The 1,153,433-nt window shown below is 33.8% G+C and overlaps 6 protein-coding genes across 8 annotated transcripts; 4 read left to right on the forward strand and 2 right to left on the reverse strand.

Moving 5' to 3' along the window:
* The first annotated feature begins 250,704 nt into the window (after positions 1-250,704).
* LOC118196559 (TGF-beta receptor type-1-like) lies at positions 250,705-883,065 on the forward strand. 3 transcript variants are annotated; one of them, XM_085814074.1, is made up of 10 exons: positions 250,705-250,971; positions 524,611-524,697; positions 702,425-702,542; positions 817,412-817,554; positions 840,745-840,969; positions 851,233-851,463; positions 860,599-860,766; positions 861,578-861,859; positions 865,456-865,586; positions 873,474-883,065. In XM_085814074.1, exons 2-10 carry the CDS (start codon positions 524,694-524,696, stop codon positions 873,597-873,599), a joined length of 1,428 nt encoding a protein of 475 aa, XP_085670200.1. In that variant the 5' UTR covers positions 250,705-250,971; positions 524,611-524,693; the 3' UTR covers positions 873,600-883,065. The 3 variants fall into 3 exon arrangements, with proteins under 3 accessions (XP_085670200.1, XP_085670199.1, XP_085670198.1); XM_085814073.1 differs by lacking the exon at positions 524,611-524,697; XM_085814072.1 differs by lacking the exons at positions 250,705-250,971; positions 524,611-524,697 and adding an exon at positions 661,270-661,425.
* Positions 883,066-887,249: 4,184 nt separating this feature from the next.
* LOC118196576 (uncharacterized) lies at positions 887,250-909,737 on the reverse strand. Its single transcript, XM_035368047.2, has 4 exons — positions 909,439-909,737; positions 903,472-903,617; positions 892,629-892,759; positions 887,250-888,719 (listed from the first exon to the last, which is right to left on the reverse strand). The coding sequence occupies exons 1-4, from the start codon at positions 909,627-909,629 to the stop codon at positions 888,552-888,554; spliced, it is 636 nt and encodes a 211-aa protein (XP_035223938.1). The 5' UTR covers positions 909,630-909,737; the 3' UTR covers positions 887,250-888,551.
* Positions 909,738-909,829: 92 nt separating this feature from the next.
* Positions 909,830-962,455, forward strand: LOC118196566 (2',5'-phosphodiesterase 12-like). The gene is made up of 7 exons (XM_035368037.2): positions 909,830-910,994; positions 923,781-923,920; positions 926,462-926,624; positions 941,726-941,858; positions 946,255-946,410; positions 956,303-956,423; positions 962,181-962,455. The coding sequence occupies exons 1-7, from the start codon at positions 910,168-910,170 to the stop codon at positions 962,438-962,440; spliced, it is 1,800 nt and encodes a 599-aa protein (XP_035223928.1). The 5' UTR covers positions 909,830-910,167; the 3' UTR covers positions 962,441-962,455.
* Positions 962,456-988,359: 25,904 nt separating this feature from the next.
* LOC118196585 (2',5'-phosphodiesterase 12-like) lies at positions 988,360-1,011,603 on the forward strand. The gene is made up of 7 exons (XM_035368057.2): positions 988,360-989,249; positions 991,211-991,350; positions 996,989-997,151; positions 1,001,149-1,001,281; positions 1,007,769-1,007,924; positions 1,008,035-1,008,155; positions 1,011,327-1,011,603. Exons 1-7 carry the CDS (start codon positions 988,504-988,506, stop codon positions 1,011,584-1,011,586), a joined length of 1,719 nt encoding a protein of 572 aa, XP_035223948.1. The 5' UTR covers positions 988,360-988,503; the 3' UTR covers positions 1,011,587-1,011,603.
* nclb (PWP1 homolog no child left behind) lies at positions 1,011,593-1,066,968 on the reverse strand. Its single transcript, XM_035368068.2, has 15 exons — positions 1,066,812-1,066,968; positions 1,066,673-1,066,731; positions 1,051,171-1,051,313; positions 1,042,573-1,042,658; positions 1,041,024-1,041,132; positions 1,033,236-1,033,343; positions 1,031,889-1,032,004; positions 1,030,439-1,030,497; positions 1,029,940-1,030,036; positions 1,023,819-1,023,880; positions 1,020,448-1,020,559; positions 1,020,193-1,020,283; positions 1,016,673-1,016,791; positions 1,013,230-1,013,341; positions 1,011,593-1,011,744 (listed from the first exon to the last, which is right to left on the reverse strand). Exons 1-15 carry the CDS (start codon positions 1,066,872-1,066,874, stop codon positions 1,011,596-1,011,598), a joined length of 1,485 nt encoding a protein of 494 aa, XP_035223959.1. The 5' UTR covers positions 1,066,875-1,066,968; the 3' UTR covers positions 1,011,593-1,011,595.
* Positions 1,066,969-1,067,205: 237 nt separating this feature from the next.
* LOC118196603 (2',5'-phosphodiesterase 12-like) lies at positions 1,067,206-1,085,979 on the forward strand. The gene is made up of 7 exons (XM_035368074.2): positions 1,067,206-1,068,285; positions 1,071,710-1,071,834; positions 1,071,925-1,072,087; positions 1,077,447-1,077,579; positions 1,082,879-1,083,016; positions 1,083,374-1,083,488; positions 1,085,630-1,085,979. The coding sequence occupies exons 1-7, from the start codon at positions 1,067,447-1,067,449 to the stop codon at positions 1,085,887-1,085,889; spliced, it is 1,773 nt and encodes a 590-aa protein (XP_035223965.1). The 5' UTR covers positions 1,067,206-1,067,446; the 3' UTR covers positions 1,085,890-1,085,979.
* Positions 1,085,980-1,153,433: the final 67,454 nt, after the last annotated feature.

Genomic DNA, 1,153,433 nt, shown 5'->3' on the forward strand with positions numbered 1-1,153,433 from the left:
AATCTGTATTGCGCACTTATTCATGAAATCTGAACCTAACATCTAGGCACTAAACTGTCATATGATCTGAAATGGCACAACTCGTTAATTGCATCTCCCTCTCTTTTCTTTTGCTTCGTATCGCTGCTTTTCATTGCCGGTAGACACGTAGAGTTTGCTTTTCTAAATTTCGTCTACTCTTTAAGAAATGTAGGCTGTATAAAATTGTGAGATGCATAGCGCACCCACAGTGATAATGTGTATTATCCAAGAAATAACATTTATATGCTGAATTTACCGTTATTTGTGTTCTTCGAGTATCATCTTGCTAACTACGCTGTCTCTAACTATGCAGTCCCCATCAACGCTAATCCGTTGACACTTTCACCAAGTCATCTTATTACAGTAATAACGCAGTCTTATCACAATAATGGAACCGTTTTATTACATACATACATTTCTGAATTCGGTTCCGATAACAGAAGAGTGCCATATTTAGTTTCTGAGGCTTGAATCATTGAAAATGCATTTCATACCTGAAAATGCATACATTGAAAATGCATCTGAGGCTTGAATCATTGACCGAAGCATTTCATACCCGATTTCAACTCAGATATTTCCGGATTTGGCTGGAATAATTAACGGCTGTTGGTTGGTTTAATTATAGAAAACACGAAAGGTCTGCCAAGGGAAATGGAACAAAAGGGGATTATTCACGTTACGCGAACAGGAAACCACGTAAAGGTACAATACAGGAAAAATATATTAACGAAGTATCCGTTGAAAGAATGTATAGATTCTCAAAAACACAACGGACAGTAATAGAATGTGGAACGGGGATTACACACACATGGTACGGGGATATAGACGTCTGAGGAAGAAATCTGTAAACCATTTATTGAGGCAAAGAAATCGGCTTATTTTCTTCTAGGTGTAGTTAGAGAGTCCAATTAGGACACCCCAATTCGCCAGAAGGTTCCAAATTGGGATAAATTAGTTTTCTGGGGTCATATCTCCACAGATGCTGTTTCTCAAAATGCTATTTAAAAACTATATCAAAATGTTCTTTCCTAAATACGTCTTTGGTTCTTCTTTGTATAGCGACCCCCAACCATATTTTGCGATTTGAGATTTGCGCCAAGATCTCAGCTATAATTTCGCCCAGCTCGGGAAGCGCGTATGTAAAAATAAACAACACAGTATGTAATAATAACAATAATACTGGCATGTCGTTTCCTAAGAATATTTTTAAGAATCTTTAACCGTATACTTATTATTATTATTTTACCGCATGTAACTGCTGCAATCAACTGCAATACTTTCGCACATACTTTTAAACTGTTTATTATACCATTTTTATATACGTCAGCTCTTCTCCTAAAGAATACACAGACCTAATAGCAATGACAAACGATATTCTTGAACCGCTGAGCCAATTTTCAACACGGTGTCCCTTCTTTTTGCAACTTTAAATATTGCTCCTTCAAGTGGTTTCGTCGTTTACATTAATTACGTTTCACCTAGTGGCCATTTTCCATTCTCGCTTATCAAGTAAAAGACTTCTTTCGTAAAAAAAATAAAAAGCATCCACCTCATTACTTGGTAAATTAAAAACGCTGAGTTTTTCTCAATTTTAGACCTAATTTATTGTTTATTTTATAATATGTTGAAAGAGCCAATACATAGTTAAATTATGGTTAGTACAGCTTACACCTAAAAAGACATTTCAGATAAGTACGAGAAAAGTCGTTATCAGTCAGAGCCGTTTTTTAGAATGTCTATCTACTTAAAAGTTAACTAATACTAGATTGATTAGAACAATTAAAACATATAAAATGTATTTCTCTGAAATCGTTAAAAAAGGGCTTTCAGGTAACATAAATTATACTTAATTATCATCATAAATCTATAAATATATAAAGAAGGAAATCTGTGTGTTTGTTTGTTCGCTAGTAACTCCGTCACTACTATAGCTACCGTCACCAAACGTTTTACAATTATTTTCTGGTTCCTGGAAAAGGTCAACGTCCCTTTTTTTCAAGAAAAAAATCTGATGTGCACACCACATGACTCCCTTGCACGGAATATTAAATTATACGCATTTTTCTTGCATTTCATTTAAACTTGTTGAATTGAATTAAATCTACTTCGCCGATAGCGCATAAACCACAATAGAATAAATGCACTCTTTAACATTCACTATATTTTTTTACCATAGAGAGACTCTGGCGCTAGGTTCGCTTAACAGCGTTACATTTCGTTCATATTATAACTCAGAATGCATATAAATTTACATCATTTGATGAATTATCTAATCGCTGCCACATGTTCTATCCAAGTACTAAAATAAATCTAAAACGACGTATAAAAGAGATACATTCCACCGACCTCATAGATCACGTGACTTATGTATACCATTTGTAAACAAACAATGCAGATGACCTAAGAAATCACGTGACTTATCTACAGCTAATTCAAACACGCAAGATCATTCTTCCTCTTCTTCTCTTGAGAAATGTATCTCATTAATTCAGTTCTAACTTCTCGAAAAAACAAAAATACGTAAAAACTCAATATATACATATATTAAAAATTATGAACACTTATTTCCTCGAATAAATTCCAGAATGGATTAATCATGATTAAATTCGCAATAATAATAAAAAGGAGGCGTTATTTTTGTTACTGCGAAGCTTGATTTCTCTAGATTGGCAACAAATCTACTATTCTGCTGTTTCAAATGTAAATAAACAATGGGCGCCGTGGAAAAAATTATTAGGTTTAGCGGCACTTAAACAACTTTTAAATTGTTGATAATTCTAAAAATATTGCACGCAGATTTACTAACGGCTTAAAAACCTTAACCGGAAAATAAGAACAACATAATTCAATCACTTTTAAAGCAAAAAATGTACAATTTACAAACATATACGAGTTAAGAAACTGAGATCACTGAGCCGGGTAACAGAGTGGATATAAATATATTTATATACGTTTGGTGCGGCCGATTGCAACCAAAATACGAGGTGCACATCTACGTGTTATAGCAGTCCTATATACAAAATTTCAACGTTCTGAGGCCAATCGTTTTTGAGTTGTGCGAAATCATACGTACATTCAGTCTGTACGTACGTGCGTCTAAAGACGCCATGAAAATTTCTCTTCAGAATATTTTACCTAGCGGAATTGGGTCTTTAGCAGTGAACCTTTGTTCATCTGCTGTGATGTTCATAAAGTAAGGATCAGAGATAAAATCCAAATTTTACGTAGCGGAATTGGGTCTTTAGCATTGAGCATTTGCGCATCTTCTGTGATGTTCATAAACTAAGGATCATAGATAAAGTGTAAATTTTACGTAGCGGAATTGGATCTTTAACAGTGAACATTGGCTAATGATACCCACTGAGTCGTTCTGTCGGCAGATAGTTGCTTTCTGTGTATGCGCGAGATGAATCTCGACTATTGAGCGGATATTATTCACGACCCTAGGTTCCTAAATTGCATCCTGCCATGAGGATACTTCGTCTGCTAGATTTTCATGTGTTTCCCAAGCTGAACGATTGTATCATTTATCTTGGGAACGACGCCCCTTTTAAATAAACCTTAACTGGACAGGAAATGATAGGAATGATTTCCGTTGCAGGAAAAAGCAGACACGACAAATTAGATAATCATTACGTAATTGTGTGGTGGTCTGATGAAAATTGACAGCAGGATATCTCTGAAGAATTATAAAAACAAAATGAAGGTGTTCAGAAATGGTTAAATTTTTTAAACATGTTATACTGAAAATTATCATTTCGCGTTACTGTGTGGAATAACATCATATCACGAAGAAGACATTAGGTACATTTTTCGCATTTTAGTTCTGTAATTGTTCAATTTTCTCATTTTACATCTCAGAAATTTACGTAAATTTAAGGTGTGTGTGTGTGTGATTATGGCAAAGCCTCGAGGGCTATCTGCCTAAAGGGAGGGATGCCTTTCGTGGAAGACTTTCTAAGGGAAACTGGCTCGTATACACGTTACACATGGGGAAAACCACGAAAACACCCATGCTGTCAGCCCGTTCGCGGGATTCGAACCTCGGACCGAACTACAAGTGTTCAGCGATTTTACCGCGCGGCCGCTGGTGGGCGCCGTAAATTTAAGGAAAAACGAGTTACGCAAGATGTTACAAAGTTTGGAATTGGTTAAAGCGTGGTTTCTCTAGTGCCTTCTAATAGTTCGTAGAGGCTGCACTAAATTTTGAACAGTTAATTTTAAGTTTAAACATGCTTTGCTGTCTATTCTCGTTTCCTATCTGCTATTCCCTACCAGAATGAGTTTTAGTATGAGTTAGAAGGAGTATTTAATGAAGGTGTAGCTTACTTCAAGAAGAATGGCACTTAAAATCATCAAATGCTTATACCAAATTATGGGGAAATACTCTTCACTCGACCTGAACAAGAAGGAATTTATCGAAACTGCGCGAGACTATATCGGAAATTCTAGATATACTCTTTTTAATATTTTATGATATTGCTGTCGAATTGAATTTTATGGTTTAGGTACGAAGAACATGATATTTAATAAATAAAGGTAACACACAAGACGTTAAAAAACGCCCCTTTGGGCTTAATATAAAATATGAAAGCTTTCATATTGTTTTTTAGAGAATTGTCTCATAAAAGCGATATTATCCAACCTACTTGGTTGGATAATATTGTTAATGATAATTTTATGATAAGTTTCTTTTTATATTCCTGATTTGCTCCTAGGTGTAAACGGTTTTCAATTCTTTGTAATAACGCCATTCTTTGGATGACGACTCTTCGGCTGTAGGAAAATCCCGCCTAACTTGAATTAGATATCTATGACAATCAGTTATCACGTTTGAATGTTATCAATCAGTTATCACGTTATCACTTCAATATATATTTTTCTGGTACTCGAATTCAGGTTGAGGCGTTGTTAGAGAAGCGGAAGTTTATTAGGCAGGGAGATTTCCTACAAAAGCAAATATTTCCAAATTATTTAATATTTAAAACTAAAAAAAAAAAAAATTTTTTAATTATTTCTGTGTCTGTTAGCTAATTATGCAATTTTTAGGAATTCCACGTGTGATATTTCTTGTAAATTAATTGCACATCAGTTTCATTTTTATGATTTTTATTAATTTTATTAATAATTGTTTTACAAAGTAAAAACCCGAAAGGTTCCAGATTTTAAATTATGTTCAAAGGAGCATTTTTATCGTTTTGTGTGTTACTCTTATTTATTAAATATCATGTTCTATGTACTTAAACTATAAAATTCAGTTCAACAATAATATCGCAAATTAATTTTAAAATGAGCATATCTTTAGAATTTTCAATACACAGTTTCGCGCGCTGGAGATAAAAATGTTTCTTTTTTTCATACTGAGTTGCCATTGCTCGCTTTGAAACCGTTGAGTTTCTTAATCAAAAACTCATAAATGCTTTTCAAAATATGAACTAGATAATAAAACTAATTCCAAATTTGAGCTTCCAGATGCCCATATTCGGGTGGAGACATGCGTTATTCAAAATTTGATGGCTCTAGGTACCGTCGTTTTATCACAGTGCGAAAAACATACATATGAACAAACATGCAGATTCTTCATTACTTAATATCTTTAAATATAATACAGGGCTTTAATATTTGGTGGCAACAATTTAAAAAGTGATACAGTCTTTTAAAATTTTCCACGTCAAATGCCAAAACGAAATTGATAGTCCTTCAGGGAAAATTGCCTCTTTGGACTAATAAAATTATTTTTGATAAAATTATTTTAATTAAAAATTATTAAAACTTCTTAATAAATATTATTAAAATTTATTGATAAATTATTAGTTAATGATTATTATTAATTAATAATAATATTAATAAATTATTCAATTAATTTAACCACGACAAGAGTAAAAAAACTGAAGAAATCCGTAATACCATTGCCCAGATTGGAATCCGGACGTCCGAAATGCGCATCAAGTGTGCTTTCAGTTACACAATGAAGGCACTCGGAAAGCAGGAAGAAAATACCTTATGTGCTCCCCCTTTTAAAGGACAAGTGGGGATGAGGATATTCAATCGCCAAATCTTCGTGGTGACGAATGATTGTTCACCCCTTTTTTTAGTTCAGGTGCCACTGTAGAATCATAAGAATTTTTTTTTAATTCAGGAAACTTACAAAATCTGCATTGCTCTCGCCGGGATTCGAACTCCGAACTTCAAGAATACGCGTTGGATGAACTTCCAGTTATATTACGAAGGCGTGAGGAAAGGATGGAGAAATACCTTTTTACGCGTTTTATGTAAACCTGCTCTTTTAAAACAGAAATTTTCAGAAGCCAAAAGGAAAATTAGAAAATGAAGCTACATTAAGTGCATATTCCTTTGACTTATTTAAAAATGAGCTCTGTGTTAATACTTTGTTCCAGATTTAAGGTACTTAAACATTTATAACTTCATTCATTTTTAAAAAGAAACATTCTTAGTATTATGCTATTAAGACAAGCAATTTTGAACCGCCATGCATATACAACCTGCGAATGTAACATTAACAACTTAAATAGCCTACTTTTTTTTTTCTGTGTGTGTTTGTGTGTGTGTGAATGAAATCATTCGCTAACTATGTGTTAGTTCGTCTTAAGACTTAAAAGTATGAATGTTCTTAAATCGGATTATTTTAGATCTTCAGACTCGCTGTAAAATAATTAAGAATTGCTAGTTTTCAGTATAAAAGTTAATAATACGTTTGGTGGCATTATATATTTTACTAAAGCATTAAATAATAAGGTAATTAATTTAGTGTATGTCTACTTGTAAATCACATAAGGACTGATTAAGAACTGCCCATTATTTCTTTCCTTTAATCATCGAAACCGACTTATGTTATTTGTGATCACATATTTCAAATGAAATTATCATCACACAGTGTCTCAAATTTTTCAATGTTTTCCTTTTAAATTTCCCTTTAGTTTTAATCTCAATATTCTGTCCTTAGTTGAACTCGCATTTTGCAGTTGTTATTATGGTTTGCTGCTGTCTGTTTCTTTGTTTTCCTATACTTTCTTTTGTAAATTTACAAATATATACTTCTATGGGCTTTGTTTAAGTTAAATAATCAAAAATTACTTCATAAATGTTAACGTTTTGTACCACAGATGTCACAGATTCTACTGTCATTTAAGCTTTCAATTAAACGCAAAATATTTAATCTTTTTTAGTTTAAATGAGGAGATTTATCTTTTTCAAAAAAACAGTTTGAGCTTTATTTGAGAAAGCTTTCTGATGATATATATTTAAAAATATATACCACCAAAAGACTTCTTAAAAAAGGGGGGAAGAAAGCTAGGTACTTCTTTGTTATAGCGACCCCCGAGACCAAATCGCCAATCAATGACGACAGCTTGTCAAAATCTGGAAGGATGTTCTTATACGTTGCCACCGGCTGCGTGTAAATCGCTACGTAATTTCATATTAGCACCGTGTTGCATTTTTCCTCTCGCTGCGTATTTTTAAATTATCTATTTCTGATGAGGTTTCAGAATTCGCATTGTTTATTTAAAAACATACAGCGTGTTTCATAATAAAAAAAAATTAAAAAATATAAAATTCTTAAAGACTTCAGATTTTATATTACTTCCAAAAGGGCTTCTTTTCATTTACAGTCACACATACACGTTTCGAGAGCATTTGGCCTAAAATATTTAAATGAACATATCTTTAGAATTTCGATATAAAGTCTCGCGCGCTGGAGATTAAAATGTTCTTTTTTAGTACAGTTTTGCCACTGTTCGCTTTGAAATCGTTGAGTTTTTTTAATCAAAAATTCATTAAAGTTTTACAAATTATGAAATAGATAATAAAAAAACGAAATTCAAAAGTCGGGCTTCCGAATGCCCACATTCGGGTGGAGGAGTCCGTTAATCAAAACTTAATGTCTCTAGATACCGTTTCTTCTTCACAGTGTGAGAAACATTCTTAAATTCATGCAGATTCTTCATTGTTTAAAATCTTTAAATATAATATTGGGAGATAATATTTGGTGGCCAATAATTTGAAAAGTGATTCAACGCAAAATGCAGTTTCAATATTAGTAGCCCATCTGGCTAACGCCATTTGGGCCAAAAAAAGTGGAAGGGTGGGCCGATTTTTGTCTAGATATCTGAGTCGAAATAAAGGAACGTGTTAGTGATATACTTCTCAGAAATTTAATAGCAAAAATTCCAAGTGTAGTTTAAAAACTGTTTGCTTCAATTTGTTTGAAAAAACGAGTCATGATATAGCGATTATAAATATAAAAATTAATACTTGTCGTAAATACCGAAATATCCATCCCGAATCTCAGCTTCGTCTTCAAAGGGTCACTGTTTTCCAGCTTCATCTAAAGCGAAATTCTTAGGTGAGATGCTTAGCCATCAACTTATTGTTAAATTATTTTTCTTCTTTTTTTATACGTTACGTACGTACAAATTTACATAGTAAATTTTGTAGAATTTTACATAAATATTTACATTTAAAAAAGGAATAAAAATTTAAACTTATAATCTAACCTTCTTATTAAAGAGCCAGTTAATAAACGAAAGATATTTCTTTTCATCTAAAAGAAAGTTAATTTATCATTCTCAGCTCATTGAAATCTGTGTAACTAAACTTGAAAATTTCCGATTAACAGAGCAAAGCACATCTTTGGAGCAGCTGATTAGGTTTTATTGCAATAGTGAGTTTTTAGCATATACCTTAACCGTGTTGATGTTGCGCGGAACAGCATTAACCACAATGATAATAACAAAAGGCAGAACGACATTACCCTCGTAGACTGTAGTAAAACGACATTAATCCAAACGACTTTAATCAACGTGACGTCAATTGGAACAAAGTTAACTGAAACAACATTGCCGAGATGAGATTTACTCAAAACAACGTTAACTGAAAAGATGCTAGTTAAGGTAACGTTTACAAAAAGCGTTAACGGAAACGGTGTTCACCGGAACGACTTAACTGTGAAGACATCAACCCTGATAGAACTGTCTGAAACGACGTTAACTGTAGCAGCGTTAACAGGTGAGAACATTGGATGGAAAACGTGCACTCGGTTAACGGCTTTTCAGTTAACGTGATTTTGATTAAAGCTTTTACCTAAGATTTTCGTTCGGTTAACGTTTACATAAGATTTTTTATATGAATATGAATACTTAAAATAGGAACATTTTTCTCTGATCTCTTTATTAAAAAAGTAAACTTGTATTTTAATTTTAGTTAAAATTCGAAAGAATTTTTTGTTTTTAATTTAAAGAAAAAGTAAATTTTTTATTCACTGTTCATTCACCATCGGAAATCACGGGCGTGGAGGTTTCCGTGATTTTTCTACGGACATAGAATTTTCGGAGAAACAAATTTCTTTGAATTTTCTTGCAATCTGAAAACGTACAATTATCCGAGGAACAAAACAGAGCACAAATGTGGAGCAGCTGAATCAGATTTTATGAGGTATTATCACAGTCAGGTTCTATCATAGATAACAACCTAGCTGAAGTTATCCAGTGCGACATTAACCAAAATCATGATAACTGAACCGTCCTTAATTGGAAAGATGTTAACCTGACAGGCATTTAGATAGCAATGGAAAAGGCATTCGCCAGAAGGAAATTAGTAGAATGACTTAACTAGAACGACGTTAAGCGGTACAACGATGACCCAAAATGACGCTATCCTAGGACATCGATAATCAGGACGATTTTGTCGAGACAGTGATGTCGGTAACCAAGATACTTTTAACAGAAATGATTAACTAAAAATGTTCACCAGGTTAACATCGACGCTGTTACAACGTTTTAGTTAATGCCGTTCTCATTAAAATCCATTCAGTTGAGTTCCTGAGAAATGTTAGTCTCTGCGAAAAATCCGCTTTATTCAACTGTTTCAACTAAGAGCCTTGATTTTACTCTGCTTGAAATATGAAGGGTTGTATTAGAGACATGTCTAATTCGTGCTCAGATGGTATAAATTATGAAATGTGGAAGCATCTGTTTTAGAAGTCATTGACTGTCCGTTTCGCTCTTTACAATCGAGTGAGGAAGGACATGCATGCAAGAAAGCTGTTGTCGTTCCTGTAGATAAAGCAGAGAAGAGCCCAGAAAATACGTGAAATTATCGGCCAGTTTCCAAGCTTCTGTGTTTGCAATTTTTCTTAACAGATTGGCATCCATAAGGGTAAAATAACCATCGATATTATTTTACTTGTGCAAATCTTTATCCGTACTCCTTCATCCATAAACCTAAAAAAATCTCGGTATTTTTTAACATATGTGCATTGAAAAATCTTACAAAAACGTAATGAGACATTTTACGTGATCTTGACACCAGTTGTGTGCGCAGCTTACCAGTTCTCATACAGAAGTTTTTCAATACAGGATTTTTCAGGTGAAGATTGGCTATGTTCTGTTGTATGTCTACAAACTAAAAGAAGGTAACACGAAGCTGCGTTTTCAGTGCTACATTTTTATTTTAAAAATATTTTGTTTTCAAAAAATTGTACCTTTACAGGATCATTATATATTGATGACCTGGAAATAAACTGTCAAGAAGCAGATATAGGGTATATACTGGAACAGTTGCAAATGGCTCTAAACAGTATCCGAAAACCGTCAGAAAAACGCTGATTTATGTTTTTATTTGCATGCATTTTATTATTATTTATTTGCATGCATTTATTTGCATTATTTGCATACTTTGCATGCATTTTACGGAACCGAAATATCCATCCCGAATCTCAGCTTCGTCTTCAAAGGGTCACTGTTTTCCAGCTTCATCTGAAGCGAAGTTCTTAGGTGAGATGCTTAGCCATCAACTTATTGTTAAATTAATTTTCTTCTTTTTTTATACGTTACGTACGTACGGGGTTTGTGCGGATTTAGAGTGAATAAGGACGACAGCCCTAAATGGAATATCGAAACACACTTTATTAGCAAATATTATTCAAAATAGCTCTAAAATCACGTTTTACAGTCGTCGAAGATCTATATACTATAAACACCCTGGAACAATCAGCGACACAGCCTTCAGGCTACCAGGCTATCACGGTGAAGCCAGCTTCACGCTGGAACAATCAGCGACACAGCCTTCAGGCTACCAGGCTATCACGATGAAGCCAGCTTCACGGCAAAGCACCCGAGTACACCTTCCGACTCTTCTCGGTCGTTCTCGGAATTCAACGTACTCTCGAGACTCTCCACGCTACAACTCTCGATGATAAACAAGAGTACAGCTCTCGGACTCAGTACACTTTAAGACAAAACCCGACGATACACTAAGACTCTCTCGATGCCCTCAATGACCAACTCTGCTCTAGACTTCGAGACAGTCGCTCAATGACTGACTATCAACTGGCTAGACGAGGCACTAACTAATTGTCTCTCTCTTCGCGTATCAGCAGGGTTTATATAGCTTTTGGCTTGTGTTCGAGAACATTCTGGGATAAACCGGTAAGAATTCGTTCCAGAAGTTTCTCCATCCGTCCATGGCATATTGCCAATTTTGTCGTCAAATGGGCGATTTCTCGCCAACTTTGGCAAACCTGCCTTCCCTTGCCATTTTATGGCAGCCCTAAACCTGCTTTGCGGGGAAGCTATCTCACCGCGCCTGGACTTTTCGTAATATTATCTTCCTCACGTTTTCCTGTACTTGAGGAATAAGTGTTTCAAAGTGCGAAGTCTTTTAAAAGGGCCCGCGTATACCTGGGGAGTGAAACATGCGATCGACAGATTTGAGAACTGTAGTGCTTTGCCGTGAAACTTTCTTTACCGTTATAGTGTTGCTGATTATTTCAGCCTATTTATAGTAGTTTTTCGACGACTGTAAACGTATCTTTCGAACTGCCTGTGCTTACTGGCGAATAAATAGTTTTCTGATCCTTCATCAAGTGTTATCATCAAATTAGTCCAAATCCACGAACCCGTAGAACGTAACAATACTTTAGGTTCTTGATCATAGCATAATACATCAAACGCCAGTCTCAAACTGGTGGCCAGTGGGCTGCATGTGGACCCCGAAACAATTATATGCAGCCCTCAAATAATTACAATCATATCTGCAAATGCGAATATCACAAAAATGTAAAGATTCTGATTATTTGAAATTACAGTTTATAATACATATTCATTACCGTTAAAAAAACTAACGTCACAAGCATACCAGAAATTTTATAAACGGGGCTAATTGATTGACTTGTTCGCTATAGCAATGCACAACGTCACAAACATACCAGAAAATTTATAAACGGGGCTAATTAATTGACTTTAATTTTGTTCGCTATAGCAAAACATACAAGCACCATCTGCTTATAGGTAAAGGGTAAACCCTCTGAGAAGAATGCCAACTCAGAGGAAAATTCGAGAGTACCTGGCCGACCGGAGGTTTGTAACTTAGACCGAGGTAACTGTTGTCTCTTTAAGTACCGTAGACACCTTGCATGGTGATGCTGCGTATAATTCGCTGATATATGTTGCATACAATACACGATTCCAGACATCGTGAAATAATCTGTGGTTCTGCCTTCAACTGACATCGTATGTCACGAAGAAATAAGTTTGACGTGGACAGTTAATTCAGCACTGCATTCCTGTAGGCCTATGCAAAGGTGTTGAGATACGGGCAGTGTACGCTGCTTTCAACAGTTATTATAGATGAAATACGATGCAATTTACAAAATATTAAACACTGAGTGCCAACATGGACATTTGGAAGGGGACATCGCATTCTGGCGTTATTAAAGCTGCAAAGGTGGTATGGCCTATGCAACATATTTTAGAGAGGAATGCCTTCGTGTAGGATTTTCTAAGGGAAACTGGCTCATATACATTTTACACATTGTAAACCACAAAAATGCTGATGCAGTTAGCCGGTTCGCCTGGAATCGAACCGAGGTTGGAACTACCAGTTTTCAGCGATTGTACCCTATGGTCGCTGTTGGACCTTGTTTAAAATTTTTGTATTTGTTCTGCGATGCGCTGGCACATCGTCTGAGAATATTGTCTGCGAGACTATCTGCGCAGTTGCAAAGCGTTACCATGTTTACTAGTTTTTTCTTTACCGTTGTTGTTGTTGAAAATAAAATAAATGAAAATGGTTGTTCTAAAGATTTGAAGTTGTGTTTTTATTCTTTATTCGGACCACATTTTTTACATAGCATTAATTTATAATGTTATATAAATCTTAATCAAAGGTTCGAAAGTGCAGATTTGATTAACTTTTTCCGTACTTGTCAAAAAATGCGCTTAGAATTCCGAATATTTCCACTAAGAATAATTGGTTTGTTTGGGAATACATTTATATATGACCTGGTTTTTTTCACAGTTGAAAATTAATAAGAAATGAGCCCGATCAACCTATGAGCTTCTACAATCTAATAAATCATTTCTAATAATTTTTTTCTTTTATGAGCGGAATTCAATATAAAATTTGTCATTCTTTGCATACAAACACATGGATTTTAATTTATGTGTCAAAGAAAAATTTAATAAATTTCAGAAAAACACTAGGTTGTCGTTATATACTGTCAAGTTTCGTCTCATTTGGAATGTCTTTATAAATACTTTATTTTTAATTTAATATAAAGTACGCTAGTTAAGGATTAGCTAAATAAATTACAATCATTTGAAACAAATATCAGTGGGAACTATTAATATTTAGCTGTCAATGTGTTTGAATTATAAAGTGTTTTGCAGGTACTAAACTATAATTTTCAGATTGAACACAAATAGAAATTTTTCACTTTGCGTTTTTATTATTTTATTCTATAAGGTATTTTCTCCCTCATTTCTGCATGCCTTCGTGATGTAATTGGAAGCATACTCGACGTGTACTCGAGAGGTTCAGGGTTCGATTCTCCAAGAGAGCACTTCACATTCTTTATGTCTCCTACTTCAAAAAAACCTAATGACTGTACAAATGACGCCCGAACTAAAATGTGATGGACGATAATTCGCCACCACCAAAATTTGGCGATTCAGTCCTCTCATCTCCAGTTGGGCTTTAAAAGGGGATATATATTTCCTCCCTCCTTTCCGCATCCCTTCGTGATGTAACTGGAAGTATACTCGACGTGTATTCGGAAAAGACCTCCGCCAGATCACTACACATTCTTTACATCTTCAAAAATCCTAATGACTTTACAAGTGGTGTCTGAACTAAAATGTGGTGGACGATAATTTGTCACCACCAAGATTTTGCGATTCAATACCATCATCCTCATTCGACCTTTAAAAGGGGGAGTATGTAAGGTATTTTCTCCCTTTCCGCATGGTTTCTTTATGTAATTGGAAGCATACTGGATGCGTATTAGACAGGTCCAGGGTTCAAGTCCCGACAAAGGCATTCCACATTTTCACGTCTCCTGCTTCAAAAGAACCCCATGACTGTATAGTTTTTTATGTTTGTTTTGTCAAAGACATTATTTTGATATATTTAAAATTGTGATAAAATTTAAAAATTTTCAATCAATAAGCTATTGTTATGTAATTTTATGATTTGCAATTTACGAACTGTTTTGGTGTTAAGTTTAAAATATTATGAGATAAAATTATTTTAATTATTTAATGAAATGTACCTTAAGTAGGCACGGATTGCCTACTTAAGGTACATTTCATTTTTACTTTAGTTATTATTTCCAGCATTGGCAGAGATTGCATGTTGTTTAGTATGATTCAGAAAAGCGAAGAAAAAAGCGAAAGGCGCAGAAAAAGTGTGAAGGTTTTGATTAATTTCATGACCTGATTTATTTTGTTAACTCTACTTCTCGTTGTTGCGCAAAAAAAAATAAATCAATAAAATAATTTATCCATCTTCGTTTAACTCGTATAAACTCCCAAAAGGTATATACAATTTTAAAGTCGAATTTATTCTCTTATTTTCTTCCCATGCAATTCTTACCGTACCGATATTCACGCTTTCGTTTATTCGAATCATTAGAAAACTAGGGGCATTCTAAATTAAAATAATTCAATAAAAATGAAATAATATGTTACATATTTCCTAACATGTCATCGAAAGATTAGTGCAACGATATATTGTAACAGATTAGCCATATTTATCAGTCACTTTTTGAAATGTGCAAAAATCCCCAAAACTAAGTTTCATTAAAAAAAAAAAAAAAAAAAAAAGGAAGCTTTCAGATTTTCTATTAATCCCAAAGGGGCACTTTTTAACGTTTTGTGAGTTACCTTTATTTGTTAAATATCATGTTCATCGCACTTAAAACACATAACATTTCATTCAACAGCTAGAGAGGCTTCATCCCTTATTCCAAATAAACTAAAGTAGTTCCTAAAATGACTTGTCGAATTCTCGCACAGGCATGGAGCTAAGGGTGAAAAATAACCCTCTTTTAATTCAAAACAGTTAACAGAAAAGCACGGTCTTCGTGCGTTACAAAGGCACCGTCCAGCATGCGGTGAAACTAAGACATAGAAAATAATTTAAGTCAAACAAATAAATAGTGCAAGATATCACTTAAGTTACGCCTACCGGGTGGACTCACAAAATCTTAATGGTCGTGATAATAATTCCGATATGGCCAAGAGGTTTACTAGCTTAATAGCTAAACAACAACAAAACGTAAGCTGGCTAGCGAAAACACGCTCTGAATAAACTCTGAGAATCACCCGTTTAACTTTAAATTTACATCTTGGCGAGAGAATGTGAGGGGAAGTTGAGAAGTTCAGAATAGGAATCAAACTGAAAATAAATTTGTTATGCAAAATAAGGAAAACCCTACACAGCAATATCATAAAATATTTTAAAAACAGCAAATATTTAAAATTTCAAATAGACAGTCTCGTGAGCTGGAGATATAAAATATTTAAAAACAGCATATCTTTAGAATTTCCGATAGAGAGTCTCGCGGGATGGAGATAAAAGGTACTTTTGCGTGCAATGTTGCAACTGCTGGCTTTGAAATCGTCGAGATTATGAATCAAAAATTCGTTAAATTTTTACAGAATTTGAAATAGATAATAAAACAAATTCGAAATTACAAATTTGGGCTTCCAGGTGCCCATGTTCTGGTGGAGGATTACGTTATTCAAAATTCGATGGCTTTAGCTACTGTCGTTTCTGCCTTAAATCACATAGCACGCACATACAAAATGTTCTATAACAAAGGATGTTAGAGATACACCATGTCGCGACTAACAATACAACAAATGTTTGAGTTTCCTTCAGACAGCTGCATCAGAAACAATGACAAGCAAATCCAAGCAAAAGAATCTGTAATCTAACTTGCGTCAGATGAAGCTTCTCTTTGACTGACAGAAGTTTGAATCTAGCTTAAAATCAGATTGTTTTCCTTCGCTGTCAAAAACAAAAGATTGCTGCCGATCTATTGTATGAAGACTTTGAATTACAGTTTTCACACTGTGCTAAAATCTTTCAGTTTTCTGAATGAAATCCATGAAGGCATTTTAATCAATAAACGTAAAACTCAAAAAAGTGTTGAAGAGGTGTGAAATCGTAGCCATTAAATATGAAAATGAGAAATTTTAATGGAAAAAAGGTGTAGTAAACTAATATGTAACTTAATATTTAATACCTACCGTGGCTTAACGGATAAGATAATTGAAGATTACCAGTTTAATCCATATACGAGGCAAAATAAACTTCCATTAATATTCCCAGAATTTTACTCAATAAAAAGTTTCGTGAACAAACTATTGATATAAAATTAACAAGATGGTTTTGAAAAAAGGTGTAATTGCATGAACATGTTTGCATTTATATTGAAGGAAATAGCTCCTAATTTCGAACACCCTGTTTACGAAATGTGCCATATAAATAAGGTACGGGATTTTAAATACGTGCATGTTTGAAAATGTAGACCTTCCTCAAAACTTTGCCTTCTAAAATGAAACTTTCGAATGAACAAATTCCGAACAAGAAAGTGTAATTAATAAACAGAATACCAAAAAGTCAGCAAGGAAGTCGTATTTGAATGAACGCACAGCTTTTGTAGAATTCGAGTGAAGATTAAAACAAAATTCTGCTTGTTTCGAGGAACATGAACTTATTCTCCGAAACCTTTTCCAATAGTACTTCAGTTGTATTTCTAAAGAATCTGATAATTTGGAAAATAGATGGAAAATATTGATCTCACGGAAGACAAGTTTCAAAAGTATTCGACGAGAAAAGGGACGATTTGAAATATTGCACAACGCTGCTAACCATGTCTACATTAATTTCCTTTTATGAAATTTCGTTATCTTGTTTTAAAACAAATTAATTCTGCAAAGAAATATTTTATGTATGTAAAAGAAGACAAAAGTATTGCTGACTATTCACCTACAAAACCAAAAAAAATTATATATGAGATTATTAGCCTAAAGGGTGTTAAGTCCTTGCAATAATATAGTCCTATTAATGTTGTTTTGGCATTTTGCGTCGGTTCGCTATAAATGTCGGTTCACTTTTCAAGTTGTAGCCACCATATATTAGAGCCCTGCATTATTTTTAAAGAAATTAAATAACAAGGAACCTGCATGAGTGTATGTATGTTTCTCGCACTGTGAAAAAACAAGGGTACCTAAAGACATAAAATTTTCAATAAGCTGTCCTTCACTAGAATATGGGCATCTGGAAGCTCGAAATTGGAATTTGTTTTATTATCTATTTCATATTTTGTAAAAGATTAACAAATTTTTGAATAACAAACTGAACGATTTCAACACAAGCAAAGGCAACACTTCACGGAAGGTAACACACAATATGGTTATAAAAACACCCCTTTGGGGGTAATATAAAATCTGAAAGCTTTCAGATTTTTTTTTATATTAAATATACGCTGTATCCAACAGTAAAGTGTTTATATGTCAGAACTAAATCTCGAAGTACCAGAATATTCTATGTACTTGGCAGCGAATTACCAGTGTTTCATGGCATAAACCATTCAATCAGGAGTTCTGGAAATTGCTATAGAAAATTTCCTTAATGCTTTCAAGGTAAAATAAATAAACGGAGCTTTCATGGCATAAGGAAATATTCCGGTGTTAATTAACACGAGTTATAGGATTTAATCGTGGATATATATAGTTATAGGATTTAATCGTTTACAGGAAGACTCTCAAGAAGGATTCTCCAGACGGAGTTCTAAAGAGATATTTCTATGGAAGCATTTCTTTTTGTTGTAAATTATCCAAATGCAAGCGCTAAAGCAAATTAATTTAAAATTCATTTGTGCAATGTGTATTGAAACTTTGGTTACATCCGAAAACATCGCGGACGAAAACGTCGCGGAGTAAACAACGCAAGACGAAAATGTCGTGGTACAAAACATCGTAGAAGCATCACATACACACACATGCGTTTTCAGATTTCAAAAGATAAAACTGCATATTCGCAAAAAGATTTGGAAGAAATATTATCCACATTTTAAGAATAAACGGAAATAAAACAAGATACATTTTTCACCAAAGTAATATCAGATTAAAAAAATCATGAAAGAAAGTAATTTGTTCATTAACTAATCAATTTTTATAACCTCATGCAGTTATTTATTTATCTTCCTTTTTCTAAACAATTTTAGGCTGTATTTTTCATGAAAAAAATATGAGTAAAACTTTATAAAAAATATTAATTTATTAATGACCTTTATAAATTAACTATGTAAATTTAAAATTCTATTAAGTAAGTTGCATTAATTTCCTAATCATTTTCCATTTTTAAATGCTTAAGTTTCTTTCTTACTTTTTCCGTAAAAATTGGTTAGTTCATTCAAAAATATGAAATATAAAAATAAAAATATAACTCCTTCATTCTTGCGCTTCCAAATCATTATGCGAAAATGCATTTAGAGCTTTTAAACGTATTGTGTGCGATGTTATCGTCATGCGATGATTCGTAGGTACTTTATGTTTTTCCACGATATTTCCGATGACGATGTTTTTAAACTGCGAAGTTTTTGAATCGCTTTATTTTCGGCCACGATATTTGGTATCACAATGTTTTAGAAATGCTTTTTTTTTTTTTTTTTTTTTTCTCCCACGATGTTTTCGCCGCGACATTTGCGTCTGCGATGTTTTCGGCGGACAAAAATGCGTAGTTATCCAATATGGAAGATTATGAAGAGGAAAGTTTTGGTTTGAGGAAAAAAAACATCTTTCAGTTCTCAGAGTTTAGGTTCCCAATTAGCGTTACGGTTACAATAAGCTTCGTGGCATAGATTAATCTAGAAATAAGTCTGTCTAGAAATGTTATTATTATTTTTAGAACGAAGACGGGAGTTAAAGGACTATTATTAATTTATTATTTGAAAGGTAGGTATTTTATATTTTACATGTATACATACCATGTTCACAAAAGGCCTTCAAATTGCATTGATTGGACAATTAATAAATAAATTAATTTCAGGTTGATTTTTTTCTAGCTTAAACGTTGTGGGATCATATTGTTTTATGATTTATTAACGTCTTTAATTTATAATTTTGTTATATTTGATATGCGGAAAATAATTTTGCTCAAGTAATTTTTAAGCTTTCAGAGTTTTAAAACATGATATTAAAATTCTCGTAAAATTTTATTGATATAGAATAATAATCTGGTTATCGTGCAAAAATTCATCAAATTTGAAATATTTTTTTTCTTTTTTTTTTTTTTTTTTTTTTTTTTTTTTTTTTTTAATGCAAATAGTGTTACGAGTTAGCTGAATGCCAGTACTGAAGTCTGCCTGAATTGTTATTGATACCCCAGGGAAATTGTGTGTAGCTGGAAAGATAACAGTGAAATATATCCAGTAATTGCACTTTTCCAGTGAATTAAAAGCCTAAAGTCAGACAAGCCTCTGTAACCAGCAGAGTTTTGTTCGCCGACGATTAGGGGTATTCCGTAAATGTGCACCCACTTCGCCGACTATTAGGGGTATTTCGTAAATGTGCACACTCTTCGTAAAAGGATACGCTACATTCTTTGGGTATTCAACTCCGCATTACTTGAATCGGCAAATAATCCAAAAAGAATAAATAACAACCTTTCTGCGTATAGAATTTTAACAGCGTGAAAGCAGACTTCAGTTATAAGGTGTTTTCTTCCGCGTTTCTGCATTCCTTCGTGTTGTAAGGTTAGCACACTTGGCGCGTATTCGAGATGTCCAGGTTCGAGTCCCGGCTTCAGAATAACTTAATGTCTCTACACAATCATTCACTTCTGAATCGACAACCTTTAGAGCAGCGTGCTTCCACCCGGGTATTTTCATAGATTGATAAAATGGTTTTTCACGAGTGTCTGAGATACGCTACTAGCCGAAGTACCCGATGCCAGTTAAGTTAGATTGACAGTAATGCATCTAACAACAGAGAGAACGATACCGCTTTAATCCTTCTCTAATAACGGTGCAAACAATATGTTTCATAGTCATACATTTTATACATTCATAGTCATACATGATGCGATATGGGACCCACATAAAAATTTGGATATAAAAATGAACTAATTTTTCTCATTATATCAGCAACAATGGCAAGCAGGTTTTAATGATTTTCGTCTTTCTAATCAAATGAGCATGAAAGCTCAAGTTCCATCCAATATTTCACCTATATTCGAGACTGTTGCCAATCGGAAAAATCAGCGCGAAAATTAGCGTTTTCGGAGTTTTTAATTAATACCTCTGCTGATTAAAGTCGTACGAAGATGGGAACTGTCAAAATGGTTTCCCACGAATTTTTGGATTCGGGAATAATGTATTTAATGTTTGGCAATGCTATTTTTATTTCATCGTAAAACTTAGAAATTTTTTATTAACAAGGATTTGACAACAACTTTCGAAATAAAGTAGATTTTCATCTCCAGCTTGCGATACTGTTGTTGCCACTCGGAAAAATGAGGGCGAAAATTATCGTTTTTCTGATTTTTTTAATTAATATCTCTGATTTCAGTTTTTTTTTTTTTTTTTTTTTTTTTTTTTTAAGGGGACGTCGACCTTTTCCAGGATTCAGAAAAGAATTGTAGAAAGCTTGATGACGATAGCTATAGTAGTGACTGAGTTATTAGCGAACAAACAGTCTTTACCGGCAAAGTTTGAAATCCGGCATTCTACAGATTGCCTAGGCATTGTATATAATGCCTAAAACTAGAAGGCAATGTATGAAACGATTCATATTTCACACATTTCCTAGGCATTCTGTAGAATGCCAAATAACAAACCGGCAAAGTAGGAAATACATTTCCGATCATTTTGAAGAACCAAAACTATTTACCAGAAGTTAATAAATAATGGAAAAAGGTCAAAATGGCTACTAACGAGGTACCACAGGACTAATGGCTGGTTTATTGCTAGGATGTGATGTTTGTGGAAAATAAAGGTACCGTGTTAAAGAAAGCGTCGGTACTATACAGTATTATGTCACGGACGCTGAGTTATTTTCCGTATTTCATGAAAACACATTTGAGTACTGGACATGGACGTGACACAATGTTGAAGGAATGGTCAACAAATTACAAAAACATTACACGTAATGATATTGAGCTGTACGACCGCCTTTGTGATCCCTGCTAGAAAAACAAAAAGGCCGTTGATGTGAAACTTATGATTGCATTCGAATATAATTTCCGTTGTCAGGTAGATCTTACCAATTCCCAGTCTCAGCCAAATAGCAAACTTATTATGTTGTATCAAGATCACCTCACTATTTTTTTTTATCCTATTCCGAATAACAAGTTTTTAATGGAGGCACTCTTTCATTAATTTTTCAAAATAACATTTGTATTTCTGAGGAATGAACGTCTTTAAATAATAAACTTATCATAGCCTTTTTTTCATGCTTTGTCTAAAGAGTATTTATCATTCTATAGAATGCCTAGGTATTATATACAATGCCTAGGGAAAGTATGTAATAATTCTCATATTTCATACTTTGCCTAAAATCGTTCGGCACTGTATACAATGCCTAGGCATTCTATAGAATGCCGGCGTTTGCCGATAACATATGTTTAGGTAACTTATTGTACTAGATAATTTTATGTGTTTGCTCACTTTTTAAGTACACCATTAAACATGAAGCTTTCTTTTTCCGTCGTGTGACCCCCACTGCTGTAAAACGCCAATTTAATCCCCTAGAGGTAGTGAGTTTGACATGCCAGTTTTACAGTATCACTCAGTATTTACTAGCAATTTTATTTATGCATGAAAATGTGTCCTTCATATTAACGCACAATTTGTCCATCAAACTAACAAAGTGAAAAGATTTCTTAAATCATCTATGCTTCTTAAAAACATTTTGGAACAAATGTTACGGACGTTTTTGTCATTAGTATATCAAATAAATGTTTCTAACGCCATACTATACTTTATTGCAGAATTTCTAACTTTACTTTTTAGATGTACTATCGTCAACGTAAAAATTAAACATAACAGCAATGATAAAATCCTGTAGAAAAACGCAGATTACAATACTCAATATATTTTATCGATGTGTTTGCTCTCCCCCCAGGCGGTAAAGTCCTTTGTAACAATATCTTGATTAATTTTTCTTTTTTTTTTTATTATTTAACACCGAATTAAAAATGTACAAAAACGCTCAAAATCGGAATACTTTTTGTAACTTCATTTCTTATTTTGGTTAAGGGTGTAGAGTCATTAGGTTATTTTGAAGCAGGAGACATTAAAAATCTGAAGTGTCCTCGCCGGGACTCAAACCCTGAACCTCTTGAAAACGCGTTGCGTAGTTTTCCAGTTATACAAAAGCATGTGGAAAAGAAAAAGAAAATGCTGTATAAGGGTTGATGTTTGGTTTTTTTATATGGGGGATGGCTGTTGTTGTCTTGTCTATGTAATTCATGGAAAAATGGTTACCAGAGCCTCAAAGAAGTTGGACTTCTACTTCCACAATAAATCTGAGGAAAAGCACCTCTGTGGGGAGTCCTATGGTCTCTCACCCCTCTCCCCTACCAAAAACCACTCGAAAGGACTTTTGGCTGACCATATATTTAGAGTGCCCCCATGCCACAAACATACTATACAAACAACCATGCCTTCTTCGGGATTCGAACCCCACCTCTCGTTACCGCAGTAGGTAAGCTCTAACCACTATACTATTTGAGCCGCATATAAGGATTATAAGCGTTTTATTTAAGTTAAGAAACGAAGTATTCTGGCTACTCTGTATTTTAATAAATTTCGCTAAGTACAGATCGTAATCTTAACCATTTCTGTTTTCTTTATGTATCATAATTTCATATTAAACATCATTAAATATTTCTAATTGAAATAAATGATTAGATATTTTTTTTTAATCTATTCGCAAGCTTTCAGCTGTTATGTTGGAACTTGATTACAAGTCACATATGTCTATTAACGCTTTGAAAGAAAATCTCATAGATTCGTAGATTAGATTTAAATCTATTCGCGAACTTTCAGCTGTTATTTTGTAAGACAAGTTGTTGCCAATCGGCAATAAATATCTTTATTTTATATTCAGTATATTTTATACACAAATGCCTTGTTCAGTATTGCGTAATATAACCATTTCATAATCATTTTATTTGAACTTCTTACTAATACTTTGTAAGTATTGTTATTTCATAACATACTGCTATGAATAAAGAGGGTTTCTAAGCCTTTTAAAGATCGATAGCAAAATTTCTAACTTTTGTCCCTAATCTTTGGTCTATCATCCGTCAGCAACAAATTAATTTTATAATCAGTTCTACTCAAACCGTACCCGTAATCGGTGAGGTATTATTAAAAGATAAAAATAAACAATCTATGAAACTTTTAAAAATGTTCTTACTTTGAATCTTAGAGGGCAAGCACTTTTATTAAATGTTAAAAAAAGCATTGTATAAATATTTTGTGTTCAATAATATAATTTTTCGACAAATTGGTATAACCTGTATTGTTAATATTTGTATTTTTTTTTTTTCAGGTAAGTGGTATCTAGAATACAGATGCTTTCAGAAGGTCAAAAGCAGTGAGTACAAAATTTTGCTATAAATGTGGCACACATTTTACCAGTGTCTGTTTCTTTGTAATGTTTTTATCGCTGTATCGTAGTTAGGTTAAAGGCGCCTACATTTGATAAGCGTTTATGACAGCTAAAACGAATAACAAAAATTTATTTCAAATGTACTATGCATTTTAACTAGCATCATTACTTAGTAAATTCCTCTGTATTGCAAAGCTTTACACTGGTAGCCTTTTGAAAGGAAGAACATGCTAATTGTTATGTTTACAAAATATTATAGAAGAGTTATAGAATGTCTTAAAGTACTTTGTTTAGAAGTTATCTGAAGATATAGTTCAAGCTATTCAACTGTATTTTAACTTCAAACCTCTGAAGACCAAAACGCCAGAGATAACCTTTCATTCAAACGACCACAACCGCCCTAAACAGCCGAAATTGCCATGTTATTTTCTCTCCCCCTAAAGTATGCAGTAGAAGGTGCAGTTTCTCCAAATGCATTGTATCAGTTTATTGCAGACAACTTGTCCTAAAAGGCTAATGGAAGCTTCTTTGTTGGAAGGAGAGAGGACGTCATTGGAAATTGTCACTCTTCTTTGTGCGTTAATGCACGGAGAGGGGAGGAAACTAACAGGACGAGTGATGAACAGGACTGCCTTTTCGGTATTTTTTAGCATGCAGGTTAGTGAAGGCTTCGGTTTTTTCAAGGCTTAATTCTAAATATTCTTAAGACACAATAATAAAATTATTTATAGAAAATCTCATAGAATATATCAAATAGAGACTTTGAAGCTATGGTACAAAAATATAATTGTTTTCAAATTTTTCTACTAATACTGAAATTGTAAAAACTGCGAAATGTTGCATTTAATGTGACATCTTTGCCATATATTTCATTATTAATATCAATATTTTATTAAGCAGTTCGAGGATTTTTAGCTGTACTTTAGCTTTAGACTACCAAGTTATAAATATTTAATTCACGAACGACCGGCAATAATGTGAACTTCAAACGGCTGAGATTACGATTCTTTAATGGAATATTTCTAATGTGTTTTGGAATAATTTTAGATTACTCTTACACATTTCATTTCATTTATTGTGTAGTGTAATCGAAAAAGCGTGTATTTCATTGAATGCTGATTTTTCACATGTATACCGTGCACAAAAAATAAATCAGACAGTTCTGTACAATCCCGCGCGAAGCCTAATCGGCGCCGTCGTGCAAATATCTAGCGAGAGCCTTTATGCAGTGACGATATTAAAGGTTTACTGCTTATGGTTAACACTTAAAATGAAGTATTGTTAAAATAATAATATGAAAAACTAAAAAAATACATTTTATCTTTCAGTTTGCCTAAATGTGCAATAATTTTGTGCTTTGTTAACTCCCACACTCAAACATATTTATTGAAGAATTATACATATACTTATGTTATAAAAACGTAGCACTGCAAACGAAGCAAAATAATACACTAAACCCACTGGATACCAAATATATTGCTTAACACTGTTTATTATCTTAAAATTTAAAACAAATTGATTTATGCATCTAATAAAAATTCTGATTAAATAAATAATAATTGTTGTTATAAATAACTAAATTGTTGTTAGCAGCGTCGTTTACGACAATCTTGAAACTGTGATTACAACAAGGAACAAAAAACGCTCTGGGAGTATATTCAAATCTCTTTTCTGCACACCGTTAATTTGCTGACAAAGATTTAGCTTAGGCAGCGGTTCTCAACCTTTTGACTAACGTGTACCATCTAAACAAAAACTGGAAAACTTTAGTACCACCACTACATTTTATAATGATTATTTTTCAAATTCCCAATAGAAATATATAAAAAAATATATATATTTTTCCCTTTGCACAACTTATTAGCTATTTGTATTAAATATGCACACATAAAAACTGTCAGATTAAAAATTGGTTACCATTTTAATTATGAAAATTTAAGTTATAATACTTAAATTCTAAAATTTAGTGCGAAATTTGGGTCTGTTTAAGAGAGATCAATTTCTTTATGTGTGGCCCAATTTTAGGATCCACTTTACATTTTGTTTCGCCCACTTAAGATCCACATGAGGGTCCACTTTACTTTTCAAATAAAACATGGAAGAAAATCCTTGTTCACACAAATAGACGACAATAAAAATTTAATTTTGAGATGCCTTTAAATTCTTTTTTTCAATCCAGCCAAAAGTTAACAGATGTGTTTTCTTTGTAATCTTCAGTTCGAGTTCGATCGTAGAAAACTTCTATCAATAGTTCTTTTTCTTCAAGAGATTTTTTTAACTTAATAGTTAAAATTACCTTATTTCTTTGCGTACCAAATATTTATCTCTTGCGTACCACTAGTTGAGAATCGTTGGATTAGAGTTTCAACCGGCGATGCTACATTTTCTCCAAAAGTTTGCAAAAATTGCAGCTCATGCACAAGATCTATACTATTTATAACACTTTGATTTTTATGAGTTAATGCTTTTTCCAGTTTTTGACATAAGCCGATCTGATCTTGTAATTATATGTGAACGAAAATATGTGATGCCGATGTAGTATCTGGCGACTGTTTGGCGATCAACAGAGCGTGCTTGGCGCATGTAGCTCTTCTCCAAGAAGGTTTAATGTATTTTAAGAGAGTTGCATGTTAGCCTTAGAAGAGGAAGGTTGTAGATTTCGCTATGCTGTAGGAGCGACGTACTGCTCTTTGTTCACTATTATGCTTCGAACCATATTTTTAGTAAATGTTCATTTCGTCTTGTTAAATGGTGCCTTATTGAACCACGAATCCATTACAGCTGATGCGTATGTAAGGGTAGAGGCCGGCGCCGCAGACGAGTCCAACAAATTGCTTAATCCTTGTTTTGTGTCTACTGTTGAAATTGTAGTAATTCGTGCAACATTTACCTTTTTTGTGACTTTTGTGTGCTTGCTTGTTGTTATTATTCTACATAAAAAAAAAGATAAATGCAGTTACAGATTATGTTTAACATAGGCTGCTTTTCAGAAAAACGAAGATTTGAGCATAATTACTGGTATTTTTTTTTTTTTTTTTTACATGAACCATTTGTTTATTGAACCAAATTTATTATCATTCGAGAAGAAAGGATTGGCATATTTACGGAGTACCACTGAATTTAAAGTATACCTATTCAAGATTTGAAATGAGGTAAAAATATATAAGAATTTTCTGAAATTAAAAATTGCTGAAGGAAAATGATTCGTTATTTCATTACATCTTAAATATACACTTTACATTTGATTTATTTATTTTAACAACCAAAAGAGTAACCCCTACCTCCTTGAATTATTTTTTATTGATTTAATAGTTCATACAATTTCACAGCAAAGTTTTAAGATGTACTCAGTTTTTTTTTTCAGAAGTAAGGTAAAATATTTCAAACAGCGACTTTCCGAGTGTTTTTTAAGAAGAAGTATTTTACGTAATAGTTCTTATAATAGTAATTTTCTACTTTTATTTTTACTTCCATTTTTTCTGTCTTCACATTTCCCCAAATGTCGGAATGAAAACAGAAAAAACTATCTGTGTTTCAGAATTTAATGAAGAAAACGAAAGCGAGAGGAAGACTTAATAAACCAGGGCTTTACAATTACTCCGTTTTTCCAAAACCCAGAGAATACCCAGGCTGAAGCTACTAGAACTAGTTGCCCATCAACGTCTCCTACCACTGAAATTACCAAAGAAATCTAATAATCAGAGAGTTAGAAAGTGTTTTCACTCGAGAATTACCTTTAACTTCAATGCAGCCGGTCGAAAAAACAGAAAAAATACTAGTGAAATATACAATTTCTGCAGTTAGATACTCATTTGCCTGTTCCTGGTGATTCCGGATTATGCCCAGGTCCATTATTGCCATCCCAAGTTCAAGCCTTAATAGAAAATGGTCCTGGATATTATCAAAACCTGGTTTCCAGTTTCAGTATCCCAAAAGACAAAAATGGACGTAAATTTTTTTAGATGTACTTTTGTCGAATTTTACCAAACAACGAAAGAATTAAAAGGGATTGTTGTCCATAAACGTGTCAGCTAGCACTAAAATTACCAAAAGAACCTAATAATCAGAAATTTAAAAAGTGTTTTCACCCGAGAATTATCTTTAACTTCAAAACTTTAACTGTTAAATTCTGCCGAAAAAAATTATGTTTATTGTTTTTATTGCAAAATTTTTAGCAATTTCAGCAACGTAAAATTGAGTAGTTCTGAATTTAATGAGTGAAACCCCTTAAATGAGCACTTAAAGTTTCATGGAAAAAATAAAATACATTTCTATACCTTTGGTCCGATTTCTCAGAACGACTTGGAAAGAATAAATTTGAAAATTTATTAAAAAAGAAACTAAGCATTGGCGCGATATTATTGAAAGAAATATCTATGCCATTCAGTTTTTAGCCAAACGAAACTTAGCTTTCCGTGGTTTCAGTAATAAATTATTCGAAAGAAATAATAATTTTTTAAAATGTATAGAAATGATCGCAAAATTCGATCCTATCATGTCTCTAATATTAATAAAATTCAAGATCAAAAATATAATCATTACCTTGGAGATAAAATTCAAAATGAAACGATTAGCTTATTAGGAAATAATATAAAACAAATTATTTTAAATAAGGTCAAACAGGCAAAGTATTTTTCTATATTACTTGATGATAGAGCAGATATCGGTTTGTATGAGATACCTTAATTTAGAAAATACAGACATGAATATTGAAGAAAGGATTTTAGTATTTTATGCTACAACAGATACGGCCGGTTGAGTACTAACAACATTCTTATTAAAGATTTTAGAGGAAAATGGTTTAGATATTAGTAATTGACGCGACCAAGGATACGACAATGGTTCAAACATGAGAGGTAAACAGTAGTTATGGTTGCTCAAATCGTTGCTTTTCGGAATTAAAAAGTTAACCTATGTGTAACATAATGTGTCACTGCACTTACCTTTTTTATGTAGAACTAGCCGCTACGCAGACAGTCTGCGTCTGGCTTTTAAATGTCCCAGAAAAGGGCCTAAAGGGAACACCAAACATTAAATTTAAAAACTACTCAGAATTTTACTCTGCAGAACATTTTTATCAAAAAAAAAAAAAAATTCAGTAAAAATGTCTTATATATAAAAAAACATTACAGTAAAATAAGGAATATCCCTTAACACAAATATTAATTATCGTAATAAATAAATTAACCAAAATTATTCAGGGACGGCTGCAGTTGCCTTCCAAGGATGTCCAAACGTGCTGTATTGGCGAGAGTCTAGTGACTTGGCAGGCCTCGGGAGTACGTTATATCCTTGAAGATATTCTTGGCAGAGTCATGCAGTATGTGGACGAACGTTGTATTGCTTATAAATGACATCTGATGATAGGGAGGCATCTGAGGATAAATGGCATCTGAGGATAGCATAGCAGTACAACCGGCGTTAAAATATCGTCCACGTAACTGCGAGCCGTCCTAGTGCCTTTAAAGACAACTAGTTGTGATCGTGTGTCCCAGCAAATCGCTTCCCACACTGTCACGCCTTCTTTAATCGCCATATGCCGCTCGACAACAAATGCTGGATCAGACCGCTGGCCTGGCCGCCTCCAAGCGAGTATGATGTGGGGTCAGTTGCAGGAGCCTTAATGGACGTCGATAGCATATACCAGCTTCGGCCAGTCGTCTCCGAAAGGTTTTCAATGATACCACCAAATGCCTGGAAGGTGGCAAATGGCGTTGAATCGATACTAGCGACGTTGTTGGTACGGAAGTGGTCGCTCTTACTACGCGATGGGGACATCCTGACCCTCCGAGACTGTAGCCTATCCATTCCGTGATCCATTGTCGCCAACACCGAGCAACTAACATACTGACTAACATACAACTCGCTTCAACAACTAACATAACAAACTAACAACATACTAACATACAACTCGCTCCGATACAACTAACATAACATACAACTAACATAACAAACTAACATACAACTCGCTCCGACTGAGGCGGCGGCCAATACGCCTGTTCGAACAACCTGCTTCTTTGAGGTTTAATATACGCCCCTTCTCAAAGTCCGACAACTGTTCGTACTACTGCCGATTACATCTCAGAGGCATATCTAGTCACAATGCTGTCCATCTGGGTCGACAGATTTGTTTGACTAGCATTGTGGCACAAGCAAACATGCTTTCAGACTGTCCCAGTTGCGCATCGCATATGCGCATAGGACGCTTATCCTTGACTCATTGGCATCGAAATTTAAATTATTTGCATATCTCTTACTATACTACATACATTCTTGCCGAGTTTCGTGATTGTGGCGCGATTTCTTCTGGGTGCATGTAATTTGTGTGTATGTGTGACAGATTGTATTTGCATCATAATTGCTTATGCATATTCAAGCATGAAAACTTCAATATTTTAAGCTAGGTTTTGTGAATAATTTATTACTAATATTATAATAACTAAACTAAATAATCTGCAATATCTACATTGTTTAGATTTATGCTTTAAATTTAAATTATTCTGTAATTTGAATGAAAATGTATCTACCTGAAGAAATTACTTGCAACACAAGTTTAATATTTTACCATTCTTTATCATATTTAGTGCATTCTTAACATGAATTTAGATTTAATGCATTTATGTGTTCATGGTTTTATTAGACGATCAATTATTTTATATAGTTACCTCTAATTAGCTCAGTATTTATACAGTGTTCTCTTTGCCTTTAAGGCAAGTAAGAAAACAAATCTTGTCAATTGATCCCATTGGCGCCTTTATTACTCAGATGTAGTACTTATTTCTAAGATTTGCATCCGAATAGCTTTTCTTTATAGTTTAAATATGAAGTTGAAGAATATTTTGCAACAATTTAACAGGGAAAATACCAGTGTTTTCAGAATTCATTAAACGCTCTCTATTGGCAAGAAAAAAAGTCTTATTTTTAATGTGTATGAATAAATGATGCATCATTAAATTCATTTCTTGCGGAAAGATATTTTTGAGATAATGAGAACCTGATTTGTATCCCTAATGGCATTGAAGTTCTGAAAAACTGCTTTTGACGAGAAATATTTCTAAATAGTTTAACCATTATTTTTATTTAATTAAGAAACAAATATGCGTAATTTTAAAGAAATCATTACGTAGGTAAAAGTTCTCTTAATTATACGAATCAGAAGCATATTTGATGACACTGACATTGATGGAAACAAAAAGAGTTGCTTAGCAATTAGTAAATAATAAATGAAAAAAAGAAATATTAGAAGCTTGTTAATATTCGTCTACTCATGACAATCTGAAAGTACAGCAGTAGCCGAGTAATTAATAACGTTGTGTACTGACAGTTTACACAGAATTCGAACTCAGTGAACAGGCTAGTTGCATAGTTTTTGTTATTTTTATACAAGTAACGTGAATACAATGTAGAATATGTTAGAAAATCTTTCACAAAAGCATCCTTCATTAGCACGTAGATGTGGGAAGTCCTTGTTTAAATTAAATTTTAAAAAATTAAATCAATTGTGCAATCTGAATATTTTACTCATTTATATGTATACATATATGACTGTCTCTGTACTGAAGTGCTAGAAAAACTGATACATATTTCAAATCTTCAGAAGTTTACTCATGGATATACAAAAACAGTATTTCTGTGAATATGCATATATGATATAGAATTTGATCTTCTTAGGTAAGTTAAACTAGGCCCAGAAACACTAAAAGACAAGTGACGAATAATCGCTATGTCTTGTCAGAGACAGAGAATGGCTGTAAAGTACCATTTTATTAACTCGAATAAAGTTTAACAGATGACACTAATTCGTGCTTACAGAAAACAACTATTTTTAGCTTAAATTAAAGATAAGTGATAAGTGACGGAGGACGTGGTCACTTAAACTAAAATTGATGAAATTAAGTTTAGCCAACGGCTTCACAATTTGAATAAGACGGAAGCTGGCTCTGATTTAAGGTCGGCGCAACAAGCATTATTATCTACTGTCAATTCTCATAACAATTATCTAAATAGAAAATTATTTTAATCTACGTAGAAATACATGTTATTTTTCATCAGCTGAAAGCAGAGCACGCTTCTGAAATATTTTGTAAGACGAGATGGAGTAAAACAAAAAAGTAATTAGATTTAAATTACGGGGAAAATCTTTTTTGCCTTCTCAGTCTTCCAGAACTGTTTATTAAATCCACATAAAATGGATCTCTAAAATTAAAAATAATATTAAGAGCAAGAAAAACATGATAAATGCGAGTTACAAACAGTGAAGATGGCAACGTATGGTTTTTAAATATGTGTTGAGTTAATATACAGAGTGTCTCAAAAGGTTGTTGCCAAACTTAACTTTGCTGATCTCTTATTATATACTATGACAAACAAGATTTGCATAAGAATTTGTGTCTAAAAATGCGAACGGCGACCGCTAGAGCCTTATGGGAGAGTGGGAAGTGTGATCATTTCAGCCGATGACATTGTAGGAGAAGGATGAATCAGTTTACTAACACAATTCTTTATGGACATTTTGTGGAAAGAGTTTTGTCGGATCTCATGGTTGACGTTCTAGCAACAACATGCCGAAACATCTGGTTTCAGCATGATAGAGCGCCTACACATTTTAGCAGCACTGTGCGGGAATTCCTTGATAGGACATACCCTGATCGCTGGATTGGGAGAGGCGAACCAGTCACATGGTCACCACGATCTCCCGACCTGAGTCCCTTGGATTTCTCCCTTTTGGAATACATGCAATCCATGGTGTACGAGACGACCGTAACAGTGGACATGGAATGATCTAGTCATCAGGATCACGGATTCGACGACACGTGTTCGTGATACACCTACCCATTTTGAACGGATCGGTGACTCCATGCGTCGACGTTGTAAAGCATGCATTGTGGTGAATGGAAGGAATGTTGAATATATTCTGTGATTTAAGTATGTTCTTTAATAAAAGTCCCAGTACACTACTTTCGACATCCCTTCTTTCTTCCCCTCTACGTTTGCGAACATTGCCTTCTAGCCGTCGCCGTTTGCATTTTTAGACACAAGTTCCTGCGTAAATTTTCTTTGTGATGGTATGACAGACGATCATGTTAAGTTGGGCAATGACATTTTGAGGCACCCTGTATGTCATTTAATTAGCTTCTGGAACTTCTGGAAATAATATTTTAATAACTTCCATTGCTTAATTCTGATTAACAAAGCCTGGCAGCAAATGACTTACAGGATCATGAATTCGGTCTAGAAGAAGGCAAGCAGCTTACATGATCATGAATTCGGTCTAGAAGAAGGCAAGTAACTTACAGGATCATGAATTCGGCTTGAGAGAAATTATGACCAGTTCGTTGCGCGCACTGACACTTATGACGTTTTTGTTATCTATGATAAATTTTTTCTGCCTAAAACTGTGGTCTAGAAAACTAACAAAGAAAGCTTGGAGAAGTTACTAAAAGATCATAAAATTGAGCGGAGCAAGAAAGAACTGCAGCAAATTCAGAAACAGCAACAAAAGGCAATTGTCAAGGCATTCGGAGGAAGAAAGGAAGAAAGAAAAATGACCTTTAAATCTCTAATCCGCGAAATGTATGCATAATGGTATAACATGCAAAGTTTTCTCGTATAATATCACCTTGATAAATTAATAACAAGCTGCAGCTTGGGGTCTTTTAATAGCAATTCCATGTTTCACTTTAGAAGCATTTTAAAATGTAGGCAACAACTTATAAACATTGCTCAAATTTTGAGTGGAACAAAGGTCCATAGACTCTCAAGCAGAGTCGAGTGGTAATAAAACACGCATAAAGGATACTAGCAGGTACATCCTAAAGTCTGTCCCCTGATTTTCATGAAAAGGTACTTTGTATCCAAGCAATAATATTTTCACGTTCATTTTCCACTTTCGCCGTCCACTCTTCTTCGTAATAGGTACAGTAAAGTTAAATTAATATTTCGTGCACTTTTCCTGCTTCATGTTATAACTGTCTTGTCTTTCTATTGTATCTTATTTAAAGCCTGCTGTTCATTTTGAGTAATGGACTTGTGCAGAAAGTACTACTAAAAAACTAAAATAAATAATCATCTGTGTCCCTAATTAAATGAATCCATTTTACATTAATTACTACAGGGAAAATTGCTTCAGTTTACGAACATTTCGGTTGACGAATGGCCTTTAGAAACAAATTAGTGAACCAAGATTCCAGTGTATAGTCTATATACACAGCACATATTTATAGGAGTTCTTGTAAACATATTGTTACCAATTTTGTATTTAGATAGCTAATTTTAGTAGAATTAAAATTCAAATTGTTTTATTTCCCCGTGAAATGCCGCGCGAGACGGATTTCAAGAGAAAGCTATGCCGTAAAAGTAAAAATACAAGAGCACGTGCATTAAGCATTGGATAAATCGATATCTTGGTAATTTGTATTTAAATTGAATAAATATAATTGACTACTATGTTAGCTGTAACCGTAATTCCACACTCTTTTGCTTTCCAGAAATCTGAAGAAGCAGAATTTCCTAGAAAGATCTCGCGCGAGCGATTTTAAGTTATAAAAAAACTATTTATTAACTCGAGAAAACATCTCAGCTCAGTTGTAGTTAGCTGTCATTGTTATTGCTGTGATTTCAGCGTGAGAGCTCTTTAAATGCGTTATGAATTGACGTTCTATTTAAAGTATTTGCGTTGTACTGATTATTACTGCCTGATTTTGTGTGCATTTGCGCGAATACCTCTGAGGAAAATTTCAGCGTTCTGTTATATTTCTTGTGATAAGAATCAATTTTATTAACATATTATCGGACTTGTGCATGCAATCTATTACGAATCCGTATAGTTATAACAGTATAGTTAACATCCCAATTTCTGCGTAAAACTTTCTGATAATAAAACGTAAACAGATTTTGCTTGATCAACAGAAGACATAAGCAGAATAATAGAAAAGTAACGCGAAATTTCCATATTTCTGTTCCTTCAGAACATATTTGAAATTTAGATTTGTAATTAGAATATATGAAACTGTTCCTATTCTAGGATTTAGGAGTCTGAAACGTAAACTTAGTATAAAACTTCATTTCTAGGAACCAGATTTATTTTGACCACATTCGAATAGCATGAATATAATTCGTAAAATGAATAAATATTCAAGTAAAAAATTGTATTTTACAAAAGGGAAACACTAATCTTGCGGAATTTTGACAGTACATTGCCATAAAAATGCACCATTGTTAAAAGTTCTATTCTTTAAGTTATGAACGACTTATCTGCATCATTTCTTTTGAATACACTTCAGTTTTTTCCTTAAAAAACCATTTGTTTTGCGAGTAAGTATACTTCTTTCTGAATACCGTATCTTATCAAGCCTGTGCAGTCAATTTTATAAGTAACCTGCTTTGCTAAAAAATGCAAAAATAATTCCTTTAGAGAAAACTTCTGCAAATTTTTTAATCATAAATATTTATCTGTACAAAAGATACTGAGTTTATTTATATTAAATTCAAATCGATGTTAACAATTGTTTCCTGGCTTAATTTTTCTTAATTGACTTTCGAGATATCGATTGAATAAAAAAGAGCTTAAGTTATATTACTGTTTAAGTACCGATAACTTTGGTTTGTTTACGTAAGTATGGTTTAATTTCTCTTGCAAAAAAAAAAAAAAAAAATTAAATTCAAAATGTAAACTTGTTGATAAAAGCTGACACACTTATTTCAAAGAATTATTTTCCTTTTATTTAATTTAATTTTTCGCATGAACTATTCATGCCTATAATAGAACCTTAGTATGTCTGACTTAACCCTTTGAAGACTTAGGTGCAATCCTCACATCAACAAGGCTCCTGGTCGTAGCCGCATCCTGAAAATAGAAACGTAGCGCTCGCATATCTTTTATTATAGAATAACATGAGATGTTCGTAACTCAGAATAAAATTTCTCAGGAGGTGCGTAGATAAGTTTTCGTATGAACTATCGTAACTCCGGATAAGCATTGTCGTTGGTATAATGGCATGAAAAACCACTGTTCAGAAATTATAAGCCATGGATGATAAAACGCGTGCGCGCTGCTAAGCGGCGAAAGTCCAAATGGCAGCAGATAAGCATAATCTGAGAACGTCCGGCCGAAGGAGTGAAGCTAGCTGGTCTAAACTTTGATTAGCCAATGAAGAGCCTAGAAAGCAATTGCAAATCCTAGCAAGTCAGGCGTTGGTGAATGGGAGTAGAATATTTAATTTTAGTGTAAGTAATGATAGAAATACCTTAGCCTGTGACCCATAGATGGCGACACATTTGCTTAACTTCTAAATAATGATATTAAAAATAACTTGTTCTGTGGGCCATAGATGGCGACACATTTGCTTAACTCATTTAACGAATATTACTTGTTAAGATATTAATTACTGCAAATAAAAGAGATTAGGGAGTGAAATAATAGTAGTACTTAACTTTTAACCCTTTGAAGGCCATAACGCCCAAAATGACCTTTCATTCAAACGACCACATCAAGTTTTTCCAAATACATTGTATCAGTTTATTGCAGACAGCTTTTCCTAAAAGGCTAATGAAGCTTCTATGTTAGGAAGTAGAAAGGATGTCATTTGAAGGAAGAGAAGCTACAGGTTAAGAAACGACGGGATGGGTAATGAACGGGGACAGGTGTTTCGGTATTTTAAGCACACAGGTTAGCGAAGGTAGCGTTTTCTAAGGGTTAAATCATCGGTGTTAAAATCATCTGTGCAGATAAAAATAACATACAGGTAATTCTCAGTTATCTGTTCCTTAAATATAATACGTTTTATTGGTAATGGCAACCTGGGCGTCTCATGAACATAATGTATAAAATGGTAAATTCCGCTTTTGCTATTCATGTCTGAAAATACGTTCAGAGTTTGCTGGATAAGTACAAAATGCGGAGAAGTCAAGACTACATTTTCGATCGGTTCATATGAATGTATATATATATATACATATTACAAGCGTTTTCAGCGTAGACATTTTTAGAGTTTTTTAGTATAGTTAGCAAAACTTTTGGACAGTTACAAGGAATTTTCTCCTACCTCTCTGGATGTCCTGTTGCAACTGGAAGCATGTTCGACTAGCCGACGGAAGGTCCACAGCTGGAATCTCACAATAGGCATAAGCGATTTCTCAGATTTCCTATCTCCAAAACTTATTAATCGCTATACGGTGGCACACAATTAAAATGTGGTGAAGCATAATTCAATAACATATGGATTTCGCAACTGAACCCCCAATCTCAATATTTGCTCTCTGAAGTGGGGAGGGGGGAGAATAAAGGAATTTTCTACTTGTCGCTGCAGGTTGTTGTAATATAATTGGGTGTACATCAGTCTAATAATCGGGAGGCCCTGAATTCGTTCCCACTTGGATTTCATAACTGAGGTCTTCGCGTTTCCCGAGTCACTCTTTAAAGCGGCGATAAATTTGAAAAAAATTTCTGCTTCTTACTGCGTGCCTGCCTTAATGTGTTTCGTTTTGGCATATTGTGGTGTTTCAAATCGTTTTGGCATATTGTGGTGTTTCAATATAATTCACTTTTCAAACTGTCGCCACCAAATATTGTCGCCCAATACTATATTTAAAGAAATTAAAGAATGAAGAATCTGCATAAACGTATGTATGTTTCTAGCATTGTGATAAAACAACGTTACTTAGAGCCATCAAATCTTGAGTAACGGGTGTCTTCACCCGAATATGTGCATCTGGAAACCCAAATTTGGAATTTGGACTTTGTTTTACTATTTTTTTTTTTTTTTCATATTTTGTAAAGAATTTCTGAATTTTTGATTAAGAAACTGAACGATTTCAAAGCGAGCAATCGGGAAACTGTAATAAAAAAAAAGGTCCCCACTCCTCGAAATTGTGTTTTGGAGATCCTAAAGATATGCTCTTTTTAAATTATTTTGTGATATTGCTCTTGGATTGAATTTTATGGTTTAAGCGCGAAGAACATGATATTTAATAAATCGATGTAACGCGGAAAACGCTAATAAAAGCTCCTTTGGGACTGATATAAAATCTGAAATTGCAGAGACACTAGGTTTATTTTGAAGCAAGATACGTGAAAAATGAGCTATGCACTCGCCGAGACTAGAACCTCGGACCTCTCGAATACGCGCCGAGCATGCTGATCACTACACCACGAAAGCATGCTAAGAAGTCGGGAGAAATACCTTATATACTTCCCTTGCGAAGGACGACTGGGGATTAGGCGACCTAGTCCCAAACCCTGGTGGTAGAGAATCATCATCCTCCACAATTTTAGTTTTTTTTTTTTTTTTTTTTTTTTGCGGGAGACGTGAAAAATGAGCTATGCCCTCACCGCAACTCGAACATCGATCCTCTCGAATGCGCGCCGAGCGTGCTGACAACTACACCACGAAGGCATGCTAAGAAGGCGGGAGAAATACCTTATATGCTTTGTTCTAACTGATTTCTTAACATAGTACATAAAAGTTCATGAATTAATGCGTGTTATTCTTTAGACTTTGTAGGGTTTATATTTATTTTAAGTTTAAACTATCTTTCCTGTCAAGCCTTACTTTTCCCTGGAACTGCCAATGCCAGAGTATGTAAATTTTAGTAGAACGCGCAAGGATTCAAATTATCAGCGGAAGTATTCTGATTTAAATAGAAAGGAAACGAGTTCGAGGTGTGATATTCTTACTTCACGAGCGCGGAGGTAGTTGGCCAGAAATTGAAGAACCCCGCGTTTCGGCCTGTGTGCTTGCCTGGAAGTAGCGTTAATCGTTCAAGTGATGTTCAAGTTTGCTGAATTAGCAGCGGTATTGTATAACGCGGTGAGTTAGTTACTTTTAGAGAGCCTCGTAGTTAGAGTCTTGTCTTTAGTTTCTTTTCAGGTTATTATTTTTATTTGACCGCCGAGTTGGCGCAGTTTGTGAGCGTCAAGAGCACGCACTTGTAATTTATTACGTTGAATAAAAAGGGACTTAAACCCTTAACAAGACTCTGTCTTTTATCCAGTTTGCACACTCACCTCTTGGTTGCGTGCAAGTTGGAGGCGCGCAACGCTACAACTTAACTGACAGCGAAACAGGCAAGGGTCCTTTCTAATATTTTCTCCTTTCCTTAACAAGGATTTAGTAATTTATAAGTAACATTTAGACACAATTTTTATTTGATGATTGGAAGTAAATGAATTTAATGTGATTTATTCAAATAATTAAATTTAATGAGCTGGAATAAGGTTTGGATTTGCAGTCCTGGATTCTACTGAGTACGTGAAAAACAAGGGTGGGAAAAGAAAAAAGAAAAAGTACATTTTTACGGGTGTTAAAAAGAAGTAAATATCAGCATGGGTAAATTTAACAATGAAGTGAGAGAGATATTCACCTGTATGCACAATTCAGCACGGCGCTGCATGTTCGTGCATGTTACTGCCAGGATACTGGATATCATTGCGTGAATTTCATTTGTTCTGGCGTAACTCGTCAATGGTGCATGGTTTCCACTTGTACATCGCGCCAAAAAAAAAAAAAAAAAAAAAAAAAAAGGCCGTTTCTATATCTCAGGTTCTACTGGGCCGATTGAGGAAATTCAACTTGCGTTTTCATGTCTCGAATGCGCGACGTAGGATGTGGTTTAGATTTATATATAGCATTCTTCTAATATAGGTATTTTGACACAAAATCAGACTTTTTCTGAAATGACATGCCAATTTTTTTTGCATAATTCGATTCTACGACTCGAGTTATACCAAAAGTTTTGTAAAACTCGCACGAGTAGCTTTTAAAACATTAGCTCTCAAAATTTTAGCTCCTCAATGTTAATTGAATTTGGTATATATTTGTTAATATCCCTTTTTTTATTAAACTCATTTCATTCTTCCTTTCACAATCCGAAAATTATGTTCATTCTAAATAAAATTCTCCCATTTTTTAAGATTTATTTTCAAAATGTGTATTTTCAAATAATTTTCATAAATTTTTTTAAAGACATTTTGAGTCATAACCTATAAAATTTTTACTATCATCTTAAAGCAGAGGTATTTCTTAGCGCACTTGCAAAAAATTAGAGTTTGTTAATTAAAAAATTTTGTAAGATATACGTGAATTTACATGCTGACGCTTTTTCAAATTTGGCACTATTTTGAGCGATAATAACGCCAAATATGATTTACTCACTTTGTTTAAATTATTTGAATGTATGAAAGATGACATTTTTTCTGCTCGTCTGCAATGCGAAACAGGAATGGAAAATTAGGTTGCTATAAATTAAGAAGTTCGCCAAGAAAATTATTCTTGGCGCAAATTTAAAAAATTGCACCAAGATAAATTTTTTAATTTCTCCGTATATTTCGCATTAAATTTTACAAAATTTGAATATTTAGACGCAATTTGACTCGTAGAACGGAAATATGGAAAACAATTGGCATATCATTTCAGAAAAAGTCCGATTTTGTTTCAAAATTGCGTTCGATAGCGGTCAAAATGGATATTTTCGTTGAAATATGCTGCCTGAAACTTTTCGCGATTACAATACTTCCTTTTTACTTCGTACAAGGAAGTAAAAATATTGCACTATGATGTTTCGCTGTGATACTGTACAGAACACGCCCGCTTTCTGTGAATAAAGGGGTTCCTCGACGACTGGGTACTGATTGCCAGTACTCCCTAAACATATTCTTTGTGAGTTTACGTATCTTGACAAGTGGAATCACGTTTCCTCACTCTACCACGTGTATTGCAATAATCCTTTATTAACCGTTGCATGGAGCGAAACGTTTTCCATAGCTAGCAGGCACTTTATCAGTTTGGTTTGGTTTGGTTAATTACGGCAAAGCCTCGAAGACTATCTGCCTAAGGTTAGGAATGCCTTCGTGGAGGATCGTCTATGGGAAACTGGCTCGTATAAAACACGTTATACATGGGGGAAAACCCCCAAAACGCCCATGCAGCCAGCCCATTTGCGAGATTCGAACCTCGGATTACCGCTCGACCGCTGGTGATCCCTGCACTGCATCGGAAGTACATTAAAAATTAGCATATTCGAGGGCAACGTATCAGCCATATTCTAATTTTAAGCTACTTTCCTCCTAATAGAATCCTTTGTTCTGAGAATACGAAATGATGATAATTTACTTTTAATAAATTACGTTCAAGGTAAAATATTTATGTTACATAATATGTTTTATTCATTTAATAAATCTTAAAGCTTAGACAATTTTCGCGGATTTCTAAGAAACTCAGTTCTAAGAATGAAACAAAATTTTTTGTTTCATTCTTAGAACTGTTCTTAGAACTTAGAATTCTTAGAAAAAATATTTGTTGTTAAAATTATAAAATGGAAATTCATGGAAAATATTCATAGAAAACTTATAAAGACAAAAAGTAAATTGAAATTTATGAAAGCTCTTCATTAACTTCAGGTGAATTTTTTAATACTTCAAAAAGATACTTTGTTTAAACACTGTTTACAAAATACATTAATCTAATTGGCAAATATAACGAAAATATGACTTTCTAAAAGGAATATCGTATTATATATTTAGATGAAGCATTAAATTTATATTAAGTATTGATAAAATAATATTCTCAGAATTAAAATAATTAGCCGGATTTTCTTGTTATTTGTGTTTGAAATATAACGACAACCTATGCAAAGTTTTGTATAATGGAATTCATTGAAGATAAATATTTTGTTTTAAACATACTGATGCTTAATTACGAAAATTAATTTAAATCCAAGCATTTCAGGAAATAATTAAGTAATAGGATTTTGCCAAGCATAGCAGCATTGAAATTACTAATTAATTAAACACCCTCCTGTAATTTTTATCAATAAAACTGAAGCTATTAAAATAATTTATGGAATATTGTCTAAATTGAAGAGATATGTTCGATACATTCATGAGTCGAACATCCAAATGAAATTTCTACTTGTTTTCAACAGATCTAAATTATAACTTTAGTTTTATTACTTCCAAGTCCAAACTATGCAACCATTAAATATTTTCATTGCCCATTTTAAACATTTTCAATGTACGTTTTTAATGAAGAGTTTCTAAATTATTTTTGGTCATAAAATACTGCATATTCCGGCGCATAACATGCACTTTCAATACAAAAAATAAGATCAAAATTTACGAGTGCGGAGTTATACTCCGGGTATAAATATGATAGATTTAAAAATAAGGAATGGGCATAAAATTAAATTTCTATATGTAACTTAAAGGCTGTTTATTTAAAAGAAATGACATACCTAATGAACTTAAAATTTTCGTTATCGGAAAACATAAAATGTGTGGCATCTTAGTCTTCCGTTATAACTTTATATCTTCAGGAACATCAACGAATTCGGATTCATCTTCACCATCATTATTACTCTGATCCATAAATAAATCATCATCATCATCCATTCCATCTTTCACCAACATCAAACACCCTTGCTGCAGCAGGATTTCTATTTCCTTCTTTCTTTCGCAAAAGGAATGGCTTGGCATTTGAAACCAGCCCTGTCTTTGTTTCTTTTCGGGGGAGCTATATTTACTACTAAATGGAACACTAGATCAATTATATTTCAACTAAAACAAATGCGATTTACGAAAAACTTCGAAATTCGCTTCAAAACCACTGCTTCAAATGACCACAGAATGAGAAAACATCTAACTCCTAATTCCACAAATTCATTCAGGTTGGAAGTGCATTCTTACTCCAAATTATATCCCCCTTTTCTTAAAACCCTACAATAGCATTCTTTTGGACAGCTGCATTGAATACAATACACCTTCTTTGCAGGAAAATTTACGCTCTCAAGCATTCAACACATGCACATATTGTTCTCCTTATCGCCTGTCAATTCGGTATATACCCTTGTTTGAAAGGCTAGGACAAATTTTCGAATAAGTGACCTCAAAAGATAAGAGCATTGCACATGTATCTTTTAGGTTTCTTTGTAAAGAAATGAGTGCGCGTTATACGGCGAATATACCTAAAAATAAACGAATCTAACTTAAAGTTATCGATACGCGTTATACGCCGAAAAATACAGTACGTATAATGTATTTCACACTTTTATTTGGCTTACAGTCAGATAGCTAATGAATGATAAATGATGCTGTTATGACCGCTCATGCAGCCAAGCGATAGTTAGTGAGTACATAAGCTGTTTAAATGGTGCAATAGATTGCCTGAATATTTTCCAATTTCTGGAAAATTCTCAATTTTAGTTCTTAATTCTTGCCACGAGCTTGACTTTCAACCGTTAAATCACGGTTAATGAGATTCTGTTTTGATAAATAGCATCTATTGCGACAGCATTACTAACACATAACTCAGGTGCACGTATTATACAAAGGAACTTTGATCTTACAGTTGTAAGAAAAACGGTTTCGCAACGCAATGAATACCACTTTTATTAAAAATAAGAATAAAAGACATTTCTTATGACTGCAAATATTTATTAATTTAATCCAAGTATCATGCTTTAGTTTTGCATAATTTATTTTGATTTCTTCCCAAATTTCATTTAAACGAAGAAGCTCCGTACTTGCTCTAATTTCAGTATCTCCCACAAAAGTGCTTATTAATACTACAAAGCTTTTTTTTTTACTTATTTAACATTATAAAACCGTAAACAAAAAATTAATTAAGACTAGCTACCTAACCGGGATAGTTCTTAGAGACACAGACTGCCGTACCGAAGGTTCCGGGTTTGAATTCCAGAGAAGGCATGTGTTTATGTTGTTAAGAAATGTACAGGCGCGGTGAGATGGCTTGCGCCTGATGTAGTTTTAGGGTTGCCATAAAATGACAAGGGAATGCAGGGTTGCCACATTTGGCGAGAAATCGCCCATTTGGCGACATTTGGCCACAAAATAGGCGATATACCATGGACGGATGGAGAACCTTCTGGAACGAATTCTTACCGGTTTAGCCCAGAATGTTCGAACACAAGCAAAATATATATAAACCCTGCCCCTGGTCCGCAGTTAGTATGTGTGTGCCTCGTCTAGCGAGCTGATAATCAGTCATTGAGCGAGTGTCTCGAAGTCTAGCGCCGAGGTGGTCGTCGAGTGCATTGAGAGAGTTTTTTTAATGCATCGGGAATTAGTGCATCGTCGAGTTTTGTCTTAGACTGTGCTGAGTCGAGAGCTATACTCTTGTGTATCGTCGAGTGCATTGCGGGGAGAGTCTCGAGAGTATGTGGAGTTCCGAGAACAACGAAGCAGAGTCGGGAGCTGTACTCGGGTGCTTTGCGGTGAAGCTGTCCCCACCGTTATTGCCTGACAGGGTGAAGGCTGTGTTGCTGATCGTGTCAGCGTGTTTATAACAATTCGACGACTGTAAAAGTGATTTTGGAGCTATCTGATTAATATTGGTAAATAATGTGTGTTTCGATACTTCATCAAGTGCCGTCGTTATTCACTCCAAATCTACGAACCCCGTACGAACGTGAAAGAGGAAAATAACGTAGCAATATAAATGTATACTGTCTATGCGGCATAGAAGCACTCTAGAAAGTCCTCTGGAGCGAGTATGGTACAGGAAAGAGGAATGTGAGACCCTCGAACCTCGTCTTTCCGGTGCGGGATGCTGTCCATCAAAATGGGGGGCGGAACTGGGCAATGTTGTACCTGTATGATGCCCAGGGCTCTTGCTTACGACAGGCGCATCTTGGCTTCTTGCCACGATGAATTTCGTGTGCCACTTACTGTGATTTCAGAGATCTAATCTGATATTATTGTCAATCAGGTGAGATTAGTCACAACAATCAAAACTAATATATGGTATTATTTAATGCATTCTGCAGAACAAATAATAAATTTTCTTCCGTTACGGTATGAATCTCAAACATAATACTAATATTTTAAATGATGAAGACATTTTAACAATTTTACAAAGTTTGATATACTCTTGGAGACATTATGCGAATCATATTGTTGCGTTTTTCTCTTTCTGACACCAGTTGTCGCGTTAGTTTCTTTCTTCACATTCGTGCGAGGTTTGTAGATTTGGAGTGAATAACGACGACACTTGATGAAGTATCGAAACACACTTTTATTTACCAGTATTAATCAGATAGCTCCAAAATCACTTTTACAGTCGTCGAAATGTTACAAATAAGCTGACACATTGAACGACACAGCCTTCACACTATCAGGCAAGAACGGTGGAGGCAGCTTCACCGCAAAGCACTCGAGTACAGCTCCCAACTCTGTTTGATGGTTCTCGGAACTCCACGTACTCTCGAGACTCTCCACGCGCTGCACTCGACGATGTACAAGAGTATAACTCTCGACTCAGCACAGTCTAAGACAAAACTCGACGATGCACCAATTCGCAATGCACTAAAAGACTCTCTCGATGCGCTCGACGACCAACTCGGCACTAGACTTCGAGTCACTCGCTCAATGACTGGCTATCAGCTCGCTAGACTAGACACACAGACTAACTGACTGCGTACCAGCAGGGTTTATATAGCTTTCGGCTTGTATTCGAGAACATTCTGGGCTAAACTGGTAAGAATTCGTTCCAGAAGTTTCTCCATTCGTCCATGGTGTATCGCCAATTTTGTCGCCAAATGGGCGATTTCTCGCAACCCTGCATTAACTTGTCCTTTTATGGCAACCCTAAAACTGCTTTTGCGGGGAAGCCATCTTACCGCGCCTGTACATTTCGTGACAATCTTTAAGTCTGTAACGTCACAACTCAACGAGCGCAATCTAGCGGCCGCTAGGAGAAACGCCGGCCAAAAAAGACTATAGCCAGTCGATGTACTTTGTTTACTTTGTAACTTATATGTGTAATTATAACGCCCTTATTTGTAATGTTTTATCTTAATTGTGTTTTGTAATTAAAGCTAGTTAAAAAGGCCAGGTGAGTCTTTTGTTTATGGTAGTTTTGGCTATAAGTCTAAAATAACAACTGAAACTTGAGAAGGGTGTAAAAGAACCTTTTATTTAAAGCTAAGGAAAAAAGAAGGCACATCTCATGTTCCCAGCTCAGCCAGTTAAGGAGAGATAATTTAAACTAACAGTCAAATGTACAATTTAAACTCACGCGTGTGTCGTATTTGCGCAATGCTTATGGGGTCCCACAGAATTTTAGTAAATATTATGGGATCCTGGGGGTCGCGAAAAAATCTTAGTGATAAAAAAAGAGTCGCGACTGAAAAAAGTTTAAGAAACCCTGGTCTAAATCATAATAACTGGTCTAAATAAACAGTAAATGTCTAAATCATAATAACTGGTTAATTAAAATAATAAAAACAGTACAATTTGTTATCCACAGAAGGTAAGTACCAGAATCATATTAATGGGGATTTAAGTAGAAAACAAAATGCGCTGTCATTTTGCGCATTTGTTTTAAAAATTTGGCATTGTAAATTTGGCAAATTTGGCAGATGGCGTAAAAGGTACATAACTGAGGGATCCGTTTCGCTAGAGGAAACGATGCAGGCATATTAATATGTCAAACATGTTATTATGAGACTACGTAAAATGTCTTTTTTATTTCTATCTTTGCCACATAGTATGCTTGTACGAGAAAGCAAACCAGTAGAAAACTACCGTAACTTTTGCAAATGGGAAATTCTGAACATAGTACGACACAGACTCTGTTCTATTGTGGATATTTGTTGTTTGTCGCATGGTTCCCATATTGAATGTTTCTGCAACATATCATATAAATAAATGTCATACCTTTACTTACAACCGTATGGATACGATCATGATATCTAACCTAAGCTTGAAACTTTCCCTATTATTTGCAATGATGTATCTTTCATGTAAAGCAACGTTTGAACTACAGATTATTTAAAATTTTAGTTGTTGTTGTTAATGCTCACTTGTCTGACTTATAGTCAGCCCAAGCCCACGAAACTCCTTGTAGCAAGGAGCCCAAGTTTAAGCCTGTCGTTAGTAATAGCCTTGAGCACCTAACAAGTGACAGTGCCATTTAGCTCAGTTCGGCCACCAATTTTGATAGAGAGCCCACCGGGGGAACGAATAGAGGGTCTACCCCCTCGCTTTTCCTACCACCAACCTCTCGAAAGAACTTTCAGCTCGCCCTAATTTTAGAGTGCCCACATGCCGCACGAACACTATACATTTACAAACATCCATTCCTTCTCCCGGATTTGAACCCGGGACCTTCGGCACAGAAGTCAGCGACGCTAACCACGGCTGGGCGGCAGAATTTTAGTTATCTGATTAATAACAAGGATCCAAAGAAAAAAACATTAGATAAAAATATGAAATAAAGATAAATAAAGGTTTTCTCCAGATGAGTATGCGATGAGAATCGCTACTCAGACTGAATCTGCTCTCATCTGTAAAGAGTATTCGTCCCCATTCATTGTCTCTCCAATTCCGGTGTTCCCGGCACCACAGAGAACGCCTTCTCCGATGGGCAGCCGTTAGAGGTACACACCGTACAGGGCGTCGTGGAAACAGACCACCACCGTGCAGTCTTCTGGCCACGGTAAAACGCGATATCGGTCGTCCAGTCGCCTGTGTCGTGTGTCCAGCGATTTCTCCCGCTGTCTGCCGCCTGTTTCTTCTGGCCTGTAAGGCAATATACCGGTCATCTGCGGTTGTGGTTCCTCGTGGACTACGACTACTAAACCCCCGGATAGCTGTTCTTGTAGTTTGAAATTGTCTCCAAAGTCGTGAAACGATGCTGTGAGCAATTCCGAACTCTGCAGCCACACTTGTCACACTGCGGCCTTCCTCCAACTTCCCAATGATTCGACCTCGGGTAAAAGCATCCAGATGTCGTCTAACAGATTGATTATTCGCCATTTCTCGCTGAGGCAGCAACTCGGTGTGATTTTAACTGCTATACGGCGTGCAATCTCTTTGCCAGAAATACTGATCTTACACCGACAACATGCTTTATACTACTCAGACACTCCCCCATTACGTCTACCTGCATATCGGCGCATGTGCTACCGTACATCACCTTACTTAATCTCCTGATTGGTCTTTCTGTCCGCTCTGCCTCTTCGTTCAGCTGATATGCTAATTTTTCGACTTCGTCCTTAATTTTAGCACACCAGTGTATTTTCTAACACCTATAATAAAGCTTGGTATGCATTTGCTTTTAAAATTTATCTTAAATAATTAATTTTCTCAGCGGTTAATATGAGAGAAGTTATAGAAAACTAACTTTATCTAGTATACAACATCTAACTAACTTTATCTAAACTAACGTTATTTAAACTAACTTTATCTACTATAAAACATCTTCACAAAAGCAAAAGGCGATATTTATTTTAAACATTTAAGGACATTTGATGCATACATTATCCAGAATTCGCGCATAAATCTAACAAGAACTAGTTAACAATAATTATAAATGTATACGCAGATATTATTCAGAAATAATATTTCATAAATTACAATAGCTGTTAAGCATATTTGTCAAATATAAAATATATTCCGCATTCGTCTAAATACCAAAGGTTTTTTTGAATGTCTGTAGAAGTACTGACATTAGGAAGTCATTAGGAATTTTTGTTGGTGAAGTGAAAAATATCAGTGCCTTCGCCGGGATACGAATTCTGGACTTCTTGAATAAGGGCCGAGCATGATACCTTTACACCACGAAGGCTTGCAGAAAGGAGGGAGAAACTGCCTTATATACTCGCCCTATTTAAAAGCCGACAGGGGATTAGGAGACCCACAGTCACCAAATTCTGGTGGTAAAGAATCATCATCCACCACCTTCTAGTTCGAGCGCCACTATAGAGACATTAAGATTTTGAAGCAGAAGACATGAAAAATGAGCAATGCCCTCGCCGGGACTCGAACCTGGACGTCTCGAATACGAGCCAAGTGTGCTGCCGTTACGCCACGGAGGTATGGAGAAAGGAGTTAGAAAATACTGTATTGGAAACAGTTTAGAAATCAATATAAATTCTATTATACCAGCAATTTTTATGGCATGGCAAATACAGTGCTGTTTGTTTTTAAGCCAGTTTAATTTAATGATGATAGTTATACTAATTATGAATATTCAGATATGTTTCATAACTTAGAAGTACCTGTCACAAAATATCAAATTTTTATAAAGATTTTTGTCGTCATTCTAGATGATTAATAAATTTTTTATTATACACGTTAAACTTATAAGGTATTTCTCCCTCCTTTCTAACGTGCCTTCGTGGTGTAGTGGTTCTGCACACTGGGCCGGTATTCCAGAGGTCCGTGGTTCGATTCCCTGAGAAGGCGTTTGCTCATTTTTCATCTCTACGACTTTTCAAATCAACCTAATGTCTCTGCAGTGGCGCCCGAACTAAAAGGGTGCTGGATGAGGATTCTCCACACCCAGGATTTGGCGATTGGGTCCCTTAAAATCCCCAGTCGCACTTTAAAAGGGGAAGTATATAAGGTATTTCTCCTACCTTCCTAGCATGCCTTCCTGGTGTAGTGGTCAGCACACTGAGCCGGTATTTCAGAGGTCCGTGGTTCGATTCTTGGCGAAGGCGGTTGTTAACTTTTCATCTTGCCTGCTTCAAAAAAATCGTTATGTCTCTACAAACTGATGTTTTTTCTTTTTCCAAATAATTCTCAAATCGGATACCGAATAAATGAAGTTAACTATTTTAGGAGCAAAAGGGAAAGAGCAGAAAACAACGAAGTAATTTCGTGTTGTTTCATGCCCTCCCCCCATCTTTTCACAATACTGTATTTGCAAATACGTTTGCTATTACAATGGCGGGCAACAACAAACAAACAAAACATGCAAAGAACGTACAGTATACTAGAGAGTCGAAACATTGACCCAGGCTATCGAGTAGTGGATAGATTTTTAACGTCGTAGTTATTCTTTACCGACGGGGAAGAGCCCCCGCTGTCAACCCCTGACGAACATGAACTTCATTAAGTTTAAGCTCGAGAGACAGTGGCGACCAGGTCTCAAATGGTCACCAAAAAATGGACAACAACAGACAGCATCAGTCCTCCTGAACCCCCAAGGACTGGCTTTGAAAATCGAATACTATATAGCTATCACACAGCTCGAGACAGATTTGACAGTACTCATGAGGTCCCTGTTAACGCTGAATGGACCATCCAATATTTGCTGGTTATAGTTCCATGAAGACAATCTATGTGCACCACTTTTGTCGTGGCTGTCTAAGACAGGTCTTTGTGCATCGCCGTAAACCCTTCCCTGACGCTATAATGATAACACAAGAAAGGAAGCACACAAATAGGGGGAGAAAACATGCTTATTATGCTTAGTACAGCAGAAACTAAGAAATAAGAACAAAAACAAACAACGATCGTCATCAAAGAAGGTGTTCGAAATTACAACACCGGACCATGACGCAGGCCTCATAAGATCTGATATTCTGGAAAATACCAGGCGTGTCCCAGACTCCCCAAGCAGCTGCCATGATGAGCGCAACAAGTTCCTCAGCTGTATTAACGGGGGTGTCGTAAATCAGTGTCTTGACGTGCTAACAGAAAAAGTGCTCAAGCAAGTGAGGTCTGGCAATCTTGCTGGCCGGTGCACCGTACCATCCCTGCAGATCCAATGTTGAGGATACGTTGCATACAGGTGGAGACGCACATCAAGGCTATAATGTGAAGGGAGACTATCATTCTGAAACCATGCGTTTTTCCCGAAAAGACGCGCTCTGGTGGACATTTTGGAACTAATTTTTTTTTCGAAATTCTGTGAATGCATCTCATGTATACCCCATATACAAAACTTCGCTGAATTCTGTTCACCCGTTTGCGCTGTAGGATACTGTTTACAGGTGAAGTTTAATTATAACCACCCGGTTTGGTACATGTAGCATCATATTTTTCCTGCATATTTCGGAATAGCTGATCTTCGGTATTCTTTATGATTTTTTCCGTACTTTTCTTTTTCGAGAGAGAGGATTTGCCTTGCATTTCTCTAGATTTCTCGAGAAATTATCCCCCCCACACATATGTAATTATATATATATAATTTGTTACATAATTATTATACTATTACGTTACTTCTTACAGCACACTGCTGCCATTTTTATTCATGTTCAAAACATCCTTTTAATTTCTGTCGCCGTTTGAATCTCACTTGTCTGGCAGTAAACATCAGAACAAGCCCACGAAATACATCCTGGCAAGGAGTGTAGGAATATGCCTGTCGTTGTCAAGAGCCTTGAACATCATACAGGTGATGCTAAATCTTTGATCAGTTCCGCCCCCTAATTTTGATGGAGAGCACTCCAGAGGGACGGGTCTGAAGGTCTCCTACCCCTCTTCCCTACCACTAACCTCTCGAGAGGATTTTTGCCTCGCGGTATATTTAGAGTGCCTCCATCTCGCACAGACACTATACATTTACAAGCATCCATGCCTTCTGCGGAATTCGAACTCGGGCCCTTCAGTACGGCAGTCAACGTCGCTAACTACTATCACGACTGGCGGCTTATGAATTTCTTACTTAAATAAGAAAGATGATAAAGAAGCTTGACTACTTTAATATTATATGCATCAAGGACATGGAATTTGATAATTAAAAAATTCAAATTTATTCGGGTTTATTTTCGTTTAAACTTTGCGGACTAAATAAAAGCTACATTGTTCGTAATGCTAAATTAGTACATATAAAAGCATAAAATCAAATCTTGTCTATTTGTTTGCTAAAATAACTCATTAAAAATGTAATGGATTTAGAATTCAGATAGATGTTTTTGGAAAAAACTATTAAAAAAAAACAAAAAAGAAATGGATTAATTTTGCATGAAAACAGATTTAATTGTAGGAACACATTTCCCACTTCGCTTTTCTTTCCTCACTCGTTACGAAAATTGTAGATTCTTTAATGAGAGTTGAATATTTATTATTATGATTAGATTACAATGCGCTTGAAATTTCAGATTTAACTGACCTTGAAGATACGAATTTTCTTTAGCATTGAACGGATTTTGCTTAATATTATCCACATATTATCAAAATCTGAGTTAATTTAGCTAACTCCAAAACATTTAATTAAACTTTCAGTCTCTATGTTGTATATAAATAATTTAAAGGCGCATGTTTTCCCTTGTGCGGCCTATTAAATTATGTGCATTTTTTACTGTATTTCATGTAAGCTTATTTCCTCGACTTTCATTAGAGATATATTCTTCCTTCATTTAATTCAATTTCTCAGTTCGTGGCAAGGCAAAAATAAAAAATAAAAAAAAAAAAAAAAAAAAAAAAAGAAAATATCTTCATTAAAAATTGAAGAATATAGAAAAACATCAAATACACTTAAAACAATTTAAAAAAAAAAAAAACAATTTTTACAATCAAAATTATATTGCCTACGTAAAAAAACAGCGAGTTGCCAGCGGGCAAGAAGGCAGTTTTTTCGGTGCACTAAACTGAAAGTACACTTCTGGTCTCAATCGGCAAAAGCACACTGAAGGCGTAGAAACTGACTCAATTTGCTGTGGACGCTGTGCTGTGTCAATATATGATATAATTTAATAACTTGAATGATAATTCCAGAATGGGTTAAGCATGATTTAATTCGCAATAATAAAAGAAAACGTTACTTTGTTGTTGTGTAGCTTAGCTTCTCTAGATTGGCAACAAATCCACTATTCTGCTAAGTTTCAAATTTAAACAAATATGGGTGCTATGGCAAACAAAAATTAGGCTTAGCTGCACTTAAAAAACTTTTAAATTGTTTATAATTCCACAATTATTGTATGCAGGTTAACAAGGCATAAAAACCTTGTAAGGATTAATTTTATTAACAGTTAAATTTTGAGTTAAACTTTTTTCCTGTCAAATCCTTAACTTCAACTTACTACTTCCGGCCAGAACGTAGTTTTGGAATCACTCTGAATACTTAATAAGGAGGAGCGGTATTTAAACTGCGAAGTCTACTTGCTGAGCTAGAGAGAATCAGAGTTTCTGAGTTGCGCGTGTCTGCCTTTTGGCTACTCTCTCTCTCAAAGCTGTTATTACGGTCGGTCGTACTCAGGCCCTTCATAAGCTTCGTAGTCAAATAGAGCTAAGCGGCCAACTCGATTAGAATCTTGATAGCTTCGGCTATATTTCTTTAGTTAATCTTAGTTTTAGTTTATTTCTTAGTCTCTTAGGTTCAAGCCCAAGTGTCGGCTTTTATTGTACACTCCAAGACGGAGTTTTGGTAAATCTTATTGGAATAATAAAGGGTTAGTTACTCGTCCATCTTGTTGTTTCTTGTTACACGAATTTAAGCGATTATTCGCTAACTAGTTCTTAAGCTTCGTTACTTTATACAGTAACTTAGAAGTACACTAGTGAGAATTTTACAACCTTAACCTGAAGATACGAACAACATAAGCAAAATATGCAAAATTTACAAACATATAAAAATAAAGAAACTGAGCTCACTGAGCCAAGTAGCAGACTGGATATATATGTACGTATATTTATATAGTTTTGGTCCGGCCAATTGCAACCAAAATGGGAAGTGCACATCTACATGTTATGCAGTCCTATATACAAAATTTCAATGTTCTGATTCTACTCTTCTGAGTTATGCGAGATACATACATACGTATGTACATGTGCATGTATCTCGCATAACTCACAGACGCCACGTAAAAATCTCTTCTAAATCTATTATAAATCAGTTTTATAATTCGTTTGGGAAAAAAAAAAGTCTTTTATCCTGTCCTTACGTGCAGATGTTACGCAAAAATATCGTTAAATTGCATTCGTTAGCGGTCAAAATGGATATTTTCGTTGAAATATCGCGAAATTTTTCGCGATTACAATACTTCCTTTTTACTTCCTCCAAAGAAATAAAAATGCTTGTTAGTTAAAAGCAAATGACAATGAAAATTTCTATTGATCTAAAAACGGCGAGAAACAGAACAGTAGAAAAATAAATTATTGTAATGACTCATGCATAATGATAGGAAATATTCGCAGCATATAAATAAAATTAGATTGTATTAATCATGATAAGAAGCACTAAGGCAACAATGAAATTATAAGCCATTACATGAATATAAGATATTAGATAAATTTTGCTAAAGCACTATTATATACATATTAGCTGGGCAAATCAACAATGATAGGCATTGGAATATTTATGAATTTTCTTTAGGAATGATTGTAATATTCTTTAATGAGAAATTAGCAGTTCATATTATCAAGCAGATTACGTTTTCCTTATAAGTAAAATGCGAAAGGAATGCAATAATTTGCCAGAAATATAGAACTAGAAATGCAGCTTCTTGGAACTCAATCACAAATCTTGTTAATTAAACAAAAAATAATGGAAGATGCCTGGAATTTGTAGAGCACATACTACGGAGGATATCTAATGAAGGAATTGGTAGTCATCTTCGACTAGATAACAAGTCAGCTTTTTTTTTCCTTTGTTTTAAAAGCCATTAAAGGAAAATTTCTTCAAGAGCTTTATTGTTTTTATTTGGGATAAAGTTGCGTTAGCTTTAAGCAGATGCAGCTGACATACTCCGATGTGTAGGATATTTTATAAACCGTACCTGGGATCAAACTCTCAGGGCCTGTAACTGGTAAATTTGCCAAAAATATTATGTTAACATACTTACTACAAATTACCGAGTATCCTTTAATTTGTAATTTTATTTTCCATCACGTAGTACACATTTCAGCTTGAATTTTCTTTCTGTTGTGACTGCCGTTAGTTAGTGCTAAAGCGCATAACAAGATTTTGTATACTTTTGTGGCAACTCTGTAGTTGCACTCTGTTCTGAAGAATTGTAGCAAGAATTGACTGAGTCGGTAATAATGATTTGAACTCTCGTTTGAGAGTAATTTAGAATAGATAAAATTTTTAAAATTAATTCTGTATATAGTTTTAGTCCGTGTGGTGATGTGTTTTCACATGGAAGTGACTTTATTGAACCGTATCTTGTGTGGTAAGAATTACTAACCTGCATTGAAGCGGATTATTACTTTCAAATGTAAGTGTATTTAATTGTATATTATTTTGTGTATTATTTGTTTTTAAACATATATTATTGTTGTATATTATTTTTGTGTATTATTTGTTTCTAAATGTACATTATTTTTCTATATTATTTGTGGGGGGTTATATAATCACACTGCAGAAAAATCTTCCCAGTTTGATCATAAAAGTGTTAAGATAAATAATAATTTAGTAAGTGCTATGAACCTGGAATTTAAAAAAATAAAGCTTCGTTCTACATTTTTATACCGTCTTGTGTCCTGATCCTTTTTTTTTTTTTTTTAATATTTCCCTTGTTATCATTCTAGTATCAATTGTACTCAATTTCACTTAATGCTCGAAAGCAGCCTACTCAGAATAGTTATGACAGAAACACAGAAAAGGAGAAATGCACCGATCACTAGTTTCTGTGCCATTCCGATGCTAATCAACTTTGCCGAAAGTGAAGAATAAAAACCTGTTTATAATAGATGAAACGATAGCGCAGAGGTAGAGTGCAGGCCCGGCGTTTTTTAATAGCGGGCTTTGTCCTAACTATAATGGTATCGCGAAAAGAATTTAAGCAGCTTTCAAACGATAGAAGCATTGCCATTCAGCAGCTCAAATTTAAGTAAGGAAGTAGATGCCAGATGCAAATAAAAGAACAGAAAATTAAAAAGGAAACGTGGACCTGTACTTTAAAAGATTTGACCATTTACATTGTTTAATAATTCAAAATAGCTGTTTATTTAAGTTATTGTTTACATTTTTACGTCCGTTTAAAAATCTAAAACTTCAAAAACTACATTATTATCGAGGGTAAAACCAAATGATATTCATGTAGTAAACAGAAACAAATGCAACGTAAACGCAACATTTCCATCGTTATGAAAAATATAGAAATAACTAATAAAAAGAAAGCAGCGCAGTTTAAACGAAAAAAAAATTGAAGGTCACGTTGTATTTGTTTAGATGCTTTATCATTTAAATACCTGAATAAGAACATAAGGACAACATAAATGTGGGAAAGGAGTCAAGTTCAGGAGAAACGACGTTCGGTGTAATCGCTGTCACCAACAAAAGAATTGAAGTCTAAACAAATGACAAATTCCATAGCAGTTCCTTTAATCATAGCTGTAGGAATATACAATGTTCTTCAATTCATTTAAAAAACAATTCATTGCTTTCTTTGATATCGGATTTCTAACCTGGCAAGTTAATTTCTAATTGGAGAAGTCAAATTTTTTTAACGTAATTTAGTGACAATTAAAATTTGTCAAGTTAGAAATCCGATATCAAAGAAAATAAATTTCTTTTTAAATGAATTGAAGAACTTGTATATTTCTACAGCTATGATTAAAGGAATTTCTATGGAAGTTGCTATCCGTTACAGAGGCTGTTCGCACATTTTTTAGACGATTTTGGTAAGCGGTAATAATAAATCGTTTGCTGCAAAAGACGTAATTGCAATTGCACTATGTTTTTAAAAGTCAAAATTATCGTCTGTGGCTTGAAAGTTTTTTTTTTATTCAAAATGGCGAATTTAACAAAGCAGTGGTTCGAAGGCTACATTTACGCTCTTTCCGAAGAGAAATATGCATACTCCGTTATCCAAAAACGATGTGAGAGTCATGCTTTTGTGATATCTAAAGCTTCGATAGGTAATATCATCAACAAGAAAGGAGAAAAAAAAACATCAAATTGGAGCCTCAAGCGGACAAAAATTCCAAACAAGTATCCACGGAAAAAACTGACATCTTCGACTATTGCAAAGATCCATTGTTTAATGTTAAAAGAAAATCCCCCTAGTCAAAGGACAGTTGCAAAATCATTAAAATGCTCGGTGTCCACTGTAAACAAAATGATAAACGTTGACTTAAATCTTAAGAAAGCGAAAAAACACAATGTGCATCGTCTTCTTCCAAAGCATATCGCTCAATGCAGGACACGCTGCAGAATTCTATATGAGAAACACTTATCCAAAGAAAAATGGAAAACAATTGTCACAATAGATGAAGCATGGGTGTATTTAAATGATTGTAACAAAAAAAGAGCCATTTATTATCATAAAAGGGGAGAAACAATTTTAAGTACATGGTTCAAAGAATCGAAAGGAAGTTTTTCTAAGGGATTCATGATTGTTGCTGGTTTCTCTTATAATGGCAAGTTAAAAATAAAGAGAGTGCAAAAAATGTCAAGATTAACTCCAAATACTATCAGGAACATATTTTATCGCCAATTTTTCTGAATGAAGTACCATCGCTTTACCCACAGTGCCATCAATCTGTGAGACTTCATCAGGACAAAGCTAGCAGTCAGACATCAAAATCCACTGTGAATTTCCTAAAAGAATTGGAACAAAAAACTGGTATCAAGGCCATACCCTTCACTGATAGCCCTACTAAATCTCCCGATGTGTCACCTATGGATTTTTCTGCTTTCGGACTTTTAAAAACTGCATTATCCAAACCTTGTCCCAAAACCCTAACAGGACTCTGGAAAGCTAATCGGAAAGAATGGGATAGAAAACCTCTTCTTCCACTTTAAAAGTCATTATTATCCTGGAAATTGCGGTGTTGAAAAATAGTTCAGAATAAGGGATGTCAAATAGAACATTTAGAACACAAGAATTTTATGTAATTTAGTTTTGTGAATACAGTATACATTGTCTAAAAATGTGTGAACAGCCTCTGTATTATTAAAATTGGTAAGTCCTTTTAAATACATAATATAATAACATTAGTGTGTCTTTATCCGTGCTTTTTAATGTGCTGCATTTGTCGTTTAAGTTCTCTCCTCAAAAATAGCATACATCGCGTATTTTTCCCCTTCCTATTTTCGAGCAGTAAAAATAACAAGAAAATAAGATGGATACTGAAGTAAATATGACATTTCTAGTTTAATGAATTTGTTGTTTGATTTTAGATTAGGATTCTAAACTAATAAAACTCCATGAGAATATTGTAAATACATTCCTAATATTTCGAAGCTTATATATTACTTGTTTGTTAAAAATTTCTTTACCAATAACAACAGAATTATAAATTCAAGAGCATTATACATTTTTAAATCATAAAATAATATCACTGAATGGTGTTTAAGGTTAAAAAATCAACCACGAATTATTTTAATTTATTTATTAACCGACCCTCTCATGAAAAACTGAAAATGACAAAAAATTCCATACTTTGAAAGCAAATATCTCTTGCAATTTTTGTCTTACAGAAATCAAAATTTTTGTATTTTATTTTTCATAATGGGTTTAATATTTTCGTAAAAGTACACGGTCTGTGATAACGTATGAAAAGTTATATTTTGCATTTTATGAATTTTGTTTTCAGTTTCAATATACGAAAACGTGAATGTACGTCATTTGGAACATATTTGTATTTAGAAGTACGTATTTTCGGTCAATGGTTGTGAAAATAAATTCCGGGTTAGAATTTTTGTAAGCACAGTCGATACTTTAACGAAATGCGAGCTAATTCCAAAGTCGTTGAAAGATTTATTCTAAACTTTGTCTTTTTCCTTCGACGCAAATTGAGTAAACGTCTCTTACGAAACGGTGATATTTAAAATTGGAACTATTACCCAGATATATACTGGGAGAAGGAAAACCCATTTAACTGCTCATAACAATAAAAACCTGGTATTGTGAACTGTGCAGTTATCAAGCAATAAAAGTATCTTTCTAGTCTTTAGCTTCCCTTTAAAGATAAAACTGAACAAGGCCATTTTCGAAAAGTGTTTTGTGACATTTTTATTTTCTTGTTTTGTCTAGATGAGACTGACAGATTAATTTTAGAAGTTTGTCAAACGCTGTGTTGCCTTAAATTCCAAATTAATACTCAGAGGTTCTTGAATCTCTTGCAACTTTCGAATTATTCAAATAAAAAAAGGAGAAAAAATTAATATTTAAAGTTTTCCAAAAACGAATGCTTGAACTTTTTGTTTAACTACAAACAAATTTCAGAAAGCACTTTTTAAAAGCAAAAGTATATTTATGAAGAAACTTATAATGTTCTAGATAAATTTGCAGTTCTAGGCAGTTAGAATACTTATGAACTGTGTAGGGAATTATCATTGAGATCACGTGGGAAAGACAAGTCCAAAGAAGGGTTAAATTACCCTTTCATTCAACTCAAGTATGATTCATAGATGGCCCCTTCTCGAGCTTACATGAAGCCTTCACTTGGGCGTCAGATAAAAAATAAGAAACTAGTCTAATGATAAGTACACTATAACCAGACGAAGCTCAGCAGAACTAACTACCAAAGTTGGCTCTGACTGAATATTACCGGCAAATACTAGCAAGCAAGTAATAATATGGCTGAAACGTTGTAAGATTAGGCTTACAGCAACGACGTGGCCAGAAGGCTAAGAACTTCTAAGCTGTTCTACTGAAGTGACCGAGACTTCCACTTAAATACTGATTCTACCACATTTACATAGACCATTATACTAAAAACTCATTCTAGCAGGGAAATCATGTAGTAATTCTAGGTAAGAAATAATAATGTGAAAGACAGTTTATTTAAAAATAAAAACAATTATTAGAAAATTAAAATAAACCCCTTCAAAATGAAATCTCATTAATGTATTAAACGTGATATTAAAATAATTGGACCTTGAAGTTCATTTTTGCAACATAATTTAACGAAAAAATATTTGATTATTAATTATCGTTCAATTTTAAATCCAAACTTCTACAGTCTTAAATCAGTTGGTAAAATGATGGAAAACTCGTGTGATGCGAGCGAGCTAGCATTTATACACAATTATATGAGTTACTGGAAAGTTTCAAGACCACTTAGTAGTACGTCATCTAGAGGGACGCTTGGCGAGCAAACTCCGAGAATTTTTGAGAAAATGCAGTGTACTAAGTACTTGAAAATTCCGGAAGGTTTAGTTAACCAGCATAGTGAAACAAAATATGGTATCAAAGGTGCATGCAACAGTATTGCTGGTTCACGTACTGATGTCCCATTTCAACCTTTCCCACTTAACGATTTCTGGAGATGGCAACAAAAATCATGCCATTTTAGGTTTTTTTTCTTTTCCAAAGTAGGCGGTTTAGAGTGCCAGTATCAAAATTTGTACCATTTGAGTTCTCTATCTATTCTCCTTGCGTATTCGCTATGATATATGGTGGGGAGACATTTAAAATGGAAATAACGTTCAAAGAAAAAAGCTGGACGAAAAAATTCTAAATCTGTGCTGTACTACGTTTACGTTTTCATAAAAAAATCATGTATATTGTACTACGTAGCAACCGCAGTAATCTGATGTTGTATCTCAACAGTGTCTGAACATGGAGTTTCAAAGAGCCATTATGAAATCAATTTGTACATATTTTACCATCATGTTCCATCGTGTTTTGGTCTTAACTTGAACCTTGAATAAAAAGACTGAAATTGGTATCTCGCCTTATCTTCCCCATAGTAAAAGGTTGAAACTGAAATTAAAAAAAAAAAAAAAACTTCATAAAGCAAATTGAATGATTGAAATATAACCTCATGAAAGAAGTTGCGTTTCGATCTATATTTACTCAAAAATTTCAAAAGACACCATATCCTAAAATTGCTTTGCATTTGTACCAGAGTAACGTAACTGGCTTCGTTAAATCTAATCTTCTTCTGCGCCACTGCATGCTTATTTTTGAGAAAACTGTATCGCTGTTTGCTTTAGAAAGCGAAATTTAAAAAACGAAACTCATATATTTTAAATATCCCAGAGTAATTTATGTGTAAAACAAGAAAACCCAAAAAACATAATGTCGGCGAAAACACGTAGTTCAGCTGGAATAGGATGACTTATCCTCTCGTGGATATCATATAGTTTGTCAAAATTATCGCAAATATTACATTTCTAATATATGAGTCAATATTCTCCTCCATGACGAAACGTACGCTTTAAAAAAAAACCGGCTATTGAAATAACGCATCTACTTAATCATACTTCTGATAACAACTTCACTTACGATTTTCATGTTACCTTGAATTCCTTCCATATCTCAAAATTTCCTATTTTAAACTATAAGGTGTAGAATTCTCAAAATAATTTTAGTCACGAGTGTTCTGTAGAACTCGGCGTGGCTATATCTTAGCATAACAACAGCTCTGAATTGTTGTAACCACATAAAAAGTTATCATATTTTATTGCCTTGGATATCGCCACCAGTAACATTAATGGTACATCTAGGCATTTTCTAAGCGTTAGGGCCACAGGGTCATTGTGATAGTTCACTAATGAGAACGGGCATCTAGTACCAGCTGCTACAAAAGCGATATACAGTTAAACGCCCCAACCATTGGAGGCCATCCAAGGAGACATAACCTGTAGGTCAACCCATGGGGACAATTTTGTTCCATACAGTCTGTGTTAATAACACCCAGGTTTTCTTAACCCAGGCTGAACCAGTCATTTTAACCAGTCAGTGGTGGATGGCAGCGCATCGAGAACGTAGTCGACCATTCCTCAGTGTTGACCAAGGGAAGCCAAACCCCAAGGACAACGTCTGATATTTAACCTCACAACCCAGGGGCAGACAAGAGAATACGATATGGTCCCTGCCGAGGCAGAATTTACCATCAAACAAACAATGCTTTTAGTCACTGTGAAGACTGATTACTTACCCCAGTCTGATACCACTCCCAGAGTCCTAGACAGGACTCTGGGAGTTTCTCCCCTTCCAGTCGACCAGAATTTCATATATATATTTATCTGTCACGTGATCTCTGTTCAAATTTCGGTTTTAGTGTTGAGTCTGATTTAAAAGATTGAAATGGGTGTTTCTGTTACCTACTCTATCGAAAGAGACTGAAATAGATGAAATGGAACGGTTTTCAAAAAGGTCTTCCGTGAGGAATTCTGAAGTGGGAGGTAAGCATTTAGATAGCATTGAAACGGTAATATTCGCGTCTCAACGCCTTTTCTCTAAAATTATGAGTGCTTCTTTGCCATCAACAAAATTAATTAATTCAAAATTTTGAATTAAAATGTTTAAAAGGTTTCGGTTGAGGATCTGAAAGATCTGAATAACGAAAAATCTCAAAGATTCAAGTTCTCTTGAATCTTTTTCATGTTTCGCCAGGCTTCATTGAAGATTCATAAACCTTATCGGAAGTCAATTTGAAATTTTTAAAGGCACAATTTGCTAGTGTTCTTATAAGAAGATGTTAATGCTTATTGTTGCAATTTTATATGTACAGGAAAAAAAAAGGCTTATTTGTTCATTACAGTGTTTTCTTCTTTCATTTCATCACTTTCGACAATGTATATTGAAAAATCATATATTAAGTTAGTGTCCTGTTCCTTTGCTTTTATATGTATCCGCTGTAAAAAATGTCCAGAAACAGTCTCCCAATTTATTCTAGCACGATCTTTTATTTTTAGCACTAACCTTTACCAGGATCAAAATTTGAATAGCATAACTATATTTCTAACTCTCGAGATTTTTATTGATATTGGCACACTATTAAGTAAAGTTTTTTCGTGACGCAGTATATTAAATATTTCAAACACTTGATTCAATAAAATAATAATACAAAGTGACTTGAAAATTCCTTAAGCGTTTTATTTTTGTTTTCCAGAATTGTCAATAACGAATTCGAAGAAAATTCCTATAAAATTTAGTTACACTGTTTTATGTTATCTATATTTTCTTGCTTTCCTCACGTTCACGTATAATTTTAACCTTTTGAATTCAAGATAAACCTCCGCATTTTGGAGAAATCGTTGCATAAAATCAATAACTTCATTTCTTGCAATCTTCAGCACAAATTCCAGGTGAATTATAATAAGAAGAAAGTTTAAAAGTTATCAAAAGTTAAATTAAATTGGTGCTGTGAAAAATGGATAAATTTATCTTTTGCATGTAATGAGTTAGCTTGTTAGGAAACGATATGGAGGCTGAACTGATTATGAATCCCATTTGCGCCAAGGAAAAATCTGAGTTTACTGCAACAATTCTCAAACGTATTTTCCTACATCCAAAATTTTAGCTAATAAAATTTTTTTGGTTGCATAAAAGTAGAGAGACAAAAGGTAGAAAGGAAATATTATTATCCGAAACCGTGCAGTATATCCAACCAGTTAGTTCTAAAAGAACAATAGCGAAAACGTTTTTAAAATCTTTTATCTCTGACTTAGCAAACAGCTGAGACTAAAAAATTATTAGTCCAAAGGAGCTTTGTAGGCCCACCAGCGGCCGAGCGGTAAAAGCCGCTGAACATTGGTAGTTTGGTCCGGGCGAACGGGGCCGGTCGAATCCCGGCGAACGGGCTGGCTGCATGGGCGTTTTCGTGGTTTTCCCCATGTGTAACGTGGATACGAGCCAATTTCCCTTAAAAAGACTTTCACGAAGCATCCCTTTCTTCAGCAGATAGCCCTCGAGGCTTTGCCATAATCACACACACACACTCTAACTTTCTCTCCACGTAATAAGCAACAAAAAAAAAAAAAAAAAAAGAAGAAGAAGGGGGATTTGTGTCCTTGAAGGACTATTGTTTTCGTTTTGCGATTTTGCGTTGGTTCACTATAAATGTCCGTTTCACTTTTCAAACTGTTGCCACCAAATATTAGAGTCCTGCATTATATTTCAAGAAATTAAATAATGAAACATCTGCATAAATGTATGCATGTTTCTCGCATTGTGATAAAACAACGGTACATAGAGCCATCCAATTTTGAATGATGTAATCCCTCTACGAATATGGGCATGTGGAAGCCAAAATTTGGAATTTGTTTTATTATCGATTTCATATTTTGTAAAACTTTAACGAATTTTTGTTTAACATACTGAAGGATTTCAAAGCGAGCCATGGCAACGTTGTACAGAAAAAATACTTTTATCTCCAGCGCCCGAGACTCTGTATCGGAAATTATAAAGGGGATATGCTCAGTTTAAAACTATTTTGTGATATTGCTCTTGAACTAAATTTTATGGTTTAAGTGCGAAGAACGTGATATTTAATATATAAAGGTAACAGACAAAATGTCAAAAAAATGCCCCTTTGGACGTAATTTAAAATCTGAACCCTTTCAGATTTTCTTTTTTTAAAACATTTTTAATTAAATATCATAAGACATAGAACAATAAATTACATTTGTTAAAACTGTAAATTCAGTATAACCTTCTTCATTATAAAAAGTTCAAATGTATATCATAATTTTAACAATGTTCGCGTCTTTTTAAATATTTTATTAATATGACTGAACTTGAAACTTAAAATGCATTTATCTAGAGGCAAGTACTTTTTCTAAATGTGAAAAACATATTACTTAACTGTTCCGTCGCAAAAACTTTCTGTCCCATCCCCTTCTTCACGCCTTAATAAGAATTCTTGTTTGAAAAAGTTGGAAGCTCTAGTGTTTAAATAAAAGAAAAAAACTTCTGGAGTTTTGAGATAAAACCTGAAAGACCATTTGACAGGAACAGAATTTGCCTGACTGTAACAAATGGAACAGTTAGTAGACTGAGAAATGAAAGAAGGAATTTGAAGGGCTTTTCCCAAGTGCTATTCTTAAGTACAAATTAAAAAGTTTTATGGTTTCACCATCATTTTTTGTTTAGTTGAACAGTCTTTCTTCTAGTTATTTCCAGATTTTAGACGCAGAATGTCTGAATGATTTTGTTTAATTCACTTAGCATTTTATTAATATATTATTGTAAATGGTTTGTTTTACTGGGACAATAAAGAGTAATTCTGTTTCCAGTATGCAATGAATATCATGCACAGTCAAAATAGGTAGTTCTGGCCACATAGTGAGGCATAATAAAACGAAATCACCAGGTAGTCCCACATTTCAGTTGAAAATGTGGACAGAATCCCGCAAAATGTTGCACGTAGTCCACAGAAACCGTTAACTGGTATGATTTGGTTTGTAAAGAAAATTTTATGATTTGTCATGATGTTGAATCACTAGGTTATTTTGATGCTCGAGATGTGAAAAATGAGCAATGCCCTCGGCGGCAGGACTCGAACCTGGACCTCTCAAATACGCGCCTAATGTGCTACCGTTACCCCACAAACGCAAGATGGAAGGAAGAAGAAAATATCTTATATGTCACCACTTTTAAAAGACGACTGGGAATAAAGAATGCAATCGACAAATCTCGTGGTAACGAATCATCGTCCACCACCTTTTAGTTCGGACGCCACTTGTAGAGTCATTAGGTTTTTTGATGATGGAGACGTAAAATATGTGCAATGCCCTTGCCGGGACTCGAACCTGGACCTCTCGAATACGCGTCGAGTGTACTAGCGTTATACCACGAAGGCATACAAAAAGGAGGAAGAAAATACATTGTAATATAATATAAAATGAATCTTAAGATTCTCATAAGAAGATTAAGATTTTTCATAGAATACGCATTTGAAATCAGGTGATTCTTCTTTAAATACCCTGTATTTTAGGAAATGTTACTTTAGCTAGAACAAATCCTGAGGTATCTGAGCTTTTCTTAATGTTTTCTTATCACATTGCAATATTTCTTCTTTGTAAATATCACCTCCGGTTGACCTCTGCGTTCTAACTAGATTATCTTACTGCTGTATTAAAAAATTTCGCCTTTATTCTAGTGGCTCATTTTCTAGTTGGGCAATCCTACAAATCGGTTTTGTAAACAATGATGTTGAAAGATTGTTTCTTCGTGCGTGTGATTGAGCCGAAGGAAGGAATTGTTAAGTGCTTTTAATACTGATGTATCGAAATCTTTATCCGATTTTATCTTAATCGAAGCAGCAGGTACAACAATCAGTTTGAGTTGACATTCTGAATAAATCATCGAGAACGTGCCTGGTTAGCAGACAAATACAACATCGGGAAATGTTGCGCTTATTGACTAAGAAATATGAGTTATGACGACGCAAAATTAATGATCGAAAAGTATTACTGCTGCTTTGTCAATGAGGTACTGAGATACGTCAGTCTTCGACAATTTATCAGAAAATATGTCAAATAGGTCGATGAATCAGGTAATTGGTTCCTAGTGATGATTCGGGGAACTACTTTGCCAAGTGGAAGCAGGTTATATGAACCGTGGCAAACGAAACTACTTAGTGATACTAATAATTAACAGGACAGGTCAAATTTTGGAAACAATTATATTTCTTATTACATTTTGAGTGTATTTTATTACATTTTATTGCATTTTGAATGTAATATTTGAATCAATTATGACTCTACAAACATGACAAATCATGTCATGTTGTAGAGTCATAATTGTTTTCTTTACAAACCAAATTATACGGGCTCAGTTAAAGGCTTCTGTGGACTGAGTGCTAAATTCCGTTGGATGTGCTCCACATTTTCAACTGACATGTGGGGTCGGCCTGGTGTTTTCTGTTATACAGACAACCCGTGTCTTGGAATTGTTTATACGATCGCCTAATGTTGTAAGCTTTAGACTGTTGATCACTAGGGTATTATCTACAAAATCACGTGGAACATTTAACGGACTCACACATTTCGAATGTAATAAAAGTATAATTTTTCTAAAAAAAAAACTTTAATAAATATATATTTTTTTTAAGTTGTTTTAATAAATGTATAAATTTTTTTAAAAAAATTATATTTTATTACACATTTATACCTATATTTCTCTACAGTGATATCTGTAGTTATTTCTCTGTTAAGTAGAAAAGCAGTGAATGTCAAACAGTAATTTAAGAAAATGCGTGCTTATTTCTTGAACGGTGCTTTTATTAGAATGGATTGCGTGCGTTGCGCGGTTAGATAAACAACTACGGTTCCTTACGGTTAACTTCCTTACGGTTTTCGCCCGCTAGCGGCCGAGCGGTGAAGTTGCTGAATACTGTTAGTTCGGTCCGAGGTTTGGAACCCGCAAACGGGCTGGCTGCATGGACGTTTTTGCGGATTTCCCCATGTGTGATATGCATACGAGCCAGTTTCCCCTAGAAACTCTTCCACGAAGGCATCCCTTTCTTCAGCAGATAGCCCTTGAGGCTTTGCCAAAATCACACAAACTTTAACTTGAGATTGAAAATTAGAACTAATCTAATGCTAATTAAAATAAAACCAGCCGAAGCTGCAAAGAAGTAACTAACAAAGTTGGTCGATGTTTAATATCACCGACGGCCAAATAGTAGTAAGATTACTATTACGGCCAAATTATACAATACGGCTAAATAGCAGTAAGATTAAACTAGCAGCAGCAACATGGCCGGAAGGCAGACACACGCTTCTAAGCTGTGCTAAGCTCTTCTAGTGAAGCGATTTAGAGCTTAATGCTTGTTTCTTCTTCATTTACATAAAACGTAATCCTGAAAACTCATTCTGGGAGGGAGACGTAGCTGGAAAGTGAGAACGTAAAGGAAAGGTTTTTCCAAAATAAAAAAAAAAAAGATTAGATTAGCAGCAACAGCATCCAAAATAAAAATAAGAAATTTGATTAAAATAAATTATTATAAAAATTATTATTAAATTAAAAATAAAATGTTATTAAATTAAAATACTTCGTAAATAAAAAATAAAATATTAAAATATTTTATAAATTCAATACTTTATAAATATAATAAAGTGTTATTATATTTATAAAGTATTATTAAATTAAAATAAATTATTAAAAATTAAAATAAATTCCCACAATGTTTTAAACCAAATGGCCGGTGAATATAAAAATCGGAAGGATGCTTTCGGCACTGATGCTGCTTTCGTCTTCAAGAATAGAACGTTATGTACTATATGTTGGTCAATTTTGGGTATAACTCCTGCCAGTTTTCAAATCAATCATCCAACTTCATTCCTTTTGCCACCTGTAGTTTATATTACAAACTACTTATTGGTAATTTTTCAGTATTCATTCAAGTCAATTTACAATTCAATCATACAACTTCATTCTGTTGCTACCTGTAGTTTATGTTGCAAACCATTTATTGGTAACGTTTCAGCATAATTCTAACCAATTTACAAATCATTCATACAACTTCATTCCGATGCCACCTGTAGTTTATATTGCAAAGTATTTATTGATAATTCTTGAACATAATTCTAGCCAATTTTCAAATCAGTCATTAATTGTATTGCACATTAAATGTTCCTAATCTGAATCACTTACGTATTGCGATTATAAATTTGGTAGTTATACAACACACAATAGAATTTTTTTTATTTTAATAATAAGCACTAAAGAATGATTTTTAAAAACTCTTTAATTACATTATCTGCATAGCTCGCATATATGATTTTATTAATTATTTTTATTAGTTATCCTTGAATCAAGTCTGTTTTTATCTTTTTTTTTTTTTTTCCAAAAAAAAAAAAAAAAAACAAAAAAAAAGAAGTTTTCTGATATTCGTTGCATTTGTTGTTGCATCCAAAAAAAATTCTTCATTTAATTTTATAAGTTAAAACAATGGTTGTCATTTATACTCTTAAAGGGCTTTCATAAAAATTTAATTACACTTTTTTTAATGCATTGAAGTATGATTATTCACATTTAGACAAATAAAAATTGTTACATTTTTTAAAAATTTTATCAAAAAATTTTATTTTGCATTTTTAATAGAAATTCCAATCTTTATTTGCTCTACTATGTCTACCTTTTCCACTTTTACTCTTCCTTTTGTGTCTGGGCATATGTATGAAATGCACAGAAAAATCTGTATTTTCGAAATTTTATTTTAAAAATACTTTAAACCAGTGAGGATACGCCATTATTTATGCACTTCATTCTTTCTTTGTATTACAAATAATTATATCGATTTGTAACAAATATATTTAAACTGTAAAACATTCTAATGAGAGTTTTCCCCCCTCCCACTTCGTATTATGCGTCAGTCTTAGAATTCCCTAGAAATTTCAAGGTTCATGTTGCCTTTTAAATTTAGTTTCATGATACTCCATCGAATAGATACTGTTATAAAAATATGAAAGTGTTATTTTTAAATAAGTCTTTATATGCGTAATTTTGAATGATTTTCTAATTTCAGCCTGAATGGCTTTTAATATGAATGAAATAATAACTGCTGTTCTTATTATAACTCATATTAAAAGCTTGTGGACTCATTAGGTTATTATTTGAAATAGGCGATGTGAAGGATGCCCTCTCCGGGACTCAAACCCGAAACTTCCGAATACGCGCCTATTGTGCTACCGTCACGCTACGAAGGCATGCTAAAAAGGAGGGATAAAATACCTCATATAATCAGGCTGTTCGGTAATATCTCTTGAATGCCGTTGTGTGTTGTCCGTTCAGGCGGCAATCCCAAGCTGACTATTTAAAGTGCCATGCATAAGTACCCATATACATAAGTACCTCATATAATCCCCCTTTTAGAGGGCTGGGGAATAGGGGACCCATCGCCAAATCCTGGCAGTGACGAATTATTGTCCACCACCTTTTTTAGTTCAAACGCCTCTTGTGGCGTCATTTGGTTATTTTGCACCAGGAGATGTGAAAAATGTGCAATGCCCTCTCCGGGACTCGAACCTGGACCTCTCGAATACGTGCCGAGTGGGCTGCCGTTACACCACAAACGCATGCTGGAAGGAGGGAGATAATACCTCATATACACACATATTTAAAGGGCGACTGAGGATTAGGATCATGAAATGCTGGCGGTGACGAATTATGGTCCACCTCCTTTTTTAGTTCGGGTGCATCTTGTATAGTCATTTGGTTATTTTGCACCAGGAAATGCGAAAATTTTCAACGCCTTGGCCAGGACTTGAACCTGGACCTCTCGAATACGCGCCGAGTGTGCTACCGTTTTGAACCTGGACCCCTAGAATACGCCCCGAGTGTGCTACCGTTTCACCACGAACGCATCCTGGAAGGAGGGACAAAATACCTCATATACTTCCACTTTTAAAGGGTGACTGGGTATTAGGGAACCCATCGCCAATTACATCACGAAGGCATTCTGCAAGGAAGGAGAAAATACCTCCTAAGCTCTAATTGCATCTTTTTAATATCCGTGTATGGCGCATTATTTTTCAACATCGCTTTGTAACTAATTAAATTATAACTAAAATATAATATTACACACTGCACATAATCTCACTATATTTGCTCTATAATTGTACGCATAATAGGTAATAGGATGATATATAGCAGGTAACAGCAGGGATTACTTTGTATAGGTATGCTGCATTCAGATCTAACTATCATTCAGAGCTCAAAAATGATGCAAAATGTCCAATCAGCTGGTATCCATATGGAATGAATTCACCGTTTCCATAAGAAAGTTACATTTCCGTTGAGTCGCAAAACAAATAATCGTAATTTTAAAATATTTGTTTGTAGTTATTAATATTAATGTTTCAAGGATACTGAAACCACTCTGAGGGTCTTTGATGGTGAACATAAAAACTGCAAATTCATCCTAATTCCTTTTAAGAGAATCAGAGATGAAAACTATTTTGGAAATCCAAACAAAACAAAAAAAATCTTAAACGAGACTGCAGTATACTTGTGTTCTTTCATAATATGCCTTGTCAGCAGTAAATACAAACGTTTCTTATGCAATCATTTGGCTTTAAAATAAAAGTACTTTTCATGCTGTGGCATTTCAGGCTGCAAGCATAAGGACTTTCTGATTGAAATCTGAATTCCTTCTCACGAATCTTTCATGTGAACATTATGATAGAGTTTTATGATAGAAACGTTTAGGATTCAAAGGTCTGTATCTCAAATCATTTCGTACTTCTAGTTTCTCACAATGTTATTTCTCATGCAACGTGGGAATGATTTGATGTTCAAGGTCTAATCCCACACTCTTCGTAACGGCTTGACCTTTTAATGAATTTCAAGCTGTAATTCCGAATCGAAACTGAAAGCTTAACTCAGTGACCTCACAAAGGACTGAAAGTAATATACACATCTCAGGATATCTTGAACCGAGATATGTAAGCAGTTTTAGGATGGAGATCAGTCTGATCTTGAAAGAATATGGTTTTTTACTAGTTTTCATATTTTCTCTAGATTGAAGAATTAGAGCAAACACTATGTGGTAGAATGTATTTCTGAATAATAATAAGAGATAAAAAATAAAACTAAAAAAAATCTGAAAGCGTTCAGATTTTATATTACGCCCAAAAGGGCATTATTTTCATTTACACACACATGCAATTCTCGAAAACATTTAGACTAGCGCCTCCTTGGGCCAAAAATATTTAAAAACAGCGTATCATCAGAACTTCGGTTAGATAGTCTAGCACGCTGGAGATAAAAATATTTTATACCGAACAGTGTTGCCACTGCTCGCTTTGAAATCGTTGAGATTTTTTAACCAAAATTTTGTTAAAATTTTACAAAATACGATATAAATAATAAAAAATATTCAAAATTCGGACTTTCAAGTTCCCATGTTCAGGTGGAAGTCTATGTTATTCAAAATTCGATGTCTTCGGATACCATTTTTTTTCACACTGTGAGAAACATACATACATTCATGCAGATTTTTCATTACTTAATTTGTTTAAATATAATACGGGGCGAAAATATTTGGTGGCAATAGTTTGGAAGGTGATTCAACGTTTTTAGCAATTCGACGCAAGAGGCCGTTTCAAGACTAATAGCATTTCTACACTAACGCCACTTGATTCTAAGGTTACAGAAATTTATATACAACCATAAGATTGTTTACATCTCTAGCCAGTGGGAAACAATCTAAGTTGATTAAAGCGTTACACACAATAATTTTCCGGCTTTGAAATTTTAACTAAAATTAGTTATCTCAAACTAAATGCCAAATAATACGGGATTACAGTCTGATACAGAAAGTTATTACTTAAAAAGCGCTGTTCAATGGTCAACAATGAACTTTCAGTGCAGCTAATTAAATAATTCATACTCGTTTTAAGTTTTATAGGCAATTTTTATTTACACAAATGATGAAGATGCACAATGTTTTACAATAATTAAATATTCCTTCTTAAATTAAATTTTGGTATTTCAGCAACATTTTGGCACTGCATACTTATCAAACGCACGAGAACTTCATAGTACATATCACAAAGAACAACAAAAATATATTTTTTATAAATAGAATTTGAATCAGTCAAATCTCTTAATTCTTTGCGAATCGCGTTGGGCAGACGATAATTTATTTTACAGAATATGAGCTAGGAGTTACCATAGCTATTTTAATTAATATACACTAGCGTTTTTATAGGTTATAGTTATCTTAATTTACAGTAAGACTGTCAGAAAAAAATAGAAATATTTAAAACAATTAACATAAAAATAACTAGTTAAGTTTGAAAAAAATAAAAAATAAAAATTCTTACGTTTTATGAAATATGACATATAAAAAGGAAAAGAACATGTGAAAGCGTTCAGATTTTATATTACGCCCAAAGTTTATATTATTATTATATTTATTATGTTTTTTTCAACGTTTTGTGTGTTACCTTTATTTATTAAATAGCATGTTCTTAGTACTTAAGCCATAAAATTCAATTCAACAGCAATATCACAAAATATTTAAAAAAGCATATCTTTAGAATTTCCGATACACAACCTCGCGCGCTGGAGATAAAGCAAGATTCTTTTTTCGTAGAGTGTTGCCATTGTTCGCTTTGAAATATCGTTAAAATTTATTAATCAAACATTCGAGAAAGTTTCACAAAACATGAAACAGATAATGAAACAAATTCCATATTCCATATTTCAGTGCCCATATTCGAGTGGAGAACTAAGTTATTCAAAATTTGATGGCTCTAGGTACCGTTGCTTTTTCACAATACATACATTCATGCAGATTCTTCATCATTTAATTTCTTTAAATATAACGCAGGACTCTGATATTGGGTGGGGACAATTTGAAAAGTGAAAAGCAGTTTGATATCGGACGACGCAAAATGGCAAAGCGAAATAAATAGCCCTTCTGGGCAAATTTCCCGTTTGGGATAAAAAGCATACAACATTTCTATTAATGTGCTACATCAATCCACTTAAAAAAATAGACAAAATACTATTTTTGTCTATTCTTACTTCAAAATACTCTTATCTTCTCAGCATTTATTTCTTTAATTTGAAAGAGTTTGCACGGCATTCATTCATAAAATTTTCAAAAATATTAGAATAAACAACTTGGGTAAGTTTCGTTCTGGGAGATATTACGTTTTACCATGATATTGTTACGTTATTTTCTTCCTTCGCGTCCGTACGGGGTTCGTAGATTTGGGGTGAATAACGACGACACTTGATGAAGTATCGAAACACATTTTACTTACCACTATTAATCAGATAGCTTCAAAATCACTTTTACAGTCGTCGAACTGTTATAAACACGCTGACATGTTCAGCGACACAGCCTTCACACTGTCGGGCAAGAACGGTGAAGACAGCTTCACTGCAAAGCACTCGGATACAGCTCCCAACTCTGCTTGGTCGTTCTCGAAACTACACGTACTCTCGAGACTCTCCACGCGATGCACTCGACGATACACAAGAGTATAGCTCTCGACTCAGCACAGTCTAAGACAAAACTCAACGATGCACTAATTCGCGATGCACTAAAAGACTCTCTCGATGCACTCGACCACCAACTCGGCGCTAGATTTCGAGACACTCGATCAATGACTGACTATGAGCTCGCTAGACGAGGCAGACATACTCGCCCTCTCGACGAGGCACATACTGACTGCGGAGTTAGTATGTGTCAGTCAGTAGCAGGGTTTATATAGCTTTCGGCTTGTGTTCGAGAACATTCTGTGCTAAACCGGTAAGAATTCGTTCAAGAAGATTCTCCATCCGCATATCGCCAATTTTGTCGCAACATTTCGCCAAATGGGCGATTTATCACTAAATGTGGTAAGCCTGCCTTTCTCTGTGATCTTATGGCAACCCCAAAACTGCTTTGCGGGGAAGCTATCTCACCGCGCCTGTACATTTCGTAACAATATGCTTAGGCAGCTAAAACACCAGTTTTGTGTGGCTGACAGAGTAATAGGTACTGTGATTTAATATATTGTGCAAAATGTTATATAGATAAGTAATACGACATTGTATAAAAATGACATTATTCGAAAATTCCTATCCATTTTATCTTCTGTGTTAACAACTTAATTCTGTACACCAGCGGTTCTCAACCTTTTGACTAACGCGTATCACGTAAACAAAAATTGAAGACCCTTTAGACCTAAATTGAAGACCACTACATTTTACAATGATTATTTTTCAATTTTTTGATTGCAATATTTAAAAAAAAATCTGAAAGCTTTCAGATTTTATACTACGCCCAAAGGAGCGTTTTGTTAACGTTTTGTGTGTTACCTTTATTTGTTAAATATCATGTTCTCACTTAAACCATAAAATTTAATTCAACAGTAATGTCACAAAATATTTAAAAGAGCATATCTTTAAGAATTTCCAACACACAGTCTTGAGAGCTGAATATATATATTTTTTATACAATGTTGCCAATACTTGCTTTGAAATCGTTGAGTTTGTTAATTAAAAATTCGATAACGTGTTATAAAATATGAAATCGGCAATAAAATATAATTGCAAATTAGGGAATCCAGGTGCCCATATTCCTTTTGAAGAGTGCAGTATTCAAAATTGGATGGCTCTAGGTACCCTTGTTTTATCGCAATGCGAGAAAAATACATACATTTATGCAGGCTTTTCATTATTTAATTACTTTAAATACAACACAGGGCGATAATATTTGGTGGCAACAATTTGAAATGCGAAACGGAGATATACGTTTTCTACGCAAACTGCCAAGACGAAGTTAAGACGTTGTGGGCTAACGCCCTTTGAGCTAGAAAGAAAGAAAATCTGATTTGAACAAAGTTCGTTATCTCACTATTTTCACCCAATTGCAATGCGAAATACTCACTCTGTTTTATACTTTGATTATGTGTCTCTTCTGTGGAATTTGCCATTTCATCAATTCGTCGACATACTGTATCATTTGATAACGGAATATCATTAAGTCGCTTTTTCGTTGAATAATGTTAAAACGATATTTTTATCTGCTGGTAATATAAGGTTTTCTTCAAAAGTGTGGGCTTACCCAGTCTTATCAATTAATTAGGCTTACCGGGTAACTAGCTTCCAGAGCTTTTTAACTTGAAGTAACTAAACCTTTTATTACTTGTCTCTTTTTGAACTCCAATAATTTCCTCTTAAAATGTTCAGATTTATCCTTTAAATTGGCATGCTTAGATTTAAGATGTCTTTCAAGAAACGATGGTTTCATACGTTGATTGTGTAACAATTCACCTCAAACAACACACTGAGGCTGAGGGTCCATTTCATCTCCGCTCCTGACTGACTGACTGATTAGGTATGGCCGGAATACCGCACGAAGTGCGGTTTTTCCGGCTCAATCAATTTATTGCCACATGTCCGCATCAAGTTAGACTGTGAGTACATTAAACCCGTAGGTAATGAGGAGGTAGGTAAAAGTAATCTCCACTCCAAGTAAATCCAAATCATAAATAACATTCATTATATTTTCTAGATTTTTTTTTCCTTTTCAATAGTCTTAAAGCTAGTAGATTGTCCTGGATCCATCGCCTGTGAATCGTCACTTTTCCGCTTAGTCACTCTTAGCCATTTTTCCATTTTGAAAATCTAGGTTAGTTTTATTATTTTTCACAAATATTTAAATGCACAATATATTACCATTTCTTCAAAAACTGACAACGATATTCTCAAATCGCATAAAAAAGTAGAAAATACAAAGCAGAAGAACAAAATGCAAAGCAACAAGAAGACAAAATACCTGCTGTTAGAGACAGCAAACCGACGCAAAAAATTATTCTCATTGAAAATTGTGCAATATGGACCCAAAAATGGCGACAGAAAGTGCTGAGATGCTAATAAATCTCTAAACTCTAAGAGAATTAATGAGATACTATTATTTTTTATAGGAACTTATTCTTATTTCCTTTTAAATACAGCATCCTTTCTATTAATCTTTTTAAAAACATCATTTATGGCAAATTTTGTTATGTCTAAGGCTAAACGAATATTTAAGTGAAACGTACAACATAGAAGAACCACGAAAACTGCCATGCAGACAGATCGTTCGCCTCTTGCTAAAGGCTATAGGCGGCTATTGACCTTGAACAAAGCTGAGATCGCATAAATTTACGAGTGTTAGAGAGAAAACTCAATCAGGATGTCGGGGTTTTAATTTTTGAATTTAATAGTTAAAAATACTTTACTTCTTTGAGCACCACCTATTTTTCTCTTGCGTACCACCGGTTGAGAGCCCCTGCTTTACACCATAATATTTCTGTACTATTTTTCTTGACCTAGTTTAATTTCAGTTGTAAATTTTTGTCTGACATCTCGGAACGTTTTAGAAACTTATAATGTTCCATTTTTCAATTTTCAAGATAATGAATAGTATTGTATTTAGCTTTCATTTAATTCAAGAATGTGTTAAATATAACCTTGAAATAACAAAATAAATTAATGATAAATTTATCGAACTAACTCAGGTGAACGTTTGAAAAGGATGGACATAGGACCTCTTAAATATTTTAATTTATTGCACTTGGATACTAAATCTGTTCTTTTTCATAAATATGACTTGGGTAGATAAACGTGTTGCAAATTTTTAAAACATTTTTCCATGTAAACCACGAACTTTCATCTTTTTGTATTACGAAAGGAAATTTTCGTTTTTTATCTGGACAATCTTTTATCTTTCTTCTGATTTAAATCGCGTTAATTCTAATTTGAATTAAATTTGCTAAAGTAAATTTTAATATCATAAGATAACTGATTTTAGAACAGAGATTTAAAGCGTAATTTCTAGAATTTAGGCAATATAAACATTAACATAATGCTACGTGCGTATGAGTTCGTAATAGATTGAAGGCACAAGTCCGATAATAGGTTAATAAAATGTGATTTTTATCGAAAGAAATATTTCAGAACTCTGGAATTTTCCACAGAAATACTCGGACAAGTATTCACAGTATCACACAGTATAATCAGTAGTTACTAAGAACGTTAAACGCAAGGCAATGCAAAGAGCATCTAAATAGAAAGCTAACGCGGATTTATCTCAGTTCACGCGTAACTACAATTAACAACAATACCTAAGCAACTGTACTCAGATGCTCTCTCTCTTTACTTTAATAATTTTCAGCCGGTCGCCGAGATATTTCTAGTACTTTCTGCTTCTCGAAATTACTGGAAAGCAATATGAGTGTGTGATTACGGTTACAGCTAACAAATACATTTATTCAATTTCAATACATATTACTTTGATACAGAGACCGGACCAAAATGTCTCCAAATTTGGCGATTTCACGCCGAATTTAACGACAAAATAAGTCGCCAAAAACGTTGCAGCTTGGCTATATTTCGCCAAATTACCGAGATACCCATTTACTCAATGTTAAGTGCAACAATGCTCCTGTACTCTTACTTTTCCGGCATAACTTCTCTTTAGATTTTTCATGTTTCAAAAGAAATACAACAAATATACTTATAACAGAATTACCTATCTAAGAACAAAATTCGTAACAATAAGAAAAAAATTTAATTTTTACCTTAAATTAGTTAGAGAAAGAAATCCCAGGAAATTTCAAAGGTGGCAGTAGGCGTGATTTATTTTTGGTTTTGAAGAGCTTTGAATTTTTGATACTGATTTTAACGACAGATGAATATTCAGTTTTTGCTTTTTGCTCATTTAAACGGAAAATATTGAAACATTTTATATGAATAAATTATACAGAAGAATAAATAGTTTTAAATTCATTACAATTGCCTAGTTACTATTTTTGTAAATTTTTAATGCATTATTTAATCCTTTACAGATTGCTGTAGCTAATGAGATCCTCAGGGAATGCAGCTAACACAACTCGTCATATTTTGCTAGGCACAATAAACGTGTAAAATAACCCAAAAGTGGTTTTTTAACTATTCATCGAACTAACTCCATTACATATAAAAATGAATTATGATTTAGTGTAAAATGACGTGGAATAATAACTTTTCTTATTCAATTGTTGATTTAAAATAATCTATAAATATCTCTATTTTAATATAAACTTAAAAACCGAATATTATTAGTCCAAATGGGCTTTGTCCCTGAGGTACTATTGTTTTCATTTTGCAAGTTTACGTCGAATCTCTTTGAACATCCGCTTCACTTTTCAAACTGTTGCCAGAAATACTATCTCCCTGTATTATATTTGAAGAAATTAAATCATGAATAACCTGCATACATGTATGTATGTTTCTGGCATTATGATAAAACAATGGTACCTAGAGCCATCCAATTTTGAATGACGTAATCCTACGCCCAAATTTGAAATTTGAAATTTGTTTTATTATCGATTCCATATTTTGTAAAACTTTAACGAATTCTTGATTAACAAACTCAAGGATTTCAAAGCGAGCAATGGCAATGTTCTACAGAAAAAACATTTTCATCTCCAGCGCGCGAAACGGAAATTCTAAAGATATGCTCAATTTAAAACTATTTTGCGATATTGCTCTTGAACTGAATTTTATGGTTTAAGTATGAAGAACATGATATTTAATAAATAAAGGTAACGCACAGAGTGTTAAAAAACGCTCCTTTGGACGTAATTTAGAATCTGTAAACTTGCAGATTTTTTTAAAATTAATTTTGTTTTAATTTTTATTTTTAAAAGCAGGGGACTTTTAACGGGAACACGGCGACTTGAACCCTGGTCCGCTCGAACACGCATCGAGCGTACTACTAGTCGAAGGCATGCTGGAAGAGGGAGAAGATACCTTAGGCAATGCATAATTTAAATGTATAAATGTTGATATGTATTTGCATGAAAGAATAATAAAACTAAAAGCTAAAATTAAATGCAACTGAATTAAAATAAACTACATAATGTCCACAGTTAATGTAATCTATTAATTTGGGTTAAACATTCATAAAATTGATCATATTAAAAATCATATTTTAATTAAGCTTTTATACTATAAAAGAGCTTACGTAAACATTCACTCAGGCTTACTTTATTTCTTGCGTATAAAAGTAGCATAATAAAACTAGAATGCGGTCGTTTCAGGGTAAAATGCGGGATTCGTTTTTTTAGTCCAAAGGGTGTTAGCCCAGAGGGCTATTAATTTCGCTTTGGCATTTCCCGTCGAATCAATATAAAAGGCGTATCACTTTTCAAATTGTTGCCACCAAATATTACTGCCCTGTCTTACATTAGAAGAAATTAAATAATGAAGAATCTGCATGAATGTATTTATGTTTCTTGCGTTGTGATAAAACAACGGTACCTAGAGCCGTCCAATTTTGAGTGCCGTAATACTCGACTCGAATATGGGCATCTGAAAGCCCAGATTTAAAATTCGAAATTTGTTTTATTATCTATTTCATATTTTGTGAACAAATTTTTTATTAACAAACTCAACGATTTCAAAGCGAGCAATGACAACACTGTACGGAAAAAAAATTATTTCCAGCGCGACAGACTGTGTATCAGAAATTCTAAGGATATGCTCTTTTTAAATTATTTTATGATATTGCTGTTTAACTGAATGTTATGGTGTAAGTGCGAAGAACATGATATTTAATAAATAAAGGTAACACACAAAACGTTAAAAAAAACCCATTAGGCGTGATAAAATATCTGAAAACTTTCAGATTTTTTTTCCTTTCATTCTTTTTTCTTTCTTTTTTTTTTTTTTTTAATTATTATATTCTGTTGCTGATTTAATTGAGTCAATGTCATACTACCGTTATGCAGCGTACATAAAATTCGGATGTTTCGAATTTGTATTCTTTTATGCAGGATTCTACCAAAGCAGGACAGCTTAGTTAGCTTTTTCTATTTTATCTGGTACATTAATGTCTTTTTGCCAAAAATTTTTGAAGCAATTTTTAATTGAATGAAGTGGTGACATTTGAAAAAAAAATGTAATCCTACTATTTTTTAAACAACATAGATAGTGCTATAACATAAAATGTTTCAACTCCCCATGTTGATCTGTATTACTTAACCTGACTCATTTTAGTATTTTCTAGCTACGTATTGTTGCTTTTATGAGAAGGCAATAATTATTTTCAAACCGAGATATCCCATTTTAACTTTCTGGAGATATCAGCTTTCCATGAAAATATAACGTCTCGTAGACTTAGGTCGCATGAAATAACGAAACCTAAGAGACTGTGTGAGGAATTATCCTCAAGTCTTAATTATGACAAAAGTCAGAAGAGAAGTAAAACTTAAAGATAATTCCTTTATTCAATCAATATCTGTTTACTGTTACCTCCACTTGTGCGTACATAAATATCAAAACTTCATTTCGTATAAATATAAGTACGAAAATACTTATATTTATACGAAAACTAAGCTAATTATTCTGTGAACACTAGGCTCACAGAATAATTTAACGCGTAGGAAGTCTCTGACTCGGTAACTTCGGCATAAACAAGCTTAATGGTTAGAACCGGTCAACGTCACAGAAATCTAATTGCTGGTTAATCGAGATATAAACGTGGCCTTCAAACAGGCACGACACGCTCTAGAATCTCTTTCCAAAACTCTTCTTTAAATACTACTACTTTCTACCTCATTCGAATACACTCGCGCAAGCGTATTAACGTTCTGACAAGAAAGCGTGTGTGAAAACGAGGATCGAATGAAATTTGTTTTAAAATAAAAATTAACTGTTAGATAAATTAAATTATTTTTATCTACACATATTAAGCTCCAAAAACACTTTGGATGGACGTTTCAGTTCGGGTATAATCGGCCTGACGGCAGAAACTTGTTATTGGGGCTGAAGAGATATGGAGCTCTTTCTCTGTATTAGATACCATAAGAAAAAGTTAACATTTGTAACTGCTTAATATAGAGTGTGCGAAACTATTTTAATAAGCGAAGTCTGCTTGGGGTTTGTTTATGTGCATCTTATACAGATGCTAAAATATTTCACAAAAATTCACACAAACACAATTTTGTATAATTTAACAAAATAACAAAATTTACAAAAATTCGCACAATTTTACAAAATCACCAAAATTTACAAAAATTCACACATTTTTGCAAAATTACCAAATTTACAAAAATTTACTCAATTTTACAAAATTTACAATTAGTTAAAAAAATTCCTCTTCTAGTTAAAGGTAATATCATAAATTTATTATTTTTTATCTACACATATTGGAAATGTGAATGTAATAAAGTTGATGAAAAGTACGTATTATTACTAAGCTTTTGCGCCTTGAGCTTCAAAATGTACTTAGAAAAATAATCCGAATTTCTACAATACGGTGATAAGCCTTCCTGTAAATACGGTGATAAGCCTTCCTCCCACTTCTTCAAAGAGTTTAAATAAAACAAATATAACAGCATCCAGTTTTGTAATTTAAGAACGCATTCTAACCTTACAGAAATATATTTCTATGTTTTTCAGCAAAATAATCACTGCAAAGATAACATAACATGACATGTTCTCTTTCACTGGAATCTAGTCTAGTCACGAGGGGGGAATTAAAATGCTTTTTTTGTTTCATTTGAATATAAGAAACCAAAATTACACAGAGGTCAAAGCAGTAAAAACATTTGTTGCTTCCTCGAAATTTGATGGGTACTGGGTCCGCTTGAAACGTCCATTCTCTATTTTTAAAAGTATACTTCGCAAAAAATTTCGCTTAAATCCAAGTACCAAACCTTTCATTGTCGTTTTATTAGCATATTTTGCCAGTTAACGTATGAAGACTTTATTTCGTACTTATATTTATTGCTAGGCAAATTTATTTTATGATAAGCTATAAAACGCCTGACAAGAGGTCCAGCATAAAGAACCGAGACATAACTTACCACCAAAACTCTTTTTGTAAAAGGAAACTTTTGTGCGGTTTATCTAAAAAGGGATATTTAAATATCCAGGATGTCTGTTCTCATTTATTTAATTCTTTCATACTGGAAATACAAAGTAGTCCCTCTTTCATGTTTTTAATAATCTGTTATTTATAAAAAATTGTTTTTGGGGTACAAAAGAAGGTATGTCTGAACCTCCGTCTTTTTTTTTTAATTACTATTTATATGACGAAATTCCGAAATTATTTTTCGTAATTTCTTAGAAACATTTCCTCCATGTGCAACGTAAAGTATGAGCGAGGTTTTTTTTTTAGAATAGCCTCTACCTTAACACATCAGGTAAACCAACGGTCGTGCGGTAAAATCGCTGAACACTGGTAGATTCGAATCCTGTCGAATATATAACTGACTTTGTCCGTGCATAACTGGAATATATGCCTGGCTGCATGGGCGTTTTCGAGGTTTTCTCTGTTTGTAATGTACAGGGTGGTTACAATTAAAGTGACCCTATTCAGACCCCTCTAGAACCTGTTCTACGTATTGAATTTTGATGAAATTTGGTATAAATTTTATATGCGCCATGAGGAAACGATTTCTGCAATAAAGCATCTCATAACCATCTTCTTCAAACCATTCTTCGACATGGGCCCTTTTCGCAATTCCTCTAAAGGACGATATTCAGGCAATGCATCTAAGCTATTGCTGCCTTTCTGATAAAACAGTTTTACCAGTAAAGCTCGATCTTTCTTCTGCAAGGGCATAATTAACGATGACAAAGACACACAGAATTATTTTCTGGCTCTGACTGCAAGTCTCTTTATAGGTTTGACTAATTTGCACAAGGAATTTTTTTAAATTGCTGTCTGGTGGTCAAAATTCGAATTATGTTTTTATTGCAGAAATATTTTCCCCGTAGTCCATATAGCGTATATACCAAATTTTATCAAAATTCGATAAGTAGAATGGGTACTACAGGGGTCTGGATTGGGTCACTTTAACTACCGTATATATATTATTATTTTTACGTGTTCCGTCATAAGTCACTACACGGAAGGGAATATATTTTATTAATATATTTAAAATATATATATATATTATTCTGTCTATATGTTCAGAAGTAATTTGTTATCATATGCATATGGAATGTAATAATATATGTTTCATGTGCTCACAAATAGTTTTATAAGTTCAAATGTAGGTGAATATTTTGTTTTAAATATACCTTTAGTTTACGTTTTTCAGCTGACTAATAACCTTTCAGTTTTTTTTATTATACCTCCGTGGAAGACTTTCTAAGGAAACTGGTTCTTATCGACTAGTTACACATGAAGAAAACCACGAAAACATCCATGCAGCCAGCCCGTTTGTGGGATTCAAACTTCGGATGAAACTACCAGTGTTCAGCGACTTGAACACTGGTAGTTCGCTGGGTCACTGCTTCTGTGTAAAGGAAGAGATACCTTAATTCTAAGGTCTTGGTAAAATGAGTTCGTATTAACATTGTACACGGAGGTTCGATTATTTGGGGTACTGTAATGTGTTCACTAGCCAGTTTTCCTTAAAAAATCCTCCACGAAGGTATCTTTCCCCTTAAAATGGTTAGCTCTCGAGTGTTTAACAAAACCAAACTTCAAAAGATTAACCTCTTGTACTTTTCCGTATTCTGTTTAACAAACTAGCTTTCAAACTTCAGTTAAGAGTAAAATATACTTTTCACCTGGCCACAAACGAATATATTCTTATGCCTATAGATAATAATCATACTTGACTTATAGAAATCAAATATGAATTTGAGGCATTAAATTTATCTATAGCAAAAACAATAAATAGCAAAACTCTAGACTATAATATTCATATGTCTATCCTTATGATTTACATTTTCGCAAAACTTCCTCTTCAGTACCCAAATTCGATATAAATAAATTAAATATTGCATACCTTGATCTTTTTTTAAAATACATTTAACTGATTTAAAAGCATGTTACCTCTTAAGAACATCGAAGGTCTTCTGTTAAGGTATATGGAAGATATAATCTTTTCATTAATCTATAATAGCGAGATATCTATTTTATTAATATATTTAAAATATATATATATATATTACTCTGTCTATATGTTCAGAAGTAATTTGTTATCATATGCATATGGAATGTAATAATGTATGTTTCATGTGCTCAGAAATAGGTTTATAAGTTCAAATGTAGGTGAATATTTTGTTTTAAATGTACCTTTAGTTTACGTTTTTCAGCTGACTAATAACCTTTCAGTTTTTTTTTTTATTATATCTGTGCGTAATAGCACGTAAGTCAAAATTTAGGATTCTGTGTTAAAATTTCGATGAAAATTACGTATTTATTATATCTAAACTTAGCTGAAATGTGATGCTTTTAGTTTACCTTTGTAGAGTCATTAGGTTAATCGGAAGCAGAAAAGATGAAAAAATATGCAACCGCCTTCGCCGGGAATCGAACCACGGACCTCTGGAACACCGGCCCAGCGTGCTACCGTTACACCACGAAGGCATGCTAGGGAAGTGGGAGAAATACCTTATATACTCCCCTTTTTAAAGGGCGACTAGAGTTTTAGGGGAACTAGTCGCCAAATCCTGGGTGCGGAGAATCATCATCCACAACCCTTTTAGTTCGGGCGACACTTGTAGAGTAATTAGGACCTTTTTTTAGAGGCAGAAAAGATGAAAAATAGCAACCGCCTTCGCCGGGAATCGAACCACAGACCTCTGGAATCGAACCACAGACCTCTTCCCTAGCGTGCCTTCGTGGTGCCCACCGTTACACCACGAAGGCACGCTAGGGAAGTGGGAGAAATAACTTATACCTTCTTCAGCGGAATTGAAAACCAAGTAATAATATAAGAATCATTCTGAAATATTATGTGTTACATTTTTAAATCAAAATTTAGGATATAAGTTTGAAACTGCGAAAATCAAAATCAAGTCTTAAAAACCTATTAAATTTCTCAAAAATAAAAAATAGCTTATGTTTCTTCCTTGCCTGTAATACAAACATGAATTAACATAATTAATTGAATAATAAAAAGAAAAATGAATAATAATAAGAAGAAGGAAATGAAATGAATTAGAAAAATAAAAAGTTAGAATGTCTTGTGTTAAACGTAAGGAATTATCGAAGACTTTTACAACAATTAATCAGTTTATTATTATTCCAAAGGGGCTTTGTCCCCGAAGGACTATTGCTTTCTTTTTACGATTTTGCGTTGAATCACTATAAATGTCCGTTCCATTTTCCAAACTGTTGCCAACAAATGTTAGACTCCTGCATTATATTTGAAGAAATTAAATAATGAAAAATCGGCATAAATGTATGTATATTTCTCGCATTGTAATAAAACAAGGGCACATAGAGCCATCGAATTTTGAATGACGTAATCCTCCTACGAATATGGGTATGTGGAAGACAAAATTGGAAATTTGTAATTTGTTTTATTATCAATTTCATGTTTTGTAAACCTTTAACGAATTTTTGATTAACAAACTGAAGGATTTCAAAGCGAGCAATGGCAACACTAAAAAAAAAAAAACTTTTTTATTTCTAGCGCTATCTACTGTGTATCGGAAATTCTAAAGATATGCCCATTTTAAAATTATTTTGCGACATTGCTATTGAATTGAATTTTATGGTTTAAGTGCAAAGAACATGATATTTAATAAATAAAGGTAACACACAAAACGTTAAAAAACGCCCCTTTGGACGTAATTTAAAATCTGAAACATTTCAGATATTTTTTTTAATAAATATTTTTCTTTTTTCCCAATGGCAGATTGTGAACAGTTACAGTGTAACACAGTCCATTAATCCCTACAAGGCCAGATGTGGTTGTCCCTTTATTATGGAGGCACCTAATAGGTGGGCCCTTATCGCTTCCTATGAAGGGGATGGACAGTTACAACCATACCTTCTCCGGGTTTCGAACCCAGCCTCTTTGGTATCGTAGACAGGCTTTCCTAATACTATCTGCGCGGCATTTATATAGATATTATTGTTTAAAGTATTCATATAAGCGCACTTTAAGCTGGTATTTCTTGCATGTGTATTAAATACACTATGCAAGGGACCTCAACTGCCAGTTGCATCCTGCCGAATGCACGATTTGAAAGCAGCTGACAGGAATTTTTCTTTTTAAAAAAATGAAAATTTTCATTAAAATCTTTTTAACGAAGTAAAAAACTGTTATGTAAATTTTAAATTTTTCTCTAAAATTTATCAAAAAATATGTAGAGTAATTAGTTTTTTTTTTTTTTTTTTTTTTTTTTTTAAGCAGAAGAGGTAAAAAATGTGCAGTGTCTTTGCCGGGACTCGAACCCTAGAACTCTCGAGTTTTCTTCCAGTTACACCACAAATGTATGCGGTAAGAAGGCTGAAAATACCTTATAAGTACATAAGCAATACAAATTATTATCACGGTAAAGGAAAGATTCAATTTTAAATCTGATATCTATAGGTTGGTACCTGCAAAAAAGTTATGTTGGCTACGTATTTAATTCGCTCAAAAGTATCATTTAAAAGTTATGTACAGTTCCAATTACAGGTTTTGATGTAAAGCAGATCTTATAAAAAGCACAAATAAACAGGATATATAAGAGTTTCGTCAGTTTGCTTCTATCTATATAGCAATATCAGTTGTTTTTATCACCAGCTTAAGTTTGACTCGTGTATTAACTGACTGCATGCGCGTTTTCGTGGTTTTCTCCATGTGAAATACGCATAAGAGCCAGTTTTACTTAGAACATCCTCCACGAGAGTAAATCAGCTACTCTTTGTATGCTTTCTTCATAAACAAATATTCCATTCTGGTCCGAAATTTCAAATTATGTACGTTTTTCTAAAATTCACGCTACTCATTTATATTATACATCTACTCAATTTTGCTTTCCAGTGTAAATTTCAACTTAGTTATTGTTTTTTTAGTTTTGTTAAAAACCTCTGTTTTCCACTCTAAGAATGCATTGTAAGCTGTTTTAAATTGTAAATTTGTTCAAGTTATTCTCAACACTATTAAGGTTGCGCGTTCTTTAGACTGACCTGAAATTCAGTTCCAAGTTTCATATTAGTCTTTAGCTGCAGGTCATTAACTATACAGTACGGAAAATAACCTGAGAGAATTTATAATTGAACAGATATATAAACAATTATACTTTGAGTTGCTGATGATTTACATTACAGTTTTAGATTTCTTCTAAGTCCATTACACGTTTTTAATATTTTTATCAAAATCTTCTTCAGAATTTTTTTTTCAATAAATTAAATTTACAATAATTGTAATCTTCATTTCTCAGGAGAATCATCATTTTAGGAGATAATCGTGACTAAAAATATTAATTAAATTTATAGACTTAGCAGCAATTTCTCTAGATCGTTATCTTTTTAACACTTTTTTTTTTTTTTTTTTGCTTATTTATTTTTGAGTTTGAAATTAAATTATAATCATTGACACATTTTTTATTTTAAATTTTGTACAAAGACTACAATACATCCAAGATTTTAAATAAACTTGAAATTAATGAATAATTAAATTTAATGCAGGCGAAAAAACTGTCTATAGCTGGTTACAGCCGAAAACATCGCGGCAAAAACATCGCGGACGAAAACGTCGCAGAGAAAACAACGCAAGGCGAAAACGTCGTGCTACAAAACATCGTAGGAGAAAACATCGCAAAGAGAAAACATCGCAGTTCTAAAACATCGTGGTACAAAACATCGTCGTCGAAAATGAAGCGGTTCAAAATCTTCGCAGTTTAAAAATATCGTTGTCGAAAATATCGTGGTAATAAATAAAGTATCTACAAATCATCGCGTGACGATAACATCGGAGATCTGCTTTTTTCAGATTTTAATAACTGCAAATAGATATTCCCATAATAATTTTTGAGCGCAAGATAGAAAGAAGGATAATTTTTACTTTCACATTTTTTTTATTAACAAATAAATTTTTGGTGAAAACGTAGGAAGGAAACTTAAGCATAGAAAATTAAATGCAACTTATAGATTATACTTTTTATGACAAATTACCAGTAAAAACTTTATAAAAATGATTTATTAATGGTCTTTGTTAGTTAACTATGTCGGTTTAAAACTCTATTAAGTGCATTCTATTAAGTTGCATTAATTTTCTATGCTTAAGTTTCCTTCTTATTTTCTCAGCAAAAATTTATTAGTTAATATAAAATATGAAAAACAAATTATCCTTCTTTCTATCTTGTGCTCACAAATTATTATGGGAATATCTATTTGCAGTTATTAAAGTCTGAAAAAAGCATGTCTGCGATGTTATCGTCACGCGATGATTTGTAGATACTTTATTTTTTACCATGATATTTTCGACGACGATGTTTTTTAACTGCGAAGTTTTTGAACCGCTTTATTTTCGACGACGATGTTTTGTACCACGATGTTTTAGAACTGCGGTGTTTTCTCTTTGCGATGTTTTCTCCCACGATGTTTTGTAGCACGACGTTTCCGCTTTGCGTTGTTTTCTCTGCGACGTTTTTGTCCGCGATGCTTTTGCCGCGATGTTATCGGCGGACACCCTATAGCTTTTGGCTTAGCGTGATAGGATGCAGAAAGAAAGTTCCAAGTTAAAAGGCTTTCAAAAGTCCCTATTACACATATTTTCATTTTATTGTAAAATAATATATGTACCGTACGTTTCGGCGTATAACGAACACTATAATTTCAGATTACATATTTTAATTTTTAGATATATTCTCCTTATAACGCGTACCGTTTTCTTTAAGAAGAAACTTGAAACATAGAATTTCGAACAATGGTATCCTGAACTGACAAGCGATATAAGAAACAATAAGTGTGTGTTGAAGGGGGAATGTTTGATGAAGTATATAATTCTGCAAAGAGGATGGGTTGTATTCAGTGCAGGTGTGCACAAGAATATTATTCTAAGGTTTTGAGAAAGTGTTAAAGTGATATAAGTAAGGGTAAGAATGCAATTCCGACTCGAAAGAATTCGCGGAATTAGGTCTCAGATATTTTCCTTGAATGAATGAAAGTACAATAATTAATATGCTTTATCTAAAGGAAATTACCCGATAATGAGAATTTTTAAGTTCATGTGGTATGTTATTTCTTTTATGTACACAGCATTCAGGTATATATGCAGAAATCTAATTTCTGTATGCCTTTTGTTTCCTAATTTTTAAATGTTTCATTTTTATATCCGGTGTATAATGTGCACCGTACATTTCGGTCTTATATTTTCTATTGCGCGTTATACGCTGGAATATAAATTCGCGCGCGTGTGTGTATACACATTAAGCATGTTTAGTAATAATAAAAGAAAGAGTGTCTGTGTGTGTTTTTCGTTCGTGCTACGCGTACTAATAGACCCTGTTCTACGAAATTTGGTACATAGGTGCATCTCGATAAGAGATTTTTTTAAATTTTATATTTTTTGATGAAATCGCATCATTTTGAATAGTTTCATTCCTTTAGAAATGTGGTTTTGGCAACAGTTTTTCATTCAGTGTTTTATATACTGGACTGCTGACTGTTGAAAATATGAGATAAAACATTTATTGCTTATTTCACTGTTTTTGAGATAACGAAAAGTTTTTTGCAACGAGAAGTTGGTTAATTTATTTATTAGGATAATTAATATATGTTATTATTTTTATTTCATGCTGCCCATTTTCTTTTGATTTTTGGACACGCATATCGAAGTCTTCTTATTCTGACGCGCGTTTCGCGACGCACCAACAGAAAGAATTTCCTTTCTCTCTCTCTCTCTCTTTATTAGCTAATGGCAAAGAGGTGTGTATATTTTGAATTATGTCATCTAAAAAGCACAGTTTTGATTGGTTATTGCTTTCTGATGATAGTTTCATTCTTTTAGAAATGTGGCTTTGGCTACAGTTGTTTGCATTCATTGTTCATTGTTTTGGATACCGGACTGCTGACTATTTTCTCTTGCAAATATGAGATTTACTGCTCATTTCATTGTACTTTTTAATATTATGTTTTAATAATATTTAATTTTAAATATATGAAAAGTTTTGCATGATTGCTTTAGGAAACAAAGTTCTTAACTTCCTTTATATCATTTGAATGCTTAAAATTTTGCAACGGGAAGATGGTTAATTTATTTATTAGGATAATTAATTAGTTATATTCAAAAGCAATTGCTATCTAAAAAATTGGCTCTAATTTCTACTTTGGATAAACGTAGAATTACTCTAATTCTCAATTTCTTCCTCATTCAACTTAAAGTCTGCATCAAATTCATCCGTAGTTTCCAGTTGGAATAAGAATAATTGTGAGTCTCGGAACACCTCGGCGGTTTGATATCCCGACAGATGTAATCTCTTACTCTTATTGGTTAGTGACACCTCAAATTAAAAACTACCAAACCCCCACCACGTGCTTTAGAAAAAAATATATATATACGGTTTTGTGTGGAAACACGAGATTGAAGTCCAATTTCATTTGGAGTCCTGAAAGACTTCTTGAAACGGGAGAAGCCACAAAAGATTGAATTTTAGCAGTTACAAGGAATGCGACACCGATGGAAACCAATTCACGGCAAGCAATTGCTTCACAGGAATAAAAGTGTTTAGGGGCTTCCAGAAAAACTATCCCCCCCACACACACACAATCAACTATTTACGTAACTTTGCTCAAAACATATAGATATCAAGGACTGCAGTAAGTGTAGAAACTTTTCCTGTATACAATAAAAAGAAAATAAGCTTTATTCATATTTATAATTATTTGTAATATATTATCACAGTTTTTTTTTACTTGATTCAAAGGATGTTATAGATAGAAATTTTCTTTGAAAATTAAAAACGCTTCGACTGCAATTTAAAATCTACTATATATGAATTACAGGTGTAGATTTGCGATTGATATGTTTGTATGCATGAATGTATTTCAGAAAGATGAATAACACAAGTGAAAGACATATAAAATATTCTTGGATGATAAACGACCCTACCGCACTTCCGACAGCAGTCCGGGAACGGGTCTTTCTCATCTCTCTTCCCTTACCACCATACGAATAGAGAGGGGTTTCGACTGGCTGTATGATTTCAGTGTCCCCCCCCCATGTCGTGCAGGCACTATACAGTTATAACCACTCATACCTTCTCTGGGATTTGAATCGGCAGATAACGACTATTCCGTCTGGGCAGTGTGATTCGTAGATAAAATTAAGAACTCTCACATACATAACACTTTATTCAATGATGGTTTCATATTTTATAAGGTATTTCTCCCGCCTTCTTAGAGTGCTTTCGTGGTGTAGTGGTCTGCATACTGGTCACGGATTCCAGAGGTCCGCGGTTCGATTCCCGGCGAAGGCGTGGCTCATTTTTCATCTCTCCTGTTTCCAAAAAAATAACTAATGTCTCTACAATTTGAAAAGCAAAATTTAAAATTAGCCAATGGGAGCAAATATGAATTGAAACGAAATTATTATGAACTAAGCTTTCATATTGAAAATGCATTTCATTCTCTCTCTCCTTTAACTGCTGCCAATTTTCTAACTCGTACTGTGTTTATTCAAATACATTTCAAAAGTCTGAAACGAACCAAAGCAGTTCTCCAACGAAAACGCGATTTTCTGTGATAATTTGCGTATATTAGCTTAAAAATGTACGTTAACAAAATTAAAGAAATAGTAGAATGGTCATTATTACAAGTGTATAAGTCCTTTCTTCTAAAATACTGTATTCTTTGTATTCTGCATTATACTAATACGTATATATATATATAATTAAAAAGCTAGGTAGTATGTACTGTGTAAAAAGACCTATTTGGTATTAAAACTTTTTTGCGCAATATGCTGCAATATATATATATACGTATTAGTATAACGTATATATATACGTATTAGTATAACGCAGAATACAAAGAAAACAACGTAAGGCGAAAACATCGTAGGAGAAAATAAAGCAAAGAGAAAAAATCATGGTACAAAATATCGTGGTCGAATATAAAGTGGTTCAAAAACTTCGCAGTTTAAAAACATCATCGTCGAAAATATCGTGGTAAAAAATGAAGTACCTACAAATCATCCATGACGATGGCATCGCACACATACGTTTTTCAAATCCCATACTGACATATTATGTAACTGACTTTCATCAGAACTAACAAATCGACATCCAAAAAATTGATTACACTCTATACATAAAAATGTTAACGACACGTTAAGAACAAACGGAAACAAAAATATTGTAATTTTCACTACAACAATATCATATTAATAAATGTGAAAGAAAATAATTTGATAATTAATTAAGCAATTTTTATAGAGATAACATTAAGCAGTTATTTAGCTTTATTTTTCCGAGCATTAATTTATTATTGACTTTGTTAATTAACCATGTAAATTAAAATTTCTATCAGGTTCTATAAGTTGCGTTAATTTCTACTTATTTTCAAATTTTAAATACTTGAGTTTTTCTTATTTTTTCAGCAAAAATTTATTAGTTCATTCAAAAATATGAAATACGGAAGTAAAATAATCCCTCTTTCTTTCTAGCGCTATAAGATATTTCTACCGCCTTCTCGGTGTGGAAGTCTGCACGCTCAGCGCGTAATTGTCCGTGGTTCGATTGTTGGGCGAAGGCGTTTCAAATTTTTTATCTCACCGGCCACCAAAAAAAAATCCTAATGTCTCTATAGCGCTCCCCAACCCTTCTACGAACATGCAATTTCAACGTTTAAGACCTGAAAACGCATGTGTGCGATGTTATCGTCATGCGATGATTTGTAGGTACTTTATTTTTTACCACGATATTTTTGACGTCGATGTTTTCAAACTGCGAAGTTTTTGAATCGCTTGATTTTCGGCCACGATATTTTGTATCACGATGTTTTAGAACTGCGATGTTTTCTTTTTGCTTTATTTTCTCCCACGATGTTTTTGCCTTGCGTTGTTTCCGCCGCGATGTTTTCGTCGGACACCAGTACGTAGTTATCCAATATGGGAGATCAAGAAGAGGAACGTTTTGGTTTGAAATAAAAAAGTTTCAGTTCTCAGAGTTTAGGTTCCCAATTACTACGTCATCAGCGTTACGCAAACTTCTTGACATATATTAATCTAGAAATGACGCAGTCTATAAATGTTATTATTATTTTTAGAACGAAGACGGAAGTTAAAGGAGTGTTATTAATATATTATTTGAAAGGTAGGTATTTTATATTTTACATATATACATAACATGTTCACAAAATGCCTTCAAATTGCTTTGAGTGAACAATTAATAAATAAATTAATTTCAGGTTTATTTTTTCTCTCGCTTAAACGGATCATATTACTTTGTGATTTATTAACGTCTTTATTTTATATTTTTTTTATATTTGATATGCGAAAAAAATTTTGCTCAAGTAATTTTGAAGCTTTCAAAGTTCTAAAACATGATATTAACATTTTCGTAAAATTTCATTGATATAGAATAATAATCTGGTTATCGTGCAAAAATTCCTCAAATTTGAAATATTTTTCATTTTTTTAATGCAATTAGTGTCACACGTTGGATGAATGCCATTACTGAAGCCTTCCAGCGTTTCATAGAACACGAATTCTATAAGACTTCGTGAATAGGGATTGAAAAAAATTGTATTGACCAATACTTTTCATGATAATCTGCGTAGAAATGCTCATCACTTAACATCCTAACATCAGAAACCTTTTTCTAAATTTATATATATTTTTTTTAATGTTAAATTCACATGCAAAGATTTCCTTCCTCATTTTGTGTCCGCTCCTTTACAGGGTGTACCGTAAATGTTGCAACAAATTTCTAGGGAAGGAAGGGCACATCACTAGGATTAAGAATTCCACATGAACCTACACCCGAAAATGTCAGGGGTAAGTGGTATCAGAGGTAGAAGATGGGAAAAGAAGTAAGAGTAATTAATTTGAAACATTTATTGGACATGAATACAAATGGTGTACGACAGCTTGGATGTTACAACTGATGCTCGAAGTTTGCACCATCAGACGCCAAACATGCCTTACACCAACAGACCATTGATTCCCGGAAATGCTTAAACACATCGGGAGTTTCTTTGATTGTAGCAGCTGCGCAAGCGAGTCTTGCCACGAGACCCATTTCAGACACAACAGGATCGTGATGGTCACTTTTGATGGCTTCCAACAAAAAAGAAATCAAGGCTCAATGAATCCGGTGAGCGTGGAGACTAGGGAACTGGTCCACCACACCCAATTCCATCGATGCGAGAATGAGCTGAAATACGACTCTAATTAGGCCTAGTTATTAATTTCTGTAATGTTTGGTGAGAAAGTTTCGGAGAAATTTCAAAATTTATCTTGGAACACTTTTTTTTTTTTCAGTTTGCGCAAAGAATAATTCACTTGGCGAAATTCTTTCCTTTTATTTCATTGATTCACAAGCGGAAAAAAGGTCCATCATTCATTCTTTCAAATAATTTTAACAAAATGCATAAACCGCATTTACGTTATTGTCGCTTATAATAAACTAGAAAGCCCGGCGGTCATACGAAATGACCGCTTTTCTAGACATTATAAATTGTCATTAAAATGATTTGTGCAAATGTGTCTGCTAGTTCAAATTGGATTACCCAGGGCAGGCGGCGAGGACGTCCCTTTGCTTACTGCCCCGCGGGCTTTTCCCCTTCTACATGCTCAATTGCTTAAATGTAGAATACAATGAAGGAAACCGCTGGCTCAATAAATAAAGGTGATTTAAATAATAAAATTTTAATTCGCATGTCAAAGATCTCTTTGTACACTACATTTCTTATGTAGATCTTTCTATCATTTTTAAGCTCGCCGTGCAGAGGACCATCCATTATTTTTAATTTTACATCCGTTCCTTCACGAACTCTTGAACAGGAAACATAAAGTTGACCGTGTCCAAATGCAGGCTCAGGTAAAAAATGCCAACACGCTTAAGCGTTTGGCCCTGAGACTTATGGATGGTTGTAGCAAAAGCAAGTTTTACAGGAGATTGTCCACGTCTCAATTGAAACGGCAACCCTGTGACGTGGCAACTTCACTTTATTGACTAGTACAGTTACGCTAGCAACGAATAAACTATCGGTGACAAACAGACACTTAAGCCGCATATAATAAAGATATTTATTTATTTCATTTTATTTGTTTTTTCATCGTTGCCGGTTTTTGCCGGTTGCATATTTCCGAATTCTATTATATATAGGCCCACCAGCGGCCGAGCGGTAAAGACGCTGAACACTGGTAGTTCGGTCCGAGGTTCGAATCCCGCGAACGGGCTGGCTGCATGGGCGTTTTCGTGGTTTTCCCCATGTGTAACGTGTATACGAGCCAGTTTCCCTTAGAAAGTCCTCCACGAAAGGCATCCCTCCCCTTAGGCAGATAGCCCTAGTGTGCTTTGCCATAATTAAATACACCACCAACACATCTATTATATATAGATGTTAAATTTATTTATTAAATGTTAAAGGCACGTGTTCTTGTATTTTTAATTTTTCCGGCTTAGCTTTCTCATAATATTCGCCACGCGCTGCACTGCACGGGGAATAAAACAATTTGCAATTATGCAAGCAACCTATAAACTATCGGCGACAAACACTTAAGCCTCTTATATAGATAGAAGATACGCCAAATTTTAAAACGTGCCAAAATGTAAATTCACGTATATCTTAGGAAATTTTGAATAAAAAACTCTAATTTTTTGCAGATATACTTAGAAATACATATACTGTAAAATGATGGTGAAAATTTTATAGATTATAATTCAAATGTTTTTTCGAAAAATTTATTAAAAGTATTTTAAAATACAAATTAAAAAATAAATCATAAAAAAATGGGTGAATTTAATTTGGAATGAACCTAAGTTTCAAAATGTGAAAGGAAGAATCAGATAAGCTTAATAAAAAGAGATATAAATAAATATATACCAGATTAAATTAACATGGAGGAGCTAAAATTTTGAGTGCTACTTTTTTAGAAAGTATTTGTGCGATTTTTACAAAACTTGGCACTTTGGTGTCATCTGAGTCATAAAATCGGAATAAGGGAAAAAATTGATATGTTATATCAGAAAAAGTCTGATTTAGTATCAATAAACCTATGTTAGAACAATGCTGTATATAAATCTAATATATACCCTAAGTCACGCGTTCGAGACATAGAACACGCAAGTTGAATTTCGACAATCAAACGGGAGATATAGAACTGTCTCATTTTTTTGTGCAAGATGTACATATCTAAAAGTATACTTTGCTCCAAAATTTTGTCACGAATGATTCAAAATAAGCTTTCTCTCAGAAATAAAAACTGCCGAGTTTTTTGTAGAACATAGAAAAGGAAATACGTTTTAACTTCTAAAGAAACGGTTGCAGTTCATGTAATATAATACATGCAAGCATGCCACGGAATAGCATACATATTTCATCATGGTGTCACCTTCCATGTCCTTTGCGGATTTAGACTTTGTCATGCCTTCTGCTACAAGCCTTTTTGTTTACTTTTTCCCTTTCAGTTTATTGCCTTGTTTTCGGTTCTTTGTATTTAGAAATGCAAGATTTTATGTACGTAGATACCTCGTATTTTATAGTGTGATAAAATTATGTACACTAGCTTCCCGAAGCAAAATGCTTTGCTTAGAATAAATTTTAATACATAAAATAAAAGTAATATAACAGCACATTATATAACTGTAATATCAACTTTAATTTTAAACATGGTAAAGGATAAATTGCTTTAAAGAAAATATATTCTTCCACTTAATAGAACATATATACCGAAAACATGATTAAGAATAAATTGCTTTAAAGAAAATATATTCTTCCACTTAATGGAAAATAAATACCGAAAACACAGTTGTAGACATATATTTCTCTTATTTATTTTAAAAATTACTTTATCGAATGAAAGTTGCTGGTTGCAGAAGTTTTTAAAATAATTTGAAATGCCTCACTTTGTACCATAAAAATGTTAACAGCAAATTTAATTACGAAGTTCTAAAATTAATATATTTCGTTTCGAAGAGTCAATTTCTTTTTGAACTCCTTGTTATATAATGTCAATACATAATATTAATTATCCTTATTACGCCGCCCAAACAGTATAGTGATTAGCGTTGTCTGCCGTCTCGAAGGGCTCGGGTTCAAATCCCGAATAAGGCATGGGGGCACTCTAAAATATACGGCGAACCGAAAGTCCTCTCGAGAGGCTGAGGTTCGGGAAGAGTCGTGGGAGATCCTTGGAATCGCACTGTCACCCGTAAGGTGCTCAAGGGCTGTTGCCAACCACAGGCGTAATCCTGCGCTCCTTCCCACAAAGAATTTCGTGGGCTGACTATGTCAGACAAGCGAGCATTAGTCGAAACTAGCAACAACAATGATAAATAATTATTTTTATTAACTTGATTTTTTTTTTTTTTTTTTTTTTTGTTTAGTTTTGTTTATTTTCAAATAGAAAATTGTTTCAGATGGTTCAGAAATTGTTGTTGAGAAAAGTTTGCAATTTTCTTTGACATTTCCTGTAAAAGACTAAATATTTGTAGTAGTAGTAAAGTATATTTGAATAGTGCATTCAGGATTAAAACAATGGATCATCCGATTCGTACTTTCTACTTACACCACGAAGATACGCATGAGGGAATGCGTTAATAGCTAATAACTTCAATTGATCTGCATCAAAAATGGAATTCGGCCAAAATTAAGAATAATTAGGCTTCCTGAAACACTTTAATATCTGTTTATGTATTTTAGTTCATTACAATATCTGAGAAATAAATCAAAGTATATCCAAGGCACTTTGACCAGAGTTTCGAAAAGTTTTCAGAAACAGGGATGTTTCTAGCGGGCTGCCATGCGCACTGGCTGAAATCAATCAAAATTTTTCTCCTAACATATCTTTCACCTTTTATCTTTTACTTTTCAGCCCAAAGAAGCAATTCGCCCATAAGGGCTATTAATTCCGTTTTGGCATTTTTGCGTTGGTTAATTATAAACGGCGTTTCACTTTTGAAATTGTTGCCACCACATATCAAAGTCCTGCATTGTATTTAAAGAATCTGAATAATGAAGACTGTGCAGGTATGCATGTATGTTTCTACCACTGTAAAAAAACAACGTTACCTAGAGACATCAAATTTTGAATAACGTAATCTTGCACACGAATACGGGAGTAGGTATAAAACGTTGGTTTGGGGCCATGTGGCGCTGGTCCTGTGTGGCGCACAGAAAGGGGGGGGATCTGCCAAGCAGCTCGCCGGGGCTGCTAGGTCATCAACAACGTAGTTTAACCTCGGACGCGTTGCATCCTGTTTGTGACGTCATCACGCATTTTCATCTCGGATTATCTTGCTGTTGCTACGTCAGCCGCATGTTTCATCCTGTTTATGTTGTAATCCGCTTTCAGGTACACGTTTATCTATTAACGCAGAACTCCCCGCTGCTCTGATGTCATACTAAATCCGCAACCTAATTGCAACGTGCAGATATATGCTAGAAGTTTCTAGAGCATTCTATTAATTCAGCAAGGACCGCTTGGGGGCAGTAGTCGTACCCACAGCGCTTTCTGGTTTGGTTCTCGTGGATCCTGACTAAGTTATTAACCATTATTTTTAATTGATTATACCATATGATTTAATATAGTAGTATTTAATGAAAAACGTTCATGTATTTGCACGAGTTTTAAAAATAACCCCACGGCTGGGACTTGAACCCTACATCTATGGCATGGGAAACGTGGACGATAATACAAAGCCATGCTTTTGTCTTATGAATCCTGATATTTGACCGTGTCTATCCTCTTCGTGCAACTGATCTTGTGCAGCGGAAAACCAGCATGAGGCTGATGGATTGCGCATAGGCAATTCTATTCCAACTTGCTCAGACCTTTGTACATCCTCCACAATCAATGAATTCATAAATTTAAATTTATGTTGTTTCTATTTTAGGTGAAGATATTTTAAATTTCTCATTTCTTTATCTTACAAACATAATTTACGTAATTTTCTTTTCTTCTCGCCGTTAAATTAAATTCACTAATTTTCACACCATATTTTTTATATACAATCATAAGATTTTCTTTTCCTTCCACATTTTTAAGTTTTGCATTCTTTTCCCCTACGTTTAACTTGCAAAAGTAGTAGATTTACATGGCCCCAAACCAACCTTTTATACCTACTTATGGGCATCTGGAAGCCCAAATTTAGGATTTGCTGTATTATCTATTTCATATTTTCAATTCTCATATTATCCTATTTCATACATTTATTATTTAATTTATACCTATTTCATATATTTCAAAACTTTAACGAATTTTTTATTAAGAGACTCAACGATTTCAAAGCGAGCAATAGCAACACTGTACGAAAAAAAAATCTCTAGCTCGCGAGTTTATCTATAGGAAACTCCAAACATATGCTGTTTTTAAATTATTTTGTGATATTGCTGTTGAATTGAATTTTATGGTTTAAGTGCGAAGATCACGTGATATAGGTTAAGGGTGATGTATTTAATAAATAAAGGTGACACGCAAAACGTAAAAAAAATGCCCCCTTGGGCGTGATATAAAATTTGAAATTTTTTAACTGAAAGGGGCGTTAGACCTAAAGGCTATTAGTCTCAAAACGGCATTTTGTGTTGTTTCACTTTCTGCGTTGGTTCACTTTTCAAACCGTTGTCACCAAATTTTAGCTCCTCAGTGTTAATTGAATTTGATATATATATATATATTAATCTATGTTTTTTATTAAACTTGCTTGATTCCTTCTTCCAGGATTCGAAATTTAGGTTGAATCCAAATGTAATTCGCACATTGTTTATGATGTATTTTTAAATATGTTTTATAAAATTTTTTATTATAACCTAACCGCTTTTTATCACGCATTAATATTTGGATTAATGTTTATGGCATATTATAGCTCTTTACATCGAAAAAATGACTCAAGCTGCAATTAGCCTCGAATATTATGCATTTATTAACACCTGTGGATTAAGAGAATTTAAGTGTGTATATATATGTATATTTAATTGAGCTGAGAAGGACTGAAAGTGTTACAATGAATCTAGTGTTTTCTTATTTCAGTGCTTGCATTCTTTTGGTTTTGAATGTGTAAGATTCAGAATATATATTGTATTTGATCTAATTATATCCATTGTTAACATTAAAAGTTATATGTGAATAAATCGAATATATTCGTTGTGAATAAGGTAAATTCATTCTGTTTGATGAGTATTTCTTGTGTAAACAGTACATTTAAGAGTGAGTAGTTATTAAATGGGAAATTTAACACACTAAATGAATACGAATGCAAATTAGCAAGGTTTACTTTGAATAACATTCTGCATTGGCTATTATTATGGAACATCTTTTTCATATAGACTTCAATAAGAAGTGCTGACTTCTATTTACATGTATAATTGGTGTAAATATTTTTTTACATGCATACTTTTATTTAAAGATAGCATTTGAAATCAGATGTTTATCACATATTTCTTTCTTCATTTTGTTTACAACTTATTAAGTAATATTTCACATGGATACTTTTGCGGAGTATCCAACATGAGTTTGTATTTATTTAAAATTTTTTCACCCAGTTAGTGAAATCTTCACAGTTGCTTATATTTGATCTACCATCGCAATGAAAATATTCAGAAAAAATCGACGATGTTTTTGTACAGAAAATTGCGTGACAAAATATTTTCGACCATCCCGCTTGAATCTTAAAGCACGCGAAAGGTCATGTCAGAAATATTACTGGATTCCCATTGGTCCATCCTAGAAGCCACTCCCTCGATGGCTACACAGATGTGTACATGTGAAATATTCGAACGGGAGATATAGATACTACCTCCCCCTTTTTTTCGCAGTGTACCATTATGGGTAAACTCCAAGTCTTTTAGAAAACTTCAGTTGCATATTTCCTCAACCATTCTTCGTAAACTCTTATAAAGTTTATATTTTTTTCCTTTTTTTGGGGGGGAGCGGGTAGTTAATATGGGAAGGCATTACCAGTTGATCCATGGTATTTACTTTGTTGGTGTGCCACCCAACTGGTTTAGTGACCCTAACTGCTGTAGCGATTGACCAGGGTTCGAATCGCGAAGAAGGCATGGTTGTAACTATCTGTCCCTTCATCGGAGGCAACGGTGGCCCCTTGTTAGGTGCTTCCATAATGAAAGAACCACCACTTCCGGTCCATGTAATGGCGCAAGGCGAATGGCTATTAAATAAAGCGCTCGGCAACTAAAAAAAAAATGCTGTTGTTCCACATACATAACTTTACCTGTAATTATTTATTCAAAATGGCTTTTTAATAGAAAAATCGAATGAAATATAAAAATATAAAATTCCTACTACGATTTGTTTTATTTTTCCATATCTTTTCCTCTTGGCTAGCTTTCCCTTTTTCTTTACTATGTGCGGTAAATAAGAAACCATCTACTGCGTACATATACATTATTAATCTAAGCGGTGTTCTTTGTCGGCAAAGACAGAGCGAGACATTTGTCATTACATGAATCAACCAGCGTGTAAAGCAATATAATGATATTGTTTTGATGTCTTTGATGTTTCATTTGTATCGCTTTTAAATTATTACCTCTTGTGACAAACGATAAGACGCATAATCGTTAACATATGCTAATTGTTTGTTCAAAATCATATCATCATGGTTTAGCAGGTGATTGAAAAAAAAAAAAAAAACATTTCTGAAGACTAGTACTAATGAGGTAAAACGTTTGATATATATCTAGATTTCCTTTTCTGACAAGTAAACCTTCTCTCTCTTGATACCGGTTTTCCGGAAACCCATATATTTTCTGAAAGCTTATATCAGTGAAGTCTTAGAGGAGCAAGCGTTTAGGAGCTATAGAACCGTCAAAGTATGGTTGAAGTGTGTATAGATGGATATATTTCCGTAATGGTGTCTTTGTTTCTTGTATGTTCATGCATTTTCTTCTTCCGAAGTACCTGATGGTAAAGTCCTGCAAGAAGAACTGGCACCTGAAGAATTTACTGGAAAGATCCAGCCTCTAGATAATCATTTTCTCAGACACTACAAATCTTTTGTTCGTTACATAACGGGCACAATCATTATCGAGACACAGGAGCATATTTGGCATCGCGATAGTTTTCTGGCCCTGCAGTCCTTTTTCACTGTATCAGTTCAGAGCTTTTCGTTTTAAGAACTTGATAAGTATGCTTTTTATAAGGGCAGCTATTTGGTAGACGAACCTTGGAATTTGGATTGCGCCGATGGATGACTGCTTCGATTCATTGACAAAATAATGAGTGTGCAAAGTGTGACGCTATCGCTTTCGTAAAATGTGTCCATTGTGAACTGTCTTTCTGCCTGTCTCACTGTTTATTTGATGAATTGCGCATTGATTGTCTGTAATAGATTTTAATTGAAGTCAATAACAAATCACTTTTTCGACATCCCAACGTACAATGTTTCTTTCCAACGAGTTGTTTCTTCCTTTATATTGAGATCTCCACCTTCTTACCATATTATTAGCTCATATAAACACGTGAACCGAACATTTTAGCGAATTTTGGTGTCATGTTTCCAACACTTTTCTGATGCTTTGTGGGCCCTATAGCTCTTAAACTCTTGTCCCTCTGCCCCTAAGATTTCACTGTTTTCCTATTTGTGACAAGCTTTCAGAAAATATATGGTTTTCCGGAAAACCGGTAACAAAGGAGAAAAGGTTTTCTTGTGAGAGTAAGAGAATTCAATAAAAATAGGTAAGAAAATTCTTTTGAGAAAGTCGTTTTGTTTCATTTAAAAAAAGCAAATATTTGGGGTATATTTTTGTAGAACTTTTTTTGATGTACAGAAGCAGATTAATGCATATTCTAAGATCATAATTTTAAATCCATCAGTACCAGTTGAAAAGTAATTAAAAAAATTCAGAAACAAAATATTTCAAGCAGAACTTGTGGAAATAAAATTAACGAGCAGACTGAAAAGTGAAATAAAGAAAACTAGCTCTCGCGAAGTCATTCAAAGGTATAGCTAGACAAAGTAAAATGAGAAAAAAAAATGTACCCACAACTGCTCTGTACGTGCTCACCACCGGCCGAGTGGTAAACGCCGCTAAACACTAGTATTTAGGTACAGAGTTTGATGTGTAACGTTGATACCAGCCAGTTTTCCTTGAAAGGTTCTCCAGGAACATCGCTCCTGTGTAGTGCCTAATGGCGGAGCACGTAATAAAATAAAAAAGGGCTGTACACACGGTCTTTGTTATTACGTTTCGAGGCAACGGTGTTTCGACTTTACGATTCAGCGAAATGCGTTTGATATTATCCACCTCTTTCATTTTAAAACCAAAAATATTCATATCATTATTAGGCAAATAATATATACGTGAAGCTAATACAATTAAAAAGGACGAGCAACGCTTTGCGAAGAAATGCCCAACGAACGGTACACAGAAATAATATTGCTGTCAAAACTAAAAATCATCGTCAGTTAGAGTACCTATTAGTGTCTATACCGTTGTCCCTTTCATCTGCTATCTATAGCTCCATCAAAAGAGAAAATAAATTGATGACTATTTCTGTAGCATCTCACCCATTAGCGATTCCTGTAAATACATTGCGTTAGATAATTTTAGGTTCAGAGCGCTCAAACTCTAGACTAAAAAATTGATTTTCTTTTTTTTTAATAGCCCAAAGGTGCGTTCACACAAACGGTTTCGAAACGGTATTTTGAGTCGAATCACTAAAGAAAAGAGTTGTATTACTTTTAAAATTGTTGCCACCAAAATTATCGCCCTATATTATATTTACATAAATTAAATAATGAAGAATCTGCGTGAATGTATGTATGTTCCTCTCATTGTGAAGAAACAACGCTACCTAGAGTCACAGAATTTTAATTAAAATAATCCTCCACCCTAAAATGGGCACCTCGAAGCCCAAATTTGGAATTTGTTTTATTGTTTATTTCGTATTTTCTAAACCTTTAACGACTTTTTATTGAAGAAGTAATATATATATATATATATATGTGTGTGTGTGTGTGTGTGTGTGTGTGTGTGTGTGTGTGTCAATTAATTATATGTCAATTTCTTCAAGTATAATGCAGGAGTCTAACATTTGGTGGTAACAGTTTGAAAAGTGAACCGGCATTTATAGGAGTCCGACGCAAAATGCCAAAACGAAAGTAATAGTCCTTCGGGGACTCAAATCCCTTTGGACTAATAACAATGGGATCGGGATAAAGAACAATACGGCATCTTTCAATATCTCTTAATGATATAAAGTGGAAATATGTATCAGTGAATATAATTTAATCCGCTGCTAATTAAAAAGATACTGATGAAAAGCAGTTAAAGAACACTTTAAACAAGTTAACAGATATAAAACATAATACAAAGGCACAAACGTAATGCAAATAATATCATAAATCAGCAAAATTTGGATAATAAATTTTTCTGAAGAACAGTGGCTTATGTTTGATCGTCATTGAAAACAGTAGAATTAAAATTGAATTCTACGTCAATCTAAAATTACTTTTTTACCTAATTTTCAAATGTTAGTCTTCATTTACAGTACCCGGTTTTGTACAGTCATTAGTTTCTTATTATTTACTTAAAAGGGGCAATTCACCCAGAAGGACAATTAATTTCGTTTTGGCATTTTGCTTTGGTTACTATATACGCAGTTTCACTTTTCAAATTGTTGCCACCAAATATTAGAGCCCTGTATTATATTTAAAGAAATTAAATAATGAAGAATCTGCATGAATGTATGTATGCTTCTTCCACTGTGAAAAAACAAAGGTATACCCAGAGATATCAAATTTTTAATAACGTAGTACTCTACTCGAATATAGACAACTGGAACCCTAAATTTGGAATTTGTTTTATTATCTAATTCATATTTTATAAAACTTTACGCTTTTATGCCTTTCATCTACTATCTATAAACCCATCAAAAGAGAGAATGAATTGATGACTATTTTTGTAGCATCGCACCAACTGGCGATTCACCAAATATTATCGCCGTGTAATATATTTAGAGAAATTAAATAATGAAGAATCTGCCTTCTCGTATTGTGAAGAAAGAATGCTACCTAGAGTCACCAGAGTTTGAATAACATTGTCATCCACCCGAAAATGGGCAACTGGAAGCCAAATTTGGTATTTGGTTTTTTGTTTATTTCAGATTTTGTTGTTGTTGTCTTGCCCATATTACGTGGAACAACGGTTGCCAGAGCCTACTCCGAAAGGATAAACTTCTAGTCCCCTCAATTTTGAGCGAAAGCACCCCGGAGGGGATCCTGGAGTCTCCCACAACTCTCCCCTTCCACGAATTCACACGAGAGGACTTTCGGCTCGCCGCATATTTAGCGTGCCGCCATGTCGCACCGACCCTATACATTTACAAACATCCATGTCTGCTCCGGGATTCGAACCCGGTCCCTTCGGCCCCGTATTAGGCACCCCTAACCACTATACCGTCTGACTATACTGACCTTAATGCCTTGACAGGAAAAGATTTTATTAATATGCATCTAAAAGATTTCAAGGGTATGCCGTACGGTAAAGATTATATGAATACTGGCATGATTGATATATACACTGATGGCTCCGGATATGAAGGTGGAACTGATTGCGCTTTTGTTACTTTTTATTACGGAGTCAAAATCTATAATAGAAAAATACGATTAGAAGGAAATAAATCAGTGTATCAAGCTGAAGCGGTTGCAATTAGAGAGGCACTGCGGTGGAGTTATAAAAACTTAAAACACTACTTTACAAAACATATTTATTCTGATGCTCTCTCGGCCCTACAAGGCTTGGCAAATCCGGAAACAAGCAATAGACTTCTTTTGGATATAAAAAACATTTATAACAAAATAAGAGAGACAAATGGTATATATTTTCATTGGGTCAAGGCACATATCGGTGTTATCGGAAATGAAAGAGCGGACATGCTAGCTAAAGAGGCTGCCCTGGGAGAGGGTGATATTTATGAGGCTATTAATGATTCCAGAAGATTTACCTTGAGAAAAATGAAAGCAAGTATAATTGAAAAATGGGCTCGGGAATGGAATGGTTCAAATAAAAATAAGGGCTACTTGAGGATTTTGACCATAAAAAGAAAAATGGATCTATTTAATAATATAGATACTATTCAAGTTATCACGGATCATGGTAGATTCCCGGCCTATTTAAAACGTTTTAATCTCCAGGGCAATGATCAATGCTTGGCTTGTGGGAAGTACGAAAATGCAGCTCATTTTATGGAAGAATGTAAACGCACCGAGAGTGTGAGGACGAGATTTGGAAAAATAAATGAACAGAATGTAATTGAAAAAAGAAAATTCTTGAATAGCTATGCAACAGAAATTATGAGGATTGTGAATGAAAACAAGTCTATCATAGGAATAGGACTTTAAATATTTTAATTTTCTTGTTTGTTTGTTTGTTTGTCTGCGTCGGATGTGCTGCGTTAACCATGAGGCCGATTATTGTCGGCCTGGAGGGTTGCAGCATACTCGTAAACTAAACTAAACTAAACTAAACCGTCTGGGCGACAATTCATATTTAGTAAAACTTTAATGACATTTTATTGAAAAAGTAAAAAAAAAATATTCTTTCAGATTTTATAATACGAAGGGATGTTCTTTTTCCCGTTTTGTGTGTTACCTTTATTTATTTAAAATCATGTTTTTATAAAATTCAACTGAACAGCAATGTCACAAAATATTTAAAAACAGCATATCTTTAGAATTTCCGATAGACAGATTCGCGCGCTGGCGATAAAAATGTTTTTTCTGTACAGTGTTGCTATTGCTCGTTTAGAAATCGCTGAGTTGTTTAATCGAAAATTCATTAAAGTTCTACAAATCAAAATAACGAATCAAATTTCTATCAAAATCTTGAAAATTTTTTATTAACAAACTCAACAATTTCAAAGCGAGCAATGGCGAAACTGTACGAAAAAAAAAAAATTCTTATCTCCAGCGCGCGAGACTGCGTATCGGAAATCCTAAAGATATGCTCTTTTCAAATTCTTCTGTGATATTGCTGTTGAATTGAATTTTATGTTTTAAGGGCGAAGAACATGATATTTAATAAATAAAGGTAACAAACAAAACGTTAAAAACGCCTCCTTTGGGCAGAATGTAATATCTGAAATCTTTCAGATTTTTTTATTGATATTTTCACATGTTAACGGAGTTACTGAATGGATAGCATTTTGCAATTTTACCTTTACTAAATGGATAAATTACTTAAATTTTGCATTTACTAAATGGATACCATTTCACACTTTAACGATTTTTCTTAACGGATCTGTACTAAATGAAAAATTCTTAATGTCATATGAGCCAAATTGGAAATATGTTTAGATGGTGAGGAATGGTAATTATTCATATATTAATTATGAAAAAAAGGTAAAGGTAATTTGTCAGGAATCCGCAGAGTTTATAAAAATTACTTTCTAGTGCGTGAATTATTTTATTCGTTTCAAAAGCAAAAATATATCCGCAAAAGTGAAAAACCTATTCAGAAAGCTAACAAAATTCCTTCACTCATGCAAGGGAAAAGCGCAAAAAATAGCAGGGAAAAAAAAGTATCTCTTTTTTTTCCACGTTTTTTATACTGAGCTTTATGTGTAAAGCAGAAAAGGGATAAAAATATGGAAGTATTTTTTTCTTGATTATTTCTAATAATCACAGTCATCTAAAAAATTGTGTAGGAAGAGCATAACAGCACAACTTTTTTCATCTCTAAGAAAGAACAAAATGCTATTTTTTGTTTATTACAAATTACTGAGGGGCAAATTGTGAACATTTCCTTTGCTAATTCGCGTTAATGAAGATAATTTCCTTTGGGACCAAACCCATTACTTGCTTTTTTTTCCACGTAATCACAGCAAATATTTCATTTGTCTTAAAACAACATGTTGCGATTTCTCACTTTTCCTGGTGTATTTACTCATTTATCGTATTGTTATCCTAACATGAGTTTTAATTACTTTTATTTCTCGATGTTTTGTCAAACACGAAGTAATCTAATATTTTTTACAAACATTGGATTTAGATTTTCTTAAACATTATAAGGCCTCGTTTAAGTTCTTTAACTAGTTATTTTATGAACAAATCGCTTTCCCAGCTCCCTCATTTTTATTTCCCTTCCAGAATGTGTATTTCTAAATGAGGTAGAAAATAGAGAGGAGTTCAAAGGAAGATTTTAGAGTAGATTCTCAACCTGCCGCCCCCCCTAAGCTGCCGCCCCCCTAAGCAGCGAAAAAGTTTTAAACGCCCCCCTTTTTGAAAACTCTGGAATTTAAGTATGGGAAAGGGGGTTCCTGATTTATAAAAGACAAAAATCCTAAGTAATTTTTTCAGTAGATTTGCACACCAACTGTTTTTATTTAACTCATAAACATATAAACATATTATACACATAAACATATTTTCCTAAAAGGTAATTAAATTCCTTTTGTTAAAACTGAAATGACCAATACCAGAAAAAAAATTGCTTAGCGATGTTTTATGTTTAAAAATTCGGTTGATCTTTGGATTATGGTAACTTGGCGATTTTTTGGGGAAAATTTGGCGACAAACTCTGCTACAGCAACTCTTTATTTTTTTTTTTTTTTCGCCGCCATTTTGTCTTCACAAAGTAAAGATATGTTTCTTTTCTTTTTATTTACTCAACATTTTTTCCAACAATCTACTAGCCGAATTACACTTATGCTAGAAATTTTATGTAACAAAACTGCTTAATCATGACAAATATTAACTGCAAAATTGGGAAAAAGTGCACAATCGCAAACTCCTTGCGCGTTTTTCAGAATAGCACATACACATAAACCATTTACACGTCGACTTATTTTTACTTAAAAAAACATCCCAGAATTGCACAAAAATGGCATTGCACACACTCTTAACTTTATCCATCTACACTGCTATTTTCTCATAAATTACAAAAATTTGCACGAAAATGCAGGAAAATTTTTTGAATCTTTAAACTCGGTAAAAAGCACATATATGAAATTACCTGATCGCGAAAAAGTATATACCCTTTCCAAGTATGAACGTTTCCACGTATAAAATAAATAAAATATCCAAAAACGTTTACCTCTAAATTATCTATTATATTATAAACGTCACCAACGAATTTCTACCGCAAACATTAAAAATGGTTACAAATACTTAGTGTCAAATATTTAAATTATTTCCATTCATGTTTACTTCAACTGAAACGTATACCAAATTGCTACAAACATAAAATTCACAAAATAACTATCATTTAATTAAAATATAACTAAACCATGTACACGTCGACTTATTTTTACTTAAAAAACATCCCAGAATTGCACAAAAATGGCATTGCGCACACTCTTCACTATATCCATGTACACTGCTTTTTTCTCATAAATTAGAAAAATTTCACGAAAATGCATGAAAATACTCAACGTATACTACTCATACGTATTCCAAAATACTACAAACATATAACTCACAAAATCACGATCATTAAATTAAAATATAATTAAATTAAAAAACACTACTTAAAATATAAATAAGCACACACATTAAATTAATAAAAATTAGATTACAATCCTAATTACTTTAAACTAAATCATTGCTAATAACAATTTTCCAATAATACCATATTAATTTATTTACTCCTTACATTTAGAACAATGCATAAAAATAATATCCTCAAATGATTAAAAATACTAACTTACCTAATCTTCTTCAGAATCTTCATTACGTGGCACGCACACTTCCCTACAGAAAGAGTTCCAATCGGCTGCAGTAATACTGCTAATGTCTAAATCCGAAATCCAGTAGTCAACTGGCAGTCTATTTATCCAGTAATAAGCAATTAATAAAATTTCACCCATACTCAAACTACTTTCAGCAAACCACGTACCCTTCCTTACACTCCGTTTCACAAAATGTCCATTTTCACCAGATTTCTTGCACCTCCATTCAAACTTATCTGTAATATCCTTCCTCTCACACAATCTCGACTTATTATTATTATCAGATAAACGTATTAAAAATTTAGAATTCACTTTACATAGCGCCATGCAATCCGAAAATTAATCAACACTATTTCACACAACACACAATGAAGCTTAATACAAAATAATATAGTACTACACATATTTTTCCAAATTTATCCCCTTTTCCGATTAAAGAACTACAATTCGTCCATTAATGTCACATGACATATCTCATGATCTCTCATTTCCCTCACACAAAATAATGCGTAATCGGAACTGAGTACTTCTCACATTATTACCAAAGTCCTAGGTAGTAACCTTCATCGCCTCCAAAATGTCGCCAAACTACCTGTTACCATAATTCCAAAGATCAGCCAAAAATTCTTTATTTTTAATTAAATAATTAAAAAGGAACAGCAAAAAAAAAAAAAAAAAAAAACACTAGGACAGTAATATCAATGAAACAATCAAGTATGTCTGCGCATTAATGGTTCAGCGAGTTTCTGAACGTTCGATTCAATAATTTTAGAGAGATGAAGTTGCAAGACCCCTCTTCCGACGATTTCGAGTTGACTCCTCCTCTCGCCCATGGTATGAGCTTTTCCCGATTTAAAAACTAATATGTATATATTATAAAAGGCTACCAAAGCATCGTCGCATTTTTTTCATGAGGTTCCTTGTAACCCTGAGTTAGACAGTGCCTTCAGAAACATGGCTCTGATGTCCGGAAAAAACGACAAATCTTTATTTTCTTTGTCAGAATGAATTTTTTGCAGATTCGTCTGACCATTCTTAGAACTGCATGAGGAAAGCCGTCGCGTTAAGTTCCTTTTATTGCTGGTACAAATGGTGTAAATCGGATAATTGATTTAATAATTTTGGGGTGGGGAGTTTTTAAATTAAGTTCGAATGCCAAAACATGCTGATCGCCCCTACCTCCCAAAACATGCTCGCCGCCACCTACCACCCAAAACGAGTTCATCGCTCCTCAGCATCCTTCCACTACCCCCGTTGAGAACCAATGTTTTAGAGGGTAGAATCAGAACGTTTTCTGCCTGCTGAAGGCCACGCTGCTCAGTGATTTCCTTGCGAGTAGTGTTCTGCGGCGTTGTGTTATTCTCTCAATTAGGCTTGCTTCGCCTACCTTAGCTCAGAGCCAGCTTGTAAATTCTGAAGCAATTAGGCTAAGGTTAATTTCATCAGTTTTAGTTCATCCATTATCTTTAATTTAAGCCAAAACGTTTGGCTTCTGTAATCACGAGGAGGTGTCGTCTGTTAAATTTTCTTAGAAGGCATTTATCCAATCATCTTAGAAGGCATTTATCCAATACTAACGAAATACGATAATTTCTATGTACATTCGTCTTTTAAAAGAAATGACGTAGGCATTTGAGCAAGGTAAAGCAGTGCGGTGTTAGTAGAGCAGAAGTTAAGGAAAGGAAGAATGACGTAGTATTTGTGAGCAGTATTTATACCGAAGTAGATGCAATTGTAGATACAAGCTATGATTGGTTAATTTTAGTTTTAGTTACATTTTTCAAGCAGTGCTTTATAACTTGGAAGGATCTCGAATTTGGGGATCGGACACATGTATTTATTGTAGGGGGAGAGCACCAAATCTAGAATAGCTAATTTTGAGGTGGGCAATTATATTTTTCTATATCTTACGCATATATGTATATATATGTATATATGCGTAATATACGCTTATATAAATATACCACTCTGTTACTCGGCTCGGTGATCTCAGCAACTTTATTCATATATATTGGTAAATTGTGCATTTTTTGGTTTAAAAATGATTGAATTATGTTATACTTACCTTTCGGTTATGCAATTTAAAAGTTGTTTAAGTGAGTCTAAGCCTAATTTTTTTTATCATAGCAGCCATGTTTGTTTGCATTTGAAACTTAGTAGAATATTGGATTTGTAAACTCTCTAGAGAAACTAAACTTCGCAAAAACAGAATAACTTCTTCTTTTATTAAATCATGTTTAATCACTTCTAGAATTATCATTTAAGTTATAAAATTACCTCATACATTAACTCAGCATAGCGTCCACAAAAAATTAATGTCAGTTTCTATACTTCCAGTGTCTTTTTGCCGAGCGACACCAAATTAAACTTTCAGTTTTGTGCACCGAAAGATCTGCCTTCTTGCCTGCTGGTCGAATTCCTTGTTTTTGCTTAGAAACTAATTTTAATTGTAAAAACTGTTCTTTAAATTGTTTTAACTATATTTATATTTTATATTTTTCCATATTTTTCAAATTTTAGTAAATATATTTTGATGTTTCATGTATTTTTTCCTTGTCGTGGAGTGAGAAATGAATTAATTGAATGAGAAATATATCTCTATTGAAATTCGAGGAAATAAGGTTAAAAAAATACAGGAAAAATTGCGTATAATTTAATATTCCGTATGAGGAAGTCATGTAGTGTACACATCAGATTTTGTATTCTTATATATTGGTAAATTGAACATTTTGTGTTTGAAAAATGATTGAATTCTGTTGCTCTTATATTCCGGTTAAAGTTTTTATGCCTTTAGTTAATCTACGTAGTATAGTTGTAGAATTATCAACAATTTAAACTTTCACTTTTATTTTAGTCAAACAAAAGGGTCATTTACACCTTTTCCTCTGTTTGTGATATTTACAAGACATGGCAATAATTCTCTTTTAGTCTGGGAGTTCTGGTACATTTGATGTTACCTAAGAATACGAGGCTTTATAACATCGTTCCCCTAGCTTTCAGTTAAACCTGTTCCAAGTTGAGAATATATTGAACTGACTTTCTGTCAAATGTCATGTAATATATCTTTTACTTCAACTACTTCTACAGTGGAAACAGTTTATAACACACTGTTCTTTTTCTGCTAAAATAATTTCGTTATTTTGTTATTATTTATTGCACATAAGTGGTTTAAGAAATGTTTGATTTCCACATATGGAAAAAACGAGAAATTATAAATAGTTAAACCAAAAATTAAAAATTACATAATTATTACATGGCATTTTAGAAATTATACTTAGGAATGAATGAGCACTGCAAATGAATTAGTTTGTAAAAGAATAGGATACATGTCGATGTTCTCAAATTGAAGCTTGCTGAATTATGTATAATATTCCCTCTTAAAATAGTTTTATTTTTCCTCTAACGAGGTAACAGAAAACGAAGTAAATAATAATAAAGTCCGGCTATAACTGAATTCGTCAAGGGAGCATAATAATAATTTGAAAGCTTTCATATTTTAAATTATGTCCAAAAGGTCTTTTGTTAACGATCTATATGTTACCTTTACTTACTAAATTTCATGTTCGTCGAATTTAAATCATAAAATTTAATTCAACAGAAATATCTCAAAATAATTTTAAAATGAGCATATCTTTAGAATTTCTAATACACAGTCTCGCGCGCTGGAGATAAAAAATGTTTTCTTTTCTTTCGTTCAGTGTTGCTACTGTTCGCTTTGAAATCGTTGAGTTTTTTAATCAAAAATTCGTTAAAGTTTTAAAAAATATGAAATAGATAATAAAACGAATTCCAATTTGGGTTTTCAGATGCCCATTTTTGAGTCGACGACTATGTTATACAATAAATATATATTATAATAACACGATATTTAATAAATAAAGGTAACGCAGAAAACTTTAAAAAAAGCCCCTTTGGGAGTAATGTAAAATCTGAAAAATCATTCAGTTTTTAGTCCAGAGGGGCAATTTTCCCTGAAGGACTATTAATTTCGTTTTGGCAATTTGCATTGAAAACTTTAAAAGGCTTAATTGACTTTTCAAATCGTTGCCACCATATATTATCGCTCTGTCTTATATTTCAAGAAATTAAAAAATTAAGAATCTGCATAAATGCATGTATGTATCTCGCACTGTGATAAAACTGCGGTATCTAGAGCCATCAAAATTTGAATAACGTTATCTTCCACTGAATATGGGCATGTGGATGCCTTAATTTGAATTTTAAATTTGTTTTATTATCGATTTCATATTTTGTAACACTTCAGCGAATTTTTGAATAACAAACTAAACGATTTCAAAGCGAGCAATGACAGCACTGTACGAAAAGAAAAAAAAAATATCTCCGGCGCGCGAGTCTCTGTATCGGAAATTCTAAAGATATACTCATTTTAAAATTTTTTGTGATATTGCTGCTGAATTGAATTTTATTTAGTCTAAGTGCGAAGAACGTGAAATTTAACAAATAAAGGCAACACACGAAATGTTGAAAAACGCCCCTTTGGACTTAATTTAAAGTGTGAAACCTTTCAGGTTTTTTATTATTTTTTGTTTTATTACATTTGATTTTGTTTTTTATATAAGAATGATTTTATATAACAATAATCGAGCTGTCCTAGAGCTATGGTTTCCATATTGCTTATTCTGTGCACGTTCTTTATATTTTGTTAAACATATCATAGTAACAACTGGTTAATATTTATGGACAAAGAAATTGTTTCCTGTCTAACTCAGTGTAAAGGAAATCCTTGCACCCTATTACTGTCCTCTTTTTACTACGCTCATAAATTTCAGACATATTTAAGTGACTCAAACTACATATACTTCTATTCACAGCAGCCATATTTCTATTTTTAAAATAATGATAGGTGCAGTCGCCATTGTTTCAAAAGTTATACATATTCCCTTTAAAGTGTCCACTGCTTTTAAAAACATTTCAGAAATGTTAAATGCGTTCTCTAGAGTTTATTTAACTCTGAATTCGTTAAAAGTTTATATTTTAGGAATGCATTATGGACTGATGAAATGTCTTGAAACACTTCTGTGAAATCTCATCAAACCTCTTACTAATTGTAGATGTAGGCAAATTCATAATGAGAATAAATATGGTAAAAAAATTGTAATTGCTGTAGATAAACATCATTATTTCTTTTACTGAGAAGCAGTTTGTTAGTTCAGTGCTAATTATTGCTCGCGACTGTGCAGGCAAGCCAATTATTAATCATTATTCGAGATATTTGGAGGCTATTCCTTTAACCAATATCACTTCTGCAACAATCATAAGATGTATGAATCTGTATTTTTCAAAATTCGGTATTCCAAAGATAATATTATCTGACAACGGGTCAAATTTTTGTTCGGCTGAATTTGAGAATTTTTTAACAGATTTAAATATTGAACACATAAAAAGTTCCATTTATTACCCACAATCTAATGGTATCATAGAACGAGTTCACAGAACTATGAAAGAAAGCATAGCTTCATTATCGAATCAGGTCTTTGAATGCTCTGATAGATTGGTATTTTTTAAACTGTATTACAATAATTCAAAACACGTAGTAACTGGTTTCACTCCTGCTCAGTTATTTTTTGGGCGAGATCTCAATACCTTTAGACTTAATTAATGAACCACATGCAGTAGACAATCCTTCACAATACTTGTTGCGTCAAAAGGAACACATTAAAGCCACTAGAGAATTAGTGAAACAAAATGAAGAAAAGTATTTTCAAACTCAAGATAAAGTTGTAAAGGGCAGAAAAAGTCCCAAATTTAACATTGGAGACGAAGTATTTTTAAAGGCTTTACAACGACCTCATGCTTTACAGCAAAAATACACTGGTTCTTTCAAAATCGTAAAAATTTTTCGAAATGAAAACTATTTAATTCAAAATATCACTGACAACAAAATTCAAAAAATTCGTTGTAGTAAATTGTTTAAAAGACTTCCTCTGAGGTCAAATTTAACTAATTAATAGCATTGTTTTCATCGAGTTTGTTTTTTCTTACTCACTAAGTAAAAGAAATAATAAGCATTAAAGAAAGAAAGAAAAAATTCCCACATGTTTAGTGTTTGATTATGAATGTAGTGGATTTAGTTCCAATTAAATTTTTTGTGGACTCTCTTGGTTAGTATGGGTGTAGGTTGGCCACCTTCATTTAAACGTTTGGTCAGTTGCAGGCTGGTCCGGATTGACTAAGGTCATGGAATTTCAAAAAAATAAATAAATAAATAAATGAAATAAAATAAGAGAGAGTAAGAAAAAAATTTTTGAACGCTTAGTGGTTATTATAAGTATCCAGCTAGTAATGAAAATGTGCTATTTTAACAATTTGAGAATTTGGAATTACTAAGTTGTAAAAGAAAATTGTAGAGTAATCATTCTTACACATTTATAAAATTATTAGAAAAAATTGATGCCATTTAAAAGAGTTGATAAAATGATATAATTTGAAAAATTGTTAAGAGATATATAGCAATCAAGAACTGTTAACAACAGTGAAAGATTGTATGAAACATGAGATGTATTCAGTTACAAATGTGTCTACAGATTGTAGCGAAATCTATGCTACTGTATGTGAATCATGTATTGTATTGTATGTATTAGTTCTTAGTTTTAATTTTTAACTTGACTCACATGTGTAGCAGCTTATCCCCAATTTTTTTTATATTCATGCCGGACAATGAGATTTTGACAATTTAATATTTGATCATAATCTGGATTATGCCAAACAGATACATTTGATCAAGTCAACATGTGTTAATTTCAAATGGACAACAGATCCCAAAATTCTGATTTACGTGATTGTAAATACATCAAGTCTCATCTGCAAATTGGTGCTGTGCTTTATCAAAATATTGTGATATGATTTTGTGAACTGTGCTACGTTTCTTCTTCTTTGGCCGGAGGGAATGTGCAGGCAAGCCTCCACATTTATTCAACATCAAGTCTGTTCACTGCGACCGCTCAATGACAGAGCGAGATTGGCCACTACAACCGGTTTTCCTTCTTCTGCTGCTACACTCCGAAGGGGTAGGACGTGCTTCTGTCCGTTCTCACCATGGATGACGCGTGTCTGCAATTTGTTCTTTTTCGTGCCTTTCTGACGACCATCTCCATATAGTTTGAAGAGAATGCATTTTCAATAAAAATTGGCACTGAAGATTCAACTAAATTTATCAAATGCTGACTTCTGCAGTAAATTAATGATGTTCTACGACTTGAGATATCTCCGAAAGGAATTCATGTGCACGTGTGGCATCTTGGTGCGAGAATTTGCCTTGTGTTTCTACAAAATATATTGAAGTAACCAGTTAACGCAATTTCCTTCGTTATAAAAATTGAATTTTGTTATCATGTACCTTTGTGTAACGAAGATGAACTGAGATTTACTTAGATTGGAATATTACGCATTTCCTGCACGAAAGGTTAGGACTCATACTTACTGCTGCAGTAGTTCGCGGTCTATTATCTTCTGTCTGGCTATGTTTTATTGAATTATACTAGTATTACTTTAAAATTGCACGATGTCAAGATATAATAAATTTCTGATAATTCACATTATTTGAAGTGTCATCCTTTGGGGGTAAGTTACTTTAATTCCATATTTTTTTTTTTTTTTTTTCAGATCACCCATTTCATCCTGCACGTTATCAAGTATTTCAGGGTTATTGCGCACACCACCCATTCATTATTACAGCAACTTTGATATTTGTTTAGAAAAATATAATTTTAAATAAAAAAAGGATTTAGTGCTATTTGGATTGGTTCAGTGTTATCAAGATTAAAAAGCTCAGCTCTGGGAAAAGTAATCCAGTGACTTGATCTTTTAAGTAATATTTACCATTTTTTGTCAAACGTATCCACTAATAAATCCAATGCGGTTTCAACAGATTTTATTACTATAATTTAAGTATTATGTTCATTTCAAAAATTTAAGAATCCAAAATACAAAGACATAATTAACAATGAACTCGAGTTCGAATTTTGATTAGCTTGAGGGAATCATTAGGACGACTTTAAAAGACATTTTTTATAAATAATTTGCTCTAAATAATTATTTTAAAAAATTCAAAGTTTTATATTACGCCCAAAATGATTTTTTTTCATTTACATACACATACACGTTTCGACAGCCATTTCGAGAGCATTTTGGCTAGCTACTCTTTGGACTAAAAATATTTAAAAACAGCATGTCTTTAGAATTTCCGATAGAGAGTTGTGAATATGGGCATCTAGAAGCCCAAATTTCGATTTTTTATTACTTATTTCATATTTTGAATAACTTTAACGAATTTTTGATTAACACGCTCAACGATTTCAAAAAAAAAAGCAATGGCAAAACTGTACCAAAAAAAAAAAAAAAAAAAAAAAAAAAAAAAAAAAAAAACATTCTTATATCCAGCTCGCGAGATAGTGTATCGGAAATTCTAAACATATGTTCTTTCTATATAATTTTGCGATAGTGCTGTTGAATAGAGTTTTATGGTTTAAGTGCAAAGAACATGATATTTAATAAATAAAGGTAACAAACAAAACGTTATAAAAAATGCCCCTTTGGGCGTAACATAGAATCTGAACACTTTCAGACTTTTTTAAAAGAATATTTTCTGGTATATGTGTTAAGATGTAAAATTTGCCTTTTTTAAATTGCTTATTTTATTCCAAACAGAAGCCGTTAAGGTATTTAAAAAAACTTTAATAAAATTGATAATATTGACAAAATGTATAAAATGAAATATCTTATGCCTGTTGAATTTTAGTAAGCCGAAGTGTATTTTCTATCATATTCTGTGAATTAAGACAAATGCATTTGGAACTGCAATAATAAAGTTTCATTACAGGATTATTACCTTAAAGTCAACAGACTCTTTCATTTGCCGTGGCAAATGAAAAAGAAAAGCGGCACCTTCGAAACCATATAGAGTGAAATATCGTTTCACAGCAAACTATCTTATAGAGCAACCGAAGCCTCATCTTTTGACATTCGCAGCAAAACAGGGCATTAGTCCTCTCGAAATCGCACGCAAGAGGTAGATTTTATGACGTTGTGTGAAACGGTAGTAATCTTTGAACCATCGTAAGTAAAAGTTGATTTTACCATCTCAGGGACTGATGAAAATTGACGTGAAATCGATATCTGTCGTTCACGTCTGGCGTAACAATTGTCTCCGATTGTATACTCTTGATAAAAATGTCTCGTCGATTCACTTCATTTCGTGGGACAATGTAACATTCGTAATGCCCGACACGCATTTACGCTTCACGGACCACTGCTTCAAGAACTCTCGCTGGAAGGTGAAAAAGCAGTCTGCTTTCAATACCACCCAAGTCTTCCATTTACTGCTACTGTTACTATGTAAATGATGTTTTTAAAGGAGACGTTAGGTGACTATTATTTGTCAGCTAATAATTTTTATTGAGGTTTACGAAATATATTTTCGAAAAGATTTATTACTTTTTTTTTTTTTTTTTTAATTTCGTTATTCCTGGGATGTTTTTTTTTTTTTTTTTTTTTTTTTTTTTTTTTTTTCCATTTTGTTAAGTACGAGTGAGCGCATTCTCTATTTTTACTGCCTTTTACGAAGTAAAGGAAGTATTATAATCCCGAAAAATTCTGGGTATCATATTTAAACGAAAATATCCATTTTGACCACTATCAAATGAAATTTAACAAAGTTTTCCTGTGACATCTGTACATAAGGACAGAATGAAGGACTCTTTTTCCCAAAACGAATTATAAAATTGATTTAAATGGATCAGAAGAAATTAATTCGTGGCGTCTGTACGCATGTATGTATGTATCTGGCATAACAAATAGCCTCAGATCGTTGAAACAAATAGCCTCAGATCGTTGAAAGTGTGTACATAGGGACTGTTATAACATGTAGTTGTGCACCTCCCTTTTTTGGTTGCAATCGGCCGCATCTAAAAGTATATATATATATATATATATACCCAGTCTGTTACTAGGTTTGGAGAGCTGAGGTTTTATTCTTATATGTTGTTAAATTGTGCATTATTTGCTTTCAAAATGATTATATTATGTTGCTCTGATCTTCCGGCATATCTTTTTATGACTTTAGTTAATCTGCATGCAATAAGTCTAGAATTATCAACAATTTAAAAGTTGTTTAAGTGCGGCTAAGCCTAATTTTTTTTTTTACCATAGCAGCCATATTTGTTTACATTTGAAACTTAGCAGTGCACTGTAACTTTGCGCACACTAAATTCCGCCTTTATGCATGCTGACCAAACTGTTTATTTTCATGTAGAAACTCTAAATTGTAATAATAGTTTTTTAACTGTTTTAACTTTATTGGGTGGTGTATGGTTTTTGTATGTTTTAATTTTTAATGAAGATATTTTGCGATTTTATGTATTTTTGCCTTGCCGTAGTGAGAATAGAATTTATTAAATGAGAAATCTCTGTCTCTAATGAAATTCGAGGAAATACATTTAAATGAAATGCAGTAAAATGTGCATTTAATTTAATATTATGTACAAGGAAGTCATGTTGTGTCCACATCAGATTTTTCAGTTTTTATTTTTATTTTTTTATCAAATTCTTCTAAATATTAATGAATTTTATGGCGCAGAGAAAATATTTCACAATTCTATGCACCTAAGAATTTTCCATCTTCTCTGTTTTCTCTCTATTTTTAATAAACAGTTTTTTACTGTATAATCTAATGAATGTTGAAACTTCCATCCTGAACTTAAAACAGCGTTGGGAAAGCGAATGAACGAGACCCAAAGTTGCACAATCAGTTTAGTGAAACACTCACAGAGAGTGCACAAAACGGATAAAACCGAAAACTTGGCGTTCGAGTGTTAATTCGAGCTCAGACTTTAATGGCAAACACTCAAGTCTTTGGTTGCAATCAAATGCACATCTCTGATTAGTAAGGTCTCAACCTCACAAATGATTGCAACACGTTAATTATCTAAATTATTAGGGGGAAACTGCACCTTGATATCAAGTATCAAGGTAGCAGATTTTTCCCCTTCGCCATCTTCTATCCTGCTCTCCTGGACTTTCTGTACTACGCTCATTCTGCACTCATGTCCATAAATTAAGGATAATTGGGAATCACGCGTAAATCGAACTCTAAAATAAATATGTCACCTGTAAAATCACTACACACATCTTCAAGAATTACATGCAAATTTCAGGAAGTAACCAGATGACACCGATGGTACGTCACAATGACGAGAGTGTAAGAGAGTGATATATAAGGAATCCAGGCAAAGAAGTAAAAATGTTCGCAGGCGCTTTATAAGCATTTCAGTGCAATAACCGAATAGTTATGACACGAATGACGCATTTGGATGATTTTTTACGTGGTAGAATTATCGGCCGTCTGGAATGTGGGCGTACCCAATTGGAAGTATCAGACGAACTTGGAATTGCCCACAGTGTCATCTCCAGGCTTTGGCAACGATTCCAAGATGGTGGCAATGTGAGTAGACGTTACAGCACAGATCGCGCCAGAGTTACAACGCCGAATGAGGACCGGTATTTGGCAGTTACTGCCAAAAGAAACAGGCGGAGAACAGCCTCAGACCTGTCTCGTCAGCTCTCTTCAGCCACTGGTACGACAATTTCAAGGCAGACCGTGTACAGACGCTTAGGGCAGATTGGTCTATATGCTCGTAGACCTGTCAGATGCGTTCCACTTACTGCAACTCACTGTTGCCTGCGGTTAGCCTGGAGTTGAGAGCATGCATTGTGGACACCGCAACAGTGGGCTTTTGTGATGTTTTCCGACGAGTTCAGGTTTAGCTTGCAGTCTGATTCTCGCCGGACTTTCATATGGAGAGCTCCAGGTACCCATTACCACCAAGAAAACATCATTGAACGACACCGTTACGGTGGTGCAGGAGTGCTCGTTTGGGGTGGAATTATTCTGGGTTCCAGAACTGACCTACAAGTTCAAATTGGAACCATGACAAGCCAAATTTATCGGGACGTCATTCTGGAACAACATGTACGTTTGTTTCGGGGCGTCATGTGCGCACAATTTGTGTTTATGGATGACAACGCCCGTCCTCACCGTGCAAACATCGTAAGCGAATGCCTTCAATCGGAGGATATTACCCGTATGGACTGGCCAGAATTCTCACCGGACTTGAATCCAGTAGAGCACGTGTGGGACATGCTTGGCCGACGGGTTGCAGCCCGTCAACCTCCTCCTACACGTCTACCGGAACTTCGGAGAGCATTGCGTTTTGAGTGGTGTAATATCCCCCAAGATCTGATCGATAATTTGATACTCAGCATGCCTAGGCGTTGTACGGACTGTATTGCATCGTCTGGGAGACATATAATGTATTAACAATCATACGAACCATGTAATATTGGTTTTTAGTTAATAGGTTTTTTTTTTGTAATTTGCTCCAGGGAGAAAAAATCGCTAATTTTTTTAATAATATTAAACATATAGCATCTTTTTTTGCTCTTTACCTTTTGTTTAATAAATAAGCTTTACAAATAAGTCAAATTTGTTTTGCTTCTAACTCTTCCTTTGCCTGATTTGGCATTATCCTTAATTTATGGACATAAGTGTACTTGAAGCTCCTTTCTGTAGGACACGAATTTCTGACAGCCCGAACATAGCGTGAGCATTTCATACTAATCTCAGCATACAGCGGAAATTGGAGTAAGTTGATAATATTCAGCCCTTGATTAGATAATTAACTTGTTGCAATCGTTTGCGAGGTTGAGACTTTGACAACCAAAGACGTGCATTTGAGTGTTTGCCATTAAAGTCTGAGCTCGTCTTAACACTAGAACGCCAAATTTTCGCTTTTATCCGTTTTGTGCACTCTGTGTAAGTGTTTCACTAAACTGTTTATGCAGCTTTTGGTCTCGTTCATTCGCTCTCCCAACACTGTTGTAAGTTCAGGATGGAATTCTAATATTCCTTTTTTCTGCCTTTCAGAGTGGAATGCGACCCTATGATTTTAGTAATTATTGCTCATCTGGATGAGTACTATCACCCCTCTTAATTTGTAAAAACAATTAAGAATCACCCTGTATACTATCAGGAGAGATTATTTTCTTTTTCCATTCGTCTTGAACAACTTCACGAAGTCCAAAGAGGTTTGTTGGTCGACTTTGGTCAATTCCATTTTTAAAAGTACAAAAGTGCAAAAATGCATGGGTGACACATCAAGAGATTTAGTAGGGATATGAGTGAAGAGTGGTAAACAAATATAGTGAATTTGAAAGAGTGCATTTATTCTATTGTTGTTTATGCGCTATCGACAACGTAGATTTGATTCAATCCAATAGGTTTAAATGAAATGCAAGAAAAAAATGCGTATAATTTAATATTCCGTACAAGGAAGTCATGTGATGTACACATCAGATTTTTTCCTTGGATATGTATTTGGAATAATTTTTCCACATGAAGCCAAACTTTGGCGTTTTGTTTCCCTTCTTTTGACAATAGTACCTGCCGTGGATTTAGATATCGAAACACCATGGCTTTCAGATTTTAGTAACTGGATATGAATAAGTTTCTTTAGAAAGAACACAAACATAACCTTCTATCCACTAGTACTTCAAAAGCAACATTTTGCATGAAAATAAACTAACAAGTAGCAGACGATAATTTATACTTTAAGAAATATAGTTGATTTAATTATATATAATATATTAATCTTAAAATATCGATGTTTTTAAAAATACATCCACCCTAAATCACGAAAAACAAAACCTTTATTAGGCTCGCGAAAATTCTTGGGGCATTTAAATGTCTTCTTTCGATTTATTAAAAGAAGTAATATAATACTTTCCGTTCATAAGATATAAAAAGTGTTCTTATTCAGTTTAAGTAAATTTATAGGTGGCGAATATTGGTTCCGTTGTTCATCGTTCAGTATTAAAACTTTTGACTATGCGTATTACTCGACACAGATTAGTCTTTATATAAGTAAAAATGTATTATCTAAGAAAGGAAATTTTATTTATGTGTTTAAACCTTTTACAATATAACCGAAAAGCTACGAAAGAATGGTAAAATTAATTTTCAGTTGTATAATGCTTAAAATATCTTATAAATCTTTGTAATTAATAGAATCAAATTTTTTCTCTGCATGCGGTTATATGCTTGTTTACTCAGCTAATATGTTGGGAATAAGAAGAAATTATTTTTCTCTGTTCAATAGCTCCTTTTAATATTGTCCTTCATATCATTGTATTGATTATCCTTAGATAATAAAGTAATTTTACTGAAAATGTTTAAGTTTCAAAACGTCTTTTCTACTTATTCTATAAAAAAACTTCCTGTAAGCAGTTTGTTAATAAATAAAATTTTAATAATATAATATTTTAGCGTAAGAAATATTTCAATGAATAAATAAAATATAAGTTATTTTCCAGTCATGAATAAAGCATTTCAATATCCTTTTCATTTCATAAATGGATACACAGAAGACATTTAAAGTTAGAGCATGAATTTAATAACATGATTTCAATATCTTTATAAGGTAAAATTTATATCTAAAAAAATGCAAAATTGTCCATTATTTATTTCAGAAATTAATGTAATAAGTTTATTTCCAAATATCGAATTGCATTGTGATAACATGACAAAATATTATTTTTTTTTTCAATTTCTATCTCAATTATTTTTATTCACCATGTGAACAATATGCTTGTCTAGTCAATAATTCTTTAATATTACACAGTGTTAGATATGTAATATAAATGTGAATGTTTTAACCAAAATGCAACCAGTCACAAAGTAGAATGTACATAATGGAATATTTTATGGCATGTGAAAAGGAAAATATTCATCACTAAATCAAGAATTTTTTAAATGTTCCTCTTAGAACAGATAAGTCAACATTTGGAAATTTAAATCTTCTTTGTTGCCAAAATGAGAATTAAATTGCAGACATATATATAAAGAAATCTCTGAATCTCATGATAGTTTTGAAATCTACGTCAAATTGTGGAATTCAGGAAATATTCCTCATATAATAAAAAGATTGTGGAACATATACCATTATGCGCGAATCTAACAAATTTCTCAAAAATTCAGATTATACTATTTCAGATATTAAATTTAAATAAGCTCGAAAATTGCATTGAAATTCAACAGAAAAGTATTACCTTTACTTAATATAGGTGCAATATCGATATCGGGATCATTTAGAATAACAGACGTTATTTCTGCCAAAAACTTAGAAAAAGCAAGTAACTGTTTAGAAATGAAAATCTTTATTTTGCCCACTTACACAATCAGTGATCAATTTTTAGCGTCTGCCATGCTTAGGAAGCATACACTGATGAGCTCTAAAAAAACTATAGAAGAATTAGCTTCAAGTCTTATGACACAAACAAAAGTCAGAAAAGTGGTGTATAAAACCCGTTTATTTGGACACTAAGAAGTAAGAATGACTCAACTTGGGTTGATACAAGCCAATAATTATGGCTTAACATAAACAAGAAGTGTTGACCTAGAATTAAATGTAGTTAGATTAGCCTAATGGCTTACAGGATAAATTAACGTGCAGGAAGGCTCTGGTTTGTAGAAAACCAGCAAGACAAGTCTACTTGGCTATAAGCACTCAACGCCACAGAATCAAATTGATATTAAGTCACGGTAGCAACGTGGCCTCAAGTAGGCAGAACACTGTAAAATCAACTCCAACTCCAACTCCCTCTGTATACAGCGATTAACTTGCAAAGAATGCAGCTTGTTTTCCAGCTATCTCACTTAGATGCTTCAATGAGCGACGCAGGTAGGGAAATGCTGAAAGTAGGTCTCGGGAGGCAGGATATCAGGTAGTAGGGGCGTGGCCAGTTTCCACGTGATAAGCTTGAGACATCTGAGTGGTGAAAGTTATCTGGGTATCGGTAGGCTGAAAAATAGCACTTTACAGAAAATAATTCGCGTATAGACAAACCAACAGCATTAAAAAAACTGGGTTGAAATCCTAATGATGACTAAAATATATTCAAGTCCAAATATGTAGGAATATGTACAGATAAATATTTTACAGATACATTTTTTATTCTAGGGGCGTTGCATAGTGTGTCACATGGGTAGTCACCCTCCCGGGTGCTGATCTCTCAGTCTGAAGCATGATTTATAAGATTACGTAACTATTTATAGAAATACACTGCTCGACATTGAAAATGAAACACCAAGAAGGAGTGATCAGAAATTTATGCAAATTTTAGAGTAGACGAACGTCACTGAGTTATGCGAATGATGTGAAATGTGCAGCTCTCCGACGAACATGAAGTAGGATATAAGGGAAGGAACGTGCAGAATAGGCAATATTCGTGTCGTTCTTTCAGCCAGACGAAATATCGAAGAAAGTTGGTTTTGTCCCGGAGGATACGTGTAATAGGAGAGTATGCCAGGCCGTCGTCAACAAAGACACTTCCTGGAGATAGACGATTTTACGAGGTGATCGGACTGAGAAGGGCGGGTTGGTCCTTACGTCAAATCGCAGCTGATACCACATGGATGCGAGCACGGTGCATCGGTTATGGCGAACAGGATTGGAACAAAGAAATGTGGGAAGAAGGAGGGGTGCAGGTGCAGCCAGAGTGATGTCAGCACGCGTGGATCGACGCATTCACCGACACGCTGTGGCGGTCCCGCAAGTTACTGGTACCGCGATTCTGAAGCATGTGCAAGATAGCCTGGATGTTCCTGTGTCGACCAGAACCATTTCCCGTCGATTGGTTGAACGTGTTGCCTGCACCCACGGCGTCCGTTAAGAAGACTCCCATTGACCCCACAGCAATGACGCCAACGTTTAGAATGGTGCCGGACTGGAGCGATGTTGATGACAGAATGGCGAAACGTCGTGTTCTCAGATGAGTCACGCTTCTGTTTATCTAGTGACAGTCGCCGCATACGTGTGTGGCGTCGACGTGGAGACATATCTAATCCGGCAGTAACCGTGGAACGCCCCATAGCGTGACAACGTGGCATAATGGTTTGGGGCGCTATTGCCTGCGATTCCAGGTCACGTCTAGTTCGTATTTAGGGCACTATGACGGCCCAACGATATTTGGATAATGTACTGCGGCCGGTGGCAATCCCCTACCTTCAGAGGCTGCCTAATGTAATTTTTCAGCAGGATAACTCCCGACCACACAGTGCTCGCATCTGCTGCCAACATGCTCTGCAAGGTATACAGATGCTTCCCTGGCTACCGTACTGTCCTGACCTGTCACCAATCGAACATGTGTGGAATGTGATTGGACGCCGTTTGCAGGCTCTGCCCCTGCCTCGTTCAGAAGACGAACTGTGGCAAATGTCTGAAAGAGATTGGAGAGCCATCCCTCAGGACACCATCCGCACTCTTATTGACTCTATGCCTAGACGTGTTTCTTTGTGCATCGCTGTCCGCGACTCCAGAATATCAGTAACATGTTAATCCAGATATGTATTTATTATAGTTTATGTTGTAGTTCACATGGACAGCTTTGTTATAATCGGTCTGTACGTAATATTGTAACCTGTACTTTGTATGGTAACTGTATTGTATCATTTAGCTCGTAGTTCTCACATGTCATGCATGTCGTACAAATCGTCCAACATATATCCGTACCTCTGGTATAACATCATTATTGCGAATGCCATCTGGTCGCATAACAGTCTGTATATGTTATATTGTTTATATCTGCCCCCCACCGAGATGCAATTACTCTTGCTATGTACATCGTTTCATGCCACAATAGTAACACTATATAAATATGTACACGTTGTATTAATTTTTCAACTGTAACATTGGAATCTCATCTCATATAGTAGTTGCACCATATAGTAATTTGCAAGTTATTTGTTAGCAGTTGACTGTACCGCATGTCTTATACGTATGACTGTACATTCCATTACTGCGCTTTATTCTATGTATTACATCTGAATTTCTATATTGAACTAGTGCACTATTTTTATCTTATATGTCATATAATATGTGCACGCATTTTTAGTATGCGTGTGTATATGTACCTCTGGTATAGCATCACTTGTGAAGGTAGTGTGGACGCACAACAATCTGAAAATATTACATAGGTTATATAGTTTATATCCTTTCCTTCTCGATGTAATTACTCCTTCTATATACATCGTATCATGCTTTATTTGTAATGCTAGTTACATATGTTAATGCTGTTCTCTGAATAATGGTGGGCGTGGTGCTGTACTGATTAACCATATGATAAAGGGACAGTGTCCATGTCCCCCGTCACACAACTTATCCTACTGAGCCGACGCCGTTCTCGCTCTGTATTCTGACTATCATTTTGAAATAAAGATTACTTGTTGCTGCTTGCTGTCTCTGTGTTTTTTCCAAATTTCATCACTTTCTGGCCACTCCTTCTTGGTGTTGCATTTTCAATGTCGAACAGTGTATTTTGAAGATAAGCATAGTTCAAAGTCACTTAGGTTGGGAAATCTTGGTTACCACTAAGGGGAAATGCAGCGTAAGGTCTTAAGTGTCGGTCCTCTTGCAAGATTTCATAGTCGAATAAATTGATTGATTGTAAAATCAACTTGCGAAACTTAAATAGCAGTTCTTTCCCCATTAATCTGAATAAACGCCCCCAACTCATTTACTTTCTGGCATGAAAAGCGTGGTAGAAAAAGAGGGCGACAGAAAAGTACTTAACTCAAAATTAACTGTTAATCAAAACTAAATAGATAAGTCCTCACAAAATTCCTAAAATTGTAGGGGATGTCGAAAGCAGTGCCGCTAAGGGAATTTCTTCATTGCATGTTCTGTTGGGAACTTTAAGAGTCTATTATTTTGGTTATAAATGCTTTACTCAAATCGAAGATCCAGTCGAAAGTGGCACACATAAATTTCCTAGTGCACCTATCAGGATTGTACATCTTTATTCGGATTAAAGTACATTTCTACTTTTCAATGTTTTAGCTTTTTTTCCCCAAAATCTTTGTGTGTTCTGGAGAAACGAGTCGTCAAATATCTCGGTTTTGCCTGTTACACTTGCAAACAGAAAGATTCCCCTAAATCCTTGTGTATTCTGGAGAAACAGCCGTCAAATTTCTCGCTTTTGTTTGTTACACTTACAAACAGAAAGATTCATAAAGAAACCTAACGTAAAAATTACATCACCGTCTGAACTATAAAATATCAGATTTTATGGTGTAATATTACGATAAGATTTGCTTCTAATTCCATGTGATGAGATTTCAGAAATTTTATCCTGATAGCAAAACGCTGCGTCCATTAGGTTGTTGAAAAGCTCGTGTTTAAGACAGCGCATAACTATTATAAATATAGGGAGCAAATGCCGAATGTGTAATTATCGAACATTTCGTGACTTTTTCATCATTAACTGTCATTTTAGCATAGCTGAACTTATTGATATGAAGGTCGAAAACATTTCCATGTTTCATTTCAAATTCAATATGACCATTGTCCGTAAAAAGAACTCGATTAAATTGATATCTAAATGAAGAATAACTTTTGTAGAACTAAATGAATTCGTAATTGCGCACATGCTGAGTAGATAATCATCTTATTACAGCTGGTAATCCTCCTGAAGACCTGTCAGTGTGAGGTGAATGTCTGAAATATGAATGTAAGACGGAAATCTGTTTATATCTCCATGATCTGAAAATTTTAGTATTTACCATCGACACAGAACGCCATCTTACAACTTCATTTTGATGTACCTGCATTACCCGACAGGCCTTGTACAAAGTAGAAATTGCCTGTTCCTTTTAAAGAATTCTTATCTTTATTTTCGACTTTTGTCGTGCTTTAACAAGAGTTCAGTTTCAAACAGTGCTTCTTCTCATCCACACGCAACGATCATGCAAAATAAGTTCAATTATTACGTTCAATATTTATATATTTATTATATTGTTGCGTTATTACGGGTTCGTGGATTTGGAGTAATTGATGATAACCACTTAATGAAGAATTAAAACACAATTTATTTGCTAGTATTACACAGAACATTTCCAGAGGCACGTTTACAGTCGTCGAAAAACTACGATAAAGACGCTCGCTGATAGAAACAGCAACACAGCCTTTAGGCTATAAGGGTGAAGACAGGTTCACGGTAAAACACCAAGTTCAGCTAACGACTCAGTCAACCGCTCTTAAGCTAATCTCTGAACTCCAGACACTACTACTACATTACTGAATTCAAGATGCTGCTACTCCGCGTGCAGGTAGGGTATATATAGCTATAACCTTATAAGGTATCTTCTCAGCATGCCTTTGTGGTGTAGTGGCCTGCCGATGGGCGTGTATTCCAGAAGTCCGTGGTTTGATTCTCAGCGAGGGCGTTGCTCATTTTTCACCACTCTTGCTTTAAAAACAACGTAATGACTCTAAAACGTATCTTCGAGAATATTCTCGGGAAAACCGCTAAGAATGCGTTCTAGAATGTTCTCCTTCCGTGCATGGCATATCGCCAACTTTGTCGCCAAACGAGCGATTTCGCGCCAAATATGGAAACCTTCCTTTCCCTGAGAATTCTGGTAACCCTAACTCCGCTTTGCAGGAAAACTATCTTACCGCAGCTGGGCATTTTGCAACAATATTTGTGTCCTCAAAAAGTGCTTACTCTCTACTTTTCAATGTGCTTTCAAAAGTGCTTTTTCTCTACTTTTTTACGTGGTCATTTACGGGAGACGGTAGTTGTAAAAAGTTTCCCTGCTTTTTTTAAAACAGGAAAATAAAAATGGTTACAATAAGTTTCATAAATACTTAGCCTAATTCCGTTTTAAAATATAGCCATTGAAACCCTTATTTAGAATAAAGATGTCTTCTTAAATCTATTAAATATTTTTAAAATGTCCTTCGAATGAGAGCATATGGGTAGTTTGCATTAAGTGCACTTGCAAATTATCTCCTGAAAGCGCAATGATCTTACTTCTTTGAGAGTAACTGATACATGTTCTGTTGTGGCAAGCTCATATGTGTACGTTGCTCTGGGAAGACCACGACAGCGATAATTGTAACCCCAACACATAATGTGCTAATTTCAAAGGGAAACATATAGCTTTCTCTAGATGTTGATTAAACTGGAAGTCTGAGAAAGAGGTGCAGTTAATAAAATTCAATAAAACAGGGTGTTTTTGTAGAGGCGAGAAAGTTATAGCAGAATACAGGCCATGCAAAAGCTTATCATACACAAATGCAGTAAAATACACACACACAGCAAAACAATATGCACTCAAAATAAGCATCCAATACAGAATATCCCAGCAAAAGGCACACAGAAACCAGTAGCTCTTATCCAAAATCTAATATATTGTTCCTTTTGATTAAAAAAAGTCATTATATTGTAATACAGTTTTTCATTAAGAACTGTTAAAGGCTTCAAGTAAAGTACCACTTGCAGCTGTCAGTTTTATCCAAAAATAATCAACTCCTCTTACGAGTGTAAGGCAAATAAGGGAAATAAAATTTTTTATATGTTTCTCCTAAGAGTTATCATGGATGAAACAATTGTCATACACATACACACAGAAACATCATCACTTTAACAGCACTGTAAAATAGTAAAAACGTGTTATGGAGATCCTAAGTCCAGCCTATTCACTGGAAACCCATTATCGAATTTTTGAGCCGAAAACATTTCCTATGTTTATAAGAAGGCGAGAGGTAAACATACTAAATGCCCTATGTTCCCTTTAGTGAAGCCGCGTGTTTCTTAGGCTCTAAGTACCACTGGTTTAAACAGACATTTATAAGCTTCAAGTAACGTATCCCTTCTGGTTGTCCAATTTTACCCACAATCTAATAACTTCCTTATATGAATACAGAAAGTTTAAATAAGGAAAATGGAAATTTTTAGAGGTTTCATATAAGAGTTATCGCGGACGAAAAAAAATCGTTTCACATAGACGCATATCATTTAAAAAAAAAGTAAAAACGTGTTGTGGGGACCCTAATTCATGCTTATTCTCTGAAAACTAACTATCAAAATTTTGGACAGAAAACATTATCTCCCTTATTTATATATACAGGGTCTACCGTAAATGTTGCGACAAACTTCTACGCGAGGCACATCATAAGGATTAAGAATAACACAGGAACCTATACCCGGAAATGTCAGGGGTAAGTGGTATCAGATGTAAAAGATGGGAAAAGAAGCTACAGTGATTAATTTGAAACATTTATTGATTCCAACATGATGGGACCCCTGCTCATTTTGGATTGGATGTTCAAAAGCCGTTTTAAGAGATCATTCCCGCATCCAGTGTCTGGTGGACCAGTTCCTTGCTCGCCACGCTCACCGGATTTATTGAGCCTTGGTGGCAAGCCTCGCCTGCGCAGCTGCTACAATCAAAGAAACTCCCGGTGTGTTTGAACATTTCCAGCAATCAATGGTCCGTCGGTGCCAGACATGTTTGGCGTCTGATGGTGCAAACTTCGAGCATCTGTTCTAACATTCAAGCTGTCTAAACCATTTGTAATCATATCCAATAAATGTTTCATTAATCACCCTTGTTTCTTTTCCCATCTTCTACCTCTGCTACCACTTACCCCTGACATTTCCGAGCATGGGTTCCTATACAATTTCTAATCCTTATGATTTGCCCTACCTCCCCTAGAAGTTTGTCGTAACATTTGCGGTACACCCTGTATGTATAGGTTAGCGGCAGATAAAAAAAATATTATTCATTTCCGGAGTTTCAATTGGTAAAAGGACAACGACTTGAAACCTAGAGAGATCTGCTTTAAAAGAGAGATCTGCTCAGTATCCAACTCGGAGTCTCGGGGTGCATACCGAGCAGGTCGGGTCTGGGTCGAATATCAAGAGGTTGCAACTGAGCTTACACGTCATTACTCTTTTCGAAACGATAGTATGCCTTTTTATATTCATCACTAGAAGCGCCCAAAATTTAATCAATCTAAAATTGATAACCTCTTTCCTATTAGTAAAACCTCTCCATGTAACTCCAGAGTAGGGATTCTCAACCTTTTTTGTCTCATGCTCTCATGTTCACTATTGCTAGACCATCTTTCTGCCCTTTCCTTTCGAACTCGAAAAATATACGTGCATTTATTTAACTTTAGACAAGGAAAAATGTATAAATAATGATAAATACCAAAATGTTAACAAAATTAGATTTTATACTCACAAATTAAAACTAAATGCTTAACAGGGTCCCTGCTACGTGTGAACCCCTGCTCTATTTCAGGTAAACGTTAAAATGCATACATAGGTATAGAAAAGAGATTTCAGCACGCATCTTTCTAACATTAAAACGCTAATGCACTGTTGTCGAGTAATTATGCAACAAATAAATTTGAGAGCAAAATCGCTGAAGCAAATAATGCAATATATGAAAATTCGCATGAATATTGACCTTTTAATGATTTATTCCACGTTACAGACATTTTATGACTTGCACTTTTGAAACGCGTATGGAACGTCATTTGTCAGAAGACAAGGGCAATGAGCAGACGCTTTTTGCCGAAATATTAAATGAGAAGAATGTAAATATTGCTTTCTCTGGTGTAAATGTTGCTTTCTTCCTTGGTATAAATGTTGCTTTCCTCCTTGGTCCTTTCCTTCTTGTGTTTTCCTCCTTGTTTCCTCCTTAGTTGCTTTCCTTCCTTGGTGTAAAATGTTGCTTTCCTCTGGTGTAAATGAAAGATTAGCATTTCTTCTCCTCACTATTGATTCAATTACCAGATACTCCGCCCAGCAGCGAAAACCACTCATGCCACAGCTTCCGCTGTTATTAAGAGTCTTGAAAGGGACGACAAACAGTTGCCTTTATCCGTTTGTCGTTGTTGTCTCATATATGGCCGATCAACTTAAGATATAGAGATAGGTCTGGCCATCCTATTCGTTACATATCTTGCTTGTGAAAGCACTAGTAACATACTCGAGTACTATCCATTAAAATAAAGAAATTGCTTATTACGACAGTATTTGGTGTTACATAAAGCTCGAAAGATCAAAGAAAACGAATCCTGAGTCTAAGATGTGATAGATCCCGCAAGAAACAGCATGCAAGCTAATCTGATGCCATAAACTGATTCCTGTGCAAATGCAAATAGTGGTCGCGTTCAGTAATCTCAGAGCAGCTTTATCGTGCTATTTTTTCCTCTGCAAATGAAAACACAATGTTCTCAGTACACTGTAGAAAGTACCGGAATTCATCTGTAACTGTGCACTAAATGTGATTGTTCTCTGGTCCACGCGGCATGTTCACTTCTCCATACCCTTGCGTAAAAAGAATGATAAAGAACAGACTTTATTTATATGTAGTCTTTTCTTCACAAAAAAAAGATAATCTTTAACTTGTGGCTTTAACATGATCAGCAACAAGCTGAGGCACCGTGGTACGTGAGTTACTGGTTCGTTTTCTAAATGAAGGATTTAGAAAGCATTTACAGATGTATGACCGGTAGAAGACTTTGAAAGCAATATTGACATTGTTCAATCGCTGACAAATTTATTTCATAGTTTGCGAATAACAGTACGACTGATACGAACTGTCGTTTCGCTTCAACCTGTGATAGGCCCAATTCCATCCAGCCAATTCTATACAGTCTTAGAGATGGTAAACGATCTCAGCGGTACATCGTTTAGAGAACTTAACTGAGCACTTTCCAACAAGCATAAATGTTTCTCCAAAATCACTCCATTTGCATTCATTAAAATAGGTTCGTCATTCATCCCATAAATATCCGTCACACATTCATTAAAAATACCGTTTGGATTCTTAAATATATGTATTTTGCATTTATTAAATATATTCCTTTACTGTATTTAGTGAACTAAGGAAGAACACTACAACTTTGGGAAAAAAATATATTTAGACTCTTTGAAGATAAACCTGACCTGAAAGAGTAGCTCTATACAACCCGTAACAATGCAAATTTAAGCTTAGCCTTAATTTAAAACAGCAACATATATTTAGAAATGAAATCTACTGTATTTCCATAATAGTTTTACGTAATATACTCTGGTTAAAATGCACAAACATTAATAGTTCACCTCTAATTCCATTCCCGGATGTGAAACAGAAAATTTGTTGTGCTTTCGTAATTTCGTAGACCTTCTTCTAACGTAATAAAAACACAAAACTATGGACCACAAATCTGGATGCACCTGTCGTTGACCATTAATTTTCAGCACTAGCCATTACAGCTATCCAATTCTATACTAAATATGAATGAAAGTACTACAGTTGTGAATTAGCCGTTTCCCTACCACCAATGTCTAAAGACCATCCTTAGATCTACAATTTTTGTATGTCTTTGATCTGTAATGTTACTCGTAAACAGGTCCTCCTTATCTGGGATTTAAACACGAGCGCAGATATATATGCCATGAATGGATGAGTATAGCTTTTGCCTCAAGCGAGTAAGATAATTAAATTTAAAAAGAAACTTTTTATGATAATGATCAAGAATAGGCAAAAAATAAACATCAAAACAGGTCTGTTTTGATGTTTATTTTGTTAGGTCAAGTCCACACAACTATTCTCTACCGAGGTACGAAATATATTATTTTGGAAACATACTTATGCAAATTGTGCCTAAATTTATAGAAACGTTTGTAATCTGCAAATAATTATACAAGCAATTTAAACAATTTTTTATGAAAAATCTATAGTATTTAGAATTTAGTAAATATTCCAGAAACTTCTAATCCATTGAAAATATTTTCCCATGTATAAATAAATTTTTAAACAATGCCAGAAAAATAGCAGTTAAAATTAATAACGAAATAACAAGAATAACTGGATATCAATATTTTTATTGAACAGCATTTAGAAGCACCGCTTAGAAAAATACTTATGGAAATTAAATTAAGTGCATGCTTTCCGATGTGTAGTGTCAGAAAACTGAAATATGTAGATCTGAGAACAGATATCCTCAGAATATTTGACAGCGGAAATCCTCCAGAAATACAGTATAAATATCCTCAGGATGCGAAACTAGTGAAGTCCTCAGGATGTCTGAGAATCAACATCTTCAAGACATCCTCACATATCCCGGGACTTCGCGATTTAAACAAGACATCCTCAGGATGTTAAATTACGATGTCCTCAGGACATATGAGAATCAACATACTCAGGATACCCTAAATATGTCCCTTGATATTGCGACTTAAATAGGACACCCTGAGGATATTCTATACTATGGAGTATTTTATTATAGTACAAACAATAAAGTCAGATATATTAATTGCGTGAATTAGGTGATTTGTATTTTGCATAACTTAGAGATGTTATGTAATATTATAAATGTATGAATTATTTCTTTTACATTTCTTAGTTATTTAATCAATGTAGTATTTTAATTTGAGATGTAAATCAGAAATGTTATTGAGCATCAAATGGAATAAAAATCAAACTTTACTGTGGAGCAATTATCCAGCGCACGCACTTCTCCAAAGAAATTTACAACTTATTGGTTCTTAGCCAAGACAAAACACGGCAAATTGACAAAAAAAGTAAAAAAAAAGCAACAGCGAATTTTACTGAAGAAGAAAATAAAGTGGTGGAGATTGTAAATGAGTAAGAATAGAATGTAGCTGAAAATATAAATGGTTTAAGGAAACCTTTGTTGCAAAAACATTAAGATAGGTTGTCAAGAAGTCTAGTAAATTTGAAAAAATAAAAAAATTAAACGGCAAGGCAACTTATAAATATCGATTTGGTATGGGATACATTTAGGAAGCTATAAAAATGCACATAATATATCAGATTAAAGGCCAGTTTCTTAAGAGTAAAATTCACGTCTGCCAGTACAAATTTTAACACTGCAAAAAGAATACTCTAGTTCAGTATTTCTCAAACGGTGGTCTACAAGTTGTCGCCGAAGCTTGTGATGCTCCTAAACTTTCATAAAACATAAAAAAGGAAAAGGTAAATAAAGTCCTGTAATCAATGGCTTTGCTGCATGGGTTTTTCTTAGCTTTCCCGATTTGTAACGTCAAAACAAATCAGTTTCTAATAGAAATTCCTGCACGAACGCATCTCTCTGTTTAAGCAAATAGCTCTGGTATAATTTACCTTATTTGAATTAAACAGAAATGCAGTACACGGATTTTTCATTATTTACAGAAAATGAGAGAAAATACTCTTGAAAAATACGAAAATTTAGGTTTTCCGATTAATATATCAACAGAACGAGAAAAAAAGTAAAAAATTATAATAAATCAGATTGCCAAGAAATAATTGATAGCAGATCTAATTTCAGAATAAAATATTTTTCAGAAATAATGGAAGTGACAGATTGAAGTTTTAATCTTATTTATTATTCTTATTTTATGAAATATTTGGTGGCAACAATATGAAAACTGATTCAACGCTTTCAGTGGTTTCAAACGAAAACGCCGTTTGAAGACTTACAGCCCTTTTTGGTTAATGTCCCCTTCTGCTAAAACAAAGAGAGAGAAAGAGAGAGAGAGAGAGATAAAAGAAAATATGCATAACTGAGGTAACGTTCTGTGTTAGATACAAAGACAAAAAGCAGAATACAGTAGTACATCGGTAAACATCCGCTTTGAAAGACGTCCAACTTGATATACGTCTTGCTTGTGCGCGAAACGTTTTATTTTCTACTATATGGCATTTGTATGGAGTATGATTCGAATTCAGTGAGTCAGTGCGCTCTTTTATCTCTTTCGGAAACAATACTACAACTGTCCGTGATCGTCAGTAACGCCTGTTGCTATTATTTCGTAAACAACAAGAGCTATAACAACTTTCAAGGGATTTTTTTTCGCTTAAAATTTTTGTTAATTCATTTAATTCGATTAACTTTTTTTGCAAGTCATAGTAGATAATTTTATAAAAGTTTATAACCAAGACAAGATGTTACACTGCACGAAAATTCTTTTGAATTTATGAGCAGCAAAAACATTTCTCCCCCATAATTCAATCGGAGTCACGAAATTTGTAACTAAATTAGTATTTATTACTTCCTTCAATCACAATTTATAAGAACTTCAAACTTTCATAATTAAACTTATTAGCTAACATTTTAACTTTATTTTTTATTTCTTTTAGCTTCGTGTTTTTGTTCCCTTAAATATTAAGAACTTAAGCAGTCTCCAGTTATAGTTTATTATGTTGAAATCTTTTCTTTAAAGATTTATGTTAAAGCTGTTCGCTAGAAAAGTTTGTCTCAAACTGCAACTTCTTCTCAACTTATGCGTACTTAATTATAAAACTGAAATTTGCGGTCTCGTCTCGAAATTCTTGAAGAGATTGCACGTGAAGCTGTTGCTTAAAATGAAACGTTATCTTTATAGGCTCTCAATTTTATGATTAGCTAATTCAAGATCTTATAAAACAACAAGAGTACGTCACGCATGCATGAAGTACTGTTGTTGTTGTTGCTAATCCTCACTTATCTGCTTAAGCCCACGAAATTCCTCATGACAAGGAGCGTTCGTGTACGCCTGCCGTTGGCAACAGCTTTCAGCACCATACAGTTGACAGAGCGATTTAGCTCATTTCCGCCCCCCCCCAATTTTCATAGAGAGCATCCCAGGAGGACGGGTCTGAAGGTCTCCAACCCATCTTCCCCTATCACCAGCCCCCATGTGCACGGACACTTTACATTTACAAACATACATGCTTTCTCCAGGATTCGAACACAAGCCTTTCGGCACGGCAGTCAGCGACACTAAACATTATACCGGTTGCGTAATGGCAAACCGCACATTCAATTTACCAATGTTAAACGAATTTCGCATACTGCGCATGTCCAGAACAGAATTTTGTGCAATTACAACTTTAGCACGATTTTAAAAGAAGATAAGTACGGTGTATGGTTGATAATCTATTATCAGGAGGTAAACAGTTCAGGGTATTAAAACATGTCGCGTTGTAAGTTGCTTCATTACTTGAAGTGGAAACGTCGATTGTAAACGACGCAGATTTTTATCTAAGAATGGTTACAAAATAGGAAACATTACAAGATCTATTAGTTGAATGTTTATTGATTATACTTCTGAGGAATAAAAGCAATTGAGTATTTAACAGTACATTCCACTCGTGCATACTTTAACAAATCAAGGAGTAAATCCAGTTTAACCTTTTGAAGACGGGATGGTCATTATAGTGGCCATAGAGTCCTCTCTTTGAAAAGACGGGGTTGTCCACTTTAGTGGCCATGTCTTTTCCCCCCATTTTCCAGGCTGAAAAGTGGGGTGAAACGTCAAATTTGACGTCCCTGGGGTTTTAACCACTTATCTCTTTTAAAGGTCTTCCTTTTGCGACATAGATGCACCCCTCTGAGAATCCATTCAACTACACATAAGAATCTTTGTTGCAAATAGGAGGTGATTTCTTAAAGGGGGGAAAGCATTCGGTTCAAGATTCCCCGTCCTTTGGTAGCTTTTAGTGCCTGGTGCATAGTGGATATCTCCAAACTCTTCATCTTGGTCAAAAATGATACCAACGTGATCTACACGAGCAATATATGGCCTTAACTTATTTATATGGAGTTCTCTAATACTTCCGTTTTCCATTTCGATTTTGGCAGAGTGTGGCCTGGTAAGTTTGATCACGGTAGCTGGTCCTTGCCACGTGTTGAGCAATTTATGAGATGATGAACAAAAATATCCAATAACATGGCAGAAACTGGGATTTGCATCTTCCCTATCTCCTGTTTGCCTACAGAGAAGTGCCACATAGCACCACGGGTTCGTCTCCCTTCCAGATGGTATATGGAAGAATACCACCAGGACCATTATCTTTTCTGAAAGAAATATGGACAGGTGAACGTAGCATTCCAATTACAGCTTCCCGTTCAATTGAAAATTATCTACAAGACCTTTTAGAAAAATTAAGAAAAGCTCATGACATTACATCAGCAAATTCCAAAATATCTCAAGAAGAGTACACTTCAAGATACAATTTACGTTCTCAAGAAAAGACTTTCAATGTTGGGGACAAAGTCCTCGTGTTAATGCCATCATCATCTCATTAATTGCTCAACACGTGGCAAGGACCAGCTACCGTGATCAAACTTACCAGGCCACACTCTGCCAAAATCGAAATGGAAAACGGAAGTATTAGAGAACTCCATATAAATAAGTTAAGGCCATATATTGCTCGTGTAGATCACGTTGGTATCATTTTTGACCAAGATGAAGAGTTTGGAGATATCCACTATGCACCAGCAGATCTTATGAATAAATCTGCTGATGATATCTGGACCCATTTACAAAATTTGAAAGGCGACTTAAAATATTACCAATGGGAAGGACTATTTAAAGTACTAAAATCTTATGTAGATGTTTTCAGTAGCAAACCTGGTCAAGCCAATGTTGATGGTCATGACATCAAGGTTACAGAAGGATGTAATCCGAAAAGATTGAGGCCCTACCGTATTCCTGTTTCACTTCAAGAGGAAGTCGATCGTCAAGTTAAAGAACTGTTAGAATGGGATCTTATAGAACCCAGTGACAGTAACTGGGCACATCCTATAGTATATGTTGCAAAAAAGAATGGCGGCGTTAGACTGTGCATAGACTTCAGGCTTTTAAATAGCTTCACAATTCCGGACGCCTATCCGATGAAGATTGCTAAAGATTTACTATTCGAAATAGGAAAGCCAAATTCATAACAGTTCTCGATTTAACCAAGGGATATTGGCAAATTCCTATGAAAGAAGGAGCTAAACCCTACACAGCATTTATCACTCATTCCGGCCATTACCAATGGAAAGTTCTCCCTTTCGGTTTGAAAAATGCTGGAAGTACCTTCCAAAAATCGATGGATAAGGTGCTTGCAAACCATAAGAACTACTGCCGTTCATATATTGATGATGTGGCAATATTTTCTGAAACTTGGGATGGCCACCTCTATCACATCGACCAAGTGTTTCAGACACTGAGAAACGCAGGTCTAACCGCAAATCTAGAAAAGTGTGATTTCGGAAAGAGTCACGTGAAGTTTCTAGGACATGTAATAGGTTCTGGCACTCACTCTCCAGATCCTGAGAAGGTAGAAGTCATCAGAAATCTGTCTAAGCCTACCACTAAAAAAGAAGTCAGGAGTCTTTTAGGGCTAGCAAGCTACTATAGGGATTATATCCCAAATTTTTCTGAGATTGTTTTACCTCTAACAAACCTTACAAAGAAGAGTGTTCCAAATAATATTCCATGGGACTCTGAAAAAGAAGCAGCTTTCAACAAACTTAAAGAAGAGTTGATTAAAATGCCATCTCTGCATACTCCGGACATCAGCAAGCCCTTTCAACTCTATACGGATGCATCTGCTTTCGCAATTGGAGCGTGTTTAGCTCAAAACGACGAACATGGCAAAGAAATGCCCATAGCATTTTTCAGCAAGAAATTAACGCCCTGTCAACAATGATGGTCAACCATCGAACGAGAAGCATTTTGTGTCATCGAAGCCTTGAAAAAATTTGACACATGGATTTTCGGTGCCAAAGTGCAGATTGTGTCTGATCACAATCCCCTCACATACTTGACCCAAAGCGCCCCTCATGGTGCTAAACTGTCTCGTTGGGCCTTAGCGTTACAACGGTATAACATGACTGTGACATACCGCAAAGGAAGTTCACATGGGAATGCTGATGCTTTGTCAAGGTTAGCTGTTAATTCTTTCTCTCTCAATGAACTCTGAGCAACATTGTCTCTACGGTGACGAATGTGCTTCTTGTGGGGGGACTTGTAAAGATCGTGACTTGTTGTAAAGATCGTGACTTGTAAAGATCATGACTTGTGAAGATCGTGACTTAAAGAGAACGTGAAGTATAAATAATAGGACAAGAACTTGCATTTTACGGTGTGGCAACAAGAAGAGGATTCGAAAGATTTTTATATATTTTGTTTTTAGAGAGTTGAGGATTTTTTTGAATATTTTAATAGTTGTAAGAGTTTTAAATGCAGTAGTTAAGAGTTTAAAATTTTGATAGTTTAGAGCTGCAGTATTTATTTATTTTTTTTTTTTGGTTCTGTTTTAAAATTTAAATAAAAGTATTTTGTTTATTCTAAAAAATTAGCTATTCTTTTTAGAATAAACAAAATACTTTTATTTAAATTTTAAAACAGAACCAAAAAAAATAAATACTGCAGCTCTAAACTATCAAAATTTTAAACTCTTAACTACTGCAGTTAAAACTCTTACAACTATTAAAATATTCAAAAAAAATCCTCAACTCTCTAAAAACAAAATATATAAAAATCTTTCGAATCCTCTTCTTGTTACCACACCGTAAAATGCAAGTTCTTGTCCTATTATTTATATTTTACGTTCTCTTTAAGTCACGATCTTCACAAGTCATGATCTTTACAAGTCACGATCTTTACAACAAGTCACGATCTTTACAGGAGGTGATTTCTTAAAGGGGGGAAAGCATTCGGTTCAAGATTCCCCGTCCTTTGGTAGCTTTTAGTGCCTCAAAAGGTTAAATTACTGAAAGTCAAAGAAAATAATTATAAATAACTGATATTAAATATAATATTTATGAACAAAATAAATCAACATGAAACGAAACAGAAGCAAATGCATTAAGCGAAAACAATTTCCATAGTATTGCAATCGTAAACAGTAGGTAAGACCTACGTGACGAACAGGCTTGTGTACGGTTGGGCTTATGCCCTTTCTCGCCAGTATTTCCTCCTACGCCAACGGTACAACACTGAGCATGCGCAGTAAGCGAAATTCGTTAACATTGATCCGCTCAATGTACTGTTTGCCATTACTCATACCGGTTGGGGGTATCCATGAAATTTGCTTGTTTCATGCAAGGCAAAGACCATACTTCTTTCGGTTGTCGTTAGCTTCCGGGTTCTTGAATGAAGTTCATGAGTTTCCGGCTTTGAAATATAGTGTATTAATAGCGGAATAAATAATGGAATTTAATGAAAAAGTAGCTGTTTTATTTACAAACACATATTATACTCTTATAATCAAAGTTTAGATTTCAGTTTGAAGTTCCCATCTGCACTAAGCATCTGTCCTTCCAGTCATTTGGTTCTTTTGCAAGTTGCCAGATTTTTCGTCTGGTTACGCTTTGCCAGGTTTGAACTTTTTTGAAGTCGCAATGGCATTTAGTGTTTAAAATGCAACTTCAAATGATTATACACAAGCAGTTACATTAACTACATGTCCATGAATAAACACCGCTCACAAATGTTTATCAAATATTATTTTCCAGTTTTAGGTAGTATTTAATCTGCTTGTTAGGTGTTTCTTTCGGGCAATTTACGTAAATCATTGTTTCACTTTACAGCTGTTCGGCTTGTGATCCTTTTTTCAAGAAAGTTCACTAAAAGATACATACGGCAGGTCTACTTAAAATGTAAAATTGTATTGCATAGTGATGTCCGAAATAACATCCATCGGAAAATGCACACACCTACTTCAGCGTTCCTAACTTTTCTTGAAACACTGGAAAAAGTCTCCTGTTATAACTTGGTTCTGATGCTAATTTGGATAACTGGAGTTGTCTGAAAGTGTTGATCTTATAGAAACACATTCATAAAAGTCTTCTGGCATTCCTCATTCCTGGAAGCACTGGAATAATTCAGATTTTTGCATTGTATAGAGTGCCTAGGATATGTACTACATATTGTTTTATACTTCTGTATTTAATTTCCGACATTTTATATTATGCCTAGGGAATGTATATTGTCGTCATGTGTTACATTATTAGCTCAAAATACCTAGCCCATGTGTGAAATATTAATTGTTTCATACCCCTGCATCCAATTTTTGATATTCGATGTTATGCCTAGACAATTTATATTGTCGTAAATGTATTACATTATTAGCTCAAAATATCTAGAATATGTGTGAAATATTTATTTTTTTCATACCCGTATATCCAATTTTCGACATTTTCTTTTATGACTAGCCAGTTTATATTGTCGTAATGTATTACGTTATTAGCTGAAGCCATGATTGCTTTTTTTAGATTATAAGGTATTTTCTCTCTCCTTTCTGCATGCCTTCGTGATGTTATTGGAAGCGTGGTTAGCGAATGTTTTGGTTTTCTAAGGATTAGCAATGTTTCGCGAAACCCTGATTGGGAAACGTTTGCCTTATTAGAAGACCTATTAAGGGAAACGGTCTCAAATTCACGTTATGCATGAATAAAACTACGAAAATGCCTATATAGCCAGCTAATTCGGGAGCCTCGCATTTTCAGAAATGATGAAATTTTTAATAAACTGAAATGCAATTTTGCAAACATATTTCTTTCGATACGTATAGAAAGACAAGTAAGTGTTATCCCTTAGAAACATATTTTTATTAACTTTACTGCTTAGTCTTTCGATACGGATTTCTCAATTTATTGGAATACTTTACATAATTAATTAAAACTATTTTGGGGGTTACATTAATGTTGTATATATACTTTTCTTTTTCCGTGAAATATAAGTTCGAATCTTCCAAATTATCTCCCATATTATAGTTCAGTTTGAGAATTTTTAAAACTGTTTTCAATGTCTTCAAAGCTTTAACTATTCATTAATGCTGACTGCAATTTCTGTACTTAAAGTAAATATATCGAATATGAAATTGAATTAAAAAGTCGGAGTGCAGCCGTAAGCCATACATGTTACTCTTGTTGCTTCATTTCATTTTAAATAGTAGCTACAAGTCCTAACAATATCTGTGAAATAATTTTTATGATTTCTGCTATGAAATTTAATTAATTAAATGACCGTAAATTAAAGCTTTACCACTGTCTTACTTTTTTTTTTTTTTTTTTTTTTTGAAATAGCATGTCGAAGACAGAAATGTTAAGTTAACAGAGTAAACTAATGCCTTTTAATACTTAAGAAGGGAGTTATTTATAAATCCACTCATTTTAATTTTAAGTTAATTTGTCTGGATGCTTTTTAAATCAAAGCTGCAAAGAATAACATTTTTAATCTTTCCAATTGGAGTTTATTTCAGTATTCAATTTTTAAACACGATTAAATCTATATAAATTGTATTGTATGCTGAGTAATTTCGTTTTAAATATGTTCAAACGGAGAAAACGCAAAAGGTCTGTTTTGAAGAAAATGATGCTATTAACTAATATGCTAAATTTGGCTAACAGTCGCCAAATGTAAGCCGGTTGAAGGCATCGGACTTAAGAAAAGTTAACATTTGAATAAGACGGGCGAAATTGCAAAGTCTTGGCTAAAACAAAGCGTTTATTTATTTAGCACCTGCTTCGTTTCTCCTTCTGTGAGGGGGGAGGGGGAAATTTCGGCTCAAGGTACACTATTTTCCCTTCCACTTAAACTTCCATCGATTGAAAAGACACCAGACTGCATAGGAATTTTTGTAGTTTCCCCAATGTGTAACGTAAATGCGACTCGGTTGCCTTTAAAAAATCCTCCATCAGTGCCAACTCTACAGGCGGTAGTCCTAGTGAGCTTTTCCAAAATTTTATGTATCAAAATCCTCATTTAATTATCTGGTGGGCAGGAGTTTAATTTCTTTTTTTTCAAGTGTGGAAAAAAACTCAATTTTTTCTTTACAAGAAAGCAACTTTAATCATTCAGATATCTTCCATTCCGTTTAATGACCTTTCGCCATCTTTCTTGTAACTTCATGACTACGCTCTCATAGAATGATTGGTATTTATCAGCAAAAAGCTTGACAAAATGCAATTAGAGGTCATCGTTAGTACTGAAATTTTACCATATAAAACGTTTTGTTAAACTTCGAAATAAATGATAATTCTATGGGTGCAAGGTCGGGCTATATAGGATGTAACATCACTTCCCAAGTAAGCTCAAATAATTTCGTTATGTGTTGCTATTGTGTGAGTCTCGCACTGTCGTTGTATAACACAATTCCTTTGAGATTTGCCTATTCTGGCCTTTTTTCTTTGACTACTCAAAATACGTAACACATTTGCAATACCACCAAGTTGACGGCATGATCTTTTTTCTGACGCAATTTAGCTTTCGAAACGATTTGTACTGATTCATCATAATTGAACTATAAATGTTTTCGATTAATGCTATTGTAGACGATGCATTTTTCATCACCAGTGATAATTCTTTCCAAAAAAGTGTCAGTTGCTTTACGTTTGAAATGCGTATAAAAAATAACAGATTCATTCTATTAAGCGAATTTCTTTCAGTTTATGCGAAACCAAATATCGAGCTTCTTAAAGAGTGCAAGACATCTTATGTAATTTTCAGTTCTTGCGTCTGCAGCATTCAACCTTTTTCCAATATCTCGCTAATTTTGGCTTTAATATGACGATTCTATTGAATTATGGCTTTAATTTTGTCATCATCAACTTCAGAAGGTCAGCCAGAACATAGTATGTCATTTTCAAGTGTATATGATCTCCAGAACGAAATTTTTTAAAACAATGCTGACACATGCGTTCTCTTAAGCAATCAACACCATAAATTTCTCTTACTTTTTGTAAACATAAGTCGCTTTCTTGCCTTTATCAGAAGATCAAAAAGTAAAATATGTCGAAAACGTTTATTTCTGCATCCCATGTTAAAACTGGCCTCAAACAATCTAATTTTTTTAAACAAAAGTACATGGGACTTGTTTCTTTAGCAACCGAAAAATGCAGTTGCAAATACCCCCCAAAAAAAGAAAAAATATATAAGATTGATAGAAGAATAACAAAATGAACATACTATCTATTTGTGCAAACCTAAATTACTTTCTAGCCAACCCAATAGTTTTACTTGCAATTATTTAATATTGTCGCGAACTATGGTTTCGTAGATCTTGCTTTAAATAATTACTCCAGATCAGAAAGAAAAAAACTGATAATTTATTATAACAAGTAAAACCATGCAGCAAAATAAATATCTGTTAACAACTCTCTGGAAACCGTATTTATGTGATGTTCCACTTAGATTTATGTGATGCTCTAGATGCTTCGGGAAAAATTGGTCCTAAGGCTATAAAAAGAAGTTTTTCCAAAATTTCAAAAGAAATCGCCAACTTGGCAGCAAAAATTGTAGCCAAAGCCGTCAGTAACGTTCTTGTCTACATATTGCATCCTGTTGATCTAATTTAACAATGTGCATATTGTTGGATTCAGAACGGAATGATTCACAGTCACATATATGTAGATTCCGTCTTACATGTAGGCCTTTACCACTCGGCCCACCAGCGGCTGAGCGGTAAGCCGCTGAACACTGGTAGTTCGGTCTGAAGGTTCGAATCCAGCGAACGGGCTAGCTACATGGGCGTTTTCGTGGGTTTCCCCATTTGTAACGTGTATACGAGCCAGTTTCTCTTAGAAAGCCCTCCCAGGAAGGCTTCTCTGCCCTTAGGCAGATAGCCCTCGAGTCTTTGCCATAATCGCATAAACAAAACGAAAACCATGTTATCTGCAAAAAATAATTTCATAGAATTTAGCATAACTTTAGTTGCTGTTGTTGCTGTGACTTATCTCACTTGTCTTATAGTAACATCAGAACAAGCCCACGAAATTAATCTTGGCCAGGAGTGCAAGATGGCACTGGTCGTTGCCAAGAACTTTGAACATTATACAGATGACAGTACGACTTTGCTACGTTCCGCCCCAAATTTTGAAGGAGAACATTCCGGGCGGGACGGGTCCGAAGGTCTTCCATCCCTCTTTCCCTACTACCAACCTCTCGAGAGGACTTTTTGCTCTCCGTATATTTAGAGTATCCCTATCCCGGTAGGGTGGCATCTTAACTCTTTGCGATGTCTAGGGGAAAAACACATCATACACCAAAGTGGTTGTTAATTAATACATTTAATGAAGATAATAAAGGAAATGTTTAGGTACGTAGATGGAAATAGATGAAAATTATTTTCAGATGAAATTACGTCTTTTAACACCGTTATCGTCATACACGGCGTTCATTTGTCGGTAATGAAATATGAAACCTCACATTATAGAGACATTAGGTTATTTTTTTAAAGCGGGAAAGATGAAAAATGAGCAACGCCTTCGCCGGGAATCGAACCACGGGCCTCTGGAATACGCTCCCAGCGTGCAGACCACCCCACCACGAAGGCATGCGAAGAAGGCCGGAGTACCTTATGACGTATAAGAATTAAACACTTATATGCATTTGGCAACAATTTTAATTAAAATTTAAAAAATACTTACCCGAAAATGCAAAAATTCAACAAATAAATAAATAAAACAATACAGAATATTACAACAATAGACAAAAACAATGGTGCAATTGAAAAGATTTAAGCATTTACAGCAATATGTATATTTTTTGGTGTGAATTAATATATTTACGTTAGTTCATTTATTTCGCAAAAATATTTCAACAAATTGGAAGAATTCCATTTTCTATTTTTTGAGACATCATCGCTGTAATTATACATATTTGTTAATAATGATATTTAGTTAAGTTTTGTTTGAAGTTTTATGACCATTTTATTCCTTATTAGGAAGAACTGAATAATAACTGAAAATTAACGCCATTATTTTTATTCTAAATACTTAATTGCTTATCAGTTTATATTAATCTTCATTTTTTCCTGCTAACCTAAATCTCTGTGACTTTTTATATTGAACCATCGTGTTATTATCCGTACTTATCTCGTCACAATTTCACGACACGTGTCTTATATAACTATGTCTTCCATAAGCTATATTTCCTATCACTTGAATATGATGAGAAAATCTCTTGAATTCCATTTGCTTTGGCAGATTCTCCAGATGTTCTTCAGAAATAACCGCAAAGACTTAACTGCTTCGTCTTTCATTAACAGCAGATTGTGGCACAAATCCACAGAATCCAATCCCCTAATTTCGACTAAGTCTTTAGGCGTTAAACTTACTATTAGCAGGAATCGCCAATCTCTTTCGACTCTGAGCGCTTAATGCCGTCAATCGTAAAGCTCCTCGCAGTCGATTTGAAACATTAGTGAGAAAATAGACGGTTTAGTGTCAACTGTACAAAACCAATCGAAATGTACAGGAAGGTGGTAGTATTTTTAGAAAGATATTTTTAAAAAGAGAAAGTTATATTTCCTTCTGAAGGGTATTTGTAAAGAAAAATTCAGGTTGTCCGAAGAACCTTTTGTTGTCATTCGTACTGTCACTGCAAGAGAAAAAATATTTAAAGTCTCAAAATTTGGGATTATAGTCTAGCATCTCAAAAAAGAATTTACTATTAGGCATATTTTTTAAGAATGAAAAGTATTAAAAAGATATTTAAAAAAATCCAAAAGCTTTTAGATTTCACATTATGCTTAAATGGGTGTTTTTTAATTTACATATACAGACACGTTTCGAGAGCATTTTTGCTAACGCCCCTTTAGGCTAAAGAAATTTTAAAAACAGCATATCTTCAGAATCTCGCGTGGTAGAGATAAAAATATTTTTTCCGTACAGTGTGTTGCCACAGCTCGCTATGAAACCTTTGAATCCTTGTAACTCTTAATCAAATATTAGTTAAGTTTTAGAAAATATGAAATAGACAATAAAACAAATTCCGAATTCTGGGTTCCAGGTGCTCATATTCGGGTGGAGGATTACGTTATTCAAAATTTGTTGGATCTAAGAACTATTATTTTTCCACAATGCGAGAAACATACATACATTCATGCGGATTCTTCATTATTTGATTTCTTTAAATATAATACTGGACGATAATATTTGGTGGCAACAATTTGAAATGTTATACTGCCGTTTATAGTGATTCGACGCAAAATGTCGTTTCGAGACTAATAGCCCTTCGACGTTACGCCCCTTTGGGCTAAAAATACATGAAAACCATATAACTATTTCACTTTTCGTTACTAAAATTCATAAAAGTAAGTAAATTAAAGCTCAACTCTAAATATTTTTCAATGATAAACAGCTTCGGCCATTATATATACTCTTTTTTAGCATGGAACTGTATAAGAAGAAAAATTTTAAATACTAAAATTAAAATTATGTTCTCGTGTGAAACATAAAAAAGTAAAGAGGCTCATAAACATCGTAGTATTCATTTTAACTCCTCCTCCTTGCCCCCCGAAATTTTAAATTTGAATATAAATCTTGATCATCTACAAAGAGCTATTGAAAACTTATTGAGAGATTCACAATTAAGATCTACTGCATTAGAAACTATTGGGGTTCGTTATTCTCAAAATGTCTATACTGACGGCTCTGTTGGAGAGAGCGCACGGTGCTGGAGCAAGTATCCATAGCGAAATTTTTAGTTTCTACTTACCAGGGACCGTCTTACTTATTGCCTTTGAAGGGAAAATCGTATCCATTGTTGTGGCTGTTAAACAACTGTCGATTCGTGCCCACTCTTTTGTAAAGGAAGTCATAATGTCAGATTTCAAAAGTGCGCTTCAAGCTTTTCTGAATAATCAAAATAGTTCCCAAAGAATCTTAGACCGTGGGCCTTTGCTGTAGAATTATGGTCAACGGAAAGCCAGCCCACTGTGGAATTATGGGCAATGGAAAAGCTGACACATTGGCTGAGAAACAAATTTTGATAAAGCATTGCATTAATCGACAGCTTTCTTTTCATACGACTAAATCATTTGTTAAACGACACTTAAGAAAATTCTTAAACAGGATATATGATTCAAAGTGCTATGGATAAGAGATGGAGGTTTCTGGAGGAAGAGAGGAACATTCCCAGTTTTCCGAGAAAGGCCGCGGTGGCTCTATGTAGGCGTCTGACTGACTATTTGCGAGACCACCTCCAAAGAACTGGAGTGTTGGATTGTCCAAACTGTGTTTAGTGTGACTGTCAGACTTCCTTAATAACTAGAAATACATAAGATATTAACACGAATCCCATATTTTTCTAATATTCACTTTTCAACTCTTCATCTCTTTAATCCCTTACATCTTTAACACTAATAATCTTTAATGTTATTAATCTACTTCATTTTTATATATATTATATTATTTATGTTTATCATCATACTTTCAGATTCTTCTGCATTATACGATTTTTAACGCATTGCAGTTCTACTAACTTTACTATCAGATAGTAGTTTTACTCCTACTTACTATTAGTACTATTATTGTTGAAATTTTTATTACTATTACATTTACTATTTCATATATTGATAATAACAATCCTGTTAATCATTGTATCATTTACATTTAATTATCCTTATTATAGTTTTGCATTATGAGTATTAGTGTTCTATTTAACTCTGTACTTTAGTTATCAAGATTTATAGCTGTAATAGTTCAACATTTATAAAAAGTGGTTCAATATTAATCATCTTTCCCACGTTTTTCACTTTTCATCTTACTATCTATTCACCTACTTTATTTATAATACTCCTTTTCTTTTTATTTTCTCATTTTTAATTATAATACTCCTTTGCTCATAACTATACGATTATTCCTTAACTATAAGATTATTTAATATAAGATTATAAGATTGTTAATATTTTTATTATTTCATTTATTATTTACTTTTAGTATATCTTTAATATTAATATCTAGTCTACATTTTACATTTTTCTAAATTTATTTAATGTTTATTCTATATTTAGTGTTTTTCTCATTCTTTTTTAATTTGACTTAATTATTTCTAAATTATATATGTCTAAATGCCTTAAAATTTATAATATCATTTTATATTATATAATTTGGTTATTCTTCAAAATTAATATATAAAAATCAGTAAACATAAATTTTCATCTTAAGTAACAATTCTCTAAATATTTATGTTATGAGCTTTATTGTAAACACTGCCATCTATGTAAACACCACAAGACCTGAATATTCTGTCTCTGTATGTCATATGTATTTTTGTACAACCATTGTAACTTTGTAAAATTTTATTTCAAATAAATGCCACTGATAGCGGATGATAGATAGTTTCCATCAATAGAGCACAAAAGCTGAAAGTAGTAATGATGGTGCAGTTGTCTGTTGATGGTCTCCTGTCTCCTGTGACTCCAATCAGCCTATGGGTTTTGAATCTCGGTATGAGAACATTGTTAAAAAGTAATGGCGAGCCCGTCAACTAATGGCTTAAGCGCTAATATTTGGCATTTGTAAAATAAATAAATAACAATTTAGCACTTATAAGGGAGCTGTCTCTATTTTTTAACTACTCCTCTCCTTAAATGTTATGCAACAGTTCTCGAGAGGGTTATCATTAATAGCTTAACTCCTTCCTCAGAAGCAAACATATACAGTAAGAAATATATTTATTTAACTTGCATTCCTTTACTTCACCCCTTGTGAGTTTTAAAACATTGCAAATTAGAGTTACCAGTCACCTGGACCTGGCAGTGGACACGCCTTCGCCTTTTAAAGGCATTGTAGTTACAATCTCCAAATATATAGTGGTAATAAATAAAAGTTACCCGATTTAGACATACGTAGATTCCGTTCTGGTAGACTTATTTCGTTGAAACTCGGTATATGCGTTATGTGAAATACGGAGAAAAGAAATCTGCATTAAAAACTAATAGTTCAAATTTCGACCGACAGACTGTGTTTTTCATGCAATGTAGAGAGGACGTCATGCAAGCTTTTAACGTTCTAAAAGGACGGTTATCAATGCCGTAAAATCATGCCTTACTATGCCTTTAGAGAAGAGAGATAACGTTTTACAGATCAAATTGTTTTATGAAAACGGTAATAATTTCTTTGCACTGCGAGAATATCGATGCTTGAAGCTTACGAAAAGGTCCTATGTCGAGGCAAGATTTGAAAACGATGGTTCCTAAATTTGAAGAGACTGAGGAGTTGTGTGTGCTGCGTAGAGGAAGATGGAAACGGATTTCAGGAAACTGTGGGTGAAGTTGCTTTTTCCGTGGTGGAAAGAGCGTCCGGTTCCCAGTATTCTTTAATGATCACGGATCGAAACACGGCAAACTGGCTGGCTGCATGGGCGTGTTCGTGTTTTTCATCATGTGTAACGTGTATAACGTGCCAGTGTCCATTAGAAAGCCCTCCACGAAGGCTGAAGAGACATCATATTATTTCGAAGCAGCAAAAATTAGCAATGCGGTCGCCGGGATGCATATAAATATTCTGTACCGCACCGCGCGCATAGGGAAAATCCGAGCTTGTGATTGGACGTACTTTCCGATGACATTCTTTTCTGTTGGCGTACGAAACTTTAGGAGAGATTCTTAGGGTTTTGGTTTCGTTGAATTACGTGCGTGAGTGACACGGTAATGTTAAAATTATCGTTTGTTTCCTTTTAACAATAATGCCAGACGAAAAGATTTACTTGCAGCATTCTGCCGATGGCTGATTGTTTTATGGAATAATAAAATTACAAAATCCTTTAAAGATGCTATTAATACCAGAAGCAAACATAAGCGCTTAGATTATATAAATAGCATGTTCTAGAATTTAGTACAAAAACCAAAACATATTGGATTACCCGATGATTTCTACCTGTAAAGGCACTGTACGCTCGTATACGCTATATTATTATTGCAATTTCGTTGCGTTCGTTTCCTTTCACATTGCAGAAAATATTTCTTTTGCAACTGCATATGTTTTTTCCATATTAGTGTCCATGACTTTCCCATTTCTAAAATTCTGTTGCCTTAAATGAAGGAAAAAAGTGCATTTAGTATTGTCGCTGAATTTAATACATGTGTGTAAGGAAAGGAGCTGCCTTTTCTGATAAACACTATTTTTACACAATTGTGTCTGTGAAATGTATTGTACAAAAATGGGCAATATTCATAAAGTAATCTTATTCAATTTAAACATTTGTGTCTTTATTTCTCTAATGCAAATCTATAGTTGTCTAACTTCAAAAATAAATTTTACTCTTCTTGACTAGCTAGAAATATAGGGAATTTACTGTGTATTATGTTAACTCATATTTATTAAAAATATCTAGCACACTAGAAGAAATAATACTTTTCTCCCTAGGTGTAAAATTCACTACGATTTTTAAATTTAATTCGCCACACTACAATGCCGTAACAAGTGTAATCTTATGGCACCAAAAATACAGAGCACGGCATTAACAGTAATAATCTTTTCAATACTGCTATCAAAATGTAAACAAATGGTATGGAGCTGTACTCTCGAGTCTAAGCGAAGGCCTCCTAAGCGTAGAGGAAATGATCTCATCGGAAGACATACCCAATCGCGACGATGTATTCTCCCCTATTCGTGTATTGCGGTACAGAATGCTCATGTGCCGCCGGGACTCGAACTACGAACCTCTCGATACACGTCGAGTGTGCTGACCACTACACCACCAAGGCATATTAAGAAGGTGGGAGAAATACCTTATAAGGCACCCCTTTCCTTCCGTAAGCGGGAACAAATTATCGAAATTGGCACTATATCTATGATTACCTTTATAAATTTACTTTATTCTCATTTGAAAGAAAGATTATCTGAAAATGAAGTACAGGAATGGCTAGCGTTTGATTTGACAACATTAAGTAATAGTGATTTCAATTATGGCACAGAACTTGTCAAAAAATCATACACATACATAATATGTATAAACATAAAACATCATACATAATATGTATAAACATAAAACATCATACATAATATGTATAAACATAAAACATCATACATAATATGTATAAACAACTGATAAAACAACTGCGCTACAACAATATAATGACTAAATTTCCCGTGTGTGAAAAAAATTAAATATTAATCGATAACAAATTTTTCAGGTATGATAATATGTTCATTAGAAAATAAACAATTTTCCAATATTTCAAAATTAATGGTTATTGGATGAACATTTTTTGTGCCTAGTGCTAAATTAGAACCAGTTTTCAGTTCAATTAATTCGCTAAAGAACAAATAAAATCTGAAAGTTTTCAGATTTTATAATACGCCCAAAGGGGCATATTTTTAATGTTTTGTGTATTACCTTTATTAAATATCATGTTCTTCGCACTTAAACCATAGCATTCAATTCAACGGCAGTATCACAAATTAATTTAAAAAGAGCATATCTTTAGAATTTCTGATACACAGTCTCGCCTGCTGGAGATTTTTTTGGATAAATCTGAATATTATTACTATTAGAGCCCAGTTTTAGTCAATATTACTATGTCTACATGTATATTAATATATTATTAAATTTTAATAGTTTTTTATTAAATATATTATTATTTTTTAAAATATTAAATGCTATTAAAATAGAATTAATTTAAATATAAAAGTGAGAATAATAAATAGAACCTTAAGAGTTTTGTAATAAAAATAGTTGCACAGATTAATATAAATTTGCGTTATAGTTGTAAAAAATTAGAGGAAATACTAATCAAGAGTATCACAGTTCCTACCCATCATCTTACTCATAAATTTCATTGCAATATTTCCTTTCAACTTGACAATCTTAGAACACATTTCTCGACAGTTTTGCAAAGTTTAATATACAACATATTTCATGCTCAAATTTATGTAACTTCGAAACGATGTTTTTTAATTATTGTTTTTATAACCTCCTTTTCCTTCAATTTTGTTACTAGTTCTTTCTGATTATGTAATATTAGAAATAAATCAAACTTTTTTTTCAAATGCACAAAAACTGATGTTCTTTGTCTTCTTCTGTCTCTATTTCTTTTTTTTTTTCGCCATTTTTTGCCGCAAATAATTTATGATGTTTTCTAACAGATTGCATGCATATGAGATGACTCAGCGGGTTCAAGAGACACAACCGGAAATTTAAAAAAATATATACGGTCTTACGCAACTTTCACCATATGTTCTTCCAAATCCGCATAATTTTCCAATTGAAAAAGAGTCCTAGCTTTGCAAGCATCATTCTGTTACCTAATACAATATTTGTTAATCAAATTGGAAATTACTGAGTACGGTGGTTAAGGGTCACTCTCAGTCTGGGCGCTCAAAATTAAGAATACTTGAGTACAATGACGTAACATTCCCAATATTTTTTTTTACCTGGAACTTATGAAAAGAACGAACTTTTATTAGGTCATTCTCTATTAGTATTAAGTACTAAACCAAGTATTAAAATATGATGGGATATGCCCTTTTCGCATTACAATATAAACACAAATTTTACTTATAAGTATACCAGTTGTGTTTTTCTACTCTGATACATACTGTACTTCCACCGAAGACAATGTACCAGTCAAATATGTTGTTGAAGCCCTTTTCCTTAAGTATAATATTACAGTAACAATCTACCTAACTTTAAATTGAGCATATATTTAGAATTCCGTTACGCAATCTCGCGCGCTGGAGCTAAAATTGTTTTTCTGTACAACGTTGCCATTGCTCGCTTTGAAATCCTTGAGTTTGTTACTCAAAAGTTCGTTAAAGATTTACAAAATATGAAAAAGTTAATAAATAAATTCCAAATTTTAAATTCGGGCTTCCAGATGGCCATATTCGCAGTAGAATTACGTCATTCAAAATTGGATGGCTCTAGGTACCGTTGTTTTATCACAGTGCAAGAAAAATACATGCATTCATACAGAGCTTCATTATTTAATTTCTTCAAATATAATACAGGGCGATAATATTTAATGGCAACAGTTTGAAACGTGAAACGGACATTCAGAGTAATTCGACGCAAAATCACAAAACGAAAACAATAGACCCTCAGGGATAAGACTCCTTTAGACTAAAAAATCTGATGTATACACAACATGACTTCCTTGTACGGAAAATTAAATTATACGCATTTTTTCTTGCATTTCATTTAAACTTATTGCATTGAATTAAATCTACTTCGTCGACAGCGCATAAACCACAATAGAATAAATGCATTCTTTAAAATTCACTCTAGTATGTGTTTACTATAGCGACACTCTGGAGCTTGATTCACTTAACAGTATTAATAATTACATAACATTTAACTTATATAATAATTATATAACGGAAACTAAGTTAACTGTTATATAATCAAATAATTATATAACGGAAACTAAGTTAACTGTTATATAATACAACAATTATATAACAGTTAACTTATATATTTCGTTCATATTATAACTCATAATGCACAAAATTTATATCATTTAAAGAATAGAATTATCTAATCGTTGCCACATGTTCTATTCAAATACTATAATAAAGCTAGAATGATGCATAAAAGAAATTAAGCAAACAAAACAAAAAAGAAACAGTTTCTCACAGACGATTGAGTATTTCTCATTTAATTAATTCAGTTCTCACTTCTCGAGAAGGCAAAAATACATAAAAACTCAAAATATCTATATTAAAAATTACGAAGTAAATCTTAAACACTTATTTCCTCGAAAAAATTCCAGAAAGAATTAAGCATGATTTAATTGGCAATAATAAATGAAGGCGTTATCTTTGTAGCTGCGAAGCTAAGTTTCTCTAGTTTGGCAACAAATCCACTAGTCTCCTGTTTCAAATGTAAACATCAATGGCCGCCATTAAAAAAAAGGCCTTGCGGCACTTAAACAAATTTAAAATTGTTGATAATTCTAAACATATTGCATACAGATTTACTAAAGGCATAAAAACCTTAACCGGAAGATAAAAACAACATAATACAATCATTTTTAAAGCAAAAGTGTACAATTTACAAACATATAAGAGCAAAGAAACTGAGATCACTGAGCCGGGTAACAAAGCGGATATATATATAAATATATTTATATACGTTTGGTGCGGCCGATTGCAACCAAAATACGAGGTGCACATCTACATGTTATAGCAGTCCTATATACAAAATTTCAACGTCCTGAAGCTACTCGTTTTTGAGTTTTGTGAGATACGTACGTACGCACGTACGTACATACTACGTTCATACAGACGGCTCGAAAAATTCTCTTCAGCATTAATTTTAAAGCAGTTTTATAACTTTTTATAATTTTTTTTGAAGGAAAAGAGTATTTTATTCTGTCCTTACGTACAGATATCACGCAAAAACATCGTTAAATTGCATTCGAATGCGATCAAAATGGATATTTTCGTTGAAATATGCTTCCTGAAACTTTTCGCGATTACAATACTTCCTTTTTACTTCGTACAAGGAAGTAAAAAACAAAAACTGAAAGCTTTCAGATGTTATATTACGCCTAGAAAAGAGGCATTTTTTGTGTTACCTTTATTTATGAAATATCATGTTCTTCGCACTTAAACTTTAAAATTCAATTCAACAGCAATATCACAAAATGTTTAAAACAGGATGTCTTTAGAATTTCCTATCTACAGTCTCGCTCGCTGGAGATAATTTTTTTTCCCGCACAGTGTTGCCATTGCTCGCTTTGAAATCGTTGATTTTCTTAATCAAGAACACATAAATGCTTTAGAAAATATGAAATAGATAATAAAACAAATTCTAGATTCCAAATATGGAATCTGACGTAAGTTATTCAAAATTGGTTGGCTCTAGTTACCGCTGTTTTACCTCAATGCGAGAAACATATATAGATTTATGCAGATTCTTCATTATTTATTTTCTTTAAATATAACACAGGGCTATAGTATTTGGTAGCAACAATTTAAAAACAGTTTCGCCGTTTTTAGTGAATCAGCGCAAAATGCCAAAACGAAATTAATGCCCCCTCTGGACAAACTGTCCTTTTGCGCTAATAATAATAAAGTGTTAATTTCGATATGCATCATATGATTATTGTATTTACTTGATAATACAATTAGTAAATTTAAGGCTCTAGCAGTCATGATTAAAAAAAATGTTTAAATTTTACTATCAATGTCGTATAATTTTCAAATCGATAGAAAATCAAGGTGAACGAACTAAAAAAGAAAAAAGTCCTTCGTTGATGTAGTCGAATGCAAGAAAGTCGCAAGGATTATTGTGAACGAAAAGATAAGGTCAAAATGTATCTTATGAAAATCGGTAATAACCGAGGTTTGTTCTGGAGGAAATTACAAATGAAGAAATTGTAGTCTAGACAGAAAATGAAGTTGTTGAACTAGATCTAATGATAGGTAATGACAATAACGAAAACGTCAAAGAAAACGAAATGCTTCAAGCCGAAGATGACTCAAAGAAAATGAATCTCGAATTACAAACCCAGTGTTTCTACTCCTAACAGAAAAGACTCTGTGGCCAGAAGAGAGGATATCCTAATTGTTCCCTTAAATGAAACTCCAAATTACCTACATAATTTTAAACAATTAAGTAGTAATGTATGGTACGCCTAAAGCATTTAACCTAGTTTATGAGTTTTGAAACGCTAAAAATATATTGTTAATATTCTCAAGCAGTTTTACTAGTTTAAAATCACAATCTAATACTCATGTATAAGCAAATTCGTTAAACCCAAATATTTTTCATTTTAAATTTATGTAAATAATGTTAAGGGTTGGTTGCGTGCCAATACCGAAGCCTGGAACCATTTCTAATTATGTAAGATTCTGCCAATAAAATATCCATCATGAAATATATATAAATATATACCTTTAACGGCAATCTACATAGCAGTGCTGGTAAGTTAATGAAAATCAGAAACATTTTCCTAAACTCATATGTTATTTTTAGTTATGTACAAATGCAAACCTTTCGCCCTTCAATTTATGAAGTTTGGTAATCTTATAAGGTATTTCTCCCGCTTTCTTAGCATGCCTTCGTGGTGTAATGGTCAGCACACTCGGCGCGTATTTGAGAGGTTCAAGTTCTGGCGAGGACAATGCTCATTTTTCATGTCTTCTGCTTATCCTAATATAAAAATAATAATTATATAAAATTAATAATAAATTGTATAAAAATTATTAATAATAATAATTATATAAAAATCCTAATGACTCCACGATCTTCTTGGGTATCATAAACTGTAACAAAACTTTATACCGACTGACAGCGAACTATCGCTAAGCATAAAATAAAAACTGAGCATATAGTAGTGCGTAAAAGACCGTTTATTTAAAACTAAGGAAGAACTGAAGGTAAAGCTGGTGCTTACAAGCTCAGCCAGCACTTCTGGCAAGATGAGTAACATTTAAGTTCAAATGTAAAATTAAATAAGCTAGTAGCCAAACACTACGCAGATCAGTTTAACACGAAATTGGCTCAGTATGAGTCAGTTTTTTTTTTTTCCAAAAAAAAGAACATTTTTTCAAATGCTTTTGACAAATTCAAATTTTTTCTGAAATTTAAATTCATTCAAATTCATTTCAATTCATTCATTTCAAATTCTTTCTGTATCAGTCTAGAGACAGGGGACTATACAGGAAGTTACATTTAGTAGTTTTTGCAAAACTTATTCTTAACTTCAAAAATAGCATGAATATTTCCCTTACTAAAACATTTTTATAATTCGAAGTATATATTTACGAACAACAGTTGTGAAAACAAAAGCCTTATATTAATTTTTATGAACACAATGTATGCACACTCCATAAATACTCTCTTAGTATATTCCAACTAGCACAAGAACTTTCAGAGAACGTTCAGTACAAGTGCTTCACAAACGTTCTGCTTGAACGTTCAAAATGCCGTCTATATGTTACAGTTCTAAATCTGAGCAGCATGTTCTTTATAACACATGCTCCAAATGTTTTAACAAAGACCATAGTACAACACTGCAGTGTTATATACTAAAATGTACATAAAAACACAGGTGTAACAAGCACGTCATGTAGAATGCGCTTGATAGCATGCAGTGAGCGATTCGAAAATTATCAGTGGGTGCTCTGAAAAGAACATCCTAAGAAACACGGTGTAATTAGCTTTAGCGCGTCATGTATAATGAAATTTATAGCACATTATTTTTTATTGACGTGCTTCGCTCTTAGGCACTATACGGAAGCGGGGTGTCTTCGTGGAGGACTTTCTAAGGGAAACTGGCTCGTATACACGTTACACACGAGGAAAACCACGAAAACACCCATGTAGCCAGCGCGTTCGCGGGAGTCGAACCTCGGACCGAACTACCAGTATCCAGCGGCGACTTTACCGCTCGGCCGCTGGGGGCTCTATAGCACATGCTGAGAACGTTTTGTAAAACATCAGTATTGTGTGTATAAATGTACGTTATTTGAACATATTTGTAACACATACATCTTTAGCACATCATGCAGAACGTACTTTATAGCATGTCAGGGAACGTTTCGAAAAATACCAGTGTTGTACTTTAAAATGTATGTCCGAAGAGCACGGTTATTATAACGCACAGCTTTAGCACGTCCTGTAGAACGTACTTTAGCACATGGTGAGAAGGTTCCAAAAAGTGTAAGTTTTGTACGTTGAAATATGCGTCCTGAGACCACGTTTATAATACGCACCGCTGTAGCACGTCGTTTAGAACGTATTTTCTAGCACATGTTGAGAACGTTTCGAAACATACCAGTGTTGTACGTTGAAATATACGTCCTAAGAACACGGTTATAATACGCACCACTTTAGCACGTCGTTTAGAACATTTTTCACAGCACATGTTGAGAACGCTTCGAAATGTACCATGATTGTACGTTGAAATGTACGTTTTAAGAACACGGTTCTAACACGCACAAATTTAGCACGTTATATCGAACGCATTTTATAACACATTTTGGGAAAGTTTCAAAAAACAGTATTGCGTACTAAATACGTGGTTGTTACACGCACCAATTTAGCACGTTATGTAGAACGTTCTAAATACACCTAACACCGTTATAGAGAGGTATGACACGGTCTTTGAACGTTTTCGGAACGTCCCGCTGCTGCTTGGGTTATAATCAGATTAAAATATTATTATCTTCAAAAAAGTCTTTTTTGCAGCGGAATATAGAAGAACCGAAACGGAGAGACAAAATTAATGATTGTTTCTAATTACTTGGCGCTTTTATGCATTTTAATCAACTAATCAGCAGTGCAATAGACATATTTTCGTATTTCGCAGTGGCAAAAAGAGATTTTTTAAAAAAAAATATGTGCAGTTTAAACAGCTGCTTCATTCCTACTTTTTATATTTATTTATATTCCTCAAATTATTTCGCATAAAATAAAGATACGACACTGTATTTTAATTAAAAAATGATGCTGTAGATTCCCTGTTATACGAGTTTGTTATAAGTGATACATAACAAACTTAATTAATACAGCCTTGCATTATATTTAAAGAAATTAAATAATGAAGAATCTGCATGAATATAATATATGTATGTTTCTCTCACTGTGAAAAAACAACGGTACTTAGAGACATCGAACTTTGAATAACGTAGTCCTCCACGCCAATATGGCCATCTGGAAGCCCGAATTTGGAATCTGTTTTATTATCTATTTCAGATTTTGTAAAACTTTATTGTAATTAACAAATTCAACGATTTCAAAGTGAGCAATGGCAACATTGTGCACAAAAAAACCACTTTTATCTCCAGCGCGCGAGATTGTGTATCGGAAATTTTAAGATGGAAAAAAATGGTGGCCCTATTTGCAAATAATCAGTTGTTACCACCGAGATAATCTTCCCAATACCTGTAGTACCTTTTTCGTGAACTGAAGATCAGGATAAAATCGTCACTTTACTTATCTAAATTATTTAAGCCTTGTTTATCACACTATGTTTGTTTGAATAAAAAGAAAGGCTCAGTAAACAAAGGGCTAATTGTAATTTTGCAGAGTGTGATTTTTATTATTATTATTATTAGCAGTAGCCAAAGGGGCAATTTGCCCAGAAGGACTATTAATTTCGTTTCGGCATTTTCCGTTGGTTCACTATAAATGTCGGTTCACTTTTCAAAATGTTGCCGCCAAATATTATACCCTGTATTATATTTAAAGAAATTAAATAATGAAGAGTCTGCATAAATGTATGTATGTTTCTCGCCATTGTGATAAAACAACGGTACATAGAGCCATCAAATTTTGAATGACGTAATCCTCCTACGAATATGAGCATGTTAGAAGCCCAAATTTGAAATTTGGATTTTGTTTTATTATCGATTTCATATTTTGTAAAACTTTAACGAATTTTTGAGCAACAAACTCAACGATTTAAAAGCGAGCAATGACAGCGCTCTACGGGGGAAAAATCTTTATCTCCAGCGCGCGAGATAAAGATTTTTCCCCCGTAGACTGTGTATCGGAAATTCTAAAGATATGCTCATTTTAAAATTATTTTGCGACATTGCTATTGAACTTAATTTTATGGTTTAAGTGAAAAAAAAAACATGATATTTAATAAATAAATGTATCACACAAAACGCCTTTTGGACGTAATTTAAAATCTGAAACCTTTCAGTTTTTTATTGCTATTGTTATTATCATTATTTTTACTTTAGACATTATACTATTTTATGACATGTGAACAAAAGTGTTAGAAGTGTTCTCTTTACTATTATCAATATCATTACCGCTTATACGCTATTTATCGAGGATCCGATCTGTGTAAAAATTCAATCTACAAAGTTTATCGTGAAGGTATCCCATTCGTAAATCGAGGATTTTCCGTTATGAAAAAAAAAAAAAATAATAATAATAATAATAATAATATGTCTTTTTTCATAACTATTTCATTATATATAACATCGGGACAATCAGGAACACAAAAATCCAATATTCAGAAAAGTTTTACTTTACACTTACCTTCTCTGAGTATTTTCTTCGGGTATTCCTCTCTTCCCTATAATCGGCTGGCTGAGCATTTGTCATGGTTCAGCAACTCACTTTTCGTGCTTCACAGTATCGACACCAGACATAGATGGATTTTCCGGTTGTCTGTATATTGTTTATCAGCGAAATACAAACTTTGTAGCTCGAGCAATCTGAATTCCATTACCATTGTTACATATTTCAAAGAGACATGGTAATTCTAAACACGAAGAACGGAACACGGAATTTATCTTCTGTTTATATTATGTTTTGTGCTAGCTTAATCGAATTTTTAGCAATAAACTTGGAGACTTAAAAGCAATGTGTAGCCACTTGAGAACAAGTAATGTATTTGTGCTTCATATTTAATCAACAAACTCAGCAATTTAAAAGAAATGTGTTGTCACTGGCCGAAATGAAATGTTTTTATCTTCCACACTCCAGTGTGTTGCCATTCGGTAATGCATTAGATACTTCATTTTTTTCTTCGGTTTAATCTGTCTGTCATTGCTTAACGCAATAGGCGATTTTAAAGTAATAAACGCAGTTCTTCATTTTCATTATTGCTAATTACTAGTTAGCCTCAGAAATTCCATTAGGTGCACTCATTAAAATCATGATATTATATTTCTTTAATGATAAATACTTTAAGCAGCTGGCAGAGCGAACGGCTTGTCTTTTAAAACAAGAATGATCAAAACTAGTAATTAAATAATCTTCTATATTTTTACTTCCTTGGGCGAAATTAAGGAATTATTGCAATCCCGAAAGATTTCGGGTATCATATTTCAAGGGAAACATCCATTTTGACGCACCCGAATCTGTATGGACGATCTTATTTGCCCGACATTGGCAAAGCTTAAATTACGCCGTAGCCCATTGGAGTCCGGCTCTGGTAGTTCTCAGTTTTCGAGATAAATCATAATTTCAGCCGGAGAACACCGGAGAGGTAAATAAAAGGGCTCAGGCACTTCTTTTATGTAAGTGAACCTTGATTTTAGCAGATAAATTTTGCTTAAAACATGCCTTAAATGTGCCTTAACTCTTTGAAGGGCGCTGGTTACCTACAAGTAACCACCTTTTCTATTGAACGTCTTACTCGCTCGTGTGAGTGGTTTTCGAGACTGACCGTTTCTGAAGTTCTCACTAGATTGCAATCAAGAAACATAAACCAGTAGTTGATGCAGCAATTCGTCTTCAAGAAAATAAGCATCAACCATCGAAGACAACATCACGATGACGTGCACGCTGCAGCACCAAGAAAAAGCCTGTAAGAACAGTGTGGGAATGCAGCACATGCAAAGTTGCACTCTGCTTGAAAATGAAAAACTGTTTCCACGAGTACCATAGAGACTGATTTGTAGGGATGTGTTCCGTGGGCCGTGGTCACTGACCCTAACCACCAGAAGTGGTCATTTTTATTCACGTGTCTTGGACAAAATATGTGTTATTGTCGCAAATAATTTCGTTGTAACACCTGATATATAGTAAATAAAACAAAAGTTTTTCTGAAAAAGTTAACTGCTTTTCCATGCCCCTAAAAGAGTTAAACACGCCGCACAGAAACATGCCTTAAAATGGATTCTAACTTCTGAATGCAGGCCTGTCTTTCCATCGCACTCAAGCCTTGCACGGAGGTTGAGACTTTTAAGGAAAGAAAAGCTCCCTCTTCAAACATATGTCAAACGCTTATTCTCCACGATGTGCAATGAATTGAGAGCAAATTCTGTGTTCCTCAAAGTACTAAAAGTGATATCCTGGTCTTGCACGTTCCGCGCTAGTGACTTCCTATAGCAGAGCTCCTGTAAACTTTCTGAATGATGTAACCAAACGGAGGAGGGGGCCACTGCTGTCACTTGTACAGAGAAATCTTATGTTTATTCTCACCTTATAGGATTCCAACCTTGAATTTACAGCTATGTGGGTGGAACCTTGAGAACTGGTTAGCGAATAATCGCTTTAGCTCAGCAAACAGAAACGTAAACTCAAGAAGGGTTAATTTCCTTTTATTGCTCAAAATAAGGACTAACAGATGGCCTTTTTCTCGAGAAGTAGTGAAAAGCTTCCACATGGGCTTGACCTCAAGAAGTACTAAGAAAATCGAACTTAACTAATGCTTAAAGATATAGCCGAAGCTATCAAAAATTCTAAAGGTTTTCGCCCCTAAATGCTAACTAAATGGCAAAGCTTTCAAGGGCCTGAAATACGGCCGAGCGTAGTAATAGCTTGGAGAGAGGGTAGCCAAAAGTCAAACGCGCGCTAGTCAGAATCTCTGGTTCTCTAATGAAGTCAGTGGAACTTCGACTTAAGTACCGTTCTTCCTTCATTTGCATTAACCGCGATTCTAAAAACACAGGAAATTTGTAAGCCGAAATTAGAAGGGACAGGAAAGTAGCTTAACTAAAGATAACTGTTAAAATCTTAGGATAATGTTAAAAACTTAGGAGAATGGAGAATGTCATTACCCTGTCCGGCGGACGATAGAAATGTCTCATTTCGAGCAGTGGCAACGCATTTTTTTAAGTCGCTGAGTTTAATTCATTAAATCCACGTAAATTCATTAAATAAAAAAAACTGAAGTTGCAAATTAGGGCTTCGAGATGTACATACTCGCGTAGAAGAATATGTGTATTCAAAATTTAGATTTGTTCACAAATTTTACCCCAAAGGGCTATTAATTTCGTTTTGGCATTTTGTGGGATTTCACTTTTCAAAGTGTTGCCACCAAATATTATCGCCCTGTATTATATTTAAAATGAAGTAATGAAGAATCCGCATAAACGCATTCAAATAAAACGACGGTATCTAGAGCCATCAAATTTTGAATCACGTACGTCTTCACTCGAATATGGGCATCTGGAAGACCAAATTTGGAATTTGTTGTATTATCTATTTCATATTTTGCAAAGCATTTATGAGTTTTTGATTAACAAACTCAACGATTTCAAAGCGAGCAAAGGCAACACTGTACTGGGGGGGGGGAATTATCTCCAGCGCATGAGACTGTACATCCGAAATTCTAAAGATATGCTCTTTTTAAATTATTTTGCAATACTGCTGTTGAGTTGAATTTTATGTGGTTTAAGTGAGAAGAATATGATAGTTAATGAATGAAGGTAACGCACAAAACGTTAAAAAAAAAAAAAAAAAAGCCTCTTTGGACGTAATATAAATTCTGAAAAACCAACAAATTCAGATTTTTTTTTTTTTTTTTTTTAATTTTATTTTTCACTCTTTTTTTCCCACAATCCGAAGAACGTACGCATAGATTCTTTATTATTAAATAATTTAGTAATGGCCATATTTCAGGTTTATGGAAGAATTATCGTATACATATTGGGTGGTTCTTAGACAACTTTTAAAAATCATTCTCTTTCAATAAGTGCTTTAAAATATTGTTGCAAAGTAAAATCCTAAACATCTCATACTCCGAACCACTTAAACTAGATCAAATTAAGATAGGAAGAAGGCCTTTCAAACAGTTTTAATACCGACGGAGTTCACTCTTAATCAAGTATAAGAGCATTGCTTTGGGAGCTTCGAAAAATTCTGATTACTCAGATGTAATCCGAAGCTAGTCTCGCTAATGGACGCGAAGTCTTTAAAGCGGTGATTACGGATATTTTGCCTCCTTCGGTTTGCAAAGGCATTCGCTTCAGTAAGGTCATTTTAATCTAAAACTTCAAATTTGCAGTCATACGGAAGGCCTACTTTTTTTTCCTTTCCTAAAAGCTTTGATATGCTTTTGCAGAAAGTTTAAAAGAGTTCGGTATAGTATTAACTTTATCGATGGTGAATATGTGACACTTTAGAATATATTAGGCCATATATTTCTCATACGTTTTGCATTAGTAATTTCTATCAGTGTTAGTGATTTGTAAGTTATTGCATTGGATTTGTAATTTACTGCATTGCGAAATAAACGAACGATCTGGGTTTCCAAGTGGAATTCAAATGAGGTAAGTAATTTGCAAGATATGCAAAGTTTGTTTGTTTATGCGACTACGGTAAAGCCTCGACGGCTATCTGCAGAAGAGAAGGGATGCCTTCGTGGAGGACTTTCTAAGGGAAACTGGCTCGTATACACGTTACACATGGGGAAAACTACGGAAACGCACATGTAGACAGCCCGTTCCCGGGATTCGAACCTCGGACCGCACAACCAGTGTCAAGCGACTTTATCGCCCTTCAGCTGGTGGACGAAAGATATACAAAATGTAAGAAACCTATTGAATGGTCCTGCCCCTTTCATTTTACCCATTCCTAGAAGAAAAGTAATTAATTTATATTAATACCAGTTTAAAAAAGTAATTTAATTTTTGTAATCTACAAAATAAGCTCCCGAATTTTGGTAAACCTTTAACTAGCTACTCATTTCATTCATCATGATTGCTTGCCATTCTGGAAAACACCTTTCAGCATCTAAACTTTGTTGTTACATCTAAACATTGTTAGGACTATTCATTGTGGTAAACTTCCCCCTCCCCAATGGCGGGTTCTTAGCCGACTTCGGCTTGGCCACCACTAAGATCAGAAGTGGTGGTCCTATATTATGGAGGCACCTAATAGATGGGCCACCTTTGCCTCCCATGAAGGGACGGATAGTTACAACCATACCTTCTCCGGGATTCGAATCAGGGCGTTTTGGTATCGCAGTCGGCTTCTCTAACCACTATACCATCTGGGCGGCATTGCGGTAAACTGGAAAAATCAAATATGACCTCGTCGAGATTCGAACCACAGAACTTTCAACTACACGCTGGATGGGCTAATCATTTACATAATGTGAGCCTACATGGGAAAAAGCAACAAATCCTCACATTCTGTTCCAATTAAAGTTTAGCTGGGAACAGTCGCGAGATGCAGCCCTTCTAGACGTCTTATCCATTTACCATACAAGAACTTGCACACGGAAAAGCGAGAATCTTTTCCAAACTATTTTTATTTCCATTTAGAGTCATTAAGTTATTTTGATGCTGGAGACGTGGAAAATGAGCAATGCCCTCGCCGGGACTCGAATCTGGATCTCTGGAATACGCGCCGAGTGTGCTACCCTTACACCACGAAAGCATACAGAAATGAGGAAGAAAATATGAAATAAATTTCTTCGAAAAGTACGAGATCAATATTTCATACGAAAAGAAAAATATTCCTTATACCCTTGCTCAGGCATGCAGTCAATGGTAAACCTCACGTGACTAATCCTGCTTGTATTAGGTAGTGCGTTTATCCAAGCCTTTGAGCAGAACCACTTTGCTCTTGTCCTTATCAATTTCGATCGAGAACATGTTAATTTATTTAAGCCCCTTTTTACTTCCTTGTACGAAGTTAAAAAGAAGTATTGTAATCGCGAAAAATTTCGGGTACCATATTTCAATGAAAACATTCATTTTGACCGCTATCGAATGCAATTTAACGATGTTTTTGCGTAACATCTGTACGTAAGGAAATTATAAAACTGCTTTAAAATGAACTATAAAGAGAGTTTTTTTGGTTGCTATAGGCCCCACCAAAAGTATATAAATATATGTATATATATATATCCACTCTGTTACTCGGCTCAGTGATCTCAGTTTTTTCATTCTTATATGTTTGTAAATGGTGCATTTTTTGTTTTAAAATGACTGACTTGTATTGTTCCTATCTTTCGGTTAAGGTTTTTATGCCTTTAGTGAATCTGCATGCAATATTTGTAGAATTATCAACAATTTAAAAGTTGCTTTAGTGCGGCTAAGCATAATTATTTTTACCATAGAGGCCATATTTGTTTACATTTGAAACTTAGCAGACTAGTGGATTTGTTGCCAGTCTAAAAGAACTAAGCTTCGCAACAAGAAAGTTAATGCTTTCTTTTAATATTGCGAATTAAAAAGCATGCTTTATCCATTCTGGAATTTTTTCGAGGAAATAAGTGTTTAAGATTTACTTCGTAATTTTTAATATAGATATTTTGAGATTTATGTATTTTTGCCTTGTCGCTAAGTGAGAACTGAATTAATTGAGAGAAATACTAAATCGTCTGTAAAAAAGTGTTTTTTTTTTTTCAGTCTAAAGGGGCTTTGTCCCTGAGGGCCTATTGCTTTCGTTTTGCGATTTTGCGTCGATTCATTCTGAAAGTCCGTTTCAATTTTCAATCTATTGCCGCCAAATATTATCGCCCTGTATTATATTTGAAGAAAGTAAATAATGAAGAATCATCATAAATGTATGTATGTTTCTCGCATTCTGATAAAACAATGTAACCTAGAGCCATCCAATTTGAATGACGGAATCCTACTTCGAATATGGGCATCTGGAAGCCCTAATCTGTAATATGAAATTTATTACTATCGATTTCATATTTTTTATCTCCAGCGCGTGTATATCGGAAATTCTAAAGATATGCTCAATTTAAAATTATTTTGCGATATTGCTGTTGAACTGAATTTTATAATTTAAGTGCGAAAAACGTGATATTTAATAAATAAAAGTAACAGACAAAATGTTAAAAAAACACTCCTTTAGATGTAATTTAAAATCTGAAACCTTTCAGATTTTCATTATGTTAATTTTTTCGCCGGCACAGTATTGCCATTACTCGCTTTCAAATCGTTGAGGTTCTTAATCAAAACATTCGTTAAAGTGTTACAAAATATGAAATAGATAATAAAACAAATTCCGAATTTGGGCTTCCAGATGCCCGTATTTAGTTTGAGGATTACTTTATTCAAAATTGGATGCGCACGAGACTTTCTGAGGGAAATACTAGAGTTGTGTTCTTAAATTATTTTCTCAAATTGCTGTTGAATTGAATTTTATGATTTAAGTGCAAAGAACATGATATTTAATGAATAAAGGTAGCAAACAAAGTGTTAAAAAAACGTCCCTTTGGACGTAACTTAAAATCTGAATCTCTTCATATTTTTGTTTGTTTGTTTAATTTCTTTTATGCGTCTTTTTATATTTATTAAAGCATACGAATACGACTGGGGGGGCAATGATTAAATAATTCTTTAGATGATATAATTTTTGCTTTTGAGTTATAAAATGAATGAAATGTAACGCTGTTAAATGAACCTAGCGCCAGAGTGTCGCTATGGTAAACAAATATATTTATAACAATATGAATAATGATATGAATTTTGGAGAATACTAATATGTATTTTAGAGAGTGGATTTATTATATTATGGTTTATGCGCTTTCGACGAAGTCGATTTAATTCAACCCAGTATGTTTAAATGAAATGCTGGGGAAAATGCGTTTAATTTAATATTCCGTACAAGGAAGTCATGTGGTGTACACATCAGAGTTTGTTTCTACTAGGTTTCTACTAGGAACCTCTGGAGAAGACTTTTGTTCTCACAGAATTTAAATGCCCATTTTTACGTAATGTATGTGCACAAATGTCCATACCAAATCAAATGTTTCAATCCAGTCAATGACCAGCTTGCAATAAACAGAGCAGAAGTATCGTCGCAGGAAATGATGAGTCATATTAATTTCCTTTATGTTTTTTCTTCCTTGTACAAAGTAAAGGAAATACTGTAATCGCAAAAAATTTCGGGTAGCACATTTCAACGAAAATATCCATTTTGACCGCTATCGAATGCAATTTAACGATGTTTTTGCGTGACATCTGTACACATGGACAAAATAAATGATTCGTTTTCCCAAAACGGGTTGCAATATGGATTCAGAAGAGATTTTTTTCGTGACGTCTGTACGCATGTATATATCTCCGATAATTAAAAAAAGAGTAGCCTCAGAAGGTTGGAATTTTGTATATAGGACTGCTATAATATGTAGTTGTGCACCTCCCTATTTGGTTGCAAACGGCCACGCCAAAATTATATAAATATATATATAAACCATTCGGCTACTCGGCTCGGGGAGCTCAAGATTTTTTATTCTTATGTGTTGGTAAATTGTGCACTTTTGCTTTAAAAATGATCGAATTATATCATTCTAATGATCCAGTTAAAGTTTTTATGCCTTTAATTAATCTGCATACAATAGTTCTAGAATTATAAAAATTTTTAAGCTTTTTAAGTACGTCTAATCCTAAATTAGTAGCCATATTTTTTTACATTGGAAATTTAGCAGAACCGTGAATTAAGTCAGTTTTTGCAGCTTCCGTCTCTTTTTGCCGAGTGGGACCAAAAGGAAACTTCCAGTTTTGTGCTCTGAAAAATATGCCTTCTTGCCCGCCAGCGGAATTGTTTGTTTGTGGGTAGAAAATCCAATTTTAATTGCAAACATTACTTTTTACCTGTTTTTAACTGTATTTGGTGTTTTTATTTATTTTTTTTCTATATTTTTCAATTTTTAATGAGGATATTTTGAGGTTTTTATGCATCTTTGCCTTGCCACGAAGTGAGAACTCAGTTAACTGAGTGAGAAATATATCTCAAGGAAATAAGTTAAAATGAAATGTAGCAAAAAATGCGTATAATTTAATAGGCCGCCGACGAAAATCATGTGGTGTCCGTATCAGATTTTTTTGAACAAGCTATCTTATTTATTATTCAAACAGAAACAAAAAGAAATATCAACTTCACACGTCCGTAAGTATGCAAAGGGGCACTTGATGGTGGCAATCAACCTTCAGGGAACCACATTTTTCTATTACCAACTGCTTTATGTATTCTTTGAACATTTCTCAACTCCTTCAACAATCATTCAATAAAGCAAATTCTTTCGTAAGTCCTTATTACGGGATACTTAAACTCATAAAGATATACAGCATAATACTATACTATAATAAATTAAATACGATAGTACGACTTATTTGTTTCTCATTTGATATCATTTATGGAAAAGAGATGGTTATTGATTGATTAGCGGCTATTGATTAGCGGCAAGATGACTTCAAATTTATTGTTCTTTTGTGGTGTTTGTGACTGAGCTGAGCTTGGTACATCGCTTTTTTATCAGTAGAATATACATATAATAAATCCTGCGGCGTTTTAACCATCTATTAAATTCAATATTTACAAATTAAAATTACGTGGGTTCAAAACTGTTACCTTTTTTAACCATAGCTTTTGTTCACGTGTATAAATTGTTCTTCATTTTCAGTAAATGATTTTCAGCTTATATATAATTACTAGCGGTCAAATCCGTCACATAATTATTATCTTGTCCTTCGATGTTTCCGAATTTAACCATATGGCTTTAGCAAAGAAGCATGGACATTTTTCCGACTCAAGAAATAATTTCAAATCAATTCTGCAATGATTTGTTGTTGCTGTTGTGATTTATCCGGACAGTAACATCATCCTGCATTTAGCATCTGAACTGTTATCCGGACATTCTGCATCTGTTAGCATCAGAACTGTTATCCGGACTGCATTTTCCATAGCAGATCCATAATATATATTCTGCATCTCAAAACTGGCGAGAGACTTGAGTACCATTCTACCTTGAGCCTCGAGCACCTTGAGCTATGATTTAATGCTAGCGTATTGCTCCGTTAACACCATTCTTCATTCTTGTGTAATTCTAGGCCATCGAAAATTAATAATAGATCATTCGAGATCAATACCAGTTATTTTAGGGTTGACTTGACTGTTGCAAATTATTAATCTCCCTTTAGTACTTGAACTGGACGACCAAACGTTTAATAACTTATATGATTATCAATTTTTTGTTTTCCTCGATGCTTAAGAAACTAGTGATCATTTTAAATATACTAAATTGTGATGCAAAATTTGAATGTCGTTTTATTTATATTCCCATAGTTGAAACTAGTTCGCCAAGACAAAAATTTATGTTGTAGCCGAATTGGTACTTTCTAGGTTTTAGAAATATATTACATGTGCTTCTCTATTTGCCTTTTGTGCGTGAAGTGCATTACGAAGAAAATGCACATTTCTGGGGAAAACGACTGAGTTTCCTTCAAATCGCTTATTGTAACTCTTGGCCAACTATATGAATTAAGGGATAGCGTGTTTTGGACATTCGTAAACATAGTAATGATGATTTTCCCAGCTGCAAAAGCTATTACAAATTATGTGTTCATCACTATATCAATATCTGGAAACTCCAGAGCTCAATCTTAGCAGGCCCACCAGCGACCGAGTGGTAAAGTCACTGAACACAGCAGATGCCTTGGCTAAGGAGACAGCACAAAGTATCAACGCAACCCATATTGCAATCCCGCTTCCTAAATCCCATCTCTAAAAAAAAAAAAAAAAAAAAAAAAAAAACAGCAACAGTACTAAAGATGTGGCAAAAGAGGACTGGGCAACGACACAGAAAAGCCGAAGGACCTACGAATTTGTTCATAAAGTAAGCACAGATCGGCTTATTTCAGCCCCTTTTCTTACGAGATTCATTACGGGACATTGGCCATTTCCCTTCTTGCTTTGCGGAAAGAGGTATAAGCAGAACAGATATCTGCATATGTGGCGACACAGGACTTCCAGACCATTACTTCACCAAGTGCCCCCTGACTAAGGTCTGGCACATTAAGCTGCCTACAACGGAGGTAGCCGCTTTCAAACGTTTCCTGATTAAGCACCCCTCATTGCTTAAAAAATTGCATAGTATCATGACGAAACTAGAGGCGCTGGGGCAGGACATTTGTCGTCCAGAATAATAGTAGTATATTTGCCTTTGAATCTGCTGACATTCTTGTGCACTAGTCATACCCACAAAGTCTTCTAGCCACGGCCTGTATACATGAAAGCTCTTTCTTACTATAAAGCATAGAACTACTTCCATTTGCACAAGTCACCGTGCAATATTAGTGTAGCTACTCAGTACAATGTGAAATGAATAGGTATGGCAGTGTAATAGTAAAGGATATTTGCAGGGTTCGGACGACACCCGAATAGTCTCAGAAAGCCGCGCGGGTGTCCGGCCCTGCTGTCACCTGTCACCTGTAGTTAGGTCCACGATTCGGCTGGCTTCGTGTGTGTTTTCATAGCTTTCCCTACGTGTAACGAATATACGAGGCAGTTATTCTTAGAAAGCTCTCCACAAAGGCATCTCTCTCCTTAAGCAGGTAGCCCTCGATTTCTTTGCCATATTCAAATAAATCAGACCAAGCTGTTACGCTTATTAGTCTCTTTCGACATGGCATCTAATACCTGCCGTTACGAAAACTAAAAATCTACACCAAGAACTACCAGCCTGGATTTTCTTCTTTATTTTACTCTATCCGACTCTCACCGAGAAAAAGCTTTTACACAACCCTAGCGACAATGGGTAATTTTCCCTATTAGTGAGGGCTGGCTGTAAAAAAATATTTAGGCAGGGATTTATTCCAGAAAGTTAATGAATGTATAGAAAAGACCAAAAGTTTAACTGAGTTATCATGTCTGTTTAGTGCCATTACCAGTACAGCAGATATCACAAAATTCTTACACAATGTATGTACTTTTGCGAGCAAGCCACTTTCTCTTCCTTTGTTTGTCTCCCGACCTTTCAATTGTTTAATTACGCGTTAAACCGCTACCTTCTGAAGCGCACTGAGTTGAAACGGACGGGAAACTGTAAGAAAACCGTAAACTAGTTAGTTAAAGTGAAATTTTATTCGTTAGGCTATGTTTCGAAAGTACCGTATTTGACGCCATATAAGACTCACCCTTATTTAAACGGCCACACACAAGGAAAAACAGCTTCAATAGCGTGATTTCTTTTAGTTCTCACGTTTCGTAAAAGTCAAATAAACAATTATTGAATACAATTACCTTCACGTATAAGACGCAGGTAACTTTTTTGAGAAAAAATTTAGGAAAAAACGTGCGTCTTATATGCCGTCAAATACGGTAATTGTGGCTGTCTATGATAATGATGTTCTCGCTGTACTACATCATCTGTTTCTTTAGACATGTTTAAGTGGGGTTATATTTGCGGTGGCATTGTTTTCTTGATACTTCATTCTTCTTTAAATTGATGGACACGATAAAAGACTCTACGAATTGGTGATCTTTATCCATCATTTTGGCCGGTAACTCGCATACTTTCCCGCAATGAACTTTTTCTTGAATAATTATCGACTAAATTATTTGACATGGCCAGATATCTGTCACTTCCTGTCTTCTAAAGCCATTTACTCTTTCCTTTCGGGTGCTCGCATGCCAATTAATAATCATGTCTCCTGCGCCGCTTCGATGCCTATCACTAATGTTTGCTGTTGTGGTCGAAATTTTCTTCATCATTATTTCACTTACTGCGTATTTATTCCGCGCTTAAACTGATTTATGGATTATTTTTGAAGATGAAATGACTGTAATAATCCACAGAGGAACTAAATGAGAAGTTTATTCAAATTACATCATCACTAAGCGAGGACGATTTCATAACCATTTCAATCAACTATCAAAATCTTACTAACTATTAAACTCTGACTATAAAAATTCACATAGTATGAATTACTGCAGTCAAGCCAACAACCTTTCGCGGCTTTATCGAGGGGCATTTTCAGTTAAACTGGCAAAGCGTTCGAGAGGCGTCCGTCTTACTTGACAGCATAAACATCACCATTAAAATTTAAAGCAAAATTATCAGTTGCGTTTTACTTTCTTGTACGAAATAAAGGACGTATTTTAATAGCGAAAAATTTCGTTTATCATATTTCAACAAAAATATCCATTTTGACCGCACTCAAATGCATTTGAACGATGTTTTTGCGTTAAATCTGTACGTATGAACAGAATTAAGACCTCTTTTTTTCCCAAAACGGATTGTAAAATGGATTTAAAATCTAGAAATTTTATATATGGGACTGTTATAACATGTAGCTGCGCGCCTCCCTTTTTGGTTGCAATCGGCCGCACCAAAAGTCCAAAAGTATATATATATAACATTCAGACTATTTGACTTAGTAGTAACGAACGCCATATGTTGTTCTAAGCTACATTATTTGCGTGTCATGGTTTTCCAAAAATTATGTTTAGATCTGCCTCGCATAGATATATATATATATATATATACAGGGGTTGGACAAAAATATGGAAACACCTTTAAAAAAACATGTTTCTTTGCTTAATATGGTGTAGGAAACCCGTTGGCATCCAAAACAGCTTGCAGTCTTCTCGGAATGGATAAATACAGTTCCTGTATGTTTGCCAAGGGAATATTATACCATTCTTCCTGCAAAACGGTGGCAAGTTCAGATAACGATGTTGGCGGTGGATAACGAGAACGCACTTTCCGTTCCAATGTAGACCACAAAGGTTCGATAATATTCAGGTCTGGTGACTGTGGTGACCAGGGGAGATGGGACAACTCATCCTCGTGCTCAGAAAACCAGTCCTGGACAATGTGAGCTGTGTGAACAGGGGCTTTGTCGTCTTGGAAGACACCATCACCATCGGAGAACAAAGTTTGTACCATGGGATGAACTTGATCGTCCAAAATGTTCACATAAGTCTTGGCAGTCATGTGCCCTGACACAGCTATCAAGGGGCTAGCAGAGAACCACGATATGGCTGCCCAAACCATAACAGAACCCTCGCCATGTTTCACTCTTGGCAACAAGCAGTCTGTATTATAGGCTTGAGATGGCGTTCTCCAGATGTAAACTCGGCCAGAAGTGCGAAACAATGTGAAAGAAGACTCGTCAGACCATATTACTCGCTTCCACTGCTCTATAATCCAGGCTTTATTACTTAAACACCACCTTTTCCTGTTACGGGCGTTAGCATCACTGATGAGTGGCTTCTCAATTGCAGCACGGCCAGCAATTCCCTGTTTATGAAGCTCCCTTCTAATTGTTTTGGTACTCACAGGGTTCGGTAACACAACATTCATTTCAGCAGTAACTTTTGCAGCTGTGGTCTTCTTATTTTTCGTCACAATTGCCCTGTCACGATCACTCAGGACATACTTTCGTCCGCGCTGTGATTTAGCAGATGATGTTTTTCGCTTTTCAAATAAGCGGAATAAATCTTTGATACGGTATCTCTTGAAACGCTAAACACCTCGGCTACCTTGCTTACGGAAGCACCTACCATACGTGCTCCAACAATTTGCCCACGTTCGAAGTCTGTTAACTCTGACATAATGCAATGACAACCCCACATAACAGTACTCCGACAACAACCGAACTGTTTAGCACATTTACGAAGTTGTATAGGTGGCGTCAGTAGTCAAAAACGCCAGCGCCACCTACATATTTCATTAAAATCAATCTTTCTTCTCAAACATGCATTTCACAAGGTGTTTCCATATTTTTGTCCATCCACTGTATATATATATATGTCATAATAAGAGCAAAGGAAAAACGGAGCAGTGTCGATGCGTGATTAGACCCATACTGAAGAAGAATTTGATTGCGTAGTATGCTAGTAATGCTAACTTAACGGTTACTTAACTTACGGTTACGTTTAACTTAACGGTAATCTTAACGGTTACGTAAGATCGCATGATTAATTTGAATGACGCAATGCAGATAAGTTATTACGATTTTAGAATAGTGAGGAAGAATTTATGTTTATAGTTATATTATAATTCTGATTCATACATTTTTATCTTACATATATATATATATGTCGTAATTTCGAAGCACAGTCGCGATGCCTGAGTGGCAGGGCTAGAGGAAAATGTTGATACCAAACTAAGTTTTGGCCAATAAACATCTTTGTTTGCAGATTTGCAGGCACACTAGAATAATTACTTGTAGATAGTATACCTTTAAATCATAGCAATTACGCTTAATGCACAAGTAAAAAGATGCGACGTCATTTCAGGCAGAGCGGCTATATTTGAGCTATATTTGCAGGGCAGAAGTCAGGGGAAAAAAGGAAGAGTAGTGCTCGTGACTCAGTACTTATATTTCGTAGGTGCAGAAAGTATTCTAAGCTATGAATGGTCAATATTAGTTTTAGTTACCTTCTTCAAGCAGTGTTATGTAATTTGGAAGGATCTGTAATTTGGGAGAAGAGATGAATTTAAGGGAGAGAGCTGCAAATTTTGAATGTTAATTTTGAGGTCGCCAATTATTTTGTAAAGCAGCCTTCGTATTTTGTTATATCTTACATATTATACAGGGTGTATCAGTACAGCGTTCACAAACTTTAAGGAGAGATAGAGTACACCTAGACTATGGGAATTCACATAGGAATGCATTTTCGGAAACGCTTTCCTGGCGCGGAGTGACGACACAAAAAGAAAAAAAAATGAAGGACACAAACCAGCAAGACAAAATATGTTTTATTATGTTTAGTACAGCAGAAACCTTCAAATAAGAACAAAAACAAACAACGGTCATCATTAAAGAAGGTGTGCGAAATTATGACCCCGGACCGTGATGCAAGCCTTACATCTCTGCATGGAAGATCTGCATCACGAATGGAAGATGCGTGACGCGCGGTTCCTGCATCACGGTCCGGGTCGTAATTTAGAACACATTCTCTGATGATGATCGCTGTCTCTTTATATTGTTTTTTCTTTGTTTTTGTTGTACTCCGAATAATAAATATGTTTTCCCACCCCGTTCGTGTCCTTTCTTTCTTGGCATGTGTCGTCAGTACCCCGCCAGGAAAGCGTTTCCGACCATGCATACCCATGTGATTTCCTATCATCTAGGTGTACTCTGTCTCCCCTGAAAGTTTGTCAATGGACGAAAACATTACAAATTTTTTTAATAAAATACATTTTGTAAAGTCAACTCCCAATAAAATAAAAATTTAACATGAAATTTTTAGAATTTTAGGTTCACAGTAGTTTCCAGGTGTTATAAAAGCTATATATTAAATATGGAATTAAATTATGAAACAGAATGTTTTAAACTGTGCGTGCAAGTTGGAAACATGACGAAAAATGTTGTCACGGGGCGGATTGAATTGTGGAAGTGTTTGTGGCGGCGCAGGCTTTCTGATTACTATTTCGGGGGGGGGGCGGCTGTATTGTGTGGTCGGCTGTGGGGAGTTGGTGGTGATTGCTTTTGGAATGGATGGGTCGTCCCAATTCTTGCGACGGTCACCTATTCGAACATCTTATGGGTTTTGAGGTGTATGAGTTCCCTTAAGTGTATTATTTGTACTAACATATATGTATAGCCAAGTAAGGTAATACACGAATATGTGTAACCATTAATTGTCATCGTTCACACTGATACACAATTTTCATTCTCAGTGTATCATTTCTGTCAATGTATAGGTGTGTATGTATCATTTTTATTGATGTGTGTATAGTCCAGTAGAATAATGTATGATTATGTGTTTTCATTTATCTCCATCATTCGTATGTGTTTATGCATATCATTTCTAGTAGTTTATGTATAGTCATATAGGATGACACACGATTACGTGTATTCATTAATTGTCATCTTCTGCATTAATGCACCAGTTGCGTCAGTGTTTCATTTCTTTTAATGTATAAGTGTTTATTGTTTGCCTATCTCATTAACCACTTAGACCAGTATACATATGTATCCAATGTACCTATACCACTAATGTACCTGTGCATGAAACTTTTTATTAATTGTATACTGAAGCATATATGAACACACGCCCTTGTTTGACCACGTCAATACCACATATTCTCCATTAATATATTCCCGATGCAGCCCTCTCAGGAAGTCGCCAGGGTTGTGTTGTTCTAAATAGGTGCGGGTACCGGACGACACCCGATTTGTCATATTAAGCCGTCCGGGTGTCCGGGCCCTGCATTCACCTGTCACCTGTCCTGATACACGCTGTATATACTCTCACTGTTACTCGTCTCGGTCAGCTTACATTTTTTACTCTTATATAACTGTGCGTTTTTTGCTTCAAAATTGATTGAATTATGTTGTTCTTGTATTCCGGTTAAGGATTTTATGCCTTTAATTAATCTACATGCACTAGTTGTAGAATAATCAACAATTTAAAAGTGTAAGGGGTGCAGCTAACCCAAACGAAGCAGCCATTCGTTTTCATTTGAAGCTGTTAGTAGAATAGTGGATTAAGTCAGTTTTTGCATTTTCAGTGTCTTCTTGCCGAAAGTAAACTTTCAGTTTCATGCACTGAAAAATGTACCTGCTCGCTGTCTGGCCGGATTGCTTGTTTTTTGCATAGAAACTCTAATTTTATTTGAAAAAAAAAAATTTAGCTCTATTTAGATAAAAAAATTTTTATTTTAGCTATATTTAGCTATATTTAGTTTATGTTTTTCTATATTTTACAATTTTTAAGGAAGTTTTGAGTTTTTACGTACATTTGCCTTGCTGCGAAGTAATAACTGAATTAATTGAATGAGAACTATATCTCTAATTAAATGAGAGAGAAATAAGTTTAAATGAAATGCAGAAAAAAAAAAATAATAATCCGTTCAAGGAAGTCATGGGGTGTCAATATCAGACTTTTTTAAAGATATTTCGAGTAGCTTGAATAAAAACATTCTAAATTTTGTATATTCCAGCGAAAACTATAAAATAAAATTCTAATGTTTTCTTCTTCCAATGCTAATAATGATAGCAATTTAGAGGCTTCAAATGAATGGTTAATAAATACACAAAATATACGTTCGTTAAATAATACTAGTTGAATACTAAAAGAACTTCTTATAAGGGATTTTATCCTTAATCGTCACGTGTCTCTCATAACGTAGTGCAACTGGAAGCACGCCCAACCAGCAGTCTTGAGGTACGGAGTTAAACCTGAGAGAATACAGCTTGCGTTTTCATGTTTCTAGCTTAGAAATTCTAGATTTCTCCACCAACCTAAAATGTAATAGGCGATAATTCATCACTACCTGGACTTGGCAGTTGGATTCCTCATTAATCGTCATTTAAGTGGGGAAGAAGGAAATGAATTTTCTCCTTCTCAACGCTGAACGGTTCTGGCGTAATTGGAAGTAGATCCAGATAACCATTGGCGAGATCCGCAATTCCAATCTCGACGAGAGTACTGCTGATTTTTTTCTGTTTTTACTCCGAAATAAACTTTATGAGTCTGTAGTCTTAACTACAAATATTACTTATGCGAAAACTTTCGGGTATCATATTTCAACGAAAGTATCCGTTCTGACCGTTATCGAAAACAATTTAACGTTGCTTTTGCATGACATCTGTACATAAGGACAGAATATTAAACTCTTTTCCTCCAAAAAATTATAAAACTGCTTTAAAATGAATTCTAAAGAGAATTTTTCGTGGCGTCTGTGTGTACGTACGTACGTATGTATGTATCTCGCATAACTCAAAATCCAGTAGCCTGAGAAAATTAAAATTTTGTATATACGACTATTATAACATGCAGTTGTGCACCTGCCCGTTTGGTTGCAATCGGCCGCACCTAAAGTATATAAATATAAATATATATATGCCCAATCTGTTACTCGGCAGTTTATATTCTTATATGCCGATAAACTGCGCATTTTTAGCTTCAAAAATGACTGAATTATATTGTTCTTATCTTCCGCTGAAGGTTTTATGCGTTTAGTTAATCTGCATGCAATAGTTTTAGAATTTTCAATAATTTAAAAGTTATTTAAGTGTGGCTAAACCTTTTTTTTCTTATATCTGCCATATTTGTTTACATTTGAAACTTAGCAGAATAGTGAATTAAGTCAGCTTCTTCTCCTTCAGTGTCTTTTTGCCGAGAGGGACCAAAAGTAAACATTCAGTTTTGTGCACCGAAAAATCTGCCTTCGTGCTCGCTGGCCGAATTACTTGTTTTTGCGTAGAAACTGTAATTTTAATTGTAAAAATTGTTTTTTTAATTGCTTTAACAGTATTTGGTGTTTTATATTTTCCTATAGTTTTCAATTTTTGATACAAATATTTTGACGTTTTATGTATTTTTGCCTTGTCGCGAAGTCAGACCTGAATTAATGGAATGAGATATTTATCTGTAATAAAATTTGAGGAAACAAGTTTAAATGAAAGGCAGCAAAAAGTGCGTATAATTTAATATTCCGTGCAAGGAAGTCACGTGGTGTACGCATCAGATTTTTTTCCCCCTGTAATACCTTTAAAATTTCTAGGAATTGTATTTTCTTAGCATAAGTAACTCATTATTTTAATCGTAAATCGTTTTTAGAAAATGCTGAGTCAAAGGAAACAGAAAGCTTCATTTGTAAGGCATTATTGGAAGAAATTTAATTGGAAGAAATTTTATCCAGTCCACTTGCGCAACCATCCTTCTATCTGACATGCGCAGAACGAAAACGTACATCAAAGTAAAAATTAGATTAATAATAGAAAATGTAATAGGTCACATGGCCTGGGAAGAAGAGAAAAAAAGAACAATACAGACGCTCGACATCTTACAAAGAAGTTACAATCTCAAGCCCCTGCGTACAATTAATTTCTTTTTCAAAAATATTACTAGGTTCGCTACGTATATCTCCTAACGATGTTCATGCCCAACATCGGCTGAGCGGTAAAGTCGCTGAACACTGTTAGTTCGGTCTGACGTTCGAATCCCTCGAATAGTCTGGCTGCATGGACGTTTTCGTAGTTTTCCCCATCTGTAACGCGCATATATATAAGCCAGTTTCCCTTAGAAAGTCCACCACGGAGGCATTTCTTTTTTTAGGCAGTTAGCCCTCGAGTGCATTGTCATGATCAAATAACCCAAACCAATATTAACGATGTTCATGAGATAATTGCTGTAAAAATTATCAAATAAGAAACAAAAATGCTTAAAAAGTACATTATTAATTAAATTTTAAATACAGTGCATTACAATAAAAAAACTGTGAAGGAAAAAATTAATTATTTTAAGATAAATTACGTACGCTGATAAAAAAAGGTACAGTTCTATATCTCCCGTTTCTACTGGGCCGACTGACGAAATTCAAATTGCGTTTTTCATGTTTCAAAAGCGCGACCTAGGATATGTATTAGATTTATATATGGCATTGCTCTAACATAGGCACTTTGACACAAAATGGGACTTTTTTCTGATATAGCATACCAATTTTTTTCCATATTTCGATTCTACAATCCAAATTATGGCTAAATATTAAATTTTGTAAAATTTGGTACGAAATTTACGGAGAAATTCAAAAATTTATCTTAACGCATTTTTCCCAGTTTGAGCCAAGAAGTTCATCTGGCGAACTTCTTAATATATGGCAACCTATTTTCCTTTCCCTTCCATTTTGCAAGAATGGGAAAAAAACATCATCATCCACCCCCTTTTTTTTTAGCTCGAAAGCCACTTCAACGGTGTCGCATTTCCTGCTTTAAAAACATCCTAATGTCTCTACAGTGGCGCCCAGACTAAAGGAAATATGGTGGATAATGATTCTCCACATTTGGGGAAGGTTCAGGTAGCGCGACTGGAGTTTAAGGGACTCAATCGCCAAATTCTGATGGTGGAGAATCATTATCCACCACATTTGTTTATTTCGGGCGCCACTGTAGAGACATTAGGATTTTTTAAAGCAGGAAATGCGACACCGCTAAAGTGGGTCCGAAGTAAAAAAAAATGGTGACGGATGATGATCCTCCACCACCAAGATTTGGCAATTGGGCCCTCTGAACCACAGTCGCCCTTTAAAGGGAGAGTATGTAAGGTATTTCTATCGCCTTCTTAATATGCCTTCATGGTGTAATGACAGCACACTCGGCGCGTATTCGAGAGGTCCAAGGTTCGAATCCCGGGGAAGGCACTGCACATTTTTCACATCTTCTGATTCAAAATTACCTAATGTCTTTACAGTTTAAACATTCAAATTAGTTTCTTATTATTTGGGTTTCACACAATTTATTATAGCTCTTAACAATTGCAAATATCAAAACAATCTTATCGAGGTAGAAATTATTTAGCAATAAGAAGAAGCATAAAATCAGAAAACTTTCAGACTTTATATTAGTACAAAGGTACTTTTTTAACGTTTTGTCTGTTGGCTTTATTATGTTCTTTTCACATAAACCATATAAAATTTAATTCAACAGCAATACCAAAAAATATTTAAAAACAGCATATCTTTAGAATTTCCGATAACTAGTATCGCACGCTGGAGATAAAAATGCTTTTCCCTATAGTGTTACCATTGCTTGCTTTGAGATCTTTTAGCTCCTTAACCAAAAATTCAATATAATTTAGAAAATATGAAATAGATAATAAAACAAATTCAAAATTCAAAATTCGAGATTCCAGGTGCCAATATTCAGATGAAGGACTGCGTTATTCAAAATTGGATGGCTCTAGGTACCTTCGTTTTTAAACAATGCAAAACCCATACATAGATTCCTGCACATTATTCATTATTTAATTTCTTTAAATATAATACAGAACGATAATATTTGGTGGCAATAATTTAAAACATGATTCGCCCTTTATACTGAAACGCCACAAAATGCCGTTTTGAAACTTCTGGGCTACTGCCTCTTTGGGCTAATAACATGTCTGCAGAAGTATACGTGTACGTTTTATTTTATTTCATTTTCACACTCCAAAGTTCTTTATTGAACCCAAAAAGGGACGTTAGGCCAGAAGGGCTATTAGTCTCGAAACAACATTTTGCATCGATTCACTATAAATGTCCGTTTCACTTTTCACATTGTTGCTACCAAATATTATCACCCTGTATAATATTTGAAGAAATTAAATAATGGAGAATCTGCTGAATGTATGTATGTTTCTCGCACTGAGGGGAAAAAAAAAAAAAAAAAACGCTACCTAGAGCCATTAAAATTTTGAATTCTTAAGTCTGCTACCCGAATCTGGAACCTTGAATTAGAAATTGTTTTTATTTCCTACTTCACATTTTGTAATATTTTAACGAATTTCAAAGTGAGCATTGGCAACACTAATGCTCGCTTTGAAACGGAATAAAACATTTTTAACTCCAGCGCGTAGATTGTCTATCGAAATTTCTAAAGATATGCTGTTGAAAATTTCGTGATCGAATTGTATATGGCATAAGCGCCAAAATCAGGTTATTTAATAAGTAAAGTAAACATATAAAACTTTAATAAAAAGACGAAAGAAGTTTGTAAAGCCATCTTAGTAGGAAAACTGAACATTGAACATGATGAACGGAGAATAGACTGAAAGAAACAGAAAAACATATGATAACACTTAAAGTTGCACCGGGGATTCTAAACATATACTTCTGGGCTGCTTTTAAAATTTTTCTAGTTTTTTTGTTGACTTATATATGTCCTAATTGCGAAGAAAATGATGCTTAATAAAATAAAGCTGAAATGACAAAAAAAAAAAAAAAAAAAAAGGAAATTTTGCAGGAGTGAGAGTAACAGCAGACTGGTAGACTGCGAGCTCCGCGAGAGCGTTAAACACCTTAACAAACCCCTTTGGATGACCGTTAATATCTGAAATCTTTCATATTTTTAATTAATATGGATTCAGATCTAAACAATTGCATTTCATTATTATCTGAATGGTAAACAATAAATCATAGTATATTAAAATCAGCATCTGACTATGTTCTCTTCCGTTACGCTTTCGAATAATGGGAATTTGAAATCCCGAAAATAAAAGCCCTTGAAAGAAGGTGCGAAAGAGGTTTTTATCTTTCATTTTCATTCTATCAACTTTCTGCGTATGACTGTTCAGATAATGACTCGAAATCTCCCAGCCGTCCTAAAATCATTTAAGCTGTGCGGAAATATCGAAATAAAATCTTTCCATCTTTGATTAGTTTATAGCATCTTTCGATTACGATGAAACGATATTCAATTCGAAACGGATTTGAAACCTACATTCTGGAATTAAACGCTCAGTTTTGCAATCACACACCTAGATTAGGCCTTCAAAAGCGAAAAACATTTCAAATTTCCCATTATCTTTTAATCCTGAGAATGTGTAAGTCCAAAACACTAGAAAATAAATTAAACTTTAGAATTACTATATCCTGTGTTTTCAAAGATATAAGACTTCTCCTGTGATAAGTCGATAAGAATGGAAATGGCCGCAAGCATTGAGCCATTTCGTTTTCCTACCGATGTAAAGCACGTATCTTGATCACATTAGAGAGAAACTAAAAAGTTAAATTTATCTGTATTTGAAAGTGCATTTAAATAATCTCACAGGAAAAGTCTTATATAATCTATCTGAGTTTCCTTTTTATAATTTAATTCTTCACCAGCACTGTAGAATTCCGATTATCCGACGTAATACATGCCGATCGCATCACTTCTGATAGAGGAACATTCGAACAAAGCGAAAACACGGAACCACTTCTGGTTAAAAACTAAAAGTATTAAAAACAATCTGAAGCTTTCATATTTTATATTATGCCAAAAAAGGGCGTTTTTTTAATACTTTTTGTGTTACCTTTATTTATTAAATATTATGTTCATCGCACATAAACCATAAAATTCAATTCAACGGCAACATCACAGAATATTTGAAAGAGCATGACTTTAGAATTTCCGATACACATTCTCGGAGGCTGGAGATAAAAATATTTTTTCCGTATAGTGTTGCCATTGTTCGCTTTTAAATCGTTGAGTTTCTTAATCAAAAATTTGTTAAAATGTTACAAAATAGAAAATCGATAATAAAGCAAATTCCAAAATTAGGCTTCCAGATGCCCATATTCGTGTGGAGACGTATGTTATTCAAAATTGGATGGCGCTATGTACCGTTGTTTTATCACAATGCGAGAAACATGTATACATTTATGCAGATTCTTCGTTATTTAATTTCTTTAAATGTAAACGGGGCGATAATATTTGATGGCATCAGTTTGAAAAGTGATACGGATATTTACAGTGATTCGACGCAAAATGCCAAAATGAAATTAGTAGCCCTTCTGAGCTAACACTCCTTTGGGCTAAAAATGTGTTTATTTTATCTGGCATAATATATAAAAAAATAAATATCCAAAACCTCTTTTCATGCATAAGTGGCGTTTTACACAGATCACTATTATTTTAAAATCGAGACAGTTATTTTCAGATTGCACAATAGAAAGGTCAAATATAATGTTATTTATAACGGCCGGACTCTTGCAACTTAAAGGATTAGTGTATTCCAGCGGTTGTTTAGCGAAACAGGCAAATACAATGTGCAAATGTGTAAAATCCGTGGGTATTGTGAAAATATAAAAGGGTGCTTTGGGACAAAGATAATATAATCAAGAATAAGAAAAGAAAGGACCAAAGTATTGTTACGTTTTTTATTCTTCTGACACCAGTTGTTACGTTATTTTCTTTTCCTTCACGTTCGTACGGGGTTTGTATGGATTTGGAGTGAATAACGACGACACTAAATAAAGTATCGAAACAAACTTTATTTAGCCAATATTAATCAGAACAGCTCCAACTTTTTACAGTCGTCGAAGATCTACTATAAACACGCTGGAACAATCAGCGACACAGCCTTCACACTGTCCGGCAATAACGGTGGAGACAGCTTCACTGCCAAGCTACCGAGTCTGTTTCTGGAGTACAGCTCCCGACTCTGCTTGGTCGTTCTCGGAACTTCACGTACTCTCGAGACTCTCCACGCTACAACTCGCAATGCACACGACGACACACGAGCGCAGTTCCCGACTCTTCGGGTCAGTCGTTCCCGGAGCTCAACACGCTCTCGATATACGACGATACACTAACCGCGATGTACTACGAGACTCTTGCGGTGCACTCGACGACCCAGTCGGCACTCGCTGCCCGGCTGTCAACTCGATCCACTCCGCAGGGACTGACTCGCTAGACGAGACACACACTCGATGAGAGACACACACACACTGACTGACTGCGGACCAGCAGGGTTTATATAGCTTTCGGCTTGTGTTCGAGAACATTCTGGGCTAAACCGGTAAGAATTCGTTCCAGAAGGTTCTCCATCCGTCCATGGCATATCGCAGATTTTGTCGCCAAATGTCCCCAAATGGGCGATTTCTCGCCAAATTTGGAAACCCTATAATTGTTTTGCGGGGAAGCCATCTTACCGCGCCTGTACATTTCGTAACAGTATGTTATTTTTCTGAATGCTTGTTAAAAGATGAATTTTTATGATAACGGCACATGAAATAAAAACTAAATTTCTAAAATGAGGTTAAATTAATTGATTATGTTAAGTTTTCAAGAATTATTTGCCTACGATGAGACACGCCTTTGTGGAAAGCATGAATTTCAAAAGAAATTTTATCATAATAATAAATTTAAGTTGAATATAAAAAATATATCTGGAAATAATAAATGTAAAATACGATTAAGTTAATTGATTATTTCACGTTACTGAAACCTACAGTATTAATTTAAGCAGTTCATAATCATCACACAAGTGAGAAAAAAATAAAGTCTATTTCCTCATGCGCTTTTTCAAGATCCCAGTAAATAAATTCTTGCATATTTGGGCACAAAGCTCACCCCATACGTTTTTTTAAGTCCCCAGTAAACAAATGCTCTCATAATAGGGCACAAAGTTAACAAATTCCACACATTCCGCAGCACTTCACTTACGCATCGCTGAAATCTGAATTGTGAATCCATCGCCAAACCAAACACACATAAATGTTCTTTGGCCAAACCACGAAGGTTACCATGCTAAAAATTATGCCTATTATTATAAAACCGTGTTGTATAAGACCCAGAGGTAGTATAAAAAAGGGGGTTACGTTCTGAAAACTAATTAAAAACAAATATTTTTTATTATACATAAACAACTTAATTTTTATTAAAAATATATATGTATGTATAACACAAAAACAAAAAATATTACATATTTTAATTTAACGCACTTTAGTTTATAAATTTCTTCTTTGTCACTGCTCAGTATAATCAACAGACAACGTTTTTTTCGGTGGAATGAGATCGATTTCACTTTCAGAATTTCTTTCGTCATTTAAAGTTCTGGAATTTTCTTCCCTCTTTAAAAAATCTGTAATTTTAATTGCTTACTAGTTTTTACCATGTCAATGTAAATTTCTCGATATAGAGCTAGACAGTCTTGCAGCTCTCTTTTGAATTTTCGGCTTGTTTCAGCGGAAGGATCTGTACTCAAGAAATATGATTCGAGATTTGTAGCTAAGCTTAGGCGTTGTTTTAATTTTTTTAATGTTGAATTATTAACTGCACTATCTTCATCAGTGCTAGTGTCCTCAGAATCGAGTTGATTTACGGCTTCGGATGCCATTTCCATCAAATCTGCTTCGTAAATTTCTTCTTCCGCTAATAAATCTTGAACGTCCTCAATAGCCATGTTCACAAAACCTTCGCCTCTTATGGATTTAACAAGTTCTAATATGCCACCAATTTCATTTCCTGACGATTTCTATTTCAACCGAAGAGGGCTATATTGTCTTCTAACATGCATTGAACGCTGATTCTTGCGGTTCTTTCAGCGACAAAGATAAGATGTCGATTCAGTTCTTGATTGGAAAGGTCTTCCAAGCTTCCATTACATTAATAGATTTTGAATCGGTTACTTCAAAATCTGCAGTAATGCTCTTCTTATGTAATATGGTTTTAAAGGTATAAATAACATCTTGATCTAATGGTTGGAGTAACGAAGTAATGTTAGAAGATAGGAACAGTATTTTGATATTGGGATGTTTCAAATGTTGTGGGTGGCATGGAGCATTATCTATTAGTAATAAGCGCCTTGAAGCTCAAGTTTTTCTGACTTAAATAACGTTCAGCGTCTGGCAAAAAACAATTTAAAAACCAATCTTTAAATATATTTCCAGCTCTCCAAACTCTTGGATTTTCTTTCCACGGTAAGGTGTTTTTATTTACGCCTTTACGTGCACAAGGATTTAAAGATCTATAAACTAACAATGGTTTTGTCAATAAAAGTCCAAAGTCATACTGCACAAAAATAGCATTAGACACCTTAAATCAGGATGCAGTTTTTCTCTTTTTTTTCGATATAAAGGTACAAACTCAAGCGTTTCAAAGCGAGCAACGGCAAAGAAAAAACATTTTTATCTCCAGCGGCGCAAGACTGTGTATCGGAAATTCTAAAGATATGCTCATTTTAGAATTATTTTGCGATATTGCTCTTGCGCTGAGTTTTATGGTTTATGTGCGAAGACCATGATATTTAATAAATAAAGGTAACACATACAATGTTAAAAAAACACCCCTTTGGACTAGTTTAAAATCTAAAACTTTTCAGATTTTTTATTACATACATATTTTTAAGTGATATTTTATAAAGTATTCGTATTAGTTTATGAAGTGTTATAGTACATTTGGCATCTTAATCGTCCTTCTAGACGAAATTATAAAGTATTCATATTTTGCTTTCTTATCAGTTCTAAATGAGATCAAGATTTTTATTCAAGTGAAGAGAGTTTTAATAAATTTTATTGCAGATGTACTTTTACTTTAATGCAGTATTGCTGTATGACACTTTCTTTTTAAATTTAGAAAAGGTTCGTGTTTTGCTGTTATATGTGGATACGAAATACAGGTAACTTCATGGTTTATGCGAAGGTTTTTCGTAAATATAACAAGATTTGCTTAATATGAAACTCTTTTGAAGTTCATTTTATATGAAGGACATTCCCATGCTGGCTTCTTCTCATTTGAGGACATAGAATGCAGCCTGAACGCAAACAGATAAAAGTAAATATTCTTTGAAGAACTTTTTGCCTGGCTGCCACAAGGTTTGATTTGGTTTAGTTGATCATGGCAAAGCACTCGGAGGGAGGCCTTCGTGGAAGACTTTCTAAAAGATGCTGACTCGTATACACCTGGCTGCCACAAAAGCCAGGTTAATGATTTTGACTAAGGAAGCCTTACATTGTAAAAAAAAATTTGTAATTTCAGAAATACTCAGTGCATGTTAAATTATACATTTGATGAAATCTATGTACATAATCTTTCTCTTTTGTCTTTAACTTGTTTCTAAAGCAGTTTGAAAACCGTAAGGTATAACCCCAACCATATATTGTACGTTTTAGCCAATTGTCTTCCGATACCCTACTAGCAGTATCTTCAGTAATATATAAACAAATTGCTAAATTTAACACTTTTATTTGGCAGATATTTTTAATCTAAGGATAATCATTCAAGATTTGTGAAATTTACAATATGAAATCGTAAAAGTTTGGTGTGGGTTATTTAATTACAGCAAAGCATGCGAGGGTTCTCTGCCTAAGGGAAGGCTGCCTTTGTGGAGGACTTTCCGAAGAAAACTGGCTCGTTTGCACGTTACGCATGGGGCAAACTACGAAAAACATCCATTCAGCCAGTCTGATCGCCAGGATTCGAACCAGTGTTATCGAACTACCAGTGTTCAGCGACTTTACAGCTCGGCCGCTCGTAGGCCTGAAATCGTAAAGCGGCATGCTTGATTTGTAAACTTTGAAATGAACACGAAAGACTACAGTTACTTCGAAAGCAGAAATGAATAGCGCTGACCCTTTGACTACGAATTAAAAAAAACATTACCCCGTTTTCTATCCTAGTGTATAATATATGTCATAAATAAGATAAATTTAACATTTGGGATTTTTTTTTTTTTTTTTTTTTTTTTTTTTTTTTGACAAACGGTTTTCAAGCCAAAGGTTGGGACACATATGTCCCAGCCGTAGTTAATGGTGATGTCCCACACGTAATGATCGACTTACTATAAGCTTACTTATTATTTTGTAAAACTTTATTATATGAAATAGCTTTACATCGTATTGTACAGGGTAAAGCATTCTTTGCATAACATAACATTATATGTTGGGCAACTCATACTTGTCTTTTCTCTATGTTCATTTGTGTACAATGAGCCCAGCAACATCTTGATTTTCCAACTACTGGAAGATGATTCCTAACATTCAGGATTTTCTACGTACTTTTTGCCCCAGTAGTAATCTTTAAACTTTTAGTGGGAGATATATAACCCCCTTAGTAGTCAAAGGGTTAAACTGATTAGTGCGTATTGCCAAATGCAAAAATACATTACATTATGTTAAGATGAGCACAACGTTTAGATTTAATATTTCTATAAGATACCTTTTTCTATAAAAATAAATGTTTTTTTTTCTATTGAAAATACATTTCTAGATTTTCATATATATACGTTATTTGAAATATTTCACGTTGATATCAGAAGTAAGATACTTTGGGAGTTGCAAATAAATGTATTTAATAGTCTGGATTGGGTTTAGAGAAGTTTAGAGAAGAATGTTATAAATATTTATATCAAGGTTTTCTATTCATGTTCTCAAAAATATCGGTCACTTTGTAAACGCATTAGATTATTTCGAAGCAGGAGATATGAAAAATGAGCAACGCTTTCGCCGAGACTCGAACCACGGACCTCTCGAATACGCTCCGAGCGTGCTGACCACTACACTACGAAGGCATGCTAAGAAGGCATGAGAAATACCTTATATAATCCCCCTTTTTAAAGGGCGACTGGGAGTTAGGGAACCCAATCGCCAAATCCTGGTGGTGGAGAATCATCATCCACCACCCTTTTAGTTCGGACGCCACTGTAGAGACATTAGGTAATTTCGAACGATTAAAGATAGACAAACTAAAGCCATGTTTCCTAGTGCAAGATTCTGATATTCCTTTCCAAAACTCCCATTCCAAGAAAACGGAACTTGGGGAAACACCTGCACTCAAAAACACTGAAGAAAATTCAGAAACTCATCATCAAACCAAGACTACTAGAACCAGTAGACATGTGAAGTTCCCCAGTCACTTTAAAGACTATCTTCCATAATCGCTGTCACTAGGAAGGGGGTGTGTAGTGTCGCTTCAGTTCCGTCAAGTTTCTAATTTAGTTAAAGCCGAATGACAACACTTTCTAGTCCTCGCGAAGAACGAAGTAAACAATGTTCGGTTTTTTATCACGCGATTCAGCGTGCATGTAAAATGTAAATAAATTTATGAATAAGTATCTATAACTTCGTAAGGAATAAAACATTGGTTCTGTTGGAGTCATATAAGTATTATTTCCCTACATTTGTATACGAGGCACTTCACTTGAAAAGTGAGCAACACCTTTGCTGGGACTCGAATTAAGAACCTCGCGAATACGCGCCGAGCATGCTGACCACTACACTACGAAGGCATGCTTAGAAGGCAAGAGAAATACCTTATAACATTTAGAGTTAGTCGTTTACGGCAGGGGTAACCATAGAAAGACTTATTGTACTTATATTATTTAAAGTAAAAACTACTTTTACTAAATTTTAATTTTAAGATGATTCGAATGTGTAAAATAAACAGGTATTCTCTAAGAAAATTCCAAAATAATTCGAAAAAATTTTCTGATAATGGCAGAAACTTTAACGCTTCTAAAATCTCAGAAAAATCTTCTAAAATTCAATAATTCTTCACGAAAAATTATTACAGCGATAAAATTACAATCGTAATAATTACAGACACAAAACAAATAATTTTGATGACTTAACATTTAAACATTGATTTCTGTTATGAAAGATCAAATTCGTGTTGATTTTAAATCACATATATTTTGTTGTAAATTTGGCATGTAAGATACAGATATCAAATTTGCTTTTTTTTTTAATCTAAAATCCAGATTTTCAAGTACATCTTATTTCGATCTTGTGAATTGAGTCACTTATATGTCTAACCTGAGTCATTTATATGTCATTCACATACTCAGCAGACCATAAATATAAATTCAAAGACAAAGAATTTTTTCTTTCTAATAGACATCGGCACCTTTTAACTGATCGTGGAGATACAGCAATCTCTAAACTATATGCGTGGCAATTTTTGTATAATAAAATATACTTGTACATGTGACTTTCTCTCTATCTTGATCAAATTATTCACTCTTTTCTCAAGTTATTTTCCTAAGTAACAGCCACTAGTCTGCGTCGATCACAAGTTTTCTTTTCGCGTGAAAACACGACTGTTGCCAAGTGTTACTCCGAAAGAGAGGAATTTGATCCAACAGCAATCGTTAAGAGCGCGATCAAGCGTAGCTATCGAAACTAGGTCTTTGTATCTTTAAGTATATTTTGTACTCAAGAAGTTTCTCTTGAAATAACAGTCTGTATTAAAAAGTTTAAATCGTAAACTTTCATCTGACCATGTTTTGATACATTAACTGAAAATCAACATAAGAAGTAATAACTGATTTTGATTTATAAAACAAACCGTTTTAGTTACAAAAATATCATAATTCTCTCACCTTGCGAATAAAATTTGTAAACTAAATTTAATACTTGATAATTACTTTAAAAAATAAAAAAATAAAAAAATTGTTGATTATTTTAATCAATTATCGTCATAAGACGATGTTTTTTTTTTTTTCTTTTCAAAAATCATTTTATAAATTTCACGACTATTTATGTCACAAACTTAATATTTAAAGACTATCGTCGGACTATCGATATTTATCGTCAGTCGGAAAGCATTATCAATATATCAAAACCAAACAATTAAAAATACAATTTAAATGAAAAAGATGTCTCAAATATAATTTACAATTAAAACAACAATACAAATTTAAAATACACAAACGATATGCTAAACATTGCACATAAAATACATTGCATTACAGCTCGGCATCACACACTACCTCGTTTTCCGTTGCATACAACGATTTGTATTCACTCGAAAAACATCAAAGAATTGCACAAACTCGGTGTCCATGTACACAACGACTTATTTTCACTTAAAAAAATCAGAGAATTGCACAAATTCGGCATCGCACACCATTTCGGCATTGCACATTACATTCGATTTGCCCATGTACACATCGACCTATTTTCACTTAAAAGAATCAAAGAATTGCACAAAGTCGGCATTGTACACTATATTGGCTTTGCCCATGTATACATCGATTTATTTTCACTTAAAAAATTCAGAGAATATCACAAACGCGGCATCGCGCACAACCTCGGAATTGCGCACTACATTGGCTTTGCCCATATACACATCAATCTATTTTCACTTTAAAAAAACATCAGAGAATTGCATCAACTCGGCATCGCGCACTACCTTGGCGTTGCCCATGTACATTTTTCACAGCAAGAGTTATCCTTCAATAATCCACAATCCATCGAAAATCCTCTAAACAGTACATACTCTCTTGTTAATTCATACATAAAAATATCTGTTTGCATTGTCTGGCTTTCCTAAACTTTTACGGTTGTTTGAAATCTCCTACTTTAAATTTTCCTTTAAAATATCCTGATACTTAATTACAACATCACTAACAGCAGGTTTAGGGCAAGCCATAACTGAACGCAAAAATATCACCTCCAAAATAACCAAAAAATTATATCCAAAACAATATTCTCCACGGTATCTGAGCGTTAAACAATCGCCGATAACAGTATTACGAATTGTGTATTTAAATAGTAGTTTTAGTACAATTCTAATTAAAAATGTTGTATTTCCCCGTGCAATGCAGCGCGAGACAAATTTTGAGAGAAATCTATGCCGGAAAAGTAAGAATACAAGGCACGTACATTTAACTTTGAGTAACTGGATATCTCGGAAACTTGTATTGAAATTGAATAAATGTAATTACTATGCTAGCTGTAACCGTAATTCTATCCTCTTGTTTACATTGCGTTTGGCGAATAGTATGGGTTACTACATCATATCATTTATCGCCGTTCTTGGAGATATTTTTTAGTTAAAATTCTGGGTGGGCTATACTAAAGCTGTGTCCTCTCTTCTTTAACGGATGTCATCCCTGCTTTAACAGTACCTTTCGTCTCTTTTTTAAATAAATGCAGCAAAGACTGCCATGAATTGCCTTAATTGGTCTTCCATCGCTCTCGTGACTGGCATTCAAATCCTACTTCTGACACCAAAACGTGTTGTGTGCGTACGGATTCGTTATGAATTGAATGCACAAGTCGGATGAAAAATGGATAAAATTTATTATTATCACAACAAATAAAACAAGATGCTTAAATTTCCTCAGATATTCGTACAATATCTCAATATCTCACAGTAGTTATCTTTTAAACTACTAAAAACGTTCAACAGAACTTAATTCAAGACAGAGAACCGTAAAGAAATCTAATCCGCGAATTCGCTACAGTAAACACAACGGTTTTCTAAACAAATAAAACCAACTACGAATTGAGAGGTTTACCTCCTTTTATAACCTTTTTAAATCACGGACGAGATTGTTCTAGCAATTTCTCGAAATCAAAAAGAGATATTTACTTATTAAATGTTAAATTCACGTGCTCTTGTATTTTTAATTTTCCGTCTTAGCTTTCTCCGTCACGTGCTGCACTGTACGGGGAATAAAACAATTTAATTTATAATTCTACTAATATTAGCTACTTAAATCCCAAATCCATAACAATATTAGAAATACAGTTGCTCGAAATAGGCTTTTCGAAATCTTCTCATTATAATTAAACTATTTCAATTTCTCTCTCTGTGAAGTTAAAAAATGAATTGCTTTTATATAAGATTAATGAATAATAATATTGGACATCCGCATTTCCCTTCGGAATAAATATTTTTATAACCACCTTCAATTTTGTGTTAAATCTGTACTCACATTTTGAGCTTTTGTTATTATTTAAATATTCCTCAGGCGACACATCGCGTAAATTTCTGCGAGAACGCAATTTGAATATAAATTTTTTATACAGTCGATAATTTAGGACTTAATTGTCCTCCATCTCTGGAATCTTTTTTAGCAACTTTAAATAGTTAGAACAGCTATATTTCAAGCACGCTTCATTACTTGCGTGTATCATGAAAGGTGACCTGATAGGACTCTTGGTTAAAATATCAGCAGATAATGAAACACGCAGAATAACGTGTGGACCGGTCCTCGCTTTATTATGTATTCCTCGGCTATAGCAGACGAGATCACGTTGAGAGAATAGCATGTGACAAAATCTTAAACTATTAAAGGTATCTGAAAGTGTGTTAAAAATGTCTGAAATAAAATTTACGTCAACCAAAGGTCTTCTAAAGGAAATAAAATTCAGCTTCCGGGACTCGATATGAAAACCTATAACACAAAATGAAACATTACAATTTAAATTCCATTATTATTATTTTTTTTTGTTATTACCATTATTTTGGGCATGTTTGTTTTGTATGTGTGTATGTGTGTGTTATTCATTTTGTTACCTTCTAGTCAGTAGAAGAAACAGTATTAATTATGACTTAAAACGTTCCTTTGCATGTCCTCATTTGGAAGCATTCTCATCTAATTTACTTCTAATGTATTTCACTAAACTATATTTCCATTGTGCATTCGTACATCTAATCTATACAATGCCATTGAGAAATAACCAAGCAATTATTTGGAATTTTCAACATCTCAAATGAGCTTTATACTGTTTTCACAATTCGCCCGTGTCCTGTCAAAAAAGAAGACACATGTTCCAACTGATGAGGCAGGAGTTCTTTCAGTTACCTTCCATACCATAAAAGAACGCTGTTCACTGGCGTGCTTAATCGTTTAAAAATAATGATAGGTGATATTTACGTTCATCCTTTTATAACTAGCTGAAGTACCAGATGCGCCAAGCGCTTCTGGAGTTTTTAATTAATATTTCGGTTGATTAAAGACGTACGAAACTGGGAATAGCCGAAATGGCTTCCCACGAATTTTTGGAATCGGGAATAATGTATTTAATGTTTGGCAATGCTATTTTTTTCATCGTAAAACTTTAGAAATTTTTTATTAACAAACTCTAGGATTTGAAAGTGAGCAGTGGCAACAACCTCCAGCTAGCGAGACTGTTACCACTCGGTAAAACGATGGCGAAAATTATCGCTTTCCCCAGTTTTTAATTAATATCTCTGATTTTAGGTATTTTTAGTCCAAAGAGGCTTTGTGTCTGAAGGACTATTGTTTTCGTTTTGCGATTTTGCATCGATTCACAACAAACGGCGAATCACTTTTCAAACTGTTGCCACAATGTGTTATCGTCCTGTGTTATATTTAAAGAAATTAAATAATGAAAAATCTGCATAAATGTACGTATGTTTCTCGCATTGTGATAAAACAACGGTATATAGAGCCATCGAATTTTGAATGACGTAATCCTCCTAGGAATATGGGCAGGGGGAAAACCAAATTTGAAATTTGTTTTATTATCGATTTCCTATTTTGTAAAAGTTTAACGAATTTTTGATTAACAAACTCAAGGATTTCAAAGTGAGGCATGGCTACGTTGCACAGAAAAAACATTTTTGTCTCCAGAGCGTCAGTCTCTGTATCGGAAATTCTAAAGGATATGTTCATTTAAAAACTATTTTGGGATATTACTGTTGAACTGATTTTTATGGTTTAAGTGCGACAAACGTGATATTTAATAAATAAATGTAACACACAAAAACAAAATGTTAAAAAAACGCCCCTTCAGACGTAATTTAAAATATGAAACATTTCTTTTTTTTTTTTAAGTGAACATCGACCTTTTTCAGGACCCAGAAAGGAAATATAGAAAGTTTGGTGACGGAAGCTATAGCAGTAACTAAGTTATTAGAGGACAAACAAACAGACTTTCCACTTTATATATGTAGATAGATAACAGTTGATGAAATGCATATCTAAATATCTCAATTAAAAATTCCTGTTTATATTGTTTGTGATCAAATAACATATGACATAACATAACAATGATTATAATAAAAATAACATAATAAAATAATAAATAATAAAAATAACATAACAATGACTAGCGGCAAGCCCACCAGATGAGGGAGCTACGGCCAAAGCAAAATTTATAAGTTCTATGTACACTGCTCAAAAAAAAAAAATGGGACAGTCCTATATCTCCCGATCTACTGGGCCGATTGACAAAATTCAAATTGCGTTCTTCATGTCTCGAAAGCGCGACTTAGGATATATATTAGATTTATAAATAGCACTATTCTAACATAGGTATTTTGACACAAAATCGGACTTTTTCTGAAATAACATACCAATTTTTTTACATATTTCGATTCGACGACTCAAATTACGCCTAAATATGAAATTTTGTAAAATTTGGAGCGAAATTTACGGAGAAATTCACAAATTTATGTTGGCACTTTTTTGTCAGTTTGCGCCAAGAATACTTTACTTGGCGAATTTCTTAATATATGGCAACCTAGTTTCCTTAGGAAAAAAAGTCACCATCGTTCCTTTTTTCCAAATAATATTCTTTATATTATATTTTTAATTATAACTTATTATTTTAAGTAATTTTTTCTTTTCGAATTTCATTTTAATTGTTTAAGTTGCACGTTTTTTTTTTCGAATAACTGTTTTAAAAATTTCTATTTACCTATTCGAACTGCGTAAATAAAGGTGCAGCATTTATTTTTTTCTTTTCAAATAGTTTTCTTTATATATATTTTTCGCCATAGCTATTATTTTAGGTCATTTTTAAATTTTTATACTTTTATTTTAATTGTTTGTGTTGCATTGTCTCTTCAGATAATTGTTTTAAAATTTTCTATTTATTTCTTCGAACTGAGCATTTTAAATATATTTATTAATATCAATTTTCCAGAATTTGATTTTATTTATTTGAGCTGCGTTTTTTTCGGAAGAATACTTAGTAACCCAGACTACGATGCGTTTGAAAACTGCATAATATATTAAAAGAGAAAATACAGTAAAGCACAGTTTTACACGCCTTTCAATGTTCCGTTCAGAAAAAATATATATAAATAAGAGAGATGTATAACCGATATTTTAACTTAGGATGACTTGCATGCACTGCTTTAAACAGTTTTATCATTGTGCCCATTGCTTTACACAATTTTATCCTACATTTGGTTTCTTAAAATGTTATTTATATTTTAGTCAAATATTTTATTTTTGAAATCGCAAGAATCAAATATCATAAGATTGAAAAGTTTTAAATTTAAAAAAATACGAATACTAAATTTTACGAAAAAATTTATTTTTCTTCTCTGTTTCTTTAAGCATTCTGAAAGTATATTGAAAAGTATCCAACTTTTCGAAACATTTTGGTATTTCTGACAATCATTTTAAATAAAGTTATCGCCTTCCATTTCATAAAGGCCCACAAACGGCCGAGCGGTAAAGTTGCTGAACACTGGTAGTTCACTCCGGGGTTCGAACCCCGGTAAACGGGCTGGTTGCATGGGCGTTTTCGTGGATTTTCTCATGTGTACCGCGTATGACAGCTGGTTTCCCTTAGAAAGTTCTTCACGAAGTATTTCGTCAGAGCCTTTATCAGTCTTTAGAGGCTAAACATTTTGAAGCTATGAGATGAAAGGAAAGACTGGTTTCATCAAAAGGTTTTGGTTTATTTTATTATGACAAAGCACACTACGGCTATCTGCCTAAGGGGAGGGATGCCTTCCTGGAGGACTTTCTAAGGGAAACTGGCTCGCATACACGTTACACATGGGGAAAACCACGAAAACGCCCATGCAGCCAGCCCGTTCGCGGGATTCGAACCTCGGACCGAACTACCAGTGTTCAGCGACTTTACCGCTCGGCCTCTAGTTCATCAGGAAGGGAAAAAAACATCTTTAAGTGACATCCACATACATCACTGGATAAACTCCTGAATCTTCAAATAATTCGACTGAGGAAATCATGGGATTCACCATTTATGATACGATATGATGTTCTATAACGTAATTTACACAATCATATAGTTTAAAACCAGTCGCTCTTCACTTTAATCTGCAATGATATCGTTTTGTCTTTTCTGTTAACACAAGCTCAATTGATGGTATTTGCTGGTGTACTCGTCCAAGTGTTTTCTCTTTGAACACCTAAATTCTTTGAAGTATCCTGAAAGTATATTCGAAAGCGTCCAACTTTTCAACAACAACAATCTTGGTACGTCTGACAGCCAAATTTCCCTGCAAATTTTTGCTTACTTTTCTCCCTAATTTTCTTCTTTCCTTCTACAGTTATTTTCAGTGCTCACACAAGAAAATTAAGATTTTTCGACTGCTAGACTTCCATACATTTTGCATTCTTGTCAATTTTTTAAAATATCAATTATATGAATTGCGTTTCAGCTAAAGACAGCTTTTCATTTTCTAGTCATTTTAGCTATAAATAAAGTTTAAAGCGAAGTCCAAAGGATAAATAATTTAATTAAAAGATTTTTGCTAAATGACAAAGAAATAAAACAGTCCAGCAGGGTTTATTCTGTACCACAGAGTAACCCGATTCTTATATCGGCTGAAACAATCTAAATCATATTAAAGATCATGTTTTTTTATACAATCTATAACGCGAGAGAAAAAATTAGCTTCTTAAAACATGCTTTCTAAGAGAATTAATATAAAAATTTATATTTATATATATATTTTTTAAAGTTGGGACTTGAACCAAACTGTCAGACTTTTAAAGCTTATTTTACATGGTGGTTATTATTAAAGTTCCACTTTGAAATGGTCATAAAAGGAAAACTACCAGACCAAATGTTATCAAACTTGGGAATCGTGTAAAGGAGGTTATGAGAATTTATTTTCGGCGGAAAAAAAAAAAAAAAAAAAAAAAAGAGTTCAAAAACTCACCATCAGGGGGAAAATGGCGCTGTATACAATATTGTTAAATGAAATGTTATATTAAAAAGTTTCGACACCAAGGTTAAATAGTTTTACTTCTAGGTACCATGTTATATCTGAAATTCCTATTTTGTTAAATGTTAAATATGAAACTACTTGCCGTTAAAGGTAGTAATCGTATAGTGAAACGTGTACAGCATTTTTGCGTTGTGAAAAAGAATGCATTCCGGGACCGCGCCGTGAGAGGATCGAAAACATAAAACATATACAAGATATAAAGGAAAAGTTCATATTAAATATATAAAGAAAACATACTGTAAGAGGTTCCAGATTAAATATCAGTTTATTCAATTACAACACAATAAGAAAAATCTTAACCTCATCTGAGAGTCTGTTCATTTAAATTCATAAAAAAACTTAAGGTTTGTCTGGTGATTTAAAAGAAAGGAAAGGGAAACAATTTATGGCCTGAGAGTTAAATTTTAGATTCGACGTTGTTTTTACTGCTAAGGACGTTTTTGAAAAAACTTGCCTAAAGTTCCAACACACCAAAAAAAAATAATACTTATCTTGAGTGGACATCTTGAAGTGGAGGAGAGCTCATATCTTAGCTCTATCCTTACGTCACTTGGCAAATCCGCAAGACAGAGACTCGAACGGCACGACAATAAATTACATCAGCTATACCGTCAAATCTTACGCCTGCTACTGGTTTCCATAGAAGAAAATTATTCCCACTGGAAGCAAGAGAACAGCTTACACCGCACGGCTGTCTGCCTAGACGCTCAGCTCCACCAAGGAAAACGGAGACAATTAAGCTAGGCATTTTAGAGAACGGCTAACGCAGGCTTCCAGTTGACTAAGGTGACATAATTCCTTCTGTTTTCAAGTCGGAGTTCAGAGGACATCGTCCTGACTTTTGCCGATACAGATAGAGACCCAAGTCTCTGTTAATTTTTTTGTTATTCGCTCAACAGTTTTTTATTTCTTCGCATTTTTGAGAAAACCCGCGGCCGGGGAGCATAATTGCCGCTTCCCGCCGGAAGCACTGCTCGATGCCGACTAAATCTTTTCCTTTCTCCTTCGCAACACCCACAAGTTTTTTCTCAGTCTCCGTCAACAAGTCCGTCAAGCCCGAAAGTCAGCGAATCCAAGCAGTGAGTGCCTAAGCGAGTCCAGAGTAAGTGTGTAAGAGAGTCTCGCCTCTTAACCAAAACGCGGCCGGGGAGCATATTTGCCGCTCCCCGCCGGAAAACACCTCTCGGAGTCACTTACATTTTGTCCAGCAAGCCCAAAAATCAGCGAGTCAGTCCGAGAGTCAGCCCAAAGTGAGTGTGTATCCAACTCGAATTTCCTTCGTCTCCTTCACAAAACGGGCTCCCACTATGGCTTCACTTATCGCCCCCTTAATTATGGCAAAATCTTCGTTTTCAACTCCAGAATGCGGAAATAAGGGTGATCGCGCATGCGCGCCCTTCTTCACTTAGCCAACAACCGGACCCTCAATCGCCAAAACCTGAATGACTTACATTGAAAGACAACCTTTGACCTTTCCGTCACGTACTTTCCTCTCTTAAGGTCAACTAACAATGAAAATTCTTTCTCGAACATTCTAAAGCGCGCGAAATCATGACTTGGCGAAAATTGCCTCCCTTTCCCTGCTTCTTTCACAATGAATAAAAGTTTGTACAAGATTTACAAATAGAGGAAAATAAATAATACTCTTTTAAACTAAATAATATTCCCAGAAGCATCTGTCTTTCCCCAAAATTAAAGCCTTAAAATAAATAATTCATAATCAAATAAAAATTAAGATTTCCATAAATCATAAAATCATTCACCTAATTTTTATAACGCTATCAGATAATTTCTCTACATAACAGAAATAAGACACGAAAACATCTGTTTAAAATGTGTTTAATATTTTCCGAAACGTGTTACAAAGCATGTTCAATGTACCGTCCAGCATTTACCGAAAGCAAGTTAAATCATGTTACTGCATTCTCAACAGCAGCTCTTAGCATATCAAGTTTGATTTTGGTTCGGTTTATTAGATTACGGCAAAGCACTCGAGGGCTATCTGCCTTAAGGGAGGGATGCCTTCGTGGAGGACTTTTTAAAGGAAACTGGCTCGTATATACGTTACACATAGCATATCAGCAGGAATGTTATCAGTGTATCACATTTTTCATTTCTGCCAAATTGTTTAGATTATCACCATAAACAGTGCTTTTGAGATAACCTCATAGACAAAAGTCACAGAGGTTGAGGTCTGGTGGGAAGAGGGGAAGTGTTGGCCTATAAGACGTTCATTTGTGAAATGTTGCCTAAGTAACTATGCGACACTCTTGAGGTGGTGCCCAGCCCTGCATAAAAATCGTAGTATCTAAAATGCCACGTTACTGCAGTTCATGTATCACGAAACATTTTAATATTGGCTCTAAGGAACTGCAATCGCAGTGGTCCAGCTGTCGATTGCTCTTCAGAAAAAAATGGTTCAGTTATAAAACTACTGTCATTCAACAGTAAACGGTGTGAAATGACTGTTATGCAATCGAATGCAGTAGGAGAATGCAATGGAACTAGATAGATAACATGAGAGATTTCTTTGGCCCAAATCGATTAAAAGCGTTTTGAATCAGTATCTTCATGTTTTAGTGCCGAATTCAGGCTTAAAAAATTACAAATTAGCGATCTGTAAGAAAACGATTTCCAGATTGTACGCACTTGTGAGAGTGATTTGCGATCTCACATTTTCTAATCGCTAATTCGTGGTTTTCACGGACGAAATTCTCACTTACAGGGATGGCGCACTCGACATTTATCGAATTTAACGTCTTTAAATAATAATTTGCCTACTTCAAAGTTTCTTAAGGGTATACAACATATTAAACCCGTTTAACAAAAGGTTAAGTTAGATTCCGACCCATATTTCGTTTAACAATATTGCATACAGCGCCATTTCCCTCCCTGGTGGTGAGGTTTCGAACTTCCTTTTCTTCGCGGAAAATAAATTCCCATGACCTCCTTTACACGATTTCCAAGTTTGATAACACTTGATCCAGTAGTTTTCCTTTTATGACCGTTTCAATGTGGAACTTTAATTATAACCACTCTGTATATTATTAAATTTTAATTTGAAGCTATGCGTTATATGTATACCATGCGTAAAATTTTCGCTTTTATGGAAAAATAAAAAATCGAAGCAAATATACTTAGTATAATGGACCAAAACTGAAAACATTTCCCCTCCCTCCGAAAGTAAAATATTGAAATTTCGAACTTGAATTTACTGGGTTATCGAAATATTTAATTTGACTTATCTTCTAAGTCCTAGTTCCGACAACAATTCCGTCAAAAATTCCGAATTACTTAAGCTAAAGTTAAAGATTTAGTATATATTCACTGTATCTTAATAAAGTAATCAGAGTGTAATAAAAATAGATTATAGAATTAACGCTGATGTAACTTTTTGTCTGACTGCACAACATGTAATGGAAGAGAAGGTTTGTAGAGATCTGTTTTTGACATGCCTCTAAAAGTAGATGTCATATTAATTTTGTCTCTTCAATGTCAAAAAACTTTCCTTTGAGAGGCAACTTTAGTTTTTGAGAAAGAAAAAAAATCACAAGAAGACAAATTTGAAGAACATGCAGGACGATTGAATATACATACTTATTTTCCGAACACAAGCGGTTCTCCGACTGGTTATTGAATAATGAAACGATGCATTGTCATGCAATACAAAACATTTGGAATACGTTTTCTGGCTGAATAATGTAAGATTAAAAGTCATCTGCTTAATTCACATCCATTTACAAGTCAACTACTCGGGCAATTGCAGAATCGTTTTTTTCCTGAGCTTGTAAGACAAACCTAATATCACTGGATTTAAACACTTCTTTAATCTTACGAGAACGTTCTTTCTTTAGCTCATATTCCAAGAATATTAAGTGAATACAATTATTGCCAAAGAAATTGAATATTCATTTGCACTACGGCTTGGTAGTTTACTAACGAGTTAACAAAACTTAAATTCTGCTTTTTGTGTCAAAGAATACAACAATATTTTAAATATTTACAAATAAAATATTAAATTGGAGATTTAATTGGAGCCTCATCAGTTGCCTAGCATTTGAAAAAGAAAATATTGTTAAATACTAATTGTTTGCTGCTCAGTCTAACCCAGGCTGCATGGTTGGTTTTCGTAGTTTTTAGGTTCTCTTTACAAAGATTCTCTATGAAAGCATCTTAATCAAATAGCTCCCATGTTCTTTCTATGTTCAAATAACCAACTAACCTAGTTTAAGCGCGATTTCCAAGTGAAGTTACTAGTAAAATCCGAATACTCATTAAAAATCCTGTAGCTAGCCAATCGGGAGTAACATGAAAGATACGGAACCAATAATTGAAATGTTGTTACGGTACGCTGTTTCTTAACTTAGATGGTCATTCCTTAATTAAATAGCCCACCAACAGCCGAGCGGTAAAGACGCTGAACACTGGTAGTTCGGTTCGAGTTTCGAATCCCGCGAACGGGCTGGCCGCATGGGCGGTTTCGTGGTTTTCCCCATGTGTAACGTGTATACGAGCCAGTTTCCCTTAGAAAGTCCTCCACGAAGGCATCCCTCCCTTTAGGCAGATAGCCCTCGTGTGCTTTGCCATAATTAAATAATCCAATTCAATTCTTAATTAAATATAATTGATTTGTAAATTCTACTAGAACTGACGGTAAGAATTGAAGTGGAAATAAGTAATATGGTGTGCAATCTTGATTAATAAAAAATTAAAAATATTTGCATAGAAAAATGTTTGCATTCAGACAGAAAGTTTTTTGAAATATTTGCAATTACTTTATAAGAAGGATTTATTAATAACAGCAATAATTACTTATTATATTACTGATGATTAGGATTCAGTTCTTGACAATTACATTCTAAATTAGAATTTTAAGGATATAATGAAAATACGCTACGCAAAAAAATACATTTTAGGAAAAAAGTGAGTTGATTTTTTATGCTTTAAAACTTCTTAATTCATTTAGTAAACATCATATCATCGTTGTTTATTGAATGCAGAATGTTGGTGTCGTTTATATAATTATTCTTACTTGTCCACAGAATCTGCTGACTTATCCAGCCATTAAGTAGCTGCAGATCATTTCTACATAACCATTGAACTTCCATTAATTCAGTCTCTAGAGGGTTGTATATTTATATCATAATTTGACTTTTATAAAAAATGATTATTCTAAATATTATGTTTCTATAAAAATATATTGTGCTTTAAAAATATGGATAATAGTATCAGCCGCTCTTTCAGCCACTTCAAAAGCAACAGTTTGTTTAGAAATAAATTATGCAGTTAATGTCATAAAATTCAAATAAATATCAAACGAAAATTCTCAGTTTTAGACAATTCGATTTAAACGAAGTAAAGTAGCAGACGATAAAACGCCGAAGGTAAAAATTTACTCTTACAAAAACTTACTCTTAAATTTTTTTAAAAAAGAAAAGATACGAGAGAAATTTTAAAAAAAATAGTTAAAAATTTGAATAATATCATCTATAATTTAAAAACATAGCCTTTCATATAGTATTAATAAATATTTATTACGCATCATTGAGGGAAAAAATGTCATATAATTAATTCTCCGTAAAATTTTACTTGAAGTTTAAGGTTAAAAATAGCTGTGGCAATTCAGTGTAACAAAAATCCATAGACCACATTTGGCGTAATTATCGCTCAAAAAAAAGGTGCCAAATTTCAAAACGCGAAATTATGTAAATTCGTGTATATCTTAGAAAATTTTGAGTAAAAAAGTCTAATTTTTTGCAGATATGCTTAAAAATACACCTACTTTAAGATGATGGTAAAAATTTTATAGGTTATAATTCAAAATTTTTTTCGAAAAATCTGTAGAAATTATTTAAAAATAAAAATTTAAAAAATAAAACGCAAAAAATGGGTAAATTTTATTTGGAATTAAACAAAATTTCGAAATGTGAGAGAAAAAATCAAAAAAGTTTAATAAAAAAAGAGATATTAATAAATATTTGCCAAATTCAATTAACATTGAGGAGCTAAAATTTTGAGAGCTAATATTTTAAAAACTAATCGTACGATTTTTATAAAACTTGGTATTCTGGCATAATTTGAGTCGTAGAATCGAAATATGTAAAAACATTGGTATGTTATTTCAGAAAAAGTCCGATTTTGTGTCAAAATACCTATGTTAGAATAGTACTATATATAAATCTAATATATATCCTAAGTCGCGCTTTCGAGACAAGAAAAACGTAGTTTGAATTTTGTCAATCGCCCCAGTAGAACGGGAGATATAGCACTGTCCCATTTTTTTTTTTTTTTTTTTTTTTTTTTTTGAGCAGTGTACATCTGAAATGAAAATGTTCAAAAGCATTTCAGTATGAATGAAATCAGTTCATTCTTTCCAACGAACAAACAATTTATAAATAACTTTTTGTTGCCAAACTAGAAAACAAAAACTTTTGACACTTCAGGTATACGCATTACTTCATGAATTAAATTTAATGTAATGTAACAACTTTTTCTCATCAATAAAAGAATTAATGTGTCAATAACATATCTAGTCAATTATCCTAACTTTGCAACAAAAATATTGTCAACAGTAGCTATATTTATATAATGTGTTGTCATTAACGAAACATTTCGACATAAAATGACATCACGTGAAATCGCGTGTTTTCATAAGTCATAATATGACCTGACATAATATTATGTTTAATGTTTGGTAATGCTATTTTTATTTCAAATTTTGTAAGACTTGCAAATTTTTAATTAACAAACTCTAACAATCTGAAAGCGGGTAGTGGCAACATCTCTCGCAATAAAACATATTCATCTCCAGCGCGCAAAACTGTTGCCACTCGGAAAAATGAGGGCGAAAATTAGCGTTTTCAGAGTTTTTAATTAACATCTCGGCTGATTAAAGTCGCACGAAGATGAGAATGGTCAAAATGGCTTCCCACGAGTTTTTGGAATTCGAGAGTACCTCTGTCGAAACTCAGCTCTTCGCATTTCCGGATAAATGATGCCACAAACAAACAGACGCGCACTGGTTTTAATAGTATTGTTACGAAATGTCCAGGCGCGATAAGATAGCTTCCCCGCAAAGCAGTTTTAGGGTTGCCATAAAATGGCAAGATAAAGAAGGATTGCCATATTTGACGGGAAATCGCCCGTTTGGCAACATTTCGCGACAAAATTGGAGATATACCATGGACGGTTGGAGAACCTTCTGGAACGAATTCTTACCGGATTAGTCCAGAATGTTCTCGAACACAAGCCGAAAGCTATATAAACCCTGCTGGTCCGCAGTCAGTTAGAGTGTGCTTCACCAAGAGGGTGAATGAGTGCGCCTCGAGTTAATTAGTATCGAGTTGGTGTCTCGTCTAGCGAGTCGATCGAGTTGACAGCCGGGCAGCGAGTGCCGAGTGGGTCGTCGAGTGAACCAAAGGAGTTTGTTAGTGTATCGCGCTTAGTGCATCGTCGAGAGAGCGTGTTGAGTTCCGGGAACGACTGAACCGAAGAGTCGGGAACTGTGCTCTGTGTGTCGTCGAGTGCATCGCGAGTTATAGCGTGGAGAGTCTCGAGTATACGTGGAGTTCCGAGAACGACAAAGCAGAGTCGGAAGCTGTACTCCGGAAAGCAGAGTTGGGTGCTTTGCAGGAAGCTGTCTCCACCGTAATTGCCTGACAGTGTGAAAGCTATGTCGCTGATGGTTCCAGAGTGTTTATAGTAGATCTTCGACGACTGTAAAAAGTTGGAGCTGTCCTGATTAATATTGGCTAAATAAAGTTTGTTTCGATACTTTATTAAGTGTCGTCGTTATTCACTCCAAATCTACGAACCCCGTGCGAACGAGAAGGAAGAAAATAACGTAACAACTGGTGTCAGAATAGAAAAACGCAACAGTATAGATACCTTAAATGCACTGCAAGATCCAACAAGCATTTGCAGTTACGGTTTCTAAAAAATATCAAATGCATTTATTTGTCCGAAGATATTTCTCAATGATTATGCGAAATGATGTTGCTCATTTAATTGTCGGTGCTCAATTCCCAACAAAGGAAAATTATAGATTTTTTAAGGTAACAAACGCATACATTATAAGTCTGAAAATTGATAGTTAGAGTTATCCGTGTTTTTTAATTATTCATGACCTGCTTCCTCGGCATTAGTACGGATAATTCAGCACACACTGCATTTCTTTTCTTAGCCCAAAGGACGTTAACCCAGAAGGCTATTAATTTCGTTTTGGTATTTTGTGTCTAAAACTTTAAAAGTGTGAATTTATTTTCAAATTGTTGCCACCAAATATTTTCGCCCTGTATTATATTTAAACAAATTAAATAATAAAGAATCTGCTTAAATGTATGTATATTTTTCGCACTGGGACAAAAACAACGGTACGTAGAGCCTTGAAATTTTGAATACCGCACATGAAGCCAGAAGTACCCCATATGGGCGTACTTCTGGCTTAAATAGGTAACAATGAACTTAAAATTAAATGTAGTAAGTTTAGCCTAACGACTCGCCGAATAATTTAACGTTCAAGAAGTCTCTGAGTCTTAAAATTTCGGCGTAAACAAGTCTAATGGCTAGAAACGATCAATGCCATAGAAATCTAACCCCTGGTAATTCAAGATAGCAATGTGGTCTTCAAGCAGGCATAATACGCTCAAAAAAAAAAAAAAAAATCACCTCCCAAAATTTTTCCTTAAATATTGCTTCTTTCCACCTCAATTGAATACACGTGTGCTAGCTTATTAACATTCTGGCAAGGAAGCGTGGGTTGAAAATGAGGATCAAAGGAAAGTTGGTTTAAATAAAAATTAACTATCAGATAAATTAAATGATTCCACGCAAAATGTTTTAACTTTATATAAATGTTTTAACTCGAAACACTTTTTTTTCTACTGGTACCACTTCATTGAAATGTTAAACCGCAATCTAAAAATTTTCGATCTCAATTAAGAGGACGAAAGTATACGATTTTCTGTTGGTCTTTATTTCAGCAAAGTTCGATTTACACAGTTCGAAATTTTTATAGTTCTTACTTATCTGGCGTTTAAATGATATTATTGCGTGCATGCGAGTTGTAATAGATCGAATGCATTTAGATCCAGTGATAAGTTTATAGAGACATTAGGATTTTTTGGAAGCAAGAGAGATCGAAAAATGAGCAAACGCTTTCGCCGGGAATCGAACCACGGACCTCAGGAATACCGGCCTAGCATGCAGACCACTACACCACAAAGGCACGTTAGAAAGGCGGGAGAAATACCTTATAAGTTAATAAAATTTATTTTTATCAAATGAAACATTTCAATATTCTGGAATATTCCACAGAAAGAGATATTCAGAGTATCACAGAGTACAATCAGTATTACACTTCAAACTACTAAGAGCGTTAAACAAAACTCAATGAAAAGCTCATCTAAAAAGAAAGCTAACCTGGAGATATCTCATTAATATCATCTCATTAATATCGCAGAAATATTTCTAGTACCTTCTGCTTCTCGAAATTACTGGAAAGCAGTACGAGTGTCGACTTAGTGTTACAGCTAATGTAGTAATCAATTACATTTATTCAATTACAATATCTATTATGGTGAGACAGGTATTCTGCCACAACGTCGCCAAGTTTAGCGACTTTTGTCTATTTCTCGCTTAATTTGGCGAGAAACGTAAGTCACCAAAACCGTTGCCAGCTTGGCGATATCTCGCCAAATTACTGCCAATTTACTCAATGAACTTGCCCCTGTATTCTTACTTTTCCGGCATAGCTTGTCTCTTTAATTTCATTTTTCTCATTACATTACACAGAACAATGCAACGATAGATTATTGAAATAAATTAATTATTTCCCAAAATTTGAAAAAACTAATAATTTATATATATTTTGTCGTACCAATGTTTTTATATAATGGATAATATACGTATTTAAATATAAGTATATCTTGTGTGATTATTGCCATTTTTTATGCTTAACGAATATGAATAAACAAATATGCAGATCTCCGTTAGGTAGATAATATTGCCAAACATCTACAGAAAATGGAGAAAGTTTTTGAAAAGTATACTATATCCTTGAATAATTTCCTGCAATTTAAAAAAACTAAATCGCAAATGAAACGTTGAAGACTGTTTCACTTTTACAAATTTTCTAAATAAATTTCTATATGCTTTCTTCTTATACTTTCTTCGACGTAAAGTAAATATTAGTAAGTACGGAAATAATAGTTTCTAAACAGTCTTCTCGTGGTTTTGTTCATTCATTGCCAAAAGCATTTATAAGCAACCCATCGTTTGTTTCGCTTTTAATGAGGATGTAAATATGAGTATGTTCTAAACTATGTCATGAGTTAAGTATGTATTGAAAGTTATAATTTCATGGTCTATTTGTGTGATTATGAACCACATCCAGACGTTCTGAAATTTAGAAAAAATTGTACAGTAAGTTTTGATTTTACTCTCATCGCTACTAAAGCGAAACGGCCTGGAAACTGAAGATTTACAGTGTTCAAATTACTTCCTTCTTGGGATAATGATTGTTTTCTTAGATTTCCACTCATAGCCGAATAAATGATCTTGAGAGAAAAATATTAAATAAAATTGCATGCGTTTTCATGTAAAGAACTAAAGACAGGTGAATTTTCATGCTATTTTGGGGTGTTTCTGTCTATTTAAAGACGAAAAATAACTACATTCTGTTTCTCTAAACAGGCATTTCAAGGTCTTCCCTGCCTTCCTCATTTATGATAAATGACGCAAGTCGTCATCCCCGCACAACATTTATCTTTTGCACCTCACTAGAGACTGGAACTCAAGTCGTTCTTTATTTGTGCGCTTTACACGAAACGAAACATGTTGAACGGAAATGAACTGGAAAAAAGAGTTAGGAAATCTTCCGCAGCTGTCGTGACCAAGGTTACTGTACTACTGACTGGGTTTACTCTTGTAACACCCCCTGGGGTTACACACTGACTGAGTATTTATTTTACTATGGCAACAGCATTCTGGAGAAAAAATAACACGAACCTGGCGATTCCAGAACCCCGAGGGAAGAGGGTACAATACGGTCGGACCGAGAGTCGCTTGGCAGTAAGTCCCCAAACTGATCTGTAGCCAAAGAATATGTATTCTCCGGCAACAGGAGTGGCTTCGTCCCAACGCAGAGGGAAGCAGCTGCGGATGCGCGAAATCTTTGTCGCTAAAGCTCGAAGCCGGAGTCGAAGTTCAAAGGTCACGTTTACCAAGAGTTTATAAAACGAATATCGTTTTAAATTTATTTAAAATTTAAAGGAAAAGAAAATATTTTTTGCGCAAATAAATTAATTAATGGGTTAGTTATTTTGAGCCCCAAAAAAGTACGAAAATCCGAGTTTAAATTATCGCGAAAAGTCAAAGAAGAAACGTTTGGTCAAAGAACGTTTCTTCTTAACACGTGTTACTCAATTTCCTGTTACACATCCCTGAGAAGGAAATTTTCGCAGCCAAGTTCTGTCTCCAAATCCCTTGGTGAATTTTCCCTCCCCTTTCTAGTGGTGTAATAGCAAACTGGTTTACATTACGTCTATGGAACCTTTCCTTCTTTACATAGACATTCTTTGCTGTAGCGGTTAAGGTTTGTCGTTCGATCCCAATTATTTAGGTGTCAGTAACGGTGCAGTGGCTAGCCTGCTGTTCACCGAATTCTATGCAATTCCTTCAGTGCGGGTCCATTCGCACAGTACTGGTGAGGGCATTAATCGACGACTAGTTAGATCGCCAGGCTTAAAACGACTGCCACGCCCCTCGATGAGACCGAGAACCGGGAGTAGTGACACCGCTTGGCCAATCGGATTGTTTGGGTTGAGGGATAATTTAAAATCTCTTGTCAGTTAATGTGGAACTGGCAGCAGTAACTGGAGAATCTTACTGGATCATGTCCCATTTGGTGGCCTCCCATCTAACAGGTTTTCAGTAGTGGAGCAAGACGTGTAGTGCCCTAGTTCAGTGTAGTGAAACACGAAATAAAAATATTAAAGCTTTTTATTGTACGACGTCGCTGACTCATATGTTCAAAAGCAGCTTCTTTCCTATTCTTTTTATGTCTTTGTTTCTCCCACTTCTGTAAGTCAGTGACGTCAGGGGTGCGAAAACTTAGTTTTTATTTATTGCTATGTTTCAGCAATAAATAAAGGTAGTAGGGCAAGTGACGGGAGAGAAGCAATAAATAAAGGTAGTAGGGCGGTGGAGGCAAGTCACGGGCGAGAAAATGATTTAGAATTGTTTAACAAGTTATAACGAAGGGCCAGGTTTTTATTCCCATCAAAAGAATTTACTGATAGGTTTTCTGTTCTGTTTTTCGTGTTTGTTACAAAATAATATTGTTGTTTCAAATGGCGGGATACTTGCAGCTTAATGCATTCCTCGGGAATGGCCGATACTCAACCACCCATTTAGCCATCTCATCACCGCGAGCGTTGTTCAAAATGCAGTACAGGAAGTGATTGATTGGACTCTTGTGAGAAGGGGAAAGTTCCGTCCCATTTCGATAACGAACACTCTGAGGGACGGATCTGAGGGTCTCCCGCTCGCTTTCCTTTCCACCAAATCAGTCGAGAAGTTTTTCCAGTATGTTAAGTGTCCCCACGTCGCACAGATAATATATACATACAAACATCTTAGCCTTTTCCAAGGTTCAAACCAAGGAAATGATACGGCAAACAGAAAATGACATTGGAACCAACTTCTCTTAGAACGTTCCGCATGATATCTAATTTTCGCCACAGAAAGATGGATATTGAAATTAAATAATCCAATGCGATTAATAATTTCTAGTGCCAGTTTAACATGGATAAAAAAAGAAAGAAAGAGTTCTTGAATTGGGTTTCAATAAACCATTCTGACAACTTAGATTATTCAATTACCATACGCAGTTTTAATTTAATAATAACACACATGAGGTGAAGATAAACAATTGTGAGTTCAAATCTTGAAGTACTCGATTTTTTCAGATCAATCGCTGAATTTTATTTTATTTATCAAAGTATTGCTCAAAGAGAAAACAAAAAACTTAGTCTGGTCCAGAAATTTCAAGAAATTTAAATTTTCATTTTTTCTTCATGTCCATCCATATAATAGCCAAGATACCTGATTGCCCATCAAAAAGTTGCATTGGTCGTATTATCTCTGGTAATCATTTGACAACAATTCTCTTGTCAAAGGAGTGAGTTGGTTCACTCATGCAGTTAGAGCTGCACTGCATAGGTGAAGCATCAATTCATGCACAATTTCTCCTGCCAAAGATAAGGATTATACTTCGCACTTATGGCTCTCACAATGCTTAAAGCAGAACGTCCACTGGATGTGCGCACCTGAAAGTGTCAACCCACCCGAAAGGGGGTTTCTAATGTTCCATGTTTCTTTAAGCTGGCGATCGGAACTGATTATAATGCATATTGCTATACTACTTCTCTGGTTCGTTGTATGCATTCTCCCTGCAAGAAAAAAAATCTCACATTGGAATAATTAGCGACGTTTAGAATCGCAGCTCTGAACTCTCTTTCTGCCGAACATTCATTGGCTGTCAATTGATATTTCTCGATGACGTACAACAAAGAGATTCCATTCTTGTATTACCATTTATTCATCACTGTTTTGGAAACAAATTGCGTTTCAAAAATACGCTTTGCAGGGGCATTAGTGATGCATTTATGGCAGTGATCAGATACTAAGGATCTCAGTTTCAGTGCTTGTGTTTAAGTTATCGGTAAGTATAGGCCATCATTTCCTAAATGATATTCTACATATCTGCTATTGACGCGTTTCGCTGTTTATTTTAGTTTTCCAGAAAAGGTCACTAACTTCCAAAATCAACTTTTAGAGACTCTTCAGTTGCTTTCACGAATTACCGTGTAACGATCTTAAGTTTTACTAACGTTTATTTTATTTTAAATCTTTACTATCACTTCTTATTTTCTACTTCCGGCCAGAATTATAAGCGTTAAAGTATTTATGCAAAGTTTGTCTGGCGAACGCCAAGTACTTAAGTTGTGGCTTTTTGCCAAGCGAGAGAGAGAAAGCAGTTAGTCGAAGCAGGCCGCTTACCTTAGAAGTTTTACTCAGTTGCTGGTTGCCTTCCAGGCCAGAGGTTTAATCCTCTTGATAATTTTTAAAGCGTATTGTAGAGTTCACAGTTCTCTGTACTACATACGGCTTCCTGTTAATATAAGGCCAATCTTCCACGTTTATTATTTTAAAGTTAAATTAGAGTTTAGTTTTATTTTTATATTTTTACGTTTAGACCACAAGTAGTGGGTCTTTGTATTCCGAAGTACGGAAGTTATTGTAAATAGAGAAAAATAAAGGGTTTTGTATACCCTTCTTGTGTATCCTGTCTACTTCCCACAGTATTGAACATAGCTTTAGTAAGCTCTCTGTTCCGAGTCAGGTCCTTGCATGTTCCCGAAGAAAGTAAGACGGAACATTGCACCTGATAACCGAATAGTCATTTTTCTTAGGATAGAACGTACATAAAACTTAAGCAAAAACGTTTTTACCAATATTGCAAAATTTTACATATTCGTCATGGTTAGCAAGCGTACTTATCAAAAAATAAAATAAAAACAAAAATTCCTGTCCCAAATAAATGTGGAGTATAAGAATAATACATACTTATATATGAGGGAGAAAGTTACTTACATGTAATTATAGATCTAACTTTACGATCAGCCTATAAAAATAAAAAGTGCATTTCTGTTTCATTCAATTGAAATACAAACACTAGAACCGTTTATGTGTTTAATAAAATAAGAGTTTTTTTTTAATGGCAGATTGTGAACAGTTATAGTGTAACCCAGTCCATTAATCTATACAAGGCCACATGGGGCACCTAATAGGTGGGCCACCATAGCCTCCTATGAAGGGACGGACAGTTACAACCATGCCTTCTCTGGGATTCGAACCCAGGCCCTTCGGTATAACAGTCAGACTTCCCTAACCACTATACCGCCTGGGCGGCATAAGACAAGAGTTATTTCATAATTTAATTTTGTCGGAAAAAATATGTCTTGCATTTTATTTATAGAAGCAGAAATAGCTTGTTCCTGTTTTGTAACTGTACAATCTTAAAGAAAGTAGTATTAGCGTAAAAAACGTACCCTCACTTGTATTAACTATATATTTGACTTAGGAGAATATTCGGCCCCCTAGCGGCGGAAAAGTGAAATCACTGAACAGTGGTAGTTCGACCCGGCATATATCTCGGCGAATGAGCTGCCTGATTTGGAGTTATTATGGATTAGGGGTCATTATGGAATTATTCTGTGTTATTTCCAGGTATGCAAAATGAGTTCCCAGTAATAATGTTTTTCAATTTTCAGAGATTTGATTGATTCATAAGAATGTAGGCATGTTTGAAACTTAATACGCATGAAGAAATGGGGTTAATATGTGGGTGCTTACCTAATTGTCTGTAAAATTGTTAATCAGATTTTCGATTCTATTGCATTAAGAATTCGGGTTGCGTTTTTTTACTAACTATCCCCTCTTAGGATATTATTATTTAAAATGAAAATAAAATATATTGCTAAAAGGTTTCTTTTTCCTGCTTAGGATTATTTCATATGCAGGAAAAAAAATGTACCACTTTACGTCTGTTCATCATCTGCTAAGCAATTTAATTTTACTTTTACATTATTCTGTAATGTATAATGTAGCATATCTTTAATAAAAGAAGAACAAAAGAAAGACAGCAAAAATAATGGAAAAAATATATTTTACGTCTCTGGCTCGTGAAGAAAATGCAATTAAGTTAATGCCTGAAAAGGCAAGCTTTGTGTTAATTTTTAAAAGTCTCCTCTGCTGAGTTTAAAGGTTCAGAATCGGAAAAGAAAGTATTCATTATTTTGTTTAATGGAAGAAAACCTAAGGGGGCTACTATATTACCTTTTCTTTTATTTTATACTTTAATTTATCGAATATATTTTCTGGTGGGAGAGGTCAGTAATTTGTGTACTAAATTAACTTTCAAATTATTTCGGAAGTATTAAAAACTATTTTATGAAATAGCAACATTGTTTTGGTTGTATTCAGCAACAACAAAATTTTGTTATCAGAAAGAAAACACGAGTACTTTGTAATATTTCAGACGAATAAATTTTTAAGAAACAATAAGTATAATTTAATGTTGCATGAGCCCATTAAAGTAAATTAAGTCATTAGCTTTTTATGTAGATATTAAAGTTTATATTTGAAACTGTAACTTTAATTATACATATTCAATAAAAATACAATTTTACTATGCAGTAAGTGAAGACTCTTGCAAAACGTAAGTAACTTGTTGCTATATCTAGTTTATAAGGTATTTCCCCCGCCTTCTTATAGCATACCTTTGTAGTGTAGTGGTCAGCACTCCGGGCGCGTATTCCAGAGGTCCGTGGTCTGATTCCCGGCAAAGGCGATGTTCATTTTTCAATTCTCTTGCTTCCAAAAAATACCTAATGTCTCTACAGTGGCGCCCGGACTAAAAAAGGGTGGTGGATGATGATTCTCTTCACCCAGGATTTGGCGACTGGGTGCCCTAAAACCCCAGTCGTCCTTTAAAAGGGGGAGTACATAAGGTATTTTTCCTGCCTTCTTAGCATGCCTTCGTGGTGTAGTGGTCAGCACGCTGGGCGCGTATTCCATAGATCCGTCGTTCGATTCCCGGCGAAAGCGTTGCTCATTTTTCACTTCTCCTGCTTCCAAAAAATACGTAATGTCTCTACAAGTTAATCAAGCATACTATATTATACTAAGTATGAAGGATGTAAAAGATCTGTTTATTCAGAACTCAAGTAATTGAACAGAAGGCACTTCTCTTGTGCTTACAACACCAGCCACCATTTGTGGCGTAACTCAAAAAGTAAGGAATTTCAAACTAAAGCTAAGTCTTAAATTAGCCCAAAGGCTGCACTAAAATAATTAACCCACAAGTTGGCTCAAACTTGCACCGGAGTGACAACCACTATTGGGAGGAATAAAAGAACGTTGAATCAGACTTCCAACGGAGAATTACAAATAGTAAATTAAGTCATAAGTTTTCTATGTAGATGATAAAGATTGTATGTGAAACTGTACCGTTAATTATACATATTCAATACAAATAAAATTTTCTATATGCGTTATACCAACATAAATGCATTTATTATTATTATTAATTATTATTATTTATTAATTACATATTTATGTACTATAAATATAAATGCACGTTTCAAATTTGTAACGTGGCCTTTAGCAGGCGGAACATGCTCTGACTAAGCAATCTAAAATCTCCCTTTAAATGCTGTTTCTTCTTACCTCCTTACATTGTGCATGAAAAAAAGTCACATCGTTTCTACTTTCAAAGAATTTTAACACAGTGCGTAAACCACATTTGGCGTTATTATTGCTTATAACAAATATGCCAAATTTCAAAACGCGTCAATATGTAAATTCACGTATATCTTCGGAAATTTTGAATAAAAAGCTCTAATTTTTTGCAGATGTGCTTAGAAAGGCATCTACTATAAAATGATGGTAAAACTTTTATAAGTTATGATACAAAATATTTTTCGAAAAATTTATAAAAATTATTTAAAAATACAAATTTTAAAAATAAATCATAAAAAATGGCTGAATTTTATTTGGAATAAACCTAAATTTCGAACTGTGAAAGAAGGAATCAAGTAAGTGTAATAAAAAAACAGACATTAATAAATACATACCAAGTTGAATTAATATTGAGAAGCTAAAATTTTGAGAGCCAATTTTTTGAAAACTACTTGTGCGATTTTTACAAAACTTGGCAGTTTGGCATAATTTGAATCATAGAATTAAAATATGGAAAAAATTGGCATGTCATTTCAGAAAAATTCCGATTTCATATTAATAATTATACATATTAATATGTTTAATTATGCATATGTAACCAGTTATTTTACACTACATATAATATAAATACACGTTTATACAATATAAATATAATATTATACAATACATGTTTCAAATTTGTAACGTGACCTTAAGCAGGCGGAACATCCTCTGACTAAGAAATCTAAAATCTTCTTTTAAATGCTGTTTCTTTCTACCTTCTTTAAATATGCGTGAATTAAAATCTGTATCCTGGCAGTACTTTGGAAGGGGAGAAATGACAGTATAAATACTGAACATAAAAATAAACTGTTAATTAAAATAAATAAATATACCTTACAATATTAATATTTTTTCTGTAATAGTAGAAAGACAAGCGAAAATAAATTATGATTAATAGACCTTAATAAATATAATGACCGAGTGGATAGAATTGCTCAACAGTGATAATTCAAACCCTGTTTTCACATTGAGTTCCCTGTATGGGTGTTTTCGTGTTTTTTCCCATATCCAAAGTCATTTTTAACACAAAGAGAATTCTTTTAGGATCAAGATGGAACTAAGATATCAGCAAGTGGTAAAAGAGATGGTCGTCGAGGGAAACACATTGACTCTCGTGGTGATTGAAAGCTCTCGAAGATTATTTCCAAATTTACTTTTTAACTAATTTCTACCATGGCAAAATACAAACTTGAAGCAAACTCGACAGACGATGTAACAGGTAGTGAGGAAGGTAAAACAGGTAATGAGGAAGAACGAGGTCGAAACATCCTCATCCGTGTTGTCCATCGTTCAAGAGAAAAGGAAAAACTAGTTCGACAACAACTTAAGAACTCGCTGCCCGACCTCGATAGCGATTAAATAATCGAAATTCAAATGTGAATGCTTCCATTCATAGTTAATATGTATTTGTAGTGTTGATTTCGTATTAATTCGTAATTGTTTCCTTAATTCTTAGTAATATTCGTAGTCTTAATTTTTTTAATGTCCCGATTTCATAATTTAAGGATTTCAATAATACTTTTAGAAAGCATAATTTAAAAGCTATAGATATAAATTTGTACCCACATAGAATGAAATCATGAGAATAGTCATTTGAGAAAGAAAATTACAGTGTAAAACAGGATTTGAAAGATCAAACAGGATTGTCGGATTATCCGCACCCCAATTCGCGAACGCGTTGGCTGTTTTAGAGAGAAACGAGCTTCTTTCTAAGACAAAAGTCGTTTTCAAAATGGCGGTGGGTTAAGAATTCCGTAAATGAGCAATAAAATTAAAAAGCAAGAACCATCGGTAATGAAACACTTAATTTTTTCGAGAAATCATCTGGAAATTTTTGCGCTGTTGTTCTTCCCATGTTCTCAGCGATCTGTTTTAGCTTACAAAAAAGGTAAAGAAAATATAAAAAAGTTGCACGAATTAGACATCTCACACAGTCTCAGTATTGCACCAACCAAAATAAGCGTGTATTATGCGCGTATCTGGACTGCCGCATAAATACTTTTTGGCAACATCGTAGGTTGCCACATAACTATTTTGATCATGTACTTCATTGTCTTATGCGTACATTTTCGCGAGTTATTGTTGAATATTCGGAAATTGCCGATAAAAATCATTGCTGTACAGTAATTATTTTTAGTCGTAACAAGTACATCTTTTCACCTTCAACTCTTTTGGAACTGTAGTAAATATGAATACACGGAGATGAAATGAATTAATCCAAGTCCTGTTAAGAAATCAGTTTGTCCATTTTGAATAACTAGAATGTATCTCGTGCGTTGCCGTGGATAGTCTTAAAGATGTTCTCGATATGGCAGACTCCATTTACTAGAATAAATTCCAACGAAGCCATTTCAAATAAAAATTTTAAAAATAACCTATAATTATCTTCCGCAGTTAAATTCCAAAATAAATTTGGATTAAATTTATATACCTATGTTATTTTAATGATGAGTAATCTTCTTTTGAGATACAGTGGAACCTTGGATCACGAACAAATCTATTCACAAACGAAAGATGCCTTGAATGAATAACTGGCAAACACTGCTACTCCAAAACTCAATTAATTCAAAGGAAGAAATGTCTTCAGAAGAAGATGGAAGGGAAGATTTATTTAAGCCGTGAAATTTGTGCAAATTGGGGTAAGATGCAAAGGTCTACAGAACACAACCACCTTGATAAAGCAGTAGCATATTATTTGCAATGACAATGCCATGTCTTACTTTAGGAATAGTTTAAAAGGTAGACAGACATAAATCACATTAAAAAGAAATTTCATGGGAAAAAAGGCCCAGGGATTTTGAAGCTGAGGTTGGCGGGGTTAAGAGAAAAAGAAAAGAAAAGAGAAGGAAGAACAGAAAGATACCAGCTATTCTCTGATATTATCTCTGAAATAGGATTTCCCCTTAAAACTTCAGAATTGCATTTTTTGCTTCTTCCTCGTTTACTATTTAGAGATACGGTTAAATGTGAGTACATTAGTTTTGCATTACGAACACACTCACAAAGTACTTTTTTCCAAGCCCTCACTTATCATCCCGAACGGATTAATTCATTTTACATTAAATCCTACAGGGAAAATTATTTCGGTTTACGAATATTTTGGGTGACGAACTGTCATTAGGAACGAATTGCGTTCGTTAACCAAATCTTCACTTTATACGTTCGCTGCAGTTTTTGACTAAAATAGCATAGTCCATAATTTATATATATATATGTATATAGTATTTATTAATAGGCAAAAAAATTTTTCATGAAAATTAAAAAGTTTACGTTTGTTTAAAAGTTTACGTTTTTAAGAATTTAAGTTTCTTGCATAGTAACTTTTAACATTTTCCTTTAAAGCCTTTTAATGGTTATTTATGGATATGGATATGGAGAAATGTGGTGGACACCCATGGAAGTAATATATATTGGCAATCAAAAATCAGAGTTGGTTTTTACTTCCTTGCGCGAAGTAAAGTATTGTAATCACGAAAAATTCCAAGTACCATATTTCAACGAAAATATCAATTTTGACCGCTATCGAATGCAATTTAAAGATGCTTTTGCGAAACATCTGTACGCATGGACATAATAAAGGACTCTTTTTCCGAAAAAAATATAAAACTGATTCAAAATGGATTCAGAAAAAAAAAAAATTTGTGGCATCTGTACGTATGCATGTATCTCGCATAACTCAAAACCTAGTATCCTCGGAACGTTGAAATTTTGTATATAACACTGCTGCTATCGCCCTCACCAAAAGTATATAAATATATGTGTATATATGTATATATATATATATCATATCCACATTATTACTCGGCTCAGTGAGCTCCATTTCTTTATTCTTATATCTTCGTAAATTGTGCATTTTTTGCTTTAAAATGCTTGAATTATGTTATTCCTATCTTCCGGTTAAGGTTTTTATGCCTTTAGTTAACTTGCATGTAATATCTGTAGAACTATCAATAATTCAATAGTTGTTTAAGTTCGACTAAGCCTAATATTTTACTATACTATAGCAGCCATATTTGTTTACATTTGAAACTTAGCTGAGTGAATTAATTCAGTTTGTGCACCTTCAGTGACTTTTTGCCGAGTGAGACCCAAATTTGCTTTGTGCACCGAAAAATCTGCCTTCTTGTCTGCTGGCCGAATTGCTTGTTTTTGCGTAAAAACTGTAACTTTACTTGCAAAAATTGTTTTTTTTAATTGTTTTAACTTTATTTCGTGTTTTATGTTTTTCTACATATTTCAATTTTTAATATAGATATTTTGATTTTTTATGTATTTTTGCCTTGTCGCGAAATGAGAATTGAATTAATTGAATGAGAAATATATCTCTAATGAAATTCGAGGAAATAAGTTTAAATGAAAGGCAGGAAAATGTGTATAATTTAATATTCCGCATAAGGAAGTCTATGGTGATTGCTTTACATTAAAATGCTTTCAAATCAAAAATATAAATGTTTTAAATTTAGAAATAAATCTAACAATAATAATAATACAAAGCCGAGAGGTTTTTTAGAATTTAACGATCTCCCAGAAAGGTTTCTTTAAGGTTTTTTTCTCTCTCGTTAAACTCTCACTCTATCAGTCTGTTCTTACACTCATTCCTACGAACACTCTATCAGTCTGCTATCACTCACTCCTACGAACCATTTTCCCCCTTTATAGTTTTCTTAAAGCATCATTTTCTTCGCACTTACGCCATATACAATTCAACAGCAAAATTACAAAAATTTTAAAAGCAGAATAGCAATATACGTTTAGAATTAATGACGTAGCGTTAAAGTTTTGGGGGGCATACATATTTCTTCCCCCCAATCTTTTCTCAGGTCATCATATCAATGTTCAGTTTACTTGAAGATAGCTTTACAAAACTGTTTTTCTCTTTTTATTATTAGCGTTTCGTGTGTTTATTTTATTTTTTAAATATCAGATTATTGGCGCTTATGCCGTATAAAATTTGATTCAGCAGCAAAATCAAAAACTATATAAAAACAGCATAAGTTTAGAATTTCCGATAGATAGTCTCGTCCGCTGGAGATAAAAAGGCTTTAATCAATACAGTGTTACCAGTGCTTGGTTTGAAATTGTTGAGTTTTTTAATCAAAAATAAGTTAAAGTTTTCAAAAATAGGAAATAATTAATAAAGAAATTCTAAATTCGGCTTCATGTTCGGGTGGAGAACTACGATATTAAAAGATTGATGACTATGAGTACCGTTGGTTTTTCACATTACGAAAAACATGGATACATTCATTCAGTTCTTCATTATTTAATTTCTTCAAATATAATACAGGGCGATTATATTTGGTAGCAACAGTTTGAAAAGCGATACGCCATTTACTGTGATTTAACGCAAAATGCCGTTTCGAGACTAATTTCCCTTTTAGGCTACAAATTATTACCAGAGATATTTTTGGTGGTCTATCTCAAAACGAACTGCGCATTGATTTGAAATTGGGTTCAAAATTGTTCCCAATCAGCATTGGTCACTTGCGCGCGGGTTCAATGTAAATTGCCAATTTTCGTCTTCAGTAAAAGTAATTTTCAAAAGCCTGGCTTGGTATCAAAATTTCGAAAAAACTCAACCCCCTTTAACAAAACCTGTTCAAAATGAATGGCCTGCTCAAAACTCGTAATTAAATAAATATAAAAAATCTAACGTGTACACCACATGACTTTCTTTTGCACATAATATTAAATTATACGCATTTTTTACCTGCCTTTCATTTAAACTTATTTCCTCGAATTCCATTAGAGATAGATTTCTCATTCAATTAATTCAGTTCTCACTACGTGACAAGGCAAAAATACTTAAAAACTCAAAATATCTATATTAAAAATGGAAAGATATTGAAAAACATAAAACAGCATTCGACCAGCGTGCAAGAAGGCAGATTTTTCAGGGCACGAAACTGTATTTTTACTTTTGGTCTCTCTCGGCCAAAATACACTGAGGGCGTAGAAACTGAATTTGTGGTGGACACTATGCATAGTCAATATATGGTATAATTTAATAACTTAAATAATAATTCCAGAATGGATTAAGCATAATTTAATTCGAAATAATAAAAGAAGACGTTACTTTTTAAGTACTTTTTAAGTTTGTTTCGAAGTTTAGTTTCTCTAGATTGGCATCAAATCCACTACTCTGCTGTTTCAAATGTAAACAAAAATGGCTGTTGTAGTAAAAAAAAATAGGCTCAGCCGTTCTTAAACTACTTTTAAATTGTTGATAATTCTACAACTTTAACATGCAGGTTAACTAAAGGTATAAAACCCTTAACCGGAACATAAGAGCAACATAATACAATCATTTTAAAGCAAAAAATGCACAATTTACAAACATATAAGAATAAAGAAAATTAATTAAATCTACTTTGTCGATAGCGCATAAACCACAACAGAATAAATCCACTTTTTAAAATTCAATATATTTGTTTACCATAGCGAAACTCTGGCGCTAGGTTCACTTAACAGCGTTACATTTCATTCATTTTATAACTCAAAAACAAAAATTATACCATCTGAAGAATTATCTAATTGCCACCAGTTGTATTTATTTGCTTTAATAAATATAAAACGACGCATAAAAGAAATTAAGCAAACAAACAAAAATATGAAGGGATTCAGATTTTAAATTACGTCCAAAGGGACGGTTTTTAACACTTTGTTCGTTACCTTTATTTATTAAATATCATGTTCTTTGCACTTAAACAATAAAATTCAATTCAACAGCAATTTGAGAAAATGATTTAAGAACATGTCTCTAGAATTTCCGACAGAAAGTCTCGTGCACATCCAATTTTGAATAACGTAATCCTCAAACTAAATACGGGCATCTGGAAGCTCAAATTTGGAATTTGTTTTATCTACTTCATATTTTGTAAAACTTTAACGAATTTTCTGAATAAGAAACTCAACGATTTGAAAACGAGCAATGGCAATACTGTACCGAAAGGAAAAAAAATAACGTAACGAAAAGTTGAACGGTTTCAGATTTTAAATTACATCCAAAGGGGCGTATTTTTAACATTTTGTCACTTACCTTTATTTATTAAATATCACGTTTTTCTCACTTAAACTTATAAAACTCAGTTCGACAGCAATATCACAAAATAATTTTAAATTGAGCATATCTTTAGAATTTTTTATATACACGCGCTGGAGATTTAAAAAAAAAAATAAATAAATAAAAGAAAAAAAAATAAAAATCTGTACAATGTTGTCATTGTTCGCTTTGGAATCCTTGAGTTTGTTAATCAAAAATTCATTAAAGTGTTACAAAATGTGAAATCGTTAATAATAAATTTCATATTACAGATTAGGACTTCCAGATGCTCTTATTCGAAGTAGGATTGCGTCATTCAAATTGGATGGCTCTAGATAACGTTGTTTCATCACAATGCGGGAAACATATATACATTTATGAAGATTCTTCATTATTTACTTTCTTCAAATATAATACAGGACGAAAATATTTAGCGGCAACAGATTGAAAATTGAAACGGACATTCAGAATGATTCGACGAAAAATCGCAAAACGAAAACAATAGGTCCTGAGGAACAAAGCCCCTTTGGAGTCAAAAAAAAAAAAAAAAAGAAACAGTTTTTTACAGACGATTTAGTATTTCTCTCAATTAATTCAGTTCTCACTTAGCGATAAGTCAAAAATACATAAATCTCAAAATATCTATACTAAAAATTACGAAGTAAATCTTAAACACTTATTTCTTCGAATAAATTCCAGAATGGATTAAGCATGCTTTTTAATTCGCAATATTAAAAGAAAGCATTAACTTTCTTGTTGCGAAGCTTAGTTCTTTTAGACTGGCAACAAATACACTATTCTGCTAAGTTTGAAATGTAAACAAATATGGCCGCCATGGTAAAAATAATTATGCTTAGCTGCACTAAAACAACTTTTAAATTTTTGATAATGCTACAAATATTGGATGCAGATTCACTAAAGGCATAAAAACCTTAACCGAAAGATAAGAACAGTATATGTAAGTCATTTTTAAAACAAAAAAATGCACCATTTACAAGCATATAAGAATAAAAGCACTGAGGTTACTGAACCCAGTAACAGAGTGGACATATATATATAGTTTTTGTGCGGCTGATTGCAACCAAAATAAGAGGTTCAGTCTACATGTTATAGCAGTCCTATACACATAATTTCAACTTTCTGAGGGTACTCGTTTTTGAGTTATGCGAGATACATATATACGTACGTACGTATAGATGCCACGAAAAGAGATCTCTTTGGAATCCAGATTAAATCAGTTTTATAATTCGTTTCGCTTTATTCTGTCCTTACGTACAGATGTTACGAAAAAACATCGTTAAATTGCATTCGATAGCGGTCAAAATGGGTATTTTCGTTGAAATATGATACCCGAAATTTTTCGCCATGACAATACTTCCTTTTCACTTCGCACAAAGAAGTAAAAAGAAGGCAATAAATGAGAGATCTGTTATTAATACCGACGTAAAACATTCGTCTCAAACTCAAATTGCATGCGGGCTGAATACACGCCCAGAAACTTTTTTTAACAAAAAAATTTCTTTGTAACAGAATTAAACTTTAAACTTTAGTTACTTAGTTTAGTATATTTATTAAAACATACATAAACAGTAATAATAATGACGCAAAGGGGAAAATTCCAATATTTTAGCATTTTCTGTGTAAAAACTAACTTGGTGTCTGCAAGAAATTTGTATTTCATATATATCGATATTAAATTTTTATATGTATCGATATTTTCATATCTATCGATATTAAATATTACATTTTCAAAGTGGTATTTATGTTAATAATTCCACTATGTCGAATAAGCGACCAAAAAACTTAATAATAAACAAATTACTAAAACTTTCCAAATGGGAACGAAACATGAAAATAAATAATGTCAACCTATTATGTTTCTTTCATTTTTTAAATTTTCCTTTGAAGCATACAGCAAAAATACATTCATTAAATTCATTGAATTGATTGAATTTATTAAAAAAAACTCAATAAAAAAATCTGAAAGCTTTCATATTTTATATTACGCCCAAATGGACGTTTTTTCTTGTATACATACATATACTTTTCGAGAGCATTTGGGCTAATGTCCCCTTGGCTAAAAATATTTAAAAACAGCATATCTTAAATTTTATCATGATAATGACATAGCAATGGCAGTTAATTTACCGGAAATATTGCAGCTGGTTCTTTGTTTAGGCACTGTACGAAGAGAAAGGGATTTCCCGTGGTGGGGATCTGGCTCGTATTCACGTTACACATGGGAAAAACTCCGAAAATGCCCATGCAGCCAGCCCATTCGCCGAAAAGAGAACCAGGACCGAACTACCAGTGTTTAGCGGCTTTTACCGCTCGACGACTCAAGCAGTTAGCTAAGAAACCATGCAGTTCATTTTATTATAAAAAAAACACCATTTGCCGAAGCGTAAATTATTGTAGGAAATTTTCTTAAAATCATCTACCAGCTCCTAAACGTTGATAAAGTTTCATTTAAAAGTTAACGAATCGAGCAGCTGCTATTAGTAAAGAACTAAACGTTGAAAATCAAAACATGATCTGAAGTTTACAGTTCTTTTTTTAAACATAATTTCAAATAATCACCTAAAAAGTATTTCTGCTCTCTATCTGACAAGGAAATAGAAATGTGACTATGTGTCGCATCACGTTTTATTACTCATGCGTTCATGGATTGCATAAACTGAACAACAAAATGAAAAAAAAAAAAAAAAAAAAATGCATGCAATAAAAGTCATGGAGCATAAAGTGTTTCTGTTTTATGTGATTTAGTTGCGTGTAGTCTTTTTGTATCATTTTGTTCACAAGTATTTCCCTGAATTTTAAACTCAAGAATCTTTCTATCTGTTAATGATGACATACACGCCAGGGGGCTTTCACACTGCATTTCCTGTCAATTCACGATCACAATAATTAAACATATCATCTATGTAAAACTAAGTAAGATGCATTATAGATCATTCAATTAAAATAGTGTTACGAATTTTGTATTAAGATAGTTAATTTTAGTAGAATTATAATTAAAATTGTCGTATTTCCTGCCAATTTCCGCTCGAGACAAATTTTAAGACAAAGCTATGCCAGAAAAGAAAGAATACAGGGGCGTCTGCATTTAACATGGATAACATTAAATGGATATCTATAGAAATTTCTATTGATACTGAATAAATGTAATTAACCGCTATGTTAGCTGTAACCGTAATCCCACCCTCGGATTGATTTCTAGTAATTTCGTGAAGGGAGTTCAGCGTGAAATCGGGTTAGCTTTTTCTTTAGATGTGCTTTTCTTTGCGTTGTATTTAACGTTCTTAGTAGTTTAAAGGGCAACTACTGGTTATACGGTGTGATACTGTGAACGCTTCTACGAATATTTCCAGAGTTCTTAAATATTTGTTTTGATAAAAAATAAATTTTATTAACTTATTATTTTTGTGCATTCAATATATTATGAACCAGTACGCATGCAACAATATTAAGCATTTAAGAGGAAATATTTCCTAGAATAATTTCTTTAAATATTTCATCTAATTAAGAAGGTAATATGATATAGAAATTCAGTTTTATTTGAAAAGAACAATTTTACTTTCTAGAAAGAAATATAATTCCAGAAAAAAGAAATCTGATCTTGCCTTAAAACATAGTTAGTTATCGTTGAAATAATAGACCTTTTTATTAAAAATGAAAACATATTCGATAACTATTACTTTACCTGGAACTTATATATATATATATGTACTTTCTGAAACACCTACACCTTTAAGAAAAGAATATATATATATATATATATATATATATATATATTGAAATAGTCTTAAAAGAAATCTTATTTCATGTTGAATTACTGGAAATCTAATGTAAAGCGTGTTTCATTGTATTTCATGGAAGAAATTAAAAATTGAATTTAGTACTTGAAGTGCAGTAAAACTCCAGCTTCAATAACGTTTATACCAAACACAAATAATAAGTTTGAAGTACATAGACATTCCAAAAAATATTGTATTCTAGACAAATATGTATTTATTTCGCCTAACTCAGTAACATGGAAACGTACACTATAAAAAAAAAAAAAAAAAAAAAAAACTGAAAAGTACCATATTTTAAATTACGTTTAAAGGGGCATTTTATTAGCATTTTGTCTGTTACCTCTATTTATTAAATATCACGTTCTCCGCACATAAACCATCAAACTCAGTTCAAGAGCAATATCTCAAAATAATTTTAAATTGAGCATGTCCTTAGAATTTCCGATACAGAGTCTCGCGCGCTGGAGATAAAAATGTTTTTTTCTGTACCACGTTGGCATTGCTCGCTTTGAAATCCTTGAGTCTGTTAATCAAAAATTCGTTAAAGTTTTACAAAATATGAAATCGATAATAAAACAAATTCCAAATTTCAAATTTGGACTTCCACATGTCCATATTCGCAGTGGGATTTTGTCACTCAAAATTCGATGGCTCTATGTACCGTTGCTTTATCACAATGCGAGAAATATACATACATTTATGCATATTTTTATTATTTTATTATTTATGCATATTTTCTTCAAATGTATAACATTTGTTGGCAACAATTTGAAAAGTGAAACGACGGGCATTTATAGTGAACGAACACAAAATGAAAACAATAATTCTTCAGGAACAAAGCCCCTTTGGGAAAAAAAAAAAAAAAAAAAAGAACTTTCTGTATCTCCCGTTCTATTGGGCCGATTGACAAAACTCCATTTGCGTTTTTCATGTGTCGAAAACCCTACTTAAGATATATATTGGCGGATTTTTTTTTCAGTTTGCGCCAAGAATAATTCACTTGGCGGTCTTCTTAATTTGTAGCAACCTACTTACTTTCCTTATTTTTCATTGGTGCTCGCGAGGAAAATAGTCCGTCGTTCATTCTTTCAAATAATTTTAACAAAGTGCGTAAACCACATTTTCGTTATTATCGCTTATATTAAATACACCAAATTTTAAAACTTTCCAAAATGTAAATTCAAGTATATCTTACTAAATTTTAAATAAAAAACTCTATTTTTTTGCAGATATGCTTAGAAATACATCTTCTTTAGGATGACAATAGAAATTTTATAGGTTATAATAAAAAAAATTTCGAAAAGTTTACAAAAATTATTTAAAAGTAGAATTTTTTAAAATAAATAATAAAATATGTGCGGATTATATTTGGATTAAGCCTAAATTTCGAATTCTGGAAGAAGGAATCAAGTTTAATAAATAAAAAGATATTAATAAATATATGCCATATTCAATTACCATGGAGGAGCAAATACTTTGAATTAAAAATTTGGCAGTATGGCATAGGCTTAAAAGTCGTAGAATCGAATTATGGAAAAAGACTGGCACGTCATTTCAGAAAAAGCCCGATTTAGGGCCAAAATACCTATATTAAAACAATGCTATATATAAATTTAATACATATCTTAAGTCGTGCTTTCGAGACATGAAAATCTCAAGTTGAATTTCGTCAACCGGCCCAGTAGAACGGGAGATATAGAACTGTCCCATTTTTTTAGCACAGTGTACAACTATCGCATGCAACTATAAATCTTTTGGCAAACATACGTATTACAGACACTGTCACGAAAGACAAATATATATTGCATGCCAGATTATAGCTATTGGTTTATCCGCTAATCACTGAGTAGACGTCCGTCCATCAGACGGGGAACTGGTTAGTGACGCTGACTGCTGTTCCAGAATTTCCAGGTACTAATCTTGGAGTAGGCGCGGTATGGAAGCACTCGAAATAAATGGCGAACCGAAAGTCCTCTCGAGAGGTTGTGGTAGGGGAAGGGGGACTAGAGAGCCTCGGACACGTCCATCCGGGTGTTGTCATTCAAACTAGGGCGAAACTGAGCAAAGGCAGAATACACCTATATGGTGATCAAGACTCTTGCCAACAGTAGACGCAATCTTGTACTCCTTGCTATGATAAAATTCGTCGGCTTGTTCTGATTAGTTGAGACAAATGAGATTTGTCACAACAACACACACAACAGAGTAAATATTATGTCATGTACAACGTCTCCACGGACTTTTGCCACTAGATGGTGTTGATGCCTATATATCCGGCAACACTCACCCGATTGTCTCAAACGAACATAGGCTTAAAAGGTGACATTAAGCGTCCATTGTTTATGAAGATAGTTTTCTAATTCGTTACTCGTGTAAAAAGTTATATTGATTTGAAAATGAATGAAATATCTGAAGAAATGCGCTGTGTGGCACGTTTTTACTATAAAAAAGTTAAAACGCAGCAAAAACATGTGGCCAAGTGTACGGTGAGAATGCTGTGAGTGAAGAAGGATCCAGGCGTGGCTTGCTCTCGATTCCGTTCCGGAAATTTCGATTTCAAAGATGCACCTCCCTCTGATCGGCCAGTCAGAGTCGAAAAAGTCGATGAAATTTTGCGACTGGAGGAGTAAGACCGGCCCGCAAGCTGTCAGGAAAAAGCGGAGGCATTAAACATCAACCATATGACAGTTTGGAATCATTTGAAAAGAGCAGGCTATAAAAAGAAGCTGGATGTGTGGATGCCACATGAACTAATGCAAAGAAATTTGATTGACAGAATTACCATCAGTGAAATGCTGCTGAAACGCAATGGAATCGAATCACTTTTAAAGCGAATCATTATACGCGATGATAAGTGGGTGAAATAAGGGAATATCAAACGCAAGCGATCATGGTCAAAGACTGGTGCAGGGACACACACATCTTTGATGACTCGGAACAAACTGAACTTGGTAGGGAAGTTTTGATGCATCCGCCGTATAGCCCGGACCTTACACCTGGCTATCATTTGTTTTGGCCTCTGCAAAACTCTCTTGATGATAAAAAGTGGCCGACCGAAGCTCCGCTGAAAATCATTAGCCAAGTTTTTCGACGATGAAGCTACCTGGAAAATGGCAAATGTAATAGATAATAATGGTCAATATGTACTTGATTAAAACTTATTTTCAGTAAAGAAAATTTTTGTTCAAAAATGTACTAAAAATCAGCGGAGACTTTTTATATGGCACTATATCACATGTGCTTCTGTTCTAAAATGAAAAGTAAATTCTTAATGAAAAGCATGGTAATTGCGTCTATTCCCTCTTCGCTCAAGAAATTAAATTTATGGTATGCTGAGTATTTACAATCAGTTACTTCATGATAATTTGTGGTCAAAGTCCCATTTTTATTTTTAAATTTTGGAATATTTAAAGTTGTAAGATTCTCACTAGTGTGATTCTCGGTTACTGTAGAAAGTGACGAATCTTAAGAACTAGTTAGCAAATAATCGCTTAAGTTCGTGTGACAAAAAACAACAAGATGGAAGGGTAACTAACCCTTTATTATTCCAATAAGATTTAACAAAACTCCTTCTTGGAGTGTACATTCAAAGGCGACACTTGGGCTTGAACTTAAGAGACTAAAAATTAAACTAAAACTAAGATTAACTAAAGAAATGTAGCCGAAGCTATCAAGATTCTAATCGAGTAGGCCCCTTTATTTGACTACGAGGCTTATCAAGGGCTTGAGTACGGCCGAGCGTAATAACAGCTTTGAGAGGGAGAGTAGACAAAAGGGAGACGCGCGTAAATCAGAAACTCTGATTCTCTCTCACTCTGTAAGTAACTTCGCGGTTTAAATACCGCTCCTCATTAAGTATTCAGAAAGATTCCGAAATTACGTTCTGGCCGAAAGTAGTAAGTTGAAATTAAGAATTTGACAGAAAAGGAACTTTAACTTAAAATTTAACTGTTAATAAAACTGGCATAATCCTTACAAAGTAATTGTATTTATAATTTGTATCTTTTTTACTGCGGTATATAAAAAAGCTGTTGCAAAGCAAAGTATAACTGGCTTGCTTTCCAGGTTTTCAGCTCTTTGGCAAAATGACTGTTTGGGTTTGATGCAAAATGTTCAAAGCATGTTGTTTCCAGATCATCAATGGCTGGTCGGGTTTGATGCAAAATGTCCAAAGTATGCTGTTTCCAGATCATCAATGACTGGTCGGGTTTGACGCAAAATGCTCAAAGTACGCTGTTTCCAGATCATCAATGACTGGTCGGGTTTGATGCAAAATGTCCAAAGTATGCTGTTTCCAGATCATTAATGACTGGTCAGGTTTCAGGCAAAATGTCCAAAGTATGCTGTTTCCAGATTATCAGTGACTGGTCAGGTTTACACAAAATGTTCAAAATACGCTGTTTACAGATCACAACAGAAGCAACGTACACTCAACGATTAACTGATATCATAGGCTGCAGCAAGTGAAGTTCAAAAACGGAATGATGCGGACAATATGACGAACAAGGCAAGATTTCAACTTCTATGAAATGTTGAAATTGTTGGACAATATTTCCAGACATATGAGGACAGATGTAGCTTTGCTATAGAAGATTTGTTCATCTATCGATCAAACAGGGATGTTTTTCACGTAAAGAAATATACATTCGTTCCAACAATTGAATATAATTATGAAATCTGCCAGTCACCTGTTACCATGTTAAAATGGATTACTTTAAAATCTCTCGTAACGGGCAACCTATTAACGATAACATCAAAATAACGGTACTTTTTAGTTTATCAAAATACGTTTAAATACTAAATTTAGGTTCATGAGATAAAAAATATGTAATGTGCTAACACTTTCTGATGGCTAAAAAGTGGAAATAATTTGCGTTATGTTTCTGTCACCCAACGTTACAAGCCTTATTCAACCGACGAACCACGGAATTATTCGGAATATAAAAATGAACTATCGAGCGATTCTCATCATTCGATATATGAACTTTAATGGTAGTATCTGTGATTGTTTGGGAACAATCCACGGCGAGAAACGCCAGATGTTTACTTTATCTCTTGCTTGGAAAGATGCAACATGGTTGTTTGCGTAAATTGGTCTATGAACATATTAGTTAAAGACGAACAGAATTACGAAGATTCTATCGGTTTTAAAACACGTTCGGCGCCCATGGCCGGTCATGAGGAAGTTACGTAAGAATACGGAGAAGGCTATTATTTGCCAAGAGGAAGTGCAGATTTAGGTGCATGCAGATGCCGATGTTGTTTTTATCAAACTCTGTCAAGATGACGCGAAATAAACTGACATGTAGTAGTAGTTGTTGTTGTTGACCTGTCTATGATAAAGCCTATTGAAATAGTATCACGGGCGAGGATGACAGCCCTGGCAATCTGCAAAATATTATCATTGTAGAGGTCCGGTCTCTTAAACAAGACCCCTTTTTTTAATAGTTCAGCAAATATAGCCGGACAATCAAAATTGTGTGCAATTCCCAATTCGGTGTTTGGGGCAGTTATCACAGTTTCTGCAGTTTTTTCTACCCTCTGTCTCTAATTTTCAATCATCTGTCAAGGCCAGATCTAGGCCTGATTGCGGTATTAGTTATAGGCCGATCTGGAGCTGGTGCTTTATTGGAATTGAATGTTCCTTCAATCTGCATTTGGCCAAGGGGTTTGCATCCGAACAGGGTAACATTTTCGCTATTATTATTGTTGAAATTTCGAGCCTCTTTTGCTAGTTTATTTGCATTCTCGCTGCCTGTGACGTTGGCATGCTCTGGAAATCACTGAAGAATGCAAAACTTATCTAACTTTTGAATCTCATCTAGGCGAAAGTAGTAAGATGAAAAGAGAAATGGGAAAGATGACGAGAAGGGAGGGGATGAGAATGTTGATGATACGCACACCAAGAAAGTTACTCTGAAGGAAGCTATAGAAATATTGCAGACTTTCATAAGACTTACTGAGAAATGTGCATCTATGTCCGTACATGATGTTGAAGCTTCATCGTATACACAGGAAATTTTTCAAACTACAGCAACAATCCAGTAAGCAAGCAAACAATTCTGTAAGTCATGTGCCATCACGCTAAAATATTTGTAACTTTTGTATAATAATATATATAATATTTTTAAATGTTGTTTGATTTTGCTTTTATGAATAATAAAAGTCATGTTTATAATTTATTTTCTCCCTCTTTTCTGCATGCCTTCGTGATGTAACGGTAGCACACTCGGCGCGTATTCGGGAAATCCAGATTCGAGTCTCGGCGAGGGCATTGCACATTTTCATGTCTCCTGCTTCAAAATAACATAAATACATTACCGTGGCGCCCGAACTAAAAGATGGTGTATGATGATTCTTTACCACCAGTATTTGGCAATCGGGTCCCCTAATCCCCAGTCGCCCTTTAAAAGAGGTATTTTCTCCCTCTTTTCTGAATGTCTTCGTGGTGTAACGGTAGCACACTCGGCGCGTATTCGAGAAATTCAGGTTCGAGTCTCGGCGAAGGCATTGCACATGTTTCATGTCTCCTCCTTCAAAATAATCTAATGACTTAACAGTGTTTTAATTTTAAATATTCCGTATGACTTTCAATATTATTTATTTAATTGCGGTAGATAGATCAAAACACACACCACCGACTGACTTCACATGCTGCAATTTCTACGTCAGAAAACACGAAGAAATAAGTTCTGGAAATATCTTTTCAAATATCCGGAAAAATATCTTATCCGGAATCGACGAGGTACCGTAGTTGCCAAATAAAAGAGATTCTACTATACTTGCTGAAATTTTACCCAGACTCTGGTAATAAGCATTTGCTTGCATCGTCCCTGCATTGCATCAAGTTCTGGTTTCCACTAGCATTGTTTCTGATAGTTTGCATTTCGTACGTAAAATCAACTTCTACCACGTCAACGCACGTCTGAAAAGCAGCAGTTCCACAGGTTTGTTAAGAAGAATTGTGCAAATTTCCATCCATCAGTTTGCCTTTTTATAAAGTGCAATCATTCGGAATGTGTCTAGAATTTCCTTATAGATTTTTAAAGCTTACCTAATGTACCGCATATGATATTCCTATATGGTCCAAAGCAGGGCCGGATTGGGACTTGATAAGGCCCTAAGCTACACTCATATCCATAAATTAAGGATAATGCAAAATCAGGCAAAGGAAGAGTTAGAAGCAAAACAAATTTGACTTATTTGTAAAGCTTATTTATTAAACAAAAGGTAAAGAGCAAAAAGATGCTATATGTTTGATATTATTAAAAAAATTAGCAATTTTGTCTCCCTGGAGCAAATTACAAAAAAAAAGAAAAAAAACTACTTACAAAAAACCAATATTAAATGGTTGGTATTATTGTTAATACATTGTATGTCTCCCAAACGATGCAATACAGTCCGTACAATGCCTAGGCATGCTGAATATCAAATTATCGATCTCATCTTGGGGGATATTACACCACTCAAAAAGCAATGCTCTCCGAAGTTCCGGTAGACATGTAGGAGGAGGTTGACGGGCTGCAACTCGTCGGCCAAACATGTCCTACACGTGCTCTACTGGATTCAAGTCCGGTGAGAATGCTGGCCAGTCCATACGGGTGATATCCTCCGATTGAAGGCATTCGCTTACGATGTTTGCACGGTGAGGACGTTGGTTGTCATCCATAAACACAAATTGTGCGCCCATGGCATCCCGAAACAAACGTACATGTTGTTCCAGAATATCGTCCCGATAGATTTGGCTTGTCATGGTTCCAATTTGAACATGCAGGTCAGTTCTGGAACCCAGAATAATTCCACCCCAAACGAGCACTCCTGCACCACAGTAACGGTGTCGTTCAATGATGTTTTCTTGGTGGTAACGGGTACCTGGAGCTATCCATCAGAATCAGACTGCAAGCTAAACCTGGACTCGTCGGAAAACATCACACAAACCAACTGTTGAGGTGTCCACAATGCATGCACACTACTCCAGGCTAACCGCAGGGGACAGTGAGTTGCAGTAAGTGGAACGCATCTGACAGGTCTACGAGCACATAGACCAATCTGCCCTAAGCGTCTGTACACGGTCTGCCTTGAAATTGTCGTACCAGTGGCTGAAGGGAGCTGACGAGACAGGTATGGTAAGGTACTTTTAGGTGTGTCCAGACCGGACACACTGTGCCGCAAAGGGTTAAAGCAAAAAACACTAAACATAATATAATTTATCAAACTGATTAAAAGAAGTGTATTTTGCATTTTATCTAATGAAAAAAAAATCATTTTATGCTTTATAAGTTTATATTTTTTTAATGCGAGGTGATAAACGAAAAATTTAAATTCCTCCCTTGCCCTAGTATGCACGGATTTGGCTTACAAGAAAAAAGGCAACCCAGTTATCCGGATTTTGGATTATCCGAATGCACTGTGGTACAAATGAATTCGGATGATTGGATTTCTTCTGTATGATTGTTATGTTGTTTATTGGTAACTTGAAGCTGCTTAAAGTGTGTTCCAGATTTATTCCTTGTGCCTGTGTCCTTAAAAACTCAGAAATCATCATGTAAAAGCAAACCATAGGAAAACATTTCTTAGAAATGTAATATTTTTAATCTGTTTTCTTTCTCTGAAACTGTACGTATGAAGATATATCGATTTACACACCCCACGCATGGCTTAATCATTAGTAATCTTATATTTGCTTTATTATAAGCTCTTATTTAGCTCAAGCTCAGTGATTGTTGCTATGGTCAAAAGTCGACATTTCAAACAATTATCTGATATGCTAGCAAGTTTGAATTTCGCATGCATACTGCTTGTAGATTTAAATACAATGTGGTAAAGCGATTTTTCAGTTTTCCGTTTAGATTGTTTTTGATTTGAAATAGTTTTTCGCACATAATATAAATAGTTTCGTTCAACAAATAAAATAAAGATCTCAGCAATTTGCTGCTTGGACCATCGGATAGAGCGGAGAAAATATTTTAAACGAAATTAGTATGACATTTTTTAAAGTAATTTCTAAATTTGGGGGAAAATTTCGAAAATCGCTGGTTGTTTTAGCCTTTTTACTTCCTTGTACGAAGTAAAAAGGAAGTATTGTAATCGCGAAAATTTCAGGCAGGATATTTCAACGAAAATATCCATTTTGACCGCTTTCGAATGCAATTTAACGATGTTTTTGCGTGATATCTGTACCTAAGAACAGAATAAAAGACTCGTTTCCTCCAAAAAAATTATAAAACTGCTTTAAAATGAATTCTGAAGAGAATTTTTCGTGGCGTTTGAACGAACGTACGTATCTCGCAGAACTCAAAAACGAGAAGCCTCAGAACGTTGAAATTTTGTATATAGGACTGCTATAACATGTAGATGTGCACCTCGTATTTTGGTTGCAATCGGCCGCACCAAACGTATATAAATATATATATACACTCTTTTACCCGGCTCAGTGATCTCAGTTTCTTTAATCTTATATGTTTGTAAATTGTACATTTTTTGCTTTAAAAATGATTGAATTATGTTGTTTTTATCTTCCGGTTAAGGTTTTTATTCCTTTAGTAAATCTGTATGCATATTTTTAGAATTATCAACAATTTTAAAGTTCTTTAAGTGCCGCTAAGCCTTTTTTTTTTATGGCGGCCATTGATTGTTTACATTTGAAACAGCAGACTAGTGGATTTGTTGCCAATATAGAGAAACTTAGCTTCGCAACAACAAAGATAACGCCTTCATTTATTATTGCCAATTAAATCATGCTTAATCCTTTCTGGAATTTTTTCGAGGAAGTAAGTGTTTAAGATTTGCTTCGTAACTTTTAATATAGATATTTTGAGTTTGTATGTAATTTTGCCTTGTCGCGAAGTGAGACTGTGTTAATTGAAAGAGAAATACTCAGTCGTCTGTGAAAAACTGTTTCTTTTTTGTTTTGTTTGCTTAATTTCTTTTATACATCGTTTTAGCGTTATTATAATATTTGAATAGAACATGTGGCAACGATTAGATAATTCTATTCTTTAAATGATATGAATTTTGTGCATTATGAGTTGTAATATAAACGAAATATAATACTGTTAAGAGAATCTAGCGACAGAGTGTCGCTATGGTAAACAAATACTAGAGTGAATTTTAAAGAATGCATTTATTCTATTGTGGTTTATGCGCTGTCCGCGAAGTAGATTTAATTCAATCCAATAAGTTTAAATGAAATGCAAGAAAAAATGCATATAATTTAATATTCCGTACAAAGAAGTCATGTGGTGTACACATCAGATTTTTTATATCTGTGATTTTACAATTGTAACATCTGAAATTGTATCGATTACATAATTTTGAAATTTTCAGAGATTGCAAACGTTTTCTCCGTACACTTTTAACACGAAATGATAAAAATATATTAATTAGGTGATTTTCTACATTTAAAAAAATATAATACAATTTGAAACAGAATGGGATCTATCGGTTCTTCATTTTCAAGGTTTTGATCTCATTACGCCACTAGTTGATTTGCTTTTATATACATTTCTTTAAATTTTACTTTATTTATTAGCCTAAAGAACGTTAGCCCAGAACAGCTATTAATAATGTTTTGGCATTTTGCGGCGTTTTTTTTTTTTTTTTTTTTTTTTTTTTTTTTTTTTTCAAATTATTGCCACCAAATACTATCGCCCTGTATTATATTTAAAGAAACTAAATAATGTAGAATCTGCATAAATGTATGTATGTTTCTCTCACTGTGAAAACGCAATGGTACCTAGAGCTATCAAATTTTGAATAACTCCACCCGAATATGGGCATCTAGAATGGAGTTTGTTTTATTACCTATTTCATATTTTGTAAAGCATTTATGAGTTTTTGATTACGAAACTCAACGATTTCAAAGCGAGCAAGTAATAATTCAAAGTAATAAAAATGGCAAGGCTGTACGGAAAAATATTAAACGTTTTTATCTCCATCGCGAGAGACTGTGTATCGGAAATTCTAAAGTTTATTTGAATGATTTTGTGATATTGCTGTTGAATTTAATTTTATGGTGGAAATGCGAAGAACATGGTATTTAATAAATAAAGGTAACACACAAAACGTTAAAAAAAGCCTCTTTTAGCGTAATATGAAATCCGAAAATTTCAGAATTTTTTTATTTAATTATCTCATGCCTTTTCAATAAATAATTTGCAAAGAAAAAGCTTACTGTAGACGCTTTCTGCCATTTTGTAAATGTTATCCGCAATTTTTCCTTATAGATAGGTTTTTGCATAGGTTTTCTTATAGACAGGTCGAGTGCTTTGCCATAATCAAATAAACCAAACCAAGCTTTCATAATATGCCCTACCAATACCCTGATAATCATTCCTCACCAATCTTTTTTCATTGTCTTTTGCAAAGTATACAGAATTCTATAAATACGACGTAAGCGTAAATGCAGTTCCGAGCCTGTGCAATGATTTTGTGTTATTTTCAGAAAACCCTGTTGCCATCAATACAAAAATTTCAGGCCAATAAAATGCATCGTTTTATGTTTTCCTGGTCTTAATGATTAGCAACGTGCAAATTGCGCAAAATACACAATTTTCTATTCATACTCTTTAATACCTTACATGGTTTTTAAAATTTGAACCAAACGGGGAAGTTAGAATTGAAAAAAATGACACATCTCTCACCTAGGAAGGCTTTGCGAACTGTTTCTAAAGGGGAAAGATTTCAGGAAGTTTCGTTATCAGTGAGATTTGTATGGTTTTCTTTGTTAAAACAATGTTATGAAGTTAAAATAGTAGAAGTATATATATTTTTAAATTCTCCGAATGTAATGTTAAGTGTGTATGTGAAAGTCCAAAAGAGCCAAAATTTCTGCAGTAGTGTTTCTTGTTGCGAGTATTTCAACGATGGATGCAAAAGCGTTTTAATTCTGGTACAAATTAGATGTTTAACTGCCTGATACAATACCTCAGTCTTTTTTAGGGAACTGAGAGCGTTAAATGACAAACACAGAAGTGTTCTAAATAATCTTTGCAGCTGATTGTTTCTTTTTTAGACGCAGAAGAACTGCGTCATATGGAATCGATCAGCTAAACAAATATTTTAGAAAAATATAGAATATTTTAGAAAAAGTTAATTTAAATCTATATTTGCATTTTTATGTATTTTATTAAAAATCTGTGTGCTACTCAACAGATTATCTTTAAACTTTGATATATTATATTGTATACAATCATCAACAATATTAATAAAACAATAAGGTAGAGATTTTTTTCAGTATTCTAAATGAATTATATTGGCTTCCAAACAGCTGTCATTTCCCACGTTTAAAAAAGAAGTTAACTGTACTCTGCTCTGTACAAAATCTAATTTTTTGTAGTTTTTGCTGAGAGTGAGTGCGTCACACTGTCGTTTTGCTTTCTTATTATATTATTATTATTATATTATTATTATTATATTGATATTATTGCATTATTATATTATTATATTGATAATATTGTATTATTATATTATTATATTGATACAGGGTGATCAGCGAATAAGCCAAGATTTAAAAATAAAATAATGTAATATTTAAATAAGCTTTATATAGAATACATTTAGAGGAAATTTGCACAATTCAAGTTTCACTGATTCAATTAATTTTGAAATCAGGGCTTATTCACTATCACCCTCTATTATTGTATTATTATATTATTATTATTATATTAATATTATTATATTACTATTATATTATTATTATTATTATTATTGTATTATTATATTATTATTAATATATTAATATTATTGTATTATTATATTATTATTATTATTATATTGATATTATTGTATTATTATATTATTATGATTATTATATTGATATTATTGTATTATTATTATTATTATTATTATTATATTGATTAAAAACGCCAGATATTTTATTTAGAAATCAAATTACGAAATTTACTTCATTTTCCAGTTACTCGATGTAGTGCAACTCTTTGGAAATTAAATTTAAATTTGGAATTTACTTTATTAGACGCTCACCAGTGGCCGAGTGTTTAAAACCATTTGTAGTTCGGCCTGGGTTTGAATTCCAGCAGTGCATTTTTTTACTACATCCTCCACCATTAGGCACTACACGGAAAGAGAGAGATGCTCCATGGACGACCTTTTAGGGAAACCTGGCTCGTATTCACGTTACACACTGGGAAACCCACGAAAACACTCATACAATCACACTGTTAGGCGGGATTCGAACCTTAGACCGAACTAACAGTGTTCAGCTGCTTTTACCGCTCGACCGCTGGTGGCCCAACGAGAGGATTGATTGGACGTCTTCGGGATTTTCCTTACACAAAAAATCGATAAGCAGACGTACAATGTCTAATTCAGAGTCAAGACATATTTTTTCATGAATTTCAATGAATGCACGCTTGACTTTTTATTATCCACTGTGTTTATCATCATTTAGAATTTCATAATTCATAATTCGTCATTAATAATTGTATATTAATTATTAGTCCAAACGGACTTTGTCCCTGAAGCACTATTGTTTTCGTTTTGTGTGTTTGCGTCGAATCACTCTGAATGTCCCTTTCACTTTTCAGACCTTTGCCATCGAAAATTATCTCTCTGTATTATACTTGAAGAAATTAAATAATGAGGAATCTGCATAAATGTCTGTATGTTGCTCGCACTATGATAAAACAACGGTACCTACAGCCATCGAATTTTGAATGACGTAATCCTACTGCGAATACGGGCATGTGGATGCCCACATTTGGAAGTTGTTTTATTATCGATTTTATATTTAGTAAAAATTTTACGAATTTTTGATTAACAAGCTCAAGGATTTCAAAGCGAGCAATGGCAACTTTGCACAGAAAAAACATTTTTATCTCCAGCGTGTGAGACTGTGTATCGAAAATTCTAAAGATATGCTCTATTTAAAACTATTTTACGATATTGCTCTTGAACTGAATTTTATTGTTTAAGTACGAAGAACATGATATTTAATAAATAAAGGTAACACACAAAATGTTAAAAAACGCCCCTTTGGGCGTAATTTATAATCTGAAACCTTTCAGATTTTTTTAAGTATAATTAATATTTTTACAGATTTGATAGACATGAAAATAAGCCCTAAAAAATTATACGTGAAATTGCAATATCTTTTGTATAACCTAAAAAAAAATATTGTTACGAAGAAGAAAAAGTAACAAGAATGTATTGTTACGAATTTTGTATATATGCGAATAATTTTAGTGAAATTATATATGATAATGTACTGTTTTATTCCGTATAATCTAACAGGAAATACTTGAAAGAAAAGATTCTCTGCCAGAAAAATAAGATTACAGTGGCATGTCTATTTAGTATTAAAATAAATGACTATCTCGCTAAATTGGCGAGATATCGCCAATTGGCGATGGTTTTGGCAACTAATTTTTGTCGTGAGATTTCGCGAGAAATGGCCAAGAGGTGCCGAAATTGGCTACCATTTTGCGACATTTGGGTCCAGTCCCTGTGTAACTGTAATTGGTATTGTGATTGAATGGATGTAATTGATCCTTATAGGCAACTGTAACCGTATCCAGCTTCATATGCCTTCCAGTTACTTCAAGAAGTGAAACATTTATACGGAAATTTCTCGACGGCCGGGGGGGAAACTATATCAGATCAGAGAAAACATCAGTTTCTCAGCTGTTTAGTTTAGCGTGAGTTCGGAGTATTAAGAGATCTCCGTATGAGCTTCGCTTTTTTAGATGCGCTTTGCATCGCATTGTGTTTAACGTTCTTAGTAGTTTAAAGTGTAACTCCGGATTGTGCTTTATGATACCTAGAAGAGCTGTACGAGTACTTTTGTAAAAATTTCCAGAACTGTATAGTGTTTGTTCCTTTTCGTAAGATAAATTTTATCAAGTTAAGGTCGGTTCCCTGTGCTTCAATTTATTACGAACCCGTACGTTTGCAGCAATATTTTATCTGCTGCAAAAAATTTCTGATCTTCTCTCGCTGTTTCAATAACAAAGCAAAATTATTTTATATGCAGATTTTATTCATTCATCATATTATCTCATTCTCATAATTATTCCAAAATATTTTTATAACATTCTAAGTCAACAACAACAAACAGACAAACAAATAAAAAATAAGTATAAAAACTTTAAAAAATCTGAAGGGTTTTAGATTTCAAATTACGATCAAAAGAGAGTTTTTTTTTACGTTTTGCGTGTTGTTTTTCGCATTTAAACCATAAGATTTAGTTCAACAGCAATATCGCAAAGTATTTTTTTAAATTAGCATACCTTTAGAATTTCTGATACATAGTTCCGCGCGCTAGAGATAAAAAGTTTGCCCCTCTTCCGCCGTAGAGCGTTACCATTACTCGCTTTAAAATAGTTTATTTTGTTAATCAAAATTTCGTTAAAGTTTTCCAAAATATGAAATTGATAATAAAAAAAATTTCAAATCCCAAATTTGGGCTTCCAGATGCCCATATTCGGGTGGAAACGTACATTATTTAAAATTGGATGGCTCTAGATACGGTTGTTTTATCACAATGCGAGAAATATACATTTATGCATATTCTTCATTATTTATTTTCTTTAAATATAATACAGGGCGATAATATTTGGTGGCAAAAATTTGAAAAGTGAATCGGGCATTTATAGTGAACCAACGCAAATTGCCAAAACGAAACTAATAGTCCTTCAGGATAAATTGGCCCTTTGGACTAATAAGTATTATACTAAGTATTAATAACTTTGTCGATTCAAATGTTTATAAATCATTAAAATTAATTAATTTACGCAACGTCATGGGGAGAAATAATCTTCCCAAAGTATAAAATTTTAACTTGATATCATTTTATATCACTGATACTGATGCATGCAGTGGTTTTATATCATAACTGTTAAAATTCTTTTTAACAGTAGAAATTAATGAATTAACTACTTATTCCTCTGACAAAGTTAAATTGCGCTCAAGTAGTAAGAAAAATCTTAAATACACTTTCGAAGTTAATAAGTGCGAAACCATTTAAAATATATATATTTAAATTACTGTATTTGTAATTTTCAAAACACTATGTTGTATCAAGACAACCAAATCAAAATACAGAAATTTAACACTAACAAACAAATATTCTTAATTTATATTTAGATAGCCATTTATTAATTAATAAAGTATAAGCTTTGGTTTATGTGATTACGGCAAAGCCTCGAGAGCTATCGGTCTAAGGTGAGGGATGTCTTAGTGGAGAAATTTCTAAAGGAAAGTTGCTCGTATACACGTTACACATGGGCAAAAACACGAAAGCGCTTATGCAGCCAAGCCCGTTCGCAGGATTCGAAACTCGGAGAAAGCTACCAGTGTTCAGCGACTTTACCACTCGCCCGCTGGTGGGCTAATAAAATATAAGAATCATCTAAAGATATGAATAATAAATAAAAGATAAGACTTAATTAATAAAAGATTAAAAGATAAAAAATCAGATTGTAATAGCTCCAAAGCCTCTCTTTTAATTTTGTTTTTCCTCTTTTCTGTCCTCAAAATAGAATGGCGAAATGCCCAGTTGAGGTGAAATAGCTTCCCAGCAAAGCGAGGTTGCCAGAAATTGGCAGGAAAAGGCAGAGTTGCCAGATTTGCAGCGAAATCGCTCGGTTAGTGATATTTCACAAACATATTGGCGATATCCCATAGACGAAGCGAGAATATTCTAGAATGCATTCTTCTCGGGAACATTCTCGAAGGTAGGTTGAAGCTATATATATATATACTCTGCCAGTACGCGGAAAAACTAGAGTAGTAGTACTGTATTGAGTTCAGAGAGCGATCGACCAAGTCAAGAGCTGTACTTTACTGCTTTGCCGTGAAGTTGTCTTCATCGTTATAGCCTGAGAGATGTGTTGCTGATTGTTTCAGGCTGTTTATCATAGTTTTTCGAAGACCGTAAACGTGTCTTTGGAAATGTCCTGTGTAATACTAGTGAATAAATTGCGTTTTAATTCTTTATCAAGTATTAATTTAGAAATCAAACAACAAAAATCAGAGTTATATTTGCAAATTTTCACAGGATTAGTTTCGATGGTTTTACCGAACCATCATCCTCAGCTACGGAATTGCAAAAGTGCTTCATCAAGTGTTAGCAGCAATTGCTCCAAATCCATGAACCCGTACAACGCAACAATAGTTAAATGCTTACAGAAAATCAGCCTGAAGTGCGTCATTCCAAAATTAACCTCTGCTATATGATTCCTCCAAAATTTTAGTGATTCACTTATTTACATAACAGCAAAAATGAATGCGAAAATCATTTATTTGTTGATATTTGTAAAAGTAGTTTTAGTAAGCAATAATAATAAAGGTGTTTACTATGCTACTTTAATCGAGAACTAAGGAACTTCCTCATTTTAAAATCGATCCTATTAATATAATCTTCGTTCATACAATGTCAGTTTTTCTTGTGGCAGTTTGAATCCTCCTATCTTTCAGAAACGAGCCAATTTTTTTCTCAGAAGGTCTTCCACAAAGGCATACCTCCCCTTAGGCAAATATCCCTTGCCTGATTTGCCATAATCAAACACACTAAACTAAACCAAACTTGTCTTGCCGACGGTATTACTTCATTGTGCTAAATATGTGACTAATTATTCTGAAGAAAAACGGGAAAATTGCATGATTGACTCTTTATTAGGACAGTTCATCGTAATTGTTATCAATACTAAGATAATCGATGTATAAGTAGAGAGCTAAAAAACAGGCTTAAAAAGGGTTTATGGTGGCATGTTCATTATGGCCAAACACTCGAGGGCTTATCTGCCTCCAGAAAGAAGAGGATGCCTTTGTGTAAGACTTTCTAAGGAAAACTGGCTCGTATATACGTTATACATAGAGAAAACCACAAAAACCTCCAAGGAGACAGCCCGTCGCGGAGCAGGTTCAAGCCTCGGATCGAACTACCAGTGTTTAGCGACTTTACCGCTCGGCCGCTGGTTTAAAAATGTTTGCTTCTTTTTTTTAAAAAAAAGGGGGGGGGAACAAATTTAATATGTGAGAATATTTAAGAGAGAATTAAAAAGTTAATATAGATAACACAGATTTTAAACGAATAGCAGAAAGTTCATTAGCATAGCCAAGAGATCTGTACTGGCACATGAAATGAAACCGACTCAAATGGCATAGAAAAGCAAATCATACTTGAGAAATTAAACAATAAACCCGCATGTAAATAAATTCGGAAATTTTAATACATTTTATTATTAACTAACTTAAAACGGTACAAAATTGAAACCTTACAGATCAAGTTCTAATAAAACAGGCTACCAGTAGCCTAGCGGTAAAGTCTCTGAACACTGGTAGCTCGGTCCCACTTTCTAGTTCCTCGATGCATGGGCGTTTTCATGGTTTTTCCCATGTGTAACGTGTATACGAGCCAGTTTTCCTTAGAAAGTCCTCCACGAAGGCATCCATCTCTTTAGACAGATAGCCATTGAGGCTTTGCCGTAATCACATAAAGCAAAACAAATTTAATAAATCAAAATTACAGTTGATGATAAACTTATTTGTATAATGATGGTCTTTAAACAACCTACTAAAATTTTAGAAGGCCGAATAAAGTGTCTACCAAAGTAATACAACTGTGAATATATATATATATATATATATATATATATATATATATAAAATCCACCTTACTATATTTATAATTATTGCCTGAAATAGAAAAGAAGTCATTCTCGAAACCATTCCGATTGTCTTATTTTTTGTTTATTAAATAATCTCTGCATGCAACATTAATATATCGCTTTTTGATTGAAAGTAATTGTTTTAAGTAATAAATTTACCTGATTAAATATATACAGTTAGTCAATAAAGTCTGCGTACATCAAGAAAAGTAATATCAAATCCAAATTTTAAGGTGCGAAAAGGGTAGTTTCTTAAAGTTTAATTTTTTAAATATTTAATTTCAATAAGGGGCTTTGAAAGTATTTAACTGTAATATTTTCATATCTAATAATTTATGCACACTAATTTTTAAAAGATAAGTGGCCAGAAATCAAAGCCAATAAAGTTTGCGTACGACGCGAAGGAGGCGGGGGATTTCTTATCTAACTTTTAAACTTTAAATTTGAGAATGTAAAGAAGGTTACACTTTTAAGGTCATTGACTTCCGAAGCAAATTTCACGTTGATTGGAAGTTGTTATTTCTATTTTCTTTGACGAAAATGACCCCAATAAAGAAATTCCTTTAGTTACGAGACAACTAATTATCAAATTGAGAGATGAAGGAAGATGAAGCTCTTCGTTATATTGGTAAAAACCATTGGAAAACCATCTTCTAGTGTGCAAAGAGTTTTTCAAAACTATCTTGACACTGGTAGTCTTGCTGTAAAGCCAAGATGTGGGAGACCGAAGAAGCTAACGCAGAGAGAGAAAGAAAAATTCTTTTACGAATTAAACAAAATCCTAAACTTTCTGCTGCAAGCATTTCAAAAGACATTTTTTTAACTAGCAACAAGGAAATTTCTCCTGAAACTGTACGAAAAGTGCTGCGAAAGTCCGATTATCATGGACGCAAATTTAGGTCTAAGCCATATATTTCCGAGACGAATAGAAAGAAAAGAATTGCTTTTGCCAAAACATATTTAAACTCTTCGCAGGACTTCTGGAACAATGTAATTTGGTCAGATGAAAGTAAATTTACAATATTTAAAGTTAATGGGCACCCTATTGTATAGAGAAAACCAGAAACAGAACTGAATCTGAGAAATTTAAATCCAACTGTCAAACATGGAGTTGGCGGTGTGATGGTATGGGGGTGTATGTCCTCGAAAGGAGTTGGAAATTTTCACATTATTGATAAAGTCATGGATAAGTATGTTTATCTGGATATTCTGAAGAAAGATCTACGAGACAGTGCCCAAAATTTAAACCTTTCTAATACCTTTATTTTCCAACAAGACAACGACCCGAAACATACAGCTAAAATTGTGAAGGAATATCTCCTCTATCACACTCCAAGACAGTTGCGTACTCCTTCCACAGTCACCAGACCTCAATCCAATCGAACATTTGCGGGCAAAATTGGAGAAACGAATTCGAAAACACAATATTACGTCGCGAGATAAGCTAATCAGTTAATTGCAGGATTAAATGGGCGAAATTTACATCGGATGACACTGAAAAACTAGTTCAGTCAATGCCCAGACATCTGCAAGCTGTTTTGAAGAATAAAGGATATCCTACAAAGTATTGAAGTAATGTAAAAAAAGTTTTTTTTTTTTTTTTTTTTGATAGTGTACGCAGACTTATTGGAGGGAATTTCTGAGTTTTTTCCACAAAATATATTTTTGAAAAAATGTGAAAAGTATTACACTGATATTATTTACTTTTTATTTAAGCTTACAATTTTAGCTAATAGAAGAAAAAAAAATGCAATGATTAAAATACATTTTTCTATGCTTTAAGTGTTTTTTTAATTTAAAATTTAGTCTGTACGCAGACTTTTGTGACTAACTGTATATATTTTTAATCCAATGTTGGCACTTGCTTATTCCGCATAGGCCACTCCTAAGACTAGAAATGGTGACCATTTTATTATGGAGGTGCCTAATAGGTTGCCTCCTATGAAGAGACGGACAGTTACAGCCCTGTCTCCTCCGGGATACGAACCTGAGTCCTTCGTTACCGCAATGTGCCACTATACTAGCTTAAGGAACATAATTATGCATGCTGTATGTTATTCAATGCACAATTTAAAGATTACAATTCAGAGGATATTTGTGCGAATACAGTTTAGAGTAAAATTTATATGTATATTAAAAGTAGTTCCAAAGTGCATAACTAAGAATTAAAATAATTAATGGCTTGTTGGGGGAAAGAAAAAAAATTATAATTTCAATGTATATAATTATTGCGCTAGAAACATATTTGATAAATTAAGTAATGCTTCAAATCTTCATAAAATTATGAGACTTATAAAAATATCAATAAAATATTCTTAAACTAAATTACAGATTTAAATTTATTTAGCAATGGATTTAATTTTTTTAATTCGCTCAGTTTGTTAAATAGTAACAAACTGATCAAATGTGAGACATAAATATTTTTTGCTTTCCCGAAAGGCAAAGTGAGAAATCTTAGCATGAATTAATCACCTTATATTTCGAGCAATTACATTATTTGCCGAGTCAAGGGGAGTAAAAAATTTTTGGGAAGATGCCAGTAAAGACTAACATCTAAAATGACATGTAAACATATACAATTTGCATGGAAATAAAACAAATGTATCGCAGTCCTCCACACAGTATTTTAAATTCAAATAATCAACAGCTTTCTGTTTCCATGGCATTCACCATTCGAAACGTTCGATTATACTTGATTCTATATGCTTCCTTTTCATGGCGACTTTGTTATTCGCCTTCGGAAAATAGTTTGCCTTAGTGCCTTGTATGAGAAAATTACTAGTTATGCTAATTAACTACTCAGAGCGCCTGTAGATGGCAGCACACATTACAGTCAGTTAACCACGCAGCGCGGGCCGAGCGAACGAAAGAGTTGTTTAGCTTTCTAAAGCAACAGTGTTGTGCTGAAAGTCGTACGGCGGTGCCGCAGATTCGATTAGCTCTTCAATGATGCGCCGCATAGACGGACGAAGTCCAACTTCCAACTAAATAATAATAAAAAGAGAAGCTTCACCCAATCACGATTCTCTTGTTGGGTATGCCAGCGATGTTCGCGGCTTTCCAGATCAGAATGGACTCTCGGAAACCTGTCCCGTAGTTGGATTAAAATAGGAAACTTGAAGATTCATTTTTAAAACGATGTCCTCTGTCCACAAAGGTAAGATTAGTTGTTTGATATGCTTTGAGTTATACATATGATCTGGCGCTATTTGCATATCAATTATTACATTCTTGTTTTTTTCATTCTAAGTTTGCAAAAAATATTTTTTTGCTTGACGTAGTTCTTTCGCCGGAGCAGAAAGTTCATTTGGCGAAATTCTAAAAATTAAATTTTAAAATTTGAAATTACTTTTATTTTTACTGTAGAGTAACTGTTTCTATCAGTGCGTATCTGTCGTAGCAACGCATGAATAAATAAGGTACTTGAGATGTCCTTGAAAATGAAGAACTCGGATAATGCCGCTGTTTTGAACACTGTATCTTGCTTTCGTAAGGATGTATTTTAAATTCATGACCTTTTGGGCATCGAGTGGCGATCCTGATTTCAAGCAGGAACGGCGCTCTGCGCTTCAAGATATTTTGGTAGATGTAAAATAAAACCATGAGCGTTACGTATTTTCATTTATCGTTTTGTAAAAACTTGGTCAGTAATTTGCAGAGATGATAATGCTTGGAACTGAAACCGGCATCAGTCAGTCACGTGTCTTAACTCCTTCATTCGGCGTGGCAGACGATTTATGTCGCAGGCGATTCAGAGTAACAGCTGATCTGTTATTTTATTTAAAATATCCACAATATATTTAAAACTTATGTTCTTAGTTTGAACCGTCCGTTTGTTTCTGTGTCAAGGTTTCGACAGTTATCGCAGCCTTAAACCTTTACTCGTTTAAGCTTTTCCTTCAGATATGATTAGAATGCGAAACCTTGAGTTTTGTGGACATGTACGCGCAACGTTCTGTGTATCCAGGTGATCGCAGTAGATTCAGACGATAGTAACAAATCAGTAGCAACATCACCGTGAAATTTATAATCGTGTAGGGAAAATAGAATAACATTCTGGACAGTGTATTTACCTTCGTTGTCGTATTAAAATTATGGTCAGCTTTATTACACGTCTGTTGCACATAGCGTGGTAAATATAATCAAAATTTTATTCCTTTTTTATATTATTTTGTTCCTTTTTTTACCGTAGTACTAAACTATCCTAATAGTTATTTTTTTTTTTAACTTGACTGTTAGTTAGTATTTTAAATGTAACTTAAATGAAATGAAAACTTTCAGATTTTATATTACGCCCAAAGGAGATTTTTTTAACGTTTAGTGTGTTATCTTTATTTATTAAATACCATGTTTTTCGCACTCAAACCATAAAATTAAATTAAATTCAACAGCAGCATCGTAAAATAATTTAAAAAGAGCATATGTTTAGAATTTCCGATACACAGTCTCGGGCTCTGGAGAAAATCTCCCCCCTGCAGTGTTGCCTTTGCTGGCTTTGAAATCGTTGAGTTTGTTAATAAAAAATTCGTTGATAAAAAGTTTTACAAAATAAGAAAAGTAAGTAAAAAAAGTCTTACAAAATATGAAATAGATAATAAAACAAATTCGAAATTTGTCCTTTAAGATGCCCATATTCTGGTGGAGTGCTATTGTTCAAAATTTGATGTTCTGGGTACCGTTGTTTTATCAAAGTGCGAGAAATATATATATATATAATGCAGATTCTTCATTATTAAATTTTTATTAAATATAATATAGAGCGATAATATTTGTTGGCAACAATTTGAAAACTGATACATCCTTTTAAAAATTTTCAACGTAAAATGCCAAAGCGAAACTAATATAACTTCTGGGCTCACGCCCTTTTTTGTTTGCTTGTTTGATTAATTCAGTATGGCAACGCATTTGAAGACTCGATGACGAAAGGAAAGACTGGGCTTTTCTGCAAGGCTTTATAAAGGAAATTATTATTAATTTATTAATGTATGATATTGAAAAACGGAAACTCCAAGCAGTCTCGTCGAAGATAAACCTTGTGTCAGTATTCGGACTTTTTAACCGCCACTTGGCTACTTCGTAATTTCTTTCTATGAATAGCTTAAATTTAAAAAGCAACAAAAAAGGTTCTGCTTTTAAACAGCTGGTTCTTATTTTGTCACACTGGAGCTGCAGTGTTAAATTACTGCTTGGCATGGACTGTCGAACATATGAGGCATGCGAAATGTGTTTTATTGTTACGTGATATTCAGAAAAATTGAAACGACAAAACTAAGTTGATTTTAATGTTAGAAGCGGATTTTTATTATAGACAATTATGTACAGAGTTTCGTAATACGTAGCGCTCATTTGTTGTAAATTGCATTTTATTTACATGTATAACAAGTCATGCCAGTTAAATATTTTATTTTAAAATATAATAAACATAAATACATTATTCTTGAGATATATTTTTAGCCCAGAAGGGCTATTAATTTCGTTTTGGCATTTTGCGTGGAATCACTATAAACGACATATCACTTTTCAAATTGTTGCCAGCAAATGTTGGAGCCCTGCATTATATTTAAAGAAATTAAATAATGAAGAATCTGCATGAATGTATGCATGTTTCTCTCATTATGATAAAACAACGGTGCCTAAAGCCATCATAATTTGAATTACGTAATCTTCCGTAAAATATGGGCACCTATAAGCCCTAATTAGGAAAATTTGAATAACGTAATCTTCCGTAAAATATGGGCATCTATAAGCCCTAATTTGAATTTTTTTTTATTATCTATTTCATATTTTGTAAAACTTTAACGAATTTTTGATTAACAAACTCGACGATTTCAAAGCGCAATGGCAACAGTGTACGAAAAAAAAAAAAAAAAAAAAAAACATTTTTATCTCCAGCGCGCCGCGAAACTGTGTATCCGAAATTCTAAAGGTATGCTTTTAAAATTATTTTGCGATATTGCTGTTGAATTGAATTTTATGGTTTTAAGTGCGAAGAATATGATATTTAGTAAATAAAGGTAACATACAAAACGTTGAAAAAAAGCCCCTTCGGGCATAATATAAAATTTGAAAGCTTTCAGATTTTGTTTTTCTATACTTTGTTTTTAATTTAAAATGGCTCGGTTTTATTACCGTTTTAAGGATAAATGAAGGATTTTTTTGCAACTTCAAATGGTACTGTCGGAAGTCATATTAACCATGCTGCGTGTTACATTAAATATAAATGCAATTTATAACAAATGAGCGCTATGTATTACGAAACTCCGTAATTGTCTATAATAAAATAAGCTTCTAACATTAAAATCAACTATTGTTGTGACGTTTTAATTTTTCTGAATATATCCTTCTTGGAATGGCAACACTTTCTATATCGCGTGGATGAGAAATGGTCGGTTAACGCAACGTAAAAACATTGAATCTTTGCTTGTGAGCGTTTCTCACACTAGTATTAAAATGTCATCGTATATCTTGTTTATTCACTGCTTTACATATCGTTAAGCAGAAAATAATATATCAGTCATAAAAATCACCATTATACTGCGTATGATACGTATATTTCGGAACGTTTGACACTAAATAATGAATAAGAATATCATATTAGAGCAGTGTTATCTCGTTTGTGAATTCATTATCAGAGAAGTATTAGTTACTCTTGTAAATAATGGTATATAACAAAATTTTTTATTTTTTTAAAAATATTTCCAGTATTTTTATATAAGCCTTATCATGCATTTATGTATTATAATAATGTAATTGTATTACTGAGATTCATATATGTGCAAAACAGTGTAATTATAGCATATTCTCCAGATATAAACCATATTTTATTAGAACTTTTTTTTAAATTTTTTTAACCTATAATATATTTCTCCCGCCTTCCTAGCGTGCCTTCGTGGTGTAGTGATTCTTGACGCTTTTCCGGTATTCCAGAGGTCCGTGGTTCGATTCCCGGCGAAGACGATTGCTCATTTTTCATCTTGCCTGCTTAAAAAAAAAAAAAAAAAAAAACTAATGCCTCCATAGTGGAGCCCAAACTAAAAGGGTGTTGGATGAAGATTCTCCACACTTAGCATTTGTCGATTGGGTCCCCTAAAAATGCCATTCGCTCTTTAAAAGGGGGAAGTATATAAGTTATTTCTCCCACCTTCCTAGCGTGCCTTCGTGGGGTAGTGGTCTGCACGCTGGGCCGGTCTTCCAGAGGTCTGTGGTTCGATTCCCGGCGAAGGCGGTTGCTAATTTTTTATCTCTCCGGCTTTTCCAAAATCCTGATGTCTCTACAAACCTTTAGTTTCATTTAAGGTCACGCAAATATATTTAAAAATTGGTAACAAGTTTAACTGAGGATAAACAATGTCACAATTTGGCGTGTCTGAGGACACTTAGAATTGCTATTGGAGAGGAATTGCTATTAGCTCATCTTTATTCCAAACCATCAAATAAATGATAGAGGATGTCTGCTTAATAAGTGTAAAAGAATTTTTCATATAAATGTGACTAATTATAAAATTGCTCCCAATGTTTTAAGATAGGCAGAGAAATTATATTTCGTCTCATCTGTTACGCTTGAGAGCGGAATTGAACATGCGATTGGCATTTTCCCTGTTTTCTAACACGTGTAACGCAAATACGACTTTAGTTTTCCTTTCGAAGTCCTCCAGGAAAGCATCCCTCCTTAGGCAGGTAATATTAGTGTTGTGGTGTAATTAACTAGCCGAGCAGATTTTGCGACAAATTTTCAAATTTGACCCTTTCTCCTGAGGGCCTCCTAATATCCAAAGTTGTTTTCGGTTCAGATTAAAAGTTTTAGAAGATTGTCAGAAGTTTTTAAGAAAAAGTATATTTTTTTTAAATATTTCACTGTATTAGTTGATTGGGAGCTTTCCTTAAAAATTAAGATGTTAATAGTGATTTTCTGTATCCTGTGTTGGCAATCATCCTTGTACGGTTAACGCCAGAGCTAGGACCTACTTCGGCGGTGTTCTATTCTGTATTCGGTGATAAATTACTTCTTTTCGAATACTGATTCCGGTTCATGTGTGATATAAATGTAATTTAGTTTACCTTATGTGTTCCAGGAGGCAAAAACACCTAAGAAGACATCGGTAATTAATAACATATCCCTGTATGGCGTCTTTCCTCTATATCGTCTATGCGATATACATTCATGAATATTTTGCATTGGATGGAGAAGATAAGAAAGCTGTTACCTATTCCTTACATCAGTGACTATTTTCCACTCGCGAAATAAGGGGGTGAGGGAGGTAATAAATGATAATTACTAATTACACGTAAAAGAATATTTTGCACCGAGGAAGATTTTAGAGAAGAAAAAAGGTTATAATAGTTAAAAATTACATACCCTAAATAACTATTTTTTCACTAGACCAAGAGAAAAAAGTATATAACTACTTACTCCCTGTATTAATGAATATTTTGCGCTGGGAAAAAGGGTTATAAAACGTAGCAATTATCCATCCCCGTAGATAAATATTTTGCACAGTGATAAGAAAATAGGGGGCGGACGTGAAAGGTAGCAATTACATATAGAGCCATCAATTAATATTTTGCGCTGAGAGGAAAAAGGAAAAAAAAAAGGGAGGTGATATTTTTGGAGTAGGATTAGAAATAAGGCCCAGAAAGGGCAGTAATTACCCATCAGTAATAGTTTTCGCTGGAATTGAAAAAGGGTTATAAAATGTAGCAGTTCCCCATCCTCATCGATGAATATTTTGCGCTGTAACAAGAAAGAAAAGGGTTATAAAGGTAGCAGTTACTGATCCCCATTAGTAAACATTTTGCACAGTGTTACCGAAAAAAGGGGGTTCTGAAAGATACTATTAACATATGTCTATGAATGAATATTTTGCTCTAAAACAAAAAAGGGTTATAAAAATATAGCAATTCCCCATCACAATCAATGAATATTTTGCACTGAAACGAGAGAAAAAGGGTTATAAATGGTAACGGTTGCCCATCCCTGTCAGTAAACATTTTGCACTAAAAAGAAACTACTAAAAAGAAAAGGGGGGTCTCAAAAGTTACCATCTCAAAGTCTGTCAATGAATATTTTGTACTAGAAGATAAAAGAATATAAGGAATAAAAATTACCTATTCCTCTTATATTAGTTTATATTTGAGGGACAAAACCAGATATCGAAGATAACAATATACTTCCACCACTTTGGCAGTTTATCATTTGCACTTTGGCAGCTGAGGAGGATGGTTCGGTAAAAACAATCGAAACCAGTCCCGTGAAAAGTTTGCAAAAATAACGCTGATTTTTGTTGTTTGAATTCTAAATTAATGTTTCCAACGTTTTGAGGTTTGGTGTGTATTTAATTTAATTATGGCAAAGCACACGAGGGCTATCTGCCTAAGGGGAGGGATGCCTTTCGTGGAGGACTTTCTAAGGGAAACTGGCTCGTATACACGTTACACATGGGGAAAACCACGAAAACGCCCCGTTTTGAAGTTTGAGTTTTATATACATTCTGTAATTGTTTTTGGTTTGGTTTATATGACTACAGGAAAGCTTCGAGGGCTATCTGCCTAAGGGCAGGATGCCTTCGTGATGGACTTTCTAAGGGAAACTGGGTCGTATACACGTTACACATGAAGAAAACTATGAAAACGCCCATGCAGCCGAATCTTGGACCGCACTACAAGTGTTCAACTTTACCGCTTGGCGACTGTTTTGGATTAAAGAATATTCCATCTCCGCTCATATTATCATATCATGACGTCACGAAATTCTATTTTTTAACTGTGTCCCTGATGTATGATTATTAGTTACTAATTACTATATAATTTTTTCGCGGGGGATAAGGGTTAATTATCTGAGCATAGTTAGGTCGCACTACATTTTGTTCCTGACTGCGCAACAATCTCCTCATACGAGAGTTTTGTTGCATACAACGCTAATTTCACCTAAAAATTATCCACTGAGTACCTAGGACAAGAACCAATCTCTTTACGATGGTCACACTCGAATTTCGATAAGGCGAAATTGAAAGCAGTAGGAAAAATTTGTAGTAATCATGAATTAGGGTTAACAAGATTTTTTTTGCAAACTGCGCCTTAAAAACGCCTAGCATTTTACATAGATATGCATATTAATATATATATAACAAGACGTTAAGTTGTTGCGTTATCTTAAAGATGAAAAACTCTTTCGAAACGCAAAAAATTTTGTAACATAATTAATATCATAAATTCGAAGTGACAACAAAGTTAATAATGATTTCTTTGTATTTTGTTATATTTCTTTAATTTCGTTATTATATGAAATAGTACTTAACAAAAGAAGTGTCTTCCGATTTTTGTAATAAAATTTATAATAAAAAAGTGTGTTGCGTTGTCCGGAAACTTCATGCCGATTTTGAAGGAAAATTGAAACGCAGGCGATTAAATTTTAGTATATAATAATTAAATCATATAGGTGCCATTCTGTTTGTTCTACAACCTTTCTGCATATTTAAGGCAACTTGAAAATTCTGCCCTTCCAGAATCTCTGAGGATTTTCAGCGAAAAACTTTTCTACGTGTTTTTTTATCTCGACCAAAAACTTGAAGTTTTTTCAATTAAGGGAATATCGTAATGCGTAAAGAGCAAAAAAAAAAAAAAAAAAAAAAAAAAGGTCTGGTGAATGGAATTCACCATATGTTGGAAGAGGTAGAACATCCCAGCCGAGTTCCAACAACTTTTGTGGAGTTGTCAGAGATACATGCGGCCACGCATTATCCTGATGAAATACTACATCCTTCCAGGTGGCTATTTCTGGACGTTTTTGTTTAATTGCTTTTTTTTAATTCCTCTAACTGGGAACAATACTTTTCGTCTTGTCGTTGGGTTTAAAAGCTTATAGTACAGGACCCCTTTCCAGACTCACCAGACAGCATGACCTTCTTTGGTTGAAGACCGACTTTTGGGTGGCTAAAGGTGGTTCATTCGTTTTCAATCGAATCGTTTGAAAGATCGTTTTCGCTCAGCATTATTATAAATGATCCATTCTTCATTCCCTGTCACTACTTTCTTCAAAAATGGTAGCCCCGCATTATGGACAATCAACCGATACGGTTGTCTATGTTGTGGTTTCCTATCCTGCTTCAAAAATGGTGTCACCTCTTTGTGTTTGTAGAGCGATCGCAAATAGAAGCGCGATCTAACAGACGTTTGTCCGTTATATCGTGGGGAAGCCATACATCAACAAGGTTAATGTAGCCAAGCTTCACAAAATGCTTGTGGATGGTGGATTTTGGCGTGAGTTAGTCTTCCTCTGTGGTGGAGGACCAACCCTGGTGTTCTTGATCTTTGAAATTGAAGTTACCAGCTTTAAACCATTTCCATAGCAAACAGCATTTCCTCAGAGTTCTGACAGTTTACAGCACCTTCGCCATAAACAGAGCTTATCTTGTTTGCCGCTTGTGTGGTATTTTTGCTTTTTACGATAAAAGAAAAGTGTTATGCTTAAAATGCACTTTTTTTCCCTTTCATATTCAAAGGCGTATAAAACTGGCAAAAATTTGCGTATCATAACCAAATGTTTTCCAAATATGCCTGAAGTACCGTCTTTTACGTACGATGTCATTTGTTTTCAATCTTTCTGATGTGTTCAGACTTGTAGACATGTCCCTACGCTGCCTGTCAAAATTCGGCATGAACATTCCGGACAACGCAGTAGAATGCCAAACAGTCGAGTTTTGCATTATTTCAAACAAAAATGTTGCTTGCCTTTCTGTAACAAATTTCAGTTTTTCTGTAATAACATTTCGCAAGTAATCGCAAGGAAAAGAAAAAGAGCACATTTACTTGATGTTCCAGGAGATGATGATCCAGAAAACCGGCGTAGTGTGAATTTCTTCGCGTTTAAAGGATTCCACAGAAGAGTTTTAATGCTTAAGGTCCATGGTTTTGGAAGTAACGCCAAACGTAATCTTACCCTCCCCCCCCAAAAAAAAAAGAAATCAAGAAAATTATTCCATCATCATTTGAAAAAACTTCAACTTGTAGAATATTTAAGAAAAATTCTACAATATCTAGAAAAGTTAATATAAATTTTAATGGCTTTCGTCGGAGACATTCTGTTACACTTCTTAAAGGTTACAAATTGGGAAATTTTGAGTAACTGGAATGCTTATGTATCTCTGTATAATATCATCTGTTCTGTCTGAGATATTCTGCAGTGATTCGTATCCACCAGACGATTGATTAAGACTAATGAATGTTGTAAGTTCCGTTCCAGACAAACAGCTTGGCTGCATGGTTTGTTTTCCTCACATGTTACGTGAATATCAGCAAGTTTCCCTTAGTCCTCGACGAAGGCATCTCCCTTGAGTTATTCAATTAACCTAACCACCGTAGTGATCGAGGGACAGACATTTACAGAATTGTTTATATGTCGTTCTATGTTTGATTCCTGGCGAACGGACGCTGGGTGAGGGTTTCCGTGGTTTCCCTTAGAAAAACCAGCATCGAAGACAAGTCTTGTTAAGGCCTAATCTTTGATGCTTATTAATATAACTAATTAGTGAAATTTATTAAATGTGATAGCCCAAGTACTATTTTCCGTAATTAGTTAATCAGCTAGCCGAACTCCAGTCAGCACGCGTTGGTGATCGCCTAGGGAATTTTATGAAGTTGAGCTGATATTGTGCTATATTTCTGCACACTCAGTTCTTTAAAAAGATAGAGGGAGCATTGCATAACGTAATCTTTTTGTTCTAGAGGAAATTATGTGTTTCGACATTTTTAAAAGTTTAGTGTATATTTATATAACAGTGTATTTGTAATATAAATGTACACTAGAACTTCAGTTATCCGAATCAATTGGGACAGGACCCCATTCGGTTAACCGCATTGAAAGCAGGAGACATAAAAAATTAGCAGTGCCCTCGCCCGGACTCAAACCACGAACCTCTCCATACGCACCGAGTGTGCTGGCCATTACACCACGAAGGCATGCTAAGAAGGTGGGAGAAATACTTTACAGTACTTACAAGTGCTGAACATCTCGGTCAAAGTAAGCTGTTTAACTGTCTTCATCCATTTTCGGGCGCCCACCAGCGGCCGAGCGCACCAGCATCGAAGAAGTCCGATCAAGTCGCTGAACACTGGTAGTTCGATCCGAGGTTCGAAACCCGCGAACGGGCTGGCTGCATGGGTGTTTTCGTGGTTTTCCCCATGTGTAACGTGTATACGAGCCAGTTTCCCTTAGAAAGTCCTCCACGAAGGCATCCCTCCCCTTAGGCAGATAGCCCTAGTGTGCTTTGCCATAATTAAATACACCCAACACACCATTTTCGGGCAGCTAAGTCGTGCATCCACTTGACAGTGAGAAGTTGTATGTGGTCACACTCGTGTCTGCTTCAACTTCGACATTAAGGTCATCTTCTCTTACACTTTGAGTAGAATCATCATCATTTAGAATTTGAAACCCAGCGTCTGACGAATCACACACCATTCATTCTGCTCTATCTGCAGTACTAACTACTGAACATGTAGGAATTTTCAAAAGAATTGTTTTTAGTTCCTCAAGTGACACGTCATCCTCATTTTCTCCTGTCTCTTCCGTTTTCTTTTCTTGAGCTCCTTTTTCTCCTTTTCCTTCTCTTCTGCAATTGATTCTGAAAACTTCTGAAAGCTATTTGGATAATCAGCGATTCGGATAGCTGTAGTTCGGATAATTGAAGTTGTACTGTATTTCTATTATTGTTCTGACTCATCGTACTTGCCTGACATTATCAGAACGAATTCACGAATTTTATCGCGAGAAGTGACGAGAAGTTGAGGATTGTGCCTGCGATTGTTATAGACCTAGTATAGTTAGAGTACCACACTGTATTAAGTTTAGTCCAAATTTTCAAGCAGAATCCCCGATTGGTCGGGATCAAGATCCCCATCCTCTTTTCCCTACCACTAAACCACTTACAAACAAAAGCCTTAGTAATATTTATATTTTAAAGCTTTAAATTTCTGTAAAATTAATCTGATGTAATTGCAATAGAAAACTCCAAAAAAGAGATTAGAAACGTTAGCATCCCTGGAAGAGTGGTTTGAATGTATTTTAAAAAAAAGTAAGAAAGAAAAGAAACATCTGAAGGGTTTCAGATTAAAATTGCGTCCAAAAAGGCGTTTTTTTAACCTTTTGTGTGCTAACTTTATTTATTAAATATCACGTTCTTCGTATTTAAAATATCGAATTCAGGTCAAGAGCAATATCGCAAAATAATTTTAAATTGAGCCTATCTTTAGAATTTCCAATACACAGACTAACGCACTGGAGATAAAAATGTTTTTTCTGTACAACGTTGCCATTGCTGGCTTTGAAATCCTTGAGTTTGGTAATATAAAATTCGTTAAGGTTTTACAAAATATGAAATCGATCATAAAACAAATTCCAAATTTGGTCTTCCTGATGCCCATATTCGCAGTAGGATTACGTCATTCAAAATTGGATGGCTCTAGGTACCGTTGTTTTATCATAGTGCGAGAAACATACATATATTCATGCGGATGCTTCATTATTTAATGTGTTCAAATATAATATACGGCGATAATATTTGATAAGAATATTTTGAAAAGTGAAACGGACATTCAGAGTGATTCGACGCAAAATCGCGAAACGGAAACAATATTCCCTCAATGGCAAAGCCCCTTTGGACAAGGAATCTGAAAGGTTTCAGATTTTAAATTACGTCCAAAGGGGCTTTTTTTTTAACGTTTTGTGTGTTACCTTTATTTATTAAATATCATGGTCTACGTACTCAAACCATAAAATTCAGTTCAACAGTAATATCGCAAAATAATTTTAAAATGAGCATATCTTTAGAATTTCCGATACACAGTCTCGCGCGCAGGAAATAAAAATTTTTCCCCCTCGTACAGTGTTGCCATTGCTCGCTTTGAAATCGTCAAAATTCATTGAAGTGTTACAAAATATGAAATCGATAATAAAACAAATTTCGAATTCAAATTAGGGCTTCCATTTGCCCATATTCTATGGAAGATTACGTTATTCAAATTTTGATAGCCATAGGTACCGTTGTTTTATCACAATGCGAGAAACATACATACATTCATGAAGATTCTTCATAATTTAATTTCTTTAATATTACAGGGCGATACTATTTGTTGGCAACTATTTGAAAAGTGACTCGCCGTTTATAGTTTTCCACGCAAAATCTCAAAACGAAATTAATAGTCCTTCAGGGAAAATTGTCCCTTGGACTACAAAAAAATAGCTGAACTTAATATGAGGAAAACCATCTTAACTCAATTTTAAGCGAATAGTAAAATGAAAGTCACGAGAGTTCTCAAAAGTGTCTCACGTTAAGATGTCTGGTTGGTGTAGAGTGGAGATTTAAAAACCCGTATAAAAAGAGGCCTGTTTCAGTCTCAGATATGCTGAAGAAACATCTGACGTCTTCTGTTTCGTTATTATGTGCAAAGTATTTATGAATTCACATCATGTATCCACTCTTGTCAGTTACGATAACGCTTTGCCATTCGTGTTCTCTGTATATGCATATTTTTAGTTTGCCTGGTGTAAAATATGGAAAATCATTGGTGCGGATAATAGCGTTTGTATCAAGATTTTAAAAGTAATATCCAACGACGGATGTAAAAACCCAAGTGTACCGCCTTGGCAATAAGGTTTATTGCTAAATATCTGCTTCAGAAAATCTGCATTACAAAAAGTAGAAAATTATGCATGAATTTATGTAGCTTTCTTTATTTGGCCAGCTAATAAAATGAAAACTTTGATATCTGAATAAAATATTTGTTAACGTAAAGAAAACTCAAGTATGTAAATGTAATAAGCTTTCTGTGTAAAAAATCATCGGATGTGGCCACCACATGACTTCCTAGTATGGCCTATTAAATTATGCACATTTTTGCTGCGCTTTCTTTAAACTCATTTCCGTGTTCATTAGAGATTTAATTCTCATTTTGTCAATGCATTTCTATTTTCGCAGCAGGGCAAAGATACATAAAAACACAAATTCGTTAAAAATTGTAAAATACAGAAAAACCTAAATCACCATACACAGTTAAAAACAAATTTTACAATTAAAATTACAGTTTGTGCGTTACAACAAGTAATTAAGCCAACGTATATGAAGCTGTAATTTTAGGTACACAAAATTGAAAGTTAACTTTTGTTCCAAGTGGGCAAAAAAGACACTAAAGTTGGTGCGCTAACTGACATAATTCACTATTTTACTGAGAGTTTCAAATGTAAACAAAATGCGGTATCGTTAGGCCTAACGACACGTAAACTTTTAAATTATTGATAATTCTACAACTATTGCATGCAGATTAACCAAAAATTATAAAAACCTTATCCGGAACATAACAATATAATTCAATCAGTTTTAGAGCAAAAAGTGCACAATTTACCAACACGTAAGACTAAAAAAGAAAAGCTCACCGAGTTTGCAGTGAGGATGGATATATATATATATATTGTAGAGTTCCTCACTTTGTAAATGCTGAGGTACTGTTGAACGTGAAGAATCTTAAGAACTGCTAAGAGAATAATCGCTTGAGGAAACAACAAGATAGATGGGTAAACTAGCCCTTTATTATTCCAACTAAAGTTTAACAAACTCCGTCTTGGAATGTACATTAAATGTACAATAAAGCCGACACTTGGGCTTTGAACTTAAGAGACTAAGAATAGTACTAAACTAATCTAAACTAAAAAGATATAGCCGAAGCTATCAAGATTCTAACCGAGTTGGCCCCCTTAACGTCAGTAGACTGTTAAGCTATCAAAGGCCTAAAGTACGGCCGAGCGTAATAAATAGCTTACAAGAGAGTAGCCTAAAACAGCGGACGCGTCCAGCCGAAACCTGGTATCTCTCTCACTAAGACTGAAGAACTTTTCGGTTAAACACCGCTCTTCCTCATTATGTATTCAAACGTGATTCTCAAACTACGTTCTGGCCGGAAGTAGTAAGTTGAAGTTAAGAATGGACAGGAAAGGAACTTTAACTGAAAATTTAACTGTTAATAAAATTAGCATTATCCTTACAATATATACGATTTAGTTCCGACATTTCCTTTTTAATGTATATACAGACACACATTTGGTGCAGCCGAATGAAGCAAAAAAGGGAGGTGCAAAACTAGATGTTATAGCAATCTATATATAAAGTTTCAGTGTTCTACAGCTACTCGTCTTTGAGTTACATACATACGTACCTACAGACGTTACGAAAAAATCTCTTCTTAGTCCATTTTAAAACCATTTTCTATTCGTTTTGGAAAAAAGAGCGCTTTATTCTGTCCTTACATACGGATGTCACGTAAAATATATCGTCTAAATGGATTCGAGAGCGGTCAAAATAGATCTTCGTTGAAATATGATATTGGAAATTTTTCGTCATTACACTACTTCCTTTACTTCGTACAAGAAAGTAGAATGCAGATAATATTCATTGCAAAATGGATTGTCCTGATGTGTCTTCTTCGATCCAGTTAATGTTACTTTAATTCATCACGGCATGCATTTCATCTTTAATTCATCACGGTATGCAGCGTATGTTAATTATTAGGGTAAGCAACTCTTTTATGTTGTTTTATGCTCTTGTTCACACGTACTTTTCGGCTTGTGTACTCTGCTATAGTAGTGCTATAGTTTTTGTAGTTTCCAAAACTGGGGTGCAGTAAATTCATTATTGAACAAACATCGATACTGATATTAAACCATCAAATTTATATGGGCTGTACTGGAAAATGCGGGCTCACCACCAGAATCCCGTACGTAATTACGCAGGTTATGCAGTTCCAGTGCACTAACTGTACCTCTTCATCTATATTTTGATGTAAAACACCAGAGGGGACGAATCCGAGGGTCTACCATCCTTCTTTTCTTTATATCACGAAACCTCTTGAAAGAACTTCCAGCTGGCTGATATTTTAATGCTTCCATGCCGCGCTGGTATTACACACTTAAAACCATCTAAAGCTGGTACCTATCTGATTATTCGCACCCCTCATTTTCAACAGTCGGTAGAATTTCCGTGCTTTTGGTGTGTTTTGAATATACACGTGATAAATCACACACGCGCGTTGCATCCTGCACGTGTTTGAGTACACGTGAATTTAGATTTTATATTTAGCCGTCATTTCGCTGAACAGCATCTGTCGGTTGTAAATATCAGCCATGCGAAATTTTGTTCTTTTTCAGATTTCTTATGTTCTGTAAAATATTTGATTTTATTATTATTTACGAGCGGAATAGTTAACCAATTAACCGTTAAGATAGCCAATTATTTTTCGCTAATTCACAAATTTGCCAATACTCGTTGGTGACTTTTCGTGGGGGATGCAGGTGGTCAAAAAGTAACCCGAAGAAGTGTTTCAACCCGGGCCAACCATACTACAACTACCATTACTGACCTATATACCGATCAAGCCGGCGCTAATAATAATAAAATTCGAAATAACATCAGTAGATGTGTTACGCCAATTCATGTTTCTCCTTTAATAATAGTAATAAAGTACGCCCTTTTTGTTAAACAATTATCAGGTCTGCGAGCTGTCCGTGACTGCGCCATCGGGAAAAAAAAAAAAAAACATTTCCGGGAATCTTCGCTTTCGAGATATCTGATTACTTGAATTTTTCGGAAACCAATTCTTTGACGAAAACCTACACGTGACAGAACTACGAACGAGATATTTTTGTCAGCGTCGAAAAATGCCCCGCAAACGTAGCTGAGACATGCTTTCCAGCGGAATTGTTTCGGCTACGAATCTTCCCGTTTCCCGGAACAGTTTCTTCTAGGATCTCGAGTCGCTAAAAGTGATACTTCCGTTACTTTCTAACCAAGGAATAGGTACTATATTACTAACTATAGATACTGTCCAAAGAAGGAAAACGCAGAGCTCATTAGGACTTTGTCGTAACGCTAATACTTAGTGTGTAATGATGTTCGGTAGAAACACGAATAAGAAATTTAAAACACGCTTTTACTAGTTGATTGATTTTATTATTGTTCGAATAGTGAAGATCTTTTTAATTTTCTTTCTACATTATTCTCTAATTCTTCGGCATTGTAAAGGGAGGAAGAAAATAAAGTATATTTATGGTATAAAATACGAAAGCAAACTACTAACTTTGTTTTAGCATCAGTCCCTTTTATTCCTCAGTTTAATTTGGCGACGTCCCCTTACTAGTCCTAAAAATAGTAACTTTTTATAATATACGAATTCATAGTGCATCATTTCAAAATTATTCCACATAAATGCGTTCTTACGCAATGCGAAAGTCTCCTATCCAATCACAAATCAAGATACCTTTTGAGTCTCCAACGCTTCTTTCTCTCCCGTTTTGCCTTGCTGTGCTAACACATGCCGAGGTCTCTCTGCTTCATCCATTGTCTAAATATGTAAATTTTAAAGAATGTTATGAAGTTAGAATGTCCAAAGGGGCTTTGTCCGTGAAGGACTGTTGTTTTCGTTTTGCGATTTTGCTTTGAATCACTATAAATGTCCGTTGCACTTTTCAAACTGTTGCCACCAAATGTTCGAGTCCTGCAGTATGTTTGAAAAAATTAAATAATGAAAAATCTGCATAAATGTATATATATTTCTCGCACTGTGATAAAACAACGGTACATAGAGTCATCGAATTTTGAATGACGTAATCCTACTGCAAATATGGGCATGTGGAAGACCAAATTTGAAATTTGGAATTTGTTTTATTATCGGTTCAGACAAAAAAAAAAAAAAAAAAAAAAAATCGATATTACCATTCCTCTACAAAATTTATACTTTTTGGCTAATATATTTGTTTACATTATGCAGCTGATAAGATTTTATCATGAGCGAGTGATTTCACGCATTCATTTTCATGCGAAACCTGAAAAAGAGGCGTTTATTTTTTACTAAATTTGTCCTGATGAAAGCAGTATATCTTTCAGAAAGGATCTTCTTTCACCGTGCGTGTTTTCATCTTCAGTTGCGTTTTAATTCTGGTGGTCAGAAAGTAGAGAAGTGAATATTCGGGATTGGGAAAGCAGAGAAGTTGCCGATTGTGTTCACTTTACTCAAGCATCAATGACTATGTATCACTGATTCTTGAGCAACGTGGTTTGAACTGTACAACTGCGATTGTTCAGTGTATTATTAGTCCAAAAAGTATGTTAATTCCGAATGAGACATTAATCTTTAAACGACGTTTTGCGTTGAACCACGCCATTAAATGGCGTAAAACGTTTCAAGTTGTTACCACCAAATATTATCACCCTGTAATATATTTAAAGAAACTAAATAATGAAAATATGCATGAATGTGTCTTGTTTCTAGCATTGTGAAAAAAAAACGGTGCCTATAAGGTTATCAAATTTTGAACGCGAAAATGGGCACCTGTAAATCCGAGTTTATTTTATTATCAGTTTCACATTTTGTAAAACTTTTAACGAATTTTTGATTAACAAACACAGCAATTTCAAAACGAGCAGTGGCAACACTGCACGGGAAAAAAGCATCGTTATCTCCAGGGCGCGAGACTCTGTATCGAAAATTCTAAAGATATGCTGTTATTAAATATTTTGTGATTTTATTGTTGAATCGAATTTTACATGACGCAAGCTCCAAGAAGCTGATATTTAATAAATAAACTAAACACAAAAAAAGTTTAAAATTAAAAGTCAAAAAAAGTTTCCAAAGCCATGTTAGGTAGAAACCTGAGCACTGATATGATGAACTGCCAATATTTAAGGCTGAATCGGGAATTTTAAACGTATACTGCTATGCTGCTGTTAAAATTTTTGCAATTTTTCTGTTGAATTATATACGGCGAAGTTAAAAGAAAATTATGCATAGTAATAAATCTAAAAAGACAAAAAAAAAAAAAAAAAAAAAAAAAAAGTAGGCTAGTAGGAATGAGTGTAGCAGGAGACTGGTAGTCTGCTAGCTCAGCGAGCCTTGAAAAACATTTAATAAACCTTTTTGGGGTAGGCGACTGTTAAAATCTGAAACATTCTAGATTAAAATATATATATATTAGGGAGACCTTCTTGATAAGCAAACAGTGTTAAGTAATTTAGTGATGTGTCAGCTGGTTATGGAATTTGAAAAAGACTTTAAAGAATAAGCCATAGAAAAGTCATCAAGCCATAGAAAAAGACTCAGAAAGCAAGGGATAAGGAACAAACTGTGATACAGCAACAGGATTTTGACCATTCTTGTTTCGTCGAGAAGTCTACAACTTACTTAGAACTAAAGCCGTATCAAAAACACAAATTGAAGAAAGTATCTTCAGAGGCTGATTGTTTTTTTTAATAACGTGAATAAAATAGTAAATTGATTTCAATACAGCGAGTAATGAACAGTAACGAATCTTTTAAATGCATGGGACAAACTGACGGTGGCAGTCAAATGGTGGCGTTTAACCGCTAAAGTTTTTCGGGAAACAAAGTCCAAGCTATATGTTGCCAAAAATGTCTTAATGAATTGCGTGAAAAATAGACCTTATGCTGTCTCAAATCGAGGAAAATTACGTAATGGAATCGTGGCTAAATATCTCTTAAAATATTTTTCTGCCTCTCAATTAAGATTCCTCTGCCATTTGCTAATAGCTCGTGCTTACACTGCAGAGTCATTAGATTTTTACTTCCTTGTACGAAGTAAAAAGGAAGTAATGTAATCGCGAAAAGTTTCAGGCAGCATATTTCAACGAAAATATCCATTTTTACCGCTATCGAATGCAATTTAACGATGTTTTTGCGTGATACCTGTACGTAAGGAAAGAATAAAAAAACTCTTTTTCTCCAAAAAAATTATAAAACTGCTTTAAATTGAATTCTGAAGAGAATTTTTCGTGGCGTCTGTACGAACGTACGTACGTTATAATTTGAGCATAACTCAAAAACGAATAGCCTCAGGACGTTGAAATTTTGTATATAGGACTGCTATAACATGTAGATGTGCACCTCGTATTTTGGTTGCAATCAGCCGCACCAAACGTATATAAATATATTTATATATATATATATATCCACTCTGTTACCCGGCTCAGTGATCTCAGTTTCATTACTCTTATATGTTTGTAAATTGCGCATTTTTTGCTTTAAAAAAGATTGAATTATGTTGTTCTTATCTTCCAGCTAAGGTTTTTATGCCTTTAGGAAATCTGCAAGCAATATTGTAGAATTATCAACAATTTAAAAGCTGTTTAAGTGCGGTTAAGCCTAATTTTTAATTAACGGGGCGGATATGTTTGTTTACATTTGAAACAGCATAATAGTAGATTTGTTGCCAATCTAGAGAGAGAGATTAGGCTTCTCAATAACAAAGATAACGTCTTCATTTTTGAGTCGGGATACGTGAAAAATGTGCAATGTCCTCGCCGGGACTCCAAACCTCTCGAATACGCGTTGAGTATGCTTCGAACTGCACCACAAAGGCGTGGGGAAAGGAGGGAGAAAATATCTTATACTCCTCCTTTTCGGCAAAATTGAGTTGCTAAAGTATCAGCACAACTATGCAACAATACTTAAATGTAAGCTTCGTAAACAGTTTTATAGTTCTAACTTAAATGTGATAGTAAACACTGATGTAAACAAGATCATGTCTTCAAAAATGATTTGTAACGTGGGATCATCACGCTTGTATCTACTGCAGTATATCATGTCTTAAAACAGGATGCTCATACACACTTACAATAGATAACACCATGAAACATGCACCTGCACATCTATATACCGCTACGTATGTCATGTAATGTAATGCATTTTACTTGAGCTAATTAAACACTGAAAGGTAGGAGTGCCGTTGATGGCGGTGGTAGAACTAGTAGTAGCGTTGGCTAGAGTCACACGACTCGAGGACGCCGGAATGTTGTTGGCTTTCTAGTTAGTGTGTGCTGCTATTTCCTACTTACTTGGGCAAATATTAGGCGGCCCTTTCACTTCTACATAACATAATACATATACGCCTTCTTTCAAAGAGGACTGGAGATCAGGGTACCCAATCGCCAGTGATGATGAATTATCATCCACCACCTTTTAGTTTTGCGCGTCACTCTTAGGGTCATTAGTTGATGTTGGAGACGTAAAAAATGTGCAATGCCCTCGCCGGAACTCGAACTCGGGACCTCTCGAATACGCGTCGAGTAGGCTTCCAATTACATCACCTAGGCATGCGAAGAGGAGGGAGAAAATATCTTATAACATCAACTAACATTTCTGTGAGCAAGAACTGTCGAGGCTTGTAGGCAGTTCCAAGTATTCTTTCTAATTTTGACATCTTATAATGGAATCTTGCCTCACAGAGACCTAATTTTTTTATTATTATTATTGATAATCCTGAAGCACCGTAAACCTTACAGAATGTAAGTAACTTATTTTTACTAGAAGCTTTGATAGTAGGTTTTTTGAAAGTTACGAAAAAATTGTAACATATGCTGATTTTGGGGTAAGAAATTGACTTCATCATTTGGAAAAAGCCGTAAAAAAACAGTTACTATTCCTTGCACTCTCGAGGGGGAATAAGTGCTCTGAAGGATCTTTAGAGAAGCAAGCCTTAGGTTATTGTCCTTGATTACCTCTCTCATTCTCGATGCTGTAGAAAAGCTGCTATTCAGTGCTCCGAACTGTAACAGGTAATGATTGTCTGTGTATTCATCTTTTTTGATTTAGATTCTGGAGAACTTTCTCTATTGCTTTTTTACTTTTTTTGGGGTGTGGGTGTGTGTGTGTGTGTTCGGGGGGGGAGAATTATTTCTTTGAGCCGTTAGATTGTAGCAGGGCACTTAATGGAACGGAAAACCTGTCCCTAATACAAAACATATGGAAAGATACTTTTTTTCATTTGTTGACAACCTGTAATATGAAATATCATCTATAAACAGTTAAGTATGCAAACAAATAATGAAAATTTTTATATTAAATAAATATACTACCTTCAAATAGCGGTTAGAGCATCCGACTGCGATACCAAAGGGCCCGGATTTGAATCTCGGATTATGAATGGCTGTATTTGTAATTAATTCCCTTCATAGGAGGGAAAGGTGGCCCACTTATTGAGTGCCTCCCATAATAAAGTGACCACCGCTTCTGCCCTTAGTAGTCGACGGTTTAGGCCCGCCGTTGGGAGGGCATTCATATAAATTAAATTGTAGAGGAACTGTTATAATTATGCATTGGATATTGTTTGTTTTAATAGTATTATTAATATCATAGCTGTGTGTGTTGAAACAAACCCATGTTCGGTTCCTCGAAAATGCGCTGAAATTTTGTCAAATCAACGCCAATTTATATTTGAATTTTGGCAAAACTTTCAAACTCTAATTGGCGTTTATTGTCCACTGTTAAAATGGTGTTACTAGAATATTAACAGCAAAATTCAGTCAAGCGGAATTTTCTTCAGTCAAATGAAGCTTGTTATGAATAAACTAATCAACAAAACTGCAGTTATTGAAGAGGTATATTATTAAGTAAAAGTTACTTATTAGATACAAGATGGTGATTTTTGGCGACATTTTTCAAAAAGATCAATCTGTCGATGTTTTTTCTAAGTCGACAACATTATCAACATATTAAAAAAAAGCAAATTTTAGATATTTAAAATACGAATAGGAGTTATTAAACAAGGGCTATATGATGCATTAAAAGTGAGGCACTAAGTGTTCAAAGTAATTTTAATAGTCAGATTTTTAATTCCGTTTATGTCCGCTAGACAACGTGTAACTTGAACAGACTGCTGAGTGTATGACTCCATTTTTGAACTATCATTGTCAGAAATCAGTACATTGACTTAATTTAAAAAAAAGAAAAAAAGTCAGGCGTTAGATTGTGTGACATTTAATACAGGACGGATTCCCCCCCCCAGGGAAGGAGGGGTTTTACATGACTACATGTTTTTGAAATGCTTTCCTCAAACCCATGGATTACTTTAGTCATCTCATCACCAAAATGGCTTCCCAAGTTCACCAGATAGACCAATATTGCACCTACGAAAAGAGGGGTGGGAGAAAATCACATGCGTACAGTCAAGACTTATTACTTTGGAGTCAACCGTTTCACTTTTCAAACTGTTGCCACCAAATATTATCGCCATGTATTATATTTGAAAAAATTAAATAATGAAGAATCTGCATTAAATGATGATGAAACAACGGTACCTAGAGCCATCCAATTTTTAATAACACAATCTCCCTGCGAATGTGGGCGTCTGGAAGCCCACATTTGAAATTCGGAATTTGTTTTATTATCGATTTCATATTTTGTGAAACTTTAACGAATTTCTGATTACCAAACTCAAGGATTTCAAAGCGAGCAACGGCAATGTTGTGCAGAAAAAACATTTTTATCTTCAGCGCATGAGACTGTCTATCGAAAATTCTAAAGATATGCACAATTTAAAATTATTTTCCGATATTGCTGTTGAACTGAATTTTATGGTTTAAGTGCGAAGAACAGGATATTTAATAAATAAAGGTCACAGACAAAATGTTAAAAACAAAAACAAAAAAAAAAAAAAAAAAAAAAAAAAACGCCCCTTTGGACGTAATTTTAAATCTGAAAGCATTTAGATTTTTTTTTTTTCTTTTTTACTGTTGCTTTTTGGGCTATTAGAATTATTGTTACTACTACCTTTCTTTGTAATCCTTTTAATATTAAGAAATATTAATAATTGTTATTATTTTAAGATCATTTGGATTATTATCCTGTTTCTTCAGCCCATTTTAGCACAGTTCAGGGGTATTAAAAATACGCTGTTGTCACGAATTTCTTTCAGTTAGCCTAACCAGAAAATGTTTCAAGAAGTGTAGAAAGTATTGTATTTTAGTTATTTTATATAATATATTATTGTATGGCAAAAAACTGTAAGAAGTAAGGATTATTGAGAAGACGTAAATCGGAGAACGAAACGCACATCGGCGGTGAAAAGTCGTCCAAATGAAGACGCCAGCGAACTCTGCTTTTAGCCAATAGAATTATTGAAGACGAGGGGGGGGGGAAGTCATGTCACACTCACAGAAGGCTGTAAAGCGTTTCATCTGCCGTTTCGTATTCTTGGTCAGAAGAGTGTCACATTCAGTAAACTTTCTTCTTCCTCTTCATTCCATACTGAGATGAAATTTATCTTTCCGCACTGTATTTCAGTGAAGTGAAAATTCGGTTCTTGTCAATAAAAATCCATCTTTGATAATGTTAATAAATTTTATTTAGTCTTTTGAAAGCACAAACATATAACTCCTCCATCTTAATAAAAACTACAAGTACAAATTTTATATCCGATTTGAAAACATCTTTTTCTTCTGATGTTGCCATTCCGGAAAAACACAACTCTTTTCGTTTTATTCATAATTCACGATATTTTTCTTCTGATGTTGCCATTCCAGAAAAGCACAACTCTTTTTTTTTATTCATAATTTACGATCTTTACACACTCGGTTTATTTTGTTTTGAAATTTTGTTTGTTAAGCAATTGAACAATACAGGATGATAAAATAAAACAGGTATTATACGCATAAATAAGTTTGATGTAAATTAAGATTTATAAAATTGTTTTGAAATAACAATATGTAAAGAGAACTGAATGACTTGGAAACGTCATCTACCACGTAATAAAATAAACTTAATATTTTTTAATAATTATCCCCCCGGGTTGCTTGTTTATGTTTGATGGGGGAGTATGTGTAAGGGAATATGTGTAATACGTAAAGTGTCTTATAATTTAATTATTCTCTAAATATTATTGATCATTCATATAAATTAGAAGGAAAAAAGTTCATCCAATAAAATTTATTTGTTGCAAATTTATATTTAATGGATTATAGAGAAAATGGCGTTAACAGTAAAATATTGAAGTAAAGTAATTTTTCTGTTAAAAAAGTAAATATGCCTTTTTATATTATAAGGTATTTCTCCCACCTTTGACGTTCCTTCTTGATGTGGTGATCTGCACGCTAGGCGCGTATTCCAGAGGACCGCGGTTCGATTCGGGGCGAAGGCGTTGCTAATTTTTCATTTCTCCTGCTTACAAAAATACATAATGTCTCTACAATATAAAAACTGTTAAAGTGTTAAGTGTGCCATTTTGATTTGTACTTCTTTTAAATGATTGCTCATTTCTATATACTGAAATGCCAACTTTTCTTGCATTAATTTTTCAAAATATTATTTCTGAATTATTATGCATGTGATTAAAGTAAGACACAACTCCGCTACAATAAATATGCCTTCTGGATATCAGATGCGAATAATAGTTCTTTCATTGCATTTATTGTACTAAAAGTTTTTTTAGGAAAGGGGAAAAATTAAATAAAACAAATCTGAAAGGCTTCAGATTTTAAATTTCGTCCAAAGGGGCGTTTTTTTAACATTTTTTCTGTTACCTTTATTTATTAAATATCACGTTCTTCGCACTTAAACCATAAAATTCAGTTCAACAGCAATATCGCAAAATAATTTTAAAATGAGCATATCTTTAGAATTTCCGATACACAGTCTCGCGCGCTGGAGATAAAAATGTATTTTCTGTACAACGTTGCTATTGTTCGCTTTGAAATCCTTGAGTTTCTTAATAAAAAATTCGTTGAAGTTTTACAAAATATGAAATTGATAATAAAACAAATTCCAAATTTCAAATTTGGGCTTCCAGATGCCCATGTTCGGATAGAAGAGTACGTTATTCAAAATTGGATGGCTCTACGTACCTTTGTTTTATCACAATGTGAGAAACATACATACAGTAATGCAAATTTTTCATTGTTTAATTTCTTTAAATATAATACAGGGCTCTAATATTAGGTGGCAACAGTTTGAATAGTGAATTAGCATATAAAGTTTTCAACGTAAAATGCCAAAACGAGATTAATAGCCGTTCTGGGCTAACGCCCTTTAAGCTACAAAAAAAAAAAAAAAAAAAAAAAAAAAAAAGAAAAGAGAGAGAGAATCTAGAAAAAAGAAGAGTTTATTGGGAGTTTGGCACTTGAAATTTGATTAATTCAATAATGCACTTGAAAGTTTTCTGGTTTGCATAAATTTAACGCCTTTTTGAACAATAAATTCGTCTCAGTAAATGCTTTATCATTTTGTTTACTGTGTATTATTATTTATTTATTCAACCGAAATCTGGGAATGGTCTTTTTAATTTTTTTATCGAAGCAATACTTGAATACTTAAAAGTTAAAGCTATTCAAAAAAAGCGTTTTTTTTTTTTTTTCTTTTGAGAAGAACGGAATTTGTTATCTGGGATAATAAATTGAAAACGTGTTATTTCTTATTTAATGCCAACTTCGTTCCACTTTGTCTTCTACATTGCTGCGGTTGAAGCTAAGTGAAAACTTAACAATTTTTTAATACAGATGTTTTGTGTGTTAATAAATTGAGTTATCTCCTAATAAGTTAGATCTGTGACCAGCAAAAACTGGTTTTATATTTTGATTACTTTCATGTTTTAACTGTGTCAAAATACTCAGGTCTTCCGCCACATAAAAAAAAGCAGTTTTATTTATGTAAATTACATTTTAAAACAGTAATATAAATGGCCGGAATCTCTTAAATCTTATTATTAAACTTATTTTGCAATCAACTTTATACTTTTTATAAAAATCCACCGAATGTGCTATGAAACTTTTATTACATTTGGAATATCAATTCTGGGCGTTATAATTATCTTATTTTTGCAAATACCGGTTCTACGTTTTTTTAAATGCGTGATTAATTGATTGATTTTTAATTCCATTGCGAAAATTCTGTGCGGCGATTTTTTGAATTTGAATATATGAGATATAAAAGAGTGTTTTTATCGTGCGTATATTTCAAATTAAATATTTTTATTTAACTTCACGTGATATTGCATTCCTTTATGTGTAAAAAATATATATATTTGCGTATGTACTCTTTAGTGGAAATTTGCCGAATTGTTTTTTATTACAATGTATTTCTCTTTTTTGTGGCAACATCTTTCATGAATGATCCTGTACTGTTATTTTTTCTCTTGTACAGTTTTTAGAGTTTAAAATATATGTTGTTTAAGATTTGCCCATTTTTTTATACCCGTAAAAATGTTAACTTACATGAAATAAATTTAATTCTTGTAACCGTAACCCTTTTTTTTTCTGTTTTTAACCGTAACCCTTTTTTTTCTGTTGCTCTAGGGATGGTGGTAGTAGTAGTATATATTTATTCTATAAATTTATGATCCACGTGATTCCCATCTCTCCTCTGTCTGTCTGTCTGTCTGCCTCTCCCTCTCTCTCTCTCTCTCTCTCTCTATATATATATATATATGTAAGATAAAAATATATGAATCAGAATTATAACTATAAACATAAATTCTTCCTCTCTATTCTAAAATCGTAATAACTTTTCTGTATTGCGTCATTTCTAGATCACTCTATGATCGGCGCAGCTCTGATGACGTAATCATTGGGAACTGAAACTGTCCTTGTAAACCAAAACTTTTCTCTTCGCGTGCCTCCATCTTGCATAACTACGCACTTCAGCTTTTGCTCTCTGCTCTGCTAAGATGTAATTTCGCTGGCTTGCTTTCTATCTCAACAACATCAAAAATGTAAATCTTCTGTGAAAAGACACGACTAGAGTGTCAAGTGATTGTGGCCACAAATATCAATTGGAAATAAAAATGGAATTAAAACTGCCTCGACTGCCAAGTTCTTTAAATACTACGCAATCAAAATTCTTCTTCAATATGGATCTAATCACGCATCTACAGTGTTCCGTCTTTTCCTTGTGCTTTTATTATGACATATATATATATATAAGTACAAATATCATTAAGCGTTAAAGTTTTATTTCATTTTATTTATTTATTTATTTTGAAAGGAAACAGATGAAAGCAATTAAGTAGATATTTTTTTTCCCGCTCCAATGGCGGCCACTTTCCTATAGCGGCGCTGGCCACTTCTAAGCCCAGAAGCGATGGCCATTTTATTGTGGAGGCACTTAAAAGGCGGCCACCTTTACCTGCTATGAAGGGGCAGACAACTTTACATCCATGCCCTTTGCAGGATTCGAACCCGGGCCTTTCGATATCGCAGTCAAGCTCCCTTAAATCACTATACTAGGGGTTCTTAACCTTATCCCTGTCTTGGCACATCTAACAAACAGGAAATTGCTGGCGGGCGCAGTTCAATAAACATTACAACGATTCTTAATATTTCTTTACTTTTTTGCAACCATAAGCGTCATAAAAATATCCTACACTAGAAAGGTTAAAAAAATAAATAGTTACATTTAAATGCGATTTTTGGCATTGCATATTATCCACTCATTTTAAATCAGGGGTATAAAATGATACTTCCAATCTTATAGCATCTTCGAGATTACTATCTTTTAAGTCGAGATCTGATTGTTTGTTTAATTGTGTTCATTGTTGAAAACAACGACTCACATAATTATGTGGAACCGAAACAGGATTTTAATTTGTAAGCTCATTTTTTCCAAAAGGGAATATTTTTTTTATCTTTGGCTAGATTCCAAATATTCTGTTTTTGTTTAAGTCCGCACGATTTTAATTACAATATCAGTCTGAATATTTAAAACCCCATTTTCAATTGAAGATGCTTCTTCCTGAATAATTTTCACCATGAAATTGCAACTGCAGAAATATTAATATGAGGATTGAACAGGTTTACAAAAGTGAAGCCACTGGCTTATGCAGTCTATTTTCGAATTATTCCAAAAGCTACTGAAGGTGACCAATAAATAAATTTCGGTGAAACGAATTTTCACTCATGACTTTTTTCATTCGTGGCATATGATCGATAGACCTTTTTGATAAATTTTCTTTCCAGAATTGTAATTTTGATTGAAAACTATTAAATAGCAGAAAACATTTCCACTATCTCTTTCTCCCCCTGAAATTAAAATATTCGGTATAGTGCCCAGACAATATAGTGACTATACCTTCTGGGCGGCAATTACGTAGATATAATTAAATTAAATTTCTAACTTTAATTTGAAATAGCGTTTTTCCTTTGCATTAAGTTACTGACCCATTTTAAAAACAGTAATATAGGTTAAAATAAATATTTGTGTACTGCATTATGTAAATTATAATCCTTTTATGTTACACTCAAGACAGAAGGCGTCACAAAGACACAAACTCAAGACAAAAAACTTTAGAATCAACAAATAGTAAAGCGAAACAGCAATTTCTGTCTTGTAATGAGTTCATATTGTAATCTTAATTTCCTTTAAGGATTTTCTCGGTGAGTAATGCTGTTCGCATCTGTCTTTTTATACGTTCTGTTCTTGTTTCACATGTAAGATAAAAAGTGTGTAATTAAAAATACTAACTTGCATTTTTTCCTCAATTCTCTATTTTAATTTGGGTATTTCCCCTTTTTATTTATGCCTTACATATCACTGATGACGCAGATAATTTTGAAACTGAAATTCAAGCAGTCAACAGCGAAACATTTAATAGCGAATGAGAAACCTACAATTTGTAACTTCTCTTTTTGAAATAGGCTTTCGCCTTGGGATACATCTCATTTCGCTTTCCGCTTTGCTTGTGCCAACTTGCCGGTGCCTGCTCCCTCTCATAAAATGTAAAATATTCTAACGCGATAACTGTAACTATTTATTTCTGTTGGTTTATTAAAATGTTTAGCTAACAAATATAAAAATGTAATATTAAATTCGATCACATCTGCAGGATTTTCTTGTTAATCCTTCGCCATTTTACAAATTATCACATAAATTTTTATATAAGCTAATATTTTAATTTATAATAGCTCTTATCAGTTTAACTGTTTTCCGTTTCTTTTCTTTAAAACACTAACTTACATATATAGCAAAGCTGCCAGCTATATTGGTTATATATATTTTACCAGGAGATTCCCAGTTTTTTTTTTTTGTCCAATCTCCAGGAAGGTCACCAAATCCCTCTTTTATTTAATTTTAGCGTTTCACTTTCTTTTACATCTAACTGCCAAGGAAAATGTTTCGAATTAATGAAACATAAACTGTTCAATTCCGACTTTACCCTAGCGATTTTTAGTGTAATCACATTAAATTTTATTTGATCTGAATTTTCTTAAACTGCTGTAGACATTTGTAGATTTTTCTGTGAACGTTCGACTAATGTTTATCACTTAATATATGTATTTAATTTTCCTTTACATCAATAATTAGTAACTTACCAAGTTTATCTGAACAGTAACATGCACATCAATTAATAATTTTATTTTCATCATATTTAAATACCTTAAATTCCATTCATACTTTGCCGAGCGGTAAAGTCGCTGAACACGGGCAGTTCAGTCCGGAGTTCGAATCCTGACGATCTGGCTGGCTGCATGGGCGTATGCGTGGTTTTCTCCATGTGTAAGGAGCCAGTTGCCCATAGTTCCACGAAGTCGTATAGTCTTCCACGAAGGCGTCTCTGCTTTAGGCAGATAGCCCTCGAGTACTTAGCCGTAATTATGTAAACCAAACCATCATAGTTAAAAGTACTTTAATAAATAAAGTATTTTTCCCCTGTATTTTAAAATTTAGAACATCTATTTAAATACAATATAGTGTGCATCTGAATATGAACTATATATTGTAGAGTGAATTTAAATTAATTAGGAGTTCTTTTAAAATGGTATCGCTGCGCAGCCCCCTCCCCCAATTGAAAGTCCTGGTGTTCGAGAACCTTCCAATTTTCGATATTTCAAGGTTGGCAGCTTTGTTATAGTAAATATTTCTAAGGTTACTTAATCTATAAATTAATTCTTTACATATTCTACTTGTGATGGGAAGACTTACATAACGGCATTCTTCTGTAGATGGTTTTCATATAAAAATTTATTATAAGTGGCTATTATAACTTTTATAACTAGCTATTATCGTTTTATAATTACCAGTTATGAAAAAATAATACGCCTCTTTTTCGAGAAGTGAAGTAGCGTCGTTAATGTAAGGCTTTCCGCCCAACGTAAAGAGTCTCAATCAGACCATATATATCCATCTTAATAAATTTACTTGGCGTGCTTTTAAAGAAATTGATCAACAGGGTTTACATTTTTTTTTACTCTTGTAAGACACCGTCCGTTTGAAACTCTTTAATAATATGTTTCGAAACAAAATTTTATTCATGAGTTAATGCTTATTAATTATTTGGTATTCTGTAACTGCTAACAATTTGGTGTGATATTCGTGTAAAAGATATGCCATTTCTGCTTAATTTTTGTACTACTATTTATGTGATTGACTAGAGGATGTTTATGTTCATGTGATTCTTATGTTTATTCTTATCTCTTATTGTCTAGAACTGGATTTATTCCTTAAAAAACACTGCTGAAAATCACGTACACTCGTGTGCAAATTCAGACAACTTGCAGTTTGTCTATTTTTGCGAAATGTATTGAACAAAAGGTACTGATTATACCGTCGTAGAGTTGTGCAAATACTCATGATCGAATACGTTAAGCGTACACGTGCGTGTCTGTGGAGCTGTGATTGCTGATCGGATATAAGCGTACAAGGGGTTTTCGGCGATTTGTGTGCTCATATACCGTCATAACATTTGCCATGTTTCTTACAAGAGTTGGATAAATTTTATAATATGCCAGGTAAAATGAGTAGCGAAAAATATTTATTGTTGTTGCTTATGCTCACTTGTCTTACATAGTCAGCTCAAGCCCACGAAATTCCTCGTGGCAAGGAGAACAGATTACGCCTGCCGTTGGCATCAGCGTTGAGCACCATTCAGGTGACAGTGCTATTTAGCTCAGTTCTGCCCCCAATTATGATGGAGAGCACCCCGGGGGGGACGCATTCGAGAGTCTTCCATGCCTCTCCCCTTCCACCAAACCACACCAGAGGACTTTCGGATCGCCCCATATTTAGAGTGCCGCCATGCCGCACAGACACTGTACATTTACAAATACCCATACATTCTCCGCATTCGAACCTGGGCCCTTCGGCACGGCAGTCAGCGATGCTAACCTTTACACCGGGTGGGCGGCGAAAGATATACGGATGAAAGAATGAGATAGAGAATTGTCGGTAGATTAGAGACAGGCCAATGACGAGCACAGGCGACTCTAGAGCTCGATGTAACGCCCACAGTCGTCTGCAGTTGTAAAATGGCAGCAATTTGGAAACAGCTTAAGGACACGGGATCCATATCGAGATGACCTAGACAAGATCGACTAAAATCCACTACGGCGAATGAGGATCGTGGTTTGGCACTTTATGCGCGGCGACACAGAACTTCTACAGCTTCAGACCTGTCACGTAAGCTGTATTCTGCCAGTGGAAACCAGGTTCTACTGTGCGCAGTTGCCCGAAGGCTTTATGAGATAGCGCTGTATGTTAGAAAACCCTTTGTTTGCGTGCCGCTCACTTCAACACGCAAGATAGTGCATTTAGCATGGTACAGACAAAATGCACCTTGGAAAAGACCGCAAGGGAACGCAATGCTTATTACAGATGAGTCAATATTCAGTCTAGACACTGATTCTCGGCGTACCTGTATCTGGAGATGGCCTGGAACACGATACCATTAGTCCTGTCTACAGTGAACAGGATCATTACGGTGATGGAGGTGTAATCGTTTGGGCAAGGAGTACGTTGCACGTCCGCATATCTTTGCATGTGTTTCACAAAGGCTCCCTGACTGCTGTGAGGTAGGTATAAAGAGGAGATTATAGAGCCTTGTGTTCTACTTTTAAGGGCCGCAGTTGGTCCTGCGTTCCTGTTATTGGGCCACAACTGTCGTCCACATATGGCTCAGCTGGTAGACGATTACCTGTACAGCGAGTATATTCGCCGTCTTGTACTGGCCAGCCATATCTCCTGAACTTATTCCTGTAGAGAATGCCTAGGACGTGTTGGAAGAGCAATACAATGGGTGACCGGTTAACGAACATAATATGTTACAAGACTATGTTCGCTATCCGAATTGTTCGTTAAACGATCATCGATTTACGATAGATTTTTTTTGTTTGTTTTTGTTTTTGTGTGTGTGTGTGAAATCAATTAATTTGCTCTAGAGACCCTAAAAATTGAATTAAAGAAATGAATGTATAATTTCTTAGTAAGTTTATTAAAAAATACGTGCATATTAATCCGTACTTTTCATTTTTTGTTTATGGGACGTTTAAGAACATGTCCAATGTCGATTGCTTTTCTGTCTTTTTCAGGATTTTCCGGAAGTGATTAATAGCATTGTCGTTGTAAAGATCCCCAACCCCACTGACATCAGCTTGGTTTAGGTGCCATTTTAATAAAACCATTACTCTGACATCCTCCCACTTCTTCAAAAGATCTTTAATGGCAGATTGTTAGCATGGGTCCTCTTTCGTCTTCCTCTTCTTCAGAAAGGAGACACTTTCGCTGTGTTTGTTGTTGTTCTTCATTCAAGATTTGTTGGGAGTTCTTCTGTCGCCAGTTCATCTTCATGTTCCATTAAGAGCTCTTCTATGTCATCCTCGTTCACCTCCAATTCCAGATTTCTAGCAGTTGTCAAAATTTCATCCATAAGTTCAGGGGTGTCTTCCTGATCACCTCTGTCTCCTTGAGCGAAGGATGGATACAGCTTTCGCAATTTTTTTTCCAGAATAAAACTTTGAAGTTTAATAGGCAAGCAACATAATTCAAGAGAGATGAAAAACGATTTTTGTTCCGTTAAGTTTGGCAACCCTGCACATTATGCTCCGAGAGCTGAGAAGTGTCCGTTAGAATTTGTTTTTGTTCATTATCCGAATATGTGTTCGTTGTCCGAACACAAAAAGCTTTCGTGAAAGTGTTCGTTGTCCGATTTGTTCGTTAACCACCCATTGTATCATCTCGGCATCCCCCTCTGAGAACCAACCATTCCGGATTTGAAAACTAAAAATACTAACTATTAAAGTCTTGCAGTATGCTACGCAATTAATGAAATAATTGTTAATTAAATGGTTAGTGCAGCACAAGAAGTAAAAGAAAAAGTTGTTTCTGAACTATCAAATGAATAGAGACATTATGAATAAACAAAACAGCATGTTTCAAATGATTTTGTATTTATTTAAATTTTGATGTAGATGGTTGGCTACCAGTTCCGATTTAATTATTAGCTCTGCTGTTATCTTGTATAAATTTGGGCTTAACCAGTTGTATATATATATTAAACTAAACAAAATAAATCCAAGTCACATTCACATTTGAATAATAAAGTTATCCTGGAAATGTAAAATACTATCGTCAAAAATTAATGAGACCTGTTCTAAAATTTCCAAGCAAGCCAACGTGTGGAAAAATAAATTTCATGCCAAAATCATCGCAACAGAGAAGTTTAAAATGTATATATTGGTAAATGGATTTTGCATCTCCTTCAGAGGGCTGGGGCAGGGAGGGAAGGGAAAGAAAAAAGCTTGTTTCTGAACCGACAATTGCATAAACACATAAGTAAACAAAAAACGTGATTCAAATCAAATGAAATCAATTTGTGCGTCCACAGTCCAACGTCTTCAGGCTGGAAAGGAAAAGGTACCTTGTTCCCCAGATCCAAACAAGCCTAACGGAATATGAAATAATAGTGAATCCCAAACTTGAATAGTGAACCTTAAACTTGGAGAATCAGCACAAAGAACCATTTTAATTTAATTAAATTTTATGCAAAATGCAGTGTATAAGAAAGAGTACAGAATAATTCAATAAATAAATAAACGCTGTGATCTGTAACAAATCAAGCTCATTCATCGTAAATAAAGTACTTTATTGAATAGAAATCAGTGTTTTATATTGATGATGATATTTTTTGTTCAAAACCGTAATTAATAAAGATCTTCATGTTAATTAAAATCAACACAAATAATGTTTCTAAATTAAGTAACTTCTAACTAAGTGATTAATAATGAACTGCATTCGATATACTGTCCAAAAAAATTAAACAAAAGTCGCTAACTCTGGCATGTGCAATCTGTGAAATGATAGTTTTTTGTAATTACAATAAAGTAATAAATTTAAATTAAAACTTCAAAGCAATAATGCAATAAAACAGATAAAAAGTATTAAATCTACTGTATTAAGAAACATAATTTTTTTCTTAACAAATTTGTAGAATTTTGGCATGCCAAGCAAATTCACTGAAGGACTCAAATAAATATTGTTAGAAGTTGTAGTAATTTTTATTCAGGCGAAAAGGTATTATGAAGACGAAATACGGTATTGTTACAGACCTTAGATTTCATTCAAGCGGGCTACCTTGATAATTGGAAACTAAATTCGGCCTTTTTGTTTAATAAAAGAAGGGAAAGAAGTTTATTTAAGAACCCTTTCGAAGCTTGTTCCTGAATGTAATTACAGGATTTGAGCATCCGCGTGTCTTGAACTCGCACTGTAGTCCTTCACCAAGACCAGGCACAGAGGTTCAACCTGCACCTTCGTACCTTGGAGAGAGAGACGCATCGCCTGGACAGAAGTTCAGACGGCACTGATCGTTAATTTGCTATCTACCAGTCGCTCGGGCTGCCCGTCGCAGCGGAACATTACCCATCGAACCCGGGGACGCTACCGGGCCACTAGAACCACGCCGCGCTAGGACGTGCCAGACCATCGGGCCGACCAATAAGTGACCTTTCAGGGGCCTTCAGAACCACCAAGTTCATAAATTTTATTCCCCCGTGGCCGAGACTGCCTAGGTACAGATCCTAACCAGCAGCATCGCCGAATTCTTTACGTCGACCCCCGGGGGGTACTAAATGTAAGACTTTTTAAAAGAAAGTTCATCATTTCATCTGTGATAGTATTTCCTGTCATACCACCTAATGGTTGGTTTGGCTTACCTGATTACGGCAATAAGCCCTCCAGGGCTATCTGCCTAAGGGGAGTGATGCCTTCATGGAGGATTTTCTAAGGGAATTGGTAACTATACACGTTACCTGAGATCGAACTACCAGTATTTAGCGACGTAAGAGCTCAGCCGTTGGTCGGCTCGAATACCAATCAAGTTACAATCATCTAATAAGGTGTAACCTTACTTGAAAATATGCTGTATAAAAGTGTAATTTAGATTACCAAGTATAATTTATCTAACTACGTTTTAATAAATGTATGTGGAATTTTATTGTTTTTAAGCATTACAAGTAATAATTTTATTTTCTTTTATAAATTCTTGGCTGTTTCTACAGATTTTTTCTATTCTGGTAGTTTGATTAATTAGTGTTAGCTATGGTTTTCTTGAAATGTTTGCCATATAAATAGTTTTATTTTATTGAAATTTAATACTGTTCTTTCGACAAGGATTTTAATTTTGGTTATGCTATACATTTGTACGTATAGATAACATATATCATTATTATTAGTTTATTATATATCATTACTATTAGTTTATATATCATTATTATTAGTTTATATAATATAATGCATTTAAGATATAGATATTTGGTTTTCCTATTTCACTTACCATTAGTGGATAATTACGCCGTCTATATATCTTTAGGTAAATTTGTTCACGATTTTGGAAGTTGTTGTCGAGTTTAAATAATTGGATTCTCAGTTTGAATATATTTTCTTCTATTAACCAGAGATTTCTTGAAACAATCTTGATGATTTGATGTTATTTGTGATAGAATTTTGGTAGCATGAAAATTACGGTGAATAATATTATGCTGACTGCTGGTTTTTATTTATTTATTAGTTCAAAGGGCCAATTTGCCCAGAAGGAATTTCGTTTTGGCATTTTGCATTGATTCACTACAAGCATTGTTTCACTTTTCAAATTGTTGCCACCAAATATTTTCGTCCTGTGTAATATTTGAAGAAATTTGAAGAATCTGCATAAATATATGAATATTTCTCGCATTGTGGTAAAACAATGGTACCTAAAGCCATCAAATTCTGAATAACGTAATCCTCCACTGAATATGGATATCTGGAAGTCCTAATTTGGAATTTGTTTTATTATCGATTTCATATTTTGAATAACTTTAACGAATTACTGATCAACAAACTCAAGGATTTAAAAGCGAGTAACGGCAACGTTGTACAGAAAAAACATTTTTATCTCCAGATCGCGAGACTGAGTATCGGAAATTCTAAAGATATGCTCAATTTAAAATTATTTTGCGATATTGCTCGTGAACTGAATTTTATGGTTTAAGTGCGAAGAACATGATATTTAATAAATAAAGGTAACACACAAAACGTTAAAAACGCCCCTTTGGACGTAATTTAATATCTGAAACCTTTCAGATTTTCTTTTTTATTTATTTATTTATTTTTAATTTATGTTATAGGGATGTTTTATATATTATATATATGGATGCTAAGCATGGCCATGACTTCACGAAAATGCTCTCGGCTTAAAAATAAATCTAGACTAGTGTCTATGTCTTAATAAGCAAATTATATCATTATACTTTTTGTTAGTTTGTTCGTGACATTCCCGCTGCATCACAATTATCCAATCAAGCAACTGCGTATTTCTTTTGGGCTGTGTAAGTTGTTGAGAAATAACAAAGTAAAACCGAGGTATTTTAGTTTTTAATTTGTTTAAATTAATTGCAATAGAGTGTTCTCTATAACAGATAATGAGCTAGCTGATCCAATTGATTTGCATTTCTGGAGTATTACTTTTTTCCCATCTGTGCGATTGTCCTTAGCTGTATAATAATGCAACTTAGTTTCTTTTCTCATTGAAAGATTGGTTAGTTCTGTAATTAATTATTGACGAGCACTCGAGGGTATCCTCACATCTGAAAGGATGTTTAATACCGAGGCAAAATTGCAGACTCACGGTCGCCTGCTGCCAATTAGGAGTTGATTTGTCTTCATCGTTTCATGTCCAGTATTTTGAATAATATATTCACATGGATAAAATGCGAGTGATTTGAAAGCCCATCATTTTGATTGTGCAAACTGCTTATTGAAAGTGCACATTATGAGTGACTTGTATTTCTGATATGGTGTGAAAGTTGCATGTTAGTGTCTATGTTATCGCTAAAGTGCGAAAGTCGTTCATGTGGCTCATTTCCTAGCTTAGCTATTCCTGTGTACATTAACTGATTTGTTCCGTTAAAGCGCGGAACCAACAGTTTTCCGCATTTTACGTAGGTAAATGTGCACGTTAACGGCCTCCGTATCGTTAAGGTTTAAAAGTTTGTTTCTCTCATTTCCTTTCCCTCTCCCTCCACTTTGCACATTACTTACTAGGCACTCACAAATCTTCACATTGCCTACTAGGCGCTTGTAAAACTTAAAATAATATGTTTGCTGGGGCAACAGCAACGTTTCTTTTTCCTTCTCCTTCCACTTTGCATATTCCCTACTAGGCCCTCGTAAAACTGAAAATAAGATGTTTGCTGGTACAATACCAACGTTTCTGTACGCTTAAATCAACATAATGTTATTTACTTATTTTCGATATCTAAAAAATCAAGTTAATGCTGTAGAGCCATTAGGTTAATTGTAAGCTGGAGAAATGAAAAATGAGCAACGCCCTCGCCAGGAATCGAACCACGGACTTCTGGTATACGCACCCAGCGTGCAGACCACTACACAACGAAGGCGTGCTAAGAAGGCGAAGGAAATATACTATCCCTTTTAAAAAGCGACTGGAGTTTTTAGGGGACCCAATAGCCAAATCCTGGGTGTAAAGAATCATCATGCACCACCGCTCTAGTTCGGGTGTCACTGTAGAGGCATTGAGTATTTTTGAAGCAGGAAAGATGAAAAATGAGCAACACCTTCGCCGGGAATCGAACCTCGGACCTCTGGAATACGCGCCCAACGTGCAGACCACCACACCACGAAGGCATGCCAAGAAGGGGGGAGAAATACCTTATAATGCAATCTAACAATCAACAAATTAGTTGATGGTTTTTGCTACAAGCACACCTATTTGTAGTACATTTAGATTTGCAGTCACACTTTCTGAAACCCTGCCCAGTGCTGAGCGATCGTTTATTGCTGTTTGACATAAAGATATCTCTCCAGGAGGGTCATCTGCTTTTGTAAAAAGTCTGTCTTTGCAAATATTGAATTCAGATCTTGCATATAACTGTTTTAAAAAACAAACGTTTGTGTTTTAATGATACGGAAGGCGTTAACCCATGAATTGCCATGATTCTCATTTGGGGATTTGCCTTAGTAGCGAAAATTTGGTAACATTAATTAGGTTGGCAACAATGATTACTTTTTTACGTTGTTGTTTAGACCTTTCTCAAGCTTTTGCTTGAGTTGTTGGGTGAGTGAGCTGGAGAGTATTATTTGTGAGAAGAAGTAAAATTCTTGTGAGTTTACGGATTTCAACATTTTCAAAATGCCGGGATATTATAATATACACTGCGGGAGGAAAAACAGTTCTATATCCTTTGGTCTACCGGGCCAATTAACGAAATTCAAAATGCGTTTTACATGTCTCGAAAGCGCGACTTAGGATATATATTAGATTTATATATAGCACTAACATAAGTATTTTGTCACAAAATCGAACTTTTTCTGAAATAACATGCCAATATTTTTACATATTTCGATTCTACGATTCACATTATGCCTAAATGTTAAATTTTGTAAAATTTGGTGCGAAATTTACGGAGGAATTCAAAAATTGAGTTTGGCGAATTTTTGTTTTCAGTTCGCGTCAACAATAATTCACTTGGCGAACTTCTTAATATATGACAACCTATTTTCCTTTCTCTGCCATTGTGTATTGACTTGGGAAAAAAGTCACATCGTTCCTATTTTCAAATAATTTTAACAAAGTGCGTAAACCACATTAGATGTTATTATCGCTTTCAATAAGTCTGCCAAATTTCAAAATGCTCCATTAGATAAATTCACGTATATCTTCGGAAATGTTGAATAAAAAGCTCTAATGTTTCGCAGGTATACTTGGAAATACATATACTTTAAGAAAATTGTAAAAGTTTTATAGGTTGTAATTCAAATTTTTTTTGCAAAAATTTATAAAAATTACTTAAAAATACAAATTTTAAAAATAAATCGTAGAAATTGGGTGGATTTTCTTTTGGAATGAACGTAAATTTTAATCTGGGAAAGAAGGAATCAAGTAAGTGTTATAAAGAAAGAGATGTTAATAAATACATACTTTATTGAAATAACATTGAGGAGCTAAAATTTTGAGAGCTAATTTTTTAAAAACTACTCGTGCGATTTTTACAAATATTGGCAGTTTGGCATAATTTGGGTCTTAGAATCGAAATATGGAAAAAAATTGGCATGTCAGTTCAGAAAAAGTCCGATTTTGTATGAAAATACCTACATTAGAATAATGCTATATATGAATATAAAACATATCTTAAGTCGAGCTTTCGAGACATGGAAAATCCAATTTGAATGTCGTCAATCGACCCACTAGAACGGGAGATATAGAACTGTCCCCCCTTTTATCCCACAGTGTATATTATTTTCAACTCATGTGTACTGCCGTGTTCTCTAATTGGTTTTGGAATATATTTGCTAACTATTCCTTGTCAATGTGAATTTTATTATCCGGTGAGGGCTACTTGAATGTCGATCCCCATTTAGGTTCATGGCACATTCCATCTATATTACACGTATATTCCAATTTCCAGTTATAAGATCTATTTCTCCTTTCCCACATTAACTAATCTAGATCCTACAAATGCACTGGCGAATTCTCGCACAGGTGTGAAGTAATTACCAGCACAGAAGAAGTGTGAAAATAACCCTTTATTATTTCCAACTATGGGACAGAAAGGCGCTTACTTCGTGCTTTACAATAACAACAACTTCGTGCTTTACAATAACAACAACTTCGTGCTTTACAATAACAACAACTTCGTGCTTTACAATAACGACAACTTGCGGTGGAACTTAACCGTCCTTACATAAATCTATTCAAGTCTAAATAGACTAGTGCTGGATAAGCACGTTAACTTACGGCTAGCTTAGATTGACTCAACAAACCTAACAAGCGTGACGTAATTCGAAATGGCCAAGGGGCGTATTAGCGTAACAGCAAGATCAGAAACGAAACGTGCGCTGGCTAGCAAAAACACGCTCTGAATAACGTCCAATATTCATCCGTTTAAATACTCGCTTCTAAACTTTAAATTGACATCTTGGCGAGGAAACACGAGGGGAAGTTGAGGAGTTCAGGAAAGATAACAAAATTTGAATAATTGGTTAAATAACTAAGGGAAACCCTACACAGTATCTATGTCCATCTAGACATCCAGAAATAAATTCAAATTGAGGGAAAACAAATTTGACAGCTAATGGGTTATTTGCCCATTACGTAGGTGAAATGCGGAAAACTCTTTAGGGAAGCAAATCCGTTAATCTGCAGGTTAGCTAGGTAATGTGCACAATAACGACTTTCGAGTGTTAGCGGTAACATATATATGAGTGATTGTTATGTTGAATTTGTATGTTAGCGTATATATATTCAGGGTATTCACTGCTAATTTTATCACAGTACCATTTTTAAGCATACTGTTTCTCTCAGTAATACCTTTGGGGAAAAGCAACTGTTTACATTTGCGTAACATATAACATACAACGTTATCATGGTATCGCTTTCAAAATCCTAGCTGAGAAGTGCTTACCAATCAATTTACGTAATATTCTAGTCGTTTCGTAAACAGAAGTCCGCTATCTGGAACAGAACTGCACTTAAAATGTGAATTTATTTTTAATAAGAAAGTTTCTTGAAGGCCACTTGAACCATAATCTGTTGCAGTGGTCTGCAGATATTAGCCCACGGGCCGCATGCGGTGAACGAATGCCTTTTCCGTAAACTTTTGGAAAATGTGGAAATACACCTGATTAATTTACACTTGTTACTCTTCTGTTATCGGGACCGAATTCAGAAATGCATGTATGTACGCATGTATCTATGGATGGATGTGTTCATGTATGCATGTGCATATGTACGTACTTACGCATGTTTGTGTATACACACACATACATGAAAACATCCATCCATAAGTGCATACATGTATTTCTTCTGAATCCGGTCGATATAGATATAGATATCACAGTTAATCACAATGTAAATTACTATATCACAGGTCGCTAAAACAGTATCGTGATTAGGGAAGCCTACTACGATACCGAAGAGCCCAGGTTCGAATCTCGGAGAAAGCGTGCATGTCTGTAAATGTATAGTATCTGTGCGGCATGAGGGCATTCTAAATATCCGAAAGTCCTCAAGACAGTAAGAGGGGTGGGAGACCCTCGGATCTCCCGGGGTGCTGTCCGTGAAAATTTGAAAATTGGGGGGGGGGGCGAACTAAACGAAGTCGTACTGTCACGTGTATGGTGGGTAAGGCACTTGCCAGCGACAGGCGCAGTCTAGCTCTCCATACCATGATGAATTCCTTGGGCTTGTTTTTGATGATACTGTCAGACAAGTGAGATAAGTCACAATACAACACTGTATCACAGTGTGATATAATTTACATTGTGATTAACTTTAATATAAATGTTATTCAAAGATTTTGAAGGTACAGTATCGATTAATTTTTATTAGTAATTGTCAAAGTATTAATAATATCCTTAGTAACAAATTTTCGCAGTAAGAAAAATCGCTTTTTTGGAAGTACATTTAAATGTGAACAGTTTTTCTCCGTAAATGAATATTATTAAGTCTACGAAAACACTGCCTGTCAATATAAGCATTTTTTTATGAAAATTATTTTCTAGTAAACTTTCCTCCAAGATTACAAACTTCATGAAAATCTAAAGGCCATGCGATATTGTAGTTGGAATACTTCGTAAGAAACAAAGACGTTTATAGTTATTTAAATAAAAAGACGTATTTTTTCTATATGCGTCGTAGAAAAATGTTATGAGTAAAAAGAGAATAGGTTGTCTTTATTTATTCTCAAGTATTATCCCTCTTAGGACGTTTTCATGTATTCATTTTTAGTTTTAATTTAAAAGTAAGTTATTTAGTGATTACTCCGTTATATTACAATTTTTTTGAATAAATATCGAACGGAAAATTTTAATTTTTAGCTGTCAAATATCCTTGAATTACCAACTGTGATCAAAAGTTTCTTGCTAATCCCAACTTCCAGATTTTAATTTAATGTATAAGAAATATAAAAACGTAGCAAAAAATTTTATTTTGTCAATTTGTTTTCTCTTTATCATTTTTTTTTTTTTTTTTTTTTTTTAGCCGAAAGGGACAGTTTGCCCAGAAGGGTTATTAACTTCGTTTTGACATTTTGTGTTGGTTCGCTATAAGCATCGTTTCAGTTTTCAAATTCTTGCCACCAAATATTAGAGCCCTGCATTATACTTAAAGAAATTAAATAACGAATGATCAGCTTGAATGTATGTATGTTTTTCGCACTGTGAAAAAACAACGGTAACTAGAGACATCAAATTCTGAATAACGTAGTCCTGCACGCGAATATGGGCATCCGGAAGCTCAAAACTGCAATTTGTTTTATTACCTATTTCTATATTTTGTAAAACTTGAAACGGTTTCAAACCGATTTTTTAAAATTATTTTGTGATATTGCTGCTGAATTGAATTTTATGGTTTAAGTGCGAAGAACAAGATATTTAATAAATAAAGGTAACACAAAACGTTAAAAAAACTCTTTAAGCGTAATATAAATGTGAAAAGCTTTCAGATTTTTTAAACTTCTTTTTTATTTTTTTTATTTTTATTTATTAGTTCATTATTAGTTTAATTATTAGTTTATTTATTAGGCTTTGTACCTGAGGGACTATTGTTTTTGTTTTGCGATTTTGCGTCGAATCACTCAACTTCCGTTTCGTTTTTCAGACTGTTGAAACCGAATATTGTCGCCCCTGTATTTGAAAAAATTAAATAATGAAGAATCTGCATAAATTTATGTATGTTTCTCGCATTGTGGTGAAGCAACGGTACCTAAATTTTGAATGACGTAATCCTACTGCGGATATGGGCATCCGGATGCCCGAATTTGGAATTTGTTTTATTATCGATTTCATATCTTGTAAAATTTTAACGAATTTTTGATTAACAAACTCAAGGATTTCAAAACGAGCGATGGCAGCGTTGTAAAGAAAAAACATTTTTATCTCAAGCGCGCGAGACTATGTATCTGAAATTCTAAAGATATGCTCAATTTAAAACTATTTTACGATATAACTCTTGAACTGAATTTTATGGTTAATTTTATGGAACATGATATTTAATAAATAAAGGAAACACACAAAATGTTAACAAAAACGCCCTTTCGAACGTAATTTATAATCTGTAATCTTTCAGAATTTTTTTTTCTTTTTTTGGCTATCCCTCAGTTGCTTTCAGATCATACAACGTTTCTACGAAATATTTTCTGTGAATGGAATTTACAGTATTAGGCAAAGTATATAATGATGTCGGTTTTTGGGGGGGGGGTGGGGAGTGTATTTCGATTGTATTTGTATAAAGATAGGAATACCTTAAAAGTAATAGGTATTAAAGGGAGAAGAAAACTTAAAGTAAGATCTTTTTCATTAAGACTTATTTAGCTACTGTGCGTTTTTTTTTTTTTTTTTTCCCTGAAAGCTGTTAAGTTGTGAGGGAGTTTGAAAAAAGGTTTAATGAGATTTTCACAGAAAAGCGTTTCATTTTTTATGAAGGACTCGAAAATAAGTTTAAAAAAGTCTTGGAATACACTTGATTTCTTTTCAGCAACACATTTTCGTGGAAATAAAAGGCATTAATTTCGCCTCTTACCTGGGATTAAAAAGTACAAAATTATCACATTATTTATGAAACAAAATATTACACTAAAGAAAGCAGGCGAACCATTTTTAACCATCGAGAAATTTTTCTGTTTCATTAATTAGCATTTAAAGCCGGAATAAGAGTGCTTCTTAATTAATTTTAGTTTAAAATAATCAAGTACCTTTTATTTTGGCTACCTTCTCAGTATTAGAGATCCTATCATTTCAAGTGACTTAGGACAGCTGACCACTGCTATTTCGACTTAGTCTCGCGCGATGGAGACGCTGTGAAATCTTTTGAGTTTTTAATCAGAAATTAAAGTTTTATAAAAAAATGAAGTAAATAATAAAACAGATTCAAAATTCGGGCTATTAAGTGCCCATGTTCGGGTGAAGGAATACGTTGTTCAGAATTAGATGGCTGAGGGTACCATCGTTTTTTCACAATGCTGGGAACTTACATACATACGCGCGTACATGCAGATTCTTCGTTATTTAATTTTTTAAGTAATGTAGAGCTATATAATATTGGATGGAAACAGTTTGAAGTGATACGCTTTATAGTGAACCGAAACAAAAACCCATTTTAAGACTCCTAGACCCTTTGAGGCTTTTTTAAAAAAAGTAAAACTTTTGCAGCTGAACAAAATAGAAGCAAAGGTCAGGAGGAGTTAAAATTAGTTTGCCTTCCAAAACTTTTCTATAAATACAGGAAAGTATATAAAAGGGAAATTTCTGTAGGTTAAAAGGACGAGTACAGAATGTTGCTTTTAAAAGCATTCCTTAGACACTGCAGTATGACGGAGTGATTATCGGGTCAGTCAGTCATTAATAAAGTCAGATACGGCTCATCAGTTTAATACATTCTGGAAGTGGATGAAAACCTATGTAAATAATCCTGTGTTTGTTTTAAAACTATTATATTGTAACCCTTCTTGCGATCAGATACTTATTGTTTGAACCATTATTTAAAACAGTGGTCCAGTTGTTGTTAAAGTCAGATACGCCTCATCAATTTAATACATTTTGAGAGTCGGTAAAAACCTATGTATATAATCTTTTGTTTACTTTTAAAACTCTGATATATTGTAACCCTTCTTGCCATAGGATACTTATTGCGTGAGCCATTATTTAAAACAGTGGCCCAGTCGTCTTAAAGTTTGATACGGCTCATCAATTTAAAATATTTTGGGAATCGGTAAAAACCTATGTAAATAATCTTTTGTTTACTTTTAAAACTCTTATTATATTGTAACCGTATAAGCTATAAGGTATTTCTCCCATTTTCCTAGCGTGACTTCGTGGTGTAGTGATTCTGTACGCTGGGCCGGTATTCCAGAGGTCGGTGGTTCGATTCCCGGAGAAGGCGTTGCTAATTTTTCATCTTGCCTGCTTCCAAAAAATACCTAATATCTCTATAGTGGCCCTCGAATTAAAAGGTGTTGGATGAGATTTCTGCACACCCAGGATTTGGCGATTGGGTCCCCTAAAAACCCCAGTCGCCCTTTAAAAAGGGGAGTATATAAGGTATTTCTCCCACTTTCCTAGCGTGCCTTCATGGTGTAGTGGTTTTGCACGCTGGGCCGGTATGCCAGAGGTCCGTGGTTCGATTCCCGGCGAAGGCGTTGCTAATTTTTCATCTTGAATGCTTCCAAAAAATACCTAATGTCTCTACAACCCTTCTTGCCGTAAGCTACTTATTGTGTGAACCATTATTTAAAACGGAGGTCCAGTCGTTGATAAAGTCAAATACAAATTTTCGGCTCATCAGTTTTAATACATTTTGGGAGTGGGTGAAAACTTATGTAAATAATCCTGTGTTTACTGTTAAATTATAGCTCTTCTTGCTATAAGATACTTTTTGTGTGAGCCGCTATTTAAAAAGTGAATTTTTCCCCCGTATATAATGGATGTTTTAGTTAAATTACAAGCGTACTTGCGCATGAATAAAACTTGCTGATTCTTTCCAGTCTTGTAGTTTTATTTGCTCCTGATGAAGAGGGACGTGTACCTGTTTTCCCTCGAAATCAATTGTGTTCCTCACTAAATTTACGCTAGACACATGGTTGTTGCTTTGCTGATTTTATATTTCACTTTGACTTGTTCCTCTTCTGTTTTTGACTTGTTTCTCTTCTGTTTTGATGTCTCATGATCATTGAACTCCCATCTTCATTGGAAACCAAACTCGGAATAAACCACCGGTATTCACTGTTTTTTTTTTTTGTGTTCTGTCGCTGGTATATTATATATTTTGTAAATAGCTTGTGTTCAGATATTTAATTTAAATTATTAGTCCGTAAGGATGTACTATGTGAAATTTAGAATATAATAACTGGCTAAATGTTAACAGTTAAAGATGTCTGCAATCTTCCAGTTTTCAGTAATGAAAGATACAAGATGAGTACTATTGCTTTTATTAGGTTGTTGTTTATCCTACTATCAGATAAGATCTGTAAGATGGTTCCCCCTTAGTTCATCCAAAGCCAAAATCGGTGTTTACAAGTCGGTGTTTCTTAGTTCATCTCTCATCAACTGATAACTTCTTTGGTGACTACTCACCAAGCTTCAATAAATTAAGATGTTTGTTCTCACAATTTGATATCCACTTTTAAGGTCTGTACCGAAAAGTATTATCATAAATCGACAAATCTCTTATCATGGGGAAATCATTAACGAGAAAATCTAAATCTGTCAGCACGTAGAGACGATGAGGAATTCAGCAGATAAAGATGAAGAGGACTGTCCAACGTTTCAGATATTTCGTGATTGAACATATTCATTGCTTAAAGTCCTGAATAAATACTTTAAGTTTGATTGATATGTAAATGAGTGTTTACCTCGTTTTTTCAGTAGATTTTAATCTTTTGCGCTGTATGGGCTTCAGTTGGTATTATCAAATATTTTGTACTGTATGTGCATTATTCTTGATGTGCAATTAAAGAACGTGTATGCATTTTGCCAATTTTTTCCCGTTACGGCAATATTAACGTAGGAGGTGGTTTTTATTTAGCTCTTTACTGGCGAAATTTAAAACATTTTTATATAAACGTAATGTGTGTGGCAGAATCCTTGATTTTAGCCTAATTAGGAAACACTGAAAAGTAACAAAATATAAATTACTTATAGGAATGCATTTCGTAATTAAGTAATAGTTGGTTCAAGTCGCTATACTTACATTATTGGTGTCTCTTTTAGAAACGTCGAAAATTTGTGTGTTAAAAAGCTGTTGACATTTCTTAGCTTTATAAACTCGTCACGATAGTTGAACATTGTCTACTGTAGTAACATTAGGATGTTGTTGACTTTTGCTCACATGCCTGAACCTAAAGTCAACCCAGGCCCACGAAATTCCTTGTGGCAAGGAGCGCAAGATACTCCTGCCGTTGAAAACAGCCTTGAGCGCCTTACAGGTGACAGTGCGATTTAGCTCAATTTCGCCCGCAATTTTGATGGATTCCCCCCCAATAAATATGCATAGAATAGCAATGTAACCAATCATTTTTAAGCACTAAACCTTGGTTCATATTAAATATCTTAAAACTTGCCAAAACATAACATTTAATAAAAAAAGCCTGATAGGAATGAGGACATTCCATAGTTCATTAAGTTCAAATACCTGATGTGACAATTAGTCGTGGAGTTTTCATGTGATAAAGAGCAATGAACCCATACAGTAACGTGCACAACGACCCAATTCATGGTATTTGAAACCGCATAATATTCTAAAACACTCATGAAAATCAATAAAATGCCTGCCAGTTGTTCCAAGTTTGACTAGAAAACCACAAGGAATAGAAATAATATAACTGTTCTTATAATCAGGATGATGTATAGTGGTTCGACCAAAGACAGTTTTTTGTTATATGATGAAATGGACATTTGTAAATCTTGGACTGTCGATTCCTCCAAAATAATGATGTCGGGATATGATTTTGGCACACGAATCGTGACGTCAGAGAAAGCTTCACTCATTTAATCAAAAATTACCAATCAATGCCATTACACTATAACATGATGTAAATGCTTTCTTATTTCGGAATTTTAATGGGGGGACGGGTCACAGCGTCTCTCACCCGTCTTCCCGTATCACCAACCTCTCGAGAGGACTTTCGTCTGGTGACATATTTAGAGTGCCCCTGTGCTGCATGGGCAGTATACATTTACGAACACTCCGTGCCTTCTTCGGGATTCGCCCCTTCGGCACGCTAGTCAGCGACCCTAACCACTCTACCGGTTTGGTGGCGGAAAATTAGGTAGTTAGGTTTGATAGTTTATTATATCTGTCTTCTGAGGGTAAGCCTTTTGTTGGAAATTGACTTGTGTTCACGTTACTCGTGAGAAAATTTGTGGAAATACCCTGCATCCAGCAAGTACATAAATCGGCCGGAATCGAGCCTGGCAAGGAAACTAGAAGTCACTAAGTTAAGAAGGAAGGCACAGCAGGTGTCGCCAAGCGCCAACTTGTGCGCCTTCCTCCAAATGTAGCGCTACTTCACGAATGTCAGGTGAAATAAGTCTTCGCGCTTTTCCTCGACTTGCAGGCCCCACGCGTCTGTTAACCTTAACGTCTCCAGATCATCTATCGTACATTGTTGTCAATTTAGATTCAACGAATCCTTTGCATTTTCATTATGTTCCATTTCCTTAACGTTTCATTGAACTGTCTCCTCCCAACTCGAGTAAATCATTTTTCATCCATCAGCCGTCGTTAAAAGATATAAATGAAGTTTGCCGAGATGAGAATTTAATTATGATGATCATAGACGGTTTAATGCATTTGATGGCGAAAGGAAAAGGTGGATAATAACCTGCTTATTCTTGAAATGAATCTACCTTATTATAATTACATTCTTTTATAATTTTCCTAATATTTATCAGTGATGTTTGCGGAAGTTAATAGTTTTTACACATATGAGATAGTTCAGGTAAACATTCACTCAGTTTGAATAATGGATTGAGTCAAACAAGTAACTTTTGCAATATTTTTGCAAATAGCTTCTCAAACAAATCTATGTTGCGTGTTTTAACAAAGTTTCCACTTGCTACCTTTCTATTTAGGTTAGTGACAGTTATGATTCGAAAATTCTAGAAAATAACTGCTTACTCGATATTTTCATTTATTTAACTTATTCAGCAAAAATTATAAAGTCAGCTGTATGAGAGATAAAAATTATCTCCAGAAAAAGTATGGAAGATATTATGGCCTTTAACGAAATCTGTCGTTTGGAGTAAAAACTTCTGAGAAATTCGATATTTTAATACATGGAAAAATGTGTACTTTTGTGTAGTAAAAACTGAAGTTCTGGCTTCAACAGAAATCTTTAATTTGGCAATCAGTTAAAATGCTTCCTGAAATATTCAGTGTAAGTGCTTTTAGTTTCCAATTCAGAAAGGAATATTCGCTACTGTGTGCATGCATTCTATAAAAAATTGTTCAAAGCCCTAAAGAATATAGTCATTAAGCAGAGTATATTAGAAGTTAGTCACCTTATTTAATGTTGGTATCATATAACGCATACGCTTGTGTAATGTCCGCGCTCATGTAATGTCTGCACCCCAACTTTACAGATGAAAGTTATGTTAAAAAACGTGACTCGCACCAATGTCCGCACCCCAAAAACTAAAGAATTTCTTACTTTAAAATATACTTTTTTTTAACATCGGCTTTTTCCCTATAGTCAATAACAGTAGTCAATAAACATCTTTAAAGAAAGGATATGTATTTGTTTTGTCTTTGATTGGCGCCAGGATAGAAAGCAGAGACATTCCTTGCATTCTGGTGCAGCTGTTATTGAGTTATAACATCGACGCCAGAAATCCACTCGGAAGCGATAATAAATGAAGGCAGTTCAAACAGGTTCTCATCACACTGGCTTCCAGAAAATACTGTTTTATAATGAAATTACTTTTCCCTTCCTTCCTTCTTGGAGCATTCGCATCTTTCAAGCTTTTTCTTTTCATTCATTGTATCATTTGGAATTCGTGGTAGATAGCATGTAGCGTGCTTGAAATGGGGAAAGTACAGCAGCTATACAGCGGCTTTGAAACTGAAAGTTCTAGATTTGCGCAGGAAAATGGAAAAAGTGCAGCAGCAAGAGTATATATGGTGGACGAAAAGTGTGTGCGCAATTGGAGCAAACAGCGTGATCAACTGGCGGCAACGAACAAAAAAAAAAGACGTGCGTTTCGCGGTTCGAAATGTCAGTTTCCGAACTTAGGAAAAAAGAAGCTGCGTGTGTTCGGGATATACGTGCTCAAGGGTACGCAGTAACACGAGAAATGTGCCAAATAAGAACGATTGCTGCGGCACGACAAGAAGATGTTCCTACATTGCAATTGAAGGCTGGTTGCGGCGAATGATGAACCTTAAATGGATTTTCATACAGTGCGTCAGAACATATTTTTTAAAAATTAATGTGTGCAAGATATTAAAAGAACCAACTTTTATTTAATTTGTATTAAAGTAAATATTAAAATTGCAAGTGTTGGTTAATTTGTGCCTCTGTATTGTGCTCCTGTGGGAACTAATACGCGCCGAGTGGTGATAACGTAAACGGAGTAATTTTTTGTATGTGGATGAAAGAAAGTGAGTTTGTAAATTTTAGGTACCTATTAGAGAACTTTAAATTTCATTCTTTTATTACTTATGTCATTTTTTACAGCTTAGAACTTAACTTGGCTGTTTGAAATGAAATTTAGGCCCAAAATTACCAGAAAAAGCACGACATTTGAACGACCCGTGTAATGTCCGCACCTGCATTTTAGTAATGTAATTTTAGTAAAAAAAGATCGGATATTACGTGCGCGTATACGGTATATTTATTTTATTAAAACTCTATTTTGATATGCACTCCACTCTTTCTTATTTTTTTAACAGCATTCCGCAAGCGCTCCAGAATAACACTGTCGAAAGATTCCTTATGCAAACTAATATGCAAATTGCAAAATCCTCCGTAGAATATAATTGAGCTTGTTTCAAATACATTCAAGTAGTGCTGTACCATTCCTTCCTCAGTCTCTTTTTCATGTGTGTAATTCTGTCTTGGTCCATCCTTAAAGAGGAAAAAAAAAAAGAATCAGATTTCAAGTGTGGATCATTCTTGTCCGTCACATCTGCCAGTCCACTGACCTGGCAAATGATCATACAGCCAGTCTCGCAGACATCATTTTCAAAATATGCAACATCAAAGCCAATTTACAAATGACATCCATGATTAGTTGCGAGAACCTGGTTGATGGATTGGCAGGTATAACGCATACGAATGGCCTGTTTGCAGTTTGGTTCTGGCTTTCTGCGACTGTGGTTGGGGGCCAAGGAAAGACAGATGGAAAGGAAGTTTAAAAAAGTGCAATTTGAAAGATTGGAAGTATCAGTCTTTAGTTTCTAGGTCGTTTACTGAAGTCCTCGAGCATTTTGTCGGTGGTAGCTGATTTTCAAGTTCGTTTAAGGACTTATATGTGTCCAGAAATTGGTGCTTTAAAAATATTAGAAATATACCCAGCAAAGCCTTGAGGAATAATCTTTGTATAACCAAATGTATTTTCAATAAAATGTGTAATAGATGAAGACTTTAAAAAAATAATAATTTTAGAACAGGGACTGATTGATTGATTGATTGCATACCCCTGTACTTTCCAGAAGTACTGATTTTATTTAATTTCATCATTTAAAATTAAAATGCTTACAGTTTTTTACTTGTTAGATTTGTTTACAGAAAACAAACTACACTTCCTTGTTTTCTTTCTTTATTTAAAGAAAACAAACTAGTAGAGACATTAGGATTTTTTTGGAAGCATAAAAGAGGAAAAATGAGCAACGCCTTCGCCGGGAATCGAACCACGGACCTCTCTCTGGATTATGCGCCCAGAGTGTAGACCACAACACCACGAAGGCACGCTAAGAAGGCGGGAGAAATACCTTATTAACTAAACTTTGAAAACTATTATTAGTTAAACTTAATTCAAGCTGATATGAATTTATTATCAGGTGAAATTTGTAGCAAAACTTTTACCTAACGTAATGACGTTTTACGGCTGAGTTATGAAATATTAAGTAATATATTCCATAATAAACTATATATTTACCATTTATGATATTTTATCATTAATTTTATACCATAATTTTAACCGTTTTCCTGCTGCGAGGAAGGGGGAAGTTCCTCCATTTTGATGAATGAATAACACAATTAAATTACTTTTAACTCATTTTAGAATTGTTGCACTTTTTAGCATTATTTCACGTAACAAGGGTTTTTTGATGTTATCTTGCGTCCATTAATAATTTTGTTGACTCTCGTTTGAATAAAGTTTTACCTTTGCTCCGTTTCGTTGCAGTTTTGCCCCATTATTTTAGTTCCATTAATGATTTTGAGTCCCTCTGAGGAAAAAATAAGCCCTTCCTTTTTCCTTTTTTATAGCAGCTTTTAAGCTTTGAAATGGAAATAACGATTAACATATAGTGTAATGTTTTTATAAGCAAATAAAAAATAATAAAAATAATGTTGACTGTATATATATATATATATATATACACATCCTAGAATACAGAGTTCATTCTTGTAAATTGGAAGTGGCACTAAAATGTTTTACCAACAATTCCTCAAATTTATTCTTATTTTCTTAATAAATTTTATCGAAATATTAAACTCATTCTTCATAAACCTAATGGTTTAAATATATATATATATCCGTTTAATAGTAATTGTTTCTTTAGACAAACTTGTGGAAAATATTATTTTAAATATATATTTAATTTTATGAAGTCTGTGTAGATAGATGCGAATTCGTCAGATTATCCATGTAAGCTTGCTCATTAGAAACTGCTTGACAAAACCTCCATAATTATAAATTTGGTGTAAAAAGCATTTTACATTGTTTGTTTATTCAGTGTGAATTTTAATACATGTAATATTATATTTATTTAAATTTTAAATAAAAGCGTTAAAGAACCTGCGAACAGCATAAATATCTGGTTGTAACGAAAGTTTTCAGCCAAAAAACGTTCTTAATAAAGTTAGGGGGGGGGAAACATGAAAGCAGTACCTTCAGTGCGGGTAGTAATCAGCACCCAAATCTGTGATTTTGTGCCCACATTTTAGCTGTTTTTAGTAAAGTAGTAAAGTATATAATAAACAAATAGCTAGAGGTAATGAAATTGTTCCTCAATGAATAAGTGCAAGTTTAATAGGGCTATTGTCAGCTACTAACTGGACTAGTGGAATTCATCCTTATTATCTGCGTGCATTCTGTAACTAGGGAAATGCGAAGCCGTGTAATTGCTGGGGGAGTTTAGTTAATAACAGTTTAAATTCAGTGTAGTTTTCTCTCGAGCTCTAATCATTTACAGTGTAATGATGTCTTTCATATTGTGGCATTCGTACAAGTTCGTATTGAATGCACAGAAAACCGATCATAACTTGATGAAATTTATTTCATTCAAAGAAAGACATCACGTTTCTGGAACATTCCACAAAAATATTCGTACTGGTCGTCAAAGTATCACAGAGTACATTCAGTTGATACACTTCAAACTGCAAACGACGTTAAACACAACTCACTATTTGAAGAGCGAAGCTAACACGGAGATATCTCAATGCTTCGAACCACGCTGTACTAACAACTGAGAAACTGATGCTGTGTCCGGCATTGCAAAGTTTCCCCCAACCGCCGAGAAATTTCTAGTACTTTCTGCTTCTCCAAATTACTTGTAGACATGGTCGGATACGATTACAGCTAATATAGGAATCAATTGCAATTATTCCATTACAATCTCTATTAAAGGGACCGGACCAAGCTGTTGCCAAATGGTCAAATAGTTTAGCGTCATAGTGGTTTTTCGCTAAATTGGTCAGCCAATTGGGTTAACCAAATTTCGCCAAAATTAGATAGCCATTTATTTAATGTTAAATAGACTTGCCCCTGTAGTCTTAATTTTCAGGCAGATAATCGTTTCTGTCATTTTTAACATGCTACGTTGTCCATAAAAATACTATAATTCCACATATAATTTCATTAAGATTATTTACATATATACAAAATCCGTGACAATATTAATTATAGTAATAATTAATATAAAATTTTTAATGACTGATTACGAGTTGTGAGCTTCTAAATGATGATAAACATAATACATAATTAAATGCCAATTGTGCATTCATTCACAATCACGGAGTAATATGGTTTGACACTGAAATAGATATTGTACGTCTATAATAGTTATTGCACGTCTTATCGATTTTTCGAGTAAAAAAAGGCACGAAGACGTCCATTCAATCCACTCATCGACCCACTAGCGGCAAGTCGGCAAAAGCCATTGAACACTGGTAGTTCGGTCCGAGGTTCTAGTTCAGCCGAACGGGCTGGCTGCATGGTCGTTTCATGGTTTTTCCCATGTGTTACGTGGCTTCGAGCCAATTTCCCTTAAGGGGACTCCTACACCTTAAACCCCTCATGATCTTCAAATATGTGACTGTCGCAAGAATTGAGAATTTTTTATTTATTTTAATAAAACTTTAATTAATTCCAACTTTTTACAGCTAACTACATAATATAGCTACTTTGGAAACTAGTAACCAGAAGGTTTATGTTGCTACAAATATTTTTGTAATTTAATCCTCTTTGTGACAAAATATTTCGCCATGTTTCCACCTTGCGCGCATGATATTTTAAAAATGGCTAACGGTACATACTTGAAATTGGATGGAATTCTTTATATGGGCACTATTTTCTAACTGAACCAACAATCTGATGAATATTTTATTACTGAAAAATTTTATGGACGAAAACATTACAAATTTTTTTAATAAAATACATTTTATAAACTCAACTCAAAATAAAGTAAAAATTTAACATGAATGTTTTAGAATTTTAGGTTCACAGTAGTTTCCAAATGTTATAAAAGCTATATATTAAATATGGAATTAAATTATGAAACAGAATGTTTTAAACTGTGCGCGCAAGTTGGAAATATTATGAAAAATGTTGTCACAAAGCGGATTAAATTATAAAAATATTTGTGGCAACACAAACTTTCTGATTACTATTTCAGAAAGCAGCTATAATATGTAGTCTGTAAAAAGTTGGTAGTAATTGCTTTTAAAATAAATAAGTTCTCCCAATTCTTACAACAGTCACATATTCGAACATCTTATGGGTTTTAAGGTGTATGAGACCTCTTTAAAGAGTCCTTCACGGAGCATCCCTTTCTTTTCGTGTAGTGCCTTCAGCCGAAGGACGTAATAAAAAAAAGTTCAGCCGTCGGAATTCAAACCGAGGTCGAACTACCAGTGGTTTTGAACACTCACCCACTGTTGAGCCTGTAGTAAAGAATTGCGCTACATTGAGTAACTGGAAAATGAAGTAAATTTCGTAATTTTCATTTCACAGATAATTTCTAAATTAAAGACCTGTCATACATATCGTATGTAAATCAAGATTTCATGCTTATGCGTTAATGTAATAACAGACAAAACGACAGAGTTACACACTCACTCTCAGCAAAAGCTATAAAAAATTAGATTTTCTACGAAGCAGTATACAGTTCTTGACTTCTTTTTAAACTGGGAAAATTACAGCTGTTTGAAAGCGAATATAATTGATTTATAATATATTTAAAAAAACTCTCCTTCATTGTTGATCATTGTATGCAATATAATATATCAAAGTCTAAAGATAATCTGTTGAGTAGTAAGTTTGCTAATAAAATATATACTGTTGAGAAAAATGCAATTATGGATTTAAATTAACTTTTGCTAAAATATTATCTAAGCTGATCTGCAGTTAGTTGAGAACTGGTATTTCGTCTTTTTCTTCTTTCTTTCTTTTTTTCTTTTTTTTTCTTTTTTTCTTTTTTTTTTAAGATGACTTAACAGTTTTAGAGTTAAGGACATTTCTTCCTGTCTGTCTTTTTTTTTTTTTTTCCCGAAATCTCTCAGCTCCGTAAAATCTTCTATCCCATCTTCCAGCTTTAAATTTCAGTTGATAGTATCTTTTACTAAAGGTCTTTACGTATAACAGTGAAACCATCGAATATTTAATTAGTTTTTGGCTATGAAGGATAAGGATGGGGAGAAAAAACATTTTTAAAGATACTTCAAGCTATAATTACAATTAAATCCATAACAAAAAAAAAAGCATATAAAATGAAGTCATATAAATTGAAGATGGAATTTGTAAATATATTTTTATTTATTATTTCATAGTAATTCTACATTCCCGTGGGATATTTCATGTCGTTGTCGGTATTAATATACAGATTTTTAATGATATCACGCATATTTATTCTGTAGTTTTCATCAGATCTGCTGCTTCTATTGATTGTCGAGTACATTAGATCAGGAACTCTGAACTAGTGTAACTTAGAGCTTTATTATTTCGCTAAAAATATGGAAAAGTAGGCTAATTTTAACTGAATTTAAACTCACTAATTTTGAAATGTATGAGTTGTATGTTTGTGTTAAGCCATGTTCGGTAATTTACTAGTTAGCGAAACTCGCTGCCATGGCATTGGGTTGGGTTCGAATCCTGGAGAAGGGAAGGAGCATGGATTTTTGAAATTTTTTTAGACTCCTTTTTGCGGGTGTAATAATGGCTTACCCTTTGCGGGTCACCCTTGGCTACGTTCTCGGTGGTAAGATCGGTGGATCTGAAAGATGTGTCGAACTACTGCTGTTCAACGACAGTCTTAGCAACTCGGGCCACTGGTGAAACGCTTCTTAATTTGGACATGGTAATATGGCATTAAAATGAACTGACCTATGCTTAACGTTCAAATGCTTGGATAATGAAAAGTATAATTTTGCCACCGCAAGAAACAAAACCTTTTCATACCAGATGGTGCATATACACCCATTAGCCAAAGAATTTATTTTAATTCCTGAACTCGCATTTACAGGTATGTAACTGGTCTGAAAAGCATACATAATTGTGAATTTTATAACATCGTTTGCAATAATCCTACGACGATACACACAGATTTAGGGGGAAAAACAACAAAAAAACTTACACCTAAGGAAGTGTGTTTTGTTGAAAATGTAACGCATATATTTACGAATTTTGTACATATGCGGATAATTTTAGTGAAATTACACTGGTGTGCAAAAATTAAGGACGAGACGGTTTTTTCAATATAACTTTGTACAAAAGCTTTCCAAATGAACACATTTAATACCGTAAGATCCCCAATACGTAAGGATATGAGTAATGTAAGCAACACTTACTAAAAGAGGAATCAGAGGGATAAAAAGAAGCTTTATTGAAAAAGTAGCATGGAGCGCAATGCGACTGAAGGCCGAAACATCCCTGTGATGGATGTCCAGCAAGAAACATCCGGTCTTTAATAGGGGAAATGATCTCCCCTGACTGCTAGGCAGGTTTCACAGCGTTTGCCCATGCTGAGAATGAGGGTGTCAATGAGTTGTTGAGGCATTGCTGCCCATTCATCTTGCAGCGCCAATCGAAGCTCCGGAATCGTTACTGGTGGTAAGGTACGAGCTGCCAAGTGTCTGCATAGAAAATCCCATACATGCTCGATGGGATTGAGATCCGGAGATCGTGCCAGCCAATCCATACGTTCAATATCCTCAATCTCTAAGAGCTGTTCGGCAGCTACTGTGCGATGACATGGTGCATTGTCGTCCATGAAAAGGAACTGCGGACCCATAGCGCCTCTAAAAAGACGCACATATGGAAGAAGAATCTCGTTACAATAACGGGTCCCGTTAACTGAACCTGCGTTGAAGATGTGAAGGTCTGTACGACTACCAAGCATGATGTCTCTCCAAACGAGAACTCCGCCACCTCCATACCTGTCCCTTTCAATGATGTTCGAGGGATGATTGCGGCTTCCCCGCTCTCTCCAGATGAGTATGCGATGAGAATCGCTACTCAGACTGAATCTGCTCTCATCTGTAAAGAGTACTTGTCCCCATTCATTGTCTCTTCAATTCCGGTGTTCCCGGCACCACAGAGAACGCCTTCTCCGATGGGCAGGCATTAGAGGTACACACTGTACAGGGCGTCGTGCAAACAGACCACCACCGTGCAGTCTTCTGGCGACGGTAAAACGCGATATCGGTCGTCCAGTCGCCTGAGTCGTGTGTCTAGCGATTTCTCCCACTGTCTGCCGCCTGTTTTTTCTGGCCTGTAAGGCAATATACCGGTCATCTGCGGGTGTGGTTCCTTGTGGACGACCACTACTAAACCCCCGGATAACTGTTCCCGTAGTTTGAAATTGTCTCCAAAGTCGTGAAACGATGCTGTGAGCAATTCCGAATTCTGCAGCCACACTTGTCACACTGCGGCCTTCCTCCAACTTCCCAATGATTCGACCTCGGGTAAAAGCATCCAGATGTCGTCTAACAGATTGATTATTAGTCATTTCTCGCTAAGGCAGCAACTCGGTGTGATTTTAACTGCTATACGGCGTGCAATCTCTTTGCCAGAAATACTGATCTTACACCGACAACATGCTTTATACTACTCAGACACTCCCCCATTACGTCTACCTGCATATCTGCGCACGTGCTACCGTACATCCCCTTACTTAATTTCCTGATTAGTCTTTCTGTAGTCTGCCTCTTCGTTCAGCTGATATGCTAATTTTTCGACTTCGTCCTTAATTTTTGCACACCAGTGTATATATGAAACTGTTGTATTTTTCTGTATAGTACAACATGAAAATCTGCCGAAAAAATAAAGGGGCAAGTCTCGTCTCGCTAATTTTGCGCGATGTCGCCAAGTTGCCAACGGTTTGTCGCCAAATTTGGCTGGAAACCGCGAAACCTGGCGGTCATTTGGCAACATTTTGGTCTGCTCCCCTGTATTACCGTAATAGGTAGTGTAATTGAATACTTTAACTATTACGATAGGTATTCAATTTGACGCGATATTGCAAACCTGGAAACAGTGTTAACGAGTAATTTTGTCGTCAAATTTTGCTAAAAATCGCCAAACGTGCCGATCATACGGCGAACGTTTGGTCCGATCACTATATTAGCGTAATAGGTAGTGTAATTGAATATCTGTACTTGATGTTTAGATGCTAGGTAGCCGTATTCTCCCATCGCCTTCGAGTAATTTCGAGAAGCAGAAAGTACTAGAAATATCTCGCCCGACCGGCTGGAAAGAGAATCTGCACTCAGCTGCTGTTGAGTGGTTAACTTCAAGGCGACTTCGGAGTATTGAGAAATCCGTGAAAGCTTCGTCTTTTCGATGCGCTTTCTCTTGCGTTGTGTTTAATGTTCTTAGTAGTTGGAAGTATTAACTACAGACTGTGTGATACTGTGAATACCTGTACGAGTATTTCTGTGGAAAGTTCCAGAACCCTGAAGTGTTACTTTTGGCGATTTTATCAGGTTATCATCGGACCTGTGTGCATTCCATCTGTTTCGAACCCGTACTTCACGCAACAGTATGGACCAGAACGATTAAAATTGCTGAAAATTTCGTCTGGAATTTAGGCTAACGGGATAGATATATCGGCGTTTACGCGTGAATGCGAATAAGTATCCCTTAGCAAGTCATTCAAGAGGGTAATCTACCTCTTTTTGTTCAGTTTGTCGTCGTGTGTGCTTTGCCTTAACGAATTAATTAATTAAAGCGAAATCGGAATTGGGAAATTTTAATGAAATTCTGCAGAAATCCGCATTACAAGAGAAATTTTTTCACGAGACAATCCATTTGTTGTAATGATGAAATTCATTTTGGGATGTCTATCATGTGCTGTTCTCAGAAATAGTACATGAAACTGATAAACAGATTATTAGTTCATAGAAATTCATAAATAGATTTTATATGGCGCATTTAATGTTATGAAGTGATAGATTTAAATGATACCAAAATACACGTATGTGTTCTGATTTTACTTTTCCCGGTGCTTCTAAAGAGCTTGTGTTTGAACATATTGAAACGTTTGAATCTGCATAGTCTTAATCGGCTTACGCATGCAAATGCGATGTTCCGGCATGATAAAAGAGTTTTATCATATTGCGAAAATAGTGTACTTGAGTAAGTGCGAGGAAGATATCAACTCCTTTAGTGTAAGCATGTACCGACTGATATTAATGTATATTTATCTGTGGTAAGGAAATATTTCTCACTCGCTATAATGTCAGATTTAAAGAGGTCTTGGATACGTAATTTATATGGGGTACGAAAGGTTTTCTTAAGGAATGTTTGTCTTAGGAGGAAGAGCATCGGTGAGGACTTTCTAAAGTATCAAATAATGCTTCCGAATGTAATATTTCAAAACACTTATTTAACATTGATTTTCTGTAAAAAAATTGATTCATTTGAATCTGTGTATTTCCACAAAAAGTTAAAAAAAAATAATAATATTTTTTAAAATAATTCGGAATGGTTTCAAATTTTAAATTACGTCCAAAAGGGCGTTTTTTTAACGTTTTGTGTGTCGCCTTTATTTATTAAATTCCGTGTTCTTCGCACTTAAACCATAAATTTCAGTTCAGTAGCAATGTCGCAAAATAATTTTAAAATGAGCATATATTTAGAATTTCCTCTACACAGTCCCGCGCGTTGGAGATAAAAAGGTCCCCCCCGGTAGATTTTGCCACCGCTCGCTTTCAAATCGTTGAGTTAGTTACTCAAAAATTCGTAAAGTTTTACAAAATATGAAATCATCGATCATAAAACAAATTCGAAATTTCAAATTTGGTCTTCCACGTGCCCATATTCGCAGTAGGATGACGTCATTCAAAATTCGGTGGCTCTAAGTACCGTTGTTTTATCACAATGCGAGAAATATACATACATTTATGCAGATATTTCATTATTTAATTTCTTCAAATATAATGCAGGATTCTTAACATTGGTGGCAACAGTTTGAAAAGTAAAACGGACATTTATAGTGATTCAAGACAAAATCTCAAAGCGAAAACAATAGTCCTCCAGGGCAAAGCCCCTTTGGACTAATAATAAAATTTAAAAATATGAATAACAATTTTAAATCTTTCAGATATTATATTACTCCCAAAGGGGCGTACTTTTAACGTTTTAAGGGGTTACCTTTATTTATTAAATATCATGCTCTTCGCACTTAAATCATAAAATTCAATTCAACAGCAATATCGCAGAATTATTAAAAAATAGCATATCTTTAGAATTTCCGACACACAGTCTCGCGCGTTGGAGATAAAAATCCCCCCCCCTGTACTGTGTTGCCACTGCTGGTTTTGAAATCGCTGAGTTTGTTAATCAATAATATGAAATAAATAATAACAAAATATGAAAGAGATAATAAAACAAATTCTAAATTTGGTCTTCCAGATGCCCATATTCGAATGGAGGGCAATGTTATTCAAAATTCGATGCCTCTACGTAACGTTGTTTTTTCACCAGTGGGAGAAACATACACACATTCATGCAGATTCTTCATTATTTAATTTTATCTTTATTCTTCATTATTTAATTATAATGCGGGGCTCCAGTATATGGTGCCAACAATTTGAAAAGTGGAACGCCGTTTATAGTGAACTCTACGAAACTAATAGCCCTGCTGGGCAAATTACCCCTTTGGGCTAAAAAGAAAATTTTCGCACCACAAAGGCATGCAGAAAGGAAGGAGAAAATACCTTATAACTTTCTTCTTAAATAAAAGGTACGCTACCAACAAAAGCTGTATTTAATATATTAATTTCTTATAGTTGCAACTAAGTAAGAAAGTTCAACTATTGTATTTGAAAACTAGGTCATGCTTATTTGAAGTATTTTAATGAAATGGAAAGATGCAATTTTAACATTATTTAATTTTAATAATTTAATAAATGCTTTTTAAATAAACGATTTCTCGCCTGTATAAAACAATAGCAGGTAGATGTATTTATGTGTCATGAGTTGATTCGATGATATACATAAGCCAGTTTACATAAATGTAGTGGTGAGTTAAATAAATAAGATAAAATAAAAAAGTATAAAAAATCAAATCTGTAACATGATCCTTTAAGATTTGCTTCAGAATTCCTGTACGGAGGTTTTGTGGTTTCTTTCTTTTCTTTTTTCGTTCTTTCTTTCTCTTGGTACTTTTTATTTTGATCGATATGAATGTATTCTTCATGAATGAAAATGTTTCGTCAGATAGTTCTTTATGACTGTTGTAGTTTTATCATTAGAATCATTTCTTGCTCTGAGTCGTAAAATTAAATTATGTGCAGAGGGTGTTCATACATTTTTGTAACGATTTTGCAAAGATTCATATATGAACAAACCTTAGAATTTTATTTTCTAATATGTTCAATCTGATGGCCCTTTTGTTGACCTATCAAATTACATCTTGATTTCCAAGATAAAAAAAAAACTTTTCTTAAAACATTAAGGTTGATTTTATTCCACTCCTCCTTCGCAATCTTCCAGAGTCCATCCAGTGTTTTGGATGCCGTTAATAGAGATCTTCTTTTAAAAATCCAAATGCACAGCATTCCATAGAAGACACATCAGGGGACTTGGGCGGGATGCATGTAAGGGGAATAGCTTCAATTCTGGTTTCATTTTTCATTTTTACAAAACATTAGAGCAGTAGATTTACAGGTATGGCTTGGAAATTTATCCTGATGGAACTTCACACAGTGAAGATTGTTTGGATAAAATAATGGAATTTCTTCTTTAAAAACAGATGTTAAAATATAACTCTGATAGAAATCCGAATTAATTTCGACATTTTTTTCTATTTTCCTTATTTAAATTTTTCCGTTATAAGAGAATCCAGTAATAACCGTAAAACCTTTAGAAAACGTTTCCTTGTTTTCTCCGAACCAACATATTAAGTCTTTTTCTCCTCTTTTTCGGTAGCAAATCGATCTTTTTCTATTGCAGTCAGATAGATATATTCAAGCCTCATCAATTGTAACTACAGTACAAAGTCTTTAATCCGGGCTCGTCGGGACTTCGGGTTCCGGATTAAGGGTTTTTCCGGATTATATATCATTAATTTAAATCTGGTTAGATGGCATGCAGAAATTATAAAATTAAAAATATGAAACCGTAATTTGTGAAATAAAGAGCAATTATGATCTAAAGGGTAATCAAAATTTACAAAAAAAGCTTAATATTTATTTGATTACTTTATTAAACATTTCTTTCAATGTAAGTTGTTTAAGTTGCTTATTTTTATGTGCTAATACTTTCTCTTTAATTCTATAAACAGACATAATTTCTTGTTCAGTTACAAAGTTCCGCTGTTCAAGTCCTGTTAATTGCTGTGCCGAGAATACCGACTAACTTGTCAATCGAAATTTTTTCGTTTTCACTAACCTCTCTGTCACTTTCTTTATGCCTTTATTCATTTTTTGCAGCAATTCCACTTTTTGTTTGATGGACATCGAAACATGCTTTCGCTTTGTAGATCCTTTGGCAGCTCCAGAATCGGAAACTCGTTTTGACATAATCGAAAGTTCAAGCTTACTTTTTATAAAATTGTTCTAACAGTCTGCAAAAAATAATAAGCCGGATCCAATTAGAAGATTAAGGAACAACGCAATCTGCAACACTAACTGAAATAGGTAATGAAATAATTTTAGCCTAGCTTATACCGTCCATTATACATTAAAGGCGCATGCGTAAACGTATTATGCGCATGCGTAAAGGTATTATGCACATGCGCAGAAAATTTGTAGCTTTGAGGTCCGGATTATGGACGTCCGGATTAAAGACTTTGTACTGTATATATTTCCATTTGTCACCTGCCAAATGATTTTCATACATCAATCTGCACATAGTCTGACGCTAAGAAACATGTTTCGGCGTTAGGCGATGAACATCATGTTTTTTTTGTTTTGATCAAATTTAAATGAGATTTTTATAATTTTGTTCACGGTTCCTACAGAGATATTTAAAGATTTTGCGATAGCTCTTTAGGGGCCTGGATTTCCCTTTAAAACATGAGATGCGACTTTAGATTTAATAAGAGCTGTACCTACCTTTGTTGGGTATGCATTTTTTGCCTTTTTCCGAGTCAATGTAAACTTTGACATTTCATTCCTTCATATTAATTATGTACTTATTTTACGTGTAGAAATACTAAAGCCATACTTTTCACACCTTTTTTTAATAATTGAATAAGATTATTTCTCTTCGGACAGCGTAAAAGTATAGCCTTCGTTTATTTTACTGCGACATTTTAAAGAAAATAATATTTTATTTAAACCTTTTTCCATTTGAATGCCTGTCACGTTTGTATTTAAAAATTGATATTTAAATTCATGGAGAAAATCAAAATCGTTACAAAAATGTGTGAACACCATCTGCATTTCTACTAGTTGGATTAATTGAAAGCTATTTACAAATATTTAAATGTTAAAAGAAATTAACTTATTCTCCGTAAAGACATTATATTGAAAATGCATGTATATATAACTTCATTGTGTGGTCTTTGTTATCCTTTCTCATTTAAAAATAACAGTAATTGGGTCTCATGTAAAGATATTTCTGTATTGTTTTATATGTATGTAAAGAAAAAAATATGGTCTAGTGGGTTTGAATTTATTTTCTTCAAAGAACAAACAGGTTTAAGAATCGCTTGTGGTCCTTATGGAAGGTCGAAACTATTATCAGCTTTAGGTTACTTGAAATGCAAGGACGTAAAAAAAAAAAAGAATCATCCTTAAAACTATTTTTCGAGGTGATGTATACTTTTATGAATATTTTACGAAAAGAAGGGAGTGGAAATTTCAGTGTGTGGTGTGTATATTCCATTTTGGACTAACGTCTGTGGGGAGGCGTCCTGAAGAAACAATCCTACTAAAGATATCTTATTCAGTATAATGCTTATTAATGGTGCCTCCTTAAAAGTTGGTGTGGAGAAAATATGAAGCATCTTTTCAGTAAAGAATATGTAAAAAGTTATAACCCGTTATTGTTTTTTCCGGGGGGTGTAATGTTTTAGACGTTAGACATATGCAATGCCCTCCTCTGGATTCGCAATGCAGACCTCTCGCATACGCTTCGAGTGTGCTTCTAGTTACACCATGAAGGAACCCAATCGCAAAATCCTGGTTCTGACGAATTATTGTCCTCTCTATTCAGTTCGGGCGCCACTGTAGAGTCACTAGGATTTTTTTATGTTGGAGTAACCTGTGGCAGATATTTAATTCTCTAGGACGTATGAAAAACATCATTTTAATATTTTCCATTGTTTGGTTTTCAATACAGTGTTTGGCAGTACGTAATTTAGAGGACCATGAATTCGGCATAGAGGAATAGCTGCATATTCCCTTTTTTCTCCTTTATGATATTGTGTTTCTACGGTAAACCATAGTTTAAGCAGCTAACAGTGAAACTATGAACAAATTACTAGAGAACCTTAAAAATCAGTGCAGGAAGAAAGAATTACATCTTCGAAAACAGCAACAAAATAACGACTGTGGAAGGAATTTTCTTCAGAAGACGAGAACAAGAGAAAAATAATCCTGTTTTTCTGAAATTCGTGCAAAATTGGGTAAAGTGCAAAATTTCTACATAAGATTTCACCATGCTAAGGCAGTTAACATAAGAATTTTCAGTAACGATGCCAGTCTTGCTTTAGAAACTTTCAAAATATCGCGATAACAAACAACATTAGAGAAATTTTGAGTGAAACTGTGCCAGGTGAGTGGTAAGCGGAGTGGAGTGGCGCATACAGGCAAAGAAAAGATGAAAGAAGATGACTGTTAAAGACTGAGGTTTACCACCCAAACGGTTTAGTGGTTAGCGAAGCTGTCTCCCGTACCGAAGGGCGCGGGTTCAAATCCCGGAGTAGGCATGGATGTTTGTAAATGTATAGTGTCTGTGAGGGGGCACTTTAAATATACGGCGAGCCGAAAGGTTGATGGTAGGTCTCGAGAGGTTGTTGGTAGGAGAAGAAGGGTGAGAGACCTTTCCCCTTGGAAAGCTCCCTCTCAAAATAGGGGGCGGAACTGAGCTAAAATCGTACTGTCACCTGTATGGTGCTCAAGGCTCTTGGCAACCACAGGCGCAGTCTTAGACACTTTGCCATGATAAATGTCGTGGGCTTGTTCTGATGTTAGTGTCTGACCAAGTGAGATAAGTCATAACACACGCACACTGATTTGTTCTTCAATAGAAGGGATTTTCGATCCACACAATATCAACTTCCTCATCATTTTCCACTTACGCTGCCCATCAAGAAAATTAACTTTTCATATTTTATCTGTAAAGTACAAATTTTGTTTAAATTCTTTAGTCTTATATAAAATGATTTCTATTAGTTTTGGATGATGAATTTGTGAACAAAATCCTGTTCTAAAGTAAGCAAGCAGTCATCTGTTCCGGAGCGAATTAATTAGTTCTAAAATAATATCTGTGGAGAAAATTTTCTTGGTTTACGAACATTTTGTGGACGAATGGCCTTCAGGGAAAAAAATTCGTAAACCGAGGTTTCATCGTATTCAATTCGTAATTCGTGGGTTTTTAAAAGTTGCGTAAGTTTTCCCTGAATGTACAATATATTTGAAACGAACTTTGAAAGTGTTTAAAGTATCATTTTATTATTTTAAATAACTTTGCTTCTGTTGATGTATTTTCAAACTATTCGGGAACTGAAACAAATGTGTAAATATAACTTCTGTAATTATATGAGTAAACAAAAATTAAGAATTAAAATAATTTTTCGATATTTCGTTTTAATAAACATCCAAAGTTTACGAGATTTTTGGAAGTATATCGTTTGGCGTTTGTAAAATAATTTTACGTTTTCTTTTAACTGTCTGTTTCTTGACATGCATGCTGGTTTCTGTTTTTCATTTAAAGTGTTAAATTAAAAATTGTTCCAGTGTTGAGGCTTATTTATACATTTTATAGATTCATTATTTTCCACTTATGTTTACAGATATATCATTAAATTTGCTTTCATAAATGAGAATAAAATACTGAGAGTTGGTTTGGTTTATGTGATTACAGCAAGGTCTCAAGGGCTACCTGTTTAAGGGGAGGGATGTCTTCGTGGAAGACTTTTTGAGAGAAACTAGCTTATGTTATGTGCATGTTACACATGGGGAAAACCACGGAAACGACCATGCACCTAGCCCGTTCGCGGGATTCCAACCTCGAACCGGACTACCAGTGTTCAGCGACTTCACTGTTGGGCCGCTGGTGGGATTCGGGATTCGAACCTCGGATCGAACTACCGGTGTTCAGCGATTTTACCGCTGGACCTATGATGGGATTGAAGTGCTGGTGGGTGGGCCGCTAGTGAGAACTGATAGTTAATTTTTTAATGGAAATGCCACAGCTCGAATAAAAACTGTATAGTTTATTATTCCGTAGAGAATTAACTACACAGTGTATCACTACCTACACAGTGTATCACGGTTTATTATTCCGTAGAGAAATTAACTACACAATGTATCAATAACACACAGTGTATCACTAACTACACAGTGTATCACTAACACACAGTGTATCGCTAACTACACAGTGTATCACGGTTTATTATTCCGTAGAGAATTAACTATGATACCATTTTATTCATTATAATTCTAAAACTGTATACAACTCACAATTAAATTTATGTGTAGAAATGTGGATATAAATTTACATATAGTTAACGTATAAATACGTATAAATTTTGCTAGTTAAATCTGCTTAATATGCCGTAGTAACTTGGTCCTAATGCCTCTTCACATAGAAGAAGAATATGCATTATTGAAAATGTTCACTAAAATAAATAAATAAGTAAGGACAGTAATGAAATTATTTGATAATCGTAAATAGATGTTTTCTTTTAACGTAGACGAATTTGCCATATTTTCCTGAATAGTATTTTGCCTTTTGTTTTATAAGTTTTAAATATGCATAATATCAAATATTTATAACAGATTGCGTACTGTGTAAACTTATTTTATCATATCATTAAACCCTTTTCTTTTTCCAAATTTTAGTGACCTTCTCTTTTTTAAAATAATGTGTTGCACGAAATGTCAAAAATTACCTCATCCATCATCTTTAACATATAGAAAATTTTTTTTTTATTTTTAAATGCGTTTGAATATTTTACTGGAAGCTTCTTCCTAAGAAAGTAGATAAGGCATCAGCTCTTAAGGTTTTTTTTAGGTTCAGACACTTTTTCCCGTTTGTTTCTTTGTGTGCGTGTGTCTGTAAATACTTAGCTTCATGTTAAATGTCTACTAAAATTGCTTCTGCGAATTTTAACGGATCAGTTCCTAATAGCTCTTTACTTTAATTTGGAGGTTCCGGATATTTTTTCCGGTCATACATACCTTAATTGGTATCCAACCAGTTATTCGTAATGTGCGTGTGAGGGCACTTTTAAATGTAGTTGTAAACTATGTAATGGGATATTTGTTGCCTCCGAGTGCAGACCGGCCAGTAGACGATTTGATAAAAAACGAAATGGCGAAATCGGAAGACCGTGAAATTTGCTCGAACGTCAAAAATCCGAGGTTCAATGTCAAATTCCAGCTGATGCTGTGGCGGAATTTTAAACAGTGTTTTTACACATTAACACTTGAATGGCTATCTGGAATTTCGTACAGAATTAGGATACACTGTATTACTGAATTACTTTAAAGGTTAATTGTTTGAATCATGTATTATATTTTCGTGTAGAAAGTTATCTTGTTGAAGATGTTGCAATATTGAGTTTCAAGGTATTTTTTATTTTAACAAAATTTATTTTTAAGTGTGAAACGTATATGACGGTAATTCTTGTAGAACATTTTTATTTAATAAATTTTATTGTAATTATTTTTGATTTGAATGCAACTTATATCAGATTTGAAAGTAGATCGTTACGACGAGGAATCTAAAACAGTTAATTATTTTTAAAAAAATAAGCAGAAAATATTGTTGTTGGTAGTTAGGTTAGAAAAATAAATTATAATAAAACAACTACTATAAAAGTATTGCAGTAGTTTCAGTTGGCTTTTATAATTATTTTTTTTTCTTTTCCTTTTAATGAAACACAAGTCCTCAGTGACTTTCAGATACGATAATTATGTTAGGCAATTTTTTTCTTGAATTAGTGAAAATCTCAGATATTTTTTTTTTTTTTTTTTACATTTTAAATATTTTTTATGAAGTTTCAATTTTCGGTAACGTATTAGAAATATTTCTAACGAAATTTCCCATCTTTCGATCTATGTGTTATCTTTTAAAAATCTAAATGTGAGGAAGTATTGTAATGAGATCGATGTTTTCAAACCTAAATATCTCTACAATAATCCCAACAGCACTTATAAATAGAACTGAATTTAATAATATAAGCGTAATAACATAAAAATTGTTTTGTTTCTTTATCCAACTAAAATATTTTGGTAATTTATGTCTACCTTTATTCTAACAATATGTTTTCATTTTTGCCGTAACTCTTTGATGTATCAGTTTATTTTCTGTTGGAAATTAAATTAAAAATAGTACTAACGTAATAATTTATCAATATCCATTTATTTTGTAAGGTTTCATTTTTTATAAACCCATTATTATTTTAATCTTTACTGTCACTTCTACTTTCGTCGGTTTCTATCAGGATGCGAAAGAGACCCCTTGGCAGTGACTGCAGTGAGGTTTTGGCAGTGAGGAAATGTTCTAAAAATATTGGTCAGTTTCAGAAGTTTGTCATCTTGGGTTTGGTTTTATTAGAATATTGCAAAGCACTCGAGGGCTATCTGCCTTAAGGAAGAGATGCCTTTGTGGAGGACTTTGTAAGGGAAACTGGCTCGTATACATGTTACACATTGGGAAAACCACGAAAACGCCCCGAACCTCGGACCGAACTCCCAGTGTTCAGCGACGTTACCGCTCGGCCGCTGGTGGACTTGTGATCGATTTTCAATTACAGATTCATGCGGCTATATATATTTACGTTTTTGTATCCTTTATGTTATATCTGTTTTAATTATTCCTTCCTGCCTTCACGATACCTAGACTGAAATACGTACGAAATATTTTTGAAACTTTGGATTAAATATGTAGGGAAATTTTTTAACCGCGTGAAAGTAAGTAAGTATTCGGTGTTTTTAATAGAGAAATTATAAATTTCATTTTCAGTATAACGCTGGTCGTCTTAAAGCATGGACGTAATTTTGCTTCCACATTCTACGGTGTAATACATTTTCGAATTACTTATTTAGATAGATGTCTTTGATTTGTCTGTCTAGGATTAATATCGATACATTTTAAAACAATATTGTTACGTTATCTTCTGACATCAGTTGTTACGTTCGTACGGGGTTCGTGTGGATTTGGAGTGAATAACGACGACACTTGATGAAGTATCGAAACACACTTTATTTACCAATATTAATCAGGACAGCTCCAAAACACTTTTACAGTCGTCGAAGATCTACAGTAAACACGCTGACACGATCAGCGACACAGCCTTCAGACTGTCCAGCAATAACGGTGGACACAGCTTCATTGGAAAGCACCAGAGTATAGCTCCCGACTCTGCTCGGTCGTTCTCGGAATTCCACGAACTCTTGAGACTCTCCACGCTACAACTCGCAATCCACTCGACGACACGCAGAGCACAGCTGTCGACTCTTCAGCTCAGTCGTTTCCGAAGCTTAACACACTCTGTCTACGATGCACTAACCGCGATACAGTAAGAGACTCTTCGATGCACTCGACGACCCACTCGGCATTTGCTACCCGCTGTCAACTCGATCGACTCCGCATGGACTAACTCGCACTCTAGACGAGGCACACTCTCACACTGACTGCGGACCAGCAGCGTTTATATAGCTTTCGGCTTCTGTTCGAGAACATTCTGGGCTAAACCGGTAAGAATTCGTTTTAGAAGGTTCTCCATCCGTCCATGGGATGTCGCCAATTGTGTCGCCAAATGGGCAATTTCTCGTCAAATGTGGCAACCCTAAAACTTCTTTGCGGGGAAGCTATCTCACCGCGCCTGTATATTTCGTAACAATATTCATAGCAATGCATGTTTAGTATATTCAGTACAGACATAAAGGTAAAATTGACGTAAAGGTAGAAGGTGAAATGTAAAATGTAAGACATAAAGGTAAATGTTTACATAAAGGTAAAAAAAAAAACTATGCGATAATGATACGATATCGGTTTAAACTTCGAGTAAACTATCGAAATGCAGTGTACAAAAAAGTGTAAAATGATTAATTTCTAGATTTTATTCAAAATTTAAATCTGTCATCGATGCAAATTATCTTTCATGGTCATGTTTATGTATGGGTTTTCAGTCTGCCTCTTCCCCTTGAAAAGTTGAGCTACAGTTGTAAGCGAAATTTCTTACCGACTTTAGGCACCCATTAGTCTTTCTTCCCAGTGATAGAGTAGGTAAGACTCCTGAACACTGCTCCTTTTATCTGGCTGCAGCAAATTTTCATAGTTTTCCCTGCGTATATGACGTGTATCCAAGGCAATGTTTCTTAGTTAAGTCGTCCACGAAGGCACCCTTCCTTATGCAGATACCTGTCTTTTGCTTTTGCCTCACCTGGATAGCCACTAAGTAGATAATCCCAGTATTATTTCGGCTTAAGCAATTTACCATTTTGTGGCATTTTAACCTTTCTCACATGCTGGAGTATGAGTAACATTGCCGTTAGACAGCCGCATCCTTGACTCGCCGAATCTTCCATATGGTAGCCAAGGTAATCAAGGATCTTCCATTTGATAGCTGCTTGTATTAACCAAGACATCAGGCACGTGGATTCGATTTAGTTTACAGTACAGCACTTGAGGCAGTCTGCCCAGTGGGAGGAATGCCTTCGGAATGGGCTGTGACAAAAAAAAAAACTGCCTCGAACTTACCTTAGTTATATATGGGAAAAACCACAATGTTCCCTTGCAGCCAGAGGCCCGACCAGTAAACGAGTACTTAACCCTGTAGCAGCTGAATTTCTTCCACAAAATCGCTTAAAAATTTGCTTATTTATTTATTTCGCATTTGAAATCAACATACCGACCGATCCGTGACATTTACGCAAATAATTGAAATTTAGTTTACAATTAAATCCCTGTGATGAGCAAGATGTGATTTAATGTTTAAAGTACTGCATAGGATGCATTATTGGCGGTTAAACATTGAAACAGCGTGATGTGGTTTTAATAGATGTAATAAATGCAAGACCGCCCAGACAGTATAGTGGTTAGGGAAGTCTACTGCGTTACTGAAGGGCCCGGGTCGAAATCCCAAGGAAAGCATGGATGTTTGAAATGTATAGTTATTTGCGGCATGGGAACACTTTAAATATACGGCGAGCCGAAAGTTCTCTCGTGTGGTTTGTGGTAGGGGTGGCAGACACCCGGATCACTCCGTGGAGCGATCTTTCTCAACATTGAGGTGGAAAGTAGAAGTTCCCCCCCTGGTACTATCGCAACCATTCTTCAATGAAATTACATAGACAAGAAAACAACAACAAAAAATGCATGTTCGAGGTATCTGGATGAGCAGATTTTACTTTGTTTATGTTGCCGTTGGAAATCGTGAGGAACACCTGTGTTCGAACCCATTCGAACTCCTTCGCCAGAAGTTGAATCCGAATCGAATTACCACTGTTCAACGACTTTACCGCTGTTGGCCTAGCTCGTACATGGCAACGTGACAATTTCCTTACAACTGCATTGCTATTATTATTACTATCATTGTTATTAATTACGTGTTCCTCCCTAAGGCACTACACGGATGGAAGAAATGTCTTCGTAGAGGACTTTCTGAGGAAAACTACCTCGTATTAATACGTTACACATGGGAGAAAACCACAGAAACGCCCATGCAAACATGCATTCGCGAGATTCGAACCTCGGACCGAACTATCAGTGTTCAAGGACCGCTCGGCCGCTGGTGCAGTTTTACAACCTTAATATATAGATGAAAAGTTAAAACATGATAAAGTTGGCTTTAAATAAAATTAAAAATAGAGGAAATAATAATAAAAAAAGACTATCTGAAAGGTTTCAGGTTTTAAAGTACGTCCAAAAGGGTGTTTTATTTACATTTTGTGTGTTACCTTTATTTATTAAATATCATGTTCTTCGCACTTAAACCATAAAATTCAGTTCAAGAGCAATGTCGCAAAATAATTTTAAATTGAGCATATCTTTAGAATTTCTGATACACAGTCTCACGCGCTGGAGATATTTTTTTTTTTTTTTTTTTTTTTTTTTTTCCCCTGTACGCCGTTGCTCGCTTTGAAAGCCTTGAGTTTGTTAATCAAAAATTCGTTAAATTTTTACAAATTATGAAATCGATAAGAAAACAGATTCCAAATATCAAATTTGGGCTTCCAGATGGCCATATTCGTAGTAGGATTACGTCGTTCAAAATTCGATGGCTCTAGGTACCGTTGTTTTATCACAATGCGAGGAACATGCATACATTTATGCAGATTCTTCATTGTTTAATTTCTTTAAATATAATACAGGGCAATAATATTGGGTGGCAACAGTTTGAAAAGTGAAACGGACGTTCAGAATGATTCGACGCAAAATCGCCAAACGAAAACAATAGTCCCTGATGGAGAGAGACCCCTTTGGACTAAAAAAAAAAAAAAATAGTAATTTAAAAGCTGATGATATCACTTTTGCGCAGTTTTCTGTATTTTAGAATTAACTGATTTAGTTGAGATTATGGTCTTACTGACAATTTCGTTCTTGTGTTTCTAATTCCTTCTTCGTAAGGGGATGATTCGGCTAAAAACTGTCTGAGCTTCAGTAAACATTAGGGTGCTGCTCTAGAATCAAATTTCTATTTATACCTATTTTGGAAAAAAGTTTTCTAGCCTTTTATTTTGATATTAGTGTTCTTTGTGGTGTAAAATATGACGTCAGGTCAGTTTTCTTCGTGGTGTGAAACGAAGATGAATGCCATCGGTCTAAGCTGTATTACCAGAGGAACGAATTCTATCTACGCATCATTAGTTTGGCGTGAAATCAACTGCAACATATTTTAAAACGAACTGTTTCCGAAATCATCACATAAACATGTAATAACATAATACATGTAAAGATTGAGTAAATTACGCTCGGAATATTCTGTGATGTCTTCTGTAATGATTCCGAGAATACATCTGGAAACGCTTTCAATTTACAGTAAGTATACTAATGCTGTCTATAATCATTTATTTAAATATATCGTGGCCAACATACGAGAGGCAGATTTAATAGCGTTGGCATTACGGACGGCACAATGTGGTTAGGAGATATTTAGGAATATGCACCAATCTAGAATTTCTGGTTATTTTAAGGTCCTAATGGTTTTTACTTCAAATTGTGGCTGTAAGCAATTCTGCAGATAGGCCAATGCCAGTTGTGAAATTCAAAATGACCGTTTTAATATATTTTTACTTCTTTGGGGTAAGTAAAGGAAGTATTGTCATCGCGAAAAATTTCGAGGTATCAGATTTCAAAGAAAATATCCATCCATTTTGACCGCTCCCGAATCCATTTGAACGAATTGTTTGCGGGACATCTTTGCCCCCGAACGGCGTGCCCTATTTTATCTTTTTTCGACATTGCCCATCCCTAATGCCTCAAGTGGAGGCCATTTTGTTGTGGAGGCACCTAATAGGCTTCCACCGTTACCTCCTATGAAGGGGACTGATAGTTACAACCATGCCTTCTCCGGGATTCGAACCCTGGCCCTTCGGTATCGTAGTGGGCTTCCCTAATCTGTATACCATCTGAGGGGACATTTTAGATAACGTAGTCCTCCACCTGAATATGGGCATCTTGAAGCCGGAATTTTGAATTTTTTTTATTACCGGTTTCATATTTTCATAAAGCCCACCAGCGGCCGAGCGGTAAAGTCTCTGAACGCTGGTAGTTCGGTCCGAGGTTCGAATCCCGCGAACGGGCTGGCTGCATGGGCGTTTTCGTGGTTTTCCCCATGTGTAACGTGTATACGAGCCAGTTTCCCTTAGAAAGTCCTCAACGAAGGCATCCCTCCCATTAGGCAGATAGCCCTAGTGTGCTTTGCCATAATTAAATACACCACACCACCACATATTTTCATAAAACGTCAACGAATTTTTGATTAACAAACTCAACGATTTCCAAACGAGCAATGACAAACTGTATGAAAAAAAAGAAACACTTTTATCTCTAGCACGCGGGACTGTGTACCGGAAATTCTCAAGATATACTCTTAAATTATTTTAAGATATTGCTGTTGAATTGAATTTTAAGTTCTAAGAACATGATATTTAATTAATATCATGTTCTTAGTAACTCACAACGCGTTAAAAAAGGCCCCTTTGGGCGTAATAATAAAATTTGAAATCTTTCATTTTTTCCCGTTAATTTTAGTTCATTCAGTATTAATTTATTATTAATTACTTGTTTTTAATTTTTTTATATATTTTACGTACTTCCAAAAGTCTTCCATAATTTACCAAGATACACGTGTAATATATTTTTATAATAATATATACAAAATAAATTTAAATGATGAAGATCGAATCAGATTAACGGCTTTATTTATCGCCTTGCCTTTTTTTTTTATTAACGTCAGCATTTTATTAAAATATATTTGAAATATTTTTTATAATTTCCTCCACACTGTATATTTTCTATGAAAAGAAAAAAATGAATGGTGACTGTGTGAGTGTAATTAAACTTATAACTTATTTATGAAAACATCACTTCTTGTTTTTTGTGTTTTTACAATTAACGTAATTTCTAACTTCTCCGGCTGCAGGAAGGAAGAAAAAATTTTATTCATTTGTTTATTTCCGCTAAGAAATAATTATAGAAAAGCGTAATTTTTGTATCATATTTTAAACATGTTTCTGCGCAGTTATTTTCTGCTCTTTATAATATAATGCTTTGTTTTTTTCGTCGGAATAATTTCTTAGCGAGTTGGAAAACAAGTAATAAAATTATGTAATATTTTACGCTGTTTGTTTTCAATTACTGCAAATGTTTTTATCTGAAAAACTTAGTTTATTGCTTTCGCTTTTCACAGTGTTATGGGGAGTAATGTACAGTATTAGATTTGAAAAAATTGTTCTAGTTTATGCGTGCGTCATTTAAAGAAAGTTCTGAAGCTTTGGTTATTAATTCTTCCCCGACTGAGTTCTAAACTAACTTGCGCCCTTCCTTTGCATCTTCTGCATTTTTATAAAACTTCAAGGATACGTGCTATTTTCAGTTGTTAAATGTTGCAGAATAAGGTCTTGTTAATAGTATAAATTGCTGTAAATAATTAATTAATAGTATACTGTCATTAAATGATGCCAAAATCGCAAATTCGATTACGAATGATAAAATAACGCATTGTTTTTTCGAAATGTCTGTGGTTTTCCTTTTTCGTTTCCTTACAAACTTATTGTTTCGGTCGCTGTATGTAATTACCGTTTGCTCTTAACCCCCCCCCCAAAAAAAAATCCGAAGGGTTTCAGATTTTAAATTACGTCCAAAGAGGAGTTTTTTTTAACATTTTGTCTGTTACCTTTATTAAATATAACGTTCTTTGCACTTAAACTATAAAATTCAGTTCAAGAGCAATATCGCAAAATAATTTTAAATTGATCATACCTTTAGAATTTCCGATATACAGTCTCTTAAAAATGTTTCTTCTGTACAACGTTGCCGTTGCTCGCTTTGAAATCCTTGAGTTCCTTAATCAAAAATTCTTTAATGTCTAACAAAATATGAATTAGATAATAAACCAAATTCGGGCTTTCAGATGCCCATATTCACAGGAGGATTACGTCATTCAACATTTGATGGCTCTATATACCGTTATTTATAATCACAATGTGAGAAATATACATATTGTTACGAAATGTCTAGGAGCGGTAAGATAGCTTCCCCGTAAAGCAGTTTTAGGGTTACCATAAAACAGCAAGGAGGACGGGGTTGCCACATTTGGCAAGAAATCGCCCATTTAGCAACAAAATTGGCGCTATACCATGGACAGATGGAGAACCTTCTGGAACGACTGAACCAAAGAGTCAGGAGCTGTGCTCTGTTTTTGTCGAGTGCATCGCGAGTTGAAGCGTGGAGAGTCTCGAGAGTGCGTGGAGTTCCGAGAACGACCGAGCAGAGTCGGGAGCTGTACTCCGGAAAGCAGAGTCGGGTGCTTTGCAGGAAGCTGTCTCCACCGTTATTGCCTGGCAGTGTGAAGGCTGTGTCGCTGATTGTTCCAGCGTGTTTATAGTAGATCTTCGACGACTGTAAAAATTGTTATTGGAGGCTGACCTGATTAATACCGGCAAATAAAGTGCGTTTCGATACTTCATCAAGTAGTGTCGTCGGTTTTCACTCCAAATCTACGAACCCCGTACGAACGTGAAGGAAGAAGATAACGTAACAACTGGTGTCAGAAGCAGAAGTAATAAAAAAACGCAACAATATGTTTAACATATGCTAAAAAATTGATTTCCAGAGGGAGAAAATGTAAGATGGGCCGCACAACGGTTTAATTTATCAAAGTAGTGCCCACTTGAAAAAAAATTGAGAAACGCTGCAGCGAATATAAAAAACTATCATTAGTTGATTACTTGTGGAAATTTATACGTAAACTAAAATTCAGTTTTTTTTTTTTTTTTTTTTTTTTTTTTTTTTTTAAAAAAGCCAGGAAAGCCTGCAAACCTGCATCTCGAACCTGCATTTTGGGTCGAATCACCTGTCCGAATCACTTTTCAAATTGTTGCCATCAAATATTAGCGCCGTGTATTATGTTTAAATAAACTAAATAATAAAGAATCTACATTAATATATGTTTGTTTCTCACATTGGGAAAAAACAGCAGTACCTAGAGTCATCCAGTTTTGAATAACATAGCCCTCCACCCGAATATGGACACCTGGATGTCCGAATTTGGAATTTATTTTATTGTCTATTTCATAATTCGGTAAAACTTTAACGAATTTTTGATTAAAAAACTCAGCAATTTCTAAGCAAGCAGTGGCAGCACGGTAGAGAATGAAACAACTTTATCTTCACCCCACGAGACTCTCTGATAGAAATTCTAAAGATATTCTGTTTTTAAAAATCTTTAGCTCAATGTGGCGTTAGCCCAAATGCTCTTGAAACGTGTATGTGACTGTAAATGAAAAAACGCCCGTTTAGGCGTAATACAAAATCTGAAAACTTTTACATTTTTGTTTTTATTTATTTATTTATTTTTATTGGTCTTTCGAGAACTAATTATTTTTGAGTAATTCAGAAAAATAATGTAAGATGTTTTAAAAGCGTATTGTGCCATTTATTCTTATTATATTATTCATTCATATAAACGTTCATGAGAAAAACATGAACATAACATATTTACACTGGCCGTAATGATTTACGGACTCAAACTGTAAGAGTACCATCCATCTCTGAAGGTATTTTTATTTTGTAAAATCATTGCATTCTGCAAGACACATTAGTAATTTTGTATAATTCGACTATGGTTTGATTAAACTAAAGTGCATTTTCTTTTAACTTTAGGTTTAAGGGATAGGTGAAGAACTGTTTTTAATTGTTAAGCCTTTCATCTAAATTGGATATTGTTTTAGGTGAAACCTTCCTAGGATTGAATACCGCCTTATATTCAATTTGCATTTTTGATGGTGTCCTTCTACACTCTTGAACTTATTAAAGTAATTTTGAACGATAATGCTAAAACAATTCACAGGAAGCTTTTAAAATATATATAAAGTTAATACTGAAAAGAAAAAAAAAATGAAAATCTGAAAACTTCCAGAATTTATATTACGCCCAAAAGAGTGTTTTATAAAATTGTATGCATTACCTTTATTGATTAAATATCATCATGTTCTTCGCACTTAAAACACATCAAATTAAATTCAGCAGCAAATATCACAAAATATTTAAAAACAGCATATCTTTAGAATTTCCGAGGCACAGTCTCACACGCTGAAGATAAAAAAATTTTTTTTCGTTCAGTGTTGCCATATCTTGCTTTGAAATCGTTGAGTTTGTTAATAAGAAATTTGTTAAAGTTTTACAAAATGTGAAATAGACAATAAAACAAATCTAAAATTCAAGATTCGAGCTTCCAAGTGCCCACGGTTGGAGGACTGTGTTATTCTAAATTGGATGGCTCTAGGGACCTTTGTTTTTTCACAGTGCGAGAAACATTAATGCATTCATGCAGATTCTTCAATATTTAGTTTCTTTAAATATAATAAATGGCGATAATATTTGGTGGCAACAGTTTGAAAAGTGAACCAACGCACAAAGGGAAAGATGGAAAATGACATTTTGAGACTAATAGCCCTTTGGGTGTAACACCCCTTTAGGCTAAAAAGAATATTCTTGAAAGAATATTCATTTAAAAAAGAAATATGAATATTAACATTTGTTAGCAAAGTAATTAATAAGTGATAACATTCCGATTGTGTTGTTGTACGGCATGAATGTGTTAATTTTATTTTAGACTATGAAACACCGCATTGATTTAGTTCTGCCTGGTGACGGGAAAACGTTATTCGGCTGTGCCGCGGCTGGTTGCTTTACGTGCCGCGTGGTTTGGAATGAACCACCGTACTGTTTTCCCTTTTAATTGATTACGTTGGACTCAAGCGAAACCTCTCTCGCAGTTTATGCCGTTATCTGGCATTTCTCACGCCGGTAAATTTGTTCTTAAATTTACGGTTCTGTTAACTTAGACGCTAGCTTTCGGGATTATTAAAAGTGGTTCTTACCTCACAGGTTCAAAGAAATGCTTTTAAATGCATAAAATAATACAGATTGGTGCACGGAAGGTAATAAAACTATTAAACTGATGAAAAGTATGTATGTAAATAATATATAAGTAAAAGAAAGATGAAAAAGAAATCTTAAGCCAAATGACGGGCTAAAAGCTAAGGAAAATGAAGATACGAGAAGGGGAGTAAACAAAAGTTCCAAAGCCTAAACCTGAAAGACTAAAGAAATTATTTAAGTAGTAATGAATACACACATTTATCCCAAATAAATTAAAAAGAAATTAACAAAAATATAAATAAATTAAGTTGCCAATATATTACGGCTGAATACTCGAAAATGTTGTCTTAAGATTGGTTTAATCAAGCATGACTAGACACGGTTCAAGGGGATGGTTGTTTTCGTGGGGGAACGTTCTAAAAGAATCTGGCACATAGTCACGGTACGCATTGGTTTAATGCGGTATGACTGAACACTCGAGAGCTAATGGTTTTAAGGCGGTGGTTGCTTTCATGAAGGTACTTTCTAAGAGAAACTGGTACATAGTAACGTTGCGCAAGAAAAAATAACGAAAACACGCATGCAGCCAGGATTCGAATACGAGTCGAATTACTGTTCGGGGGTTCGCCGTCTTAAGAAGAATACTGTTTTTAGTGAGCAGCCTAAGAGAAGACTGGTTCCTATTCACCTTACCTATTGGTAAAATCACAAAACGTCCTGCAGCCAGTTTAGTCGGGCGCCAGATGTCGCCAGAATTTCAGTCATCATAACAGAAAAGTAACTCAACAGATAAGTAAATACAAGCGTATAAAGATTTTAAAATAATCCTTTTTCTTATAGTATGAAAATATTTACTGAACAATGAAAAATTGTCTGCTGTTTTCTTTACAGATGATAATTTTGGCACGTTGGCGTACATGTCTTCACTTCCCCCCCCCGGCTTTTAGATGCCATATCCGTATCAGCATACTCCTTTTTGCTTTTAAGGTTGCGAAAAAGATTATACTTTAAACTAGTTTTGGCCAAGTGAATGAGGCAGCTTAACAGCGTAGTTCGACCTGGCTTAGGTTGGTTGATAGTTAACTGGTTGAATATGGCGAAGCACACGAGGGCTATCTGCGCATGGAAACGGATGATGTCTTCGTGGAGGACTTTCTAAGGGAAAATTGCTTTTATCTGATGGCCTAGCTTTCAAAACCCTGTGAATGGATTAGCTGCGTAGGCGTTTTCTAGGTTTTCTTTATGTACAACGGGAATGCAACCACTTTCACTCAGAATGTTCTTTGTGGTATTTTCTTCTCTTAGCAACATTTTTTTAGGTAGATAACCCATGTGTTCTTTAACATAATCAGTTAACAAAACATATTCTTTAGTTTTGATCGTGAAACATTTCTCAGCTGTGCTATTTTCAATATTTGTTTCAACTAAATTCAGATTCTTTAAAAATTAAATGCTGAGTTAGTTTCTTATGTCTTTCGGTTTCAATTTTAAGGTAATTCATGCCACTGTAAGTATATTACTTGAATATGGCAGAGAATACGATGGATCTTTACATTAGGGAAGGGATGCCTTCCTGGAGGACTTCTTAAGGAAAACTGGCCTACATTACACATGGGGAAAACCAAATAAGCGGCCAACCGGTTCGGCTAGGGCTGAAACCCCTGTTGGACTACCAGTTATTCAGCGGCATTTAAATACTTGACCACTGGTAGTCTGAAGCATAAATCAGAATATTAACAGATGATTCCTAGGAAGTTCAATTTTCTCAGGATTTGGACATCCGAATAGTTAGTTCGACTGGTTTATAATAAGATATTATATTCGCTCCTCGCAAGATACTTACTACACGTGAAAGTCAAATAATATTGAGAATCGTTAACGTATTATTCATCTTTTTAAAAGCATTTAAAAACAATGTGTGTTTGTTTGCAAAAGCCAGTTTATGAAAATATTTTGCATATTAAATTTTCAAACCATTTAAGTGAAGTTTCCTCCTCCAATAGGTATTGATCGCAGTGCTCGATGATCGAAAATTATTTGACGATCGATCGAGGAGAAGTAATAATGGAAAAGCATGTAGACTTTATATACCATTGCATGATCACAAAAAGTTGATTGTCACCGTACAACAGTTATTTTACATTATCTGTTCAAAGTTATGCAATGTGTGTTCCTTTAATCAAGTATAGTTTTAAAAGCTGTGAATTAAAAGCTCAGAAATAATACCCGTGCTTGCGAAACGATCTGCCATTGCAAGAGTAGAGCGACAATTTTACATTCGTATAATTTTTTAAGATTAAACATACGTGATTATAACAGCGTAGTGATTATAAATGATCTTAGTGTGTGATTATAAATTATTATAAATGATTTAACAAAGCAAAGAAAGCGAACATTAAAGAACAAATCGACTTATCAACGAGTTAGTTTGCAAATGTATGTGCTTTAGTCAGTATTTATAGATATTTGTTTTAGCGAATCACATCACAGGTGTTCGACTTGGATTATAAGCTGTAGTTTCATTATACTGTATAAACATAAATTATTAGCCCAAAGGGCGTTAGCCCAGAAGGACTGTTAATTTCGTTTTGGCATTTTGCGTTGGTTCACTGTAAATGTCGGTTCACTTTTCAAATTGTTGCCTCCAAATATTAGATACCTGTGTAATATTTAAAGAAATTGAATAATGAAGAATCTGCGTGAATGTGTGTATGTTTCTCTCAATGTGATAAAACAACGGTACCTAGAGCCATCACATTTTGAATAACGTAATCTTCCACGGAATATGTGCATATGGAACCCGAATTTGGAATTTGAAATTTGTTTTATTATCGATTTCATATTTTTGTAACAGCGAACGGGCTGGCTGCATGGGCGTTTTCGTGGTTTTCCCCATGTGTAACGTGTATACGAGCCAGTTTCCCATAGAAAGTCCTCCACGAAGGCATCCCTCCCCTTAGGCAGATAGCCCTCGTGTGCCATAATTAAATTAAATACACCATATTTTGTAACACTTTAACGAACTTTTGATTAACAAACTCAAGGATTCCAAAACGATCAATGGCCACGTTGTACAGAAAAAACATTTTTATCTCCAGCCCGCGAGACTCTGTATCGGATATGCTCATTTTAAAATTATTTTGCGACACTGCTGTTGAACTGAATCTTATGATCTAAGTGCAAAGAACATGATATTTAATAAATAAAGGAACTTCACAAAACGTTAAATAAACGCCCCTTTGGGCGTAATGTAAAATCTGAAAGCTTTCAGATTTTTTTACTATATATATTAGGCCAAGTTTACATTTCTTCGATGATTTAGGCGATCATTTAATACGTAATGGCTGGTAAAGGTCATCGATTGCTTTCGACATTCTTAAAAGTTTTGTTGTATGCAGTAAAATGGGCGAATGCTTTGGGTTCAAATAAGAAACGTATTAAGATAGTGTAGGTGTGTGAAGAAGAACGTGTACATTATTTAACTTGTATCTAAAAATCCTGCGTATCGTATCATCTGTTACCGTGTGTTAAGAAAAGCAGCATTCAAGAAGAAACACAGCATATTAAAAGTAAATAGTGTCCTGGCAACTTTGAAGTTTATTCCTATTTCGGATCAAATGTACTAACTTCAACCCAGAAATAACTATTGCGTTCGATGCGTTAATATTTGCACAGTGTTCATGTTCTTAAATTCGATAAACGGGTTCGGTAAAACAAATACAGTAGAGTCCCGTAAAACTCGACATAATGTGGACTGACAGACTGTCGAGTTTTACGGAATAAGGGATGGGTCTTTCAGAACTCTAAATATTTAACTGTAAATTACTCTAGACATTTGTAGCAGAATATTGAACACGGAAAAGTACAGCATACAATTAAATTAATGTTGATTTTTTATGTCAAGTTTTAGTATAATAAAAGTCATAAAAGGAACATTGTAAGGTAATTGAGTAAAAAACATACATATAAAAGTCAACGAAAATTATTAGTAGTTCTTGGTAGAAAAATATCGTGTGATGGTAGGTTGTCTCTCACACTCACTCCATCGTCGTGCAGCTACATCCAATAGGCGAAACGGAGGAACAAAATGTTCATACCAGATGCACCTTGCTCCTCCATATAACGGAGCATTCCTTCAGCGGCTTCCTGCCTTTCACTATGGGACATCATTTTAGCTTTGCTTAGAAGCAAAAAGCATTGCCAAGTATTGCAACATATCTTAAAATTTGTTTGGCAGTTCCAAGAATTAATGGCACAATGCGAAAACGGCAAAAATCGCAGAAAAAGAACACTCAAATCTTTGAACAGAACAGGAAAGACACACGCATAAATAATAATTATATGTACTCTATGTAATATTTGCTCTGTTTTGCCTAGAGATATCTTAAAAAGTTCCTAAAAGGCTGTCGAATTATACGGAATGTCGAGATATCGGGAGTCGAGTTTGCGGATTTGTATAGTGTACTAAATTGGAAAATAAAAGTTCCGAATATATCTTTTTAAAAGTTTTTGTAGGTTGATTGAAGAAATTAACTTTTATGGGATAAAAATTTCTGATGGAGTATTTTCGAGACGACTTAATGAAAGAGGAACTGTAAATTGAATCGTAGCACAGCCCCCCTTTTCAATTAAGGAGTATATTCACTTAAGTGTACAGTTTTGTTACCAAAGCATTTTTGAGTTGTGGAATTATTTGGCTATGAGAAAATATGCAGCCCTGTCTTCCCAAGAGGGGAGGGATATGTACGTGAAGAATATTTTAAGAGAATTCATGCTAGTAATATTGGTATCATACTTGACGAAAACCACGAAACCGATCATACTGTCTGCTCATCAAAATTTGAAACTGAGTCGGAGCATTATTTTACGATTGTGAGAGCTGTGGCTACGTGGACATACATCCTAGCATCACAACAATATTACAACCGAGAACCAACAGTGGTCGAATGAACGGCTAAACAGTGTAAAATATGATAGTAACTTGGATAGATGTTATTTTTCTTGAAAAGAGAAGTGGCTTGCATAGATGTTTCATTGTTTTCTATATGTATAACTAGATTATTTCGTCTCGCAAAGGCTTCAGTCACTTCTGTTCGGGAGATATTTATTCTACATACAAATTCAATCAAATTCTACATAAAAATCAATTTTGCTGCTTTAAATATGTTGGCCATTGAGTATCTCTAATGATAAGAGGTACCGGACTGCAAAAAATGGGGATAATTCAGAAAAATACGTGTGGTAACGATTTAATCAAAAAACTACTAGAGCTACTTTTTGTGGTAGAGCTAAAACAGATTATTTACGAAATCGATTCCTACATATTTTGCTTTAAATATGTTGTCCATTGAGTATCTAAAGATAAGAGGTACCATGCCATAAAATATGAGTATATTTCAGAAAAAATACGTGTGGTAACAATTCAAACAAAAAACTACTAGAGCTACTTTTTGTGGTAAGTGCTAAAAGAGATCATTTACGAAATCGACTCCGACATTTTTGGTTTAAATATGTTGGTCGTTGAGTATCTAATGATAAGAGGTACCCTACTACTAAAAATTGAGATATTTCAGGAAACAATACGTGTGATATTTGTTCTAAAATTTGTAGGACAGGAAACTGGGGGATCAAGAGTTAATTTCATATCCGTGCTATTCTGGAAGAGCAAAAGGTAATAAAAAATAGCCTTGATATCATGGATAAATTGACAGAAAAATATGCGAAATCAGAGCTGACAATTACTTTCATTACTATAAAACTTTTAAACAACGTGATATCAAAAAAGCATAAGATAACAACACAGATGGTGGCTGGATCTCTGCTTTTCTTCTTCATTGCTTCTTGAAGCAGGTTAAAAGTTAGGGAATTGTATTTTTAACTTGTGAATAGTTCTTGTGTGTGTTCCGCTGTACGGTGATCAAATTCAAATGTGTCTCTCTGTACGATCCGTCTTTTCTGTTTCAAGTTTTAATGATAGTGAATGGAGTGCATTGGCTATCATTAGGACTAGTATGATTCTAATGATACTTGGGTCATTAGAACTGGTTTAATAGTCTAATGATATTGCTTTAGCAGTAATGATGCGTACCCTATTGATATTTTAATACATATCGACTGTAATTTCTTTTATCAAAGCATTGAGTGTTTGGAAGTATCATTTTGCAATATGGTGTCATGCTAAACCTGTAAATAATTTTTAAAAGACGCAGTTATTGAGATTTTTTAACATGGACTAATTAAAAATTTTAATTTATAAAACTGGAAACTTGAATTCCAAAAAATTAAATAGTAATTTTTCAGTTGCATAAAACTACATCATGAACTTAATCATGATGGTAATTTGGCATTTCATTCCCAAACTCTCACTTTTCGATTAGAGAATCAATTTTGTCAAGTAGTTTGGAAACAGCAATGGAACTATTCTGTAATCCTAAATTGTATATTTATTCTTTTAAGTTTTAAATGTTCTGTTGTTAACCCTTATTCTTCAATATCTTTCTCCGCCGTGATTTCCAAGACAATAAAGCCATTTTTAGTATCGGAAGAAGTATTTTATCCCATTCCTCTTGAATAGCTTCCCTAAGTCCAAGGAAGGTTGTTGGTCGACATTTGGTCAGTCCCCTTTTTTCGCCCCCCAAGGAAATTAACAGTGGATTTTGACGTATGGCTGCCTGCTTTGTCTTAATTGATGGATAACTGTGTGTGCGAACAGGAGGTATTTCATATTTGAAAATTAGGTATAAAATACGGTTCCTGATAATATATGGAGTTTAACATATTCCTCTACTCTCTTTATTTTTAATTTGCCGTTATATGAAAAATCAGCAACAATCACAAATCCTTTTGAAAAACTTTCAGGATTATTTGAACCATGTTTAAAGACTTTTTTTCTCCCCTTTGATAATAATATATCGATCTCTTTTTATTGCAGCCATTTAAATACACCCAAGATTTCATCTATTGTAACAACCTTTTTCTATTTTGTCCAGATATATGTTGGACATAAAGAATTCTGCAGCGCGTTCTGCGTTAGGCGATTTGTCGTGGAGAAAGACGGTGCACATTATGTGTTTTTCGCCTTTTTAAAGTTCAAATCAGCATTAACCACTTTGTTTAAAGTTGACACTTAGGATTTTAGTGATTTTGTAACAGTCCTTTGACTTGGCGGATTTTCATTTAATATTAAAAATCTTACCTTTGGCCCCCAACATTCTAAACATTAATTTTTTTCCCCTTGGATAAGTATTTGGATCAGTTTATCCACATGGAAGTCAGACTGTGCCGTTTTGTTTCCTTTCTTGTTGCTAATATTACCTGTCATAGCTTTAGATATCGAAACATCATAGCTTTCAGAGCGTTCTATCCATCTGCTTCTTTAAAAGCGTTATTTTGCATGAAAACAAAAGTGTCAAGTAGCAGACGATTAAATATAGAGTTGCAGTTACTGAAAAAATATAAAATATCAAAAATATAGTTAAATATAGTTGCAAAAATGCAGTTGCAGTTACAAAAAGAATTTCCAAGCAGACGATTTTTTTTTTCATCGCGAAGCAAAATCGTTAGAAAATGATTAAAAGGCCTTTGTATTAATTACTCTTCGTAGAATATTGATATGGCATTTATGGCATTATTACACGTTGTAATTATAGCGGTATTAAGCTTTATAAATAGCTTCTAAACTGTTTTCGTTAAAGTATACAATAATCATGCGTATTATTCTATCTGAACGATTATATCACCATTATGTTACACGAAAATAGTCGTTAATTATTTTCTAATATTTTTCAAGTACTTTCCTAATACATTAAATTAACTCGAGTATCTTTACTGCATTTCCCCCTGATCATTAATATTTATTTACGAGCTTCTATAGCATGTATTCTGCGTCAAGGCGTATAAATTTGTAAAGCATTGGAAATTTCTATGAATTTGCTGTTCTGAGAGGGTTCGTTTCATTCTCAGTGTTGAGTCAGCTGAACGATATTTGCTGATGGATCGTTGACCTCAGTCAGCAAGCTTTTAAGTTTCTTTACACACACATACTGTTATTTTATTAGTATAAAAATGCGACTTACATACTTTTATCTATTTTTAGTCCATAGGGCTAAAATCTATTTTTAGCCCAGAAGGGCTGTTAATTTCATTTTGGCATTTTGCGTTGAAAGCTTTAAATTTCCGTTTCACTTTTGTTGCCACCAAAAGTTATTGCCCTGTGTTATATTTAAAGAAATTAAATAATGAAGAATCTGCATAAATGTATGTCTGTTTCTCGCATTGTGATAAAACAACGATACCAAAACAACGGTACCTACAGCCATCGAATTTTGATTAACGTAATCCTGCACCAAACATGGGCATCTGGAAGCCCTAATTTGGAAAGTGTTTTATTATCGATTTTATATTTTGTAACACTTTAAAGGATTTTTGATTGATAAACTCAACGAGTTCAAAGCGAGCAATGGCAACACTGTACTGGGAAAAAAAAACCATTTTTATCTCCAGGACGCAAAACTGTATATCGGAAATTCTTAAGATATGCTCATTTCAAAATTATTTTTCGATAGCGAAGAACATTATATTTAATAAACAAAGCTAACACACAAAGCGCTAAAAATCGTTCCTCTGGGAGAAATGTAAAATCTGAAAGCTTTCATTTTCTCTTTTTTTTTTTTAATTCTTTATTATCATTGTACGTCTGTTGGGATGATATTGCCTGCTGTAGAGGTCTGAAATGTGCTTTCTCGATAACAGTAGACATTTAATTCACATTCCCATTAATTATAAATTTGGGTAAAAAAGGGAGTTATTATCATATAAGTACCAGAGCTAAGTTCTGCTTACAGAATGTTCTAAATTAAGACCGATGTTTAAGGTAAATTTAAAGTGTTCGCCATATGGTTGGAGGTTTTGTAAAAAGCAGTTATATTTCTGCTTTCTGATTTTTTTTAAATAAATTCCTTTTTATACTGTGGTTCACAAAAGGGTTCGTACACTTTAAGAATTTGTAGAAAACACGCCGCAGCCCGATAATGAATTCGAATATAAAGCGCAATATTTTTTTACTATCATTTCCTCGCGATTTGGAATAAAACTAAGCTTTTTTTAATACCGAGGGTTTTTTTTTCAAAAATTTAAAAATGTTAGGAGACATAGATAAAACATTTTCGTGAAATTTCATAAGCAAAATTATCGTCTGCCACGTTTTTTATTTTTGCATTTTGATGACGTATAAAAATTCATTCTTCGCTTACTATTAAGAATACTTTAATTAATATTTAAAAATGGGTTGTAGTGGTCAGAGATTTGTAATTAGAAAATTTGTGAGAACTCATCGTTTCAGTGGATCTCTACTGAATTTACTACAAAACGTTTATACCTCAATTTCACCTGAAACTGTTCGACGAGTACTTAGATCAGCTGATCTGCATCGACGTTCTGCTCGAAGAATTTTTTGTAAGTGCAAAAAATAGAAAGCTTATAATTTCCTTCGCAAAATCAATGGCAAGTGAGACGGAAGCATACTGAAACCATATCTTACTTGCAGTTGAAAGCAAATTTAACATTTCTATTTCCGATGCGTATAAAATTGTATGGCGAATAAAAAACGAGGAACTTAACCCCCCCCCCCAAAACCTGATTGGAACAGTAAAACATGGTGGTGTTTTTCTGTGGGGGTTCATGTCAGAATTGGGTAATTTAGTATTTACTGATAGAATAATGAACCATGCTCTTTATTTAAGTATTTTAAAAGATAATTTTAAATTATCCCTCCAAAATTTGGATATCGGAAACAACTTTTTTTTTTATGAAAATAATGATCCTAAGCACACGACCCCCCCTTTGGTGCGTCTATAATTATGCACAAGTTCTGAAAACACCACCTCAGTCACTAGATTAAAACCCAACAGAATACATTTGGAGAGAATTAGAGGTTAGAGTGCGAAGACACAACATAAAAACTAAAGCCGAACTAAAAACAGGAATGATGGAAGAATGGAGGAACACTGATGTAGGTATTTATAAAAAACTTTAAAAAAAAAAAAAAAAAAAAAAAAAAAAAATCAGGTGAACTCTTTGCTCCGACGTTTCAAAGCTGTCATTAATGCTGCAATATAGGCTACAAAATACTTACAAAAATATTACAATATTTACTAATATGTGCAGCTTTCTATGTGATTTCCCATCGTATATGTTCTATCTCTCCTAAAAGTTTTGTCAACGCTGTACTGATACACCCTGTGTAACTGCGAAGTAATTCCAAACTAAAACATAAACAACAACATACGCACATATGTCACAATATCTAAGATTCAGCGTCACAAGAGCAGTAGAAGCTCATTGGTTCATTATTGAAACCCCTTCCTCAGTGGCGATACTTATGTGCATTTGTTAATTATACTCTCGGCGAGAGCATTGCACGTCATTTTTCAAGTCTCCTGCTTCAGTACACCTAATGACTGTACAAGCTTAATTGCAGAATCTGCGCAATATAAACTGCATTATAACATCACCCGTGTCCATACCAGCTACATAGGAAAAAAGAAACGATAACAAGTAAATATTAGAGACATTTTCCAGTATACAAACGGTTCAGGACTTTTCTGATGCCATTATCCTTCTGGAACATTTGAAGATGCATAGTTTGCAAATTTATTGTCATATATATGGTTGCAGATGCGTAAAGATAATGTTTAGAGACATAGTTATCAATATGCTGGGGATATTCTGTAGTTTTTGTGTATTTAAAAAAAAAAAAAAAAAAAAAAAAAAAACTGAATTTGAGTTTGCTGTCAGATGCAGCTCAGAATTTCATTGGCACTGTTAGTCGCAAGGTTTTACATCGCAATAGTTAAAAGCTTCTAAATTTATTATTAATTTCTATTTTCAAAGTAGTTAAGACAATTCATTTTGCGAATGAAATGAGAATACTTATGTGTTTTGTATCCATATTCGCAACCTCCGAACAGTTTATATCCCGCCGAGAACACGAAGATGAAACCGTTTTTCAAAGAGCAACTGACTTCCAGTCCTCCGTGATTTTATTATTAAATTTTCACCGAAGAAACTGTAAAATTTCATCCAGTGACAACCCTTGCAAACTGTGCTTTCTTTTTCAGACTTACGTCACTCTTCAGACAAAAACCCTGTGACAGTTGTTACGTATGATATTAGTATTTTCCATAAATATAATACTATTTGTTTCATAGATGGTAGTAAGTTAAATGGAAGAGTTGGTCTTGCATTTGTTATTTATGATGATGGGAGGGAGAATGTAACTTTTCAATATAGGATACCAGATGTATGTTCTGTTTTCCAAACCGAGCTTCGGAGCTTAAATCGTTCCGTTAAATGGTTACAGAATTCTTGTCGTAAGAATGTGACGTTTAAATACCTTTATTTGCAAACATTGTCTTCGCTTCCTTTTACATGATATACTATCGACTGAAAAACTAGTGGTGGAAATTCACTCTGTAGTACACGCGACTGGACATACTACAGTCTGTCTATCATAAGAAAAGCTATCACCAGTCGGTCTGCAGCTGTGAGCCTTGACCCATTTTCCGTAGAGGTGTCTTGAAGACGAAAGGTAACTCTTTTTCCCTCAGCCAGCAGATGCCCAAAACAAAATAACAATTGGTTTGTCCATATTTGAAATATACTAGCCCTGTTGCTATAGCGATTGCCACCCGCCAGACACTGTGGCGGGGTCTGTTATTCTCGTAGACAGACAAGATATTCATTTTACATACATTCGCGGCCACAGTAGTATTCTCGGTAATGAGAGGGCTGACCAGTTGGCTAAGCAAGCGACTTGTCGTGATATTTATTGAATGCTGTTTGCTCCAAGTCTTACTGGAAGTCGGTGGCTTGGAAGGAATCTGTGGTTGATAGGAATGCTAAATATCTTGCTTCTTCGAAGGTCCAGTGTACAAAGAGATTTTTCCCAAGTGTTCTTCAACGACTTAAGTATAAGCATTTTCAACAGGATTATAAACTTACTCAGATTTGGGCCGGTCATGGGAATTTTGGAACTTACTTATTTCGTTTCAGTATTGTTACTAGTGGGTTCTGTGCTTGCGATGCTGTGGAAGATGTGGAACATATTTTACTGCATTGTAGTTATGATTGGATTTTTATCTACGTAAAATAATACATTATGTGTTATTGTATTATTTTGCGTAGTGTCTGTGTATTACGTTATGTATTGATATTTTGTACTGTTGGTGTATTATTTTTCTTTGTATCAGTATTATTTTTTAATTATTATTTCGTTTTTATTATTATTTTATTATGTTAGTTTATTTTCTTTTATACGAGTATTAACGTAGTTCACTTATTCATGATTCATGGTATATTTTAGTATTTTGCTCGCTCCAGGCCTAGATTTTATGTTTTTATTGTTGCGTTCATTGTACTGTGAGCTATTTACTTGCATCTGTAAGCCTCGTTGAACACGAGTTTTGTATCTGTTTTCTTAATTACAAAAAGTACCTTTCTAAGTATACTTATTACTGACGGCGTTAAAATTATTGCTTTACAGATAGTTGTTCGTCCATCGTAAGTTCTTCACGCATAGAAATTTTATTTCTCAATGCGATATTCCTAAGCAAGTGTTCGGAAAAATTGTTATTCGTATCACGTACATTATTCTAACACTACGCGTGAGAGCAACCCGCCTATTGGTCACCCATTGAGACAAAGTGCTCATTTCGACCAACCATAGTCTTCTAAATCCCAGTGACAGAAAATGATTCATGAGTTTTGCCTTCCGACAACAAATCCTTTAATGTCGTCTGTAGCTTATCAGTATAGAGGAGGGTGTACCCTTTGAGCATGAAGTTACTTTCCCTCAGCCTGTAGCTGTTTTTTGTTTCTTTCCTTAACAGTTAAACAAAAGTGTATTTGTTTCTGTTTAAGATTAAGATTAGGTGGTGGTAAAAATGAAACAAGGAAAGATATTTCCGTTTTTAAACATCCTGAGACAAACTTTAAAATTTGTGGTGGTCTAGGTGTTTTTGTTATTTAGCTTATCGTTTTGTCATGGACAATGTTTGTAGTATCGCTTTATATCTTTTTGGTGTCACTCTGTCTTCGGTTTGCAAATTTAGGTTATCTGTTCATTCAAAAAACAAAAGTTTAGTACGCACGAAAAAAAATATTTTTTTCCTGTAAAGACATGTGAAACCAACTGTATCGTCTGATTAATTCACGACATTTCAGAGTAAAATTCTACTATACCTTTACTAAACAGTAGTGTTGCTATTTTGGTGTTTGGCTGAGGTCACTGTTTCGTATAACATCGCTAAATTAGCAACAGCTCTTGAAATGGTACCAAAATAAAGTATTAAGTATTTTTGTTTCTTAATAGAAAAGAATTTGTACTGCTTGGTAGTTGGATTCGTGATAGTTTTATTAGCTCCTGTAATTTTTAGATTTAATAGGTTTCTATTTTTTTATGATGTACAAGATGAATGTTATAAATTAAAAATGGTAATCTGCCACGGACAGATGCCCAAGACCAGTTAGTTAACTGAATATAACACAGCCAGCGAGAAGTTATCAGCTGTACAGGATGCCTAGGGGAGCTGACATGTACCACCTAACAAATGAGGAAAACCACAGAAACCCCACGCAACTCTCGTTTACGAGGAATCCAGAACACCTAGAGCTTCCAGCGCCCCTCTCCTATTTGCCAAGAATGGAAAACATTTCATTCTAAAATTTCCGAACATCAATTTGTCTCCCACTGCATGCTGCGCCCAGGGACGAATGTTCCTCTTTGCTTCCCCCCTAGACATCCCTACAGGAACCGAACCCAGAACGAGATTAATAGAAATCGGCCATCTTAGCCATAGATTGCAATGTATGTCATGTAATTTAATCCCTTTTACTTGCGCTAATTTAACGCTGAAAGGGTAGGAGTACCGTTGATGCCGCCGCCGGTGGCAGTACTTGTAGTGCTCACTTGAGTCACATTTTCCATCACAACTCGAGGAATGATGCCAGAATGTTAAGTTTTCTAGTTAGTCTGTGGGTCTAATACCTGCTTACTTAAGGTAAATATTAGGTGGCCCCCCTCACTTCTACATAACGTAACTACTTAGGCATAGAAGGCTAGATGAAAGACTTTCGAGAGTTATTTTTTCAGACGTTAATTGCCCTCTTCCAGGGTGTGGAGATGTGAGGATGGTATTCGGAAAAGTTAATGTTTGTTTTAAATTCTTTACCGTTCAGGGTTTTTTAGAATATATTTTCTTTTCTGTTATCTAATGGTAGTAATTATCATTTGTTTTTTAATTGATCATATCATCTTTATTTATATATCATATGATCTTAGTGATCTTATTTGATCATATCATCTTTATCAAATTTATCTGCATCAAATTTAGCTATTGCAATCCACAAATTAGGGTTAGGGCTTCTTTGCATTCTCTCCAATCAGCATCTTAGTTTTTCAAAACTAGTGGTCTTCTGAGCCGTTAAAAATTAAAAAACACTATTTTCGCAGTGTATAATGTTGTTCATTCATTAGATACAATTTGAACACCCCGATAATGCCTTTTGTAACGACAAAGAATAAGAATTTTGAATTCATTTTATAAGCTCCATTATTTTAACATTCCATGACCTTCATTTTGAAATTTCTAGCCCATAATGAAGCAATATAAAATTAAAAAATTTTAGCTTTCTAACATGTATAAACGAAACTTTGTAATTAATGCAAAAAAATTTCTGAAAGTTTTCAGATTTTATATTACACTCAAAGGGACGTTTTTTTAGCTTTTGTTTGTTACCTTTATTTATTAAACATCATGTTCTTCCCACTTAAAACCATAAAATTCAATTCAACAGCAATATTGCAAAATAATTTAAAACGAACATATCTTTAGGATTTCCCCATGTACAGTTTGCATGCTGGCGATTAAAAAAAATGCCCCCCCCTCCGTGCAGTGTTGTTATTGCTCGCTTTGAAATCGCTGAGTTTTTTAATCAGAAATTCTTTAATTGTTTGACAAAATATGAAATACATAATAAAACAAATTCTAAATATGGGCTTCCAGATGCCCATATTCTAGTGGAGGACCATGGTATTCAGAATTTGATGTGTTTTAGGGACCGTTGCTTTTTCACAGTGCGAGAAACATACATACATCGATGCAGTTTCTTCATTATTTTAATTTCTGTAAATATAATGCAAGGCTCTAATATTTGGTGGCAACAATTTGAAAAGTGAAACGCTGTTTATAGTGAACCAATTCAAAATGCCAAAACGAAATTAATAGCCCTTCTGGGGAAATTACCCCTTTGAGCTAAAAAGATTTGAAGATTGGTCTGCCCTTATGAATTTGTTGAAAACTGTTTGATATAGAAACTAATTAAGGAAAAAATCGAGAGGTTTTTTCTCTGAAAACGAAACATTAGACGTCTGTTGCATTTTCCTGATAACAAGTTACAGCGCAGCTGTAGAACCCTGAAATAGAATTTTGTTTTATAGCTGAAAAGTGATTCAGTTGAAGAGAGATAACCGTGGTTGTCGTCATTCTACAAGAGAGGCAGCTTTTCACTTTTATTTTCCACCCTTTTTCGGGAAGAATCTCGCAAGAATGTTTCACATTAGTATTGCCCTCTGATTTTGAATATTGTTTTATAATCTCTATTTCTTTTTTAATTATTTATTTTTGCTGTTTCTGCTAAGAGTATAAAATTACGACATGACATACATCTGTCTGAATCCTTTTGCTGATTTACGGAATTGCGCTGAATTTTTTCTTCGATTGCCTATGACTTTGGTCACTTTTTATTTTGTCACTTGTTTTCTTCGATTGCCTATGACTTTTGTCATTTGTTTTCTTCGATTGCCCATGACTTTTGTCACTTGTTTTCTTGGATTGCCTATCACTTTTGTCACTTGTCTTCTTCGATTGCCTACGACTTTTGTCAACGATTTTCTTCGATTGCTTATAACGTTTGCCACTTGTTTCCTTCGATTGCTTATAACTTTTGTAACATATTTTCTTCATTTGCCTATGACTTTTCTCTATTGTTCTTTTGTCACTTGTCTTCTTCCATTGCCTGTGACTTTTGTCACTTGTTTTTTTCGAGCGCCCAAGATTTTTGCCACTTGTTTGTCTTGACTTATGTCACTTGTTGAATTACTTGTTAGCTTGTTTCAGAATCGTGGCGATTTATGTTAGATAATATTTATAAAAAGAAAGTTAGAAATGAGAAATGAATACAGATTCATACTGAATATTCCCTATCTTCGTGATCTTCCCTTCCCTAATATTCCCTACCCCCTATCTTCCAGAAGAAAAAATGTAAAGCAAGGGTAAATTGTTTCTTCTTGAACTAACACCTGAAGAGTAAGTTATAGCTGAAGCATTCTTTTAAAATTTATTTAACAATAAGTAGTAATCTTATAACGGTAACAATGCAAAGAAAATATTGGAAAAAGGGCAGAAAAACGTTTTACCGTTTCGTTTACAACAATAACTCGCTGCAGAAATATGTGGACGAAGAAATATGCAGAACCAATAAAAGAATACCAAGAAGTAATAAACTGGTCAGTTTTTAGAGAATAAATGAAGTAAGCGCATAAATAAAATTTTATTTCGTCGTTGAATATAGCAATTCTCTCATTTCTATATTTAGCAATATATTGCTAAAATTTACAAGCTTTATTACTTAATCAGTGCTATGACTGGTGTAATTCACTGTATTGCGTCATTTATTAATCTTATATTGTTCTTAAACTTTAGTAATCTATTTAACTGATGATAAATATATTAAGAGAAATGGGTTTTTGTGAGTTAAATATTTCACTGTTGTCCTGTATGACTGAAAGGAAGAGTTTTGTTTTCCCTTCTTGTAATTCCCATTTAAGTCATTTTCTGTATAGTGAATCACGAACTTTATTCGTTCCTAAAGATAGCTCAGTACCCGAAATATTCGCAAACCGAAGCAGGTTTCCCTGTAGGATTTAATGTAAAATGAATTAAATCCTTCCCTTATTCCAAATGATTTCTTAGTAAATAATACTTATACATAATATTGAACACAATACTAAACATATTGTTACGTGCGTACAATTTTATCAAGATTGAATGCTCACAAAACCGACGATAGCTTGAAAAAATTTAATTTCACCGAAAGAAGCATTTCACAGTTATAGTACTTTGCACAAAAGCAGTCGTACATATTTTCACAGCATCACAAAGTGCAATCAGTAGTTACACTTTAAACTGCTAAGAACGTTAAACACAACGCAATGCAACGCTCATCTAAAGAGCGAAGCTAACCCGGAGATATCTCAGTACTCCGAACTCAAGCTGAACTAATAACTTCAACTGGGAGCAGATGCTGTCTCCGGTCTTGTATAGTTTTCACCTGGCCGCCGAGATATTTCTGTTTCTTGAAATTACTGGAAGGCATATGAGTGCCGAATTACGGTTACAGCTACATAAAGCAATAATTACAGTTACAATATCAATTACAGTTATACAGGTAAAGAGAGAAGTGTTGCCAAATGGTTGCCACGTTTGACAAATTTTGGCGACGAAGATTATTCACCAGAACCGTAGCCAGCTTGTAGATATCTCGCCCATTTGAGAAGAAGCCATTTACTCAATGTTAAAGAGACTTGTTTGTGTCGTCTTACTTTTCCGGCAACCTTCGATCTCTGAAATTTCGTGTTACATAATACAGAAATAATGCAACAGTTTCACATATAGTTGCACTAAAATCATCTATCGATGTACAGAATTCGTAACATTCAAATGATTTCTTAGAAAAGAGTACTTTGTACGTAAATTCGTATAATGCAAACGTAAGGTAATTCATTAAATGTACTGTATTAACATATGCATAATATATTTAACACAATGTTAAAAACGTGTATAAAATGTAATAAACTTGAATTACGTTTTACGGTATATCTTCGAAGGAAAGTTGACGTCATAAGTAAAAAAGGTAAAGAAGTCGGTCAAAAGTGCCAAATGTTATCGTTTGAAAGGGGAATCGTATTTCTTAAAAATATGAGATATATGCTATAGTTCTGGTTTTTCATTCTTTTTTCTCTTTTCTTTCTCTTAACATGCCTAGCCTCTACTTCAAAATCGCCGACTTTTTTTTTTTTTTTTTTCTTCTTTTAAGATTGTTTTCCAGTGCGATTTATCTCTGTCTACATTTTAAAGTGTTCGTAATATTACGCTATTGCTTCATGAATGTGATAGAGTTCTATGAACTTTTGCACTTTACCTCATTTTGTACAATTTTCCCTGCTCGTATAACTAGGAATATATATGTCCCTTCTTTCGATCTTATTCTTTCCTCCCCCGCATTTAGGAGCATCATTTGTTGCCAGCTACGTGTTCGTATCTCAAGATACGTGTTCGTCATCTAAGACTTTTTCGTTTGTGGCGTGGTCCATGGCGTTCGTGATCCAAGGTGCCTTTGTGCTCTTTGAAGGATAGTGGCTGAGTGGTTAATACCGCTGAATGCTGGCTTTGCGACTGGTTATCGTGGTTTCCCCTTGCCAGCCAGATTCCCTTAGAAAATCTTTCACAAAAGCATCTGTCATTTAAGTCAGATAGACCCTTGTATCCTTTGCCATATTAAAATACATTATTTGTAATTAAAAGAATGAACAAGTATTTGAATATGAGATCGCAGCCTCGGCTCTAAGATCAAAGCGTACGCGAGATTGTTGATTTTTGGGTACGATCATTCCGGGCGAAAGTGTGGCCTACGCAGGTTCATTCTTTTAATTACATTTTCACTTAATGAACTGAGAAGACATCTATCGCTGGCCAATGGGGTGAAGCCTCCATTTCAGTCCGAAATGTGAGGCTTTTTAAATATGCCCCAAAAATGCATACCGACTCCACCCTCTGGTCGAAACTGAATTTAGACGACGCTCCGCAGTTGCTTTCAATGCCTGGAGTCAATATAAATGTATTTCCTTCTTGAAATGTAAAGACGGCTTCTTAAACTTTTTTCCAGTCTCGACCCCTTTAAATCACTGAGATTTTTTTTCGCGACCCCAGGACCCCATAATATTTACGAAATTTTGTGGGACCCCATAAGCATTGCGCAAATCCGACACACGCGTGAGTGAAACTGTCAATTTTTTCACTTGTACTACAATATACTATTGCAGTTTTAGGTCATTAACTTTAATTTCTAATTTTAAGACATAGAACAATGAGAAAATTTTAAGTAAGTAACAAACGAAACGACAGCGTCACGTGCAAAGCAAGAAAAATGAACGTTTATGTTAACGTTTTCGTTTTTTTTCTTTGTTTGTATTGTCTTATCTTTATCTCTTTTCAGATGCATTGTGTAAAAATGTTTGATAATTGTAAAATTACTATAATACAATAAGTTAAAAAATATCAAAACAGCTAAAATTTTTGGCTACCCTCTGCTGCAGGTTCTGCGACCGCCATGGGGGTCGCGACCCACAGTTTAAGAAACTGCTTTCAAAAATAAGTTCTTTACAAATATCATTACGGACTGTGATTCATGTGTCTGCCTTGTAATTTCTGCATTTTTTTGTAATTTAATAGAATCTGTAATTTAAAAGAAATAGTATTTATTCGGCGTGTTATTGTGTCTTAATTAGTATTTTAATGTTGCAAATATTTAATAGAACTATTTTATCCTACAAAGTCTGAAAGTTTTCAGATTTTATATTACGCCCAAAGAGGTGTTTTTTTAATGTTTTGTATGTTACTCTTATTTATTATATATCATGTTCTTCGCACTTCAACCGTAAAATTCAGTTCAACAGCAGTATCACAAAATATTTAAAAACAGCATATCGTTACAATTTCTGCTAGAGAATCTCGCATGCTGGAGATCAAAATATATATTTTTTCCCGTACAGTATTGCCATTGCTCGCTTTGAAATCGTAGATTTTGTTTTAAAACTTCGTTAAAATGTTACAAAATATGAAATCGATAACAAAACAAGTTTCCAATTCGATCTTTCAGGTGCCCATATTCGGTGGAGAATTACGTTATTCAAAATTAGATGGCTCTCTAAGTACCGTTGTTTCACCACAATGCCAGAAACCTACGTATATTTATGCAAATTCTTAATTATTTAATTTCTTTAAATATAATACAGGGATCTAATAGTTAATGGCCACAATTTGAAAAGTGAAAGGGAATTTATAGTTAAACGGCACAAAAAGCCAGAACTAAATTAATCTGGAAACATCTGGGTTAACGCACTTTAGGCTTAAAAATATAGCATTAATTTAAAATTACCGTACTTATATTTCACTCCATTGTTTCCGTAATATTTAGTGGCAGTTTTCCTTCAACAATCTTTCCTGTTTGTCAACCACTATTGTGATAATGCATACCTGTTTATTAATGGGCACAAATGTCCGGCGTCGATTTTATGCAGGTCAAAATAATCACCATTCCCGAAAGTTGCAGAATATCTGAATGAAATATTGCAGACATGAAAGCTCGTTTATGCATTTGTATCAAAGGGAAAATGTTGAGGAACAAACAGTTAAAACAAAAGAAATCCTGAAAGAAATCATTATATTTTTCCTTTATAGCTTCCTTTGTTTTAGAGGTTTATATCTGCTATTTTGAGCAATTCAATCATTCATTAGTTACTTACTGAATTTCCTGAGTTAAATTATAACAGTACTTTTTCTTTGACCTTCAGTTATTGGCAGTAATCCTCAGATTATTAGTCCAAAGGGGCTTTGTACCTGAGAGACTATTATTTCCGTTTTGCGATTTTGCGTCGATTCGCTCTGAAAGTCCGTTTCACTTTTCTGACTGTTGCCACCAAATATTACCGCCCTGTATTATATTTTATTTAATTAAATAATGAAGAATCTCTGCATGAATGTATGTATGGTTCTCGCATTGTGATAAAACAACGGTACCAAGAGCCATCCAAATTTGAATGACGTAATCCTACTGCGAATATGGGCATATGGAAGATTCCAAATTTGAAATTTGGAATTTGTTTTATTATCGATTTCTTATTTCGTAAACTTTTAACGAATTTCTGATTAACAAACTCAAGGATTTCAAAGCGAGCAATGGCTAAGTTATACAGGAAAAAAAGAAAAAAAAAAAAAAAAAATTTATCACCAGCGCGTGAGACTACGTATCGGAAATTCTAAAGATATGCTCAATTTAAAATTATTTTGCGATATTCCTGTTGAACTGAATTTTATGGTTTAAGTGCGAAGAACTTGAGATTTAATAAATAAAGGTAACACAAAAAATGTTAAAAAACGGCCCTTTGAACGTATTTTAAAATCTGAAACCTTTCACGTTTTCTTTTTATATTGTAAAAGCGATAATGACTATTGTTACAGTTTTCTATTTAATGTGTCAAAATGTTAAAACGCTGGTTTGACAAGGACTTCTTCAACTGCAGCAGACCTACCCTGATTATTTCTTTATTGTGTTTTAAGCCTATTTGGAATAATATAGCATTTAATTGAACAACTTTTTACAACTAAAAATGTCTATTTAAACTAAAAGTGCGTACATTTATTTCTTGTAGCCATTAATATTGCGCGTGAAATGATCGCAAAGACTTTTATATCAACTAAGGTACAGCATTTGAAACACAATTACCATTTTAAGGTCATTAATTCAACATTCCTTAAATGAAGATACCTGTTAATTAATGGCCGAGCTTATGAAGCTTCGTAATACTGATAGTTTGATGCTAGTTCATGTTCTGCATGTGAAACAAATGACAGTATATTGTTTTAGTGATTTTCTTCATGTTTAACGTAAATCCGTGGAGAAAATTTGTAGCCCCAAGAAAGTCTGCTACGAAAGCGTTCTTTTCCATAACCTGATAACTTTATTCCTATTTGTCATTGTATTTTACCAAGTTATCCAATTAATCAATTCCGATTTGCGTAACCTAAAGAGCTTTATTAGATAAGAGGGTACATTAAAAGTTAATAATTGAATCAGCTGATATGTCTGAGCTTTGTGTTTCGATGTAGCAAAGGCATGCAAATTATTTTGGCCATTATTCTTCTGAGGGTTTCATCATCCATTGTTAACAATTTCCATTTCTACGTATAAAATAAGCACACCACTAAAGTGGCTGAGCGCTGGTAGTTCGGTCCGAGGTTCGAATCCCGCGAACGTGCCGGCTGCATGGGCGCTTTATGTTGCTTTCCCCATGTATAAAGTGTTTAAATACGAACTAGTTGGCCATAGAAAGTGCTCCATGAAAGCATCCCTTCCTTTCGTGTGGTGTCTAAGGGCGGAACACGTAAGTAATAAGTAATAATAATACATAAAAAGTAGTATTTAAATATTTCTGGAAACCAACGAGAAGTGAAATGTTTTATTTTTTTCCCCGTATTACGTGCTCCGCCTTTAGGCATTGCACAGAAAGGGAGGGATGCCCCGTGGAGGTCTTTTTCAGGGAAACTGACTCATATACACGTTACACATGGGAAAAAACACGAAAACGTCCATGCAGCCAGCCCGTTTGCCGGGGCTCGAACACCGGATCGAACTACCAGTGTTTAGCGGCTTTATCCGCTCGGTCGCTGGTGGGCCTAAGTGAAATAATTGAGAGAATAAAAAATAAATAAAAGTTTTGCCAAAGGAAAAAAAATCTGAAACCGTTCACATTTTATATAACGCTCAAAGGGACGTTTTTAACGTTTTCTGTATTACCTTTATTTATTAAATATCGTGTTCTTCGCACTTAAACCACATAAAATTCAATTCAACAGCAATATAGCAGAATATTAAAAAGAGCATATATTTAGAATTTCTGATACTCAGTCTCGCGCACTGCAGATAATTATTTTTTCGTACACTGTTACCATTGCTCGCTTTGCGAATCAAATATTCGTTAAAGTTTTATAAAATATGAAATCGATAATTAGTTTATGGTTTCCAGATGCTCATATTCACAGGAGAATTACCTTATTCAAAATTGGATGGCTCTAGGTACCGTTGTTTTATCACAATGCGAGAAACATATATATACATTCATGCAGATTCTTCAATATTTAATTTCTTTGAGTATAATACAAGGCGATAATATTTGGTGGCAATAATTTAAAAAGTGATACGCAGTTTACAGTGAACCGAAGCGAAATGCCAAAACGGAATAGCTTTTCTAGGTAAATTGCCGCTTTGGGCTAAAAAGGCGGCCTTTAAAAAGGAAAAGATTTGAAATTTAAACCTTTCTGAACCTTTTTGTTTTGTAGAAGTTGCGATAATGTATATTACTATGCGTGCTTTTTGGAATTTTGATATATGCAATATGTTTGTCTTAATTTTAAAGTATTACTTCGATATCTATGAAGGACAGAAAAATCTTGTGGGATATACCTGTTATTTTCCCATTATAATCTTTCATTTATTTGCAAAGCTAACGGTGATTGTGACCATTGAACGAGACTTTATTCGCGAAATGTAGAGTAGAGTTAAAAATTGGTTGGTTGTTGCTTTCATAAAAGTGAATTTGCCAACTGCACGCTTCTCACGCAAGCGCTTTGCAGTTTATCAAGTAGCTTATTTTGCAAATTGTTCTTATCTTTGGTAAATGAGGTTATTTGCTGATACCAGCAATCGGAATGATGCGTCTTTTGGTCTTTGTTACAGTTTATATTTGCGGGAAGAGATAATTCACTTTGAATAAATAATTTTTTTAACCTGTGCATATGCGATCATAAATTTCAAACACTAACAATTGAAAAAGAAAAATAAATTATTCTAGGGCACAGAATAAATCATATTTTCATTTTAAAAATAATTTAAGAAGTCCTACTGTGTATGTTAAACACAAAAAGCTAGTCGTTAAAATATTCATAAATAAATACATTTTTCTTGAAGATATTTTGCTTTGGTGCTTCGTGTCTGGAAACTCGCTACTAGAAATACAGAGGGCGTTTACACAATTTTGGAACGATTTTGCTTTTCTCCATGAATTTAAATATTAATTTTAAAATACAAACTTGACTTTCTTCAAATTGGAATAAGGGTTATTTATCGTCTGCAGCGTTAAAAATATTCTTTTCTTTAAAATGTCGCTGAAAAATTAACAGCGGATCGAAGGGTATATTTTTGCACACTCCGGAGAGAAATACTCTTATTAAATTATTAAAAAAAGATGTAAAAAGCATGGTTTTAGTATTTCTACACGTAAAATAAGTGCCATAATTAATATGAAACAAAATAAACTTTAAAGTTTTGATCTCACTGGGAAAAAGGCAAAAAAATACATACCCAACAAAGGTACTTATAAACTCTTATTACAGTCGCTTCTCATGTATTAAGGGAAATCCAGGCCTCTAAAGAACTATTGCATAATCTTTATATATCTCTGCAGAAACTGTGAACAAAGTTACAAAATCTGATTTAAAGCTAATCAAAACGAAAAAAACATGATATTCATCGCCTAACGCTGAAACGTACTTTTCAGCTTAAGACTATGGCAGATTGCTGTATGAAAATCATTTGGCAGGTTACAATTCATGAGACTTGAATGACTGCAATAGAAAAAGATTGATTTACAGCCGAAAAGAGGAGAAAAAGAATTAATATGTTGATTGAGAGAAAACAAGGACAGTTTTTCTAAAGATTTTATGGTTATTGCTGGATTTTATTACAACGGAAAACGTAAAATAAGGAAAGTAGAAAAAAATGTCAAAACAAATTGAGATTACTATCAGGAATATGTTTTAACACCTATTTTTTAAGAAGTGGATAAAGTGTTTGGATAAAGTGATGGAATATCCAAACAATCTTCACTGCGTTAAGTTCCATCAGGATAACTCTCCTAGCCATACCTCTAAATCTACTGCTCTAATGTTTTGCAAAATGAGAAATGAAACCGGAATTGAGGCTATTCCCCTTACATGCATCCATGTCCCCTGATGTGTCTTCTATGGAATGCTGTGCATTTGGATTTTTAAAAGAAGCTCTTTATTCTAAACTAAGAAGAAATTTAATCTCTTTAAATCCGAGCAATCTTCAGTGTGTTAAGTTCCATCAGGATAACGTCCCAAGCCAAACCTCTAAATCTAGTGCTCTGTGTCTCGCAGAAAAATGTAGAGACATTAGGCATTTTTGGAAGCAGGAAAGATGAAAACTGAGCAACGCCCTCGCCGAGAATCGAACCACGGACCTCTGGAATACGTGCCCAGCCTACTGACCACTACACTACGAAGGCATGTTAAGAAGGCGGGAGAAATACTGTATATACTTCCGCTTTTAAAGGGCAACTGGGGTTTTCAGGGGACCCAGTCACCAAATCCTTGGTGTGGAAAATCATTATCCACCACCCTTTTAGTTCGGGCGTCACTTTAGAGACATTAGGTATTTTTTGAAAGAAGGAAAGATGAAAAATGAGCAACACTGTCGCCGGAATTCGAGCCACGGACCTCTGGAATACGCACCCAGCGTGCTAATCACTACACTACGAAGGTATGCTAAGAATTCGAGAGAAATACCTTCTAAAATGAGAAATGAAACCGAAATTGAAGCTATTCCCTTTAAATGCATCCCAACCAAGTCCTCTCATGTGTCTCCAATGGATTACTGTGGATCTAATCTGAATCCATTTTAAATCCATTACAATTTAAAAACATGCTCTTTATAAGTGACATCCCAAAACATTGGATGGAGTCTGGAAGATTGTGAAGGAAGAGTCGATTAAAATGAACCTTGATATTTTAAGAAAAGGACGTTTACGTTGGATATCAAGATGCAATATGATAGGTCAACAAAATGGCTATCAGACTGAACATACCAGAAAATAAAATTCTATGGTTTGTTTATATATAAATCTTTGCAAAATCGTTACAAAAATGTGTGAACAAACACCTTCTGTAATTTTTTAATTAATATATTTTTCTGTAACTAATGAAATTTCCATTAATATTAACTGTTACTCTGTTGTTCGTAATTATGTTTGCTTTTTATTTGTAACCTGTACCGCTGAGTTTGTTAAAGTTAGTACGTGGAATCTTCATTTTATATATTTGCTGCAGATCAAAGCTGCTGAGTGGTGAAACTAATCCGTATAATGGTTTTCCTGAAACTTGTATCTGCTGTAATTTATGACCTAGCTTGTGGATTTGATATCAGCTTGTTTGTGCAGTTTAGCAAAACAACTGGTGTTTTTTATTAAGTTATTTAGAAATTGTGTTTTGTATTAGACAGGTAATTATGACTCAGTTTGAAAAGCAAGCAAATTACTATACTTTTCAGCTGTAACCATTATTCAAATTTTGTGCTATGTTCCTCGGGTTTATGACTCACATGACGAGGATGATGTATTTCAGTCTGCGTTGACCTTGATGAAGAATGTACTATTATTCATTTGTATCATAACATATATGTATGTATGCATTATTTGTTGTGTCTGATGGTAACAACAGTTCCAAGTCCACGAATTATTTGGAGGCCAGAAACGGAACGTTGTGTCTGTCGTTAACATGAGCCTTTGTGTAGCTGAAAACATTCCAATTTTTAAAGAGAATTCCATGGGGAAGACGCCTTTCTTAATTTCTTGAATAAACTAACTGTATGGCTGGAAATTTTATTTCTCGTGTCACACGGGTATGAATTGACACGAGGTGACGACATGGTCACGAAGGCGAATCAAATGACGAATTGTAACAATAACACAATGGGTCATTTGGTGAATTCACATGATCTTATTTCAACAATGTCGTATCCCTGTGGCTATATATATATATATATATATATGTATGTATAAATATGCAGATATCAAATTATAACTATAATTATATATTCCCCCTCTCTATTCTAAAAACAGTAAATACCTTTTCTGGATTACGTCATTTCTAGATCAGTCTGTAGAGACATTAGGTTATTTCGAAGCAGGAAACATGAAATATAAGCAATGCCCTCATCGGGACTCAAACCTCGGACCTCTCGAATACGCGCCGCATGTGCTGGCCATTACACCACGAAGGCATGCTAAGAATGCGGAAGAAATGCCTTATAAGTCCATTACACCTAAGTCACATGACTTGCCTAATGCTCATGACGTAGCTAATTTAAACCCGAACTCAAAATTTTGGGAACTAAAACCTATCTCTTAATAGGCTACCATATTAGAAAACTGAGCGCCTTTTACTTCAACTTTCTTGTTGTTAATACCCTGACGGGGTGTTTCCCTTCCTATCACAATAGTATCTAAAATGTAACTACTTTGGAACAGGCACGACTGTTTGAAAACCAAAGCCTTCGCTAACATGTATGTTTAAAATAACAAACTGCCCGAAATGCTTCTCGAGAGTCACAGAAATTTCCGTAACTCCCCATCCATTAACACGCAAACAAGAGTGAAGATTTCAAATAACTGCCTCTCCGAATAGAGACGTAGTTAGAAAGATGACACTCGAAGACAGACGTAGCCGTAAATTCCAGGCATAATTTTATTTCTTGTGTAAGGATTATGCTAATTTTATTAACAAGTAAATTTTGAGTTAAACTTCCTTTCCTATCGCTTCTTAATTTCACTTCCGTCGACGACGTAGTTTTAGAATCACGTCTGCATGTACATTGAGGAAGAGCGGTATTTAACCGCGGAGTTCTACCGTCTTAATCGGAGAGGTACTATATGTTCTCGCTAGCACGCGTCCGCCTTTTTAGGCTACTCTTTCTTAAACTATTATTACGCTCGGCCGTAATTTAGGCCCTTGATAGCTTTGCAGTCAATTAGCGTTAAGGGGTCAACTTCGTTAGAATCTTGATAGCTTCGGCTATATCTCTTTAGTTAACATTAGTTTAGTTTAATTCTTATTCTCTTAAGTTTTAAGCCCAAGTGTCGGCTTTATTGTACAACTCCAAGACGGAGTTCTGTTAAATCTTATTTGAATAGTAAAGCGTCTCTTAGACTTTTTCAAGTTTATTTACTGCCTCACGAACTCAAGCGATTATTCGCTTACTAGTTCTTAAAATTCTTCATATTCAACTGTCACTTAGAATTACATAGTGCAGAATCCTACACTTGGTAACTAAATCTTAAGACACACATTCTTTTCCGTTGTACATCATAATTGTGGGTGCGCTGTACAGCCCACAATTTTATACTGATTGTATTGTTACGAAATATAAAGGCGCGGTGAGATGGCTTCCCCGCAAAGCAGTTTAAGGGTTGCCATATTTGGCGAGAAATCGCCCATTTTGCGACAAAATCGGCGATATAACATGCACAGTTGGAGAACCTTCTGGAACGAATTCTTACCGGTTTAGCTCAGAATGTTCCCGAACACAAGCCGAAAGCTATATAAACCCTTCTGGTACGCAGTCAGTTAGTGTGCGTCTCTCATCGAGTGAGTGTGTCTCATCTAGCGAGTCAATCTCTGCGGAGGCGATCGAGTTGACAGCCGGGCAGCGAGTGCCGAGTGGGTCGTCGAGTGCACCGAAAGAGTCTCGTTGAGTATCGCGGTTAGTGCATCGTCGAGAGAGCGTGTTGAGCTCCAGAAACGACTGAAAAGAGAGGCAAGAGCTGTGCTCTGTGTGTCGTAGAAGTGCATCGCGAGTTGTAGCGTGGAGAGTCTCGAGAGTACGTGGAGTTCCGAGAACGACCAAGCAGAGTCGGGAGCTATACTCCGGAAAGCAGAGTCGGGTGCTTTGCATGAAGCTGTCTCCACCGTGATAGCCTGATAACCTGAAGGCTGTGTCGCTGATCGTGTCAGCGTGTTTATAGTAATTCATCGACGACTGTAAAACGTGTTTTGGAGCTGTCTAATTGCTATTGTGTTTCATAAAGTGTGTTTCGATACTTCATCAAGTGTCGTCGTTATTCACTCCAAATCCACACAAACCCCGTATGAACGTGAAAGAAGAAAATAACGCAACTGGTGTCAGAAGAAGAAAAGGAAAAACGTAACAGTATTTTTAAAATCATAGGCAGTAGGTAGCAAGAGGCTAAGCTATACATAAGCGTGCTAAGTAGCGTCTTGAGTTCAAGGGAGCTGAAACTTAAGTGCTCAGTTATTCAATATGGCAGTTTACCAAGATAAGGTGTGGGTTTATGTTCTCGAAATTTTGAGTTAACTACGTCTTCATTCGTTAAAGTGTGTATACATATTTCTGGCAGACCCTGTAAATTAAAATCTGAGGACTATGCTTTTTGATTAGGATTTTTCTAATATCTCACAGGAAATGATTTTATATTCTGGTTTGGAAGGAATCAAGTTAACTATGACCCTGTGTCTGGAGATTGTTTGCAATATCTTCGATCATAATCTGTCGGATTAGTTGTATGGCTTGCTACTTCTGTCCATTCATATTGTGCTAAATCTGCTAGAACAAAGTCCAATTTTTTTTCATTATTCATTTGTTTGATTATTTTTGAGATACAACAATAAAGGTGCAGCATGTATCTCAGTTATAGACTCTCATTTGATTCCATCGTATTGCAGGTAAGCATAAATCACAAAGAAGGAAGTAATGCAGCATCTGGAGTTTATCACTGTATTTTATTCTTGAGCTTTTACATTTCATGTAGCTTTTGCATTCATTCCATTGTCTTTATGTCATTTGTTCACAGTTTATTAATCCCGTTGTGTCAAAATGATACGTAAAATATCACGTTTTTTCGATAGTATCTTAAGTTAGAGAAAATTGCCAAACGTTTCCAAGTATTCCATGCCATATATATTTGTAATATATGTAATACTAATTTTGTATAAAAAACACAATATATAAGCTCACCATCGGCCAAGCTATAAAGTCGCTGAACCCTGGTAGTTCAATCCAGGGCTCGAATCCCGGCGAACGGGATTTCACCCTAAGGCACTACACGGAAGGGAGGGATGCCTTCGTTGATAACTTTCTAGAGGAAACTGGCTCGTATTAACACATTACACATGTGGAAAACCACCAAAACGGTCATGGAGCCACCGCGTTCATGAAATTCGAACCTCGGTCCGAACTACCAGTGTTCAGGGACTTTACTGCTTTCCTTGATTTAACCTCGATGAATTCTGGATAAGCAAATTGCTCGATTGTTCTTGAAAATGGATAAACACTCGCGATGCAAGGTAACAGATCCTGATGAAAGAAGATATTTTTTTAAATGGAACGTGGTTTGAGGGCTGTAGAATAACATTTGTAACTGCACTTTAAAAAAGTAACTTTTACAAGTTGAATTATGTTGATTTTTCTCTAGAATTTCATTTCCGATGTGTATTATTATTAATATGTGTAATATCTGCAATGCTTTGAATACAACAGAAAATTCAGTACTCTTCTATTATCGGGACTGGATTCAGGAATGCATGCATGGATGTTTATGTTCATGTATTCGTGTGTATAAGTACGTAGTTTTATAAGTATACGCATACACACACACTTGCATACAGGCATATATTTTTGAATAAATTCTTAATAACAGAAGAGCACGTAAAATGTTTCTCATGAATAAATAGATCTAAACGTTTGATATTGAGTGGGCATAATTTATTACTCTAAATTTCACCCCCGCCCCTTAAATGCTTTGTGTGTGTGCGTGTGTGTGTGAAAATTATTTTAATTTTCTAGAGGACATTGTAGAATCATTAGATTTTTGATGCAGGAGACATGAAAACGGATCAGTGCCCTCTCCGGGACTCGAACCTTGACCTCTCGAATACGCGCCAACTCTGCTACCATTACACCACTAAGGCATGCTGGAAGGAGGGAGAAAATACCTTAACTTTATTGTAAGAATGGAGGAATACACATAAACATACATAATGCGTATTAATCTACTGTTTATATTATTGGAAATACAAGTTAGTCTACTATATGCTAACAGTTCGGGATGTCGATATGTGCACTGCGCCAAAAAAAGAGGGAGGTCCGTTCTCTATCTCCCGTTCCACTGGGCCGATTGACAAAATTCAAATTCTGTTTTTCATGTCTCGAAAGCGCGACTTTGGATCCATATTAGGTTTATATATAATATTGTTCTAACATAGGTATTTTGACACAAAATGGGACTTTTTTTGAAATGACATGCCAATTGTTTTTCATATATCGATTCTACGACTCAAATTACGCCCAACTGCCAAGTTTTTTAAAATCGCACGAGTAGTTTTTAAAAAATTAGCTCTCAAAATTTTACCTCCTCGATGTTAATTGAGTTTGGTATATACTTATTAATCTCTCATTTTTTTAATTTAACTTATTTAATTCTTCCTTTCACATTTCAAAATTTAGGTTCATTCCAAATAACATTCGCCTATTTTTATGATTTATTTCTAAAATTTGTGTTTTTAGATAACTTTTATAAATTTTACAAAAAATTTTGAATTATAATCTATAAAGTTTTCCCCGTCATCTTAAAGTAGATATATTTCTAAGCATACCTGCAAAAATTACTGTTTTTTTATTTAAAAATTTTCGGAGATATACGTGAATTTATACATTGGCGCGTTTTGAAATTTGGCATATTTGCTGAAAGAGATAATTCATCAAATGTGGTTTAGGCACATTTGATGGTTTTGAATTATTCTTGGCGCAAACTGAAAACAATGCGCCAAGCTAAATTTTTGAATTTCTCCTTAAATTTCCCACCAAATTTTACAAAATTTAATATTTAGGCAAAATTTGAGTCGTAGAATCGAAATATGGAAAAAAAAAAAAGTCGTATGTTATTTCAGAAAGAGTCCCATTTTGTGTCAAAATACCTATGTTAGAACAATGCTATATATAAATCCAATATAATCCTAAGTCGTGGTTTCGAGATATGGAAAACGCAATTTCATTTTCGTCAGTCGGCCCACTGTCTTTTTTTTTTTTTTTTTTTTTTTTTTTTGTGCGCAGTGTACCTGTTAGCGGTCAGTTTTAATTCATTGTACACTTGAACTTTTGAACATTTCCACTAATCACAGCAAGCAACCAAGAACAGCTAATATATTCGTAATCAGAGTATAATTTTAAGTACTTAATCTAGAATAGGAAGGAGTATTATCTATGTTGAAATATACGGCGTGAAATGAAGATGAATGTTATCTATTACTAAGCATCGTGTTACATCCTCATAAATCTTCTAAAGTTATTTATGCTTAAAATCACTCAGTTCGGATGCTGTGGGCGTAAAAAATAACAGCAAAGTATTTGGGCTTCTATTTCAAAACCACCCTTACACTGTTGATGCATGCCTTCCTCAACTTGAAGCTATCACCGCCCGTTATTTAAATGGACTTAAACACCGTATTGTGTTATTGAGTTACAAATCCTATTTTCCTTCGAGAGATGAACTATTAAAATTCTTGTGTAGGAAAGCAATTAGCCTGATGATTGTGCATATATTAACAGTAAATATTTGCAACGTAATTAATGTCCTAGGTCGTTTGGTAGGCGGAGATTGAAGCATTAACTTGGGGTTAAACATTTTCAATTCTGATGGTAATATTTAGAAAGGAATATCTATGGAGTGTTAGCTAAGCTCTGCTTGCAGTATCTATGTGACCGCAATGACTGGCATGTAATCGTAAATTCTTGTATACAGAAAAGGATACTTTTTAAAAATTTTTGTTAAATATACAGTATAATACTAAACTGAAAGTACCATGAAAATATTGGTTCATTTCGAATCTTTTTATTGTATTTATGCCAAAATTTTGCATTTTTACTTCTTTGTACGAAGTAAAGGACGAAGTGTTGTAATCACGAAAATTTCAGAGTACCAGATTTCAACGAAAATATCCATTTTGACCGGTATCAAATGCAATTCGACGATGTTTTTGCTTGACATCTCGTACGTAAGGACAGAATGAAGGACTCCTTTTCCAAAAACGAATTATAAAACTTATTTAAAATGGATTCAAAACAGATTTTTTTCGAGGCGTCTGTACGTACATACGTATGCATCTTGCATAACTCAAAAACGAGTATCCTCAGAACGTTGAAATTTTGCATATAAGACTCCTATAACATGTAGATATGCACCTCGTATTTTGGTTGCAATCGACCGCACCAAAAGTATATAAATACATTTTTATATATATCCACTCTTTTGTATACAGTACTGCCGTAACATTTAGTTGTGCACCTCCCTTTTTGGTTGCAATAGGCCGCACCAAAAGTATATAAATATATATGTATATCTCAAAGATTGAATTAAATACATTAATAAATTGAAATAAATTTCCTAATACTTTCGCAGTAGCTGGAGAGTAATAAAATAATTATTTATTTACTAATGGCTATACCCATTCTGTTACTCGGCTCAGTGAGCTCAGTTTTTTTATTTTTATATGTTGGTAAATTGTGCATTTTTTGCTTTCAAAATGATTTATTTATGTTGTTCTTATCTTCCGGTTAAGGCTTTTATGCCTTTAATTAATCTGCATACGGTAGTTGTAGAATCATCAATAATTTAAAAGTTGTCTGAGTGCGGTTAAGCCAATTTTTTTTTTTTTTTTTTTTACTATAACAGCCATATCTTTCTGCATTTGAAACTTAACTAAATAATGAATTCAGTTTCTGCACCTTCGGTGTCTTTTTGCCGAGTGGGACCAAAAGAAAACTTTTGATTTTTTGCACCGAAACATTTGCCTGACTGAATTGCTTGTGTCTGCATAGAAACTGGAATTTTAAATTTTAAAAATTGTATTTTTAATTGTTTTAACTGTATTTGGCGTTTTCATGTTTATCTATATCTTTCAATATTTAATGAAAACATTTTGAGTTTTTACTTATTTTTGTATTGAATTTTATGGTTTAAGTGCGTAGAACGTGATATTTAATCAATAAAGGTAACACAAAATGTTAAAAAAACGCCCTCTTGGACGTAATGTAAAATCTGAAAGTTTTCAGAATTTTTTAATTATTATTTCATTACTTATTATTTTTTCTTTACAAAAATTATTTCTCTGCTTGGAAGTATTTTTCCCTCGAAACGAAAACTGCTACATTTGCGCTTTTATACTTTCTGCATGTCACAATGTCAGTAATGTATTATTTCATCCACGTTAACATTAAAATAATTTCATTTAATAATACAGTTAGATACCTGGAGAATATATTTCGTAGCTTTTTCATATTCTCGGTTAACGCAAAAACAAAAACGCACGTAAAAAAGGGGGGAGAGAATTTATTGTTCCGCGGAATCGCTGACTGTCTGCGAGGAAGTCATTGATTATTCTGATCCGAGTTTTTATTGTGATGATAGTGTGAAAAATAAAGCCAAATTTGATTAGCTTCATTCTTCCGTTTTATTGCGCTTGTTAGGCTTTAAAAATCAAAAAAGTAACCTCGCCGTCCTGACAGCCTGAAGCACAATGTAACAGTTTCCGCGTTTAATCACCTGTCTATGTAAACATTTCAGATTCCCCCGCTTAAGTATCTCAACTGCTTATTTGAATTTTGAATGAGCATTTTAGTTTTTGAGTGTGATTTATAATGATTATTATTATTATTTAATCTGAACTTTTCCTTGTGATATGTATGTCACTCCAGTACTTTACTTCTGTGCCGGTAAGTTTTAAGCGTGATATGGAGTCATGAGTCATATTCTTACTCATTTTTCTTACTCCTGTCCAAAGTTATTGTTCTCTAAAAGCTGTAACAATTTCGCAAGTACTGCAGTTTATTGCAACATACAATGATTGATTTCGAAGCTAACTCGAACTTTCTGGATTCGTTATGACATCTGATTTGTTCTTGTGAGTCAAACTGAGGCGCAGTTTTATTCTTAATTTAAAAATGCTGTAACCCATTAAACTAATGCTGTGTGAAATCCCTCCCTTCCAAACTGAGTTTTGCATGATGTATTGTTGTTGTTGACTTATGCTTACTTGTCTAACGCAGGGGTCTCCAAACTACGGCCCAAGGGCCAAATCTGGCCCGCGAGCACTAGTAATCCGGCCCGCCAGGGGTTTCTTTAAAATATTTTTTTTTTAATTTAAAGTAACAAATAACATACACATTAAATATTTTATAATAACAGCCAATCTAGAAATGCGTTGCCTATCATGCGCGTTGTATATAAAACATAATATAGACATTATACAATCATTTCTAAATTTACTATGAGGGAAATACGCTCTATATAAAAAATCTGATGTGGACACACATGAATTCCTCATATGTCCTTTAAATTATACGTATTTTTGGCCGCACTTCATTTAAACTTATTTCCTCGAATTTCATTATAGATATAGTTCTCATTCAATCAATTCAGTTCTCACTTCGTGACGAGGCAAAAATACATAAAAACGCAAAACATCTTCAAACAAAACAGGAGTTGAAAATGTAAACAAATAGCGACTTTAGTAGGCTTAGTAGCACTTAAACAACTTTTAAAATATTGATAATTCTACAACTATTGCATGCAGATTAAATAAAGTCATAAAAACCTTAACCCCCTGAGTCACTTCGAAAGCAAAAATCGCACAATCTACAAGGATATAAGAATAAAAAACTAAACTCCCCGTCTCCGGTAACAGACTGGGTAGATATACATAGAGTTCTGATGCAGCCGATTGCAAACAAAAAGGGAGGTGCACAACTACATGTTATACATGTCCCATATACAAAATTTCAACGTTTTGAGGCCACTCGTTTTCGAGTTATGCGAGATACCTGCATACGTACGTACAGACATCACGAAAAAAATCTCTTCTGAATCCATTTTGAGAAAAAGATTCATTTATTCTGTCCGTACGAACAGATGTCACGCCAAAAAAAAAAGTTCAAATGGATTCGAGAGAGAGAGAGAGGTCAAAATGGATGTTTTCGTTGAAATATGATATCCGAAATTTTTCGCGATTACAATACTTCCCTTACTTCGTACAAGGAAGTAGAAAACTCTCATTGTACTCTTTACAAGAATAAAGGTTTCGTGTGTTATCTTTTCTAGTTTTTATAGTAGCATTCTAAGTTGCTTCATAGAAATTTTCAGTAGTGATTTTATTTAAATCTTAATTTTCTATATATGTTGTAATTTATTTTAATTTTCGAGATTTTTTTAAACTTGCTTATGGAGCGAATGTTTGCAGCTGATCAAAATGTAAACAAAATGCGCTGATAAATCAATTGAAAAGCAAAGTACATACTAAACCGAAGAAATCTAATATTCTTGGACAAAATTATATTTTTGCAAATGTTCAAAAACAGCTTTAAGAAATTTATGTTAGGTGAAACTGCATGAAAGTCTAAAAAAAAAGGATCTCTTTGTAAGGTCATAGTGTATAGATCCAATCACAAAAATCTTACTGCCTCGTTTAAAAACTTGTATGCTGTTCATCATAGTTGCATCGCCATGGATGATGAACTAACTGGATCTTGGCCCTCGAAGCTTCGTTAAAGCCCCAATATGCCCCGCGGGCTGAAAAGTTTGGAGACCCCTGGTCTAACGTATAGTCAGCCCAAGCCCATGAAATTCCTCCTGGCAAGGAGTAAAAGATTACGCCTGTCGTTGGCAACAGCGCTGAGCACCTTACAGGTGAGAGTGCGATTTAACTCAGTTCCGCCCACAGTTTTGATGAAGAGCACCCTGGGGGGGAGGGGAAGATCCGTGGGTCAGTAGCCACTCGAGAGGATTTTCAGCTCGCCGCATATGTAGATTGCCTCCATGCCGCACTGACACTATACATGTACAAACATCCTTGCCTTCTCCGGGATTTGAAATCGGGCCATGACGTTAACCACTATACCGTTTGGACGGCTTTCGTGATGTTAAATGTTTTATTATGTTAATATCGATTGATAACGATGATTTTTTAGCAATTACACAGCGGTATCAATTTTAGGATAACGTGAGTTCTGATCATTTCTCCCAAGCTGTTTGTACTACCACAAAACACGGCTCTCGAGCGGCTAGCGTTGGTGAACATTAGTAGTTCGGTCCGGGGTTCGAATCCCGGCGAACTGGGTGGCTGAATGAGAGTGTTCGTGTTTCAATAGCATCGTTTTGCTAGCTATAAAAATGGGCACAAAAATTAATTTCCAGGTATTTAATTTTTCCTTCTCACAGGTCTGCAAAAGGTATTGCAAATTTTGTGGCCATCACAATATCCATATCTGGAAACTCAAAAGTTACACCTCAACAGGCCCACCAGCAGTCGAGTGGTAAAGTCGCTGAACAGTTGTAGTTAGGTCCGCGATTCGGGCTAGCTGCCTGTGTGCTTTCATAGTTTTCTGTATGTGTACCGTATATACGATAGCTAGTTTTCCTTAGAAACATCTCCACGAAGGCATCCTTTCCTTTAATGAAATAGCCCTTAGGCGATGATAACTCAGTGCTTTGTTATGACTAACTGAGTGCTGTTTCATGATTTGGACACTGTATGGCTTTCTTGTACAACCTGTTAAATTATACACATTTTATTATTGCTTTTCATATAAACGTATTTCGCCGAATTTCATTGGAAATATATTTGTCATTCAATTAATTCAGTTCTCACTTCGTTAAAAGGCAAAAATACAAAAAAATTCAAAATATCTTCATTAAAAATTTTAAAATATAAAAAAACATAAAAACGCCAAACGCAGTTAAAACAGTTAAAAAACAATTATAATTCACTGAATGTTTTGTCATGATTTAATAAACCAAACCAAATCCATGTTTAACGTGATAACGAGACAGCTTCTGTTAAAATATTTTCCACAAAGGCACCTTTTCCCTTAGGTAGCTGGCCTAATGTGCTTTGCCATATTCAAAATAATGAAATTTGTAAATGTGACAAAGCTGGTTTAGTGTGATGTTTTACTTGCAATTGCATAATAATAGTTTTTTAGCATTTCTTACGTTAATTGGATATGGCAAAAGGCAAGAAGGCTAGCTGCCTAAGAAGATAGATGCATTCGTGGAGAACTTTCTAAGAAAAACTAGACCATATTCACGTTGTTACCCATGGAAAAAGCCGCACCAGAAATTCATGCATTTGGCCTGTTTGGCTAAGTTCGAATCCGGGGCGGACTATCAGTATTCCGTAGTCGTAACCACTCAGCCGCTAGTCGGGCTGGTAGCAGTTGTAAAATATATTAATGTTAGGACAGGTACAAGGAGAAGTGAGCGAAACACCTGAATTTCACAATTGGTATTGGTATAGTACCGCTCCACTAGCTGTGAGAGTCCTCCGCACCTCTTCCCGTACCAGTAGTCCCGTAGTCTCTCTAGAGAGCATTAGGCTCACTGCATTTTCAGTGTCCGTCTGACGCACACTCACTATACACTTAATAAAAACTTATGCTCTTTTTTAGGAAGCGAATTCTGGCAAAAAGCATTGCAAGCCATTGCACGGCCTAGGCAGCTAACACTGAGACAATACATTGAATGGCTAAAGTCGTGGATGTGTGTGATTTTTTATAATCAAAACATGATTTATTGTGCTAAGAGACGATTATTTTCCCAGTGAAAGACCGAAGGAGTTATAGGGAGCTGATTAACATTATAAATACCCATTCAGTATTAACAGTCTACTAGTATAAGATTTAAGAAAATACATATACAGATGCATGTTTGAAAATCTTAAGAAAAATATAGCTATAAATAAAAATGCTCAAAAAATTAATTTAATAATCTTGTAAATTTCAGTTATTGATGCTTCTGCAAAAGCGATGACAGTCTCGTTTCTTACGTGCATTCAGAGAAAGCTGTCCTTAATGTTTATATTGTTGCGAAATGCCCAGCTTCGCTGAAATATCTTCCCCGCAAAGCGGGTTTAGGGTTGCTAGAAGGTGGCAGGTAAAGGCATGGTTGCCATATTTGACGCCAAATCGCACATTTGGCCATAAAATAGGCGATATGCCGCTAACAGAGCGAGAAGATTCTAGAACGCATTCTTCGCCTTTTCTACAGGAATATTCTCGAATGTAGGCTAGAGCTATATATACCCTGCCTCTCCTGGGCGAGAGTAGTAGTAAAGTCTTGAGCCATTATCTTGAGTTCAGAGATTAACTTGAAAGCGATCGACTGAGTCGGGAGATGTACTTTAGTGCTTTGCCGTGAAGCTGTCTTCACCGTTATATCCCGAATGCCGTGTAGCTGATTGTTTCAACGTGCTTATCGTTTCAGCGTGCTTATCGTAGTGTTTCGACGATTGTAAACTTGCCTTTAGAACTCTCCTGTGTAAACCTGGCGAACAAACTGTGTTTTGATTCTTCTTCAAGCGTTGTTATCAGTCAGTCTAACCCGTAGCTCGCAATAATATACAAGAAACAAATTTTATTGGGTAACAGTACTTTAAAGCAGGTAAGATTCGAGTTAAAAATAGAATAAGAGAAATAAGAAAGCTAAGAAGTGTAACTCCCATAAATTTGGAATTTATTCTACTGAATGCCATTAATAAGAGAAAATACCTAAGCAGGAGATGGATAAAAAATAGTTTTGTGTTTGATGTAAAACAGCTGACGTCAGACGTGTATGTACGTCGGCGCAACTGAGTAAACACACGTTGCTACATAGTAACTTCGTTGAAGCGGTGTCCTTACTAGTTACTACTGTTCCGCGTTTCTTGTCTGCTCGTAAAATCGTATTTTGGTGTAGGATATAATTCAGTACAATCTCGTCTATCCGAAAAAGACGGGTTTTGCGTTTTCAGATAACGCATAATGTGGTTTACTTTTTAAAAATAAAGAAATGAGACATTATTGGATACAAATTTTGTCATTGTCTTTCTTTTGTCTCATTCAATTAGAATATTTAAAATATAAGACCAAAAAAATATCTGATAGTTTCCATATTTTATATTACGCCCAAAGGGGCTTTTTCTAACCTTTTGTGTGCTACCTTTGTTTATTAAATATCGTGTTCTTCGCACTTAAACTATAGCAAAATAATTTTAAAAGACCAAATCTTTAGAATTTCTGAAGTGAAACACCGTTTATAGTTAGTTGAACGCCACAAAATGGGGGGGGGGGAAGAAGGGAAAAATAAAACCTCAAAGATTTCTTTATTAAACGTATTTTTTATTTAAATTACTTGAAAGTAGTCGTATGTCTTAGGTTATAACAGTACTCAAGAAGCGCTACATACTATTTCAATCTTCTTTGAAGGTGGTCGGTCGCCTTAGAGAACATGTTTTCATCGATGTAAAATTTCATGTCCGTAGAAATTTGGAGCCCACCACCGGCCGAGCGGTAAAGAGGCTGAACACTGGTAGTTCGGTCCGAGGTTCGAATCCCGCGAATATTCTCGCCGCATGGGCGTTTTCGTGTTTTTCCTCATGTGTAACGTGTATACGAGCCAGTTTCCTCTAGAAAGTCCTCCATGAAGGCATTTCTCCCTTTAGGCAAAAGGCCCTCGTGTGCTTTGCCATAATTGAATAATCCAATCCAATCCTTAGAAATTTGGTATACTTTCAGAAAATGGTAGATAAGAAAAATTGCTGTTGTGTTTCTCATATCATCGTAAATTAATGCTATATCGCAACATATATAGCTATTCCATCGGATTATTTGCATTAGAGCAGGGGTTCTCAACTGGTGGTACGCAAGAGAAAAATAGGTGGTACGCAAAGAAGCAAAGTATTTTTAACTATTGAATTCAAAAATTAAAACTCGAATATCCTGATTGAGGTTTTTCTCTTACACTCGTAAATTTATGCGATCTGAGCTTTGTTCAAGAGTGGTGGTGGTAGTAGTACTTTGTAGTGGTGGTACTAAAGGTTTTCAATTTTTGTTTAGATGGTGCACGTTAGTCAAAAGGTTGAGAACCGTTGCTCCCCACTTATGGCAGTAATTTCTATTTTGCTGACATTCGCGAACTGAAGACAGAAAATACCTCGAAGATGTTTCCTTTTCGTTTGCTTCCCCAGTAGCGAACTTAATATAGAATGGAATGTGTTTATTAATTGAAAAATACATTTTTATTACTTTTCCAAATATCGTTGTTGCCAAGTCCCGAAACATTGGACTAAGCAGCTTGGCAATGTCCAAATAAGATTACTTTATTACCATCATGCAGTTAAAATGCATGTAAAAATGAGACCACTTGGTCATCCTGATCTCCGGATCTCTAACTATCTGGAAGAGCAGCATACAAAGCAGCCCTTGGTCCTACTTAACCCCAGAGTGATAATGGAATAATTAGTATTTAATGTCATTTTATTTATAATTTTACCTTCCTTGATTTGTATTTTTAATAGTATTATTATTGTATGTATTCATACAATAATACAATAATAATAGTATTATTATTGTATTATTGTATGTATTTAAATTGTATAAACTTTACCACTACGACCACTTCCATTGTGCACTTAGTAATTTTTGTTCCCAGCTCGATCAGCTTTCTGAACAATCTCCTCCAGATAATTAATTAACATTTAGAATGTATTTAAAAAAATCATTAATGAAAATGTGTTGTCTTATTTCTTAACGTATTATTAAGTATATTATTTCGAAATTTTTAATTGTTCGATTCGGGGTAGGGTACTGGGCTCAGGCACCCGGGTGTCTAAAACGCCGTTCCACGTCACGGTGGCAATCGCATTTAGAATGTAAACTCTTATAATATCCTTCCATAAATATTGTTACAAATTTTTTACATAGATAGATACGTATTTTTCTATATATGTAACTTGAAAATCTAGAGTTACGATACTTGCCGGAAAAGTAAGAATACAGGGACAAATCTATTTAACATTGAGTAAATGGCCATGACGAGACATCTCTAAACTGGCAACGGTTTTGCGACTAATTTCTATCGCTTAATTTGGCGAGAAATCGCCGGAAGTTGCCAAACTTGGCGACATTTTGATTATGTAACTGTATTTAGCCCTCATAAGCATTCCAATATTTTCGAGAAGCAGAAGGTACTAGAAATATCATCTCGGCTGGGCGAAAACTATATAAGAACAGAGAGAGCATCTGCTCTGAGTTGTTTGTCGTTAGTTCAGCGAGAGTTCGGAGTACTGATATATCTCCGGGCTAGCTTCTCTCTTTAGATGCGCTTTGCATTGCGTTGTGTTCAACGTCCTTAGTAGTAGTTGAAGTGTAACTTGTATTCTGTGATACTGTGAAGACTTAATAGACTGTTTTTGCGGAAAGTTCCAGAACTGTGAACTTTATCTTTTTATAAAATAATTTTACCAAGTTAGCATCGGTTCTGTGTGCATTCAATCTTCAAGAACCCGTTCGCACATAACAATATTGATACTTTATAAAGGTGATTTTGATGTACATTTTGTATTTATAGTAGCAGTTAAAGAAAAATTATAGCAATAATCTATGTTATCCATTAAATGAGTGCATGCCCTCGAGGGCACATAATAAATGTCAGTCTTTTTAAATCGCTGTACATTTTGTATTTATAATAGTAGCAGTTAAAGAAAAATTACAGCAATAATCTTTGTTATCCATTAAATGAGTGTATGCCTCCAGGGGCTACAATAAAAGTCAATCTTTTTCAATCACAACGATTTTAAAATTCACTGCAGATTTCCATACGGAATTCGGAATATATTATCAGATAATGTGGGTATGTTCTTATCAGTAGTAAAGTCTTGAATCGCCGCCCAAATATAACTAACATCCTGTTCTTAAAAATGACGCAGTAACTAGCTGAAATAAATAAAAACATCAACTGACGTTATTTATTGACGGATGAGCATTAAATCAGATTTCTTTTTGATTTCTGCTGTTTATTTTCCTTGTAGCGGCTTTTACTCTGTAACGAAAGGCCAATTTTTTTACGAGTATTGCTTAATTTTTATTATTTTTACCTCTGCCCTCTCGTATGCTCATCATTGCCACATCTGTTTTATCTCGCTTCCATGGACGGATTAAAATTTGCATCGTTCCATACGGTCACTGACAGATTAGGATGGTAATTGCTAATCATCTTCAATCATTGGAAGATATAGTAGTAACTCTAGCATTTGAAGAAATCTGAACGTTGTTGAAGATGTCGTAGGAAAAGATAAAATATGGGTGACATTAATTTTGACCGGGTTGACTGGGTATATAGGCATGTGGTTTCCAAAATGTCTGTAAAATGTAAATAAAACTGTTCATCCTCCTCAATAAAAAGTATATACATATGTGTACAACTTGTTTAGATGTTAACAAAAAGCTAGGAAGCAAAAAAATTTTAAAAATAAATAAATAAATAAATAAAAATAAAAATTTGAAAGCAGTCACATTTTAGTTCACGCTCCAAAGGGTCGTTTTTTTTAACGTTTTGTGTGTTACCTTTACTTATTAAATATCATGTTGTTCGCACTTAAATCATAAAATTCAGTTCGACAGCAATATAGCAAAATAATTTAAGAATGAGAATTTCCATACACAGTCTCGATGCGGAGATAATTTTATAGTCCAAAAAGTGCTTTGTCTATGAGGGACTATTGTTTTCGTTTTGCGATTTTGTGTCGAATTACTCTTGAATGTCCGTTTCACTTTTCAAACTGTTGCCACCCAATATTATCGCCCTGTATTATATTTGAAGAAACTAAATAATGAAGCATCTGCATAAATTGCATAAATGTATGTATTGAATGACGTAATCCTACTGCAAATATGGGCTCAAATTTGAAAGCCCAAATTTGAAATTTGTTTTATTTTGGATTTCATATTTTGTAAAACTTTAACGAATTTTTGATTCACAAACTCAAGGACTTCAAACCGAGCAATGGCCAACTTCGTACAGAAAAAACCTTTTTACCTCCAGCGCGTGAAAATGTGTATCAGAAATCTAAATATATGCTCAATTTAAAATTATTTTGCGATATTGCTCTTGAACTGAATTTTATGGTTTAATTGCGAAGAACATGATATTTAATAAATAAAGGTAACACACAAAATGTTAATAATTTTTTTCAGTGCAATGCTGCCATTGCTCACTTTTAAATCGTTGAGTTTGTTAATCAAAAATTTATTAAAATTTTACAAAATATGAAACAGATAATAAAACATATAGAGCAGGACCCACAAGCGACAGAGCGGTAAAGTCGCTGAACACTGGTAGTTCGGTCTGAGGTTCGAATCCCGCAAACGGCTAGCTGCATGGGTGTTTTCGTGGTTTTCCCCATCTGTAACGTGTATACGAGCCAGTTTCCCTTAGAAAGACCTCCACGAAGGCATCCCTTCCCTTAGGCAGATAGCTCTCGAGGCTTTGCCGTAATTAAAATAACCTAACGTAACCAAATTAGCGCTTCCAGATACCCATATTCGGATGGAGGATTACTTAAATTAAAAATAGTTATGATTCTAGTTACCGCTGATTTTTGATACTGCGAAAAACATACATACATTTATGCATTTTTTTCATTATTTATTTTTTCTAAACACAATACAGGGCTGTATTGGTGGCAACACTTTAAAAGTGAGTCGCCGTTGTGCGAAGAACATACATTCATGCAGATGCTTCATTATTTATTTTCTTTAAGTATAATACAGGGCTATAATATTTGGTGGCAACAGTTTAAAATGTGATTCGCCGCTTATTAGTGAAATGCTTCAAAATGCCTTTTTGAAATTAATAGCCCAGAAAAATGGAAATAAAAATAGGGAATAGGTAAGACGATCTGATTTCTTTACATATTTCGAAAAAATTCTTCCTGTTTCATTCTTTCTTTGCTTTGTTACATGGGTCGTTATTTAGTTAATTATGGATACTCTTGTTCTTAGAAGGTAGAGATGATATATTTTAATATTAATTTTTAATTCCTTTTGACATTCTATTACTCATGTAATTGATATATCCATGCCAGTCAAACCAACTATTAATTGCATGAATATTAAGTATAATCGTATTCGATTGTGATGAAAACAAATATAAAATAAAAATTTTTTGCTGTAACGAAACAAATTAAAATATTTGTATTTGAAATAATGGTAACACATTCAGGGTGAAATATCTAAACGCAAAACGAACATAAAATATCAAACATTCAAACAATTCTCTAGTTAGTAAGCACACTGCTTGTAGATGGACTAGTTTCCATTTATGTGATGATAAGATGAGCATGTTCAACTCGCGTATGTATACGTAAAAACATTGCGTGCGCAAACCTAAATTTGCTATTTTAAGCGTCACTCTGTCGTGGATAGAAGTGAGCGTGTCCGCCTCAGGTACTATGCTTAAACATGCAGCACGCGCGGAAAATGAGAACTACTGAGCGTGTGCGGCCTGTGTTAAGTATATTAATACTTACCTAGAATACGGAAGGATTCCTGTCGATGTTTTCGTTCCATCTATTGTTCAGGGTTTATTTTATTTTTATCCCGAAGCGGCTCCCCAGAAGGGCTATTAATTTCATTTTGGCATTTTGCGTTGATTCACTATAAACGGCGAATCATTTTTTTAAATTGTTGCCACCAAATATTATCCCCCTGTATTATATTTAAAGAAGTTAAATAATGAAGAATTTGCATAAATATATGCATGTTTCTCGCATTGATCACAATGCGGCCGTTGTTTTATCAAAAACAACGGTACCTACAGCCATCCAATTTTGAATAACGTAAGTGACCAACCGAATATGAGCATCTGGAAGCCCAAATTTGGAGTTTGTTTTGTTACCAGTTCCATATTTTATAAAGCATTTATGAGTTTTTGTAACTGTTTTGTTTCAGTCCGTGTACAATTATACACATATAGATCGCTTAGAGGTTCATGTCATTGTCCATGAGAGTGACTTAATAAAACTTCCTATCTCAAAAACTTTCTTGCTGTTACATGATTGAGCATAAAATCAAGAAAGCAACAATTTAATTTTGTATTTAACGTAGATGTAGGTTAGTAACTCCAGCGATTTTGAGTGTATTTAGGAACAGGTCCCTCATCATCAGGAGCAAGGAATCTGTATCTTGCAATTTCCTTTTCTCTTGGTGAAGGAGGACCCTCTACCTATTTGAAATCTATTGAGGTATTGACAAATCTACGCCAAACAGATGGTCGTCGCTTTGCTAATTTTATGTTTCACTTCGGCATGTCTCTCTTTTGTTTTGACAATTGGAATTTTTTCTATTGTTTTTTATTATACTTATCTGAGAGAAAGCTACTGCGCGCAACGACCAAAGAAACACATTAACGGTATTGAAAAAAATATAGCTACTTTTGAGGATTTATTATTTTGTTTACTTTTATTTTATGGGATAAAATGATTCGTTTCATAATAAAACAGGATCAGAGAACGCGACTTAGACCATTTTGCTGTGCTTTAAAATGCACTGAATATGTAATAAAAAATTTGTTTTCTTATATAATTCCTAAAGCCCTTCTGCAGTTTCAAGAATATACTTATAAACCTACTGCTATAAAATGCTTCACTCAATCCGAAAAATGGCTACTTCCTGTTGTTTCTGTAACAATTATTATGATTTTATGAATATTCTTTTCCACGCAAGATTCAAAATACCTTTAAATCAAAGAGTGCTGTAATTCTGTAATTTATCGTAAAAACCAAGTAATAAATAACCAATGCTATCATAGGCTTATGCCTGAGTAAATCAGGGTAAATATTTACTTGGCTTTAGTATGCTTTTAAACGTATGAAAAAATAACTGAAGATTTATGGAGCTTTTATTTTGTATGTTACAGAAGCGTTTTCTTAGCATGCGGTTTATACAGCGAATCCACGGACGTCCCAACCTAGCCTTTATTTTCGCAACCGTTGGTCGATTGGTTTGATTTGGTTTGGTTTATGTGATTATGGGAAAGCTTTGAGGTCTATCTGCATAAGGGAAGGGATGCCTTCGCGGAGGACTTTCTAAGGGAAACTTGGTCGTGTACACGTACACATGGGGAAAAACCACGGAAACACACATTCAGCTAGCACCTTCGCGGGATTCGAGCCTCGGACCAAACTACCTGTGTTCAACGACTTTACCGCTGGGCCGCTGGTGGAACCAGCCGTTGGTATAACGGAAAAAATCATCTTTTGGCATTTTAAAATATTAAAAGCTCCCCCAACCGGTATAGTGGTTAGCATCGTTGACTGCCGTGCCGGACGGCATGGATATTTGTAAATGTATAATGTCCGTGCGACAAGGGGCACTCTAAATATGCGGCGAGCCGAAAATCCTCGCGAAAGGTTAGTGGTAGGGGAAGAGAGGTGGGAAACCCTCAGAGACCTGTTCCTCTCGGGGTGCTCTTCATCAAAATTGGGGGCGGAAGAGCTAAATCGCATAGTCACCTGTATGGTACTCAAGGCTGTTGGCAACGACAAGTGCAGACTTACACTCCTTGCCGCTAGTAATTTCCTGGGCTTTGGCTGAAGATACAACAGACAAGTGAGCATTAGCAACAACAAAATTTTAACAAATCAGTTTTGTAAAAATTACTAAATCTCGTTTTTACACAATCCTGCTGTCACTATATTTATATTTAGTAAAAAATATAACGATGATATAAACGATCAAGTATCGTTTAGAAAAAAATTTCTTTGCTTGATGATTATTTCTACGCAGATTATTATGAAAAGTATTGATCAGTATAAATTATCCTGAACGGGTAATTTGCCCAAAAGAGCTGTTCATTTCGTTTTAGCATTTTGCGTCGTGTACTATAAAACGGCGTTTTAATTCTCAAATTATTGCCACCAAATATTAGAGCTCTGTATTATATTTAAAGATATTAAATGATGGACAGTCTGCATGAATGTGTGTACGTTTTTTGCATTTCGAAAAAAAAAAAAACAACGGTACCTAGAGACATCAAATTTTAAATAACGTAGTCCTCCACTCGAATGTCGGCATCTGGAAACCGAAATTTGGAATTAGAAATTTGTTTTATTATCTATTTCATATTTTGTAAAACTTTAAGAAATTTTTGATTAACTAACCCTACGATTTCAAATCGAGCAATGGCAACACTATACTATACAGGAGGGATTTATCTCCAGCGCGCGAGACTGTGTATCGGAAATTCGAAAACTATACTCTTTTTTAATGTTTTGTGATACTGCTGTCGAATAGATTTTTATGGTTTAAGTGCGAAGAAGATGATATTTAATAAATAAAGGTAACACACAAAACGTTAAAAAAACTCAACTTTAAGCGTAATATTTCAAATTTTTTTCCCCGGAAAGAGACATATTATTCCAATAATCTTACAAAATTCATTAAAAATTCGTGTTTTTTGTTCTAGAAAACTCGGGCAGTCTTCAATATTTGTACGTAATTCAGTCGTAATGTACATTAATTAAAAATTTTAAAATATTTGTACTTCAAAATATTTTTTACGATTACAGGATTATGATTCTAAAGTAATCAAATTCCTATGAAGAATTTTTTATAATTTCAAACAACAATTTGAAACTTACAATCAACTTGAGTTAAAATTCTTTCGGGATACCAAATGTAAGAAAATTCTAAATAAAAAAGCTAGTGAATCGCAAAAGAAAATTATTGAATGGTGCTTGACTGGGGGAAAAAATCGAACTCATATCTATAAATTATTTATTAACTGATCCCTTAAAATAATCATAAATAAATAAATGCGCGTAAAATAATCTAATGTCTGGAAGCGTGAACCTTACTAGCACGATTTAAACTGTTTGTTTTATTCGTGTGTGGTCTTAAGCCTTTTTATTTTCTCTGGCTTATTGTTTAGTAGGAACATGATTGCTATGCTTAAGTAGAAAGAAAGGAAAGAACTTCAGGAAAAAAATAGTAGTTTTACGTGGCTGTTTTAAACATCCACTCATGAGAGGAAGCTTCCCAAGTTGTTATAGAATTGTTTAAAAATGTAATAATATATTTGTTTACAAGTTCGTTTTCAGTCTTTTAGAAATGTTTTTCTGTTACTGGATAGAGAGATATCCCAACCGTAGTCAGGATTATTTTCTTGAACTATCATTTGAAATGATGTTAAAGGTATTCTATGTTACATACTTGTAAAGTCGGAGAAACTGCTTTCTAAGTTGCTATTTATGTATGGGTTAACGTCTTACTGAGTAAAGGTATGGTATGGTAAATTTAACTACGGCAGAGCACTCGAGAGCCATCTTCTTAAGGAGGAGGGACCCACCAGCGGCCGATCGGTGAAGTCGCAGAACACTGGTAGGTCGGTCCGAGGTTTGAATCCCGCGAAGGGGCTCCCTGCATAAGCGTTATCGTGGTTTTTCCCATGTGTATTGGGTATGCGAGTCAGTTTTCCTTAGGAACTCCTCCACGGTGTCATTTCTTCCCTTCGGCAGATAGCCATCGAGGCTTTGCCGTAATTAAACAAACCAAAACAAACAGCCTAAGGGGCGCGGATACTTTGGTGGAAGACTTTCTAAGGGAAAATTGGCTCGTATACACGTTACACACGGGGTAAACCACGAAAACGCCCACGCAGCCAGCCCGTTCACGCCGGATCAAAGTACCATTGTTCAGCGCCTTTTACCGCTCGCCCGCTGGTGGGCCTCTTACTAAGTAAAGGAAAAGGATCGTGAGATTAGAGATCGTGAAATCCAGTGAACCGCTAACCATGGATTTCTGCAGATGGAAGTACACAAGCCAATCTCAAAGCACAAGCCAATCTCAAAGCAGTAGTCCGACGAAATCACTAGGCTAGTTGGTGTGATTATGTGATTTCGGCAAAGCCTCAGGGGCTATCTTCCTAAGGGTAGAGATGCCTTCGTGGAGGAATTTAAAAGAAATTGGCTCGCATACTCTTTACTAATGGGGAAAACCACGACAACACCTATTGAGCTCGCGGGATTGAAACTTCGGACCGAAGTATTAATGTTCAGCGACTTAACCGCTCGGCTTGTGGTTGGCCTACCTTGGTGAATATTCCCGAAAATTCACCATTTGTACTTAGCCAATATAAAGTTGATTTTCAGCTGACATTTCCCAAATTATTAAACCTTTCATGAAATGTAGTTGGAATGTTCTTTAATCTTGAAATCTTTTCCAGAAAGTATTTTGATAAGATAGCAGTCAATGCTGTGTACTGGAAATGCACTGGTGTGCAAAAATTAAGGACGAGACGGTTGTTTTCAATATAACTTTGTACAAAAGCTTTCCAAATCAACACATTTAATACCGTAAGATCCCCAATACGTAAGGACATGAGTAATGTAAGCAACACTTACTAAAAGAGAAATCAGAGGGATAAAAAGAAGCTTTATTGAAAAAGTAGCATGGAGCGCAATGCGACTGAAGGCCGAAACATCCCTGTGATGGGTGTCCAGCAAGAAACATCCGGTCTTTAATAGGGGATATGATCTCCCCTGACTGCTAGGCAGGTTTTACAGCGTCTGCCCATGCTGAGAATGAGGGTGTCAATGAGTTGTTGAGGCATTGCTGCCCATTCGTCTTGCAGCGCCAATCGAAGCTCCGGAATCGTTACTGGTGGTAAGGTACGAGAGTGCTGGCCAATCCATACGTTCAATATCCTCACTCTCTAAGAGCTGTTCGGCAGCTACTGTGCGATGACATGGTGCATTGTCGTCCATGAAAAGGAACTGCGGACCCATAGCGCCTCTAAAAAGACGTACATATGGAAGAAGAATCTCGTTACAATAACGGGTCCCGTTGACTGAACCTGCGTCGAAGATGTGAAGGTCTGTACGACTACCAAGCAGGATGCCTCCCCAAACGAGAACACCGCTACCTCCATACCTGTCCCTTTCAATGATGTTCGAGGGATGATTGCGGCTTCCCCGCTCTCTCCAGATGAGAATCGCTACTCAGACTGAATCTCCTCTTATCTGTAAAGGATACTCGTCCCCATTCATTGTCACTCCAATTCCGGTGTTCCCGGCACCACAGAAAATGCCTTCTCCGATATGCAGGCGTTAGAGGTACACACCGTACAGGGCGTCGTGCAAACAGACTACCACCGTGCAGTCTTCTGGCCACGGTAAAACGCGATATCGGTCGTTCAGTCGTCTGTGTCGTGTGTCTAGCGATTTCTCCCGCTGTCTGCCGCCTGTTTCTTCTGGCCTGTAAGGCAATATACCGGTCATCTGCGGGTGTTGTTCCTCGTGGACGACCACTACTAAACCCCCAGATAGCTGTTCCTGTAGTTTTAAATTGTCTCCAAAGTCGTAAAACGATGCTGTGAGCAATTCCGAACTCTGCAGCCATACTTGTCACACTGCGGCCTTCCCAATGATTCGACCTCGGGTAAAAGCATCCAGATGTCGTCTAACAGATTGATTATTCGCTATTTCTCGCTGAGGCAGCAACTCGGTGTGATTTTAACTGCTATACGGTGTGCAATCTCTTTGCCAGAAATACTGATCTTACACCGATAACATGCTTTATACTACTCAGACACTCCCCCATTAAGTCTACCTGCATATCTGCGCATGTGCTACCGTACATCACCTTACTTAATCTCCTGATTGGTCTTTCTGTCCGCGCTGCCTCTTCGTTCAGCTGATATGCTAATTTTTCGACTTCGTCCTTAATTTTTGCACACCAGTGTACTTGGAATACCGGAAATACTGGATCTTGAGATGAGATACTAAGTTTATTTTTTTGTTTCTAGCCCAGAAGGGCTTTTAATTTCGAAACGGCATTTTTCGTCGACTCACTTTTCAAACAGTTGCTACCAAATAATATCGCCATGTATTATATTTAAAGAAACTAAATAATGAAGCACCTACATGAATGTTTCTCGCATTATGTAAAAACAACTGTACCTAGAGCCATCCAATTTTAAATAACGTTATCTTCCAACCGAACACGAGCACTTGGAAGCCCGAATTTTAAATTTCGAATTTCGTTTACTATCTATTTCAAATTTTGTAAAACTTTTAACGAATTATTGATTAACAAACTCAACGATTTCAAAACAAGCAACGGCTGCATTGTACAAGGAGCAGGGGGAAATTATCTCCGGCGCTCAAGACTTTTTATCTGAAATTTTAAAGATATGCTGTTTAAGTATTTTGTGATATTGCTATTGAATTGAATTTTAGGTGGTTTAAATGCGAAGAACATGATATTTAATAAATAAAGGTAAAACAGAAAGCGTTAAAGCAACGACCGTTTGGGCGTATTATAAAAATTGAAAGCCTTAAGTTTGTTTTCTATTCCACTCTCTTTAGGCCATTTTACGACATTATTATCATTTTAACATAGATGAACTCAACTCAGATTATCTATCGATCTAATATAATAGGACAAATATGAAGAGAACAGTGAGAAAATTACCCAGACTCACCTCACTATAGTTATGTATGAAGCTTTGTTATTTAATGTTTCTATTGACGCTTAGGCATTTGAATTATTTAATATGCAGTCCACTTATAGATACTGCTCGTATTTAATGTGCTCAATTTAATCGCTCTTATGTGCCATACAAACAGTAGACGTTTTTATCATTACAGTAGAACTCCAATTATCCGAATCAATTGGGACCGGACACCATTCGGATAATTGGATTTTTTCCCGAAGAATGAGTCTTTGTACACTTTAATTAATTAATTACTGTATGTACTGTATGTTGAAAATGAGAAAGAAAACTGTTTTTAAAGAAAAAGAGGTTTTTAATTAATTAAAATGAAAAGGCAACACTTTTACGTATATGTTATATAACGTACTGTTTAGTATTTGCAAGTGCTGAACGTCATTGTTTGCTGAACATCGGTCTAAGTAAGCTGTTTGACTGTATTCATCCGTTTTCGTGCAGCCAAGTCGCGCATCCGCTTGACAATGAGAAGTTGTATGTGGTCACACTCGGGCTGACGCTCCATCCACCTTCACCGCAGTTTCAACGACGGTCAACGCTTAACTAGCTGATGGTCCTGTGTCTGCTTCAACTTCGACATTCTTCTTACACGGTACTTCCTTCTCTCACATTTTCAATAAGTTCATCACCATTTACAATTTGAAACCCAGGGTCTGGCAAATCACACACCATCCACTTTCCTGTATCCTAATCTTTAACTGAACGTCGATGATAATGAAACGTCGATGTGAAGCTGTAATCAAAATTAAAGGGTACCCTACTAAGTACTGATAATTCACTGCAGTCATCACTATCTAATGTATATCGATAACTAATATCGTTTAACTTTTTTCTATTGCAAATAATTGAATTTTGTGTTTTGTATTGAATTCAATAATAAATACTCTTTAAAATGATATATATAAATTTGCATTTTGTGAAACGTAACGTTTTCTATAAGCATACAAAGTTCGAAAACATACAAAATTTCCAAAAGTGTCCACAATTTTGGCCACACTGTACATTCAACAAACTAATATCTAACTCTGAATTACATCTAAGCTTTTTACCATTCTTTGTATTTAAAACAAATTACGGATGAAATAAATATAATGAGGAAATAATGGAGCTGGACTGCAGCCAGAAAACATTTTTAGATGTGATGTTGTAGCTTTTCGGTCATTAATTTAATCTATTTATATTTAGAAAGAGGAAATCTTTATTTTTTCATGCATATTTTCTATGAAAGTTGATGTTTATTTTTTCCTCCATGTATTCCAAGCAAATCTGCTTTTAATAAAACACAGCTGACAAATAATTTTATACTTACACCCTTTTCCCATTTTTATTTTATACTTAGTGGGTGTTTTTTTGTTTGATACTGTATGACACAGGTAGAGGTATTGCAGATAACGGTTTGATTTTGAGAGTTGTTTTATTTTACATTCGAGAATTTTTCACAAAAAGTATTTTTTCCAACTAATTTTAAGCAATACTTTTTATGACTTTTTGTTATTTCCGTAACATGCAATGTTGTTTGCTGTTAAGAAGAATTATCATATGCTGAATTTCAACAAAGTGTAATTCATCTTATGTGTCGTACTGTATATTTCAGTCATTAATATTTTCAGAATTTCTCACTTTGTTCATGCATACATTTAACCGACATTATAATGTTGCAGGCATTAGAAATCTATTTTCCGTTCCTTTATATGTTGTATTCGTATTTTGCATTGTATTTTTAATGTAAATTAACCTAATAACTCTACAGTGGCGCCCAAACTAAAAGTTGGTAAATGATGATGCTTCACCACTAGGATTTAGCGATTCCGTCCCCTAAACCCTAAACCTCAATCACCCTTTTGAAGGGAGGATATAAGTATTTCTCCCGCTTTCTTAGCATGCCTTCGTGGTGTAGTGGTCAGCACCCTCGACGCGTATTCGAGAGGTCCGTGGCTCGAGTCCTGGCGAGGGCATTGCTCATTTGTCACATCTCCTGGTTCCAAATAACCTGATGTCTCTACGTGTTTTTCAAATACTAACAAAAAAATTTAAACTACCAAAGTCAGTTATGTAACCTATTTTTCAATTTATCACTAAAGTCAATTACCATAATTTTTTACCTGGATAGTGGACACCCTGTACGGCCTATTAAATTATGCACATTTTTTGCTGCATTTCGCTTAAACTTACCCTGTACGGCCTATTAAATTATGCACATTTTTTGCTGCATTTCGCTTAAACTTATTTCTCCGAATTTCATTAGAGATACATTTCTCATTCACTCAACTTAGATCTCGCTTTGCGGCAAGGAAAAAATACATAAAAACTGAAAACATGTTTATTAAACTTGTAAAAAAAAAAACAGAAAAATCTAAAACACCAAACGGAGCTAAAAACCGTTAAAAACAATTTTTATAATTAAAATTAGGGTTGAAATTAATTAAAATTAGGCAGAAGGACAGATTTTTCGATGCATAAAACTTTAAGCCCCACTCGACAAAAAGTCACTGAAGCTGATGCAGAAACTGACTTATTTCACGATGCTTCCAAGCTTCAAATGTAAACAAATGGCGGCGTCGTTAGGCTTAGTAGAACTCAAACAACAATTTAAACCTTAACTGGAACATAAGAACAATATCATTCAATCATTTTTAAAGCAAAAAATGGACAATTTACCAAGATATAAGAATAAAAAGCATTAACTCACCGAGTCGGAAACAGAGTGGGTATATATATATATATATGAATATATATATATACTTACTCTATCAAAAAAAATACATACACACACACACACACACAAAATATAATAGTATTTAGAAACACACACACACACACACACACACACATATATATATATATATAACACGCATATATATGTATGTGTGTGTGCGTTTCTTTATATATATACAGGGTGATTATAATTAAAGTTTAAGTTTCAAAACGCTATAAAAAAAGAACCACTGATGAAAATGATGTGAAATTTGAAAGGAATGTTATTGAAGAAGGCGGAACGAGTATGGCAGAAGAAAAAATTTAGTTTCAAAAGTTAGCAACAGATGGCGCTGTAAGCGGCAGAATCACGACGAGAAACGAGAAATGTTTCGTAAAACAACGGCTAAGGTGGAAGTTACACATTAAAACGCATTGACAAATTAGAATTGTTGAATAATTTTATTTGCATGACTGTACATATCACATCGGAAGGGACAAATCGGTTGGTTTCAAGAGTTTTGCGGCGGCATACCGCTTAAGAACCATTCATCAAAGAAGTTCGGAACTGTCGCAAAACATGTTCAATATGATGTCCACCGTTGTGTGCAACAAGTTGAAAGCGACAAACAGCATGTTCCACAACGGATCGCAGTGTCTCCGGTGTGATGTTCAGAATGTTTTGCGAAATGCGTGCCTTTAATTCCGCTAAATTTGCAATTGGAGCATGGAACACAACATCCTTCAGATATTCCCACAACCAGAAATCACACGGAGTAAGATCAGGCGATCGGGACGGCCAGGCTGTAGGGAAATGACGGCTGATAATTCGAGCATTTCCGAAATGGCGCCTCAGCAGCTGCTTCACGGGATATGCAATGTGCGGAGGAGCGCCATCTTGCATAAAAATGATTTCATTCACACATCCACGCTGTTGCAGAGCTGGAATCACGTGGTTGCGCAAAAGAGACGCATACCTCTGACCAGTGACGATTGCGGTAACAGGACCGGAAGCACCCGTCTGCTCGAAAAAATATGGTTGTAGGATGACTAATGCCGTAAAGCCACACCATACCGTGACCTTTTCAGGATGAAGTGGTACGGGGTGCGTTGCCAGTGGATTTTCTGTTGCCCATATTCGACAATTCTGGGTATTCACGTATCCTGTCATATGGAAATGGGCTTATGGTCATATGGTCATATGGAAAGTGGATAATGAATAGCCGTGGAAAATTTTCAACGTCTCCCTAGCTGTCAGGTCAGAAATAAGCAACTCCTGCACATGGCCAATTTTGTACGGATAGCATTGCAGGATGTTTCGTACCTGTCGTTTCGAATTTTTGCATCATTTTCTTTAGACCTACGACACTCATTGGACCAACGCCTTCTTTTATACCCTTCAGTGTCCTGAATTTTTGCAGAGCTACTCTTGCACAATCATCATTCTTGTAATACAGCTTTACCAGCAGAGCGCGGTCCTGCAGTGAAACACCCATGGCGAATGCCTGAGTCGCGAAATGAGGAACAGCCTGGTACCTGGCGGCTTTATAACACTGAAATTTAACTAACATTTTAATTTACGTCTTCTTCCGCTTGCAGCGCCATCTGTTGGTAACTTTTGAAACTAAATTTTTTCTTCTGCCATACGCTTTCCGCCTTCTTCAATAACATTCCTTTCAAATTTGACGTCATTTTCATGAGTGGTTCTTTTTTTATAGCGTTTTGAAACTTAAACTTTAATTATAATCACCCTGTATATAAACATAGTAATATGCCATAAACAAAAGCAAAAATTTAACCTGTCTTGCACTATAGCTGCAGGATTGAAGTAAATTAAAGCCATTAAAATGAAATTGAAATAAAAACAAGGGAATTCCCTAACACTATTAATAGTTGCAACCGTGGATAAATGGTCAAACATTGTAGCTAAATAAAATCAAAATTAATATAGGAGTTTATCAGTAGAATAAACCCGAAAAAAATGCAAATTGGTAATAAAAATAAAATTTAATCTCCTTTGTCTGAAACCGTAACTCAGAACTCATGAAAGAAAATGAATTAAAAGTTTCATAAATGTTGACTAATGTGTCTCGGACACATGTTTCGTTCTTCTGAATCATTTGAGATCAAAAACTTAAAAAAGATTCAATTAAAGTTTCAATAAAATTTTAAAACCGGAAGTTCGAATCTCAAATATATGCAGAATTTTTCCTACACGTATTCGAAATTTTGATACGACTAATCGCAATAAAAAAGGGAGATATACATCCGCACGTTGTAACAGCCCCATATACAAAATTTGAGCCTTCTGAGGCGACTCGTTTCCGAGTTATGCGAGATACATACATACGTACGTACGTATGTACGTACAGACGTCACAAAAGAATCTGTTTCGAATCCATTTTACAATCCGTTTTGGGGAGAAAAGTCTTTCATTCTGTCCGTTCGTACAGATGTCATGAAAAAACATTGTTCAAATGGAATCGAGAGCGGCTGAAATGGATATTTTCGTTGCAATACGATACCCGAAATTTTTTCCCGATTACATTACATCCTTTCCTTTGTACAAGGAAGCAATTCTGCTTCCTTGTACGAAAAATGCAGGCTTTATTAGTTAAGTTTTCTTTTGTTTAGGGTTTCTAATGTTGATTTTCATACAATTCTTCCTCTCAAGAATGATATAGGCCGTGTAATTTGCCTCTCTTAATTTTCAAGAGTTGAAATAATTTGGGAAAAATGCGCAAATAAAACCGTGTTCTGCTGTTCAATGTTTTCAATACCTTTCTTTAAATCGGTAGCCTTTTAGGACCCTTTCTAAAAGGAGTGCTTTTCGCTGACCTTTCGTTTTCACGGATGGTTACTCCGCCTTTACAATGTTCCACCCATATAAAATAAGCATTCGTGCTAGCGAATAAAATAAGGACACTTACCTACTGACGTGTGATCCATCTTCAGAGTGTCGCTTGTGATAAGTTTCGCTTTGCGTAAGTTTCATTTGCGGTACCGCACAAACCCGAATTCCTAATTGTAATTCTTCATGAGATAGTTCGCTGACAAATTGGCGCGATTTTCTTGTCAGAAATTTGTCATTAATATTTATATCTTTACGCGTTACGCCCCGCCGTGTGGGAGAAATAGTATGATTTGTCCTTTCCATGCTATTTTGCGCTTCATTTCATGAAGGATTTAAACAACATTTTAATATGTATATGTAATCAAAGGTTGGCATAAATTTTCTGAATAAATTCAACTATATTACACTCTTTGTTTTAAATTGTACGAAAGGTGAATTCTTGATAAGTAGCGCAGTCGTAATAAAAATTATGTGTGTATGCATGTATGCAAGTTATTCAACGGAACGGCTAATAATTATACCTCTTTTTCTGAAGAACTTTGTTGGAATAATAAAGAGGTGTATAATTTTTTTGATAGAAGTCTAAGCAAAATGTTATGCATTGATTATTATACATTTCTTAATTATTTTTTCAGCTCGCGACATGCAAATTATTGACTCCTACGAATATTAAAGAAGGATCGGGCTTCAGAAACTCAATTCTTAGCGCTGTTTTGGTCATTCGAATCTGAATTTAAAGCACTATACACTTGCATGTCCTAGATTCTTGTCTCTCAAACTATTAGCCATCTTCAAGACGCTAGAGAAACACGCCGACGTGGAAAATAAAACAGGCAAATCGACAACTTTGTAAAATCCCAATCGAATTCGAGAGCAAAGCCCCTTCATCAGAAGCAAAAAATTCTGCAAAAGCGAAAAATCGAATGTCGATCATAGTTATTAGCCATCTTGTTTTGCGTTACTTTTGATTGACAGAATTAGAACTGTTAAGTGAAAAGCACGTGCTTAAATGTTATTTGTTTATAGATTTTCCAGAACCCAAAGAGAACAAACATACAAGATTTTTTTAATCTAATGTAAAAGAGATGAGCATTTTGGCGCTCATGCCGAATCGAAAAGGAAGTTTGGTTTAAATTATTATGGCAAAGCACAATAGGGCTATCTGCCTGAGGGATGCCTTCGTGGAAGATTTTCTAAGGGGAACTGGCTGGCATACACGTGAAGAAGACCGTAAAAACACCCATGCAGTCAGCCCGTTCGCCTGGACTCGAAGCCAGATCGGAACTACAAGTGTTTAGTGATTTTACCGATCGGCCGCTAGTGGCCTAGCTGTTGCATGAGGAAAATCAAGGATATTATAATCCCTGGTCTAGGGGATATTTCGAACCTTTTCTCTCGCTTTTATGACCAAATTTGAGTCTCGAATCTTTCTAAATTCCATATTTACTAGTCCTTTAGCAGTATGAAAGTTTATAAAATTGCTGGATTTTTTCAGGACATTCGTTAATGTCTTTAATAGGTTCCCCCCCTCTGGGGGATTGACTCAGGATAATTCTTGGAAATTACTGGCTAGGATCTCTACTAAGGTCGGTTCGGGCTTGGAAAGGACCGTACTGGTACTTCTGTGTCCGTTCTTTCAGCTGCTCTGGAACTAGATCGGAGATCACTCTCTAAGTCTTCGGTGGATTGACCCCATTCAGTTCTGCACTGACAGAGTGGACAGAGCACTAATTCGAATTTATGTTTGTGGATGCAGTGGTGACCGGAGGCAAAGATGCATTAGCCTCTTTAAGTGCCACCCAAAATAAAATGTGATCATCAATATTTGGTCATAGCTAAGATTTGGTGACTGGGTCTACCCTTCCAGTCGCTGTTTAAGTAAGGCAGAACGTACAGTAATTGGTCATAACTAGGATTTGGCGAGAGTACACTCTTCCAGTTGCTCTTTAAGTAAGAAAAAATGTACAATAATTGGTCATAACTTGGATTTGGCGACTGGGGCCGTCCTTCCAGCCGTTCTTTAAGTAAGGAAAAATGTACAATAATTGGTTATAACTTGGATTTGGCAAGTGAGTCCAGTTGCTCTTTAAGTAAGGAAAAATATAAGTAATTTTATTATTTCTTACCGTGTGACTTCATGGTGCTAATTGGAAGCACGTTAATCTTAGCAGTCGGGAACTTCGGAATTCAGTTTCCCGTGAGGTTGTAGAGTTTCACTTTCTTTGGTAGGAAAACTAGTGAGCTCTAGAAAGACTACAGCGAAATAATCCTCTTGTCTTAAACTGTAGACAGACAAAGTCAGAAGAAGAGTGTAAATACTAGCTCATTCATTTGAAACACAAATAAAAATGACCCAACTTGAGTTTACACAAGCCAAACACTTCTGGAGTAACTTAAATACGTAATGTTGAACTAATTCATATATAACAGATTAGCCTGACATCTCATAGGATAATTTAAAAAGGAAAGGCTCTGGTTTGTAGTAAACCGGCAAGACAAGCTGAATGGCTGGAAGCACTCAATCTCATGAATCACACAGAATCAACATCGCCACAGAATCAAATCTCTGAAAATTACCGTACACCGAAGCCTGGAATAAGCAGAACAGACTCTAAAGTTAACTTGCATAACCCTAACTTAAATAGCACTTCTTTCTCTCTCAATCTGAATAAACGCTCGCTATATCATTTACATTCTGTTATGAAAAGTGTGAGGGAAAAGAAAATGATAGTAAAACATTAAAAATTAACTATTAGCTAAAAATAAATAGTTAAAACCTCACAAGATCATTGCTGATTTTTCATATCACCTACTCTGAACCTTAATACCTTTCAGAATTACTCTACACTGCGCAAGGGGGGGGAAGTTCTGTATCTCCTGTCCTACTGGGCCGATTGACGAAATTCAACCAGCGTTTTTCATGTCTCGAAAGCGCAAATCGCACGAGTAATTTTTAAAAAATTAGTTCTCAAAATTTTAGCTTCTCGATTTTCATTGAGTTTGATATATATTTATAAATCTCTCTCTCTTTTTTTTTTATTAAACTTATTTGATTCTTCCTTTCACATTTCGAAATTCAGGTTCATTCCAAATAAAATTCACCCAGTTTTTATGATTTATTTTTAAAATTTGTATTTTTAAATAATTTTTACAAATTTTTCAAAAAAATTTAATTATAATCTATAAAATTTTTACCGTCATCTTAAATTTTGCAGGTATGCTTAGACGTTTGCAAAAAATTACAGTTTTTTTATTCAAAATTTCTGAAGATATACGTGAGTTTATATATTAGCGTGTTTTGAAATTTGGCATATGTTGAAAGCGATAAAACATCAAGTGTGGTTTAAACACTTTGCTAAAATTATTTGAAAGTAGGAACGAAGTTACTTTTTCTTCGCTCAAATGCACAATGTGAAAAGGTAGGAACGAGGTACCTTTTTTTCTGCTTCGGTGTAATGGAAGAGAAAGGAAAATTGGTTGCCATATGTTAAGAAGTTCGCTAAGTGAATTATTCCTGGCGCAAACAGAAAAAACATTGCGCCAAGATAAATTTTTGAATTTCTTCGTAAATTTCGCACCAAATTTTACAAAATTTATTGTCTAGGCATAATTTGAGTTGTAGAATCGAAATATGGGAAAACATTGGTATGTTATTTCAGAAAAAATCCGATTTTTGTGTCAAAATACCTATGTTAGAAAAATGCTATATATAAATCTAATATATATCCTAAGTTGTGCTTTCGAGACATGAAAAACGCAGTTTAAATTTTGTCAATCGGTCCAGTAGATCGGGAGATATAGAACTGTCCCTCTTCTTCCCCCCCCCCCAGTGTACATCGCTCTATCCAGTAACACATTTACAAATTCATTCCTGGCGCAAACAGAAAAAATTGCGCCAAGATAAATTTTTGAATTTCTTCGTGCATTTCGCACCAAATTTTACAAAATTTATTGTCTAGGCATAATTTGAGTTGTAGAATCGAAATATGTGAAAAACATTGATATGTTATTTGAGAAAAAGTCCGATTTTTGTGTCAAAATACCTATGTTAGAACAGTGCTATATATAAATCTAATATATATCCTAAGTCGTGCTTTCGATACATGAAAATCGCCATTTGAATTTTGTCAATCGGCCCAGTAGATCGGGAGATATAGAACTGTCTCTCTTCTCCCCCCCCCCCAGTGTACATCGCTCTATGCAGTAACACATTTACAAATTTAGAGATTACCCTTCATCACTTCAGTAGCGAGGCAGAGTTAAAAAAATAATCAATAACCGTACTTTGCATTGGTGTAAATTAAATCGCACGGTTACTAATTTCTTTAGCTAACGCATCTTTATTGTATATGTTTCTAGCCCCAACTTCGCTTTAGCTATTTTTTCCTTTTTCTGGAGTGGACGTCTATACATACGTAACCTGACAGGATTACGTATTAAGTACGTAAGTCAGAATTAAAAGTAATTTATTAGCATCTTATTAAACAAGTTAACAGTGTATCACTTGCCTTGATATTAATTATACATTCAGTGACAGAGAACTACGGATTTAAGTTTTCAAGTTTCTCCCGGGCTGTTGTAAAATTAAAAACTTTCGGTTACAATGGCATTAAAACGATGTTATTTTAATATTAAAGCGTTTTCGACCCCCCGCTCCCGCCTGGAAAGAAGTAAAGGAACTGCTTGAAAAAAGCAACTTTCGAAAATTCTTCCTTTATGCCTGTGACTTACAGCTAACTTGTAAAACTTTCAACGTCTTAAATATTTAATTTAAGGCGTTACACATTTAAGATGCTTCTATGGGCAATATCAAGACAACGTTTGGCTTTGAAATTGATAGTATTTGAGACTGTTCGTTCGTAAAATCATTACATATTTATAAAGTGAAATGTTGTTTACTCGAAGTATCGTGAGATAACACGTTTTCAAGGAATAACTTTTCTTGGCTTTCGGAGATGTGTCTATATTTCTGTTTCTTTACAAATTATTAACTGATTTAGACAACGGCACAGTACATTTATTTGTCCTGCCACTTGTATAAATAAGCTATGAAAACTACATACGGAAGAAGCGCTTGATTGATGTTTCTTTTCACGGAGTAAATGTGTCTGCGCTAGTAATACAGAATTAAATAACATGTGTAAAAACAAGCCTATTGTGCCACATTTTGAAATTTAAGTTAGATGATAAATTTTGAATTTAATTAGTTTAATCTCTTCTGCGAGCTGCATTTTATACGTGCTATGATAGTTAGTTAAATCCTTCCTGTTTGTTGCCCACCAGAGAGCGAGTGGTAAAATCACGGTACGCTGGTAGCTCTGACTTGGGTTTGATTCCAGGCGAACAGGCTGGCTTCTTGGGCATTTTCGTCATTTTCTGCATGTGTAACGTGTATATCAGCCAGCTTACCGTAGAAGGTCCTCCACGAAGGCATCTCTTCTCTTAGGCAGATCGCCCTAGTGTGCTTTATCTTAATAAGTAAACCAACCAGTCAAACCTTCCTGTTTAGGTATGAATGGTGAATAAAATATGTAGATGTTATACTTTACTTTATTCTTATTGACGTTTTTTCGATGCTTGTATTTTTTGCTCAGTCTTCTCATGAGATTGCAAGAGTCTTCGAAACATTTTAATTATTTTGAATGGGCCGAAATGTAAAAGTTCCTATTTCATAATAATTGAGCTTTCTGTTTTTAAAGATTCTGATTCCAATTACAGGAAATGGTGGTTATTAGGAATTAGTATATTCAGACTTAAATATGGATTTGAAATGTTGAACCAGTACTTAGGAACAAACAAAACAGAAGAGAAACATGCTTAGCAATGGAGCAAGCTTGTGTTTGCCGTAGATTTAGTGAATAACGCAATGGATTTTGAGGAGTGCAAGCAGGTGCACGTTACTCTTCATCAGAAGCAAACAAATCTGCATGACTCGAAAGCAGCGGAAGGAAGAGTACATTCTAGGGATTTATATTTATTTTAAATAACCAATTTTATTTAATTTGCTATGCTTTCCTATAAGCCTTCATTCCCCTAATTGCCAGTGCTAAACTATTTAAATTTAGTAGCGCGCGTGAAGTAATGCAAATTCTATGTTGAAGAAAGAGTTTAAAAACCGAGTTTCAGTAGGAAAGGGGGAGAGTTAGGGTACTGTCGTCACCTTTGCTGTTTACGCGTTTGCTCCCAGAGTTATAGCTGAGCCCTGTGCGTAAGTATATTACTTTACATTTCTTCAAATCTTTAGTTTCGCTGTCTGAATTTCAGTTACCGCCCAAGAAGAGGCGTAGTTTGTTAGCGTCGAGTTGACGCATTGTAAATTTTAAAGATTTAATAAATAGTACTTTTAATGTGTGCAGTTAACTTCCTGTGCAGTTACTACACTTGCAGTTTTCACACAAAAGTGAATCTAGTGGACTCTATAACATAATTAATTACATATATAAAGGATTTTTTTTTAATCCATGCAGCCAGCCAGACTTTGAACCCCAATCTTATTGTCGATATTTATTGTTCTTGCCTGTTCTTGTGGGCCTGCATTTTTGTCGAATTTTTACGAATTCAAAGCCTTGTTTTTTCACAGTATGCGATATGTGACTGACATTATTTGTTCTGTACAAAGCAGGAAAGAAAAGGATTCGCTTCAGAATGAAAAAATAAGAGGGAGCCAAAATTAAAATACTATTACGAAAATGTCCACCCGCGATAAGATAACTTCCTCGCAAAGCGGGTTTAGGGTTGTCAAAAAATGGCAAGGAAAGGCAGGGTTGCCAGTTTGGGCACGAAATCGCTCATTTGGTGACATTTGGCGAAAAATTGGCGATATGCCATAGATGGAGCGAGAACATTCTGGAAGAAATTCTTATCGGTTTTTCCCAGAAAGTTCTAGAAGGCAGGCCAAAATCTATATAAATCCTGCCTATTCTTGAGTTTATCGGGGAGATAATCTTATTGCCTGAAGGCTGTATTGCTGATTGTTTCAGCGTGTTTATCGTAGTTTTTCGATGGCTGTAAATGTGTCTTTGGAACTCTCTTGTGTATAAACTGTGTTTTGAATGTGTTTGAATGTGTCGAATGTTGTCGTCAATCGCTGCGAATCCACGAACCCGTAGACGCAACAATACATTAAATATTAAAGAAAATTTTATGGGAGAAATTTAGTCTCTTGACGTGTTAAAATCTGTAGAAATGTCTTGATTTGAAGATAATGGTTACAGTATTTCTCCTTTATGCTCTTTCTTGATATTTAGCAATTCTCTGACGTTTCTAGTTTCGGCATGAATAGATCTCATTGCAATATGTCAAATGTTTTTGAATTGTTCTGCGTGTTATGCTGAAGTTATCGAGTGTCCATACTTCTAAAACGCGTCATTTTTTGTATTGTATGATAGAACAGATTTAGGTTTTCTGTAGATTTATAATTCCATGTACAGTTAGTTCCGTAGTGTTGAAATTTATTTTACATTTGATATTACATATTCATTATTTCTAAGCTTTTAAGATATCGACGTTCCAGACTTAAAATTCAAGAAGCCATATCTTTTAAACTGCTGATTAATTCCTTTAACAAGCACACGTTTCCTTCAAACGTTGCAATCAGCACCGTCATTTACATTTAAATGCTGAGTTCAGCGTAGTTTATGGGAATTCCAGGTAGGGTATATATTAAAGTGACCACATTTTCATTGAGACAAAGCGGGACAAATGGAATGAAATGAGAATTGTAATTTAGGTATGAAAGCAGACCAATAATTCAAAAAAGAGTATATTTTATTGTATACATTCATATACTTGTATATAAATATACAAAAATATATTTATTATTAACTATTAGTAACTATAAAAATATTTGTAAAAAACTATAATTTGAATATTATGCTTTTTAATTAATTAAAAATTTCATTTAAAAAATTAGGATTTTCTTTCACAGTTATATTTTCTATCCGAGTGAATACTTTGCAATAGATTCGAATCATTTATTAAAATGTTGTGAAATTTCTCATATATGAATTGATCAAATTATAGTTTACCCTTAATACAGATTTTAAAGTTTTAACGTTCAACTGCGTTTTTTTCAATTGACCATATTTTATTGATATTAGGAAAACACGTCCTGTTGCTGCATTTGTTCCTGAGTGCGTATTCTACACTTTACACTTTTCAAAACATTTTCATAAGGAATATTACTCTGTTTAAAATAGAGGACTAACTCCGCCCATTTTTTGTCTGTTTCCACATTTGCAGACAACCAACATTTAGTTTTTTTCTTCAGTAACATATCTTTTTACCAATGACACCCAATCAAAAAGATCATTTTCGAAAATATTATTTTTCGAAAAATGGTTACTAATATATTAGAGTTTTCCACATATTCCCGTACAATCTCCTTTTTTAATGTCACCCAATTATTTTATATTTGATTTCTGTGCTTTCACATAAATCCTTCAAACTTTCGACACGTACAATATATATATAAAAATACAAATAACTTTTTGCAATAATATTTTCAAGATCCACTGAAAGTAAGTCAGATGCTGTTTGAATAGTACTGTGTAGAATATGCGCTGCACAACCTACTCCAATAATTTTTTGGTTCAAATGTTCGTGAAGTTTCGTAAAAACTTTATTCATGCCTCTTTCTAGTTTTTCCACCAAAATTTTCGTTCGTGTTATATCCTCACAATAGACAATAATTTTATTGTTCAATGTTTTTTTAAATAATACTTTTTGAATCAAAAATTATTTATGAAGTTTTACCCGGCAATAAAATAAAATTTAATATTCTAATTTTATCTCCTGTTTCTGGATCAAAAAGTCTAACAATTGTGGAAAATAATTTTAAATATTTGTGGTTGGAAGCATCATAATATATAGATATAAATGTGCATTTAATCTAATTCTTTCTGCAGATGTGAAAACGAACATAGTGACAAAAGCATTACAAATTATTGCTTCCGTTTTTGTCCTTGCACATGAAAATTTTTTGTCGTACAATGTTTTGATAATTTGCGATGTACAATCAATTGATCTGAAACTTTGATTGTGGTTTATGGTGTGGAAAGCAAATAGCCCTTCAGCTAATGCTAGCTGCTCCTCCGTTAACAATAAATATTCTTTGACGAAATTTAACGACAATAATCGAACACCACCGAGTAAATCTAACTCGTTATGTCGCCTAATTTAGTTTACTCTGAACGCATTTTATGTGTGTGTGTGTCTTTTTATTTATGTATTTTTTATTTCTTTATATTTACTATAATAATTAATAAATAATAGGTAATATATTTTTACAGTACATTTAAAATAAAAAATGCAGATGTTTTCTAAAAAGCGGGACATTTTAAAAAATCGGCGGGACGCGGGACAGTCCTCTAAAAAGCGGGACTGTCCCGCCAGAATCACTTTAGTATTTAGCCAGGTCACTTTAGTATAAATACACTTTTCAACCATCCTTTATACAATATTAGCGTTGTCTTAGTTATTTAGACTGTTTTTGTATTGTTATTATTGTAATAAAGCATTATATTTTGATGTTTTGAAAAAGATATTGAAAAATTTCGGTTTACTTTTTTAGAAATGCCGGGTGAACACTAACAATAGTGATTCACTGCACACTGCATGTAGTATGAATAAGAGACGCTTTATTTTGTTAGTATTCGTGATATTCAGAAAATTCGCCGTTCACACCAATGAGAATTCATTGATGTTATGAAAGTTCTCTTCCCGTTCTAGTAATTAATTCACTCTTTAAGAAAAACAATATATCACAAAGTAACAAACCAAAGTTCGGCTATGCATATATATGTAATATACTAAGTGCGCAGTCATGAATCCGGTACTTTTAACTTACGGCTGTAGACATGGCTGGGTGGATAAGCAGAAATAAGACATTGACAAAGCTAATTTCTGCGAATCACCATCTTTATTTTTAGGCGCATCAAAAATTCTTTCTTTGGAAGACAAATTAATTTTCGATCATAGTTGAATACAAATATTTTTTATGCACACAAATAAAAAGCAACGACGTCATTTCAGGCAGGGAAGCATAAGTGGCGCGGAGATTTTGCGTGGCAGAAGTCAGGAAGGAAAGGAAGCGTTGTGCACGGGATTCAGTATTTATACTTCATAGGTGCAGAGTGTATTTTAAGCTATGATTGGTTAAATACTGGTTTTAGTTACCTTTTTCAAGCAGTGTTACGTAATTTGGAATGATCTCGAATTTGGGAGAACGAATTTAGTGGGGAATGCACCAAATTTAGAATGTTAATTTTGAGGTCGCCAATTATTTTTTAAAGCAGCCATCGTATTTTGTTATATCTTACATATATACTTAAAACTCGCAAATATATGTTTCAACTGAATCGTTAATAGTCTATATATTTGATTTAGTAATATATATTTTATGCATATTTATTGTGTATCTGTATATCACACATATTTTTGTTTTTGAAATCCTCGCTTGTAGCATTCCACGGAACTACTCTTAGAGATCCATAGAGTGTCCATAGAAATAAATATTTGTAATTCGTGTTGTAATCAGAAGAACTTTCATAGATAGTTGCTTACATTTGTTTTTAAAAGTCAAGCCAGATCTACGAGTTTTGCCTACATATATAGTATGCATCAACTATCCTCTATTAGTTGCTTGGAAAATTTCTAAACTTGTCTATATAAGTTACAAGTGTCACACTGCCTGACATTACGCACAGAAAACTGCAGTGAGTTAGTTCACTAGATGATATCACCTATAATTTGTAGATAATGTCTTTAATCAAATAATGTTGCTGTTGTTGCCAATCTTACTTGTTTGACGATGGTCAGCACAAGCCCACGATATTCATCATGGGCAAATGCGCGTGTAAGTCAAATGCGCGTATCGTTGCCATGAGCCTTAAGCATCATATAGGTAACAGCCCGAGTTAACCTCAGTTCCCCCTCCTCCCCCCCCCCAATTTTGAGGGAGAGCGCCCTGGGGACAACGGGTCCGCGGTTCTTCCGCCTCTCTTCCCCTACCACCAAGCTTTTGAGAGAACTTCTGGCTCGTCGTATATTTAAAGTGTCTCCATGCCGTACAAGCACTGTACATTTGGCACAACATCCATATTTCAACGAGTGATTGGTAATCTGCCGTCTTGCTGTAAATAGATATCTCTATATCTCTCCTTCCTTCTAGACTGATTTTCATCCTTATGTTGCTCTTGTATCGGAGATAAGATTTTTATAAAGTATAATATGTAGGCCACTGTCTCTTCTCTAAAAGTTATTTGTGTTGTTTTCGCAGTTTGATATATTTATTCTGTATGATTCCGCAATCTTTTATAATTGCAGTTTGTATTAGGGAAACTGTTTTCCGAATGCTACGTGAAGTTATGCATTCGGTACATCGTATATTGGTTTAATCTGAGCTTCTATATTCTGTACTGAAATAAGACTTGTGCGCCCTAATGCGACACTTACGTTTCTAATTTATTAATTATATGATCACATAATGATTACGCTTGGTCCACAGTTTATGCATTTTTATTATTTTTTATGCCGTAACTTTCCTGCTCACTTTATAATAATACATTACTTGACAAATTAAGAATTTAGTGCTATCTGCAATAAAGTTTTTCTTACTTTAGCTCATAATCATTTACACTTTATTACCTACCTTAATGAGTAATCGGATTCGGCTAGCTTTTAAACCAAATATATAAAAACAATATTCATTTTTTTAATGATATGAAGACGATACAGCGTAAATGTATATTATTAAAATATGTGCGCATCTGTCTGTCTGTCTGCATCCTCCGAGACAACGGGGAGTTGAGATTTGAGAGAGGTAACCTCAGATTTTAAAATTTCGTGGGAAGCCATTTCGACCATTCTTACGACTTTAATTAACCGAGATATTAATTAAAAACTCCGAAAACGCTAATTTACGCCTTCATTTTTCCGAATGGCAGCAGTCTCGCATGCTTTATTTCGAAATCTGCTTATTTCGAAATCTGCTTATTCGAAAATCTGCTTTATTTCGAAAAGTGTTGCCACTGCTCGCTTTCAAATCTTAGAGTTTGTTAATTAAAAAATTTAAAATAAAATAGAAAAGTTTTTAAAAAAAATAATATAGAAAAAGTTTAATAAGAAAGTTTTACAAAATATGAAATAAAAATAGAATTGCCAAACATTAAATACATTACTAGTATATATGGTCATATTCTGACATTGAAGAAAGCATGCGATTGCATGTGGGTGGCGTCATTGTGTACGTCGAAATTTTTCGCTAATTTCAGCATTTTAAAATAAATATCTGCTGTTGGCAACTCTTTTGCTTCAGGTTACGATAATTGTCGCGATATGCTATTGCTACGTTAATTCTTTTATTTTATATTGAGAAAAAGTTTTTTTTTTTTTTTTTAAAGTAAGTTTACTGATTATTAGTTGTTTTTAAAAATTGAACTGATTTCATTCACGTTGAAATGTTTTTATACATTTGTACATAGAACTTAAAATTTTGCTTTGGCCACAGCCCTCTCATCTGGCGGCTTGTCCCCTAATATTATTATCTTAAAAATGGTCGATTTATTTTGAAAACTTAAAATATTTTCCTTTTTATTAAGAATGTTACATTATATTATGTTTAATTTTTAATATTATGCTTGCTGTGCTTTACAAAGTTCTAGTCACCTAATACGCAATCAGGTACCTCTATTACCATCCCGCCCACCAGCGGCCGAGCGGTAAAATCGCTGAACACTGGTAGTTCAGTCCGAGGTTCGAATCCCGCGAACGGGCTGGCTGCATGGGTGTTTTCGTGGTTTTCCCCATGTGTAACGTGTATACGAGCCAGTTTCCCTTAGAAAGTTCTCCACGAAGGCATCCCTTCCCTTAGGCAGATAGCTTTCGAGGCTTTCCGTAATCTCGAGGCTTTGCCGTAATTAAATAACCTAACCTAACCTATTACCATCCCAACCACTCAAAATATTTGGCACTTTTTCTATTTAGTTGTCTTATCGTACAACCAAAATTGTATACCTATGTTTGAAAATAAAACATTATGGGGCTCATAACTACTGACTCTAGTTTGGCTACATCTTCATCAAAGAATCTGCAATGATCCGCAGTGCCGTAGAGTTCTTATCCTGTCTCCGTTTAGATCCTAAACAAGGGATTCCCAACCTTATTTAATTAAAGCTCGGCTAAATGCATACTCCCGTTTCTTGCTTACCTAACACCGTTCTTGTCGTTTTTCCGCTTTCATCTATTGTTTAAAGGTGTGATAAGCGTATCTGAAATTCCGGGCCGCGTATAGCACATATAGTGTTGTGTAAACCAAGAAGGGATATCTTAAAATATGTCCAAGCTATTATTCGGTAAAGAAGTAAAGTGGTGTTATGACTATCAAGCTGATTGTGCTTTCTTCCAAAGTTCCAGTCATCTAATACGCAGTGTTTAATTCTACCAGGCTTACCAATATTCAGGCGATGACTAAAATGTTAATGGATATCTTCTCTCATCCAGAACTAAACCAGCACATATACAAAATTTCCCTTCTCCATTTATGATTGTGTTACAAAAGAAGTTACTGGCTGATCACCGCTTGTATTCACTGTCATTATTTTACAAAATAGTATTCCCTGCGTACGGGTTCGTAATTGATTGAATGCACAAGTCCGATAATATGTCCATAAAAATTTATTTTTATCAAAAGGAATATTTCAGAACTCTTGGAGTTTCCACAGAAATATTCGCACAAGTGTTCACAGTCCATAGTATCACACAGTATAATCAGTAGTTACTCGTCAGACTACAAAGAACGTTCAACACAACCAATGCAAAGGGCATCTCAAGAAAAAGCTAACTCGAGTATCTCAGTTCATGCGGAAGTAAACATCGCAGCAACAATAACTAAGCAACTGAGAGCAGATGCTTTGTCTTCAACTGGCCGCGAGATACTTCTAATGCTTTCTGCTTCTTGAAATTACTGCAAAGCAATACGAGGGTGGAATTACGGTTGCAGCTAACATAGTGGTCAATTACACTTATTCAGTTACCATACTTAATTCGGTGATAGAGTGACCGGACCAAAATGTCGCCAAATCTGGCAGCTTTTGCCAATTTCCTGCCAAATTTGTTGACAAAAGAAGTCGCGAAAACCGTTGTCCACTTGACAATATCTCTCCAGATTACTGAGTTACCCATTTGCTCATTGTTAAATGCACTTGCCCCTGTATTTTTACTTTTCCAGAATAACTTTCTCTTAAAATTTGTCCCGCCCTACATTGCATCAAAAGAATACACCAATTTTGCTTCTATTAAAATTACTTATCTAAATACAAAATTCGTGACAATATTCTTAATATTGACAGCTGTTACGTTTTTTGTCTTCAGTGTGTAGTGATTAAGGACTGAATATATTTCATTCTTTTAACATCAAGCTAGTTGGTTGTATCAAACTGTTTTGCGTTTTTCGAGAATAAACAGTATGCCAGACCTTTTTCTTACTCCGCTAGTCAACACTTTAAAGTACTTGACGCGCGATCTTTCTACTCGTAACTTTCTATTCATTTTTATCGTTTAAAATATCAATTTAAAAAGATAAGAAATGTACCCACAAGACGCAGACGTTAGTCTAATGCAGGATATCTCTGAAGGGTTTGTGGAGCAAGGGTTGTTTGCAAATTATTTTTGCTCGTTGCTCTTTTCCTTCTGGTTTGAGAGCGAATATATTTTTAATGCATACAGAGTTCGAAGTGATAGCAGCCTCACTCGCTTGCATTAATCCTTGTGCATATATTCATTCTTATCGTGAATTTGAATTTTGAATAAAAAATATCCCTGGTGTTCAATTTGTTTATTATATCGAAAAATTTTAAATATATATTTCTACAAAATTAAATTGATATGAATGGCTCACTTCGTTTCCTAAATTAAATACCTAAATGCTGCATACTCTCTTGCCGGTCCAAGTACATAAAGTCGTTCATTTCTCTTCCGTACTGTAGCAGAATATTGCATCAGTATAACGAAGTACATCGTAATAAAAACAGCTTAATAATCTTTCACACCAGGATTAGTAGCTTAATACCAGTACAGTAAGTAATACAGACATTTCTTAATGCAGTGTATAGAAGTAATAGTTTACGTATATACACAGCGTTAAATTTGTTTTAGAATATTTTTTTCAAAAATCTTATAAATTAATGTAATTAGATGTGAGTATTTTGGTGGGCATAATGTACTATTTAATTTTTTCATTTCACCGATAGATCGTGCTAATATGATATCACACAGTAATAATGGAATGAAAAAAATTAAGTTTCTACAGCATTTATTCTTTTGCATCTGGAAGGGTATTACATTGCTGTTAATAACAGTCCATCCTAAGTTATTAAATGATTTAAAAATACACTGTTTGCGATATTAATGGTACAGCGCCATCTATTAATAAATATTTGAAATAAGCCATTAAACAGATTATATCATTAAACAGTTGAATAACAGTCTTCTGGCATAAAGAATATGTGCATTTTATAATCCATAAGAAAATTTTAAGAAGCTAATATTGCTTTCAAAACTCCAAAGTTGCACTGTATGAAATTATATTTCCCATTTTCTGGCTTTCATGTATGTACCAGCCCTTTACTAAAAATAGCGATTTCAATATACATTCTTATAAGTATAAAACATGTAACGTATATCCTTTCCCATTAAGGTTTGTACGCAGTTTTGAATCATCCCAGTATAATATATAACAGAAGTTTCTGAATTTACTTCTAAACGTTGGAATTGATCCAGCGCTACGCGCTTTTCTATTTCTGCTGTGTGGTTTCAGCACTGATTTTCAAACTTGTTTGCAATTCAGAATGATTTATCGAAGATCTGTTTTGCCACTGAGATTTAGAGCGTCAGCGTGTAACTCTTCGAGCTCTTAAAATGCTTGAATACCAGCTCGCTTGAATACCAGCAAAATGCTTTTTAGTCTGTGTGTATGCGCAAGTATTTGAAATATCTATATTAAGTAATCAAGAACGTATTTACATTGCAGGAATTTGTGTTTCTCATATCCTTTCTTTTTTCAACCATAAACGACAAGCCTAAGCAGGATTACAACGCTTCTGCTGTGATTTGACAAGAAATGATCACGATTGCTCAAGTAGACATGCTTTATTTTTATAAAATCCTATCCTACGTGATTTAAATGTAGAGTCGTTAGGTTATTTCGAAGCAGGAGACATGAGCAATGCCCTCACCGGTACTCGAACCTGTACCTCTCAAATACGCACCGGGTGTGCTACTGTTACGTCACGAAGGCATACTGGGAGGAGGGAGAAAATACCTTATAAACTCTACCTTTTAAAGACAACTGTAGATGAGCCCAGTCACCAAATTCTGTTGGTGAGGAATTATTGTCTACCATTTTTTAGTTCGGGCGCCACTGCAGAGTCATTAGGATTTTTGATGAAGCAGGAGATATACAAAATGAGCAATGCCTTCTCTGGGACTCGAAACCTGGACCTATTGAATACGCGCCGATTGTGTTGTGTTACTGTTACACCACGAAAGCATGCACACTTCCTAAAATGCCTACCCACGATTCCTGATGACTTTTGAGGAGGCGCTTCTCTTAAGAGGGTTAACGTTCAGTATCGATATTTCTATTTTAATCGATCGTATTCAAAGTAGGGTAGTAAGGGAGGTAGTCTTCGTGACAGATTTCATTGTATATATATCTATATCTATGTATGTATATCTGCATTGTAACTTGAAGAGGCTTTACTGCGTAGTTAGAAAGATGACAGTAAAAGACAAACATATAATAGAAACAAATGTTGATCCATAATGAATAGAAGGATGGCAGCCGAGGCACATTAAATTTTTATTTTATTTTTAGTAAACATATTGCGGCCACAAACAACTTGGCGTACTATTTGTGCCTATTTCAAGACGTTTACATTTTTGATAACTTTGCAGCAAGAAGGAAGCAGCAGAGAGACAGCAGTCCAGCTAGGCCGAAGAGTAGCGAGCAAGTGTTTCGTTCAGGGTGAAATCTTAATTCAGACTGAGTTAGTTTTGGGTCTCACTGCATTTTGATTGGATAATTAGTACTGCTGTAAAATTATTATTGTCTGTTGCACTTTTAGTTCCATTTACATCATCAAAGTTATGTAAGAGTCATATGGCGGGAATTAATCTCGAAATGACGCAGTGCAGAAATAAATTACTATTTTTAGAATACAGAGGAGAAATTAATTTTCGTTGGTAATTTAAATTATATTTTATCTTTTACATATTTTTTATTTTTCTTACATAAATATACAAGGTTATAATTAATATTAATTAGTAACTTTCGTTAACTTCTTTCTTACAATTTTATGATTTTTCGATTTCTTTCCTAGTTGGATTGTATGTTTATATTTCTATTGTGACCTCTTCCTTTAATAAATGTTTTTTTATGTTACTCATATAAAAGAATTATATGCCTATTTCAACAACGGTTAGAAATAAAATTTAAACCCTCTTTTGGGCTAACTGCATAAACGTTTCATATCTTTTAACGTGATTGCGGGTCAGTTTATCTTGAAACTTCCTCCACTAAAACTTCATTTCTGTTAGGCAGATAGTCTCTGCGTGCTTTGCTTCATTCGACAGAGCAAATATAAATCCATGTATTTGCTTATTCGTAACCATTTGCTTATTCTTAATCAACGTAAATATTTGCTGATGCCTGTGGGATGCTTAATAATCGGGTGGGGGGCATCAGCTGTAGCAGTGCTATCAGATTTAAACGTCTCACTTTGATATTACTTATTATATTATAGGGATAATTTTTAATGGTTTTTCTTTTTCGTATTCAATATTTTTTCATATGCGAAAAGAAAAAACGTTTGAAGTGAAATTAAGAGATTTTCGAAGTCAGTTTTTTCCCTTCTAAATTATCGAGAGGTACGATTTATTAAATCATTATTCCGGCTTAATAAATTTATGAAATAATTCGTTACTGGAATGTGAATGTTTGTCCTTGATTTTCGCGAAATACGGTATTTCCAATTTATAGAATTTATTTATTTGTTCATTCGTTTTCGACCCATGTTGAACTAACGTAAAATATATGAAATTCATTATAAAAGGCGTACCCTTAAGGTAAATTATAAACAGTACAAAATGATCCAAATATCGCATAAAGGTTTCCTTCGTCGTATCATAACTGCGTAATTAAGTGTAAGGGATTGATAAAACATTGAAAATGTTTGAAGGCGTCTAATGTTTAAAACGATTTGAGAGAGAGCTTACTAAAATTTATTTACAGCGACACATAATCTGATGCTTCTCTCCTTTAAATGAGAATTAATATATCTAGTTTACATATTTTCAAAATTTAACTTTTCATAATATAACATAGAGCTTACCAAAATTTATACTTCCTAGTAAATAAATCAAGCGACTGTGCGATACTCAGAATTCAGTTAATTAAATAAAACGATTTCTTAAAAAAATACTGATAAATAATATACATGCGTGAAGAACCTTATAATAGTCGTTTTGAACATATATTTTCATTATAATTGTATTTTGGTACACTTATTTTTCATATAAGCATATTATTTTATGAGAGAAGTATCGAGGAGACATCTTGTTGCAGTATAATGATTCTAGGGGAAAGAAGAATAAAGTAACCTTGTGTAATTTCTAGGTTGAAGACTTTAATTCGGGAAACCGGTTTGAGAAGTGGAAAATGGAAACTTAATAGTTAAAGGAAACATAGAATCTTCGATAGATTTCCTGCGCGAAAGTGGTTAAGCAAGTTTGAAATTCATTCTGATGTGAATTCTGACCCTAGAAGTTCTTCAGAAGTCATTTCGCGGTGAAGTTCACGTTTTTTGTTTGCATATTAAATAACAATGCATTGAATTATGATCTAAAACCGAAGTGTACCTTTTTTCCCTCTGTATGACTCATAGTGTGTTAATTCTCTGATGTAGATAATATTTCTCGATAAATGTAATGGAGGTGATGTTTCTGCAGAAAGTGATATGCTTCAAAACGATTAATTATTTTAATTAGGGAAAAATGTAAATTATTTTCGAACCATGGCTGTGGTTTCTTCTGCAAGAAAGCAATAATGGTTCATGTGCATCTTCAGTTTTTAGGTTCGTTTTTAAACTCTCGCATGAAATTCATACATATGTATGACCGGAATTCTTTGAAAATAATCTTTTGAAAGCACAGCTATCTGTGAGAGATATTAAGAAGTGAATTTTCCTTTCCGTAACCCATCATTTCATCGAATGTCAGGACGGTATATCACAGGTGTACGCCTTGCATTAAAAAAAAAATTCTGAAGTCTTTCTAATTTTATCTTACGTCCAAAGAGACGTTTTTTAAACGTTTTGCGTGTTATTTTTATTTATTAAATATCATGGTCTCTGAACTTAAACCATAAAATTCAATTCAACAGCAATATCACAAAATTTAAAAAGAGGATATCGTTTGAATTACCGATACACAGTCTTGCGCTATGGAGATGAAAACAAAAAATTTTTTCGTACATTGTTTAGTACAGTGTTGCCATTGCTCGCTTTGAAATGTTTGAGTTTCTTAATCAAAAACTCATAAATGCTTTACAAAATGTGAAATAGATAATAAAGCAAATTCCAAATTTGGGCTTCCAGATGTCAATATTTGGGTGGAGACGTACGTTATTCAGAATTTGATGGCTTTACCTGGCGTTGTTTTATCACAATGCATCACTACAGGATTAGGCTTTATTCTAGAACTGTAGTTTTATGTCATACATTAATTGTCTGCCGGTATTACAGACTATTGTGTTGATGGATCATTATCGCTTATTAAGGGAGAACAACTACCTTATGAGCTTGCCTCATGAGAAATTATAAAATTCGAAATGGTAAGGCATGTGGAAAGTAAAGAATAAAAAAAAGTACTAAACTCACCGAGGTAAGAAAAAAGTAATCTGAAAAAGCGAAGGGAATCTGAGAAAGTCTTTCCTAATTGAATTTTAGTGACACAATTGTTACTTCTTTCTCTTATATGTCTGGAGTATCAGAAATTGTTGAACCTTCCATTTAGTGCTTTTTCAAATATCACAGATTACCAAGTATCACAGATTATTTAAACTCACTTGGTTACTAAATAAAGCCCGCAATTGTTAAAGGTGTGGCTGTCGCTTTTGGTATGGCATAATACGACCATTGTAGGAGGGAGGTGTGTTGGAAGACATCCTTAAAGTTTTCAATATTTAGAATCATTCATAAACCTGAATGGAATAAAATTTACCTCCTGCGGTTAGCATTTGGTATGTCCTGCATGTACACTTGTTGACTTGTTGATCCAATTCTTTTGCAGATATAAGAAGTAGGCGGGAAACGATTACAGCTCACGTAAGAGCTATTGTTGGACCACTTGTGACAACAGTTACTATTAACGCCAACTAATAACTAAGATGTAAAAGTTATGAAGAATAGCGCTGGTAATGCAATTAATTCCTGTTGATTTACGCGTAACTGAAAGTAAGCCTAAGTAATTATAATAAAATATGAAATTTATCAGTGGTCTCAAGCTCAGAGAGCATCATTCTCAAAACAGCTGACGGACCAGAGCACTTTTTAACAAAATTTTAATACATCGTTTTGCAAAACAAAAGGGGGGAACTGAAAGTTTTCAGATTTTACATTAGGCTCAAAGGGAATTTTTTAACCTTTTGTATGTTACTTTTATTTATTAAATGTTCTTTGCACTTAAACCATAAAATTCAATTCAACAGCAATATCACAAAATATTTAAAAGAGCATGTCTTTAGAATTTCCGATACACAGTCTCGCGCACTGGAGATAATTTTTGTTTCTGGTGCAGTGATTTTATTGCCTGCTTTGAAATCGATGAGTTTGTTAATCAAAACCTCATAAATGTTTTACAAAACACGAAATACGTAATAAAACAAATTCCAAATTGGGCTTTCAGCTGCCCATATTCGAGACGAAACATACGTTATTCAAAATGTGATGGCACTAGGTACTGTCGTTTTATCACAATGCAAGCAACATATATGCATTCATGCAGATTCTCCATTATTTAATTTCTTTAAATGTAATGCAGGGCTGTAATATTTGCTGGCAACAGTTTGAAAAGGGAAACGGACATTAGAAGTTTTCAACGCCAAATGCTAAAACGAAATTAATAACCCTTCTGGACTAACACCGTTGGGGATAATAATGCATTTTGAAGTTTTCTAAATTTTAAAGTATATATATCAGATTCAATTAACATAGAGGGGCTCAAATTTTGAGAGGTAATTTTTTAAAAAGTACTCCTGCGATTTTTACAAAACCTTGCATTTAGGCCTAATTCGAGTTGTAGAATCGGAATATGGGAAAAAAAATTGGTATGTCATTTCAGAAAATGTCTGGTTTTGTGCTAAAATACCTATGTTAGAACAATGCTGTACATAAATTCAATATATATCCTAAGTCGCGCTCTCGAGACATGGAAAACGGCAAGTTAAATTTCGATAATCGGGTTCAGTAGAACGGGAGATATAGAACTGTAACCCCCCTTTTTTTGGTGCAAGTTCTGCATCGCATTGTGTAGTTCTGATCTGTGGCATTTGTTACTTTCTAGGAAGACATCTCAATTATTGATGGAGATCGTTTTCCTAACTGTAATAACATCACTGAAGACAGTAATTAATTTCCAGCGTATGTAAGAGAGGAAGGCAAAAAGCCGGGATTTAAAAAAAAAATTTAAATTGTAAAATTCAAAATTATTAATATGCGCTGCTTTTGAAATACGACTGCTATTCTTTAATTCTGAAGCTAGCATGAATACTGGCTATAAAAAAAGCCTAGGTATTAAAGGAGAGAGGAACTATTTATGTCTCCGAAAATTACCCTGGTGCATTAACCTGAAATTCATAGAAAGGAAGAATGTCTGGAACAGACAGGTAGCTACTTAAAACGCTGTTGTTCAACTTTTCGGTGAAAACCGCGTTTCCTTAAAAAGTCTTGACCATTCTTATTCTTCCCCCGAAAAAAAAAATTAATAAAAGTGTTTCTCGGAATTTTATCTTTTTTTATGAAATGGTTTAAAAATGTCGTATATCCTGCACTTTCATCGCATCGTTATTGTTTATGTTATGGGTATGAAGGTCATTTCATAAATATTACTTTCATCCTGTACCTTTTTCATGCCTATTAAGCACAAAGCATTCTTCTGTAGCTTCACTTAAAACTCAGGGAAGGAAATTCTTGACAGTAATATTACTTCACTTTGTTTGTAATATTTCCTATGTGGTATATGTAATGATTCTGATAACATTTACTGGATTCTTCGGATAATAATAATAGTACTTTAAAAAGTAATTCTCTGCTAGGGTTGCTTACATATATGTAATGATACTATTTCATAGCGATGTAGCTGCACGTCGAGTAAGGCCAATTCATGAAAACGTAAATACATGACGGAGTGCCGATGCATAAGATATATTAATCAGAAAGGCTGATTTTAAAGATTTCTTATCATTGAGAAGTAATAATCTCAGTGAATTATGACATAATGGACGCAGTTTATTATAATAACTAGCGGGCTAAGGCCAAAGCTCTATGTCTATATAATATTTATAAGCTCTATGTCCTGGAAAACTGAAAATAAAATGAACTATTAATTTAATGCACTGTATACAAAGTGGCTAGTGGTTACCAAAGCAAAATTTGTAAATTCTGTGTACACCTGAAAAGAAAGTACATAAAAACATTTCAGTATGAATGAAATTAGTTCATTCTTTCCAAGCAACAACCAATTCGTAATTTTTTTTGTTTGTTTGTTTATTTGTTGTTGTTGCTAAACCAGGGAACAAAAGCTTTTGACACTTTAGCTTAATATGTATACGTCATGATTTAAATTTAATGTAATATAGCAACTTTTTCTCAATAAAATAATGAACGCGGCAATAATATAATATGTCAGTTATCCTAACCCGAAATTAAAAAGTTGCCAACAGTAGCTATTTATTTAAAATGCTGACATTAACGAAACATTTTCGACATACAGTGACGTCATACGCGATCACGTGCTTTCGTATTTTTCGAGGGGAAAGAGAAGAAGAAAGAAACATTTTATGTGCATCCTTTTAAATTTTGATAACCTGTGAGGGTGGAGGAACATTTTGTAATGCAAAATTCATAATCGCTTAAAGCCTTCTAGTGGCCGAGCGGTTAAATCGTTGAGCACTGGTAGTTCCGCCCTGGGCTCGATTCCATGCGAACGGGCTGGCTGAATGGGCTCTTTCGTGGGAAGGCATTCCTTCCCTTCCCTTATACACTAGTATGCTTTTCCTGAATAAACTAAACCAAGCTAAATCATAATAGCTTAATGTTTGTTTTTTTATGAGCACGAATAGCTCCTAGGACACTATTAAGATTACACGTAAACTCAAATTTGATTTTTCTATTATTGAGCACTCATAGTGACTGTTCTGTGCACTAGAGGGTGCAGAATGTATGCATATATGGATAGATGGATGAGATGGATTATAAGGTGTTTCTCCCGCCTTCTTAGCACGCCTTCATAGTGTAGTGATCAGCACGCTGGGCGCGTATTCCAGATGTCCGTGGTTCGATTCCCGGCAAGGGCGTTATTCATTTTCTTTTCTCCTGCTTTCAAATAACCTAATGTCTGTACAGGATGTGTTCATGTATGCATGTATATGTGTCTCTGTGTGTACACACATCTATACGCATATACATACATACATACACATGTGTTTACATACATACACTTCTGAATCTGGTCCTGATAACAGAAGAGTATCCTATTCTTCAGAAGCAAAACTGTTTTTGTTTCTGAAGAAGGGAGACCTATGGCTGATTCTCTCGAAATCGATAGATTTCCAGTTTTTATTCAGAAATATACGCGAAAATAAGGTTGCTTTTATGCCAAATTTAAAATTGTACATGAGGAAGTTTTTTTTCCATTTGATAGCTACAGCGTTTGCACTAGGCATTGTGCCGCATCGTGCAGTTTCTTCTAGTTCTAAATTCTACTGCTTAGTGAATTCTAATAATTTTACAGCTCTATACTTTTCTGATTTTTTTTTTAAAAACCTTGTGTCTCTAAATTCTGTCCCCCCACCCCATACAGCTGCACCATTTCTGGCGCCAACGAAAGATATCAATCGTTGTCCGCAAAGCTGCGTAAGTTATTAAATTTGTTTGTAATTATAATTTTTTTAGAGATTTAGTTAAATTTTTCTTATATTAAAAGTAGTAAGTAATCTGGGATATGGAATTTAAAACTTTCTTTTACAACATAAATTGAGGAAAACTAAAATTTTTACAGCATTTAAAAACAAAGGTATGTATTTGTCTATCATGTTATTCATTATGTTGCTCGCAAAAAAATCTAAATCCTAATCCTTGTCTCGATATCAATTATTTTAGTCTCAACTTTTATCCGTGCGTTGAAAACTGTTCATGTGTATCGCAAAATTTTCAACATGACTTTTAGGGCGATGAATTTAATTGCTTGCTTCAGTGCTGAATATAAAAAAATATTCTACTTTTAATTAATGAAAAAAATTTAAATTTGGGGTTGTCTGGTGGTCTCTAATTTATGAATCTTTGTATTTTTTAATTGAAGCGGGTAAGTACGAATTCTTTTTATTCGAAATTTATTTAATCGGATTATGTTGGTCGTAGTGTTCTTGATTTCTGGTTTAGGTTTATTTTTTTACGATAAGTTCGTTGTCCTGATTTTAATGTTTTAATAGTATTAAATAAATGTATTTTTGCCTAATGTAAGTAATATGGAGTAATGGTCCTTTTCCGTCCTCCATTTGCAATTTCAGACATAAAATGTATTTTCATATCAAAATGATAAGTTCAAACAAATTATTTCTGCAGGTTTCTGATAAGTTTTTGATAATATTTTAATCTATTTACTAGGGAAAAATTTTAGATTGTTATATTTCTTCTTTCTTTTTATATGAAAGATAAATCAAATACATATATGTAAGATGTAATAAAATACTATAGCTACGCTAAGAAATAATTGACAACCTTAAAATTGAGTATTCTAGATTTTATATTCTCCACCTAAGTTTATCTGTTCTCCAAATTCGAGATCTTTCCATGTTACATAACGCTGCTTGAAAAAGGGAACTAAAATCTAAAATTAACCAACCGCAGCTTAGCTGTATTTATGCACTTACGTAGTATAAATACTGCTTCGCGAGCAATTACGTGATTCCTTTTCCTAACTTATGCCATTCAGACACCTCCGCGCTGCTATGCTTTCCCGCATAACATGCTTACGTCGTACTGATTGGATAAATACCTTGTCTACCAAAATGATAATGATTTGCTATGCATGAAAATAAAGCTCATATCTCAAGCTCAGTTTTGTTAGCTGCGTCATCATGCCTTCACCCTCAGTCATGACGAATACCGGAAGTTAAAATATGACACACACACACATATATTGTGTAAAACATAGAGAAGGTAACGATGGCCGCATATTAGGTGCCTCCGCAATAAAATGGGCGGCACTTATGGGCTTAGTTGTGGTCAATGCCTATATAGGTAAGTGCCCGCCATTGAAAAATATAAGAGATATATCTATATATATAGATATATATGTCATGATTCCGGGAACATCGAAGAGGAGTTAGCTTGCAGTCGTCATAGCTGAGCGTGAAGGCTTACAGATGAAGACAACAAAACATGAACTCGAAAAATTTCCAGTTTTTATTTTCACACATAGAAAATCATCTCCATAGATGCTTATCCAATCATAATGAAATCCGGTACATTTCGATGATTCAATCATAATAGAATATGATAAATTGCTATTTACATTGATTCTTAAAATGAAGACGTAGGTACTTTGGACGGGGAAGCGAAGCGAGGAGGCAGGGGTTTTTATACCAGCGTAGGTGCGATTCTAGAGATAAGCTAGTTGATTGGTTAGTTATTAGTTTTGGTTACCCTTTTCAAGCAGCGTTACGTGACGTCGAAAGATCTCGAATTTGGGAGAACAGATGAGTTTAGGGGGGGAAATCACCAAATCTGAAATGTTAATTTTGAGGTCGCCAATTATTTTTTAAAGCAGCTATCGCAAAAAATATTTAATCAACTTTATAATTAAATAATGGGCCTCTTAATTCCTCATTTTAATCTGGGTATTTCCTCTTTATTCCAAAAAAAATTAATAACACTGCATCATTTCTAGATAAATCTATGCCAAAGCTTGCGTAACGCTTAATGACGTAGTTGATTTTCAAACTAATGTCTGACAACTGAAACTTTTCTAACCTAAACCAAAACGTTCCTCTTGGTGAATTTCCATATGGAAATAATGCGCACTTCTCTTGTATCTTTCTTGCTGCTTGGACGCCATTTCGCTGTGCTGTCTTTCAGTATCGCAATAGTGTTCAAAAATATAAATGTGCCAGAAATAGGCACGATAAGAGTGCCAGGTGAAATGTGGCCATATTGTGAATATAAATAAAAATGAAATTTAATCTGCCTCGATTGCCCATTTTCCTATTCATCGTGGATAAGCATTCTGCTGAGTCAGAATTCTTCTCCTTCCATATGGATCTACGATCTGTCCACTCTATGTGATGCGCAATCAATATTTCTACGTTTCTGCAACTCGGTGTTCCCACTTCAGTACCTCTTTAATTTTTTTTTCATTACAATTATACGTTATAAATGTGTATAAACTCGCAAAGTAGATTTTTTGGCTGAGGGGCACAGAGTGGAAGAATATCTAAATTTACAATTTCAACAAGTGATACTTTTTCATTTCTAAGATGAAAACAATAGCATTTAGATTATGGTGTGTTGATGATTACTTAAGATATATAAGTAATTAATTTTCTAGTATGTGCAAACATTTTTATACGTGAATAAATCGCTTTTAGTACCATTCTGACTGAAATAATTTTCGTATTTTATAGTGCAGCGCCATATGAGGGAACTTTGAATTGCTCCTTCCCTTAAAAGATGCGCTTCTCTTCGTTGCAAACCGCATTTAGAGTTATTTAAATTTCCGATTTTGTAAATATTTATAATCTATAAGGACATTTGGACTATCCTGTAGGTAAATAGGGGTTCGAGGAGGAGAATATATATTTGAAAGATAATTATTTCCTGTAATTAAGATTTTATAATTGTTTGGTTGGTTGAGGAGAAGCAGTATTTATCGTTTAGTTTAGAGCTTTTGAAATTCAATAATCAAAATTAATAAATAGGTAGAAATTGATCGACCTCTGGCCAGTTAAAATTTTAAAAATTCTTGTATTTAGTGAAATGTTTTCAGTAAAAAAAGATGATGGTGGTAAGATACTGAATAATTATTTTTATTTTTCATTGCAGGTAAGCCAAATTTTGTTGCTTGTAACAACTGATTACATCATCCTGTGCGTATGAAGATTCTTTGGACGTAAGTGTCAAGTTTATCCTGATAGTTTGATATTATCTGGATTATAATTTTATGGTAAACATTTTCATCCCACGGGATTTTTTTTAAATTTCCAATGGCTAGGCTAAAAGATACAAAGAACTAAAATCGTACAAGCAGAGGTTACAAACAATAGAACTAAGAACAAAAAGACCAAAATCATTGCCTAAGGTTCACTTTGGCCTCCCAGTACCTTGACTCCTCTGTAAGACCACGAAGATCCCCACATCGAAGCAGGTGGTGGTCTCTTCCCATTTCTTCTCCAGAATTACAAAAGTGGGCAAATAGGATGACTTGAAATGCCTATGCGATGCAAGTGGGCGGGAAAGCAATCATGTCCTGTAGACAGACGGAAAGCCGCAACTGCATTGCGTCTTGGACTCTCGGGAATAAGATAAGGACTTAGCATTCTTCCAACGTTTTAAGACTGTACGAGTCCGAAGATCTCGTAAGATATTAGACGTAAATAAACATTATTAAAAACAGTTTAATCCTCCAATAAAAGAAATGGCTGTATTTGGATGTAGTAGTAAGCTGGCACCTCTTTTTGCAAGGAAATCCGCTTGTTCATTGCCCCATAGGCCACAATGACCAGCGTTCACTGGAGAACGATTTGTTTCGCCTTTAAAATAAGAGTTCTCAGGAAATCTTGACATTGCCAAATTTGAGGTGTTAATGGGTGTTCAACAATGCTAATTGAATGAATGGCTGCAGCCCAATCCCACGCGAAACGAACCCTACATTTTTTTTTTTTTTTTTTTTTTTTTTTTTGTCTGCTGATGATTCTTATCGATTGCATTTGAAGCCGTTCCCTGATTTTCACTCAAGTGTAGTTGGCCAGATTTCTTTTTAACGTTAATTATTCAAAAATACAGAGAATTATTGTGACTTTCGCTTGTTGATTTGAAACGAAATGTTTTTCACGTTTCCATGCAATAATACCCAATATCACTTGGATTATTAAAAGAAATGGTGGAAAAGTCTATACACTGTAAAGAACGTTCCTTTTACTAAGTGTAACTTGTACTCGTACAAATCCTCAGTAAGGCTGTGACTTATCGCTATGTCTAAGATGGAACAAAAGCGTAAGAGAGGTGTTAAAGGTCCTTTTATATAAAATCCAGTAAGATGAAAAGAAGACACCCTGGTGGGGCTATTTAATTAAAAATGAATATTGATTTTCAAACACTCTTGCTCAGCCGCTCAGGCAGGGAACTGGCTAGTGACTGCCATACCGAATAGCACGGGCTCGAATTCCGGAGAAAACACTGATGTAATTAGCCCGTCGCTGCATAGAATGCAAAAGTGGCCCACATTTTAGGTGCGTCCATAATAAGGACACAACCGCTTTCTGCCTTAGAAGTGGCCAACGTCTATAAACGGCTAGAGTCTGCCATTTGGGGGGGGGATTCTGTCGCAGTTAGAAGTATTTTTTTAATTATTAATAATAGTAATTGTTGTAATAGTAGAAATCGTATGGTCCACTGGGTACAGTTTACTTTACGTACATGCTTCCTGCTAATTATCTGACATGTAAATTTTTGTCACCATCATATTATAGTACAAGTCTAGGATAATAAATGAATACTTTATGATCATCCGCAATCCCACGAAAATTCACAAACTTATTGGCGACTTGATGAATAAGCGAAAAACAAATTTTTGGCTATTTTTGTTGTTGTTGTTGCTAATGCTCACTTGTCTGACCTATAGTCTACCCAAGCCCATGAAAAACCTCATGGAGAGGAGCGAAAGTTTACACCTGTCGTTGGCAACAGTCTTGAGCGCCTTACAGGTGACAGTGTGATTAACCCAGTTCCGCCCCCAATTTTGATGAAGAGCGCCCCGGGGGTACGGATCTGATGATCTCCCACATCTCTTCCCCTACCATCAACCTCTCGAAAGGACTTTCGAATCGCCGCATATTTAGAGTGCCCCCGTGCCGCATGGACACATTTGCAAACACCCATGCCTTCTCTTGAAATCGAACCCGGGGCCTTCGACACGGCAGTCAGCGACGCTAACCACTATACTGATTGGGTGGCTTGGCTGATTTTACTGTTTGTCATTTGTTTGTTCATAAATAATAATAAAAAGAAGTGTTTTATAAGAAATAAGAAAATTCTTGCTGGGGGAAAATGTCAAGTTTTATATTTTTAGAACCCTTGAATATTGTTAAGCGAAATGACCTTTACATAGTACATAGCTTTACATTTATTTTAATCCTCGTGTACTTTGACATCAATGTGCTACGCACATGCTCACGTTATTTATTGTCTCGTGTATACTCAAAAATACGCTAATATTCGTAGTGTGCATTTGCTGCTAGTTTGTCGGGAAAACATACGGCTCATATTCATAGGAAGTTCAGAATAATAAATACATTTGCCAGTAGTTAGTTTAAAATACACGTTGTTATATATTCAAAAAGAAATGTAAGAAAACTCGTTAGAGTTGTAATAAATACAACAATAGCGGAACTGTATGTTAAGCACAATAGTGGAGGACGCGAAATGTAACTACTGGGGCTATGTATAAATGTCAAAATTAAATAAAATAAGATGCGCTATGGAAATAGTAAACATAATGTACAATAAAGGTTATAAAGAATGTGCAGGTTGAAAATAATTTATTAAATACAATCAGTATTACTTACTAGATCTTAGAGTGAAACAGAGCGTAAATATCGATAAACAGAATATTCTTCGAAAATATAGAATTAAATTAGTAGTATAAGGATAATTGGACACTACTAAAATTTTCTAATTTAAAAATTTAGTTTTGAATCTTTTAATTTTGACTAAAATCTTCCTATTTTGAATTCCTAAGCTGTAAAAAAAAATAACGTTTTTCATCTTCGTACGAATATAATCATTTTGAGCAGAGGAAATATAAGCTTGAAAAGCTTATTATTATGTTATTAATTTATGGATATGCTTCGTTTTATGTATATGGCTGCCATTCTAAAATATTTATACGATGCTTTATATTTTTTACTGGGTCATCCATGTCCTTATCTTTATATCTGTATCTCAATATGAAAATATTGGTATAGTTTAGGTATAAAGGATGAAGCTACAAATAAATAATTCTGGATTTAAAAATCATTACTGTAGTTCCAGCATAAATAAATGCCGTTCTATTTTACTAGTTTCGTAAGTGATACTTTCCGTTTAGTTCTGTTTTAGTTGACTAATAGTTTTCCCATGTAAGTTTTATAAATAAGATACATGCGATTGACGTTGAATATTTTTTTTTATCGATTAACAATTATTAAAAATACTGTTGCGTTCAACGGGCTCGTGGATTTGAATCGATTGATGACAACACTTGATGAAGAATCGAAACAGAATTTATTCACACAGGACAGTTCCAAATACGCGTTACGGTCGTCGAAAAACGACGAGAAAGACGCTGAAACAATCAGCAACACAGCCCTCAGGCTACAGCGGTGAAGACAGCTTCACGGCAAAGCACTAAAATACAGCTTCCAACTCGGTTCGGTCGCTGTCAAGCTAATTTCTGAACTCAAAATACTATTGCTGAACTCAACATACTACTGAATATACAATCGATAATGTCTTACTCCGCGTACAGGCAAGGTATATATAGCTCTTGACATGCCTTTCAGAACATTCTCGAGGAAACCGGTAAGAATTCGTTCTAGAATGTTCTCCCTCCGTCTATAGTATATCGTCGATTTTTAGCCAAATGGGCGATTTCGGACCAAATCTGGCAACCTTTCCTTTCCTTTGCACTTTCTGTAACCCAAAAGGGAAGCTATCTTACCGCAGCTGAGCATTTTTGTAACGATACATTAGACTGAAGAAATATTACAAGACGTAACAGTGCAGAGAATCAGTAACATGTAGGAAACTTTTCCAGCATCACAATTCGTAACATTTTCAAACTAAAGCACAATGAAAGACTTTTGTTTCTTCAATGAAAATACTGGAACGAAATACTTGAACAAAAACTTATTATTCAAATCTGAAATTTAATTTTTAAATTTGAATAACAGTAAGAATTTACAAATAGCAAGCTATTTAAATTAAAAACTAAATTTTAATGAAGAGAGTACATGAAGTATTTCATTCCGCTTAGAATTCATTAAAGCTCTTCTAATCTAGTTTTAATTGCCTGAAGATAACCGGTAATTTCAATAATGGTATGTTTCATATAGTAAGTGAAACGTTTATATGAAACTTACCATTCATGTGGTTCGTATTCTGTAAGAAAGTAACCAATTAGTGGTTGAGTTTATAAGACACTAGTAGTTCGCCCCTGGTTCGGTTTCCAGTAAAAGGGCTGGATGTAAGGAGCCTTTCTTGATATATATATATATATATATATATATATATATATATTTTTGTGTGTAACGTTATAGTGAATTTCCCTATAAATGTGCTTCACGAAAGCATCTCCTTAGGTAGCCTTTTTACAGCTGTTGCTTTTTTTACCATAATTGATTGAACAGCAACTTCGACTGTTATAACAAAAGATGGAGCTTGGTTTACATTTAATTACTCATTAGCTTCCATAAATTAAATAATGGTAATAATAATAAAGACAATTTGAAGGCTTTCAGATTTTATATTACGCCCAAAAGGGCATTTATTTAACGCTCTGTGTTTTACCTTTATTTATTAAATATCTAGTTCTTCGCACTTAAACAACATAAAATTCAAGAGCAATATCACAAAATAATATTTAAAAACAGCATATTTTTAGAATTTCCGATAGAAAATCTCGCGTGCTGGAGATAAAAGTGTTTTTTTTTTCCCTGTGCACTTTTGCCAATCTGGCTGTGATATCCTTACGTCTGTTAATCAAAAATTAATTAAAGTTTTACAAAATTGGAAATAGATAATAAAGCAAATTCGAAATTCAAAATTCGGGCTTCCAAGTACGTATGTTCAGTTGGAGGACTACGTTATTCAAAATTTGATTGCTTTAGGTACCGTTGTTTTTTCACAATGCGAGAACATTCATACATTCATGCAGATATTTCATTATTTAGTTTCTTTTGGCGATAGTATCTGGTGGGAAAAGTTTGGAAAGTGAATCAACGCAGAAAGTGAGATGGCGCAAAATACCGTTTTGAGACTAAAGGCTTTCGAAATTTCCTTTGGGTCTAAGGCCCCTTTGGACTAAAAAGGTGAAGAGGCTACATTAAGTATTTCAATGAAATTTAGTAAAGACCTAAGCCATGCTGTCATTTCTTGAAAATCATTTAAATAAAAAATACCTGTCTTGATAAAAATTAGCTCTCAAATCTTTAAGTCGAAGATGAGGTGTCAGAATGTAAAGAGGAAAATACCATAGCAATCCGAGTATAAGATGACGTATTTATTATCCTCCATATGCAGTAATCATACATGTCTCATGCGCAACTTAGCAGTAAAAATTATACAGAAACTGCAGTGCTTCATATGTTAAATTTTTTATGTTAAAGTATAGAGTATTTCTTTCATCTTAGTTCATGATGTGGTGTTTGGGTCATTTAGTTATCTTCCCTTGAAAGTATCTTTTAAGGTGCCAAGCTGTTAAATGTGAGGCTTTCGAACATGCAATCCCCCACTCCCTTTGAAAATATTCAAATAAGGAGGTCTTTACCTTCAAACGAGTAGGTTACTTGAATACGAAGCTTGGTCGCCTCTTATAAAAATGAAAATATGCTAGTGATGTTCAGTGGAGTTCTTGTAACGACTAGTTCAGCTCGATAGAAAGTAAAAAAGAATTGTTGTTTTGAAGCAGGCCCAAGCTACCTCCTGGTGTGTCGGCTGCCAGTTTCAGAGCAGTAACGTGTTTTTCTTGAGCATTTCGCCCACGTTCTGTCGGATTTAGGTGAGCTAGACCTGTCCAGTGTGTGAGTTCACAGATCTCCGTTTCAGGATACTGTTTCACACGGAAAACAGTTGTAGACGAACATCATAATCTCGTTACTTTTGTTGTATCTTAGAAAGAGCTTAAGTAAGGTTACAGAATGCCTAATGCCATCTTTATACTTATGATAAGCGTGGAGAGTCATTAGGTTATTTTGAAGAAGTAGATGTGAAAAATGAGCAATGCCAAGATTTCAACCTGGATCTCTCGAATACTCGCCGAGTGTTCTACCGTTACACCACGAAGGCTGGTATTCTAGAGGTCCAGGTACGAGTCCCGGCGAGGGCATTGCTCATTTTTTACTTCACCAACATCAAAAATCCTAATGACTCTACAAGCGAGCATTTTTTTATCATTATATTAAGTCGTGGGTTAACCTAAAAACGTATGTTCCGCGGTACCTTCACTATAAAGGTCTCTACGGAAGTATTGCTGAGTGCCACCTGAGATAACCACTAACCTGAATTTGTTGTAAAAGTCTTACAGTGTCAATAGTCATCTTGGAAGAAAGGATTATTTCTTCCGTTTACAAATACTATTACATGGGCATACAAGGCCCGTGCATAAGCATAGCTATGTTAATTACAGACATTGTCTTGTACAAGTTACATGTGATAGTTAGATGTAATCGTGACAGTTATGTGCAGATTTAAACATCTGAATTTATATTTGCAATTCTTTTACTGAGAAAATCAAAGTAAACTTGTAATTCAGTCCCACATTGTCTGGATTTTCCATGTCATTTTTAACTGCTTTGCAACATTATCTTTCACACGTACATACTAAATAGATAGTAATAAGTTTACATTGCAATAATTTTGGCTCTCTCAGTCCAGTTACTTCTTGATTTTCAGTTGCTGTAGTACTGAGGTATTGCTGAGATATATACTTTAATTGAGTTCAACCATACAGACAAATACCTGGTATCGCTTTGCGGGTAGAATGTTTGAAGAATGTGGACTTCCTGTGGTAACATTGTTTCCCTTAGTTTGAATAACCAGTTATTTTAATTTTGGCATCTTTTCTGAACTTCTTATTTCCCCTCGCATTTCCCCGTCGGGATGCGAATTTAATTAAGTTAGGTGAAGAGAATATTTAAACCGGCAAAATGATGAGGTTAGACAGAGGGTGATTTTGCTAGTGTAATGCACGTTTGCTATTTTCTCTTGGCTGTTAATTTTAGTTGCGACGACGCATTTTACCCCTATAATTAATGTCTATCGCCGTTGTAGGTTTTTGAGTCAGCCTGTTAGCTTTAAGTAAATTGTGTAGTCTGGCACTGCTCTTTACCCTTTTTCGAATTTATTATTAAATTTACACCGTTAAGTTCTCACCTCAAGTAGTCTGTGTTTTGTAAGCGTGAAGTATGTGCATTTTTGTTAAAGAGTTTGAGAATAAAAAGGGATATTTACACCCTTTTTCTGTGTTGTTACTCTTCAATCCTGTATGCGAAGTCGCCAGGCTTACTGCTAAGATCAGAGAGCTTGTATAATAGCAAAGCAGACACGATTTTACAACATGCTTCTGTGCTTGGTTTAAATTTACATTTTTCATTTAAAGTGAGGTGAGATGAAATGCTTTCAAATTATGAGTTGTGTCCTGTAGATCTTCTTTAGCTTGCAGAGACATTAGGTAATTTTGAAGCAAGACTACTACATGAAAAATGAGCAATGCCTTCGCCGGGACTCGAACCTGGACTTCTCGAATACGCGCCGAGTGTGCTAACCATTGCACCACGAAGGCATGCTGGAAAGAGGGAGAAGATACCTTATATACTCACTCCCCTTTCAAAGAGCAACTGGGGATTAGGGGACCCAAATCGCCAAACCCTGGTTGTGAAGACTCATCATCTACCACCTTTTAATATGTGTGCCACTGTACAGGCATTAGGTTATTTTGAAGCAAGAGTGCATGAAAAATTAGCAATGCCCTCGCCGGGACTCGAACCTGGACCTCTCGAATACGAACCGAATGTCTTAACCGTTACTCTACGAAGACATGCTGGAAAGGAGAAAATACCTTATAAAGCTTACTAACTCATAACGAAAAGTAACACAGAACACTAGCTGGAGTAGAATAAGCTGCAAGAGATAAAGCCGTATTATGAGTAGATTTATCTCGGTGTACAGATATGCAGCTTCCTCATTCATAAAGTTGACTGCCAATATTAATCTTGTGGAGTAGTCATAATTAGAGGCTTGTTTTATTGTAACGTTGTGGAATCCACATTTAGTAATTCATTTAATAACCTAAAGATTATGCCAGAACTGACTTTCAGCCCTTTGATCACTGGTCTTAGTTCTATGACCCCCGTTTCTTTCTTCACCATGTTTTGTCGGAAATGAATCGTGATGTCAAGCTTATGAAGAGATAATTGCTTTTTTTTCATTTATTTGTTTTTATCTGTCTGGAACTCAAAAGTACTCGTTTAGTTTATACTAGTTTTCTTTCTGTATCCGACTATGTAAAATGATGAAAATGGAATAAAAATTTTGTGCAATGTGCTGAACTGACCGGTGACAATCAGCTTTCATAATAATGACACTAATTTCTGTCAGATTTCCTTAATTTTTCCTGCATAATTTACAGGAGCCAGTAAAATCTTCTTCAGGAGCACATAAGATGTTTACGACTGCAGTGAGTATATGTAAATGAATATATACAGAAATTAGGTTATTGTTTGAAGCAAGAAACATGAAAAATGTGCAATGCCCTTCCCGGGACTCGCACCTAGGCCTCTCGAATACGCGCCGAGTGTGTAACCGTTACACCACGAAGGCATGAAGAAAGAAAGGATAAAATACATTATATACGTCCTCTTTAAAAGGGCGACAGAGGATTAGGGGACCCAATGACCAAATCATGGTGGTGAAGAATTATCATCTACCATCTTGCTAGTTCATTTAGAGATATTAGGTTATTTTTGAAGTAAGAGACATGAGAAATGTGCAATGCTTTCGCCGGGACTCGAACCCGGACCTCTCGAATACGCGCACAGTGTGTTACCGTTACACCAGGAAGGCGTGCAGAAAGAAGAGAAAAAAATACCTTATAAATCATTGTGGTTTTGAGGGGATCGACCCTTTATAATCATATGGTCCAGTGGGACTAGGAGGATTGGGTCTTCCCTGTATTATGACCTTATAAATCATGATATGAAATAAAGGTTTTTTTTATCCCAGATGGCGTTAGCCAAGAAGGGATATTTTTTAACGGAATTTTACATTGAATCGCTAGAAAAGTCTTGAATCACCTTTCAAATTATTGACACCAAATACTATCGCCCTGTATTATATATTTAAAGACAATTAAGTAATAAAGAATCTGCATGTATGTTTCTCGCATTGTGGAAAAAACAATGGTACCTAGAGCCATCAAATTCTGAATAACGTAATCCTCTCCCGAACATGGGCACCTAGAAGCCCGCATTTGGAATTTGTTCTATTAATATATTCCACATTCTGTAAAACTTTAATGAATTTTTGATTAACAAACTCAGCGATTTCAAAGCGAGCAGTGGCAACACTGTATAGAAAAAACAAAAGAACATTTTTATCTCCAGCTTGCGAGACTTGTTTGAAGTCTGGCAAGTCGGAAGATATGTTGTTTTTAAATATTTAGTGATTTTGCTATTGAATTGAATTTTACATGGTTTAAGTGCAAAGAACAGATACTTAATAAAGGGAAAACACAAAATGTTACAAAAACACGCCTTTGGACGTAATATAAAATCTGAAAGCTTTTAGTTATATTTTTGCGTAGTATTGTAACTACCGCATTATGCTGATTGATTGTTGGATATTTTTGGTTAATAGAATTCATTGAAGGGAAAAACCCCACCTAATAATAAAACCATATTACTCAAGGAAAAAAATCTGATCTTATCGCAAATTGAAAGGTTACAATACTAAGGAAATATTCGACGTTTCCTTCTTACCTTAAGAGGTTTCAGTATTTGCTCCATTTGTCGCTCAACAGAGTCCTAAATTGAAATCGATCATGTTAGATTAAATGAATTATGGAGTTCCAACTGCGATGGCTGCCGCAGTCTTTTAACGTTGCTGCTAGAGTTTCGGAATCTTTTCATCAGGGATAACATGCTTGGATAATTCTGTATAAATTTATCCGTCGTGAGTATGATAAGTATCTTAAAAAATCGTTTGACATGTAGCGCAAGATTGGAACTATCCAGCAAAACATAACTGGAATGATTGAATTGTCTGCTCTTAGGGTTCGCTCCAGCCCTGGGAAACTTCTCATTTACATTTTTACTCTGCATCGAGACCAAAACTTACATTGTCTTGCCTCACTTAAGCATTTATTTCCGTGTACTCGAGTTTATAGAATAATAAGTTATTTACGATGCGGTTATTATTAACCGAAAAGGGACGTTATTCCCGAGTGGGATATAAGTTTCAAACCGGCATCCTGTGTTGAATCACTGCGAATGGCGTATCACTTTTCAAATTATCTCTAAAGGAATTAAATAATGAAGAAAATGTATGAATGTATGCCTGTTTCTTGCATTGTCAAAATGCAATGGTACTTAGACCCATGAAAACTTGAATTGCGAATTTTCAGCTTCGATTTACCCATTTAATTCGCCTTTTTTTATCTCTTTTATATTTTGTAAAACTTTATAACGAATTTTGATTAACAAACTCATTGATTTCAAAGAAAACAGTAGCAGCACTTTACGATGGGGGGAATCATCTCCAGCGCGTGAGACTGTCGGAAATTCTAAAAATTTTCTGTTTTTAAATATTTTGCAGTTGAATCGAAATTAATGTGTCGTAAGCGCCCAGAACGTGATAGTTAATTTTAAAAATAAATGTAAATAAATAAATAAATAAATAAAATTACGCCCAAGGGGGCGTTTTTTTAACGTTTTGTATGTTACCTTTATCTATTAAATATTAAATTAAAAATTCAGTTCAAGAGCAATATCGCAAAATAATTTTAAAATGAGCCTATCTTTAGAATTTCCGATACACAGTCTCGCGCGTTGGAGATTAATTTTTTTTTCGTACTGTGCTGCCATTGCTGGCTTTCAAGTCTTTGAGCCTGTTAATTAAAAATTTGTTACAATTTTACAAAATATGAAATAGATAATGAAACAAATTCCAAATTTGAGGTTCCAGCTAGATGCCTTTTTCGGGTGGCACGTACTTTATTCAAAATTCGATGGCTGTAGGTACCGCTGTTTTATCACAGTGCGAGAAACATACATACGTTTATGCAGATACTTCATTATTTAATTTCTTTAAATAATCCAGGGCGATAATATTTGGTGGCAGCAATTTGAAACGTGAATCGACATTTATAGTGAATCTACGCAAAATGTCAAAACGAAATTAAGTCCTTCTGACTTTACTGCTCGGCCGCTGGTGGGCTACGATGAACTGGGAAAAGACGAGGAAAAAAATAAATAAAAAAGGAAAATGTATGGCAGCATTAACGCAACATAGGGAATTCTGAACATATATACTGCTTTTAAAAGTTTTGTAATTATCCCGTTGAATTGTATTCGGTGTAAATGCGAAGAAAATGGTGCTTAATAATAAAGGTAAAAAGACAAAAAGGATATGCGTTAGTAGGATTGAGTGTAACAGCAGACTGGTAGATTGCGAGCTCAGAGTGAGCGTAAAAACCCTTAACAAAAACTTTTGGGCGACACGATCTGACTGTTTAAAACTCCTTTGTAAAGCCAGGTAGATGCTGTCTCCAAGATTAGTAAAACCACTACGGAAATATTTGAAAATTAATCTTTATGGAATTCCGTCTGGCTTTATTCTAAATATACTTTTATTCTTGCAAAGTACATTCCCCGTATTATCGACTTCATTTTACAAAATAGGTGCAATAAAATTCGAGTGTTTTATTTGTCCTAGAACGAGACAGATTTATTTCTCGTTGCGGAAGAGGGTGTCATGGATGAAGGAAAGCATGAACAGTTCTTTTGCATATTTTCTAAAACGGGCACAGAAGGTGGTCTTGTATCGAAGTCTGGATACTACCACTAGCTCATGACATATTAGCGGGTATGAGAGCAATTAGCCCACGGTGAAGGAAGCAGCGTCTCGTGTCTGACCTCAGAAGGTGTTTTCCATGCGTTATCACTTCATTAATGGCTGCTTTGGCTACGTTTCTTGTCCTCTGAATTTCTTAAACTAATTCTTCGTATAAAATTGAGAACTTTGAATTTAAATTTTTGATTGTGTTGCTTGACTATATGTTTGCTTCGTGTCTGACCTCAGAACGTGTTTTCCATGCGTTATCACTTCATTAATGGCTGCTTTGGCTACGTTTCTTGTCCTCTGAATTTCTTAAACTAATTCTTCGTATAAAATTGAGAACTTTGAATTTAAATTTTTGATTGTGTTGCTTGACTATATGTTTGCTTCGTGTCTGACCTCAGAACGTGTTTTCCATGCGTTATCACTTCATTAATGGCTGCTTTGGCTACGTTTCTTGTCCTCTGAATTTCTTAAACTAATTCTTCGTATAAAATTGAGAACTTTGAATTTAAATTTTTGAGTGTGTTGCTTGACTATATGTTTGCTTCGTGTCTGACCTCAGAACGTGTTTTTCATGCGTTATCACTTCATTAATGGCTGCTTTGGCTACGTTTCTTGTCCTCTGAATTTCTTAAACTAATTCTTGGTATAAAATTGAGAACTTTGAATTTAAATTTTTGAGTGTGTTGCTTGACTATATGTTTGCTTCAAGCAGAATGATTAATTATTTAAAAAATTAAAATTATTTAAATTTTTCTTGTGTCGCCAGTTGTGTAAATGTTAACCTTTCTTGTACATTTGATTAATTTTTGTTTTAATACATTTGTAATAGTAGTTTGTTTTGAGGAAGCAGAGAAGTTGTTTTTGTCGTGTCTGTAGATAAATACTGTTCAAATAGTGCCATGAGCGAAGATGACAGGCTGGGCAATCTGCAAAATGTTATCATCACAGACTTTCGGTCTCTTAAACAAGTCACCAATCTTTAACAATTCAACAAGGATCACTGGACAATAAAAAATATATGCAGTTGGCCAGTTCTGTGTTATCGCAGTTCCTGTAGGTTTTCCTCCTACCCCCCCCTCCCGTGTCAATTTTCAGTCCTCTGTGATGTCCAGTTCTATGTCTGACTGTGGTTTTAGTTATAAGTCGCTTAAGCCGTGAATGAAAAGGTGACTTAAAGGAAAACTTCATCAAGATTATTGCAGATATCCAACAGGCTACGACAAATGAGCTTGCAAGCATCGCAGTGAAAGATTTTCCCCTTCCTTCAAGACTGTAGAAACGTTGGCAGTTGTGTATAAAATATCCAAGGGGACTACTGTGCCAGCCTAGAATCATTACTTAGTAAATGAAATTTTCCATTTTTTATGACCTTTGTCCTGGAACATTTCTGACCAAGGATGTATATATGTACTCAACGGCAGTTTTGTTCGACTGTTAGGCTAGTATAATTTTGATATAGCTAGCGTCGCATTTAATGAAATTATTTTGACTTACATTTTTCGCGTACATTTTATTTTTTTAATTTGTAAATTTTTGCTAGATTTCACAATACGTATAATTTAAAAATTTATTAGTAGCTTTCAGATCAAAAAGTAATGTATTAAAATGGAAATAATTTAATGGTAGCTTTAAATATCTAGACGGGAACTAATAAAAATGCATTGCGTACTGAATTCTGGGCTTCTTATAAAAATGGTTGTCAAAGAATCATCATTTCTGGAAATTAATGTTACTTCGTTTTAAATTTGTTCACTTTAATCAGTTTAATTTGTTCATTTTTAATCACCATGTAAGTATAACATCCATGTTGTTTTAGAAATATTTTAAATGTTTCTGATGCAGTGTGCGTCGTTTACTTTTGGTACATTTTTTATTGTTATTTTTAAAGTATCAGTAATTTAATTTATTATTTTTTGTGTAATATATATTAAAATAATGTCACTGTCACATGGAGGACACGGCCAGTAAGCCCAATTAATCCTATCCATGTCATTGACATTTGCGGCTGGAATTAAAACGCGAAACCCGTCGCGTAATCTCTGGGCCAGACATATTATCACACTTTATAAAATGAAGAGTTGACAGTTCTTAACTAGTTTCGAGGAAATTGATGTAAGAAAAAAAATTAATTATTGAATCGGATTGTAACATTCATTGGAATTTTTTCTAACGTATTTTAAAAGCATTTGTTATTAACTATTGCTGTTACTAACAAAAGTCTGTGAATTTTTACTGTTACATAAGATTATGTGCATTTCATCGTAGTGTCAGTAAATAGGAATAAAAGAATATATCCAGTACTGGTGACCTGTAATTTGATTTAATTGCAGGTTCTGTTCTTTCAATCAACAGCCTGTTTTACATTTAGTAAAAGTTAAAATCCAGAAATCCCTTTTATAGGATTTGACCCACATAAAGAAACATTACTTTCCTTCCTCTCGGCCTCGCTAAAGCAGAGCTCCTTAAAATATAGTACATGTACCATATTTTAAGGTATTATGAATTATTATTATTAATTCTCAATTTAAGGTCTTCAAAGGACATTGTCTTCCGTATAAATGTTTAATCGTGCACTGCGAAAAAAAGTTGGCAGTTCTATATCTCCCGTTCTACTGGGCCGACTGACGAAATTCAACCTGCGTTATTCATGTCTCGAAAGCGCGACTTGGATATGTATTAGATTTATATATAGCGTTGTTCTCATATAAATATTTTGACGCAAAGTCGGACTTCTTCTGAAATGGCATGCCAATTTTTTCCATATTTCGATTCTACGGCTCACATTATGCCAAATTGCCACGTTTTGTAAAAATCGCGCGAGTAGTTTTTAAAAAAATTAGCTCTCAAAATTTTAGCTCCTCAATGTTAATTGAATTTAGCACATATTTATTAATCTCTCTTTTTTATTAAATTTATTTGATTCTTCCTTTCACTTTCCGAAATTTAGGTTCATTCCAAATAAAATTCTCCCATTTTTTATGATTTAGTTTTTAAATTTGTATTAAATTTTTATGATTTAGTTTTAAAATTTGTTACGCAATTTTTGTAAATGTCGAAAAACATTTTGAATTATAAGCTATCAAATTTTTATCTTCATCTTAAAGTAGATGTATTTCTAAGCACACTTGCAAAATAATTAATTTTTTATTCAAATTTTCTGACGATATACGTGAATTTATATATTGGCACGTTTCCCGAATATTTGTTTAAAGCGTTAGTAACATCAAATGTAGTAGCACTTTGTTATAAAATTACTTGAAAGTAGGAACGATTTCAGTTTTTTCCGCTCGTGCACATTGAAAAAAAGGAAAGAAAAATAGGTTGCCATATATTCAGAAGTTCGCCAAGTAAATTATGAAAGATGCGCCAAGATAAATTTTTGAGTTTCTCCATATGTTCTGCACCAAATTTTACAAAATTTAATATTCAGGCATAATTTGAGTCGTAGAATTGAAATATGGAAAAACATTGGCGTATCATTTTAGAAGTCCGATTTTGTGTCATACCGATATTAGTACAATGCTATATATAAATCTAATATATATCCTAAGTCGCGCTTTCACGACATGAAAAAGGGCAATTTTAATTTCTTCAATCGGCCCGATAGAACGGGAGATATAGATCTGTCCCTTTTTTCCGAAGTCTACTTAATATTATTATTGGTACTACACTTTGTACCCAAGAGATTTAAATGAATATTTAAAACGAAAGTATAATGATTACCTTTATATATATTGGTATATGAGAGTGTACCGGAACGACGGAGAATTAAGTTTCGTCAGGTATCTCCGGATTCCAAGAATTCGTGGGAAGCCATTTCGACTATTCTCATCATGCGACTTTAATCAGCATAGATCTGAAAACGCTTATTTTCGGACTTATTTTTTCGAACGGCAACAGTCTCTCGCGCTTGAGTTAATATGCTTTATTTCGGGAAGTGTTGCCATTGCTAGCTTTCAAATCGTTAATGAAAATTTGTATGTTTTAAAAAAATATTATTGCCAAACATTAAACATATTATTATTTATAAGGTCCCATTTTGACGTTGAAGAAAGCACGCAATGGCATGTGACGTCATTGTATGTCGAAAAATGTTTCGTTAATGTCATTATTTTAAATAAGTAGCCATTGTTGACAACTTTTTTATTTCAGGTTAAGATAATTGTAACGATATGTGATTGACACGTCAATTGCTATATTGACATTGAGAAAAAGTTGTTATATTACTTTAAATTTAATTCATGACGTCGTACGTATTAAACTGAAGTGTGAAATGTTTTTATTTCCTGGTTTTGGCAACAAAAAAAAAATATTTACGAATTGGTTGTTGCTGGGAAAAAATAAGCTGATTTTATTCAGACTGAAATGCTTTATGCATTTTCTTTTTAGGTGTACATAATTATAAGTTTTACTTGTATATAATTTTATTGTACAGGTATACATATGTATAAATTGATAAATTTTGTACTGGCCGCAGATCGCTAGAATTTAAATAAATGTGGTATGAAAATTAAAATAAATAAATGTGGCATACTTTTTTTTTATTTTCAAAATTATCCCTAAGCGTTCTAGACATTAATATATGAAATTGGCATTAATATATGCTTGCATACATTAAGACTTCGATTCTAAAGTGAAACTGTATATGGACTAAAGCAGTGTGTATTTTTTTCGTACTACCAAAACTGGTTTTAACATTATACAAACCTAGACGGTACCTCAAAGGCAAGCTATAACGATAGCTATGGTAGCAAGTGTATAACTCACCAATAAACTACAGATCGTTAAATATTTCCGATCTTTTAGCTTTAGCAACTATTTGATAAATGTTATTTATCATAAATAAATATGCGGTGAAAATTCACGTTTTAAGGACCTACCGTGAGCGACCATGCACTGTAAAAAAAAATCTGTAAAGTTACTAAGAAAAGTCGTGGAAACTGGGATGCCATGGATTATTTGAGTAATCAAAACAGGAATTTTCTTAGTAACTTTACAGAGATTATACCTGTAATGGTTACAGATGTTTGACATGTAATGTTACAGGAAGTTATTCTGTAGGCATAACAAAGTTTTTGTATGTTGATTACTGAAGCATATGCCTGTAAAGGTTACAGATCTTTGATCTGTAATGTTACAGGAAATTATCGTGTAAGTATAACATGTTTTTCATATGTGATTTACCAATGTAAACATCTGTAAAGATTACAGGAAATAATAGTGTAAGTAGAACGTAATTTTTGAATGTGAATTACTAAAGGGAATATTTGTAGATTACTAGTGTTCTGCTTGTAAGGTTATTGCAAGTGATTATGTAAGAACATGTATTTTCATGTGAAATTTTAAAGGATATATATGTAAAAGTTGCAGATAATTTACTTAAAAGTTCTTCCAAATAATTATGCATATAGAACATATTTGTCTTATACAAAATACAAAAATGATGTATTCCTAAATATTAAATATTTTGATTGTAATATTACTATAAATAATTACACATGTAGAACATATGTTTTATGTGAAATGTCTACAGCTACTGCTTGTAACAAAATATGCTGCATTTATTTATTTGTGGGGAAAGGGAAGTTATGTAACTTTAAATATTAAGTTTTTTTTTAAGGAAAAATACCTTAGATTTTCTAAAAGATATACAACATTTTCTTTCAAAATATTTCCAATGTTAAAAAGAAGCTCAAATTGTATGTTTTTCTTACATATGCATTACTTTCCTTTATTGAATTTTAAGACATCTCAAAGTTACATATGCATCACGAAATAGCTGGAAAAAAAACTTGTGTATTAGACTTAATGGTTTTTTGGCAATAAATTAGTAATGTTCTAGAATTCCCCCGCTGAACACTGGTAGTTCGGTCCGAGGTTCAAATCCCGCGAATGGGCTGGTTGTATGGGTATTTTCATGGTTTTCTCCATGTGTAACATGTATATAAGTCAGTTTTCCTTCGAAAGTCCTCCACAAAGGCATTTCTCCACTTAGGCAGATAGTCCTAGTGTGCTTTGCCATACTTAAGTAAACTAAACCAAATCATTCTCCTTATACCCAACAGTGTAATCTAAAGAGACTGCAATTGGATGTGATTACAGTAAAAAAATATTTTAATGAAATTGTTTCAATAAACAATTCTAAATATTTTTTCAAATTCTAAAAAAAATTACTTATGTAACTCAACAATGAACTTAAATTCAGTTATCACAAGTTATCCAAAATTATTTTCATGCTTAATTGCATTATTCATTTTAATTACAACATATAATTCTTTTAGGCATAAATGCTTTTTAATCTCTTCTGCTACTGACCATTAATTGAAATAATAGATTAATTAATCGGACAGTTGTACAGGTATTTTCCCAGATTTAAAACTTTATTAATAAATTACATTCTTCTCATTGAATACAAAATTGAAGAATTAGTTAGTCCTAAATTTAATTTTTCAAGTATTCCTTCTACTAAAACATTTATTGCCTACAGGCAGCCAGACAGTAAGCTGAACACTAGCATTTGGCTCTAGATTTAAATCCTAGAGAACGGGCTGCCTGTGTAAATGTTTGTGTAACATGAATTTTTCCTTAAAATATTCCTTTCCTTGGACAGATGGCCCTCTCTTGCTTTGTCATATTTCAAATAATCAATTCAAGCATTTAATGTAGGTATGACTTCACAACTTCGTCCCAACTGAAAAATTGAACAGAATCCCCTGATACTGTGTCTATAATACATGATGAATATAGAATGATCTTAAAAATTTAAGGAAGAAAATATAATGTATTTGGAAATGCCTTGATCCTATAATTATATTTTTCTCTGCTATGCCTAGAAAATTAAGAAAAGAATGTAAAAACTGAAGATAAAGAATTCAGCATTAATAATTGATATGATAGTAGTAATAAACTAAAAATTTTTAATGAAAAATTGATAATGCATAATGGCTCCTTAAAATTTTAATTTTCTATCCTACTATTAATGGAACTAATTTATCACTATAATCAAAATGACTCAGATTTTCTTTCTTTAACTGATGTCAAAAATACGATGATTATTTCAAAATTCCTGTGGATGATTTAATTGTTCTCAAAATTTTCTATTCATTTATTAAATGCTTCAGATTAATGTTTTTGTTATCATTATTTCAAACGACTTTTTAAATCTTCGGGAAAAATGTTTAAATCTTCATTCAACAAAATTATATTTTTAGATAGATTTTTATGGAATCAAAAATTCTGTAAGATAATATTCATTCACACAAGATATTAATTTAGTATTTGCTCATTACTTTACAAGTATTCGATGAAGCCTTTTAGTGTAACATACAGGTTACATAAGGAACCATTTCATTTTAACGTAATATTCCATAATCATATATTTTATTTCAAAAAATATCATATTTTGAAAATATTGGATATTGCAATGGATTTCGACTCTTTATTCCAATACACAGAATATAGAAACAAAAATAGGTTTATTTTTATTTGAAATCTATCCAAAAGGAAAATAAAATAAAAAATAGGTAAAATTTATATTATTGTTATTTTTAATTAACTAGTTGTGAAGGTGCAGTCCTCTTCTTAGGATTCAAAGCATGGCTCCTAAATAAAGAAAAAATCACATTCGTTAGAAGTAAATACCATATTCTAAATTTGTTATGTGACATTTTAATTTAGAATCTCTTCATAATAATTGCATGCACTTGCACATATTCCAAATGATTTAAATCTTTTTTTAAATTAAATAATTAAATTGCAAACAAGATTCCTTTTGGTCCTTTCATGAAATCATAAATTGCATGTGTCATCCATTTTTGAAGCAAAAACAGTACAAATTTAAATAATTCAGAAATATTGCAGAAAATAATTTGAGGTTTATTAGATATTTACTATATTTATTTGTAATATAAAATAAATCTGTAAAGTAGTTTTAATAATGATCAGATTTTTTTTAAGATTAATTTCTCTAGAAATTGAAATGTATTAAGGTAGCACTTCTCAATCTGTGGATCATACAGCTTGCCCTCATGGTCCTCCGAAGTTTCCAAAAGAGACAAAAAAATTTAGTTGAAAAATCTCAGAGTTTAAAAAGTTACATATGACAATCATCTATCACCTTTTCTCGTAAGATAGACATTTTATGAAATTTATTATTGGTTACCCTACTTACAGACTTCCCACTCAGTCTTAGCAGTAAAAGATGGATTTAAAGCACTATAACTGTGGTACTTACCACCATATATCCAAATATACTATCATATATCCACTAAGACTGTGGTCTTACCATCATATATCCAAATATAGAAGAGCCATGCAAGAATTACAAATCATCCATCTCATTAATAATCTTGAAATATTAGAAATATAACTTTTCTCCAATGGACTTAATTATGAAATATAACGGATTTTAATTATATATTAAAATATAAGTGTACTTGTAGTAATATATGCTAAAAAATTGCTTTCGAAGGGAACAGCAGCAAGGTGATTCACAAATTATGATAATTCACATAATCTCTTTTCGAAAAAAGTTTGAGAAACGCTGAAACAGGAGAATAATTAAATTATGGTTAATACTGGTAATTTCAGCCATATGCTTTAAGCTTGATGATCAACATTAAAAAATTCTCAGAAAGTGTTAGATCAAAAACTACTTCTCCACATAATATGAACTTATACATAACAGCATTTAATACTTAGCTCACTGGCAAAATATACAAAATTTTGAAATGCAAGTATATATATATATAAGGCCAATAATATAGTTATCAACAATTAATGCATGAACTTCAATACTTACACAATTAACAAACACATGAACAATGATGTTACATGCATTCATCCTCTGAATTAACTAGTCAGTTTGGGTATTTTCTATCTTAGATGTCGCAAAAATTGATCGTGGATTTAATATTTTAAATGTTCCTCTCATAGACATTTTAATACTTGTATTTTTTACATAGAGTGTCATCTTTAGTTTTACAGATATTCATTTGTTCACTTATTATGATTAAGTTTTACAGACAGAACAGATGATACCTGATTACATTAAGTGGTATTTAAGACAAACTTACTTACTGGTACTTAACACAGTTGCTAGAAAAATATTACATAGTGAAAGACAGGGTACAAAGTCAGAATCTGAAAACTTATTGACTTACACTAAGCTATTTAATGCTTGAAATATTTATGATTAGATAATATCTTTTACATCATCAATATCTAACAGTGATATGATATACTTTAAGTATACAGTAAAACCACTCTATAACTTTTCCATAATTTTGTACAATTTTGATATTTAATGGAGGTGGTTACTTCACAAAGCATGATTCTCAGTGATACTTAAAATCAATGTTTGTATCACCAGAATACTTGACATAATCACTTAAAGAGGTATAGTTGCTAAGGAAGGTTTTTCTATACTTCAAACAATGGTTTACATATTTTAAAAAGTATATTTTTCTGACACTGTTATTTAAAAAGTGTATAACTCCTTCTACTCTTAAGCATAAAAATTTGAAATTTTTTTGCTTAAGAATCATTCATTTAGTTGTAACTTACAGGAAGATATCTTAAATGCCTAAAATGTTTTAATTTATGAAAAACAGCAGTTAGAGTATATTGAAGGGTGCTTCCTGTATTATCAAAGGAGTGCAAGTTTGTGCAATTCTCTGATGTTTTCTTAAGTGAAAATAGGTCGATGTGTACATGGATAAAGTCAAGGGAGTGCGCGATGCCAAGTTTGTACAATTCACAGATTTTTTTTAAGTGAAAATAGGTTGATGTGTACATGGATACCGAGTATGTGCAATCTGTCTTCGTGTAGCGCCGGTTTTTGGCACACAAATCGTCGCTACACAAGCCAAAATAACATGGTCAAAGAATTGCACAAACTCGGTATCCATGTACTGCCAAAAATCGCCAAATTTTGCCAAGGGGCACCCATAAATATGCTTTTACCAAAACAAGCTTTAAGGCATACTGTCAATTACATTTTAAATTCCAGTGATTTTTCAACACTAGTTCAAATACTCTAAGCATATGTTTGCATAAGTTACATAACTTTTGCATCAGCAAAATTTATAACTTAGCAAATATGAACTATGAAAAAAAATATTTGAGCTTACCTTGACTCTTGGATTTACTAAATCTATGACACTTTTAACGCCAAAGAAATTCGATGACCGAAAATACGCGATGATTTATTTAATCTGGTTTTAAAATGGGTCATTTTAAGTTTGGCTATATCAACAACATATTACTCAGTATTGTTGGATAGTGAATTTGTAATTCTTTTTCATTCTTGAAATATATACACATGACAGAATTGGAATAAAAATTTTAGGTTTTTCAGATGAACTAATAGATTGAACTAATTTGTTGAATTTTATCAAGTAGTTCTTAAAAATACAACCAACGATTAATTAAAACCAACTGCAATTCAAATGGATACTCTTTGTCAAAAAGGAGCAGTAGAACTTATTTTAAACATTCAGCAATAAATAGTTTTCTGAATATATTTTTTAGCGTAACGGCAGTTTCAAACATAATAAAGAGAACAACATTCATTCTAATGAGGATAATTTTGAAAATAATTCACATTAAAATATATCTCAAAGAGATTTTTAAATGAAAAGATGACACAAAAGAATTATTCTCAAAAAATACATGTTATCTCAGATATAGAAGAAATTTGGCATTGAGCTGAGTATTGAAATTAATATATGCAACTGACGTATCATTACTAATATTTCCATGATTTGATATTGAATGCTATAACTATTAAATATTAGCAAATGCATTTTATAATGAACTTTGCACCAAAATTTATAGTAAATTTATATGTAAATTTACGTTGTAAGTACTAGAATGAATGTTGTACCATTTTATTAATATTTTACTTTTCAACAAGCATAAAGGAAAAAATAGAATTTTTTTCTTTAATGTTCCTAGTATGTTACATCATAGTTAAAAATATGTCAAAGTCACGGCATTTCGATTGCCTTTTGTAAATGTTGGTTATAATGTAACTTAATAGATGCTTTATAAGTTGGTAAAGACTGTCCTGGATTAAAACTATCTTTAACACAAAAAATAATATACATTGAATACTTTTACAAATATGTAATTGCTATCCGACTATATAATCTTTTAAGGCGAACTTATCGCATGTATTAATGAAATGATATTCCATTTTTAATGTATGTTAAGTTATTTTGTCGAATTTTTTAAATATATTACATTTATTTTTTCTTTTTCGCTGACAGTAATAATAACATACATAGTGTAATAATGCTCTGAAAAATATTCTAAAGCAGTTCACGCTGGGATTAATGATAACATGTATGGAATAATAATGTTACATCTGTCAACAAAATGAAAAATATGAATATTCTAACGCGATATGTTTTAAAAGATACATAAATATTTAACATGAGAAATTATTAGACTATAGATAGAACATTAATATTAAGCTTATTTGTTTTTAAACTAACATATTAACAAATTTGTTTCTGTTTATAAATATGAGCAGTTTAACTGCAGACACCTGCAGATGTAACGAATAAAAGTTGTTATTTTACTAAATGGAACACAAGCTCTGTGATTTGAACTCTAACAATAATTCAACACAGGTTTATTTAGGAGCATTAGAATTATAAGCTAAACATTAAAAGAATTTAATTATAGATAGTGTAAAGAAAATAACAAATACATTACATAAAATTAGTAAAATACACGTCAAACACTATTTCGAACTTACCTCGACCATAGCAAAAATAATGGCTAACATGGCGACTACAGTTGAACTCTCCCGCTAAGACGCTGTTTTTCCACCTTCTTCCTGATTGGTTCTTCTCTCTCAGCCGTTTTAAGCCACGTGATCACACGCTACGGACAAAATCCAAGCAAAACTTCTTGAAAAACTCCTGTAGAGTTTACAGTTTCGTTTGGTTCTGTGTTCGTTACAGGTATTTCCTTCGTAATTGTTCGCATTTCTGTAACTATACAAGACTTTTGTCTGTAAACTTCGAGGTTTTTTTTTTATAGTGTGCACGAAATGGACTTTTTTTTTTTTTTTTTACGTGAATATCTTTTTGTATGGAACATCACCTTTGCAAATCAGCAGCTTCAACAGACTACCAAAATCGTCTAGAATTCAGACTGTTTCACACTATAAGTTGTCTGTACATTGTTGTTTGTGTTTTGCATTGTAAGTACGTGCGTTGCAATTTTACGTTGTAAGAGGACACTGATGCGTCGAAAGAGAATATTTTAACCTTTATGTGACAATTTTTGCGTCTTTGCGCTGATGTTGTATTTCTCCGGTGTATCTTACCGATGTCTTTCATTAAAATAATCAAATATACGCATTGAATTGAATACGCATTGTATTTGTCAAATGTTATTCATACCAAATCAAGATCAACTTAATAATGTCAATGATATGGGAGGGATAATCGTCAATAATATGGGAGTATCAATGATATGGGTAGACAACGATGGTGTCAAGTCGTTGAACCCAAGGTAGCCTTGTAGAGAGATTGGGTTTATTTTGAAGCAGGAGACTTGAAAGATGAACACTGCCCTTACCGGGACTCGACGCCTTGGACCTCTCGAATGCGCGGAGTGTGCTGGCCATTACACCACGAAGGCATGCTAAGAAGGCAGGAGAAATACCTTATAGCCTTTCGAATTGGAAAATGCTACCTCTATTGCCACTACGATGCTGCCGCACTAATTTCTTGATGTCGCAACAGTCTAAAAAATGTAAATATTTTGGAAATAAGTACGATTTGTCACATGAATTTCAGCAGAAATAAAAATTAATATTTAATCTACCTCCACTGCCAATTTTGCTCTTCATTATGAATCAGCATGTACGCTATCAATATTTCACCGTCATAATTACGTAAACTCACACCCTACATATACACACAAATAAGCAGTGTATAAGCGGGGCTCCTAAAATTCCTTTTCTGAGGGATGTCGGATACTTTTCGGCCCTCTTAAGACTTAAAATCATTTTTCGTGCTGGTTACAAATGAAATTTAAGACGCTCAGGAATAGATTAAGAGAGGAGGTCTAAAAAAATGTCGGTGTTTTTGACTGTTAATTATTATTAATGACTAATTAATTACGTGAAATGTAATTAGTTACTAAATTTACAGCTGGTCTCTGAGTTTCCGGGGAAATATTTATTAAATTTTAGCAGGGAGAATTATGCACGTGAAGTTATGAAACAATTTGTTTTTAAGTAGTTATATCGTTACGGGAATTTACCACTTTCTAAAGTAGGGGAACTACATGAAAACTACTGCAGAGGTGTTTCAAATCATAACATTGAGTCTGCTTTCGTCAAATTCTGCGCCTCATTTTAAGAAACTTAGTAGCTGGAAGCATGTAAACAATGTTATTCCTTTCCCAGTTAAAATGTTTTTCTTGAATGTTTTCTTGCTAATTTTGTTAATTCTGTTTAAGAGTTCGGCGAGTGAAAGGGCATCTAAATTTATCACTGCCGCTGCATGGAATTCCTAAAGCACCACTCATCTTCATAATTCATTATGAGCCTTGCACGCTGTGGGCGTGTATGCAGACAAGCGCTGATGCTTAGATGAATACGCATACTTTGATGCAATTACCATAAAGATCGTTAAGCCATACAGAAATCTTCTTCGTCTTTTTATATATATATATATATGTATTTCTGCTGATAAATTGAAAAATAACCATTGTAAACTGTAGTTGTGGTACTAAAGTTTTCCAGTTTTTGTTTATACGGTACGCGAAAGTCAAAGCGTGTATGCAGACAAGCGCTGATGCTTAGATGAATACGCATACTTTGATGCAATTACCATAAAGATCGTTAAGCCATACATAAATCTTCTTCGTCATTTTATATATGTATATATATATTTCTGCTGAGAAATTGAAAAGTAACCATTGTAAACTGTAGTTGTGGTACTAAAGTTTTCCAGTTTTTGTTTATACGGTACGCGAAAGTCAAAAGGTTGAGAACCTCTGGATAGATAATTTCGAATAACTTTTAAATGCTTCATCATCCCCATTTGTTCTGGATATTTTTCTGTATCTGAATTTTGACAGCTGGTAATAATGGTTTTGTATCTGAAATTTTACAAATATTGTGATTTATTTCTGGTCAAAGATTTTTCATCCGGTTCTGAAGTCTTTTGAAAGCTTGACCATGAGTAATTGTGAATCTCTTGCTGAAAAAGCAGAGATTCTTTTTTTTCTGACTGAACAAACAGGAACAGTACCAGTTCGTTTTTCCATCAAGGTAAATGGATGGCCTTCAAGTATACTTCAAGTATACTTACCATTCATAAATTGTTTTCTTCTGGAAACTGAAATTCGTTTTTGCTGTTCTTATACGGAAAGCAAAAAACCTGCCATAAATAACAAACATTTAATGAATATGTGGAGGAACGCGATTATACGGCAAGTTAGGAGTGTGTCAGCTGCTTGGAAAATTTAAGTCGCTAATTAAATTACAAATAATATAGGACACTTCCTTTTTGTTCCTACTGCTGTGATGACAGGCTGAAAGTCTCCGCACAATGACAAAAACTGACAAATGTATGTAGAACATGTATGCGAATTTAAACTTTACTGCCATTAATTACTATTATTAACGAAGCTCATTCTATTATTAACGCTAGGAGTGTCTTCCAATAGATCCTTCCAAATTTTTCGGAATGCCAGTTTACGTTACGCTACCATACCATTTTTCTTTCATGCCACCTAGCAAATAGCTAGTTTTCTTGTAATAATCTTTCATATCCTAATTGTTTAATAAACTGAGCAATTTAAAAGTAGATAAACATTTTTAAAACTTAAACATTTATTTTATGTTGTAATAATACATACATTTTCTCCCTCCTTTCTGCATGCTTTCGTGGTATAACGGTAGCACACTCGGCGCGTATTCGAGAAGTCCCAGCGAGGACCTCTTCATTGCTCATTTTGCAAGTCTTCTGCTTAAAAAAATATATTGATTCTTCAGTGGCGCCCGAATTAAAAAGTGGTGGATGATGTTTCTTCACCAACCGGATTTAGGCGATTGGGTCCCTAATATCGAGTCGCCTTTTAAAAGAGGGAGTATATAAGGTATTTTTTTCTCCATTCTTTCTTCATGACTTCATAGTAGCATACTTGGCGTGTATTTGAGAGGTCCCAGGTTCGAGTCCCGAAGAGGGCATTGCACAGTTTCCAAGTCTCCAGCTTAAAAAAAACCTAATTCCATTCATATAATTTAAAATGCGTTTAATCTTTAATATTTCCAGTTGATAAATATAATATTTTCAAATTATTGTAATTAATAAAATATGTTTAAGGCCATACTTACACGAAACTAGGCATGAAAACCTTTCATCCATAATATATTATACGGTAATTGCATATAATTAATAATTTACTTAAATTAATGGTAAAATATTGTCGCCCAGACGGTATAGTGGTTAGGAGAGCCTACTGCAGTACTGAATGTCTGAAGCTCGGTTCTAGTGTCCGTGCAGCATAGGGCACTCTAAATATGCGGCGAGTCGAATGTCCTCTCATGCGGTTTGGTGGTGGGGAGAGGAATGGAAAACCCCTGGACCATCCCCCGGGGTGCTCTCCCTCAAAATTGGGGTGTAAAGTAGAAGGCTAACCTCTCTCTGGAGTAGGCTACAGCAACCATTCTTCCATGTAATATGGACAAAACAACACCACCAACAACAATGGTAAGATATTAACAATAAACTGAATACTTCAAACGATCTTGATTTTGAAATCTCAAGATCTTCAAGGGAATCACTCCGGATCCGGTAGCTTTTGAATAAAATAATCCTTTTTCTTATTTTTGAATCATTATTTTTCCTGTTATAAAGAAACCTTTTGTCATTTTCTTCAAAATTGGGGTGTAAAGTAGAAGGCTAACCTCTCTCTGGAGTAGGCTACAGCAACCATTCTTCCATGTAATATGGACAAAACACCACCACCAACAACAATGGTAAGATATTAACAATAAACTGAATACTTCAAACGATCTTGATTTTGAAATCTCAAGATCTTCAAGGGAATCACTCCGGATCCGGTAGCTTTTGAATGAAATAATCGTTTTTCTTATTTTTGAATCATTATTTTTCCTGTTATAAAGAAACCTTTTGTCATTTTCTTCAAAATTGGGGTGTAAAGTAGAAGGCTAACCTCTCTCTGGAGTAGGCTACAGCAACCATTCTTCCATGTAATATGGACAAAACACCACCAACAACAACAATGGTAAGATATTAACAATAAACTGAATACTTCAAACGATCTTTATTTTGAAATCTCAAGATCTTCAAGGGAATCACTCCGGATCCGGTAGCTTTTGAATGAAATAATCGTTTTTCTTATTTTTGAATCATTATTTTTCCTGTTATAAAGAAATCGTTTGTCATTTTCTTCAAAATTGGGGTGTAAAGTAGAAGGCTAACCTCTCTCTGGAGTAGGCTACAGCAACCATTCTTCCATGTAATATGGACAAAACACCACCACCAACAACAATGGTAAGATATTAACAATAAACTGAATACTTCAAACGATCTTGATTTTGAAATCTCAAGATCTTCAAGGGAATCACTCCGGATCCGGTAGCTTTTGAATGAAATAATCGTTTTTCTTATTTTTGAATCATTATTTTTCCTGTTATAAAGAAACCGTTTGTCATTTTCTTCAAAATTGGGGTCTAAAGTAGAAGGCTAACCTCTCTCTGGAGTAGGCTACAGCAACCATTCTTCCATGTAATATGGACAAAACAACACCACCAACAACAGTGGTAAGATATTAACAATAAACTGAATACTTCAAATGATCTTGATTTTGAAATCTCAAGATCTTCAAGGGAATCACTCCGGATCCGGTAGCTTTTGAATGAAATAATCCTTTTTCTTATTTTTGAATCATTATTTTTCCTGTTATAAAGAAATCGTTTGTCATTTTCTTCAAAATTGGGGTGTAAAGTAGAAGGCTAACCTCTGTCTGGAGTAGGCTACAGCAACCATTGTTCCATGTAATATGGGCAAAACAACACCACCAACAACAATGGTAAGATATTAACAATAAACTGAATACTTCAAACGATCTTGATTTTGAAATCTCAAGATCTTCAAGGGAATCACTCCGGATCCGGTAGCTTTTGAATGAAATAATCGTTTTTCTTATTTTTGAATCATTATTTTTCCTGTTATAAAGAAACCGTTTGTCATTTTCTTCAAAATTGGGTTGTAAAGTAGATGGCTAACCTCTGTCTGGAGTAGGCTACAGCAACCATTCTTCCATGTAATATGGACAAAACACCACCAACAACAACAATGGTAAGATATTAACAATAAACTGAATACTTCAAACGATCTTGATTTTGAAATCTCAAGATCTTCAAGAGAATCACTCGAGCCGGTAGCTTTTGAATGAAATAATCGTTTTTCTTATTTTTGAATCATTATTTTTCCTTTTATAAAGAAATCGTTTATCATTTTCTTCTGCCTATTTCTGATTCTGAATCTCAGTATGCAATTTTTTTTTCCCCAAATCAGTAAATGCACTTTTGCCCCAGAAACGTGTCTTGTAAACATGACACATCTTGTAAACATGACACATAACTTGTCTTGTAAACATGACACATAATTAAGAACTAATGTTTTTGAAAAACTCTGATTAATTTAATACCTATAGCATGCTTTTATATACGTCATACTAATGTACAGGAAGTTTTAACACATTGTTTCTTTTTACTGTATTTTATTTTTAAATTTAACCTTTGTTGCGAAAGAATTACAGAACATTGGCTTGCTGGAAATTTATCTGATGATTGTTTTTGGCACGTATTTTTGCGTGGTTTGAGAGATAAACTTATCTTTTGACATGACACACACTTGCTTTTGTATATTTTTAGATTTGTATTGGAGGATAGTTTTGATTTAACATGTGTATGAGAAATTTCTGAATTAGATGAAAAAGGAAGAAATAATTATTAATTTTGTGTCTTGCTTCTGATATGAGTAGAATCTGAATGGCTCAAGATATTGTTAATTCAAACCTTTAAACGGTGTTAAATTTTCACATGCACAAACAAACTTTATGAAATAACTGTATTCCTTCCTGACATAAAATGTACGCGATGTTAAAAGACTGTTTAGTCAATTATTATTAAGTCGTTTAAAGTACTACAAAATCAGAAGAAGGGTACATAGAACTCTTTCTTAACTCAAATAAAGTCGGCACCATATCGTGCGTAGAGAAGCCAACATCGCCTTGCTTTCACTCTAATTTGCTTTCAACTCTAATTTACTTTCAACTTACTAGATGATTTAAGTTTATATACATAATAATTTTTTGCTTTAAAAATGATTGAATTACAGTGTTTTTAGGTTCCGGTTAAGGTATGTATGCCTTTAGTTAATTTGTTTGTCTAGTTGTAGAATAATTATCAACAATTTAAAAGTTAAGTGCAAATAAACCTAATAGAGCAGCCATATTTGTTTACATTTGAAACAAATCTAAAAATATACAAAAGCAAGTGCATGTCATGTCAAAGGATAAGTTTATCTCTCAAAACAATCATCAGATAAATTTCCAGCAAGCCAATGTTAGAATAGTGAATTATGTCAGTTTCTGCACCTTCAGCGTCTTTTTGCCAACTGGGACTAAAAGTAAACTTTTAGTTTTGTGCACTGAAAAATCTGCCTTCCTGCCCGCCTGGCCTGATTGCTTGTTTTTGCACAGAAACTTTGATTTAAATTGTTTAAAAAAAAATTAATTGTGTTTGGTGTTATATGTTTTTTTATATTGTTGAAATTTTAATGAAGATGTTTTGAGTTTTTATGTATTTCAGCCTTGCCGCGAAGTGAGAACTGAATTAATTGAATGAAAAATATATCTCTAATGAAATTCGGGAAATGCGTTTAAAACAAACACAACAAAAAATGTGTATAAATTAATAATCACCTTGTCATGTGATGTCCACATCAGATTTTTTTAATCATAAATCATATTAATTATTTTGGTAATTTAGTAATATTTAATATAAATTTGCCTGGTATACTTATATTTAATGACATCCTAGAAGTCAAATAAATATACGAATGTGCAGTACAGATTAGCAAATGAGTTTGCGAGCTGTTTTCTGGATTTTATGAAATGAATTTTTTTCCCTTCCTCCATCCGAAGAAAATAGTCAATAGATCTTACTATTTATGCCCTTCCTCGTAACCCAATGGTAGTGAAATATAAATAACGCAGAAAGTTTAGCTTAGCTAACGAGTACCTTAATTGAATTCTATAGAAATATATATTAAAAGCATCATTTCGTTATAAATGTAAAAAAGAGAAATATTCCGTGTGCCATTAAACGTCGTTTGAACTATTTCCTCGGGATCACTGTCTGAGTGGTTCGATTATCCGCATTCGCAACTTTCTTAAACTCTGTATAAATAAATAAATACAGTAGCAAAAAAGAATCCTGAACTAGTGCAACTTTTTCAACCCTTTGGAAACTCATTAAGTCGTCTGCGCCGTCTTGCCCCGCCATCTATGAACAGGTTTTGCAGTCTACAAATGTAGCTTTTATTTACTCACTTTCCTTGGCAGTAAAATAGGCCAAAATGACGAGCTAGCAGCGCCACTCCTTTTGATCTTCTGGATCCCCCACTCTTACCTTTTATTCTGTGCCTGTTGAGGGTCAAATCATTATCTTTTTTATTGTTATGTTTCCGATGCGAAGTGATAGTGAGCGAATATTCGAATTATGTTGGGTTAGTCAACTTTGTGGATCCATTAGTAAGACACGACTTAAAAAGGAGGAAGGGAGTTTCTTCCTAGCCTGATTTTGTCAATTTGATTAAATATGTAACTTATATCTGCATATGAATATTTTTTATTGTTGTCGAATTGATTTTAAACAATGTTTTTACCCCACCCCAGAAGGGCTATATTTCTCGAAACGTCATTTTGAATCGGTTCACTACTATAAAAGACGTATCATTTTTTAAATTGTTGCCACTAAATATTGTTGCCCTGTATTATATTTTAGAAAAATAATGAAGAATCTATATCGATGTATGTGTGTTTCTCGCATTGTGAAAAAACAACGACACCTACAGCCATCAAATTCTGAATAACGTAGTCTTCCACCTGAATATGAAGATCTGGAATCCCGAATTCGGGTTTCCGAATTTGTTTTGTTGCTTATTTCATAAAGTTTTAAAGAATTTTTGGTTAACAAAGTCAACGATTTCAAAACCAACAATGGTAACACTCGACGGGAAAAAAAAACACTTCTTCTCTGGCGCACGAGACTATCCGAAATTCTAAAGATACCCTGTTTTTAAATGCTTTTAAAGGGTAAAGTGAAAAAGTAAAGCTTTTAAATACTTTTACTTTTCTGCTTACGAAAGGGACATGATACCAAATACTCTCGAAACGTATATGTGTATGTAAGTGGGAAAAAGGCTCTTTTGGGGGTAATATAAAAGCTGAGTGCATATTTGGCAGAGTAATAAAACAGAGCTTTGGATTGTTTTGATTTTGTAAAAATGCCAGGCGAAAATGATCGATAATATAATCAATTTACGTGATCAATATCGGCAAATTGTGCTTTATCTCATTTCTGTTTAATCTATTTTATGGATAACATTACCGTTATAAGAAATTAGTAAAGTCTGAATTAATAATGGAATTTAGGTATGATGTAGCTTAGAATTCATTAATTACAACTCAAGCGAAGGTTATGTGAACCGACAAAACTATTTTATTCTTGTAACCACAAAATAAACGATAAACTGCTCTTGCAACACATATTCTATTTTTAGTCGTTGTACAGAAAAAACATTTTTATCTCCAGCGCGTGAAACTGTGTATCAAAAATTCTAAAGATATGCTCAATTTAAAATTATTTTGCAATATTGCTCTTAAACTGAATTTTATGACTTGAGTGCGAAGAACGTGATATTTAATAAGGTAACACACAAAATGTTAAAAAAACGCCCTTTTGGACGTGATTTTTAATCTGAAACCCTTCAGATATCTTTCCCCCCAGATAAGCGGAACGTTTATAGCGGCAATTCAAGTAGAAACTTTTTGTTCGAGGATAATATTATTTAATGCTAGAACCGTCATTTGTTTATTATGTTAAAGTCTATAATTGTTTGCTGCAAAATGCTGTTTAGAAATGTAATTTTATTTTTTCAAATAAATCACTTTTTAAGCCGATGACAGTTGTTTATAATGTAGAAAATTTAATGAAATGTTTTAACACATTCATAGACAAGAAACTTGAATTGGACATGAAGCAGCTTTCTTTTCTGGTGGGTATGGGATTTGTCTAAATATGGCAGATGTTATGTTTAATAAGTTATAAATATTCTTATACGAAAAAAACCTGAAATTGAAATCGAATGAATTAATAGTTTGATTTTTCGAAAATTATGAATCACGGAAAGAGCTTTTATTTGTTCTGGATAATTTATCTTAAGGTGATATTTTAATTTTTCAAAAAAGGAATGAAGCAAGGAGATAGTGTTTCAGTATATATAAAAGAAATTGATAGTTCTTTACTTTGTGCAGCAATAAAATATCGTACTCAGTACTATTTTGAAACTATTTTGAAAAATATATATTTATATAAAGAAAGAAGGAAAACATAATATTAAACAATACCTGCTGTTGCCAGCTGATAAAAGTAAATCTTTACTTCAGAATAAAATCTTAACTCTTGACTCAAAATAGAATTTAGATAGACTTTGAGCACATTGACGGAATCGATTAATCAAATAACAAGAGCTATAAAAGGTTCGATTTTGAAGGGCCCTGTGTTTATTTCTGCCTGTTTTACAGAACATATAATATTTGAATAGAAAAAATATCAAAATATATTATTGATGTTTGAACAAACTCAAGAACCATAAGTGTTTTTCCCTTAAATTTATGCAAATGACAATGTACACAAGAAGCAAAGTTAAGAAATATTTCTTACGCTTTATTATAGAGGAATTAATTATAATTATTGTATTTACGATGCTCATGATATAAGATAAAATTTGTAGCAAATTGTTGTTAACAAGTCAAAATAAAATATTACTTTAAAATTTAACTTAACGTTGTATTGAGTTTGTAACAAAATCCAAAATTTTGAACGATCTAATATGTAATTACTTAATAATGATAGACAAGCGCAGTTTTAAAACAACAGTGCTTAGTCGAGATGTTAATTTTTTGTAAGAATATATATGTGTAACTCTAATTACCTGTTCTATTTTTGAGAGCTCACCAGCGGCCGAGCGGTAAAGTCGCTGAACACTGGTAGTTCGGTCCGAGGTTCAAATCCCGCGAACGGGCTGGCTGCATGGGTGTTTTCGTGGTTTTCCCCATGTGTAACATGTATACGAGCCAGTTTCCCTTAAAAAGTCCTCCACGAAAGCATCCCTCCCCTTAGGCAGATAGCCCTAGTGTGCTTTGCCATAATTAAATACACCACACCACACCACCTATTTTTGAGAAATAAGTTATCAGAAGTTTCCCGAGCATTTGGTAAATCCTTATTCATTGGAATATTTGTGCATTACAACATGTTAATCATAAAATTCACTTGTCGTCCAGGGCGACAAGAGAACTCTTTAACGGAAGAGAGACTACTAGTACGAGCAGTAGGGAAGCCCACTAGCGGACGAGTGATAAACTAGCTGAAGAACTGATACTTCGGGTCCGGTGTTTGAATCCCGGCTAACGTGCTTGCTGCAAGGGCGTTTTCATGGTTTTCCGATGTGCAACGTGTATACGAGCCGGTGTCCTTTACAAAGTCCTGCATAAAGGCATTCCTTCCCCTTGGTGATACCCAGTGGAGTGTTTACATTGACTTAGTACTTTACTATGGCAGTAGCACTCTGAGGGGAAGAAGAACACGAACCTGGTAGCTCCAGACACCGAGGGAAGATAGTCTAGGGAGGGGGCTTGGCGTAAGACCTAGAGCCTGTGGTACTGGTAGCTGGGCTGGTCCGAGTACTCCGAGTAATGTCCTCGGTGACGGACTGACTGCCCACGTAGTTTTCCCGGCGACACTTTAACAACCAGTCAGACTTCCTGGTTTATAACGGTGTCTGTAGTGTGCCTGCTCCTGCGGTGATCACTTGAGACCCGAGGTGAGATGATCGTCTAGTGTTCCACGTCTGCGTCGTGCGACTATGGCCATGGAACCGGTGTAGTAAGGAAGTGGTATAAATCTCTCTTTGAAGGATCCTGTGGACAATGGCCTAATACGGAGGTTGGTCACGGGTTGTCGCCGTAATTGCGTTAGGTTGTAGGAAGGGTTTACATTTAAAGAAGATTATACAGTAGAAGAGTTTACATAAGGGTTTGCATTGATTGAATCCCTTTGGGGAGATGAGGGATTTGCCATAGAAAGATAAAGCAAGCCAAACCACGATTTTGGAACCATCGTAATGCTTAGTTGATTGTATCCCTACCTTCTTCAACATAGTGTAATCTCGGTAACATTCCTGTGGTGCTATTACATAAGATTTTGTTCCTGGACACCGATACAATGGGCATATTTAACCATATTATAACTGAATCTTTTTCCGAAATGAGATGAGGAATGCATTGTTGTCAGTGAACGGCAGTTTGAAGAGGGATAGACAGACCTTAAGGGTTCTTAATTTCAGCAATTGTACATTAGATGTAAAAAAAGATTGATTTCCCATATTTCTCTCAGTTAATTTTAAAAAAGAACCAGCAAAAACATATAGATTAAAAAATGTTTTAGCTCGCATGAAGTTGGAAACCTACCAAATTAAAAGCCGTGAAAATTTTATTCTCGGTTTAAATGTACCTCAAAGGTATTTAATGATTTTTGTTTCTTTCAGACTTCATCACGAGGAAATCTTCAAATGATAATTAAATTATCTCCTCGTAGGTTTTGTTTCTTTGTTTTTTAATGCATAAATTTGTGAATACTATCTTTCCGTCTTATCCATTCATTTGTTTTGGAAACATCCGCCCACGTGATTCGTAATCTCTGTTGAGTAGATGTGCAGGCGGAGACATGTAGTCGCCAACGTGAACTGAGCCGCAGCGGAAATTACGCAGCCCGGAATTCTATTCTTAAATTAATATTTTTTGTTTTTAAATTTATTATAATTAATTTTTGCGTGCATAGCTAATTCCGGTAATTTTAAAATTAAGGTCAAGTCCGCATATACCATTTTTGAAGGTCTTCCGCTTATTTCATGTGCAACATAAGGGGATTTTCACCTCTAAAGCCTGTAAGAGATAGTTTCCTGCCCCCCCCCGTAAAGATAATATAGTTGTTCTGTTTCCATTATACAAAACTGAGTTATTCTGTTGTATAAAAATTGAAGTTATTAATCTGTAAAATGAGTGAAAATTTATTTCTTTAAATTAACGTTCGAGTCTCAAACACTTTTCAAATTGTTGCCACCAAATATTTCGCCTTGTATTAAAGAAATTAAATAATGAAGAATTTGCATGACTGTATGCATGTTTTTTGCATTGTGAAAAAACAACGATACGTAGAGTCATCAAATTTAGAATAACCTAGTTCTCCACCCTAATAAGGACACCCGGAAGCACGAATTTTGAATTTGAATTTGTTTTATTGTGTATTTCAAATTTTGTAAAAAATTAACGAATTTTTGATTAACAAACCCAATGATTTCAAAACGAGCAGTGGCAACACTGTACGGAAATTTTTTTATCTCTAGCACGCGAAACTGTCTACCAAAAATTATAAAGATATGCTGTTTTCAAATATTTTTAGCCCAAATGTTCTGGAAACGTGTATGTGTATGTAAATGAAAAAAAAATGCTCCTTTGGGCGTAATATAAAATTTAAAAGCTTTCAGATATTTTTAATTGCTTAATAATTTTTATTCTTATTTATTTATTGTGCGGGGGTTAGCAAGTCTTGACGTTAGAATTTGTGTTCCTCAAATTTATAAATATAGTAGGACACCCAGTGACTAAATATTATGTCTGACGCTACTTGGCTAATCAGCGACCAATTACTAAAATCCCTAAACACTTGTTGTTCGACCGTTTCAAATATTAGCAAACGGCTACCTGCGTGGGAATGTTCGAGGGAATTCCTGAATTTTGTAGCAAAAAAATTAAATCTCTACAAAACGTAACGAGTGAATAAATACAGCTTATTGCAACTGAGTTATGCACGTGACATAAGCAGGGAAGTCATCAACACAGTCGAGGAGTTCTTTCTCATTCTGTGCGAGATTAAAAGCGAATGTGCATTTATTATTCGCATATTAGACTGAACAGTATCTTCAGCTGTTAAAAATAGCGTAACTAAATGAATGTGGCTGAATCAGTGCCCTTGATCTAATTTTGGATCTCTTTTGTTTGCCTGATTGGCAGGTCCTTTTATGCGGGTACAAAGTGTATATTAACGTTTTGAACTCGTTTTTTAGTCTTTTTTTTGGGGGGGGGAAAGTATTAGATTCACCGTATCAGAAATTAGTTAATTCTATCGCAGTCATTTCGAACTACAGTTGAATCTCGAGATAGGAATTTTATTCGTTCCAGCTTTGAGCTCGTATAGTAAATTTCTCGTATCTAGAAACAATCTTCTGTATTGAAAATAATGGAAATCCAGTTAATCCGTTCCGCACTGCCAAAAAATATCAACATAAAAATATTTTTTTTTCTAATAAATAACACTGGTAAATAATATAACCATAGTTTACCTTTATGATAGCTTCCGACACCGGCCTTTAAACTGCTTCTCGTTAATCCACACCAACAACAGATTCTCAACATCTTCTAGGAGTTTTGGACGGTGCTTGGAAGTAACGGTAACTCCTTTGGCTACATTAAGTTAATTAATTTCTTTCTGTTTATTAAGAATAGTGCAAATCGTCGATGTCGAAATGCTGTACGTCTTCGCCAATTCCTTCATTCTTACACCACGCTTGTTTATCTATGATTTCTTTCTTAATTTCAACGGCCATGGTTTCCTTAATTTCCTTAACACTATTTGAGTCAACATTTCTCTTGGGAGGCATCGTGAAATAATTATTTTCATGTTAAATGTAATAAGCAATGGACTTACAAGCTCACAAACACGTAGATCAAAGAACACCGAGTGATCTGACGAGGGGATTCCCAGAGTCGGATCGGGAAATGGCGCCACGCATTCCAACAGCCTGGCTCATTGCTGGTTACTCGAATTAACTCTCGTATTTAGAGACAAATATTTCGCTCATATTTTCCTCGAATTTCTCGTATATAGAGTTGCTTGTATCTCGGTGTTCCACTGTACATTCATATTCGTTGTTTTCATTTTAAGCAGGACGATGCCTGATTTTAGGGAAAGTCGTTTTCTCTAAATTAATACTATTTGGACAAATCTGTGTTGTAAAATAAATTGTAAGCGTTCTCTTTTAAACTCCTTATTTCATTTAAATTGCTTAAGAAAATAATAGGCATATGTAGGATGCAAAGTAATTATTAATTTTCTATCGTTATTATAATTTTCGTTCTTAAATAACTAAACCAGATATCATAGTTGAAAATCAATAGATGTCGAAAAACTCAAAAATAAAGTGCAAGCTAAAAATACAGGAATTTAAAAAAATCTGATGCGGACACCACATGACTTTCTTTTCGGAGTATTAAATTATACCCATTTTTTTGCCGCATTTCATTTAAACTCATTCCCTCGAATTTCATTAGAGATATATTTCTCATTCAAGTAATTCAGTTCTCACTTCGGCGCGACAAGGCAAAAATACATAAATCCTCAAAATATCTTGGTAAAAGTTTAGAATTGGGTGCCCCTTGTTTCTTCGCGATTTTTTTTTGACGCCAAGATCGGCGCCAGGAGGGCGCAATTTCAAGATGGTCGCTAAACAAAACCAAATTAAGAATTGCACAAACTCTGTGTCCATGAGCACATCGATCTGTTTTCATTAAAAAAAAAAACATCCTAGAATTGCACAAACTAGGCATTGCGCACTAAATTTAAATTTGTACACATCAATCTATGTTCATTTAAATAAAATCAGGAAGCTAAAACAAAGTTAAAACTATCATGATAACCAGAAGTGAGGTTTCATCGCCAAAATTAAAAAAAAAAAAAAAAAAAAAAAAAGAAAAGAAAAGAAAAAGAAAAGAAAAAAAAAGAAAAAAAAATTGTCGCTTATCGACGGGGCAACCAATTCTACACTAGAGCCAATATCTTCATTAAAAATTAAAAGATATAGAAAAACATAAAACATCAAATACAGTTAAAATTTTTTTACAGTTAAAATTAGAGTTTCTACGCCTAACCAAGCAATTCGGCTAGTAGGCAAGAATGCAGATTTTTCGGTTCACAAAACTGAAAGTTTCTTTTCGTTCCACTCAGCAAAAAGACACTGAAGGTGCAGAAACTGACTTAATTAACTATCCTCCTAAGTTTAAAATGTAAACAAATATGGCTACTATGATAAAAAAATCGACGCTTAGCTGCACCTAAAAAACTTTTTAAATGTTGATAATTCTACAACTATTGTATGCATGTTAACTAAAGGCATGAAAACCTTAACTGGAATATAAGAACAACATAATTCAATCATTTTTAAAGCAAAAAAAATGCACAATTTACCAACATATAAGAATTAAAAAACTAAGCTCACTGAGCCGAGTAACAGAAAGGGTGTTAAGTTATATATAATTATAGTTATGTATAATTATAGGATGTTATGTTATATATAATTTTGATGCTTCCGATTGCAACCAAAAAGGAAGATGGACAACTACATGTTATGGCAGTCCTACATGCACATTTTCAGCGTTCTGAGGTGCGAGATACATACATTCGTACGTACGCACGTACAGACGCCAAGAAAAACATCTCTACTGAATACATTTAAAATGAATTTTATAATTCGTTTGGGGGGAAAAGGAGACCTTTATTCTGTCCTTACGTACAGATGTCACACAAAAACATCGTTAAATTGCATTCGATAGCGGTCAAATGGATATTTTCTTTTAAATATGTGATACCCGGAACTTTTCGTGATTACAGTACTTCTTTTACTTTCTACAAGGAAGTAAAAATTATAAGTTTATTGCATTTATTAAATAAAAGCAACTTAACCAGGTACGTAATAACATCAACATCGCTGGCACTTAATTGACAGAATTCCTTAAAACATCACTCAAATTTTAATTCGTATAATAAATATCCTTCACTGAACACAGACAGATAAGTACGTAGCGTATTCGGAAACTAAGTACCGTTTCATTCGAGCGCTGTCGTAGCGCTGTGGTAGGCGTCCCGCGCATGCGCACTAGTCTTTCTTGTTCACTGACTTTCAATTGTCGCCATTTTGGTTGCTCTATGTTGTGTTTTCAGTTTCCTGTGCACATTCAAAATGTTTAAGACAATTAGTTCTCCCGCTGACTGTGAGATTCGTGTCGTGATTAAATTTTTCAACGCGAGGAATGTTAAACCGGCCGAAATTTATCGTCAAGTGACAGAAGTTTACGGTTAATACGCGATAAGTGATGGAATGGTGAGAAAGTGGGTAAGAGTGTTTAATGCAGGTCGAACAAATGTCCACGCCGAGGCTCGGAGTGGTCGGCCTTCTGTTGTCATCGATAATTTGGTAAGGAAAGTTGATGAAGCAATTCATGAGAACAGACGTTTCACAATGACAACTCTTTCAGAGGCATTTCCACAAATTTCACGTACTGTTTTGTTCGAAATTGTGTCTGACCGCTTGAATTATCGCAAACTGTGTTCCCGATGGGTTCCAAAAATGCTCACTGATGTTCACAAAACAAAGCGACTTGGTAGTGCCCTAACATTTCTCACGCGGTACAGTGATGAGGGAGAAAACTTTTTAAACCAAATTGTGACAGGTGATGAAACTTGGGTGTGTCATTTCACACCAGAATCGAAACAATCGATGGAGTGGAGACACACTCATTCTCCGAAAAAACAAGAGTTCAAAGTGACAATGTCATCACAAAAAATTATGTGCACTGTCTTCTGGGATAGGAAAGGCGTTTTGCTTACTGAATTTCTTCCCAGAGGTGAAACCATTAATGCGACACAATACTGTGAGACTTTAACAAACCTAAGGCGTGCCATTCAAAACAAACGAAGAGGAATGCTCAGTAAAGGAATTGTGTTGCTCCATGACAATACTCGGCCCCATACTGCTGGTGTCACTCAATCGTTAATTCGACAGTTTCATTGGAAGCAGTTCGATCACCCGCCATACAGCGCCGTCCGACTATCACTTGTTCCTGCACATGAAGCGCAAGCTTGGTGGCAAGCGCTTTGGATCTGACGATGAGACGAAAAATGCTGTGGAGTCGTGGTTATCGAAACTGGCGGGAAGTTTCTTTGACGATGGTATACAAAACTGGTCACCCGCTATGACAAGTGTTTGATCATTGGCGGAAACTATGTTCAAAAATAGTTTAAGACATGTATTTTCATGTAAAAATAAAATTGGATTCGAAAAAGTTGTTTTACTATTTTTTTTTCAAAACGGTACTTAGTTTCCGAATACGCCTCGTACTTGAAGGTCATCCGTTGAGTTAGGGTTTAATGATTTTACAATTCCTTTAACAAATGATATACTATGACTACTGGTTTTTCGTTAAAATGTGTAATTACTTGTGAAGAGTAAGATAAGAAGTTTGATTGAGGAAAGCATGAGGTTTCTTCTGGTTTGCGGTATTGTAAATCAGCGTCATTTTTCTGAATTATTTCGTGAAGGTGGGTTTTTCCTGCACTTTAATTTGTCAGGGATGGCCGCCCGAACGGGAAGGTGGTTAGTGACCCTGACTGCCGTACTCAAAGGCCCGAGTTCGAATTCCGGAGAAGGCATGGATGTAATTTGTCCGCCCCTTCATCAGAAGCAACGATGACGGATCTATTAGGAACCTCCATAATAAAGAAATCACCGCTTCCTTCCGTAATAGTGGCCGACATCTATAAACGGATAGAGATCGCCAATGGAAGGAGAAAAAATTACACCCCTCCCCGCTAAAAAAAATTATGAAAGCTTACAGATTTTATACTGCATCGAAGTGGACTGATGTCCCTTGAAACTTAATGAAAACAGGAAAAAAAAAAAAAAATACACCAAGATAAATTGTTGATTTTTTCCGTAAATTTCGCACCAAATTTTGCAAAATTTAATAATTAGGCATAATCTGGGTGGTAGAATCGATATATCGAAAAATCTTGGCATATCATTTCACGAAAAGTCCTGAAAATATCTAAAAACTGCATATCTTTAGAATTTCCGATAAACAGTCTCGCGCGCCGGAGATAAAAGGTTCCCCCCCACCTGTATAGTGTTGCTATTGCTCGCTTTGAAATTGTTGAATTTGTTAATCAGAAATTCGTTAAAGTTTTGCAAAATATGAAACAGACAATTTCAATTTTGATCTATATTCCTTAATATTTTTTTTATTAAACTTACTAGATTCCCTCTTCCAGAATTCGAAATTTAGGCTTAATCCAAATATAATTTTCACATTTTTTATGATTTATGTTTAAAATTTGTATTTCTAAATATTTTTTATAAATTTTTCGAAAACAATTTTGTACTGTAACGTATAGAATTTTTACCATCATCTTAAACTGGATGGATTTCTAGGCACACCTGCAAAAAATTAAGGATTTTTTTATTTAAAGTTTTCTGAGATATACATGAGTTTACATATTGGAGCGTTTTGAAGTTTGGTAATTTTTTTTTTTTTTTTTTTTTTTTTTTTTTTTTTTTTTTTGAGTGATAGTAAAGCCAAACGATAATACCCACTTTGTTAAAATTATTTGAAAATATGAACGGTGTCTTTTTTTCGGCTCGTCTACAATGAAAAAAATCTGATGTGTACACCACATGACTTTACGGAATATTAAATTATACGCATTTTTTCTTGCATTTCATTTAAACTTATTGGATTGAATTAAATCTACTTCGCCGACAATGCATAAACCACAATAGAATAAATGCATTCTTTAAAATTCACTCTAGTATTTGTTTACCATAGCGACACTCTGGCGCTAGTTTCACTTAACAGTATTATATTTCGTTCACATTATAACTCATAATGCACAAAATTTATATCATTTAAAGAATAGAATTATCTAATCGTTGCCACATGTTCTATTCAAATACTATAATAAAGTTAGAATGATGTATAAAAGAAATTAAGCAAACAAAACAAAAAAGAAACAGTTTTTCACAGACGATTGAGTATTTCTCATTTAATTAATTCAGTTCTCACTTCGCGAGAAGGCAAAAGTACATAAAAACTCAAAATATCTATATTAAAAATTACGAAGTAAATCTTAAACACTTATTTCCTCGAAAAAATTCCAGAAAGAATTAAGCATGATTTAATTGGCAATAATAAAAGAAGGCGTTATCTTTGTTGCTGTGAAGCTAAGTTTCTCTAGATTGGCAACAAATCCACTATCCTGCTGTTTCAAATGTAAACAAGCAATGGCCGCCATCAAAAAAATTATTAGGCTTAGCGGCACTTAAAGAATTTTAAAATTGTTGATAATTCTAAACATATTGCATAGAGATTTACTAAAGGCATAAAAACCCTAACCGGAAGATAAAAACAACATAATACAATCATTTTTAAAGCAAAAAATGTACAATTTACAAACATATAAGAGTAAAGAAACTGAGATCACTGAGCCGGGTAATAGAGTGGATATATATATAAATATATGTATATACGTTTGGTGCAGCCGATTGCAACCAAAACACGAGGTGCACATCTACATGTTATAGCAGTCCTATATACAAAATTTCAACGTTCTGAGGCAACTCGTTTTTGAGTTATGCGAGATACATACATACGTTCGTACAGACGCCACGAAAAATTCTCCTCAGAATTAATTTTAAAGCAGTTTTATAATTTTTTTGAAGGAAACGAGTCTTTTATTCTGTCCTTACGTACAGATATCACGCAAAAACATCGCTAAATTGCATTCGATAGCGGTCAAAATGGATATTTTCGTTGAGATATGCTGCCTGAAACTTTTCGCGATAACAATACTTTCTTTTTACTTCGTACAAGGAAGTAAAAAGAAAAGGAAAATAGGTTGCTATAAATAAAGAATTTCGCCAAATAAGTTATTCTTGCTGAAAAAGAATACACCAAGATAAATTTTTGATTTTTTCCGTAAATTTCGCACCAAATTTTGCAAAATTTAATATTTAGGCATAATCTGGGTGGTAGAATCGAAATATCGAAAAACCTTGACATGCCATTTCACGAAATGTCTGATTTTGTGTTAAAATACGTATGTTAGAATGATGCTATATGTAAATCTAATATATATCCTAAGTCGGGGTTTCGAGACATGAAAAACGCAATTTGAATTTCATCAATTGGCTCAGTAGAACGGCAGATATGGAACTGTCCCCCTCCCTTTTTTTGCCGCAGTGTACAAAAGAATTCCTTTTTTATGAGCATGAAACAAAACATATAATTCCTTCGATAAATGTAAACTAATAAAATTAAAAATTTCAATTCAAATTAAATTACTAGTCTAACAGATGTGAAAACTGCATCGCTAAAGACGGATAACTTTCTGTTATGCTGTAGAGAGTTATCCTCACTTTCATTCGTGCAATTACAAAATATTGGGTTTCCCGGAAAGTTCATGCCGATTTTCAGTAGTTCAGTAGTTGTAGTTTGTTGGTTTTCAGTAGTCTGCATACATCAGAACGACTGAAAACAAATGGCATGCGTACATGTCGTAAAAGACGTTACTTCAGGTGTATTTGAAAAAAAGAAAAAAAATATTTAGGTACGTTAAATTTTGTTAGCTTTGTGAGATGTGTAATTTTTGTCAGCTTTCCTGTTACTGGAAAGGCAAAAACATGCAACACAAGTGGTAAGCAAGATGCGCACTACTTAATGGCGAAGATACTGTAGCTGCAAGAACTGCGTGGAAGTGCTTCGCTAGATTTAAAGCTGATGATTTCAAACTTAAAGATCAAGAACTCCCGGTTAAGCACTCCACCACTGATGAAAATGAGATTAAAGCACTGATTGAGAATAATCCACGTTGTACGACACGTAAACAAGCAGAAATGTTAAATATGTCAAATTTCACGATTTTGTGAAGCTTAGCCGTATGAACCATTTTGATGTCAGATTTCCGCACTGTTTAGTGAAGAAAAAGCTGATGGACCACAGTTCCACCTTTTGCCATTCGTTCTATAAACGAAACAAGGACAGAGCATTTTTGAAGCAAGTAGCGACGGGGGAATAAAATTTGATCACTTATAACAATGCTGAGCGAAAAAGATCTTAGGATAAGCGAAATGAACAATCTTTAGCCACCCCAAAAGCCAGTCTTCATTTAAAGAACACCGGTGTTTTGGGTTTTGTCCAACGTCAAGACACCAAAGTACTGTTACGAAATGTCCAGGCGCGGTAAGATAGCTTCCCCGCAAAGCAGGTTTAGGTTACCATAAAATGGCAGGGGAATGCAGGGTTGCCATATTTGGCGAGAAATCACCCATTTGGCGACAAAATAGGTGATATGCCATAGACGGATGGAGAACCTTCTGGAACGAGACCAGAAAGTTTTCGAACACAAGCCAAAAAGCTATATAAGCCTTGCCGGTACATGAAGAGTCAGTTCGCGCGAAGTTAGTGTATCGTCTAGCGAGTTGATAGTCAGTCAGTGAGCGAGTGTCTCGAAATCTAGCGCCGAGTTGGTCATCGAGTGCATAGTCAGTCAGTGAGCGAATGTCTCGAAATCTAGCGCCGAGTTGGTCGTCGAGTGCATCAAGAGAGTCTCCTAGTGTATCGCGAGTTAATGTACCGTCGAGTTTAATCCTAGAGTGTGTTGAGCTCCGGAACGATTGAACCGAGGAGTCGGGAGCTGCAATCTAGTGTATCTTCGAGTGCATCGCGAGTTGTAACGTGGAGAGTCTCAAGAGTACGTAGAGTTCCGAGAACGACCGAGCAGAGTCTGGTGCTTTGTCGTTAAGCTGTCTTCACCCTTACAACCTGATAGCGGAGAGTCTTAGAAGTACATGAAGTTCTTTGCCATAAAGCTGTTTTCACCGCTATAGCCTGATAACCTGAAGGCAGTGTCGCTGATCGTTTCAGCGTGTTTATAGTTGTTCTTCGACGACTATAAACGTGTTTGGCTTGGTTTATTTAATTATGGCAAAGCACAGTAGGGCTATTTACCTAAGGGATGGATGCCTTCGTGGAGGACTTTCTAAGAGAAACTGGCTCGTATACACGTTACACATGGGGAAAACCACGAAAACGCCCATGCAGCCAGCCCGTTCGCGGGATTCGAACCTCGGACCAAACTACCAGTGTTCAGCGACTTTACCGCTCGGTCGCTGGTGGGCCCTGTAAACGTGTTATAGGAGCTGTTTTAAATAATACTGGCCAATAAAGTGTGTTTTGTTACTTCATCAAGTGTCATCGTTATTCACTCCAAATCCACAAACCCATACGAACGCACGTGAAGAGAAAAGCGTAACAGTACTGTGTGTTTGTTGGCATTGGAAAGGGATCTTGTTTCATGAGCATTTTTTAAAAAAACTGGCCAAACAACGAGAAGATAAATTCCCAGAAATATTGCTTCCAATTAGATGAATTAAATGCGAAACAACAAACAAGCGGAATTGAACAAAAACGTCCAGAAATAGCGAATCGGAAGGGCGTCGTGTTTCATCAGGACAATGCGCAGCCTCATGTGTCTATGATAACTCGTCAAAAGTTGTTGGAGCTCGGTTGTGATGTTAATCACCAGACCTCGCGCCCTTTGATTTCCACCTGTTTCGACCATTACAAAATTCCCTTAACGTTAAAAACATCAACTGGTCGAGATAAAAATCACGTAGCTGGTTTTCGCTGAAGAACATTTGGGATTCTAGAATTTTCAAGTTGCCTGAAAGATGCAGAAAGGTTGAATGGCACCTATATAATTTAATTAATGTATACTAAAATTTAAATGTCATGCGTTTCAGTTTGCCTTCTGTTCTCGTCTGCGCCTCGGCATTGCAGTCACGTGATTGTTGACATGAGAAGTGCCTTCGTTGGCGGCGAACGATAGTGTGTGTGCATCCGGCTCGTTGTTATTAATTTTATAATTGTGTGTTTGAAATATTGTGTTATTAATAAAATCAGTTTACGGTATATTTAGTTGTTGTTTTAATACTTGAGAATAAGCACCTTCAAAATCGGCACGAACTTTCCGGACGATCCAGTAGAATAATTTAACGCTCTTGTAATTAAACAGTAATTTAACTCTTTGAATGGCGGTGGGTTACCTACAGTAACCACCTTTTCTACTGAACGTCTTACTCACTCGTGTGAGTGGCTTTCAAGACTGACCATTTCTAAAGTTCCTTTGTAGCTCCCTAAATGGCAATCAAGAAACATAAGCTAGTAGTTGATGCAGCTATTTGTCTTCAAGAAAATAAGCATCAGCCATCGAAGACAACATCATGATGATGTGCGCTCTGCAGCGTCAAGAAGAAGCCTGTAAGAACAGTGAGGGAGTGCAGCACATGCAAAGTTTCACTCTGCTTGAAAATAAAAAACTGTTTCCTTGAGTACCATAGAGACTGATTTGTAGGGATGTGTTCTCAGAGCGGTGGTCACTGACTCTAACCACCAGAAGTGGTCATGTTTTCACGCGTCTTGGACAAAATACGTGTAGCTGTCGCAACTAATTTCATTGTAACACCTGATATAGTAAATAAAAGAAGAGTTTTGCTGAAAAAGTTAAATGCCTTTTCCTGCCCCTCAAAGAGTTAAGGCATTTTTGTTTCCGGGGTGATGCCTGAAAAGTATCATTCCCGGGGGAAAAAAATCAAAAGGACCAACAGGAATCCTTGATTCCTCATGAAAAGTAACCTTTAGCAGGTTTAGATTGGGCATAAGATAGTACATGAAGTGACTTGGATCTCCACTTGCCAACGATCTACATTATTATTTTTTCTTTTTTCTTTTTACAAGTAATAATACAAAGAACGTATATTCTCACATTTCGATAAACAGAACGCGACTCGCTTTCCACTTCACTCTGAATAACTAGCTGTCCGACCTTTCTTATAATAACTATAGAACCGTCATAGCGCCCTCTTAGAAAAATCTGGAGAAAAGTTTTAAAATATTCACAATGGGCATTAGGTTGAAATCGATTCCATTTCTGAGCTGTAACCACATCTTGGCTGAAGCAGTCTAATATGAAACTTAGCCAATATTTTAATGAGCGGTCAGTCACTTTTGAGTGTAAAGATTTACAAAGAATAACTGTGTTTTTAATTCCTTATTTGTTCTGTTTTAGTTCGCTTTAACGTAATGGTTTCGTTGAATATTTCCCAGAGATTAAACGAGAATGATTGTTTTTCATCGCTGCAATCTGAAGAAGGCACGTGATTTAAAGCTCGAAAACTTTTCAGTTAGCAATTTTGTTTAAACATTCGCATCATTTCGTTAGTTTGTTGCGAAATGGCGAAAGTCATGTTTATCTCAGAAACTCTGTGGAATTTTTGTATCTGATTTTGTCCAGTGCATAAAAAATGATTGTGAAACCAGTTTCGTTAAGAAGATAACAGTTTTTGTAATCCAGAAACACTATATCAATTATGCCATTTGTGTATTCTCTAAAAAGACAAATAACCATGCATTTTTGGTTGACTTTAAACGGAGATATTAATTTGGTTTTAACATTTTATTGCTTGCTGGCGAATTTGACTGTTTTAACGTGGTGAATGAGAAATGGGACTTTCAAAACCAACGTGTAGTCAAAACATATTATTTCGTGTAAAGTAAAAATACCAGTATCTAAGCTGGATATATATATATATTTTTTTTAATTAGGCTATTGATTTTGAACTTTGATTAGGCTATTGATTTTATTTGTTTTAAAGAGTAATTACATAACTGCCATGGTAAATTTAATATCGGTTTTATATGTCAAAGAAAACAATGCATTTGAAGTAATATGCTTTTTAAAATGAAAAAAAAAAAAAACTTATATTTTCTATTAATTTAACTAAAGTAATAAATTATGTAGAAATACTGTAATTAATGTGTGTGTGATGATGATTTATTTCGTTGTAAATAATATTAGAAGAGCTTGATTGGGGAATGCACAAGTGGCCAAAAAGGGTCTATTGCAGTTACTTTCTAAAAGGCCTCCGTTCCTTGTTTAAAGGCAACTGGCATTTTGGAACTGTGCTAAAACATTTCATTTTATGAAAAAATATTAAATTTCACTCTATTATAAAAATTATAATTATATATGAGAAATTTATGAGGTGGGATCCTTCAAGGCTTATATTTATTTTGTTCTTAAAATACTTTAAAAATTCGTATAATTCATATTTTTAAACAATAATCTCATTCTTAAAATAATTCAAAAATTCAGAATATTAAATTCAAAGGTATTTAAACAATAATGCACAAATGTATTAATCATGCTAATTTACTTCCCTAAATAAAATTCTCTAATTTTTTAAACCAAATTATCAAAATTCGATTTTCTAACACCATATAATTTTTTCATTTTTCAAAAAACAGTGCTATACATTTCATCCAATATAGGAATAAACATCATTATGTATTCAGATTTTTTAATACAAAAGTAATGATGATCAATTTGTGTATGATATTTCCAGTTGCATTTATTAAAATCTTTTCTTTATTCACAAACCACATGAAGTAAAGTTTGAAAATCCAAGCACTATATGAGTTTCACTTCACTGAAGCGACTGTAATTTAACACATTATGATTGAAAGAAAGTGATTATGAATCTGCTGGAGATTGTACGCTTGATTTTTTTTAGACTTTTCCGACGAAGTTTGCTAAAAGTTTAAAGCATAATTTTTTTCTTTTAAAAGTTTATTAGTTTTATGAAAATCAGTTTTAAATCTGGGTCATCTTTACTTAAACATTGTTAACTGAAGGACGAAATGTTGCTAAAAAGTAACAGCAAATGTTCTGAGTTTATTATCTTTCTAATCATAATTTGTAAAATCTTTTTTTCTTATCTTATTTTTCTTATCCGGTTTTTCATGCGGCGAAATCTGTACATTTTTGCATGATAAACAATGCAAATAAGCACAGTAGCTTTGCGAAGTATATTCGTAGGTTTCTTTCTTCAAAGAATATCTATCAATTATTGCGAAATATGTATCTGTCTCTAAACAAGTACCAAACGGTGTAATTTCTTTTTCAGACAGTTCTTGACCCTGAAAATCAGTCTAGATAAAATGATAATTCTGAATTTGAAAAGTGAAATGTGATAAGTGATGGTATAAGATGTATATAGTTATCAATCTGGTCTATGGTTTTTAATGTCAGTGTGAATTGTACGATATCGCTGGTCAGTTTTTATATTACTGTTAATTTCTTTCTTTATCAGTTTTAAATTAATAAACTGGAATGCTAATCTGCTACTTCGGTAGTAACTTAACCGAAACGGGTTTTAACCCGGAAGGGCTATTAGTCTCAAAACAGCGTCGGACCGTTATAAACCGCTGTATCACTTTTCAAATTGTTACTACCAAATATTATCGTTCTGTGTTATATTTTAAGAAATTAAATAATGAAGAATCTGCAGGAATCTGTGTATGTTTTCCGTACTGTGGAAAACAGGTTCAAGTTATAGCTCAGCGGACGCCCATTACTTAACCATTGGTAATATGGGTATTGTCCAACTGCATCACTTATCTATCTTTATTTGAAAATTATTATTTTTTGAAGAATTTTGACATATTTACAATTTTTACATACGGTTGCAAATGGTAAATACAAAACATAAAGGTAAATACATAACAAAAAGGTAAATATATAACATAAAGGTAAATATATAACATATTAATACATAATGGCATAGATATAACAATACATTTACAAACGTATATATAACATGATTATATAGTACATAAATTCAAAGAGCCTTTTTTGACTGTATATGCAGAGAACACGCAGAAACACGCAAATTATGAGTACACGCAGAAACATATGAGTACACGCAGAAATCATTTTGTATATGAATTATTTTTTAGAATATTTTTGACGTTATTTTATTTTGTTGAATGTAAAGAAGTGCTGTATGGTCCTCTACTCTTTTTGTCAATTCTAGTTTGTACTTTTGTAAATTTTGTTTTTCAGTTTGTAGAGACATTAGGATTTTTTTGGAAGCAAGAGATGAAAAATTAGCAATCGCCTTCGCCGGGAATCGAACCACAGACCCCTGAAATACCGGTGCATTGTGCTGACCACTACACCACCAAAGCACGCTAGGAAGGCGGGAGAAATACCTTTTATGCTCCCCCTTTTAAAGGCGGCTGCGGTTTTTTAGGGGACCCACTCGCCAAATCCTTGGTGAAGAGCGTCATCGTCCAACACCCTTTTAGTTCGGGCGCCACTGTAGAGACATTAGGATTTTTTTGGAAGCAAGAGATGAAAAATTAGCAATCTCCTTCCCCGGGAATCGAACCACGGACCTCTGAAATGCCGGCTCACTGTGCTGACCACTACACCACGAAGTCATGCTAGGAAGGCGGGAGAAATACCTCATAAGTTTTTTTGTTAAGTAGGTCTTTTTGTCAATTCTAATTTAATTTTTTAAAGTTCCATTATGTTATTATTTGCATATCTTGCATTGCACAAATCTTTTCCTTTACTAGCGAGGAATATAACTGAGAGTAGACCAACAATCATACCTAACAACCGTGATACCTAATAACTGTGGAAAAACAATGATACCTAGAGCCACCAAATTTTGAATAACGTAATCCTTCACCCGAAGATGCGCACCTAGAAGTCCGAATTTTGCCCAAGCAAGTTCACCAGCGGCCGAACGGTGAAGTCGCTAACACCAGTAGTTCGATCCAGGCTCGAGTCGAGGTGAAGCTTTCAAGTTGCTTTGTCTTAAGTAATTTACCTAACCGAATAAAAAAAATAAGAGTAGTTCTTCAGTTAAACATGCTGGATTCGGCGTGTCCTTCTTATGACGCCGGTTTTTAAAACTCGATGCATGCTTATAACTTATTTACAGTAATATAAATATGATAAGAAAAAAAAAAGCAGCAACAATGAAAAAAAGAAAAAGAAAAAAAAAAGCCGGATAGAAATAAATTGAAGCCCAGATTGCTATATGGATATCAAATTAAAAATATCAAAGTTATCATTCCGTATTATATTCATTAAGTTGTTAAAATTTTTAGTTTTCAAATTTATCTATATTACTGGATTGAAACCTCGAAGTTTCACCGTAATGTAAGTACATGCGGCATTAGTATTATATAAGAATCGTACGACAGGTATTAAAATAGAAATGACGTTGTTAATATAGTAATAGTTATATATATGTGTTAATAATCTAGCCGAAATTCAAGTTCTCTGCGAAATATAAATTCCGTGTATTAAGCTTTCAAATAAGTTAATAAATGTATTTACGTTGCCGGTTTAATTGATATTAATGTATTCACATTGTAAGGAAGTCTGTGTAAAGTTTCAGGAACTAAGTTTCTGTCATGATTTCCGCGTGATTCTTTTGATAGAAGCCAAATGCACATCCGCTTCCTTTGTTTTTCGTTTTGGTAAGTTTTTCATAGCTGTTTTGCTCTGCAGTGCCTTGAAATTTTGCTATAATAATATGATAATCTATTAGAATATCTAATGGTCATATTCACTTTTTGTTTGCGCCTTCGGTAAATGTGGAATAGTAAAATTTTGCAACATATTTTTATATGTTTATTTCAAAATAAAAATGGAACGCAATAAAGAATTCTGATCTGAAAAAAATAATAAATTTTAAAAAAAAATGAAAGGTTTAAGATTTTAAATTACGTCCAAGCGGGTTTTTTTTTAACATTTTGTGTGTTACCTTTATTTATTAAGTATTATGTTCTTCGCATTTTAACCACAAAATTCAGTTCAAGAGCAATATCGGAAAAGAATTTTAAAATGAGCATGTCTTTAGAATTTCCGATATACAGTCTCGTGCGCTGGAGATAAAAATGTGTTTTCTGTGCGACGTTGGCATTACTCGCTTTGAAATCCTTGAGTTTGTTAAACAAAAATTCCTTAAAGTTTTACAAAACATGAAATCAGTAATAAAACAATGGTTCGTAGTTTAGCATTAGTTTTATGAGTTACTAGCGGAAGTACTTGATGCCAGTTAAGCGAGATTGGTTTGTTTTGGTTTCGTTTATTTATTTACGACAAAACATACTAGGGCTATCTGCCTAAGGGAAGGGATGCCTTCGTGGAGGACCTTCTAAGGAGAGAACTGGCTCGTATACACATGGGGAAAACTACGAAAACCCCCATGCAGCCAGCCCGTTCGCGGGATTCGAACCTCGGACTGAACTTAACGAAATTACTGTTTTGAGAGTTTTTAATTAATATATCTGATTTTAGTACATATTTGAAAGATGACGATGACGTCGATCTTTCCCAGGACCCAGAAAAGAATTGTAGAAAGCTTGGTGATCATAGCTATTGTAGTGATTGAGTGTATCGCAAACAAACAAACAAACACACAAACAAAGGCAAACTAACTAATATATATATATATATATGTTATTATTATTATTAGTTCAAAGGGGCTTTGTCCCTGAGGAACTGTTGTTTTCGTTTTGCGATTTTGCGTCGAATCACTCTGAATGTCCGTTTCACTTTTCAGATTGTTGCCACCAAATATTATCATCCTGTATTATATTTGAAAAAATTAAATAATGAAGAATCTGCATAGATGTATGTATGTTTCTCGCATTGTAATAAAACAATGGTACCATCCAGACTTTGAATGACGTAATCCTACGGCAATTATGGGCATCTGGAAGCACAAATTTGAAATTCGAATTTTATTATCGATTTCATATTTTGTAAAACTTTAACGAATTTCTGATTAACAAACTCAAGGATTTCAAAGCGAGTAATGCCAACGTTGTACGGAAAAAACATTTTTATCTCCAGCGCGTGAGACTGCGTGTATCGGAAATTGTAAAGATATGCTCAATTTCAAATCATTTTGCGATATTGCTCTTAAGCTGAATTTTATGGCTTAAGTGCAAAGAACATGATATTTAATAAATGAAGATAGCACACAAAATGCTAAAAAAACGCCCCTTTGGACGTAATTTAAAACCTGAAACCTTTCAGATTTATCTATTTTTATTATTATTATTAACTTGGAGACACTGTTGGGCCCACCAGCGGCCGAGCGGTAAAGTCGCTGAACTCTGGTAGTTCGGTCCGAGGTTCGAATCCCGCGAACGGGCTGGCTGCATGGGTGTTTTTGTGGTTTTCCCCATGTGTAACGTGTATACGAGCCAGTTTCCCTTAGAAAGTCCTCCACGAAGGTATCCCTCTCCTTAGGCAGATAGCCGTAGTGTGCTTTGTCATAATTAAATACACCACCACCTGGAGACATTGTTTTCAATCATTAGTAAAGAAAGTGTATAATAATGAAAAATTTATCAAGAGATATAATATTTAGTTTGTTATTTAAAATAGTGTATATTCCAAATTTAAATTTATGTCAGAAAAAATTTATATTTTGTATAAAAATCAAAATTAATTTTGATTATTTTTACACAATATTACTCCACATATATTCATTTCTTCACTAGAACAAAAGTTGAGAAGCTTTCTTTAGTTGAAAAGCACTTTTAGGCGCGCGCTTTAGTTTGTAATTTAAAATTTTTAAATGACAGCGACGTGTCAATCATCATATGCGTTTTGCATGGCAGTCGCGACCTGTGTCATCTTGTCACTGGAAAGTAAAAAATAGCATGGTAGCTGTTTAAAAATGCCAAAACGTTAATGACCCTGATTTAACGAATTCCTCAAGTTCTCTGGCTCCATCTGTCGGCGACTAGGTTAACTAAGGCTCGTGTTACGTGCTATCGAGTTAACGAATTCGCCCGGCGCAGTGTTCTTATGCTTCAACTTGTCTCCCCTGCTTTAAATGAGAAATTGAGTGGAATTTGTGAAAGGGTTATTCAAAAGATATCATTTCATTCCCTATTCTATAAGACATTCCTATTCGTACATATATTTACATAACATTTATATTCTTACACATGTTTTAACATTTTTGTAGTTTTAGTAGAAATAGACTTTGCTTAAAATCAACAATGTATTTTGAAAATAAAAAATAATGATTTTAAAAAAAGAAGATTCAAAGAAATCTGAAAGCTTTCATATTTTATATTGCTACCCAAGAGGCGTTTTCTTCATTTACACATATGTGCATGTTTCGAGAGCATTTGGGGTAACGCCTTTTTGGGCTAAAAATATTTAAAAATAGCATAGCTTTAGAATTTCCAAAAAACAGTTTCGCGTGCTGTAGATAAAAATATTTTATTGCCACTGCTCGCTTTGAAATCGTTGAGTTTCTTAATAAAAACTTCGTTAAAGTTTAAAAATATTAAATAGGTAATAAAACATATTTGAAAATTCAAGATTCGGGATTCCAGATGTCCCTATTCGGGTGGAGGACTACGCTTTTTAAAATTCGATGGCACTAAATACTGTTGCTTCGTTGTTTAATTTCTTTAAATATAATACAGGGCGATAATATTTGGTGGCAACAATTTGAAAAGGGAAACAACGCTTGTAGTGAGTGAATCGACGAAAAATGCCAAAATGAAATTAATATTTCTTCAAGGCACATTACCCCTTTGGACTAAAAATGTATCAATATTTTAAATAAAGTTATATTTTTGTATAATGAAAGAATAAAGTTTCCAATTCAGTACTGTTTGAGACTCTAATAATAACCTTGTACATCTATCTCTCCATAAGTAGGAGTATGTAAAGTAAATTAGCAACATCACATTTTAAGCAACTTGAAAGATTGCAACAGCCGAGAGACCTGTTATTTTTCTTTTGTCTGAGGTCAGTAGCACTCGTTGTAGGAATGACTTTACATCTAATCAGATGGATTTCAAGTTAGAGGGAGGAGAATAACTATTTGAATATTCATCTCACGAACGTCATGGATATTTTTCTTATTTATTAGACGTCGGCAGCCAGATTGATAGGAAGGAACGTCTTTGGGATTCAGAAACTGCTTTTTGTGTTCTGATTCTTGCAAATATTTTTTTTAGTCCAAAGGGATTTGAATCCCGAAGGACTATTAGTTTCGTTTTGGCATTTTGCGTCGGACTCATAAATGTCGGTTCACTTTTCAAACTGTTGCCACAAAATGTTAGAGTCCTGCATTATATTTGAAGAAATTAAATAATGAAAAATCTGCATAAATGTATGTATATTTCTCGTATTGTGATAAAACAACGGTACATAGAGTCATCGAATTTTGAATAACGTAATCCTCCAACGAATATGAGCATGTGGAAGACCAAATTTGAAATTTGAAATTTGTTTTATGATCGATTTCCTATTTTTTAAAACTTTGACGAATTTTTGATTAACAAACTCAAGGATTTCAAAGCGAGCAATGGCAACGTTGTGCAGAAAAAACATTTTTATCTCCAGCGCGTGAGTCTCTGTATCGGAAATTCTAAAGATATGCTCGTTTTAAAACTATTTTGCGATATTGCTGTTGCACTGGATCTTATGGTTTAAGTGCGAGGAACATGATATTTAATAAAGAAAGGTAACACACAAAATGTTAAAAAACGCCTCTTTGGACGTAATTTAAAATCTGAAACATTTCAGATTTTTTTTTTTTTTTTTTTTTTTTTTTTTTTTTTTTTTTTTAAATTCATTTATTTCTGATGTCTGTTTCAAATTGTTATGCAGAGGGAATCCCTATGAGGATCAAATGCCATTAAGCGAAATATATTAGACGAAAGGAATAGTAAAGATTTGTATGTTGTATTCTGGAAATTTGAATTACTTAGTTGCAAATACGATAGCTTTTACACATTTTTTGTGAAGAAATACAGAATCTTATCTTTTACCTCGTGTGATTAATCAGCATGTGAGGTCTTGTCAAGAAACACCGAGAACTAGTTTACGTAAAGAATTTTTTTTTTATTTTGAATTGTTACATATGTTACGAAATTTTGATAACAATAGTTTCTTTTTTGTAGAAACATATCCACAGGCTGTCCGCACATTTTTTAGTCCAAAGGGGCAATTTACCCTGAACGGTTATTAATTTCGTTTTGACGTTTTGCGTTGATTCACTACAAGCGTTGTTTCACTTTTCAAATTGTTGCCACCAAATATTATCTACCTGAATTCTATTTAAAGAAATTAAATAATGAAGAATCTGCTTAAATGTATGTATGTTTCTCGCATTGTGATAAAACAACGGTACCTAGAGCCATACAATATTGAAACACGTAATCCTACTGAGAATATGGGTATCTGGAAGCCCAAATTTGAAATTTGTTTTATTATCGATTTCATATTTTGTAAAACTTTAACGAATTTTTGATTAAAAGGCTCAATTATTTCAAAGCGAGCAATGGCAACGTTGTACAGAAAAAACATGTTTATTATACAGTAAACATTATACATTACAGCATTTAAAATTTTACATTACATTATGCATTACCACATTTAAAATTATACATTAAAATGCGTTATAAATTATATATTTAACAAATTAAAATTATTCAATATTATTTACCCAAATTGAACGAAGTGAATAATTTAAAAACAATATACATACTTCTTTGCAATTTATACCATTCCGACGTTAGAAATGTCTTACGAAGAGCTTTTCCAAAATATTTGGAAAGCTGCATTACGGCTACTGTGCTATTTTTTTATTTGCGCCATTTGACAGGCAATACTTTGGTTTAGAAGATTATGGCAAAGCCCACTAGAGCTGTCTGCGTAAGGGGAGAGATGCCTTCATGGAGGACTTTCTAAGGGAAATGGCTGGTATACATGTTACACACGGGGAAAAATCACTAAAACTCCCATGCTGCGAGGTCGTTCGTCTGAAATGGAACTCAGGTCGGACCTACCAGTTTTAAGCGATTTTAACGCTCGGCCGTTGGTGGGCGGCAGGCATTGCCATTAAATTTATCTTCTTTATGTCGTAATAGAAGCTGCCAGTCCCTAACATATAATATCAATCATTCATCTGCCATGTAATTTTATTACAATTTTTTGACAACAGTTTAAATGCAATAAACGCGCTTCTTAGTATTTAAACGATCAGTTAATTTTAATAATGTATTTATTGATGTAATTTAAAATATCGTTGCGTGCGTACGTATTAGCAATAGCCCAAATGCATACGGAACCGATGATAAGCTGTTAAAATTTATTTTACCAAAGGAACAATTTACAGTTCTGGAACTTTCCACAGAAATACTCGGAAAAGCTCTTCTTGGTATCATAGAGTACAATCAGTACTGATAAGTTGAAACTACTAAGAATCTTAAACACATAGCAGTGCTACGCGCATATTAAAAAGGAGAAGCTGCCTCGAAGATCTGTCAATACTCCGAACTCACGCTGAAATAAACAGTTGAGAAATGGATGCTCTCGCCGGTCATATATAGTTTTTCCCGTCTGCCGAGAAATCTCTAGTGCCTTCCACTTCAGGAAATTACTGGAAGGCATATGACGATCAGATACGGTTATAATTACATATAGGGATCAATTATAGTTATTCATATACAATACAAACTTATAAAAGGGCCGAGGCAAAATTTCGCTGAATAGTCGCCAAGTTTGACGACTTTGGAGATTTCTCGCCAAGTTTGGCGACGTAAATTAGTTGCCAAAACCGTCGCCAGCTTGTCGATGTCTCACCAGTTTAACGAGATAGACATTTATCTCAATGTTTACATCTTTAATATTATTTTTCCGGCAGAGCTTCGTCTCTTATACAAAAATTATAACAATTTCACATTTAATTTCTCTAAAATTATGTACATATAAATAAAATTCGCAATAATATATTTAATGTGTAGTAAATCCAGCTGAGAATGTTCATAACCGATCTGTTAATTTTTAAGAACATTTGAAGCGTTACTTTAATTAATTAAAGATATATGACACACATTGGTACAGAATTATAGTTATTGCACTGATGTAATATAATTTTTTTAATTATAAGTGTCGTAGTAACTGCCTAAGGACCTCGTGTTTTTCCTTTTTTGGCAGAAATATCATATCAGTAATGGAGCGGTTGTTTTCCGAACATCTATTATATTGTTCCCAGTTTGTCTGTGGAAAATAAAGCATTGAAAACACTTAGTTTAAGCGCGTTAAGTTGATACTGACTGTGAATTTTCTGTTTTAAACTGAATATATGGCTTAATAATGATAAGACTCGAAAGGGGGAAAAAAACGCATACATTATCTGATGTTTTGAAATAAAAATCTAACGTTGATGTTAATTCAGTGCAATTTTTATTTTCTCTGTACATTTTCAGTATTCAAGTAATACAAGGCCCACCAGCGGCCGAGCGGTAAAGTCGCTGAACACTGGTAGTTCGGTCCGAGGTTCGAATCCCGCGAACGGGCTGGCTGCATGGGCGTTTTCGTGGTTTTCCCCATGTGTGACGTGTATAGGAGCTGGTTTTCCTTAGAAAGTCCTCCACGAAGGCGTCCCTCCTCTTAGGCAGATAGCCCTCGAGGCTTTGCCATAATCACACACACACAAGTAATACAAGTATTTTTTAACTGAAAGCAGAAAAACATTATGTAAATATTTAACAAAAAAAGTCCGCTTACATTAAATTGGAACATAGGAAAGTTTTATTTCAATAATCTGTGAGTAGCTTTTCTTTTAAAGGCCTCATTAAGCCATCGTGTGCAAAGTTCTGATTAGTCTGATGTTTCCTCATCGTCGCTTAGATTATTCCATACTTCGCATTATACACGCAGTGTAGTCTATAGTACATACCTTCAAATTATGCTGCGGTCATGGACTATTCATTCAGCACACAAATATTCTAGGTCCACCAACTGTCGAGCGGTAAAATCGCTGAACGCTGGTACTTCAGTTCGGTGTTCGAATCCCGCCAAACGGTGTGGTTTCGTGGTTTTCCCATATCTAACGTGCGTGCGAACCAGTTTCCCTTAGGAAGTCTTCCACGAAGGCATCCTTTCCCTTAGGCAGGGGCCCTCGAGTGTCTTGCCGTAATGAAGTAAACCACGAATATTCTAGTAGGCATGATTCTTGCAATTTAAGAATATATGCAGCTGTGTTGGCGCATTATGTAGCAGGGGTGGCCATAGCGCGGCTCGCGATCTACGTTCGGCTCTTGCAGGCGAGGGTTTCGCTGGAAACATCGCAGGCGAAAAGTCTCGGGGTAAACTACGCAAGGTGAAAACGTCGTGGGAGAAATCATCATGGTACAAAATATCGTTTTCGAAAATAAAGCGGTTAAAAACTTCGCAGTTTAAAAACATCGTCGTCGAAAATATCGTGGTAAAAAAATAAAGTACCTACAAATCATCGCATGACGATAATATCGCACACATGAGTTTTCAGGTTTAAAAAGTTGTAATTGCAAACTCGCACAACGATTTGGGAGCGCAAGAAGAAAACAGGGATATTTTTAGTTCTACATTTCAAATCTTTGAATGAACTAATACATTTTTACTGAAAAAGTAAGAAGAAAATCTAAGCATTTAAAAATTAAAAATGAGTAGAAAAATTAATGCAACTTGTAACACTTAATAGAATTTTAAATATGCGTAGTTAAATAACCTCCTGCAGTTATTTATCTTCCTTTTTCAAAATATTTTTAGACTGTATTTTTCATGAAAAAATTAAAGAAAAGATTAATTTATTAATGATATTCCTAATTAACTGTGAATGAGAATAAATTTTCTCAGGGAGATGCGTGCATAAGTATTTTGTAGTTACTCCGATAAGCAATGTCGTTGGAATAATAGCATATAACCTACTGTTCAGCATTATAGTCGTAGATGGAAAAAGCGTGCATGCTGCTAAGCGGTGAAAGTCCAATAGCAGTGGAGAAGCATATCTGAGGTAGGCCGCTCGAGGCAGTGGACCTTCTAGAGTAAACATTCTCTGTAAACTCAGAATCCAAAGTCTTGACAGGGTCTCTTTAATAACCACGCGTCACCAATACCCATCTTCTGAAGTAACTTTATAACTTCCGCTGCAAATTTTAATATTCTATGGAGATTTTTGACTAGGCCTAACAACAATAGAATGCTCCACCGAATTGAGTACAAATGCTGATAGTTATATAAAATAGGCGATACAGTAACTCAGCTGGTGGTATAGTAAGTAAGCACGCGCGGGTTCATATATATCCGGGAGACCAAAATTAAAGCCTGTTTGTGTACGTATCCAAGAATATCTACATACCACAATTATTCTCCTTTCCTCCCCCCAAAACAAAACCTCGCTAAGGTTAAAAATATTCGTATACTTAAATTTGTCCATGTAAACTGTAGGAAAACCTACCTCACATAACGTGAAATCAATAGGCTTTGTGAACAGTTAACGCGATTACGGTGAAAGGATGCTATTTCCTAGTTTTACACAAATGATTAATTAGTTAAAGTTATTTTAAAAATAACGCCGAATATTTCATCATCGCTCTATCTTGATAAATTTGTTTTAAATCTGGTAGTGCTGCTAAAATGTTACGCGGAAGGAAAATCACGGCTTTAAAGAAACATTGAACCGGTGTTGCCATTCATGATATAATCAAAATTCATCGCTGAAATTATAGTAATTGCTGATTTTGAACAATGATATATAACGTTTCAGGAAAACGTTCTGTCCTATAATAGTATTTCAAGTTTCAACACCCTTGCACGTGTTCATTTGACACATATATGGCTGTCTGTCTTTATCATTGCATTTATACACATGTGCTCTTCTAAATTAAATGAAACAAAACTGTCTCAAGTCTTCATTAAGTTAGACACGATCGTTTAAACATGGCTACCGAAATAATTAATTTACGACACTGTATTTTGTATGAATTCCAATAAGGAAGGAATGCTACAGAAGCGAATCGAAATTTGGTGAACGTTTTTGGTGGCGATGCAGTTTCGGAGAAAACGTGCAGGAGATGGTTCGAAAGGTAATTTCGACATTAAAGATAAGCCAAGTTGTGGGCGGTCATCTTTGATAGATGACGATATTGTCAAGACTTTGATAGACCAAGATCCGTTTCTGAAAACATTGCAGATGAAGTAAAAGCTTCATGTGTGCCGATTGACGGAATTAATTTGCGTTTTCCATGTCTCGAAAACGCGACGAAGGATAGCTATTGGTTTATATCTAGTATTCTCATAATATAGGTATTTTGACACAAAATGAATTTTTCTGAAAGGACATAGCGCTCTTTTTTTTTTTTTTTTTTAAGTTTGCGCCGAGAGTAATTCATTTTGGCGAAATTTTTTATTTATGGTAACCTATTTTCCTTTCCCTTTCATTGTGCATGAGCGGGAAAAAAGTACATCTACTTTAAGGTAATGGTGAAACTTTTATAGGTTATAATTCAAAAATGTTTTTGAAAAATTTGCAAAAATAACTAAAAAATATCAATTTCAGATTTTTCATTGCGCCCAAAGGGGCATTTTTTTGACGATTTGTGTGTTACCTTTATTTATTAAATATCATATTCTTCGCACTTAAATCATAAAATTCTGTTCAAAAGCAATACTGCAAAATAATTTTAAAATGAGCATATCTTTAGAATTTCCGATACACAGGCTCGAGCGCTGGAGATAAAAATGTCCCTCCCCGCATACAGTGTTGCCATTGCTCGCTTTGAAGTCGTTGAGTTAGTTAATCAAAAACTCATAAATGCTTTACAGAATATAAAATAGATAATAAAAAAAATTCCAAATTTGGGCTTCCAGATGCCCATATTCGAGTGGAAACGTACGTTATTCAAAATTTGATGGCTCTAGGTACCGTTGTTTTATCACAGTGCGAGAAGCATACATACATTGATGCAGTTTCTTCATTATTTTAATTTCTTTAAATATAATGCAGGGTTGTAATATTTGGTTGCAACAATTTGAAAAGTGAACCGTCTTTTATAGTGAACCAATGCATCAACCAAAGCATCAACCAAGTACCAAACCAATGCATGATGAACCAATGCATCAACCAAGTACCAAAACGAAATTAATAGGCCTTCTGAGTTAACGCCCTTTGGGCTAATAAGAAAATATCTAAAATTTTATTTGAATTGAACTAAAATTTCGAAGTTTGAAAGAAGGAATCAAGTAATTTTAGTAAAAAAGAGATGGTAATAAAATATGCTCCAAATTTAATAAACACTGAAGAACTAAAATTTTGAAAGATAACATTTTAGAGCTTCTCGTGCGATTTTGACAAAACTTGAGGCTTTGGCATAACGCAGTCGTAAAATCAGAATATGGAGAAAAACTTCGGTATGTCGTTTAAGAAAGGACAATTTTTTGTCAAAGTACCTTTGTTAGAACAGTATTATATATAAATCTAATATATATCTTAAATCACACTTTCGAGACATGAAAAACGCAAGTTAAATTTCGTCAACTGGCTCAGCAGAACGGGAGATATAGAACTGCTCCCCTCCTTTTTGTGTGTATGCGGAGTACACTCTAAGAAATCGGGAAAATTCAAATATGTTCGTTAAAAAACATCCTTCTCTCTTTCTCAACCCAACAAAACAAAAAAGGCCATCATATATTAAAAAAAAAAAACATTTGTTTTATCCTAATCTCCGCTCTTCCACAAAAAAGGCTTCCTCTCTCATTAGAAGTTAATGTAGTACCCTTTCGGTAGAAACGCTTAACACTTACTTTTGAAGAAAAAATGCATTTTCACTTATTACAATTGCTAATTTCTCTTAACTTGATGTTATAAACAAATTTGATTATGTTCTGAGAATTTTCATGAATATTTTTTTTTCTTTGCTATCATTCTGGGTAATTATTCTATTTCAAATTCACGATCACTTGATGTTTCAATAATTTTAAACCTTTTTTTACTGCTTAAAGAACTACGCATATATCATTGTTGCTCAAACAAGCTACAGTGCATACTTCCACGTCAGCTGGACAAAGCTATCATCACTACCTGCTAGTTCGTTTCTGTTTTCCGTTTCAAGGAAAACAAGAGAAAATTTTGTAATTTTAACTAGATAACGTATGTTAATGCATATCAGATATTAACAAAGGTCGAGAGACGTAAAAGTACCTGAGCCGCATACGATATGAAGATTACTTTCCCGTATGATTTAAGCTTCTAATTGTGTTTCCTGCAGTTTTCCCAAGAAAACATCAGTCGTTTTTTATGTTGAACATGTAAAATGATAGTGTTCCCGTGTCTTCTGATATAACTTGAGTAAAGTTTTACTAAAACTGCTTTTTTTTATTTATTTTGTTAACTACGCGTAAAAATCCTCAAGTTAAGGGATAATCGGAACGGTTAATACAGTACGGTGATACTTACATTCATTTTATTAGCTATAAATTTTTATTGTTGTTGCTGATCCTAACTGGTTAGACTGGATCCATGAGTTCAAGAGCCGTCAGTGTTTCCAGTACGAAGGTAGGTCTTATCAATAGGTCCTTTTTACAAGTCCCAAATAGCTGAGAAAATATCCAAGAGTGACATGATCAGTATTACATTTCCTACAAGCGGGGTAGATCTTATTTTCCCAGTCATATTTGAGGCATTTCAAGTGTCCACTTAGGAACCTCATCAAAGTAGTCTGTTGAGCACAATTATCCCCAAAAAGCTACACCACCTCCCGGCTACCTGCTGGAGTACCAATCATAAGCTGGAGGAGAATGCCAGGAAGAGGCAACAGTAGATTTAACTCTCGAGCAGATCTCCAGAAAGGTCAGGGTCATTGAAGTGTACCCTCATTGGTCAGGACGTCAGCCATTTCATTACTACTAAGACCAATATGTCCATTACCACTGAGATCCCTCAAGTGCTACTTGTTGGCTCGACGTGGTGAGGAGGGGTGACAACGGATGGAATGGGTGAAGTATATCGAGAGTTTCTCCTGGTGTAGCCAGCCTAGGCTTGAAGGCCATTCCTCTTTGCCTAGTTAAAACTAGTAGGTGAATTCGGATTGAAGCAGCCTTCTACCTTTTGATGCTCCACGCCTCTTGACGAACAGAAAGCTGTACCACTCTCATTTTTCATGAACTTAAAAATGATCTTTCATGAACCTTTTACTGTTAATTTCTGGTATCGCTAATTAAAATACTTTTATTGTGCTTCTCTGTATGATAATTTCACTTACTAACTGTGAGTTTAATCAAATATTTCTCATGGTTTGAATTTAGACAAAATGCTTACTTATAAATTATACATGGTGTACAGGAAATTGGGGAATACGGTACAAAATCAAAGACTTTATAAGTTTTGTTCTCTGACAAAACGCTTTGCGATAATTTACACTCAAATATTCGTAGATTTTTTTGTACATCGAAACGGCGGAGGGAAAAAATGATGCCACGGAAGTTTGAACCCTTGACAAATGTGACCGTCGACCATTGACAGCGACTCGACGACTGTTTTGAGCATGCATCAAGAGGCATTAAGGTTGGATCTGCTTCGACACCGGTTCGACAGCTATCTTCCGCATGCGCCAAGAAGTATATGGATGGATAGCGCCTGTAAAGTAAACTTAAAGTATATTTGTCCCCTCTGCTGTCTGACGGCGCTACTCCGTCCTGCTTTGTTAGAGCTTGTCCCCTTAACATACATAAACTTTGGCCAAAGAACGTGTATTTAAAGAAGGAAAGCTTCCATAGACGTAATGTAAACCAATTTGACTCCAGCGCCGCTTTATCGCGGAGGGCGGCGTAGCTTGTTTTCTTATGGCCAGGGCGCGTCGCCAAAATCCCCAGATGTACAGGGAACTGAGGAATACGTTACAAAATTAAAGAACTTTACAGAATTCGTTTTTTGACAAAACATTTCGCGATAATTTAAAGTCGGAAATTTCGTAGACTTTTTTTTTTTTTTTTTTTGGTTCAAAATAAATAATCCATTAATTAATCTACTTCCGAGATCACTGATTTGATTTACGTAAAAACGGTGGAGGGGAAACAATGGGAAGTTTGGACTCTTGACAAACATGACCTTCGATACCGGCTTGACAACTATTTTGCGTAAGCGCAGAAAGGTATTAAGGCTAGATCATCTTCGACATCGGCTGGAAACTTCTCGCTTGTGCAAAAAGGTATAAAGGTTGGATGAATAGCCCCAGTAAACTAAACGTTGAGTATATTTTTCTCTCTAACTCCTGATTTGGCGAAGATTTCATTCTTAACATACATGTTCTTTGCAACATCTGCCTTAGACATGCAGTTAGTTACTGTCGGTAGTCATGAAAAGTTTGAATATTCTTGTGATTCTTTTAAGCGAAATTAATTTAACCTTTAGTGTTACATTTTAGTTCGTCTTCATAAAAGCGTTCTTATGGTACGTGAGAGAATTCGAAGTAAAATATATTTATGCAGTTATTTCAAAATTAAATTATTTAGAGGGAAACTGTTCGAAAAGCGATACCTCACGGAAGAGGTTATTACGGAGCATGCGTAAGCATCATCTAAAGCCATTTTATAACAAGCTGTGAGAGTCACAATCCTGTAGTCCCGATCGATCGTCTCTTATGTTTTTAGAATAATATACTTTCAAAGGATTCCAAGATGATGACAAAAGGTACATCAATTCCACGTGTTCTCATTTGTAGAAACATGCAGTATTATACCTGTCATTCCGTTTGAAAAAGATTGTGGTGCAGGTAGAATATTCAGTTAAGGAGTCTAAAATATTCCATTTACTTTTGTCTCTCATCAAACTGACTACTGCTTTGACCTTTTCCATCATCCTTGAAAATGTTATTTGGCAGTATTTTATCTTCGCTCAATCTTTCACACCTTTTGAAATCTTAATTCCTTTAAGTCTTGCCGCACGCTTTAAGCTGTGACACTTCCTGTCATTGCTTTTTTTTTTTTTTTTTTTTTTTTTAATATGACGGAAAGCAGTTGGTGCAAATTGAGATGAATGAGGTGGTATCTCATAACGTTAAATAATGAACTCAATAGTTGTTTCATATTTACATCGAAAAATTATTAACTTAAATGTTAAGTATGGAACAGGAATATAATAGTTAAATGGAGCAGTTGGCCATAGAACAGGAAAGTTTTATTCCCTGCCTTTTAATTTTAGATGAAGCTTTATTTGAAGTAAGTTAGTGTTTTTAATGCTTTAAATTCCTCGGTTTTTGATTTGCAGCTATGAGTGACATGATGTAACTAAGACTAGGTGTAATGTTGCATCATTGGATACATTTATAACATTATTATTATTATTGGGGGTATTAACCTATTTTCCCATCCACCATTTTCAGCAACGAAAAACTTTTGCCAAACAAGGTAATTTAGCGCCAATAATGGATAAGCGTGACGTCAAAATACACTTATAATCGCCTTGGTTTTATGTAACTCCGATTGATCCCTGATTAGCCACTTTCTGTGTTGATTATGTAACGGAGTAGAGGATCTGGCCTGTGCAAACATTTCGCCGGAATAATTGGTCTAAGTCTGAACTCACATTTATGTAAGCTTTAATGCTATATATCTGTATTTTAATTTGTTGATTACTTAATTTATTAAATAATGATTTGCTTCGTTAAACTTCCGTCGGAATCTATGTCATAAGATTGACAAGACCTATACCGATTTCAGAGTCATCGACAAGATATCTTATTTTCTTTTAAATATAAGATGTGCTGCTATTGCATGTACAGAGCTGAGTTTACAAGTTTTATAATTTCAAAAACAAATTTCATGTGGTCACAGAGCACTGTACACTATGTTCAATAATATTCACTTGTGCTGACAAGTGGAATATTTGTCTATTTGTAAAAAACATGGAATCGTGGACACTGTATCGCCAGCGTTTCACATTTTGTCAGTCCGAAGTCTGCATATCAGCCCCTTGGAAATTGAGTAAAGTAAAATAACTTAGATTAAGACTGTGAGGCAAATGATAAAGTGTTTTCCACAAATAATGTGTCAGGATTTTAAAATTTTTGCTCGGATATATGTTTCACGTAAAGAATTCTGCAGCGGGTTCTGCATTCGACGATATATCTTGGAGAAAGTTGCACGATATGTTTTTTTTTCGCCTTTTTAAGATTCAGATCAACATTAACTACTTTCAGAAGTCAAACAACAAAAATCAGCGTTATACCTACAAAATTTTCACAGGACTAGTTTCGATGGTTTTACCGAACCATCATCTTCAGCTGCGAAACCGCAAATGAACAAGATAGGAAATAATGATTAGATAAGATAAGAAAGCCTGGACAAGAATAAGCAAGTGGCGCCATCTGTTGGCGAAACCAGAACTAAAACATAATTTCTCTAAAAGCCGAAGGCAAATTTGGATTGGAATTAGGATCGTTAACTAGAACAGAAAGATTTTTATGAATGTGAAATGCCTCTAGAAAATCCAGTTCTCCAATGGAAGATGTTTTTTGAATAATTTTGGCAGCAGAAAAATTGAAAGTGTGATTTTCGGACCAACAATGTTGAGCAACAGAAGACCTCTGTGTTTCCTTTTTTCTAACATATGCCTCATGTTCTTTGACGCGAAATTTTAAGGCTCTCTTAGTTTGGCCAATGTAAATTAAACCACACTGGCAAGGAATCCTATAAATACCCCAGGAATTCATATCCGGAATGGGGTCCTTGAGTATAGAAGTTGGAATTTTATTGATGGGAGAAAAAACAACCCGAAAGTTAAATTTCTGCAAAATATGTGCAACTTTATAGCTAATTGATGGATTCCGGATATGAATTCCTGGGGTATTTATAGGATTCCTTGCCAGTGTGGTTTAATTTACATTGGCCAAACTAAGAGAGCCTTAAAATTTCGCGTCAAAGAACATGAGGCATATGTTAGAAAAAAGGAAATACAGAGGTCTTCTGTTGCTCAACATTGTTGGTCCGAAAATCACACTTTCAATTTTTCTGCTGCCAAAATTATTCAAAAAACATCTTCCATTGGAGAACTGGATTTTCTAGAGGCATTTCACATTCATAAAAATCTTTCTGTTCTAGTTAACGATCCTAATTCCAATCCAAATTTGCCTTCGGCTTTTAGAGAAATTATGTTTTAGTTCTGGTTTCGCCAACAGATGGCGCCACTTGCTTATTCTTGTCCAGGCTTTCTTATCTTATCTAATCATTATTTCCTATCTTGTTCATTTGCGGTTTTGCAGCTGAAGATGATGGTTCGGTAAAACCATCGAAACTAGTCCTGTGAAAATTTTGTAGGTATAACGCTGATTTTTGTTGTTTGACTTCTGAATTAGTATTTATTCGGCGAGTTATTGTGTCTTAATTAACTACTTTGTTTACATTTGACAATGCCATTTTAATGATTTTTGAACTCTTTTTGACTTGGTGGATTTTCCTTTGATATTAAAAATCTTACCTCTGCAACATTTGAAATATTCCTTTTTTTAATTGGATACGTATTTGGAACAATTTATCCACACGAAGCCAAATTTTGACATTTTTTCCCCTTTTTTGTTGACAATACTACCTTTTGTAGCTTTAAATATCGTGAAACAATAGCTTTCAAAGCGTTTTTTAATAATTAGATGCGAAAACTTTGCAATGGAAAGAGCACAAATATAGCCTTCCATCCATTGCTTCTTTAAAAGCGCCATTTTGCATGACAATAAAACTGTCAAGTAGCAAACGATTATTTGTACCTTCAAGAAATATAGTTGGAGTTCAAAAATGCATTTCCAGGCAGACGATTCTTTTTATAGCAAAGCAAAATCGTCTAAAAAATATGCGAACAACCTCTGTATAAATTAACTGTACAATTAATTAGTTACAAATTTGAAATAATAATTAGGTACTTCCTTGAGGAAAAACTGCATTGACTTTTTTGTTGGCTGCTTACAAATAAAGCAGTTATCCTGTATCTTATTTCTCTCCTGTATTTCATTTTGGAAATGCTTACTGGTTGTTGCCTTAGATTGTTCAGAAACTAGTCGTAACGAACTGGCAAATACGAGAATATAAAAGTGCTTTGCTTTAATCCGTGCTACATGAGTGCTGGCATGAAGAACATGTAGAGCAAACCTGTTATAATCAGACTTTCAAGGCAGATGGTGCGTTCGCCGAAAGCACAAGTGCAAAGCGAATGCTGTTGGGAAAGTAAAACGGAAAAGAAAAATTTACTGCGAGAAACGTTTGAAACTTGAATTTGCGCAGATGTTTTCCTTCTACTTCAACAGTCTCCGAAAGCAGGCGCCAAGACAGGTTGTAATTATTTATAATTTTAAAAAGTAAGATTCATTTTGTGCTATAATTAACAGTGGCAAATTTCTTTTTAAACATATTTATAATTATTAATGAATTATGTTTCAAACATTTCCCTTTAGCTGAGCAGATGTGCATCTTTAGATGAAATATTTTATTTGTCTGTCTGGAAGATTTTGCACATTTAAAAAGCGATATAAATTGAAAAATGCATTCATATTAAAGCAGCTGCAACAACTGGGTTTAAAACGAGTGGAAATACTACTGAGGAGGATATTTTATTATACAGACAAAAAATGAAAAATTGCATGGAAAAGTACGATATTTTAACCTATATTAGAATAAATTTTGAAACGTGGTAATGTGAGCAGACTTCAGCTGAAACATGAAGCATGTGGGTTCACGTTTATGGGCATTTCTCTCCCCTCCTTGTAGCTTGCGGGGAGTTGAGTTTCGTGAGAGGTGCCACCAGATTCCAAAAATTCGTGGGAAGCCATTTCAACCTGTCTCATCTTCCTACGACTGTAATCAGCCGAGATATTAATTAAAAACTCTGAAAACGCTAATTTTCGCCCTTGTTTTATCGAGTGGCGACTAGAGATAAAAATCTGCTTAATTTCGAAAAGTGTTGCCACTACTCGTTTTCAAATCGTAGACTTTGTTAATACAAAATTTGTAAATTTTCCAAATATGAAATAAAAATAGCATTGCCAAACATTAAACACATTATTATTAAGGTCATATTCTGACGTTGAAGAAACGTGATTGCATGTGACATCACTGTATGTCGAAAATGTTTCGTTAATGTTGGCAATTTAAATAAATAGCTGCATTTGGCAACTTTTCTGTTTCATATAAATTGACACGGTATGTTATTGCCGCGTTAATTCGTTTCTTGATATTGAGAAAAAGTTGTTATATTACATTAAATTTAAATCATGACGTCATACATATCACGTATTAACCTGAAGTGTCGGTAGTTTTTGTTTCCTGTTTCGGCAACAAAAACATTGTGTGCGAATTGGTTGTTGCTTGGAAAGAATGAACTGATTTCATTCATATTGAGATGTTTCTATACATTTTCTTTTCAGGTGCACATAGAACTTATAATTTTTTTTTAACTGCAGCCCCCTCTTCTGGTGGGTTTGTCCACTAGTTAAAGAAGAATAATTGGAATAATAAAGAATAATAAATTTTTCTTCGAGATTTAGACTGATTTGAAGCTCTTAGCTTAGTTTGCAAGCAATTTTTCTTCACATTTTTCTCTGGATGAATCTGTAAACAGCTTTTCTGCTACCTATATAATCAAAACGTTGCAGTATTATTGCTTGGAAAGAATGAACTTATTTCATTCATACTTCAGCATGTTTATGTGCAATTTCTTTTCAGGTGTACAAAGAACTCATAAATTATGCTTTGGTACTTTGTAAACAGTACATTAAATTAATAGTTAATTTTATTTTCAGTTTTTTCAATACGTAGAACTATTGCTTTGGGCGTAGCCCGCTAGTTTCAGCATATTTATTGAAACAAATTAAATTTTAAACTATATAAATTCCATACAAAATAAAACTTAAATGAAAATGTGAAAGGTTTCAGATTTTAAATTACGTCCAACGGAACGTGGGTTTTTTTTTTTTTTTTTTTTTTTTTTTTAGCATTTCATGTGTTACCTTTATTTTTTAGATATCATGTTCTTCGCACTTAAACCATAAAATTCAGTTCAACAGCAGTCTCGCAAAATAATTTTAAAATGAGCATAACTTTAGAATTTCCTGTACAGAGTCTCCGCGCCCTGGAGATATTCTTTTTTCCGCACAGTGCTGCCATTGCTTGCTTTGAAATCGTTGAGTTTGTTTATCAAAAATTCGTCGAAGTGTTACAAAATATGAAATCGATAATAAAACAAATTTCAAATTTATATTAGGGCATTCACATGCCCATATTCTATGGAAGATTACGTTATTCAAATTTTGATGACTCTAGATACCGTTGTTTTATCACCGTACGAGAAACGTACATATATTTATGCAGATGCTTCATTATTTAATTTTTTTAAATGTAATACAGGGGCGATAATATTTGGTGGCAAAAATTTGAAAAGTGAAACAACGCTTATCGTGAATCGACGCAAAATGCCAAAACAAAATTAATAGTCCGTCTGGCCAAATTGCCCCTTTAGACCCCTTTTTTTTTATTTTATTTTATTTTATTTTTTTATTTATTTATTTTTATTTGCAGTATTAGTAACCTTGAAACATTTATAGGGTTTTTTTTTGACTTACAAGGTAATATTGATGTTAGATACTGATACATGGATGACTGATACATTTTGTAACCAATACCGTAAGCTTGCGATATTCGGATAATACAGTGCAGAACTAAAACTATAGTATAGATCTTATATAACTGTAAGCAAAATGCATATTCAAATTAGCATTGTAATAAATTTGAAAATTATTATACGTACTTTTCAAAAACGCTTTTTAAATTCCTGCCTGTTAGCTTTTCTTTAAATTTTTACAGATTTCCTTAAACATTCATTACCATTCTTGTGTGTTGCGTTGTTGAGACTACCATGCCCACGAAATTCATCGTTGCGAGACTGCGTATGTCGTTGACAAAGCCTTGAGCACCTTACAGGTGACAGTACGACTTCGTTCATTCCCGCCACTATTTTGAAGGACAGCACCTCAGGGAAACGGGTCCGAGGGTCCCCCACCTCTCTTTCCTTACCTCCAAACTCTCGAGGAGGCTTTCGGCTCGTCGCATATTTTAGAGTGCTCTCATGCCTCACAGACACTACACATTTACAAACATCCATGCCTTCTCTGGGATTCGAACAAGGCCCTTCGGTATCGCAGTAGGCTTCCCTAACCACTCTACTGTGTAAGCGGCTTATTCTTTAAGGGTTTTATTTCAGTACAGGAGTGAGTACAGGAAGCAAAAAAATTTATTTATAAAATCTGCAATCTGGCTGTGGAAAATGTGAAAGTCGTTAAAAAAATTGGCGTTTTAAATTTAAAAAAAAAAAAAAAAAAAAGTGCATTGTGCGAATACTTCCTTGTACGAAGTAAAGGACGTATTGTAATCACGAAAAATTCCGAGTACTATATTTAGACAAAAATATACGTTTTGACCACTATTCAATGCAATATGATGTTTTTGCGTGACTTCTATACTACGTAAGGACAGAATAAAGGACTCTCCCCCCCCCAAAACGGAACTGTAAAATTGATTTAAAATGGATTTAGAAGAGATTTTTTTGTTGCGTTCTACGTGCGTACGTATGTATGTATGTATCTCGCATAAATTAAAAAGCGAATAGCCTCAGAACGTTGAAATTTTGTATGTGGGACTGCTATAGCATGTAGATGTGCATGCTATAGCACATCATGCATGCTATATCTTTTATGGTTGTAATCGGCTGCACTAAATGTTACTCGTCTCAGTGAGCTCAGTTTCTTTATTCTTAAATGTTTGTGTAAACTATGCATTTTTTTCTTTAAAAAATGATTGAATTATGTTGTTCTTATCTTCCGGTCAAGGTTTTTATGCCTTTAGTTAACATGCATTTTATAGTTGTAAAATTATCAACAATTTTAAAAGTTGTTTAAATGCGGCTAAGCCTAATTTTTTGCCACAGTAGCCATATTTGTTTTATATTTGAAACTTAGCAGAGTAGTGGTTTTTTTGCCAATCTAGAAGAAACTAAGCTTCGCAACAACAAAGAAACGTCTTCTTTAATTATTGCGAATTAAATTATGCTTAATCCATTCTGGAATTATCATTTATGTTATTAAACTATCCCATAGATTGACTAGCGTCCACAACAAATTAAGTCAGCTTCTACGCCTTCGGTGTCTTTTTGCCGAGTGAGACCAAAAGTATACTTTTAGTTTTGTGCATGGAAAAATATGGCTTCCTGCCCGCTGAATTGCTTGGTTTTGCGTAGAAACTGTAATTTTAATTGTAAAAAAAAAATTTCAATTGTTTTGACTGTATTTGGTATTTTATGTTTTTCTATATCTTTCAGTTTTTAATATAGATATTTTGAGTTTTTATGGACTTTGCCTTGCTGCGAAGTGAGAACTAAATTAATTGAATGAGAAATTTGTCTCTAATGAAATTCGAAGTAATAAGTTTAAATGAAATGCAGGAAAAATTCGTATAATTTGATATTCCGTACAAGAAAGTCATCTGGTGTACACATCAGATTTTTTTTAACTTCCTTGTACGGAGTAAAGGAAGCAATATAATCGCGAAATGTTTCGGGTATCATATTTCAGCGAAAATATTTATTTTAACCGTTCTCTAATACAGTTAAACGATATTTTTGCGTGACAGCTGTACTTACAGAATAAAGGATTCTTTTTCCCGAGGCCCACCAGCAGCCGAGCGGTAAAAGTCGCTGAATACTGGTAGTTCGGTCCGAGGTTCGAATCCCGCGAACGGGCTGGCTGCGTGGGCGTTTACGTGGTTTTCCCTATGTGTAACGTGTATACGAGCCAGTTTCCCTTAGAAAGTCCTCCACGAAGCCATCCCTCCCCTTAGGCAGATAGCCCTCGAGGCTTTGACGTAATCACACAAACACACACACTTCTTTTTCCCGAAACGGATTTAAAATGGACTCAAAACAGATTTTTCTTTTCGTAACATCTGTACGCACGTATCTCAAAAACGAGTAGGCTTAGAACGTTGAAATGTTGTATACGGGATTACTATAACATGTAGTTGTGGATCTCCTTTTTTAGTTGCAATCGGCCGCACAAAAATTATATATATATATCGAGAGAGAGAGCTAAGTTTTTAATTTTTATATGTTGGTAAATTGTGCATTTTTTGCTTTAAAAGTGATTGAATTATGTTGTTCTTATGTTTCGGTTAATGTTTTTATGCTTTTAGTTAATCTGCATGAAATAGTTGTAGAATTATAAACAATTAAAAGTTGTTTAAATGCCACTAAGCCTAACGAAACCGCCGTTTGTATTTGAAAACTCTTAGTAGAATCGTGAATTAAGTCAATTTCTGGTCCTTCAGTGTCTTTTTACCGAGTGGAACTAAAAGTAAACTTTCAGTTTTATGCACAGAAATCTGCCTTCTTGTTTGTGTGCCGAATGGCTTGTTTTTGCGTGGAAACTGTAATTTTAGTTATGAATTTTTTTAAAACTCTTTTAACTGTATTTTGTGTTTTTTATGTTTTTCTGTATTTTACGATTTTAAATAGTGATGTTTTGAGTTTTGTGAATTTTTGTCTTGCCGCGAAGTGAGAACTGTATTAATTAAATGAGAAATGTAACTCTAATGAAATTCGAGGAAATAAGTTTAAATGAAATGCAGAAAAAATGTGTATTATTTATTAGGCCTTACAAGGAAATCATGTAATGTGCACATCAGGAATCCTCCCCCCGTCGGTTTGCCAGTTTCCTGCAGTTTTTTTTTTTTTTTTTTTTAAAGTCCGAATTGAGTGTGAGAGGAATTCTAAGCTTATTATTTATTTTGTACTACCTTATATTACTGCTTTCAGCGCGCAATTGGGTCAATTTTGAACAATTTTTTGACTTTCTTGTTATTCTTATTATACGTTCATTAGCTAAAATAAAGGATTTTTCGAAAATGGTGTATGGACTATAACGGTCAAATGGTTAAAATATTTTGTAACGAACAGTATAAAATACAAAACATTATAAATATATAATCTCTAAGGAATTAATTTATTTGCTGCTTTAAAAGAATCTTCTCAAGTCGATACGAAAAATAAATTAATTCCGAAAATGTTCAATATATTTTATATTTGAAAAACATTTGCTTACCCTTTTTTTAGCTAATAAGATTTGAAATTATTCGTCGACATTTTTGATAAATGTTTGAAATCGAACGATTTATAATATTCTTCCTAGTTGAAATATGAGAGATATAGCTAGCATTAAGTGACTCTCTTTGTTATAATGAAATCGATAAGTCGTCTGCATTCTGAAAAATAATTTTTATTTGAATTATTTTTCTCCCAATGCAAATTCGAAAATAGTTAGCAGGATGCATTTAACAACTTAGTTGCCAGATACTTTATACTATGTTCTGAATTCAACTAGAGACGCATTTGATATTCTTTTTCAGTGTTAAAATATTTGCTTTAATATATTTCATTATATTACTGATGCTTGTTTTCTTTGATAAGGACAGTGATATTTGTCAGCGATTCAAGTTAATTTCCTTGCCATTTTTGACGAAATTCTAACTGTTTGTGTAATAATAAAGCACAGAAATATCCGTTAAATTAGTAAACAATGAACCAGTGGAAAAGTTTCTAGTTCCTAATATGGTTTCTACATTCCGTTTTTGTAATGTCTTCATTTGAGTAATCAAGAAATAGTTGAAAATTGTAACGTTTTTGTAATATGATTTTTGAGACTGATTGAAAAAAATAGCTTTAAAAATACATAAATAAACAATTAAAATAATAGTAAATAGTATTGAGACATTTAAAATTGTATTTCGAGGGTTACCAGGCTTAGATCCTTCTTCTTCAGGCGCAAAATGTGAGGAACGACAACCATATTTAGATCCAAAAGCAACGGGGGAAAAAAGAGGAGACGGGGGGAAAGGCCATCTGTCGATGAAATTATATGTTCCTTCGCACGAATACGAATTTTATATTTGACAAGGAGAAATAAGTAAATGTTGAATAGCTATTCATTGTTGGATACTTAGTCACCATTTTTATTTTGGCTTTGCAAGAATTATCCTTAAACTTCTTCTTCACTTGGTGAATTGAATTTCTTTGAAGATTTTCAAATTCGCAAAAATTTATCGAAATAAATCTTTTAAATTCGTTAAGTGCATTAATCCCAAAACATTTGTTCCTAACCCATTTAGAATTCTAATATGTTGGTTTTTACCTTTCGTTACTATTTTACTCGACAGATGGCAGTGCGTTCATGGTCACGTTGATTCCTTTATTTGCTTTCGATAGAAGTATGGTTGTCGCTTCTCTCAGGTTGTAAAACGCTTTGCACCTGAAGAAGACGGATCTGTGTCTGATCCCTGACGAAATTGATGGAGATTTATTCTAAGTCCACTCCTAACTATGATAGCTATTTCCTTGAATTTTAATTTAACATTGGTGTGTTTTTCTTCCGTTTATAATTTAAGTCTTGAGACATTTTACAGAATGCAAGATTTTCAGAAAGAATCATCCAATTTTAAAAATAAACAACACAGAATAATAATTAATGCATTAATGTAAAAATAAAAATTATTATGTGTTTATTTATGCCTGACATATATGGAGAGTGATGAGGAAGAGAAAAATAAAGCATGTTGTTGTTTGGAGGAGAAGTCAATTTCCCCAAAAATATCAGGATCATTCTTAGGCATCTTCTTTTACCTTTTCTTTATCTCTTGTTGCATTGGAATCTGATAATCACAAGGTCTCCGTTTCACTCAGTTTGTCGTATGTGATTTGTTGTTTTCAATGTTATAAAATGTTTTAAAAGTACGACATGGCATCGTCACTGAAAGTGCTTTGCTTTAGCTTGCTGTTGCTTTAACAGACTAATATCATTACATGAAACTTTACATTTATATATAATTGGACCGTTTCAAACGCAACCCTGGCTGGCAATTTGCCAAAACGCATAGACTCGTCCAAAAGGGGCGTCATTACAGGCTTCGGTGTGGAAGGACACGTGTAAGTCTTCTCTTCTCCACAAACAGAGAATTTATATGCTGGAGGGGAAGAAAGTCCCCATTCTTCCACCTTATTTTGAGAATAATACCGTCCGAATGACGCATGCGTGTATGCGCTCATCGTCGCAGATAAGGCGGTCGAACTATACGTAACCCCATTTTACACAAATTCGGTGGATCAGAAAGCTAAAATCATCTTTTCTTTCCTCATTTTTGAAAACAGTCCTTCCAAAACCGCCTTTTCTTCCTTTCAAAGGTATTTCAAATGCTTTCTTCTTAAACTAATTTATATTCCTATAATAAATTCCTTCACTTCTTCATTGTTAACTAGCACCATGGTTTTGCCTACAGACACAGTACCATCACATGAAAAAATAAAAAAAATTAAAAAAAAAAATCAAATAAATTTAAATTTCGCTTATTAAATATTTATCATTATTATCACGTTCTGTGTGTTGTTATTAATTATCATGCCCTTCGCTTAAACTACATAAAATTTAATTCAACAACAATACCACAAAAAAAATGTTTAAAAACAATATATCTTTAGAATTTCTGATAAACAGTCTCGCGCGCTTGAGATGAAGATGGTTTTTCCATACAGTGTTGCATTGCTCGCTTTGAAATCAGAGTCTGTTAATCCCAAATTCGTTAAATGATTACAAAATAATGATACGGATTTTGTATTTAGTTAGTTATTTTTAGTAGAATTGTAATGAAAATTATTTTATTTCTTCGTGCAATGCAGCACGTTACGAGTTTTAAAAGAAAGCTACGCCGAAAAATACAAAATACAGAAGCAGACGCATTTAATAAATAGATATCTCGTAATTTATACATAAACTGAATAAATGTAATTGACTGTGTTAGCTGTCACCGTAATTTTACTCTTTTGCTTTCCAGAAATCTTGAGAAAACGGAAATTACCAGAACCATTTTGTGAATGATTAAAAAGCCGGAGAGAAACATCTCAGTTCAGTGTTTAGATAACTGTTGTTTGCTGATTGTAGCGAATTCGCGGTGAGATTGGATTAGCTTTCTCTGCGCTTTGGATTGCGTTCTGTTTAATGTTTTAGTAGTTCAAAATATAACTACTGCGTGATATTGTGTTAGATTATAATATTTTAGGAATGTGTGGAAAAAAATATTATAATATTGTGCGAATGTGTGTGTGGGGGGGGGGATCCAGCGTTTTGTTACATTTCTTGTGATAAGAATAAATTTTGTTAATTTTTATCGGACTTGTGCATTCAATCTATAAAAAACCCATACGCACCCAGCAATATGAAATACACAATAAAACAAATTCAAAATTCGGGCATCCACGTGTTCATATTCATGTGGAGGATTACGTTATTCAAAACTCTTTGACTTTGATGACTGTGGATAACATTGATGTTCACAACGCGAAAAACATGCATACTTTCGAGCAGATTCTTCACCATGTAATTTCTTTAAATATAATACAGGGCGATAATATTTGGTGGCAACAATTTAAAAAGTGATGCGCCGTTTATAATGAGCCGTCGTAAAATGGCGTTTCGAGACTTTTAGGGTAAAGCTCTCTCTCTTTGGGCTAATAATAGTAATAATAAATTCCGAAAGGCCTTAAAATCAAGCTGAATTTGAAAAGTAATTTTGAAATCAATCTTCAAAAGCTGAGCACTGCTTCAAAAGCCTCATCCAGATTGTTGACTAGTCAGACATTTCTCTTTTCAGAAATATAATAAAACATGCATTAGAGCCTCGGAGAAATAATGAAGAAGAGCTTTTAAAAAGCTGTCATGGTCACTTAGCAATCCCAAAATCCAAACCGCATGACATGCATGTGTAACACATCTTAAATGCAAATTTTAAACACTGTTCCATTCATGGTTGCTCACGCGACACGACTTCTTTTCAGGATTTCGAGCTTCCAGACTTGCTAGAGACCAACCACCGTTCGGTTTAGGCGCGGCGTGTTTTTTTTAACTGCATAAATTACTTTAATAATGTTTCTGTTTTGCTGGCAGGTGTTAGGCTATTTTATTCATGCGCTGTCATACGCGGTAAGTCTGGACAAACGGTGTTTTAAATAAAGTTAGCGAATATTTCAAGATCATTGGGGCGATAACTAATTTGAAAATGGTTATAGCCAGCACCTTATTGAAAGTTAAAAAGTTTATTTATAAGGTTGTTTTAATTGGTTATATGTTATTTAAGAAAATAAATCATTATTTCACATTAATGATGAATGTGTTAAAACAAAATCTTTTTGATAAAATGTATGGCTCTTTTAATTACAGTGTTTTTAGCTGCGAGTTTAAGCGAAATCTGTAACAGTTTGCAATCGCCATAAAGTGTATCATGCTGGAGCCTGTGGTATTAATTACCGCGTTAATTTAAACTATTAATTAATTCATTAAAACTGTATGTTTCTTTAGGTATCAGATTTGCCTTTTATTATCGTTTTGAGCTGCTTAAGCGCAAAATACTTTCTTTTCATTTACATTTGGAAAAGAAATGTGTCTTCAGCATTAGTTGATCCAGAGTAGAAACATGAGTTTTTTTAAATAAATTAAAATTTTGTGTAAATTCTAATTGGTTTATGTGATTATGGCAAAGCCTCGAGGGCTATCTGTCTAAGCGAAGGGATGTCTTCTTGGACGGCTTTCTAAGAGACAAACTGGCTCGTATGCACGTTACTCATGGGGAAAACCACGAAAATGCCCTTGCAGCAAGCCCTTCCGCCGAAACACGATTAATTATAGTGGTTAGGGGAGTATACCACTATAATTAATCCCACCAGCAGGGATACGAAGTGCCTGAGTTCGAATCCTGGAGAAGGCACGGCTGTACTTGTCCGTCCCTTCATAGGAGGTACCGGTGGCCCACCTGTTATGTCATTACAACTTTAATTTCTCTTATTTAATTAAAGAAAGAAAATTCAGTTAAATTATGCAACTCGTTTTGTTAAAATTTTAGTTCAACATTCACAAGGTTGTTTATTTTTTTTTTTATTTATTTTTTCGCCATGCTCTTGCGTATTCAACAGAATCCCGATAAAATGTTGTTTCCGTGTAAGAAGTGTTCCTCTCTAAGAAGACCAACTTTTATAATTTTGAAGTTCTCCAAATGCACATAAAACTCTACACGAATATAAAATGTCATCTTGTTGACTTTTCCTGCCAAAAATTCTAAACCGAGGGTGCGCAATTTTATGGAGTTCCACTAATTTACAAAGTTTTTAAAACTTTTAATCTGATTGGGTAAGAAAAATTCTTCGATATGAACCCACATAAATAATTTCTATAGAAAAATAAGCTAATTTTCTGTCATTATATCAGCAACAAAGGCACGCAGTTTTTTATGCTTTTCGTCTTTCTAAACAAATGGTCTTAAAAGCTCCAGTTCCATCCAGTATTTCACTTATATTTAATTTTAGTACATTAAATGTGGTAAAACGTTTGTCACAATTCATCAGAAACCAATAACGCGAACAAACAAGCAAGCAGACATTCTTCTTTATATGTATAGATTTTGTGAAACTTACAAATTTTTGATTAACAAACTCTACGATATGAAAGCGAGCAGTAGCAATACTTTTCAAAATAAAGCATTTTTATCTTCATCGCGCGAGACTGTTGCCACTCGGAAAAATGATTGCGAAAATTAGCCGCTTTCAGAGTTTTTAATTAATATCTCGGCTGATTAAAGTCGTACGCGGTCGAAATGACTTCCCGCGAAATTTTGGAATCGAGAATAATGTATTTAACGTTTGGCAATGCTATTTTTATCTCGTCGTAAAACTTAGAAGTTTTTTATTAACCTACTCTAGATTTGAAAGTGAGCAGTGGCAACAACTTTCGAAGTAAAGCAGATTTTCATCTCCAGCTTGCAAGACTGTTGTCACTCTCAAAAAGGAGGGCGAAAAGTATAAGTTTTCCGTGTTTTTAATTAATATCTCTGATTTTAGCTATATCTCGCCTATATATTTTAGCTATATCTTCCATATATATATCTTTGGGGAGGGAAGAACGTTGACCTATTCCAGGACCCAAAAAATAATTGTAGAAAGTTTGGTGACGGTAACTAGTCGTGACTGAGTTATTAATGAACAAACACACAGACTTTCTTCTTATAGAAATTAAGAGAGAACAGCAAGGTCAAAGGGTGAGCATTCTGGCAAATAAAATGCTAATGGCGGGGTAGAATCTGTACCTGGTAGAGAAGACAGTGATAGAATCTGTACCTGAAACACTCTTTTGCTTCAAATGAGACGTTATCTTGAATTGTTGAATGTAATTTTAGCTCCAAGTATGGAGTCCCGGATGCTCTCACTTTGTAAATTTTATCTACAAAGTGTTGTATAATGTAACACTGCCTACTCAATTATGCAGGAGAGAGGCGTATGAAACAGTCGTACACGTATGAATAGAATATGTTCACGTCCTTTGCCAGAAATGTAATTAAATTTTCCAAATGTCTTAGTTTTATATACGTAGTTTATTTACTTACATAGTTGTCTTTATTAATATAGTTTTATATTAAACCATTGTTACGAATTTTGTAATTAGATAGATGATTTTAGTGTACTTATATGTGAGATTGTTATATTTCTTTTTTTGTAATGTAATATGAAAATCTAAAGAAACGAAGTTTGCCGGACAAGTAACAATTATATGTAATATTGAATAAATGTCTGTCTCGCTAAATTGGCGAGATATGGCCAAGGTAGCGAAGGTTTGGGCAACTGATGTTTATCGTCAAATTTGGCGAGAAATCAACAAAAGTCGCCGAATTTGGCGACCATTTGGCCACATTTTGCTTCCTTCCCTGTATCATAGAAATAGGTATTAAAATTTAATAACTGTAACTGATCCTGTATGTAACTGTAGCTGTAATTCGACCTTCATATACCTTCCAGTAATTTTGAGGAGTAAAAAGTGTTAGAAATCTTTCGGCGGCCGGATGAAAATTGTATGAAACCGAACACAGCTACAATTTGGGAGTCGTAAGTTGTTAATTCACCTTTAGATTTGAGGGTACTATTCCGTTTTGAGGACCGTAAAAAAATTGCAGCGAAAATGTATGCGCAAAAGCGCCAAATCTAGCAAACGCGCCCATTTAACAGAGTGCCAAATATAGCGTACGCGCTGATTTCAGATTGCGTAAGTTTATATAAAATTATATAGTAGTATATTTCTTAAGACGCCATTGAAATAATAGTTTAATTTTTAAATCCTTTTTTTGATATCCTATGGATTTAACAATTTGGGAATTCCCCGTGACGAAAAGTTTGCAATAGAATTTTGAGTAAAGTGCAAAATCCCCCACTGCTTGATGCGTTTTTAAGAATCGCACATACTCGGTATCCATGTAGACATCGACCTATTTTCACTTAAATCCCAGAATTGCACAAAAATGACACTGCACACACCTTTGACTTTATCTATGTACACATCGACCTATTTTCACTTAAAAAGTAAAAGAAAACTGACAAATTCCAATTGTTTTTACCCTTGTAAAAAGCGGCAAACAAATAAGTAGGCGATTCTGCACTTTACGGAGAATTTTTTCATAGAAAAGGCATCATTCATTATAGAAAATTATGTTTGAACAATCAACGAGATGAAATTATGCTTTAGCGATAACTCGTTAGCGAAATAGCGATGCATCCATTCAGTTTTGTATAGCAATTTTTATATAAATTATAATAATAAAAAGTATTATATTAAATTAACTTTTCATCTAAATTAAAACATCAATCTTAGATAGTTACTTACTATTATACTTCCTTTCTTGCGTTAGGGTTGCCGCAATTATTTTTGCCAGCACTGGCATGAACAATAGTTTGGCGATTTTTTACGCCCCTCAAAACCGAATAGTACCGATTTGAGTAAGGAGATATCTGTTTTAGCTTCGCTGTTTAGATGCGCTTTGCATTGCCTTGTGTTTAACAATCTTACTACTTTAAAGTGATTGTACTCTGTGATATTGTGAAGAGTTGTAGGATTGTTTTTATAGAATGCTCCAGAATTGTGAACTGTGTCAATTGATAAAATAAGTTTTGTCAGGCCAGCATCAGATCTATGTGCATTCAACCTTTACGAACTTGTACGCATGCAGCAGTATGTTTCCTTTTAATGTAATAGTGACGTCATAAATTACCTTAAGATAATATTTTTCAGTTATGACATTACACGTGTAATTTCAGTAGCTGTAACTTCAGTAGAACATTTTTAAGGAGCCGTGTATTCCAGCTCGTGTAGTTCTTTTTCTGGCAACAGGAAATTACTTGGACTTTTAGTGAATGTCACAGGAGAAATTTTTTTATTGGAATGAAGATTAAAATAAAAACGTTAAAAAGTCTTTTCTGTCAAATTTATCGCTTAAATCATAATAGCCAATGAGAATCTTATGTGTCAGAAAATTGATACAAATATTAAGTTTCTGGCAATAGCTTTTGAAATTTTGTTTTTTTCTAAACCATTACCAAATCTGTTGAAACCAGACATAATTTACCACGCAACATTTGATGACTGTTCGATGATTGTGCGCTACTATGCATGTCTGCCAAACATTATTGCCATGCTTAATGTCTTCTTTCATTCACTAAAGCGTAGCAAAATATAGCAGGCAAATTCAGAATGTGAAGTAAGTTAAACCAAGCTTAAAACGGCTTAAAAAATGCAGCTGTGTTGTTCCCATGCGTTTAAAGGTATATTTTTAATGTGCATTGACTGGAACAGATGAATATTACTACTTTCCCCTAAATCTGATTTTTAAACAACTTGTCTGCTCATTTCTGAAAGCTTTCTGTTCCAGTCTATGTATAAAAATATATATAAAATGTATCCTTGCTAACTTTTTGTGTATCTATGTCTTCTTTTAATAATTTGTTTATATAATGTCTGATAACTCGGATTCTTCAGTGGTTATCGTTTTCATACTTTTCAGATATGTACTAAACACCGTAAACTCGGAAGGCTCACCAGCGGCTGAGTAGTAAAGTTGCTGAACACTGGTAGTTTTGTCCGAGGTTCAAATCCAGCGAGCGGGATGGCTGCATGTGCATTTTCGTGGTTTTTCTCACGTTTAACGTTTATACGAGGCAGTTTCCCCGAGAAGTCCTCCACGACGGCATTCCTTCCTTAAGCAGATAGCCCTCGAGGGTTTGCTGTATTCACATAAACAAACCAACCTTAAACTCGCAAGAAAATGAAACAGTAACCAAAGCCCCCATTTGGTTATGCAAAATTACGAGGTAAAACTATTAGAGTAGAAATTTTAGGCTGAAACTTCTCAAACTTTTGGAATAGAAGCGAAAAAGTCACCTATTTACAAGAATTTAGTGGCTCAAACTTATGAAACTCTTCGAATATGAGCAAAAAAGTAATTTATTTACAAACTCAGGAATAATTAACACATTCTGATAACCTTATAAAAAAGTATTATCATGCTTATCTTTTGACCTGCCTTCGAGAACATTCTGGGGCAAACCGGTAAGAAATCGTTCTAGAATGTTCTCACCCCGTCTATGGCATATCTCCGATTTTGTCCCCTAATGGACGATTTCGCTTCAAATCTAGCAGCCCTGCTTTTCCTTTCCATTTTCTGGAAACCCTAAACCTGCTTTGTTGAGAAGCTACCTCACCGCCGGCTGATCATTACTTAACAGTATCTGCAATATGTTTTCTTGATTCTTCTCTTTAATATTGTTTTTTTTTTTTTTTTTTTTTTTCCCCCCAGTGAAAATTCTTTGTTAGGAAAATGGTACTGAACCTCTACTATATATGTACTATCTTTTAAAGTGGTAGGATGAGAATCAAAATCTAATACAGTGTGTTGAATGATAATAAGTTTTAAACACAAAATTTGAGAAGTTTTATATAACATTATATTTTTTCACGAAAATTCTGTTCAGAGATCAACTAAAGTATAACTTCCCTTTTATCCAATTTTAGCGAATACGTCCTTCGAACGACCAGAAGTGTACCACTTCTGGTTGTTCGATTTTACCTCTCATGTAATGGATTGTTTTTACAAATGCAGAAGGGAAATATAAATTTTTAGAAATTGGTAAGTGTTATCGTGGCCAGATAAAATTGTCGTGCGCATAGGTAGTTTGGTTTGGTTTGGTTTATTTAATTACTGCAAAGTACTGGAGGGCTATCTGCTTAATGGCAGGGATAGCCTTCGTGGAGGGGTTTTCTAAGGGAAACTGGCTCGTATACGCGTTACACATGGGGAGAACCACGAAACCCCTCAATGCAGCCACCCCATTTGCGGTCGAACCTCAGACCGAACTACCAGTATTCAGCGACTTTTACCGCTCGACCAGTGGTGAGCATGCACATAGGCAGACATTTATCGTTTGCTTATTCACATAAAATATACTATCGAATGTTTGGGCCAAAAGAATTAGCGCCTTTACTTATCTAGTATTTAGAACGTGAACATGTAAGAAATGTTTTTATAAAGTCAGCTTTCATTTGTAACTCATAAAATAATTATTGAGCAAAGAAAAAAAAAATAATTTAGCTTGTAATTTAATGGGAACAGGAGGTTATATAATTCTCTATACAAATTTTTCTCGGTTTTATATCATCAATAATAAAAGCATGGGAGCCTAAATAACGAAATCACAGAGAACACAATAGAAAGAATAATCCTTATCAACCTTAAAAACCTTATCAAAACGCCATATGTCTGTTATTTTTCATGTAACATTTGGCATTTTGCGTCGATTAACAATAAGCATTGTTGTTTCACTTTTCAAATTTTTGCCACCAAATATCCTGTATTATATTGTATTTTATCCTGTATTATCCTGTATTATATTTAAAGAATTATATAATGAAGAATCTGCATGAATGTATGTATGTTTTTCGCATTGTGATAAAACAACGGTACCTAGAGCGATCAGCATTTGAATTACGTAATCTTCCATAGAATATGGGCATGTGGAAGCCCTAATTCGAATTTGAAATTTTTTTTATTATCGATTTCATATTTTGTAACACTTCAACGAATTTTAGATTAACCGATTCAACGATTTCAAAGCGAGCAATGGCAACACTGTACGAAAAAAACATCTATCTCCAACGCGCGAGACTGCTTTTCGGGAATTCTGAACATTGCTCGTTTTAAAATTATTTTGCGATTTTTCTGTTAAACTGAATTTTATGGTTTAAGTGCAAAGAACATGATATTTAATAAATAAAGGTAACGCACAAAACGTTAAAAAAAGGCTCCTTTGGACGTAATTTAAAATATGAAACCTTTCACATTAATTTTTTTTTTTTTTTTATGTTGTTAGATTTATTTTTATAGTTATTCTTTCAACACCCTTTCAGGGTTATTTTTTTTTATTTCAGGGCTTTCCTTTATTTATTCTTTTAATACCGTCTCAGTTTTATTTATTAAGTCTTTTATTTACTTTTTCTTCTTTTAGGTCATTTATTATTTTATGGGTTTAAAAAAAAAGGCTTTTTTTTTATATTTTTTTAATCTGAAGTATCACGTCACCTGATAAAATGGTTTCTGAAAAATAGTGCATTTTTAAAATTTAGAAGTTTCCGCAAGCACTGATTACGACTTCACGCCAGTAAATATTAATCATTTCTCCGCCTCTTTTGGACTAATACCTCCTTAAAAGAAGCTGTGGTCCAGAGAAATCTCCTACGCATCGAATCATGTGATCTTCTGATCGGAATTTGGAGGAAACAAGCGGATTTGGATTTGTGGGAAAAGGCTTTTTCACGGGAATATAAATCGTTAGTTGATGGTATAATGTTGCAACATCAATACGTATAAATTTCTTAAATGTACTCAAATTCCATTAGCTGCTTCTGGGTTTGACGTTGCAGTTGTCTATATAGCGACATTTTGCCGCATTTTGAAGGCCTTTTAGCATGTTTCACTAACAAGGCTTTATTATTCCCGCCATCTTTCAGATATTGCTTATTGCAGGAGACATATAAGATCTTTTGATTATCAACCGCGCGATCTGGCTAATAACCAGTGTTTAATGTATTACCTTTCGATGCAACGTTAGATTTTTATGCTTCTTTCAGATTATGACAGTATTGCTTAACAAATAACTTAGTGTCTTACCACGGTATATTACGTGGGGTACGAGTTCTTTTTAATATATACTATTTATATTAGTTATCAGCCAAGATTAATTCTTTTATCCAAAAAAGACGCATCATTTGCTGTGTCTGTACACACATTTAACTTGAATCGCTGAAAAAAAAGGAAACGAAACGAAATAAAAACATAAAATGATTTCGCTGGAAATGAATGTACTTCTGCCAGATAAACACGATGTAAAGCTGAATTTTGCCTTGGCAAAGTACTTAGCATTATGTATTTGCGCATAGAGATTTGGAGCGAAGTGCTCAAGACAAATTCCGAGTTAAAGTGCGTTAAACATAAAAACTTACATGTAACTGAAATTTTCAAAACGCGTATGTGTATATTCACAGTCGCTATGCATAAACTAAGAAGATATATTTCTAAGCGTACCTGCCAAAAATTAAGAGTTTTTTATTCAAAATTTCCGAAGATGTATGTGAGTTATATATTGGCGCGCTTTGAAATTTGGTTTATTTCTTGAAAGCGATAATAGCATCAAATGCGGTTTAGGCACTTCGTTAAAATTATTTGAAAGTAGGAACGATGTGTCTTTTTTCCGCTCAAGCAACAGTGTAAAAAAGGAAAGAAAAATAGGTTGCCCTATATTAAGAATTTCACCAAGTGAATTAATTATTCTTGGCGCAATCCGAAAAAAAATGCTCCAAGATAAAATTTTGAATTTCTCCGTAAATTTCGCACCAAATTTTAAAAAAAATTTAATACTTAGGCATAGTTTTAGTCGTAGAATGGAAATATAAAAAAATTGCCATGACATTTCAGAAAAAGTCAAATTTTGTGTCAAAATACCGATATTAGAACAATGCTATATATAAATCTAATACATATTTTAAGTCGCGCTTCCAAGACATAAAAAATGCAAGTTGAATTCGTCAAACGGCCCAGTAGAAGGGGAGATATAGAACTGTTCCCCTCCTTTTTTTCCGCAGTGTATATTCACAGTCCCTGTGTATAAACTAAATGTATGTTTTCCTTAATATTGCAATTTTGATTAACGTCTTTTAGTTTATGCCACTATATAACGTATGTGGATATAATTCTGGCGATTGCTGTGAATTATTTATTATCTTTGAATGTCGTCCTTAATAGTTCTTTGACAATATACTCCATCTTAATAGCATTTTGTAGCCGATCTAACTTTGATAATAATTGATAAGGGCAATTTAAAACAAGGATTGCATGCTTTTGTGTTACTCAGTACAATAGCTAAGCAAAAAATATTTTAACTAAAACAAACCTAAAAATACAAGCTGAAACAGCCCGGCAGTCCTTTTTCTTTGTATTAATAAAATTCGACAGATGTAATTCTTGTATATTCCGATGGAAACTTTTGACAGAAGCAACGTATTTTATCTTTGTGGGTTAATATTAAATTCACAGAGGAAATTTATCATACTCTTAATGGAATATACTTTTAGTTAGGGATACATTGCTTTGGGAAGCAGTAAAGACTATATTAGCTATAGCCAGTATTGTTGTGCCTTAGAATAAGAGGGTCCTGCTTCTTAGTTGTCAAATAATGTTTATTTATGAGAAAGAAATTTTAGAATAATATTTACGTTTGCCGTCTTTATCTTAACTACATTTATGTTTTATATGTATACGAAAACAATATTGATATACTGATTAATTATTGATTGATTTTATTTGTTTTATCTAAATTGTGGGAATCAAAAATTGCATTAACAATGTATGTGAATTTTTCCGTTTCTTTTACAAAGAAAGTTATTCAAATTAATTTTATTTAAGTGCATATAACATTTTATAAATTTATTTAATTGCTGGTAGAAAGATTAAAAGACATTGAAATACGGGATAAAAAGGCCTTCAAATCAGCGGCAAGTGATTTTCGTATTTATTCCTTTAAATCAGTGATCTTCAAACTTCGTCGACCCACGGAACCCTTAGAATTATGAGGCCCCCCCGGAGAATATTTAAAGTAGATCAGTATAAGTACTTTAAGAAAAGACAATTAGGGGAAAATATTGTACTTTTTATTCTTACGTTGTTTGGGTTCGTGGATTTGGACAGAAAAATTTTTTTTTTATCTCCAGCGCACAAGTCTCTGGATCAAAAATTCTAAAGATAAGCTCATTTTAAAACTATTTTAGGATATTGCTGTTGAACTGAATTGTATGGTTTAAGTGCGAAGAACGTGATATTTAATAAATAAATATAACTCAAAATGTTAAAAAAGCGCCAGTTTGTACGTAATTTAAAATCTGAAACATTTCAGATTTTCTTTTATTATTATTTTTATTATTTCTTTTATTATTATTCTTATTTTATTTTTAGACTAAAGGGACAATTTGCCCGGAAGGGCTATTAATTTCGTTTTGGCATTTTGCGTCGATTATCACATTCTTGCCATCAGATATTTGAGCCCTGCATTATATTTAAATAAATTAAACAATGAAGAATCTGCATGAATGTACGTATGTTTCTCGCACTGTGAAAAAACAACGGTACCTAGAGACATCAAATTTTGAATAATGTAGTCGTGTAACCAATCCTTTAACATAAACTGTTGGACCAACTGTGACAACAAGGCTGCCCTCTGGTGAGTAGCCAGAGAAGTACTTCAATAAAAGCTAAGGCTCCCACTCGATAGGTTGCATCAGATTCTTGCTCTGTAATATTCTTAAAGTTAAATGTAAGGTCCGTGTGTAACTTAAACCAGTTAATAAATATTTGTTACACTATACAGGACTCTTCTATGACCCTATCTAAAACGACCCCCTTCACAAAGTGGCGCCCAACGTAAGGGGTCGTTTTAGATAGGGTCATAGATGAGTTCTGTATAGTGTAACAAGTATTTATTAACAGGTTTAAGTTACACACGGACATCGCATTTAACTTTAAGAATATTTCAGAGCACGGGTCTGATACAACCTATCGAGTGGGATGCTTGGCTTTTACTGAAGTACTTCTCTGGCTACTCACCGCAGGGCAGCCTTGTTATCACAGTTAGTCCAAGAGTTTATGTTAAAGGATTGGTTACAACACTTTGTAGAGCTTGTGGTTCCGTACAGTGCTCCAAAGAGAGCTCCCCTTGCCCAGAAAAGGAAAAAAACAAAACAAAAAAAACTGAGACTAGACACAATATTACAAGAGCTCCCAAATCCTTCAGTTCTGTCTCCTTGCCGGGACGTCTGCGGAGCCAAAGGGGGAGTTTGTAACCAATCTTCTAACATAAACTGTTGGACTAACTGTGACAACAAGGCTGCCCTCTGGTGAGTATGAAAGCCATTGGACGATGGCAAGAGGAATGAGACCACGGCTCAACCGGTCCAACCCTCAGCTCGTTCGATTTATCACTGGCCATGGTTCATTTCCGCAATATTTTGCAAAACGCGGACTCAGCCATACTGAGTTCTGCTGCTGTGGAGATATTGGATCCCCAGAGCATTACCTAACCACTTGTCCATTGACATCTGATCTTCATATTCAGCTGCCAAGTACCAAAAGGCATGTCCGTGTGTAACTTAAACCTGTTAATAAATATTTGTTACACTATACAGGACTCTTCTATGACCCTATCTGAAACGACTCCCTTCACAGTCGTCTTTTTGGGATATGCTCATCTGGAAGCCCACATGTGGAATTTGTTTTATCGTCTGTTTCATATCATCTGTTTTCAAGCATTAAAGAATTTGTGATTAACAAACTCAAGAATTTCAATACGAGCAATGGCAACGTTGTACAAAAAAAAATATTTATCTTTAGTGTGAATGACTGTGTATCGGAAATTCTAAAGATATATGCTCTTTAAAATATTTTGTGATATTGCTGTTGAATTGAATTTTGCGGTTTAATTGCGAAGAACATGATATTTAATAAGTGAAGGTAACACACATAGCGTTAAATATTCCTCTTTAATTTATTAAAGGTTATCTAAAAAGCTTTTAGATTTTTTATTATTATTATTTATTATTTTTATTTGTTTAATTGATTTTTTTTATTCTAGTAGTTACCTTTCATAGATAAAAAGTTTCATAACAAAATTTCGCTTTGATTTCGAGATTAGACAATTTAAAAAATGTTTCAGTTGTTTTGCCTTTTTCTTGCAGTATTAAGATAAGGGCAGGTTTATTATTATTATTATTTATTCTATTTTATTTCTAAGCGTTTGTAGCTCAGTACACCATAATTTATATTCTTCAAATCCGTTTGCCATATATGGAGACTCGTTGGAAGAAAAATAACTAATGTTGTAACTAATAAAATAAAGTAAAAAAATTCCTTTCAACCTCAAACTAGTTTCACTTATGATAAAGCTGGTCTACCGGAAATATTAGCATAAAAATTTTTTATGTTTTCGTATTTGTAACGTATTGAGTTACCGTGTACAAACATAAATTGTATGTCCCAAGTTTTAATTTCCCCTATCATTATATTGTATTGCTAGGTAATAATTAGTGGCGAAAAATCACAATTTGAATTACTGCCTTTATGGACTTTTATATTTATTTGTTTATTAGTTATTTTGGTTATTTTAACTGAAACTGGTCATTGACATTTCTCAAACGACGTAGTGAAGTTCTTTTTTTCTTTCTGTTTGGTGGTAGTGTATGTGTATTTTAAAATAGTATTTTATTAAGATTCTTGTAGCGTAGCTGAAGGTGCTTGAAGTAGCATTGCTAATTTAAGCAATAAGTGTGCAAAGTAAATGAATTTACCAAAAAACTGTAAAGAAAAATTTTTAAAAACTAAAATAAAATTTTAAGTGTTATCTCAGGAATACTGCTGGGCGGATTTCGAATGATAAATACAGTTTCGGTTTTCTTAGAATGGTTTTTCGGAAACTTGTTTCATTGACGGCACATTTAGATCACGAGACATTTTTTCGCACCTCTATGCAGTTGAGTAAAAGTGTAATTTTCTCGGAAGTGCAATTTATTAAAGGTTTATTTAGTATGTTAAAAATGAAAGAAAAAAATATCGTTTAAAAATAAATTGCAGAGATGGGATCAGAACCTAAATTTGGAAAAAAAGAAAAGTCGTTAAGAGCATTTATAATATTTTCAAAATAGAATCAACAAACAAAATGGGTTGAGTGCTGCATTTGCTGAGTTGTAAATCATGCGCGAGTATAAGAATTTGGTGTATAAGGTGGTTATAATTAAAATTACTCTATTTAGACCTAAGTAAAGCCCATTATGGTAGACTTGTGCCGTTGTAACATGGTTATATAAGTTACATAGATCATGGCGGAAAAAAAAGTTCAATAAAAAATAATACTTCAAATTTCGTTCGTTCACCAGGTAAGAAGGGAACGCATGAAGAACAAAAAACAAATGGAAACACATAACTTTGTTTTTTCACTGTGCACTGCGGCCCCCCCCCAAAAAAAAGATTTTTATCTCCCATTCTACTGAGCCAATTGACAAAATTCAAATAGCTTTTTTCATGTGTCGAAAACGCGGCTTAGGATATATATTAGATTTATATATAGCATTGTTCTAACATAGGTATTTTGACACAAAATGGGACTTTTTCTGAAATAGCATACCATTTTTTCCCCCATATTTCGATTCTACGACTCAAATTATTCCTAGATATTAAATTTTGTAAAATTGGGTGCAAAATTAGCGGAGGAATTCAAAAATTTATCTTGACGCAATTTTTGACAAGAATAATTCATTTGACGTATTTTCTAATATATGGCAACCAATTTTCCTTTCACTTCCATTATACCGGAGCGGAAAAAAAGGCACCTCGTTCCTACCTTTTTACATTGTGCATGATCGGAAAAAGTCACATCGTTCTTACTTTCCAATAATTTTAGCAAAAGTGTCTAAACCACATTTGATGTTTTATCGCTTTCAAGAAATATGCCAAATTTCAATTACCTTATAATGCTTTCAAGAAATATGCACCAATATATAAATTCACGTATATCTTCGGAAATAATATCTTGAATGAAAAACTAATTTTTTGCAGGTTTGCCTAGAAATACGTCTACTTTAAGATGATGGTAAAAATTTTATAAATTATTATTCAAGCTTTTTTCGAAAAATTGATAATATTTTTTTTAAATAAATCATAAAAATAGGTGAATTTTATTTGCAATGAACCTAAATTTCGAAATTTGAAAGAAAAAATCAAAGAAGTTTAATAAAAAAGAGAGATTAATAAATATATACCAAAATCAATTAATATTGAGGAACTAAAATTTTCAGAGCTAATTTTTTACAAACTACTGATGCGACGTTTACAAAACTTGGTATTTTGGCGTAATTTGAGACGTAGAATTGAAGTATGGCAAAACAATTATGAAGTATTGCAAAAAAATCATAACCTTGTGCCTCAAGGTATTCATCAAATAACCAACCAATTAAATAAATGAAGACGAAACTACGTCCGTGTTGCGAAATAGTGTTTTGAAAACTAGTTTTTCATTGATTAATTTAGAAGAAAGACAAACAACAAAAATCAGCGTTATGTTTTCAAATTTTCATAGGACTAGTTTCGATTGTTTTACCGCACCATTATCCTTAGCAGCAAAAGCGCAAATGAACGAGATAAAATATAATGATTAGATAAGATAAGAAAGACTAGACAGGAGTCAAGCTACTGGCGCCATCTATTGATGAATCGAGAACTAAAACATAATTTCTTTAAAGGCTGAAGGCAAAAATAGATTTGAATTTGGGTCGTTAACTAGAACAGAAGTGGGTTTTTTTTTTTTTTTTTTTTTTTTTGGTTTATTTTGGGGGTGTGTGGGTGGGGGGTGAATGGGAAATGTCTGTGGAAATTCCAGTTCACCAATGGAAGATGTTTTTTGAATAATTTTGGCAGTAGAAAAATTGAAAGTGTGATTTTCGGACCAACAATGCTGGGCAACAGAAGACTTCTGTGTTTCCTTTTTTCTAACATACGCCTCATGTTCCTTAACGCGAAATTTAAGGCTTTCTTAGTTTGACCAACGTAAATTAAACCACACTGGCAAGGAATCCTATAAATACCCCAGGAATTCATATATGGAATGGGGTCCTTGAGTGTGGAACTCGGAATTTTATTGATGGGAAAATAAACGACCCGAAAGTTAAATTTCTGTAAAATACGTGCAATTTCATAGCTAATTGATGGAAAGAAGGGAATAACATTAGAAGTCTTATAATCTCCTGAAACAAAAGTGTGCCTTTTGGTGCGTTGAGATGAGAATTTTTTAACTGCTTGATTACTAATGTTGGGTGAAAAGCGCCTCTCAGTAGCTACTGCTTTTAAATAGTTTAGTTCTTCATCAAGAGATAGGTAGGAGGAGCAAACGTGAAGTGCACGGAAAACATAGGAATAAAATGAAGCTAACTTTTGTTTAGTCGGATGACATGGTTTGAAGTGTGGTGGAAGGCAAACCGATGAAGGTTTACGGTAAACAGTAGTACTGAAGTTGGATGTGTTACGTGTGACCAGAATGTCGAGGAACAGAAGAGAATTGCATGTCTCAAGTTCTAAAGTGAACTGAATCGCAGGATCGATGGAATACATTGTTGAAACAACTTTATTTAAATCTTCTTTATTTTCTTCAAACAGAGTAAAAGTATCGTCTACATAGCGGAACCATACCGGGAAGTTTAAAGTTTCAAATAATTTAGTTTCATAATAATGCATGTAGACATCAGCCAGGATGATTTTTGTTTGACTTTTAAATTAATAATTGTTCGACGTGTTATTGTATCTTAATTATTAGCTTTTCATTGGTTGTCTTAGAAATTGACTTAGTAAGTGTCTAATGTAGAATAGCGATGGAATAAATAACAACACGACATTCGTGCAACCATTTTGCCTTTTAAAGTGGTTGCATTTCTTGATTTACCTAGGTATAATAGTTGTATGTGTATAACCTTATGTACGTCCGCATTTCCGGGAAAGCAATCTACATCAGTAAATGAAAGGGACACCAGATAAATCAAGTTAACAAAATTCATAAGGGTATCCTTGAAGATTGATATTGGGATATACCCTCTGTCATCCATCATCCAAACTCTTTGCACAAGAAAGCTAGTTAGTCTTCTCTGCTGTCAATTTTTAACTGATTGCCTTCTGGCGATGTGACTTAATGTCATTCCATTGCAACTTCATTCAGTTTGCCATGTTTTGTGAGACATCATTTTCATCATATATGTATATGCCAATAAGTTTTAAGGAAAAGCGTAAACGTGATGGTGTCACTTACATTGCCCTGCTTGTATTTTATGTGATTCTTGCTTAAACATTCTTGCTTTGCCTTATAATAATAGATGTAATTGCTTTTACACATAAGGTTTTTTTAAATTTTTGTCAATGAATCATTCGTTTACTTTCTGGAACGATAGCAACGGCATATTGTTAGGAAATAAAATAAAAACTTTTTGATGAATTGTATCTTGAATATTTTTAGATCTATCAAGTTCTTGAAAGACCACTTCTCAAAGTGTGACAGGCTAAAGCTTGTTATTGAAATGTTAATAGGTTATACCATTGTGTACGAAGCTCTTAAAATGGCTATTTTCCTTTTTGCGCAATTTAATTGTTTTAAATCACTTACACGTTGTAATGTGTCGCGTTGTAAATGTGTTGCACATTTACTTACATTTTACCTGTCCTGTGTGTTTCGGTAAAATTTGGATTAAATTAAAGACTAGGCAAATACGACGTTTTAAATTTAGTAGTTTTTAGTCCGAAGGGGCTTTGTCCCTGAAGGACTCTTGTCTTCTTTTTGCGATTTTGCGTCGAATCACTATAAACGGCATATCACTTTTCAAATTGTTGCCACGAAATGTTAGATTCCTGCAATATATTTGAAGAAATTAAATAATGAAAATTTTGCACAAATGAATGTGTGTTTCTTGCATTCTGATAAAACAACCGTACATAAAGCCATCGAATTTTGAAAGACGTAATCCTACTGCGAGGGCATCTGAAAGCCCAAATTTGGAATTTTTTTGTATTGTCGATTTCATATTTTGTAAAACTTTCAATAACATAACTCAACGATTTAAAAGCGAGCAATGGCAACGCTCTACGGGGGGGGGGAACCTTTTTATCTCCAGCGCGCGGAACTGTGTATCGGAAATTCTAAAGATATGCTCATTTTAAAATTTTTTGGGACATTGCTGTTGAACTGAATTTGATGGTTTAAGTGCAAAGAACATGATATTTAATAAATAAAGGTAACACACAAAACGTTAAAAAAACGCCCCTTTGGACGTAATTTAAATTCTGAAACCTGTCAGATTTTTTTTTTTTTTTGTAAATTTTTTATTTTAATTTAAGTCTTTATCTGTATTGCTTATTTCTGTCCTAAGCTTTCCATATTCTTGTAGAAAGGATAAGAATTAAAAATTATATTGCCAATTGGTTTTAAAATCTTAGATAAAAGGATTTGTAGCAACAGTTGTCTTAGGAAATCATATCAAATTGTGAGCTATTTACATTGCAAGAAACTGAAAAGTAATATTACTTTTTGAAATAAAATCGTTTATGATTTTGTGACAAAATCTTTAGGTTGAAAATATACAGGGTTTAACAGAATTGATGACTACAGTAGAACTCGAATTATCCGGATCGGCTGGGAGTGGTTCCCATTCGGATAATCAAAAATTATGATAATTGGTATTTTTCCCGAAGAAAAGGTTTACTAACGCTTTAATTAATTATTGTATGGTGAAAATGGGAGAAAAAAACTAATTTTAAAGAAAAAGTGGTTTTTAATAAATTAAAATGAAAAGCCAACACTTTTACGTACATGTTATATAGCGTACTGTACAGTGCTTGCAAGTGCTGAAAGTCATTGCTTGCGGAACATCTCTGTCAAAGTAGGCACTTTGACGGTCTTATCCGTTTTCGGGCAGCATCCGCTTGACAATGAGAAGTTCCATGTGATCACACTTGGGCTAAGGCTCCGTCTACTTCAACGCAGTTTGAAGGCCGGTAAACGCTTCACTAGCTAGTGGTCCGGTGTCTGCTTCAACTTCGACATGATGGTCATCCTCTTCCTCGTCACTTTCTTCTCTCACGCTTTCAATAAGTTCATCATCATTTAGAATTTGAAACCCGGGGGTCTGGCGAATCACACACCATCCATTCTGCTATATCCTCAGCTCTTACTTCTGAACATCCAGGAATTTTCAAAAGAATGTTTCGTAATTCCTCAAGTGACACGTCATCCTCATCGTTTCCTGTCTCTTCCCTCTCTCTCTCTCTTTGTCTTAAAATCTGAAAGCGATTCGGATAGTCGGAGTTCGGATAATTGGAGTTATACTGTACATGTTTAAAGAGTGATAGAATATGGCAAAGTAAATAATTTTTGTTATGAGTTATTTTGTAGCGTATCAAGCTTGTACGCGGAAACGAAAGTACAGCGTACAAACTTGATTTACACTGAGTTTAAGTCAAGTTTGAACGCGGTACTTACGTTCGTACGCGTACCGCGTTTTTTCATGGAAAGCGAAAAGTTTTGTTAATGGTAGATAATTACAAGTAGCATTTGATGTGAACAAGAACAGCTCAGTTGTAACATATGCATCTCAACGACGGCTAGTCTCGTTTATTAGACTCAGATTGGCTCTCATGAAGGACATGTTGCCAGAATTAGCATGGTTGCTGCCAAAGTACAAGCATTTTCCAAAATGTATGCCAATCATTTCGTGGTCTTTGTAACGTATATTGATTCGTCTGAGTTCTCTGTTAAGAAACCATGAACTAAGCCGCATTAGTTCAGCTATGTAAGCGCTATTTTTTCACACAAATACGTACTTTGTAAATGATGAAAGAATTTTGCATGTTTTACGGATATTCTCCGTTTATTTTTTAACTTTTTTTTAAGAGACGAAGCATGAAATTTTTACTTTCTTCACCGTGCAGCTTCACAGTTTAAAAAATCGTTTATTCCATTCAAGAGCAACATATATATTTGTTTTTAAATCCGTGAAATAAGCTTAATTTAACAGCTGTTTATATTGTAAGGTCGCGACTGTAGTTATTAAAACCCCTTTTCTGCCGTATAGAATGAAATATGTCTTCTTTTAACTTACATTTACTGTCGAATGCTTTATTTTAATCTCTTCGACTTACTGCTGTTCGTTAAACTTGAAAGATCGTAACTTCTCAACGCCTCCTCATTAGTTAATGTTAACTAGGGCGTCCCTGTTTCAGTAGATTTATAATCTGCGAGCTTCAATTACCATTTCAAAATTTCTGTGCCGTTGCACCCTCTAGTAATCGTTTTTAGTGCTTTGTTTTATTTCCTTAATAGCTACTTCTTGCATTTCTTTCCTTTGAACTTTTCCAGTGTTTATTTTGTTAGTTAAATGGAACTAGAATGAATCGTTAACTGCGTAGTATGTTACTGTTTATCTAAGTGCATACAATTTTGTAACATATTTTCTTTCTATGGCCGTTCTTGTTGAAAGCTGAGCAATTTCGGCAGCATACATATTACGATGTTTTGCAGTGCATACTATACAAGTTAAATTAATTAAGCTGTATTTTTATATCTATGATTAAAGCTTTTCTATTAGAGTGTGAAAGAAGAAATGTAATTCTTCTCTTGCTGATATATGAAAAGTAAACTTCAATTAATACAATAGGCAGTTATACTTGCACTTACATAAAAGCAAATAAATAAATAATATTTACTTTAATTATATAAATATAAATTATATAAAATGATGTTATAACCTGTACCGTATATCTACAAAAACTTTGATCATTTTACTTTTGCGCTTTTATATAACGCATACGAAATCCTTTTTGAAACAACATAGAAATCTCTGAACTATCAATAAATGAAGAAAGAAAGAAACAGACTGTATTCAATTTTAAAAAAATCTGATGTGTACGCCACATGAATTCCTTGTACGCAGTATTAAATCATACGCATTTTTTCCTGCATTTCATTTAAACTTATTTCCTCGAATTTCATTAGAGATATATATCTCATTCAATTAATTCAGTTCTCACTTCGCGACAAGACAAAAATACATAAAACCTCAAAATATCTTTATTTAAATTGAAAAATATAGAAAACTATAAAACACCAAATACAGTTAAAATAATTAATTTTTTTTATTTTTCGAATTACAGTTTCTACGCAAAAACAAGCAATTCGGCCAGCGGGCAAGAAGGCAGATTTTTCGACGCACAAAACTGAAAGTTTACTTTTGGTCCCACTCGGCCAAAAGACACTGAAGGTGTGGAAACTAACTTAATTCACTATTCTACTAAGTTTCAAAAGTAAACAAATATGGCTGCAAAAATAGGCTTAGCCGCAATTAAACAACTTGTCGATAATTCTACAACTATTGCATTCAGATTAACTAAAGGCAAAAAACCTTAACCGGAACCGGAAGGTAAAAACAACATAATTCAATCATCAATTATCAGCCAATTATCATCTTTATTCGAGGCACACTAGAATAGTTCCATGTAGAATAGTTCCATGTGTGTATGTAGGCAATATACTCTATAATCATAATAATTAATGATAATTTCTTATATACACAGGTTAAAGAGGGCGACATCATTTTAGACGGACAAGCAGAGCATAGTAGATACATTAGCAATGGCCGAAGCTAAAGAAAGAAATGAAATTACTTTTTTTTTTTTTTTTTTTTGTGTGTGTGTGTGTGTGTGTGTGTGTGTGTATGTGTGTGTGCGTGCTAAGAGTATTTACACTAAGTCTGATGTAAATTTAGAGACAAGCTATGATTGGTTAATCTTATGTTGTTACATAACAAAGAAGGATCTCGAATTTGGAAGAACAGCTATCGTATTTTCGTATATCTTACATATATACATATATTTATATACTTTTGGTGCGACCGATTGCAACCAAACAGAGAGGAGCACAGCTACATGTTATAGCAGTTCTATATACAAAATTTCAACGTTCGGAGGCCACTCGTTTTTGAGTCATGCGAGATACATACATACATATATACATACGTACGTAGATACGTACAGAGGAAGTCTCTTCTGAATCTATTTTAAATCCTTTTTGCAGGCCATTTCTGGAAAAAGAGACCTGTATTCTGTCGTTAGGTAGAGATGTCGCGCAAAATCATTGTTAAATTGCATTCGATAGCGGTCAGAATGGATATTTCCATTGAAATATAACACCCGAAAACGTCGATTACAATACTTTCTTTACTTCGTACAAGGAAGTAAAATTCTAAATACGATTACGAGATCAATTTTATCGAAACTTTGTATAAGTACAGCAAATCTGAATTAATTGTAAACTTATTATTCAAAGTAACATGCACATTTAAATGTTATAAACATCATTAAAGTAGTAAAATCTATTCATATTAGCGTACTGCTATTGTATTGCATTTAATTTAGACTCCACACATTGCAATGAATATCAATAAACAATACATGCTTCATATCCAGTAAAAACGTGAATTGCATTTTGATGTTAAGGGTTTAAATTTTGTTACATTAGAATTAAATGTTCTTCCTTTTGAGATTTGGCCGGCGAACATGGTTTAATGTATTAGCGTCCCTTCCGGCGTGAAATATTTCTTATTTCAAATTTTACTACATTAATCATCGAAGCAATTGTTGTTCCAAAGAAGAAAAGCAAGTTTTTGTGACTGACAATTTGTTTAGATAAGCGTCAAAGCAGTTTAATAGCGTTGGGGGCCAAATTGTGCGAAGTCTGTGTTCTTTACAGGTATTAGACTTAATATACTGCTCAACGGATCAATGCTGACCACCGAACCGAAGAGACCGGATTCGAATTCCCGAAAAGGCATGGATGTTTTTGTAAATGTGTAGTGTCTATGCGGTATAGGGGCACTCTAAATATGCGACGAGCCGAAAGTCCTTTCGGGAAGTAAGTGAAAGAGGGGTGAGAGAGGTCTTCTTCAGATTTGGAACGGAACTGAGCAAAGTCGTGCTGTAATTTGTATGTTTGCCAAGGCTGTTGCCACCGACAGGCACAATATTGCCTCCTTGCCACGAGAAATTTCTTGGGTTTAATCTGATATCAGACAAGCGAGATTAGTCATAACAGCAAACAACACAACGCTTTCGTCATTTAATCATTGATTTGATTTCGTCTCAACGCTTTTCATATTTAGCACGTTTATGTTTTGCTTATTTACTGCTTGTTATGAAAAGCGCGTTAAAAAATAATATAATATTTATCATGCATGTTTTCTTATATATATTATATACTATGTAAACATATATAAGAATTAGAAAAAAGTAAAAGCTTTGAATGTTTATGTTAATGGATCCATGAACCGAACAGTTAAAAGTTTTGACAGAACTCCAAAGATTATTATCAATAGAGAGATTATTCTTTTAATTATTGTTGAAGCAACTCAACTCAGCAGCTTCTCTTTATCATTAACGCATACAAGAACCTCAAAGAAGACAAAAATAGAACTCTAAAATAAAATAAACAAACTAAACTTTTGCGTATGTTTTGATTGCCAGCCGGTTTGATTAAATCTCTAAAGTTAATTTCTGCAATTTAGAAAAATACAACTTTGTTGCATTTACAAAAAAATTATTACACTGCGTGGGAAAACCTTTTAAGAGGAATCCAGGGAACAATTGAGCTGAATTGTTTAGCTAAATAACAGTTTTTCTAATTTCAATTAAATCGAAGTAATTTTAGTATTTAGAGACTTAAAAGCAGAGCTCTCCTTTAAATTTACGAATTGAAAGCGGATAACTTTCTTCTTAATTATCCAACTAATGTGGCTAAAGAGGTAGAGAAAGAGAAAATTTTAACTCCATTCAGCTGGTATCTTCATATAGTTAATGCAAAATAAACAGCTGAATACTTTTATCTTATACTTTTCTTTGTAATGAAGACTGTTTAACGTCATCCTCAGGAGCATATAATCATCTGGATCCGTTTCAAATTTATTCAAGAAATAGTTGCAGCGTTTGTATTTTAACTTCTACATTTCCAAAGATTCAGTGTGTGGAATGGAATTATAAATTTTATTACTGAAATCGTAAGTGTTAAATCTCCATTTATTACTGTTTGGCAAAAACAAACTAACTATATAACTAAAAAAACTTAACTTTTTAATGCGTATGGCGTGCAGAAATGCAGCAACAGTCAGCTGGTCTAAAACTATTTAAGGCACGTGTCTCACATTTTGTAATATTTCTGATGTTACTATAATTTTAATTTATTTTGCCATTGAATTTATATTGCCACTGATCAAATATTTTGAAAATAATATGGTGTAAAATCCCGTTTATCCGAATATCTGTTGTCTTATATTGGTATTCGGTAACTATTGTAGACAGCTAATTTCGTTTTCGTAAAAATTAAACATTTTTTTCCAAGCAGAAAGGTTTCAGATTTTAACTGTCACCCAAAGGAGTTTGTTAAGGTTTTTTAAGCTCTCGCTGAGTTCGCAGTCTACCAGTCTGCTGTTACAATCTCTCTAATAACCTTCTCGTTTTAACTTTTAAGCATCGTTTTTCTTCGCACTCACAACATACGCAATTCAACAGCGAAGTTACAAAAATTTTTTAAAGCAGCATAACGGTATACGTGTAGGATTCCCTGTGCAGCGTTAATTGTTGGCATATATTTTTCTATTTTTTTCAGTCTTTTCTCAGTTCATAATATGAATGTTTAGGTTTCGTAGTGATATGACTCTAGAAAACTTTCTTTTTAGGCCAAATGTACGATTTGCCCTAAACGGCTATTAATTTCGTTTTGGCACTTTGCGTTGATTTACTAGAAATGTTGGTTCACTTTTCAAATTGTTGCCACCAAATATTATCGCCCTGTGTTATATTTAAAGAAATTTAACCATGGATTATCTGCATAAATGTATGTATGTTTCTCGCATTGTGATAAAACAACTGTACCTAGAGCTATCCAATTTTGAACAAAGTTATCGTCCAACGAATACGGGCATCCAGAATCCCTAATTTGGAATTTCATTTATTACTTATTTCATATTTTGTCCGACATTAAAGGATTAGGATTAGGATTAAGATTATTCAATTATGGCAAAGCACACGAGGGCTATCTGCCTAAAGAGAGGGATGCCTTCGTGGAGGACTTTCTAATGTCCGACATTAAAGAATTTTTGATTAAGAAACAACGATTTGAAAGCGAAGAATGGCAACACGTAAGGAAAAAAAAACATTTTTATCTCCAGCGCGCGAGACTGTGTATCGGAATTTCTAAAGATATGCTCATTTTGAAATTATTTTGCGATATTGCTGTTGAATTGAATTTCATGGTTTAAGGGCGAAGAGCATAATATTTAATATATAAGCGTAGCACACAAAACGTTAAAAAACGCCCCTTTGGTCGTAATGTAAAATCTGAAAGCTTTCAGTTGTATTTGTTGTTGTTGTATTAGCGCAAAGTGCTATTAATTTCGTTTTGGTACTTTTCGTTGATTCACTATGAACAACGTCGGTTCACTTTTCAAATTGTTGACACCCAATATTATCCCACTTTGTTGCATTTAAAGAAATTAAATAATGAAGAATCTGCTTAAATGTATGTACGTTTCTCGGAAAGTAAGCCTGCGGTCGAGCATAATCCCTAGGAATTTTAACTTTATTTTTCTATAGGAATCGGTAGGCCGTCTAAATAATGCTTGGGATCAGGATGGGGAATCTTCTTGCAATAAAAATTACCAAACACAGTATTTTGTGTAGAAAAACGTGCAACCATTCTCCTGTGACTAACTACTCCATCCAACTTTTTGTACCACTGACGACCTGACTGTTTAAGACCGTATAATGATCTCTTTAAAAGACACACCTTATCTGAATTAGTTTCATCGCGAAATCCTTCGGGAATTTCCATGTAGATTTCTTCACCTAAATTTCCATTTACATAGGCCATTACAAAATCTAATTGGTAACCTTTGAGATTGTGTTCTACTGCGTAGGCTTGAAAACTTTCAGATTTTTCATTATTATTAATGTTTTGTGTGTTTACTTTATTTATTAACTATGACGGTCTTGGCATTTACGCAACATAAAATTCGATTCAACAGCAAAATCACAAAATATTTAAAAACAACACATCTTTAGAATTTCTAATAGATGTGTGGTATCGTGCCCTGCAGATAAAAATGTTTTATTCCGTATAGTTTTGCCCCTGCTAGCTGTGAAATCGTTGAATTTTTTATTCAAAATTTCATTAAAGTTTTACAAAATGTGAAAAATGTTTTAAAAAATTGGCTTTTCATGTGCCCATATTCAGGTGGAGGAATTACGATAATCAAAATGTGATGGCTTTAGGTACCGTTTTGTCATGGTGCAGGAACCATGCATTCATGCAGATTTTTCATTATTTCGTTTCTTTAGATATAATACAGGGCGAACGGTTATTGGAAGCACATTTAGGGCATATTTAATGTGTCTTTGCTATCTTGATAATTTACGTTATCATTCGCCTCTGGTATTTGAATGTGTGTTAATTTAGATATATTTTTCAAAGTTAATTTTCAAAATTATCTGTGAGGCGTATTTCACGTTTTTATGCTTGTAATTCATAGAAGTGCTAATTGTTTTTGTTTCTGCTTAAATTAATTCATCTTTCGCCAGGAGAAAGCTATTTGTCATAACAAGAGAAGAAATGAAATGCTTTTCACGATGAAGCCTAGTTGTTATCATCGAAATTACTTTTCTGAGTGGCATTGCGAAGAGCATTTTAACCTACTTCGTAATTAATCATATTTTCAATACCGATACTGGAATTAGAAAACCGGTTATGCTCAAAATTTTTAAAAGGTGGAGTTATCCAGATATGTACGCAAACTACTACTGAAGCCATTCGTAATTCAGAACACGTAAAATTGTGACTGTCTCTTTATTTTCTTCCTCCTACTAAGTTTCGACTACTGCATATATCCTCAGTAGTTTAGTCTGTCTCTAATAATTTTTCTTAATTACTATCACAAATTTTACTTTATGTGATGTGTGATTGAGGGTTATGTTAAAATACTATAGCCTGAAACCCTTAATAATTCGCTTTAACCTTTCTTTACAGTTTGTTTAAAAATTATTTTGCTACTTTATTTATGTTTAACTTGCAGTTAGATGTAATTTGTGTCTTTTTGCCATGCAAGGTTTTAATTGAAAATGGTTCTGAGCTATATTTTTTTAAAAATATTGGTTCTAGATGTGTGCGCTTCCAGTTTCGTGAAGTTTCTTATAAGGTAAACAGTTTTTAAGAGATCATTTTGAGAGCTAGGAGTCAGCATTGGGTTTACAAAGTTAAAAAAAAATATTGTTATGAATTTTGTATAATGTAATATAAAGGGCCTTAAGGCAAGCTTGGCTGGAAAAATAAAATCACAGCGGCACGTCTATTTACCACTGTGATAAATCGCTATTCGTTAACTTTTCGACGTAGCATCAAGCTGGCCATAGTTTAGGCGACTAATTTTTGTCATCAAATTTGGCGAAAAATCGCCAGCGAGGTGATCATTTGGCTACTGCAAGCATCTATGCGCTGCTATGCTTTATATAAAAATTATCAAAAACTATATTGCCTGTAAAGAAATTATTTTGATGTGCCTAAAAATAAAGATAGTGATTCGCAAAATTTAGTGTTGTGAATGTCTTCTTCGCGAAGCATCTATTACGCCACCACGAAGTTCCAAATTCATATCATGTCATATATATATATACGTTTAGTACTACAGATTGCAATATAAAAGGTGGATTCTTTTGACATCATTTTTAAATGACGAAAATATTCATGTTTAGGCAATGTGATATGTAAAAAAAAAATTGATTTTTGACAAATAACAAAATCTTAACAACATACGTAACAACAGTTTATATAAGTAGTTAGTCTGTAGAGTCGTGAGTTTTATTTGAAGTAGAATACGTGAAAAATGTGCAATGCCTCGCCGGGCTCGAACCTGGACCTCTTGAATACGCGCCGAGTGTGCTACCATTACACCAGGAAGGCATACTGAAAGTAGGGACAAAATATAAATATCTAACAATATTTAATATTAGTGCCGCCCAGACGAGATTGTGGTTAGTGGCTATCTCTGCCCCCGCATTCGAACTCCAGAGAAGGCATGGACGGTTGTAAATGTGTAATGTCTTTGCAGCATGAGAGCACTCAAAATATGTGGCGAGTCGAAAGTCCCGTCGTATGGTTTGGTGGTAGTAGGCGAGAGGTGTCAGAAACCCTCGCCCCCCCTCCCTCGGTGGTGCTTTCTCTGAAAATTTGGGTGGAAGTAGAATTCCAACCTACTTGAGGCTCTGACAATTATTCCTCCAAGAAATATGGACTCGACAACAACAGCAGCATTTAATATCAGTTTATTGATGTTCTAGAAAGAATATTTAGGAAATCCATCTGATGTCTATATCAAATTTTTTTCTGAATCTGCTCGATATGTTTTTCTAAACACTGGCATCATTATTGTTATCCCTGAAAGATGCTCCTTTATATTAATTTCTTCGGTGCGGAGTAATCATTCTTATGTCATAATAACAGTAACACTGTTTTTTTATTAATTTTTAAAATTCGTGATGTTTATTTTTACCATAATTAGAGTTTTTTTCATGAGGGCAGTTAATAAGATAAAGGATAATTTCAAGGTACTTTTAAAAGTTGCAATACTTATCGTATGAGTTAAACCAAAACGCTTAACATTTTAAACCTCCGGCGGCAGGAATGTGACGAACATTGAAAAGAATTTAATACAGTTGAACTCCAATTATCCGAACTCCGGCTATCCGAATCGCTTATTATCCGAAACACTTTCAGAATTCAAGAAAAATTAAGAGTGCGTTCACATGCAACTTCTCATTGTCAAACGGATGCGCAACATGGCTGCCCGAAAACGGATGAATACAGTCAAACAGCTTACTTTGACCGAGATGTTCTGCAAGCAATGACTTTCAGCACTTGAAAGTATCCTACAGTATGCTACAGTATAATATGTACGTAAAAGTGTTACCTTTTCATTTTAATTAATTAAAACCACTTTTTTTTTAAATAGTTTTTTCTCCTATTTTCAACATACATACATATAGTACTTATTTAAAGTGAAAGTATAAAAATCCAATTATCCGAATGGGGTCTGGTCCCAGTTGATTCGGATAATTGGAGTTCTGCTGTAGTTTACAATATGCGAACACATAAAAGATGAAAAACCATTGATTGTCAACCATTGTTAAACCAGATGTCGGTTCCTGATAGTTCAAAGAAAAGACTTACTGAATTTTGAAATGCCATTTACAGTTAACATTGTTGAATATTTAAACAAGTACATACCGTCTGTTATTCGCATTGAATCATTCGAGCACTGACATAATATGTTGCTAATGGATTGATAAATAATGAAGGTGAGAGAATATACAGGCAAATAATGTATAAGCAGAATTAGTCTGCCCCTTTAATACGTTATCAGAGCGTTTAAATATATGTTAGATTGTTATTTGGACGCATTATTGGTGTGCTTAAAAGGGCGTTTAAAATTATGTGTATGGAAAATCAGATTAATTTTTATACCGTATGCTAGCTTACAATCAGATTATAATAAATTGTTATTTATGTGAGTAGTAAATATTTGCCTGCAAGCTGTGTGTTTATATGTAACTGTGCTCATTTATTCATGTTAGAATAAAATTATCAATTCATACAACATTATTTCTTGTTTGCCCGAGTATTAATAAATTGACGCTGCACTGTTTTCTGCAATTCTTTGGAGTAAAACTGAACATCTGTTGCTCTGTTGTTGTTGTGACTTATCTCAATTGTCTGACAGCAGCATCAGAACAAGCCCACGAAATTCATAGCGGCAAGAAGTGCAAGATTGCGCCGGTCTTTGGCAAGAGCCTTGAGCACCATACAGGTGATTGTACGACTTTGCTCAGTTCCGCCCCCAGGTTTGATGGAAAGCACAACGGGGGCGGGGACGCATCCGAGTGTCTCCCACCCTCTCTTTCCCCTACTACCAACCTCTCGAGAGGACTTCCAGCTCGCCGCATATTGAGAGTGTCCCCCATGTCGCACAGACACTATACATTTACAGAAAGCATGCCTTCTCCGGGATTCGAACCCGAACCGTTGTGTACCGCATAGAGTCCACTAACCACTATCCCGGTTAGGCGACAAACTAAAAATTTTGGACAAGTTAATGCGTCTCTTCTTCTCCCCATCCCCAGCTGATGACATTTGCTTCATTTTTGTTCGTCAAAATAGGATTTTTATAGGATGAAAAATATCTTTCTGAGTCACTATTTGAAATATTCTATAACGGTTAAAAAAAGCGTATTTCAGTGACCGTACCTGCATTTTAAATAAGATTTTGTCACTTCATTTGTAGCAAAAAAATGGCATTCTCCGGCATGAAACGAATTAAATAATTTGTTTATAAACTAATACTGATTTTTAACTGAAAGCATTTAAGGAAATGCACGCAAAAATTTTTATTTTTGATTCTAGTACAAGGTAACTAATTCTTTCGTTATTATTTTATTGTGATTAAGAATTGTATGATTAAATTTACAACTGGAATTTTCTTTCTGTTTTAGGTAAGTTCATTAAACATGGAAACATGTTATTCCCAGCTTGCAGTGAAAGACAACGTACCAAACTTTCCTTCGGTCTATTTTGAATGGGTGAGAAAATGTTTTTGCGATTATTTTGAAAGCTGAAATATATATGTTTTTTTTTTTTTTTCATACGTATGTTTTTGCCTGCATTAAAATGCATCACTGAGGATTGCACGGAAACTGTAAAGTGAATTTACATTATTTTTAAAGAAGGTACCCAATTGGGTAAGGGAGAAATTCTTAATCAGCTTTTAATATAAAGCATGGCTAAGTTTATTAAACTGAAACTCTTTTCTTTCTCTTTTTTTAAGGAAGTATTGTAATAGCGAAAAATTTCGGGTTTGATATTTCAACGAAAATGTCCATTTTGACCGTCTCGAATCCATTTGAATGATGTTTTTGAGTGACATCTGTATATACAAACAGAATAAAGGACTCTTTTTCCCAAACGGTTTTTAAAATGGATTCAAGAGGTATTTTTTCGTGACATCTGTATGTATGTATGTATGTACGTATCTGACATAACTCAAAGACGAGTAGCCTCAGAACGTTGACATTTTGTATATAGGACTGCTGTAACGTACAATTGTGCACCTCCTTTTTGTTTGAAATCGACTGCACCAGAGGCATATAGTATATACTCACTCTGTTACCTGCCTGGGTGAGCTATATTTTGTTATTTTTAGATACTGGTAAATTGTGCATTTTTTTCTTTAAAATAATTGAATTATGTTGTTCTTATACTTCGGTAAGGTTTTTATGCCTTTACTTAATCTGCATGCAGTAAAATAAAACAGACTAATCAACAACCTTGTATTCGGCGTAGATTTTGTTAAATCCCAATCGATTTCGAGGGCAAAACGGGTCACACTTCATCAGAAGCAAAAACATTCTGCAACAGTGAGATGTCGATTATATTTATATCCTACGGGCGACCAGTGAAAGAGCCTGTAGCGCGATCTGTCGGCAGAAATAGTAACGAAAAATGAAGAGTTAAGTTAGTAGAATTTTAAAGGCATTAAGCAAAACTGGATTGGAATTAAAGTAATTGACTGAACAGGATAAATTTTTATGAATGTGAAAAGCTTCAAGGAAATCCAATTCCCTTACAGAACTAGCTTTCTACATGCAGTAGTTGTATAATTATTAACAGTTTAGATGTTGAAGTGCCACTAAGCCTAACAAAACCGCTGTTTGTTTATATTTGAAAAATCAAAAATCAGGGAATTCAGTTTCTGCACATAGAGTGTCTTTTTGCCGAGTGGGACCTAAAGTAAACTTCGGGTTTTTTGCAACAAAAAATTTGTCTTCTTGTCCGCTGGCTGAATTGTTGGATTTCTGCGTAGAATGTCTTCATTGGAAAAAAAAAATTTTTTTTTGGTGTTTTGTATTTTTCTGTATTTTACAATTTTTAATGAAGTTGTTTTGAGTTTTATGTATTTTTGCCTTGCGGCGAAGTGAGGACTGAGTTAATTCGATGAGACGTATATATGTATAATGAAATTCGAGGAAATAAAAAAAAGTTTAAATGAAATGCAGCAGAAATGTGTATAATTTAATGGCCGTACAAGGAAGTCTTGTGGTGTCCAAATCAGATTTTTTGTTTTTGTTGGGAGATTTTAGCATTGTACTGGTTTTAAATTTCATTTCTTTCACGCCGTTGTAGTTTTAGTTCGGGATTTTTTATTCTATTGTCTATAAGTAATTTTTCAGCAGCAAGCAGCATATGAAGCGGAAATAAAATTGGGATATTTTTGTTGTACAAAATTTTGTAATACTATATATATATATATAGTATTACAAAATTTATATATATATATATTTATAGTATTACATATATATATATATATTTATTTATAGTATTACATATATATATATATATACATATATATTTATAGTATTACATATATATATATATATATATACATATATATATATTTATAGTATTACATATATATATATACATATATATTTATAGTATTATATATATATATATATGTCTCTTCATGAGTCATAAATTCAAAGATCATTTCGTTTCAGGAGTCAAGGTTGGGAGAGCATTAGAATTTCAAAGCAAAACTTCAAGATTTCTTAGAACATAGAAATAACATTTATTAACGATAAACTTATATTACTTCCGCCTATAGCGGCCATGAAACATAATCAAGCATCAAATAAATATGACATGCGTCATTGTTCACGTTCAAGCGTCAAGTGATATATTTTTCATCGGCGCGCATCAAAAGCGCCACCTGTCTACCAAAAAAGACGGAACATACTCCGCCCCGATGAACATTGGTTCATTACAACATTATTATAAAAATCTTCAATTTTAGATTCAAACAAGTTTTCCAAAGTTCAACAGTATATAATATAAAATAAAATGCATAATGACAAATTTAAATTGAATAACAACATTAAATTTAGCACAAATTTTACAAATAAAACATACTTACAATCTCTAGAAGGAAAACAAAATAATGAAACTGCTAAATTACCATAATCCACAATTGTGGTCCATTCTCTGAATCTGAAACATAATTGAATTAATAATAATAATAAAGACACAAATTATGAATATACAATTAATGGTTTTTTTTAGAGTCTTATTCACTCAATGGTAAGCGGGAAAGTTTATGTATAGGACGCTTCATTTCGCCCAATAAGGTTTTTAGTTTCACAACACGAACTTTTCCATCAGCACCAGGATATAGTTCAATTACTCGTCCAAGTCGCCACTTTAATGGAGGCAAATTTTCGTCCTTTATCAAGACTAAGTCATTGAGGGCTAAATTTGGTTTATCCCTCAACCATTTGGTACGCCCTTGTAATTGTGAAAGATAATCTCTAGACCAACGTTTCCAAAAGCTCTGGAAAATTTGCTGTGTCAATTTCCATCTTTCAGCAGGGGTTAGCTTATTATTTGTAAGATCAGGTTCAGGAATTGCTGTTAATGTAGTCCCAATTAGGAAATGTCCAGGTGTTAAAGGATTAAAATCTTCAGGGTCAGATGAGATGGAAACTATTGGCCTTGAATTCAAACACGCCTCGATCTGTGTAATTAAGGTGTGAAATTCTTCGTATGTCAGAACCTGGGTCCCAATAGTCCGCTTTAAGTGAATCTTCATTTGTTTCACTCCAGCCTCCCAAAGGCCTCCAAAGTGAGGGGCAGCAGGAGGATTGAAGATCCATTGAATATTTTCACCGCTCAGGTAGTTTTGAAATGCTTCGTCAGAGGAAAGTGTAGCTATGTATCTTCTTAATTCTCGATCAGCCCCAACAAAGTTGGTTCCTCTATCGGAAAAGATTTTCTTGGGTTTTCCTCTGCGTGACACAAATCTTTTCAGAGATGCTAGGAATGCTTCAGTTGTTAGATCACTGACCACTTCTAGGTGAATGGCCTTTGTGGTGAAACATATGTAAAGGCAAACGTAACATTTATATCTCGTTCCTCCTCTTCCTTTCCTAGCTTTAATTAAAAAGGGGCCTGCAAAATCTAGTCCTGTATTCGAGAATGTTCTATCCGGCAATACGCGAGAAGCAGGTAGGTCGCCCATTATCTGACTGGATGTGCTTGTTCGATTTTTAAAACATTTGATACATTTCCAAATTATTTTTCTTACAATTTCTCGGCCATTAACGATCCAATATTTCTGTCGCAGAGCAGATAATGTTAATGTGGCTCCTCCGTGAAGGTTCACTTCGTGAAAGTGTTTGACTATCAATTCAGTAACTTGGTGACTTTTGGGAAGAATGATTGGATACTTTGTGTTTTCTGAAAGATTCGAGTTACAGAGTCTACCACCGACTCTAAGGATTTCTTCTCTATCAAGAAAAGGATTTAATTTCAGGATTTTACTGCTGAGATTCAATTTCTTCCCTGCTTTCAAAAGTCTAATTTCTTCTCTAAATTCGGAATTTTGCATGATTTTAAAAATCAAATTGCTTGCCTTATCCAATTCTTGAACTGTTAAAAAACCCTTGAGTTTTAAAGATGTAGGTTTAATATTGTGGCAGAATCTTAAACACCATGCAGTTACGCGTTTCAATTTTTTCCAGGATGAAAACCTGGATGTCAATTCAAATTCAGCCTCTTGGCTAATAACAGAACATACAGTAGTTTGACGCTGTTCTACCTGTACCTCTTCCACCATAGGCTCGATCAAAGGACCAAAAGATGATGAAGGTAAAATTTTCTCTTTTAACCACACTGGTCCATTGAACCAAAGTTTATTTTCCACTAGATCAGAAGCTCTTAATCCACGTGAAACTATGTCAGCCGGATTGTCATTTCCCTTACAGTATTTCCATTGCGAAGGTGATACAACATCTTGTATTTCCCGTACACGATTAGCAACAAAGGGTTTCCATTTATCAGCGGAACCCCTGATCCAGTGAAGAACAATTTTAGAGTCACTAAAACAAAATACATTATCTTCTTGGATAGTAAATAATTTTCTTAAATATTTAACTATTCTTGCGGCAATAATAGCTCCCATAAGTTCTAAACGAGGCAAGGTTAATTTTTTAAGTGGGGATACACGGCTCTTTGAAAGAACAAAAGACGTACAGCAAGAATCAGGATCACGAAAATATGCAACAGCTCCATATCCCTTGAGGCTGGCGTCACAAAAGACAAAAAGCTCTATTTTATCGAAATTTACACATTCATCATTTAATATGTATTTTCTAGGAATACACAAGTTGAGAATAACTTCAATTTCAAAGTACCAAGTTTTAAATTTTTCACTCAAATAGCTGGGCAAAATTGTGTCCCAATCAATACCCAATTCCCATAACTCTTGTAATAAGAATTTTATTCTGATAACAAAGGGTGCAATGAATCCAACTGGGTCATAAATTTTTGCCACAATCTGTAATACCTTTCGCTTTGTAACGTGTTTCCAGTCAACTGGTTGTAAAAGTTCCTGTACATCTAATTTCAATGTATCCTCATCCAAATCCCAAATTATTCCCAGCACTTTTAACGTTTTCTTATCCAAATTATCTTCCTTATTAATTAAACCAATATCTTGCCAATGATTTTTTAAAGATACGGAATTTGATTCAAATTTTCTTAAGTTCATACCAGCGTCTTGAAGAATTTTAACTGCATCAATTGATAATGAGAAAACTTCTTCAACGGAGTCTGCTCCATGGATAAGGTCATCAACATATAAGGACTTATTTAGCATGTCAACAGCCTTGCTATATTTCTTTTCATAACCCTTAATATGATGTTTGATAGTGGCGGACAAAATAAACGGACTTGTTGTCATTCCAAACGGCACTCGGCACATTCGGAAAACCGTAAAGCCTAAACTATTGTCACTATTGTCGTAAGAATGATCAAACCACAAGAACCTTAAAAAATTTCTATCTTCACTATCAATTTGAATTTGGTGAAAAGCCTTCTCTATGTCTGCACAAAATGCAACTTTATGTACGCTAAATTTAAAAATTATATCCAACAAGTTAGGATTTAAATTAGGGCCTGATAACAAACATTCATTTAACGATTTAGCTCCTTCAGACTTAGAAGAGGCATCATAAACTATTCTTATTCTTGTTGTTACTTTTTCTTCACGTATAACTGGCCTATGAGGCATATAATAACAGTTAGGTTCATTTTCAACAAACTTACATTGTTCAACAATCCCCCTTTCAACTTAATCATTTCCCTTTAATTTTAAAGGGAATCATTTCCCTTTAATTTATGCTTAAGTCCTAGAAATCGATGTTTAGCAACGAAAAAATTATCAGCGAGTTGTGATTTATTGTCCTTCCAAAAGAGTTTTGTTTCGTATCTGCCGTTATTAAATTTTAAAGTGTCGTTAAAATGCTTAATAGTATCCAAATCAGTTTCCGAAAATGTTTTGTTTTCATTTTCAATTCCTATCGAATCCAATTTCCAAAATGACTGTAAATCAAATGTGTTTCCTTCAACGGCAGATAAAAACAACGCATTAATTCGAGTATTATTATTTTTTACTTTACCCATCACTGTGTATCCAAATATGGTCGGTACTATAAACAAACCATCATTTATCATTGAATTACTTCCTGTTTGTATATACCAGAAATGCTCCGCGCCAAGCAGAATATTTATGTTCTCATTAACGGGACTTGTGTCCGAAAGTTCCAAACCTTTTTTAGTCATAAATTCTTTAATGTTTTGATATGTTGATGGCGCCTGGAAGTTTATTGATGATATTAATTCTATCCCGATAGCTTCTACAACAAGGCAGCGATCATCGTTTTTATTTTTTATTTTTAGACTATATACATCAAATTCTTGCGAGTTACCGCGCTGATTTCCAAACGAATAAATTGTTAGAAATTCTTTTCTAATGACTTGCAACTCTAAATCGCGCGCTAACTTGTGGGTGATGAAGTTTCGTTCACTACCTGAATCAATTAATAATCTTACGATTCTCGATTTATTTTTGCTTTGAGCAATAACAGAACATGTCTGTAAAAGCACACTATTTTCAGGTTTTAGAGTGTTACAGTGGGAAGTAGATACTAAAGTTTTATTTTGCGTATCTGCGGAGTTAACATCTTCCATTTCTTTCGATTTCAAACGGCAGAAAAGTTTATTATGATTTTTGTCGTTACAATTTTCGCATGGTTGTATTTTTGAATGACAAAACGCCGACAAATGTTTTAGAAAGCATCTATAACAGCGACCTTCATGTTTTAATTTCTTTCGTTTTTGTTCGTCAGAAAATTTCAAACATCCGGCAGATGTATGTTCGTTTGATTTGCAGAATATGCAAAACATTTTTACCGATGTGTTAAAAGCAGAAGCTTGTGATTTGACTTTATAATTTTTTAAGCCTTGTTTAGGATTAACCCCTGTGTATTTATTACCTTTTGAGCTATTAATCAAAATACTTGCTTCTCGGCATTCAGTTTCTATTTTAATGAACTCTATTAATTCACTTACTTCTATATTTTGGTTAGATGTTCTTTTTCTATGGAATTCAAGAGCTAAATCTTCAGGTAACAATTTAAGAATTATTGGGTTCAATAACTGTCCGTATGAACCGCTAGTAACATCTAAACTACTTAAATTTCTAACGCAGATTTGTAACTGATCATAGAGCTTTCTTAACCCAAAAACATTTGAAGAACTTTTAACTGGTTCTAACTGTAACATCTGCATGAAGTTTGATATAATAACATCTTTACGACCAAACCTCTCTTCTAAACTTTTAATGCATAGATCATAATTTTCTTCAGATAAAGCATAACCAGAAACACAATTATATGCGGAACCAGATAATAAACTTTTCAAATATGTAAACTTATCTATTTTAGATAAACTTGGATTAGAATGAATAGCATTATCATACGAATTAAAGAATTCGAGCCATTTACTGGGATCACCAGCAAATTTTTCAATACTTAATTTAGGTAACTTTACTGAAGCACTACTTGTAACAACATTATTACCACTCAGAGTACTACTAATACTATTACTAGTTGTAATTATACTTCTTTCAACAACTTCATTACTGTTAATTTTCTTTACTTTACTAACAATCTTAGCTTTAAACGTTATAATTTTTTCATCATATTCTTCACATACAAGTAGTTCGTTATCATATTCTTTTTCATCAATTATGAGAGCATCGATCTTTGAGTCAAGAGTTTTAAGTTTCTCATGGTATTCAATTAACAATTCATGTGATGAATTTAGATCTTCTGCATGTTCTTTACTTAATTCTTCCGATAATAATTTCTCTATTTTATTTAGAAGTGTAGTAACTTTACTACGTACAATAGCACGTTTCTTTTTCTCTTTTGCTAAATCATCCATTATGTTTCGTTTTCAAAGATCGATACCAAGAACAAATGAATCAAAAGTCTTACCTTTCAAAAGGTAATTCCCCTTGTCGCGGGTTTCAGACACCAGAAAAATGTGTATGGTGTCTCTCTTCATGAGTCATAAATTCAAAGATCGTTTCGTTTCAGGAGTCAAGGTTGGGAGAGCATTAGAATTTCAAAGCAAAACTTCAAGATTTCTTAGAACATAGAAATAACATTTATTAACGATAAACTTATATTACTTCCGCCTATAGCGGCCATGAAACATAATCAAGCATCAAATAAATATGACATGCGTCATTGTTCACGTTCAAGCGTCAAATGATATATTTTTCATCGGCGCGCATCAAAAGCGCCACCTATCTACCAAAAAAGACGGAACATATACATTTATATATATATATATATATATATATATACATATATATTTATAGTATTACATATATATATATATATATATACACATATATATTTATAGTATTACATATATATATATATATATTTAACTATGAAGCTATATATTATATACAGGGTGATTATAATTAAAGTTTAAGTTTCAAAACGCTATAAAAAAAGAACCACTCATGAAAATGACGTCAAATTTGAAAGGAATGTTATTGAAGAAGGCGGAAAGCGTATGACAGAAGAAAAAATTTAGTTTCAAAAGTTAGCAACAAATGGCGCTGCAAGCGGAAGAAGACGTAAATTAAAATGTTAGTTAAATTTCAGTGTTATAAAGCCGCCAGGTACCAGGCTGTTCCTCATTTTGCGTCTCAGACGTTCGCCATGGGTGTTTCACTGCAGGACCGCGCTCTGCTGGTAAAGCTGTATTACAAGAATGATGATTGTGCAAGAGTAGCTCTGCAAAAAATCAGGACACTGAAGGGTATAAAAGAAGCCGTTGGTCCAATGAGTGTCGTAGGTCTAAAGAAAATGATGCAAAAATTCGAAACGACAGGTTCGTTTGATGTGCAATCTGGTAGAGGGAGAAAACGAGTGCATTCGACGGTAGTTGAAGAAGTGGCCACAGCATTACAGGAGGGGTCGGCCGGTGGTGTGCAACCGTGCAGTGCACGAGGAATTGCCCGCACATTGGTCAAGCCTACCAGCACGGTGCTGAAAATTGTACGAAACATCATGCAATGCTATCCGTACAAAATTGGCCATGTGCAGGAGTTGCTTCCGTCTGACCTGACAGCTAGGGAGACGTTTGCGTTAGAATTCCTGGCTCGCATGGAAGTGGATAATGAATGGCCGTGGAAACTTTTGTGGACAGATGAAGCCCATTTCCATCTGACAGGATACGTGAATACCCAGAATTGTCGAATATGGGCAACAGAAAATCCACTGGCAACGCACCCCGTACCACTTCATCCTGAAAAGGTCACGGTATGGTGTGGCTTTACGGCATCATTCATCTTACAACCATATGTTTTTGAGCAGACGGGTGCTTCCGGTCCTGTTACCGCAACCTGGGTATACCAGTGGTACCGCTCACTGGTCAGAGGTATGCGTCTCTTTTGCGCAACCACGTGCTTCCAGCTCTGCAACAGAGTGGATGTGTGGATGAAATCATTTTTAAGCAAGATGGCGCTCCTCCGCACATTGCACATCCCGTGAAGCAGCTGCTGAGGTGCCATTTCGGAAATGCTCGAATTATCAGCTGTCATTTCCCTACAGCCTGGCCGTCCCGATCGCCTGATCTTACTCCGTCTGATTTCTGGCTGTGGGGATATCTGAAGGATGTTGTGTTCCGTGCTCCAATTGCAAATTTAGCGGAATTAAAGGCACGCGTTTCGCAACACATTCTGAACATCAGCCCGGAGACACTGCGATCCGTTGTGGAACACATGCTGTTTGTCGCTTTCAACTTGTTGCACACAACGTTGGACACCATATTGAACATATTTTGCGCCAGTCTCGCGACAGTTCCGAACTTCTTTGATGAATGGTTCTTATGCGGTATGTCGCCGCAAAACTCTTGAAACCGATTTGTCCCTTTCGATGTGATATGCACAGTCATGCAAATAAAATTATTCAACAATTCTAATTTGTCAATGCGTTTTAATGTGTAACTTCCACCTTAGCCGTTGTTTTACGAATCATTTCTCGTTTCTCGTCGTGATTCTGCCGCTTACAGCGCCATCTGTTTCTAACTTTTGAAACTAAATTTTTTCTTCTGCCATACGCTTTCCGCCTTCTTCAATAACATTCCTTTCAAATTTCACATCATTTTCATCAGTGGTTCTTTTTTTATAGCGTTTTGAAACTTAAACTTTAATTATAATCACCCTGTATATATATGTGTGTATTTAACTATGAAACTATTTATTATATATATTTATATATTTATATATTTAGCTATGAAACTATTTATTATATATATATATATAATGTTCTAACTATTTATTATATATATTTAACTATGAAACTATTTATTATATATATATATATATATATATATATATATATAATGTTCTAACTATTTATTATATATATTTAACTATGAAACTATTTATTATATATATTTAACTATGAAACTATTTATTATATATATATATTAATATTCTAACTATTTATTATATATATTTAACTATGAAACGTAAATGTTAAACTCTTCGATCATTGCAAATTTTTATTTTTGCTTTGCTGTAAAAGTAGTTCTAATAGCTTTATTTCGAATGTCTTGAATATATGTATATTTCTCCTTCAAATATATCGAGACTCAAATTCTTGAATATGAAGTTTTTTTTCCTGTCAATTTTCATATAGGGCTTTCCACAGCGTAGATCAAAACTAGTTTCTACCACTTGATGAGAAATATTCTCATTTTTATATCATTGTGGAATGTTCTGATGTTCTTCCCTGATGTCTTCCTTGGAAAATTGACAATCATTGTGCGCCAGATTTACATTTCCATGAATCATTGTGAAGGACTTTCATGTTTATAGATAAAATGTAGATTAAGTTTTCCAGAAAAAAAAAAGATGCGTAATGTCACTTTCAGAAATATAATGATTCAAAATATCCCATCACGTGACTAACAGTCACGTCTGATTCCAGGTTAGAATCTCCTTTTTCTGATGCATTTTAGAGAAACGGTTTGATTTTCAACCACTTACAACCCAAATGCAACCAGTGGAATAGATTCTTACTGAAATATATTCCTTCGCCAGTGATTTTGACACAACTGAATTTCTACTTCTTGTGCCCTTCGAATGGTGATTTTTCGAAATGGGAAAAAGCTAAATAGGTAAAAAGAAAGTTATTTTCTTGTTTTATCCCTGTAAGTTCTAAGCAGATCTGTCGAAAAATATTCGGAACGTTTTTCGATAGAAAAAATTGTCAATTGTGTCTGTTTGCAGCATATATAGTTTTCTGTCTTTCCTTTACTCTAAACATATTTTTTTCTTGAAAAGGCGAATGATATCTGGTTAAATGGGAGCAAATGTTTTAGAGTTATCTTGGATTTTCGCAACGTATAGTTACTGTTCTCTTTTCATAAGGAGACGTGCGACAAATTTCTAATGTTCTGTTGTACCCAGCAACTATGGAGAAATGCGATTAAAAAATATATTTTTCCTTACTTTTTTGAAGTACGAATTTTAAATTTTGTATTGATTGGTAACAATGCATAGAAAATTATAGAATAAAGAAAATCGAATTATTAAACTCATATTTTCAAAACTTATATTTTTAGATATGGAAACTAATTTAATAACACTTCAGTTTTTTAAGAATTGTATTTCCATATTTCGCGTTTTTAATAAATTCTTAACAAATTTAAATGTTAACTATGATGTTATGTTTGAAGGATAACTATATTGTTTACCGTTATTTTGCTAATATAAGGGGATGATTTTTCCTTCAAATGCCCTTCTGGAACTCTCCCCCCCTAAGCAGAATTACGGGCAATAGCCATTATAGGCATTGGCAACTACTAAGGCCTGAAGAGTTGGTCACTTTATTAAGAAGGCCCATAATAGGTGGACCATCGTTGCCTCCTGTGAAGGCACAGACAACTTACATCCATGCCTTCTCCAGGATTCGAACCCGGACGCTTCGGTACGGCAGTCAGAGTCACTAACCATTTTCCTGTCTGAACGATTTTGCTGTCTCATGTGAAATACTGGTGATTTGGTTTGATTGGTTTTGGTTTATGTGATCATGGCAAAGCCTCGAGGGCTGTCCGCCATACAGCATACGGGTAAGACTATGAAACATATTATTAAATAAATTTAAACTGAATTTGGAAGCAAATATCAACGTCCACCCAGCTGTTGTAAGGCAGCTTCTCCGCAAAGCGAGTTTAGCCTTGCCAGAAAGTGGCAAGAAAAGGCAGAGTTGCCATATTTGGCTCGAAATCGAGCATTTGGTGGCGTTTAGCCACAAAATTGGCGATATACTATAGAGGAGCGAAAACATTCTAGAAAGAAATCCTTACCGATTTGCCCCAGAATAATCTCGAAGGCAGGTCAAAAGCTATATAAATCCTGCTTATACGCGGTGTAGCAGTTTTATCGTGAGTGTATCGTTAGGTGCATCGTCAAGTATATCGTGAATTTTATCGTGAAGAGTATTTTGAATGTATTGAGCGATCGACCGAGTCGGGAAATGTATTTAGTGTTTAGTCATGAAGCTGTGTTCACCGTTATAGCCTGATAGCCGGAAGGGTGTGTTGCTGGTTGTTTCAGCGTGTTTATCGTAGTTTTTCCACGATTGTAAACGTATCTTTGGAACTCTCATGTGAAATACTGGCGAATAAATTGTGTTTTGATTTTTCGTCAAGTGTTGTCGTGTATCACTCCAAATCCAAGAACCCGTAGAGCGCAACAATATATATATATATATATATATATATATATATATATATATGCACTTACATATCTCGCGTTATTTTTCAGAGCTACTTTTATGCTTGATCTCCCACCATATTTGCACTTTCTAAATTCGTTTTACGTATACCTATTTTTCTGAAGTAGTATAAAACGAATTTCAAAAGTAATAAAACAAATATTATTTCCATTAAAAGGACCTTGAATTTTGACCTGGAAGTTGGAACCCTGGAGACTCGAAATACAACATTGTAATCCTTTTCTTGTTACAATCTTGCAAAACCACTTTTCTTTTATGTTGATAATTTTAACTTCACGCAAACGTTGCTGTGAATTATCTCAGTTGTAATCGTTAGTGTATTTACCCCTCACCTCACCTCTGTGCAAGGGGAAGAGAGAATAGTTAAATAGTAAGGCTATGAAGCAATTATTTTTCTTTGGATTGCATTGTGTAAAATGTTTAAATTGTTTATTCAGAAGTGAAATTTTATTCCGGCCCTAGGTAATATTTATTCAGATTTTACAACCCTTATCGTTTGGGTTTTGAAACAGTAAATTCTGTTAATCTTCAACCAAGAACACACAAAATTCTGAGTTACTTACATTTTGATTAAATAGTTTTTAATTTGGAAACAATTGAGTTACATAATTCTAGTTTTCCCAATGCGAACAGAACTATTCGATATGATTTTTATTACCATAGTTAAAAAATAGCGTTTTCTCATTTCATGTTCTACTTTGAGATCTTTATATAATTCGTGCTATTAAAAATACAAAATTTTAAAACCTTTCTTTTGTGCTTGAGTGATTTTCCTGCTCCTCCTATTTTTATGTAAAACTGTAGAAGAAAGTACATGAATGATTTTTTAAGAAATAGTTTCGCATTCATCATGGCGCGACCATCACTGGAAATACAAAACGCAGAAGTTGAAGCATATTTTTACTTATATGAAATAAAAACGTGCTTTTTGTAAGAGAGTTAGAAAGAATTATGCAGACATTTTGCCTGTGTTCGCAACTCTCAAAATTATATGTATGGAAGCAACAACTTAAAATGCGGTTAAGAAGGTCGTTATTAATAATAATTATCATTATTAGAATTATGTGTTTGTTAATTTACGAGTACATATACAGGATGTTTCAGGAACCCAGTTACAAACTTTCAGAAGAGATACAGTACACATAGACGACGGAAAATCACAGAGCATTGCATGGTCGAAAAGTCTTTCCTGGCGTTGTAATGACAACACAAAAAGAAAGAACATGAACAACGGGAGGAAATTTGTTTATTATGCTTAGTAGAGCAGAAATAAAGACATAACAACAAAAACGTGTTTGCATTAAAATTATTTAAAAATAAAAACAAATAAAAAAATCTGTATGTTTTCAGATTTTAAATTACGTCCAAAGGGGCATTTTTTTAACGTTTTGTATGTTACCTACATTTGTATGTTATGTATATCATGTTCTTCGCACTTAAACCATAAAATTCAGTTCATTAACAATATCACAGAATAATTTTAAAATGAGCATATCTTTAGAATTTCCGATACACAGTTCCGCATGCTAGAGATAAAAAGGTTCCCGCCCGTAGAGTGTTGCCATTACTCGCTTTTAAATACTTCAGTTTGTTAATCAAAAATTCGTTAAAGTTTTACAAAATATGAGATAGATAACAAAACAAATTCCAAATTCCAAATTTGTTCTTCCAGATGCCCATATTCGGGTGGAAACGTACTTTATTCAAAACTGGATGGCTCTAGGTACCGTTGTTTTATCACAATGCGAGAAACATACATACATTTATGCAGATTCTTCATTATTTAATTTCTTTAAATATAATACAGGGCGATAACATTTGCTGGCAACAATTTGGAAATTGAGTTGGACATTTATAGTGAACCAACGCAAAATGCCAAAACGAAAATAATAGTCTTTCAGGGCTAATTGGCCCTTTGGACTAAAAATATACAACGATCGTCATCAAAGAAGGTGTTCGAAATTACGACCCGGAGCGTACAGGCCTCACATCTCTGGCACATGGAAGATCTGATGTTCTGGAAAATAACGGGCATATCCCGGACGTCCCCAGCAGCTGCCACAATGCGTGCAACTGGTTCATCAGCACTACAAACGGGAAAGACACATCATGTAACACCGGAGGAAGTAGTCAGTGCAAGTGAGGTCTGGCGAATTCGCTGGCCTGTGCACCGGAACACTCCTGCTGATTCCATGTTGAGGATATCTAATTTCGAACACCTGATGACGATCGTATGTTTTATTTCATATTTCTTGGTTTCGCTGCACTAAGCATAATAAACACATATTTTCACCCCGTTCGTGTCCTTCCTTTCTTGTGTTTTTGTCGCCACTACCGTGCCAGGAAAGCCTTTTGTTCATGCATTACTATGTGTTTTTCCATCGTCTAGAAGTATTATATCGCTCCTGAAAGTCTGTAACCGATTTGCTGAAACATCCTGTAAATCAAGTACCTGTTTGACCGAGAATGATGCTTAAAGTAATAAAACGACGTTTTAAGTTATGCATTATTGATAGTAATAAAACGCAATGTAAAAATTATCAGTCAAAGCGGAGGCATTTCAAAACAATAAGCTTTATAGTAATTCTATATTTATTTAACGTTTTAATGATCATTGCAATGGCAATAGTATTATTAGATTACTAGTTGTTTGAACCCTTGTTTAATAATGTAGGAAAATGCAGTGCGCGGTATACTTGAAAATAAGCAGAAGAAATATTTCATTAATAATACCCATTTGATCGGGATCAAAATGCACCGTGAATAATAACTTTCCTATGGAAATTTATTTCGGAATTATTAATAGAACCTCTCGACAAAGCTTCTGCGAGCGCATTCTCTTGGATTTTTTAACAATAGCTGGCTTATTTCTGCCGATTCCAGTAGAATAGAATCAATTTCTCGCCGTTATGGAAGATGTTTTCAGTTTAGAGCAGTTCCAGTAAGTCTGTAAATTTGGTAATAATATAATTATGTTAACCTAAATCTGTGATAGCTGAAACATCTGAATATAGTACTTATTTCAGCTATCAAATTATTCAATAATAATATTATTCACATTCGCAAATGTATGTATTCGTGAATTTTAGAGCTTAGATACATTATTTGCAAATTTCTATGCATGGAAGTTCTAGCAGTGGTAGCAAATTGTTTCATTACATAATAGGTATATAATACCTGTTATATACATATTTACATAATATGTAATACTATTATGTGATACATATTTAAAAAACGTAACTGTCTTTAGATATAATCACCAGAACTGTGTGTTATCCTTGGCAGCCATGTGGAAATTATAGACTACCTTCGGCAGTGTCTTTTGTTGATAGATTGAATGGAGCATTCTGGTGCTTAAAGAATTTGTGATACACTTATGAAGCATATACTTTCATGCTAGGGATTAGATCTCAGGGTCCAAAGCCTGCAATAGTAGATGTTAGAGCACTTCCCAGCCCTACTGATCGAACGGATCAATCGCAGCTTGGGCTTCATGTGCTGGAGCGTTGTTACATCATAATGGATAGATAGATGATGCATAGATGGATCTTGTAGAAGGCGTTACTTTTGTCTCCTCCCCTTTCGAAGCTGCCTTCATACTGTATTCCGAAAATTAAAGCAATAGAGTGCACTTGTGGTCTGCCTTTAGGACAGACACATTAACATATCACTATCACAATCATACATGAGTGTCACTATATCAGGCATTTTCTCCCTCCTTCCAGCACGCCTTCGTGGTGTAAGGGTAGCATACTTCACGCGTATTCGAGAGGTCGAGATTCGAGGCCAGCAAGGGATTTGCACATTTTCACGTCTCCAGCATCAAAAACTCATGATGTGTGTACAGTAGCACACGGACTAAAAGCTGGTGGACAATAATTAGTCAGCACCAGGATTTGGGGATTGGGTCCCCTAATACCTAGTCACCTTTTAATCCTTTGAAGGGCAATGCCTACCTACAGTAACCACCTTTTTTTATGGAACGTCATACTCATTCGTGTAAGTCGTTTTCAAGACTGACCGTTTCTGAAGTTCCCTTGTTGCTCACTAGACGGCAATTAAGAAACATAAGGCAATCAAGAAACATAAGCCAATAGTTTATGCAGCAATTCATCTTCAAGAAAACAAGCATTAGCCATCGAAGACAATGTCACGACGATGTATATTCTGCAGCACCAAGAAAAAGTCTGTAAGAACAGTGTGCGAGTGCAGCACATGCAAAGTTGCACTCTGCTTGAAAAAGAAAAACTGTTTCCACGAGTACCATAGAGACTGATTTCTAGGGATGTGTTCCGTGGGCGGTGGTCACTAGCACTAACCACCAGAAGTGGTCATTTTTTTAACGCGTCTTGGACAAAATATGTGTTATTGTCGCAAATAATTTCATTGTAACACCTGATATATAGAAAATAAAACAAAATTTTTTCTGGAAAAGTTAATTGCCTTTTCCTGCCCTTCAAAGAGTTAAAAGCGGCGTATATAAGATATTTTCTGCCTCCTTCCAGCTGCCTTCGTGATGTAACGGTAGCGAACTCGGCGTGTATTCGAGAGATCCAAGTTCGAGTCTCGGCGAAGGCATTGCATATTTTTCACCTCTCTTCAGAAAAACGTAATGACTCTACAACTATAAGTTTCTTATTGCTGGTTATTTCCAACCTCCAAATTTGAAACTTCTACTGACTAAGGTTTTTCTTCCCCACGCTCTCCCATAATGATGCCGATTGTTATTCGAATGATGTTTCGTTGAAGGATTTTACTCATTTTGCTATAGTTATTTAAGGTTAGAAAAATTCACATCAAATCTCTAAACTTTGATGGGAGTGGCGCGTTTAAGTCTGGCGTATTCAGTCTTTATCGAGTTCCGCTGCTCATGTTACGAAACTGTCATAATTGTGCTGTATTATAGAGCTATCTATCTACGAGGATCTAGTCTCGTCACTGCGCCTGAGGAATTGACTCATAATATTACATACTGGAAAAACTACCAAAACGTCAACACACTTAAATGACAACACAATTAAATAATGTCACTGAAGTCATTGATGGGCATATTCTCTAAAGCGAGCATTATCACACGAGACTAAAATAACTAGGTGGTTATTATGGGGAGGATTGTTTTAATTTCAATTATTTTTAGATTGAATGCTTAAAACTATAAGTAACAGGACATAACACTAATATTATATCCAGAAATCTTATTATTAGAAATTCAGCAAAGGCATTTATGGCCTTGTGTAACGAGAATATCTTTTAGGAGGGTTGAATTTATCTTGTGTAACTAATACATTTTAGCTCCCCTTTCTTGCTTGATTTACATGCTTTGCATTTTGGGCGTACCTCTTTGATTATGATGGATAGGCCTCTTAAACGTGATTCTGGTAATTTCAGGACTAAATTTTGTTATGATGTAAAAGGTGAAGCATGCTACGTTGCTTAATGCGCTTCAGCTCGTGAAAATCTCAAGGCCTTTTGACGAAGAAAGTCGGAGAAAAAAGTTAAAATAAAAAAATTTAAAAACTTTCGCTAAAAATTTCATTAAACTTGGAAATGACATATATATAATTTGTAGTTGGATATAGCGTAACCTTTATTACTTGTAATTTATTAAAAGAGAATTTTTCTTTAGTTGTACATTTAATTAAATTACTTTTTTAATTGCCGTCAGCAAAAAGTTTGGAATTGAAAAATCTGATGTGTACACCACATGACTTCCTTCTACGGAATATTAAATTATACGCATTTTTTTTTTTTTTTGCATTTAATTTAAATTTATTGGATTGAATTAAATCTACTTCGCCGACAGCGCATAAACTACAATAGAATAAATGCATTCTTTAAAATTCACTCTAGTATTTGTTTACCATAGCGACACTCTGGCGCTAGATTCACTTATCAGTATTCTATTTCTTTCATATTATAACTCAGAATGCATAAAATTTAAATCATTCAAAGAATAGAATTATCTAATTGTTGCCACATGTTCTATTCAAATACTATAATAAAGCTAGAAAGATGTATAAAAGAAATTAAGCAAACAAAACAAAAAAGAAACAGTTTTTCAAAGACGATTGAGTATTTCTCATTCAATTAATTCAGTTCTCACTTCGCGACAAGGCAAAAATAGATAAAAACTCAAAATATCTGTATTAAAAATTACGAAGTAAATCTTAAACACTTATTTCCTCGAAAAAATTTCAGGAAGGATTAAGCATGATTTAATTCGCAATAATAAATGAAGGCGTTATCTTTGTTATTGCGAAGCTAAGTTTCTCTAGATTGGTAACAAATCCCCTAGTCTCCTGTTTCAAATGTAAACAAGCAATGGCCGCCATCGAAAAAATTATTAGGCGTAGCGGCACTTAAACAACTTTAAAATTGTTGATAATTTTAAAAATATTGCATACAGATTTACTAAGACATAAAAACCTTAACCGGAAGATAAGAACAACATAATTCAATCATTTTTAAAGTAAAAAAATCTACAATTTTCAAACATATAAGCGTAAAGAAACTGAGATCACTGAGCCGGGTAACAGAGTGGATATATATATATATATATATATATATATTTATATACGTTTGGTGCGGCCGATTGCAACTAAAATACGAGGTGCACATCTACATATTATAGCAGTCCCACATACAAAATTTCAACATTCTGGGCTACTCGTTTTTGAGTTATGCGAGATACGTACATACGTTCGTACAGACGCCACGAAACATTCTCTTCAGAATTTATTTTAATCTTTTGAGGCCGGGGCTTTGGTAGCAGTAAAAGCAACCAAAGGACAGGGAATCTTGAACCGAATGCTTTCCCCCCTTTAAGAAATCACCTCCTATTTGCAACAAAGATTCTTGTGTGTAGTTTAATATATTCTCAGAGAGGGTGCATCTATGTAGCAAAAGGAAGACCTTTGCTACATAGATGCACCCTGGGAAAATGGGGAGGAAAAGACATGGCCACTAAAGTGGACAACCCCGTATTTTTAAAGAGAGGACTTTATGGCCACTATAATGGCCATCCCGCCTTCAAAAGGTTAAAGCAGTTTTATAATTTTTTTGGAGGAAAAGAGTCTTTTATTCTGTCTTTACATACAGATATCACGCAAAAACATTGTTAAATTGCATTCGATAGTGGTAAAAATGGATATTTTCGTTGAAATATGCTGCCTGAATCTTTTCCCGATTACAATACTTCCTTACTTCGTACAAAGAAGTAAAAAGTGCTTGTGTTTTAAAAAATACCCTTACAATTTCAAATTAATCGCAGTGAAAGCTCATCCTGTAAATTGTCAAATTTTGTATAAATAGGAAATTTTGCAATAAAAACGTCGTGGCATCAACATTAGCAAAAATGCCGCTTAACCAGGATAGTGAATAGAGACGCTGTCTGCTGTACCGAAGGGCCCGTGTTCGAATCCCACGGATGTTTGTAAATGTATAATGTCTGTGCGGCATGGGGGCACTCTAAATATGCGGCAAGCCAAAAGTACTTTCAAAATTTTTTTGGTAGGGAATGAAGTGTTTGAGACCCTCAGAGCCCCCCTGGTGGAACTGAGCAAAGTCGTACTGTCACCTGTATGGATATGTCACCTGTGTGGATTTGCTTTACTACCCTGCCAATGACAGGTGCAATCTTGCATTCCTTGACACTCTTTTATTCTGCTAATCAGACCATTTGCTTGAGATTAAATTTCCGTTCTAAGTGGGCAGAACTTTGATGTACACTACGCCAAAAAAAAAAAAAAAAAAAAAAGAGGACAGTTCTGTATCTCACGTTCTACGGGGCCGATTGAAGAATTCATCTTGCGTTTTTCATGTCTCGAAAGCGCGACTTAGGATATGTGTTTAGATTTATATATAGTATTGTTCTAACACAGGTATTTTGACACAAAATCGGACTTTTTCTAAAATGACATGCCAACTTTTTTCCATATTTCGATTCTACGACTCAAATGATGCCAAACTGCCAAGTTTTGTAAAAATGGCACGATATTAAAAAATTAGATCTCAAAATTTTAGCTCTTCAGTGTTAATTGAATTTGTTATATATTTATTAATCTTTTTTAATTAAAATTACTTTAATTCTCTCTTCCAGAATTCGAAATTTAGGCTAAATCCTAATGTAATTCGCACAATTTGTATTCTTATTTTTAAAATTTGTATTAAAAATACAAATTTTTTATAAATTTTTCGAAAACATTTTTGTATTATAACCTATACAGTTTTTTACATTATCTGAAAGAAGACGTATTTCTAGGCATACCTGCCAAAAATTGGAATTTTTTTATTTAAGATTTTGTAAGGATACAGGATTTACATATTGGAGAATTTTGAAAGTATCTTTTTTTTGAGCGATAATAACGCCAAATGTGGTTTACGCACTTTGTTAAAATTATTTTAAAGTATGAACGATGACTACTCTTACCTGGTTCCCACATGCTACATCTATCATCCAAAACTTTTGTGCTTGTAAAGCTAGACTAATTGAACGAAATAGTGTTCTATCTATTGACAATAAATTACTCATTTATAAAACCATTCTGCGTCTTATGTTGTGTTACGCATGTCCAGTCCGGGCTTATTCATGTCGCACCAATAGAAATCGACTTCACGTCTGTCAAAACAATGTTCTCGGACAAATTTCCAATGCATCGTGGTATGTAAGAAATACCATGAAGAGTTAAAAATTCTACAACTGAGAACCAACCCATTACAATCACTTTGCGAAGAAGTTTCATGAAAGGCAAAGAGACATCAATAATTCTGAAATCAAGATTTGTGATTACGATTTCACCTACTTTGTTAATAAAAATGGATACATGGCTATACTTAATCCTAGCATTCTTGAAGTTTCATATTTATTATGGCATGTATAATTCTTTCTGCTGTCTACTTGTCCTTCTCGTATCAATCTCATCTCTACACTTGTTCTTCTCTATTATCCTCCTCATTTTATGGTTATGTTATACTGACCTTTTATTATATTATATCTACGTTGTACCCTGCTGCCAGCACCCCAGTATTTCGTACTAGCTCAATTTTGATTTTGTTCATACCAGTCTCGAAGGCTTTCCACCTTCCGTGCTTGGTTTTCCTCAACCATCATTTACTGTTAATTAATTAATTAATCTGTTATCTCATCTACTCATTGTATTCGATGTATTGATTTATGGGTTTTTTTATTAGATTTATGGGGGTAGAGCATGAAGGCCATGTAGGCCAGGCACCCTGTTGTCCTAAACACCGTTATTCTGAAGGTGACGTCTCACGGTAGCTGCCAGTGTTATAAGGCAGGGATTTTATACATCAAAGTTTGCTTTTCCCGACCAAAATACTTCGAGCGTCTGACCTCACTGACTCATAATCTGTACCAAAAAAGCTGCTACCGTGGGGAACAAAGTGAATTGTGTCTTCTTTTCTCCCAGCTCTGTACGTGACGTGGCGTCATTGAACTCGAGCGTTGGGAAGAGCCTAACCATGTCTAACTATTGACTTTTCTTCTTTTAGGAACATAAACAACTCTGAAGCATAATATTTCGATGGACTTTACGTAGAAGTTAATTGGTAATCATTTCTATTCAGGTCTTTCTCAATAATGCATCGTATGTTTTCTTATAACATGTTTCTAAATTTAAGAAAAGGATCCTTCATATTCGAATACTGTCGATAGTGTTTCTTACGACTAACAGAAAATCACAGTTTTTCGTAGCGTAAAACGAAACCCATTCAGCAACTGGGGAAAAAAGGAATCTAGAGCTGTAGTAGAGGTTTGAAATTTTTTATTTAAATTTTCGAAAAATTTACGCTTTTTAGGCTTAAATACGTTTTGTAGTGTCATTTTTATACTTATTTTAATGAAGACAGTAGCAAAATTATTCTTATGCAGAAAGTTATATAACGAGCAACGCCTTCGCCGGGAATCAAAACCACGGAGCTCTGGAATAGCGCCCAACGTGCAGACCACTAACACCAAGCCGAGAAGACTAGATAAGTACCTTATAAACTAATCAGAATAGGAAGTTCAAAACGTATTTTGTATGGTTTCCCTTAGTTCAGTTAATCAATTATTCAAATTTTTGTTATCTTTTCTGAACTCCTCAACTTCCCCCTAGCATTTCTTCTCCAGGATGCAAATTCATAGTTAAGTGAAGTGAGTATTTAAACGGATGAAATTTGGAGTGTATTCAGAGCGTGTTTTCGCTAACCAGCGCACGTTACGACTGTGTTCTTGCGTTTACACGGAGTTACTGATACGCCTTTTTGGCCATTTAAATAATTATCACGTCGGGTAGGTTGTCGAGTCAACTTAGTTAGCCTTAACTTAAAGTGCTAGTCCAGCACTATTCTTTAGCCTTGAATTTACATTTTAACGATTCTTAAGTTCCACCACAAGTTGTCTGTGTTAAGGTAAAGCACGAAGTACATGCCTTTCTATTCATAGTTGAAAATAATAATCAGTTATTTTTACCCTTCTTCCGTGGTTTTTTCCTTTAAGGTTGCGCGAGAATTCGCCAGGTTTCTTAGTAGGATCTCGTAGATTAATTTAGAAGTCACACAACAAAAATCAGCGTTATATTTTCAAATTTTCACAGGACTAGTTTCGATGGTTTTACCGAGCCATCATCCTCAGCTGCAAAAGCGTCAACGAACGAGATAAGATAAGATAAGAAAGACTGGACAGGAGTTAAGCTACTGGCGCCATCTGTTGAGGAAACGAGAACTAAAACATAATTTCCTTAAACGCTGAAAGCAAAGATGGCTTGGAATTAGGATCGTTAACTAGAACATAAAGATGGTTTGGAATGTAAAATGCCTCTAGAAAATCTAATTCACCAATGGAAGATGTTTTTTGAATAATTTTGGCTGCAGAAAAATTGAAAGTGTGATTTTCGAACCAACAATGCTGGGCAACAGAAGACTTCTTTCTTTCCTTTTCTCTAACATATGCCTCATGTTCCTTAACGCGAAATTTTAAGGCTGTATTAGTTTAACCAATGTAAATTAAACTACACTGGCAAGGAATCCTGCAAATACCCGAGGAATTCATATCCGGAATGGGGTCCTTGAGTATGGAACTCCTAAATTTATTGATGGGAGAATAAACTAAACTTAAATTTCTGCAAAATACGTGCAATTTAATAGCTAACTGACGGAAAGAAGGGAATGACAACAGAATTCTTATAGTTTTCTAAAACAAGAGTGTGCCTTTTAGTGTGTTGAAATGAGAATTTTTTAACTGCTTGATTAATAAGTGTTGGGTGAAAAGCCCCTGTCAGTAGCTACTGCTTTTAAATAACTTAGTTTTTCATCAAGAGACAGTTTGGAAGAGCAAACTTGAAGTGCACGAAAACATAGGAATAAAATGAAGCTAGCTTTTGCTTAGTCGGATGACATAATTTGGAGTGTGATGGAAGGCAAACCGATGACGGTTTATGGTAAACCGTGGTACTGAAGTTGGATGAGTTACTTGTGACCAGAATGTCGAGAAACAGAAGAGAATTGCAAGTCTCAAGTTCAACGGTGAACTGTATAGCAGGATCAATGGAATTCATTATTGAAGGAACTTTATTTTAATCATCTTTATCTTTAAACAAGGTAAAAGTATCATCTACTTAGCGGAACCATAATAATGTATGTAGATGTCAACCACGACTGGTGGGGCTTCCCATGACTAATCCATGGATCTCGTAGAGTTTATGGGGCGAAAGAGAGTATAATCCTGTAACTTTATAAGGTTGTTTTTTACTATTTAAAAATTATGATCATTGAGATTTGGATGCCTGCATGCTAGAGTACGCTTTGTAATATCATCTACGAAGGTATACCCTTCTAAGGCCCATCCTTGATCATATCATATACTTTGCCGTAGCGTAACCAATTCACCAGGCAGTCTTTTTATGTTCGAAAGAAAAATGATGCTTTCATATTTGTTACCCACGACTGTCGTATGTGGCAGCTTCTAGCCGGCTGACATACTGGACTACCTGTGGTGAAACCACGGATTTAGACTCGGCAGGAAACATGCTAAATTTCTAATGGGCGTTCAAAAGTGTTTAATAAATAAGCGAGGCAGACCATTCACCGCAGGTGTTCCTTGCGCAAAATGTTATATATAAATCGTGCTTGGTGTTGCTAGTGCAAATGTCTGTGTATGTGTAAATACTTACATAAATTTTAACATGTTGTTATCGGGCATTGCCGCGTGACATATGTTCTGCACAGGTGCTTCTTTCTCGGAAAATGTTGGTGATAAGTACTCTAAAAACCATAAAACTTGTCGCAGTTTTCTGTTAGTGAAACTTATCCAGGTGAGCAAATTTTTAGTCTTCAACCGGTTTATCGGTCAGTTTTGTCGACGTCGCTGGGTGGGTTTTTATTTTGGGATGCATTTTTCTTTAGTTTTTATTTTGGGATGCATTTTTCTTTAGTTTTTATGTCTATACTGCTGAGTAATGAATTGTAACTTGGATCTTGAAAGTTTAAATTTTTTAAGTGCGTGATAAGAATTTCTAATTTTTTGAAAAGCGTTTGAAACGTGACTTTCGAAACATCTGCCTTTCTAAATTAACGTGTTTGTTACAGAAGTGTTATTGTGATATTGTAGTTGAAGCCTAAGTAAAATTCGTTTAATTTTTTATTGAAAGAAATTGCACTAAAGGTCGTAATGCATTTATTTGTCGCTGATAAAAAAGAGAATGCTCTCCACTAAAATTCAGATGTCGAAAGATTTTTAATTCAGATTTATCAGAAAAGCTTTGAATTTTTTTCCTGTCCATAAATATGTTACTATTATTTATTAGTTCAAAGCGGCTTTGAGGGATTATTGTTTTCCTTTTGCGATTTTGCGTCGAATCACTCTGAATGTCCGTTTCACTTTTCAAACTGTTGCCACCAAACATTATCGCCCTGTATTATATTTGAAGAAAATAAATAATTGAGAATCCGCAGAAATGTATGTATGTTTCTCTCATTGTGATAAAACAACGGAACCTAGAGTCATCCAATTTTGAGTGACGTAATCCTACTGCGAATATGGGCATCTGGAAACCGAAATTTGGAATTTGTTTTATTATCGATTTCATATTTTGTAAAACTTTAACGAATTTTTCATTAAGGATTTCAGAGGGAGGATTTTGATTCAACGATTTCAAAGCGAGCAATGTTGTACATAGAAAACTTTTTTACCTCCAGTGCGTGAGACTACGTATCGGAAATTCTAAAGATTATGCGCTCAATTTAAAATTATTTTTTGATATTGCTCTTGACCTGAATTTTATAACTTAAGTGCGAAAACATGATATTTAATAAACAAAAGTAACATACAAAATGTTAAAAAACACCCCTTTGGACGTAATTTAAATCTAAAACCTTTCAATTTTTTTTATATAAATTCTCTTTTTGATTTGTATATTTGCTTAATATTTATATTTTCCTAGAAAGCATTTTTTTTTTTTTTTGAAGCGGAAGGTATTGATTTTTTAAGCTTAGATATGCATGTATTTATCATATTTTTTTTCTGATTTGTTGTAATGAAAACTAAATGTTCTCGTTAAATAGAGCGTGCACATAAAGCATGCGTAAATTTTATTTATACATGATTTGTGTGTTTTCATTGTAAAGAAGGAATTGTGCTCACTTTCGCTTAACTAAGGTAGTATTTTACTTTTAATTTTTACTGCAAATGAACATTTCTACTAAGTACTGTTCACCAGAGAACAGGGGCTCCATTACCTAGCTGACATAATGTCTGCGGCTCCATTACCTAGCTGACATAATGTCTGCGGCTCCATTACCTAGCTGACATGATGTCTGCCTTACACGGATTAAAGCCCCTGCCTCCAGAAGCTATTTATTGTCACTAAGCAAAATAAGTTTACAGTGGCATACAAGGCCTTCAAGAACACAAGGACATAAGTAACATAGTCATTAATAAACCCTAAAGAAAGCATGTTACAAGTAGTACCTATCGCATTCAAACAATAAACCGAGTATACTTTCATAATTTGTACTGAAAATACTAAATACTTTCAAAACTGAGTCCAACTAATTTAAATAAAAACTATGGTACAAACAAACAAACAAAATATAATACATCCATTACTGTATTATACACAATTCATTTCAATTAGATTCACAATATCAAAAAGAACCATTCAATTTAGAAAAAATGCATAAAGTAAGACAATAATAAACTGCCAAATAAAATTTTTTCAAATGAATTCAGAATTAAGAACCAATAACTTTGATAACTGAACAATATTATCATAAAATACACTGAACCTGAGATATTACTACAATACAAAACATAAATTTGGTTGAAAACAAAACCACTTCAAGTAATATAAAAACTCTACATCAGGTTTGCTGGAATCGCGATAGAAATACAGTACAAGAATAATGCCAACATAAAGATATGAAAAATTTCAAATTCAAAAACCAAATGCATTCAAAAATAATTCAAAGGAAATTATTATAAAATACTGCCTTAAACTGTAAATGTAACTGCGAATGATGAGATTATTAAGTTTTTCATAATAACATAAAAATTAAAGTTATGGATGAAGATTTTTTTGTTTGCCCTGTAATTTCTAGTACAGTAATGAATATTATACGTAAACTAACTGAAGTACCCGTTCTACGCCTGGGTGATGGCATGCTTTTGTTAAAAACACTCAAAGGCTTAGTCTCAAGACAAAAACCATAACCGTAAGAACGTGACTGGGCATTGGCGTTTCCGGTTGCCCCTTTGGAGCACGATTTGCCGCATCATTAATCCCGGGTGGCGAGCATTTATTAGCTACTCCTTGAACGCCCACCGCCATCGCCTCTTCCCTCTCAAACATTCGTATTCCTGCAACACCTTATAACGATGACATAGTGTATCTACCGCGTTAAAATATAGAACGCTTTCCTAGCTGATGCTAGCTAAGAAGAAGAGATTGTAGAGGCTTTTGTCCCTGTTCCTCCACCACCAAGTCATTCGAGAGAACTTTCGGCTTGACATGTATTTTAAGTATCTCCATGCCGCGAAGATATCGTACGTTTATTAAAAAAAAAAAAAAAAAAAAAAAAAAAAAAAAAAAAAAAAAAAACCCACCAAGCCTTTTCTGTGATTCGAAGCCGGACCTGTCGGTACAGCAGCGTGCATCGCTAACCGCTATACAGGCTATGTATAGCTATATACTATATCGCTAAATGCTAACTATTATATCATGTAGAAGAGCTGCCTAGGCGGTATAAGGGAGCCGACTGCGATACCGAAGGCCACGTGCTCGAACCCTGGAAAATGCATGGAAGTAAATTGTCTGCAATGCTATTTGAATATGGCAAAGGACACGATAGCTAACTGCTTAAGCGAAGAACTGCCTTCGTGGAGGGCTTTATAAAATTAACTGAGGAGCATTGAGGTATTATAAGTTTGAAAAACCGCGAAAATTAAGCGTGGAGTCAGCCCGTTTTCCTGAACTCGATCTTGGGCTGAGTTATCCATATTCAGCGTCTTACTTGGCCACTCGTGGAACTTGTTCAGAAATGGCAATCAGAATTAATACGCGCACGAATATTTTATATAAAAGCCGCCCAGACGGTCTAGTGGTTAGGAGAGCCGGCTGAGATGTCGAACGGCGCGGGTTCGAATTCTGGAGAAGGCATGGATGTTAATTGTCTGTCCCCTCATAGGAGATGACGGTGGCCTAATAGGTGTCTCCACAATAAAGTGGCCACTGCTTCTGGTCTTAGGAATGGCCAGTAGATTAGAGGCAAGTGCCCGCCATTGGGAGAAAATATATAATGCAGGCTATCGGCCTCGAAGAGATTTTAATATTGAACAGAAAATGTATGAGGAAAAATAACTTTAGAAATGATGCTGATTGTAGTAAAACGGAAATGTGACAGTTTCAGCTTTAATTTACCTAGTTAATATTTAAGTATTGTATATTGATACACACTTTTACCTAGTTAATATTTAAGTATTGTATATTGATACACACTTAGATTGTTAAATATATTTATGAATCTCTAACATTCATCAGATTTAAGACACAATAACACGCCGAAAATATACTAATTCAGAAGTCAACAACAACAAAAATCAGCGTTATATTTTCAAATTTTCACAGGACTAATTTCGATGGTTTTATCGAACCACCATCCACAGCTGCAAAAGCGCAAATGAACGAGATAGGATATAATGATTAGATAAGAAAGCCTGGACAGAAAATAAGCTTGTGGCGCCATCTGTTGATGAAATCAGAACTAAAACATAATTTCTTTAAAGGCCGAAGGCAAAGATGGATTGGAATTCTGTCCAGTCCATCTTTGCCTTCGGCCTTAAAAGAAATTATGTTTTAGTTCTGGTTTCATCAACAGATGGCGCCACTAGCTTATTTTCTGTCCAGGCTTTCTTATCTTATCTAATCATTATATCCCATCTCGTTCATTTGCGTGTCGCAGCTTGAGGATAGTGTTTCGGTAAAACCATCGAAACTAGTCCTGTGTAAATTTGAAAATATAACGCTGATTTTTGTTGTTTGACTTCTGATTTAGTTGATGATTATAATAAAATCATTTAATAATGGCATTATTCAGGAGTAGGTACTTTTTGCCCCTTGTGTAAGTACAATTTACATATGCATGTAGCTGTATTTCAATTTTATAAGTATATTGACACAAATATGGTGGTTAGCTTTAAATTAGTGTCAAGCCGTGTATTTATGTAATTATTATAGGTGGTTAGCGAAGTAAAATTTAATCACTAACTTGTAAGGTTTATCCTAAGTTGTTAACAGTTATTTTTAGTTAAAGCCACTTTCCTGTCGATCTTAATTTCAGCTTACGATTTCCTACCAGAATGTATTTTCAGAATCGCGTTAAATGTAAATGAAGGAAGAGCAGTACCAAAGTTCCACTGACCTCGTTAGAGAATCGGAGATACTGACAAGCGCTCGTTCGCCTTTTGACTACACTCTCTCTAAGCTATTATTACTACGCTCGGCCGTGTTTTCAGGCCTTTGATAGCTTCGCCGTTTAGTTAGTGTTAGGGACCAACAATTTTAATAGCTTCATCTTTTTACTTTAGTTCTTAGTTAAAGCCCAAGCGGTTATGCTTGAGTTAAAGCCCAAGTGGTGGCTTTGTTGTACGTCCTGAGAAAGGGCCATTTGCAAACTTTATTTTGAGCAATAAAGAGTAATTAACCCTTCTTGAGTTCCTGTTCTCTGAGCTAAAGCGATTATTCGCTTACCAGTTCTCAAGGTTCCACACACTTAGCTGTAAATATTAAAAAGCAACCTTATAAACTTATGTTTCCTGTATGGTGGTTAGCGGAGTAAAATTTAATAATCAACTAATTAAAATACCTTACTGGCATTTATTCAACCTTTTCTTAGTTGTACTTTTTTCATTCGTCACAAACAGCAAATATAGTTTTATGTTCAGTCTTAATAATTATGAATTCATCAAACTCATCAACAGACTACTTTAAATGCAGGCTACATTTTATTATAAGAATCATATGCATGAGCGAGAGTAAGGTTTAAGATTTGCAAGGTTTCAAAAAACGTCGGATCATGAGAAGAGTTAAAAAAAGCGTTTTATAGCTTGTTCAATTACAAAAATTACTCATTTAAACTCTTTCGACACTAATTTTTTTAATGCGGAGGGTCTTCTTCTTCTTCCTCTTCTTCTTCTTCTTTTTTTTTTTCTGGTACAGTTTACTAATGCGTTAAGTGTATTAGTACCTTTAGTAAGTCATCAAGGGCCTCTTCATTTGCATTTAAAAAAAACTTTGGTAAATTCATCCACGTAAAACATCTGCTTTTAAACAAGTAATAAAAAGATTTATCGTGCTGTAGTAAACATCGGTTTTAGTTCCTGAGCCTTCAATAGAGAGAAAACATTAAAGTGGTTGCGTTTTTTTTTTTCTTCTTACATGTTCTTTGCCTCCTTTTTTTTAATATTTTTTTAAGAAATCTCCATTTTAAAATTGGGTTCTGTTAACCTGCAAGATGTTCTTATGGAGTGCTTAAACGTTTGAGAAGTATGCACTTAAGGTAATTGCTTATTATGCTTCCTCACTACTATGAATTTTGTCCATAAAATTAAATTTAGTTTAAATGGTTGAAATTTGAAAAGATAGCGTTAGATTTTTATGAATTTCAGATTTAATAACGTAAAGCAACCCTGCACTGTGTCTGTCTGTATATATTCCTTTTTAGGTGGGGCGGAATGAAATTTAGCTTCCCTGTTAATTTAAACTATGATCAGTTATATGCGAAAATTCAGTTCTAATTCGTAAAATTTTGACAAGGAAATATTCGAACTAAACATCTCGTATTGTCTGTTGTTAAACGTGTTTTCCATTTTATAATCTGCTTATAATGAAAATGTTTTGTGATACTCATTCGTCTTTTAACAGGGGAGACCACCAGCGACCAAGGGGTAAAGTCGCTGAACGCTGGTAGTTTCGACCTGGGTTTGATTTCAGGCGAACGGGCTGGCGGCATGCGCGTTTTCATGGTTTTCCACATGTATAAAGTGTTAATACGTTATATAGTTTCCCTTAGAAAGTCCTCCATGAAGGCATTTCTCCCTTCCGTGTAGTGCTTTAGGGCGGAAAACATAAATAATAGTAAATGGATTCGAGAGCGGTCAAAATAGATGTTTTGGTTGAAATACGATACCGAAATTATTCGCGATTACAATACATCGTATTTCCCTGAGAATGTCCTCCACGAAAACATCCCTTTTCTTAGGCAGATACTAGTGTACTTTTCCTTAATTTCAATAAACCAAACCAAGCTAATCATTTTAACAGAGAACTGTATAAATTTACTGCTGCCTATTATCCAGTTGAATTTAACGAAAAGAAAATGAACACACAAAAAGACAAAATAATCTGAAAGTTGTCAGATTTTATATAATGCTAAAAGGGGCGTTTTTTTTCATTTAATACACATACGCGTTACGAGGGCATTCAGGTTATTGTACCTTTTCGTTTGAAATATTTAAAAACAGCCCATCTTTAGAATTTCCCATACACATTCTCGCCCGATGGAGACAAAAATGTTTTTTCCCGTGCAGTGTTGCAATTGATCGCTTCGAAATTGTTGAGTTTGTTAATCAAAAATGTATTAAAGATTTACGAAATTTGAAATACTTAATAAAATATTTAAAAATAGCAAATCTTTAGAATTCTTAGTAAACAGTCTTGCGCTGGAGATTAAAATGTTGTGCATGAACTCTGTTGCTGTAAGTATTTATTTACTTGTTATGTAGAGTATTAAGCTTTTTGCTATAAAATTCAGGAATTCCCTCAAACATTCCCTTATTTCAAGGCAAGCTCATCCCCCCCTCCCCCAAAACAAAATAATTATAATAAATAAATAAAAAATCTGAAAGCTTTCAGACTTTATATTGTGCCCAAAGAGGCGTTTCTTTTCATTTGAAAACACATACACGTTTCGAGAACATTTGGGCTAAAATATTTAAAAACAACATACTTTTGGAATTTCCGATAGACAGTCTCGCGCGCTGCAGATCATTTTTTTTTTTTTTTTTCCGTGCCGTGTTGTCATTGCTGGCTTTGAAATCCTTCAGTTTGTTAATCAGAAATTCCTCTAGTTTTACAAAATATGAAATAAAAAACGAATTCAAAACTCGGGCGTCCAGGTGCATTATGTTCGGGTGGAGGATCACGTTATACAAAATTTGATGGCTCTAGGTACTGTCCTTTTTTCCACAATGCGAGAAACATACAGATCCATGCAGATTCTTCATTATTTATTTTCTTTAAATATAATACAGGGCGATAATATTCGGTGGCAACAATTGGAAAAGAAATTCGCGGTTCAAAGTGAAACGCTAGCAAATACTGTTTTGAGGCTTCTTGTTACCCGCTCCTTTGGGTTAAAATGATACTTCCAAATAATGGTCCAACAGCGGCGGAGCGGTAAAGTCGCTGAACACTGGTAGTTCGCTCTGGGGTTGGAATCCCGGCGAACGGGCTGCTTACATGGACGTTTACGTGGTTTCCTGCTCTATAACGTCTATACGAGCCTGCTTCCTTTACTCTTCCACGAAGACATCCTTCCCCTTAGGCAGGTAGCCCTCCAGTACTTTGCCATAACTAAATAAACCAAACAAAATCACTTCCGATTAAATGTCTATTATTTTTTCTGAATTCATACCTGGCAGATTGAAGAATTATCGCCTCGTTAAATTAAACAAGAATATCTGAATTCTTTCGCTTCATATAATGTACGATTTTCGAAATGCGAACTGAAAGAATTATATAGTTACCCCTCCAGTAATTTAAAACCCCACTCAGCTGTTTCTATTTAAATTAAATTTATAAAATTAATATTTGTTTATGAAGGCTGTGAAACTAAACTCATTATGTAGCTCTTATTTCTGTTATACTAAAACGAAATAGAATAAAATAACATTGCCGCGTTTGTTTAATTAATTTTTATCAAAAGAACATTTATTTTGACTAGGTAAAGAAAGAAATGCAAGTCGTTATGTAATATATAGTTGATTTTTCATTAATATGTATATGGTACATATACAGTTGCGAAAACTATATACACATCCATTTAAATTAATTTAATTTGAAGGCTTTTAAAAATATATGCTTTACTATATTATTTTTAGTTCAAATGACAGCTCAGAAGAGCTATTAGTCTCAAAACGGAATTTCATGGCGTTTCTCTATAAACGTGGAGTCATGTTTCAAAATGTTGCCACTATCGCCGTGTATTATATTTAAAGAAATTAAATAATGAAAAATCTGCATGAATGTAGGTATGTTTCACGCACTGTGAAAAAACGACGGTATTTAGAGCCATCAAATTTTCAATAGCATAATCCTTCATTCGAACATTCAAAATTTGCAAATTTTGAATTCTGAATGTTTTATTATGTATATCACATTTTTAACGAATTTTTGATTAAGAAACAGAACGATTTCAACGCGAGCAATGCCATCATACTGTACGGATGAAAAAGATTTTTATCTCTGACGCGCAAGACTGTGAATCGGAAATTCTAAAGATGTGCTGTTTTTAAACATTTTGTGATATTGCTGTGGAATTGAATTTTATGTGGTTTAAGTTCGAAGAACATGATATTTTAATAAATAAAGGTAACACGCAGAATGAGGAAAAAACGCCACTTTAGGCATAATATGAAATTTGAAAGATTTCAGATTTTTTTTTAATATTTATATTTAAGTCTACAAAAAATGCTTACATAAATTACACTGATTTTACTTCACCTAAAATACAAAAATGAATAATCTGAATTATTTCGCGTAACTCACTCAAGCTCCCGAAACCTAGATTTTGCAAAATTGTAATTCCATTTTACCGTAAAAATCTGTTTCTAAAAGACAGGTTCTGTGTGATAAAACTAGTTTTTTTTTTTGTAACCACGCTGTCTGAAGACTGCATATTACCATATCGTTAAACTTTACAACGACCTTAATAATAAAATAGAAACAAAATATAAACTTGTATTCACTCCCTCCTTTTAGTATTCTTTTTATTCTCAGCCCGTAAAAATTTCTTGCCACAAAAAGATTTTAAAGCAGTAACAACAATGAAACATTTTTTCAACAACGTGTCAGTCGTAGATTTTCATCGTTAAATTGCACGGTGCCGGTGAAGAAGAGCAACGATGAGAGAAGTTCAGACTACATCTGTAACCTCCCTGTCAGTATTAATGGTGTTAGTAATGACAGTTAACTGCCTTGATTTTTGCCAGGGCATTGAACCACACATGACTAGTCGCTGTAACCTTAGGGTATGAAGACATGGGGTAATTTGCAACTTTTTTGTGTGTGAATATTATTAAATATATTTTCTGAGTTCTGATTTGTTAACCCTGTTGTTATCTGCAATTATTTTGAAGCATTAGAACCTGACGGTGAGGTTTTACAATTTTATCTTTCACAAACTGTAAATGATTTATTTAGTTACTAATTTTAAAATTTTGGAACTGTTTGATGCTATATTTAGAGAAATCTTAATGTGCACACCATATGATTTCCTCCTACGGGCTATTAAATTACGCACATTTTTGGGTGCATTTTATTTAAACTTATTTTCTCGAATCTATTTGTCGTTCAGTTGATGATGTTTTTACTCCACGGCAAAGCAAAAAGTGCATAAAAACTGTAATATACAGAATTAAAATGGTAAAATACAGAAAAACGTAAAACACTAAATACAGTTAAAACAAAACAATTTTTACAATTAAAATTTAGAGGTTCTACGCAACAACAAGCAATTCGGCCAGCTGGCAAGAAGGCAGATTTTTCGGTGCGCGAAAATAAAAGTTTATTTTTGGTCCCGCTCGGCAAAAAGACGCTGAAAGTGCAGAAACTGACTTAATATACTACTCTGCTGAGTTTCAAATATAAACAAATGGCGGTTCTTATCTCGCTATCTAAACTTTAAAATTTTTGCTAATTCTACAACTATTGCATGCAGATTACGTAACGCATGAATACCTTAACCGGAACATAAAAACCACGTAAATCAATCATTTTTAAAGAAAAAATGCCCAATTTACCAACATATAAGAATAAAGAAACTAAGCTCACCGAACCAGGTAACAGAGTGGGAATATATATTTATATACGATCGGTGCAGCAGATTGCAACGAGAAAGGGAGATGCATAACTACATGTTACAGCAGGCTCATATACAAAATTTTTACGTTCTATGGGCTACGCAACGAGAAAGGGAGATGCATACTACATGTTACAGCAGTCTCATATACAAAATTTTTACGTTCTATGGGCTACTTGTTCTTGAGTTATGCGAGATACATACGCAGATATAAACATTAAAAAAAATCTTATCTAAATCCATTTTAAATCCATTTTACAATCATTTTTGGCAAAAAGAGTCCTTTATTCTTCCATGCGTGCAGATATAACGTAAAAACATCGTTTAAATAGATTCAAGAGCGTTCAATGGCGGTTAAAATGGTTAATTTTGTTGAAATACGATACCCGAAATTTTTCGCGATTACAATACTACTTTCTTTACGCTGTACAAGGAAGTAAAAATTAGTGTATAGAATGTTAAATACTGTCAAATTTAGGCTTGAAAAATGAACTGTTTGTAAAGTATGAAATTGATACGATGAAAGGATAGCCTTTTTGATTAAGACGTAAACAGTTGGCCGTAGTTTACTGGTCATTGTTTTAGTTTTGAAAAACTGGACAAAGCTTGCAGATTATGACCATTTTAGTCACATCACACGTTTTAAGAGATAATGTTTAATATGCACTTCAAAATTTTTCCCACCATCCCTCATTTCGATCGTAACACGTGTGGGGATTACTGCACAGCATTTATTTTCTCCATTCATCTGAAAGTATAATCGAAGTCAGCCTTCATTCGTACATTTTCGCAAAGTAAAACACAATAAATGAAATGAGATGGTTGGGGAAATTAAAAGGAACCCTATCATCTGCTGCAGCCATGGTTGCCATGGTTATGAGGGAAGCTAGGCGTGTAAAAATGACCCTGAAGTGCCTATTGTAATGTAGCATTACAGTAAAGGTTATAACATCTCTTGTTTTTGATGGCATAAGTTAACTTGATGTTAATAGACGGTGTACGGATCCTTAAGTACTAGAGAATCCAGAGAAAGTTTTAAAGAACCATTTATTAACTCAATATTATTCACAGATGGCACCCACTTCTGCTTACTTAACTAAAAAGATAACGAGTAATTTAAAACAGGATAGAATTAAGTTAGCCTAACAGCTTTTCATGGGTTACTTAACGCGCTAACAATCTCTGACTCGTAAAAGTCGGCATAAACAAGCTTAATGGCTAGAAGCACTCAACTCCACAGAATAATCGCTAGTAAATCAAAGAATATAAAAGATTTTTGTATTATTATTATATTTTTACATATCTATTTATATTTTGCCTGGGATGGTATAAAATTTTAGTTGTCGTGTATTTTAGTTCAAAAAGTGATTAAAATTTGCCTTATCATATGTGATCCTCCTCTCCGCCCATAAGCGGGAACCGTCACAATGAACATATCCTCATCCCAGCTGGAGGTCGACTGCTTAAATTGTTATTGTCGTCACTAGATGGCGTTGGATAAAATTGTTCGGCTACATCTAAATTGTTCTGATACAATTTTAAATTTTCTTTCTTCAATTTCTGTTTTTCTTTTATTTTATCTTTATTATATCTTTTCCAATATTCGGTACAAACAATAAATAGTTGAGAAATATAAAGTGTTTTATTTCTGTAATGCATGTTCAAATTGAAAACTTAAAAAGTGTAAAATACTTTCTCATAAGTGTAATTAGACACCTTCTCGAGAAATGCAAATCCGCCTATCAGGACCGTTCTTAGGCGACTGGCTGCCCGCTTACTTTCCTAAGATGACCGCCGCCAAATTTTAAAAAAAAAAAAAAAAAAAAAAAAAAAAAACCTACTTAATGATTAATAAAATTTTCATTTCACACTCACTAAGTACTTACGTATGACAAACTGTATAAATAGTACTTACATGTGACAAGTACTTACAATGAATTTAAAATATTATTTAAGCGTGGTGTCGCCAAGAGTCCATGCCCCTCTGATTTTTACCGCCTGCGTACTTTTACGCGCTGCAGCCCGCTAGGAACAGACAGCCCTGCCGCCCATCTATAAAACATTTTGCCGACATTTCTATCGTGGCTGCTGCAGAATTCTAAATCTTTAATCAGTTAATTGAATACAAATAATTATCCTGCTTTTGATCTGTTTTGATCTGTGCCTTTAGCCGTAACAGATACAATAACTTTCTCTTCTTCGAGTGGAATTGGTGGAATGTGTGATGATTTTAAATTTGTTGCGAATCGTTAGCAGATAAAGGAAACCAAACCTTTCTTTGCTTCTTTTGAAACCGGTGATATGGCTCCTTCCAATGATGCTTGAACGAGTGAAGTAGTCTTCGGTTACACTTACCATCGACAAGAAAACGCATTCAAATTTTAGGATTTCTACTTGCAGTTGCCAGCCTCTGTATCTTGTATAAACAAAAGCATCTCGATATTTCAAAGCTTCTGTTTCCTGTCCGGGGCTGTTGTTTGTGCCTTGATTTATTCGGCGAAAGATGTTTCAAACCTGGTTTTATTCGGCGTCATTTCGAAGTCTGCTTGAAGCGGTACTTAAACCTGTAATTTTTCAATTTGCAGACAAGTGTTGAGCTGAGCTATTCAACCGGTCTTTCTTCTTTCTTCGCGTATTCATATCCGTAGCAGGCCAATGTACCCTTGGCTTATGGTCATACCTTTATAATGGAATGTAAAGGTAGAAATATTATATTACTTTAACGGAGTGGTTGGCAAACTTATGAAGCTTCTGAGCTACTGTGCCATTTTTTAATCCTTCTGGAAGCTACCAACCAAAAGAACTACCAACTGTTTTACAAAAACCTTATATTTCTAGTAAATATCAAATCAATTTTAATTAAATTGCATATAACAGAAAGAAACTGAAATTGAATTGTACTAAGAAAGAAAATGAAGTGTAGTGTAATGATAGTTTTTTTAATCAGTCTTATTAACTTTAATCAGAAGGCTGGAAGTCTTTTTTGTCATCAACAAGTTTTTTAGTGTTGGAAGAGTAGGTAATGGCTGCCATTCGAATATAGCTGTCCAAGTGTTCATCAGTGAGTCTGTTTCTGTACTTATTACATTCTGAAAAAAAAAAAAGAAATCTCGCACAGATATGTAGAGCTGAAGATTACCTTCACTGTGAGACAAGCATGTATTAACATTGAGTATTTTTCTTTAGGAATAAGAGACCAAATACCTTCAGATCTTGAAGAAAGCGATTTTACACATAAATCATCTTGGAAATCAATCAGCTCCAATTCTACTGCCTCACTTTCTTCTTGAAAATCAAAATTCTGGAAGTAATCGGTTTCTTATTCCGAATGAAAGTGATAAGTTATAAGTTTTTTGCTTTTTGCTTTTTGCTTGAACGCGCCATCGTTAGATCAGACCTAGCTTGGTACCGGTCCGTAAATTAGACCATCCAAGTTATTAAATGTCTAATATACACACGAGAAACAACCTCACGCGTATGCAATCAACTATGAGACGAGGCTGACAATGGCAGTTGTCATAAGCGTCAGCTCAGTGGAGGAATCAAGGTTAGGCAACCGCAGCGTTAACGCTATCTACGGAAAATGTCCCCGCGAGCTACTAGTAACTCGGGTTTGACGGGGTGGTGATCACTGTTTTAAGGCACCGTAAAAGAGGGCTTTGACGTTTTTAGGTTAGTAAATTATGTTAGAGTAACCGAATTAAATGGTTGAAATTTACCATTTCATTTTACTAGAAAGAGGGTAAAATTAGTGAGAAAATTTATCACCTTTTCTTATGATTCGTTATGGCATTCGTTGATTCGTAGCGAACTTTCTTCCATTCGATGTTCCATACCAAGATGGCTTTCTTCTTACAGCATTTTATTGAATTTAACTTAATAACTTTTCTTAAAACTAGGTTTTTTTCTAAAATCAACAAATCCATTTTGACAACTTTAACAATTTTATTTAAGTTCTTAAAAACTGCAAAAATGCATGCTCTTTCAACTTAAGCATTTATCTACGATTGCAGTGTAAAATTTTTAACTATCATTCTAATGCTGCCATTCCTACAAAGCATAACTCTTTCCCTTTTATTCATGACTCACAATCTTCATTGTTTTGATATCTGAAAAAGAATTATTTAAAATTCACAGAACTGTACAGTATTTTACCTAGCAAGTCTGTTTAAATATTTTTAAGTCGAGGAAACCCGATTCGGAAGTTTAGCGTCTGATGCGAAACGGAATGGTGTAGCTGCTTCAGATTTTGTCGCACGTTTAACTTGAATCTGAATCAGTTAATTTCGTAAGGCAGTTTTCTTGTAAAGGTATTTCTTCTAAGACAGATTAGACAAGACTTCTAAGACAGATTCTTGAGTGCTTTATATTGTAAAGTATTTATTTTCGAGAAATAATCACATAAAAAGTATACAAAAATTCAGATTTTAGAATTCGTACCCTGATGATAAAATTCAGCTTTCAAGTGTGGGGAATAAAATTTAGTATCAGAACAAAAGTATTCTGTGGTTTGTTTTCAAAAAGAATGGTGATCTGTGTTTTGTTGGGGGGGGAAGTGAAGAAGGGGACATATTTGTTTCCTAAAATATGCTTCATCGAATACCATTGATGAAGTGCTCGAATATCATGAGATTTTTCTCCCTCTGGTAGGTTTAATGTTTCTAAAAATTCCTTTAAAAATATTTTAGGCTTTTGTTTCTACTTATTAACTTCTGTTCATCACTTTAAAGTCATCAAAATTTTATCCTTCTTATTTTTATAACATTAGTGATAGTAATCAGCTAAGATCTTCTTCAAGCCGCATCAGCTTACTTTGCTTTTGCTGCAATTCGCTGTATGCTTTATGGGTATCATATTTATTATGCATCAGGGATCTTAAAATATTGCTGCGAAAGGCCAGCTGCGGTAAGATAGCTTCCCCACAAAAGAGGTTTAGGGTTGCCAGAAAGTGTCAATGAGATGCGTTGTTTGCCAGATTTGGCGCGAAATTGCCCTTTTTGCGATTACAAAAAAATTAATAATTAATGTTTGTAAATTGTGCATTTTTCGCTTTAAAAATGGTTGAATTAGGTTTTTCTTATCTTCTGTTATATCTTAAAAGGTTTTTATGCCTTTAGCAAGTCAGCATGTAATATTTTTAGAATTATCAACAATTTATAAGCTGTTCAAGCCTAATTATTGTTATCATAGCGGCCATACTTGTTTACACTTGAAGCTTAGCAGAATAGTGGATTTGTTGCCAATCTACAGAAACTAAGTTTCACAACAGCAAAGATAAAGCCTTCTTTTATTACTGAAAATTAAATCATGCTTAATCCATTCTGGAATTTATTCGAGGAAATAAGTGTTCTTCGTAATTTTTAATATAAATATTTTGAGTTTTTATGTATTTTTGCTTTGTCTCGAAGTGAAAACTGAGTTAATAGTATCAGAAATACTGAATCGTCTGTTAAAAACTGTTTCTTTTTGTTTGTTTGTTTAATTTCTTTTATACATCATTCTAAATGTATTATAGTATTTGTATAGAACATGTGTCAACGATTAGATAATTCTTCAGGTGATATAAATTTTGTGCGTTCTGAGTTATAAAATGAATGAAATGTAACGCAGTTAAGTGAACCTAGCGCCAAAGTGTCGCTGCGGTAAACAAACATAGTGAATTTTAAAGAGTGCATTTATTCTATTGTGGTTTATGCGCTATCGACGAAGTAGATTTATGTCAATCGAATAAAGTTTAAATGTAATGGGAGAAAAATGCGTATTATTTAATATTCCCTACAAGGAAGTCATGTGGTGTACACATCAGGTTTTTTTATGTAATTGCCATTGTGTTTGTCCGTACTTTCATTGTTACAAGAACATAAATAGATCTCTTTTGTTTCGCTAGACGTAATGGGTGCAGCACTACGTATAAGCCTAAGTTTATGAAGCCTTAAATAAGCTAATGTTGGATATCAATTGCTCATCATCTCCACATTATTTGTTCATGAATATGCTTATATGATCTTGCTGAATTCGGTCATCATCAAAGTGTTTCTCTAATTTTACGCAATTTGAATTTTAAAAACTTTGCTGTCATCATCTATCCCTAATATCGCATCATTATTATTATTATTATTATTATTATTATTTTTTTAATTTTGTTTTTGTAAAGGCAGGAAATTAATGCTTAAACCCGTGAGATAAAGAAACGTGTATTGTGAGTTCGAAACTGTTAAATATTAATATTTTCGTAATTTTTATTCTATGCTTTGGGAACTAAAGCTTTTGTCTTTTCCTCCCTTTTGAGCATTCAAAAATGAAAATTTTAATTTTGCTATCAACTGTGACCATCAACTTCCGGTATTTTACCTTATGAAGACTTTAAGACCATGAAAGTTACTATCTCTTCTTTCATTATTCAACATTTGATAAATGAACATATTCATATTGTGTTTTCATCATGTGTCTTCTTTAGCAGCAATATGAATTCATCAATTTGCATGTTAAGTTCACGTGAGTGGATTACTAATGTTGAAGACATCGTATTGAATATATAAAAATACGAATGTTAATAACTTTTTGTCTAATATTGAAAGGGAGTCACGCATAAAACGTGACTCCTTTCTAATATTATATAATTCACTTCAGTATTAAGTCATTTTAACACACAGGGAATTCTGTCGAAGGTGATTGTTTGTGAGTACAGTTTGTTGTAGAGAAAGTACAGTTTCCAAATTTGATAAAAAGGCGTGATACCTTAGCTGAAATTTGGATCCTACTTCTAAAATTTGTGGAACATTTTCGTTTTCGATGGTTGTTCTTTAATTATACTTGGAGTTACTTTTTATTTTTATGAAGTTACTTTTATTGTGCATTCTTCGGAAGATTAATTATTTTTCTCAGTTTCTCAGCATTTTTAATTCAATTTTATTCTTTTAATGGAAATAATTTCTTTTCGTGTATTTTTTTAGACATTACGTTTTTCAGATAGTTTTATATAGCTGAACTAAACTTTTCTCCCATTATGATTTAAAAATCGACTAATTTTATTCTTTTTAAATAAAATAAAATTATGATTAAGAATAGGGTTCTGACATGCGATTTGGTAAAGAGAAATTAATTTACCAGATTGTTCGCTGGATGTCACATCAATCAAGTCCGAAGGTGCATCCCCCCTCCCCAAATTACTGGTACTCTTTAGTCAGTGCGTTTATGTTACACACGGAATAGTAATTTCAACGCAATTTTTAATGAGAAACTTTTCCAGCGAAATCCATTAGTTAAAGTTGTAATAATGATTATTTCGTCGCTTTTTTGTTGTAGGGAAAATTTTTCAAAAAGAACCCAACGCTAAACTAGACTGGCGTAAAAGTGATGGTCCCATTTCTGCTCACAACTTTCAAAATGTTGAAACTTGCTACTAAAGTATGCAGTTTCTTTTCTGTTCTAGGAAGTTCCCAAGAATTCTTCCAACTCCCGAGAGTAGATTATAATCATATTAACTAGTATTTGGGAACTTATTTGATGTGGACACCACGTGACTTCCTCGTATGGCCCATTAAAATTAGACACATTTTTTGCTGCATTTCATTTAAACTCATTTCCTCAAATTTCAGTACAGATTCAATCACTTCAACTCTCACTTCGCGACAAAGCAAAAATACTTAAAAACTCAAAATATCTTCATTAAAAACTGCAAAATATAGAAAAAAAATGTTAAAAACAGTTTACAAAATTTTACAAATAAAATTGCAGTTTCTATGCAAAAACAAACAATTGGGCCAGCGGGTAGGTAGACAGACATTTTCGATGCACAAAACGCAAAGCTTACTTTTGATCCCATTCGGCGAAAAGTTGGTGCAAAACCTGACATAATCACTATTCAACAGAGATTCAAGTGTAAACAAATGGCGGTTCGTTAGGCTGAAGTTGGTATAAAAACTGACATATTCTACCGATTTTCGAATGTAAGCAAATGGCGGTTCTTTAGGCTGAAGTTGGTGCAAAAACTGACATATTCACTATTCTACTGAGTTTTAAATGTAAACAAATGGTGGTTCGTTGGGCTTTGCTCGCCATTTAACCTTTTAAATTGTTTATAATTTTACAACTGCTGCATGAAATTTACTAAAGGCATAAAAACCAAATAATTCAATCACTTTTAAAGCAAAAAATGCCCAATTTACCAACATAAAAGAATGAAAAAAACTAAGGCCACCAAGCCAGATAACAGAGTGGAAATATATATTTTTATATACGATCGGTGCCAAGTGGGATTTTGATCTTACTTGCCAAAGAGACACTGAAGATGCAGGAACTGACTAATTCATTATTCCACTGCTTCAAATATAAACAAACGGCAGTTCTTAAGCTTAACTCGCCACTTTAAGTTTTAAATTGTTGATAATTCTACAACTGCTTCACGCAGATTAACTAAAGGCATAAAAACCTTAACCGGAGCATAAAAACCACATAATTCAATCACTTTTAAAGTAAAAAAAGAGGCACAATTTACCAACATATAGTAATAAAAATGAATAAGCTCACTGAGCCAATTAACAGAGTGGGAAAATATATACCTATGTATACGACTAGGGTGGTCGATTGCAACGTAAATGGGAGGTGCACAACTACATGTTATAGCAGTCCCATATACAGGATTTCAATGTTCTACGGCTACTCGTTCTTGAGTTGTATGAGATAAATTCATACGTACATACGTCAAGAAAAGACTTGTTCAGAATCCATTTTAAATCAATTTTACAATCCTTTTTGGCAAAAACAGTCCTTTCTTCTGTCCGTACGTACAGATGTCACGCAAAACCATCGTTCAAATGGTTTCGAGAGCGGCGGAAATGGATATTTTTGTTGAAATATGATACTCGAAATTTTTTGCGATCACAATTCTTCCTTTACGTTGTAGGATTCTCCACTGTGTAATTCTAAGTTACTGTTGGAAGTGAAGAATCTTAAGAACTGATAAGCGAATAATCGCGTAAGTTCGTGTGACAGGAAAGAACAAGATAGAAGGGTAAACTAACCCTTTATTATTCTAACTAAAATTTAACAAAACTACGTCTTGGAGTTGTACAATAAAGCCAACACTTGGGCTTGAAGTTTAAGAGACTAAGAATTAAACTAAACTAAAGAGGTATAGCCAAAGCTATCAAAATTCTAACAGAGTTGGCCCTTAACGTTAATAGACTGTGGAGCTATCAAGGGCCTAAAGTACGGCCGAGCGTAATAATAGCTTACGAGAAAGTAGCTTAAAGAAGGGGGACGGGTGCAGCCAGAATACCTGGTATCTCTCTCCCTAAGACCGAAAAACTTCGCGGTTAAATACCGCTCTTCCTCATTATGTATTCAGACGTGATTCTAAAACTACGTGAAGTGGTAAGTTGATGTTAAGAATCGATAGGAAAGGAACTTTCACTCAAAATTTGACTGTTAATAAAATTAATATAATCCTTACAGCGTCGTACAACGAAGTAAAAATATACCGTATAAGAGAGAAGGAGAGAAATTAGAGTACACGTTATGGGAATTTGAAATTCGTACTGATGCTAGAAATTCTGTAATTATTAACTAACCAGACTACTAAACTTGTATGCGACGTAACTTCCTGAAATGTGCACTACTCTATACATGTAACATATATGTTACTGTGAAAGTCCGAAATCTGGAGAATGCATACATTCAACATCACCAAATTGATTGGCGTTATGTCCGAAATAGTAGCTGAATGAATATATAAGGTGTTTCTCCCGCCTTCTTAGCATGCCTTCGTGGTGTAGTGGTCAGCACAGTCGGCGCGTATTCGAGAGGTCCGTGGTTCGAGTCCCGGTGAGGGCACTGCATATACCTCATCTCTCCTGCTTTCAAAAAATACCTAATGTCTCTACAGATATCCGTATTCCTTACTTGCACTGGCAAATATCGACATTCGCCATGCACTGATGGTGAATGTTGAGTAAAAATATTCTGTTGCGTTTTTAAATCATACTTTATTAGTTAAACGTTTCACGATATAAGTCAAAATAAGAAAAAGCTTAAGTAACGGCACATATAAATAAACTGTTGAACGTAAAATGAACGGTGTCTGCCGAAATCATTGCGGATGAAAACGTCGCGGGGAAACACCACCTGGCGAAAACATCATTGTACTAAACATCGTGGGAGAAAAAAAAGCAAAGAGAAAAAATCGCCGTTCTAAAGCATCGTGGTATGAAACGTTGTAATCGACAATAAAGCCGTTCGAAAACATCGCAGTTGTAAAATATCGTCATCGAAAATATCGTAGTGAAAAAAAAGCACCTACAAATCATCACATGATGATGACATTGCTGACATATATTTTTCAGAACTTTTAAGCAAATTTTTTCTTCTTTTTATGTATTTGAGGTGAAATCATAATTCTTTTTAATGTAGGGGAATGAATTTTTTTTTATAAAATCTACAATTGGCAAGTGGTAGTTCGTATCGGCTTAATAAAGGAGTTCTAAGTAATGTTTGTCCTGTTTTCTTAAAAATACAGCTAAAAATTTCCATTTCTATTGCAGGTATACATTTCTGCAACATAGCTGAAACATTTGTTTTAATTATGAAGGCATTTTGTAAGCATTACAAAGATATTCATTCATTCTGAAGATCTTTAAAAGTGTTCTCTGTTCAGTTCTGGCAAATAAAAAACAAAGGTCCCATAGTCGAAAAATGTTTCATATTTCCTTTTTTAAAACAATGTTATTTTGCGTGATTCCAGGTATATGTACTTACCTCTGCAGTTTAAAACTACTTTCCATGGGAAAAAAAACTAACCTAAAAGTAATCTTTCTCTGTCCCATGACTTTGTTCCAAAATGTTACATCGTTACGCGTGCTGAATATATTTTAATGCATGCCTATTGTCCTTGAAATAACCAGCTTGCTATCTTACAACCATCGTATTTTTATTTTTTTCGGAAGGGGGGGGAGAATAACTAGTTGATTATTTTAGCGTAGTCCTGTTCTTAAAAGCGGACTCAGTTTCCCAGCTTAATAGTTGATTGCTAGAGCAAGGAGAGTTTTATTCATTTTGGCATCCTCTCTGTTTTCTGTTTGAAGATCACTTAACTATTTTTAAAATTCAGTTATGATTATTTTTCAAATATAAAGTGTGTTCGGAAAAGCTTATAAGGAATTATCAATTCACTCGTGCGTGTCCCCGTAGTGTAAGTGGTTAGCAAGTCCAAATCTGCTAATTGAAAGATCCGTATTTCGATGCCTAGCTAGGGCAGACATATTTTTTCATACTGCCTGGCTTCGTAAAACCGTTTGTATAGTGTGGTTCCTATAGTGAGGCTAAGAGAGTTTTTTTTCTTTAACTATAGAATTTACATTACGTTTCCAATAACAAATTTTCAGGTAAAAGATTTTGTGGAAAGAAGTTTATTGGAGAGAACGGAGTGGTACGCTTTGCGCCCGTGGATTATAAGACTCTAGTTCATGAAATATTTATTTATTATGTTATGTTTGCTTTAAATAAGGACACTTCGTATCTTTACGTGGAAAACTCTTAAGAAATATATTTAGTAGTGATTTTAACTGAAAGTAAAACTATTAAAAAACTAATAGTGTTAATTTTCAATCTGCCTCCTAAAGTTTTTACTGTAAAATCTTGAATTTAATTTCATATAGTTGGAGGGGGTAGGAAGGGGTACTAAAATCGATTTCCATATATGCGCAGATTTCGAACGTAAAGGTATTTATTTCTTTCTTTTTAATTGATAAAACCCTCGTGAGTATATATATAGAGAGAGAGAGCTTTTATGTTAAATGTAAAGGGAGTCGATTTTTAGCCCAAATGGGCAATTTGCCCAGAAGGGCTATTAATTTCGCTTTGTATTTTGCGGTGATTCACTATAAACGGCATTGTGATAAAACAACGGTACATGGCGCCATCCAATTTTGAATAACGAACGTCTCCACCCAAATATGGGCATCCAGGTTTGAAATTTGGAATTTGTTTTATTACCTATTTCATATTTTGTTTAAAACTTTAACAAATTTCTGATTAACAAACTCAACGATTTAAAAGCGAGCAATGACAACTATAGGGGGGGGACATTTTTATATCCAACGCGCGAGATTTGTGTATCGGAAATTCTAAACATATGCTCTTTTAAATATTTTGTGATATTGCTGTTGAATTGAATTTTATGGTTTAAGTGCGAAGAACATGATATTTATTAAATAAAGGTAACGCAGAAAACGTTAAAAAAACGGGCGTGATTTTAAATCTGAAAGCTTTCAGATTTTCTTTTATATTTAAATAAAGAGATTTTTATTAAATATTATTTGAGTATTTTTTTTAATAATCTGCTCCTGACCTGGTGATAAGACTTAACTGTTTTCGTGACTGCATCTTCTGTGGCTAGTAATCTACGGCCATTTTGGCGTAAAAATCTCTAATTACAAGGATTACACTTTACTTCAAAAATATTGATGAAGAATTTTAAATTAAAAAAAAAGTATGTTTCTAAGAAATTCAAAGAAGAATTATATTTCTAAGTTAACATAAATATTTTCATAGATTTAGTTAGTAGTTCTATTGTAAGAAAACAAATGCTGATTTGGGGATAACATTTGCGTAATTCAATTCTCAAGATCATTCATCAAAGAAAAATTAAGCTGAGTATAATATTAAAAGTTTGGAGAAAAAAACACTTTTTGCTAATTCAGAAAGAAATATATTCAATTTCTTTACTTAAAAAAAATCTCGTCTTTAATTTTTAATTCCATAGTGTACTTAACAGAATATTTAATTAATGTTTAACTAATTAAACTGTTTAGTTTTTGCCGTAAATGTTTAATTACACTTAGTAACTTCTTCTGCTTCCAGTTAAATTACTACTTGTTTTGTAACCATCATTTAAACGACCTTTGAAGGATCTTCGAATTAAAATTAATTTTCATTGTTCGAAATCGCAAATTAAATATATATCTTAACTGAGCTTTTTTCTACCTTAATGTAGGAAGACTTGTGTCGTTTCATTTTTTAATACTGTGGCATCAAGAAATGTAATCAAAACGTTTAAAATTTTTCTTTTTCTAGAGTTTGAATTGTTCTATAATTAAATGGTTTAGAGTAATAAATTCACTTCCGATTTAATTTGTGTTAATATAATTAAAACATTTGCTACTTAACCCATTGTCTATGAAATTGTGCTTATTGGTATTCCTAATATATGATATAATAATATAAAATTTCTTTGTATATTGATAATATTTTAGACAGAAATGTCTGTTATTTTAATTGGCCGTAAATGGATTGAAATAGCACTAGTTTTAATTCACCTTTTTTATTTACCGTTAACATTAGACTATAATTTTAAATTCTTATTTTAATTTTTTTCGTTGCATAACAACGAAGAATTAAGATATTCAATGGGAAGACTAGGAGGCTTAATAATATAATGGAATCATGTAATTAAATTATCTGAAGTTTTTGTCTCATCGGAGATAAAAGGAAAAGTATTGTAAAGCAAAGACATTAATTTAGAACAAATCATGTAATTTATAGTAAAATAAAAGTTATATTTTAATTTATTACATTAGTTATATTAATTCACCGCTATTGTTTCTGAACTGTTTCAGCAGTTCAAAACCGTTACGGTTTTAGCAAGTTTTTGCATTACGTCTCAACTTATCTCTGTACTGCGTTTCAAACTGCATTTAAAGCACCCTCTCCGCTAAAGGGGGGGGAGCAGGAGTTAGCTCCAGACATTCTGTTAAATCTTGGACTGAGTAAGATTTTTTTGCTTACTATCTGTATGCTCCAATTGGGCGGAAATTTTTCTAATGTCAAAAGTGAAATATATTGCTGCGAATTTTGTACATATGTAAATGATTTTTCATGAAATTATATGTGAAATTGTAGTCTTTTTGCTGTAATGTAACATGAAATGCTTGAAAGAGACGGAGCTCTGCTGGAAAAATGACATTACAGGGAGAAAGTAACGTTGAGTAAATGGCTATCTCGTTAAATTGGTGAGATATCACCAAGTTAACTCCTTTGGCGACTGATTTTTGTCGCCAACTTCGAGAGAAATCTTTAAAAGTCGCCACATTTTGCGATCATTTGGCGACATTGTTTCCTTTGGTAAAAAAAAAAAAAATTATCAAGCTATCATCGGTTCTGTGCGCATTCAATCTGTTACGAATTTTGTACGTATAAATATAAGATTTTAGTGCAACTATATGTGAAATCGTTGCATTTTTTTCTGGGTAATTGATATAAAAAAAGTCTAGAAAGACAGGATTTGCCGGAAAATAAAGAATACAGGGACAAGTCCATTTAACCTTGAGTAAATGGGTATCTCTGAAATTTGTCGAGATATCGCCAAGTTGGCAATGGTTTTGTGGAATTTGACGGCATTTTGTTTCGGTCCCTGTATCATCGTAATAGGTATTGTAATTGATCACTATATTAGCTGTAACCGTTATTCGACGCTCATATTGCCTTCCAGTAATTTCCGAGAAGCAGAAAGTACTAGAAATATCACGGCGGCCGTTGGGAAACTATGCTATAAGGCCGGAGCTAGCATCTGCTCTCAGTTGTTGTTGTTGTTGTTGTGAGTTGTTAGTTCAGCGTGAGTTCGGAGTACCGAGATATCTCCAGATTAGCTTCGCTGTTTTGATGGCTTTGCATTGCGTTGTGTTTAACGTTCTTAGTTGTTTGAAGTGCAACCACAAATTGTATTCTGTGACACTGTGAAGAGCTGTACGACTATTTTTGTGAAAAGTGGTTTCTTTTGATAAAATAAACTTCATCAATCTATCATCGATACTGTGTGTATTCAGTTTATTGAGAACCCGAACGCAGCAATATCTTCATTTCTACATCCTGCGTCTTGAAACTGGTATATTTGTAATTGCCGTCCATTGCTCCTGTCTAAACCTCAAATAATTTAATACTGCTGCCTGCGTCGTCTGCTATAACTTGCTGGTCATCGACATTGTCACTCTTGTCATCATCGTCACTGTTCGCCATCGTTCAGTCTGTCTTCCCACGTGCAAATGATATTTAGAACCCTTACTAATTACTAATATTAGGTATCCAATTTTTCTTGAAGCGCATCACTTTTATTGCATCATCGATCAAAGCCGGTGAAGCCAAAATCTGCGAGCAGATCAGTTTTTAAGACGAAAGCAATCACTATGTTAACGTATCCATTTTAGAATTTAGCGGAAAGCGTTTTCTGAAGGAGGAAGGGGAAAATTGACCGCTTCAAAATTATTTAGAACTTTGCAGCAGAACAGCCAGTTAAAAACGAAAAGTAAAATATGGGGGTAAATGTGGTATTTCACTATGCTTTTGCTGAGTAGAGGTTGAAAGATTAGGTACTTTTCAAGAAAAGCTAAGGATATGTTGTTCCAAGGATTACGTGTTGCCGGAGTTCGTTTTTTTTTTTTTTTTTTTTTTTTTTGTATCAAAGTACGAGGCAGTGTTTCAATCATAAGTTAAGTTACTCAATAGTCTTGTTTTTGCTTCCACGATAAAGCCTCTTATCAATTGTGTATTGATACCTAACGAGAATGATCGTTTGATTGCCGATCCGCTTTTGTGTCGCGTTATTTGTTACATACGGTCCGTGAACATCGTTTCTAAAGCCTAAATGAATGAATTTTAGGTTCTTTTTATTGAAGAATCATGAATTTTTTCACCGAAGTAAATCTCAGCTGCCTCTGCTGTAGTCAGAGTTGTAGTCCGTTATCACGCGACAAAAGCCCTGATGTCGGCAATTATAGCAGTGAAGTTTTCATGTGTTCCCAATGGTTGACTAATTACTATTTAGTTATAAGGACCATCTCTGTCTGCAATGGATACCGATTCTGTATTTATGGCCGATAATGTTGTTTATCTCAAAAGTGTGCTTTCGTGGAAAGAAAACAGCATTTTTAAGCAATTGTTTCCCTGGCGTGGATGACTAAGTCATCAGAAATGAAACTCATGCAGCGGTCTGCAAATGTATTTCAATTACGTATTGGTTATAAATATGGCGTTTACAGTTTTAGCGACATAGAAATACAAGTAGAGTTCATGTGCAGGACTGCTGTTGAATATAATTAGGTTTAGATTGGATAGGCTATATGTTTTTGACAATTGGCAGCAGAGTCCGAACACCCTTGTAGCTTACTTAAACTATTCAGGGTCTGGTTCGGACTCCGCAACTATCCGGCGTAACACCTCGTGGCCCCTGCCTCGGGTGTTTATCGTTAACCCTTTGAAGTACATGGCTCTACAGGAGGCGGGCATACAGACTGTTCATACATAATAGTAATACAACGATCCTGTTGCTAACACTTTGCTTTTCTGGTGCGTTCATAAAACAAACGTGTGTCATACATCGTTCATAAAACATGGCTTACATGCATACTGATTCATACAGACTGTTCATACATAATAGTAATACATGCATTGATACTGTTTTATACGTAGTTCATGATGCATCCTTACGTAGTTCACAGTAATTCATAGTCCATAATATATACATATTTCATAATATGTATAGTACATACACAATGCTGCTCTCTGCTGAAACTACAGAAGTTCTGTAAGAAAAACAAAAGAAAGACGGAGGGACTCATGAGATGCTTAAGTACTAGCTTGCTTTGGAAGTTCCGTTTATTTCTCTATTTTCCTTAATTGACTGGGATCTATTCAGCACCTATTTGTTTTGTAGTAGTAGTAGTACCCAGTTACATGTCCCAGTAGGCCATGTAACTGGGGTAAAGTGAAAGATTTTCCCATCCGTCTGTGCAGTCCATAACTTTATTGCGGCACAAGATAGCTGGTGATGCTTCAGTATTCTGGTGTTTCTGATTTTTTTTTTTTTCTATTCAAGTGGTACTTCCAAGGCATACATTCCCTTAGTCAGACACTAGTTGTTTACCTAGATGCACAGCTGCGCTGTTCATATTCCTAAGCAGATGGAAATAAACTAACGTTATGGCTTATAAACCCTGTATATACACTCTTAGACAAAAAAATCGGTAATACAAAATCGGATATACATGTACAGAAAAACAAATGATTACAGTTTGAGAAAAATTGAATGATTTATTGAAGTGAGAGAGCATCACAAGATGAAAAAGTCAGTAACGCGTTTGTCCACATCTGGCCCTTATGCAACCAGTTATTCGGCTCGGCATCGATTGATACTGATTGCGAATGTCGTCCTGAGGGATATCGTGTCAAATTTTGTCCAACTGGCGCGTTAGATCGTCAACATCCTGAGCTGGTTGGAGAACCCTGCTCATAATGCTCCAAACGTGCTCAATAGGAGAGAGATCCGGCGACCTTGCTGGCCAAGGTAATGTTCGGCAAGCACGCAATCAATGCAGAATCAATGCAAGCAGTAGAAACATGTGCAGTGTGGGGGCGGGCATTATCTTGCTGAAATGTAAGCCCGTGAAGGTAAGTAAGTGACATGAAGGGCAACACAACGGGCCTTAGAATTTCGTTGACGTACCGCTGCTGTGCTGTAAGGTTGCGACGGATGACAATCAAAAGGGGTGTTACTATGAAATGAAATGGCACCCCACACCATCACTCCTGGTTGTTAGCCTGTCTGCCGGAAGACATATTGGTTGGTATCACACCGCTGTCCGGAGCGTCTCCAGACTTGCCTTCGCTGGCCATCGGGATTCAGTTCAAAGTGGGACTCATTACTGTAAACTATTCTACTCCAGTCGGTGACATTCCAGTGCGAATGAGCCCGACATCATTGCAAACGGGCTTGACGTTGTACAGAGGTCAATAGTAGTCGGCGCAAGGGGACGCCGTAACCTCAGCTCCCTTTCTGTGAGCCGCCTATGAATGGTCCTTACGGTCACTGAAGCACTAGTTGCACGTACAATCGATGATAATGATGCATCTGGGGCTGTGAGTGCCGCTCTGACGATTGCTCGGTGTTCACGTTCTGTCGTTTCTCTAGCTCTACCGCTTCCTTCTTGACGCTGTGTGCGGCCATGGTTCACCCATTTATGCCAACATCCCTTATAGAGGCATCGCTCCTGCTCAAATGTCGAGCTATTCGCTGATAAGACCAACCGGCTTCTTTGATCCCAACTACACGACCTCTCTCAAGTTCTGACATCTGCGCATATCGTTCGCGCACCTGTATGAGAGACTGTCTACCAGAGTACACGGAATGAAACCAGAGTGAACCAGAGTGTGTACCAGAGTGAACGGAATGAAATTCGTGAAGAATTTATGACCTGGAATCGTAATTTCTTCTCTTAAATATCCTGCCAGTTGTGCAGATCAGATGCGCTGTAGCGACATTTATTGGCAGCCAAAATGTAAAATTTTGCATTTTCCATCGAAACCTGTATGCATATCAATTTGTGTCCAATTAACTTTATATCTTCTCGGTGCGTGTTTTTTTGTTTTTGTTTTTTGTCTAAGAGTGTATATATCCTTGCTGTTATATCTGCATTTGCTGCCCAACCGGTATAGTGGTTAGCGTCTCTGACTGCCGTACCAAAGGACCTGGGTTCGAATCCCGGTCAAGGCATGGATGTTTGTAAATATTGGTGCGACATGGGGGTACTTTAGATATGCCGCGAGCCGAAAGTCCTGTCGTGTGGTTTGGTGGAAGGGAAGAGGGATGAGTGACCCTCGGAACCGTTTCCTCGGCATGCTGTCCATTAGAGTTGAGGGCGGAACTGAGGCAAATCGTACTGTCACCTGTAAGGTGCTCAAGGCTGGTTGCCGACGAGAGGCGTATCTTGCGCTCCTTGCCACGAGGGATTTCGTGGACTTAAGCTGACTACGTCAGACAACAGCAACAATATATCTGCATTATATCAATACCTGTTGGTTAGAAATTCTCTCTAACTTTTGAGTATTGCTTGTGTTCTGCTTATATTTTTAAGAAACAAATTCTGGCCAATCAGCTGCTTTCATATCGTGCCTGCATGAAATTTTAGTTTGAAATCTCTGTCTTACAGAATGCAGGAGGTATAAACTATAAGACGTATTGTAAATATGTTCTCCATGAACTTCGATCTGCGGTCTTCTTTTCAAGTAACCAATGTATCATTATTTCCTATCTGGTTCATTTGCGGTTTTGCAGCTGAAGATGGTGGTTCGGTAAAACCATCGAAACTAGTCCTGTGAAAATTTGGTAAATATAACGCTGATTTTTGTTGCTTGACTTCTGAATTAGTAACCAATGTATTGTCCTAAGGTTTGTTCAGCATGTCACTGTAAGCTTTGACTTTCCTTACGAAACCTGTATTTCATCTTGCAATTATCCTGCACGCTACTAGTAACAGTTGTCAGGTCTGTAATGCACTGTTTGACGTTGTAACGGTATTTTTGGTCCTTTAAGCTACAAAGATTTATTTAGTTTTACTAACCAGTTATTTTATGTTAATTATCTACTATCTTTCTTGTTTACTTCTATGTTTATTTCTAGTTCGCGCGTGTTTAAATAAAGCTGAAAAACATAGTATTTTAAAGGACAGTTTTAGATGAAAGAATCAGAGCGTGTTCCGCATGCTGAAGACCACGTTACTAGTTGTATCTCTTGATAGCAGTTTATCTGCCGTGTTGCGTTATTCTCTTCGTTAGGCTTGTCACGCCGATGTAAGCTCTGAGCCAACTGTCTCTGTAGCTTTTGGCTAACGATTTATTTAGTTAAGTTAAATTCCTTATTTTGAGTCACACCATAACTGCTGGCTGTTTCTGTAAGCACAAGCAGTGCGTTCTGTTAATCTACTGATTTTAATAAATGGGTCTTTTACACCTTTTTCATGTCTTTATTGGAATTTCCAAGACATAGCGAGAAGTCGCTTACGCCTTCCAGACTTCTCATCTAATTTATATTACAAAAGAGCGTGAAGCTCTGTAAAGTCATAGTTTCAAAATGATTTCTTGTAATCACTTTATTTTTGTGGTTTCTGAAATATTTTTTGGATTAAACCTTATTCTGTTAATTTAATTTAAATCAACAAAGTATTATTTTTATTTTGAAGACAAAAGAGAAGCACGTCTCAAATAAATCAAAAAAGTGAAGAAACAACCTATGAGGCGTAGATTTTTGGCATAGAAACTCTATCGATTTCGAGGGCGAACAAAATCCCTCTTCATCAGGAGCCAAGAAATCTGCCAAAAGAGTCTGCCAGATTCCTTTGCTTCTGATGAAGACGGACTTTATTCACCCTCGAAATCGATAGTGTTTCTATGATAAAAATCCACGCCTAATACAGGCTGTTTCTTTAATTTTATGAATTTTTATTTTATTCACAATATTCTATTTGTTTCTTATTTTTATTAGAAAAGTACAAACAATCATCTTTAGTTTAAATTGCTGTAGTTCTATAAATTTGTTTAGTCGCATCCGTGGCCGTGAGACCTTTGACTACGAATTAAAAATAATTACCCCCTTCTCTATCCATGTGAACAAAATATGTCATAAATAAGTTAAATTTAGCATTTGAAAATTTTTGACACATATGTCCCAGTCGTTGTTAATGGTGGGATACGTATGTCCCAAACGTAGCTATCGACTTACTATAAGCACACCTCTTACTCTGGGAAACTTTATTGTATGAAATAGATTTACATCGTATGGTACAGGGTAAAGCATTCATTACATAACCCAACATTACACATTGGGCAACTCATATTTGTACTTTTTTCTGCGTAACGAGTACAGAGACGTCTTTATTTTCCAACTGTTGGAAGATGATTCCCAACATTCCGGAGATTCTCTTTTCTTTCCTTCTCCTGAAAGAATTTTTCTTCTCTTCTTCTTCTTTTTAAACTTTTAGTGGGGCACTATATGTCTTATTAGTAGTCAAAGAGTTAAGACCATTTATAAGGTATTTCTTCCACTTCCCTAGCGTGCCTTCGTGGTGTAACGGTAGCACCCTGGGCCGGTATTCCAGAGGTCCGTGGGTCGATTCCCGGCGAAGGCGGTTGCATATTTTTCATCTTTTCTGCTTCCAATTAACCTAATGACTCTACACATTGAATACTGGTAGTTCTTCCTCGAATCAAATCCAGGCGAATAGGCTGGTTGAAGAGTTGGTTTTCGTACTTTTCTCCATATTTAACAGAAATACAAGTCAGTTTCTCGTAGAGGTTTTCCACGTAGTCGCTTTTCCTCTTAGGCAGTTAGCCCTTGTCAGCTTCATCATACTATTGTAACTATAACTCTCAAAAAGTCCTCCACAAAGGCCTCCCTTTCTTTAGACGGATAATCTTCATGTGTTTTACCGCATTCAAGTAACCTGACTTATAAGTTTCTTCATAGAAGTTTTTAAACAAAACATATTTATAGTCACTTAAAGCAATAGTGTTTTATTTTTAATTAATCATTTATCTTTCTTTACTATTTGGTTATACAGTCTTCTCCTTGACATATATATTCTGTTCTGTATTCTTCTTATATATTCTTTTCCTCTCTCTTTTAACAGTTTCTTCGGGACCCTAGAAATGTATAGATATTTTGCTTTTCATTAGTGGCTTTAGTCTAATAGTTATTATCGTAACTTCCTCTTTCGTAATAGTTTAAAAGCCATTATTTTCAGTGCATTTAATAGATTTGTGTTACAGTACTTGCTTAAGATATTCTCGTGTGCTTTTAATAATTCTTGCTAAAATGTATTTTTGTTTTTATCGGATAATAACTTTGTGATGGCTTTACAAGTTTCCTGCAATCCAGAGGGACTTTTGAAGCAGACACATCTTTATACCTTAGAGAGACAAAGAAGGTATCAAATAAATACATCCGATCTAAGAAAGTCTTTTACTTATAACCTTGACTTTCTCTTAGACTCAATGCTCTTCTGCGTCATATATATAAACTGTTGGGCAATCCGGAAAAACAAGCTTGTCTGAGCTTTTAGTAATGATAGGATAGGCCATGTCTGTTTTACTTCTTCGAAGTGAGAGGTAGTTTTTCTTCTGTTATGGTGAGATACATTGTTCCTGATTTACGATGATTGGGGGCACATGTTATGAAGGTAGGAGGAATATGAATCGTCTGTCTGGTGTCCCATTCAGAGCTGTTTGTTGTTTTCGCAGAATTGGAAATGAGAACTCTTCCCATGCGAAGAAAAAAGTGTGCTGTGCTTTATTATTTTTCTCGTGTTTCAGACACATTTGCACCACTTCCTGAAATTTCACAACCTACTTTATTATTGAAATGTACTTGTATGTATAGATAGATAGAGATATCAGGATTAGTAGTTGGAGTTATTCAAAGCTGAAGTATTTCATGATTCGTGTGTTTAAAATGAAAAGACTTAGGATTTATACTCTTTGTTTCTGTTTTATCAGTAATATTTCCATTTTTCGTAAAAGTGTCTTTTGATGGGAATTTCTTGGGTTCCCATTTTTCAAGAGAATATTATCCCTTCCATTTTTCCTCCGAATGAAATAGGCTTTCTGCAGTCCTCTAGAGCAAGGTTTCTTAAACGTTTTGGTGTGTGGACTAATATTTACAAAACTTTTGTGGGACCCTATAAGCATTTTGGAGTCGGTTCACTTCGCTTGTACTGTAATATACTATTGCAGTTTTAGGGCATTAACTTTTACTTTTTTAAAGTAAAATGTTATAAAAAAATGCGCCGAAACATTTTCGATTTTTCTTAGTCCGTATTGTCTTTTCTTTACCTATTTTCAGATAAATTATGTAAAAATATTCGGTTATTATAAAATTATTATAATAAGTTAAAGAAATATCAAAATTGTTAAAATTTTGCTGACTCCTTACTGCAGGTTCCGCGACCCCAATTGGGGTCCCAACCCACAGTTTAAAACATTGCTCTAGACAAAGATCTTCACTCATATAAATAATATCACTATAAATTATATTAAATATATAAATATATTTATAATATCACTATAAATTCTTGCACTCTCTTTTAACTGACTTTATTTAAATTTGATAAATCCATTAAGTCCTCCATGTATCAGTAGCCAGTTTCCCTTAAAAAGCCCTCCACGAAAGCTCCCTTCCTTAGGCAGATTGTAGAGTCATTAGATTAATTTGAAGCAGGAGACAGGAAAAATGAGCAGTGCCCTCGCCGGGACTCGAACCTGGACCTCTCGAATACGCGCCGAGTGTGCTAACCGTTACACCACAAAGGCATGCTGGAAGTAAGGATAAAATACCTTACATACCTTCTTAGTAATTACAGTGGCATTTAAAAAAATTTCTTTTACAATTTATATTTCATGGAATGTTTAATAGTTTGTAATATTAGGTAAAAGATTTTCCCTCTTCTTTTCTGATTTTTCTATAAATGATTCGAGAGATTAAAGTTTGAAAGATTCGAGAACATTCTAGATTTCATATTCCAGAAAATGTAGTCTATCGTAACAGAAGATCTTTCTTAATATAATTTTGGCGGATTTGCTCGTAGGGTGCTTGGAAATCCAATCTCAAAACCTATCGAGGTTATTGACCTGTGTCAGTATATTGTTTCTGATACTCCAGTTTTTTAGCCCAAATGAGTGTTAACTCAGAAGAGCTATTTTTTTTCGTTTTGGCATTTTGTGTCGATTTACTATAAACGGCGAATCACTTTTGAAATTGTTGCCACCAAATATTAGAGCCCTGTATTATATTTAAAGAAATTAAATAATGAACAATCTGCAGAAATGTATGTATGTTTCTCGCATAGTGATGAAACTACGGTACCTAGAGCCATCACATTTTGAATGACGTAACGTTTCCACCCAAATATGGGCATCTGGAAACCCAAATTTGGAATCTGAAATCCCAGATTTGGAATTTGTTTTATTATCTATTTCGTAAAGCATTTATGAGTTTTTGATTAAGATACTCAACGATTTCAAGGCGAGCAATGGCAGCACTGTACGAGAAGAAAAAACATATTTATCTCCAGCGCGCGAGACTGTGTATCGGAAATTTTAAAGATATGCTCTTTTAAATATTTTGCGATATTCCTGTTGAATTGAATTTTATGGTTTAAGTGCGAAGAACATGATATCTAATAAATAAAGGTCACACACAAAACGTTAAAAAAAAAGCCCCTTTGTGCGTAAGTTCCTGTATCTCGTTGCCTTTGGTGACAAATATCTTCAGATGTAGGGTAATTTGTGCTACAAAGTTATCATATAACATGGCTAACATCATGTGTAACATCGTCCAGCGTACGTAGCTCTCTACCAAATTGGAGGAATGCAGAAGTACGGCAGGTGTTTCGCATTTATAAGTATTAATTACGAAACGAATTGTCGGAAGCTTTTCTGTCCGATAAGAGTGTTTATCTCCCACAAATATGCTTAATCTAGGTTTCAAATCAATGTTTTTCCTCTACTGGATTTGCTTCAGAGTGATACAGTGTAGTGTTATCTAGTATCTTGGCCAGTGTTATCTAGTGTTTTAATATTTAACACTAGGTTAAGCATGTGGTTGGCAGGTGTCTCCCTCTGATATTTGTGGCAAGTTTGAAACTTTTATTGTTGAATTTCGAAATTGCATACATAAAGACAAAAGGAGTGAAAAAATGTTACGCTTGTTGTGGTCAACAATTAGGTTATTATGATCAAACTGTTACAGAATAAATTTTGAAATTGAAGTAAAGTCACCAAATAAGTTAAAATTATGCATTAAAAAATTGTTAAATTGCAGAGAAATATCGCCAACTAAGAGGCAAAGTCTCCAAACAGCTTAGTTTCGATTTCAGTCAACCATTTAAAATTAGACCCCTCCCCAACAATTTAAAAGAAAAATCCTATTTTGTCTTCGATTTTCAGTAACTCTATTGATTTTTAGAGGATTAGATGAAGATCTCTGTTTACAAAATCCCCCCCCCCAAAAAAAATTCTAGGATTCTTCCCCGTCCTACTTTATTTATTAAAAGAAAATCCTACGCCAAACTGAGGTTACTTTTTTTTATAATTTTAAATTCTACATTGGCGAGTTCTTTTCCAACATGAGATCCCTTCCGAGTATTAAGATTAGGGGTAACAGCACAGGTCAGATAATTTCTAGAAACGTAGTAAGCCATTCATATATGAACTTTTGTATAAAAGATATTGCTGCGTGCGTACGGGTTTGTAATATATTGAATCCGCAAGTCCGATAATAGAACAATAAAATTTACTCATTTACTTATCAAAATTTACTTATAAATCAAAATAAAGACATCAAAACTCTGGAATTTTCCATAGAGATATTCGTACAAATGTTCACAATATCACGCAGTATAATCAGTAGTTATACTTCAAAGTACTAAAAATGTTAAAGACAACACAATGCAGTGCGTATCTGCAGAGAAAGCTAACTCTAATTTATCTTAGTTCATGCGGAACTGCAACTGGCAACAACATTAACTAAGCAACTAACTAAACAACTGAGCTGAGATACTCTCTTTTAGCCTTAAATAGTTTTCAACTGACCGCGCGATATATTTTTAGCAATTTCAGCTTCTCTAAATTATTGGAAAGCAATAAAAGGATGGAATTACGGTTACAGCTAACATAGTGGTCAATTACAATTATTCAGTTTCGATACAAATTACCGAGATATCCATTAAAAATGTTAAATGCAGGTGCTCCTGTGTTTTTACTTTTCCGGCATAGCTTTCTCTTAAAATTTGTATCGCGCTGCAAGGCACGGGGAAATACAAAAATTTTTATTATAATTCTGCTAGCATTAACTATCTAAATACAAAGTTCGTAACAATATTTTGAAGAATTCATAAACAAAACTTTTCACTTTCCTGTTTCAAATGCTGTAAAAGTACCTATGTATATGTTTTCTAGTTATATTAAATTCCATTTATATTTTAAGGATATTTTTTCTCGTGGTTTATAATGTTATCATTCTGTTAACCCTTTCCAGCACGCTACCTTTTGAAGTAGGAGTTTTAATTAAAAAAAAAAAAAAAAAAGTAGGCAGTGTAATTAGGCCTAGAGGAGTACACAAGTAAAATTTTGTGAAGTTTTATTTCTGTGGGTGTGCCCAAAGTGGCACACTGATTGGATACAGCTTCGAAAACAGTGCTGAAACGAGTATTGTTGTTAATGAACTAACCGATGAGATGCGGAGAAACAAAGAATACAGACTCTCAGTTGTCCTAGATGATCGGTGAGCCCGGTCTGGGCACACCTAGGGTTCGCCGTTTAATTTTAGGCAAGATTTCAAGGTAAAAATTTTAAATTAATATAGAATAAGGAGATTAGCATACAGCCAAAAAAAATAACTTAGTTTTTTTTTTTTCAAATAATTCCTTTTATACCCTAAAAAATGTCTGGAAGATTTCTTTGAAAAATGAGAGTCTTAAAAAACTAAACATGGCTAAAATATATGGACTGGTTTGTGTTGAGCTGCCATTCTACTATAAAAAAAGAAAATTCAGAGTAACCTATAGTAACCTATAAATCCTTTTTCATTTAATTTTTCTGTGCGTACAGAAGGAAATTTTTAGGTGTGTCTAGTTTGGACACACTGTGCCGCAAAGGGTTAATGTCATCAAAATATCCATGAACAAACATGATTTCATTAAGCGGTGCCACTGTACTTCTTCACTGTATGAGCCATTTTCCGTACTATGGCAGTGTTGCTGTCATCTACACATATGATCTTAAATTTTGCTCCTTGATGGTTATTAATTTCGCTCAAGTTCACAGTGCTCTTATATATCATTACGAATCTTACTGCAGTAGCTGATATACAAAGTTTCTTGTCAATACAATGAGGAACTTTCTGCTAAAGTTGTTGAGTTGGGTTCCTGCTCATATAAATGTCACGGATATCACCAAGGCTGATGTATTAGTTAAACAAGCAAATCATGTCATCAATGGCCTGGGATTTCAACACTGTTGTCTGTTACCCACATGAAACATATTACTGTCTGATAGCGTATGAAAATGGGAAGGCAGCTGACACACAAAACCAACAGGACATTCGACTTACCATTCGACTTGTTCTAAAATTTGTCCAGTGAACTGCAAAGCTGACACCGTTTTCAACAGAAAATGACCTTTATCGGCTTCATCTGCATCCTTTTCGGCCTAAAGGAAACTGATTAATAGGAATAAGTTTCCCCCGATCATTAATCTTCGCATGCCGTTACACGTTGCATTTTCATTTGAAAAAACTCACTTTTGCCACTTGGTCTGTGTCGACAAGTAATATTGAAAATAATTACACTTCTGCCAAATGGGCTACGTGGACATAATCCTTTTATATAAATTCGTTGGAAATTGAGAATTCAGTTAATTACTTTACTTAGTTATGAGGGAGAAACTATGATAATTCATTATGTCGATTTTGTACACAGTTTTGCTGTAATAAGCACTTTATGCCTCGTGTCACACTCAGTAATTTCTGTTTAATAACATGCTTATCTGTTATTAAGTATCTGCGCTATGATAAGCACAACTGTGAGACAGTACTACATTTTTATGTAATATTTCATGGTAGAATGCTCTGTGTTAACATTATTGTAAGACGAATGATGTAATACATTATAGTTACTATAGTAACTATTGCTTTCTTAGTATAATTTTTATGTAACTGTGTTTAGCAGAGTACTCAAATGAAATTTAATACCTTCCATCGAAAATTTTTATTGCATTCTTATCTTGCCCATATAACATTTTGTTTTTCTAAGTGTGGCGTATATGTTTTCTATGTATCAGTCAGCATTTTCATGTGTATTTTGTTTCGTTTGCATCTCTATTTATCTTATTATATCTACGTTTTCATACCATTTTGTACTTTTACCCATTATTATCTGCAGTTCTGTTTTCAATGTTCAGCGAAGTATATGCGCTATTTATCAGAATGCATTTATTGGTTTAGTATCAGGCCTCTGACGTGAAGACAGTTTTCGTGTGCAAATGGCTTTGTATACAAACTTCCCAGCCTTTTTTATGTACCTTTATTATTTTCTCTGAATAGTGAAATCTCTGAGAGTGAGTCATTTCCATCATGGTGATATTAAAATTCCATTGCGTTTCAAACCATTCCAGATTTTAAAAACCTTTGAAAACTACTTCAGCGGTTAAAAGTAAAAACGCGTATTGCATACTGCAATGTCAGAAAAGATACGAGTAATTAAAATATGGAATATCCAGCTGATATATCACATATAACACATATATAATTCATATTCTTACATTTTACCTATTTATTTTCTCCCTCCTTTCAACATGCCTTTCTGGTGTAACACTCGGCGCGTATTCGAGAGGTCCAGGCTCGAGATTCGGCAATGGCTTTGCTCATTTTTCGTGTCTCTCTGCTTGAAAATAACCTAATGATGCTACAGCTCTTACAGTTTGAAATAAATTTATGATTTTAATGACAAGAAGTACACACACAGACCAATGAATTATAAACCTTTAAGATTCAATGGGTGTAGGGATAAATGATGTGTGCAGATTTTTTTATGATGTGGTTACATGTGGTTAGAATGCTAGTATTAGTAAGTTGTAAGAGTGCTTTTCGCGATGAATGAAGTAAAATGAGAAAGCGGTAGATCTTTCACCATTTGAAAAAGGGCTTTTTGTTGGTTCCCGTAGGAGCCTCGATTTCGAAGACAGTAAATCTCACTGGGTTCTGAAAAGCAGCCATATCAAATATTTTCAAAAGCTGGAATCAGAACCTACAATCCTTCTATAAAAGACATAACTGCGGTTCGAGCACAGTTTACCAAGAGATTGATCTATGTCGTCTGGGACGAATTATACGGCAGAACAAGGACTCTACTGTGCTTCAACTGACACAGATCGTCAACCGAGGCTGTTCCCTACTGATTGCAGCTCAAACCATATGCAGAGAATTGCAGAGGATAGGAATGCATAGTCAGGTGACTGTGAGAAAACATCTCATTTCTAACCGGCATGCAAGAATTCGTTTGCAGTGGTGTCGGGAAAGAAGACACTTTTTTTTTCTTTTTGCCATCGACGGAACAGCTGGCCCACTGGGTTAGGTGAGAAGAAGACACTGGACATCTGAGGATTGGAAACGGGTACTGTAGTCGGATGAATCATGCTGCACTGATGGAAGACAGTGAATTTGGCAAGAACCCCATGAAGTCATCTTGCCTTACTCGCACTGTGCAAGGGTTTGGTGGAAGTATCATGATATGGGACATGATCTGCTGACATGAAAGTGGTGCCTTGGTGTTCCTCGAGGGTACACAAACAGTTATGATATACCTATATATGCTAGCAGATCAAGTGCATCCTGCAATATTGCACATCATAACCCCATAGAAAATATTCGGGATGTGGTGGAAAGACGCTTCCTACAGCACTATCCTCTTTCATCTAATTTAGAAGATCTAAAAAGCTGCATAATCAATGTATGGTATTCTGTGGACTAAATAAATTCCAGAAGCATGTAGACTCGATGCCTAAACGAATCAGAACAGTTATTCGTCAAAAGGTGGTCTAATAAAATATTGAATTTAGATTTCTAATTCATTGGCAAGTGTGTGTAATTTAAATCGTGGGAACAGACAAAGAAAGTTCGATAAATAAATTTATTGTTACGAAATGTGCAGGCGCGGTAAGATAGCTTCCCCGCAAAGCAGTTTTAGGGTTGCCATAAAATGGCAAAGGAAGGAAAGGTTGCCCCGTTTGGCGACAAAGTTGGCGATATGCCATGGACGGATGGAGAACCTTCTGGAACGAATTCTTACTGGTTTAGCCCAGAAGGTTCTCGAATACCAGCCAAAAGCTATATAAACCCTGGGAGTGTGCTTCATCGAGAGGGCGTGAGTGTGTGTGTGCCTCGCATAGAGTGGGAGAGAGTGTGCCTCATCAAGTGCGAGATAGTTAGTATCGAATGTGTGTGCCTCGTCTAGAGTGCGAGTTAGTCAGTATCGAGTTGGTGTCTCGTCTAGCGAGTCAATCCCTGCGGAGTCGACCGAGTTGACAGCCGAGCAGCGAATGCCGAGTGGGTCGTCGAGTGCACCGAAAGAGTCTCGTAGTGTATCGCGGTTAGTGCATCGTCGAGAGAGTGTGTTGAGCTCCGAGAACGACTGAACCGAAGAGTCGGGAGCTTGCTCTGTGTATCGTCGAGTGCATTGCGAGTTGTAGCGTGGAGAGTCTCGAGAGTACGTGGAGTTCCGAGAACGACCGCGCAGATTCGGGAGCTGTACTCGGGTGCTTTGCATTGAAGCCGCCTTCACTGTTATTGCTTGACAGTGTGAAGGCTGTGTTGCTGATTGTTCGAGCGGTTTTATAGTAGATTTTCGACGACTGTAAAAGTGTTTTGGAACTGTCCTGATTAATATTGGTAAATAAAGTGTGTTTCGATACTTCATCAAGTGTCGTTGTTATTCACTCCAAATGCACGAACCCGTAACTTAACATAAAGAAGAAGAGAAAATAACGCAACATAATTCTAGGCTTTTAAGTTGACTTTCCCTAAGGTTGAACCTGATCCGGATGATTAAAATTTCTCTATGAGTTTCTCTTGTGATGTTTCATTGTGAGACTATTTAAAAATGTGAAACTGTTTAGAAAGAATATGGAACTAATTTCTGTTTTTCTTTTTTTTTTCCCAGGTAAGTTCACGTATCATGAAAAAATTTTTATTCCCAGTATTCAATAAGCGGATTTCCATCTTAGTTTCCAATCAACCTAGTGGGTGAGAAAATATTTTTACAATTATTTTAACCGTATGTCAACTACAAAAAAAAATGTAGTTATCCAGTATATTAAATTAACACCGTCGACAAAAGTGTGTTGAATAAGAACATTGAACAATTTCATCTGTAAGCGTCTCTTCTTAGGCTGTGGATGGTGTTCGCTTAAAACATCGCGGGAAAAACAACGCAAGGCAAAAAACGTTGTCGTACAAAACATCATGAGAGAAAAGAAAGCAAGGAGAAAACATCGCAGTTCTGAAACAACGTTGTAGAAAACATCGTCATCTAAAATATAGTGGTTCAAAAATATCGCAGTTTTAATTAAAACATCGTCGTCGAAAAAGATCTCATATGTAGGTAGTAACAAATAAAAAAATGAAAGACGATCCAGGTAATCTAGGAGCACGGTGTAAATAATGCAAAAAGAGGTCAGCGGTCACTATCAAAATCTATGGCGTAACTTAAATAACTCTGTTCTTATGTACGCCAGTTAATTTGCATAGTTTTGGGAGCTGACGAGAATAAATATAAAAATAAGAAGGAAAAAATATGAAAGGTTTCAGATTTTAACGATCGCCCAAGAGAGTTTTTTAAGGTTTCTTACGCTCTCGCTGAACTCTTAGTCTACCAGTCTCCTGTTGCACTCACTCCTACTAAGCCATTTTTTTTGTCATTTTAGCTTTAATATTAAGCATTATTTTCTTCGAACTTTATACCATATACAATTCAACAACAAAATTACAAACATTTTAAAATCAGCATAACAGTATACGTTTAAAATTCCCTATGCAGCGTTAAGGGTTGGTATACAATTTTCTGTTTTTTTCGATCTTTTCTCAGTTATTCACATCAATGTTCCGTTTTCTTACTAAGATGACTTTAGAGAACTTTCTTTTTGTCTTTTCATTGTTAACATGTTATGTGCTTACGTTATTTATTACATATCACGTTCTTGGGGTGCACAAAATTCGATTCAACAGCAAAATCATAGAATATTTAAAAATAGCATATTTTTAGGACTTCCGATAAACGGTCTTGCGCGCTGCAGATAAAAATATTTTATTCCGTACAGTGCTGCTACTGCTCGCTTTGAAATCGTTGAGTTTGTTAATCAAACATTCATTAAATTTTACAAAGTATGAAATCGATTTAATAAAACATATTCAAAATTCGGTATTCCAGGTGCCCATGTTCGAATGAAGGACCACGTTATTCAAAATTTCATGGCTCTAGGTACCGTGTTTTTTCACAGCGCAAGAAACATGCACACAAACGTTCATACAGATTCTTAGTTATTTAGTTTCATTAAATATAATACAGGGCGATAATATTTGGCGGCAACAATCTGAAATGTAAAATAACGCATTTAAATGTTTTTACGCAAAATTCTGTTTCAATACTAATATCCCATCCGGGAATAACGTCCGTTCTGGGCTAATAATGTTTTAATAAACATAAAAACCTTATCAGGTTCAATGTTTCTTCTAACCTTCTTCGGAAACATACAATGACCTGACTAGAACAGAGAGCTTACTAAAGCTATGTTCACTAATTGTAGTAAGTAGACAGGATACAGACGAAGGGTATACAAAACCCTTTATTTTTTTCTTTATATACAATGACTTCCGTACTTCGGAATACAATGACCCTCCACTCGGGGTCTAACTTAAAAGATATCAAAATAAAACTAAACTCTAATTTAACTTTAGAATAAGATTGGCCTTATAATAACAGAAAGCGTATGTAGCACAGAGACTGTGAACACTACAATACGTTTAATTTATCAAGAGGATTAAAACCTCTGGCCTGGAAGGCAAAGTAGCAACTGCGTAACTTCTAAGGTAAGCGGCCTGCTTCGAACTCACGGCTTCCTCTCCTCTCTGCTTGGCAAAAAGGCCACATTTAAATACTTGGCGTTCGCCAGACAACTTTGCATAAACTCCTTCACGCTTATAATTCTGGCCGGAAGTAGAAAATAAGAAGTGATAGTAAAGATTTAAAATAAAATAAACGTTAGTAAAACTTAAGATCCTTACATACTTCCCGCCAGAGTTAATTAGTTTGAAACTGAGGTCTAAAACGACCTTGTTGAAAACTTTTAGCTCTAGAAACTAACGCGAGGCCAAACTTTTACAAACATAACTTAGCTAGAAACTAGAAAATTTTAAAAGAAAGAAATTTGTTACAATAGCAGCTCCCGGAATATACAACAATCTTTTTTCTTTTTCATCTGTACTGCATCAAAACAGGAGCTTTATTCAATTCTGGTTCCTTCCAGAGATCTGGAAGGAAAACTAGTTTAATGAAATGTTACAGAATGACATTGCAAATAACATATAGAATATACTTTTCTTAACATTCTTATTTCATTCATGACTATTTTAATTATCTCTCCCCGTGCTCTCTGACATGTGTTGTAAAAACACCAAACACGAATGTGTTTCTGTCTATGTGTTCAACACTTCCTCCTACAATCAAAACACTAATGTGTTAAAATTCAACATACGAGACCTCTTAACACACCCTAATTTCAACTCTAGACCCTGAGGTACTATTCTGAAAGTGGCTAACTCTAAAGTGTAGCGTCAGAGAGCCTAACTATATCATTCAACCTTTAACACATATTCACCATGATTTAATCTTTACAGTCACACGAATAACAAATTTTTTAACATTACTTTCACTTTTACCATATCACGGTATTTCTAAACATTCAAAATAACCGTTCACATGTATACAAGAACATATCAAGATGCCGTTAATTTTACACATTTGAAAACATACATTAGTAGTACATTGTTAACTTCTATTCTTTTCAAAGCAAGTGCCAATTCTTTCTACATTGAAATAATACTACATTTCAAAAAGTCTTTCAAACTAAAACTTCTTTCTTGTTAGAATGTTTTAAATAAAATTTATACAATAACTTTTTACAATATTTAAGTCTTTATACAACGCTATTATACATCAACTTTAGTTTTACGCGCGAGTAATTGAAAAACATAATAAGAAAATCGGTCACAACTCATTTCTCGCCCTTTTGGCGATAAAGGTACACCTCGCATGAGGTAAAACTTCTTGATATCTGCCACTTGCAGTAAGAATGAAAGATTAACTTAAGTTTGTAAAGTAACATAAAATTTTACTTATCTTTGTAATATTCAGACATCCTTTTCTGGGCCCAGTCTTTAAAGGTGCTGCAGACCGTAGCTTGGTTGATCCTCCTTCTTGTACGGGCTCGCCCTTCAGTGCTTTCCTCTGGAAGCTTCCGTTTTTCACCACTACGGCCACCCTTGAACATCTTCCTTCTGTCCTCTGCTTGTGGTCTTGGCCGTTTGAAGGCAGCTGGTCTTGGTGGAACCGGGAAACTTCTGTCGTGATCCTGCTTGGACCTCGTTGTTGGCCGTTCAAATTTTTCTTGTACTTTTTCCTCCGCCGCTGATGGCCCTTCCGCAGTTCGGCGACTTTTGCTGCGGAGAGTTCTGTCGGATGAGTCAATCTTCCGTTTCACAGCCGGGTTATAGTTGCCGTCCTTTCTCCCGGTCTTTTCCACATACGTCGTCCTTCTCCCTTCTTCATTCTGGGGGTGTTCGTGAACTCTGTTTTTTGGACGGTGGAACGGCTTCTTTTTCTTTGTACCTTCAATTTTTCCGCGGGGCAATTTTCTTTTCACTTGCTTCTGTCTCTCATTGGCTTGCCCTTGTACTTGTTCGTCCTTGATACGGATGTACAAAGGTACTTTACCTACGCACTTACATTGTTCTCCTTGCGCCGCTAATACTGTTGTATTATCCGCATTATATATGCGGTATTTGCGAAAATACTTTCTAAAAAAGACTTCTGCCACACAGGAACACTGCGCGCCGGTATCCAGGAGTGCGGTGGCCGGGATATTATTTACCAAGACTTCAATCTTCGGAAGAGTTAAATTTTTCACCATTACTGTATTTAACTTGTAGGAAGAGGGGTTTTCGTGGCCTTCGGATTTCCGCACCCTCTCGTCAGCAGAAATCCGTTTTAGTTTAAATTATTTTTTCTTTCGGTGCTTTCCTTCTTTCTCCACTGGCCTTGAGACTTTTTTTCTGGGTTGCTATTGAACTGTCGACGTTCGCCGGCTGTTTTTGAATGCTCGGGTTTCCTTGCCCACTGATTCGCTTTTTCTCCGTAGCCATGTGCTTGAGTTTGCTGTAGTCTTGGCGTACCAAATTGGTTTCGCTGTTGATATTGGCGTCTTCTTTCGACGTCCGCCGTTCTTCTACTTTCAAACTGGATTGCTAGCTCAAATAATTTTTCCAGTGTAGTCGGATTTCTCAATTCAATAAAGTCTTGCACTTGGGGTAGTAACCTCGGCAAAATCACTTGAATTATTTCAGGATCCGGACGGTTTCCATACAAGAGCTTGAAAACGTGAATTTTTCTTAAAATAAACCTGGAGAGGTTTTCCATTCTTTGTTGATATATACTGAAAAGTTCTGTTTCTAATTTCGCACGATCCCTTACAACAGGGAAGGCTTTTAGTAGGGCAGTCTTGAAATTTTCGTAGGTATAGGTGGGACTTCCTGCTTGACCCAAGAGACTTCTGCCGATACATTTGAACCAGTTAAGCGCTTGGCCCCTCAAAGCGCTGGTAGCTAAGGTAACTTTTTGAAACTCGTGCACGGGGTAGAGCATGAAGTGGTCATCCAATTTTTCCAAAAAACTGGTTACCTGTGAGTTTCCATTAAACGTTGCTTCTGGTTTCATCGAAGCGCGCATGGTCTGGACAATATACCCAAATCCTTCCAGGGCGGCAGCTGGCATTTCTGGATTCTGAGCTGTTTCTGCAGGCAGCACAGGTTCTTCTTGAAACTCGGCCATGGTTATTCTTCGTCGGGCGCCACTATCAGGTTCAATGTTTCTTCTAACCTTCTTCGGAAACATACAATGACCTGACTAGAACAGAGAGCTTACTAAAGCTATGTTCACTAATTGTAGTAAGTAGACAGGATACAGACGAAGGGTATACAAAACCCTTTGTTTTTTTCTTTATATACAATGACTTCCGTACTTCGGAATACAATGACCCTCCACTCGGGGTCTAACTTAAAAGATATCAAAATAAAACTAAACTCTAATTTAACTTTAGAATAAGATTGGCCTTATAATAACAGAAAGCGTATGTAGCACAGAGACTGTGAACACTACAATACGTTTAATTTATCAAGAGGATTAAAACCTCTGGCCTGGAAGGCAAAGTAGCAACTGCGTAACTTCTAAGGTAAGCGGCCTGCTTCGAACTCACGGCTTCCTCTCCTCTCTGCTTGGCAAAAAGGCCACATTTAAATACTTGGCGTTCGCCAGACAACTTTGCATAAACTCCTTCACGCTTATAATTCTGGCCGGAAGTAGAAAATAAGAAGTGATAGTAAAGATTTAAAATAAAATAAACGTTAGTAAAACTTAAGATCCTTACAACCTTACAATTTAAATATGCAAAAGTAGATAGAATAATAATAGAAAGGTAAATTTACGAAGCCTGTTATTCCGCAATTTTTATTAGATTATGCTTATTTTATATTTTACCTATTATATTTCAGTAAATTTATCTGTATGTTTGTGCTTTAGATGTAATGGAATGTGATTGGCATTCAAAAAAGCTATCCGTTGGGAGGGGGGGGCAACCGTCGGTTAAAAATTTCGTGCAAATTTCCTGATATGTTATCGTTTCCTTAAATGCTTATGAAAAAGCCCAAAGCTTATCAAATTCTTTCTGGCATGGTAGCATTTTCATCTTATTTCCTTTCTTGTTTTTCTTATCAAGAAGATAGGCTTTTTCGTTTTATTTGAACATAACTCAATTATTGACCTTGCATTTGCAACGAAGCAGAAATTTTTGTGGATGCTGTGTTTAATAATGGTATTTGAACTGTGCATTTTTCTTTACCTGGAACAAAAATATTACATTCAACTAAAAGGCAGCTAACTTTGGATTTTTTTTTTTCTTTAGAATCAGTTTCTTTATGCAAAGCATGGAGATACTTCAAAGTGACTTTTCTTCGAATTAGATAGATCGTTTGGAAAAGAGAAATTTAAAGAAAATCGTTCGTAATTAGGATGACGGAGAAAACATGAGAGACCACTGCAAGTTAAATTCGTAAATCGGTTCTGTACATCAATCATCGAATGACAAGAATTTTCTTTCATGGTATTTTTATTTAATCTAAATTTTATTTGATTTACTATGATCAATGGATTGAATTCTCTGGCTTGAAATTGAATTAGTGTTTTCGTTTCCATAAATGCCGAAAATTGTTATCAGTTTGCGTTACTCAAATTGCTGAAGAAATAAAACGAAATGTATTTTTAAACTAGCGGCAGGTATGAAAGTGTAGTGTGGAAAGGAGTCGTAAATGATTGAAACACGTTTGATTTGATTTGGTTTATTTGATTACGGCAAAGCACTGGAGAGCTATCTGCATAACGGGAGTGATGCTTTCGTGGAGATTTTTTTTTGTGAAATTGGCTCAAGAAATATTACAGGAGAAGTAAACATCTTATAATATTTCATGACACATTTTGGCGTGTAGTTAGTTAAGGTATTTTCTCGCTCTTTTCCGCATTCTTCGTGGTGTAACTAGAAGCATATTCGACGCGTATTCGAGAGATCCAGGTTCCGACGAGGGCATAGCACATTTTTCACTTCTCCAGCATAACAAAAACCTAATGACTGTACAATTTTGATGAAGTTAAGAAGTTAGGTATTTCAATATGTCAAAGCGCATAAGAGCTATCTGCCTAAAAGAATGAATACCTTCGTGGAGGAGTATTTGCTTCTATTTACGTTACACGTGGAAGAAAACCTCAAAAACCAATCGTGCGCCTCCCAGACCGGATATTGGATTGGAGAGCCAACTGTTGTACCGAAGCGTCCGGGTACGAATCCCGAAGAAGGCGTGGATGTTTGTAAATGTTTAATGTCTTTGCGGCATGAGGGCACTCTAAATATATGGCGAACCGAAAGTCCTCTCGTGTGGTTTGTTAATAAAGGAGAGGGTTTCAAGATCCCTGGCCCACTCCACTCCAGGTTGCTGTCCCTCGAAATTGGGTTGGAAGAAGAAGCCCAACATCCTTGATGCTCTGGCTGCCAATCTTTCATGAAATATGGACTGGACAACAACAACAATAGCAACCGATCGTGTTGCCAGTCCATTTGCCTGGTTTGAAACATGGGTCCAACTATCAGCATTCAGCAGTCTTATCCAGTCGGTCACTGATGACGCAGAATAATGTGGAACGTAGAAATGGTGCAATGAGAAATGATATTCCTTGGTTGTAATAAAGTTCAACAGGTATTAAGCATTATTAGCACAGAGAGTGGTAGAAATTATCCAGGACAGCGTTTTACATTGCGGGTGTGATCTAATCAGAGGAACACATAATTCCTAGGCACTTTTTTTCACCCTATATTCATTTGCATGTAATCTACATAGATTTCCGCGTAAGAGCCTAGATCTTGAAATGAAAATCTTCTGTGATTAAAGAAGTTTAGCAAGGGAAAGGAAAACAGGTGGGACACCTTTGTTTACTCAATCGAGTTTTCATCTTTTGAGAAGTAATATTCTGTATCTGCCGAGAACAGAATTAAGAGAAAAGCAGTCTAGAATTAAAAAAAAAAAAAAAAAAAAAAAAAAAAAAAACGAAAATGTACGGTCTACTTCTTTAAGAGATGGATTGTTTAAAGATGCGGATACAAATCGCTCGTAATTGTGTTTTACATTGAGTTATCGACTTCCTATTGGGTCTCTACATAATAAATAACCATTTCCAGCCTTAGTTGTGGCCAAAACCTGTAAACAGCTAATGCTCGCCATTGGGGGGGGGGGGGATTTTTTGGCTTTACCGAAGAATTTTCAGTTACAATTTAAAAGTACTTAATGTCGTCGATGTTTCGACTTCTACGAAAGACCCTAACTAATATGAAGCACTAGTGATGAACGTAAGAAATTTATTTTAAATCACTTGCAGCTTTTCGTATACTGTTCTGTTGTGTGTATTTGAATAAACGAAGCTGAAGTGAAAATTGTCTGAATTATCGTCTGTATATGTGCATTTTCCGGTGTAAAATGAAGTTCAAGGTATTTTCCTAATTGAAATAACAATTTGAAAAACATTTCATACGTTTTTCCTTTAAACATTATTAATGCGATGCACATGTGAAATTTTTAGCTAATGTCATGTTTAAGTAATTCACACATAGTATATCTGGTTTTGTTTTCCTAAACATCCTAACCTGTTTACTATGTGGCAGTATATACTCATAAATTCCGGTTTTTTATTATTATTATTAATGAAAGCTTTTCATTTGTAACACCTGTATTCCACACATATAGCCAGATGACTGTTTGCTTTGGTTGCCTAGATTTTGCAATCAATTCTATCGCAATCTACCTTTAAAAATTAATATATAATTCTATCAATTCTATCTTTGCAGTTAGTGCTTAGATTTCCAATCAGTCGCCGGAGGTCGTTCAGTTAGATTAAAGATTTTATACGTTTATTTTATCCTTTATGTATTCCGTGTCTCACAACAAAACATCTATTCTTCTAGATGGACTCGAGTCCTACCAACGAACGGCCAAGCGGTAAAGTCACTGAACACGGGTAGCTCGGTGTGAAGGTCGAATGCTGGCTACACGGTCGCTGTCATGGTTTCCTCGTATATAACGTGTATACGAGCCACTTCCCATTTGAAACTCCTCTACGAAGGCATCCTTCCCCTTAGGTAGATAGCCCTCGAGTTCTTTGCCGCAATTAAATAAACCAAACCAAACCCATATGGAATGATTAGTATAAAGTCACAATGTAATTCCTTTTTGAACATTTGTTGATCAACCATTGATGTTATTATTATTATTATTATTAGTCCAATTATTATTTGCCCAGAAGGACTATTAATTTCGTTTTGGCATTTTGATTGATCACTATAAGCGTTGTTTCACTTTTCAAATTGTTGCCACCAAATATTATTCCCTGTATTTTATTTAAAGAAATTAAATAATGAAGAATTTGTATAAATGTATGTATGTTTCTCGCATTGTGATAAAACAACGGTACCTAGAGCCATCCAATTTTGAATCACGTAATCCTCCTCCGAATATGGGCATCTGGAAGCTCAAATTTGCATTTGTTTTATTATCGATTTCATATTTTGTAAAACTTTAACGAATTTTTGATTAACAAACTCAAGGATTTCAAAGCGAGCAATCGCAATGTTGTACAGGGGAGGGGGACATTTTTATCTCCAGCGTACGAAACCGTGCTGAACTTTGTGGTTTAAGTGCGAAGAACATGGTATTTAATAAATAAATGTAACTCACAAAACATTAAAAAAAAGCCCCTTTGGGCGTATATAAAATCTGAAAGCTTTGATACTTGTTTTGTTATTATTATTATTTACATTTTTCGCTCTAAGGCACTGCACTGAAGGTAGGAATGCCTTCGTGGTGGATTTTCTAAAGAAAACTGGCTTGTATTAACACGTTACACATAGGAAAAATAACAGAAACGGCCATGCAGCTAGCCGCTGTTGGGGCAATCCTTGATGCTAGACGCGGTGAAATACCGTGACCCAAAGATGATAGGTGCAATACTGTACAGTAAGACCCCGCTTAACGCGGGGGATACGTTCCATCAAAGTAGAGCGTAATGCGAAACAGCGCTAAACGAGGCTATCTTTACATGTAAATATTGGGGTTAGGGGAAGATGGCTAGGAAACTGGTTAGGTATTAAATTTAAAAAGTATGTTTTTTTAATAAAAATAAAACCAAACATTTATTTCTTAAAGCCCAAATTAGTACCACATTATTATTTCTTGCAAAAATAAAAACAAAATATAAATAACAAAACGAATATTCTTAAAAAAAAACAAATAAAATTCTAAGTCAGTCATATTTAGTTAGCCTTCCGCGTTTTCAGTGTTCTGCCTTTTTGTGACAAAAGCATCTAATGTTTAAATCTATTAAACCATCCTCGACTAGCAATGAAAGTTTCACTTTTGTCAATTGTCTCAGCCTGAATGTAATTAAAAATTCTTCTAGCTTTTTCGATTATGATAGATTGGCTTAATGGCATATTACGGTCAATTTCGTCGTCAATCCATATAGACAGTCGTTTTTCCATTTCCTCTATGATATTATTTCTAGAACGGGTAATTCTAGTTGCAGAGCTTGACGTAGTTGCAGTTGCCGATGACAGTATTTTTTCTTTATTCTTCATGATGGTCCTTATTGTTGAAGTTGGCAAATTCAATGAAGCACTAATTAGAGTTTGACGTTCACCAGAATCTAATCTTCTAATCACTTCCATTTTAGTTTTGAGTGAAATGCTTTTTCTGGTTGCTTTCTTTTCTTTTTCATTATCACCCATAGTAAAAAACTAAAGATCAAAATATTTGACACTGTAATATAGTATTAAATATGTAAATTAATACCTACTTACAATGATGTCAACAAATGTTTCCAATAATAAAAACATGTCTGTACAATACCGCACCAAACAAGAAATACAAGTACACTCTTTCGGATATGTATTTGAAACCTATCGCTGCATAATATTTCGGGGAATCCCCGTATGCTGCGAGCGATTTCGTGGAATCCCCAGGTTGAAATAAAAGAGCGCTAAACCGAAACAGCGCTAAACGAAACAGCGTTAAGCGGGGTCTTACTGTATATATCTTACATAAGAGGAACAAGTGAAACAAATCGAACTCATATCTATTGGTCTTGAATGCAAGGAATGTTTCGTATATTCAGTCTATGAGTTGAAGATTTCTGCCGGATTTTTTTTCCCTGAAATTAAGTTGCTTCTTAGACTTTTTTTTTTTTTTTTTTTCTGAATTATTGATTCAACTTCTTGCTGCGAATTTACGAGAGCTCGCGTTGCAAACACAACACTAGCTTCTGTATGCTACATTCCTTTTTACGTTACTGAATACAAAATGTCTGTCGTAATTTTCACTGAGCTTAAAGAATTTCTTCCTCGGTAGTTCCAAAGCACCTGAAAAGGGAAAATAAATAAGAGCCCTGAACTTTTCTCATCAGTATTTCTTTGAAGAGCGGAGGAGTGTAAGGCCGCTTCGATAATAGAAGATTACGCAAAGTTTTATTTTAAATTGCATCTGATATTACACGCTTAATTGAAAAAAAGCACCAGAGTCGTTAAGTTATTATTTTCATGCTTGCTTAAAAATACGGCTTAATTTACGTCATAATCATAGCTTTTCGTTTTCAGCCCTCATTTCTTAGGATTCTGGTTAAGTTATATTCGCTTTTAACCAAGATACATTTGTTAGAGAAACACATGAGCTGTTTGTAGATCTTAACTGTTTATAGAATTTAATTGCATTTGTACATAGTTTAATATAAATAACGGCAGTGATTGCTAAGAATATATTCAAGAATGTCTTAAATTTTAACCCATAGGGGCGTTAGACCAGAAGAGCTGTTAGTCTCAAAACGTTATATTGCGTCGAATCACTATAAAACGCTGTATGAATTTTCAGATTGTTACCACCAAATATTATCGCCTTATATTATATTTAAAGAAACTAAAAAATGAAGAATCTACATCAATGTATGTTTCTCTGCATTTTGGAAAAACAACGGTACCTAGAGCCATCCAATTTTTAATAACTTAGTCCTCCACCCGAAGATGGGTTACTTCTTCCGAATTTTGCCCGAATTTTGAATTTCCTTTATCATCTGTTTCATATTTTGCAAAACTTGAACTAATTTTTGATTAAGAAACTCAACTATTTCAAAGCGAAAAATCGCAACACTGTACGAGGGGGGGGGACATTTTTATCTACAGCTCGCGAGACTGTATCGGAAATTCTAAAGCTGTACTGTTTTTAAATATTTTAGCCCAATATGGTGTTAGTCCAAATGCTCTCGAAACGTGTATGTGTCTGTAAATGAAATAAACTTCCATTTGTCCGTAATGTATATCTGAAAACTTTCATATTTTTTATTAATATTATTTTTATATTATATATCTAATTTTTTTAACATTTCATGATATAATAACTTTGCTGTTAAATACACATATTTTCAGAATGAGTCGTCATAAATAAAGAATATAAGGTAATGGAACGTTTTTTTATTTAATTATAACTTTGTCAGTATAGCGGGTAATGTTCCTGGCTTACGTATCGTTGGGCTGGTTTTCGAATTCCGCAGACTGCACAGATTTTTGTTACTGTATTGCGTCTGTGCGGCATGGGAGCATTCTCTCTACATGTCTACATTAGTGTATTGACGTTGTATGCGATGCACATGAGAAATTCACCGTGTATATATCTCGTGTGGCTTAGTACTTGTACCGGTAGAAATCTTCTCGTATGGTTTGGTACTAGTACAGAGAGAAGATGGAAGAGCATCTCTACAGTATCTTAGGTGAATAAGGTACTTCTGTACTTAACTAGCTGTTAAGCTTCCATCCCAATTTGGAATTCCGAGAGAGAACATCTTGTGTGGCGGTCTGAGGGTTTCTCATTTATCTTACCCTATCACCGATTTCTCGAAAAAATTTCGGCTCACGTGTTTTTTGAGTTCCCCCTTTCCGTACAGATATTGTACGCACAGATACAAATATCCATGCCTTTTCAGGGATTAGAACCCGGCATCTTCGGTATGACAGTGAAGCGTTTATTATCTCATGTGGATAGCCCTTGTGGTTTGAAAGTACGGAGGAGTGACAGACCGTCGAACCATCCCGTGAGATGTTGTGCATGAAAATTTGGGGTGGAGTTTAACAGCTAGTGCGACGGAACCTCACATGTATACGACCAAATTTAATTTCTGTGCCCCGCTTCACTTAATCCGTAGCTATATGAGTAGCTGCATAAGCTGTATGAGTATCATCCGTAGCTGTATATGAGTTACAAAATTCCACTCAAGTTAATTTTCTTTACGCAGAGTATCTAATTTGAACACGCATTGTCAACTTCACTGTTGAGTTTGATGTCAGCCGAGAGGGGAATAGCAGGTAATCTGAAATTCAGTCTAAAAATTCAAGCTTTGTTTTATATTTATAAAGGAAAAGAATTAAAGTTACTTTCAAGACCCACGCATCCTTACTAAGAAAAGTACTTGGTTAGTCTTAAAGTCATGTCATACATTTGAAACGTTTCGGAAGGAGGACTTTAAGGACAATTAATCTGCTTTGTCAGATGATTAAAACATCCAGTCACTACGGGTCACTTGGAGATTACAATGTAAAGGGAAAATTAGCTGTTCATTACAAATGATGGTTGATGATTAAGGAAGTCCATACTAATGACTGTTTGGTTTTTGAAAACGAACAGCTTAGAATTTTTTTGCGATAAGAATTTCCGTCTTCCTGCCAGTGGTAAAAGCGGCAGAAAAATTGTTTGAAATAGTTGTTCGTCCGAAACAAATGGATATCTGATAGCCTCCCTTACCATACCCATTTGCTGAATATTTCAGCACCAGATTACAGGGTGGGTTACGTGAAGATGCACACGTCGGCTAATTTAAACTTAATGGTGTGTCAGATGCCAAAACGTGATATCATACATGCAGATTTCCAAGTTCTAATCTTATATTTAAGGATGCTACGTAGTCTTTCTGTGGAAATCCCTTTTCATGTTGGGAAAAGATATTTTTAACACCTTTCTCGATCCTACACTCCGGAATTTCGTATTCATCTGTTAAATAGGAATGTGCAAAGGCTTTAATCATGTTAAAAATTAGAATTAAAATTTAAAATCAGAAATATTTCAGATTTTTACGATTGCCCAAAAGACCTTGTCAAGATTTTTTGCGCTCTTGCTTAGATTGCACTTAAACCGTTTACTGTTACACACTAACCCCCCCCCACCAAATCTCTTTTTATTATTATTATTATTATTATTATTATTATTATTGTCTTTCTGGCTTTATTTTTAAGCATTATTTTGTTCGCACTTACGCCATTACACTTTAACAGCAAAATTACAAAAATTTTAAAAACAGCATATGTTTAGAATTCTTATACCCTCTTTTGCGCTAATTACAATAATAAAAAATATAATTTCAATAGAACCGATCAATTGTTGACAAGGAAGAAAAAAATCGGTGAAACATTTATCAAAAATGACAAACAAAAAAAAATATTTAAAGATACTCTGATACGCAGTAATTATAAGAGATCCATCCGTAAGGCAGGCAGCGAATTACAGCAAATTCACCGTAAGCGGATACACCTTTTAGAAGTGTTTAGTGGATTACTCACCAATAATCTTAACGAATAACAAGGATAAATGTCCCACCAGCGGCCGAGCGGTAAATATCGCTGAACACTGGTAGGTCTGACCTGGCTTCGATTCCGGGCGAATGAGCTGGCTGCAGGGGTGTTTTCGTTCGTTCGTAGGCTCTTTTGGGTTAATAATTAAATTTCTCAAATTATGATGCATGAGGCCGCCCAACCGGCATAGTGGTTAGCGTCACTGACTACCGTGCCGAAGGGACTGTGTTCGAATCCCGGAAAAGGCGTGGATGTTTGTAAATGTATATAGTGTCCGTGCGGTATGGGGGCACTCTAAATTTGAGGCTAGCCGACGTTTTGGTGGTGGTAGGAGAAGAGGAGTGGGAAACCCTCGGACGATGCCCTCCCCGGGGTTGATCTCCATCAAAATTGGGGGGGAGGGAACAGAACGGAGCTAAGTTACACTGTGAACTGTAAGGTGCCAAAAACAGGCGTAAACTTGCGCTCCTTGTCACGAGGAATTTCGCGGGCTTGGGCTGACTATAAGTCAGACAAGTAAACATCAGTGAACAACAGGATGAATGAACTTGTTTTTTGAAATAATTGAATATTTTCCTTATGAATCGATGTTCAAATGTAAGTTCATTTTCCCAGTTACGGGAGTTTTAATGCGCCAACAAATTGCGTAGATCCATTAGAAAAATAAATAGCTACCAAATGGTACAAAAAATCAAAAATGTAAAACTAATGTAAACTTTATAATCTTAATTTTAGTTAAATACCGAATTTATCTATCTCTTCGTGAAACTATTGCTTGTGAAAGGAAATCCCACGAAGATACATATGCTAAGAAATTGCAACTTCTTAAATCCTGCCCATTTTCTTAGAATGGAAGGGCGATATATCCTTTTTAAAGCAATCAGGAGTGGTGAGGATGCTTCGCAAGAAAATCAGAACTGGTTTATGTTAGTCTAGAGTTACGAAATGTTTGTTTCGTGCATTAGCGTTGCTTTTCGCATGTTCCATTAGTCTTCAGAATTTCTCTTCTGAGACCGATTTTGAAACCATAATAAATTGGCTTCGTCCCCATAAGGAGATTTAACGCGGCGATCCAGGTGTTATGAATTGTTAATGCCCAGTTGAGAAACCTAATTCATGATCTTATGTCTATTTCGAGGACATGATGTCGTACTTTCTTATAGTTATTTGGCTTCTCATATTTCTCCCAAGTAACTGCATATTACTAAACGTATAAGAAGCATGCCAACTTCTTCCAAACTTTTTTTTCCTCCATTGGCAGGCACTTGCCTATAACGGCACTGGTCACTCCTAAGGCCAGAAGTGGTGGCCATTTTATTGTGAGTGAGTGAGTGACGGAGGACGTGGGCACCATCCCTCTACCGTTACGGTTAATTGGTATGAGCACCACATCCGCCCTTATCTAGAATGACATAGTTAGGTACTTAGGTTATCACTACCCATTCAGACTTGCATGGTACAAATTGCCATACTCTGACTTGCATGACTATTATCCGTGCCGTACCATATTCGGACTTGCTTATTCATACTTGCCTGGTGCATTTACATTCATATTGCATGGTACATATTTCACACATTACATATTATACATTGCATTTACTGGGAAATTGATCGTAACTAATGTTTAAGGTTCTTTGCATCCGTGAGGTTCAATATTTACGTTAATTATGCATGATTAGATACTTAGGTTAACTCTATGCATTCATTTTTATTTATAGACTTGCATGGTACATATTACACAGAGAGATATTGATTAATGCTTATGTTAAAGGTACTTTACACTTTTGGTACTTAGGTACACATAGTTTAACACTACGCATTCATTATTGTTTACAGGTTTGCATGGTGCATATTATACACATTACATAGTATAGATTATATTTACTGAGGGGACTTGCATGGTACATAGTACACGCATTACATAATACAGATTACATTTCTAAGGATTTAGTTATTAATTAATAATATTAATTAATACTTGCAGGGTACATATTATACACATTTCATAATGCAGTTTACATTTTCTGAGAGTTTAATTAATACTTTTGTTTAGGGTACTTAATATTTATGTTTAAGGTACTTTACACCTGTTTGGTTCAATTCTTACTTTAAGTATGTGTAGTTGGATGCTTAGGCACATAGATTGGCTTTACGCATTAATTATTATTTACATTTTGCATAGTACATATTACACACATTAAATAGTGCATATTAATTCATTAGCATGGTACATATTATATACATTAAATAGTACAGATTACTGTTATTGTGAATATTGACATGGTACATATTACACGAGATACCTAATAGGCGGCCACCGTTACCTCCTATAAAGGGACAGACAATTTTACATCCATGCCTTCTCCAGGATTTGAACCCGGGCCCTTCGGTATCGCAGTCATGATCACCTAACCATTATACCGTCTGGGCGGCACTTCTTCCAAAGTGGGCAGAAGTCATTTCATCAGAATTCATTATTCAATAACGAATTTAATATATTGCATAATTTGTAGTATATGCTATGATACTAAGTTAATCTCCGTTGATTATTGCTGAATATTTGTCTTTCATTAAACATTAATCTGTAAAAAGCGAGGTCATTTGCAGGATGATCCACTTCCCAAGACTATCAATTTTATGTTGTATAAGATATTTTTATAATTTTCAATATTAAACCCATCTTCAGTGTAGTCTCTCGGCTTTTTATTTTTGGGACAGTACGTTACTCTACCACAATATTTATCATACGAGGAAGCTTCCGAATTGCCATCTCTTTTACGTTTGCTGCCGTTACACGAAACGTAAGTACCGTTGCCTGCGTACGGATTCCTAGTATATTGAATGCACACAGGTCCGACGATAGGTTAATAAAATTTATTTTATCAAACGAAACTTCAGAGTTCTGGAATTTTACACAGAAGTACTCGTACGGGTGTCCACAGTATCCCAGAGTACAATCAGTTCAGTAATTACGCTTCAAACTACTAGTAACGTTGAACACAAAGCAATATAAAGCGCATCTGAAGAGAAAGGAGATATCTCAGTTACGCTGAACTAACAATTCACAACGATTAAACGACTGAGAGCAGACGCTCTCTCTGCGGCCTTATATAGTTTTCACCCGGTCGCCGAGATATTTATAGTACTTTCTGCTTCTTGAAATTACTGGAAGGTAATATGAGCATCATATTACGGTTGCAGCTAATAGAGTGATCAGTTAGATTTATTCAGCTACAATAGTTATTACTGTAATACAGGAGCTGGATCAAAATATCTGAAAACGGTCACCATGTTTGGAGACTTTTCGCGATTTCTCGCCAAATTTGATGATAAAATAAGTCGCCCAAAACCGTTGCCAGCTTGGCGATATCTCGTCAAATTACCGATATCCGCCACCCGAACATGAGCACTTGGAAGCCCGAATTTATGAATTTCGAAACTGTTTTATTATCTCTTCCATATTTTTCTAAAACTTTGACGAAATTTTGGTTAACAAACTTTCCAATTTCAAAGCGAGCAGTGGCAACACTGCCCGGAATAAAACATTTTTATCTCCAGGGCGCTAGATTATCTGTCGAAAATTCTAAAGATATGCTGTTTTCAAATATTTCGTGATTTTGCTGTTGAATCGAATTTTATGTGGCGTAAACCCTAAGAACTTGATATTTAATAAAATAAAGTAAACACACAAAACGTTAATAATAAAAAGGCAAGAAAGTTTTGTAAAGCCGCCTTAGTAAGAAAACTGAACATTGATATGATGAACTGAGAAAAGGCTGACAACAACAACAACAACAACAACAAAAAAAAAACAAAAAAAAAATCCGTGCCATCAATTAACGAACATCAATCAACGAAATTTCTAAACGTATACTGCTATGCTGCTATTAAATTTTGCTGTTGAATTGTATATGGCGTAAGTGCGAAGAAAATTATGCTTAATATTAAAGCTAAAAAGACAAAAAAATATTTGTAGGGGTGAGTGTAACAACAGACTAGTAGACTGCGGACTCGGGGAGAACTTAATAAACCTTTACAGGTTTTTTTTTAAAGATTTCTTTGTTTAAAAGTACTGTTTCCTTCTGTATGCTGCCGAAATCTGGCATTCAAGGTCAATAGACGTGACGTTGTGACGTGACACAAGAGTAAACTTGTAATATAGTCGTCACACTTGTAGTATAATCATTTTCCTGGTGCTTTGACCGCCGGTGAGATTAAAAAATACCTTTGTTTCTAAATTATGAATTAATAAATCTTTGATTTCTCCCAATAGTTTCTAAAATGTGTACAAATCTCGGAAACTTATAACATTTTGTGGGGAAACTGATGAAAATCCAGGGAAATAAAATATTTCATATGTATTAAAACAAATCTGAAAGGATTTTAGATTTTAAATTACGTCCAAACGGGTGTTTTTTTTAACATTTTGTGTGTTACATTTATTTATTAATTATCATTTTCTTCGCACTTAAACCATCAAATTCAGTTCAAGAGCAGTATCGCCAAACAATTTTAAATTCTGCATATCTTGAGAATTTCCGATACGCAGTCTCACGCGCTGGAAATAAAAATGTTTTTTCTGTACAACGTTGCCATTGCTCGCTTTGAAATCCTTGAGTTTGTTAATCAAAAATTCGTTAAAAATTTACAAAATATGAAATCGATAATAAATCAAATTCCAAATTTCAAATTTGCCCTTGTTCCAAATTTGCCAGATGCCTTTGTTCGCAGTAGGATTACGTCATTCAAAATTCGATGGCTCTATGTACCGTTGTTTTATCACAATGCGAGAAATATACATACATTTATGCAGATTCTTCATTATTTACTTTTTCAAATATAACAGAGAACGATAATACTGGGTGGCAACAGTTTGAAAAGTGAAACGGACAGTGAGTGATTCGACGCAAAACGAGAACAGTAGTTCCTCTGGGACAAAGCCCCTTTGGATTAAAAATTACTGTGAAATATATGATTATATGAAACTCATTGTTCAGAAGTCATTAAATGTGTTTTTCTCAGACCCATTTGCGTTCCAAACATTTAAATGCGCTTTTCTGTAAAAGCGCTTTTCAATGTTCATGGTTTTATCATGTGACCAGCGATATACAAGGTCTGTAATTCGTAAATTCAGTTAAATATTTCTCGTAAAAAATATCAAGTCATATAAATTGTCGTTTAAAGCTGAAAAAAATAAAATAGTCTGTCATTTAAAATGCTACAAAAAATTAAATTGTCAGGTTAAAGGAATGATTTATGGCCGATTTTATCTAGCGTGCACTAGTGATTATCAACCAAACCGATATATTTGACCGCAAAAGTTAGAAGCCAGTTTTAACCTGATATTGACATCAACGAACCGCAAAATTATCTACTCATCTTGCGCATACTTTACTTTTTTTGTTTTGGACTAAAATCACGCTAGATTACACCGTTTTAGCTTTCACGACTGATAAGAAAAGTAAAGATAGTGGCGAGATTTTGGTTATCGGGGTTATATATTTTAATTTTAAAATACTGTAAGCTTGAGCTTTACATGTTTTATTAGCTTGTTGAGTTCGCTCTTTTCTTCAGTTGGCTTAGTATTATCTTATGATTATGCTGTGGTAGTTTTATTTTACACATAATTGATAAAATAAAATACATTGTATCCCAGTGAATTAAATGCGTTACATGGAGCGGTGTTCCCTTTTTGTGTTTTCATTTAAATTGTAGAGTCATTAGGTTATTTTGAAGACGGAAACTTGAAAAATGAGCAAAGCGCTCGCCAGGACTCGACCCTTGACCTCTGAAATACGCTCCGAGTGTGCTACCTTTACACCACGGAGGCATATTGGCACGGAAATTAGGTTAGACTTGAGTAAATGAGTTAAGATAAAGCAAAGAATGACGTTCTGTCTAGATGCTCATCATGGCTTAGTAGATAAGACACTAACACTTGTAATCGATTTGGAATTATATCTCAGCCAATGGGCGCCCATGCTGCCAGCCCATTGGCTGAGATTTAGCTCCTAAAGTGCTCCTAAAGTGTTAATCCCATATGTTTCCGCTACGAGGACGTCGAAAGGGACAATTCTCAGAGCCCGCACATTTCCATGAAACCTACGTACTTAAGTTACTTACCATTTTCACTTACTACAAAGACTTGAAAGCCAAACTGTAATCGATTGTAGCTCAGATTGGGATCGCGTGATCCTTCAGGAGCAGAACTTTCGTCTTATTGGTTGATCTCCACGCGGGACAGAGCTACAGCTGAAACACTTTCGGCGCGGTTTCAAAAAATCGCGAGTAGCCGGTACATCGTTTCCGTAGCTAAGCGAGACTTCGCTTTCAGAGGTGCTGTTTTTTCTAGGAATCCTTTCGTTTAAACCAGTGTTACCAGAATCTCGTTTCTCAGAAAAGTCCCGTCTAGCAGGGACCGTCGCTAGATGTAATAATCTCTTAACACGAATACGAGTCATTCTCAGCTCTGAAAATCTTAACACAAAGGCATTTTTTCTCTCATGCAGGTATCCGTAGTGTTTTTTTTTTCCTTGAATCTAATAAATCCAGCCTCTCGTCAAGGCGTTTTAAATCAGTTAAAGGAAAATATAATTGCGAATCTCTGTTTATGAATATATCCCTGCCCACACTGGCGGGCTCTAGCCGTTTATAGGCATTGGATACTTATGCCTTCTGCGGGAATCGAACCTGAACTCTTTGGTACGGCAGTCAGAGTCACTGGCCACTTTTCCAAATGGTGGCTTTGCTTATGAATTTTGTTATGTTAATATAATTTTGAATTATTTTTTTCCATTGGTGGCCACTACTAAGGCCGGAAGTTGTGGCCACTTTACTGTGAAAGCACCTAACAGGTGGGCAACCGTTAGCCCCCATGAAAGGGCGGACAATTACAAGCTTGCCTTCTCCAGGACTCGAACCCAGGTCCTTTGGAGCTGCAGTAGGCTCCACTAACCATTATACCGTCTGGGAGGCTTGCAAAGATATGTAACAAAAATAAATATGTAAATAATTTAAACTAAGCAAATTGGGAAGCTTTCTTTATTCTATTAACCATGCCTAACAGATTTGAATGCCTAGGGAAATGGATGCCTTCGAGAAAGACTTTGTAAGAAAAACTAACTCAAATAACGTGGTGAAAGTAGCTATGTAACCAGCCCTTTTGCCGGAGTTAAATTAGGTCAAACTAGTATGAGCATGCAGTGGTTTGTATCCGCTTTGCGACTGATAGGCTTAAAGCATGTAGGTTGGTTTATGTGATTATGGCAAAGCCTCGAGAGCTATCTACGTAATGGGAGGGATGCTTTCGTGCCGGTCTTTCAAAGGAAAACTGTCTCGTACATTCGTTACATATGGGAAAAACCACGAAAACGTTCACGCAGCTAGCCGTTTTCGGAATTCGAACCTCGGAACGAACTACCAGTGTTCAGCAACTTTACCGCTCAGTTGGTGGTCCTTAGCACCACCCCCCCTGTAAGTACTGATTAATTGTATCAACTACTATAACTACTATATTTTTGCCCAGGCTATATCGGCTATATCAAGTAAAAATATGGCGCTTGAAATTTTTGAGAACTTCTTTTTCCGATCATGCGGGTAGAGACTATTTGCTTTCTAGTATATATAGTTAATTTGATCAGATGGCAAGAGATTGGTCAGTAGATTGGAACTTGAAGAATGTTTCTTACCCAATCAGATTAAAAGTTTTAAAAACTTCGTACATTAGTGGTACTACATGAAATTGCGTGCTCTTGGTGTAGATTTTTTTTGGAGCAAGAATAAGAGTCAACAAGATGAAATTTCATATTCTGGTAGAGTTTTATATGCATGTTTCGAGATTTACTTCGAAATTATAAAAATTGGACTTCTCAGACAGGAAAACTTCTTATACGAGAATATAATTTTATCGAGATGTTGCGTACGCATGGACATGGCGGAAAAATAAATAAAAGAAAAATAAAAAGGCATATGAATGTTGAACTGAATTTTTAACAAAACGTGTTGTATAATGTAATTGGATTTCATTTCTATAAATTTAGATAAGAGAAATTAGATTGAAGCTGTATTATTATCGTCAGCATTGCTCGCCGTAATAACTTGCTATTGAAATCGATGGTTTTCTACTAGTTAAAAGTTTTATCAGGGAGAACTGCGACGAGAAGACAAACCGATTATTCGGTTCTCAGTGTTTAATCGATATTTAGAATAATATTAAACTCAAATATTTTGCATCGGCCTGTTATTGCCTTTCGCATTTGTTGGCAAAACCTTCGTCATTAGTTGATCCTACTCGATAATAATTTCGAATGTGTTCAATGCTGATATTTACAATTTAATTAAAGCGGACCCGTTTATGATTGATCAGCTAATGGCTGGATTTACACAAAGTCTGCCCCCAGGCATGTATAACACTAGAATTTAAAGCTGTTTTCAGCCATTGATTAGTTCTAACGTATTATATTCATCACCACAGCCAATAAACGCATTTCCAAAAGGAATTTACTGTTGGTGGGCTGAACTTCCATTGCTAAGCTCCTATACGAGCTCGGTTTGCATTTTATCGTCGAAACATTTTGTAGAAGAGGTTTATTATGAGAATACCACATTAATTGTTTCTTGGTGTGGAGCTTGATTAAATATGAATTACACCTAGCTATGGCAAAATACTATTCATATAGTTTTACTTCACGGCTAGGTTAGGTTATGTTAGGCTAGATTAGGTTAATTGATTTGAAGCAAAACAATCGAGGGCTATTTGTTTATGGGGAGAGATGCCTACGTGAATTGCTTTTTTAGTGAAGCTGGCTCACAAACACATTACACATAAAGGGGCAAATAACGAAACATCCCATGCAGACAACCTGTTCGGCGGAATACAAACCTGGGATGAATTATCAGTGTCCTATTCATTCCATCGCTGAGGCGGTGATGGGCCGTGTAACTTCACGGTATTGGTCAATATTGTTGCGTTTTTACGGGATCTTGGATTAAGAGTGATTGATGACGAAACTTGATGAAGAATTAGAACACAATTTATTCGTTAATATTACACAGAACAGTTCCAAAGACGTGTTACAGTCGTCGAAATACTACGACAAACACGCTGAAGTAATCAGCAACACAGTCTTCAGGATATAACGGTGAAGACAGCTTTTCGGCAAAGCATTTAAGTACAGCTCCCGACTCAGCTGATCACTCTGGAGCCAATCTCTGAACTCAAGATACTACTACTGAACTCAACATATTCTCGCTACTCCGCGTACAGGCAGGTTATATATAGCTTTTGACCTGCATCGGGAAGATTCTCGAAAAAACCGATAAGAATTTTTATGTTTATGACATATTTTTATGTCATATGTTTATGTCATTATTTTTATGACTAGAATGTTTTCGCTTCGTCTATGGCATATCGCCAGTTTTGTCGCCAGTTGGGCGATTTCGCGCCATGTCTGGCAACCGTACTTTTCGTTGCCACTTTCTGGCAACTCTAAACCCTTTTTGCGAAAAAGCTGCATATCTCACCGCAGTTGGGCTTCTCGTATCAAGATTAGCTATTGACGTTATCATTCCTTGTGATTTCTCCTTAACAATGATTATGCAGCTTAATTTTGAGAAAATGCAAAGAATTTCCCAAAATGCTGATAAAAGAAATACATTGTTAAACATCTAATTGAGATTAATTCCAGTTACAGTGTCATACGTCTTGGTAGTGACATCGAAGACGCACCGCGGTAAAGTAATATGGCACATCATTGGACCACAACACATATTGAAATGAAAAATGTGGCGTTATATTTTCTTAAATATATACCCTGGATATGAACTTCCGATTGGAGAGCTTCTTAAAATAATGTAGAGATTCTTATGAGAAACTTTTAACTCTTTGACTGCTAATGGCAGGTATATAGCCCACTAAAAGTTAAAAGTACTTAGATTCTGCTAAATATTCGGGATCATTTTCCAGTAGGTGGAAAAGCAAGACGCCGCTATGCTCGTTGTGCATAGAGAAAAACACAAATATGAGTTGCCCATTGTGTAATGTTGAGTTATGCAAATAATGCTTTTTACCTTGTACCATACGATGTAAATCTATTTCGTATAATTAAGTTTCCCAGAATAGTAGCTGTTCTTTATAGTAAGTCGATCGCTACGTCTGGGACATATGTATCCCGCTACGGCTGGGACATACGTGTCTTGGCCATTGGCTTGAAAACCGTTTGCCCAAAAAATCCCAAATGCTAAATTTACCTTTAGTATCTTTATTCAGTAGAACTCCAATTATCCGAATCAATTGGGACCGGATTCCATTTGGACAATCAAAAATCGAATAATTGGATTTTTTTCTGAATAAAAAGTCTACGTACACTAAAGGTCTGAACTGAAGAAAAGGTCTACGTATTAATTACTGTATGTACTGTATGTTGAAAATGGGAGGAAGTTGCCTTTACATTTTAATTAATTAAAATGTAAAGACAACACTTTAACGTACATGTTATATAGCGTATTGTACAGTACTTACAAGTGATGAAAGCCATTGCCTGCTTAACATCTCGGTCAAAGTAGACTGTTAGACTGCCTTCATCCGTTTTCGAGCAGCCAAGTCGCTCAACCGCTTGGCAATGAGAAGTTGCATGTGGTAAGTCTCGGGCTGACGCTCCATCCGCTTCAACACAGTTTCAAGGCCGGCAAATGCTTCACTAGCTGAGGGTTCCGTGTCTGCTTCAACATTAAGGTCATCTTCTTTCTCGACCCTTTATTCTCTCACACTTTCAATAAGTACATCATTATTCAGAATTTGAAACCTAGGGTCTGACGAATCGCACACCGTCCATCCTGCTCTATCCTCAGCTCTAACTTCTGGAGATCCAGAAATTTTCAAAAGAATGTTTCGTAATTCGTCAAATGACACGTCATCCTTACCTTTCCCTGTCTCTTCAATCTCTCTTTTTCTTATATTCTGAAAGCGATTCGGATAGTCGAAGTTCGGATAATTGGAGTTGTACTGTATTTTTTTTTAATTCGTAGTCAAAGGGTTAAAGGATAAGAGGGTTTTCTAAAATCATAACTCTTTAAATGATCCTCGCAGAGTAAACATTCCAGTTGGCAAAACATTCACTGTGTTTTCATAAATTAAATGCAAAAAGTTTCATTACTTTACGTGTAAAATTCACGGCGTTATTTGAGAATAAATTCACTTCCTATTATCACATTTCACTGCTTATGACCGAGCAAATCTGAATAATTTTGCTGTCAGATTTACAATATATAAATAAATAAATAAAAAATACAGAACGAAACCTGCTCGTTTAAATGATTAGCTTCTTCGCTTCTAGCGTATCATGGGATGATGTGCTTCATTTTCCCTCCATTGTCTCGTCGTATCAGATGTGACACTAGCATCTACCTCACTATATATTTTCTATTTAATTCTAGGAAGGTTAAAACTCGCAAATGCTTGCAACGTGCGTTTAGCATTTAGAAACGTTTCACACAGAGCCAAGCGGCTTGAAATTCTGTGTATAAATATGATAATCGTACATAATAGGCATTAATATTTAAATACTTAAAACTATCTATTTCTTTATACTATGAGAATAATTTAATAATAAAAAGTAAATATAATTGTTAATACCAATATTGCCCTTAACCTTATTTTTAATTTTAATTTTAATTTTAGTTAATATTTTTTGTTTATATCGCACAAAATATTATTTAAAATACATATGAAAGATTCCAGAAATATCGATAGAAAAAGGATTTTATAGGCAGTATTTTTGCTTGTTAAATCTTATTGCAAAATACGCTCGTACGCTCGGGTGCATCACTCCAAGGTACGGGGGGTGGGGGACTTTTTCTTCCCGCGCCGGGAACAAAAAAAGTTAATTATTTCATTTTTGATAAAACAGCATTTGTTGAGAATTCATAAAACCGAACTAAAAAACCAGTGCTCAGCGACTTTACCGCTCGACCGACGGTAGATTACGCCGGCAATTTTCGTCATACGTGTATCATTCTAACGCTGTTTATGTATTTTTATGCCCTTTTAGTGCGCGAAACTGTTGCCATTGGGAAAAAAAGAGTTAAAAAATTAGCATTTTGAGAATTTTTAATTAATAACTCGGCTGATTAAAGTCATACGAAGATGAGAATGGTCGAAATTTCTATCCACGAATTTTCGGAATCAGGAATATTATGTTTAATGTTTGGGAATGGTATTTTTATTTCATATTTTGTAAAACATACAAATTTTTCATTAACAAACTCTACGATTTGAAAGCGAGCAATGGCAACACTGTTCGAAATAAAACAGATTTTTATCTCCAGCGTGCGAGACTGTTGCCACTCGGAAAAATAAGGGCGAAAAGTAGCGTTTTCGCAATTTTTAATTAATATAAATTAAAATCATACGAAGATGAGAATGGTCAAAATGGTTTTTCACGAATTTTTGGAATCCGGTGGTGCCTCTCTCGAAACTCAGCTCCCCAAACAGGCAGACGCGCGCAGATTTTAATAGTTATATATTCTTATGACTTATTATAGCTTGTCTTTAACAGTTCTGTCTTACTTTTGAATCTATACTGAGTTGGTCAAAGTATTTTATGACATTAAATGAGAAATAATTGGCATTTAATAAATGTTTTCTTTGGCAATAAATAAAGAGTATATTTTTCTTATCAATGCATACTTCTGAGAACTGAATTCTTTCTTGAAGAATTATTTATTTTTTTCCACCATAAAAATATTCCGTTACCATCTTCTTAGCAATTTCTCATTAATATAATTTTCCATATATAGGATAACGTAATATGGAATACTCATGATGTGTTTTGATGCGGAAACATTCCATAAGAAAATCTTTTACATATTTTCTTTTCGAATATCCATTTGTGTGGACTGTCTTTGTTTAAAGCATATATTGGGAAAATATTTGTCGTTTATTCTTTTTTTCTTGTCTAGGATGTGGGCAGTGTTGTTTCACATTGTTTTGAAGGCGATGCATACCGCAAGCTATTATTATTTGTTGCAAAGCTCTCAGTTTCTGAATTATTCTTTTGATTCGTAATACAAATAATGTTCATACGAGCACAAACACTTTTTTAAATCCATACAATATATCGTGTATATGGAAAGTCATTTTTATATAAAGTAAACTCTGACTTTTCCGAAAAATAATTCAACAATTAGAAGCTTTAAGTTCTGATAGTGATGACTTAGGCTCGCTTAAAGACTCCTCCCCCCCCTTTAAATGGCGGGCAATCAGCCGCTTTTGGCTTGGCCACTAGTAATGCCAGAAGTGGTGGTCACTTGATTATGGAGGCACCTAATACGCGGCCCACCTTTGCTTCCTATGAAGCGAGGGACAGTTACAATCGTGCCTTATCCTGAATTTGAACCCAAGTGTTTTGGTATTGGAGTCTGCTACCCTAACCCGTTATACCACTATTATATTTGATTGATTTTTATTCTATTTTCTATTAAAAGAAAAAATACGCTCCGAAAGCATACGCTGAAAGTAGTCCTATTCAAAACAGGATCTTTGAACAGTGAATAATTCTTAGATTTTTCTGTACTTCTAGGAGATGAGAAAAAGTTGTTTCCAGAAGTTCAGGTGAATAATGTTCAGGAGTTCAGGAGGATGCCCCATCACAGTAATGGTTTTGCTGGTCAGAAACTGCTCGACAGATGGAGCCATGTGAGCGGGTGCATTGTCCTGATGCAAAAGCTATCCATCACACCACAACTTTGACTTTTTTTCAGGAAGTCTTTTTAGTACTTTAATGTAGTACTTTTAAAGTAGTGTCCATTAACGTTCTGACCAATAGGAACCCACTCAATTCCAAACAGTTGTTGCCAACTCGACTCTTTTTTTTCAAGCTGCACATGTAGTTAGTTTGTGTGTGTGTTACCCCTCGTAAATCGCAAGGAAGTGCTAGAAATGCATCAGAGCTCTAACATTTTTCACACGATGTAATTCAGGGGTTTCCAACGGGATCGATGAAATTTTAGAAAGCATCCATGATGATGAAAGAATCGATTTGGGGTCGTTAGCCAAATATTCACCGGCAGCTGATTAGCATAATGAAGATCATATTGATAGGGGGAAGGAAAGAAGACGAAAAGAAGAAAAACTAATAAAACCGATTATTGTTTAAATTGTTTATTGAAATAAAGCAATATCATATACAGTCAATCTTATTCAAAACACATAGGTAGGATAAGTTTTTAAGTGTCATCCGAAATGTGCAATTATTTGTATTATGATTATATTGTGTGCTATATAAAAGAAAATGTGAATAAAGAAAACCATCCTTTTAAAAGGGTCGATACAAGAAAAATCATCCTTTTAAAGGAGGTCGATGAAGAAAACCATCCTTTTAAAGGGGGTCGATGTAAGGAAACAATCCTTTTAAAGGGGTTCGATGAAGAAAACCATTCTTTTAAATGTGGTCGATGTAAGGAAACAATCCTTAAAGGGGTTCGATGAAGAAACCCATCCTTTTAAAGGGGGTTGATGTAAGGAAACAATCCTTAAAGGGGTTCGATGAAGAAAACCATCCTTTTAAAGAGGGTTGATGCAAGAAGACCATTCTTTTAAACGGTGTTCGATGCACGAAAACCATTCTTTTAAAGAGGTTCGATGAAAAAGACCATCCTTTTAAAGGGGGGTCAATAAAGAAAACCATCCTTTTAAAGAGGGTTGATGCAAGAAGACCATTCTTTTAAAGGGGGTTCGAAGAAGAAAAAGCATCCTTTTAAAGGGGGTCGATGAAGAAAAACTATCCTTTCAAAGGGGGTCGATGAAAGAAACCACCCTTTTAAAGAGGGTCGATACAAGAAAAGGGTTGGGCATATCTAATGTAATTAATCTTTCGTTTTCTAAATCTCAGTAATAGTGGATTGGCGCTGACCCCTGTATTTCTGAGAATATCTTAGATGTCCACTCACCAAGATTTGAAAAAATAACAATATTATTATTATCATTATTAAAATATGATAAATTATTTCTTCAAGATATAAATCACTTTTATGATTGAAAATAGAGAATAGAACGAAATTTAAATTTTGTTTAGTTACTTCTAATATAAGATGCCTTGAAAAGGATTATATCTGATCAAAAGCTTCCTGAAACTATCTGTCACCTAATCACCTCCTAGTCAATATTCTAACGACATAAAATGTTAATTACCGTCTAGGTTACTTCAAACCAATGACTGATAAGAATAATGGGCTTTATTTTGGGTTTTGATAATGAATTCTGATCGTCAGAATCACAAGTGATTCGGACTAATTAAGACATCCGCTTACCATGTACAATCTGCTGTCAGTAACGTTTAAATAAATACTACCTCGTGACAAGATTTGATTTTTAATTTAATTAACATTTCATTGTATTTCATATGCTGGTATTTGAAACGTCGCAATGAAAGATTACTTCCTGAAAGTCAAATCTTTCTGTGGAGGGATGCGGTCAACCTTTTATTTACCCGTTAAATATTTAGCTTCAGTTTATTAATATACAGTTTACTTTTATTCAAGTTTTGGTATTGATTAGCCCAAAAGGTCAATTAATTTCGCTTTGGCATTTTGCTTTGATTCACTGTAAACGGTGGATCACTTTTAAATTGTTGCCACCAAATATTACAGCCCTGTAATTATATCTGAAGAAATTAAATAATGAAGAATCTGCAGAAATGTATGTATGTTTCTCGCATTGTTATAAAATAACGGTACCTAGGGCCATCGGATTTTGAATGACGTAGTCTCCACCCGAAATGAACATCTGGAAGCTTAAATTTGGAATTTATTTTATTATATTTCATAAAGCATTTATGGTTTTTTTTATTAACAAACTCAGCAATTTCAAAGCGAGCAATGGCAACACTGTACGGGAAGAAACACTTTTATCTCCAGCGCTCGAGACTGTATCGGAAATTTTAAAGATATGCTCTTTTAAGTATTTTGTGATATTGCTGTTGAATTAAATTTTGTAGTTTAAGTGCGAGGAACATGGTATTTAATAAATAAAGGTAACACACAAAACGTTAAAAAAGCCTCTTTGGGCTTAATATAAAGCCTGGAAGCTTTCAGATTTTTAATTCCTTGTACGAAGTAAAAAGGAAGTATTGTAATCGCGAAACGTTTTGGGCAGCATGTTCAATGAAAATATCCATTTTGACCGCTATCGAATGTAATTTAACAATGTTTTTACGTGACATCTGTACGTAAGGACAGAGTAAAAGACTCTTCCTCCACAAAAATTATAAAACTGTTTTAAAATGAATTCTGAAGAGAATTTTTTTGCGGTGTCTGTACGTACGTATATATATCTCGCATAACTCAAAAACAAGTAACCTGAGAACGTTGAAATTTTGTATAAAGGACTGCTATAATATGTAGATGTGCACCTCGTATTTTGGTTGCAATCGGCCGCACCAAACGTATATATATATATACTCTGTTACCCGGCTCAGTGATCTCGGTTTCTGTACTCTTATATGTCTGTAAATTGTGCATTTTTGCTTTAAATATAATTGTTGTTCTTATCTTCCGGTTATGGTTTTTATGCCTTTGGGAAATCGGCAAGCAATATTTGTAGAATTACCAACAATTTAATAATTGTTTAAGTGCGGTTAAGCCTAATTTTTAAATAAAAAGGGCGGACATGTTTGTTTACATTTAAACAGCAGAATAATAGATTTGTTGCCAATCTAGAGAGACTGAGCTTCGCAACAACAAAGATAACGCCTTCATTTATTATTGCGAATTAAATCCTTTCTAGAATTTTTTCGAGGAAGTAAGTGTTTAAGATTTGCTTCGTAACTTTTAATATAGATATTTTGAGTTTGTATGTATTTTTGTCTTGTCGCGAAGTGAGACTGAGTTAATTGAAAGAGAAATACTGAATCGTCTGTGAAAAACTGTTTCTTTTTTGTTTTGTTTGCTTACTTTCTGTTATACATCGTTCTAGCTTTATTATAGTATTTGAATAGAACATGTGGCAGCGATTAGACAATTCTTCGAATGATATAAATTTTGCACATTCTGAGTTATAATATGAACGAAATATAACGCTTTTATGAACCTAACGCCAGAGTGTCGCTATGGTAAACAAATATAGTGAATTTTAAAGAGTGCATTTATTCTATTGTGGTTTATGCGCTGTCGACGAATTAGATTTCACTCCAATAAGTTTAAATGAAATGCTAGAAAAAATGCGTATAATTTAATATTCCGTGCAAGGAAGTCATGTAGTGTACACATCTGATTTTTTTATTAACATTTTCTTTACTTTTTCTTGGCCGCCTAACCGGTATAATGCTTAGCAGTCACAGACTGCTGTTCTGAAGGGCTCCGGTTCGAAACCCGGAGAAGGCATGGGTGTTTGTAAATATATACGAATCTAAATATGCGACGAGCCGAAAGTCCTCTCAAGAGTTTGTTGGTAGCGGAAGAGGGGTGGGAAACCCTGAAACCCGTACTCCCCGGGCTACTCTCTAGCAAAATTGGGTGTGGAACTGAGCTAAATCGTATTATTACCTGTATGCTGCTCGGGGCTGTTGCCAACGGCAAGCGTAAAATTGCGCTCCTCGCCATGAGAAATTCCGTGGGCTTCGCCTGACTATAGGCCAGACAAGTGAGCATTAGTCAACAACATTTGATTTATAAGAAAGCATACCAATAATGAAATGCAGAATTAAGCAAAATGATATAAACATTAGATTTTAAGCAAAATTCTATCGATGTTTTCATCATTAGGTAAATAGCAAAATTTTCAAATCCAAGGTAAACGCAAGAATAATAAAAACAAGAGTGACCGTTACATCTTTAGAGTTTGTAGTGTCGTTGCCTGTTTTGAAATACACTTTTTTACTTTTTTTAATGTAGCATTGTAACAGTTTTAAAAGTAAACATTGGCGACTTCATATAAATCAATCCCTTGGCGAGTTTAGCAGCAGAATATTTGGGATGACTCCGATCCCGATAACAGAACAGTATCTTTCACTGATTAATTTATAATAATACGCATTAAGAATAATCCAACGCAATCGTCCAGACATTGGGATAGACTGCGTTGAATTTGTTCTTAATATAAAAATTACTATATTTATGAGTTTTTTTACTGTATTGATTTGCATCTAGTACGCTTATAAAGTATTTTCTCTCTTTTTTCCTCATGCCTTCGTGGTGTAACTGGAAGCATCCTGCGCGCGTATTTCGAGAGTTCCAAGGTTCGAGTATCAGCGAGGTCATTGCACATTTTTTACGTCTCCTGCTTCAAAATAACATAATAGTTCTAGACTCTCACCTGCCATTTCCATGTACGCCTTGCACAAAAAATTGGGATATTTCTATATCTCCCGTTCTACGGGATCCATTGTCGTAATTTAACTTGCGTTTTCCCTGTCTCGAAAGCACGACTTAGGATATGTATTAGATTTATATATAGCATTGTTTGAACATTGGTATTTTGACACAAAATCGAACTTTTTCTGGGCCGGTATTCCAGAGGTCCATGGTTCGATTCCCGGGAAAGGCGGTTGCATATTTTTCATCCTTTCTGCTTCCAATTAACCTAATGACTGTACAAGTGGCGCCCGAACTAAAAGGGTTTTGGATGATGATTCTCCGCACCCAGGTTTAGGGGACTAGGTCTCCTAAAACCCTAGTCGCCCTTTAAAAAGGGGAGTATATAAGGTATTTCTCCCACTTCCCTAGCGTGCCTTCGTGGTGTAACGGTAGCACGCTGGGCCGGTATACCAGAGGTCCGTGGTTCGATTCCCGGCGAAGGCGGTTGCATATTTTTCATCATTTCTGCTTCCAATTAGCCTAATGAGTCTACAATATATTTTATTATATCTCTTTTTTTTCCTTAAACTTATTTGATTCTTCCGTTCACATTTCGAAATTTATGTTCATTCTCAATAATTTTCGCAGCTCTTTTCTTATTTCTTTTAAAAATTTGTATATTTTAGTATTTTTTATAAATTTTTCAAAAAAGTTTTAAATTACAACCTATCAAATTTTTGCCATCATCTTAAAGTATATGTATTTCTGCAAAACAATTTCAGTTTTTTAATTCGAAATTTCCTACGTTATACGTGAATTTATTTTTTGGCATTTTTGAAATTTGGCAAACGAGTTAAAAGCGATAATAACGCCAAATGTGGTTCACGCACATTGTTAAAATTATTAGAATGTACGAACTGTGTCATATTTTCCGTTCGTGTACAATGAAAAAAAGGAAAGGAAAGTAGGTTACTATAAATTAAGTTCGCCAAGTGAATTATTCTTGGCGCAAACTGAAAACAAAAAGGTGGGAAGATAAATTTTTAAATTCCTCCATAAGTTTCTCGCCAAAAATTACAAAATTTAATATCTAGGTAAAATTTGAGTCGTAGAGTCGAAATATGGAAAAAAAATTCGCATATCAATTCAGAAAATGTCCGATTTTGTATCAAAATACCTGTATTAGAACAATTCTATATATAAATCTAATACATATTCCTAAGTCGCGCTTTCGAGACATGGAAAATGCAAATTAAATTTCGACAGTCGGTCCAGTAGAACGGAAGATAACTGCCCCCCCCCCTTTTTTTTTTTTTTTTTTTTTTTTTGCAAGCTGTACCCTTAGTATAATGGTAGTCTGTCTTCTTACAGACTTGTCTAATAAACAGCTTTGTTAAAAGTCGCCGGTGTATGGCTTCATCATAATGAATACCATTCAGTAACTTCAGTTTATATTATGCAGATTGTTCTCCAAAGCGCAAGACATAAAGTAATGCGTCTTTCTTCTGATAAATGTTTAGAGTAAGCAGGAACTACAGATTCAAAGTTGAAAATTTACTTTATTCAAGTCGTTGACATCCCCTTTAGGTTTGAGCAACTTTGTAATAAAGAAATCTTGGCAGCGCCGCCAGTTTATTAGCATAACCTGCTTTGGGTAAGAATACGCTGTCTGTTGTTAATGATACTCTCTGTTTAAAAGTATGGTGTCTTGTCCATTTGCAGTCATCATGTGTTACTAGCATTGTAATTTGATATAAAAGCCTTCCTTTGGAAAAATTTAATTATGAATGAGCTAGTAAACTGAAGTTCCTTTTAGTTGTTTAAGTTACTATTAGTTCTAATTCATTCTTTAGTTATTATTATTAATTCTTAAAAGTGTTATAATTTCTTATTGAATATATGCAAGTGCTATAATAGTTACGATTGATACATTCGAATCCTCTGACATTCGTGCATTTTTCTTGGTTCGAATCTTTGGAATTCAGGTCTAAATTGTTTTAAAGTCAAAAGTTCAAGAATTCAGTTTTGTTGACAGCTAAGCAGAACTGGAAGTGATCATTAAAATGGAACGCGATTGTTTCAATTTCAGAGGAACTGCGTCGCCAGTATCACCTCGTAACAATACCAGTACTGCATTCTTTATATATTGGAGTTCATTAAAAATATTGAAAATTGCAATTGTTTCTCAAACACTTTTAATTCTTTGTACGAAGTAAACGAAGTATTGTAATTACGAAACATTTCGGATACCAAATTTGGAATAAATGTATACTTGAAACGTAGCGTATGTATGTAATATATAATTTATTACAATAAAGGTAATTGTTCTTCTTCCGTAAAATTTGCCGAATGGCGCTGAGGTGGTTGGTAAGGTAAACTCTTTTTTTGAGACTCTGTATCGGAAATTGTAAACATATGCTCAATTTAAAACTATTTTGCGATATTGTTCTAGAACTGAATTTTATGGTTTAAGTGCGAAGAATTTGATATTTAATAAGTAAAGTTAACGGACAAATTTTTAAAAAAACGCCCCTTTGGACGCAATTTAAAATCTGAAACCTTTTTTTTTTTAATCTGGTGCGAAGTTTTATTAAAAATTCCCGTAATTTATTTTAAATTTGCTTGTAAATTTTACCAAAAATGATCCTCAATTCTTTTCAATCTGTGATGTTAAATTAGACGGAGAAAGATTTTCTGCTGAAGAACTGAAAGAAATACTAATTACAATTACTTCTGTTCTGCTGGACGACAAAGTATTTCAAGTAATGAAAGTTTTATTAAATTTCTTTGAAATAAAATAGTCAAGTGCGAAATTGTATTACAGATAATTTAATTAAAATTATTTCATTGCGTTTATATTTTATTGCATTTAGTTATCTATTGCTGTATTGTACAACTTCTAGCGAGACTGTTTTCATTTTGATGTCCATAGTAATTAATTTTTCTGTGTTTCTAACTCCTGTTTTAAGTTGTCGTGCAGTAAATGAATAGTGTTTTAAATTTTGATTTAATTATTAAATTAAATATTTAATTTAATTGTTCATTTAAAAGTTTAAAGCTTTTTTAATTCCTTCATGCGTCCAAACAGGTCTGGAATTCTTTTGACGATCCTAAAGTATGCTTGTGATACTCACCGTATACCTATACTTGTTATCTGGAGTTAAAAATATTGCTACGTGCATACGGGTTCGTAATAGATTGAATGCACTCAGAACCGATGATAGCTTCATAAAATTTATTTTTGCAAAAGAAACATTTTACAGTTTTCGAACTTTCCATCAAAGTATTCGCACAGTTGTTTTCAGTAAGGCACGGCACAATCATTAGTTACCACTTTAAACTACGAAGAACGTTAGACAGAACGCAGTGCAAATCGCATGTAAAGAGCGAAGCTGGCACGGAACTTTAACTCTGAACTAAAAACTGAGAACTGTTTCTCTCTCTGATCTTACGTAGTCCCCCCGCGGCATTCGGAAAATTTCTAGTATTTTCAGTATATTCGGGAAATATCCAGTATTTTCCCTTTATTCGGGAAATATCCAGTATTTTCCCTTTATTCGGGAAATTTCCAGTATTTTCCATTTATTCGGAAAATTTACAGTATTTTCCCTTTATTCGGGAAATTTTTAGTATTTTCCCTTTATCGAAATTACTGGAAGGAATGTGCAATTACATAAAAGGGCCGGATGCGATTACAGTTAAATATAGGGATCAGTTACAGTTATTCAATTACAGTACTAATTTGTTATTCAGGGACCAGACCAAAATGTTGCTAAATGATTGCTAAGTTTAAGCTTTTAACAAGTTTTCGCCAAATTTGGCGACCAAAATTAGTCGCCAGGTTGGAATATATTGCTAATTTAACGAGATAGCCATTTTACCTCAATGTACTTGCCCCTGTAATCGTTATGTTTCCGGTAGAGCTTCGCTGTTTCCAGGCACTTCATGTGACATTGCGCAAGAGGTACTGTAATTTTACATATAATTTCACTCAAATTATGCAATGTACTGAACTTTGATATTTCGATTTTATGACTCAAATTATGCCCTACTGCCAGGTTTTGTAAAAATCGCACGAGTAGTTTTTAAAAAATTAGCTCTCAAAATTGTACCTCCTGTTAATTGAATTTGATATACATTTATTAATATATCTTTTTTTATTAAACTTACTTGATTCATTCTTCCAAACTTCGAAATTTAGGCTTAATCCAAATATAATTCGCAAATTTTTTTTATGATTTATTTTTAAATATTTTTTATAACTTTTTCGAAACCATTTTTGTACTATAACGTAAAAATTTCTAACATCATCTTAAAGTACATGTATTTCTAGGCACACCTGCAAAAAATTAGAAGTTTTTTTATTCGCAATGTCTAAGATATACGTGAATTTACATATCGGTGCATTTTCAAATTTGACATGTTTGTTATAAGCGATAATAACGCCAAATGTGGTTTTACGCGCTTTGTTAAAATTATTCGAAAATAATGAACTATGATTTTTTTCTGGTTGTGTACAATGAAAAAAGAAAGGAAAATAGGTTGCTATAAATTAAGAAGTTCGCCAAGTGAATGATTCTTGGCGCAAACTGAAAACAAATGCAAAAGATAAATATTTTAATTTCTTCGTAAATTTCGCGCCAAATTTTACATGAAATTTCTACAAATTTCTACATGAAAACCAGGAATTCGCTCAGCGGGCAAGAAGATAGATTTTACATGCGCAAAATTGAAAGTTTACTTTTGATTTAATATTTAGGCCTAATTTGAGTCGTTGAATATGATAAAAATTGGCATGTCATTTCAGAAAAAGTGCGATTTTGTGTCAAAATACCTATATTAGAACAATGCTATATATAAATCTAATACATATCCTAAGTCGCGCTTTTGAGACATTAAAAACGCAAATTGAATTTCGTCAATCGGCCGAGTAGAACGGGATATGTAGAACTGTCCTTTCGCAGTGTACATGTTATCGTATTTCTGTCTGAAGTATATTTTGACCTCCTCAGCTACTGTATCCTTCTCTGAACTCATGTTATTCCTTATCAGTAGCAGTTCTTAATGCTGTTATTACTTCAATAATTGTATGATTGTTTGTGCAGTTTCAATTGTAATAGACAGTATTTTTATTTTCGCCAATCTGCTGCTCTTTTATTCTCCTCTCTTTTAGTGCTGATTGGTATTCTTGTGTTATTGCTTATTGTAACTTAAATTTAACGTATGTTAGGGACACACAGCAACAATTATTTATTATTAAAATAAAAGATAAAATATCTGACGAGGACACCACGGGACTTCCTTGTACGGCCTATTAAATTATACACATATTTTTGGTGCATTTCATATAAATTTATTTCCTCGAGTTTCATTTGAGATATATTTCTCATTCAATGAATTCAATTCTCGTGTCGCGGCAAGGCAAAAATACATAAAAACTCAAAGCATCTTTATTTAAAATTGTAAAATACAGAAAGACGTAAAACAAAAAATACAGTTAAAAACAGTTTTACAATTAAAATTAGAATTTCTACATGAAAACCAGGAATTCGCTCAGCGGGCAAGAAGGTAGATTTTTCAATGCGCAAAATTGAAAGTTTACTTTTGATTCCTCTAGGAAAAAAGACAGTAAACGTAGTGCAAAAACTGACTTATTCATAGTTCTACTATGAGTGTCAAATGTAAACAAACGGCCACCTTAGTACCACTTAAACAACTCTTAATTTTTGTATAATTCTAGAACTATTGCATGCAAATTAACTAGAGGTTTAAAACCCCTGACCGAAACATAAGAACAACGTAATTTTATCACTTTAAAGCAAAATATGCACAATTTTCCAACATATAAGAATTAAAAAACTGATTTCACCGAGCCGGATGACAGAGTGAGTATATATACATTTTGGGTGACGGATTGCTACGAAAAAGGGATGTGCATAACTATATGCTATAGCAGTCCTGTATAGAAAATTTCAATATTTGAGGCTACTACGTTCGTACAGACGTCACAAAGAGGTCTCTTATGAACCCATTTTAAATCCATTTTGCAACCTGTTTTGTACCTTCATTGTGTGCGTACGTACAGATGTCAGGCAAAAAATATCGTTCAAATGGGTTCGGGAGCGTTAAAATGGATATTTTCGTTAAAATATGATAACCGAAATTTTTCGCGACTACAGTACTTCCTTTACTTTGTAAGATTTTCACTAGTGTAATTCTCAGTTACTGTAGAAAGTGACGAATCTTAAGAACTAGTTACCGAATAATCGCTTAAGTTCGTGTGATGAGAAGCAACAAGATGGAATGGTAACTAACCCTTTATAATTCCAATAAGATTTAACAAAACTCCGTCTTGGAGTGTACAATCAAAGCCGACACTTGGGCTTGAACTTAAGAGACTAAAAATTAAACTAAAACTAAGATTAACTAAATAAATATAGCCGAAGCTGTGAAGATTCTAATCGAGTTGGTCCTATAACTCTATTTGACTACAAAGCTTAGCAAGGGCCTGAGTACGGCCGAGCGTAAACAGCTTTGAGAGAGAGAGAGAGAGGCCAAAAGGCAGACGCACGTAAATCAGAAACTCTGATTCTCTCTCACTCTCTCTGTAAGTAACTTCGCGGTTGAAATGCCGCTTCTCCTCATTAAGTATTCAGAAAGATTCCAAAACTACGTTCTGGCCGGAAGTAGTAAGTTGAAGTTAAGAATATAACAGGAAAGGAACTTTAACTTAAAATGTAACTATTAACAAAATTAACATAATCCTTGCAACTTCATGTAAGGAAGTAAAAAAGAGAATTTTCTTTTCCTTTAAACTGTTATTAAGATGAGACAAAAAGTGTATTAAACTTTAAAAACACTTTATCAGGACGAACATCTTTTAGAACTTTATCAGGACGAAGACATCGTCCCAAACTGCAAGATACTAACATATGAACAAAAATATTAAATTTTACTTTAAAAAAGTCAGTGACATGGTTCTTCTTCTTCACGATTAACACTGTCAGTAGATAAAATGGTTGGTTTCGTTAAAATATTCTTGTTCTTTGGGAATATATCAAAATTCTTAGGCCTTTTTTTTTTCTTCTGATTTGTGGAAATTGTTTTATTGTACTTTGGTTCTGTTGGAAGATGCGAACCTCGGCTGTTAGCCTCTTGCAATGAAGAGCTTTGTTTTACTTTTACTTGGCCATTTATGCGAGCCTAAAAATAAACTCAGTTTTAAAAGAGCTTCCTTCCTCTGTTTCTGGTATATTATATGTTGATGACCTCCAGATAAGTTGCCAAGGTTCAGACATGACACATGTTGGAGAGACAACTTGTAGATTGCATTTGTTAGGATCAACAACAGTTCTACTCAACATAGTTTCAGTTTCTCATATCAGAAGACCGTTTTGTGTACACTTCTGCATAAAACGAATTATCCATCCTGACCCTGAACTGTATGTAGTTTGCTATTGCTTTAATCAGGATGACATTCTTTGTGTGAAAACTTTCCATTTTATCAAATTTTGCCTAAATTTCGTGGATTAGGCAACATGTGGATTATAGAGGAACTTTTGTGGATTAGAAAATCATTTTTCTTTCTCCCTCTTGTTGTCGAGACATTTCTTCTAGTTGTCTTTTGTTGCTGTCTTTTGTAATTCTTACTGTATATCTCGTTTTATCTTTCTCATAGAGCCGATAATTTTGAATGTTCTCCTCTTTCTGCTTTTTAATAGTATTAATACTTACTTCGCTACGTCTGTTACTTTTACTTCTGTTTTTACTTTCTTGTACGAAGTAAAAGAAGTATTGTGATCACGAAAATTTTTGGGTATCATATATCAACGCAAATATCCATTTTGTCCGCTATCGAATGCAATTAAGTACGTACGTAAGTATGTATGTATGTATCTCGCGTAACTCAAATACGAGTATCCTCAGAACGTTGAAATTTTGTATGAAGGACTGCTATAACATATAAATGTCCACCTCCTTTTTTGGTTGCAATTGGCCTCGCTAGGACTATATAAATATATATATATTTACACGCACATTCTGTTACTAGGCTCGGTGAGCTCAGTTGTTTTTTATTCTTTTATGTAAGCTATGCATTTTTTACTTTAAGAAATGATTGACTTATGAAACTTAGCAGAACAGTGAATTAAGTCAGTTTCTGCACCTTCAGTGTCTTTTTGCCGAATGGGATGTAAAATATTATGTAAAAAAGCCAAAATGACTACTGAGAAGGAAAACCCCGAGACTATTGGCCGCTGAATCGCTAGGATGTGATGTTTGTAAAAAGTACATTCATACAGTATTACGTCACCGACGCTGAGTTATTTCCCGTACTTCATGAAAACTCATTTGAGTACTGGACACAGACATGACAGAATGTTGGAAGAACTTTCAATCAAATACTAAAATGTTACACGTAATGATATTGAACTGTACTATCTTTGTAACCCTTGCCAGGAAAAGCAAAATGGTATTAGGAAGGGCATTATTGTGAAACTTATAACTGCTCCTGAATTTAATTTCCGTTGTCTGGTAGATCTTACTGATTCCAAATCTCAGCCGAAGTGAAAATACAAATTTATTTTGCTGTATCATCTCACTATTTTTTTACATATTTTAAATAGCAGTCTTTTAAATGCGTTCTTTCATTAATTTTTCAAAATAACATTTGTACTTTTGAAGAATGAACGTCTTTAAATAATAGCCTTATAAGGTATTTCTTTTGCTTTCTTAGCATGCCTTCGTGGTGTAATGGTTAACACACTTAAAGCGTATTCGAGAGGTGTGAGGTTCGAGTCCCGGCCAGGGTATTTTTCATTTTTCATGACTCCTGCATCAAAATAACCTAATGACTCTACAGTGGCACCCGAACTGTAAAAAAAATGGAGGTGAATGATGATCCTCCTTGAGCAGGATTTGACGACTGGGTTCCCTAATCCCCAGTCGCTCTTTTAAAGGACGAGTATATAAGGTATTTCTGCCGCCTTCTTAGCATGCCTTCGTGGTGTAATGATCACCACGCTTAGTGCGTATTCGGAGAGGTGCGATGTTCGAGTCCCGGCGAGGGCATTGCTCATTTTTTCATGTCTCCTGCTTCGAAATCCCGCGAACGGGCTGGCTGCAGAGTGTTTTTTGTCATTTTCCCCATGTATAACGTGTATACGAGCCAGGTTCCCTTAAAAAGTCCTCCACGAAGGTATCCCTCCCTTAAGGCAGATAGCCCTCGAGTGCTTTGTCGTAATCTGATAAACCAAATTAAACCAAACTTAAATACATCAAAATGTGCAAAAAGTGACGTGATATAATGAAGAGGTATGATAATTTCTTGCTGCCATATACGTAAAAGAGATATCCGATGTTGGCGAACATTTTATTTTTAATTTTCATTTATTTTCTTAACTGGCTTTAAAGATACATCTTAGTGATATCTGTTCTCATCTTCTATACTCTGTAAAAATGAGTTGAAGCTTCCATCTACTCCCTTCGTTAACTTCTTTTAATTGTTACAAGATGATAAAATTTAGAACAGCACTCTTTAGCACACTTACTTAACTTTTGCTTATTTTTAAAATGATTTTTTTCCCTCTCTAATGGTTAACTCTAATTTTAGACCGAATCAAGAGCGTATATTTTCGCAATGTAAGTGAAACTTTTAAGACGTAAAACATTTTTTTTAGTGCTCACCAATGTTGCCTCAAAACGCCATAAAGCCAAGTGGTTTTACTTGTCAAAATAGTTAGTAGTTACTCTTTCGTTGCGACGGTGGTATTTTTTTCTTCCCGGAAGAGAGTGTCATTTTTATTTTTCTCTATGTGTAACATTAGTAGGAAATAGTTTCGCAGTCGTTCGAAAGTCGTGAATTGCTTAGCGGGAGGGAATGAAGGATTTCCTCTTGCTAAGCAGACAGCTTTGGCGTGCTTTGCTGTAATTAATTTTAAGCAAATTATTCTACAATTAATTTGAACTTCCAAGCTGTGACCGCCATGTTTCCATTGACTCTTATGCCACATAAATATAGGCAGAATATTTTGGTTTGGTTTATTTGGCTATGGCCAAATGCAGGAGATATATCTCTCGTAAGGGAAGGGATGCCTTTCTAGAGAACTTTCTGAGAGAAACTGGTTGGTATCCGCGTTACACATGAGAAAAACCGTCCAACCGATATAGTGGTTAGCGTCGCTGATTGCCGTGCCAAAGGGCCCAGTTTTAAATCCCGGAGAAGGCATGGATGTTTGTAAATGTATAGTGTATAAGGTATTTCTCCCGCCTTCGTGGTGTAGTGGTCTGCATGCTGGACGCGTATTCCAGAGGTCCATGGTTCGATTCCCATCGAAAACGTTGCTCATTTTTCATTTCGCCTGCTTCCAAAAATTTCTATACAGTGGTGCCCGAACTAAAAGGGTGGTGGATGATGAATCTCCACACCGATTTGGCGATTGGGTCCGCTAAAAACTTCAGTCGCCCTTTAAAAGGGGTTATATAAGGTATTTCTTCCATGCCTTCCTGGTGTAGTGGTCTGCATGCTGGACACGTATTCCAGAGGTTCGTGGTTCGATTACCGACGAAGGCGTTACTCATTTTTGCTTTAAAGAAAATACATAATGTCTCTACAAGTGTCGGTGAGGCACAGTGGCACTCTAAATATGCGGCGAGTCGAAAGTCCTCTCGTTTGGTTTAGTGGAAGGGGAGAGCGGTAGGTGACCTTCTGACCCGTCTCCGTTGGATGCCCTCCATCAAAATTTGGGGCGGAACTGAACTAAATCGCACTGTCACCTGTAAGGTGCTCAAGGCTGCTGCCAACGATCTTGAGCTCCTTGCCACGAAGAATTTCATGGGCTTGGGCTGATGTCTCTTGGGCTGTCAAGTGAGAATAAATAACAGCAACATAGAAGGAAAGCCACCGGCCAGCCCGTTCGCCATGATTCGAATCCGAGTCGACCTATCAGTATTCTGCAACCTACCACTGGGCTGCTGATGGGTCGTAGAATGTTTTTCAAAAGGATTAACGACTGCAGTTTTCTGGTCGTCGTGACGGTACATTTGCAGAACATGGAATTTGTACTCCATGTAGTTGTATAAAAAATTTCCTTACATATTACAAACGACAGGTCTATGATCTACTTACTTCCTTCTTACTCAGTGTGCCTTATCTGAGTTCGAGCACTCATGACCAGTTTTAGAATTTGTCATCATCGAGGGATTGGAAGTTTTTTTTAAAGCGATCAGTGATGCCTGTTATCAAAGATGCTGGGTTATATATGTTTCTTGTTGCATTTTAAACATGCATTTATAATTATCGCGCTGGAAATAATCTGAATGGCGTATAGTGAGTGCCAAGGAGCCAAAACTTCCGCCGCTTCAAATCTATAATGCTTCTGATCTACGATGTTTTTTGCATTTAGTCTGAAATTGTATTCAAGTGTGTAAGTTTCACAAGTATTGATGTATGTAAGTTTCAAATTCGAAGAGCGCCTTGAGGTGGGTTTCCCCTCCCTCCTGTCACTGGAAAAATAATTTCACCTATTGTATGAAAGCGTTATGTAACTTTCGTGTCTTGTAGGAATTGACTTTTAAAAAAATTGTTTTAATTAACTATTAATTAATTAATTTTCAATCGTTAATAAGGTACTTTTGATTCATCCACTCAAGTTCAAATGCATTTATTTAAACTTGTAATAGATGAGAGGCGATGACATGTTAATACAGTTTTTTCACTTATTAATTTTTTTTAATTTAAAAATATTTTTATTTATTTATTTTTTTGGTATTTTTTAAAAACTTTTCTTTGTTGACCTAGGTAGAAATTATTTTTTTTATTAAATTCCTCTATTATCTACTATTACCTATATCTTGTTCAAGTTTTGAGTCGCTAATAAAATACTTTTTATTCATCCACTCAAGTTCAAATACATTTTTTAAAACCTGTAGAGAATGAAGCTTGATGTTAATGCAGTTTTTTCACATATTAAAAATGTTTTAAATTTTTAGTTTACATATATATATATATATATGGTAGGGGAGTTGAAGGTGCTAATTAACAATTCCAACGTTCTCCACACCACAGAACATTTAATAAAAATAACAGAAGAAGGTACATTAAATCAAGTCATAGTGCCCTTTGATATAAAAAGGATTCCGAATAGCTTTTACCAATCTTATAACATAGCAGCTTATTGCCTACTAGCTGTCGTATATGCAGTCAAGTTACCACCTCCTCGTGGAAACATACAGTTCATTATTTAACCACCTTCTCGTGGAGAACTGCGTCTTACCACCTTCTCGTGGAGACATCTTACCACATTTCGCGTGGGATAGAAGACTGTCTATGTCATACTCCTCTTTCACCTCGCTCTCGCTGCTGGCGCATCGGTGAGGCCCTCTGTTTTTTTTTTTTTTTTTTTTTTTGTTTTTTTGTATTTTTTAAATTTTTCCTTGCTGACCTAAGTAGGAATTGACTTAAAAAAAACTTTACTTAATTAATTATTAATTAATTAATTTTCAATCGTTAATAAAATACTTTTTAATCATCCACTCAAGTTCAAATACATTATTTTAAACTTGTAGTCGAGGACACTTGATGTTAATACAGTTTTTTCACATATTAAAATTTTAAAAAAATGTTTGTATTTTTTATTTTATTTATTTGTTTATTTATTTATTTATTTTTGTTGTTGTTGACTTAAGTAGGAATTGACTTTATTTATTTATTTATTTATTTATTTATTTTTTTATATTACTTGTTTAAGCTCATTTCGGATGTTCACTGCGTATAAGTCTTTCGGAGCAGAATCCCAAAAGTAATCTCAGAAAGAATTTTGTACAGTGAAAACACATCCCTTTTACATAATGCATTTAAAAATTAAGAGAGCAAGGATCAGAAGGCTGCGGAAGCTCATTCATCTGGCGGAACACCAGATAGGTTTCGTATTTGATTTGGTTTGTTTATTTATGACAAAGCATTTGAAGGCTATCTGCCTTAGGTGAGTGATGCCTACGTGGAGGACTATCTATGGAAAATTGGCTCGCATACATGTTATGCATGAGGGAAAAGTAAGGTTTTGGGTTTGGTTTCTTTGGTTAACATAAATCAAAACACAATTCAAAGATATCCCTAGTGTAATTCTGTTTGTAAACTTACTAACTTTGTTAATCAAACTTCTACGGATAAAACTTTTATCCGATACTTTTAATTTTAAATAATGAAATACAGACTTCAGTGTTAAATGTTGCTTGTTTCAGTATGCCTACTGGTAATCATTATAATTTTCCTTGGACTTCTCAGCTATGCTGAAGTTTATACAAAAGTATATTTTCATATTCTATCTCCGGTTGAAAAGTCTTGACCCAAAGAAAACATTTGACAGGTTAAATCATGTTTAAGACGACCGCCTCAAGATCTAGGTGGTTTCGGTCTTTTCTCACAAGATAGACGTTTTACAACGGTGAAGAAACAACTTTTTTACACTTCTTTATTTTACTATTGATTAGGTCTAATCTGTTTTTCAGCTTTACTAATTCGCCAAACTCCAACGAAATTTGAAGATCCGGTTAATTCGTACAGCTTACGTTCTAGCTCAAGAAAAGTTTATAAAAAAAATTAATTAAACAAACAAAAGAGAATATAAAAAAAATCTGAAGGCTTTCAGATTTTAAATAAGTCCAAAGCGGCGTTTTTTTAACATTTTGTGTGTTACCTTTATTTATTAATTATCATGTTCTTCGCACTTAAATTATAAAATTCAGTTCAACAGCAATATTGCAAAATAATTTTAAAGTGAGAATATCTTTGAAATTTCCCAACAACACTCTCGCGCGCTGGAGAAAAAAAATGTCCCCGCCTCGTACAGCTTTGCCATTCCTCGCTTCGAAATCGTTGAGTTTCTTAATCAAAAATTCTTTGAAAGTTTTACAAAATATGAAATTGACAATAAAACGCAATCCAAATTTGGACTTCCAGATGCCCGTATTCGGGTGGAAACGTACGTTATTCATAATTTGATGGCTCTGGGTACCATTGTTTTATGACAATGCGAGAAATATACATACATTTATTCAGAATCTTCATTATTTAATTCTTTAAATATAATACAGGACGATAATATTTGTGGCAACAACTTGAAAAGGGAATCGGAAATTTATAGTGAACCAACGCAAAATGCCAAAACGAAAATAATAGTCCTTCAGGGCAAATTGACCCTTTGGACTAATAAATAAATAAATAGAAAGAAACTTTTAAGATTTTAAGTCCAATGGGGCGTTTTTTCCCTCCCATTTACAAATATATACACGTTACGAGAGCGTTTGGGCTAAACATATTTACTAATTTCCGATAAACACTCTCGCGTGCTGTAGATAAAACTATTTTATTCCATTTTCGTACAGTGTGTTGTCACTGCTCTCTTTGAAATCGTTGAGTTTCTTATCAAAAAATGTATTATAAAATAGTGTAAAATAGATAATGAAACAAATTCGAAATTCAGAATTCGGGCTTCTAGTTGCCCATGTGTGGGTGGAGGGCTACGTTATTCAAAATTTGATCGCTCTAAGAATTGTTGGTTTTTTTTACAATGCGAGAAACATACATATGTATATTCATGCAGATTCCTCATTGTTTAATTTCTTTAAATATAATATTTATTTTATATTAGCATTTGGTGGCAACAGTTTGAAAAGTGATACAGTCGTTTATAGCGATGCAATGCAAAATCCCGTTTCGAGACTATTACACCCCTCCCTTTGGGCTAAAAAAAAAGTTTGAAAGGCATATTTTAATTGCAAATTCTTTGCTAACACCCTGAGCTTTAAAAGCCATACTGCACTGAATAGCGTCAAAAATAATAATTACCTACTTAGCTGCGCCAAATGAAATCTGTAATTAATAATGTATCAAAGTTTCGATAAATCTGGATGTGTTTTCCTCAATTCAAGCGCAAACGGAAGTGCTCTGTAGTAAACAGCGGAAAACGTGCGATAATGTGAACTCAAATGTTTGCAAAATTTTGAACTGTCTGTGCTCGTTGCGCCATCTATCGCCTTTTTCAGTAACTTTCATTCTGGTTTCTTGTGCTACTTGAGTCTGCGCTTGCGCCGTAATCGACTTTATTGAAGTTTTTGATAATCATTTGTTTGCAAACTTCTTAACAGGCCGCATCACTTGCGTCTGAGAGAATACGAGAACCTGGACTCTGACTTTTATTTATCATACTGATGTTATTTATCATACTGATGTATTTCTTTTTTCACTGTGTTTGATTGTCTGATGATTAATAGCCAGAGTTGTTGTAAAAATGTTACTGGAGAAGCTGTTCTTTGACAAATGATCTTTTCTTCAAAAAATGGTGGCGTATAGTCATCTCAGTTTCTCTCCAGTAATTTTACTGAAACGCAGCGCCTTGTAACCACTGTATTTAACTTCGAAAATCTTGAGTTAGTGAAAAAGGAGTCTAATCTCTGTTTTTGAAAGATTTTTGTTAATATTGGGGATGAAGGAAAATTTTGAAATTTTGCGATTCTTACTTCCTTGTACGAAGTAAAAAGGAAGCGCAAAATCCCGGGTATCATATTTCAACAGAAATATGCATTTTAACCGTACCCAAACCCATTCGGACGATTTTTTTGCGTGACTTTACGTACGACACAATGAAGGACGCTTTTTTCTAAAACTGTCCGTAAAATGGACTGCAAAAGGCGATGATAAAATTTATTTTACCAAAAGAAACACTTCGTAGTTGTGTAACTTTCCACAAAAATACTCATGCACGTGTTCACAGTATCACAGAGTATGGTTAGTAGTCAGAGATACTTCCGACTACTAAGAACGTTGAACAAAACGTGATACAAAGTGCATCTAAAGAGCCAGGCTCACACGGAGATGTTCCGAACTAACGCTTAACTAAACAACTACTCAGAAAAAGATGCTTTCACGGGTCTTATATAGTTTTTTCCCATCCGCCGAGAGATATCTAGTACCTTGCATTTCTCGAAATTACTAGAATGAAAATGAGGGCCGGATACGGTTACAGCTGCATATATTATCAGTTTCAGTTATTCAATTACAATATCCATTACAAATACAGGGACCAAAATGCCGCCAAATGGTCGGCAAGTTTGGTGACTTTTGCTATTTCTCGCCAAATTTGGCGACACAAATTAGGATTTATGGATATAATCGACTATATACTGGTCGATATCTCACCAGTTGAACAAGATTGCCATTTACTCAATGTTAAATAGACTTGCCTATGTATTCTTGCTTGCCGGCGAAGGTTCGCTGCTTTAGATTTTCACGTTACATTATACAAATATATACTACAGTTTCACATAAAATTTCGCTAAAATTATTCACCTATGCACAAAATTCGTAGCAGTATGTATGTATATAGCTCAAAAACTATTAGTCGTAGAATGTTGAAATTTTGTACACTGAACTGCAATTGCAATAAATGCCAGCATGTATACTGAACTGCGATGCGATTGCAATAAGTGCCAGCATGTATACTGAACTGCGATGCTATAAATAATCACAAGTACCAAACGCATATATATATATATACATATATGTATATGTATGTATGTATGTTATAATAGCAAGGAAAAGACGGAGCAACGTCGTTGCGTAATATCTACATATTACAGATCTTAGATCCATATTGAAGAGGAAGAATTCTGATTGCGTAGTACGCTAATAATGTTCACTTCGTAATATCTAAGAAAACTTGGCAGTCGAGGCGATTTTAATTCCAATTTTATTTCTAAGTGACATATATGGCCACAGTTCGCTTGGCACTCTAGTCATTCCTATTCCAGAATATTTACATATTTGATATTATTGCGGTAACAAGCAAGACAGCGAAGTTACATCCTAGCAAGAGTAGAGAACGAAAGCGTAGTTATGCGAGATGGAAGCACATGAATTGAAAAGATTTGGTTTGACTTAAAAAGTTTCAGTTTCCAATTATTACGTCATCATGCCATTAATAATGGAATGATTTAGAATTGACACAATCCTGAGAAGCTATTACGATTTTTAGAATAAAGAGGGAGAATTAAAGTTTTACCGTTAGTTTAAATTATAATTTTGATTGACATATTTTTATCTTACGTGTATATATATTTATATATATGTATATGTAACAGATTCTGTAGTAGAAAGCAGGTGGTTCTATCCACAATGAACAGCTAGAATTTTGATGCCGTAGAATGCTGAAACGCCGATCCGCAAGGAATAGAAATTTGGCAGTCAAGGTATATTTAACTTTTATTTCAACATGCTGTGGCCACAAACAAGTTGGCACATTTATTGTGCCTATTTGAAAAAGTTTACATTTTTGATAACTTGGTAGTAAGAGAGCAGCAGCAGACAGACAGCAATCCAGCTAGACCAAAGCGTTGAAAGCAAGTGCGTTATGTTCAGAGTGAAATATTAATTCAGACAGAGTTAGTTTTGGTTCTCAATGCATTTTGATTGGATGGTTAATATTGCTGTAAAATTACTATTGGCCATTTGAGTTTTAGTTTCATTTACATCATGAGAATTATGTAAGAGTCATATGACATAGATTTTTCTCGAATATTCTTTAATTTTCTTACATATCCCTTTACCCGGCCTTTATTTTTGCTGTCGTTGGTCGTTCTCGTATACTTCCAGATACAGAAGTGTTTTAAATCACGAAATTGACTTAAATGCTTAATTCCAAAATTTGCAATTTTTTGTGTCATTTTCTACTTGCCTTGAGGTATTGGTTAATTAAGTTAGAATAATTCGAGGAAACAAGCTTAAATGAAGTGCAGCAAAAGTACAGAACTGTTTAAATGATGAAATTTGGCATTATCGTATTTAAAAAATATATTAATTTGTGCAAATAACGAAATCTGGCATTTAATGCGGTTTTCTGGTACCTACTGTTATTTTTGAGAAATTTTTACACTCTTTATAAAAAAAAATATTAAAAATTTGACTCCCAAGCGAGAAAAATTGACCGGGATAATTAATTTCAAAATTTGCTATTTTTGAAGCCATTTTCCATTTGCCTTGATAGATGTGTTAATTAAGTTCGAATAATTCGAGGAAATATGTTTACATTCATTGACAGAAAAAATAAAGAAGTGTTTTAAATGACGAAAATATTCATGTTTTGGTTGTATCAAATTGCGACGAAAATTTACCGGAGTATTTAATTTTAAAATTTGCAGTTTTCGGTGTCATTTTCAACTTGCCTTGTGATTCCATTTATTAAGTTAGAATAACTGGAGGAAATAACTTTAAACGAAATGCAGCAAAAAAATGTGTGTAATTTAATAGGTTATACAAGGAAGTCATGTGGTGGCCACGTCAGCTTTTTTTTAATTTGAATGGTTATTGTATTGTCGAATATGTGAAATCTTGTACGCTTATTAGCAATATATTGTCCTATATTGAAAATTGTTATGGATATTACATCAGGGTGCTCAAAAGCTTAAACTCGCCCGGAGAGAGGGAAAGAAGTCGATTGCAAAATAACATAATTATATAATAATCACAAAAAAAAGTCTGAAAGCTTTCACATTTTACATTACGCCCAAATGGACTTTTTTAACGTTTTGAGTGTTATATTTATTAAATATCATGATCTTCATTTTTAAACCATGAAATTCAATTTAACAGCAATATCGCAAAATAATTTTAAAATGAGCATATCTTTAGAATTTTCGATGTACAGTCTCACGCTCTGGAGATAAAAATGTTTTTTCTGTACAACGTTGCCATTATTCGCTTTGAAATCCTTGAGTTTGTTACTCAAAAGTTCGTTAAAATTTTACAAAATATGAAATCGATAATAAAACAAATTCCAAATTTCAAATTTGGGCTTCCACATGCCCATATTCGCAGTAGGATTATGTCATTCAAAATTCGATGGCTCTATGTACCGTTGTTTTATCACAGTGTGATAAATATCATGCACTGCTTGACATTGAAAATGCAACACCAAGAAGGAGTGGTCAGAAATTTATGCAAATTTTAGAGTAGACGCACGTCACTGAGTTATGCGAATGATGTGAAATGCGCAGATCTCCGACGCACGCGAATTAAGATATAAGGGAAGGAACGTGCAGAATGGGCAATATTCGTGTCGTTATTTCTGCCAGACGAATTATCGAAGAAAGTTGGTTTTTGTCCCAGAGGATACGTGTAATAGGAGAGTATGCCAAGCCGCCGTCAACAAAGACACTTCCAGGAGATAGACGATTTTACGATTGGTGACTGAGAAGGGCGGGTTGGTCCTTACGTCAAATCGCAGCTGATACCACATGGATGCGAGTACGGTGCATCGGTTATGGCGAACAGGATTGGAACAAGGAAATGTGGGAAGAAGGAGGGGTGCAGGTGCAGCCAGAGTGACGTCAGCACGCGTGAATCGACGCATCGGCCGACAAGCTGTAGCGGTCCCGCAGGTCACTTGTACCACGATTCTGCAGCTTGTGCAAGATACCCTGGATATTCCCGTGTCTACCAGAACCATTTCCCGTCGATTGGTTGAACGTGGCCAGCACTCACGGCGTCCGTTAAGAAGACTGCCATTGACCCCACAGCATAGACGCCAACGTTTAGAATGGTGCCGGACTGGAGCAATGTGGATGACAGAATGGCGAAACTTCGTGTTCTCAGATGAATCCTGCTTTTATCCACTGATAGACGCCGCTTACGTGTGTGGCGTCGACGTGGAGACAGATCTAATCCGGCAGTAACTGTGGAACGCCCCACCGCGCGATAACGTGGTATAATGGTTTGGAGGACATTGCCTGCGATTCCAGGTCCCCTCTAGTTCGTATTCAGGGCACTATGACGGCCCAACGGTACTTGGATAAGGTACTGCGGCCGATGGCAATCCCCTACCTTCAGGGACTACCTAATGCAGTTTTACAGCAGGATAACGCCCGACCACACTGTGCTCGCATCTGCCAACATGCTCTGCAAGGTATACAGATGCTTCCCTTGCCACCGTACTCTCCTGACCTGTCACCAGTCGAACATGTGTGGGATGTGATTCGACGCCGTTTGCAGACTCTGCCCCTGCCTCGTTGAGAAGACGAACTGTGGCAAATGGTTGAAAGGGAATGGAGAGCCATCCCTCAGGACACCATCCGCACTGTTATTGACTTTATGCCTAGACGTGTTTCTTCGTGCATCACTGTTCTCGGTGGTCCTACATCCTACTGAGCCGGCGCCGTTCTCGCTCTGTATTCTGCCTATCATTTTGAAATAAAGATCACTTATTGCTGCTTGCTGTCTCTGTCTTTTTTCCAAATTTCATCACTTTCTGACCACTCCTTCTTGGTGTTGCATTTTTAATGTCGAGCAGTGTACATTTATGCAGATTTTTCATTATTTAATTTCTTCAAATATAATACAGGTCGATAATATTTGGTGACAACAGTTTGAAAAGTGAAACGGACATTCAGAGTGATTCGACGTAAAATCGCAAAACGAAAACTATAGTCCCTCAGGAACAAACCCCTTTGGACTAAACATGGGACAAGAAACGGCCACTGATATCCCTGCTAAATATCCTGATATATCAACCACATATTTTTGCGCTTTTGGACATTTTAAAAAGCGGATTGTCCAAACATTGACCAAACAAGGATTGGAATAAAATGCTTCGTCCGATGCGACAAGAGACTTTATTACCTTTGAAATTATGGTGTAGAAAGTGCATGAAAAGGTTTATGAAACAGCACGTTTAAAATATTAAAATTTTAGGTAAAATATTTTTGTAAATACAATGAAAAATCATCTCCAAAATGTGCGAACCGCCTCTGCACTGCGTGAGTTTAATTCATGAACATTTTTAATTGACCATTATAATAACTATTTCTCAGTATGTCCATATCTGTTCGAAACGTCGTTGAAAAGGTGCACATTTACCGCATCTTTGTTAATCATTTCACCGTGTATTTTAAATAGCCGTCTCCTCTTCGTATATTTTACATAGCACAGCGGATGTTGCATAAATCCTATCGCATATCCTGTACTTACCTTGGACGCGGACTGAATTATAATGAGGTTTGTTTATAACTACACTGCTAGTCCTGATGCTTACTCCATTTAGTTGTCTGCGAAGAGACATATGCGTTGAAATTTTACCATCATTTGTTGTTTCATGGCTTTATACGCTGATGCTGACAGATTCGACGAATTACGAGATTCTCAAATTCACTGCACGCTATTTAAGACTCGAGTTTCAGAAGTGCGATGATGTATAGCGAAACTGCAACTTTGAAGAATCACGTGATAAATTACCAATTTGTTGTCAATATGGAATTCGGTTATCTAAAACTTAAAAGTCAGCGCCCGTCTGTTTCTTTTCATCACGCATTAGATCTTATCAGCGTAAGAAAATTGGGCATTATTGCCCCTCTCCCCAGAGGGAAAGGTAAGATGTTTGATTGTTTCATATTTCACCAGTATACTAATCGGGTAGCATCATTTTTTACCATCATTTTCGTCATGCATCATTTTTGTCATGTTATGCATTATTCAGAATGTTTGGGAAAGGTGTCTGTAGACTTTGTTGCTTTAAAATATTGATCTTAGCTGTGTACTTCCAGTTACAAAGTTTCCCAAAAGAAGGTAGAGAATTTTATAAATTCGTCTTTGCAGGAAAAACTGTTTTTATAAATAAAAAAATTAAGTTTTCCTTCTAGAGCAACATATCCTTTGTACCGTAATGTGTAGAGTCATTACGGTTTTTGAAGTAGGAAAGACGAAATGTGAGTAATGCCCTCGCCGGGACTCGAACCTGGACCTCTCGAATATGCGTCCAATGTGCTACGGTTACATCACGAAGCCATGCAGAAAGGAGGGAGAAAGTACCTTATAAGTGAAACATAAAAATGTTCATAACTTTCCTTATAAATTTCGTCGAGTTTAATAGTTAATTGTTTCAATAATGTTTTGTAATTTATCCGCTTAGTTTCATTCTGCTCGGATCCTATCGCAATAATATCAAAACTGTAGATGTTCTTGAATAGGCACGACTAGAGTGTCAAATGAATTGTGGCCACGAATGTCGATTGCAACTATAAATGGAATTAAAACCGCCTCGACTGCCAAGTTTTTTAGATACTACGAAGTCAACATATTAGCATACTACGGAATCAGAAGTCTTCAATATGGATCTACGATCTATAATATCTAGGTATTGCGCATCGCCGTTGCTCCGTATTTTCCTTGCTATTATTACATATATATTATTACATACGTATTGTAATTTTAATTTTGGTTTAAATTTTATGATAGTATTCTTGTTTTAATATAATGAAATCTATTTTTCTTTTCCTTTTTACTTCCTTGTACGAAGTAAAGAGGAAGTATTGTAATCGCGAAAAGTTTCATATTTCAACGAAAATATCCATTTTGACCGCTATCGAATGCAATTTAACAATGTTTTTGCGTGACATCTGTACGTAAGGATAGGATAAAGGACTCTTTCCTCTCAAAAAAACATGTAAAACTAATTTAAAATGAATTCTGAAGGTAATTTTTCGTGGCGTCTGTGCGTACGTATGTATCTCGTATAACTCAAACACGAGTAGCCTCAGAACGTTAAAATTTTGTATATAGAACTGCTATAACATGTAGATGTGCACCACGTATTTTGGTTGCAATCGGCCGCACCAAAAGTATATAAATATATAAATATATGATATATAAATATATGCATATATATATATATATATCCACTCTGTTACTCGGCTCAGTGATCTCAGTTTCTTTATTCTTATATGTTTGTAAATTGTGCATTTTTTGCTTTAAAAATGATTGAATTATGTTGTTCGTATCTTCCGGTTAAGGTTTTTATGCCTTAAGTAAATCTGTCTGAAATATTTTTAGAATTATCAACAATTTAAAAGTTGTTTAAATGCCGCTAAGCTTAATAATTTTTTCCATGGCGGCCATTGCTTGTTGTAGCAATGTATCAATCTTGCTTTTAAGCAAGAAGAAAGGAGATGAGGACTTTGGCGAACGCCGTTTCCTCCAGTCCACTCAGGATATTGCTTGTTTACATTTGAAACAGCAGAATAGTAGATTTGTTGCCAATCTAGAGAAAGTAAGCTTCCCAGTAACAAAGATAACGCCTTCTTTTATTATTGCGAATTAAATAATGCTTAACCCACTCTAGAATTTATTCGAGGAAATAAGTGTTTAAGATTTACTTCATAATTTTCAATACAGACATCTTGAGTTTTAATGTATTTTTGCTGAAGTAACTGAATGAGAAATACTGAATCGTCTGTGATAAACTGTTTCTTTTTTGTTTTGCTTGCGTAATTTCTTTTGTAGATCGTTTTAGATTTATTTGAATAAAACATGTGACAGCGATTATATAATTCTTCAAATGATATAAATTGTGTGCATTCTGAGTTATAATATGGACGAAAGATAACGCTGTTAAGTGAACCTAGCGCCAGAATATCGCTTTGGTAAACAAATACAGTGTATTTTAAAGAGTGCATTTATTCTATTATAATTTAATGCTCTATCGGCGAAGTAGATTTAATTCCAATAAGTTTAAATGAAATGCAAGAAAAAATGGGTATAATTTAATATTCCGTACAAGGAAGTTATGTGGTGCACACATCAGATTTTTTTTATTATTTTCTATACTATTGTTGCGTTTTTGTTTTCTTCTGACACCAGTTGTTGCGTTATTTTCTTCACGTTCGTACGATTTGGAGTGAACGTTCGTACGATTTGGAGTGAATAACGACGACACTTGATGAAGTATCGAAACACACTTTATTTAGACAATATTGCCAGGACAGCTCCAAAACACGTTTTACAGTCGTCGATGAATTACTATAAACACGCTGACACTATCAGCGACACAGCCTTCAGGTTATCAGGCTATCACGGTGGAGACAGCTTCCTGCAAAGCACCCGACTCTGCTCTCCGGAGTACAGCTGACGACCCTGCTTGGTCGTTCTCGGAACTCCACGTACTCTCGAGACTCTCCACGCTACAACTCGCGATGCACTCGACGACACACAGAGCACAGCTCCTGACTCTCAGTTAAGTCGTTTCTGGAACTTAACACGCTCTCTCGACGATGCACTAACCGCGATACTCTCCGAGACTCTTTCGGTGCACTCGACGACCCACTCGCCACTGGCTAGCCGGCTGTCAACGCGATCGCCTCCGAAGGGTTTGACTCGCTAGACGAGACACTTTCTCTCGATGAGAGACGCACACTAGCTGACTGCGGACCAGCAGTGTTTATATAGCTTTTGGCTTGTGTTCGAGAACATTGTGGGCTAAATCCGTAAGAATACGTTCTAAAAGGTTCTCCAGCCCATTTGGCGCCAATTTTGTCGCCAAATCGGCTATTTCTCGCCAAATGTGGCGATTTCCTTGCCATTTTATGGCAACCCTAAAACTGCTTTGCGGAGAAGCTATCTTACCGCGCCTGTAACATTATTTTTCTGTTTTGTAAAAATAAATGTTTTAAACTTTTAAAATGTTTCAGAAGCACGTTCCTCAGAATAAATGTTAGTTTACAATCTGTAAGTTTTAAATAAAAATTAAATAATGTGTAGGCATTTTAATAATATTCTATTCACGTAAGAATCAATTATTCATTCAAGTACATAAGACTCCTTTTTTTATATATAATGTGTCTTTTGATAAACTAGATGTAATACTGTTTTCTTAGATTTTGCGTGATGTGCTGTGGAATAGCAACGACCGGTGACGAAAATTCATTTGTCTCAATAAAATGCATAAACACGTAAACAATATTTCTTTCTAACTGTTAAAGATAATGGTTAAAACTTTTAAACTGATCGTTTAAAACTTAAATAAAACTTCACAGATTTGTAGAAACTTCTTGCAAAGAAATCTCTACGCTTCCGAAAGTAATTTGATTTTCTGAGTTCGCAGCTGTCGTGTGGTTGTTCACATTGTGTTTACGATTTCCATTACTTCTTCCTGTCCTCCCCTCTGCTGAACTGCGCTCATGAGATTTCCTTCAGATTATGTAGTAGCAGTGTAGCTTATAGTCATAACCGTAACCATATTCATGACTGCGAGACTGCTTCTATAAGCCAAAGAATTTTTCGGAAGGAATAAATATAGTATTTTTTTGGTCATGTCGGAAAAAGGCGATAGACGTGAAAAATGTATTACCCAGCTTAAGTTGAAAGCTTTTTCTTTCGTATTTTTATTCTATTTTATTTATTTACTTATTTTATTTTTTATGCTTTGAGATGGTAGTGAAGTATTATATATATTTTAGTTTATTTCCTTTGTATAATTCTTGTATTATAGATCCTGCACATTTCTTTTCTATGGTATGACGTTTAGTTCTCTTTGATAGCAGCATGTGGATAATTTATGTGAAAAATGTAATTAAAAAGGAACTTTAATTTTCAGAATGCATAAATATTTGTAATTACATTGTCTAGATGATGCAGATTTGTGTCTGAAACGCTTAGATAAAAGTGCAACTGAAAGTTAATGAGTATGATTTTAATCATTTTTAAGTACCTAATGATTGACAATAAAGCTATTTTAGAACAGCCTTCTGCATAAGTACTCTTTAGGTACTGAATTCCCACTCCTGTTAATTAGTTTAGTCCTCTAGAGGGCAAATTGGTTAGTCAGTTTCATGATGAATCGTCTTTTGCTGTATTAGGGGGTAAACAGCCACCATCATTGAATGAAGTTGTGTAAGACTGAAGCATGCCGTCGTTCAGGAAAGGTACACCTTGAGCGCGCGCGCACACACACACACACACCAAAAAAAAAAAAAAAAAAAGTGGGACAGTTCTAAACCTCCCATCCTGTTGGGCCGATAACAAAATTTAACTTGCATATTCATGTTTCGAAAGCGCGACTTAAGATATATATAAGATTTATGTATGTGCATTGTTCTAACACAGGTCAATATGTATATGTGTGTGTCGATTAAATGTGGCAAAAAATTATCATAATTAATCAGAAATCAATAACAACGCAAACCGACAAACAAAGACACAAACAGACACTCTTCCTTATATGTATAGATTTGGTAAAACTTAGAAAAATTTGATTTAACAAACTGTACGATTTGAAAGCGAGCAGTAGCAATAACGTTCGAAATAAAGCGGATTTTCATCTCCAGCTTGCGAGACTTTTGCCACTCTGAAAAATGAGGGCGCGAAAATGATCGTTTTTAGAATTTTTTTTTTTTTTTTTTTTTCTGGAAAAAAAAAAAAAGGACGTCGACCTTTTTCGGGACCCAGAAAAGAATCATAGAAAGTTTGGCGACGATAGCTTTAGTAGAGACTGAGTTATTAGAGGACAAACAGACTTTCTTCTTTATATATATAGATTTATTATTACTTTGTTTTTCCATGCAACAAAATTTGTACCATTCTGCGTTGCGTTATACTAAATACGCAGTATATTCCAAAACTTATATGTGGTCTTGAGAAGTTGGTAAGCACTGTAAGTTACGTTTCGAAAACATACCAGATTAAAATAAATTTATTGGCAACAAATACATTGTTTATTCTTGAGTAATAATGTTTAAATTAGCTGAGAACGTAAAATAAATTCTTCAAAATCATTATTATATTTTAGTATATACATAAAAGGGCGAAATCACGCGATGTTATCAAGTGGACCCATAAATTGTACGAAGGTTTAGTGAGCTGAAATTTGGTAATTTAATAAGAAAAAGGAACAAAACGCACTTTTTAGCGATACTTAAGTTTATGTGCTGTGTTTATAAAACGGACTGCTGTTGTATCAGTAGCTGTTGATTACTATATTATGTTGCACAAGGTAATGTAAATTCTAAAATCATTATTAATTTTTTTATAAATGTGTGCGCAACCTAAGCTAATTTTAGGCTCAATGTAGACAGTCAAGTGACGTAACACCCTGTCTTAATCTTGTAGAGAAATAACTGTGAACTCAGGCAAAAGTTTAAAATGAACCTTTTTATTGTAACCTCAATTTGCCACACTATAGACGTCATGTAGTGCAATGCAAGTCACTGCTTCTTGCGAGTGATATGGAACATAAACATTAGCATAAAACTTAAGATACAGAAGTCAAGACAAAAAGTCCTGTACAAAGAAAGTCACTGCTTCTTAACGCCCCTTTGGACATAATTTAAAATCTGAAGTCTTTCAGATTTTCTTTTTTATTTTGTTTTGTTTATTTATTTTTTTTAATTACAGTGGTAAGCCATTCGATTGTTAGATTGTAATCAAAAGTTTTGTGATTTCGCATTCGTCCCCCCCCCGCTATTTATGTAAATTTTTGTGTCAGTTGTATAAAAGATTGTTGTGTGATTATATTGTGACAGTCAGTCGTGTTCTGACCCGATCTTGACTAGTTTATCAGTCAGACATGCGTGCTTGCGTTGGCCTTTTGCCACTTTTTCAGATGCCATCGAACTTGCGACGTTCCAGGAGAAATGGTGGAGGAGACCACGGTGTGTGTGTGAGCGGAGTTCGAAATTAGAAACGACCTTGAGCTCAAAGAACACCGCATGTTAAGAGTTTTGGTTCGCGTATATTACTGTATTTTTAGTTCTTACCCTCCCTGTTAATTACTGTTCAGTAATCCGTTGCGAGATGTGTTGAGTTAAAAATTGCTGAATCGAGTAAACATTCTGCAAAAAAAAAAACACAGAAACTCTTGCCTCTCGAGAAAAAATTCTTGGTTATTCTGTTCAGTACGTAAATTAGTAAAAAGCCAGGCTACCTAGTGAAAAATATAGGCATTCTGCGCGTCGTGAGGCTACTACCCAAAGTAGAGTATTCGATGCTCATGCATGAACTTATGATACTCCTCGTAAGTATAAATGTTAACACTATTACTCAAATTAAAACTTCGTAAGATCTCTTGAGCGCTCTTATGCAAGTTGGCCGCTGTTTAAAAAGACACAAACCTTCGTAATGATGCCTTGGCATAGAAAACGCGCACAAACTGAAAGTAAATTTCGAGTTTTAAACTGATCGTCGGCACCTGATTGACTAGGCGAACATCCGTGTGTGCAAGCCCGATTCTCTTTTTAATTTCTGATTAATTAATGCATTAATAATTACTGTAAATTAGGTAAGCGTTTTAATTCAATAAAATTTAACTTTCGGTATTTTTAGTAATGTAATCTCGATGTTAAGAAATTATTTTCTCTCTGTAAGAGTAAATTGTATGGAAAGAAATAAGCAAAAATTCAAATGTCGTACCCAGAATTATTTTGATGCCTTCAAAATGCTATGCGTAATAATAAATAATGCGTGCGTAATAAATGTTATGCGTAATAATAACACTAATTCCGAAATCGAGTTTCTGATAACTAAGGCTACCGGCTCAAGAAACTACGCAGAAGTTTATAATCTATAATCAGAATGTAGAAATTGCAGAAAATAACGCTGAACATCTGAAGAAAGACTAAGGATTCATTGTAAAAGGTGTGGCAAATCACGATATCATGAAGTAGGGTTTGAAAAACCAAATAACAACACAATCGTAAGTTGTGATGCTAAAAATCTGAGAAACACTAGAAAAGATTAAAAAAATGCGATAAGATAAAATGGTGGGGAGGAGGTGAAACATTCCATTAGTAACCATAAAAATGCATTTTTAGATTTGAAATAAGCATGTACATTGATACCTGAGTTTAAATATTATTTTTAGAACATATAAAATTATAAGATAATTAATAATTAGATAGAACATTATTAATTATTAGATAGAATATTATTAAATTAATTATTAAATAGAACATGCCAAAAATATTTGATAGAATAGTCAAGATTTAGTATAAGGCATTTTATTAATTTATAGTCTGTATGCAGTCAAGATTTTAAAAAAAAGATGAAAAAAGAAAAATTCCAAATAAGTCTTTCTTTACCCACTTAGTGTGTGTAGCAGTTTTGCATTTCGATGAAAAATAAGGTTTGCGTTATTGAAATAACTGAGTGCTCTTCCGAGAAGCACAGCCCGAAAAATTATTTTAAGATTCGAAAACTTCGGCACTCTTATGCCACTTCGACCGTTTCTTCATATGGTGCCAGCAGCCTTATGCCAACTGTATTAACCTACTGTACTACCTATTGCCAACTGTAACTAAACGAAACGTGACTTTTTCTATCGCTTTACTGTGTTTTAGTCAACGAATTATGTCAAAAATATAGAAGATGTGTGATTATCCACCACTGCATGTTATTGGCCCAAAGGGAATTTTGCCATTTTACGTTGCTGCACTATAGACTCGGCGTTTTATTTTTCAAATTGTTACCACCAAATATTAGAGCCCTGCATAATATTTAAAGAAATTAAATAATGTAGAATCTGCATGAATGTACTTATGTTTCTCGCATTGTGAAAAACAACGGTACCTAGACACATCAAATTTTGAATAACGTAGTCCTCCACTCCAGTATGAACATCTGGAAGCCCTGATTTGGAATTTGTTTTATTATCGATTTCATATTTTGTAGCTTTTTAACGAATTTTTGATTAACAAACTCAACGCTTCCAAAGCGAGCAATGACAACACTGTACGGGGGGAAAAAAATTATCTCTCGCGCGCGAGACTGTGTATCGGAAATTCTAACGATATGTTCTTTTTAAATTATTTTGTGATATTGCTGTGGAATTGAATTTTATGGTTTAAGTGCGAAGAACATGAAATTTTAAGAAATAAACGTGTAAATATTTTGCACTGAGAACTTCTAAGTTACAGTTGAATGTGAAGAATCTTAAGAACTAGTAAGCGAATAATCGCTTGAGTTCGTGGGGTAGAAAACAACAAGTGAGAAGGGTGAAATAACGCTTTATTATTCTAACTTAACAAGTTTAACAGATCTCCGTCTTGGAGTTTTACGATAAAGCCGACACTCGGGCTTGAACTTAGGAAACTAAGAATTAAAACTTAACTAATCTTAACTAAAAAGATATAGCCGAAGCTATCAAGATTCTAACGGAGTTCTTCCCTTAACGGTAATTGAATGCGAAGCCATTAAGGGCCTAAAGTACGGCGGACGCGTGCTAGACAGAATCTCTGGTTCTCTCTCACTAAGACAGTAGGACTTCGCGGTTAAATACCACGCTTCCTCAATGTGCATCCAAACGTGATTCTAAAACTACGTTCTGGCCGGTAGTTGAAATTATGAAGCGATAGGAAAGGAAGTTTAACTCAAAATTTAACTGTTAATAAAATTAACATAATTCTTACAAACATAACACACAAAACGTTAAAAAAAGGCCCTTTTGGGCGTAATATAAAATCAGAAAGCTTCTAACTTTATATATATATATGTGTGTGTGTGTGTGTGTGTGCAAGAAAAAGAAAGAATATGTAAAAGATTAAATTAGCAATGTAAATTAATTTTCCTTCTGTATTCTGAAAACAGTAACGTTTATTTACACTTCGTCATTTCGAGTGTCATATGATTCTTACGTAATACTGATGATGTAAATGGAACTAAAAGAGCGAATATTAATTTTATAGAAATATTAACTGTCCAATCAAAATGCATTAAGAACCAAAACCAACTCTGTCTGAATTAAGATTTCACCCTGAACACAACGCGCTTGCTTTCCACGCTTTCGCCTAGCTGCACTGCAGTCTGTCTGCTCTTTCTTTCTTACCGCAAATTTATATAAAATGTAAATTTTTTAGAATAGGCGCAATAATGTGTCAACTGGATTGTAGCCACAACGTGTTGCTGAAATAAAAAAAAATGAAGATTTAATCTGCTTCCGCCTCTAATTTCCTATTCATTATGGATAAACAATCTGAATAATCGTCATGCTTCTACCCCTTCATGCAACATCTATATCTTTACCTTCTGTAGAAATATTATCCTTACATATATATATATAATCTTCCGTCAAAAAAAGAATTTTATGTGAAAATAATAGTTTCATCTCGAAAAGTAAAGCATTTGCATTTTCTGAAGTCATCCGTGTCCAAAATAATTGTGACAAATCAGAGTGCAAAATCCAGATAATCCGCAGCTTTTGATGTGTCTGAACATATTTTATAATCATATGCATTCGACCATGAAAAGAATTTCTCCTCTTTTGCTTTTACTCGTCTAATTAAGCCTCTGGTTGGCTAATTTAGCCTATATGTGTAATTTCACTCTTCTAATTAAGCCTATATGTGTAATGCTTTTTTGCTCTTAAGTTAACGGAGGGGGAAAAATCTAGATAGTCGCTACAATTGTAGAGTTAATGCTAAGACTGAAGAGTTAGTAGCCAGTTAATTCTCAACCATTTTTTGCCTCATTCGCCTCTTCCGATATTGTTAGAAGATCATCTCTCTTTCTCCAAAACTTGAAAAATACATATATACATTTATTTAAATTTACATTATTTTCTAACATGTCTTATAAATTAAACAACAAAAAATATAGAAAATGTTGGTAAATACTTAAACTTGAATACGAAAGTATTTTTTAATATTCATGAACATAAAAACTAAATAGTTAATAAAAGGCTAATCACATTCTTTCCTTTAAACTATGAAATTCCTCCCTAAGGGGAATTCTTCCTGGCTGAGAATCCCTGATCTGGATGATACATGTTTTTCTTATACCTTTATCGAAAACGAAAAAAAAGTTATAAATTGTCAAAAATAAATAAAATCTGAAAGGTTTCAGATTTTAAATTATGTCCAAAGGGGCGTTTTTAACATTTTGTGTGTCACCTTTATTAAATATGTTCTTCGCACTTAAACCATGAGGTGAATTAATTAGAAGCGCATGCGCATTAGGTAAGCGGCGCAGAATCCTTTTCGAAAAACTCTTTCTTTTTTTATTTATTTAATTTCTTTTATACATCGTTTGAGATTTAGTATAGTATTTGAATAAAACATGTGGTAATTCTTCAGATGATGTAATTTCTGTGCACTCTTGAGTTATAAAATGAATGAGATGTAACGCTGTTAAGTGAACCTAGCGTCGAAGCGTCACTATGGTAAATAAACATAGTGAACTTTAAGGAGTGCATTTATTCTGTTGTGTTTTATGCGTTATCGACGAAGTAGATTTAATTCAAAATTTGTTAACTGTTAACTCAATATGTTTAAATGAAATGCAGGAAAATTGAGTATAATTTAATATTCCGTACAAGGAAGTCATGTGGTGTACATACCAGATTTTTTCGTATTAAGGTTAGTATAATTGGCACAATATATTATTGATGACGTCATACGTATTAATCTGAAATGTCAGATGATTTGTTTCCTGGTTTGGCAACAAAAAAAAATTATGTATGAATTGGTTGTTGCTTGGAAAGAATGAACCGATTACATTCAAATGTTTTTAGACATTTTCTTTTCAGGGTTACGTAGAACTTATAAATTTTGCTTTGGCAGCAGCCCGTTAGTGTAAAATAAAGCGCGATTTTTTAATTCTCTGAACCTTTACAAGAAGCAATCCACGATACCACAAGAGAATCATCTCAAAAACAAATATTTGAAGAATTTAGTAATCTTGCATATATTAAATACGTACTATATGTGCCATAGAAAGTAAAACAATGAAAAACGTTGATTTAGAAAACTTTAAAATAACTATTTTTGAGACAACGCATTCAACAGTTTTTCTTCATGTTTCCTGTAAGCGAGTTCTGGATAGGTGAAGTTCGGTTGAATTTAGATTGTTATAATTGAATCAAGCGCCGATTTTTCAAATAAAATTAACAGGAAATTAATTTCTTGTGCTTCTTAATTATTTTTCCCTCTAATTTCATTCAAGTGTTTAAATATTTTTTTTTTATTTCTTTAACAAAGTAATTGGTTCTTTATAATCAATCATCTCGTATAAAAGAAAAGCATATAATCGCTCCTTTGAAGGATTGTAAAATATTAATTAGCAATTAGTGGTTTTTTTCGTAAAAAAACCCAGGAGATATTTAGTTCGATTTCGCAAAGAAAAGGTGTGCTAAATTGCTGGAGAAGCTTTAACCTTTCATAAAATTTTATTCTTTTCCCACTTATGTGACAATGAGTAAAGGAATATTTTATCCGCAATTTTAAAGCACGTTTTCAAAATGTAGTATCGATCGAAGAAAAATATTATTTAATATTTTATGTTAAATTTTTGTCAATAAGGTATCTCGTATTGTTTTGTAGTTCTTGTATTAATTAAGATGCATGATGGGAAGCACGCAATTAACTTAATATAATTATAGTATGGATTGACATTTTTTATTTATCTATAGAATATCCTTATTTTTATTTATCTTATATGTACTATTATGCAGACGTTGTTCGCACATTTTTAAGACTATTTTCAGAAATATTTTTACAGAAATATTTTACCTAAAATTTTTGTGTTTTAAATGTTTCATTTCACAACCCTTATTCTTCACTAGCTTTCTACACTGTATAAGGTATTTCTCCCGTTTTGCTAGCGTGGTGTAGTGGTCAGCACACTGAGCCCGTATTTCAGAGGTCCGTGGTTCAATTCCCGGCGAAGGCGTTTGCTCATTTTTTATGATGATAGATGAAAAATGAGCAACGCCTTCGCCGGGACACAAACCACGGGCTTCTCGAATTTGCACCGAGCGTGCTGACCACTACACAACGAAGGCATGCTAAGAAGGCGGGAGAAATACTTTATATACTTCCCCTTTTAAAGGAAGATTGGGGTATCAGAGGACGCAGTTGCCAAATCCTGGTGGTGAAGAATCATCATTCACCACATTTTTTAGTTCGGGCGCCACAACAGTTCGCCACAACAGAATTGCGTTTGCCGTTGGCATCAGCCTTGAGTATCTTACAGGTGACAGTGCGACTTTGTCCAGTTTCATCCGAGATTTAATGAAGAATCCACGGTGGGGGGGGCAGCGGATAAAAGATATCTCACCTTTTCCTCTAGCAACAAATCACTCGAAAGGGTTATCGGCTAGCCGTGTATTTTAAGTTACCCCATGCCGTTTAGACTCAGCGAACTTACAAAGATTCGAGTGGCTATTTCGAAGATATACTAGAGACTGGTATCGTCTTCCCGTACTTTGTTAAGTGTTGGCATACACATTTCTATTTTTTTCAGTCTTCGAGTGCATCATATCAACGTTCGGTTTTCTTAGAAACATGGCGAACAAAACTTTTTTCTTTTCCTTTTAGTATTAACATTTTTTGTTTTGACTTTATTTATTAAATATCACGTTCTTTCTGCATAGGTTACATAAAATTTAGTTCAACAGCAAAACAACAAACTATTCAAAAACAGCATATCTATAGAATTTCCGATTGACAGTGCTGCGCGCTGGAGATAAAAATGTTTTATTCCGTACTGTGTTGCCATTTCTCCCTTTCAAATCGTTGAGTTTCTTAATCAAAAATTAATTGAAGTTTCACAAAATAACTAATTCGAGATTCAAAATTCGGGCTTCCATGTGCACATGTTTGGATGGAGACTACGTTATTCAAAATTTGATTGCTCTAGGTACCGTCTGTTTTCAATGTGTGATGCACATGCATGCACACACACACATGCAGATTCTTCATTGTTTAATTTATTAAAAAATAATACCGGGTGATACCTTTTGGCCGCAAAAATTTGAAAAAAGATTCGCCGTTTATAGTGAACCGATGGAAAATCCCATTTCGAGACTGTTAGCCCTTTATCGGTGAATAAAAATTCGCTGCCACTTAATCTGAATAGTGGTTAGCAACGCTGACTCCCGTCAGGGGCAAGCCAAACTGATGTTACTAAAGTTTAGAATTACACTGCTGGCCATTAAAATTCCAATACCATGAAGGAAAGCAAATACAAAAACGATATTTATTGCACGTAAACAGTATGGCATGAAGATAACACGATTAAATTTGTAAGCGTTTTGGAGGTTTGCAGGAGTGAGAAATTAGTAGGAACAGCTGCCAAACCTGGCAGCTAAAACAGCCCTTACTCCATTAAGGATTTAGTCAAATTGGGGTTGGTTGACAGAAATGGGCAATTCATGCTGCTTCATGTCTATGCCACACTTTTTTATCGTGGGTTGCTGACACACCAACATTTGGTCGTGGGTTGCTGACAGATTGGCCCACCACCCCTGAGGGGCGCACTCCTAATATTCGGCGAGACGAAAGCCCTCTCGAGAGGTTGTTGGTAGGAGAAGAGAGATTTAAGACCCTCGGATTCCGTCTCCCACGGGGTGCTCTCCTTTAAAATGGGGGGCTGAACTGAGCATAGTCGGACTGTCACCAGTGTGGTGCTAAGGCTTTTGCCAATGACAAGCGGTATCTTGCACGATGAATTTCGTGGGATGTTACTGTCAGGCAAGTGAGATAACTCACAACGACAAAATTCGGTAAGTGCTGAAAACATTCGAAAATAACAACAGCTTACGGAAATTCAATTTGTTGTAGACAGACGCTGCAGGAGCAAAAAAAAAAAAAAAAAAAAAAAAAAAAAAAAAAAAAAAAAAAAAAATTTGCGGTAAATTTCTTTTAATGTTACTTATTCAAAAATACTTTCAATAATGCAAACAGTTACGATATGACGTACGTTTTCGAATTAAAGAACTTCCCTTGTCTCTTGCACCAGTAAAAGCATGCTTCCTTTTCGGCATTATTCCCACACGCGAAGAAGAAGTTTTAAGTTAATTGCGTTTAATTGATACTTATTCTTTGAAGAAAATTATGATTGATAAGTAACTCTCTGCAATTCATTATCATGTAACAGCACATTAGAACTCAAATTGGTTATTATATAAGTGCATTAGTTATAAATCAGGGAAGTATGTCGGCGTTTAAAAAGTAACTGCTATTGACGAAACTCATGTTTTAATAAAATGTATTCAAGATATCTATGCGTGACTGACTGGGTTCCAGGATGTATTATTAAACTGAAACAGTGATTCATTTCCAGAGAACTAGAGTTTTTCATGGCTTGATATGATTTTATGTTTTACAGAGCTATGTAAAGAATGGCATTTTGTGTTAAATGAATTTTTAAAGATGCCGCATTTTGTAGGGTCAATCAAAACCTAAAAATGAGCCATTTTCAAATCTTTTCTTGTACTGATGTACACTGAAAAAAAAACGAAACTAGGATATTTCTGTATCTCCCGTTCTACTGGGCCTATTGACGAAATTCAGCTTGCGTTTATCATGTCTCGAAAGCACGACTTAGGACATGTATTAGATTTATATATACCATTGTTCTAATATAGGTATTTTGGCACAAAATCTGACTTTTTCTATAAATGACATGCCAGTTTTCTTCCACATTTCGATTCTACGACTCAAATTATGCCAAACTGCCTAGTTTTCTAAAAATCGGACGAGTAGTTTTTAAAAAGCTAGCTCTCAAAATTTTAGCTCCTCAGTGTTAATTGGATTTGGTATACATTAATTTAATATCTCTCTCTCTTTTTTTTTTTTTTTTTTTTAAACTTACTTAATTCCTTCTTCCAGAATTCGCAATTTAGGCTTAATGCTAATATAATACGCACATTTTGTATGATTTATTTTTTAAATTTGTGTTTTTAAATATGTTTCATAAATATTTCGGAAAATATTTTGAGTTATAACGTATAAAATTTTTACCATCTTCTTCTTCTTTATTTTTACCATCTTCTGTATTTTTAAGCATACCTGCAAAAAAAATTTTATCCAAAATTTACTAAGATATATGTGAATTTACATATTAGAGCGTTTTGAAATTGGGCATATTTGTTATAAGCGATAATAATGCCAAATGTGTTTTACACACTTTGCCAGAATTATTTGAAAGTATGAATGATGACGATTTTTCAGCTTGTGTACAAAGAAAAAAAGGAAAGGAAAATAAATTGCTATAAATTAAGAGAGATTGCAAGTGAAATATTCTTGGTGCCAACTGAAAAAAAAAAGTACGCCGAAATATAAGTTTTTAAATTTCTCACCAAAAATCACAAAATTTAATATCTAGGCATAATTTGAGTCGTAGAACCGAAATAGGAAAAGTCCGATTTTGCGTCAGTTTTATAAAGCCATTTTAGTAAGAAAACTGAACATTGATATGATGAACTGAGAGGGGGGGGAGCAAAAAATGTAGGCCAACACTTAACGCTGCATCGGAAATTCTAAACATCTACTGCTATTCTGCTTTTAAAATTTTTGTAATTTTGCTATTGAATTGTATAGTCGTAAGTGCGGTGATTTTTAATAATAAAGCTAAAAAGACAAAAAAAAAATTATGTTAGGAGTATAAGAGTAAACTGGTAGACTGCCAGCTCAGCAAGAGCGTAAAAAACCTTAACAAAACCTTTTGGGTGACCGTAAAAAGCTAAAAGCTGTCAGATTTTTTTTTCTGCTTTGTTTAGCATCACTATTTATGTATTATTTTTTAATTCAGATTAATCATATTTTTTATTCAAATATATTATAAAAAACCACTGGAACCCATCTCATTCAGGGCTCCCGTGCGCCTTGGTTGGAGCTACGAATTCTTTTGGAAATTATTACGTAAGCCAAGCTCGTACCGAATATAAGAATATTGTTTCATATAGAAAAAATATGCACAATACGACAGTTTTAGGAATTTAACCATGTTATTGCTGCCCACCAGCAACTGCGCGGTTAAGTCGCAGAACACTGGTAGTTACAACCTCGGTTTGTTTCCAGGAGAACGGGCTGGCTGCATGGGCGTTTTTTGTGTTTTTTCCCATGTGTAAATTATATACGAGCCAGTTTTTCGTAGAAAGTCCTCCATGAAGGCATCCCTCCTTTTAGGCAGATAGCTCGAATCTGTTTTCCGTAAATAAATGAAACAAACTAAATTTAACAAAGTTATTATACGAAATTGCCTCCTCTAGTTTATCGTAGCTTATTTTTTTTTATTTATTTTAATTTTTTGATTCTGCACTTCGTTTTCTCATTGTTTTTCCTAGTTCCGAGTATTTTAAATGCAATCATTAACTACAGCTGATGATGTAACACATTATCCAAAACATTTGAGTCGTGGGGAGTGCATGACCTCTGGAATGGTGACAAAGAGCTCACGAGAACGGAACAAACAAACATAAAAATTATTTATTGTTCCCTCTGAAATAAGTCGAAACGAGAAAGAAGTAAGTGGCAAAAAATAGGGTGCTTGGGAGGGTGTTAAAAATAGGGCCTTGTGGTTGGTTCTACGCGAGGAAGCCATCAGTTTGAAGAAGATATTTTGAACGGATAGTTACCCTCCGTGCGCTACTAGTAGAAAGAAATGCTTTCCTTTCGCTTAAAATGTTATTTCCTGTGAAGTTTTACTGATGGAATCCATCTTTTTCAACGGGGTAAAAGAGGGTAAGTTGTGTTATATGTCATTTCGAAGCCTTTTAATGCTATTTGAATCATTCACTGGCTTTTATATTGTACATCCCCGGAGAATATCCTTCGTCGTTTGGCGATGTGTGGTGATTTTGTTTCTTTCACTTAACAGTCGAGAATCAGTACCGTTAATCGTAACCGCTCGCTTTTAAAGCAGCTGTAAATCCAAAAGCAATGTTGTTACCGGCAGCTTTTACCTCTACATAAGTTAGCAGGCTTTACAGTTCATCTACATTAGTGTAATGTTCATCTACATTAGTGTAATTTCATAAGTGCAATCATTATTTACTGTATAATTTTCGTGCTAGCGAGCTAAACTATAACATGCTACTTTGCCATATGCTTACAAATGCATCTTCGTTGGAGGATATCTGCGTAGTCTTATATATATACTAGTGGAAGTACCCGATGCCAATTAAGTTAGATTGAGAGTAATGTTATCTAAAAACAGAGAGAACGAACGATACCGCTGTAATCCTTCTCTGATAACGATGCAAAAAATACGATTCATATTTACGTTACGTCATACGTTATTTTCAGTCTGATGCGATATGGAACCCACATAAAAAATTTCCATAAAAAAATAAACTAATTCTCTTTCATTAAATCAGCAACAATGACACGCAGTTTTTAATGAATTTCGGCTTTCTAGTCTAATGGTTGTAGAAGCTGAAGTTCCATCCAATATTTCACCTATATTCAATTTTATTCGATTAAATGTGGCAAAACACTTTGATCAGAAATCAGTAACACGAACAAACAAACACACAAACAGTCATTCTTCTTTATATATATATAGAGAGAGAGAGAGATTTCGTAAAACTTATAAATTTTTGATTAACATAATCTACGATTTGAAAGCGAGCCGTAGCAACACATTTCGGAATAAAGCATTTTTATCTCCAACGCGCGAAACTGTTGCCACTCGAAATAATGAGTGCGAAAATGAGTGTTTTCAGAGTTTTTAATTAATATCTCGACTGATTAAAGCCGTACGAAGATGCTAATAGTCGAAATGGCTTCCCACGAATTTTTGGAATCGGGAATAATGTTTATCAATGGCATTACCCGTTGAAAAATGACCACTATACATACTCAAAATATTAATTAATTAATATGCATGAAATGCATCTTCAAGATATAGTAAAAACTAGAGTTTCAGAACTATTAAATCATAACCAACAGAAAATGAAAAATTTAAATCATTAAAAAAACTTATGTTAAAAATGCAAACAAAACAAAATGCATATAGTTATGAAAGAATAAACTTATTTCTTAAAATTTTGAGTAATGTATTAGTAATGTATTTAATTTAATTAAATTAATAATGTATTTAATGTTTGGCAATGCTATTTTTATTTCATTGTTAAACTTACCATTTTTGTATTAACAAAACTCTACGATTTGAGAGCGAGCAGTGGCAACACTTCTCGAAATAAAACAGCTGTTTATCTTCAGCATGCGAGACTGCTGCCACTCGGAAAAATGAGGATGAAAATGAGCGTTTTCAGAGTTTTTAGTTAATATCACGGATGTGTTGTTGGGAAAAGGTGGACGTCGACCTTTCGCAGGACCCAAAAGAGAATCGTAGAAAGTTTGGTGACGATAGCTTTAGTATTGACTGAGTTAATCTCAAACAAACACACACATAGGCATTCTTCTTTACATATATATACTATATAGATACTAGTTAGATTTCTATTTCGGGAAATTAAAGTATTTCCGAATATCTCTTAGCAACAATAAAATTACCTTATTTTTTTAATGCTTTGTTAATGTACTAATTGATTAATCGTGTAAAATGAAAAAGCTATCGCAGCTTGTAATTGTGGGAATTAAATAAAAAATTAGTCATTTCCTAAGTGCAGTAAAAAGGATTTATGTATAATAAATTTATCTATATAAAACTTGCAAAACTTTAATTAAATTTACTAAAATGTTAACATCGACTTTAACTATCTGCCGTATGTGACTAAAAATAATGCTGACTATGTCTAATTGAAAATTAAAATGAGATTTTAAAAAATTGCATATAATCATTCTGATGTATGTTGTTTTAATGCTACAGTATCTATTTATCTTTAAAATTCTGTTACTATCACAGTTTCATTCTTTTGAGGTTGTTCCATGTCTTTAAAAGCCAGTTTTATTGGCTGTTATTTTCAGTCATATATGATAACAAATTTTACGATAAAAAAAATTACAAAAAAAAAAAAAAAAAAAAAAAAAACTTTAAAAGAAAAGAAAATCTGACTTTATATTACCCTTAAAAGGCCGGTTTTCAACTTTTTGTGCGTTACTTTTATTTTTTAAATTTATTCTTCGCACTTAAACCACATAAAATTAAATTCAACAGCCATATCACGAAATATTTAAAATCAGCATATCTTAAGAATTTCCGGTACACAATCTCGCGCGTTAGAGATAAAAATGTTTCCTCCCGTACAAGTGGTGTTGCCATTGCTCGCTTTGAAATCATTGAGTTTGTTAATCGAAAATTCGTTAGAGGTTTAAAAAATTTTAAATAGATACTAAAACAAATTTGAAATTAAAATTCGGGCTTCCAAGTGCCCGTGGTTGGTTTGAGGACAACGTTATTCAAAATTGGATGGCTCCGTTGATGTTTAACAACACGAGAAACTTTTATGCATTCATACAGATTTTTCATTATCTTGTTTCTTTAAATATAAATACATCACGATAATAATTGGTGGCAAAAGTTTAAAAATTGAATCAACACAGAAAGTGAAACGACGCAAAATGCCGTTTTGAGACTAGTAGCCCTTTGGGCTAGTAATTATAATAATAGTAGCATTGGATTTATAGTTTGTACCTTAAAATGTTTTATATACATGTTCTGTTTTATACATTTTAGTCCATAGAAGAAGAATAAGTAAAAACGAAAACCCATGTCTCATAGCATAGAAAAATTATTCTTTGCCCCAAATTAATATTTCTTTGAAGAGCATTACGTCCCCTTCCTTTAGGTTCTTACGAACACTTTGTTATGTAACTTTCCATTCGGTTTACTTGAATTTCTTGTGGACAGTTTTGATTCAAATAGCCATTATTGTTGGTAATCTAACGATCATTATTAGCAACCACAACTATTAGTAGTTAGTTCATTATGGATTTGGGAACATCGGTATGTTGTATTAGAGATCCGAAAAAATATCAGTTGAAAAAATATTTTTCAATCTATCCCATGGTGTAAAGATCAAAATTCTATGATGATTAGTTAGATCAGTAATTAAGAATGTGTGCGAAAAATCGCTTTAACTTTGAATTATAAAAAGAAACCATTTTATCGAATTGCGAAAACCTCACTCCGAGATGTATTTTCATCGCAAATGATCAAAATTTCATGCCAATTTTCTCATTATAAATAAGTCAAAATTGAGTTCAAGTTTTGACACAAACGATCAGATAAACCAACCTGAATAAAACCGTATGAAAAGGGATTCTGTATCATCAATAAAATTCTATTAGTAATTGACTAATTCTCAACGCAAATTGAAAACTTTCTTTTACATACGATGACGTATCTACGTATATGAATGAACCTGGAACATGCTGATGCCAGCTGAAAAAAGCAAAAAATTGCTGACAACAGTGAATCACCAGAAAACGGGCGGAAATATTACTCATCTGTTTTTGCAAAAAGGAAAAAGAAATTTTAGAACAGGGTGGGGAGGGGTTAGCTCTTGCGCCAAACATAGCACACCAACTTTTTTCTTCCAGCAACCAAAAGGATTCGTTTAACAAATAAATAAATACTTACTTCCACTCATTTGAAGACACTTGTATTCTTATTTAAAAGAAAGCAGTTATGTATATTAAATAAAGAAGCGAACACAATCATTTGTTTTAGTTTTAATGTAATAAGTAATAAGAAAATGTAGGATATACCTAAATTTCCTGGTGCTCACTAGTACCTGAGCGGTCAAGTCACTGAACACTGGTGGTTCGGTCCAGGCTTCGAATTCCGGCAAATGGCTGGCTGGATGGGGTGTTTTCTTTGTTTCTCCCATGTGTAATGTGTATTCGAGCCAGTTTCCCTTAGAAAGTCCTTTATAAAGGCATTTCTCCTCTTAGGCAGATAGCCCTCGAGTGCTTTGCCATAAAAAAATAAGCCAAACCAAACATAAATTTCCTGGAGGCTGCGGAAAATACAAACGTATTTGTCTATCAAATTCAGATGGAAAGGAGTGCAGAAATCATTAAGTTTCCTGGTATTATAAAGCTTGTACCAGTCCTGTAGACAATCAGACGCTCGCATTTTAGGAAACACTTCCGATCGTAGTCAATCCCATAAGTGCACTTTTTCTATGTCGGTACTATACTTTACTGCTACAAAAAAAAATGCAAGACCCCTAAAATCTTCTATGCGGGGGGGGGGGGCATCGTAGCGCCACAATTCTCATTTGTGCAGATAGATGGCGACAGAAGCAAACAGCGAAGTACCAAGGAGCAAGCAACCCGAACGCCCAAGCTGCATGATAAGTGTATAGTGTCCATGCGGCATGGGGTCACTCAGAATGCACACCGAGCCGAAAGTCCTCTCGAGAGGTTAGTGATAGGGGTAGAGAGGTGGGAGATCTCTCGGATAGCCAGCCTTCGGGGTGTTCTCCCTCAAAATTGGGGCGGAAATAGACTCAGCACATCCTTCGTCACGTGTGGTACTACGAAGGTGATGACCTAGCTTCTACCTTTACCCATACAAGCTGTATGATTTAAATTTTTAGTAGTAGATACTTGTAGATAAATGTGGATGGTTTTTGAAATGTAATGGAGTTTTAAAGTAGCCTAGTTTGGTGGCTGAAGTTTGTTGACTTCAGAGTTGGCTTGAGAAGTAGTGACAAAGAACTTACAGAGAAGAGTAATTCATGAAGTACAGAAAATGACACGGAGCAGTGATATTTCAGAAACGTTTATCAGTTTAATAAATCCTTCTAACAGCTTTTTTGACTATTTTTAAATCCATATATTTTTGCGAGTTAATGTTATGGGTGATATAGGTTTTAAATAGCGTTATATAGCAGTACTCTATCGTATAGGGATCTAGTAGCATCTGCATATCTCTGAAGACCAAAGAATACGAACTTAAATGTCTTTTTATTTATATAACATTTTTATCCAACTGATGTCATTCTCTATTATTTTTAGCATAAAATTCAAATATATACTTCTTTTTTTTTTAAATTTTCCTGAAGAAAACATAATGAATAACTTTATGTAAGTGTAGTGCAATGTGTTGATTATGGCTAAGCACTCGAGGACTATCTGCTTAAGGGGAGGAATGCCTTCGTGGAGGACTTTCTAAGAAAAATTAGCTGTTATACACGTTACACATGGGAAAAAGCACGAAAGCGCTCAAGCAGCCAGCCCGTCCGCGGGAATGTAGTGTAATAAATAGAGCATAATGAACACGTAAGACGTTTCGCTCTGTGGGTATTGCATCACAAAACCTTATTTGCCTTATTTAATTTGCATCAAAAAAACTTATTTGCCTTAACTTATTTTTAAACAAAACCGCCTGAGAAGATTTCTAACAGAAAGTACTTGTCTTTAAGAATATAAAATTTGTAGCCACCTTTTTCGAACACCTGAGATTTTTTTCTGCTTTCATTTTAGATATAGAAAAATAGGACCTTGTATTCAAGGCATTTGTAAAATGGTGTACCTTCCTGTCTGCTGATTAGTTTCATTGTATTACTTTTACATATTTTAGGTTACTTTTAATGTAATCATTCTTCAGTGATCAGCTTTTACATACAGGGGATCACTTTTGTTCCATAAACTATAAACATAGGTTCTGTAAATTATAAACATTCGGTTTTCAACTCGACTTCGAATACCAGTATTTTGAAAAAACACACTGCATAGATGTCTCATGAATTCTCCTATATGTATTGTGAATATGAACCCGCTGTCCAGGGAAAACCCTCCACGAAGGCATCATTTTCCTAACACTTTTAGCTAGCAAATGTTTAGTCTAATAAAATGACTGTAAAAAGAACGATTAAAGTAATGCCTGCATTACATAAATAGTCTAGGCCACTAGCGACCTAGTAGTAAATTCGCTGAACGCTAGTAGTTCGGTTTCGGGTTCGACTCCCGGTGAACGGGCTGGCTGCACCGGCGTTTTCGTGGTTTTCCTCCATGTGTAACGTGGATCTGAGCCACTTCTACCTAGAAGGACCTCCACGAAGGCACCCCTCCCCGTTGCAGTTAACACTCGTATGCTTTGCCGTAATTAAATGAACCAAACCTACATAAGTATTCTAAAATTGTCAGATAACAGAAAAAGTTTTAAAATATAGTTTCGTCTCCGAAATTTGAAAAACAATTATTCCGGGTACTTTGCAATAAAACCAGCAATAAACCATTTATATATAAGAACCTTGAATTAGCTAACGTGCTTAAAACGTTTTGCCATCGCGCAAGCGAGCTGACTGCATGGGCATTTTCCCCATGTGTAACGTGTATACGAGGAAGTTCCCATGAGAAAGTTTTCCACGAAGGCATCCCTTAGGCAGATAGCCGTCACGGCTTTGCCGTAATATCTAAACCAAACCTTTTTGTTATCGTTTCCCATAAATTTCTTTTTATTTATTTATTATTTACTCCGCCGTTAGGCACTACACAGAAGGGGAAAATTGCCACACGGAGAATTTTTTAAGGGAAACTGGCTGGTATTCACATTACACATGGGAAAAACCTCGAAAACCCCCATGCAACCAGCCCGTTCGTCGGGATTCGAACCCTGAACTAAACTACCAGCGTTCAGCGGATTTTACCCCTCGGCTGCTGCTGAGCTTTTCCCATAATTAGCCCACATGGCGCTAGCCCAAAAGGGCTATTAATTTCGTTTTGGCATTTTGCGTCGTAAACTTTAAAAGTCTGAATCACTTTTCAAACTGTGACCGCCAAGTATTATCGCCTTGTATTATATTTAAAGAAATTAAATAATGAAGAGTCTGCATAAATGTATGTATGTTTCTAGCATTGTGATAAAACAACGGTACTTAGAGATGTTGTTAAAACTTTTCTAGGTTATAATGCAAAAATGTTTTCGAAAAATTTATAAAAAATATTTAAAAATACAAATTTTAAACATAAATCATAAAAAATGTGCGAATTATATTAGGATTAAGTCTAAATTTCGAATTCTGGGAGAAGGAATCAAGTAAGTTCAATAAAAGAAGAAATATTAATAAATATATATAAAACTCAATTTTAACATTGAGGAGCTAAAATTCTGAGAGCTAATTTTTTGAAAATTCCTCGCGCGATTTTTACAAAACCCGGAAGTTTGGCATAATTTGAATAGTAGAATCGAAACATGGGAAAAAAAATTGGCATGTCATTTCAGAAAAAGTTCGATTTTGTGTTAAAATACCTATATTAGAACAACGCTATATATAAATCTAATACATAGCCTAAGTCGCGCTTTCCAGACATGAAAAACGCAAGTTGAATTTCTTTTATCGGCCTAGTAGAACGAAAGATATAAAACTGCCCACCCCCTCTTTTTTTTTAGTGTGGGATTATTGCCGACATGTAATATACCAAAGCAAAATTATAAACCTTGTGGAATTTAGGGTATTTTTAACATGCTGTTTTCTGTAGGTTGCCGTCTTGTGTAGTTTGGTTTATTTGATTATGGCAGAGCATTTGAGGGTTATCTGCCTTGAGGAAAAATGCCTTCGTGTAATACTTTAAGTAAAACTGACTAGTGTACACGTTACACGTGGGGAAAACCCCAAAAACGCCCATGCAGCCGGCCCGGCCTCCCGGGATTCGAACAACAGAACGAAAGACTTTAGCGACCACTCTGCTGCTGATAGGCTTGGTGTCTTGTGTGAATGCAAGTATTACCGTAATATCAGAAATAACCATAGCGTCAGTCTGTCGAAAGAGCTAGTTTCAAACGTGTTTGTGTTATTCCATAGCGTATCATTCAATGATTTCTGTTTTACAAAATGCATATTAAAAAATGTTAATTTAAAAAAAATTACGTCAAAATTTACGTCAAAAAATTCAATTTAAGCAGATTCCTGAGAGCCTGTTTTTGTCGAACATTATAACAACGTGAAACACTCTTTTGCAGCCTTTCGTTGTCACTTTGTGTGCGTTTGTGAGAGAAGAGACCTCGGACTTATCCCCCAAAGTGTTATCTAATAAAATTGAGACAGAGCTTTTCCTCGATCGAGAGTGTAAGTTCGGTTGCTTCCTCGTGCCCCGTGTGCGTAATGGCAAACTGCACATTCAGTTGATCAATGTTAAACGAATTGCGCATACTGTGTATGCCCAGAAGAGAATTTGGCGTAATTACGACTTTGGTACAATTTTAAAAGAAGTTAAATATGGTGTGTGGCCGTGGTAGACAATGTTCTAGATAATGAAACGGCTAGATGACAGATTTATTCGGCCTTTCCTGAAAATGTTATAGAATTTTCTTCAGGAATATACTTTCAAGTAGCGTTCTTCCACCTGACAAATAAATACGATTATGGCTATCATATTTATTATAATTGGATTCCCGTGGCATGTAATTTTCGTATCAGTTTATATATTGTCTTTATATTTATATTGTCATATAGTATAGAATATTTTACAGTTTTAGCCATGCATTATGTGTGTGGAGATCGTGCACTGAGTAGCAAGTTCAGCTATATTTTCTTTTCCGTTTCTTTCAAAATCTGTTACTTTGAATGCCTCAGAAATTTTTCTCTGGGATGTTTTTATTAAGTTCTTTGCTGTCACCTTCATTTCTTCTTGGTATGAAGAAACACAATATCTTTAAATATAAAAATGGTACCTCAAGCATAAATATTGTAAAGATAATCTCGCTTCTGAAACATAATTACAAAGTGAATTGCTTTTAAATGGTTCACTACGTTATTGTAGTAAGAACTATGTTATTATAATTTAAAAGGTAAATTAAAATCTTATACTGCTGGATTGGCGACAGCAGATTTATCGATTCTCGTCAATGCATCGCCTTCGCTTTTAAGTGTAAATTTTCCATTCTTTCTAAGTTATTTGTTTCACGAATAATTAGAATGAAGACTAATAATGCTAATGGGGTTCGTGACAGATTCTAATCATGACCTTGACCTTGAAAGGAAGAAATGGGAGTAGTTAGCATTTGATAAATCGGTCGCTGCGTCGTGCAAAATTAAGTGTAAAGACAGCGGCCGCGAATAAAAACGTTGAAGCGCCACCTTAAAAGCAATGTGCTGTTATTTTTTTAGTTCTTGTTACTTTATACATCCCAACACGACCAACCTGTCTTTGGAGGTTAATTGCTTTTTAATGACTTTAACTTAACTGCTGAGAGATGTAGAGTTCGTAAATAGTCTGCATATCGCTGAGATTAGAATTAATTATTGGTATTTCTCTATCTTCTGATATGCACAAGATATCTTCTCTTTCACGGAAAGGAGACCTTGAAATTTGAATGCATTCTTTACTAGGTAAAGGCCTGAAAGTAGCTATCTCTAAGGTAGTTGATTTGATACTATTCCCATTTTATGCAAATGTTGTTACTATTTGCTGTGTTGATATGTCTTTGCTCGTGAAAACTCTGTAATACCAATTATACACCGAGTGCTTAGAATTCCTTAGATGGCCTTCATATTCGCAATTGTTGGTCTTAGATATATACTTCTAGTTACAAAAAAGTTTTAAAAAATCAGTTTTATAATAAAAAAAAGATCTGAAAGCTTTCAGATTTTATATTGCAGGCAAAGGGGCGTTTTTTTAACATTTTGTGTGTTACCTTTATTTATTCAATATCCTGTTCTTCGCACTTAAACCATAAAATTCACTTCAACAGCATTATTGCAAAATAATTTTTAAATGAGCATATCTTTAGAATTTCCGATAGACAGTCTCGCGCGCTGGAGATAAAAATGCCGCTCCCCGTACAGTGTTGCCATTGCTCGCTTTGAAATCGTTCAGTTTGTTAATGAAAAATTCGTTATATTGTTACAAAATATGAAATCGATAATAAAACAAATTTCAAGTTACAGCTTCCAGATCCCCATATTCGGTGGAAGATTAAGTTACTCAAAATTTGATGGCTCTAGGTACCGTTCGTTGTTTTATCACAATGCAATAAATATACATACATTTATGCGGATTCTTTGTTATTTAATTTCTTTAAGTATAACACAGGGTGATAATATTTGGTGGCGACAAGTTGAAAAGTGAACAGACATTTAACGTTTTCAACGCAAAATGCTAAAACGGAATTAAAACTATTTCTGGGCAAATTACCCCTTTTGACTAAATGAAGGTAACTTTTTATATGTTCTTCCAGTTTCTGTAATTATGTTTAAGAAAATATTATATTCATTATAAATATAAAACGCAAAACTTTTGACTCCCATACGATAGATTTGCTAAAGATATTTGGTATTAAAACGCGGCGATATTTAGCGGCCGTACACAAATTGAAGGTAGATATGGAAAGTAGAAATTGAAGGTAGATTCCAATGAAGTATACAAGCCTAACGGAGCTCCTCGTTTAGAATCCGAAACTTTTTGCTAAAGATAATAAGTCCTTGATTCTTGAAACTAATAAGTCCTTGATTCTTGAATCGAATCAGCGAACGCGTGAAATTCTGCCAAATTCTGATGTCACTGTTAACGCTGAACAGAATAACTTAAATAACATAATAAATATTAACTGAATAAGGAATAAATTAACTAGGCAACTCATGCCTAGAACCTGATTCATCTCAATAATATCTTAAAATGAAAATCAAAATAGAGTCAAAAGACTTCACAGCCTTCAAATCATACAACTGTTGTTGTTGTTATGACTTGTCTCACTTGTCTCACGGTAACTTATCTCACTTGTCTCACGGTAACATCAAACAAACCCACAAGTTCCATCGTGGTAAGGAGTGCAAGACTGCTCCGATCGCTGGCAAGAAGTACCATACAGGTGAATGTTTGACTCTGCTTAGTACTTCCCCAATTTTCATGGAGAGCACTCCGAGAGCACAGTCCGAGGGTCTCTCAACCCTCTTCCCCTACCACCAACCACTCTAGAGGAATTTCGGCTCGTCGCATATTTATAGTGCTCCCCATGACGCACCGACAGTATATATTTACAAACATCCATGCATTCTCCATAATTCGAACCCGGGTTGGGCCGCAAATTATAAAACTAGATGATAATATTAAAGTTGTAGCATAGTATTGCTTGTGTTATTGCAATCTTAAGTTTCACAGATTTAAATATATAAAAATAGCATCTTACCTGTTTTCCGAAATAGAAGCTTAAAAACTCGGGATTCTATTTTAATCGTTGCCTTCCTCAGCTTTAAAACCAGGAATAATTAAATTACATATTTTGATATTTTCCGGTGTTTTTAGTTACTGAGTCAGTATTTTTGTGCATAACTTTGATAATAAACATGCCGGAAAAACAAAAGAGTTGACCCAAAACTGTGAATCTTTTTTACAACCTCGAGCAGTATATCGATACCTTCATCAGTTAATATTCCAGATATAAAAGTAACTTAATACTTTGTGAACTCTGTAACGAATTCAACAGCTGAGTGTTTTCACGCCATACACATTTTTTTTTTTCTTCTCCCTCTTCGCCTTTTCTAATATAAGATAGTAGTTATACTGATGTTACAAAAGTTTCACAAAAATCGCGTTCCGAAAAGAAAATAAAATACACAATGAGAAATCGTTAATATTGCATTAACGCTCTGCTGATCTCTTTGATGGATGTTAAAAGAAAAAGGAAATTAAATATTTAAAGAATCGCAGATACATTTATGCCCTGAAGCTGAAATATATGAAAACGAAAGCAGTTTTTAAAATTAATATTCTTAGAATATGTGGAAGTATATGTGGAAGTGATATATTTTCTCTTCATTAATCGGAGAAATAATTTATAAATTTATTAAAATTATTTTTTTATTTTTCTTTTAAGGAAGATTTCAAATTCATTGATACTATTTTTAATATGTAGCTTGATATTTTATTAATTACTGGTTTTAATGGCCGAAATGATACATGCTTTATTTTAAATGTACTTGATTAAATTTCTTCCAAAGTACACAGTTTCGGAATTCTGTGTCTTATGATTTTTTAACTATGCTTCGTTAAATGTTTTATTTTTTTAAATATACAATAAATGCGTTTTCTAATACTTCCCAGTGCTAAAACGTAAAATTTATTATCATAAGTAGTTTAATATTTCCTCCGATTTGACAAAAATAGAACATTCGTGTGTATTTTTTCGAAAGCTGAAAAGGCGAAAAGCGAAGATGCAGTTACTATTTATTTTAAAAGGAAATTCTTCGAGCTTTCGCAGACCTTGAAAGAAATATCTTAAACCGTAACAAACTGCTCTTAAAAATCTGATGAGCTTGTATTCTACAATACCCAGTCCATATAAATAGAAATACGGTATACAGGGTGAATCTGAAAAAGTGGGCAAATTTTTAGTGGGTGAGAGAACGTAGCTATATCAGCAATATTTGTCACAGAATGAGTAGTCGAACCGCAACCGAAGAAGTTAAATGGTAGTTTTCTACTGTCCCATTTAAAGAACTAACACAAGAATGAGACGAGATAGTTCAGAAAACATCTTATTAACAGGAATGTAATTGATGTACACTGCGCAAAAAAAAGGGGGGCAGTTCTGTATATCTCCCGTTCTACTGGGCGGATTGACGAAATTCAAATTGCGTTTTTCATATTTTGAAAGCGCGACTTGAGATATATATTAGTTTTATGTATAGCATTGTTCTAATATAGGTATTTTGACACAAAATCGAACTTTCCTGAAATGACATTCCATTTTTTTTTCCATAATTCGATTCTGCGACTCAACTTATGCCTAAATAGTAAGTTTTGTAAAATTTAGTTCGTAATTTATGGAGAAATTTAAAAAATGTATCTTAGTTGTTTTTTTTCGGGGGGAGGGGGAAAGCTAAAAATAATTTACTTCGCAATTTAAAAAAAAAAAAAAACCTATTTTTCTAAATAGTAACCTATTTTCCTTTCCTTTTTTTCATAGATGCACGAGCGGAAAAAGGGATCATCGTTCATTCTTTCAAATAATTTTAACAAAGTGCGTAAAACACTTTTTCGTTATTATCGCTTATAATAAATACGCCAAATTTTGAAACGCACCAAAATGTAAATTCACACATATCTTAGGAAATTTTGAATAAAAAATTATTAATGTTTTGCAGGTATTCGTAGAAATACATCTACTTCGGAAGACGATAAAAATTTTATAGATTATAATTCAAAATTATTTTCAAAAAATTTTTTTAAATTATTTTAAAATGCAAATTTAAAAAATAAATCATAAAAAGTGGGCGCATTTTATTTGGATTATGCCTAAATTCGAATTCTCGAAGAAGGATTCAAGTAAGTTTAATAAAAAAAAAGATATATTAATAAATATATATCAAACTCAATTAATATCGAGGCGCTAAAATTTTGAGAGGTAATTTTTTAAAAACAGCTGGTGCGATTTTTACGAAACTTTGCAGTTTGGCATAATTTGAGTCGTAGAATCGAAATATGGAAATGAATTGGCATGTCGTTTCAGAAAAAGTCCGATTTTGTATCAGAATACCTGAATTAGAGCAATGCTATATATAAATGTAATACATATCCTAAGTCGGGCTTTCCAGAGATGAAAAACGCAAGTTGAATTTCGTCAATCGGCCCAGTAGAACTGGAGATATAGAACTGTGTTTTTTTTTTTTTTTTTTCTTTCCGCAGGGTACATATTCAAAGAAATTGTTGAAAAGACCTTCCACCATCTGTAATGCAAGAACCTTTCTATACCACTAACAATGCCACCTAGTAATTCGCCTTTTACGTTCCGCCCTAACTTATTGTTCCGCCCTAACATGACGTATATTGCTTGTATAGCTGCGTTCTATCACTCCTTAACGTTTTGGCTACGTTTTCAGATTCATACTTTATACAGGGATAGTCATAAAAAACTTCCCCAATGTATGAACTCCCATCTGCTCAACTTATCAAAATGATATTTCTAATAACGTTATTTAAACGTATGCGCTCGATATTCTGATGAGTTGACATGAATATGAGGTCTCCCAGTTGCAGTTACAATGAAACAATTTCGAAATTTTGCAATGCTAACACCCATTCTTTTTCCGCGCAAATTGTTCAGCACATTGAAAAACCATAAATGATATAGGAACCACTCACGCATGACGAAAATTGCCGACGTAAAACATTTGCAAAGAAGAGCACTGTAGAGGATCAGTGACAACACAGGAGAGGAGAAGGAAAAGAAAAAAAATTGAAATTACTAATTGTCAAAATGTACAACGTTTCAAGATAGAGTCATCTCCCGTAATTTTGTAGTTTCGTGGCCACCGTGGTCACCGGACCTCATTTCGATGGATTTCTGGTTATGGAGTTTTCTGAAATCTAAGGTGTACGCATCAAATCCACAAGTTTGGCAGAATTGAAAAATACCATGAAACGTGAAGTTACATAGATTCCTCTGGCGATGATATGTTCGTCATCGATGTCAACAGTCTTTCGCATGCAGTGCGTTATCGTCTGCAGTTTCTTCCATTATAAGTAATTTCTCTTTCCTCTCTTGCATTGCCATTGGTCCTTTCATTCGTCATTTATAGTTTTTCAATGATCAGCGCCACCAGCGTCCGAGCGGTAAAGTCGCTGAACACTGTTAGTTCGGTTCGAGATTCGAAAGCCGCGAACGGACTGGTTGCATGGGCGTTTTCCTGTTTTCCCCATGTGTAACGTGTATGCGAGCCAGTTTCCTTTACAAAGTCCTGCACTAACCATCCCTCCCTAGGCAGATAGTCCTCAAGGTTTTGCCATAATTCAATAAACTAACCAACCAACAATTGCGCTGATCCATTTGCGTAGAAAAAAAATGGGTGTTGTCGTTCGAAAATTACGGAGTGCTTTCTTTGTAACTGTAACCGTATTAATTTAAACCATCGCAATCACAAGAGCATACCTTTAAATAACAGTATCTGAAAAAACATTCCATTTGGTTCAGCGGATAGGCCGCCAGGGGAACGTTTTTTTAATAACCACCCTGTGCAGTGCTGTTTCAGCCAGCAAAGCTGAACAAATAAACGCATGGTACGATAGCTATTGGAGATAACGGTCGGTGATGGGAGACACAAAGCCAGGTGTAGAAAAAAAAGGGCAGGGATCAGCTATTAATACCTTATTGTCATTTGTACCACTGTGTTTACATTTTAGGTGCCAACTAAACCAAATACCGAATGTGAAAATTTGTTGCTTTTTTCTGTTTCGAAAAGTAACTATATAGTTCTTTGCAGGTAATTAATATATTGTAAAGAAACTGACTTCAACGTGTATGCTGTATAAATTAATCAGAGTGTTAGATAATCATTGCGTATTAGAGCTCTAAACCATACTTCCGTTCATCTTTCAAATTTTTTCGTGTATACGCTCTCCGTATCTCTTTCGCTAACTGAAAATAGACGCAAGTTCATTCTTTCGAAGAGCAAAATTTGAAGCTCGATGGATACTTGTATATCTAAAGATATTTTTAACCGAACGGGGCGTTACCCCAGAAGGTCTCTTGGTCTTGGAAGGACATTTTGCGTTGAATCACTATAAAAGTCTGAATTACCTTTCAAATTGTTGCCACCAAATATTATCGCCTTGTCTTATATTTAAAGAAACTAAATAATGAAGAATCTGCTCTCATGCATGAATGTTTCTCGCAATGTGAAGAAACAACGGTACGTAGAGCCATCAAACTTTGAATAACGTAGTTCCCCAACCGAACATGGGCACATAGAAAACCGAATTTTGAATTTGTTTTATTATCGATTTTATATTTTGTACTTAACGAATTTTTGATTAACGAACTCAACGATTTCAAAGGGAGCAGTGGCAACACTGTACGAAGTAAAACAATTTTATCTCCAGCGTGCCTGATTGTCTATCGGGAATTTTAAAGGTATGCTTATTTCAAAGTAATTGGGCTAACTCCCTTTTTTTAGTCCAAAGGGGAGTTAGCCCAATTACTTTGGAAACGTGTATATATGTGTAAATGGGGGGAAAAGGTCCTTTGGGCGTAAATAAAATCTGAAATCAATTTTTTAAATTTAAAATATTAATTTTTTTAATATATAACAAGGAGAGGTGAGAGGAAATCTCATCACAGTTTAACTGATAAAATTAATTTCATGTTGAAACTTGGTACTGAATTGTGTCGGGCTTATATAATTCATATCTAAAAGTAACATGCATCGATGATAATCAAGCGCTGCATTATGTACAAAATGTTTTAAAAAGCTTGTACGGTTAAAAATTATAATCTTCATTTGTCGGTCGGAAACCCACATTTCCAGTTAAAGAAATGAATCAAATGAGAATGTATTGCGTTTGTTCATGTAGAAATTTTAGCAAAAATATACGCAATTAAAATCTTTATAAATGCCTTCTAAAGAGAAAATTCGATTTAATAAATTGGTCCCAAACCCACTAAATGGAGATTTTTAGGGCAGATGAGAGGACTTGTTCCGTAAGAAGCAAAATTATCATCGAAAAAATTATGAAACTTAAACCACATTCATTCATAAAAAGAAACAGAATTCGAGGAGTCGATTTGAGGGGTCGTATGAAAATTTAATGATGTTAAAAAAATTTCCATTTCTGCCAATGGGGATTTGATATCTATATATTCTCAATCGTCTGAGCTTTTAAGAAAAATGTCGTTTAGAAATTTACATTCGAAACTGGTTCATAGAATTAATTGCAGTCATATAAAATTTTGTTTGGAGAACTTTAAAAAAAATCTTTATCCGTATTTCATTAAAAAAAGATTTTACGTTAATGTTGAAAACAGAATTTTCATTTAGTTTGATTTAGACATTTTTCTTAGGTTCATCTTGTCAAGGACAGTGCTTGATGTTCCTAATAACTACTGTTAGTTAATTAACGTTTCTGTAATTATGACCAGTGCCACTAATGGAATTTTTAAAATTCGTGCATATATTATTTAAGACTCACATACAGATTGGCATTCCAAAATTTTGTTTATTGATACCCGGACATAGGGATTTTTGGAGAACCGGATATTGTGTACTCGGATTTCTCAAAGAATAACATTTTTCTGCTTGATAGCCTATTCTGTTATGCTAGTATAAAAGTGTATGTCTCGTATATTTTTTCTGAAACGTGTTTCATGACCAAGATTATCGGAATCTGAAAATATTAATTTATTAGTTTTATTTCTTAAATTAAGACCCTGCGTCTACAACTGATCAGTCTTTCAAGAGATACGTAGTCAAGCGATGATATGCAAAACAGTCTCATAATATTCCGAATGTGTTTGTTCAGATGACTGTTTTCTTTTATAGAGTTGGGCAGTGGTGCCCAACCTTTGGCCTATCTCTAGCACATTTCCAAAATATCAACATTTTTGTTAAACATATTTCCAATCTTATGTGATACATCTGAAATCATAATTTCGGCAAATGGGTTTGAGATGAATAATAATATCGGTTGAACTTTAAAGGAAATCAGAGAAGCGAAGTTCAAAATTATTTTTCAGTGCATTGAGGTTTTCCGAGTATTTCTCTGTTTCAATTGCCTTGTGGTTATTAATATGGCTTGATAAATTCTGAAAATGGTAGAATTTTGTTTTCTTTCATCTGATTCATCCACAAATTTAACTTTATCTGAAAAGCACTTACAGTCCCAGTCAGTTGAAAAGGTTTTTTTTTCTTTTTCCTGGAGGTCTTCCTTCGGTTTGTTCAGTTTCGCTGTTATATCCGTGAGAAAATACAGATCGGATAACCAATTACTATCGTCCAATTCTTTATACCTTTCGTTTCCGGATTACAAAATCTGCTTTATTGACGAAAGAAGTTCTACAAATCGTTGAAGTACTTTTTCCCTGCTGAGCCATCTGACATCGGAATGAAGCAATAAGATTCCATGTTCGCTATCGAGTTCATCAGTCAACAATCAATTATTTTATAACGTCTTGAAAGATATCTCTCATAAGAGAATGCCTACCATATTTCAACAATTAAGAAATATAAATGAATGTTTTTTTAAATACTTTTTGGTCATAATACCTAATCGGGTTGGCGAGCACAAGGGTGGGCGCCACTGGTGTAGAGCGTGCTCGGGGAAGGATTGCGAGATGTTCGGGGATTACGAAGGATACTGAAAGGAGGGAGAAAATGCTGCTTATATAAAGGCTATTCCCACATTTCTTAGACGATTTTCATTGTATTTGCACAAATATTTTGCCTAAATTTGTGTAGTTTTAAATGCTTTATTTAATAACCCTTATTCTTCACTGTCTACACTGTAATTTCCAAGATAATAAAGCCTTTTTTAGTATAGGACGAGATAGTGTGTCCCAATCCTCTTGAACAGCTTTCCAAAGTCCAAGGACGGCTGAGAGTCGTCGTTTGGACAATCTGCTTTTTAAAAGTCTAAAAGCTCATAACATCCATGGATGATGTATCAGGAGATCTAGTAGGAATAAGAGCAAAACGTATGGCTTTATAATATCGGAAGAAGTATTGCCATTCCTCTTGAACAGCTTTCCAAAGTCTAAGGAGTTTTCGTACGTCGACGTTTGGACAATCCACTTTTAAAGAGTCCAAAAGCGCAAATAGCCATGAGGTAATTATCAGGTGATTTAGTAAGGATAAGTAGAAGGGTTATAACCTTGATACCCGTTTCTTGTCCCATTTTTATTACAGGATATTTTGTCGTGTGGCTGCTTGCTTGGTCTTGATGCAGTTTTACTGGTTGAATGGCACTGTGGATAAAGAGATGGCATTTCATATTTGAAAATTAGGTATAAAATATGTTTTTTATAATATGTGGAGTTGACCTCAATAGCTTTCTCCACTCTCTTTAATTTTTATTTGTTGTTATATCAAAAACCTACAACAATCATAAATCCCTTTGAAAACTTTGTTTACATTCTTTGGACGATTTTTAAGATTTTTTTTTCTCCTCTTTTATGACAATAAATGGATTTGTTTCCATTGTAGATACATCAGAGATTCATCTGTTTTGGCAATATTTTCTCATTTTTGTCCGGGCAAATGTTTCTCATGAAGAATTCTGCGTTCTGTGGTGTGTTGCGTGGAAAGACGGTGCACGTTATATTTTTCCACCCTTCTCAGATTCAAACATAGATTCAAACAGATAACTGCTTTGTTTTCAGTTGACATTGAGCAACTCTCCTTTGACTTGGCGGATTTCCTTTTAACAGTTAAGGATCTTACCTTTGCGATATTCGAATAGCTTTAACGAAAACTTTTAAACTATATTGCTCATTTTAAATTGTTTAATTATCCATTTCTTTTTTAATTAATTCTCATTTAATGTAGGTTTTCTGTTTTTAAATTAATTTGTGCATATCCACTTAAGAGATTTCTCAGGTTTAGACTGTTAGCGCTTTTGTACTTTAAGTTGGCATATTTTTTTTCTTTCTTAATTGTGAACATTTTAATTGAGGAATTTTTTTCACTGAGATTTCCATTCTGCGTTGTGGATTTATTTCAGATTCGGATTCCTTTGAAAAATATTACTATAATAGTAATATTTTTTAAGTAATCCGAATCTGACTATTTATTTCAGATTCGTATTACTTGTTCTTTCACTGTTAAATTTATTTGTGTTGTTATTTAAGAAAATGCAGCTGCTTAGCTTAGATTTTTAAGTCATTTCCATTGCTTGGTTCTTAGCAATATCGTAATTAGGAGAATGAATTTCATTTCTTTCTATGTTCTGCTATCTAATGTGTGGCGCGCAAGCTGCAAGTTGTTTTTTTATTTTTTATTTTTTTTCCGACTCATTATCACCGTAGAACTGGAGGGGGGGGGACTGATTTAAAAACAAAACGCATGGGGGAGGAGTGGGGAAGGTGAGAGGTCCGGAAGCGCCGGCGTCAGGCTGTGCGGCTTTGAAAAGGAAAGCCCGCATGTATACAAGATTGATGCCAACTTCTATTTAAGCCTAAATAAACTGCTTATTTTTTTACATAAATTATTTTAATTGATACATTAATTTAACACAAAAGCATTTTACGATATATAAGAAATATCTTTTAAGTCGCAAAAAGTAGCATAAGGGAATGATGGATGTCCCAAAAATTTCGCAAAATCGCAAATACTAAAAGTTCAGCAGCACAAGGTTGTCAAATTCGCATATTTGCAAAAAATCGCAGATCTGGCAACTCTGAACTTGTATAATCTTGTAGAACGTTTTCGAAGTCAGGAAACAGAAGAAACAGCGATTGTTTTCGCCGTGTTTTGAGCTCCGAACCTCTCGAATATGCTTCGAACGTGCTTTCAGTTACTTCACGAAGGCATGCAGAAAAGGGGAGAGAAAATACTTTTTAAAGTGATGAAAAGCAGAGCGGGATTTCGTACATTTTAATGTTCCGTATGTGTACATTTGTTTCCATGTCGTTTTCAGAATACACTAATTGCTTTTTCTTCTCCACTACTACTAACGGATCGTAGTCATTTTGTGTACTGAAAAACTAAAACTCTTCAAATGTTAAAGCTTTAAGCCGATGCCCTAAACATAGTCTTTGATTTCATGCAGTCCGTTAAACTGTAAACAGAAGAGAAAAGAATCGAAAATATCTCAATCCAAAGAGCCTTTTCAATTAGTAATCATGAAAAGAAATATTTTCACTCACTGCAACCGAGGATAGACTTTCTTTTTTCTTTTTTTTTTTTTTTATAAAGTGCCTTCTCACTTTGTGAGATTTCTCTTTGTTCATTGGTTTTACATCAAAGAAATCACTGTTACATTTATTTGACGAGCTTCAATACAGTTCTTAAACTTTTTCACGTAACAGTGGAAGAAAAAATTCTTTCTTTGTTGAAATAGAGAGATCAATTTAAAAAGGAAAAGGTATGGGGAAAATATTGTTTGAAACTTTTTTGTCTTGAAGAATTACAGCTACGGTAATAAAGCATAATATTTTATTTTTTCCTTCCAGTTCATTGCAGTTATTGCTCTTTGTTTTTAACTTTTCACGTGGTGGTTATTCGGGCATGTGAACAAATTATTTGTGCAGAAAAATTAAGCATTTTAAAGATGGCAAACTATCGCTTAAAAGCTGTAGTTTGGTCTTAATCATGGCTTTTAACAAAGCAAACACTTTTTGAGTTTAATTTTCATTTCCAATTAACCAACTCTCTTTGAGCGAGTGTGTTGTAAATGAAGAATTTTTCTGAAGCATGGAATTAATTTAAACGTAAAAATTTAAGAGGTATTTACCTCGAGCTTTACTTCTAGCGAGATGCAGAATGTTGGCGTAATTATTGTTTACTGACGTGTCAGTATTTTACAGTTATTATTACTCTTTTCTGTATTAGCACAAAAGAGGAATTAGTCCCGAATGGAATATTAGTCTTGAAACGGCATTCTGCGTCGAAACAATTAAATGCATTGTATCACTTTTCAAGTTTTGCCACCAAATATTATCGCCCTATATTATATTTAAAGAAATTAAATAATGAAGAATCTGCATGAATGCATGTACTTTTATTGCGTGCGGAAAAAACAACGATAACAAGAGCCATCAAATTCTGAATAACGTAGTCCTCCATACGAACATGGGTACCTGAAAGCCAGAATTTTGAATTACGGTTTTGTTTTATTACCTGTTTCATATTTTGTAAAACTTTAACGAATTTTTTGTTAAACAATTCCACGATTTCAAAGCCAGCTCTGGCGACACTGGACGGAATAAAACATTTCTATTTCCAGTGCGCGAGACTGTGTATCAGAAATTCTAAAGATATGCAGCTTGTAAATATTTTGTGATTTTGCTGTTGAATCGAATTTAATGTGGCGTAAGCTACAAGAACGTGATATTTAATAAATAAATTAAACACGCAAAACATTAATAATGAAAAGACCAAAAAAATTTTATAAAGCCATCTTAGTAAAAAAAAGGAACATTCATATGATGAACTGAAGGGCGGGGAAACGCAGAAATGTATGCCAACAGTTAACGCTGCATCAATATTCTAAACGTATACTGCTATGCTGCTTTTAAAATTTTTGTAATTTTGCTATTGAATTGTGTAGTCGTCGTAAGTGCGAAGAAAGTGATTAATAATAAAGCTAAAAAGACAAAAAAAAATTGTGTTAGTAGGAATGAGTGTAAAAGAAGACTTTAGCAAGACTGCTAGACTGGCAACTCAGCAAGAGCCTAAAAACCTTAACAAAACCTTTTGGGTGGCCGTAAAAAGCTGAAAGCTTTCAGAACTTTTTTTTTTCTGTTTTTTTAGCATTACTATTTATGTATTATTTCTTTGATTAAAACAATTAAATAGATCACATATTGATTCAGATAATTAAATAGATCATGGGTTATCTCTGGCAGCCCTTGAATTCCTTTCCCACGGCTGTTTGCAAAGCAGAAAAACAGTTGTTTCTGTATCATCCATCCTCTACTGAATAGTTTATTTCCATCTATATCTATACTGTTGTACAGTTCAACTCCAGTTATCCGAACTCCGACTATCCGAATCGCTTTCAGAATTTTTCAGAATCAACTGATGAAGATAAGGAAAAGGAAAAATAAGCTCAAGAAAAGGAAAGGAAAGAGGCAGCAGAAGATAAGGATGACGTATCAAATGAGGAATGAAGAAACATTCTTTTGCAAATTTCTGGATGTTCAGAAGTTAGAGCTGAGGATACAGCAGAATGGATGGTGTATGATTGCCAGACCCTGGGTTTCAAATTCTAAATGATGATAAACTTATTGAAAGTGTGAGAGAAGAAAGTGCCAAGGAAGAAGATGACCTTAGATGATAGCCCAAATTTGGAGTCGAATTTGTTTTATTATTATCTATTTAATATTTTTCCAAAGATTAATCAAAGCGAGCAATGGCAACACGTTCGGGGGGCATTTTTATCTCCTGGACGCGAGTGTGTCGGAAATTCTAAAAATTGTTATTTAATAAGTAAAGGTAACACACAAAATGTTAAAAAATGCCCCTTTAGGTGTAATATAAAATCCGAAAGCTTTCAGATTTTTTTTTATTTTTTGCCCAAAGGGCATTAGCGCAGAAGGGCTATTAATTGCGTTATGGCATTTTCCGTCGATTCCATTTCTGCGTTGATTCACTTTTCAAACTGTTGCCACCAGCTATTGCAGCCCTGTATTATATTTAAAGAAATGAAATAATGAAGATTCTACATAAATATATGTATGTTTTTCGCATTGTGATAAAACAACGGTACCTAGAGCCATCAAATTTTGAATGACGTAATCTTCCAGCGAATATGGGCGCTTGGAAGCCCTAATTTGGAATTTGTTTGTTATCTATTTCATATTTTATTAGACATTAAAGAATTTTTGATTAAGAAACTCAACGATTTCAAAGCGAGGAATGGCAACACTAAACGGGGGGGGGGGAGAAGAACAGTTAAAAACTTATCATCGGACCATTAGAAGAATAATAAAGTAATGAAAGCAAAAGATCATCAAATAATGAACATTATAACTAACTACAGCGGTGGCCGATGGTGGATGAGTCATAAAATTTTCTCTCCGTGATTCATCCAGTGAAAGTTAAAAGATAACACACTAAATAAGGAGAGGTATATATTTTGCAACAATGGATTTGTGGTCTGTAGTCGTACCAAGTGCTCTTTAATATTCGAGCTTGGCGTAGCTGCTAATTTAAAATCGAAAAAACGAGGCGTTAATTTGTAGCTAAAATTAGTTAGATTCTTTTGCCAGGAGTTGTGCTGAATATAGTCGGGCAGTGCTTGCTGCTGATGCCATCGTATTCTAGTGTTGGTTGCATGGACGTTTCTATGATTCACCTCGTGTGCAACATGGATCCGAAGAAGTCTTCCACGAATGCATCTTTCTTTGTGTATATTCATCACGTTCTTTATCCTATATAATTAATCACTTTTTATAAAATTATACAGAAGTAAGGTAAACAGATGTTAGATCCCATTCTTAGTGTAAAGAAGAATGGGATTTCTGGTCAGGGCTTAATTTCTAAGATTAGAAGTGCCGGAGCCCTATGGAAGACCGTCAGCAAAGAGGAATAAGAGTAAAGAAATAAATAAAATGACCATTCAATTTATTAATAATTTTAAAATTAATTAGTTAATTATTGTAAAATTAATTAATAGCTATTTAATTAATGTTTATAAATTGTTATTAATCGATAATTATTATAAAATTAATTGTACTTTAATTGATAATTATTATATAATTAATTAATTATAAGTTAATTGATAATTATTATTTATTTAAATAATTAAAGATTGAAGTAATTAAATAATTAAAATTAAATAAAATGTAAAGAGATAAAGTGAAATTTTATAACCAATTTTTAATATAATTTTACTGTTAAAATAAAATTTTCGAGATCAAATTTCTACAGAAATTGTTATTCAGTTACATAAAAGAGGCCGCTTCAAAATTCTCGGGTTCGTCTCGCTTGTCAAAATTCATAATTTATAACGACCTACAGTGTCTCAAAAAAGTGATGGGACACTTGTGCTTTACAAAAGGAAAGTGCAATAAAATAAATTTAAAAAACATGTAAAATTTTTTGTGGGTGTGTTTCATACTTAAATTTAGTAACAATTATTACATAACATACATTTTCTCAAAATATTAAAATATTAATTTAATAAAAATACAATTGTTTAGAACGGAGCAGAAAATGGCTCACTTAAGTGATGGGACACTTACTTTTCCATCAAATATTTATCCAAAAATTTTACTTTTTAAAAGGTTTTAATATTTTGTTGGATTTCCTTTCACTTTTAAAATATGATTTAATCTTCTTGGGATGGATTCGACTAATTATTTTGTGATTTCTGGAGTGATTTTACCCCATTCTTCTTGAAGCACCGATTTTAATTGTTGTTTTGAAGAAATGGTGTGTTTGCGAATTCTTGATTCCAATTCTTGCCAAATATTCTCTATGGGATTTAATTGTGGAGATTGTGGGGGTGTTTTTATTATTTCAGGACAGTTATACAGCAGTCAGAGTCTAACGTTCAAAGCACTGTGCTTGGGGTCATTGTCCTGGTAGAATTTAAAATGGCTATGAAGGTTCAATTTTCGTGCTGAAGATTTCAAATTTTGATTTAAAATGTCAATATACTTGTACTGATCCATTATACTGTCAATAAAAACAAGATTACCAACTCCAGCGGACGACATACACCCCCATACCATAACTCCTCCTCCACCATGTTTTACTGTTGGCACCAAGTTCTGTTTGCGAAATTCTTCCCTGGGTTTTCTCCACACCAAGATTCTACCGTCAGAACCAAATATATTAAATTTACTCTCATCAGCAAATATAACTTCATTCCAGTAATCAGAATTCTTATTTATGTTGGATTTTTCGAAAGCTAGTCTGAGTTTTCTATTCTTTTCACTTACGAAGAATTTTTTCCTGGCTGCTCTACCGTGATATCCAGTAGATCGAATTACTTTTCTAATAGTCTCAGAATTAACAATTGCTCCATATAATGCTTGTAAATCAGCAACAACTTTAGGAGCACTCATTCTTGGATATTTTTTAAATATTTCGAACGATAATTCGCTTTATTCCCTTTATTCCATTTGATGGTCGGCCAGGTCTTCTTTTATCCTGAATCATATGATTCTTTTTATATCGTTTAATGATATTGAAAACTGTTGAATGACTGAAGTTAACTGTTTCAGTAGTTTCTCTAATAGATTTTCCACGTTCACTATGCAAATTAATAACTAATTTTCGAATTCCAGCCAAAGTTTCTTTTCGTTTAGCATTCATGGCTGCACAGAGCTAAAAAACACAAAAATTCCAAAACAAACTGGAGAGAAATACTGCAGACGATTTTATAAATTATTGGCAATTGCTTTTGATTAAAAATAAATACCCCAAAAGATATTTTTATTGCTTACTTCAGACGATTTTTGTTGCATAGTACGTAGTGTCCCATCACTTAAGTGAGCCATTTTCTACTCCGTTCTAAACAATTGTATTTTTATTAAATTAATATTTTAATATTTCGAGAAAATGTATGTTATGTAATAATTGTTACTAAATTTAAGTATGAAACACACCCACAAAAAATTTTACATGTTTTTTAAATTTATTTTATTGCAGTTTCCTTTTGTAAAGCACAAGTGTCCCATCACTTTTTTGAGACACTGTATTTTCCTTTCCCTTTCAGACGCGCATAGATTTTAATAGTATAAATTGCTGCAACGAGAATTTTCATAAATAGATAGCCATATATGAATTTTTACTTCAGTGTTGTATGTATATAATATAGCTATAAAATTTTGCTTTCCATTATCCCCCCGTAAATATTTAATGATATAACGTATCCAAAATACAGCATTTTTCCGAAATTCTAAAGCTTGTTTCGCGGCTTGCGATCAGACGAGAATGGGAGGGTCATGTGATACCGTTATTGACGTGAAATCGCGCGATGTCATTTGTAAGAACAGAACAGGAAGTGACATCACTTATTCGCTTGGCCATTCTTCTTGTATCTTATCTATTATCTTCACGAAATTGAGTTCTTCTGTTGAAAAACTTTCAGGGATAAATATTTTTCGGTAATAATAAAACAATAAAAATTACATTTTATCTCGCTGTAATTTTTTTGCTTGGGTATCTAGGACAGCATTTAATCTTTTCAAAACATCTTGAGAGTATTGGGCAATTTACAAACTATGAATTTAAATTGGTAAAATGCAATCTAGGCAGAGCTTTAATTAAGTCGATCATGAAGAGTAATCGAGCGCCGAATATTACATAACTTATCGAATGTCGCGTAACAATTAATTAAAATGTGTTATCAGTGTACTTCCGTTTTAGAGCCTTGTGATATCAATGCCTGCTTTTGAAGACAGTGACTGTCAGGCTTTAAAAGTGTTTTTCTTGATGCTTGTTTCCGGGACTGATATTCAGAATGGGGAAAAACCATCATAAGATTCACGATCATTGTTTTCCCATCTTTAGTTATCTATTTATTATAATAAATCCTGAAAATGTGGTTAGGGTAGGGTAGCTTTCATTTTTATTTCTGGCAGCCTGTAGCGAATAGAAACTTATTAAAAAGTTTAATAAAACAGTAAAAAATTAAACGTAAAATCTTGCGAACGTTGTATTAGATATTTAACTGTGACGAAACATATAAGGGCTTGTAGATAGCACAGTTTTCAATTATAGTTGAAAACAGAAAAAAAAATTGTATATTTGAAGCTTTGTGATAATCTGCGTTATATTAGTGGCACAAATTTATAGAACGTTTTTAACAAAATATAGGTGTCTTAGTTTGTTAACGTTTCAAGTGGATGCTAATTGCTTTTATCAGGCGTATAATATCTTGTTCTTTTTAAATAAAAATAAAAAAAGTTTTATCCAGCTGATAAAGCATGTTGTCTTTCATTTATCATGCTGGAGCCCTATGGAAAACCATCAAAAAGAGGTACACAAATAATAATAATAATAATAACAATAAATATATCTAATAAATGGTAAAATAATTAATAATTTAAAAAATTAAATGACTAATAATTAAATAACTTATAATTAAAATAATTAAAATTAATATTTAGTAAAATGGAAACAGGTAATTAAAAATAAAATAAAATACCAGACCATGTCTTATTTGGAACTCCGGCTGGAATCACTTTAAAACTATGAAGTTACATAAACAGCTAATTTTCCAGTATACTTTATGAAATTGTACGCCACAAATTCAGTCAAGAAAATTGTTTCTAAAAGATTCGTTTTTTTCGTTCTTTTTACTTCCTTGTACGAAGTAAAGGAAGTATTGTAATCGCGAACAATTTCGGGTATCATATTTGAACGAACATACCCATTTCAGCCGCTCTCGAAACCCATTCGAACGATGTTTTTGCGTGACATCTGAACATATGCACAAAATGAAGGACTGTTTTTGCCAAAAAGGATTTTAAATTAAATTTAAACAGAATTCAGGAGGGATTTTTTTTTCTTCACGTTTGTACGTACTTATGTATGTGTCTCGCATAACTGAAGAACGAGCAGCCGTAGAACATTGAAGTTTTGTATATAGAACTGTTGTAACATGTAGTTGTGCAAATCCTTTTTTCGTTGCAATAACCTGTACAATTCGCATATATGTGTCTGTCTGTCTGTAAATATGTATTCCCACTCTGTCGCCTGGCTCAGTGAGCTTAGGTGCTTTATTCTACCGTGTTGGTAAATTGTGCATTTTTTGCTTTAAAAGTGATTGAATTATGTGTTTTTTAAGTTCCGGTTAAGGTTTTTATTCGTTTAGTAAACTGCATGCAGTAGTTGTTGAGTTATCAACAATTTAAAAGTTTAAATGGCGAGTTAAGCTTAAATGCCATTTGTTTAAATTTGAAACTCAGTAGAATAGTGAATTAAGTCAGTTTCTGTCTTTTTGCCGATTGGGATGAAAAGTAAACAACTTTCAGGTTTGTGTACCGAAAAATCTGCCTTCTTGCACGCTGGCCGAATTGCTTGTTTTTGCGTAGAAACTCTAATTTTAATTGTAAAAAATAAATAAATAAAATAAAGCTGTTTTAACTGTGTTTGGTGTACTATGTTTTTCTGTATTTTACATTTTTTAATGAAGATGTTTTGAGTGTTTATGCCTTGCCTCGAAGTTAGAGCAGAATTAATTGAATGCGAAATATATCTGTAATGAAATTCGAGAAAATAAATTGAAATTCAGCAAAAATTATGTATAATAGGGCATAGAAGGAAATCATGTGGTCTCCACATCAGGTGTTTTAATTTAGATCTGTCATTTTCAGTTACAGACGAATCCAACGAAAATTTTATTCTTTTTTAAATACCTATACAAAGAACTCATTTGTACCTTCTAATTAAGGAACATAAGATAAGTGAATGATAATAGAGGAGTATGACAAATTTAGGTGGTGAAAATATATATTTACCACCCTAATTTATAAATAACAATTCGAAATGCTTATATTTAAATACTGCATCATAAGCGTGAGTATAATAAAAAAGCTTCTTTATGGCTTTACCTATCTTACACTTTTAGGGACAAATGAACTATAATTTCCCTTCCTTCACATGCCAGCGAAGAATGAGATGCAATTTAATCTCTAACCCTTGTATGAGTATGTTATACAGTGCTTTAAAAACAAGGAATAAATTAGCTAGCTAATTCAAGTAAAGAAAATTAGTTCTAAAGCCCATTCTTTTTAATTTGGTCCTGTCATTTTCAGTCGCAGACGAAACCAACGAAAACATTATTCTTTTTAAATACCTATACAAAGAACTCATTTATTCCTTCTAATTAAGGGATATAAGGTAAGTGAATGATAATAGAAAAGTCAAAGTGTGACAAATTTAGATGGCGGAAATATATATTTTTCATCCTAATTTATAAACAATAATTTGAAATGCTGTTTAAATTTCGCATCATAAGCGTGACAATGGTAAAAGCTTCTTTATGCTTTACCTGTTTTTCCCTTTTAGGGACTGACGAACTATAATTTCCCTTCCTTCACATGCCAGCGAAGAATGAGATGCAATTTAATCTCTAACCCTTGCAACCATGTTACACTGCTTTAAAAACAAGGAATTAAAATAGCTAGCTGACACTTCTGACGTAGATGGAAGTGACGAATCGATGCTGTTAATTAAAAGCTTTTGAGTTAAAAGAACGGACTAATCAAGTTCGCTGTGTTATTAATCATCTTTTTAAACTTCTCGGAATATTGGTTCTGTATTGTAATGATCTTTTCAATCTTGAGAAGATTGGGCAATTTAAATATTTCAGTATCTTATGGCGCCGTTTAAAAAATGATTCTTTTGTATATATCCAGTCCATGTGGCTGTAATTATGTTGAATTTAATTATACTTTATTGAAATTCCTGGCCTTTGTTTCGAAATTTATAATGGGAGTGACAAATATAAAATAGGAGAAGATAATCAGAATTGAAAGTCAAATGAAATGTTTTGCGATATTTAAAGATTTTCTGGGAAATCATGAAGATAAGTAAATTAAAAATGTTATTTTTTATTCCTGATATTGTTAAATAAAACAAGCAGTAAATAAATGAAAAAAAGTTCAAATTTGTGTAATCACTAAATCTGAATAATAAGAAATAGTGTCTTACAATTAATGAGTAGTTTTAAATATACATTTTTACTTCTTTCTACGAAGTAAAGGAACCATTGTAACATCGAAAAATTTTAGGTATTATATTTCATCGAAACTATCCATTTTGACCGCTCTCAAATCCATTTAAACGATGTTTTAGCATGATATCTGAGCGTACAGATAGAATAAAGAAAAACGAATTGAAAAAGGAATTTAAAATGGATTCGGAAGAGGTTTTTTTTATGACGTGTTTACGTATGTACGTCTCGCATAACTCAAAAACGAGTATCCTCAGAACAATGAAATTTTGTATATGGGATTGCTATAACACGTAGTTGTGCACCTCCTTTTGTGGTTGCAGTCGGCCGCATCACAAGTGTATCCATTCTGTTAGCCACCTGGGTGATCTCAGCCTTTTTTTATTCCTATATGTTGGAAAATTATTCATTTTTTGCTTTAAAAGTGATTGAATTATGTTTTTTGTATATTTCGGTTAAGGTTTTTATGGGTTTAGTTAATCTGCATGCAATAGTTGTAGAATTATCGACAATTTAAATTTGATTCAATGCCTCTAAACCTATCGGAACCGTTATTTGTTACATTTGAAAAATCTTAGTAGAAATATATATATATATATGTGCTAAGTCGCGCTTTCGGAACATGGAAAACGCAAGTTAAATTACGACAATCGGTCCAGTAGCACGGGAGACATAGAATTGTCCCATTTTTTTGTGCAACGGTACCAAATGTGCTCCTTTATCTAAATTTGAACTTCAAGGTCTGAGGGATGGGCGAAACGTCTGTTCTTTAAGCAGAAGTAAGTGAAAAGGTCTTCAATAGCATACCATTGTTTGTGTCAAAAGCACAAATTTCGTTTCTTCGGACGTCGAAATTATTGCGCGCACTAATTCGCCTCCTATTTGGATCTTTCACAAACATCCAAACAACCTCCCGAAAAGCTTAAAATGATGAGATTTTCATTTTTTGAGATGACAGCTTAGCAATTTGCCAAATGCTGAGATTTGTATTTTTAAGTTGGACACTTTCTTGGTAATTTCCTATGTAAATTTCTCCTGTATTACTGAACAATGGCTTCCTTTTTCTCCATATGGTTCCTGAAATCGCAAATTCCCACCTTGCCCCAGTAATGGGAAGATTGTGTTTGTATGTTATAGTTAACTTTGTGTGTCATTCAAAGTTTCTCGTTTTTAATTAGTTCAGATATGCTATTGCAATCGAAAGTTAAAAATTATGACCTGATTATGTAAAAGACCTTTATTGATTAGTAGTTATTTTGATAGGTTCCATGATAATACCATACCTAGATGAAGTATCTGATAGATACCATACCATGATAAAGTATCTAATAGATACCATACTATGATGAAGTATCTAATAGATACCATACCTTGATGAAGTATCTTCCACTAAATAATATTTCATTTATGTAGCATATTCAATCGCCGGAGAATATAGTATATTAGCCGTGTCACTACCTTCGGTAAAAGTTTACAATTGGGTGCCCCTTGTTTTTTGGCGATTCTTTTTTGGCGCCAAGATCGGCGCCAGGAAAGCACAATTTCAAGATGGCCGCTACACAAAACCAAAATAAGAAGTCAAAGAATTGCACAAACTCTGTGTCCATATATACATCGATCTGTTTTCACTTTAAAAAAACATCGTAGAATTGCTCAAATTAGGCATTGCGCACTGTCTTAAATTTGTCCATGTACACATCAATCTATTTTCATTTAAATAAAATCAGGACGCTAAAACAATCATGGTAACAGAAGTGAGATTTCATCGCCAAAATTTAAAAAAAATTGTCTCTAAACGAAGGGGCACCCAATTCTACACTAGAGCCCTACCGGTACTACCTTCAACTATGCATCATACAACATGACAATTATTGGCAATGTTTATGACTCTGGCGAAAGCTTCAACAGTGTACCACAAAACTGGTACTGTCAAACATTGTTTATCAGTCATGTTTCTACTTTGGACAATATGCCACAGCAACGGGAGAAAGGGAAGCCATTAAACACGGTATTACTTGCACCTTTAGAACGAATTCTTTCTAATTACGTCATGTTCTTTCAAAATATCATTTCCATGCAGCAGGGTGTATAGATTCTGTACGAAGACCAGAGATAATGTAGCGTGACAGTGATAAACTCAGATTTATATTTTTTCCATTTTCCTTTGTGTTAAGCCGCCTCAGAAATGTTTCTAAAGGCGAAGTTTCACCGAAGCGTCGCACGAAATTTCTTTTTCTCTCCAGACGTGACTTATCAAGCCGTAGAACTAACTTCTACAGTGTACCAGAATGACGCGGCAAGAAGAATGCGTTCCAGTAGGTTAAACCTGATAGAACAACAGCAGCAGAAAGAAAGTCGTAGAAAGTTCTCTCAGAATTTTATCTGGTATGGGACAAGAGCACCACTTGCTAGTGTCTCTTGCCTACACCACCCATTACTGTAGGCGTTAACAGATGTCAAAGCTGTGATTGATGACATAAAGACAAGTTGTGGGTCTTACAATCAGACTCTTTTTACTTTTACAGACGCATACCTTGACTGCAAAATAATTTTCTCTAACCTTAAAGATGGTAATCAAAATATTCTGCGTTTTTGTTAGGCCCTGAAAGGAACTAAGAAAAGAAAAAGAGAGATATCAGTAGTATAGCGGATGTAACGGTGATTACAGATTTCCGTTTCTGAGTTCTGTGTTTCTGGAGCTGTTAATCTGGGAATAAATTAGACCTCTTTTTTTTTTTTTTATCTCGGAATTAAGGATGGCTTTGGATGTCTGCTCATACAACACCTTCAGTTGTGCGTTTGTCTTGATCGTTGTCTTTGATTACGGTTTCCTATGTCCTTTATCTGTTCGTAATCCTTAATGGAAAAACATTTGTAATCATCTGGTTCTTTTAGATCGAGTACCAGAAGGTGCAGTGACATCTGATTTTGTCTTATTATTCAAGGTATTGTAATCTAGACAATACTGAATCTGGACTACGTCGCAAGCTCATTCATTTTAATAGTTTCATTAAAAGAATGCATTCTTCAAGCTTTAATTAACTGAATTAGACATTTCCAAGCAACCAGATCCACGCTACCAAAATTAAAAGGATACTAGCGGGCTGCAGCTAAATCAGAAATTATAAGTTGTATGCACACCTGAAAAGCAAATGTATAAAACATTTCAGTATGAATGAAATTAGTTCAATTTTTCCAAACAACAGCCAATTCGTAAATAGTTTTTTGTTGCCAAACCAGGAAACAAAAATATTGACGCTTCAGGTGAATATGTATGACGTCATGATTTAAATTTAGTGTAATATTTTAATGTCCTGATTTAAATTTAGTGTATTTTCTCAATATCAATTAAAGACTTAACGTGGCATTAATATATCGTGTCAGTTATACTAATCTGAAACAAAAAAGTTGTCAACAAAAGCTATTTAATGTATTTAAAATGTTGACATTGAGGAATAGTTTTCGACATACAGTGACGTCACATGCAATCGCGTGCTTTCTTCGACATCAGAATATGACAATATAGTATAATAATAATATGTTTAAAGTTTGGCAATGATATTTTTAGTCCAGAGAGGCAATTTGCCCAGAAGGACTATTAATTTCGTTTTGGCATTTTGCGTTGATTCACTACAAAGGTGTTTTATTTTTCAAATTGTTGCTCCCAAATATTATCGCCCTGTATAAAGAAATTAAATAATAAAGAATCTGCATAAATGTATGTATATTTCTCGCATTGTTATAAAACAACGGTACCTAGGGCCATCCAATTTTCAATGACGTAATCCTACTGCGAATATGGGCATCTGAAAGGCCTAATTTGGAATTTATTTTATTATCTGTTTCATATTTTGTCAGACATTAAAGAATTTTTGATTAAAAAACTCAACGATTTCAAAGCGAGGAATGGCAAAACTGAACGGAAAAAAAATTTCTTTATCTCCATCGCGCGAGGCTCTGTATCGATAATTCTAAAGATACGCTTAGTTTAAAATTATTCTGCGATATTGCCCTTGAATTGAATTTTATGGCTTAAGTGCAAAGAACGTCTTATTTAATAAATAAAGGTAATACACAAAATGTTAAATAAACGCCGCTTTGGACGTAATTTAAAATCTGAAACCTTTCTTTTTTTAATTTGTAAAATTTATTTTAAATAATGCGTTATTTTAATGTTAATTTTTTCCTCTAACTTATACTTCTTTCATCACCTCGCCAGAAAACAAGAAGTTTAAACAGTAAGTGAATGTATGATTTAGGGAAAGAACTGTGAATTACACGAAGCAGTTCACTTTACGAGCTTCCCACCTATTATGCATTATGAATTATGCCCTAAATGCATTATTTGGGTGAGTATCATCTTATGCTTGCTAACGATTATGCTTAAAAGTCGCGAATTATTGAAGGTGGGTAATTTTTTTCATGCTGTATTGGATTATTGCCAGCAAAATTCTCGGTGAATGAATGACATCAGGTTCTATGCATTGCTGAAGAAATCAAACTCTGAGATTTCGGAAAATTTTATTATGGGACAGACATCATACGTGGGTGATGCAATTACTGTATTTGTTTGTTCAGCGAACATTTAACATTGCACCGGTACCGGCTACTGGTATGAGTCGTTGAACCTAGTTATTGAAGATTGTCAGTCGTAGAACTTAGTCATTTAAGATTGAAACCCTTTATTCTTTCAAATTGAGGAACTCTGTAGTAAAAAGCATCGAAAAATATTCGATGGAAGAACAACTAACGAGCGATCCACTTACCGTTGGTTAGCAAAGTTTTGCTCATGACTTTGAGGTTACAAACGAGTTCCTGTGGCCGTCGTTTTTTCTGCCATTGATTGAAACAAATTAAAGGATTACATTGACACATATCGATGACAAAATGCACTATTGAGGTTGCAGCCGAAAACATCGCGGGCGAAAACGTTGCGGAGAAAACAACGCAAGGCGAATATGTCGTGGTACAAAAAGCATCGTGGGAGAAAAGAAAGCAAAGAGAAAAACATTGCAGTTCTTTAAACATCTTAGTACAAAATATCGTCGTCGAAAATAAAGCGGTTCAAAAACTTCGCAGTTTAAAAACATTTCCGTCGAAAATATCGTAGTAAAAAATAAAGATTTTACAAATCATCGCATGACGATAACATCGCACACATGAGTTTTTCAGGTTTGAAAAGCTGTAAATGCATTTTCGCATAAAGATTTGTAAGCGCAAGAAGTGTTAACGACACTTTAAGAATAAACGTAAACAAAACAAGGTATAATTTTCATCAAAACAATATCAGATAAATAAACGTGAAAGAAAGGAATTTGATATATAACTAAGCAATTTTTATAGAAGTAACCTGATGCAGTTATTTATCTTCTTTTTTCTAAACATTATTAAACTTCCTTTTTCTAAACATTTTTCATGAAAAATTTTGAGTAAAACTTTATAAAAAAAGATGAATTTATAAAGAAAAGATTAATTTATTATTTTTAATTAACTATGCAAATTTAACATTCTATTGAGTGCTATAAGTTGCATTAATTTTCTACTCATTTTCAAATTTTAAATGATTAAGTATCGTTCCTTCTTACTTTTTCAGCAAAAATTTATTAGTTCGTTCAAGCATATGAAATATAAAAGTAAAAATATCCTCTTTCCTTCTTGCTTTTTCAAATAATTATGCGAAAAAAGCATTTACAGCTTTTAAAACCTGAAAAACGCATATGTGCGATATTATCGTCATGCGATGATTTGTAGGTGCTTTATTTTTTACCACTATATTTTCGACGACGGGATTTTTAAACTGCGAAATTTTTGAACCGCTTTATTTTCGATGACCATATTTTGTAGCACGATGTTTTGGAACTGCGTTGTTTTCTCTTTGCTTTTTATTCCTCCCACAATGTTTTCTACCACGATGTTTTCGTCTTGCCTTTTTGTCTTCGCGATGTTTTCGGCGGAGACCACTATTGAGTAATGCTTCATTATTAGTAGTCTTCATTTTTACTATTTATATATCAAAATATTAATTTATATTTTATTTAATATGAAACAAATAGCTTCGTCGTAAAAATTTCTGACAGAATAATTTAATTACTGTCGATTGTTACGAGATTCTGGAATATAATTGTTTGAAATAGAGCAAAGTCTTAATATCTTCTTCTTCCTTCCCCTTTTTTGTGTGTGTGAGAGAAAGAGGAAATATTGTAAACTGCGTAAATAAAGTACATTTTAAACATTAATTTCTTTCAGATGTGTTAAAGCCAAAACCATAAATCCGTTAAAACTATATTCACTGCCAATTTTTTTCTTTTTTTGCTAAACATGCTGACTTACCGGAAAAGGATAAAGTGCTTTTTTTTTCTTTACATTTTGTCATCTGTTGTAAAAACCTCCTTATTTATCTGTTGGGTAATCGTTTTAGCTACCCTTATGGTATTTTGTCTATTTAAAGATAGATTTTCTCTGGTGAAAACTTTTACTGTAATAAAGAATGGCTTGATAAAGAGGGAAGACAAATAGGAATAAAAAAATCCCATTTCTTAATAAAGCGGATCTTAGGAACGAAAATTCTTTCTTCTGTATGCTCAACATTAAAGACACAGAAAACAATCGTCATACGCTATTTTACTTTTCCTTTATTTTTTCTGGAAAAAAAAAAAAAAAAAGGAAGAGGAAAAGTGCTTTTAAAAGACGGAATCTTAAAGAGTTCTATTGGATATTCTATTAAGAGCAATCGTAGATTCGTTCTAATCAATCATTTCGAGTTGTCCTTCGGCAGCACAATTTACTAAAGAGATAAAAAAGGGTTAATGTTATTTCAGTGAAACAAACATCAATTAAAATTCGGGATGGTTAGCTCAGTTAGAGTCATTTGAAAGTAAAATGTTCAGCAAAATTGTGCAAAAAATTTTTAAATTCAAGCACTAAACATATTAGCTAATTTGCAGCTGAATGTGTCTCTTTAAAAATGCAAAATTAATTTTAAAATGTAAATTTCATAGCTTTCTGCACAACCGTTAGTCTTTTTTAATTGAATCTGTTTTGTCTGTTTTAAATTAATCTATTCACAAATTTTCTCTACATTGAAATCATTATTATTCCAAAGGGTCCCCCCCCAGGGGTCGACGTAGAGAACTCTGCGAAGCTACTGGCTAGGATCTGTACCTAGGCAGTCTCGGCCACGGGGGTATAAAATTTATGAACTTGGTGGTTCTGAAGGCTCTGGGAAAGGTCACTTATTGGCCGGCCTCGGAGTCTGGCACGTCCTAGCGCGGCGTGGTACTAGTAGCCCGGGGGTCTCCCCCCGGGTTCGCTGGGTAATGTCCCGTTGCGACGGGCTCGCCCAAGCGACTGGTAGGAGCATTAGACGACCGGTGCTGCCTGGTGTCTTATCCAGGTGGTCCCCGGGTTCGCTGGGTAATGTCCCGCTGCGACGGGCTCGCCCAAGCGACTGGTAGGAGCATTAGACGACCGGTGCTGCCTGGTGTCTTATCCAGGTGGTGCGCTGCTCCCTTGGAGGGTAATAGTGGAGGTTGAACCTCCACGACGTGCCCAAAGGGGGAGTAGACCTGTAGTGGGATTAATTTTCCGGAGCAGGGAAGCCCAAACTTATCTATCTTATCTTATTCCAAAGGGGCTTTGTCCCTGAGGGACTATTGTTTTCATTTTGCGATTTTGCGTTGAAAACTTTAAAAAGCTGTATCACTTTTCAAATCCTTGCCACCAAATAGTATTGCTCTATATTAGTGATTCTTAACCGGGGGTGCGGGAATGTATTTTTGGGGGGTGCGGGAGAAGCCTCTACCTAACCATAAAAATTATTAAATATCATTTATTAAATTTCTTATAATAAAATATTTGAAATCTTCAATAGTGTCCCCAATATTGAAGCTCATAAAAATTGGTAGCACCTAGCTCACTTATCGGCAAAAGACACAGGAAAGAGCCGGTGCCGATGGGCGTATACACTACGCTACGAAAAGGCATGAAACGCTACAAACGAACGCGAACAGGCAGGTAGGCGACGGAGAAAAGAAAAAAAACTTTGTAGGAATACAAGTGGAGAACGTTATCCCAGCTTGCGCATGCGCTGAGTTCAATATGTGCTACTCCAATGGAATCTACGGATTCACAGATTTGTATCTGCATCTACTGCGCCTGTGTTAGGTTGAGTCAAGTTGAGTCAAGTACTGTGTTTGCGACATGTGTATTGTGTATTCTGACTTGTCCAGAAACCTCTTGAGACTAATATATTCTTAATTGCTCGTTCAAGCCGAATATGATTCAGTGATATTACAAACCTAAGGACATTATATATATTATATTACATTATTTCTAAATAATTAAATCGATTAAAGTGAACCCCACTATGTCACAAAAAACGACAATGGCGCGATAAGTATGCCGGTTACGGATTTACCTGCACAACCGAAAAGGATGGCACGCAACGAGCGCAATGCATCTTGTGTTCCAAAATATTTTCGAACAGCAATCTCAAACCATCAAAGTTATTAGAGCATTTCAACAATCTGCATGGTGGCAAAAAAGCGCATAGCATGAACAGCTTGATGTCAAAGAAGGCTCGGTTTAATACCAGTGGAACTATCCTAAAATTGTGCGGACCAGCAACTCAAAAACCTTTATTAGAAGCGTCATATCAAGTGGCATATTTATATGAAAAAAAAAAAAGAAAGAAAGAAACCTCACACAATCGCTGAAGAGTTGATTAAACCTTTTGCTTTAATTATTGCTAAAACAGTTTTAGATTCGGAAGTACATAAAAAAATTCCAAAAGATTCCATTATCGAATGATATTATACGATCGCGAATACAAGATCTCAGTGAAGATATTTTAATGCAAGTAATTGAAGACATAAAAATCAGTCCACTAAAAATAGGCATGCAACTGGATGAGTCAACTGATGTTGATAATTGTAGCCATCGTTTGGTATTTGTCAGGTATGTGAAGGAAAAAAAAGTGATAGAAGAATTTCTATTTTGTGAGCCACTGAAGGTGAATACGAGAGGAATTGATGTTTTTTCAATCGCATCAAAGATTTTTTTACTAAATATCAATTACCTATGAATGTGATTGGCTCAATATGCACTGATGGAGCCCCAACAATGTTAGGCAAAAATTCGGGATTTTTTTTGCACATGAAAAGAGAATTACCGGAAGTTATAATAACGAATTGCATGTTGCATCGTCATGCACTTGCGTCGAAAGCATTGCCAGAAAGTTTAAAACAACATCTACCTACAGCAGTAAATGTAGTAAAATACATTCGAGGTCGAGCGCTTAATCATCGCAGTTTTCGTGCATTTTGCGAAGAAATCGGTGCTGATCATACCGTGCTCCTATATCACACCGAAATACGATGGTTATCTAAAGGTTGCATGCTTAACAGAGTTTTTGAATTCCGTGAGGAAATTTTTCAATTACTGACTAGTCAAAACTGTTATTTAGTAAAAGATTTTGAGAGTAATGATGCAATGCTGAGGCTGGCCTACTTAGCAGACATATTTAGCCATTTAAATGAATTGAATCGATCAATGCAAGGATTTGGTATAAATATAATAATATCTAGTGAAAAATTATCTTCATTTATCGCAAAATTAGAAATTTGGATACGTCGAGTAGAAAAGGAGAATTTTGCAAACTTTCCCTTGCTTGATTCTGTTATTGTGAAAAATGAAAAGAATACAATTATACCCGACATTGTAATACATTTGAGACTATTGAGCGAATCATTCAATGGATATTTTTCTACCGGAAATATTACCAAAACTGAGAGATGGATACTGGATCCATTTCTATTTGACTTAAATTTGATGGATGATAGTGATCTGAAAAAAGAACAACTTATTAAAATGCGAGCAAGTGGACATGTTCAAATGGAATTCGAACAATTAGAATTGCAACAATTCTGGTGTTCACAGTTACAACGTTATCCAGAGCTGGCGAACGGAGCACTGTAATTACTCTTACCCTTTGCTACCACCTACTTGTGTGAAATGGGATTTTCATCGCTTTTGCATATAAAAACTAAAGCGAGAAATCGCTTAAATGCAAGTGATGACGCGTATGTCTTTCAAAAAAGGAACCTCGCTTCGCCAGTATAATAATGAACAATCAACAAAAGACTAGTCATTAATAAAAAAATATTGTTTTGTATTTATATAAAATGTACAATGTTTTTCAATAAACAATAAGTTTCGCAAAAAATGCATTTTTCTAGACTAAAAAAATTAAAACACATTTTTCAATGGGGTGCGGAGATGTATTTTCAGATTCAATGGGGTGCGACTCGCTAGAAAGGTTAAGAAACACTGCCCTATACGATACAGAGAAAACTGCAAAGCACATTTTAAAATTAAAACATCCTAAAGAAACAGAAGCAGAAGAGAAAACAGCAATAAATATAAAAGTATTTTCAAGCGAGAAGCCTGTGTCCAGTTTTTCCATTTATTCATAATGTAACTGACGTTATTCATAGCTTACTGGAATGTTCTCATATGAATATCCCAGCATGTTTCATGCAAATTTCCCATTTGTTGCATGCCATGTTAGCTATTTGTATGGTGAACAATGTAGAAAATTAAAAAGTGATAAAATTATTTTCTTCAGATCACTTATTAAAATTGATTAAGAAAGTATGTAAATAAAACTGGAAAAAACTTTTTAAAAAATGTTATCTGTGTTTTAATTTTTTCCCCTTTTTTTTAATTCTGCTACAAAAAATTAATGTATTGAATTCTCTTCCAGAGGTGAAACTAAAATGTGTGTGCGACTCGTGCGAGAACAATCGCACATGTGTGACAGATGGCTTATGTTACACCAGCGTACACAAAGAAAGCGATGGGACGATATCAAAAATGTACAGGTACTGTGTGTTTTACTTTTCCAAGAATTATTTGTATTATTTGAATTAATACTTGTGATGTCTGTAAGTTTAAGAAAATCTTAGCTTAATATAAAGGGTGAGCATAAAATCTTTCCATTTAAAAACAATTTCGTTTGGGAATGGCTTTATGGCCACCCTGTATATTACAATAATGCTAATTTTTTGGGTGGTATATATGCGTGACAGTGTCATTGTGGGAAAAATAGCCTTTTCTATTTCTACTTTCTGAAACTTATCATAATGTTTTTTTAATGCAGATATACCCTGCTTATGTATATTCACTTCACCATTTTTCACCACCATTTAGGCGAAAACATTAAATTAACTAATTCCTTGTTCTGTTTATTGAAATGAGTACGAAGAAAATTTTGCTTTTGCGAAGAAATGTAAAAAAAATGTATTGTTCAGCATTTGTTTTGTATTCTAATTGTAAAAAAGTATAACCATTTAACATTAATGATAATTTGTTTTATCCAAATGCTAATATTTATAATATGTTGCTGTTTAAAAGCATAACTGTTATCCTGAGCATGATATTCAACATTTGCATTATATTTATTTATCATATAATTGCATTATATTTATTTATCAAGTGCTCACGAATTGAAGTAAACATATCATATCTTTTGAAACACTTTAGGTTAGAAATTCATAATTACTTTTATCTCGTCTCATTTGTATGTTTTCTAAACTCTGTTTACTTAAACATATACCTACTAGCGGAAGTACCCGATGTTAAGTTAGATTGAGAGTAATGTATCTATCAACAAAGAGAACATACCGCTATAATCCATCTCTAATAGCAATGCAAAAAATACGATTCATAGTCATACATTTTTCATTCGGATGCGATATGGAACCCAACAAAATTTCGATAGAAAAATAAGCTAATTCTCGCTGATTATATAAGCAACAGCAGCACACAGTTTTTAATTATTTCCGTCTTTCTAATCAGTCGTAAAAGCTCAAGTTCCATGCAATATTTCACCTACACTAAATATTAGTCGATTAAATGTGGCAAAACATTCATCAGAAATCAATAATGGAACAAACAAGCATTCTTCTTTATATGTATAGATTTTGTAAAACATAAAAAATTTTTGATTAACAAACTCTATGATTTGAAAGCGAGGAGTAGCAATACGTTTTGAAGCATTTTTATCTCCAGCGTGCCAAAATGTTGTCGCTCAAAAGAATGATTGCAAAAATTAGCGCTTTCAGAGTTTTTAATTAATATTTCGGCTGATTAAAGTCGTACGAAGATGAGAATAGTCAAAATAGCTTCCCATAAATTTTTGGATTTGGAAATGATGTATTTTATGTTTAACAATTCAATTTTCATTTCATCGTAAAACTTAGATATTTATATGTCGTAAAACTTAGATATTTTTTATTGACAATCTCTAGGATTTGAAAGCGAGCAGTGGCAACAACTTTCGAAATAAAGCATATTTTCATCTCCAGCTTACGAGGCTGTTGCCACTCGGGGAAAAATTATTGTTTTTCCGAGTTTTCTATTAATATCCCTGATTTTAACTACTTTTTTTTTCCGAAAAAAAGCGTACGTCGGCCTTTTCAAGAACCCAGGAAAAAATTGTAGAAAGTTTGGTGACGATAGCTATAATAGTGACTGAGTTGCTCGCGAACAAACACACACGCAGACTTTCTTCTTTATATGTATAGATATACGCATAATGTGTTTTTATAATTAAGTTTGTATTCAGTTCCGTAATTCAGAAATAATTCAGAAATAAATTCAGAAATATTTCAGAAATATTTCGTAATTCAGAAATAAATTCTATGAAAGAAAGGTATATAGTTTTTTTATCTAATAATCTTAACGTAAACGATTGTTAAATTGGTAAAGAGAAACTTGTGTTCTTTCTCTAATTGTTCTAATTTTCTGAATAGTTTTTAAATGGACATTCTAACTGCAAAAAACGCGAGAACTTCCTTGCGTAACATTTTAATGGCCGGTTGCCAACCCGAAGAGTATAATTTTTCTTCTTGCAGTTTAAATTAATATATCAGTTTGTCATTAATTTATTAAGCTGATAATTTAACACTTGAACCCATAAACCTGTTTTTCCGCTACTTTCTAAAACTAGTTATGATATTGCGTTCTTTAAAAATGATAGGAAAAATATTTTTTCTTTCCATTTATTTAACGACGAAATGTGACGATACAAAGGGAGTGTAAATATGTGTGTCTGGTTGCTGAAACATCTATTAAAATGACTTAAGATTTTTTTTTTCGTTCAGAATGTTTGTATCACCCATGCAATAATTGAATTTTTCAGACAGACGTTTGCGATAAAATGTATATGTATTTGCTGGGTGCGCAGTTGAGCAAATATACCATCTAGAGTTCTTAAAAACTTTTGACAGTAAAAATGTTTCATTTGTGGTAGAACGGATATGATCACCGAATGCTTTGATTTTTTTTATCTACCTATCTACATATATAAAGAAAAATGTCTGCCTGTGTGTTTGTTTGTTCGCGATTAACTCAGTCACTACTATAGCTATGATCACCAAATTTTCTACAATTCTTTTCTGGGTCCTGGGAAAGGTCGACATCCACTTTTTTTTCCAAAAAAGGCAACTGAAATCAGAGATATTAATTAATAACTCTGAAACCCCTAATATACGCCCTCATTTTTCCGAGTGGCAACAGTTTTGCATGCTGGAGATAAAAGTCTGCTGTATTTCCAGAAGAGTTGCCACTGCTGGCTTTCAAATCGTAGAGTTTGCTAATAAAAAAATTTCTTAAGTTTTACGATGAAAGAAAAAATAACATTGCCGAACATTAAATACATCATTCGTGATTCTAAAAGCCCGTGGGAAGCTATTTCGACTATCCCCATCTTCGTACGACTTTAATTGGACCAGATATTAATTAAAAACTCTGAAAACATTAATTTTCACACTCATTTTTCCGAGTGGCAACAGTCTCGCGCGTTGGACATCAAAATGCTTTATTTCGAAATGTGTTGCTACTGCTCGCTTTCAAATCGTAGAGTTTGTTAATCAAAAATTTGTAAGTTGTACAGATTCTATATATATAAAAAAGAATGTCTGTTTGTGTTTTTGTTTGTTCGCGTTACTCACTTCTGATCAATTATGATCCATTTTTTGCCACATTTAATCGACTAAAATTGAATATAGGTGAAATATTGGATGGAACTTGAGCGCTGTGCAAAAAGAAAAAAAGAAAGGACCGTTCAATATCTCCCATTCTACTGGGCGGATTGACGAAATTAAAAAATTGCGTTTTTCATGTCTCGAAAGCGCGACAGGGTATGTATTAGATTTATATTTAGCATCATTGTATTGTAGGTATTTAGACACGAAATCGGACTTTTTCGGAAATAACGTGACAACATTTTTTCATATTTCAATTCTACGACTCAGATTATGCCGAAATACTAAATTTTGCAAACTTTGGTGCGAAATCTACGCAGAAATTCAAAAATTTATTATGGCGCAATTTTTTTTTTTTTTTCAGTTTGCGTTAAGAATAATTCACTTGGCGAACTTCTTAATTTACAGCAACCTATTTTCTTGCGAGCGGAAAAAAGTCATCGTTCATACTTTCAGATAATTTTAATAAAGTGCGTAAACCACATTTGGCGTTATTATCACTTATAACGAACATGCCAAATTTCAAAACGCGGCAATATGTATATTGATGTGCATTTTAGAAAATATTGAATAAAAAACTCTAATTTTTTGGAAGTATGCCTAGAAATACATCTACTTTAACATGATGTTAAAAATTTTATATGCTATAAAACAATAATGTTATAAAAACTATTTAAAAATATAAATTTTAAAAATAAATCATAAAAAATGTGCGAATTATATTTGGATTAAGACTAAATTTCGAATTCTGGAAGAAGGAATCAAGTAAGTTTAATAAAAAAAAGAGATGTTAACAAATATATATCAAATTCAATTAACATTGAGGAGTTAAAATTTTGAGAGCTAATTTTTGAAAAACTACTCCCGCGATATTTACAAAACTTGACAGGTTGACATAATTTGAGTCGTAGACTCGAAATATGGAAAGAAATTGCCATGTCATTTCGGGAAAAGTCGGATTTTGTGTCAAAACACCTATATTAGAACAGTGTTAAATACAAATCTAATACATATCGTGCTTTTGAGACATGAAAAACGTTAGTTTAATTTCGTCAGTCGGCCCAGTAGAACGGGAGATATAGAACTTCCCTCCTCTTTTTTCCCCCGCAGTGTACATGTGTTTATGCTTTTTCGCACATAAGATTGTAGAGCCATTAGTTTTTTTTTTTTTTTTTTTTTTTTTTTCATGCTCAAAACGTGAAGAATGTGCAATGTTCTTGGACCTCTCGAATATGCGCCGTGTGTGCTGCCGTTACACCACAAAGGCATGCTGGAAGGAGGACTGTAAATGCATGGGAACTGTAAAAGTGTTTTGCACCATCTCTGTTCTCCCGACAGCTATACAGTATAGTTAAAGAAGTCAGCAGACTACACGCACATTAAATAGCTATGATATTCAAAGAAAATAAACCACTTGATAGTGTAGCCAAGGTGTTCAAACTGCCTTTACATTGGTTAACATTGGATGGAACTTGAGCGCTGTGCAAAAAGAAAAAAAAAAAAAAAAAGGACAGTTCAATATCTCCCATTCTACTGGGCGGATTGACGAAATTAAAAAATTGCGTTTTTCATGTCTCGAAAGCGCGACAGGGTATGTATTAGATTTATATTTAGCATCATTGTATTGTAGGTATTTAGACACGAAATCGGACTTTTTTAGAAATAACGTGACAACATTTTTTCATATTTCAATTCTACGACTCAAATTATGCCGAAATACTAAATTTTGCAAACTTTGGTGCGAAATCTACGCAGAATTGATAGAAAATTCAGTTTGATTTTTAATATTTTCGTGTCCAACCACACAGCTGTACTTTATTTACAGTGGTATACCTTTACCTGTCTATCATTTCTATAGCCTAAGTTTAATAGTTTTTCAAATACAAAAGAGTTATTATGAGACAGAAAAGTACTTGCTTTCGAAACAATTTTATCAGGCCTTAGCTATTGCGAATTCACTTAAATGTGCTTCAAAACTTCAGCAATCTCAAAAAAGTGGATCACATATTTCTCGAAAACTAAGTAATCTTAGTGCATATTATTTATCGTTATGAGACATATAGCGTAAGTGTACTACAGTATATCTAATATTGGTGAACTTTTTAAGATTTTCGTGAACCGTTTTAAATTTCTCTCGAGAGAATTCTGAGTTTATAATTCATTCATCCTCGCGTCTGAGTATTCAGTTGTTTATGAATGCTGTTCCTGGAAGTGCTGTTGTGGAGAATTTTCTGTCATAAACTTCTAGTAGGGGTCATCAAATAAAATGAAGATCCATAAGCACTTTGCTTAGCGCTCGAATATTTCTTTAATGGCTTCTGTAAGACTTTGCCTCTTCGCCTAGTTTTGCTAATATTTTTCGCGGGTTGATGCTCCCAGTTTATCGAGTTTGAAATTTTGAAAGTTTTCGCATCTCGGTGCTGTAAGTTGCGGTGTATACTGTAAAGTTATGAAAAATATACAAAGTATGACATCAGTCTGTAGAATCGAGTTGAAGATGAAATTAAATACGCTGAAACTTGTTACGGTATTTATTCACCTCCTTGCACGGGAGGGGGTGTGTGAAAATCAAACTTTATGCAATACGTAGCATAAATATTTCACTTTGTTCTAACAAGCACAATGCAAACAGACTATAACATTACATCTGTAGAACACAGTTATTTAAACAAAATGTGAAAAGTTTCAGATTTTAACGTTCGCCCAAAAGGGTTTGTTAAGGTTTTATACGCTCTTGCTGCCCGCCGAAAGAGGGCGTTGCTGTTATTCGTGAAACACTAAAACTAATTTATTTCAGCTTTTGAAATTTTTGATGATCTCGCAGTCTACTAGTCTGCTGTTACATTCACTTCTACTAATCCCCTTTTTTTGTCTTTTTAGCTTTATTATTAAACATCATATTCTACGCATTTTACACCATAAATAATTCAGACAGTATCGCGCGCTGGAGATAAACATGTTTTATTCCGTACGGTGTTGCTACTGCTCGCTTTGAAATCTAATCAAAAATTCAGTAAAGCTTTACGAAATGGATAATAAAACAAATTCTAAATTCAAAGTTCATGTTTCCAGCTGCCCATGTTCCGGTGGAGAACTACGTTATTCAAAATTGGATGGCTCTAGGTAACGTTGTTTTTTTCCACAATGTGAGAAACGTGCATACATTTATGCAGATTCTTCATTATTTAATTTCTTTGAATATAATGCAGGGAGATAATATATGGTGGCAACAATTTGAAATGTGATACACCGTTTACAGTGATTCAATGCAAACTACTGTTTTGAGATTAATATCCCATTCGGAAAATTGCAAGTTGCTACATCCCTGAAAAAAAATCATAGAAAACTTTATTTATTGAAAAGCTGAAATAAATTAGTTTTACTGCTTCACGAATAACAGCAACGCCCTCTTTCGGCGGGCAGCAACGTACTGAATGTCGTTACGGTATTTTAACTGGAAATGAAATTATTATCTGTAAACTTGTCGTAGTACATAAAGCACAATTTACTTCGTAAATGTAAACCTCGGTACAGTATTTTCTCTGAATGTTGATAATATAACTCTTTGTTCACATAGTTTTCGCAGACTTTTTAAAAACCCCAATAGCAGCAAATATAATAGGTTTAGTGTGTGTAATTTAAAATAGTAGTAAAAAGCATAAGTTTGTGTAGTTTTTAAAATGACAGCACTTTTTTTTAGTTTATAGTATTCCTGTTATTTTATTGTTAATAAAGAGTAAATTAAACATAATATTCTTTAATGAAATAGTTCGAAAAATAAATAGATTTTAAGGACAACTCAAACTGACAAGAGAAAAGCTGTCCTATTCTCTCGGGATTTTGATGTAAACATGATTTCGAAAACCTTAGTCTTTACCTTTTTATGAAATTGACATTCATATTCAGAACTACTTAAATATAGCTCTTTTAGAAGGAAAGTTTCTATGCAGCTCTTAATTATTTCATTATTTGCATTACGGAATTTGTATTTTGTAATGCATTCAATGTCTTCTACAGCTTTTAATTTTAAATTTCTTAAATTTTGGATACAAAGTGATAGTTGAATGTGATAATAAAATAGTTTTAGTGCTATACTGCGTAAAAATTAACAAAACTGTAAACTTAAAATAATCTGTAAATCCACGTATCTTTTTAATATTTTTGAAATTTTTTCTAAGAGAAATGCATAGGCTTATTAAAAAGTGTTTTTTGTGTTCTGAAAAGGAACCTTTTGCATGGTCTTACCAAGGCCTAAAGATATGGATTGTCATAGTAGAAAATTGAATTTTAATCACCGCGTGCGGCAAGGTTTTACTGTATTACTTAAAAGTCATTCTTTATTGTTATCTCTCTCATCTGTTCGTGTGTCTCCGGTTACCTACAGCAAGTAAGTCGAACTTGTGGGTTTGTTAAATTTTCTCAGCGTGACGTATGGTTCACGCTGAGAAAATTTAACAAAAGCTGCGATTATTTAAAAAAAAAAATTTATTACATAAAAATATGGCAACCCAAACAAACAAATATCTGAATGCCTTTCAGATTTTACATAACGCCCAAAGGGGCGTTTTTTGAACGCTTTGTGTGTTACCTTTATTTATTAAGTATTCTTCGCACTTAAAATTTAGTTCAACAGTCATTATCGCAAAAATGAGTATATCTTTAGAATTTCCGATACACAGTCTCGCATGCTGGAGATAAAATTGTTTTTTTTTTTACCCCCGTACAGTGTTGCCATTGCTCGCTTTGAAACCGTTGAGTTTGTTAATCACTTACCAAAGCTATTCGTTAAAGTTTTACAAAATATGAAATCGATAATAAAAGAAATTGCAAATTCGAAATGTGGGCTTCCAGATGCCCATATTCGGGTGGAAGCGAACGTTATTCAAAATGGGATGGCTCTAGGTACCGTCGTTTTCTCACAGTGTGAAGAGCATATTATGTTTAATGAATAACATTTAATTTATGGTCAGTTTAAGACATTCGGTCTGTTAAAATAACAACGACGATTTTTGGTTCTTCAGTTGCAAATGATAAATAAAATGGTAAATACTGTTAAAAAATTTCAAACTTAAAAAAAAAAAAAAAAAAAAAAAAAAAAAAAACTATGAATTAAGAAGCGGAAACTTACTGTTTAAAAAGTGCCAGTCCTGTCAAAAACTCCATGTCGAATCTGCTTTGGTAAGTAATTTCTCACATGTCTACGTGTAGTAAATTTTAAAAAGAACTGTAAAGATTCTTTGAAACAATCTGTGCTTTTAATAAAAACAGCTTCCTTCTCCATCTGAAATAAGCATTTTTCCTTTCTGCCTTTTTAAACTCAGAGTGGTGTGTAATTTTTGAAGTATTTGCTTTTTATTGAAGTAATAAAAATAATACCATAAGTTTCTTCGGATTTCAAAGAAAGTTATTATTCTTTCTTTTAAAAATGAGTGTTCATTCGTTTTCAATGAAAGTATTCTTCATTTATTAAATCTTCTCAAGTATAATGCAACCTGTATTTAGATTAACTCATAAGTAAGGTGCCTATCAAGTTATCGAATATTAAACTGATATTTCAGTAAAAGTTCAGTTATTTTTTATAAAAAAATTATTTTAATTTAATTTACGTATTTATTATAAAAATTTAATTTAAGCGTTTTTATAAAAATGTGATCAAATTAAATTAAATTATAAATAATATAATTTTTTATAAAAATAATTTTTAAAAAAAATATGATAAATTATTTTTATGGAAAAGTAATTTAATAAAATTTAATTACATTTTTATAAAAATATATTAAATTTAATCAAATTGTTTTTTAATTACTACGTTACTTACCTTTCGATATGAAAAATTATTTTTTTTTTTTTTTTTTTTTTTTTGTTCGTTATTATAAACCGGATCGGTAAAAAAATATTTCTACCAGAAATCATCCTCAATTTTTACATAGGCACTTTATACAAAACCCCCTTTTTTAAGCATACATATTCTATAAAGCAAATATACGTGTACCATCATATACTTATGTTGCAGGCTTACGTTCTAAAATAAAGGAGCTCGAAAAATCTTAAAGAGAACCTTCCATAATCCCATGGCCAATGTATTTAAACAAAGAACGTCGATGTTACTTCAGAATTATGACGTGGAGAAACATAGCTGCAAAATATATAAGCTTGTGCCCGATATGTGATCGTTTCAACATCCGGGGATTTTGCAATTTATCACGTTCTCCGACACATTTAATTCTCACCTAAATGCTTTTCCCGCTCTTTATGCTAATACGACGTTATGTGCACGTGGTCACGTGCGTTACGTATCGTGGAGTGCTCTGCATAATGTAGTATCAGCCACTTTTGCGGACGCGACACTCTGACTCTTCAGGAGTTAGCAATAATGGGATGGATCAGGCCTTGTTTTAATGTAGGAATTATCTTTCTTGCGTAGATTCTGTTGAGGATATATGTATTATAATATTTTTCTCTTTCGTGTATGAAATATGGAATTGCTGTTATTACCCTGTTAATATTATTCTCGAAACCGTCGTGCGAAATATGTGGTAGAATCTTTTACAAAGATTTAAGCACTTATCTTAGTGCGTGTGAATTTGGGGGAGGGGGGGGCTTTGATAGATAGAACTTTTTCTAATTACTTGAAAAATTTGAGTTTGTATTGAGCTGGTTTATGGACAGGATCAGAATGTAAATTTCGCAGTTTGAAATGTCTGTATATTTGACATCGTATTCACTTCTCCCTGGATACATTTCACATATTAAATATAAATCTGGGTCATTCGGTTTAAAAGCAGCATGTTTGGTCGCGAATAGTGCTGCAATATATCAAGAAACCATATTCTACGTTAACTTTGAAATTATCCGCGATTAGAAATCCAATTAAAAACTAAAACAAAAACAAAACAAAAATTTGAAAGCTTTCAGATTTTATATTACGTCCAAAGGGTCGTTTATTATTATTTTTTTTTTCATTTACACACACATGCACCCGTTTCGAGAGCATTTTGGCTAACGCCCCTTTGGCCTAAAAATATTTAAAAACAGCATATCTATAGAATTTTCGATATATTTAGTAGAATTTCCGATAGATTTTTAGAATATTTGATACATAGTCTCTCGCGCTGGAGATAAAAATGTTTTTTTTCTGTACAACGTTGCCATTGCTCGCTTTGAAATCCTTGAGTTTGTTTAACTAAAAATTCGTTAAAATTTTACAAAATATGAAGTAGATAATAAAACAAACTAGAAATTCAAAATATGGCCTTCCAGGTGCCCATGTTCGGGTGGAGACATACGTTATTCAAAATTTGATGGCTCTGGGTATCGTCGTTTTTTCACAGTGCGAGAAACTTACATATATTCATGCAGATTCTTCATTATTTAATTTCTTTAAAAAGAATACAGGGCGATAATTTGGGGGTGGCTGGGTTACCGGCTGCCCTCGTTTGTGGAGATACGGGGCCCCTTCTTTTGAGCTATGGAGGCACTCGTTTTGAAATCGTTGAGTTTGTTAATTAAAAATCCTTTAATATCTGTCAAGGTATGAAACAGATAATAAAAAAAATTCCAAATTCCAAATTTGGGCTTCCGGATGCCCACATTCGGGTGCAGACGTACGTTATTAAAAATTGGATGGCTCTGGGTACCGTTGTTTAAACACAATGCAAGAAAAATACATGCATTTGTGCATATTCTTCATTATTTAATTACTTTGAATATAATACAGGGCTGCAATATTTGGTGGCAGCAATTTGAAAAGTGAACCGACATTTAAAGTTTTCAACACAAAATGCCAAAATGAAATTAATAGCCCTTTCGGCTAAAACACAAGTAGTATAAAAAAGAATTTAAATCAATTCCTACTTAGGTCAGCAAAGAAAAATTTTATTTTAGTTACATTTTATTAACATTTTTTCGTTTCTAATTTATGAAGTTGATGGTGGTCTATAATTTCTCATTCTATCCATCTCTTGTAATGCTTCATTTTTTTAAGGAACCTTTCCCGTGAGTTTCGAGTAGTCCAGTTCTTCAATTAATATTCCATCTAATGATTTAACGCGATTCAAGGCGACGTATGCTTGACCTGTTGCGTAGAGTTTTCGTCCTAGATATATTACTGCATAATTTACAGTGGCTACAGTGCTTACTGCATAATCTACAGTGCTTTGCAACTTACTTTGCGAATTAATACGACATTAAATCCGCTTCATCCAACTCTATAAAACTACAGTTCTTTAATTTCATACACTTTAAAAATCTTTAGAACTCTATCTTACTGTTGCCACTTGTTTTTATTAAATATTACATTCAATTTATCACAGTCATGCACTATTATTTAGAAGTTGCTATAAAATTTATTTTTACGGTACGTGAGAATTCCTAATAAAGGATCATTATTTATAAGTCTTATAATATTCTTACGAAATGTACAGGCGCGGTAAGATGGCTTCCCCGCAAAGCAGCTATAGGGTTGCCATAAATGGCAAAGGAAGGCAGGGTTGCCACATTTGGCGAGAAATCATCCATTTGGCGACATTTGGTGACAAAATTTGCGATATGCCATGGACGGATGAAGGATCTTCTGGAACGAATTCTTACCGGTTTAGCCCAGAATGTTCTCAAACACAAGCCGAAAGCTATATAAACCCTGCTGGTACGCAGTCAGAGTGTGTCTCATCTAGTCAGTCCGTGCGGAGACGATCGAGTTGACAGCCGGCCAGCGAGTGCCGAGTGGGTCGTCGAGTGCATCGAAGAGTCTCGCGGTTAGCGCATCGTCGAGAAAGTGTGTTGAGCTCCGGGAACGACTGAACCGAGAGTCGGGAGCTGTGCTCTGTGTGTCGTCGAGTGCATCGCGAGTTGTAGCGTGGAGAGTTTCGAAAGTACGTGGAGTTCCGAGAACGACCAAGCAGAGTCGGGAGCTGTACTCTGGTGCTTTGCAGTGAAACTGTCTCCACCGTTATTGCTTGACAGTGTGAAGGCTGTGTCGCTGAACGTGTCAGCGTGTTTATTGTAGATCTTCGACGACTGTAAACGAAATTTTGGAGCTGTCCTGATTAATATTGTCTGAATAAAGTGTGTTTTCGTTACTTCATCAAGAAGTGTTGTCATTATTCACTCCAAATCTACGAACCCCGTACGAACGTGAAGGAAAAAATAACGCGACAACTGGTGTCAGAAGAAAAAAAACGTAACAATATATTTTAAAACAGCATACCTTTAGTTCCGATAAACAGGAATAAATAAGTAGGAATTGACTTTAATCTGTGAAAAGAGTGTATCGACATCAAGTGTTATCCAATACAAGTTTAAAAAAATTTATTTGAACATGAGTGGATAAATAAAAATTATTTATAAACGACTGAATATTTGAACAAGATGTAAGAGAAGAGTGTGAGCTAATAGTAGGAATTTAAAAAATAAAGTAAGCAAGAAACTTTGTTGAAGGCAAAAGTTAAAATTCAGTCTATGAAACTAAAGTTTCAAGATAAATAGAAATGTTCAAAAAGAGAAAAGGCAATAAAAAATGCAGTTTTCAAAACGCAGGAGATGTATGTATACATTATAGGTATTTGCTTGTTGTACTATCTGCTTTGTTTGTTGCTTTTTATTTGTGGAATTTGTCGATCAAATGCATAAAAAACGCTCTTAAAGATCATCATTAAATAAAATTGTAATTTATTCAATAATGTGTATAAAATACGATATAATTTTTGTAGTTATGCTTTGTAAATATTTTCTCTCCCATTTAGATAAGGATTCGTTATAATTCGAATGCTGTCAACAATTAATGCTTAATTTTGACATTATGTTCCTTCATCCTACGTTATAATAATGAGGGAGTGAAGCATGTCAAGAATGAAGGGCTTGACATATAATACCATTTTGATGTTTTGTTTGGTCATTCTTTGTGGTTTCACTATGTATTTTCGCTTTTCATTAAATTAGAAATTGAATCCTCTTTCATTTCCGACAGACATCTATATTCTGTTAGCTTACTAATTGAAAAGTCGCTGTGCCTAATGTAAGGTTTCATCTATATAACATGAATTCTCTAGTCAAACTAAATTGGAGTATCCGCAGCTATTTATTTCAACGGCTTCCTCAAATTCGAAAATTATTCCTATTGCTTTAGATTGGAATGATTCGTATTGGAATGAGTCATTGTACTAAAACTCGTCTTTCAAGAATGTATATTGTTCGTCGCCGCTGCAGTATTAAGGATTCAGACTCATCGCGATCATTTGGAATATATGACCGTGTGTGGTTTATGAGAGAAACAGCATTACTTTAATGTTCTTCGTTAATATACAATACCGCTTCGCTACAATTAAAAACAGAAAGGAAAAATTCTTGTTATTCTAGGTTATATTAAAATGTGTCATATCATTCTTCTTAGCAAAGTTGCCTCTAACATTGAAAGCAACTGATGTTAAAATATAAAATTATAAGATAAAACTTCGCTTTCATCTCTGTCCGTAAAGAATGCATTTGAAAAATCGCTTTTCGTTTATTGTAAAATTCATCCGTGAATTTCAACGCTTTTTTAAATATATTCTGTCGTGAAATCTATTAGATTGAAATTTGTGAATATTTACGTTATTAAAAACAAGCAAACTGCTGCCAAAGCAAAATTTAAAAGTTCTATGTCTTTAGTTTTTAGCAATCTTGCTTTTAAGCAAGAGAAAAGAGATGAGGACTTTGGTAAACGGCGTTTCCTCCAATGCGTGAGGAAGTTCTATGTACACCTGAAAAAAAAAAAAAAAAAAATGAAAACATTACAACATGAATGAAATCATTTCATTTCCTTCCAAGCCACAACAATTCATAAATAATTTTTTGTTTCCAAACCAGGAAACAATAGCTTTTGACGTTTCAGGTATGCGTATGACGTCATGATTTAAATTTAATGTAATATAACACCTTTTTTAATATCAATAAAAGAATTAACGTGCTTTCTTCAACATTAGAAAATGACCATGTATAATAATATGTTTAATGGTTCGTAATGCTAGTTTTATTTCATATTTTCTAAAACTTACAAATCGTAACAAACTCTACGATTTGAAAGTGAGCATTGGCAACACTTTTCGACATAAAACATATTTTTTATCTCCAGCATGTGAAGACTGTTGCCATTCGGGAAAATGAGGGCGAAAATTAGCGTTTTTAGAGATTTTAATTAATATTTCGAGTGATTAAAGTTGTTCGAAGATGATAATGATCGAAATGACTTCTCACGAATTTTTGGAATCAGGGGATAATATATATAATGTTTGGGCAATGCTATTTTTATTTCTTATTTTGTAAAACTTACAAATTTTTTATTAACAAACTCTACGATTTGAAAATGAGTAGTGGCAACACTTTTCCGTGTTTAAAGACATATTTTTCTTAATTGTCATGGTGTATTCTTTGAACTGTATGTATCAACTAAATAATGTTCTCCTCCCTTTGTTCTATTATTCTCAAAGCATTAAGCATTTTGGACTAAATCGAGCGAGAAAACCTATTTTTCTCTCCTCTAGCAGTAGTACGAATATACGTGTATTCTACATAATGCAAAAGTTGATTGCACTAAATGGATATATTAAATTCATAGAACTCATTTCTAAAATAATTTCTTTGTTTTCCAGGGCACATAGCATATTATGAAAATATTGTTTTTATCACCGGTATACCTCGAAATATTGCAGACACATCTCCAAGCAATAAATCTCTCTTACATTTTAACATTCGTAATTTGTAGATTCAAATTTCCTATACAAATTCTTATTTCCTTGGCTTTCATAAAACTGAATGCTTAAATCAAAATCTTAAGGCTATGGACTGTTGTGGTGTTCTTCGTGTCTTTTCTCAAAGATAATGTTTAGTTGTTGATTAAAAAAGGAGAGACGAAAAATTATTGTCTAATTAATTGTTAATATTTCTCAGTTCTATATAATGTAATGAAAATTTTTGAAACGGTGTGAGAATTAATAATATGTATAAGGCCCGACTTAGCTTAATTGTTCCCCGGGGCAAAAACTTCTTTTGCCCCCCCCCCTCTGCTTGACTACTTGATTAATGAAGAACCGAATTTTATGGAGGTATTTAAATTTTTCACCTCATTATAGATATATAACAAGAAAATTGACTAGAACGGAAAATAAGTCCCCCCCCCAGACAAAATATTGTTCTGTCCATTTTAATGATTTTCTGACAATTCTGTGTCCATCATTAAAAGGATATAGCACAGCTGAAGAGCCAAAATTTGAGAAAAATGCTGTTTAAATTTATAATTAGGAAATGTAAAGCCTTTTTTTATCAATTTGAGTTAATTAACGAAAAATACCATAGATAAGTCCTATCCACTTAGAGAATAGGCTAAAAAGCTTATTTCGATGCATGCCGCATCGTTTTCATAACATAAGTGCTTCTGGTTCTGCTTCTTCATTGCTGACTTCTTGTGCTTCCAGTTAAGATATCGGTTGCAGTTATCACTGTGGGTTATCATTCGATATTTGGGAAGGGATCCAGGAAGATTTTTACAGTCTTGCAAATTAAATTTATTAATCAAAGAATATTTGACATTTTGTGAGAATTTTGAGAAAATATGAGTTATAATTTATTATTGTGATTTCTCAGTGTTGCGGAATTCCAACAGGAATACACTGAACACGATGTAACTGGATTTTTCGCAGTTGCGATTGAGATGACGTAGTTTAAAAATCATATCGTTGCAGTTTGTGAACTTTCACAAGTTTCCGAAATGCAATTTTCTGATTGTTAACTTTGGTCCTTGCTGACATTAGGGCGGAATTCAGCTAAATGTTCGCAATTACGTTGGCTCACTTAAGCCAATTAGAAGCCGGTATTTTTGTAAACATATCGCATTTTGTAAAAATACAAGCTTTTGATTAGCCAAATTTATCCATAGTAATTGCGAAAATTTAGCTGAATTGCGCTCTCGAAATTCATGGATTTACGAAATATAGATTTTTTTTTTTTTTTTTTTTTTTTTTGTTCACGCGATAGACGATAGATTAATGAAGATGCTAACATAAACTGACAAATTTTATATTGTACTGATATTTTGTTTAAAAAGCGTTCATTAATAAAGGAAACGTATAATAAACTTTCTATTCGCCGGGGCAACTGCCCCATATGGCCCTGTCTTAGTCAGTGCTCTGAATTTGTTCTCTGAATTCTAATGCATATCACTGTTATAAATACATTAATACTGTGATAAAAATGCTATTTTAACACTAAACAAAGTATGACGTTTCTGTTTTAAGACATTGATTACTATTAATCTATCTCTGTTTTAAAGGCATTATCATTCTAATGTAGTTGTCTTCAATCCTGTCTAATTTTAATAATAAAAAACGTGTTTAATTCTTTGAACTCTATTTGATGTTCTATATTTTTTATATTTTTCAAATTTTAATGGAGATATTTTGAGTTTTTATGTATTTTTGTCTTGCCGCAAAATGAGAACTGAATTGATTGAATGACAAATCTATCTCTAATGAAATTCGAGGAAATAAGTTTAAATGAAATGCAGCAAAAATTGCATATAATTTAATATTCCGTACAAAGAAGTCGTGAGGTGGCACATGAAATTTTTTTAGATATAGAAAAGGAATATTGTCACTTTGAAGCTCATATGTTTTATACATTTAACTGTTCCTGAATACACGGTGAATTTTTTTCGGTGCATTTTGGAAGTAAATATGATATTAATTATCTGTCACTGAACTTCTAAGATACCATTGTACCACTCTTATTTGCCCTACTGCGATATATAATATGTATAATTAATTGAGTGCAGATATATATGTAGAATCGGTATTTACTGTCTAGGAATATGATGTTTGTAAACTTACTTCCGATGTGGCTGTCTAGGTGCTAATAAACTAGTCCGATTTATGTAAAACTTGAATATTTAATGAAACATGAATAGTTGCTACAAACTACAAGGTAATTACATACGTAGAAGGAAACAGATGAGATTATTTACAGATGAAGAGAAGGAATCGTATTTTATAAGCAAACATCTTTGAATCGCGTCATTGTCTTAATGGCGGAATCGTCTGCCTTCTATCATCGAAAAAAGTAAAAGATTTATTCTCACAGCTTGTCGCGTCATCTGATTATAATCAACGATGCCATCCCACATATATTCAATGTTTTACAGAATAATAAATTTTTATAGTCTTTCCGGATCAGTTAGAACTTTATGCATCAGAGAAAAAGAAGAATCAAATGATTCCAGAAATAGCGCAAGAACTCAATGTATCAAAGTTTAAGAGAATAGAATAATCAAGAGAATTCCAAAAATAAAAGGGGTTGTCTACGCATCACATCAACATCTCTTTGTAGGCGGGGGGGGGATAAAAGCCTCTTTTTTACTCTGATATATCACGTTCAAACTGATCTGAAAAGGTCATAAAATTTTTGCTGTTTTGTATTGTTCGCACTAAATTAATTGAAGTTTTTAGCTCATTGTTTATTTCATCTATTAATCAATTTTCAATTGAATATTTTATTTTATAGTGAACATTGTTAATCTCAAATAGCATCACAGAAAATTTGCATTTAAGTTCTAACGAGCTTCATTAGTGATAAAGAGCAGCGTGCTTGATTAGTGAAAATAAAACCAACTTGATTCATTCTAATTTTTATTTCTTGGCATAAAAAGACTAATCTAACACGATTTCAATGTCTTAAACCCGAATTGTGTTATTCTCTTTGTATAAGTATTTTTCATCTTGAATTATAAAATAGATTGAAATTTAATGGCGATTGTTATTTCAGCCCAAAAGAACTATGAATCTCGAACCCAGATTTTGCATTGTTTCACCTTTTATTCAAGTCTGTTGCCATTCGGCAAAATATAAGATATTTATCTTTTAAACTGAAATCGTCTGTTATTGATGAACAAACTGCACTGTTTGAAAGTAATAGACACAGTTCTTAAGAACATTTTTTTTTTTAATTTTAAATGTTTCAGTTGGATAAAAATGCATTTCATTAATGATATATCTAATTAAAAAACATTACATATTTTTATAGAGTTAAATTATATAGCTTTCCATTTTTCTAATGTACTATTTTGACCATAAAATGACAATTAATTTCGAAACACGACTTTGACTCCTTACTTCAATGCGTTGTTTCATTTTTCATTCGAATCTATTGCCATTCGAGAAAATACAAGAAGTTTCTGTTTCAAATTTAGTCTGTCTGTTATTGATAAACAAATTAAGGTATTTAGAAGAAATAGATGAAGTTTTTAAATTTTTTTTTAATCTCATGAACTTGTTTAATCTGATTTAAGTAAAAATGCATTTATAGAACTGCGTTATATAGTTTTTCGCTAAAATTTTAAAAGACTTTGAATGACAATTAAAATTTGAAGCTTTTGAGGTTTTTAGCCCAAAAAACTGTTAACCCAAGAAGGGATATTAATCGGTAAGAGACATTTTGCGCCTGTTCACTATGAACGGCGTATCACTTTTTAAATTGTTGCCACCAAATACTATCGCCGTGTTAGTTAGTTAGTTAGTTCTAAGCATTGGCCCACAGCTCACCTAGCAGGTGAAACCTGCCATATGGCTATGAAGGCACAGGCCAAGCCACGAAGGCATAACAAAAAAAAAAAAAAAAAAACGTAAAGTAGATACATACATTCCAAACACTCTCGGTGAAACAGTATATAAATGTGTCGTTTCCATTTCTGTGTTTTTTCTGAAGTTAAAATCTTTGTAAGTTTTACTTTCAGTTAGTTATTATTATTCAAATCTTCTTTATATTACCAAAATTCATCTTAAATTTATAAGTTACCTCTATTTCTGTTTTCAGTATGATTTTCTGCTGTGTTATATCTCGATACCAATATTCTTCTTATTCTCATTCACAATTTACATAATATCTCTTGCAAATTTTCCAAACACTTTATAGTTGCTAAATAAATCCTCAAACTTCGATAATTTATATTTCTCTCTCACACTTCCAGTCAGGCAACAATCCTCGACGAAATGCTTTGAATCGCTGAATTTATTACAAACTTTACATATATCATTTTGCTGGAGGTGGAACCTTCCATGTGCAGTAAGAATTTTCTTGAAATTCCCATTTTTTTACTAATTTTTAAACATTTTAGGTAGTTTTTGTTTGATAAAAATATAATAATATGGCCGTGTATTATATTAAAAAAAATTAATAATGAAGAATCTGCTTGAATGTATGTATGTTTCTCGGATTGTGAAAAAGCGACTGTTCCTAAAGCCATCAAATTTTCAATAACGTAATCCTCCACCCCGAACATGGACACCTGCAATTCCGAATTTGTTTTATTATCTATTTCATATTTTGTAAAACTTTAAAGAATTTTTTATTAACAAACTCAACTATTTCAAATCGAGCTGTGTACAGGAAAAAACATTTTTATCTCCAGCGCTCGAGACTGTGTATCGGAAATTCTGAAGATATGCTGTTTTAAAATATTTTTAGCCTAAAGGGGCATTAGTCTAAATGCTCTCGAAGCGTGTATGTGTGCAAATGGGGGGGGGACAAAAGCTACTTTGGGCGTAATATAAAATTCTAAATCTTTCAGATTTTTTTAAATTTATTTTTTAATTTTCTTATTTACTTTTTTCTTTTAACAAAAATATTCGCCATTGTTTTAACTTTTACCAAAAGTGGAACGATCTGATGTGCTGTTATTTTGATTTTTTTTTTTTTTTTTTTTTTTTAATACATGGAATTAGTCGTAATTCACTGTATAACTAACTTTCTACGTCTGATGGAGTTTTGTAAGCCTGAACTCATAAATCTGCACACAGTTGTTCAAGAACACTTTTATTTTACCGCTTTTATATTTTTAGGGGTGCCAAAACATCTCTGAAAATTCCTAATAAGATAATAAATATATGCTTCGATTCTATTAAAAACCTTTTGCGACGTTATAACGTCAAGTTTTTATTCTTTTTTAGGAAACTGTATTAAATAAAGAATTTAACGTATCATTTTGATTATAGATTTTTAAGTTAAATATAAACAACATGTTTGTATATCGGAGTTAGGGTATAAGAAACTTCGAAATGATTTATGTACAGCATTTTTACAATCGATCACGCTAGTGCGATCATTTTCGGCGGACAATTCTAACTGTCAAAGCTGGCGTAATGCGAAAATAATGATACGCATCCCCTGGCCGGCCGCTCTTATTGCTTTGCCCGGCGCTGCCGTGCTTCCGTGGCCCGCTTCGTAAATTCATAGCGTCGGTGGCCGCTTTAAATTTCTGTTTTCCCGAATTTTAAGAACGTTTACTTCAGAATTAAGGAGACCGACACTTGAGTTATTTTACTTTCGTAATACTGCAAGTTTTTATTTCAACTTAAGGACGACAAAAAAATATCGATTATAAAAAAAAAATTCTTTGCCTTTCTTTCTTTATTTATTTATATTCATTTTCCATTATGTTCATAAGTTTAAGTTAAAATATAAAAAAATATTTGATAAATATGAGGATATGGGAAAGAATAAAAAATCTTACAGCTTTCAGATTTTATAATACACACAAAGAGGCGTTTTATTAGCATTTTGTGTGTGACCTCTATTTATGAAATACCGTGTAAACCATAAAATTCAATTCAACAGCAATTTCGCAAAATAATTTTTAAAAAGCAAATCTTAAGAATGTCCGATACACAGTCTCGCACGCTGGAGATGAAAATATTTTTTTAGCCCAAAGGGATTAGCCCAGAAGGGCTATTAATTTCGTTTTGGCATTTAGCGTTGGTTCACGATAAATGTCGGTGCACTTTTCAGAATGTTGACACCAAATATTACCGCCCTGTATTATATTTAAAAAAAATAAATAATGAAGAACCTGCATAAATGTATGTATGCTTCTCGCATTGTGATAAAACGACGGTACCAAAGCCATCAAAATTTGAATAACGAACGTTTCCACCCGAATGTGGGCATCTGGAAGCCAAAATTTGAAATTTGTTTTACTATCTATTTCATATTTTGTAAAGCTTTAACGAATTTTTGATTAATAAACTCAAGGATTTCAAAGCGAGCAATGGCAACGTTGAACAGAAAAAACATTTCTAACGCCAGCGCGCGAGACTATGTATCGGAAATTCTAAAAATCATTTTGCGATATTGCTCTTGAACTGAATTTTATGATTTAAGTGCGAAGAACATATTTAATAAATAAAGATAGCACACAAAATGTTAAAAAAAGGTCCCTTTGGGCGTAATGTAAAATCTGAAAGTTTTGGGATTCCCCCCCCCCTGTACAGTGTTGCCATCGCTTGCACTGAAATCATTGAGTTTGTTAATCAAAAATTCTTTAAAGATTTACAAAATATGAAATAGATAGCAAAAAGAATTTCAGATTCAAAATTTGGACTTCCAGATGCCCATATTCTATAGGAGGACTACATTATTCAGAGTTTCATGTCTGGATACCGTTGTTTTTTCACAGCGCGAGAAACTCATCTACGTTCTTACATATTCTTCATTATTTAACTTGTTTAAATATAATGCAGGCTTCTAATATTTGGTGGGAACAATTTGAAAAGTGAAACGCCGTTTATAATAAATCAACGCAAAATACCAAAATGAAATTAATAGCCTCTAACTTTTTAATTTATTTTTCATTAAACACAGATTTCGAATTTCTATTTAATTAAAAATCTTTAAGTGAAAGGATTTTCCCGTCTTCTCCGTATATTATATGCAAGATTTCAGAGATACCTTTCAGGATACGAATTCGTGAAAATTTAGGATTCGTGTCTTACTTTATAAATGTGAACGTATTTATGTGGTAGGTATTGATTGTGTATTTTCTGATTTTCTTCATTGTTATTTATTTACAAAATTTGTACGCTGAAATGCTTAAAAATGATTTCTGCAGTTCACTAACAAATTACATAAATGCATATTTTTTGCATTGTATGTAAATATGCGAATTTTCTTTGTTATAAAACTTTCTTATTTGCATAACATTGGTTTAATACGGCAGCATTTTTCAAAAGTAAAAGCTTCGAGTTGTGCATATTCTACTGTTTATAATTTACAAATTCTTAAAGCTTTCCTGTTGTTACAAAACTCGCTTTCTGAACTATCATAATACCAGCAACATATTTATGTGATGCTCAGTGTAATTGCGTAGGTCATGCTTGCAATTCTGATACTGCAATTTGTAACTAAGTTAAAGATCATTAAATTAATCGTTCGCAAGTTCTTTCGGCTTTAATTCATTTTTACTGCTCGAATATTTTAACATTTATATGTATTCGAAGAAGCTCAGTAGGGTATCTCAAATTTATCACCGGAAATTCAACTAGTCACTTCCTTTTAGTCACTTTTGGCTGTATAAATCTCCGATAACGAGCAGCTTGATATTTCATGCTATATTGCTGATGTGTAGTGCATAGCAAGGTTACTTAAAAAGGAAAATGCTTTCTAATGTTAAAACGTGTTTTTATTTTCCTTTTACAACTTTCTTTTGCTTCGATGCTCAAAAGATGTAAAGTATAATACGCAGATTTTCGCTAACGGTCCTTATATGTTTAAATACATATTCTTTTTCGATTCATTCAAGCTTTAATACTTGTAAAATGTTGATAATTTAGTATAGCTCGAGATACCTCTAACCTGAAATTTATGTACTGATAATTTAGTATAGCTCGAGAGACATGGAACCTGAAACTTGAGTACTGGACCAAAAAATAAATGAAATTCTTATCCTCATACGTCTAAAATCAGAATATGAAACTTATGTGCTTATAATTTAGTATACGTAATTTGAAACTTATGTACTCATAATTTAGTATAGCTCGAGATACCTGTAACCTGAAATTTATGTATTGATAATTTAGTATAGCTCGAGATACCTGTAACCTGAAACTTAAGTACTGGACCAAAAAATAAATCAAATTCGGATCCTCACACGTCTAAAATCAGAATAATAATGTACTTATAATTTAGTATATCTCGAGATACCTGTAACATGAAACTTATGTACTGTATTTTACTGGTAATTTAGTATAGCTCGAGAGACATGCAGCCTGAAACTTATGTACTGATAATTTAGTATAGCTCGAGATACCTGTAACCTGAAACTTATTTACTGGACCCAAAAATAAATCAAATTCGGATCCTCTCACGTATAAAATCAGAATAATAATGTACTGATAATTCAGTATAGCTCGAGAAACCTGTAACCTGAAACTTAAGCACAAGACCAAAAGGTAAATCAAATTCGGATTCTCACACGTATAAAATCAAAATAATAATGAGCATAATAATGTGCAGAATAATAATGTACTGATAATTAAGTATAGCTTGAGATACCTGTAAGCTGAAACTTATGTACTGAATCAAACAATAAATCAAATTCGGATCCTCCTACGTATAAAATCAGAATAATAGTGAATATAATGGATTCGCTTAATTGAAACGAAGCACTACTTCCCAGTCTTTTAATGCGGAAACGAAATATAAAGTATATACTATTTCGCTTCTGAATTAAAAGACTATAAAGAACAGTTTTTGAGAAGATCTTCTTATCAGTTTAAAGTCGGTAAGTTTTAAAAATAGCTCAAATATTTTTTAAATAAGAGCTTTGTTTTAGTTTTATTTTATGACATTACGACAAAGCCTCGAGGGCTATTTCCCTAATGGGAGGGATGCCTCCGTGGGGGGACTTTCTAAGGGAAACTGTCTTGTATACGCTTTACGCAGGAAGAAAATCACGAAAGCACCAACGCAGCTGGCTCTTTCGCTGGGATTCGAGCCTCGGACCGAACAACCAGTGTTGAGCGACTTTCACCGCTCCGCTGCTGGTGGACAAAATTAAGAGCTTAATATTACTTCAGTAAACTCGTTTTTACATACTGCAAGGGTTTTAGGAGCGAGAATAATAAACACAAATCAAATATTTAAATATAAAATAGTTGCGTTTCAAAATGCATTTCATGTTTACTTTTGACTAATTCATCTGCGCAAAGATTTTGAGAATCATTCTGAGATCGAAGAGAGACGCTGATTTCATTTTTACAGGACGAAGCGTTCTGAAGGAAACAAATAGTGGGTACTGTCTTACACTACTTCCATCGTTTAAGATATTTTTTCCAAAATATAGTAAAGCTTTGTTTTTCAAAATAATAAAGTTATAAACTACACCAAAATTATACATTTATTTATAATTTTTATATTTAAAGTCTATTTGATCGTTTTTTTTTTCTGCTATTGTGTTACTTGTTTAAACCAGTTGTATTATTAGTTTTTTTTAGGCTACATGATTTTGCAGTTATGATTTCATTCATACTGCTAGTATTAGAAAATGAGGTACCAAAAATGCACACACTTCTGTGCATATTAAGTGAATAGTTCAATCTGTTAATCAATCGTCAAAAGTTAATCAATCCGAGTTGTGATATTTTAGCGTAAGCTGTGAAGTGATGTTATTTACTTTGTATATGGAAATTACAAAGACAGAATATATACAAGTAATATATATATATATATACAAGTATATACATATAATTTTCAGTTGTTCACGTATGTTTTTAGCTCATAAAGTAAAAGATACCTAATTTTATATTTATATATACTACACACATATAAATATATGTATAATAAAGTAAGAAATCTAGAACTAATGTTTCAGAAAAACCAAAAATTTTGAAATTCATAATTAATAAATTTGAAATAATCTAAAAGTTTTGGTAGTAAGCTAAAGTTCAAATAATGAATCTAAAGTTCAAATAATCTAAAAGTTTTTGTATAAATATATACAAGTAATATAATAAGTTCAAATAATCTAAAAGTTTTGGTAGAAATCTAAAGTTCAAATAATCTAAAAGTTTTGGTAGAAATCTAAAGTTCAAATAATCTAAAAGTTTTGGTAGAAATCTAAAGTTCAAATAATGAATCTGAAGTTCAAATAATCTAAAAGATTAAATAATTCAAAAGTTTTGGTTTTTACATTTATTAAATTCTTTGTTGCATTTATAAGATTGTAAACTTTGTGAAACATTAGTTCTAGATTTCTTACTTTATGTCTTTAGTGATAATGTTCAGCAGCTTAAAGCGCAAAATTCTCGTATATAAAATTTCAAAGCTTTCAGAGTTTTTACACTTCTTTTCATATATATATCCTTATTTAATTTTTTTTTCGTTCTAAATCAGTCCCGTAGAAACATATTTATATTTTGTTTTTAAAAAAATTCTTTTGTAATTATATATATACAACAGCATAAACTAAAGGAAGGAAGAACTGTTAGAATCCTGCGCAATAGCTGCAATGAAAGGAATACTCCTATTAAAATTCCAATATTTCAAAGCGAGCAGTGGCAACACACTATACGGAATAAAATATTTTTATCTCCAGTGCACGAGACTGTCTATCAAAAATTCTAAAGATATGCTGTTTTTAAATTTTTTTAGCCAAATGGGCATTACCCGAAATGCTCTCAAAACGTGTATGTATTTATTTGTAAATGAAAAAAAAACGCCCTTTTGGGCATAATATAAAATCTCAAAGCTTTTAGAATTTTTACACTTCTTTTCATATATATATATATATATATATATATATATATATCCTTATTTAATTTTTTTTCGTTCTAAATCACTCCCGTAGAAACTTACTTAGTTTAGCTTAACTTAGGTAAGTCCTTCTTTACCTAAGTTAAAAATAGTTTTCCAGTAACTTGAACTCGTTAATATGATCTGCATTGCAAATGTAGCAAGAGTGATGAAACAGGTTGTGCTTGCATGTTTATGATAAATGTCGATTCTGATCGTGAGCAGGTGTTTTGCCTCATCACGAACAATTCGAGTAGAAAACGAAATCATTCTGCTTATTGCGCTGAAATTGAATGTTGGCATTCTATGTTGGTTGCTTCTGCGTGCACGTGGGTTTCCAACTCAGGAACATGCAATGAAAGCTTCAGGCAGCTAAAGTTACAGATAATTAATGGGGTATCACTGGAAATGGGAATACAGTTTTGTTATTTCCCCGTAGCTAAATTAATGAGTTCCATCCGAAAAGACATTTGATTATATTGCGCTGATTAACGTTAATTTGTGTTATTAGATAAACTGTACATTATTTGAATGCTTTTAATCCTGAAATACTGGCGCCTTAATCTTTCAGATGATTACTAGTTCTTCCGTCAAGAAAAAATAAATAAAAATTAAATATAAATAATATTAATAATAATAAAATCTGAAAGGTTTCAGATTTTAACGGTCACCCAAAGGGGTCTGTTAAGGATTTTTACGCTGCTGAGCTCGCCGGCTACCAGTGTGCTGTTACACTCACTCCTACTAACCCTTGTAGTAAATATATTATCATACTGCAGAAAAATTAATTAGATTAATCGACGTTCTTTTCTGTATCGTTAGCTAAAGATCTATGTCAGTTTAAAAAAAATCTGAAAGTTTTCAGATTTTAAATTACGTCCAAAAAGGGCTATTTTACGTTTTGTTTTAACGTTAAAAGTTATCTTGATTTATTAAATATCATGTTCAGCGTACTCAAACTATAAAATTCAGTTCAACAACAATATCGCAAATTAATATTAAAAAGAACATATCTTAAGAATTTTCTATACAGAGTCTCGCGCACTGGAGATATTTTTTTTCTTTTTCCGTACAGTGTTGCCTTTGCTCGCCTTGAAATCGTTTAGTTTTTTTTTAATCAAAAATTCGTTGAAGTTTTACAAAACCTAAAATCGATAATGAAACAAATTTCAAATTCAAATTAGGGCTTTCACATGATCATATTCTATGGAAAATTGCGTTATTCAAACTTTTTAGGCTGTAGATACCGTTGTTTTATCACAGTGCAAGAAACATACGTACATGTATGCAGATTCTTCATTATTTAATTTCTTTAAATATAAGACAGGCCTATAATATATGGTGGCCGCGATTTGGAAAGTGATACAGGCTTAATTTTTTTAATTAAATTAATAGTCTTTCAGGGCAAATTGCCCCTTTGGACTAAAAAAAAATAGGGATGAGTATTCGAGTTATGATATTGAAAAAGGTTAAAAAAATAGAAGCTTTGCGCTTACTTCATCATTGGAATGTTTCGAACGCTAACCTAAAAACCTTTAAGCGTTTTAATTCAAAGCTTTGGAAAGAATACTCTTATTAACGTCAAGTTAAAATATTTTCCCCCCCTCAAAAAAAGGGGGGGGCAAGGTTTGAGTAAACTTTCCAAAATTTCCTACTCACACCATCAGAAACAGTTATCTCTGAAAGATTATTCAGCACATCAAGCATAATAGCTGATTTAAAAAAAAAAAAGAAAGAAAGAAAGAAGAAGAAGAAGAGGTAGGCTGGACTCAGAGCGAGGTCGAATGCTAGTTTTCCTAACATAAAAATCTCCATTAAATATTCTATTTTTTAATATTCCCCCGAAAAGTGTTTGTGTGTTTTTGCGAATTCTTAAAATAAACCAGTTTTGGATTTTCCTTAATTATCTGCTAAGAATTTGACATTTCATGTTTATTATTGGTTTATATGAAAAGAAAACTCTTGAAATAATCCTTCCTCTCTCTTTGCTTTCATTTAAAAAGGCAGAAAAATATAAGAACGACTGGCTGGTTACGCAAGTATTGTTTGTGAAAATTAAGTTGAAAAAAAGGAACCTTAAGATTCAGGAGTTATGCAATTCATTCACTAAATTTCTTCTCGGGGTGTTTTCCCTCAAAACTGGGGCAGAGCTGACTATACCTGTATAACCTATGGTGACATTTTGGTGTCCCACCCAGATATACTTGTACCTTCTCTGAGTTGTAGCTCCGTTTCCATCCGTACAGATAAATTGCATGTCAGCAAGTTCCGGTTTGGGTAACAATGTATACCATTCCAAATCCACACGGGGATTCATGTGAGTAGAGCGCTATTATCTCCTGCCAGTAGCGCTATGGACCAGCTCAGCGTGTCATTTGGGTATAGATATTCTTTCCCAAAAAACTGTTTATTTCAGTCCATTCTACCTGCTTTTACATTTCTTTGCTATAGCGACAACCGAGATTGAATCGCCAGTCAACCGAAACATCTCGCCAAAATCTGACAGCGTGTTCTTAAGGGGTTATCACATCTAGCGACGGTTCCCGCTAGTCGGGACTTTTCTGAGAAACGAGATTCTGGTAGCATTGGTTTAAACGGGAGGATTTCTAGGAAAAACAGCACCGCTGGAAGCGAAGTCCCGCCTAGCTACGAAAACGATGTCCCGGCTACGTGGGCTATTTTGAAACTTCGTAGAAAATGTTCCGTCTGCAGCTCTGTCCCGGGTAGAGATCAACCAATCAGACGAAAATTCTGCTTCTGAAGAATCACGCGATCCGAATATGAGCGATCATTGATTACTGCTAGGCGTTCAAGTCTGTTTAGTAAGTGAAAATGGTAACTAAGCTACGTAGGTTTGGTGGAAATGTGCGGGTACTGAGAAGCTTATGTGATAGAGACTTTATACCTCGCCACGTGATTGTATAACAGCATCAACTGCGTGTTCAGCATTTACCTGGTTACGCAATCCTATATTAGCACCGTGTTGCATTTTCGCTGTCGCCATGTGTTCTAATGTTATACATTTTTGATGCGATTTTCGAAGTCGCATTGTTTTAAAATATATTCATTGCTTTTTTGTGTGACTATGACGTTAACAATCTTCAATTTACCAAGTAATGAGGTGTATGCCATATCATTTCTTCAAGAGAGAGGTCTTTTACCTGACAAACGAGCGTGCGAAACTGCTATGCCACGATTCTATGCCACGACGCCACGATATGGGACATTTAACGTCGAAACCATTTGGAGGTGTAGTGTTAAAAATTGCAAAACGAAGAAGGGCTTCCGTGTTGGAAATTGGTTCAGCGGTTACAGAATATCGTTCGACACTGCTATTAGATTTTTGTATTCTTGAACAAAGGAGCTGACGTCGAATCAAATGGTGTAATAAACAACTTAGTAGGAGTGAAAGTGCTGCAGTTAACTGGAATAATTACATGCGATAAAATACTCATGGTAATGATAAGGATTCTTAAAAATATTCTTGGGAAACGACATGTGAAAATTATTGTTATTATTATATATTCTGTTGTTTATTTTTACATTCACGCTTCACGAGCTTGGCTAAAGTATAGTTGAGATTTTGGCGCAAATCTAAAATCAATAAATATGGTTGATGACCACTCTAGAAGTACCTTATACTTTTGCGAGATATTTTCCGACGACTCTGAATTGGTGTTAACTTCTTAGCATTCTTAATTGCTGTCCGAGCACATTGGTGTTATAACACCAATAAAAGAGCAAGCGTCATCATGCCACTAATTGACATACAGACCTTCAGTGTTTTCGTATGATAAATTGTAGCATTGAAATGAAATAATATGATATTTGATAAGGAAATTATACTTACGGAAACGAAATAATACCTATTTGATATATAAAAAGAACTTTTCCTGACTGAAAATCGTATGCATTAAGATACAATCTTAGTAGGAATATGATTTATTTACAGAAAGGTATGAACTGTCAAGCACAGTAGAACTTAAAGAATCTAAATATGCTACATTATTAATTTTTATTACAGCATCTCCACAAGATTAATCTGTACAACTTAACATCAAGGAAAAAATTGCATCTTTACAAGAAAACGTTTGATTTATTGAATTTAACTATTTAAACAAAGAGTATTTTTGATAATTATTCTTTTTATAAATTAACTAGCCGCTACGCGTCCAGCCTTCGTCTGGCTTTTAAATGTACCAGGAAAATGCCTAAAGGGAACACCAAACATTAAATTTAAAAACTGCCCAGAATTTTACTCTGCAGAACAACTTTATATATATATATATATGTAATAGTTTCCGTAGTAGAACCGCAGGTGTTTGTATCCACAATGAACAGCTAGAATTTTGATGCCATAGATATTTGGCAGTCAAGGTATATATAACTTTTATTTCAGTAAACATGTTGTGGCCATAAACAAGTCAGCACATTTATTGTGCCTATTTGAAAAAGTTTACATTTTTGATAACTTTGTAGTAAGAAAGCAGCAGACAGACAGACAGCAGTCCAGCTACGCCAAAGCGTTGAAAGCAAGTGCGTTATGTTAAGAGTGAAATCTTAATTCAGACTTAGTTCGTTTTGATTCTCAATGCATTTTTATTGGATGGTTAATATTGCTGTAAAATTACCATTGGCTGTTTGAGTTTTAGTTTCATTTACATCATCAGACTCCGAGATTTATCCGAATTGTCTTACACTTAATAAAACTAATAATTCACAAAATAGCATAGACTTTCTAGATCTTCAAATCATTAACTACAAAAAAAAATTTTACTTTTTGACAAAACAAGAAACTTCAATTTCAATACTAACAAATTAATAAATTGGAACTCCAACATATCCAAAAGAGTAATTAACAATACTATAATTTATCAAATACAACGAATTAAAACTATATGCACAGATACAATAGATTTACAACGCGAAATTTTGATACTTATCGAAATTCTCAAAAATAATCTAATTCCCTTTCAATTTATCAACCATTGCCTTAAAAGAGCAGGCGTTAAATACTCACTCTAAATCATTTAACTGACAGGGATATGATAATTTATTCCTAAACCTGAGAAGGCGATATAAGTTGGATGACTGTCAGTTGGAAGATTTGTATATAGTGTAATTACTCAATTGCATATATATTGTAAAAAGCTAATTGTCTTCAGACATATACTGTTACTATACTGTTACTAAAAAAATGGGCCTATTTCATGCCTTTAGACTGTCTACTAGCTCTTGGACAGTGAAAATGCCTTTTTCCTTTCTTAAATTCTTAATCATTGCGACACGACAATTAGCCAGAAATTAATTAATTTCCATTCACTAGCATTTTCAAAAACATCTTAACAGACGGTCTCTCTCAGATAAGAACTCCACAAAATACATCCCTCAAGAATTCCAAGTCCCACCCACTACCATAAATTACTTCACCCTAGTCTTACCAACTGATATTATTCAAAGCCCCTACTGCCGCTAAGAATTTTCGGACACCCTACACTTCTGAGTCAGACACGAAGAGAACACTTTGCCGACTCCCCCACTAGAAAGAATGTAAGTTATTTAATACCTTTTCTGGCCTTTATATCTTCATGTACATTCACTGATCTTATTTATATTATTTTCTATATTATTTTTATATTATTTTTATATTTTCTTTGATTTGTTTTTACAAAGTTTGCCTTATTATTATTAATTACAATGAAATAAGCAATATCCCTTAGTGCAAATATAAATTATCCTAATAAATAAATTAGCGAACTTCCCGTTGCAAAATCTTAAGAATTCAATGATATAAAGGAAGTTAAGAACTTTGTTTCCTAAAAAAATCATGCAGAACTTTTTATATAATTAAAATCATATATAATTAAAACAATATAAAAAAATTACACTGAAATAAGCAATAAGTCTCATATTTTCAAGAGAAAACAGCCAGCAGTCCTGCATCCAAAACAATGAATGGAAAACTGTTGCCAGAACCACATTTCTAACTGAATGAAACTATCATCAAAAAGCAATAACCAATCAAAATGTTGCTTTGTGGATGACATAATTCAAAATATCTAAACCTCTTTTCCATTAGCTAATAAAGAGAGAGAGAGAGAAAATAAAATTCTTTCTGGTGTGCCTGGCGAGACACATGCGCGTCAGAATAAGATTACGATGTGCGTGTTGCGTGTCTCAGAATCAAAAGAAGAAACATTTTATCTCATATTTTCAACAGTCAGCAGGCCAGTATACAAAGCATTGAATGAAAAACTGTTACCAAAACCACATTTCTAAAAGAATGAAACTATTCAGAATGACGCGATTTCATCAAAAAAAGATAAAATAAAAAGCAATCTAATTCGAATTTTGAAAACATCGCTTCGAGTTGCACTGGCTCTTGTCTAGATGCACCTATGTACCAAATTTCGTAGCCCTGGGTCTATTAGCTTACGCGCAGCACGAACGTAAAACACACAGACACACTCTTTCTTTTATTATATGTAGAGATTAAAGAACAGTTAAATATAAGTTTTTCACATCTGCTACGAAAAGATTAAATCTTTACAAGCTAATATAATGTTGAAATCAGAGAAACGAATAATAAAAAAGTACTGAAAGTTCTTTGTCGAAGTTGAAATTTTCTGTAGTATTTATTTGTGTAACAATATTCTGCCATTTCGTATTTTCGGTTGAAGGCACAAAAATCGATGCGCAATTAATTTTTCTTATTTTGTTTCATGACGATTGAATTATCTTGTTTGTGGCGTCTTGTTCTTTTTTTTTTTTTTTTCCCGCGTCCTGTTTATCACTTAACATTCTGACTTAAAATCGATACGCGATCTGGCACGCCTTGAAGTAACTGCATGGAGTTATTTCCGAATTAGAAAGATAAGAGGTTGTTTTCAATAAATTGAATTATGGAAATAAGCAATTTTTATGTTTCTTCCTGTTGTCAAACTCCTGCTAGTATTTTCGCGAATTTAATTATTTTAATCTCCTAATGTCGCAGCTGATGCATTTAACGTTTATATTGTTGTGCAAACTTCAAGTGACTTCTGTAATTCTGTGTATAATTTTCAGCTATTAAAAAACTTCGAAATTGTTAAAAAAATAAATTGTGAAAAAATATTAGCATTAAAATGCTTGTTATTGAGTTATTATTAATTTAAATTATGAATAAAGTTAAAAAGCTTGATATTCAGGACTATTAAAAAAAACCTTTAGATAAGAAAAATTTTCTAAATTATGTAAAGAACAACGTACAGAAATATATTAATAAAAACTAAACGGACAGTTAAATAAATAAATACTAAGGTAAAAAAATAATTGGATTAAACTATTGCAATGTTACTAATTTTGCTTTACGGCAAAACAGACAGCTAGGGAAAAGGTTTATTCGTTGGTTAAATCAATGCTGCAGAGTACGCGAATGACTATCTGCTTGTAAGATTTGGTTTGGTTTATTTGAATACGGGAAAGTGCACAATGGCTATCTGCCTAGAGGAAGGAGTGCCTTCGTGGAAGACTTTCTAAGGGAAACTGTCTCGTATGCACTTTACATATGGGTAAAACCACGAAAACGCCCATACAGCCAGCCTGTTCCCCGGAGTCTAACCCCTGAACGAACTACCAGTGTTCAGCGACTTTACCGCTGGGCCGCTAGTGGGTCTTGCCTGGGAGGATGCTTTCGAGAAAGACTCAAAAGAACCCGACTTCATATTCGTATTACAGCCCACCAATGGCCTGGTGGTGAAGACTGTTGAATACTGGTACTTCGACGTGGCTTGAGTTCAGACCTAGGCTAACGCACTGGCTGTATGCGTGGTTTTCATGTTTTACCCCAAGTGCAGCGTGAACAGGAACCATATCCCTCGGAAAGTCTCCACGAAGGCATCTCTCTTCGCCATACTCAAACAACCTAACCTAACCTAACTTTACCATATTCATGTTACACTCGATAAAACCACGAAACCCTATGCAGCCAGTTTTCTCGCTGGGAATTGAGCTAGAGACGAATTACCATTGTTTAACGGCCTTATCCACTCAGTCACTGGTGCTAGTGGAAAACTAGAGTACAACGGAAACGCATGAGATACTTGGTTCAGGTAATTCTACTGAGTGTGCATAAACAGGAAGATGGACTAGCTTTACTGGTGACCATCATGAATATGAATGATGAATGATTTAGCGCAGTATACTACCAACGGGGCATAAAAGGAAGACTTCGTACTCGTCACCAAGGGAAACGTGTTAAATAGTTTATCAATTAAATTTTTAAATGTTTTGCAGATAACTAAACACACAATTTTATTGCTATATTTATTCTAACGATAAAAGCTGGTTGTGTTTCGATTTCAAAAACATATCTCTCTTCAGAATTTCGTTTTGAGATAAATTGTTTAATCTGCAGTTAATTATCTTTCGTGAAAATTCGTGAAGGAAAAAAGAACAGAGAATATGTTAATGATAATTTAAAAAATACTGAATAACGAAGTAGCGTAAAATTGTGAGTTCGCGTGAAACTAAGTTACAGCTTCTTTAATGTGAAAAAGGGAAAATTTGAATAAAAAAACGTTTAAATCCTGAGCGATCGTGCCACCGTTTAAAAATAAGTGGTATCTTTCAGCAGCTGTAAGTGACTTTTTGGAATCCAATCGTTCTATCGAATTTTGACTTGATTATTGCAAACACGTTATTATATTTGACAGTGACAGTTGTTATTAGACGTGTTTCAAACACTCGATACGACGCTTTTATTGGAAAATTTCTTTCTGCAGCTTGACAAATCTGTTTAAAGATTTTGGCATTTTAAAATTTCAGTATATTTATTTCAGATGGCAGTCTTTTTGGTGAAATACATTTGAATTTTGCTATGTGTTTTCGATAGCCGACGTGGAAAAGAATTCGATTAAGATGTTAGAATACTCTTGGCACAGACACATATGCTATCGTTTGGAGAAATTATGCAGGAACCCTATAACTAATCGAAAATTATTTGGTTCCGGAAAAGAAAAAATCTGTTTTATATATTATTGCGATCGTAGGGGTTCGGAATACATAGAAATACACACAGAACAAATAACAGCTTGATAAAATTTTTTTAACAAAAGGAAGACTACACAGTTTTGGAATTTTCGACAAAAATATTCGTACAGATCTTCACAGTACCACAGAGTACAATCAATAGTTAGCATTCCAAAGAGCTATTGGAAGTCTTTTCATTATAAGAAGCGTTTAGCTAAGTGGAATGAGGAATATATTTCATCTTGTAATGTAATGTTGAGGTCATCAAAAAGTTCTTTTCTTCTGTTTACCATAGACTGCACTCCGAGTCTTTCCTCTCTATAAATTTAAAGTTTCTCAGTTTTTATCTGGTCACGGTAAATTTGCATGTTACCTGCTTCGTTTTAAGCTAAGATCAAACAATTTATGTGAATGTTCAAAAAGAATATCTCAGGATGTGGAACATTTGACTTTCTCATGCCCTACGTTTAATGGCCCTAGATCCTAGATTATGCTTTCAGAAATTTGTTCAGAGATTTGAAAATGTTTCAGAGTGACTTGGCCAGTGAACTTATCTGTTTTCGTGAAGTTCAGACTGCTATTCTCTGCTTTTCTTCGTTTTATTTATGCATGTAACTTATGTATTTTAGTTACTTCTGTAAGTCCCGTGTTGTACATATGTGGTGCACGGGGAGTATGTATGTTTAAAAAAAATCAGTAGTTACAATTCTAACTACTAAGAACGTTAACACCAACTCATTGCAAAGTGCATCTGAAGAGCGAGGCTAACACTGAGATATCTCAATTCTCCGAACCACGCTGAGCTAACAACTGAGAAAATGATGCTGTATCAGGTCTTTTATAGTTTTGCCTGCCTGCCAAGAAGTTTCTAGTACTTTCTTCTTCTTGAAATTACTGGATGGCGTATGAGGTCCACATAGGGTTACAGCTAATATAGGAATCATATACAATTACAGTAGAACTCCAATTATCTGAATCAACTGAGATCGGACCCCATTCGGATAATTAGATTTTTTCCGAAGGAAAGGTCTAAGTACATTTTAATGAATTCCTGTCAGTACTGTATGTTAAAATGGGAGAAAAAAAAACTATTTTTAAAGAAAAAGAGGTTTTAATTAATTAAAATGAAAAGGCAGTACTTTTACGTGTATGTTATATAGCATACTGCACAGTACTTACAAACGCTGAAAATCATTACTTGCTGAACATCTCAGTCAAAGTAAGCTGTGTGACCGTCTCGATCCGTTTTCGAGCCGCCAAGTCGCGCATTAGCTTGACAGTGAGAAATTGCATGGGGTCACACTCGGGCTGACGCTCCATCCACTTCAACGCAGTTTCATGGCCGGTAAACGCTTCACTAGCTGATATGGTCCCGTGTCTGCTTCAGCTTCGACATGAAGGTCATCTTCTTCCTAGGCACTTTCTTCTCTCACACTATCAATAAGTTCATCATCATTTAGAATTTGAAATCTATCTCTGACGAATCACACAGCATCCATTCTTCCTCAGCACTAACTTCTAAACATTCAGGAATTTTCAAAAGAATGATTCTTTATTTCTCAAGCGACAAGTCATCCTCATCTTTTCCTGTCTCTTCCTTTTCCTTCTTTTCTTCAGTTGATTCTGAAAAATTCTGAAATATTGAAAGCGATTCGGATAATCAGCGATCCGGATAGTCGGTGTTCGAATAATTGGAGTTTTACTGTATTTATACAGGGACGGGGCCAAAATGTCGTCAGATGGTCATTAGGTTTGATGTCTTTTGGTGATTTCTTGCCAAAGTTGGTGATAAAAATTACTCGCTAAAACCGTTGCCAGTTTGCGATATATCGCCAAATTAGCGAGATAGCCATTTCATTTTCTCAATGTTAAATAAACCTGACCCTGTACTCTTATTTTCCCTGCTGAGCATGATTTTTGTCAGCTTTCCATTGCATTGTTACATTATACAGAAAAATACAATTTCGCATATAATTTTACCAAAATTATCTACTTGTGTACAAAATTCGTAACGATATAAATAATACAGTTGTAGGATAGAATTAAGGCAGCGAGTCGGTGTCATATTGAAATTCTCACAACAGACTTCGTGATTTCCACTTAGTTAGGTTATTCCAGCAGGTGGTAGTAGTAACAGTTGTGTTTATAGAATAATAAATTACGTAGGGTGCCATTCTTGTAGGGCTGTATTTATGGTCATTGGATGTCTGTCCTTTTCGAAAAAACTTTATCCGATTATTTATAAATCAGTCTGTTTGTCGCATTATCTTCTCCAGAACGGCGGCGAGTTGAATTTCGAGAAAGGTACGGCCGGATTCCAAAACTCCGTCGGCAGCCATTTCGACCATTCTTATCATCGTTCGACTTTAATCAGCGGAGATATTATTTAAAAACTCAGAAAACGCTAATTTTCGCCCTCATTTTTCCGAGTGGCAACAATCTCGCACGCTGGAGATAAAAATCTGCTTTAGCTCTAGAGGTGTTGCCATTGCTCGCTTTCAAATCGTAGAGATTGTTAATAAAAAATTTCGAAGTTTTACAAAATAAATAAAATAGCATTGCCAGGCATTAACTACATTAGTCCCGATTACAAAAATTCGTGCGAAGCTATTTCAACTGTTCCTATCTTCGTACGACTTTAATTAGCGGAGATATTAATTAAAACCTCTGAAAACGTTAATTTTCGCCCTCATGTTTCCAAGTGGCAACAGTCTCGCACGCTGCAGCTAAAATTCTGCTTTATTTCGTTCGTTAGGAATACTGTCATCCATAATTCTCTAAAGATTTTACCATTAAATGCCGAATTACTAAAGATTACATTCAAATTCTACGAAAAATGTGATTCCTCCACTCACGAAGTTACTAAAAACATAGGGAAGTACGACTATCTAATCGAACAGCCGCATAAACGGCCCAGAACTATACGTCATAATGTTAGATGGTAGTTTTTGTATATATTTTATTATTTTCAACTATTTAATCTAGATTTTGTTTCATCTTTATCTACTTGCCTATGATATAGGTATTTTCGCCTCAGACGAAAGCAGAAAAATTTCTGGGACTTGTATATATTATTTTCCATTTTTACTGTACGATACTGTGTCAAATCTACGATAATGTGTAAAAGATATGCCATTGCGAAAAGATATGCCAAAATTATTAGTTGCTATTATTGCTTATCCAACGAAGACTTCATCTGTGGCCGATATATGGCGTCACCCCTGATCAACTTTTTCACTACTGAAGACTTTGCACTTTTATTACAAGTGCACAGGACTTTTTCATTTTTATGGAATTTAACCAACTTTTACAGGTCCTTAGGGGATTGATAAACATGTAGTGGTAAAGGCCTTCGGATCGAACACCACTTAACGAATGATGATTTCCGATCTGCTTTATTTCTAGAAGTGTTGCCACTGCTCGCTTTCAAATCATGTAGTTTGTTAATAAAAAATTTCGGAGTTTTACAAAATATGAAATAAAAATAGGGTTGCCAAACATTAAACATATTATTATAAAAGACTCTATTCTGGCGTTGAAGAAAGCACGCTGTGCCGTGTGACGTCATTGTATGTCGAAAATGTTTCGTCAGTGTCAGCATTTTAAATAAATAGATGCTGTTGGCAGCTTTTTTGCTTCAGATTAGCATAACTGACATGGTATGTTATTGCCACGTTAATTCTTTTGTTGATATTGAGGAAAGGTTGTTACATTACATTAAATTTAAATCATGAGGTCATACATACGTATTAACTTAAAGTGCCAAAAGTTCTTGGTTTGGCAACAAAATATTATTAGTCCAGAGGAGCAGTTTTCCCAGAAATACTATTAATTTCGTTTTAGAATTTTACCTCGATTCACGATACGTGATGTTTCACTTTTCAAACTGTTGCCACTAAATATTATCCCCTTGTATTATATTTAAAGAAATTAAATAATGAAGAAACTGCATGAATGTATGTATGTTTCCCGCAATGATTAAAACAACGCTACCTAGAACCATCAGAATTTGAATAACGTAATCTTCCATAGAATATGGACATGTGGAAGCCCTAATTTGAATATGAAATTTGCGATTAAAAATCTCAACGATTTCAAAGCGGGCAATGGCAACAGTGTACGGAAGAAAAAACATTTTTATTTCCGGTTACAGCCAAAGACATCGCGGCAAAAACATCGCAAACGAAAACGTCGCGGAGAAAATAACGCAAGGCGAAAACGTCGTGCTACAAAACATCGTGGGAGAAAATATCGCAGAGAAAACATCGTCGTCGAAAATAAAGCGGTTCAAAAACTTCGCAGTTTAAAAACATCGTCGTCGAAAATATCGTGGTAAAAAATAAAGTATCTACAAATCATCGCATGGCGATGACATCGCAGACATGCTTTTTTCAGACATGCTTTAATAACTGTAAATGGATATTCCCATAATGATTTGTGAGCGCAAGATGGAAAGAAGGATAATTTTTACTTTCATATTTTTTTATTAATTAATAAATTTTTGCTGAGAAAATAAAAAGGAAACTTAAGCATAGAAAATTAATGCAACTTATAGCACTTAATAGAATTTTAAACCGACATAGTTAACTAACAAAGGCCATTAATAAATCATTTTTTATAAAGTTTTTACTGGTAATTTTTCATGAAAAGTATAATCTATAAGTTGCATTTAATTTCCTATGCTTAAGTTTCCTTCTTACTTTTTCAGCAAAAATTTATTAGTTAATAAAAAAATGTGAAAGTAAAAATTATCCTTCTTTACACCTTGCGCTCACAAATCATTATGGGAATATCCATTTACAATTATTAAAACCTGAAAAAAAGCATGTCCGCGATGTTATCGTCATGCGATAATTTGTAGATACTTTATTTTTTACCACGATATTTTTCGACGACGATGTTTTTAAACTGCGTAGTTTTTGAACCGCTTTATTTTCGACGACGATGTTTTGCACCACGATGTTTTAAAACTGCGATGTTTTCTCTTTGCGATGTTTTCAACCACGATGCTTTGTAGCACGACGTTTTCGCCTTGCGTTGTTTTCTCCGCGACGCTTTCGTCCGCGATGTTTTTGCCGCAATGGTATCGGCGGACACCTTATTTCCAGCTCGCGAGACTCAAGATACAAGAGTATCTTAAATTCTAAAGATATGCTCATTTTAAAATTATTTTTTGCGATATTGCTGTTGAACTGAATTTTATGGTTTGAGTACGTAGAACTTGATATTTATAAATAAATGTAACACAAAACGCCCTTTTGGACGTAATTTAATATCTGAAACCTTTCAGATTTTTTACCTTTTTAGTCCAAAGGGGCTTTGTATCTGAAGGACTATTGTTTTCGTTTTGCGATTTTGCGTTGGTTCAATATAAATGTCCGTGTCACTTTTCAAACTGTTGCCACCAAATGTTAGAGTCCTGCCAAATGTTAGAGACCTGCCAAATGTTAGAGACATTTGAAGAAATTAAATAATGAAAAATCGGCATAAATATATGTATATTTCTCGCATTGTGATAAAACATAGAGTATGTACATAGAGCCATCGAATTTTGAATGACGATTGATTTTGAATGATGTAATTTGAATTACTATTGCGAATATGGACATGTGGAAGCCCAAATTCGAAATTTGGAATTTGTTTTATTATCGATTTCATATTTTGTAAATCTTTAACGAATTTTTAATTAAGAATCTCAAGAATTTCAAAGCGAGCAAAGGAACGTTGTAGAGAAAAAACATTTTTATCTCTAGCGCGAGAAACTGTGTATCGAAAATTCTAAAGATATGTTCAATTTAAAACTATTTTGCTTATTGCTCTTGAACTGAATTTTATGGTTTAAGTGCGAAGAATGTGATATTTAATAAATAAAGGTAACGGACAAAATGTTTTCAGATTTTTATTTAATTTAATTTAAATTTTGGTACCAAATTTAAAATATGACACACTTAATTACTATTCAACACAAGCGCTGTTAAGGAAATTGAAGAAAGGAATAATGCACAATTTGTATTTATTTATTTTTCATTTATTTATTTTTGCGAACTGTTTGTTTTTTGGAAAGTGTGAACTGATTTCATTCATATTGAAATATTTTCATACATTTGCTTTTCAGAGGTACATACATAGAACTTATAAATTTTGCTTTGGCTGCAGCCGCTAGTTTGTAATAATAATACTCGCATGTCGTTTCCTTAAAATATTTTTAAGGATATTAACCTTATTATTATTCTGTTACATGTAATTTTTCCAGTCAACTGCAGCACTTTCACAGATATTAAACTGCCATGATTAATTAAGCAAATAATTTAAATAAGATATTACGTAATAATTTATTAGCTAAACACCACTGGATATATTATGCAAATGGGTCAACTAATTCACCTAGTAGCGGTAAACAAAAATAATTAGCAGTTATATTTAGCTGTATTCTTAATAAAAAGTTTTTGTTAAAACTTTCGTTATTGAAAGACGTTACAGTAATAACTGTAAATAACAATTTCACTGAAATATTCAATCACTTTGCATGAAGAGAATACAAATTTTGAACCTTACTAGAGCAGAATTGCTGCAGTTTGAGCGAAATTATTACTAAATGGTGCCAAATTTGTACTCTTAATTAGCAAGGAAACTTAAATATCGAATAACAATTACTTAATGCCACCCGATACTCAAACTGTATAATTAAGCGATGGACGAACATTACTGGAAAACAAGCCTTTGCTCTTCGTCGATCGATTTATACTTTGCGAATACATATTTTAAAATAGCGCCAATTTTGAGGCATTCTCATATATTATTATTTTGAACTGTGTCCGAATCTGAGTAATTTAAACTGCGCAATAATGAGAAACTTCTTGTTTTATGTTTGAAACTTCTCGCTTGCAAAGGTTATGCTTGATACTTGCAAACTGAGATATGCTTGGCGAAAAAATATTTTTCCCTTCGTTGGTGTTGATCATATTTTTAATAGTTTAAAATTTTTATCTTCCCTGTGTGGTGGATGTTAAATGATTGGAGGTGGACATTCCAATTTTGAGGCTCGAATCTTTGCTGTTTATTCGTCATCCAAAGCTTTGAAATTCTTGTCTAAAAAAAGCTCACCAGTGGCCGAGCGGTAAAGTCGTTGAACACTGGTAATTCGGTCAGAGGCTCGAATTCCACAAAAGGGCTGGCTACATGGGTGCTTTCGTTGTTTTTCCCATGTGTAATGTGCATACGAGCCAGATTCCTGAGAAAGTCCTACACGGAGGCATCCCTCGCCTTAGGAATATAGCCGTCGAGTCTTTGCCGTAATCAAGTAAAACAGTCAAAAAATTTGTCCAAAAAACTTTTAATTCAAAAGCTTGAGAATAATAGTTTTATTTAAATTCAATACAAGAGTGTCTTAAAAAAAAAGAAAAGAAAAAAGCCATTGGTGCAGTTTTCAGTGGTATATGGGCCCACTAGCGGCCGAGCGGAAAAATCGCTTAACACTGGTAATTCCGACATACTAGATTCAAATGCAGGCTAACTGACTTATATGGGTGTTTTTGTGCTTTTCCTCATGTGTAACATGTATGCGAGCAGCTTCCCTTAGAATGTCCTCCACGAAGCAAACAGCCCTTGTGTAATTTTCTTTAACTGAGTAAACCAAATGAAACCTCCATGAAGACATACTTTCCCTTAGGCCAGATAGACCTCGAGTGTTGTGCTTTAATCCATATAGCCTAATCTTAGACACTATGCCAAAACCTCGAATCTGAATTTTTTATTGTTTTTTCCACCGTACCAAAAGAGAGCTGTTCATTTTCTCTGAGATGTTAATGCTAAAATAATTGTAAACTAATAAATTTTGTTATTTTTTTCGAATGTGACCATATATTTAAATATACTTTTTCTAGAAATAGGGCGTTTTCATATTCGTTGTTCTGGCATGGTGTCCACGGTAATTAACATAGCTAAATTTTCTGACGAATTAGGAAACGCTAACTGCATTGCCACTTGAAGTAAATTAAGTGAATGAAATATCTTAACTCTTTTTCTCTTTGTGCAACAGAAATGCAAGTTAGTTCATCGCAGAAAAGCTCACTCCACGAAAGAAGAATAATTTTAACTCTGAGGTATCTTCTGAATTCTTCTGAGCCTAATTGTCCGTATTTCCTTTTAACAAGGTTGAAAGGTTTTGAATTGTTTTGAAAAATGCACTTTAGCTCAATCGTATAAAGTGACAAAAACTAGTAACATTAGTTTAGGAAATGCGTTTCACTTGAAAAGGAGCAAAGGTGATTAATTATAAAAATTACTAAAAAAAGTGAAAATGCATTTTTTACCAGAAACCATTTACGGTTGACATCATTGTTGAAATTACAATTAATGGTTATATCTATATCCCTATATTTGATGGGTTTTCCGTGAAATTTCCTTACTGTATCCGAAAACGCGTGTAGTAAGTTCCAAAAACTTCACGAATCTTTAAATACCTGCAAAACTAAAAGCTATTTATTATACTATATATATATATTTATATTAAGCTATTACACAGCATTTCTAAGCGCTACAGTTACGTAAAGTTAGTGTTCAAGTTTGATAAATTTAGGCTAAGATGGGAAAGTAAATAATATGATATTATTTCAAATGTTGCCTTGTTGGTTATGGTGGTTAGGGGTGTCTCCTGCTGTATATCACTGGGCCTGGGTTCGAATCGCGGACAAAGCATAACTACCAGTGTGATTGGCCATTTCCGCCCAAGCTAACAAGATTATTCAACTACCAAAATTTCTGTCTTATGTAGCCATCGAGCGGTAAAATCGCTGAATGCTGCCAATTCTGACCTGAGTTTGATTCCAGGCGAATGGTCATGCTGCATGAATGTTTTCGTGGCTTCCCTCATGTCATGTCGTGGCCATGTGTCACGTGTACACGAGCCAGTTTTCCTTAGGAAGTTCTCCACGAAGGCAACCCAACCCTTAGGCACATAGCTCTAGGCAGATTGCTAATGCATAGTAACAAAATTAGCGTACTGAAGTGTATAGCAGTACTTGTTTCCGTAACTACTTTTTATATATAAATATGTAAGAAAAATAAAGAATATGTAAAAGATTAAATTAGCAGCGACAATTAATTCTCTTCTGTATTCTAAAAATAGTTACCTCTATTTGCACTGCGTCATTTCGAGAAAAACCTATGTCATATGACTCTTACATAATTCTGATGATGTCAATGGAATTAAAACTCAAGCAGCAAGTAATAATTTTACTGAACTATTAACTATCGAATCAAAATACATTAAGAACCCAAACTAACCCTGAACATAACGCACTTGCTTTCTACGCTTTGGCCTAGCTGGACTACAGTCTGTCTGTTCCTCCTTTCTTACGGCAATATTATCTAAAATGTAAGCTTTTAGGAATAGGCACATTTAATATGTCAACTTGATTGTGACTGCAACATGTTTACTGAAATGAAGTTGAATTAAATGTAGCTTGACTGCCAAATGTCTTAGTCAATGTGGATCGGCATTTCACAATTTTACACATTTTACACCATTTTACATTATTCACGAATTAAAAAAGTGGTGGATGATGATTCTTCACCACTAGGATTTGGCGATTGGGTCCCCTATTACCTGTTGGCCTTTAAAAGGGGGTATTTTCTTCCTCCTTTTTTCATACCTTCGTAGTGTAACGGTTAGCACACACGGCGCGCATTCGAGAGGTCCATTGTTCAAGTCCCGGGGACAGCACTGCGCATTTTTCATGTCACCTGCTTCCAAATAACCTAATGACTCTACAGCGGCGCCCGAACTGAAAGCAATTTGTGGAATTCCTTCAATCTATTGCAGATCATCCAATTTGATTTACATTTTCAAAGGAAATACATAAGTGTTTTACCAAGATATTGCAAGCACGTTTAAAGATTTCATTATCGTTCGGAACAGATGGTTACAGGCTTTATTTCCAACCTTTTCTCGTCCTGCTATAGGGACCAATGTTTTATGTATTAGGGCCATTTATTCAGCTATTTTAACAGGACGGAGCAGAATAACAAACCCGTAGGGTGTTATAACTCCTACTCTATATTAAGGAGTAAATTTTAAACCTCATTGAATTGTTTCAGATAGCTTTAAGCCTGTGACATACATGTCCCAGCATCCACGAAAAGGTTACACATTTGTTCTATATTCTAACAACATCTCACTTCTCCCCATTCGTACTTTTGTGGTGTAAATGGTTAGCATATCCTACTAGCAAACTGGAAGATTCGTGATTCGAATTTCGGCAGAAATGCAGATAGGTTTTCATGTTTCACCAACGAAGCGTAAATTGTGTCTACAAGCCATATATTTCGGAATATATATATTTTTTCCAAAATATATTAGAGATTCGACCTACCTCCAGAATATCATTCGAAAAAAAATTAAAAGTCTCAAAATAGGTGCTTCGTGAAGATAAAAAACTTTTCTAAGTATGAAATTTATTGTAAACATTTTTGCCGTAGAGAAAATTGTTAATTATTACAAGATTCATTATGCTTAAAAAGATAAATAGAGTAACTTTGATATCTTTACGTGCGGAATTTACTGTAAGTACCAGTTAATAATTTATATGAAACCTTATAAGGTATTTTCTCCCTCCTTTCTTCATCCTTCGTGATGTAACGGTAGCACACCTGGCGTGTATTCGAGAAATCCGGGTTCGAGTCCCGACGATGGAACTGCACATTTTTCATGTCTCTGAGCATCAAAAATCCCAATGTCTTTATAGTGGCGCCCGAACTAAAAAGGTGGTGAACAATGATTCTTCACCACCAGGATTTGGCGATTGGGTCCCCTAATCCCCAGTCATCCTTTGAAAAGGGGAGTATATAAGGTATTTTTTCGTTCCTTTCTGCATGGTAGTTCCTTCATGGTGTAACGGTAGCAAACCTGGCGCGTATTCAAGTGGTATAGGCTTGAGTCCTGGCGAGGGCATTGCTCATTTGTAACGTCTCCAGCATCAAAATAACCAAATGACTCTACATTGCTATCTGAACATGGCAAAGCAGACACAAACTAGATGTTTAAGCAAAGAGCTGCCTTCGTGGAGGACTTTTTTAAATAAACATTAGCATTCAGGTTATACGTTTGGAAAACCACGAAAATTAAGCATACAGTCAGCCCGTATTCCTGGGCTAGATCCTGGGACCATCTTACTTGGCCGCTCGTGAAACTTCTTCAGAAATAACTATCAGAATTAATGCGCGCATGAATATTTTATATAAGAGCCGCCCAGACGGTATAGTGGTTAGTGTAGCCCGGCTGTGATACCGAAGGCCCGTGTTCGAATCCCAGAAAATTCATGGATTTAAAATTGTATGCACTTTTATTGTATGTCATAGGAGGTAACGGTGGCCGCCATTATGTGCCTCCACAATAAAATAGCCACCACTTCTGTCCTTAGGAGTGACTAGTGCCGTTATAGGCAAGTGCCCACCTTTGGGGGCGGGCACATTTTAAGAAGTAATTTGAAAACTTCGTGAAGAATTTCGATTTTTATCTGGTATTTTAACATTTTAATCTTATCTGTCTACTATCAGGTGAAGTATTCTATAAATATATTAAAGAAAATTAAATAAAATTACTTCTTTTGCTATTTCTATTTCCTTTGACATTTTTAGACGAAGAATGTCTCACGCATGTATATAGTTCCATGAAAGATAAAGTCTGTAAATTATGACATTCGCGTTGGGGGAATTCAAGTATCCATTTGTCAAGATTAACTTTCTTTCAAATCATCCATCCGTCTTGGCATAATACGAAGGAGGAAATCAGTTTATGAAATGGATTAAATTTTTTCTTTCTTTTCGACGAGGGCGCTTGTCACTGAATTTCAACTCTGCTTCATTTTTTTAAAATTCTTTCTGAAGTAAAGTAAGCATTACATTCGATGTTAGATGTATTTGATAGCGTAGGACGAAAAAAGCCTTGTCATAAAGAAAACGTGTTTGGCATCCGCCTTCGAACTATAAAGATTTTACTGAAGTTAAAAACAACGGGTACGTGACTTTATTTTTTAATCGTCGAAGGAAACTAATGTGTATGTTATAGTTAACAATTTTTTTATTAAGAATATTGGTAAAATGTGGCTATAGGCTACATTTCCGTATTCATGTATTTTTCCATTTACAAAGTTTCACAAAATAAAAGCTAGAATTTTACGAAAAATAAACTTCAATGTGAAGGATTTTAGGGTTGCATAAATATAAAACCTGATATATCGTTTTTCCAAGAAAAAGAGATTTTACCTTGCATTCGAATGTAGGAAAATGCCTGGAAATGACATAATATATCAATGAAAGCATAAGTTCTGAAACTATCTTTAGTTTTTCTCGAATTATCGTTTGTAACAGCGCTGAGATTTATTTACTGCTAGGCAGAAGAAACTAACATCACTTAATTGACTAGAGAAACAACTCATCCTTACGGTTGTTGACTGGAACAGTTTTATGAGAGAGGTATGTTCACAACATTTAGTTGTTGTTAATGTTGTCTTATCTATGAATTTCATGGAAGAATGGTTGGCAGAGCCTCAAGGAGGTTGGACTTCTATTTCCACACCAGTTTTGAGGAAGAGCATCCGGGGGGAAGGGGTGGTCTGAGTGTCTCTCACCCCTCCCCCTATCACCAATCCACACGAGAGGACTTTCCGCTCGCCATATATTTAGAATGCCGTCATGCCATAAAGACATTATACACTTACAAACATCCATGCCTTCTCCGTGATTCAAATCCGGACCCAGGCGACACTACATTTAGCCTTGACAACCAAAATATGCGAATATGTGGTTCTTGAAAATTGTGGGTATAAACGTAACTCTTTTGGTTCAGCGAAATAACAATGCCGCCACGGTTATTTCACGGTAGGGGATATTTTGGAGACTATACCGAGAAAGTGATACGTACGTTTTTTTGTCCTAGGTGCAAGTAGCGTGGCAGTCACACTCATGGATCACGTACAAGAAGGATAGACGATTTATTGATTGTTGCCAAGCGTACGAAACAGAGTAACTGGAAAAAGTGGAGTGCGCTCACTTCACTGTGAATGATAAATTTTATTTTCTGAATCCGGTAATGGCTGCTCATACACAAAATATTGAAAGACTGTGGGGCTCGGCAAAGTGGCGAAATAAAAACCAACGAGGCATGACTAGTCGTCATCTTGAATTCTGTCTTGTGGAATTTGCGTGGCGAAAGTCCTTGGGACAAGAAAATGCTTTTGACTCCATAGTAAAGATATCCACGGAAATATTGCAGACGGGAACTATATGTAAGCAATAAACACGAAAATTTATTGATGTTGATTATTTCTCAGAACCTGCAAATTTTAATATCGCAAAAACTACTAATTTTTGTCTCTAACAGTTCCATACTGCATAAAACGGTACTGGTTGTGAACATTGTAATTGGTTTACGACCCTACTAATTACAAATATTCACGTGATCATGTTACCGTGCCTTTAAATTTTGCTTTGTATACGTTGTAGCGATCTGAATGTAATGCTTAAGGCTACACTTTCTGATGAGATTTTCGGCCAGTTTGTGGTGGCAAAGATAAAGTGTTTTAACTAAGAAATCACGATCTTCGACTGAATATCAGCGTACCCTCTTCCTAAAAAGAAAAATATAAAAAAAAGAACATACTCCTTAAATAAGTTTTTTTTTTAACATACTTTGGTGATAGTAGCTCCCTTCTTTGACGAATTATTCAATAAACAGATTAGCGAGATCCACTGAAAAACCTTATGCAATGTTTAATATTAATAATGGAAATAATAATGTTATATCTTTAAACATGTTAGAGAATTGTTAATTGTTGAAATATTTCTATTCTATCAGAATGTGTTTCATGAGGCATTAAAAAGTATTAATTTAAAAGTAAAAAATCTGTTTTTTTTATGCATGTAAGGTAGGTAGAACAGTTCAAAATTGTGTCACAAATGTCTCCAAAAATGAATGATGATGGGTCGCTGATGCGGAACCACTTGATAACCATTCATTAAGTTATTTTGCATTCCTAATTTTTCTTCAGGACACTGGATTCTGATAATACTCCAACCAACCCTATCGTCTTTTACTGAGCTTCTCTTCTGTGAAATGTATGATGTATGTGGACAGTATACCACACAAGAACAGGAACCTGGAAATTCTATGTTATTTAATCTTTTGTAACTGACAGTAAAGTGTATTTAATCCCAAGTTTTGATGATTCTCTAGTCGCTACAAATGATTGTTTGTCTGGAACTTCAAATCTGTCGACTCCCGCCTCTAATAATACATTTTCATTACGTATTATTGCTTATCTGATCTGCCGTACGTCAAGCAGTTAAAGCAAATCTTCTCTAGAGCCAGTTTTCTTTCGAATCCGTTCGGGTTGTAACAATAAGAGCGTTTGGAAATCGGAACTTTAATTCTAATCTCCCTGTACGTTACACATGGGGAAAACCTTGAAAGCGCTCATGAAGCCAGCCCGTTCGCCAGGATTCAAGCCACGGACCGACGCATGGGGAAAACCTTGAAAGCGCCCATGCAGCCAGCCCGTTCGCCAGAATTCGAACCACTTGAAATACCAGTCAATGTTCACGACTTTACCGCTCGGCCGCTGGTGCGCGTATTAAGTTTTATAATCGTATTTTGTGAAGTTCAGTACTTTCCGATGTTTGTGAATCACTGAAGTGAGAGAATGGGTGACATGATTTTAAAACTGAAATTAGGCTTGGAACTTTGGGAACTTATGGAAAATCATTGTTGTAGTGTAAGAAAGAAAAGGTTTGATAATGAAACAAAATATTTGCTCTCTGTCAGGTAAGTGTATAAAGTATTTTTCCTACCTTCCAGCGTGTCTGCGGCGTGTAACGGTAGTACACTTGACACGTATTCCAGAGGTGTTTTTGGTTACATACAGTTTCGATCCCTAAGTTTGCAGTTTCTACAAACTTTGTTTTCATTATTGTTTACAAATGCCAAAATATCAGTACATGTGTCATTTAAAACACAGTTGTGGTAAAAGTATATATCTACGACTAACTCTTGCGAAAATAAAAGCCGAAGGATTTTCATGAATACTGTTTTATAACATTTCATTGAATAATTTATCAGGTAATTATTATTTACAAGGATTTTTTTCCGAAGGTTAAGCTATTCTCTGGATGTTACTTTCTACAGTATTTTCAAAAGAGGATCCATTTATGCAACGTTTTACAGAGGACATGATTTTAATACGTGAGCTAGAGTATTTGCCCTTTGCGACCCTCCGTATAAGAATCAGTTTCATTGTTTTGTTTTAGTTAAAACAAAAACAGACTGTGCTTTCAGATTAATAAGAGATACTTCGTTATTTAATTCTGTCGAAAAATGCGCATCTTCTGTTTTATGGAAATACAATTTTTTTAGCCCAAAGGGCTATTAACTTCGTTTTGGCATTTTGCGTAGAAAACTTTAAATGTCCGTTCACTAAATATTATCATCTTTTCAAACTTTTGCCACTAAATATTATCGCCGTGTGTTATATTAAACTCTTTGAAGGGCGATGGTTACCTACAGTAACCATCTTTTCTATTGACCGTCTTACTCACTCGTGTGATTTTGGTTTTGAAGGCTAACCGTTTATGAAGTTCCCTTGTAGCTCACTAAATGCTAGTCAAGAAACACAAGTCAATCAAGAAACATAAGCCAATAGTTTTGATGCAGCAACTCGTCTTCAATACAATAAGCATCAGACATGGAAGACAACATCACGACGATCACTCTGCAGCACCAAGAAAAAGACTGTAAGAACAGTGTGGGAATGCAGCACATGCAAAGTTGCACACTTGATTTAAAAAGAAAACCGGTTTCCATGAGAAAAGCGGTTTCCGTAGAGGCTGATTTGTAGGATATGTTCTGTGTGCGGTGGTCACTGACACTGACTGTCTTTAGTGGTACCGATGTTTTTTCGCAGTGTGAGAAACATCCATACTTTCATGCACATTATTCATAACTTGCAATGAAAAAATAAGATTACAAGAAGTGTGACTCCCGTACGCCAAAAATTTACCCAATTATTTAATTTCAAAATTTGCAATTTTTGATGTCATTTTCGACTTGAGGGATCGGTTAGAACAAAGTTAGAATAATATAAGGAAATAAGTTGAAATGAAGTGCGGAAAAAAATTAATTGTATAATTTAATAGGCCGTATAAAAAGTCATGTGGCTTCCCACATTAGATATTTTTTAATTTTAATATTAAAATATTTTAAACGAAATTAAATTATTAAACTGCCTTTAATTCCGTGAGAAGAGGCAGAATTTAACTCGTTGCGTCTCTGATAACAATATTGTTTAACTAGACTAGAAAAGAAGAAATCACTTTTTTTTTAACATTGAGCGGATTGTTGAACCAAACTGTCTGATGACGTAGTCAAAAGTACTGATTTGGTCTGCTCTCGTATTAAGTATGACGACAACTTCGATGCGTATTAAAAAACATAATCTTGAATCTTCATGTTTAGAGACTGGCTGTAGGCGTTTATGCACAACAAAATCTTGTTAATAAAAACTCTTAAGCTACTTTATTTGGTGCTAATAACGCAATGCTTAATATGTTCCTTCCTTTGGGAAACTACTGCAGAGAACTTTATTTCGTGGACGTTTTACCGTGGCGCCATCAGGATATTCCCATCTTCTGAGCTTATGAGAGACTGGGATTATTCCAGACTGTGATTACACATGCAGTCAAGTTTCCCAAAAAAGCTTTCATCCTACTACTTTCACAAGAGTTGAAATTGTGTTGGGTAACCGTTAGACAACTGGACATTGGAAAACTGAATTTTCTTAGCAATCAAAGCTTGAGCTTGATTTGCGTAATATATATTGTCTTTTACTGAACAAAGTTATATGTTTCGTATGCGTAATTTCCTTGTCAGTTGACATATGACTATTTCTAATTACTTCGTCTATCATAAATACTAGTAATTGTTTAAATAAATCTCTTTCACGATTAAAAAAAATGTATTTAATATGTATACCCATCAGTCTTTTATAGGCAGATAATAACTAAAGTAAATTAATAGATTTAAATTGTCTTAAAGAATTAAAAAAAGAAATTGAATTTTCCTTCTTATTAGTTTCTGTTTTCGAAGATGTTCCTAGTTTAAAAACAAAAATTAAATCGAAAGCAGTACATTAAATAAAACTGCAGAAAAAGAATTGTCTTTTGAAGACTCAATTTTGTTTGCCTGTTTTGTTAAAATTGGAACTAAAAAAAATCTGAAATGTTTCAGATTTTAAATTACGTCGAAAGGGGCGTTTTTTTTAATATTTTATGTGTTACCTTTATTTATTAAATATGTTTTTCGCACTTAAACCATAAAATTTAATTCAACAGCAATATCACAAAATATTTAAAAGATCGTATCTTTAGAATTTCCGATACACAGTCTCGCGTGGTGGAGATAAAAATGTTACCCCACCTTCCGTACAAATCTTTGAAATCGTTGAGTTTGTTAATCAAAAATCCGTTGAAGTATTACAAAATATGAAATCGATAATAAAACAAATTTCAAATTCAAATTAGAACTTCCACATTCTATGGAAGATTACGTTATTCAAATTTTGATGGCTCTAGGTACCGTTGTTTTATCACAGTGCCATTTTGTGGCGGACTTAATGAAGGAATGAGAATATCTTTTAGCGGAAAAAAAAAACTAAAATTGATTTTTTCGAGGGGGGGCAATGGCCGGATACTTCTTCGAAAACATTCATCAAGAATAGGCGGAACCTATCGGTCATCTGGTTACTTTATCTCCAAGAACATTGCCCCAGGTGCACCGCAAGAATTAGACCAATATTGCAGCCGCGAAAAAAAGAGGAAGAACATACACAGACAAACAGCCACACCTTATGCGGGATTCGAACCAACACTCCTCAACTTCAGCTGAGCACGCTACCGCCCAAAGCGGCATGATGATCTGGTATCTTATTTAATGTTCTTTTCTTCTCTTCTATCCGGCAGTTAAGTAAGGTAAATGCTTCAGGCATTTAATAGGCTCCTTACTTTTACAGCTGATCTGATAAACGCGTGAGAAAGCATACTGTTTTTCACTTCGTATACAGTATTAAATGAATTATATGAAACATTCAAAATTTTACTATAAAGTAGGCTTTGTGATAAACTATTTTTCCCCATATTTAGCCTAACACAAATCGTCTGAGCATATATAAAATAAATTAAACTAATTTTGTAAATTAAGTGCATTAGATCGAATTTCAGTTGCATTATTAGAAGTAACTATGTCATAAATCAAAGAGCGTGTCATAAATCAAAGAGCTATGTTCGTAAGCAGTGCTCAAAACGGTACTAAAGTAAAATAAAAAATTTACAATTGTTGTTACAAAATTTCCTGCATGCATTTAACCATTCTCAAAGTACTTCAAAAATTTCTACAATGCGTTTTAAACTGTGTTAATCGGAGAAATGTTCTTCAGTAATTTTTGTGTTTAAAACTATGCTCGCCAAAATTGCTACATAAAACGTAAAAACTGTTTATTTATTAGTAGTGGAACGTCTAGTCTTTTATGCAATAGTTCACTTTTACCGGGAAACTTAATTTTTAGGAAATTAAAGCAGACTTACATATCTTCAATTCTCCTTTACAAAGACCATTAATCATCATTCTTAACAAATGTCAACTAGCCGATCGTCGTGTTTTAAAATCGTATAAAAGTCCTTACTGATATGTGAGTTTAAATGGAAAGCATGAAGAATTTTTCCTTTAAAAAACAAGTATTAGATCCTGAATAATGAGATTTATGATTGGTGTTGTTTTTTATTATTTCTTCATTCTACATCTTAAAAATGTCCACCTTCTTCGTCAAAGAATGGCTGGTTAATTCCGCCATTTTTTTAAGGCAAAATAAGTAAAGAACGATTCTGTTGTCTTTGATCCTGATATATTCCATACAGTGCCCTCTTACATTATATTCCAAGACAAGAATAATCGAAAAGTAAATTACCTACTAATAGTTGTATGAAAATTTACCACTCATTATTTGTCTGAGACGTTAAGTTTTCCAAATCCAATTCTCAACAAGTATTCAGTTATATTTTAGATCGTATAAATAATCTTTTGTTTTGACCATTAGTTTTGATAAAAGATATGCAAAGTTCTGACATTCATCGAGAATTATAATGATGGGTATAAAATATCATTTCATGATTAAATTAAAGAGCGCTTAACTTTTCTCGTCTTGCGCATGTGTTTGCGATATAACGATTGCGTCTGAATCGTCATCGAATAAAATTCTAAGATTGTTAATTATATTTCCTCCATCGTGTTAACTCCTACAGCTTGCTCGTCGTCTCGAGTGTTATTGGGTAGCCCATTTAGTACCTTAGTAGTTTAAAATCATTCTTTTGAATACATTAAGTGTATTAATTAATTTAATTTTAAAGCACTTGAAGGAGCGTCTTAATCGTAATTTATGTATCACATTCGTTTGTAGAGTTTAGAGTTTTAAGCTTCTGGTTTCAATTTTCTTCGTGTCATATTCTCAAAAGATTTCTGAGTGGATGTGAGAAATGTGAATACTATAATCGTTTACATTTCATTGTTCACATGCAGACAGCTCAGATGAAGACAGCTAAGGAATAGGAATTGTAATTTTCAAAGGCAATCTGATGCTTGATAGAAGAAATTACAAATAAACGAGATCTGAAACCTCAGATTACATTCTCACGCCTCGAAAAGTTTACCATTAAAATTTCAAAACATTAAAAATAATATTTTAAAACTATAAAAATTATGAATTTACTATGATTAACTATAAAAATTATGAACTTATAAGAAAAACAGTTTTAAACTAAGTTGTTACGATACACTTTGCTGATTTTAAAATTAGTCCAACAGAAATTAAAGGTATAATTAAGTCACCGTTTATCCATTTTTTAATGGAACATTCAAAAACGACGTATTAACGCGAAAGACGTATTGTCAAAATTTTAATTTTTAAGGTGAGCTATGTGTATTTTAATTGTTGAATTTTAAAGCTAATATACTGCCTGTTGTATACTTTTAATTTTACAGTTAGTTTGGTCTGTTTAAAATGTCCTGTTTGTCTTGTTTTTAGTTTGTCTAAAATATTATACATGTCTTATAAAGGTTAAAATATTTCATTTTTAAAATCATAATAATTTATATAGTGTTTATATTTTCTTGCATACATATGCACCATACCCCAACTAAAACATATCGGAATCGTTTTTTTAATAATGAAAAATAATTAGTCCAAAGGACCTTTGTCCCTGAGGGACTATTGTTTCCGTTTTGCGATTTGGCGTCGAATCACTCTGAATGTCCGTTTCACTTTTCAAACTGTTGCCACCAAATGTCCTGCATTATATTTGAAGAAATTAGTTAATGAAAAATCTGCATAAATGTGTGTCTATTTCTCGTATTGTGATAAAACAACGGTACATAGAGCCATCGAATTTTGAATGGCGTAATCCTAGTGCGAATATGCGCATGTGGAAGCCCAAATTTGAAATTTGGAATTTGTTTTTTATCGATTTCCTCTTTTGTAAAACTTTGACGAATTTTTGATTAACAAACTCAAGCATTTCAAAGCGAGTAATGACAACCTTGTACAGAAAAAAACATTTTTATCTCCAGCGCGCGAGACTGTGTGTCGGAAATTCTAAAGATATACTCAATTTAAAACTATTTTGCGATATTGCTGTTGAACTGAATTTTGTGGTTAAGTGAGAAGAGCGTTATATTTAATAAAAAAAATGTAGCAGACTAAATGTTAAAAAAACGCCCCTTAATTTAAAATCTGAAAAACCTTTCAGATTTTGTTCTTTCTGTTTCTTCAGTTGGTTATGGTAGAACATTTAAGGACAACCTGAGAGAGACTTCATATAAAAGAGACAAATTTTAGGGTTTTATTTTCGTATTATTATTATTTTAATTATTTAATTTTGTCGGTTTATTAGAAATTTTCTTAGAATTCTTTTTCTGCAGTTTCCTTAGAATGTCCTTGTCTGCCTTGCAATAACAAATAAGCTGATCCATAGAATGTTCTTTAGGAAGATATTCTTTCCCTATTGGAAATTTCAGTATCATGAAAAACCTAAACTAATTCCCCCCCCCTTTTTTTTTTTTTTTTTTTTTTTTTTTTTTTTTTGTTGTTGTTGTTGTTAAATGTTTGGGCTGAAAAGCTGGCTGCTTAAGGAGAGCAATCTCACAGAGGGCTTTCTAATTCACTTTCATATGGCGAAACCTTGAAAACTCCCATGCGGTCAGCCTGTTTGCCGGTACCTGAATACCAGCGTTCAGTTCTTTTATCGTTCAACCTCTAATAGTTCCTTGGTGTCTTAGATTTAGAAAAATTGTTCAGGCCGTTCAAGGATTGATACCCCAGAGAAATTGTGTGTGGCTAGAAAGGAGTGAAATATCTCCAGCAGTTGCACTTTTCCAGTGAATTAAAAGCCTAAAATCAGACAAACCTCTGTAACCAGCAGAGTTCTGTTCACCCTTCGCCGATGATTAGGGGTATTCCGTGAATGTGCACACTCTTCGTAAAAGGATACGTTACATTCTTTTGAGCATTCAACTCAGCATTGCTTGAATCGGCAACTAATTCAAAAAGAATAAATATTAATCTTTCTTCATATAGAATTTTAACAGTGTGAAAGAATATTTCAGTTATAAGGTATTTTCTTCCTCTTTTCTGAATGCCTTCGGGGTGTAACGGTAGCGAACTCGGCGCGTATTCAAGATGTCCAGGTTCGAGTCCCGGCGAGGGCATTGCACGTTTTTCACGTCTCCAGCTTCAGAATAACTCTACACAATCATTCACTTCTGAATCGACAACCTTTAGAACATCGAGCTTCCACCCGGGTATTTCATTTATCTCCATTTGATAAAATGGTTTTTCACGAATGTCTGAGATACGCTACTAGCGGAAGTACCCGATGCCAGTTAATTTAGATTGAGAGTAATGCATCTAACAACAGAGAGAACGATACCGCTGTAATCCTTCTCCAATAACGATGCAAACAATACGATTCATAGTCATACATTTTATACATTTATCGTCATACATGATGCGATATGAGACCCACATAAAAATTTGGATAAAAAACTAAAACTAATTTTCTCTCGTTATATCAGCAACAATGGCACGCAGTTTTTAATAATTTTCGTCTTTCTAATCAAATGGTCGTAGAAGCTCCAAGTTCCATCCAATATTTCACCTATGTTGTTCAAATTTAGTTGATTAAATGTCGGAAAAAAATTATCATGATTGATCAGAAATCAATAACCGGAACAAACACACAGGCATTCTTGTTTACATGTATAGATTTTGTGAAACTTACAAATATTTTATTAACAAACTCTACGATTTGAAAGCGAGCAGTAGCAACACGTTTCGAAATACAGCCATTTTTTATCTCCAACGCCCGAAACTGTTGCCATTCGGAAATATGAGGGCGAAAATTATTGTTTTCAGAGTTTTTAATTAGTATTTCGGCTGATTAAAGTCGTACGAAAATGGGAATAGTCGAAATGACTTCCCAGTAATTTTTAGAATCGGGAATACTCTATTTAATGTTTGACAATGCTGTTTTTATTTCATCGTAAAACTTAGAAATTTTTTATTAACAAACTGTAGGATTTGAAAGCGAGCAGTGGCAACAACTTTCGAACTAGAGCAGATTTTCATTTCCAGCTTGCGAGACTGTTGCCACTCGGAAAAATGAGGGCGAAAATGATCGTTTTTTTAATAAATATCTCTGATTTTAGCTACCTTTTTTTGGAAAAAAGTGGACGTCCACCTTTTCCAGGACCCAGAAAAGAATTGTAGAAAGTTTGGTGACGATAGCTGTAGTAGTGACTGAGTTTTTAGAGGACAAACAAATATAGATATACAATAGCTTATAAAATTAAAATGCATGCGACATATTAGTTTCAGTAGCGTTATTTTATTAATAATATGAAGTTTCTATTAAAGTGCCTTTGTTGGAATTAATTATTCAGCTGCATTAATTAAATCTGAATAAAGTGCATTTAAAGTAGGATTTATTTTAGCGGAGTGCCTAATTTTAATTCTCAAAGGTAATTCTCTGAGATGTAAAATATTTAAAAAATGAAAGATTACTTTCGGAATTCTTTTTCTTAAGTACTTAACCCTCGTTAAGAAAAGATTAACAAATTCATGTGTAAATACATAAATAATGAATTGAATTAATTATAACTGTGGTGCATTATTAATAAAAATATTGTGTGTCATAGTAAAACGTAGCTTTTAAAAGATTTGTTTGAAATGCGAAGTAAAATGCAATTCATTAATCTTTTTATCTTTATTATATTTTTTCGAGCCATTTTGTATCATCAAAAGTTAGTCACCAGTTATGTTGTAAACATATTTAAAGCAACTATTTTTATCATTTTACAATTTTTTTTTTTTTTTTTTTTTTTTTTTTTAAAGAAATTACCTCTTCATTTTGTACTCGAATTATTTGCAAATTGTTCTCACTGGCTCAGTGATTTTTATTGCCCTTCATTCGTTAGATAAATAAACACTTTCAAAGCGATTTTTCCCAAAATTTTAATTTGGTTGCCATCTAGGTCCCTCAACGCAGTTTTGTCTGCCTTGATGTAATCCATCTTCTGACTATTTAGAACTACTTTAAACAATAAATTAGGATTATTGCACCATTTTTAAGCTTGTTTCTGTGAGAAGAGGAATTCATTTTGCACACTTCTTAAGTACATTGTAATATATTGGCACACAGTATCAAGTGTATCAAGTGATCATATTCTTGCGAATTTTGTATTTAGATAGATAATTTTAGTAGAATTGTAATTAAAATTGTTGTATTTCCAAGTGCAATGCAGCGCGAGACAAATTTTAAGAGAAAGCTAATAAGGTATATCTCCCGCCTTGTTAGCATGCCTTCGTGGTGTGGTGGTCTGCACGCTGGGCGCGTATTCCAGAGGTCCGTGGTTCGATTCCCGGCGACGGCGTTGCTCATTTTTCAATTTCTTTTGCTTTCACAAAATACCCAATATCTCTACAGTGGCTCCCGAACTAAAAGGATGGTGGATGATGATTCTCCACATCCAGAATTTGTTCACTGTCATCTAAGGCTTAGTGGAACAGGAGAAGTTGGCTCATGCAAGTGGGCAGTTGTTGATCAGGAATATTCTGGAGTTAGTATGGTTGGGGAGTGTAAAGTTAACTGCTACGAGTATCAAGTGATCGGACGCCACAAATTCTGCAGGAATGTCCCAGATTTAGAGCAGTGCCTAAAGATTTATCCCAGAGGAGAAGTTGTCTCATGCAGGAGGCCAGTTGTTGATCAGGAATGTTCTGCAGTTAGTAAGGTTGGTGAGAGTAAAATTAACTGCTACGAGTATCAGGTGCCACAGATTCTACAGGACTGTCCCAGATTTAGAGCAGTGCCTAAGGATTTATCCCAGAGGAGAAGTTGGCTGATGCAGGAGGCCAGTTGTTGATCAGGAATGTTCTGCAGTTAGTAAGATTGGGAAAAGTAAAATTAACTGCTACGAGTATCAAGTGATCAGACGCCACAGATTCTGCAGGACTGTCCCAGATTTAGAACAATGCCTAAGGATTTATCCCAGCGTTCTTCAAATATTCCTACATTTTGCAATCAATCAACAGGAATCTTAATAATATCGTTCCTTATTTTCATAAAGATGTTTTTTCTGGGATCAGACTAGAAATATTAGAATGCGCAGTTATTTCAGCAATAAAATATTTGCGTCTACTATTGTTGTGACTTATCTCACACTATCAGAACAAGTCCACGAATTTCATGACTGCAAGGAGCACAGCATTGCGTCTTTGGTTGCCCTGGGCCATGAGTACCTTATAGATGATAGTACTTCTACTTTACCATTCAACCACTGAAGAGGACTTGCTGCTCGCTAGATATTCAGTGTTGCCATACCTCAAAAACAGTGTACACTTACAAACACCCGTCCATTTTCGAAAACCAGACCCAGCTACGAGTATGTTCACAGCTAGCATCCTTAATCCGACGAGGACAGAGTCATGTATGCTTAAACATGTGCTTTAGGAAACATGATTAATACAGGAGGAAGGAAGTTTTCAGAAAGAATTTTTGGCTTTCAATTCCAGCTATATTTCATATTCGGAACAGCTGGCAGTGCAATTAAATTGTCTGCTGAATTTTAAACGGATCGTTTTAAAAATGCATTGTAGCCTGAAGCGTAGTGAAAAGCTTTAACTTCTTCAAGAAAATACTTTGTCAATGCGCCGTTATTTGTCAGAAAGTTATTTAATGAAATATTGTATTGAAACGTATACCTGGAATCTTCTGAATAATAAAGTAAAATTGGTCCGACCATAAATTCATTTGTTACTATTCCATTGCCCCATTGGTTAAATAATTATCTGAACATATATCTGAAATTGAGATGAAAGAGTTTTTCTTAGAGAAAAACGGTTTCTGTGTACTTGTTTGTTTAAGGGAAAGGAGCCAGAAGTTTAAGGGAACAAAAACTTATCAGAGAAATTTCGACCATATTACGTGTTTCTGTATTCTAAAGACAGTGTATACGATCTGCTTTAGAGATTACTAATCTAATGTATTTTTGAATTATATAAACGTGCTTAGAGGGCATCAAAAAGAAAATTTTTTGTAAACGTGAATCTTCCTAATAAAAGCATTTAGCAATTTTTGAGAAAATTATGTTCAAATATAACAAGCATGAATTAATGAACCTAATAAAAATAAACGAAAGACCATAACAAAGATAAATACCGGTGGCTATTGGTTTCAGAAGTGCTTGGTGATCATTTTAATTTTCTTCCACTTAATGGTGCAATCAGTATTCACCGCAGGTACTTCTTTGACGATAATTGTATTGAATTGAAAATTGGCTCTGAAATTAATCTTTTCTGAGTTATCAATTTGTTTTACATGAAAGTAAAAAAATTATTTTTCATATTATGTTCCAAGAACAAATTTCCTGATATTAATTTTTCAAAGCATTAACTATTTATTTTTACCAGGCACACTTAATTTCTCTGACAAAAGTCAGCACAAGACCACGGCATTCATCGTGTCAAGGAGCAGATGTGTTGTCGTTGGCAAGACAGACTTGCCAGTTAGTTTTTACATAACAGTACAAAAATTATTTTTCATATATTACGTTTCAAGAATAAATTTACCGACATTAATTATTTAAAGCATTAACTAGTTATTGTTTTCAGTCACATTTACTTGTCTGCCAAAGGTCAGCACAAAAGTACGACATTCATCATGACAAGGAGTCAATTTCATTTGTTGCTAGCAAGACAGACTTGCCAGTTTGTTTTTACATGACAGCGCAAAAATTATTTTTCATATATTACGTTTCAAAAACAAATTTCCCAACATTATTTTTTCAAAGCATTAACTAGTTGTTGTTGCCAGTCACACTTGTGTGACAAAAGGTCAGCACAAGCTCACGACATTCATCGTGGCAAGGAGTCAAATAGGTCTGCCGTTGGCAACAATGTTGAATACCATATAGGTGACGGCCGAATTTAGCTCAGTTTGGCTTCCAATTTTGATGGAGATTTTGAGGATGGGTCCAAGGGTCTCCCACCCCTCTTTCCCTACCCTCAACCTCTCAAGAAAACTTCCGGCTCGCTGCATATTTAGAGTACAGGTACTATACATATACATTCATGCCTTCCCCGGGATTACAACCCGGGGCATTTCTAGGTAATCAGAGTTATTAACCACTATCCCTGTTGGGCGGCAAGCATTGTCTTAGAACTATTTAATTAATAGTTTTAAATTAATCTTCAGTTCATTGGATGCAAGGAATGTGCTTTAGTGTGCAACAATATGATTCATCTAATTGAAATAACAACTCGAATTTCGGTGATGAGCAATTATTGAAGTTGCTTAAAAATAAAAAGGGAACATGAAACTTTCAATGAATGCAGAATCATTGAAAAAGCATGTCGGCATAAATAAATTATAAAAATATTACCATGAAACTAGTAAACTTGTCGATGGGATTGAAATATCAAAATGATAAGAAAGCTTAAAGTTTTTTGCCTCTGTTGTTAGATTTCGATTATTTGCTCTGCTGGATTGACAACTGTTCTGCAGTCCAACTTTATCGTAGATGTTGGAGATGATGAATATTTTTATCCGGCATGTCCTGAGCCTTCATCCTGCACAATATTCTGAGTGTATTCCTTCAAAGTAATTCCTTCAGGCTAAGATCGCTCTGTAACTACTCTGCGGTGTTGGTTTGGTAACCAGCCACTTGTCCGTCCGTCTCGACTCAAGCTGTGTTAGTTTTAACCAGCGTAACCTAACTGTTTCCCCGCATTTATTAAAGATCTTTTTTAACATATTTATAGTCCCTGCATTCATTTTAGATGTGATCCTGCATGTTTTAAAGTATATGCGAAATTGTGATATTGAACTTTAGTTTTGTGAAGTTCATAGAAATTTCTGGCGCATATTGTTAAAGATCTAAATATCTAAAAACTCTTCTCCCATGCCTTATTGTGGTATGGTGGTTAAAACACTGAGCGGGTTGTTCGAAGATACCGGGTTCGACCATTGGCAATGGCAATTTTTTTTTCAAAGAATTTCCCGCTTCCATAGTCCTAAATTCTCTCTCTAATTAAAAAAGTCTTCAAAGAACTAAGAACAAAGTTATCCAATAAATGTAGTTTTTAGTTTGTTTTTGTAACTCCTTCTACCGTGAAACGAAATTTTAAACGCAGCTTTCTGAATTTATTTTTTAAAAAAAGAGGGAGAGAGAGAGGAATTATAGTCCTTAAATTCCTTCCTATATATTCCTCAAAAATCACTAGCATTCTGAATTTCTTTTAGAAGCTTTTTTCTTACTCGTAGAATATGCAAGTAACATGAACCCATATCGGAGTGATGCATATATACAATATGTTAGTTTTATTACTTTTAGAAAGTTGCTTCATTTTGTGTTTATTTTTTTATATGCATTGGCATTAAAAAATGTACTTTGCATATTTTTAACTGGAAAAATGCTTGCATAACTTTGCCCTGAAAGATGTGTGTAATCCTGCATAAGGATAACTTAACATTCAGACTGCAGTTTTTGTCAAAGGAAAAGTCTGGTGAAAGTAATGTTTCATTTCTCCAGTTGTGCTGTAAGTTTTTTCCATCTGGACGTCGCAGCGTTTCTTTTGGATGAAATAAAAATCTCAGCATTTAATCTTTCACTGCATGAACGATGTTTTGTTTGTTTACTACCGCTTCTGAAGACATACAAAAGAATTCCGTTCGCCCAGTGGCTAGCATTCGCCACTAACGCTGACAGAGTTCACTAAGCAAGTTAGTTCTTTTCTCGTGTAAGTATATAAAGGCTCCGATAGCAAAAGACACTGCAGTGGCGTATGTTTTTAGATTTTTTTCTGCATTGTTGAAAAAATTATAAATATTAATATTTCTGGATATTCAGTGCCAACAGATATTAAAACTTAAATACTTAAAATACATTGGAATCCTGAAATTTAAACAAATGTATTCTAAGTCAGGTAACTCATAATATTGTTCCTCAAGACAAAGGTATCACTCGTATACACGTAATTATGGTGCAGCAGCAAGAGCTACTGTACTGCTACGTTTCTGATTATTGCCACCAAATATTATCGCTGTGTATTATATTTAAAGAAATTAAATAATGAAGAATCTGCATGAAAGTATGTATGTTTCTTGCATTGTAAGAAAACGACGGTACGTAGAGCAATCAGAAAACGACGGTACGTAGAGCAATCAAATTTTGAAATACGTGGTCCCATACCCAGATATGAGCACCTGGAAGCCCGAATTTGTTTTCTTGTCTATTTCATACTTTGTAAAAAAAACTTTTTGTAAAAATTTTTTATTAGAAAACTCGGTGATTTCAAAGCGAGCAGTGGAAATACTGTGCGGGGGAAAAAACATTTTTATCTCCAACGCGCGGACTCTCTATCAGAAATTCTAAAGATTATGCTGTTTCTAAATATTTTATTGTGTATTTCAAATCTTGTAAAACTTTAGCGAATTTTTAATTAACAAAATCAACACTTTCAAAGCGAGCAATAGTAACACTGTACGAAAAAAAAAAATTATCTCCAGCGTGCGAGATTGTCTATCGGAACTTCTAAGGATATGCTATTTTTAAATATTTTTAGCCCAAATGCTCTCAAAACGTGTATGTGTATGTAAATGGGAAAAAAAAAAAAAAAAAAAAAAAAAAAAACCCGCTCCTTTGGGTGTAATATATTGTTACGAAATGTACAGGCGTGGTAAGGTAGCTTCCTCGCAAAGCAGTTTTAGGGTTGCCATAAAATGGTAAAGGACGACAGGGTTGGTACATTTGGCGAAAAATCGCCCATTTGGCGACAAAATTGTTGATATATCATGGACGGATGGAGAACCTTCTGGAACGAGTTCTTACCGATTTAGTCCAGAATGTTCTCGAACACAAGCCGAAAGCTATATAAACCCTGCTATTATATTGATATATATTGAAGATATTGCAGAAATTATGGCCGAAAGCCTAAGTAAGACGTTTGAAAGCCACACTGATGAATACATGAGCTGATCAACTTTCTTAATAAGTATGACATCGACATAATGATGTTTAACGAAACGCAGTCAGTTAGTGTGTCTCAGAGAGTATGCCTCATCTAGCGAGCCGTTCGGAGTCGATCGAGTTGACAGTCGGGCAATGAGTGCCGAGTGGGTCGTCGAGTGCACTGAGGAGTCTCTTAGTGTATCGCGGTTAGTGCATCGTCGAGAGAGCGTGTTGAGCTCTGGGAACGGAGGAGGGAACTCTGTGTGTGCTCGAGTGCATCGCAAGTTGTAGTGTGGAGAGTATCGAGAGTACGTGGAGTTCCGAGAACGACCAAGCAGAGTCGGGAGCTGTACTCCGGAAAGTATAGTCGGGTGCTTTCCAGGAAGATGTCTTCACCGTTATTGCCTGATTATTGCTGTTACTGTGTCGCTGATTGTCCAGCGTGTTTATAGTAGATCTTCGACGACTGTAAAAAGTGTTATTGGAAGCTGTCCTGATTAAGCCGGCCAATAAAGTGTGTTTCGATACTTCATCAAGTGTCGTCGTTATTCACTCCAAAACCGCACGAACTCCATACGAACGGGAGGGAAGAAAATAACGTAACAACTGGTGTCAGGAAAAGAAAAAAACGCAACAATATATATATATATGTATATATACATGGTTTTCAAGAAGTGCGTATTGATTTTAGTTTACATACGGCTTTAATTTCCAGAGATGCAGTATTTAAAATTTGTCCTATCTTCATCTTAATAGTCTTTTTATAAGGTAGTTTCTCCCTCCTTTCTGCATGCCTTTGTGGTGCAACGGTAGCACACACGGCGCGTATTCGAGAGGTCCAGGTTCGAGTTCAGGCGAGGGCATTGCTCTTTGTTCATGTGCTCTTGCTTAAAAAACAACTAATGACTCTACAAGTGGCGCCCGAACTAAAAAGGTGGTGGATGATGTTTCTTCACCACCAGGATCAGGCGACTGGCCCCCCTAATCCCCAGTCAACCTTTAAAAGGGGTAATATATAAGGTATTTTCTCCCTGCTTTTTTGTATGGCTTTGTGGTGTAACGGTAGCATACTTGGCGCGTACGAGGGGTCCACGTTCAAGTCCCAGCGAGGTCATTGCTCATTTTTCATGTACTCTTGCTTTAAAAATAACTAATGACTTTACAAGTTTCCGCTAATGAATCGTGCCTTAATCATAGTCAATCTGACTCTTTTAATCTATCATTATTATTCCAGAGCTATATATAGTGCTGCTAATACGTCATATTTTAAATAAATAAAACACGTAAAAGCAACCCATCGGGAGCTGTGTCCCAAAGTGTGGGGAAAATTTTTGAAGAGCTTTAAAAAAAAAAAAAAAAATTCATTGTGCGATTCTGATAAATATCGTTTTAGTGACACTTATATGAAGGTAAAAACATCTGGTGATTGAAGAAAGTTTGTAATTTGTTTATACGAATTGCCGAAATTGTGCATCTTTTTGTTTCTGTACTGTGTGAAACATCTTAAAACAACTTTAAAATTCCATTTAGGTGAAAAGTAGCAAAAATGGCAGTTCGGTGCTGTGGTGACGATATCTTGTAAGCTTTCCTATCTGTCTTAAAATTATCTAAATTTGCTGACAATGTGTCGCCAGAATTATTTCGTATATTATGAGATCATTCTTTACGGTTCTTTGATTCCATTCATCAACTTCCACTTGTATCTTTATAGTGCATCCTCCAGTGTCCGCATTCATTCACACTTCCCATCAATTTTAACGTTGAGAAAGCTGATTAATACAGCAACAAAGATTTGTTCCCATCTTCTGGTATCTTGCTGAGAATATTTTCCTTTCACTCCGTGTTTCTCGATGCGGTTGTAACAGATGGCTTTCTAAATCAGAAGCTTGTTTGTGAAATCAAAAATAGCCGGACAAAGATCTGTATTTGATTCAGCTTCGTGTTTATACTGTAAAAGTCTCCGTTAAATCTTATTTCATGTTTATTTACGTTCTTTTAACGACATTTTCCGTTTTTGCCAAAATTTTATTGGGGTGTTTTAAAGTACACTGCGCAAAAAAAGGGGTCAGTTCCATATCTCCTGTTCTATTGTTTTATATCCCCCCTCCCTTTTTTTCCCCACAGTGTGCATCTCACATCAGCATGATGTAATCAGCGCAATTCTTTCACTCCGAAAACAGTTAATTCTCTGTTACTTTACATTTTTTTATTAATAGTAGTACTAATTACTTCCTGAAATCATTTTAAATTAGATTTCTTTATTTTTGGCGGCTTCCGATTTCTATAATAACATATTTATAATTAATCTTTCTGCAATGCGCAATTTCGAATTAAAGTGGTTGTCATATGAGACTTGTAAAACGCTAACGACGGACAGTTTTGTTTTTAATTTTGTGTTCAAGGTGGGCGTCTAATTTTTGCTTTGTCTTCTTTGTGGCAGCCGAGGAAGATTAAATATCCGTCTTTACTTTAATTGACATTTACGGCCACAATTCATACGGCACTTAATCGGGGCTATTCAAGAGCATTTGCATTTTGATATGATATCGTTGCGGTTGGAAGGGGGCAGCATCTTAGTGAAAGCAGAAGTAGAAGCAAAGTGCGCAGTTATCCAATATGGAAGCTCAGCAAGAGAAAGGTATCATCAGTTCTCGAAATTTTTAATTCAAGTTCCGAATAAACTACGTCATCAGCGTTATGTAAGTCAGATGATAAAGGATTGAACTAGAATTGACGCAGTCCTGAAATAGCTATTACTATTTTTAGAATAGAGAGAGGGAAAATACTCAAATTAAAAATGAGGCATTGAGGAATTAAGAGACTGTTGTAAATTTAAATTATAATTTTGATTTATGTGTTTTTTATCTTAACATATTACATCTATTCCAACAGTTCTACATTACTGCACAAACATACACACGTAATGTAAAAATGTCGATTGCATAGATATTGATCCATAATTGATGAAGAGACTTGGTAGCCGAGGCAGATACAAGTATTTCTTTTTATTTTAATTGACATTTGCGGCCACAAATAACTCAGCACACTAATCGTGCCTTATGAAAGCATATTTATTTTTGATAACTTAGTGGTAAGAACAGCTGTCTGTATAGGCCGAGCTGCAAAAAGCAAGTGCGATGTGTGCGAGAAAAAATATCTTAATTCGGAAATTAGTTTCGATTTCAGTATAATTTTGATTGGTTAGTAAAATAATGTCCTAAAATTATTATTGGCTAGTTGAGTTTCAGTACACAAAACTTCATCACAGTTACGTAAAAGGATGTGGATTTATCTGGAAATGACGCAGGTTTATTATAAACAATTACTACTTTAGAAATCGGAAAAATAAAAGTCAAATGAAAAGTTAAAGATCATTAGATACATATAACATTAGATTGATCTAGAAATGATGCAGTCCAGGAAATTTATTGCAATTTTTTGATTACAAAGAGGAAATACTAAATTAAAAAATGAGGAATTAAAAGCCTATTGTTAAAATGAATTCTGAAGCTGATTTTCATATGTCTTATCTTACATGTATATATAAAGAAAAAATTATAAACATAGAATGCTGTTATTTCTCAATTAAAGGTAAACTTTATTTAATAATATAAGCAAGTTTATCTATAAATTTAAAAGAATGATAACTGTCGCACAAGTAGTTTTTAAAAAATTAGCTCTGAAAATTTTAGCTCCTCGCTGTTAATTGAATTTGGTATATTTGTTCATCTGTCTTTTTTTATTATACTTGATTACTTCTTTTACAGTTCGATATTTAGGTTCAATCTAAATAAAATTCTGATATATTTTCTGATTTATTTTTAAAATATGTATTTTTAGTAAGTTTTATAAATTTTTCGGAAACACTTTTAAATTATAACCTATGAAACTTTTACAATTACTTTAAAAGTAGATGTTACTTTATCATAACTTTAAAAGTAAATGTTACTTTATTATAACTATGAAACTTTTACAATCACTTTAAAAATAGATGTATTTCTAGCCACACCTATAAAAAATTCATTTTTTATTCACAATTTCCCAAGATATATGTGAATTTATATGTAAGTGCGTTTTTGATATTTGCGGTATTTGTTATAAGCGATAATAATGCTAAGTGTGGATTACGCACTTTGTTAATAATTATTTGAAAGAATGAGCGACGCTCCTTTTTTTCCACTCGTGCATAATGAAAGGGAAAGAAAAATAGGTTGCCATAAATTAAGAATTTCGCCAAGTGAATTAATTCTTGGCGAAAACTTTAAAAAATGCGCCTAAATAAATTTTTAAATTTCTCGGTAAGTTTCTTATCAAATTTTTGTAAAATGTAATATTTATGCATAATTTGAGTCGTAGAATCGAAATATGGAAAATATCGGTATGTTATTTCAGAAAAAGTCCGATTGTGTGTTGAAATACCTATGTTAAAACACTGCTATATACAAATCTAGTATATATCCTAAATCGCGCTTTCGAAACATGGGAAACGCAAATTAAATTCCGTCAATTGGCCCAGGGTAACGGAGATATAGATCTGTCCCATATATATTGTGCAGAGTCTATCGCTTGAAAATACATTGAAAAATGTATAGTTCACAGAAGTATTTTCATGCAAAGATTTGCAGAATTGTTTTTATGAAAAAAATGAAGTATATTTACTTCATAATCCTTCAAATTAGTTCTTGCACCAGTGTCGGGAAAAGATTGGATGCAAGTATTTTAACGCTTGTCCTAATTATTCCAATCCAAGAGCAAAACTTCATGCTGCAGGATCTTCTAAAACCTGTTCTCCTAAGAAATTTTAATTTGTGTCATTTTCACCCCTTTCTTTTACTTGTAAAAAGTTGTTTTTAATGTAGAGGAAAAGGAATAACTAAAAGTGTTTAAATTATAAAATTGTATTTAATGAACTCAGGAACATCGTCTGAATACTCAAAAGCAATATTCAACTCTTTTTTTTTTTTTTTTTCAAAATAATTTCTTGAGCAAATATTTAATTAATGTATAAAACAACATTCACAGGGCGAATTTTCGTAACTTTCAGAATTCTGTTACGCTACTTTTTAGATGCGTTACAGTATTAGGAGACATGTTTTTTACTCTAATAAATATTAGACATTCCATTTATTTAAAAAAAAAAAAAAAAAAAAAAAAAAAAAACTTCTTCTTCGATTCTTGTAAACGTTATAAATTTATTTTGGGGATACATGTTACTATGTTTCAAAACTATTTATCGTTTAATTACGTTAATATTTTACACAAAGCCACATTAAATGGGATACTAAATGCAGGAAAAGTATATTTAAAATCACATACTTAATGACTATTTACTTAGAGGTTCGATCAACATAAATTAAAGTTAGAAAATATGATAACTTTTTATTTCTTTCATAGTTTCTTTCTTATTTAATATTTTGGTAAATTTTCTGTTAGTTTATGTAAATTGCTTTTTTATAATAGTTTTCTCCTATGCGTCAAATATCATTAATATCTTTCCAAACATAAGAAATTTTTTTCATTATCAAAAGTTTTTAGAGATACCAAATTTGAGTCATTAATTTGAAGAAATTCTAAAAACATTTTTTCAAGTCATGTTTTAAGAAAGTGCTTTTTAAAAGATATAGTTCTTCCAGTGTTATGCCATTTGCCTGTATAAGTGCCGATTTTGGTGATTATGAAGAATGTCGATATTTGTAATGGTTAAAAGTTTCGAAACCATCTGATATAAATTCATTTGATATTCAATAGAAAAGCGTCAATCTTGTTTATGTTTTTTTCCTAAAATATGTTTCTTTGCACCATTCCGTAAGCTGAAGTTTCAGTTGAAATTAAATTTTTTATCGTTATTAATTACTGTTTACGGTAACTAAGTAATTCGGTTTTAAAGTTTATTTTTTTCAAAACTGTTAATAGAAATATTTCTTTACAAATTGGAAATATTAAGCTCTTTCATTTTACTTCTCATCTTATTAAGTGTGTTTCTGAAAAATTTTGAGACATTTTGTATCTGCAATTTTTGTCTGAGGTGCATTTGGTAAACTACCAATTAAATATCTTTTCATATTCCTGAATGGTTTATTTTTTACCTCAAAAAAACACATTTTTACGGGCTCTACCTTATTTAAGTTGGCTTAGTGGTTGAAAAAATTTGAACTACAGGTGCATTATAAGAAAAATTTAAGCTCTTTTCTGCAATTCCTCTATGTTTTATAATGAGAAGGCTTTAAAAGAACTTCTTATATATGTTTTTTTTAAATGTGCTAATTAAACAAGACTTACATATGAGAATCCTTTTTCTTTGGTGTTTAGTTTTATTTAATATTTATTTTATGTTTAGCATGACATGATTTGAGAATTAGTACTTTTCGAAATCTTGTCGTGTAATAAGAGAGGCAAAGTAGTGAATTTTACGGTAGGGATTATTAAAACTATCCAAGAATTTCCTGTTATACCTTCAAAAACTGCTATTAATTAAGGATTTTGCTGTCATGTAATTTTATTTAAATCGCTCTGTGTTCTCAATTACTGATATGAGAATAAATTTTGCTCTAAAAGAATCATCTTCTTAATTAAAGCTCAGATTGGAATAAAAATATTGCGATATATAATTTTAAAGATCAAATCTGTTCTTAATTTTTTTAGCTAAAATTAAAATGTAAGCCAATATGCTCAGTATACCAAAAGCTGTTATTTTTCTGGATCGGTCCATATTACATTTATGCGTGGATTAAGCAAGCTAAACAGTTTATTACTTTTGAAAACAATACGTATATTGTTGCGTGCGAACGGGTTCGTATTAGATTGAATGCATACTGGTCCGATAATAGGTTAATAAAATTTATTTTTATCAAAAGAAACACTTCAAAGTTCTGGAATTTCACAGTGTTCACAGTGTCACAGAGTACACAGTCAGTAGTTACACAAACTATTAAGAACGTTAGACACAACGCAATGCAAAGCGCGTCTAAAGAGAAAGCTAACCCAGAGATATATCAGTTCACGCATACAGGAACAGAACCCAAATATCGCCAAATGGTCGCTAAGTTTGGCGGCTTTGAGCGATTTCTCGCAAAATTTAGCGACAAAATAAATCGCCAAAGTCGTTGTCAGCCTGGCAATATCTCGCAGAATTACCGAGATTATTACTATTTACTCAATGTTAAATGGACTTGCCCCTGTGTTCTTACTTTTCCGGTATAGCTTCTCTCGTTAAGATTTTTCGTGTTATATTACGCATCAAAATACAACAATTTCGGATGTAATTCCCCTAAAATCATTTATCTATGTACAGAATTCATAACAGTATGAATTCGTAGCAGTGTGAATATTATTAGTACAATTTTTCGTACGCATTTTGATTTTAATGAGGACTATATGGAACGATTTTTCAATTTCCTCAAATCTGAATCCTAAAACCTTTTTCGAAGCTGGAATCTCTCGAATCCTTCATATAAGAATAACGAAAAAAGGGAAAAAAGAATATTTAATTTAAAAAGTTTTTAAAGCAAGATATGAAAGATATATTTTTTAATGTGCTCGTGTGAGTTAGAAGGGTTATTTCAGGTATTAACTTTAGCGAGCGTTGAACAAGGGGTGCTGGATTCTCCCTAGAAAGTCAAAAACTTCCCGGTTTTTAAAAGTTTACAAAATCGCACTTTCAGTGCAACAATAGGGTGGCTATGACGTGCTATTGATGATTATAATAATTGATAATATTTGTTTGTTTATTTTATTACCAAATTTGAAACATTACGAGCATAAAAGACCGAAGACTTCTAATGTGTTTTCTCGCTCTTTCCAGCATGCCTTCATGGTATAATGGTAGCACACTCGGTGCGTATTCGAGAGCTATAGTTTCGTGTCTCGGCTAGAACATTGCACATTTTTCACGTCTCCTGCGTTTAAAAAAAATTAATCTAAAGTGGCGCCCGAACTAAAGGGTGGTGGTCGGTAATTCGTCACCACCAAGATTTGGCGATTGGGTCACCTAATCCCGAGTCGCCTTTTAAAAGGGGGAATATATAAGGTATTTTCTCCCTCCTTCCAGCATACCTTCATGGTGTAGCGGTAGCACTCTCGGCGCGTATTCGAGAGCTCCAGGTTCGAGTCCCGGCGAGGGCATTGAACATTTTTCACGTCTCCTGCTTCTTCAAAATAAGCTAATGCGTCTACAGACAGCAGTCACAGCGATGCATTATAAATGCCAATATAGAGCTTTAAGTAACGCATTACGCTTTGTAACTTTTAAAACAGTGGTAATCCTTAGAGAAAATCACTTATCATAAACAAGCGAAAAAGCTTTTGTGAACGTCGGAGTTTGAGCATTCATTGTGACTAGTGACGCTTTTATATGGATCCTTATATATCTTTTTAAACATCTTACCTAAAATGTTTCTGTAAAAATAAATATTTTTTTTTTTAAATTTGTGGCTGCCTAATACTGTTGTTAAATATTGTTACAAAATGCCCAACTGAGGTTAAATAGCTTCCCCGCAAAGCGGAAAAAGAGTTGCCTGAAAGTGACAGGGAAAGACATCTCCCATATGGCAACAAAATTGGCAATATTCCAAAGACGGAGCGAAAACATTAAAAAACGAATTTCTACCAATTTTCCTGAGAATGTTCTTGAAGACAGGTCAAAAGATATATATATACCCTGCCTGTACTAGAGCTCAGTAGTAGTGTTTTTAGTTCAGAGATCAGCTCCAAAGCGATCGACTGAGTCGGGAGCTGTACTTTAGTGCTTTGCTATGAAGCTGTCTTCACCGTTATAGCCTGATAGCCTGAAGGCTGTGTTGCTGATTGTTTCAGTTTGTTTGTCGAAGTTTTTTGACGACTGTAACGCGTCTTGGGAACTGCCCTGTGTGATACTGACGAATAAATTGTATTTCGATTCTTCGTCAAGTGTCATCGTTAATCTCTCCAAACCCACGAACCCGTAGAACGCAACGATATTAAGCATTCAGTTTATAAACATTAGCATTTTGAATATTATCTAATGTCTGTGACTACACTACACAATTTTCTATATAATCAGCGAAAATATTGCCTGTTTTATTATAATTTACCATTTTAATTCAGTGTCGAATTGCTAGGGCGTTTATAAAAATCGTAGGAACTGCTAATAATTATCCTTCTACGTGCCGCCATTTTTAAATATTGCTTTGTTTCCATTTTTAAATATTGGTTACTGTTGCTTCCGATGCTAAATGAAATTCATCATGAAAGTTGACGTGACAGTTATGTTCTTTGTGAGAGAGATTTCCACTAAATGTTCGATGCTGCTCCCCCCTTTTTCTCTTTCCTCGGCAAAGGGACTAAAATATGTTTTAGAGTAATGTTGTTGAAAACAATTTAATAGCAGTCGTATCTGAAACAATTCTTGTTCCCATTATTTTGTTCTTGTAAACTGATAATTTTCTGTCTAAACGAGATTTTAATCTGCCATAACACACCACTGCTTAGAGGAGAGGGAAAAAATTAAAGAGTAAAATTCGTAGAAGCCTTACTCTATACATTCTTCTTCCGATAAAAATACTGTTTAGCATTTTTATTTATACCTATACGTATGTTTTATTTATGTCGATAAAGATTCGTCATAGTCGTTCTTCAACACAATTCTGCTTCAACGAATCATAAACCTCTATCATTGTTTCTGTCAGTGCTTTTGATGGATTGTTGTTCAGGAAATGGCGCGATTACTCTGAGGGTAATAGTGTAATTTTTTAAATCTTGGAATTGATCGAGTAATTATATCGGTAATCAGTATCGCAGACGTGTTTAAATTGTAAAAAAAATTTTCTTCTTTGTTGTAGACTTCTTTATTTGCTTAATGAAGTCTGTTCTGTGTAAGAACAGTCTATTACGCGTGATCTAGTCAATTTGTATATGACGTGACTCATTTTCACTTTCGTAATAAAATTGTTTAGTACATGCTAACTTCCATTCCTTTATCTAATGAAGATTTTGTATATTTTCATTACTGTTTGAACATTTTATTCCGGTCTGATTATAATTTGTGTTCTAATTTATTGTTCTTAAGACATAATTTATTTTGACCATATGAGTTTAAAAATTTTATCGTGCAGGGACCCTTAAAAATTATTGGAATTGGTACGTAAAAAATAATGGCACCTGCTATTTTTGTGGTTTTAATTAAATTGTGTGTTTAATAATTTTGAGATTATCGATAAATTTTTCCGACTCCAAATATTGTTTTTTTTTTTTTTTTTTTTTTTTTTTTTTTTCCACTGTGACCGATTCTATTGAAAATGATTTTATTTCTGAAATTTTCAAACTCAAGTGTCACAAAGTACTTGACATGAAAGTTCCGTACAGATTTTATTTACAAGGATTCTGTGTGCATGAGGTGAATTACTAGAAGACGCACGAATATGCGAATTAGAAAGCTGCGTTAATAATGTTTTTAAACTTGTCAATTATTATTAGAAGAAGAAATAAGTTTCAGCAATCTTAAATTAATAAAACAATATGCAAAATCTTGCCTAGATTTAAAAAGAAACTTTCAAACACAGCTGTTTTTTCTATACGACAGGAATTAAGTGTCGATTTTGCTTCTCTAAAGCAAGAAATGTTTTAAAAAAACATAAAATTGAATACAAAGTTTTTAATAGTATTTCAATGTTATTTTCTTTTATTAATAAATCTGATGTGGACATCATTCTCCTTCTACGGCATATTTATGTATATTTTTTTGTTGCAGTTCATTTAAACTTATTTCCTCTAATGTCATTAGAGATCTATTTCTTATTCAATCCATTCGGTTCTGACTTCACGGCAAGACAAAAACGCATAAAAACTTAAAATATGATCTTTAAAAATGAATTGCAAAATACGGAACAACCTAACACCAAATACAATTAAAAAAATTTTGTTGCGAAATGAAATGAGAGTTTCTACGCGAAAAACGTAGTTTTAATTTATTTTTTGCCATTTTTTATAGTTATTTGTTTGTGTGTCAAGAAAGACAGCAAATTCAAGAGCTGAAGCTCTCTCGGGCGAAAACGTTCTTTCTACGCCACTGGCGTCGAAGATTGTGCAAAGGTTTTTTTTTTTTTTTTTTTTTTTTTTTTTTATGTCTTTGTTTTCTGTAATTTGAGGTTGTTCGGGTAAAAAGTATTCCTTTCTAAGCTTTTAAATACTTTGATTCTTCTGCGATACCTTCTTGTAAATGTTGGTCTGTCACAGCTTTGAAATGCTCCTCAGATTTCGGATTCTTCTTAAATTTTCGGCAAAGCGATTGAAATCGTTTTTCTGCTACCTCAGAATTATTTCGTTATTCCCTTGCAGGCGCATTCCACGGCAAGCAAGCCTTATATCTCTTGTCCTCAAATTTTACGGATTCTGGAAATTATTTAAGGTAACATTGTCTTCTAATATATGATTGTTACCAGATTTCTTAAAAATTTCCAAACCTTCCAGTTGCCATAAATATCACATCATTTCGGACGTAGAATCAACTTCTATTATTAGCCCTAATTTCGTTTTGGCATTTTGCGTCGATTCACTATAAACGGCGAATCACTTTTCAAGTGGGTGCCACCAAATATTATCGCCCTGTGTTATATTTAAATAAATGAAATAATGAAGAATATGCATGAATGTATGTATGTTTCTCGCATCGTGATAAAACGACGGTACCTAGAGCCATCAAATTTTTAATAACAGAATCTTCCACTGAATATGGGCATCTGGAAGACCTAATTCGGAATTTGAAATTTGTTTTATTATCGATTTCATGTTTTGTAACACTTCAACAAATTTTTGATTAACTGTAAGGATTATGTTAACTTTATTAACAGTTAAATTTTAAGTTAAAGTTCCTTTCCTATCGATTCTTAACTTCAACTTACCACTTCACGTAGTTTTAGAATCACGTCTGAATACATAATGAGGAAGAGCGGTATTTAACCGCGAAGTTCTTCGGTCTTAGTGAGGGAGATACCAGGTATTCTGGCTGCACGCGTCCGCCTTTTTTAGGCTACTCTCTCGTAAGCTATTATCACTCTCGGCCGTACTTTAGGCCCTTGATAGCTTCGCAGTCTACTAACGTTAAGGGGCCAACTCTGTTAGAATTTTGATAGCTTCGGCTATACCCTTTTAGTTCAGATTAGTTTAGTTTAATTTTTAGTTTCTTAAGTTCAAGCCCAAGTGTCGGCTTTATTGTACAACTCTAAGACGGAGTTCTGCCAAATCTTATTTTGAATAATAAAGGGTTGTTTTACCCTTCCATCTTGTTGTTTCCTGTCAGACGAACTCAAACGATTATTCACTTACTAGTTCTTAAGATTCTTCACTTTCTCCAGTAACTTAGAATTACCCAGTGAGGAACTTTACATAACAAACTCAAAGATTTCAAAGCGAGCAATGGCAACACTGTACAATATATATACTATATATATTGGCGCACTGGATATATATATATATATATATATATATATATATATACCATATACATTGGCGCAGTGCACGAGGCTGTGTATCGGAAATTCTAAATAAATGCTCATTTTATAATTATTTTGCGATATTGCTGTTGATTTGAATTTTATGGTTTAAGTGCAAAGAACATTTAATAAATAAAGCTAACCCACAAAAGATTAAAAAAACGCCCGTTTAGGCGTAATGTAAAATCTGAAAGCTTCAGTTTTTTTTTTTTTTTTTTTTAATCAAATTCTCTATGATATGTAAATGTTTCTGATGCATTGCATCCGTTTTCTGTTCTCCTCACAGATCACCGCAGTTTAGTTTCTACTGACCTTGCCTGCCATAGCAATGGTGCCAAATTCGAATTCCAGACAAAGCATGGCTATAACTGTCCGTCTTTTCATAGGAGCCAACCGTGGCCACCTATTAGGTGCTTGCATAATGAAATGGCCACCATCTACGGCCCTTGTAGTGGCGCAAGGCTAATGGCTATTAAATAAAGCGCCTGGCAATTAAAAAATAATAATTTTTAACTGCTTCTAGTGATTTAGAAATTTGAAATTTGGCAGACCCAGTTCCTGTAAAGCATCTACTACAAGCATCCATAAGCAAATCTAACTACAGTACAACTCCAATTATCCGAATTCCAACTATTCGAATCGCTTTTAGAGTTTAAGGAAAAAATTAAGACCGAAACCTACTGTTGGACAGTCAACTATTTCAAGCATTAAAAGGAGCGAACCTACACTTTTAAACTTCGTGTCACTGCTTGGAAACGAAGATGGAAGTTCTTCAAGAAAATCAATACAGCAACAAACAAAAATTTACAAGATGTCGTTTTCAAGTGGTTTTTGCAGCAACGTTCTACGGAAAATTCAATTTCGTACCCGATTCTTTGTGAAAAAGCTAAGATCTTAGCTCAGAAGCTTGGTTGTTCATTCTTTAAAGGTTAGGTTAGGTTAGGTTATTTAATTACGGCATAGCCTCGAGGGCTATCTGCCTAAGGGAAGGAATGCCTTCGTGGAGAATTTCTAAGGGAAACTGGCTCGTATACACGTTACACATGGGGAAAACCACGAAAACACCCATGCAGCCAGCCCGTTCGCGGGATTCGAACCTCGGACCGAACTACCAGTGTTCAGTGACTTTACCGCCGGGCCGCTGGTGTGCTCATCTTTTAAAGCAACGGCTGGCTAAGAAACTTTAAGCGCAGGAGCTTACTTAGGCAGAGATGTTCAGCACTTGTAAGTAGTACAGTATCGCTATATGACATATAGCGAAAGTGCCGCCTTTTCATTTTAATTAATTATAAAACCTCTTTTTCTTTAAAAATAGTTTTTTCTCCCATTTTCAACATACATACCATAGAGTAATTAATTAAAATCTACATAGACCCGTTCTTCAGGAAAAATCCAATCATCCGAATAGGGTCTGGTCCCAATTCATTCGGATAATTGGAGTTCTACTGTAATTTCTAAAGATTTGCTTTACAAAATTGCTTCATAGAATTAGTACAATATTTTGTAAATGTTTTTGAATAACATTATTAAGTTAAGTAACTAACAAGAAATGAAATAAAATAATTGCGTTTGGACACAGATCGTTTTAAGTTTGCTAATAACGTTCTAAAAATAAATTTCTTTTGGACATTGAGTAATCTTAGGTTATACGTCAAAGAATATTATTTTTAATAATTGTTTGCGTTATAATTAAATCGGAAAGTGGGAGAAGGGCTATGTTACGAAATTCAAATTTTCAGGAGCAACAAAAACTATTCCGTTCCTTACAAGTATTCAGAAGACGTTTTAAAACGCTGAATAGCATAACTCCTACTTACATCGATCTCGTAATTTTTCTGTTGTTGATTTCTGACATACCTCTGAGGAATGGGATAGTTTAATCGTTGCTTCTGTAAAATTTGACGTCTGTCAAATAGCCCCTTTTTACATCTTTCGATTCAATTATAATAACATTTTGCATAAGAGTCGCCCCATTCGTCTGCCAGAGCCGCACTGTGACCACCTCTGGGATAATCCATAATCAAGATTATTTTCAGTCTTTGGGGTGGGAATTTTTTTTTTTTTTGCTTGCATAATTTTTGACATTAACTATAAAATTTTCTATTTACTTCCTAATAAGAAGTAAAGGAAGTATTTTAATAGTGAGATATTTTGGGCATCATATCTCAACGAAAATACCCATTTTGACCGCTCTCGAATCCATTTCAACTGTGTTCTTGCGTGACATTACTATATACGAACATAATAAAGAACTCTTTTTCCCAAAACGAATTGTAAAATGGATTCAGAAGATATTTTTCGTTACATCTGTACGTACGTATGTATCTCGCATAACTCGAAAACGAGTAGCCTTAGAAATATTGTATATGGGACTTCTGTAACATGCAGTTGTGCACCTCCCATTTTGGTTGCAATCAGCCGTATCAAAAGTATATAAATAAATATATACCCACTCTGCTGCCGGGCTGTGTAGTTTTTTATTCTTATATGTTGGTAAATTGTGCCTTTTATGCTTTAAAAGTGATTGAACAAAATTCGTCTTATGTTCCGGTTAAGGTTTCTACCCCTTTAGGTAATGTGCATGCAGTAGTTATAGAATTATCAATAATTTAAATGTTATTTAAGTGGTACTAATTATTTTAAATGAAATTCGTTATTTTAATGTAAAATATAAATCCTAAGTGAATTTTGTAGAAAATAATTAAATTAAATTTGAGCAAGCCAGTACGCTTGGACTTGTTTAAAAAAAATTGCTTATGAAAATTTGTTAGCTGGAAATCAATATCTTTGATAGTAATTAGAGCCTTAATACGAAATTGCTAACCGAATAAAATGAGAGAATTGAATCTCCTTTACCGCTATTAAAATAGAAAGTAACAGAAGATTATGTGGATAAGTAATTTATTCTTGTATACCTTAACTTGTTTCTGTTTTTTTTTAAAAAAAAAGTGAAATCTATATAGGCATTGTTACTGAAGATTCACCGAGTACAAACCAAGAAAAAAAATTTTTTTGTTTAGTTTATGTGTATTACTAATACTTTCAGATGTGAAGTTGTATTTGTACTTCTTAAAACTATCAAATTTACTTGGCAAATATTTCTTTTAAAAACATAGTCCCGAATCCGGAGCATGGAAATGTACTGCGTGTTAAGTGCCTGAGCAAAGGGATTATGTCCGCTCCCTCCCATTCCTTCAAAATAAAAAATAAATGGAGTGTGACATAAATGGATGGAAATATTATGCGGGATATATTGATTTTGGAGTTAGATGCAGAAACAGTTTCCATCGTTCTGTATCTTAATGTTTTGAATTCAAATATCCTAAAAATAAGCATTTCACGGTGATAGTATAATAACATATAGTAATAATATAGTAATAATATAGTAGTTTAGCCATAGTATATTAGGTGTATCTAAATATATAGTAGTAATATAGTAGTTTAGTATAGTGTAGTAGGTGTATCTAAATATATAGTAGTAATATAGTAGTTTAGTATAGTTAGTAGGTGTATCTAAATAGTATATAGTAGTAATATTGTACAGATACTTTTTACTTTTACACTGCTAAGGAGGACTACTGACCGGGAACAAGCCCTTGCAGTATGATGTCCGCTCTGCAGACATTTATTAAGTCTAAATTAAAAAAAAAAAAAAAAAAAAAAGAAGAAGAAGAAAAGATTACAGAGTCACATCTAGATAGGGAATACAAAGGACTACCTTGAATACATATGACATTCCTGATAGCATAGATTAAAAAAAAAAAAGTATTGCATAGATACTAGTATAATATAGTATAGTAGTTTTGTGGTAATAGTGTAGAGTCATTAGGTTATTTTGAAGTAGAAGACATGAAAAATGAGCAATGCCCTCTTCAGGACTCGAACCTGGATCTCTCGAACCCGCGCCGAGTGTGCTACCGTTACACTATGAAGATGTACTGGAAGGAAAGAGAAAATACCTTATGTACTCCTCCCTTTTAAAGGCCGACTCGGATTAGGGAACCCAGTCGCCAAATCCTGGTGGTGACCAGCTATCATCTGCCACCTTTTAGTTCGGGCACCACTGTAGAGTCATTAAGTTTTTTTTGACCTAGACCTATCGAATAATCGGCGAGTTTGATACCGTTACACCACGAAGGCGTTCTGGAAGGAGGGAGAATGTACCTTATATTCTCTCTCGGATTAGGGAACCCAATCACCAAATCCTGGTGGTGACGAATTATTGTCCACTATCTTTTAGTTCGGGCAACGCTGTAGAGTCATTAGTTTTTTTTAAGCAGACGTGAAAAATGTGCAATACGCTCGCCTGGACTTGAACCTGGACCTCTCGAATAGCAGCGCTGTGCTATTCGAGATTTACACCACGTAGGCATTGCAGGCTACGTGGGGTAAATCTCGAATTACATTACACCACGTAGGCATTGCAAGCAGGAGGGAGAACATTCCTTATTATAATAGTATATAAAATCCTATGGTTCTTCTTTGCGGTTCCACCTGACCTGTATATGTTTCGGGATGCTAATTTTGAATAGTTCTGTTCTTAAAAGTAGTATTTTATAAATCGATGCAATTAACATTCATAATTACTTCGCTTTAAAATTTTTCTTTTTTGAAATACATGTGTATTCGACTAACGAATTCCGTTTTAAAAAAAAAATAGCAATCATTAAATCCCCAGAATTAAATTCCCCCCTTTTCTTACGTTGATGCGGGCAAAGGCTGCAACATAACATACCATAAAGCGTATCGAAATATCTCTTGTATACTTCCCAATTTTCATTTCAGAATGCATTCAGGGATGATAAAAATATCCCAAAATGTGGAGTTAAATCGAATGGATGCGTGAAAGGTTTTCATTTGAAAATTCAACAAACGAAATTACCGGAAGACATGTCATTAAATACATTTAATTATCCAAATACTAAATTAAAGTCTTGTCTTAACGGTAACCGACTGTGCAGCTGCGGAGTACATCGCATGCGTCTTATCATAACACACCTGCCATTGATTTTTCATGAGGGAATCGAATAAATTAATTGCGTTGAATTGGTTATTGATGATAGTAGGTGCAGAATTGATTATAAAAAATTCATTCTGAAATATTTTATCTTTCTAAACATAAATCAAAGCAAATATTGAACACCAAAGATAGACGTTGCAAAGATACGTCGAGCATTAATAGCGTAAAAACAAACAATACCGGAGATCACAAAATATTTCCAAATTTCTCACAGAGATAACAAATATCACAACGTAAATTGTTAATGACACATCCTGTTCATGTATGCTCATTTACATGCGTGTATTTAATATATTTCACGTATATTTCAAATATCAAGATGTAAAAGTACGGCTTGTGTTCGAGAACATTCTGGGCTAAACAGGTAAGAATTCGTTCCAGAAGGTCCGTCCATGGCATATCGCCAATTTTGTTGCCAAATTTTGCCAAATGGGCGATTTCTCACCAAATGTGGCAACACTGCCTTCCCTTGTCATTTTATAGCAACCATAAAACTGCTTTGCGGGGAAGCCATCTTACCGCGCCTGCACATTTCGTTACAATACGTATAATGCTGTTTTGAGAAGAGAAACTATCTGATTTCATATAACATTCTCAGCACATGCGTTTTCAGTTTTTCATGTCGTCTTTTGTTTGTATATGAAGTATTCGCAACTCCAACATATATAACTGCTTTATTCTAACTTCAAAGAGATAACAAAATGCAGACATTTTATGAACAGTTCTTTTTTTTAGGGAAGGAAGAGCTATTAATCTCAAAATGGCATTTTGCGTCGAATCACTAAAACCATTGAATCATTTTTCAAACTGTTGCCACCGAATATTATCGCCCTATATTATATTTAAAGAAATTAAATAATGAAGAATGTGCATGAATTTATGTATGTTTCTCGCATTGTGATTAAACAACGGCATCTAGAGCCATCCAATTTTGAGTAACGTAGTCCTTCACTCGAATATGGGCACCTCGAAGCCGAATTTTGAATTTCGGATTCGATTTATTTGTTTCATATTTTGTAAAACCGTAACAAATTTTGGTGGGAAAAAAACGATTTCAATGCGAGCAGTGGCAACACTCTGTACGGAATACAGCATTTTTACCTCCAGCGCAGGAAACTGTCTAAGGGAAATTTTAAAGATATGCTGTTTTCAAATATTTTCAGCCCGAAGGCGCGTTAGTCCAAATGCTCTCGTAACGTGTATCTGTGTGTAAATAAAAATAAAATAAAATAAAATAAACGCTTCTTTGGGCCTAATATAAAATCACAAAACTTTCAGATTTTTTGTAATGAAAATTTATACGATTGAATAAAGTAGAGAAGGATTTATCGCTTAAAATTTGTCACATCTTCTTACTCCAAAAATATGAAAAGGAATTGTATTTACTTACCTAAACGAAATTATTATAGCTAATAAAATTTCCGAAGTCTCAAAACTGCTTCCTAGAAATCTCCGTCATCCCGATACTAAATATGAACGGAGGAAATATTCTTTCAATCTTATATTGCGTCTATGTACATTGTCAAAGAAATAAATCTAATTAAAGGTTTCTGGAAACAACCGTCATCAGAACAAAAGAGTTTCCGTGTTTAGCGACAAACATGAACTGAAGAATAATGGAATTCTTATTTTAATTATGTGCATGTATTTCAATTACCATCCAGGCTTAATTACGTTAGTAAGGAATTTATTGGACTCGAAGAACAACAACGAAATGTTACCTTCCTTTTACACCTCTTGAAAAATTTGAAATGCAATTATACGTCACTTAGACGAAATCCTAGAAAACGATAAATTCCGGACCAAGAGCGTAGAAAGGAAAAAGCGAGGAAATAAATAACAGCCGAGAAGGACAGTTTCCTAATAAATCCGTTTCGAAAATAATTTCGAAACGTTTAGGAGTGAGGAAAAAATGCTGAAATTCTCAAAACGGCAGTAGGCCGGAGTGTAGAATTTCAAAATGAACAGTACTTTAATTTGACATCTGAGAAATGTTTCAAACAATTATACACCATTTTACTTTATGCACGCGTTGAGAACTGTCAAGAGAGAGAGAGAGTTGAAATTTTTAAATCAAAGAAAATGTGATATCATTTAATACAAAGGTGAAATTACGACAGGTTAAAAAAAAAAAAAAAGTATTCAAATTTCTCTGAATTCGACAAAAAGGAAGGTCGAATTTTACCTGTCGAGACTTAAAAGAATGTTCAGTTTTGCACGCTTAATTTTTTTGACATGCACAGCAACACTGTCAAAAGACTATTTCGCGCTTAGATGTGGTTAAAGAGAAAAATATCTCGCCTACGGCTAACTAAATGACACTTTAATTTCTCCAACAAAATTTTCTGCTTTTATTTTTTGTTCTCCCTTCCAGTTCTGCATATTTTTCGCTTTAAAAATGTCGATTATTAAAAAAAAAGTAGTTTTGAGCCCGTTGAAGTCAAAAAGAAATAAAAAAAAAAAACTCCCTTTTTTTTTTTTTTTTTTTTTCTTCTTAAATAAATTTGAGATAGAACTGCTTTTTGACTGAATAACTTAATAGAAAATAAAATAATGAGATAAAAACAAAATTAAAATATTTCCTTGGAACTGAAAAATTTAAATGAGTTTTTAAATATTCCTCCAGCTATTAAAATCGGGGCTAGCTTAATAATGTGATTATAATTTGGAATAAAAAATATACGAGTGAAAACTGAAAAGTTTTTTCTGAAAAGATCAGAATACCGAGATTTTCTTGATTAAAAACACGTTGGTCTCCTCTTACTTCTTAAAGCCACAAACATGATTTCATTTGTTATTACAATTACGTTCAAGTCTTTTAAATCCAGGCAGGCCGGTTGCCGTATTTAACAAAACAAGAGTTGAAAAAAAGAAATAAATATAAAAACAAAATTGTGATTTCTCTTTCATTTCTAATTCACTTGAAGAAGTGATTTTGTGGAAAGCTTAAAAGATATTTTTGTGGAAAAACTGATTAAATTCTGAAACGCATTGCTGTAAAAATTAATTTTTTTTCCTCTCTGTTTATTGGCCTGAGGCTTGGAAAACGTATTGAAAATAATTTTCAAATTGAATGTGATTAGATTGTAATTATCGTTACTTTTATCTGCTGTGGAAACGTATTTTTCAAGGGACATAGATAATGATTTATTTGTGCCAAAAATTTTTACAATAAAATCGGAAATTAAAGTAATTTCCCTCAGGCAAAATTCGTATCTCATTTAATATTTCGCAAGTACATCCCTAAAAATATTTTCTCTAAAATTCTGTATTATAGTTATTAGATTAAACTTTGACAGAAAAACATATCTAATGACAATTATTTAATTCATTTAAATTTTTTCTTAAACACTGGCATCAGTAATTTATTTTAATGTGACAGAAATAGAGTATACATTTCAAATAATTTTGACAAGTTTTTGAATAAAATACAGTTATTTATTTATATGAAATATAAATAAAATGTAGCTTTTAAATAAAATAAAGCTATAAGACTAAAAAGACAAGCAAAAAAACAAGCAAAATATCAATACTTTGTGTGATTAAGCTCTTAGTAAAATAAAATTAAAAAATAAATAAAAAAAATTAAAAAAAAACTGAAAGGTTTCAGATTTTAAATTACATCCAAAGGGACTTTTTTAACGTTTCGTGTGTTACCTTTATTTATTAAATATCATGTTCGTCGCACTTAAACCATAAAATTCAACAGCAGTGTCGCAAAATAATTTTAAAATGAGCATATCTTTAGAATTTCAGATACGCAGTATCGCGCGCTGAAGATGAAAATGTTTTTTTATGTACAACGCTGCCATTGCTCACTTTGAAATCCTTGAGATTGTTAATCAAAAATTCGTTAAATTTTTACAAAATATGAAATCAATAATAAAACAAGTTCCAAATTCCGGCTACCAGATGCCCATTATGCTATTCAAATTTTGATGGCTCTAGGTACCATTGTTCTATCACAATGCGAGAAACATACAAACATTCATGCAGATAATTCATTATTTAATTTCTTTAAATATAATACAGGGCGATAACATTCGGTGGCAACAATTGAAAAAAGATCCGCCGTTTAAGTTTTCAACGTAAAATGCCAAAATTAAATTAAGGTCCTTCAAGGCAAGTTGCCCCTTTGGACTAGAGAGAAAATCAGAAAACGTTTAGAATTTATATTACGCTGCCCACCAGTGGATAAGCGGTAAAATCTCTGAACACTGGTAGTTCGGTCTGAGGTTCGACCCACGGCGAACAGGCTGGCTGCATGGTGTTTTCGTGGTTTTTCCCATGTAATATGTATACGAGCCAAGTTTCCCTTAGAAAGACATGTTCGATGAGCGATAGATATGGAGAATGGGCAGGCCAGGGTAATAAGTACAATATAGTGTCTTAAGAAGAGAGCTTGAACATTGGACAACATGCAACGTGTGGTCGCACATTCTCCTGTTGAAATGTGTCTGCTGGTAAGCCCTGAAGGTAATGAAGGAGAACAGGCTGCAAAACCTCAGAAATACAGCATTGGCTGGTGCGAGAGTTTAATCCAATACCACCCCACTCCATAACAATGGGTGTGGGACCGGTATGACGATGCAAAACACAATAGTCGAAGAGCCTCTCTCCATCGCGTCTTCAAACTCTAATCCGACCATCGTGGTGCTGGATGCAAATGTGTGATTGTTCCGAAAATGCAATGTCATGCCATTCTCATTTCCGTCATTCAGTGCACCACTGCAAAGGAAAATTGGGTTAAAGATAAACGAAGCAATGGACACTTAGCGTATAAGGTATTTCTCCCGCCTTCTTAGCGAGCCTTCGTGGTGTAGTGGTCTGCAAGCTCAGCGCGTAATTGAGAGGTCCGCGGTTCGATTCCAGGCGAAGGCGTTGCTGATTTTGCACCTCTTCTGCTTCCAAAAATGACCTAATGTCTCTATAAGCGAACAGTCTATTTTGCTGTAAACGAGGTCTAATGGTTCGTGTGGACACCAGTTGTTGCTCTGCAGACTACATTCGTTGTGGCACAGTTGCGGATGTAGCAGTGCGTCCCATCAATGCCATACTCACAATAAACCTGTCATAACGTGGAGTGGTGCGATTAGGCGGTTTCAATTGCTCTTGTTCGTTAGTCGCTCCATCCTGCATCCACTGATTTAATATTCGTTTAACTCTTGCTTGGCTACCTCAAGTACAACGTTCCTCAGGGCTACGTTGCTTGGCTACATATTCCATCGCGTTATACACATGATGCAAGTTTCATGGTGTTGAATTTTGGGCAGCTAACAGTTTGTGCCAACAAACATTACTAAAAATCCGCTTTCAATAAATCGGACTACAAAAAATGACAAAAGGAATAAAATGTGTTATTTTTTTCCTTCCATTGCTATCAGCATCAAAACAGTAAGTCTGGAACAGGCATACAGAACAAATCTATTGCAAGAAATGGGAAAAAAGAAGTATTTCGTTCCGATACTTTTGCATTGTCCAGTATATTCGAGTTTTAAGGAAAAGGCCGAAAGTCACTCAGTTATCCTTGCTCAAACTGAAATATGTTCTGCGTTACCAATGGATGTTCTTAGCAAGCAATAAGCTTGGAGTGTATCGAACTGTTTGGGACTGCTATTAATTATTATGTTGCACTACACTGAAAAATTATACTCATTTACAGATAAATTCGTGAAAACCTTTATCTAATTTACAGGTAAAGCTGATTAATTTTTTATTTTAACAGTGACTGAGTGAAATTGATTGTAGTTATTATTTTTTTTTAATGGTAGATTCTTCATTTCTCATTAGAGAGCTCGCATGCTTGCCTTATCTTGAAAGATTGTGCATATATTTGTGTAATTGGCTGCTTTATATGTTTCATCAATGAAGTAGAACCTAAATTATCCCTAATTAAATAATCATTTGAAATGTGTTTTAAATTTTTAAAAGCAAAATATGTGTTAAGTCTTGTGAATCGTGTTAGTCTGCGAAAATCGATGACCATCCCGGATATTTTGGCTTGCACATTTAAGCAAAAATTGTTTCGGTTGGCATTTTCATCCAAATCGTAACTGTTTTTCTCAGATTACTGAACGTCGATTCTTCCATAATGAACAAATCACGAATTTGTTTGAACGTGAATTTTTCTAAAAAGCGAACTGTTTAAAACAGCATCCCCTCCCAGGGAAAAATGAAGAAACTAGGTTTTTTCAAACTTTCAATTTATGCATTTTAAAATGTGCCTAAGAATCGCTCTTATTTTCTTTGTGAACAGGAAAACAAGCGGACCAAAGTACGATGGCGCCTTGAAATGAGTTCAGTATAAAGAACTTATTGTTCTGTATACAAAACAGAAATTTAATAGAGAGCAATAAAAACAGTATTCACATTCAGTATCTTTATAGATATTACTGTTTGAAACAAAAGGGGCGGGAAGACAGTTAACGATTGATGCTTTTATGTTCTGGTGGTTCAAAACGAATTTCATGAACATCCGGGATGTGTTTTTCCTTAAAAATCACGTGATGTTAGAATTTTACCATAAAAGAGGCAGTAATTCCCACATTTATTACGAAAAACCATTCATATGAAGAAGCCGGAGTGAAACAAGCTTCGTGTTCACTAATGAATTATGGTACCGAACACGCGATGGCTTCTATGTAAATTCAACCAGGTGCTGTATATTGTCTTGCGAAAGGGATATGTAAAACTGCCATACAATATGATTTATTATTGACGCTTGAAATACAGGGTGTGTTTCTTTTTTACTAGAACATTCCAGTTGCTATTGGTGACTGAGCGTCCTTTGTTCATTGGTGCAGAGGTGTCATTGTGGGCGTGGTATGGGATGGTTTATATCTTCTTTGAGTCTGCGATGCGTATAACTTCCTTCTGTTCTGCGACTTGGAGTTGTTGCAGTTTATGAATAACTGAATCTTTATACAATAGGGCTCTTTTTATGTATTGCATTTGAAAGTTTGTAATTAGGAGCGGAAATGAATGTGGTTGTATGGTAACTCACTTTCAACTTCATTGTGTGGATGGTTCAGAAAGAGAATACGTTTATGATTCTTTGAATTCATCCCCTGATGCATCAGAATCATTTCATACATGTGTATCTCGTGCTGCACTTACAATGATATAGTTTTAAAAATCGTAATCAGTATTCTTTGAGGAAAACGAGTTTAGCTTACCTGAATATTTGCAGATTTCATGACGATAAATTCTCCATTCAGGCTGTGTAGGTAGGTCATCGGTGACCGACGATATCTATTATCTGTGTGCATAAAATAATATGTGTGAACTGATGGTAATCTTTCCCCAACGGAAGAAGTAAAATAATAAATCTTTGTATTCGGAAATTGAAAATTGATGAATGATTGCTTGCCATGCAACATCTTTATTTTTCATATTGTATTATTTTTATATTATTTATCAGGATTACAAAAAAAAAAAAAAAAAAAAAAAAAAAAAAAAGGAAAAGAAAGAAAGAAAAACAGGAAAGTCTGAAAGTTTTCAGATTTTATATTATGCCCAAAAGGGCATTATTTTAACATTTTGTGTGTTACATTTTTTTAATTAAATAGCATGTTCTTTGCAATTGAACCACATAAAATTCAGTTCAACAGCAATATCACAAAATAATTTAAAAAGAGCACATCTTTAGAATTTCCGATACACAGTCTCTAAGTTTTACAAAATTTGAAATAGATAATAAAATAAATTCGAAATTCAAAATTCGGGCTTTCAAGTGCCCATGTTTGGTTGGAGGACTACATTATTCAAAATTGGATGGCTCTAGGTACCGTTGATTTTTTACAGTGCGAGAAACATTCATGCATGCATGCAGATTCTTCATTACTTAGTTTCTTTAAATTATAATGCATGGCGATAATATTTGGTGGCAACAGTTTAAAACGTGAGCCAACGCAGAAAATGAAACGACGCAAAATGGAGTTTTGAGATTAATAACCCTGTAAGTCATAACTCCTCTACTCCTCTTTGGGCTAAAAACTTTCATTTATGAATGGCAGCAAGGCTGTTAACAAAATATCTTTTGTATGATTAACGGTTTTGTTGTTAATGAAGTTAGAAAACATCCTAAGGGAATTCTTCTTAAGGGTTACGTTATGCTCCTCCGTTTTCGTGACAAGCTTTATAATTGCGCGAAACAAAGATCTATAATTTATCTTTTACTCAGATTTAGAAATAGTTAATTTCCAGAACGCTTCTATTCGATGTGACATAAAATAATTTAAGACTGACTTTTATGTCTTACTTTATCTAATGTGTTGTACGCAGGATACTATTTGCCACTATACAAGATAATCTGTAAATAGGAAAAAAAAAAAAAAAAAATCTGAAATGTTTCAGATTTTAAATTACGTTCAAAGGGGCATTTTTTTAACATTTTGTGTGTTACCTTTCTTTATTAAATATCATGTTCCTCGCACTTAAACCATAAGATCCAGTGCAACAGCAATATCGCAAAAGAGTTTTAAGACGAGCATATCTTTAGAATTTCCGATACAGAGACTCACGCGCTGGAGATAAAAATGTTTTTTCTGCACAACGTTGCCATTGCTCGCTTTTAAATCCTTGAGTTTGTTAATCAAAAATTCGTCAAAGTTTTAAAAAATAGGAAATCGATCATAAAACAAATTTCAAATTTCAAATTTGGTCTTCCACATGCTCATATTCGTTGGAGGATTACGTTATTCAAAATTCGATGACTCTATGTACCGTTATTTTATGACAATGTGAGAAATATACATACATTTACGCAGATTTTCATTATTTAATTTCTTCAAATATAATGCAGGACTCTAACATTTTATGGCAACAGTTTGAAAAGTGAACCGACATTTATCCGTCCGACGCAAAATGCCAAAACGAAACTAATAGTCCTTCGGGATTCAAATCCCTTTGGACTAAAAAAAGACTGTATAGAATTTATTTAAAATTCCGCGTCATGTATACAGGACAGATATCCAGTCTTTCAATGACAAGCGTTCGATCACAGTAGGATCAAACAGAGACAAGCACGACGGATCCTTTCATGCAGTAAATGCTACAGGCTGTAATCTTCTCGGCAGAAACTAGGGTTTTAAGTGATTCTACAAGCAAAGGTCAAATGGTGTTGACTCTGGACCTTCAGTATTCCCTCAGCGACCTATCCAAAGTCTTAGAAATTGGCAATTTAAGTACTCTAGCACACTATTAGCATTCTGTGGATTCTCTGGCCCTGGATTAATGAAGCAGTCTGAATTTTATTGCTGGATATTTACTCAAAATGTAGTTATTTCAGATTGCGCTTAATACGTTGCCGAGGTTGTATTTCAAGGGAGTTTTGTGATTGAATATTGTAAGAAATTAAATAAATGTAATTATTTAATTGAAATGTAATTATTTAATTGATTTAATTGTTTTGTGATTGAAAATTGTAAAAAATTAAATGAAATGAAAATGATAACAGCATTGTTTATTGTTACATGTAACCTGATAAGTTAATTCTCTTATAAAATATTGTAGCTATTTAGAAAGATTGTGATAATTGATAATTGAGATTGTGGTAAGTGTGATTGCTGATAATTTATACAATAAAGACGTAGTTCTGGCACTTCAATATATTAGGCCTAGTTGGTAGAATAATAAACACAATAAAGCAATAAAGTGCCTGCTCGCATTGTGAAGAAAACAACGGTACCTAGATATTAACAAGCGTAGTTACGAGATATCTATTTATTAAATTCATGCTCCTGTATTTTTAATTTTTTTCGGCGTAGCTTTCTCTTCAAGTAAGTCTCGTGCTGCATTGCACGGTAATATAAAACAACTTTAATTAATTTTATTTTAAAGATAGCTGATTGAATACAAAAACCGTAAGAATATTTTCAGTCGAAAGGGTCATGAGTCTAAATGCTCTCGAAGCATGTATGTGTGTGTAAATGGGGGGAAAGGCCCTTTGAGCGTAATATAAAGTCTGAAAGCTTTCAGATTTTTAGACCGATTGGTCGTTAGCCAGAATTAATCTCAAAGCTGAATTTTGCGTCCAATCACTAAAAGCGTTGATTCATTTTTTAAATTGTTGCGACTATATATGTACATAAAAAAGTGTGTAAATCAAAATTATACCTTAAATTTGCGATAGCCCCTTAATTCATTTTAATTTAGGTATTTCCCCTTTCTATTCTAAAAGTAGTAACTGCTTCATGTTATTTTTGTATAACGCTGGGACGTAAATAAATTACATAAGCCTTCAGGTTCTAATAATTTAGCAAATAAAGAATTTTTATTAATTATCCAATGAAAATGAAATGTAAATCAAAATTAACCTACTCTGAACTAATGTTTCGTCTTCAACACATCACACTTACCTTCTGCTTCTCTGCCTGTCTAGACTACTGCTGCGTTGCTCTCTACTTATCACAGTGATACCCTCGAGTGCTTTGCCATAATCAAGTAAGCCGCCCCTCATACCCTCCCCACCCGTAGGCCCACCCTCAGTGGCCGAGCGGTAAAGTCGCTGAACATTGGTAATTCGGTCCAGGGTTTGAATCCCTTCGAACTTGTATTTTGTGATGAGCGTTTTCGGGGTTTTCAAAAGTAAAAATGTAAATGTTTTGTAATAGGCATGATTAATATGCCAAGTTATTTGTGGCCACAAATATCAGTTTAAATAAAAATGAATATTTAAATCTTCCATGATGGCTTCTTAATAAATCTGCATGGGCTGCTGCGGTTGCTATTCACTATGGATCAACATCTACGCAATAAACATTTCTAAATCATTTTATAAATATATATGAAGATAGGAAATCTCCAAAAAGAAATGACCGTATTGTTGCTTAGTTGTCAGAAACTAGACAATATTGAATTCTGAATTTTTATTTTGTGTATTTCAAGAAGTGTCTCACAGGAAATGTCCATCTTCGAAAGGTACTACTTGATAGTCGAGTTCTGTTTGCCAAGGCTTCGCTGTGCACCATGAAACAGACACATGTACTCAAAAGTGGTTAATTTGACTTTTCCCCCCCCCCAATGCATCTCCCTTTCAGCCAACTCATCGTGGGACCAGCTTTTCTTTCCTTGATCGATCAAAGCGAAAATTATGTACTGCGGAGCCTCTTAAGGTAGTAATGTTGCTGACATTGATAAATCACCTCACGGTCCGGCCAGGTTGATACCTTATATTTTTGCTCACCTATCAGAAATTACAGACCTTCAGTAGTACTGCTGGCCAAATTCCGTCATTATTTATTTATTTATTTATTTGCGACGGTACGTTCTGATTTCTCATGCACAGACTTGTAAAAGACGTTTGGAATCGGCTTGGTTTTCCTTGGCTTGAAAAAAAAAAAATCCCCTTTCCTATTATATCGTTCTGTAATTATCATCATTATTCGAATTCACTTTCAGATGATATCAGTGCGCATAGAACCGCATTTTTAATAATGATATTATTATAACTATACAATCATTATTACTATTACTTTGACATTTTTGGACGGTATTTTCATTGCATTCCGATTTATTGTGAATAGTTTAACTCACCGCCTTCTTTCTTTCCTGCCCTCATCTCTCTCACTTACTCCTCTTTTTTTTTTTTTTTTTTTTTTTTTTTTTTTATAAAGCGTCTGTCGTATATGATGGAATGGTTTAAATTGTTCAAGAAAGTAGGTGAGGCATATGTTGGAAAAAGGTGGGAATGTTAAAGAAAATTTTAGGTTTAGGTTTCTCCTGCCCTATCCACCAGAGCTCTTATAAGATTTCCTTTTTTCGAAAAGAATATCGGTAAAGCAATATCTAACTTCTTCCCTGTGTTTTAATTTTTGGTGAGATAACTTAGAAAGTACAAAAAATACTTTCATAAATATATGTAATCCTCGACAAAGGGGTAGTTGTTCTCTTTTTCTGTCGTCGCCTTTCAAAGTAAGCTTGGCTTTGAGATTCACTTTGAAAACCGATGAGTGTTTGAAAAGTTTTTCAGATTCACTTCAGTTTCTATTTTATAACTCCTACATTTTTGTTTTTTCTGCATAAACACTTTCAAATGAAACAAAGGCTATTGTTTTAAAAGTTGCTGTCTCTCGGTGGCCGAGCGGTAAAGTTGCTGAACACTGATAGTTCGCTCCAAGGTTCGAATCCTGGCAAACGGGCTGGCTGCATGGGCATTTTCGTGTTTTTTTTTTTTTTTTTTTTTTTTTTTTTTCCATGTGTGTTGCGTGTATACGAGCTGGTTTCTTTTAAAAAGTCCTTCATGAAGGCATCCCTCCCTTCAGACAGATGGCCGTCGAGTGCTTTGCCATGATCACGTAAGCCAGTAATCAAACTCTGCCCGCCCTTAGGTCCACCGCGCTGGTAGTTCGGTCAAGGGTTTGAATTCCGTCGAACTGTGATGATGCGATGAGCGTTTTCGTGGTTACTCCCGTGTGTATGTCTACAAGCCAGTTTCCTGAGAATGTTCTCCGCAAAGGCATCTGCCCTCTCAGGCAGATACCCCTCAACTGCCTTGCCATAATTAAATAAATCAAAATCAGCATCTCCCCGCATGCCCCATTCAGAATAAAAAATTCAGTCAGCTTTCCGTTATGTTTAATTGCTAGATTTTTCATTTATTTGTCTTTATCTGTTTTTCAAAAGTAGCTGTACGTTTCATTATTAAACAAAACGAGGACTTATGGCGTTATACACATGCTCCCATGTGACTTGTATTGCAGTAGTTGTGATTTTAATACCAATCACCAGTGCAGGATTTACGTATAAGCTACACAAGGTATAGCTTAGGGTCCCCACTTTCTTAGGGGGCCCCAAAAAATTTAAAATATAGTATAAATATAGTATTAAAATGTAACTTCTGAAACCCACGCTAGAAGTGTAAGAAAACTTGCGCTTTATGCTTTCCATTACACCGCCGTGTACCAGTTAACCGCTTGCTCTCCGCCCATGCATTGTATAGTGAACACTGCATGTTTAGATGTTTTTATCCCCCCCCGTAAACTTTTGCCCATGAATTTCGAAACACCCTGTATGTACATGCATTTAATTTTTTAATTTTTAACCCGTGATGATTTTGGTACTAAAATAATGAATATAATGTACTTTTAACACACCTTTCCCTTCATTTTCTAAATCATCCCTTTCATCTTGACATTTTGCAAAGAATCTTGTTTGTGTACGCTTTTGTTTTGCATTATTGTTGTATTTTTTTCTGCGATATTACATGGTCCTCTCCTCTCGCGATGTTTTATTGGACAATGGTTGGACCAAAAAATTATCAATGGAGAATTTTCGTTGCGATGTTTTTACTATAAAAAAAGGAATATTTGACATAGTTTTAATTTTTTCTTCTTTCATTAGCCATGAAACGGAACAGGAAACAATCAGTCTTATCTGTTTAAAATTCGAATTCTACTTTGCGTTTTATTTTTATTTTATTTATTTATTTTTTTGGTGGGAGGAAGACCTCCCTGAAAGCTCGGGAGACAAAGTAAGTAGGCCTGTGTGTGACCTTGACTTGTGACTCTAGAACCATGTTAATGAAGCATTTTTGGAATAGCGCCGCAGTTGGTTTAATTTCTCATAAGATTTAACTGCTTCGTATTCCCTTGTTCTAAACATCATTTAGGTAAAGAAATGAGGCATAAAAGTAAATAATAATATTAATGATTTTTTCGAAGAAGCAAGTATAGAAGCATAACAAATTTTTCATTTTAGAATACAAAATTACGTTATATAACTTCCATTGACTAGTTTCATCACCGTATAAAGGATCATCGAAAAGAAATGCTCAATTTATATAAACCATATTATTCCCAAATTATTGTTATTACTTTTTTTCCAATGGCAGACACTTGCCTATAACTGCATTGGCCACTACTAAGACCAGGAGGTGGTGGTCATTTTATTGTGGAGGCACCTAATAAGCGGCCACCGTTACCTCCTATAAATGGACATACAATTTTACATCCATGCCTTCTCCGGGATTCGAACCCGGGCCCTTCGGTATCGCATTGAGGCTTCCCTAACCACTATACCGTCTTAATCCATCAAAATTATTAAATACATCGAAATAACTGGATTGTTGAAATTGAGCAAAGTAGTGTAATGTTAGTGGATGTAGGATAATGATATGAATGAGAAATTCTTCAGCGCTTGGAAGGGAGAAGGATGGACCAATCCAGTTTCATATAGTGAAAAGCCCAATCTTTACTGAGCATTTGACGAACAGTTGCAGCTTCCAAACGGTCTGATCCTAAAGGCCTTGTTTCAGTTTCATATAGGGAAACCCCTAATCTTTACTGAGCAGCTTCCAGACTGTCTGATCTTGAAGGCCTTGTTTCAGTTTCATATAGGGAAACCTCAATCTTTACTGAGCATTTGGCGAACATTTGTACCTTCCAAACGGTCTGATCCTGAAGAACTTGTTGAACTGATGTAAGTCAAGAAATGGGATAACAAGATCCGTAATCTCAAGCAACTACGATAAAGGACAGCGGCTGCTGTCGCAGCTTTAATACAATGTTTATCTTATTGGAAACATTGTGTTAAAGCTGCGACAATACAGCTGCAAAGAATACAATATTTATCTTCTTGGAAACATTGTGTTAAAGCTGCGACAATACAGCTGCAAAGAATACAATGTTTATCTTCTTGGAAACATTGTGTTAAAGCTGCGACAATACAGCTGCAAAGAATACAATGTTTATCTTCTTGGAAACATTGTGTTAAAGCTGCGACAATACAGCTGCAAAGAATACAATGTTTATCTTCTTGGAATGCATTCCAAAGAAGTAGGTTTATTATTGTTACATATTGGAGGGATTTAAAGCTTCAAAACTGGAAAACAGTTATATTTCTCCCGCCTTCTTAGTATGCCTTCGTGGTGTAATGGTCAGCACACTCGGCGCTTATTCGAGAGGTCCGCGATTCGAGTCCCGGCAAGGGCATCGCTCATTTTTCATCTCTCTTGCTTAAAAAAAACTCTGTCTCTACACAGTTGCCAAAAGTTGAAATGCCTGGTGAAGGCCAAGTCACACCCAGAGCTGTCGAGCCATTGAAGAAGAAGAAGATTGGAGGGACTACTGGATTGCTTAAGAAACTAACACATCCACCGACACTCTACACAGTTGCCAAAAGTTGAAATGCCTGGAAAAGGCCAAGGCACACCCAGAGCTGTCGAGCCATTGAAGAAGAAGATAGGAGGGACTACTGGATTGCTTAAGAAACTAACACATCCACCGACATTCGAACCTAAGTCGAGCTATCTGTGTCCAGAGGTTTTATCTACTAGGCCACTGGTGAGCCGCATCGTACCTGTTAACTCAATAATTCAGCTGACATGCAGCAGATTTGAATAGAGTTTCTGAATTTGTCTGTGGTACTAATAGAGTACATACTTAAAACTCTCTTGTGATGATTTATTTAAGTTCCTTAACAATTAATTTTATTTTGAAGCTACCTTTCTTATTGATCTCGCTTTCAACCCACGGTTTCTTGTCAGAATGTAAATGAGCTAGCACGCGTGTATTTAAACGAGGTAGAAAGAAGTTAGTCTTTAAGGGAAGATTACGTAAAGGGTTTCTATAGCGCGTCCTTCCTTCCTGAAAACAACGTTGTTATCTTTGATTTACTAGCGATTAGGTTTCTGGGGCGTTGAGCGCTTCTAGCCATTAGGCTTATTTACGCCGACTTTTACGTGTCAGAGCCTGTGTGAACGTTAAGTAAATTGTGAAAAGCTGTTAGGCTAACTTGATTCTATTTTATTTTAAGTTACTTGTTACCGTTTGACTTAAGCCTAAAGTGTTGGCTTTTTTTGTAATTACGAGTCGGTGCCATCTATGAATAATTTTGAGTTAATAAAGAGTTTTTTACACACTTCCTCTGAGCTTTGTCGTACTTAAAGATAATTCCTTACGAAGTCTGTTGAAGTCTAATTAGTTTATACTTCCAAGAACATGAGATGTTATACTCTTAAGCTGAAAATTTGGGATATATCTTAGCATTTTAACATTTTGTTCATTTCGATATGTTTAACAGTTTGGGATCAATATGCTTTTATAATCCATGCATTCGTTTCCCGAGTCTTTGTGTATAATCACAGGTCTGAAGGATCACATTGGTAGCATAAGTATTTTTCTCACCACCCCATTTTTAATCATATTTCTCTATGAATGAGGTGTAATAAGTAATAATCTTTATAATCTGCATAATGCTAATCTTTATAATTATTGTGAAAATGAGGGTAAAATATATTGAGACATCGTGGCGACAATCGCTTCGGAAAGAGACCAATATTTCTGAAACCTTAGTTAAATAACGGTAATGAGCGTCATCGAAAATCATGTGTTCTACTTCTACCGACCACCTCCTCAGAAGAACGAAATCATCTAGAACAGGGAATTTCACCGTCTAGAGCAGGGGAGTTGAGTTTCGAGAGAGATACTTTCCGGATTCCAAAAATTCGTGGGAAGGCATTTCGGCCATTCTCATCTCCCTGCCACATTAATCAGCCGAGATATTGATAAAAACTCCGAACTCTTAACTTTTCGTTAGCCTGGAAGGGATATTAATTTCGTTTCGGCATTTTAGGCGTTTCAGTTTTCAGATTGTTGCTACCAAATATTGTCGCCCCGTATTATATTTTAAGAAATTATATAATGAAGAATTTATGCAGATTAACATAAATGCAGATTAACACAATGAAGAATTTATGCAGATTAACATAAATGTATTTATATTAATCTGCATAAATTGTATGTATGTTATGTATGTGATTATGTATGTTTACGTTATATAAAACAGCGTTACCTAGAGCCATCAAATTTCGAATAACGTAATCGTCCACCGGAATATGTGCATCTGGAAGCCCAAATTTGGAATTTGCTTTATTATCCGTTTCATACTTTGTAAAGCATTTATTAGTTTTTGATTAAGAAACTCAACGATTTCAAAGCGAGCAATAGCAACACTGTACGAAAAGACAAAAACATTTTTATCTTCAGCGCGAGACTGTGTATCGGAAATTCTAAAGATATATATCTTTTTAAATTATTTTGAGAAATTGCTTTTGAATTGAATTTTGAAAATTTTCAGAATTTACAGAAAATTTCAGCCTTTCGTCTGGCGGACTTGCTCCCTAGTTAACTATAAAATTTAAGGTTACAACTCTTGACGGAAATAAAATATTCACCTTTCTCCTATTATTTAAATAATTCAAGTATATGAGTAATTATTTTGGTGATATATTTTAAAAAAATTTCGTCGCTTATGATCGATTAGATTATCAGTTAGGATACTTTTAATGCAGTAGTTAACTTCCCGTAGCCTGAAAATATGTGCGAAATAGATAGGTGTGGATAAAGGTGTAATAATCTCGCTGTTGTCTCAACAACATGCGCAAGAATGATAAATGAAGCTATTTTAATTACTAGCCATCCTGTAATTGATTAGTCCAATTTTTGTATTTTTGTTTAGCTGTAAGTTTGAGATGAACGGGTGAGAACTTGGGCCCTGCTTTATATTAATTTATTCAAATATTCCTTTTTTAAGATAAAATTTAACGATCTGTGTGTTGCTGATCGTTTTGATAAAATAAACTATGCGGTTTCTTTTATGGACCATCATATAGCACGTACTTCTTTATTGCACATGGATAAAAAGTTTCGGAAAATACTACTGTTGTACGTTGAAATATACGTTCTAAGAACACGGTTGTAATAGGCCACCTCTTAGAATGTATTTTTTTCACGTGCTGGGAATGTTTCGAAAAATAGCAATGCTATATTTTAAAGTATACACTGAGAAAAAAAAAGGGGGGCAGTTCTATAGCTACCGTTCTACTGGGCCGACTGATGAAATTCAAACTGCGTTTTACATGTCTCGAAAGCGTGACTTAGGATATGTATTAGATTTGTATTTAACACTGTTCTAATATAGGTGTTTTGACACAAAATCCGACTTTTCCCGAAATGACATGGCAATTTCTTTCCATATTTTGATTCTACCACTCACATTACGCCAAACTGCCAAGTTTTCTAAAAATCGCATGAATAGTTTTTAAAAAATTAGCTCTCAAAATTTTAGCTCTTCAATGTTAATTGAGTTTGGTATATATTTATTAATATCTCTTTTTTTAAATTTATGTGATCGGAACTGATTATACTGTGCATCGGAAATTATAAAGATATGCTCATTTTAAAATCATTTTGCGATATAGCTGTTGAACTGAATTTTATAGTTTAAGTGCGAGGAGTATGATATCTAATAAATAAAAGTAAACACAGAAAACGTTAAAAAAACTCCCCTTTTTGCGTAATGTAAAATCTGAAAGCTTTCTTTTATATATATATATATATATATACAAGTTTTTTTTTTCATATTATAGACTTTTTTTATACGTAAACTTCAATCAAATTTTGAAAGATTTAATCCAAGAAAACTTTCGGCACTTCTAAATGAAACTTGTATTGTTATTTGAAACATATAAAAAATTCTCAAACAAATGAGTATTTACGTATATTGTTGGTTGTCCTTACCTAAGAAAAATAGTTTTTTTTTTCCTTAGCATTTATTATACTTCGTCTTTTTTTTTTCGGAGGGGGGGATGTGCTTTTTTTTTTTTTTTTTTTCCCCTGAACAAAAAAAAAAAAAAAAAAAAAAAAAAAATATTGTTTCTAATAGAAAAAAACTTCACTTCTCATTTTTTTATTCTCTGTTTACCTTTGAAGAAACTTAGTACGCTTGACGCCAGCAAAAGACGAAATATGCAAGAATTTACAATTCTTTCTATAAACCTAAAAATGGTCTACTATCTAATCGTGCTGAGCTTTCTCAGAGTCTTTTTCTGTTCAAGCATAATGAAATGCCGGAGTGGACTTAATTTCTTTTTGAGTAGCCTCTGTTGATTTTTTTTTTTTTTACCCAGTTATTCTCTAGGGTTCGTTTATGGCTTTAGAATGGCTGTGGATTCCGCAAATAGACTGTTTGCAGTTTTTCTAATTTACTGCCTATGGCTTTTGCCGGAATCGCTGTGAATTCCCTAAAAAATAAGTACTAATTCTCGTACGAAACTGCTCGATATTAATTGGGGAAAATAAAATGCTCGTGAAACGTAAGGAAATTTCTTGCCGGAATACCTGGGATTTTCCTCAGAGTTCTCGTCGAAAACCTTTTGTTTTAAGGCTGTCAATACTATCCCCCCTTTCATCAAATAACAATCGTGTCCTAATCAGCATTAAAACATTTTCTTAAGGGATCTTACTGCCCCAACTTTTCATGTTTGTTCAATTTTTGATGCCGAACAAGTTAAAATCTTATTTTCAAGTGACCATCCTCTTCTAACAACTCTTCTAGGAAGTTCTTTTAATAACCAGCATAATTTTTCTGGAAACACTTCCAAAGCCGCCTTCCAAGAATAATTCCGAGTGATTTATTCCCTTTGAACTGCAGAGATACAAAACCCGAAGTTTATATTCCCGCTTAACAAGGCTGTGGCTTAGAATCATGTGCCAATAAAATCATCAAATGACTCCAGACAAGCCCACTGTGTAAAGGATGATATATGTTTGGAAATATTTATACAGAAAGTAAATTTTGCGTTTTCTGTCGCACGTGCTGAGCAGTCAGCTCTGAAGTGTTTTTATGACCTCCTCTCCCCAACGTAACAGTTTTCCGTTTTCCCTTTAGTAGTTATATTTAGCATTTACGCTGATACACCAATTCTCTGATAGTGGATTCTCTGCTACATGAAGCAACTGCTGCTGTTGTTTTATCAGTGATCAGGTGGTAGTCTGTTTTCTGGGCTTAACTGCTAACTGGTATGCAACTTATAACAATATGGTATGCTGTTCAATTGACTCCACTATACGCGCAGCAAGATGATTAGCACAACTGTTTGATTTTAACTAATCCAAAATGGCAAAAACAATGGCATACGTATGTGTTTAAAAGATTGGCCATTGAGTTTGATGCTGAGTTTTATACAAAGGCCGTTGAGTACCTACAAAAGACGCTGAGTTTCAAAGTGACCATGCTCGTGAGTTTTTTACGGCCTACGAAGGCCGTATAAAACTCAGTTTCGCTCTGAAAAAACGAGAATACGGCAGAGAATAGAAACATCATAGAACCGACTACTTCTCCGCCGGTACACAATTAACACAGCAGCTCGAAAACCGGGTTCGATTCCCTGGTGTCGATCTTAGCCAGTATCAAGACTCTACGTATTTTAATCAAATTTTCTGCCTCTTGATTATACTTATTGCTAATTTTAAGCCTTCTTTGCGCTATGCCAGTGTCATTTGCTTAGTGGTGTCCTTTCGACTCGGTATCAGTCGTATATCTTTGTGGATCTTACGCTGGGTTGATGCTGTGTCAGTGTCAATCCGGCGCGATGTTCGCACAGAGCGTGTAACACCATTGTGCTGGTGGTAAATATGTGCTAATCCTCTTCCTCATAATCTTATCATTTTAATCCTGTTAATCATATGCCAGTAATTAGTATCAGCCGTATTCCGGTATTCATTGTGTTGATCTGTGCGATCGATGATGCGAAGTTTTGATTCTACGCAGTGTTCATCCTACGAAAGCAATCAGTAAAGATCATTGTAGACTGCTTTCTCAGATCAGTTCAGTTGATGCTGATAGAAACAGTGCCGTAGTGCTGATAAGCATCTCAAATTCTGCATTATTTATTAGCCAAGTTCAATTATAGTTAGAATGTTATTCCTTCCTCTTTCTCTCTCTTTACTTCATTACTATTTATTCAATTTATTCCATGGGTGTCTAACACAATTTTGGAGCGTCTGAGCGATGTGCTCCCGAGTAAAGATGTGTCAGAGGAATTATAGTAATTAAAATAATAATAATAATAATATTGCTCAGGACTTCATATAGAATTTACAATTTATTATTGACACTGCAACATAATCTGTAGGATTGTTGCGCCTGTCGCATTAAATTTTTAATCTAAAAAAATATTTTTTTTAATCAACAGTTTTTAACTGTATTTGGTTTTCTATATTTTTCTTTATTTTACAATTTTTAATGAAGATGTTTTGAGTTTTGAGTTTGCGGCTTACCGCGAAGTGAGAACTGAATTAAATGAATGAGAAATATATGTCTAATGAAATCGAGTGAATAAGTTCCCAAATGAAATGCGGCAAAAATGTGTATAATATAATAGACTGTATAAGGAAGTCGTGGTGTCTTCATGATCAGAAAATGTTTATTGAAAAAGCTATGGTTTTTTTTTTTTTTTTTTTTTTTTTTTTAACTGTTTGGGGAAGGAGATAAGACATGCACACACATACCAAAAATAATAATAATAATAATAATAATAATATTTTTTTTTTACGCTGTATGTCAGATTGCTAGTGTATTCCAAATTTTGAAATAAGTTTTTAACTTTAACAGAAAATAGAGTAAAAAATATACTGAAATGAAACTGGAGTTTTCCTGTATCTTTGTTATGTCACATGGATGATAAATGGAATTATGATAAATGATATGTTGAACTTAGGTGGTAATAGTTATCAGTTCGCGTGAATGAAAAATGCCTTGACGACGTAAGTAACGGAATATGCCCGAAGAACAGAGAGACTGGGCTGTAATTGCTTCTGATATCAATAATTTATTATTTTTTGGCTGAAATAATATATATTTCAGAAGTTTGTTTCATTCAAAAAGCAGCTGCAATAAATGAGTTATTATGTAAAATAGCTAACAGGTTTAAATAATTTGTTTTTATAGATTTATGCCATTGGGTTCGCTAGCAGATAAACGATTTAAAAGTTAAAAAAATATTAATAATAAAATCTGAAAGCTTTCACATTTTATTTATATTACGTCCAAAGGGGCGGTTTTTTTTTTTTTTTTTTTTTTTTTTTTACGTTTTGTGTGTTACCTTTATTTATTAAATATCATGTTCTTCGCTCTTAAACCATAAAACTTAATTCAACAGCAATATCGACAAATATTTAAAAGAGCATATCTTTAATTAAAATTTCCGATACACAGTCTCGCGCGCTGGCGATATTTTTCCCCCCGTACAGTGTTGCCACTGCTTGCTTTGAAATCGTTGAGTTTCTTAATCAAAAATCTCATAAATGCTTTACAAAATATGAAAGAGATAATAAAACAAATTCCAAATTTGACTTTCCAGATGGCCATATTCGTGTGGAAACGTACGTTATTCGAAATTTGATGGCTCTAGGTACCGTTGTTTTATCACAATGCGAGAAACATACATAACATTTATGCAAATTCTTCATTATTTAATTTCTTTAAATATAATAATATAATATAATACAGGGCTCTAATATGTGGTGGCAACAATTTAAATTCTGATTTTCCGTTTACAGTGAATCACCCTTATGGGCAAATTGCTCAAAAAGAAAAAAAAAAAAAAAGAAAGAAAGAAAGAAGTGCTTAACTCAAAGCAATTATAACCAGATCTTCTACCTGAAGTAAGAAGGTATTAAATACAGTTGTAAAATTAAGCTTCGTAATTAAACGCACAGCATAAGCAAACAAACGTGGCATTATGAAGGTATGATAATGCTTGAAATCTAACTGCTGCTGAAGACACGTAATAACAACAGAGTATAAAAAGTCTTTAATAAAAATTACTTTCGTATTTAATTAGAATCAGCTACTTTGTTTCAAGTTCTTTTCTTTTCAAAAGTTAGTACTTATGAGTTAAGTTCGCATACATTTTTATGTGCGAAAATCTCCGTTGAAAAAGAAGTTGCCATTTCTTAACTAAAATACATAAAAAGAAAATCTTTTACAGCATTTCTTTCTAAGATTACTTTAGTATGTATAATTAAAACAGAAACGGAAAGAAAGAGGAAAGAATTTTTTAACGTCGTGTTTTCATTATTTCTACCGAGCGAAAAACAGCAAATGTTAAGATGCTCCTCTCCACTGCGTTACGACAGGAATAAGTGTTATGAGTTCAGGTGTTTCGGAATAGGCGTTACTGCGGATATACATCACTGGTGTGATTTAAGCGTCAACGATTTCAAAGGAACTAAATTGTTGTCGAAGTAAATCTTAACTATCCCCAACGACGACATTTACATCTACGCACTGAGCACAAAAATTACTGTTGTTTTAGGTCGGAGTTCAAAGTAGGAGGGAATTCAAAGGAAAAAAATGCAAAGGGAAAGAAATACTGGCTTCGTTTCGTGGTACGAATTAAAACTTTTTCTGTGTTGCCTTTTTTCGAGTGACTAACTTCATTCTCAGAGTCATTAACAACTGACACTAATGACTTTCAGCCTCCTACATGCGAGGTATTACACAAAGAACTGAGTTGGAAGACCCTGGGATTTTCCAAGTACTCTAAGCCGTTGTGCATATGCATTTGTATCTTTTTCGGCGAATAGTAACATAAATCGTTTGCAGTTGTTAGAGCAAATAATAAGGGGAAAAAAGCCCCCCTAGGAAAAGATACTAAACTCTGCTAAAAGAATATCTGTTCTTGTGCTCTGTTTCTTTGTCCTCTCAAACATACACCAACCTGTATATTCAGCTCCGCAGAAATCTCTATGATTATCGTGCATTTTCCTGTAAAGAATTATTTCTTACAGTGGATCAGTATTTCAGTTGAAACGAATGCAATAAACCTTAACAATAAGGCTCTTCGCACATTTTTTAGACGATTTTGGTAAACGGTAAGAAAAAATCGTTTGCTGCAAAAGAAGTAATTGCAATTGTACTATGTTTTTAAAAGTCAAAATTATCTTCTGTGGCTTGAAAGTTTTGTTTTATTCAAAATGGCGAATTTAACAAAGCAGTGGTTGGAAGGCTAAATTTACGCTCTTTCCGAAGAGAAATATGCATACTCCGTTATCCAAAAACGATGTGAAAGTCATGATTTTGTGATATCTAAAGCGTACCTATCATCAACAAGAAAGGAAAAAAACGTCAAATTGGAGCCTCAAGTGTGACAAAAATTCCAAACAAGCATCCAAGGAAAAAGCGGACATCTTCGACTATTGCAAAGGTACGTTGTTGAATGTTAACAGAAAATCTCCCTAGTCAAGGGACAGTTGCAAAATTATTAAAATGCTCGGTGTCCGCTGTAAACAAAATGATAAACGTTGATTTAAATCTTGAAAGCGAAAAAACGCGATGTGCACCGTCTTCATCCAAAGCATATCGCTCAACGCAGGACACGCTGCAGAATTCTATATGAGAAACACTTATCCATAGAAAAATGGAAAACAGTAGTCACAATAGATGAAGCATGGGTGTATTTAAATGATTGTAACAAAAAAAGAACCATTTATTATCATAAAAGGGGAGAAAAAATTTAAGTACATGGTTCAAAGAATCGAAAGAAAGTTTTTCTAAGGGATTCATGATTGTTGCTGGTGGTTGTTATAATGGCAAGTTAAAAATAAAGAAAATAAAGAGAGTGCAAAAAAATTTCAAGATTAACTCCAAATACTATCAGGAACATATTTTATCGCCAATTTTTCTGAATGAAATACCATCGCTTTACCCACAGTGCCATCAATCTGTGAGACTCCATCAGGACAAAGCTAGCAGTCACACATCAAAATCCACTGTAAATTTCCTAAAAGAAATGGAACAAAAAACTGGTGTCAAGGCCATACCCTTCACTGATATCCCTACTAAATCTCCCGATGTGTCACCTATGGATTTTTGTGCTTTCGGGCTTTTAAACTCTGCATTATCTAAACGTTGTCCCAAAACCCTAACAGGACTCTGGACGGGAGGAATGGGATAGAATACTTCTTCTGCCACTTCAAAAGGCATTAATATCCTGGAAATTGCGGTGTCGAAAGATAGTTCAGAATAAGGGATGTCAAATAGAACATTTAAAACACAAGAGTTTTATGTAATTTAGTTTTGTGAATACAATATACATCGTCTAAAAAATGTGTGAACAGCCTCTGTACTTATGCTTGTGAATTTAACATGCAGACGATTTTGTACCCGTGCTGCAATCCGTTCCCCGCGTGAATATCTGAATTTTATATCATGCATTATATAGACAAACATAATCTTGATTTCAGAGTGATATTTTCAGAGATTTCATTATTCTATACTTTAGAGGGATTTTAATACTTTGGGTATATTTTTTTTATATTACAGATTTCAGAGCTACACATTCGAGAGACTGCATCATACACTATATAACCAAAATCAATCTTGATTTCAGAGCAATACTTTGAGAGAATTCATTCTGTACTTTGGAGAGATTTTATTCTGTAACAGATTTCGGGGCTACACTTTAGAGATATTTTATATCATACATTATGTGCCAAAGGTAATCTTGATTTTATGCTATACTTTGAGAGATTTCATTCTATACTTTAGAGAGATTTGATTCTGCATTAAAAATTTCAGACCTATACATTGTAGAGTTTTTATATCATACACTATGTAGCCAAACGTAATCTTCATTTCATGCAATACTTTGAGAAATTTCATTGTATCATTTGGAGACATTTTGTTCTATACTTTGGACAGATTTTATTCTAAATTATAGACTTTAGAGCTACACTTTAGAGACATTTTATATCATACATTATGTAATCAAACGTTATCTTGATTTCTTGCGATACTTTGAGAGACTCCGTTCTATACTTTGGAGAGATTTTATTCTATACTTTGAAGAGATTTTATTGTATATTATAAATTTCAGTGCTACATTTTGTAGAGATGTTGTATCATACACTGTGTAGCCAAACCTTATCTTGATTTCATGCGATACTTTGAGAGATTCAGTTCTATAGATTTTATCCCATACTGTTCAGAGATTCAGTTCTATAGATTTTATCCTACACATTGCAGAGATTTTGTTCTATATAATAGATTTCATAGCTACACTTTGTAGAGATTTTATATCATACAGTACGTAGCCAAACATAATCTTGGTTTCAGCACGATACTTTGAGAGATTTCATTTTATACTTTGAAGAGATTTTATTCTATACTTTGGAGAGATTTTGTTCTATATTATAGATTTCAGAGCTCTACTTTAGAGAGATTTTATATCACACACTATGTAGCCAAACTTAATCTTGATTTCATGTGATACTTTGAGAGATTCCATTCTACAATTTGCAGAGATTTCATTCTATACTTTGGAGAGATTTCATTCTATATTATAGATTTCAGAGCTACGCTTTGTAAAGATTTTATATCATAACGGTATTTAGCCCAATGTAATCTTGATTTCAGGACGATACTTTGAGAGATTTCATTCTATACTTTGAAGAGATTTAATTATTATATACCCAAACGGAATCTTGATTTCAGAACGATATTTTCGAGGTATTTTATTTCTCCAAATCTGCTATGTCTGATAAGACGGGTGAGCTTTAAACCACAGCTTTTAACCACACAGAAGCTGCAAATATTTCCATTTTTAAATTCCATAAATAAAAATTATGCATTATACTTTTGACTTTCTGTTTATATTACTTGGAAACAAGTTCCAAATGCAGAAAGCACCCAATGTTTATCATGCGTGATGTGGGTATTTTCCTTATGCACTAACTGACTGGAAAGCGTTAATTTAGTAGGTAGTAGTAGAACAAGGATGTCGTCACTGTACTATGAGAAATTATGTAACTGCAAGTACACGTCTGGAAACGATATTCAAGGAGGTATAGTCTGAAGCGAAGCTAAATTTTTCTATTGTCCTGTATGTAAAGTTTAAGAATGTATACTGAATATGCAATTCATAAAATGTTTGTAATACCGATTGAAAAGCTCAAATCCCATAATTTAAAAAAAATTAATGTTTTAATTGTTTCCTTGATTATTAGCCCAGAAGGGCTCTTAGTCTCATAAGGGCATTTTGCGTCGAATCACTAAAAGTGTTGAATCACTTTTCAATTTGTTGCCACCAAATATTATCGCCCTGTATTTTATTTAAAGAAATTAAATAATAAAGAATCTCTATGAATGTATGTATGCTCTCATTGTGGGAAGAAATGAAAAGTTTCATATTTTATATTACGCCTTAAGGGGCGTTCGTTCACGTTTTGTGTCTAATCTTTCTTTATTAAATATCATGTTCTTCGCACTTAAACCATAAAATTCAATTCAACAGCAATATCACCAAAAAGAAAGAAAAGAAACCTTAAACCCGTATAATATCCGTGCTTGAAGATGCACGCGATGTTAATGTTAATGGAATGCTTTGAAATCTTTGATTTTGTTAATCAAAAATTCGTTGAAGTTTTACAGATTGGATAACAAAATTAAATCCAAATTCCAAATTTGGGCTTCAGGATGCCCATAATCGACTGCAGGACTACGTTATTTATGATTTTAAGTCTCTAGGTACCGTTGTTTTATCACAGTGCGAGAAACATACATACAACATTCATGCAGATTCTTCATTGTTTAATTTCTTTAAATATAATGCAGGGCTCTAATATTTAGTGGCAGCAGTTTGAAAAGTGATTCAGGCTTTTACAATGAATTAAACGCAAAATGCAAAGACGAAATTAATAGCCCTTCTGGACTAACGCCCATTTCGGCTAATAAAAATATTTAATATCTTTCATTTACGTTTGCATTATTTTGTCTAATGACAGCTTTGATTTTCAGTAATGATGGTGTTTTTTTGTTTCAAAACATATTTCTGTTATCTAGAAACTGTGAACGAAAACGAATTTAAGTTTGGATTTTATCTCCATTCGTGGGCGGAATTATTTTGAATTACAAATTGCAACTGATATTAACTTATATCCATCAATTCATAGTTAATGCGCTTAGCTTTGTGACGAAGAATAATCAATTTCAAGATAACCGGTAACAAATACTTTTACATTTGTTTCCAGTGCTATCATTTAACGTCGTAACAATCATCGAATTAAACTCTGTGATAAATTACTTCAGTCAACATTGTTATATAAGTGCCTTCGTTTGTTTAGTGGATTTTCTGTCAAACTGTTGCTCACGTTGTTTAATTTCGATGTCAAAATCGAATTTTGTGCGAATTATTTCACTTTGCCAATTAACCGCGGAACATAAATTCCGGGAGCATCGTAATCGAATTTAAAACACTCTTCTCACATATTATTCTTCTGTTAATGAATGGATTTCAGTCTATGTCTAAATGAGCAATCACAACAATTGTTTGTTCCCTGTTCTGAAACATACCGTTGCCAATTCCCTCGAGAGGAATTCTTCAGATTTTTGCATCGAAAAGCTTCTTTATGTGCGTGTTGATGTAACCAAATATACACGTTGTGCTGTGTGCTGGTTTATGACGCAAAATTCAAGCTTCCTTTTGTAATGAAAGCTCTTTGAGGAATGTTTCTGAAAATGTGTTTAATTAGATCCTCTGCTTCCTGGACAAAGCAAAATGAAAACTTTTGCCTTGTTGTAGAATGTATGATACATATAGTTAAATACGTGTTTTTGGTTGTTGTTCTCCCCCCCTTTTTTTTTTCAAGTCCAAAGGGGCAATTTGCCCAGAAAGACTATTAATTTCGTTTTGGCATTTTGCGTTAATCCACTACAAGCGTTATTTCACTTTTCAAATTATTGTCACCAAATATTATCGCCCTGTATTATGTTTAAAGGAATAAAATCATGAGGAATCTGTATATAATGTATGTATATTTCTCGCATTGTGATAAAACAACGGTACTTAAGCCATCGAATTATGAATAATGTAATCTCCTGCGAATATGGGCATCTGGGAAAAAATAGTCCAAATGGATTCGAGAATGGTCAAAATGAATATTTTCTTTGAAATATGATACGCGAAATATTTTGGCGATTATGGTACTTCCTTTACTTCGTACAAGGAAGTAAAAAGAAAAAAATACGATTCGTGTTTTGCCGTGCTATGATCCGTAAATATCCTCTGTAAAACTTGCTTTCAAATTTTTTGTTTTAAATAACTTTTCGTTTTAATAAATTTCCTAGTGCCAGATATGAAATATAAGATATTAGAAATGTGTTTTATTAATCACTCTAATCATATGAACATTAATAATATTTATAAAGAAAGTATGTATTGTGTTTTTTAAAACACGTTGTATGCTACTAGTAATGTATTGTTATAATTCCGAGATGAGAATTTAAAAAGTATTTGCTTTTTGAAATTGCAACAGTTTTCAGATTCGGTAATTTGCTAGGCCGCGATTATGCTGTGGGTAATTGCATGATGTTTCATAATGTAGTCAAGGGGTGGGTAACATGACTAAAAGTTAACTAACTATAAAAGTTTTTTAACAACAAAATTCTCTTTTCTTTTGTTTGCTAGTTAGAAATATTTTCGTTTGCATAAAGTTATCCACGTTCCGGCCTAATTAACACCAGCATTTGTGTCGTAGTTATGTTCAACACATCCCCGCAAATATTGACTTCCTCGTTTTTTTTTTTTTTTTTTTTTTTTTTTTTATCCTTTCAGATGTGTAATATTTAATTTCTCAGGGTGAAGATCATTGAGTCGGTATTAAGATAACATAATTTAAGGTTTCCTTGGAAGTTGTGAGCCTTAAGTGTTAAGCAGAGCAAGAGTTGTTCTTAAACTTCACTGTTGTTTAAAAAAAAACGCGTATTCTTAAAAAAAAGTATTATGTGAAAAACATCGTAGTGTAAACCTGTAAATTACTGTAAATAACGAAGTAGAAAATGAATAATTTTTCCGTGACTGTAAGCTAAAATTTTTTCTTCGCATTATATCAATAAATTCTCAGCTTCCGTCGCAAATGTCACGTGATTTTCACATTTACTGTCTCTTCGGTTGGTATATATTATTATCTCCTCTCATGTCAAGTCATGTTTTTATGTATTACAGAAAAGTGTGTTCTTGTTCTAAAAAATAGATTTTGTGTAAAGTTTTCTTGTGTGTAATTATTCTAGAGCGATAAACCTTTGTTATCATATTCATCCTTATGGGAGAAAATCTATTGTATTATACTTTTATTTCCTCGAGTTTCAATAGATATAGTATAGTGTATTTCATTTTTATATTCAACTATGGTACAGCAGTCAAAAGACCTTTTTTTCTCAGATTCTTTGTTCTAGTATAAAGAACTTCTGGTAGTTGAATTTCACTCAAGCTGCTTTTAGGCCAAAGGACGTTAACTCAGAAGGGCTATTAATTTCGTTTGGGCATTTTGCGTTGAAAACTATAAATGTCCGTTTCATTTTTCAAATTTTTGCTACCAAATGTTACAGCCCCGTATTATATTTAAAGTAATTAAATAATAAACAATATGCGTAAATGTGTGTATGTTTCTCGCATTGTAATAAAACAACGGTACATAGAGCCATCCAGTTTTGAATAACGTAATCCTCCTGCGAATATGGGCATGTGGAAGCCCAAATTTGAAATTTGGTTTATTATCTAGTTCATATTTTGTAAAATTTTAACGAATTTTTGATTAACAAACTCAAGGATTTCAAAGTGAGCAATAGCAACGTTGTACAGGAAAAACATTTTTATCTCCAGCGCGCGAGACTGTATCGGAAATTCTAAAGATATGCTCAATTTAAAACTATTTTGCGATATTGCTCTTGATCTGAATTTGATGATTTAAGTGCGAAGAGCGTGATGTTTAATAAATAAAGGTAACAGACAAAGTATTAAAAAAACGCCCCTGTTTACGTAATTTACAATCTGAAACCTTTCAGATTTTTATTTTAAATTTAATTTCTTTCTAATTTATTTATTCAATTAATTATTTTGCTACTGCTGATACAGAGTGATCTTGATCGAAGCCAGTGTTTAAATGCGCTCTTTTCTGATCACGTTGTATAATTCTAGCCTTGTGCTATGGCATAATTTTTGCTTCAGTGCAGTTCTAAAAGAATGCAGAATATTTTATTTTCATTATATTTTGCTCTTTTATATTTTTAAAAAATGGTAATAAATGATAATTCAGTTTGCTCATGAAATTTGTGGCTGAAAATCCAAGTTGTACTGTACAGAATCTGTGAAAAAGATTAAATATTCTGGAAAACACAGTACGTGATCATTATGAAGAACAGTGGGTATGTAAGCTGTTACGATGTATGGGTAAGGTATTCTTCAACACAGCACAGTATGCTTGCTCGAGTTCAGGCATGATTCTTTGCTTATAGTAATCATAATAATAATAATAATAGAAGTAATAGTAATAATAATCTGAAAGATTTAAAATTTTATATTGAGGTCAAACGAGCGTTTTTAGCATTTACAGACGTATACAGAGCATTTGGACTAACGTCGTTAAGGGGCTAAAAATATTTAAAACAGCATATCTTTAGAATTTCCGATAGACAGTCTCGCGCGCTGGAGATAAAAATGTTGTATTACCTACAATGTTGCCACTGCTCGCTTTGAAATCGTTGAATGTTTTAATCAAAAGTTAGTTGAAGTGTTGCGAAATATAAAATCGATGATAAAACAAATTTCAAATTCAAATTAGGGTTTTCACATGCCCGTAATGTATGGGAGGTTAAGTTATTCAAATTTTGATGGCTGTAGGTGCCGTTGTCTTTTCACAGTGCGAGAAATATGCATATATTCACGCAAATTCTTCATTTTTTTAGTTTTTTTAAATATAATATAGAGCGATAATATTTGGTGGCAACATTCTGAAAAATTATACATCGCATTTAAATGATTCAACGCAAAATGCCGTTTCGATACTGATATCCCTTCTCGGCTAAGACCCTTTCAGTATTAATTGAAATAATTAAAAAAGAAAGATTCTTTTTTGAAACGCCTCATTACTGGAGATTAGAAGTGGATATTATACAAGAAAATGATCACGGGGTAACTGAAAAGAATCTTCCAGAAGGGTGCTGCATGCTTTTTGTATGGTGGGACTACAAAGGAATTGTAGACCATAAATTCGGAAAAATACTCTTTCCAAATGGCAGATTTAAAAGCAGACATCGAAGCAAAGCGTTCAGAACTAACCAATATTCGAAGTATTCTCTTCCATCGTGACAGTGCTTGGCCCCACATTTCGATGAATGTCAGACAAATTTTCTCCCTCTTTTCTACATATCTTCGTGGTGTAACGCTAGCACACTCGGTGCGTATTGGTGAGGTCCAAGTTCAAGTCTGGGTGAGGGCGTTGCTCATTTTTCATGTCTTCTTCTTCAAAATATCCTAATGAATCTACAGTGGCGCCCGAACTAAAAGATGGTGGATGATGATTCTTCACGACCTGGATTTACCGATTGGGTTCTTTAATGCCCAGTCGCCCCTTAAAAGGGACTGTATGTAAGGTAAGCAGGCTTTCGTGGTGTAACGGTAGCACACTCGGCGCATATTCGAGAGCTCAAGGTTCGACACCCGGCGTGGGAATTGCTCATTTTTCTTCATGTTTCCCATACTCCCCCCCCCAAAAAAAAATCCTAATGTCTCCACAACTTCTTGAGTATGGGTAACTTGTTTTATGTCACTCTTCGTATTTACTAGACCTTGCCCTCTTGCACTTTCATCTCATCAGGCCTCTTCAGAATTCTCTGAACAACCTGGAAGTCCCTTCTTTGTAGACTGTCAAACAGCACCTCGATAACTTTTTTTACAAATAAACCTAATGACTTTTTTTTAAAAAGGAATTTTCCAGCTGCTGAAGAGTTGGAAAAAACAACATAGAACAAAATAATGCTTATGAGATTCAATGAAATTTTCGTAAGAGTTTGTACTACTTCATTTGCATTTATCATCCATAACCGCAGAATATTTTGCGTGACCCAAACACAGGAATTTTTAAGCCAAAAAGGAGGGCCTATATTTTGCCATTTTTTTTTTTTTTTTTTTTTTTTTTTCAACTTACGCCGAAAGCCCTGAAAGATCCTGGCATACATCTAGTGTATTATCATGTAGTGTATTTTGAAATTTTTCGAACTTATGCCGAAAGCCCTGAAAGATCCTGACTTACATGTAGTGTATTATCTTTCTTCACCGCTAAAAAAGTAAAAGTTATTGATATCGCATGTAGTGTTTATTTCTTAATGATTAAGGTTGTGTGCTTAAAAGAAATATACTTTTTGTTTCAGATGATTGAAGTGTTTAAAGAAATGCTTTTTGTTTCAGATGCTTGAACAGGACACAATGGTTACCTCCAAACAAACCTTTCCTCTGCCGGAACAAGACAAATCGGGCAACGACGAGCGCTCTTTGCTGTTACCATGACTACTGCAACAAAGATCTCGAACCAACAATCTCTCCGCCTTATGGTATGTTATTTGTATCATTTTTTTGTTAACACTCGCTCCTTATTCTACAGTTTATCAGATAAGAAATGCTTTGTTTCTTTCCTTAATAATTTTTAAATTTTATATTTGAATATATAATATTTATTGTATTTAATATTTGAATATATAATAATTGTTGTTGTTATTCTGTACGGAATACTGCTTCTAGATCTTCAAAAATATTTATTGACTCTAGCTCACCGGTTCTCAAACTGTGGCACACTGTGGGGGGAGGGGGGCAGTTCTATATGTTTCGTTTTACTGGGCTGATTGACGAAATTAAACTTTTTTTTTTTTTTTTTTTCATGTCTCGAAAGCGCGACTTAGTATATGTATTAGATATATATATATATATATAGCATTGTTCTAATGTAGGTATTTTGTCACAAAATAGGGCTTTTTCTAAAATGACATGCCTTTTTTTTTTTTTTTTTTTTTTTTTCCATGTTTCGATTTTACGACTCCAATTATGCCACCCTGCCAAGATTTGTAAAAATCGTACGAGTAGTTTTTAAAAAATTATCTCTCAAAATTATAACTCTTCCATTTTAAAATATAATTTGATACATACGTATATATCAATATATCTTTTTTTATTAAATTTAATTGGTTCTTTCCTCCAGAATTCGAAATTTGGGCTTAATATAAATATAGTTCGCGCATTATGATTTATTTTTTTAATTTTTATTTTTAAATATTTAAAAAAAACTGGAAAATAATTTTGAATCGTAACCTTTAAAATTTTTAATATCATCTTAAAGTAAATGTTTTCTAGACCCACCTGCATAAAATTAGAGTTTTTTATTGAAAATTTTCTAAGATATACATGAATTTTACAGATTGGCGCGTTTCGAAATTTGGAATTTTTGATGAGATCAGTTTTTTGAATCAAATAGAAATTAGATTTAGATGAGTTTAGTTTACCGTACGCCAAATTAGAAAGATTATTTTTTTCATTCAGATCCGGGGATTTTCTTCCTTATTATTATTATTATTATTGCATCTGTAGACTAAAAAGAATGGAACAAAACTGTATATGGAGGGGGGGGAGAATTGAGCCCTAGTAGACGTTAGAGCCCAGAAGGACTATTAGTGTAGCACCGGAATTTTGCGTCGAATCAGTAAAAGCGTTGCTTTCCAAATTGTTGCTACCAAATATAATCGCCATGTATTATATTTAAAGAAACTAAATAATGAAAAATCTGAATGAATGTTTTGCACATTGTGAAAAAACAACAGTACCTAGAGCTATCAAATTTTGAATAACGTAGTCCTTTAACCAAACCTGGAACCACGAATTTTGAATTTCGAATTTGTTCTATTATCTATTTCATATTTTGTAAAGTTTTAATAAATGTTTTTAAAAAAAAATCGATGATTTCAAAGCGAGTAGTGGCAACACTGTACGGAAAAAGAAGTTTTATCTCTAGCACGCGATATCGTCCATTGGAAATTATAAAGATATGCTGTTTTAAAATAGTTTTACCCCAAATGCTCTGGAAACGTGTATATGTGTATAAATTGAAAAAAAAAAAAAAAAAAAAAAAAAAAAAAAAAAAAAAAAGGCCCCTTTATGTGTAATATAAAATCTGAAAACTTTCTTTTAAAAAAAAAAAAAAAAAAAAAACTTTTTTTAATTGTTAGTTTAATTGTGATGTTGCGAAGTATATGAAGTTTAACCATAGTATTTATTTGTTACGTTAATTTTCATTTAACTAATTTCATTAATAGAGGCTTATTTAATATTATATAAATAATCCGTCGTATTTGTGCTTGATCCTGATGTAGTCGACTCATCATCTACAAATTCCGTTTTGTTTCTTATCTACATTTTCGTTATATATCTAACATGGCTGTAAAACAACTGTAGTAGATAAAAGATAGAGATTATTGCAAAAAAAGTGCAATTGTTATCAATACTTGCAGTTTTTATTTCGGCTAAGTGGTTTATGTAAATACTTGTTAACATTTCTGTTCTTCCCTTTTATCTTCGTTGTTTATCGCAACCAGAATTAAGGTTTTTATTTTTTCGTTAACTATCTTGCATTTAACTGCATTTATGGAATAATTGGCTGAGATGTGAAGAGAAATGTTCATTTTCCGTTTCAAAATAATTTTCAAAAGAATCATTTTAAAAGAATTTTCGTTTAAAAATATTATTAAATTTCTGAAGCTGCCTCTTTAAAACTAGTTTATTTTTTGTAATTAGATTATCATTTGATAATAAATAAACGAAATAACGCTGTCTTTTTATTTAATGAAAATTCCATTTTGTGTGTGTCATTTCGAAAATAAGGATTTTAAATTCTCATCTTAGTTTGTCGTTTCGGTACATTTTTTCCCATTCTTCTTCGTATCAATAGATAAGTTAGAATTCTCCTACGATGACGCTGTTTTTAAATTGTTGCTGTTTTAATCTCGAAATTTATGATATGGGTAGCAAAAAGAGTAACAAACATTTTAAATGTTGTTAGTGCAAAGGGGCTTTGTCCCTGAGGAAATGTTGTTTTTGTTTCGTGTCGATTTTGCGACGAATCACTTTGAATGTCCGTTTCTTTTTTCAACTGTTGCCACCCAATATTATCGCCCTGTATTATATTTGAAAAAATTAAATAATGAAGAATCTGCATGAATGTTTTATGTTTCTGACATTGTGAAAAACCAACGGTACCTAGAGCCTGCTGCGAATATGGGCATCCCAAATTTTATATTTGGAATTTGTTTTATTATCGATTTCATATTTTGCAAAACTTTAACGAATTTTTGATTAACAAACTGAAGGATTTCAAAGCGAGCAATGGCAACGTTATACTGAAAAAACATTTTTATCTTCAGCGAGTGAGACTGTGTATCGGAAATTCTAAAGATATGCTCAATTTAAAATTATTTTGCGACATTGCTCTTGAACTGAATTTTAAGTGTGAAGAATATGCTATTTAGTAAATAAAGGTAACACATAAAATGTTAAAATAACACCCCGTTGGACGTAATTTAAAATCTGAAACCTTTCAGATTTTTTTAACAGTGTTATTTCTTTTAAAACTGATATATCTTAACTGTAGCTCGCGTTGTTTTAACTATTGTTTGGCCTTTATGCCATCTGCAAGTAAATTTATGCACTGTGTGTAGAATCCCAAACATCCATGAAAGTGAATTCTTAGTAAAAGGCCGAACTATGAACGAATTGTTGAGGAGCTGTAGCCACTAAGAACAATGTCCTATTCAAGAGACTCCACCTTTCAGTTCATGTTGACAGGTGTATTCAACCAATCGTAGTGCCATAGTTTGCTGCATCCAATGAAAAGAGTGCGCGCACCTGACGGACGAGCGTAGGTGGAGGAGGAGCAGAGATAGTTGCAAGAAAAGGGAATTGATTTCTGTCACGTAATTGAAGAGACTTAATTCTTGGAATATCGTTGGCTCTTGCTTTTTGTTACAGCAGTTCGTTCAAGGGCTGATCAGATAATTATGGCGCTAGTGTTTTGTTTCTCGTTGTATTATTGCAGCTTGTTTTGTTTTGGGAAGTAAGTGGCTGTGAAACGAATATGTTAGTAAATGTCTACGCTTTTTTAATATCGGCAATAATAATGTTATAATGTCTGATGTTTATATATTTTCTGCTATTGTAACAGATGAAGAATCATTTTATGTAACTTCATTTTCCAAGGGAGAGAACGAACTTTTAGTTATAATTAAAAAAGCTTAGGGCTAATTCATCTTTTCCTAATTCATTCATTCATTCTTTGGTCAAAATTCTGCAGACACATCCTCTGCCATCCCTCATCGATTCCATTTTTCCCGTTTCATCGGTTCCTCGAAAAGCCGCTTTTTGAGACAGCAAACTTTCATCAGTTATCGCTTGGCTTAGCTTCTGATTTTCAGTTATTTTCTTATTCAGTTATTTTCTTTCGATAACTTATTTTAAGCAGAAAGTTGATTTTTAGGTATATACAAAATACGAATTTATTTGAATCTTAATTTTTGTTTATAGTGCGTAACACCAGTTTTTAGCTTTATTTATGCTTTCAAACAAATGGAATTATCGTTTCTGAAAGCAATAAAAAGTTGTAGTAAAACGATATAAAATTAGGGTTAAATTTGCTTATTAAAGTGTAGTGAACAAACTATCTCTAATCGCGACCATCCGCAATTCTAGAAGCAGGCTCCATCCTCGGGGGGGGGGGTCGACTTTTTAGCCCAAAGGGCTGTTGATCTCAAAACGGCATTTTGTGTCGTTTCATTTTTTGCCTTGGTCCACTTTTCAAACTGTTGCCACCAAATATTATCACCATGTTTTATTTAAAGAAGCTAAATAAGAAAGAATCTGCATGAATGTATGAGCGTTTCTCGCATTGTGAAAAAACAACGGTACCTAGAGCCATCAAATTTTTAATAACGTAGTCTTCATACCGAACATGGACACTTGGAAGCCTGAACTTTGAATTTAAATTTTTTTTTATTATCTATTTCAAATTTTTTTAAAACATTAACGAATTTTTCATTAGTAAACTCAACGATTTCAAAGCGAGCAATGGCAACACTGTACGGGGAAAAAAAACATTTTTATCTCCAGCGCGCGAGACTTTGTATCGGAAGTTCTAAAGATATATTGTTTTGCTGTTTTTAAATATTTTGTGATGTTACTATCGAATTGAATTTTATATGGTTAAAGTGCGAAGAATATAATGTTTAATAACTAAAGGTAACACAAAATGTTAGATATAAAATCTGAAAGCTTTCAGATTTTCTTTTCTCTTCTTTCTTTTTCTTTTTTTTCTTTCCCTAAGCCCAAAAGAATATTGGGCTATTAATTTCCTTTTGGCATTTTGCGTCGATTCACTATAAAGGGTCTCAGGAAACTACCAGTGTTTATATAATATTCTCCGATAAATTGCTCACTTTCAGAGGTAGTCATTTTACGATAGTGGTCTCCGCGAGGGTTTTGAGTATAATTATTTTCTTGCGAATAAGAGATTTAAGGTAAGTATGTTGGTTAATTTAATGTAAGTGAGTTGAAAGAATAAATATGCCTGTGTTCTAAGAAAAATGTAAGGAAGATAACTGAAACGTTCACTATTATAAATATTTTATATATTTTTCGTTTATTAGCTAATAAATGTCCATGCATTCAGCAATAAAAAATAACACCTGAATAATTTTAAAAATTAAAAGATGAATTATTATTGTACCTATGTTATTTATGGTGGTGTGGTGTGTGGTGGTGGTGTATTTAACTATGGCGAAACACACTAGCGCTATCTGCCTAAGGGGGGATGCCTTCGTGGAGGACTTTCTAAGGGAAACTAGTTCGTATACACGTTACACATGGGGAAAACCACGAAAACACCCATGCAGCCAGCCCGTTCGCGGGATTCGAACCTCGGATCGAACTACCAGTGCTCAGCGACTTTACCGCTCGGCCGCTGGTGGGCCTATGTTATTTATAAAACTGGAATCTAAATTTTAAAAAAATCTTTAATTCTGATGACAGTTATAAAAGTTTCTCTGTGTTATTCATACATTTCAAACGCATATACAAATGGATAATGCAGAGTTACTTATTATTCTTAGATTTTTTTTTTTTTTTTCAGATTCTCAATAAACAAACTATGTGATTAATATTAAATTTTATGACATTGAAATAAATATAAATACATTAAGTTTCCAAACATTCTAGTCTAGTTTCTATATTCTAATCAGTTTTCTACACTGCCTGTTTTCCATCCAAAACAAAAAATCTGCTTAGAGGTATGGGAATATAGTTTTTTATAATCGAAGATTTTAACGATTTATTGGTAGATACCAGAAAAAGTAATGTTAAGTACAGTTCATGATACTCCAATATTAAATTCTTTTTGTGTATAGATAAAGACCATAACATTTTCTAAAGCTTAGCTGTAGAACACGTACAAATAAGTACTAAGGCAGTTCGCACATTTTTAGACGAATTTGCTTCGCTATAAAAAAATAATCACCTTTCTTGGAAAAAAAATTAACTGCATGTATATTTCTGAAAGCATAAATTACCGTCTGCTATTTGACAATTTTCTTTTCATGCAAAATTGCGTTTTCAAAGAAGCAATAGATGGAAGGCTATGTTTGTGCTCTTTCCCAAGAAAATTATTCGTGTTTAGTTATTGAAATATGCTGTGAAAGCCATGATTTTTCGGTATCTAAAGCAATATAGATAATATTGTCAACAAGAAAGGTAAAAAAAAAGTTTGACTTCCAGGAGAAAAATTGTTCAAAATACATATCCAAGGGAAAAACGGAATCTTTCGAATGTTGCAAAGGTAGAATTTAATGTTAAAAGAAACTTCGAAATCAAAGAACACTTGAATAATCATCAAAATGCTCAGTGTCGCCTGCAAACAAAGTGTTTAATGCTGATTTGAATCTTAAAAAGGCGAAAAAACGTAATGTGCATCGCCTTTCTCCACAACATGTCGCCGAAAGTAGAACGCACTGCAGAATTCTCTATGAGAAACAATTATTCGCGGACAGTAGTCACAATAGATGAATCTTAAGTATATTTAAATGACTGCTATAAAAAGAAGTCCATTTATTATCATCAAAGAGAAGAAAAAAAAAGCCTTAGAACATGGTTCAGAGAATGTGAAGAAATTTTTCAAAGAGGTTTATGATTGTTTTTAATGGTTTTTTGATATAAGAAGCAGCGCACCTCAAAATCCACTATTTATTTCCTTAAAAAAAAAAAAAAAAAAAAAAAAAAAGTGTATCAAGCCATATATCGTTCAATTGTATCCCTACTAAATCTCCTAACGTATCATCTACGGATTTTTGTGCTTTCGGACTTTTAAAAAGCGGATTGTCCAGAGGTCGTCCTACAACCGTTCTTGGACTTGGGAAAGCTGTTCAAGAGAAATGGAATAAATTTCCTCTTCTGATACTAAAAAAAAAAGCATTATTATCTAGGAAATTAGGGTGTAGAACGATAGTGAAGAATAAGGGTTATCAAATGGAACATTTAAACCACAAAAATTTTAGGTAAAGTATTTCTGACAATGAAAATCGTCTAAAAAATATGCGCAGAAATTTCAAGATTTACGGAAGATCTTGTTAATCATGAACTCTGTATTTCCAAAACTACAAGCGAATAGTGTGCGTATTTTACTAAAATAAATGTATCCGAATTGACAAAGTTCCAAATCACCTTGAATTTCGAAGTCATTTAATTTAATTTTGTCACAAGTTTAATATACTGTTTATTAGTCCAAAGGGGCTTTGTCCCTGAAGGACTGTTGTTTTCGTTTTGCGATTTTGCGTCGAATCACTATAAACCTCCGTTTCAGTTTCCAAATTGTTGCCACCAAATGTTAGAGTCCTGCATTATATTTGAAGAAATTAAATAACGAAAAATCTGCATAAATGTATGTATATTTCTCGCATTGTGATAAAACAACGGTACCTAGAGCCATCCAATTTTGAATGACGTATAATCCTACTGAAAATATGGGCATCTGGAAGCCCAAATTTGAAATTTGGAATTTGTTTTATTATCGATTTCATATTTTGTAAAACTTTAACGAATTTTTGATTAACAAACTGAAGGATTTCAAAGCGAGCAATGGCAGCGTTGTACAGAAAAAACCTTTTTTTATCTCCAGCGCGCGAGACTGTGTATCGGAAATTCCAAAGATATACTCAATTTAAAATTATTTTGCGATATTGCTCTTGAACTCAGTTTTATGGTTAAAGTGCGAAGAATATGATACTTAATAAATAAAGGTAACAGCCCCTTTGAACGTAATTTAAAATCTGAAGCCTTTCAGATTTTATTTTTTAAAAAATATTTTTAGCGAAATGTGACAGCTACTATAATTGAAGAAACTACCTGTTCTATTTTAAACAACTTGTTTTAATACAGCGAATTATTATTTCTAAGACGACCTTTTGAAGTTCCACATTATTTTAGTCTTCTATGAAGCTGGTCCCTTTAGAGAGGTAACGTTCCATACCGACGTTATTCTATAGCCTCAGAAATATGGGTCAGTTTTCAGAGGTTGTTTTTAAGAGATGTAACGTTCCATACCGACGTTATTCTATAGCCTCAGAAATATGGGTCAGGTTTCAGAGGTTGTTTTTAAGAGATGTGATCCCGAGAGAGGATTTACTTTTTTACCATTTCTGTATAGCCTGCTGTGCTTTTATAGAGTCTAAATTTCAGCAGCTGATTAGATGTTTTTGGTATTTTTACATGACGTAAAAATATGCCAGCATTGTATGCATTTTCATCATTCACCCCCTACGTTTCATTTATTTTTCTCAGTCATATGTAATCATTATATGGATGTGTGATTTGTCATTGTCATCAATGACGCCATCTTTTATATCAAAAACCGACAGACCCCGCCCTCGTATTTTAAAGCTAGATGCTTTTTGAAGTTAACTGTTTCTGAAATGGAGGTTAACCATATGGGAAATTACTTAATTTGTGCGCCTACAGCAAGTTCTTATGTTGCATTTTTTCGATTTTCAATAGTAACCCTTTGATCTGAATGAAATTTGTTTTGGATAACTGAGGAGTGTTATTTCCTGCAGTTAAAGATATGAATAGCAATTGTTAAGCAAATTTAAAAACAATTAAGCAACACACTGCGCATGTACTTTTCTGTATGCGTGTGTGTGTACACATATATACAGTGTCCACAAAATTTCTTATTCGAGCTTTTTTTTCTCAGCTGTTGGTCGTATTAGACACACTGCTTCCAGCTACAAAAAAAAAAATTTAAATCGCGCATATTTTCATATTTAAGCACTTTTTAAATTGTTAAATATCAGTTTTATAAAAATTGCGAAATCGTAACTTTTTAAACGTTTCTCCACTTCCAGTATTTAAGAAAATGTTACACTCCTTATAAAAAATACAATACAAAAAATACGACTCTCGAGAGCAAAAATTAACCGAGATATTCAATTTCGGTATCTGATGACGTTTTGTAATTACTATTTTGATATTTGACGTCATTTTGTAATTACTGTTTTCGATATTTAACGTCATTTTATAGTTACTATTTTCGATATTTAACGTCATTTTGTAACTACTGTTTTCGGTATTTGACGTCATTTCGTAATAACTTTGATGGGGCGACTAATAAATAAATTACAACAATTTGAAGGATAAATCCCCCCTCGCCTTAAATGCCATTCAGTAATATGTTTTGGTGATTTACTAGTGTGTATGTAACAACTCGTATGCCGAGAAAACGTTCACACGAGTAATTTGCGCTAAAATTATTTTAGTTATTATTACTTCATATTCTCATGAAGATGTGCGGATAATAAACTATACAAAAGAAAAAATCTGAAAGCTTTTAGATTTTACATTACGCCTTTTTTTTTTTTTTTTTTATTATTATTATTTGTATTTACAAAAATATTTCAAGAGTTTTTGGGTTAACATCCCTTTGGGCTAAAAACATTTAAAAAGGGCATATCTTTATAATTTCCGATGCACAGTCTCGCGCTGGAGATAAAAATGGGGTTTTCTTTTCCGTACAGTGTTGCATTTACTCGCTTTGAAATCGTAGAGTTTGTTAATCAAAAATTCGTTAAAGTTTAAAAAATATGAAAGATAATAAAACAAATTCAAAATTTAATATTCGGGCTGCTTCCAGGTGCCTGTATTTGGGTGAGCGACTACGTTATTCAAAATTTGATGGCTCTTGGTATCCTAGTTTTTTCGCAATGCGGGAAACATACATACATTCCTGCAGATCCTTCGTTGTTTAATTTCTTTAAATATGACAAGGCGGTAATATTTGGTGAACTCACATATTTTGTATTTTGCATTTTATGAGGAATATAAAATTTTTCTAAATATAATTTTATTTTAAGCACACAAGAACAATTATTTATTATTAAATTATTTATTATTAATAAATTATTATTAAATTAGAAGATCATTCCATTCAAAAATACACTGAGCTTTCTTGTTAATATGAATGTTAAATGAAAGATTTTTCTGATTATATTGAATTGATTATATTTATCAATTCTTCATATATTGAAGAATTGATAAATATATCTAAAGTATGATATTCTGTTACGTACAAGCGTAGATATATTGCTCTTCAGTTTGTTTATGGCTTATGAATATCTTAGAGAATTTTTGTCGAATTGGAGTCCCATTATCTGTGTTTTATTTTTTTATAGAGTATAAAATTTTCCTAAACGTTCATGTATTCTGTGCACACGAAAAAATTATTTACTGCTGAAGAAAAAAGATTACTTTTTATCTCTAGAAATGCACTGAGCTTTCTTAATTAATATGAACAATAATGGAAAGATTCTTATGATTTTTATATTGTGAAATATCGATTTTAAGGTGTATCTAAAGTTATAATGTTTTGTATATTTTTGTATTAATCTTATCATCGCTCTAGTTGAACATTGATTCATCTAGTCTACTTCACATGAAATAGTACTTGATACTTCACATGAAATACTACTTGATACTTCACAAGAAAATGGTTAATGGTGTATGTTCTGTATTTAATACAAATGGGAAAAACTTTGCTAGATTCTCTTAAAATCTATGGAACTCAAAGTAAGTTTTGCTGCTTTAAATGTTGAAATAAAATGTGTTGGTGGGGTGTCTCTAACCCTCCCTCCCCCCAATTTAATTTTTTCTAATTTTTTATGCCGAGCCGAATAACTAATTTATTTTTATTCCCTTATAAATATGATTTTCTGTGCTAATTATCTTTGTAATTTGTACAAACATTAAGTTATTTTGATGCTGGAGACGTGAAAATTGAGCAGTGCCCTTGCCAGGACTCGAACCAGGACCTCTCGAATACGCGCCGAGTGGGCTACCGGTACACTACGAAGGTATACAGAAAGGAGGGAGAAAATACCTTACCTAATATACTTCCCTTTTTAAAGGACGTCTGAGGATTCGGAGACCCAATCGCCAAATCCTTATAGTGAAGAATCATCATCAATCACCTTTTAGTTTGGGCGCCACTGTAGAGTCATTAGGTTACTTTGATGCTGGAGACTTGAAAAGTGAGCAATGTTCTCGCCGGGACTAGAACCTGGACCTCTCGAATACGCTCCGAGTGTGCTAACCATTACATCACAAAGACATGTAGAAAGGAGAGAGAAAATACCATTTAAATGTATAGATTATGTACTTTGATTGACAGACTATGGACATTTCACTGTGATTCTGCATGTTTTCTCAGCTAAGTTATGAAACCATTTCTTAGATGACTGACTACAGTGACAGTGCTAACGTGAGTTGACTTTTTATAGCGTGAAAGTTTATAAGGTATTTTATCCCTGCTTTCAGCATGCCTTTGTGGTGTAACGGTAGCACAATCGGTGCGTATTCGAGAGGTTCAGGTTCGAATTCCAGCGAGGCCATTGCACATTTTCACGTCTCCTGATTCAGAAAACCTAATGACTCTACCGTGGCGCCCGAACCAAAAGGTAGTAGACGATAATTTTGTCACCGCCATGATTTGTCGATTGGATCCCCTAATCCCCAGTCGCCGTAGGGGGAGTATATAAGGTATTATCTCCTTCCTTCAGCGTGCCTTCGTGGTGTAACAGTAGCACACTCGGCGCCTATTCGAGAGATCCAGGTCCAAGCCCCGTCCAGGGCATTACTAATTGTTCATGTTCCCTGCTTGCAAATAACCTCGTGGTTCAACAAGTTTGGGGTTCTGGGAACATCTGTTCCATGGTATTCTTTAAATCAACCATTTCTGATAAATGTATTAGAAATAATTTATCTTCAGAGAGACAGACTTCGTATTGCTTCCAGACTTAATCCATGTTTTATTCGAATTTATTCATTGCCACTTCAACTGCTGATGCACAACGAGATCCTGATGCACATATACACAAACGGTAAACAAACTCGGAAAGAGTTTCTGAGCCGATACTAAACTATTATTTTAAATTTCTGTGTTTTATAATAGTGTATAATTTGAAAACGTTATTTTTCCTCGAATTCATTTCTGATTGCTTTTTTACACATTTCATTTTATTTCCGCGTAATTTGTTTATCAGATAACAAATTTTCTGCTTCTTAATCGTGATAAATTACCAACCATGAAAATCTCGCATAGCTCATTCATTCGTTGCGTTCTTTTTGCGATACGCGCTCGCATAAACCTTCCAAGGCATTTCGAATTTGGGCCAGAACTGCAGAGGCTTTGTAGATAGATCTGTATTCTAATTTATCTGATTGCTGAGTTGGAGAAAGTGGATTGCTGTAACCGGTAGAAGGAGTGGAAAGGGCGTCTGTAGCCCTGACATTTATAAATGAGTTTTAAATGAGCCCAACTCATTTTGATTGCTTATCATAAGACTTTGTTTGCAATCCAGTTCTCTTCTGTTTTGTTCCCCTAGTCTCTCGTGACAATAGATCCGTAGAATAATTTAAAGACTTGCTTTGAATCCTGATGTTTACCTGCACCATTTTTGTAAGAGATATCTAACTGTTTCGAATTTTCATGTTAAGCGTGTTTTGTGTTGGACGGCGTGTTACTTTTTGGAAGTAGTTTCATGTTAAACTTCTCCTTACTCTAGATAATTATTTACATTATTTTTGCTTATAAGTCCTCTTGGTTTTAATCCGTTTTACCATAGTTGCATGATTTGTTAAAATTTAAAATTCTGGTGTGGCCACCACATAACTTCCCTGCACGACCTATTAAATTATACACATCTTTTGCCGCATTCCATTCAAACTTATTTCGTTGACTTTCATTAGAGATATATTTCTCATTCAGTGAATTCAGTTCTCACTTTGCGGCAAGGCAAAAGTACATAAAAACCTCAAAATATCTTTATTAAAAATTGAAAAATACAGAAAAATGTGAAACATTAAAATACACTTAAAACAATTTTGGCAATTAAAATTAGAGTTTGTACGTAAAAATCAAGTAATTCGGGTATCGGGGAGGAAGATAGATTTTCGGTTCACAAAATTGAGAGTTTATATTTGGTCCCAATCAGCAAAAAGACATTGAAGTTGGTGCACAATTCACTGTTCTACTAAGAATTTCAAAATGGAGACTACGTTAAGCTTAGTGGAACTTTAAACAACTTTGAAATTGTTGACAGTTCTACAGCTATTGCACGCAGATTAACTAAAGGCAAAAAAGAGCATTAACCGGATCATAAGAACAATATAATTCAATCACTCTTAAAGTAAAAAATGCTAAATTTACCAACATATAAGAAAAAAAATCTGAGCTCGCCGAACAGAGTGATGCGGCGCATTAAAAGAAAGGTGCACAACCACATGTTATAGCACCCCATATACAAAGTTTCAACATTCTGAGACTACTCGCGAGCTACGTACATGCGTGTAACGTCACGAAAAATTCTCTTCTCCATCCATTTTACTATCCGTTTGGGAAAAAGAGTCCTTTATTCTGCCCTTACGTAAAGAAGTCGTTAACTTCGATTCGCGAGTTGTCAAAATGAATATATATATATTTTTTAATTATGGTGCCACAAAAACTGGTTTAAGAGTTTGGGCATAAAGTTCGAAGTTTCCATCTTTATGCCGACTTGGTATAAGAGTTGACCAATCGGAGCGAACGTGCGAAACCTGTGGAGCGGGAAAGCTGTAGACACATCCGTGCATACGCACATTTAGCTTCTCTAATTGGCTAAGGCTTAGACTCTGTCTCGCAGGTGTGAACGGAACTCCCGCATTTTGTGCCTTATGACTAAGCTTCTATAACATTTATACCACCATCTGAACGGAGGCTAAAAGACAAACACGCATAAGCCGAAGTTTGTTCTAAATTGCGTCTTTAGATTTAGTTTCAGTGATTACCTCGTGCAGTTCGAAGCTCTGAAAAAGTAAAAAAATTAATGAAATTCTATAAGAAGTTAATTGTATTGGATGCCATATACAGAGTAGCAAAAATTTGGTCGAAAGTAAAACCGATTCGGTGATGGAGAAAGTTTCTTCCTAATATCGAATCTTATTCCTAAATAAGATATTTACTTAAATCGCAGATTTCTCTAATCTAATTTGTGCCATCGCGACTTATCCGGCTCAGTGAAAATGTGCCAAAAGGTGCAAGACACAATATCGCAAAATAGTTTTCAGTTGAGTATATCTTTAGAATTTCCGATACAGAATGTCGGGCGCTGGAGATAAAAGTGTTTTTCCTGTACACCGTTGCCATTCCTCTCTTTGAAATCCTTGAGTTTGTTAATCAAAAATTCGTTAAAGTTGTACAAAGTATGAAATCGATAATTAAATGAATTCCAAATTTCAAATTTGGGCTTCCACATGCCCATATTCGCAGTAAGATTACGTCATTCAAAATTCGATGGCTCTATGTGCCGTTGTTTTATCACAATTCGAGAAATATAAATACATTTATGCAGATTTTTCATTATTTAATTTCTTCAAATATAATGCAGGACTCTAACATTTGGTGGCAACAATTTGAAAATGAAACGGACATTTATAGTGAACCAACGCGAAATCGGAAAAAAAATAATAATAAATAAATAAATAAACAATAGTTCTTCAGGGACAAAGCTCCTTTGGACTAATAAACTGGCGAATTGTAGTAGAAAAGTGATGAAGAGGTGCTGATTTAAACTCAGTTGAGAGAGTCGACAAAGCTTATAAATATTAATAATGCTATTGCCAGCTGTCAGAGGAAATTATCATTCTAACCACATGCATACTGTCATAACTATTTGAAAAACAGATAAAGTTATTGATGAGATGTGCTTTACGATGTGATTTAAATGTAAGTAACCGGACTATTGAATTGTTGCTGATAGACGAAACAGGCTTGTTTCATGTGTCAGTAACTCCGTATTTCAGCTGCAACGAAAATAAATTACATTTCGAAAGGAGGATTTCGACTATAATTACTATATTATCAATCTTCCATTTCACGAAGAAGAGAGGTTTTTCTTTATAAATAAATATTACTTAAAAAAATTATGTGAATCATATCTGAATTTTTTCATACTTTTCCACGAAGTTATTATTTAATGAATTTTTACTCCCTGAAAATTTTATCACGTAATGCTACTGAAAACTATTTCTGCCACAAAAATCAAAAGAAGTAAAAGTGCAGATAAATTTGCAATTAGATATGTACATATATTCCCACTATGAGAGTTCGTTTTCATATTAGAAATCTGAATTTCAATTAAGAGTACCGCAGAAACGTAAGCACACATGGCTATTATTTTTTGCATTACCCCTTTTAAAGAGCCCTTTTAAACCCCTTTTAAAGAGCTATTTGGGTATCAGGGTACCCAATCGCCAAATCTTGGAGCTGATGAATTATCACCCACCACCTTCTAGTTCGGGCGCCACTTGCAGAATTGTGTGCAAGTGGCGCCCGAACTAGAAGGTGGTGGGTGATTGTGTTTTTTTTTTAATGGAGGAGACGTAAAAAATATGCAATGCCCTCGCCGGGACTCGAACCTTGGACCTCTCGATTACGCATCGAGTGCGCTACTGTATACCACGAAGGCATGATGGAAGGAGGGAGAAATTACCTTATGTATTCCCTTTTTTAACCCTTTCCGGTACACTACCTTTTAAAATCGAAGTTTTTATTAAAAAAAAAAAAAAAAAGGTATGCAGTCTAATTAGGCCTAGAGGAGTACACAAGTAAAATTTTGTGAAGATAGCACTTATCGTTTTAATTCTGTGGGTTTGCCCAAAGTGGCACACTGATTGAATACAGTTTTGAAAGCAGTGCTGAAACGAGCATTGTTGTCAATGAACTGACCGATGAGATGCGGAGAAACAAAGAATACAGTCTCTCAGTTGTCCTAGATTATCGGTGAGCCCAGTCTGGGCACACCTAGTGTTCGCCGTTTGATTTTAGACAAGATTTCAAGGTAAAAATTTAAAACTAATATAGAATAAGGAGATTAGCATAGATCCAAAAAAACAACATAGAAATTTCTTTTCAAACAATTCCTTTTATACCCTAAAAAAATCTGGAAGATTTCTTTGAAAAATGAGGGTCTTAAAAACTAAACATGGCTAAAATATATGGACTGGTTTGTACTGAGCTGCCATCTTCTATAAATAAAGAAGGTTCAGAGTAACCTGTAGTAACGCATAAATCCTTTTTCATTCAATTTTTCTTGTGCGTACAAAAGGAAATTTTTAAGTGTGTCCAGACTGGACACACTGTGCCGCAAAGGCTTAAAGGGGAACTGGAGATTAGGTGACCCAATCGTCAAATCCTGGTAATGACGAGTTATCGTCCACCTCCTTTTAGTTCGGCCGCCACTGTAGAATCATTAAGTTATTTCGATGCAAGAACGTAAAAAATGTGCAATGTCCTCACCCAGAATTCGAACACTACCATTCGAACGCTGGACCTCTTGAATACGCGCCGAGTGTGCTATACCATTACATCGCGAAGGCATTCTGGAAGAAGGAGAAAATACTTTATAATGTCAATATAGTTCGAGTTCAGTACTTCGGTAGTATTACAGTACTGCCCGAAGATTTGTCAATATATTCCCCCCCCCGGAAAAAAAAAAGGAAGTAAAATATTTTATATATAACTTACTGCAACTTCCAAAGAAAAACCGGAAATCTATGTAACATTGTTATATTAATGAAATATATTTTATTCTTGATATTGTATTTTTTAGTTCTTTAAAATGTTAATTTTAATTGTTAAGAGAGAAAATTTTGGTTTATATGTGCATACCCATGCAGTAATTAGCATAGATATTTTGTAACATTTTGTAAGCATGTAACATATTTGTAAATATGTAACATGCTTATTCATTTTTTATATTGCAGGATCTGTTTTATAATCTAAATTAACATTCATATTTTGATCCACTTATTACTATGGATATTCTTCGCAACAGAGGTGTAATAATTATAAACGCATCGAATCATAAGTAAAACGCATTACTTATATACAACATACATATGTATATTCTATGTGTATCAAGTATTGTACTTTGCTTGACGTTAATGACATATCCCATAAACGCATGAATAATAATGAACTGTGAAAAACAAGTTTTTCCACGAAGTTCTAATTTACTCTTGATATCATGAAAGAAATAAGGCATTAAAAAAATGAAAAAAGAAAAATTGAATAAAATATTTCAGATTTTTATGTTACGCCCGAAAATGCGTTTTATGTGTTATGTTCTTTGCACTTTAACCATAAAATTCAATTCAACAGCAGTTATCACAAAATATTTAAAAAAGAACATGTCTTTAGTTTAGCTGAGTTTCCGATAAACAGTCTTACCGCGCTGGAGATAATTCCCCCCCCCGTAAAGTGTTGCCAATGCCCGCTTTGAAAACGTTGACTTTGTTAATCAAAAATTCGTTAAAGTTTCACAAAATATGAACTAGATAATAAAACAAATTCCAGATTTGGATTTCCATATGCCCATATCCGAGTGGAGGACTACGTTATTCAAAATTTGATGTCTCTAGGTACCGTTGTTTTATCACAATGCGAGAAACATACATACATTTACACAATTATATAATTTCTTTAAATATAATGCAATGGTGTAATATTTGGTGGCAACAGTTTGAAAAGTGAAACGCCGTTTGATACGCAAAATACCAAAGCGAAATTAATAGCCCTTCTGGGCAAATTACCGCTTTGGGTTTAAAATAAAATAAGAAAATAACATTTAAAAAAATTAGTTTTACTTTTTAGAAGCAGTAGATATATTTTGACATTAATAAAATAAAAAGTTATCAGATTCTCGAGAAAGTTCTCGATTATAAATAATTGACAAAATTTGCTGTATTGTTATTATTTTATGTGTTACCATTTAAATTTAAACTCTGAAGACTAATTAAACATTTTTATTGCTTTTTTCTTCCCTTCCAGTAGTTTGACAGCAAATCATTTTCATCTCCTGTATCAATCTCTCTGCCCTCTTCCCGATTTTTAAAATATTTTTCTGTAATAAATCTCTCCTCTTTCCTCGGGAACGAGTGATATCGACACATACACAAAATAATGTAAACCTTAAAAAAATAATAATAATAATAATAATAATAAAATATTATTGGTACTTTTTAGAAAGCCTTTTCGGCATCATTTCTTCAATTAAAAAAGAAAAGTATAAAACTTCTAAGAAGTCTCTTTTGGTACAAAAAGCAGGGGGGGAGAGAAAGCCACAGTTGAGTTTACTGGGTATCATAATTGTCCACCACAGCGCTTTTAGCTACAGCTAACTTATACGAAGGCTCATATATCATCTAGCTGACAGCTGCATAAGGCATGATTGGTCACCACCCAGTGAGCCAGATGGAATCATGGGATGCCGATCTAGTAAGGGGCCATTGGCCCCCTTCCGAGATAGAGCAAAGTCTTTCCTATGTAACCTCCCCTTCACCAACTCGTCTTTTATAGTAGAATGTGACAGCAAACAAAGCATGGAAAGATATTGTTATATTTGTTATTTAATTTTATCCAACATTGATTTAATTTTTTGGAGCGAAACTGTTTTTCAGTAACTGAAGTATTTTGGGTTAAAAACATACCCTGCAAACTGTTTTTGCTGCCTCGCGTTTTAGGCGTAGTGAATTATTAAATTTTCGTATCAGAGTGGACGGAAGAATTAATTTCTGGCACAGAATGCAACTTCATTTATTTGTTTGTTTATTTTTAAAAGAATATTTCTAGTTTGAATATATCTATGCCGCCCCCCCCTTTTTTAGCCCAAAGGGCCAATTTGCTCAGAAGGGCTGTACATTTCGTTGTGGCATTTTGCGTTGGTTCACTATAAAATGGCGTTTCAAGTTTCAAATTGTTGCCGCCAAATATTAGAGCCCTGCATTATATTTAAAGAGATTAAATGACAAAGAATCTGCATAAATATGCATATGTATGTTTCTCGCACTATGCAAAAACAGCGGTACCTAGAGACATCAAATTTTGAATAGCGTAGTCCTTCCCTCGATTATGGGCATCTGGAAGCCCAAAATTGGAATCTGGAATTTGTCTTATTGTCTATTTCATATTTTGTAAAACTTTAACGAATTTTTGATTAACAAACTCAACTTTTCAAAGCGAGCAAAGGCAACACCGTACAGAGAGAACAGAAACATTTTTATCTCCAGGGCGCGAGACTGTGTATCGGAAATTCTAAAGATGGGGCCTTTTTAAATATTTTGTGATACTGCTATTGAATTGGATTTTATGGTTTAACTGGGAAAAACATGGTATTTGATAAATAAAGGTAGCATACAAAACGTGGGGGCAAAAAAGCACCCCTTTGGGCGTAATATAAATTCTGAAAGTTTTCAGATTTTTTTTAGCATTAATTATTAAGTTATCAATGGTGATTGGCAATTTCTCTGCCAAAAGAATCCACATTGTGAAAGGGAGATATTATTAGGAAAATTAGATTTAAATATATTCGTAATTCATGCAAAAAAAATCGTTAGAAGTAAACGTGCATAAATATTTACTAATATTATATTTGTTAATTTTAGGCCACTAGTTTTGTGTCTCAGACAAAATCAAGCCCCACCCCCTTTTTTTATTTTTTTAAAGAATTAATGAGTAAATCGCAAGAATGAATTTATCTAAGAAAAAAATCATGACTACTTCATCTCTAAATTCCTAAACCCTATCAGTTATATTTGTCACTGCTTCGACTTCGAAATGTCGCCGATAGATGGTGCTACTAATATCACACTTTAAGACAGTAGAAAAATTAAGATTATATGGCATTTATTCATTTGTACTTTGGAGCATATTACAGCATTACTTACAATGCAATAGTTCATCATGAGCTTGCTATTGCACATCTTCTTTTTAAAAAAATTTTAAGTTTGAACATTTTTGCTGTGGGCATATTTTTTAATTGCACATCAGTATTACCAATGAGGGGGAGAGTTTTCAAGAATGAACCCATGAGCTTCTATTGCTTCTCTGACGCTAAATCTTTGAAACTGAGCGTAAAACAGTGTAATTTAATAGGCCGTACAAGGAAGTCATGTGGTGTCCACATCAGATGTTTTATATCATTTCTGTGCCATTAGTTCTGCTGTTTATTTCTGTACTGTTGCTTCTATTGTTCCTTGAATTTCTATTAAATGCTTTAATAAAATACTCGTATGGGCATCCCAGGATTTTATTTTTTGGTTACATAAGATCAAGAATATTAAAATTACTTAGAAAACCATTATTTGGTTTTCTAGAACATTTAACTAAAAACTTATTGTTTGAAATGCTTTTATTATATATTTTAATGTTTTTATTATATATGTGTTATTATATATTTTAATGTTATATTATGTATGTATATTTAATGTTTTTATTATATATGTGTTGTAATGTACAGAATGCAGACAAGTAATAGAAAAAATGACTTTAAAGGAAATTAATTAGTCTTTCTTATCAGCGCAGCAACATGTACACGTAACTTAATTTTTTTATTTAGTTAATTAGCTATTTAAATTTTAGTTTGGTTTAGAAACTGTACCTCATCATCAGTTAAATCACGAGGCAGTTGGCGGGGAGATATAAAATATGTCGATTTAAAACACCATTGCTAGCAACTGATATCTTAAAAAAAATGTCGAATTTCAATTTTTTTAAATGCTAAAATTCGATAAATTACCTTTGAGAAAAATTCCAAAAAGCCCCCATTATGGAGTGATTTGTTTAACTTAAACGGCGATATATTTTTTTTTAAACTGTGAATTTATAAAAAGAAAAACTTTTTCATATTTTGAAAATATTTTTGTCTAATGTTATAATGTGATCGCAGATATGTTTGTTTAAAGAAGGGCAGAAATTAATTTTGAGTTTTTGACTCAACAGAGAAACGGAGACTCTGAAAAAAGTTAAAATGGTCTGCATATTATTCATGGAATGTACACCTTGCCAAAAAACTGATGTGCACACCGCATCACTTCCTTGTACGGAATATAATTCAGTTCTCACTTCGCGGCAAGGCAAAAATGCATAAAACCTCTAAATATCTTTATTAAAAATTTAAAAATATAGGAAAACATAAAATACACTTAAAACTTTTTTTTTTTTTTTTCCAATTACCCTTTCAGTTTCTACGCAGAAACAAGCAGTTCGGCCAGCATGCTAGAACACTGATTTTTCGGTGCACAAAACTGAAAGTTTACTTTTGGTCCCATTCGGCAAAAAACACACTGGAGTTGCAGAAACGGACTTAATTCAGTGTTCTGCTAAATTTCAAATGTAAACATGGCTGCTATGGTAAAAAGTTAGGCTTAGCCGCACTTAAAACAACTTTTAAATTGTTGATAATTCTACAGCTATTGCATGCACATTAACTAAAGGCATAAAAACCTTAACCGGAAGATAAGAACAACATAACTCAATCATTTTTAAAGCGAAAAAAAGTACAATTTACGAACATATAGGAATAAAAAAGACCGAGCCCACTGAGCCGAGTAACAGATATATATATATATATATATTTGATGCGTCCGATTGCCACAAAAAAGGGAGGTGCACAATTACATGTTATAGCAGTCATAGCTACAAAATTTCAACATTCTGAGGCTCCTTGTTTCTGAGTTATGCAAGATATATACATACATGCATACATACAGACGTCACGAAAGAAATCTCTTCTGAATTTTTTTTGCAAACCGTTTTAGGAAAAAGAATCCTTAATTCTGTTCTTACCTACAGATGTCACGCAAATAACATCGTTAAATTGCATTCAAAATGGATATTTTCGTTGAAATATAATACCCGGAAATTTTCGCGATTACAATACTTCCTTTCGTACAAGGAAGTAAAAAAAGGGGGGAGGGATAGTTCTGTATCTTCCGTTCTACTGGGCCGATTGACGAATTTTAACTTGCGTAGTAGATTTATATGTATCATTTTTCTAACACAGGTATTTGGACAAAAAATTGCATTTTTTTCTGAAATGGTATAACTTTTTTTTTCCATATTTCGTTTCTACGCCTCAAATTATGTCTAAATATTAAGTTTTGTAAAACTTGATGAGAAACTTATCGAGAAATTTTTTAATTTATCTTGACGCACGTTTTTCATTTTGCGCCAAGCATAATTCACTTAGCGAAATTTTTAATTTATGCTAACCAATTTTCCTTTCCATTTCACTTGTGCATGAGCGGAATAAAAGGTGCATCGTTTATTCTTTCAAATAATCTTAACAAAGTGCATAACCATATTTGACGTCATTATCGCTTATAACAAATATGGCAAATTTCAAAAAGTGCCAGTATATAAATTCACGTATATCATGGGAAATTTGGAAATAAAAATTCTAATTTTTTGCAAGTATGCCTAGAAATATATCTACTTTAAGATGATGGCAAAAATTTTATATATTATAATTTTAATTTTTTTTTCGGAAAATATATAAAAATTACTAAAAAATACATATTAAAAAAACAAATCAGAAAATAGCTGCGAATTTTATTACGATTGAACCTAAATTTCGAATTATGAAAGAAGGAATCGACTAAGTTTAATTAAAAGGTGGGAAAAAGTTATTAAAAATGATATACCAAAATCAATTATCATTGAGGAGCTAAAATTTTGAGAGTTAATTTTTTAAAAACTTCTCATGCGATTTTTACAAAACTTGCCATAATTTGCGTCGTAGAATCGAAATATGGGAAAAAAATAAGTATCAAGAAAAAGGTATTGAAAAAAAAATAGGCATCTGTTCAAGAAAAAAATACGATTTTATGTCCAAATACGTATGTTATAAAAGTGCTGTATATAAATATAGTACATATCCTAAGTCGGGCTTTAGAAATATGAAAAATGCAAGTTAAATTTCGTCAATCGGCCCAGTAGAATGAAAGACATAGAACTGCACCCCCCCTTTTTATTTTCTGTGTGCAGGATGTACATCACTGGCTTTTATGTATTTTAAAATAGGTCGCAGGCAGGTATGCCTTGATGCATGCAGTGACGAAACGACTTTACACAAAATTGCAGTGGAACACTTTTTGTACAGTTCTGATGGGGAGCAAACACACCGCGGACTAGAATCCGAAGATCGTGTACCCTTCTTAATGAATATTAGACTTAATAATATTAAAATCTCCATTGATTATATAAATTCGCATTCAGTGCTTAGTTCTTTAACTGCATAACGAGATGTTATTTGATTTAAAAACAGGAAACTAAGTTTTTCAATCTTTCATTTCAGTCCCTGATGGATATACGCTTGGCCCTTACGATACTGTCCTGATTGTAATCTGCCCTACCATCGTGGTCATTGCTCTCATTTTATTTATATTCTGCCTCTGGAACCAGAAACAAAGGTTAAAGAGGTATCGAGCGGACATTGAAGCCAGTCCTGAAAATATGGAACCCCTCATTGGTCACACACTGAAGGATATGATGGACATGCCGTCTTCTGGGTCTGGATCTGGTAAGTTATCTCTCTATTATATTACTCTTGAGAATACGCTAGTTTACTAAAAATTTAATACGTTGTGCTGTTGTGCTGGGAAGTTGTTGTCTACGTTGTGCTGGGAAGTTTTTTTTATCTGTAATTAGAAATTGCCTAAGGATAACTTTGTTCAACGTATTGTTCCGAAATGCCCAGCGGCTACACTGTGATATAGCCTCCCCGCAAAGCGGGCTTAGGGTTGCCAGAAAGTGGCAGAGAAATGTAAGGTTGCCAGAATTTCCCATTCGGCGATGTTTGGCGACAAAATGGGCGATATGTCATAAAGGGAGCGAGAATATTCTTGAACACAATTTTAGCGGTTTTCTCGAAGGTAGAGTAAAGCTATATATATATACACCCTGCTTGTTCTGGAAGAGAGCAGTATCTTAAGTTCAGAGATTATCTTTATGGCGATCCACCGAGTCGGGAGCTGTACTTAAGTGCTTTGCCGTAAAACTGTCTTTATCGTTACAGCCTGAAGGCTGTGTTGTTGATCGTTTCAGCGTGTTTGTCTTAGTTTTTCGACGAATGTAAACGCGTCTTTAGAACTGTCCCCTTTAATAGTGCTTACTGGCGAATAAATTGTGTTTTAATTTTTTATCGAGTGTTGTCATCAATTACTCCAAATCCACGAACCCGTTGAACACAACAGTTATTTTATAGTAATTTTCTCGGGACATCATTAATGGATATCTTTATTCAAAAATGTCGACATTAATATACGGCGGAAATCTTCCTTCATAATATTTTTCAACCATTCGTTGATTTGAAATCAGTTTTTACTATACGCAAGGGTTTATCTTTATTTGGTATTCATCGAATTTTTTAGCACATTTGTATATTTAAATGTCATTTGATTAGCATCCATATATAACGTTCAAATTCTATTAATAAATGTAATATGTACAACACATTATTTTTATGAAGCCTTTATATGTACGATAAATATAACATAATTATGATACGTACCAGCCATTTTCCTATAAATTCTGGCAGGCATGATTTTAGAATATCTTCTGAAGAGACCTGTCTTCAAGTTTGTGAAGGAGTGACTAATAACCATTTGTTACAGCTTATTAAATTTTCGCTTCTTTATGTATTTTAAAACATTATTATATATTACAGTTAGTTTAAACTGTTATTTTTTAATACCGAAGAATATCCTTTTTGCTTTTAACTGTTGTTTTGTCCGTGTATTTCATGGAAGAATGGTTGCCAGAGCCTCAAGAAGGTTGTACTTCTACTTTCCACCCCCCTTTAGTGGGAGAGGACCCCGACGGGGATGTTCCTCGGGTCTCACACCCCTATCCTCTGCCCCCGAATTACGCGAGAGGACTTTCGCCTCGTCTTATATTTAGGGTGCCCCATGCTGCAAAGACAGTATACATTTACAAAGGGCTACGGAGCCTACTACGGTACCAAAGAGTTTGGGTTCGAATCCCGGAGAATACATGGATGTTTGTAAATGTATAATGTCGGTCCGAGGTTCGAATCCCGCGAACGGGCTGATTGCATGTGCGTTTTCGTGGTTTTCCCGATGTGTATACGAGCCAGTTTCCCTCAGAAAGTCATCCACAAAGGCATCCCTTCTTTAGGCAGATAGCGCTTGAGGCTTTGCCGTAATCACTTAAACCAAACTAATTGAATCCCTGAGAAGGCATGGATGTAAATTGTCTGTCCTTTCATAGCAGGTAACGGTGACCGCCTGTTAGGTGCCCCTGCATAATAAATAATAAAATGATCTAAAAATGGATAGTGCCCGCGGTAAAAAAAAATATATATATATATATATATATTTTTTACAAACATCAGTGCGTTCTCCGGGGTTCTAACCTGGGCACTTTGGTAGCGCAACTGGCTCCCTTAACCTCTTCCTAAGAATATGGCAAGAACGTTGGGATCAAGCCCTCGACAGGGAGACGAGTATATAATCTCATTCCCAAGGTCAAGACAACAATCCAAACTAATAGCAATTACATGACGTATCTCCTCACTGGTCATGGGCCTTCATACCTCAGCCGCTTTGGCTTGAGAGAGAATGGTAACTGTGAATGTGGGGAGAAGGGTCATCCAGACCATTTTGTGTTCTCCTGCCCATACTTAACAGCCTCAAGCAACCAGGAGCCAGATTCTGGCCAAATTGATTCCAGAACGTACAAAGTAACAAAGTTGCCCAGCGGAAACTGAAAACAATAATTGACTATTGTACTAGCAATTACTCTTCTGACGCTGGAAGATAGTAGCCATAAAGTACAAACTTGAGTCATATCTAACACATATTAGGTTCTAACAACGCCATTTCTAAGCACAGTTCTCTTAGCATTAGACATCGCACCTGCAGTATGCATTAACTCTTCTTGAACTGGCACATTTATTAACCTGAAGACAGATTACTTGCTCTGCAAAGCATAGCAGTATGCTATTTCAATATGTCAGCAACAGAATATGTAATATACATGTTCAGTATGTAATTTTCTATTTATGCTGTGCCAGGTTTTCATACGCAAATTTTGTACCGTATCTGAATGCTGTACTGTATCAGTACATGATTATATCTTTTATTTATGGTACCTAATTTGTACTAAGAATGACGCGTACTTAAATGGCATGCTTCATGTAAACTTTAACTGTCATGATAAAGTATATTTTGTATAGATGTATATATGAATACGAGTAAGAGTATGTATACTTTTATTTGTTTCGGAATATATATTTATGTAAGTGTGTATATATCTGAATCTGAGTTGGTATTTATATGTGTATACATATATTTTGATTGTACTCTTCTTCAAGTGCCTTGTATGCACATGTGTATTACTTTTTTGCATTTTATAAATGTCGTCTGCTCTGCCGGGGCTGCCCAGAGCTGCGGCCTGGCTGGTTAACTCGCGCTGAGTTGGTAGCCAATTCTGCATGGATATATCTGTACCTGGGTTGAAAGCCAACTCAGCGGTTTACCTCCCCTAATCATTGCACCGACTGGGCGGCGGTTTGAACTGTAATAAGATGCATTAAAAAGATCTTTTTCTTACGTAGGAAAAGTATTTATTTTTTGTGCATGCCAGCAGTATAACGTATTTCGCTATATAACGGAACGATAGGTTTGACGCTCATAGAAGCCGCCGATGTTACCGCGATGCTAATATTTGCACTTCCTTAGCAGTACAGCTGCTGAATGGAGTGTAAACATTATGTGCGGTAATCTGTGTGCATACGGACTGAATGCTGCTGTGATTATGTAGTGATTAATTGGTGAATGTTAACGCTTATTACATATTTAGTTATCTGTTGCATGCATACATATAACTGTTATGTAGCACAGAACAAACGGCTGGAGAAAATTGATAGAAACTGTTGAATGAAAAATTTCGTGTTTGGAAACGCTGTTGCGTGTCATTTACAGTAACATTCAGTAAAGTAATGTAGCATATTTTACACAGGACTCCCTACACCATGCAGTTAATACGTAAGGGACATGATTGCAAACATGGAAACTGAACATTGATATGACTGTTTTCATGCACAAACTGGACATCGTCTTACGTGTTTAGTCTTCAGCAAGGCCTGTATTTTCATTATTCTTTAACTCATATTTGAGTTTTAGTAGTTGTCACCAGAATATATACTACTAAAATTTTTCAAAATTTATCTAGCTGTTTGTTTCCGCCCGCACTCAGCTCATCGTCTGCTAAACATGCTCTGATGCCCCTTCACCCTTTGTTGACAACCCCGATCTTTGTTTATTTTTTTATCCGAAACTGAAGACTCTAAATAGCAAAAAATACGTTAGAACTATCTTCTGTCAAGCCTTTTTCTATCTAATGTTCGATATTTGCAATTACCATTGAGCAAAGCACTGTTTTATAATCTCTTCAATATCTTAGAGGGCCCACCAGGGGCCGAGCGGTAAAGGTGCTAAACACTGGTAGTTCGGTCCGAGGTTTGAACCCCGCAAACGGGCTGGCTGCTTGGGCACATTCGTGGTTTTCCTCCATGTGTAACATGCATACGAGCCAGTTTCTCTTAGAAAGTTCTCCACGAAGGCATCCCTCCTCTTAGGCAGATAGCCCTCGAGGCTTAGCAGTAGTCACTTAAACAAACCAACAAACAATATCTTAGGCAATAACGATTATTAAACATTTCAAATATGTCATTTTTTTTAGTTTATGGAATTGCGAATGCGTTGTTTTGCAAAGTTGTAGAATGAGTACCAGATATAATTTTATCGCTGCTAAGCGAAAAATATGTCATCTCCTAACAATTCCTCAAATTTAAGGGCTTAGGTCACTTATGATACCTCTTCCCCATCGTATAGCAATATTGAATTAAAATTTCGTGCTATGCACATTTTACTTTGTGTATAGACATCGTAACTGAGATAATCTTTTTAGCCCCATGCACACCTTTCACCACTGCTTAAAGATCATTCCTCCCTCTCCTTTCCAAAACTCGAAAAATAAATATATTTATCTAGATTTAGATCATTTTTCAATGTGTTTTATAAATTAAATAACAGAAAGTGTAGAAAATGTTGGAAATGTTACGAAAGATAGCGGTCCGCAACTTCCTCGCAAAGCGGGCTTAGGGTTGACAGAAAATGTTCAAGGAAAACAGGGTTACCAGATTTGGCGCGAAACGTCCCATTTAACGATATTTAGCGCCAAAAATTGGAGCGAGAACATTCTAGTACGAATTCTTACCGGTTTTCCCCAGAATGTTTTCGAAGGCAGGTCAAAAGCTATAAATACCCCGCCTGTACGCGGAGTATCAATGTATCTTGAGTTTTATCGTGAAGCATATCTTCAATATTGTTAGATGCACGTGCTCTTGTATTTTTAATTTTCCGGCTTAGCTTTTCTTTGTCACGCTCTGCTCTTCACGGGGAATAAAACAATTTAATTTATAATTCTACTAACATTAGCTATTAAAATACCGAATCCGTAACACTGCCCCCTTCCCAAGGACTGCACGTCCCGGGCAGTACAATCCCTGGACAGGAAGCCAAATTTACAATTAATGCATAAATGCAATAATAAACATTACATTACAATAAAAAACAACATAAACAATAAATGCAATGACTAACTTAAACAAATCAAATACTAAATACAAATCAAATACTAAATACAAATCAAATACTAAATACAAGTCAAATCAAATAAAAAATTCAAGTCAAATCAAATACAATTACAAATCAAATCAAATACACATTTAGAAACAAAAAGGACCATGGTTTTACACTATTTATAATTATTTACACTACTACTATGGCCATAGTAATGAGCTAAACTGTCGTAATGAACGACTTTAGGTTTAGGGTTCGAAGACTTACGAATCCGAACCACGACGTCATTTAGTCTGTTCAGGACTGTGTGCGGACCATCCCAAGGTGATTGTAATTTAAACCTGATTCCTTTTCGTCGATTCGGGTTCCACAACCACACCTTGTCGCCTCCATCGAATTGATGTCCAGTAGCTCTTGTTTCGCATCGGGTCTTCACTTTCTCCGTCGCCAAGTTGACTCACTCTCGTGCAGAACGGTGCATTCCTTCAAACCGGGCCTGGACATCTTGGATGTATTCCTCAGGCGATGAAGGCGCATCCGTAGGGCGACCAAACAGCCGGTCACAAGGCAGACGAAGGTCTCGACCGAAGATCATCTGGGATGGAGAAGAGCTGGTAGTCTTGCGTTTCTTTTCGACCCTAGTATGATTTCCGCAGCTTTCTGAGCTGGGTCTTTCAGACAAGGCGTCGGCGTTTCTTGGTGAGGATCCCTTCTGAGGATGGATAGTCATGTCCTTAGATGCTGAAAGCAGTTTATTGTTTTTGAAGTCTAAGGAAAAATTATATTTCCTTAAAAAGTTCTATGTGAGTATGCATGGATCTGTAATATCCGCCACATATGCCGTGTGATGGTAGGTGGCACTTCCAAACGTGATGGTCACGTTTAACTTCCCAGCTATGGAGATTTCTTCGCCAGACGCAGTCTGGAGGGTAACACAGGATGGCGTACAAATGAGTTTATCTTTAAACTGTTGAGCTAAATCTTTCCGAATGATGGTGACATTAGCTCCTGTGTCAATGATCATATTGCAAGGAACTCCATCGATAGGGCCATTGATGGATAGTCCATTACTGCTGCCACTCACTGGAGAAAACGCGCTTTAAAGCTGTGTTTTTCATTCTCTGGCAACCTCCATTCCTCGAGATGATCATTCATTTGTTTCCTGCGTCGTTGCTGGGGAAATAGTTTTAATTTCCGTGCTCTGGGGTGTTCTGCAGTTCCTTCGTAGGTGGCCTTCAACACCACAGTTCCAGCACTTTAGTGTCGGTTTCTTTTCACCAATATTCCGTCTCAAGGCATTCACTGGTCTTGTCATATCATCCGTTTTATTATCCGTACTTTGGGGTGTTTTGCAATGCCGTCGTATGTGTCCTTCAGCACCACATTTCCAACACCTTAGAGCTACTTTGTTCTCACTCCTACTCCGTATCAAAGCATTGACTTAAATAAATAGAAATTATAATAATGAATAATCATCTAAATAAGCCATCAATTTAGATAAATCATCTAAATGAGCCATCAATTGATCCACTGGCTCGTCGATTCGCACAGCTCTGACTGGGTAGCGATCTCTACGAGTTGCTTGCTTGGTTGCCTCGAATTTCATAGCGTACAACTGAGTCCTTCACATTTTATGTCCTTCACATTCGCCATTCGCAGAGCTTTCTGTATTTCGGGATCCCGGATGCCGTCGATAAAGTATTGCAGAGACAGGATTTCCCTCGTTTCTCTCGGGCACTCCGAAACGGCGAGATGGGACAGCCTTTCAACATCTGTGGCGAGTCCCTGGTGTGTTTCCGTGAGCTTCTGTTGGCGGGAATTTAATTGAAGCCTACTGTAGTCTTTCAAACACTTTTCCCCAAAGCGCAGCTCCAATGCGCCGGATAGAGCTTCGAAGTCAAGTCTCTGGTTTTGAATTGAAGAGTGAGTTTCTTCCGTCAAAGAAATATGTGACGGTTGTGCACGTATTTCTTGGTCTGCGTACGCGGGCAACAATTTTTGGTGTCAGGAATGGGGTTTGAATGCCAATAACAAGAGCGATGGAAGAACAATTAAGACAGTTAATATCAGCCTTTGCTTCGTTTAAAGAAGAATTGAAAGAAAAGATGGATGCTGGTCAAGCAGTGATGACATTGGGCCAAGAATCCGTTAAGGACGGAATGAAATTGGGCCAAGAATCCGTCAAGGAAAAGATGAAATCCGTTAAAGATGAGATGAAAGCAGGTCAGAAGGAAATGAAAAGAGAAATTATCTGCATAATAGAAAACAAATTCGAGGCTATAGAAGGCAGAATAGACTCGGTCGAAAGTAAGGCTGGGGAAATTGAAGAAAGAGTTTCTTCCATCAAAGAACAAGTAGAAGCGAGAGTTTCTGCTGTGGAGTAACGAATTGTAGGAAACGTTTGTGCCGTCCTACACCAAATGGAACAATAAATTGATGACAGGGTTTCAGCTGTCGCCAAAGAAGTTGATACCCTGAAGAAATTCGTGGCGACGGCAGGGAGCAATTTGGATGGTTTTAAATTTTTACCCATGCCTGCTCGTCTCTCACTGAAGTTATCCACATATGATGGGAAGACATCCTGGCAAGTGTATAAGACACAATTTCCTATAGTGGCGGAAGCGAATGGATGGAATTCCCAGGCTAAGCCCTGTCATCTCGGCGCTTCTCTGAGAGCAGACGCAGCGGATATTCTGCAGACTCTTCCCGAAAACCAGAGACTTGACTTCGAAGCTCTATCCGGCGCATTGAAGCTGCGCTTTGGGGAAAAGTGTTTGAAAGACTACAGTAGGCTTCAATTAAAATCTCGCCAACAGAAGCCCACGTAAACATTCTAGGATTTCGCCACAGATGTTGAAAGGCTGTCCCATATCGCCGCCCTGCAATACTTTATCGATGGCATCTGGGATCCCGAAATACAGAAAGCTCTGCTAATGCCGGATGTGAAGGACATAAAAAGCTCTCTGTTGTACGCCGTGAAATTCGAGGCAACTCAGCAAGGAACTCCATCGATACATAGTCCATTACTGCTGCCACTCACTGCAAAAATCTTGAGGCTTTAAAGCTGTGTTTTTCATTCTCTAGCAACCTCCGTTCCTCAATATCGTCATTCATTTGTTTCCCGCGTCGTTGCTGGGAAATAGTCTTAATTTCCGTGCTCTGGGGTGTTCTGCAGTTCCTTCGCACGTGGCCTTCTGCTGCGCAGTTCCAGCACTTTGGTTGCAGTACGAATTGGAGCGAGAACATTCTAGTGCGAATTCTTACCGGTTTTACCCAGAATGTTTTCGAAGGCAGGTCAAAAGCTATAAATACCCCGCCTGTACGTGGAGTATCAGTGTATCTTGAGTTTTATCGTGAAGCGTATCTTCAATATGTTGAGTTCAGTAGTGTAGTGTCTTGAGTTCAGAAATTAGCTCGAGAGCGATCGACTGAGTTGAAAGCTGTACTTTAGTGCTTTGGCCGGAATTTGTCTTCACCATTGTAGCTTCATAGCCTGAAGGCTGTGTTGCTGATTGGTTCAGTGTGTTTTTCGTAGTTTTTCGACGACTGTAACGCATCTCTGGAACTGTCCTGTGTTTACTGACGAATAAATTTTGTTTTGATTCTTCATCAAGTGTGTCATCAATTACTTGCTTTCTACGACGGGTTCGTGGAATTGAACAACAAATACAAAAATTTGTATAAAAGTAGTTTTTTATATTCATAAACTAAAACCAAATAATTAACAGATAAATAAGACTGACCGCATTAACCTGCTTGAAACTAAGAAATTCCTCCTCGAGTATTACTTTATAGGATGGAACTTACTCCTGGGATGCTTTACAGGTTTGTTACCTTGCAACGTGCAAACTATTTTTATACTAACATTAGCTAAAATAACATGTCGAAAAACATCTGAAGATTCAGCTTAAGTTGCATGAATTTGTAATATCTTCAGTATTTGTGGTGCTATAAAAGAGTAGTGAAACTGACACCAGATCGTGCTTCGACATTTAGGACCAACGTCTTGTCTTGGGCATCTGCTGAGTATAGTAAACCTTGGTTATCATTTCTCAGTCTTTGTTAAGACTTCTCAGTATTTAAGAATACCGTAAACTTCTCTGAAGTCAATCTATAATCAATTTTTGTGATATAGCCTGCTTATCGATCTTTTCAACGCTGTTCTACTTCTCTTCAAGTTCTTCTAGCAAATAAATACCTTTCTATTTCTTCCGTTGTGGATTCTAAGGGTTACAATTTTCAAAATCGAATTTCAATTACGGTATTGTCCCAACTAGCGCTCTATTGGATTTCGTTAGTTAGTTAATCAGTTTCATACTAGATGGCGCCACCTCTTTTTCAGACTGCTATTGGTAAAAGCAATGTTTATGCTTAGCGTTTCTTTCACATGCAGTTTTTACGTTGAATTTGCGAAGAGTTTTAAAATGCTGTCTTCGAATTTTTAGTATCAATTTACTCTCAAATAGAATTTTTTTTTTTTTTTTTACGTTTACATTGCAAAGAGAGGAAATAAGAAGGAAATGAAATAACTATTATTTTAAGAGGCAATAATGTTTAATTTCTCTCTCTTTTAAATTCGTTGTCTCTGTTTTTTTAATACTCTGCTTGCTACAAAATGTTTGTAAATAGGCTTTCAAACAACTACATATAGCAGTACAAAATTGGGTTTAGTCTTACCTCTTATCTGTTTTCATTCACTATATGCCTGAAATTCTTGATATAATCTATATCCTTAACATTTAGGGGTTGACTTTTAGTTATATTAATATCGACTAATTCACTGAAATATTTAAACCAACTAATCCAATTTTTAAAAAATTTCATTCTTAGCATAAAACACAGCAAGAGCACTTAAATATTTTGCTAAACGTAAAAAATTATTGATATTAAATAATAATAAATCTGATCATGCAAATTTGAATAAAATGGCGGAAGAAAGAAATGGGTAAAAGCAACAATTTTAGTGTTGCCATCTATCCATCCGTAAAGTAACTACACAGTTAAGTAGTAAGATAGATCACCTATTGGAAGAATTGAGTATTAATTAATCTCCTCAATGACTTTGAACAAAGACTTTCTGTAATGACGCAGTCCTCGCGTCTTTGAGCGATTGAACAATAGCAGCGTTTACATTACTGTAAAGTCTTGTTTTATTGTTACCTTCTTTTTGTTTTCAGGATTACCTCTTCTTGTTCAGCGCAGCATAGCACGAATGATAACCTTGCATGAAATTGTTGGAAAAGGTCGGTATGGGGAAGTATGGAGAGGGAAATTCCGAGATGATGCCGTGGCTGTCAAGATATTTCCCTCAAGAGACGAAAGGTCTTGGTACAGGGAAGTCGAGATCTATCAAACAGTTATGTTACGCCATGCCAATGTTCTTGGTTTCATTGCCGCTGATAACAAAGGTAAGTGTCTTTCTTTCTTTGACACTTTTAGTTTTAATAACTTGTTCGGTATTTCTAGCCCAAACATTTTTAATATGGAAAGTCTTCCATATTAAAAATGCACCAGTTAACTCTTTGAAGACCAAAACGACCCAAACGTCCATTCATTCAGACGACCACAACCACCCAAAACGACCAAGATGCCGAATTTTGTTTTCTTCCCTCTCCTAAGGTATGCAGCACCAGAAGCAGTTTCCCCAAATGCATTATATCAGTTTATCGCAGACAGCTCGCCTAAAGGATTTATTTGTGGTTTCTTATCTTTATTGCGTTAGAAGTAGAAAGAATCATTTGAAATCTTCACTTGTCTTTGTCCGTTAATGGATGGGGAGGGGAGGAAATTGCTGTGACTCTCGAAAAACATTTCGGGTGGTTCGGTATTTCAACATACAAGTTAGCGAAGGTTTTGGTTTTCTGAGAGTTAAAAAAATTCCTAAAAGCCTATGCAAGTTGGGAATATATTGGATATAATTAACGCTGCAGATGTTTAGCCAACCCCACTTGAAAAAATCACTTTTAGGTAGAAGTAGGGTAAGGTCTGTCCTTCAGATTTTCCAACTCGGGGCAGAGTTGGAAAATCCATGAATTAAGTTGTTGCAAGGGACAGAATTTAGCACAGTAATAAGTGTGGTCGCCAAATAACGATGACACACAAAAAATAAACCAATGTCTATACTATTGGAACAGTTTTATTACAATAAATATTTAGAATTATTTACTCTTTCCACTATTTTAAATCCATCCATCAACTTACATTCTTAGAAAGAATTTTTTTCAAGGCAAATTGTCACCATAGCAACCGTTTGAAATTTAAATTGCGATAATGATATTTTCGTTTCGTTAAATTTTAAAAACGATTTTTTAAATAAGCATAAATTTTAATTTATTGTTTTTAATATTACTGTTAGATAAAGAAAATTATATTATGCCCAAAAAGGCTTTTTAACATTTTGTGTATTACTTATTAAATATCATGTTCTTCGCTCTTAAACTATAAAATTCAATTCAACAGCAACATCACAAAATATTTAAAAGATCATATCTTTAGAATTTCCGAAACACAGTCTTGCTTGCTGGAGATAAAAATGTTCCCCCCGTTCCGTACAGTGTTGCCATTGCTCGCTTTGAAATCGTTGAGTTTGTTAATCAAAAATTCTTTAATGTCTGACAAAATATGAAATAGATAATAAGACATATTCTAAATTGCAAATTAGGGCTTCTAGATGCCCATATTCGGTGGAGGATTACGTTATTCAAAATTTATTAATAGCTCTAGGCACCGTTGTTTTATCACACTGCGAGAAACATACATACATTTAATGCAGATTCTTCATTATTTAATTTCTTTAAATATAACACACGGCGATAATATTTGGTGGCAGCAGTTTGAAAAGTGGAACGGAAATTTAAAGTTTTCAATGCAGAATGCCAAAACGAAATTAATAGCCCTTCTGGCCTTTTGGACTGATTATTAATATTTAAATATTTTAGAGTTCTTAGTACCTTTGTACTACTACTATAAGCATATTAAATAAATGCATTCAAGCTTTATATTAGCTAATGGTAATATGACTGAAACAGTTTGGGAAAACTTCTGTAAGAACAAAGTTTAATTACATTCGTGTTCCAGATATGGTTAATATTGGTTACATTTGTCGTGTTTCTCCTTAAAACAGGTCTGTAAGAGGTCAGATTAACTCTTGAGATCGAAGTTAACAGCTTGAACAGCGTGCATTTGCGTAGGAAGGAGCACGTGATGTAGATTTTATTTTTTCATCCTTCGCCAGACATGTTGCACGTATTCATTATCAAAATCTCAACATGTTACACGGTGCAACAATTTAATACATTTAAGATTGCATTTTAGAAAGGTGCTGTAGTGAAAGCAATACCGTCCTTGGGTATTAAAGTCTGTTCATGTGATTGCAGATATTGCCGTATATTTTCATTGTATGAAGAGGATAGCAAGTACCGTAATGGTTAGGCTTAGTTATAAAGAATAGTTTACTCTGTAATCGGGACTTTGAACCCAAGAAATGCGAGCAAACTTAACGGCTACGCTTAATGGAATCATTTTTAATGCGATGAGGAATCACCGAAATTTTGTATGACATTATCCTCTAAGCTGTTCATTTGTTTTGTCATCTAGACTTTTTATTTCTTTATTGCAGAGAATCTCAATTTTATTTTTGAAAAAGCGAGTAGCTTGTTTTGTAGAGTTCGCACGCATTTCTTGGGCTTAAATAAGTTCACTAGTGTAAATGGGCCTATTTGGACATTCCCTCTCTCTCATCTTTTTATTTGCGAAATGTATTGGAAAACATTTATTATCATGTATATTGTATATTGGAAAATATTTGCACTGTTTCAATTACAGGTACACTGCCTCCCCAAAAATAATGGGAGAATTCTATATCTCCCATTCTACTGCGCCGATTGACGAAATTCAAATTGTGTTTCTCATGTCTCGAAATCGCGACTTAGGATATGTATTAGATTTATATTTAGCATTGTTTTAATATAGGTATTTTTACACAAAATCTGACTTTATCTGAAATGACATGCCCTTTTTTTTTTCCCCATATTTCGATTCTACGACTCAAATTATGCCAAACAGCTATTTATTTTTGATTTCTTTATTCCTTCTTCCAGAATTCGAAATTTAGGCGTAATACAAATACAATTCTCACATTTTTTTATGATTTATTTTTAATTTGTATTTTTAAATAATTTTTATAAATTTTTCGAAAAAAAATTTGTATTATTTATTACCTGTAAAATTTTTAACATCATCTTGAAGCAGATGTATTTCTAGGCACACCTGCAAAAACATTAGTTTTTTATTCAAAAGTTTCTAAGATATATATGAATTTACTTATTGCCGCGTTGTGAAATTTGGCATATTTGATGAAAGCAATAATAACATCAAATGTGTTTTACGCACTTGTTAAAATTATTTAAAAGTAGGAATAAAGTCTTTTTTTCCCGGTCATGCACAATGTAAAAAGGGAAAGGAAAATAGGTTGCCATAAATTAACAAGTTCGTCAAGTGAATTATTTTTGGTGCAAACTGAAAAAAACGCGCCAAGATAAATTTTTGAATTTTTTCGTAAATTCCTTACCAAATTTTGCAAAATTTAATATTTAGGCATAATTTGAGTCGTAGATTCTAAATATGGAAAAAATTGGCATGCCATTTAAAAAAAAGTCTGATTTTTGTGTCAAAATACCTATATTAGAACAATGCTATATATAAATCTCATACATATCCTAAGCAGTGTTGCCAGATCGTACGATTTTTCACAAATTTGTGACTTTTGACAAAGTTATGCTACTAAAATTTTAGCATTTGCGATTTTACGAAGCTTTTGCGACCGCCATCATATCCTTATGCTACTTTTGCGAATTCAAAGATTTTTCTAATATATCATAAAATGATCAAAATCGTAAAAACAACCTTGTATTTAGCGTAGGTATAATGAAACACTCAATCGATTTCGAGGGCAGGTAAAGGTCGCTCCTCATCAGGAGAAAAGACAACACAGAACTATGTACCTTTATACTAATATTCATGATTTTAGTGCTCTACATATTTTGTTTTTAAGACAGTCCCCCCGCCCCCTCAGTTCTATGGTGATAACGAATCGAACAAAAGAACTTGCAGCTTGCGCGCCACATATTAGGTACCTGAACAGAGACAAAAATAAAATTCGTCATCCTGATTATAATATTGCTAAGAACTAAGGAATAGAAATGGCTTAAAAATTAAAGGAACTTGAATTAATATAAATAACATCACAAATAAATATAGCAGTGAAGGAACAAACAAGGCTTTCTTAAGCAATCCAGGTGGCAGCTTAGTATACAGGATTCTGTATGCTGCTTAACTCAAACCACCTCTAAATTTAATCCTGCTTCCTCCCAATATACTGTATGTAGTAAATAAGATTCTGCTATTCGCTATCCTTTTTGGTTTAGTAATTATAATGGCCAGCAGTGTATATAAAGCAAGACTAGAAGCAGAACCATGCAACATAGTCATGATATTCAAAATATCAAAACTATGCAACAAAATATTACCAGGAAAGTAATGCAGAAATGGAATTTAATTTTTTGTGCTTTACAACCCAGAACGGAAAACTCACTCAAAAAGCATTCCTCAATTAAAATGTTCATAATTGAGGGGGGGGGGAACTGGATTAAAAAAATTAACTGCCAACTCAGAAAATTTAGTACAAAAGCGCTAACAATCTAAACGCGAGGAATATCTTACAAATTAATTTAAAAATAGAAATCTAAATTAAATGAGAATTAATTACAAAAGGAATGGATATTTAAACAATTGAAAATGAGCAATATAGTTTTAAAATTTTCGTTAAACCTAAGATATGTAATTTAAACGACTCAGAATCCAATACAGTCTGTAACTTATCGAACAAATCAGATACATTCCGCAAGAGAAGAAGAGGAAGAATGACATTGTTTGTTTACATTAGCGCTATACAAAAGTCACGTAACCACTGAGGCTGTTTGCTAGCATTAGCTATACATAAGACACGTGATCTTTGAGGTCATCGGAATGTATCTCGTAGACATAAACAGGAAATTTGTGATGACGTCAGAGGTCATATGAGCACGCGTAACTACAAAATCACGTGATCTCTCTGACGTCATTTATGACGTTTTACGAATTTTGTAGTCTTCTTTTGCTACTTTAGTTAAAAAATTTCTACCAGCACTGATCCTAGTTGCGCTTTCGAGACATGAAAAACGCAATAGGAATTTCGTCGGCCCAGTAGAAACGGGAGATATAGAACTGTCCTTTTTTTTTCACAGTGTACATTAAGCGTATTAAATATTTAAAAAAAAAATGTTTAAGACATGCCGAAAGTTGTTTTCTTGACCCAGTATTGAACGTAGGCGAACGAATTGGTTCCATGGTTTGTTTTCATGGTTTCACCATAGTGCAGTGTGATTACTAACCAGTTTCTGTTGGAAAATCAGCCACAAAGACGTTAGCCAGAAGGCCTATTAATTTCGTTTTGGCATTTTGTGGTGTTTCACTATAAACGGCGCTTCACATTTCCTATTGTTGCCACCTAATATTATCACCCTGTATTATATTTAAAGAAATTAAATAATGAAGAATCTGCACAAATGTATATATATTTCTCGCATTGTAATAAAACAACGGTACCTAGAGACATCAAGTTTTGAATAATTTTTCATATTTATAAGTCATATTTTGTAATGCATTTATGAGTTTTTGATTACAAAATTCAACGATTTCAAAGCGAGCACTGGCAACATTGTACGGGGGGGGGAAGCATTTTTATCTCCAGCGTGCGAGACCGTGTAATGGAAATTCTAAAGATATGCTCTTTTTTTAATTATTTTGTTATATTGCCGTTGAATTGAATTTTATGGTTTAAGTATGAAGAACATGATATTTAATAAAAAAAAGGTAACACACAGAACGTTTTAAAAAAAAGCCCCTTTGGGAGTAATATAAAATCTGAAAGCGTTCTGATTTTTTCCCCCCCTGAGTATATTTTCAAAAGTTTTTTTTTTTTTCCCCTTGCCGGTGGCTTTTGAAAAGAGCTTTTAAAATCACCTTATATCCAGGTCAACACCGGTTTTAAAAATTGGATGTTAATTATTCAGTAGTATTTTTAAAACGTATTAAATTTGGTATGCATTTTCTTCGCCCCTCCCTTTCAATAACTTTTGAACTTCTCTGAAATTTCCCCAACTAATTTTACCTTTTAAAGTGAATGTTTCATATTGTTAGTTTTTACCTGTTTGCATGTTATGACCTTGAGACAGAAATGTTGTATTCTCTTTAGATTTCGAGATCTAATTAACGATACTACGCTTGCTGTAGGTTGCTAAAAATTAACTGATAAAATTTTAAAACGAGAGAGAAGGGAGGAATAAGGGGAGAAAATGCTGTGATCCATCTTCAGGTGGTGGAGATCTGACTGTTGATGAAGCCATATATATAATGTCGTAGATAACTCATATTGCTATCTCCTGATGAAAGTAAAGTGTTAAAGATGAGATGATGTGAAACTAAAGTAGACCAAAACTGAGCTTGCGAGTTCATTTCATGTTAATGTATATATATTCAAAAGGTAAGACTGTAAGGAATTGTCACATCTCCCTATGGGTGCCTCTGCAGTGTAAATGATAAGTATTGAAAGAACCGTGGTTTGAATATCGGTGAAAGCACAGTTTATTTGTCACATTTCTGATTCTGTAAAATCAATATAGTCCCTACAGTGGCATCCAAATAAAAATGTGGTGCCCAATAATCCGTTATCGCAGGGGTTTTGGTCGACTGGGTCTCGTGTTTTTCCCAGGTCGCATTTAACAGGAGAAAAATATAAGGACTGTCACATTTCCTTTGTATAATCCCGTGTCATAAGTAGTTAGGTTGTCCGGTTAATGCTTGGAAGATGTGTGGTTCGAATCTCGACGATGAGAAAAAAGCTTTTTTTTCCCCTCATTTCCTGTACCGAAAATCCTGTTAATCTCTGCAGACCTTTAGAATTTGTTATCGATTTCTGGTTTAGTCACGTAAGTCTTCCTAATTTTGTAAAAAGTTTAGTCACAAAATTTTAATGATAATTTAAGTTATTATTAATAATAATAACAGCAAAGAAAATAATAGTTGACCGTAATTAAATATTTTATTGTAATAAATGTTCGATGATAATAATAAGTAGTACTAAATATCTTCGCAAGAAACCAAGTGCAAATCTGATCACGATTTTACGCAAAACTTAACCATTAATGGCTAAAACGAGCAGTCACTCACCCCTTCTAAACTTGTTCTTTAATTTGTCATGAAATTTACGTCGATAATGCGCATGCAAAGGTTATTTAAATCGATTAAGTTGTGAAAAAAATTCTTTGTAACAGTAACTGGTATTTGTAGTAATAAATTATTATCTGTAAACTGTTCTTTTAACTAGAAATTGTTTTCAATTTAAAAATCTGCTAAAATGTGTGGCAGGCGCTTAATGGTAAAGTACCCCCAAAATAATTTATCTATGCTCGCAAAATAAATTTTTATTCAGGGTTTCATTTCAGAAATTTTAACTGTCGTTGTGGACAAATTGTTTAAATTTTCATAGCTTGCACTAAAATATTTTTATTAATTCTCACAACTTATGGAGCCACAATATTCTCAAAACATTTATCTGTTATATTAGTTTTACTTATGGATTTCATTTTTCATAGTAATTGAGTAAATTTCATATCACTCAAAGAAAATGGTACTGAGCGCATTTCGGTATCGATTTCATACCATGTTGGTCCTGTGAATGTAAGCACTTGGCCCCTAAGTAAACAATTTAGATTTCGTGCTACAATTGGATGATTTCGATGTTCAAAGGATTAACGACGATACATACGATAGATGGCGCCATGACTGCTCGCTCAAAACTTCTGTAAAACCAAAGTTGGCCTTGATCGTGGTTTTACAATTACGAATTATACTGAGTATAAGATGACCTTGCCACGATAGGTGGTCAACTTTCCCTACAATATTATGTCATCAGGTTTAATAACAAATAGATCTAAGAATTTGTGCATTAAGTGAAAAATTGTTGATTGTGTAAAATGCATCTTATATTATTCTTGTAAGATTTATTCAACATTATCTTAGTATTTAAAGATCCTCATTTAGTTTTCAGGAATTATTTTGTGTGAAGTATTAAAAACCTTTCATAGGTGTTTTTTTTTTTTTTTTTCTAAGAAAATCTTTTAAATTTACACAGAAAAATAAAAGATAAGGAAAATAAATTTTTCATCTTGATAAATTTTAATATATTTTTTAAATTTTAAACGCTGAAGAGCATAATTGATGTGATTTATATTATAAAAAAAATTGTGCTCGAATTGCCTTAACGAATTGTGTTACTCATCCTCATCATTAAAATGATAAACTAACATAAAAGTCGGGGAAAATATTTTTTTAAATTAAACTTATGTGTATTTTCTGTACTTCATATTTACTCGGTTACTATATTAATTATATAGTAATAATAGAGATTAATATAAGCTACTCTATTAATAATAAAGGAATGGATGGATATATATATCTTGGAAAATGATGAATATAAGCTACTCTAATAATAAAGCTTATTAAAGATGATCGATCCTTTTGAAAAATGAAGAGTTTAAACAACTGGTAACTATAAAACTTTATAATTCATGTAATTTAATATAACAGAAAAACTCATTTAAAAATAATAAGAAAATCAAAACATTTAATTATTACTGATTCTATGGAGAAAGGCTGACTTTCCAAAGGGAATTAGCCCTTCTCAATAAAATCACTAACAGTTATTGAGATCTGTGGCAGAGGGTTGAGATCTGTCAGTCAGAGCTTGAATTCAATATTTATGTGCCAAAAAAACAGGTGCAGATTTCACATTAATATTTGTTATAAATTGTTACGCTAAAGAAATTTATTATTTATCTATACCTAATTATATTTAGAATTATATCAGGAGCAATTTTTTTTTTTTAAATAAATGAATAAATGGTATTTTTTTTTCCCCTATTAATGATCGTTAATAAAAAATGTGGTTATGTGGAAGCTGGGGGGGGGGGGTTCCTCGAACTTGAACATTGTCACAAGGATTCCATAAAGGGCCATTCCCAGTGGTGTTTATGGAAAAAAACTGGTTTTGGAAATGGATCTGCTACATCATTTGTGTTTGTTAGCTCAGATAAACCTCAGTGAGAACAGCCCTTAAGAGAGAAAAGGTTGGGAAATACTGTTCTGCAGCATTTCAGATGAAATAATGACACAAGTGATGCAATGCAGATTTCTTAAAGGAAGCATAGCCAATATAAAGTCAGTGATGTAATGCGGATTCCTTGAAGAGAGCATATCCAATATAAAGTCAGTGATGCAGTGCAAATTCATTGAAGGGAGCATAGCCAATATAAAGTCAGGAATTAAAAGGGCTTTTACCAAATGTAGTAATTTTCCTCCATATTTCATATATATTACTGCTGCATTGTGTCAACAGTAATACAGTAGTGCCTTTCTAATTTTAACTTTTATTTAATTACTTTCAGACAATGGTACTTGGACTCAACTATGGCTGATAACAGATTACCATGCTAATGGTTCCTTATTTGATTACCTTAGTCATAATGTTATAGATAGTGCCATTATGTGCAAAATGGCTTATTCAATAGCTAATGGGCTTGCACATTTGCACATGGAGATTCTTGGTACACAAGGTAAAATTCCAGTCTTATATCTTTTGTAACATTTAATTATATAAAGCATGATTTAACTAATTATTCACCTTCTAATTATTCAGCATTTAACCCACACACGTATTGTTCCCCTTATAGCTTGTGAATTTGGTATACCATTGTTCAAAAGGCTAGGACAAATATTCGAATAAGTGACTTTAAATAATAAGAGAAATAATTCATGTATCTTTCAATTTTCTTCGTGAAGTATTGGGTGCATGTTATATGGCGAATATACCTAAAAATGTAAAAATGTAGCTTGAAATTATAGGTGCACGTTATACACTGGAAAATACGGTAATTATAATCACTATAATATTAAGGACAATCTGTGTATGAACATGCTACATGACATTTTTGTGTTTGGATTTAAATTTAATTTTGGATGCAGTTCATTTAATAACAAATTGAAGACTAAAATAAGCTGAATGCTGAAGATGACTCTAAAACTTGACATTTTCTGCACTTATGCATTGATTTAAATAAGTCAAACAATATTCATAAAAAAATTAGTGTTGTAAAGTAATTAAAAACATAATATTATTATTGGCTTCAGTTATTATTTGGAAGTAAATTTTCTTCACAAAAAAGTTTTTAAATTAATATATTGCCAATGATACATGAAAAAAAAAACTTTATTTTTATAACTGTGTATTCTCAAAAATTAAAGTATTACCAATGATACTTCAGAACTGAATTGTTTGTTTTTGCAATTGATATAGCATAGACTTTACTGTGATATGCATTGCATAAATGTTACTGTAAAAATTTATCGATGCCTGTTATCTTTCAGGTAAACCTGCCATAGCACACAGAGATCTCAAAAGCAAGAATATATTGGTAAAAAAAAATGGCACATGCTGTGTTGCTGACCTTGGACTGGCAGTTCGTTATGATTCTGAAAGTGGAAAAGTAGATATACCTCCCAATCCTAGAGTTGGCACAAAACGATACCTTGCACCTGAGGTTCTTGATGAGTCAATAAACTTGAATCAATTTGAATCCTTTAAAAGAGCTGATATATATGCTCTTGGTCTAGTCTTATGGGAAATTGCAAGGCGCTGCAATATCGGTGGTTAGTATGGAAATATTCTTTTTCCTTTTTGAATTATTGCTGCTTATCACATATGTGGGAAAGTGCCATCTGGCTTAAAATTTATACTATTCACACAGTCATGCTACTGAAGTGCCAGAAAGAGTGAAGATGTGCACAAAAGAGATTCATAGCAGTAGCTAGTAATTTAACAGACAACAGGATTGGCAGGGCCTGTCTTCTCGAGGAGGAATGGGTCAGTGCTAAGTGCTGTCTTAAGCTGACTGATCTTTGCACAAAAAAGAGACAATGGGTGCAGTAGGAACAGATTCTCATTCATCCATATTCTGTAATTTTGAGTATTGACAGCACCTTCATTGTTAATGTGCAAATGAGCTTTGGTTGTCCACAAAATGTTCATCCATTATTCTCTTCCATCAGAGTATGAAATTTAAGACAAAAGCTTTAGCAAGTAAGAAAGGGGAATTTCTAAACATACATAATTTTGTATGGATAACATTACGAAATTTTTTGTAAAATTTTACAAAATTAGAAAATTTTAGTTTCTATTTTCATGAGGATTCTTACGTTTTTTAAGAGGGAAAGCAAAATATTTTAAATTATAATAACAAGTGACTGAAAATGACATACCTGGGTAAAGGCAGTTTTGCCCACTCAGGGAGTTAAAATTTCTTATAATTAAGTAAACAGCATATCTAAGGCAATTAGGGGAACATGTGAAAACCAGCTAGTTGTTTCAGTCTTTCCCTTTTTGTAGAGCTGATGAGACATGAAAATGTCCATTCCCATGAAAACCTGACTATGCTCAAATGGCATATGATTTCAAAAGAGTGTAATGGTGCTCCTTTTTTTAATGTTAGTTAAAAGGATATTTGAATAGTTAATGCTTAAAATGTTAGGGTATTAGCCCAATCCCTTTAGTCCATTGACAGCACACCCCTGTATCATATGTATGTACTTTGTATGCAAGTTATTATTATTATTCTCCTTACATAAAGTTTGCATTACATTTTGGAAAAAAAAAAAAAAAAAAATGTGAGAAAGGTTCTTGAAGCTTTTCTACTCTTAATTATGTAAAAGCTTAATTTCTTATGCTCTAGAAATATTTATCATTGGAAAAATTTTCAGTAATGGGGATGACCTTACAGTGTGAATTCAATACTTTTCATATCAGTTGTTTAAGAACCAGCAATACTGACATTAGCAAAGGGAACAAAAAAAAAAAATTAGTTTAACACATAAATTATTCTTCTTCAGTTGCACTAAAGCCTATTACAGGCCAAGGCGGTTTCAACAAGCTTCCTCCAATGGATCCGATTAGTCTCTACATCTGCCATCAATTGACTGAGTCCTGATATCTGCTTTCACACAGTCTATCCAACTAGTGTGATGTCTTCCTCTTTTCCTGGTAACCTCTACATTTACAAAGGTCACCTTTTTAACAGGGTTCAAGCTGCCAAATCTACAAATATGTCCAAGCCACCTGATCTAATAAGATTTGATACTCAGAGAATATTAGGTTGTTTGTATCTTCTATATGTTTCATGTTGTACAAAATTCTCCATCTATTATTTTCTCTAATTGGGCCATATATTGTTCGCAGTATTTTTCTTTCAAAAATTAGAAGTCTCTCTTCATCTGTTTTTGTTAATGGCCAACATTCACTGCCAAACAATATGATAAGTCTAATAAGAGTTTTATAAAGATTTATTTTTGTCTTGAAGTTTAATAATTTAGACACTAAAAAATTCTTAAAGCCATGGTGACATCTATTAGCTTTAAATAATCTATTGTCAATTTCAAGTGTAATATTATTTTTGTTAGAAATTATAGTACTGAGATATGTAAACTGAGAAACGCCTTTGAAAGTATAAGACTTTATTTGCAGTGGGATAGGATGACGTACTCTCCTAGTTACTGCCAAGTCCAATCTCTGGCTGCAGACGCTACAAAAAGAAAAGTCTCCAGAATCGCTTGTTTACTTTTGCCAGTAATGTCAATGTCATCAGGGTACATTAGTAACTGTATAGATCTCTGAAATATGTGCCTCTGGTTATATGACATATAACTTACATCTGTTAAAAAGAAGTTTTTTGTGGATATGGAATGCTGAAATCTGTTAAAAATTACTTGAGATTGATTTGCATATATATTGAAGGTGTGCAGTGTCCCTTATTTGTATCCTTTATCCTTATCCCTACGATTAGGCTTTGATTTTGCAAGACATTTCATATTCTTAAACAAAAATATTTTGTAAAATTTCAGCATTTCCTCGTAACTTATCTATATGTTACCAATAATTTTTAGATCATTTGCAATTATCTGGTGATTATCAGAATTTCCATCTGGTAATTTTATCTGTCCTCTTAAATGATAGTTTAATGATTAAAAAGTATAATTTATGAATGCCACAAATATTAATTTTATGCATGTTGACAATACTTCTGTTTAGATTTACTTGAATGGATGCAGTATTTTTTTTAGTTCATCAGATAAAGAGTTAAAATTTTTAAATATGGAACTTGAATAATTTACTGAAATTGACTGGTTTTGATGAATATGTAAACTCATGATTTGAATTTTGTTAGCTAATTTTGGCAAACGAAAAGTTTGGTGTTCAATACTGTTATATCAAAAAATTTTTAAGTTTCTCATTATCATATATAGCAAGATTAATTTTCGTTAATGGGAAATTTTAAACTTCTGTTAGCTATACTGATGTAAATTATGGTAACAGGAAATGTTATAAATTTCTGGGTGGCATAGTAGCTTGAAGAAATAATTATATAGTTTGATTAGAAGAAATAAAAAATCGAAATTGCAGAAAATTTTTGAAATTTTGTAGTTAATATATTAGAGAAGAAGGAAATGGCAGCTAGATTATTACCTTGTTGATGAGAGGATTCTTCATTAAAACTCTAAATTGATAATTAAAGGAGAGACATCTTTACTGGTAGTAGTACCTTTTAAATAATTAACTATTTGTGAGGAACAGACACTGAGTTCATATATCGTTCTTTACATGAGTGTGCAACTGACATTATAACAGTTGTTGCTGATTATTAAAATAAAGAAGTGCTGATTACTAAAATAAAAAATCTATATATTCATCTGATTTTTGATCTCACATATCTGCTGTTGTACCTTATATTTTAACATCATGTTAATTAAGAATTAACTCTATATTATCATTATTTCTTAAGATATTATTTGAATAAGGATCCTTTCACTGTACTTAAAATAGGTCTGAAATTAAAGAAGCATTAACATATATCTTCATGACTGCCTATATAAAAAATGCTAAAATGTAAAATGCAAAATATTCTTTCAGAAATTTTCATGAGTTTGGTTGTCCTCAAAATTGTTTAGAGCATTCCTGTTAAATCTCAAAGCAACAGAAAAATAAAAGAGAAGAGAAATGCTTGCTTAACAATTTATTTCTAGAAAACTCAGAATTCCTGCTTGATTATTAAAAAATATGTTTTGTGTTTTGTAGTGTTGTATATTTATTACTGAAATTACTTCTTATATATTAATGTGAGATTTCATAATATAAATTTTCATCTTAAATATCATGCCTGAATTTTAAAAACTAATTTAGAAACATATATTTATAGGTATTTTTGATGAATATCAGCTGCCATATTATGGGATGGTCCCATCTGATCCTACACTTGAAGATATGAAAAAAGTAGTTTGTACTGATAAACAGAGACCTCCATGTCCAAACAGATGGCAGTCATTTGAGGTATTTTCTTGGATGCTATTTATGCTTGTCATGATTTGTCATTTCAGATGTTTTTCTCCCCTCCCTGTAGTTAAAATAAATACCTAAATGGGGAGAAACACTTAAGATACATTATTTTAATAATTAAAGAATTCTTATATATGATTTACATTAAATGGCAGTTTATTTTCTTGTTGTATTATACTATTGTACTGCAAACACAAAATTCATTCAGTCACTTTTTAATGTATCCGTAATGTGCTAAAGCATTTCATTCATGTTTATTTGTCCAACTTCAATATTTGCATTGATGTTAATAAGGGAACTAGTCCACTGTATAGAAGAGAGAGAAATTTAGAAACAATGTTCTTATAAATAGTGTTTCAGTTTTCTCGTGTAATATCTTGTTTAGTAAAGTGTAGATAATGTTGCGTTATATGTTTTCTTCTGACACCAGTTGTTACGTTATTTTCTTCCTTCACGTTTGTAGGGGGTTCGTAGATTTAGAGTGAATAACGATGGTGTCAGAAGTGGGATTTGAGGGTGAATGCCAGTGACAAGAGCGAGGGAAGAACAATTAAGACAGCTCGTGACTGCCTTTGCTGCATTCCACGAAAAGATGGAAGCCGGACAGAAAAAGATGGAAGCCGGACAGGAAGAGATGAAAGCTGAAATGAAAGAGATGAAGCTGGACAGGAAGAGATGAAAGCTGAAATGAAAGAGATGAAAGCCGGACAAGTCGAACAGATGAAAGTCGAACAGATGAAAGTCGAACAAGAAAAGATTAAAAGCAAGATCGTGGAGCTTAGAAAGGATACCGGAGCAAAAATAGCTGCTGTGGGAGAACGATTTGAAGAAAAATTGAGAAAATTCCGGAAAGAAATAGATGTTTTGAAAGAAAACCGGACTGAGCCCAAGAATGAAGCTGAAGATTTCAAGGTTCCCCCAGCATACTCTCATATGATAATAAAACCAAGCACATATGATGGAAAATCATCATGGAGTGTATATAAGACCCAGTTTTCCATCGTGGCGGAAAATAACAAGTGGAACTCCCACATGAAGGCTTCGCAGTTGGCTGCGTCACTCCAAGGAGATGCTGCGGACATCTTAGTGGTCCTCTCTGAAGATGAGATTTCAAACTTCAATACCCTCTTGAATGTGCTGGAAATGAGATTCGGGGAAAAGTATGCAAAGGACGTAGCCATCTGCAGTTGAAATCCCACCAGCAGAAAATCATGGAAAGCCTTCAAGAACTTACATCTGACATCGAGAGGTTGGCGCATCAAGCATATCCAGACTGTCCACCTGATGTCCGAGAAAATCTGGCCTTAATGCATTTTGTCGATGCCGTTAAGGATGTGGAAATTCAGAAAGCTCTGAGTTTGGCAGATTTGAAAGACCTGAAATCTGCCTTGGTCTATGCTATGAAGTTCGAGTCGGCTCAACAAGCGACTCGAAGAGATCGCCATCCTGTTTGAGCACCTCAAATACAAGATCCAAATTTTGATGTCTCGAAACTAAAAAAAGAAATAAGAGAGATTCTGGAGGCGTTAAGAAGACCTAATAAAAACATTACTGGGAAGAAAATCTTCAAGTGCTCTGGAACTGTGGATTGGAAGGACATCTCAGCAGGAACTGTCACATGAATCAAAACTGGGAGTAAGCTCCCGCAAAATAAATCCAAGGAAACTAAAGTGTGGCAATCTCACGAGGCAGAGGTTGCCAGGCAAAGATGCAGCCCCTCTGAAAGTTCTTCAAATCTCTTCAGTGAGTGGCGGAGATAATAGACTGTTCGTCGAAGAATACGTGAAGAAGCATCCTTGTAAAATGATCATAGATACGGAAGCAAATGTAACCATCGTGAGAAACAGATGTAGCTTGAAAATCAAGCAAAACGTTGCACTGGACTCTGCCCTGTGTGACTTTACAAATAGTGACAGGTGATAAGATTCCCATTGAAGGTAAAATTAACATCATCATTACCTTCGGAAATTAGACCTACCAGCACTTAGCTTACGTCGCTAACATCGCAGACGAATTAATACTCGGAGTGGACTTTTTGCAGAAGTACGACTTTACGTTGGACCTTAAATGTAACGAAATGCGCTCTGCAAAAGAAGATATAACTGTGTTTGATAAATAGTAATGAAATGAAGAGCGACATTCCCTCAGCTCACCAAGTAACAACAAAAACAGATGTCAATATCCCTCCGATGACAGAATTATTAATAGCCGGCTCCATAGAAAAGAATAGCTTCAGATTTGGACTAATTGAATACCCTGAAAATAGCCCAAGAGAGGTATTAGTGGCCTTCTCATTAATAGACCTGTCGAAAAATTTCATCCCTGTGAGAGTGGCAAATGTTAGCCACAGACCCAGAAACATCCAAAAGGGTGAAGTGCTAGCAGCATGCACTCCAGTTACTTGCATTTACAAAGTCCCACTTGAAATTCAGACTGAGGCAACTAGAAAGTTAATGGAAGAACTTCTGCAGAGTGAAAATTTCACCCATGAACAAAGACGTGCGGCAGAGAAAACAATTAAAGAATTCAAAGATCTATTTTCTAGATCATCCAGAGATGTTGGCTGAACAAAACAGACACAACATCGAATTAATACGGGGGATCACTCTCCGATCGTTTACCGTTCGCAAAACAAGAAGAGGTTGGAAATCTTCTGAAAAAGATGCAAGAAATTTTGATATCATCGAACCATCCACATTCCATGGGCATCTCCTATATTTCTCGTCCGGAAGAAAGATGGCTCAACAAGATTTTGTGTTGACTACCGGAGATTAAATAAGACAGTTACCCTCTTCCCAGGACTGACGATACTCTAGACACCTTATCAGGACACAAGTGGTTTTCCACTCTGAACCTCAAGAGTGGATACTGGTAAGTGGAAATTCATCCCGATGATAGAGAGTAAACTGCGTTCACTACCGGTCAAGGACTCTGGCAGTTTAAAGTTATGCCTCTTGGACTCTGTAATGACCCTGCAACATTTGAACGCCTGATGGAAACAGTACTTTGTGGTCTATCTTACGAATCATGTGTGGTCTAACTAGACGACATCATTATAGTGGGCCGTACTTTCGAGGAATATCTAGAAAATATCAGGAAGGTGTTCCAGAAATTGAGAGATGCCAACCTTAAATTGAGTCCTTCAAAATGCAAGTTGTTCCACAGAAGTTACCTATCGAAACACGCTTTATTTACCAATATTAATCAGAACAACTTCAAAACACTTTTACAGTTGTCGAAGATCTACAATAAACACACTGGAACAATCAGCGACACAGCCTTCACACTGTCAGGCAATAACGGTGAAGACAGCTTCACTGCTAAGCACCAGAGTACCACTCCCGACTCTGCTCGGTCGTTCTCGGAACTCCACATACTCTCGAGACTCTCCATGCTACAACTCGCGATGCACTCGATGACACCCAGAGCACAGCTCCCGACTCTTCGGTTCATTTGTTCCTAAAGCTTAACACACTCTCTCGATGATGCACTAACCGCGATACACTAAGAGACTCTTCGATGCACTCGATGACCCACTCGGCATTCGCTGCCCACTGTCAACTCGATCGACTCCGCACGGACTGACTAACTCGCACTCTATGCGAGCACACACTAGCTGACTGCAGACCAGCAGGGTTTATATAGCTTTCGGCTTGTATTCGAGAACATTCTGGGCTAAACCGGTAAGAATTCGTTCCAGAAGGTTCTCCATCCGTCCATGGTATATCGCCAATTTTGTCGTCAAATGGACAATTTCTTGCCAAATGTGGCAACCCTGCCTTCTTTTGTCATTTATGGCAGCCATAAAACTGCTTTGCGAAGGAAGCCATCTTACCGCGCTTGAACATTTCGTTACAATACATATAATTCTTTTTTAAGAAAAGAAACTATCTGATTTCATATAACTTTCTCAGCACATGCGTTTCCAGTTTTTCATGTCGTCTTCAGTTTGTATATGAAGTAGAATTCCCAGCTCCAACATATTTAACTGCTTTAATCTAACTTTAAAGAGATAACAAAATGCAGACATTTTATGACCAGTTCTGTTTTTTTTTTAGCTCGGAAGAGCTATTAATCTCAAAATGGCACTTTGCGTCGAATCACTAAAACCGTTGAATCATTTTTCAAACTGTTGCTACCGAATATCATTGCCCTATATTATATTTAAAGAAACTAAGTAATGAAGAATCTGCATGAATGTATGTATGTTTCTCACATTGTGATAAAACAACGGCACCTAGAGCCATCTAATTTTGAATAACGTAGTCCTCTACCCGAATATGGGCAACTCGAAGCCGAATTTTGAATGCACTAACTGCGATATATTACGAGACTCTTTCGGTGCACTCGAAGACCCACTCGGCCTTGCTGCCCGGCTGTCAACTCGATCGACTCTGCAGGGATTGACTCACTAGACGAGACATCAACTCGATACTAACTAACTCGCACTTTAGACGAGGCACACACACTATACTCGCCTTCTCGACGAGGCTCACACTCTCCGAGACACTAACTGACTGCGGACCAGCAGGGTTTATATAGCTTCTGGCTTGTGTTCGAGAACATTCTGGGCTAAACCGGTAAGAATTCATTCCAAAAGTTCTCAATCCGTCCATGGGGTATTACCAATTATGTCGCCAAATGTTGCAATCCTGTCTTCCCTTGCCATTTTATAGCAACCCTAAAACTGCTTTGCAGAGAAGCCATCTCACCGTGCCTGTACATTTCATAACAATATTTTCTAAATAATATCGTTTTGTAAGATTTGTATGCTTGGATGTGTAAAATATATCTAAGCATAAAATAATGCATACATAGCATAATAGGTTGATGTAATTTCTTGTTCAGTTAGAAAGCTCCATTTATCAAATCCTGTAATTCCCATGTTGAGAATTCTCTCTAAATTGTCAGTTGAAACTTTTTCATTCCCATCAACCTCCCTTTTACTATCTCCACTATCGGTAGTGATATTTTTTGTATTTAGGACCATACTACAGATTTCGCTGTCCGTTAGTTGATTTATGATTGGGGCATTGCCATTGCAATGAAAAGCTTGTTATATTATCTTCACTTATTATCACTTCTTCTCAAATTCCATTAATTCACTTTTTTTAAGGGATATCTGAAAACCTTTAGATTCAGGGCTATTACATATCATAAAGCTCAGCTAGTGTCTGGTATACAGTATTGGCAGTGTGTCATTGAGACTGGAGAATAGACATGTTGTTCTACTAAATTTTTTCATCTTTCTTTCTATTGCACATTAACAAAGTAAAGAATTAATCATGTTAGTTATTTATTATAGTTACAACTACTTCCTGCACATACTTAAGGCATATCAGAATAACAAAATTCTTGCATATACTTCAGGTTTTGGCTCTGTACATTTGCAGCCTGGTACAGTCTCTGCAGGTCCGAAATTCTGCTGCCAGGCGCCTTCCTAAATTCTGAAGATTTTGTTGTCCCTTAATTTTGTTGTTTGATGCTTCTCTAAATTCTAAAAATTTTCTTTTTCTAAATTTAACTGCTAGGTGCAGCTGTAGGATCGCCACCTAGCACCAGTACTAGGTTTAACTGAATAACAGATCAGTTATTCATAATTCAAATAACACTAAATGTAATCTTTTGGCCTATGAGTATCATTTACAAAATTATTTTTTTGGCATGTGGAAGGAAATTTCTGTTAAATTTCCCTTCATCAATGTACTCAACACCTCAAGCGATTTAGCTGAAGTCTGTAACCGTTGCCAAGCATGATGTCAAAATAAAAGGTTACCATCCCCTTTGGTATTCAATTACTAATGTTAAAAGTTTTTTTTAAAAAAAGTTTTAAACATCCTATGAGTCATTTCATAAGTTGCAGTGGGTTGATAGTCATGCAGTAATGAAAGCATAAAATAATATGTAAGATTTGACAGGTTGGCTTCAAAGCCAGAGTGAAATTAAAAATCGGGACTCTCCCACGTTTTATATGAAAAAAAAAATATCAAAGGAACAAGTGCAAAGCATAATTCTTTTAAAGTTGCTTGGATTTGGAGTCCAACTTTTAGACATCCTGATTTCGGACTTTGTATTGTGCTAGGTAATTGGTAGTGAATCAAGCTATCTTAATTGCTGACAACTTTACGCTTTGTAATTCTAGCTTCCTTGATAAACTTGCAGCAAATTTTTATTTTTGGAGGGCAGGATATATGCTCTGTTTTGCAGAGGACAGGAATGAGCTAAATTACAAAAATTGTTTCCCTCCTTTTTTTTTAAGTTTAATTTTTTTTAAGCATTACCTGCACTAGACTAAACAATTAGAATTTATTTATAACTTTCTTAGCATTAAATTATTACTTAGCATTAAATTATTTCTTAGCATTAAATTATTACTTTTGAGTATTATATGTTAACTTCAAAGGTATTTTACAAGGCCTTGTAATTTATATATAACTTTTTGAGTCATTATTCACTAATGTTATATGAATAAATTAGCTCTAAATCCAGGATATAGGTTTAAAATGCGTAATTGTTTACTGTTTTATAAATTTCTTCAGGCATATGAATTTCATAGAGAATTATCTATAATCATTTTAAATAGTTTTCCATTAGAATTTAAAGTAGTTATGAAAAGTAAAATTTTAGATATTGCTTGACTATGATATATGTGTTCATAAATTTTAAACACAAATTGATAATAATAATTTCATCAAATATGAAGGATGCTGTGACCTTAGTTGGTACATGAGGTTCCAAGGTTGATCATCTTTGTCATATAATATTTAGTTGATTTGTTAAGAAAGTGTGTGCAGTGCATATGCCATGATATGCTGTGTGAATATATGGCTTAGCTTATTTCTGTGCCAGTGTTTCGTATTAATTTGTAGGCTGGGTTTATCACTCGGTATATATTTTGAAACTTCAAAAGCTTTACCCTCCATTGTAAACTGCAGATATTAGGATACAACTATATTTTTGAAAATTAATTAAAATATATTTTTGTCCGTAATATTGTTACATTTTTCTTCACGTACGTACAGGTTCGTGGATTTGGAATGAATTACGACGACACTTGGTAAAGTGTCAAAACACAATTTATTAGCCATTATTATTCAAGACAGCTCCAATAACATGTTTACAGTCGTTGAAGAATACTATAAACATGCTGAAACAATCAGGGACATAGCCTTTAGGTTATCAGGTTATAACAGAGAAGAGAGCATCACAGCAAAGCACCAGAGTACAGCTCCCGACTCTGCTTGGTCGTTCTCGGAACTCTATGTACCCTCGAGACTCTCCACACTACAACTCGTGATGCACTCGAGGATATACTAAAGTACAGCTCCCGACTCAGTTCAGTCATTCCCGGAGCTCAACACATTCTAAGGTAAAACTCGATGATGCACTAACTCACAAATACACGAATAGACTCTCTCGACGCACTCGACGACCAACTCAGTACTAGACTACGAAACACTCGTTTATTGACTATCAACTTACTTGACTGCATCTGACTATCAACTATCTCTCCGCGTACCAGCAGGGTTTATATTGCTTTTGGCTTGTGTTCGAGAACATTCTGTGCGAAACCAGTAAGAATTCATTCCAGAAGGTTCTCCATCTGTCTATGGCATATCAGTCTATGGCAATGGTCGATTTCTCACCAAATGTGGCAACCTTAAACCTGCTTTGCGGGGAAGCTATCACACCGCGGCTGGACATTTCGTAACAATATGTATGTATGAGTAATGAAATATGTTAGAATTTCATGTTACTTACATTAAATTTTAAAAAAATAATAAAAGTTTTATGCTTCGGTTTCTTAATTAATCAATTATGTGAAATTATTTTAGGAAATAGTAGTTTCTGATTGTGAACTAGTATTTTTTTTCTTTCCAGAGTTTACGTGTCGTGTCAAAATTAATGAAAGAGTGCTGGTATCAAAATGCTGCAGCTCGTCTTACAGCACTGAGAATAAAAAAGACAATAGCAAATCTTGGTGCTCAAGAAGATCTGAAGATCTGACCAAAGAGTTTTTAGACCGTGGAATCATTTAAAACCGTTCTTTTACATGATACTCTGTTTAGCATCGCTGAACGGAATCACAGATCTGGTCTGCCAAAATATTTGCGTTAAAACCATATTCTGTTATTTCCTCTTCTCATCATATTTTTGACACTCTTTCAAGTGTACTAAACTTGAGGTTAGTGAATTTTATTGGGAGTGAAAATGGAAAAGTCAAAAACTAATGAGAGGGAAATGAACTCTCATTTGCATGAGTTTTGTGGAAGCTAACAAGAGAAAGGTACAACTTGTTTCAAAACGTGGTGCAGCTATGAAGAGCATTCATTTTTTAAGTCTGAAAGCGATATTTTGTAGCTATGAACTGATGCATATTGTGAAGATTTCATTACAGAAATAATACTTTGTCAAAAAGTTAAACTCTGGCAGATCCTACATCCTGAATGTAAGAATAACTTAATGTTTTTTGTAAGAAACAGTAGATAGGGCATTTCCTCTCCCAAGAGTGACCCCCCCTTTTTTTTAACTGGAGGAAAAATCCTTCATTTTTACTTCAGCTGTACATTGCTGAACAATGGTGCTATTCTGTGATTGTATTAGAAACAAAGGCAAATAGAAAGGGTTAATCACAAGATAAGCTTCTGTTGTGAAGTTAAAAGCAGTGAAACAATTTTCTGTGTTTTTAAAAAATATTTATAAAAAAAAACTGCACCTAATCACATAAAATCAATTAAATGACGACTTGATTATATGGATAGAAGAAAATATATTATTTCAGTTTTCTTTGGTATGTATATTTTTATTTGAAGAAAATTTTTATGTGGTTTGTAAATAGTAATATAAATTCCTATAATTTGATTTTGTGATTAATGCATGCTTTTCATTAGAAAAGCTAGTTCCTTTAGCTGTTATAAACTCTCTTTGTTTCTGAATTGAGATTTTTTTAATAGAAATGTTTTTATTATTTAAAAAAAAAGTCTTATTTTTTGGCTGTTATTGAATTTTTAGTCCGTTCTAAATGAAAATTTTGAAAAGTTAATAAATCAAATAATTGAGAAGTTTGAAATTAAAATAAACATTTAGTAAATTAGAAACCGGAATGAACACTGATCCTAAAATAATTTTTTGTGTATAAGATGAATCTTTTAAATATGAAGATAGTGTAAATATGCTGTGCCAGACATCTCTATCAGCCATTGCATTTGCTTTTCTCAAAAAACATATAAAGTCATCCTTATTCATTGATTATCTGAGTATGCATTATTGTTTCATGTGTTTTGTGTATTTGTAAACAATATGAATGATTATTTTTGCTCTGTATAATGCTTAAAACTTTGCCAAAGATTTCTGTGGATGTGACCTGCAAGACTTTTAGAAATTGTATTTAGCTATGTATGTGTTTTTGAAAATATATTGAGTAAAAAGAAAGCTTTTGAAAAGAATTTACCCATAAAAAATTGTTTGCATAGAAAAAATTCAAGGCAATGTAGCAGTTACTTTCAAAAATGGGTTTCATTGAAACAAAAGTATTTAGCACGTGAAATCTTTTAGATCTCGGAATATGCTGCAATTGATCTTAAATAAAAAAAATTAAAAAATTGTGCGAGCTTACGTATCTGTCTGTGCATGTGTGAAAGCTTTCAGAATTTTCTAAGCATATTATCCATTTTATTTAACACTTGTTTGTTAAAGTCCAAAAGAGAAAGCTTCCAAAAGAAGTAGCTTCATTACATATTCATGCATAATTGGATGTAGAACTAGACACGGTAACACAGTGCTTTTAATTGTTATGTGGCCAAGCCTGCTAATGACTTCAAACTTCTAACTAAAATTATGATCATTCTTTGACAAATAGCAGGCTAGATTTTCTATTTTTCCTGCAAAGGAGTGTTTCTCATTATAAGTAGCATGTGAATTATTTCTGCATATTAAAATGAAGAGCTATTTTTATTAAGATTTGAAATCCATCAATATTTTTATAACTTTCAGTTACTACTCAAGTGAGGAATTTCAATTTGTTTCTTTACTTGTGGATGGGAAACTATTTCGCATGTCTTCGTGAATTTCATAAAATTTATAGTATTTATTTCAAATATTTAAAATCATTTAATGTAGTCTGTGAAAAAACAGTTGTTTTTCAAACTGACATTTTATAGGAGCTTACAGACGATTATCTACAAAACTATTGCTTGCAACTTTAGCTGTTTATAATTTTGATCAATAAAATATGACATTATGAATACCTAAAATCATAATGTGTATGTTTCTTCTTTCATTTATGTTGTCAAGGTAATGCAGTACTTTTTAATACTAATAATGCAATGTTTCACATTTCGATAACAACAGTAAATGATTTCTGAAATATTTCATTTTAAATAAACAAGTTAATTAGAAATCACCCAAGTGTGATCGGTGCTGAAAATATCACTTTTTCGCAAATTATGAATGTGTTATTGCTGCTGTGGTTTTTACAGTCCTTGGCTTTTATGCATAAAATATATAAAAAAAAAAAAAGTTGAAAATAATGCATGGTAATGTTAAATGAATTTATATTAAAATAATAATAAGTAATTTAAAAAGAATTAATGAAAAGAAGTATGCTGAGGTTAAGATATAGAATTTTGATTTCTAAAGGCTAAAATTTTGTGAAGATTTAGCAGATATTCTTAAAGATTTCTTTTTAATATGATCTGTTCACTTATATATTCTTTAAATTAGTTGCTTGAAAGCAACATTTTGCTTTTATTGTGCAATTCACAGAGTTCTTGTATTAAAAAATTTGGAAATTGGGTAAAAAAGATGTGCTGTATACCAAACAGTATTGTATAAAATAAGTGCACAAAAAATTCACCATTCTTACATAATTTTATTCAAAAGCATATTCTGAGACTAAAACGAAATCAAATTAAATTGGAACCCATCTTTTTTTTTACTTCTAATGGTGTGTGATATAAATCTCATTCTGATTTTCTGCAGTGCCGGGATAACAGTAAATCAGATTCGTATGTTAGTATTTTGCACAATTGTTGATGCTGTGTAGATTATTGAAATGAGACGTATTTATGGAGGTGCAAGAATTAATTAGTTTTTTTTTTTTTTAGTGTACTGAAATGTAGTTTACTGTTCTTGAAATAATGTAATAATGCTTGTGTTTGGCAAATCTCTTCTATTTCTGAATGCTAAATATTATATATCATAATTATGTTAGTTTTTATATAAATTTTAAAAGAATGAAGTGTATTTTTATGTACATTTTGCTTTGAATTTGTATGAAGTATATGTAGAAGTATGCTTTGCTAGTAAGTAACTTTTGCTTTCAAATTTGCCATAGTCGTTTTAATTTTTACTAGTCATTGTCATTAGAAATTGTAATGTGATAAATGAGATTTAGTTATTTGGGTTCACATATTACTTGCAGAACATGTTCTTATTGCTTAAAATAATCTTTATGTAATATAAATTATTCAGTGTTTAAAATCATATCCCCCGATTTAAGATTCAAGTACATCAATAAAAAAATTAGTACGAGATAAAAAGAAATTATTCAAAAGCAAGGTAAATTATTCAAAATAAAATTAATTACTTATTGTTTTTGCTTTTTAAATAACTGTCATGTATCTTCTGGAAGCTGTGTACTTCCAAATTTATGTTAGAGAAAGCAGTTAAAATTACTTTTAGCTGTCTCATAGATTCTCCACCTATTAACACACTTTTATTACCAATTACTTTTATTTCATTTATACTGGTATTACGTTTTTTTAATGAGCATAATAAAAATGGTAATCCTGAGGTAGCTAGGTTGACAGACATCAGATTCAGAGCTTAATTTCTAAAAGTATAAGTGCCGGAGCACCAGATGCGTAGCTAGAGCACCCGTGGACAACTTAAGATTTTGTGCCCCTTTCTGTGTGCAAAGAAAACATTTCATTCAAAAATTTAGTAACATGTGTTTGGCGCCCCCTGATTGTTTTGCCCAGGGACAGATGTCCCCTCTTGCCTCACCCTAACTATGCCACTGCAGAGCCCTATGGAAGACTGTCAGGAAAGAGAAACAAGAGTAAATAAATAAATAAAATGATTAATAAAAAGCATTAATAATTCTAAGATTAAATAAGTACTGATTATCAAGGTAATTAAAAATTAATTAGTTTATATTAATAATTAATATTTATTAATTATTATTTAATTTACTATTATTTATTTAAATAATTAAAGTAATTAAATCATTAAAATTAAATAAAATGTAAAGAGATGAATTAAAATTTAATAAACAATTTTTAATATAATTTTATTGCTAAAAATAATATTTTCAAAATCAAATGTCTACTAAAATGTTGTTCAGTTACATAAAACAAATGGCGGAGGCTTCTTCATAAAAGAATGGTGGGCTCCAGTGCATTCCGGCTAGAATTAGAATTTATCCCCAAAACTAAGAAGTATCAGATCCAGGTTCCAGTGCTATTGAAGCTCTGATTGCATTGATAAAATTCATTAAAAATGATATTGTAAAAATAAAATGTACATTTAAATCTACTGTGAAAATGCAAAATTTTAATGACAGGTATTTAAGTTTATTATCATTATTTGTTTATTACTCTAAGCATCAAATTCAGTGCCAGAATTCAAGTGCAGCATAGATATTGTTAATTATTTTAACTAGTTCTTTCTTTTCTTATTATTGTATTTAATATTTGTTTTCATATTAGTCTTTTTTGAATAACTGCAATTTAAATAATGTTAAGAAAATAATATCATTATTTTATCTGAAAAAAGAATGAATATTCATTTGAAATGTAGAATTTTCCATAGTCTTAAAAAACTGTATTTGTTTTATATTTGGGCATTAATGCAACTGAAATTTTGAAACTTATACTCTGGGTATAGATTTTTATCATCTCATTTTATATGTGCAATAATTTCCTATCTGTGTACTATAGGTTGAGAATCTCTGTCCATTTCACTAGTAGGAAAATTACTAATTATCATTAATTTATAAAGTTAAAGACATACTTCAAAATTGCTATCGTATGTAAATAGTATATCATTTATTTATTAGCCTAATTATATAATATTGTTATAAACTAATATGTATTGCGTGTAAATTTATGCTACTCATTTTTTCCATCTTTAAAAAAGAAAATAGTGAAAAAGCTTTCATTCATGTATTCAAAGGTTACATTATGGTATTGCAAATAATGTGTCAACTGTCTAGGACACTGTTATCTTCCTATTTCAGTAGAAAACTGTTATTCAAATTTCTATCCTACATTTAATTCTGTGCCTAGTGCTGTTTTCCTAAATGTTGTGGAAAGTCAACTTGATGCTTGTGATACAAATGTAGTTGTGACTTCATTCTTGAAGGCGTAGTCAAGTTATTTTCTTATAATATTTATGCTTGATATGATGAATAAAGAATGTGATAGTTGTATCAATGCTGGTAACTAAACAGCATTTGTGATGATGTATAGTACAGTGTTAGTCTGAAGTATCGAAAATATTTTTTTCACTACCGATAAATGCTGTATTTTAAATATTATGCTTCATATTATTCTTTCTTTAGTAGAAGGAAGAATAGTTTTCTTTACAATATTCTTTTCTATGTAAAAGCTCTAGAAATTTTCTTGTGCTGAACATTTGTCAAATAAAGTAAAAGAAAAATATATCACATTAAAATGTAGGAATTTAAAACGCACAAAATATATTCTACATAATTGCTGTTCTGAATGTTGTAGCTTAAATTTAAAAAAAAAAAATTAATTCTTTTTACAATAAATGCTGCATGTTTAAAATAATCTTTTCTATATGTTTTAATGATTGATTAAATACATATTTTATCAATTTTTTGTAGTTTGCTAAATAGTGCAAAAGCTTATATGCTATAATTCAGTAATCATAATAATTGCTCTGGGTTATAAAAATTTGGCTAGTATGAAATTTGAGTGCTCTGTTTTCTAAAGTGGCAATTATGTCATTTTTTGTTTAAATCCAATTGCTACCAGGCTTTTGATATTTCTGTCTCCTTTAAATATTCTATTGTAAACTGTTGAGTTGAAAAACTTCAGTAATTGTGAAAGAATGAATATTTTGTTAAATTGTATTGAGATTTTTAATGTAAAGGTTGGTCTATTATAAAAACTCTTAATTTTAAATGAAGAAAATAACTTTATTGTTTATTTGCAGTTGGATTTTTACTGATTGTTGTTCTGTAATAACATAAATAATATTAAATTTTTTGTAAATGCATAGCTAATTTTCAAGATATATATGCACGTATGATAATTTAAAACTGCAGAGTCTGCTTTTTGATGCATATCTAAAGCTCAAATTTAATGCCTTTAAAATGATACCATGTGATCATATTTAGTGGCTGCTTCTGAAATTTTTACTGTCAATAATAAAAATGTAGTCCAGGAGGAGTCAAGTGCATGAATAGAGTAGTAGACTTATAAAATAGAGAATTAAGTATGTGATAAAAGTAGGCAATAAAATGTGGAATTAAGTGTGATAACATAGGCAAGTAAAATAAAGAATTCGATATGTGATAAAATGGGCTAATACAAGAAGGAATTGAATATGTGATAAAGTTGCCTAATAAAATGAGAAATTAAGTATGTGATAAAGTAATCTAGTGAAACTGGCTTGGCTGGAGGATTGTTATTTATTATAAAATGTAACTATCGCATTTGAAATGGCCATTTAAACAATTTTGATATGTGTAATTTTTTTATTTATTTTTGGAATGAAGATACATATCAGACTATGATGTAAAAAAAAAAAAAAGATTTGGAACGTGTTTATTTTCTGAAGTACATGTAAGCTAAAACTGCTACTACATTGTAAAAGGCATAGATACCGAAAGAAAGGGTAAACAAAATTTGTGCTATGATTTATTATTTCTTGTTAAACTGTATTACCTTATAACTACACTCATACAATTTCTTTTCAGTCTTAGCTGTGACGCTAGTAGTCACAAAACATGGATCCGAGTATGTACCTTATGCTAAAGACTCAGTTTTTAAAGTACAAACCTTCAAACTGAAAGTACAAATAATTATGATTTATTTTTCCTAAGGCATTTTCCTGTTATTTAATCAAATGTAGAATCCCCTTCTGTCAAGTTTCAATAGGAATAATTTCATTTTTCTTTTAAAAGGCTTCTAATAAAAAGTTTTATCAAATGTCTGCATTAACATAACATTCTAGGATATGAAATTGAAATATGTGTGTAAAGAAGCTGGGGAAAGAAGAGAAATTTATTAACATTATATAGACTACATACATTTTAATCTTTTGACTTTAGATCACAATGGTGTGTACTGAAAACCAAATGCAAGATGTATGTTACAAAAGATAAAGATAAAATTTTGCAAAATATTTTTGCTTGTATAATTTTAGTAATTGTCTTAACTTAGTTTGTATCCTAAATGCCCTAATTATTCTTCCTGTATCTTAAAGCAAGTATATTAAAACATAAGTGTCTAATTTTAGTAAAATGATTATTTAAAAACTAAATTGTAATAATTTACTGAAAACTCAAAAGTAAATCTAAGACATATGTAGTTTAATATTTAATATTTCTTTAAATCATATTTGCTTGCAAATCTAAAAATTTATATTTACTATTAGCTGTAAAAACAAACTCGCCAAATTACTCTTCTATTTCCAGCTTTCTATAGGCACATTTGGCTTTAGATTATTAAAATGAATCCTAATTAAAAAAATCTTTTATTGAAGTAACAAAAGAATATTCTGCATAAAACAATTCTGTAACAGATCATAGGATAATATTTAACTAAATCTTTCATAGTAAGTTCAAAGTAGTTTTAAGATTACAAGTTTTCTTTCGGTATCCAGAGATAACTTCAGTTTTTGCTGCAAGTGTTTAACTGAAAAATGAATTTCACTGCCAAATTACACCTGCTTCTGATGTTAGATGGTATATTTTTTGTTTCACACTGTGTAGTAATGTATACATTCTCATCTTGCAAATTCTGTAAATGTCACATTTTGTGTATGTGTATGTAAACTGTGTTTTTCAAACTTAAAATCATTTATAATGTATTGGTAAATTTTATTATGAATAACAGTAAAAGTTTAAATTATCACTTTTTATTAGAAACAAACATCATATAAGTTACGAGAATAGATTTTGGCAAATATTCATGAAATCAATATATTTCAGTTAAAAACATTGAATTAGGAAGTGAAAATGGATGTCCAAACATACACTGGAAATTTGCAGGTTTTTTTTTGGGGGGGGGGATGCTTCCACAGAAGCATCCTCATGAACTAATATTTAACAAACTTTTTAGACTCGCTACCCATGTGCATTTAGTTGCAATTTATCATGACTTCTTCTGTGTAATTATTTTATTAAAAAAACGGTTTAGAAAAAAAGATTCCCAGTGGAAACAAATGTGATAATGTAATAATGATAAATATATTGCATGCTTATTAAAAGACAATACCCACTTCTATGCATGTGAACAAATTAAACTTTTTAAACAAAATTCAGAAAAACAAAGAATATAAACTGTTTGAAGCAAAATGGTTATGTGTATATACTATTAAATTATTTTTAAAGAAATATTTTCAGAAATTTCACCATTCAACTATGTATATTTTTCTGCAAAATTAAAACATTTGATCTGGAAAATTGCATAATACAAGGTAAATTTTCAGGGAGGATTACATAAATGTATTTACAGCTTTCCAATGCCTGTCAGATTAGAGATATTTTTTCTTATGGAATCACACTCACCAAAATTTTATTAAATTATTTTGACAGTGGTTAAGTGAAGAATCTATCTTTAACTTGCATAATACTCGAAACAACAGTATTTCAAGCCATTTAATCAGGAAGTATCATGCTTACCCAATTTGTCAAAAAAAAAAAAAACACATTATTTAGTAATTATAAATTTGCTAAGAGTTGCAAAAAATATGTATTTATTTAACAAGAAAAAGTGCTTGAAAACTTTTTTGTCATTAAACAAAATTTCTTCACCTACTAGTAGTTTGTGACCCTTCTTTTGAAGCTACTAATAAACTGATAAGATTTTGAAGCGCTTGTCTTGCTGTCAACGTTTTGAAAATATATAAATAATAAACAAAATCTGAAAATTTTTTCTTTTAATTTTCACAGCAACAATATTTATTTTATTTCATTGTATAGTTTTACTAATGTCATGTCTTGCTGGCACCCTAATTTATATATAAATAATATTTAAATTCCTCTTCCTTCCTTTTTTCAAATTTTCTAATTAAAAACAAATTTGCCAATACTGATGTGTAAATGAATTAAGGTTTGAAAATCATAGATTAAATATCATTAAGTTTAATTGTAGAAAAATACAGCTTTTGTTTTGTACTAACTTTGCAAATAAAACTTGAGTTTTATCTCTATGGCTGCCAAATTGATGGCTCATCTTTGCTTGAAGCATTTTTAATAAAATATAAATTGTCTTTATTTGTATTTCTTCGATATTTTAAATGCAAATTCAAATAACTGATGTTCAAAACACTGTAAAGATAACTTTGATACATACTGTTGTGAGCAATGGGATCATTGTTATTTATCAATGTTCACAGAATGCAGTATTAAGAGATATTTTACTAGTACACTGAATGGGATAATTCAGTTCCAGAAGGAAAAGAACAGTTATTTGTTGCAGCTAAGCTTGGTTCTCTGACGTAATCAGAACAGGCCCATGAATTTTATCATTGCAAGGAGTACAAGACTATCTGTCGCTGAGCACCATATAGGTGACTGTGCTTAGTTCCAACTCAATTTGGAAGGACTGTGCCCTAGGGAATGGGTCCCAGGGTCTCCCACCCCTCTTTGCACCAAACCACTCAAAAGGGCTTTTAGCTCACTGCATATTTTTTAATGCCCCCAGGCAGCAGACACTATACATTTACAAATATCTACACCCATCTTAAGGATTTGAACTTGGGCCCATTATTAGTCATTAGTGTCACTAACCACTATCTCCATCTGGGGCGGAAAGAACAGTTGAGACATTGATTCAAAATTTATCAGGAGGGGGGAGGGAAAGGTGTTCACACAGCAAACTAAAGAGCAAGATGCTAGTATAAAATCAAGTTTTATTACCACAAAAAGAAACAAACTCTTCTGACAGAAATTATTTTAAAGAATGCAAGACTGAAGTTTGGGAAATTATATATCCTGATACTAAACACAAGTGTGAGAATATGTGTTTATCTCAGAGGACCAATCTGAAAAGAGCTGAATGTATCGGAAATAATCAATATACATGATAAACTGACAGCTGTTGATGAAATGAAAAATAGGCATTGCAGAGTTATTAATTTTTATACGTAGATATGCCTCTCAAAGTGAAATTATTGGAGAATACCTGTCAATGTAATTTCTTAAAGACCAAAGAACAGGAGTTAATATATATGAAAAAGCTTAAAACCATGCAACAAGAAATAAGTTACCATAGAACAGAAATGATAAGTAAGCAACATCAGATGAAGCATCAAGCTGACTAAGCTAAAGAAAAATGTTCGCATAGAAAATTCAGGATAAAATTTGCAAAATTTCCCTGATAACAATTTTAAGTATTATTTATTATGTAAAACTGTTGAAAGTTCATTAAACAGTAAATATATACAATATATGCACACAATACATCATGTCTTGTATTGTTAAATTTAAAAATCTAATATAATTGATGGGCTTTGAGTACAGACAATTCATAGATATTGAATGAGTATAGAGATCTTTATTATCGTAACTGAATTTTATGGTTTAGGCAAGACTCTTCAGTAAGCATGGAATTTAAGGGATATCATTGAATTTAAAGAAATGAAAATACTTTCCTGAATTAACTGATAATTATTACATTTATGATTTTGATTTTACCCTAGATAGTGTGATCTACTTAAATGTTACACTGCAAGATAAAAACTTATATACTCATGATAGTGTAAAAAGGTTTGAATGAATTTTAGTTGTTCCAACAGCACTATTTGAAAAATAAGGTTGACCACTTTTTAACTATGAAGTTAGTTACTATGGCCACCAGAAAGGAAATTTCAAGAATATTGTGAAATTACCAATGTATTTAATAACTTGAGGCAAAATTTGGCAATAGTTTGTGATCTAATAAAACTTGATAATGCACCAAATGAACTACAACCTGATATTATAGATCTGGACAAAGCTATTTATTTATGAGAACTGCATAGTCATGAAGAGCTTTGTAGCAACAAACATTTCAAAAGAACTCTTAAATTCACTTAAGTTTTGGTTTATAATGCACGATTCAGGTTAAATATTTATGTGATTCCGATATAAAATACATTAGTATTTATTTAGGTATTCTAAATTCTGTGTTCTTTATCTAACTTCATTTTGCAATTTTGTTTAACTTTACACTGAGAAAATTCTGAGTAGGGAAAGAAAATTTTATTTATCAATGGACTTTTGAATAAAATTAAAATTAATAATAATTGTGCATACTGCTTGGTAGATAAATTTAATGTGTAAAATAATTTAAAACAAATATTAGCAGATTAAACATTGGTTGAATCTTCATCAGATGATCTACAGATGTCTACAGTAGATTACAACTGTTAACATCAAATAAAATTCAATAAGAAAAATATGGTAAAAATTTGTAGAGGAAGGAGAATGAAATTTATAATACTCTTCATCCAATAAATTTCATTTATTGCTGAAAAACACTTTTCAGCAAATTACCCTTAGCGCTCCACACGTTTTTGTACCACTGCCTACCAGCAACTCCGGCACATTTTCGCAGTGGAATGCAGCATCTAGAACATCTGCATAAATCTCTTTCTTGTAAATATTTTATCAAAGAAAAAGATGTGACTATTCTCCTTAACTGACCAATAATCCTGCATATTCGCCAAGGGTATAGTACCCATATTGATAATAACTCCAATAAAAGCCCCAAACTCCTCCTCTTCCACCACACGCCACGTTTTCCAAACAGAATTACTAAATATTTCTTTATTCTTTAGAACATTTTCTGCGCAATTGTTTTCTTTTTTTTTTTTAATTATTTTTTTTAATTTTATTTACCTGTTCGTTTGTGAAAAATAATTTGAAATATTGTGTCAGCTGTACAATATTTGTAGGAATTTGTGGTCCAATGACCTTTGGCGATACACTAAAATATATTCTATCCAGAATATCTAATTCTTCCGTAACATCGCGCCATTCATCTAAGTCTTCCAGAGACTTCTCACTTTCAATAACTACCATTCATCGTCTCTTTGGTAGTATAATTTCGGAACCACTACTTGAAGTGTCAGGCTTATAATCAACATTGTCTTCCACAATATCTTCTAACAATGAAAAATCAAACACATCTTCACTATCACTCAACTCTATATTCTCATCACAATAATTATTTTTCTCCATGTTGCTAACCATAAAATGGGTCAAATAATGTTTCAATCGTAACAGTAGTGAGACTGAACATGTTTTAACTAATAACAATTGCCAACGCCAACGATTCCGTAAAATCTTAAGCCCAATCATGCTGAAAACATTGGGCTCCGCAGTGGAGCCTACGGAGTTACGGAACAAATGACGGACGGCTCCGTAGCGGAGCCAATGGAGCGCTAAGGGTTAAAAAACTTCGGCGATTCAGTGATCCATGGGAAGATGACGAAAAACCGGTAATCTCCTGGTAAAAACCAGGAAAGTTGGCAACTATGCATTCATCTCATTAAATTGTTGGTTCTTAAGAATATATTTTTACATCAGAATTCATTTTCCATGATAATATCAATTTATACTTGAAAGTACTATATCATTTACAGCCTGCCACACTTTTTTCTTTTTAATTCCTAATATGGCCCTTTACCTAAAAAGATTGCTGAAGCTGGTGATAGACATATAAGAATATCTTTAAGCTAATTTCCATAAATGCACAAGATAAAAAATTCTTTGTCCACTATTACATTGTCATTCTTCATTTAATTGAATTCCCTTTCATTCACTTTACATTCTCATTACATTCACTTTCCACTGAATTTCGGCCACTTCTTCAGTACCAGACCTTTACTCAACCCTGCCACTTTAGGCTTAGCAGTTCAGTACACAAATATCCAGTGGTACACATTACTTCCGTACAAATTTTGTAAAACTCATTAAAAAAATAGGAAAACATGCGAATCAAAAGCACAAGTTATAAACATGAACTAGCTGCTGCTTCTGCAGAGTATTTAAGAAAGGATTACTACGTAAAAGGTTTTATATAGGAAACTGGTTTGTATTGCATTAAAATTGAAAAAAAATTATAAGATATTCTATGCAGTAAAACTATTTTGTGGACACACTGAACTTTAGATGAAAGTGTGTTTTGTTTCATTATGCATGTGTGTGAATGTTAAGATTTTATTTACATTATTATTGCAGTAATATAAAGGTTTGAATACACATCTTTTTCAACACTAGTCATTAAAATAAAACTGAACAAATTTTAAAGATGTATGCAAATGAAGCACTGGCTGCAGTCTGACGATCTAAAATAATAGTTTTTGTAAAAACATCAGTACTATATTTATAATTTAAGTATACTTTAGAAATATCTTTTTTAGAGATCCTATCTAGAGATTAGATGTTTAAAAAAGATTACATATACACAAAAGAGGAAATATATATCAAAATTTATTGATCAACAGTAAAGACCTGCTTTACAATTAATGCTTGGGAAAATTTCAAATAACAGCATTTTTATTACATATGTAACATTCATAAAATTTATGCACCAAAATACATCAGAAGTACAAAAATATATTTCAGAAACATTAATTCCTATAAAATGCAATTCATGCAGTTATACAATTTAACATCCTTTCCAGCACTTGCGTTTTCATGCAGCTTTTTTTTTTTTTTTTTTTTTTTTTTTTAAGAATTAAAACTCTGAGTTAACCAATATCTCTCCCCTTTCCTTAGTAGGGAAAAAAAAAAAAAAAATTCAAAAGCATATTGAAAATTTGAAGACTTAAATCCATCACTCTATAAAATAAATTTATTTACAAAACAAAAAATGTCATTAAAATTTATAAACACCAATATTAAAAGTATAACAACTTTGGCTTGTTTTACTTATATTAAAATCCCTTTAACTTTCAGAAGATAATTTCAATATAATACTTCTTTCCACCTTCACAGTTTTTTTAGGCAGGAGGGATTAAGAATAATTTTAATCACTTTACCCTATTTGCATAATTTATCATGCATTCATGCACATTTTGTATGTTTTATGGCAAGAACTGAAAAACAAGTCCGACTATAAGAAATAAAGTTTATAAAAAATATCAATCTTTAAAGGAAAAAAATATAGCACTATCTACAAGTTTTACATACATGTATTTTAGAAGTTGAGATTTTTTATGGGAACTGAACTATAATATTCCACAATTCATGTGATCTTCAGCTGAACACTGTGCCTTTGTACTTTGATTCTTAATATAAAATACATTTTAAAACAGAATCTTGAAATGAAAATTGCATAAAAGCAGTTGCACCAAGTGTGCCTTCATAAAATTCTGTTTCAGACTAACAATTCAGACTAACCGAAAATGAACCAGCTGTACATATCCTAGTGCAAAATAAGATTTTATTATGCAGCTTTATGTATGCATTAATCTTTAAAAGAGAAAATAATGAATTTCAATGATAAATATGAATCTTTAATAAAATGAAAAGTAAATCTGATGTAAAATGTATAAATAGAAAACTGGTAAGTATATAAAAAAAATGTCACTAAGCCAATTAGAGTAAATGATCTAAATATCACATATCAAACACTTTGACAGACAGAACCATTATTTCTTAGGAAATTTAATAATTTATTTAATATAAAATTTAAAATATTTAATATAAAAATTTTGTCCACCATCCACAATAAACACTAAATATTACAATGATTCCAGCATGTGCTCAAATTATAATTCATCGTGCTTTGGTCCACTAAATTCATCATGAGATATAAAACCATTTCTGTCCTTATCCTCATGCTGGAATATATCTTCTACCAGTTTATCTTGCTCTGGCATATCTTTGATACCTGCTGCTTCAGCCTGGGGCAGCTGCTTCTTTAAATACTCACTGATCTGAAAAATATTAATCATTCCATTTTACAGCCTCTTTTTTTTTTTTCTTTCCAATTTTATTTTTTAAATATACAAAAATATATAAAATAGTCTGGCTATAAATAAGGTATAAGAAAGCTATTCCATATATAATAAAGAGAAATATCCTGCTTCATTATTTTCAACCCAATTATAGTAAATTTTTATTTAATAATCAGCTACTAAGTTTTTAATCTATGTTGCATCTAAACTATGGATTAAATACTACTTATTTTTTATAAAGGGATCAAGCCCATCCTGCTCTTTAATTGCTACGGTCTGGTAACATCTCATGGAAAGGAGAATGATAATTAATTGTAAAACTCATATCTGGTAATATTTCAGAATATAATCTTAAAAATCCCAAGTCTACTTCACAGATTCCCACCAGAATTCTGGAATTATGCAGCATGCAAATGAAACATGTATTCTGGAATGATGGGTAATCATGCAGCATATAATCTACCACTTTTAGTTAGTTATTTTTTAGATTATGACACCAAAATTGGTTGTTTTAATCATTTCTTTTTCCCCAACATTTTATTAAACATTCGGACTTAAAAACAAGTGTTTTAATGGCACCATCTAGGAAATAAATAATTAACTAAAAGTGGTAGATTGTATATTACATTATTACCCTGAAATGTATTAGTAGAAGATAAAGCTTATTATCAGAACCGAGTTTTTGTTAGAGACTTGATTATGAACCCTCCCTATTAATCAGTTGATAAGTAGGGCTAAGACCTCCAATGTATAGACATACTTCAGTGCATTATGGGCAGGTGGTATTGAAAAGAATTACAATATAGTTCATTTTTCCCATGCATGTGAAAATACATGTTGTTTTCATGTTTATTTGTCGCCAATGTAACATACTCACTTAAGTTGTGCGAGTTATTTCTGACACTACCTCATGATGCGACCTTGGGACAGAATAAAGGTTGCAAGGATGGAAACTCAAGACCAAAGCAAAATCTACTCATTAAAAAAAGTGTATTCAAAGCTCTGCAGCCAGTATTTAGATCTTCCTTCATACCAGCACAGACTAGTGGCTAAAACAGCACCTCAATTACATTTTTACAAATAAACTTAATAAAAAAATCTGAAACAAGCAATCCAGGAGTTTAAATATGTAGCACATTTTATGAAAAAGATTTTTTCATATCAATTTAGATAACCAGAACAGAAAAATCAAATTCAGACATAATCATATAAAGACAAAATTCTGCAGTTAAATTACAATTGCATTCCTATTTGTTTCATGAAAACAAATGTAAAAACATATGCAGTGATTAAAAGTTATATAAATTATGTCAGAAACTATGCTTAGTATGGTGAATCTCAAAAAAAAAAAAAAAAAAAAAAAAAAAAAAAAAAAAAAAAAAAAAAAAAAACAGTTCTAGGAGAAGTCCTACTTAGTGTCTTATTTTGCAAACACTTCTTTCCCCTCAGCTTTTTTTTTTTTTTTTTTTTTTTATTTTTTTAAGCAATAAACACTGGCTGCACATCAGATATTTTATTAGAAGCATACATTCTGTAATTTGCTCAGCATTTAGTACTAGCCATATCTTAAAAAAACACACAAAGAATAAGAATGGAGATATCAATTCATGAACTTTACGCAAATATACGAAATTTAGTGGACAACCAACACTATTGGCCAAATCTGATTTGAATTCCAAATACTAGACAAAATGAATAACCGATAGTTAAACAGTGAAAGAGTAGAACATGATTTTAAACAGATGCAACAAACACACACTCATGTTATCACGAATGAGCAGATTTTGCTACATTTATGCTGCCTGTGGAAATTGCAGGATAAGCAAAGGGTTTATCATAACCAGCTGTTTCACTCAGATTAAAAAAGATCAAGTGTTTTTGCTGCAATTGGTCATCTCTCTTTTTATTATATTAATCTGGCATTAATTTGAAAATTAGGACCACAAGTAAATTGCCCCAAAGGTGATGACAGAACAAGATATAACTAGCAATGAAATTCTGCTTAGGTTACATGTAACAATAATGCTGCATAGTGTAGACACCATCTTAAATATATAACTCTTCCACTTTCTTCACTTTACATTATACTTTAAAAGTATAAATTTAAAAAATATTTTACCATGGTTAGAAAAAATTCTTTTAAATATTACAGAATTTTTCAACATAGTTCTAAAACTTCCCACTCAATTCTTATTAAATTTTATTTTCAGCACTTCTAGAAATTTATCTTATGATATCTTTTATTTCATCATTATAGTATAACCAGTATCATAATGATCTACACATGCTTTTAAATAGTAAATCTGTAACAAAAACAAAAGTTTCACACTATCACAAATATTGTCTGCGCAAACAGTTAGCGTTGGCAGGTTTAACAATATTTTGTCAAATGATTTTTGGCATTTACATGAAAGAGACTTGCTTTAGAACATTGTGTTATGAAATTTGTAAAACAAATATCATTATCATTAAGTACAAAGTGTCCGAAATGGAACTATCACCCTACCTGAAAAGAACTATCATCCTACCTGACTAGAACCATAATTTACTTCCAGTTCTGCTGTAAAAAGTCAGCTACAGAATGTCACCAAATTATGTGTACAGCTTAAGGTCCTAAATTTGTATCGTATAACACTGTGAAACTTTGGTACCAAAAGTTCAAAAACAAGTAGTGCGATATTCAAGAAGCAGAGCACTCTGGCCATCTTATGGATGTTGATGAAGCCCACCTGCGAGAACTTGTGGAAGAAGATCAGTATGCAACCACTCTAGAGCTTGCTAAGGAGTTAGGAGGCACTTACTTTAGTGCCATGTCCATTAGTCACGCTATGCATCCCATAAACTTGACATAAAAAGTTCAATCACTGGGTGCCGCATGAGCTGACTCGAGAAGATAAGGACAGACATGTTCAGGCCTGCACTAATCTGCTTGAATATCAAAGCAAGGACAAAATTCTGGACTGGATCATCACTGGTGATGAAAAGTGGATTTATCAAGAACACACGTTGAAAAGGAGTTGGTCTGCACCTGATGAGGTTGTCGGCAGCGTGGCAAAGTGCACTTTGACTAACAAAAATATTCTCTGTATCTGGCGAGATTTGTATCTCTCACTGCTGCTGAATGCATATTTACTTTCTCACTTTCCCTTGCTCTGTTAATATGTTGCGGTTAGTTGTCATCTATTGTCCACTGTTCGAAAACAAAAGCTTCCAAAAATTGGAAGGTGCACTTATTACAATATGTGAACCTGATTATGTATCTCACGGCTAACTTTATCAAGAAATACAATTCTGTGATACATCTATAGCCACATTTATCTGAAAGTCTCTTCTTTGTCATGCACCATTCAAACTATGTAGCAAAGCAACTGTCCAAATCCATTCCACCTACTGCCCAATCATCATATGTGTGTGTGTATTTAATTATGGCAAAGCACACTAGGGCTATCTGCCAAAGGGGAGGAATGCCTTCGTGGAGGACTTTCTAAGGGAAACTGGCTCGTACACACGTTACACATAGAGAAAACCACGAAAACACCCATGCAGCCAGCCCGTTCGCGGGATTCGAACCTCGGACCGAACTACCAGTGTTCAGCGACTTTACCGCTCGGCCGCTGGTCGGCGCCCAATCATCATAATATTTACAGATTATATTACATATACGTATATTTATCATATACTTATTTGGGGGGGGGACCAAATGAATACATAATAAACAAGAGAAACATTCCTGAGTAAACAAAAATCAAAAACAACTTGAAAGTGCAACATGAAAAAAACAAGATAATTGAAAAATTACATGGTTAATTTATTTCATCGAGAAAACATCCGAAATTTTTTTACCCAATTTAATACACTATATTTGTAAATGCTTTCATACATAATTACCTCTTCTCGTGACAGCTGTTTATCATTGTCAATGTCGATTTCCTTAAAAACATTTACAGGAGCAGGTCCATCTTCAATTTCAAGCAGTTCAACTTCAAAAATCAGTGTTGCTTTTGGTGGAATTCGATCACCTAAAAAATTAATTTTGGTAACCAATATGTCAAAGATCTTAACACAACATTCAGCAAAACAAAGTTAATTTTTAAAAAGCTATTTGTTTAATTTAAATGTTTGCATAATTTACATAAAATTAAAAAACAAACTTTTTAAGTTACTTTGATTTACCACATTCTTATAAAAGGCTGGCAACTTGTTGCTGATTTTGTAAATTACAAAAAAATGTTTCGGTTAATCTTTGGATTATGGTAACTTGGCGATTTTTTGGCGATCAACTCTGCTACAGCAACCTGCTAGTTTTTGTTTGGACGCCATTTTGTTTTCACGAAGTAAAGGCTTTTTTTTACTCAACATTTTTTTTCCAACAATCTGCTAGCCGAATTACGCTTATGCTAGAACTTTTATGCAACAAATGTGCTTAATCATGACGAAGATTAGGTGTGAAATTGGGAGAAAGTGCAGAATCGCAAACTGCTTGCTGCGCTTTTAAGAATTGCACATACACGGTATCCATGTACACGTCGACCTATTTTCACTTAAAAAAAATCATCCCAGAATTGCACATATTCCAGCGATTAGCCAATGTTTCTCTAGCTAATTTTACAATTCATAGGTAATGTTTCTTTCATAAATAATGAAAAAAAAAACTTTCTACAAAAAATAGGAGAAAAAAATCGCATGGCCAAAATTTACACCTTTATGTGGATATTGTTCAGTGAAATAATGGCTAAATATAAAGCATGTAAATTCACATGTACTTGAGCACCTGTGTAGTACCTGATTGCATGGATAGCTTGTTGCTGCATGAATAGTCGTAAATATGCCATGAATACAGCACTTCTGTTGAATGTTGAAACTAAGGTGTGGATAATTCAGAAAACACCCATTTTAATTTTTAGGATCATGACATATATGAATATTCTTACAACTGAAGCGAAATCTTTTTGGAAACCACTTCTAAAGCTAACAAATATTGCTAAAACACATAGATCATATCATATATTGGTAGAACACATATACTGACTTCAGAGTCATTTTCTAAGGTACTATCTCCACAGATAAATTATAATCATGGATAATCATCAGAGTGAGACTATTATATTTAAAAGTATTTTTGGTACTTTTCCGTTTCGCCATTTTGACAACATACAGAATACACATAAAAAATGTTAGCAAATGTTAGTTCTAAGAATTTTTTATGAAAGCATAAACATTTTAATATACTTTAAAATTTTCTAAAAAGCCAATAAATTTGTAAAAAGACATTAATTTATGAATTTACTATGCTTTCATGTACAACATCCTGATTCGCCATTTCATATCACGTGACACCAAGTGATCTCATCTCACGTAAACTGCGCTTCAAAAATTTAATTCTCTCAGTAATTATCTACATTAACTTTAAGTTAAATCTTAGTTTGGAATATAAATGCAAGAATTTCTTCAATTCGTACAAATAGCTTACTCAGAAATTATGTAAAACTGCAGTGCTTTACTTCGCTAATGCATTCTCAATTAGAATTGATGAATTTAACCCTTGACTTTGTCTTTTCTATATTTTCGTCTTCGGGTAAGCAGTGTATCCTAATTGACTTAATTACCGCGACTAGCCTTAGGGCATAAAATTGAACTATCTGGTAAAAATTCTATGTAATTGTGTGCCAATATTGAAAGAAACAATCAATCTGATAAGAAATGGCTGCTACTTGTTTTGAAAATGAAGCATTAAAAGTTACCATCGAGGATATTCTATTTGCCATCAGTTGTGCCATTATTGGTGAGTTTATCGCCTGCGTCGGCAAAACGGAAAAGTACAGTATTTTTTTTAATCCCAGTTCTAACATACAGAGATTACTTGTATTTAAATGTTAGTACACGAAATTTTTAATTCAACAGCTATGACACAACTTATACAGTATGAAGTCTATCCAATTATCTGAAACATCTGTATGCCTTGCATTTAAAAATGAGGGAAATGAGGGCAAAAATTTAATGCGTGATCATTATGACAAATATGGCCTGTATGTGCAGACTATAACTGATATTCTACAGTGCATCATTTTGAACTTAACCCATTAACCACCAAAACTAAAAGGAATGTTTCTTTTCTCATGAAAATAATAACAAATATTAAATTAAGCATTTATAACATAAATTTACATTGAAAATAAAAAAATGCTATTACCTGTGGAAAAAGCGAGTGATGCGCGCGCAACGTCAGCGGAATAAGACTACGGATGTTTAGTGAGTAGGATTGTAGTCGTGTGATGTTTCTTTTGAGTGGAGCACAGGATTACTTTTTAGCTGTATAACGTTTTATAAATCTACAAATCATTTTACTTGTAATTAATTTAATATTAAAATATACATTGTATTTCTTTTACAAATACAGATTATTTCATTTGAAAGACTCAAGCATGAAAAGCTTGATTACAATCATGATGTAAAGCTACATTACATACTTTGCATCTGTGGTGATGGCGATAAGGAGCGCGCCTTGCGCTCTCCGATAAATGTGGCAACCCTAGAGGAGAAGTTTCTTACGATTAGCGAGCAGAGCGAAACAGGCAGGCTGTCGGGGAGTATGCGCGATGTTCCTAAATAAAGCTTAATTTTTATTGTGCACTATGTCTCGTTAATATTTATATTAATGCAGTAAGAACATAATCTGTGATATGGAATTCGAGGATTGGTGGTAAAAACATAACAGGAAATCACCATAATGGTAACCCGGACTGTGTTAAATCGTATGAACAGTTCTCAAGCACTTTCGGTTTTGACTACAAGCCATCACTCAAGATCTCCAAACCAGAAGTAATGGATTACATCGGTTTTCATCCTCCGAATCACAGATGAGTACTAATTATAGATCATTTTATAATTCTGTTTTCTACTTATCATTTAATTTAATTTTCTTTAGTTAAATTTTTGCTTTTATTTTGGCTTAAAAACCTTGCACAATGTCTGATGTTCATGCCGTCCAAATTCCGGTTTATAACCGATCAGACCCATCTTTATGGTTTATTATGTGTGAAAGTACTTTTGCTCTTGCCACCCCCAAACCTATCACAGAATCCATTACTAAATATAATTATGTAGTTTCTCATCTTCCTCCAGATATCGCATCACTAGTACGGGATTTACTTATGAAACCAGACCCTATTGATCCATATGCAAAGCTTAAAACTGAGTTAATAAATCGTCCAGGAGAATCTTCTCAGCAAGAAATTCGCCAATTATTATCTGGAGAAGAATTAGGTTCTCGAAAACCTTCCGATTTGCTTAGAAATATGAAACGTCGAGCAGAATCTTTAAATGTTCCTGATAACTTAATGTTAGAATTATTCCTTCAACGTTTGCCTTCGACTGTTCAGTCTATTTTGGCAGCGGTGTCCAATTTAACTGTAGATAAAGCTGCAGAAATTGCCGACAGAATTTTAGAAGTAAATCCAACCCCAGGGACTTGTGCCGTTTCTCGCACAGTCGATCAGTCTCTTGAGGATAAATTATTTAAACAAATAGAAAAATTAAACAAACGTATTGATCGCATTTCTCTTTCTCGTGGACGCTCGCCAAATCGCGGAGATCGCAATAAGGAAAGAAGCAATTCCAAAAGGAGAGATTATTCTGTTTGCTGGTATCATAGACGTTTTGGGAAAAAGTGTAGAGATGACAAATGTACAAAACCTTGTTCATGGCAGGGAAACGAAACCAGCAAAGAATAGAGGCGACTTATTCTTTGCCTCAAGTTTCACGTCGCCTGTTCGTTCGTGACCGTAGAACAAACCTTTCATTCTTGGTCGATACCGGCTCTGACGTGTCCTTACTTCCAGCAAATAATTCTCAAAAACGGAATTCATCCCAACAAACACTTTTCGCTGCTAATTCTTCTACTATTCATGTTTATGGTCAAAAAACACTTTCTTTGGATTTCAAATTAAGACGACAGTTTACATGGACTTTTCTTATAGCAAATGTTAGTACACCCATTCTTGGAGCAGATTTTCTCCATTTCTTTGAATTGGTCCCTGATCTCAGAAACAAATGTCTCAAAGATTTAAAAACGCATTTTAAAACTGTTGGTTGCGTGAAAAATGCAAGCATTTATTCAGTAAAAACTGTATTTAGTGATACACCATATCACAAAATTTTAAAAGAATTTCCTTCAGTTACTAGATTACCAGATCCTAACCAACCTGTTAAACACAACACCGTTCATTATATCATAACTAAAGGTCCACCTGTGGTTGCAAAACCTCGTCGGTTAGCTCCAGATCGCTTAAAAATAGCAAAACAAGAATTTCAAACTATGATGCAATTGGGGCATTTGAGACCTTCGAGCAGCAATTATGCATCCCCACTTCACATGGTTCCAAAAAAGGGAAGTCTGGAATGGAGACCTGTAGGAGATTATCGAGCATTGAACGCTCAAACAATAAAAGACAAATACCCTATTCCATGTTTAGCCGATTTTACTGCTGCATCGCACGGTACTAAAATTTTTAGTCATGTCGACCTGATTAAGGCATACCATCAAATACCAATTAACCCAGCCGACATCCACAAAACCGCCATATGCACACCATTCGGTTTATTCGAAAGTATCCGTATGCAATTCGGCTTATGCAATGCATCTGTGACTTTTCAACGTTTTATAGATGAAGTCACGCGGGATTTAGAAGGCGTTTACGCTTTTGTCGATGACTTGCTCATAGCCTCTAAAGATTCTGAGGAACATTGCAGGCATTTGAAAGCTTTATTTTCCAAACTTCAGGAATATGGACTTTGCATAAATGTTTCAAAATGCACCTTTGGTCAAACATCTATTGATTTCTTAGGTTTTCACCTTAGTGAAAACGGAATTGAACCTCTTCTTGACAAAGTCAAATGTATTTTAGATTTTCCTCAACCTACCACTCTCACTCAGCTTCGCCGATTTTTAGGCATGTTTAACTTTTACAGATGTTTCATACCTAACGCAGCACAAATTCTTTCTCCTTTAATAAAATTGTTAGAAGGCTATATGAATAAAAAGAAATCTCGTTCGCGTGTTCAGGATTCATCCCCACAATTAAATTGGAACGAGAATGCTGAACAAGCCTTTATTGCTGCCAAAAATGCCATTGCTCAGGCTACCCTTTTGAGACACCCTATTCCCGGAGCCCAGCTAAGCATCTGGGTAGATGCCTCAGATGTCGCAATAGGCGGCACACTTATGCAGTTGTCTCAACAAACATGGGAACCTATAGCATTTTTCTCTATGAAACTCAGTAAAAGTCAACAGAAATGGTCCGCGTACGATAGGGAATTATTTTCTATTTATTCTGAAATTAAGAAATTCCGACACATGTTAGAGGGCAGAAATTTTATAATTTATACGGATCAAAAACCGTTAATATACGCTTTTAAACAGAACCTTCATAAATGTTCACCTCGACAATTGCGACATTTAGATTTTATTTCTCAGTACTCTACTGATATTAGGCATGTGCAAGGTTCAAAAAACGTCGTTGCTGACGCTCTTTCAAGAATCGAAATTGATTCCATAACAAAATCTCCATTTTTGGATTTTAAAAAATTTTCGGAAGCTCAAAGGCATGATCCGGAGGTACAAGACCTTCTCAAAAACAACACATCATCTTTGAAACTGGAATTTAAACTGTGCCAATATTCTGATGGTAATATTCTTTGTGACATATCAACAGACATTCCTCGTCCATTTGTTCCGAATTCCTTTCGCAGACTCATCTTTAATCATCTGCATAATCTGTCACATCCAGGAATTGCAGCTACTACGAAGCTTATTTGTTCTCGTTATGTATGGCCCGATATGAAACGTCATATCAAAAATTGGGTGAAATCCTGTGAATCTTGCCAAAAATCGAAAATTACTAGGCATACTAAAGCACCACTGGGCACATTCTCTCTTCCTGATGCACGTTTTTCAGAAATCCATATGGATATCGTCGGATCGTTACCTCCATCAGAAGGCAACGTGTACCTTTTGACTCTAATAGACAGATTCTCCAAATGGCCTGAAGCCATTCCCATCCCGGATATGAAAACGGAAACCATTTGCAGAGCCATCTTCAACTGTTGGATATCTCGTTTTGGCTGCCCATCGATCATAACAACAGACCAAGGTTCTCAAATGAGATCCGCACTTTTTGCAGAATTCACGCGCATTTTGGGTACGAACAGAATCACAACAACAGCCTATCATCCAATGTCAAATGGCATTGTTGAACGATTTCATCGACATTTAAAATCTTCTCTCAAGGCTCACGAGACCAATAACTGGACTGAAACACTCCCAGTTGTTATGCTTGGTATTCGGACAGCCGTAAAGGAAGATCTACAGTCATCTTGTGCTGAACTGGTGTACGGCACAACTCTCAAGCTGCCTAGTGATATGATAACGTCATCTAAGATATCTCCGTATGACACACAATTTATCACGAATCTTAGGCATAGAATGCAACAATTGAATCCAATAGCAACATCTGCACATTGCCAAGAAAAATGTTACGTAAGAGCTACCTTAAAGTCGTGTACGCATGTATACTTACGTGTCGATCGAGTAAAGCCACCTCTGTGCCAACCATATACAGGTCCGCATAAAGTCCTTTCTAGAACAGACAAAACTTTCACAATTGATGTTAACGGTCTGAAATCTACTGTGTCTATAGACCGTGTGAAACCAGCCTATTTGCTTTCGGACTCTAATTTGCCTGAACTAAAAACAAATAAAGACTTAAAGACAGTTCAGCAGAATAAATCTGCAAACGAACTCTCTAAGACACAAACTGTCACCAGATCGGGAAGATATGTTCACTTCCCTAAGAAACTTGCTTCTTACATAACAATTTAAAACACTTTTTTTAAAATTCATATCTTAACATATTTCTTGTTATTTCATGTTTATTATATGTGTCAATACCTTGTTATATATTGAATTGCATTTTGATCTTTTCTAATTTTATATTCTAATTTTGTAATCATAAAAAAAATACCCGACAGCACGGATACTCTGAGATAATTTCATAACCTATGTCGTTCCTTTGAATAGCCATTAAAGGAACTGGGGGGAAACTCTGTGGTGATGGCGATAAGGAGCGCGCCTTGCGCCCTCCGATAAGTGTGGCAACCCTAGAGGAGAAGTTTCTTACGAGTAGCGAGCAGAGCGAAACAGGCAGGCTGTCGGGGAGTATGCGCGATGTTCCTAAATAAAGCTTAATTTTTATTGTGCACTATGTCTCGTTAATATTTATATTAATGCAGTAAGAACATAATCTGTGATATGGAATTCGAGGATTGGTGGTAAAAACATAACAGGAAATTTCCATACATCTATAAACAGTCTGGCTATGGTACTCTTTACAACAAAGTCTTTTGTTATCAACGGACTTTACGATAAAATGTCTACCATCTCCATGCAATGGTTTTTGAATGCTAAATTTACTAGGTCTTTCTGTTGCTGATCTATTTCTGGCGAATTCTACACTCTCAATAGGAGTTTGCAAAAGGAATAATACATTCTCGCGTCTGAAATCTAAAAGAGACTTTATATTTCCAGTAGTAACAAGTGGTGATATTTAGAAAGTTTAAATACGGTCTCACCTCATATAATTTATCAGTATTGTCAATTTGACTATTGTCAAATGCAAATTCTGCTTCATATTCATGTACTGCAAACGTGATATCAATTCTCGTACAACAGGAACAGAAATGTCCTTATCAAAAAATACATTTTTCTTGAGGTAAATAATGATATCCTGTAAGCAATAATATTCCAATAAATCTTCTTATATAGGCGTTGCGATAAATTCTGCGCCTTTTTTTGTTTTTTTTGTTTGTTTTGTTTTGTTTGTTTGTTGTTGTTGTTGAGCGTATATATTTGTCTCTTCAACGAGAAGAGAGTAAATGTCTAAACCAAAAAGAAAATCAAAAATCTGTGCACTAGTTTTACCTTGTGTTTTGTCTTTTATAATTTCTCTTCTCTCTCTTTCTTCATCTTCTTGAGACATAACTAACAGTTCCTTTTTTATTCACTTCAAGATTTCAGTCTTCTGCTTTTTAAACCTTTTAGTATGACTATAACTGCTTTTAGAAAGCTGAAACTTACTTCTTACGTGAATTTCAACTTCCCCAGCAGTATCATTTGGTAAAATATCATTATCATTATTTAAAACATTGCCATTCCTTTCTTCTTCATCACTAGCCTCTGCAATTTCTGGAGGAACAACAACAATATCAGTTTCATTCTGGTCATTATTAACATTATCATCATCTGTTTCTTCATCAAAAAATCTTTGAAGGGCTTCTTCTAATGTAAGATACCTCGTTCTAGACATTTTTAAACAACCAGAACATGAATCAGAACATTCAAAGGAATGAGTGAAAAAGAATATCGACTACTGGTTTCCTGCTGACATTGCCTCAACCCTCAACACCTGTTTTCTCTCCCTTCCCAACACAAATATAAACATCTCACTGGTGTAATGTTCTGATAAAGGGTGACCTTGACTAAAAATAGATCACTCATAAAGACTCTTTTGCTTAAATTTTGCTTAAAGTATGAGGTTAATTATTATACACAAAATGATTGTTGAAGGCAAATATTTTTTTACAGAAATAATCTTCATAATATTCCCTACACAAAATCATCTGCTGGTATAAAATATCTTAGGTAGTTATATTTATATATGCATTTATTTTTACCGTTGTGTCAATGCGACAACAGCAGCTAATAGGTTAAGGCAGACTCAAGTATATTTTTATTGGATTTATCTGAAAAAACAAATTTCTCATTCAAATATTACTGATTTGTAAGAAATTATGAACTTAATTATGATGAAAATATTTATATAAACTGTATAGAAACCCATTAAAATTTCATGACTTAGATATTTACACACGTCAAACTGATATATTAGCATAAGTATTTCACAGAAAAAAAATTATCACATGCATATACTATGAGTGAATAAGATACTTATCTTGCAAACTAATCCATCCATAAACCTATTTTCAAAACAATTTTTATTTCATTTGTTCTAGAGGAAATTTTATGCATTACTTTCAGATTCAAAACAATATCTTCCGTTAGTAAGTTTGCATCAAAACAGTATAGTTCTATAGAAATTTTAAAACTGTTTCTTCCACTGCAAAGAAAATCTCACAAGTGCATTTTTTAAAATCAAGTTCAAGACAAAAAAATATTACAGTTTGCCTACAAAAACTTTTAAAACTCAAATACATATGAAAAAAATAAAAAAGGGGATTAATATGAAAATAATGACATTGCTTGTTAAAATTGAGGGATTATTATGGGCATGGTTGCCAAAGCTCGATGCATTCTGAAAATCTGGATATTTCTACCAAATTATACCTAATCAAATAAGCAAGTACCACGATATAAAAACTATTACATACAATTTTGTTGTACTTGCCTAGAATGAGATCATGTGAAAGTATTTAAATCAAAATTAAAATTGGGAATAATGTTTTACAGGTTGAGTAAATATTAAAATTTTGCTAATTGGCTGAAAAAACTAACTGGGTTGAAAATTTCATTTTCATTCAGACATACTATATTTTTTAACATCCAATAACTCCGATAAAACAGTTTAAATCATTCATATTACTAGACATCCTACTTAACCAAGAACCAAGCACACCTATCTTTAATTCCTAGCAGTTCAGCTCAAAGCATAGTCAATATAGGAAACCTCCAAGCTAATATAAAATATGGACCAGAAGACTAGTAAAATTATCCAGAACCAGGAGCTAGAATAGAAACTGCAAATGGTAATAATCTCCTAATAAATGTTTGCTTTACTTTTCAACCTTAGTCTTCATTTACTAGCATAAGAATAGTCATTTCTAATCAGATCTGATCAACATAGTATACAAGCTATAGCATTACATGTATTGAAACTTTGAAATCCAGCACAGAGGATAAACCTTGCCACTCTCTCACTTGATGAATTCATTTTCTATTCTGAAGCTTATTGCAGGCATTAGGTAGGCAGCATTCACCATGAAAAATAAATACAACTACCGCTATAGTCATCACACACTCAAATCCGCAAAACCTATCTTAGCACAAACTGTAGTTCTTGGTTGCCACATAAATACTTTTTGGTGACATCACGAGTTCCCATTTAACTATTTTAGCAACATACTGATTTGCTAATGAATACTTTTTCATCAATTTTCAGTTGAGTTGTGGATAATTAGATAACACCAAATATAATAATCACCTTAACAGTAACAATTTTTTATGGAATTGGGAATGAAATATACATGAAACTTATTTTAAGATATTCCTAGGATTAGTATTAAAAAGTAAAAGACATTTACTTTAAAAGAGAAAGAATAATATCCATTATTTACTACTATGCAAAAAAAAAAAAAAAAAAAAAAAGCAATGTTAATATGGTATAGATTTTGATTGAAGCCATCAATTACAGGGGGATAAGACACATGGCCCTCTTCTTAATGATTTTTTTTTTTTTTTTTTTTCCAGAAGGACTTTTATTTTACTGCTCTTGAAACAGAATTTTAATCAATATCTAAACAGAATTAGCTTTGTTTTTAGAAGTTCTTTTTTACCTAACATCAAATTTTACACTGGCATACTTCTTGTATTTTATTTATTATTCAGTTAACCTTGTTACATAAAATAAATATATGTATATATAAATTTGCTGAATTTCTTTACCTGCACCGGCATCTCCATAGCCTAAATGTGGAGGGATAGTAAGCCGACGTTTTTCTCCGACACACATATCAAGCAAACCTTGATCCCAGCCTTTTATAACCTGCCCAATTCCAAGCTGGAACTTAAAGGGATCATTTCTTTCATAACTAGAATGAAGAAACAGCCATTTAAAGAAGTGATATTAAAAATATTTCTTTGAATACAAGCTAAAACTACCACAGAAGATAATACAAAGATATTTCTTCTCTCAGATATACAATAAAAATTCCAAAAAGTTTCACACTTAATTATTTAGTACAATGTCAATGTACACTCCACTGCAATTAGAATAAAAAGAAATTAGTAATATTACAAGGAAAAAGCTATACAAAAAAAATTAGGATACTTACGTATTATCGCAACCAGGTTGGCGCGATTTGCAAGTTTGAATAAAAAAGTATGAATAGAAAGAAAATGTACATTTATTAATTACAGATAATTTTTAAAACAGTTTTTTATATTATTTTGTTTACCCTACTTACGGCAACCTTATGTTAATTTATTAAAGCGAGGTGTTCGTAGATTCGTTCGTTGCCTACATTGTGCCATTCGTAGATGTTTTTTTAAGTTAAAACATGTCGCTGTGTACATGGATTCTTGTCAAATATTTTTGGTTAGAAACTATGTTTTTGCTATCTAAATTTTTTGTTTTTGTTTCGGATTTTTAGCTTAAATCGTGTGTTCAAAACAGTTTTTGCATGTGCGAAAACTGCGTTTTTGGAGACATTTTAGGCTTAAAGTTCGGAATATAGACAAGAATCCATGTACACAGCAACATGTTTTAATTTAAAAAAACATCTACGAATGGCACAATGTAGGCTACTAACTACGCACACCTCGCTTTAATAAATTAACATAAGGTTGCCGTAAGTAGCGTCGCCAAATTTGGCGATTTATGCGAATTTTGGCCTGGTTGCGTTAATATGTAAGTACCAAAATTAGTAATATATATATATTTTTTTAATTTTACAGCTAGGAAAAGTCGAGAGATCAAAGTTTCCTTTTCGCAAACCAGTATAGTTCAGCACGGTTAAAATAATTGTCCATGTGGTAGTGCTTGTTGCAAAGAGCAGTGCATGATAAAGGATGGCCAAAGTCCACATAATTCCCCTCCAAACAGAGAGGGCAGTCAAAAGAATGAGAAATACCGATGCAGTAAAGGTGACCATGCAAAAAGTCATAGGAAGTCAAGATTCTAAAATTTGCAACAGCCACATGTCTAAGGAGGCTGCCTGGGAAAAGATGAGTCAAAATTTTTCACCAGTGCTTGCCTGTGCCCCGAGTCATCCAATAATTCTTAATTGCATCATTAATCTTATGCCTTATTTCACTATGAACAGAAGAATAAGAATAGGGACAAGATGGCTGAGGTAAGGAGCAGTCAGCTTTGGCCAGCCGGTCACCATATTCATTACCAAGATTTGGGACCAACTGTGAGGTGATGGTCCAATTATTATTTACGTCTACAAAGGTTTTAATCACCCTGGCAATATTATCTTTCTGAAAGGACCTTAAGGTTTTAATTGCAGCCTGTGAGTCAACTAGAAAATCTGCCTTAATGAGAGTCGTAAAGGTTGAGGATCTTGTGGCAGCTGGGCCAATGGCCTCAAAAATTAGTAACATGTAATAAAAATAATTAATATGTTTAATAACAGGAAGAAAAACATTAATAGCCTCTAACCCCTTGGTCCTTTCCCCCCCCATTAAGATCCCAAATGTGGTTTTTCATTAAATCTGTCCACCTCTGGAACAGCTTTAGCTGCTTATTCTGCTTCATTGCCCAAACTGCACTGTCAGGGTCTTCCACCGAGTTGCCCAGCTTTATAACTAACATATACATTCAACACCAACATTTGGTTAGAGTAGATGTTATTGTTTCATTTATGGTAACTTGATTAGTTGAATGTTATGGAATATTGTGACATGATTACTCAATTGATACATAAGTATACAGGTGTGTACAATTTCAAGGTAGGAACATGTTTAATATTTAGCTTGATAAATGTGCAGAAGTTGTTATTGGGTTTAGTTGTTGCATTCTATATCAGAGATTAATGATGAATGAGTATCAGATGGGGAAATCTTAGACGGCACCAGAAATCCGCAAAGCTTGGGACCAGAGGTTGTTGTGATTTTAAGGATTCCAGGACAGAAAAGATAAACAATATTCAGACTAAAAGTGCAAACTAAATAAGGCGTATTAGATACATTAAATTATTATATACATTATTGCAATAACTTATTATATGCATTAAATTATTACATATATGAATTGATTATATTATTCATTGTATTATATATACACACAGCATCAAGGTTTGCTGACTTTGCCTCATGCAAAGATTTCTGGTTTGGGATTCTGGTGTTAGAATCACTGTTGCTATAAAATTTCAACAGCTTTTCTTTATTTGTCCATATATCATACACAATCGTATCGCAATTCCATACAATTCTGCTATAAAATGCACCTGTCTCCATCTTTTGCAGAATTTGCACTTTTTTCATTACCGTCAAAGCAACGTGTTTACGTTTTTTCAACATTGCAAGGAGTAAAATCATGAGTGTGTTTCTTATCTGTAATTGTATTAAAAAGGGCCGAAATTTAAAATATTCTTAATTTATCCAAAAAAAAAAAAAAAGGATAAAAAGGCAATACTAAATAATCTCATGAAATAACAAAACTCAGAAAATACAACAGCGTGAATCGTTAACTTGAAAGAAGAGTTGAGTGAATCGTCTGCTTTCTTACCTCGATGCAGATTAGAGGGGGGGAAAACTTATCAAATAAAAAAATTCAAAAAACTACTATATATATAGTATTCAATGAACATACATTTTACTGTTTAATAAAATTACACTAGTGTGCAAAAATTAAGAGAATTTGCAAATTATGTCTGAACCAAATGTTCTAATTGTGCCGCCAAAGAATTATGTCAACAATTTGGTATTTCCGTTATGACTCATTATTATTCTGTAATTATGACGTCATTATTCGGTAAGTATTTTTTCTTCGATATTTCGCACTCAATGTTGCAGTTTCCGGGACCTATAAACTGAATGTTTATATTTTGAGAGATAACGTGGATTTCGGGAATTGGCGGATTTCAGATCGGCGGATTTTCGGTATTTCACTGTATTCGAGTCCAATTATTGGTCTCATGAGCTGTAAGAGAGAATTTTAAATGTCAGTGAAATCATTAGTTACACAATGCCATTTAACACTGGATGATTGGCTATCGCTGTGATTCTGCTTGTATCCAAAATGTGTGCAAACATTGCAGACCTCATTTGAGAACCTTGGTTTGTTGTTATGACCAATGAACAGCCAAAGCAAGACATCCCCAAGTTAAAAATAGGTCTGCATATCCCTGATATGAAAACAAAAACTGTTTTCATATCAAGGATAGAAATAGCTTCAGGGAGTCAAAAGGTATATGTTGTCTTCTGATGGCAGTAATGGGCCAATATCCATGCGGATTTCTGAAATATATGCATCAGGAAGAGAGAACATACCTAGTGATGTTTTAGTGTGCTTGGTTACTTTCGATCTCTCACAAGATTCACAGGATTTCACAGAATTTTTGATATGATGTTTCATATCGGACCATACATAACAAGAACAAATTAATTTCATAGTAGATGCAATTACTGGATATGATAGATGAATCTGCAAAAGGAATTTGTAACAAATAGATGAGGAACATCTGTAGAGATGTCACAAAGAATATTATATCAATAGAGTACTGGCATGGCTTGAATTGCAGCTTCAAAGGTGACGTATTGTTTTTGAACCTTTGGAACATGCTAATCAGCTTCAGAAAACTTTTTTTTAAATCCAAAAATGAAGATTTTGTTATGGAATCAATTTTGATTCTCAAAACAGCATCAGGAAAGACGGTTAATCTTTGGATTATGGTAACTTGGCGGTATTTTGGCGACCAACCCTGCTACAGCAACCTGCTAGTTTAGTTTTGAACGCCATTTTGTTTTCACGAAGTAAAGGCATTTTTTTTTTTCTCAACATTTTTTCCAACAATCTGCTAGCTGAATTACGATTATACTAGAACTTTTATGGAACAAAAATGCTTAATCATGACAAAGATTAGGTGCAAAATTGGGAGAAAGTGCAGAATCACCCACTGCTTGCCGCATTTTTAAGAATTGCACATACACGGTATCATCCATGTACACATCGACCTATTTTCACGTAAAAAAAATCCCAGAATTGCACAAAAAATTACATTGCGCACACTCTTGACTTTATCCATGTACACTGCTTTGACTAAAGTCCTAGCTAGTAACCTTTATCGCCTTACCAAAATGTCGCCAAACTACCAGTTACCATATTCCAAAGATTAGCCAGAAAGACATTTCTAGAACCTTGTACATGCCAAATATCAGTAGAATAGTCAGACATAAAATCTAAATGGTGTATTTGCCAAGGTGAACATTTGTGGAGCTTTTGCTTGAAAGCATTACTGGCTTCTGATCCACACAAATTTGAAAAGTTCTTCCCTTTATGTGTGGGAATTTCTTAATTGCAAAATAAATTTAAAATGATTCCCTGTCATACGCAGACCATTTTTGTTAACTTTCATTAAGTTTCACAAAGAAAAATATTATAGGTTTCCATGTTTCTTGAGACAACTACATAAGAGCCACCTATCGCGACACCCGAAGCATCAGGTTGACTGCTCAAACAACCTTCTTAAACAGGAAACACTGCATGAAATAATAAAAACCATGCTTAGACCCAAGACGAACATACTTCTGTACTGTTAACTGAGCAGTTAAGATACAGCTTAGTCATCTAGTTAACATTTAAAGAGAGCTATGTAGCTGAATTATATTCTAGAGAGAGTGAACATAAAATCTTCCCCATCACAATATCATAGATGACTATGAATTATGAACTTTTGATACGAGATGCTATCTTGATGTCAACTATTCTACAATGCCAGAAAGTTCCTTCTAAAACACAGGGATAATCTTACAACTTTGTTCAAAAAGTGCTTCAGGAATTTCTGAAAAGTATCCATTTCATTTTCAAAGATAATAATGCTTATTAAAACAGCACTGTATTAGTCAATAAACAACTTGAAAGTGAGACTGTTTGGAAGACAATAACTAGCTACATATCTAGATACAAGGGTGTATAACTGGTAAATTTTGAGAAAAGAAACTAGATCTCAACTCTCTTCCAAAACCATTCAGGTATTAAAAGGCATGTTCATGGAAAAAAAATTAGAATCTATGACTCTTTTTCTTACTACCATTTTATGCAATCCTTACTAGCCATTTTTAAAACTATATTTTACCTATCTCATTTTGGGGATCTTTGTTTCTTTCATTAGATCATGAGTAAAAAGATTTATCATGTATAAAATATGAAATTTTGTACCATATTTTAGTAATATATTTAATAAATATATAGAAAGTTTTTATCGATTTAACTTTGAACATCAATGCTGAATACATGCAGCAGCTCTAATTACAGAACTGACTAACGTTCTCAAGGGCCAGCAATGCCGGCTTACCAGTGACCGCCGCTTTACGTTATAGGTGTTAAGAAATAATTTCTATAGGTATCGTTTAGTAGTAATATTAAAGAAAAATACAGACAGACACCGCCTACCCGGGTCTGGAATTGAGAACCAGCTTCCTATCCTGAAAGCTACCTTTACACACATTTCGTTATTTGAAGTTTGCGAACCTTTACACATTTCAGATAACAAAGAATACTATCACACACACACACACACACACACACACACACACAAAAAAAAAAAAAAAAAGAAAGAGAGTTTTCATGTATGTTACGTACAGGTTTGTTAAGAATAATACATAAAGGAACATGTAACCTTATGGAAATACTATTTTATACGGATAAAAGCCAACGAAAAGAAAAATTAAAGATCTATATATTACCTAGAATCAAACTCAGTTCCATCATCAAGAGTTCCCTTGTAATGCATAGACAGCATATCACCTTTTTTCGATTTCTTTTCACAGGTTTCAATTTTATTTAAAACATCAATATCTAATTCTTCAGTTAAATCACTATAAATTGTGCGAAATAATACAGAACATAAAAATAATAAACAAATAACACTATGCATCTTCAGTTGTGCAGCTTAATTAAACTAAAAATCAGTAAATTAAATAATGAACTATTAACGCTAACTAGCTACCTAGCAGGCGGTCATTTAAATGTGGACCTGGCAGGTGAGTAAATATCTCGACACGTGTCTTACACAAGTCGCTCGTTCATTGGTTAGGATGGTACGCTCCGCTAATGAAGCCATTCAAACCGTGGTTAATCACGGTCTGAAAGATCCACGAAATTTGCAAACTAAAAATGATATAAGAATAAGATTGCGCAATTTTTAGCAGTCTTAAATTGAAAACAAAAGTACATAAAATTAAAACTTTAGGAACGCAAGCAGACAGCATATTGACTTGATCTTGGAAATAACTGGTCGAAAAATAATGCTATCAAATCAAAATGGAGAAATGAAAAGACTTCTACTTCAGAAACGTGTTTAATAACATCGTGCTTCCGGCTTCTGCTAATCAATTGTCTATATTTTTACTAGGAACAATTTGTTCCTTAATATTACTACAGTTCGAGCATTTTTTGTTGAAATGTGTTAAAGTATGAAATTCACATTGTCAATAAAACTCTTGAAAACACTTTTACAAAATCCAAAATTTAGTTTTTATGCGTGTAGAAAAATGTCTCAGCACCCAAAAGTTTTCGTCAGGCATTTAGACGAAGAGCAAACTATGAAAATCAATTTCGTTTATGGAAGTCCCGAATTTCCTGATCGTAATTTTTCCTTTTTAAGATCTAAAGATGAGAAAGTAGAAATAGCTCTTTTACGAATGCGATCTAAAATACAAAACTCTTTAGCACAAAAATATTCTCGGAAAAAGAAAAAACTCTTGAAGGATGAAGAAGTAGAATTGCCTCCTGTGGACATATTGCTGATGAAAGACGGAGAGCGAATTGATGAGAATAAAAAGAATAATGAGGTTTGGACCTCGGGTACTCAAATGAAAATTAATGGTTATGTGTATGAAATATCTGAAAATCCTCCTGCTGTATCTCATTTGAGTCTTCCGAAACACATTATGGCTGGCTTTCCTGTGTATCCAAAAATTACTTTAGAATTTTGTACAAAAGATGAAAGTATTTTTAAGTGGTATAAGTTAATCAAATGTGATGAATATTCTAAAAACAAAAGTACTGACATTGTTAAAGTAAAAAATGAAAATTGGTTAAAATTATGTGATAACTTTTTTTATATTACAAAAGAGAACGACATAGATTCCAAATTAATGATTACCTGCATTCCTAAGTGGAGAGAGAAGATAGGAATGGAGGAAAGTGCGGTTTCTGCAACTTCTGTTCAGCCAGGTCCTGGTAGATGTCCATTTGAAGATAGGCATGAACAGACTAGAAAGATTGCAGATAACCTAAGGTAATTTCTCTAATTTTGTTATTGAAAAGCATGTCAAGATACAATAAAATTTAAAAACGAAAATATTTTTAAGACCAGAATTACAAATACAGTCAAAAGTAGTTAATTCGAACACCTATATTCGGAATGATCTATAATCCGGACCTCAAAGCTGACGCATGCGCATAGGCATTTATGCGTGCGTGTAAGACCTTTACGGCTGCAAATATGCGTGTGCGCATGCGCATAATACATTTATGCATTCGCGTTTAATGTATAACGGACGGTATAAGCTAAGCTAAAATTATCTAATTCAGTTAATGTTGCAGAATGCGTTGTTCAAAGGTTGTTGTGCTCCGTCTTCAGGGCAGATGTTCAAATCTTCGAATTGAATCCGACTTTTTATTTTTTTCGGACTGTTAGAGCAATTTTATAAAAGTAAGCTTGAACTTTCGATTATGTCAAATAGAATTTCCGATATATATTTACTAATATGTGAAGGATCTGCAAAGCGAAAGTATGTTTCGAAGTCCATTAAACAGAAAGTGGAATTGCTGCAAAAAATGGATAAAGGCATATCCTTTGATTATCTAATCATTCCGGAATACGTTTATCAATTTCACGCTGCTCTGCGGGGGGGGGAGGGAAATGATGTGGCGCGCAATGAATTGGAAGTTGATCTGTCAGCACTATCCTTATCTTCAGGGCAGATGTTTTTATTTTATTTGACTTATAATTCCTTACTAAATGTAGTATTTCATCTCGATGTACTCTGTCTTTGATATGATTTAAATCAAATTCCTCATCATTATAATTCGCTTCCGATAGTGAAGAAAGTGGCGCAGAGGTTATTGAAAACGAAAAAATTTCGATTGACAAATTAGTCGGTATTCTCGACTCAGCAATTATAGGACTTGAACAGCGGAACTTTGTAACTAAACAAGAAATTATGTCTGTTTAATAGAATTAAAGAGAAAGTATTATCACATGAAACGAAGCAACTTAAACAACTTACATTGAAAGAAATGTTTAATAAAGTAAACAAATAAATATTAAGCTTTTTCTTTTTCTAAATTTTGATACCCTTTAGATCATAATTGTTCTTTATTTCATAAATTACGGTTTCATATTTTTAATTTTATAATTTCTGCATGCCATCTTACCATGTTTAAACTGATGATCTATAATCCGGAATCGCTGAAGTCCCGTCGAGTCCAGATTAACGACTTTTGACTGTATAGCTATGTTTTGTACAGTAGTATTAAAGCAATTAACTTAACTATTAATTAAGGTTTTTAATCTATTTTTTCTTTTTAAATGCATGTCTAACAGAGATATGGGTAAAAATATAGGTAACAGGTAGTTTGGCGACATTTTGGTAAGGTGATAAATGTTACCATCTAGGACTTTAGCAGTCTACATGGATAAAGTCAAGAGTGTGCGCAATGCCATTTTTGTGCAATTCTGGGATGTTTTTTTGGTTGATCTTTACATTATGGTAACTTGGCGAAAATTTGGCGACCAACTTTCCTACAGCATTCCTCTATTTTTTTTTTTCCCTCCGCCATTTTGTCTTCATGAAGTAAAGACATGTTTCTTTTCTTTTTATCTACTGAACACTTCTTCCAACAATCTACTAGCCGAATTACACTTATGCTAAAAATTTTATCTAACAAAACTGCTTAATCATGACAAATATTCACTGCAAAATTGGGAAAAAGTGCACAATACCATACTCCTTACGCGTTTTTCAAAATAACACATACACATAAACCATGTACACGTCGACTTATTTTTACTTAAAAAAACATCCCAGAATTACACAAAAATGGCATTGCGCACACTCTTCACTATATCCATGTACACTGCTTTTTTTCTCATAAATTAGAAAAATTTCACGAAAATGCATGAAAATACTCAACGTATACTACTCAAATATATTCCAAAATACTACAAACATATAACTCACAAAATCACGATCATTAAATTAAAATATAATTAAATTAAAAACACTACTTAAAATATAAATAAGCACATACATTAAATTAATAAAAATTAGATTACAATCCTAATTACTTTAAACTAAATCATTGCTAATAACAATTTTCAAATAATACCATTTTAATTTATTTACTCCTTACATTTAGAACAATGCATAAAAATAATATCCTCAAATGATTAAAAATACTAACTTACCTAATATTCTTCAGAATCTTCATTACGTCACTGCAATACTACGGCTAATTTCTAAATCCTAAATCCAGTAGTCAACTAGAAGTCTATTCACCAAGTAACAAGAAATTAATAAAATTTCACCTATACTCAAACTACTTTCAGCAAACTAAGTACCCTTCCTTACACTCCTTTTCACAAAATGTCCATTTTCACCATATTTCTTGCACCGCCATTTAAACTTGTAATATCCTTCCTTTCACACAATCTCAACTTATTATTATTATCAGATAAACGCATTAAAAATTTAGAATTCACTTTACAAAGCGCCATGCAATCCGAAAATTAATCAACACTATTTCACACAACACACAATGAAGCTTTTCCAAATTAATCCCCTTTTCCGATTAAAGAACTGTAATTCGTCCACTAATGTCACGTTTCACACAACACAGAATATAGCTAAATACGAAATTTCCAGATTTCCCCCCTTTTCTGATTTAAACAACTGTAATTCGTCCATTAATGTCACATCACATATCTCATGATCTCTCATTTCCCTCACACAAAATAATGCGTAATCGGAACTGCGTGCTTCTCACATTATCACCTAGGTAGTAACCTTTATCGCCTCCAAAATGTCGCCAAACTACCAGTTACCATATTCTAAAGATCAGCCCTTTTTTTAAGTGAAAATAGGTCGACGTGTACATGGATGATACCGTGTATGTGCAATTCGTAAAAACGCGGCAAGCAGTGGGCGATTCTGCTATTTGTCCCAATTTTACACCTAATCTTCGTCATAATTAAGCACTTTTGTTCCATAAAAGTTCTAGCATAAGCATAATTTGGCTAGAAGATTGTTGGAAAAAAATGTTGAGTAAAAAGAAATCCCTTATGAAACCCGTGAAACCAAAATGGCATCCAAAAAAAACCAGCAGGTTGCTGTAGCAGGGTTGGTCGCCAAAAAATCGCGAAGTTACAATAATCCAAAGATTAACCAAAATATATTTACAGGTACTGCTTGGCAATATTTGGCGGTACAATGGATACCGAGTTCCTTGACTTTATCCATGTATACATTTACCTATTTTCACTTAAAAAAAAAAAATCAGAGAATCACACAAACGTGGCATTGTGCACTTCCTTGACTTTTTCCATGTACACATACATCTATTTTCACTTGAAAAGTCAAAGGAGCACCCAATTCTATAGTAGAGCCAAACAAAAAATGCATAATCTCAATAAACTGTATTTTAAATCAAACAATAAAAGGTTAAAGTGCAGAATCACTCACTTATTAGTTTGGCGCTTTTTACAAGAGTAAGAAGAATGGGATTTTTCGCAATTTTCTTTAACTTTTTAAATGAAAATAGGTCGATGTGTATATGAGTAAAGTCAAGAGAGTGCGCAAGGCCATTTTTGTGCAATTCTGGGATTTTTTTTTTAAAGTGAAAATAGGTCGATGTGTGCATAAATACCGAGTATGTGCAATTCTTAAAAACGTGCCAAGCAGTGGCTGATTCTGCACTTTCCCCCAATAAAATAACATAAAAAAGGAAATTCATCTTATGCATCTAAGCACTATACAAAGCAAATATCCACTTACCTTATATAGAAATTTCTGAGGCCTTCAAACTGTGGCAGGTAAAAGTATAGTTTAGGGTACCCCTCGGCGATTTTTGGCTGTACATGGATACCGATTTTGTGCAATTCTTTGACTCGTTATTTTGGCTGGAGAAGCAGCGATTTTTGCTGCAAAAATCCTCGCTACACAAAGCCAAAATAACAAGACAAACAATTGCACAAACCCGGTATCCATGTACACATCGACTTATTTTCACTTAAAAAAAAACCCGAATTGCACAAAAATGGCATTGCGCACTCCTTTATCCATGTACACATTGACCTATTTTCGCTTAAAAAAAATCCCCGAATTGCACAAAAATGTCATTGTGCACTCTTTTAACTTTATCCATGTACACGTCGACCTATTTTCACTTTAAAAAAAATCCCAGAATTGCACAAACTTGCATTGCATTAACAACATTTATTTTCTTTCAAGAACAATAATGCCGCTTAAACGGGCAAAGAATGAGTAAGGAATAATTAACAATTGACTGACGCTTTGTTCGGGCAGAGGAACGGAGACTCGATGTGGACCGAGTGCATCCCTATCGCTTACTGATTAGTACTGGGCTCTCGCCACTAACATTACATGGCGCTGCAAACATTAAGCCAGTACAAATAGACATAAATATTCTAACCGAGATGGAAGAATCTCAATAAAAAATGCATTTTAAACCAAACAATAAAATAACATAAAAAAGGAAAAACATGTTATACATTTAAGCACTACCAAAAGCAAATATTCACTTACCATGATTTTCGAGTTCCCTTCTTACACCCAGAGCCACGTAAAAATAAAAATATCAATCATACTTAAATGCTTTTTTTAAAACCAGGTACTCTTTCTGATCGAACACTTCACATAGTGACCAGCAAAACCTTTCTTCCTTCAAATCCATCTAAATGGTTTTAACACACACCACAAAAACGCTTACAAAACATCCAGTGATTCAAAATTTTCCAGAATCATGCACCCGATTACATCACAATAGGGTTTCCATAACACTCAACTACTCAGGCTACCATAAATGAAACAACAACTTGGCGATAAATCAAACAACAATTTCGCCATAGTACAAGGGGTACCTTAAAGTCTATTCTAACCTCCTGTTCTTCTGAAGATTTCTTCATGAAAAAATCTGAAACCAATTGCTATGAATCCCTATTCAATATTAAGGACTGGTGTTTCTTGCTTTGGGAATGTACAGTTAAAGCTCTAACATCCTCGTACTTAATATTAACCGTTTTCCGACATACTTTGCATTCTTCATTAAAGTTGTCTCTCTTCATAAGCTAATCAAATTGAGTTAACCACTTCTCTTGAAACGACGTTGAATATATATATATATATATATATTTGTGGCACTTGTTCACTTGCAAAATCAGAATCATTTTTTTCACTAGACGTTATTATGAAATCATTTAAATAATTTCAAAATACACACTTGTTTGTGGATAACTAGCTAATTGCAGACTAAATGAAAGAATGGATTGAAAATGAGAGGGTGATGGAAGATGAGGGCGCATGCCCGCGATACGCCGGCATGAAACCACTACTCATCCCGTAAGGCGCTTACTCACTGCTCACCGTAGATCGTTGCTGCAGAAAATATGTATTGACATAGAAGTTCTTTGGCTGCGTGCATGGTCGTGTGATTTTCGATGCTCTCAACCATTTCGTCCGTGCGCATTGTGTCGTTATTTTTGAGAAACTTGATATTCCGGAAGAGTAATATTTATTTTAAATTTCTTTCCGGGAGTCGGAAGATTTTAATTTCGATAACTGAATTCCGGGAGAGGTGGGAACCCTATTTGTGGTGTGTGTCATCTGACTGCAGGTAATAAATAATCAAGTATCTGCTTGCAACAAATGACAGTGGTGACAAGCTGCCAGATATAGTAATATTATCAATGACTGCCTTTATCTGGTCGTGAAATTTCTTGTCAGCTGTTATACATTACATATAATTTTAAATATTTTGTTTTTTTCCCCCTTTCTTTAGTGTTGTAAGAATCCATCTTAATGAATAGACATTTAGGAAAACAGAGACTAAAATAAGTTGTTATACAAATTTAATTAATAAATGCTGTTTGAATACAGTTTGTGGTTAGCAGATCCAAAAAGCCATGACCCTCAGAGGATAAAATAAATTAAGCTTATTTTAAATTGGAAACAAAAAGCTATTTGTATAGTAGTCTGTCTGTTGCAAAACTAGCAATAGATTTAGGAGTATGAATAATACAAATTTTACTTAGAAAATCAACCTTATCTTATTTATTTTTGAAACCTGCATACTTAATGTAAATATAGATTCCTTTTAAAGTCTTGCATAATTGTGCAAAGTAGTTTTTTCATTCAAATTTATATGCTATTTTGTTAATCTCATTAAAATATATCATATGTTGTTCGCTTATGCGTCAAACTATTACGCTACCGGCGTATCAAGGACCCTAAAGAGACTACTATATTCTAAAGTATTCATTTATTTAATAAAACATCACTCAGGTATATAACATACAATTAATCTTCAATAAGCCTAACTAACTACAGAAACATGTTTTTCTAATTCTAAGAATTGCCCTGTTGCCACTCTCATAAAACCAAACTAACAACAATTATTAGTGGCCAAAAGGTAAAAGTAATAACTATTGTAAAATTATAAGTATAAAATTAAAGTCAAGTAAATACAAAATACAAACTACATTGTTTTGAAATCCAACATCCTCCCACCTTAAGTTGTTGGAAAACAACTTAACCTATTAGAAATATTAAAGAAAAACTTAATGGAAAAACATAAAAGAACTGAATTAAAGTCCAAACATTTATAAAGTCTATAAGTCTAGTCTTTGGATAGGTTTCACTTCTCTTCCACTCCTGGCTTTTATAGATTTAATATCTTTTTGGCTGTTTTCCACTGAATACCCTTCAACCCTAGCTTGTTCGAATCTTTCATTTTTTAAATCTTCAAAGCAATTACATGAAAGTTCTAAAGGAAAAATTCTATGTACAGGACATAAAAGTTGCCCATTTGTGGTTTTCAATCGTATCAATCTAATGACATTGTCTCTTCCAGGTAACAATTCTGTAACAACGGCTAATGGCCAGTCAGTATATTTAACATTATCACTTCCAACAAGAACTACGTCTCCAAGTTTGATATTTTGCTCATGCTTCTTTGGATCATGTCTTTGAATCAAAAGTCCTAGGTATTCAGATCTGAATTTTTTTGTATATCCGTGATTAGTTGTTGATGATATTTTAATCTCTTGTTGAGGGAATGCTGATCAATCTCATTAAAATCAGGAACGCCTGACTTTCGGAAATCTTGCAAAAATGAGTTAGGAGATAAAGGAACAAGTTCAAACTCCTTTTCTGAAACATAGGTAAGTGGACAAGAGTTAATTTTAAATTCAGCATCACACAATATCGTTGTCATTTCTTCAAAAGATAGCAGAGATTTCCCCAAAACTCTTCTAAGAATTTGTTTCATCAAGCCAACTAATCACTCCCCAAAACTGCCTGACCAAGAGGCAGTTGGGGGATTGAAAAACCATTGAATTTTCTTAGTGGTGGTGTATTGAGCAACGACATTCCAATCAACGAGTTTCAAACAATTTGATGCTCCAACGAAGTTGCTTCCGTTGTCACAATAAACTACAGAAGGACGGCCTCAGCGGGCTATAAACTGATGGAAACTCTGGAGAAAAGCCTCTGTAGACAGTGAGGAACTGAGTTCAAAATGCACAGCTCTATACACAGCACACATATATAGGCAAATCCAAGCCTTTTCTTCTCCTTTTAAATACACAGGCCCAGCCATATCAATTCCAATAATTTCAAAAATAGATGCATCTCTTACGCAATTTTCTGGTAATGCAGATATCGGTGCTGTTAAATTTCTCTTTGCATACCTTCAACAAGTAACGCATTTGGATAAAAGAGATCTAATGACTTTTTTCACGTTTAAAATCCACTAATGTTCTCTTAGAATATTCAACAATATTTGAGAACCAGCATGAGAGTTCTTCTGGTGTTCTGTTGTAATTAAGCTTTTGACAGCCTGATGTTCTCCCGGTAAAACAAAAGGATGTTTAAAGTTTTCTGTATCCTTCCAAAATGTAATTTTTGTTCGCAGTCTAATAACTCCTTCTTTGTCCTTATATGTTGCCAAAGATTCTAATTTTCTTTTGTTTAAATGATCAGAAAAGTATTTGTTTTGTATTAATAATATGACTTTCTTTTCTGCATTTTTGACTTCTTCGTAGGATAACTCTCCAATAATTCGCGAGACTTTGCATTTAGACAATTAAAGATAAGTCTTTTTATCCAAGCAATCAACCATATCACTTTGTCATAGCTTGAAAAATAATAATAGTACCAACTTGATCCATAATGTCTGCATCCATTTTTCTTTTCATAAGTTTTGCAGCTACAAGTATTTGAGTAACTTAGAGAACAGATAGAAGAATGCCCATCAGATTTTGTTTTTCTCTTTTCCTTAGCTATAGAATGTTCATCAAAATTTTGTTCTGTGATGGACCAGTTAGAAGAAGGTTCTAATAACCAAGTAGGGCCCTCCCACCATTTGCTTGATAACAGTTGTGTAGCCGAACATCCTCGAGAAGGCAAATCAGCAGGATTCTGGATCCCAGGAAGGTGTTTCCATGCAAGAGGATCCGTTAAACTATTTATCTCATTCACTCTGTTCTTCACAAATACCGTCCAGGATTCTTTACGTTAAATCCACCCTAAAACAACCGTTGAGTCAGTCCAATAATGCTGTTCTATATGTTTCCATTGAAGACCTTCCACAACAGATGCACACAAACGAGCTCCCACCATAGCAGCCATAGTCATGGGTTTTACAGAAGCCACTCTAGCTTTGGCTGCTGAGAGATGAACTTGGACATTCTCCGATGTCTCCACACGAATGCAAACAGCTGCTGCGAAGGCCAAATGACTAGCATCACAAAATGTATGCAGAGAAATGTTTTGTCTACTTGGATCAATTGAAAAACACCGTGATATGGTCACTTCCTTCAGCGAGCTCATAAATTCTTCTTTTATATAAGTGTTGACTTCAGAGTCCCAAGGTATGTTTTCTTTCCACATCTTTTGCAATAACAATTTGTGTATTAGCAAAACAGGACATAATAAACCAACAGGATCGAACATCTTATGAGTGACAGAAAGAATTATTCTTTTGGTCAAAGTTTCAAATTTATGGCTGTCTAACCAGTCCAGATTTATCATCAGTGTATCCTTGTTTCTATCCCATAAAAGTTCTAATACAGAAGTAAATGGTTCAGGACCATTATCATTTGTGTACTGCCAGCCTCTCAAATTGAATTTTCCCTCACTCAGTATGGCTTGAGCCGTTTCAATGAAGGGTAATATATCACATGTATCATTTAAGCTCGCTACTAAATTATCAACATAGAAACTCGAAAGAAGAATCTTAACATAATCTTGATTATATCTGGCATCATTCAAATATTTTCCCAAATGATAATCTAAGACTGCTCCCAAAAGAAAAGGGCTGCTCTTTACACCAAAGACCAATCTGTTGTGTTGCATTACCTTAATTTCTTTGCAGTCGCTATCATTCCACCAGAAGAATCTCAAATAGTTTCGTTCTTCCGGCCGAACGCTCACTTGCAAAAAGGCCTTTTCAATATCTGCAATAACACCATATTTAAATTCTCTAAATCTCAGAAGGAGACTTGGAATGAGTTCTAATAAATTGGGACCGGATTCTAGACACTGGTTCAAAGATGGAGATACAGTTTGCCTAGCAGATGCATCGAAAACTGGACGTACTTTGGTAGTACCATGTTCCTTGACTACTGGTCGGTGAGGAAGAAAGTGCTGGTGTGAATCATGCACATCTGTGATATCTATTATTCTCAATTCAGTCCATTGCTTAAAGACATCATCATAGGTATCAAATAATTTTTCTGAATTCAGCTTTTTTGTTGAGACTTGAAGTCTGCTTATCGCTATATCTTTGTTGGTTGGGAGAGGCAAATGATCGTCTTTCCACGTTAAGGCAACTTCATACCGCCCATCATCATTGATTCGTAGAGTCTCTTGAAAATATTTCTTCGTAAGAAATTCCTTTTCCTTTCGTGATGTTACTTCGACTGGATCAGATATTCCTAAGATGTCTAAGGAAAAAAGGTCAGAAATATTGGCATCTTTCACAAACATTGTTACAATCGTCATCGCTGTATCTTCCCTTTCAGCATTCACTGATGTTTTACCAATCAGTGTCCAGGCCAGGTAAGTTTCTATGGCTACAATACCACTAGAAAGTACTATTTTTCTGTCGGTGAAAAGTCGACCAGCCACATCTGCACCAATTAAAAGATCAATCGGCCCTGATGAATCTTCAGTTTCATAAAATGGTATATTCATGGACCTGAGCTCTTTAATACATGGCCCATTTAAGGCAGAAGGTACAGCATCACAAATTGTATCTTGATCATAAATATCAAAAGTACAAGTAAAATTATCGTCTAAACTCTTTAGCTTAATTTTGTAGACATTATGTACATTTTCAGGTGTTCATTTTCCTCCAAAAAGGGCGTGGCTCAAAATCTGTTGTCTAGAAGGTATCAGGCCTAGAGTAGAAATTAAATCCTTCCTTAAATACGATTTTTGCAATCCTGTGTCATATAAAGCTCGAACACAAAGTGTAGAATTATTTCCAATTATTTTTACTTTCAGGGTTTGCAAAAGTACTTGTGGTGTGTTGCTAACGCTAGAAAAATTTACAGAACTTTCTTCCTTGCTAGTTTCTATTTCATTGCTGTTTAACATACGCTTCTTAACATTTGTTTTATTTTTAAGCAATTCTAAACACATAATTATGCTGTGATTTTTATGGCAAATTGCACATTTAATAGAACTCCTGCATTTATTTGCACAGTGACCAGCTTTTAAACAGCGAAAGCAGTGCCCTTTATCATTTAAGAGTTTTTGCCTCTCTGAAAATGGCATTTTTTTAGCCTTAAAACAATTAAATTAATCATGTTTTCCGCAGCAAAACACACACTTCTTAGTGGGAGAATCAGCACTCAACAAACTTGCTGCCGTTGATGGTCGATCATGAACAGTTTTAATAGATTTAATACCACAGATCACTTTGTTCTTCAAACCGAAACCAGCCATAGCTAAACTTATGTGTTCCTTCGATTCTACTTCTGATTTCAAAAATTTTAATAAACTGTCCAGTCTACATTTTGGGTCTGGACCATGGTCAACATTTGCACTTCTTTGATAGGCTCTTAAAAAAATCCTCAGGCAAGCAAGATTCAACTAAAGGATAAAGCAATGCAGCACTTTTATTTGTAGTGCTGCATTATTTGTAGTGCTTACGCCAAGGGTTTTCAGAGCCCGAATTTGTTGTTCCAAATTATCATATAATGCACATAAGTTATTACAGGAATTACTAGAATTTGCATTTTTCAGGACCAATTTCAACAATTCTCTCACATAAACTTCCACTTGCAAGTCATTTCAACCAAAACGAGCCTTCAAACATTCCATGGCCTTGGGATAATTAGCAGATGTTGGCGGAAAACTTTCTATAACCTCCCTTGCACGCGAACCCTCAACAGTCACTTATAATAAATATTGAAATTTATCACTATCAGAAATCGTAGTATCTTTGTCAATTTTTTCAAATTGACTCCAAAAAAATAACCATTCCTTAATTTCACCATCAAATTTTCGTAATTCAAGCTTTGGAAGTTTGAATGTACGTTTACATACATTCTCATTAACAGATTCATTCAAAATTAAATTTGAAGTACTTACATTTTGTAGATTCTGAAGAATATCTTTCACTTTAGTTTCGATTCTAACAGCCTTGTCACGATAATCTTCAATAACATCGAATTCTGATTCAATTTCGTTTCCAGACAGTGTGCTAAGAAAACGTATGTGCATATCTTCCAAACGTTGAACTTTCGAAACAAAAACATTAAGCTCCGACTGTAATTCAGAAGAATTTATCTCACTTTTCTTTAAAATTTCTTCTAAAACATTGAAGGCTTTTGTAAAAGCAGCTCTGTGAATCTTCTTTTCAAGTTTAATAGCTTCTTTAGCTTCCATTTTTATACTTTAGATTTCCAAACTAACGTCTCTTATGTCCCACCGAGGGTACCATTAAAATGTTCGCTTATGCATCAAACTATTATGCTACCAGCATATCAAGAACTCTAAATAGACTACTATATTCTAAAGTATTCATTTATTTAATAAAACATCACTCTGGTATATAACATACAATTAATCTTCAATAAGCCTAACTAACTACAGTATCAGTATCAGTATCAATCTTGCTTTTTAGACAAGAAGAAAGATGATGAGGACTTTGGCGAACGCCGTTTCCTCCAATCCGTGAGGGTTAATATTGAAATTAACAACAAACGTTTTTACAAATTTTTATTAAACATATACAAACATCCATGCCTTCTCCGGGATTCGAACCCGGACCCTTCGGCACGGTAGTCAGCAACGCTAACCACTATACCGGTTGGGCGGCTAACTAACTACAGAAACATGTTTTTCTAATTCTAAGAATTGCCCTGTTGCCACTCTCATGAAACCAAACTAACAACAATTATTAGTGGCCAAAAGGTAAAAGTAATAACTATTGTAAAATTATAAGTATAAAATTAAAGTAAAGTAAATACAAACTACATTGTTTTGAAATCCAACATATGTGACAGTGCTTTTATACATAATTCCCAGAAAAATCAATTTCTACCTCTTAAATAGACAAATATAATTTCTTACATTGAATAACTATATGTTAAACTTATTTGTTCAATTTTACTTATAACTATATTTTATCAGCTGTGAATCTTCAATTATTTTTCATTTCCAGATTAAGAAATCCTCTGTACTTTCTGCTATTTCAATTTTTTTATGTTTTTGATGAAACGATATTGGAATTTTTGTATTGATTAATAATTACAAGTTTTTTTAAATTGCAGCTTGCGTTTTGTATCATATAACATATTGGCTGACTTATATGCTGATTCTGATACAGCTCGCAATGAATTGTTCCCTTACTGTCCAGCTGAATTTCTAATGTTAGACTACAGAAAGCAGCTATACTTAAAGGAAATAATGGGTAAGTAAGTTATTCATAAGAAGTAAGAGTACTTTATAATTTGCCCTTTTTCCCATGAAAAGTTGTCTTTGTGAATCAAAGAAAGATATCTGGCCAAATTTTCAGGTCATAGGTACTATTCTATATTCATATATAATAATAGAAGGAGAGTTTTCAAATATTTCATATATAATAATAGAAGGAGAGCAAAATCAAAAGTGTGTATGCCAATGCTTACAATATTGCAGCCAGTGGATACAATTCAGAGAAACAATGACTAAACATAAAGGGCATAAATACATACACATTTAGTCAAATATGCATTCGATGTACATGTGCATAGTTTGCCTATTCCTATGTGTATATTTGCAGATGTCCCGGGAAGATTCCAGTTTTACCGAATGTTGAGAGTAATTGAGTGATAAGTGAAGGATGTGGATAATCAGAAAATACTTACCAAATATATTTACTAAAGTAAATAAAGTGGTGAAAAGTAAAACAGTTGCAATCCTCAATAGCAAAGTAATTTTTTTTAATATTAATTCACATTTTGATAAAATTCATAATATGCTACTAGTTTCTAATGAATATTCTATTCTATTGAAGTTTCTAATGAATACTGAGGAAAAGGAGATAATAGGAATACAATGGAATTCAAGCTATAGCATTGGCTTGTATCTTGCTGAAGTCTGTCAAATAGCTAAGTTTTATGAACTAAATATATTTTTTCTAAATAACAATGGAATAAATGCTCACAAATCCCAAAAAGTAAGCAAAGTTTCCCATCTGTATAATTAAGTTATTTTAGGATTTTGAAGAAAGGATATGATAAGCAGAGTGATGCATTATACATGTGACTGTCTTAAGACACTGAATGAATGTGAATTTCTGAGTATGTGATATTGATTGATAGAGATTTTGATTTTAATGCATATAGTAGATTGTTGGGTTTAAAGTTATTAACTATGTGTAGACACTTTCCTGTGTTTTTTACAATACATCAAGCATGACAATCCTTATGTGAAACTGCACATAAGATCTTGCTTTATGCAGTAATATCACTGTACTAGTAGTAGAGAGTAGGATAAAAGTTAGCCAGGGAACTATCTTAAATGTCTATGATTTTTAATTTAAATTGAAACAATTAAAAACCAGATAGCTATCAATATAGGATTTGGTGAGAAACAGTGGGCAAAAAAATAGAACACATGCTCTTTATTTTCAAAATTCCATTTGGTTAATTTAAGCCGTAAGTTAGACGAATGACTATCTGTCTTCAAAACAAACAATGGAATCATCATTCTTTATGCATTAATTGCATTGGATTTATTGTCATCATTAAATCGGGCCTGGAGGAATGATATTTGAAATTTCTTATATTTTAAAGCCACCATTTAGCTGTGTCTTATAAGGTATTTTCTTCCTCCTTTCTGCATGCCTTCGTGGTGTAACGGTAGCATGTTCGGCGCATATTCTAGAGATCCAGATTCGAGTCCAGGGCATTGCTGATTTTTTGTGTTTCCTGTTTCAAAAATCCTAATGACTCTACAGTGGTGCCCGAACTAAAAGGTAGTGGATGATGATTCTTCACCACGAGGATTTGGCGACTATGTCCACTCATCCCCACTTGCACTTTAAAAAGGGGAATATATAAGGTATTTTTTCCCTTCTTTCTGCATGCCTTCACGGTGTAACGGTAGTACACTCTATGCATATTTGAGAGGTCCAGTCACACAGGTTCAAGTCACGACAAGAGCATTGCTCTCTTTTCACATTTCCTGCTTAAAAATAACCTAATGACTCTATACATTGAAGCTTTTGCTAGTATAAAAATGCTTACTCTGTGAATGTTTCAACTGTATCTCAAATTCTTGAACCCTTTGATGCAATGGAAGTGCTTGAGTCCTTGATTCAGTTATGTTTCAACATTTTAAGGGCTTTAATGCAATGGAAATGCTTGATTTAGCAAACCAAAGAGCAGATAGTTTCAAAATAGAATGTTCTGTATTGAAACAAACAGGAAAGAATTTGGCAAAATATTAGGGCTAATTTATAAGAAGTGGCTAACTATAATAATTCTTTTGCACAGAGACAGAAATGCAAAACAAGTACAGAAAAAACTGAAAATCAGTGCTGTAGTAAAAGAGAATATTGTTAACTTAGTGGATTCGTCATCATAGAATGACCACATTATATCAATTGAATTATGTAGCTTATACAAATAAACTTCATTTGAAGGCTAAATTAAACTCTAGGTATTAAAAGTTTGACAGCTAAAATGTAAGTCATTGCATGAATGTTCTTACAAGTGTTAGTTTTACATTTATTAAGTAATGAGGTATAATGAATGTTTCTAAATTGGCCTAAAAATGGGGCTCATGAATGTGAATAAGTTAAAGATCAGGAGTTAGGTAATGCATTAAAAAGCATTAGCACCCCCCCTTAAAAAAATATGCTATATTTAGGATAGGTAAGGTTAAACAAAATAAGAAAGTATGTGTCTAATTTTTTCGAAGTTATTGTCATGCTTGAATTATTAATTTTTATTAAAAATTCTTACAGGATATAATGCTGATATCGTTTGTTTACAAGAAGTAGATCGAAAAGTTTTTCATGATGATCTAATTCCTGTTTTATCATCTACTGGCCTTGATGGAACATACAATGAGAAAGGTGGTCAAGTAGCTGAAGGATTAGCATGCTTCTACAGATCATCAAAGTTTAGGTAAATCTAAAATATGGCAAAAAGACAATTATAAAATAAAATCTATGCAAAAATATTAAAATTTATTGAACATAAATGGAATATTATGAAATTGAAAATCTCAAGAAGATACATCTGACTGTCACGGTTAGTTGAAGAACTTTTTTTATAATAGCTTTTGAATAAAAATTATGTAGCTAAATTATTTATGAAAAGTTGCTCAGTTCATCAAACAGTATGCATGGAAAGCTGAATGCTGTTCCCTCCCCTTTTCTGTTTTCTTTCTTTTTTTGGGCCGGGGGGGGGGGTTCATTAATCAAACACCAGAATAAAGCAACATATGTAATAAACATGAATCATATGTTTTATTATGTTTGTGGACCTTTTTTGCTCACAGATATTAATGAGTTCTCTCTGGTTTTGAATTATGTCTCAAATTATTTTCAAGAGGCTGGATCTTTCATGGGGGAAAAAATTGTAAAAGAAGCTGTTGCTGGCATTATGAGCAAAACTAAACATTTAATTAATTATAAAATATAATTGTGTAGGTTAAAAGTTTAGGAAACTAATTAGCTAAGTATATTTTTCACATTAAAGAATAAATTAAAATTCTTAAAATTTTAAATAGATGCAGTTTTCTGTAGAAATTTTACCTATATGTGAATTAATTCAGAAAATTATTAATTTTTTGCTTTAGTCATGAATCTAAGTAAGCTAGCAAAAATAAATGGTCCCTTTTTTTTCAAAATATTAAGGTATTAGGTGGGGAATTTGATATCAATGAAAATTTTCTTTCAAATTTTACAAAATTTGTCAATGGGCTCATGTAAATTCTCTAAGATATTTTATTCATAGAATTTGTTTTAAAATCATCTAGCTAGGTTTTTAAGGAAAGCATTTACATACTAAAGAGTTACCATTTATTTCTCAGTACAGGCAGATCTGCGTATAATCCAAGAGTGCATTTTTTCTTCAAACATTTGCTCAAAATTCTAAACTCGTATATAAGATGAAATGAAAAGTCATTCAGACTTATAGTGACAAGGGTGAAAATCTTGCAAGTAAAATGGGTGGTTTATTTTCCAATTATTACGCTTTAAAGTAAAACATCGGTGACAATAGTTTTAGCTCTGGTAACCTTATCTGAAGTTAGCACATTTCCCCCTTTCATTTGTTTGTTGTCTTCTATAGAATCTGTGGTATCTGTTCTAAAGAACTTCTAGAATTTATAGCTGTGCCATTTTACTTTTTTATCTGAAAAGTGAGTGGGAAGAGATATTCTTATATGGCAAATTTCAGTCACAGGTGATTATGCTTGATAAAAATTCTGACAGTATGGTTGTTCAGCATTTCTGTGTAAATGGAAAACTAATTCAAGAGTGAAGAGAATGTGGTGCAAATGTCATCACCATTGCATTTTTCATTTTAGCAATGATGAGCCAAATAAACATTATAAATAGTTTCAAAAATAAAATAAACCGTTTCCATAAAACAAATATTTGGTTTCAATTAATTTTTTTTTTCATAAAATTAAAAAATTTAAACTAAAGAAACAAAAAGTACAATATTTGGAAATTCATTGCTTGCACTTGGCTAACGGAAAAATACCTACTTTTTTGTGAGATTAGCGGATCTGGATATAAACTGACCCCTGTAATTTAGCTTTACAAAAAGTATCTAAAATTCTTAGCTCATATACAGAAATATATGGTACATGCCAGAGTTGTTTCTGTTCTTTATAGAAAAGCACTAAAATGAAGTTAGGAAAAAAAATTGTTACACTGTTTGAAAAAATATGAAATATTTTCTTGGTATTTTCTGATTATCCAGCCAACCTTGAAATGAATTCAAAAATAACGCACTGTGTCACCAAAAGCTATTTATGTGACTACTCAGGTATGCGGGCATCACAGCAGATGAGTGGCAGTCTTGGTGTTTGCTTTTGTTGCATTGGATGTATTTTTTTCTTATAAGGAATCGTAATGGTACTGCTGTTTGCCCTGCGTACTTACGTATTATCTCACTGATGTAAAAGCAGCAGCAGCTAGATATAATACCAGTTATAAATAAAGGTAATGTCACACAGAGTTGCCAACTCTCCTGATTTAGGTGGAAGACTACAGATTTCTGACTGTTCTCCTGCCAACCGGATTTAAAACATATTTCTAGTGTTCTTAAATTTTCCTCATGATTTTTATGTATCTTGGCTTAATAGTTCATTATTTGCACCCAAAAAAAAGTGAAAACATATAAAAGAAATAACTGAGATAATAAAAGTAAACTAAGTAATACATATAAAAGAAAAGCAAAGTCGTTTCATCAGTAAGAAATTATGGACTGCTTTTGATGAAGAATGAGAGCACATACGTCCAAAAACATTGGGGTGCAGTGAGCGTTGACTACTACTGTGTGTCCTCTGGCATATATTAGCCAATGAGCACAAAGCAAGAACAAGGTTGTTATTTTGTTCATTTTGTCGCTGAGTGGTGTGAGTGAACATGTTTTCAAGAAATAGTTTAGAAAATTATGATCTTTTACTTTAGTTACTCTTTAGAGTGGTCAACACCATCACCAAGGTCATGAATGCCAAGACCTACACTGGGTCTATCTTCCTTGACATGGCAAAGGCATTTGACTAGGTCTAGCACAGGTACTCCTTTACAGACTCATCCAGCTTAATCTCCTGGATTTTGTCATCCACCTCATAACCTTCTTCTTCACCAACCAGAGCTTAAAGGTATGAATGGGGAATATATTCTCTTCTAGCTGTTGTATTCAAGCTGGTGTCCCACCAAGAAGTGTGTTTGGGCCCATCCTTTTCAATGTCTGCCCTCATGACATCCCTCATGATCCTAAGATGCAGCTCATTCTTTTTTCGCATGATACTGATATCTTGACCAACTTCAAGTTCATTATAACTCTCCTTCAAAGCTATCTTCTCTTACTCTTGAAGACTGGTATAGCAAATGGTGCCTTGCTGACAACACACAAAATTCTGCTGCAGTTATCTTCTGTAAAGGGAATTCCAATAAAACTCTTGATGCTCTCCTCCTCTTTGGCAAACCAATAGAATGGACTAGCAACACTTCCTATCTTGGAAAAAATCTTTTTAGCAAGATCACCTTCAAAAATCATTTCAAGAAAGTTCATGAAGAAATTTTATTGTACAATATGCTTCCTCTTCTTGGATGCCACAGCAAGCTCTGCATCAAAAACGAGGTTATATTATACAAGTCTGTCCTTCATCCTTTTCTCCTGTACACCAAATTGCTAAATCCAGTCTTCGCCAGCTGCAGATTTTTCAAAACAAGATGCTCCAAATGATTGTCAACACCCCTTGGTATTTCAGGAACTCTATCATCCATAACGACTTTAAAATTCAATAAATCAGTGACTACATTAGAAACAACACCAGTAAGTTCTACCTTTCGATCAAATACCATCAAAATTCAATTATCTCCAATCAGAAACACAGTCCCTTTCCACTGGGAAAATATGCTTATACTGCTAACACTCTGATCATTTAATTTTTTTCCACCTCTTCTGCTTTTGCGGACTTGAAGTCCACATGTCTAATCCGTTTAGAGTTTTTTTATCTGACATTGTCTCTGTTTGAATATCACAAATTTTAAATCAGACCACCTTAGGGAATTTTCTCACCTCCTCAGCAGTTGCCCTTAAATGCAATCTTGCTATTCAACTGGTGAACTTTTATTATGTACTTAATTACTCATATGGAGCAAAGGGAGCTTTGCTTCTATTATTGCATTCAGCATATGGTCAAGTCAAATCCCTTTTTAGTTATGTCTGCAAAAAAGTGTGCTCTTCTGTTATTGGGACCGGCTTCAGAAATGTATGTATGTATAAGCATATATGTGTGTACGTACTCACACATATGCATCCATGAACACATACATCCATACATACATGAATATATACTGTAGTGAAGTTTTAAAGAAATTTCACCATTTTTGATCGAACAACCAACTTTTAGTCAAACTTACATAATAACTCAAAAACATTTTTAAAGCGTGTGCATCTTCTGCACGGATATTCTGTGCATAAGGTTTCTTTACACTTCTTACTGGTATTATGTCGGTAGCTTAGCAATGCAAATATGTTACAATACATGCATTTAATCTGGTCCAGATAACAGAAGAGTACCCAAAAAGGGTAAAATACGCACATGTTTTTCAGAAATTGTACATAGATAACTTTCCTTCTATTATTTCCTCAAGGAATTTGCGATATGTACCTTTTGTCATTGTGATTTTTCAATTTGGCATGGTAGAAGGACTTATATTCTCAAACATGTGAGTACAAAGAAACACAAGGACAATGTAAGTTATATTTAAAAACAAATGAAAACATTTTCTGAGGAAATAAAGAACCAAAAGTTCTTAATGCAGAATGACTGTTCTTTGCCTTATACTGGAGCACAACGTGGCACTGAATGCATCAGATCATGCTGTAGCTTTATTTAGAAAAATGTTTCACGATAGCAAAATCACTAAGAAATACCCAAGTGCAAAGACCAAAATGGTTGCAATTGTTAAAAAAAATGGGTTTGAAAAATAAATCTTCAGTTTTTGATTGCATTAAAACAGTTCCATTTTGCCTGTCTCCAGATAGAAGCAGTAATACCATTTTAAAATTGTATCCAATTGTTAGTTCAAAGGGACAATTTGCGCAGAAGGACTATTAATTTCGTTTGTGCATTTTGCGTTGATTCACGATAAATGTTGGTTCACTTTTCAAATTCGGGCCACCAAAGAGCGCTGTATTATATTTAAAGAAATTAAATAATGAAGAATCTGTGTAAATGTATGTATGTTTCTCGCATTGTGATAAAACAATGGCCCCTAGAGCCATCAAATTTTGAATAACATATGTTTCCACATGGGCATCTGGAAGCCCTAATTTGGAATTTGTTTTATTATATATTTCAGTTAGACTGAAGGGCATCCCTTGTATTATCACAGAGTTGTTGTTTCATTTATGGTAACCTGAGTAGTTGAATGTTCCGTAAATATACATTTACCTAGAATTGGGTGCTCCTTTGATTTTTTAAGTGAAAATATATTGATGTGTCCATGAGCAAAGGGAGTGCGCAATGCCTAATTTGAACAATTCTGTGATTTTTTTTTTTTTTTTTTTTTTTATTTTGAAGTGAAAATAGGTGTACATGGATACTGAGTTTGTAAAATTCTTTGACTTGTTATTTTGTCTTTGTGTAGCGGCAACTTGTGGTGTTAAATATGCTGCTACACAAATCCAAAATAACAAGTCAAAGAATTGCACAAACTCAGTATCTATGACTGTCAAAAACCGCCAATTTTCGCCAAGGGATACCCATAAATATACTTTAAATGTACTTAAAAATAAATATACTTTTACCTATATTTCATATTTTGTAAAACTTGAACAGATTTTTGAATAACAAACTCAATGATTTCAAAGTGAGCAATAGCAACGTTGTACGAAAAAATAATAATATTTTTATCTTCAGTGCACGACACTGTGTATTGGAAATTCTAAAGCTATGATCATTTTAAAATTATTTTGTGGTATTGCTTTTGAACTGAGTTTTCCAAGTCCAAAGGGACATTTTCGCCAGAAAGACTATTAATTTCTTTTTGGCATTGTGCGTTGATTCACTATAAACATTGGTTCAATTTTCAAATTGTTGCCACCAAATATTATTGCCCTGTTTTATATTTAAAGAAATTAAATAATGAAGAATCTGCATAAATGCTTGTATGTTTCTCGCATTGTGATAAAACAGTGGTACCTACAACCATCAAATTTTGAACGACTTAATCTTCCACCATAAATAAGCATCTGGAAGCCCTAATTTGGAATTTGAAATTTGTTTTATTATAGATTTCATATTTTGTAACACTTTAATGAATTTTTGTTTAACAAAATTAATGATTTCAAAGCGAGCAATGGCATGTCGGAAAAACATAAAAACTGTGTATCGGAAATTCTAAAGATATTCTCATTTTAAAATTGTTTTGCGATATTGCTGTTGAATTGAACTTTATGGTTTAAATGTGAAGAACATGATATTTAATAAATAAAGGTAACACACAAAACGTTGAAAAAACACCCGTTGTGTGTAATGTAAAATCTGAATGCTTTCAGATTTTTTTTTAAATATGTTGTAGTAGTCATTGCTAATTGATGTAATGCGATAAAGAATAGTTTTAATTTTTTGTTTATTAGGCATGTGTAAAGAGATTGGATTTACATTATATAATTTTTTTTTTTTTTTTTTAAAGTGTCTTCAAAATTGAGTGTAGTTTAATTTCTGTCCCCACTTTAGAAGGGCATTAGTCAGGCTTTAATATAGCATAACTAATTATTAAAACTTTAAAAGAAAATGCAATTTCTCTGGATAACTGGTTAGCACTGTGTGCCGATAATGCAGCAGTAATAGTAGATTTGAAGACTGGTGTTGCAAGCATGCGAAAAAAGAGAAATTCAGATTTTCTAATCTGAATGAAAGCTGTTAAATTTATGAGGTGCACCTGCCATCTCTTAAATTTAACAGCCTGAAAAGGGGCAGCTTCTTTACCAGTAGGTGTAGATAAATACATTGTTGATATCTATTATTATCTTGAAAGGAGTTCTAATTGGAAGGAAAAATTGGAATAATTCCAACAGCTGCATAATACTAAAATAAGGAAAATTTTGAAACCTGTATGTACACGCTGGTTACCTTTAAGAAATATTTATCTGGAATCCTGGAGAAATGGAATCCACTTCTTGCATTTTTTAAAGAAGAAGTAAATGCCCAATGAAGAAGTAAAAAGCCCAATATTTGAAAATTGAGGTGAAGGCAAAAGTATAATGATTTGTATGTAAAAATTTGCTGAAACTTGGAATATAACAAAAAGAATACACACAGAAAGGATGGCATTTCTTCACTGAAGGATTTTTAAAAGCATGGTTGCCTGAAGAAAGTTTACATTCTTGGTTTTCATTCTTTTGTATATTCTGAATATCTAGCGACTTCTACTAAGGTGATTGTGATAATATGTAAGGTTCAAATTCCACAGAAATAATAGCCATAACTTTGGCAGGAGTTTGATATTAGCCAACTTCAGTAGTCCATGGGATGATATGTAAGTACTGTTTTCTGGCTGATGAAAAAGAAGGTGTTGTTTTTGATTCTTGTTTTGTTCAAGAGTAGAGAATGAAAGCATTCATTCCTTGAAGTTGTACTTTATAAACAATTGTATTTATGGATCAGAATTTATGCACCAGTGCCTAATTTCTGCAATTCTCTGCTTTGTTGAGGGAAAATAGATCACTGTGTATATGGAGGAAATGACTATGTGTGCAATGCCAAGTTGCTCTATAATGCTGATATTCTGCAGTTCTCTGATGCTTTTTTAAACTGAAATAGAAAGTTGTCTACAATGAGAAAAGAGTGGAAAAAATAAATGTTTAATTATGGATATGTCTTGCATTTTTTTAATATTTCAAGAGCATTGAGCATATAATCAGAAAGTATCATTTTCTTTTTACAATTGAAATTTAGTCATTAACAAAATCAGATATTTAATCTCTTTGATGATTTTCATCTGATCTTCTCCAAATTTTTATAGCACTTGTGTATCATCATTCAGTTTATGAGAGCCATTGTTGTCTTAAACTTCTTAAGATGAAATGGTACTTTCTGATTATCTTCACCCTGCCACACGTGGAAAAGTTCCAAACTCATTGGTGATTCTGGAAGGCATGTGAATTCATTGGGGACTAACTTTTTGCCAAGCTAATGCATGAAAGACAACAGCCATTTTCAAAAGCATATCAAAAATTCCATACAAGAACAATCAATCAAAAAAATAAAGAAAGCAAGAAATGCTAGTAATAAAACATTTACCTTTTCCATGAAATCTTTTTTTTTTTTTTTTTCTTTCCATTGTTGCTCTCCCTATGTACAGGGTAATATGTTTTTACTTTAAAAACATCAGAGAGATCTGCAGATTGGCTCGACACAACTTCTGCAGTGTGCACTGGTCAAAATAGGCATGTTATATGCATGCCATATAACTATTTTGGTGAATACTGCTTTGCCTCATGAATATTTTTTGGTGAGGGTTCAGACAATTGAAATAACCAATGGAATTTTAACTTCAGTTTAAATCAATCGACAGCCAAATCAAGAACAATTTAACCGTAATTTTCAGACTTTCTGAATTACTTTTCCTTAAATAATCAGAAGTACATCATTAGTTCAAAAACTGATCCTTGTGAACTACCATTTCTCGCATGATAAGTTAAGACATCATCAAGTTTAAGCTTGACAACTTTTTAATTTAAATAATCATTACTACAGATAGAAATTCTTTACAGTTGTACAGTTTTTTGTCGGTATTTGAATGATGCCTGGCCAACAAACATTATCAGAAGCCTCCTTTGATATGCAAGAAAATTAAAATAGTAACCTTTTTTTTTTCACTCCTATTTACTAAATTATAACTATATTCAAGAGGCAGGGTTTTTTTTGATAACTTCTGAGAGATAAACTCTGACATCAATAATGAAAAGTTCATTTTGCAACAAATGTTGTTTGTAGCTAGCTGCTCTAGTGGCTGAGTGGTTAAGGCTGCCGAATATTTGATAGTCAGTCTGGGTTCACTTATAGGAAAACCGACTGGCTAAAAGGTTGGTTTTCATAATTTTGTGACATGTGGCATAAATAGAAGCCAGTTTCACTTAGATAATGTTCTTTCTCTTAGACAGTTGTTTTGTCATATTCAAATAGCCTAACCTGTTTGTAGCTTCTTGTATTTTCCTAAGCCATGCAACAGACTAATATGATTTAATTGTTCTTGATTTAATTATATCAATTTGTTGCACAACAATTTAGTATTTATAGTATGCCATTGAAGGCCATATTTTTTTTTTTTTTAAACTAGGATTGACTAATTATTTTCTAGTGACTTGAAAAACAGTTTGTTAATTGCAAGAACATTGTAGACATGAAACAGTGTGAAAGAAGAACATAAATTTTTTGTTTGTTTTATTTGTAAAAATATTAGAGCCAGCGTTTATTTCATGTTAGCTCATTAGTAATGATGATTATAGCAAAATTAAAAGGAACTTTGTTATTTTCTACACATACCTAGCAAACTATATTGTAAAGAATTTGTTGAGATGGTTAATTCTGTTCACAGGATCACAATGAAAAGATTTTTTCTACTAATCCTGTTATAAATTCTTCAGTGAAATTGCATACTTGCTGTTAGATAGCTGCAACCTGTAATTTAAACAGGGTTCGTACGGTCCTTAAGAGTACTTAAAAGTCCTTAGATTTTTTTTAATGGATTTTTTAGTCCTTAATTTCAGCCATAATCGGCAGAAGGTCCTTAATTTAAATCATCTGAAGTTTCTGTCTATTTTTACGACTGCCATTTTGAGTGTGAATTAGCATTTTGGAGGTATATTTGGCGATTCACCGATAAATATGGTTATCTTTTGAATGGGTTATAATTTGTTCCTATTTCTATAAATAGTAGGATACTCGAGTTTCTGAGTAAGAAGTGAAACATAAGCATTTCGAAATTATTTAATTTTTTCTAATCAAGAGCTTTTAAACAACTTTTCGCTTTTGGGGATGTGATTTCGTTTAGTAAACGGTTCTAAATTTGGCGACTTATCAAAATTTTGGCGATTTTTAAGACCAGTTTGGATAGAAAATTTTTAATTCCGACATCAGGGAATTTTTTGTTGACTTTTTTTAAAACATTGTAACATTGATAAATTTCATTAAAATAATGGTAACATATTGAAATTAAATTAAAGAATAACATTAAAATATAACATTTTTATTTTTCACTCTCATATTAGAAAGTTCCATTTTGGCTACTTATTATACAATATTTTGAATCTGAAAAATAAACAAGGTATAATGCTATAAAGCACAATTTACAAAACAGTTCTTAGCAAAAGCAAAATAGCTATGTAATTAATTGAAAATGTCTTCTTTTTAATTTTTTTATGGTAAGAGATTTTCCCATGTAATTGTCTCAGAATATGCATCAGTTTTCTCTATAAAATTAATTTTACACTTTTTCCCTCTGATTTTTTTTTTTTTTTTTTTTTTCCCCAAAGTATGTCTGTCTTTTTGCTGTTGCACAATTGGTAGGGGTTATTTTTCTTTAGGATTTTAGACATTGCAACTTTGAAAGTTTAGAAGGATTTGAAGGCAATATTAGAAGGATTTGAAGGCATGATTCTAGAAGATTCCAGAAGAATGTGACAAAATGAAAAATGTCTTCATGGTATTAACACGTAATGAATGTATATTACAGATGTGATGAATTTCTTATGTTTTGGAGAATTTTTGGAAGAATAAGAAAAACATAATATTTGAATGTTTTACTTCTGATACTAGAAATCATTTTTTGAACATGTTTATCTTTCCTTTATTTTTTCTCCTTTTCACTAAGCACAAGCGTTAAAAATACCACAAATATTTCTAATCTTATCACATGGACAGGTATTTGTAGAAAGGAATTTTTATAGTAATAAAGAAATTAAAAACTGGCAATTGAAAAGATTCATCTTAAGGTCTCAGTCCATCACACATAGGGCACGGTGACCAGACAAAAGCGTGTGATGTAAACAGATCATGTTTGCAAACACGCCCTAAAAGAACATCATCTACATCACGCCTTTATCTACTGAAATATGTAATGTCCTGAAACATGATGCCTATACCTATTACAATAAATAACGCCATAAAACATGCACCTGAACAACTATGTATCGCTATATGTATCATGTAATGTAATGCATTTTACTTGATCTAATTTAACGCTCGGTGGTGGCAGAACTTGCAGTGTTGGCTGGAGTCACAATTTCATCATGACTCGAAGGCGCCGGAAGGTTGTTGTTTTTCTAGTCAGTGTGTAGAGCTAATGTCTACTTACTTCAGTTAAATATTAGGTGGCCCCTTCACTTCTATGTAACATAACACCACAAGCAGTGGTCTATATGTTAAGCACAAGGTGTGCTCTTGTAAATAGTTCTCTTGGATAAAAGGTTTCAACCTTTATTCTTATTCTTTTGTTACTGAACATCAAGTTGATTAGTGAATTATGTGAGCACGGCAAAGCCTCGAGGGCTATCTGCCTGAGGAGAGGGATGCCTTCGTGGAAGAAAACTATGAAAACGCCCATGCAGCCAGCCGTCCGCAGGATTCGAAACTCTGACTGAACTACCAGTGTTGCGAAACTTTACTACTCGGTGGACTCTGTTGACTAGTGAGAAGTCACTAGCAATTTTACAGAAGGTCACTGACAATTTGTATGCTCTCGTGAACGATTAGACCTTATAACTTGTTTGTTAGCTCCATTCTTGAAGCTAACATTCAAACATAAAATTAAATAAAATTCTGTGTTTTACCGGGGTTAGTTTCATAAAAAAATTTATATTGATTTCAAAAGAGGAAAAAATTTTGAGCATTCGTTGAGATAAGCATAGTTGAAATAAGCAGCATGTATAACAACTTACATATATTACGTTCTAAAAGTGAAAACATTTTTTAGATTGGTAGAACATATCTCATCTAAGACTTAATCTTTTTTTTTTTTTTTTTTTTTTTTTTCTCCAATTCGCAAAACTTTCTAGACAGTGTTCCTTTGAAAATAAATCTGAGAAAAAGTTCAAATATCGGAAAAAAATAAATAATTAGTTAGATGAATAAAAATTAATAAAAAATGGAATAAAAGCTTTACATTAAAAAAAAAAAAAAGCGTCAGTCATCCAATTCTTAAGCTTTTCATGTTCATAAATTCTGCTCCCAGTGCCTGTCCTTAATTCTAAAGTTTTGCCATTTCTAGATTTTTGTTGCTCGGTGTGTCGCTAAATTCTAAACATTCTGTTACACCGTCTGTGTAACTGGCCACAGTAGCTCTGAAACCAGCCCTTATCATATATTCATATTTCTTCTCAGTGTTCATATTAGGAAAGAAATAAAATTAGTAGCTTTTTCTGTAAATTCTAAATGCATTTAGTTTTTTATGTAAATTAACCAGTTGTTTATAATTTCAGCCTTTCCTGTAACTTACTTCCCCACCAGAATGCAAATCATTTAGATAGTTTTTAAATTGAGATTTTTGAATTGTAAGACATTGGCCTCTGCTTGCACGCTGCATTAGTTCCTGCCAGCTGTGATAATTTGTAATTATTCATCTGTGCGTTATCGTTGTCAACATTTAATTTGTTATGACAGTAAGAAATACTAAACCATTTTAGATTAAGATTAAATTGTGTAGTCTTTGACTACTAGTCGACGGTTTTAGTTTGAATTTGACTGTTCCTGTTTAATTACATCACCACGGGCTTTAGTGTATTTTGTTACGATAAGATCATGCCTTTATGTTCTAAGTTCTTTTTAACTAAGAGACTTATTTAAACCTTTATCTGACTGTGTAGTTACTTTCAGACATAACAATAATTTGTTTCACGTCTGCCAGGGTTTGAGACTATTTAACTTTTACCAGATCAATGAAAACCTCATTAGATACATCATCAGAAGATTGACAAGTTAGGAGATAAAGCACTCAGAAACTAGTGGGTACACTGGTTTGCATATTGAAACAAATTTCTAATTGTTAGAAAAGATGCTTAAAGAGAAGGAAATTAATATAAATTAGCCTGAATTTCTAGGAAGGATTTAAATAAAAAAAGGTGCATAAATATTTTGTCAAGTGTTGTTGCTACAAAATATAAATGATTTGTAGCTTTTAATGTGTAATTATCATATTATTGTTTAAGAATCAATGTCATAAATTGCATGAATTTTAAACTGTAAAATGGTATTAGATTGTGGTTTTAATAGTGCTTTTCTTTGTAAAAAAATATTTTAAAAAAATAAAATTTAACAGTGACCATGCAAATCTGTTGTGACTAAGGGTATCTAACTACTTAATTTAATTATTTTTAACTAACTGCTCACCCTTAAAAGTCACTGCTGCAGGTTAAAGCTGGTTATTGCCTTTCATTATCCTTACCATGGTCACAAGATATAGCAAGCAAATGTAAAAATTAATGTAAAACTTATTCTTTGCAGCTAGTGAGACTTAAAATAATAGAAAACAACTTATCACCTCTGGTTCTATAGGAGCTTATTGGAATCTTAAAGTATATTAATTGGGTTACAACCCTAGGAACTCTACATGAAGCTATTATGCCAACTGCATCAGACAGTTAGAGCGTACAGTTTTCTGTTACCAGTCATGCTGACTATGATTTTACTTCTCATTTTAACCTTGCCTTTTGACATAATCAACCTGCTATTCACTAAATCTCTAGACTGAGCAAATATGTGACAAAATGAGACATAAAAGAAAAAGTAAACATAAAACTGTTAGTAAAACATTAATAAAATGTCACTAATCTTCTTTCAAATATGTCCAACTATTATTAGTGTAAAATATTTAATGATGCTTGATAAATTTTTTAAAGTTGATTTTATTTTTAAATTTGTGTTATAATTACCGTATTTGACGGCATATAAGACGCACCCTTATTTAGAAGGCCACACACAAGGAAAAAAGTTTCAATAGTCTGCGCGATAGCACAATACCACAATAACTTAAAGTGTGGTTTCTTTTAGTTCTCACGTTTCATAAAAGCCAAGTAAACAATCATTGAATGCAATTACTAAACATATTTTTATCAAGGAAAATTAACAAACGGCAAGCTATTTTGAACATGATATGTAAATTTCAATAATGAATAAATGAATGAATGGCAAGCAATCAAACATAATACAAAATAAAGCAGAAACAACAAAATGCACAGATTCAAGGAAAACGTTGCCTATCATGAAATTAGACTTTAATCACTTTCAGAACCATAAAGATCCTTTTCACTATCATCATCATCGAAAACGAGAATATCGTCATCACTACTGTTTCCATCATCGCTAGTATCACCTTCTTCGAATAATGCGTTGTCTTCTGTTCCATCAAGAGCATTACTGATTCCGCACTTCTTAAAAAGACTTAACAATTACTTCAGCCTTTACATCCTCTCAAGATCTTTTTACCCACTTGCACACTTGTGAAATAGAGGGCCGCTTCATTCTACCTGAGGGTGTGAGGGCGTGATGTGGCTCTTCTATCCACTTGTTCCATCGTTCTCGCGTTTTTTCCTTAAATGGCTGGCTTATTCACCGATACATCTAAAGGCTGCAATTGGCTAGTCAGTCCACCAGGAATGACAGCTATCTGGGTTTTTAATTTTCTCGCTTTATTCTTTATGGTTTCAGTTCTATGATCTAAACTGATTCAAAACTGAAAGAGTGGGTTTTATTCCACCAGGTCGCCCATATGTTCTGTAACCACAGTTTCATTCCAGCTTCGTCCATTCAGCCTTTCGGATAAACATGAACAATAACACCCGTTGGAAGTTTTTCTTTCGGATGAGTTTTTCTTTTGAATATGAAAAACGGCGGTAGTTTTGACCGACACGTGTGTCGATTCCGATACTGACACGTGTGTCGGCTTGAGTCAAAGAAAGTCTATGTAAAGAAGGAAAGGCTGCATAGACGTAATGTGACCGTCGAACCTGTTCAAACTTCGACATCAGCTTTGAGCTTTGGCACTTTTTGGAGACAGATATTTCACGCATGCGCAAAATAATTATGGCAGATGTAGAAAAAGTTATGTGTGTCTAGACCTTTATCCGGGTTAAAAATAGCATTCAGTATTGAAGGTTAACCTGTGTCCTTCACATATAAGACGCAGGTAACTTGAGACCAAATTTAGGAAAAAAAAGTGCGTCTTATATGCCGTCAAATATGGTATTTTTATTAAATTATGTTTAATAATAATGCATCGCATCCTGCTTACGGATCTCTTTTATTCTTAGGATGATATTACAAAAGGGAAGTTCAGCTATAGATAGTATCTTTAATTGAATTTATTCAGGTCCCTTTTGCTGACATGGTCCTTAATTTTTTTCATTAATGGTCCTTAAGAGTATTCATGTGCAGAAATGTGTAGGAACCCTGTTAAAATTTTATCATTGTTTAAATGTCATAAATATTTCTGCAGCTCTTTTTTAATTTAATTAATTAATTTATTTATTTTTAGATTAATTGAATCTGGAGCCAAAATATTAAGTGAATCTGTGGAAATAGAGCCTTCTTTGCAAAAAATAGCATCAAAACTTCAAGAAAATGAAAAGTTAAAGGAGAGGTTTATGAATCGAACTACATCTGTACAAGTTAGTACAGTTTTATTCACTAATTAGTATATAAGGTATTTCTCCCGCCTTCGTGGTGTAGTGGTCTGCACGCTCAGTGCATAATTGAGAGGTCTGCAATTCAATTTCCGGCTAAGGTGTTGCATATTTTTCATCTTGCCTGCTTCCAAAAAATCCTAATGTCTCTACAGTGGCACCCGAACTAAAAGGTGGTGGATGATGATTCTGCACACCCAGGATTTGGTGATTGGGTCCTCTAAAATCCCCAATCGCCCTTTAAAAGGGGGAGTATGTAAGGTATTTCTCCCACCTTCTTAGTATGCATTCGAGGTGTAGTGGTCTGCAAGCTCAGCGTGTAATTGAGAGGTCCGCGGTTCAATTTCCGGTGAAGGTGTTGCATATTTTTCATCTTGCCTGCTTCCAAAAAATCTTAATGTCTCTACAAGTATATAATTGATTTTGAAAAATCTTGTATAAAAGTCCATTAATTTATAATTTATAATAATTAAGGTAACTAACTGTACAAACAACAGACACTAAATCAATTATAGATATTCTGGACTGAAGTAATTAACAACATAACTGTAATATGAAGTTATTTTCATGTTAACATGAAAACTTGTTGATTGATTGTTGGTTGAGTTGCATTGATTGTTGTTAGTTGGAAAATAATTTGAAATGAAACTTGTAAAATCTATGAATATATTTTGATTCTTTCTGGTTATCTATAAAAAGTCATGAACTCTTTGACAACTTTGTGAATTGGCAAAAGAACACTTCTTTGTCTTTCTTTATGGCTCATAAATACTGTAATGTTCATAAGTAATAATTATTAAAATCATTTTATAGAAAACAAAAAAATTTACACAAAAAATAAGCATCTGTGTGGCTAGTATTTACATTTTACAAAAAAGTGATCAGTGAAATGATGGTTAAATATAAAGCATGTAAATCCTTATCTACTGAAACATGTGTGGCATATGCATGCCACACTTAAAAGTATGCTAAGCAGCTCTATTGAATGTTGAAACTAGCAGCAGAATGCAGTATGCAAGTTCTTATGTATTATCTTGTGCTTTGCAGCATGTTCAGGAAAGTTCATACGTAACTTTAATTTTGCACAACCATTGGCTGCAGACATGTATGTATAGTTACAAAAATGTTTTAAATTATGTAAATATTAATGCTGTGATATTTTAAAATTAAAAAGTCAGTTTTATAAGAATTATGAAATCTAAATTTTTTACAGTCCCTGTAAACCCCTCCCCTTTGCATGAGTGGGAGAAAAAAGGTGCATTGTTCATTCTTTGAAATAATTTTCTTTATATTATATTTTTTAATCATGGTTGTTACTTTTAGATAATACTTTTCTTTGTAGAATTTCATTATAATTGTTTGAATTACATGGTTTCTTCAAATAATTTTTTTTTTTAAATTTCTATTTATTCATTCAAACTGCATATTTTAAGCGTATTTATTGATATAAATCTTCAAGAATTTTATTTGTGTATTTTTTAATTACTTTTCTTTTGAAAGAATACTTTGTGACCCAGACTACAATAAATACATTTGAAAACTGCATTTAGGATGAGTCTCATACATTGCTTTAAAAAGTTTTATCACTGTGCCATTGTTTCACACAATTTTTCAATTCATCCTAATTTTAGTTTCTTAAACTATTACTTTTATTCAAATATCTTATTTTTGAAATTGCAAGAAACAAATATCATAAGATTTTAAAAAAATTTAATTTTAAAATAAAAAAATATTAAATTTTGCAAAAAAAGAAATTTTTTTCTTCAGACATTTTACAAATATATTAAAAATAAACCACTTTTTTTTGTTTGTCTGCTGTACGCCAGAAACATTTCCAAAAATTCTTGGTATTTCTGATATTCATATAAGTATAAGTATCATTTTATGTTCCATCAGTATCTGGTCAGAGTAAAATAGTGAAGCGACTGTTACAATGATACTGAGTATCTTTAGAGGCTAGGCATTTTAAAGGTGTTACTGCATGGTGACGAAGTGGCTAGTACGTCGTACAGCTGCACCACAGGTCCAGGGTTTAATCCCCGGACTGGGCAAGGTTGACTGATGTGGCCAAATTTTCAGTGGACATAACATTATAGACATTCATAATATAATGGAATTTTGGCATTCCACAACATAGTGTTCTGGTCGCATTAGCCTTTCATCCCTTAAGTGAGTCGATGAAATGAGTACCAAGTTCACTTGGGGACTAAACACCGGGGTTCTCAGACAAGCTGACCACTTGCCCAGGGCATATGCTGATGTACTTGGGGGCCAAAGGTCAAGAAAGCAGAAAAAAGGCACTGCAGACCATGGCCCACTAGGGCTGTTGCACCACTGAGTTTAGTTTATTTTAAAGGTGTGGGAGAAAGATTGGTTTCATCAATATAGAAAAGGCTTTAGATGTTATCCATGTACACCCTTTAATAAATTCTTGAATCTTCAACTAATTTGACCAAAACATCGTAGGATCCTCCATTTATGATGTGATATGATGTTCTATGACGTAATTTAAATTCACAATCTTTCTATAAAAAAAAAAAAGAAAAAAATTGGAACAAACTAGGAGGCAGACATTTATTAGCAGGTTATCACCATCCCTTTGTACAAACTGAAGTTCCTGGTAGTACTGGTGACCCAAAAGTCCGTAAACATTTGAAAGTTCAGTATTCACGAAATAATGTAGGTAAAGAAGTAAAAACTGACTCACATACTTGAAATGACATGGGGTTTTATTGAAACCTACCAAAAAAGTACAGAAAATGGCCAACAGATGTGCTTCATATGGTAACAATAACAATAATTAGCATAACAATTGATTTTTAGCAAAGACAGTGTTCTTTATAGCAAATGCTCAACATGTTGGTCGTCATTAATCAGCTGTACTTGTAGTCAAGGGACAAATATTGTAAACAATTGTACAATACTATACAGCATATCTGTAAGTACAGAGAGAAATAGTAGCTGCTGGGTGTTGTCTTTTAGCATGCCTAATGAGGTCAGACGATCACGGTAGAACCACACAATCAATAATCACACAGATTGGGATGAGGGGACCTGGGAGGTCAAGCATGGTGGAAGTGGTGGCTCAGCATGCGATTCTCACCAAACGATGTACACAAGAGATCTTTCACATGTGTAGCAATATGGGGTGGGAATCCTGCATAAAAGTCATACCTTCCAGCAGGTGTTTATCAGCCAGGCTAGAGATGATGCGATTTTGTAACATATCGTTGTACCTCACACCCATCATGCTGACAGTTTGAAAAGCAAAACCTTGCATTTCCTCAAAGAATAAGGGTATGGTCATGATTGATGTGGTAAATCCACAGCACACCATGACTTCCTTGTTATGCAGTGTGGTTTATAAGACAGTTCTAGGATTTTCAGTATCCCAAATTCTATAGTTGAGGGAGTCGACAGACCCTCAGAGTTAGTAATGAGCTTCATTGGTCTGCAACATGATACACAATCAATCACCATCTCACCCCATTTTCTGAAATGCTCACTCTGCAAATGCGTCACAAAATTGGCAGTTAACAGTTCATGATGATGCTGGATTTTGTACTGATAGCATTGGAAGGTACGCTTTAGGACTTTCCGAACAGTAGGGTGTGAAATGCCGGTGCAACGTGCGACTTCTTAAGTACTGACTCTTACGTGCGTAGGCGAACCTTCTAAAGTCTCCATTGTTTCCTGAACTGTCCGAGCAGCAGTAGCACTTGTGTCTGGTCACCCACTATAGTGCTGATTATCTAAAGAACCTGTGGGTTTGAATTTTGTCTTCACAGCTACACCTGTTGCAGGACTTTTCCTGATTTCCTTTCAGCACAGGTCATTTTATACACGATTCTCATGAGGCGTCACTGATGTTTTGCCATCAGTCTGTGTGTCTTTTTATCCCCTTTGGTTTCAACAAAACCCCTTGTCATTTCAAGCATGTTTGACAGTTTTTACATTTCTGCTTGCATTATTCCGAGAATTATTGACTTTTCAAATGTTAACTGACTTTTGGATCACTAGTGTGTTAATATCCTAGTTGTATATGTTAAGAACTTTGATTGTTTTCTTTCTACTTGTATTTCTGAGACTTTTGACTTATCGTCATATTTTAGTGATTTTCTTGGATCTTCAACCATTTATCCTGAATTATTTTCCAAAATAAAAGCAACTTTTGTGGTGTTTCCTCAAAATGAGATGATAATTCAAATTAATTGTCCCACAAAGAGTTGTAAGTATCAACTCCTTAAACCTCTGTCTAAAGACCTAACTAAACAATGTAGCTAAAGCAACCGGATTAAAGCCTAAATGTTACATTGCATTTATTAGGTTTTAAAGGAAGCTAAATTAAATTTAATCATTTGTTTTTAAATTTATTTTATAGGCTGTTCTTTTAGAAAGCGTAGATAATCCACGAAAGAAGATTCTTGTTGGTAATACTCATTTGTATTTTCATCCTGAATCAGACAATATACGCCTAATCCAAGCTGCTTCTTGCATTTTTTATTTGGAACATTTACTTCAAAAATACAAGAATAAGGTATGTGTTATTTATTTCTTATTTTAAAAAGCTGAAATTAGAAAATTTATGAACTTAGATATAACTATAATTAATACTTTGCCATTGATTAAAAATTTCTTAAGTAAGGTAATTCTTATTTTTTGGCCTTTCAAAATTAATTAACTAAGATGATAACTATACATTTACAATCCATTTAGTATAAAATCTGCTGTTGAGATCTACAGGAGCTGGTAAAGTCCTTAAGAGTCCTTAGGGTTCTTTGGACCTTAAAAGGCCTTAATTCCTTAATTTTTCTCATCTGACATTTCCATATCTTTTCTATGATTGCCGTTTGATATGAGAATTAACTTCTGGATGAATATAGAATTCAAACTATGCAGTGCATAACGAAGCCATCGCAAATTGATGTTGCAAGCAGTGAGAAACGGTCAGCCACTTTGAAACAAGTTTCAAATTTTCTGATTACATTTCATGAACTCTTTCAAAATAAGTGTTATCAACTAAGTACCATCTCATTAGCAGTGGGAGAAAAAAATCTAAAAGCTTTCAGATTTTATATAACACCCAAAGGAGCTTTTTTAATGTTTTGTGTGTTGCCTTTATTTATTAAATATCATATTCTTTGCACTTAACCATAAAATTCAATTCAGCAGCAATACGACAAAATAATTTTAAAAAAGCATATCTTTAGAATTTCTAATACACAGTTTCGCACCCTGGAAATAAAATTTATTATTTTATTTTATTTTATTTATTTATTTTGTACAGTGTTGCCATTGAAAATGTTGAGTTTGTTATTAAAAAATTCAATAACATTTTACAAAATATGTAATAGATAATAAAACAAATTCCAAATTTGGACTTCCAGATACCCATATTCGAGTGGAGGACTATTTTATTAAAATTTGATGTCTCTAGGTACTGTTGTGTTTTCACAGTGGGAGAAACATACTACATACATTCATGCAGATTCTTTATTATTGAATTTCTTTAAATATAATGCAGGACTCCAATATTTAGTGGAAACAATTTGAATAGTGAAATGCCATTTACGGTGAACCGACGCAAAGTGCCAAAATGAAATTAATAGCCCTTCTGAGTTGGCCCTTTGCGCTAAAAAAAATGTTTTATGAAAGTCACCCTTATAACAATGAGATGCAAATGTGACCGGCAACATGTCAAAGTTGAACTTCATAAAGCTCACTCTTCCACTCACTGTTATTGAGAAATTCATGGGTAAAAAGCAAAGACTATAGGGTGTTTGGAAAGATGGAGAATATTCCGGAAAAAAAAAAAAAAAAAAAATCTGCTTTAACAATTAAAGTAATCTAATTCAAGGAAGAGACATTTGTGTAGAAAGGTCATTTGCTTCAGCACTACTAGAAACAATGGAGACCATCTGGGACATTCCTGTAGAGAAAAAAATGACGATTCAATTAAAAATAAATCAATAAAATTTTAAAAAAGGATCAGTGATAGTGGTTGGCTGTTGAGACAGTTCAGTTAGATTATAGCTTCTAGGAAAATTTAAGGAACATCTGCCAATTTTGAATTTTTAATCATTTTTAGAAAATCTGCACCAGTTATACATGAAATTAATGTTCACGAATTTTGCTTTTTTTTTTTTTTTTTTTTTTTTTGTGTGTGTGTGTGTGTAAAAACGCTGAAATTTTTCCTAGTTTGTCTGTTTGTTGCCCCTTAACTGTAGCATATATTTCAGGAAAAGGCCCCAAAAGTGGAAAGAATATTTTTTAACTGTTCAGTTTTGTTCTGTATTGTAGCCTTGGCTACTAATGTTTAAAATTAATTTATGACTAGTAACAGCATGAATTATAAACAAATAGCTAAGTTATTGCATTTTATTTTCCAGCTATCGAAATGCGACGCTACGAGCAACGTTTTGAAACCAAAACCTAGCAATCATGAATCAGAACTAGAACTAGTTGCCATTCAGCATAAAGAAATTTAAATATAAATATGAACTACTTATTGGCATTCAGCATAAAAGAAATATAAATATGAATATTAACAAAATATTAAAGTTAATTTTATAAAATAATTAAATATATGAACAAATATATGAAATAAAAAATAATTATTTCTCATGCACTAACTGGGCCACTACACTACTCCCCCACCAGTAACTAAGTTACATTACGAAGATGGAGAAATAGGTAGTAACTAGTATTGCAGTGTTAACCACTATCAAAATAATTTAGTCAGTCCTTGAATCTAACAGGTAACGTATAGTTCTGCCTGTGCGAGAATGTTTTTGATTCACATCCGAATTTGAGTCCGGTCTCTGCAAATTAGTGTAGTCAGGTTGTATCAAATGAGAATTTTCCTCAGCTAAAATATATGCTGGTTTCAAGTGATCCAGGGATACATTAATATGTTTTCCTTTTATGCTAATAGTAAAATATTTGTCCTTGCGATCAATAACAGGAAATGGTCCTTCATAAGGAGGTTGCAAAGGTTTTTTTACCCGATCTATTCACTGAAACACATGAGAACAAGTTTTTAAGTCTTTATGGACAAATATCTGTTCAGATGAATTTTTACGAATTAGTCTCGGTCCAACAACTTCCATCTGTTTCTGGAGTTTATTAGCAAAAGTCTCCGATGCTGTCTGAATACTTGGTTCGCTGAAAAACTCTCCAGGAAGTCTGAGACTCTGGCCATAAACTACTTGCGCAATAGAATGATTGGTATCTTCTTGAATAGCAGTACGCAAACCCAAAAGTAATGTTGGTAACGTGTCCGTCCAAGATATGTTGTTGTGGGCTTTTAATGCTGTTTTTAATGTTCGATGAAGGCGCTCAACTTTGCCATTACACGAGGGGTGGTAGGCAGTAGTGTGTTGTAAATTGATGCCACAGATTTTGGACAAAGCTCGTAATGTATCACTTTTAAATTGGGATCCACGATCACTAATGAGTTTACTTGGCGTTCCGAAACGTGCAATCCAGTTGCTATAAAAGGCTCTTGCGACGTTCTCAGCGGAAATATTTTCTAAAGGAATTGCTTCCATCCAATTCGAAAATCTATCTATGCAAGTAAGACAATAAATATTCCCTTTAGATGGTGGAAGTGGTCCTATGAGATCGATATGGATGACAGAAAATCTTCCTGGTGGTACTTCAAACTCACCTAATTTTGTTTTGGTGTGCCGACTGATTTTAGCTTTTTGGCAAGGAATGCAGGTTCTTGTCCACAACTGTACATCTTTTTTTATGTTAGGCCAAATGAATTTTGATGTCATTAATTTCATAGTCGATTTTATTCCTGGATGTGATAAACCATGAATTCGTTGAAAGACGTGTTTTCTGAAAGCCTGAGGAATATACGGCCGAACATGTTTAGTTGATGTATCACACCACAAATATTTCCCCGAAGGTAGAGAACATTGCTTGAAATTCAAGGAAGTAGTGGTTTGCAAACTCTTCAGTTCTTCATCTTGAGTTTGTTCATCAGCTATTTTATCATAATCTATCGATGAAATTTCATTAACTCTAGATAATGTATCCGCCACAATATTATTCTCACCTTTTACATATTTGATATCAGTCGAAAACTGGGAGATGTATAGAAGTTGGCGAGCCTGTCTAGGTGCTGCTTTGTCAAGTTTTTGACGAAAGGCGAATATTAAGGGCTTGTGATCTGTATAAATTGTAAATACTCTTCCTTCTAGATAATGCTTAAAGTGTCTAACTGAAAGATATATGCTTAATAGTTCTCTATCATAGGTGCTATATTTTTGCTGAGTATCACTTAATTTTTTAGAAAAAAATGCTATTGGCTTCCACGAGGAGTTTTCATATTGTTGCAACACTGAGCCAATCGCCATATCTGAAGCATCTGTAAATAACGCCAGAGGTAATTCAGAATTGGGAAAAGACAACAGTGCCGTATTCACCAGGTCATTCTTGCACGTTTCAAACTGTTTTTCAGCTTCTTCAGTCCATTCGATTTTATGTTTGTCCCTCTTTTTAGCTGCCTTGAGATACGCATGTAACAATGCTTGATTCTTCACTGCATCCTTTATATAACGACGATAAAAGTTAAGTATTCCAAGAAAAGTTCTAAGTTCATGAATTGTTTCTGGTCGTTTGTAGTTAGTAATAGCTTGAACTCTTTCTGGCAAAGGACGGGAACCCTTAGGTGTAATTAGGTAGCCTAGAAACTCGATTTGGGGAACAGCAAAGACAGATTTTGAAACATTAATTCTTAACCCAAATGTATGTAATCTTTCGAAAACTAATTTAAGGTGATTTTCGTGTTCTTCATGGGTACTGGATACAATGAGTATATCGTCTAAATAGGGGAAAACGAATTCTAATCCTCTAAAGACTTCGTGAATAAATCTTTGGAACGTTGCAGGAGCATTTTTTAAACCGAAACTCATTACATTAAATTCGTATAAACCGAAAAGAGTGATGATAGCCGTTTTACATTTGTCTTCTTCTGCAATGGGAATTTAAAAATAAGCTTTGAATAAATCAATTTTAGAAAAAATATTTGTACCTCTTAAAATATGATAAAAATCTTCAATGTGAGGAATTGGGTATCGATCAGGTATCGTCTGCGCATTCAATCGTCGGTAGTCTCCGCAAGGACGATATGAACCATCCTTTTTCATAACAAGGTGCAAGGGGCTTGACCACTGGGAGTTTGATGGACGAATTATTCCATTGTCAAGCATAAATTTAAATTCCTCTTTAGCTATAGCTAAGCGTTTTGGATCGAGCCGTCGTGCCTTTGAATAAACGGGTTGACCATCAGTCATAATAAAATGTGTAACACCATGTTTAATTTGTGTAGGAAAAAGGTTAGGTTTAGAAATTTCGGGATATTTCGACAGTAAATCGAAAATTTTTATGGATTTATTTAATGTGGTTACTGAGTAATCACTGGAAATAGCAGCGACATCACACTGGACACAAAGCTGTGTTACGCCATCAATTAATTTTTTCTTATTTATATCGACAAGCAATTTATATTTGTGAAGAAAGTCAGCTCCTAAAATACCTTTTGTGACATCAGCAATTATGAATGGAAACTGAAAATCACGACGTAATCCCAAATCAAGAGTTAGCGTTTTTATGCCATAAGTGGAAATATCTGTGCCATTAGCTGCATACAGTTTATATTCAGTTTTACATTTATTCTGTGAAGTAGCAGAAATTATGCTTACGTCAGCTCCGCTATCAATAAGAAAGTGCAAATTTGATCTTCGGTCACGAACGAATAAACGAAATTTGCGACAATCCTTCATATTTTCTGCAGCAGCGTTTGCCGCTGAACCTACTGCAGATTCGAGTTTTCTTGGTTTTTGAAATCGTTTTTACCCAAGCACACGGAGGCTTGCATTTTGCTCCAAAACGAAAGTGATAAAAACAAAATTTGCCAGTAGGGTCATATCGTTTACGAGATCGGCTTCGAGATCGTGAACGTGAATTACGTAAATCCGAGTCCCTGCGTCTTGAGCGAATGGTGATTTGATCAATTTTTTGTTAGGAAAGGTAATTCTTTGCAACAAATCATTTGCGGGAACGGAAGAAGCATTAGTACTAAATACTTCTGGTTTCCGATTCATATCACTAATTTTATCTGCCATAGACGCTAACTTGGTTACATCTTCATCACTAACTAATAATATATTTTTTATGGAGTCAGGTAGCTTCTCCAGCCATAAAGTTTTGATTAGATTTTCAGACACATCTGTAGTAGCAACTCTGCAAAACTCTCAACTTCTGCAAAAGTTGGCTTGGTTTCATGTCTCCAAGTTCGATACCAGTAATCAAACGTTTAATCCGTACATTTTCACTTTCTTTGAATAAATGTAATAACCTAATTTTAGCATCCGAATATTTTGTGGCACTATCGTTCGTTACAATGTCCCAAATATTTTCGACGAACTTAGGTTCAAGCTGTGAAACTAAATAATTAAATTTCGTTTCTTCTGAAACGATATTACTAATTTTAAACTGAGCTTCAACTTGAAAAAACCATATTTCCGGTTTATCAATCCAAAAAGGAGGTATTTTTACACTCACCTTATGAAGCTCCGGTGACTGCATCATATCTTTCATAGCAGTTTCAGAAGAGTCATTTGTTGACATTTCGAAAATTAATCAGGGTCACCACGATGTAGCCTTGGCTACTAATGTTTAAAATTAATTTATGACTAGTAACAGCATGAATTATAAACAAATAGCTAAGTTATTGCATTTTATTTTCCAGCTATCGAAATGCGACGCTACGAGCAACGTTTTGAAACCAAAACCTAGCAATCATGAATCAGAACTAGAACTAGTTGCCATTCAGCATAAAGAAATTTAAATATAAATATGAACTACTTATTGGCATTCAGCATAAAAGAAATATAAATATGAATATTAACAAAATATTAAAGTTAATTTTATAAAATAATTAAATATATGAACAAATATATGAAATAAAAAATAATTATTTCTCATGCACTAACTGGGCCACTACAGTATATCAATATAAAAATTACAAAATGGTTATTTAGTAAAAAAAAAAAAAAAAAAAAAAAATACCATATGTACTATTTTGACATACACGTAAAAAAGTAATGGATTACAGACACCTGTTATTCAATTACAGCAAATTAAACAAAATTTTGAAGCTGAAAAACCAGTGTTAATTCAGCAATATGATTTTGAGTATTCAAATACGATACTGCACACAAGCCCTTACCACACTCTGTCTGATCCAGGAGAACCTAAAGTATACTCCTCATCGATATTTGAATCAGACATTGGAAAAAAAGAAAACTTTTTGGTATAAAATTTACTGGAAACAAACAAAACCCAACATGTGTCTATGTTTAGCTGAACACACCTACACCTTGCCCTGACTGAAATCCATGAAAAAGTAGGACCAGTAACACTGTGTATTTTGAAAATAATGAATTAAGTCTGAACTGAATATCCTAAAGCAAAAGGAACTCAGCTCAGGCTTCACAAAATAGAAAAACTAATTTTTCTTCTTTGTAAAGTCAGTTCGAGCATCACAAATATGACACACAGTAGTTGCGCGCACTGGACTCAGGCGACACTGGGAAGGGGTTAAAGCCAGTGCCAGGAATTCGGGTTACCATTTAAACTTATTCTCTTTATTGTGCAAAACATAGTCTTTTTCCTTTTGCTATAATGTGAATTCTTTTGTTGTGCGGTGCCATGTTTGGTGATTTTTAAGATCAGTTTGTTTACAAAAACTTAAGATTTGGGGATTTGTGAATTTCATGGGGATTTTCTTTTTTCTTGGTCTTCTGTCCATGTGCACAGCATCTGTTTTAGCTTCCCCCCCCCAAAAAAAAAGAAAGAAAGAAAGAAAAGAAAAATGCAAAGTTCTTAGCTCTGCAGAGCAAACAGCTCCGTGTATGCATCAACCCGTTTTAATTTTGAAAAATATCAGATAATTACACAAATTAACTCTATGGAATACGCATTTGTGCACTGTCTGTTTCTAAGGAAAATGCCATATTTCTGAAAAAATGAACCACCTTCACTTTCATTAGCAGATGTACTCCACAGTGGCATTACAATTCATTGTAAGAAAATAAAACTCTACATTCTGATTCAGGTATGTGTTGCAAATACGGTACTGAAAGATTTCAAGATTTTAGTTCTTTGAAGTCATTATTTTGATTTCCATTAAAAATAAGCATAAATAATGCAACAGAAAATTTAGAAATGGAGTTCATTTATTTGCAGTGGGATATAAATCTTATTGAAATATTTGAAGATAGATTTTATTAATTTTTATTCATACTTGTCAAATAATATCTCAGTCACAAATTTTTGCATGAAGAATGATCGCATTGTTTGCGAATACATTTATATATGAACAGCTTTTTTTCACCATTGAAAACCCAGTTGATCAGTGAGCACCTACAGTCTTCAATGAAGATAATTTCTCTCCAAGAACAAAAACTTTCTAGATGCCACCTAGTGTCAAACTATAGTAAGAAATAAATAACTTTATAAACATGCAAACATGTGTATTTTTATTTATGAATTAAAAAACATTTAATAAATAAGAGAAAGGGACTATATTGTGTTGTTATTTATTCTTGAGTTTTGTACAACATAGTAAATTTTCCTGAAAACTTAGAAAGAAAGAAAACTAGATATAAATTTCAATTATTTTCCTTTGTGATATTATTGTTTATATATACTTTGATAAGTATATAAAATTTATTGAAGCAAAATTTAAAATTTATTTTAAATATTTTTTTTTTTATTTTGTGAATAAAATTCATTTAAAATACAATCTTCTTTATTCAGATAAGTTATGGATATGACATGAAAAAATAAATAAATAGAGTTCAAGCTTTGAGGTTATCAGACAAACAATTAAAAAAAAACTATGCCATTTATTCCAGTGATCAAAATTTCCTGATAACATTTAAAATAGCAACAAAACATTTATCTTTGTGGTCTAGGCACAGCAGACTTTCCCTTAAATACAAATCTGAGTGGTGTCATGCAGTTGTGATTACTGCACCCATTTTGCCAAACCTTCGAATTCTTTCAATGTTTTGAATAACATGTCAGTATAGCCAATCCTGTAATTTTAAAGATATTCCATTTCTTGCTGATTTATAGAAAGGCAGGTCCAGAATTTTAATATATATGTGTGTGATATTTTAATACGTAGAAGGAACCCGATACTTTAATTTCTGGCAGTCAACATGGCTGAGTGTAAAGGCATACAGGGATACAGGTGATGAAACTGAATTTGAAGAATCATAATCTTTATTTTTCATGCACATCAAATCATTTCTTTGCATACAAGACATTCTTTAATCATAGTTAAGTACAATAATTTTTATGTTCATGGGTTTTGAAGTACGACGTCATTTTAGGCAAGTAGGCCTAGCAGCGCAGAGATGTTTGCAGGGTAGAAGTTAAGAAAAAGAAGACGTAATTCCTCATGAAGCAGTGTTTATACTAGGTAGGTGCATATGCACAGCTAAGGTGCGATTGGTTAATTTTAGGTTTTAGTTCCCTTTTCAAGCGGTGTTATGTATAATTTGGAAGGATCTCAAATTTGGGAGAAAAGATGAACTTAGGGGGAGAACATCAAATTTAGAATATCAATCAATATAATGTTAATCCTTCTTTTTAAAATGCAAAAGTGAAACTGGTTTGCTGAGAATTGTGGTAAGATGTAATCAAATGAAGATCTTACTAGTATATTGTGATATCACACTTATCCATTGCTAGTGCTAAATTTCATTATTTGGTGACTTTTTTTTTTTTTTTTTTTTTTTTTTTTTTTGTTATTGTTAGAAATGGTCAGTGGAAAAATACATAAATACTAATAAATGTGTATATAATGTGTGTCAGTCTACAGTTTATGTTAGCAATAAATCTTCAATGCTACAACAAATTCTTATTTGTTAAATATTTGGAGAGTCAAAAATTTAGATTTTTATATCTTTTTATTCAATATTTTTTTTTATAATTTAATTCAACAAGTGTTGTATACTGTTTAATCTAAATTTATGCAAATTGCAGTAAAACACTATGATGAAGAGGAAAAAAACATTCATTTTCAGATTCAGGAATTCCCAAAATTATAAGTTTTGAATAAATTTAAAAGAACTATTTATAAGCTTAAATTTTACAGGCCTGTGTATTTGATGGAATGTTCATAAGGAATTGAAGATTTAAAATATTAAAACTCTGTTGCATATTTCAGCAACATAGGAGAATATTATTTATAACTGATTTGTCATTATGAATGAATTAAAATTTTAAGTGTATTTTTTAAATTATGAAAGTTTTTTTAATTGTATGCATTATGTAGCTTTTTTATATACATGATTTTGTAAAATAAATTTTCAATATCATGATTATTATTTATTTATTTTAAGGATCCTGAGTGTACTATAGCTTTAATATTAAGTGGAGATTTCAATAGTTGCCCTGAATTTGGTGTGTATAAATTTATGACTGCGGGATATCTTGCTGAGGATTGCATAGACTGGAAAAGTAGTATGTACATTTTTAATCTCTTTTTTTTTTTAATTTTTATTTCAAATTTTAATATTTTGAAGTTAGCGCAAGGCATGCCCACATCAATTTTGTTACTTATTTTATAGACTGATTGTAAGATTACTTTAGAATGCATTTATTTTCTACTTTTGGCCTAAGGGTTATACCATTATTAAAATCATTTATCTATATAAACAATGATAAAAGTTCTTTCAATTTATGCATATCCATTTGGAAGACTACAGAAGATATATAATTTGTATAATTTTGAGCATACGTATTACTTTCATTTCTTCCTAAGTTGCCTTTGCTAATATAAAGCATTATAGTATGCAATAATATGCATATATTGTAGCTGCCAAGTCTCCTTGCTTTTCATTATGTCTTCAGGTAGATCATTAAATCTCCTATTTTTTACTTTTTATTCTTTAAGGAAAACATTTGATGTGTACACCACATGATTTCCTTTTATTATTATTATTAAAGTATTAAATTAGAGTATTAAATTATGTGCATTTTTTTCTTGCATTTCATTAAAATTTCTTGGATTGAATTAAATCTACTTCCTCGATGGCGCATAAACCACAATAAAATAAATGCACTGTTTAAAATTCACTATATTTGTTTACTATAGCGACACTGGTGCTAAGTTCACTTAACAGCGTTATATGTCATTCATTTTATAACTCAAAATGCATGTCATCTGAAGAATTATTTAATCGTTGCCATATGTTCTATTCAAATACTATAATAAATTTAAAATGATGTATAAAAGAAATTAAGCAAACAAAACAAAAAGGAAATAGTTTTTCCCAGATGATTCAGTATTTCTCTTTCAAATAATTCAGTTCTCACTTCCCGTCAAGGCAAAAATACATAAAAACTCAAATTATCTATATTAAAAAATACAAAGTAAATCTTAAACACTTATTTTCTTGAATAAATTCCAGAATTCATTAAGCATAATTTAATTTGCAATAATAAGAGATCTTTGTTGTTGCAAAGTTTACTTTCTCTAGATTGGCAAAAAATCCACTATTTTGCAACTTTCAAATGCAAACAAACATGGCTGCCGTGGTAAAAATAATTACGCTTAGCGGCACTTAAATAACTTTTAAATTGTTGGTAATTCTACAAATATTGCATGCAGATTTACTAAAGGTTAAGGCATAAAAACCTAAACCAGAAAATATCAACATAATTCAATCATTTTTAATATTAAGTTTAGAATATTAAAAAAGCAAAAAAATGCACAATTTACAAACATACAAGAATAAAAAAAACTGAGATCACTGAGTCGAGTAATAGAGCGAATATATAAGGAACTATAGAATGAAATGTATTTTTTAGCATAAGCTTTTAAACATTCTTATTACTTCTAATATATATATATATACACTTATATTTATATGCTTTTGGAGCAGCCCATTGTAACCAAAATACAAGGTGCACATCTACATGTTATAGCAGCCCTATATACAAAATTTCAATGTTCTGAGGCTACTTGTTTTTGAGTTATGCGAGATACATCGCGTACGTACGCACCGACGCCACAAAAAATTCTCTTCAGAATTCATTTTAAATCAATTTTATAATTTGGGGGGAGGGGGGCTTTATTCTGTCCTTACGTACAGATGTCATGTAAAAACTGCATTTGATAGCGGTCAAAATGGATATTTTCGTTAAAATATTATACCTGAAATTTTTCACGATTCCAATATTTCCTTTTTACTTTGTACAAGACAGTAAAAATGAAATTCACAGCTACCAGCTCTTCTGGTGTTACCAGGAGACTCACTTTTTTCACATATCAGAATTTCTGGGTTTTTAACTTTCAACCTTTACCAAGGAAACTCTTTTTAAGCAATAAATGGAACTTAGTGTGTTAATAATACTTAAATTAGTCACATTTCATTCTCCCACCCCTTGTAATTTTCAGCATAATTTTTTTATATTAAATCGTATTTGACTTGAATTGAATTTTAATTTATTGTACATATTTGTAGAACTTTATATGAAGACTTCACCAATGTCTAATCAGTTAACATTTGTATTGAGTTTAGTTTTATATAAATATAGTGAATAAAGAAGTTATAAATTATTAATTTTATTTTCATTGTGTTTAAAAGTACTTTGAAAAATTAAAGCTTTCCTTCAATATTCAGAATTATATTAGTTAAAAGTGCAAGAAAGTTAAATTAACCAAAGAATATAAAATTTCGAATATCTAGTGAAATATAAAGTTATTTAACATCAAAAACATATCATAAATGCTTGAACAACCTAAATCATGTATTATAAAGCAAAATTCAGTTAATTTAGAGTTTTTTAAATTGTGCTGCCATACAGTGTGCAAACCTCCCAGAAACTCATGGTTTTTTGCTCAAGATTTTCCCAATTTTCCATATGTAAAGCTTGGCAACTGTGATATGTAATTTTGGTACTTATGCCAGCACCTGATGGCTCACCAAAATACCACTTCCTACTGTAATTCTTGCAAAGGTTTGGCAGCCCTAAAAGCTGTTCCAAATTTTTTTTAAACAGATCATATTTTTATTTGTTTTTCTTCTCATATTAATATTCTTTGGGGGGAAGAGTGGGGATGGTTTCTTTTTTATTTCAAATATATACCAATTACAGCAAGCGTAGATCTACATAATGTTGTCTTCTTTTTTTTTTTTTTTTTCCCTGGAACAGTGTTTATTAGTCTCATGTTAAATTTTTATTGCATTTTTGTCATGCATTTACTGGATTTGCAACAAATCAAGTAGAAGCAATCTATAATTTCCAGGCATATAGTATTTTGCCAAAAAAAGCCATGACTGTACCATTTCTTTCCAAGTGTAGCTGTACATGGTGAAAAATGCACAATGGAAATATAAAGTTAACAACAGTTGAAAAAGCACAAGAATATGAACTTGGAATTGCTTCACTTGTCTTCTTATATAACACAATTTGTGTAAAAGCAGAGAAAAAGCAGCAGAATAATAATCTCATATTATTTTGATTGTTAAAGAATACTTGTCGAACTTTAGAATATCATTTTTTTAATCTGTTGACATGAAAAATATATTTCATTGATAAAAGGCAGCAATAGATTATTGAAGTTGTAATGCCACCTGTAGTAACCACATTCTGATTAGTAGTGAATTAGTTATGATGGAGAACTATATGATTCAGGAGTGTATAAGTATTGTAAAAACTTAGAAAGTCCTCCACAAAGGCATCCCTTCCCTTAGGCAGATAGCCCTTGAGGTTTTGCCGGAATACATACACCAACTGTGAAAACGTATTACAAACAATATTGTGCTGAAATTGTCCACAAACTGCATGTGTGTTAAGGCAGTGAAAATAGGTCAAATGGAATGACTAAAAAGAGTGGTTTAGAAATTTGAACAAGCAAGTTTAGTGATGGAAAGCAAAAGAAATGGCTATCTTTGTAGCAGATGCTTGGTCAAAAACATTTCTGCTGATGTGCTAATGTTGTTCAGTGTTTCAGAATGTCAGTTCAGTCCAGGTCTTTTGAATTGGATATTTCAAGAAGTACCATGCAGCAAAAGATTATTGCGAATACATGTGCATATCCATACAAGATTTAAATTATTCAACAGCTGAATCCAAATGACCATGTGCAATGTTTATTTATTGGATCTTCGAGAATCTAAAAGTGGATGCTGATTTTGCTAATAATATCAGCTTTAGCGGACATTTTCATCTGAATGGTATGTTACAGAAAATGCGGTTAATCTTTGGATTGTGGTAACTTGGCGATTTTTTGGAGAAAATTTGGCGACCAACCCTGCTACAGCAACCTGCTAGTTTTTGTTTGGACGCCATTTTGTTTTCACGAAGTAAAGGCAATTTTTTTTTTTTTTTACTCAACATTTTTTTTCCAACAATCTGCTAGCCATATTACACTTATGCTAGAACTTTTATGGAACAAAAGTGCTTAATCATGATGAAGATTAGGTGCGAAATTGGGAGAAAGTGCAGAATCGCAAACTGCTTGCCGCGTTTTTAAGAATTGCACGTACACGGTATCCATGTAAACATCGACCTATTTTCACTTGAAAAAACATCCCAGAATTGCACAAAAATGGCATTGTGCACACTCTTGACTTTATCCATGTACACTGCTAAAGTCCTAGCTAGTAACCTTTATCGCCTTACCAAAATGTTGCCAAACTACCTGTTACCATATTCCAAAGATTAGCCAAAAATGCATATCAACCATTCCAAAACTTAAAGAAGAAATCTGACATGTTATCTCAATAATTGAGCCATAAGTCTGTGAAAATATGACTACAGGTTTGTCAAAAGATTGGAATGATATGTGAAAACATTTGTTGAATATTATTTTCCTTATTTAATCAGAAAGTTTACTCTTTCAAAGTATGTTGTTACTTACCAGTTCATGCATGCATAAAGACTAATTTTGTAAATTTAAATCCTGCGCTACTTTTGGGACACTTTTTATATCTTCCTCATCTTTTCTAATGCTTGAGAATGTGTCTTTTCCTGATAACAAGAATGTGTCTTTTCCTGATGCATATAGTGGCATGCATCTTACTTGTGGTCCACTTTCCTGCTTTTCTCATTCGAGCAGTGTCCATTTCCATTATATTTATGATGTAATATACAAAATTAATATATGTGTTGTGAATGTAAAATATTTCATTATGTTTTGTAAGTTTAATTTACATGATACTTTATTTTCATACTTAATATTGAATAACTCCATTACACACAAAAATGTTGCCAAATTGGCAGCTTTTCATAGTTTTGTAAAGTTTGGCAGGTTCGTCAGTATGTGTATCAGGAAGTAAATTAATCAAATAATATTTGTTTTTAAACACAGTACATAATAATCTGAAACTGAAATTGCAGTTAGTATTTAGTGTTTACTGCATTAGATTTCAGTGTGGTGTTTACAAATTTTAATGATGATTAAGCTAAATAGTTAACATTTATTTTTAAATCCTTTTTATCTCTGGATCTCATATTATGTATTCTGTTGAGTATTGATTTTGTTTCCATGTTGGAAAATTACCTGTTATAATTTAAACAAGGTGGGCAAAAATACAGGTTGATGCAGAAACCTAATACAATATAAGTTTTTTTTTTTAGGGAAGGACAAGAAATTCAAATTTAGGATGGACACTTCATTTTCCAATAAATCTTAAGCAGTATTTTATTATGAAAAAATCAAAACATGATCTTTCACAAGAAGTTAAAATTTTATGAGGTGTTTTTCACAAATATTTTCCATTTTCATTTTCAAAATATGAAATTTATTACTCAAGTTATTGAATGTTGCATTAGAATAATATGTTGAAAATGCTATTTCACTAATTAAGGGAAAAAATTAAGAATTATTTTTTATTGCCTCAAGATTTTTTTAATATATTTAGATTGTAAATATATTAAGATTTTTTTAAATATGTTTTTTGTGTTTTGTATGTGTGACATTGTATGTTGTATATTTGCACTTTTATGTGCTTTATTATGTGCTCCATATATATTTATTCAACTAATGTATAAATTATGAAAATAGAAAACATCAAAAAAATTTTGCATGATATAAAAACTTTTAAAGTAGATAATTAGGAAATGTATGAAACAAGTTAGACTTAATATATGTAAGTATTTCACATATTTTGAATATGATCATATATATCTTGATGAAATCATTTCATGCACATTCTTGAATTTTTTTATTGAAGATAAATGTTTATACATATGATTTTTTTTAATTAGATGCAGAAGAAGTTGTTAATGGAATAGCTTTGTCTCACTCCTTACAGCTAGACAGTGCTTGTGGGACACCAGAATATACAAATTATACTGAAGGATTTGTTGGATGTTTAGACTATATATTTTATGATAAATCTTGTTTGGAGGTTGGTGATATTGTACCACTTCCAACACATGAGCAAGTGACTGAATATAAAGCTTTACCAAATAAAGTATTTCCCTCTGATCATATTGCATTAGTATGTACTTTAAAATGGAAATAAATTTAATTATTTAAATTCTTTTCTAATGTGTATTTCATCAGCTTTTACAATTTATATAGCCACATTTATGGTTACCTCCAGAATAATACTAAAATATTTTTTATGACTTGGAATTTGCAGTAGTAAAAATGTTAAAGACTAACAGTGTGTAATAAAACACCAAAAGCTGTTATTATTAATTTTTGTATTAAATCACATATTCTGAAGAAGGATGAGAACCTAGAACTCAAAAAGTGAGTTGTAAATATTATATGGATTTGGAATTTTATGAAATTAATGCCATTTACGATATTGCAAGTAACAAAATATTTGTTTTATTCACCACAAAGAATAAAATTTGAATTTAATGTGATCTGCTGCTGAATATGATCATATTTATCCATGACACTTATGATAATTAAGGGATGAAAAAAATATCCTTTAAACTATCAGTGGATTGTAACTTAATATGACTACAAGCATATAAATGTTTACTACAATTGTATTTTAATTAGGAAAAAAGTCATTAATAGTTGATTAGTAATCAGTATCCACACAAGTGTTAAATTCGGCATAATTCATGTTAGTTGGAGACATTTTTAGTTTTCATCATAGATTAAAAGGCTGGCATGTTTAAAACAGTTCTATATTATATTTTCTGAGATTCTATTCCAAGTCTTAAATGTTGCCTGAAATCAAAATCAAGATTCTTACTCAGAAATATTTCTCTTGTTGAGAATTTCTATAATATATTTCAAATTTATTCAGAGATTTTATCTTTTATTTCACGGCATTATTTCAGTTTTAAAAATTCATTCTATAATATTTTAATTACATCAATTGAATTGCTGATCACAATAAGTGATATATTTTCCATATTGTAATATGCAAAATGTGGGACTTTGACAGTTTGATAACAATATTAAAATGGTAAAATTAATTGTGATTACATTAAGTGGTGCCTACTGTATGTAATTCTCTTGCAATCTCTCAAAAATATATGATATAAAAATCTCACTATTGCTTGTTTTTGTATTAGAATTGCTCCCCCCCTGAAGTGTAATCATTGTTTTTTTACCTAGATGGGGTTTCAGAATACTGTTTTAACTTCTATTGTTAGTTTAACTTACTGCAAATGAAATTGAATTAGCTTTCAGAATTTCATAAAACACAATTAAAACTGCCAAATACTTTATGTACAAAATGTATGGCTCCTTTGGAATGTTTTAGAAACAAACTCGTCTATTTAAGTATCATAGAATCCTCATTCTTCAAAGTAATTACGATAATAACTACCTCAGATAACTGAAGGTTTGTTTAAATTAGAGACTAAATTTTAAATCATGTCAGTTTTCCTTTCAATAAGCTTTTCTGAATTTGTTTATTTGAAATTCTTAAGATGTTTATTTGTGTATTTGAAATGCACAAGGACTACTATTAACATACTCTTGAATTGGTAGATAAATTTGTTTTCTTCAATAAACAAATAATCCATGCAATATTTTATTTTGTGGGAAATATTTGTGAAGAAACTGGAATAAACAAACTCCATCAAAATTTACAAGTTACAAAATTTTGTCAAATTTCGTACATTCGTTTTTAGAAGACAATTTTTTTTTTAACTCTGACAGCTAGCTGCTGCATGATCAATGCAGATTTTGAAGCACCAGAATGTTGCTGTGTTTATTAAATATTCAGAATGGTTGTTCCATCATCATGAAATGAAAACAAGTAACATTTAAGTTCCAGATTTCGACATGCACAATTTCCATTTCATTGTCATCTTCAACATCTCTCTCAATTCTGCAAATTCTATCCATTCTCTAGATTTATGGCACTGATGATTTCTTTATCACTCAAAACTTGAAAAAAAAATTTTTTTTCGCCCAAAGGGCCTTAGCCCAGAAGGGATATTAATTTTATGTCAAATCACTATAAACGGTGTATCACTTTTCAAATTGTTGCACTAAATATTATCATCCTGTATTTTATTTAAAGAAACTGAATAATGAAGAATTTGCATGAATGTATGCAGTGGTACCTAGAGCCTTCAAATTTTGAATAATGTGTAATCCTTCACCTCAGTATGGGCATCTGGAAGCCCAAATTTGGAATTTCTTTTATTCTCTATTTCATATTTTATAAAACGTGATAACGAAAAATTTTTTTTTATAATCTCAACGATTTTCAGATGACTCAATACTCTCTAACTGCGACTTTGTAACTTCGCTATCAGTTTCTATCAACTTAACAGTCACACTTTCACTTTCTTCTATCTCTACTCCACTTGATAATCAGAAGTTTTCTTCCATGAATTATTTCTTCACGTTTTTCAGATGCTTTACAAAGCCCTTCTTTTATTTTTTCTTCTTTACAAACAGTATTATCAATTTCTTCCACTTCTACTTCAGACATTTGAGAATCAAAAACTTCTTTCCCATCTTTCATTTTTTCATCTTTCTCAGCTACTTCTTTCCTTTCTTCATTCTGTAGTTCTTCAGATGCCTCTACTGTCATTTACACATCTTTCATTCTGGCTCCAATTTTCTGTCTAAGCTCAAAGATGTCGCTTCAAATCTTTTATTGCTTCGCTATCATTCGTTGGAGTAGCTCTTGCAGCCGGTTTTTATTTCTTCTTGAGACGATTTTATTTGGCTCTTGAACTCAGCCCTCATCTTCTTCTGTCTGGCTTTCATCTCTTCTTGCTTGGCTTTTGTCTTGGCTAACAAGTCGATTAAAGCTTTCATTTCCTCAGCCAGGGCCTTCTCCCGCAGGTGGGTCACTGGTGTTCACTCACAGATCCCACTTCTGATACCAATTGTTGCATTCTATGGGTTCATGGATTTGGAATGATTGATGACAATACTTGATGAAGAATCTAAAACACAATTTATTCTTCAGTATTGCACGAGAGAAATGAGGAAAAAGAGGCAAATAAGCATGTACTAACTGCTAAAAATACCGAGATGAACTGTACACATGATGTGAATAAACTACAGAGTGGTGAGAAAACTTTTTCATATCTTCCTGTAGATGAAAATTCTGAAAGGACTGAATCTTCAGAGTGTCATGTGCAAAAAAGAAACACGTCTGGGATTGCAGTGAAAAAGTAACTAACCCGGGTATAACTTAAACTGACATTCATTCTGAACTTTCATTAATATAATTTAAAATTGTTATGTGGTTAATTTGTGTACAGTCAAAAGTCATTAATCCGGACTCGTCGGGACTTCGGCGATTCCGGATTATCGATTTTTCCGGATTATAGATCATCAGTTTAAATCTGGTAAAATGGCATGCAGAAATTATAAAATTAAAAATATGAAACCGTAATTTACGAAATAAAGAACAATTGTGATCTAAAGTGTATCAAAATTTACAAAAAAAAGGCTTAATATTTATTTGTTTACTTTATTAAACATTTCTTTCAATGTAAGTTGTTTAAGTTGCTTCGTGATAATACATTCTCTTTAATTCTATAAACAGACATAATTTCTTGTTCAGTTACAAAGTTCCGCTGTTCAAGTCCTATAATTGCTGTGTCGAGAATACCGACTAATTTGTCAATCGAAATTTTTTCGTTTTCAATAACCTCTGTCACTTTCTTCGCTATCGGAAGCGAATTATAATGACGAGGCATTTGATTTAAATCATATCAAAGACGGAGTACATCGAGATGAAATACTACATTGAGTAAGCAATTATAAGCCAAATAAAATAAAAACATCTGCCCTTAAGATAAGAATAGTGCTGACAAGTCAACTTCCAATTCATTGCACGCCGCCGCGGCGTTAAAGGTAAACAAAGGATATGCCTTTATCCATTTTTTGCAGCAATTCCACTCTTTGTTTAATGGACCCCGAAAGATACTTTCGCTTTGTATATCCTTTACATATTAGTAAATATATATCGGAAATTCTATTTGACATAATCGAAAGTTCAAGCTTACTTTTATAAAATTGCTCTAACAGTCTGCAAAAAATAATAATCCGGATCCAATTCGAAGATTAAGGAACAACGCAATCTGCAACATTAACTGAAATAGATAATTAGATAATTTTAGCTTAGCTTATCCCGTCCGTTGTACATTAAACGCGCATTCGTAAACGTATTTTGCGCACACGCAAATTCGCAGCGGTAAAGGTCTTACGCGCATGCGTCAACGCGACGCATGCGCAGAAAGTTTGTAGCTTTGAGGTCCGGATTATGGGTGTCCGAATTAACGACTTTTGACTGTATATAACTTGTAAATAGTGTAAATATTTGTTTCTTTATTTATCTTATTTTATTACCTTTTGTTTGTATCGAATTTAGCTTCTGTCCAAGGATTGTACTGCCCGGTACATACAGAGGGAGGGAACAGTGTTGTAAAATGCTCATCAGCCGTAAGATAGCTTCCCCGCAAAACGGGTTTTGCGGGCAAAACGGCAAGAGAAGATAGGCTTGCCAGATTTGGCACGAAATCGCTCATTTGGCGACAAAATTAGCGATAGGGTATAGACGGAGCGAGGACATTCTAGAACGAATTCTTACCGATTTCCCCCAGAATGTTCTAAGACAGATCAAAAGCTATAAATACCCTGCCTGTACAGGGATTAACAGTTTTATCGTAAAGATTATTTTGAGTTCGGGGATTAGCTCGAGAAGAATCAACCAAGTCGGAAGCTGTACTTTAGTGTTTTGTCGTGAAAGTGTCTTCACCATTGTAGCCTGAAGGCTGTGTTGCTGATTGCTTCAGCATGTTTGTCGTAGTTTTTTAATGGCTGTAAACGTGTCTCTGGAACTCTCCTGTGTAATACTGATGAATAAATTGTGTTTTTGATTCCTCACCAAGTGTTGTCATCAGTCACTCCAAATCCATGAACCCGTAGAATGCAACAGTATTATAACTTGAAAGTTACGTCGCATCTGCATATATTTTTTTTTTTTTTTAAATTTGTTTTCTGAATCTGCATTTAAATATCCAGAGAACTGTGACTAAGACAATCAAATAGAGTATAATGTTTCACTTCTTAATGCACTAGAAAAGTGATGACTTAATGTAGAATGCATGACGTAGACCGGCAACCTCTTACTGGAGTAGCCTCACAGTAAGAGGAAGGGGAGAATTCTGCACACTGTGAACTGGATTCTTTGCTGGGCTGGTTCCCGAGCCGGGGCGCTGTGTGCCCTGTGATTGATTTTGTGCTAGAGCAGTAGTGTGACTGAGCAAAATCTGTAAATCCATAGGCGAAGTTCTGGTGCTCTGTCCACTGTTCCCTTTTCCTGTTACAAAATCAATCATCCAAAATCTTTTTCATTATATTGGTCTAGCAAAAGGTGTTGAAGATTATGGAAACGAGGATTTGCTTACAGCTAGGTAAGAAGAAAAAAATTGACATTTCAATGTTTTCAGAATATGATATGGGGCTTTTTAAACATATCATAACAATGTTATTACATCCGAAGAGCCGAATCACATTCATTTAATAGAAATTAAAATGAGAAAGGCTATCATCAATGATTCTTCTTTTAATGCTGGTAAAAGTGTTGAAGAAAACACACGGAAAGTGAACTCCCTGCCATACAGGATATCAAAGCTGCAATGCTTGTCATTAATAATGTTCCATTCCACAAACTATAGAACCGAAAGTGATGTAATATTTTGAATTTTTGGACAAAAATATGGATAAAATTCTACTGCAATCTTCATTACACCAGCAGAAAATTGCAGATTATTTTTGCCCTTAGATATTACATAACTGTTACAGGTAAATACATGAAGAATTGCTATTATTTTTTTTAGTCTTTTTACACTTTTGTGGATAAAATAATAATATATAACTGGAAAAGTGTATTTTAGAGGAAGATGTCTAATCGAGGGAAAAATCAGAACCATAACTTTAATGTTATGGTTTAATTTATCATGTAAAATTATTAATTTATAGTAAAACTGGAAAGTAACGAACACAAATTATATAAGCAATTAAAACCTTAAAACGTAGAATTGCGTTCCTCAATGGCGGTCTCAGGGACAAAAAAAGTAGGGCAGTGGCAGGCTATGGAGTCAGTAGGGAAAATGACCGACTCCGACTCCTGAAATTTTAATGACTCCGACTCCTTCATATATATGTAAACATATAAACATGGATACAGCTTATTTTTTAATATAAAAGAAGTAGCAGATATTACAGATAAAAACTGATGCGTAGCAATTTTTTTATATTAATTAGCATTTATTATGAAATGAAAAAACTGGCATTAGTAATTTCTAAGAAACAGCAAAACTTCGGCAGAGAACCATAGACCCGATTTGATAAACTTCAGAATTGAGAAGAGACTTTCCACACTGGCTTGAGTAGGAAGAAGAGCTGTTACTGTTAGGGCTACTTCCTTTAACTTTTCAGGATAGATTTTTGTAAGTTCCAAAAGAGATGTCTTGCAAGAGCAATCAAATTTGTCTATTTCTTCAAAGGCCGCGTATAAATCTTGTTTGTATTTTGTCATTTTTATATCTAAAGGCTCTTGGTTCTTTATTTTCATTCGCTTTGCCTTAACCTTTTTAATATTATCCAAATATTTCTCAAAATCTAATTCATCAGTGGAAGAAGATGATAAAGACTCAGTTGCAATATCTGCAGTTTGACTGTCCTGATTTAAATACTCCAGTTTTTCTGAGAATAATTTCATTCAATGACAGTTCATAGATGGCTTTCTTTGCCTTTTTAATTTGTTTGTCATCCAACAAAATTCCGCATTTCGGATCTACATCTATTGAACCGATCTTATTGTCTAGCAAACTAGTTTCTCTTTTCTTCATTGAAGAAATGATTCCTTCTGCAATAAACCCTCCATTTCAGAAAGAACAAACATTGCATTCTTCCAGTCTTGCCTGTTGTTAATTCTTCAGATTGTAGATTTTTGGTGGCTATATACGGTATAGAAAGAAGAGTTTCTAATTCTGCAAGGTCATTCAACAGTTTTTCTGTTAGTGAAACATTAAGGTTATCTACATCTTCTAACATTCTTGTCTCCTGTTAATTCTTCAGACTGTAGCTTTTTTGTGGCTATATACGGTGTTGAAAGAAGGATTTCCAGTTCTGCAAGATCATTCCACAGTCTTTCTGTTAGTGAAATATTAGGGTTATTTACATCTTCTGAAAACGTTCTTAATCCTAACAACCACTGTATCATCAAATATGTACTTCTCCATTGCTTTGCTCCTTTTTCTGCTCGCTTTCTAAGAATGGCATCAATTTTGGGTGTTCTTGCTGCTTACCTCAATTCACCAATGAGATTAGTAACTAAATGAATCAGTTTAATCAATAATGGCAAATATCACATCCATCCTGCTCCCTTAGATTTGTTTACTAATATGTCAATAAAATAGAAAATAACTATTTATTAAAGTATAGAGTCCATAAATAAAAATATTAACTCAGTTTGTCATTAATTTTTTCAATTCACTTTAGTTTCATTTCAAATTCAAACTGTTCAACAAAAAATGTAGTCGGAGTCGACTCCAACTCCGACTCCTTTAACCCAAAAATCTACCCGACTCCGATTCCGACGCCACAGCCCTGCTTAGTAGAACGCTTATGTCTCAATAGCACCAAAAGATATAGTTTTCGTTTATGGCGTATTTGATAGTTAAAGAAGACCATTACAAAACACAAAAGTAGTTTTGAAGATTGGTTGAGCCACAGTCTCAAAGTTAGGCAAAAATGCGCAATATTTTGATGACGTCAGAAGTGTGCACGCACCAATTAGGTTAAAACACCAAAATATGTATTGTTAAGAAGGAAAACTTCGCAGCAGCAGGAGTGGCTCTTCGAACGAAAAGGCAAACAGCTGCGCATGCATGAAATATCTGTCGCCAAAAAGCGCCAAAGCTCGAAGTTGTACAGGTTCGACAGTCACGTTTATCAAGAGTTTAAAGCTGTGTGACTCTATTTTTTACCCTCCATATTGACGGATATAAAATCAGACATCAAACTGCGATATGGATAATGCAAGTTCAACAGCCAGTGAAAGTGAAACTTCACCTAATTTTCTTATTCATCCTTGTTCCTCAATTTCCTGTACACGTCGCGGAGGAGAAAATATGTCGGCTAGATCCGGTACATCACCAAAGAATCTCTAAGGAGAAGAATGAAAGCTTCCATAGACGCAATGTAAACCTGTTTCGCCTCTGCGCCGCTGTACCGAAGAGCCACGGCTATGCAGTGAAACACCAGCGCAGGGTGAAATTTAAACAGCGCAGTTCGAGGAGATAGTAATTTTTTTACTTTGAAATAACTCAAAATGTTTTATTTTCATACATTTCTGGAGTTTTATGAGCAAAAGGATGTTAGTTGGAATTTTGGGGCGAATTATAGAAATCCTGTCCATTTTTTACTTTCAATTTAAACAGCGAGTCGTACGAAGACAAAATTTAAATGAAATAAATTTCTTAATTCTTTTCTTCCGTAAACTTAAAAAGGGGGGAAAACACATGCCATACAAAACGTAATAAATTTTTATGGATCCATAGTTAAAATTTTACAGTGAAATTTTAAAAGCAAAATTTGCAATAACTAACTGAAACAGAAAAAAAATATTTAAAGACAATTAAAGGCACCCCTAAATAAATTGAAAGCACTGAAATACATTATAATTATCCGACAACAACTTTAAAAACAAATTACCATGAAAACGTTTAGACAATTATTTGGAATGACCATTGTGAAAACCAAGAGCAAAGCTTTCACCCATTAGCCAAAACCATTTCACTTACAGCATTACATTTAAAAAGTCTTTAAAAGAATTTCACATAGCTAAAACCAAGTACCTCTGACTACAACAACAAAGAACGTTTTCGAACAACGTGGTAAAAGATTGCTAACATGACCGACGGCATGCTGCATTCTTTGCTTTGTTGCCTTTGCTGCTTTGTTGCCTCCTGATGTTATTTCGCACATGCGCAGTGAGGTACGGAGGGTGAATAGCTTTGGAATGGTTTGTCCCTTTAAAGTAAGCTTCAGGAATATACATAATGTGCCTCTTCCGTCTGACGGAGCCACATTTGCCCCGGGGAACCTTTACTTCTTCTCCCTAGAGATTCTTTGACATCACAGAGGGAGAAAATTTTCGCCAACTGGTTCCGTCTCCAAATCCCTTGGCGAATTTTCCCTCTTTCTAGCGGCGTAGAAAACAAACTGGTTTGAGTACGTCTATGGAGCCTTTCCTTCTTTACATAGACGTTCTTTGATATCACAGTTTAGTTTCATGCTAATTCACAGTTTAGTCGACGGCGAGTTGTTGTGGGAGCGACATACCAATTTTGATTGTACAAAAATAAATATAAAGGGCTGAAAAGTAAGGATGCAGCACAAGAGACAAGCAGAAGAATTAAAGAGAGATTAATTGAGATAAGATTGATAACAAATTTTAGCTGTAAGATGGAAAGAACCCAACAATTGATATTATGGAAAGTAATCAAGGTGCTTCAGCTTCTTCTAACAGTTGCCAGTAATAATTTGTCAAATTTGGGTTACCTTTTACTAGATTATAGTGGAGAGATTCTTCAACAGTGTCTGTCAAATAAAAGAAACTGATCGGTTGCATACACAAGATATCAGTTGCATACAATATTTTGTCAAAAACTTCAAAAATAATGAATTTGGACATGTTCGCAATGTTTGTGACAAATTGTGACCTTAACATACACCGGTCAGTAAAAACGGAAACTCTTAGGAACTAGTCGTACGCATCTAAACCCAGAGTTCGTTTGAAACAAATGTATCACCCAGTCTCCCGTTATTTTTTATTCTATTCTTTTGATAGATGTGACAATGTTACGTAGTAATTTTGGGATTTGTTGTGAGCTCCATGATTTATGCTTGTTAACGATATTCAACAGCCGTCATTTTCTTTTAGAAAGATTAGAGTTTTTTTTAAGAAAGATTAGAATAATGTTTTGATTTCCTTAATTGTATAAGCAAATAAAGTTTGGCTTTCTTAAGAAAATGCAATTGTTTATTTAAATTATTTCTTTTCAAGTGTTATAGAAGAGTCAGATTTAATTTAAAGGCGAGAGCGAATGAATGAAATAATATTCAGGTAGATTCAACGCAACAGGATTCATCACCCAATCTTTATATCCTTTTGTGAGATAATCTAACGAATCAAATTTTAGGTCTCTCGAATTTCGTTATGGCGGGTCAAGTGTATAATTTTTCAAATGATATTTACATGCCGAGTTTCGTAGCTGTAGCTCAGCTTCTTATGGGTGCATATATTGTTGCGGTCTACGGGTTCGCGGGTTTGGAATAATTAATGATAACATTTGATGAAAAAACAAAACACAATTCATACACTGTTAAGCACTATTACACAGGACAGTACCAAAGACACGTTCACACTCGTCGAAAAACTACGACAAATACGTTGAAACAACCATCAACACAGCCTTCAGGCGATAACGGTGATGACAGCTTCACGGAAAGCACTAAAGTACATCTCCCGACTCTGTCGATCGCTCAAAGCTAATCTCTGAACTCAAGACACTACTTTCTCACCGTAAAGGCAGGGTATCTATAGCTTTAACCTACGTTCGAGGATATTCCCGAGAAAACCGCTAAGAATGCGTTCTGGAACGTTCTCGCTCCGTCTATGACATATTGCCAATTTTGTCCCTAAATATCGGAAAATCTGGCAACCCCGCCTCTACCTGTCACTTTCTGACCCCACTAACTCCACTTTGAGGGGAAGCTATCTCACCGATCAGCCGGTGGGCATTTCGTAACAATATTTTGATAAGTTTTTATCTAGTTCACCCACGGTTTTGTCGCTGTCGTCAAAAGTTTTCATCGATTTTAAACATTTCCTGATAAGATATAGAGTTCAAATTTTGTACTTACACTGTTAATAGATGACAGTAAAATGCGGTAAAACGATTTTGCAAAATTCAATTTAGACATTTTTTTTTTTTTTTTAATTTAACGTTGAAATAATTTTTAGCACGTATCTTCGTTTAATTAACAAACTAAAAAAAAACCTTAAAAACTTACTTATTGCAGCATCGGACAGAGCGGGAAAAAATCGTTTGATAAAATTTGTAATTTAATTTCTGATATTTTGGCGAATTTTCGAAAATCAATCTTTTTTTCCCGACTATTTAACGCGCACGATTTTTAAAATTTTAAAATTTAAAAAAATGTCAGTTACGAAGTTTAAAAATTTTTACATGTTGTAAAGCAAACGTTTCACTCTCTTTTAAAATAAGATTGATAGAAAGACGAGGAATTGACGAGGATTGATAGAATTAGGCGATTTTTTACATTTTTTAAAATGTATGCTACCATCTAAAATAGACAGCGAAGTCAAGGCATGGACCTTATAAGAAATAGACTAACTCAAATGGATTTTCTCCCTCGTCTGAGGCATTGCCGGCTGTCACCTTGATCACATCCGAAGGAGTAGGGACGACTTGCAGAAATTTAACAGTGGTTGCCTATTGCAGTGTGTATAATTGTCAAGAAAAAGCTGCTTGTAGCGCCTCATTTCATAAATTAGAATTTCTCCATATTTTTATTTTTGAAATTGAGATTGATTTTTAAAAATTTAGCATATTTATCAAGCATAATTAACGTTCCAAATAAAGCTATTGCATGCTTTCAGGGCTGGATATTTTTTTAGCTTTTCTTATGCTGTAAGGAAATTTGTAATTACTTCTTTTAGAAAATAATATTTTAAATCTGAACTAATAGAAAATTTCAAACAAGCAATTTTTTCTTGCAATTTTTATGCTTTTTATTGGTGTAAAATAAAAAATAAAAAATAAAAAGTAAAAAATACTAAAATATTTAAAAACGAATTTTTGAAAGTTTTGTTTAAAATTCTAAATTGTGCTCCTTTTTTAAAATTAAAGATAAATATTATAGCACAATTTCTGTAAAGGAATTTTACTTCAATTATATTTCATAATACATCATAGTGATAAACACTTTTGACTCCTTAATAATTTTTATACATTTAATTCTAACATTAAAATTGTATTTAACTGTAATAATTAATTTTGCTTGTATTTTATAGTAATTAATTTTTTTTATTTTTAGTTCTGCATAAGATTTTCTTTATTTACTGTTAATTTAGTTTATTAGCCAAAGAGGCGGTAGCCTAGAAAGGCTGTTAGTTCCGAAGCGGCATTTTGCGCTGTTTTACTATAAATGTCCGTGTCTTCTTGCAAATTGTTGTTACCAAGTATTATACCCCTGTATTATATTTAAAGAAATTAAATAATGAAGAATCTACATGAATACATGTATGTTTCTCGCACTGTGACAAAAACGACAGTATCTAGAGCCATCAAATTTTGAATAATGTAATCCTCCACCCGAACATGGGCATGAGGACGGCTGAATTTCGAATTTGTTTTAATCTATTTCATATTTTTTAAAACTTTAACGAATTTTTGATTAACAAACTCAACGAGTTCAGAGAGAGCATTGTACGGAAAATAACATTTTTATCTCCAATGCGGAAATTCTAAAGATATGCTGTTTTCAAATGTATGTGGTTTACGGGCAAAGAACATGATATTCAATAAATATAATGTTAAAAAATATTAAAAAAAGGTTCCTTTTGGACGTAATATAAAATCTGAGTGCTTCTAGATTTTATTTTACCTTTTTTTTTTTTTTTTTTTTTTTTTTAACCTTCATTACACTCAGAAAATTTTATACTCCGAATTTTATAAATTACTAAAATAAATATTCCACTTTAATGTTAATAAGTTAATGATGATATAATCAAATAAATTATTGTTTTGTAATGTTATTATAGTTTTTGAAAATCACTGCCTGAAAATGGTCATTAAATTTTTAAAAAGAATATCAGATCTTGTTTAATTTTACCTTATTTATTTCAAAGCATCATGTACTATCAATCTTATTTAATTTTACGTTATTTGTACGCAAAATTAAGTTCATAAATTTTGTGCTTAGCGTTTTTACCGTTTTACCAAAGTAAAGATGTTCGTACAAGGATTACGGGTGAAAAAATGCGCGAAATGCAGTAAAAAGTGCTTTAATGAGATATATTAAATCCTATTTAGAAAAAACTGTGGCTTTCATAATCTCATCACTATACAACGTATCACATTTAATAATTAAAACGAGTTATGTGATACAAACGCCATAGGTTTCAGTGTTAAGTAAACCAGATCGTCCCTACTCTTTGTTGCCGACATGTCGGTGACGCGCCCCGCCTACTGGGTTAGTCTATCTCTTATAAGGTCCATGGAAGAGAAGAAGAAAATTTAATTTTTAAAGCACTGCAACAAAATTACATAACCAAGACTGGATTTATTTATTTTTACGGCACAACACACCAAACCTTCTTCAACTACCAACAACAATTTCCCCCCAATATATCCTTTGCACTTATTGCCCATTTGCACCCACTGCTTTATTTGGGTTCTTCAAAAATCTTAAGATAAATTAGCTCTTATCAGTCATGACGATATGACTTTCAGGGATCTGAATATATTTTGTTATACTTTTTGAGCGCTTAGAATATTCGAATGTAATGTTTTTTGTTATTTCTGTTAACCAGTGGCATTAGAAAAAAGGGAAATAATACATAGCACAGTTTAACTTAAAAAATTACCCTAAATAAACTTTTTATTGACGAAAAACAGCTTTGTACAGTAAAAAAATGCGCGAAATGCAGTAAAAAGTGCTTTAATGAGATATATTAAATCCTATTTGGAAAAAACTGTGGCTTTCATAATCTAATCACTATGCAAGGTATCACATTTAATAATTAAAAGCCATAGGTTTCAGTGTTAAAGTAAACCAGATCGTCCCTACTCTTTCTTGACGACATGTCATTGACCCACTGGGTTAGTGTATCTCTTATAAGGTCCATGAGTCAAGGTTTATGACGTCATTACGCCACACACCACAGCCGACATTACGCCACAGAGTTGGCTGTGCACACACTTTTCTTTATTCCGTACACATTTCTCAGAACGCTCTAAATAAGATTAGCGACTGAATTTTTAAAACAAATAATCGAAAAATTTTAAAGTTTTAGATTTAGAAAAAAGAATTTTTAAAACAAATAATCGAAAAATTTAGAATTTTTAGATTTAGAAAAAAGAATTTTTGAAACAAATAATCGAAAAATATTTATTATCTCAGATCTTTGCATGGATGAATCTGATACTATATTTAAAAGAAGAGATGTTCAAACTCAGCGATGATTTTGGCAATGAACTAAAAAATCGTTTTCGAAATTTAAAAAAAAAAAAAAAAAAAAAAAAAAAAATTATTTTTCCAAAATTCTGCAGCTTTTAACTCTTTCATTTATGCAAATCCAATAAACTACATTTTCCTTATTTCTATTCCGAATTCGATACAGACAACTTTCATAAAAGGCTAAATATTTTTTCGCTCTTAGTTTCGTTAATGTCTAAAACATCCATATTGATTAACATAAGATGTGAAAATAACAGCTAATATTGTAGCAGAATTATAAATAGAACGAAATTAAAGATTTCGAGAGGAGCCTAGACTTAACGAAGACTAGCTTATTCACAATGAAACTGCCCAACTCTTTTTAATGACTTATCGTAACACCTCCCCAGGAGCTGTAGGAGGGGGACTGTCAACACCCTCTTAAACACTGTTTAACAAGGTATTAGGACTGTATTTTCCGATCTCGAGGGAACAGGAAGAATTTTGAAAAACGCGGAATGAGGAATCGTGGAAACAGAACTAATTGAAATCAATCGACCGAGTAATTTTTATTTTTCCATTTCAAAAGTTTATACATATATTTTTCCTCGGTATTTTATTTGAAAAGCTGATTTCCTTAATTTATTCTGATGTCGTATTTTATTTTTATGAGAACTTAAAATTCTAATACTTCAAAATGTATAAACATCTGAAATTTTCAAAGGTTATGAAACAAATTCTTCACCTTCTATCAAAACAAGTAATGATAAAGAACGTTATCACTTAGACGACTTTCTAGATTTTTTTTTTTTTTTTTTTTTTTTTTTAACTAGCCGCCTTTTTCATAAGCTTTCATTTAACTGACTTATAGTGTTTGTGTCGATGATTAAAACTTTTTCATCCGTTTTTGAACAATTTCCTGATAAGTATTCGAGCTCAAATTTTGCACAGATATTTCTTGCGGAAGACAATAATGTGGTGACAATTTTTTCTAAATTTGATTTAGATTATTAGAGGGTCGTTACCCCCAAAGGGCTATTACTTTCGAAACGGCATTTTGCGTCGAATCACTATATACGGCTGTATCACTTTTCAAATTGTTGCCACCAAATATTATTGCCCTGTATTATATTTAAAGAAATTAAATAATGAAGAAGCTGCATGAACGCATGTATGCTTTTCGCATTGGGAAAAATTCTGATGTGTACACCACATGACTTCCTTGTACGGAATATTAAATTATACGCATTTTTTTCTTGCATTTCATTTAAACTTATTGGATTGAATTAAATCTACTTCGCCGACAGCGCATAAACCACAATAGAATAAATGCATTCTTTAAAATTCACTCTAGTATTAGTTTAACATAGCGACATTCTGGCGCTAGATTCACTTAACAGTATTATATTTCGTTCATATTATAATTCATAATGCACAAAATTTATATCATTTAAAGAATAGAATTATCTAATCGTTGCCACATGTTCCATTCAAATACTATAATAAAGCTAGAATGATGTATAAAAGAAATTAAGCAAACAAAACAAAAAAGAAACAGTTTTTCACAGACGATTGAGTATTTCTCATTCAATTAATTCAGTTCTCACTTCGCGATAAGACAAAAATACATAAAAACTCAAAATATCTATATTAAAAATTACGAAGTAAATCTTAAACGCTTATTTCCTGGAAAAAATTCCAGAAAGGATTAAGCATGATTTAATTGGCAATAATAAATGAAGGCGTTATCTTTTTTGTTGCGAAGCTAAGTTTCTCTAGCTTGGCAACAAATCCACTAGTCTGCTGTTTCAAATGTAAACAATCAACGGCCGCCACTAAGAAAAGACTTAGCGGCACTTAAACAACTTTAAAATTGTTGATAATTCTAAAAATATTGCATACAGATTTACTAAAGGCATGAAAACCTTAACCGGAAGATAAAAACAACATAATTCAATCATTTTTAAAGCAAAAAAATGTACAATTTACAAACATATAAGAGTAAAGAAACTGAGATCACTGAGCCGGGTAACAGAGCGGATATGTATATAAATATATTTATATACGTTTGGTGCGGCCGATTGCAACCCAAATACGAGGTGCACATCTACATGTTATAGCAGTCCTATATACAAAATTTCAACGTTCTGAGACTACTCGTTTTTGAGTTATGCGAGATACGTACGTACGTACATACGTTCGTGCAGACGCCACGAAAAATTCTCTTCAGAATTAATTTTAAAGCAGTTTTATAATTTTTTTTGGAGGAAACGAGTTTTTTATTCTGTCCTTACGTACAGATACTACGCAAAAACATCGTTTAATTGCATTCGATAGTGGTCACAATGGATATTTTTGTTGAAATATGCTGCCTGAAACTTTTCGCGATTACAATACTTCCTTTTTACTTCGTGCAAGAATGTAAAAACAACAATACCTAGAGACATCAAATTTTGAATAACGTAATCCCCCACCTGAATATGGGCACCTGGAAGTCCGAATCTTGAATTTATTTTATTATCTATTTCATATTTTTGAACTTTAACAAATTTTCGGTTAAGAAACTCACCGATTTCAAAGCAAATAGTGGCAACACACTGTGGGAAATAAAATAGCCCGAGAGTACCCGAGAGTGTCATTTGGAAATTCAAAGGATATGCTGTTTTTAAATGTTTTTAGTCCAAAGGGGTCTAGCCAAAATGTTCTCGAAACGTATGTGTATATGTAAATGGAGGGGTAAAAAAACTCTTTGGGCGTAATCTTTCAGATTTTTTTAATATTTAATGTTGAAATTATTTTTCGCACATATCAAACAAGCTATATCTATCAGAATTTTACTATGTGCGACATCGGATAGAGTTTTAAAAAAATCTTTTAAATGAATTTTGTATGGAGTCTGAAAGCTAATTTCTGATTAATATCTAATTAATGTAGTAAATTTTTTATTCTTTTAGCAAATTCATTGGATTTTTTTTACCATTTGACGTAAAAGAAACATAAGAAGTGAAGCAGTCTCTAAAGTCTATGTCTCTTTGGGCGCACAGACTTTTAAGAGAACTATTGAAGAATTATCTTCTAGCCTTGTGAAACAAAACAGAAATCAGAAGAAGACCCTTTTATTCAATCATCAGATTAACAAATGATCCAACTTGGGTTACAATAAGTCAAGCACTTCTGGCTTAACAGACCTCAAAGACACAATGTTTACAAAACTGCACATAATGTGCTAACGAGAGCGTGATTTAAGGGTTGGCCGCTTTGTTTGTTCTTCAGTTTTCTTTATCTGTAATTCTAGAACATAATCACAAAAGTTAAAACGAGCCCCTGCTGCTTTTAAGAAGTCTACCCCTAGAATTAAGTCAGCTTGTGGATTTCGCACTACAAAAATTGTTACTTTCAGAACTTCATCTTTCATCTGCACATACAATAATATTTTTCCAATACATATACAGTTGTCTTCCTTACGCTGCGATAAACTACCGTCTAAATTAAAAAGTCTATATTTACAAAAATATTTCTTAAAGAAAGTCTTTGAAGTGAAACTACATTGGGCTCCGGTTTCAATGAGAGCTTCAGCGGAGATATACGTATTATCTAACAAAATTTCACTATTGGGAGTTTCAAACTTCTTATTACAGTAGAATCCCGAACACTCGGCCTAATGTCTATCGCAGAGCCGCCGAGTTTGTGAAAATGCCGGGTTATCGGGAAATGATGTAAAATGTATAAGTCAGGGTTTAAATTTCGTCGGAGCCCACCAGAGCCTTAAATAAGATGAGCTCCGGTACTTTATTTTATAAAACTGAGCCACGATTTCAAGAAAAAAAAAATTAGAATTCCTAATGTTTTAATTTAATAATAAGCAGATTTTGCAATACTCTACTTCCCTAGAAATACGAGATCATGAGAACATGAGGCGTTCAAGTAAAGTCCCCTCACTCATATGCGGAAACCTTTCCCTTTAAAGAAGTGCAATAAATTTGTGGGAGTTTGTTTAGGAACGCGTAAATGTCTCTCCATGCCATCGTATCTAGTGTATTTTTATCGATGGTCATCCTCGCAGGAAGGAAAATTTGTGTTCTTAAATGTACATTAAGGGACAGCGAGTACAATAAGAGTGAAATACTGAGATAAACTGCTCAAGCACGTCCTATACATTGTCTTCACAGAGTATCCACTAATGTAACCAAATACGGGGGGGGGGCGAAAAGCATAACCAGCAACTTTGCATTCATCCTTAGGAGTCAGATTGAGAACTCATTTTACCCCTGACACACATCCGCTTGATGGCTATAATTATATCAGCAAAGAGCTGCGGTCAAAGAGAACGTTCTCACTCACCAAGATTCCCCTCATTTTTTGTTTCCGCCCACCCATACCCTCACGCCCTCATTCAGTTTCGCTCTGTTTTCAGCATTATCTGAATTTTCATGAGCTACATTTTAAGTATATTTAATTTTGTGATGATAAAATAACTTCCTTTCCCCCTACGATCAGAGCTTAAATTGCGCAGTAGCTCACCGGATCCCGGCTCCGATGCTTCTTAGTTTTTGTAATAAATCGTAATTCCAGGCGGAGCGTACCGGAGCCCTAAATAAGAAGGATGCCGCATTTCTTTTATGTAATTGAATAACAATTTTAGTAGAATTTTATCTCAAAAATTTTACTTTTAGCAACAAAATTATATTAAAAATCGCTTATTAAATTTTAATTTATATCTTTACATTTAATTTTATTTTAATTATTTAATTATATTATAATTATTGGTTAAATAACAATTTATAAACATTAATTAAATAGCTATTAATTAATTTGATAGTAATTAACTATTTAATTTTAAAATTATTAATGAGTTTAATAGTCATTTTATTTATTTATTTACTCTTGCTCCTCTTTGCTGATGGTCTTCCATAGGGCTCCAGCACTTCTAATTTTAGAAATTAAGCCCTGGTATTTTCCTCAGAAAATACAGTACTTTTTTTATGTATTGGCTGCTTGAGAATACAATAGTTTATATTGTATTCTCAAGCAGCCAATATAATATATTATATTGGCCAATATAGCAATATTGCAGCCAATATAGCAATATTGAATTCTTTATTCAATTTATATTGCAACTCAAACTTAAACTACCGAATTACCCTTAAACAAAGGAAAAGTACGTACCTTATGAAGACACAGAGCCTTTACTAATGAAAATAAATTGAATACATACTATACAGTAATTTGTCTGATAAGACAGACCCCCCAGAAAAATACGTTATGAAGGCATAAAGCCATGTATAATGAAAACTAACTAGCCGAGTTTGCAAAAACTGGATACTTTTTTGAAAAAAAAAAAAAAAAAAAAAAAAAAAAAATGCGTAATGTTCTGGTCATCTTCCGCACTGAATTCTGCGTTTTGTTGCTTCATCACGAACAGGACAAAAGAACAGTAAGTCAGTAACCTAGGTACCTTGTTCAAAATACTGTAAAGAAGTTTCGACAGTCTTTAGACCCTCAATATGTGATATTTTAGGGACTTCTACAGTAGAGTCCTCAAAGTTAACATCTTCATTTTTTCCGGCATTTCTTAACTGTGATAGCAGTAATAATTTCTGCATCGGACATAATGCCTTGCGCGGTATCATTCTGGAACCCCTGTTCCTGTTCGACATCATTTTCATTGGCTTCTGTACGTCCAGAAAATGTTTTTAGGAGATCGAGTAAGTTTATATTTTCTGCATCATCATGTTCAACGAACTCACTTCCCTCGTATCAAGGAGTTTTCGCCAGAATGAACCAGTGTTAATGACTCTAACTCGTTCCAGGCGTCGCCATCAACCCAACTACATCTAATAAGTTAATTTTTTAATACAGTACAATCACTCCCATCGAATTACGCAACGCGGCTAAGAAATCTACTAACCTTGGCAAAGGTTGCAGATAAACTGAACAGCTGAACGTACGCCGGCGGCCAGTCAGATGATGTGCAGTAGTGGTAGTGTGACGTAAGACGAAGGCCAACTAGATATCTACAGGCCTGCTCTAAGGCTACTATAAAGGGTATCTCTAGTAGCTCTAGCCTGCTCCAATCTGATGATCACATGATCTGACGTCATAATGTTAGGCCTTCTATTTTGTTGGTTGAGCTTGCTTTTCCGTAGGACTAGTGCTAATGAGATAATTGCTTACATGTGTCGTAGGAACGATCGCCTTCGATTGTGACGTCAAAAATCGGTAGAGCAAGCCTGTAGATACAGTACCTCCTACACACATGTATGTAGGAGGTATAGTAGATATCTAGTTGGCTTTGCGCAAGACAAAGGAACGCAGAAACATGGAGAAAGGAAATAAGACCTTTCTTACCTCCATGCGCAGAAAGAAGGGGACACATGCACGCGGGCAATGACCTTGAATGGGGTCTGCGCACGGTTTTTTTTTTTTTTTTTTACCTGCAAGAGTGTGTCAAATTCACCAGATTAAGTTTTTGAGAAAATTCACCGGAATAACATGGTGGTGACGGTGTGGCCGAGTTATCTGCACTCTCGGGTTATCGAGTATTGAGTTTTTGGAATACTGCATCACAGTAAATATTTAAACCCTTTGAGTACTGAAAAATTTGAAGAATCCATGGGATGAATTTAATTTGTCGCTGTATTGATTAACATGTAAAGTAATACATTTTATTTGGAATGTACTTATATTGGTGATATAAATATATTTTTGAAACAGCATTTTAAAATAAATATTTAAATGAAACAAAATAGAAATATTCGCCCAAGTAAGCAGATGACGAGTCTCACTCGTCAAATGTACCCAAAGGGTTAATTTCTGAGGGCTTTTTCTTATTCTGGGGTAACTGGACCCTCTTCCCGGCACCCCATTTTAGTTTAACTGGTTCCCCTGCTTTTTGTTTACGTCTTTTCTGTTCCCGCCCGGTTGAATTTCGAACTTCTTCTTCGGCCCAAACTGCGGTTTTTCTTGAGGCGTTGGTCTAAAACTTCGCTCTGTTGGCTTACCACCGTACCCTGTCATTCGATTTTTCTCTGCCACTCGTCGATTTTGGAACTTTGTGGCTAACTCTAATAAGTTTACCAACGCTGTTGGCTTTCGAAGCTCAAAGTAGTCCTGAGCCGGGGGTATGAGTCGCGGCAAAAATTATTTGAATGACTTCCTCGTTCGGCGTCTTGCCGTACAACATATAAAAATTTGGACTTCCCGCAAAATAAAGTCCGTCAGATCCTCGATTTTATACTGAAATTTGCTGAATAGCTCTAGCTCGAGCTTGGCTCTATCCTTCACTAAGGGGAACGCTTTAATTAACGCGTTCTTAAAATTTTCAAAGTTGAAGCTTTGGCTACACAGGCTCACCCAAGATGAATTTGCCAATGCATTTATACACTGACTACCAATAAGTATTTGGACACCTATGCAAATGACTATATCTGCGGTTCCAAGGTACGTCACAGACTCCGCCGGTATATATCGTGTAGGAAACAGCATCGGCTTTAGTCGCATGCAAGATGCCTCGCAGTTCGGAGCTCTCTGATTTCGAGAAAAATTATTATCGGGTACCACAAATGTGGCCGATCCTTAAGGGACATATCTAGCGATCTGAAGTACCCAAAATCGACAGTGGGCTATGTGATTAAGAAGTGGAAGGTTAGCGGTGATTGTCGGAATGTGCCCCGAGTCTGTAGACCAACGAAACTGGGAGATAGAGACCAACGAGTGCTGTCCAGAGAAATTCGGAAGAACCGCACCCAACTGATGGCCCTCATCCGCGAGGAGTTTCAACAGGCATCCGGGAGTATTGTTTCAATGAATACCATCCGTAAGGAAGCACTTCTACTTGGTTTTCATCGTCGTGCTGCTGCCCATAAGCCTTTGATCACAAAGTCCAACCGCGCTGCTCGGTTAATGTGGTGCAAAGCACATCGAAATGGACCGTAGATCAGTGGAAACGGGTTCTTTGGAGTGACGAATCAATGTTCACCCTTTTATGCAATGTGTTCACCATTTACCGTTCGAATGTCAGGGTCTGGGACTGGCGTCTACCTGGAGAACGTCTCCTGCCAGAATGCATTGTGCCAACAGTCAAGTTCGGCGGAGGTGGAATTATGGTCTGGGGGTGTTTCTCCTGGTATGGGCTGGGACCCTTGGTCCCCATTCGTGGTAAGCTCAACTCCGATGCCTACTGCACTATTTTGGATGACTATATGCTTCCTACGTTGTGGCAGTTTTACGGGCTGGACCCCTGTTACTTTCAGGACAACAATGCCAGTTGTCATGTTTCGACGTTCACCAAGGCTTGGTATGGTGCCAATGGATTTCATCGAATGGACTGGCCTGCCCAGAGTCCAGACCTGAACCCTATCGAGAACCTCTGGGACGAGTTGCATCGCCGAATTCAGGGGTGTGGAAGAAAATAAAGCCGAGTGGAAGAAAATACCACACCTCTCGTGGAGGCTCTACCAACTATTGATTTTGAATAAAGTTAGTTTTTCTTTTCTATCACAGGTGTCCAAATACTTATTGGTAGTCAGTGTATCACGTAGTAGCCTGCTCTCTAAGGGCGGATGTGGCGATAGCAAATTTTTGTGTTTCTTGCACCGGATGCAGGAAAAAATGTGAATTCAACTGCTCAAGAAAACTTAATACAGACGTCTTTCCATTAAAAATTGCTGCTGGTTTCAAAGCAGCTCTAAGGGTGTCAACAATAAACTCAAATCCCTCTATGGAATTCACCATGGTCGAGACGGGGCTTGCAATGTTGAGGGCAAAATGTTAAATGGTGATTGAAAGTGTCTCGTGTGCAAATGTAGGAAAATAACACTTCTCTGACTCCAATAGAATCAATATTTTATTCCTTACGAAGTTATAGATACTAATTCATGAAATTTATTTACATTTTACATGCACGTTGAATCGCGTGATAGAAACCGAACTTTGTTTACTCCGTTCGCAGACTAGAAAGTGTTGCCATTCCCCTTTAACTAAATTAGAAACTTGAAGGAACTGAAGAGACACTACACACCCCTTCCTAGTGACAGCGATTATGGAAGATAGTCTTTAAAGTGTCTCGGGAACTTCACATGTCTGCCAGTTCTAGTAGTCTTGGTTTCATGCTGAGTTTCTGAATTTTCTTCAGTGTTCTTGAATGCAGGTGTTTCCCCAAGTTCTGCTTTCTTGGAATGGGAGTCTTGGAAAGGAGTATCAGAATCTTTCACTAGAAAACATGGCTTTAGTCAGTCTATTGAAACTCTTTTAACTTTTCCGTGGATTTCAATATCGAAATACTTATCCTTTCTTGCTCTTATAGGATACGGTCAAAAATAGATAGGCTGTAGTGAAGAATTATTAATGTTGTTGTATAAGAATAAGTGAAAACAGTTGGAAAGATGTTTAGAAACTAAGACTGTTCTATTTCCATGGGTGTTGGTAGGACTTAGCTTCATATCTCTTATTATTTTCTGAAGGTTTTGAGAAAATTCATACTGTTTCATATGAGGTTGTATTGAAAAGAATTCTCCTGGTAATGCTTAGCGGTTCCGTATACAAGTTCTGCAGATGAGCAACCCAAGTCTTCCTTGATGGCAGATCTTATGCCTAGAAGAACGAAAGGCAATGCTTCCAGCCATAATTTTGATTCGAGTAGATGACATTTGAGGCTTGCTTTTAAAGTTCGGTGTTGTCTTTCGATCAGGCCATTTGCCATCTGGATGGTACGCAGTTGTAGTGTGTGTATGAAAACCGAATTTTGTTTGCTTCGTTCTTCGCGGAGACTAGAAAGTGTTGCCATTCCGCTTTAACTAAATTAGAAACTTGACGGAACTGAAGCGAAACTATAGTGATGTTTCTTGTGACATAGCAGTTCTTTTTATAGTTCGGGCGCCAGTATAAAATCTGTGTCCCTTTGGAAATAGACTTTTAAAAAGGACTCTTGAAGAATTATCTTTTAGCCTTGTGAAACAAAACATAAATGAGAAGAAGGAAGTATAAGACCTTATTGGTCAAACATCAAATTAACAAATGACTCAGTTTGAGTTAGCCAAGCACTTCTGGCTGAATAGAAATACGTAACAAATAATAATTTCAAGGTGTGGTAGATTAGCCTAAAAGAATACTTTAACGCACAGGAAGAGCTCTGGTTTGTCTTAAACCGGCGAGACAAAGCTAAATGGCTAGAACACAAAACGCCGCTGACGCAAGTCGTTAACAATCACAGCACAACGCGGCCTGGAATAGGCAGACACGCTCTAAAACTAACTTCCGAAACTTTTGTTTGAATAGCACTTCATTCTACCTTAATCTGAATAAACTCTCGCTATCTCATTTACATTCTGACATGAAAAGCGTGGGTGAAAAGAGAGTAATAGGAAAGTCTTTCAACTTAAAATGAACTATTAGTTAAAAATAAACAGATAAACTTCACAAGTGTTTAGTCATCGTTTAAAAATGTTTTTTCAAATGAATAATTCAATGGATAACGACATAACTGATAACTGGAAATTAATTGCAAATAATTAATATTACGTGGCGTCTTTTTAACGTTTTGTGTGTTACCTTTATTTATTAAATATCGTGTTCTTCGTACTTCAACCACAAAACTCAGTTCAACAGCAATATAAAAAAAAAACAATTTAAAAAAAGCATATCTTTAGAATTTCGGATACATAATCTCGCGCGCTGGTGATATCCCCCCGATTATAATTATTATATTGATTGCAAATAATTAATTAATTGATAACTGAAAGTAAAAAATATTAAAAAATATTTTTAAAAATAAAATAAGCTCTTATTTAAAGGGCCTGGGTTCGAATCCCAGAGAAGGCATGGTTGTAACTGTCAGTCCCTTCATAGGAGGCGATGTGGCCCACCTATTAGGTGCCTCCATAATAAAGAGACCATCACATCTGGCCTCGTATGTGGCCTTGTAATGGATTATGTTGCACTGTAACTATTCATAATCATAATCTGCCGTGGGGGGAAAAACAGCTCTTATTTAAAACTCAAATAATTAATAAAATGAAAGGAGAAAAATACTTATCATATAATTTAACGGAAACACGAAATTAAATAAGTCATTTTACAACATTCATCTACAGTTTTATATTACAAATAATAAAAGAGTGGAAGCCTAAATAGTGAAAAGTAATGTGATTGAAAATCTAATTTAAAGTAATTTAATGTAAAGTTATCTTTACAAATTTTTCAAGGACGCCCCACTATTATTTATTATTCTTGATATAAAATTGCAGAGGAATTTTGTAGAGAAAAGTACCTAATCTGTTGTTCCCATAAAAACCATATGAGAAATTATTTTTCTCCTTTTGGTTCATTAATAATTTTATAATATTTAAATAAAACCTTATTTTATAAAAGCTGCTTTTAATACTTTTTATTTTTCAACAAAGTATATTATGGACAAAAGCATGCAAGAAAAAGGATTGTAATGGCAGAAAGAGGGGAAAAAATGAATTTGTAAATGGGGAAGGGGAGGGAAAAACGCTTCCGACGGTTAAATAACATAAAAATTGTGTTTTAAAAAAAAGGAAGGTCACGCCGCCACGACTGCGGTTTAAATCTATTGTATAATGATAAATACACAATTGCCTAATTATCCGTAAACCTGCATTGCACAATGTGATATAATTTCTCTTCCGTACGTTATCTCTAAAAGATATCTCTTCAATACGTCACGCTCCACGTGCATTATTGCTCTCATTATTATTGGAAGTGTTCCTTGCTTATTTGGCATATCTTCTATCGGTTGAACGAGGCATCACAGTTTTCGCTGACAACGATCTGTCTTTTGCGGCTGTTTTCCGTTTTCATTTCGGCCATATTCATATCCTGATCTTCTGTTAGTTCGTTTTTCCTCATGTGTAAAAAAAAAAAATGGTAGAGTTTCCAAAAGTTTTCGTCAAACATTTAGATGAGGATCAAGCAATGAAAATTACTTTTGTTTATGGAAATTCAGAATTACCCGATCAAAGTTTTTGTTTTCTGCGATCCGAAAACGAGAAATTAGAAGCAACTCTTTCACGGATACGAATTAAAATACAAAACTCAATTACACGGAAGATTTCCAAGGTAAAGAAAAAACACTTAAAGGATGAAGCAGAATTACCTTCTGTGGACGTATTGCTGATGAAAGATGGGGTGAGAATTGATGAGAACAAAAAGAACAATGAGGTATGGACTTCGCATATTCGAATGAAAATTAACGATTGTGTGTATGAAATATATGAAAATTTACCTGCAGTGACCGATTTGCATGCTCCAAAACGCATTATGGCTGGCTTTCCCGCGTATCCAAAAGTTATTTTAGAATCTTGTACAAAAGACGAAAGTGTTTTTAAGTGGTATATATCAAACAAACTTGATAAGCATCCTAAAACTAAAAATACTGATGTTACTAAATTGAAAAAGGAAAACTGGATCGAGGTATGGGATGGTTTCATTTATGTACCAAAAGAGAGTGATGTTGGCTTCAAATTAAAAGTTTCCTGTATTCCAAAGTATGGCGAAAAGACAGGAATAGAGGCAAATACGATTTCTGCAAGTGCTGTTCAACCAGGACCTGGTAGGTGCCCATTTGAAGATAGGCATGAATATACCAAAAAGCTGACTGATAAATTGAGGTAATTTACTTACTTTGTTTTACAAACAAGAACTATTCACGATTTTTCTTATATAAACAAGAACTATTCACAATTTTTCTTATATAAACAAGAACTATTCACAATTTTTCTTATATAAACAAGAATTATTCACATTTTTAAATCATAGCAATAGGTTTTGCAATTGATGTCTATTGGATTTACAGAATCTTTATGTAGATTCTTCATGGTTCATTAGCCCAAAGGGACACTTTACCCAGAAGGGCTATTAATTTCGTTTTGGCATTTTGCGTTGGTTCACTATAAACGACCTTTCACTTTTCAAATTGTTGCCACCAAATATTAGAGCCCTGCTTTATATTTAAAGAAATTAAATAATTTAAATAAATTAAATAATGAAAAATCTGCATGAATGTACGTATGTTTCTTGCACTGTGATAACACAACGGTACCAACAGACATCAAATTTTGAGTAACATAGTCCTCCACTCGAATATGGGCATATGGAAGCCCAAATTTGGAATTTGTTTTATTATCGATTTCATATTTTATAAAATTTTAATGAATTTTTGATTAACAAATATAACGATTTCAAATCAAGCAATATCAACACAGTACGGGGGGGGATATCACCAGCGCGCGAGATTATGTATCCGAAATTCTAAAGATATGCTTTTTTTAAATTGTTTTTTTGATATTGCTGTTGAACTGAGTTTTGTGGTTGAAGTACGAAGAACACGATATTTAATAAATAAAGGTAACACACAAAACGTTAAAAAGAAGCCTCGTAATATAAAATGTGAAAGCTTTCAGATTTTTAGCCCAAAGGGCGTTAGCCCAGAAGGGCTATCAATCTTCTTTTGGCATTTTGCGTTTATTCACTATAAATGTCAGTTCACTTTTCAAATTGTTGCCACCGAATATTATCGCCCTGCGTTATATTCAAAGGAATTAAATAATGAAGAATTTGCATAAATGTATTTATGTTTCCCACATTGTGATAAAGCAATGGTACCTAGAGCCATCCAATTTTGAATAACGTACGTTTCCACCAGAATATGGGCATCTGGAAGCCCTAATTTAGAATTTGAAGTTTGTTTTATTATCGATTTCAACTATTTTTTGATTAACAAACTCAACGATTTCAAAACGAGCAGTGTCAAAACTGAACGGGGAAAAAAATTATCTCTAGCGCGCGAGACTGTGTATCGGAAATTCTAAAGATATTCTCATTTAAAAATTATTTTGCGATATTGCTTGTTGAATTTAATTTTTATGGTTTAAGTGCGAAGGACACAATATTTAATAAATAAAGGTAACAAACAAAAGGTTAAAAAAATGCTTTTGGGTGTAATGTAAAATCTGAAAGCTTTCAGAAATTTTTTTTCATAAATTTTATGTATTTGGCTCTCTTGCTTTTGATTTTGGCTTGCGATGATAATAGCCTAAAACATAGCATGAATCTTAAGATAATAAGAATTATAAAGTATTTCTCCCGCTTTCCTAGCGTGCCTTCATGGTGTAGTGGTTCTGCACGCTGGGCCGGTATTCCAGAGGTCCGTGGTTCGGTTCCCGGCGAAGAAGGCGAATGTTCATTTTTCATCTTTCCTGCTCCAAAAAAATACCTAATGTCTCTATAGTGGCACCCGAACTAAAAAAAAGGGTATTGGATGATGATTCTCCTCACCTAGGACTCGGTGATGGGATCCCCTAAAAACCCCAGTCGCCCTTTAAAAGGGAGGAGTATATAAGGCATTTCTCCCGTCTTCCTAGCGTGCCTTCGTGGTGTAGTGGTTCTGCACGCTGGGGTGGTATTGCAGAGGTCCGTGGTTCGATTCCTGGCGAAGACGATTGCTCATTTTTCATCTTTCCTACTTCCAAAAAATACCTAATATCTCTACAGATTCATGCTATGTGTTTTAAATCTAAAAAGAAATCATAATTTTTATACTGATTGATGATTGCTAATGTTTTTATTCCAGTTTGCGATTTGTGTCATACAACATTCTAGCTGATTTGTACGCCGACTCTGACAGAGCTCGTAATCAATTATTTCCATACTGTACTGCTGAAGCTTTGACACTGGAGTATAGAAAGCAGCTGTTTTTGAAAGAAATATTAGGTAAGGAAACATTACTCAAATTTAATTTTCATATTGGCATACATATTTTAAATGAATGATTGAATACAAAATAAATATAATTTTGTGTGTTTCCTAAAATTTACTCAATTCTTCTATGCAAAAACATTTATTAGCTGATTTAAAATTAAAACTAGTAGCTGAAGTCAGTGCATTTGGGTTCGAATGTCAGGGCGAGTTTCATGCTATTTTTCATAATTTGTTTTTTATGTGTACCATAAACGCGAGATATTTCCATTAGAAAATCTTCCACATAGGCATCTTTTCAATAAATAATATATATGTGGAGATTATTAGCTTTTTTTTTCAGGACAGGAAACTTTAAAAATCTACTGGGCTGTCTCTAGGATTGAAACCACGGATCTTCCATTTGATAAGTAAGTGTGCTAATCATTTATACACGGCAGCGTGCACGATGAGATGCGATAATTTCTTACATTCTCCACCACTCGGATAAAGCACGAGATCTAGTCGATTAAATCGAGGTTATGACGAACTGTTGTCCACCACATCTTAATTCGAACTTCTCTGTGAAGAATTCCAAACTTTTCGAAGCCGAGAAATGGGAAGCGCCGACTATGCTCTCACCGGAATTCGAAAATCTCTAAATTAAAACTAATGGGAGTATTGTTGGTGGTATTGAGTTTATCAAAATATTTTTATGATATAATAAGAAGTATTTCTGGTCAGTCATAAATAGTTTAATTTTCGTTTTGACTGCAAAAGGTATTTTGCATTCTTGACCATTAATCTGAGAATTAAATGCATATTTTATAATATACTGGAATTATTTTTCATAATATTTGTCAACTACCTTTTGGTTAATAAATATTTTTAATTTACTCTTAGGATTTCATTACACTTAACTGAAATGTTGTGAATGAATTACCTTTTCACGTAAGATCTCTAAATTACATTTTCTCTTTTCCTATTTGGTTTCCCTTTAATTTATTGCACCCATTGTAAATGGGATTACGGCAAGGTTTTTGTCATTCAGGAGTCGCATGTTGCCATATTAGCAAAAAAAAAAAAAAAAAAAAAAAAAAAAAAAAAAACTCTACGTTAATTCATATCGCACTTCAGAAATCCTAATCATGTTAATTTTATTTAACTCAGTTCTTGCTTTTCCAACTAGCATTCAAGAAATTGATTTATTGTTTTTCCAGCTAGCGTTCAAGAAATTGATTTATTGTGTTTCTTGGAAATTGCTGAACATTTAAGACATGGGTAATCGTATCTTCAGTTTTATATCTTGTCGTAAAAGAACCAGAATCAGCAAAATCGGTTTTAATCTTTTCTCTCTCTTTTCCAATTTTTACTTCCTTGTACAAAATAAAGAAAATATTGTAATCGCGAAAAATTTCGGATAGCATGTTTCAACGAAAATATCCATTTTGATCGCTGTCTAATCCATTTGAATGAGTTTTTGCGTGGTATGTGTACATAAGGGAAAGAAGAGTATAAAGGCCTCTTCTTTCCAAAACAGATTGTAAAATAGATTTAAAGTGGATTAAGAAGACAATTTTTTCGTGACGTATGTATGTATGTATGCATTCGAAAATAAGTAGCCGTAGAATGCTGAAATTTTGTGTATGGGACTGCTATGACATGTAGTTGCAAACCTCACTTTTTCGTTACAATCGACGGCAAATGTGTTAAAGTATATTCTCACCCTGTTGTCCGGCTCGGTGAGTTCAATACTTTTATTCTTATATATTAGTAAACTGTGCATTTTTGCTTTAAAAGTGGTTGAATCTTGTTCTTATATTCCGGTTAACATTTTTATGCATTTAGTTAATCTGCATGCAATAGTTGTAGAATTATCAATAATTTAAAAAATTAAGTGGCGCTAGGCCTAACAAGGCCGCCATTTGTTTATATTTGAAACTCTTAGTAGAACAGGGAATTAAGTGTGTTGGTGCACTAAGTAGAGTGTCTTTTTGCCCAGTGAGAGCAAAAGTCAACTTTCAACTTTGCGCACCGTAAACTTGGTCTTCCTGCCCGTTGAACGAATTGCTGCCATTCATATTTCATAAATATTTTAATTTTAAGTTTCAATTTTTTTTTTTTTTTTTTTTTTTGGGTAATTGCTTTAACGGAGCAAAGAATCAATTTTGTCAGCTGCTTTGAAAACATTTAGGGACATGTTCGGTACTTCCAAGCGCAATTTATTTACTTTATTAAAATATTGGATAGTTATGCAAGTCCTTAAAGCTATTTATCACTATTAATTTTCAAGCTCATTTGAAATGGGTGGCCTCCCAAAACGTGCTTGGCACAGACGCTAAACCGGCTTTATTTGTCCCCAAGCAATTTCTTTTCTGTGCAATAATCGACTTAATAATTTACCTTTTTTTTATGTAAACAACACTTCACAATTTTGCATGTTTAAAAGATACACAAGTTGAAACCAAAGCTCCAACGCTCAAAAGCTACATAACCGACTTGATTTTTCACTAAATGCCGAAAATACAGTAGTCGTCTACGAGACAGTTGTTATAGAACAAGAAAGGGAATGCTTAGATATGATGCATGTGGAATTAAATAATATGAACAAATATCGACGGAATTACCTACGATATGTTAGATTTCTTTGAAATACATTTCGGACAGTAACCATTCACATCGAATTAGCCAAACTGATTTCCTTTCTGATCAATGTCGAATTTAAATTTTTTGTATTTTGATTTATATCAGCATTTATTATAATATCTTATTACTGATAATGCCGCAGAGACGGGATAGTGGTTAGGGAAGCCTACTGCGGTACCGAAGGGCCCGAGTTCGAATTCCAGAGAACTTATGGATGTTTGTAAATGTATAGTGTTTTTGCAGCATGGGGGCACTCTAAATATATGGATAGCCGAAAGTCCTTTCGTGTGGATTGGAGGTAGGGAAGAGAGGTAGGAGACCCAAGAAACAATCCCCCCCCCGCGGTGCTCTCCTTCAAAATTGCAGTGGAAATAGAAGTCCAGTCTCCCATGAAATTCATGAGCAAGCTAACAACAACAACACTACTGAGAATTGCTTCGCGTACCCCTCACGTGCCTCCCCCGGGGATTAATTATTTAATTAACGTATTTCCACATATATATAAATGGATGCTTTTAGATATCTTCAAAATTTCCAAATGAGCAAAAAATGCACAAATTATTTGATGTAAAACATTTTTACACTACAATACCATAGTCTTTACACTATAGTAACCAAATATTCCATGTAAAACTATTCACATTTAGTTTGATATCATCTTCACAATTAATCTGATGAGATAGATCAGGTCAACCTCTGCAAATATACCGAATTTTCTCCTCTAGCTTTCCAGGGCCAGGTTCTGAAAATTTAAAAAATATTTGCGTAATTTTCAATTTTTCAGTACAGTTAAAGAACGAGTTCACTTAAATTTTGAAATGAATTCATCCACGTAGTGCTTGTTTTAGCCTTACTAACAAATACAAGCTTCTTCAAATTACCTGCGAAGGTAACTCCGAACATTTTCCTTCTAATTCTAACTGTTGAACTTTATACCAGCCTACCGACCAATCATAGCGAAACAAACACGGACTGACATTCAGCGTATGACTTCAACGACTCTGTTGCACATCCACCTTTTCTAATTATTTATGGATGATTTGAGACCTAAGGAGTAACACAGACAACAATAGCAAAAGGCGAGATTTTAAGTTACAAGGAATTCAAAATGAATATGATTTATATTCTAATGTTAACATTATTATGTATTCTTACTGGAATGCAGGTTTGTTATTGTGATAGTTACCTAGAGCTTAACCATGATTACTTTTCATTTGTTATGGTCATAGTGTAATTGTGTCCTTCGGAATTAAATTATTCGCATAGTAATTTGTCATAATTTCTATACTGGTGTTCAAAATTAAAAGAATTTTAACATTTAATCGATTTTCTGCAGAACTCATGCACAGGTTTTAATGAAATTCGGTATGGACATACAGGGCCGGATTTACGTATAAGCTACACAAGCTATAGCTTAGCCCCCCAATTATAGTATAAATAATATTAAAATATATTATAAAAGACTTTATATCTCAAATAGCCCCATATCTCAAATAGCTTAGGGCCTTATCCAGTGCTTAAATTTCGCCGGAGCCCTAAATAAGATGAGCTCCGGTACTTCTTTTTATAAAACTGAACCACAATTAAAAAAAAAAAAAAAAAAAATAGAATTCCTAATGTTTTAGTTTAACAATAAGCAGACCTTACAATACTCTATTTCCCTAGAAATACGAACTCATGAGAACATGAGACGTCCAAGTAAAGTCCCCTCACTCACATGCGGAAACCTTTCCCTTTAAGAAGGGCAATAAATTTGGAGGAGTTTGTTTAGAAACGCGTAAGTTTCTCCCCATGCCATAGTATCTAGTTTATTGTTATCGATGCTTATAGTTAGTTATCCTCGCAGGAAGGAAAATTTGAGTTCTTAAATGTGCGCTAAGTGACAGCGAGTACAATAAGAGTGAAATATTGACAAAAACTGCTCAAGCACGTCCTATACATCGTCTTCCTACAGTATCCACTAATGTGTGTGTGTGGGGGGGGGAGCGTAACCAGCAACTTTACATTCATCCTTAGAAGTCAGATTCAGGACTCATTTTACCCTAACATACATCTGCTTGATGGCTATAATTATATCAGCAGAGAGCCGCGGTCAAAGAAAACGTTCTCTCTCACCAAGATTCCCCTCATTTTTTGTTTCCACCCACTCATACCCCCATTCTGTTTCGCCCTGGAATTTTCATCAGCTATACTTTAAGTATACAGGGCTGACCGAACAGGACGGCCACCTATGTTACTTGAATACCGGTAACCTTCTTGTAATAAAAATCCTCCACAAAATGGTCTCTTCCATAAGAATGCTTTGCCATACTTAATTCATCTAGCCTAGGTCATAAAGATTATTACTATTTTGCGTTGAATATTTGATTTTGTGTGATGTGCAGGGAGATAAATGTGCGAATAATTATATATTTAGAAAAATAAGAAGGAGGAGGAAAGGAATTATTCTGCTTGCGATGTAGATGTAACTACGTATAAATATGAATTATAATGCTACTTATTTTTGATATACAGTTAAAGATAGGTCATGTATAACTCAATCTAGTTCTGCACAAATAGATTCGGTTATTAGATTGCAATTAAGGCAAAGCTGCAAAGTATACAAAGAACTACTATTTGCCGCTTATGGAAAGAGAGCCTTTCGTGAAGGATATTTATATTCTAAAGGAAATTAACCTAATTATACTACCGATGACGAGATCAAGTGAAAGCCTATTCAGTAAAGATAACCCAGGAAGCATTTCGCGGCTTTAGCCTTTCGATTGCTAGCCAGCGACAACTACAGATCATATCTAATCATTGAACTATTTAGTTAGAAAGATAAACTAAAATCTGGGAATCGGCAGAAAATATTAATTTGTTTACTGTTTTGTTTTGGTCAAGTTTAATATTTCTTCTTCAGGAGAATCGCAATTCAAATGAAATCCATCCGAAATGAGAAATAAATATAAAATTACGTTTTGATAATAAATGTTTTAAATCCAGTCAAAGTATGATTGCTTCATTATTCATTTTTGCAATTTTACAGGCTACAACGCTGATATTATTTGTCTACAGGAAGTGGATCAGAAAGTTTTTCATGACGATCTAGTTCCTGTCTTGTCAACGACTGGTCTCAAAGGCACATTTAATAAGAAAGGGGGTCATGTTGCTGAAGGATTAGCATGCCTCTATCGGATTTCAAAATTTAAGTAAATATTATAGAACAAATATAATTTGAATGAAATACATGAATCTAGCATATTGTATGATTAACTATACTTACCGTAACTCTACTAACTGAAATTTCTTCATAAACCTGGCTAAATATAATGCAAAATACAACAAAACTGAAAAGTAGCTTTTTATTTGATTGAGCTAAAAAATAAATTATTAAGCATTTCCAGTCATTTCATTAGGAAGAGAATGTAGTTTGATAGTTATAATTTAGGAATAATTAATATAAATAGTGTTACGAATTTTTGTACATATGTAAATAATTTTAGCGAAATTATCTGTGAAAGTGTAGCATTTTTACTTCCTTGTACGAAGTAAAAAGGAAGTATTGTAATCGCGAAAATTTTCAGGCAGCATATTTCAACGAAAATATCCCATTTTGACCTCTTTCAAATGCAATTTAACGATGTATTTCTATGATATCTGTATGTAAGGACAGAATAAAACACACCTTTCCTCCAAAAAAATTATAAAACTGCTTTAAAATGAATTCTGAAGAGAATTTTTCGTGGCGTCTGTACGAACGTATGTACGTACGTATCTCGCATAACTCAAAAACGAGCAGCCTCAGAACGTTGAAATTTTGTATATAGGACTGCTATAACATGTATATGTGCACCTCGTATTTTGGTTGCAATCGGCCGCACCAAACGTATATAAATATATTTATATATATATCCACTCTGTTACCCGACTCAGTGATCTCAGTTTCTTTACTCTTATATGTTTGTAAATTGTACATTTTTTGCTTTAAAAATGATTGAATTATGTTGTTCTTATCTTCCGGTTAAGGGTTTATGCCTTTAGTAAATCTGTATGCAATATTTTTAGAGTTATCAACAATTTTAAAGTTGCTTAAGTGCCGCTAAGCCTAATAATTTTTTTAATGGCGGCCATTGCTTGTTTACATTTGAAACAGCAGGATAGTGGATTTGTTGCCAACAATTTTAAAATTGTTTAAGTGCCGCTAAGCCTAATTTGATGGCGGCCATTGCTCTTGTTAACATTTGAAACAGCTGAGTAGCGGATTTGTTGCCAATCTAGAGAAACTTAGCCTCGCAACAACAAAGATAACGCCTTCATTTATTATTTAAATCATGCTTAATCCTTTCTGGAATTTTTTCGAGGAAATAAGCGTTTAAGATTTACTTCGTAATTTTTAATACAGTACGTATTTTTGCCTTGTCGCGAAGTGAAAACTTAATTAATTGAATGAGAAATACTCAATCGTCTGTGAAAAACTGTTTCTTTTTTGTTTTGTTTGCTTAATTTCTTTTATACATAGTTCTAGCTTTATTATAGTATTTGAATAGAACATGTGGCAACGATTAGATAATTCTTTAAATGATATAAATTTTGTGCATTCTGAGTTATAATATGAACGAAATATTTGAACTGTTAAGTAAACCTAGCGCCAGAGTGTCGCTATGGTAAACAAAGTGAATTTTAAAGAATGCATTTATTCTATTGTGGTTTATGCGCTGTCGTCGAAGTCGGTTTAATTCAATCTAATAAGTTTAAATGAAATGCAAGAAAAAATGCGTATAATTTAATATTCTGTACAAGGAAGTCATGTGGTGTACACATCAGATTTTTTTACATAATGTAACATGACATGCTTGAAAGAGACGATGCTATGCCAGAAAAATAAAAATACAGGGGAAGTCTATTTAATATTGAGTAAATGGCTTATCTTATTAAATTGGCGAGATATCGCCAAGCTGGTGATGGTTTTCGGCGACCAATTTTTATCACCAAATTTAGCGATGGATCACCAAAAGTCGCCAAACTTGGCGACATTTTGGTCTGGTTCTGTATGTAATTGGTATTGTAATTGAATAACTGCAATTAATCTCTATATCTAACTAATCGTATCCGACCCTTATCAGTAATTTCGAGAAGTGGAAGGTACTAGAGATTTCTCGGCGGCCGCAAGAAAGCTATATAAAACCGGAGAGTGGAACAACTCATCAATTTTTTCTCAGTTGTTTAGTTCAGCGTGATTTCGGAGTATTGAGATATCTCCGTGTGAGTTTAGCTCTTTAGATGCGCTTTGCATTACGTTGTGCTTCAAGCTGCGTTCAGACGGTGGCGTAAAGGGCATAGAGGCATAGTCATAAGGGCATAAAATACGGGAGTTCTGTTCACACATGCGAGAATGGTGTGTAAGCTGGGGCCAATGAGAGAAACTAAATTTGCGCATGCGGGGATGTGTCTACAACTTTCCCGTGCTGTTCTCCTGCGCGACTGGTTTCCCGCGTTCGCTCTGCTTGTTTTGTGACAACGAAATCTTCTGCATAAAGCCGCTTTGTTTTAGCTTCGCTCTGATTGGTCGACGCTTATCACAAACTCTGCGTAAAGTTGAAAACTTTGAATCCTATGCCACGAGCCCTAAACCAGATTTTGTGTCGTAGCACAGCCTTGGCAACAGAGTTTGGCTTTAACCACTTATGCCCTTTACGTCCTCGTCTGAACGCAGCTTAAGATTCTTAGCAGTTTGAAGTGTAACTACTTATTGTGCTCTGTGACACCGAGAAGAACTAAACTAGTATTTTTGTGGAAAGTTCCAGAACCGTGAAGTGTTCCTTTTGGTGAAATAAATTGTACCAACCTGTCATCGGTTCTGCGTGTATTCAGTATATTATGAACCCATAACATGCAACAATAGAATGCAATACTATAAGTTGCCAGATGTGGGCGCAGCCAGACGCATCTAACCAAACAAGTTGGTCTTATGGTCATAACAGGCCACGTCAATAGTATAAGGTATTTTCTCCCTCCTTCCAGCACGCTTTTGTGGTGTAACGGTTAGCATACTCGGCGCGTATTCAAGAAGTCCAAGTTCGAATCCTGGCGAGGGCATTGCTCATATTTTCATGTCTCCTGCTTAAAAAAATCCTAATAATTCTATAGTGGCGCTCTAATTAAAGGTTGGTGGATGATGATTCTTCACCACCAGGATTTGGAGATTGGGTCCCCTTCTCAGGACGTCCTTTAAAAGGGATGTAGTTTCTCCGTCATTCCAGCATGCCTTCGTGGTGTAGCGGTTAGCACGTTTGACGCGTATTCGAGAGGTCCAGGTCTAAGTGCCGGGGAGGGAATTGCTCATTTTTCATGTCTCCTGCTTTAAAAAAATTCTAATTACTCTAATACAAGGAGTGCTACTAGGCTCCAAATAAAGGAGGAAAGCAGGACAATCTTTGTCCAATATTTTTTATTTAAATCATTTGAGTCAGAAGAATACATTCTCATGAATATATAGTACACAAATATTAAAATTAAAAAACTTTCTTGTCTTTTAAATATTCAAATTTGTTAAAAGCTTTCCCTGAGTTTGTCTTTACAAAAGCAAGAATGCGCAAAACACTGGAAAAATTACTCTCATCTTGCATCCCGAAACAAGGCTAATTACCTCTTCCGTTCGAAAAGCGTATATTTATACAGACACCTGCTTATCCTGATATTTATGCTACTCGTATTAAAGAAATATACAAATATATAATTGTGGATAGTTCAATGGTAAAAACTGCCGCAACTGGACCGCAAAATTGGAAATGACGACATTTTAAAAAGTGTTTACACTATGGTTATATTTAATCAACGCCTACGACAAACGAGAGACCACCAGCGACCGAGCAATAAAGCCACTGATTACTGCTAGTTTGACGGAGGTTCGATTCCAGATGAGAGGGTTGGCTGCATGAGCATGTATTGGTGATTTTCCCAACGAATGCATCTCTTTCGTTAGCCCTCGCATGCTTTGCTAAAATGAAAGAGGAAAACAAGATAAAGTGATCAAATAAACCAACCTACGACAGATGATTACCATATTTACTCGAAAATAAGACGCTTTATTTGGCTACATATTTGTTTTAAAACTTGATTAGGTCTCATAATCGGGTATTTTGATAAATGAAACATCTGCTGTTTAATTATTAATAAATAAATATATAACGACATATACCTTTTCAGACTAATTGAATCGCATGCTATAGTATTAAGTCAATCCGTAGAAGCAGAACCTTCTTTGCAAAAGATAGCATCCAAACTTAAAGAAAACCAAAAGCTAAAGGAGAAGTTTATGAAAAGGACTACATCTTTACAAGTTAGTAAAAGTTAACTTATTACTATGTATCATTTAGTGTTTTTGTAAATCAGCTTTTGAATTCATTGTTATTTAAGTTAAAATAACACGCTGAATAATGATTATTGAAGAAGTCAAACAATAAGAATCGGCATCATATTTATAAATTTTCCAGGACTAATTTCGATGGTTTAACTACAAAACCATCTTCCTCAGCTGCCAAATTGCAAATGAACGAGGTAAGATAACATAAGAACGGCTGGACAGGAGTTAAGGTACTGGCGTCATCTATTGATGAAACAAGAAATCTAAAACATAATTTCCTTAAAGGTTGAAGGTAAAGATAGATTGAAATTAGGGTCATAAACTAAAAGAGAAAAGATTTTTTTTTGAATTTGAAACGCTTGTAAAAATCTAATTCACCAACAGAAGATGGTTTTTGAATAATTTTGGCTGCAGAAAAATGGAAAGTGCGATTTTCGGCCCAACAGTGCTGGGCAACAGCGGATTTCTGTGTTTCCTTTTTCTTAACATATGCCTCGTGTTCTTTACGCGAAATTTTAAGGCTGTCTTATTTTGACCAATATAAATTAAACCACGTTGGGAAGGAATCCTATAAATACCTCAGGAATTTTTATCCAGAATGGTGATCTTATGTATAAAACTGGAAATCTCACCTTGTTCATTTGCACTTTGGCAGCTGAGGAAAATGGTTCTGAAGTTAAACCATCGAAACTAATCCTGCAAATTTACAAATATAATGTTGATTCTTGTTGTTTGACTTCTCCTCAATAGGCACTGTTATTTGTTTATTTACATATAAAGTATTAACTGGAATAAATTATACTTTAAAAATATTACAGAAAACTAACACATGTCTAGATTAAGCTATGCAATCTTTAAATAATGCTTGCAATAAATACAAAGAAACTACGAAATGAATCTGAACTAATTTTAGCAGAATTGAAGCAAATGGCCGAAAACTGGGATATTACATAAGAATTTCTAAAGCAAGAGACAATATAAAATGTCATTTTGATGAGTTTTTGACATATCATTCACTATCGTGAAGAATATTTTTAAGTATTTTATTGCATTTTAAACATTACTTTAGCAAAAATAAATTATTGATATGACAAATTGATTTGGTTTTTAGAATCTTGTTATATAATCCATGTTATAGAAACCGAACTAATACAAAAATCAAATGTGACCATTTAGTAGATATTTATTCTGAAATACAGGGTTATCAAAATTAAACTTCCCCAACTCAGAAGTCTGTGCAGAGTGTTGTATGGGCCATAATGTGATGAAATTTTAAAAAACAGATACTTCAGATCGAGATTTATTACACAAAAAAAATTAGTACAAGAAGTTGCCGATAGGTTGCGCTGTAACACTAGTAATGTGCATATTGCAGCAACGTGATTTGCAGAAATAAAGCTTCTGCGCAACATATCCAAAAGACGAGCCCTACAAAAGTGGAAGACAGGCCTTGCACAGGCAATTGTTTCCAGCTCGATGATGCACAATGGCGACTTTGAAAGACAAAGCTCTGTTAGTGAAACTTTTCTACCAGAATGACGAGAACTCCTGTGCTGCGATAAGAGCATTCCCTCAGCTTAAGATCTTACGCCGAGGACCAATGACACCACGCGCTCTACGAGACATGATGAAGAAGTTCGAAAGAACGGGACAGCTGAGAATTTTACGAGGTAGAGGACGACAGGTTGTGGAATCTGCACGCGCAGAAGACGTTACTTCGGCTGTCGTGGACCCCACTAGAGCCACATGGTGTCAGTGTGCCAACTGTTTCTCGTGCTGTTGATATGCCCTATACGACCGTCTGGCGTGTGATGCGTCGAATCCTCGGTTATTTTCCTTGTAAAATCCATAGTCGTCATCAGCTGTCCGACGGGGATCCTGTAGTTCGGGAAACATTTGCGTTGCAGTTCCTTGCCAGAATGGAAGTCAATGCTGCTTGGCCGTGGAACAACCTTTGGACGGATGAGGCCCGTTTTCACCTAAATGGTCAAGTGAATACGCACAACTGCCGCATTTGGGCAAGTGAAAACCCGCGCGCAATCCATCAAGTGCCCTTGAACCCTCCAAAGGTATGGTGCGGTTTCACTGCAACATTCGTCATTGGGCCTTAGTTTTTTGAAGAGGTGACTCCAACAGGGTTCAGAACCTGCTCTGTCACAAGACATGTTGACAACGTTTGTGATCCCTGAACTGCAACAACGTGGCCGCCTCCAGGACACGATATTTATGCAGGACGGTGCACCTCCCCATATTCTTCGTGGCGTTCAACAGGTGTTACGGGCAACTTTTACCGATGCACGTGTGATCAGCCGCTGTTTCCCTACAGCTTGGCCTCCCCGCTCGCCTGATCTCACGCCATGCGACTTTTGGTTATGGGGATTCTTAAAGGATCGGGTCTACCGAGAACACCCAGCAACCTTGGCTCATCTGAAAGACGCAATTATTCGACATGTTCGTGGAATTAATGTGGACTTACTGCGTTCCGCTGTGGAACACACTACTTTGTGAATGGAAAGAGTTGTGGAGAACCACGGCACACATATAGAACATCTGTAGAATGTCTTGTTGATCTACAGCGCCACCTATCGGCAACTTCTTGTACTAATTTTTTTTGTTTAATAAATCTCGAGCACATGATCTGAAGTGTCCGATTTTAAAATTTCATCACATTATGACCCATACAACACTCTGCACAGGCCTCTGAGTTGGGGAAGTTTAATTTGGATAACCCTGTACTTTTGCCGGAATTCACTTTAAAATTTATAAACACACTACAATTGTGTAAAGATAACCTTAGTAAAAATTTGATCATTCATGAATTTAGCAACTTAAATGTTAAAAAAACACAGATCACTGGAGAGCAACTTCTGTGAATTGCATACAATTTTGTAGCATTTTTTAATGATTCTTTGTACCAGTTTGCTGCAGTAGAAAAATTGTTTTCAAAGATAAAAATCATTAAAAATTACACCAAAAATACGACTGGACAAACATGATTAAACTTTCCTTCGCTTTTTGCCATCGAGCATGAAGAGGCAAGTAAAATGGAGCTGAAAAATATAATAATTCTTTTTTTTCAACAAAAGCACGCACATAGCTGCTTTAATTATGTTTCTCAGAAATCTATTCATTGAAATTTTATTGTATAACATTGATATTCATTGTATAACTTGATTAGTATTTTTTCTTCTTTTTAATTAGTTATGTTTATTAAGATTGTTTCTGTGTGGTTTTCTTGGTTAATAAATTTTCTTTATTATTAAATTAATCTTGGAATGAGTAAAACATTGAATAAAATTGAATTACTTGATTAAAATGCAGTTTCAATTCATAATTATCTATTCTAATATGACATTTAGTATATAAGTATACACATATTTAAATTTATCCTAAGGAACAAAATGTTTAATTATGCCAATTGAGTGGATGATTATTATAGTTCTCTCTCAAAATTACAGTTGCTCTCACTATTTAAATACAAAATAATTTCCATCATGATAAAGGTTGAAGGAAGCAACAGAAGATACAAAAAAGAATTAACATAAAATTTATGTGTTATGGTTAAAATAAACCTTATATTTTTAATTTTGGTTTATAGAAGTGAGTGACTCAGTTGCAGAATTTCATTTGACATTTTCTTAAAAGATTGTTAATTTTATCAAATATCTTAGTTATGATGAAAAGTGTAATTTAAAATTAATTTTAATATTATAATTTAATATATTCACCCTTGGAAAAATATTGATTAAAGTACGAACGTACATGTTGCACAATCATTGTCTTTTTATAACCTGAGACATTAAAAAATAAATTAGAGCAGAAACTTACACGCAGGTAATGTTTTATGCATGATAATGTAGATAGAAAAAAATCTTATTTAAGTGTCACAAGTAGAATATTCTTCAGCTTGATTTACTCTAAGAGAATATTACTTTAGATATAATAATATCAATATTATGATTTGCAAATTGTTATGAACTGGTTTCTGGGTTCATCAATGAAGGAAAAATGAAAAGGGACAAGAAAACAGATTAAGGAACTAAGTTATTGTCTTTAATTGATAATCTGATTCAGATACCTCACAAAAATGTATTATCATTCGCATTGCTTAAAGAAGAACCCTGGATAGAACCTTTTCCTTCATTGTTTGAATCATGCCCAACATTTTGAATGGTGCCCACCAGCGGCCGAGCAGTAAAGTCGCTGAACACTAGTAGTTCGGTCCGTGGTTCGAATCCCGTGAACGGGCTGGCTGCATGGGCGTTTTCGTGGTTTTCCCCATGTGTAACGTGTATACGAGCCAGTTTCCCTTAGAAAGTCCTCCACGAAGGCATCCCTCCCCTTAGGCAGATAGCCCTCGTGGGCTTTGCTAAAATTAAATACACCCACACACCATTTTGAATGAGTAAAATGCCACTTCTGGAAATCTCTTCAGACTGATTTGAAATGAGTCATTTCTAGTTAAAGCTGGGTGTTACCTCTTATATTGCTTAGACTGAAAGGGCTATAGATATTATTGAAATGACACACAGTTGAAATCTTTGATGTTTATATAATGGTAAATTTATAAATCACGTCAAAATTAAGCATGTGGTTGTTATTCACAATTGTTAATAATATTCTTTGATTAATGCAATTAGAAAGAATGTATGTTGTATGGAAACGATAATTTTCTAAAGAAAGAAATAAATGCATTACACATGCTTACAAAATGTTTGGCTTCTTATAAATATTCATATCCGTTAAATAGTAATAAGGGCTTCATATTAGCTGATGTATTTATGAATTGGTTAAAATATTCATAAAATTCTGAAATATCTTACTAACCATGAAGCTAATTTTTGTATATAAAGTGAATTCCTTTTCCAGTGTTATTATTTGTAGTATAAAATGAAATAAATTTAGTTGGGAATTTATAAATACAGTTTTAATACATTTATAATGTATTATTACTTAAATACATATAATGTATTTTATATATTTGTATAAAATGCAATATTAAGATATTACTTTACATTTTATTTGTTTATTCTAAATTTGAATTTGAATAGGAATTTTAATGCCTGAACAATAAAATATATAGATATATACATACACATATATGTATAATAAATTGGCATGAGGAGAGACTTTAGTAGAATCATTCACTAATAATCATAACTGGAAGTTGCTGTGTTATTGTTAATAACTGAAAATGTTGGGCATAACTGGTGGCATCTGACTAGATGTAATTTTTGAAGAATTGCAAAATCACTTGATAATCCAAACATACCTTTATTACTTGTTGATTACTCTATGGCAGCGATTCTCAACCAGTGGTATGCAAAGAAACAAAGTAGTTTTAACTATTAAATTATAAATCTTATGAAGAAAAAGAACAATTGATAAAAATTTCCTGTGATCGAACTCTAACTGAAGATTTAAAAAATAACACACGTTAACTTTTGGCTGAAAATAAAGCTATTAAATTTTTATTGCCTTAAGCTATTAAATTTTTATTGCCTTCTGGCACAATCTATTTTTGTGAACAAGTATTTATTTCATGTTATAGTTGAATAATAAATACAGAACAAAATTAAAAATGATCCTAATTTACGGTCCAGACCTAAAGACATTGATCTCTTTTAAACAGGCCCAAATTTCAAACTAAATTTTAAAATTAAGGTATAATAATTTAAGTTTTTATAATTAAAATGGTAACCAATTTTTAATCTAATATTTTTTATGAGTGCATATTTAATACAAAGAGCCAACAGGTTGTGAAAACGGCAAAATATTTTTTTATTGAGAAATTAAAAAAAAAAAAAAAAAAAAAATCATTGTAAAAATGTGGTGCTAAAACTTTTTCAATTTTGTTTAGATGATACGCATTAGTCGAAACTTTGAGAACCACAGCTCTATGGCATGGTATATACCAATAGATACAATCTGTACTCCACAATTTTAATTATAATGCATTCTATTTTTAATAATGAACAGAAGCAGCCGAACAAAAGATGTCCTTTAGTCAGCAAAAGAGAGTGCATAGATCGTGGAATGACGATGTATTGAAATGGTTGGGAAAATTTAAAGGTGTTTTGTCAATTTATTCCAATTAAGTTTAATTTGTTAATACATTTCCATCATATTTTTATATCTTACTAATTACTATGCACACACACATATATAAATGTATGTGCGTAATGTTTCACACTTTTACTTGCATTAAATTACTGCTCTTGTAAAGAATTACTCTCTAATTTTCCAGAAATTCTTTTACTATTAATATATACTTGTGTGAATCTTGAATTGAAAATCTAAGTTATTCACAACAAGATAACTGTAAAGTATTAAAAGATATATGGCTAAATTGTGTTTCACTAATTTAAAATTTAAATAGAAAAATCTAAATGTAGTATACTGTGCAATTTCAAGTAATGATAATTTAACTGATTATATTTTATTCTTTCAAATTTTATTGTAGGTTGTTCTTTTAGAAAGCTTGGATGCTCCTAGAAAAAAGATCCTAGTTGGCAATACTCATTTGTATTTTCATCCAAAGTCAAATAACATAAGGTTGATACAAGCTGCTTCATGCATTTCCTACTTGGAAAATTTACTCCAAAAATATCAAATTGAAGTAGCTAAATTTTATTTATTATATTAAAAAATGCTTAAGTGATTTGTAAATATGAGAAGTAGCATGCCTTAAATTTTTCATAATTTACTAAAATTATTTATTTTCTTTAGGATCCTCAATGTACTATAGCTTTAATTTTGAGTGGAGATTTCAACAGCTTTCCTAAAGGTGGTGTGTATAAATTTATTACAAAAGGTTACCTACCTAAGGACTGCTTAGACTGGAAAAGTAGTATGTATAAATAATCTGATTTTAATTTTTGAATTCATACTTTGTGATTAGTATTAACTCACTGGTCTTAAATTTCACTTAAATATGCATGAAATTATCCATCTCTTATCTAATAATGGAACAGGTTGATTCATCAGTCTTATAATGGCTAAATAACACTTCATGATATCTGATAACACAATCATCCTCATAAATCAAAGAAAAAATCATAAAGATTATTTTATTTGGAAACGTAGTTCTACAAATAAAAAAAGCAAATTATCTAAGTGTAATATTTAAAATACCAAATTCAATTGGATTGATTACAATCAAAAACAGGAAAATATCAACTAATATATCTGTCGCTCACAAGACATTATTGTGCTAAATATGTAACACATATTTTGATATATAGTGGACAGCCATAATGAAGGCAGTAATTTTATCATTGTGCGAATTTCCATGATTACTTTTGCTTGTGAATTTTAGTGCCTTTTCTAAGATTTTGTGAACATCAGATATTTATAAAGTTAAATAATTTTGTGCTATTTTTTTGTTAGAATTCCCATAAAAATCCACTGCAAAGCAACCCTACTCCAAAATCCACAAAAAAACTTTGATATACCGTAAGTCTTATAGCAATTTTAGAATCAAAGAATAGTCACATTCTGAAGATATGTAACAAAATCACCCTGTGTTACTTGTTAGCGTCAATAAACAATTTCGATGTTGAAGGTTCTTTTCTTTTTATTTCTCTCTCTCTTTTTAAATAAACATGCTACTTAAAACCTAATACATAAAAACACTGTCCATTTAAATGGTAATTTTAATTTAAAATAATTAGTGTTGAACATCTGTCCAAATTCCGTTGTTTTAATAAATGTAAATTTCAATTTGAAATGTATAATGCCAGGTAGAGACACAATTTCCCCAAGATGGTAACAGTAATTCTTGACTATAAGCTTTTCTTATGTAAATCCTAGCATAATAAGAATAGAAGAAAGTTTAGGAAATTTTTACTATTCAGACTAAGATTTTTGCTAGTGTGAACTTTGCTTTTTCTGCAGTAAAATTAATGCTATTATGTGTCAGTGTTCGCACAAAGTGTATTTCTTATACACACACACATATAAATATAAATATAAATACTCAAGATTATCGCATAAACATGGTCATATATTATTATACAAGTATGTTACATATGTAATAAAAATGGAAAAAATTCACATATGATTACATATGATGTCTCATGAACAATTTAATATAAGCTAATAAGTTATTAAATAGAATAATGAGGTATATTCTGCATTGTAAACTTCAGCAAACTAAGACTTTGTTGCAGGTACATGTATAATATAAATGCTGTTATCAGACAAATTAAAGAATATCATGTAATAAAATATGTAACACTGCAAAGACCTCAAAGCAAAACACTTGATAAGAATAATATATAAACTTTTTAAGCTACATGGTTTTAAAAATAAAAAGTAACTTTTATTTTTGATGCATTAAAAAATACTAAAATAGTGCTAAAAAAGAAAAAAAAACTACCCATTTCAATGTTCTTGTTTATATGGAATTAAAAATAAAATTGTAGGGCTGTTAAATCAAAACTATCAAGCAGAAATTTAAATGAATTGAATGTAATCATTTTTACATATGCCATTTATATACTAGTTGTTTTTCTCCAAAATTTTATTAATACAATTTGTGTATGTGCACTCTGTGTTTTCACTTCTAGTCCCATGTGTCAATGCTATGATAGCTTAAAAGTCATTTTTTGCTTTTTAGTGGATTAACTAAAACCACGTAACTAAAAAAAGCTTTTCATATATTTTATTTTATACTTTTCAATGCACTAAATGCAGGAAAATAATCCTTCTAATAAGCATAAAGTATGTATAATGTTGCTTCTGTTTCTCACAAGGTTTCCCAATTGTTCAGATGGTGTAAATTTACACTAATACTTAAACAAATACTACACTTAATACTACTACTTAAACAAAGACATGTAAAAAGAATTCAACACTACATGTATTTATACCGGGTGGTCATAAAAAAGTTCCTTAATATATAAACCCCTAGTGGGCCTGTAAGCAATCTCCCGATCTCACTTCAATAGATTTCTGGCTGTCTGAAATCTAAGATGTACACATCTTATCCATGAGATTTGCCAGAACTGAATGATGCCATAAAACATAAGTTGTACAAAATCCTCATGTAATGTTACATTTGTTACTGCTGTCAAAAATCTCAAACCTGCAATACATTATCATGTGTGAACGTGGGCACGTTGAAAACTTGTAATTTCAATAAATGTTTTAGTCCTCTCCTTTCTTGTGTTGTCATTGGTCCTTTACAATGCTCTTCTTTGCAAATGTTTTATGTTGATGACTATCATCATACATGTATCATTTCAGAGCCATTTATGGTTTTATGCACTGATGCCATTTATGCTTTATGCACTTATGCTTTTCAATGCATTGATCAATTTGTGCAGGAAAAAAAGAAAGGTTGCCATTCAAAATATTTTCACAGTAACCATAACTGTGAGAGCTTTGCCATTTTAAATCATCATAATCTCAAATGCATACCTTCAAATAACAATATCTGAAATTTAATTTTGATTGGCTGGGCAGATAGGCCGCTAAGGGTTTATATATCAAGGAAGTTTTTTTATGACCACTTTTATAATATAAAATCATGTGGAATATTATATTGCCATCACAAATACGTGTATCTGAAAAATTTGGGAGGGGGTAGGTATTTTGCTCAACATTAATTTTGAGATTTGAGGCAAACAAATAGAGAAAATAAGCTAAATAAAACTGCTTAAAACTGGAGAATCGGCTGGCTATTTTATCTCTCAACTCTCCTACAGATACTGGAATATCTTTATTTTCATATTTTCTTACGTTTGCCTTATTATGTGCTTGATTTCACATCAGATGAAATATTTTAAAATTTCACTAGACAATTTTTTCAGCATGAATACATATATACATGTATGCTAATGATATCGAAGTTCACAAACAAAGATAATTTTTAATGTTTAAAATATAAACCTTAAACATGTAGATGAAAACTTACTTTTATATAGCTTATATACATGAAATATGTTTTCAAGATGTATTTTGATACATGTGAAATTTTTGAATCAATACTTATACATATTATTTTTCCTGAAATTAGATCCCGAAGAGGAAGTTAAAGGTTTAGCTTTATCTCACTCGCTGCAACTGGACAGTGCTTGTGGGACACCAAAGTATACAAATTACACTGAGGGATTTGCTGGGTGTATAGACTATATATTTTATGAAAAATGTCGTTTTCATGTTTCTGCTGTTGTTCCCTTTCCAACAAATGAGCAGCTGACAAAATATAAAGCTTTACCCAGCAAAGTGTTCCCATCAGATCATATTGCATTAGTGTGTAGTTTAAAGTGGAAATAAAATAAATTATTAATTTTTTTCTTTCTTTATTTTCTTTTTATGTGGTTTAATATCAAAAAAATTCATTTCATCAGCTTTTCTAATGCTTGTAGCCACATTTGAAGTTGCTTGTGTTTCAAGGGCTGTAGTTTGTTCCAGTTTTATAGATGGTTTAATATCTGGAAAAAAAAATACAACTAAGAAATCATATGAATTATTATTACTGTAACATTTTTTTGGCCTATTACACCTATTGCTTTCAAAGAAGAAAAAAAAAAAAAGGGGGGGCAGTGAGAGAAGAGTTTCAGTTATAGTTCAGTTCAGTTTTCATAAACTACTATGATGAAAAGCAGTTTTTCTTAACTGAAAAATAAAATAATAATAAAAAAAGAATGGAAAATATATGCAGGGAAAAAAAGATTAAAATATATCTCCTGACATTTTAAAAATGAAGGAATGAAATGCTTATTGTTACAAGATTAAATTATTTTATGCATATTATATTCAGATATTTCTGTCCCAAGCTCAACCTTTTAGAGCAGAGGTAGCAACTTTTTTGTCCATAAGAGCATTTTCTACAACATCTGTTCGACTGTGGGCACAATTTACATTTTTAAGATGAATTTATACTTGGATAAAGTTAATAACACAGACACATAATTAAAAAAATATTTAATTAAAAAATAAAACTTAATGTATAAAAATTATTGTTTTTATTCTCATGTAAAATAATTATTAAGTAATACATACAAAATCTACAAAGTATAAAAATTCTTTATAAAAAATAAAAATCTCATAAGCTCAGAATTGTTGATCTCCAGAAGACTTCTGAAATATCACCCAAACCAGCTGCATTCAAGTTCCACATGAGAGGTGAGACTCAGTGTTGTAATATTCTATTTGTAGAGATGTAGCTATATTTTTGTACTGGGTGTTTTAAAAATGATTAATTTACTAATTTTTTATCGAACAATTTGACAACCTTGCTCTTGAGGTGAACCAGTTCATTTCATTTTGAATTTCAGGTATGGGAAATTAGGTTGCCGAACGTGCGACGAAAAAAAAGAGATCAGTCGCTTTGTGCTGGTATCTGTGTTTGACACAATTTCTATATCATTAAAAATGAAAAAAACTTTCACTGTGATCACATGTCAAATGATCAGCAAGTGCCATGATGCATGCAGGCATAGAATTGGCAACCCCTGTTCTGGAGGAATAAAAAAAGTATATTCATTTTTTTTCATTTGCAATTCACGATTAGAATTAAGGACTAACGGACTAAGAACTTTTTGAAGAACAACTTTTACAATGATACTCAATAATAAAGCATTTTCAAACTCTCTTTTAAATTTTTTAAAGAAGTTTATTTTATGGATTTTTAGAAAGGGATGTAAATATTTAAGGCATAATAGATTTGAAACATTATACGACATTGAATGTAACATTTTCTAAACTATAAATCTTGCCTGAACATTTATACCTAAAAGGTGTTAAACTTTCAAATAAAGAAACTTTTCTATAAAAGCTGTCAAAAAAAAAAAAAAAAAAAAAAAAAAAAAAAAAAAAAAAAACTTTCTTTTGGCCATTTATATGAATTACAATACAGACAAAATGGATTCAAGCATTTTAAACAATACAACTAAATAGTAATAAAATTCACTAACCTTCAGAATCTTGTGCAAAATCAATTATTTTTAAACTATTTGATGCATTGTTTCCACCAACTGCCACAGTAAGCTTCAAATCAGATGCAACTCTTGCAGTATATATAGAACCCTTTAAAATGATTTAAAAAAAAAAGAACAACAACTTAATGCAAAAAATTAATTCAGCAATAATTATATCTGAAAATATTTTCTTATATTAACATATTTGTTGACATATTTATATAAGTAAATTATTATTCAACATGAACATTACTTCATTATGGACTTATTCCAATGTTGTGATTGTACAAAATAATTTTCATAATTACCAGTAAATCTTTAAAGGATTATTATAAAAGAAATCATACTTAAAACTTAAATATTTTGATATAACACATGGCAAACAAACAATCAACATACCTTTGTCGTTATTGCTACAGATATGATAAAAAATGTACATTTTAAAATTAGAGTACAATTTAATTAAAAACATTATGGCATTATATTGCAAAATACTGCACATGACATGACAGTGGAAAAATTAGCATGTGCAAATGTCTATTTGAGGCTAATAGTCTATTTTCTTCACATTTTAAAATATAGCTTTTCTACCTAGAGTCTGTTGCTAAAATAGTAGCAAAATATTTTTTATAATTGTGACAGTACTAATGATAGAATTCGCCTGTCAAAATGCAGACACCAATTAAGTTCAAAGCCTCCCAATTTTATACTTTTTTCTTTTGTGTACCTCTTCTAAAAATAAAATTGTTCCTTAGAAAAAGGTTGCCACTCAAACAGGAGAATGAAATTCCTTGAATTTTCCAGGTTTGTCTCAAGAAAATTCCAAGCTATCCGTATAGGCTGTGCTGAGGGTAAATTAATTATGGTACCACTTGAAAATGCAAAAATTTGCCAATTACATATGACTTTCTTTATATTATCCCCAAAGCATTGCTTTTATAATTACAACAGGAGTTCTTTTCTCCACTGAGGATTGAGATTAGAATCTGCCCAATCGGGATTTTAATGTATCTTTTCTGTAGACATTTTGCAGCTAAATGAAGAAAGGCATCTATTTAATGATATTTTAAAATAAATTAAAGTATTTTATATTTATTTAGCAGCATACATAAGCAAAAAATATGTGCACTAAATTTCGTGATAGTATGTCATATTACTGCTAGAATTAGTTTCACAAGTATGCCAGAGAAAATTGTCTGAAATTTGAAAGTATTATTAACTAATAATAAATAAATTTAAAAGGAAGAAGACACATTAAATGATACGAATAACATTAACATAAAGCTAATTACTTTAGGATTAAAAACTGAATTACAAAAATCGACAGTATTTCAACGAATATAGGTATAATTAAATGGTTAGCATATATGACTAATTATTATTTTTTTTTAGTTTAATACAAAATGACAAATAAGGCATTTAAGAATGAAGAAAAGGTTTAAAAGATTTTGAGTTATAGGAAAATGGGAAGGGGGGATTTACTTATTTACTTTCATTCAACATGCACTGCACATGCGCATGCGAATCTCTGGATTCTGGATGCTACTGGAAACCAAAGATGCTGGAAACTGCTTAGCCTTTCTAAAAGACAATCTGATTGGCACTGCAAAAATTAGCTCTACGCCAGCTTTCGGAATGAAACTCACGGGATACATGATTTGCCAAGACAGCGATCGCTTCCAACGTTGGCGCGAAAATAGTTTTTTTTTTTTTTTTTTTTTGGGGGGGGGGATGGTGGATTGCACTATGAAATTCCCCAACTTTTCCAGATTCTGACTGAAATATTTTAATTCAATGACTTTTCCCAGTTTCTTCTTGACAACCCTGTTAGAAGTAAACACAGCTCCTACTAAGAAAACAACCTAAATTCAATTTATTAACTAAAGCTGTTTAGTAACAAAGTTAGCTATTGCTAATCAGGTTTAAATGAAACTAAAAAGAAACAAAGTTACGAATATAGGAAAATAATATTACATGTGACTTCCAGAAATGAAGTATAAAAGGCTAATTAGTTTATTAGTTTTTTTATAAAAAAATAAACAAAAACAGAAATTTGCTTCAAGGAAATGAAACATATTGAGGATAATTAACTCATGCAATAATATGAAAAGCTTCCTATATAACTGGATCAAATAATTCTATTTAATCCCATTACATATCTTTTTAAATTTTTGGGAGTCTAAATGCTTTTAAATACATGCAGACTTCTAACATACATATTAAGTTACTGAAAAAATATTTTTTGGGTTGTTAGAGCAAATTTATTTCATGTTTAATGAATAATAAGTTTTCTCCTATTCTTTTACTCCACATTCATCATTTACAACAACTGCTAATGTTTAGGCAAGTGACAAACACCACTGCAAAAGAACTCTGGCTATGACATATGTATGTGTGTTGAAAATGATTTTGTTTGCAGTATACTTTCTCCATGAGGAATTCTAGCAACTTCTTAAATAAATAGTCTACATGTGACAGATCTTGATAATAGCCAGATAAAATACAACTTAGATCAAGCAAACTTTGACTACTCATGCATCAATAAACATTTCTATAAAGCAGGTGAATTTTAATAATTGTTTAACAGCATCAGCAAAATTTCACCATCTACTTGCACTGACTTTATCCTCCATCATGTACATGTCAACCAAAATAGCTACATTCTATGCTCATTATTTAATTTACTCTGAAATAACATAAAAATAATAGTGAAATAAAATAGTGGTTTCTACAACTGGTATAAATAATTCTCCATTAAAAAAAGAAATTAATCTTCTTGATCCAAAACTGAGTAGCCAGCAATTTTCTAGTAAATTTTGCAAACAGCCGATAATGATGTGAATTCATTTAATATTAAAACAGTAATTTCACAATTATGACTAAACAATAACAAATTATTTTCACAACCTATTTATATAACCAATTTCAAGTTGACTGATCCTTTTTTTTTAATGCTGTTTATTCTACGAAATTGTAAATTAAGACGAAAATGAAAATCTCCTCTTTTTAAGTGCAAAATGGTCTGTCATAATTGAAGCATTATAAATATCGATTATCTAGAACAATTGTTGTTTGACTTCTCAATTAGTATCTAGAACAAATTCAAATCCCATCCACTATCAGACTTAACTGTTGAACTGAAGAGAATGGAAAAAAAATTTCATTTAACTGAAAAATAAACTTTTCAAGGAACATGCAGATTAATTTCAAATTAAGTTTATCGAAGTTCTGTTGCATATGATAGGAGTGATAACTCTGGAATGATAAAAGCAATCCAGAAATTTCATAAAAATATAAGAAACTTTTAAACTAATATAATAAATAAATTTCACTAACTGATTTGAAAACAAAAACAAAGAGTATTTTAGATTAAAAGTCTGAGGAACACAATATAAAACACAATTTAGTTTCTTAATTATTTACAGATATGAATAGCTTACCACTTTTAGTTTCTGAGATTTGATAAGGTTCATTTCATTTTCAATGTTCCATAGTTTAACTGTTTTGTCCATACTTCCTGTTACTAAAGTATTAGGGTACAATGGACTCATATCAAGACCTGTTAATATAAGTTCAATTAATAATTTTATTATAGCAGTAAAAAATCAAGTTTTGCTTGACACTCAAAAACTGCCAACTCAAAATAACAACACTGTAACTCAAAATTTAACAATATTGAAAAAAGAAATGTAATAAATAAATGCCTTCCAAAAAGTTTATGAATTTTGTGCTAACTGGAAAACTACCTTTTAATTACATTTAGCTTTCTGCCACTATACAAAATTATAACTCATTCATGTGAAAACAGCACATAATAAAAAAATCTTGCTGATTTTAATATGATATTGTTAAAGCATCTCAAGGTAAGATGCACATGATATATCAGAAGATGTAAATAAGCATTTGTTTCAAATGTAATCAACTGTCAGTGTTCCTAAGAATAACAGTTTAAATTTTTTTAATGTAGTTTTAGTTTTGAAAATACATTTATTGTTAAATTAAATTATTCAATATACTGCACAGGCAAAAATCAATCAGTCCAATTTCACTGATAAACGAAGACAAAAATGAGTAAAACAGGTGATACTGTTAAATTAAATTTCTGGATTCAATGTTATTATCACATTTAAACTTGTGCCAAATTAAAATTTATTGCCAAGTATTTAAAATGTTTAAAATATAATGATATTTTTGTCAGAGATGACTTGAAGAGAAAACGCACCAATTATTTTTAGTCATGGCTGATGTGTTTACAGATGTTGCTGGCATACACATAGGATATGTAACAGATAGATGGAATATGAAGACCAAAAGTAGCTGGATATTCACCACATAATTTTAATTTTTAAAGAATAATTTCTTAGAGCTTATATTCTTGATTTATACATCACTAGCCACTATAAGGCCAGCCTTCATCTGGCTTTTAAATGTACAGTAAAAATGCCTAAAGGGAACACCAAACATTAAATTTAAAATCTGCATAGAATTTCTCTGCAGAACAACTTTATCAGAAAAAAATTCAATAAAAATGTATCACATATTAAAAAAATTACAAAAAATAAGCAATTTCCCTTAATAAAAATATTAATTATCCTAAGAAATAAATTAACCAACTTCCTGTTGCAAAATCTTAAGAATTCAAATGGTATAAAGGAAGTTAAGAACTTTCTTTTCTAAAAAAAAAAAAGCAAAACTTTTTATACAATTAAAATTATATATAATTGAAACATAATATAGAAAATTACAATGAAATAAGCAATAAATCTCATATTTTTAAGAGAAAACAGTCAGCAGTCCAGTATCCAAAGCAATGAATGAAAAACTGTTGCCAAAACCACATTTCTAAAAGAAAGAAAGTATCATCAGAAAGCAATAACGAATCAAAATTGTCCTTTGTGAATGACATAATTCAAAATATACAAACCTCTTTGCCATTAGCTAATAAAGAGAGAGAGAGAGAGAGAGAGAAAAGGAAATTCTTTCTGTTGTGCCTTGCGAGACACATGAGCGTCAGAATAAGAAGATTGCGATGTGCATTCTAAAAAATCCAAAGAAGATAAGCAGCATGAAATCAGCAACATCCCTTAATATAAATATTAATTATCCTAATAAATAAATCAACTAACTTCCCGCTGCATTTAAAAAAAAAATCTTGCTAAACTTTTCAGTATCTTATTGTTATGAATTTAACAAACATAGTGATGGCTAATTGAATTTTTGGACTTTATTAACAAAAAAGTAAAGAGAACTTATGTATGTCTTATTGTTTACATGACAACTTTTAGAATGACAAAAATAATAGTGATGCCAGATGCATAAAACATAATAAAACAATAAAGCCACTGAAACTGCACATAATATCAATTAAATGCTCGATTCTCAACACTTATAAACAGTAAAATAACCAATAAATATTTTATCTCATATTTTCAACAGTCAGCAGTCCAGTATACAAAGCATTGAATGAAAAACTGTAGCCAAAACTTCATTTCTAAAATAATGAAACTATTCAAAATGATGTGATTTCATCAAAAAAGATTTAAAAAAAATCTGATTTGAATTTTGAAAAAATTGCTTCGAGGTGCACTGGCTCTTGTCTAGATGTACCTATGAACCAAATTTCGCAGCCCTGGGTCTATTAGCTTACGTGCAGCACAAATGAAAGACACACACAGAGACAGACTCTTTCTTTTATTATATGTAGAGATTATGGGTGTTACAAGCATCACAAAATTTTACAACTTAATACATTTTGAGATAGTAGATGATACAGCAAAGCATTGAGACATGCACTAGCAGGCAAGAGAGACTTAAAAAAGTGACAATGCATTTCAGCAAAGGGATATTTATAAGAGCTGAAATCCTTTGTTTAAGTTTTGAACAATGACTGGACAAGAGCTAACAACACTGCAGAACACATACTTTGGAGTTTTCAAGTGATGCGGTTGTTGCTACTGCTGATGAGTGATCTAGATTAAGATGGATAAGTGAATATGGTCTTTTCAGTGCACACTGCATAATTCTAGCATGTATTGTGGCATAAATTTTATTTCAGTGCAGTGCTATGTTAGTCGGACTGCTTGCAAAATTTGTGATATATATGGACAAAATGCTGTTTCTGAAGACACAGCTCAGAGGTGGCTGGAGAAGATTAAATATGGAAATTTCAACCTTGAAGATGATGGCAGCTCTGGACAATCATCCTTTGCAAACAAGGATCTATTAAAAGAAAACATCCTTGAAAATCCACTTTATACAGTTCAGGAAATATCAGACAGACTGATTATTCCAAAAAGTACATCTCATCATTTGAAGATGACTGTATGCAACAATGTAATGGGTATCCCATACTTCAGCAGAGCAAAATATGCTTGCTCAAATTTCAGTAACTCTTTACTGAAATGAAATAAAGAAACTCCTTTTCTTGAGACTACTCATTACTAGAGATCAGAAGCAGATACTATACCATAATGCTACAAGAGAAAGTTCACAGGTAAGCCTCCTTTAGTAACATCATAAAAGAGGCTGTATTCCAAAAAAGCAATGTTTTGTGTATGGTGGAAGTACAAAGGAATTGTACACTATGAATTTTTGCCATCGAATAAGACACAAATTCAGAAAAATATTGTTCCCAAATGCCATTAAATGTTCATCTTAGAACACGTAATGATAAAAAATATTACTTTACACTAAAAAATAAAAACCAAACAGATAAAAGTAAAACTTTAAAGGAAGGAAAAATTTATCTACATACAAAAATATTTATTAACTATCTAACTGACCACTGAAACATGATTTCAAGTGATACTATGATTTTTCACTTTGATGCATAATTCAGTGGAAATTAATATTAGTACTTTTGTGAACACATAAACATACACTTCAGTTATAATCTATCAATATTATCTCCAGCAATTTATTAAACTCTTGCAAAGCAATTTTAGTATTGCTGGAAATTACCAGTGACAGCTTCATTGTGTGCTTTAACGCAGAGTTCAGTGTCAGGCTTTCTCATATCCATTCTGTACACACAGCCTTTATCTGTTGAACACTAGAATAAAGAAAAGAATGTCACAATTTTCTTACTATAACACTGAAAAAAAAATTATGCAAAACTATAAAATATTTTTCCAATGATTTTAATTTTTGAGGTTGAAAGAGTTTGCTAATTTTCAGTTGAATTAGAAATTTTATAAGAAAATAATATTAACTTACGAAGAATTTAAATGAATCAAATAAATTCCAGGCAACTTTCTCAACTTCACCATCAACTTCCCATGATTTAAACTCAGTATCTGGGGATCGGCAGTCATATATTTTTATAAGCCTAGTTAAATAAAATAAACATTTAAAAAATATAATAATAAACAACTAAAAATTAAACCAAAATTAAATTATGAAAGGTAGACTGCTTCTAAAATGAAAATACACAAAACAAAAAAATAAACATTTCAAAACAAAAATAATAATTTTTTTTTACAAAATATAAAATATATATATTATATTTAAAAAAAACTTTTCAACAGAGCCATGCTTCTGAATTACACCCATGAGTCTAAAAACTGAATACATGAAAAATTGCAGAAAATGGAAAAAAAAAAAAAAAAAAAAAAAAGTTAAAATTAAGGACATTAAAGTGTTTTAAAAGTGCAACAAAGTAATTTAAAAAAGTTTAATTTAATAGTTGCAAGATATAGGCTGTTCTGGTGTGACACCAAAAATTTAAAATGAAAAAGAACAGGAAACTAGGGGGAAAGAAACATCAGTTAAATGAAAAGTAATTAGTAAGCAATTTACAAAATTAATAAATTATTTATTAATTTTGCAAATATAATATATACACATACATTTGCCCTTATATGTATACCCATATATAACAGTAGCCATTTACCTCCTCTTGATAACATTGAATCATATTTAGATTGCATTCCTCTTCCTATATATTTTGTGTTTGACATATCTGTACAGGGTGTCCGAATTAAACGTACCTATTTTGAACAGTCGATTATAAACAAAGTTTTAGCGCTAAGAGGGCAATATTGGCCACATGTGGGAGCTGAATTCGTAGATTTTGGAGAGAATATTTTTTTTTGCGTCTGATACATCTGCGCTTTTGCTGAGCCGACAAACAGAAAAATTCCATCACCACAAAAGAAGGCACAAATTGTTCTCTGGTATGCAAAACACAAATCTGTAGTAAAAGTGGCAAAGAAAGTTTCGAACAATCTATATATATATATATAAAAAAAAAAATATCCACCCCAGGCTAAGAGCATAAAAAAAGTGGCACAAAACATTTCTCGAAACAGGAAGTGTACGGAAAAGAATCGGAGGTGATCAGTGTTCACATTCTGATTCACGTGTGGAAGATATTTGACAAGCTTTCGATCGGAGCCCTCGTCAGTTGATCAGGCAGGCTGCTTCTGAATTAGCTGTATCAAGATCCGAAAACTGAGGATGCATACGTATATAGGTACATTTGATTTGAACATCCTGTAGTTTTCAGGAAATCTTCTAGTTTGATGACAACTGGTTAGTAATTTTTTTACATGCCATATATTCCAGCATATAACACGCACTTTCAATACAAAAAATAAGATTGAAATATACGGTGCATACCATACGCCGGGTATAAAAATGATTGATTTAAAAATAAGAAATGAGCATAAAAAAATTAGCATTCTATATGTACTTAAATACTGTTTATTTAAAAGAAATGAAATACCTTAAAAACTTAAAACTTTTCATTATTTGATAACACGACAGGTTCCGTTATATCTTTCGGCACATCATCGAATTCTAGTTCATCTTCACCATCATTGTTATTCTGATCCACAAATAAATACTTATAGTCATCCATTCCATCTTTCACCAACACCAAATATCCTTGCTGCAGCACGATTTCCCTGTTCTTTAGCAAAATGAATGGCTTTGCGCATTCGTTTAGTTTCATGGGAGCCAAATTTACTAGATCAACTGTATTTCAACTAAAGCATATTTGATTTACTAAAGTTTTTGATTTTTGCTTCAATAATCATGGCTTTAAATGACTACAGAAAGAGAAAACATCTAACTCCTAATTCCATGAATTCATTCAGGTTGGAAAGGCATTCTTATTTCAAATTATATCCCCTTTTCATGAAACCTTACAACAGCATTGCTTTGGACAGCTGCATTGAACACAATTCACTCTCAACACATATTTTCCCCTTATCGCTTGTCAATTTGATATACCGTTGTTCCAACAGCTAGGACAAGACTTTGAATAAGTGATCTCAAAAAAGCACTGCACACATATCTTTCAGATTTCATCGTGAAAAATATACCTAAAAATAAAAAAAAATGTACCTTGAAATTCTAGATGCACATTATACACCGGTGTGCATTATATGCCAGAAAATATGGTATTTGTCGGAAACTTTGGATTTTATTGGTACTGAATTTCACTTCTTTCATGGCTTTGTGTATTTGATTCTAAATTTCTTACTTTCTGTTTATAGATATATTGACATAAACACAAAGTTGCTTCTAAATTAAGAATATAAATTAGAATTCAGAATATCAAAATTGGAGAATATTAAAATTATCCTCATTTGAAACTAATGTTTTCATCCAAAAATATATTCCCCCCCCCAGATAAAAGTCTCATCTTCACCATATTTCAGAGGAGGGTTAAGAATTCACTACGTAATTACTTTTTTATAAGACTTTCTGATAATTTCATCTTATCATGAAGTTAAATGAAAAGCAAATTATATTTGAAAAAATATGTTTTCTTTGGCAAAAAGATGCCCTAATAATCATTTAAAGAACTCCACATATAAAATAGATGCAACTCATGACTTCCAATCAAATAAAAAGTCAAGCAATACTATTTCCCTTTGAAAATATGTTGACAAAGCTCAGCATGTTACACATTATACGATGTAGATGATTTCTTGCAAAGCTGCAGCACAAAAGAACTATTTCATGAAATTGTAATGAACAAATTTAAAATAAAATAGATCTTAAATTTAAAAACATTATTACAAAATATTTATTATTTAAGTACTATTTAGTCAAGAGAACAGTAGAAATAATTATAGAATGAAATTATGATGGTGTTTTCTGTTTATAATAATCTACAGACTTTCAATACTTCTTATGTAAAGAAAAATATAAATAAAAAAAAAGACACATAACAGATACTACAATGATTATATATTCTACATTATATTTGTTATATTAACTGCGAAACAAAAGTTTGTAAATGTATACAACCTGTTGAACTTAAACAATATTATCTTTTATGAAATTAAATAGGTTGTGTATCTTTAATATTTTCTTTGTAGTGAGAAAAAGCAGTGAAATGAAACAAAACAGAAAGCTGATTTTCACTAACAAACATACAAGGAATTTTATTATTATTTACAAACAACTCATGAATTTTGAGAATGCAATTTATTTTGCTCCAAGTGGATAGCAAAATACACCTTTCTATTACATAATTTCTTTTCTGTTTTAAAACACAACAAAGCTGAGTATGTGAACTAGTTAAACATATTTTAAAATTTAAAACTGTCAAAGATCAACTAATATTTTCTTACCCATTTGTACAGCCAGACAGGAGAAAAGGACTTTCAAATGGATGCCACTGTATGGATTGTACCTAGGTTAAAGAAAATTGGAAGGAAAATAATGATTAACATTAAAATTTATTGTAAATGCTTTAATTACTGTTACATGGGAGGAACTATTAACAACAGAATTAAAAACTGAGAATAACATTTAATTGACAATTGTCTTCATAATAAATTTATCAGCAAACTCAGGTGAAAAATTCAAATGTAGTAATAATAACAATAATAAAACACTAAAATCCAATTATTTACTGTACAATAATTTTATTCTGTACATTATTATTATTTGTTTTATGATTCCATGATAAGAACTTTTTTTTTTTTTTTTTAAATTTTAAAATAAAAATTACTTTAAGCTCAAGATTCATATTAGTTTGGAGAAGAGTATTTGATAACAGCAATGCACTAGAGCTATCTGGTTCTCAACAGGGATGCCTTCATAAAGACCATCTAAGGAACACTGGCCTATATTTAAATTATGTATGATGAAAGATATGAAAAACTCATGCAGCCATATCTTTCAGTTGCTACGAATAATACAAAGGATAAATTATAAATGTTTTGCTACTTAAACCACTTGCTTATTTCCCATCAAGCCAATATATACTTTCACATTAATTCAAACTAGTACTCAATGGCAATAGCATTTCCTTTGGTTGAGAAAAAACAATCAACGAGGAAAGCAATTTAAATGCGCTTCATCTGGCAATGCAACTTAATGTTTTCCTTGCCTTTTGATAAGTACTGCGGTGAGTGATTTTGACTTTAAACACAGACAAATTTGTCTTAATTCAGCTTTACTTATTTCACAAATTTATTTTTTTGATGAAATAGCTCTATAGTTTAAAGGCCTCAGTGAGATAAGCCGAGAAGCTATGAATGATACAGTAATTAATGAGGACAATGATTCAGCATGTGAAACAGAAATAAAAAATGCAATATTTTTCTTGTAAAATGTTTTGCAATTTATTACACTTTTGGTAAAAAGCACTATGATTTTCAAGATTTTACTTTATAATGAATATCACTAATAAATGGAAAAATAACAAAAGATGTGCTCAATTATGAGAAAGGATGACAGTTTCAGGATGTGGCAAATATTAGCCAAGATAATTAAAATAAATATAATTAATAATAACTTATGAGGGCCAAGCATTACAACTGCTAATATTTGGATAAATCTTTATCCAAAGTGTCTTCTAAATATTATCCAAACTTTTTTAAATCAATATAATTTTGAATTATTATTTAAACAAATACGTAATAAAATATTTCAGTCAATTTCCTGATTAAACTCCTTAAAAGACCTATGCATCTGTATCTTGGCAACATGTAATCTCTTTAATTTGAATGAATAAATTTTTATATGATAAATGAAGAATCAATCTTTAGCAATTTTTTTTCAGAAAACTGATTTTAATCAGCAATACTTTATTAACAAGTTTACATCTTCATACATCCATGAAGTTGAATTTTGGAAATGATAGCAATCAAAATCAAATTTGTGAATAAGGTGCAGATGTCATTTTCCTTGCATCTAAAGATGATTAACAATGATGCGACTAACAGCTTTACTATAATCAATAACTGAAATTAAGCACAACCTTCTCATCAGCCCCAAGTCAGAAATATATATATATATATATATATATATATATATATTACATACACAATAACTTGGAGATGGTTTATTATAGACAGATGCATAAAACAGAAGAAACTTGCAGACATGGGCAAATTCAAGTGTTTCCTTTTTATTCATGGTTGACACACGTTTTCATTAACGCAAGAATAAAATGGACATTATAAGATTTGTTCTTAAAGAATTTTTACAGTGGTACTAATAAACTTGTGAAAAATAACTTTTAAGACAGCAACAGCAATTTTGCAGCTGCAAAGCAGAGAGCCAAATGTGACACATTCAGAAGAAAATATGGAAGAGAAGAGTAAATTTTGCGTTTCAACTGAAAGTTGAGTACGGTGATTGGATAAAAGATATTTCAATACAGCACTGTATAAGTTCATATGATACACATTAACTCTGAAATGCAGTTCAAATTAATATATTAGAAAAAGTTACTATTTTTAGGACAAAAAAAAAGGAAGTGCCCAAATTACAATGAAGGATAAAAGAGATTTTTGCATATTAAAATCAGAAGCTCACTTGACATATTTTTACCTTAAACACACACACACACATATATATATGTATATATATATACACATGTAAAATATAAAAAATATGATGGCTTTGCTCTAAGTGAACAGGCAACCTGTAATTAACTTTCCGCAATTTCAGGATCTCCCCCCCCCCAGACCAGTGCTTTCGAGAACATTTTAGCATGTTATGTAATCTCTGCTATAAATGGAGAGTTCACGCCATTTTTCGTCACATTGCTTTTCTCCACCTGCCACTGTCAAATCCTTTTGCTGATGCTCTTCCTGTCTGCCTTCTTTGTGAGAATAGTTAAGACGTCAAAAGCTTAAATTTAACCTTATCTTAATTTAAATCATTATTGGATATGTTGTTTTTAGAGAATCTGAAAGAATAATGATCTGCTATTTTAAGTGAATAAAGCTATGGAGTTTTAAAATTAAAATTTTTCTGTGTCTTCAATTCAGCTGCCTTCCCACTCCGCAACGACCGCACCCGAACTCTGATGTGACCAGATTGCTAAGCTTCATCATTTCCAATGCCAATCTACTGCAAATATTATATATATAAAAGTGGTGTTTAAATTAAAAAGTATGAAATGACACTATGCATATGACTGAAGTCTTTTTTCACAGTAGTCACCACAAGCACGAGCCCAAGTATTCCACAGTTTCATAAGCTGAAGGATTCCCTGTGTCTGTGACAGAAGCTGTGCCCTTCAGTTTGTTGTCTGAGTTTGAAGCACTTCCCTTTCAGATCTGTTTTTAGTGGACCAAACACATGGAAACCACAAAGTGTCATGTATGGGCATATGGTCAAGCTGTTCCCACTTGAACTTGGCCATTACACTTTGTGTGACCTTGGAGATGTGTGGATGTGCTTTATCATGGTATGAAATCAATCCCACCATCAGCAGCACAGACTGTTTGCTCTTGATGGACTTGCATATGTTACACAGCGTCTCACAGTACATATCATCATAAGTAATCACAATAATATCACAGTACATATCATTTTTTTGTGAAGGAATTTAATGAGTATCAGACCTCAGACGTCAAAAACGATGGTGAGCATCACCTTGCCTGATGAAGGCACAGCTGCTGAGGGAACAGGTGTTGCAATACTAGCTGCACTTGCTTTTGCAGTTTGCTGAGCTTCTTCGGAAACCACAGTGCACATGAAATGTTGATAATTTCTCATCAGGTTGTTGACATGTTTGTCCGTGATTACCATGCTTGCCTGGCCTGGTCTTGAGTCATCACTCAAACGTTCATAATCCCTTCTACAGCCAGATATCTGATAACATGTGAATGCCATGATCGGTTTATTTCTTAAGATGTTTTGTACCTTTTCATTTAAAGACCCCTTTTCTCTCTCTAAGATAAAGGGAAGGTCTTCCTGGACATTTACTAACTCCACTAAGACTAGCAATTTTAGAGGTGATTTTACCTATGAAGAGGGGGGGAACCATACATATGTAAGACGGTGTTATGTGTTTTCACTGAAGAAAAATGACAACAGCAAAAGAATTAGAAAAGAGACTCAATATTTTTGACTGGATTGTGCCTTGCACCATGTTTTAAAATGTATCTGCGGTCTTAAAAAAAAAAAAAAAAAAAAAAAAAAAAAGATAAACAAATGTAATTGTAGTAACTGCAATCAAACATAATTGTAAAGTATTCGGTCTACTGGAAAGTTCTATCTGTTTCTATGACAACAATTTTCAACATGTAAGCACATGTTTGTTTAGCGCATATTCGGCCCTCTATTTTTATCGCTTAATGTATACATACTGATATAGCAAATTAACTAAAACAAAGTTGATTCACGTTAATCTCAAGTGTGAAGTGATAGTGTTTTGATAGGACATGCAAATGATGGTTCAAAAAATTTAAAACAGGCGATTTCAAGCTTTTTGATAAGCCACGTTCTGGGAGACCATCTTTGATCGACGGCGATGTTGTTAAGACCATGTTGGAACAAGATCCTTTTCTGACAACATCGGAGATCACAGAAAGGCTTAATTCAGCTCAGCAAACCATTCCAGACCATATTCAGAAGATAGGATTGGTGTGGAAATATTCAAGGTGGGTGCCACATGAATTAAGTCAGAAGAATTTGGATGATTGAGTCGTCATATATACATCTCTGCTTGCTTGGAACAAAATTGACCCCTTCTTAAACCGGATGATAACTGGGGATGAAAAGTGGATAACCTACAAAAACATTGTAAGGAAAAGGGCATATTGTGAACCTTTGGAAAACCTAGCCTTTCCACCTATAAAACAAATCTGACTCTGAATAAGAGAATGTTGTGTATATGGTGGGACATTCAAGGGCAAATACATTTTAAAACTGAAAGAAAAGCTCAATTCAGAGATTGTCAGTAACTGGATAATTTAAAGCCAGCAGTCCAAGAAAAGAGGTTGGTGATGTTCAATAGGAAGGACATCATACTGCATTATGATAATGCTAGGCCACATGCTGCTTTGGGGGATAGTAAAAAATCTGCAGGACTAGGCTGAGAAATTCTGTTGCATCCACCATATTCGCTAGGCTTAGCACTCTTCGACTGTCACCCGTTTTTGCCCTTACAAAACTTTTTGAAGGGCAAAAAATTCAAAAATGAAGAAGATATCAAACAAGCACTGGCCCAATTTTTCGCATCAAAAGATACAACATTTTTTAAAAATGGAATATACAAATTGCCCTCATGCTGGCAAGAAGTCATTAATAATAATGGCAATTATATTACTTAATAAAGTTTATTGACGGTAAAAAAAATCTGTATTTTGTTTTTTCCAAAAACATACAGTACTTTCCAGTAAACCAAATAACTATACTTTTTTTTATACAACTGTAAATATAACTTTTCTGTTACATGTACATGCAGTAAAAAAGACAACTTAACAGCAAAAATATTATCTTCCCCCCCCCCATCACCACCAAAAAGTGGTTTGAAATGCTCAAAAACTTAGAAATATTAATTTTAATTATATTTCTCTACTTAAAAATGTAAAGTAAACAAAAAATGCAATAAAAATGTGACAATTTTCAGATAGAATTTGGGGAAAAATGAAACTATTAAGTGGCTAAATAAGTCCATTTATTAACATTATTCATTATACTTATTTATTTATTATTACTTCTTTATCACATTTTATTCCATAACTCTCTTTCTATAGGACAAAATACCCATCAGAAGAAGGATGGTTAGTTACAACATTAATGTCTTCTTAGTGATTTGAACATGGGCCCAATAACATGGCAACAAGCACAGCTAAGCATCATACAGATCCGAATTATTATAATATAAGAAAATGGTGCAACATGTCATACAGCAGATTTGATGAAGATACTGAAGCAGTTTTTTGTGGCACAATTATACGACTACGATCATTTATGTCTTACTTACCACTTAAGTCTCCAGTGGTTACAATGTTTTGACACACATGTGCACACTTAAAAGAAACATGCATGAATCCAAAAAGGATATTTAACCCCCTACCAGCATCACCTGAATCTAGTCCAGATAACTCAATTGCTCAAAACTGAATTATAGGCAGGGAAAAAAAATTCTGCATTTCTATTCTGTGAAACCCAGAATGAGTTCTTTTTCATTTATCAAATGGTTAATGCAATGCAATTCACCATTTATTCAATAAATGGCAATACTTGTTCCACATTTATTTGAAAGTTGGGTGGAATTAGCTGTAAAGCTTATTGGGAGTGAAAGAATAAAAAAACATTTTCCATTTCTGACAAATTTTTCTCAAAAACGGGTAGGGAAGAGGTTAACACACACAGGTAAGGAGCTAACAAACATATGAAATTCCGTTAAATAATATTAAATTTTAATAAATATATTATGATGCCCTACTTTCTATTTATTAAAAAACAAGTAATACAAAATGTCTTTGAAAAATCATTTACTTTATTAGTATGATATTCAAGTCGATTCAAAACTTTTCCTTCTTGAAGATCCCACAAAATTATGGTAGAATCAGCTGAACCACTAGCTAAAATAGTTCTGAAAGAAGAGAAATAAGATACAAAATTAATAATAAGATAGACATCGTTATTAATAACACAGAGAAATTATGTAATACAATATTTTTTTGGCTTAACTAGAGAACATAAAATTAAAACATAATTGAATTAAAAACAGACATTTTAGTTTTTACTTTTATTATATAAAAAACAAAATATAATTCTGTGTGTGACAGAAGTTGTTGATACAAGCTATTCAAGTAGAGTTAGGAAAACTTTCAAATAACATCAACATGTTATTAATATTTATAGCTATGTACACAAAACAGTTTAAAATATGAAATATAATCAAAATATGATAAATAAAAATGATGATTGATAAATTCATTCATAATTCTTCAGACGATAAATAAAAAAATTGTTAAATATTGTTGAACTATACCTAACAAGCTTATTCCAGCTAAGACTTAGCACAGCATCAGAATGGGAATTCATGCTAACCTACAGAAAAAGGAAAGTAAAAAATATAATGAAAATTCATATCAAGTAAAATTATTTCTTAATCAAAACACAGTACTTTATATATGATTCAAAATTACTGGCTTAAGTTAAATATTAGTTTTTAGGATACCCTGATGTAATATCTATTTTGTGGTTACTTCATTTCCAAAAATAAAATTAACATAGGTGGGAAGGGGAATTGATTGTGATTAACTGTTTATAATATTTTTAAATTTCAATATTAGTAAATTTACAAATGCAGCCATGAAATTATTGATGAAAGGTTAGCAAGCACACAGATATTAAAATATATTATTTATTAAACTTAAATACTCTCTAATTTATCAAATTTTAATAAAAGGATCAAGAGTACAGTATAATTATCCAATCAAAACACCAGCAGTTTAATAAAGCATACTATTTGATTTTTAACACTAATATAAAATTTACAGATATTTGTCATCTGATTTCTTCAGATTTGCTGAAAAGCATGTGTTTAAACTCAATGATACACAAATACAAAATTTACGGTACTTTTTGATTAACCAAACCTTAATGAAAAGTTTCCAGTCCATTGCCAAATTTGTGAAATGGCAAAGAACATTTGTTTGCCTATTTTTACAGCTCATAAGCATTGTTCTATTCATAAATAATCATGAAAAGAATTTCGTAAGAAACAAGAAATTTTTATCAGAAAAGATAAAAATATATGCAGTCAATATTTGGATTTTTACAGCTGGTGGATACTGTTTAGTGAAATGGCCATTAAATATAAGGCATGTAAATATGCATGTACTCACAAACACATACATGGTATATGTATGCATGAATTATCTATTATCATGTCTGTACTCAAAAATACACCAAAATCAGGGAATTCTACGTAATGTTGAATCCATGAGTGCAAATAATCAGAAAATACCAAATTCACTTATTGAATATATTTATTAAAAAAAAGAGTGCAAAGCAAATATACATCTTTTAGAAGACCCAGAGACTCAGTTATCAGACTAATATCAGGCCATACATTTTCAATTTATTTTCAGACTTTCAGCTAATCAGCAACATACTGTAAGATGTCAATGCATGAAACATAAAAATAATATAAAATTGGCTCCAACATAGAATCTTACACTAAATAGCTTATTTTTAAATTTTTACTATCACTTTGGGAATCTTACTGCTACTTTCATATACATTTCATTTATTTAAATTTGCTTTAGGTATAATAGAATATGCATCAATTTATTTATTTATTATTATTATTATTAATTTTATACAAAAGGAGTAATTTGATCAGTAGCTGAAAATAATGGCAAGAAAAAATATCTTTAATGAACCAAAACACTGCATTAATAAAAAATATTTGAATAAATATTTAAATAATTTACTTTGGACTTCTTTTTTGAGATCTTCCCAAGTGAAAAGTCTGGTTCTAATATGTCAATAACATCTAAATCCCAGATTTTGATTACGGGTGTCATATCACCCACAGCTAAATAATTACCTAAAATTTGAACCAAAAGTTTTACATAATGAAAAACAAGTCAATACAAATAATATCTTGAATTTTTATGACACAAATCAACACAATTTTTTTTAAAAAAAACTTTACTTGACAGAAGCTTTTAACATATGCAAAAGATACATTTATGCATGCTAGAAAATATTAAAAATTCTAATACTGATATACTATTTCAAAAATACAGACTTAAAATGTTTAGGAACTATTACATACTACTTAAGGAAGAATTAGTCCTTTTCAATTACTTCACCTATAATATATTTACGAGAAAAGAAAGATTTCAGGGATTAAAAACAGGGATCTTGCATTTTTTGGCCTCTTAGTCATTTAATTAAAGCAGTGCCTTCCTACAGCAAATATTCAAATATTTTTTTAAATTATAGTTAACAAATTAATGAATATTGCTTGAATTCTTAGAGTGTTTTAAAGCAGGGAAACCCTTTTTTATTTTTATCCTTATATAAAGTATTGATTACAAAATGTAATTCATCACAGGGAAAATTTCTGTGCTTCATTACTGCTTTAGATATAATTTGCTAGACATAATTGATTTTACTTCAAATTATAATATGGAAATTATAATTCAATTTTTTAACTTAAATAATAGTGCCAATAAATAGGGATAAATATCACTACTACTTTTCAAAAACTCTCATAAGATGATATGTACAGTTTTTAAAAGCTTCAGAACTAAGACATATACTGAAGGGGATTTTTCTTGCAAATTTAGCTGAACATGGCAAGAATGAAAGGGCTATCTATCTAATGCAAAGGAAGTCTTTGTAGATGATTTCCTATTTGAAACTAGTTTATATCTATAATATTGGGATAATCAGAACATGCACGAAGCAGGCTTGTTTGCCAGGATTTGAAACTGGATCAAATTAATGATGTTTAGCATGTCTTATCCATTAAAGTCACTGGTAGGTAATGGAGTTTTTGATTCCTTCAGAACTTCTTTGTACTTACATTTGTTAGAAAGAACTATTCATAGCCATATGTAATTTAGAATTGATAAGGTGAGAGAACAAGGCTGAACACATTTTGAGAATTCAATATCAAAGAAATGTCGACTTTATATATTTTGATGAGTGCATATTCATTAATAATTTTTCTAACTCTTTGAACATACATATAAAATATTTAATATACCACTTTTTTAATGTTAAGGATATATATATACAAAATTAATTATATGTAGAAATAAAATTACCAGTTTTATCTTCTGAAGGATCAAAATTTAACCATTCTAATGCCAGTGGGTATGAGGGAAGCACTATATCATGATGCACATATAGTGACTCTTCATTTTTGTTGTATACTGCATAAAACAATTAGAACATTAAACAAGCACATTTAAACAAAACTGCACATTTAATTTTAGACACATTGCTAGAAATACAAGATTATCAGGAAAGAATTATCTGTTTACAATATTTAATATTTTCTATAATTACAAACAGAAAATTTATGTCATTGTAAAGAAAAAATGTTAAATTGTTTTCCACAAGAGTTCGTTATGACTTCCTTTAATCACCTGTATAATATCAATGTGATATACCATTTCTTGCCAAACAGGCAAATATTTCAATATTAACTGTTTGTAAAGTATCACAAATGCATCATTTAAATTCAGGCAAACTTGTAGGCAAAGATGGTATGAACATATGATCTTTGATATATCGCCAAAGGAAGAAGTAACATGGGTTCAGTCAGGTGACTTAGGAGGGTAGCTGTGTAGAACCAAATCATAGGCTGCACTGCAACCAATCCAATGGTGTGGCAGTTCTCTGTTTAGAAATTTATGAACCTCCAAATGCCAATGGGGTAGTGCACCATCTTTTTAAAAAATGAAATTTTGTATATCTTCCTTTAACTAGGAGAAAAGCCAAATTTCCAACATATCGAGGTATGTAATAACAACAGATTTTTTGGCAAAAAAGAATGCTCCATAAACCTATGATAAAGGTACTGTACAAAAGATGTTTACTTTTGCAGAATCCTTTTGTGTTCAATATAGGCATAAATACAAGTTGATTACAAAAATTTTCATCCTGCACAGCTTCATCCATGAAAAGGCAGTACAGTTTAGATGTATGTTAGAATATATCTATAGTATTTTCCATCAGCATTCTAAATTTAGGTAGCCTGTTTAGAATATAAATTATTTGTTTGCCACATCTAAATTAATATTGCCTAATATGTTAGAAAACAGCAGAAATTAGAGATATTTTAGATATATTAATACTAGAAATCAAAAATAAAAGTATAATTTTGAAAAAAAAAAATTACAATCATATGACTGGTTTGTAGCCCAGTCCATACAATAATGAATCATTACAATAAACCTAAAATATTCAGGGCATATGATATTGAATTGATATTCATAACAGTTCTGTAAACATTACTGTATAAAAAAAGTCTACAGCATATTAAAGAGAATCATGATTCAAATACTATAATTTTCATCTATTTCTTAAAAACAATTTAAAAAATAGACATTTTGCATAAAATTTATTTCTAACCAGTTGCTATATTTATTCTATTTATTTATATAAATTATCTTACTTAATATGTGCAATAATATGTTAAAACAAAGTGAAAAATAACTAAAACCCAAAGAATCAATTTTATTGTAATGCTCTATTTATTAGATGAATGAACTGTTCAGAAAGGGATGATACGGTATTAAATGGCAATTTGAAAGGTGCTCACGATAATGAAACTCATCACATTCCTAGCAACAGGAGGTAGCAGCAAAATAATCATAATATTATAGTGTTTACTGTTGCTAACTTTATGCAGATATGATTTACTTTTATATTTATTTACATTTCTGTCACTGCAAATGGCACTATGTAAAATTTGTCATAAGACTGAAATGCTTCTTTAGCAAATGTAGTCAAGAACTGTCTACGAAAAATTATTAATGATGAAGTTCTTGTGTTTGTACACACAATAATCTTTTCCTCTTATTGATTTCACTATTTTGAACATCTGCACCTCTAAAGAAATAGCAAGGCAAATGAAACTTGTACAGTTAACCTTTCATGTTATATCTAGCCCATTTTGAAATTTTGCTTACATATGCTATCTTACATGAAAAGAAAGAAAATTCAAGATAAATTAATGTTTAAAGTTTAATTTGTGCAATGCATTAGATAAAGATGACTATAAAAATATTTCTACTATTTAAACTATAAAAAAACAATTGAAATTTCTTAGATATAAATTTAGCAAATCAATAAAAAATAATTTGTCTTCCACTTCATGTCAAGTCCGTTACCTTGAGATTATTTTACCTACAATTAGTTTGTAAATCTGCCTAAAAGGGGCAGTAAATATTCACTGCCATAGATAAACTAGTCAAGCTAATTATTTTTATTGATTTGCTGAAGAAAAAAACTTCTATAATTAATTTTTATCATGAATATAACACACTTTAATAGTTCATATTTAAAATCATTAACTCCTTTATAAAAAAAATTAGTTTACAAAACAAAGAGGCTAAATAACATAAAACTTGAAAGGGACAGGCATTTCCCCCTATGATCACATATTTTAAGTTTTATATCTAAAAAATTCCAATTGACTTTTTTTATATTTTAAATTGAAGACATATATTTATAGTCATCTTTATGCAATGCATTGCTCAAATTAAACTTTAAATATTAATTTATCTTGAATTTTCATTCTTTTCTTCTGGGACAGCATATATAGGGTGGGGCAAATAAAAGTGACTCAGAGAAGAGAGTTGCTCTGTTTTCCGGGCCACTTTCATTTGCCCCACCCTATACAGTCAAAAGTCGTTAATTCGGACACCCATAATCCAGACCTCAAAGCTAAAAACTTTCTGCGCATGCGCCGCGTTGACACATGCGCATAGGCATTTAAGCATGCGCGTAAGACCTTTACGACTGCGCATATGACTGTGCGCAAGTGCAGAATATGTTTTCGCGTGCGCGTTTTATGTATAACGGACTGTATAAGCTAAAATTATCTAATTATCTATTTCAGTTAATGTTGATGATTGCGTTGTTCCTTAATCTTCGAATTGGCTTATTATTTTTTGCAGACTGTAAGAGCAATTTTATAAAAGTAAACTTGAACTTTCGATTATGTCAAATAGAATTTCCAATGCTGGAGCTCCCAAAGGATCTACAAAATGAAAGTATGTTTCGATATCCATCAAACAAAAGGTGGAATTGCTGCAAAAAATGGATAAAGACATGAAGAAGGTGACAGAGAGGTTAGTGAAAACGAAAAAATTTCGATTGACAAGTTAGTCGGTATTCTCGGCAAAGCAATTACGGGACTTGAACAGCGGAACTTTGTAACTGAACAAGAAATTATGTCTGTTTATTGAATTAAAGAGAAAGTATTAGCACAAAAAATGAAACAACTTACATTGAAAGAAATGTTTAATAAAATAAACAAATATTAAGCTTTTTTTTTTTTGTAAATTTTGATACCCTTTAGATCATAATTGTTCTTTATTTCATAAATTATGGTTTCATATTTTTATTTTTAGAATTTCTGCATGCCATCTTACGAGATTTAAACTGATGATCTATAATCCGGAAAAATCGATTATTCGGAATCGCCGAAGTCCCGACGAGTCCGGATTAACAACTTTTGACTGTATAAGCAAAATTAGAAAATAGGTCATTTGCAATTGTAAAAGAAATTAATTTTAATAGACACAGGTTATTATTATAATTTTTTTTGTGTGTGTGTTTCATTTTGAAGTATTTTGTATAATAAATACCTCCTAATTAGCATTTTAATCCCTGCTTGCATTCTACTAAAAAAAACGTCAGCCTACAGTGGTGCTCAATTATTTGTAACCTCTACAAACCATAAAACTGTAGAAGTAAAGATTATATAATTTTTGCTTTATGCAAACACTGCGAATGGCAACAGAAAAAAATTTTATTACTATAATAATGTTCTAAAAATATCAATGTCTTAAAATAATAAATAATTTTAAAATATAGTAGTGAAAAGTTATTTTTAAACATAACAATAATTTTTTTGTGATGTAGCAACCACTACATTCTTTTGGTGACCTGGAGTTGGTAACGGTAAATATTATAGCAAATACTGAGAAGACAGAAAACCAGTCAGATGGTGCTAATTCTTCAAAAATTTATGAAGATAAATGTAAAAATTCCACCTTTCTGAATATATAAGTCAGAAATTTAGAATCACAATCATTTCAGATAGAAGCACAATTTAATGGTATAACTAAGAAGATACCAAATATAAAAATATATCTCACAAATGGAATCTAAACATATACATTATTTGAAACATAATAACTGACAAAAAATAAATATTCATTGGCAAAAGAGCATTTATGAAATGTATTCAAAGAAAGTGGGAATAAATGAATCAAATGCCTTTTTATTGGGACTGAAATTGGCAACATGAAACCAAGCCATCTATTACAAAAAATTAAATCCTTCACAACCAATGAGATTTCTGACATGGTATTAAGAACATCACAGGATGAAGAACTGTGACACCATATTAAACATATACAGTCAAAAGTTGTTAATCCAGACTCGTCGGGACTTTGGCGATTCTGGATTATCGATTTTTCCGGATTATAGATCATCAGTTTAAATTTGGTAAGATGGCATGCAGAAATTATAAAATTAAAAATATGAAACCATAATTTATGAAATAAAGAACAATTATGATCTAAAGGGTATTAAAATTTACAAAAAAAAAAAAAAAAAAAAAAAAAAAAAAGAAAAGGCTTAGTATTTATTTGTTTACATTATTAAACATTTCATTCAATGTAAGTTGTTTAAGTTGCTTTGTTTTTTATGTGATAATACATTCTCTTTAATTCTGTAGACAGACATAATTTCTTGTTCAGTTACAAAGTTCCGCTGTTCAAGCCCTATAATTGCTGTGTCGAGAATACTGACTAATTTGTCAATCGAAATTTTTTCGTTTTCAATAATAACCTCTGTCACTTTCTTCGCTATCGGAAGTGAGTTATAATGACGAGGAATTTGATTTAAATCATATCAAAGACGGAGTACATCGAGATGAAATACTACATTTAGTAAGGAATTATAAGCCAAATAAAATAAAAACATCTGCCCTGAAGATAAGGATAGTGCTGACAGATCAACTTCCAATTCATTGCGCGCCGCCGTGGCATTAAAGATAAACAAAGTTTAGATAAACAAAGGATATGCCTTTATCCATTTTTTGCAGCAATTCCACTTTTTGTTTAATGGTCTACGATACATACTTTCGCTTTGTAGATCCTTTACATATTAGTAAATATATATCAGAAATTCTATTTGGCATAATCGAATTTTCAAGCTTACTTTTATAAAATTGCTCTAACAGTCTGCAAAAAATAATAAGCCGAATCCAATCCGAAGATTAAGGAACAACGCAATCTGCAACATTAAGTGAATTAGATAATTTTAGCTTAGCTTATACCGTCCGTTATATATTAAACGTGCATTCGTAAACGTATTTTGCGCACATGCATATTCACAGCCGTAAAGGTCTTACACGCAAGCGCCAACACAACGCATGCGCAGAAAGTTTGTAGCTTTGAGGTCCGGATTATAGATCATTCCGGATTATGGGTGTCCGAATTAACAACTTTTGACTGTACTGGTGGTTAGTGATGAAGGTTTTGATAAATTGGTGATTATGGCAGATAAAATTTTTGACATGCATTCACAAACTGAAGTATGTGAGGCTCATTCAACTAAAGTTAAGAATTCAAGCACATAGTCAAATACCATTTCACAATCAGTGGAGAAGATATCTTCATTGAAACAGTAGATTAAAGAGCTCCATTCCCATCACCAGCCAATTGAAAGAAATAACAGATCATTGTCTACAGGCAGAAGCAGAAGTGAGGCGTTGCAACCCCGATAGCAAACTGTGATATTACCACTTTTCATATCATGATGCTTTCTGGAAAAATGTAAGCCACCATGTTAATGGAAAATGCAAGAAAACTTGCCCATCCAATAGAATCAAAATTAGTGGCTGGTTCTGCTGCTGAAGAGTTAAAGAATTACTTTAAATTCCATTATAAATTTTTGTAATTGACAAAAAAATGGGCATACATTTTTTTGGTTGACAGTGGTACGGATGTAAATCTAATTCCAGCCACATATAATGATAAAATAAGTGGTAACTTTAAACTTTATGCTGCAAATGGTATTGATATCCTGTCTTTGAGACAAAACTTGATTGATTTGGGACTTTGCCGTAATTTTTAATGGCCATTTATCGTAGCCAAAGTCATTAAAGGTACTTTAGGTGCAGATTTGCTTAACCCATTTAACTTATTGCTTGATAGTAACAAAAAAAAAAAAAAAAAAAAAAAAAAAAAGGTATGATGCAACTAAACTGGCATTACTGATGAAATTACATTGTCAACCAATGAATCAAATGTACAAATATTATAAATTTTCTAATATTTTGGCAAAATTTCCCAAAATAAGAAAACCTGATTTACTAATTTCTAAAACAACTATTAATAGCAAACCAATTTATTCAAAAGCAAGACAGTTAAATCCTAAAAGATTAGAAATAGCCAAACAAGAATTCAATTTACTTGAAAACAATATTATAAGACCTTCAAAATCACCATGGGCAAGCCCACTTAACATTTTCTAAACTTTAACTGCTTTAAGCCTATTACCAAATTCCAATAATAGAGGAAGATAAACAAAAAAAAAAAAAAAAAAACAGTGATAATAACACCATTTTGCCTTTTTGAGTTTAATTTTAATAAATAATTTTCTTTAAAATATAGTAGTGAAAAGTTATTCTTAAACAGAAAAATAATGGATACCCTTCTGTTATCAGAACTGGATTCAGAAATGTATGCATGAATGTATAGCTGTATGTGTTCCTGTATGTATGTACATATATACATACATATGTGCATATACATACATTTCTGAATACAGTCTCCTGATAACAGAAGAGTACCAAATAATGTTTTATGATGTAGAATCTATTACATATAAAACATTATTTGGTACTCTTCTGTTAATCATCTTTCACTGAATTCACACAAACGAGTACATAGCTCAATGGAAGTGACTGAGTCTTTATTGTGCAATTTTAACATAGCATTTTGCAACAAACAGAGTGCAATTCTAAAACTAAACATTCCTAACTTCCATGGCATATTTTGAAAGGAAAAATTATAAAACCAGTTCTGTTTTATAAAGGATATTTCTACAAACAGTTCTGTTTTATAAAGGATATTTCTACAAACAGTTCTGTTTTATAAAGGATATTTCTACAAACAGTTATGTTTTATACAGGATATTCCTGCAATACTTTTAGTGATTTCAGCAGTTGTATTGTGTCTATCATTCAAAAGCTTGGCAAAGATCAAGTTATTTATAAGTTGGTTTATTTACTACAGCAGTGCACCTGAGGGTTATCGGCTCAAAAGAAAGCATATCTTTGTGGAGATTTTCCAAGAGAAATAATTCTATTAATTTTGAATATGAAAAAATACCATTTAGTCAGCCCATTTAATCCTTGAAAATGGGACCAGAGATGAATAAGAGGGCTCTGTAGCGTTAACCATTAGATTATTAGTAGACCAAATTTTTAGCAACATGCGGACTAAAACTAAGGCAAAAAAATGAAATATATCAATATTTATTGTCATTAAAGTGAAGAACTATTCAAATTATTTAAAACTAAAATACAAGGAGCAGCATAATGTTGGTTACAAAGCATAAGGAAAAACACCTTTATTTGAACAATTTACTCTAAATGTATTTAGCTATAAAAAGAATTACAGATTAAAAAGAATTTCAACACTGAATTTTTAAATGAGGGAAAATTGCACATTCTTTTTTAAACATATCTCACACACATAGAAACCACAGCTCACCACAAAAAGTTATTACAAAAATATTTTTGAGTTTAAAAAGAATTCTAATACTATAAATTGGGGTGAGGCATGAGAGGGATATTATCATACCATATATTTCTAATACAGAACTTTCCTCTTCAACATGGCCAACAACTAGAAGATTATCAGTATCTTTTATAGTAAAATTTTCCTCCTCTTCTTCTTCATCTTCTCGTTCCTAACATGTAAAATTCAGAGAATGCAAATAAAAATACATCACTCAAACAAGAATTCAAAAATCAATACTTATGATTACAGCATACTGTTAGGCACCCAATCACTTTTTTTACAGTAAATACCAAAAATTAATTTTCACTGCCATGTTACATTGAAAATAATATTAATTAACTATATTTGCCTTCAATAAATTATCACTGATCTGAGATTTGTACTCCCCCCCCCAAAAAAAAAAATAAATTCAAGCAATTTTCAAGAACTATTTAAAGAATTTTTAAGGTTTAATCATGGAAGTCTAACTTAATATATATAAAATATCAAATCTGAAAGACTCTTTAACATGTTGACGCCAGCACAAATATTCATTGTTCTCTTGATGCAGCGAGTTGATCTATCTGACCAATAACTTCATATAATTGTTTACAGAGAATAGTGAAGTAATACAGGAACATTTTTATACAGCTGATATGAGGGACTTCTCTCGTGAATGCATAGTACATTAATAAAAAATGGGGAAAGTTTTATCGACATACCAATAAAAATCACAACATATATATAAATATATACATGATGATTTTGATGTGGAGGATTTGAATATATTGTTATGAAGCTTTTCACATACAAATACAGTAACATAATACATAACTAAATATATAGTAAACAAATGCTGACAATAATACATTTTTAATACAATGAAAAAAATAAATTTTAAAAGCATGAAAATAAGTCAGCAAAAATTTAATGTTCCTTATACTAGTCATACATAAGTAAATTGAATAAAATATGAATACATAGCATGGATAAATACAGAGATTGCATTAATTAACATATGGAATATTAAAATTATAAACTACTTATAGCATGCTTTAACCCTCTGAGCGGCCTGGGCTTTTGGATCTGTCATGAAGACCTGTATTTAAAGAGGTTTTATTAACTAAATATTTATAGTTACCTATTTTAATCTCTATTTTCATAAATTTACATTCACCAAGATAGCATTTATATTATTAATGAAAGTAGGAAAGCAAAATATCTTAAATTATAAGCTAATATATAACAAGTGACAAAAAAATCACATGATTGGATGTCACAGCACTCAAAGGGTTAATATTCAATATTAAAAAATGTTTGAAAATGGCAACTTATGATTACACATTAAAGAAATCGATTGAACTTTATATTTATCCTTATTTCCATAAAAGCAATTATTACGTTAAATAAATCTTTAAAGTATTTTTTTGGCTTAGAAATGTGCCAATAAATATATAATAAATTTAATTAATGGCACATTAAGGTTTCTACTACAATTCATTACATGAGAAACTGCATTAATCATATCAGAATTGCATCAATCAAAGAGAGAACATATATTTGCAATAAATGTCTTAATGTTACTCCTAAAATATAACTTCAGATGCTGTATTATAGTTTTCTAACTTACCGCATCATGGTCAATCAAATAATTGTCATCTTTGTTATCTACGTGCACTGCTACATCAGCTATATTGAAAAATGGACGATCTTCATCTGAAATAATTTTTTTTTAAATATCAGATGATCATAAACAAACAATATCAATTAAATAGTAAAAACGACAGTTGATTTCATAGTAGTAAATTTGTGTACCTCCTTGGAACAGCAAATGGATTTAAACCATGCAATATCATTAAGCAAAGCGGGATACTTTTGATTATACGTAGGTAGTTCTTTAATGCAATAAAAATGGAGATATCATTTGAGATTAAAATATTTACATACTATTTCACAAGTGATTGCACATGAACCTTCAAAAGAATAAGGAATTACACTTGAAATTGTTCTCTTTTTTTTCTGTTAGTTTGATATTCAGTGTAATTCAAGATGTTAGATTATTCCCTTAATTTTTACTTATTACTTTCTATTTAATTTTAAGAACTAGAATTTTAATTACATGTTTTTAATTATTTAAACTAAACACAAGTTAATCAGCACAAAAGCGAGAGAAACTAATATCATCAACTATTATATTTAAATACATCAAACCCATTAATTTTTCTTTTTTTTAGAATAAAGATTCATCTGAAAACAAATGCATTATTCATTACGCAATAGTTTCAGTTCAGTATGCAATCATGCAGTTGACAAATGTATTATTAATTGTGCAATGGTTTCTGTTTAGAAAAAGCAATATGTTAGCTGAAAATTTTTTAACTTTAAGAAATGTATTCAGAATAATGCATCACTTCTTCCCAGTACAAGCTCTGAAACAACTGATATAGATTATATGTGGATTTACCAGATTTCCTGCTTTGACTAGGACTGTCCTTATTTGATGAAGTAGTCCCTGTGCCACAGCCAGTTAGTCAAAATTTGTGCCAGGATAATGGAAAATGACCATATTCTACCTTTTTGAATTTTGGCATCTCTACTACTTCAAGATATTTTTCTCCACTCTCAAACATGTTTTTGAAATTTGCTGTATAAGCATTTCTCTTCCCACTCATCCTTGTTTTACACTACAGTGATTTGATTATGCTTTTGCCTGCTTGGTAAGGTTTTTGCCCTTAAGCAACATAGTTGAACATTACATACTGAGTTTTCATTTTGGTTTATATACAGGCCTTGAATTTTTGGATAAAAATTTGAAGAAAAAACACACACTTTGCTTATATTCCGAAATATACAGTATTTTGTACATTAAATTGATTTCCAAAACACAAAATAAACTTTACTGGTGAGTTAAAAAAGGATTACCCATTTTTGAAGAAAGTTTGTGATCATATTGACAAAGTGAAAATTTCCAGTACTTCAAAGTGGCATTTGGATATTGCAAATCACATAAAGCAAGCCTAGTAGCAGCAGCTGGAACTTTCTCAAATATACTACCACTCTTTAAAGATACTAATTTAAGCAGCAAAGAACTCATAGCAGGTAAAGAAGCAGCTTTGACAGTTTGTGTTGCTATTCACTTTCTCAGCTCTAAGTCCCAACTGACTGCCCAATAACCCCCCCCCCCCAAATTTCTTTGTTCAGTTTCATTCAAATTACAGAATACATTTTCAACATGCTAGGCACATTTGAACTAGTTGAAATAATATTTTCAATAATGAATATCATATAATCTGAAGAAAGAGGTAAAATGGCTGAATCAACCATAAAAGCTTTAATAAGTTACAAGATTAGCAGTGAACAACTAAATTGCAGTGAATCTTTTGATGCTAATATAAAAAAAAAAGAATATTTAAAGAAAGGTCCCACTTTTCTTTTGAGATAAATACTGAAAACTACTTAATAATAAGGTACGTTCAGTAGCATCAATAAAAACTTCCTTCAACTCATTATTTTTTATTAACAATATCTGTATTTAGCCTTTTCAGTAATAGTATGCTCAATAATAATAATACTAATGCTAGTAGGCTTTATTTTCTGCTGTGAGTATTTTCTCATTGTGTTGTAAGTAAAATTGTGCAGGTTAGAGTTAAAAATTTAATGATAAGCCTAATTATATACAAACTGAAATTTTTAGTATTTTTAATCAAATGATATTTTACATATAATTATATTCTTATATGATATTTTGCCTAAGCTATAAAATGGTGATTAAATAAAAATGTTAAAAATGAAATTTCTAGTAAACATGAAAATTTATAGTCTGCAAAACTACATTACAGCAATTAAAATGTGTAAGAATAATCAGTCTAAACACATTTCAAAACTGTGCATGCAATCACCACACCAAGATAGATGGCTGCATTACACATGCAACCATTAGTCAGTTGCTAGATAAAGATATTTTCATAATATTCCGAGTTGCCTAATTTGGCAACATAGCCCTGTACCAAGTGATTTTTTGTCAGGATTGGGCATATCATCCAAATATTTAATACTGAAATATTTAATATAATGTATTTAATTTTTATACTTGAAATATATATTCAACCTCAGACAAATTTACAATAAAAGTAAAAAAACTGATGAATTATTATGAAAAAGGTTTCTCTCTGATTAGCTGCACCCTCTAAAAATATTCATGAAGCAATCTATTACCACCAAAATAGGCAATCCATACATTGCCAAAATGTATTTCTGCGACAATCATGGCCATGATTCAGATAAACACTGAAGTTTCTTGTCTGATGGGGAAAAAAAAAAAAAAAAAAAAAAAAAGCACCACATTTTTTATAGAAATATCGCATTTTGTCTAACAGTAGAGAAAGCAAAAATTTGTATTCCATTAAATGAAATTTGTATTTGATCCCAAATGTATGCAAGATTTTTTTTAAAGCAAAAATAGATTGCTATGTACATGACAGAACAACAGCATGTGGTGATGCCAAATTTGTGCAATTACCTATGGTTTAAGAAATAATAGAAAAACAACCCCTCCCCCCCAAAAACGTACATAAGAATTTCCTGAAAAGTGTTTTTTTATTACGCTGCTCTTTAGTTTTTTTTTTTTTTTAAAATTTTATTGATTCATTGCTCTAGTATGGATTTTTAGAGCACACCATTTTCCAAAAAGGCTGTTGCCTTTTGCTTATTAGCGTGGTGAAAAATTATTTTCCATTGAATTGGTAACTTTTTATAAAGGGGTGGAGAAAATCAAAAAGAACTAGAAAAAGGGTCATTATGATAAATCACTTAATGGTTAATGTCTAGAGGGCTGTTATCATAAAAGACAATAAAGAGAACTTTGATTCTATTAACATTCATACAAGAGAAAATATAAAATTCCTATGCAATCAGATCATTATACACTTGCCAAAAATTACATATGAAAAGAAATACAGTACAAATTCCAAAATTTGAGAGTCCAACAACTTGAATGACCTTGACCTTTCATAATTTTTTATTTCTGCTTCTTCTCATTTAGTCTAGGAATGGATAATAGAATACTCAAGGAAAAACAAATGTCCCAAAAAGTTAATTTTTGTTCTGATCAGCAGACTTTTTTGGCTGCTAAACAGATATCATTATTCATAATAATACTGAATCAACCCACATGTTGTTTCAACTTTAAACAACTGTCTGCTAATGAATCACATTTTTATTTTTGACTTTTGAAGGTTACAGTGGGCAGCATTTTTTAATCATATCTAATCTTGTACATAATAAGTGAACTCCAAATATTAATGTTTGCTTCGAATAGAATGTTGTACTTATTGGTTTTCTTCTGTTAGCATAGCAGGGAAGAAGACGAAAGAATTTTCCAATTAACATAAGCTCAGCATTACAAATTGCACACTTTTTCTGGACTTTCTGATTTGATACAATTTATTATTTTTTTTCAGTCTATCATTATTACTGTTATTTTTTCGAAAGAAAATTTTAGTGAAAAATAGCATTTCCATTTTACACTTTCCTTGAAACTTTACAAGATCAATCAACGGATACGGGAATTTTATGAGCAATGAAATGCAGATAGATATAAAGGAGCCATTTCAAAATCAATGCAGCAGTAAAACTGCCCTAGAATACTTAAATTATTCTAATAAAAAATCTGCAAGATAATGAGTGAATATATCGGCAAATACTTTTCAAAATGCCAGTATAGGCACTGACAACCTAGGTAAACTGCCTATGGTACTGATTTTTGGAGGGCAGCAGTTAGATTGTTCTCACAAGCTGCAATTAAATGAGGGTATATTTTAAGCTGAATTATGAATATGTTTATTAATATGGGATGCCAGCCTTATGGGTCACTTAATCACTTACACCACCAAAAATGCTGGAGCCAGGATTATTTATAGCCAGCTATCATATTTTATGATGATAAGAGTTGTGAATTTGAATATTTTAAGATAATATAATATATAAAAGGTAAAATTTTTAATCACTGGAATATGTGAAGAAATTCTAAATGAAGATGATATAAGTCCTTCATTGCATTGACAGTGCCCAATCATTAGCCAATGGACAGCAACATCTATGGTAAGCTAAAATGGCAGAAAGTGTTGCCATTTCAGTTTAGTCACAATTAATTTTACGAGGCAGTTATTCAAATAGTCTTCATTTCTGCAGCATGCCTTTTTCTTGAAGAATAGCAAGTTCATTTCTTGGCAAATCCAAAATTGCAAAAATATATTGCCACTGATTGTGAAGAAAGTCATAAAGATTTTGTTGAGTATGAAAAGATTATGCACCAATCATCAATCAATGAATGGTGAAACTGCAGTATGGTTTTAAATCTGGAAATATCACCATTGAACGGGAAGAAAGTTTTAAAGAGGTTACTGAGGATGAAAAGATTTTAGCTGATTAACTTGATGGGAATTTCTGACATGCCAGTTATAGGATTTTAAAAACAAGAAATGATATCTCCCTCTAAGCATTAATTTATAGAACAAAATAGTTTAACAACTTCAGTTGATAAAAAAAAAAATTAATGAAACAAAAGAAATGTTAACACTGAGCTTTTTTTTTTTTTTTTTTTTTTTGAAAATTTTAATTCACTTAAGATCATAAATGCTTGATTATTTTACAAATAACCTTTCACATTTTTAATTTTATAATTTCTACATATAATCTTACCAGATTTAAATTGATGACCTAAAACTCAGAAATATACAGAATTGGAAATCACCAGTTTTCCGGTAATTCTGGATCTTGGGGTTTGTACTGCATAAGCTGTGTTTAAATATGTCAACCTAGGCCCCTGCCAAACTATGGAAAACAGAAATCAGATGCCAAATGAATCTCTTCAGCATCTGCAAATTAAAAATTTTCTGACTCCTTCCCAGAAAAAAAAAAAACATAAACTTTTTTTTTTAATGTAAAGCTGCCAACCTTGAAAACTGGGGAAAAAAAAAAAAAAAAAAAAAAAAAAGTTTTTCAAGGAAGTTTTTGCACTAAGTGGGGATGCTATTTCAAAAGAACTTCAGGCTGACTTAAATCCCTTTATTACGCATGACTCATGTTACTGAAATATTTATAACATGGTTCTTATCTAAATATACTAATATTTTAATTAGATATTCTAACTTTTATGTTCTTTAGCTGATTTTAGTTCATAATTTTCTTATACTTTTATACAGAGAAAATCCTGAATAGGAAAAGAAAGTTTTTGTCTACCAAATTACTTTTAAATATGATGAAAATAATAACTAATATACATCTTATGTGAATAAACTTTATGATGTCACAAAGTTTATCTTTATTATGCTATGAAGTAAAACAAAATTGAAGGTAAAAGTATATTTACGGGTACCCCTTGGCAAAAATTGGCAGTAAATGGATACAGAGTTTGTGCACTTCCTTAATTTTATCCATGTACATGTCGACCTATTTTCATTTAAAAAAACATCAGAGAATTGCACAAACTTGGCATTGCACACTCCCTTGACTTTGTCATGTACACATTAATCTATTTTTATTAAAAAAGTCGAAGGAGCACCCAATTCTAGGTAAAAGTATATTTAAGGAACATTCAACTACTCAGGTTACCATAAATGAAATAACTGGCAATACACGAAACAACCTGAATCAACATTGGCGGAATATTTATAAAGGGTTCTAGAAATGTGTGCAATATACAGTACAAAGTCCATAATCCGGACTCATTGGGACTTCGGCGATTCCAGACTAAGGTTTTTTTCAGATTATAGATAATCAATTTAAATCTGGTAAGATGGCATGCAGAAATTATACAATTAAAAATATGAGAGCATAATTTATGAAATAAAGAGGAATTATGATCTAAAGGGTATCAAAAATTTACACACACACAAAAAAAAGCTTAATATTTATTTGTTTACTTTATTAAACATTTCTTTCAATGTTAGATGTTTAAGTCACTTCGTTTTTTGTGCTAAATGCACATGCGTAAACATTAAACGCATTATGCACATGTGTAAAGCATAAAAAAAAATTTTTGTGGCTTTGAGGTCCGGATTATAAATTATTCTGGATAATGGACGTCCGGATTACAGATTTCGTACTGTATTAAGACAATTCAGACCACATAAAAATTGTTCTTAATATCATTATCAGAGGGAAAATTTGCACAACTTAAGCTCATTAATTCAATAAATTACATTAAATTCTGGGAAACATTTTCCTTAGCATAACCTAAGAAATTAAAAACTGTGAGATGTGATAAAAAATTGGTACAGTTGGCAGATATATTTGTGTCACACAAAGTTAAGGATCTCATCTTACAGTACCAGTGGCGTAGCGAAGGGGGGGCAAGGGGGTGTATGATGCCCGGGCGCCGCTCACTGAGGGGCGCCAAATGGTCTTCAAACAAGATTTTCCAGAAATTTTCAGTTTTTATTTCTATTGATTTCTGGAAAATATATTTAAAATTAATAATTATTGTAATATAATTAATTACTTATTTTCTTGATTTGTCTGATAAAACGTGTAATAAAATGTCAACCAAATATCTCCGCATACAAAACGTTCTTTCTAACCACTTTATTTCTCTAAAAAAGAAATATATTTTTATTTTTTTAAACGAAATGTACATATAACTCCCGTTTTTTTATTCTAAAACGATAACACGACCCTGTCCCGCATTTCTCAAACTTACCCAGTTTCCAAAAACGGATTCCATAGTCTGGAAATGACATTTTAGGAAACTCGTAACCCTTCCGCTGCAACGGATTGCGTTTGACTATCCTGTAAACGATTGATGGTCTTCCTGGTTACCGATTCAACTAAGTCATCTTGCTGAGACATCGTATATTCACTGCTACAAAGCATTCAACACGTGTCAGTTGTTTTTAGTCTCCTACTAAAAAGGAATGCTGCCGGTCGCTCCTTACTCCTTATCTAAAACGTATAGTTTCCTACGTCACAAACTAAATTTGCATATTCCCAAATTTGTAAACGCAATAATTTTCCTTTATAATCTCTTCTATTTCCTTTTGTTAAAAAGGTTGTCGATTATATAGTTATTTAATACCGAACTCGCAATGTCCCCTAATTCTTTTGAGCATTGAATGTCTGCAAGATGTTATTCCGCAGTAGAAAAGAAACTGAACCTAAAACTCCATTACAGATCTATGGAGAAAATGTTTTTCCAAACCAAAGAGTAGCACTTCAAATACTCCTTACAATTTCATTATCAAATGAAATGCTAGCTATGAATGTTCGTTCAGCAAATTAAAATAAATTTTGACATATTTACAATCAATAATAGGACAAGATCCCCTAAGACATGTAGCATTTTTAAATGTGGAAAGAGAAAAATTTAAAATGACCGAATTTGATGAGGTAATTGATAAATTTGTTTCATCCAAGACAAGAAAAATGTATACATAGTAATTAATTATATTAATGTATTATAGTACTATATTTTTATTAATAAATATATCTACTTATCTATAATATATATTAAACTTTTAATTGCTTAAAAACTGTACTTTTTAAAAAACAGTTATATAAATAAGTAAAATAAGTAATACCTTTTTAACTAATTCTAGATTATTGTATGTCTGATTTTTCCGCCGACACAGATACATTTCCGAATCCAATGCTAGTGTAGTTAGGTAGTGACTGTTCTTAATAAATTTTAGAGTATTTTATGGCATATTCAGCATTTTATTATTATTTGCATTATTTTCTTATTACGAATACATTCTATACATTATATTACTGTAAGTGTTTTTTTTGGGGGGGGGCACCAAAAAAGGTATTTTGCCCCGGGCGCCAGTTATGCTCGCTATGCCACTGTACAGTACTCTTCCAGTGTCTTCACAGATGTTCCTTTATCTAATCTTTGCAGTAACCCTTCAAAGGACAAATTAGTGATACCACAATCTTGCTCCACAGTCTGCAATACTAAAATACAGCTGGATATAATAAATTAATACTAAAGAAAAACCAAAGTACTCAACTGCAGTGTAAATAGATTTTAAATCTTGAGTGCTACTAACGCACTTCCTGGGTGAGAAGTGCAGAAAATTCAACATGCTAGACTCTGAATGTTGCTGTATCACAGAACACTAAAAGCTAAATCCCATATATAGTCAGTGGCCTAATCCATTTTACCCACTTGCAGGCATTAATAAATAGGATACTTGAACTACTGTAAATTTTAGAAAGATGTATAACATACCATTATCATATGTGTCTAAATCATATTTGGCATCAATATCTTCCTCACTATCATCTTTATCCTGATCATCATTTACGTCTGATGTTTCACATTCTTCACCTGAAAAATCTTCTTCGTCTTCCTCTTCAATATCACAGTTTTCTCTAAAATAATAATAGAAAAGCGTGATAGGGTAGAAAGAAAAAGAAAGAATACATTAATTATATTTTATAATATTTTTTAAATCTTTTAAAAAAATCAGATTTTTCATATTCTTGTTTTTAAACATTTTCTATAAAGTGCCGTATTTTAAATTTAAAACCCCTTCCATTTCTGGACATAAATATTTCAACATATTTAACTTCTAAAAAGTAAATACAATTTGATTCATTCTCTAGGTCACAATTCTTTCTTCATTAGTTCCTTATAATGTAGTCCTTATAATATAGTTATTGTAATTAATATTATAGCCCTATAATATAGTCAATGTCATTATTGTTTTTCAATGTGCTGCTCAATTTGCGCAAAAGAAAAGTGGGTGCAGCCATTCAAAATTGTTTCTCTGTAACCATAACCAAGAGGACTATTGTTTTTAAACCATCAAAATCAATTATCCGGAATGATCTACATTCAAACAAAACTATCTGAAACTTCATTATAATTGGCTGAGTGGATAGGCCACAAGAAGTTCATATAGTGAGGAAGCATTTTTATGACCATCCTATATACATAAAAGTATTGATACGTTTGTACAGGTTCATGTGATTTAGATGGATTAATGCTGACACTTGATGAAGTATCAAAACACAATTTATTATCCAATATTACTCAGGACAGCTCCAAAAACATGTTTACAGTCGTCAAAATACTCAAGTTGTCATGTGATGATAAATATGCGGTGATGAAAGGAAAATATAATAAATAATGATTCGCTACACTGGCATCAGTGATATAAAATATTACAGTACAAAGTCTCTAAGCCGGAATGATCTATAATCCGGACCTCAAAGCCACAAGCTTATGCATGTGCGTAAAGCGTGTAAAGTGTTTACTCATGCGCGTTTCCGATAGTGAAGAAAGTAATAGAGAACATTATTGAAAACGAAAAAATTTCGATTGACAAGTTACTCGACACAGTGATTACAGGACTTGAATAGTGGAACTTTGTAACTGAACAAGAAATTATGTCTGTTTATAGAATTAAACAGAAAGTATTAGCACAAAAACGAAACAACTTAAATAACTTACATTGATAGAAATGTTTACTAAATTAAGCAAATAATATTAAGCTTTTTTTTTGTAAATTTTGATACCCTTTAGATCAGAATTGCTCTTTATTTCATAAATTATGGTTTCATATTTTTAATTGTATAATTTCTGCATGCCATCTTACCAGATTTAAATTGATGATCTATAATCCGGAAAAACCCCTAATCCGGAATTGCCGAAGTCCCAAGGAGTCGATTACGGACTTTGTACTGTAGTAGGTCTAAAATCAATGATGTTACTATCTAGAATATTTCGGTTTGAGATGTATGCCCATCAGGGTTAGAGTAGAGATAAGGGTACCTCTTGTATTATTGCAAAGTTGTTGTTTCATTTATTGCCAAGTGGTGGTTTATTTATGGTAGCCTGCGTAGTTGAATGCTATGGAAACCCTATTATGACGTAATTGGTTGCATGATTGTGTTGAATTTGTAAAGGTTTGTCGTGTGTATTGGTTAGGAAGTACATTGCTTGTTTTCTGGTTTAGACGGTAAAATGGCTGAATGTGGTAAGATTAATTTGAAGTTTCTGTACAATTTGGAAAGAAAGGGGAAAAGAGCATTCCTTGACTGGTGTGTAAAGGTTTACTTAGTAACCATTATTAAGTGTTCTGTTTGTAGGAAGGAAAAACATATAGTCGGATAATCCGGACCTTCTGGAGGACTTTTATTTTGACGGAGGACCTACTTTTTACTTTTATTTTGTGAATTTACATGGCGACGCCAGTATACAGATTCTAGCTCAGATAATTTTAGCAAGTTTTTGGATGCTGTTAAGGAATTTTGTTTGACTGAAGACGTGTTAATTCATAAATAAGGTAAGTGGATGCTTCCTTTGTGTAGTGCAAAGATGAATTTCCCTTTTTATATTATTTCATTGTTTGATTTAAAATGTAGTTTATTGAGATATTTTTTGTTGGCTGCCCCTTTGACTTTTTAAGTGAATATAGTTCGATGTGTACATGGACAAAGGGAGTGTGCAATGCCTAGCTTGTGCAATTCTCTGATGTTTTTTTAAGTAAAATTAGGTCGATGGATAAAGTGAAGGGAGTGCAGAATGTGAAGTTTGTGCAATTCTGGGATTTTTTTGAAGTGAAAATAGGTCAATGTGTACATGGATACCGAGTTTGTGCAATTTTTTGTTTGTTATTTTGGCTTTGTGTAACGGGCTACACAAGCCAAAATAACAAGTCAAAGAATTGCACAAACTCAGTATTTATGTACTGCCAAAAATCACCAATTTTCGCCAAGGAGTACCCGTAAATATACTTTTACTCCAGTCGGATATGCAGTTATGGAGCCAAATTATTGATCACACAGATTTATGATAAATTATAGTTTCTTCAATAATGAGGTATTTATTTAGTGCGAAAGGGAAATTAAGAATTGTGACTCTCCACATGTTTTATCTACGGAGGAAAAAATCAAACGCGCATGCACAAAACATTAATAAAAAAAAGTTGTTGGTGGTTTTGAGGTCTGGATTTTAGATCATTCTAAATATTGGACATCTGGATCTTGGGCTTTGTACTGTATACAAGAAAAATTCCCAAACTAATTGAAGAGGGCATAGCTGGAGATCAAATTTATTATTGTGATGAGACCAGTCTGAATTTTTAAATGCTACCTTCGAAAACGCTGTCATCCAGGGAAGAAAAATCGGCACCTGGCTACCAAAAATTCAAGCACAGCGTCACAATGTGCTTGACATTGTGACGAACCAAAGCACAGGCAGCCATAAGCTCAAATTAGTTCTTATAAGCAAAAGAAAAAAAAAAAAAAAAAAAAAAAAAATCCCCGGGTGTTTAAAAATGCAAAAAAATACACTAGTGGGATTGATATCAATTATGATCTTCCTGTTTGGTATCAGAATCAGTCAAATGAATGGATGAATGCTACAATATTTAATGAATTGTTTCATCAGCAGCAAAGCAACAGGCAGCCATAAGCTCAAATTAGTTCTTATAGGCAAAGAAAAAAAAAAAAAAAAAAAAAAACCCGGGTGTTTAAAAATGCAAAAAAATACACTAGTGGGATTGATATCAATTATGATCTTCCTGTTTGGTATCAGAATCAGTCAAATGAATGGATGAATGCTACAATATTTAATGAATTGTTTCATCAGCAGTTCGTTCCATCTGTGGGAAAGTTTTTAAAATGAAAAAATCTACCAAGGAAGGCAATTCTCTTTCTAGACAATGCCTCATTTCCATCCTGATGCAGAACAATTAGGAGACTAAGATATAAGAGCCATGTTTTTCCCTCCTAACATAACTTCAATGTGTCAGCTGATGGACCAGGGCATTTTGGAGGCATTGAAGAAAATATACAGACATAAAGTTCTTTCACCTTTTATCCTAGCCATGGATGAAGGGTGTGATATGACCAAGAAACTGAAGAAAATAGATATGTTGGATGGATAGTTCATTCTTGGAGTGAAATCCAGCAGATAAGCCTCATTCGTTCCTGGACTATTCAGAAAATAAAATTCACAAAAGCGCAGAAGAGACAGAAAACTGTGAAATAGTTGGCTTACTTCAAAAAATTCCAGACTGCGAAGAAGTTACTGATAGTGGTGTTGCAGAATGGATGGGACAATATGAAAATTGTGAACTTTAGGAGAAGCACTGGGATCCTCCTTGATCCTCCTCCGGTTATTGATGCTTATGACACTCTTAAAAAAAGATTAATTGAAGTATTTTCTGACTCTAAAGAACAAAAATGAAAAAAAAAAAAAAAAAAAAAAAAAAATTTTGAGAGACGTTGGGCTGATCTTTGGAATATGGTAACTGGTAGTTTGGTGACATTTTGGAGGCGATAAAGGTTACTACTACCTAGGACTTTGGTAATAATGTGAGAAGCACTCAGTTCCGATTACGCATTATTTTGTGTGAGGGAAATGAGAGATCATGAGATATGTCATGTGACATTAATGGACGAATTACAGTTCTTTAATCGGAAAAGGGGGTTAATTTGGAAAAATTATTTTGTATTAAGCTTCATTGTGTGTTGTGTGAAATAGTGTTGATTAGTTTTCGGATTGCATGGCGTTATGTAAAGTGAATTCTAAATTTTTAATGCGTTTATCTGATAATAATAATAAGTTGAGATTGTGTGAAAGGAAGGATATTACAGTTAAGTTTAAATGGCGGTGCAAGAAATATGGTGAAAATGGACATTTTGTGAAAAGGAGTGTAAGGAAGGGTATGTGGTTTGCTGAAAGTGACTTAAAGTGAAACTTTAGGAGAAGCACTGGGGAAAGATACTGTGGATAAAAGTGAAGGTGAATCAGAAAACTTAGAGCTTGAAAACAACAGAAAAGCTAAAATGAATACCCATAGTGAAGGACTGAAGGCTGCTGAAAGAATGCTCCATTTCTGGTATGGATATTTTGATCCTCTGTTGCTCATGGGATGAAGCTGCATGACGACAGAATGAGTGTGAGAGACAATCGCACAATACTTTTCTACCAACTACTACTAATAATTTTTCTTCATTTTTTGCATGTAAGCTTTTTATTATTATTATCTTAGGGTATTTGTTCTTTTTATGACTCCTATATTGCTAGAACATGACATAAAAATATCAACATTAATTTAATTGTATGCCGTACTGTGCTACAAATGTCTAGAGTAATTTACAGTTAAATATTACAAGTTCTGAAAAATCCACTCCTTATTCCATAAAACTCAACCATATAAACTTAGTCCATATTATGTCAAGTTCGTGGGACTAGTGTATATTTAATTCTTTGAAAACCAAAGCCTTTGCCAAACTGTATGTTAAAATACTGAACCACCCGAAATGGTTTTAGAGAGTTGTGGGGCTACCTCCCTCCCACATTTCTTCGGCACTTCGAGTTCTCCTCTTTGCGCATGCGTAACATCCCTGCGCGACTGCAAAAGAGAATTTTTGCCTTCTGTTTTTACAAGTTCTTGTACACGTTTTACTCATTACTGGTTTACGTTATTTATTGTCATGTACATATTTTGATTAATTAAAGAATTAATTTTTCTAAATTGGGTGTCTAGCCATTAATCAGACTCTAAATTGGTGACCCGGATGTGATTGGTGGCATTAAGAAGAACATGTTTTTAATCGTTCGAACATGCCTGTTAACGACGATACTATCGTTTCAACGCAAGCACCTGAAATCAACAGAATCTCAGTTAAAGTACTGCCATTTTGGAAAGATAATCCAAGTATTTGGTTTTGCCAGATTAAAAGCCAGTTCTTTAATAGTGGGATAACTGCCGATATCACAAAATACCATATAGTGGTAGGCCACATCAAGACTGACATCTTAAGTCAGGTAATAATTGATCCTCCTCCGGTTATTGATGCTTATGACACTCTTAAAAAAAGATTAATTGAAATATTTTCTGACTTTTGAAGAACAAAAATAAAAATGAAAAAAAAAAAAAAAAAAAAAAAAAAAAAAAAAAAACTTTTGAGAGACGTTGGGCTGATCTTTGGAATATGGTAACTGGTAGTTTGGTGACATTTTGGAGGCGATAAAGGTTACTACTACCTAGGACTTTGGTAATAATGTGAGAAGCACTCAGTTCCGATTACGCATTATTTTGTGTGAGGGAAATGAGAGATCATGAGATATGTCATGTGACATTAATGGACGAATTACAGTTCTTTAATCGGAAAAGGGGGTTAATTTGGAAAAATTATTTTGTATTAAGCTTCATTGTGTGTTGTGTGAAATAGTGTTGATTAGTTTTCGGATTGCATGGCGTTATGTAAAGTGAATTCTAAATTTTTAATGCGTTTATCTGATAATAATAATAAGTTGAGATTGTGTGAAAGGAAGGATATTACAGTTAAGTTTAAATGGCGGTGCAAGAAATATGGTGAAAATGGACATTTTGTGAAAAGGAGTGTAAGGAAGGGTATGTGGTTTGCTGAAAGTGACTTAAAGTGAAACTTTAGGAGAAGCACTGGGGAAAGATACTGTGGATAAAAGTGAAGGTGAATCAGAAAACTTAGAGCTTGAAAACAACAGAAAAGCTAAAATGAATACCCATAGTGAAGGACTGAAGGCTGCTGAAAGAATGCTCCGTTTCTGGTATGGATATTTTGATCCTCCGTTGCTCATGGGATGAAGCTGCATGACGACAGAATGAGTGTGAGAGACAATCGCACAATACTTTTCTACCAACTACTACTAATAATTTTTCTTCATTTTTTGCATGTAAGCTTTTTATTATTATTATCTTAGGGTATTTGTTCTTTTTATGACTCCTATATTGCTAGAACATGACATAAAAATATCAACATTAATTTAATTGTATGCCGTACTGTGCTACAAATGTCTAGAGTAATTTACAGTTAAATATTACAAGTTCTGAAAAATCCACTCCTTATTCCATAAAACTCAACCATATAAACTTAGTCCATATTATGTCAAGTTCGTGGGACTAGTGTATATTTAATTCTTTGAAAACCAAAGCCTTTGCCAAACTGTATGTTAAAATACTGAACCACCCGAAATGGTTTTAGAGAGTTGTGGGGCTACCTCCCTCCCACATTTCTTCGGCACTTCGAGTTCTCCTCTTTGCGCATGCGTAACATCCCTGCGCGACTGCAAAAGAGAATTTTTGCCTTCTGTTTTTACAAGTTCTTGTACACGTTTTACTCATTACTGGTTTACGTTATTTATTGTCATGTACATATTTTGATTAATTAAAGAATTAATTTTTCTAAATTGGGTGTCTAGCCATTAATCAGACTCTAAATTGGTGACCCGGATGTGATTGGTGGCATTAAGAAGAACATGTTTTTAATCGTTCGAACATGCCTGTTAACGACGATACTATCGTTTCAACGCAAGCACCTGAAATCAACAGAATCTCAGTTAAAGTACTGCCATTTTGGAAAGATAATCCAAGTATTTGGTTTTGCCAGATTAAAAGCCAGTTCTTTAATAGTGGGATAACTGCCGATATCACAAAATACCATATAGTGGTAGGCCACATCAAGACTGACATCTTAAGTCAGGTAATAATTGATCCTCCTCTGGTTATTGATGCTTATGACACTCTTAAAAAAAGATTAATTGAAATATTTTCTGACTTTTGAAGAACAAAAATAAAAATGAAAAAAAAAAAAAAAAAAAAAAAAAAACTTTTGAGAGACGTTGGGCTGATCTTTGGAATATGGTAACTGGTAGTTTGGTGACATTTTGGAGGCGATAAAGGTTACTACCTAGGACTTTGGTAATAATGTGAGAAGCACTCAGTTCCAATTACGCATTATTTTGTGTGAGGGAAATGAGAGATCATGAGATATGTCATGTGACATTAATGGACGAATTACAGTTCTTTAATTGGAAAAGGGGGTTAATTTGGAAAAATTATTTTGTATTAAGCTTCATTGTGTGTTGTGTGAAATAGTGTTGATTAGTTTTCGGATTGCATGGCGCTATGTAAAGTGAATTCTAAATTTTTAATGCGTTTATCTGATAATAATAATAAGTTGAGATTGTGTGAAAGGAAGGATATTACAGTTAAGTTTAAATGGCGGTGCAAGAAATATGGTGAAAATGGACATTTTGTGAAAAGGAGTGTAAGGAAGGGTATGTGGTTTGCTGAAAGTAGTTTGAGTACAGGTGAAATCTTATTAATTTCTTATTACTTGGTGAATAGACTTCCAGTTGACTACTGGATTTAGGATTTAGAAATTAACAGTAGTACTGCAGCCACGTTATGAAGATTCTGAAGAAGATTAGGTAAGTTAGTATTTTTAATCATTTGAGGATATTATTTTTATGCATTGTTCTAAATGTAAGGAGTAAATAAATTAATGTGGTATTATTGGAAAATTATTATTAGCAATGATTTAGTTTAAAGTAATTAGGATTGTAATCTAATTTTTATTAATTTAATGTATGTGCTTATTTATATTTTAAGTAGTGTTTTTAAATTTAATTATATTTTAATTTAATGATCATGATTTTGTGAGTTATATATTTGTAGTATTTTGGAATACGTTTGAGTAGTATACGTTGAGTATTTTCATGCATTTTCGTGAAATTTTTCTAATTTATGAGAAAAAAGCAGTGGATATAGTGAAGAGTGTGCGCAATGCCACTTTTGTGCAATTCTGGGATGTTTTTTTAAGTAAAAATAAGTCAACGTGTACATGGTTTAGTGATATTTTAATTAAATGATAGTTATTTTGTGAATTTTATGTTTGTAGGAATTTGGTATACGTTTCAGTTGAAGTAAACGTGTATGGAAATAATTTAAATATTTGACACTAATTATTTGTAACTATTTTTAATGTTTGTGTATAAATTCGTTCCTGACGTTTATAATATAGATAATTTAGAGGTAAAAGTTTTTGGATATTTTATACGTGGAAATGTTCATCCTTGGAAAGGGTATATACTTTTTCGCGATGAGGTAATTTCATATATGTGCTTTTTACCGGATTTAAAGATTCACAAAATTTTCATGCATTTTCATGAAATTTTTCTAATTTATGACAAAAAAGCAGTGTACATGGATATAGTGAAGAGTGTGCGCAATGCCATTTTTGTGCAATTCTGGGATGTGTTTTTAAGTAAAAATAAGTTGACGTGTACATGGTTTAGTAATATTTTAATTAAATGATAGTTATTTTGTGAATTTTATGTTTGTAGGAATTTGGTATACGTTTCAGTTGAAGTAAACGTGTATGGAAATAATTTAAATATTTGACACTAAGTATTTGTAACTATTTTTAATGTTTGTGTATAAATTCATTAGTGACATTTATAATATAATAGATAATTTAGAGGTAAAAGCTTTTGGATATTTTATTTATTTTATACGTGGAAATGTTCATCCTTGGAAAGGGTATGTACTTTTTCGCGATCAGGTAATTTCATATATGTGCTTTTTATCGAGTTTAAAGATTAAGAAAATTTTTGTGCAAATTTTTGTAATTTATGAGAAAACAGTAATGTAGATGGATAAAGTTAAGAGTGTGTGCAATGCCATTTTTGTGCAATTCTGGGATGTTTTTTAAGTAAAAATAAGTCGACGTGTAAATGGTTTATGTGTATGTGCTATTCTGAAAAACGCGCAAGGAGTTTGCAATTCTGCACTTTTTCCCAATTTTGCAGTTAATATTTGTTATGATTAAGCAGTTTTGTTACGTAAAATTTCTAGCATAAGTGTAATTCGGCTAGTAGATTGTTGGAAAAAGTGTTGAGTAAATAAAAAGAAAAGAAACATGTCTTTACTTCATGAAGACAAAATGGCGGTGAAAAAAAAATAGAGGAATGCTGTAGCAGAGTTGGTCGCCAAATTTTCGCCAAGTTACCATAATCCAAAGATCAACCAGACATTGATTTAGGTGACTAGTGCCCACCTGTTTTACTCTGACAAATGCAAGAACTGGCGAGACCTCTTGTCGGAACTGAATTACTAAAATCATTGTGGCTTCAACGCCTTCCGGCCCAGATGCAAGCCATATTGGCCTCTTTTGATATCAAACTTAAAAAATTAGCAGCTATTGCTGATAAAATCTCTGACATCAGAAGTCCTACTCAGCTTCATGCAGTGCACGTGAAATCAAAAGTAACTAATTCTACTGATACAAGTGATGCTTTAGATAATTTACAGAAATAAATATCTGATTTAAATACAAAAAGTAGATAAACTTTTTACATTGTACTCTCGTGTTCGATCTCACTCCCGTGGTCGTTCTAATTCTAGATCTAGATCCTTACCTACAACTAAACAAACCAAAAACACATCCATGTGTTGGTACCACACAAAGTTTGGCAAAATAGCTGTTAAATGCAACAAACCTTGCACTTTTAAATCAGAAAAACTAGATGGTCAAGTGTGTGTGATGACGAACGGCATACGCCAAAATAATTGTCGTCTCCTTGTATATGAAAAATCTTTAAGAACACACTTTTTGCTTGACACAGGCACTAAATTGTCTGTTTTACCTCCTACTCCACAAAACTGATTAAACCAACATCATTGTTCAATTTAATTGCAGCAAATGGTACCAAAATTGATATATATATGGAAAATGTTTAGTCAATTTAGACATATGTCTACGCCGAATTTTTCCATGGCCTTTTACTATTGCTAATGTTTCGCGACCAATTTTGGGTGCAGACTTTTTAAGTAATTATGGTATTCTTGTTAATTTGAAATCAAAAAATTAATTGACAGCATGACTAACATTGAGTCAGATGACAAGATATCATGGGATACTGTACCCAAAATTACAGTTTTACAACTGTTACATGTGTTTAATGATTTACTTAAAATATATGATTCTCTGCTTCAAGATGTTTTAAAACAGAATTTGGATAACAATACCCTTGGAATTACGCACACAATCAAAACTAAAGGTTCTCCAGTAGCAGCTAAGGCTAGGACAAATTGGCTGCCGCAAAAGCAAAATTCACTTATTTAGTGCAAAAAGGTATTTGTAGCCCTTCTAAAAGCTGCTGGAGTAGTCCTCTGCACATGGTAAAAATACCGGATGGGTCTTGGTGGCCTTGTAGAGACTACCGTAAATTAAATTCAATCACCGTTCCAGATAATTATTCAATTAGACATCTACATGACTTTACATCTAATTCGGGCAATAAAACTGTTTTTTCAACATTAGACCTCAACAAGGCATATTACCAGGCACCAATGAATAAAGAGGAGATACCAAAAACGGCAAACCCCTTTCGGATTATTTGAGTTCAACTACATGACATGTGGTTTACATAATGCTGCACAAAACCATGCAAAGATTACTCGATCAAATTATGTCAGATTTAAATTTCTGTTCTGCCTATATAAATGATATTTTGATTGCTTCATCATCCCTCGATGAACATATACTTCATATCAAAGAAGTTTTTAAGAGGTTGAAAAGTCATAATTTGACTGTCAACCTTCCTAAATGCACATTTGCTGTAGATTGCGTAAAATTTTTATGTCACATTATGGTATGGAATCATTCCTTTACCTCAGAGAAAATTAAAGTTATCCCATATTTTCCCAAACACAAAACTGTTAATGAACTGAAACATTTTTTGGGAATTCTTAATTTCCATAGGAGATATTTAAATCATGCTGCTGAAGTTTAACTTCCTTTAAATGCAAACTTGCCAACCTATCACACTCAAAAATCAGGAGACTTTTTTAAGAAATCAGGAGATTTTTCACAATGTTAAAAAGACTTTTTAAATGATAAAAATATAGTTTTTAATAACGAATTAACTTTAAAAAGTTACTAATTCTTAAATGCAAGCAACACAAAAATACCTTACACATAAAAAACATTTTTATTACTTGCATCGTTTAAGGAAAAAAAAAAAAAAAAAAAAAGACTAATCAGTTTTCAGACAAATGTTATGAACAGTGGCAGATTTTGCTTTTGTTAAGAAACTTTAATTTTGTTCATAGCAATTGCCACGTAGGCTTGCTTTCGCTAATAAAAGTTTTTCTAATGCGTCATCACTAATATTAGTTATGCAGCTGTTGGAACTGTTTCAATATTTCCTTCCTTTTAGAACTCCTTCCAATATAATAATAAATATCAACAATGTGTTTATCTACATTTATTGGTAAAGAAGCTGCCCCTTTTTCAGCTGCTAAATTTAAGAGGTGACAGGTGCACCTCATAATCTGGAAATCTGAATTTTCCTTTCTTAAGATGCCTGCAACAACAGTCTTCAAGCCTATTATTACTAGTGCATTATCAGCACCAAGTGCACAGCAAATTATCAAGAGGGACTGCATTTTCTTTTTAAGTTTTAATAATTAGCTGTGCTATATCAAAGCCTGTCGAATGTCCTTCTAAAGTGGGGACAGAAAGTAAACTTCACTTAATTTCTGAAGACTCTGGATTAAAAAAAGAACAATTGGATACAGTTTTGAATCGGTATTATTGCTTCCATTCATAAAGAGGCAGGACGGAGCAGTTTTAATGCAATCAATAACTAAAGATTTATTTTTCAAACCCATTTCCTTAACAATTGTACATGTTTTGGTCCTTGCACTTGAGTATTTCTTAGCGATTTCACTATCGGGAAAAATTTTTCTAAATAAAGCTGCAATGTGATCTGATGCATTCAGTGGCAGGTTGTGCTCTAGTAAAAAGGCAGAGAACAGACATTCTGCAATAATAAATTTTCGGTCCTTTGTTTCCAAAGAAAAATTTAATTTTTTGTTTTTTTCAAAACAACTCATGTTGTCTTTGTGTTTTTGTGTACGCACATGTTTGAGAACATCCGCCCTTCCACCATGTGAAAGCGAAAAATCGCAACGACAGACAGGACACATCGCAAATTTATTACATTTCCTTGAGGAAATAATAAAAGGAAAGTCAACTGTGTACGATTTTTGAAACGTACACGAGTATTTCACCTTTCTCACAGACATAACAAAAGATGATAATTTCTAAAACTATTTCCCGAAGGCACGTGTACTCACACAACTCAGGACAAGATGAATGAAATAACTAAAGAACATACAACTAACAGCTTTGAGCTTGCATTGTGCTCATTGGCCGATATATGGCAGATGACACGCAGTGGAGCTTTATACCCATTGGAGAACTGGAGAACGACGTTTCTGGATACGTATGCTCTCACTCACAAAGCAGAAATTCTCATCTGATTCGCAAAGTTTTGTTTTAGATATAATCTAGATAAAATTCAATTGCTTTCAGACATCCAAAATCACTTTTTTTTTTTGTTCATATAACAAAGTATTAAGCCAAGTTCCATAAAAATAATGAGAAATTAAGAATAAGAAAAAGTCAGGAGAAATATATTGTAAATCAGGTTGGCGGGATAGTGGTTGAAAATCGGGAGAGTTGGCAACTCTGTAAATGGTATGCTCGGACGTTGTAAGAAAAATGACAAAACACCTTTAAATTGGTCAATAGACACTGAAACAGCCTTTGACTTGTGTAAACAGCTTCTGACACAGGCTACAAGCTTAGTCCACCCAGATCCAAAAAAGAAAATTGCTCTCATGTGCGACGCATCAGACAAAGCCATAGGTGCTTGCGTCCAACAACTCGGTGCTCAAACATGGGAACCATTAGGATTTTTCTCTAGAAAATTGAGTGATACAGAACAAAAGTACAGCATGTACTATCGAGAACTGTTGGCAATATTTGCCGCTATCAAATACTTCAGATATCTGCTTGAAGGTATGAACTTTCAAGTATTTACAGATCATAAACCACTCAAAAAAGCATTTTCCCAAAAGTATGACAAGCTCTCACCTCGACAAATTAATCAACTTAATTTTATCAGCCAGTTCACTACTGATATTCAACATGTGAGTGGTGCAGAAAATGGACCAGCCGATGGTCTTTCGCGCATCGAAATGGTTGCTAATGTCATTCCTATTAACTACGAATCTATGTTGAAAGCACAAGAGTGACACTGTACTCCAATCTTTTTTAGAAAAAGAAAATCCAGTTCTGCAATTAAAGAAGATAAAAATGCCTGAGAATTCTATAGAACTGTATTGCGACATTTCACATGGTAAAATCTGTCCTTTTGTTCCAGACATAGAAAACTTGTCTTTTCAGCTCTGCCTAATCTTTCCCATCCTGGACCTAAAGCAATGCTGAAATTAATTAGTGACCGATTTGTCTGGCCCGGAATGAAAAAGGGATGTCGCGAACTTCACTAAAACTTGCCTACAATGTCAAAAGGCTAAATGTACACTCTCATTTAACTACTTTTATAGTTCCAGATGAACATTTTTCTCATATCAATATAGATTTGATTGGACCTCTTCCAAGGCTGGATCTCAAGATTCAGTGTGTCTGCTCAGATCCCCACTGATCGTGGAAGCCAATTTTGTAGTGAACTCTTTCGAGAACTAGCAAGGAATTTTGGTATTCGCCTTTCTCACACCACCGCGTATTACCCACAAGCCAATGGCATCATTGAAAGGTGGCACAGACCCCTCAAACAATCCATAATGTGTCACACATCTGTACACTGGACTATTGCATTGCCTTCAGTTCTTTTGGAACTTCGGACTGCTTTCAAAAGGGAACTTAACTGCTCTCCAGCCGAACTGGTGTATGGCCAAATTTTGCGTCTTCCGGGACAATTCTTTATGCCTCCTGACAGCAACATTCCGAGGAGTGATTTCCTATAAAATTGAATGATAATCTAGAAAATCTTCGCCTGACTGCTACTACCAATCACTCTAAAAAACAGATCTTTGTGTATAAACACTTGGATAAATGTTCTCATGCTTTTCTAAGTGTAGATACGGTAAAACCTTCCTTGCATACACCTTACACGGGTCCATACAAAGTATTTCGATGTGGTGATAAAACTTTTATCATATGTAAACAAGGACATGATATCACTGTGTCTATCGACAGAGTAAAACCTGCTTATTTAGTCCCAGATGATGTATCTGAACCTCCTAGTTCAACTGATGTGTATAAGGCCTCATTGCAGCAACAAACCTATCCAGTAAATAAACAGCCACTTGAAAAAAAGTGCTTCTACAAAAGCAAATTATCAAACTCGTTCAGGACGCCATGTCCACTTCCCCAAACGATTTGTGGAAGACTAATTTTTTTCCTCTTTTTTTTTTTTTTTTTTTAGATTTTTAGCGGATTTTCTTTTTCCAGGAAGGGAGATGGTGTGGGGCTACCTCCCCGCTTCGAGTTCTCCTCTTCGCACATACACAATAAGAATACCATCTCTGCGCGACTGCAAAAGAGAACTTTCGCCTTCTGTTTTTACAAGTTTATGTACGCGTTTTACTCATCACCAAGATTCCTGTTACTTATTGTAATGTACATATTTTGATTAATTAAAGAATTTATTTTTCTAAATTGGGTGTCTAGCCATTAATCAGACCCCAAAGAGTTGCAGAAATTTCCTCCCCTGCCCATCCATTAACACACACAGAAGAGTGACATATACAAATGACATCCCTTCTACTTCGAACAAATAAAGATAAGAAATCACAAATAAATCCTTTTAGGGAAAGTTGTCTGCAATAAACTGATACAATGTATTTGGGGAAACTGCACCTGCTACTTAATACCTTAGCGGAGGAAAGAAAACAACATCAAAATTTCGGCCGTTTGAATGAAAGCCGTCTGGGGCGTTATGGTCTTCAGAGAGATATATACATATCATACAGATACACAAGTTTATATAGAGTTTAACAATTAAATGTATTAAAATTACAAAGCTTGGTAATAACATTCAGTATGACCTAAAATTTAAAGAATTTTCTTCTTACCCGCAAATATCTTTTGTTTCTTGAACTATCTTTTTCAATTCTTCTGGCGACAGTTGGAGCTAATAAGAAAATTTTAGGAATGAGTAAAATATATTTGGAAAAACATAAATATGAACGTTAAAAAGTAATGAAAAAATACTTTATCAGGTTTAGATTTTGCCACTCCTTGTGGAATCCATGTCAAACAAGGCACAAAATTCATTTCGTAACGAATTCAAAAATACAAATTAAAAAAATAACACACGTGTATTCGCACCGAAATAAACAGACGAAAAGACTTTTGCAGTGCACTGCGACGTTCGGTCTTTGAGCTAGGAGGTAAAATGCTTGGGGGGAAGGAAACCTATCGTATTTTTCAGTACCTCTAAAGTACAAATAAATTTTAAAGAGTCATTAAAAACTTAGAGAAATTAATTTAGAAAATAGTAAAACTGAGAAATACGAAACAAGAATATTAAAACTGGGAATAAAAAGAATCGGGATGAACCCAAGAATTTCAACTAGAGCCGGCATGGTCTTTCATTTACAAACTGTGTGAAGAAAGTTGGAGAGTTTAAATTACTGAGAGCATGAGATATTTATTTTGAACATTATAAATAAACAAACGTAAATTAATAATCGACTGATATTTACTGTCACTATACATCGGCATACTCTTTACATCTGATTTAAAACATTTATTTGCAAATTAGCGGTATTCTATTTGTGTGTGTTGAAAACATGATATAAATCTTTCTTGAATTAATATATATAAAGATTTTTTGTGTTTTCACTATGCGTTATACGTTTACTTTATTTCGGAACAGTGCATTCCGATCACTATTTCGACAATATAGTGTAGCTACATCTAATGGTTCTGCTGTTAAAGTTGTAAGCGTAAAAGATGATGATTCGATTAAAGTTACTTTTAAGTACTTAAACTTTTATAACATGATTATTAAAAGGCCAAAAGATGAGGGTGTTCAAATTGCTTTATCTCATATAAAGGCTAAAACCGAATTAATACATAAACGAGAAGAAATTCTTCGAGGTATAAAGAATAAATATGCAATGACAGCCCAAACCGTTGTAGAAACTTACGTCGATGGAGATACTGAAGTATCTTTAATAAAAAACAATGAAGTGATGGATGAGAACATTCCTAATATTGAAGCATGGCCTCAGGCATCTATGCTTAAAATTGGAAATGATTTGTACGAAATTAAATACAATACACCTACAGTTGTGGAACTAAGTTTACCGCGTCATATTATAGCAGGTTGTCCTATTCGTCCTCATTTTATTCTGGAGTGTGCATCTTTAGATGATTGTAAATTTACATGGTATCGGTCTGTTGCAAAAGCTGATGTGTCTAGATATGTTAACAGTGAAAGGAAGCACGATATTTTTATAGACCATGATAAATATTGGTTGAAAGTAAATGAAGGCTTTATTTATTTCACAATGAAAGATGACGTCGGATGTTATTTGAAAGTAGTATGCACTCCAAAGCAGGGAGACCAAACTGGTCCTGATTTTGCTGTTGAGAGCGATTCAGTTGTTGAAGCTGGACCTGATATATTTTCATTTGAGGAACGACATGTATATACAAAAACATTATCCACTAAAGATAGGTGAGAATATACTGATTTAAAATTAATTTATTGTAAAGGCAAATTACCACACTTAATATTAAGTTTTGGGAAATTTTGATTGTAGTATATTTTGGTAAAAATCAATAATGTAGCAATTTTTTATTTTCATTTCAATTATGATGTATTTAATATCATAGCATTTACATAATTTTCTAACGATTCTGAATTTCTGAAATGTATTCCTGATTTTCCAGTAAAGAAGAATGAGTACATTTTAAGCTTTCTATCCTGTTATATTTTTTTACTCATAGAAAGGTCAGTGAAAATTTCAGTGAGTATTATAACAAAGTAGGTTTTCTTGGGTTTGATATTTCCCGAGTAGTTTCTAAGAAAAAGCAATCATAAACCAGATTTTCATCCTTGAGTCCATGGATTGGATTCCATAATCAAATATATTCTAATCACAGATTTGATATAAGGTACATGTAATTTAAAAGTTTTGTAATTGGTTTCTCTCTCTCTCTCTCTCTCTTTTTTTTTAAAGCAACAAGTTTTTACAAAGGCTTTTAAAAAGTTATCAGCAAATTAAGTCAATAATAATTGTATCATGGATCAAATATATTTTATAAGAGTTATATTGTTTTTCATATTCAAATAATTTCAAATATTGAAATTTATGAGAAAAGTATACTATGAATTGAAAGTACTCTGAAACAAAATATAACTTTAAATCTACAAGATCATAAATCCCCTTTAGAAATGAAAGTGACTGTGAGGAAACTAAAATGAGCATGAGTAAATTTGCAGAACTGTTATTTCAAAGTTTAAATAGAACCTTTCTTTTCAGTTGTGAAAATAGCTGTTGAAGAAGGTTCTGCTTAACTGTGAAAACTGTAGTCCTGTAAACTGACTCTATTATGCCAATTCCTCTTATTTGTTAATGTTTTTTTTTTTTTTTTTTTTTCTTTTTCTTTTTATACACTCAGTTCTTCAGAGTGTTTTTACAGTCATAAGTGATTTTTCTCATTGAATTTTCTTTATAACATAAAGTTATCTGGAGTAATTCAGAGTCTAAAATCAATGGTTAGCCCATATTTTAGGGTGCCGCTTGGATTATCACCAAATTGTTGTTTTATTTATTGTAACCTAAGCAGTTGAATGTTGTGGAAGCCCTATTACGACGTTATTGGTTGTGTGATTGCAGTGAATTTGACCGATGGGAAAATATTTGTAAGGGTTTATTTCTGCATTGGATGTCAGTTAGGAAGTACGTTGCTTATTTGTGCTGTACACTATAAAATGTCTCTATGTGATGAGATTAATGTGAAGCTTCTGTATGATTTGGAATAAAAGGGAGAAAAGCATTAATTGACTGGTGTATAAACGAAGGTTTACTTTGTAATCATTGTAAGTGTCCTGTTTGTATGAAGGAAATGTATATGGTCCAACGTAATGATCATTCAGATGGCTTTGAATGGGTTTGTCGCAAGAAAGATTCATGCAGAAATGCTACTGACAGTCCAGCACTATGGAGGACATTTTTTACTTTTATTTTTGTGAATTTATGTGGTGATGGCAGTATGCTTATTCTAATTCAGATAATTTTTGAAAGTTTTTGGATGCTGTGAAGGAATTTTGTGTGTCTCAGACTGAAGAAACAGAAATTTCTAAATATGGTAAGTCGATATTTCCTTTTTGCAGTGCACACATGCAATAAGCTGTATTTCCTTTTTTATGTTATTTCATTGTGTGATTTAAAATGCAGTTTATTGAGCTTCAATTGGCTACAAATTTTGTTAAATTTTGGTAATGAGTAACTTTGGTTTAACATTATATGATGTCATCATTCTCCTGATCTTTTTAAAGTGAAAATAGATCGATGCGTACATGGCTATGCCGAGTTTGTGAAATTCTCTGATTACTTTTAAGTGGAAATAGGTCGATGTGTACATAAAAACCGAGTTTGTGCAATTCTTTGGCTTGTTATTTTGGTTTAGCGTAGCAGCCATCTTTTTTGACATCAGACAAACCTTCTTTTTGGCCTGTGACATTGAAGTAAATGCACTTTTCATAAGTGATGATCTGATATAGCATTGTTTTAATATAGGTATTTTGACACAAAATCGGACTTTTTCTATATTATGTTTTTTGCATTTTAAATTTCATCAATTCTATGCTATTTTATGTAACTTTCAGTGTGTTGTCATTTTTTTAAATGCTACCGTGGGTAAAGTGCAGAATACCCACTTATTTGTTTGGCACTTTTTAGAAGAGTAAGAAGAATTGGATTTTTGTCAATTTTCTTTGACCTTTTTAAGTGAAAATAGGTCGATGTGTACACGGATAAAGTCAAGGGAGTGTGTAATGCCATTTTTGTGCAATTCTGATATATTTTTTTTAAGTGAAAATGGGCGATGTGTACATGGATACGGAGTATGTGCAATTCTTAAAAATGCCCCAAGCAGTGGGTGATTCTGCACTTTCACCACTTTTCACCACTACTGTTTTTCATATGTTACGTTGGCAAAAAATTAATCACCAATAATTGCCAAATTTGCAAGAGGGTTGAATGAATAATACAAAAATGTTGATTCCTCTAACAATCCCATTTAATATAAAAATCTTCTGCCACTGTATCTCTCCGGCCAGATTTGCTGATATCAAATTAAACTGTAATGTAAGCTCTTTCAAGCATATATTTAGTGTATTTATCAAGCATATATGTAACGTATTTGTCATGCAGTGTACTCTTAAAACACTTTCTTTTAAGTTAAAACCTTCTTTTTGATCTTAAATAATAAATGAGATCTCATACATCTGTCTACCTGTGGTCCCAGTTCTTCCCTCTTTGGTTTGCATTTCTTACCTTTAGACCCCATTCTGAGTAAGAACCCGATAATACATGATCTCATAAATTTATCTCTGGCATCCAGACTTTCTTAATATTCAGTTATCATCTCCTCTTCATAAACAGATCCAGACTGACTATTTTGTCTTGCTGTATCATAAAATATTCCGAACCTATTCATTCTTCTTGATTTTCTTTATTTTAAAATAATGATTATACACTCATTTTTCATGAATTTATTACATGAAAATAATCTGTAATTTTAATTTAAAATTATTTTATGCCGGATTCACATAACATTCATAACAGTTAACATCCTGGAAAGCTCTACTTCCTAAATTACACAACGGATTTATATTCATTGCTCACAAAATGAATATAGGCAAGAAGTTCAAATCAATTAGCTGTTATAAGAGAAAAATGTATTCAGCTTTAATGTTCATTTCCATGTTCATTTGACATCTTCAGTTTATCGTATTCTAACTTTATAATATTTATTTTAGATTATTTATAGTCATGTTATCTCATAATAGTTTAATTTATTACTAGCACTCTATTTTGTAGACATATGCTTTTTTAATAGCACTAATTGTTGTAATTTATAATACTTTGCAGTTTTCGATGTGTATCTTATAATGTTCTAGCCAATGTGTATGTTGAAAAACGAAACTTTCCATATTGTTCAGCGAAAGCAAGGAATATTCATTATAGAAAACAGTTACTATTGAAAGAAATTTTAGGTAAATATAAAATATTTTGCCTCTTTTAATTATGTAATATAATATTTAGATAAGAAAAGGCATGTAGAATAATAATTCATTTGTTTCTAGGCTATAACAGTGATATAATTTGCTTACAAGAAGTTCAGGAACGTATCTTTGAACACGATCTCATAAAAGTTCTGAAAATGGCAGGATATCATGGCTTCTATGCAAAGAAGGGAGGACGAAGATTTGAAGGTTTAGCTACCTTCTATCGCTCATCTAAATATAAGTATGAATTTTTATATATTTTTATTTTAAATTTGATATGATCTAATTATAACTAAAAATTTATACTCTTTCTTCATTTAATATGCTGCTATATATTCTTTATGCAATTTAGGTTCGAAAATGTATATAGTGAACAACACATGTAACGCTTCTGTTATTGGGACCAGATTGAGAATGCACATATATGTATATACACACATATATGTGTATATACACACACATATATACGTACATATATATATGGCATAATAAAAGCACAAGGAAAAGACGGAACACTGTAGATGCGTGATTAGACCCATATTGAAGAAGAATTTTGATTGTGTAGTATTTAAAGAACTTGGCAGTCGAGGCAGTTTTAATTCCATTTTTATTTCTAGTTGATATTTGTGGCCACAATCACTTGGCACTCTAGTCGTGCCTTTCCACAGAAGATTTACATTTTTGATATTGTTGGGATAGAAAGCAAGCCAGCAAAATTACATCTTAGCACAGTAGAGAGCAAAAGCTGAAGTGCGTCGTTATGAAAGATGGAAGCACGCGAAGAGAAAAGTTTTGGTTTACAATTCGGTGATTGGTCGTCAAGAGGCATCTGGTATTAACAGTTACGTAAGTTCGCATGATTAATTTGAATGACGCAATGCAGATAAGTTATTATGATTTTAGAATAGAGAGGAAGAATTAATCTTTATAGTTATATTATAATTCTGATTCATACATTTTTATCTTACATATATATATATATACATACATTTCTGAATCCGGTCCCGATAACTGTACTATTGAGTACTGTTGACTGTAAAATGAACAGTACATTCTGAATGAGAAAAGAAAATAACACCAATAATAAATTGTGACGAGGTCACATTGAATTGAAGTTCATTAATTGTTTACAATGTTATGGCAGTATCTAGGTGTTTGCATCAGATTCCATTGGTGACAGTTTTTTTTGTATGTATCAATTTGTGATGTAAGCGGAGGAACGGATTGCATCAGACAACTAGCCACTTCACTTCTGTTTGTCTGTGTAGCTGGAGGTATTTTGTGATTGGTAGCCCTTCTGATGCTGGATTTTTTTTTCATTGGCTGCAAAACTTAACTCTTAGTGTAACTGTAGGACTTAAAAACTGGCGGGAATTTTCTGCACCTTGTGCTGATTGAGAAGTTGCAGATGGTGCATGGGGAGAGACGGAGTGTGTGGTGAAATACGAACTATTTTTTTCTTGCAAGCTTTCTTTGTCATCTTGTATGAAACAGTATGAAGTCAGTGAATAGTTTTTCTTTTTCTGATGCTGTTTTCTACTAAGGTTCTGCCAACCATTTTCTTCCCGGGCTTGGTTTTTTCGCCCGGCAGTCAGTTGCTTTCCAATGAAAAGAAGCTGCATGGGATAGATTTTGCATTTGCTACAACTCTTTCAAGGGTCTCTGTTGAAGTCTTGATTCGTATATTCTCTGAGTGAAGAGGCCTCATATCGTTAAGTGACATGACAGAATTATGAAAGTAGTAACTCCTCAAAATTGGATCTACGAATAAAGCAACCATCTGATGTATATGTTTCACATGTTTTCATTCTCTGGTTATGGCGGGCTATAGACCAGAATCTTACCTTGGGGTAAGTTACCACTATACGCATCATTATTTCAACAAATGACATATACATTTTGGCCACCACCATGAACATGCCATCATACGAATAAATTACTGCATAAATTGACATAATTATGTGATTTACATTGTAAATACTTATTTATTGCAACAACCACCGGTGATGGTCCGAATGTACTCGTATAAAAAGATATTCAGTCTTTCACCAACGTATTTGGAGAAGGTTGATGTTTGCTGGTGAATGCCGACATTCTCTAACTTCGGTCTTTCTTGGTATCGTATATATAGCATAAAGTCTGAAGTCCAGATGTCCAGTCTGCGCCTATGGACTACCAGTAATTTTTTCTTCTTACAGAGTTTAGGAATGGAGAATATATTGTTAAAAAGCAGGTAAATCACAGTTCTGATTTTTCTCTTGACTAATTGAGTATTGTGTTCAACAAAAAGCAAGTGATCTGCAGGTATGATTTTTCGGTACTATTAGGTTTTGAGGGCCGTAAAAAATCGCCAAACTAATGTTGATGCCAGGGCTGCCAAAAATAATTACGACAACCCTAACGCAAGAAAGGAAGTATAATAATAAATAACTATTTAAGATTGATGTTTTAATTTCATATAATACTTTTTTATTATTATAATTTATATAAAAAAAGGCTAAACATGACTGAGTGGAAGCATACGAGTTAATAACTATTTCAGGTCATTATTATAATTTATATAAAAATTGCTAAACATAACTGAATGGATGCCTGCATTACTATTTCGCTACCGAGTTATCGCTAAAGCATAATTTCATGTCGTTGGTTGTTCAAGTATAATTTTCTCTAATGAATGATGCCTTTTCTTTGAAAAAATTCTCGGTAAAGGGCAGAATCGCCCACGTATTTGTTTCTGCTTTTTACAAGGGTAAAAACAATTGGATTTTTGTCAATTTTCTTTTACTTTTTAAGTGAAAATAGGTCGATGTGTACATAGATAAAGCCAAGGGTGTGCACAGTGCCGTTTTTGTGCAATTCTGGGATATTTTTTTAAGTGAAAATGGGTCGATGTGCACATGGATACGGAGTATGTGCAATTCTTAAAAATGAGTCAAGCAGTGGGTGATTCTGCACTTTGCCCAAAATTCTATTGCCGACTTTTCGTCATGGGCAATTCCCAAATTGTTAAATCCATAGGATATTAAAAAAGGATTTAAAATCAAAAAAGGATTTAAAAATTAAACTAGTATTTCAATGGCGTCTTAATATAGAACTATATAAACTTACGCAATCTGAAATCAGAGCGTACGCTAGATTTGGCGCACTGTTAAATGGGCATGTTTGCTAGATTTGGTGCTTTTGCCCATACATTTTCGCTGCAATTTTTTACGGTCTTCAAAACGGAATAGTACCGATTTTTCTCTTCCAGCTGTTTGAGATTCTTGTATGTCATTTTCAAACAACTGCTGTCTAGAGGATTGCACTGTTGACAGTGACAATATACTGATTTACGTTTGTCACGTTCACACTTTTGGCCTTTATAAGTGGATGTGGGGAATTAAGATTTTTCTGTCTGTCTTAATAAGTGAAGTCTACATAAGACATATGTGTTTGGAATGGGTTGTTGGTCATACTATCTTTCTTTTCTTGGCTTAGCAGCAGGGAAGAAAGAAAGATTCTGAGAAACTTAAGTTCAATTAATATAGTAAATTGCACTTTTCCTTAACTTTCGAACTTAACTCTGTTTATTACTTTTTTGCAGGTTATTATTATCGCAACTATATACTTTAACTTCAAGTTTGAATTTTCAGTTGTTGAAAAGAGTTTTTAAATCTGTAGCTGTAGTAAGATTTGCAAAGTTAAAGCATGTTTCACTGTTAATTAAGCAAAAAGTGGAATTACTACAAAAAATGGATAAAAGCATATCTGTCTCAGAAATATGCAAGAAATTGAAAATCAACCATATCTGACATAAAAACAGAAGGAAAAACTCTTTAAATTTTGTCGTTTCTATCAACAAACCTGCAATGAATAATGGAGGGGGGGAATCATTTATTATGCTGAAAGTGATGAACATAACAAAGAGATGTTTAAATGAGTTAGACACCTTCACAGCTAAACCCATGCCATTGATGCTAGTGCTAATGCCATTGATTTCATTGATCCAGTGCTAATGAATCAAGTCAAAATATTTCACGAGGGACAGGGATTTAACAACTGAATGCACATATTCGATAGGTTAGTAAAAAAAAAAAAAAAAAAAAAAAAAAAAAAAAAAAAAAAAAAAAAAATTAAAGATTTCTATTCTATAAGGCAGTTAGAAATTTCAGCAACAATATGAAGGAAACATATGTGCATCCTTCATATTGTTGCTGAAATTTCTAACTGTCTTATAGAATGAAGATCTTTTTTTTTTTTTTTTACTAACCTATTGAATATGTGCATTTGGTTGTTAAATCCTTGTCATAATGTTTCCTTCATATTGTTTTTTAAAAACTGATTAGCTTTACAAGTCTAAAACCTTCGTATATGTATAGGAATTTTCATATTTCTAGTTACGCTTTCAGTGATTCAAACTTTGAAGCTAATCTAAAAGTTTTAGAAAACTTTAAAAATATCTTGTGTATTTATTACATTTAAAAAATGCATAGATTACATCAAAAAGTGTGTAGCTTCAATTAAAAATACTTTTTCAATGTAAACTGTATTTTTAGTGAAATGCTATAAAATGAAAGATATAAGGAAAGAGGAATTTTAGAATTACTTTTAGACTTCACATTACATAATACGTAAATATAGTTTGAATTATTGTCTTTAAAATAAATGTTGATATTGTAGCAACTTAAATATAAGATAGGTACTTTAAAAAATTCTTCCAGATGAATTTTCTGTGTATGGTTAAATATGAGATTATAGCAGGAGGGAATTCTACTATAATACGTTATTTTGGGTGTCTTTTTTTCCTCCTCTCATAGTTCCTATTGCCAACAGAATCATTGCAGTGAAACCTAATTAAGAAATTTTTACTGTATTCAGAAAAGGAATATAGTTTGCAAGCATAAATTATGAAGTTGCAAGATTAATAACTAAGATAATTTTTTTTGCAGCAGTAAAAGTTGGTAGTATGATTAATTATTAGCCCTTCCCTCTAAAAATGTAAAATGTTTATTTAAATGTATTGCACTCAGTGACATCATTTATGTCACTGTTGTATATTTTTATAATAAAATGAATAATAGATAAATATGATGAAATCTGTCATTGTTGATAGTAATAGTCAGATTTAAAACATAATTTGTTTTACATTTCTGTTTTAATAAAAACTAGTCAGCAAGATTCAGTCAGGTCCATAATTCAAATAATTATTCTACATGATTAATACTGTTATTTTTTTATTAGGTTTAAAATCATCATAAGATAATATATGTATAATTTAAAATTCAAATATAGTCATTCTGCTTATTGTGACCTAAATCATATAAAATCATTTATATAATGCAGTAATACTCAAAGTTACATTGTAATCCACTCTTTGATCAATAGTGTAAGTTGAGATGAATATTTCCATTGGCATAGTGTTAAAATAAAAAGACCTGTATAAGACAATTCATTTTTATTGAAAAAGTAAAAACCATATTCATGTAGATGTAAGCAAAAGATGGAGAAATCTTTTAAATTATGCTTTAAAATTGCTATTAAATATTTTAAATTTTTAAATAAAATAGTTCTGGCATAGTTTTAAATATATGTTTTTAAAATTGTTCATTTCATTATTTTAGGGTTTTGGATAATTACAGAATTTTATTAAATGAAGTTGTGAGAGAAAAAGATATATTTCTGAATTTGTTATCAAAAGTTTCTGGCAATTGCAAGACTATGAGTACATTATTTGCCCAAGACACAGTACTTCAGGTGGGTATATGGCTAGTTTGGGACTTCAAATCATAATTTAACATAAATTCCTGCATTTTAGTTAAAATTATAAGATGCACCAATCTTATCATTATTTTTTATATATCTGTTATAAAATGTTAAATGGGTATTTTCTGATTATTGACACCCCTATGGAAAAGTCATGAACTTATTGGAAACTAATCTTTTGCCAAGTTAATGTAGAAAAGGCAATAGTAATTTTCAGAATGGTGTTGCCCTAAGAATTCCATATGAGAGCAATCCAGTAAAATTAAAAAAAGTAGGAAACATTCCCTTTTTGAGAAATTATTCTTTTTTGCCTGGTGTTTTGTTCTCCCTATATGCACAGCAATCTGTTTTCAGAAAACTGCACAACTTTAGCATCTGAACTATAGCAATGTGTACCCACCAAAAACAGTCATGTGCTATGTGCATACCTGAGTTGTGACATAAATACTTTTTGGCAACATCCTGGGTTGCCACATAATTATTCTAGTTTTGTCTTTTTTATGACCTTTCAGTGATGGTGATGATAATCAGAATGTATTATTAAATGATGCTAAATTGAGCAGCAGTTTGTAAAATCTCATTGACAGGGAGGAGTTGTCCTTTTATGGTGTTACTTAATGAAGGGACATGACAATTATAATTGCAACGCTTTGCCAATGTGCATTAAATACAAAAGGGAGCATACAGCATTTTCTCATTCATTTCCTAAAAAGAAGATAAAATAGGAAGCATAATCAATAAAATTTTCAGGAATTGTTCATTTCATTATTTTAGGGTTTTGGATAATTACAGAATTTTATTAAATGAAATTATTTCAGAAACTAAGATCATTGTATATAGTGTATAATTATGTCTGCATGTCTCATTTGTTTATGCCTCAAAATCGGTGGGAATACAAGGCACTGTAAAGAGGTAATCACATCTAGCGATGGTCCCTGCTAAGCAGGACCTTTTCTGAGAAATGAGATTCTGATAGTACTGGTTTAAACATGAAGATTTCTAGAATTCGTGTTCTTAGAAAACCAATCTGAGTGATAATTGATTACTGTTTGGTGTTCAGTTCTGTTTAAGTAAGTAAAAATGGTAACCTAGCTATGTAGCTTTTGTAGAAATGTGCAGGTTCTGAGAAATATCCCTTTCGATGTCCAGACCTGCGTAGCAGAAACATATGTGATAAGAATTTAGGTATTCAGTGTAAGAAAGTAATTAGTGATCCAGAAAATGCAGCTAAAACAAACCAACAGAAATTGAATTAACGAAAGAGAATGAATGAAACACAAGTAAAAAACAGATTAAGTTTCAAACTATAAAGTCTAAAAGTCGTAATTGTAGCTCACTCACAAGTATGGGCTCTGACTTTGATGATGTAGAAATTAGTGAGATACAGGAACTTTCTGAAAGTTTCCTTTCACACTCAACAAAGAAGCAGCACCAGTTGTTGTTATTGCTGTTGTATCTCATTTGTCTAACATATTTAGGGGGGGGGACTATGGATATTAATGTGACAAGGAGTGCAATTTTTGCATCTGTCATTTGGCAGGAGCCATGAGCACTATACAGATGACATCATGTCTTCTGTTCAGTTCCAACCGAGTGAAGCCGAGGAGATGGGTCTGAAGGTCTCCTACCCCTTTTCCCTGCTACTAAACCACACAAGAGGACTTTTGTCTTGCCATATATTTAATGTGCTCTCATGCCGCAAACAACATTTATGCCTTCTCTGGTATTCCAGTCCGGACCCTTATAGATCGGTAGTCAGAGTCACTAACCGTTATTTTATTGGGTGGCAGCAGCAGCATCACCACCAGTGAAATAAACATTCATAAATGCTGCTGTTACTTGATTGAACTGCAGTGGTTTATAGCAGGCTTGTGAATATCAAAATCCTTGTTAATGAATGCCATCGAGTAGTTTTTCCATTACAGAAAGTATTCTTGAAAATGAATAGTGAAGCTATGCTTAGGAGGTATTCATTTGTAAGAAAGGACAGGTATATCCATTTAAGGTGTAAATATCACCTCACATGACTATTCATCAACTATCTTTCCCTTAGATACCTATCTTCAAGCTGTTGCTATTTAGGCGAACATAAAAGGATTAATTTTGTTTCCTATATATATCTGACTTCAAATGAATAATGGAGACACTGAATAAATTAACAGAGCCATTTATTATTACCAGGGACCTTAATGACCATAGTCCATTCGGCAGAAGTAAGGACACTAATCCATGAGGTGGACAGACTATTGAGCATTCAAAGGTTTTTGTTTTCTCAATAATGGACTATAAATCTACTTCCACAAGCCTGCAAAGACCTTTTATACTTTATTATTTTATCTTCCGTCTTGCACTTTTGTATTTTTTCATATAATAATGGCCATTCTGGCAAGAGAAGGAGCGAATGCATTTAAGGTCTTTATATTTTGTATTTGTGAGGGCAAAATGGAACTTTTCTCATCTTTTCCTCTCTTTGGCAAGAAATGGAGAATAATGTGCCTGTCCAAATGGAATAAAAACTATTGGCTTAGTATGCAATAAAAGCTATTACTGCTTTGAGCTATTGCTGTTATATTAATAAGACAGCTACAGTCTCTATACCAGTGACATCCACAAAGCCACCAGAATATTCAAGATCATGTGGAATGTAGAATACCAAGTAATTCTGAGACATTAAAATAAAGTGTAGATATTTTCATAGATATCTCATTTTATCAAATCTAGTAGAAGTTGGCCTTATAAACTGTTTTTCAAACTGTACTGTTGCTTTATATGTGTTTCACATTTGAATTGAATGTCCATATTTTAACAAACTTAAGTATTTTAATAGCCCTATTGTATATTTTTAATGTTTGAACGGGAAAAAAATCACTTTTATTTTATTCCAGTATTTAAGAGACACTCTTTTTAATTATTAAATCTAAATACATCCTAATATGTTAAATTTAACTTTTTTAATCAGATTTAATTGTTCTGTTTGTTATTTTATCTCAAAACTATGTGCGTGAAAAAATTTTATGGTTCTCATGTATTATCCTGCTGATGGTGAAAGTTGGGTGTCATCGAATAATGTAAGTTAGGAGGAGATCCTATCAAAGTCACACCAGTTGTTCTTTCAGAACTCTAAGCTGTACTTATGTTTGGCAATTCTTATAATAGAATATTTGTTAGTCTTTCTGTACAATCTACCAAGCTACTGCTACAGACATTTTTAACCCACTTCGTTTTTTGCTCTACATAAAAAGGTTTTTGTCGATTTCTATTATTTCATAGGGCCTTCTGATTTTAACAAAAACTCTATTTAAAGTGCTTTGAATACAACCTTCGAGCAGGTGATTATTCCAGTCTATTACTGTTTTGTCCTTCATATGCAGCTGCTCTTAAGGGTTTTAATTTATATCCTTTTTTATAAAAACAAAAGGTGGCCTTTTGAGAATCAGTCAGGATTACATTAAACAAAAGCACAGATGCTATGACAGGCTGCTTTTCCATAATCGGAGCTAAATTGCACTGTTTGCCTACAGTTTTATGTTCAATGGGATAATATGGAAGAACCATTTTTATTTTCAAAATTTGGATGTATTTCAACTTTGAAATATATTTCAAATATTTAGTAAATTGGTTTGTTTTTAATGCAGTTGCATACTAGTTTCTATGTTTGTTATGCTGACTAGTCTTTTCTTACAATATCTCTTATGAAGTTTTGTGTCAGAAATTTTAACCAACTTAATCAAATATTGTTAGAATAAACACGGCAACTCGAAACAACAAAGAATGTGGATTGTCGATGAAAGTCAGAGGAAAACATTTCATGTACTGATAGAGATGATGCAAAATAGGTCATTTACCCAATGTTTCTTAGTACAGTCAAAAGTTTTTAATCCGGACGTCCATAATCCGGAATGATCTATAATCCAGACCTCAAAGCTACAAACTTTCTGCGCATTTGTCAATGCATAATGCGTTAAGGCATGCGCATAATACCTTTACACATGTACATATGCGTCTAAGTGTGCGCATAATACGTTTACACATTCGCGTTTAATGTATAACGAACGGTATAAGCTAAGCTAAAATTATCTAATTATCTATTTCAGTTAATGTTGCAGATTGCGTTGTTCCTTAATCTTCTAATTGGATTCGGCTTATTATTTTTTGCAGACTGTTAGAGCAATTTTATAAAAGTAAGCTTGAACTTTCGATTATGTCAAAAAGAATTTCTGATTCTGGAGCTACCAAAGGATCTACAAAGCGAAAGCATGTTTTGATGTCCATCAAACAAAAAGTGGAATTGCTGCAAAAAATGGATAAATGTATATCCTTTGATTCTCTAACCATTCCGAAACATGTTTATCAATTTCACGCTGCTCTGCCGGGGAGGACCGACGCCGCGCACAATTAACTGGAAGTTGATCTGTCAGCACTATCCTTATCTTCAGGAAAGATGTTTTTATTTTATTCGGCTTATAATTCCTTACTAAATGTAGTATTTCATCTCGATATACTCCATCTTTGATATGATTTAAATCAAATTCCTCGTCATTATAAATATCACGAATACACATCAAATAGTTTTCTGGTTGCAATTTTCTATGCGTAATGTATGCTTTACGCATGCGCGCGTTGAAAGAAATGTTTAATAAAGTAAACAAATAAATATTAAGCTTTTTTTTTTGTCAATTTTGATACCATTTAGATCATAATTGCTCTTTATTTCATAAATTACGGTTTCATATTTTTAATTTTATAATTTCTGCATGCCATCTTACCAGATTTAAACTTATGATCTATAATCCAGAATCACCGAAGTCTCGAGGAGTCCGGATTAAAGAGTTTTGACTGTATTTCAAAATTTGGCTGACTGTTATTGCTTTCTGTTGCCTTCTGTTATGTTCCAACATTCATAACAATGATTACAGCGAAACAATGATCTACTTACTGACTTATAACAAAATTATATCTGTTTAATTAAAAGTATTCCTGTGAGTATCTGATTAACTGAAGAAAACATCATATACAGAATGTTTTTTCCAGCTATGGGATATTGTGATTCATAAATGTTAGTTTAAATAAGTGTTTATTTTTTATGTTGCTGTTATACTATACTAAAATTAGAAACTGTAATAATTTGTGTAATTGAGTTTCCATAGATTTGCTGCAAGATTTTTATAGTATTTTGTACCTACTTTATATTTTAGAATTCTATTTGAATGTATAGGACACTTTTCTTTCTTATTAACTTAAATTGCAATTTACGAAATTTCTGATTAATTATTTTCTGCTTTACATGTAGGCTGTCCTTCTGCAAGACTTCAGCGGCCGCAAAATTTTGGTAGCAAACACTCATTTATATTCAAATAAAGATACACCTGAAGTTCGTCTCATACAAGCAGCCTTCTGTCTATGTTATATTGAACACATTATAAAGATGGTATGATTTGAATTGATTTATAATTTGTTTTTTAAATCAGAATTTTATTTATCTTTGCTAATTTTGAGAGTCCAGTTTTTCATAAATGATGTTAAGAAATTTCAGTAACATTATTATACAAGTTTTTCATGTGCATATGAAATTTTTCTTGTTTCGTCTATTAATTTCCTGTGATGGTAAAAGAAAAATTAAATACATATTAAAGAATGTAAATGATTATGTGGGTTAATTATAACAAAGTTTGAAAATTAGGAAACAAACATTTTGAGCAGTATAGATTACTATTTACTTGAAAAATAAATGCTCTTCTTTCTTAACTAAATGCAATTTTGTTTGATATTTTGTTAATGTTTTCAGAAGGAGGATTCATTGCCTGTTTTGTTTTGTGGTGATTTCAACAGTTTACCAGATTCTTCTGCTTATGACTTCATTACATCAGGAATCTTTGAATGTTGCTCTAGTTGGAAGAGAGGTAAATCTTAGTTCATAGTTTTTTTTTAATGAAACTGTTTAAATAAATAAATTTTAAAGTAGATTTTAAATTTTATGAAGAATTGTTTTGCTTCAAAATAGGTAATGTGTACTGAATTTTTGATATTTCAATGTTTTATCGGATGTTTGATTGCATATTGATTATACTCTTGCACTTCTAATTACAAAGGCTTTCAAAATAAGGCAGAGAATTTTATGAAAATAATTTCTCTACTGGGGATATGAAGGTTGATAAAGTACAGTTATTAAAACATTTATTATGCTTTAGTAAGTTAATACATTAATACAAGAACCTTCATGTATTTAACTGTAGTGTTTGCTGAGGTACTCATAAACAAACTTGTTGACATTTCAGTGCTTATAAAAAAATGACATGTAGTGGAGACAATGGTACCAAAATTGTTGTTACTGTTTTAAAACTTCAAGGAAATGAATGCTTTAAAGGTACTTTTTAACCAGCATTAATTTTGCAATGGGTGTTAATTTTCTCCTTGTTTTGTCGGGCTATTGCAGATATTGGATGCTCTGCTTGAGGCTTCTTCTCAGTCTGGCAGGCATCTTCCAGAGGAACATGCTGTTAGAAAGTAGCAAAGGTCTGATAATTTTCATTAAAGGCTTTTCTGTAATATTTGTCTCAAATTCTGCCTATGACAACTAACTAATAGCTGCCATCTAACAAAATTAGCTATTTTCTATTATTTCGTAAACTAAATTCGATTCTTGTTAAAATAAGTTGAACTTAGTTGACCAACTTGGTCGAGTGCATGAATTTAATCAGGAAAAAAAAAAAAAAAAAAAAAAACACAATGGGTTGATTCTTGACTGAGCTTAGGAGAAATTTGATGTTCAAAACAAACTCCGGTTCTGTTTCACACCATGAAACTGCCGTAGTTTGAAGAATTTTATGAGTAAACTTCAAAACAAAATTTATATTTTTGGCAGTTTGCATTGGATGAAATAGCATTAGTTATTTATTATCTCTGTTAACTGACCTTCATGAAGCTATTAATTACTAATAGCTCCTTATATCGTTACGTTTTTCTTTTCTTCTGACACCAGTTGTTATGTTATTTTCTTCCTTCACGTTCATACGGGGTTCGTAGATTTGGAGTGAATAATGATGATGCTTGATGAAGTATCGAAACACACTTTATTTAGCCAATATTAATCAGGACAGCTCCAATAACACTTTCTACAGTCATTGAAAATCTACTATAAACACGTTGGAACAATCAGCGACACAGCCTTCACAATGTCAGGCAATAACGGTGGAGATAGCTTCACTGCAAAGCACCCGACTCTGCTTTCCGAAGTACAGCTCCCGACTCTGCTTGGTTGTTCTCGGAACTCCACGTACTCTCAAGACTCTCCACGCTACAACTTGCGATGCACTCGATGACATACGAGCACAGCTCCCGACTCCTTGGTTCAGTCGTTCCCGGAGCTCAACACGCTCTCTTGACGATGCACTAACTGCGCTACACTAAGAGACTCCTTCAGTGAACTCGACGACCCACTCGGCACTCGTAGCCCGGCTGTCAACTCGATCGACTCCGCAGGGATTGACTCGCTAGACGAGACACACTCTCAATACTAACTCTCTCGCACTCTATGCGAGGCACACTCACACTAACTGACTGTGGACCAGCAGGGTTTATATAGCTTTTGGCTTGTGTTCAGGAACATTCTGGGCTAAACCGGTAAGAATTCGTTCCAGAAGGTTCTCCAACCATCCATGGTATATCGCCAATTTTGTCGCCCTGCCCCCTTTGCCGGTTTTTGCAAACTGCTTTGCGGGGAAGCCATCTCACCGCGCCTTGACATTTCGTAACAATATGAAACCTTTTGGATTGACCCATCATATTGAACATTTTACTCCTAGGATTTTCATCTCTAAGGCCTTATATAAGTAGTTAAATTTCATATTTAGTGAGCCTTATCACACTCAGTTCTGGAACTGCTTTAATATAATTCATTATTATTTTGTAATTGGAAGTGAATGTTTAAGATTAATATTTAAGGAAGTGAAGCTTATAGCTTCTTTTTTAAACATTCTGTATAGAGTTAAGGAAAATAAAATGTATAAATGAAAACTATAATGAAGAATTTTTTCCTTTGCAGATTCTGTTCCAGATACAGACACAATATTAAGGCATAATTTACATTTAAGTAGTGCCTGTGGAACACCAGAATATACAAATTATACAGAAGAATTCTGTGGGTGCTTAGATTACATATTTTACAGTAAAAATAATTTACAAGTTACTGATATAGTGCCTATGCCTAGTCATGAAAAAGTAACAGCTCAGATTGGCTTGCCAAATGAACATTTCCCATCTGATCACATAGCACTTGTTTGTACATTAAAATGGAAAACATAATTTTCATAAAATTGTAAATAATTTTTTTTATAAATGTATGACCACATTGTATGATAAATAAATAAGCAGTTGTATTGCAGAAAACATAAATTCACAGACAAATCTTTCAGCCATGAAAACAAAAGATTCTGCTTAATGGTAAATTATTATTGTATAAAAATATTTGCTGTCATTGGTTATTCAGTATACATGCATTTTAAGAAAGCAATTTCTTTCTGCTACTGATGCATGTATTATACAATATATATCAAAAATATAATCAAGGTTTAGGTATTGCTTTTATAAATATCCACCCCCCAAAAAAATGCATGAGATGAAAATGTAATTAAATATATGAAACAATCCTGCTTATATTTGAAGCTTTCTAGATTCAAGATTAGTCAAATTATTTTCTTCTATATTTAATATATGTATTGTACATGCTTATACTGTACAAAATTATAAAAAAGTAAAAGGGATGAAAGAGTAACTGAAAAATATATAAAGTATACCCACTAGTGTTCTATGTGAGCACTTTTTGTTATAGTGGATAGTCTAATTCTTGTTACAAATGTTATTTTAGAAGATGAAATTTCAAAAGGTAAACTTACCTTTTTTCTTCTTCTTGGTGGATGGCTAAGAGGATTTTCTTCTGTGAGCTCATAAAACCAAAATAGGAGGCTTCCTTTAAGCACACATAACACTTTATTAGTATTTACAAATATTCCTGAAGAATTTAATTTATAGAAGGAACTTAATTAAAAATATGCTGAGCAGCATGCATTTCTGCTTCCGTTCAGTTCTAATGCTACAGTCTCACTCTGTTTTATTCCAGATCTCAGTTCACTTCAGTTCGTAAGGAATGAAAACTGCCGAGAGGCTGGCTCAGCAGCGACATCCTCCTACCTCAAGTTCAGGAAGAACTCAACCTACTGTCGCACATGTCACAATTACAGTCTATGAACAGGTTTCACAGTTTGTTCACTCTTAGTGACTGTGACTTGAGGTGAGGATTCTGATTGTCCTTCTGATGGAACATGATTGTTTCAGTCATCAGTTTTAGTCATTGTCTTACAATCACTATGGATTTTGCCTCTCAAAACAGGACCTTCAAGATTATCTAATGGTTCTAAAGGATAAGCACGTTGTATAGGTCTTGTGACAATGCCGGATTTTGTTTTCAATTTTACAATTCTCACAGTACCATCGTTTCCAGGTATGACTTTGAGAACTCTTGCTATTGGCCATTGCAGGCACTTCAGCTTATCAGAACCGATGAGTACTATATCTCCAATATAAATCAGTTTGGAAATTCTTTCAGAAACATTAGTGTGTTTTAAATGTCCAAGATATTCTAGTCAAAATCGTTTTCGTAGATCTCCACATATCCTCTGCAAGTAAAGATGTCTTTTATGCATATAAGTAGCATCAATGTCTGGTACTCCACATTCCTTGTTCTCTTCACATTCCTTGTAAGAACATCGGAGGAGAGAGAGCAATTATATCATTAACATCTTCAAGCAAATAGATCAAAGGTGGAATGAATTTCCATGTTATCTTCTCCAGTGTAGATTCAGCCGCTATTTTCTTCCAGTCAACTTTGCAGAGTTCACTGTGAGCTTTTACAAAATTACTTCCATTATTGTAATTAATTACAGTCGGTCTACCTCTGCATGATATAAATCTTCTCAACGAGAGCAGGAAGGCTTCTGCTGTTAAAGATGTTATTAGCTCCATATGCATTGCCTGATACATGTCACACATGAATAGAAATATCCAGATCTTTGTTTTATCCCTCAAATACAGTGGTCCTGCTATATCCATGCCATTGACTTCAAATACAGCAACATCCTTTACTCGATCTTCAGGCAAGAAAGTGGCTTTCAGTTCTGGATGAGTGACGGTGAATTGTCACTCATCCAGAACCATCTAACACATTTAAAGATAACTTGTTGAATCGTTTTGCGACTTTGCAAAATCTAATAATTTTCTCAAAGGCGATTCATCAATATTTGCACTCCTGGAATCCCAAGTTCCTTATGTTTATATGCAATAAGCATATGCGCAATTCTATGCTTTGATGGCAGTATTATTGGTAGCTGAAAATTTTGCTTATCTTTTCTGCTAAAGATCTGCGTTTGTACTCTTATTAATCCCTTTTTGTCAAGTAGTGGACGAAAAGGTTTTATTCTCTGGTCTTTTATTCCATCAGGAAATTCTTCTCGTTGGACAGTTTTCCAAATAATAAGTTCTGCTTCACTGATTTCTTTTACAGTTAGTTCACCAGAGCATGATGACGCTTTAGATCTTAGATTAAAGTAAAATCTTAAACTCCAAGAAACTATTCTAATGAGTTATTCTATGGAAGATTATTTCAGTTTCTATGCTTTAATAAGTTTTCATTACGCTTTTTCTCATTTCATAAGTTATATCTTCATGATTATAGACCAATCTTCCTGAATTTTCTTTGGCCAACTGGGGCCCTTGCACCACCATCTTAGTGTCAAAATTTGTTTGGCGGTGTAACCTCTTGATAGGAGGTGAGCTGGATTTTTTGTTCCAGCATGTTTCCATGGATTTGGATCTTTCAGTTTCCTAATCTCCCTGACTCTGTTTTCCCACAAAGACAGTCCAGATGATCTCTTCCTTTTGAATCTATGTCAAAACTGTTGTAGAATCTGTCCAAAAACGCATTTCTACATTTTGCCATTGTAAACCCTTTAAAACGGAAGAGCACAGTCTGGCTTCTATCATGGCAGCTATCAATTCGAGACAAGGAATCGTGACAGACTTCACAGGAGCTACTCTAGATTTTGATGCTAACAGATGAACTTCAGCTCCAGAATTTGTCACAGTTCTCAAGAAAATAGCAACAGCATAAGCATTACTACTGGCATCACAGAATGTGTGAATGCTGCAGAACTTCCTATTGTCCTTGCTGGAATGTATCCAAGTTGGAGTGAGATTTCTTTTAAGAGAAAAAGGCCTTTATACCAATTCACAAAGTTTTTTTTGCACTTTCGTCAACTTCAGTATCCTATTTTCCATAGGTTCTGCTACAGTATTTTAAGATACAAGAGAAGAGGACTCGCAATGCCAATAGGATCAAATATTTTGTGTGTTACAGCAAGAATTGTTCTTTTCGTTATTATACTTATTTCTAACCAATTCAGATTCAAGATAAGTCAAATTATCTTTCTGAGAGTTCCATAAGAGGCTCAATATGGGTGAAATAGTTTCCTGTTTCAAGTTATCTCCGGTACGTAACCAACCTCGAAGATTAAACTCTCCTTCATACACTATTTCTCAAGAATTTTTGATGAACTGGATTATCTCGGATTCATTATCAAAATTGGCAACAACATTATCTACGTAGAAGCTATGCGAGAGGTTAGCTATCATCTCCATATCATACTGAGAATTTTTAATGTACTTTTGTAGATGGAATTCTCTAACAGCTGTCAAAAGAAAAGGACTACTCTTAACCCCAAATACTACTCTAGTATGACGAAATATTTTCGTTTACATCATTCCACCAGAAAAAATGAAGCCAATCTCTATCTTGAGGCTTTACACTGATCTGTAAGAAAGCCTTGTCAATGTCTGCTATAGTAGCAAACTTGCCTTCACAAAATCTCAACAAAAGAGAAGGAATTAATTCTATCAAATTTGGTTCGCATCCAAACAGTGATTTAAAGAAGGAGACGGTTGTTTCCTCACAGACGCACCAAACACTGGTCAAATTGGTGTCGAGCTATTTTTACTTCCTTGTACGAAGTAAAAAGGAAGTATTGTAATCACAAAAAGTTTCAGGCAGCATATTTCAACGAAAATATCCATTTTGACGGCTATCGCATGCAATTTAACAATTTTTTGTGTGATATCTGTACGTAAGGACAGAGTAAAATACTCTTTTCCTCCAAAAAAATTATAAAACTGCTTTAAAAGGAATTCTGAAGAGAAGTTTTCGGGGTGTCTGTACGAACGTATGTACGTATCTCACATAACTCAAAAACGAGTAGCCTCAGAACGTTGAAATTTTTTATATAGGACTGCTATAACATGTAGATGTGCACCTCATATTTTGGTTGCAATCGGCCGCACCAAACATACGTAAATATATTTATATATATATCTACTCTGTTACCCGGTTGAGTGATCTCAGTTTCTTTACTCTTATATGTTTGTAAATTGTACATTTTTTGCTTTAAAAATGATTGACTTATGTTGTTCTTATTGTCTGGTTAAGGTTTTTATGCCTTTAGTAAGTCTCTATGCAATATGTTTAGAATTATCAACAATTTTAAAATTGTTTAATTGCCGCTAAGCCTAATAATTTTTTTGATGGCGGCCATTGCTTGTTTACATTTGAAACAGCAGGATAGTGGATTTGTTGCCAATCTAGAGAAGCTTAGCTTCGCAACAACAAAGATAACGCCTTCATTTATTATTGCGAATTAAATCAGGCTTAATACTTTCTGGAATTTTTTCCAGGAAATAAGTGTTTAAGATTTACTTCGTAATTTTCTATAGAGATATTTTGAGTTTTTATGTATTTTTGCCTTGTCGCGAAGTGAGAACTGAATTAATTGAATGAGAAATACTCAATCGTCCGTGAAAAACTGTTTCTTTTTTGTTTTCTTTGCTTAATTTCTTTTATGCATCGTTCTAGCTTTATTATAGTATTTGAATAGAACATGCAGCAACGATTAGATAATTCTTTAAATGATATAAATTTTGTGCATTCTGAGTTATAATATGAACAAAATATCTATTATATTTTGTTAGTATGCTGCCTGAAACTTTTTGTGATTACAATACTTATATTTTGTTAAGTGAACCCAGAGGCAGAGTGTCGCTATGGTAAACAAATAGAGTGAATTTTAAAGAATACATTTATTCTCTTGTGGTTTATGCACTGTCGACAAAGTAGATTTAACTCAATCCAATACGTTTAAATGAAATGCAAGAAAAAATGTGTATAATTTAATATTCCGTACAAGGAAGTCGTGGTGTACACATCAGATTTTTTTTTATCACCGGCCTATGCAGCAAATAATGTCCATAGTCAACCACTATGTTTTAACTTCTTCGATCACCCCTAAGTTACACCAGTCGTTAAAAACTGCACTGTAAGAAGAAAATAAATTTTGAGATAGAAGTTTCTGGGTGGTCGACTGTAGACGCTTCAAAGCTAAATCACTGTGGGTGGGGAGTGGTACATGATTCTCCGCCCGTGAAAGTGCAATTTCATAACGCCCCTCTTTGTTTAGAGATACAGAATTTTGGAACTGCAATTTTACTTGCAAATCCCTTTCCTCTTTTGTCTTCTTTGTAACTGGATCTGTTGTTCCGATAACATCAAATCTCCACAGTTCTGACAGCGTGGCATCATTAACAAGGAAATCTGTCACTATCATGGCAGAATTAGCATCAGTATTTATAGTATAAGGTATCTTTCCCATTAAAGTCCATCTTAACAATGTTCCGATAGCCACCACTCCACAAGACAAATGTGTTACTTTGCCATTAAAAAGTTTAGCTACCTCAGCCCCTATTAATAGATTAATTTTCAATGACTTATATTTCCCAAGGATTAATTTGTCTGTCATAACAATAGCATTATCAGAAAGTTCTTTAATAAATGGTTCTAGTTTCGAATAGGAATTTCAGAACAAATTTTCTGTTGGTCAAATACTTCAAAATTGCTGTGGTAATCCTCATTTACACTGCTTAAGTATATCCAATATCAAAAATGCTTCTCGGAATGTTCTTTACCACCAAATAAATTATGAATAATGTTTTCCTCCTTAATTTTCTGGTACTGCATTTCCCTTATGACACGTTTACTTAAATAAGATCGTTGAGAGCCTGTATCGATTAATGCAAAAATTATTTTTCCAGCATTTATACCCCATAATCTCACATACAACGTTTGTAAAAGAACTTCACGTGTACATATTCTGTCACTTAATGCTGCATCACCAATCACATTTTGCTTTAGTTCTAATGTATTTTCTTTTACTTCTTTATGTTCTTTGAATTTTTCCTCACTGCACATAACCCTGCAGTGTCTGCCGTGGCAGTTTTCGCAAATAATTTTAGACTTGCAGTCTCGCGCCTTATGCCCGATTCTGTAACATAAAAAACAACATGATTTCTTCAATAAATAAATTTTTCTTATCATCTAGTTGCATTTTTAATTCAGCTGTACGTGCTCATAAACCATGACTCTTTTTTTCAAAAAAAGCAGACAGTTTGTTTACTTTTCACAGTGTCTGTGGCATCAAAAACTCCAACTGCAGTAGGAATGTTTTGCATTTCATTAGAAGATGGCGGGAGTGTAGAATGTTTGACCTTACTTTCGAAACTGAAACCTTGCTTTGCCAGTGATATTCTCTCTTCGCCCTCTACTTCAGATTTTAGAAAGTTCATTAACACAGTAAGTATATTTGATGATTTACTAGTTTCATATAAACTTACGCTTCTTTCCCATACTCTGATTACATCTTCCGGCCAACACGATTCAACGAGATGGTATAACATACATGCGTATTTGTCAGATGTGACATTTAATGTCTCAAGTGCTCTCAAATGTGTTTCAATTTTATTGTACAGTTTTGCGAGTTGTATAGCTTTGTTTTGGCTCAATGCATTATTCAAAATAAGGCTCAACAATTCTCTCACATATACTTCTATGAGGTGATCCTCTTTGCCAAATCAAGCTTTAAGGCATTCAATTACTTAGTAATAATTGCCAGCTGACAGGGTTAAATAATCAATGATATCTCTTGCACGCGAACCTTGAAGAGTGGCTTGAAATAAATATTGAAATTTGTCTTCAGGTGGAATTTCTGGATCATCATGAATTTTCTTAAATTGACCCCAGAAGCCCAACCATTCCTTAACATCACCACTGAATTTCTTAAATTCGATTTTTGGTAATTTAAACTTCCGGTTTTGAACTGTAGCATTAAGAGTGCTATTATTTCCCGAAATAGTATTATTCATTATTTTTCGTACCTTAGTTCTAAGACTCACGTATTTTTCACTATATATTGTACTACCCTCGTATTCTTTGTCAAAATCATTTTGAGAACATTTAGGATCATCAAATAAAAATTTTATAATTTCTTTTTCTATCAAATCAAACTCCGACGATTTTTCTTCTAATTGTGTCATTAGAATTTTGATTTCTTCTATATCACGTACTTCTTTTCTTAAACAAATTTCCAATTTATTAGATATTCATGTAAAAAACACTTCTTAAAGGAGTATGCAGTTTCTTTAAACCCTCCATTTTAAGAATTTATAAATAATCATATATTTATAATCATAAAGTAATACAATATATAAATCCTTCAAGCCCACCCACCTGAGGGTGCCAAATGTTATTTTAGAAGATCAAATGTCAAAAGGTAAACTTATCTTTTTTCTTCTTGTTGGACAGCTGAGAGGATTTTCTTCTGTGAACTCATAAAACTAAAATAGGAGGCTTGCTTTAAACAAACTTAACACTTTATTGGTATTTACAAATATTTACGAAGAATTTAATTGATAGGAGCTTAATTACAAATACACTAAGCAACATTCATTTCTGCTTCCGTTCAGTTCTAATGCTACAGTCTCTTTCTGGTTTATTCCAGATCTCAGTTCACTTCAGTTCGTAAGGGATGAAAACTGCCAAGAGGCTGGCTCAGCAGCGACACTGTATAGCAGTGGTCTTTGAAAAGAAAATTGTAAAGCAATCGCATTAGTTGACTAGTGTTTATTAACTAGAAAATTAACTAATGAAGAAAAATTAATAAACATAACACAATAAATCTGAAGGCTTGCCCATGTAGGAAAGGGAACAAGTTATCGAAATGGGAACACATTTGATGTTGAAATCTAAATTTAAGCAAGAGAAGCTCCTGAATTTTTCATGCAAAATCCTCAGAAGTTTCTCACGTAGTAATTAACATTTTAATACCATTTGGAACAATGTATTTAAGTGAAAAATCTTTCTCAACATATGTGGCAACAAAAACAAAATCTGGAAACAAATTGAAGACAGAATATGAAGTGTGACTGCAAATAAAATCGGCAAAGCTAGACCCTGGCAGTTCATATAAAAAGATGCAAACACACACTAGTCACTAAGTATTTAATGCAAGGGTAGGTAGAGTAAATTACATTAATTTTATATTAATATATTTTAATAAAGACTATAGTACTTTCCTTTAATTTTCTTTAAAGTACCTATAACATATTGATCTACTTTAAATATTATTTTAAAGTACATTTTTCTAAAGGTACAATGGAGTTCCCTGAAAAGAATCTTACAGTTCTAGGGGTTCTGTGAGTCAACAAAGTTTGAAGACCACAGCAGTATAGTGTAATAATAACCAAGAGGTGGTGCTGCATATCAGTTCAGGTGGCACAAAAAAGTTGTTCTTAAAATAGGTGCACAGAAATCAGTTATATATGTTGAGCTGAATAAACTGTGCTCTCAACCATTACCATGCTATCCACCTATGAGGAAGAATGTTATTTGAATATCTCAAAAAAAAAAAAAAAAAAAAAAAAAAAAAAAAAAAAAAAAAAGGAGGGAATTCAATTTATTAGCAAATGAAACTGAGTTCCTCATATAGATATAAAGGTATATATAAGTAGAAAGGATATCTAGACCATGTTGAGAAGTGTTCTCTATAATTTTTCAGTGAAAAAGAATGTTTTATGCAATCAGCAACACATCCTTTAGGCTACCAAGCTAAAGTGAAGACAGCTTCAAAACACTTAAGTACAGCTGCCGAATCAGTTTGGTTGCTCTCAAGCTAATCTTTGAACTCAAATACTACTACTGAAATCAACATACTACTCTGCTACTATTTTATCCGCGTGCAGGCAGGGTATATATCGCTTTGACCTACATTTCCAAGGAAACCCCCTAAGAATGCATTCTAGAATGTTCTCACTTCATCAATGGCATGCCGCCAAGTGGGCGATCTTGTGCCAAATCTGGCAACGTTGCCTTTTGCTGCCACTTTCTGGAAACCCTAACCCCACTTTGTGAGAAAGCTATTTTACTGCAGCTAGGCATTTCACAACACTACCCCCTCCCAAGAATTGCGCATCCTGCTGTACAATCCTTGGTCAGAAGCCAAATTCAGTACAAACAAAAGGTAAAATAAGAAAATAATATAAATGAAGATAAAAGAAACATCTATTTACAAGTTATATACAGAAGTTAAACCTTATAATAATTTTAAATTATATAATGAAAGTTGAGAATGAATTTCAGTTTCAGGATTTTCATCAAGTTATACCCTAGTTAATTTTTTTTTCACTGCAGTTCTCGGATGTATTTCTATTTTGCACATGACATTCTGAAGATTCAGTCCTTTCAGATTTTCATCCACTGGAAAATATGAAACAGTTTGTTCACCACTCTGTAGTTTATTCACCTCATATGTACAGTTCGCTCGGTATTTTTAGCAGGTAGTACATGCTTATTTTCCTCTATTTCCCGAAATCACTTCCAATTTTTGCATTAGAATTCTGAATAGAATCCGATTCTTTACAAACAGAAGTATCTTGCTTCAGAATCAAGTTTGTGTGTATACAATTTGTATTATGATATATTTATATAGTTTGTGAAGTGGGTGTATTTTCTTGCAATTCTTGCATAGCCCGCGTACAGTGATCGGGCCAGAAGTGAATATTAAGTGGAATATTTGATATGCAATTACAGTGTGATACAATAACTGTGGTAAACACAAGTATTACAAAATGTTTACTTATACAAAACTCCAAAATACAAAATTAGTAATCTGTAACGGTATGACTTATTTCAAAGCATTCTGGTACATGGAAAGTACATGTCTTTCATCTCTTCCAGTGTGACTTTTACAGCTGCTAACAAGTCATTCGAAGCCTACACTTTTTACATTCGTGTTCTATGTGGATTTTCTCGTACTTGATCTGCATACTGATTCATTTCGGTTACAATATTGCTCCAAAATATGTCATCAAATATTAGATTAAATATATCACATTCTCCTCTACTTCCTCCTAATTGACATAAGGCTTCCTCTCTTATGCCAGGAGTCATCGTATAGTCCCAGATTTTTGGACTATTTCTTATTTCTTTCCAAAGCCAGGACTCTGGTAGTTGATCGTCATCGGATGTATCATCAATAATTATTCGCCTATACTTTCTCCGAAAATTACATAATTCATCTTGTTTACGATTGCACTGATTAGCGTGTTACACAAGTCATGCAAATGTCCCGAACGCTGCGCGAGCTTGCATACAATTTCGGCCCAACATCTTCGAATCTAAATCGTAGGTTAAGGGGTTAAGCACAGTCCAGTTGCAAAGACGCGTTACAATCATAAAAAAAAGCTAGGACAAACACGCTGAAACAATCAGCAACACAGTCTTCAGGCTATCAGGATCTAATGGTGAAGATAGCTTCACAGCAAAGCACTAAAGTACAGTTCCTGACTCGATTAAGTCGCTGTTAAGCTGATCTCAACTTCAAAACACTATTACTGAACTCAACACAATACTCTGCTATTACTTACTCCACGTACACGTACAGGCAGGTTATATATAGCTTTAACCTATCTTTGAGAACATTCCGGAGGAAACATATTTGTATCTGTTAAAAATATATTTTTTATTATTGCAGAAATTGATACGTTTTCCGTAGATGTTTTTCCCCGAGATACTTATTCAGGATATTTTTTTGGGATTAATTTTACTCAAGTATTTAGATTAAAGTGTTTTATCCTCCTCGGTTCCCTTGTATCGCATGTGATACAAAAGTTTCATAATTTTTTGTGAAGGCTGAGCTGCAAAAACAAATTTGGGACCGGTTGTATCACATGAGATACAAAGTGAAATACCTCATATATTTTCCTCGTTTAGTCAACAGATGGCAGTACTTGTCCATGATAGCGATTTCTAGTAGCATCTCTGAATCAAAACAAAATGTCTGCACGTCGTCGAAGTAAGTATTTTTTTCTTATTTATATATAAATATTAAACTATTTTTAAAATATGCTTTCTCTTTGTATATGTACTTTTTACTAGTTAATAGCAAAAAAAGAAATTTTTACTGAAATATTAAAGCATAATGACTTGTGAAATTTGTTTGTATCACTTGTGATACAATGAAACCCAATCACTTATGAACACACTTTTTAAATCAATTTTGTTTTAATTTTTAGTTATATTTTGGGGGGATTTGAAGATTGATAGAAGTATTTCTTGAATTCAAATCTTTAGTTGAGCTGTTTGCATTCCATTTTTACCCATTTTTTCCTGATAATTTTTTATTTAATAAGTATTTTTTTTTCAGTGAAATATTTGACACCAGATGAAATTTTAGAGCTGATGAATCGCGATGATTCTGATTTGAGTTCACTGTCAGATGAAGATGATTATCAAAGTGATAATGGATGTGAGATGGATGATGTTGATGAAGATCAGGATGCAACTGGATGCTTTGAATATCAAAGTACTGCACCCATTGAATATTTTATGGAATATTTAGATGAATGCTTTTTTGAAGATTTGGCAAATTTCAGTAACATTCGATCCCTAACACGTACTGGCAAGAGTGTTAATGCATCAAAAGAGGAAATGATGACATTCATAGGTTGCAGTCTTCTTTTGTCCCGCTATGGGTATCCCAGGGTAAAAATGATATGGGAAAGGTCCACATGGATACCCATTATAGCTGACAATATTTCTAGGGATAGGTTTTTTTTTTCAAATTCGCAACAATTTGAAAGTTTTAAATGATAATGATGTCGCAAAGGAAATAAAGGAAAAAGATAAATTTTGGAAAGTCAGGCCAATGCTAAATCAAATACGAGAACGTTGCTTGAAGCAAAAAAGACCAAAAATTGTTTCAATTGATGAACAGATTATCCCTTTTCATGGACAGGTTTCTATGCGACAATATATCAGAGGAAAGCCAAACCCAGTAGGAATAAAAGTTTTTGTAATGTGCTCTTCGTACGGTTTGCCTTTAGATTTCATTTTTTATGAAGGAAAGGGAACTGATGTTACATCTCCAGAGGATACAAGTTTTCTTGACTTGGGAGGAAAAATCGTTCTGAACCTTTCGGACTAGTTATTTCCCGGCTCCTCGATATATGTGGACCGGTATTTCACTTCAGAATTGCTTCTTGACTTCCTCCTGAATAGAGAATTGCATTTAACTGGCACTCTTATGAAAAATAAAGTTCCGAAATTGACACAACTAAAGTCAGATTCAGAAATGAGACGAGAAGGCCGAGGGTCAATAGATCAAGTTGTGAGAGTGGATCAAAAAATTTCCCTTGTGAAATGGTTCGACAATAAAAGTGTTTTGCTGATGTCCAGTGAGCATGGGAAAACTCCCATCACAAAATGCAAAAGATGGTTGAAAACGGACAAGTCATACCTAGAAGTTGATTGCCCTCACATTGTAAAAAATTACAACGATTATATGGGGGGCGTCGATCATCTGGACCGTACCATTAGTTTCTACAGAATGAAGCACCGAACCAAGAAATGGACAGTACGAGTCGACGATATGATCGACTTTACCATGTCGAGTGTATGGCTCGCGTACAGAAATACTATGACAGAATTAGGCGAACCTAAGAAGAACATTCTGGACTATTTTGCGTTTAGACTCAGTATTGCAAATACACTCATCCACGGCTTACTGAAGAAGCCGTCTCCCACTCCTTCGCTAGCCGAAGATGAAAATGATGAACCTCCTCCAAAACGCAGAGTTACAACTTGCATTCCACATCAAGCAGCTCGTAACAATGAAGCTAGGCACATGCCTGAAATGGTTGGGGATAGAACTCATCGAAGTAGGTGCAGGAATGAGAACTGCTCGGCCTTAACAAATGTACAATGTGCAGACTGCAAGGTTTTTCTATGCTTTACAACTAGTAGAAATTGTTTCAAGGCATTTCACGAATATAAATAATAATTATAATATGTACCTACAACACCAATAAAACTTAATTTTCGTGTTGAATTTATGAATTGTATGTATTGTGTGATTAAAGACTAAGATTAAATTAATTACTTCAATCTTGCTTAATACTTAAGAAAATTCTGATTGTAGTGCCTTGTTCCTGATGTATCACATGTGATACATCCCCCCCTAGCTTTCATAAACTTAAAAAAAAAAAAAAAAAAAAAAAAAAAAGCACTTTTCTATATCAAAGTAATCGAAACAACTATTTAAATACCTCTTACAAAATATCAAGCTTTTATTTTTGTCTCGGGTCTGAGGAGGATATTGTATTCTGTGAAATCTTAATATAATTTATTTTTGCTCCTTAGTTACTTCCTATAAATTTTCCGATTGCATAGAATACTCAGTTTCATATTGGATATATTATTTTGAGATTTACTGTACTTTTCAGTCCCCTTTAGTTTAAGTCTTCTATATTTGTCCATAAAATACTGTTATATTCTAGTAGCAAAATATAATATACAAAATCCCCCACATTTGAATTTCGATTTTTCGGTTTTATATGAATTTTCATGTCTTAAATGAAAATTTAATTGAATCTTTTTTCAGTTTTTGATCTGAAATGAACCAGGAGAACAACATGTTTTCGAAACATATTAATCGACTTTTATGAATTGGAGTTTCAGTACAAGGAGATTATTTTTTTAAAAATAAATTTGTATATTTTCCCTTTTGCATTTATATTTTTAGAGTTCTGCTATGAATTCTTATTAGTCCAAAGGGGAAATTTGCCCTGAAGAACTATAAATTTCGTTTTGGCATTTTGCATTGAAAACTATAAACAGCGAATCACTTTTCTAATTGTTGCCACCAAATATTATCGCCCTGTATTATATTTAAAGAAATTAAATAATGAAGAATCTGCATGAATGTATGTATGTTTCTTGCATTGTGGTAAAACAACAGTACCCAGAGCCATCAAAATTTGAATAACGTAATCTTCCATAGAATAAGAGCATGTGGAAGCTCTAATTTGTATTGAAATTTGTTTTATTAACACTTGTTGCATTCTATGGGTTCGTGATGAAATTTGTTAACACTTCAGCGAATTTCCATTTAAGAAACTAAACGAAAGATATGCTCATTTTAAAATTATATTGCGATATTGCTGTTGAACTGAATTTTATGGTTTGAGTACGTAGAACATGTTATTTAATAAATAAAGGTAACACACAAAACGTTAAAAAAAAGCCCCTTTGGACGTAATTTAAAATCTGAAACCTTTCAGATTTTTTTTTTTTTTATTATTATTATTTTCTTTTATATATCGCTTTAGATTTATTACAGCATTTGAATAGAACATGTGGCAATGATTAGATAATTCTTCAGATGATATAATTTTTTTTGAAGATTATCTTCAGTGTATCAAACTGATATCTGTAAGGCTGTCTTATACACAAAGTCTTTTTTTATTGTTATAATGCCCCTTATAAAGTGCAGGACCGTTTAATATTGGGATTAATACAGTATATTATAACCACTTCCTAAATTAAGATAAAGTTGTAAATTGTAAATGATTTGTTAAAACAATATGAATAATTATCGAAATTAATTCCCAGCGTTCCTGAAAAAAATTAAACAAAGGAATAAAAATTATAAAAAATTAATGAAGAGGAAAAAACATAAGAAAAACAAGCAAAAAAAAAAATAATGATGAGTAAACCGCAAGGAAAACAAAAAGGAATGCATCATTCAACAACTGAATGAAAAAGGAGAACTTTCATTACAACTAATAATTAAGGAAATAAATACTAGGAGAAATGTATAGAGTCATTAGGATTTTTGATGCCGGAGCCTTGAAAAATGTGCAATGCCTTCGCCGGGACTCGGAACTCCTGGAAGATACGTCGAAGGTGCTTCCTGTTACACCACGAAGGCACACGGAAAGGTGGGAGAAAATGCCCTATAAAAGTTAAATTAGGAGAAAAACTGCAATTAATATATTTATATTTTCTTCAAGGGACAGAACTGAATATCAGTGAACAAAATTCAAAGGCTTTTCATATTTGGTATTTGAATAAATAGTGAAAGCAAGATTATTTTAAATAATAAGCAAGACAATACTCGGAACTTTTTTATTCCAACTTTGTCCAGATCTGAAAGGAGAATTTAAAATTCGATATTGCAGAACCTAAACTCAACTTATAAACCGTACGGCGAATACTGGCAAACGGATAAAACTAAGAAACAATCAAAGAACCAAATAAATTAAATAACCAAATTAAAATACTAGACAGCTCGCCCTTAACTCGTCGTCCGAGAAAGATTCTCTGGCCTTGTCAGCAGGGTCATCTTCACCTTTATTCTAAATAAATTCCAACATAATAGTTAGAATAAAATATGATATAAGTAAATATATTTTGTTTTAACAATTTTGTGAATCAAGATTTTCCATCTTTCTAAATCTTTTATCTTTATTTCAATTTTGATTTGTTTAGATATTGTGTTAAACCTCTTATATACGGTTTCAATTATTAATATTGTTGAGGAATTCCTTGCTCTGATTACAATTTAATATAACTTTAGATGCTTTTAGTTTATTCTACTTCAATCCTGCAGCAATATTGCAGAACGGGTTTAAAAAATTGTTTTTAATTTTTAGCCTATTATTATGTTTCTATTAATATATATATATATATATATATATGTACTAGTAGAAATATATATATATCACTGTGTATTATATATTACTGTATATATATATGTCACACACACACACAACTCTTTTAACAATTCCAATGAAAAATATGATTCCATATTTAAAAATTCCATAATAATTCAAGAAAATTGAGCTGGTACTTCTTTAAGTCATAATAAAAATGTAAAAAGTAAAATTTATTTAGTATAAATAATTTTTTTAAATAAAAAGGTTTGAATTTAAAGAATAATATTGTGATTATTGGTATAGTTATTCCTGACGAAAAGATATTTCTGAATTTTTACCGCTCTCAGATCCATTTGAACAATCTTTTCACGTGACATGTGTACTTACAAACAGAATAAAGAATTTTTTTTTTTTTTCAAAATGGATTAAAAAGAGGTTTTTCCCGTGATGTCTGTGTATACATAGGTATGTATGTATCTCGCATAACTCAAAAACGAGTAGCCTTAGAATATTGAAATTTTGTGTATGAGACTGCTATATCATGTAGCTGTGCGCGTCCCTTTTTTGATGACAATCGGTCCCCAAAACGTATATATATATATCTATCTATCTAACATATAACGTATATATATATATATATATATATATATATATATATATATATATATCGAACTAAGTGAATTTTAGACCATTCAACATTATATATATGTAACAATAGCAATTTTAACCAAATAGGTCTCTCGTTTAGTACTTTCTTCTTATATACTTGCAGGGACAGGATTTCCCTTGTTTCTGTCGGGCACTCCGAAAAAGGCGAGATGGGATAGCCTTTCAACATCTGTGGCGAGTTCCTGGAATGTTTCCGTGGGTTTCTGTTGGCGGGATTTTAATTGAAGCCTACTGTAATCTTTCAAACACTTTTCCCCAAAGCGCAGCTCCAAAGCGCCGGATAGAGCTTCTTCTTCTTCTTCTTCTTCTTCTTGAAGCTTGGCTTCCCTTTGGCGCCTTATGCTCCAACTCAAAATAGCATACCATTAGGACGCATTCCCTCCAATTCAGGGGGGAACGTCAGTCCGAAAAGCAAACCCGTACACAAAAGTGCTTAGGAGTTCTTTAAGATGTATTTGATGACAAATTTGCCTAAAAAATAATACCTCCAAGGTTTCTTATTACAATGATTTAAAAGATCAGTTAAGAGGTCAATATTGCTGATTTTCATTTTCTTGAGCATAATGTTTCTGGCGCTATCGTACTTTGTGCAGTGAATAATTGCATGTTCAGTACTGTCAATCGTATGACATGAGTCACAAAATGGCGAATTCGCTCTACGATACCTGTGCAACAGTTGAGTCGTGTCCAACATTTGCAATCTAGTTTTACTGATTGCAACTTCCATTTTCCTGTCGATGTTTAAACCCTTACTCCACTCACAGTGAACATTACAGTAGCTGAATCTGCGGCCGGTGTAAGAGATCCGCCAGCTGTCGACTTGCTCTTTCTTAATAGTATTCTCGATAAACCTACACGCATCCTCTGCTGAAATATCCCCCAAGTTGTTCATATTTCTTCTTTTCGCAACTTTATCCGCTCTTTCATTGAACCCTATGCCCTTATGGCCAGGAACCCAGATGACTGTGAGGTAATGAAAAGACTTTATCCGCTCAAAGAGCTTAAGAATGAGAGAGTTGGATCTCCTATGAACACAGCTCAGCGCGCTGACGACAGAATTGCTATCTGTAAGGATAGCGATCTTATCTCGAGGATTCAGTATCTCAAGAAGCTTACAAATGGCCCAAGCCTCAGCTGAAAAGATGGAGTTTCTATTGTCAATGCGCTGACTGACAATTGCTGAGGTACGATCTACAGCCGCAATGCCAACCCCTGTATCGGACTTGGAAGCGTCTGTAGCATAGATTTTAAACCCTTGATTCACGTAATCATTAATAGTGGAACGGAAAAATTGCTGTATCTCCACATCCGAAAGATTTTTATTCTGGAACTCATACTCATTTGTTTTGAAACAGCACTTAACTTCTTCAGAAAAATCTAGTTCATTGTTAAAGGTAATACAATTATTGAGATCTAGATCGAGATTGCTAAGCTTATCTTTAACGCACTGGCTAATGGGCTTACGTAATTTGCTCCACTTGTACTTGCAGCTTTGCAAGCAATTTTTCAGATTATTCGCAATAGGAGAGGCTGCTGACATAGTGATATTTTTTATTAGGAACTTCATTGCGGTGATGCATCTTCTTGTTTCTAAAGCAAACACCCCTGCTTCAACATATAACAGCGGGAGAGGAGTGCTGATTGGCGCCCCTATAGCAAGTCTTAAAGCGTGATTATAAACTATTTCGAGCTTTTTCTTATTTTGTTGAGAGGTAGACAAAAGGAGACAGCTGCCGTATTCTATTCTTCCTCTTATTGTAGCATTTGCAACATTGACGAGATCCACTTTTCTAGCACCCCACCTGGGGATCGCGATAAATTTGAAAGCATTCAGCATTCTTTCCAGTTTCGGTACTATTTTATTAACATGGACGTTCCAGCTCAATTTACTGTCAAACCACATGCCCAGAATTTTAATATGATCTTCCGTAGGGATGCTAACACCGTCAAGCTTCAAAAGATTCTCTTCACTATACCTTGTCCCGCCGAAAATAATCGATTTACTTTTCTCTGGAGAAATGCACAAGTTCCACTCTTTAGCCCATCTATGCACTTTAAACAGCGCACGCTGCAAATTACTGACTACCTTGGAGGGTGAGACATCTGCACTGTAGAGGAAAATGTCGTCCGCATACACGTAGCAGTCAACATTAGCCGGGATAATTTCATAGATATCGTGCATGAAAATTGTGAAAAAAAAGGGAGACAAAATGCAGCCCTGAGGAACACCACTGATAGTATCATAGCTTCTTGAAAGAACCCCTCTCCACTTTACTCTAATAGTTCTCAGGTTTAAGAAATTGGCAATCCACAGGATACTATTCCCTTTAACTCCGAATTGCATGATTTTATAGAGCAGGCCATCATGCCAAACTGAATCAAATGCAGCTTTGAGATCGAGAGCCACCAGTTGAACAACTTTCCTTTGCTTCCTGTGGTGCAGGATACTACTGAACAATTTGTTAAGCAAGACCAGGCAACTTCTATTTGGAATAAAGCCGTAGTGCATTATAGAGAGTCTTTTACTTTGCTGGATCCTCGGAAGTAATCTATTGAGAATCATCCTTTCCATAACTTTGGCAAGAATTTGCGTTAGAGAAATAGGTCTGTAGCTTGAAACCAGCGCACTGTCACCCCCAGGTTTCAAAAACGGAATAACAATAGCTTCTTTCCAATTCTTAGGGATAAGACCCAAATTCCAAGACTTGTTGTAGGCCTCGAGGAGTGCATACTTGCAATCATCAGCTAAAACTGTAATAGCATATCTTGTAAGGTCATCTTGTCCCGGAGCAGAGTCTTTGAGGCTCCTGATAGCTTTATCGAGCTCAAAACCTGAGAAGGGGTTATTAATACAGCTACTCTATTCGTCACTGAAATCCAGGGGAATGAACTTTTGAATAGTGAATCTTGAATAATATTTAGCAAAAACTACACTTTGCTCTTCAGGTGACCAGGCATGGCCATTCTGATACTTTAAGATATTGTTAGAGAACTGGACCTGACTTTTGTTATTCTGAAGATTTTTAACTATCCTAAATAAATTGCCGTCCTTTCTGGAATGACTACAAATTTTTTCGCAATGAAGCCTTCTCTTGATATTAATGACCCTCTTAAGGTAAGTATTCCATTTCTTGTAAGAGATCCAGTAGGCTCTTGAAAGATGAGCTTTAGCGAGTCTAAGACATTTCCTTTTCTGGCCAAGAATGAAGTTACATTCTGTGTCCCACCACGGGCTGTTTTTGCGTTGAATCTCGATTTTTTTGAGGTTCTCCTTTTTCGTGGCGCTCAAGATTCGGTTGAAATTTTCCAGGTTCCTTTCTTCAGGGCGCAAAGCCCTGAATTTGTTACTGCTTTCTGTAGCGAACTTCTTCCAGTCATGGCGAACGATTATTCTCTGGTTGCCAGCAGCTGAGGCGTAGTTATCATTTGCAAAATTAATTTTTATAGGGTAGTGGTCACTGCTAAAGGGATCAGGAGAAACTTCCCATTTCAATTGTCCATAAAGCTCGGCAGAGCACAAAGCGATGTCAATGCACGATTCAATTCCTCCAGGGCTTACATGAGTGGGCTTCCCTGTATTTAGAATGCAAAGGTTGTTGTTGTTACACCACTCCAAAAGCACCTTACCCCCTGCTGACATCCTGCTTGACCCCCAAGCCGGGTTGTGACAGTTGAAGTCTCCTAAGATAATAAACTTGCCGGGCAACGAAGCTAGAACTTTATCCCACTCTTTCACGCTGAACTGGCCATTGGGAAGGTAGACATTGATCACTGAAATATCGTAACTATTTGCACGGAAATCTACTCTCATAATTTCCCCTCCCGCTAAATCATAACTGCTATCTTGTACAAATAAGCTTGCCCACTGTCTCCTGATGGCAATCATTAGACCCCCGCCTTGGTAGGTGCTTAATCTATCTTTACGAAAAATAACTTTTCCGGGTAAGCAAAAGTCGTCTAAATTAGAAAGCCAGGTCTCCTGAATAATTAACACGTCGCAGAAGAATTCTTTCCTGCTAATAATAAAGTTTCTTTTGTTGGAGATACTTCTTGCATTCCATGAACAAAACGTAGGTCCCATCGAACTAGATGAGAAAAGGAAGCAAAAGAGAAGCAGAAAAAAAAAAAAAAAAAAAAAAAAAAAAAAAAACTTATTTTTTGAGCATAGTCTCGGTTTCTAACCTTGGCCAGACTTTTTTGGTATGCTTATGTCAAGTTTGCTTTGAATGCAGGCTTCCCTTGTTATAGGTTCTAATTTAGAATGGGGCTTCTTGCCCTTACTTCTTGCTACTTCTACTTCCGTATTATGCTTATCCAAATCCAGGTCACTGTCAGACTCAAGAGCTCTTTTCGCAATATGCTTATCTCTAGTGCATTCTGATATCTCGCTCAACTTTGTATCGAGCTTGCTGAACATGCTTTCATATTTTTGATCCAATCCTGCTAAGATTTTTTCGAAGTAGTCAGCCTGCTGTTTTAACGCACTTTCAAAAGATCCTTGCAGCGCAGCTATTATTGGAGTCATGACTTTCAGGAAATCTTCCTTTGCAGGAGTAGACACGTGAGCTCCTGCTATCTTCGCATAGGAAATTTTGCTTGCTACAGCCTGCCTTGCTTCTACTACGGGAACATGATGGTCAGCTATATTTGAGAATATTGCCCTCTTCGATGTATTTGGGACAATTCTTCGAGGATGCTTCATGTGAGCTACTGCACAATGCACACTTGATCTGCTCGCTTTGGCACTGTGCCCTGGTGTGATTTTCGCTACATTTGCTGCATCTGACTAATCCTCTGCAGGTTTTAATCCCGTGACCAAACCTCAGACATTGAGGACATTACCTTGGATTGTCGTAGAACCTTGTGATCCTATGTCTTGTCAACCATATTTTTACATATTCTGGCAAGTGGTGTCCTACAATCGTAACAAGTACTCTTTCTGAAGGTTTCTTATTACTGTCAGAACTTTTCGCTAAAAATCTTCTTAAATTCAATACTTCAATCTCATTATTATGATTCAACTCGTTAGCTAGCTCAGAGAGCTCAACTTCTACTGGAATGGATGATAGAAGAAATTTGCTTGTCAATTCAGACACGGCAAGCATCGAGGAGACCTTAATATTATGCAATTCAAATATGTTTAAAACTTGCCATGCACATTCAGCCACCGAGGTATTTATTAGAAGCCTTCCATCTCTTATATTTTTTATGAAGTCAATATTTTTGACTAAAGCCACTTTGCTAGATATCTCATCTTTCAAAATTTTAGGATTGTTTACGTTAATATTCTTCTCTATGCCTTTAAGAAAAACAGTGTAGTTCCTTATTCCTTTTTCATGACAAATTTTTAATAAACGCTCTGACGATAAGGGCGGTTTGTACTGACAGTCCAGGTCAGAGCTCCATTCCATCCTGCTTCATCACACTTGTGTCAGAGCGCAAAAGGAAAATGAAAAGGAAAATTCTCCTACCTGAAACTTCACTGAAAAAACAAAACCAGGGGAACAAGACACTCTGTTACTAGCTTTATTTAAAGCACAAATTAAACACCGCAATACGGGAAGAAAACCCGCACTTTAACACGTTGCACTTCGCCGAAGTAAACAAACGCGAGTCGAAGAATTAACCACACAGCTTCGCGTTCTTTTAGCGAAAAAAAAAAAAAACGATAGAGCTTCAAAGTCTAGTCTCTGGTTTTCGGGAAGCGTCTGCAGGATATCCGCTGCGTCTGACAGGCTTTAGTTTGGGAATGCCATCCATTCGCATCCGCAACTATAGAAAATTGTGTCTTATACATTTGCCAGGATGTCTTCCCATCATATGTGGATAACTTCAGTGAGGGACAAGCAGGCATGGGTTAAATTTTAAGACCATCCGAATTGCTCCCTGCCGTCCCTACGAATTTCTTTAAAGTATCCACTTCTTTGGCAACTGCAGAAACTTTCTCATCAATTTGTTGTTCGATTTGTTGTTGAACGGAACAAACTCTTCCTTCTATTTCTTCTTTGACAGAATCAACTCTGTAACCTACACTGGTTATCATAAATTAAGGAAAAATCACAAAAATAGCGACAACTCCCTCAGAAATAAGCCAAACCGTATAAAATTTTAATATGATGCTAAGTAAGAGTAGCTGAGTAAAACTGCGATATGCAAATTAGTGGTGCTGCTTTCGGAATACGTCATCTGCGAAAAGCATAAAAGTCCATGTTTGAGAGCAAGCCCACATATTTCACTGTGACAGTGACATCAGAAATTTGAGATAGCCAATTCGTAACAATGACCTCCAGGCATCATTTGCCTGCAGAACTGCGATGGAGAGCCATTGGGAAACTAGAGGCAGGACAAAGTCAAACAGAAGTGGCCAGATGGCTAAATGTGAGTCCTTCTGTGGTTCATAGACTTTGGAGGCAATTTCAAACCACAGATTCGGCATCTAGAAGGTTCAGCCAAGGACGGCCAACTGCTACGACGAGCGCCGATGACCGATATTTGACATTATGTGCACGCAGGAATAGAACTGCTACTCCTACTCTTCTTAGGTCCTCCCTTGCTACAGCTACCGAAAGGTTCGTGTCAACGTCAACTGTGCGTAGAAGGCTTCACGAAGGTGGTCTGTATGCGAGGCGACCAGCCATTTGTGTGCCGCTCACGTCACGCCATAGGAGGGACCGTTTTCAGTGGGCACGACAACATGTCCACTGGACGCCTGATCAATGGAGTGCGGTCTCTTTACGGATGAGTCCAGGTTTAGTCTAGAAAGCGATAATAAGCGTTATTTGATTTGGAGAGAACCCGTTATCAATTCGTCAAACATCCGTGAAAGAGATGCATACGGAAGGGGTAGTGTCTGTGTTTGGGATGGCATCTCTTTGGGTGGACGCACAGACCTCCATGTCTTTCCAAGGGGAACCGTGAATGCTCAGATTTATAGAGATGACATCCTTTATGTTTATATGCGGCCATATGCCGGGACAATATGTGATGCTTTCCTGTTAGACGACAACGCAAGACCACACAGGGCTCGCATCGTAGATGATTATCTTCAGCAGCAAACAATTATGCGCATGGAGTGGCCAGCTCGATCCCCGGGCTTGAATCCTATCAAGCGCGTTTGGGATGCTTTAGGAAGACGTCTAGCTGCTCTCAGTCCGCCCCCTCAAACCCTTGTCGCGCTTGCAAGAGCAATGGCTCTCGCTTCCTATGGAGCTGATAGACCGCATAATTGAAAGCATCACACATCGCTGTATGTGCTGTATTGCTTCTAGAGGCGATCATATTCCATATTGAAGGTACTTTTCCTATAGCAAACTGACACCTTCGATTGGTTCATTTTATACATGGGCTAATTTCTATACTACCATATTTGTCTGGTAATTTCTTTTTATGTTATTTGATACCTTACTATGTGTTGTATATTGTGGGTAAGTTTCATTAAATTCTACATGTAACTTTTTCAGTAATGGTGATTTTTGTGATTTTTCCTTAATTTATGATAACCAGTGTATTTGTTGTTCCACGGCCGAAACTCTGTCTTCTATTTGCTTTTTCACAGAAGAAACGTTTTCTTCAATTTGTCCAAATTTAATTTCAACCGTGTATATTCTGCGTTCGATAGCCTCAAATTTATCTTCTATTATGCAAGTAATTTCATTGCTTCTTTAACAGAGCCTTTCGTTTCTTCTTTAGATGCAGCAAAGGCTGCCATGAATTGCCTTAACTGTTCTTCCATCGCTCTTGTGATTGGCATTCAATATCCCACTTCTGACACCAATGGTCCCAAAAACGTAAAAACTGTTGTACGGGTTCGTTATGAACTGAATGCACAAGTCCGATGAAAAATGAATAAGATTTATTATTATCACAAATAAATAAAACAAAATACGTAAATTTTCTCAGATATTCGTACAGTATTACAATATCTCACAGTAGTTATTTTTTTAACTACTCAAACGTTCAACAGAACTTACTTCAAAACAGCTCAAGAAAGCTAATCTGCGAATTCGCCAGTCAACAAGACCAGTTTTCTAAACAATCTCTTAAAACAACAACAAACTAACTAAATAACAACTAACTACACTGAGAGGTTTTCCTCCTTTTATAAGATTTTAAATCGCGTGCGAGAATTTTCTGGAACTTTCTCGAAATCAAAAAGAGATATTTATTTATTAAATGTTAAATGCACGTACTCTTATTTTTAATTTTCCGGCTTAGTTTGCTTTAATATTCGTCACGTGCTACACTACATGGGGAATAAAACAATTTAATTTATAATTCAACTAACATTAGCAATTTAAATATCAAATCCGTAACACTATATTAGTACACCCACTCTGTTATCTCTCTGGTGTATATATATATGCACCCACTCTGTTATCCGACTCAGTGAGCTCAGTTTTTTTAATGCTTATATGGTGGTAGGTAACGTGTGCGTTTTTTTTCTTCAAAAGTGATTGAATTATGTTATTCTTATGTTCTGCTTAAGGTTTTTGTCTGTAGTTAGTCTGCATGGAATAGTTGCAGACTTATCAACAATTAAAAAAATTAATTGGTACTAAACCTAACGAGGCCGTCTTTTGCTTACATTTGAAATTCTTAGTAGAACAGTGAATTAAGTCAGTTTGTTTACCAACTTCAGTGTCTTTTCGCCAAATAGGACAAAAAGTAAATTTTCACTTTTGTGCACCAAAAAACCTATCTTTCTGCCCGCCGTGCCGAATTGCTTGTTTTTGCGTAGGAACTCTAATTTTAATTGTAAAAAAAATTTTTTTTTTGTTTCTTAAACTGTTTTTTTAACTGTATTTGGTGTTTTATGTGTTTCTGTATTTTACAATTTTTAATGAATATATTTTGAGTTTTACGTACTTTTTGCCTTGCCACGAAGTGAGAACTGAATTGAATATCTCTAACGAAATCTCTAACGAAATTCGATGAAATAAGTTTAAATGAAATGCAGCAAAAATGTGCATAATTTAATATTCCGTACAAGGAAGTCATGTTGTGTATACATAAGATTTTTTAAATCTGCTGTTCGAGACTTACCGTCCAAAAATGTTTGTTCATTTGAGTACAAGAACATACCTCGTGATTAATATTTTTTAAGAATTTAATGTACATCTAATTAAGAGGCATTTCTGAACATGAGAAAAAATAATTTTCTTTTTTTCTGCTGGTAAAAGAAATTTTTATGGAAAATTAGATTCTGTTCTTTGAGTAATTTTTTTGTTTTTACACATTTCTGTTTTGCTTTTCTGACCAATTTGTTAAAATCGCTGAACACTGGTAGTACCGACTTGGGTTCGAATCCTGTGTAGTGCAATTAAGTCACAACTGTCATTTTCTAAATTAATTACGTGTCATACCTGTTTTAAAAAACATATAAAAACCTGATTTTATTCTTACCAATTATTTTTAGTTCGACGTTTCTTTCCCTCCTCATTTCAGTTTCCTCCCAAAATGTAAATTTTAATGACGCAGTATGAAAAATCTAAGTTTAACTGAGCAAGCTCCTTAGTTTCAGCCTAAAGCCATCCCTCTTTCTTTTTTTAGTCCAAAGGGATTTGAGTCCCAAAGGACTATTACTTTCGTTTTGGCATTTTGCATCGGATTCCTATAAATGTCGGTTCACTTTTCCAACTGTTGTCACAAAATGTCCTGCATTATATTTGAAAAAATTAAATAATGAAAAATCTTCATAAATGTATGTATATTTCTTGCATTGTACTAAAACAACGGTATCTAGAACCATTCAGTTTTGAATGACGTAATCCTACTGCAAATATGGGCATCTGAAATCCCAAATTTGGAATTTCTTTTATTATCGATTTTATATTTTTCAAAACTTTAACGAATTTTTGAGTAACAAACTCAAAGATTTAAAAGTGAGCAATAGCAACACTCTACCGGGGGAGGGGGGACCTTGCCAAAATGTAAATTTTAATGACGCAGTATGAAAAATCTAAGTGTGGTTCAGAAGCAGTATTTAAGTTGCGTTTTAAGAGTTCGTGAGTAGTAGTAGCAGAGTAAGTTCCGAATTTATGCTGCGTGTTTGATATAGCTCTTTAGTTGGGTTAGACTCCCTTTAGATTATACTGACATTCTAAGCTCGGCTTTGCTGTGTGCAGCCGATTTAGCGGTTTAGATAACTAAGGAACCAGTCGATTAGCCATTCTAAATTGTTGTGAGTTTACATTTTTGTTTTCTGTTCAATTTAGTTTAGCCACAAGTTTGGTGAATTTTGAGCACCGAGTGTGTGAATCTTATTACGTTAGTTCATATAAAAAGTTTATTTAAAACTTCTTGTGCAGTATCTGATCTTCAAAGACATAGCGAGAATTCGCTACGCTGTCTTCTACGTAGAGTCTACTGTGAATGCTCTCAAAAAGACATTGACTCTACAAAACACATTTATCACATGACTGTCACTGGCAGCCGTAAAGCCATAGGAGGAAATCTCACTGAAGATCGCACGGTAGTAAATACGTTAAACTACAGCACACAGCAAATTCACTTGACTTAACTTGCACTGCTAAATTCTTAATTAAGGTAAAAGCCAGTTTACCTGTGAATATATTTATGTTTATTCGTACTGTTGTATTTCTGTTTAAACTAAGAGCCAACTCATTTAGGAAAATTGCACTCGGCCGTATTGCTATCTTTAACTTCCGGGATTTCCTTTCATTTCTCTCCGGTGATGAGATGAGAGATTTCTAAAATAAGATATATATATATATATAAACATACGTAAAGGGAAAGTCTGATATTTGCCTAACCCATTCAAAAGTTGTACTAAGGACTGTTTACTTAAAAGCGACTTTAAAGATATTTTCAAATGCACTGAAAATAATGGCATATTATTGAAAATAATGGCATTCGCTATTATTTTTAACGCGTTTTAATGCCAGCATAGTGTGGAATTTATTTACTGCAAAATGCTAGAGGAATACACACTCTTTTTCCATACGTGTGCTTCTTCACACTTCCCCCCAAAAGTGCATTTGTGTTTAGTTTACGGAAATCACTCTTTTTAAAAACCGTTAAGGAAACCGTTTACTTTGAAAATACTTTTGAATTTTCGGAATAAATCCCTTTTTTTTAAAAAAACCGTTTACTTCGAAAATACTTTTGAATTTTCGGAATAAATCCCTTGACGTTATTGAATAAATCCTTTGGGTTTGAAGAAAAGTCTGTTTGAACTTCCTAAATAAACTGTAACTATTTGAATGTCGTAAAATGTTTTTCAGAAAATATGCAGGACAATAGAAGTCCTATACGTTGGGCAAAATCACCTTGAATAATTTATTTCCTTCAGCGAAACAGACATCTACCTTAATTTATTTACGAATTTGACACGGAAGTTATATTATGAACTTATGTCCAAAATTATGTTTATTATATCAGAATTATGTTCAGCTATATCTATAGCTAATCTATAGCTATAGAAGCTATAGATTAGCTATAGATATAGCTATAGATTTCCGCTATAGAAGTGATATACATCATCATACCATATAAATACGAACGCATACGACAAAAAATTGTGCTTTGAAGCAAATAAAAGTGAAATAATATGCGACATTTCATTAAAGGCGTAGTCAGATTTATGTGAATGCTCAAAGGGTATGGTCATTAGCAAAGAGTTACCAGGTAGATTTTTGGTTGGCTATTTAAATAATAATAAAAAAGCTTTGAGAGATATGTGACCTAAGACGGCAGGGGGCTTTGTGGAGAACTTTTTAAGGATAATTATTACGTCAAATAACGTCTGTTTTGAATCTACGATGAATGTCGGATTGCAGTGCCTTTGTTGAATGAGAATTCCTGAAACCCATCTGTCTGAAATGCCTGTCGATATATTTAGCTGTAAGGGAAGATGAAGATGGTATGCTTATCCATTCTAAGGGATGTTGTTAGAGGCTGCGCATTTAATGCTAAACTTTGTGATCCGTAGCGAGTTATAGACTTGCAAGAAAACGCTTGAGAGTGAGGGAGCTAGTCGACATTTAGTTTTTTTTTTTTTTTTTAGTCCAAAGGACCTTTGTCCCTCAGGGACTATTGTTTTCGTTTTGTGATTTTGCGTCGAATCACTCTGAATGTCTGTTTCACTTTTCAAACTGTTGCCACCCAATATTATCGCCCTGTATTATATTTTAAGAAATTAAATAATGAAGAATCTGCATAAATGTATGTATGTTTCTCGCATTGTGATAAAACAATGGTACCTAGAGCCACTCAGTTTTGAATGACGTAATCCTACTGCGAATAGGGGCATCTGGAAGCCCAAATTTGAAATTTGGAATTTGTTTTATAATCGATTTCATATTTTGTAAAACTTTAATGAATTTTTGATTAACAAACTGAAGGATTTCAAAGCGAACAATGGAAACGTTGTACAGAAAAGCATTTTTATCTCCAGCGCGTGAGACTGTGTATCGGAATTTCTAAAGATATGCTCATTTAAAATTTTTTTTGCGATATTGCTGTTGAACTGAATTTTATGGTTTAAGTGCGAAGAACATGATATTTAATAAATAAAGGTAACACACAAAACGTTAAAAAAAATTGTTCCAATGTTTTGAGCCTTACTATTGGTTAATTTAGTTTGATTTTTTAAACTTTTTTTTATCATGCCTTCATCCTTTAATCGTTTCACAAAATTACGCCTGAAACGACAGAAATTTATGAATTACCTTGATCTTTTACTAAAGTGTAAACGTAAAAATTTGATCCTCGATTTCATCCAGATTAAATCTAATCAAAAATCATCTTTTGTTTCATCAATAGATGGCGCCAGTAGCTGAACTTCTTTCCGGTCATTCTTGTCTTATAACGAAATTCTATCTCGTTCATTTGCACTTTGACAGCTGAAGAAATTTGTTCTGTATTTAAAACATCGAAACTAGTCCCGCAAAATTTAAAAACATTATGATGATTCCTGTTGTTTAACTTCTCCAATAACCCCTTTATCCAGTTATGAGATGTTTTGTCATTTGATATATATTACTTTATTATTTGAATTATAGTTCTTTAATCACCTAAACAGCAACTTAATGAATGAGAGTTTTGAAAATAGAGATCAGAAGGCAAAATTTGGTCGCATAAATTTCAATAGCATCTTAATGAAGGCGAGTTTATGAAAACAGATATTGAATTTAGCTAGAAAGAAAAAATAGTGTTTAAACACAAATCTTCATAAGCCAATCCGAAACACCATGCTTCTTAGAGGGTTGATGATGGCTGCCTTAGCGGGTTTTTGTGTTCTGTCATGGATAAATTATCGTCTGGCGTTTATAATTGTCATTAAATTAATTGTACAATATTCTTTTTTTTTAACGGGTGAAACAATCATGTAATTTGATTCATTTTTATGTTGATTGTGTCGCTATAGAATGAAAGCTCGTTGAAGTGCAAATTTTTAAAAAACAAATTGACCTTTAGATCATTCTGTAAAAAAACAGAAAAATTCTTTGAAACGAAATGTAGTGTTACTTGTATCGAAAAACGAATAATTCTATCTACTATGCTATACGATTTGCTTCCGTACTTGCCGCAACGGGATTGCCATTTTGTAGTTCAAATAAGCAGATTGTTTCTCGAAGTTCCTAGTCTAGAAATTGAGCTACATTTCGAGGCAAATTCGAACGATATATATGTTCGTCGTTTGTTGACCAGTGGAAATGAGATTTCCTTTGAATAAAATAGTGTGCTTATCGAACCAAAAAAATACCTTTCCTATAGCACCTCTATTTTTAAATCACCCGTTTGTGATCTGAAAGGTGGGGATTTGTTTTTACTGCGTTCTATTCATAGTCTGATCTTGGCTTTGTATTCTTGCTGTATTATGACTTACTTTGCTGCGTGGCGTAAATTCGGGGGCTCAAGCGGAAATATTTTATGCTACATAAACATAGAGATATATTTGATTTTTTTTATACGTATTGGCTTCTTTAGCATCATCGCAATAAATAACACTAGAAGTACGGAACTCAGTTTTGATTAATGATTTATTAACGTTTGATAACTATGAATGTATTATATTTGAATACATTTTTTTCTTATATTAGAAACCCAGAAGATGAAAATGTACCCTTCAACAACTTGTTGTTAATAACTGGTACATCAAGTTGTTGTAGGAAGACCTAACAAGGAAATGGAAATGAAGGCCGGTCTTGAAAGGTTGAAATGGAAATGTTCAGTATTTCTGGAAGAATAGAGAACGATAAATACGCGCCGGGTATGCTTCCAATTACACCACGGAGGCATGCGGAGAGGAGGGAAAAAATTCCTTATAAAGATGGCAGGAAGAAATTGTTTAATTGTACTTACACATGATTATATTATACAGCGACGGCTTTCTGAATAGCAGGTTGCAACTAATCCTGTTATGCTAGGAAAAGAAGGGATGGATTAGTTAGGTATTGAAATGAAATTCGGGAATTGCATACGTTTATAAAATTAGGAGTTAGAAATTTTAATTAACATATTAGTCAAATAATGTTAAATCCCCTTAGGGGGATGATGATTACTCTGTTTTATTAATTCTAGAGCTGTCTATTTTTTGTAGTATTTTAATTACTGGGATTAAATATAATTACGATAGATCCTCAATTAAATGAACAACTATCTAAGGAATTTAGAATTTAATGTAAAAATTCTTTCGCATTGAAAATACTAGCCTCAGTACATTTAGAGATACATTTTTTTCCTGTTTGCTAGTTTGCATTTTGGAAATTAGTGATCAGCGTGCATAATTATGACTTAATTATTAGTATTCGGAGTCTGTCATAACGGCCTCAAGGGAAAATCAGCTAAACATAAATTTATTAATCTTAAGTCTTAGACTTAGAAAGAAGAAAAAAATAATTAAGATAATTTTGAAAATGGGCCATATGCTGCATTTTGATATTGATTACATCAAAAACAAAAAGTTTCCGAAATTTCTAAACATAAAAATGAAAAACGAGCTTATGTTACAGTCATATGAAATGCTTTCAAGTTTTCTCATTGTTATTCTTAAGCACGTTATTAAGAGCTTTCACGATTCACTGCATGAAGTTTTGCCTTTTCATTTTAATATCAAAAACGTGATGTCCTCGGATTGTATTTATTAACTTAATTTTATTAAATCTATTAATTTTCTAATATGTTCTTGTGTTTCAGTTCAGAGGGAGGTTATTCAGAAACTTTGGTTAACTGGCTTTATCTTTTAGTTCAAATACTTCATTTCTCAAATTCTCTCTCTACTGGCCTTTAATTTTGTTTTGGATATTCCTTACGTATTAATGAGATTTTTATTGATTACATTATTTCATTTTTTTTATAATTTGTGCTAATTTATTTGTTTTTTTTAACGCTTTTAAGAGTTAATTGTAGCATAGATAATATGTCTTTCTCCCTATGTATAGATATGTAAACATAATCGAAGCCTGCTACAACGAAATTTAAGAGACAAGATTGGTTCAGTATAAGCGGCGATTCGCTTTATAATGGGAATTCTTAGAAAACGGGAATTCTTAGAAAAATACAAAATAAGATGACGAACCTGGAGGGTATTATTAACATCGTCAGATTTACCAAAGGAAGTGAATAGTAAATAGAATTTTATAAAATCACTTTAAGATATTGCTATTAGTTGTTAATTAGTTGTTGTTGTTAAGTTGTTGTAATTAATATTAGTTAGATTAATTACTATTAGTTGTTTTTTCCACTTTTATTAGGTGTTAATAATATTACAAGATAATTTACGTAATTTAGATAACTATGAATAATTATTTTATCCTTAACAATATGAAAATACTAAAAATGAACAATAAAACATTTTGAAGAATTTATTTTTAACTGTTACTAAAATTCTAAAGGCAAAAATAATATGTAATAATATGTAATTTAATTAAGATTACATGAAAATTTTATCCATAGTTCCAAAGGAAAAAATCAATAAGCTTTGTAAAGAATTTAATGCCGCGCTATCGTGATAGTGGTTAGTGATGCTGACTGCCCTAACGAAGGGATCGGGTTCGCATCCCAAAGAACTCATGAATGTTTCTAAATGTATAGTGTCTGTGCAGCATGGGGGTACTCTAAATATGCGTCCAGCCGAACGCATATTTAGAGTCCTCTCAGGAGTTTGGTGGTAGGGGAAGAGAGGAGGGAGACCCTTGGACCCGTACCTCCGGTGTGCTGTCCATCAAAATTAGGGTGAAACTGAGCAGTGTCGTACTGTAACCAATATAGTGTTCAAAACTCTGCCAACGACAGGCGTAATCTTGACCGCTCAGCAGGATGAATTTCTTTGGCTTGCTCTGATATCAGATACCTGATCTATGTTATTGTCGATCAGGTGGGATAAGTCCCAACAATAACGAGAATTCAATAACCTTTATAAGTAATAGAATACAAAAGACCTAAAGCGGCAGAGTCCACAGACCTAAAGCAGAAGAGCGGCAAAATCGCTAAGCACTGGTAATTAAACCTAAATTCATTTCGGGGGGGGGAACGGGCTGGTTGCATCAACGTAAATATTTTATGTCTATATAGTCTTCTTTAGAATGTCTTCCACGAAGGCATCTTTCCCCTTAAACAGATAACATTCGCGTTCTTTGCTGCAATCAGATAAATAAACAAATTAGAAAGTCAAGGAAGAAAGCACTTTTCTGTGTTAACTAAGCTGAAGTTCATCGGAATCTAATTCTTTCTTCACACTCGCTGCTATGTCAACAAAAGAGTAACATTAACATTTCAAACAAATACATCTTAGAGCTTCAGTTATTTCTTAGGCTAGATAGAAAAATATCATCCTCCACAACCAAAGACTAAAAGTGTATTTGTCGCCGACGTCAATACAATGTCAATCCATGTATTATCATGGCAAAGGGAAAAAAAATGCTGGTTGTCTGGAAGTTCAGATATTAGATTATTGAAGGCAGTGGATATCCACATTTCGGACTTTGTAATGACTTTTTAGTGTAGCTGTAGTGACCTAGAAGACTTCTGTGTTTCTGTTGCCCAACATTGTTGGTCCGGAAATCACACTTTCAATTTTTCTGCTGCCAAAATTATTCAAAAACATCTTCCATTGGAGAACTGGATTTTCTAAAGGCATTTCACATTAAAAAAATCTTTCTGTTCTAGTTAATGATCCTAATTCCAATCTATCTTTTCCTTCGGCCTTTAAAGAAATTATGTTTTAGTTCTGGTTTCATCAACAGATAGCGCCACTAGCTTATTTTCTGTTCAGGGTTTCTTATCTTATCTAATCATTATATCCCATCTCGTTCATTTTCGCTTTTGCAGCTGAGGATGGTGGTTCGGTAAAACCATCGAAACTAGTCCTGTGAAAATTGGAAAATATAACGCTGATTTTTGTTTTTTGAGTTCTGAATTAGTATTTGTTCGGCGTGTTATTGAGTTTTTCTTTAAATGGTTTATTGACACATGCATCTAAAGGCTGTACAGATTCATTAGAAATTTTGAAACAGGAAGCATGGAAAACAACAAATGCCCTCGCCGGGACTCGAATCCGAACCTCTCGAACATGCGCCGAGTGTGCTATCGTTACACCACGGAAGGCATGCAGAAAGAAGGGAGAAAACACCTCCCCCTTTAAAGGTGGTTAATCCTGGTGGTGAAGAATCATCATTCATGGCATTTTAGTTCGGGCGCTATTGTAGAGTTATTAGGTTATTTTGAAGCAGGAGATGTGAGAAATATGCAATGCCGCCCTCGCCGGGACTCGAACCTGGACCTCTCGAATACGCGCCGAACGTGCTACGTTACACCACGAAGGCATGCAAAAAGGAAAAAGAAAATAATGGCGTTAATCCACCTAAAAAAGTGTCGTGTCTGTACTGTACTCTTTCAACAATTTCTTCGTATTATCCGTTAGGCGTGATCTGAATCCCAACTAAAAGAGTTTCTGGATTCCATAAGGCAACAGGACGCTTTTGCCAAACATTTGTTATTCGCAATTTCACACGGGTTTTGTCCATCCATCCTTTCTTGTGAACATGAATGAAAACACCATTTGGGAAATTACATTAGGGCATCGTCTTTCGTTTAATAATAACCATGGGTTTTAATTTTATACCGTCGGCTAAGCACTAAGATGAGGTAAGAATTTCCTTTCCTGGTTATATTATATGAATCGTTTTTATTCCTTTCACATCATTTATTTATTTTCTATCACAGCAAATATTACTTAAGTCTCACATTTCGTTACTCCTTTACGCAAAACTGAATTACTTTGCATTTTAAACCAGCACTGTGTTTCATTTGGCAGGAGAACGTTTGTTCGAAAGCCTGGAAAAAATCGTCCAATGAATGACTTCAAAAAATAAGAGCATCGCATATGTATTTTTCAGATTTCTTCGTAATGAAAAGGTTGCGCATTATAGGCGAATATAACTTAAAAAATATAGTTTGATATTATAGGTAAGCCTTATACACCGGCGAACGTTATTCGCGGGGATATACGATAGATATTTTATATCACAGTTTCCATTGGAAATAGAGCTTATGAAATCAAAGCGTAGCTTTTCAAAATGAGTGACATGGGCGGTAATCCAAGTCCGGCAAGAAGAGGGGTTGACAGCTATATTATTATGCCACGTCAAGGACACATATTCAAAAGAGATGATGACTGACAGACAAAAAAGTACTTTATTTTAAAGGAGACTAAAGTTTGTTTTTATTTTTTGAATCAAAGGTGAAAGAAGGTAAATAAAGCGACTTCCTTTAAAATGTGAAAAGTAAATAGATAAAATAAATAGATTAATTTTTTAAACCACAGCAGTACGGTCTTTTTAACAAAATGACGGATTTAAAAACCATAACGGTGTTTATTAATGACATTACAATTTCTATTGATAGTATAATTAATGAGAAATTTTTAAAACGCAATGTATTATCCGTTATAGAATTTATTTAGCGCTGTGATACACATTTTGGATGATTTTCAGTGACTTTTTTTTTTATTAATGTTGTAGAGTTCCCCTTATTTTGCATAAAAAATTTAAGTTGGATACCTTTCCTGAACTCCTCAACTTCTCCATGCATTTTCTAGCTAGGATTTAAAGTGAAGTGAGTATTTAAACGGGTGAATCTCTGAGTTTATTCAGAGCGTTGTAATAATGTGCTTGTAATAATGTGTTGTAATAATGTGCTTTTCGCTAGCCAGTGCACGTTCTGTTACTATCTCGCTGTTGTGGACGAGGGAGTTATCGTCCAATGACGTCCCATACGTGCTGGATTGAAGAAAGATCTGGTGTTCTAGCCAGCCAATAGAGCATGTTGGGTTACAAAAGCGGTATGAGGGCAGCGTTATCTTGTTGGAAAAACTCATCTGAATGCTGTTTATGAACGGCAGCAGAACGGATTGAATCACCAGATTGATGTTTGCAGTCAGGGTGCGTGGGATAACCACGAGAGTTCTGCTGTCATACGGAACTGCTTCCTAGTTCATAACTCCAAGTGTAGGCTCTCTGTGTCTAGGCCGCAGACAGGTTGGTTGCAGGCCACCTAGCCTCCTTCTAACCAACACAAGACCATCATTAGCCCCAAGGCAGAACCGGCTTTCATCAGAAAACACAACAGATCTCTATTCCATCCTCCAGTGAGCTATAGCTTGACACCAACGACGTTGCTAACGGCAGTGGTTTGGAGTCAGTGGAATGCTTGCTGCAGGGAGTCTGGCTCGGAGCTGTTCGTCAAGTAACCGATCTGTAACAGTTTCTTGTGTCACTCTGGTGCTCCACCCGGGGGTTGACTCAGACGAACGCCTGGGAAGTACTGGTTAGGATTTTTACCTAGGCAGTCTCAACCACGAGGGTATATAATTTGACTTCACAGGACTAGAGCCCGAGTATTGTACTCAGGTTGCTTCAGGCTTGGCAGGGACCGTACTGGTATTGTCGTGTCTGTTCCTTCGGCTGTGGTGGAGCTATAGGGAGGATTTGTTGATTGAGTTCCCGGAGTTTGACCCCATTCAGTTCTCGTGGCGGGGACTGACAAAGCGGACTAAGCACCTTATTACAATGTGGTTTTGCCGATGGAGTGGTGCCCGGAGGCAAAGTGACAAAGTATCAACTTAGCAACGTTATTGTTCTGCCCAATGTTTAGTAAAAGCCGGGCGGGGACTGCCGGGGTTGCGCCCGCGAGAACAAGGTCCCACGGACGTTGGATACCTCGAACTCTGAATGGGTCCCGTATAATGAGGACCTGGGACGGAGGTCCTTCGTCCGGTGTGTCTGTCACTCTGGTGCCAACTGCAGCTCGAATTCTGCTGCAAACGCAATTTGATACGCCATAGTCATTACGCTAGTACTAGCGTAAAAGCCTCTTGGATATTTCGGATTCCTCTTGGATATTTGTTGAGTCAATCTGTTAGACGTAACTTAACGTGCGAATTCAGCACTATTCTAAGTTTTGAACTGATTTATATTATACGTTTATAAATATATTATACGCTTATATATATTAATATTATACGCTTATAGCGTCAACTAGCGTTTCGCCGCTAGTTGACGCTATAAGCGTATAATAGCGTTTAGCAAGGCGTCAACTAGCGTTTCGCCGCTAGTTGACGCCTTGCTAAAAATGCACTATAGAAACTAGTAAAACTTTTTATGCTTACCCATAAAAATTTATGGTTTTCTGTTGATTTTTACTGGTTTCTGTTGGTCTCTGTGGGTTTTCTTACCAGTTTCAAAATTCCCCATAGAAATCAGTAAAACTTTCTACTGGCACATATAGAATTTTTATTGGTCCCTACTGACTTTTACTGGTTTCTATTGAACTCTGTGGGTTTTTCTTACTTGTATCAATCCATACAACCAACATTAGTGTCAGAACTTTCTGCTGGTTTGCATTGGTTTATATTGACTTTTACTGTTTTTCTTACTGGTATCAATATACTAATAAATTTTCTGTTGGTTTATATGAGTTTATGATAATTTTCTGTCTGACGGTAATAGACTTCTTGTAAACATTAAAATTAATAGAATGAAAATATGATCTCTTTAAGACCATTAGAGTAACCTGGAAATGCAGGTGGTCGTTTTAGAGAGGGTTTTTAATAAATATGCTTATTTATTTTATTTAAAAGTTTTTTTCGGAAACAATAACAGTAATCATATACACCACACACAACGAGGTCTCTCTAAGGTAACCAGCCGCAAATAAAAATGCATTTTTAAAAGTGGTCGCCTTAGATAGGTGATGCTCAATACCAATATATACTCACGTTCTCAGAAATATGGTTATCTTTTAGAGGTGGTCCTCATAGGCACTCTCTAGGCAGGTTGCATCTACGAAATGAATCTCTCTAAGGCGACCAGCCACACTTGCAGAATTTTTTTTGTGAATGGTCGCCTTACAGAGGGAATGTCCAATACCACAATATACTTATGTTTTCAGAAATACTGGTGTCTTTCAGAGGTGGTCATCTTAAGGAGGTGGTTTTTTGAGACTAGTTCGTTCTCTGAATACACACACATACGCACTTACATTTCTGATATTACAAATAAACATCGGTATCAACCGACATCTCTCTAACGCGACCAAATTCATTCACAATCGCAAAACTATTTTCTCCGTGTTAACGCTGACGTGAGGGAAAAAATTCCGCTCCCTTCCCCGCTCTCAGAAGTTTTCCAAACAAGCAATATGGCGCCGTTCTAGTTAATGTTTCGCGATGTTTGTGTTATGGTCTTCGTAGATGTAGTAATGCAATATATAATTTGCTATGATTTAGTATATTGCAAATTTTACTATGTTTTACTGATTAGAAATTAGTAATAAATAATAAAATACCAGTACTGACTGTGGATATGAAAGCCAATACCACTAAAGCCATGCACGTGTAATCGTGTCTAATGTTTGAAAGAACTTCGCTGATAGCTGACTAATTCTGAAATGAAGTTTCCGTGCGTGAAACTAATTTTCCATCTTTAATTTTATCCTAAAAAGCAATGTGCTTAAAGACTGAAAAGTGAGAATTTCAGACTTGATAATTTGGTTCAGTGTGTTTACATCAGATGCACAAATATAGTTTTTGCATTCTACTGAAACTGTATTTTTGAAAATTTTTTTTATTACAGTTTAGAAATGCTTTTTAAAGCTTGTTCATGTAGATGCCTTAAAATTTGAATATTATGTACTAATAAATTTGAGCATACCTTACTTAAAAAAGATCTTGCATAATTCAATTTTCAATTTTTCGGCTTATGTGATGTGGCCGAGCAAAAAGAATGTTTTTTTATGTCTTAAAAAATGTACTAATTATATTTCGCGAGCAAAAAAGGTAAGTTTTATTAATGAAGTAAACACTGAAATATTTAATGTGTTTGTTATTTATTGAATGAGGTAGACAAGACATACAAGCTTAAGGAATCTTAAGCATGCTGGCTAGCATCACAAAATACATGAAGTGTCCAGGAACTTCTATCTCCAAAACCTATACGTCGTGGTATTCTCAACTTAGTCAAAATTTGTAATTTATTATACCACCTCGAAAATTTACTTTTGATACAATCTGGTAATGGACATTTCAACGAAAATATCTATTTCGACCGTTCTCGAATCAATTCGAAAGATGTTTTTGCTTATCATCTGTACGTACGGACAGATTAAAAGACTCTGCTTTCAAAAAAAGTATAGTAAAATGGATTTAAATTGCATTCAGAACAGATTTTTCAGTGACGTCTATGCGTACGTATGTATGTATCTCGCATAACTCAAAAACGAGTAATCGTAGAACGTTGAAATTATGTATATGGAATTGCTGTAATATGTAGTTGTACACCCCTCTTTTTGATTGATAACGGCTGCACTTAACATATATATATATTGTACCCATTCTGTTACCCGGCTCGGTGAGCTCAGGTTTTTTATTTATATATGTTAGTTGTGCACTGTTTTCTTAAAAATGATTTAATTATATCGTTTTTATGTTCCGGTTAAGGTTTTTATACCTTTAATTAATGTACGTGCAATAGCCGTAAAATTATAAACGATTTAAAAGTTTTTTAAGTTGTACTAAACCTAATGAAGCGGCCGTTTGTTTACATTTCAGACTCTTAATAGGGTAGTGAATTAAGTCAGTTTGTGTACCACCTTCAGTGTCTTTTTGCCGAGTGGACCTAAAAGTAAATTTTCAATTCGTGCACTAAAAACCTGTCTTCCTACCCGCTGACCGCATGGCTTGTTTTTGTGTAGAAACTCTAATTTTAACTGTAAAATTTGTTTTAACTGTTTTTACGTGTATTTGGTGTTTTATCTTTCGCTTTATTTTACTTCTTATTGAAGAAATTTTGAGTTTTTATGTATTTTTGCCTTGCCGAAGTGAGAATTGAATTAATTCAGTGAGAAGTAAATTTGTAATGAAATTCAAGGAAATAAAGGTTTCAATGAAATGCATAAAAAAATATGTATAATTTAATAGAACTTACAAGGAAGTCATGTGGTGTCCACAACAGGTTTTTAAAGTATATTTTGGGTAAGCTGAAATCTATATTTTCTGATATAATTTTCTAAACCCAATTTCTACCATTTCAATATTTAAATGATCAGGAAAGGTATGTTACGCATTATCTGATTTTTCAAAATTTTTTCTGTTAGTGCTATAGGACAATGAACAGTTTTTTTTAAACTGTTGTGAATTTGCATTTTCATTAAGTCTAAAATACAGGCTTAAAAATGCCTGTATAATATTTTTTACATCTTGGTAGTGTCACTGATGAAAAATGTTTTATAAAAACGATTGGATAACTTTTGATTGTTCTTCCATTGCACTTCTTTTAATGTGAGTTATATTTTTAAAGAAATATATCATTTTGAAGCAGTTCTAGATTTATTATTTTTATTAAAAAATCAGGAAATAATTAAGGAAAATTTATTAAAACGATTGCTTAACGGATAGCATCATTTATTGAAAAATAAAGCAGAAGAGTATTAATCCAAAACAAGTTTTGCAATCGAAATTCATCAGACCTGCAGGATTCTGTGATATTACTTGGGATTTTACGAAACATTGCATCTTGAATTAAAATTCTATTGAATATGACTGAACATATTTACTTTCTCGTACTTATTATTTATGTTTCAGACATTTTTTTTAATTCATGGAAAATTAAAATCAGAATTAAACAGCTTTAAGAAATGCTCATTAAGTCTAATTTAGCTGGTTCTTTGCTGTTCTTCCGTGTTGTTTGGCTAATGTAGCATACTTAGTTTTAAATAAAAAGATATTCTTGGATGCTTCGCATTATGAGATGGGATCGGTATTTTATCCCTGCTCTTAGAAATTAAGTTTACATAACGCAAATTTATAATCTGGATGGAGATCAATATTTGTAAAGCAGAGAAGCAAATTTCTACATTTGGAAATTTAATCAGAGTGGATTACAACCTTTTTATATATAGGACCTCGCTGAACATTTTGTCTTCATGACCTCAAGATCATCATATCTTCATGATACTGAATGAGTTAAAATCAATGATTAAATAAGTACATTTTGATGGTTAATATTTAATGTGGATAAAGCCGCTTCAAGAAAGGTATGCTTTTTATTGCCTATTTATAATCAACTAGCGGAAGTACCCGATGCCAGTTAAGTTAGATTGAGAGTAATGCATCTATCAACAGAGGGAACGATACCGCTGTAATCCTTCTCTAACGACGATGCAAGAAATACCATTCGTAGTCATACATTTTTCTGTCTGATGCGATACGGAACCCACATAAAAAATTTCCATAGAAAAATAAGCTAATTCTCTCTCATTATATCAGCAACAATGTCATGCAGTTTTTAATGATTTTCTTCTTTCTAATCAAATGGGCGTAAAGGCTCAAGTCCCATCCAATATATTATTAGATTTAATTTTTTGCCACATTTAATCGACTATATTCAATATTAGTCGATTAAATGTGGCAAAAAATTCATCAGAAATCAATAACGCGAACAAACAAACAAATGCACAATCACACAGGAATTCTTCTTTATATGTATAAATTTTGTAAAAATCACAATTTTTTTATTAACAAACTCTACAGTTTGAAAGCGAATAGTAGCAACACTTTTCGAAATAAAGCATTTTAATCTCCAACACTCTAGACTATTTCCACTCGGATAAATGATTGCGAAAATTAGCTCTTTCAGATTTTTCAATAAATATTTCGGCTGATTAAAGTCTACGAAGATGGGAATACTCGAAATGGCTTCCCACGATATTTTGGAATTGGGAATAATGCATTTAATGCCTGGCAATGCTATTTTTATTTCATCATAAAAAATTAGAAATTTTTTATTAACAAACTCTAGGATTTGAAAGCGAGCAGTGGCAACAACTTTCGAAACAAAGCAGATTTTCATGTCCAGCTTGTGAGACTGTTGCCACTCGAAAAAATGAGGGAGAAAATGATCTTTTTTCCGAGTTTTTAATTAATATCTCTGATTTAGCTACTTTTTTTTTGAAAAAAGTCAACGTTCACCTTTTCCAGGATCCAGAAAAGAATTGTAAAAAGTTTGGTGGCGATAGGCTATAGTAGTGACTAAGTTATTTAGAGGACAACTAAACATACTTTATTCTTTATATATATATAGATAATATAGTTTAGCGTTAAAATTCAGAATACCCTTTTAATTTTTTCTTGGTCTTGAAAAGATAAATATTCTCAGATTCATAGCTGTTATCTCTGTCAGAATTTGAAGATTTATCTAAATCATTTGCAAAATTTTCTTTCTTTGCTAGTACAGGCCATGATAAATGTGAACTAAATTCATCTATAATAATGGTAAAATAATGGAAGAAGTCAGTGAAATAATAAAAAATTTTGATCGATAAACTCACATGGTTATATGAGAAAAGTATCAATATATTAATAATTCCGATTTTCCTTTTTTTTTTCATTTACAAATGTAGTTAATTTTACACTCATTTCCTCTTTATTCTTTAATTAAAAAAACCTGATGTGGACATCACATGATTTCCTTGTATGGCCTACTAAATCATGCACAATTTTTGCTACTTTTCATTTAAATTTATTTCATCGAATTTCATTAGAGATATTTTTCTTTTTCAATTACACTTCTCACTTCGCAAAAACCCAAAACGTCTTCATCAGTAAAACATAAAACACCAAATACAGTAATATATATATACATATATATTACAATTAAAATTAGAGTTTCTACGCAAAAACAAGCAATGCGGCCAACGGGCAAAAAGGCAGATTTTTCAGTGCACAAAACTGAAAGTTTACATTTAGTCCCACTCGGCAAAAAGACACTGCAGATGTAGAAACTGACTTATAATCTAGAATAAGAAAGCTGATATTGACTTAATTCACTGTTCTGTTGAGTTTCAATAATAGAGTTTAAAATTTTTGATAATCCTACAAATATTGCATACAGATTAACTAAAGGCATAAAAACCTTAACCGGGACATAAAAACCACATATCACTTTTAAGTATAAAAAAGCTATGCTCATAAAGCCAGGTAACAGAATGATAATATATTTATCTACGATTGGGGCAGCCAATTGCAACGGAAAAAGCAGGTATACAACTGCATGTTATAGTAGTCTCATGTACAAAATTTTAACGTTTTACGGCTACTCGTTCTTGAGCTATGCGAGATACATACATACCTACATAGGTATGTACATACGTCAAGAAAATAATCTCTTCTGAATGCATTTTAAATCCCTTTTACAAGTCCTTTTTGACAACAAAAATACTTTATCCTGCCCGTATGTACAGATATCACGCAAAAACATGATTTAAGTGTTTTCGAGAGCTGCCGAAATGGTTATTTTCGTTGAGATTATGACAGACGAATTTTTTCGCGATTACAATACTTCATTTATTTCATACAAGGAAGTAAAGAGAGAAAAGGGGACCACTGTTGACATTTATTAAAGACATAAATCTAGAATTAATGTGTATAAGACCATTATTGCAGAAATGCAATAAAAAACAGGATTCACAATCTAATGGAACAGTTAGAAGAATGTATCACATTCTTTCAAAATAATTTCAAGGGCTTCTCTAGAATAAGAAAGCTGATATTGAATAACTCTACATATAAGTTCGTTTCACTGAATTCATTACACAAACTCAGGAAATTAGCAACATGAACGAAGATTAAAAGCCTTTCACGGCGTGTCCTTAACTTGAAAGATGATAAATAGCTATTTCATCGACGGGAAAATTATATGCTTGTGTTGAAAAAACGAAGATCTTCACGATTGAATTAAATAATTATAATGCAACAGCAATCGAATTTACTAAAACTACAAATCAAGTTATCGGCGGCAAGCAAGGTGATGAGCTCTGCATTAGGTGATGATTCGAATGCAGTCTGTCGAGAGGCTTTGAAATGTTGATTATCATAACACTGTGAAAGCTCTCTTGTCTGACAAAATCTTGCAAAGAGGAGAAAAGACAAAGAGGAGACTAAAAAGGAAAATCAGTATAAATCAAGAAAAATGCAATAAGGGCCATTTGATACATGGTTAATCAATTTAATTTTGGAAATTTAATCTTCCAATGATTGAAGTTTGTTTTGAGCTTTGAAGAGAGAAGCATTAGAAGATGGTTTAACAAAGTTTCGTTTTCCTTTTCCACGCCATTTTGCTCAAATTAGTACTTGCTTGCTTTTGAATGAATGAACATGAATGATAAATACAGTTTACTAATTAAGGAAGTGGTATAAATTACGTATGTTATAAATCTGATTTATACGAATTTCATTTTTAGCCCAAAGGGGCAATTTGCCCAGAAGGATTATTAATTTCATTTTGGCATTTTGCGTTGGTTGACTATAAATGTCGGTTTACTTTTCAAATTGTTGCCACCAAATATTATCGTCCTGTATTATATTAAAAAAAATTAAATAATGAAGAATCTGCATAAATGTAGGTATGTTTCTCGCGTTGTGATAAAACAACAGCACCTAGAGCCATCAAATTTTGAATAACGTTTGTTTCCACCCGAATATGGGCATCTGGAAGCCCAAATTTTGAATTTTGAACTTCTTTTATTATATATTTCATGTTTTGTAAAATTTTAGCGAATTTTGACTAACAAACTCAACGATTTCAAAGCGAGCAATGGCAAAACTGTACGAAAAAAAATTATCTCCAGCGTGCGAGACTGTGTATCGGGAATTCTAAAGATATGCTCATTTTAAAATTATTTTGCGATATTGCTGTTGAACTGAATTTTATGGTTTAAGTGCGAAGGACATGATATTTAAAAAATAAAGGCAAAACGTTAACAAAGTACCTTTGGGCGTAATGTGAAATCTGAAAGCTTTCAGATTAAAAAGAAAATTTTTGTTCATGATTTTGTAATATCTGCACTTGTGTGATATGCTCTAAATTTGTTGCTCATAGATTTCAAAAGAAATTTAGTTTAAATAAAAAGTGTAATAATTTAGTGTAAATAAATTCCAAAGGAAATTTAGTTAAATTTAGTTTGTAATAAGTTTTTCATACTACTTTTAATAAATATCAAATCAAAGGTTCGATTACTCCTTAAATGGATATTACACATCTAACTAGTGGTGTATTGCTTCATATTTAGCTACGCAAACAACAGCTATATGCCTTGGCGGTGATTCAGTAAGGTGCTTGAAATAAGATATCGAATTTTCTCCCAGAATTTCCATAAGTGCATGCCTCAATTTTTTTTATAGAATATGATGGAGAGGCAAGAGCTTGAAAGGAGCTTTCTAGATAACAAATAAGCTCTCAACTAGATTGAGATGTGACCACCTGAAAGTCCACTTGTGAATTCCGCATTGAGTGAAATGCCTGTTTGAAATCAATATTTTGCAAGTGTATGTGACAGTGCGGGGCGTTATTATGTGTTGTTGTCGTGTCCACATTACATGGAAGAACAGTTGCCAGAGCCTACAGTCTGTCTAGCACTAGCATAAGAAAAGATCTCGCCAGTTAGTATGCAGCTGCCTGTTGCCTTAGAAATTAATCTTGACCCATTTTTCGTAGGGGTGTCTCGAAGCTTTACTTTTCAGTTTGCCATCTTGGCGCATTTAAAGATGAGTCGGCAAACTTGGTTTGCCCCTATTTGAAATATACTAGCCCTATAGCTATAGCGACCCCCACCCGCCAGACACTGTGGCGGGTCTCTTCTCGTAAAAAGACTATAGTCTAAACAGAGGTTTGACTTCTATTCTCCCCAGTTTTGAGAGAGAGCACCCTGGGGTGGTCCGGGGGTGTCTCCCACCCCTCTCCTGTTCCACCAAACCATATGAGAGGATTTTTCGACTGGCCGCATATTTAGAGTGCCTCCATGCTGCTAAAATACTATACATTTAGAAAGATTTTTTCTTCTCCGGGATTCGAACCCGGGCCCTTAGGTACCGCAGTCGGCTACCCTTACTACTATACCGTCTGGGCGATGGTGCGCTATTATGTTCGAAGACAGCATCGTCATTCGGGAAGAAAAGTCTTATAAACGGTGATCCACTAGCATGTTAACGTAAATTGAGACTGGTAGGAATCTCGCCAGGGGTGTGAAAGAGTCTTAAGACATCTAAGTAAACTCTCTCTAGATTATTATACAGACTCCATTTTCCTGTCCAACATTTTTCTGGGACGAGGGATTTCATTGATTCGTCAGGTGGATGCCATGCACGCTGTCTGCAATAAGCACAAACCTTGCATGCACTCTGCAATGAGTTAAAGCCTATTGTGGAGCCTTGGTGGTTCTTATCAAGTGGGCTTGGTGGATTAGGAGCTTTAGTGGTTCTTATTCTCTTTCAAATCACCTACAATCCAATGGCTGGTAAGTTTTTGAAACTACTGAATCAGAAATCCTTGTCTTGGAATCAGCAGCATGAAGCGACAAGAATGTCAGCTTTATCCCGCTTTCTTCATGCTTCGAGAAAAGGCCTTTGTGTTGTTTACTGCCACATTCTGGGCGATTAACGTATGTTTCATCGTATTCTTTTGGTATAGTGCTAATTGGAATCATCAAAAACTGAGTAGTCGTTAAAATCGAACATCCAGCTGTAATGAATTAGCTATCAAACTGACTTAAATCGGTATCTTTACCTATGACAGCAATATCTTATTCTGAAGCTCAAAGCTTTAATGCACATATAATACTCATCAAGAACATCATCCTCCTGTTATAAGTTCACTGAATACATTCTTGCTTGTTTACATGTTCTCTCCGAAGCTGTTTAAAATAATATGTTTTTCAGTAACGTCTTATTACGTGTAATGCCTTATTCGTATACATTTACCATTGAAACTGGGTTTTGCCATGTGTAAAATAAATAAGCCATTTTCTCTTAGAAAGTTATTCACGAAAAATCCTTTCTTTTATTTAGACAGTTTCCGCATGCTGCATCATAACTGAACGATTTTCTGCTAACTGACTGATAAACTAACTAACTGATCCTGCTACTCTAGCAATATAGTTGAGGCTTTTGGGTTAAACGCCTGGCAACACAAGCGTTCAAACGCAAGAACCAGCCACAGGTAAATATAAACCATCTGATATCAAGCAAGTAGGATGGTCTGCATAGAATTTAAATCATTACTGTCATTCATTATTTAACCCTTTTTACATCTAAAGTAAATCTTCTAGATATTTTCCTATTTTATTCTGCACGTCATTGAGTGCCTATATATGCACTTTTGTTTCAGGATCGTTAACATAATTCTAGCCATAAAATTAATTGTAAATTCAAAGTCATGTTCATGGAGTAAAATTTTTTAAGCTGTAGAAATTTTAAAATTTCTGGAGTGTGAAATTGGGAGATCTAAAGTAATTAGATTTTTACATCTAAAGTAAATCTTCTAGATATTTTCCTATTTTATTCTGCACGTCATTGAGTGCCTACATATGCACTTTTGTTTCAGGATCGTTAACATAATTCTAGCCATAAAATTAATTGTAAATTCAAAGTCATGTAGCTTAGAGTAAAATTTTTTAAGCTGTAGAAATTTTAAAATTTCTGGAGTGTGAAATTGGGAGAAAGACACTATTGCTGAAATTCGATCGCACATTTACCATTCGCTAGCTGGATGTGCATATACCACATATTCCACGTGAGTATCACAGGAATTCCTTAAGCTGTTAGGTGGCCACAGGTCACGAGGAGCGGGATCCTGGGACGAAGACAAAATTAATCCTAGACTAAAAATTAAATATATGGTGAAGAACGCAGAGATAGCATTTCACATTTGAAAGGTGAACAATTTGAAAAAGTGAAAAAGTTAGTTAGATAATAATAATAATAGAAAAAGTTCATAAGCGTAGGATGAAGGACTCCTTAAGTTCTCCGCTACTTAATATGTAAAAGGGGAGAGGAGCAAGACCCTGTCGATTGAATACAGGTGTTGATGAGCTGTCATTGAACGCATTATAGCATGGCTTTATTAAAGAGGCTAAAAGGATTCTGGGAACAGGAAACGTGAAAAATCAACTGCGCTTTCATCTGGATATTGATCGTGGATTTTCTAGGGCTAATTGAACATACTAACCACTCACATCCCGAAAGTATGCATGGGGGAATGTGATGATTTCTTAAAAATTTCTGTCCAATAATATATGAAATCGAAACTTTCCAACAATGAGTAGTAGTTATATGATATTAAGATGCTTTCTTGATAAATAAAGAAAAACAAAATACTGTGCTATGTTGATTGTTCTTCACTGTCTGTAACGTATAACAACGGAGTTCTAGGAATTCTTTTCTTAATATATATTCATGAAACATTTGAAATAAAAAAAGGAATGAAGAAGATGTTTACCTATCGAAACTCCCAGCTTAGATTTTATAAATAATATAAACATGCCGCATTCGGTAGCCCATTGTTTCTCTCCGCACAAAAGCAAAAAATGTTTGCTTCTGAAGAAGATGGACCTTTATCAGATTGACCTAGAAATTGATAGAATTTTAACAACGATCTACGCCAAACTAAGGAAAATTTCTTTGTTTATATATAAAACATGTTACTTCAAGTTTTAGTCACAATAACTTAAAGGCTACTTTGGAATATTACACGTATACAATTATTTGCACATTAATGCAAACATCATCATAAAATGTGCACGATTCACACCACGCGGTATGTCTTTTAGAAGTTAAAGGAAAGTCTGATGAGTAGATTGCAAACAGTCATGAACAGAAATTACGAAACATCTGAAAGCCTAACGATTGCTGCACGAAAACTAGGTTCTTAGGTTGAAAATTAAACTAATTTCTTATGGTTTTCTTTCTATCTTAACTACGTCCAAAGGTATACTGGAGATGTACAGCTGCTTGAACTTCGGAGACATTAAACACTGTCAGCAGCTCTGAATCCCATTACTCAGAATGTCACTTTGTATGCAAACGCATCACTCTTCTGTGCAAATAAGACTTCCGAATTTATCTTCCTGGCCAATACATTCTGATAAGAGAGAATCTAAACTCTCAGTAATTCTGTAAGGTCGTTGAGAAAAGGATACTTTAGTCTGGAATTATTTTTATTGAGAAATGATGCTTTAGTTGCTAAGAGAGAAAAATATTTGCAAGTTTCTTTTCGAGATGCATTTTTTTAAAGAAATATTTTTACGAAGATTGCAATTTCCTTGTTTGATTCAGGATAATGAAGCGGAATGTAATGAGATGCAAAGCAAAAGAACAGTTACTAACTCCTACTAAAGAGAACAAAATGAGAATATTAATGATTAATAATAGAGATAAGATAAAAATAGTGATTAGTAAAAAAATAAAATAATAAAAAACAAGAAGAAGAAAGAAAAGATAAAAGAAATTTGAAAGCTTTCAGTTTTTATATTACGCACAAAGGGCCTTTTTTTAACGTTTTGTGTGTTACCTTTATTTATTAAATATCATGTTCTTAGCACTTAAACCATAAAATTCAATTCAACAGCAATATCATAAGAATTTCCGATACACAGTGTCGCGCACTGGAGATAAAAAATGTTCCCCCCCCCGTTCAGTGTTGCCGTTGCTCGCTTTGAAATCGTTGAATTTTTTAATCAAAAACTCATAAATGATTTACAAAATATGAAACAAGTAATAAAACAAATTCCAAATTTCAAATTTGAGCTTCCAGATGCCCATATTCGGATGGAGACGTACGTTATTCAAAATTGGATGGCCGTAGGTACCATTGTTTTATCACAGTGCGAGAGACATACATACATTTATGCAGATTCTTCATTATTTTATTTCTTTAAATATAATACAGGGCTCTAATATTTGGTGGCAACAATTTGGTGACAACAAAAGTGATTCGCAGTTTAGTATAGTGAATTCATACAAAATGCCAAAAGGAAATAAATAGACCTTCTAGGCAAATTTCTCCTTTGAGCTAATTATTGGCATTGATTGTTCTTTTTAAACAAATTTTTTTCCGAACGCCTTTCTCATTCTTATAATTTACCTTAGAAATTTCTTATTCATTATACATTTGAAACTTTCATTCTGTATTTGCTCGCAATATAAAATATGAACTTTTTCATTTTCATGTACCTTTTTCACCAAAACAGTCCCTGCAGGTAGTGAACACTGATTATTGATTACTTTACACTGATTATTGTCAAGTATTTGAAAACCATTGCTTTTAAGAAATTTCAGAAAATTCCCATTGATTTGAGGGAGAAAAAGGGAATTAGCGCTGGTATAAATAAGATAAGCATACAGCCCAAAGTGAAGATAGAGAATTCTAGAGATGAGGCTAGATTTGTCTGTGAAAACTGAAACGTTCACGAGGGCTATCTGTCGACCCGAAGAAAATTTTATTGTTCTGTTTAAAGAGCAGATGACGTTTTCGTTCGGTTTCATGAGATTTAACAACTATGTATCCTGCTCATATTATTGAAAGCTAAAAAATTATAATGTGGGTATATAAATTTTAAATCAGCTTTTTTCTTTTATACTAAAAGGAAGAAAAAATGATCGATGCAGACAACGAGAACATTTCCTCTTATAATCGGAAGTCTTCTATTTATTAAAGGCAGTCTTTCGATTATGTAAACGAATGGGAGGTCTATTCATATTACTTTTATACATTTTCTAGTTCCATAAGTAATGGTTTAGAATTCCTTTAGAAAGCTATAGATGTTTGTGAATTTCCGAAAGCACGAATATGAATGAACCAGTCAAGATAAAGTTTCAGAAATAAAATCAAAATATAAATCTGCATGAACTTTATGAATGTTCGCTTTTATAAAAAAACTACATCAGTACTTTTTTTCGATTCCAAAACAAACTGCAAATTTTCGCTTAAACGGAAACCACAGAAACGAAACCAAACAAAACGAAAAGACCGTCAAATATTGTTCAGTGTTTGTTTTATGTGGTATATTTTAATGAAAAATGATCTTAAAGAGCGTTCTTCTTTCTGTTCCTTTTGTCTACTATACTATTGAATACTGCGCAAGGAGCGCAATATTGCGTTTGCCATTGGCATGGCCTTTATCACCATACAGGTGCCAGTACGACTTTTGCACAGCTCCATCCCAATTTTAATGTAGATCCTCTCGGAGCACGGTCTTCCCTTTCTTTCCGTACCACCAAACCACTTGAGAGGACTTTCTTCTAGCATGTATTCTGAGTATCGCCATGCCGCACATATAATATACTCTTGCAAAAATCCATGCCTTCTCAGGGATTTGAAACCTAACTCAAAGAAAGCTACTGCAGCCAGGCTCACTAACAACTATACTGATCAGAGTGACAGCTTCTTTCCTAAAGAAATCTATTCACACAGCCCTCGTGTGCTTGCCATATTCAAATAATCAAACCTATTCAAGAAGCCGAGCTAAAAACACTGCTGAACACTGGTATTTATATCCGGGTTTATACTCCGGGGAACGAGCTGGTTGTATGTCTTCCATACCTTTCTACGTGAGCAACGTGAATACCAAGAGGTTTCCTTTAGGGAGTCCTCAAGAGCACAGTCCTTGCGTGCCCACGTGTGATTTGCCATATTATTATTATTATTATTATTATTTTTAACAATGGCGGGCTAGTCGACTTCGGTTTGGCCAATACTAAGGCCAGAAGTCACTTTATTATGGAGGCACCTACTAGGTGGGCCCCCTTTGCCTCCTTTGAAGGGACGCTCAGTTACAGCCATGCCTTCTGCGGGATTCAAACTGGCAAATGTTAGGTGCTGTGAGCCTCGACTTGACATCCCTGTCAACGAAATTCTCGATAACTGCTGCTGATTCTTGAATTACTCGTCGAATTAGAACTATTCTATGGTACGGTTCGTGGTTTATCTGCATCCACGTTTCTGTGGCCGTTTAATCTCGCTATCGCAATACCAAATTAAAATTTGAAAATCCCTAAGTTATGTGATAACTAAAAACTTTCCACAAGAGAACCATCGTTTATCTTTGAAAATGCTGAAAAAATTAGTAATTATTACTATTAGAGGACTGGCAGCCCTTCGAATACTAATAAAGCTGAGGTATGGTAGCTGCATCAGATTACAGCATGTAGAATATGAGAACTCTATTACTAAATGTCATATTAAAATATGTCATATTAAAATTGCATATGAATATTTCATTGCAAAATAGAAATTGAGACAAAAGTAATTTTGAACAATTTTCATCCTTGTTCGTTGGAAAACCTTTCCATCATCAAAATCTTAAAGTGTTGGCTATGTAGTGCTAATAGGAATTATAATTTTCGAACAGTTATTTTTAATTTTAAAACCTTTTCCTTTAAATTCTTGTTTTCCACTTACGAAGAGTAGGAAGGCTGCATGCCAAAACTATAGATGACTTAGCCGCAAAGTGATTTCTGGGTGCACCACCAGGAGGTGGATCTTCTTCGCACCCCCACAAAAAATACCTTTATATGATAAACTATAAAAGAACGGTCACCTAAATAATGGAATTTAATCATCAACATTTCATGCGATGCTATTTGCCCACTTTGTGATTCTGGAGAAAAAATGGACAGGGACCACCTGCTCTGATGTGGGACTCTTTATGGTCCTACAGAAAAGTCGAGATACTGGGAAGCAAGAACGCTCCTTAGGCAATGACTTCGGTCTTTTTTGTTCTTTGAAAGTTCTGTTTATAAGATTTTAGTTCTTTATAAATTTTGTCTAGCTTTTGGAAATAAAATAAAAAATAACTTTTCATCTACTACTTCCTGCGAGAATGAGGTTTTTATCGTGTTTTATGTAAATGAAGTAGAATCGGTATTTAATGGAGAAATTCAGTCATTTCAGTAGAAGAGCTCAGAAGTACTCAGTAGAGCGGGATCTGCCTTTGGGCCACGTCGTTACTTTAAGCCTATCTTATTACAAACGGCCGTAGTCTTACATGCCTGCTAGTATTCGCTGGTGAGGTTTAATTACGGGCCAACTCGGTTAGTTATCTTTGTACAGCTTCGGCTAAAGTTTAACTAGTTAGAATTAGTTAATTTCTTATTTTCCATCTTAAGTTAAAGCCCAAGTCACTTTATTATGGAGGCTTTTCTGTAACCCGAGAAGGGGCCGACTGTCATTATTTTTTTGAGTAAATAAAAGTAATAAATTTTAACCCTTCTTTTGACTTACATTTTATATAGTTATGCGGAGACCAGCGAATAGTCGCTAGACCTCCCGTAAAAGTTCTAGTGACGAAGTGATAAATTAACTAGAACATTATAACGAAGGAGAAAAACAGAATACAAGACAAACGTTATTGTTACGAATTTTGTACATAGATAGGTGATTTTAGTGCAGTTATATGTGAAATTGTTGTATTTTTCTGTGTAATATAATGCGAAGCATCTAAAGAGAAAAGCTATATCGGAAAAGTAGGAATACAGGGGCAAATGCATTTAACATTGAGTAAACGGGTATCTCGGTAATTTGACGAGATATCGCCAAGCTGACAATTTTGGTGACTTTTTTGTCACCCGTACTCACGCAACATTATTTACTATTGAAATTATAACGCTAATTATACGCTTCCTATATGTATTATTCACATAGAGATTTCGCAAGCAAATTGCATCAACACTCTAAATAAATAATGAAAACATTTCTAAACTAATGGATTGATGAATTTCAAATTTATAGTAATCAAATGATAGCTTTCTAAATATTTTCTGGTATTTAAATTCTACAAATGGAATCGTAAATACAAAATTAGGAATTAAATGCAGCATTTTGAGCATGGCAACACGTAATTTGTAAGAAGAACCTTTAACAAATATTCTTTGGCAGAATATTATACGATCGTATAAGATTCCTTTTGAATTTGAGCTTGTCTTTAAAGTAGCACATTTATAGAGCGAAATTTGATCCGTTACAGAGATGTTCACACATTTTTTAGACAAATTTGTTTTACTGTAAAAAAATGGCTTGCTTGGAAAATATTATTTAACTGCAGTGTAAATTATCGTTTGATATTGGACAATTTTGTTTTCATGCAAAATGGCGTCTTTAAAGAAGCAACGGAAGGAAAGCTATGCTTGAGCTCTTTCTGAAGAAATTTATTCGCATTTAGTTATTAAAAATTGCTGTGAAAGCCATGACTTTTCGGTATCTAAAGCAATGAAAAATAAAATTGTCACTAAGAAAGGAAATAAACGTCAAATTTTGGTTTCAAAATGTTAAAAGAAAATCTTAGAAGTTGAAGGACTGTTGCATACTCATTAAAATGCTCAGTTTCAACTGTAAACAAAAGTGAATAATGTTGATTTGAAACTTAAAAAGGCGGAAAAATGTAATGTGCATCGTGTTTCTCCACGACATATCGCCGAAAACAGAACGCTCTGCAAAATTCTTTACGAGAGAAAAGTTTTCGGACAAAAATGGAAAAATGTTCTTGCAGTAGATGAAGCTTGGGTATATTTAAGTGACTGCAATAAAAAGAGATCGATTTATTACCACCAAAGAAAAGAAAAAAATCTTAGAACATAGTTCAAAGAATGTAAAAAAAACTTTTCGGAGGGATTTATAATTGTTGTTGGTTTTGATATAACGACAAAAAAAGTTGAACAGAGTGCAGAAAAGTGTTAAGACCAACTCCACACATTATAAGGAATACATTGTACTCGTATAACCAATTTTAAAATATAAAATACCTTCTCTTTACCCACAGTGCCATCAATAAGTAGAACTGCGTCAAGACAAAACAATCAGCCGCACGTCAATTTACTGGAATTTGTTAATTTACTGGAAAACAATGGAACGAAAATTGTATATCAAGGCCATACCCTTCACTCATATCCGTACTAAATCTTCTGATATATTATCTACGAATTTTTGAGCTTTTGTACTTTTAAAACGTCCAAACGTCGACGTACAGCTGTCCTTGGACTTTGAAAAGCTGTTCAAGAGGAATGGGATAAATAACCTCTTCCGATACTACAAAAAACTTTATTGTCTTGGAAATTACGGTGTAGAAAGATAGTGAAGAATAACAGTTATCAAATGGAACACTTAAAAAACAAAACTTTTAGGCAAAATATTTCTGTAAATACAATAAAATTGTCTAAATAATTTGTACAAACAGTCTTAGTATTACCCGTTCTTTTTAAATATCGGAATATGATACTTTTAACTATGCTTCCAAATTCTTTGTAGCATCTAAGTATATACAAAAAGCATCGAAAAATACACTTATAATCTTATCAAGTAACAACGCTTAAAATCAACAATTTCACAATCACTGTGCAGATTTCTCTGATCGTTGCTTATCAGCACAATTAGCAATCTTCAACTGCAATAAATACCTCGCAAATTAGGCACCTTGTGCCATGCACTTTGATACATAATTTCTGCTTTTAATCTGGGAAACCAAGCATTATCTTTATCAGAAACACATGATAATAACTAGTGTGATAATAAACATCTCTAATATTCTCCTGCCGAATCTTCTAATCCTGAGCGAGGATAGCTGATTCTCTTACATGCGTGAATTGCGATGCTTTGATGTGGCGTCTATTGTGAGAAATTTCCGAGAATGAGTATTAGGAAAGCGTGTGTTAATTTACTGCCCATTTGGGCAGGCATCTCTGCAAAGCAGTGCTTGATCAATGTTGATAACAAGCAGAGATTTTCAGCTGGATGATATCTTCATAAAGCTAACTAGAACTTGAGGCAAAGCCTAGAATGAGATTATAATAAGCTTGTTTACGAAATGTTTGAAATTCAGTTTGGTTCGGTTTATTTGATTGTTGCAAAGCACTCGAGAGCTATCTGCATAGAAATAAAGGGTTGGAAATACGACAGCGATGTACGTAAAGTGGATAAAAATTATCCAAAATTAATTTACTTCTAAATAATGCTCACGTTAAAGAGAGAATTATCATTAATAGCTATTCTTTACATTTGTAAGACAATTCAACTATCAGTTTTACGTATGTTTGTGTTGTAAAATATTCAACCGAGTATTCCGCGGATACGTTGTGAAATGTGTGGTGTATCAGACACATCTGAAGCTTCGAAGTTAGTTATAAAACTCTAATTTGCATAAAATAATCATATATATTTCTATTTAAATTGAAAAAATATATAAAAAAAAACCTGAAAGTTTTCAGATTTTATATTACGTTCAAAGGGGAGTTTTTTTTAACGTTTTGTGTGTTACCTTTATTTATTAAATATCATGTTCTTCGCATTTAAACCATAAAATTTAATTAAACAACATCACAAAAGAATTTAAAAAAGAGCATGTCTTTAGAATTTCCGATTCACAACCTTGCACCCTGGAGATAATTTTTTTTTTCCAGTACAGTGTTGCCATTGCTCGCTTTGAAATCGTTTAGTTTCTTGATCAAAAATTTGTTAAAGTTTTACAAAATTTTAAATAGATAATAAAACAAATTCGAAATTCAAAATTCGGGCTTCCAAGTGCCCATGTTCGATTGGAGGACTACGTTATTCAAAATATGATGGCTCTAAGTACCATTGTTTCTTCACAATGAGAGAAACATTTATGCATTCATGCAGATTCTTCATTAGTTAATATCTTTAAATATAATAAATGGTGATAATATTTGGTGGCAACACTCTGGAAAGTGAATCGACGCAAATGTCGTTTTGAAATTAATAGCCCTTCTGCCCTAATGCCCTTTGGGCTAAAAATTAAAAATTAATTAATTATCAGTATTTAAAAACACGATGCATAGTTGGATGGCTCTAAAAATACGCATCTGTATCTGCCGATCCACGTAGTTTTCGATTAGTCAAGCTGTAATTGTATCTCATTACAAGTTTACGATTATTATTGAGTTAATTTTTAATTAAAGATATCATTTCTATTTCTAGAAAAGTTTAGACATCCAGGATAAACTGAGCCACCCAACTGGAATAGTAGTTAGCGACGCTAACTGCAGTACAGAAGGGCCCGGGATCGAATCCTGAAGAAGGCATGGATGTTTTTAAATGTATAGTGTCTACGCAGCATGGAGGATTCTTAAATATGCAGTGGGCCGAAAGTAGGTGGGGGTAGGCAGAGAGGGATGGAGGAGCTCAAGACTGTCCCTCGGGGTAGTCTCTATCAAAGTTGGGGGGGGGGCGGAACTGAGCAAAGTCTTTCTGTCACCTGTATGGTGCTCAAGACTCTTGCCAACGACAGGGGCTGTCTTTCTGTTTTTGCCGTGATATATTTGGTGGTCTTGCTGTGATGTTACTGTGAGACAAGTGAGATAAGTCCCAACAAAAATACAAATATTTATTTTTAAATAAATAATATGCTGAGATAAATGAATGTGGCTTGGTTGGAGACAGACATGTGTGAATTGGAGGCTCCCTTCAGCCCACCTGGACACGAGTGTCCCCATAGCTCAGGAGACAGACACCACGTTAAATACGAGATGTGCTGTATCCATTCGCTTATATCTGAGTTTAAGGTTTGGTTAAGGATAATTGAATGTCGTAAAGACCACGAGGTCTATTTGGCAAAGGGAAGTAGGACTTCGTGGAGAACTGTCTAAGGGGTTCACATTCACGGTACACATAGGGAAATCACGAAAACAAATAATGCAGCAGCCCAGTTTTCTGGGTTGGAATTACCAGTATTCAGCAGTCTTAACCTTTCAGTCACAGATGAACATTTGAAGACAACAAAGCACAAAAATGTTTCCCTTGCCCAGTTATGTGTAAATGTGAGTCTTATTTACACTCATGTCCATAAATTAAGGATAATGAAAAATCAGGCAAAGGAAGAGTTAGAAGCAAAACAAATTTGACTTGATTATAAAGCTTATTTATTAAACAAAAGGTAAAGAGCAAAAAAAAGATGCTATATGTTTGATATTATTAAAAAAATTAGCGATTTTTTCTCCCTGGAGCAAATTACAAAAAACACCTATTTAGAAAATACCAATATTACATGGTTGGTATGATTGTTAATACATTGTATGTCTCTCAGACGATGCAATACAGTCCGAACAACGCCTAGGCATGCTGAGTATCGAATTATCGATCTGATCTTGGAGGAAATTACACCACTCAAAAAGCAATGCTCTCCGAAGTTCCGGCAGACATGTAGGAGGAGGTTGACGGGCTGCAACTCGTTGACAAAGCATGTCCCACACGTGCTCTATTGGATTCAAGTCCGGTGAGAATGCTGGCCAGTCCATACGGGTGATATCCTCCGATTGAAGGCATTCGCTTACGATGTTTGCATGGTGAGGACGGACGTTGTCATCCATAAACACAAATTGCGTACCCATGGCGCCCCGAAACAAACATACATGTTGTTCCAGAATGACATCCCGAAAGATATGCCTTGTCATGGTTCTAATTTGAACAAGCAGGTCAGTTCTGGAACTGAGAATAATTCCACCCCAAACGAGCACTCCTGCACCACTGTAACGGTATCGTTCAATGATATTTTTTTGGTGGTAACGGGTACCTGGAGCTCTCCATATGAAAGTCCGGCGAGAATCAGACTGCAAGCTAAACCTGGACTCGTCGGAAAACATCACACAAGCCCACTGTTGCGGTATCCACAATGCATGCTCTCTACCCCAGGCTAACCGCAGGCGACAGTGAGTTGCAGTAAGTGGAACGCATCTGACAGGTCTTCGAGCATATAGACCAATCTGCCTTAAGCGTCTGTACACGGTCTGCCTTGAAATTGTCGTACAAGTGGCTGAAGAGAGCTGACGAGACAGGTCTGAGGCTGTGCTCCGCCTGTTTCTTTTGGCAGTAACTGCCAAATACCGGTCCTCATTCGGCGTTGTAACTCTGGGGCGACCTGTGCTGTAACGTCTACTCACGTTACCATCATCTTGGAATCGTTGCCAAAGCCTGGAGATGACACTCTGGGTGATTCCAAGTTCGTCTAATACTTCCAGTGGGTACGCCCACATTCTAGACGGCCGATAATTCTACCACGTAAAAAATCATCCAAATGCGTCCTCTGTGTTATAACTATTCGGTTATTGCACTGGAATGCTTATAAAGCGCCTGCGAACAATTTTACTTCTTTGCCTGTATTCCTTATATATCACTCTCTTACACTCTCGTCATTGTGACGTACCATCGGTGTCATCTGGTTACTTCCTGAAATTTGCATATGATTCTTGAAGATGTGTGTAGTGATTTTACAGGTGATATATTTATTTTAGATTTCGATTTCCGCGTGACTCCGAATTATCCTTAATTTATGAACATGAGTGTAATTTGTTAGCTCGAATGGGCTGTTAGTCTCGAGATGGGATTTTGCGTCGTCCAGTATAAACGGCTGTATCACGTTTCAAATTGTTTTGGATATTACTTTTAACAAAATTAAATAATGAAGAATCTGCATGTATGTACCTCGCATTGTGAAAAAGCAAGGTGACTGGAACTATCAGATTTTGAGCAACTTAATACTCTACCCGAACATGAGCACCTGGAAGCCCGAATTTCGAATCTCGAATTTTATATTTCATATTTTGTAAATATTAAATGAATTTTTGATTCACAACTTCAAAGATTTAAGGGTGAGAAGTGGCAACACTGTCCGGAATAAAACATTTTAATCTCCAGCGCGCGAGATTGTCTATCGGAAATTCTAAATATCTGCTGTTTTAAAATAGTTTATGATTTTGTTGCTGAGTTGAACTTTTTGTGGCATAAGAGCGAAGAACATGGTATTTAATTAATAGATTTAACATATAAAACGTTAGCAATAAAAAAAGGCTGAACAAAATAAAAAAATGTATGCCAACAATTAACACTGTATCGTGAATTCTAAAGATATGCTGCTTTTAAAATCTTTGTAATTTTGCTTCTGAATTGTATGTGCCGTAAGACGGTGCTTAGTAATAAAGCTAAAAAGAACGGTGTTCAGTAATAAAGCTAAAAAGAAAACGTTGCTTAGTAATAAAGCTTAAAAGACAAAAAGAAATGGATTGGTGTAAATCTTACTGCAGAAGCATTCTGAGAGCGTAAAAGAACCTTAACAAACCGTTTTGCGTAACCGTTAAAATCTGAACCCTTCTTATGCTTTTATTGCTTGATTAAGCTAGATTTAAGAGTTATTTTAATTACTGTATTATTACTGTATTTAACTGTTCTTGAGATTTAATGTCTAAAAAATGGCTTAACGTTACCAACTGAATGTCTGTCAAGTTACATTTAATAGTATTATTGCCTTTCTGAGCTAAGTGACGGTGATATTGGATTTACCTCCGTCATTCGCCTCCAGAAGCAGCTTTACAGTTATCTTTAATATGTAACCAAGTGAAGACTCTTATCATTTATTTACTTTGACTTTTCCTAATCATTCATGAGAAATTCATTTTTACTTTCGCTTACTTTTACTTCATTGAATATGATGTAATGCAACCAAAAAATTTAAAATAGAAGCACAACATCTATTATGTCATTTAGTCTTTATTTTCACTAATCATTACTTTTCATTTCTTATTTCTCGCAAACAGAGTCGAGCTAAGCAAATGCAACTAGTTAGTAAATAGTTAGAATTTAGGATTCTATTATTCCATCATAAACTAATGCATTGTGAAAAATCGTGCACTAAATTAAAGACTTAATTTTTTAGGCGTAATTTTACATTTCCCTTCTGACACTTTGCCTTTCAGTTAATATTTTAGTGTACAATACGTGACGTGTTTTTAGGTAGCAATTGCTGTTTTAATACAACACAAAATTAGAAGGATGAAAACAAACACAAAATTAGAAGGATGAAAACAAAGTCCTTTTCGAGGTATTAAAAATAAACTAATTTTTTAAATTAAGAATCTAATGAATATTTATATAGAACTTATAACCATGTCTTTTAAATGCGGCTAATTATTCTAAATGAGTCTTTAGTTATTTTTTGAAAGCAGGAGAGAAGAAAAATCAGCAGTGCCCTCGCCGGGACTCGAACCTCTCGAATACTCGCCGAGTGTGTTGCCCATTACACCACGAAGGCATGCTAAGAAGGCTGGAGAAGTACATATAATACCCGAAATTTTTCGCAATTGCAATACTTCCTCTACTTTATAAAAGAAAGAAAAAATAGATATTCCTAAACTGTGATAGCAAAAACTGTTCTCTTATCTTCAGAAGAATAACATTATCCGCACCATGCAATAAATATTTTCCAGCATGAAATACTTTGCTTCTAAAATATATTTTCAGGCAGTATTTAATATTTCAAATCGAAAAAGAGGCATATGTTTAAAAAAGTATAAATTCTGAACCGAGAGATGACAACTAGCAAATAATATACGCAACACGGTGAATCATGAGCAAAACTACTATATGTTCTGCTTTCGTAAGAAGATTATGTCTTGTCTTTAACGTCAGCGATAAAGCCGATTTTAGCAGAAACTATCTTGACAACTTATATATAACATGTCACTTGGCTAGGACAACTCCTTGCCAGAAAAGATATTTAAGAAACTTCGCTTGAATGTTTGGATTCTGCCAAGAGTTTATAACTGCTTTTTTCCACAAGTCACATACATTTTTTTAATGGTTTACATTTGAAAAAGATTTGAAACATTTGTAACGAAAATGCAAAAGGCTTTGTTGAGCTATAATGTTTCTTAAATGTAACTAAAACATTTTTTGATATAAATATAGACATCACTAATATTTGTTGTTTGAAAGCATTGAATAAGAATGACATTATAATTGTTGTTTCTGCCTTTTTAGTCCAAAAGGGCAATTTGCCAAGAAAGACTATTAAATTCGTTTTGACATTTTGCGTCGATTCAAGATAAGCGATGTTTCCCTTTTCAAATTGTTGCCACCAAATATTATCGCCCTCTATTATGTTTAAAGAAATTAAATAATGAAGAATCTGCATAAATGTATGTATGTTTCTCGCACTATGATAAAACGACAGTACCTAGAGCGATCAAAATTTGAATAAGGTAATCTTCCATAGAATATGGGCATGTGGAAGCACTAATTTGAATTTGGAATTTGTTTTATTACAGATTTCATATTTTGTAACACTTCAACGGATTTTTCGATTAACAAATGAAACGATTTCAAAGCGAGCAATGGCAACACTGTACGGAAAAAAAAAAAGCTTTTTTTACCTCCAGCGTTCGAGACTCTGTATCTTCGGAAATTCTAAAGATAGGCTTATTTTAAAACTATTTTGAGATATTGTTGTTGAACTGAATTTTATGGTTTAAATCCGAAGAACATGATATTTAACAAATAAACGTAACACACAAAAAGTTAAAAGAACGCCCCATTGGACGTAATTTAAAATCTGAGATCTTCCAGATTTTTTACCTTTTTTATACATTTTTTACTTTTAGCTATTTGTTTCGCCGTATTGAAGGATGTCCAAACCTATCAGCTTTGGTTCATAATTTCATCTCAATCAATGGATCTGGTTGTGAAAATGACTTGAGATTTTCTTTTGTGGCTACTTGTTTTAAACAAAAAACGATATTGCATCTGTATACCTCTGTTTAGCAAGCTGGGTCTCGAAAAAATACATGTTGAAATTATTTATCAATAAAAAACAATGATTTTTAATGTCGGATGCAAATTCTTCTTTCGTTTTTAAATCATTTTCGGTTAGAAAATGTTCTAAAAGTGGCAAAAACCCTAAAATATTATTATCCAATTCTTTGATTATTAGCTCCATTTTTTAATCATTGCATTTATTTTTATCTCTAATATTATACAAATTAACAATTAGTCCCTGTAATCCTAAATTTAATTCATTTACCTTTTCAAAAATGTCAGCTAAGTATGCTAAACGGAGCCAACTATAATTCACTAAATAACCAATTCTGTAATTCAAGTTTTGCATCACAGAGAAAATTTGAATTTCTGGTCGAAGTTCAAAAAGATGATTTGAAACTTTGCCTGTGGATAACCACCTTACTTCAAAATATAATGAAGTTAAAAAAAACTAAAAACTTCATCATTTGACAACGGAATATTATTACGTTCATTTGCCGCTTTATCGTTGAAAAAGATTAAAACGATATCTTTAAACGAATATAAGGTATTTAAGGTAATATAAGGTTTTCTGCAACAGTGTAAGCCGGCCTAGTCTTGACAATTCTTAGGCTAACTTTGTAACTAGTTTCCAGAGCTTTTTCACTTTGGAAGCAACAAAACCTTTCCTTACTTACAATAACACGCCAAACAAATATTAATTTAGACACAATTAGATACAATAACACATCAATTAGATACAATAACACGCCAAACAAATATTAATTTAGACGTCAAACAACAAAAATGTCTTATATTTTTAAATTTTCAAATTTGGAGTGTACATGGAAACACCTCTCATTAGTATAGAGAGGTTCGAAATTCAAATCCTAGTGAGGACATAGTTGATTTTTGTGTTTCTTACTCTTTGGTAAACAAGTGGCGCTCGAATTAACAAATGGCGCCCGAATTAAACAAATGGCGGAAGATAATTTCTGGTGCCCGAATAAAATAGATGGGTCCAGATTAAAATATGGCTACTAATAACAAGCGGGGACTGAATTAAAAATGTGATGGACGGTATTTGAATTAAAATGTGATGGACGGAATTTGAATCAAAATGTGATGGACGATCACCTAGATTTGGCCATTACGTCTTTTCTTTCTCAGTCGCCATTTAAGGGAGGGAAAGAATGTAATTTTCCGCTTTCTTACCGTGGGCTGTAAATGGAAGTTTATCCAGCTTGCATTGAGATGTCAGGATTTCAAATCCTGATGAAGGCATCGATGATTTTTCGTGTTTTATGCTGCGATCAATCACCTAATGATAATGACTCTACAAAGGAAAAACAGACTTTGGTCTCTAAAATGGCATACTTGTAGTGGTCCCTTGTTTCTAATTTTGCCCCTTTTACAGTTGACCTGCTTCCCATATTGAGAACTATCTTTCACGGAAAAACTTCTAAGACATTAAGGATGTTAATTAAAACACGATGTGGAAGTTCAACAGCATTTCAAAATAGTTATTCAAGTAATCATTGAGACAGTTCACCGCCTTGCACTAACTTGTACAAGGTCGGTGTAACCTCGGGCTAAGTGCACATTCGTGAAAGGGGATTATTTGGAAGGTTACAGCATAGATTAGCTGTCAAGACATTTTTAAAATGTTAAGGATATCCAGCCCAAGAATTAAATGAACGACCCACGTATAGTTAGTTTTCTTAAGCCATATTTAAATAAATCAAAATCAATTACATATTTACATATGTACGCATCAGTTAAATATTTCCAAATAAAGAATACATCATTTTTAACATTTCACCAATAACACCTTCTTTGTAAATACTGATATAATGTTTTATAAATACATTTAAATTCTTGTAAGTAGCGTCTTTTATGAATGCTATTGGTTTTCTGAAAGCTACATTTCAAATTAAGATAAATTTAAAAGTAATGTGTTTCAAACTGTTCTTTCTATATTAATGCTTATTAAGTTACTATTTAGGGAATAAGTATTTAATATGAATATATTTAAAATCGTAATATTTTAATGCACATTAGTGAGAGAAAGTGCTGATTGCAGTTAGTGCAGTTAAAATAAGAATATAAAAGCCTTTCAAGTATTTGAAACTGGAAAAAGATTACAGGTACTGTTAATCCGCTTTAAGGTATTATTTCATTTTATAGTAAGTTCGAAAGATAATTGCAGCAGAAACATATCGCCTAAATTCTACGCGTATTTAATGAAAAAAAAAAAGAAAAAAAAATTGTAAATGTTAGAAATATATAGCAAGCAAACATAAGTAACGTCTGCCGTTTTACTTTGAAAAGATTCATAAAAACGTTTAGAATTTTAGTATAAAAAGACAGCTAATAGGAAGTTTTAATAAATTGAGCCTATGAGTATTGTAGCAGTTTAATATTTATTGTTAGAATTTTTTTCGAAGGTTAACATTCCATTTCATAATCTTTTTATAAATTTCTCCCTTTCTTCTTTTCGGATGATAAGAAGATAGATGATAATTCCCTTAAAAGCTATTATTTCCAGCTTTAACTTCTTTTATCTCCTGCGCGCTTAATTTATTTATGTGCATAACTAGACGCTATGCCGCCAGCTTTCGTCTGGCTTTTAAATGTACCAGAAAAATGCCTAAAGGGGACACTAAACATTAAATTTAAAAACTGTACAGAATTTTACTCTGCAGAACAACTTTATAAAAAAAAAAAAATATATGTATATATAAATATATAAAACAAAAATTTCAATAAAAATCTATTATATATAAAAAATTACAAGGAAATAAGCAATATCCCTTGACACAAATATTAATTACCCTAATAAATAATTTAACCAACTTCCCGTTGCAAAATCTTAAGAATTCAAATGGTATAAAGGAAGTAAGGCTATAAGGAACTTTGTTTCCTAAAAAATGATGCAAACGTTTTATATAATTAAAATTACACATAATTAAAACATAATATAAAAATTACAATGAAATAAGCAATGAATCTCGTATTTTCAAGAGAAAACAGTCAGCAGTCCAGTATCCAAAGCAATGAATGAAAAACTGTTGCCAAAACCACATTTCTAGAAGAATGAAACTATCATCAGAAAGCAATAACCAATCAAAATTGTGCTTTGTGGATGACATAATTCAAAATATACAAACCTCTTTGCCATTAGCTAATAAAGAGAGAGAGAGAAAAGAAAGAAATTCTTTTTGTTGTGCCTCGCAGACACATGCGCCTCAGAATAAGGAGATTGCGATGCGCGTGTTGCGTGTATAATTAATAATATTTTATCTCATATTTTTAACAGTCAGCAGCTCAGTATACAAAGCATTGAATGAAAAACTATTTCCAAACATGTTGTTTCTAAAAGAATGAAACTGTTCAAAATGATGCGATTTCATCAAAAAAAGATAAAATAAAAAAATCTGATTCGAATTTTGAAAAAATCGCTTCGAGGTGCACTGGCTGTTGTCTAGATGGTCTTATGCACCAAATTTCGTAGCCCTGGGTTCTATTAACTTAACGCGCAGCGCGAGCAAAAGACACACAGACAGACTCTTCCTTTTATTATATGTAGAGAGTACTACAGCGTGCGTAAGATTCGTAACAGATTGAAAGCACACAGAATTGATGAGAGCTTGATAAATGTTGCTAAAAGTAATAGAAACAATTCTGGAACATTCCCCCAAAATAGTCGTTCAACTCTTTGCAGTATCACTGAGTACAGTCAGTAGTTACAAATTATATCTGATTATATTCCCATTTAAATAATCCGAATGTCCGAAATATTTCAATTTCATTCATGTGTTGGATAAAATCATTGTTGCAGATATATAAATATCCAACTAATCAAGCCGTTTTTCCATTTTTGAAGAAGAATCATGAATGTATTACGACGCTTAAAATTCAGAACTATTATTTTCCTTTTATTTGCCATCTTTGCTTTTCGATAGACAGATAGATTTCCTGAATGAAAGCATTTAAATAAGTGAACTTTAAAAAAACATTTTAAATGTAAGTGTGGTATTAGATTTTGAGATAAAGCATAATAAGAAAAGCTATTAATGTTGGTATTTGGCGTCGTCTCAGACAAATTCTGAGATTTTGTACAAGTTTGTGTAAGTGTTTTGACTAGTTTGGTACAGAAATAGGAAATGTAGTTGTGCGCTTGTTCAGATAACAGAGTATATCAGAAATTTTGGGAATTAAACCTGTGGAAATTAAGATATCAAGAAATTAATTCTTACATTTCAAAAGAAATTTGCATTGAAACCTTGGCGTATACAATATTGAAACTAAAACTACTTTTAAGACGAATTATCAAAACCAGAGTTAGTATTATTGGCTTAACAAGGTGGTATAAAATACATACACATATTAAAATGTTATAAAGGAAAGTACTTGTTTTTATGGAAGTATTCAATACTTTTTTCAAGATGTCTTCAAGATTACACTCTTCTCCTTTCGTTTATTTCCATGACACCTGGTATCATGCGAGCGATTTCGAAATCAGTCGAACAGTGTGGACGTTAATCAGGTACAAAAAGCCTTTCGTGTGCTCAAATATGCAAAATGAAATTTTGCTTTATTCTGCAGAGTAGTTTTAAGACACGGTATGGATGAAAATTCGTCTCGACATTGGACTGGCCATTCAACAGACCAAAACTTGGCTATGGTCTATGGTTGGTAACCGTGTCTCTCTTTCTTGTGAATATACATCATAGATTGAGTTTTTATTTTGTATCTTCTTACAGTCTGAGCGATCTTAACAATTGTATCACAATAGCTATTATAACTGTTGGCACGGGCATGCTAAAACATGCTTGGAAATATGGCAGTGATATCTGTACTGTTTCAAAATTGTCACGCTTAGAAAATTTGTTTAGCTATTCAGGACACAGTGTTCTAACCATATGAATATTGAAGGCATATTATTTAAACACTTGTCTTATAAAACTTTAAGCGTGTCTATTTCTTCAAAGCTAATTAATATTTCTTTCTGGTATGATTTTAATATGTATTTGCCAAACATGAGTAAACAGAAATTTTTAACAAAAAGGATGAAATTAATACCCCCAAAATGATAAATAAATCTTTCCACTACGCAACGCTGTTAATGGGGAAACCATACTTTCTGTTTCTCTGAAGACAAAAGTGTTTCGAGTACTTTTTTCAGTTGGTTAATAAGAATTCTTAATCTGAAGACTTATTCTACAAGAGTCTTATTCTGAAGAATCCTAGAGATGTTTATAAAAATTGCTGCAGTTCGCGATCCAAATCATAACTCTATTTACCATTAATATTTGAGGAACTTGATTATTACTAGCTCCTCATTAAAATTTTCGTCAATAGATGGCGTTAAGAGCATTGTTTTCTATCGTTTTGACC

This window comes from Stegodyphus dumicola, chromosome 3 (genome assembly GCF_044657685.1).
Source record: "Stegodyphus dumicola isolate Sdum_Otavi_A_Nest chromosome 3, ASM4465768v1".
In the NCBI taxonomy this organism is placed as follows: Eukaryota; Metazoa; Arthropoda; class Arachnida; order Araneae; family Eresidae; genus Stegodyphus; species Stegodyphus dumicola.

Bases quoted from the DNA above. Each gene is read 5' to 3' on its own strand.
- LOC118196576 (XM_035368047.2), bottom strand. From the start codon at position 909,629: ATGCATAGTGTTATTTGTTTATTATTTTTATGTTCTGTATTATTTCGC. The intron at 903,618-909,438 runs GTAATATATAGA...TCTTCATTCTAG, and splicing joins GGAACTGAGTTTGATTCTAG to TTATGAAAGAAATGATCCCT. The intron at 892,760-903,471 runs GTAAAGAAATTC...TTAATTTTTTAG, and splicing joins CTATGGAGATGCCGGTGCAG to GTGATCGAATTCCACCAAAA.
- LOC118196566 (XM_035368037.2), top strand. From the start codon at position 910,168: ATGAAATTCACATTGTCAATAAAACTCTTGAAAACACTTTTACAAAAT. The intron at 926,625-941,725 runs GTAAATCTAAAA...ATTTATTTTTAG, and splicing joins TACAGATCATCAAAGTTTAG to ATTAATTGAATCTGGAGCCA. The intron at 941,859-946,254 runs GTTAGTACAGTT...TTTATTTTATAG, and splicing joins ATCGAACTACATCTGTACAA to GCTGTTCTTTTAGAAAGCGT.
- LOC118196585 (XM_035368057.2), top strand. From the start codon at position 988,504: ATGGTAGAGTTTCCAAAAGTTTTCGTCAAACATTTAGATGAGGATCAA. The intron at 989,250-991,210 runs GTAATTTACTTA...TTTTTATTCCAG, and splicing joins AAGCTGACTGATAAATTGAG to TTTGCGATTTGTGTCATACA. The intron at 1,008,156-1,011,326 runs GTATGTATAAAT...TCCTGAAATTAG, and splicing joins CTGCTTAGACTGGAAAAGTA to ATCCCGAAGAGGAAGTTAAA.
- LOC118196603 (XM_035368074.2), top strand. From the start codon at position 1,067,447: ATGCGTTATACGTTTACTTTATTTCGGAACAGTGCATTCCGATCACTA. The intron at 1,071,835-1,071,924 runs GTAAATATAAAA...ATTTGTTTCTAG, and splicing joins ACTATTGAAAGAAATTTTAG to GCTATAACAGTGATATAATT. The intron at 1,072,088-1,077,446 runs GTATGAATTTTT...TCATTATTTTAG, and splicing joins TATCGCTCATCTAAATATAA to GGTTTTGGATAATTACAGAA.
- nclb (XM_035368068.2), bottom strand. From the start codon at position 1,066,874: ATGAATTTTGTGCCTTGTTTGACATGGATTCCACAAGGAGTGGCAAAA. The intron at 1,041,133-1,042,572 runs GTAAGTTAGAAA...TTTACATGTTAG, and splicing joins ATTTGATTGACCATGATGCG to GAACGAGAAGATGAAGAAGA. The intron at 1,016,792-1,020,192 runs GTAATTTCCAGC...TTATATTAACAG, and splicing joins ACACAATGAAGCTGTCACTG to GTCTTGATATGAGTCCATTG.
- LOC118196559 (XM_085814072.1), top strand. From the start codon at position 661,392: ATGGAATCCATCTTTTTCAACGGGGTAAAAGAGG. The intron at 702,543-817,411 runs GTACTGTGTGTT...TTTTTGTTTCAG, and splicing joins ACGATATCAAAAATGTACAG to ATGCTTGAACAGGACACAAT. The intron at 817,555-840,744 runs GTATGTTATTTG...CTTTCATTTCAG, and splicing joins AACAATCTCTCCGCCTTATG to TCCCTGATGGATATACGCTT.